Raw genomic sequence first — 1,132,951 nt, 5'->3', positions numbered from 1 at the left:
CACAACCAGGGGCACTCACAACTAAAAAAATACACAACTGTGTACCAGGGGTCTTTGGGAGAAAAAGGAAAAAATAAAATCTAAAAAAAAAAAAGAAAGAATCTAGACACAAGGCAGTGCTACAGGATGATGCCATTTTTGTAAAATTCTAGAAAATGCAAAGTCATCTATAGCGATTAAAAAAACAAAACAGGAGCCGGCCCCATGGCCAAGTGGTTAAGTTCCCGTGCTCTGCTTTGGCGGCCCAGGGTTTCGCTGGTTCGAATCCTGGGTGCAGACACGGCACCGCTCATCAGGCCATGCTGGGGTGGCGTCCCACATGCCACAACTGGAAGGACACACAACTGAAAATGCACAACTACGTACCAGGGGGCTTTGGGAGAAGAAGGAAAAATAAAATCTTAAAAAAAAAAAAATCAGAGGTGCCGGCCTGATGGTGTAATGGTTAAGTTCACACACTCCGCTTCCGCGGGCTCAGATCCCAAGTATAGACCTACACACCACTCATAAAGCCATGCCGTGGCAGCATCCCTCATGTAAAATAGAGGAGGATTGGCACAGATATTAGCTCAGGGACAATCTTCCTCATAATCAATCAATCAATAAAATTTAAAAAACCAAAACAGATCAGGGGCTGCCTGGGACTGGGGCAGAAGGAAGGGTAGGTACGGGGGGCCCCACCCAGGAATCTTTTGGGGGTGATAATATTCTTTATCCTGACAGAGGCAATGTTTCAAGGGTGAATACATTTGTTAAAACTCAGCCAGTGGGACACTCTTAATGGAGGCAGTTGGCATTACGTTAACTATACCTCAAAAAAGTTTATTTTAAAAAAAAGTAATAGAGTTTAAAAAAAACCTCTTGGGCCGGCCCCGTGGCTAAGTGGTTAAGTTCACGTGCTCCACTTCAGTGGCCCAGGGTTTCACCGGTTTGGATCCCGGGCAAGGACATAGCACCACTCATCAGGCCATGCTGAGGTGGCGTCCCACATAGCACAACCAGAGGCACTCACAACCAGAATATACAACTATGCACTGAGGTCTTTGGGGAGAAGCAAAAAAAAAAGATTGGCAACTGTTGTTAGCTCAAGTGCCAATCTTAAAAAAAAAAAAAAAACTTTTTTAGTGTCTCAGGTAAGTGGCTCCAACTTTTCATTTGGGTGAGATTAATTAAAGGGAGATGGTGGCAGGCAGAATAATGGTCCCCAAAGATGTCTACATCCTAGTTCCTGGAACCCGTTAGAGTCAAAGAGCGTTTGGGAGATGCTATGCTGCTGGCTTCGAAGATGGAAGAAAGGACCACGAGCTGAGGACTGCAAGTTGCTTCTAGAAGCTGGAAAAGGCAAAGAAACGGATTCTCCCCAGAGCCTCGAGAAGGGAAGCAGCCCCGTCAACACCCTGGTTTTAGTCCAGTGAGACCCACATTGCACATCTAACCTGCAGAAGTGTAGATGATAAATGTGTGTTGTTTTAAGCCACTAAGTTTGCAGGAACTTGTTACAGCAGCTACAGGAAACTTGTACGCAGAGCTCTCACTGGTGTCTGTATGGAACGCCTTGTGAGGCCAGCCCTCCACTCTCTGGGAGCCGGTTTTCTTTTTCATCAGTGCCGCTTCCCCCCTGCAGAGGGACGGTGGCGAGCCGATGCGGGGGGCAGCCTCACGGTGAGCTTTAGGTAGAGCGGAGGAGGCCGGATTCACCCCACTGGGGATCCGATCCAGAGTTCCTGTGATGTTTGTCATGCCACACGTGCCGGCCCCAGCCCCAGCGGCATCCTTCCTCCTGACGGTCGTGAAGCTTCCACAGCACCTGCCACATCACTCCTCACACCTGCACCCTCTGCTCTCTTATCCTCAGCCCGAACGTTCCAAGGGAAACATTTCTGCGGAGACTTCCATCTCACTCTCCTGAGGATGTTACGTTACCACTGGCTGGGGCTCAGCTTAGACTGCAAGCTCCCGACCCACAGTGTGGGAACGTTCTTTCTCTGGAAATGGGCCGAGGTGGGGGCCAAGAAGGGTGGCTGCAAGTTTGTTTGTGATATTAATAAGTTGTGAGCAACCTGCATGTGTGTCGTCGGGGGACTGATTAAATAAATACGGCACGTCTCCATTCGGCGGAGCACCAGGCGGCTCCGAAGGGAAAGAGAGCTCTGTGCGCACTGGCCTGGAGGTGGGCCCGTCGCCTGTGGATCTAATCAGGTCTGGCCAGGTGGCGGCTCGGTGGGCAGACACCAAACCAAGCCTGTGTTTTCATCCTCCATCGGCCAATCACACTGCGGCCTGGAACAAGTCACTGCCCTGCTCTGGGTCTCAGCTCCCTCATCTGTATCACGGGATAATGACAGTTTGTCCTGCACCCTGTAATGCCTACCCCCGGCACCGAAAATGAGATACACATACACAGTGTTACCTGTTATTCTTCATAAATGAATAAAGCAAGCTCCAGAATAACATGTACGGTGGGTGGCCTTTGTGTGTATAATTAAAGGCCTGCGTGTGTTTATGGGCGTATACAAGAAGCAAACCAGGAAGCAGGGCTGGCTTCACGGGTGTGAGACCCGGGCAGTGGCACAGAGCCCGTGTTCAGAGGTGCCCCACGCTGGGCTCGGTTTAATGCTCTGCTCTCACCATTTTGAAATTCTTAGTAATTTTTGAACAAGGGGCCTGATATTTTCATTTTGCACCAGGCCCTGCAATTGTGTAGCCTGTCCTGCAGGAAGGAACTCATGCCCCACTGTTAGCCGTAACTATCCCCTGGACATGGGATCGAGGAGGAGTGAGAGCAGGCCAGGCTTTCTTGTATCCTTCTGCACAGTACACATCTTTACAAGCATTTACACTTCAGTAATACATATATATATATCCAGAACACAGGAGGAGACGTCCAAGGAAAATCCAGCCGCCCAGCAAAAAGAATGCGGGCTTGGAGTGGGGAGAGCTAGACGGAATTCTGCCTCTGCGAGTCAGTCAGTGGGCGCTCAACCTGAATAAATCACTCTGCTGAGGTTCAGTTTCCTCCTGGGAACTGTCTCCCAACTCTTCGGGCTGCTGTAAGATGAAATGAGTGGATAGCACAGCAGTGCTGCCTGTGTCGCTCCTGTCACAAATGGCTGCTGGTTATACAGCGACTAGGACTGGGGGCGGGAGAGCACAGAAGTTGACAGCACGGCCGGATTTAAGTCCCAGCTCAGCCGCTTCCCATGTGAAGTTGGACTTTGTATTTAGACCTACTGTGCCTCAGTTTTGTCATCTACAAAATGGGGACAGCGTAGATTCGCGATCCCATACTGTCAATTCCGGAGCCCTCAAAGCTCTCAAAACAGAAAGTGTTTGAGTTTGGCACAAACTCACTTGGCCAGATCTCTGACCTGAACTGATGGGAGGCTGTGATCTGGACCGCCGCCCGCGCCCCCGCCCCCTTGCCATGGGAGTCATGCATTTAGCTACAGAGCTGCTCACGGGCTGGATCACAGGGCTCTCTCTGGACCCCACAGCCGCCGTAATAGAGGCCTTGGGCCTGTTAGCTTTCTAAACTCTGAACGCTCCAAATTCCAAAACCCATCAGGCCCCAAGCGTTGGGATGAGGGATGGTGGATATGGATTCCCCCCGACCACCACCACCCCGGGACGGTGACGAGGTTTAGACGCCACGCAGTGGGTCAGGGGCCCGCACACTGCCAGGTCCACGGGGCGGACCAATGAGGAAGGCTGGTTGATTTTGTCACTTGGTGTCATCAGATGAATTTGGGTATAAATCCCATTTCTTCCCCTTATCATCTGGGTGAGCTTGGGCAACATGCACAAAATCTCTGGGTGTCCTAAAGCGGGGTGTCGAAGCCTCCATCCTGGGCTTCTTATTGGAGCTGGCAACAGCAGCGTGAGGAGTGTGAAGAGCCCAGTGGGGCCGGGGAGGAGCAGGCGCCTGTCGGTGGCGGCCACATTTATTCACTTGTTGATTAGGGACGGAGCTCACAGGAGGGCGAGGCAGGCAAGTGAGGGGCTGTACAGAGGGTGCCCCAGGCCCTGTGCCTTCAGAGGGTCACCACCAGGGGGCGTTTTGAGAGAGGGCTGCTCAATGAATTCACAGGGGCAAACGGAGGGAAGAGAGGGAAGGCCCTGCTGCTCCAGGCTGGAACCTGGTGCTGGCCGCACGGGAGACCCCTGGACAAGCCGTGGACAGGAGGCTGCCCAGCACGGCGAGGCTTCCCTGCCATCCCTTTTGCATTTGGCTCCTGGAGAGAGGGGTGGGGTGGTCGGTCCCAGGTATCTTGTTCGTGACTCCACTATTCCTGCGACTCAAAGGGGCACCAATGCTGCAAACAGCGCTGGCTTCCCTAGGTTCTTAGCGTCAAGCCAAGACCCTGCAGGCTGGCACCATCTGGCCCTGCTCCCCCCATCTCCCTCTCTCTCACTTCTCCTTGGCTCCCCCTCTCCCTCCAGTTCAGTACCACCCTTGGGCCCAGGCGAGGGGGTGTGGGGACTGCAGGTCTCATGCTTCAGGGGTCCCCAAACTTTAGGTCCTCTTCCTTAAAGGGCACCTTCCTTGGTGCCTGGGACCAGGGAGCAGAAGTGCCATTTAAGTGGGACATCTTAGGCCACCCAGATGCCTCCAGGAGTTTGGGTTGCCACAGGAGGGAGCCTGGCAAACAGGTGGCTCCCACTGGCCAGCGTCAGCTGCAAGAACAGTGTTGACATGCTGATTCTGGATTCCTCAAAATTGTTTATATAGACAGGAGCCCCGCAGGGAACGCTTGCCTGGGGCCCGCGCGCCCTGGGACGGCCCTGCTCCCAGCGCAGTGACTTTTCTTCAACTCCGAGAATACGGCACGCTCTTCACAGATGCGAGAGGGAAGCTCAGAACACATTTCTCGCACATTTTAAACGTCTCCAGACCCGCACCTTAGGGTGGGGTCCGTCTCCCTGCCCCGGTGACCTAGCATGGGGGAAATGTGGGCGGTAGGAGGGAGCTGCTAGTGCTGATCCGAGAGTCCCTCCGGGTTCCGGGGATTTTGAGTGCAAAGGGGATCTGGATAGGGACGAGGAGGGATCATGTCAAAGGAGGGAAGGATCTAATGCTGTCCCCACCCCCTCTCTGTCACGGGCTCCTGTCCCTTCCCCTGCTTCCTGACCATCTCAGGACCCACGTCTTCTCCACTCTCAACTAGGAGCCTCTGCGGGCTGGGCCTGGAAGCCTGGGAAGGGGGTCGCTTTGCGGGAAGGCAAAGGCAACACAGGAACATCCCCTACAACAACCCACTCTGGACCCCGCTTCAGAAGCCCTGACCCACTGGTCCTGCCTGTGTGTCTTCACCACCAGGCCCAGCTGCATGGGCAGCTGCATGGCCAAACAGGCCGCACACTTGGCTTAATGACCTGCTGGAAACACCATCTTGAAATTCCTCATAATTTTTGAGTGAGGGCCCGTATTTTCACTTTGCGTGGGGCCCTGAGCATTATATAGCCCATCCTGCCACCCCGCCCCCTTCTCTGCGGTCTAGCCGCATGGGCCTCCTTTGGTTTCCTGACCGAGTCAGGCCCAGGGGCTCTGGCTCCAGACCCCGGCTCGTCCAGTTGTGAGCGCATCGCCATAGACCCTCTCTGCCCCTGCGCCTTCCCCTACGCCATGGGAATCATCACAGAGGCTGCTCAGAGGACCATCATGAGAACTGAATGATTAACGGTGTGTACGCAGAGTGCTTACAACAGTGCCTTGTACTTGGTAAGCGCTGGTTATGACCATTCCCACTCAGGACCCTGGAGCCTTCCAGAACTTTCTATGTCTTTGCCTAGCTAACACCTGTAGAAGAATGAACTCGCAGCTATCGGATCAGGAAGGGGTAAAGGGCAGACAGATTAGAGGGAAGAGGCTGGAGTCAGAAGGTTCAACTGAAATGTTCCAGGTGGCAAAGCGGGAGAGGCCGACTCAAGCTTCAGCCGGGGAGGCCCTGGGCAGAGGAAGGCCGGGAGCCGGCCCGGCTGCGCCTGGATCTGAAGCCCCCGAGGCAGGCCCCCCTTCCACCGCTTCTCCCTGTGCCTCTCAGCTTCACTCTCCTCCAGGCCCCAAACCCAGAGACTGGGGTGCTCCATCGGTGAGGGAGGGAGGAAGGGCGGGCAGGGGCAGCAGCCGAGGGGGCTGGAAGAGAAGATGGAGGTGCAAGCAGAGGCACAGACCCACTTGGACCAAAGTGTTTGGAGAGAAACACAGCCACACCGAAGGGTCTCAGTTTAGCTGCATGACCACAGAACCTTGAGGGCCCTCTGCAGCCCCAGGCCCACTCCTGGCAGGCTCCTAGAGGAACTTGTCACACCTTCACCTCTCGCCTCCCAGTCTCAGCACCACTTCCCCTCTTCTCTCTCTCAGCTGATAAGCTTGCTTCTTAATGAACAGAAAAAAGCTGCAGAAGTCAGGAGAGAAGTCCACGTCCCCCACGTTATATCTACCAGCCTCTGCACAGCTGTCCCCTGTCCTCTGCTCTCCTGCCTGTCGCCATGGCCGGACTGTCCACACCCCATCCAAGGCCACCCCCTCTCCTGCTCGAGGACCCCATCCAACAGCAGCTCCTCCCCCTTCTGCGTTGTCACTGTTTTCCTGTCTCCTGGATCATTCTGCCATCGGCTTTCAACCAGGCTGTTTTCGTCCCACCTTAAGCTACCTTCCTCTAGGGCAGCTGGTGTTCCCAGCACCACTCTGTCAGCTTTTTGGAGGGGTTGAAAAATTTCAAAATATCAAGTTGAGGGGCTGCTTTCTCTCCTCTTCCCTTTCCATTCCCTAACAGTTCAGTCCAGAAGCTCCAAAAAGGTCCAAAGGGAGAGGAGCAGACCATGCAGCGTCTGCCCTGGGGGGCCAGCTGGGAGGGGGCGTGCACACAGGAGGGCAACCTGGTGGGAGATATCAGGGCTTGAGGGGAGGCAACGAGGAGGCCGGGGCGGGGGCGGGGGTCCTTGCATGGGGTCAGCAGCCCAGAGAGTGAGGAAGGCAACGTGTGGGGTGAGGGCAGCCGCCCTTGATATGGGGCGGGGGTCCCAAGCAGGGTGAGGAGGCCACCTGGGGGTCTGGTGACAGTGGCCCCTACTCTACGTTATTGTCCTTAGCACTTATTGCCATGCAAGGTATTAGCAATGTACTTGTTTGTTTCTTATTTATTCCTGTATTATTTGCCCCCTCCCCCCTAGAATGTCCTCGGGGGCATGGTTATTGGTCACTGCTGTATCCTCAGGCTGTAGGACTGTGTCTGGCGACATTTGACAGCACGTGTTGAATGAAGAGTGAAACCTGTAGCCCCTGCCCCTTGACGGTCACGCAGACAGCGAGGCTTGGCCACACCTGCCTGCGGTGGAGAAGAGAGAGAAGTGAACCGTGAGCAGGTTTCTGCTTCGGCCAAGGGTGGGGGGGACACGATGACAGCTTTCACTGAAGACAACTTTCACTGAAACAGGAAGGAAGTGCAGGACCTGGGCAGGTTGGCGGGAAGTTGGGTTGGGGGCAGATTCTATTGGGGGGGGACTGCCAAATGCCCCGGGGGAGATGCACGAGGCTGCCCAGGCACAGGGGCTGGATCCAGCTGGGAGAGAGAGTAGGGGAGAAGGTCAGAGCTGGGGCTGAGCTGTCCAGCACGAAGCTCAGCTGGGAGAGCGGCTCTGGAATAACCTGCCACCTGTGTGCAGGAACAGAGAAAGGAGAGGAAGTTTGAGGCAACATACAATATTTTTCACTTTTCAGTAAAATGAGCTTGCTGCCACAATACCTGCCCCCAAATCACCGGCAGCCCAAGCGCAGCAACACAAGGCTTTACACTCATTTCCCCATCCCTGGAGGAAGCTGGGCGGGAAGGAAAGGGAATTCCGTGTTCTGGAGATCGTTCTTTTGGCCGAATCACTACACACCTTAGCCAAACGGGCGGCAGGGAGCGCGCGCTGAGCGCGGCGATGCGTGGCTGGGACAGCGGTGGCGTTTACCCTACGTCGCCACCAGGTGGCACCCGTGCGTCCCTGGAGCCCAAACAGGAGGCCCCCGAGGTTGGGGGCGCGGGCGCCGCGCGGGGGAAGGTGGGCTGGGCCGCGAAGGCTCCGCCCCGGGACCCCAGTTCAGCCTCGCTGTCGTCCGGGCACAGCCTCCCGTGCCATCCTGCAGCGGTGGGAGCAGCCCAAGAGAGTGTGTGTGTGTGGGTGTGTACATCCGAAGCTGGCCCCCAGGCGTGCCGGGCCAGGCCAGTCCTGGTGCACATGCACGGTGGCTTAGAACACAAGCTTCCAGTGGTTCGGATCCCTGTGCAGCCACTTAATGCTGCATCAGTTTAGACGTGTGGCTTCCCCTCTCTCCGCCTCACTTTTCTCACCTATAAAATGGGAGCATAGTACTGACCTCACAGGGTTGTTGTCAGGATTAAATTATACCATGATGGAAATAAACATATTGAGCTCTCACTAACAGTCGTGCATTCTCCTACCACTTTACATATATTGACTCATTTTGATGGTTCCCTTTCTTATAAGAGTGGCTGGGGACCAGAGGCTCAGTCTCCTCCACAAAAGACAGGAGGCCAGGCCCCCCGCATCGTGTCCACCTTCTCTGCTGGCCCCTGGGGGATGCTCAGTGCTGGCCGGGACGGCTATGCAGAGAGGGCAGAGAGAGTAGGGGACGCCTTTGATGGCGAAGGCCGAGAGCCTCTCTTGTTTGCTGCTCTGCAGCCCAGTGGCCCACTGGGAGAGGAAGCAGGACAGCTGGGGGGCAGAGCCCACCCACCCCTGAGAGGGCAGCAGAGGAACCCCTGAGGCAGACGTCCTAGCTTCTGCTGTGGCCTGACAGCCCTCAGCGGCTTCTGGGAAAGGTGCCCCTGTCGTGGAGGGAGGATGGCGCCGTGGTGCACCGTGGGTGAATGAAGCCCCAGCACGATGCTGCGGTTTCCACCTCATGGACCCTGTGGGCCGCAGAGCCTTCCGCAGTGGGTGGCCGGGATTGGGGAGCCTGAGGAGCTCAGTTTGAGAGCTCTGTGGAGTGTTGGGGGGGAGGTGCCCAGAGGTAGCCGGTACAGAGCTGGTAGTCAGGAAGTAGATGTGGGTGGCGGAGAATGCTGAAGCACAGGACGACTCCCCCGTGGGTCAAGGCCTGGGAAAAACACGGGCAACAGGGGTGACCCTCTGCCTCAATGCCTCAGATCTCTGGGAGCCCTGGGCAGGGAAAGGCTTGGGGTGGAACTCCATGGGGAGGGTCCTCAGAAGCCCCGGGTTGCCTGCCATGGTCTGTCCCGGGGTGGGGCAAGCGGGGTGAGCCAGGCCTCATATCCCTGGAGGGAGGTGGAGAGCCAGCGTCCAGGCAAAGGCTCAGGCCTGGGTGGGGAGCGGGCTGCAGGGGGTTCTGTCCCCTCTCCATCACCTCACTCCAAGCAGGCCACCTCAGTCAGTCCCGCCTCTTCTCCTGGGGGTCTTCTTCTGATGATGCCTCTCAAGCAGGAAACTAAGCCTGGGAGGAAAAGAGGATTCTGAACTCACCTGAAGTTCTGAGTCCTTTGGGCTGTCAGCCAGTTGAGATCATAAATACCTGATTTTGTACTGGGGGTTGGTCCCCACTCTCTGCTGCCGTCAGTTGGCTGACTCCCACTCCTTTTCTCTAGCAAAGGGACCAGGGCACTTGGTCCACACATTCCAGGACCAGAACCTAAGGGATGGGTCCTCAGCAGCTGGCCCTGCTCCGCTTTCTTCCCACCAGCTTGGATGTGCTGAGATGAAGGAGCCAGAAACAGCACGCCCCCTCCTGCCCTCCCCCAGCCACTGTGCGCTCACAGGCCCAGAACAAAAACACACCACAAATAGAAATCAAAGACTGAGAAAGAACCAAGGAGCCATGACCCAGCCGTGGGCAAAGGCTGCGTGGCCTTGGCCACGTCACTTAACTCCTCTGAGTCTATCTGCTCATCTGTAAAATGGGGTAATTGTACTAACCCTGAGGAGTTGTGAGAAGGTGAGAGAAGATGTAAAATGCAGGATGCAGGTGTGATGTTTGATCTATAAATAAAGCCCCTCACAGCCAAAGGGTCCTGACTGGACTCTCCCCTGGCCGCCCCCTACGCCCCCGCAGCTGGGGCTGGGGCTGCCCCCTCACCACTTTCCCGTAAGGCTGCGGGTGGAAGGGGGCTGCCACGTTGGCCGGGTAGCGCTTCTGCAGGCTTGCTCTCGGGCTCCACTTCCTGTTTTTCTCCCCAACGAATTTTGCACCATGGCTCTTTCATCAGAGAGAGCTGGGGGGTGGTGAGGGGAAGGCGGAGGCCGGCCTGGAAGGAAACCCGGGGGTCAGAGGAACCTGGGGGGCTTCACAAGGCTGGGGAGAGGGGTGTGCTGAATGTGCTCTGCCACCCAGGTGTCAAGCTCTGGACTCTGGTCTCCAGCTCAAAGTAGATGATGCTGCCAGTGGAGACCAGGAGGCCGGTGGGGAGAGCCTGCCTGATGGGGGAGCAGAGGGGTCCATGTTCCCGTCCTCAGTCTGGAGACTATTCCTAGCCTTGGGGCTGCACCTAGGGATGGACTGATCCAGGCTGAACCCACATCTCTGGTGACATGAGGGGTGAAGGGATTGCTCTGAAAGGTGAGTCCGGCCTCTCTGAGGCTGTCAGGCCTCTGAGCATCCGGCTCCAGGTCACTGGGTGTCAGGCTTCTGCTGGAAGGAGGTGAAGGAGCTTTTCCCACGGTGGCTGCGACCAGGCTCCCCTACCCTTGGCTGCAGATCCCTGACCCTTCCCCTGGGCAAGCCTGAGTTGTCCAGCCATGACTGTGTCATTCAGACATTCATTCATTCGTTCTACAGACTGGCTTGTAACACACCCTGGGTGCCTGACACAGAGCTCATGGCCAAGATGCCCGCCCAGATCTGTGCAGCGTCCCTGCCCCCAGGAGCAGCTGAGGACACAGGCTGTCACAATTGGCCAGACCGAGTGTTGCAGTGGAGATGGCACAGCCTGGAGTAAAGAAGGGGGCACCCCTCCAGGCAGGGGAGCCAGGTGGGTAATATCTGTGCTGAGTAACCAGGCAAACAAATTGGTGAGGAAGAGCTGGGAAGGGCATCCAGCAAAGGGAACAGTGTGAGCAAAGGCCCAGAGCCAGAGGAGAGCCTGGGTGTTCTGGAGCTGTGCGTCACGACTTCCGGTGAGCATGGAGGGCACGGTGCGGGCAGTGGTGGAAGGTAACCCCGGGGGGCTAGGTGTGTTGGCTCTCTTGATTATCGATGTCCACCTTGTTCTCAAGTCCAGCCTCACCCCTTACCTGAGTGCAGGTCCCTGTCCCAGCATATGAGTTCAAGCAGGAAAAGGGACTTTATAGCGAGGGTCCAGGGTCCTCCCGTGGGACTCGGGGATGCAGCCCAGCTTTGGGATGCTGGAACCAGACAGCCCCCGGACACTCTCAGAACCGCTTGCCTGTCCCCATTTGCCCAGCTGATGTGTCCTGGATCCCTTCACCCAAAGGGAACAATTTCCAGGTCCCAAGCCCATCTTCCTGGGAAGGAGGTGACTGTCCTGACTCGAATCAGGGCCTCCCTTCTGGCCCCATCAGCTGTGGCCAGTGGTCAGATCTGTGTGCCGAGTGTCTGTCCGCATGACCACATGAGAGAGGTTACCAGAAAGGGAGGCCAGATGGACAGCCTAAAAGCCTACAAGCCAGCCATGTCCACTCTAGTCCATCCCATTCCATCCTGCTCAGCATTCCCCCTTGCTTAACTCCTTCAACTTTCCCCAGGTTTCTCCATTCCTGTTGTCCTTGCCTAACGTTTAACCACAGATACCTCTCCCCCTGACAGAGGTGACGCAATCCAAGGTGTGTCAACCTCCTGCGTCCAGGGCTCCCTTCTCTGAGCTGCCGTCTCCAGCTGACACCCACTTGTCTGTTTCTGCTGAACCTCCTCTAAGATGGCTCCTCGGGACCCGCTCGATCGATAGACTAGGTGATCAGTCTAACCTCTCCTGCCATGCTTGATCTAGAGAGCAGAAAAGGCAGCGCCATGCAGAGCACACACACGGTCTTCGGGACGGGCGGGGTGAATGAACCAGCAGGAACAAGCTCTCACGTGCCCTCTGCTTTGGTCGTTTCCTTCCTCGGCTCCTTCGCTAGCAAACATGGCTGCCCTGGGTTCTGCCCACTGGGAAGGGATCCCCTGTCTGCAGTCCTTCGGGCCCGCCCTTGAGAGCTTCTTGGGAAGGCTTTTCCTAGGAGGGGACACAGCTGCCCAGGCGGCCTGCTTCTTCTTGGTGCCTGTACCAAGAGGGTGAGACATCAAGCCCCAGTTTGCCAGGTTTTAGGGTTTTCTGGAGTTTCAACCCTAATAAAACCCTAGCTGGTTACCTGTCAGTTTTATCTGGGATCATGTCATTTACCAATAACCAATGCCATGAGATCCTCTCCAGCTGGATATTCAGCCTTGGACTGGGCCATGCCCCAGGACTGGGATTTCTTAGCAAGAGGGGCGCCTAGTTTCTTCTTTCAGCCTAAAGGTGACCCGATTTGGGGTGGGAAGAAAGCTTTCTCTAATTTCTCTTGGAATGCCGCCCCTGCCTGCCTTCCTGCCACTTGACCACGCGAGGCTTTAGAGGGACGGAGGTTAAGGGGTGGTTGTTCACTCCTGTGGCTCTTCCCAGATATCCCCAGTTGCAAAGCTCAGAGATTTTTCTGTTCCATGTGCCAACCTTGGTGTGATAAAGAGGGAGTGGCAGGGAAAGTGGCTGCTGCTGTGTAGCAAGCACATGATTAACTGATGCTTGGTAGTCAAAGGCTATGGGAGAAAAGAATTTCCCTCAACAGAGTTAAATATTTGCCCTGCTTTTTCTTGCTCTTGAGCAGAATTGAACTGAAGCTCGCCTCGGAGCACCTTCTGAAGGCTGCTGGAATTAACTCACCTACTGATGTCCTGGACATTTTGCTACCAAGTTTCCTAAATCGTTGGTCTTAGTTGGTGTGATGTTCTGAGTCCCAGGAGACCACTGAAAATAGTTTAATGATCTGTTACCACATAGCAATAACTGCCAGCGTCCCATCCAAGGATAAGGAATCCTCATCGCCCCTCACTCTGCCTTGTCATTTAGTTTCAGTACTTTCTTTGAAAAACTGTTTCTTTCAACACCCCACTTCTGATACCAATTCATGTATTAATTGATATTTTTCATTTGTTTTGTTTTGCAGAAACCAACTCAAGAGAGTTTGTACTGGGTTGAATGTTGTCCCCCCCGAATTCATACTCCCCTGGAACCTCAGAATGTGACCATAATTGGAAATAAGGCCCTGGTAGATCTAATTAGCTAAGATGGGCTCATCTGGATTCAGGTGTCCTTATAAGAAGAGGGAAATTTGGACAAAGATTCGGACACAAGGGGAGAGCACGGTTTGAAGATGGAGGCAGAGGTTGGAGTGAGGCACCTACAAGCCGAGAAACACCAAGGACGGCAAGCAGCCACCAGAAGCCAGGAGAGAGGCAGGGACAGATTCGCCCTCGGGATCTCTGGAAGGAACCAACCCTGCCAACACTGCAATTTCAGACTTCTGGCCTCCTGAACCGTGAGAGAATAAATTTCTATTGTTTTCTACCTTGTGGCAATTTGTTACAGCAGCCCTAGGAAACTGATAGAGATTTTAAGCAGAATATGGGAGTAAGGCAAGGGGTCTAAGGGACTTTCAGGAGAACCCGGGGGCAAGAATGCAGTGGGACCTCAAAAAGATACAAAGACCAGGGGCTGAAAAGCCCGAAATCTTCTCTCTCACCCAGGACCCGCTCTTCCTCCCTGCGCCTCTGCTTCGGGGCTGTCTCTCAGTCTCTCTTTCTCTGCACAGCAGCTTCTTCAATTGCTTTAGTCCTTTCCATGGGCTCAAGAGGCCCCACGGCTCCCCAGCTTACATGTTACGGTACCCAAGCTCCGGGTAGCTGAAGAGCCACTGTTTTCTTCATTCTAATTCCATATTCCTGGGGAAAACACTGATTGGCTCACCTGGGGCCAGGTGCCCACCCCTGGTCCAATCGACCTGGGCAGACTCAAAGGCCAGCGTATCCGACCGGAGGCTGCCGGTAGCCACAGGGATGCACCAGGGGGTGTTCCCAGAGAAAGGAGCTGCGCGTACACCCAAGGGCACCATGCTCTTGACATCCGGCACGCCCCAAGATTGGAGCTCCTGTTGACTGAGGCCCTGCTACCCACTGACAGACTTCCCTGATGCCACCTGTATTCCCAAAGGAGTCCTCCTCCCGGGGTCTCATCCCGGTACAGAGTCACCCCTGTTACTAACGGACAGGGCAGACACGTGAGCATCTGGCTGCGATATAATTTGCCTGAAGCGCAGGCAGAACGGAATGATTGCTCATCCAAGATACCGGTGTGGACACCAGCAAGACAGGTTAGCTCTGACTTGGGGAGAGGAAATAAAGGTTTATAGTTTTGCATTTGTATTACTCATTTGGCAAAATGTGAACAGAAAGAAAAAAATGGAAAGAAAAACCTCTGTAACACTCCTCCCACACCGCTTTCACTGTTGTAAGTCCCCTCTTACTCCGCACCGTGTGTATGTAACACTTACACGGTGGTGCCCCAGCACAGAGGCAATTCAGCATCGAGCCTGTTTCACTTGATGACGTGTCATTTCCCGTGATGCTACAGGTCTCCGGAATCGCCATGGTCCATGGCTGCATGCAATTCCATTAAGTGGATGTAGCATGCCTTCCTCTGGACAGTTCTGGCCAAGGGGAGAGGGTAGACTCTCCAAAATGTTAAGCTGACATTTTCTTCCTTCCATTTTTGGTTCATGCACCAACTTACTGCCATTGCTCGTCCAGTAGACCCCACACTTTTCCTGTTAACTGGACTTCAGGGTGAGAGGAAGGCCATTGCCTAATAGTGAAGCTAGCGGCCCATAGCTTCAGCGGATGGGGTTCAGGAACCCCCACCTGTCAACTGCGTGACCTTGGGAAGTTACTTACAGCACTGCCTCAGTTTCTTCATTTGTAAAGTGGAGATAACAACAGGACCCACCTCACAGGGTTACTATGGGATGATGCAGAAAAATGCATGAAAGGACACATGCTGATTACCCAACAACGTTTCTGCCTTTTTTCTGCCATTTGCTTGTGTAACCCAGATCCTTTCCATGAGGCCACCTCTTTGCAATAATTGCTACTGGTTGCATAATAATCCAGAGAAGAAATGGGTGTGTATTAGTTTCCTGTGGCTTCTGCAACAAATTGCCACAAATTGTGTGGTTTAAAAGAACAGAAATGTATTCTCTTGTAGGGCAGGAAGACAATTCTTCTACCCTCTAGGTCCTTCTGGCTGGTCTAAGAATTTAATGGACATGAGAGAATAACAGGAGAAAAATCAGACAAAGTTTAGTAACATGTATACATGGGAGAAACCCAGGAAAATCGAGTAACTCGAAGAATGATCAAAGTGCCCACCTTAAATACCATCTTCAGCTAAAGACAAAGGAGGATGTTGGGGTAATGGTTTGGGGCTTCAAAGGGAAGGAAGGCAATTTACATGGAGATGGAAGTGTAAACGTTTGTTAAACCAGTGTTTGCTGGGTCATCTATAGACAATGTGACCCAGGAGACACATTTTACATTACCCTACACTTATCTTATGGTATTAGTTTCTCCAGGAACAGGCCTTCTATCTTAAAATTTTTTAGACAGTTAGGAGGAAAGTCAAAGTTTCTTTCAGAGTCTTCTGTTCTTAAAAATAATCAAGCCAAGGGGGCCGGCCCCATGGCCAAGTGGTTAAGTCGGCGGCCCAAGGTTTCACTGGTTCGAATCCTGGGCACAGACACGGCACTGCTCGTCAGGCCATGCTGAGACGGCATCCCACATGCCACAACTAGAAGGGTCCACAACTAAAATATGCAACTATGTACTGAGGGGATTTGGGGATAAAAAGTAGGGGAAAAAAAAAGAAGAAGATTGGCAACAGTTGTTAGCTCAGGTGCTAATCTTTAAAAAAAAAAAAATCAAGCCAAAGGGACACATTTTGGTGTGGCCAACTCTGATCCCCCCACTTGCATGGTTCAGGAGGCCAGAAGTTCCAACTCAAGGTGTGGACAGTGCCATGCTCCCTCCAGAGGCTCTAGGAGAGAACCCTGCCTGGCCTCTGCCGGCGTCTGGTGGCTCCAGGCATTCCTGGCTTGTGGCAGCATCGCTCCTCTCTCTGCCTTCTTCTTCGTGTGGCCTTCTCCTCTTGTCTGTCTGGAATTTCCCTCTGCTTTTCTCTTATAAGGACACTTGTCATCAGATTTAGGGCCCATTCAGATAATTAAGGACAATCTCCTCATCTCAAGATCCTTAATCACACCTGCAAGGACCCTTTTTCCAAATAAGGTCATATCTGCGGGTTCCAGGGTGTGGGACTTGGACATGGTGTCTTTTGGGGACCACCATTCAGCCCACTGCAGGTGGGAAGCGGCTTTTCTGCTAGTCCTAACTCTTCTCCCCCTCCGCGTTTACACTTTTTCATTCTCATTTTCCTGTCCGGGGGGGAAAAGTAGCCAGCTCTTCCCCTTCTCATTGAGGTCTTGGGGGTTTCACGTGGGGATGCTCCTCAGAATAGGTGCTAATAAAGATAGGGCTCTAGGGGGTGGCGCAGCGGTTAAGTTCGCACGTTCCGCTCCGGTAGCCCGGAGTTCGCTGGTTCGGATCCCAGGTGCGGACATGGCACCGCATGCCACACCATGCTGTGGTAGGCGTCCCATGTATAAAGTAGAGGAAGATGGGCACGATGTTAGCTCAGGGCCAGCCTTCCTCAGCCAAACAGAGAAGGACTGGCGGTAGTTAGCTCAGGGCTAATCTTCCTAGGAAAAAAAGAAGAAAGATAGGGTTCTATCTAGAGGGGCATCTATCTAGAGAGAGGCTTTTGGAGCAGGAGGTAGAGTGTGCAGCGGGGCGAGGGGTGAGCACGGCCGCTCCGCCCAGCCCTGCCCCTTCCGCACGTATCGCAAAGCTTTGATTGTCTCCAAACCACGCTCGCGGAATCATCTCGTTTTTAGTCTCACGACCTCCTTGATGATGGAGTAACAAATCCCATTTTACAGAGGAGGGGACAGACTGGAGAGTGTGGGGGCAGGACTGGGTCTCAGCGTTCCCGTCAGAGTCCCAGAGCAGACTCTCCAGGGCAGAGAGGGAGGTCTGGCTTCCACTCTCTGCACCGCCCCCTCCTGGGACTCTGCCCCCTCCCCTCAAACCATTGTATTCCATGTTTTTAACACAATGCCCCTGCTTCCTGGCCCCAGGGGATTTGGCCTGCTTCAGCCCCTGCCCCACTTCTAATCTTTTTTCTTTTAATGAAGTTTTAACTTTAGAATAGTTTTAGATTTACAGAGAAGTTGCAAAAATAGTATAGAGAGTTCTCATATACCCCATACCTAGTTTCTCCCATTGCTAACATCTTACATTACATGGCACACCTGTCACAACTAAGGAACCAATGTCGATACATTATTATTAACTCAAGTCCACACTTCATTCAGACCACCATTGTTTTTACTGAACGTCCTTTTCTGCCCCAGGGGTCCATCCAGACACCACGTGACATTTAGTTGTCACACCTCCTCAGGCTCTTCTTGGCTGTGACAGTTTCCCAGACTTTTCTTGTTCTTGATAGTCTTGACGGTTTTGAGGAGCAGTGGTCAGATATTTTGGTAAACCGTCCCTCTTTTGGGGTTTGTGTGGTGTTTTCTTTGTTTTTTTTTTTCTCATGACCAGACTGGCGTTTATAAGTTCTCAGAAGGAAGACCACAGAGGCAAAGTGTCATTCTCATCACATCTTATGAAGGGTCCCTGCTGTCAACAAGACTTATCACTGATGACATCGACCTTGGTCATCTGGCTGAGGTGGTGTTTGCCAGGTGTCTCCACTGGAAAGTTTCTCTTTGTCCTCCCTTCCATATTGTGGAAGGAAGTCACCACAGGCAGCCCTCATTTAAGGAGTAAGGAGCTGGGTGGGGGAAGTACTGACCCAAATGACTGTGTTTGGGATTCCTCTGTGTAGGAGACTTGTCTAGTCTCCCTCATTTATTTATTTCTCCGATCATTTATTTATATCAGTCTGGTCTCACGGATATTTATTTTGCACCTTGGGTTCTAATCCAATACTGCTTTATTTTCTTGCCCAAATTGTCCCAGCTTTGGCAACTGGAAGCTTATCTGGTTTACTCTCGTGTCCCTCGGACAAGCCCCCAGCATTGTTTTGTTTTGGTTGTTTTGGAGCGTTTCTGGCACAATAAGATGCTCCGCGCTCGTCTTGTTTAGTTCCTGCCCCATCCTAGAAGCAGCCATTTCTCCAAGGAAACTTGGTTCTTTTTCTGAGGAGAATAGGATTAGAAACCCAGATCTGGGTGCTGGGTGTGTGCTCATTGCTACTTGGCGTTATTGTTTCTAGAACTTCAGAGCTGGCAGAGAAAGGAAATATATATGTATATATTGTAGACTTGGAGTTTTTTGCTGCCTTTTGTCCCCAAATCCCCACAGTACACAGTTGTATATCTTAGTTGTGGGTCCTTCCAGTTGTGGCATGCGGGACGCAGCCTCAGCAGGGCCTGATGAGGGTGCCATGTCTGCACCCAGGACCCGAACCGGCGAAACCCCGGGCTGTTGAAGTGGAGCGCTCGGACTCAACCGCTCGGCCACGGGGCGGCCCCTGCTGTAGACGTTAACGTGTGAGTCACAGCCCACCATTCTGCAGCTCAGCTCTGAATCCTCCCACCGCTTCCCATCACGCTTTCAGCCAAATCCCACATCCCCAGCTGCCCCCTCCCCAGCTCCTCTTCCTTGCTGTTTTCACCCCAAATCACCCCACCCTCAGCCTCCCTGGCCTCCTTGCTGGTCCTCAGTGTGCTACTGCTCAGCCCCTTTGCGCTGGCTGTTCCCTCTGCCTGGGATGCTCTTCCCTTATCTCGCTCAGAGCATCGCTCTGCTCAAATGTCCTGACCTCAGAGAGGCTTTCCCTGACTCCCCTGTCCCCTCCCCCATCTCTCTCTCCCCTCCTAACCTGCGGAATATTTCTCTGCAGCAGTTGCTACTTCACGACACTGTATCTTATTTCTATTCTTCATAGTTTCCCTTCCCTCTGGAGGATAAGCTCCGGGAGGGAGAGCCGGTCTTTGGTTTGTATTTGGTTTGTACGGTGCTGTATCCCAGAGCTCAGAACTGTAGCAGCCCAGCTTGCTGGTGAGTCAGTGTTGCAAAGCCTGGGTCACCCTGGGTGTATGGAGGCATGAGGTTGGATCCAGCCCCACAACCGCAAACCTCGCTGCTCCTCCACCCCAAACCCCACTGGTCCCCACCATCCCCTTTCCACAATTTCCCCTCACCCAGGACTAGGAAGAGCTTCAAAGGATTTGTTTAAAAGCCAACTGAGGTTTTTTGAACGTTGACTTTGCGCCAGGGGCAAGACTATCGACTCAAGGAATCCTCCCCCAGCCCCAGGTCAAGAGGTGCTGACCCAACTCACCCAGGGTGGCACCGCTGGTAGGTGATCAGGTCAGGATTTGAGCCTGGGCAGCCTGGGTTTTGAGTGTGTGTGTTTTACAAAAACGATAACTCGATCTCTCTCAGTAGCCTACATTTGGTTGCGCCCGGAAATTCCATCTCCGTCAGTTTGTCTCTGGCCTCACAAGGGCCTGGTTCACCCAGGCCACCTCTGAGCCGTCTGGGTCTTTCTGGAGCCTTCAATCCGGCTGTGACCTGGATCAAGACCTGCCCACCTCTGAGTCATTCCCGGACGGCAGGCACAGCCTGGGGATGGGGGCTGCAAGCCCCAGGACCGCCGACTTATTTTCCCCGGGCACCCCCACCTGGCCACCTCTCTGCCTCCTCTGAGCCTGTATCCTCACCAGTCAGACTTTCCAGGAAGCAGATGTGACCTTGGCCAAGTTCTCTAACCAACTGTGCTGCCCTTTCTTTGCCACTGCTATGATGTTGTCCGGGGCGGCGGCCTTCCGGTCGTGTTGAGTGCAGTCAGAAGCGCACACTCACACATACCTATAAATGGGACAGAGCGTCAGGAGATACCCTCCCTTACTGCGTGGCATACAATTGGATATTCTCTATTCTGTTCCATTTTTATAAACTTGACCCGCCGAATGGATTTCCAGTACACTAATCTGTTAATATGTCACAATCTACTGTTGCTGCTGTGGAAAAATACTGTTCCAGAGCAGAAACATCCAACCCTACTAAGCACAAAGACTCTGTTCTAGAATAACTCAATAATTAACATTTTCCGGGGGTTCGCTCTGTGTTGGGCACTGTTATAAGCATCCTACATATATTAATCACGTAATCCTAACAACAGTTTTAACGGTTAAAAGCCATTATTAGTATCTCTGTTTTTCAGATGAGGAAATGAAGGCACAGAGAGGTTAAGTCACTTCCTTGAGGTCACACAGCTCCAAGCGGCAGTGCTGGACAGTTTGGCTCCAGGGAAGGTGCTTTTAACTGCAAAGCTTTGCCACACTTTTCTTGGCCAAGGCAAAAAGGCAAGAGTTTGCGCTGGATAATTTTGCCCTGCCTGGAAGGGAAGGACCCACAAACAGGGCTTCCTGCCAGGATGGGGCATGGAGGCAGGTGTCTGGAGGCCTTCGTAGAAGGGCTGAGGAAGTGGGTTCCTCACACTTGCACCCCTGCGCCCTGGTGCTCAGCTTGGCTTTGGCTGCCCTGAGATAACCCTGCTTGTGGGCATGTGTGGGTGTCGGTGGTGAGGCCGTTCAAGGTGGAACAGAGCGAAGATGCTTACTGCATCTGTGAGAAGCTACGGAGGCTGGCTGGCCTGGGAGGGGAAGTTCTGCAGGAGAGGGTGGCAGGCACAGCAGGAGGCGGGCCTGGAGGGCTGTGCACGCTCCCCTGGTGGCCTGCAGTGTGCCTTCTGCCCACCCAGGCCTGTTCTCTGCCGACCAGTCTCTCCTTCCATAAAATGGGGCCAAAGGATCCCAGTCAGGAGGTCACGTGAGTAACATGGGTTGACTTCCTTACACCTAAGATGCTACTTTTCTTCTAGGACGGCCACAAATTCTCCACCGTGGCTGGTCCATTTTATCTAAAATTCAAAGGGAACTTGAAGTAGCTTCCTCCAAAACACACATGACAACAGTTAAAAATAAAGTAAGAACGAGAGATCAGAAACCAGAGAGGAAGGCAGAAGCCAAGTCTATCGGGAACTTGAGGGACAACGGTGGCTGTACTTGATGTTAAAGCCAGCCGGAGCTTCCTGGCCCCCCAGGCAAAAGAGCGGGGTCAGTCTCATGGTGTGGTCTCAGAAAGGAAGTGTATGGGGTTTTCTGGAAAGTGAAACTTCTTGGGGGCAGAAGCAGCACGGCACGGTCAAAGGAGGATCTGGAAGCAGTTCGACACTTAGTGTGAGGCCCCCAAAATGATTCAACCTTCCTGAGCCTCACTTTTCTTATCTGTAAAGTGGGGCTGATAAGACTTCCCTTGGGAGGCTGTTGTAGGGATCAGAGACCACAACGTGTGAAGGACATTTGAACCCTCAGCACGTCTTGCTTATCACAAAGCGTGATTTGAATGGTTGTCGGCAAAAACATATTCAATGAAGGGTTCTTTTGCACGCTGCAAAAGCATTCCCCATCTGACGGTTTCTTACAAGGAACTGAAAACCAGGGAGTAATGCAAAAGCGAAGACAGGTGTTCGGAAATCTTGGGGCAGGCTGCTTATCCTGCCAGCAGATTTTCTCCCTGAAATGTTTATTTCTCATTTCTCTTCCGGCTTTTGGCAGTATCTCCCCAGAGTGGGCTGGAGACCTCTGTCGAGGACCAGTGATCTGGGCCTGGGGTGGGAGTGAGGCTGTGAGCCTCAGATTTTCCGGTGGGAAGGGTGTTAGGGTACACGCCTGGGGACAGACCCAACATTCTTCCCCAGAGGGACCCATGATCCCTCCTAGCTCCTCCACAGTATCCAGCTGAAAGCCCAGAGCCTGCAGCCCAGATCTTAGAAAACTGGCACCACTCAACAATCCACTCGTCTTGCCCAAAGTCTCGCCCCTTTCCTGGCTAGAAACAGAACAGTTTCTGTTTTTGCAGAAACCATTGCAGCCTTGCTGCAGCCATCACTGGACCCAAGCTGGTCCTGGGAGGCCAGGGCATCTCTTAGATAGAAAAAGCCCCTCTCCAAGCCTCAGTTTCCTCAGGTGTCCGATGGAACAAAACAGGTGCTTCACCTCCCAGACCCGGTTGGGGAGGGTCCTGTAAGTCATTCTTTGACTGAGCAATTGATGGGCTTAGTCATCCCCCATCACATCCTAGAAGGATTTGAAACCACTACTGTAGTCTTGGGGGTGGCTACTCCCTCACCCCCATGCTCTTGACCACCAAAGCCTGGAGGCCACGCTTTCCTTCTAGGACGGAGCCTGGCGCGACTTTGAGCTCAAAGCCGACGACTCGGGCCTCACTTACTCTCCCTAACGCCCAGTTCGCTGGCGACTCTCCCCGCGTGTCTAGGGCTGCAGTTCCCGCCTCTCCCTCCCTCTCCCGCCCGCCAGCTTTTCTCTGGCCACCGTCAAATTCTTTGGTGTGTGAATGTGGGAAGCGTGGGGGTTTTATGGGCTCTTAGGACCTTTATTTGGTTGTTTTCTTTTGTATAAAAAGAAAATTTGTTTTGAAGAAGGGCAAGGTGCAGCCCCCAGAGGCACCTGGGATGATGCCCCTCCAGCCGCAGACGGGGTGGGGATTTGGGGTTTGGGGGGACGCGGGGGGCGGGCAGACGAGGCGGCAGAGAACCTGTTGTTTTTCCTGTTGCAAGTAAAAAGGAAACAAAGTGGGAAGTGGAGTGTGCGGGCTGTCAGCAGGCGGGGCGCCCCACCGCGCCCCGCCTCCCTCCCTCGAGCCTCACTCGCGCCCAGCGCCCTCACTCCAAGCGGCCGCCGGGCCGAGCGCCCGAGCCGCCCGAGCTGCTGCCAGCCGCGCCGGGACCGGTAAGCGCTCGCTCTGGCTGCGTCTGGGGAGGTGGGGAAGAGGACCGGGGCCAGGAACGTCTAGGGGCCTCGGGGCGCCGCGGGGCTGGCCCGCGGGCGTCTCCCGGCGCCTAGAGCCCGTGCGCCCTGGTCCAGTGCGGGTCCCCGTGTCTAGCGAGCCCGGCCAGGGGCGCCCACCGGGCGGGCCGCCGGGACCTGGGCCGAGGCTGCGCTCGGGGCCGGGCCGCCCTCTGTACGCCCGCCGAGAGGGGCGCGCACAGCTCCCCTGCGCCTGTACGGCTTGCCCTGCGCAGCGGGACGGGGGAGCTCCCCGACCCGTCGGCGGGGTCCGGGCTGCGCTCCCAGCGGCGGAGCGGCCACGCCTGCACCCGCCGAGGCGCTGGGGGTCCGGAAGCGCTCAGCCGCGTGTGCCCTGCCCTGAGGGCAAGCAGGCGGGACCAGGGGGCTCCCCGGCTGCACAGCGGGGTTCGAGGTGCGCTCCCACTAGCGGTGCCGCCCCCAGGGCCCCGCCAAGGCGCGGGGGAGAAGGTCGCGCACATCAGCCCGGCGCCTTGGTCCTGCTCGCCCTCCGCAGCCATGGCGAGGGCGACCCGGGCTAGAGAGGGGCCGGCGTGGAGCTGTGCCGGGCGCTCAGCCGTGCCGCCCCGTCCCTCTCCGCCCCGCCCCGTCGGGACTCGGGCCGCCGGCGTTACTGCCGCGTGTTTACTGCAGCGGCGAGCGGAGCTCAGCCCCCGGATCTGCGGCTGAGCCAGGGTTACGGCGGCAAAACCGCCTCCAGCTTTGCATTTCCGGACTCTTTTTCTTTCTTCTTTTTAATACTCTTGCCCGTAATTCAGCCTGAATGAGGCTTTTTTTTTTTTTCAAATCGAGTTTCCTGTTTTTATTTAGGCTTCCCCCTCTGCACCTCTTTCTTTGAAACCCAGGAGAGGGGAACAGGGACACCTTGCGTGGGGATCAGGACGGGGTTACCGCGTAGCCGGCTGCGCTCGGCCCTGGTGGGGAGATGGAGGTCCAAAGAGCCGGGGGAGGACTGGTGGGAGGCCCCGACAGGCGCGCTCCGGAGGCGAGACGGGGGAGATGGGATTTCCGGGGTCGAGGGCAGCAGACTCACGTACCAGGTCCTCGCGCGGCACCCTCGGCATCTGCCCAGCCTGCCGAAGGAGCTCTCGGGCGTCCTCGGCCGATGGAGCAGCTTTCATTCGTTCAGGTGCCCCTGGAGGGAGCCGCAGGTCTCGAGAACCTACACACTATCAAGTGGGGCTTCAAGAAGCCCCCTTGGCGCCACCCTCAGAAGTGTCCTGCACAGGCGCGCGCGTGGGGGACGGGTGCGCCTTCCTGGGGGGAGGCGGTTCCTCTCTCAGGAGTCTCCGAGGGGAAGTTCAGGGCTCCAAAGGGACTTTGCAACTGAGGACTAACCCCACTGCTGGCTTGCGGGAGCGCTGGACACCGCTGGAGTGCCCCGGTGTTCCTGTCAAGTGAAGGGTACCATAGGGACTCCCCCCCCCCGCAAGAATTGATGGTTTTTACGTCTGTGTTTTCGGTTAAACAACTGTAGGAGCTGAATGATGTCTCCATTTTCCAGGGGAGGAAACTAAGGCTCAGAAAGAGTTAAATAACTTGCCGACCCACACAGCTTCTAAGTAGCTAATCCAGAGTCCCGGCTCCTTCAGACGCCAAAGTCCTTAGTCATCTGGGGGTGCTGTTGCTTGCAGATTAAGGAGAATGTTTCCTAATAGTTCTCTCGTGTGACGGTGGGGAGACTTGGGGTGTCCTTTCCCAGAGGCTTCTAGGTACCACCCTGATACTCGCATGTAAAACCCACTGGGACCGCTAACCGCCAGGTTTGATTCATGTGATCAGTGGAGATGAGATTCTTATTTACGAGGCTGCCACCGGACACAAGGAGATAGGAACAGAACTTTCTCTTCTGCTTTCTCTAGAGCAGAAATTGCCAAACGCTTAGCATTTCTCTGCTCTGCTGCGGTTTGATTTCTTGTCTTCAGGATCCCATCAATCTGGCTCGTGAGAACATTGCCTAGCACACATGAGGGTGATTGTCTTTCAATGCTTCACAAACTTCTCCAAGTAATGGCAGACAGTCTGGGGTGCAGCCGGTGGAGGTGTGTAAGGGAGTGCTCTTAAAACCTAATTGGCAGTTGCCACCTCTCAAGACAGCCAAGATTACCTCTTTCTGAGCCCCAGTCTCCCACCTTCTCCACCCATGTTTAGAAACAGCACTGGCCACTCTGCGAATATAGATGTTTCTAGAATTAGGGCAAGTGTCCTAAAGGTGCTCCTGGCCACCCTGATCTCCCTTGCAGTTAGGACAAGCTGCATTTCTGCAGCCTGAGTCCCTGCCCAGAAAGGGTGCATAAAGCTTATCTTTGCACTGTGCTGTGGGCTCAATCCTTTCTCCTGCTTTACTGTGTTTAGTAAGTATTTACTGAGATCCTCCTGGGGGCAGGGGCTGCGCTAAGAACAAGGCAGGCAGGCTGGGAAGGTACCAGCCTCTGGGGAGGGGGCACTTACAAGACACAGACAGCCCACAAATAACAAATAGAGAGGAGCCTTAGACCCCGGGAGCTTCAATGCTTAGCGGCACTGCGGTGTGGCGGGAGTCTTGGGGGGGGGTGAATGGGGGGTCAGGGGTCAGTTTCTGCTTCACCTTGTTTTTCTTCAATTGCACAGTTAAAGGGAGAAGTGAATGTGCAACTTATGAAGCAATTCCTCTTTGGCTGGCTTATTTTTCAAAACCATTTTTGTTTAGAGACCAGTTCCCTCCCTCGCAGAGGCAGCTGCTTCTGTGGGTCTGATGGTGGGGCTTGGGGCCCCACCAAATGTTTCCTTACCGTGGGTCCTCAGAAAAGCTCTTTTGGCCACTCCCCAGGGGACAAACACGTTTCCCAGCAAAACTGCTGGAGGGGCAGTTCCAGAGGGAAGTGCTCCAGGAGGATCCGGGGTGCCGTCCTGTCCCATGTCAGGCAAATGTGGTAATTGACCGCCAGCTGGAGGATGGCAGGAGCCTGACTGGTTTGGGAGGGAGGGGAACATTCTCATCTTTGTGCCAGCGCCGGTGTTTCACAAATGACAAAGGTTGCAAAACTCCTCTCTCCTTGCAGTTAATGCTAAAACTGAATTTTCTTTAATTTCGTTGGTGGAAATCCCCCGCAATCATATCAGAAATGCTGCCAGTTTCAAGATAGAAGAAAAAAACACAAAACCTGGGAACCTCCCTCCTCGCTCTTTCCTTGCAGACAAACACTGTGACTTTCTGTGGGTCACACCAAACTATGGCCCTTCCCCTTTCCCCGAGGGCCAGCACAGTCCCCGTGGTCTGAGGTGGGCGCTGTGCAAGTTCTCTGGCTCTCCTGGCTCCATGAGAACCCCCTCCCTCCCCGGGAGTGGCAACCTCACCCCTGGGAGGAGGGTCAGGGCTCCTCCTAGGAATGGGTGCTTTCCTAGGCCGCCCGGAGGGAGAGTGACTGAGTGATGGGCGTGGTGTTTGTAAAGTGGCATTGTCAGTAGCTTGTTTCACTTACTCTGGGGGAAATTGCTTTCCACTTAGAGACAATGCCAAGAGTGACAGTGGGCTGAGGGGGCTGGGAGGGGGGAGAGGAGCAGGCCCAGAAGGGGAGGGAGCTGCCCTGGGTTGGAGGTTCTGTCCTGGGGGGGACACTGTGTTCGCTTCCTGTGGCTGCTGTAACAAATTACCACACATTTTGTGGCTTAAAACAACAGAAATTTATTCTCTCTCGTTTCGGAAACCCAGAAGTTCAAAATCAAGGCGTCAGCAGAGCCTTGCTCCCTCCAGGGGCCTTGGCTCCGGCCCTTCCTCGGCTGTGGCAGCACCACTCCCATCTCCGCCCCCGTCTTCACCCAGCCTTCTCCCTGGGTCTGTGTCTCCTCTTCTGTCTGTTAGAAGAACACTTGTCGTTGGATTTAGGACCCACCCGAATAATCCTGGATGAACTCATCTCAAGATCCTTAATTACATCTGCAAAGACCCTTTTCCCCCATAATTATTTTTCCAAATAATTCCCAGGTTCCAGGGGTTGAGACACGGACATATCTTTTTGGTGACCCCTGTTCAGCTTGCCACAGACGGGCGGGAGTGTGTTTTCTGGGGAAGGTGTTGAGCACAGTTGTTTTTTTTCAGGGAACCAAATGCTCCAGGCTTCTGGACCCTGTGCTGCTACTTTCCCCTGGGTGACATTAGGCAACGATTTCGTCCCATTGTCCCTCTCTTCCCACCTGCTTCCCTTTCCCCAACTTTGTGACCTGGCAGTCCCCTTAGTACTCAGCTCCACTAGTAGCAGCCCCCTGTTCCCCAGGATCCCAATAACAGATGATGAAACTTCTGGAGCTCCGGAGAAACAGCCTGTACCTACTTCTTCACTTGCAGAGACTCTTTGGCCCTCCTCCTTTTCTCTCTCCCTTCCTAACCTCTCCCTCCTTCTCTGCAAGGACTGCCCATTCTCTGCTCAGGGCCCCTCCCAGCCAGGGCTCCTCTCCTCTGTCTGGAGCCACGCATTGGAGCCACGTATTTTGGAGTTTCTTTCCTCTGTTGAGCAGGCAGACTCAGTTTTGCTGCTGTGTCCCATGTCCTCCTCTTGAGGGGCCACCGTTGTGGGATGGGGCTGGTGGTGCTGGAAAGGATTTGGGGAGCTCGCCAGTCATTGATGCTTGTAGGAGGGGGAAGGCTGAGGACCTGGGGTTTGCGATTGGGGGAGGTGCTCCAGGCTCTCTGGAGGGGCAGGGCCCCTCTCCTGCTGCCCCCTCCCCGGTTGGGGGAGGGTGTGGGGAGGGGAGCATTGCTACTTTGCTTTTGTTATGAAATCTGGGAGAAATGCTTTCTCATCAATAGGGAAGCAAGATCATAGCTCTGTTATTGAAACTTTAAAAGTCATTTATGTGTGGGGGCTGGCCCCGTGGCCGAGTGGTTAAGTTCGTGCGCTCCGCTGCAGGTGGCCCAGTGTTTCGTTGGTTTGAATCCTGGGTGTGGACACGGCACTGCTCATCAAACCACGCTGAGGCAGCGTCCCACATGCCACAACTAGAAGGACCCACAACGAAGAATATACAACTATGTACTGGGGGGCTTTGGGGAGAAAAAGGAAAAGAAAAATCTTAAAAATAAAAAAAGTCATTTATGTGTGGGTGGGGTGGGGCAAGGCATGAGGTGGTGAGGGGGCATTGCCACATGGAAGAAAAAGTACTCTCCTTGGGGTAGGCCAGACTAGGATTTCATCTCAACCACTTTTTCTCTGCTTGGTGACCTTTGGCAAATCGCTTAACCCTTCTGAGGTCAGAATCCCCAAGTGTAACATTGGAATAACAATACCTACTGGCAGTCTTTAAGATTTCATATATCGTCCAGTGGAAAGTGCCAGGCACACAGCAAAACACACAGCGTCTGTGAAGGAGCTGGTATAGAGTGGGTGATGCATAAGAAACTGATTATCTACTATCCCAGCATAGCCACTGCCAGTTTTCCATTTTTATATGTGCATTTTGAATTTATTTATTTATTGCCTCCCCAAAGCCCCAGTACATAGTTGTATATCCTAGTTGTAGGTCCTTCTGGTTCTTCTATGTGAGCCGCTGCCACAGCACGGCTGCTGATAGACAAGCGCTGTGGTTCTGCAACCAGGAAACGAACCTGGGCTGCTGAAGCGGAGGGCGCTGAACTTTAACCACTAGGCTATCAAAGCTGGCTCTATATGTGCGTTTTTAATTTAGGTGTAACTACTAGGCATGAGACTTTTTATCTTAATTTTTGCATTTTGATTGTCATAAAATATACATAAAATTTACCGTTTTGACCATTTTTAAGTATACGGTTCTGTGGCATTTAGTACATTTTCACATCACCACCACCCATCTCTAGAACTTTTGCATCTAGCAAAATTGAAACTCTACCCATTAAACAGTCACTCTGCATTCCCCTCTCCCCCCAGCCCCTGGCTGCTGTCTTCTGTCTCTGTAAATGTGACTACTCTCCCGGCCTTACATAAGGGGAATCACACAGTATTTGTCCTTTTGTGATTGGCTTATTTTACTTAGCATCATGTCCTCAAGGTTGACCCACCTTGTAACATACATCAAAATTTCCTTCCTTTTTAAGTTTGAATAATATTCTGTTGTGTGGATCTCCCGCATTTGCTTATCCTGTCATCTGTCGATGGACACTTGGGTTGCTCCCACCTTCTCACTGTTATGAACAATGCTGTGACAAACATGCATATACAAATAGCAGTTCATGTCCTTGCTTTGCATTCTTTTGTGGGTATACCCAGAAGTGTAATTGCTGGACCATATGATAATTCTGTGCTTAATGTTTTTTTTAAAGATTTAATTTTTTTCCTTTTTCTCCCCAAAGCCCCTGGTACATAGTTGTATATTCTTTGTTGTGGGTCCTTCTAGTTGTGGCATGTGGGACGCTGCCTCAGTGTGGTTTGATGAGCAGTGCCATGTCCGCGCCCAGGATTCGAACCAACGAAACACTGGGCCACCTTGCAGTGGAGCGCGCAAACTTAACCACTCGGCCATGGGGCCAGCCCCTCTGTGCTTAATTTTTTGAGGAGCAAGCCTTGTGCTTTTATAATTTGCTTTTTTCACATAACATTGTCACATCAGCATTCTTCCACATTGTTTCATAACCTAGCCACCCCTTTTAGTAGCAGTATAAGTGTCCCAAAGCCGGGACACCTCATTTTCTCAAGGATCCTCCATTGTGGGACATTTACGTTTCTTCCAGGTGCATACACACCCCCCCCCCACTCCCAAAATACTGTAATGGATATTTTCAGGCAAATGATTTTTCTCATAATCAAGACTTATTGCATCAAAGGCATCAACCATTTTTATGGTGCTTGGAGCTAAATGATATTCTAAGAAAGATGGGACCAGTTTATCCCAGTGATCTATAATAGTTTCACAACACTCTTGCCAACATTGAATAATATTGAAAAAAATGTTTTACTAATAGGCCTAAAAGGTAATTATGTTAAATGTGTCCTTTCATTGCTAATGAGGTTAAATAGTTTCTTTCTCGTTGCTAGCTGTATGTCTAGCAGGAGGTTAGCTGGAGTGTAATGCAGTGGTTAAACCCCAGAAATCTGCAATTGGACGGATTCAGGTTCAAACTGTAACTTCCCCGCTTCCCTGCTGTGTGACCTTGAATAGATTACTTACCTTCTCTCATCCTTGATTTCCTCTGCTGTAAAAAGAAGCTAATGGGACCTATTCTTAGGGTTGTCTTAAGGATTAAATGAGATAAACCAGATAACGAACATCACCTAGCACATAGTTGATACTCAGTAAATATTAGCCGTTATTGTCATTATCATTATTTTAATTTAACCATTCCCCCTCAAGATTCGTCTTGTTTCAGCCAAGAGAGACGGTTTACACTTAAACCAAAGGGATTTGGGTTAAGCGCAGACGTCGATTTTTCTGCTATAAAGGTAGAAAATCCTAGAAGGGAGCCGAGAGCCCTCTCTGTCGAAATGGACCGTGTCCTTGGCTGGCTGGATTTGGGTCTGAGTCCACCCAGGGCCAGCAAATGAACCTTTGCCAGGTGGAGCTCGCCTCGCTGAGCGGTGGAGGGGCTGTGACAGGCTGCAGGGCATCTCGAGGCCCCGACAGGGCTGTTTCTCCAGGACCCTGCGCCCCTGTAGTCCTGCAGCCGCTGTCGCGTGGAGATGGGGGTAAATCTCATTAATGGTTGAATCCAGAATTCATTGTGGTGACTGTCCCACGTCGACATCCAGATGCTCCTTCATGTAGCTTGGGAAACTGAGGCGTGCGTTTCAGGGGTAGGGCCCCAGTGGCCTGGCCCCACCTGGATTGCTGCCCAGATAGCCCCTTGGAGTAAAGGCACTTCCTCTTTCCTCTCAGGTGGCCCCGGGGGAGGGGCGCAGAGGTCAAGGGCTCGGTGTTTATCTGTGCTTCATGCCTGCGTTTTCCTCTTTGCTGCTGACCTGGGTCTGAGGAGGAAGTTAGTGAAACCAGGAGCTTGAGCTCAAATAAACTGCTTCATGAGAAGTTTCTTTTAGGGGAAAAAACACCAAAACCCCCCAACTTTCCCCTTCACCTGTCCCTCTCAAAAAATTCCACTAAAAACGTTTCTCGTGTTCAGAGCCAGTGAAAGGATGAGCAAGACCACACCTCCTGTTTCCGATGGTTCCCGGGCCTGGGAGCTGGATCACCAGGTCGTGAGTGTTTTTTCCCTGTGGTGAAGTGTGACGAATATTTGAATAACACAGCCCATCTGCTGTCATTTTGGAAACCCGCGATGAAGTGTGGTCTATTTTTAAATGAAATGCACCAGCAGCACATCCAGTATGTGGAAGTTTCCTACGATGTGTGAGGCTGCGTCGGTCTGAGGGGAAGCAGGGAGCAAGGCACAGTGTTTCGAGAATGAATGGAAAGGAAGCTTAATGTTGGTGTCAAAAGCAAGAGCGTCAGAATTAGATGGATGTTCAGATCTTGGCTTTGACACTTAACATGGAGGTGACTTGGCGAGTTGCTGAACCTCCAGGTTTTCACCTGAAAATTGGGATAACAGTACCTCTTTTACTGGATTGTCGTGAAGATCAGAAATAAGGCGAAAACTGTAGTGAGGAACAAGCACTCAAAAAGTTGCTATTTTTGCCATTAGATGAATGACTCTTTGCGGCCCACCCTGTAGGAGCGAGAGGACTGTAAATGACAGGTGTCTTCGTCGTCGGTCACTGGCGTTTGCTGGTGCGGTAAGGTTTATTCCTCCGTGACCCTCCCGCGAATGTTCCATGTGCCTTGCAGGAGGCTGTGTCAGTAAATGCCCCCTTTACAGATAACGGTTGGAGTTGCTTTGTCCTTTCTTATCAGCCTCTCCTCTCAGATGTGTCAAAGCCAGAAAGTCTAGGTTTTTTTGGCTTTTCCTAACCCTTCAAAGTCTGAATGAGCTTGGGGATGAGAGCTGAGCACTGTGGCAGTGAGGTCTTTTCCGGGACGTTTCCTTCCTTCCCCCAGGTGGTTGGCAGGAGCGGCCCCTGGACTAGCTCACCTGGCCTGGCCCGGCAGGTAAGAGCCTCTCACTGGTGAGGTCTGCCTTCAAGTGACCTTGGCCATGGCAGTGGACTCTGGGTTGGCCCTGTCACCTGTGAGCTGCCGCAGCGAGACAGGGGCTCCCGACGGGGCGAGCTGCTCTGGAAGCAGCCGTTCCAGGAGCCCTCTTGCTGTAGGTTGTGGGAAAGTGGTTGGGAGATGGCTGGCAGTGACCTTGACCCTCATGGGCTGCTTCTCCGACTTTCCCACCGGCTCCTCCCGCCAGAAGAGATGGGATGTCTAACCCTAGCCGGCAGCAGCCCACCCCAACTGTGACCTTGCTTTGAAGCTTCAAGTTTTATTTTTAACACTACCGTTAATTTTACATTCTCTTCCCTGATAAATCCTTGTTTATTTTACTCTGAAGAATATTTCCTCCTAACGTTGGAGTCAGATGAATGCTCTGGGAAGATGTTTATGTTTTCTCTGTGGCTTCTGCTCCTTCCAGCACAGCATCTCCAACCGTAGTTTGTAAAACGTGCCTTAGGGAAAAATAGCATGATGAATGATTAGACGCAACGGCAACACGAAATGCACAGTTTAATAGGAGCCCTTTTACCCTTTGTGATTTGTTGGTTGAGTAACTGAAACTTTGGTTCGGGGAGAGAATTGTTAAAATGCTGCCCCTCGAACCAGCTCCGATGGCCTAGTGGTTAAAGTTCGGCACGCTCCACTCTGGCTGCCTGGGTTTGGTTCCTTGGCGAGGAACCACGCCACTCACCTGTCGTTAGCCATGCTGTGGTGGCAGCTCACATAGAAGAACTAGAAGGACTTAGAGCCAGAATATACAGCTACGCACTGGGGCTTTGGGGAGGGGAAAAAAAAGAGAGAGGGAGACTGGCAACAGATGTCAGCTTAGGGAGGATCTTGCACAGTCTTCCTTAATTTTTTAGTATGTGCGTCACTAGCACGGCATGGGCACTAACAGAGAAGGTCCACCCCCAGGAACCAAACCCGGGCCACTGAAGCAGAGCGCACAGAACCTAACCACTGGGCCACGGAGGCTGGCCCTCAGATTTCAACATTTTATTTTAACTTAAAACATATCAATGTACCTTGGTTCACTGATGTACTGACGTAAGGCCGAGAGCTTCTGTTTGGATAGGTTCATCATTCTTACATAAGGCCTGTTGCAATGTATGGTCTTTGTAAATTTTTATAATTCTTCCGAATCTTTTTAGTTGCCTTGCCCTGTCTAATTCAATGGAAAGTTTGTCTTAGTGACTTGTCTTTATTGAATCTTTAGAGCATTCAGCTTCGTTTTCATGGAAACAGCTCTTTCCTTTCACAGCCATATTTCTCCCACTTACCCACTTACTACAAAGTGTAATTACAAAGGTGGGCATATTTGGGACAAGCACAGCTAACTCTTGCTGGCTTGCAGAGACCATGGCCTGGCATCTGGCACCTGAGGAGTAGCCTGCTGGCCCTGAGTGGTCAGCATGCTGAGGCCACTGGTCAGGACATTTTGAAGAAGGGATGGAGAGCACCATTCACCCCTATCCTGGTGCGTAGAGGTCAGGTGAGACGTAGGAGTCGCAGAGCCTGGGCCAGAGGCGGGGCTGGACTTAGAACTCCCATAAACTCCACCAGCTCCTCACTCTGCGAATGAGCAGGACAGGCTCTGGAAGGAGGCATTTCAGACCAGTTTGTTTTTCAATCAGCAGCCTTTGTATGAATGAGCTTTGCTGTTAGTCAGCTCAGAAGGGCCACCTTCCTTGATCTGGCTTGCTGCCTCTTTGTTTAATAATAATAACACACTTTGCCAGCACTCTCTCTGTGCTAGGCCGTGTTCTGGGTGCTCTGAAAATACTGATTTATTTTTATAAGTACTATTGCGATCCCTGTTTTACAGAAAGGGAAACTGAAGCACAGAAAGGTGCAGTAACTTACCTAGGTGTTACCCAGCTAGGAGGTGGCAGAGCCCGCTCCTAACCCCTGGATTGTTCTGTCTCCAAACGTGGCCGCTTGGTTCCCAGGAGGAAGCGTTTGGTTGGGGTGAGGGAATGTGGACCCCAGGTAGGAGCAGGGCTGAGGCCCTGCGAGTCAGTTGGCTATGCAGGGGGGCCTCCCAGCTGCGTCCTCCCCATCCCCTCTGTCCCCAGGGCTGAGTTGGGCTCCAGGCAGCCTTTCTGTTCTTCCGGGTCCTTCGTCTCTGGTGGAGTTGGCTTCGTGGGGTCTGTTCCTCTGCAGCGAGAGGTGCCAGGAGGATGCAGCTTCTGGGACCAGTCCGGCCCCAATCTGCCCTGGGTGGTGTCCATTCTGCCCCCATCCAGAGAAGCAGGGCGTGGTCTCTGAAATCTTAATTGCCTCTTTGCCCAACTCTGGAAACTTTTGTGGGAAGTCCACCCAGGGGTCCTCAAGCTGGTGGGTGACACAATCAGGGAAACAGGACTCTGGTGTCTTCTTAGCCAATGGCCCAAATCTGGTTCCTTGGCACTGACCCCGGAGAGTCGGGACAGTGACCCAGGAGAGGCAGTGTGGTACAGTGGTAAGAGCAGGGCTCTGGAGTCCAGCTGGGTTCCAGTCTGCCTCTCCCATTCACCAACTGTGCAGCTGGAACCTCCTTGAGCCCCACTTTCCTCCTTTGTGAACTAGAAGGCCCACCTTAGGGGCTTGCTGTGGTGATTAAATGAGAAAATGTGTATAAGGCCCCCAAAACGTGCTGGCCTATGGCGGGGGCTCAGCCATGGGGGCCGCCCGCTGTAGCCCCAAAGACGGGCCTGATAAATGATGAAGAGGCTATTGTTCTGGGACAGTCTGAACCAGAGGCTCCCAGGGGCAGAACTGGCCTGTAGACCTGCTCTGGGAGTGGAAGGAGGTGACACGAGGGCACCTGCCAAGGAGAGACTGACCAGACGATGGAGGGAGGAGCGAGGTGTTCAGAACACTCTGTGTGGTCCCCAATGCCTACAGGTTGTTTACGGTCCTGGGGTTTCATGAGAGCAGGCAAGAAGGAGGACATGTAAACCTGTGGCCGGGTGGGGAAGTGGGCCAGGGGCTGTGTGCCTAGGTGGGCAGCCAGCAGCAGAGTGGACCCCAGGAGCATGGAGTAAACACCAGTAGCTGAGACCCCTGTGAGCGTACCCATCTCCATCGCCACCCTGAAGGGGTGTGTGTGTGTGAGAGAGAGATTAGCTTGGGGTCAGGACAGAAGAGGAGAAGTGGGGTCTGGAGTTTTAAAAGATAATTATTTGAGAGTGGGGTAACCTGCTTCTTCTGGGTGTTATGGGCTGGAATCTTCTAGATGATGCGTGTGGGTGTTTTAATATCTGTGCTGTTTTGTAAATGTGTGTGTGCATGTGTGCTCTGCGATTTTAATTGTACAGCATCAATACCAGCTAGTCATGAAAAGTTTGTAAAATACAGATTTGCCAGAAGAAGAGAAAGAATCCATTGTGGCCCTCCCTAGGATCCCACCACCGGTGGTTCCTGACCTTGTTCAGATTTTAAATCCTTTGGAAAATCTGCTGAAAATCATGGACCCACTCCCCAGAAAAAGGCTCCTACAAGAACATCTTTGAGTATAATTTCATGGGGTCCCTGCGTGTCCCCCAAGTTCACCCCAGGCTCTGTTAGGGTGCACTGAAGGGCTGTTGGGGTCCCACCGCTGGCTTCTCTGCATTATGAGATTCTGACTCTGAAACCAACCTCAAAGGCCGGAGAGGGAGGGAAGATCTTGACAGCCCTGAGGCCACCGTGAGCCCTGCTTGCCCGACAACTTGTTCAAAGGCTGCTTTGAAGCTGTTTCTGTTTGCAGTCTTGACCCCCTCTTAGGCACCATGTTCAAGTTTACTCCATGCTGTTTAAATCCTTTGTCCTAAATTCGCTGCTCCTTTTTGGGGGCTTTCAGCAAGGACCGACTTTCCTGCGTCATTTGGTGACTCTCCCACTGTCAGACTGGCTCATTTACGAGGTCAGAGTCCTTTGGGTCGGCTGCAACCTGAGGTTTTGTGGCTCCCCTTCTGCGTGAAGGGCCTTGTCTGGGACAGATGGAAAAGCCTGCCCAGGAGAGCTGGGTGTGAGTCATGGGGGGGTGGTAGGGTCTGTAGAGGATGGGAAGTCATGGCCGTGTCCAGGCTCTGCGTGCTGGGCTCCAGGCAGCTTGAGACCGGCCAGGGCCTCCCTGTAAGATTAGCATAAACCCCGTTTACCTAGTGGGCGAGGCTGGCGCCGAGCACCCCACCCAGCGGAGCCCGAGGCATTGGTCAGCCACCCTTGACCTTAGCACCATGTTCTCTGCTCTGGGCCTGGGGAGGCCCCTCCACTTCCGGTACCCCACAGCTTTCCCCAGCCCTGCGGGGAGCCAGCCTCCCCGGGGGCCACTACCCACGTGAGACCGGTGACCTTGCCTGAGCTCTTCCTCCTCCTTTTTTAGTGTAACAAGCTTTATGGAGAGAATTCATACACCATGAAATTCATTTAATGTGCAGAATTCAGTGGCTTCTAGTATATTTATAGAATTGTGAACTGTCACCATAATCGATTTTAGAACATTTTCATCACTCCAAAAAGAAACCCCGTACACATTAGCAGTCACCCCTCATTTTTGCCCAACCCCCCCAGCCCTAGGCAACCACTCATGTACTTTCTGGCTCTGTGGACTTGCCTGTTCTGGACATTTCGTATAAGTGGAATCATATGGGGTGTGGTCTTCTGTGGCTGGCTTCTTTCACTTAGCCTGTTGCCTCTTCTTCAGGAACACGTCCGACTCATACAATTACAGTGGAGGGGTTGTTTGTACTGACCGTTTATCCAATCACAAGTGTTGATGGAGCCTCTGCTCTACGAAGCCTGGAGCAGGTGCTGGACCACACAGGAGGGAACACAGCAGCCACGGGGGGGTGTATCAGTTATCTGTTGCTGTGTAACAAATCACCCCCAAACTTAGCAGCTTGAACAACAGACACTTATCATCTCCCAGTCTCTGTGGGTCGGGAATCTGGGAGCAGCTGGGGCTGCAGGTGTCTGGGGCTGGAGATGCCTGGCAAGGTTTTGTTGGGAGGCTGCAGTGACTCACCTGCCACGGCCAGGCATCTCACTTGCTCGCCATGGTGGGCTTCTTCATAGGGCAGTTTGAGTGTCCTTGCATCGTGACTGCTGGCTTACCTCAGAGAGAGAGGTGAGAGGGAGACAGAGAGACCAAGTGCCCAAGACTGAAGGCCCATGGTCTCTCCTAACCGAATCTTGAAGGTGACCTGCTATGTTCTTTTGGTTACAGAGAGCAACCTTGCTATACTGTGGGCAGGGGCTGCACCTATTTGTGAACACCAGGAGGGCAATAACTGGATGTGCGTTCATCAGAGGATGGCCCGTGATACCCAGCACCCAGCTTGCTTGTTCACGAAGGGACTTCTCTGCTGCCTCTGAACCAGCTTTGGGTCAGCTATGAGTTCTCTGGGTTCCAGTCTCTAGGCCTCTTCTACCTTTCCCCACTCTTTGTGTGTAAGTAGGAAGTTAGCATGGAATTAGATGCAGCCTTGAACTTGGTTCCACCAGATTTACTCACTTCTGGTGGAGTAATTTTGACAGATGATTTCTCAGGTATTTGTGAATTCTATTTGCATTTCTATCGAATTGATGCACCAGTTTTTGGATTTCCTTTTATTGGTATCATCAAGAAGGATGTTGATTAAAACAGGCCCCAGGACCCATCCCAGTGGGTTGGACACTTCCCACCACAGCACCGGTCACGCCATCTAGCAGAAGTCACCAGAGTCCCCTCCTTTCCTGAGTGGTCCATGAGACTGTCTTGAGGGGCAGGCCGGGTCTCGATAAAGTGGGCATCTCTCACGCGTTAAAGAACAGAGCCTCGTGCCCTAAAGTAGTTGGAGGATTCGATGTTAGAAGCAGTTTCAGGTGGTGGTTAAAGGTGGGTTCTGGGCCGGCCCCGTGGCTGAGTGGTTAAGTTCGTGCGTTCTGTTTCGGCAGCCCAGGGTTTTGCCAGTTTGGATCCTGGGCGTGGACATGGCACTGCTCATCAGGCCATGCTGAGGTGGGGTCCCACATGCCACAGCTAGAAGGACCCACAACTAAAATATACAACTATGTACCGGGGGGCTTTGGGGAGAAAAAGGAAAAGTAAAATCTTTAAAGATGGGTTGTGACCCCCGCTCTGCAGCTTATCGTGTAGCTTTGGGTAAGTCTTGGGCCTCATTTTCTCATGGAGATTATGATAATAACTACCTTGTGGGGTTATTTTGAGGGTTTAATGAGATAATCAAAGTTCCAGGTACCTATGGCTGCATAACAACCCTCACCAAACTGAGAGGTGTAAAGCCACGCCTGTTTATTATGTGCACGGATTTCATGGGCCCGGAACTCAGACGGGGCTCAGCAGGACGGCTTTGCCATGCTCCGTGATGTCCAGGGTCGGCTAGGAAGATGCTCAAAGAGCTGCCAATAACTTGAACAGTTGGGGGCTGGAATCATCTGGAGGTTTCCTCATTCGTGTCTAGTCGCCTGGGCAGGGATGACTCAAAGGTCGGGCTCAGATGGGACTGTCACCTGAGGCCTGCACATGGCTTCCCTTTCTGGCTTGGGCTTCATCACAGCACGGTGGCCTCAGGAGTCACCCTTCCTTCTTGATGCACAGAGCTCCAAGAGCAAGCATTGGCGCTTGGTTCCAAACCAAGGTGGAAGCTGTGTGGCCTTTTCTGACCTAGGCTCTCGAGTCATGCATCCCCACTCCTGCTATACTCTCTTGGTCAAAGAAGTCACAAGCCCACCCAGATTTAAGGGGAGGGGAGAGAGATGCCACCTCTCAATGGGAGAAGTGTTAAAGAATTTGCCACCATGTTTTAAAACCTCCCCAGTAAACGGAAAGCATTTAGCACAGTGACAGCCGTGGAGTGTGGGCCGGAAAAGGTTAGCGGCTGCTGTCCATATTGTTCCTAGTTTTAGTATCTCTCAGGTGCTGAGATTTCGCACACCGGAACTCACTGCTGTGTATCCAACTGTGTGACTCAGGCAAGCGCCCTGCCCCCGTCTCGACTAAATGATCCTTAAGGTCCAGCTCTGTGATTACGTTTTGTCTAACACTGCCAGGTTCCTTCTTTTTACCTTCTTCAAATTTGGACCCAACTTTTAAAAGTTTCCTAGTTTAACTTAGTTTAATTTTCTTGCCCTCAATGGCTTCTCAAGCACATCTAGAGGTTTTGCAAGGAGGTTCTGGAGCAGTTTCGTGAGTTCCCCAGGTGTCTCTCGTGAGCCTTGACGTGCGAGTCACACATGCGCTGTGGTTCCAGGCAACCTATTTATCCCCTTATTCCAGTTCTCTCCCAATAAGCATTCACAGTCAATCTTTTCCACAAACACAGGAGTGTCTTTTCTTCTCTAAAAGACATAAAGAAGCCCAGGACATGGTGTCTTCCCACAAGGATCCCATCCTGGAATTGGAAACCTAGGACTCTGGGAAACTCGATGCTCTGCTGCGAGGTCTCGGCTAGAACCCCGCTCGGGTGCTGTCTGATGGGTCCGCACCTCCACTGGCTGAGGTTGGCACAGCGGGCCGGCGCTCGCTTTTACAGACGGGGAAACAGCTCTGGAATGTTTAGGAAACTCACCCAAATCCAGATCTGTCTCCATGGCGCGTGTGCCTGCCTTTCGCCGGGAGATGCCCTACAAACACGGATGCTTTGGGGTTGACACTTGAAAGAATGAGCACTGCAAACAGGAGCATCGTTTTTTTCCCTGCTGTGGCCCCCGCAGGTCAGATGCTCTGGAAGCCTCATTTAGGGCGGGCTTTTGGTCTAAGCTCGGGGAATTGGCGAAAGAAAGAAGGAAGCTCCAGATTCTAATTAACTTTGCTTTTTAACTACAGATGAGCCACTTTTTGAGTTAACTGGGCCCGAGTCTCAAAGATTAATGAAAATCTGTAAAGATGGCAGGAGAACAGGGGCCAGACACTCCTGTAATTAGGCTCCCTCATCTTTGTGCCTTGAGAGGAACAAGATGAGGGGAACAAAGAAGTGGGGGGATTGTGTGAATAACTATGGAGACCCTCTCTCCCCTTTGAAGAGGATTATTTTCCAGAGTCCTTCTGTTTTTCCTAATAGAATTAAAAACAAACATTTAACTGGGTTTTTTTTCTTGTTGTTAGTTGCATCTTATTTTTTTCTGACGGTAGCCTTCTTAGTCTTGGCCCCACTCAGCGTCTCATCTGACCACAACTAAAAATGCTGTAGGGGGGAAAATAATTTTCCCTCTATCCTTCTCAGTTCTTGGCTGAGACTGTCCTGTAATAAGAAGACAGATTAACAGGAGAAAAACAGATTTAATTATGTATGAAAGTATGAGAACCTCACAAAGTTACGAGATTCAAAGAAGTCACCAGAGCAGAAAGCTTTTATATTGTTTAGACAAAGAAACAATAAATGTATGAAGGACTGATGAGACAAAGGGGTTGGGGATAGGGGTAGTGAAATGGTGAAGAAGGAACAAGCCTTGTTTATACAACCTTCCTGACCCTGAATTCCCCGTGTCTGGTGATAAGGATCCTTCCACCCTCTAGTACAGGGAGGGGACCTTGTGCCTGGAAGATTTATCTCCTGCTTTCCAGAGGACAAAGGAGTTTCCGAGTGTCCTTTTTGCACCAGCTGTTTTTGAAGTACTTTTCATTCAAAATAATCAATATGCCAAAGTAGCATATTTTGGGGTAACGTATTCTGAACCCCTACAATGCTGAGTGCCAAATATGAAGAGGAAGAGCCAACCAGAATTCCAGGAAGGTTGGTGGTTGGGATCTGGGTGGGCAGCTGGGAGAAGCTGGCATTTCCTCACAGTGAGGGTACCTGGGAGTGTCAGGAGACAGAGAAAGAGAGTGACTAGTGGAGCAGATCAGCTTCCCTCTCACAGCACTGGTTGGATGCTCATTTGGTTTCCTGCCTCAGGCCTCGGAACTTAGAAAGAGGGTGCACTCCTTTTGGCCGTAGCAAGTAGAGGGACCCGAATATAATTTCTGTGCATGTACTCTGCTTGTCTAACAGTGATGAAACTAATTTGTTTATCCACTAAGTTGATTTATTTATGCCCTCACCTGTATTTCAGAAAGGACTTATACCTGAGCCCTGAATGAGGAGTCAGGAGACTTTGGTTTTTCTTCCTTCTCTGTCACCAACTAGTTGTGTGATATTGAGCAAGTCACTTCATCTCTTTCCGTCTGTGTCCCTTCTGTGAGAACAAACATGTACTGAGCATTTACTATATGCACGAGGCACTGTTCCAGAGACTTCCCATCTATCTGTATCTATTTACTTAATTCTCTTCCAGACGACTTACTACGTTGTGTATCTTTCTGGAATTTGTCAGTGCTGTTCCAGCACATCTTTGTCACACAGGCAGGACGACTTCCTGTGGCTTTTGCCATTTCCAAGAATCTTGGATTTTGCTTTGGGCTCCAGAGGAACCGCTACCTGACACCTCCAATTTGAACCCCAAGCCAGGGCATTGAGTTCCACTGCTGATGAGGCCCTTGTCTTAGAACTTGGCTTTCATCAGACCCATGCTGGAGAGAAGGGGAAGTCTGCAGGACTGGGCCCCTGGGGAGAAAGGCACCCCCCGTGGGGATGGGGGAGTGGTGCCACCAAAGCCTGTCTGCCCCTTGGAAAATCTCTTTGATGGCCTGGCCCTGTCATTATCCTTTCCTGGTTGGGGGTTGCTGGGGATGCCACCTCTCCCTAGCTTGGGTGGCTGCCAGAGAACTCCTCTCAGCTTCTATCTGCCCATCCAAGGTCTGGCTGTGACTTCCGGAGGGTTATTTCTCATCCTAGGAAACCCCCGCCCTGTGGGTTAAGAGCAGCCCTGCGGGGCCTTGTGCTCCCCGACCTGGGCTGAGTCAGGGCGTCAGAGCCCCCAGCGGACTGTCTTCTGCAGCTCTGCTCCCTTCCCCAGGCTGGGGGTGGGAGGAGTAAAGGGGAGGTGGACCGGGTGGCACGCTGGACGGGCCCCACCCAGTTGCCCAAGCTCCGCCTTCTCTAGAGATTGTCTGCCAAGTGCGCAGCCCGCTGTGTGGGTAGACGAGTGAGATTCAGTGTGTGAACGCGCACGAGTGCGTGTGTGTCTGTGCTCTCGGTACTTGTGTCATTGTATGAGCGTCAGTTCACGTAATTGTGCCTGAGTGTGTGTGAACGTGTATGCGAGTGCCTGTCTTTGTGACTGTGTCTGTGTGTGACATCTGGGCACGTGATACAGAGAGGAGGTTGCCTGCTCCCGCTCTGATCCCCGCTTCCTCTCCTCCTCGAGACGCCCGGGGCGCTGGGAACCCCCCTCCCCCGTGCTAGGTGCTGGGGGCGGGGACGCAGAGGTCACCGAGGGTCGCGGGACCTCCCATGACCCAGCCACCTGGTCGTCTCATCCCAGGCCCCTTCAAGCTTCCCAGGAGCTTCTGGCTGAGTTTTCCCCCTTGTCCTCCTCACGCTCTCGGAGACGCCGGGACCGAGGGAGGCTGGGGGGGCGGGGCTTGGATGGGTGGGCCCTGCACCCGCAACACTCAGTGGAGGCGGAGACAGGCGGAGCAATTAGACCGCCAAAGGGTGTTCCCAAACCACTTTCCTCCACCCCACGTCTGTCCCACCTGGTGGGACATCCCGGGGTGATTCTGAACCTCGCACTCCCCTCCTCCTCTTGCGCTCCACTCTGGCAAAGGCTTAAGTCTAGGGCTGTGGACCTCAAAGAACATTCTGAGGGGACATGGGACATTGTAGAGCAAGAAACGTATGGGTCCAGTACCAACCCAAAGTGGTCCCAAAGCCAGCTCTGCCGCTAAGAGGCGGTGGGATTGTGTGCAGACGTGCGTATGTAAAGGTAAGTTCCTTGCCCTCCGAGCTATGGGTTTCTCTTTCACAATCCGAGGGAGGCAATACCCGCCTTACAGTGTGATGCCTGCGTAGGAACTGGGGCGCCTGTGTAAAGCGCAGGGGGAGTGCCGCGCTAGTGCACGGACGCCATGCCGGCACGCGCACAGTTCATCGTAATGAACAGATGTGTTAGTGCAAGTCCCGGGTGAACCCATTATTTTCTCAGTCCGACATATAAGGGGAACTCCATTGGAAAGGAAGGCCTAGCGGCTGGGGAACAGCCCGCACACTGGATTTGAGCTCAGAGTCCGGCATGGCCAGTTGCTCGGTGACACCGGGTGGCGAACTGTGACACAGGCCCAGTGCCCCGCCCTTTCTGGTGATTCCCTGGGAACCCGGGAGCGGAAAGCGGTTTGGCGGACGACCAGCCCTCGCTCGCTTTGCAAATAGCACTTTCTATCCTCTGGTTACAAGGCGGGAGAGGGACCAGAGCCGGCATGCGCCCGTCCCCCGGGGTCCCGCGGCTGCTCGCCGGCTCCGCGCGCACACCCCGCCGGCCGGGCCGCAGCAGTGGGGGTCGAGGAGGATTTGCAGCGGCGCGCGCTCCGCGCCCGGCGGCCGCTCGCGAACACTTCGCCCGGCTGGGCTGTGAGAATTTGCCGACGGTGCCCGCCCGCGGCCGGCCTGGCCCCGCCCCCGCCGGCGCCCCGCCCCCGGCCCCGCCCGTGCCCGCCCCCAGTCCGGCCGCGCCCCTCGCCGGTGCCCCGCTCGCCGGCTCCGCGCCGCGGGCCTGCCCTCAGGCCCCCGCGGGCCCCGCGCCGCCGCCCCGAGGCTCGCGCCCTCCCGTCGCTCCGGGACCCGCCCGCCGCGTCCCCTGGGCAACCGTCTCCAGGGAGACCGGGCCCCGCCCCCGGCACCGACACCCGGTACGGAGCCCACCTGTGCGGGCGTCTGCGGGGTCCCAGTGCCCCCCGCCTCACGCCCTGCCCCGCCCCGAGCCCTGCTTTGTCCGCTCGGGGCGATCTGGGGTCCAGGGGCGTGGGGGCTGGGGGGGCGGGTGCATTCCCAGGGCGGACCGGACCCGGCTGGGGAGGCCGAGGCAGGGGGCTCGCGTTGTGATTCTCTGGTGTGGTCTGGTTCATGCTCTCCTTCTCTCCTGATCTTATTGCATCCCTTTTGTGCCTCCGGGGGGCCTGGAATCCGGGGTGTCCCGCTGCCGCCCTTGATGGGCTGAGCAGGGCCCTCAGCCGGGCTCCGGACGCCTGTTCAGAGCAAGCTGTTTACTTGTCAGGGACGAGCAGTTGCGCTGCGCGTCCTCCCCTCCCCCTGCCCCCATTCGCATCCTGCGCTCTGTCCATTCCTAGCCTTGCCTCCCAGGCTTTGCCCTTGAACCCGGAGGGCTAGAGGGCGGCAGACCCAGGTCCTGAGGTCCCGGCCAGCGTGAGGGCCAGAGCAGAAGATGCATCTTCCTCCGGGGGAAGAGCGTCCTCCCCGGGCGCCCTCTTGTGAATTCTGTCCCGGCTCCCTGTTTCCTGACCTGAATTCCTGAGGACTAATTCCTTCCTTGTCTTCCCTAACTCTTCCTTCTCTCGGCTCCATCATGCTTTCTGCTTTGTCTTTCGTCGTTCTGAAACTGTTTTCTCTACGATCATGTCTCATTTGCCTGTGACTGAGCTACTGGGATTTGTCCTCTTGTTAACTCCATTGGTCAGCAATGCAAGTTATTTCTTCCTTAGCTCTTGGCGCTGACCTCCCGTTTCTCTGGTGGCAATGCCTTGGGGAGTCCTTACCGGCCTCCCCTCGATGCTGAATGAAGGGACCGGCCAAGCCCACGTTCCTGGGCTTCCCCAGCAGGGTCCATGGGGTAACCTTCCAAGGACTGGGCTGGCAGCACAGAGAATTCCAGCTTGGTCCTTGGGAAGTGTGTTCTTGGAATGGACACCTTTTCTAAGGGCTTCCTAGCACTGGGCTTTTTGTCTCATGGAGAAGCTAAAGATTTAGGTTTCCTCGGGAGCCCTCCCCAGCTGCGCCTAGTGGCTTCCAGGCTGGAGTCTCCCTGCTGCGGAGGTAGCTGGGCGGGGCGCGGCCGGGGGAAGGGGCGGGTCCTGCTGCTGGCCTCCAGCCGCCCGGGCTTTGGGAGCTCAGGTGTCTTTCTCTCTCTGGGGTCAGATGATTTCCAGGAGCCACCCACGGTGGAGGAAGAAACGCCACAGACGCAGTGAGTGGGCGGCCCCCTGCCCACACACCTTCCTTTTCATCTCCATCCCGCAGGGATGAACCTTCCTTTATGATGTGATTTGGGTCTTGAATGGGACGTCAAGTTCACGAACCTACTTTTTGCAGCCATTGAATGGAGCTCTAAACCCAGGCTTGGCTCACACCACTCGCTGTGCTTTCAAAAACCAAACAAAACCAACAAATAACTCTAAAAGTGATTTGAGTCATCTGTATGTATATCTGTTCCTGCTTCAGGCACTGGAAATGCTCCTGTGGTTTGCCTAGTCCTACCGAAGAGAGCTGGTGGGGTGGCATTGACACAGATGGTGAGAAGGGCCCACCCAGCAGAATGTGATTCGTTTGCAAAAAGGGGACCTAGGTGGAACAGTCGCTTTTGAGCTAAAGTCCTGTGAGAGAATGCACAGAAGGCATCTGAGACATTCTCTTTTAACATTTTTCTTTTCTTTTCTTTTCTTTTCTTTTTTTTCAGACAGATAAGGAGCTGAGTCAGGCAAGGGCGGAATGACGCTCATTGATTCCAAAGCATCTTTAATCTGCCAGGCAGACAGGCCTTTGCTGCTGGTCTTTCTTGGACCATTCCAGAGAGGTAGGTTGGGCGAAGGAGACAAGTGGGGGGGGGGGGGGGAGAAGAGACGTCATTTTGTCGAGGGGTTAAGAATGTGAATGAATCCGCGCTCCCTGACTCTCCAGCCAGAGGAGAACTTCTCGGTAGGACTAGAAAGCTGAAAGGAAGAGAATGACCCAAATTTGTGCTAGGAGCCAACGAGGGGGGATGTGAACTAGACCTCAGCCAGTTTCCCAAGAGAGGGATGCTGCTGCCTGGGAAAGGAAGGAATGACTTTGTTCTGAGCAGCCCCGGAGCCCATTATTAAGCTGCAACATTTGGTATTTGACTCACTCCGGTCATGGTAGAGTTAGGCTGGCCTATTTGGAGAGCGAAAAATTAAAATATTCTTCCAAAGGAAGTGGATTGAATTTTTATACTTGGTAGTGCTTCTCAAGGAGTCCTTGGGTAGGGACATTCCATTTCTCCCAAGAGTTGGCAGTCACTGTATCAGTAATAGGATGCTCCTTGGAATTCTAGGACATCAGCTTGCAAGATAATTGCAGTCCTTTCATTGTGCAAATGAAGAAACTGAGGCCAGAGGCTGACGCTGGCTCAGCATTGTCTGAACACCCCTCTTTGGCGTCTGCGGGTTGCTGGGTGCAGTTAGTGAGCACCCAGGTTGGTAGGCCAGCAGTCCCCTCTGCGAGCTCAGTGGGTGCGTACGTATTCTGTAAGCACATTCCTCCTCTGGTCGCTTGAGCAGCTGCTGTCCTTTCTGATGGGAAGGGGCATGGGGTTATAGCACAATGTGGTCCCTGGCGGCTCCTCTCCCCACCCTAACCTCATTTTCTCTAGATCTGCGTCCATACTTTCCAAGCTTCTTTGTTAGTGTGGATCTCTTTGAAAAGATGAAAATATGAAGCAGAATTTTAACCTATAAAGCCAATAAAAAAACAGAGTGCCGCTGTGGTACCAGTAGAGACTGGCCGGGCACTCCTTCTCAGCACCCTATCCCATTCCTGCTACCCTCTGAAGGCCTCGCGGTGCTTCTGTGGGACCCCAGGACCCCCTGGAACACGGGTGAAAACCATGGATCCTGGAGACCTGTGTGGGGGATGGGAGTTTCTTCTACACACCTGTTTACAATATCTGGATTCTTTTTGTTTGTTTGTTTTTGAGGAAGATTAGCCCTGAGCTAACATCTGCCAGCAATCCTCCTCTTTTTGATGAGGAACACTGGCCCTGAGTTAACATCAGTGCCCATCTTCCTCCACTTTATATGTGGGATGCCTACCACAGCATGGCGTGCCAAGCAGTGCCATATCTGCACCTGAGATCTGAACCGGCAAACCCCGGGCCACCGAGAAGCAGACGTCCGCACTTAACCGCTGCCACTGGGCTGGCTCCTACTGCCTCGATTCTTATTTCAGAAGATGCCTTTTAATAATAACTTTTAACCCTTATGTTATTTTTATTTATAAAAAATACCTATTTACTATCAAAGAGTTGCAAAGTACAAAAAAAAAATTGCAAGCGCAGCTGTTCTATAACCCTCCCCCGCCCCCACTCAGAACCATGGTCTCCATGTTGGAGTGTCTGCCCCCACAGCCCCCAGAGAGTCGGATCTTTGCAAACTTGATTTTTATTTATTATTAAATATTATTATGAACTTCTTCATAAACATAACTGAATGCATATATTTATCTCTTCTCTGTTTCAAAAGCCCGCTAAAATGAGAGTAAAGGAATAAAAAAGGTATAAATTCTTAAGAAAACAGAAAAGTAGATGATAGAGAAGGAGGAATGTGAGCAAAAATTTTGAAGATAAAAAGCAGGTGGGGGAAAGAAGTGACACTTAGAATGTTGACTCTCCTTGTGCTGTGGGGGAGGCAAGGTGATGTGTCCACAGGACCCACTAAAGGCTCAGGAATGGGGGCTGCAGAGTGTTCCCAGCAGTGGGGTAGAAGGGGCGCTGGAAGCAGGAAGATTGGTTGAAAGTGTGTGTTAGAGCCACAGACCCCTCTCTCAGCCCACATAGCCAGGTGGTTCCCTCTCCCACCCAGCAGAAAATGCCTTGGTTCCTGCAGGCGGTGTGCAGGCTGTGAGGGGAGCAGCTGAGGACAGGGCGGGGGCTGTGAGGGGAGCAGCCAGGGCAGCGGGAGGCTGTGAGGGGAGCAGCCAGGTCAGGGGAAGGCACTGTATTGAGAACAGGAGGATTCAGTGAAAGTTTGCATACTGAACAGTGACGCCCCTCCTGGTTGGCTCCCAGAAGAACAGGGCAGCCAGGCTTACACCCCCCCCCCCCCCAGGCAGGGTCTGAAAGGATTTCTCTCTGAGGAAACTGACCTCACAAGAAGAATGACCCTCAGATACTGACATTGAGAGGGACCCTGTTGAAAGCTAGCTTGCTGCTTTGTCACTTCACAGCAATGCCTACCAAGCAACTAGCCCTACCTGGGCACAAAGAGCTTTCAGTGCCTCTCTTAAATCTGAATGGGCAGCCCTGCGCCATCCCACATAGCTGAGGCCTCTAGCATGAAAGACAGAGACCCAAACAAATAGGAAAAAAGGATTCAGAAGTCATAAACGTAGTTTTTTTTTTTTTTTTACAAAAAACCTATTCATAAAACAAAAATAAGCTCTTGGATATTAAAACTATGATGGTAGAAGTAAAAATTTCGATAGACTAGACTTGGAAGATTGAAAAACAGATTTCTAGAAACTAGAACAGAAAGACCTGAGAGATGGAAAATAGGAAAGAAAAGATAAGAAGATTAGAGAATCAGTTTGGGAGGCCCAGTACCCACCTCATAGGAGCTTAAGAAGAAGCCGGGAGAGAAATGGAGAAGAAGTTATCAAAGAAACTACAGGAAAAAAATGCTAGAACTGAAGGCGTTTCTGCATTGAGTCTCTGGGTAGTATTTAGCACAGTGAGTAATAAAAGACACACTATGCAAAAGTAAAAGATGTGCTACAGGATATCATCATGAGCTTTCTAAACTCCAGAGGTAAGAGAGGAGTTACTAGACGCCAGCAAAGGGAAAAGAGGCCGCGTACAGACGATCAGAGAACAGGATGGTGTTGGACTTCGCAAAAGCAAAACCAGAAGCTACAAGACAATGGAGCGACTCTTTCAAATTTCCAAGGGTAATTAATTCTCAACTCAGAATTCTGTAGTCATCATTCAAGCAAAATCATAGAATAAAGACAATTTTTAGACATGTGAATTTTCAAAAACTTTACCATGCCCCCTGCCCCTCGTACCCCTTTCTGAGGAAGTTGCTGGAGGATGTGCTCTCCTAAAATAAGAGAGTAAACCAAGAAAGAGAAGCAAGTGGTACAGTTGTCTTTTCTCATTTGGCTCAGCTGCCAAATAGCTTTCTATATTTCAGCTATTATCTTACTCTGAGTCTTGGGATTGGGGAGAAGAAAACAAACACCTCCTCCACCATGGGAACAGACAAGTACTCACTTCCAAGCCTCCCTGTAGCTGGGACCTGTGACCTGGCTTCTTTGAGGAGATGCACCTACGCTATATTTTGATAGAGAAGAGAGGGATGGAGCATGTGCTGTATCCGTGGTTATGGTGGTAGCAGCAGTGATGAGCTGCAAGGTTGAGTTCTTGGCACAGAAGTGGCAGGAGTGTAAACTGGCGCCCGTACTCAGTGGCAATCACAGCAGTTTTCCCATCAGGCTTGATTCTGCATTGTGGAGTCCACGTAGTATGTTACGGTTACATTTCTTTTCTTGTTCAGCTTTTTGTTTTTCCTGGAGTTGACAGTTGCCTCATCTTTTTATTTGCTTTGTCTTCAGTGTACTAATCACTGATTCTTCCTCAAACTCTCCCACAGGACTGTGAAACCTCACAGTGCAACAAGTGTGTCAGATAATCTGTCAGCTCCTTCCCTGCTTAATATCGAGAGTGGGCTGCTTTACCTGCGACCAAGAACCCTGACTAGTGGAAACAATGGTGAAGGGAATTCCAATAATGAGGGTGAAAAGAAGTCCCAGTACTACAGCTGTGTAGCTGGACTAGAGAGCAACCAGCCCAATTTGCGGCAAATTGGCTGAAGGTCCCAGGAGGATGTATCTTCAAGGGAAAAAAATGGAACTGATCAGGGCCGGCCTGGTGGTGTAGTGGTTAAGTTCGCACACTCTGCTTCAGCAGCCTGGGATTCATGGGTTCAGATCCCAGGTGTGGACCTACACACTGCTTATCAAGCCATGCTGTGCAGGCATCCCACATGCAAAATAGAGGAAGATTCACACAGATGCTAGCTCAGGGCCACTCTTCCTCAAGCAAAAAGAGGAAGATTGGCAACAGGTGTTAGCTCAGGGCCAACCTCCCCACCAAAATAACAAAAAAAGGAACTGATGGATTATCTGACATATTTGGTATATTATGAGGAGTTTTATAGTTCTGTGGGAGAGTTTAGGGAAAAAGTACATATTCAAACAAAGAAAATTAAAAATGAAGCAACTATCAATTATAGAAATACAAAGTTGAACAAGGAAGCAGATAAAATCATCGTATGCTGCGTGGCTTAGTTTTGAGCAATATTTACATAGTCATAGTAATGTAAGCACTGAAATTCGATTAACAAAAAATTATTACATACCTATTTTCAGAAGATGGAGGAGACGGTATGTGTATGTGGGTTAAGAAAGCACAAAGTCATCTTCTAAGATAAGAAGTTAAAAACCAAGAAATATCGGGGCCAGCTCTGTGGCCGAGTGGTGAAGTTCATGGGCTCTGCTTCACAGCCCAGGGTTTCGCCAGGTCAGATCCTGGGCACGGACATGGCACCGCTCATCAAGCCATGCTGAGGTGGCGTCCCACTGCCACAACTAGAAGGCCCCACAACTAAAAATACACAGCTATGTACTGGGGGGGTTTGGGGAGAAAAAGGAAAAATAAAATCTTAAAAAAAAAAAGGAAATGTCAGTATAAACCTCTAGTTTCGAAATGTAGAGGTGAATACCCAAAGAAACAGCCAAAATTGGGGGCGGTATGCTTGGATGTAGAGGTCCGGAGACTGCTATTTTTTTTTTTGCTGCAAGCATTTTAGTTTCAATTAATTTTTTAAATCATGTGGTTGCATAACTTTCATAGCTATTAAAATTTAAAAGTCATTATTATGACATCCGTATCCACCCATAATTAGGTGTTTTCATTTTCTCTATACTTTCTGGAATGTTTTGTCCACAAACATATGTCCCCATGATAAATGTCTGTGCATTTTTGTCTGATTTAATGTGGGGAGTATTTGCAGTGCTGTGTGGTGTGCACAGGTGCTGTTTTCATGACCACATTCTCTCCCATTGGGTTACTGTATGATAATTTACTTAGCCGTTTCGTTAGTATTTTTGATTTATCACTTTCACAAACAATATCACAATGAAGATCTTTGTGCATATAGCTTTTTTTAACTTTTGAATTACTTCTTTAGGATAGTTGCCAAATTCCCAGAATTCCCGCATCAGACCATGGGTCTTCCTCCTGATTTGATGTGTAGTGCTGAGGGGCTCCACTTGGCTTCAGGCCCGTGGCCCCCCGGATGGGCCGTGAACTGAACCTCACAGGAGATAGTTGAGATAGAATTTTCTGCAGGGTGGTTGGCTCACTTTTTCTGATGGCAGCAGCAGGAGTCAGAAGTCTCTTTTCTTCCATATAGAACAGAATTTCCAGAGACCCACCCTGTCATTCTTTAATATCTGTTCTGGTTTTCTCCCATTGAGGATTTTTTTTTTTCCTTTTTAAATAATCAAATTAAAAGTTAGTCTCCTATTAAATAGTATGACCTCAAGAGAGGCATGTTTAAAATGGGAGAGAGTAAAAAGTAAATTAATTAAGAAGAAGAAGAAAAAAAACAACTGAGGGAAGCAGAAGAGGCTCGATGAGGAAACCAGGCAGTGAGGCAGTTCATGTCCTCGGCTTACCATCCAAGTGGACGCTGAGATGCTTTCTGCGTGATTCACTTCACCTTGTTTCATCCGTGCCCACCCTTTGCCCCCAGACCCCTGTTTCTCCTGTGGCTCCGGGTGTCAGACAGCCCTCCAGACAAGCCCTAGTCCCAGGCATGGTCTTCGGGATGCCTTTCTTGCCTGCCCTCTGGCTTCTGGAGATTTCCTCCCCATTCCCTTTTTGGATTCATATACCCGCCCCCATCTGACCACCACTGGACAGTAGCTTTGCCTTAGATGACAGAAGAGGTGCCCCCTGCTTTGGATTTGAAGGCCTCCCTTTTGCTGTGGGTGACAGCTGTGGTGGAGACACTCTTTCTGCCCTGAAGACGGGGCCACCAGGGATGGGCGGTGCTACTAGACCCCACAAGACACGCTGAAGGCGTTTCCGTGAAAGGTTTAGTGTTTTGGAAGAACAGCATATCTATCTTACGACTATACCTGTTGGGACCTCTGGGCCGTTCGTTCAGTTTTCCTTCTGGTCTGTAGTTCATTCTTTGTCAAGAAGGTTCTTAAGGACAGGAAGCATCAAGGCCGTGGTGCCGGCGTGCCTGCTGCTCAGCTGTGAAGAGCAGAGGGTTGGGGCATTTTGTGGCAGGTAGAGCCCAACGTTTTCCCTCATTAATCTGGCCCTGCCAGCTCCTACCTGGGACCCTGGGCTAATTGCTTTCCCACTTCTCGCCTCCCTCCCTTCCATTTCCCTCACAGCAGCCAAAGCATCTTCTTTGTTAGGCATAAAAGCAGGCCCTATCAGATCCCTGCTTAAAACACTTGGATGACTTCCCGTTGCAGTGATGATAAAACCTGGATGCCTCATCATGGCTACAGGGCCCTGCAGGATCGACTTCACTGTCTCTCCCAATCATCTCCCCTTCGGGCCCTTGACTCCAGTGACCTGGTCTCTTGCCTCAGGGCCTTTGTACATCCAGGTCCAGCTGCCTGAAACCCTGTTTGATAGGTCTTTGCAGGATCCTTCTCATGATTTTGGCCTCAATTCCAAAATGATCTCACCTGGGGACCCTTCTCTGATCTGCCATCCAAAGGAGCCCCTCCCTGCAAGCCCCTTTTTATTACGTTCCAACTCTTTTACTATTGAAATCGTCTTGTTTATTCATTTTTCTTTTTACTTTTTTGTTTTCTCCTGTTAGACTGAAAACTCCGTAAGAGCAGAGATGGTGCCTGTCCCACTCCCTGATGGGCATGTAGAAGGTGCTCAAATAAATATTTGTTGAATGAGTGGATGAACGAATGAACAGGACTTGGGGTCCGCAGCCTTCTGGGCCAAAGCGGGACCCTTCACATTCCTTTTCCTGAGAGTCTCGAGGAGGCGGTGGTGGTTGAAGGACCTCTGGGCTTTTCCTGGCAGCCAGAGCAGGGGGTGGTTTCTAGAAAGCTCTTTTAGGGCGAACATCCAGAGTCTCCAGTGGGAAGTGGGCCCTCTGGGTAGAGCACCTTCAGACTCCACCTCTGGAGCGCCCACTGGCACTCACTTTCCACATAAGTCGGGTAACAGGAAAATGTCCATTTCATTCTCTGTGGGAGGGTGGCTGGGAAACAGAACGCTTGGTTAGAAGGACTTTTTGAGGCTGAGAAGTACCTGACAATAAACCCAGATCAAGAGGCCCAATGTGGACGCTGCTCTGTTCAGCATGGTGCTGAAGGCCAGCCCGTGTGGCCCCTGCCCCTTGTCATGGTGACTGCTAGTCTTGTATCTTCCCAGCCTGGGTTGATGGTAGATGCTTGGACTATGTGTGTAACTACCTTCTAGAAGTTTCTGAGGCTCTTTCTCCTGGGCTCTTTGGGTGGTAGCTTTCAACTCTGAAATCCAGGCGTTTGTCCTGGGGTTAAGAATCTGAGCATCTGTATGAACAGGTTCATAGGAATGACCCAGGGTGGACACTGGACTCTTGCCCTAGTATCACGTCTGAAGGTGCATGCCCTGTTTTGCCCCGGGCATCCTCAGGGAAGAGGATGTTTATTGCTCAGATAAGCAGGACACAGCTTGCCTTCTTTTCCCTGCCGCCCGCGGCAGCACAGACCCTGCTGAGAGGGACTTGTGTTCCCTTGGGAAGCGATTCCCCAGGGCATGTGACTGTAGCACCAGAAAGCCTGTCTCACATTGGCAAAGGCTGGGCAGCAGCTCCTCGTCAGAGTGTCAGCCACATTTGCAATGGGCACTGGAAAGACGTGGAAGTCTGGCAGACTCAGGGGACGCCAGCTCAGAGCTCCAAGACAGAGTTTCAGAAGGATTGAAAGGGATTCTTCAGCAGTCCTGAGCTTGGGACAAGCCACCAGCCGCCAGGTCTGCCAGCCCAGGGGGACTGTTGGATGGGCTGCACCCTCATTCCCAGGTGGGAGGAAGTGTTTGTGCTCTGGGAGACTACAGCCCTTGCTTGCTCTCCTTTCTTCGAAATAAACAAAGGCCCCCCGAAGCATTGCCTGCTGCTGGCTGGGGAGGATGGCGGCGTAAGTACTTTTACTGAAATCCTGAGAGGAACTCCTCTGCTGGCCGCTCAGGACTCAGAAGATCAGACCCCTCAGACATTCTCAGCTGGAGAAACCGTTCTTCAACCTTAGACCAGAGAAGGGGCATCTAAGAGCAACTAAGAGAGCATCTAAGTACATCTGAGAGCATCTAAGAGCAACTGGCCAAAGGATGGTGCGGTCCTGTGTGTGACAGAGGCCCACACGCCAGCATCACTCTGCTGTCCCAGAGCTGTTCTGTGGTCTCTGCTGGCCGGGAGGCGGGCAGGTGAAGGGAACGGAGCTCCTTCTTGTCCAGTGCTCTTTGGTATTTGTTAATGGTTCAGATGTGGACAGACAGAGAAGTCCTGCCTCAAGATTCTGGAGGACTCAGAGCGAAGAAGGATTGCTCATGGCTTGTCTGTGGTCGATCCACTCTAGTGCCTGGAGGGTGTTCCTGGCCCTCCCTTACCCTCTGTCTCTAGATCATCTCACCTGTCCCCATGGCTCCACGTATGTCTGTAGCGTGCTTACCAGTTATATCTCTGTGACCCCAAAGACCTCTCTCCTGAGCTCCAAACTGAGAACTTTGCCCCTTGGCTCTCTTCACTGGGATGTTCAATAAGCAGCTGAGATTCCATATGTCTGAAGTGGAGCTCTTGCTGTTTTATTTCTCCCCAAAATCTGTTTCTCCCTTATACTTCCCTATCTCAGAAAATCTCCAAAACCCATCCAGTCTCCCAAGCCCAAATCTGGCTGGCATCCTTCCTTCCTCGGTCCCGGTCCCCATCTGATCACCCGAGCTCCTAAATAGATCTTGATTCCTTGTCTCCCCAGCCCTTCCAGCGGCATCGTCTCAGAAGCCAATCAGATCCCATGGCTCCTTTGCCTGAAAGCCTCCAGGGCTGCCCTTTACTCTTAGGTTGACACCCCGGTGCCCCCCCCATAAAGGCCCTACAGGACTGGTCCCTGTTGACTTCTTCAGCCTGTCTCATCCTGTGACCCACGCTCCAGCGGCAGTGGCCTGCCTTCCATCAGCTTTGGACATGCTGGCTCACTCTGGTCCTCAGCACCGGTGTTCTCTCCTCAGAGGGGCTTGCATGGAGGAGCCCCTCCTGGCTTCTCTCCATCACGTCGCCATGTGACACACGGCCCTTCACTGCATTGATTGAACGCTGATCATCCTTCTCACCTACTGAGTACTTGGCTCTGAGTGTCTCCCCTTCTGGCAAGTAACCTTCAGGGGAGGGACCCTTAGTCTTGTTCACCATTGTATTCCCAGCACCTTGCGTGATTCCTGGCACTTAATAAATAGAGTTGAATAAACTGACATATCTCAGACTGAGTGATATATACAAAATATCAAATCCAATAATGGGGGTGCTGATTATTTCTGTGAGATGAAATTATCAAGAATTGTGAATTCCTGCATTCAGATTCAGGAAGTTGGGTTCCTGTCCAGGCTGGGAGAATGTGGGTCACTGTGAGAACTATCTGGAGGGTCAGCAGCCAACAAGCTCAGTGATGTGGCCACCAAAGAACTTTCTGGGAGGGGGGTGGGGAGCCTGATACACTTTCAGACCGAGCAGGTGGGAGCTTGCTGCCCAGAACTTTCTTCTGTAATTTGTCCTGTGAAGCCCTATTTGGAGCATCGTGTTAGCTTGGAGCACCAAACTTTGGCAAAAGAGTCTAAAACCTGCATTAAAGGGAGAACAGTCAGAGGTCCTGGGGCCACCATCCAGCAGGAAAGCCATCAGAGAACAACTCCGTGAGCCTCTAGATGGCGGCACAAAGGACAGAGTGGCTCTTAGAGGTGGGCTAGTGTCCAAGGAGAGAACTTTCCAAACACTAGAAACTTCCAGAAATGGATTGTGCTGCTGCATTAATGGAAATAGACACTTTCAGCTGCAAGTGACAGAAAACCCAACTCAAACTGCTCTAAGTTAAAAAGAAAAAAAAAGCCAGGGGTGATTTATTGGCTAATAGCACTGAAAAGTCCAGGAATAGGGTCTAGCTCCAGGCAGAGCTGGATCCAGGGATCAAAGGATGTCCTCAGGACTCCGCTGGTACGCTCCACTCTGAACTTTGCCTTCCTCCACATTGGTCCCTTCTCAGCTTCCACTCCTAAGGGCAGCAGATGGTCACCAGCAGCTCTAGGTAGACATTCTGTCTTTTCTGCTACGCTAGGAGGAAGTCTCGAAAGAAGTCCAGATGTCAAAACCTGTGTACTGATTTGATATTTACATGCCCATCCTGGAATCACTGTGGCCAGAGAGATGATGTGTAATGATTGGCTGGGGCCCAAGTCCCATTCTTGCTTACAACCCAGACCCTGTGGCTGGGGGAAATTCAGGGCTCTGATTGGCTGGGCCTGGGTCTCAGGCCACTCTGGTAGTCAGGGGTGAAGTCAACTCATCTGAACCACTTGGATTGAGGGTATGTTGAGTCTGTGACAAGTCCTCAGCTCCAAGATGAAGAAACCAGAAATTGTCGGCCCCCAGAAGGCCCTCATGCCCCTTTCCCCCAGGGTAACTGCCCTCCCCCTGGGGTAACCCCTGCCCTATCTCTTCTTCTGCCAACATAGATTAGTTCTGCCTGTGCTTGTTTCCTATATAATTAGAATCTGAGCACATACTCTTTTGGGCCTGACTTCTTTCCCTCAGCTTTGTGTTTGTGACATTCCTTTATGTTGTGTGTATTTATAGATCGTTCATTCTCATTGCTATATAACATTCCACTGGGAGAAGATACCACAGTTTGTTTTTCCATTCTACTGCTGATGTGCGTTTGGGAAGTTTCCAGTTTGGGCTGTTATGAATAGCAATGCTGTAGACACACTCCTGGACACGTCTTTTGGTGCACATGTACTTGCATTTCTGTTGGGTGTATACCTAGGAGTGGAATTGCTGGGTCAGAGGGCATTCGTGTGCCCAGCTTTAATTGATACTGCCAAACAGTTTTCCAAAGTGGTTGTACCAATTTGCATTCTTGGAGCAGTTCTGAAGTCCCTGGATTAGCTGGCATCTGTGTCCCATACAAACTACAGAGCGATGAGTCCGGGCCTCATAGAGAGTTGGGGCTTGTTAGCAGCTGCACTCTGGGTCCTGGGCCCACAAAGAGGGAGAGAGTTCCTGCTTTCTCCTGTTGCACTGCTGCCGTTTGATTATGTTCTGTCCACGCCATCCTGAGTCTTTCTCTTTTAGGACTGACTTTTATATGAAAGTATTTCCCTGCATCTCAGGTGGATGAGTGTAGTTGGAGTCTGCATTTCCGTAGTGCTAAGGGGCAGGGGAGTGAGGGCTGCATTTGTCTTGGAGCGCCATCCGCCCCTTTGGCTAGAGTTCTGGTGAGCTTGTGCCTTGCCTGCTCTACTCAGCCTCAGGATCGAGTGGCCAAAGGTGCTGCTGACTCCCCGAGCTTGGCCGATGCACATAGAGCACTCTACATGGATTCTGCAGGATTCCTGAGTGTCACCAACATTTTGAATCAAAAAAGAAAGCCTTGGCCTGACCATTCTCAGAAAGAGGAACCCAAAGTAGGATGTGGTTTTACAATCAGAGGAAGTGGATCCCAGTGGTGGTAGCGCAGGATGGTGTGTGTGTCCTGCTGCACAGAGCAGCTTCTGCATCCAGCCGAGGCTGAGGCCTGGGCCCAACTGGCAGAGCCACCAAAAGAACATCTCTCTCAAACTAAACATTTCCTTTCAACTATTTTTTTTTTTTTTGAGGAAGATTAGCCCTGAGCTAACTGCTTCCAGTCCTCCTCTTTTTGCTGAGGAAGACTGGCCCTGAGCTAACATCAATGCCCATCTTCCTCTACTTTATATGTGGGATGCCTACCACAGCATGGCCTGCCACACGGTGCCATGTCCGCACCCCGGATCTGAACCAGCAAACCCCGGGCCGCCAAAGTGGAATGTGCGCACTTAACTGCTGTGCCACCGGGCAGGCCCCTCCTTTCAACTATTTTTAAAAGTCATTTAAATCTAGGAGAATCTGACCTCTTGTTAGGGTAGCTTTTTAAAAAATTATCTTACTGAAGTCACATTGGTTTATAACATTGTGTAAATTTTGGGTGTACGTTATTATAATTCAGCTTCTGTATAGACTGCATCGTTTTCACCACCAAAAGTCTAGTTTCCATCCGTCACGATACATATGTGCCCCTTTACCCCTTTCGCCCTCCCCCCAACCCCCTGCTCCTCTAGTGACCACCAATCTGTTCTCCTTGTCTGTGTGCTTGTTTATCTTCCACATAGGAGTGAAATCATATGGTGTTTGTCTTTCTCTGTCTGACTTACTCTGCTTAGCCTAATGCCCTTAAGGTCCATCCATGTTGTAGGGAACTATTTTTCTAAAAAATAAAAATCATAAGACATAAAGGAAAGGATTGATAAATTTGACTGTATCAACGTTAAAAACTTCTCCTCATCAAGAAAACACCATGAACAAAGTGAAAAGATGACGTGGACTAGAAGAAGATATTTCCAACTCATTTAATCAACAAAGGAATTGAATCTAGAGTGTATAAAGAAACCCTAGAAACCAATAAGAAAAAGATAACCCCACCCAAAAATGCGCAAAGTTTATAAGCAGGCTATTTGCAGATGATAAATGTTTTATGGATAATCGGGAAATGCAAGTTAAAATAGCAAGAGAGCAATTCATGCCTATCAGATTGGCAGGAATGAGTAGATTTGGCAATACCAAGTACTGGCGAAGATATGGAGATTAGGCACTCGGCAATGGTGGTGCCATTGCTAAGGGGCCACTCCTTTACTTGGGTCAAGTTTGTGATGTGGTTAGACCTGTCATAGTTTATACCTATGATCCGACAGCCCCACTCTTAGGTATATACCCTAGACCTGCGCTGTCACGTGTGGCAGCCACCAGCCACATATAGCTCTCGAGCCCTTGAAATATGGAGAGTGTGACTGAGGAACAGAATTTTTAAATAATTAATTTTAATTCATGTAAATGTAAGAATTGATACTCAATTCACTTTCTTTTAAGTATATTTGGAACAACTTGAGTCTGAACCCACTTTTTCACCAGTAAATTATATGAAATCTATGTATAGAAGTATTTCTGATGAAAATCTAGTGTCCAAATTACAGTGTGCTCCAAGTGTAAAATACACACCAGACTTCAGACTTAATAGCAAAAAAAAAAAGTAAAATATCTCCTTAGTAATTTTTCTGTGTTGATAACATACTGAAACAAACGTATTTTGGATCTATTGGATTAAATAAAATATAATACCAAACTTAATTTTATCTGTGTCTTTTACTTTTTTTTTTGATGTGGCTACTGGTAACTTTGACAATACACACGTGGTTCACGTTATATTTCTCTTGGACAACGCTCATCCAGACTGTGGGCAAGAATATACATTGCAGCATTGCTTATAATAATCAGAGAGAATAGACACAAACCTTGGGGTTCATCAACAGGAGAAGGGGCAAATAAATTGTGGTTGATTGACGCAGTGGAATACCACACAAGAGTTCAAATGAATGATCCAGAGCTACATGTATCACGCGGGTGAATCTAAGGACCAGAATGTTGAGAGGCGCGAACAAGTTGTGGAAGGCTCACGATTCAGACCAAGTTTTAAGGCACGCAAAAATATTAGGAATTGTTTTGTGGATACATGTTAGTATAATGAAAGCATGGAAACATGCATGGAAGTTATAAACAACCCGAATCCAGGTGGTAGTAACCTGGAGTGGGAGAGATACTAGAAAGACCTTTAATTGTGTCTATAACATTTTGTTGCTTACTGGGAATGAGTATGACTGGTGAGTTTGGTATGAGTCAGCTATTTCAACAAATTGTTTGATGGCCAGAGCCATTTTTAAGCCACTTGGTTTCTGGTTAGAAAGTTTCAAAAACTGCAGCCTTTGGTCCTGGTCAAGTCCTGGGTCGTCTGGCCAGTGATCCTTCCGTTTCCCACCTTTGCCAGCTGGTGGCCATGGCGGGGCCTCCGCGTGTGAGTTCCTGAGAAAAGATGATTTGGTATGGGTCTTGGTGTCTTGAATTTGGGCCACTGCTGTGAGGGATGCAGATGGAGTGCTGGCTGTGATGAGAGGCAGCTCAGCCAAGACGGTGGCATGGGGCAGTAGGAGCCACAACCCGCCCCAGGCAGGACAAGGCCCAGAGAGAGGCAAGCTTTGGGTGTCCATGGGGCTGGGATTTCGTCCTGAGCCTCCTGCCATCAGAGGTCCTGACTTTGTGATCAAAGGGCCCACCCAGCACACCTGAAGGGGACTCATTTCGCCCTCGTTGCCTTTTCAGGACAACTGGTGTCTGAGAAGTGAAAAAGCAGGATGCCCCCTGGGGTTGACTGCCCCATGGAATTCTGGACCAAGGAGGAGAATCAGAGCGTGGCTGTTGACTTCCTGCTGCCCACGGGGGTCTATCTGAACTTCCCTGTGTCCCGAAATGCCAACCTCAGCACCATCAAGAAGGTACGAGCTTGACATTACAACTAGTCCCCAGAGCCTGGAACTCAGAGAGAAAGACAGACAGACAGACGCTCACACTCACATGCGTAGATTCTCTGATTTGAGATCCTTGGATATGGATTTTAAGAGGAATAAATAATATCCAAAAATTGTTGAAAAACTTATGGTTGGAGTCCCCCTAGCATTCCGAGTTCCGCTTCCCGCCTCTGTCAGTGCTTTGTCAGCGCACGTTTACCGAGAGCTTCAGGCTGTAGTTCCAATGGTGGCCTTTGAGTCTCTCCGTGACTGTGCCATCGTTTTTGGAACCACACCCCATCCACAGCCACTTAAGAATTTTACTGGTCTTTCGTCTTTGGGGCTGTCATCATAGTAAACATCACCTTTGGAAGTAGTTTTTGTTTTGTTGAATAATTTTCAGGGTGGATTACTAAGCCAAAGGATTAGACATCTGGATAGAATTTGATAGATGTTGTCTTGAGACCTTTCAAAGAGATTGTCCCACTTACAAAGTAGGGATTTAATGGGTCATACCAGAAGGCAAGACCTTAGCTTGGAATTTCAAAACCTATATTTGGGGCCAGAAAAAACGGAGAGAAGCAGTGTACCATCCTTGAGGGTTTTTTTAATCTTCCTTTCCTGGGAGATTTCTTTTAAAATTAAATTTTTTTTTCCATTTCAAAAGTAATATTGACACATTGAAATTTAGTAACATAAGAAAAAGTAGGAGGAAGAAATTACCTATGATCCAGCCTTATGAGACAACCACAGTTCACACTGGCTATTTCTTATTTTCTTTTTTTATGTACAGTGTTTTTTTTGTGGTAATTCTGATTATGAACTTTTGTTATCTTTTTTTCTGAGTTAACATTATAGCATCTTTCTCATGTATCATTTTTTTTGAAGATTTTATTTATTTCCTTTTTCTCCACAAAGCCCCCCAGTGCATAGTTGTATATTCTTAGTTGTGGGTCCTTCTGGTTGTGGCATGTGAGATGCCACCTCAGCATGGCCTGATGAGCGGTGCCATGTCCATGCCCAGGATTGGAACTGGCGAAACCCTCGGCCGCCGCGGTGGAGCGCACGAACTTAACCGCTCAGCCATGGAGCCGGCCCCTCATGTATCATTTTTAAGTTAATCTTATTTTTCTGCTTACAGAGCTATACGTGAATGTTATTAAAATTTGAATACTGCAGAAATGTAAAACACGTCGGTCCCTGCAGACTCACCTCACACTCCAAGTCTATTTCAATTTCTTTATCTTTTTTGGGGGGGTTGGTGAGGAAGATTGGCCCTGAGCTAACATCTGTTGCCAATCTTCCTGTTTTTGCTTGAGGAAGAGTGTTGCTGAGCTAACATCTCTGCCAGTCTTCCTCTATTTTATGTGGGTTGCTGCCACAGCATGGCTTAACGATGGTGCTAGATCTGTGCCCGGGATCTGAACCTACAAACTCCGTCTGCTGAAGCGGAGCATGAAAACTTCACCACTATGCCTCTGGGTCAGACCCTTCTTTGTTTTTTTTGTTTTTTTTTTACCAAGGGACAGATAGTAAATATTCTAGGCTTTACTGGCCATATGAGATTTGTTGGAACTGCTCAACTCTGCCATCAAAGGGCAAAAGCAGCCATAGACAATGTGTAGATGAATGGACATGGCTGTCTTCCAATAACCTGGCAAACCATTGCTTGCCGAGTCCTGGTCTATAGTAATTAATGCATTTATTATTGTTGTTTTTATGGAAATGGGCTTGAATTACATCTGCTGTTCTACAGCTTGAGTTTTTTCCCACTTACTGATGTGCCTTGGAGCCCTCCATGCTGGTTTGTACAGGGATCCCTAGATTCTGGGTCACGGCTCTGTGCTCTCTCTTGGTTGATGGATCGTAATTATCTGTCCCCCGTGGTAGCAGCGCTGGGCCATTCCCTCCTTTTCCATCTTCTCTGTGACTCAGCAGTGAACACCTTTGTACTAAAGCCTGACTGTTGAACGGCTTCCCCAGCAATCCCTGGGGACACCTTGCCCCGAGGGCACACGTTGACAGCCGTGGCTGAACACAGCTCCCTCAGTGAGCTACACTTTTCTGAATTAGTTGCCAACATTTAAAAATCAGGCTGATGAATCCAGAACGATTAGCTCGGGTTGCCCGGAGGTCATGTCCAGCCAGCCGTAACCTACAGGGGAGACTGTAGGACGAGCTGCTCAGGTCCAGATTTGAGCGCGTACCTGGTGCCCTTCACAGAAGGCAGTGATGGAGACGCCTGGGGACCCACGTGGTCAGTGCTTAAGGGATCTGGAGAGGGTAGTGGTCTTGGGATCTTGCCTTTGCCCTCTTGTCAGGGTCATGCAGGGTGGGACACCCAGACTGAGGCCAGCCTCACCCTGCCCTCAGCCTCCCAGCTCCCTGTGGCCCTGCCTGCCTTGGCCAAAGGAGCTGATTGGTGCCTATCCCTCCCAGGTGTTGTGGCACCGAGCCCAGTATGAGCCACTCTTCCACATGCTCAGTGACCCCGAGGCCTATGTGTTCACCTGCGTCAACCAGACTGCGGAGCAGCAGGAGCTGGAGGACGAGCAGCGGCGGCTGTGTGACATCCAGCCCTTCCTGCCGGTTCTGCGCCTGGTGGCCCGCGAGGGCGACAGGGTGAAGAAGCTCATCAACTCGCAGATCAGCCTTGTCATCGGCAAAGGTACCCCTACTGGGGTACTTCTTGTCATCCAGCTGTCCTGCTCTCCACTGCACCCCCATGCTGATCTGCTCCTCCCTGCCTCTCAGGCCTCCATGAGTTTGACTCCTTGCGTGACCCAGAAGTGAATGACTTTCGCACCAAGATGCGCCAGTTCTGTGAGGAGGCCGCTGCCCGCCGGCAACAGCTGGGCTGGGAGGCCTGGCTACAGTACAGCTTTCCCCTGCAGCTGGAGCCCTTGGCGGGAAACTGGGGAGCCAGCACCCTACGGTTCCCCAGCCGGGCCCTTCTGGTCAACGTCAAGTTCGAGGGCAGTGAGGTAAGCCCATGGCTCCTGCCGGCCAGTTTGCTGTATCCGTGTCCACGGGGTTGCTTCCTCTGTGGGACTCCCCAGTCATCCAGCAGCCCCCAAATTCACCCTCCTCCCAGTAGCATCAAATGGTATTTTGGGGGTGTCCGTGCATGCAAGGGGCTTGGCCGAACCTCCCAGCAGGCAAGTTCAACAAGGCAGAATGACTCAATGGCCTTGGTCATTGGTCCATTCTTTCATTCAGCAAATATTTCCTGGCTGTCAGCCAAGTGCCTTCATCAGACCTCGCCCTCATGGAGCTCACATTCGGGGGGTGTGGGTGCCTAAGACGGGCAAGTAGGCAACCCCGCCCCCTGTGCCCCAGAACCCCGTGGGCCCTCCACAAAGCTGAGGGCTGACCCTCCCCCCTCCCCCTAGGAGAGCTTCACCTTCCAGGTGTCCACCAAGGACGTGCCCCTGGCACTGATGGCCTGTGCCCTCCGGAAGAAGGCCACGGTGTTCCGGCAGCCCCTGGTGGAGCAGCCCGAGGACTACACGCTGCAGGTGAACGGGAGACTCGAGTACCTGTATGGCAGCTACCCCCTCTGCCGCTTCCAGGTGAGGGCAGAGGGCTGGGATGGGCCCGCTCTCCGGGGTCCCCACAGCCCGGGGCTGGGGCTGGGGCTGGGGGGCTGGTCCTTGGCCCCTCTTGAGCTTGATGAGCCAGGCATTTGGGGGTCATGGCGGGATCGTCCCCCTTACTGGGCTGGCGCTCCCCATGAGCACAAGGACGGCTCCATCTTCAGGAGGTGGGTGGGATCAGGAAGAGCCGGCAGGAAAGGCCCCCCGAAGGCCTGGGATAGGCAGCGGTGAGCATGGGGGCGTCCGCGGGGAGCCAGTTATCCCAGCCCCCCGTCGGCCTCTCACTCTGCCCCCCATCTCAGTACATCTGCAGCTGCCTGCACAGCGGGCTGACCCCTCATCTGACCATGGTGCACTCCTCCTCCATCCTCGCCATGCGGGACGAACAGAGCAACCCCACCCCCCAAGTCCAAAAACCGCGCACCAAACCGCCCCCCATTCCCGTGAAGAAGGTGAGCCAGTGCCTTCCGCTTACCCTCCCCTCCATCCCTTCCTCCCACTTGTTCTCTAATGCTAGCGCCTATTGGGCAACACCCTGGCTGGCTGTGGGTCCAGGGGCCCCTGGTCTCATGCCCCTTGGTTGGTCTTTGTTGAAAGTTGGGGCTTTGAGTTTGGGCAGCCAACACGAGTGACATCCTGGGGTGGGGTCCTGCCCGAACTTTCCGGGGGCCGCCTCCGGGCCTGGCTCTTGGCTGCTCTTCCCCTCTCACTCCTGCCCCCTGCACTCTGGGCAGAACTCCATGCCCGGCAGAGCTCAGGGGCGTCGGGACCCCTGGGGGCACCTGCATGGCAGGTCTAAGGATGGTGTTGTGGACAAGTACCTGAGCCTTGCCACAGATTGCAACGCTCTCCCCTCCCCCTGCAAGTGACCATGGGCCTTGTCAGTGGCAAGGGGTGAGAGCCCCAAGCCCCTGGTTCCTCTGCTTCAATGGCCCTGCTTCTCCCCTCCCCCACCTCAGCCCTCCTCTGTGTCCCTGTGGTCCCTGGAGCAGCCGTTCTGCATCGAGCTCATCCAGGGCAGCAAAGTGAACGCGGATGAGCGGATGAAGGTAGGGGGCTTCTGGGCCAGAGGGGCTTGGGGGGTGTTTTTTGCACAAACAAGGCGGCTGTGTCCTGGAGGGGCAGCAGAGGAAGAAGCGGGGGGGTCACACGAAAGCCACCTGACCACATTACCCAGCATCCCTGCCTGGGGTGGTTGTGAGTCGCTTCAAAACAGGAAGGGGGGAGGGGAGCAAGCTGGTTGGCCAGAGAGGCTGATTCGTGGAAACAGAGCCCAGCGAGTTCTGAGTATTTGACTTTGGTGGAGGTTGTGGGGCCTGGCCCAGCCCAGGGATGTGGGAACCTCAAAGTCTGGGAGGTGACAGGCGCGGAAGAGGAGCTGCTCCAGCTGGGCTGGGGCCCTTGGGGCTCCCAGGGCGTCCGTGGGAGGTGTGTGCAGCAGGTGCCTCAGCCCAGGGGCCAAGCCCACCTCTGGGCTGCTCACACACCCCATCTCCTCGGTCCTCAGGACAGCCAGCAAGGTGCAGGCTTTATTGTCCCATTTGTAGGATGTGAAACCTGGGTCCGCAGAGGCTGCGTCTCTTTGGGGAGCATTTTCTGTTGGGCTAATTTCACAAGCAGAGCAGGCCTGGGATCCCGTGGCAGAGTCATGGAGGATTGGGTCTGGGGGCTGGTGTTTGGCAATGAGGGCTGTCACGTGGAGCTGAAGGAGGAGGGCAGGAGTGTTTAGGGGCATTAAATCCTGCCCCGCCCACAAGGGGCTCATCTGATTCTGAGCAGTGGAGGGAGCCCTTGGGTGTTCAAGCCAGAAGGTGCCCTGGAGTTCCAGAGCCACGATGGGGAAACTGAGCCCCAGAGCAGGGAAGCAACACGCCCTGGGGTCCCACAGAGCCCTTGGGGAGCTGAGAGCAGCTGCCCATGCACAGCCATCTTTCTTCCACACCACCTTCTTCCACGTGGGAAGTGGGATTCAGACCCATGTGAAATGAGGACCTTTCAGGAGGAGATTCAAGCCTTAGGTGGGTGGGAGAACCTGGGAGGAAAGAGGGAGGCGGGGCCTCTGCCACCTGTCACCCGGTGCCCACACCTTCCCCAGCTGGTGGTGCAGGCTGGGCTTTTCCATGGTAATGAGACGCTCTGCAAGACGGTGTCCAGCTCGGAGGTGAGCGTGTGCTCAGAGCCTGTGTGGAAACAGCGGCTGGAGTTTGACATCAACGTCTGCGATCTGCCGCGCATGGCCCGTCTCTGCTTTGCACTTTACGCCGTGATTGAGAAGGCCAAGAAGGCTCGCTCCACCAAGAAGAAGTCCAAGAAGGCGGTGGGTGGGGCGGCCGGGAGGTGGGGCCAGGCCTCAGAGAACCAGTGCACTCCCTGCTGGGCTTAGTCCAGTCCTGCAGCCCTGGCCCACTCCCCATCCTGCTCTCAGTAGGCACACAGCCTGAGGATGGGCTCCTGGGAGGGCCTGCGGACCCTAGCCTCCCCACCCCGCCCATAGCAGCCACTGCCCCTGCTCTGTGACAGCTCTGGGTTCCTGGGCTCATGAGCAGGGTGACTTGGAATATCTGGACCCTGGTCTTCAGTCCTTGTGGGAACCTGGAGGCAGCTCTCTGGGTGGAAGGACAAAGGGACTGTCCTCACAGCGGCAGAGGGGCCTGAGTCAGCAGCTGGCTGGGGAGGAGTGGCGGTTGGGCCCTGAGTCACGCTGTGACTGGCCACTGAGCCACGCTGACTCACCCATTGCTGAGCTGGGCCACCTTTCTGGGGCTGACGTGGTTTGTTTGGGGGTTTCTCAAGAAGCCCAGAGTGGGGATGCAGCTGGGAACAGAAGGGAGCCAAGAGGTGGCTGACCTGGCTGGCTTCCCCCAGGGAGTCTGGGCGAGGCAGGGAAGCATGGCCTGGAGGCTGGGCCCATCCTGCAGATGAGCCAGTGGGGGCTCTTCGGCAGCTGGCCCTGACCTGCCCACGTTCTCTTCCAGGACTGCCCCATTGCCTGGGCCAACCTCATGCTGTTTGACTACAAGGACCAGCTCAAGACTGGGGAATGCTGCCTCTACATGTGGCCCTCCGTCCCAGGTCAGCCCAGGCCAGGAGGGAGAGGCGTGGGGGGAAGGGGCCCCAGCCGTGGTGGCATTCCCCATGCAACTCCATCTGTCCCTGTGTCTAGATGAGAAAGGGGAGCTGCTGAACCCCACGGGAACCGTACGCAATAACCCCAACACTGAGAGCGCTGCCGCCCTGGTCATCTCCCTCCCCGAGGTGGCCCCCCACCCCGTGTACTACCCTGCCCTTGACAAGGTCAGTGAGGGGCCCCTGCCACCTGGGGCCCAGGACCTGCCCTGCCCAGAGGCTGTGGGGCTAAAGATGAACTTTTCTGACTCTGCCTCTGTGACTCCTGAGAGCATGGTCCCCACACCCTGTGAGTTGCCCGGGGCAGGGGGCTGGGTCACCACATACATTTGGGGCCTCTCTTGACTCTCCAGAATCCTCATGTGCCCTAGAGCAGTAGTTTTCAACCAGGGGCCACTTTGCCCCCCAGGGGACTTTGGTCAATGTCCAAAGACATTTTTGGTGTCACAACCAGTGGGAGAGATGCTCCTGGCATCTTGTGGGTGGGGCCAGGCATGCTGCTAAACGCCCTAGAGTGTACGAGACAGTCCCCACCCTGAGAGTCATTGGCCCGCAAGGTCAGTAGTGCCGAGGTGTTGACCCCTCCCCGCCGGGGCCCTGCCAGGGCTGGCCCAGGCCCTGGGGTCGCCGCTGAGAGCACGGCCGCTTGTTGCAGATCTTGGAGCTGGGGCGGCCCGGGGAGCATGGGCGCTTCACCGAGGAGGAGGTGAGCTGGGGGCCGTAGCCGTGGGCGGTGGGGCATGGAGGCAGGCCGCAGCCCTCACCCCCTCCTGCGCCCCTCAGCAGCTGCAGCTGCGGGAGATCCTGGAGCGGCGGGGGTCCGGGGAGCTGTATGAGCATGAGAAGGACCTGGTGTGGAAGATGCGACACGAGGTCCAGGAGCACTTCCCCGAGGCACTGGCCCGGCTGCTGCTGGTCACCAAGTGGAACAAGCATGAGGACGTGGCCCAGGTGGGCAGCAGGGCGGGGGCCCTGGGGGAGGGCCAGAGCCTGGAGTCAGACGCAGCCACTGCTTGCCCCATGCCCTGACCACCAGCATCCCCTAGATGCTCTACCTGCTGTGCTCCTGGCCCGAGCTGCCTGTGCTGAGCGCCCTGGAGCTACTGGACTTCAGCTTCCCCGACCGCCACGTGGGCTCCTTCGCCATCAAGTCCCTGCGGAAACTGACGTGAGTCCCATGGGCTCCCTGCTCCGTGGAAGGGCAGCTTTGCCCCAATTGCCCGCAAGTGGGCACCGGCTGGGGACGTTCTGAACCTTCCCTGGGGACCTGCTCAGGTGGGACCGGCCTCTCGTGCCTGCCCTGCCCCCTCGCTAGCAGCAGACCCCTGTCCCTAGCCGTGAAGCTCTGGGCCCCAGCCGGCCTCCCTTCCCTGCAGGGACGACGAGCTTTTCCAGTACCTGCTGCAGCTGGTGCAGGTGCTCAAGTACGAGTCCTACCTCGACTGTGAGCTGACCAAATTCCTGCTGGACCGGGCCCTGGCCAACCGCAAGATCGGCCACTTCCTCTTCTGGCACCTCCGGTAGCTGGACTCACGGGGCCCCTGTGTCTCCCTGGAAGGCCATGGGGAGGAGGGACCTCGTCTGCTGGCCTCACGTTTCCTGCCGGCCTGGGTGTCCCGGCTGGACTGGGAGAGGCTGTGTGGCCCTGCCAGGAGAGGCTCAGCCCCCTCTTCCTCCCTCCAGGTCCGAGATGCACGTGCCGTCGGTGGCCCTGCGCTTCGGCCTCATCATGGAGGCGTACTGCAGGGGCAGCACCCACCACATGAAGGTGCTGATGAAGCAGGTGAGCCTCAGGCCCCTGGCCCCGCCCCAGCCTGGGCTCCGCTTTCGGGTAGGGTCGGTCGGGCCCCTTTAGAATCACCTGGGCCGGGCTGAGCTCAGAGCCTGCTCCTCCTGGCCTGCGCACACTGTGCTGCCCTCCCATTCTCCCGGCCAGGGGGAAGCACTGAGCAAACTGAAGGCCCTGAATGACTTTGTCAAAGTGAGCTCCCAGAAGGCCACCAAGCCCCACACCAAGGAGCTGATGCACCTGTGCATGCGCCAGGAGACCTACCTGGAGGCCCTCTCCCACCTGCAGTCGCCGCTCGACCCCAGCATCCTGCTGGCTGAAGTCTGGTGAGCCCTGAGACCCCACGATCCCCCTGACCCCCTGCCCCAAGGCCCTGTGTGGGGACCGGTGCTGACCCCCCTCTGGCCCGGCAGTGTGGAGCAGTGCACCTTCATGGACTCCAAGATGAAGCCTCTGTGGGTCATGTACAGCAACGAGGAGGCGGGCAGCGATGGCAGCGTGGGCATCATATTTAAGAACGGGGATGGTGAGCAGGCGGGTCCCCTGGGGAAGGGCCTGCTGAGGCCTTGGCCTCCCGACACCGTGCCATGCTGCCCTGGGGGTCCCTGGGGGACGACTCCTGGAGGGCAAGCCGAGGGGCAGTTCTTGGACTTTGGGGCCTGGGCATGGCTGCGAGTGGAGAACCCACTAGAAACTCATGGTTTTCCTTCTGGGGGGTGCTGCACAGACCTCCGCCAGGACATGCTGACTCTGCAGATGATCCAGCTCATGGACGTTCTGTGGAAGCAGGAGGGGTTGGACCTGAGGTGAGGGGCCCTCCTGTCATCCATTTGTGCCTGCACCAAGCCCAGGACTCTGTCCCTTTGGAGGGGGTCCCCTCAACGCAACATTACCACCTCAGGAAAAATGGCTCCTGTAGGAAGGACGGGGACGGGTTTAACTAGGGCCCAGGGAGACAACGGAGCCACAGGATGAGGGTGGAGAAGGCCAGGCCTGCTGCTGGCATCTGTCCCGTTCTGTTTTTCCTTTGCCCCAAGTATCCCTGGCATCCTGCCCCTTCCTGGGAAGTAGTAGCATCGTCTTTCAAGCCACGTGGATTTTTCTCTCTGAGCAAATGTGAGCTCAGCCAAGGTGCTGACTCTGCATCTGGGTGCTGGTGCTGACCTCTCCAAGGAGCCTTCCCCTGGGGCCCTGGGAGCCAAGAGCTCCTCCCCAGCACCTTTCTCCTCCTTTTCAGCAGCTTGAGTAGCATCTCCTGTGGCTATTTTTGGTGCCTTGAGCTCCTTGGGGGTCAAGCAGCCCTGGAGACAGCCCTTGACCACGGCATTTCTCTGCCCCTCCCCCCACCTGGCTAGGATGACCCCCTATGGCTGCCTCTCCACCGGGGACCGCACGGGCCTCATCGAGGTGGTGCTTCACTCAGACACCATTGCCAACATCCAGCTGAACAAGAGCAACATGGCAGCCACGGCCGCCTTCAACAAGGATGCCCTGCTCAACTGGCTCAAGTCCAAGAACCCTGGGTAGGTTTCTGGTCCAGGGAAAGATGCTTTCTCCTTTCCGAGAGGTGTGGTTTGGGAGTCAAAGGTGACAAGAAGGGCCTGGGACAGTCTCTGTGGCTTCTTGGCTCAGCCAAGGACCAGCCATGTCTCTGTGGGTAGGGGTTGGGTCTCCATTCCCCCATCTATCAGTCGTCTGTTGCCGGGAACAACCACCCTTGAACTCAGGGACAGAAAACAACCGCCATTTATTATTGGCTCACAAGCCTGTAACTCGAGCCAGCTGAGCTGAGTGGCTCTGCTGTCATCACTCGTGCAACTGCTGTCATCTGGGAGCTTGACTGGGCGTGGAGGGTCGCATGTCTGGGGCCTCGGCGCTGGCCCTCAGCCGTGTTGCCTCTCCTCATTCTAGCCTCAGCTTCCCACCATGGCAGTAGGGAATGTGCAGGAGGTGGGAAGTGTCTTAAGGCCTAGGCTCTGGGATGAGCCCAGCATCACTTCCTCCACACTCCCGTGGTCCAAGCAGATCACAAGGCCACATTCAAGGGGAGGGGACCTCACCTCTTGGTAGAAGGAGCTGCAAAGGAGTGTGGCCATGGTTTCCATTCTGCCCTCCTCCCCTCACCCAGGGAGGCCCTGGAACGAGCTATTGAGGAGTTCACCCTCTCCTGCGCTGGCTACTGTGTGGCCACATACGTGCTGGGCATCGGTGATCGGCACAGCGACAACATCATGATCCGTGAGAATGGGCAGGTAGGGGCAGTGTGGGGGCTGCCATGCAGGCAGCACCTGTCTTCCGGCCCCGCCCTGGCCTTTCTGTGCTGCGCACGGCTCCGAGGCAGAGCCCCCTCCAAGCTCTTCCGGGTCCCTCTGTCTCCCCAGGTCCTCTGGACCAAGGCACTCTCCTTTCTGACTCCTTTTCAGTCTCTGCCCTTCCCTCCCCTTAGCTGTTCCACATTGATTTTGGCCACTTTCTGGGGAATTTCAAGACCAAGTTTGGAATCAACCGTGAGCGAGTCCCATTCATCCTCACCTATGACTTTGTCCATGTGATCCAGCAGGGGAAGACTAATAATAGTGAGAAATTCGAAAGGTGAGGGTGCCTCAGACCCCCTGGATGCCCTTTGGTGCCTGGGGCCCCAGGCAGGGGGCAGGGACGGGGACCAGCTCTCAGCCCACCCCTGGAAGGGGGCAGTGCAGGGAGAAAGCTCCTGGGTCCTGTAGGAGGAGGCCGGCTGGGGCAGGGGGTCGCCGTTAAAGGGAGTGGGGGCTGTGTACGGCTATTTCCAGGGCAAGGGCAGGCTGGCCTGCTGGCCCCCTGGCTCAGGGTGAAAGGGTGACAGAGTGGCTGGGAGGACCCAGAGCCCCTCCCCCCGCCCCCCTGCAGGTTCCGGGGCTACTGTGAGAGAGCCTACACCATCCTGCGGCGCCACGGGCTGCTCTTCCTGCACCTCTTCGCCCTGATGCGGGCGGCCGGCCTGCCTGAGCTCAGCTGCTCTAAAGACATCCAATATCTCAAGGTAAATGCTGGGGCCAGGACGCCAGGCAGAGCAGGGGGCCTGACTTCCCAAGGCCTGCCTCCAAGTAGTACGACCTGGGGGGCCCGAGGGTGATGGACCCCCCCCACCCCCCACCGAGGGCACTCCTGATTCCAGTCCTCATGCCAGCCGGGACCCAGCAGTGGGGTCACGTGGGAAGTGGCCGGAGTTGGTCTCGGTTCTCTTGCGGATGGGCCAGGACCTCCCTTGGTCCACCTGTCTGTCCTCCATAGGCACAGGTGTTCCCACTTGTACGAGAAGGCTGGATTAGATATGGTTCCCTCTACGCTTTAAAAAATGCTTTTCCTTCCTGTGTTGTTTCAGTTTGTGCAACTCTGAGGCAGGTGGTGGTGGTGGCGGGGGGGGGGGGGGGGGTGGTCGGGTCACAGGCCCCTGCCAGGTATTCTCTTGGGTGCCCAGTTCCTGCAGAATGAGGCTGCTCCCTCCCTCCCTTCCTCCTCTTGGAGTTAGTTTCCAGTGAAGGCAAGGCCGCCTGTCCACCCATGGGGCACTGGGGCCAAGACCTCCTGGTGCCAGTTGGCATCTTGTTTTGGGGGTGGTTAGGGGGCCTGTCTTGGTTTGGGATCAGAATAAAGAGCTTTTCCCAAGGGAGATATTGGGTGGCTCTCTCCACGCAGTTCTTTTAGGAGGGGATTTAAAATGCCCAGAGAGGGCAGAAGTACAGGCAGGCGGAGGGGCCGCCTTGTGGAGCGGCGGGGACCAGGCCCCCTCAGTGCTGATGCTCACTGCTCTGATGATGTTGGCTCAGGACTCTCTGGCCTTGGGAAAAACGGAGGAGGAGGCTCTGAAGCACTTCCGAGTGAAGTTTAACGAAGCGCTCCGGGAGAGCTGGAAGACCAAAGTGAATTGGCTGGCCCACAACGTGTCCAAAGACAACAGGCAATAGCAGCCCTGCCTCCCGGCGGCACACCGGCCCCGCCGAGCCAACCGTGCATCCTGGGAACCAGGCACCCTCCGCTGCCCTTCGGGGCCTGGAAGCCTGAACTGCACCCCATGGGAAAGAACCTACACAACTGCCTTTTGTTTACACTGGTTATTTATTTATGACTTGAAATGTTTCAGGAACTAAACAGCCATAAACGGCAATGCATCCTTTGTGCAGGGGAGGGGTGCTGTGCTCCAGGGGCCTCGGTCAGAGCCCTGGCCTTGGAGGAGAAGACACTGTGAACTGGGCACCTCAAGGCTGCATCTGCTGAGGATTGTAACCCCAAGTCTTCCAGCTGGCAGATCTGGACCCAGCAAGGAATATTTTCCCCACCGGGGAGCCTACCTTCTTCCCAGGCTCCAGCCGGGCTGCACAGTCTCGGCGCCGACAGCTACCTGGTGCCCGCTGTGCGGACAGGGCGCCCGCGCCTCCTCTGCTCACCCCTCCCTCACGCTCTCCGCTGAGCTCTGGGCAGCTCCCAGAGCAAACCTGGGTACTCTCTAGATTCAGGGATGCTTGCTCCCCACTTTCAGAGTGACTCTTGGGTACAGGAATTCTTTCATCTCTGCTATAAAGTGATTTTGTTTGCGGGTAAGAAAAAAAATAGCCAGACTACTTACTGAACCTCTGTGGCTCGGGAGAACAGCCCTGGGCCCCTGAAGTAGAATAGATGCTGGTCCTCAAGACACATTACAGAGATGGGAGCTTGATGCAGCTCATCCTGGTCATGGGTCAAGGTGAAAGCAGGTCAGAGTACTTTGTGCAATATCTGTAACCTGCCTCTTAAGGCAGGTTTTAAGTGAGGAGGAACCTGATCTCCTCATCCAGAACGCTCTCCTTTGAGAACCTGCCGTGAATAATCAGGTACCAGAAGTGTGAGTTAGGTGTGCGGTGGAATCTTTTTCTCTGATGGGTCTTATCTTGAAACGGTTCAGGCTTCAGTTTAGGTGGCTCTGAGGAGCTCCAGAAATGCAGGTTCCTGGGCCCCTCCCAGCCTTCTGAAGCCAGCTCTGGAGATGGGCTAGGAGTCTGGGCTTTGAGAAGCCCACTGGAGAGCCTGACGTATTAGCAGCCAACCCGGACCTGCCGGGCTACACTGCTTATCCCTCAAAGGTCCTGCAGGGCCCAGAAGAGCCAGCAGCCACTCCCCACTCAACAGCCCGGGTGCCAGTTCTTTTTCGGTCAGAGGCAGCCAAGCAGACACAGTCTGTCAGCAGTGAGTGCCACCCACAGAGCACCATTGACCGCACTCCTGTTCCCAACCAGCGCTGAATTCATGAGCCCCACCTGGCCTGTTTGGAAACAGGGAAAGCCAAGTGTATGTCTATACTGTATGTTATTTATTTAAGTGAGTCTGTGTGCTTCCTGGCGTGGGCAGCACACTTGGCACATACACAACAATTTCAGGTCTGGGTGCATGGCCTGTGTGCCTGACCAGAAGCATATTTTCTATGTTCTAACGTCATTTACTGTTTCTGTATGGGGAAGGCGAGTTCAACATACCTGATGATGGTTGAGACCAGCACTCTGTGAAACCTTGAGAGCTAAAAGCAGATTAAAAGAAATAAAAGCCTTTTTATGTTATGTTCTCAGCTCAAAAAGAAAGAGAATGCAAGATTAAAGCAAAGACCAGACAAAAAACAACAGTCTCCCAGTGGAGTTAGAACGGGCACTTTATTGTAGTGTTTACACTTTCCGACCTATCATCAATATACACACCCGAGAGGGGGCCACAGCAGCTACAGACAGCGCGAGGAGGTTTCGGCTCCGCGTTAGCGCCTATCCGTGGTCTAACAGAGCAGCTACAGTGATGGTACATGGAGGATGGCCACACGACACAGGACAGCCGGCAATGTCCTCGGAACTAGCAGTTATGATCACACAACAGTATTCAAAATTATTTCCCCCCAGTTTTAGAAATCTAAAGTTTTACATGTAAATTAAAAACAAAGTGCTCTAGGGGCCTCAGCTCCTGACTGCTGTCCGCCTCGTCCTTCGCACGGCACGGAGCAGCAGGGCTCCTGCTCTGGGGACTGGGCTTCGCCGGGGCTCCGGGAGGAGAGAGGAGCTCATGGCCGTTTAGGGCAAGATCTAGCACTTGGCCTTTGGGCCTCTGGGGTCCTTCCAGTGCATCTGTGCCTCAGATGTTCTGAGTACAGGTCACTCAGGCCCACTGCATCCCCAAACCGAGTGGGCCGGCGGTTCGCACCATCTCTGTAGTGGATACACGCTCCCACCACCAGGGAAACACAGGGCTGTGAAGCAGGAAGCCCAAGGCTGCGCGAGGTAAGTCCAGGTTCCTGCACGAGGAGCTGCCGGTCATCAGAGAAGAGTGCCAAAGAGGCCAGGGACCCCGGCTCCCCTCAGCCCTCTGCCAAATTAGAAATGGGTAGAATCCCAAAGACAAGACCTGGCCATTTCCAACCTCCAAAGAGGGGTCCCTGATCACCCCTCCCCCCTCACATACACCCCTGCTGAGCAGTGCACCAAAGTCCGTGCCCCGTGACAGCCCCGGCCACACGCCAAGACCTGAGGCCTGCGGCTGGAGTGTACCAGCTGCCTGGGTAGGGCAGGCCCTTTTCTCCTTGTCCGGGGGACGAGGGAGCAGGAGCCCGCAGGGTCTCTCCTGTGCTCAGTGTTTGCACCTCACTTTGCATTCCAGCCCTGGATTACACTAGCACAGAGGACACGAGGAATCCCGATTTATTTACAAAATATTAAAAAGTCAGTTCATCTACATATTAACCCCCATTCTGCCACTTTATACATGCACTAGTATGGAAAAAATAAAAACTTTTTAAAAAAAAAGAAAAAACAGATTACCAGGTGGGAGTGAGCAATTTTAACCCTTTGTCAATGAGTCCAGTCATTGCAGCTTTTCCGGAGGCGCGAGGGGGCCACGCAGAGCGAGATGACATAACTTAAAAGAGATCGGGGGCGGGGGGAGCCTACGGTCCTACACACCAAGCACGGGCAGAGGATCGGCGAAGGGAGGGCCTGCAGACCTACTGGCCAGAATGACTTTGTACATCGTGGACCCTGGGGACTGTACGACAGATGACAGCAGAGTCTTCTGAAGTAGAAGAAACGGTGATGGAGCGGCGGCGGCTCAGTAGCTGAGGGTGGAGTCGTCCCACTCCAGCTGCTGCTGTCTGTTCACGTTCTGCTGGTCCCCGTGCTCCCCGCCCTCCTCCTCCTCGCTGCTCTCCGACTCGGCACTGGTGATGTCATCCTCCTCCTCCCCGTCCTCGCTCTCTTCCTCCTCCTCCTCCTCTTCCTCCTCACTGCTGTGCTGGTCCTCATACGTCTGACAAGAGATAGCCGCATGAGTCCGGCCCCTGGTCCCGCCCACAACCTAACCATAGGCACAGAGCAAGGGACTCGCCATGTCGTGCTCCACAGCGAGGGAGGGGCTGGACCATGCTGGAAGTCACCTCATCAAAGACAAAAGGGTCACACCCACAGGGTCTGTGTGCTGGGGAGAGCATGTTTCTACACTTACTGGGTGGCATGAGCGTGAAGAAGACCTCTCTGAGGTTCAGTTTACCCACCTGACTTTAGGGGACATGTACCTCACTGAGTCACTGTGCGGATCACAGGGCATAAAGCACATGAACTGCTTCTCTGAGGTGGGCCCAGCTTTGGCCCTGGCCTGCAGGCGATCTCACTTGGGGGTGGTCAGCTGCCCGTGCCTACCTCCATGGGGTTGACGGTGATGGTCAAGGCAGAGTCGTCCCAGTCCATCTCGTTCTCCTTGCCCGTGTCCTGGTCCCGCATGGTTCGCTGATGTGCCGCCCGGATCCGGAACACTCCCAGGATAATCATGAAAACCAAGAAGCTGACACACACCACAATCACAACGGTTGCGGTGCTGGGGACGACTGCAATGAGATTGAGAGATGTCATCAACCCAGAAGGTGCCCTCGACCTCCTCTGCTCCATACACTGAATGTGTCACCTGACCCCCAGGGGAGAGGGAGAAATATTAGAAAAGTTGCAGCACAAGGTTCAAATCTGGGTCTGGCTACTGTGCCCCATGGCCGTGGGAGATGAGTGTGCCCTGTGTGTGTCAGCTTCTGCGTGTGTGCTGTGGGACAACAGCTGGACTGGCTGGGGGCTGCTCTGAGCGGGGCTGGGCTCTGGGCAGCAGGGGGAGGGCGTCCCCCCGGACCCTGCTCCAGGGTCTCGGGCTTCTCCCCACAGCCCTACCTGCGAACGGGTGGGGGTTGGCCAGGTTGTGACCCGAAAGGTCAACGAAGGAGCGATGCTCGGGGTGAACAAACTGTGGCTGGGCAGCCATGTGGTTGGCGTGTTCCACGGGGTTGGCCGTGTGGATCACATTCACCTGCAGCAGAGACAGAAAGGCCGCCTGAATGTGCCCGAGAGATGGAAAAGCAGTTCAGACGTGAACACGCCCGGAGACCCCCAAAGTGGGTCCCGGACCAGTGCTGGGAAGTGGATAAGAAAAGGACCGAAGAGCATCAGGGGTAAGCACTTAGAAACTGCTGTAACAACTGGTATTGTCACACGTCCAAGAAACAGATCACTGTTCTGAGAGTTTGTTTTCATTGTAGTTTATAGAAGAATCTGTCCACAGCCTGGGAAAAACAGACATCACTACTAGTCCTTCACCACAGGTTACTTGAGAAACACGCACAGACCATTTCCCCTTTTTTCCAAAAAACCACAGCCACATGAGAAAGCACAAATCATAACCATCTATTTCCTTTCGAATCTGTTTACCCTTTGGCTCCAACAAAACACTCGTCAACCTTCAGCACCGTGAGCTTAGCACGCACAGCCGTGAGCTCACAGCAGCTGTGTTCAACTGCCGAGAATAACCTTGGGTCCATTTCTCCAGACCACAGAAGCCCTGGGTGATAAAGGAGCTGCTGTCTAGGTCTGATGAAGATTTCAGAGCAGGACGAGTGCCCTCTGGCCACCGTGGCCTGAGTCACCACTGCCAGGCCCTGCGTCAGCACCCCTCGCCCTGGGCCAAGGATTTATGCACAGCGGGCCAGTCGTGTACAACTACAAAGAACTTTCACTTCCCTGGAACTGCTCTCTAAAGCAGTGTCCAAGCTCAACAAACAACCTTGTTCCCACCGCTGAGGCATCCCCTGCCACTTGCTCTTGATCACTTCCCTCCAAACGTCCCTCGGGCTCCGACCCTCAACTCTTGGGCTGAGGCAGCCCGTGAGAGCGGAGCCCTGTGCTGGACCCCAGCCTGCTCCATGTGTAAGCCTGACCTGCAGCCGCCCCCAAGCTGGAAAAGGCTACCACCCCAGACGAACCCAAACAGCTGCACCATGACTGCTCTCCACATCGGTGTCTGCAAACATTAGGGCTGTGAGAGGGGCACTCAGTTGCAGCGCTGCTGGCCCTTACCTCCACCTGAAATTCATTGCTGACGTAGCGGCCATTCAGCTCGGAGCAGACGAGCTTGAACTTCCGGTCAAGCAAGGACCTGGTGTGCCAGTTCCGATAGCGCAGGAGGTGCAAAACCTCCTCGTAGCTGGCCATGCTGTCCACGCCTGCGGGGGAGAAGGTGACAAGATTGCCCAGTGGCTGAAGTTAGGAACGTGGGCAGGGCCGGGGCCATGGGCAAAGAAGCCTGGAGTCGGGCACAGGGGTCAGCTGAGCCAACGGGTCACATGTTTTGGCTTTGTAGTTGTGGGACTGAATTGGGCAAGTGTGCAGGGGGGGCATTTTTCCCTAGAGGGGGCTGTACCATCACGTGCCTAACTTCTCCCCCCTTATAAGGACGGGGATAAGGCAGTGCCTGCACTCCCCTCCTCCCCTCCCGGAGAACTGTGCAGCCCACGCTGATCCTGGCCGACGCTCTCCTTTCCCAGCTCCTCCAGGACACTCTAGGTTCTGAGACGGAAGGAGGCAGGGGGATGAGTTTGAAGCTTTTGCTCTCCCAGTCCGGCCTGCCCCAGCCTCTCGGCCTGCTGTACCTCCTCTCACCTGTGAAAATCATGCCCAGATCAGAGCTGCTCACTTCAATGCCCTTCTGCTGCAGGTGGGCCATGTCCACCTCCAGGCTCTCCTGTTCTGGGTTCAGTTCCTCTCCCTCCACCGTGACCTCGCAGGTATCCAGGTCATGCACGATCTCCTCAGACACCAGGGACTCTTGAACTGCAAAAACGGCCCACCCAGAAATAGCAGAGGCTGTGGAGCCCAGGGACGCTGGTCACACTCGAGGGCCTGCCGGCTCATCCTCAAACTCACAGAGCCCTTTGAAGGACCAATGACAGAGGTACTGGAGAGTCACTTTCAAGAATCGGGGGAACTTTATGAGTCTAGGAGGACCGGCTACTGGGAAGGCCTGAGAACAGGGGGACCCAGTTCTCTGTGGGCTGACCAGGCAGCAAGAGCACGTCCCCAGGTGCAGGAGAGCAACAGCATCTCCTGTAACAGCCTCAATCCTCAACTTCCTCAAGGCACATCTCAGATTCTGACGTCACACCAGAAAAAGATGAAAGGGCCCTCCCAGTGGGTTTCCAGAGATCATCTAACCCAAGGGAAGGGCCAGATTCCAGAAACAGACCCAAGAACGGCATTAAAACATTAAAACCTCCCAAATCCCAGAGGAAAAGGGCCCAGGAAGTAAGCAGCAGCAATGGGGGTGCAGCTGCCCAGTTCTGAGCCCAGGGGAGGGCAAGTGTCCCAGAAAGAGGGGCTGTTACCTGTGGGGTCCTCGTCCCCCTCTCCTTCAGGCTCCACTTCTCTCGTGATGGTGCTGATGATCCGAAGCTCAGGGAAAAGGAAAACCCCCTCAGAGCTTTCAAATTCAGAAGCTGCTCGAGCAAAATGGTGGACTCCACTCAGGCTGATCTTGGGCTCTTCTGGCTGTAAAACCATCACGTAGCCATCTACCGGGGGGACTGAAACGCAGGCGGCCTCGTTAAAGCACCTGCCAACAAGAAACGGACACGGGAAGGGAAGGGTCAGGGCTTTGCGAGGCTGCTTCAGAGGCCACACAGGCGAAGGCGCAAGCAGGAGGAACACACGGGATTCCACAAATACGGAAGACAGCGGCCACTCCGGCAACGAGCTTCCGAACATCATGAATAATCACTCAGATTTCTCACTCCAGCTTTCCGGCAACAAGTGATGGCTCACCTTTCCTTAGAGAAAGGAGTCTGGGCTGTCTTAAAAACCTAAATACACGTATTTTTTTCTCAAGGGTCATTGAGCCAAGACAGGTTTATTGTTAAAAACGAGCATGTACTTGACCGTGCTGGTGATCTTGAGTCTCCGGATCCCAGGTGTGGGGAACTGCCGTGAGTTCAGGTAGGAAACGTGCTGCATGGCCTTGTCCAACTCCCCGACGTCCTCTCCCTCCAAGGTCAGCACCAACTGGCTGGGGTTGGTTTGGATCTGAAATGGCGCCAAACGGAGAGAGGAGAGGAACAAGGCTGTAGCCACAAGAAGCTGAAGGCCAAGGGGACTGATTGGCTGGGGATCAACCTGAACTGGTGACTGGGAGAAGAAAAGCTCATGTAATTCCAGCGACGGAGACCCACATGAGGCTAACCGTCTAAGGCGCAAACAGGCCTGTGGTATAAGATGTGCGTCTGGTCTTTGTCCCCGGTTTCTGGCACAGAGCTCCTAAAACCCCTGGAATTTGCTGAGTGAGAGGAGCACCTTTTATTATTCATAACAAGCTCCTTCCAACCACACCAGAGCTTATGTTAATGAGGTGACTCTGGGGCCCTATTTTAGGATGGGGGCGAAACCAACCATGTGATTAGAGAGTTGCAACTTGCAGCCCCACCCCCAACCTCTAGGGAGGAGAGAGAGGCTAGTGACTGACCGATGATTTAATCAATCATGCCTACGTAATGGGGCCTCCATAAAAACCCCTGAACGACAGAGGCGGGGAGCTTCTAGTTGGTGAACACATCAAGGTGCTGGGAGCGTGGCACTCCTGGAGAGGGTTGGAAGCTCCATGCCCTCTCCCCCCTTCCTTGACCGACACATCTCTTCCATTGGGTTGTCACTGAGTTGTAGTGTTTATAATAAACCGGTAATAGTCAGTAAAGTGTTTTCTGAGCAGTTATAGCAAGTTACTGAATCTGCAAAGGTAGGGGGGTCATGGGAACCCCTAACTTTCCAGCCAAGTCGGACAGAAGTATGGGTAACCCTAGGACCCGATACTTGCAACTGGCATCTGAAGTGGGGGCAGTCCTGTGGGACTGAGCCCTTACCCTGTGGATGCCACCTCCAGGGAGTTAGTGTCAGAACAGAACTGAATGGTGGGACACCTGGAGAGGCCGTGTCCAGAGAGTCGAGGAATTGGTTGGTGTGAGAAAAAAATCCCAGACATTTGGTGTCAGAGGTGTTATGAGTAAAAACAGCTCAGGATCAATCACAGATAAATCCTTATGCCAACAGCCGCCACGCTTGGGGTCTAGGAGTCGTGAATGCTAGGCGGGTGGGTGCGGTGCGGGGGCGTGCTGTGCGTGTGGGTGCGGCGCGGGGGGGGCACTGTGGGGGGGGGGTGCGGCGCGGGGGGGCGCTGTGCGGGGGGGGGGGTGCGGCGCGAGGGGGGTGCTGTGCGGGTGGCTGCCAGTGTTACCTTCACGCCTCTGCCACTGTCTTCGGGGACCGGCAGGTCTAGCCCCTCTTTGCAGGTATACAGACAGTCAATCACCTTCTTATCCTCGAGTTTCCCGGAACGGATTGTCAGGCCAGCCAGATTACCTCGGAAAAACTGGGTCATATGCAGGTCACCACCTTCGGAACACGGGGGAGAAGGCAGGCAGTCATGCGTGCAGCCCAGGCCCTCCTGCTTCATTTCTCAACCCAGTGTTACCAGTGGTGGCAGCTTGATGGATGGACATGCGGGTTAGTTCATACCAAATCCTGTTAGCCTTGCAATCTACATGGAAGCGCAATGAAGAAATTAAGTCGTTTATGATCATGCACATAGCCTGGAGAAAGAGGAGTTGGTGGTTCCTCACCCAAAGCCTGGAAGCCAAGACACCCCATGAGTGTCCCCACACATCCAGCCACTCCCTGGTAAGGGTGGCCTGCACTGTACCCGTCACCGTGGTGCACAAGTGACATTTCCTCCCAGTGCCAGCCTCTTCAACCACTGCTTCTCAATCAGCTGGGTCACACTCCGGGGTGCTTTTCCTAACTGAGCATCCTTAGGGAATAAATACAAACTTGGGGATGAACCCACAGCGACATGACCCGGAAGATAAAAGGGATGCTCAAAACCCCACCTGCACTTGGAAGCCTGGAATGGAGGCCCTTCCGATGGCTATTTTGTGGAGTCCCCTCTTGCGTGTCTCCTCCTACTGAGGAGAACTGGGAAGTGAAGATGTTAAAAGGGAAACAAAATCCCAGAAAATGGCCCTTGACAGACTCTAACAAAGCCCAAAGCAGGCGGAACTAAACCTTGTCCTGCTACGGATGAAGAGACTGATCTGCAGTGGCACGTCTCTGCCTGCTAAGGGCTGGACACGGGACTCATCGCTAAGGATCGAGACTTCTAAGAAACATATTTAAAATTGACTATCAGTCAGGCCAGAATATCTAGAAATGAGTCTTTTCCTATCTTGTGGTTCAGCCACATGAGAACCAGGAGGTGGCTTCCAAACGTGGCCTGGAGATTTCAGCAAGAGCCTCATGCAGGGGGATGAGGGTAAAATGTGATGAGGGGAGGAAAAAAATCCCATTAGTGCACCGTATTCATGAGTCATATGAGTCCTCACTTCAACTGGGATCAGAATGGGCGAAAAGGGAAATCTCATGAAGCAATGGGGGGAGCATAATGCAAAGCGGCAGCTCAGATGGTATCTGGGACCAAAATGCAACTTGGGCATTTCATGCGAAATGTGGAATGAGTCAATGTGTTGTCTAAATGAAACAGTAGTGAACCGTAGGGGAAAAAATCCAGCAACCTGCAGAGGCCACAGGCACAGGCTCAGTTTCATTGTCATTTTCAACTCCTGAATACTCTGTAGGAAAGCAAGACAAAGACAATAGAAAAGGACCAAGAGGTTAGGCTCTTCAAATTGGACCTTGAAAATTAACTTTGAAAAGCTCCCAACAAAAAACACAGAGAGAAAAACTCCCGTCTTGTCCCTCTTGGGGACGTGCTCCACCCAGACGCAAGCCTGGACTCGATCACCTTTTTCCCAGAAGCAATATTTACCACCCCCACGCATCTTTGTCGTCTTCTTTTATTCCATCTTCCCACATCCTCCTCACCAAGGCATAGGTCAGATTCAAAATAAGACAAACAGATGTACGTTGGATTCACTGATCTCCTCAACCTGCACTGCTCAGGAGGGCGTTCCCAGGAGGCAGGCTATGCTGATGGCAGACACACCAGTGGATAATACCAAACCCTGGACGCATAGCACCTTCCTTGCTGACGGGGAAGACATCTGTGCAGACAAAACCAGGTGGCACATGAGAGTGTCCAAAGCCCGGTATATGGTACACGTGTCCAAGTAGGTATTTTTTGAAAGCTCAAAACAAGTCCACATCGGTTTAAACTTTAACCGCTAAGTGACAGAGAAAAGAAGACATTTTCTGAGCAGCAAGGGAGAGTCAGAGGTTAAGGAACTCACCCAGAGAAACGTAACCAATCGGCAGCAGCCTATGGACTCTAACCATCGACAGCTCCCACAGCTCCCGACCCTGCGTTCTGAGCGTCACACCAGACGGGGGAGGCACACCCCCAGTGACTGGGGACAGAATTCCCACTTCCAGACCATGCTGAAGGAGCTCTGCTGCTCCTCTCGGCCCCCAGGCACAGGCCCTGCACCGGAGCTGCAGCAGCGTGGGGACGCACCGGGGCGAGGCCAGGTGTGTGCAGGTGAGCCGGGAGCACACACAGCTGCTCGACTCCTTCAGGACACACCGTGAGAAATGACGTTTCCGTCGATGGTGCGAAGCTGCTGCCAACAGCCCAGGCTCTCCATGGCGAGAGTGCAAGGAAAGTGATTTCCCATCCACTGAAAGGAACAAAGGGGATCTTTCTCCCTGTTAACTAAAACTTTAAAGATTTGTGTTTGGTTTGGGAATTCAGGCAGATTTTTCTGGCTCAGGATGTTGAGAGGGCCACGGTAGAAAGAGATGAAAAAAGGTAACAAGTGACCACCATTTGACGGCAGAGGCACTGTGACGAGATCAGGAACCCAACACAGCAGGGTGGGCCCTGAGGGTTTATTTTAACCCAAGCAATGAAGCTCCCAGAATATAAAATAACATTTAGACTTGCACTTGTATTTTTATTCGAATTTTTAAATAATTACTCAGAAACTGTTGTTTAATTTGGGAAGCAAATTTGAACTGAAATTTTAAGAATAGCAACTGAAAACCCTCTATATCCCTAATAATTTCATCCTCATTCCTTGGTCTCACGTTCGACTTTCTCATGGAGGAACTGTCACCAAAATTAAATCTGGGGATTTGCTGAAGACGTTCACTCCAAAACACTGTCTTATTCCGTTCCATTTAAAAGGATCTGCAGGAAAATTATGAAATTTAAATTCTCCTAAAAGCAGCAAAGCTATCTTGGGAATTAGGCTCTTTCATAAATTTCTAACCTGACTGGAAGTACAATGTTTCCATAGGGAGGGGGGAAAAAAGTCTGTTTTGCAGGTTCACGTAGTGACGGTGACACCCTGAAGTGACACAACACAGAGTCAAGTGCAAGGGTTAAGGGAGGTCTGTGAACCTCAAGGGCAGACGGAGGGGTCCGTGAATTTGGACAGGAAAAATTACATGCTTACTTTCATTAAGTTCTGAAATCTAGCTTTCCCTTTGGTTATAAATGTCAGCTAACAAACCACAGTCGGATTAGCAGAAACCAACTCTGTCACCAACAGAAATCACTGATATTCTCCATCATGCCATATTGCCACAGACATCAGCATCGTCACAAGCCCCTCACCACTCTGAAATCACGGCACTTACTCGACCTGCAGCCAAAGCTTGTTCATGTGTGAATAAAGCAGCACAGGGGTTACTATTACACAAACTGTCTTCTAGAACTTTTCTTTTTTTTTCTTTTTTTTTTAAGATTTTATCTTTCCCTTTTTCTCCCCAAAGCCCCCCGGTACATAGTTGTATATTCTTTGTTGTGGGTCCTTCTAGTTGTGGCATGTGGGATGCTGCCTCAGCGTGGTTCGATGAGCAGTGCCATATCTGCGCCCAAGATTCGAACCAACGAAACACTGGGCCGCCTGCAGCGGAGCGCGAGAACTTAACCACTCGGCCACGGGGCCAGCCCCTAGAACTTTGATAACAGTATTTCAATTTAATTGGTCACCTTTGAAAGTATTTTATTTTATAGACTAATAAGAAATCATCCTGAGAAGGAGCCCATAGGCTTCACCAGAACACCCAAGGGCTCACGGCACAGAAGAGGCTAAAAAGCCCTGGTCCCGTGGGTCAGAGCTCGGGCCGAGTACACTGACCTCAGGGGGTCCAATCCCAGCGCCACGATTCACCAGCAAGGTGACCCTGGGCTTGCTGCTTCTCTGAGCCTCAGTGTCTTCAGTTATAAAATGGGGATAAAAATAGCTTCTACCCCATAGACTTATTACAAGGATTAATGAGACAATGTATGTAAAGACATGGGCACATGCCTGCCCCTTAGCACCAATAAACGGTACTGTGGCTCTGTGTTGTTATCACGGGCCATCCTGGTCTTTTGGCAGAGACGTCACAGAATCGTCTCCACCTGCAGCACCTGTGGAAGTGCCCCCAGCACGCTGTCAGTCACTAAGTGCTCTGGAAGAGCCCCGGGCCGAAGCACACTCTCATTTCTGCGCCTAACTGTTGCCTCTTTGTTTTCGTCAACTTTCCAACACACAGATTAACTTCTAAAATAGCTCCTCAGTTCCACTCTCCCTCTGTGCCACGCTCTGCGGCCCAGGTTCCCGGGCAGGCGCTGGCGTGTTTTGGTCCTTTAACACGACTCTAGTGCATGCCACAGGTAGAGCTGCCCTGGGGCACGGCGTCAGCAGTGTCCCCAGAAGGCTATGCCCAGGAAAAGGAATGAGAAGATAAAGGAATGAGGGTGAGATGCTGAGAGGAGCCTGTTTCCGCCAAGAGAGCAGAGAGGATTATTCAGCTCCTGCAACTCGGCGGGAGAGGGGTGCCCGTGACCCTTACCTTGCCAGCAAGCCCCAACCACGAGCTGAGTTTCGATCTTGGATGGATGAAGCGGGTAATCTTCAGTCACAGAGAAGGGCTCGTGGGAAACACCGTCCACGTAGAGAGTCACCCTTGGGATTTCCACGTTGAGGACGTAGTGGTGCCAGTCCTCATCGCAGACCTGAGAGGCGAGAGGAAGGGCCAGAGTGTGGACTGTCCACCTTCCCTCTCATCAGAAGACACAACAAAGAGAACAAGACAACTGGACAAAGAGAACAAGTCACCATAACAAAGACCTGTCTTCCTAAAAGGGAAAAGTTTTATTTTTTAAAGAGTTCTTACAATCATTTATTTATTTATTTATTTATTTTTTTGAGGAAGATTAGCCCTGAGCTAAGTGCTGCCAATGCTCCTCTTTTTGCTGAGGAAGACTGGCCCTGAGCTCACATCTGTGCCCATCTTCCTCCACTTTATATGTGGGACACCTACCACAGCATGGCTTGCCAAGCAGTGCCATGTCCGCACCCGGGATCCGAACTGGTGAACCCCGGGCAGCCAAAGCAGAACATGTGCCTAACCACTGCGCCACCAGGCTGGCCCAAGGAAAAGATTTTTAAAAAATCAGCAAAATACATCTCACCCAACCATACCTCGCCCAAAAAAGCTGAGGCAACAGCATCATCTCTAGGACGTTACAGATCAGGGGCACTGCTCACTCATACGACAGGCCCTCGAATAGGGAGCTGCCCAATTCTCTTCTGCCAAGAGCATAACACCAGGAAATTCTTCTATCGGCAGGCTCGACACCCAACCACTGAGCTGGCTCACCCTGCCAAGTGGCCATTCCTTCTCTGGGTCAAAATTAAAAATACCTCCAATTGCAGAATAAGGCCAGTGTAGTATTTTCTTTTTCAAATCAAAGTTGAGGATTTAAATAAACATGAACACACAGCTCAGACGGCACGCCAAGTGGGACTGGGTTCCCTCCCTGTCATGAACGGCCGTCTCCCAGTATCTCCCCAGCCGGCAGGTGGGTGTTGCTCTGCAGTCCCAAGGCCCCACTCAGGCCTGGCATTCCCTGCTTTTTGGCTTTAGAGGAAGAGGCAGACAGTCAAGAATAGAGACAGGTAAAGAAAGAGATGCTGTGAGATGAAACTTTAAAAAGTGCATGTTTAAAAAGCTCACCCCATTTATGTTTAAATTCTAAGAAACTGAACCAATGAAAAATTGAGAGAGTAAACAGACCATCCAAATAAATGAAGAGGTCACCAAGTAGCCCCAAGAGAAAAGCAGCTGCTCCCAATGTTTGTCAGAGAACCAATTCAAGCCTCTAACATTGCACATGTTTGTTATACATGCAGAATATATGTATATAATACATATTTCTAAACAAAGGAATTGCACAGTAAGTCACTTTTGAGACAAATAAAATCTTAATTTTAGTTCAAGTCTCTATTTCAAACAAGTTCTGTAATGCAGCTGCTTCAGAAAGCAACTGCATTCCGCCCCCAGTTTTTCAAGTATTGTGGGTTCCTAGGGGACTAGTGGAGTACCATCGTAGTTAAGCATCAGTAGTATTTGGTCAAAATTCATGAGCAGATTCTGAGAAGACAGAAGTAGAGTGTATAATTGTCTCATTTCCCTTGAAAATAGGGCAATTCCAAGAGTGAAACCTAACCTGCAGACAACACGCCCAGTGACACTCGGCGACAAGGTAACTGCAGGACCCCGGAAAGGAGAGCAGGTGGAGAAAAGCAAGGGGCTTCAGATCCAGGAGAAGCCAGGGGGCGGAGGCCAGAGTTCTGGAACACTTTATGAAAGCAACAGAAGGGGAGGGGGAGCCCCAAGGCTGGAAAAACAGTCAAGCTGCCCAACCCTCTCTTTTGAGAGTATAGGAAAATAATTTCATGTAAAAATGAGGGGGAAAGGGACCACAATTCAATCCCATATGGAGTTTTTAAAAGAAAAAAGGAATTAAGAGAATAACATTCCTTTAGACAAGGAAAGGCATGCCTACAAAAGAGATGACAACATTTCAAAACATGCTGAAAGACATTAGGAAAATGACCCAAAATATAAAACAGCATCATTCATAATTAGAGCAACTCAGACATGAGTGACAAAATACAGGAATGAATTAAACAGAAAGCGACAGGTAGAGAAAACAGGTAAAGAATATCACAAAAGAGAAGGGAGTTCCCAAAGAAGAAAACCAAAGCGATGGAAGAGAATGCTAAAAACTGTAACAGCAGCAGTCAAGACTCTCCTGAAATACCCAAACACCTGAAACTATACACTAAAAAGGGGCACTCCACATAGCTGGGAAACAGCCCCAACTAAGACATACTCATAAAATTAACTGACTTAAAAAAAAAGAAATACATCCTTTGGTCACTTAAAAAAAAATACCAAGTGTTTTAAAATGGAAAGAAAATCAGATTGTTGTCAGAGTTTAATAGCAACACTTTACGTCAGAAAACAATGGAAAGGGGCCGGCCCCGTGGCTGAGTGGCTAAGATCTCACGCTTCGCTTCAGCGGCCTGGGGTTTCGCTGGTTTGGATCCTGGGTGCAGACATGGCACCGCTCATCAGGCCACGTCGAGGCGGCGTCCCACATGCCACAACTAGAAGGATCTACAACTAGAATATACAACTATGTAAAAAAGAAAACAATGGAGAGATCTATTTTCTGTTTTTGGAAATCTTAAATATGAGCCAGAGTCTTTACATGCAGCCAAACTGACCTTCAGTATAAAGGCCACCGACTACTAAAACAACATGTAAGAACTCAGGACTTCTCGCTCCCCTGAGCCATCCCTGGGAACATACTTCCTACAACCCAAACGAGCAGACACCGAGCGCCACGAGAACTGGTGGTGCTGGGCATCGACAGGTGCTTAAATCACAGAAAGAGAAATAATCAGATACGGAGCTTAAACAGCTCAGGAGCATACACACCCGATTCTAACCAAGCCTTCAGATCCCACTACCAATTTACAGGATATCAGGAAGACAGTGGAGCACGTTCAGTGACACCACAGGGGTGCCTTCAGCCAAATCTTAACTATAAGAAACTCTGTAGGACGAAAAGCCTGATTTCATCACCAAATAAATCGCAAGAGAGAAGAGAAAAATCTATAGATTAAAATAAACCAACTGTATAATATCAACCAATCACAATGTATGGCTCCTTATTTGGATACTGATTCAAACAAATTGTAAACATAAAGACATTTACAATTTGAAATTTGACCCATGGACTAGGTACCTGATGATATTAAAGAATTGTTAATTTTTTTAAGATGTGAAAAAGTACGGTGATTAGGCTTATCTTTGAGAAACATGTTTCATTATCTCTACAAAGAATGAAATGCTCTATGTGGGATGTGCTTAAAATTTATTAAGTAGTTCTCGAGGCGGTAACAATTTATTAATAATGAGGGGGAGTAACAATGAAACAAGCTTGACTGGAGCTGATCATTGTTGAGGTCAGGTGAAGGGTACATGGGGTTGGTCTTTAGGCTAATCTGTCTACTTTTACATATGTCTGAAATTTTTCAAAATAAAGTTTTAAAAAATGTAATCAGAAGAAATTAAATATATAAATACAGACTATGGTTACTATTAACAGAGCTGTACCTAAAATGTCTACCTATGTCGCAAAAAGTTTTTGCTGAACTATACCATTCCTGAGTTTCTTTAAAAAAAGTATAATAAAAGTTTCTGAGAAATAAATGATCCATGTAAATACAAATTACATCAGAAAGAGATGAATCCTACCAGCTGGACAGTCACTTCATCTTTCTACCATTACATACTTTTTTTCTTTCTCATTTAAGCTCTTACATAGTTATCTATCTTGTAACCGTTTTAGACAATGTTATATTTTAGCAACCACAGGCATATAACAATCTATCAGCTCTGCCCACTAACTCCATGAGACAAAGAGAACTAAGTCCAAAGGGTTCCTTCTTGTCCCAACCCTAAATCAGGAGGAGAATGATCTGCCAGGATTTTAATGAAAAGGCTTTCTCAGTTTACAGCATCCCTCCTTTCCTGTACCATCAATTTTTTTCACAATACCTGCTTTTTGTCACAGCAACTGCTGGGAAAGCAGCCTTGCAAAGACACGGTGTCGTCGAAAGGAACAAAACGTGATCTAATGTCAAACCTTAAACTCCCTCAAGCCAGCAGTCCAGGTGGTGTCTGAAAGATGTCAAGACTGCTGGTTCCTTGAAAAGTTTAAAGATCCCGTGGCACCCCCGAATTCGCGGAGGCCCCCCAGGATTCCTGGCACAATTTGGGAGTCAAGGCCTTAAATAATGAATAGACAAATATAACGACCTCAGTCTCAATTTTTAAGCAAGTGCTGCTTATTTCAACAAATATAACACAGTATCCAGAACACAGTTTTGAATATAAAACATGATTTCTTTATATTAATATTTTATGTATAAAAATACATACATGTAAAAAAACCCTTAGGCTTTCAGTGGAAAGGAGTTCAATGGATAAAATTTGCTATCCTATTACCCACAGACACAGAAATCAAACAATCATGAATACACACTGGCCCTAAGCGGCTCTTCGTGTGCAAGGCTGCAGTGCCTAGCTAATCTCTGAAAAGATCACCATCAGTGGGCGATCCATTCACTCACCTGATTCAACTTCCAGTGGAACTCCGCAGGCTTGTATTTCTTCTCTTCTGAAGGATCCTGACGGAGGAGGAAAACAAGCCGGCAGCCGTGGACGTAGAGGGAGTAATGGTGCCGGTTCATATCTGCAAAGAGAAATCCTACTGGTAAATCGCCAGCTTAAGATCCAAAGGAGAAATAAAAGCTATTCCTTTAACGAATTGTAAAGACACAGTTTTATCAGCATAAATGAACTCTCCAGTCGGACCAAGGCAGTCTAGAAACAAACACACTTGGGTTTTACTGAGAAGCATGGCCCAACCCACTGAGTAAAACTAACCACTGCCCAAACACCAGGCGGCATCTTGAGGACAGAGTGGCACAAAACACAGAACAATGTATGCAAACCAACCAGCCTGAGGGACCCGTTGGGGAGGAGAAAGGCGCCCCCCCTTCAAGGACCACAGCAGCGGACACTGAAGGACGACGCCCTTTCCAGCAACATTACCCTACCTGTCTTGTCTGAACTGCAAAGAATCGTCTCCTTCTTCCTGCCAAAAGGCCCGTGCCTCATCCACACAGAAATCGTTAGCGGCTCTTTCGGGTTGATGGAAACGACGCCATCTGGGATCCTCACTGCCTGAGTGCCATTGAACTCGAAGACCTGGTCACTGTCGTGGCCGTTGTCAGTGGGGAGGCCGACGGTCCAGTTCAGGGAGCCGCCCGGGGAAGGGAGCAGCTCTGCAGTGCCAGACACAGCGCCTTAAAGAGCACACGACACTCAGCATCCACTGTGTGAAGGACTTCAAGGCGTGAGCCTTCCAAAGTCACACTGACATATTCTACTTCTCTTTGGTTAGACAATTTGCTAGTTCCAGTTTACTTTTCCTCAAAAATAAGGGTTTTTACAACAAAAAAATTAATAAATAATAACCATGGATATTAAAAAGAAAAAAGAAGCATTACCTGTAATCCTGCCCCAATATACCCACTATTAACATCTGCATATCAACACTTCCAGTCCTTTCTTTATGAAGATATACATATTATAAAAATATGTGTATGTATGAATACAGACAAATGACAAAAATGGAGGCCTGCGGTGTACATTCATACACACACTCCCATTCACGGTCTTCTATAGGTTAACTTAAAATGTCTGAATAGCATTCACTGCACAAATACACCATAATTTACTTAACAGATCCCCTCCCTGGTGGACACTGAGATTGTCCCAAATTTTTTTCTATGATAAACTTTGTCTTGATGAAACCTTTGTGTGTCTATGATTATTTCCTAGAAATGGGATTACTAAGTCAAAGAACATGAAAACTTTTTACAACTGTGGTTATGTACCGCCAAGTTCAATTTCTTTGAAATCTGTACACAGAAGACGACTCTGCAAGCTCTCCCACTCGCTTGGTCCTTGACTTCTCTACTCCCATCTTGGGAGCAGTAGGACTTGGCGGGAAGAGCCTGAGCCTTTGAGTAACAGACGACATTGGTCCAAATCCCAGCTCTGCCACTTCCTGAAGTGTGACCCCGGGCAAGCGACCTGTAAACACGAGGTCACTACCACCTCCTCCATAGGCCTGACAGGAAGAGTAAATGAAGTGACACATGTGGAAGGACCCAGCACACAGCAAGCATTCAAATATGAAATTCTTCCCAGCTTTAAACTGTTCTGCTGAGAAAATGTTCATTTGAAACCATAAAAAATAAGGGCATTATGAGAGAGAAGATAAGGTTCATACATTATACCTATATAGACAGTTTAAAATAGAAACCGTTCCAGGCCTCTTAAGTTACACATATTTAGGTACATGATTACGAGTATCTGGACTCAGAGTCATCACACACCTGAGTATACTCATCAACGGATGACCCCACAGAGAATATGCTTTTTTCCCTTTTGCTTATCCACACAGGACAATTTCCAGTTATGTGAGGAAATCGGCTGCCTAAAGCCAACTGCTGTTATCAGAGTCATGAAAAGACAGAGGAGGATGCAAAATGCTCCCTGCAGAGCCGTCACTGAGCAGCTCTTGAAACACAGACCCTTCTGGTTATGAAGAGCCCACTGAAGTTACTGGTATTTCATCACTGGCCAAGTAGGACAGTTTTAGCCTTTTCCACGAGAGGCATGCACACCTCGCCTTTACCTCACTCAGAATAACAAGGAAAACACCCACCACTGACGGGGAAGCCAGGGAGCCCAGCTTTGGGTCAGATTGGCATCACTCTGCTCTCGACTTCTCCACACAATGTCTGTGGTGGGTAAAGTCTGCAGACTATGCATTACATGGCAGTATCCTGCGTTTCAGCTTTCTACTTCATGTTTGCCAAAAGCTATTGTGTTACCTATATTTTTCCCTTCAGTCTTTAAATAAACATCTCATTTCATTTAAAACCCACTCTACTTACATGATCCCTATTTTGCTGATTCCCTGTTAGAAAAATACTTCATATCAGTGATTCTTAAAATGCACACACACATAATGTTTTGAACCAACTCTTAGGGGTTTATGTAGCCCCTGAAGTCCATCCAGTAGGAAAATTAGCCCATAAGACAGTGACAGCCATTTCAGAGAGCCAGTCTCTGTTTTAGTTTGCCATGATTACGTTTAGTGTAATTATGATTTAGTTATGATTGTGAACACCAACACACACACATGCCCATTTGTAAGCGTCTCTCGCCTTCACTGAAAACGGCCGGCCAGGCCTCCTTACCACAGAGCCGGTGAAGGGACTTCTCCGAGTAAGTGTCGCGGTCGCAGCCTTTGCCGATGTGGCCGGTCTCCAGCTCCACCGTCGCCTGCACCGAGGCCACTGACTCATCACACGTCTCCAGGTGGACATTGGGGAAGAGGGCCAAAGCGCCCGTGCCGGGCTCATACTCAATCCTGTTGTTCCATCCTGCACAGCCCACGAACCGGGGTGGAAAGAAAGGAGGAAACGCACACGTCAGGTTTCTGTGGGATGAATGTTAACAGGTGGAGAACAGGAGAAGGAAGCTCACCTTGCCACCCAGGGGTGCAGGTGGGTTTAATGCTGATCTTCACCAGAACATCTTCTGTCGCTCTCTTCTTCCCGCAGTCGTAGGCGGTGACCGTCAGCTTATATTGATGTTCCTTTCCGTAGTTCAGCTTCTCTGTGTTTTTTATGTAACCTTCCAGAGGAAGACAACAACAGTGAGAACCCAAACCCACGCTGTTTTGGGGTTCCACTGTCCTCTGCTCAAACACAAATGCATGTGCTTTCTCCCCTGCAAATACTGACGGGGAAATAAACTCATGCATGAAGTAATTAACACTCACTCTGGTGTTTCTGAGCTTGAACACACACTAAATCCATCTTTAAGGATTGTTTACGCAGAGGTATGAGTCCACAATTCAACCTTCATTTATTCTTTTACAAGTTTTTTTTTGTTTTATATTTACTTTAAGATTTAACAGTTAACATATAAGAGAATAAAAAAGATAATTCAAATACTTCAAATTTTAAATGCAACATCAAGATGCATTAAATACTTCTTGTTAAAAGATTTACTTTGTTAGAGAAAGAGAGAGAAATATCCTACCCCAAACCACCAGAACAGAAGCTGGCTTTCTGAACATGAATACACATGTCTGCAGAGTGTGTATAATGTCCATAATCTCATCAACGCTTCTGCACTGCGCATTAACAACAGACGCTCTATCATCATCGAGAAGCCATAACCTAATCAAGAGGCTGAGCTCTAGAATGAGTAGATTCTGTTCGGCTACTAAGGATGGGGGCGCGTCTGACAGTAAGATATAAACCTTCATCTTCAAGATGAGGCAGAAGATTCAAATCTAATGGAGAAGAGAAAATGAGACGAACTAAAGGTCAGTCTTATTGAGATGCATGCTGAGTGAAAGGTAAGGAGATAGAAAATAAGCCCGTGCTCATTAGGTGGGGGATTTCTATTAGACTTTGGTGGAAAGGAAAAAAAGGACGGCCCCCAAGGAGAACATAAGACTTTTAGGTGCCAGAAAAGGGGCTTTCAGGAGACAGAGTAAAAACTTAAATGTGAAACCTTCACCCCATGTTAGGTCCCTGCTATAGACTGGACGTCTGTGCCCACTCCAATTCCTATCTTCAAGTCCAACCCTCACTGTGATGGTCTTAGGAGGTGGTGCCTTTGGGAGGAACCTAGGTTGAGGTGAGGTCATGAGGGTGGAGTCCCCAAATTGGGATTAGTGTCCTTATAAGGAGGAGACCAGAGCGCTCTCTCCCTGCCACTGTGAGGACATGGCAAGAAGATGGCCATCTGCGACGCAGGAAGTGGGTCCTCCTCAGACACTGAATCAGCCAGCACCTTCACCCTGGACCCCCAGCCTCCAGACTGTGAGAAATAAATGTCTGCTGTTTAAGCCAGTTTATGGCATTTTGTTATAGCAGCCTGAACGGACTGAGACCGTCTCCATCCGTGAGTTTCACTGACGTGCAGACACAGTTTGGGTTTGAAGCCAATCGGCTTAGACGGGGCTGCCTGCCCTTGGGAGGGAAAGCACGCTCCTCTGTCCTCACCATCTTTGTCGACAGCGAAGGGCACGTCCGGAGTGACGATTTCGTAGCTGCAAATCTGGCTGAACTGTGGGGAGCAGTCCGCGTCCACGGCCTGCACCCGCACAATGCTGTCATACTGCCTCCCCTCGACCACGGTCGCTTTGTAGGACTTCTCCTTGAATACGGGCGCGTATTCATTGACGTCGTTCACCTGAATGTGGACAGTTGCTCTGAAAGAAGGAAAAGAAAAAGCTGTGTCTTTTGTTTTTTACCCAAAGAATAAAACTCTGCCCTATTTTGAAGTTTCCCTTTTCTGATATCTTGTCTTATTAAAGTCTTAGGATGGAGATTTTTTTAAAAAACTGTTCATTGTTTTTCATTTAGGGTGGAGACAACAGAAAGTTCAAATAGGAATTCAGGTGGATTCTTTCACGTCCTACGAATACGGCAGCTAGTAAAAAAGAAGTAACATAAAATAAGAGACGCGGATTTTCCTTGACAATATAGGACAGGGCAGTGCAGAAGGGAGATAAACTAGATCAGATATCTGTTTGCTCTCTAATGAAAAAGTAAAAGATAGGGGCTGACCCGGTGGTATAGTGGTTAAGTTCGTGTGCTCCGTTTGGGCAGCCCGGGGCTCGCAAGTTTGGACCCCGGGCACGGACCTACACACCACTTATCAAGCCATACTGGGGCAGGCGTCCCACATATAAAAATAGAGGAAGATGGGCACGGATGTTAGCTCAGGGCCAGTCTTCTTCAGGAAAAGTAAAACATTTTGTCGCAAAATCCAGAAAAAATTAGAGCCCCAGGAAGAAGAGGTAAGAAATAGAGATAGCAAGGAAGGTTTGCTACGAGTGTTAGAATGCATTCTGTCCTGCTTCTAAGGAGCAGAGACCATCAGTAACACTGCTGGCTACCATCCATTGTTGACACAGCAAATGAAGGACCTCTGTGTTGCCCTCCCTGGCAACCCTTCGCTGCCACGCTCCATCTCCCCAGCTTGGGTATGAGAACACTAAGGCACCGGCAGACCTGGCCACACAGAGAAAACTGCAGGGCTATGGATCAGGGCGTGTTGCTGAATCAGACAAGGTCTCTGACGGAAATAAGGTCTTTTTCAAGGAAAAAGAGGACTAGCACACTGTGTAAAAAGGAAGAGGAGTGATTCATCGGGACTCAGCACCAAGACCTTCCACACCCCAACGCCATCTGTCCATCCTGACCCTCTCAATGGGCTCTGTGACATCACCTCACCCACGCACCCCTCCTTCCTTAGTCCATGTACTAAGCAGAAACTGAGACTCAACAAAATGAAATTTGCCTAATGTCAAGGGGCTCCTAAGTGGTGGAGAAAAGGCTAGAATTCAAAATTTCTGTCTTGTCCAGAGTCTCCTCCATGACACCAGTAGGTCTCGACTGGCAGGAAGGATATGAGCACACCTGGGACAGGGCGCAAAAGTCAGCTTTCTTTCAGCTGCACAAATGAATTTGATGCCCTCAGAATTTACAGAAAAAAGTAACAAAGTATCTTCCTTCAAGGTGGGCCTTAGTTTCTTTGAGTATTTGGTGAGATAAAATTACTCATTCATTCATTTATCCAACACCCGATATGTGCCAGGCTTTTGCTGGGGGCCGTATATAAGGATCTCTGATCAGAGAGCCTACAGTCCCACCGTAGACAATCGAAAACCATGGTCTGCCTCCTATTTCAAAAACACACAAAGTTTTGAGGATGGGGCAATGGTCACACCCATTTTCTTTACATGCACACGCTCTCTGTCCAGCCTACTTACTTATGAGACTTTTTCACGTTGGCACCGTCGGGTCCCTTCCCGCAGTCGTAGGCCTGGATGGTGAATGTGTAGTCTTTCTGCAGTTCACAGTCCAGTTTCTCTTTCGAGCGAATTATTCCCTCGCCAGTGGATTTGTCCACTACCACTGCATCAAAGGGGACATTCTGCCCGTGAATTTTAAATCCACAAATCTCACCTAGGGAGTCAAAGCAGCGCAGGTTAGAACCTCCTGCCACATAAACCTTGGGCACATTCCCCTCCACCCCCAGAGAAAATAAATGACAACAATTCGGCAGCCAGGGGTTTAGAGGGTCTGTGGACAAGGCAAGGGCACTGTGCTTTAACAGGGGGTAAGTTCTGGGGCTTTAGTAAAAAGAAGCATGTTCTGGCTTTCCAAGCAACTCGTTTAACTTTGCATCCACTCATGCAGGAATACAAAAGAGAGAGAGAGAAAATATAGACAGGCATTTCACAGGAGTACTTAGGACAGCTCCAGGGTAAAGTAGTCTCATTAGCAAACAGCCAAGGCCTGATAACACGGAGAACCGGCCCCAGCTCCGGCCGGCCGGCAGCGGTTTGGATTTGGACCAGAGAGAAGGCTAAAACGCACAGTTAGGTGTTGAGAGAGGAAGAAGCGCGAGATATAGGTTCAGCACCGTAATTACAGAAATTCTGTCAAAAAAAAAAAAAATCGAAAGAAACAAGTCTTCCTGTGCAATGAGCCTGGCTAAAATTAGGGAATCAAAATAAACTACTGAATGAGAAAGGTAGAAATACCAACTTTTCAGGCATCCATTTCAACAGCTATCACCTGCTATTAAGACAGTTTCCACCACGGGGAGGGATTTGCCAGACTCCCTTTGTTTGGGACTTCAGCCTATCAGACCTGAGAAGGAAGCCTGCCTGGGAACTTACGGGCATCTCAGCTGGCTTACAAGCTTCGTTAGGACTTTAACTTTAGTTAGCTTTCCACTCCTGCTCAGGGGAGAACAAATATAAATGTTTTGCTGTCTATATAAAACTTCACAAAATGTATTTCACATAAAAATAAGAGTGAACTCTTCCAAAATTACAACTGATAGAAAATGGCTACACAGTGAATCTCTTAAGTTTAATTTAAAAAAAAAAGTACAGTACTTCCTATAGAGTTCAAATGGATGTCTGATTTCCAGATATTTCTAACCAAGGGTTTGGTTACATACAATTTCCATCAACATATTTAAAAATAGAAATAAAGTAGGAGAATAAATAGGGATAAAAGAGCATGACAGTTTCTTCTGTTTAAGGGCTGATTCCCAATTTTATAAACAAAGTTAGTGGGTTAATATTCATAAGAGGGATAGAAAGAACCCTTTATCACCTTCTTTGGTGACTGTCACCTCAAAACTCTCTAAAGGGAGAAAAGATAAACCCATGTCAGTCATACAGGAAAGAATGAAGACGGAACAATAAAGGAAAAAAGTCAAAGATGCACATTACATAGAAAAGCTCTGACATAATTAACAGTAAGCTCAGTAACCACTTCTATAATTGCCATAATAGCAAAACTGGATCTTCAGTAACAATGTATCTCTTTGAATCCAACTTACCACGAAATTACACTAACCCACAGATGAAATGCCTCTATAAAGTTTCCTAACACTTTAAGGTATGTTAGGACTTCTCTTTTAATGAACACTTTGATGACAGCAGTTTAGAAGCAAACCTGTTATTTTACAGTTCTCGGATTTTCATGTTCAAGCTAAGTTCCCTGGCTGGATTCTGGTAACATTCAACTTATCATGAGATTTGATGAAACACATTTGGAGCAAAGGGTTTTAACTCTTTGTTCTTGAGCTGAACAAATAACAATGTTTCCTAATGTGAAGCACCAACCAAGGCAACAAATATAAACACCCTTCTAGTGGGACCTCCACTTAAAGGTGAACTGAACCCGATTCAATACTCAGTGTAGCCATGCCACAGCCATCACTGTTTTTACCTCGTGAAAACACTGTTCTACCAAGACAATGGAAAGCCTGCTTGACCTCACCCAACTGCCACAGAGGAGCAGACAGGCGAGGAGGTCAGCAGTCCCTCGCCCCACACTCAGTGGTGCCTCACTGGGGCCCCTTCTCTCGCCCAAAGGTAACAGAGCCTGAATTCCCTTGCTGTTTTTTTAATGGTTTCACCATATACTTGTATATCCCCAAACAGTGTTGTTGCGTTTGGCTTGTTTTTGAGGTCTGAAGAATGTTATCACACGGTATGATATGCTTTCCCTTCAAGCTTGTGCTTCTAACATTCATCCATCCTCACTGGCATATGCAGCCATAGATTATCCACTTTCACTACCACATACAGTGAGAATCCAATGGGTTAAAACAAGTAAAGTGCTTAAAACATTGCCTGGCATAAAGAAAGCACTCAACAAATGTTTGCTATCACTGTAATTATTTCCCATTGTGTGAACATACCACACTTCCAGTTTTTGTATTTATGGACAATGCTGTAAAGGGTCTTTCCATCCGTCTGCTGCACAGACAGTTGCTCTAGATCTGCGCTGCCCAACACCACGGCCATGAGACACGGGCTGTTCAAAGTTCGTACTAAAATTGAACACTAAAAATCCAGTTCCTCGGTCGCAGTGGCTCCATTTTAGGTGCTCAATAGCACACATGACTAATAACTACTAAGTGGAGAATGCAGAGACAGAACATTTCCATCATCACAGCAAACCCTACTGGACAGCACTGTTCAAGAACGGGTGGGCCAATCCAGCCTGTGCATGTTTTTGAACGCCCTGTGTGCTAAAAATGGGTTTTACCTTTTTAAATATTATTTCATGACACAAGAAAATTACGTGAAATTCAAATTTCGGTGCCCGTAAGTAATGTTTTATTGGAAAGCAGCCATGCTCACTTGTTCACGTCCTGTCTAGGTCCGCTTCGCACTGCAGTGGCAAAGCTGGACATCACGAAAGAGACCCCATGGTCCACAAAGCCTGAAACATTGACTATTTAGCCCTTTACAGCAAGTTTGCTGATCGCTGCTCTAGAGACACTGATGAGCAGCACTGCTGGGTACCAGATACGTCAAATTGTTTTCCAGAATGTGCTAATTCACTATATTATGTTTACACTTTTTTGGTGTACATTAGTATTGCATAACACATTTTAAAGTAAGTCAAGTTGTCCAGCTTTAATTCAGAGAAAATGCCTCAGTTTTTGACTTGGAGTTTCCTGTCCTAAGGAGAAAATAGTGAAGCAGCTCCCCATTGTCTGACTGACATAACTGGCAGGGGCTGCGTGGGCTATCCTGACAAAGGCCAGTGCGTGGGTAAGCGCAGATCTCAGACCCTGGGATAAAGTACCTGATCTGGGTAATGCCGCCTATGCAGTGCATTGTTGAGTAAGGGGTTAAAGCACTCATCATTCAGGCAATGGCCTGGAGATTGTTTCTGCCCATGAGATTATCAGGAGGAGCGGACTGCCTGCCAATGGACATAAACTCCCTAAATTTCTCCTCCAAGATAGCAGGCTTGCGGGGGCGGGGGGGGGGGGAGTTGTGGAGAACCGGAGTACAGGAAGCACTGGGGTGTTTCAATTTTAAACTTCAGGTGTTCGGGGAAGGCTTCATTGATAAGATAATGTCTGAACAGAAACCAGAGGAAACTAAGGGAGCAAGCCTCATGATTATCTGGGGAAAGATTCCAGACAAAGAGAACAGCAAGTGCAAAGGCCCTGAGGCGACCTGGCCTGGCTCAGAAACAAGCAGGTCTATGCTGCTGGGGTGGCAGAGCAAAGGGGAGGACAGTAGATGGTTAGACAAAGACAAGTAACCTGAAGCTACAGTGGCTATTGAAAGAATTACAGCTTGTCCTCCAAGTGGGAAGGAAACGACAGGAGAGTTTTGAGCAGAGAAATAAACACGGCTTATATTCAGAAAGAATCCATCTGCCTGCTGTGCCGAAAATAAGTCTGTACGAGGACAATGATGGTTACCTGAGTAAATGTAGGCGCGAGACGCTGAAGGCCAGAACCAGGGGTACCCGGGGTGGGAGAAGTGCTCAGATTCTGGGTGTGTCTTGAAAGTGAGGACAAGCTGTGGGATTATGATTGAGAAACTACCAGGATGCAGTTTCAGCCGATGTGGGAGAGACGGTGCAAGGAAGGTGTGGAGGGAGGAATGGGAATTCACACTTGAGCTTTGAACGTGCATCTGCATTACAACTCGTTAGGGGATAGCATCTCGAAGGTAAGACTGTCAAATATAAGAATAAATTATTTTGAAATTCATGTATTTCCAGGCTGCTCTCTACAAGATGGAACCATTTAAAATGAGAACAGCAAGAATGTCAGCTAGTATCTTTTCCACATATCCCCGCCAATTGTCAGTACTTCAGTTAGCTACGTGACTGGGATGCACCAACAGGATTTGCTGCCTCAAATCCAGGGGTACTTATGAACTTGCTGGGCAGGCTGGGTCCTTTCGCCTTGACTCACTTAAAACCCACCTCGCCAGGTGGCAGCTTGACACGGCACGAGCAGCAGGGGCTTCACACTCCAGCAGACTTGGGTTTTCGGTACCAGCCGCGTGACCCTTCATGTCACTGCCAAGCCTGCTGAGCCAACATCTGCGGCACAGGCGGCACGCCACTTCACGGCTCCATCTATTCACCGCACCTAGGACCCTGATTTTAATGAGGAAGACAGAGCTGACTGCAGCAAGGCGAGGAGCAGCAGAAGAAGCTAAACCCACTGCAGCATCTCAGATGAGAGCTGATGAGGGCTCAGCAAAGGCAGTTTCAGAAGGAAACATGTAAGGGGTTTTTAGGATAGACAGAACCGCATAACCAACTAGATAGAGAGAGTGAGAGCCTGCAGGAGTTCCCTGGTTTTTGGCTCACAGTGCCATTTAGGGAACTGAGGCACAGAGACACAGGAAAAGATGGGAGAAAGGCAATGTGCTCAGGCATCTGTCTCATTTATCCTGCCAACTTCTTGCTTATTTGCTGGAGTATTCTTTTTTATTTCCCTAGGGGAAGATTCGCTCTAAGCTAATATTTGTTGCCATTCTTTCTCCTTTTTTTTCCCTTCTTTTTCCCCCCACAAAGCCCCAGTACATAGTTGTGTACAGTTGTAAGTTCTTCTGGTTCTTCCATGTGAGCTGCCACCACAGCATGGCTACTGATGGACGAGTGATGTGGTTCCGTGCCCGGGAACCAAACCTGGGCCACCGAGGTGGAGTGCACAGAACTTTAACCACTAGGCCATCAGGGCTGGCTCTGCTGGCATATTCTAAAGCTAGACACTATACCACTTCATTCATACAAAACTCACTAGATATCTCTAACATGTTTTCTTTAAGATAATGAAAATAACATTACACAGCCAAGAGAATTAACAATTCAGATATTTTCATAGTGAGTATCCTACTGCCTCTCAAATTACACTCAGTTTACAATCTTCCTCCCCCAAACCAGGGGCCAATTTCTGTCAATGAGGCCCCATTCTCCCACGAACTGATTTTTTAAACTTTAAAGTTGCCACTGATTCATTCTTCTTCCCTCCCTCCTTCGCCCTTGCACTAGAGTTCTGTTACACATCTGACAATTACACACAGGCAGTTACACAGTGGTCACATGCATTAGCTGGAGTTATATCACGGTGATATATACACAGAAAAGGGTGCCTCTCCCCATTCGCACTCTCAGTCTGCTCTCCTAGACTCAGGCTTCTCTCAACCTGTGCAAGGAAGGACCTCGCAAAATCACCTCTCATATTCTATTTTCTTTTTTTCTGCCCCTTCCCGCTCAATTCAGACCATGTACCACTGCTCTGCCAGGTAGGTCTACCTGAAACGCTGCTCTCATCAGGTTTGAAACGCCCCACCAGGCCACCGGATGACCTCTCTAGCTCTGCTAGCCTCAGAACGGACAGAATCTTTCCCTATGTCTCTCCCCTTCATTCCCCTAAGATCATCTAAACCAGTCAAGAGGAACTTTACTAAAGAATTTTTTTAAAGCAAAACATAAAAATCTAAGATAGGATGAACCCAACAAAGTATAGATTTGAGTTCTCAGCATCCCAAGTCATGTCTGGGGTTCTCAGCTGACACTGATTAGCCCTCACTTTCCTCATCCATCGCTTTGAGACACCGCAGCTTCAGGCTGGCCTTGCATTCTTCCTAAATCTTCCTCCAAATCTGAGTAAGGCCTCAAACGACACCGCTCTCCCTCAGTGAGGGGGGCGTCTCCAACCTATCCTGCAGTCTCCCTCCCTCTACTCTCAGGCCGTCCCGCCCCCGTATCGCACTCCTTATGGAGGTCGTGAGTGCAAGCAACAGAGATCCACTCCAGCTAACTTAGGCAAACGCAAACGGGACTTCACTGAAAAATCATCAGGAACCCACGGAACTGACTGCAGGCCGGAGAAAGGGACTTGAGAACAGCAAGGAACCAACGCAGCTTGAGAGACTAGGAAAGAGGCGCCACAGCAGCCCCAAGCTCAGCATCCAGGACAGACGCGTACAACCGAAACCGTATTAGCATCTCTGTCCCTCTGCTCAACACACACATTCCAAAGAGGGAGCATCTGGCCAGCCTAGCCTGGGTTGTGCACACACTTGGCTGGGGGAGGTGGGGTGATGGGTTGTAGACCCACCGATCTACACCTAATGCAAAAGAGATCCAGGGGCTCTTAAGAAAGGAAAACGGACACTCGCTGCTCAGTGCCAATGTCCCTGCTAATCCAACTCTCATCACTAACCCACTGTTCTCTTCTCGGCCTTGGCGCCCGTGCCCACCAGCTGGACATCTAGGCTGACCTTTATTTTTGGTGACTTTTGGCTTCCTTGCTTACTGGTACAGGGTAGTTTCTGGGACAAGCTAACATGTAGCTCTAAGCAGAACAGTTTCTCAAGATCCCTTAAATATACAGTGACAACCACCACCCACCCAAGGGTTATGCCCTCACAGCCTAAGCACAACCACCCAAGCATGACGCCCTCCAACCTCCTCCTGACTACAGCAATGGCTCTCAAATTTCAGTGTGCCAAGAACTGCCCGGGAAGCTTGTTAAAAAGGTGGTTTGCCAAGCCCCATGCCCAGAAATTCTGATTTAGCAGATGTGAGGCACAGCCCAGGAATCTGCATCTTTAATGAAAACTGCCAGATCTTTCCAGTGCAGACAGGCTGCAGTCTATGCTTGAGAAACTGGCTCACCAGTGGTTTCCAAACCTCACCAGCTGGTTAGGGATTTCTTAGGCTCGACTTCTGGAGGTACAGACTCAGACAGCTGCACTCAGTGCAGGGACCCAGTGATGGGACGTGCTGTTAGAAAACCACATGCACAGTAACATCCCATCTACTCAGCTCGGGAACGGCCACCACGTGGCCCCAAGTTGACCTCCAACCCTCTGCTCCTCGAGCCGCATGCCACACAAGCTAACCATTCACCTGTCTCTTGGAAGCCCGTCCAGCTCCCACCTCCCTTCATGGCCAGTGTAAATTCCCCCCGTTCTTTACAGGAGCTCGAGCCCTGCCCTGTGCAGTCCCTCCCTCAACTCCTTCAACTCATCATCTTGCCTCTTTATGAACTCCAGTCCACACTGCCTGTTGCCACTCTCACTTGACCCTGAATTATAAACTTCCTAGTCCCCTGATTAACTCTGTCAATGCTGGTTTTGCTTTCCCACCTGGACTATCAATGTTGAGAACAGGGACCAAATTTTATGCTTCTGCATATTCTCTAGAAGACCTAGCATAGTTACCTGACATTTAAAGATTATTGGTCCCAAACCTCCCCTGGAGGCAACCGCATCCAAAATGAGTTCACTCGAGTCAGTAAGTGTTAATATGAAGTTTCTGTCCTAACATCCAGATACCTACTTAAAACTGCTACTCAACTGATTATTGCCTTGTATTGGGCTGAATCACACGAAACTTCTGACATTTCATTTTTTCAAATATTTTGATATTTTCAACATTAAAAAATGGCAATTTCATGTGGCTTAACTTAATATATTCAACTCACTGCTGCAAACACATTGTCAGGCCAGTTGCATAGGCTAAAAAAGCAAAACTGGGGGTGACGTGGGGTAGTCAACCCCATCAGCCATGCCCAAGGCACATGAGTCACATATGTTACAAAGCCTGTGGAGAATGTGTCATAAATCTGAGTTGGTTCTAATTAAATATCAAGGAAAATAAAGTTACTATTCTTGCCCTGAAATTTCTTTTGGATTCTATTTGTATCGTAATTATTTAATCTTGTAAAATATCCATACTCAGTGTGGGAAGGCAGGAAAAAGAATGCTGGAATGAAACACCTAGTAAAGAGAAGAGCTTTCAAAAGCGGGGCGGGGGCAGGGCTGTGGGGGTGCTCAGGCTTCTGACACAGGCAGCCAAGGAGGAGCATTATGAAAACGGCAACAATGTGGCCTGCGTGCACGGTTCAAGCTTTTAACTCATTAAATTTTTACATAAAATGTACGATATATTTTTTTTACTCATATCCACTCAGGCTTTTAGCAGATTAAAGAAAAGGGGCTGGATAGGGATTGAGTTATTTTAATTTCCTAAAATACCTGACAAATACCAAGACTTTTTTCTCTTAGTTTTCCCACAAGAAAACAATCTGGGCTGGAGCCTGTACACACAACATGAATTTCTGATAAATGACAATTTACAATGCGCTTTGGTGACTAAGCTTCCAACATCATGCAGGCATTTACTGCAGAGCTTTGACAAGTAAGCTCCGGCGATCACCCACACACACACACGTCCTGTGACGGGGTAAGACAGTGCATCAGACTGTTTACGATGTCTTAATATCCTGAGAGCTGACACAGGGAACCTATAATCCAGGGTGGACTCAGACCGCCTGGCTCGAAGGCAGTGCTGTCATTTGTGGGGTTTGTGATCTTGGGCAAACTCATCCATTCTTCCCACAAATACTCGTGGAGCGTGAACTCTTCCCAGGCACTGGGCGAGGTGTGGGGATTAAACAGAGAACAAGGTGGCCGTGCTGCTGACAGACACCCTCGGAGCCTCCGCTTCCTCATCTGGAGGACGGGGATGCGAGGGTACCTTCCTCACAGGATTGTTGGGAAGAATCAGATAAAGAAACCTCTGTAAAGCCCTTAGCACCACCTCTGCCACGCTGTAAGCTCCATAAACGTCACCTGCGGCTGCTGCCACCACCATGGTCACGGTGCTAAATTAAATTCAATGTCATTACCAAAACCAATCTAAGATCAAAATAAGGCTCCAGATCTGGCCTCTGCCTTACCCCCAAAATTATGTAAGTAACAATATTTTTTAAAGATTCTATTATTAATAATAAGAGCAGCAGCAAACACTGTACATGGCACTTACTACGTACCAGCTTTAAGTTCTTCATATTTATAAATAAATAAGCTGATATTCCCCAAACCCTACGAGGTATGTGACATTACAATCCTCATTTTACAAATGATGAAAGTAAGGCAGAGTGATTTTAGGTAATTTGCAGAAGGCCACACAGGCAATAAGTGGCAGAGCCAGGATTCAAGCACAGGCCGACGGGCTCTAGGGTCTGCTACAGCCTCATGGGGGCAGTGCTCTGAGTTGTGGCTGGATGGGTACCACGGCAACAGAAGAGGAGGGAAGGAGGGAGGGGGGAGGAAGCCGGGGAGGGAAAGGGGGAGGGAGGTGCTCCCTTCCCCATGTCAGGCAGCTGCTGACTTCCTGGGCAGAAGGATGAGGACCACACTCTAGTCAAGAGTATGTGAGCATCACTTCCACTCCCAGGTGTGCACCCAAGAGAGAGGGAAACCTATGTGCACACAGACTTGTACTCGAATGTCCACAGCAGCACTAATCATAATCGTCACAAAGTGGCAACAATCCTAATGCCATCAACTGATGAACGGATAAATGCATGAACTGTCAGAAACGTGTATGTCCACTCAAAACATAAGCTAGATGCTCCCATTAAAGTTATTTACACAGCACTAAATGTCACTCATAAGGAAGAACTGTACATTATAACCAAATGTGGTACATATGGGGGGGGGGTGTACATAAACATCCGAAAATCTACTTAGTTACAGAGGAAAGCAATATGTAATGCTAAAAACGATTTTAAATCTAGGGAGGAAAAAACATTGCCTCAGCTGGTAGACAAATACTATATGTGTGTTCAGGGCACGAGTGCTTCCCCTACCATCCATCTAACTGGATTTTTCTCTAAAAATCAATAAGTAAAATGAATTGGAAAGGTCTGTCTCTTCCACTGACTCAAACAGCCGAAGCTGGTTCGCAGGTTACTTTCTTGAAAATGGGATGTGGCACTTGACCAGAATGAAGGACAAATTCATTTTTTAAATAAGCTCTTCAGAAACAACCTTGCGTTCATTTTCTCAATTTACCAGAGCAAAATTAATGTGTGATAGGAGCTACACGAGTTAATCGAATTTTTCTTATTTGTCCCTAGGCAAACAGAACACACTCTTTAATATAAGAAATTTTGTTCTGGAAAAACATCGGGCAAAAACTAGTCTTTAAAAATTAACTTCACAATGTCAACTTTGCCTCCGAGGCAAGGAAAGGGTCCAGTAGCACATTTCTGCACACGACACGAAGCAAGAACAGTCCTGATTCAGGAAGTGCTACTAAATGTGAGCAAAGTAGAAAATCTCCAAAGCAATCCTAGAGTTGTCGCTATAGAAACACTTAAGGTTACAACCTTATGAAGTGACTCAAGTTAAAAATATAGCACAGGGAAAATCTAAACCAAAAGGATTCCTCTATGTAGACTGCTCCACGTTTTCAAATAAGACTTTCGAGGTCACTGAAACCCAGACAGGGCTAGGCAAACCTTGAGCTGTAACTACCTAGACCCTGCCGCTCGAGGACCCACAGCAGCAGGGACCCAGGCCCGCTGTGTCCACATCTGTATTTCAACACGGTCCTCAGGCGCTCTGCACGGACACTAAGGTTTGAGACACACTGGTCTAGAGGTCCTCTTCTGGTTACATCGAGCAAGGAAGATAATGATGCAATTACATAGTTTGCTTTTCAACAACGAGTACAGGCTTTTTTTGGTCAGGTACCCCAACTATTAAAATGAAAAGGAAAAATCGTGGAACATGGGAGCCACAAACAACCCTTAGCTATCAAGACATTTTTCAGAAAGGCTCAGAAACAATCCGAATGGAATGTGTGAGAAGTGCTTCCCACCCGGTCCAGATTCCTCAAGAGCAAACAGCAACCACGTGTGTACCTGCAAAACGCAGAGGCGCGTCTTTATCCAGGGCAATCAGCGGAGGGTCGAGAAGCACCGTGTTGTCATTTTCTGTGACTATGCCATGATAGGTGGGCTCAAGCCATGGCTTGTGCTTGTTAACTGCATTTACAAAAAGAAAAAGAAAGGAAATAGATGAGGTTAGAATTATTATTTTAAACTCAATGGTTTTTGAGGACCTACATCTATCATTAAAATAAACTCTCATTAGTCTGGAAGGCAACACTTGTATTTTGTATTGCAAAGTTTAGTATCAAGACCCAAAGGGGATGACATTCTAAATTCTAAGCAATGTAGAAATTATCTGAGTCCACGAAGCAACCAGAAATAAGAAATAAACTGCTCTAGAAATTGAAAGAAAGAAAACTCATGGCCATAGACAAATTCACATTATCTTTTTTCAGCCCATCCCAGAAAAGTTACAAAGAAAAATGTTATTTGTTTATGACAACAATACAATATTAATTATGCAAAACAAACGAGATTTATAAATATAAAATTACAAATATAGGGTATTAAAAGAAAACTAAACACAAAAGTTCTGAACACACAGTGTTTAGAAATAACCCACTTTGGGATCAGGTGTCTTGGGGTTAGAGTCCAGGCCCCTCCATTATTCACAGTGTGACCTTCAGCCCCTGACATTTTTTTTTTTTTTTAAAGATTGGCACCTGAGCTAACAACTGTTGCCAATCTTCCTTTTTTTTTTTTTTTCCTGCTTTATCTTTCCAAACCCCCCGTACATAGTTGTATATCTTAGTTACAGGTCCTTCTAGTTGTGGGATGTGGGACGCCGCCTCAACGTGGCCTGACGAGCGGTGCCATGTCTGCGCCCAGGATCTGAACCCTGGGCCACCGCAGCGGAGCGAGCGAACTTAACTACTCGGCCACGGAGCCAGCCCCATGTAACTGATGTCTTAATTTCCTCCTGTGTAAACCAGGACACCCCCAAAACCCACAGCGCTGGGATGGATAATTGCAGAAGTGATGTTTTTCCTTCTCAACTGGGCACTAGAAGCCGCTACTTTTGTTTCTAAGGTAAGAACTGCTGTGCTGCCAGTCCGCTTACCTGATAAAACCAGTTTTTAGTTTCTATCCATCTTGTTTTCCCCAGGTGTGGCTCCCAGTGGGTCAATCCGAGACCTTCTCCCGGTTACGTCCACCAGCCCATTTGGGCTCGGCTCACAGCTGGAACCTTTTCATTTCCCTTTACTTCCACCTTATAAGTGCACACATTATAACCTCAGGACATGTATTAACCGTGGAACGATTCAATTAAGTTGATCTGATTAAAAGAAATGGTGTGAAACTAAGCAGTTGGTGCCTATTTGTTGAACGAACTACCCAGATTCTTTTCCACAAGTGTAGGTCAATCCAGAAGCTTCTAAAGCTAAATTTAAATGTTTAACCATCTTTAATACAATGTTACCATGATGTGAAAATGCTTTTGCTGTTATGTGATGACTATCATGGGATGACAGGAGAACACGAGGACCAGAGGTACCTGGGCCTCACCTACACTTACTCCAATGTGGCAAGTGTGCTAGGGGAACAGTACGCTCACCTGTAAAATCCTAAAGAAGTCATGTGAAGGCCTATGTTTGCAAGGGGAAAAAAAGTACCATCTCTCTCACTAATGATGTATTTACCAAACATTTATACACACCTCACACAAACGAACAGCAAGTCCTCTTTTTTTTTCTTTTTTTGTTGAAGAAGATTTGCCCTGAGTTAACATCTGTGCCAATCTTCCTCTATTTTGTATGTGGCTTGCAGCCACAGCAAGCAGAACTTAATCACTAGGCCACGGGGCTGGCCCCCAAAAGCAAGTCCTTTTGCCTTCACTTTCGAAGTAAATCCAGACCCACAGGGTAGTTGTTAATGGGTACAGAGTTTTCGTTGTGCAAGAAGAAAGGGTTCTAGGGATTGGTTGCACAACAACATCAATAAATGTACTTTAACACGACTGAACTGCACACCTAAAGATAGTTCCAATGGGAAATTTTGTGTTATGTGTATTTTACCACAATTTTTCAAAAATACAGAGGCACACAAAATAAATCCAGTCGCAGCCGTCTGTCGTCATCTCCGCGGCTCATCTACACTGTTACAGGAGCCGAGTGAGCGAGCTCATTCTCGGCCCCCTGCGTCTGTCCTTCACACGGCAGCAAGAGGGGCTCCTCTGTACAGTGCTTCTCAACTCTGTGCGCTCAGAACCTGTTCACACCAAAAAGTTACCGAGGACCCCAAAAAGCTTTATGTGAGATCGACCGAATGATTGATCAATTAGTATTTACTGTATTAGAAATTAAAACCAAGAAAAATTTTAATACTTATCAATTCATTTTAAAATACAAACCCATAAGTTAACAAAAATAATGTTTTATACGAATAACTAAGATTTTTGCAAATCTTTTTTTAAAAGCTGGCTGGTTTAACAGGAGACAGCTGGGTTCTCATCTCTACTCCTGTGGTCAACAGGCCGCATTATTCCACATCATGCAGCCTCTAGGGAATGAGGACAAAGCAAGTCATGGCTTACTATTCAACAGCTCTGACCTCTCGAACCCCCAATAGAGTCTCAGGGGACTCGTCACCTTGCTTCAGGTCTCTTCCAAACGTTTCCTCCTCAACTACTCTCACCACACCCCCTTTCCTTTTCTTCTGCTCCTCAGTGCCACCATGGGCACAGAGAGGGCAGTGGTGCAGCCTTGGACCACGGGGCAAGTCTTGCCTTCCTCCCCGGGCCTCAGTTTCCTCATCCATAAATGGAGACAGCATCAGTACCCACCTCACAGGTTGTTGTGTGACCAAACCAGCCACATGACAGTGTCTGGCACTCGGTAAATGCCACAATGGGGTGTTGTGTTGCTGTCACTTCTCCACATGCGCGCACAAGAACACAGCTTCGGGGAGGGTGTGTCCTTTTGTTCTCTGCTGATGCCCACACCCAGAACTACGTGCACTTAGCATCTCATCCCTCAGGGGCTATTTGGTAACGAGAATAAGGAACCACAGCTACAGTACAAATAAAATCAGCACCCCAGTTTGTAAATTCTCTCACAGAGGAGATAGTTTCGGTGCTGAGAATTGAAAAACAGGTATGGTCTGGTGTTTCAGACAATGGGAAGGTGCTTTTCATTTTTGTTTCTGACAGGTGGACGTTCTGGCAGGTGGACGAGAGAACCTGGAGGCATCTCATGCATGAGAACACTGAGGATCTGTCTGGAAGGGTGAGCTATGGTAAGATTACGGAGGGACCTAACGGGAAAGCAAACCCAGACCATAAAGACCAAAAACGTAAAGGACCTCTGGAAGACGTCTCCTCCCCTCACAAAAGCTGCTCCTGGGACCGGGGACTTGGTGAAGACGAGAGTTCAGCTGGTCACGGCACGCCTGCCCTGCTCCTTCGGAAGCGCTCCCCAGGGCGCGGCGCGGTGACCGGCGCAGAGCCTGGCGCGGGCTCAGACAGCCGGCTGCGGCCTCCGCTCTGAGCTTCCCCGGGACGCGGGCGCTCGGAACCTCACTCGGGACCAGGCGGACGTTCCACCCGACCGCTCCACCGCCCCCGCCTCTCCCAGCACCTCGGGAACCCGGCTGCGACGCGAGCTGGAACCCCGTCCGGAGTCACCGATGTCACACAGGCAAGCATTTTAAAGAAAGCTCTCGAAAACCCTCAGTTTGTCACTAATCTCTCATTTTAAAACACAGGGGCCGGCCTGGTGGCGCAGCGGTTAAGTTCGCATGTTCTGCTTTGGTGGCCTGGGGTTCGCCGGTTCGGATCCCGGGTGCGGACATGGCACCGCTTGGCAAAAAGCCATGCTGCGGTAGGCGTCCCATGTATAAAACAGAGGAAGATGGGCATGGATGTTAGCTCAGGGCCAGGCTTCCTCATCAAAAAGAGGAGGATTGGCAGCAGATGTTAGCTCAGGGCTAATCTTCCTCAAAAAAAAAAAAAAAAAAACCACAGAAGCTTTCAATTTACTTTTTTTTTTTAAGATTTTATTTTTCCTTTTTTCTCCCCAAACCCCCCCGGTACATAGTTATGTATTCTTAATTGTGGGTCCTTCTAGTTGTGGCATGTGGGACGCCACCTCAGCATGGCTTGATGAGTGGTACCATGTCGGTGCCCAGGATTCGAACCAGCAAAACCATGCGCGGCAAATCAGAGGGCAAACTTAACCACTTGGCCACAGGGCTGGCCCCTACTTTTCTTTTTTCAAAGATTGGCACCTGAGCTAACATCTGTTGCCAATCTTTTTTTTTTCTTTTGTCCTTCTCCCCAAAGCCCCCCGGGTGATAGTTGTATATTCTAGTTGTGAGTGTTTCTGGTTGTGTTATGCGGGACGCCACCTCAGCATGGCCCAATGAGCAGTGCCACGTCCACGTCCAGGATCCAAACTGGCGAAATCCTGGAACACCAAAGCAAAGGGCGCGAACCTAACCACTCGGCCACAGGTCAGCCCCTCAATTTACTCTTAATTATGTACCATTAATAGCAATACTTGATTCCAATGTGTTTTCATATTTAAGGTTTTCTTAATAAAATTATAAGTACAGCAAATAAAACTGAGGATTATTTGAATATGTGAGTCCAAAAAACTCCTGAGACTTAAACTAAATGAATTTATTTAACCCAGTAGGACTATAAAAACACCAGGCAAAGCAAACTGCAGAAAATCTGTGATGAGTAGTAGCATAAAATGTGTATTTCTGCTACTGTACTGGAGAAGCCTGCAGTTGAAATTGGCTAATGGTTCAAGGTGAAAAATGATGTTACAGCTATATTCCTGGCTCTTTTATTTTTTTCCCAGTATGCCAATTTTATAATTCAAAATTTCTAAATTGCTCCTTTAAGCTGGCAGTACAATGAAGAGATTTAACTAGTTCCAAAGAATGAACTTTTAAATATTTAATAAATGATATTTTTAATATTTCATCACATTCAATTGGCATTATAAAATATTTATAGGAACAAGTGACTGATGTTTCTGTAATCATCCAAAAAAGATCACAAATACAGACAAGAGACTACCAGCCATAAGACTATGAACACGTCAGCCATGTTGAGAGTCTTTACCTGATTCATTTCACTGCATTCTAGATCATAAAAACGCCACTGAAATTTTGAAGGGCAGAGTATTAATCAAAACCACAGAAGAGCAAGACTGGCGAGCAGACCTTATGGACATTTAGGCTGTATCTGGGCTACACGCCTATTATTTGAGGACACGGCTAGTTTTTGTGTTTGCGGTAGATTTTCACCACTAGAAAACTGCCACCCATTTAAAAATCAAGGTGAAAAGAATACAGTAGTCAACTTGAGGGCTAATTTTAAACATAAAACTTATGCCTTCCTATGCCCAACTTCTTATGCTCAACTCTGTGGGTAAAAGAGAGACTGGCTCCTAGTCCAGGTCACACAAGTCAAAGACCCCCCGCAAGCTGGTTCTGAGGCCTGCGGGCGGCGGCCCTGATGTCACCCAGCACTACAAACAGTTCCCTTTGATTTATTTTTACAAAGAGAAATCTACTGTTTTCAAAAGAGAATTTGATATGTGCCCCTTCTCATTTCAGAACACCTAGGCTGATCGTATCGTTCACATCAACAAAGACATAATAAATAACAACAAACGAGGGGCCGGCCCCGTGGCCGAGCGGTTAAGTTCGAGCGCTCCGCTTTGGCGGCCCAGGGTTTCATCAGTTCAGATCCTGGGCGTGGACATGGCACGCTGATCAGGCCACATTGAGGTGATGTACCACATGCCACAACTAGAAGGACCCACAACTAAAATATACAAATATGTACCGGGGGGCTTTGGGGAGAAAAAGGAAAAATAAAATTTATAAAAATAAAAAAATAAAAATAACAAACGAATGTTTTAAGATGCTGTAGGCGTTTCATTGGTAAATCTTAGATGATGTTACATGTTTTGTTTGCAGATTTACCTTTTAACCTTGGTCCATCAAAAGAATCTGCAATTAAGAGATACTGCCACTAGGTGGTGACAGGTGCCTGTGATTGCACGCTGCAAATTACAAGGCTTTGATGAAAAAATCCAGCTCTTTACTTAGTAAAGGAGCAGAATGTAATCGGTGTTAGCAGGCCCTTTGGTTAAAGATGATATTCACAGAAAAGTGTCTTAAATTATATAAGTATAAAATCTTCAGCTGTTTTTTCCTCAAAAAACATTTGAAATAAATAAAATATTCATACAGTTCCAAAATCAAAATATAAAAAGGCATACATTCTCGTAGACTCTAAGTACTGTCCCCAGTTATAAATTCTTATTTAGATCAGACCGTCCCTGGTCCTTCAAACCACCCTAATGTCAAAGGTCCTTTTAACTTCACACGGCCACTGGCTGAGTGTGTTCCAGGAAACCTACCCTGAGCATCCGCCACGCATCAGCACGCTGCACGGTGCCAGGCTCTCGGGGAGTGAAGACAACCCGCCAGAGAACACAAACATCTCAACGACCATCTACACTCTAAAGTGATGTGGCGCTTCACCAGTCCGCAGAGACCAACAAGACCAAGGAGCCACCATCTCAAACGTGGCCCCTGCCAGAGGGAAGGAGGGAGTGCTCTGAGGGTCTCCTGGTGGGAGCTGAGCCTCCCACTCAGAAGGGGCTCACGTCACTTTTGCTCCTAACTCAGGGGCTAGAGCTAGTCAAAGGACCCACCCAAATTCTCCAGAGCAGGGAAGTGCAATTATACCGTGTGTCTGGAAGAGAGAGCTGGAAATAGATGAGATAACTCCAGGCACCACAGAAGCACAAGTGGAGACCTCCCAGGGGTATCTTTTCAATGGAGTATTTTAAACAGAATAAAAATACACATAAGGTACCAAGGCAGAGAAGCACATGGCTCATTCTGGGAGTGGCAAGGCTGCAATAAACACGTGGCGTAAAGGCCCTGAGAATGCAAGGAGGCGCAAGGCCACGATAAATGCATGGCGTGAAGGCTCAGAGCGCAAGGAGGTACAGCTCAGAGGAGCTGGACCTGTGCCTCAGGTAACACAGTGAGCACCCCTCTCCCGTGCTGCCCGCATGAGCTCTCAATCTTCAGGCAGCTACAACGGTTAGAAGCTTGAAATAGTGCACTCTGGTAGAACAGGCAGGAACCTTGGGTTCAGGGAGAACTTGGTTAATAAACGAACTCTGGCTCTGACCGCTCTGTAATGGGGGGGGGGGGCAGATTATCTAAGTACCCGCCTATTTCTGCATCGCAGGTCAGGGATGGGACCATCTTCCACAACCTTGTTTCGAGAGGTCTAAATAACATAACGTGAAGAGCTCACTCTATGCCCACCACATTGATAAATTAATGATAAATTAATTGATAAGTTAATGCTAAGCAAGATCTCTGTTTCAGAAATAACTGAGAGAGCAGGGACCAGAGCTAAGGAGACTCGAGAGGCATTCCCATGATGATCTCTCTGTCATCATCTCCCCAAATGCAACCTACAGCCAGAGGAAACCCTACATCTGAGACCCTGTAGGGGCCAAATTTATCCCCTTTATCAGCAAAAGAGAAGACAGAAGTAGGATTTTACAGACTGATACTGCTGAGTACAAAACAAAAAGCAAACAAAAAAATCTGGCACTTTCTTTAACAAAAGAGGAAACTTTCTAATCAACCAAAGTAATACTGCGTGAAATTTACAGGCAACAGCTCTCCTCCTCAGCAGAGGATATCCCCAATAATGGCTCTGGTTAACGCAGCATCAGGTTCCTCTAACTTGTAAACCACATTTTTAAATTACACAACTTTTTCTAGAACTAAAGACTTCCAAAGAATCTCTAGACAAATTCTATAAGCACAGGGTTAAGAGTTTCTTCATCACAATCACCCCAAAATTTAATTTTAAAGTGCTAGAAAAACCTACATGAGATATTATTTGGATCAGAGTTTCTCAACCTCAGCATCACTGGCATTTTGGGCCGGACAATCTTTAGTTGTGGGGCTGTCCTGTGCACTGGCATGTTTAGCAGCATCCCTGGCATCCATCCACTAGACGGCAGTAGTGCCTCCTTCACTTATGAGAACCAAAAGTGTCTCCAGAAGTTAGCAACCTCCCCAGCTCCCCTGAGAGCCACCGACTCAGACCCACCTCCTTAAGGAAAACCAAGATTTTCCACCTTAAAATCATTTGTCGACTTCAAAACAGCCACTTTATAGTGGATGTGTATTACATCAATGTGAAGTTCATTTGTAATATCAAATCACATTTCAGTGTAAAATAAATCCTTAAATTAAGCAAACGAGCAATTAATCTTTTTAGTGGTATTAGCGAAACGTTTCCTGTGTTGATTCACTTTCCACATGACAAGCCTTTCACCTACCGCATTCTGACACATGTAGCATGACGTATAGCACTGCCATTTTACAGAAGGGGAGTGGTGACCTGCCAGGGAAGTCTGGCTGGTCGCTCAAATCAGCCCCGACGAGGGCAGGCACCGAGGACCCGACCAATGGGTTGTCACTGTGGTGCGGGCTCAGTGTCAGCCAAGCTCGCAGAGACTGAAGCTACTCGTGGTTCCGCGTGGCGGGAGTGTCACGAGACGAGACCCCAGAGTAAGCAAGCATGGAATGAGGAGCCTCAGGGGCCTTTCTCTCAAGTGCGGATCGAACCCTAAATGCAAACTGGGGAGGCAACGAAGGAGGAAGCAGCGGAGAGACCCGATGCTGGATATGAGGGACGACCATCTGCCTCAGGGTGGGAGTGGCAGAGGAGACAAAGACGGAATCGGGGAACCACTTAAAGTCGACGGCGGCAGGGCAAGATGAGATGGTAAGGGGACGAACTGGGATCGTGGTTTAGTGTCCAGCCTTCCGCCGCACAGGCTGGATGGGGCAGCTGTTTCCATGCGGGACTGAAAGCCAAGGAGGGTCGACAAGGCTGAGGAGAACGGAGGAGAAGGAGCTTCCTTCTTTTTCTTTCCTTCCTTCCATCCGTCCGTCCGTCCGTCCATCCATCCATCCATCCATCCATCTTTACTGAGCCCCAGGAAGTCTTCCAGGCGCTGAGGAAATGATGGTGGGTAAACCAGCCCCTGCCCTCAGAGCGCTTATGTTGTGGCTGATTAAATATCAACGTTAAGCACATTCTGCAAAGTAATTCTTGGGGAGCAAAATCACACCTTCTGTAATTCCAACTTTTCAAAGCATAAAGGGGGCCTTCTAATTATTCCTCCAAATTCCAAACAAGTTTTTAAAATTGTGTCAAAATATACAACATAAAATTTACCATTTTAACCATTCCTAAGCATACAGCTCAATGGTATGAAGTACATTCACACTTGTGCAATTGTCACCACCATTCAGCTTCCTAACTCTTTTCATCTCACAAAACTGAAACTCTGTCCCCATTAAACAGTAATTCTCCAGTCCCCCTTATTCCAGCCCGTGGCAACCACCATTCTACTTCCTGTCTGTGAATCTGACTACTCTGGATACCTCAGGTAAGTGAGTATTTGCCCTTTTGTGATTGGTTTATTTCACTGAGTAAAATGTCCTCGGGGTTCATCCATGTTGTGGCGCATGTCAGAATTTCCTTCCTTTTTAAGGCTGAATAATGGTCCACTGTACGTATAAACCACATTTTATTTATCCATCAATGGACACTTGGGCTGCTGACACTTTCTGGCTATTGTGAATATTGCTGTCATGAACACAGGGGTATAAATATCTTCTCCAGACTCTGTTTCTAATACTTTTGGGTATACACCCAGAAGTGGAATTGCTGGCTCATACGGTAATTCTATTTTTAATTTTTTTGAGGAACTACCATCCTGTTTTTCACGGTAGCTGCACCATTTCACATTCCCCCCAACAGTGCACAACAGCTCGTTTCTCCACATCCTCACCAGCACTTGTTATTTTCTTGTTTTTGACAGCAGCCATCCAAGGTGTGTGACCAAACAAGTTTTATATCAAGTAATGCTATCTTTTTATATTATGTAAGATACAAAAGTGGACAGAATGATGAACCCCATGTGCCCATAACTCAACCGCCACAGTTACCAAGAAGACCTACGTTGTCTGACTTCAGGCTCCCTTTCCTACTACGAGTTTCAATTATTCTGAAACAAATCCCAGACATCATATAACTGTGCCCCTCAATATTTCAACAGACGTCTCTAGAAGATGTTTGTTTTAAAACTAACCATGTGGCATTCTCAATAATTATTTCACATCATCAAACACCCAATCAGGATTCACTCTTGTCTGATTGCTTTGGTACATGAAATAACTGACCTCAATCCGCTTCTCTGTCTGCGATGTGGCATCCTGAATTCTACTGCTGCCAAAGAAAAACTCTAAACCACTGATCACCCTTACTGGTTTCCACAACTTTCTCCATTTTTTTCACCAGTAAGTATATCTATAAGTAGGTTTTTTGTAGATGTTCTTTATCAAGTTGAGAGTGTTCCCCTCTACTAACCTGGAGAGTTTTTATCACAAATGGGTGTTAGATTTTGTCAAATGTTATTTCTGCATCAATCAATATGATCATGTGATTCTTCTTTAAACTGTTGATATGGCAGATTAATTTTTGAATGTCGAAACAGCCTTGTGCACGTGGAACAAACCCCATTTGATCATGGTGTATAATTCCTTTTATACACTGTTGGATTTGATTTGCTAATATTTTACTGAGAACTCTTTTTTAACAGCTTTTGTGAGACTGTCATTAAAAAAAATTATTTTTTGTCAATATATTTCAATTCACTTCTATTTTGACCTGAAAATTCAACTGGCTTGAATATATCCAGTTTTGTATACTCAACATCAAATATTTACATCAGGAAACATGTATTATTTACTGAGCACCAACTACCTTCCAGGCACTGGTGGACACTCAATTCTGCTTACCATTAAGACTGATTCTCTAGAAGATTTAGCTGCACGATTAGGCAGGAGACAGCAATGGTCACAATGCTATTTTTGAGAAATCAGGGTGTGATGACCTCAAATGTGCTTCTAAAAATTAGGATTAAAAAAAAAAGCCAAGTGGAATTAATGTTCCTGATATCAAATCTGGCTTAAATACAGCATCCCCACAGCTGAAAGACAAATAACTGGAGGTCTGGTCTGTTATTGAAGTGACAGGTCCTCCCATGCAAAGTTCATAACCTTTTCAGATCATGGGCATTTTGAGAATCTAATGAAAGCCAGGAACCCCCTACCAAGGAAAACACATGAAAACAGAAACACTCGGCAGGATGTTTTAGGGGCTTCAGACACCTGCTGAAACGAGTCCAGGTGAGAATCACCATTCCAAAACACAATGAAATCTGTCAACTGACCCTCGGAAACATGGCCTCTTCATCTATCGCCCCAGAGTCACTGGAAATAGAACTGTAAAACTACAATTCTCTCATGGTTCTCAAACTTGACTTGTATTTCACGGTCTTCGGCAGCAATATCTTAACAGAGCCCTGAGGGTTCCCCAGGAGCTACTCCAGGAAATAGATCAGGGAAGAAATACACAGAAGGTGCGACATTGTTGCTGCATTTTAAAAGGATGTAAAGGCTGGTGACACAGAAGGACTGAAAGTAACAAAGAAGTTAATTTGAAGCTGAGGTGAGAGAGCATGCTTTGAATAATGGTGAGAAGCGCAAGCGATAAAGACAGAAACATTATGCTTTTATTGAGAATAATAAAAAAAAAATAACAACTTCCCAGAGGGTTGCTTCCCATCTTTTCCCTTCATTAATTTTAGAGATGGGCATGTGTGTTACACTATTCAGGAGGTTACATTATTAAACATTCTTACTTCACTGTTAAGAGAAGGATGAAAAGGAAACTAGATAGATGGATGGGTGGATGGACAAACAGATGGACACTATAAGGATTTCCTTCTTTAAACGAGTTCCAGGTGTATTCTATAGAGGGGTCTGTGAAGATCCGTTGCGTGTACACACCATCAACAGCGTAGTACAATAACCGATCTAAGGCATCCAATAGTTAGCATATTTTACTCACCACTATCAGGAAAATGTGTATATTTTAAAGAAGGCTTCCACAAATGTTTTTTTAAACATTTAAAGAGGCTACCCTTCAGTTACCCATTATCTCATTTTTCTAGCACTCAGATTTTCATTAAAAGCTTTATCTAATTTTCCAAAGTAACTCAGTATCATATTCACAAACTTTTCTAGTAAGCAAATGAAAGCATTTCACTAGCATGAAGTGCAGAAATCAATTACTTTTCTAATCAAATTCTGTTTTACTCAATATTGAGACTCACCCCATAAAATTAACAGGCCAGGCACCAACCTAAGACACAGCCAGCGAGCCGAACAGTAAGGTCTGTGTTCCACATTGACGTCAGTCTCCTGAGCTGCATGAATAACTATCTCAGGTATTCTTAACTGAGAGCCTCTCCTGATGTCACAAATGTGACGGGGCAGCCACTCTAGAACGGGAGCTTCATGTCCAGCTACAACAAGATTTCCAACGGCAAAGGTCTTGCACGACTCTTCTAGAAGTTCCGAAAGTGAGGAGCGAGGAGCACAGAGAACATAATCCTTACACTTTTAGGAGATAAGGGGTCTCCCTCAGGATTTGGCTGTCACGTTGGGAGGAGTCCAGGAGGAAGTACTCCCAGTCACAGGATTCCTCTAGGGTCCTAGTGGTGAATACCCTCCAGCCATCCTCGCTCCCTGACCAGGGACAGGGAATCCAGCCCTGGTGCCAGGAGCCCTGCCTTAGCTACTGTACCCCGGGAACAGAGGAGGCCCTTGCCTGAATCCCACAGCACCCCAGAGGTGATGCACAAAGACGGTGTTTGCAGGCCAACACCAGGGACCTTGCAGATCTTCTCTGACCACAACGCTTGGGCACTAGAGTTAGGTTCAGGGGGTCCAATGAGTTTTTCTCCAGCTCTTTTCCTTCAGGTGGTGGCTGTTCATGTACCAATATTGAGCAGTAGTATTTCAGACCTTAGTTTCGTGAGGTGGAGTGAAAAGGGGGGAGGGGTGGAAGGGATGGCGTTGGGGAGTGTCTTCCTCATTCAGACGTTTCTCTCTAGTAAGGAGAGGTGGGCAAGCCCAGAAGCTCCACTTATTAAGCTTAGTATCCTAACAGAGGAGGGGAGACCAAACCACAGAGAGCTAAGAATATGCCTCAAAGCATCAACCACGGCAGTGCTCCACAGCCCTTCCAGACATCTCCCTCAACTACACCTCCTGGGCCACACCCTGGAGGGTGAGTCAGGCGGCTTGACCTGGGCTGGGCAGGTTTGGAATGGAACATTCCCTAGGAGATGCTGACGCACTCCCCAACAGTGAACAACCGTATCACAGAAGGCTCATGAATAGGGGCACCTGGAGAGTTCTCTCGTAAGAGAAGGCAGGCGATTTCCACTGCTGCGCTCTTACAGGCTTTCTTGCCCTCTGTACACCCCGTGACCACATCCCACCCCGCCCCCGAGCCATTCCGGTGGGGCCTGTCTTTAGCTCCGCTGTTCTAGGATAACTCACTCATACTCGTACCAGCTCAGCCACCGGCTCCTTGCTTTTGTTGCAGCACAAGAGCCCTCCTTAAGCAAGATCACCTCATGCATGACTTATTCTCTGAAATGCAATGGACAGCATTTCTCACAGGTGAAACAAGCAGAATTGTGAACTTTATCTTCATTGTCACTCCACCTTTCTGTATGAGCTGCTGCCAGGTTCCCAGCGCTGCCCCCGCAGGCCAGGCCTTCCATTATGGTCTCCTCCCCCCATCCCCCTTCACGTGCTTCCAGACTTTCCTGATCTCTTCATTTGCACCCAAATCAAAACGTACCTGCTCCCACTTTGCACTTCCTCACAATCCTGCTAACACTGGACAGCTGGTCTGAGAAATCAGCGTGAGCTGGGTGCTAATGGATGGTAATGACTTAAGGTCATTTTGCAAAGAACTCAATGATTTAATATAAAAATAGAAACTAAGGTAAGAAACGCAGGAAACCTGCAGGCTGATGGGGAAAATATTTTTGGAACAGAGCCCTTTAACGCCTCTCAGTTCATATCTTATATGCATGGAAATTATTCAGGATGAATGTATTTTTATGCAGTTTGCTACAGAATTAAACTTATAGGGGGCCAGCCCCATGGCTAAGTGGTTAAGCTCACGAGCTCTGCTTTGGTGGCCCAGGGTTTCGCTGGTTCGGATCCTAGGTGCGGACATGGCACTGCTCATCAGGCCATGTTGAGGCGGTGTGCCACATGCCACAACTAGAAGGACCCACAACTAAAAATATACAACTGTGTGCCACGGGGCTTTGGGGAGAAAAAGGAAAAATAAAATCTTAAAAAAAAAAAGAATTAAACATATGGCATGACAGGAACAAATCCACTGCCAAACCACTATCAGAACATTTCAAGTTGTTGATTTGTACACATCCATTTATCAATTAACTCTTACAATGCAAGTCAATCAGAAAAGCAATTATGCAACAAAGTACATGCCATGATTTCCGTAAATTTCCTATTTTGCAATGTTATCAGAAAACACAGGCCAGGTTTGCTCTTTTCTTTCTTCTTCATCATTATCACATTTGTCTTGAATTCAAATAGGACAGGGCACTGTGCTGAATCGTAATAGTCCAGTGGTAATTTCCAAGTTGTGTTTTTTCTAGTCTCCTGACCTTCATATACAATGGAAAACTTTATCATACACAGTTTGGAAAAGGCCACACAGTATTCAAGACCTGCAGACATTCACAATCAACACAAAGTTCTTAACAGTTGTTACCCAAAGTACTGTCAAAAGTGGTCTGATAAATCCATGATAGCTAATCAGAAAAGTCAAGATTCTGGTCCTCGCTTCCCTATATTTTTTTCCTTTAATACTTACATTCCAACAATAGTAACAGCAAGATAAATGCTTTGACATAGAGTTCTTACATACTTAAAAAATAAATGTTGGACGTTTTTATAACCAACACAGAAGATGAGAAGGCTCAGCCTTCCTTTGCCACTTAGTCTCTAGAGACGCACGTCTGCATTAGAAAGAGCAGAATCAACACGACAAGGAGAGAACCGAAGTCTGAGACTGGAAGACACGGAAGAAGAAGAAAAGGACATACTTCCTCTGAGTTATTTTGGTTTTTTCAAGCCCCAGAACAGTGAGAAAACTTATAGAGAGAACTGCTAATCCACACCATGGTTGATCTGGAAAGCATAAAACACCTGGTTCAAAATGGGAAGAAGATGGACATTTTAAACTCTATTTCAATGAGTCTGACACTGATCATTCTAGGCTGCTTTTTGTGCCTTTAGGGAAGGAAAGGAAATCACAAAGAGCTGGTGACATTATTCACAAAAACAAAGTGTCCAAACATTTTCTCTTTTGAGAGGGTTATTAGGAAAGCCACAGGGAAGCTGGAAGGATAACATCAGCTGTGATTTATGAAGTGCCAAGTTCCTTGATAAAGGTTTCACTTACCACAGCTCATCTGAAACTCCAGAAATAGTGTGTGAAACTGTGGCAAGGCCTCTCCTCATTTCTTTGTGCCTGAGAACAAGATGGCGCAATGGAAACCAGATGAAAATTAAGATAGGTGCACTTAAATTGTTTGTTTTTTTTTGTGCAAGGGAAGATTCACCCTACGCTAACATCTGTTGCCAATCTTCCTCCCTTTTTTTTCTTCTTTCCCCTCCGCCGTCCCCTAAAGCCCCAGGACATAGTCGTGTATAGTTGTAAGTTCTTCTGGTTCTTCTACGTGAGCCACTGCCACAGCACACCTACTGACAGACAAGCAGTGTGGCTCCCTGCCCAGGAACCAAACCCAGGCCACCGAAGTGGAGCACAAGGAACTTTAACTGCTAGGCCATCAGGGCTGGCTCCTTAAATAGGTTTAATCACCACCCCAAATAGTTGCTGAATAACAAACCCAGAGAAACCTGCAACAGTCTCTCATAATCTTTCAAAGGCTCATACTTGGTTGGCTCTCTTCAAACTTTGCATCCAATTTGAGGATGACATGAAGCTAGAATGACTAGACGGACGTGAAGTCAGGATGCAACACTGCTTAACAGAATGGAGTGGCGGGTCAAAGGCAGCAAGATGAAATGTACTAAAGATGAATGTAAAGACTTGCACTAGAACAAAGTGTCAAGGTAAAAGATGAGAAGCAAGGTTCAATACCAATTTGGGAGGGTACTTGGGGGTCTGGGTTAAACAAAGTCGGTGTGCTAAGGCGGCTGAGCAGCTTAGACAAGGGGTGCTAGCCCACACCACTCCAACTCTGCCCCTGTGTGGGGACTCGATTAAACCCTCTGCCCCATCTGACAGGTAGTATCTGCACCATGGAGCACCCAAAGAGAAAGACCAAGGCAGGTTGGGGGAGATTCTAGAAATAAAGTCCCAGGAAGAACAGCTGCAGGAAGAGGACGCTTCACTTTGAAACGTAAAACGTTGATGTGGGGATGGGAGAGGATGGTTAACTCCCTTTGCTGGTGGAAATGCAAAAGGGTGCAGCCACTGTGTGGTGGTTCCCCAACAAATTTAACACAGAAATACCATAGGACCCAATAATTCCACTCCTAGGTATATACCCAAGAGAAATAAAAACAGGTACTCAAATACTCATGTGAATATTCACAGCAGCACTGTTCACAATAGCTAACCATGGAAACAACCCCAAACATCCATCAATGGATGGATATCAAAATGTGTAATAGCCACACAATGGAATATTATTCAGCCATTAAAAGTAATGAAGTACTGATACATGCTACCATGTGGATGAACCTTAAAAACATTATGCTGGGGCGGGCCCTGGGGCCGAGTGGTTAAGTTTGCACGCTCCGCTGCAGGCGGCCCAAGGTTTCACAGGTTGGGATCCTGGGCGCGGACATGGCACCACTCACCAGGCCATGCTGAGGCGGCATCCCACATGCCACAACTGGAAGGGCCCATAACTAAAATACACAACTATGTACTGGGGGGCTTTGGGGAGAAAAAGGAAAAAAAAAAAAAAACCATTATGCTAAGTGAAAGAAGCCAGACATGAAAGGTCTCATATTGTACAATTCTATTTACATGAAATATCCAGATAATTAAATTCAGAGAGACAGAAAGCAGATCAGTGGCTGCCAGGAACTGGGGGGAAGGTGAGAAGAGGGAGCAACTGTTTAATGGGTATGAGGTTTTCTTTTGGGATGATGAAATGTTTCGGAACTATACAGAGGTGATGGGGTTGCACAAGATTGTGAATATACTAAATGCCACTGAGTTAACCATCCACTTTAAAATGTTCTGTTGAGACCTCCTGGTTTCCAGTTCAGCATGTAAGAAGCTTAGATGCCACCACGTCATCCTAACAAGTAAAAAGCTGAACACACTGAAATATCAACGACTCTCCTTAGATCCATCGGAGAAGTGAAATCACAGAGCAAAGCACTGTGCCCTACGGCTGCAGAGACAGAGGTGTACGGAGAATCACAACTCAGCAGAGCAGACGCCTCCCCGGGAACCAGGGCTGGCTGGGAAAACCTCAGCTGCTAATCGATGGATGCTAGAGGCTCAGTGTAGACAACTCTGAGAGTTAAAAACTCCAGGAGGACCCATCAGCAGAAGGCCTCCACACTTTTGTGAATTTTACCTCCAGGAGCCCTACCAGGTCCTCATGGTGAATATTGGAGAAAAATCCCCTTGTGCTTCCAGCAGGGGGAGGAGAAAGGAACCTTTTTGAAACACCCCAGAGCACTCTGTCCTTCTTTTTTTCCTTTTTGAGGAAGATCAGCCCTGAGCTAACTACTGCCAATCTTCCTCTTTTTGCTGAGGAAGACTGGTCCTGAGCTAACATCCATGCCCATCTTCCTCTATTTTATACATGGGACGCCTGCCACAGCATGGCTTTTGCCAAGCAGTGCCATGTCCGCACCTGGGATCTGAACCAGCGAACCCTGGGCTGCTGAGAAGCAGAACGTGCAAACTTAACTGCTGTGCCACCGGGCCAGCCCCTCTGTTCTTCTTAACAGGGCCTGCCCTCAGGAGAAACTACTTAACCAGAGCCTAACCTCCTAGGGTTTTATCAGAGCCTAACCCACCTGGGGGAAGGGACTAACCAACTCCAGCCCCCTCTAGCCATCCTGTCCCACCTAAGGATGGGAGGGGCCTGAGAGGGAAAGATGAAGTTCACAGCCCAGGGGTGCAAGTTCACAGAAAGACTGAGCCCTCGTCACAGGACCATAGAACGTTTCCCCTCCCACACCTTACTGCCACATCGCCAAAGGCCTCTCTACCAGTCCCTTTCACCCAGCACATCATGTCCACCTTTCAACAAAAAATGACAAGGCATACTAAAAAGCAAAAACACAGTCTGAAGATACTGAACAAGCATCAGAACCAGAGTCACATATGGCAGGAATGTTGGAATTACTAGACCGGGGATTTTAAAGAACTATGATTACTATGCTAAGAGCTTTAATGGGAAAAGTAAGCAACAGGCAAGAACAGATAGATAATATAAACAGATGAAAATTCTAAGAATAAAAAAGAAATGCCAGCGAACAAGAACTCTGATGAAAATGAAGAATGCCTTTCATGGGCTCATTAGTAGGCTGGACACAGATGAGGAAACACTCTTTAAGCTTAAGGATATGACAACAGAAATGTCCAAAACTGAAAAGCAAGGAAAAAAATGGGAAAAAAAAAAAAACTCCAGGGGCCGGCCTGGTGGCACAGCAGTTAAGTGCCCATGTTCCACTTCCGTGGCCCAGGGTTCACCAGTTCAGATCCCGGGTGTGGACATGGCACCGCTTGGCAAGCCATGCTGTGGTAGGCGTCCCACATACAAAGTAGAGGAAGATGGGCACGGATGTTAGCTCAGGGCCAGTCTTCCTCAGCAAAAAGAGGAGGATTGGTGGCAAATGTTAGCTCAGGGCTAATCGTCCTCAAAAAAAAAAAAGAAGAAGAAGAAGAAAGAAAGAAAAAAAAACCAAAGCAGAATATCCAAGGACTGTGGGACAACTACAAAACGTACAACACATACATAATGGGAATACCTGAAGGAGAAGCAAGGAAAGGACAGAGCAATATTTGAAGCAATATTGAAAGAACTTCCCCCAAGTTAATGTCAATCACCAAACCACAGATCTAAGAAGCTCAGAGAACACCAACCAGGATAAATGCAAAATAACCCACAAAACACTACACCTAGGCATATCATACTCAAACTGCAGAAAATCGAAGATAAAGAAAAAATCTTGAAAAAAGCTAGAAGAAAAAACTACCTGACTTATAGAGGAGCAAAGATAAGAATTACATCCAACTTCCCAGAATCCATACAAGCAAGAGAGTAAGTGAAATATTTAAAGAGCTGAGAAAAAACCCCACTATCCTAGAATTCTCTCCGCTGTGAAATTATCCTTCAAAAGTGAAGGAGAAATAAAGACTTTCTCAGGCGAACAAAAATTGAGGGATTTGTTACCAGCAAGAAATGTTAAAAGAAGTTCTTCAGGGGCTGGCCCTGTGGCCGAGTGCTTAAGTTCATGCGTTCCGCTTCAGTAGCCCAGGGTTTCTCCAGTTCGAATCCTGGGCGTGGACATGGCACCGCTCGTGAGGCCATGCTGAGGCAGCATCCCACACAGCAGAGCCAGAAGGACCCACAACTAGAATATACAACTGCATACAGGGGGAGCTTTGGAGAGAACAAGAAGAAAAACAAAAGACTGGCAACAGATGTTAGCTGAGGTGCCAATCTTTTAAAAAAAAAAAAAAAGTGAGGCAAAAACTGATAGAACTGCAAGGAGAAAAAGATGAATCCACTACTGTAGTTGAAGACTTTAACATCTATCTATTAGAAATAAACAGATCCATCAGACAGAAAATCAGTAAGGACACAGTTGAACCCAAGAGCACCAATCAACTGGATATAATTAACATCTACAGACTACTTCAATTCATCCAACAACAGATCACACATTCTTCTCAAGCTCACATGGAACATTCACCAAGACAGACTATATTCTGGGCCATAAAACACACCTCAACAAATTTAAAGATTTTATTTTTCCTTTTCCTCCCCAAAGCCCCCAGGTACATAGTTGTGTATTTTAAGTTGTGGGTCCTTCTAGCCATGACATGTGGGACGCCACCTCAGAATGGCTTGATGAGCAGTGCCACGTCCACACCCAGGATCCGAACCGGCAAAACCCTGGGCCACTGAAGCAGAGTGCGAGAACTTAACCACTCGGCCACGTGGCCAGCCCCAACAAGTTTAAAAGAATAAAAATCATAGAATGTCTTCTCTCAGACTACAATAGAATTAAACTTAGAATCAGTAACAGAAAGATAGGTGAAAAATCTCAAAATACTTGGAGATTGAACAACATACTTCTAAATAACACATGGATCAAAGAAGACATCTCAAGAGAAATTTTAAAATGTTTTGAACTTAAAAAAATTAAAATACAGCTTTTCAAAATTTGTGGGATGCAGCAAAAGCAGTACTGTGAGGGAAATTTATAGCACTGAATCCATATATTAGAAAAGAAGATAGATCTAAAAGCAACAATCTAAGCTTCCATCTTAGGAAATTAGAAAAAGAAGAGCAAATTAAATCCATAGTAAGCAGAAAAAAGAAATAATAAAAAATTAGAACAGAAATCAATGAAATTGAACACAGGAAATGAACATAGAAAAAAAAAGAATCGACAAAACCAAAAGCTGATTCTGTGAAAAGATCAGTAAAGTCAACATACTTCTAGCCAGGAGGCCAAAAAAAAAAGAGAGAGAGAGAGAGAAGACACAAATTACTAATATCAGAAATGAAAGGGGACATCATGACAGTTTCCATGGACATTATTTTTTTTTTTTTAAGATTTTTTAATTTTTTTTTTTTTCCTTTTTCTCCCCAAAGCCCCCCAGTACATAGTTGTATATTCTTAGTTGTGGGTCCTTCTAGTTGTGGCATGTGGGATGCTGCCTCAGTGTGGTTTGATGAGCAGTGCCATGTCTGCGCCCAGGATTCGAACTGACAAAACACGGCCGCCTGCAGCGGAGCGCATGAACTTAACCACTCAGCCATGGGGCCAGCCCCCTCCATGAACATTAAAATAAAGGAATATTATGAACAACGCTATGCCCACAGATTTGATAACCTAAATGAAATGGACTAATTCCTTGAAAGAAACAATCTGCCAAAACTCACACAAGAAACAATCTGAACAGGCCATATGTATTAAGAAATTAAATCAATAATTAATAACCTTCCAAACAGAAAACACCAGTCCCAGATGGGTCCACTGGTGAATTCTACCAAATATTTAAGAAAAAAATTATATCAATTCTCTGCAATCTCTTCTGAAAACAGAAGCCAAGGGAGTACTTCCTAACTCATTCCATGAGGCCAGCATTATCCTAATACCAAAGCCAAACAAGGATATTACAAGAAAACTACAGACTAATATCTCCCATGACCATGGATGGAAAAATCCTCAACAAAACATTAGCAAATCTAAACTAACAATATGTAAAAGAATTACACACCATGACCAAGTCAGATTTATCCTAGGTAAGCCAGGCTGCATCAACATGTGAAAATCAGTTAATGCAACCCCTCACACATCAAGAGGTGAAAGAAGAACATGATCATATCAATAGATGCAGAAAAAGCATCTGACAAAATCCAACACTCAGGGGCTGGCCCTGTGGCCAAGTGGTTAAGTTCGTGTGCTCTGCTGCAGTGGCCCAGGGTTTCGCCAGTTCAAATCTTGGGCACGGACATGGGCACTGCTCATTAGGCCACGCTGAGGCGGCATCCCACATGCCACAACTAGAAGAACCCACAACAAAGAATATACAACTATGTACTGGGGGGCTTTGGGAGAAAAAGGAAAAAAATAAAATCTTAAAAAAAAAAAAAAGAACATCTACAGAAAACCTACAGCTAACATCATACTTAATGGTGAGAAACTTGAAGTTTTCCTGCTAAGATGAGAAATAAGACAAAGACAACCCTCATCACCCCAGCTTTTCAACATGGTCCTGGAAATCCTAGCTAATGTGATGAGACAATAAAAGGTATACATATTGGGAAGGAAGAAATAAAACTGTCTTTGTTCTCAGATGATACGATCATTTATGTAGAAAATCAGAAAAAACTGACCAAAAAAAAAACCCTCCTGAAACTAATAAATCATTATAACAAGGTTGCAGACTAGAAGGTTAATATGCAAAAATCATTCACTTTCCTATATACCAGAAATGAACAAGTAGAATATAAAATTAAAAACAAATTACCATTTATTTATATTAGCACCCCCCAAAGTGAAATACTTAGGTATAAATCTAAATAATTATATATAAGGTCTCTGTGAGGAAAACTACAAAACTCTGATCAAAAATATCAAAAAACTGGGGCTGGCCCCGTGGCCAAGTGGTTGAGTTCACATGCTCCACTTCAGTGGGCCAGGGTTTCACCGGTTCAAATTCTGGGCGCGGACACAGCACCGCTCATCAGGCCACGCTGAGGCGGTGTCCCACATGCCACAACTAGAAGGACTCACAACTAAAAATACACAACTATGTACTGGGGGGCTTTGGGGAGGAAAAAAAATATCAAAAAAACTAAATAAATGGAGAGATAGTCCATGTTTGTGGACAGAAAGACTCAATATTGTCAAGATGTCAGTCCCTTCCCAACTTGACCTATAGAATCAACATAATCCCAATTAAAATCCTAGCAAGTTACTTTGTGGAGATGGATAAACTGATTGTAGAATTTCTATAGAAAGGCAAAAGACCCAGAACAGCCAACTCAATACTGACAGAGAAGAAAAAAGCTTTATATAAACTAGAGTAATCAAGACAGTGTGGTATCGGTGAAAGAACAAATAGATCAATGGAACAGAACCGAGAGCCCAGAAATAGACCCAGACAAATACAGTCAACTAATCTTTGACAAAAGAGCAAAGGCACACAATGGAGAAAAGATAGTCTTCCCAACAAATGGTTCTGGAACAACTGGACATCCACATGCAAAAAAATTAATCTAGACACAGACCTTACACCCTTCACAAAAATTAACTCCAAATGGATATAGACCTAAATGTAAAATGCGAAACTCTGAAACTCCTAGAAGATAACACAGGAGAAAACCTAAATGACCTTGGATACAGTGATAACTTTTTAGATACAACATCAAAGGCACAATCCATGAAAGAAAGAACTGATAAGCCGGAATACATTAAAATGAAAAACTGCGCTACAAAAGACAATGTCAAAAGAATGAGAAGACAAGCCATAACCCGGGAGAAAATATTTGCAAAAGACACATCAGATAAAGGACTGTTATTCAAATTATACAAAGGACTCAACAATAAGAAAACAAACAATTTTTAAATGGGTAAAAGACCTGAACAGACACCTCATCAAAGAAGACATACAGATGGAAGGAACGTAAGCATAAGGAAAGATATTCAACATCATACGTCATTAGGGGATTGCAAATTCAAACAACAATGATATCACTACACATCTATTCGAATGGCCAAAATCTAAAACGCTGATTAATACCAAATGCTGGCAAGGATGTAAAACCAGGGGGAACTCTCATTCATCACTAGCGGGAACGCAAAACGGTACAGCCACTCTGGAAGACAATTTGGCAGTTTCTCACAAAACTAAACACACACTTAACATATGATCCAGCAATCATGCTCCTTGGTATTTACCCAACTGAATGGAAAACTTATGTCCACAAAGAACCCGCACACGGATGTTTACAGCAGCTTTCTTCATAACTGCCAAAACCTTGGAAGTAACCAGGATGACCTTCAGCAGGTGAATGGATAAATAAACTGGTCCATCCAGACAATGGAATTATTCAAAACTAAAATGAAATGCGGTATCAAGCCATGAAAAGACATGGAGGAAACTTAAACACATTACTAAGTGAAAGAAGCCTTTCTGAAAAGGATACATACTGTATGATTCCAACTATATGGCATTCTGGAAAAGGCAAAACTAGACAGACAGTCAAAGGGTCAGTGGTTGCCAGAAGTTCAAGGGGAGGGAGGGACAAATGGACCGAGCACAGAGGATTTTTAGGGCAGTGAAACTATTCTGTATGATACTCCAGTGGTGGATATATGTCATTATACATGTGTCAAAACCCACAGAATGAATGGGGGGCTGGCCCCATGGCCAAGTGGTTAAGTTCGCACACTCCGCCGCAGGTGGCCCAGTGTTTCGTTGGTTCAAATCCTGGGCTCAGACATGGCACTGCTCATGGAACCACGCTGAGGCAGCATCCCACTTGCCAGAACTAGGAGGACCCACAACGAAGAATATACAACTATGTACTGGGGGGTCTTTGGGGACAAAAAGGAAAAAAAAATTAACAAAAACAAAAACAAAAAACCCACAGAATGTACAACATTAAGAGTGAACCTTAATGTAAACTGTGGACTTTGGGTGATAATGCTGTGTCAATATAGGTTCCTCAACTGTAATAAACTCCCACTATGGAGCAGGATGTCAATAGTGGGGGAGTCTGTGTGTGTGTCTGGGGACCGGGATATATGGAAAGTCTCTGTACTTGCCATTCAATTTTGCTACGAAACTAAAACTGCTCTAAAAAATAAAGTTTATTAGGGGGCCAGCCCAGTTGCATAGTGGTTGGGTTTGTGTGCTCCACTTCGGCGGCCCGGGGTTCATGGGTTCAGATCCCAGGCACAGACCTACGCACCATTCATCAAGCCGTGCTGTGGCAGTGTCCCACATGCAAAATAGAGGAAGATTGGCACAGATGTTAGCTCAGGGCCAACATTCCTCACAGAAACACACAAAAAGTTTATTGATTTAAAAAAATGCATGCCGGCCCCATGGCCAAGTGGTTAAGTTCACGTGCTCCGCTTTGGCGGCCCAGGGTTTCACCAGTTCGAATCCTGGGCGTGAACATGGCACCGCTCATCATGCCATGCTGAGGTGGCGTCCCACACACCACAACTAGAAGGACACACAACTAAAATACACAACTATGTACCGGGGAGCTTTGGGGAGAAAAAGGAAAAATAAAATCTTAAAAAAAATTAAAATTAAAATTAGAAAATGGTATGTTCATTTTTTGTTATATGAATTTCACCTCAATTTTAAAAAGAGGGGAGTTATATGGAATTGCATTAACAAAACAGGAAACATAGTGTTTACTATAGTGTTCTAAACACTTACAAAATCTGTTTAATCCTCCTAACAACCCTGAGATAGGTACTATTGTCCCTCTTTTGCAGACGAAGAAACTGAAGCACAGAGAGATTAAGTAGCCTGTTGAAGAGCACACAGCAAGCAGACAGCGGAGCTGGACTTGATCCCCAATAGTTTAGCTCCAGAGTCCACGTTATTTCACTCCACTCACTCCTACAGTGCCAGCGTTTATTCTGTGGGGATCCAGAGGCAGAACCGAGACTAAGGACTTTCTGAAAATGAAGGCTGCCCTCCAAAAGGAAAGGAGCCCCTGATCAGACGAACTCCAGCAGAGCCTGGCCAACCGAGCTCAGGGCTCACTGTAGACAAGGAGCACATCAAAAGCTGCACGGGCTCATTTCTAAAGCTCATGTCAACTCCAAAACTGATTTGAGCACAGTGTGCAAACTTCTGAGATATTCGCATAAAGAAGAGCTACAAAATTAAGAATGTAACTTTGTTAATACAATGTACCCTTTCTCCAGAAATTTTAAAACTCCACTACGATTCTATAATTCTGACTCAGCTGCACATGAAAGGTTTGCAACAAGTCTCCAAACTTATGCTTTCTGAATATTATTTATTACAGAAAGAAATAAGGTTAAAGACACTTTAGATTGGTCTCCACCACATTCCTGCTTTTCAGACTCTGAGCTATGAAAGCATCATACTGACAACAACTTCACCTGTTTCCTCTTTGGTAAAATGGGCTGAGTGAACTAAGTGATTTCCAGAATCCCTTCCATTTCCATAATTCTAGCCATATAACTCAGAAGCCGACTTTTATAGAGAGATTTGGAGATATTTTAAGTTTAATGGTGTAAAAGTACGTAATATTCTAATGCAAAGATATACAAATAGCCAGATTGTTTAAGCGGGAAGACAAACTGCCAGATTTTAAAATAAAAGGACCTTATCATAAAAGGGGAGAAAGGATTAGATGACCTCTCAAGGGGAAAGTGGATTTATGGAATGTTGTCGAGCCGAAAACTGGTCATCCGTGATCAAGGGAAACGCCAAACCAAACAATTTCCCTGCCAGATGGACAGGACAGGTACGTGCCCAAGCACAACTGACTCCAATTCTGAGAAAACGCCCTGAGATTCTGCAGGAGGACGACGCGAACAGCAGTACAGACTTCTTTTGTTGTGGTAGTTTTATGAAAAGCATTTTTACAATGAAATCAGCCATTTAAAGGTCTCAAAAGGGCCATCTTGTGAGGAAAACCAAAGATGGTAATCTTTCTTTTTTTAAATATTGAACTTAAAAAAGAAGAGGCTTGTTTTTTTTCTAGATCTCATTCCACAGAAAATACTAATAAGGTGAGGGTATACTACCAAACGCCCAAAGAAACCTGTTTTTAACATCTACTTATACTTTTTCACCCATTCTTGCCTTCTCCTTCATTAAAAATGTGTCCCCACAGAAAAATTAAAAAGAAAACCAAAGCAATAACGCACAGGCACACAAGACCCTGATGCCACACGTGCGGGTCCTGACCGCCCCCACAAGGCCCCTCGCTGGGCGACAGCAGACTGCGCCGTACACTGCAGGCAAAGCCAGGCCTGAGGGCCCCTGCGCTCCTGTCTTCTACACCCCAGAAAGCAAGTGACAAGGTCAGTAAGAGAGACATGATTACAGGAATAAGTGAATTAACTCTGATTTTTTTTTAAAAAAAAGATGCATTTCTTTTTTTTTCTTTTAAAGATTTTATTTTTTCCTTTTTCTCCCCAAAGCCCCCCGGTACATAGTTGTGTATTCTTCGTTGTGGGTTCTTCTAGTTGTGGCATGTGGGACGCTGCCTCAGCGTGGTCTGATGAGCAGTGCCATGTCCGCGCCCAGGACTTCAACCAGCGAAACCCTGGGCAGACAAGCAGAGCGCAGGAACTTAACCACTCGGCCACGGGGCGGCCCCGTCCCCCAACTGTATTTTGACACCAAACCCTGCCCCAGGGCTGCAGGTATCAGACTATGGTCTGCAGACGCTGGGGGGCCCCACGACCCTTCATGGGGTCCCCAAAGGCCTCTCTTCTCCAGCTACATATCTGAGCAAGGCCAAATTTTCTTCATCGACTTCACCCAAACAGCAGATAACAAGTTAAATGCAGAATCTTGTCTTCTCTTAAACCCACATTAAAGACATCAGCAAAAAAGTAAAACAATGCCAGTCTTCTTAGTAAATTGCTTTTTGTTTTAGAAAATGTAGTGATTTTTCATTTAAAAAAATGAGTTTATTACTGCTGTTTCAAATAAATTAATAATTATTTTAATAGGCTCTCAGTGTAATTTCTAACAGAGTAAATATTGATAGATGAAATTCACGTAAACACAAGTTCTTTGAGGTCCTCAACAACTTTTCAGAGCATGGGAGTTCTGACACCAAACAGTCTGGAAATCCTAAAGGATTACATACATCTCACTGCATCCTTCTAACGGGTTATTATACCCACTATACCCATGACAAATATTTAATGAATGGCTTTGAGAAAGTTATAGAACACCCTGTATAAAATGAACTCATTTTGTTTAAAACTTTACGTAAATTTTTACAAGGGAAAAAAATATAGACATATACATAAAAGTGTCAAGATGAATGATCTCAGAGAGGCAGTATTTTAGGTCATTTTAACTTATTCCTTTTTGCACTAAACTGTATTTTTCAGAGCCGGCTCAGTGGCATAGTGGTTAAGTTCAGCACACTCTGCTTTGGTGGCCTGGGGTTTGCAGGTTCGGATCCCAGGTGCAGACCCACACTACTTTAAGCCATGCTGTGGCAGTGTCCCACATAAAATAGAGGAAGATTGGCAGAGACGATAGCTCAGTGACAATCTTCCTCAAGCAAAAAGATAAATAAATAAATAAATTGTATTTTTCTTTGTTTACTGTAAGCAGGCTGGGGGAGAGCCAGAGCAGTATTTCTCAAAGTGTGTTCTAGGAACACTGGTGCCACACGATGCTCCAGGAAGAGTCCACGGTCAAGTCAGTTAGATAAATGCTGATTACACCATCCCCCACCCCCCCCTCAGCCATTCTCCAACACACATGAGTATGCTAAAGGTTCTGAGAAGCCCTGCAGTAATGAAACCTGTTTAACAGCATTTCTCAAACTTAGGTAACCAACAGACTCCTTTTACCAAGTAACACCTGTCCATGTAACACACTTAAGCAAACACTGCCTTAGAGATCAACCTACCATCCTACAGAACAAGAGGAGGCCTGCAGCTGACCGCTTCCTCGTTACCATCAGAAGTCACTACCGCCACCATCACTTAGAAGGGATGACTTCTGGTAAATGACACATACAATTCCATCAAGAATACTTGGCATTACGTAAAACACATTTTTTTTTACATTTACTTTAGTAAAATGACTCCACAAGGGGGTAAATTTAATATAGATTTAGGAACTTGGAAAATTCAAGGAATGGTTTTAAATAGCAATTCTTAGGTAAAATTTTCTTTGACGAAAAACATTAAGTACATTTGCCCCTGATTGATTCCTTTTAACGATGCACGTTAGCAAGTATTCTCTGAAAGGGATGACCCGCATAGACACGCAGTCCCTGGCCTGGCGGACACACAACGTGCAACCTGCAGATGACCCAGGGCACCGGCCCTGCCTCTCCTCCCAGCTCCCCTAACTCCGTCCCCCATCAGCCACTCCGGCCCGGCAGTGCTGCCACCTGGGCGCCAGGGGTCTCACTGGCCCATGTCTCTTCCCTCTGCTTCCTTTCTTCTTTTCAAGATCACAAAGTACAGGCTATCTTCCCCGCTCCTCTCACAGGCCAGGTCACCTAGCAGTGAGGTAATTGGGCTCCTTCCTCCTCCTCAATCTTCCTTTTACTTCGGTCTCCTCTTCACTCCAGGTGTGAGCCGAGGAGCGTCTGATCATGGCTGACCCTCCCCGCAGAATCTTTTAGAGCTACTGCAAGACCTACTTACCACAAAACTTGAACCAGCACGTCGTCATTGGTTTATATAATTACTAATACTGTAATGGTGCGTGTGCTATGTTTTATTGCAAATTTGCCTGATTTTCACTTGTTATGGGTTAGACAGGTTTCTGACCATCACTTTTAGAGTTTAAACAGTTATAACGATGTTTCCAGGGGAAAACACAATTTGCGTTCCAATGTGAATTCCTAATAGTTGGATATGAATTGCCTTTTCAGGTCCTCTGGGAACCAGAAATGAGCCCCAGGAAACAACATCTCAAGACAAAGCTGGGTGAAGACAGCTGACAACAGTCACTAGAAGATGTCACAGAGCTGCAGAAGTCAAGGAGTCCCAGCCAGCGGGGAGTCCACTTTACCCAGGCAATACAATCTGAGAATGGGGAAACAAAACGTGCCTGAGCGGGGCCAAGCCCGGCGGTGCAGCGGTTAAGTTCTCGGGCTCCACTTCGGCAGCCCCGGGTTCTCCAGGTAGGATCCCAGGTATGGACCTACGCACGGCTTGTCAAGCCATGCTGTGGCAGGCGTCCCACGTATCAAGTAGAGGAAGACAGGCACAGGTGTTAGCTCAGGGCCAGCCTTCCTCAGCAAAAAGAGGAGGATTAGTGGCAGATGTTAACTCAGAGCTAATGTTCCCCCCAAAAAATTAAAATTAAAAAAAAAAGCATCTGAGCAATTCAGAAGAAAAATCTCAATCTGACAGAACTAGACACGGACTAACTTCTGTTAGCCACCACTGGGGGCTCCACCACTGCCCAGTGCATCAGCTTGCCTCAGTTTACCCGTCCTTGGGTTTCCACAAGACAAGGGACAGTCAGGACTGCCCTATTCTAAGCCAAGGCTTCTGCCCCCAGATCCCTATCTGCTCTCCCACCCCACTGAGCTGAGCTTCTAGATAAAATAGAAACTTCAGGAAGCTCCTTAAGCTTCCTCCCTTCAAGCCTAAACAACCAAACCCTGGCCTAAACCTCTACTTGCTTTCGCTTTGCCTCTGGCTTCATGCTGTCCATCAGCACTGAGAACCACATACGCATATACTCAACAACAAAAGATTTTTCTTTGCAATGAAGACATAGTCTGTTCAGACCCACCTGCATTAATTTTTTAAAGTAGTGGTAAAAATCTCAAACCTTTCAAGAATACTCAGAATAATTCTAGAAAAAAATGCGATTAATAAACTCCATCAATTGAATAAGCAAATATATAGTAATCACTGGCATTTATGATCTAACACAGTTCATCAAATATTAATGTTGCAGTTACTATTAACGAAAGTTACCATGAGGCGAGGGGGCAGACTACGTTACGAAACTATCCCACTGGTATATACTCCTCCAGTTAGAAGTTTAAAAATGTCAGATTTCATACAAAAAAGCATCTAAGTCATTTTCTATTCTAGGCTTTGAATGTTTAATAGACGATGATTAGTTGCTTCTCTTAATTAAGCAAGAGAAGGCTTCGTACCCTTGGGCACAGACTTTTTAAACTCTTGCCAAATGAAAATACTTTATTCAGGAATCCCAGGCAGATAAATGGATATTTACAAACAACTCAGAAGCAAGATCAGAAACACTGCCAATTCGGGGTATAATCCAGGCCGAGGATTATCAAGGTAACCTGACACTAACACAGCCGCAGAAACCGAGGTGCCCAAACACTGAGAACGGCTGCTGCCCGCCTTCCAGTCTCCCACTGGTCCTTTAATAACTGTAGCCCCAAAGGAGTGGGGCCGAGGGCGGACATTAAATTCAAACCAGAACATTCTGCTACTTACTAGCTACTCTGATAAACATTGGAAACGCATGGCAAAAAAAGATTAGGGATTATCCAAGAATTTTAATTATTTCTTGTTATCCTTGTTACTAATTCCATAAGTAATAGAAAACTGGCATGAGTTAGTCAAGGCGTTTTAAAGGTAAACATACAAAGGCTTTAATCTCCCAACAAAAGCGACCCTATTCCTCAACCAGACTCCACCTCCGACGCACTCAATTGTCTGTTGTGAACTTGTTATCGTCTGTCCTTTGCTGGGTGCCAGGGGACAGAGAAGAGCCTGTAGCCTCCACCGTGGGACCACCAGCGAAGAAAAGTCTTCCGACCAGGAGAGGGGGCATCAGCCGGGAGGTGCTGCTGAGGCGGCTGTGCGTCAGCTGGTTCCTGAGAGGGCGCCCAGAGGACCACATCCTGACTGTCAACACCCTACCACACGAGTCCATCGATACTCAGGACCCATTTCCCGGGTGTGCCAGGCCCCACGCTTGGTTTAATGCTGTTGCCATCTCGAAATGCGTAATAATTTTTGAACAAAGGGGCCCCCCACTTTGATTTTGCGTTTGGCCCCACGTATCATGCAGCTGGTTCTATCAATACGCATCACTAACTACATGTGAAATATGCAGAATTAAATGTGACTAGATTCTGCATTTCAGATAGAATGAGTTATGCTCTTTAAAAGCCAATTTATAAAAGACAACCTTACACAAATCATTCTCAAGTTTTACTTATCTTCAATTTGAGTTTACGACAATATTTTTTCTTGGTGGTCTTCAAAACAAAAGTACTGTATTATATTAAAAAAATTTTTTTAAGTATTAGGAAGAGCTCAGAATAAATGTCTTTGTTACACTTGAAGTAGGTATTAAACAAAGATGACATTCATTTTTACTGAGTTTTGAAATTCATTTTGAATCTAAAGACAAATTTCTAAGTGTTTTATACTGTGATTGAAGATTGGGTAAATAATGAATAGGTAATTAATAAAGTCAAACGATCAGGCAAAATAACTTTAACAAAGCACACTTTTTAGCCGATTAGCATAACAAAAACGTCATGAATGAAGAAATGTCATTTTCTAAATTAGTTTCAGTCCAAGAATTCTAGTGTTTCTTCCAGTTCCTTTCGTAAAGTGAAATCCTGCTCAGGGCACCTAGAGCTTTGCTCTGCTGGGGACTGGGGGCGTGTCCCCCACTACCGTGTCTGCAGCACTGTACATGCGCACTCCGCAGATCACAGCCAGACCCAGGGCCTGGGCGATGGATGCTGGGCCACAAGGCTCTCAGCCTTTCTTCAAGTGAGAGGTGGTAAAAACAACACTGCAGGGCCGCCTGCCAGCACAGATCTGACGGCTTGATAAGATTTAGTCCTGAGGAAAGCAGGCTGAGTGTCCAACACCGTTTGTAAGAAAAGGGTTGCTTTGTGAGCTCGCACCCAGGGCTGCCTGACCGGTTGTCTGGACGTGTGAAGAAACGTCTGTTCTACAGGGAAGGCTACTTGAGTGTAGAGGACAGACCTGTCAAAGTTCCTTTCAACCCAAGGTCTAAGGTCCTGGGTAGAAACGATATGATAGACAATGGCAAGAGAAAGCAGCGGGTTGGATGAAATGCCAGTCTATCCTTAGAGCAAGAATATCAGCCAGTGAAAATTCTCCTAAGGAAATTCTTCTTGACCAACTGTTAAATATGGATCTGATTAGAAAGATGCTCCTAGGAGTGATTCCAGAGGTCAAGAGTGAATGCAGGCGCCGGCCCCGTGGCCGAGTGGCTAAGCTTGCGCACTCCGCTACAGTGGCCCAGGGTTTCACCGGTTCGGATCCTCAGCGCAGACATGGCACCGCTCACCAAGCCACGCTGAGGCGGCGTCCCACGTGCCACAACTAGAAGGACCCACAACTATGTACTGGGGGGCTTTGGGGAGAAGAAGGAAACATAAAAATAAAATAAAAATTACAAAAAAAAAAAAGAAAGAGTGAATGCAGCATGGTGCAGCCACTTTGGAAAACAATTTAGCAGCTCCTCAAAATGTTAAACAGATTTGTCATAAGACCCCGCAATTCAGGGCTGGCCCGGTGGCCGAGTGGTTAAGTTCCTGCGCTCTGCTGCAGGCGGCCCAGTGTTTCGTTGGTTTGAATCCTGGGCGCGGACATGGCACTGCTCATCAAACCACGCTGAGGCGGCGTCCTACATGCCACGACTAGAGGGACCCACAACGAAGAATATACAACTATGTACCAGAGAGCTTTGGAGAGAAAAAGGAAAAGAAAAGAAAAGAAAAGAAAATCTTAAAAAAAAAAAAAAAGACCCCGCAATTCCACTCCCAGGTACGTACACAAGATAACTGAAAATAGATGTCCACCAAAAACCCTGTACATGAGTGTTCACTGTAACATTAGTCACAATAGTCACAACGTGGAGAACAATCCACAAGTCCATCAACTGACGAATGGATAAACAAAACATGGTCTGTCCACACAACAGAATATTCTCTTAGTTCGTTTGGGCTGCTGTAACAAAAGACCACAGACGGGGTGGCTTAGAAACAGAAATTTATTTCTCACAGTTCTGGAGGCTGGAAGTCCGAGACCAAGGCGCCAGCTGATTCAGCGTCTGGTGAGGGCCTGCTTCCTGGTTCATGGCTGGCCGTCTTCTCCACACGCGCTCACATGGTGGAAGGGCAAGGAAGCTCTCAGGGGGCTCCTTTACAAGGGCACTAATCCCATTCACGAGGGCTCCACCCTCATGACCTGATCACCTCCTACAAGCCCAACCTCCAACTACCACCACACTGGGGATTAGATTTCAGCCCAGGAATTTTGGAGGGACACAAACATTCAGTCTACAGCAAATGTTACTCAGCCATAAGAAGGAAGGAAGCACTGACACATGCTACCACATGGAAGAACCTTGAAAACGTTGTGCTAAGTGGAAGAAGCTAGTCAAAAAGGGCCACATATTGTAAATTCCATTGATATGAAATGTCCAGAACAGGTAAATCCATAGAGACAGAAAGTAGATTGAAAGTAGACAGAAAGCAGTTGTCAGGGGATGGGGGAAAAGGAGAATTCAGAGTGATTCCTAAGGGGTATGGAGTTTCTTTTTGGGATGATGAAAATGTGCTGAGGGACTGGCCTGCTGGCATGGTGGTGAAGTTTGCATGCTCCACTTCAGCGGCCTGGGGTTCACTGGTTCAGATCCTCGGCACCGGCCTACACACGGCTCATCAAACCATACTGTGGTTGCATCCCACAGAGGAGAACTGGAGGGACTTACAACTAGAATATACAGCTATGTACTGGGGCTTTGGGGAGAAAAAAAAAAAAAAGAGGACTGGCAACAGATGTTACCTCAGGGCCAATCTTCCTGACCAAAAAAAAAAAAAAGAAGAAGAAGAAAAAAAGAAAACGTGCTGAAATTAGATAGTGGTGATGGTTGCACAACTTTGTGAATATACTAAAATCACTGAACTGTAAACTTTAAAAGTGTGAATTTTATAGTATGTGAATCATATTTCAATAGTTTAAAAATAAAAAAAAAGAGTGGGTGTACAAAAAGAAAGTCTTCTTTCATCCTAAACAATGAGTTCTGGGGCCAGCCCAGTGGTGCAGTGGTTAAGCTCGCATGTTTCACCTCAGCGGCCTGTGGTTTGCTGGTTCAGATCCCGGGTGTGGACCCACACACCACTTGTCAAGCCATGTTGTGGGAGGCATACCGCCTACAAAGTAGAGGAAGATGGGCATGATATTAGCTCAGGGCCAGTCTTCCTCAGGGAAAAAAAAAAGAGGAGGATTGGCAGCAGATGTTACCCCAGGGCTAATCTTCCTCAAAAAAAAAGTTAAAAAAAAAGTAAAACTAAACAATGAGTTCAAGAAAGTAGAGCTCAAGGTAGACTTGAAAAGTCGCAGACTCTGGAGCCGGCCCAGTGGCGCAGCGGGTCAGTGCGCACGTTCCGCTTCTTGGCAGCCCAGGGTTCACCAGTTCAGGTCCCGGGTGCAGACATGGCACCACTTGGCACACCATGCTGTGGTAGGCGTCCCACATATAAAATAGAGGAAGATGGGCACGGATGTTAGCTCAGGGCCAGTCTTCCTCAGCAAAAAGAGGATTGGCAGCCGATGTTAGCTCAGGGCTAATCTTCCTCAAAAAATAAATAAATAAATAAACAAACGTAGCAGACTCTATAGGAGTTCTTGTCACAAGAGAATCAGAGTGGTGCAAGACAGCTGACTGAAGGATAACAGTCGCGTCTGACCAAAGGTGAAGAAGAAAAGCAGTGGTCTTCCTTTACTGTGCTACCACCTACTCACTGGGGATTCGGAACGGAAAGAAGTTAACTTTCAAATGCATTTTCCAGGTTTTTAAGATGTTCTCAATTCAGTCACTTTGAAGTAACTGAATCTTTCCCTAGGACTTTAAAAATAAAGCCTTAGCAACAGACCTAGTGAAAAATCTTAATTGAATAATAATATCCTACAGTTAAATGAGAAAACAAACAGAAATATGCCTAAAACACAGGGGAGAAAGGACCTGTCAAACCAGGGACAAATGCAGCAGCCCAATTCCTAGGTGGCGGCTCTACGGAAAAGATGGGGACTGCGCGTCCACGGCAGTCTGAGGTTCCTCTCTCCGGCCTTCGCAGTCTCTACTAGTTCAAAATGTCACTTCTAAGGCTTTTTTTAAAAACCATGCAAGAACATGACGCTGCGTAAATCATTTCCACCAATCTTGAATCCACATTCCTTAAGCTCTATTAAAATCTGGATTTTGGGGGCCGGCCCGGTGGCGCAGTGGTTAAATGTACACGTTGCTCTTCGGCAGCCCGGGGTTCGCTGGTTCAGATCCCAGGTGTGGACATGGCACCACTTGGCAGCCATGCTGTGGTAGGCATCCCACATATAAAGTAGAGGAAGATGGGCGCAGATGTTAGCTTAGAGCCAGTCTTCCTCAGCAAAAAGAGGACTGGCAGCAGACGTTAGCTCAGAGCTAATCTTCCTCAAAAAAAAAAAAAAAAAAACTGCATTTTTATAGTAAATCAATCGCTTAAATTTCATTTACAAAGACACATTTCTTGAAGTACCTCTGCTCCTACCAAATCAATACTACAGAAAAAGCAAAGTATATTTTTAAAAGAATAATGATCTAAAACCTCAATTAACCAGAATATGTGAGAAATAGACTCTGGGTGATTTTTCAGAACAATCAGATCTCCTATTTTGTTTCAATTCTTATAAATGAAAACCCTATCCAAAACCTTATATTTTCCTGTCTTAGGAAGCAATAATAAAAATAATTCAATCCTTTTTTTTTTCATGTCTTAAAAATTTTAACATCCCGCACGTTCCTCATTTTAAACATTAAAAGTTGGTTGAATAAGCTTCCCCAAGTCCTGAAATTAGTCTCATGAAATTACGGCATTTTCTAATCTCAATGCAAAAATATATCATAAAAGTTTCATTTATCAGTCATATTCTTCATCTCTAAAACATGAAGTATTAATTTTTTTTTCCTTTTTCTTCCCAAAGCCCCCCGGTACATGGTTGTATATTCTTAGTTGTGGGTCCTTCTAGTTGTGGCATGTGGGACGCCGCCTCAGCATGGTTTGATGAGCAGTGCCATGTCTGCACCCAGGATTCGAACCAACGAAACACTGGGCCGCCTACAGCGGAGCACACGAACTTAACCACTCCGCCACGGGGCCGGCCCCTAATTATGCTTTTTTGGTTCAAAAATCAAATAGTACTGACACAGATCATGTATGATATGAACTCCTGAAACTTCTTGAAAAAGAATTTCTACGAAACTGCTTGGTTTTAAGCTTCTTTTCCTAAAAGTAGCAAGTAGCCAACAGATGGGTTCCAGTTAACTGAAGGCTCCAGTTAATCGAGTTACAGCTCTTAAATTGGAATACATTCAAAATTTTTTTTTCCCCTCTCCCCAAATCCTCCCAGTACAGAGTTGCATATTTTTTAGTGTGGGTCCTTCTAGTTGTGGCATGTGGGATGCCGCCTCACCGCGGACGAGCGGTGCCATGTCCTCGCCCAGGATCCGAACCAGCGAACCCCGGGCCGCCAAAGCAGAACATGCGAACTTAACCACTTGGCCACAGGCCCGCCCGGCGTTCAGAATTATTGACATTTAACCTAATAATATTAGCAATAAAAATGTTAGCTGTAGTACTGAAGCCTGTATTCAAATGACTTTTTCCTCAAAGTTGCTTCTGAAAAACAAGGTAACAAATTAAGAAACCATTTTCAAAAAAAGTTGAGAATGACTGTTTACAAATGGCCTCGGGGCGGCCCGGGCAAGAGTGGTTAAGTTCCTGAGCTCCACTTCCGAGGCCCAGGGTTTCCTGGTTCGGATCCTGGGTGCGGACATGGCACTGCTCATCAGGCCATGCTGAGGCAGCGTCCCACATGCCACAACTGGAAGGACCCACAACTAAGAACACACAACTATGTACCAGCGGCTTTGGGGAGAAAAAGGAAAAAAATAAAATCTTTAAAAAAAAAAAAAAAAAAGGACTCCAAGTGGTAGCCACAAAGCTACAGCCTCCTGATTTTTATGATCTAATATCCCCAATACTGTAATCAACAGAACGGATCCTTGAAAAATTACCTGCTAATGAATTCTTACACCTATATTGCAGAATTTAAGTTTAGTTTATACTCTAAGTCTGTAACGTTTCTTGCAGGATATAACATCTATCTGTCAGGTGAAAACAGGATACACATGTAGGAACAGAAAACACCAAAATGCCCTTCCATCTTCAGGCATATGTTCCAGTGAGAGGAGCCAGACAACAAACAAAATAAGTAAATAACAAATGAGATACGTGCTATGGAAAGAAACTAAGTGAAGCAGGGAAGGGAGGGTTCAGGGGTTCAGAGAGGAAATTTCACAGTGGGTGGTGAGGAGCAGACCTCACTGAGAAGTCTGTGTGCAAAGGGGAAGTAACAGCGAATATTATTTATTCAATTTTGAAACGCATTACCTGATTGCATTTATTTTTATTTAACATTCATATAAGCTTTCTATTCTCTCTACTTCAATTTTCTACTTCCTGATCATTGACTGACTGAAGAGAAGGAAGGCAGCCTGCAGACACGGCCATCTAGGGCATGCCAAGGATATTTCTAATATTTGGTTTACTTGATGTTTTCTGAGAACTATGGCTACAATTAAAGTGAAATTGAAGGGTTTTGGAGATAAAACAATAGTCAAAATGCAATTTTTACTACAAAACCTAACATTCTTTCCAGCAATTTACATGTGATCTTTATCCCATTGATAATCATTAGAGGAAGCTAGGGTATGAACAGCAGTTCATGTCATACTGTCTTGAAGCAATAAAAAATTCACACGTTAGTTGAAATGATCTTTTAAAATGAGCCCACAGAATGGCTCCACAAATTTCATATTTACACATAAAATTCATTCCTAACATTTCAAAATGAAATGTTTTATTAGCATTTCATGTAATATTCACAAGACATTTTCTAACTTGCAACCTGGACAAAAAACAAATGCAACAGAATAACTGATGTTTAAATGTGCTTTTATTTTGAAGACTAACAATTCTTAAGTACTATAAATGCACCAAGAAAAGCTTAGAGAAAGTCAGCAAATTACAAGGGACTCAAGCACTCAACACGTCTTTCACGTAAGGTTTGTCAGTCCGCCATAATGAAGGTATTTCATAGTTGAAATTTATACTAAGTATCCCAAGTAATTCATTCATGAATAGCAAATATAAGTGAATGGACAAATTTAAGAAAACAGGGATTTTTAACAAGAAATGTTATCACTGACAAAACTAAATATACTTGAACAGTTCCCAAAATACCCAATCCAAGCCTATATTTTTTTTACTGTGTGGGTTTTTCTCCAAGAGAAGCAAAGCTTTGACCTTTTTTTGGATATAACAGACTTTCAGACCTCCATCCCACATCTGGAAAGAACAATTCAAACTCAGCTTGATGTAACTTTTAAAAAATCTAATTGAGAGCAGTAAGATATTTAGTGACCAAGACCTGAATGTGACAGAGCAAAAGAATGTTAGAAATGAAATGAAAGAAGCATTCAAAGTTTATCATCCTCAATGTGAAGAAAGGAACATGGAACAAAAGATGCCTTTGCCTCTTTTGCCCAGTAATTTGTGAACACCATACTTCTCTCGATGTGTCACGCCAAGGAAGAGAAAAGGAGAATTTTTTAAAAGCTTGCTAAATTGAAATACGACGGTTTCGTCTAGACTTCCAACAATCCTCCCCTCAAAAAATTTTTTCAAAAGAAAAAAACCAGAAGAATAGATCCACGTAATCTATAGACTACACCTAGATTACTTTGCTCCAAGGCCAAGGAAAATGTTTACGATTCCAAGATCCATTCGGAAGCATCTATCTGCAATGCGTAAGCTTTTCATCGGCATGATCAGTCAATATCAGAAAGCATGTAACGTTTAAAAGGTTAAGTGAATGAAGGTTAAAACAACAAAACAATCAATTCGCTCAGAAATATTTTTTGCCAAGTAACCATAAGATAATTTCGGCCGTAAGGAATCAAAGAGGGGCTTTTGGTTTCTGTTGGAGCCATCTAAACCCTTGCACGGTCTTAATTACTGTCAGAAAAACCGCACCAAGACGTCGGGGGCGGAGGAGACGAAGATTTCTAACACAGGGGGAGACCTCGCTCGTAAACCTCATCACGATTTCACCTTTGGGTGACAAGGTGGGAGGGGAGCAAGAAGTTTCAGCCTTGGCTCGTCTGAAAACAGACGTTTAAAGGACCCTGGGAGGAGGCGGAAAGGGGCGAAGATGCGGTGTCCGCGGCGCAGCAGCAGGGAACCGGGATCTCGGAAAAGGATGCGGAGGAGTGGGCTCTTATGTAAGCTCACACCAAAAAGTGTGCATGCACCCCCAGCCTGATGCACCTCTGAGCACACAACACACGTACACGGCACCTCACCCCGGGGAGGCACCCCCAGGCTGCGGGCGCTGCAGGGGAAGGTGGACCGACCCTTCAGCCCATATGCACGTCCCCCGACATCCGCGCAGCCACCCCCAGGGCTGCCAGGGGGCGGCCAGGGCCCAGGTGCCCCGCCCGGGATGCAGCCTGGCTTCCCCGGGCGCCTGCCGCGCGCGCCCACGGCCTCCTGCGCCCGGCCGCGAACCCCGCGCCCCGACCCGCCTCCCCGCGCCCCGGCCCGGCCCCGCCGCTTACCTCGCGCGGCCCAGACCCCGCCGCCGCACAGCAGCCCGGCCAGCAGCAGCCAGGCGGCCGGGGCCAGCGCGGGCGCAGGGCGGCGCAGCATCGCTCGGGCTCCGGGCGCCGCGGCCGGCCCGAGGCGGGAGCGGCAGGGACGCGCGCGGGGCGCCGAGCGGGGCTCTCGCGGCCCGGGGCCGGCTGCTTGGCACCGCGGCGAGCACTGGGGTCCGAGGAGGGGCCGCCGCCGTGACGCTGGGCCGCGCGCTCGGGCCGCGGGCGCCCTCCCCTCCGCGGAGGCAGCGCTTCGCTGGAGGCAGCGGCAGCAACTAAGATGGCGGCGGCGCTCTCTCTCGGGTCCGGCGAGGGTACCCGGCCGGGGGCGGGGTGGCGGCGGGAGGGGCGGGGAGGGGAGGGGAGGGGAGCGGCGGCGAGGCGCGCGCGCGGCGGGCCCGGGGAGCGCGCGGGGCGCGAGAGGGCGGGGGCGGGGCGCGCGCCTCCGAACCCGCCGGCGGAGCCCGCAGCGCGCGCCCGCGGGGACGCGCCCGGGGGGTGGCTCCCGAGAGGCTGGGAGGGGCCCCGGGGGCTGCACCCCGGCCCGGCCGCGGCCGAGAGCATCAGCTCCTCATCCCCGCGCGCGCTCCCAGGCTCCCCAGTCGAGCGAGCGGTACCCTGGGGCCCGCGCCTCCCTTCCTGCCTTTCCCACCGCCACCCCAAAAAGTGCAGACCCCGCCGGAGGGTGCAGCCGCAGGCCCCTGAGCGCCAGCGCCCTGTGCCACTTCGGGCGAGTCACGTCGCCTCCCTGAACCTCGGTGTCCTCTTCTGTTAAGTGGAGGTGACGAGAGAGCTCGCGGGCTCGTGAAAGGTGTTCAAGGAGACGAGGTCAGCGAAACTCGCTTTGTAAACAGTCACGGGCTGCGCAGCACGTGCTGCGGTGGTTCCAGACCTGAGGGGGGATTGCCAGTCCCAGGGAGTCCGTCTTGAATTTGTAACTCAAGATTCCTCCATTTGGTGAAGAAATGCGTTTGTTGCTTTTTAAAGGTAGCTTGTGCACACGCCCTTTCTAGAAGATCCTCGTATCATGCTAACAGTCCCTTAGAAATGCAGAGATCCAAAGGGATAAAGAAGGGTTCCTCGGTGGATCCCTACAGGGGTCTTGGGTCTTCCCCCTTTCCTCCTGTCCTGGGACTGCCCACACTGGAGGAAAGGACTGGAACAGTCAGGCATGGGCCCCTGTGTGCCAGGCACTGTACCGTAGGAGGTACATTCTTGGATCCATTTTGCAGATGGGGAAACAGACAGAAAGGTAAAATAACATCCCCAGTGGAGACACCTATGGTGAGAAGAGGCATCAGCCCTCAAGGACAGGGCAGTGGCATTAGGAAGACACCAACAGCAAAAGTCAAATGACAATAAAATGTTAATTGTTCAAGACTGTGCTGCAAGAGCTATCAAAGGTGACTTACTGCACAGTGATTGTCATGCCGTTTGCCGAGAGGGTCTGGTAGGCTGGTGGGCTTTGTGGAGGCCAGCTGGGGGTGGGGTAGATGGCGCAGGGCAGGTGGGCTTGGAGGCTGGGAGGAGAATGAGTCACTCTATGTGTGGAGAGCAGAGGACTTATTTGGGAGAGTAGTGGGCGAAGAGCACAAAAAGGTGGATTGAGGCCAGATTGTGAGGTGCCTTCAACGACAGGATCAATGAAGGATTTGCACTTAATCCTACGCGTCACAGGAAGACCTGACAGGAGTGAACAGAGGTGGGACATGACCGGAGGGGAGTTTCCAAGCAATCTGTAATGGAATATGCTCTTCCCTGGCCTTTGTCCCTCAAGGCATCTTCCACCAAAGCCTGAAGATTCCGTCTCTGCGTCCCCTGCCACCTCCCCCCACCCCGCCCCGGGTCCAAGAGGACTAGACTCCCCTTGGGTGGACCCCTTCTGAGGCACCTGCCTTCTCCAGGCCACGCCCCTCCTCTCCTTCCAGCCAGCACTGCAGAGTCATCCTCTCTGGGCGTTGCTGTTGCTTCCACCCCTCCCTGGCTCTGGGTGACTCCCTGCTGCCACCTCATCAGGGCTGGCCCAGACAGCCCTGCCGGCTTCCCACCCCTCAGGCCCCAGGCAGCAGACCTCAGGGCCCGCTGTTCTGACACTATCTGCACTCAAGTTCACTCCTTCCCAGGGCCGGCATCACATGGCACACCCTCCCCCTCTCTGCCCTGAGCCTCAGGTCCTTACAGCGTGCCTCTGGGCTGCCTCCTCCAGGAAGTCCTCCTGGATTGTCAGTCACTCCCTCCCGAAGCCCCACCTGTTCTTAACTGGACAGTCCAGGCTTGATAGTCTGCTACTCTGTGCTGTTGAGCTACTTGTGCACAACACTTGTGCTGTTTGTGCTGTTGACTGACTATCCACGTGTGTGCTTTTCTCCTCCACACTATTCTAGTGGGAAGAACTCAAATGGTACAGTCAGACAGCACTGGATGGGAATTCCAGCTCCTGCTCCTACGAATGACTTTGGACAAGTTGCAGAACTTTCTGAGTCTCTCCTCACCTGTGAAGTGAGATAACAATTTGTGAGAGCTGTGAGAATGACTTTAATGAAATAATGCAATTAAAGTGCCTCGCAGAGCCCAGTGCACAGTAGGTCTAAACGTGTGGGAGTTTCTCTTTTTCCTTCAGGAGCCTTCTGAGCTCCTAGTAAACTGCTGAACACACGGAAGGTACTCAATAAATACTCAGTGATGAACTAAATGAATCGCTGTGTTCGTTTTTTTATTATGGAGATCACACCTCAGAGGGTAGAAAAACGTACCCTGTAGGTTTCCAGAAACCTTCGAGATTTACAAAACATAAAATCAGAAAGGTATAATCTCAGAACGATGTTTTGAGTCAATAAGCTGATGCCAAGAGGGAAAATGTAATGTATTCAGTTCTATTAGAAACACAAACAAAAGCTCTTTGGTGTCTGGAATCCTGGTCCCTTTATCTTCTCACCCTCGCGGTCTCTTAAAGAAACAAAGAGAGAGATCAAAAAGGTCCGAGGCGGCAGGTGGGCAGACAGACGGCCGGTGAGCTCAGTGCAACCCGCACACACTGAGGTTTTGCCCACAGGAGAGTTGGTCCAGATGCAAGGCTCAACTTGCATATCTTGGAGGCAGGGAGACCAGTGAACTCGGTTTCCAGTCAGCCTGACAATCGCCTTGGCCATATTGGCACTTTTTAGAGGTCTCCCCATGATGGATTAGTTAATCCTCAAAATGACCCTGAGATGGGGATCGATCCAGACTTACGGTTAGCAGAGAGGGACCTTGCCTGAGCTGAGCCAGCTGCTGACAGAGCAGCGCAGGGGAGCCATGGGGCAGGGCAATGCAGCATCCCCAGGCCTGTCCTTAATGGGGGATGTAGACGTCAGGATAAGGAGGTGGCTTTGTCAGCCGGGCAAGGAAGACTTGGGTCTTCGAACGTATAGTCAGACCATCTGCACAGTAGGTAGAAAGGATACAAAATTTCCAGGGTGTTCCATCTTTCAAAATGACTCTTGCTAATAACGGTCTCTTGTACGAAACTCTTCACCTGTAAATGACATCCCATTGGTGCCTCCAGCAACCCTATCCAGAAGGTACGTTTATTGTTCCAGACGAGAAATATGCAAAATTTGCTCAAGAGCACATTGCTAGACAGAAGGACACCTGGGATTCAATTTCATGTCTGTCTGAGCCCCAAACAGTGCCTTAACCCCTCCATGATGTTATGCCCCAGTTGCCAAAAAAAGCCCTGCGCAGGGTCCCACAGCTTGGAGCCAGCGTGCTCTACCACGGTCAGAGGTGAGGCTTTGCCACGCTGCGGCTGTACGAGGCCATGGAAGGCAGTCCTCGTCCAGCCTCAGATCCTCACTGGCACCTTCATTCCCCGGTCCAGAGTTGCTGTGAAGATGAAACAAGGTCGTGTGCAGGACAGCTGTTTGCCAGGAAGCCAAGCCATTCTCAGGTGGGCGTGTTATTCCTGTTAGCACAGCGTGCACTGGGCGAGTGTTTGTGGAACCGAGCTGGAGGCAGGTACGCAATCATTGCAGCCGCTGTCCTCATGATGTTCTTGGGAGCAAACGCACTTCAGGGCTGCTGCCGGAGAACGTTGTAAGAATCTCGACGAGAGCCGCTGATTGCAAACTTCCGAAAGGGCTCACACCATAGCCCCCAGCACCACCACCAGGGTTCCCCGGGAGCTCCAGCATGTGCAAGGTCTGGCCCCATTCCTGCCTTCTGGTGGCCTAGCCAGGTCACTCTATTGCTGTTAGAAGGGATAATTAATGAGAGGCAAAAGGATGTGTGACTCTGGTCAGACAGACCTGGCTTCAAATCCGCATCTATCCACTTACTTCTCTTTTGTAAAATTTCTACTTAACTAATTTTGTGGTTATATTAAATATTTGCATGGTTCCAAAGTCATATCTAGAAAGCAAGGTGCTCAGAGGAGCCGAGTTCCATTCCTCTCTCCTCCCTGTGCCCTCCTCCCTGTATAGACTGCCATTTTGTCTGTTTCTGGCTTACCCTTCCATTGTGGGTTTTTCTTTTTTTTTTTAGTACAAGTGCATATTTGAATGTATTTCTCTCCCCTTTCTTAGATAAAAAGCAGCATATCACACCTGCTGTTCTGCATCTTGCTTCTTTCACTTCATAAAATAACCTGGAGATGGCTCCATCTTGGTATACAAACAGTCTTCATTCCTTTTCATAGCTGCATAGTACTCCCTTGTCGTGATATTGTGATAGAATGAGAAATAGATATTTGGTCTTTGTCCTCAGTTCCTAGCACAGACGTCCTAAATACCTTGGAACCTCCTGGGTGGTAGGAGCATCTTTTGTTCTAATGAGGTGACTCTTGGGGGCTCCTGGATGGTTTTAGGATGGAGGCCAGTCACCAGAAAGACCAAGCCATGATTAGAAGCTTGGATATTTCAGCCCCACTCCACCCCCAACCTCAGGGAGGGAAGAGGGGCTGGAGATTGAGTTAATCATCGATCAAGCCTCCATAGAAATCCCTGAACTACAGGATTCAGAGAGCTTCTGTGTCGGTGAGCACACCCACGTGCTGGAAGCATTGCACACCCCAACTGCACAGGGACAGAAGCTCCTGTACTCAGGACCCTTCCAGACCTTGACCCATGTTCCTCTTCATCAGGCTGTCCATTTATATCCTTTTAACAAACCAGTAAAGGTAAGTAAAGTGTTTCCCTGAGTTCTGTGAGCCATTTGACAAACTATTGAACCTGAAGAGGGGGGTCACGGGAATCCCCAGAATTGTAATCAAATCGGACAGAAGTAGCAGTAACCTGGGGCCCCACTACTTGTGACTTGCATCTGAAGTGGGGGCAGCCTTGTGGGACTGAGCCCTTAACCTGTGAGGTCTGCACTAATTCAGAATAGTTCGTGTCAGAATTAAATTAAATTGTAGGACACTCGCTTGGTGTCCGCAGAGAATTAGAGAATTGCTTGGTGTGATACCTGTGATACCTGACATATTTGGTGTCAGAAGTATGAATAGGGAAACAGTTTTCCTTGATGTGGACCTGCCAGAGTGTACTTCATCAGTCCCCTATGGAGGGGTTCTTTCCCGTCTTTTGCTCGTACAAAGAGTGCGGCAATGAGGCTTATTGTGTTTTTTGTTTTTGCCGGTCGTGCTGCCTTCTCCCTCTGTGGCCTGTGGAGAGGTCCCTCACCTTTCCAATCTCAGTATCTCCCTCTGTAAAATGGAGAGAAGTCAGTGCCCGCCTCATGGGGTGTTGTGGGGAACGGATGAGCCAGTGCACAACGTCAGCTATCTATCATTATTATTCATCACTGTCCGTGGCTCAGGGCTTTTGGGCTCTCTGGCGGTGACAGAAACCCTGACTTAGGAAGGGGCGTTCCTGTGGCCTCGCGGGAATCAGGTCAGGACCTGTGGGTTTGTTTCAGACTCTTTCTAATGCTTCCTATGGCTCTCCATTTGCGGAGTATCTAAGAATTCCCACGCATGAAGCATCAGCGACTGCTGGCCGGCGAAAATTTCCAGGGAAGGAAAACCTCACTTCCCGCAGAAGCCAGGCAGCTCGCTTTTGCACCCCCAAAAGGTGGGGCGAGGATTGGGTTTCCTGCTTCTACTCCCTCCCAAAGGTAAGAAACAGCAGATTCCCCCTCCCTGTTGTGGATGGGCGGTGGGCATGCAGCTGAGCCTCTCACTCTGCCTGCGGTGGAGGGAGGGGTGCCTATTTTATCCCGCAGCACAAACTCTACACCCCAGTGCCCTCCACACACACAACAGGTGGGCAAACGTGGTCCCTCTGAGGGCACACAAGCCTCACGCGCTCTTTCTTTCTTTCTTTTTTGAGGAAAATCAGCCCTGAGCTAACTACTGCCAATCCTCCTCTTTTTGCTGAGGAAGACTGGCCCTGAGCTAACATCCACGCCCATCTTCCTCTACTTTATACATGGGACACCTACCACAGCATGGCGTTTGCCAAGCAGTGCCATGTCTGCACCCGGGATCCGAACCGGCGAACCCCAGCACACCTGAGAAGCAGAACATGTGAACTTAACCACTGCGCCACCCGGCCGGCCCCTCACGTGCTCTTTCTGCACACGGCACCTCACTGGAAAGGAGTGGCCTGGGTTTCCAGAGAGGAGGGACAGGCAAGGGCACAGCGTCCCCCGCACACAGAGGAAACACGGCCACTGTCTGGGCACAGAGAAACAGCACAAACTTAGGCTCTATCCATAGCTCCATCATATTTCCTGGAATGGGAGAGGTTGTAGGATAAAATGCTTAAAAAAATAGGAGGAGTGTCTTACTCACATGGTCTTGCTTCAGACAGACCTGGGTTCCAGTTATTAGCAGAAAAGACCAGATGGCCTCATTACTCTGGGCTTCAGTCTCCTCATCCATAAAATGGGCATCATCATCACCATCAGCATACCTCCTTTAGATTATTGTGAGGATTAAATGTAAAGACACGTATTAAGGGTTTAGCGCAGTCTGTGATGTTAGTTAGTGGTGACTGCTCTCACGGTGTGACAATCGTGGTGGTGATCATATGTTTGAGCGTACTTTGGGAAGTCCAAGGAGATGATGACGGTTACAATAGCTACTTTCACACAGCTCTTTAGAGTTTGCCTGTGTCTAGCATCCTCCCTTTCTCAAGGGCATCTGTATGCATTTGGGACTCACAACGATCTCCCTCGCGGGGATTTTTACTCATCCCTATTTAACTGGTGGAAAGCAGGAGATCAGAGAGGTTGAGTGACTTGCCAAGACTGTCCAGCATAGGTAGCAGAGCCGGCCTCAGATGAGGCTCCTCTGGCCTTTCTGTGCTGCTTCCTCCGCCCTGAAGCTCTCTGGACCAGCAAACTCCAATAAAAGTAAAGAGCCAGGTTTCAGAATTTCTGGCTCTTTCAAGCCTCCAGATCATCTAGTTGCTCGGGGATACCTCTCTTTTCTCCTTTCTCATCTGTGTAGCAGGGATTAATCACCCCCCAGAGATCAAGAAATAACGAGCACAACTCACAGAGCATTTGCTGTGGGCCGGCCCTGCCCAGAGCGTTCTGTGTGCATTATCTGATTTCACGCTAACAGCAATCACATGCAGTGAATACAACAATTAGCCTGCTTTTACAGAGGAGGATGCTGGGGCTGAGAGAGGTTAAGTAATGTGTCCAAGGTCACACAGCCAAGTCAGGATTAAAGCCTACATTGGTCTGGTCCCAAAGCCGAAGCTCTTACGAGCCAAGACTCTGGGATGGAACAGTGAGGGGAAGCGATGCCCTGACCAAGGACCAGGCTCCCCACCCCATCCCAAAGGACAGCCAGGAAGTCCCCTCTCTACGAGGACAGGCCTGTCCTGAGCATCTCAGGCCAGCTCTCGCCCTCACACAGGTGCAGATGTGGCCTTCTCACCTGCATCGGCCCTTTTCAGGTTCCCAAGCTCTCCTCAGGGCTTCTCTCATTAACCCCGAGTCTGCCGCTTCTGGCTGTGTGGCCCCTCTTCTCTGTTTCTTCATCTGTAATATGGGATCGTGATGACATGTGCCTCACGGGGCTGTTGTGTGGATTAAGTGTGCACTCAACACTGTTCCTGGCACGCTGTGAGTGCTCAAAAAATAGCAGCTGTCCTTCCAGTGAGGTCCGTTCTCCGTCAGCCCCATCACCCCAGGGTGTGGACAGGGCAGGGAGTAACTAACTCTGCTCTCTCTGCCTGCCCGAATCCTGGCAGTTCTTTAAGAGCCCTGAGGCGTGAGTCCTTGTGTATCTGAGAAGGCAGGCCAGGCGTGGTCCCCCCAGAGCCTCCTCTCCCCATGGCCCTGCCTGGAAGATGTCCCAGGCATCGTCAGGGCCGGGAATATCACAGCAAGCCTTGCTGCCACAGGCCTGGCACTGTCGCCATCTCTCTCCAGCCGGCAGGAAGAGCCAGGGGAAAGGAACATTCACCTAGGGAGGGACTCCCAAGGGTCTCCTGTTTCCAGTTGGGCCTGAAGGGGTGGCTGGAACGGGGAGGGTGACTCCTGCCTCCTCCCCCCTCCCTGCTCGCTCACCAGCCTCAGTGAAGTTGCAGTGCTGGGCTTCAATCAGCTGAGGCCATTGATTTAGGGGGTGCAATGAGGAGGCTGCCTGTGGGGGGAAGACAGTCTTCTCCCTGACCCACCAGCCGACCACAGGTAGGGCCCCCGGAATTCTCAGTGCGTCTTGCTGTGGCTGGCTTAGCAGGAGCTAGGGGAAAGGCAGGGAGGCAAATTGCAGGAGAGCACTGGAGTGAGAAGCGCCTCTTGCCCCCCACCCAGGCCCAGGGAGGCAGGGGCAACTTAGTGGCCTGGAGAGGAAGGGAGGGGAGGGGAGGGGAGGGGACCCATCTGGGGAGTCTGTTAATCCTGCTCCCATCCTGGCCCCCTGGCTGCACAGGTCCAGCTAGCAGCAGTGATAAATGGGCAAGGGAGAACTGATTGAGCTGCGGGCTGCAGGCTCAGTCCAGCCCTGCGTCTGCTGCAGCAAGGCCAGGGAGCTGGAGCAAGAGGGAAGAGGCAGCTGGGGAGGCCGAGTGCAAGGAGCCCCAGACACAAGGTCGGGGGCAGGGGAGGCTCTGCTTGGCACTAGCTGGGTGGGGGATGCTGCATGTTAGGATGAAGCTCGTGCCAGCCGCCTCCAGGCCTGAGCAGGGCGCCTTCCAGCTGCAGGAGGCAAGCTTGGGCAGGGCAGACTCCAGACAGTCTGTCCCTGGGGCCATGGAGACACAAGGCAGTGAGGCCTGCGTGCTGAGACGGCAGAAGGAAGAGGGGCCACGAGCGCTGTTATCTGGGCCTCTGAGGGAGGCCTGCCATCTGCCCCTGGACTTGATGGCCACTCAGGAACGGAGGAGGAGAGGTTGCAGCACTGAGTTGCAGGTCTCCAAGTCGGAACCGATGCTGCCCCAGGGCCCAAGATAGTCACCACTTGCTGGTGAGTCACTTCAATGCCTTAATCACCAGAATCCCTGGGTGGGGTGTCTGCCAAGGCCCTGGTCAGGTTGCTGCAATGTCCGGACTTGCAGAAAGGTCTGGATTCCTCACTCCTTCAACATACTCACCTTGCCCATAAATCCAAAGGCCAGGCCTGGATCCAACCAGGGGGCCCACCAAGCATCCCCATGTTCCCCCACCCCACTCCCCTCTGAGCAGGGTGAAGGGGAAACGGATGTTATTTGCTCATCTTTGCTAATTTGAAAAGGAGCATAAACAGCAGAGCTCAGTTGCACAGCTCTGCCGAGGGTGTACTTTAAGTCCAATTATGTGCTATTAGTGCGTTTGCTCTTTGTTCGCATGGCATATTAATTGCAGATCTGGTATTGTGGCAATTAACACAATTATGGGCTCTTTCTGTCTTCCGGCGGGCCACGATCCATATGCTTTTGGCCAAGGAGTTGGGCTTGTGAAATGAAGGGAGACGCCCGCTGGGGAGAATGTCCACTGTTATGGGTTGAATTGTGTACCCACAAAATTCCTATGCTGAAGTCCTAGCCCCCCGTACCTTAGAATGCAACCTTGTCTGGAGATAGGGTCTTTACAGAAGGTAAAGTGAGGTCATTAGGGTGGGCCCCAATCCAATATGACTGGTGTCCTCATAAAAGGGGTAATTGAGCCACACACAGGGAAGACGATGTGAAGAGACGCGGGGAGAAGACAGCCATCAACAAGCCGAGCAAGGCGGGAGGCCTGGAGCAGGGGTCTCCCTCACAGCGCTCGGAAGGAACCACTCTGCCGACACCTTGATTTTGGACTTGCAGCCTCCGGAGCCGTGGCACAATGCATTTCTGTTGTTTAAGTCACCTGCGACGTTTTGTTAAGGCCGTCCAAGCAAACTCATAGCCCCACCTCTGTCCCAGGCAGAGTCCCCCGAGTGGGACAAGGAAGGATGAGGGAGGGAGCACCAGCGTCTCTGTCGGTCCAGAAGTCTCGAGAAGGGATCAGCAGTGACAGTCAGCCCCTCCCTCCCACCAGTGCACCGCTTTCCCAGGGCTTGCCCATCGGTGTGACCTCTGTTCTGGCCCCTGGGCCTTTCTGCTCCACGGCACTGCTGCTGGAGTTCCCCCTTCCCTCTGCACCCATCTCTAATTAGTCACCTGGCTGGGCCAATCCTGGACGCGTCACTTCCTTTCGCTTTGTCATCTCCTAGTCCTGAGGAAGGAGGGTTACCACCTTGTAAGGTAAACAGGGTGTGTGTTATTTTCCAGGTTCAACCACTGATAACGGTCAGGTGTCTGCACAGTGTTTTACAACTTGCAAGATACTTATCGAAGACCTGCTCTCATTCCACACTTGCATCAACCCCACGGGGGTTGGTATTGTCACCCATTTTACAGAGGGCGGAACTGAGGCTTGGAGAAGCCACACACCTGTAAGCAGCTGTGCTCAGACCTAGCTCTGATTTTACGCCTTGTGCTCTTTCTCCACAGCGGCATTTCTCGTGGGATGTTCCATGGAATAGTTAAACTTAAAAGACTTCTGTGGTCAAAAAATGAGGGAAAGCTAAATGAAATGATGACCTTATCGCAGGACTTCTCAGAACCTTCAATATACCGTGAATCTCCAAAACAATGCATATAGTGTGCAGCATTGTCCAGCTTTCTTTTACTTTTGCGAGACACCTGCCGTTCCAGGCAGGGCTGCATGACACCACAGAGCCACTCTAGGATGGCAAAACTGGTCTACATGAGGAAGAAGAAAACTCAACTCAGCCTCAATAGAAGGATCCCCTCCTACCCCACTCTTCCCCTCCCCCATGGCAGGCTGGCTGAGCACCAGGGTTGGTGTCACCGTGCGATCTCTCACCCTCTGGGGTTCAGCCAGCAGCAGACCCGGGTGGTGGACAGCTTGTCCCTGACCACATGATTCTTCTCTTTAGGCACCACCGTTGCCCCCTACATGTGGCTCTGGTGGTGATGTCACTTTAAATAGCCTGCCGCACCCTGGGGAACAGGAAGGGAATATGACTAAATCCCCAGTAACTGTGATTCGTCCAACAGGTGGCCCATTAACCAAGCAGGGCCAATCAGGGACCGCCCTGGGATTGTTTGGGGCCCTGAGAGAAAGCAGCTTTCCTTCCACTGAAGCTGCCAGGAGCTATGTTCTGCTGTAGGAGGAGAAGGTTCATCTGAAAGGAGATGATGACACCAAAAGGCAAGGTCAAGCAGAAACAAGCAGAGACGGACCTAAAAGGAAAGAATGTTCCAGAAGCATCGAGTCCCCAGTTCCAGTCCCTGAGGTCCTGGTTCCTGCAGCAATTGTCTTAATCCTATGAGCTACTCCCAGAGCCTCCCCAACAACATGAGCCAGTTGGAGGTGGATTTCTGTTACCTGCAAACCAAAAAGTCCTGACCAGTACAAGTCCCCGAGCCCCATCAGTAGCTAGAATGGATTTACCAGTCAAGACAGGCCCAACAGGGCTGTGGTGGGGGCTGCCACACAGGTGCCAGGGCCCAGCCCCTCTAAAACATGCCCTGAGGCCTCAGCCAGAGAAACAGAGATGATGCCCTCTTCTCTGTAGGTCCCAGATTTCCTGTCATCAGCATAATTTTAGTTCAGAAAATAGGGTCACCATACCTGTGGGTCACAGAGGGCTTAGCAGAGAAGCCATTTCAAGGTCAAAGTTATTCATTCATTTAACAACTCTTTATTGAGAGCCCACAATATGTCAGGTCCTGGGGACACAGCAGTGAAGACGTCCCCGCGTGAGCTTACCTTCTAGTGGGAGGAGCCAGAGAAAAACAAGCAAAGAGAGAAATTCATAAACAAGGTGATTTCAGATAAAGGGAACAAACAGGAAAGTGGGATAGAGCATATCAGAGACTGGAAAGCAAAATAAGGTGGTCAGTGAAGACCCTCTGAGGGGGTACTGTGGTCTGAATGTTTGTATGCCTGCTGGCCCCGTGGCCAAGTGGTTAAGTTCACGCGCTCCGCTGCAGGCGGCCCAGTGTTTTGTTGGTTCCAATCCTGGGCGCAGACATGGCACTGCTCATCAAACCACGCTGAGGCAGCATCCCATATGCCACAACTAGAAGGACCCACAACGAAGAATATACAACTATGTACCGGGGAGCTTTGGGGAGAAAAAGGAAAAAATAAAATCTTTAAAAAAAAAAAAAAAAGTCCATGTGTTGAAATCCTAACCCCTAATGTGATAGTGTTAGGAGGTGGGGCCTTGGGGAGGCGATTAGGTCGTGAGGGTGGAGCCCTCATGAATGGGATTAGTGTTCTTATACAAGAGACCCCACAGAGCTCCCCAGCCCCTTCGGCTCTGTGAGGACACAGCCAGAAGTTGGCAGTCTGCAGCCTGGAAAAGGGCTCCCGCCAGAACCCGACCATGCTGGCACCCTGATCTTAGATTTCCAGCCTCCAGAACTTCGAGAAATAAATTTCTGTTGTTTATGAGCCACCCCGTCTGGTATTTTGTTATAGCGGCCTGCATGGACTAAGACAGAGGGTGACATTTGAGCTGACATCTGAATATTGAAGATTCAGCCATGTGGAAGGATTGTAGGCAGAGGGAACAGCAAGTACACAGCCCTGAGGTGGGGGCAGGCTCAGCATGTTTGAGGAAGAGAAGGGGCTCAGGGGCTCAGTGTGAAGAGCAGGGGAGAGGGTAAGAGCTGAGGGCAGAGATTAGCAGAAGCCAGGTCACAGAGGCCTTGGGCTGCCCACGACAGGGAGGGGAGACTTCCTCCCGAGTGCAAAGGGCAGACACTGCCTCACAGGGTCCAGGGTGGGGACCCGGGCAGGCTTACTTGTGTTTTCTCAGGGCCCAGAAAAGCAAGCGGCGCCCAGCGACAACCTTTCAGGGAAGCCTTTGGGCTCGGAGCACCCAGTATTGTCTGATACAGCAAGAGTCAGAAGGCCATGCAGGTTCAAAGGCTCAAGATCACTGATGCGATCCAGTGGTCAGGAGAGGCCCGTGATGCTGCAGAAACAAACAGGCCCAAGACTCGGGCACAAACCAACCACACACTTCCTTCCTCACTCATGGACTGGACGGGGGCTCTGCCAGGACCCAGGCGATGGGCAAGCTGCTCTGGAACTTTACCAAACGGCTCTTAAAGCTTCCACCTGGAATGGCCCATCACTTCTGCCCACATTTCATGGGCCAAGGCAAGTGAGGGCCGCACTTAACTGGGAAGAAGGGGACACAATCCCACCAGCTGGGAGCATTTGGGGAGCGGCACTAATGACTCTCACAATCCCCTGTTTTACAGATGGGAAACTGAGGCTCAGACACGTGGAGCAGAATCCCCCAAGGCAGGTGGGAGGGTGGACTAGAGCACCCAGGCCCTGATGGTCCCGGGCTCTCTCTGCAATGCTCCCCTCCCTCCCCCTCCCCCCGCCCCAGCCTCCTCCTCTGCCTAATGACCTTGAAGAGCTTAATCTCCGGAGCCTCTGTGCCCTCCACACACAAGCATGAGCTCATCGTCCCAGCATCTTGGAAGACGGACAGGGTACTAGGGCACCCCCTCTCGCCCTTCCTCTCCCCCGGGACAAATGTTTGGGGCCCTGAATAGATCACACAGCCTGGGGAGGTGGTGGCAAGAGCAGGCCCGAGCTAGTGCTGGCAGCTGCCCATCCAGCAGCAGCAGCAGGAATGCGCTGGGCCAGGTGGGGAATGGCGTGCTGCGGCTCTCCAGTGACCACCAGGCTCTAGGCTGAACTACCGGCTTGCCTCAACACATCACCCCTAAACGTTTTCTCCTCAGGAAGCAGCTTCCTGGGCTCCTCCAGCTGCTCTCTCTCCATCTGGCTACTGGGGAGGAGCCAGGGACCAGTGGGCCCAGTGGACCTGCAGGCCTTTGCTACCACCGTGCCCTGATCCCCCCATGAGCCACATGACACGGCAGGGAAAGGATGGCCCCACAGCAAGTGCAGGAGCTCCGAGGGAACCTCCTGACTGCTCGGCTCCCTGCACAAGCCTGGGTCTGCCAGCTCCTGCTCCACCTCCCTGGTGGCAAGGGTTTTCCTTTCCTGCAGGACACAGCACTGTTGCCTATTTCCAAGTCAGCCTGTCCCAGCAGCCTCTGTGACCACAGGGCAGGGCTGTGTCCCTGTCATCGCTGCCTTCCTAGCTTGTGCACAGTACGTCCTCAATCACGTTTCCTGACTGGCCGAATGCCTGATGGGGACCCAGTTGGTGGTCCTGGGCTAGTTAAGTCTCCAGAAGTCTGGAGAAGTCCTAGAGGCCAGCCAGATGGCTCAGGGCTCACCTCTGAAGCAAGTCACATGAGCTGGGAGGACCTGCGAGAGCAACGAAGGGTGGTCTCAGATAGAAGCCTTGAGGGTCCAGAGTCCAGGCTGCCCCTCTCAAGGATATGGTTTCTTTGCAGCCTCAGGAGTTCCAGATTGGATGTAGGGGGTGATTCAGTCAGAGAAAAGTCCACAGACCACCTTCCTTTGGGATGCTGGCCCACCCCCAAGACAAATTCCCAAGGGCCAAGCTGGCAGGAGCAGCTGGCTGAGAAGGGGGGTGGAGGGTGGGCAGCAGCAGCCAGCCCCACTGGGCCTCCCATAGGCCTCCTCTGGCCTGGGGTCTTGGGGACAGAGGGTTTCTGAGGGAGCACAGAGTGGCTGCACAATAGGTTGGCCAGGAGTGGCTGACTCAGGCCAGCGAGGCCCAGCGGAGGCTGCTTTGGGCACTGCAGAGGATGGAAGGATCTGTAGAAACAGCCAGGGTTGAGGCTGGCCCCACCCAGGACCCATCAGCCTCCCCCTCAGCCAGGCCCCTTCCCCAGGCACAGCTCAGCTCCCTCCACCATGCCTGGGCTTGGTCTTGCTGGCTGTGGGTTCCTCAGGGTGGTCAGTGTTTTCTTTCACACAAGGACACATGAGGATGTGCAGCCTACAGTAAACAAAGGGCTATTTTTACCGCCTCATTGTTTCCTCTCTCAGCGTCCTGGCTCCCCGGCCAAGGTAACCTCAGTCCTCCCTCCTAGCACCCGGCCACCCGCCTATACTGCAGGGCTCTGCCCTGCCAGGTGCCAGCAGCTCAGCCACCACGCTCTCCTGCAGGTGCCACCGTGGAGCAGGCCCGGCTGCAGGTGAGGAGAGGCGCACTCCCTGGTCTGCAGGTGGTGGAGTGAGACTGGGAAGGGGCGCAGAGGGCACCTGAGCCAGGCCTGGGAGACCCATCAGGGAGGCGAGCATCTCAGCCTGTTTGTCCCTCTCCCAGAGCTGGCTGTCTCCAGCCGCAGCCCACCCAGACCCATGGCCTGTTCAGAAGAGCCTGGCTCCTGCCTAAAAGGAGGTCAAATGCTGGGGGCAGCCCCGCTCAGCCCGAGGCTTAGAGTTGCTGGTGCGTGGAGACAAAAAAAAAGACCATCCATCCCCTATTGCCTGACTCCAGGCAGGCACACCACTGCTGGTGTGCACTCAGTGAATCCAGACAACCCACGATGTAGGCGCCATTATTGTTCTCATTTTCCAGATTGGGAAACAGGCTGGGAAACATTGAGTGACTTGCCCACATCACACAGCTTGTAACAGGCAGAGCCTGGATTCGAACGTAGGTCTGTGCAGCTCTGAGCCCGGAGTTCAGGAGGGCCTCCCCAACCAGCAGCCACCCCCCTGTCCTGAGGCAGACAGGGGTTTTGTCCCACTCCTCAGGGCTCAGTGGTGGGGGGTGACCTTTGGGCCCTGGGGGCTGGGATCTGTGACCTGGGAGCGGGCGGGAGGAGGGGGAGGGAGGGAAGGAGGGCTGCTGGCTCTCAGGGCTCAGGGCTCCGCGGCTCCCTGTCCGCCTCCTGTTTGCTCTGAAGGAGCTGGCTGCAGTGGGAAGGAGCCTCTGGCTGTGATGGGTTTTTTTTAACCACTTGATCATGTCAAGGATTTAATTTTATCCCCTTCTGTGGCTGGCTCTGATTCTATTTGGAGTTTAAGCATGAGCTAGTGAGCAGGAGGGTCCCTGGAAGGCAGGACTCCCACCCCCAGGTCTGCAAAGCCCCTCCCTGCCTGCCCAGCCCTGATGAGGTCCATCTGGGGGACCCCCCTCAGCTCTGCAGGTTCAGGAAGGCTGGAGGACGGCTCCAATTAAGGCCCTTCCCCCACGCAAAGCAGCTTAGCAGAGGGAGAGGTCCAGGGGTGGGGGCGGGGAGCAGGGGGCAGCTCTTGCTTTGCTTCTTTCAAGGGATCATCTCAGTTCTTTCATCCTCATCAAAAAAGCATTTAACAAGCACCTGATTGGACCTGGGGTCACGCTCCTCCCCGCCAGGAGCTGCAGACAAGGCCTTGCTCTGAATACCTTATAAGCAGAGGGTGGGGGCGGGCCACACCATCATGGGGACTTAAGGATGGCCATATGTGTTGACCACCCACTGTGGGCAGGTCACTCTGTTAAACTTGTCACATGCATTATCTCATTAGTTCTCAGCAACAGCCTTTTGGGATAGATGCTCTTGTTTTTTCCATTTTTCCAATAAGTTGGATAATTTACCCCAAGTCACACAGCTGCGAGGTGGCAGATCCAGACTTGAATCCCACCAGCCAGAGTTCTCGCTGTCTCCTCAGCCCCCAACTACACGGACATAAAGATTTATGTGAGGGGGCCGGCCCCGTGGCCAAGCGGCTAAGTTCGCGGGCTCCGCTTCAGCAGCCCAGGGTTTCGCCAGTTTGGATCCTGGGCGTGGACCTAGCACAGCTCTTCAGGCCATGCTGAGGCGGCATCCCACATAGGACAACCAGAGGCATTTACAACTAGAATATACAACTATGTACTGGGGGGCTTTGGGGAGAAGCAAAACAAAAAACAAAATAAAGAAGATTAGCAACAGATGTTAGCTGAGGTGCCAAGCTTTAAAAAAAAAAATAAAAAGGAATCACTGGTCTTCACATCAAATGAGTCACTGAGGATCTGTCCATTTAAAAAAAAAATTTATACTGTGGGAGTAAGCAGTATAAACCAAGTTCAAGAGAGAATAATGTTCGTCCAGGGCTTTACTGGGTTCAAAGCATTTTGGTGTAGAGTTTTTAAAGGTACAATTGTTTTTATTATTCTTCCCATTTTACAAATGAGAAAATTAAGGCTGAGAGCTGCCCCAGGGTACAGAGGTCACATTAGGGAGGCAGGGCTCCAACCTTTGAGGTCCCCAAATTCTGAGCTCCTTGGCTGACCTCACTTGGGGACAAGTGTGCTTTGAGGGTGGCCTGCCAGGTGCTGGCCATGGGCTGTGAACAGGAAGAGGCAGGGCAAAGTGGAAGAGGAACTTATTCTAGAAAAACCAGCTTAGCCTAGAGGAGAACTGCCAGGTACACACAGGGAAGCATCAGAGTGGGGACAGGCAAGAAGCAGGAGTTATGGTGGCCAGCTTAGGGGAGAAGCTGGGGCGCCATGAGTTGGTGGGAGACTAGCTTCATGCCCAGACTAGGAAGGCAGCAGTTTCATCCTGGAGGTGAGGGCTGGCCCGAGGACCCTGCATGGGGTCACCTCACCTGACAAATGGTTGTTAACGACCTACCGCAGCCAAACAAGGGGCTTGGAGAACAACAGCAAACACCAGACTGGTCCTGGGGTCACAGAGCTGGCGGGGCAAGAGGGTATTGGGTAACCTGGTGAGGCAGGATTTACTCCCACCCCAAGCTGCCCCTGTCAAAGCTGGAAGCAGTGGCTACAAGCATGGAGTCTGGTGTCAGACAACCTGGGGCTGTGCCACGCTGACCTTTAGCAACCTATGTAACCCCCATTTCGTCATCTATAAAATGGGGATAATGACAGATGTACCTCACACAGGACTGAAGATGGTGTGTATACAGTGCTGAGCACCTGCACACAGGTAGAACCCAACACACAGTTGCTGTGTTACTAAGACTGGGACAAGAGAGACACCTGCATAAAAGATGTTTGTGAAAGCCTACCTCCTTCCAGGACAAGGCCAAGGGCCAGGAGGCGGAAACCCTCAGAGGCTCTGGGTCTGAAGTCACCTCCTGGGGCTGTGCAGGTAGGGTGGGGCTCCCACAGGTGTGTAAACAGGGCAGCCACCTGTCACACACTCTGTTCCTTCCCTGGAACTCAGGGAGAGGCCCCTGCAGGTGGGCGGGCGGGAGGGCTCCACTCGGCTCGGCTAACAGCTCTCTGGGCCCTCCCATGGGCCCTCCGGAACACCCGTGAGGGGCAGCTCCAACGTTAAGGAGAAAAGTGAAGGAAAGGCACGGGCTGATATTCAAAAAGTATTTCACTGCCCTTGTCCTTTGAGGACTTTCTTTAAATTAGGACTAGCAGCCATGGTCCCCAAGCCCCGCAAATCTCCTGAACACTCAGTCGTTGCCCAGAAGAGAGAGTTCCTTCACTGGACAGAGAAGAGTTTTCTAAACATGGCTTCAGGTTAGTCTGGGCCTATTTCATCCTTGGGGAAAGGGGTGGGTGACCATGAGCAACAGAGAGAGAGAGAGAGAGAGAGAGGGCCTGCCCACAAAGGCGGGGCAGGTGGGTAGTGGTGGGGTCCCTTGGGGCCCACCGAGTCCTCTGCTCCAGAAGCTGGCTCCTGCGTCCATCTCATCCCCCGCCCCCCCTCCCGGCACTGAACCAGGTGCCTTGGAGGGATTGTTTTCCCTGCTACAAAGGGGCCTGTTCAAAGGCTGAGCAGCCTGGATTCTCACAGCTGCTATTCACCTGCAGGGAGAAGAAGCGCTTCATTCATTCTCAACCACCCTCCCCCCAGGGCTGGGAAACACCAACAAAAGGCAGGGTGCCCGCCTCCCCCAGGCTCAGCCAGGCTCCCAGCTGTCTCTGGCCTCAGCAGTTCAGTGTGGGGGGTCATTATGGGCCACCCCTACCTGGGAAGGTGGACCGAGAAAGTTGCCTACTGTGTGGGCTGAGGGACCCTGAAACCCAGCGCTGCCCCCAGTGTCTTCCCTTTGCCTGCTTACATGACCGATTCACCTCTCTTGAGTGGCCTAATCCCCATTAGAGACCCGAGCTAGCTCTGGGAGGACTTCTCCTCCCAGCTCAGTCCAGGTTCTGTGCTGGGGGCTGGGCAGGTGGGACCAGGGCCAGCCAGCCCCTCCCTCTGCTCAATGGCCCAGTTTAGAAGAGCCGATTAACTCCAAGGTTAGCCACCAACCGTGTCACTCAGAACACTGGGAGGGGGTGGGGAAATTCTACACATAATTTACCTGATATGGGCCCTTGATATGTGTCTCTGTTTAATTTTTAGCTAACAAGGCTTTCTTTTTTTGTCTTTCTCTCAATAACTATAAACTCCTTCCTAGAAAAGGAAGTTACAGAGAAAGGCAGGCCAGTTCAATATAAGAATTAACATAAATTACCTGAAGATGGAATAGGCTATCTTGTGAGGTAGTGAGTTCCCCAGTCCTTGAGAGTATTCAAGCAAAAGCCAGACAAGTCCTTTTCAGAGGTGTTTCTAAAGGGACTCACACATCCGGCCACTGCACGGGCTGCTAGACCACCTCCAACTCTCTTCCAACATTGATTTAATGATGTTGATTGTGCCGTCTGTCCTCATATTCTAGAAACCCCATAGCCTTTAGCACCCAGTGAAATGCTTTGAAAAGGAAACAGAAGCAGTGAGTCCATGTAAGCAGCAAAAAAAAAAAAAAAAAAAATGAAGACCTAAAATGGGACGATGAAGGGGAGAAATGAAAAATTCTAGAAAATGCTTCCAAAGCAAAAATTCCTAAAGCAGAAATAATTTCAGCTTCCAAACGTGAATATACAGCTGAATACCAATCAATCTTTCATTTCTGGGATGATGGAAGGACTTTTGTTACGACCATTCTCAGCCTGCTGCCATCACACAGGATGTCGGGGAGTCTAGGATGGAAGGGTCCCCACACCCTTATGGGTACTGAGTGCTCAGGAGCATGGACGGGTGAAGTGACCTCTGAAGATTACGGACCTCAGTCCAATCTGGGCTGACATTTGGAATCTCTGGGTCACAAAGGGCCTCAGCCTTCCTCCGGACCTGTCAGCTGGGCTGGGGAGATCTGGAAATTCTTCCAAACTCCGAGCTCCACTCCACATCACAGGCAATTAAACTAGCGAACCCGGGGTTTTCGTGCCTCCTTGCAGCGTCTCCTTGGGCAGGAGGGGCCCCGGCAGCAGAGCCCATGAGCCGTGGGGAAATCAGAGAATGAACCCAACTCCATGGGAGATAACTCAGCTCACGCACCAAGCTATTAAAAATCTTTATTGTTAATTTTTTCTCCAACAGATATATTTTTAGTTGAAATATGAAGCCACAGCAACACTTTCACTTTTCTCCTTCAGAAGATGAGACAGATCAGGGCCATCACTGTTACAAGAGGAAGGCCCATGACCTTGATAAGGACAGGCTGGGGCAGAGAAGACAGCAAAGGCCAGGACGTGGACCCTTTATGGGAGCTACAGGTATAAAGGGAGGGGGCAGCCGGCTGAGGCCTGATAACAGATGTTACAGCCTGGGCGCAGAGGAGACTGAAAAAACTCACCTTTCCCCAGGGGCTCAGCTGGAGCTGCAGGCCACTGAGTGGGAGTGAGCGTGCAGGTGTGTGTGTCTGTGTGTGCATGTGCTCACATATGCATGTGTACACATGCACTGCTCCCCCGGAGGAAGATGCTCTCAGGCCCCTGCTGGGGTACCCACAGTCTTTGTCCCCTGGGGATCAGTGGCCTCTGCAGGCTAACAGTCAGCTAACCAGGGCCAGAGGCCTGTGTACGTGGAGGAGGGCACGGGTGTGTAGGCCATGACATTCGAGTCCTCCTTTTGGGGCAAGGCTCAGACAATGATCAGAGCACAGCGTGAACTGCCCACTCACCATGGGGCTCTCCAGGGCTCGGGCCCAGGACACATTGGTGTTCAGCTCCTGCGCTCCATAACAGCCCTGAGAAGGGGGAAATGCGGCTCCAAGAGTCTTCTCCTGACTTTGGGTACCGGAGGCAAGAAGGGGGCCTCAGCCATCTACTTCCTCAGGGGGAGGGGAGAGGCCTGCATCTTTCTCCAACTCCCCACCCAGATTCCACTTCTGTGAGAGATGCAGGGAGAAGGGTGGGCTGCCTCCAGGGGAAGGAAGGGGGCAGGTGGAAGACTTGGGGTTCCTGAAGCCCTTCAAAGACCACTGCACTGCAATGTGTTTCCGGGGGCCAGGGTAAGGGCCAGCCTGGTGGGACTTGCTCAGTGAAGGCCCAGCCAGTGGTCCCAGTGGGCACTGCATAAATAATGACGCTGTCCCTTCCAGGCTGACATGGAGAGAGATCCTTCTGAAGGCAGTGCAGTGAGGGGCACGGGCCTTGGATGAGAGAACGCCGAGTGCTGCCCGGAGCTACTGCCCCAGCGGCAGATACCCCAGGGGGGGGCCTGGCTGAGGGAGGCCAGGTGTGGATGTTTGGAGCCAAAGGCCTCCCAGGCCTTGTAAGCCAAGCCAAGGCCTTTGTGAGGGTTCCAGCCTCCCAGGCAGAGACTTCTGCTGCATTGTGGGGTCTTACAGCTAGGAGCAACTCCTGCCCTTTACAGGAGGAGCCCCCAGATGAGGCCTCAGGAAGCAGGATAGGGAGGGAATGGCCGAGAGGACAGAGCTGCCAGCGCAGCGCTCCTCTGCTCAACCCAGGGAGGCCAGAGGGGCCCGGACAGCATTTGAGCAATTCCATTCTCAGGAGGGAAGCTAGCTGGCCGCCAGCTCATGGAAGCAATGCACATAAATCCTGCCTAACGGTCACCTCTAAGCTCTGGGCCACTCTTCAGGACAGCGCAAACCTCCTTGGGGCCCTGTTTTCCAGCTGTGGACCCTGCTTAGAGTCCTCGAGGCCCCCTTGCTGGTGGAGCCAGGTGTGGTCATTAAAGCAAATGCGCTCTCCAGGGGGACCCCCAGGCTGGAGAGGGACTGCACGCAGCGGCGGGGTGGGGGGTGGGGGGGGGGAGCCCATGGCAACGGGAGGCATGGGTGAGCCAATGGGAAACCAAATTCACATACTGAAAGCCAATCCAATGAAACACAAACCAAAGGCGTGAAAGCAGCAGCAAGCTCTGTGTGCAATAAATACTGCAGAGCACACTTGGTTTGTTTCTTTTTTTTTTTCAAGTCAAACATAACAACCAATGTCCCAAACCCTGTTTTCAGCATTTGAAAGAGAGAAGCTGTTGCTATCAGCAGAACACCTGCAGCCAATCAAAGAATAAACCGTTTCCCATTAGCCAGCCAATCAAAATCCTTTTCCAGTTTAAGTAGCCAATCAGCCCTCTTCACATTTCTAAAAAGTGACCTAAATAAAGCACCAGAGCTCGGAGAGCTTCCTGGGAAGCCATATACCGAGGCGCAAATTTTTTAAAAAGTAAGAGTCAGAAATAAAAATAAAAGGTTTCCATTGGTCAAGGTTTAAAAATAAAAAGGTTTCTTCCTCCAGCCAATCGTGAGTCCATCCCTTTAAGCCAATCGTAGCTGCACCACTGGTGTCTCCCGCGATGCCAGCCCCGCCGAGTGGCCTGGGGTGGGGTGGGGTGGGGTGGAGTGGGGTGGGGTGGGGTGGGAAGGTGATCTGCTGCCACTCAGCCGGCCGAGGTCCACACAGATCTCTGGCCCTTGCCAGCTCCCAGGCTGTTCCAAGGGGTTCGCAGCTACTGCCTCCGGTCCTCCGTCTCTGACCTGGAAAACGCCATCACCACATCCTCTGCACCTGCAGACCAGGGGAAAAGAATTGTTGGATGGGCCTCTGGCACTGGGCTGCAATCTGGCACAAGGCAAGGAGGCTGCGGCCCCCAGCTGCAGCGTCAGTCTGCCGTAGCATGGTGCTTTCTGAGTGCAAAGTGCTTCAAGGAAGCCCACCTCCCCTTGGGGCCTTCCCACAGCCTGGTCAGGGGACAGACCAGCAAGCCTGCTGCAGGGTTGCGGGCTGCACGGGTGAGGCTGGGAGGCTTGCTCAAGGCTACACAGCTAAGCAGTGAGCATGGCAAGAACACAGGGCTGTCGGTCCCAGAGCAGGGCTCTGCTCACAGCCCTGTTCCAAGGTCACCAAAGCCAGGGCCCTTGGGAACCTCTCTCTCTTAAGACTCTTGTCTTGATCCCTTTGGAGGATCTTGCTCATTATGATTTCCAATAGCCATTCCTCTCTGCCCAAACCCTACTCAAAGGAGCTTGGCAAGGCCCATTTCCAGCCTGCAGTTGGCCTGGCTGCTACGGAGACAGATAATGGCCATAATCTTTATTATTGTTATTTTTAATCGTGGATTTGAGATTCTGGTCCAGGCACTCATGAAATCACTTCCTTTGTCTTGTTTTCCATAAGACAGGCTCTGACATGCAGCCAGAAAAGGCAGGAGGGAGGAGGGAAAGAGCTCGAAATACTGACCTGCCTCCGCCCCCAGCTGCCGGGAGGGAAGGCGCTGACTGAGCCGCAGACCCTGCAGGGCAGGCGAGGTGACCACGGTCCTGCTCTGCCTCCCCAGCCTTGGCCCGCCCTCGGTCCTGCCGCTCTTTCCCCTTTTTCTAAAGGACGGTTCTTGGTTGCGCCCTGAACAACAGTCGGCTGCCCACGGCCTTTCTGACATACTTCTCTTCTGTGCGTCTGGAGGAATTCTCCCCAGGAGGGGAGGATTGGAACAGCAGACACAGGAAAGGCCAACAAAGGGTGGGCTGGTGTGGGTGGTGCGTGGTGGAGCTTCTGGCATGTGACATGGAGCTGGGGAGAGGGCAGGATTCTGCCTCCTCAGGCATGGTGTTGGCCATCTTCATCCACACCATGGGGGAGTCGCCCCCTCACAGTGGCAGCCTCCTACCAACCTCCTTCCTAACTGCCCTGCCTCATGGAGGAGCGGAGGAGGCTCCCAGCCACGGGTGCTGCCGGAGGGCCCATCCACAAGGATGTAACATTACAGAGACGTGTCTTCAATTTGGTACCAGGGCTCCAAGGTGCTGCCAATGGAACTAACCCTGCATCTGTCTTGATGGGGTTCTGCTGTTACCAGCACAACCTCTATTCCTGAAAAGGAGAATAAGCCTCTGGAAGGGAGCTCAAATCGTCTGACTTCTTGGAATGGGGCTCCTTTGCTTGGGAAGCCTTACAAATCCTTCCTCTGTCTTCTCAGGAACATTCTGTTCTCTCGCCTCAGTCCTAGGACCACGCAATATCACTGCAGGCAGAATTTTCCTAGCAACCACAGAATCCAAGATTACCTCATACCCTGCATGGCAGCTGAGCTGGTTACCTAACAGATGCCGGCTTTTCCCAAGTGCGCCTCCCAGCTTGCTAATCAGGAGGGGGCTGGCAGGAGATGGTGAAAGGGGGGTTGTCAGCCAAAGAAGCCTCGGCTGCAATGAACAGTGGCAGCCCACTCACTTCTTTCCTTGCCTGCCTCATGGGCTTTCTCACAGGGACCTTGGGCCTCTGTGCTGAGCTGCAGGCACAAAAATAGCACAGGCTGCCCCAGGAGGGAATGGTGAGTCTGCAGAGGAACAGCCATTGGCTCCTTGGAGGAGCCCAGACCCAGGGGCTCAGGCTCCCGATGCTGCAGCCTGTCCGGAACCTGGACTACACCCTGACAGCTGCGGAAGGAAGTAACCTCCTCAAGGTCACACAGAGACTCTGATATCTATTTAACAAGACACCTGAAGCAGAGGATTTGTCAGAGTCCCACCCGTGCCACACTGCCATCTGGTAGCCCCATCCCTGGCTGGGGTGGGGAAGGCTGGGGATTCGCGGCTCCTGTTTATAGAGCCTCCCACTCTGCTGCTGGAGCAGTGTGGCAAGGGCCCACAGAGCTGCTGCCCATCCTGGGCCCTGTTCTCTTCCTAAAGGACTTGCTATTTTCCAGGCCTCACCACAGAGACCTGCTTTCCTTCAGGGCTCAAGAGGGGGCAGGCTCTTCTAGAGCATTCTCTGACTTATCTTTTCATTGTCTGGCCTGGGACTCATCACTCAACAAGGGTCTGACCATGAACCCGGCAGGCCTCCGGGCAAGGACTCTGCTTTCCCCTCGCCTCTTCTCCATGAAATTTGGGCCAGTAGCTTACAGGGAGGGTTAGCTGCTCAGTTAGTTATCATGATTTGAGCTCTTAGAGCTTTAGATACAGGAGGGACCTTGGAGGTTGGTCCCCATGGTCTCGCCTTCTTAAAAGGCCAGCATGTGGTGACTCCCATGCGTGCTCTCACTGTCCAGGAATCACAGGGGTCAGAACAGGAAGTCACTGCAAAGAAGCCAGCAGGCCCAGCCCACTGCCTCCAGGCCATTAGTTAGGTTTCCCATCCCATTTTACACATGAGGAATGTCCACCCCACTGGTACCTCTGCTGACACTATCTGGACTTGCGCTCAGGGCTTCTGTTCATCCTTTTTCACCAGATGCAGGAGAGCACAGGAGGGGAGAAGATGGTCAGTCTCTCCTGTTTCACACTCTTTGATACATAAAAGATAAAGATGGCCAAAACCAGATGAATATATCACAAGAAAAGAGAACTGCAGACCTGTATCTCTTATGAATACAGATATTCATAATATCTATGACATGCAAAAATACTCAACAAGATACTAGCAAACTGAATACAGCAACATATAAAAAGGATTGTATACTCTAAGTGAGATTTGCCCAGGAATGCAAGGTTGGTTTAACATCCAAAAATCAATTAATGTAATATATCATATCAATAGAAAAAAGAACAAAAACCATATAATTATCTGAACAGACAGAGAAAACACACCTGACAAAATTCAACACACCTTCATGATAAAAATACTCAACATACTAGGAATAGAAGGGAACTGCCTTAGTCTGATAAAGGGCATTTACCAAAAACTCACAGCTACTATCATACTTAATTGTGAAGATGGAAAGTTCTCTCCCTTCAAGATTAGGAACAAGAAAAAGATATCCACTCTCACAATTTCTATTCAATATTGTGTTGAAAGTTCTATCCAGGGCAATTAGGCAATAAACAGAAATAAAAGGCATCCAGATTGGAAAGGAAGAAGTAAAACTACGGGCATACCTCGGAGATATTGCGAGTTTGGTTCCAGACACTTCAATAAATCAAATATCGCAATAAAGTGAATGTCGCAATAAAGGGAGTCACACAAATTTTTTGGTTTCCCAGTGCATATAAAAGTTCTGTTTATACTATACAGTAGTCTGTCAAGTGTGCAATACCATTATGTTTAAAAAAACAATGTACATATCAATTAAAAAATTAAGTGAGCAAATCTGTTGGAAAAATGGTGCCAATAGACTTGCTCAATGCAGGGTTGCGACAAACCTTCAATTTGTAAAAAATACAATATCTGCAAAGTGTAATAAAGTGAAGTGCAAAAAAATAAGGTACGCCTATATATTGGTCGACAACATGGATCTTAGAAAATATAGAAAATCCTAAGGAATCCACTAAAAAACTATTACAACTAATAAGCTAAAGTTGTAGGGTACAAGATCAATATACAAAAATTATTTGTATTTCTATACACTAGCAATGAACAATCTGAAAATGAAATTAAGAAAACAATTTCATCTACAATAGCATAAAAAATAAAATCTTAGGAATAAATTTAACAAATGAAGTACAAAATTTATACTCTAAAAGTACAAAACATCATTGAAAGAAATTAAACACAATCTCTACCAAAATCCCAGCTGCCTTTTTTGCAGAAATTGACAAGTTGCTCTTAAAACTTGAAACACAAAGGATCCAGAAAACCACAATAATCCTGAGAAAGAAGAATAAAGTTGGACTCACACTTTTGGATTTCAAAACTTATTACAAAGCTATAGTAAACAAGATTGGGTAGAACTGGTATAAGGACAGACATGCAGATCAATGGAACAGAACTGAGATTCAGAGATAAACCCTCCCATTTATGGTCAATTAAATTTTGACAAGGGTGCCAAGACAACTCAATGGAAAAGAATTGGACAAATGGTGCAGGGACAACTGGAAATTCACAGGTAAAGGATGAAGTTGGACCCCTACCTTGCACCATATATCAAAATTAACTCAAAATGGACTAATGACCTAAATATAAGAGCTAAGCTATAAAACTCTTAGAAGAAAACAGGAGTAAATCTTCATGACCTCGGTGTTAAGAAATGATTTCTTATATGTGACGGCTAAAGTACAAGCAACAAAAACAACAAAATAGGTAAATTGGGCTTTATGAAAGTTAAAAGCTTTTATGCCTCAAAGGATACTATCAAAGAAGTGAATTGTGAAGGCCCACTGGGCTGTTTCTGCCCACTGCTCTGAATGTCAAAGTACAGAAATTCAGTGGAGCGCGGGCAAATGGCGGGAGTAACTATGACTCTCTCGAGGTAGCCAAATGCCTCGTCATCTAAGTAGTGATGCGCATGAATGGATGAACAAGATTCCCACTGTCCCTACCTACTATCCAGCAAAACCACAGCCAAGGAGGAAAAAAAACAGTCAAAAAGTAGCCCACAGAATGGGAGAAAGTATTTGCAGGCCATATGTCTGGTATCTGGAATATATAAGTAACACAACTCAATAATAATAAAATGTCAAACAATCCAATTTTTAAAATGGGCTAAGAACTTGAAAAGACATTTCTCCAAATAAGATATATGAATGGTCAACAACATGAAAAGATGCTCAATATCATTAGTCATTATGGAAATATAAATCAAAACCAAAATGAGATGCCACTTTACAGCCACTAGGATGGCTGGATCAAAAAGGCAGACAACAACAAGCGTCAGCAAGGATGCGGAGAAATGGGAACCCTCCCCCATTGCTGGTGGAATGTCAAAGAGTACAGCTCCCAAGCCTGCTCCACCTGCAGGCTTCTTCATCTCAGCCGATGGCACCTCCATCCTCTGATTGCTCAGGTTAAAAACCCTGGGGTCTTCCTGATGCTCCCCTGTCTCTCACACACACTCCACATACAACATATCAGCAAACCTTGTTGACTCTACTTTTAAAATATATCCTGAATGGGTCACCATTTCCCCTACCACTACGCTGGTCCAGGCCACCACTGCCCCTCACTGTCCTCCTGTACCCCCTTTTCCTGGATCTCCCCACTCTGGCCCCTGATGGTCCATTCTCCACACAGTAGTGGGAAACTACTTAAAAACAGTTCTTAAAAACGTAAGTCAGGGGCTGGCCCCGTGGCTGAGTGGTTAAGTTCGTGCGATCCGCTTCGGTGGCCCAGGGTTTTGCCAGCTCGGATCCTGAGTGCAGACATGGCACCACCTGTCAGGCCACGCTGAGGTGGCATCTTGCATGCCACAACCAGAAGGACTCACAACTACAATATACAACTAAGTACTGGGGGGCTTTGGGGAGAAAGAAAAAAAAGAAAAAAAGATTGGCTAAAAGATGTTAGCTCAGGTGCCAGTCTTTAAAAAAAAAGACCATAAGTCAGACCCTGCCACTCCTTTGCTCAAAACCCTGCAAAGACTTCTTATTGCAAGATTTCTTATCACACTCAAAGTAAACTCCTAACTCCACACCATGGCATGCAAGGCCCAACATGATCTGGCCTCTGGCTGCCTCTTCCACTTCTTTTTCTTTAAGATTTTCTTTTTCTTTTTTTTCCCCAAAGGCCCCTGGTACATAGTTGTGCATTTTCAGTTGTGGGTCCTTCTAGTTGTGGCATGTGGGATGCCGCCCAAGCATGGCCCAACGAGCAGTGCCACATCCGTGCCCAGGACCTGAATCGGCAAAACCCTGGGCCGCCGAAGCGGAGCACGAGAACACAACCATTTGGCCATGGGGCCGGCCCCTTCACCTTCTTTTATATACCCCCACCCCTCACTCCAGTCCAGACACAAGGGCCTCCAGGCTATCCTCCAGCTACAAGTAACTTATTCCTCAGGACCTCTGCACTTGCTGTTTCCTTTGCCTCAATGCTGTTCCCCAAGTCCATCTTACAGTGTTGCACTTCATGCCAGTCTCTGTGCACGATCACCTCCCTAGGCCCTCCCTGACCACAATTTCTAAAATAGTGCCCCGTGTCAATTCCTTGGGCAGCTGTAGTCCACTTCAGGACCCTCAGCACCACCCTCAGAGTTATAAATTGATGGGATATTATTCCCCACTGGAAAGTGTGTTCCATATGATCAGGGACCCGGTCTTTCACTCACATATTCACAGCCCCTGGGAAAGCTCCTGGGACACAGGAGGAATCGTTACTTTGTCGATGAGCAACCTGAGCTCAGAGAGATGAAGCAACTCAGTGAATGAGAGGCAGAGGGAGGGCCCAGACCTAGATTCCAAAGTCCAGGCCTTCCCACTATGGGGCTCCTGGCCGTTTCCTCTCAGGAGAAGGAAATAACTAACATGTCCCAGTCACCCAGAGCACTGAGGCTGCTCAGGCCTCCCAGTAGATGGGCCAATCCATCCGTCCCCAAAAGAATGGAATGAAGACCCAGGATTTTAAAAATGCCACCAAGGGGCCAGGCACGTGGCATGGTGGTTAAGTTCGGCTTCGGTGGTCCGGGTTCGCAGGCTCAGATCCTGGGCACGGACATACACCACTCATCAGCCATGCTGTGGCAGTGACCCACATACAAAATAGACGAAGACTGGCAAAGATGTTAGCTCAGGGCTAATCTTCCTCAAGGGAAAAAAAAAAAAGCCATCAACAAGAAGTAGGGAAAAAAAACCTACCACCAAAGCAACCCTGGGATGCCTTGGAAAAAATTCAACATGGGACCCAGGATGCCAACCTGGGAGGAACCTGTCCCCAGACCCCCGTGCCCTGGCCTACTGCTCCGCCAGACACCTCCCTGGTGCTGTGGCTCACCTGCTTTGGAAAGCAGGGCCGAGGCACTGTGAGGGCATGGCCCTCTGACCCAAGGCAGGGCACCCAGTGGCCAACTCTTCCCACGCCCACTGCCAGCTTTCCCCCTTTAACAGAGTCCAGTCGAGTGACTGGGGAGAGAAAAATGACAAATATGCAAGAGCTTAGAAAAGGGAAGCTGGCCCCTAGCCGGGAGCAAGAGACAGACAATGGGGTCACTGGTCTGTTTGCAAGCTCAGGATGAATTCACACCAGCAGGATCGAAAGCCCAGCACAGGCTCCACACAGCAGCACCACCCTCGGCCCATGTCCACCGTGGCCCACGGCCCAGAGCAGTGTGGTTTGGAGAAGTCCTCAGGGCACTCAGACACAATCCCCAACACCCAGTGGCTGGAGAATCACTCTTGCTATTTGAGACTCTAAGTAAAAGTCTTTCAAAGTTTTTTCTATCAATACCCTAAGCACCTCAATGTTTCCTGAATTGCCAGAACACACTCCTATTGGCCACATAGGTTTAGAGTTGGGTCAGTGATAGCAGATGAAACAGAAGAGAAAAGAGGAATGTGGAGATGGCTGCAGCCGTGAGGCCGATGGACGGAGCAAGGGTGCACACGGCCTCTATTTCTCAGACCTGTCTGGGGAGTGCTAGTAGAGCCCTGGTCCTTTTCCGGGAATGGCAGAGCTCGGTCCTGGAAAAGCACAGACCCTGGAGCGCACATGAAGCTGGGGCCCAGGTCCCAGGGCAGAGGAGGACAGCTCCCAACACCACCTCGCTCTCCAGGAGGACCCTGCGGAGAGAGACCAGGTGGTGGATAAGGAAGGGACAAGGCCTCCGAGGGGTCTATGACATGCTGACCATGCAGTTCCTGCCGGCATTCCACCACAGTGCCTGGCTGCAGGGGGACAAACTGACCCGAGAGCTCTTCCAGCTCCAGATCCGGCCAAGACCAGCTCGGAGCTGGGGCTCACAAGTGGCCAGGGAGAGAGAAAACAGCCCTGAGGATAAACCCTAACCAAGAAATTGACACAAGGTACAAAAAGCTCAGCTCTCAAAGGCTGTCAGCCTGGGGCCCCGGAGTCCAGGACACGGTCCTGTACAGATCTCCCCAGAGAAAAGGCGGCACTCCTAGTGCCAGGATCAGCAATGGGCCGGGGCACCCACGTCACCTGATTCAGAGCCACAGACCCCTCCAAGCCCAGCCCCCACGACCGTACGTTCTGGAAACAGGGGGCCTCTCCCACACCCCTTGCTAGCTGGAGCTTCACAGGACTACCACAGGGTTAGATGTTCTGGGGTCAGAGACCTTATGACCTCCTGACCTCCTAAGGGGCCTAACAGCTTCCTAATGAGGGTAAATGACTGGGAACTGGAAAACTCAGAAATACAACCCTGAGACCCCAGAGACTCCAAATTCCCCTGGCTGCTGGAGGCAGGAGACAGCCTAAGGAGTGGCTCAGTGCTTCAAACCCGTCCAGGGAGCCTGCCCTGCCAAGGCCGGGCCATTCTCCAGGCGCACGGCCAAAGAGCTGCAGAGGAAACATGGCCACATGCTCCGAAGCACCCAGGGCTGTTTCCATTCCCAGCATTCTGTCCCTTCTTCGACCCTACAAGTTTTGGTTGCAATACTTCCTCCTTGCCCCATGAGCTCATTATCTTGCTGTCAATACCAACTAGTGGCTGCTACCCGCTACCCAAAACTGCAGCGACTCAGCTACTAGCTCTGGGGAGATGAGTCAGACAGCAAGCCTCCTGGACACTCCTCCAAAGGAGAAAGTTTCCATGGGGATGAGGCTCGGCCACCACCCTGGACTGGGCCTCTTCCCAGATAAACCCACACCTACTGGGTGGCAGGCTCTGGCAGCTGAGGCCTAGGAGCCCGTGGGTTCTATACATCTCATCTCTGATGCCCAAAGTTCCCAGGGGATGGCTTTTACCCAGAGACAGCATGACACTGGTTGCCATGGGGACAGCAGCCCCAGATCCACCAAGGTCTCAGTAGCCAAAGCAGGTTCCAGGCTTGGTGGCGCCTCCGGGGCTCCAGGCTGACAACCACATCACCAGGCACTCAGGCTGCCAGAAGGTGGGGCAAGTGGGCCAAGATGTGGAGCTGGCTCCTGGCAAGGGTGCTGGGCCTCCTGACTGGCTACTAGGGCCCTCCCAGGCTTGCGCTTCCTTGGTGGACCCTGGTACCCAGGCTTGGGTCTGATCCTGCCAAACTGTGTGACACAGGGAAGTCCCTGCACATCCACCTCCCTTTTCTCATCTGCAAAATGTGATGAATCGCACCTATCCCATCCATCTGACAGACCAGGAGAATGTCTGCAGCGTAAAGCATCATAACAGCATCCTATATGGTTACCAGGTGGGGTTCTACTACACCTGCTCTGCTCTGGTCCCAGACCTGCTCCCCTAAACCCATCTCTGCCCCCCAACCCTTCCATACCCATGCTGAGTCCAACACACACACTACCTCTAGGTTTGTATTCCCAGGTGAGGTACCCATTGTCCTCACTCAAACTCTTCGGTCAGCCAAAAGGTAAGCTCTCCTTGAGCAGAGAGCTTGGCTGTGTGAAGGGCCAGAATCTGGGAGGTGTGGGCAGGTTGATCCCTCCAGGGGTCAGGAATGACCAGGTCTTTACCTAATGTCCTGGCATATTCTCAAATTCTAGTGGGCATCAGAATCACCTTGGGGGCATGTTTCAAACGCTGATTCCCAAGCTTGCCTGGCAGGCTGGGGTGGGGCCTGGGAGTTGGCATTTTTAACAAGAACCCTCAGTGATTCGGATGTGGTGGTCTGTGGTCCACACTCCGAGAACTTGATGCTACAGGCTATCCCTTGACCCTCACTCCAACCCGAGCCATTGTCCCTTCTCTGTGAACTTTCTGAAAGAGACGTCTGTCCTGCTTCCATTTCCTCACTTCCCATTTACTCCCTGGCCCCTGGCAACCTGGCTTCCAGCCCAGGGCTCCATAGAAACTGTTTTGGGAAATGTCATCACTGACCTCTTAATTACCAACCCAGGAGACCCTGACCATGACCCTGCTGACGCTCCCCTCCTTTCAGTGCTCCCCTGTGTCCCCCTGCTGTCCTCAGTGCCATGCTCACTGGGTCCCCACCTCCCCTCACTGGACTCCACACTTCACCCTTGCACATGCCCAATCCTTGAACCTTGCACCTGAGCTGACCTCGCTCCCACCCGCTCCTGGACACCCAGAGGTGCCTCCCACTGGGAGCTCCCCTTCCTGCTTCTCCACTGCAGCTGCTCAGATCAGGGACCTCGTCCACTTGGCCCTCGGTCTCAAACCCCATCTCTGCCTGCTCACCCGTGCCTGCAGGTTCTCCATCCTACACGTCCCACCTCTGAAATGTATCCGCATCACCTGGACATCACTGTGATCTACCAGCTGTCTCCGTGCCTTACTCTCTGCCCTGAGACCGCTCCCCAGTGCTCACCCTAAATGGACGACAACCCGACCTGGCCATCCCTCCCCTTCAGGCCCGTGGTGACCCCTTGTGGTCTTCAGAATAAACTGTCCAGAGCCCGTTTGCCTTTCCAGCCACTTGCCACCCGCCCGCAACTGCCACACCAGTCTCTTAGGGGGACATGAAGACACTCAACACTCGCACGTGCCGGACAGGCTCCAGGGGCTCCTTCGGCCAGCGAGATCCTGCTCCCCCTTTTGCCCACACACACATCCCCACGGATCCTTCAAGGCCCAGGCAAACAGCACCTCTTCTCTGTGGCTTTCTAGGTAGGTTTCCCTTCCCTCAGGATTAGTCAAACTCTGATCCATGTGCCCAAAGTTCTGTACAAATTTGTTCTTGTGTCTGTCTGCCCTGCTGACCCGGCGGCTCGAGGGCGGGGACCGTCACTTGCCACACAGACCGATAGACTAATGTCCCACTGCTGGACTGAGCGGCACCTTGACGCTCTTCCCCCAGACAGGCCTGCCTCTCGTGGGAAGTCAATGTAGGGCTGCAGGAGGGGCTCTGAGGCCTTTGTTCTCAGTTCTAAACAACAGAACCCATTGCGCGGGTGAAGGAAGGGCCGGTGCTGCCCTCCGCCGCCCAGAACTAGAATGCCGCATTGAGCAACTGGCCCTGCATTTCAGCACATTCCTTACCCGTTCTTGGGATTTTTTTTCTTTTTCTGTGACACAAGTTATCATATACCAAGTTCTTCTGGTTGATTTTTCACTTTGCTTCAATGTATATGTGATTTTTTTGTTCAATTTTATCATTATTGGGTTACAGGTAATTCTCATTACCTGTGTTGATTAAAGTTAAAAAAGATTAGCTTCCCATCCCATAGACTGAATTCTCCCAGGGCCTGACTGCAATTTCAGTCCAGAGTTTGTTATCGCCAGGAGCCTCTGGGAGAAGCCTTGGAGCCTCACACTGGGAGAGAGGGGACCCAGAACCCTCAGCAGATGGTCCACTCAGTACAGCAGGCTGGCACAGAAGAGGAGCCTCTTACAGGACCTGCCTCTGTGCCAGACACTGGACTACGGGCTGAATGTGTGACGGCAGAGACCCTGGCCCCAAGAGGCTCCTGACATAATGTGATGTTGGCTACAGAGAAGGAAAGATCACAGGGAGCTCAGGAGCAAGAGGGGCAGAAGCTGCCCCAGGAGAGATCAGAGAGGGCTGCATGGAGGAAGTGAAAGAGCAGAGGCTGGAAGGGTGTGGGAGAGGATTCCAGGAAAAACGCTGGCTGTAAAATGGAGACGATGGTGCCAGCACCCTCACTTGTGGGCCGCTGAGAGGGTCAAGTGAGGTGATGAGCAGACGAGAGCACTCCCTTCATCAACTGTGAAATGCTGTGCAACGGGTGGGCCATTCCCTTGGAGGCACTGGCTCCCTGCTGATTTGCCTGTGACCACAGCTGTTTTAACAAGGTTTGCAGTCTAACCCTGAGACCAAATGACCTATTTTAGGCTCTCTGGAAGCAAACCCTGAGGCAGCAGCCTTGGCTTCCAAGGGAGAAAGCCAGCAGAGCCCTGAGACAGCCCAGCTAGCTCCAGGCTGGGGACCCTCCCTGGAAAGTCTCTTGGAAAAAGTGTGATCAGATGGAGGCTAGAACAGCCTGAGGCACCACTGTGCCAGCACCATGACTTCCAGGGCCAAGAAGAGGGAGACCAGGGGATGTCCTGGGAGGCTGCTCAGCAGAGACAGGACAAGAGCTTCCTTAACACGATGGGCCACGTCTAGACGGGTCCTCATAGTCCCGGGACACCCGGACAAGGGCCTATACGAGGCACTGCACGAATGTGACCGTTCGGCAGGCAACTGGCCACAGGTAGGCCTTTGCAAAGTGCACTGGAGGCCTGGAGTTGGCACTGGCTGGGCGCCCTGTCCCTTGTGCACAGCTGGAGCAGGAGGGGAGTGGGAGCTCTCAGAGAACCACACATTAAAAGGCACCTGCAGGTGAAGGGCCCAGAATAAAAAGGCAGCAGAAAACTCAACATTTTTTTCTGTGTCCTCCTGAAATAACCACGTTCACTGCCGAAATCACACTTGTTCCCGGAGTAAAACACTGTCCTGCTTAAAAATGCATATGGCCTGTAAGCCACTCCTAGAATTTATCTTAAAATAAAGGATGAAGATGAAGATTTACATGCAGGGATGCTCAATGTGTGCCACACCCTGGACCCACACTGACCAGCTCCACGGCCTTGAGTATGTTGCTCAACCCCTCTGGGCCTGTTTTCTCGTCTCGAGAGGGGGGCCCTTGATAGCACCTGACTCACAGGGCTGTCGTGAGGATTCACTGGGGGAACCCTTGCATGCTGCTTGACAAGGAACCTGGCACATGGGAGGAGCTCAGTAAATGTCTGCTGTTATTATAATTAATAGCAAAAATGAGAAACAAACATCCAATGGGAAAGATCAGTCAATGACTTACAGCACAGAAATATGGCTCCATATTATGCAATTGCTAAAATGCTTTCTTGAGAATTAAGAACACTGTAAAATTATTCTAAGTAAAACACGGATGTTAAAATAGATATTAAAAGTTTTAGGGCCGGCCTGGTGGCACAGCGGTTAAGTTCGCACGTTCCGCTTCTCAGTGGCCCGGGGTTCACCAGTTCGGATCCCAGGTGTGGACATGGCACTGCTTAGCACGCCATGCTGTGGCAGGCGTCCCATGTATAAAGTAGAGGAAGATGGGCATGATGTTGGCTCAGGGCCAGTCTTCCTCAGCAAAAAAGAGGAGGACTGGCAGTAGTTAGCTCAGGGCTAATCTTCCTCAAAAAAAAAAAAAAAGATAAAATAAATAAATAAAAGGTTTACATTGTATGGTCCCAACTTTATGATGGAAATACATGCATATTTTCAAAAGGCTGATGGGAAATTTAACAAAAGGGAATAGTGATTATAGCTATGAAGGAGGATTCAATCCCTTAGGCGTCTGCTGTTTCTACCTTTCCCCAGTTTTCTACAATGACTATGCACTGTTTTATAGCCAGGAGAAACGACCAATATGTGTTAGTGAAAGAGTAGCTCCGGAGATAAGAAAGGAATGAACTCAGCATTCTGTCACCTGCTTTGGGAGCTCCCGCTGGGCCTTCTCAGCAAGGCGACCTTTCCAGAGACGTATTGATTTCCTCTGGTTCAAAGACTTGCCTGGCTGTCAGGTCTGCTCTGCCACCCGTGGGGGCTAGGGAACAACCGCTCAGAGATTTGGCTCCACGTTCCTGCCTTTGTGGGGGACCATGGGCTTCCGGACTCAAAGCTTGCTCCATTCTTTTGTGCAAGCACATACTGGAGCCCAGCGGGGCGCAGCCCCACACATACAAAGCAGGAAGCCACAGTCCTAAACTCAAGGAGCTCAGAGTTGGTCAAGAGATGGACCGGGAGACAGTGTGGGCAGCAGCACAGCCAGGGTGCATGTGTGTGATGGAAATCAGAGGAGGGCCCGGCCAGGCCTGGGGGAGGCGGGGGAGGGGGACGGGGCGGGCAGGGCTGAGCTCCTGGCAGCCAAGGGGCAAATACAGAGGCAGAAAGGCCAGCAGGAGACAGGAGCTGAAAGCCATTCACTATGGCTGTTTATGGTGCATGAGGGCACGGTGTCAGGGGTGGACAGGGCGTCTCGCTTGTCATGCTAAGAGGGCTGGATTTTATCCTCAAGGCAGTAGGGAGTCACTGAAAGATTTTAAGTCTGGGAGACACCTGTTAACGTAGCCTTCAAAAGTCACTCTAGGGGCCGGCCCAGTGGCACAGCGGTTAAGTGTGTACATTTGGCTTCTTGGCAGCCTGGGGTTAGCTGGTTCGGATCCCTGGTGTGGACATGGCACCGCTTGGCAAAAGCCATGCTGTGGTAGGCATCCCACGTATAAAATAGAGGCAGATGGGCATGGATGTTAGCTCAGGGCCAGTCTTCCTCAGCAAAAAGAAGAGGATTGGCAGTAGTTAGCTCAGGGCTGATCTTACTCAAAAAAAAAAAAAAAAAAGTCACTCCGGCTATGGGGTAGAAAGTGCAGTAGAGGGGGCAAGATGACAAGCTAAGATGCCAGTTGGAAGCCATTTGCAGCAATCGAGGTAAGAATTAACAGGGGCTCAGACCAAAGTGGGGGCTCAAATGAAGAGAGAGAAGATAAAGCAGGTTTGAGGAGCTTTACGGCAGGAGAATCCCAAGGGCGTGGTAACTTAGTACATACCTGGGGGAGAGAGGAGTCAGGGTGGGTCCTGGGACTCTGCATATTTGCTGGTACATTCGTCATGACAGAGAATAGAGACGGTAGAATAGATTCTGGGGCCAGGAGAGGCTAGAATTTTAGCCAAGCCCCACAGCCTGGGCAGAAACGTAGGGTGCCGCTCTCAGGGCTGTGCCTCCACAGTGGGAGAGACTGGACTGACTGCTTTCTTGTTATTGTGTTATTGTTATGAATCTGGATCTGCCAAGTGTAGAAGGTCTGTGGCAAGATGGTCAGTAGAGAGGTGAACATAAAGCTCTGGGGTCAGGAGAGGGGCCTGGGCCGAGGGTGCACATTTGGAGGGCACTGGCCAGAGCATAGGTGAGCTCCCAGGGAGAGCGTGTAGGACTGAGAGGAAAGGACAGAAGCATGGAGAACGCAAGCATGATGAAGGGGAAAGAGGAGCTCACATGGGGAACAAGCAGAGAGGGAGAAAATGTGGCAGGGGAGAGGCGGGGAGGGAGGGAGGGAGGGAAAAGAGGGAGAGGGAGGGGAGAAAGGGGAAGGAGAGAGACAGAGGGAGGAGTATCATGGAAGACAAGGGAGGCTGCCATGGATGTTTCAGACCAGCACAGGCCAGGTGGGTCCACTGTTCAGTACTGGGGGCCACTGGGGCCCTCTGCTGGAACCATTTAGTGAGCCCCAGGTGCAGGCCCATGCACCAGGGTCCCCATCACCTGCCTGGACCCAGCAGATACTGGACACACATTCACCAAGGGAAGAACAGGAAGGCGGGAGGCCTGGGCACAGACCGGACCACAGTGGGCAAGGGACGCCCAGCCGGCTCTCCTGCCTGGGTCTGGGGAGGGCAAGCAGTGCCCCCGGTACCAGACCCCTCCAGCCTTGGAGGGGAAGTGTCTATGGGTCTAAGGGTGGTGGGTGGGACTCCAGGACCAATGCCAAGCTCTGTCTCATTGGTGGTGTGGCCCCAGGCCCCCCACCGACAGGAACTGGAGGAATCTTTTCTGTCCCTGGGAATAGCATAGGTAAGAGTCGCAGAGGCGAGCTCTGGGCATTTGCTGAAAGACAGCGCCACCTAGTGGCAGAAGGCGCTCACACCAGCCCATCATGCCCATCACCCTGACTGCTCCCAGGCCTTTGGGGGCCTTTCACACTGGAGTCCCAGGCACTGGAAGCAATGCTGTGCATCGACTGAGGTTGGCTGTGCCGACAGAGAAGGTGGGCAGGCTAGAATTTTAGCCAAGCCCCATGTGGCCCCACAGCCTGGGCAGAAACGTAGGGTGCTGCTTTCAGGGCTGTGCCTCCACAGTGGGAGAGACTGGACTGACTGCTTTCTTGTTATTGTGTATTTGTCTGTGGTGTCTTTAGGGACACAAAGGAAATAACACTGTGCCTCTGAAGCTCTCGCAGGCATGGCCACCCCCTCCCCTCTCCAGCTCACAGTCCACGAGGATTCTCAGGGCCTTCTGCCGCGTGCATGCGTGTCTTCCTGTGTGGTTCAGGTCAGAGGTGACCGTTGGGGCCAGGGACAGTATGCAGGACACCCCAGCAGCAGAGAACCACTCCCGACACCAGCCTCCCCAGAGATTCTCCCCTGGCTCCAGCCTGCTCCCTAGAGAGAGATGGATCTGAGGCCGGCCTGGCTGTCTCGTGGAGATCCCATGCCCAGGAGGGCTGGGATCCCAGGGTCACACCCACCCACCTATGGCTCTCTCCTGACTGCTCAGCAGTTTCAGGCCAGGTAAAACCACCGTGACCTCCTTAAACAACTCAACAGAGCTCATTTTTATTCTCAACTTTTGGTTTAGCTAGGTGAAATAAAAACGGTTCTCTTAAAAACACTTTCTAAACTTCCCCTTATTACAAAAGAAATGTTTTACAAAAATGTGTGACTTGGAAAGTCAAAGTCCCTTATATAGCTCAATCCTCTAACAAAATTTCCTATTAACAGCCTGGTGTATATTCCTTAGCTTTTTTTTTTCTATACTCGTATGTGAGTGTTTGTGTGTGTGTGGGGTGTGTGTGTTGTTGCTTTCTATAGTGACATACAATTCTACGACTTATGATTTTTCCATTAAAAGCATTCTGCTAGAGGAATTCTTACCACGCCGGTCCAAATTCAGGTTAACTCAGTGACACAAAACCAGGATGGGAGAGAAGATGATGGCCCAGGGACTCAGAAGCCTGAGGGTTTCAGGTAGATACAGTTCAGAAGCCAGGGGAGAGGGACTCATGCTAGAAATCCCATCAGCCCTGGAAGAGAAAAGATCTCTCCAGGAAAAAATCTCCCAGGGGTGGGGTGGAGGCAGACTCCACCCCCTTATCTCCTCCCCAGCCACTGGCCGACAGCGCAGTCGGTACAGAACAGCATGAGTACAGCCCAGGCAGCTGTTCACAGTGAGCAGCTCTCCCAGGGAGCTGCCTGGCCACTGGGACATCCTGTAAATTTCTGCTGAGTTAGGTGCACAGGCTGGGTCACACCCAGCGTCAGAGCTCAGGAACCTGGGCCTGTGCCAGGGCAGAGCCCTGCCACATCCAGGAAAACAAGGGCAGCTTCAAGACAAGCAGTCCCATGTGCCAGACCTGCTCTCCTCCTCGACCTCATGGATCACAAACACAGCCCTCAGCACTCTCCTTTTGGGACCACTCATACCAGACACGCCACAGGCTGCACTATTTTATGGCCAACAATTCCAACTAAGCATAAACTAAAAGGAAAGGACTAGATGGAGATGCTAGTCAGGATACCAGGCTGCAGGGTCAGTATAAGCCTTCCAGAAAGGGGAAGCCCCATAAGTGCCCAGCAGCCTCCTGCTGCTCTAGGACAGACAGTGACTTGTTGCTTCTGAACCCCAGTGTCCTTGCCTATTAAGTGGAAGTAATACAAACAGTAGCTACCTACGATTTCATGAAGTGATGTGTGCACTTAGCAGGCACCTGCTGGACAGCAGACACTCAAATGCTGCCCACTGCTGTTATCATGATTGGCTGAAGGCACCCAGGAAAGAAATAACTCCCTCATGCACATGGAGACCTCCAGAGCCCTTGGGGCCTCCCCTCTAGGCACAACTAGGAACACATTTGCGCCAGTGTAGCCAGAGCCAAGGCCAGGTGCTAGCACACAAGGGTGGTTTCACTGTCCTTGGACAGGGTGCTCGGTGGGCAGAGGTCAAGCCAGAGGAAATGCAACAACCAGAGCCTCTGCAGTTACAGGGGGCCCAGACACCTATCTTTCTTGCCTCCCTCAGGCCAAGAAAGGGATCCCACCACTACCAGATTGGATCCTTGGCTCCCACCTGGGCAAGGAGATGGGCCAGGCTGGAGGCTCCTGTTTAGATGCTGCTGCCACCTGGGGCTCAGCTCTGTGGATGGGAGGGAGCTGCAGCCCCTCCTTGTCTGCCCCGGAGCTACGCTTCCTAAAGGAACGACAACTTGGTGCCCTGGGAGTGGCATGGCTGGCCGCCCTGGCCCTTGACTCACCCTGGTCGATAGAGTGCTGGGGCAGCTGGCTGAGCTGGCTGTTGACTACCCCCGCGTAGGTGCGCAGGAACTCCTCCTCGCTGGCCGTCAGCTGCAAGGGTGAGAGAGCTGCAGGTGAGGGGTGCATGCACCGGCTCCCGGAAGGTACTTCCTCCTTTGCTCCCCAAGCCTCTATTCCTGAGATTTGACCTTTCTGTTTCCAGAGCGAGCATCTCCTCCTGCCCACTTCCTCCCCCCGTGAAACTTGGTCCATGGGCCCACAGGCCTCGGCACTGGGATCAGATCTGAGACTGGATTCTAGTGCAGTGCAGGGCCAGCAGGAAGACAGGCCCTGCTCGGCGAGCACCCCCGTTTCTGAGAAAAGCCCCCACACATCTGCTGCCCTCTCGGTGCCTATCCTGCCCAGTGCCCCTCGGACGCCTCCTGGGGAGAAGACTCTCAGGGGTGGGAGAGGGGAGGAAGGGAGGGCCAGAGCCTTTAGAACTCTCACCCACCTGGCCCAAACTCAGATGGGGGTGGGAAGACTGAGCCCACGGGGGTGGAAGAACTGGACATGCTGGGCTCTGTGTCACATGAATTAGCTACAGAGCCAAACCACAGGCCCAGCATCCCCCTCCCCAGACCACGGCTGCTACAGGAGGTGGCTACAGCCCCTCTGCTCTGCCTGCATCAGGCACCTTCCCTGGGGTGCCTGCTGCTCAACACCCCAAAGGCACTCACGTTTGATCCCATCTTCCTCAGCATGAGCAGCACTCGGACCTTCTGCTGAATGTACATTTCCTCCGGACTCTTTCCGGGAGCACCCTCGCGGTTCATCCCCTGGCCAGCTCTGGGGACTCCTGCAGAGTGAGGAGAAGCACCGAAGTGGGGGGGTGTCAGGATGAGACATACCCAGATACAGACAAGGTGCGTGGCAGGAGTTGTCAGGCAGCCCACAACGCTTCAGGGTCTTGTTTCTGAGAGCCCAGAGCAGGTGGCGAGTTGCACGTTCCTCCCTCACCCCCACTGGCCCCAGCCAGCCAGACTAGGCGGCTATATCCTAGAGCAGGCACTGGCGACCAGCACCCTCTGCTGTCAGGCCCAGGGGGACTGAGCTGACCCAGACTTCCAGTCAGCTCTACCTTCCTGCCACCCCCTCAGCAAGGCTCCTGTTATGAGTCACAGCGCATGTGCTGCATGAAGCCCAAAGTGTCCCAGGTTTTCAAAGCAAGCAACTTCCACAAGGAGCAAAAGTGACAGGATCAGAGGCAGCTGGCTGGGGCCTTTGGCTGGAGAAACCAGGAATCAATACCCAGCCCCCAAACACCAAGACAGCTCCTTCTGCAAAAGCCCCTGACAAGTTCAAGAGGCCAGCTCTTGGGCTGGGTTCCAAGGAGTCCCTCGATGGGGAGAGGAGGAGCCAGGGCTGTGGGGCACAGGCACCCACCCAGGCTCACTGCCGTCACCCTCACAGGCCCACCCCACCTGTCCAAGGGCAGCTCCTGCAGGCAGCAGCTATGTCCAGGTGCAGCAGGGACCGGATCTGCAGAAAGGTCCCAGGAGAGAAGCCCCAGGTTTCCTCTCTCCAGGAGGAGCTGGTGGAGAGGCAGCTGGGTGTGGAGGGGTTTGGGTTACACACTTGTAACTCCTGGATGAGTCAGAAATAACGCAGCAGCTGGTGGGGGTGGAGCCTCAGCAACCCTGGTGCCAAGGAGCTGCACTCGGAGGACCAAGGGAATTGGGCTGGTGTGCCAAGGACTCTCCTCACACTGTCCATCCCTCAGGGGCCAGCAAGCCCTGGACCAGTGGGCTCTCCCAGGCAGGGCTGCTCTCCATGTAAAGGGTGCACTCAGAAATGCACCAGAGCTGGGGCAGCAGCCTCCCTGGAGGTCCCCGTCAACTGCTCAGTCCCCATAACCTAATAGGAGATCTTGCCCTAAAAGGCCACACAATAGGCTAAAAAGCTGGCAAATTGGGGCTTACACAGCAGCTGTACGCTTGATGTGGCACACTCTCCTCTCAGGGCCTTCCTTTCCGCCAGTAAGGCCCCAGGCTCCCTATCCTACTGTCTGCCCCCTGCCACCTCTGGGCTCAGAAAAGGACCTAAGGAACAACTGGTAGCCCGGAAAGAGGGGACAACCCCAACTTCCTAGCACAGCTGAGTGGGAAAGCTCAGGTCTGGGGTATCACTTCTCCTCACGTTGACCCCTCCTCACTTTCTTCAACTTCACCACCCCACACAAGTAGCCAGAATGATTAAAAAAAAAAAAACAGAACTGATGACATCACTCCCACTCCTACCTACCTCAGAATACATCATACAGTCCTTGCCAGGACCCCACACCGGCAGCCTACTTCCCTCTCCGCCCTCCTCCCCTTGCTGCTCTGCCTTCCTGGCCCCCAGTCTGTTTCTAGAACAGGCCAAGAAGCTCCTTCCCCCAGCGGCCTTTGCACTGGTGTCCTTTTCACCTTTCTCACTTAGACGCCTTCCCAGGGAATCCTTTCCTGACAGCATAACTGAGGCAGGTTCTGGGCCCCACCCCAGACCCTCTCGGTCACACAGCCCTGTCTCGCCTCAGTTTTCTGAAAGCATCTGGTCGGCGCACTTGCTTCTTGTCTCTCCCCTGGCTGCCTGGAAGGCCAGGGCCACATCTGTTTCACTCACCCTGTCTCCCCACAGCCAAACACCACACCTGGCGGGCACTTAACAAATGCTGCCTGATGGCTGGATGGAATATTGAGGCAGCCTGAGATGTCCAGGCTCCCCCAACCCTGACAACATCCACATCAATTTAGGGCCAAATGTCATCGTGTTGAAAGAGACCAAAGTATCAATACGGTCTCCATCACCAAATTTAGCTTTTCCAAAGGACTCTCATTCCCGAGTAATTTGAGTGCCTTGGGTTCTCACGTTCTCCAGAGGAAATCTGAAATTCCCTGTAAGGCCTTCAAACTGGGAGTTAGGGCTTCTAGGAGTAAAAATCATCCAATTCTGTCCTGTGTCCAAGGGTTCTCTCCTCGTGAAAGACAGCACGGGAGACAAGTGATTGGCCACTAGGTGTCACCACACACAAAAGAACCAGAGTTCAGTACTGCCCGACTCCACTTGTCCCCAGCAGGCCCATCAAGTTCAAGCCCGCATTCTGATCATACTGTCACAAACCACACGCCAGTCCTGCGCCCCAGCGCAAGATCTATTCACTCACTCAGGGGCCTGGCTCTACCCAGGCAAGGACACGTATCTGGTCTTGCTGCGCATCCCAGGACCTAGGGTCCTGGCTTCACAGTGGGTGGGAACCCCTTCCTCGCCGTCCTTTCCTGACAAGCCAGGCTTCCTCCAACAGAAATGCGGACTCAGAAACAACAGGAGAGAGAGACAGACAGACAGAGAGATTTTGTGTGTGTGTGTGAATCATCTCACATGAGGTCTATTTTACAGAATTTTGCTCTGTCGAACGTTCCTATGCTCAGCACCCTGTAGAGACTGGTGTCATTCCATCATTCCCCGCCATTGTAGCCTCACTATTCCCGGTGACCTCCCACACTCACGCTGTGATTATTAGGGGGCACTCAGGCAGCCCAGCCATGGGCCTATGGTGTGGTCATTGGTTTCTGAAAGGCTCTTTGGGGCTGGGTTACTCCCACTTCAGCACACTTCCCTGGCAGACATGGTTTCTCAAACTGTGTTTTCTGGCTTTGGGGAAGACTCCTGTCATTTCTAAAAATTCTCGTCTTCTAGCATCCTTCAAGCTCTATCCTGAGCTGATTTCATCCTGCTGCCTGACGGTGGGCACACTGAGGGCTAGATCTGGGGTAGAACGTGGCCATGAGCACACACTCCCGCCTTCACACTCCAATCCTAATGGATGAGAACGTCATGACTGGGTTACATAATTCCGTCCTAAACAGAATCTACATCACAGGTGTCCATGTGAAGAAAATTAATAATTGAAGAGCATAAATCATAATCAACCCAAACAACACAGACATTTCAGTCACTGGTGTGCTACAGGCATATTAAAGTGTATTTGGGTTTGGTGCCTATCCAAGAAAACATGTATTAAATTTTCATCACAATTCTGACAAGCATCAGATCAACTTCGTTTGAGAATTGTTATTCTCTCCTGTAGGGATCAAGAACTGGTCTCCATTAAAATATGTTTCAGTCACATAAGTCCAAACTGGAACTAATTTAGACACACTAAGTATTCATTCAGTCCTCAGTTGTAAGAACCAAAAGTAACGATGCTTCTCAATTATGGTCTCCCCACCAGCCCCATAAACATCCCATCACCAAAATGGAGATGCTTCCATTCTAAATCCTAAGAAAACCTCTGTGATAACTGCCCAAGTCAGAGACAGACTGCTGCCTCTCTTAAGATATAACATTCTGGAAGCTAACTAGGGGAAGACATAAATGAGCCCCCAAATGGAAGATAACAGGCAACTATCAACTGTCCAAAGGAATGACAAGGGGAGAGGCCTGTGGCTATACATTATCTGTAGACATCCATGTGCTTTGCGAAAAGTGGGTGTGATTCCAGAAAGTCACATCAGATTGGGACAAATGCAACTAAGAGAAACCAAGGTACATACATTCACTGTAGACACACAGACGCACCCCCCCCCCCATTGGCTCTGAGCCTGCATCTTTGCTGAAAGACGCTTGGCTGGAAAAGGACAGTGAGGAAGGGGCTCCCAACCACTGGGAAGGATCGTACAAAGTGACAAATGTGGCCCGTGACCTGAGAGGCCACACTGCGTTCTCCGGGAGACATCTGAGGTCATATGTAAGATACCATGCTCCTGCCAGGCTCTGCAGGGACCTAATCTCTACTAGCACATGATCTCCAGCTTTGAAGCAGCTGATTTCACTCTAGAAGAATCGGGAGGCAGTGCAAGAGGGACCCGGAGAGCAGGACTGCTGAGTGTTACATGCAGCCATCAGACTTTCTGATAAACAGCTCCGAAAGCCAGCCTCCCTTCCAGAGGCACGAGTGGCCCTGAATACAAATAGCCACCTGCACTCATTTTTATTTATAAACTTGAGGCTAATGCTGTTTGAACACCCACATTTATATACATTGGAATATACATTTATAGCCAGGGTGGTCTTGCACCTGCTTGGAAAATACTGAGTAATCTCAGGCTGGGCTAGACAGCAGGGAGTCCTTTGGATGTATCACCCCTCTGCCCCATGGGTCCCAGCACTTGTCTTCTGTCCATTTTTTAAAAAATTGTGATATATTTTAAATGCTACATTAAAAAATGTACATTTACATTTGTACAATGTTTACATTGCACAAAAATCACAATGTCGATTGTACGATTCATAGAACTTATATAAAATACTAATTCAGAGACTGCACACATCTTAACAGACTAAAAGAAATCAGTAGTACCACAAAATTCGCTGTAGGAACCCACACGGCTGAAGAAATGAGCACTATTCGGGATGCTGGAGAAAGGAAATGAGATGAGCTAACTTCACAGTCGGCCCTGGAGCCTGTCCCCAAGGCCCCCTCCCCAACAGCGTTCTATGGCCACATTACCAGAAGTCCTTCCCCAGGGGCCCTTACCTGCTTCTGGAAATTAACTTCAGGCAAACAGGTGCTCAACTGTGACAGACGGGCTGTGGTCAGGGAGAAATAGGAAGGTGCGGCCCTGTGGAAACACAGACACGGGTCATGGGAGGAGCCAGGAGGGGCCCAAAGGCTGCCAGAGTGGAACCTGGAGCACACGCCCCATGCTGACAGATACAGGACTGCTGGCGGGAAGCTCATGGCAATCGGTCTGCCGCAGTCCAGAAATACCTGTGTGTCTGGCCAGCCCAGGGAACTCGCACCAACACCTCTGGGACGAGGTGCTGACTCAGCTATGCTTGCCTGTCATTTCCGGCCAAAGCAGGTCAAGCACACGCTCTCCTCCACCCCTTGGGTTAGTCACCAAATCCAACTGAAAGCTGTGCTCAGAGACGTTGAGGACCGGAGTGAATCACTCTGGGACAGCTGATGGGCAAGTCCTGCACCTGCATGAGAAGGCGTCCCACCCACCAAACAGGGCCTGACGAGACAGGCACAGGTACCGGGGTGTCCACCTCCTCTGTGCTGAGACGCGCATTGTGTTTGTTGTGTGCTAGGTGAACAGCTGTGGTTGTGTATGTAAACATTAACATACACACACACAAAACAGATACCGATAATTTACAACCTGCTAGCCTGGCCACATGTCTGCTTGCCCCAAACACACTCTTCCAGGAATCAGAGAACACTGTCTTCCTTTCTTTTGCCTCTCACATGCAACCTCACGGCTCAGGTCCTCTGCACGTTAACCTGGCAGGAGTATGATGGCAGACGGCTGGGAGGCACAGAGAGAAGTAGGCAGGGGCCCCACCCACCCAGGCAGCCTGGCCATCTTATCCACTGCTGTGCACAGACCTCGGGACACCTGGTTTAAAGGTGGATGCCTAGCTCTCAGCCCTGCGGTGAGGACAGAGGTCTGAGGAGAATACCTTGAGAAACCTGTTCTGAGGGAGGTGCAGGACCAAGGGGAGCTTGGAAACCCCTCTGTCTTCAGTGATTTCTACAAAGAAAGCTGCTTGCTCACCCCAGGGGCTGAGGAAAATGTGTTTTACAGGGAAACTGAGATTCCAAAAGCCTTTCCGACAGGTGGCCCTACGGCCGACTCCAACCTCTGGGTCTCTTTGTGTGTACCCCTTCCACCAGCGGATGGCCCTGGGATGGAAGAGCCGTCACCCACCACTGCCACCCACTCCACCCTCAGACTACCCCTACAGGAACAGACATTTATAGCAATTAATTGCTCTTTTATTCCTCTACATATCAAAGCACCAAAATGCCAAGGAACCCTGGGGGAACTTTCCACCAAGTCCTCACATTCCTTCAAAAAGAGATGAAAAGAGACAACGTTCTCCCACTTCTGAGGGGCTTTAATTTCTTCAACTACCACAACAGCCAATTAGCCTCCTACTGTCTACAGGGCTCGGATCCTTCCAAGAAGCAGAGAGGAACTTTGTATTCATGACCGTAAGAGAAGACTTCAAAGCGATGCTGTGGTGTTTCCGATGGGCCCCAGGGACTCATGGCCAACTGTGCTACTTGCCATTTATGATCAGGTCAATGTCACCAATTTTCAGAGGAGGAAACTGAGGCTCAAAGTCCCTGGGGGTAAGCATGCTTCAGGAGCTGGATTCTGTTCTTGGTTCTGCTCTGTCGCGCATTGGCCGTACAACCTGAGGTTGGTCACTGCCCTTCTGGGCCCTTCATTTCACCATCTGTAAAAAGGAAATCACGATCTGCCATATTTCCCTTGGTGGATACAAGACCAGGGCTGGCTTCAGGAGCGTGAGGCCTGGGAGCTGAGAAGGGCTCCATTCACGGTTTAATGCTCTGCTGTTGCCATCTTGAAATTAAAAAAAAATTTTTCTTTTTTTAAGATTGGCACCTGAGCTAACATCTGTTGCCAATCTTTTTTTTCCCCCTTTCTTCTTCTCCCCAAAGTCCCCCAGTACACAGCTGCATACTCCAACTGTGAGTTCCTCTGGTTGTGCTACATGGGACGCTGCCCCAGCATGGCCTCACGAGTGGTGCCATGTCTGCGCCCAGGATCCGAACCGGCGAAACCCTAGGTTGCCAAAGTGGAGCACGTGCACTTAACTACTCGGCCACAGGGAGGCCCCTGAAATTCTTTTTTTTTTTTTTTTGAGGAAGATTAGCCCTGAGCTAACATCTGCTGCCAATCCTCCTGTTTTTGCTGAGGAAGACTGGCCCTGAGCTAACATCCGTGCCCATCTTCCTCCACTTTATATGTGGGATGCCTACCACAGCATGGCTTGCCAAGCAGTGCCATATCTGCACCCGGGCTCCAAACCAGTGAGCCCTGGGCTGTTGAAGTGGAATGTGCGCACTTAACCACTGTGCCACGGGGACGGCCCCTGAAACTCTTAATAATTTTCGAATAAGGGCCCTGCGCTGGACCCCCCAAATTACGTAGGCAGTCTGGAATGAGAAAAAGGAGGTCTCAAGGTGCCTCTCAAAGTGCCAAGGGCCCCATAACCTTAAGCAGACACTGCATGGACTTAAGAAGGATATACTAGAACCTTTCTAGCTGTACACAGCCCCATGTCAGGCTTAGGAGTGGGAGATACAAAAGCAGGGCTATGACACTGAGCCTGCCTTTCAGGAGGTGAGCAAATGGCTGAGGAAACCACACTATACAAGGCAAATGGAAAACAACACAGCAATACGTGACAATGATCTGTCAGGTTAAGACACAAACACTTCCAGAATGCCAACCACATGTAATGTACCATGCCCAGCACCTCCCCCTGTGTAGCTCAGAGGCAGGAGGAAAAAGACCCAGGGCCTTGAGCCGGTGTAAGAAGCGGCAGAGTAAGAGGAAGCATTTGTCTTAAAGGATGACAGGAGTTTGCTGGCAGAGAAGCAGAAGGGCACTGCAGGCACAGGGAACAGACATTCTCTGAACAAACAACTACTGAGCATCTATTATATGCCAGGACCTGTGCTGGGCCTTGAGGATACACAGGTGAGCCAAACAGCCACGGTGTGCTTGTGACAAAGGGCTCCACTCAGCAGGGAACAGAGATGCTAATCAGGTCACATCCAGGTAAATGCATCCTCAGACACGCTGATAAATGACTCCAAGGGTAAATGCAAGGTGCCCTGAGACACACAGAGCAGGAAGTCTGACCAAGCCCTGGGGGAAGGCATCCCCAGGAAGAGACTTCTGAGCTGTTACCTGAAGGATGAGGAAACGCTGGGCGGGACCACTTCTTTGCTCAGGGGCACACTTGTGTAAAGGTCCTAAAGCAGGAAGAGATTGGGTCTTTGGAAAAACTGGAGAAGGAGGTGTGGCTGAGGCCTTGGGAACAAGGTGAACGGGCTCAAGGCGAGCCAGCGCAGGGCCAGGTGCGTCTCTAAGAGAGGTGAGGGCAGGTGTTCAACGCTGGGGAGTCACGGAGAGTCTGAGCTTTACAAGATCACTGTGGCTTTAGTGCGGAGAAGAGACTGGGGCAGAGCTGGAGGGGAGGTCTCCTCAGGACCAGGTGAGAGCCGGGCTTTTGTCAGGAGCGACGGAGAAGGGATGGTGAGGATGGGAGGGTGTGGGACACTTCGGCAGGTGGAACTGCAGGATGGGAGCAGTGTGAGAGCCTGGACTGCCACTGTGGCTGCAGGAAGGGGTGTGGGGAGGCCTGGCTTGAGCTCCCCAGTCTGTTGATGAAGGCCCCGAGGACACGCTGAACAGCTTGATGGGACTCCACAGGCCATGGAGAAGCCCGCAAGGGCTGGAAAGCAGAGTGGATTCATCCTTCAGACAGTCGGTACCACCGTGAATATGTGCTAAGTGTTCTGGAGGCAGAGTCAAAACGTGGTGACCGACCAGATCTGGGAACTATAGGGCACTTTTGGGAGCCACTGTGCATTGGGATGGGGTGTGGGGGGTGCACTTTGGGAATAAGGAGCAACATGAGTGAAGGTGAACAACTGGCATCCTGGCAATGCCACTTATCAGCCGTGTAGCCTCGGGGAACACATTCATTCATTCAATCAACAAATTTATTGAGCACCTATTATGTATGGGGATACATTACTGAAGAAACAGTCAAAAATCCCTATGCACATTCTCGTGAGAGGGGAGAACAGACAAAATAAAATAAACAAAAATTAATCAATGGGTACACAGTGTGATATGGAAGAGGTGATAGGTGCTATGATAAGAAACCAAGCCAAGTGAGGGGGAACAGGAGTGTGAGGTGGTCAGGTGGGCCTTCCTGAGCAAAGACATGAAGAGGTGAGGAGTGAGCCATGGGAAGCCTGGAGCAGAGCTGAACTGAGGCCCTGGAGTCCAGGAGTGTGGGGCGCTTGTTGGAGGAACAGCAAGAAAGGTCCCGGATGGGGCAGGAAGGAAGCAGCGAGGGAGGAGGGGGAGCAGGGGAATGGACCACCAGTGAGAACGCCGCTTTGGCCTGTCAGGAAGGGTAGCCACTGTGACGCTGCGATCAGAGGCATGGCTTGGTCTGACTTGGGTTTTAGCAGGGCCACCCTGACTCAGAAACAGAGAAGAGATTGAGGGGCGAGAGTGGAAGTGGGGGGACCAGTAAGGAGGCTGTGGTAGGAATCCGGGCAAAAGGGAGGCAGTGGCAGTGGGATGCAGAGTGGGCAGGACACCAGGAGGGCCAGCAGGCATGGTGTGGGGTGTGAGAGAAGGGGCGCATGATGGTGAGTCCCAGGTTTTGGGGCTGAGCAACTGAAAGTGGGTGTTCCTATCAACCAAGATGGGGGAGACACAAGCGAGCAGTTTGAGAAAGACGAGGAGCTGAATTTCAGACAGCATAGAGCCTTTCCCATCTCTAAGCCTCAGTTTCCTTACCTGTAGAATGGGGGTGACAATGGCACCTGCCTCAAGTGCTGGCTGTGAAGATTAACTGATATAACACATCAAGAAAGCACTAGGCATAGCGCCTGGCACACAGCAAGCACTCAGTAGATATTAGTTACTCTTACTAATGATAAGATCAGCAGGTGATAGACAATGTAAGTAAATTATACTTTTGCTCCAGGATGAGAGGTGGGAGTAAAATTAAACAATTAAGAATTCTCAGGTTTGGGCCAGCCTGGTGGTGCAGTGGTTAAGTTCGCATGTTCTGCTTCAGCTGCCCAGAGTTCGCCCGTTTGGATCCTGGGTGTGGACATGGCACCGCTTGGCAAGCCATGCTGGGGTAGGCATCCACATATAAAGTAGAGGAAGATGGGTATGGATGTTAGCTCAGGGCCAGTCTTCCTCAGCAAAAAGAGGAGGATTGGTGGCAGATGTTAGTTCAGGGCTAATCTTCCTCAAAAAAAAAAAAAAAGAAAGAAAGAATTCTCAGGTTTAAAATACCCTACCTTCCTTTTCTTCCTTCTTCCCTCCCAGTTCACCTATCAGCCCCAAACTGGCTCAAAGGAATGATAAGGGGTGAAGAGCTATGCGGCGGGGAGAACAAGACCTCACTTCCTGTTCCACATGCGGCCCCAAAACATCGGGGATGCTTTAAAGCAGGGTTTCTCAACCTTGACACTATTGACATCTTGGACCGGATGATCCTTTGCGGTGTGGGCTGTCCTGCACTGTAGGATGTTTAGCAGCATCCCTGGGCTCTACCCAGTAGATGCCAGTAGCACCTCCCCCTTGGTTGTGACAGCCAAGAATGTCTCCAGATGTTGCCATGTGTCCCCTGGGGGGCAAAGTCACCCGATTAATGCTGCTTTAAAGAAACAGCTGACACATAGTCTGGCTTACTATTGGCCAGGTGCTATTTGTAACCATTCACGTATATGAATCATTCAGTCTTCACAGCAAACATCCCTAAAAGGTTTTACGAATGAGGACATGGAAACACAGAGAGGTAAGGTGCTCAGCCAGCTAGTCCATCCTACTCTGTACTGGGGCAGGATTTGAACCCAGATTGTCCGGGCTCTTACCCCGATGCTATACTGCTCTCCAATATACAAGTAAATGGATAAAAGTGCGCTCAGAGCCAGGCAGAGGCAGGGAGGCCTGAGGCCTGATCTGCGGTCCCACACTGGGCAGCACCTCACGTCCTCCAGCAACATCAGAACTGGAGCACCAGGGAGAATTTCCACAAGCTCCACTCTCAGTAAGTAAACTGCAACCTCCTAGACGCTAGGGCCTCATGAGCAACCACCTTCATTAATAAATCCCGCCTCTCAGTCCAGAGCCAGGCTCGGCATTCTTGAACCACGATCCACCAGCAGGAGCAAGACAGGTCTAGTGACGGCTGTGCGAGCCAGGGAGTTTGCAAGACAGGCGCCATTCTTAGGGGATGAGCCTGGGATAAGGAATTTGTCCTGAGGTCACCAACCCAAATTCAAACCTGATTCAAAGCTCCTTCCTGCTCTGTGAAGCCAGGTGACATTGCAGAACAACAAGGATAATTGTTGTTGTTGCTAGAGCATTTTCTAAGGGCCAGGGACAACATCAGTCATGGTCAGCATATTGTCTCATTTGAATCCTCACAATAAGCCTGCAAAGTAGGAATTATTTCCACTTTATGATGAGACAACTGAGGCTCAGAGAAGGTAAGTAACCTGCTCAAGGCCACGGAGCTAATAAGTGACATAGCCTGGATTTGAAGTCGTGCTTTCTCTCCATCCTATTAGCTCCTCTGGCTCAGAAGCTGATAGAAGCATTAGACATTTTAACTAAAATTAAAATGAAAATCCTCTTTATAGGAAAAAAGAAAGCTAGAGACCCAAACTACTGTCAATCAGAAAGTAAGATAAGGCAGCGTAACAACTAAATACAGTGAATGGTCCTTGATGGGATCCGGGGAGGAGAGAGGGGAAGGAGTCAGGCCATTACTGGGCAATTAGAGAGAATCTAATAGGGAGATAACAGTATCCCATCCGTGTTGTATGTGTTGATTGTGATGATTATGTCATGGTTATGTCGGAAAACATCCTGGTTCTTAAAAGATACAGGCTGAAGTATTTGAGGGTGAAATGTCTCAATGCTTGCAACTTACTCTCAAATGGTTCAGGAAAAAAAGTGTGTGTGTGTCTACGTGTGTATGTGTGTGCATGCGCATGCACAGAGAGAGAGAATGCATGAGCAAATACAGCAAAATGTTAACATTGGTGAATCGAGGTGAAGGCTTAGTGGTGTTCACTGTACTATTACTCTTCTGTAGATTTGAAATAAAATTTAAAAGTTGAGAAAACATTAAAAAGTCACTGGGAAATGGGGATGGAGAGAGGCCTGCAGGTGCTCTCCAAAGGCCCCCCGACACGTGTGGAATTGTCTGTAACCCATCCTGATTGCCCCACATCAGCCAGCGCCGGCCCTCTTTGAGCGAGGAGCAGCTATGAAGCCAGAATACAGACAGGCCCTCCTCCTCTCTGGCCACAGGTCTGCTGGCACAGGAGTGATCCTGGAACTCTCAACAATTACCCTCTGAACACCCCCTACCTCAGAGCTGCCACACGCCCCTTCGAAGCAGTGCAGCACATTTTGTTCCAGGTATGAACCACTCGGATGAAGGCCCTTCAGTGAAGGTTCTCGCAGCATTAAAATCAAACCCACCTGACCTGATTCAAAACAGCCCAACAACCAGAGTGTGGCTGCTCTGCCCAGCTGTCCTGATGACCAAAGGACGGGCATCAACACAGAAAACTGCAGTGAGGCTGGGAAGGGGGCGCCTGGAAGCACCAGGAGGGCCTCGGGGGTGCATCCTCCTTTCTGTGGTGTGACTCCCCCTCAGAGCAAGCCCCGCAGGGCACTCTTGCACATGGCACCTGCAGGCATGTCACAGAAACCAAAGGGCTCCAGGACAGGCACAGACGTGCCCAGAGCCAGCTCCCTCAGGACCTGCACACTGGATAGGAAGCAAGAAGAAAGGGCTCCCTCCACTGAGATCCGTGCAGGGGCAGGTGGTCAGGTCAGCTGTCCACCGCATTCCCTGCACAGCGGTGGTTCTCAGTTGGTGGCATCTCGCAATGTCTGGAGACATTTTGGATTGTCATAACTGGGAGGATGCTACTGGGGCCAGGGGTGTTGCTAAACATCCTATGATACACAGAACAGACTCCACAACAAGGAGTCGTCTGGCTCCCATGTCCATAGCACCGAGGGTGAGGGTCGCCTCAGAGTTACCAGTTGCACCAGGCTCCTTCAACACCTCTGGGCCTTTGCATCTGCTGTTCCTTCAGCCTAGAATTCCCTTCTCTCCTTACTGTTCACTGTTCTATTGTTACCTTCTCTCTTGAAGCCTGTGTTTGCACACCCGCCCAAATGTCCCCCACTCACAGCACTGCCCCGACACTGCACCTGGGTGTCTGTGTGATGTTCCCACCTCCAAACTGGAAGCTCTCAGAGGGCAGGCCCCAGGGTGGCTGTAGGGCCCTCATAGGCCCCAGGAAGCCTTATTCTCAGAGACATATTAAAATGGACCCACATCTCTCATTAAGTAGAATTCTCATAGAACTCATAAGCATAGAGAGAGGTGATATAGTTTTTTCACGACTCCAATATTTTTGTGGACCCTCAAAAAGCTCGTAGGTCATAGGCTCTGTGCTGAAGAATCTGGATGGATAAAGCAGCGCTGCCTGTCACATCTGGTGCTCCATAAAGGGTTAAGTGAATGAACAGGTTTGAGGAGCCTGTGTTAGATTCATTTGGGAACCACGAAGGAAGCCCCCAGCCCCAGAATGTCCTCCCCTCAGGGAATCTAAGACAAGGAATGGAAGGAGTCTGAATGTATACATTATATAATGTTGATGTAACTGGATTGGTATAAGGCATCTATTTAGAACTTCTGGTTAAAAAAATTTATCCTGTGATTTTGGCCTGATTGGTTACCCAGATCTCGCTGTCTCTTCAAGTCCCAAAAGGGGTGAAACCCACCTTTTCACAGCTAAGAAAGAGTACCTGGCAGGCCTGCTCTGCCAGCCTCTTGCGGTTCAGGAACAATGCAAACAGGAAGGGAACGTGGAGCCGGAGGAAGTTTCCCCGGCTGCATGGGGACACTCCCCATCCTGGGCTGTTGTCAGCTCTGTAGTTCTGACCACGGGACATGCAGGTGGTGGTTTTATCTCCACCGGGTAGGGGAACAAGGACAGAAGGAAAGAAAGGCATCTTTTGACCTAATTTAAAAAAGAGATTATTTTTCCTTCCAGAGAACAGCTGGAACCCTGAAACCCAGCCAAGCCAGAGCCTGAGACCTGAAATCAGGAACCAGCCCCTACAGAATCCCGCTCCGGATCTTCCTCTGATTCAGTCTAACTCGTGACCTTCGGCCTCTGGCAGGTTGCAGGGGTGTGGGTGATGCAGACTCCAGAGCCCTTGACTATTTATAAGTGGATGTAAAGGCTGGAACTCTCAGCTGTCAAGTGGGTGCAAGCACCCCCCGACTCCTGGTCTCCCAGGCTGGACGACCTTCACCTGAGCACCCGGCACTGTCAAGAGCCCACCTGAGCAAGCTGGTGGCAGAAGGACCCTTCTTCTCTCCTGTGACTTAGATCAACATCTGAGATGCCTCCAGCAGGCTGACGACGCCCCTACCCCCACCAATGGAAAACTCAACTTGCATTGCTAGTCAGTTTTCTTAGGAACAGAACTGAAGTCAACTTCAGGCTGGAAGGACCAGTTCCAAGCCTAATAATCCCAGGGAAGGAGCCTGGCCAGGAGGTTCCACAGACCTTGGGTCACCTCCAGAGAAGGAGGCCAGAATGGAAATTTCAACCCATGGAAGCTCCATCAACCCCACTGCCACAGCTATGTCAACTCTTGCAGGGTCACCATTTAAAATTTTAATTAAATTGGGAAATTTAAAAGTTGTTTTTAAAGAGAAAGGGGGAAAACTGACACAGTGCTATTTATTTTTCAGGAGCTGCACAAGGTCCCTTCACTCAGAGCCATATGGATATGTTCATGCCACCCTCACTCTTGCAGGGACAAGCCTTGCTCTCAGAGGCAGGCCCAAGCAGGGCCCGGCCCAGCCCTCCCAGTGCCCAGCAGAGGTTGGCCTGCTCAAGAATCACCTCCCTCTCCAGCTCTTCTCCCTTTGCCCCACTCTCCCTCCATCCCTTCCTCATCAGAGTCTCCTATAACTGGTTTGAATAAATAAGTGTTCTGAACATGGTTCACTGCATCCCTTCAGAATCCTAGGACCAGGAAGGCCTACAGCTTCCTGTTAGAGAATTAAGTCGTTAAAGCAAGTGGGTCACCTGCAGGGTGAGGGCTCAGTTCCTCAGTTGTACCCCTACAGGTGGCAGGCTGGCAGCCTCTCGGCCTCCAGAGCCAGTCCCCTCCTCATTGCCCAGCTCTGGGGATGTCTATCCTCAGGATCTAGCTGAGAGGCTCTGGGCGTGGGCTCCTTGGTGAAACTTCTTTCTCTAGACTCTCTCTTTTTTTGTGTGTGAGGAAGATTGGCCCTGAGCTAACACCCGTTGCCAATCTTCCTTTTTTTTTTCACTTGAGGGAGATTGTCCCTGAGCTAACATCTGTGCCAATCTCTCTCTATTTTGTATGTGTGGGACACCTCCACAGCATGGCTTCATGAACGGTGTGTAGGTCTGCGCCCGGGATCTGAACCTGCAAACCCTGGGCCACCGAAGCAGAGAGTGCAAACTTAACCACTATGCCACCAGGCAGGGCCTTCCTCTAAACTCTGAAGAAGTTTTAGGGTTACTGCCTCCTCTTTCCTATAGGCTTCTGGCATACAGGTATGTGCTAATTTGCAAAAAATATAGGTATGTTTGTTTACCTTGAAAACACATCCATACCACTGCTACAAACTGCAAAGATTCATCACAGGACACATCACATAAGCCACATTCTTTCTTTCTTTGGATAACTGCTTCTGCCCTATGACACAGGCGGTGCCCTCCCCTCTCCTTTCTCTCCAGCTACCTCTAACAAAAAATAATCCAAGGAAGGAAGAAATCTCCCCCTAAGAGGCTGCTGAAGATTCGGTTTCCTTGCTTCCTCAATGTTTAACAAACTGATAATCAAAATCAAAAATATGTTAAACAAAGACAACTCCAGAATCTACATGCGTTTATTCTATTAACTCGCTGGGTGAATCAGCACGAAGACAAGAACTCCTGATGGGTCACAGAACTTGTCCACCCTGAAGGCAAGGACCGTGGTGGCTGGAGGTAAGGTGAGGGATGATCAGAGAAAATATACACACTCTGAGGAAACAGGGAAACACAGAACCTAAGACAGCAGGAATCTACCCACAGTCACCCAGAGAGTTTGCTCAGGGCCGGGGCCACCCTGGAAAAGCCCAGAAGAGTGGATAGAAATGGAGTGGAGGCCACAGGAGCCCATGTGAGGGCTCTAAGAAAGAAACTGTCCCCATTCCCAATGGGTGTAGGCATAAACACCCAGACTAGGCACACCCAGATAATCCAGTTCAGGAGCCAAATCCCCATCATTGTTTGTAACGACATCTCCCATTCCCAAAGCCACGAAACCATTAGTCACCAAGCCACGGAAAGGGAGCAGAAGCTCCTGGCAAAACTGGCCCGTTAGCGCTCCCCTGGCAAAAAGACTCCTGATTTTACAGGCCAGCTATTCACCCAAGACTGTCACATTTCATAAAATGAAACCCAGGAGTCTTTTACAAGCCCACAGCCACAGAATGCAAGCAGACTGACCTCTCGCAAAAACTCTCAGCTGAGAGGAAAAAGCTTATATCCAGGTTCTCTGAGAGGGAGGTTAATTACACTACATATTAGTTTGATGATACTGCTGAGCATTAAGACTTTGTTTAAATCTCAGAGAACTAAACTTCCTTGCATATTTACTTGGAGCACGTAACAAAACTAAACAAAAATACAGGCTCCAATGCACACCAGTTCTTACCTGCTTCTAGAAAAGTTATGGAAGTCTGCCAGAAAGATACTTGGTCATAAAAACTTCCAAGTCCAAAAAGGAATAACTCATCCAAAAAAATAAGTTTCTAAGGGAAAGGGAAACAGATGACTGCACGCTGTAACGGAAGGGGAAAGAAACCAGAAATCCAGGACAAAACCCAGGAGGGCCAGGCAAAGCCAAGGGGACCGCAACCAAAATAAATTCCAGATGCAACAAAGTTAGGTTTTTTTCTCCTCACCTTTTTATTTTGAAAAATTTCAAAGCCTCAGAAAACCTGACAGAATAGTACAAGGAACATCCCAATATCTGGCCCCTAGAGTCACAATTGGTACTATTTTGCCACATTTGTCTCCAGCTTCTCCATGTTATGGGTGTAAGGGGGTTTGTATGCTGCTTTTTTTCCTGAGCCATTTGAAAGTAAGCTGCAGATATCACGATCCTTTGCTAAATGTCTCACCACGTTTCCTCGGAGGCCATTCTCCTACATAATCACCACACTATTCTCACCCGAGGAAGTCAATGTTGACACAGCAGTGTACTCTGAGGTATAGCCCATATCCAAATTTACGCAACCCTCTGTCCCTCACTTTGGCCTTTACTGGTTTTTAACCCAGGATCCAATCGAGGATCTTAACTGCCTTTGGTTCCCGTGCTCCTCTGCCTCCTATGCCTAGAATGGTTCACCAGCTCTCCTTTGTTTACCACGACATCAACAATTATAGAGTCCAGGACCAATGTCCTTAGCATGTGCCACGATCTGGAATTTTCCAGTTGTTCCTTAGAATTAGAGGAGTTAAACATTTTGGCAAGAAACACTGACATTGTCAACGTCCCCCTGGAGGCACACAATGCCAGTTCACGCCATTTCCAGTGATGCCAGGTTTGAATCCTTGGTTATGGAGCAAAGTCTTCAATGTATAAAATAGAGAGTCAGTATATCAGAAGAAAACACAGGAAAACAGTAGGAGAAGAAAATAATATGAAACAAAACCTAGAAGTTAGAAAAGATTTAAAAGTCTGATTATATAAAAATCAAAACTCTCTGCAAGGAAAAAACAATATAATCAATAGAACAATGACAAGTTGTGGAAATATGTGTAACATATATCACAGCCATAGGACAAACTTCTCTAATATATAAAGAAAATCTGTAGATCAATAAGAAAAAGACTGCCAACCCAAGAAAGAAATGGGTAAACAATATAATAGATTGTTCATAAATGGCTCTTAAAGATATGAAATGATGTTCTATTTCCTCATAAGGAAAATGCACATTAAAATTATAACAATACACCACTTCTCACCTATCAGATTAGCAATAATCAAAAAGTTTGATGACTTCTGCCAAGGTATGGGGGAAACAGGTTTTCTCACACAATTTTAGTGGGCACATAAAATGCTACTATCTCCACAGAGGGCAATTTGGCAGTACTAAAAATTTAAACAAATGTACCCATTGCTTCAGCGATTCCACCTGTAGGAATTTATCCTATAGATACACTTACACAAATGCACAAAAATATATGTAGAAGAATATTCTTTGTTAAAGTAATAAAAGACAGAAAACTTAAATGCTCACCAATAGGGGACTGGTTTAAAAAAAGTTAAAATATGACCAACTAAAAGAATGCCATGGGGGCTGGCCCCATGGCCGAGTGGTTAAGTTTGCGCCCTCTGCTTCGGTGGCCCAGGGTTTCGCCAGTTCGAATCCTGGGCACGCACATGGCACCACTCATCAAGCCATGCTGAGGTGGCATCTCACATGCCACAACTAGAAGGACGTGCAACTAAAATACACAACTATGTACTGGGGGGCTTTTGGAGAAAAAGGAAAAATAAAAAGTAAAATCTTTCAAAGAATGCCATGGAACCATTAAAATGAGTGAGGTAGTTCTAAATGACCTTAGACAAGTAATTTAACCTCTCTGTGCCTCAGTTTACTCATCTGCAAACTGCAGACAGTCTCCTATTGGTGAGCATTTAAGTTTTCTGTCTTTTATTACTTTAACAAGGAATATTCTTCCACACATATTTCCGTGCATTTGTGGAAGTGTTTCTATAGGATAAATTTATCTACAGGATAAATTGCTCTAGCAATTCAGCAGAAGTAACAGTACTTAGTTCATAGGGTTGTTGTGAGGAGTAAATGACTTAACAGAAACAGTTTCAATAATACCCAGCACCCAGGAAGTGCTCAAGAAGTATTAGCCCAGTAACGAGGATGGTGATATGGAGGTATGGAATGAGTTCCAGTATTTATTGTGAGGTGAAAAAAGTAAGGTGCAGAACACTGTGTATTACAATGTGAAAAAACAATAGTGCATGTCAGGCACATGTGTGGTCACATGTGTGCATCATGCACCTGTACGTGTGTAGAATGTCTCTGGTTAAAGGCGCACAAGATGTTGGCTAACAGTGGTCTCTTTTGGGGCTGAGAATGCAGGGAGGGAGGAAGACTTGGTTTTCACCACCGCCTTTGAATTCTGTACTATGAATAAATTACCTACCCCCCGAAAAAGAAGAATATATGTTCAAAGGAAGTGGAATGGAGTCAGAAGATGAGAATAAAAGAAAGATCTTTCTCTGGGTGGTCCAGCCAGTCCAGTGCAGTGTCTGAGGTTAAGCCTTCAAACTCCGCCATTGTCGCTCACAGGCCTAAGAAACCTTCTCTTCCTAGGAGATGGGAAGTGAGGGCCGGCAGCCAACGCCTAGAGCAAGTGTGAGGTGATGGGCACATGCTGCCTCCCAGGTGGCAGAGGCAGCTTCACCCCAGGAGGGAGGAAGGACTCTGCACTTGTTCCCGGCAACTCTGCTCCACTGTGTCCCACCATGAGCTCCGGAAGGCTGCTCAGTGCGGCAAGGCAGAGCCAGACCCTGGAGGGAGCCCCCACAGCCAGCCTGCATGCCTGTAAGCCCCACCATGTCCTCCTAAAAATCGCCGGCACCCCATCTTCCCGCAACTCCAGCAATCAGCTGGAGGAACGCCATGTGCCCATGAGGCCACGGGGCAGTGCCAACAGCGGAGACGGACACGGGGGCGGAGGGTACCCCGTGCCTCAGTCGGGAAGCCAAGTGTGGAGCAGTCAGGAACAGCGCTCCTGTCAGGAACAGGTCTGAGATCACAGCCCAGCCAGAGCCGACCTGGACAGTTTCCCCACCACCTTTTGCTCTCTCCTTTGTAACTAGGATTGGATCATTCAGGAACTCAGAACCACCTCTCCACCAGCTTAAAATCCCCAAATCATCTTGGCAGTGCTCACAGCTTCACATATTTAAATTAATCCCCCTCTTCCCCTACACAAGAGAAACATAAAATTACAAATGGAAAATCATTCAAATGTCCTCTACCTAGAGAGAATAGGAGAAATTGAGAGAGTCCAAATCACATTTTAGCTTATATTCCTACAGCAGAAAACCATTCTTCGAGGACGAATTCTTCAGGATGGTCTGTCGGAAGCCAAGGCTGCCTGGGGCAGGAGGCTGCGAGGCCTCGGTCTGGGCAGTGAGGTCAAGGCTAACCCTTCTCCTTGGAAACTGGGTCTCTGGTTTGCCTGGTGACTTAGCAGGAAGAACAAGGGTGGAGCCCACATTGTGAGAGGTGTTTGAATCCACAGGGACCCTGATCCCTCCAGGAAGCCCCGCCTGCAGAATCCAGGACTGCGGAATGACAAGGCGGTAACTTCATCTATGTCGGGGTTGTTATTCAGTTCAGGGACTCGGACCACAGGATTCCAGCAGCAGGAAACATGTGGGCTGGATACTCAGGAGATACTCAGGCCTGAAAAGACCTTAATTGGAGCTGGTCTCCAAAAGCCTCCCACCCAGCTCTCCCCGTGGGAGAGGATATGGAAGTGGGTCACGTTCTCCCAGCTGAACTGGCGTCACTGTGGGCTCCAACCACACTTGAGGAAGCCCAGAGGCACTGAGTGACCTGGTCTTCTTGCAGAGCCAGCTATTTCCTCCTGATCAGATGCAGAGTGATTCTTGTGCTCCCAGACTGAAGGGGCAGCTGATTAGCCAGGAAGGCTATACACAGTGACATGTCAGGGGCTGAGTGAAAGGAACATCACCCAGGAGGACACCATGCTGTCCTGGCACCCTCCTCACACTCCGAGTGCAGGCGGACGCCTCTGCCAGCCCTTCGCCCTCTCCACCCCAGCCCTGGCTGGAGGGAGAGAGGAAGAACACTGCGTGCTTTCACAGGAACTGCTGAGCCTCCCTGACCTCGCTCTTTGAAGGGATCCAGAGGCAGGTGCTGGGCAGACTTGGCAAAGAAAGAACCCTCTCCCACCCCACACTGCAAATATTGATCCTAAATGGGGGCTCGAGGACACAGGTGTCTACAGGCATCAGTTCCTTCAGGAACCCTGCAGGCATGCCGGTGAGCACCGAGCAGCTAGCCCCACAGCCCACCTGCCTCCATATGTCTGCTTTCCAAAGTTGGCAGAGGGAGACCTGCCAGGCAGGGAGAGAATTCTGGAGAGACAATCTGTGGCAGTCATTTCATCAGAAAGGCATGGGATTGGTGGCATAACTTGAAAAAATTTTGCAAAGAGTCCACCGTGATCATTCTTCCCGGAATTGAACCCAAGTAACAAAGGGTTAAGGCTTTGTGGAAACAGAGCTCTTACTAAGTTCTTACTAACCATGGCTGCCAAGGTGCTAACTGTTTCTAAAGATGCCCACACCAAGTGCAGCTTTTGTTAAGTGTGACACGGAAGGGCTCTAATCTATTAACTCTTCCCGTGCTCTTCTGGGAAGCCAAACACAGCCCTCCAGCTTAATGCCCACCCAGGGCAGGTACACTGAATACAATTACACCCACCCGGTTACATCCTGACTCTTCTCCCTGAGAGTTCACAACACTCAGCAACACGTTCTTTCTTTATTCACACGACTCCAACTAGATCATAAGCCACTTGGCCGAGACTATAAGGAAGAACTATTTTTACCCTGCTCACTACAGTATTCCCTGCCCACCATGGGGCCCAGATCATTATAAAAGCTCAGTAAATATTTATTAATTGAATCAATGAATCATTAGAAGGAAGGAGGCATGGAAGGAAGGATGAATGGAAAATAGCCATCACTTCTTGGTATCTGTGTTCCTGGCTTATACTTAAAAGACATTACAGCCAGGATTAGAAACCAAGCCCTTTAAGGCCCTTCTGAGGCCCTGCCATCAGAGGTCCTCTTCATGCTATGATGCACAGTATACACACCTGCTTACAGAAGCTTACACAGTACAACACGGCCATGGAAAACGGAGAGGCATCCATGAGCCTTGCTCCTCAAGAAACTTCAAAAGCTGGAAAACGAAGTTTTGGTCCAGCTATGCCCACCAGTGAAGGACACCTCTCCCTCTGTGGACTGTTGTCTTCCCTTTTTAACAAGGCCTCGTGGAGGATCAGAGCATAATAGGTCTTTAACAACCGAGTATAACAGCAGTTGGTGCTCAGCACCCTTTCATAAAAGAAGTTCAAAAGCACTTTGGCTCTAACATCATAATGCCCCCGGGAGCTATGATGGCACAAGTATCATTATCCCCATTTATAGTTGGGGAAAGTAAGGCAAAGGGAGGGTAATTAGCCTGCCCAAGGTGGGATGAGACAGGGAAAGGGCGTAGGATTCAAACTCTGCAGCAGCCAGTGAACTGACTTTGGCCACCCTAACAATATCGCCCACACTGGGCTTAAGGGAGATTCCTTTCTTCTCTATTGTTTCTGCTGAGAAGCAGTGCCTAATATGGTGCTCAGAGCTGTGCTTGGGAGCCATACTGCCTGGGTTTCAATCCTGACACTGTTTTGGATATGCCTGATTTCAAACAAGTTACTTAACTTTTCCAGGCCTCAACTTCTTAACATGTAAAATGGCAATAATGGTACATATCTCAGAAACGACGGTGAGGATTAAATGAGACGATATATGTAAAATGCCATTATCATTCATTTTCTCGTTTTCTAAATGAGCGCATATCACTCTCATGATTAAAAAAAAAAAACACAATTACATGAGAAAAGGGTTGCATCCACTTCGGGTTTAGTTTTTACAAGGCTACAGATGACATATGACTAACAGGGACCTTGGATTCCGCCAGCGAAATGCCCCAGGACCTTGAAAGTGACTTGCAACACAAAAGTTCTATTTGATTTCCCCTAACTTGTCTTGCCCTGTCGAGTTAGCTGAGCAAGTGGCATCATGGCCACTAAGTGCCAAGGGGATGCCTAAGTGAGGATTTGAGAAGCCAGCCAACTGCACCCAGTCTGAAGAGGCCAGCTCTGGATTCCTGGAGAGCTGAACCCCTGGGTTTGAAATGCCCTTTCTCTGAGTGCTCTGCTGAGCCTCCCAACTCTGCTCAGCTCAGACCAAAGAGAGCCAATGCTTTCTAGGTGCCACCGTGTTCCTGATCACACAGGAGGTGTTCAGAGGTGACGGTGTGGCCTGACTCTCTATAGAGAGCTTGGTAATAACTCAGCAGGAGAGTGGAAGACAAGTAAGGGTGGAGTGGGAGAGAAGCTGCCCAGTCAATCCTGGCATACTCCCAACAAGGACACTGTGACATATATGTGTGTGGGCGTCCTTGACGCACATATGAAGAACAGCAGAACTCCAAGGTTACTTCAGAGTCACTGCCAAGATTTAATACACACAGAGAGGAGCAGAGAACATAGGACATGCCACTGTACAGGACAAGATGCTAAGAGCTGGCAACGCTTATTCATTCAAGAAACATTTACTGATTACCGACATACTCAGGGGGAAAAGAAGGCTCAATGGAATCTACAGGACACACAGACACACACGCCTGGACCTTCGTTAATTTAGCTGATGGCTCCCACGTCTCCTGGGTACCCAGGACAGAGAAATGAGGAACCTAATGGGAAGAGGTCAACACTGCTGGCCTCCAAAAGCCTTCCCAGGACAAGGAGAGCCCACTTACCGCTCTTCCCAGCATCCTGCTCTTTCTCCTCGGAGGGACCCCCAGGAAAAGCTCCGTGCAGTGACTTCCCACTGTTTAGAGTTGAAGAGTAAAATCCAAACTCCTCACTGTGGCCACAGAGCCAGCCCCTGCCACCTGTTTGCTCACCTCACCCCGGCCCCACTGAGCTTATTGCCCTTGCTCCTGCTGTCTTCCCCGCCCATCATCCAGGTCTCCCTTCAGAAGTTACCTCCTCAGAGCTAGCCAAAGCTATCACCCTAACCCTCATCCCAGTCAGTCTCCACCTCATTGCCCTGTTTTATTCTCTGTATTCCTTCACCATCCTATGTTATTTCCTTCACTTGTTTACTGTCTGTCTCTCCCACTAAAATATAAACTTGATTAGACCATGCATCTTGGCGATTTTGTTCTTGGCTATATTCCCAGCACCTACAACAGTGCCTGGCACGGAGTAGGTGCTTAATAAGTCATTCAGTTTAACAAAATATTTATTGTGTGCCTACAAAGTTTAGGCACTGGACTATAACATGAGACCAAAAAAAAAAGAGACAAAATCTCTGCCCTCAAAGAGCTTAAACACTGGTGAGCAATAAGAAGCAGATAAATAAATAACAATGAAATAACAGCTACTACTTCAACCAAGCACGTACTAAGTGCTCAGTGCTCTTCTAAGCATCTGATAGGTATTACTTAATTTAATCCTCCCAAGAACTGAGGCATGGAGAGGTTAAGTTACTTGCTGAAGGTCACGCAGCTCCTAATGGCAGAACTCAGATCCAAACCCAAATAGTCTCGGTACAAAGTCCATGCTCTGATTAAGAGCTACGCTTCATATTTGCTGAGTGTTGAATAACTCCTCGGTCAGCACCCTCAGCAGCTGTTCCCTGGAGGCAGGGCTGGAGAGAGTGCAGACCCATCAAGGAAGGGCTGCCCTGCTCTGTGAGCTCAGGGAGACAGACTGCCAGGTTTACCACTGTGCTGCACCCTGGATGAGGAATCTGCAAGGAAGCGTGGGCTGATGAAAAGACAGGGACAGGACTCCTGAGTTCTAGTTTTAGGTGCTGTGAGATACCCAGGCAAGTCAACCAATATTTGATGAGTTTACTTTTTGCGCAGGACACTGATCTAGATGCTGTGAGGGATGCAAAGATGAATCGATCCAACGGACACTCTGGCCTCAGAAAGCTTAGAGTCATGCACATACACATGGAGCTGAAATAAAGGTAGATTGTGGCAGGTGCCATAAGAAAATGTACAAACTGCTATGGGATTTCAAAAGAGTTACTCAGCCTTTAGGGGCCACAGGTGCCCAACCATAAAAGGGGGGCTGGCCCACATAGCCCCCAAGATCCTCTAGCTCTGATATGTTCTGACAGCACAGATTTGCAGCAGCACGGCAATCAAGTTTTATTCCGGTTAATGGTACAAGTTCACGGCCACTGAGTTGTGCTCCCACCTACCATGAGAACAGCCCCAATTTCTTTGGGCAACATCTTCCAGCAGAGGCAGGGCAATCACGCAGCCAAGGTGGGAATGAAGCCCAGGGTATTCTGCCTCCTCCACTTCTAACTGGTTTTTAAACCCACGAACCCTCTTCCATGAAGGAGGGGGGTGACCCTTCTGTGAGCACGTTGTCATAACATGGAGACTGCTCCCTATTCACTCCTTCATGTCTGTATCCTAGAGACTAGCACAGCACCCGGCTTACTGAACAAGGTTTGCGAGCTAAGCCTGAGCATAGGCAGGTCTAGAAATTCTGTGCTAGAGATACAAATCTCAGCCGGTGTTCCCCGAAGTTTTGCTTTACAGCTCTCAGCCTCCCTCAGGGGGAGCAGAGTGATTCCACCTCTTCACTTGAACTGCTACCACTTTGGTACCCCAAGCCACCATCATCTCTTGCCTGGCAGCTGCAACAGTCTGTCTACCAACTGGTATCCCTGCTTCTACCTTTGCTCCTTATAATCCAGTCTCTATACAGCAGCCAGAATGGTCTTTTAAAACATAAATCAGATCTTATCACCTCTTGGCTTAAAATCCTCCAATGGCTTCTAACTGCACTTGGAATAAATCAAAACTGGTTCTTCCCACCTTTATAACACTTACCACTACTGAACTTATTTTGTTTGCTTATTTGTTTACTCCCTCCCCTTTAGCACGTCAGCTCCAGGAGGACAGGGACTATGTCTGTCTTCACCACTGAACCCCGATGCATGGAATGGTGCCTGCCACATAGTAAGCTCCCTTCATTGAACAGATAAATCTCCGTCCCATACAGGCAACTTGTATTTACAAGGGCCACTAACCCCACCAGGAAACCATGAATGACACACTGACATTTAACAGCCGCCACCTTTATTTATGATTCAAAGTCCTGCTTTAAATCAGAGGAAACTTGGTATCTCTGGGCACTTTAAGTGAGATCAGTATCACTTAGGGGCTAAAGCCAGGAACTAGAGCCCAGTGGTTGCAGCAGGGAGCTAAAAGCAAAGGCACTTGAGGACAGAACCTCAGGACAAACTCTGACTTGCCTCCAGGTCCCTTACCGACACACCTTGTGCCTCAATTTACCCAGTGGACGGCCAGGCACACTTCCCTAAGTTCTGTGAGTGACAGAAGACAAAATAATTAATAGTTATAGCATACTTAGATCCTCAGATAGGAGGTGCTGCAAGCCACACATCTCATTATTCATAAAACTCTTGATTTGCTGCCAACACAGGCCTCCTCGGCCTTCCCAGGGGCTAGCCTGACAGCAGGTACTGCTCAGACAAGTTCTGCATATAAGAAGTGGGAGGGAGGCATGTGGGGCCTAACAGAGGCTGAGTGTCCAGACCTATGTGTCTCAGTTACCAGGTTCAAGAAAAAGTAAAGTGGCTGGGGTGTAGGTGATGAAAAGGAGGTGAGAAGTGTGGTTTTGGGCTCTGAGCAGTTAATTTTGCAGGCTCACGTATACACGCCGGCCATACAGGTGAGACACGTGCCTACAATGTGTACCTTCCAGGACACTCACAGGGACAGGTGGAATGGGGAGAAGACAGTCCAATCAAACTAGAGGGAGGGAGGGCGGCTCAGTGGCCAGACCATAGCAGCATTTAGTTTGGGGAAATATGGAGGGGCACTATACAGAGGGTCAGGATGCTCAGAGTCGGCGCAGCTGAAGGAAAAAACAACAGGGCACAGGACCTGGAGTGCTGACAGACGGTGACAACCACGTCGACGTGGTGGGGTGAGCTACAGAGTGGGTGGCCCGGACACCTGTGGACGCGACTCCTGGGCGAAGGTGAGGACGGCTGGAGGGTGGTCTGCGACGGGGCCAGGGACGGCGAGTAGCGGGAGGCAGCAGCGGCCAGGCGGGGCGAGGAGGCCCGGCTCAGACCATGGCGCCCCGCCGGGGAACCGGCCGGTGGTCCAAGCATGGTCGGGGGCGCCCTCTGCGGCCCCTCCCCAGGAGACAAAGGGCCGGCGACTCCCCCGAGCCCCGGTGCGGCGCGGGCCCGGGCTCTGCGGGCGCAGGCCGGCCTCGGCGCTTACCTGGGCCGCCCGACCCGGCCGGGCCGGCGGGGCTGCGGGTCCGTGCGCGGCGCGCGGCGGCCTGTTCCGGGGCGCGCTCAGCCCGAGCAGCCGCGGCGGCGGCGGCGGCGGCAGCAGCAGCAGCAGCAGCAGCAGCAGCAGCGGGAGCGGCCGCCTCAGCCTCCGCCTCCCGCTCCGTGAGTCACCGCGGCGGGGAGGGAGGGAGGCGCCAGGCCGCCGAAGGAGGGACCGGCGGAGGGGGCGGCATCTGGCTCCGCACAGGCGGCGGAGGCGCGGCCACGGCAACGCCCCGGAGTAGGGGGGCTGTGGAGGGCAGGGCGCCGGGGCGGGGCTCGAGGGCGGGGCGGGGCCCGGGGCGCGCGGGGACTCTCATTGGTTAAATCGGCCCACGGGGCGGGGCAGCCAGCTGCCTGGAGGGTGCTGCGGATGGTGCGGGGTCGCTCATTGGGCACTTCGGGAGGGGGCGTGGCCACTGGTCGGGGGCGGGGCCACAGGGTGGGCGGGTGGAACAGGGTTGCAGGCAGTGGCCGAGCCGATCTCAGAGCGAAGGGGTGGAGCGGGGCCAGGGGCGGGGGCTCGGAGGAGGAGGCGGCCTGAGGGCGGAGCCCGGGTTAAGGATGGAGCTGGCGCTGCGGTAAAGCGACTCTGCCTGTCCCTAGCTGCTCCACGAGCACAGTGATCCCGTAAAAATAATGGCCTCTCCCACACATGGGTCTGTGTTTAAAGACGGAAGCGGCCAGACGGGGCGGAATCCTTGGTGAGGCCAGTTTACCCAGGACTTCTGAAAAAATCTGAAATGGACAAGGTTGCAAAACATTTAGAGGCGTGGTCTTCCTGCATGGTGGAGCTGGGAACATTGCTACCTTTGAAGCAGTTAGGCCAGCTCTTGAATTGAGGGCCTGTCTAACCTGGGATCCAGGGGGCCCAGGGATGGGCCTCCGTGGGTCCGTTAAACTTAGAATATCGTGCGTATTGGTAGTGAGATTTTTCTGGGGAGAAAGGGTCCAAGATTAAAATGTTTCTATAGAAAATGTGACTATCTGCTATCAGGCTCGGTCTGGAGAGAGTACAGGGAGAAACAGCCTATTTCAGACAAATTGCGAATTGCTTTGAACACTCACCTTCCCTTTTAAAGAGACGCGGATCTTTAAGTGTGGTCTGATCTTCAACATTTTAACCGTTACATAGTGTGACTCTAACCACAGCCTAGAAGCCCTCCTGCCCTATTTTCTGCAATGTCTTTTCACCCCTCTTCTGTCCCATCCTCTTTCACTCGCCCTACATTTCTTGCCCTTCCCTATGCAAGAAGGATAGGAGCTATTTGTTTTTTACTTTACTGTTTTTATATTCTGTAATGTCCATATTATTCTTTAATAACTGTATATGTTACAATTGAGGAATATTTTAATTTCATCAAAATTCAGGAGATTATGAACTCCTAAAGGCCAGAAATAGGTCTTAATCATGTCTGGATCCCCATTAATGTCCAGACTACCATGCCCACAGCAAGAGCTCAACCAATATTTGCCAATACAGTGTACCAGCTGGTCCTGCAAGTTTCCCAGAGCACACTAATGCAAAAAACTTACACGTTCGAATTATTTTTATGTAAATATTTATGTTTAAACAAATGAATTAAAAATTGAACAAGTTGCTTGGTATTCAAGACAATGTATAAATTATATTTAAAAAAAGATATATGCTTAAGGATGAAGGTAGGAAAGGAATGCATTACATGAAAATGTGTCAGTGTGAAATAATGGATGCTTTTCCTTTTTTCAAAAATATATTGTTTTTATAGCTCAAAATTACAATAAGTTCATCAGCACACTCAGTCCCTCAACTATCCTATCAGCTCAGAGTTGGAAAATTCTGCATTTCTAGACAGCAGTATTACTTCAGGCTTAACTCAGGCTCCACCCATCAGAAGCGTCTTAGCATGAAACTGAAAGCTTTAGGAGGTAGGGAACATCAGTTAGCTCTGACAGCCCGGCGCCATCTCTCCCACTTGGGGCACTCCTCCTCCCTACCCTCTACCCCTCAGAGGTGCTGATCAGGCACCAATTACAGTATTCTACCTTTTCTCCTCCACTAAAATAAAAGAACAGGGGAGACATGGGACCCAAGCTGGATCAATCCAAGTGCTGCATTCTCTTGACTGTTGGCTAAGAAATAGGATGTGACTTGAACTGTGCCAATAGGCGTCCTTCCCTGAAACTTTCTGAATTGGAAATGAGGGAAGCTCTCTTTCTTATTGAAGCAAGAGCTATAAGGATGTGACCTCAAAAAATGTTAGCATCTTCCTCCACCCACCACATGGAAAATTCTCAAAGAATGTGGGAATGTTACTAGAGAGAAATGGAGACCAAGATTTGGAGGGAGAGAAGAGGAAAGGGAGGGAGGAGAGAGACCCCTAACATAATGTGTTCCACGGTTTCAGTAGAACTTGCACCAGCTCTGCTCACACCATCTCACACTTAATAGGTCCCCAAATCTGCCTCTCCTCCCGTGTTCCCCACTTTAGGGACTGGCACCACTCCACCCAGTTGCTTACACCAGAAACTTAAAAGATATCCTTGATGGGGGCCGGCCCTGTGGCTGAGTAGTTAAGTTCGCTTTGCACGCTGCACTTCAGAGGCCCAGGGTTTCACTGGTTCCAATCCTGGGCGCCGACATGGCACCGCTCATTAGGCCACGCTGAGGCGGCATCCCACATGCCACAACTAGAAGGACCCACAAGTAAAAATACAAAGCTATGCACTGGGGGGGCTTTGGGGAGAAAAAGGAAAAATAAAATCTTAAAAAAAAAATTAAAAAAAAAAGATATCCTTGACATCACGCTCTCCTTTATCATTCATATCCAGTCCATGTTGTTTCCACCCCCAAACCATATCTTGAATCTCCCCACCTTCTACCATCTCCACCTCTCTGCTCAAGTTTAACCAACCCATCATCAGCTCTCACCTTGACTCCAGCAATAACTTCAAAGTGCTCTCTCATTCAGGCTTTCCCTACCATCCTCAATTCATTGCCCACACAGAAACTAGAGGTATCTTCCTAAAATGTACCAGTGTTGTCACACCTCTACTATGCAATGACTTCTCTCAGTTTTCATGATGACGTTAAAAATCCTTGGCATGGCTACAAGGCCCTGCATAATCTGGCTCCAGCCTGCTCTTGAACCCACCTTTGCTGACTGGGCTGCAGTCACACAGGCCTTCTCCCTATTCCAAGATCACAGGGTACTTGTTTGTGCTTCGGGACTTCAGAAAATGCAGTTCTCTCTGCCTCAATGACTCTTCCCCACTTTTTCCCCCTTCACTTGACTGAATATTTGGTTTTCTTTGGTCTTCTTCAAGGAGACTTTTCTTAACCTATGCTAACCCCAGTCCCAGCATGGCCATAAATCCCAGGAGGGCAAAGAGGTCACTGTGAACTGTTCCCAACTAGCACAGTACCTGGCACATGCAGATGCTCAACAAATACCATTGCATGAATAAATAAATATGTAAATACCTCACCCAGGACTTCCCCTCCCATTGGCCAGCCACTCCTACTTCTCCATCTCCACCCCCAACTCAAATGCTATCAATCCTCTCACTCTTCACTTATTAAATTTATGATTCTATATTTTATCCTTTCAGCTTGGGGAGGGCTCTCTGGGCTCCCAGACATATATGTATCTTTAAATAGTTGCTTTCTGGAGCAAAGAAGTCTCTATCCTCTATACCAAAGGGATAACTATAACAGTAAAATTTTCAGGCCAAGGATGACACAACAGTAGAGCCACAGCAGGCTGCAGGGAAGGAGAGCTATTTTGAAGCAGTTATGGCAACAGTGGTCCTCAAATTTTGCCACATAGGAGGCCTTCCTGCCTTCAAGTTGAGCAGGCACAAGGTGAGAATGGGAGAGAAAGACGAGCCTTTGTACTGAATAAAGAGATTTTTTCAGTAAAGAAAAAATAAGAACCAATTCTTTTTTGTGTTTTGAGAACCAAATTTAAAAACATTAATAATTTCCAGTAATATAAAAAGTTTAAAAGGTTGTCATTTCCTTGGGTCCCTATGTTTGTCCTCCTGTTTACATTTGGTACAGCTCTAACTTCTCTGAGGACAGACAGTCATAAGGAGGCTAAGTGCAGAGCAGACAAAGAGAGCCACAGTCCTGCGCCATTCTCCTGTGTTTCGCCTTGGCAAATTACTTGTCATCTAATTTTACTTTGGAGATAATAAGGAATTATTAAACACAATGATGAAAGCATTTTGTAGATCAGTGAATGTACATATTTTGTGTCGTGAGTGGGCTACATGCAGCTGTGAACATCTGGCTGTCTGCCAACCTGTCCCTATAGGTTTCTGCAGCATCTGCTGGGTAGATGCTCCCTACATCACAGAACCCTGCTTGTATTGTGCTTGCGAACAGTTTAAAGAAATAAGTATTTATTTCTTTGGCTGAGTGTTTTGATAGACCAACGTGTTTTGTAAGCGTATTTTGTCTGCATAGCCTCAAACATTCTAATCACCTAGTACAGACAAATCAACATAAAACTTCAACTTGGATCCAAATACTCAGCCTATTAGCCTTTAAGCATAATAGTCTGTTTATCACTTTTTTTCCTGCTGATTATCGTCCAATTAAGTATAAAAATTACCATCTTTAAAAGCAAATAGTCTCTACTCTCTGAGGATAAATGATAAAACAGCTGTCTTTCCCCCCAGCACATACACATATCAATACATTTCACATCTGTAGATGTTTCAGTGTTAATCAGTGTATTCAGGTGAGACTGAAAAGACCATTCCTGACAAGCAATTCCTTCCTCACCCTACTGAGGTGAAGACTGCCCAGTAGTTTATTGTTGTGAACAAGGAGCGGGGCTTGTTACTATCAAATATTTGTAGCTTTGCTCCTAACCCTTCACCCCTGTAAGAGTAGAAATTTTCAAACCTACCTGAAATGGTAAACCCCCCTGTTTCACATTCATGTATTTAGCTAGGGGTTTTCTTAAATCCTCTGCTGTTTGTAAGACTGAGGTCTGGCTTTGCAGTAATGTGACAGGCACTTGGATTTTGCATTTTGGTCCAGCAGAGATTGCCCAATTTAAATGAACTGCGCAGTTTTGTTTTCTCCACATCGCCCTCCCCTCACTTTCTGCATTACTGTTCTTCCGAGAATTACTTCCCATCAGCAGTATTTGCCCCCAGCTGGTGAATCAGATGGGGCTCTTTTTCATAGTTAATAAACACTAAAGGCTCAGGGCGGCAAATCTACACCCTGGTGGCAGCTAATGAAGAGCCTCACATGAAAGCTCATGCAAAGGGGACAGGCATGGTGCAAATGTCCTGGGATCCAAGATTACTCACTCTTCTCCCACATGCTGCATAACGGATAGTAATAGATTATTAATTATTTAAGCAAAGAACATGAGAGCCAACACAGGCGGCAAAAAAAAAAAAAAGGAAGCTGCACACTAGGATGCTCTGTTGAAATCATTTTAATTAGCACAAGCCACAGAGCCAAGGGAAATAGACCAAGATACTTAGCAAAGAATTTTTAAAAATTCTCTGCCACTTGTTTTCCCTTAAAAAAAAAAAAGCAAATTAGGTTATATTTGAATACATTGCTGACAAACTGGAATATGAAAATGAAATGGTTTCCACAGGCTCCCTTTGTCATGGCTGGGGGGTGAGGGCGGGAGTGATAGGAGGAGCTCAGTCAGGTCTTCGTAGGTTCTAGTGAATCCCGAGGCTGTGGGTCTCAAGTCTCCCCTCAAGATGCGTCTTTCTCGTTCATACGCAGTGAGGACACTGAAACTCTCAAGTTGAAGCTCCATCCACCCTGATTTTCTTTACTTTGTACTTTGGACTAAAACCTTCATGAGATTTTTCACTTCAAATTTCAAGCTTCGTGTCATTCCTAGTAGGGTTTACTTTTTCTCTGTATATATCATGATTCCTAGAACGGTCTCTCCCTATTAGATAAGCTGTGCTATTATTTAAATTAGTGGACTAAGTCTTGGCCTACCTTCACTTGTTTGAAACTCACTGGTAGTTCTACTACAGTCCAGCCTTTCCACATTGTCAATCTTTCTGCGGCTAATGTCATTTCCTTCTATAATGATAGTTTCCATTTCTAATTCAGTAACATTTAGAGAGATCTAACTCGATTACTATAACTGACCTGGCTCTGTGACTAACAAGAGACCATGTTTCCTTTGCAGGTGTCTTTTGCTGACCTTGTTCCAATATTCACACTACCTTACACTGAGTTCTTATAGGACCTTTCCATTGAACTGATTCAGATCTTCATCAACATCATATGTGATCTATTATGTATCCCCTGATTTTTGTTCAAGCATAGTCATTCAAGGAATATTTATTGGGTGCTTCCCAGGTATATGTCACTGTGCTAGGCAGGGGAAAAAAGCAGCAAATCAGACACATACTGTCCTTGCCTTAATGATGAGTAAGACAGACACCAATGAGTTACACAATTGAACAATTCATTGTAACTACAGTTAAGTGCTAAAAGCTGAAATACAATGGGGTGTGAGACCATATAATTGGGAATCTAACCCTGCATTAGGGTCAAGGAGAGCTTCCTTGGGAAAGTATATTTAAGCTTACACTTGAGGTATAAGTAGGAGTTAACTAAGCAAAGAGTGGGGAGAAAAGGACAGCACACAGGGGGACCAGCCCATACAAAGGCCATGAGGAGGCAAGAGAGCATGGTAAGATCAAACAACTGAGACAGAAAGCTGTGTGGCTGGAGTGCAGAGTGATGGGGAAAGAAGCCAGGCCCAGATCATTACGGAATTTATAGGTCATGCTAAACATTTGGTCTTTATTCCAAAAGTAATGAGAACTATTGAAAGGTTTAAACAAAGACGTGACATGGTTGGATTTGTATTTAAATAGATGATCATGGCTCTAGCATGGAGAATGGACTCAAATGGAACAAAACTGGTGTGTTAGTCTGCTAGTGATGCCTAACAAACTACCTCAAAACTCAGTGGCTTAAACAGACATTTATGTTTTTCGCTCGGGAGGTCTGCACATTGCCTGATATGGGTCTACTTCAGGCTGTGGGTTGACTATGACTTTGACTATGACTATGTTGGGCTGGGATCAGCAGGGTTTAGCTGTAGATTGAGATTAAGTCTGCTCCACATGTCTCCTCATTCTCTTTCGGCCAGAGAATACACTGGGCATATCCCTCTTACGATGGACAGCAGAAGAGCAAGAGCACCAAACTAAACTGTGGAAGCACATGGAAGACATCTCCAGGAGTCATATCCATAAACATTCTACTGGCCAAATCCAGTCTCATGGCCAAGCCCAACACAGTGTGATAAGGAAGTATATTCCACCTCAAGAGAGGGAGGTGTGAATAAATATTTGTTGAGTAATACTCCAATATCAAATATATGGATATCAAATATATGATATCAATATCAAAGCAGCTATGATCAAAGCTTTTTCCATTCTCATGGAAATCAAGTAAATGGCAGTCTATTGCTTCCCTCATCCTAAGCCATCTTGTTTTAGCCCCCAAACAACTGTTGTAATTTTCCCAAAGCCTTTAACAAATAGGGTATAAAACTGGTATAATGTTATCAGCTTAGAATTATTTTGTCATTTACAGAAGAGTTTAGGGAACTTGACCCCAGTTTTTTCATTGCGTCTATGGATACAGTATGTGTATGACTGGTAGGCTGTCAGAAGCACATGCTGCAACAATGATTTTACAAGCTTTCAGAAGCGATTGATCCCTTTCTGCGCTCACTTCTACGCAAACATGAGATGAGTTTCTTCCTGTCAGGGCTGGCTCCACCTTGCCCAGGAATGCTCACTCTTCTGCCAGCTGCTCCAAGGCTACCAATTCTACAATGAGTTCCAAATGGATGGACTGGTACAGTGCTATGTACTCTCATCGATCTTTAGACATAATTTATTATTATTTACATTTTTATTTTTCTTTTAAAAAATAATTTATTATTTGAGGGGAAAAGAAAATCTGTTTTTTCCCAAAGTCCTGATTTCTTAGCTCACATTCTTGGGCTCGGTTTTAACTGGGTTCATTCCTTTCTCCCATTCTTGCAGTTAGGCATGTATTCACAGCAATAGCCCTGAGTCTTCAATAAGAAGTCAGTCTTGCTGTGGACATCAATATTTTTGGTGTGAGGCTGAGGGAAGAGTCCATGTAACTTGGGAGCAGCCCTGGAGAGTGAAAGTGAACTATTTTTAGCTGAATTCAAGTGGAGGCAATTCACTAAAAGAATCCAAAGGCTTTAGCAGTATCTTAGACTGACTTTAATGAGCAGTTAGACTGAAATAGCTACAGGCTCCAGGGGGTTGACCAAACCTATTGAGGACCTCTACTGGGATATAAAAAGGTGCTTATATAGCTTGCATCATGAAGCAGTGTCAGCTTCTTCCATGCCCCCAGCACAGTGCTCAGCATGGGAGCATTTCTGCTCATCTTACTAATTGGACGCTAAGTACAGACAGAACAGAAAGGGACACTTATTTCTCTAATAAGTAGAAAAGCTTTCTTAGGAAAGAGCAGAAGACAGGCTCACAGAGAAGAGGAGACAGGGAGTCCTCAAGCAAGCATACAGGTGACACTTGTGACTTTTTAAAACAACTTTGAGCAGGCAATTTTCATTTAATTTCTTTTCAGAGTAGGAGACACATAGAAACAGCATGCTAAAGGGGCTGCAGTGCCAGGAAAAAATAAAGGGACTAATTTTAATTTGCCTTCCATTTCTGCTGCTAATGACACCCTGCTGAGACAGACTATAATATTAACACACAAATTCCCACAGACCCAATAACATTCTTTCATTAGGATGTCTTGGGTTTTTCTAAGATCTCTTTAGCACAACTTCTATCATTAAAAGGAAATATAACAGAAAAAGTAATTTATCTCACCTCCAGGAAAGAAAAAGAAAGGAGTAACAGAATTATAGGCTTTTTCCCACATTAGGTACTCCCAGTTAATTTTATTTTATGATCTTAACTTCTCATTACTTCAGATAACTAGAATATGAACACAAGCTTCCCTTAATCAAACCAAACACAATGCTTCCATTTTATTTAGTATTCTTAAAAGATATTTTAAGATTTTATACATTTCCTTATATTGTAGTTTCAAAGCAATTTATACATTTAATAACCATTCTGCACAAAATACCTACATGAATATTTGAAAGGTGACTTGACAAAATGGGACAAAAATTAAGTATAAAAGATTGGTAGAATTAGGACTAGAAATGGAGTGATGGGGTTCAGGACGCGCTACCCCAAACTACGGCACCTTGGCATACTGAATCTTTTAAGCTGAAGGAGTCTGAGAAACAGCATGTGCAGGAAGGACTTTTGACCTTCCCCTGAAGCAGATCAAAACTCTCATGTGAGAGGTGCCCTCCCTTTACCTGGAGGAGAGGAGCATCCTTACCTCCGATGACAAGGGACATAGAAAGGAATGTGAACAAACAGGCCTTGCTAAGTTTCCCTCAGCTTACTACACTTAGCCTGCCTTTGTCCTATCACATCTTTCCAGGACTTTCCACTCTTCATCAAACCTAGCACAAAAACTGTTTTTCTGGGTCTTCATTTCCTTATGAAGTTTCCTGTGTCACATAAAACTTACACTAAATAAATTTGTAATGTTTTTCCCTTGTTAATCTGTCTTTTGTTATAGGTGTCCAGTCAAGAACATAAAAGGGTAGAGGAAAGATATTTTTCCTCCCTTACAGAAGTATTCCAACTTTCTCTCCATTTAATATTCTCCAAAACAACTTAATAACACAAATATTTTAATGATGTTTGTAGTTTACAAATTAATTAAAAGATGAGGTAAAAAATTATAGATGAAAGAGATGATTTAGATCAAATTGTATAGATAAGGATTATTTCTAAGTATAATATTCTTTATAATATATAGATATACATCTGAAATAATGTTTCTAAGAACCCAGCTAACTATGATAGAGTAACAGATTTTTTTTTTATTCTTAGGTCTATTTAAAACTCAATTTTATCATTGTAAAATAAACCTCTTGTGATGCAGCTGGATATCTAAACCTCTATTAATTATATAAACACTTAAGAGTCTGGTAAAAGAAAAAAAGACTCTACCCAATATCCATTTTAGAAAATTTAACAAAAAATAGATAAGTAATATGTCTGGATGTATCAGCACTCAGTAAATGTCTCATGATAGAAAAAAATGACATTATAATCGGAAGAGGTAGCAGATAGAAACTTTCCTCGCTCCCACATAGTAATCATTGTTAAGATTTTTCCAAAACATGTTTTCTTCTCTTCAATTTCAAGAACTAATCCCCATCAGGGAAAAGCACATTTTGAATTTTTCAAACCAAAAGGACCTAGTGTACACAGTTTGTCCCATGCTTTGATTTTAACAAAATTAACCTGGCACAATCAGCCTCCCACTCTGGCAAGTAGCACTGTGGGAGGTCACAAGTGCCTTGTGGGAGGAGACGTGCCACCAGTCCTGTCAGACTCCCGGAAGAGAGGCATGCACTTGAGTGAGCACACACTCACACCCCTCACTTCTCATCCAAGCTCACAAGTTAAAGACAGAGCCCACATTTTCCTTTCTGAGAATGGAAAGCGGATTTAGGTGTCTATTATGTACTCCTTTATATGGAGTCTTGCTCAGGGTATTTTCTTGCAGAGGAATAAAACACTCATACTGCTGGAAGACAAGATGAAAAGAAATGCCACAAGGCTGAGGCTAAGGGACTGAGAGTTTGCCTGTTTGCTCCAAAAGTACAAATGTTTCTTCCCTGAGTAAATACGAAACAAAGTATTTAAGTAAGTGAGCATAAGCTCAGAGCTTTATCAACCAAATTTAAGGTGTAATTTACCAAGACCTAGAATCAACTTGATGTGAAATTTGAGATGCTAACAATCTTTTTTTTTTTAATAAGATGAAGTAGTAAAAGCACCACATTTTCTAAGATCATGGTCAAATCATAGGGTTAAGGCAATCAGTTATAATCTAATTCAGGCCAAATATTTGCTTTTACCTAAATTATCTATCTCTTTGATTACCATTGAAGGTAACTGCCTCAGTTTTCAACTCGGCCTGGTTTATAGGTATTGGAAAAATAATGCCAGGCCTAAAGGAACCAGGTTTTCACAGAAGCCAAAAAAAAAATCATTAAACTCCTCTTACAGGAAAGAACGGCCCCATGTAATATGACAATTTAGCAGTAACAAAAAATAGTACCTGACCTACTAAGACATTTTAGAAGAAATAAACATGATTAAGATAACTTAAGCTCTTAACCCATGTATTGAAATCATGACTGTAATACAAAATCAGAGGTTCTTGCGGGAAGGCTTCAAAAGTTCAGTCACAGTTGCCAGAAGTTGGGGGCAGAGGATCTGTGGCTGATACACAATCTTAGAAAAAATGCTTACCAGCATTATCTTCTTCTTTTTTAACTCAAAAGTATATTGATGGTTCTCATTGACCTCCTTTATAGTAAATAATTTTGTACTTAGTTATTTTTAATTGTAGTCCATTGTCTGAGGCTGTAAGGATCTTCTCAGAGAAAAACAACCAAGCGTTAGGAGCCTTCCAACTGACAGCCTCAAAACTCTCAACCTGGAGGATCCTCTGCTTGGACTCTCCATTGTGGCCTCTTGAGAACATCAATGACCCCTTCTGTTTGAGGCCCTTTCAGCACTACAGTCTCTCCACTTTGCTACCAGTGTAAGCAGGAAGAGAGATTTCAAAAAGAAAATTAGGATGGCAAAAGGCCACATACTAGGGGAATATTCTAGATGAGCCCTATTTTTCACCTGCTTTTTGCAACTTAATGAAAATATTAAATACTAGTTTCTCCAGTTTCTAAATCTTTTTAATTCCAGGGCCAGACAGACTGGAAGCAATTACAGCTTGTTCATGAGGGTCTGTGGGAATGCTGACAGTTTTAATTTACATATTAACGCTGGAAAACATTTTGAGAGGAAAAGAAGAGCATTCTTTGGTCTTAGTAATGAATAGACTAAGAAAAAAACGAACAGGAAAGTGGTTGAAAAGCTCTAGGCAAAATGGTCTAGGTTTATTTTTTCTGTAATAATTTCAAACTATCCCTCATTCACTGTAATAAGACACCATTCCAACGGTGGATTTGCAGTCTTTTATTTTGCCTAAGATGACTGACTGTTCTTTGGCTGAGTGTCTTCAGTAAAAGGCCTAACAATCAAAGTGAACAATCCATCTGTCTCAACTCCAACTCCTTCCTGGGAACAACTCATTCGATTGCTTGTTTTTCACCTCTACCACCCACCTAGAATACCTATCTTACCGCTCACAGGATAAAAACAAAATAAAACACTGAAACATAGGAATTGTTTTAAATTATTAGATTTCATTAAACAGCCCAGTTGGACGCTTACTCATTGGAATTTACTCCTGCTTCATCCCCAGTTCTTTGACAAATTCTTTTCATTCAAATATTAGCTTGACCCAAGAATGTCAGAAAGTTAGCTGCCTTAGCATTAGTTATTGCAGTCTGAGACCTCCCCAAGAAGTCTAGAAAACTAGAAACATAGCAAAATATGAACAGGAAACACAGTTTGCAAGTCATTTAATAACTATAGTTGTATAGAATTTTCAAATTGCTCATTTTTTCAAATTATTTTTCTGAATTAAATATCAAATTTGTGAAACAAAATATATCATATGGTCCTGGAAAGAACTGTTAAATGGTGGAGTAGTGCCAATGAAAAACTTCTTTCTGTATTAAGGAAGAGAGGGGAATGCACAGTAATCTATGTGATAGGTAAGTTCTATTATCCCCATTCAACAGAAGAGGAAAATGAGGCTCAAAAAGATTAAGTAACCTAACAAAGGTCACATGGCCATGACTGACATGGCACTCCCAATTTGGCCACTTTAATTTATTATCTATTTATTTATTTATTTGCTGAGGAAGATTTGCCCTGAGCTAACATCCACTGCCAATCTTCCTCTTTTTGTGTGTGGGCTGCCATCACAGCATGGCCACTGACAGACAAGCAGTGTAGGTCTGCGCCTGGGAATGGAACCTTGGCCACTGAAGCAGAGTGCACTGAACTTAACCACTAGACCACTGGGGCTGGCTCTTGGCCAATTTTAAAGGAAGATTAATTTTAAATTGGGTACCAGTCATTACTTATAAAATGAACACATTAATGTGATTAATTACAAAATATTTAACTGATGTTGGCCTTATAGAAAGTTTAAGGGAAACCAAAATTAAGGACTCCAGATTCATCTAGGCCCCTTTCAAATACAAAATATTCCTAATATTCCTTGTCCTATTACTGGAGGGGAAGGAGGAATCTTTCTATGGCTTAAAAAATAGCAATTCCAGGGGCTGGCCTGGTGGCACGGTGGTTAAGTTCACACACTGCTTTGGTGGCCCCAGGGTTCGCTGGTTCAGATCTTGGGCATGGACCTATACACTGCTCATCAAGCCATGCTGTGGCGGCGTCCCACACAGAAGAACTAGAAGGACTTACAACTAGGATATGCAACTATGCAGTGGGGCTTTGGGGAGGAAAAAAAAAGCAATTCCATTCCTAGATATATACCCAAAAGAACTGAAAATAAGTATTTAAACAAATATTTATACACAAATGTTCATAGCAGCATTATTCACAATAGGGGTTAACAATGGAAAAAATGGGAAAAAACCCAAATGTTCATCAAGAAATAAATGAATAAACACAATGTGGTATTCATGTAAGTGAATATTTTCAGCCATTAAAAGGAATGAGGTACTGAAACATGCTACAATGTGGATTAACTTTGACGATATCATGCTACGTGAAAGAAGCCAGACACAAAAGGTCACATATTGTATGATTCCATTTATATGAAATATCCAGAGTAGGTAAATCTACAGACAGAAAGTAGATCGGTGGTTGCTGGAGGGCTGGGGGAAGGGAATGGGGAGGGACAGCTTAATGGGTATGGGGTCTCCTTTGGGGGCGATGAAAACGTTTTGAAACTAGATAGTGGTGATGGTTGCACAACACTGTGAATGTACTAAATGCCAATGAATTGTGAATTTTATGTCACATGAGTTTCACTTTGATTAAAAAAAACATAGAATAATGAAATAACGATGATTGACCATAAAGTCCTAGATGAATAGTAGGTAATTTGCTTTTTCTTGGTTTATCACAATTTCAATAAGTTTTTGACTGTCATAAATGAATATATAAAAAAGTACCCATTAAAACTTCTAAATAAGGCATTAATGTAGCTGAGGTCCCCTAATTTATGCAGTTGGCAGAGCACCTAATAGAGTTTACAGTATACGAGAAGCTTTAAAAACGTTTCAAATTTGTATAAAGTGCAAAGAAAAAGAATAGTGAGAAATACATGAAAGAATATAAAGTGGCCAGAGCCTAGGAAATAAGCTAACATACATGCACATGGGGAAATCTACATATTTGAGCATGCAGAGAGACATAAACACTCCGGAGAGAAACCTGCTTTTCCTCATAACTTATTTTGTGTCTCTCCAAAAACTGAAGAGTAAATAGTAGTTTACAGTCACCACCCTCTGGGTTTCAGCAAAGAGGTCACACACAGGGAGGGCCTCTAGCTGCCACTTCCAATTGCTTCCGTGGTGAAACAACGCAGGAGGTTAAGTTACTTCAGGAGACTCTCAACAGGGCTCCCATTGTTCCAAGTTCAAAACTCAGAGATACAATGGGCCCCATTCATACGAAGAGCTTACAGGCTGGCGAATGGTCCCTTAGTGACAACTTTTTGTTGGGACATCGAATTTTCATAAACACGGTCTTGCACAAATATGTATTAATTATTTTTTAAAAACAGCACAGAATAAAGAAATAAAATTCAAATGGACACTAAACTGAGACACTAAATGGACACTAAACCGAGTCTTATCCCCAGCTCTGTCTCTCATGAGACTATAAGCAAGTCACTTGCTCTTTCTGAGCCTCAGTTTCCTTGTTTATAAAATGACAATGATTTCTAAGATCACTTAGAACTCTAAAATTCTGTGAACACATATGAGGTCTATTGATGTTGCTAAACCATTCACTCCAACAAGTGGGGATAAATTATGAGTAGAAGAAAATCATTAATTCACACCTTTTCATTTACTATCAGCACTTAAAAACAAGGAGCTTTAATAAAAACAGGCAGAAAAACTATTTTCTGTTCTCTCTCCCTTAAACAGACAAATCGTAATGAATGAGGTCCAGTGAGTGCCCCCAACGAGTCCAGGATCACTCAAACAGGTAGCCCTACACAAAGCACAACGATGAAGGCCATAAACAGAAGCCACGAGCATGTTTTTCTATCACCTTTTCTTAGCTTACTAATGCATTTCAAGAATCTCTTGATTTCTTTGCAATGACTCAAAATCGCCAGAAGAAAAATGCCAGTTACAACCAGAATGTGACCAATGTCCCAAGCTTCCACACCATGTCATTTTTTTGTTTTTTCAACCTCAAAACTTGCCAAAGCAAGAACTTTGTCTCCAGAGCCTAAGGAGAAAGACACACAATAAACAAAAAGGTCATTTCAAATGCATTTACAGTGCCAGGTAAAGAGGGGAAAATCTATCACATAGATATTGAAACGGAAAGTAAAATGAGCTTCTGATATCAGTGCATTACCCTTAACCCTTCCCAGTGCCATCCCGATTTCCTTCCCCTGCACAAGCAGCTCAGCTACACAGGGTGACTTACTGGTTATAAATCCTTACTCTAGCTTTAGGTGTGAAATAGAGTATGTAAAACTTCAGTTTACTTTCATAGTAACATTCAGCTGACAAACAGGCTATATTAATTTAATTATTTTAATTTACAAGTATTGGGAAATAAACCCAGTAAAAGGGATTTATACAGAAAACAACTCTGGTTTTACCTCTCAACTCAAGAAAAGGCCATCATATTATCTCACCCATGCTATCTGTCAATCTGGAGCAGTAATTCATGCCAGCTTTCAGAAATAAAAGGGTACTCACCAAGGTCTGAGGAGACTTTCTCAAACTGGCTGAGTATGGCACCTGCATTTGCTGACAAGAAGGCCTCATCATCTGCAGTCAGCTAAAAAAACAAAGCCCAGCAGAGTGGCTTCAAATGTTACCAAGCGGTCCCAGGAACCACCATTCAGAATGTCTCAGGACCACAAACTAGATCACAGATCAAGAAGTTCTGTACCAAATACTTCATACTTTTTCTTTATAGCTAATATATTAAATTAAATGTGGGTACCTTCTCTCCAAGTTTCCTGAGCGCTGTTAGTATCTCCACTTTCTGTTGGGTGTACAGGTCTCTTTCCAGCTTTCCTACCATGAGATCTCTATCCATCTATAATGGATGAATGCAAAGCATATGGTATTTAAGTTAAAAACATTCTATGCATAAAATCCAGCTTTTCAGATCTATTTCTTAAAAAAAGATCCTTTAGCTGATTTATATTATAAAAAACCATAGAAACAATTCAAAACAAACACGATAGAAATGCCATTACGTAATTCTAATAAATCTTAATGTTAATAATAACCATTGTCTTAGTTATAAACTCTACTGAGGAATTAGTAGGTCAATAGCTTCCTTCAGAGAGGAGCTATCCTCTAAGAACTCATTTCACTGAACCAAAGTGTTGTCTACAGGCTTGAATGAGATAACCGGTATCAGATCTCCTGGAACTTTGGTTAACTCTACAAGTTCTGGTGGTGGAACTCTACCAGCAGAAACACGGAGAGCATGTAGCATGTATTGGTACTATTCTATGTGCTTCACACGTATTACATATTATACACAATATGTGCTTTACAGATACTATTTCATTTAATCCTCATAACAACCATAGAGGTAGGAACTATCATTATCATCTTTTTACACATGGGGAAATTGAGGCACAAAGACGTTGAAGAAAATAACTTCCCCAAGGTCACATACCTCCACAGTGGAGCAGGGATACAAATCCAGCCAGTCTGACCCAAGTCCATGCTCTTAACCTCTATGCTACTGAATTACCAGTGGCTGCAGATAACTTTTTAATGCCCTAATTCGATTCAAGTCTATAAACAGACTTCCTGAAGTAACAGGTTTATAATGATGTTTGAAATTCTTAGATGAAAAAGGCCACACATGCATAAGGCAATGCTGCTAATGAATTCTAGGTGGGATTTCAACTCAGGGCTCCAGAAGTAAATGGTAAAACTTTAAAGGTGGAGTCTAAGTAGAAGTGGTCAGTAGCAATTTAAACTGCCATATGCTGTTTAAACCTCTACATATCGTTATCAACAATAATTACTCAAAAGACTAACTTCTCGTCAGAAAACTATGGGTTGTGGCTCTAAACTCAACCGACCAAATTTTTTTTTTTTTTTTTAAAGATTTTATTTTTTCCTTTTTCTCCCCAAAGCCCCCCGGTACATAGTTGTGTATTCTTCGTTGTGGGTTCTTCTAGTTGTGGCATGTGGGACACTGCCTCAGTGTGGTCTGATGAGCAGTGCCATGTCCGCGCCCAGGATTCGAACTAACGAAACACTGGGCCGCCTGCAGCGGAGCGCGCGAACTTAACCACTCGGCCACGGGGCCAGCCCCCCGACCAATTTTTTTTTAATAGACTGATTTTTAAAGCAGTTTTAGGTTCACAGTAAATTGAGCGAAAGATACAGAGATTTCCCACATACTCCTTGCCTTGACTCACGCATAGCGTCCCCGTTATAAACACCCCCCACGACAGTGGTATATTTGCTACAACTAATGAACCTACACTGACACGTAATAATCACCCAAAGTCCATAGTTTTCATTAGGGTTCACTCTTGGAGTTGTACATTGTCAACTGACCAATCTTTAAACTTTAGAACAACATAATGAGCAAATTCTTGGGCTGAGAAAAGAAACACACACAGCAATTGGATCAATTTAAAGAAACTTTACCTCTGCTAACCTTGTCCGAAGCTGACCTGGTTGTTTCTTTGCAAACAATCTGATGACCTCTGGGGTTTTAAAGGCCTGACTGATAGCTGCCTGGATAGCCTAGCAATACAAGAATACAGATATTGCAATAATTGATTGGTGCATCTTTAATTATTAATAGGTCTTTGTTCATCAAACACTGTTACAATTTTAGTTTCCATTTGCTACTTCTGTGCATGTCACTGGAGTCAAATACATAACTAAATGAAGATCTAGAAGCAGATGCTGTTTTATCCATAAGTAGACACTCATCTAGAAGTTAAAACCAAAAAAGGATACATTTTCTATCTTAAATATACTTAGAAAAAAAATAAAGAAAAAAATAACCTGTGTTACCAATGTGAGTAAATTATGCTTACCAGTTGCATTCCACTTAGCTCATCTACCAAAGTCATATTTCCAGACATAATTTTCTTCAGTGAATCATTAAATTCACTTAGTTGCTCCAGAGTTTCCTTTTTGGTTTCTTCATATTCATCTGTATCAAGTTCCTCTCTGAAGTACAGAGAACATAATATAGAAAAATATAAAGTTCCAAGTGAAAAAAGCAATCTTAGTATTTACACACTAAGACTTCAGATACATATATTTACAAAAAATGTCTTGGGGGGAAAAAGGTTGAAAGTAAATATCAAAATTAGTATGTGTTAGTGTTCGGATATTAGTAGTTTGGGTGTTTTCCTACAGTGAGGTGACTTTGATAATTAAACATTTTTCTCTTACCCAAATGAAGCACCCTTAACAAACCACATAATACCTTCCCTTTAAGCAGCCTAGGAATCAATGGTATAACCTTGGGCAAGATACTTCACATAGCCAAGCCTCAGTTCCCTTATCTATAAACTGCAGACAATGACAGTACTTCCGACAGCGTTGCTATGAGCATTAAATGAAATCTGGAAAGCGCTTGGCATATAACAGGTACTTGATAAATAGCTGTTATTATGATCATCATTATCACTGATGGTAGGTAAAATTTTGTACACCTTGAAATACAAAAGCAATGCAGTACATGTCATCTGAGTAAGAGGCTATTTTTACTCTCAAATCAAACAACCCATTTATTAAACATTTACCTCAAATAACAGCTCCCATTTATCAAGCTCCTACTCTGGGCTAAGCACTGTGTCAGTCCCTTCATTTATAATACTTATAACAACTTTTCAAGGTTCTTAAAAAAACAACAGCATGGGGCCGGCCCATTGGTGTAGCGGTTAAGTTCGGGCACTCCACTGTGGCAGCCTGGGGTTTGCAGGTTCAGATCCCGGGCGTGGACCTACATCATTCGTCAAAACCATGCTGTGGCAGCAACCCACATAGAAAATACAGGAAGACTGGCACAGATGTTAGCTCAGGGCCAATCTTCCTCAAGCAAAAAAGAAAGAAAGAAAAGAAAGAAAGAACAGCCTTAGTCCTTTGAGCAGTTAAGGCTGAAAACATACACTAGAAGTTCAAGTAGTACCTTCTAAGCTTGATACCAGGCAGGACTATTTAAATACTAAAAGACAAGGTAGGTGTTAGTATTTCCACTTCACACTGGAGGAAATGGAAACATAAGTGGGTTAAGTATTTTGCCCAAGTTCACACTCAGTAATTAATCAAAAGGCTTTCACATCCAGTTTATATGCCTCCAAAGGCTGCACTGAGTTTATTTCTAGAACAAAGCACTGTGAAGAACACTACAGGGGAAACCAAAATCACACATGGGTTTGCACCCACGGAGCCTGTAATCTACCTGCAGAAAAAAAAAAAAAGCCATTTTATAGCATAGCAGCATACAATTATACTATTACCTGCATTCCTCCAGATCTTGTAATTGCTGCATTAGTCTATCCAACTGTTCTTCTAAATTCTGCTTTAATTTGCTGGTCTCTGTCTTTCCTCTGGAAGCCATTTTAATCTCTAAGTTGAAGAATAAACCCACATACAATATATATTCAGTTATTTGAAACGATTCAACATACCAATGCAATTTAAAATAGGCTATACTCTTTCTGAGCTACAGGTGTGGGAAAGACAGTTGTGCAAAGAAAATCTCAATTTAGATAAAAAAGTTTAAATTCATATAGTAGTAACACCTCACAAAAACGCCTGGCAATCTTCTTAATTGACTTGACAAATTAGTTAGAAGTCTTCACTATTGGTATATCTTACTTTAAACAGATTTGATAAACGAAAATACAGAAATAGATTTATAAAGAAACAGAGCAGGTGTGACTTTGCTTGACAAAAAGATTCATTGTACTATTCCTTTTCCTTCTTAACAAGTCTGCGCCAAGACTCACACCACTCCTCGTGTTATCTTCTTGGTCTTGTGTGCATTTACCTAATGAGTTGTGGGCATGAACAACTTTTGATGTGAATTTCTTCTTTGGAAATGTGCCCATTTTTCCACTGGATTATCTTTCTCTTACTGATTTATATAACATGGATATGAAGGCTTTGTAGCCGTGTTGCAAATATTATCTCTTGTCTCCAGACTTTAAATTTTATATATGGTGTTTTTTGTCACACAATGATAAATTATTATTATTATTATTATTTTGCTGAGGAAGATTCCCCCTAAGGTAACATCTGTGCCAATCTTCCTCTATTTTATACGTGGGTTGCCGCCACAGCATGGCCACTGTCAAGTGGTACAGGTCCATGCCCAGGAAATGAACCCAGGCCACCAAAGCAGAGCATACTAAACTTAACCACTAGGCCACGGGGCTGGCCCCCTAAATTATTATTTTTAATGGCCAAATCTATCTATCTTCTCCTTTAAGTCTTCTTAGTTTTGTGACCCATGAAGGCAAGCCCTAACCATTTCAAGATTTTTAAAAATATACTATTTTATATTTTAAGACTTTTATAGGTTATATATGTATATATGTATTTTTTTATTTTTGAGGAAGATTAGCCCAGAGCTAACATCTGCCGCCAATCCTTCTTCTTTTTGCTGAGGAAGACTGGTCCTGGGCTAACATCCGTGCCCATCTTCCTCTACTTTATATGTGGGACGCCTGCCACAGCATGGCTTCCAAGTGGTGCCATGTCCGCACCCGGGATGGGAACCGGCAAACCCCGGGCCGCCGGAGCGGAACGTGCGAACTTCACTGGTGCACCACTGGACCGGCCCCTAGGTTATACATTTTTTACATTTAGCTCTTTAAGCCACCTGCAACTTTTTTGTTAATGCTGTGTAGTATTTCATTTTCTTTCAAATGGACAGCCAGTTGTCCCAACACTGTTTACCAGTCAGTATTCATTTATGCCACCTCTAATGTAGACTCAATAGAAACAGACCAAGTCTGTTTCATTGATAACGTTCTGGTCATAAGGCATCAGCTCACTGTTTTAATTATTATAGCTTTAGAGCTGGTGTACACTGATAACCGATAAGGAGTTCCCTTTATTATCGTGGGGTTGTTTTCCCCCAATAATTCTTGTGCATTTTCTCTCCTAGATGAATTTAAGAATCAGTTTGTCAAATTCTCTTAAAAAGTCAACTGAAATTTTGACAGGGATTACATTAAAATTAGAGACTAATACTGAGAAAATCTGTATCTTTGAAATTTGAATCTTCCTATCAAGCAATACATCTCCCCATTTATCTCGACTTTCTTCTATGATCCTTAGTTTAAAAATAAAACTATTTTTTATTCCCCAAAGCCTTGAACATTGGCTTTTCTCAGATATTTTGTATTTTTTGTTAATATTGGGAACAGGGAACAATTTCTGATTATTGCTGGTGTAGAGAAAAGCTACTGACTTTGGTGTATTGATATTGTATGCATTTACCTTATCATTTATAGCACTTAAGTTTTTCCATTTATAAAAATTAAACTTGCATTCCTTTCAGGAAATACATTTTGCTTAATATTAGGTATAACCATTCATCAAAACCTAAATTCTAGGGTAACTTATTAAAGCATTTAAAATTTCCCTACATATAAGCATTACCAGATGATTTGATACGTGAACTTCAATGAAGAGGATTCCTTACATTATATTCAAGATAAATGAAATCAGTTTTTTAAAAAGATTACTACCATATCTTTTAAAATTGGCTTAAATCATCCATGATCATTAATGATATGTAAATATAAATGAGCTACATTATGACCAGAAGTGTAATTTACTATAGCTATATTTCATATATAATAGATTCATGTATAATTAATAAGTTAGCCAGAAATATAATTTATTATAGCTATGCTTCATGTATAATTTCTCCTTGAAGTATACAATTAAATTTTACTCTTAAATCTGTTGAATTTCCCAGCAAAAGTCAAGGCAAACCCAAGATAAAATGGAAAGTATCTTTTCAGGCTTAATTTCCTACAGTCTAATCATGCTGAACTACTTGCTGTTTCAAAACACGTCATGCACTTTCATCCTTCTCTTTTGAGCCTGCATTTTTTCTACTCATCAAGCCCAGATCATCCATTCTTCAAGGTCTAGCTCAAGTTTCACCTTCTCCCTAATACTTTCCTTGGTTCCCTCCCAATCACTAGTTGTGAGTTATTTGAGAGTAGGATTTTATTTTTCTTTACACACCAGCATCTACCACAATGCTGGGCCAATAGAAAGTAGTGGATAAATAATTGGTAAACGAGGGGCTGGCCCAGTGGCTCAGCGATTAGGTGCGCATGTTCAGCTTCGGAGGCCTGGGGTTCACCGGTTTGGATCCCGGGTGTGGACATGGCACCGCTTGGTAAGCCATGCTGTGGCAGGCATCCCATATATAAAGTAGAGGAAAATGGGCATGGATGTTAGCTCGGGGCCAGTTTTCCTCAAAAAAAAAAAAAAAAAAATTGGTAAATGAATAAGAATTGATAGCTTCTTCCACTGCATCTTATTCTCTATTGAGGACTTGTTTCTGCCTTGAATTATACGTGATTTCATTATAGCACGTTTGTCTTTTTCTCCAAACTGTAAACTCTGACAGCAGAAAATGATTCCTCTCCTAGCCTCCTCAGCACTTAATACTGAATAGATATTCGATAACTGGATGAGTATATACAGGCACAACATATTTTAAGGAGGTAAAGCTATTCTAAAAAATTTTCAGGGAAGATGGAGGCACTTCAAAAGCCTTAACCTGGCGCTACATTACTTGAGATTTATCCCAGAAAGATTAACTCGCTGGCACCACCTAGCACTCAATACGGGTGGTGCACCTCTTACCGAAACTGCAGAAATGGCGCTCAAAAACTAATCTGGAGTGGAAGGGACTCATTCTTGCTCACCTGTCTGTTAGTACTCTGAACTCTGCACAGTGCTAACCGGTCTCAAAATACATAAACCTCCAATTCTTGAAGTTCCAAGTGTCATAAACTTGAAGAAAGTGAAATTGTTCATCAGCAGTACAAGAGGCTCAAAGTTCAAACTACCTGGCGGTGGAATTGGCTGGGAAAAGGGAAACCATTAACAAATAGTTTTATGTACTATATATAAACTTGGCCTAAAGCAGCCCAGATAACTTCCACTTGAGCAGCCTAAACACACCCCCTTCTTTCTAGGAAGACATCACGGGGGCGGGCGGAGGGTGAGGAGGACACCTGTTTCTCTGCACGGCGCCTCTGGCAGCCTTTCCGAGGTTTTCCTAGTGAGGCCGAGGGTGTTACTGGGGATAACCCCGCACCCGGGCCCGCCCTGGGGGAAGCTGTCAAACCCAGAGCACGGAAAAGGGGAGGCCGCAGAGCGCAGGTTTCCCCGGCTGGAAGTGAGCTGCGTTTGGACTTCAACCACCTGGACGCGGTCAGCGCGCAGCTCCTGCCACCGCCCCAAATCCCACCCCCACGGGGGACCTTGAAGCTCCCGGACTCGGGTCCCGCGGCGGCCGGGCTCCACTAGGCCCGGGTTGCCACCAGAGGTCGCCGTGACCCGCCGCCCCCGAAAATCTTCCGGCCCTCCCGGACCAGAACCGAGACAACCTCCTCAGCCCCTCGGGGGTCCCCTGGTCGCCTCCGCCCACCAGTCGGTCCCAGAGTTCGGAGCCAGGGGCCCCGCCTACCTGAGGGTCCCGGCCGGGCCCACGCGCGCAGGAGAAGTACTTCCGCCGGACGCACACACTTCCGGCCTCCTGGAGCCAATGAGGGCGAGGCAGTGGTGTTCCCCGCGCTAGCGTCCGGGTTGCGGGTTGTCTCCCTGAGGGCTCAGGCCCGGCGGCCCTGAGGATGTGGTAAGTCCCCGTCCTGGAGCTGCTGAGAACCCGGTGTCTAGGGGAGTCAGCCCCTGACTTTTTGTCGCAAGATAAGGGGAGTCCAAGATGGTGCGGTCTTTGAGGGTCAAGTACAACGGTCCCCGAGGCAAGGTCATGTTCAAGTTTGGGGCACAGTCTGGCCTCTTCAGTGTTTCGATCTCTCTGTAGAACCCAAAACCTCGGTCACTTTGCCTCTGGCCTTCGGAACAGGTGAATTCAACCCGGAAAAAAACCAGAAAACCTCCCAGAGGCTTCTTGAGCTTGGCGGAGGTGGGGGGCGGGGGGCAGAGGAAGAAGTCCTCCCTTCTGAACTTCTCTTTCCTCCGAAATGCTTCTTTCCGAAGCCCTAAGAGGCTGGACCCACCCTCCTGGAAGCGGTTTGGCACGCCCCTTACGGGGGAGACTCCTAGCTGTTGGGCAGCGCTTTAAGTTACTCGGATATTAGGTGGAAACCACTTCTGGGGTTCGCAGCCTATCTCCTTGAAGAGTTAGTAGTCCGCAAGACATCAGGGTTTAAGGAAAGATTGTTTCAGAGGTGTTGTCTTTGAGCTGATTGTATCTCAGCTGCCCAGAACAAGCTTCCAGCTCAGATTACCGTAGAACTCGACCAGAATTAATTCTGTCAGTTCTTTCTGATCACAGAGTTCCTTATTACCATAAATCGTTTTCCAGAGTTACAATTTGAATGTGAAACCACTGTTCTAGCCCAAGTTATGGAGGACTAGTGACAGGCAAGTTGGAATGGTTCCAAAAGCCTGCCTACCTTGCAAAACGCTTCAGATTCACAGAATTTCCTTTGTAAGAGTAAGTGGCTGCTACCTAAGTTTCGATATGTGAATGTGTGTGGAAGTGTCAACGTTTTGAGTAATATGGAACTCTCGGGGACAAATAGGGTCACTGCGAAACAAAACAAAACTGGAAAATATACCGTCGTCTTTCATCATTTGAAGAACTTGCTGAATAAATGTTTGCTCGTTGTGTCCCTCCTCAAATTTTGATGATGATAATACAGTCGTTTGTGTTGGTTTCGGTGTGTGCAGCCTTAGAGGCTGAGGAGGAATGGCCTCACCGTATGTGTATCCTATTTGCCTGATCTTCTTTATTGGTGATTTAATCTGTTTCAGCGGTTCTATGCTGAGGATGTGCCTTTGGGTTCTTGTTTAGAGTTAATGAATAATCAAAAACTATTCCTAGTGCATAAGTAAGAGATATTGGTTTGGGTTCCAGTTCTCAAACAAAAATAGAATCCAAGCTCTTGGGGGCAGGGGAGGTGCAGGAAGGAAGAGAAGAAATTGGAAAAAGAGGATTGATGTTAGGTAGGTATCACTGGATAGAGCATTGGGGAAAATAACCTCAGAGCTAGGAGTAAGAAGTGGAAAACCTGATGAATACCACTTGGCAGCTGCAGGAGGTTAGGACACTTCAACTTGGACTTAGAATGGGAGTCCAGAGAGTGTAAGTTGCACTCCACTATTTTCTCTACCCAGTAGAAAAAACTCTGGGGCAGGTGAAACTTGAGTGGCTAACAAGAAGAACTATGAAACCAAAGCTCTCTGAACACGTGGACCTCTTTTAAATGTCTACTAGTAGATAGCTTGTACCACTGTAAGTCTTGGGTAATGGTTAAGAGCATGAACTTTTAGAGTAATGTTGTTATGGGAGCTGTGAGATCTTGAGCAAGTTAACCTCTTTCAGGTTCAGTTTCCTCATCTGTTAAAAAAAAGGAATAATAACAGTGCCTTCTTTATTGGAGTGTTGTAAGGATTACATGAGTGCTTAGCGTATTGCTTGGCTCACGGGGAAGAACTCAGTGAATGTTACTATTATCCTCATCGTCATTATAGTTAATTAAGCATAATCGGATATATATTCATAAGGAATAGGTCCATCCAATCAGAATGAGTGAATGTATTACCATTCAGTGAGGAGCACAGGAGATAAAGTGAGACTTTCATAAGCAGGAACCCTGAAGTTTTCTGCCCCTCTGCTGTCAATTTCCCAACCGCAGGCAACTACTGATCTGCCTTCTGTCCTTATAGATTAAATTGTCTGTTCTGGGATTTCATATAACTGGAATCATACCGTATGTACTTTTTTCTATCTGGCTTCTTTCACTCAAAATAATGTCTGTGAGATTCAGCCATGTTATTTGTATTAGTAGTTGACTCCTTCTTATGGCCTGGTAGTATTCCATTATATGGCTATACCAACTTTTCTTTTTCTTTTTTTTTTTTTATTGAGTTAATGATAGGTTACAATCTTGTGAAATTTCACTTGTACATTAATGTTTGTCATTCGTGTTGTAGGTGCACCACTTCACCCTTTGTGCCCACCCCCACCCCACCTTTCCCCTGGTATCCACTAAACTGTTCTCTTAGTCCACATTTTTAAATTCCTCATATGAGTGGAGTCATGCAGAGATTGTCCTTCTCTAACTGGCTTATTTCACTTAACATGATTCCCTCAAGGTCCATCCATGTTATTGCAAATGCAATGATTTTGTTCTGTTTTGCAGCTGAGTAGTATTCCATTGTATTATGCACCACATCTTCTTTATCCATTCATCTGTTGATGGGCACTTAGGTTGCTTCCATGTCTTGACTATTGTAAATAATGCTGCAGTGAACATTGGGGTACATAGGACTTTTGGGATTGCTGACTTCAAGCTCTTTGGATAGATACCCAGTAGTGGAATGGCTGGATCGTATGGTAGTTCTATTTTTAATTTTTTGAGGAATCTCCATGCTGTTTTCCATAGTGGCTGCACCAGTTTGCATTCCCACCAGCAGTGTATGAGGGTTCCTTTTTCTCTACAACCTCTCCAACATTTGTTACTATTAGTTTTAGATATTTTTGTCATTCTAATGGGTGTAAGGTGATATCTTAGTGTAGTTTTGATTTGCATTTCCCTGATGATCAGCGATGATGAGCATCTTTTCATGTGCCTATTGGCCATCCATATATCTTCTTTGGAGAAATGTCTTTTCATGTCTCCAGCCCATTTTTTGATTGGGTGGTTTGATTTTTTTGTTGTTGAGTTGTGAGAGTTCTTTATATATTATGGATATTAAGCCTTTGTCAGATATATGACTTGCAAATATTTTTTCCCAGTTAGTGGGTTGTTTTTTTTGTTTCAATCCTCTTCATTTGCCTTGAAGAAGCTCTTTAGTCTGATGAAGTCCCATTTGTTTATTCTTTCTATTGTTTCCCTTCTCTGAGAAGACATGGTGTCTGAAAAGATCCTTTTAATACTGATGTCAGAGTGTACTGCCTACGTTTTCTTCTAGAAGCTTTATGGTTTCAGGTCTCACCTTTAGGTCTTTGATCCATCTTGAGTTTATTTTGGTGAATGGTGAAAAAGAATGGTCAATTTTCATTCTTTTACATATGGCTTTCCAGTTTTCCCAGCACCATTTGTTGAAAAGACTTTCTTCTCTCCATTGTATGCCCTCAGCTCCTTTGTCAAAGACAAGCTGTCCATAGATGTGTGGTTTTATTTCTGGGCTTTCAATTCTGTTCCATTGATCTGTGCACCTGTTTTTGTACCAGTACCATGCTGTTTTGATTACTGTAGCTTTGTAGTATGTTTTGAAGTCAGGGATTGTGATGCCTCCCGCTTTGTTCTTCTTTCTCAGGATTGCTTTAGCAATTCAGGGTCTTTTGTTGCCCCGTATGAATTTTAGGATTCTTTGTTCTAATTCTGTAAACAATGTCAGTGGGATTCTGATTGGGATAGTGTTGAATCTGTAGATTATACCAACTTTTCTTAATCATTCATTCATTCATCTCTTGATTAATATTTGAATTGTTTCCAGTTTTTGGCTATTATGTATAAAGGCAAACCACACAATTCTTTGTATGGACATATGTTTTCATTTCTCCCCATTATTTTTAAGCTCTCTTCTTAATTCTTACCTAAGATCCTTTCTCTATGGTATGCTTAAGGACCTTCCTCCATCAATTATTTGCTTTCTTGCAGCTTCCGTGGCTTCCTAGTGGTGCTTTCCCCTTGACCTACCAATGTTCTAAATCTGTTCTTCAAAAAAAAATCAAATCAAAGAAACAATTTTCTCTTCACCATGAGAGCCTGTTGAAGACAGTGTTCAGTATCTCTGGGTTTTACTGCTAGGTTCTAGTCTATTTCTTTCTGCCTGCTAGATCTCTCGATGTGGATGTCCTCTATGTACCTCACATTCAACACCTATAAAACGGTAGCCTGTCCCTTTATGCCTCTCTCCACACCTCCCAACCTGTGTTTCCCAAAATACTCTGTTGACTAGTGGTACACCATCCACCCAGTCACTTAAGTCAGAAATCTCTTCCTCCTCCATCTGCTCCTCCTCCTCCTCCCCTTCTCCATTCAGTTGACCGATCCATTTGTAAACCCTTGACACCGTCCCTCCTGTTATTACCCTTCCTCGTCTCTCATCTCTGCCGATGCAGTGCTCCAAAGTAGTGCTTTGCAAACTTGACGATGCGTGCAAATCACCTGCGGATCTTGTTAATATGCAAATTTTGATCCAGTAGGTCTAGAGTAGGGCTTGTGATTCTTCATTTCTAACCAGCTCCCAGGTGATGGCCATGCTGCCGGTCATTCTGTCTTCACTCACTCTCTTGGTAATGTCATCCAGTCTCATGAGTTTAAATACTATCTGTATGCAGATGCCCCAAATCTGTAGTAAATCTCTAGTCTGGACCTCTCCCCTGAACTTGGTTCTGTTCTCCATTTGCCTACCTAATGTCACCATTTGGATGTCTAATAGATATCCCAAATTTAACTTCTTTATACACTGAGTTACTAATCTCTCCTCAACCTGCTCCATGGCCATCTTTCTCTTCTTAATTAAAGATAACTCTATTCTTTTAGTTGCTTAGGCCAAAAACTTAGAGAATCCTCAACTTCTCTCTCTCATAGCCCACAGTCCATCCATCAGCAAATCACCTTGGTCCTACCTATCTGATATATCCACAGTCTCATGACTTCTCACCATTTGTGCCATGTCCACTTTGGTCCAAGTCTGCATCAGCTCTCAATTGGGTTACTGGAGTAACTTCCTATGTGGCCTCTTTGCTTCCACCCTCATTTCTCCCTATATTCCGTTCTCAACTTCAGCCAGAGAGATCCTTTAAAAATATATTAGATCATGTCACTCCTCTGCTCAAAACCCTGCATTGGCTCCCTGTTACCTCTTTGACTACATCTGCTGCTCCTTCCTTCTGTGCCTCAGAAGGAAGAGTGCCTCAGCCATTCTGATGTCGCTGTTCCTGGAATGCGACAGGCATGCTTCTGCCTCAGCTTTGCATTGTTACCTTTGTCTTCCGTCAGATACCTGCGTGGCTCACTCCCTTGCCTCCTGGAATTCTTTGCTCAAATGTCACTCAGTGAGGGCTTTCCTGACCGCCCGGTTTAGAATTCCAACACTGCTTATCCTCTTGCCCTGCTATGTTTTTCTCATAGCTCCATTACTTAATATGCCATGTATATATATGTATCTATCTTAACTATGTTCCCCAACGCTGGAATGTAAGCTCCATGTGACTAAGGAATTTTGACAGTTTTGTTTACTGCTTTATTCCCAGGATCTACAGCCTAGTAATTGCTCAAGAAGTATTTGCTGAACCATGATGAGTGAATGAGAGTTATTTCTAAAGTGCTCTGATAGGTTTCTCCCTATTTAAACCCTGTAATATATCCCCATTCTCTACAGGATAGAATCCAGGCTCCCTAGTATCACATCTGAGGGGGAGGAGACCCTAAAAACAGTCTTCCAATGTTAACTTTTTTAAAAATTCTAGTAAAGTAAAAAAAGAAAAAGAAAACTTCTTTGTGGAATTTTTTGACCTCTCCCTAGTGAAATATTTAACTAAGACGGGTCTAATTAGGAATTCCATTATTACATATCTTTCTTTTTTTTTTTAAGGATTGGCACCTGAGCAAAAAACTGTTGTCAGTTTTCTTTCCTTTTTTTTTTTATTCTTCTCCCCAAAGCCCCCCAGTACATAGTTGTATATTCTGGTTGTGAGTGCCTCTGGTTGTGCTGTGTGGGACCCCGCCTCAGCATGGCCTGATGAGTGGTGCCATGTCCGCACCCAGGATCCAAACCACTGAAACCCTGGGCCGCCGAAGCGGAGCGCATGAACTTAACCACTCGGCCACGGGGCTGGCCCTACATATCTTTCTTTTCAATATAAGCAGAAAATATATGTTGAAGACAATAGTATGTCATATACAGCCAAACTTTCAGATTAAAATGAGCAGTTGGAAATTTGCTACTCAATTCGATTAGTAGCTAGAAGTTTTTCACTTACTTCTAGGGTTTAGCAAGTGTGGGAAAAGTAGTATGAAGACTAATTTTAAATATAAGTTTTTTAAATTTTTAAATGGGAAGTAGTAGATGTCAAACATCAAATATTTTTTCCTTATAGGAAATTTAGTGAGTTTAATGCTTAATATTTTTTGTTTCTCAAACCTCCCTTGATGTTGTCCCAGAAAGCTGATCATATGTGCACACCCCCCACGTTTTGCTTTGAGGTTCAGAGATGTTATACCCCTGAAGCCCAGGCCCCCGGCTAAGAACCCAGAACAAAGCATCCCCCCACACAATAGTTGCTCAACAAAGTTCCTTCCCCTCTGAGCGAACATGGGTCATCACAGAGAATTTTGTTAGTCTGTGAGGGAAGTTGCTGATTGTGGCTGTCTAAATTATGAGAGAGCTGAAAAATAGCCGTTTTAGAATTTTATCATTTTCACCTGTATCAGAAAGAGTATAGTTTATATTTCGTAAGCTACTAGTAGCATAAAACAGATGTTTCTTAGTGAAATTAACTCTCATGAAACCAGATTTGGTTTTGGAGGAAATGATAAAACCATAAAAGTAAGTAAAAATTCGGTTTTATAGGTGATGGATTAAAGTGCTGGTTCAAATTATGCTTCAAGTTATGCTTATCAATTATGAAACATAATTTCATTTTCTGAAGTTATGTTAAGAATGTTGCATAATTTCAAGACACAGAAATACCAAGCAGCCTTGGTCTTAAGAAGCAGCTTCTTGGGAGCAGACCCCGTGGCCGAGTGGCTAAGTTCACACGTTCTGCTTCCGCGGCTGAGGGTTTCGCAGGTTCGGATCCTGGGTGTGGATATGGCACCGCTCATCAGGCCATGCTGAGGTGGTGTCCCACGTGCCACAACTAGAAGGACCCACAACCAAAAATACACAACTGTGTACCGGGGGGCTTTGGGGAGAAAAGGGAAAAATAAAATCTTAAAAAAAAAAACAAAAACAGCTTCTCGGATTTACAAACAGTTAAAAATTTCTAAATAGCGAAAAATCGTTGGATTCTGCCGTGCGTTTTGAAGGTGAAGCCACTAGGATTTCGTGATGGGGCGTGGGGAAAGAAGGGCATTAAGGATGATTTGAGGTACAATTGTCCCCCGTTCTCCATGGGGGGTACATTCCAAGACCCCCAGTGGGTGCTGAAACCACAACTGGTACCAAAGCCTCTATGTACTATGTTTTGTCCTATATGTTTATGTTTGAGGTGCGACAGAACTAGCGCATATTTCTTTTTCCTTCTTCATATTTTTGTGGGTAAAAGATTGGTTCTTACCATAGATCTTAGCAACCTAAGCATACGATTTTTTTCCTTCCTTATTAAGTCGAGAACTTTCAGCTTTTCTCTTAGAGGAAGCACTTGATGGCTTCTCTTTGGCATACCTGAATTGCCAGCATCACTGGTCTTGTGCTTTGGGGCCATTATTAAGGAAAATAAGGGTTATTTGACTGCAAGCACTGCCATACCACGACAGTCCATCTGATAACCGAGATGACTACTGAGTGATTAATAGGTAGGTAGCATATTTGATGTGGATACACTGGACCAAAGGATGATTCACGTCAAGGGCGGGACAGCAGGACAGTGCGAGATGTCATCACGCTACTCAGAAGGGCGTGCAATCTAAAACATGAAATGTTTATTTATGGAATTTTCCGTTTAATATTTTCAGACCACGGTTGACTGTGGTTAACTGAAACTACAAAAAGTGAAACCACAGAGAAGGGGGGACTACTGTACTTGGCCTTGGCAGCTGGAAGAATGGAGTTGTCATCTGCTGAGATCTTCAGGTAGATCAGGTTTGGGGGGGTGGCAAGATAGAGAGTTCAGAAAAAAAGGAAATTCCGTCTGATAGAAATACTATCTTGAGATAATTTGGCATTTATCTGACATGTTAATGTTTGGTTAATGAGGTCTAAAGAATGTAAAGGCTGTGTTATTATTTTTTTTTAAAGATTTTATTTTTTTCCTTTTTCTCCCTAAAGCCCCCCGGTACATAGTTGTATATTCTTCGTTGTGGGTCCTTCTAGTTGTGGCATGTGGGACGCTGCCTCAGCGTGGTTTGATGAGCAGTGCCATGTCCGCGTCCAGGATTCGAACCAATGAAACAGTGGGCTGCCTGCAGCGGAGCACATGAATTTAACCACTCAGCCATGGGGCCAGCCCCCAAGGCTGTGTTATTTTTAAATAGTTTCTGTCAATCATAGTAACAGAATTATTTCAGGGGATTTCATTATTAATGTATGATGGTTCAGGTTTCTAATTCCTAACTTTCAGCACTACGTCTGGGATGTGGAAGGTGCTCAGAAAATGTCGATGTGGTGGGTGGCTAGTGTGTTTGTTAGGTAACCTCCTCTCCAGTGGGTACCACCTGAACAGAGCAACAGATGGAGCACAATCATTTCCACGTGTGAATGTCTGTGTCTGTCATAGTTGTGTTAGGAGATGTTTATATTGAATTTGTTCCTCCCACCAATAGATACTGTTCTTTTCCTCAAGAAATGGAGTTGTCTCCACTTTGTAAAGACGTTGAGAGCATCTGTGATTAACTAGCTCCTATTTAAAATACCTCAGGATCTGTGGAAACACAGAAAAAGTAAGAAGACAGAACATCAGGAAGGGTCAATTGACTGTTTTCTCTAGACAACAGTTGACTGTCATGATGCAATAGATTGTTGTAACCCATATGGAGGAGACTGTGGTCACTTTTAATCTAGAATTTCCCACTGCATTTTTTTCTTTTTTTTTTTTTGAGGAAGATTAGCCCTGAGCTAACATCTGCAGCCAATCCTCTTTTTGCTGAGGAAGACTGGCCCTGAGCTAATATCCGTGCCCATTTTCCTCTGCTTTGTATGTGGGACACCTGACACAGCATGGCTTGACAAGTGATGCATAGGTCCATACCTGGGATCTAAACTGGTAAACCCTGGGCTGCTGAAGCAGAACGTGCGAACTTAACTGCCGCGCTACTGGGCTGGCCCCCTCACTGCGTTTTTAAAGAAACAATAAATCAACCTTGTTCCAAAATACAATCTGAATCCCTGTTCTTTTGAAACTAAACCTTTGTTCATTGCTAAGATTTTTATTTTCCTTCTTCCTTTTCAATACTTATTTCTATAGCAACCATCCAGCTGATACCACTAACTTCATTGAAACAAAAAAAGAGGTTTGGAAAGTCAAAGTAATGACTTTTTTATTTAAAAAAGCCTTTAGTAGGAGATCCTTATTTGGAGAGAATTTGGTTGTGATGTCAATCCTTTGATTTTGGTTGAACTGTTCCTTTTTATCCAGTCGGCAGTCATTAATACTTAAAGACAGCTTTCTTCCAAATGACTAGTTTTGCTGTGATGTCCAGCTGACCATTTCTTCTAGGAGCAGCAGAGTAGGAGGTGGTCGTAGGCTTGGTGGCGGTGCTGCTGGGGCTGGCTCAACCTACTGAAGACGTGTATGTGAGGCAGGAGACCAGCAGGGCTCAAATGCCAGCTTCAGACTGTTGGTTTAGCATCTGGCCTTGGGTAGGTCACACTGGCCAGCCAAATCAGTCCCAGGCTTGAGAAAAGCACTGTAGGATGAAGAATGGGGTCTCATTAAATGGAGTGGAAATAATGTGAGAAGGATGGCTTTTTATACCCCATTCTAACCCTCTCTGCTTTTCTTTACTTTGCTTTCCATACTCCTTGGCTTCTTGGAGCTCTTGCTTTAAGAGGAACCAGGCTTCCCCTGCCATGTAACAAACAGTCCTAGCTGAGCTGAGCTTTCCCTGAAGGACTGGCAAGGCTTTGACAAGCATAGGTTTCTTGGGAAGTTTTTTGCTTACCTGTAGAAACCAAGCTGCTCACTGACAGCAGCACAGACAAGTAGTAAAGTTCAGGGGTTGTTTTTTCCTATGTTTAGAAGGAAAAAGGCACTGTGAGGAATACTTGTCTTTTAATTGGAACACATATTTTAAATGTTTTTGCTGAAAGTATTTAAACAAAGGCACCGACTTAGCACGAGATAGAAGGCTTGCTGCTTAATGTGCCAAACCCGATCTAGCAGTCCCCCTGTTGATTAGTGTCCCAACTTTTTTGTTTTTTTAATTTGAGTAAAGTGGAATTCACCCAGAAAAAAGAAAAATCTCTCATGGAATTTTTAAACTACCCTGGTGAAATGTTTTAACTGTCGCATACCTGATTAGGAATTCTGTCTCTACATATCTCTATTTTTAGTGTGAGTAGAAAATCAATGTTGTAGACTAATGGTGTATTATATCCAGTCAAGCTTTCAGATTAAGGTGAGCCTTTAGAAAGTCAGTATTTGAAAACGTACACAGTCACTTGCCAAAACTGTTAACACCACAGTGCAGACTCCTTCACCAAAGGATCCCACGCCAAATATGGAAAACAGCCTCTTTAGTGCCCGTGGGACCGGGTCCATGTGAGTAAGCAGCACAGTGAAACCTACCAGGACAGCAGAACAGCGTCAGTTTACTAGGTTTGATCATCAGAAATACATTCTTGAATGCAAACCTAAATAGAACGTGTTTCCTCGCTTTCCTACTGTGGAACAAAAATGCTCAAAACCTAGCCAGGCTAAGGTGGGTTTCTCTGATACAGGTCATGTTCTTATCATTGGCAATGCTGGTGATAATAACGATGACCATTTTCTGAATGATTCCCCCATTATCTCATTTAAACTTTACAGCAAAACTGTGAAGCAGGTATTTTTATCTCCGTTTTATAAGTGAGGGAAGGGAAGCGCAGAGAGGTCCAGTGACTCCTGTTGTTGTGGAGCGAATGTTTGGACTGGCCTCCCTCTGTCTCCACAGCCAGTGCTCTTCACCATTCCATGCATTGCCTCTTGTGGAGTAGTGATTTAGTGGGAGACTCTTTCTAGAATAGCGCCTAAGGCATTCAGAACTATTTTTTCGTCTTTAAAAAATTTAGACATAGTTTTTATTTAAATCACATATCACTCTTATAAGCACACACAAAGGAAAATATAATCAGAATGTATTAGGTTATTCTTGGGGCCGGCCCCGTGGCCGAGTGGTTAAGTTCATGTGCTCCACTTCAGCGGCCCAGGGTTTCACCAGTTTGGATCCTGGGCACGGACCGAGCACCCCTCCTCAAGCTGTGTTGAGGCAGCATCCCACATAGCTCAACTAGAAGGACCTACAGCTAGGTACTTTGGGGAGAAGAAAAAAAAAGATTGGCAACAGATGTTAGCTCAGGGCCAATCTTTTAAAAAGAAAAAATTCTTGAGGCTGTCCCAGCAGCATAGTGATTAACTTCATGTACTCCAGTTCAGCGGCTCGGGGTTCGCAGGTTCAGATCCCGGGCATGGACTTACACACCACTCATCAAGCCGTGCTGTGGCGGCATCCCACATACGAAATGGAGGAAGATGGGCCTAGATGTCAGCTCAGCAACAATCTTCCTCACCAAAAAAAAAAGCTATTCTTAAAACTTCTCCATGTTTCAGAGCCTGGCTCCTCTGTATCACTCTTTGATTTTAAGCTGTCAAGGTCCCTATTTTTCTACCCAGTATCATCTGCTCAGTAGCTACGTATTGAATGAGTGAATAAATCTGGTATTTTTATAACTATAAAGAATTTTATAACACCAATAGTAATTATTTGTATTTAACTTAATTTGGTTTCATATTTAAACTGTAGGACAACTAGAAGAGTTACTAAGGAACTTTTTAAAAATTTCCTTCACCTGAATTTTAGATATAACTTTTTTGTTAAGTTTCACTCTGTTAGCTCCTGAAGAGCTGCAAGTCCTATCTTATCCATTTTTGTTCCGTCAGTGTTTTGGCAAATAGGAGACACTTAATAAGTGCTTGACAGAATGCACGCTTACCGATTGTGAAGAAAGTAAAGATGGTATTACCAACCAGGTTGGTGAGGAGAGGTTGACTGCAGTATCGAGAAGAACTGGGCCTAGAAGTCAATACGCTGGGTTGTACATTAATTTATTACTTGTTAGAGGAAATCCACACTCTAAGCATAACACTGGAAGGCACTAACCCTTGAATTCGAATCCTAATTCTGGCACTAGCTTCATTTGGCTCCAGGCAACTAGCTGCTCTTAAGAACCTTGGTTCCTGGGGCCAGCCCAGTGGCACAGGGGTTAAGTTCACATGTTCCAGCGGCCCGGGGTTCACCGGTTTGGATCCCAGATGCAGACATGGCACCGCTTGGCTAGCCATGTTGTGGCAGGCATCCCACATATAAAGTAGAGGAAAATGGGCACTGATGTTAGCTCAGGGCCAGTCTTCCTCAGCAAAAAGAGGAGGATTGGCAGCAGATGTTACCTCAGGACTAATCTTCCTCAAAAAAAAAAAAAAAAAGACCCTTGGTTTCTTTGCCATGACTGCAAATTAATGCTGTAAAACAGCCCACAAGTAGTATTAAGAATTATTCATATTCAAAATTGGTGGACAACTAATGTTTATCATCTTTCTAACTCATGTTAATTTGATATTTTGGTGAAAAAATATTTTGTGGCAATTCTGGCCTTCTGAGTGAGGAAATGTGCCCTACTGCACTTAAACCTCCTGTAATAGAAGCTGGCGAGTTTGAATTAGGCTAATTACAATGAGTGTTACAGTTTCTGTTCCTTCTCTGTCACTTAAGTGTATTCTCAGTTTTCAGATCTTTTTAGAAATTCCACGTTTTTAGAGCTGCGATTTTTTATTTTGAATGTATCAAATTGCATTTGCTTCATTTGCCCAATGACAAAGTTATTAACTGACTGACTTTTTCTCCCAAGACTGATTTCCATCCTAGAATCTGAAATAACATGTCGGATCATAACCTAGTCGAGTGTGCCTGTGTCGCCTCAGCCTGCAGACTTAGCTCACGCTGGGCTGTTGGGACCGGTCTCTGAGGAATCCGTAAATTGAAACATTGGTGCCCTCGTTGTCTCCCATTTAATGGCTTCTTAGACTAGAAGAAATATGTCTTGATTAAAAGTTAAACTCAGTCTGCCCCAATCCCAGCTATCCTCACGTATTGAGATTCTTGACTTTTCAAAAAGGTGAAGCAGGTGACTGCCATTAATAATAGGGGAAAGACGATGGGGCAGGCTGCAATTAAACATGTAACAGAAGGCGCAGAGAGCACCCGAACCATCTCCACAGGTGAGACACATGCGTGCTGAGCCACCAGGTGAGGGGTTGGCTGGGGAAAGAACTTACCTTAGCAGAACATAGAGCTGGAGGACCAGAGTGGTGATCCCAAACAAGAACACAGTCACTTGGCTGCATGGGACACGGCGAGTTATGTTTTACGTTACTTGTTTAGTGATAAAATGGCTTAAGAAAACAAATTCAGGTTCTATTTCATGATAATGTTACATTAAGCCACAGAGATTAAGTTTTAAATATAGCAAAGATGGATTGAGATCCATCCCACTAGAACAAAATTGTGTCTAATAATCACTCAGCATAAGAGCTCCCATTTATTATGCTCCTGTATAACAGGCAGTATTGATAATGGTCTCTAAGGAATCTTTAGAACCTTGGTTCTTTCAACATGAGTCTAAATTAATGCTGTAAGACAACCCACAAGTAATTGTAAGAGTTATTAATATTCATAATTAGTAGACAAATGTGTCAAACATTTTTTATTCACTTTCTCATTTAATGTGCACAAAATCCTGTGAGGTAGGGACTGTGGTTCTCAATTTCAGAAATGAGAACACTGAGACTAAGAAAGATTAAGTGGTCTTGTCAGAGGACAAACACCTAGTAGTGGGTGGTAGAGCTAGAATTTGAACGAGGTCTGAGAGTCCTAACCAGGCCCCTGTGCTGTGCCAGCTCTGCACAGTGTGACCCAAGTAAACCCAGAGGTTACCCACCTACCACTAGTTACACAACCAAACCAAGTCTGCTCTTCCTGCTGAGACAGTTTGGAAATTATTTTGAGATTACGTGTAGGTAGTTTCCATGCATAGAAGAAAGGCTTCCTCGTTAACTAGTAGCTCTCTTTCTTCATCATAAGCTGTATTATTCACCTCCGTTATTTATTTTATTAATCAGTTTAGCACTGAATGACTTTAGGATATTTGTAGAAATCAAATCTACCCTCCAAAGACAAAGATTTATCCCCAAGGAGGGTACTCAAAAAAATAGGCAGTTTCAAAATGTGCCCCAGATTGTTTAAAGCAATGGCCCATTGTTAGAACTAGAATATGCTTAAGGTGACTATTTTGAAAGGAATAGCATCTTATTAGAGGTGTAAATTCCAAGCCATTGTCAAGCCAATCACGTTATTTAACAGGTCAACATTTAATTACAGTGAGCAATGTGAAATGTGACAAGAAAAGCCAAACAGTTGACTATTTTTTTTAAGTTAATGTTTTAAAAACTGGCTTAATGTTTACAAAATGCCTTGTTAATGTTTTAAAACTTAAAGGGTCTGTGATTTAAAAACAGAAAGTGAATTTTTGTTAAACTTTAAGACTGCCTCCGGAAGAAATGAACTTTTTGTGGTAGAGAGCTGGGAAGGGACACTTACAGCCTGAGCCGATGAGATCTCGGCAGCCAGCAGTGTAGACGATAGGCTGTGTGAGCCAGACAAAAGTGAATCATGGTGACAACGGTCCTTGAGCACCTGGAGCAAGGCAAGGAAGATCCAGAACAATCCTGTTAGAGCTTCCAAACCACTTCTACATGCATTTTCTGCCTGCCGTGTCCCCCTTCCCTAATACATACTCTTCAAGGATGCAGAGGAAGTACTCTCCCATGGAGAGGGACAGATCCTCGTTCTCTTAAAGCCACCCTGACATGTGATAGGAGCTCACTGTAAGTTAATTCTTCTGTGGCTTTGAGGGTCTAGAGTCTCGTCTGAGCTCAAGTTGGCTGTGTTCACAGTGAATTGATAGAACAGAGCAGGATATTTGAGAGGTCAGGAGTGTGACAAGGAAGAAAGACAACTACCTTTAAGCTAGATATCACCTTCCCCCAACTCCATCCACTTCCCTTCCCCTGGGGAAGACCTGGAAACCTGAGCTCATCCCCAAGGCCAGGGAGGGGCTCCAGGCTCTTTGTTCCATCCTTCCCTGAGCAGGCGCAGCTCCCCTGGGGCCTGTACCTCCTGCCCTCAGACTTACTATTCCTCCAGCTCCCAGCTCCCTCTCCTCTGGGAATGGTGCTGACACTTGAGATGGGTGGGGCTGGAACTGACACACCTCCAGCTGAACCTAGCCCCCCCCGCCATAGTCCTAGAGGTCATGGTCAGCAGCTGGCAGGACACCCTGATTTCCCTGTGGGCCCAGGGTCCTGTGGGGATGTTGCATTACTACCACCCCATAATACCACAGGTACTTTGTATGGAAATTGAGGGGTAGGGGTGGGAGGGGTGGGAACAAGCCGCAAGTGAACCCTGGTACCATCCTGGGGATGATAATAGAAAGGTAGAATATTTAAATCATTCGTAGCCAATGATCTCAGTTTTTAATGCCATGTGGAGCATTCCTGACCCTCGTCTCCTTTGTTTACTATCAACAGTGAGCAGTGTCCCTGTGATCCCTACCTCTGTGCTTTGTTTGGAGAAGGCCTCAAATATTTATTGAATAAATGTTCCTTATTTCCATTCTCACTGACTGTACTTACACTGAGGCACTCATGACTTTGTAACTGGCCTTTCTGGCTTGTTTTGCTCCTTCCAATCAATCCAATGGCTTCTCCATCATCAATATTATCACTTTCCTCACAAATAACAGCTACTATTTATTTTAAAACTGTGCCAGGCGATAATGCTGAGCCCCTTGCCGTGTCTTACCCTCAAAATAACTGAGATTGGTTATCATTATCCCTATTTTACAGATGAGGAAACTTAGACAGAGTTAAGCGATTAGATCAAGCTCATACGATCAAGTAAAGGTTTTAACACCCATATCATGCTGCTTTTTAGAACCCTGTTGCCACTCTATTGCTCAGAAACCTTCAGAGGTTCCCACTGACTAAGAGATTAAAGTTCACATTCCTCATCTCCCCAGCTAGGAGGGCTCGTTTCCAATCTACACAGCTCCAGTTTGTCTCCCATTTTTCTTTTTGTTGAGAGAGACCCTAGGAGTCAAGAAACTTAAATTCTAGCTCTGGTTCTGCCACTCACTAGCTCTGTCAAACAAGAGCATAGAATCAGAGCCACGACTGAGTTGGTGAACCCAGCCGACTGGTCTGAACACTATTGGCCTACAAATAAATGGTCCTGACACAGGTCTTTGAGTGTTGGCAAGTCTTACAAGTGCACAGGGAGGTGTTTATAGCCTTACTTTCCAATTCCTTCTCAACCCATTTTATCTTTGAGATGTTTGTAATACTGAAAAATTAGAAAAACCTAAATGTCCAATAATAGATTAACTGGAAAAACTAAATGTCTAAAAATAGCTTATTATTTGGAACAAGCTAAATGCCTTTGGCTCAATTCTTTTTTGTGGTGAGGATTAAAGGAAAATGTGTATGAAAGTATTGTATAACTTAAAAAGTATCATACAGCTGTTGATTTGTTTATTGTCATTCATTATATTTCTACAGTAATTATAAAAATACTTTAAACTTTACAAGTAATTCCCCAAAAGATCCCAAAATGCTTTGAGCAATTCGGCATCCCTGGAGTTATATTTATAAGCTCTCATAATGATTATTTTGAAACATAGTTTGAATATATAAAAATACTTTTTAAAAATTTCCCAATAGCAAAAGTATTTTTACCATTGATAGTTAATAAGGGATGTTTATCAAAGAAATAACCCAGAACTGAGTGATTTGAGTTTGAAATGGAAAGGTACACTGAGTCCCAGCACAACGAATGAAAAAGACTGCCACTAAGACACACCATTGTGGCATTTCAGAGCACTGGGGATAAAGAGAACATTCTACAAATCTTCCAAAAAGAAAAAAGTTACATAAAAAGGAACAAGAATCAGAATGGCATCAGACTTTCAACAGCCGTATTGGATGCTAGAAACAATGAAGAAATGCATTCATAATTTTAAAAGAAAATTATTTCAACCAGTAATTCTCTCAATTAAGCTACTCGTCTCTGAAGGAGGAATAAAGACATAATCTAACTTATTTTATTTCCCATGTGCCTTTTATTATGAAGCTACTTGAGGATATGCTCCAGAAAAATCAGGAAGTAAAACAAAAGAGACAATGATGCGGTCCTAAGAAATAGGGGGTCTAACTCAGGAGAGAGATGAAAAATATTTCAGAATGACGGCTGCACAAAGGATTAGAGATTTTCAGTCCAGATTAGAGAGAGAGTTCTAGAAGAAAAAGCCTCCAGGACAAAACAGATTCAGTAGAGTAATAATATTTGGTTGAACCATTTGAAATTGATGTTTTTGTAGATTAAAAAGTTAACCGATAGCAACGTGATACGCAGCATTAATAATAGCTACATTCATAGTGTTTGTTATGCGAAAAGCAGTGTTAGGTGCTATACAGGTATTGTCTCATTTAATCCTCAGAACAATGATGAGGTAGGTACTATTATTTTCTCTGTTTTAAGACTGAGAAAACTGGGACAAAAGAAAGGTTAGGTTAGGATCAGGTTGCCCAAGGTCATCCAGCACATATAAGTATTGGAGCTGCCATTTGAACTCAGGCAGTCTGATTTCAGAGTATAGATTCTTAACGATTATGGTATATAGGCATGAGAATGGAGGATCCTTTTCTGTGGAATCTGACCAGTCCCAGGGGAAAGACCTGCAATACCAACAGCCAGGGGACCATACAGTGAAGCCCACTGTGCACAGGCCCTGCCTGCCTCTCAGGACTTCCTATCAGCTGGTTTTTTTTTTTTCCCTGCTTTATACCCCCAAACCCCCCTTTACATAGTTGTATATCTTAGTTGCAGGTCCTTCTAGTTGTGGGATGTGGGACGCCGCCTCAACGTGGCCTGACGAGCGGTGCCATGTCTGCGCCCAGGATCCGAACCCTGGGCTGCCGCTGCAGCGGAGCACGTGAACTTAACCACTTGGCCACAGAGCCGGCCCCCATCAGCTGTTTTTGAAGGAAATCTAAAATGCATCATTAGTATTGGTGGAGAGATAAGAGAATGCATTGGCAAAACAAGAACAGAATACCATGAAAAGGAACATTCAGAGGACAGAAGTCTTAGAAACAAATATAATAGCAGAAATGAAAAGCTCAATAGATGGATTGGAGGATGAAGTTGAGGGTATCCAGAAATTAGAGCATGAAAGTAAGAGGTGGGAAACAGATGAGAAAAGAAAATTAGGAGATCAGTCCAGGTGCCTCAGCTCTAAATAATAGGCATTTCCAAAGAGAACAGAGAAAGTGGAAGGCAGAAAATAATCCATGAAATTATTCAAGGACATTTTCCAGAACTGAAGGTTATGAGTTTTGAGATTGAAAGGGCCTGCTCAGTGCCCAGAACAAGGGGTGAAACTAAAGCCACTAGAAAACGTCATTGTAGAATTTCAGAACACGGGGACGAAGAGATCTTACAAGCTTCAAGGGAGAAAAGAATGTCACACAAGTCACAGAATTGGAAGTGACTTTGGATTTCTTACTATTAACACTGCAATCTAGAAGGAATGCCTTAAAAATCCGGTGAGAAGATGATTTTCAACAGACTAGAGATAACCTGTGTGTATACGTGTGTATGTGTGTGCGCGTGTGTGTACACATGGAAGTTTGGGAGTGGGTAGGGAGGGTGTATGAGAGCTGATCCTCACAGGTCATAACAGAAAGTAAATAGGCACTGTTTACACTGGATCAATTAAGGAATGGCATTATAAGCACCTAATATAGAATTATGGTAGAATCTACTGGAAGAAATAGCTGAAAAAGTTAAAAGTGGTTGCTTTTAAGGAAGCTGAGTGGAGGGGGAGGGGTTGGTGAGCAGGATATGGTCAGTAGCTATTGGTTTTCATTATGGGCCTCTGTCACCCTGTGATTTCTAAATCTATATACATGAATTTGTTTAATAAAATTTTAAAATCACTCATCTTGCATTACTTCATTAGGGTTATGGAAGGATCAAATGGAATAATTGATATGAAAAAGTTTGTGAATTGTAACAGTTATTCAGTTAAAAGTGATGATAATGATCATGGCTAAGAGGCAGAATACTGTTTTGTGGGGCAGGTTGTTTGGGAGTTAGATTTGGTAGATGATGATGTCGTTGTGTCAGTTAACTATGGCCACAGTAGTGCAATCACACAACTTCAGCAGCATACAACAATAGACACTCATTTTTGCTCTTGAGTCTAGAGTCGGCTTGTAGGTTTGCTGATCTGAGCTGGGCTCAAGTGATGTCACCTGGGCTTGCTTGCGGGTCTGAGCCAGTTTCTGTGGTTTGGCTGGTCCAGGATGGCCTCAGCCACGTAGCTAGAGGTTGGGTATCTGTCAGGGGAAGCACTAGCTCTCTCCCACGTGTTGTCATCATCCAGCAGGCTAGCCTGGGCTTGTTTTCGTGGCAGAGGCAGGTGTCCAAAAGAGGCTGCAAGTGCACAAAGCCTCAAAGGCCTAGGGTCAGAACTGGCACACTGTCACGACTGCCACATTCCTTTGGCCAAAGCAAATCACGAAGGGTAGGAAGGAGATCCCATCCCTTTATGGTAGGAGCTGCAGATTCACACTGAAAAGGAAGGGTGGAGAATTGGGGCCATTTTTGCAATTCATCTAGCATAGTCATTGAAGCCAAATATTTTTATCCATCTACTTGGAATGAGAACATGGAAGGACATCTAAAGACTTGTAACTGAATTTATTTTCTTTTTCCTTTGTAGACAATAAGGAAGATATCTGAGTTTTCCAATTAGATCAACGAGTTCAAATTCTTAGCATGGAGAATTCAGAGAAGACAGAATTGGTTCTCCTTGCCTGTGGTTCCTTTAATCCTATCACTAACATGCACCTCAGGTTATTTGAACTGGCCAAGGACTACATGAATGGAACAGGTAGGAACAGTAACCAACAGTAATGGGGTTTAGGGGGGCTGGCCCAGTGATGCAGGCGTTAAGTTCACACGTTCTGCTTCAGCGACCAAGGGTTCACCAGTTTGGATCCCAGGTGCGGACATGGCACCGCTTGTAAAGCCATGCTGTGGCAGGTGCCCCACATATAAAGTAGAGGAAGATGGGCATGGGTGTTAGCTCAGGACCAGTCTTCCTCAGTGAAAAAGAGGAGGATTGGCAGCAGATGTTAGCTCAGGGCTAATCTTCCTCAAAAAAATAAATAATAGGGTTCAGGACACGTTACCCCAAAATATGGCACGTTGGATATTTTAAGCTGAAGGAGTTTGAGAAAAGAGCAAAATCAATAAGGTCACTCTGATGTTTCCCCCACCTTTCTCCCCGGAAGCAGGTCATAAAACCCTCATGTGAGAGGTGCGCTCCCTCTACCAGGAGGAAGGGAGCATCTTTATCTCCAAAGAAGTCAAACAGACAGGCCTTGCCGAGTGGCCCCCAGTTTACTGCGCTTGCCCTGTACTCTTTGCCCTGTCATATTTCTCCATGACTGTCCACTCTGCATCAAACCTAGCATGAATGTTCTCAGGTTTAACTATTTCTTGGGGTTCTCATTTCCTTATGAAGGCTCCCATGTCACATAAACCTTCTGTTAAATAAATTGGTATGTTTTTCTCTTTGTTTTTAAAGATTGGCACCTGAGCTAACAACTGTTGCCAATCTTCTTTTTTTTTCTGCTTTTTCTCCCAAAATCCCCCCAGTACATAGTTGTATATTTTGGTTGTGGGTCCTTCTAGTTGTGGCATGTGGGACGCCACCTCAGCATGGCCTGGCGAGCAGTGCCATGTCCGCAGCCAGGATCCAAACCAGAGAAACCCTGGGCCACCGAAGTGGAGCATGCAAACTTAACCACTTGGCTGTGGGGCCAGCCCCTGTTTTTCTCTTGTTAATATGTCTTTGTCAGTTTAATTTTCAGACCCAGCAAGGGACCCTAAGAGGGTCGAGGAAAACGTTTTCCTTTTCTATATACACACAGATTTCTTTTGTTTCATTACATAAGTGATCATGCTGTATGCCAAGAGATAGATGGATGGATGCTGAAACTCACTAATAATCCTAATAATCAGGCAGCTAAAATAATAAATGAGATATATTTTGCCCATCACATTGACAAAAATTTTTAAACTTGATAGTGTCAAGTGTCAGAGGTTGGGGAGAAATGGGCTTTTGTATGCACTATAGGTAGACAGTACAAATTGATTAAGGCTTTTTACAAGGCAATTTGGCAATATCAGTCGAAATTTAAACTGTGCAAGGGAATGGGGAATCAGTGTTTAATGGGTGCAAAGTTTCCGTTGGGGAAGATGAAAAAGTCTGCAGATGGACGGTGGTGATGTACAGTGTGCATGTCCTTAATGCCAAGGACTGTACACTTAAAACGGTTAAAATGGTAAATTTTATGTTATGTATATTTTACCCCATTAATGAATAAATGAATGAATGCGTGAAGAAACCTGAATCCCTGTTTACAAAAATAAAGTGAAAGGGGATCTGTGATTATAAAACCATATTGATGATCATACTTCCTGTGCATAAAATGTAATTTGTTATACCTTATACCAAATCTAACTCTTTATCCAGGAAAATATAAAGTTATCAAAGGCATAATTTCTCCTGTTGGCGATGCATATAAGAAGAAAGGACTCATCTCTGCCCATCACCGAGTTTTCATGGCACAACTTTCCACCAAGAATTCAGAATGGGTGGAAGTTGATACGTGGGAAAGTCTTCAGAAGGAGTGGGTAGAGACTGCTCAGGTGCTCAGGTATTCATGGGGAAAGCGACTTTGTGAGTTCGTGGAAATACATTGGGGGCTGTTGTGGCTTTTTACCATGTTTCCATGCTGCCTGTGTCTGAACCACAGATTTGCAAAGCTGTCACTCGATTTGGAAAGGCTTGGGCTGTGCCCTTCCTGTGTGAGGTTCCTGCATGCTGTGAGGCACAGCAGAGCCCATGTATTCCTTAGTCTTTACATCTTTCATTACATTCTGAGATGTTTGCACGCTCGTTACTATGTATGTCTCTCTTAGAGAATATGCCTAGAGAAGGCTGCCTGGCCTGTCTGTGCCCCAAATGAGAAAGGCAAAGTTGTAAGACGATGTGACCATCATCAGTCTGCTTAGGTATTAAAGAGAGAGGCAGAGTGAGCTGCTTCCTGATGAGCAGAAAGAAGTGGGAGTGAGAGCCTGGTTGGCAGTTCTGCCAGGTCCTGGGCCCAGGGCACGAGATGCTCAGTGCCTGGCTCCACCTTGCTGGCTGCTGCCAGCGGGCCTGCAGTGACAAACTTCTCTAGGGCTTTGATTTAAAGCAGCATTTCTCAAGCTTTTTTAACCTGTGCTCAATTGGCCAAGAAGATTTCGTCAGGCTTTCTCTTCTGTATTTTGAATTATAAACAAAATTTTTGTCACTTTCCACAATAAAACTTTAATTATAACAACCAAAAAAAAGATGAGAAGTTGTGATGCTTGTCATGGACAGACCTGAGTTTAGGTACTGCTTCCATGACAGCATAAGGGGTTGTCAGAGATCTCTGTGCTCATAACTTTGAGACAGTTCCAGTTAAGGATTCAGAAACCAGAATGAGTAACATCTAATTATTACTTAATATTGTCTTGAGTATAAAATAAGGGCTTTCTGACAAACCTTTCTGTCTGTCTGTTCTTAGAGTTCTGAACCTTCTGGTTCTGACTGTAGCAGTTGGGGTTCATATAGGAGCTAGAAACCACTCTGAGTATTTTAAGCAGAAAGGGATTTAGGTGCTTATGCAGAAGTTGTTGAAAGGACTAGAGGAGTGGAAGTGGGGTTTGTTTCAAGCTCATACCTCCTCAGCTGCAGTCAGAGTTCAGGAAGCCCTTCCTGCCCCTGCTGCCTCCAGTGCTGCTGTGAAACTCCTAGGCTCCTAAAGCTGGTGACTGGACAGTGGAATGAAGTCTGGCCACCATGCTCACGCTGTAAGACATTGCTTGTCAGGCTCTACAGCCGCAGAAGGATGGCCTCTGCCTCCCTTCTGCCTTCCAAACCTCTCACGAGTGAATCTCATCAACAGAATCTGGATCACATCCGCAACCTGCTGCAAGGACCTCTGGGAAATGTGTTTAGGGTAGGATCGGACACTGAGCCAGCAGACAATATCTAGCACAGCGACTTATCAAGAGGCCTGACTCTTCAGGCTTGTCAGGCAGAAGAGAGTCTCCCCTGTTCATTGGCTAGAAAGTCGTCCATCAGACATCAGGCTCCTGCGTCCCCACCTTACGTAGCCCTCCTCAGCTCCATGGTAACCCTACTGTTCATCACATACTAACTCAGCAATTCAAGAGGGAAGGGATTTAGGGGCATAAAGGACCCATAGTTGGCTCCAAGTGTAGCTCATGTTACTTGGGTAGCTTTTCCCAGTAAGGAGGCATTGGGCCTCGTCCTGCCAGCCCAGAATAAAGCTGTACCCAATGCTGCCTGTGGTCCCTTCCTGTTAGGCTCGGCCACTTGCCCCACTCTGGGACCTTATCCTTGGCGTTGTGGTTCTTCATTACCAGTTCAAGCCACCCTCTTCAGTGGTCAAGAGAGGGCTCTGGAGCCAGACTGCCGGGATTCAAATCCTGGCTCTGCTCCTTATAAGCTGAACGGCCTTGGGCAAATTAATCAGTTTTCTCTTCTCTCAAGGGGACTAATAAGCAATTCTGATATAATGGTGGCAATAATGTAGTTGCTTTATAAAACCAAAACCTTCACTCAATGAAGTTGTTATTGAATGCCTTGTATCCTCCAGGGTGTCTCCTAGGAGCTGAGAGTTATAACTCTAAGCCTTCACTTCCTCTCCATTATGGGAATAATAATAATAATATTATTATTTATGACATGGGATGTCAAGAAGATTTAATCAAATAATCCATGTGAAGGATTTAGTGTACTTCTTAGCATATAACAATGTTACTTTTTGGGGCTGGCCTGGTGGTGCAGCGGTTAAGTGCGCACATTCCACTTTGGCGGCCTGGGGTTTGCCGGTTTGGATCCCAGGCGCGGGTATGGCACCACTTGGCATGCTGTGCTGTGGTAGGTGTCCCACATATAAAGTAGAGGAAGATGGGCACGGATGTTAGCTTGGGGCCAGTCTTCCTCAGAAAAAAGAGGAGGATTGGCGGCAGATGTTAGCTCAGGGCTAATCTTCCTCAAAAGAAAAATAATAATAATACTGTTACCTCTTGTTATTATGACAGACACAGAAAGCCTAGGATAGTAATAGCTACCATTTGGATTCCCCTGCCTTCCATTCCCCATAGCCAGTCCCCAGCACTGCAGTGTGATGGCCAGCATCCGTTCTGACCCGGCAGTACTGTGTCCTGGTCGGCGTCCATTCTCACTGGCCAGGCATTGTGTGTACCTGTGGTTAAGTGTTTTTAATATCACCCAGCCTTTAACATTGGATCAGAGGCTCTTAGGCATCTCCTGAGGGGCGATATTTTAGTTAAGCATTGTGAGAAAAAGGAATGTTCTCTTGCTTTGTTGTTTTATAGACACCATCAAGAGAAACTAGAGGCTAGTAGCTGTGGTAACGAGCAGGGCTCACCTGTGCTGGAAAGGCCTGGACGGAAGAGGAAGTGGGCTGAACAAAGACAAGATTTTAGCCAAAAGAAATCCCTAGAGCCAAAAACTAAAGGTCTGTATGTTTTACCAGGACTTACCGACTAGAGTTGATAAGATTCTGGAGCTGAGCAAGCCGCGCTTTGTATTTTCGTTCATATTCAAAGTGTGTGGGTACCTGGAAAATGCACTCTGTTAGTTCTGTGACGGGAGAGAGGGAGAGTAAAAGCACCCTGAGCTTACTTCTCCTGCAGTGGTCTGTAACTTTTCAGATGTCCTAGATCTCTTTCGAGAACCTGAGTCCTATAAAAACTATGAACCCTCTAGCCAGAAAAACACAAATACAGATTCATTTTGATAAAGGGAGTTATTAGAAAAGCAAACCCTAAAGCTGTGTTTTCTTCTTCGCAGGTGTGCCAAAGGTAAAGCTGCTGTGTGGGGCAGATTTACTGGAGTCCTTTGGTGTTCCCAATCTGTGGAAGAGTGAGGATATCACCCAAATCGTGCGAGACTATGGGCTCATATGTATTACTCGGGCTGGGAATGATGCTCAGAAATTCATCTATGAATCCGATGTGCTGTGGAAATACCAGAACAACATTCATCTGGTGAATGAATGGATCACCAATGACATCTCATCCACAAAGATCCGGCAAGCCCTCAGAAGGGGCCAGAGCATTCGCTACTTGGTACCAGATCTTGTCCAAGAATATATTGAGAAGCATGATTTGTATACCTCTGAGAGTGAAGAGAGGAATGTCGGGGTTATTCTGGCTCCTTTGCAGAGAAACATGGCAGAAGCTAACTCATAAGAAATTCTACAGCCTGATATTTTGGACTTCCCTTTTGGGAATTTGAAACAATCTAGGTGTTTGTAACTGGGGAAAGGAATTGTGATCCTGTTTCATAAACTAAAGCTTGACAGTTTGGGGAAAAATCAGTAGTAAATGAAAATCAGATTTATCTTATTATCAGAAGTTGCTAAGATGAATGTTTTCAGTATGATCTTTTTTTTTTTCCTATAGAAGGTACAGATCTCTTTATCTTTAAAATAAGAGATTAGCAGCACTAAAACCAGACCATTCAGTCAAATTAACTACAAATAAGAAATCAAAAAGGACATCCTGGCTTTACCACATAAGAGAAGCTAAATGTGAAAAGCGGGAGTCCATTTAAAATCCTGAGTTTAGCTATGGAGGGAACTAACATTTTGTGCATGCCTGTTTCTGGGCAGTCTTCACCAAGGGTGGCCAAAGAAGTAATTCTTAAAATAGAATAGTTTTATGGTTCATGAAAATCGTTCTGTGACAGAAACAGGTCTAAAGTTAACTTTCTAATGAAAATAGAATAATTTACCTTTTTACAATTTATATTTCATACCTACACCACTCTAGATGAAGGATTTATAACTCTGCAGAAGAAAACAAATACGTATAATTGTGCAATTACATAGTCAGATCTGAAACCATGATTTACAGGAGGAAAACGTTGGGCCTGGTGGCCTAGTGGTTAAGTTTGGCACGCCGTGCTTCAGTGGCCTAGGTTCGGTTCCCGGGCGTGGACCTACACCGCTCTATTAGCAGCCATTCTGTGCTGGCAGCCCACATACTAAAAAACAGAGGAAGATTGGCACAGATGTTAGCTCAGGGTGAATCTTCCTCAGCAAAAAAAAGGAAAATGTTGAATAAAGCTGGCAAATGTAAACTCTACAGCTCTTGACTTATTCTTACTAAAGTCAACAGGGCAACTTCTCAGAGATAAGGAAGGATGCAAAGCCTGGCACCCAGTAGGTTTCAGTCTCTGCTGAATGAACGAAAAGTTAGGATGTCAGGTCTGAGAGATGAGCATCATTCTTCCCCTCCTTACCTTTTTGGAGTTTGAGTTGGAGCAGCACTGAAAAATAACAATCTAGAAGCAGATGAAGCTATCAGAATTTGATTGATTTCTTCTCCTGGAAAACTACACTTAGTTCATCTGAATCGTTGTGTGAACTGCAGAAAGGTTCTGTTGTTAGAAACTTCTCTTCTACTGTGGTGCCTTCATACCCAGAAATGCCCATACCCTGCTCAGCTATGAGTGCATTGACCTCAGGACCCACTGAGTAAAGCATGTGGGAGCTCTCCCAGGAGCCCTGGTTGTGGTGAAATGATCCTTTGTTATACTATTTATGGATTAACAACTTTGTACATAGAACAAGCTACTTGGCTTCTTGTCCCAGTACCAAAGATGCTGCTGATGCCGTAGCCTGATGGCATAGTTTTAGGTATCCTCAAGGACAGAACTTCCTGTTTGGCTAATGGAAATTAGAACAGTGAATTTCACAGGGGAATAAATATTAATAATTGTTGTGAATTCCACTGAGAAAGGAAAATATGCCATTGTTTACCCCCTACCAGAACTTTTTCATAATTTGCTTTCGTAATGTGAATTTTGAGTTTAGGAAATGTGTAAAGCTGGTGTTTTGTTTGTTTGTTTGATGCTGGTGTTTTTTTATGTGTTGCACTCCTTTACCCCTTAGGTTGTTTGTATAATTTCAGTGGAGCCAACAAACTTGAAACATCTTCTACTGGCAGCTTCATTCAGTTGAACATACAGCACATGGAGAGATTTGTTGTTGTTTCCTTGTTCAGTGGACAAGTGTGAACAGCAAACGTTTTAGACAGGAGTTGTGGGTTCTCCTTGGTAATCAGGGTGCAGAGGTTGAGCCAGAGATGTGATTTAGGTTCCTCTCCTGGCATCAAAGGATGCTCTTCCTTTTTCTGCCATCTTGACGATCTGACCCTAGGGTGGAAGGAAGCATCCACCCAGGTCAGCATGCAGGGTAGTTGGAAAGCTACTATCTTCCTTACCCAACCTCTCTGATTCACTTCTCTGGGAGCCCAGAAGTCACTCTATTATGAAATGGGCTCCTTTAACTTTTATCTCTGGGGGCCACGGGGCATTCACTCCCCTGCCATTCTCATAATTGTTCCCAAATGATCGCAAACGTTCACATGGCGTCCACCCAACAGTGAGGATGCTAAACAGTGTCCATCTCTGCATTCTGTGCCTACTTTACCAGTGGTTCCCTTTGAATTTCACAATACCAACACTTATTGAGCACTTACTGAATACTGGGCATGTGCTAGTGAGTGCCTTATATCATAAAGAAACTGGCATGATTAGGTGACTGGTGTAAATGGCAAAACTGAGTCTTGAATGAGCAGTTTTTCTTCAGGGCCTGTGCTCTTAACCTGTCATTTCCTTCCGCAACATATTATCATTCAAAGAATGACGTTTTAGCCAAATCTTGACATTTTCACCCACCCTAAGAAGATGAGTACAAATAAATAAAACTTTCAGCAGTATGATAGTCCAATGGTGATGTGCGATGTGTCCAGACCACACAGAAGGTCTCAGTTGAGCTTGGTCAATGTTGGCAGTTCCTTGGAACTAGAGCAGTGAATGCCCATTGGAGGGAGGAGATGCTGAGAGCCATAGTTCGCCCTTAGCCAGCAAAAGAAAGAAAACGTGCCCAGATGCCCATGCTAGTAGCGTAATGCGACCCTGCAGCGCTATCGCCTGAGACCGAGCAGAAGCTTCTGCCTGGGAGGCAGGGTTCTAGTGCCTGGCATGTCGTTCAGCTGATTCGAGGGAGTCACTTGACTCTCAGGGCCCCTTTCTATAAAATAATGTGATTATCTCTGCAGCCCTTCCCGTTCTGAAACCTTATCAACCTGATGGAGAGTTGGCACTCACAATGGCTTCTCACCAGTCTGAGCTGCCACCTGTCCCTTCCCTTCTGTGTGACCGGGGAGTATTTCTTGGAATGCTATCATTATGCGAAGTGCCAAGGGGGGCACGCTAGTACAAGACAGCCTGTGCCACCGCGTTGCCCATCGTTAGGTGAGGGGAGATGCTGCATTTTGAGTATCAGTGAGGGACTCTCCAGAATCACTCCTGAAGCCTTCCTAAAAATGAGCGCCCACGGGCCCTGCAGGACAGGAAACCAGGTCAGAGAGCATTCCGGGGGAGCTCCTTATACTACAAGTTATTTGTCGTTTATCTGAAGTTCAAGGAGTCCTGTTTCTGTTTTATTTTTGTGCCAACTCTGGCAACCTTAGGTGGGAGGAACAACCTGAGAGGAGGTGTGAAGAAGACTAGGCATGCCACTGTGGGCTCCCACCAGGACAGCAGCCCGACAGGCCGAGCTGCGGGATGGGATGTGAGGGCACGTAAGGAGGAAGCTTGGAAGGGCCCAGGTAAGGCTTTTGTCCCATTAACAGTGGTGCCTGGCACATGGAGGGAAATCCTCTGCTTGACTCCTCCTCAGGGAGGGTCACCCTCCTCTTGCTGTCCTTTAATGAAATTGCTACGTCAATTTCAGCACTGGCATTCGGATCCATTTCTGCCTCAAGTGTCTTACCAAGTCTAATGACTACAGGAGACAGTTTTTCCCAAATTCAGTTAAACTGCCCAATAAATTTTTCCAAACCAATGGGTAATATGACAAAAAAGACATTTTAAAACATTAGAGAAAATATCAAACATGGACAAAATCAGTGATAATAGTATAGTGATCTCCTGTGTATCCAGGTCTCACCCCTGGGGCTGGACTGAGCTCCCTGATGGCTTTGCTTCCTTGCATTAGGAAGGGGAGGTGTGGAGGGTGTGAAGTTTACCCAGTATCCACACCACTCCTTGCTGGACCAGTATCAGACTCCATCAAGTGACAGAAGAGTCGTCCCTACAAGTGCCCCTCGTCAATTCCCATCCATTCCTGTCTGAGGAGCAGCACCTATATGCAGGGTTAGGACCTCATCTTGGCTATAATTTTATGGTTTACTTTGCCAGTATCAAATGGAAGGAAAGAAAGGGCTCCTATTTGGCCAAATAACTTTCTCCCCTCTTTCCTTTCCAGAGGTAACTTTTGGTCCTTGTCTAGAAGAAACATTATAGAATTGTGGAGGCGAAAATTACTCCTTATGTCATGGGCAAGTCCCATCTATGTCCCCTTCAACTGAAATTCAACCCTACCCGTAATAGATGACCCAAGCTGCCCAAAAGCCGCATCATCCAGCACGAATGCTAAAATTATTATTAGTTATTTCTGTGACTTTCATTTTCAGGCCAACATTGAGAGCAATAAGATTTAGAGAGAGGAAGTAAGCATGATTTCTCCATATCCCGTTCCCTTAGTTATCTGGAGTTTAAAGAGGTTTCATGCTCCAGAAATCTGGTCAGAGATCAGAGTTCTGTGCCCTTTAAATGGCAAGGTGTATCTACTCCTAGGATTTGCTATCAGCCTGTCATATTCCACCAGAGGAATCAATGTCTCATAGTTTGGAGGATCAGCAGCCTCATTCTGGGCAAGGCAAGGCCACTCAAGCTTCTCAATGAAAATGGCAGTTCTGCTTTGGAAAAGGTTGTAGCCATTCATTCAACACAGCAAGCACGTGCAGGCCCTGTGCCAGGCCCTGGGGGTACTGCAGATGTGAATGAGATGTACCTGGTCTCTGCCCTGGAAATTTTAACGAAAAAAGTAGTCAAATAAGCCAAAAAAAGATAGTTATGATTTATGATAATAATGAAAGGAGCAAGCAGAGATGTAATGCAGAGTGAATGTCCATTTGAAGTCTATCAGAAGGCTCTTCTTGGGGCCGGCCCTGTGGCCGAGTAGTTAAGTTCGCGCGCTCCGCTGCAGGCGGCACAGTGTTTCGTTGGTTCGAATCCTGGGCGTGGACATGGCACTGCTCATCAGACCATGCTGAGGCAGCGTCCCACATGCCCCAACTAGAAGGACCCACAACGAAGAATATACAACTATGTCCCGGGGGCGCTTTGAGGAGAAAAAGGAAAAAATAAAATAAAATGAAAAAAAGAAAGCTGCTCTGAAAAGGTGATTTAGAGATTTTTTAAGAGATCCAACTATTTCTCTGTCCAAGTTCTAAACCAACTGCAAAATAAGACAAAAAAAGCAACAAATGGAGAGCCAAAACAGCACCTTTATTACTGATAAAGTCTAGATTAGAAGTTGTAGCTTAGTATGAGGGTCAAAAGAGGGATTGGCAGGGGCTGGCCCCGTGGCCGAGTGGTTGGGTTTGCGCGCTCCGCTGCAGGCGGCCCAGTGTTTCGTTGGTTCGAATCCTGGGTGCAGACATGATACTGCTCATCAAACCACGCTGAGGCAGCGTCCCACATGCCACAACTAGAAGGACCCACAACTAAGAATATACAACTATGTACCGGGGGGCTTTGGGGAGAAAAAGGAAAAAATAAAATCTTTAAAAAAAAAAAAAAAAAAAAAAAAAGAGGGATTGGCAGCTGTGACAGATTGTGTTTTCCAAGATGGCTATTACAAGATGTCCCATCCCACATGCTCTTCTTACAATGTGACATTGAGAGATGAGGTCCATGTTCCCTCCCTTTGTATTTGGATAGGCCTGTGACTGGTGGAAGTGATGTTATATGACTTCTGAGTTAGATCATAAAAGACAATACAGCATCTTCCTGCTCTCCTGGGATGCTCCCTGTTAGAACCCAGCCACCTGGGGGCGTGGTTGCATAGTGGTTAAGTTCACACGCTCCGCTTTGGCAGCCTGGGGCATGACACAGTTTTGACCAACAAGTGTGAACAGAAATCCGAAGATGGGATCTGGGGGTGGGGTGCTTTCCCCGCTTTCCCCCCTTGAATGTGGATGTCCAGGCAGTGAAGTAATAGGCGGCAATAAAAGGCCAAGAGAATCCCAGAGATGCCGTTTCCGTTTCCGTGTTATGGAGTTGCCAAATTGTCACCAGCAACCGCTTCTCCTAGGGCTGCTTGATTGATCAGGAAAATAAACCCCTATCTATTGAGCCCACTAGAGCTGGGTTTTTTGGTATGTTTTTTGCCACAGACACAGTAATTACTGCCACGAGTCTGAAGGAGCTCCCTTGGTCATTAACATGTAGGGAGAGAAAAAAGTGTGGCCGGAGGACGGTCCTGAGTTCAACCCAGGTTTGGAGTTAAAGAGGAGGAGGAGGAAGCCCCAAGGCAAACTGAAAAGTTTCCCAAGGCGGCGGCCGAAAACCAGGCTCGTGGCGGGGGCAGCTGGCCGGGAGAGGGCTCCCCGCTCCGCGCCGCTCCCGCGTCCCCGCCCCGCACAGGCCTCCGCGGCACCTGCAGCCTGCTCAGCAGCGACAACTTCGAGGGCTACGTGCTGGCCCTAGGTAGGGCTTGAGGGGCCCCGAGGTCTTGGGGTCGGAGGCGGCCGCGCCTGGCCTGCCGGTCCATCTCCTCTGTGGGGCGGTCTCCCCGCGTCCCTGTCTCCGGTACGCCGGTCCCCCAATTTATCCTCCATCTCTGGGTCCGCCTGCCCGTCCGCTCCTTCCCTCACCCCCGCCCCCTCGTCCATCGTCTACCTGTCGCTCTACCACCCTGAGTCTGTGTGCCAGTCCTCTCGTCCCCACCTCCATCCTCCTGTCCCCTCATCTTTCCGTCTCTCCCAACCCCTTGTCCCCCCGCGCGTCTGCCCGGCCCCTGTCCTTCCATCTCCTCTGTCTCCCCCGCCCGCCCATCCCTCTGTCCCTCTGTCCCCCTCGTCCACCCTCCCGTCCCATCCTCCTTCCGTCTCCCCATTCCTCCGTCCCCATGTCCATTTTCCGTGCCTCCCGCGCGTCCGTCTGCCCGTCCTTCTGTCTCCCCCGTCCCTCCGCAGGTCCCCCTCTCCCGCTGCCCGTCCCACTCCCCCCGCCCTGTCCCCTCTCTACCCGCCCGGTGGCCAAGGCTCCTGCCCCACTGCGGACTTCTAAGGAGGCGGAGGCGCAGGTGGCGCCCGGCACCTCGCAGGGAGAATTCGGGGACTCATGCGGTCAGGTCAGGTGAGGGGGCGCCCCAGCCCGAAGCCCCGCCCGGGGCGACCCTCGCCCCGCAGCCGCCGTTACCGCGGGCTCTGGGCTACCGGCTCCGGGACTCTTTGAGTCCAGGGCTCTCCCAGGGCGGCCTCTGGGCGGCAGCATCAGCATCACCTGGGAGCTTGTCCGGGATGCAGATCCCCGGGCCCCACCGGGCCTTCCCGAGTCAGGAGTTCCGCGTGCGGCCGGCGCCCGAGACCCCAGGTGATTCTGGTGCCCGCTAGAGTCCGAGAGCCGTGTTTGAAATCTTCAGTTTTCTGACTACCTGTTCCCTTGAGGGCTTGAGGGGGGACAAAAAACCCAGACCACTTAGAGGCTGCTCCACGCTCCCCTCCCCTCCTGGGACGCCCTGCCCGGCTGGGGTGCTCTCGGCTCCCCAGAGCGCTTAGGGCAGAGCCTGGTCTGCCGGGCGGGCGCAGAGGGAAGGGAACTCGGTGGCTCCAGGGGGGAGCAGGGGGCGTCGGGGGCCTGACTCAAGTCCTTGCCTCCCAGGGGGTCTTGGGAATTTATTTCCTGCCTCCCTTCCGTTCGTCCTGCCCTTAGTCTCATTGTTCAGACCTGGTACATCTGAGGACCTACTGTGTGCCAAGCGCTTTCGCCTAAATGACACCGATTGGGGGCACTTTTGACAGATGGACCAGAGCTGCTAGGAGTATGGGGCCCCTGGGGCTGCTCTGCCCCTGTCTCCTCATTATCTGACACTGAGGCTCAGTTTCTCCGTTTGTAAACTGAGAGGGGGGTCGGTAATAGGATCAAAGTCACATAACCTCTGAGTTCCTTTAACTTCTCCATTTGTTAAATGCAGCGGTTGGACTAGATCCAATATTCGAAGAGTGGCTAAATTACAAACCCAGGGGTCTCTCAGCATTTTATACAATAGCTGAAATCAGCCTTAAAACCTATTGCCGGTTCCCAACAAGCTGGGAAGAAAATGCTTTGACACACATTGTTATTTGTGGGGCCAACATTCTCTTCTGCCTTCCATGTGTAAAGAACGCAGACTCCAGAGTCAACCCGTTTTCCCCTGGGCAAATTAGGGGCTCCGAACAGGTGAGTGTGTGGTCCTGTTACCCAAGGCTCAGCAGGAGCTCCCTAGAAGGCAGACTCTTGTTCCTCACCCCACATTCCAGAGCTGTGGAATCAGAATCTGCATTTAACCAGATTCTTGGTGATTTGGATGTAAATTAATATTTAAGAACTGCTACTCTTTGATAAATCAAGTCATTAGTGAGACAACTGGCAGAATGTAAATAGTGTAAAACCTAATGTCCCTACTCATGTATGTTCTAATGCCAGCTACGCAGAAGCATTCAGACCTTTCAGAGGGCTTCTGCTTCTGGTGATGGCAAACTAATTTAATTGTACTGACTCTCCCACTGAAGACAGCTAGATTAAGCTGGACCAAATACGTACTCTTTAAAAACTTCTTAGTGAACATCAGAGAGCTACCAAAATAATGAAAAATTATCAGGCTGAGGTCTGGGAGAGAGTAAGAATCCAGAGAGGTGAGCCCAGCATTTAAGATGGCTCTTACCTTCAGGGTGTTTGTGAGACTAAGCTGTAATTTGGGGAGGTTCACGGGATTAAAGGGGCAAAAGTTGGAGTCTTGAGTCAGTCAGGGGTAGAGAACCTGTAAACACCCTCCTTTGGGATAGGACTCTGCAGAGCTACCCCTGAGGAGTAAAGGGAGACCTGGAAGTAAACAGCTTTTGAACAGACTAATTTGACTTTGAATCATCTTGGTGGTCTAGAAAAATCTCAAGACCGGAACTTGAATTAAAGTGCTTCCAGACAGCTAGTGTGCTTGAAAGCAGTTTTTAAAAAATCCTCTTTGGAGGAAGAGAACATCGTGCAAGGTCTTAAATTGTTTCTACAAATAACTTTTCAAGTACAATGTCCAGTAAACAAAGTTAATCAAGTACGGAGATAAGAATCCATGACGAGGAAACTCTGGGAGGTGTCAGGTATGTCTGTTATCTTGATTGTGGTGATGGTTTCACCAGTGTTTGCATGTGTCCAAACTCATTAAATGTGTGCAGTTCTTTGTATATCAATTATATCTCAATAAAGCTTTTGAAAAATAAAAAGACTCCAACAGCAAGAATAAATAGAAACAACACACAGAAGCATGGTGTCCAGATACTGGGATTATCAGAAATAGACTATAAAGCATACTGCTCAGCTTAATTTTAGCAGAGAACCAGAATCTATAAAAAATAACATGGGCCAGTCCCGATGGCCTAGTGGTTAAGCTCCTCACGCTCTGCTTCGGTGGCCTGGGTTCAGTTCCCGGTCATGGAAACACACCACTCGTCTGTCAGGAGCCATGCTGTGGCGGTGTCCCACTAGGAGAACTAGAAGGACTTACAACTAAACAGACAACTGTTCTGGGGCTTTGGGGAGCAAAAAAGAGAGGAAGATTGGCAACAGATGTTAGCTCAGGGCAAATCTTTCCCAGAAAAAAAAGAAAAGATACAAGGCCCTAATAGTGGAATTTCAGGCATTGTGGCAGGCTGTTGGAAACTTAAAAAAAAAAAAAAAAGGTAACTTAGCAGCGTTGAAAAAGAAACAAATAGAAATTCTAGAACTGAAGAATAACAAGCAAATTTAGAAACTGAGCAAGATTTGCTCTTCAGATTCCTCTCTGTGCCCCTGGTTTTGGAGGTAAGGAAGCTCCCTCCCTCCATTACAGGGAGGGCGCCTGTCACATGAGGGTCTTATGACCTGCTTCAGGGGAAGGTCAGAAGGTCCAGCACGTACCGCTTCTCAGATTCCTTGTGCTTGAAATGTTCAGACGCTAAGGTGCCGTATTTTGGGGTAGTGTGCCCTGAACCCCGTGAGGTACAGAGTTTCTGTTTGGGATAATGAAAAACTTCTGGAAATGGATAATGGTGATGGTTGCACAACATTGTGAATGTACTTAAAGCCACTAATTTGTATGCTTAAAAATGGGTAAAATGGTAAATTTTGTTATATATATTTTACCATACAAAAAAGTTACCAGGGCCCCCCTGTGGCCGAGTGGTCAAGTTCTCGCGCTCTGCTTGGGCGGCCCAGGGTTTCACCAGTTCAGATCCCGGGCACGGACATGGCACCGTTCATCAGACCACGCTGAGGTGGTGTCCCACATAGCACAACCTGAGGGACCCACAACTAGAATCTACAAGTATGTACTAGGGGGCTTTAGGAAGAAGAGGAAGAAAAAAAAAAAAGGAGGATTGGCAACAGATGTTAGCTCAGGTGCCAGTCTTTAAAACAAAAAAAAAACCCCAAAAAATTGTATTGCAAGGAGACTTTAGTAGAAAATCTACAATAAATCCTGTATTTCCCTTAAAAAAATTTAAGCTCCTTTTAAACTCAGTTGTTCGAATTGGTTAATAAGCACATTTTGTGAATTAGCCTCCTTGATTTTGCCATGTCTTATGACTTCACACAGTGAACGAACGTGTGTTTTTTAAATGCAGAGGTTTATATTTCAGGTGAATAAAGATAGCTCCTGTAATAAAACCCAGAAAATCCTTATCTTTTTCATTAGATGAAAGGAAAATATGACCAGGAAATCTGCCCCTTTTGGCAGAAAGCAGAGCTTGAGGTATTTGTCTCAGCTGAATATTTGACTTAAAGTGCTTGGTGAATTATACGACGTCTTACGTTCAGAGTCTTTGTAAAGTCAGCACATTGCACATAGGAGAACTCATTGCACATGGCACATGGCACAGAACTCGAATAATCAAAGTGCTTCTAGGTTCAAGAAGATTGTCCTCAATTTTCCTTTGACTAGAGCAGATTCCCTCCCGAGGGGAGGTTTAGATTACTGTTTTCACCTTCCTACTTGGTTATAAGTTCCTGAAGGACAGGGACTGCTCATTTACAAAATTTACAATTTTTCTACCACCACCCCCCCACCCCAATAAAAAATATTTAAATATTTTCTTTGCCCGGAGTGAAGGAAAGTAGTGCCACGGTTCTTAGAAAGTGTGTCTTGCCCTAAATCTGCGGTCCCACAGGCTCCGTGAGTCTTCTCCAGCTTTAATCCATTAACGAGTATGATTTAGGCACTTCCTGTGTGTGAGGGGCCATGAGGAAGGTACTAGAGAAAGAAGGAAAGAAAGCGTCTGCTGAGTGGGATTTCCCACTCCAGTGGGGCGGTGGGTAGCCTGCTCTGCCCTAGGGCTTTGCACACACTAGGCATTTAATCAATTTAACTCGAAGGAGAAAAAAGTAAATGATAGAAGACGTCATACAAGTGTGGGATCTGATTGACATAAGCGTAGGGAGAAAATGCTATTCTTTGGATAAAGGTAGATGGCGGAAACCTTTACTTCTAGGTATTAAATAGCATCCACTTAAACTGCCGGCATTGAATATTTTAAGGAGTTAGGACAGTACGACAACCTATATAGGTTCCACGAGCACAGAAAGCAGGGCTTCTAAGTTAGAAAGGTAATGGTGGGATTTGAGGGGCGAATCATCTAAATGAGGAGGTAGTATGCAAATTCTTTGCCTTTATTGGGCGTATTGCCTTTCAAATTACAATATTGGCCTAAACAATAAGTGACCCACAGAGTTTTAGAATTATTCAGAATTTAGGGTTAACTGTGCGTCCTCTTCTTTTACACAGACTAGCCAGATTCTGGGAGGTCAGTTTAATTCAAAATAATTTTCTGAAGACCCAGTAACTCTGTCGAACCCTTAGATCTCGTTTAAGAACTAACGACTTCACTCATACTTGTAGCACTAGAATGGCTATTTACATATACTATAAAGATTAAATTTTATCTTAAGAATTAAGCTAACAATCTGGGATATTACTGATTTACTTGAATATACAATTTATTTTAAATTTTTATGCTTTTTTTGTAGATATAATGAAAATACATTCAATTAAAAAATCGGGAACTACACTACTTAGATCTTTAAACTGTATGGTCTAGGAAAAAAAATAAGTGATGGCCTCTTTTTTAAAAGTAGAAGTGAGGTAAATGCCTGTCAGCAGTGATAAGATTCAAAGAAGTCATCAGAGAACACCCAGCCACACATCTCGTGATGCGCCCCAGCCAGCATCTTTTTTGAGGGGGGAAAATTATTCCTTTTTGACTAGAACTCATCTTGCAGCTCCCCAACAGGGCTCTGATATGGCTCTCTCCCAGCTCCTGCCAAACCGCCAGGAGAAGAAAGGCAGCGTGTCCTTTGGAAAAAGAAGAGAGTATGCTTGGGTTTTAATGTCTAGAGGAGCTGGTCTGGGACTTGGGAGTTCCTGGTGGACACCGCAGGAGCCCGGGAAGACCCAGGGTGCAAAGCTGTAGGCAGAGAGGAGGCCGGTGCCAGTGGCTGCAGGTGTTGACCATCTGGTCCGGGTCATCCCCTTTAATCCCATTACAAACGTGAGAAGGTGGCGGTGGTCCCAACCTGCCCAGCGTCGGCGCAGAAACTGGGGTTGAAACCTGTTTCTCTTGGCTCCAAGACACACATCGCCTCACGCTTAGCACTGGCTTTGGGATCAAGGGTTAACGTGAACAACCGAAGTTTAGAAAAGTGTGTGTCTGTGCTGGCCTCTTTGAGCTCCTGCCCTAAGGGTGTATGTTCACACACTTGTGATGAATAGTGTGCACACCAGTTGGAGTGTCTCCTTCTCCTGCATGAAGGTCTTATTTCCTACTTAAAAATCTAATGGTCTGGAAAAGCAATGGTTTGACCTGGATGAAAACCTTAGGAACACTGAAGCCATTTAGACCATGTATTTGGCAGAAACTGACCAGAACTTAAGCTAATTTCACTTTTGATCTTTAAAAAGGCCAGCCCTGCAACCAAAAATCTAAGTGATGGTGTTATGACAGGGTAGTACCAATGGTAAATTTACTAGCGAGAAACCACCTCACAGATTTTAAAAGCATAACTGATGTAAAATGATCATCTAACACTTGGTTTCTTATGTGGTTTTGTTTTTGTTCCACTTTCAGAATCGTGTTTATGGAAAGTCAGCAATAACTATTTTAAATCTGGCTTGGCCATATTCTAATAGGATAAATATTTTAAGGGTTTAGCCTCAATGCTTAAACATTGCTGAAAACCAGTAAAGACTGTGTCATTTGCTTCTCAAGCTAAAAACTTGGGGTCTATGTCAAAAAAACCTTTTCTTAAGATAAGGACATTTATATTGCTGTTGAGCTTAGGAATGGATGGGGCTAACGAGTTGCTGAGGTGCCCTGCTCAGGCCTTGGCTAAGTTTTCTAGACTGGAAACGGAGGTGTGAGGCACTGGCTCTGAGAAACACAGCCAGCCCCAAGTGGCGGTTCTTGTCAGATAAAAACGAATGTGTTAGGCAAGCAAATTAAAACAGAGGTCAACTCTGGGCCCAAACTACCTGCAATGAGGCAAGTAAGTCCCTGAAATGAAGATTCCTGGGACGTTATTTTACATAATAGGACAATCCCTAAATGGGACAACCATGCCCTGGGGCTCATAGAGATGTCCAGGGTGACAAGCCAACGTTCGTTCTGGCTGCCTGCCAATTAGATTATGTCCCCTGCTCTAAATATTCCAGTGGCTCCCATCTGACTCCATCCTTCTCTGAGTTCAAGCCGGTTGGCCCTATGGTACCCTCTATGGTGTCTCATCTCTATCTCCTCTCCTCCCTCACTCATCCTCATTCTGCTCCAGTCACCCCAGACTCCATGTGGTTCCTGAAACCGTCCGGCACAGCCTTCCTTGGAGTCCTTGGACTCCCTGTGACCTCTGCCTTATACTCTTTCCCCCGAAATCTGCATGGCTCGCTTCTTCGTCTCCTTCAGCAACTGGCTGAAATGTCACCTGGCTATCTTATTTAAAATAGCAACCCTTACCTCTAGCTACATAATGTGCGCAAAGCTACTAAATGGCAACTGGGCTTCAAATCCACAGTCTATACCAAAATCCTAATCTTCTCAGCATTCCATGTTTCCATTTGTGACTCTTTTTTATTTTCTATTTTTTGTTGAGGAATATTTGCCTTGAGCTAACTTCTCTGCCAGTCTTCCTCTATTTTGTATGTGGGCCGCCACCACAGCATGGCCACAAATGAGTGGTATAGGCCTGTGCCCGGGAACCAAACCCAGGCCACTGATGCGGAGCATGCCGAACCTAACCACTAGGCCATGGGGCTGGCCCTGACTCTTTTTTAAAGCTTATTCAAGATTTCTAAATGATAGTAGTATATGCGTGATTGCAGTGGTTCTTGAGGGTTTTTTCATTATTGTTCAGAGACTGCTCAGATGCTGCCTTACTTCGAAGTGCAGACACATGAAGCAGACACAGGCAGAGTTGCTGTGATCGAGGCCGAGTTGGGGGCCTGACCCCTGTCTCCTTGGCTTCCTGTCCTCTTGTCAGCCTCTGAGGTGGGATTCCCAGAACTGCTTCTGCCATGCTCAGCTTCAAATCGATTACCTAGGGCACATCCGGCCTAATGAATCTCCCCTAAAAGCCGCTCAGGCTTTGCCATCAGCCTCCGGAGGGAGATTTGCCAGAAGGGCTTTTTCTATAGATCCCATTTTGACAGCAAACGACACTGAAGTTGTAAAAGAAACATTAGCAATCAAATGTAATAATTTTGAGGACCTTAGCTTCTGCATCTTAGGTGAATGTCAAGATATCTTTTCTTTTTTAAAATTATTTTTAAGGCATTGACTTTGCCACTCGCAAGATAGCCAACTTGCTGAAGCCACAGAAAGTGATCGAGCAAAATGGGGATTCTTTTACCATCCACACGTCCGGCAGCTTAAAGAACTACCTTGTTAAATTTACAGTTGGAGAAGAATTTGATGAAGACAACAAAGGCCTGGATAACAGAAAATGCAGGGTAAAAATGAAAGTCAGAACATAGGCTCCTCGTTGTGCAAGGTTAACTTGCATTCTGCTTAGTAATAGCGGAGGATCCTGCCGGAGCAAACCGACATTGCCCCCTCTCTCATGCAGAGCTTGGTCACCTGGGACAATGACAGTCTCACCTGTGTCCAGAAGGGGGAAAAGAAGAACAGAGGTTGGACCCATTGGATTGAAGGGGACCAACTCCACCTGGTTCTCACCACATGTGGTTCTTATTTTTGATGACATGAGACAATGTTAAAGAAAATGTTGAACAGGAAACCATGACCAGTATTCCTACCATTTCAACCCGACGGTTTTTAATTGAGCTTGTTACCTTCTAGTCTCTGTCAGAGTATTCTGCCTTTTCATTTAATATAAAAACATGTTGCAGGTTTCTAAATGATTTTCATGTTGAATTCATCATGTATTAATTGAATATGTATAATAAGGTAGCAAACTGGCTACATAATATTCCATCAGGTTGATGGACTCTCATTTGGTAAGACATTTTCTGAAAAGTGTCCAGAAGGGGCTGACCCGTAGCTGAGTGGTTAAGTTCGTGAGCTCCACTTGGGTGGCCAGGGTTTCGCCGGTTTGGATCCTGGGTGCAGACATGGCACAGCTCATCAAGCCATGCTGAGGTGCCATCTCACATGCCACAACTAGAAGGACCCACAATTATGTACCAGGGGGCTTTGGGAAGAAAAAGGAAAAAATAAAATCTTAAAAAAAAAAAAGCGTCCAGGAGTATTGTTTCAGGGTGTTTTCTGCTATTGCTTAAATTCACGTGCATAGAGCATTTTGCACCCATGGATTTATTCCCTTAGGAAGAATTCACAGAGGGATCGCTGTACTCAGAGACACACACTCACTGCCTCTTGCTACTTTGTTACCTCGCTCACTTTCAAAAGGGTGTGTAGGAGCCGGCCCAGCGGCACAGTGGTTAAGTGCGCACGTTCCGGTTTGGCAGCCCGGGGTTCGCCGGTTCAGATCCCAGGTACAGACATGGCACCGCCTGGCAAGCCATGCTGTGGTAGGCATCCCACGTACAAAGCAGAGGAAGATGGGCATGGATGTTAGCTCAGGGCCAGCCTTCCTCAGCAAAAAGAGGAGGATTGGCAGCAGTTAGCTCAGGGCTAAAACTAAAAAAAAAAAAGAAAAAAAACGAAAAAGTGTGTATCAATTTCCTGTGCCAACAGCACTTCATGAACATGCAAGTTATAGCTCAGCCTAGTCAATAATTTCTAAATATAACTTAGAAGGTATAAAATTGTACTTCAAGGCTTACTCACGGCTTTTGAAATTGAATTCTTTCCTGCCGTATAGAGTATGATGGCCTTCATTCTTTGAGTGATGGCTCTGTGCCCAATTACTGTGCTAAATCCTTTGAGTGCACGATCTCCCCAAGTCGTCAGGACAGTCCTGTGAAAGGGACACAGTTTTTCCATTTACAAATGAAGACATTGAGATGTAGAAATGCCCCGAGGCCACGGAAACAAGCTGGTGGTCTAGTGGTTAAGATCTGGTGCTCTCACCACTGTGGCCCAGGTCCTGGTCCCTGTTAGGGATCAACACCACTGTCCCTCGGTTGTCATACTTTGGTGGCTGTGTGTTGCTGTGATGCTGAAAGCTATGCTACCAGTATTTCAAATACCAGCAGCGTCACCCATGGTGGACAGGTTTCAGCAGAGCTTACAGACTAAGACAGACTAGGAAGAAGGCCCTGGACACCCACTTTGGAAAAACTGGCCTTGAAAACCCTATGAATAGCAGTGAAGCATTTTCTGATACAGCACGAGAAGGTGAGGGTGGCACAAAAAGACCAGGCAGCATTCTGCTGTGTTGTACACAGAGTCATCAGGAGCTGGTTCCGAATTGAAGGCACTAACAACAGTGAGGAGCTTCAAATCTAAGGCTTCAAATCACAAGAATGTGTGCTTTCAACTCTATGCCTTTTTTGCCTCGATATACATATGAAATCTAGCTGAGGTCCATGAAGACAAAAGTAGAGCGCTTTTAAGGCTGGGTCTGGGTGGTCTTTGATTACAAAGGCATTAAAGAAGTTTTGATTCTAGATTGACACACTTTCCTTACAATAAAAACAAAGTAAGAAACTTGCCATCACAAAAATGTAATATGGAAGTGCAAAGAAAATACAAATATGTTTGAGGATGCAGATTAGTTGGCTGTAAGAAGTAATATTCAAATTGCATACATCGTGCTTCGGCACATCTAGGAACTCTGCTCCCGCAGTGTGGAAGGATGCTTGCTGTAAGAAGACTCATGGAACGATTCTTATCATAAAAAACAAATAGCTGGTCTTTGTTCTCGGTTCCTAAAACCCTTGAAATCTCCAGAGTACTGAGCGTCTTCCGTATGTTAATGAGATGACTTGTGACTGGGGGGCCCCCAGATAGCTTCAGGATGGGGGCTGATCTCTAGACAGATGATCAAGGCATGATTAGACGGTTGGAAATTTCAACCTGGCCTCCTACCTCTGGGGAGAGGAGAGAGGCTGGAGACTGAGTAATCACCAACAACCAATGCTTTCATCAATCATGCCTATGTAATGAACCTCCATAAAAACCCCTAAATGATAGGATTCAGAAAGCTTCCTGGTTGGTGAACACATTGAAGTGCTGGGAGGGTAGCGTCCTGGAGAGGGCAGGTAAGTAAAAAGCATTCTTGAGTTTTGTGAGCCATTCTAGGAAATCATTGAACCTGAGGAGGGAGTCATGGGAACCCCCAATTTATAGCTGGTCAGTCAGAAGTGTAGATGGCCTGGGACTTGCAGTTGACATCTGAAGTGAGCCCTTAACCCATGGGATCTGCACTAACTCTGGGCTGTTAGTGTCAGAATTGAAATGAATTGTTGGACACCCAGTTGGTGTCAGAGTTGGAGAAGCGGGTTTGGAAAAGACAGCACATTTGGTGTCAGGAGGAAAAAACCCCACACATTTGGTGTCAGAAGTACCGTGAGTAACTGTAGACCACATGCCCACATGCCCACTCATCTTCTTTCTTCTTCCCTTCCTCCTTTTCCCTCGGAAATGTTCTGTGAAGGACAAGTGTGCAAACAGACGTTCCAGAGAGCCTGATCTGTATCCAACAACAGAGGCCACGTGTGGATGCAGCTTAATGCCGAGTTATATTCCAGGATGAGCAGAGGTTAAATTGTCCTGGTTTGGTGATGGGGCCTTGTGGTCAGAGAGATGTCACACAGCCTGTACCAGAAGCCATTTGGAGTGTGGGAAAACTGCTCAGCTTCAATAAACCCATCTAATAACTCTGATTTTTCCCTTCTAAATTTACATATCTCATTATTTTAAGAAATATTTGAAAGACTTCTAGTTATACAGTGGACACACCAATGGACAAGATGTAATTCCTGTCTTCGAGGTCTAGTGAGGAAAATGGATGAAACAAGCAGTCTGAACAGTGCTGATAAGTACAGGCAGCTGTGAGAGCTCAAGAGGGGCAAACCTGACTTTTGGGGATGGACAAGTAGTGGCAGGGGTCTGGGGCAGTGGAGGTGATCTTTAAGCTAAGACCTGAAACATAGGTAAGCAGGACATCAGGAAGCATTCTAGGTGAAAGGCTGGAGGTAAGCTGGAGGGATATTTGAAGAACTGAAAAGATTGCTTTAGCTGGAGCCTAGGGTTTATGTGGGTGGGTCGAAGTGGGGTTGGGAGAGATGACAGAGGAGACTGGAATAACATAGGGGCCCTACCATGAAGAACCTTGAATGCCAATTAAAGAGGTAAGATTTTGTCCCCAGAGTAATAGGAAGATGCTGATGGGTATGAAGCAGGAGATCTGCACGACCAGGTTGGCTCATAGAAAGGATATCGACTGCAGAGGGAAGAAACAACTGTAGGTGGGAGACGCAACTTGAGGCAGTTTAGAGCCCTGGTAGAAATCACAAGCGTGAGATGATGTTGGTCAGGACCATGTGGAGCCCAGGTGTCAGGCACAAGAAAGGGCTCTCAAGGCTGGAGAGAAATAGCCAATGATTTAGGAAGCAGAATCCATAGTCCAAGGTGATTGATGAGACGTAGGGACGATGGAAACACAGAAGAATCAAGGAAAGTGTCCTGTTTTTGGTTCAGGCATCTGTAGGAAGGCTGAAGCCAATCAGAAAGAAGGCAACAGAGGCAGATGAGGGAAGTGGAGTTCGAGCTTTAGATTTTGAGGTGCCTGTGCCCAGTGAGAGCCAGGCTGCCAGGAGACAATGGGTAGTTGGGTCTGGAGACATGGACAAGTTGTCAAATAAATACTACGCATATGGATGAGACTGGCCAGGACATTGTGTTTAAAGTGAGAACAGAAACCCAAGGTACGAAACCTGCAAAGAAAGTGTGGCCAGGGCTGGAGAAACAGGATGGCATCAGGGAAGCCAAGGAAAGGAAAACAATACCTCAGGGTTGAGGGAGTGCTCAGCACTTGCTGAGATGCCCGAGTACCAATAAGGCAAGGTGGAGGGTTTTGCCACCTTGGTGAAGATGGTTCGGTGCCACAACTGGGGCTGAAGCAGCGCGAGGAGGGCCAGGGAAACAGCCGGAGGTGAGGGGATTCAGACAATGCGTATCGGCTGAGAAGCGGAAGGAACGTGCTGGTAGTTTCGGGGAGTCTCGAGAGGGAGCAGTTTGGCAAGAGGGTGGAACGAGGGACCACAAGTCTATGCCTGAAAAGGAAAGTCAGGAAAGGGCTAATGTTCACTGAGCCCTCACGGTGCGCTGGGTTCTAAGCTGGGCTGTAGGGAGCCCACGGAACAGAGCAGAGGAAAGGTCTACACTTGCAAGGAGCTTACAGGCTGCTGTTGGTGGCAGAGTTCAATAGGAAGTTAAAGGCAGAATCAGATGTAACTTTTCCTCTAAGTAACAGAAACCAGCTTGTTGATTTGACCCTGAACGCAGTGACTTTAAAGTCAAATAAAGTCAGAAGGCAGTTGTGGATTCAATTAGATGTTGTGACCCCACCAAAGAGAAAGAATATGAAATTGTTTCAGGACAGAATCAGGCAGTAAGTGGACCAGCTGAGGTTGCAGGCCCCCATCTGATTTGAGAATTACATGGTGAGTAATCCCAATTGGGGACTGTGAGACCACCCCTTTTGGGAAATCTCTTTCTCCCTAATATAACAGCATTGCTTTGAGGCAATTTGAAATAGGCACTGGTGGGAAGGCAAAATTTTATCAGCATTTGTTAATTTATCCAAATATGAATGGCTTGCTGTCCCAAGGACTGTGCTAATTTCTGGAATTTAGCAGTGAACACAATGAAAATTCCTCCCCTCGCGGACCCTCCATTCCAATAGGAAGAGAAAGAAATACACAAGCTAAAAAGATAGCACATCAGAGCGCAGTAAATACTACCAGAAAAAACAGGGTACGGGGCTAGCAAGAGTAAGGAGAATGAGGAGTTACTGTGTGATGGGTACAGAGTGTCTGTGGGGGTGATGAAAGGGTTTTGGAACTAGATTTAAGTGGTGGCGGCACGACATCGTGAATGTACTAAATGCCACTGAATTATCCACTTTAAAATGATTCGTTTTGTTATGTGAATGTCACCTAAAAAAAAAAGGTAGAGGAGTTGCTCACATCCTACAGAAAAGAAAAGCCACCCTGATGCTGATGCTGGGCCCTTAAATCTGTAATTTTAATAAGCAGCCCAGGCCCAGGGGATTTTGACGTAGGCCAAGGACCACACTTTGGAAACCCCTGGGCCAGAACATTGGATAGAACACCCACATAGAATAATTTGCTTGTCTCGATGGAGAGAAGAGAGACGGTGGTTCCAGATGCTAAAGTCCTCAGTAAATGGAGAGGCTGAACAGGGCGTCTGGAGCTGAGGAGAGCTGAGTCACATGATCTTTACAGTGGATGGGGGTTGTGGCATAATGGGCTGCTGATGATAATGGGGTGGCATTGGCGACTGAAGAGGAAGCTGACTCCACATTGTGGGAGAAAAAGGAGCCATCAGTGGTTTCAGGCTCAATTAAGATGAAGAGAGTATTCCCCAATGTATTAGTTTGCTATTGCCACCATAACAAAAATACCAGAGATTCGGTGGCTAAACAGCAGAAATTTATTTCATCACAGTGTGGAGGCTGGGAGCCCAAGAGCAAGGTGTCAGCAGGTTTGGTTTTTTCTGAGGCCTCTCTCCTCTGTTTGCAGGTGGCCTCCTTCTTGCTGCCTCCTCAATGTCTTTTCCATGTGCGCATCCCTGGCGTCTCTTCCTCTTCTCATAAAGAGGCGGTCCTGTCAGATTAGGGCTCCACCCTTATGACCTCATTTAATCTTAGTTACTTAAAGGCCCCATCTCCAAATACGATCACGTCGAGAGTTAAAGCTTTGACATAGGAATTTGAGAGGAACACAGTTCAGTTCATAACACCTGAAAATGTGGAGGAATTTGTCAGCCATAGGGCAGGGGACCCAGGGGCACAATGGAAAGAACAGGCCAATAGGGCTCAAGGGCATTAGGCCTCAGCCTCACAAGTTATCTGTGGAGACAGTCAAGTACTTTTAGGAGCCGAAGGAGGAAACCGAGTTGAGACAAACCATAGTTTCAGAGCTCCACGAGGACATCTGGGCAACTTCCTTCCCTCCCTCCCTCCCTGCTTTCCTCCTTCCTTCCTTGTTTTCTCTTCTCCTCTCTTTTCTTCCTCCTTCTTCTCACCTTATGTCTAGAAAATGTTTGTTATTTTTTATTATTATTTTGTGTGTGTGTGAGGAAGATTGGTTCTGAGCTAACGTCTCTGCCAATCTTCCTCTATTTTGGATGTGGACTCCGCCACAGCGTGGCTTGATGAGCAGCGTGTATGTCCAAGCCGAGGACCGAACCCGCGAACCTGGCCACCTAAGCAGAGTGTGGGAACTTAACCACTACACCAAGAGCCAGCTGGAAAACGCTTCTTTAAAAAACAGATTCCCCATTTAAGCAGTCCGCAAAACCAAGGTGGGCAGTTGTTCTCGTTCGGATCTTCGTCTTTTTACCCCTGCAGATATCTATTTCTTCAGGTATATCAAAAAGTGTTGAGTGTTAGAGATGAAAAGGAAAGACTCAGCTTCCTAACTAAGACTCCTACTCTTTTCGCTCTCCGAGGAGAAGACTGGCCTACAGCTTCCTACGGGGCTTATTTTGGCTCCAGTTATGAAGGGGTCAAGAAATGTGTCACCAGGAGGGAAGTTTTCATTTCAGTCAGGCACATCCATAGAGGGGAGGCCGCACCGGTTTTTCTGGCCGACTCTGGGAGCAGCTGCCACCTGCCCTCGGAGGAAGGGGCAGCGTAGCAGGGTCGCGTGTCTCAGGAGCCGGATGTGTGGGACGGTGACTGCGCTTACGCTGTTTATTCCCCCAAGTTATTGCTGGGCCATGCCGCGCCCGTCTCGCTTGGAGCTGGCCGTCTGGGAGAACAGCAATGAAAGAGATAAATAGAATTAAATCGGGGTCTCCGGACGCGGTTCTGCTGGCCTGGGAAGCAGAGGAGGGCTTCTGGAAGAAAAGGAGATTTCCAAGGAATGGCGCGCGCTGCAGAGCTGGCACCGGCCGGTTCCCGAGAATTCCGCGCGAGTCACACACGGGGAAAGGGCCACAGAACAGCCAAGGAGAGGGGCCACCCAGAGATTTCCAATTAAGGGGGGTTGGGGCGGGGGTGACCCGTCTTAGGTAGCTCGGGGTGCCGCGGTGGAGCAGGGAGGACCCGATGCGCCCCCTTCTGGACGAGCCGCACATCCTCCTCTCCCAGGATCCTCTGGAGAAGGAGCAAAGGTCCTTGCTCTTTTTTTTTTTCCTTAATTTTTAGATTTAGGTTTTTAAAAAAATTATGGCAATAACAAAAAAAATTATCATTTTAACTATTTTTAAGAGTATAGTTCATTTGCAGTAAACACATTCACATTGCTGTGCAACCATCACGTCCACCCATCTGCAGAAATTTTTCATCTTCCCAAACTGAAACTCTGTCCCGGTTAAACAGCAGCTCCTCATTCCCTCCTTCCCCAGCCGCTGGCAGCCACCATTCCGCTCTGCGACTCTATAAATCTGACTACTCATGAGTGGAAGCAATAATACTTGTCCCTTGTGTCCGGCTTATTTTACGGATCTAAAGTCTTCAAGGTTCATCCATGTTGTAGCATGTGTCAGAATTTCTTTCCTTTTAAAGGCTGAATAATATTTGATTATATTGTAAGGATGCACCACATTTTGTGTAACCATTCATCCCTTGACAGACATTTGGAGTGTTTCCACCATTTGGCAATTGTGAATAATGCTCCTCTGAACGAGGGTGTACAAATATCTGCTCGAGTCCCTGCTTTTAGTTCTTTTGGGTGTTGATTCAGAAGTGGAATTTCTGGGTCATATGGTAATTCTACACTGACCTTTCAAAGGAACTACCAGACTGTTCCATAGCCGCTGTGCCATTCTACATTGTCACCAATGGTCCACAAGGCTTCCAGTCGCTCCACATGGTCCTCAACACCTGTTTTCTGTTTTTCGGATAATAGCCGTCCTAATGAGTGCATTTTTTAAAATTGTAGTAAAACACACATAACATAAAATTTACCATTTAAACTATTTTAAAGTGTACAATTCAGTGGCATTAAATACATTCCCAGTGTTGTGCAACCATCACCACTGTCTAGTTCTAGAATTTTTCATTACCTAGGATGGAAACCCCTAACCCATTAGCAGTCATCCCTTCCCCACAGCCCCTGGCAACCATTAAGCTACTTTCTGTCTCTACGAAATGGCCTGTTTTGGATATTTCATACAGAATCGTAATATGAAAATCACGGCCTTTTGTGCCTGGTATCTTTCACTTGGTATTATGTTTGCAAGTTTCATCCATTTTGTAGCATTATGTTTCAGTACTTCGTTCCTTTTTATGGCTGAATAATATTCCATCGTATGGTTGTCTTAGTACCTTGGGCTACTGTAACAAAATACGGCAGACTGGGTGGCTTAAACAACAAACCAACAACAAAACAACCTTCAGCCCATAACGTTCCGCTCCTGGCCCCCCCAGATTCAAGTCCTTATGGCATGCAAAATACATTCATTCCATCCCAACAGCCCCCAAATACTTAACTCATTCCAGCAGCAACTCTAAAGTCCAAAGTCTTATCTAAATATCATCTTAATCAGATACAGGTGAGATTCAACATAGGCTTCATCCTGAAGCAAAATTCCTCTCCAGCTGTGAACCTATAAAATCAGATGAGTTATGGGCTTCCAAAATACAGTGGTGGTGAGCCGGCCCTGATGACCTAGTGGTTAAAGTTCAGTGTATTCTGATTGGGCAGCCCCGCCTGGTTGCTCGGCGCGGAGCCATACCACTCGTCTGTCAGTTGCCATGCTGTGGCAGTGGCTCGCATGGAGGAACTGGAAGGACTTACAACTAGAATATACAAGTGTGTACCGGGCTTTGGGGCAGGAAAAAAAAATACAATGGTGGACAGACATAGGATGGACAGGCTGCCACCCCTGGCCTGTTAAAACTGAGGCATCCTTCTCTCCATCTTTGAAACTGAGAAGGGAGCTCTGATGACCTCTGAATAACCTCCAGGGCCATTCTTCCCTTCTCTTTGAAGAATAGCAGTGTAGTCTGGTCCTGTAGGATCTAGGAAGTCCAACAGCTTTCCTTCATGTAGCCCCACCTTCTCTGTCCCCTTTGGTTCGAACTGGCAGTGTCTTTGCTGGTATAATTCCATCTCTACTCTTGGCCTCTGTTGAGATGGCTGATTAGGTCCATGGTTCACACCCACACTAATCTCCTTATCAAAGAGTCAGTCAGTCACACTCTTGATGTTTTCTTCCTTAAACACATTTTCTTATCTTTTTTCAATATGGATAAGCTAAGAATTCTCCAAGTCTTCAAGTTCTGGTTCAGTTTTACCTAAGGATCCTTCCTCAATTCCTCTCTCCCTCTCAGCTTTACTATCAGCAGTCAAGAGGAACTAAGCCACTCCTTCATCACTTTGCTTAGAAATCTCTGCTGGTAAATATCCAAAAATTTCATTACTCGCAAGTTCTACCTTCCACAAAACACTAGAACAGGAACACATTTCAGCCAAGCTCTTTGTCACTTTATAACAAGAATTGCCTTCTCTCCACTGTCCAAAAATGTGTCCCTCATGTCTGTCTGAGACCTCATCAGGGTGGCCTTTACTGTCCCTATTTCCACTCACATTTTGCCCGATTATTTATGTATTCTCTAAGAAGACAGAGGCTTGCTCTCCAGCTCTCTTCTTTCCTTTCTGAGTTCTCACCAGAATAGCTTTTAGCAGGCCCTTCACAGTGATCCAGGCTTTTTCTGGCATGCACCTCAAAACTCTCCTAGCCTTTACCCATTACCCAGTTCTATAGCCCCTTCTGCATTTTTTGGTATTTGTTGCAGCAGCACCCCACTTCTCAGGACCAATTTCTGTCTTAGTCAGCTTGAGCTGCTGCAACAAAATATCGCAGACTGTGTGGCTTAAACAACAGACCTTTTATTTCTCACCGTTTTGGAGGCTGGAAAGTCCAAGATCAAGGCGCTGGCAGATTCAGTTCCTGGCTAACATCCGTGCCCATCTTCCTCTACTTTATATGTGGGATGCCTGCCACAGCATGGCTTGCCAAGCAGTGCCATGTCTGCACCAGGGATCTGAACCGGCAAACCCCGGGCCGCCAAAGCACAATGTGTGCACTTAACTGCTACGCCACCGGCCAGCCCCCCCTCTCTCTTTCTTCTTCTTCATAAGGGCACTAATCCCATCATGAGGATTACACTCTCATGACCTAACTTAGAACTAATTGCCTCCCAAAGGCCCCACCTCCAAATACCAGCACATTGAGGGTTGGGGCCTCAACATACGAATTTTAGCAGGACCCATTTAGCCCATAAAAATGGATATACCACTTTTTGTTTATCCATTCCTCTGTTGATGGCCATTTGGGTTGTTTTTACCTTTTTGTTATTGTGAATAACGCTCCTATAAACATTCAAGTGCAAACTTTTGTTTTAATTCTTGTTTTCAATTCTCTGGAGTACACACGTAGGAGTGGAATGGCCGGCTCTTGTGGTAAGTTAATTCTGTGTTTAACTTGTTGAGGAACCACCAAACTGTTTTCCACAGTGGCTGCCCCATGTTTGTCTCCCTAGTACTTCTCACAAGATGGACCTGTGTACGGATGTCTGCTGAGCTGACTTAGAGCTGGCTAATGGGGAAAAAACACTTCTCATCATCAGCTCCGATGAACTGCAGTGAAGCTGGCCTTCCACATCAGAAGAGGATTCAAATTACATACGTGGGTGGAAAAAACAGTTGATATTAGAGGTTCTAGTCCGAGGATTTACTGTGAAGTTGATGAAGGCTTAAGACTCAAGGCCCCTCACTCATACAGGCCCCAGCCATGAGCCTGGGAAACCCCACAATGTTTTCTTTTCTAAAATTTGTGAACAGTTAAGACTGCTGTCTCTTTCCACTCTCACTTTCCCTGCATTCTTTAGGTTACTGTAGCTAAAGGCATTTTGGGGGAAGTTTAATTGGGAATATACTGCTTCTGAGGTTTTTTCTGACAACAAATATGTGGAATTTTTTTCCACACCAACAACCAATTCTCTGATTCTCTGACACCAAATGGGGGTACAACAATTCAATCCCGTTCTGACACTGTCTACCTGGGATTAGCATCGGATCCCACAAGTAAAAGGGCTCAGTCCTAAAAGACTGCCCCCGCTTCAGATGCCAGCTACAAATGGGGTCCCAGGTTACCAACACTTTGCTCAGCTGACTACAAGTTTGGAGGTTCCCGGAACAGCCCCCTCAGGTTCCATAATTTGCTAGAACAACTCACAGAATTCAGGAAAGTGCTTTACTTACTATTGTGGGTTCATTATAAAAAATGCAACTCAGGGACAGCCAAATGGAAGAGATGCATAGGGAAAGGTGCTGGGGTGGGGGAGGCTATGGAATTTCCATGTCCTCTCTGGGTGTACCACCCTCCCAGCACCTCTGTGTGTTCATCAATCTGGAAACTCTCCCGAACCTCATTGTTCAAGAGTTTTTATAGAGCTCAATCTCCAGTTCCCCCCTTCTCCTGGAGGTTGGTGGGTGGGGCAGAGAGTTCCCACTCTCTAATCAAATGGTTGGTCTTTCTAGTGACCAGCCCCCATCCTGAGGCTATCTAGGGGACCCACCCTAAATTATCACATTAGCACAAACTGAGGTGTGATCTAAAGGGGCCCCTTGTGGATGACAAAAGAAACTCCTATCACTCAGGAACTTCCATGGGTTTTAGGAGCTCTGTGCCAGGAAGGGAGGGGGGCACCCAAACATATATTTTTATTATATCTCACAGTTTATTTATTTATTTTTTTGCTTGAGGAAGATTATCCCTGAGCTAACATCTGTGCCAATCTTCCTCCACTTTATATGTGGGTTGCCACCACAGCATGGCTGATGAGTAGTGTAGGTCCATACCTGGGACCTGCACCTGCAAACTCGGGCTGCCAAAGGGGAGCATGCCAAACTTAACCCCTACGCCATGGGGCCAGCCCATTTATCTCACAGTTTTAACCTCAGTTTGGAAAGACATGTTGGAACAGTTTAGTAAAACAAGTGAGAAAATATAATATGTGACGGATCTCTGTCATTTTAAAATGCCAAAGGCCTTCCTCATGGTGATTTACTATAGCTAATTACTAGGAGCATTTTATCACAATTGCTTAGATTAAATTAAATTTAGCAGTCATTTGTAGAGGTTCACCATGTATTACTAGGTTCTGAGAATATGAAACAAAAGCCATAAAAAAGTGAATGATGAATTCCATAAGAGTGATTCTGACATTAAGTGAATTGTTATCAAAAAAAATTTTTAGGTCCTACTCAAAGCAGTAATTCACTATGAGGATAAATTTTGAATAAGTATAATGAATAGGTTCTTGAATTGTTTGATAATCCAATTAATGAAAACGAGTGAATCAAAAGATTTAAATTTCTGATTAACTTACATAAAATACTGACATCGATGGAGTTAATATGAAACATAACACACCATGACAGCAAAACCAAACTGGTGAATGCATGTCATCGACTTGGCATTATCATTAATACTCTATTATTAATATTAATACAGTATTATCACAGCAGAAGAAAACTGGAATGTCCTGAAATCTTATAGTTCATCTCTGAAACTTCATAGAAATATCCACAAATTTTAACACATGCCTAAAAATTTACATGTCCCTACCAACGAGTGGCAAAGCTAAAAGAAACTCCTAAATGATCAATAATGAAAAGTAAATTTTGATAAATCATGCTAGAGGAAACATTAGTTTTTGAATCTCTCTAAAAAATATATTATGAAATTACAATATGGAGAGGGAAAGAGTTTGTTATCAAAAAAATTACTATAGAAGCAGTTAATAAAATTATTTTTTTTTGATTTTTAAATTTCTTTTCTCAATCTAAATATTTACATTCAAGACTAATTTTGTATTTTTTTTTTTGAATTCTCTTTCTTAAAGAAGACCCCTCAAATTGTTTATGCTTCAGGTGCCACAAAACCTAGCTCCCTCCCTGGGACAGGTACCGTCTAATATGGCAACTTAATACGGTTTATTTAGTCATTCCTCAGAAGAAGCTGTCATTTAACTTTCTAACTACTGGGGATGATGGGATATTAATTTTTGTTGGGGAATGCATTTGGTTCTGCTGAGGTTAACTCCACCCCAGCTCCAGGGGTGAAACACGTGACACAGACTAAGTTAATGCTTTTTGTTGTGTTTTGTTTTGTTTTTCAGCACATGTTGTCCAAGGCCGTTTAAACTGAGTGGATTTTGGGATTCTAGCTGGGAATGGTGGGAAAGGACAATCTCTCTGCCTTGCAAGGCTTGGGGGAGGATGTGTGCCACATTCGAGGGGCCATTTGAGCACCCTGGAGGAGGCCACCCAGAGGAGGAGGCAGACACTGCAGAGAGCAGAGAGAACCATGAACCTTGGATCCACAGTTGAGTCTCTGGAACAAGCCTGACCTGAAAGTCTACTTCTGGACTTTGTAGTTACGTAAATCAATAAATTCCATTTATTATTGAAGCCAGTTTGAGGTGTGCTTTTCTTTTACTTGCACAGAAGATGTCCTAACTAATAAACACAGGGTAGTCATAGGGAAGTACCTGGAAATTCCTAAGCATTATCATACATAAATTTTGAACAACAGTCAAGATCTCATTTCTCCTGGCCTCTTTGCCTCAGTTTATATTACCCAGATATCGATAACGATAAAAATACACATATGTTTCAATACAGGAACATGGTGAGGAATGCAAATATGACCAAATAAATAAGTGAAATCCTTCAAGCTAGGACTTCCACTCTGTCTGTCATGCTTTGTTTCTTAGACTGGTGAGTACTCGGGTGTTGTTATATTATTCTTTAAACCTTTTTGTTGTGGACAGATTTTTGCGACCCTTCTCCCTGCTCTAGCAGGCGGATCTAACAAGCAAACCGCACAGGCTTTAAGTCTGTACGATAAAATCCACGCTGTCCTGCGAAGCAGCCACGCAGGCCATCTTCAGCCTGCGCCAAAATGACCTTGCAACCCCACGCCTCATGACTGAAGACTCCAGCTGGACAGCTCCACATCAGGAAAAGATAAAGGGGGACCTCGCACTCACATTTCCCAGCTGCGCTTCTGAGAGATTGAGGAAATAATGAACAATCCTGGTCCTTGACTCCCTCCACACATAGATAATGTCAGCATCTCTAAACTTGTTTGACGTATAACTAAGAAACTCTTGTTTATGTTACCTTCAATGTATAATCTAGAGAAAAGCCCAGATGTACTCTATCCTTGTTTAGCTGTATTTTATTCTTCCCTGCACGTGCACTGTTTGGGAAAGAGATATGAGCTGCACTTAAACTCGTGCACCTCAGAGCAGTTCCATCAGAGCAGTCTGTTGATCTCTTTTCCCGGGGTTCAAAGTCCTCATGCTGATTATTGAACAAATTCCTTCACCAATGTCACCTAGACTCTTTATTTGTCACCATTGTTTATCTAAGATACTTCATAAGTAACTAAAAACACTGTGAGCCTAAGCAATCATGCTCTGCCAAGAGGAAGAAACTCAAAACCCAGTCAAGTATTCATGGCAAGAGTCATCCCTATTTTACAGATGAGGAGACTCAGTTACAGAAAGGGTAGGGGCCTTCCCGGGAGGGTCATGAAGTTGGTTAGTGACAGAGCCGAGAGTAGAAACATACACTCTAACCTCCATACTATACATCTCCTGAATTGGTTTAACATGCTCATAATGTTAATGTCCTCTGATGTGGATTATCAGAACTTTCCACAGTGGGCACCAGGGATCCACAAGATTGGATGAAAGTCAGGCATAATTCACACTCAAAAGTGAGCATCTCAGCTCAGTATACATATCTTTGGCAGTGAAGAATGGTTCTCAGTGGGGAAGGGTGTGGTGTATAGAGAAAGATGCAAAAACCTAGTTCACTAAAAGGGAAGTTGAAGAATAGGTGACAATAATAATAAACCATTTACATAATATTTACTATGCATCCAGCACTGTTCTAAGCACTTCACATAGATCAACTCATTTAATTTTTACAACATAAGAAATAGTATTCTTATTCCCATTTCACAGATGAGTCAATTTAGACACAAATTGCCTTACATTAAGCAATGTGCCCTAGGTCACAGGGTTAGTAAAATGGGTGAAGGAGAATTCCAAACCAGGCAGTCTGGTTCCGGAGAATCCTGTGCTCTGCTGCGGAACATAGTTAGCATGTTCCATCATGTATCTTGGGTCAACCTTGCTGCTTTACAAAATATTGCACCTTTGTTCCTCATGTATGAACAGTATTTCTATTGTTTCTCCCCTTATTTCTGCTATTTTGGTCACTAGAACACCAGGAGACTCTTTCCATGAAGAAAACTTTCACTTATTCATTTCTCTATTCCTTCAGGATACACTGTGGTTACTATGTGTTCATATGTGCTGGTTGCTTGGAACCCAGAGACACTCGAGTTTCCGTTAAGTTACACTTTGCATCTTCCAAGGCTCCATACACACAGCAGTTTCATCTCCTATTCTAGGTCCCCAGTTCAAATGTGTTGGCTTCTGACTGTAGAAGTAAGGTGAGGAAAGACCTGGACAACAAGCAAGCTGAAAACCCAACTCGAACAACTTTGGATACTGTGAGTTACGTGTTCCTTCTCCAAGCTTCACATGGCGGCTTCACTCCATCGCCTTCCAGGCCAGTGCATGGCCTCCAGGTCAAGATGCGCCAGATTCTGGGTTTGACCTACCAACCAGGTAGTTCTAATCAAACATGATTAAGGCCATTATTATACATCACTTATACCTCAATAGGGGCCGGTCCCATGGCCGAGTGGTTAAGTTCGAGCGCTCTGCTGCAGGCGGCCCGGTGTTTCGTTGGTTCGAATCCTGGGTGCGGACATGGCACTACTCATCAAACCACGCTGAGGCAGCGTTTCACATGGCACAACTACAAGGACCCACAATGAAGAATATACAACTATGTACCGGGGGACTTTGGGGAGAAAAAGGAAAAAAATAAAATCTTTAAAAAAAAAAAAGAAAAAGAAAAAAAGTTATACCTCAATAAAGCTGAAATATTTTTTTAAAAAATAGCACTGGTTCAGAAATGTACAAGCTCAGTATTTCTATTGTTCATAAAGAAGCTTCACAGACTTTGACTCCATCTAGGTCTCTCAAGTTTTGGTTCCAAGGAGCACTGATCGAAGATCTTTCCATGAAATCACTACTAGATGCTGGCCCTTCACACAACCAGCTGGAAATTCCATCCTTAGCAAAAGAACATTTTCTAGCAGCCATCTCCGTTATCTACATATTCTGGATGTACTTTAAGGAGAAAATAAGAAAAAAAGACAAGAGGAAGACGAAGAGGATGGGCAGGAGGAGGGGAAACAGCATTTTGATTTTGCTTGTGAAGCCAGGTACCCGAGGGTCACTGCAGATACTCAATAAGAACACGATTACCCTTCGACCTTGTTCCCAACACAGACACAGATGAAAAGAAGTTAATCTTGTTAATTTGCTGTTTTCTTGGTTAACCTGACAGGTGATTCAAGGGTCACAAGGATTTATGAGCTTGTTGTGCAGAAGAAAAAGAACGAATTTAAGGAAGTAAGGATCACCAGATAACCAGCCCCCAGCTGCCGTTGATGCACAGAAGTCTGCTTGCCCAAAGGCTTGTCTCGAGTGAAAGAAACATGGATTTCCCCTTTGTTTCTCTGAAACCCCTCCTCCCAAGCCACTTATGTCTATAAAGACCCCCTGTTAAGGCAGATTTGAGAGAACCTATCCTCCCGCCTTCTTGTTTTTGCCAATTCGAATAAACCTGTCTCCATCCCCAGGCACGGGTGTCTCAGTGACTGGCTTATCGTACATCGGCACAGGAATTTAAGATTAAGAGGTTCAGTATCACTTGTAATAAAAATGTAATTTCCTGGAACATGACTCTTGTTAGTGTTATTTTCTTAATTTTAACAGCTTTATTGAGTTACAATTTATGTACCATAAAATTCACCCATTATAAGTGCAGAGTTCGATAATTTTTAGTAAATGTACACAGTTGTGCAAACATCTCCACAATCTGGTTTCACAGCATGTCCACCCCTCCAAAAAGATTTCTTGAGCCCATTTGCTGACTATTGTTATTTTATAATCTATTTGTTTGGAGTCTCAGACAGTGAACTCTTTTTATATTCACTGTCTGCCCAGGGCAAGAATCTCTACTTTATTTCCTGAGACCTTTTGTAGGATACTATTTTCCCTAATTTTCTTGCTCTCCCTTCATTTGAAAGGTCTTCAGTTCTCCACAGATGACAGGTTTGCTTTTGTTATTTACTCGATGTGCTCATTAACATTTAATTATATCTTCTGGGTGCAATACTTAGGGCTCTTTGCAAAACAGTCTTTTAATCAGTAACAATAAACAAGCTTTTGGTTTAGGGTGAAAACAACAGGTACATTCCCAATCCTTTTTCCTCCACAAAAACGTTTTCTGTGAATACAAGAATCACCAGTCATAACATTACAGGATAGTTTTTAATTTCATTTCATTTCATTAATTAATCAATTTTTTTGAGGAAGATCAGCCCTGAGCTAACATCTGCCACCAATCCTCCTCTTTTTGCTGAGGAAGACTGGCCCTGAGCTAACATCCATGACCATCTTCCTCGACTTTGTACGTGGGACACCTACCACAGCATGGCTTTTGCCAAGCAGTGCCCCGTCCACACCCGGGATCTGAACCGGTGAACCCTGGGCCACCAAGAAGCGGAATGTGAAAACTTAACTGCTGTGCCACCAGGCCGGCCCCCATAGTTTTTTTTTTTAATTAATGACTTCCCCCTCTTTTTTTCTTTAGGAAGATTAGCCTTGAGCTAACATCTGCTGTCAATCCACCTCTTTTTGCTGAGGAAGAATGGCCCTGAGCAAACATCTTTGCCCATCTTCTTCTATTTTATATGTGGGCCACCTGCCACAGCATGGCTTGATAGGCGGTGTATAGGTCTGCACCGGAATCCAAACTGGTGAACCCCACGCCACCTAAGAGGAGCACGGTGAACTTAACTGCTATGCCACTGGCCTGGCCCCACTTTTTTTTTCTTAAGGAGATGCAGACTTATCACTTCGAAAAATGCTTCTCTTAGTGTTGAGAATGACAGCGCAGATTGTGGTGCCGGCAGCCCCTAGAACAATGCATGCTGACAGAGGGTCAGGTAATAGACTGAGCCCTGAACCCTTGCTATTTGTGAATCTGGTGGAGTAGACATTGCAGTTGCCTCCCTAACATCCATTTTATCCTTTTCCCATGTGTCCCAGCCACAGTCTAATCAGAATGCGATTGGCCACACTCCTAGTTCTGCGGGTGGGCCGTCATTGGTTTGCTCATGCTTGGCATTTCCCACATCCATAGTGATTGGTTTAGGGCCAGGTAATGAGAGCACAGCTGGCCCAATCACAGAGACACATTTTTATTTATTGATGGTAGGAGAAAGTTTCCTTCTGTCTCTATTCCCCACTCCCCGTCTTTTTTTCAAGTCAAGTGGGCCAATAAAGTCCTTTAGTATCCAAAACAGCGGAGTTGGATTTTGTTATTTACATTGTAAGGAGTCTTTATGGACATGCTTTATGATTACACTGTAAGTATTTTTATCCAAATTTTATAGAATAAAAAACTGAAGATTGGGGAAGCTAAACAATTTGCTTAAAATCTATATGATTCTAGAGTCCATGTTATTTACCGTGTGCTATCCTAGCTGTCCCATCCTGTGTAAGTGTTCTTATTTTCCTGGATTGACGCTGGATACCATCACCAGACTGAACAAACAAAATATATATTCCAAATATTAAATACACAACTTGAGCTTTCCATTCAAACACATGAATATAAATACACTAAGAAAAATACTGGAAATTGCAAGGGGAAAAAAGAAGTAATTCCATTATAATAAAGAATCTATTTTATTTTCAAGTCAAAGAAAACAGATACATATGCTTAGGGGTGCCAGGATATAAAAATAAAAATATCGGGGCCGGCCCGGTGCCGAAGCGGTTAAGTTCACACGTTCTGCTTCAGTGGCCCAGGGTTCGCAGGTTCAGATCCCGGGTGTGGACATGGCACTGCTTGGCAAAAGCCATGCTGTGGTGGGCATCCCACATATAAAGTAGAGGAAGATGGGCATGGATGTTAGCTCAGGGCCAGTCTTCCTCAGCAAACAGAGGAGGATTGGTGGCAGATGTTAGCTCAGGGCTAATCGTCCTCAAAAAAAAAATTTTTTTTAAAAAGCAAACAAAAAATTCATAACTGCATTGTTTATATATATTTGTGTGTGCGAGTGAGAAAGACTGGCCCTGAGCTAACATCTTTTGCCAGTCTTCTTCTTTTGGCTTGAGGAAGATGGTCCCTGAACTAACACCCATGCCAGTCTTCCTCTGCTTTGTATATGGGATGCCACCACAGCATGGCTTAATAAGTGGTGCATAGGTCCACGCCCAGGATCCAAACCGGCCAACCCTGGGCCGCCGAAGAGAGTGTGTGAACCGGGCCAGCCCCCAACAGCATTGTTTATAATTGCCAAACTCTGGAAGGCTATGTTCATGAAGGGTAAAATTGCTCTTTTCCTTCCTGGCTGCCTAAGGATTGACTGCCATCATGAATGACACAGTCACTATCTGAACCAGGAAGTTCGTGACCAATCGACTACTTCAGTGGAAACAAATGGTTATCAATGTCCTTCACCCTGGGAAGGCAACAATACCTAACACAGAAATTCCGGGAAAATGAGCCAAAATGTACAACACCACACCACATGTCATCTTTGTATTTGGATTCAGAGACCATTTTGGTGTATGGCAAGACAACTGGCTTCAGCAGGATTTATGATTTCTTGGAATATGCAAAGAAAAATGAACCGAACCTTGACTTGCAAGACATGGCCTGTATGAGAACAAAAAGACCTCAAGAAAACAGTAATAAACTATGCAAGCACCAAATGAATACAATAATATGGATGACTCTTATAATGTTGAACAACAAAAAAGAGTCAGATGTTAAAAAAGAATACTGTAGTATAATTTCATGTATATACAATTCAAAAGTAGACAAAACATAAACTATATTGTTTTGGGATACACATATAAATGGTAAAATTATGAAGAAAAGCAAAGAAATGATCATCCTGAAAGTGAGGATGGTGACCCCCTCTAGACATAAGGGATGGGGTTGTGATGAGGACCGTTTCAGAGCAGAGAGGGGGGAGACCAAGGTCCTGCAATGTCAGATTTCCTGACCAAGATGGTAAATACAAAGGTTTTACTTTATAACCACTTTTATGCACATTTCTCTATGTGTATTATATTTCATAATGAAACTTTTTCTCCAACTAATTTTATTGGGATTATAATGGTTTGTAACATTGTGTAATTTCAGGTATACATTGTTGTTTATCAATTCCCGAATACACTTCATCGTGCTCACCCCCAGTAGACTAATTTTTATCCTGAAACAATCTTTTAAGAGAAAAAAGGGTATCCCTAGAGAAACAGATAAGAGTTAAAAATCTTTCTTTGTTTGTTCTATTTCACAGTTGGTGCAATTTTTTGGAAACAAAGGTACAATCTCTATGATTAAATCCAGTTGCAGAGAAAAGGACTAGAATATCTTTTAGAAATCCATTTCTCAGAATTGTGCAAGCTTGAGCTGCACTCTGGAGCTTCATTCAAAATAGATGTCACCTAGTGATATAATAAAACAGGTACTATATATACCAACGAAAATAAGTGTTCAAATAAAATAGGTTTATTTATAAATATTTTCATATCTCTTAATACATAGATATAACATTGATGAAAACTTGTGATTTTTATGTGGTTGCATAAAAATGGAAATGTCTTGTGTTTTACAACTTACATGGTTGACATACCTGCTTAACAGTTCTATTACCTCTCCAATTGTTCTTAGACGCACACTGGAAGTCGGAGGAGGTGGGAGTATGCTCTCTTTATCCTTCCCTCACATCAGACTTAAAACCCTATAAAACAAAACAAGTTATGTGTGTGTGTGTATTTATTTATTTGTTTTTCCTGCTGAGGAAGATTTGCCCTGAGCTACCATCTGTTCCTGATCTTCCTCTTTTTGTATGTGAACCACCACCACAGCATGGCCACCGACGAGTGGTGTAGGTTTGCACCTCAGAACCAAACCCAGGTTGCTAACTGGAGCATGACAAACTTAAGCACTAGGTCACTGGGACTGGCCCAAGTTACATATTTTGGATGGTTTTCTAAATTCAGTGTACAACTTCTTCCTGCCTCTCTTGACTTGCCATCAGTCAAGTCACATGAAGCTACTGAAAATATTAAGAGAGAAGGAGGGGAAAGGGGCAAAATTAATATTTTTAGTTTGTGATACATGTACCTCGCCTTTCTCCTCAAACTCCTTAAATCTGATACGATTTTTTTATAGACAACAATACTGCATAATAAATTTCAAAGTTGCTAAGAGACTAGATCTGAATTATTCCCTCCACAAAGAAAAGAAATGATAATTATATGATGTGATAGAGGTGCTAGCCAATGCTGCGGTGGTAATCACATTGCGATATATAAATCAACCACATCAACACACTGCACACCTTAAACTTACACAACGTTATACGTCAATTATATCTCAATTCAAAAAGTTTCCTTGACAAATATAAATTGTTTCTGAATATGAACTTATGCACTTATTTTAAGAGAGCAATTTATAACAATACTTAATGGACATCAGTTTATGATGATACTGTTGTACACACAAATATAATTAAAATGTACAAGTGATAAATTAACCAAATTAGTCAAAGTTTAAAAAAATAAAAAATACATGTATTCATGTTTAAATTGAAGAGTAAACTACACGTCGGTTATCCTTCAGTTGAATTCCATCTTCCTCTATAACTTGAGCAGTAAAAACATTTCTTTGTTTTCTATCACATTGCCTATTGATTTTTATCTGATACGAGTGATTTACTCCCATGAGAGGTGGTTACCTTCCACCATGGCCTTTCTCACGCTGGCTGACACATTTATCAATTCTTTTCTAAGAGCTCAGAGAGAGAAAGACACGTGACTCATGATGAAAATATAGCACAGAGGTAGGGCTTCCTCTAGGTAGCACTTTTCTTTCACTTAATGAGGAAATTTAGATATTGAGCTGATGAGTAGTTTACCTGATTAAAAACATATGAAATTTTACTTTTATTAAAATGCAATTATTCATTAGGTTTTAAAAATTAAACTCTTCTAATATTAAATTTTAAGAATAATATTAGGGCCTGGCCCTGTGGCTGAGTGGTTAAGTTTGCATGCTCCACTTCAGTGGCCCAGGGTTTTGCCGGTTCGGGTCCAGGACATGGACATGGCAACGCTCATCAAGCCATACTGAGGTGGTGTCCCACACAGCACAATCAGAGGCACTCACAACTAGAACACAACTATGTACTGGGGGGCTTTGGGGAGAAGAAGAAGAAAAAAAAATGAAGAAGAAGATTGGCAACAGATGTTAGCTTAGATGCCAATCTTTAAAAAGAAAAAAGAAAGAAAAATATTAATGAAAAATTTTTATCAAAAAGAGTCAGTCAGGGCCAGCCTGGTGGCACAGTGGTTAAGTTCACATGTTCCGCTTCAGCAGCCCAGGGTTCGCCGGTTTGGATCCTGGCTGTGGACATGGCACCGCTTGGCAAGCCATGCTGTGGCAGGTGTCCCACATATAAAGTTGAGGAAGATGGGCACAGATGTTAGCTCAGGGCCAGCCTTCCTCAGCAAAAAGAGGAGGACTGGCAGCAGATGTTAGCTCAGGGCTAATCTTCTTCTTAAAAAAAAAGTCAGTCATTTGGCTGTAAAATGAAAGTGGGATCAAAATGTTCCTTATTTTAGGAAACTGTAGCTATGCATCAGAACAGGTTAGCAAGTACTCAAGCATAACATTAAATGTAAAGGGAAGGGAAACACCAAAAACAAAGATAGTCTTGTCATTTTAACCACAAACTCACAACACAAGATGGCAGAAGATGTGAGAAAAACAACTTAGGAGAGGAAGAGGAAAGGAATTGAATTGGTTTAGTCTAAGGAAATAAGAGGCCATCAAAAAGGGACTATCTTATCTACAAGATTTTGAATACAAACCTCATGGTAATCACCAAACAAAAAAGCAGAACAGAGACACAAATAATAAATATGGCGAAAACAAAGAAACACAACATAAAAAATTACATAACTCAACTGGTAGACCAAAATACACACGATGAGAAACAAAGGAAACGCAGGAGAACTGGATAATGAGTGACAAAATTGCAGCATTAAGCCCTCACATATTGATAATCACCCTAAATGTCAGTAGATTGAATTCTCCAATAAAAAAAAAACAGAGTGGCGAGATGGATTAAAGAACAGGACGGAACAATATGCTGCCTCCAGGAAACACATCTCAGCTCCAACAACAAACACAGGTTCAGAGCGAAGGGATGGAAGCCGATCCTCCAAGCTAATGGCAAACAAAAGAAAGCAGGTGTCGCAATACTTATATCAGACAAAGTAGACTTCAAGATAAGACAGGTTGGGCCAGCCCCGTGGCCCAGTGGTTAAGTTCACGCGCTCTGCTACGGCGGCCCAGGGTTTCCCTGGTTTGGATCCTGGGCGTGGACATGGCACTGCTCATTAGGCCATGTTGAGGCGGCGTCCCACATACCACAACTAGAAGGACCCACAACTAAAATATACAACTATGTACTGGGGGAATTTGGGGAGAAAAAGCAGGAAAAAAAAAAAGATAAGACACGTAAAGAGAGACGAAGAGGGGCAGTATATAATGATCAAAGGGACACTCCACCAAAAAGACGTAACACTTATAAATATCTATGCACCCAACACAGGCGCACCAAAGAACATAAAGCAACTATTAACAAACCTAAAAGGAGATATAAATAACAACACAATAATAGTATGGGACCTCAACTCTCCACTCACATCAATGGATAGATCATCCAGACAGAAAGTCAACAAGGAAACAGTGGAATTAAATGAAAAGCTAAACCAGTTGGACTTAATAGACATATATAGAACACTCCATCCCAAAACAGCAGAATACACATTCTTCTCAAGTGAACATGGAACATTCTCAAGGATAGACCATATGTTGGGAAACAAGGCAAGCCTCAACGAAGTTAAGAAGACTGAAATAATAACAAGCATCTTTTCCAATCACAATGCTATGAAGCTAGAAATTAATTCCAAGAAAAAAGCTGAGAAAGGGACAAAGATGTGGAGACTAAACAACATGCTATTGAATAAGCTATTGAACGTGGATCATTGAAGAAATTAAAAGAGAAATCAAAAAATATCTGGAGACAAATGAAAATGAAAACATACTATACCAACTCCTATGGGATGCAGCAAAAGCCATATTAAGAGGGAAATTCATCACAACACAGGCTCACCTTAACAAACAAGAAAAAAACAAATAAGCAATCTCAAACTACACCTAACTGAATTAGAAAAGAACAACAAACAAAGCCCAGAGTCAGCAGAAGGAGAGAAATAATAAAAATCAGAGGAGAAATAAATGCTATTGAAACAAAAAGGGCAGTAGAAAGGATCAATGAAACAAAGAGCTGGTTCTTTGAGAAGATAAATAAAATTGACAAACTGTTAGCCAGATTTACAAAGAAAAAAAAGAAAGCTCAGATAAATAAAATCAGAAATGAAAGAGCAGAAATAACAACAGATACCACAGAAATACAACAGATTAGAAGAGAATACTACGAAAAACTATATGCTGACAAAATGGACAATCTAGAGGAAATGGATAAATTCTTAGACTCTTATCACCTCCCAAAGCTGAATCAAGAAGAAATAGAGGATCTGAATGGACCAATCACAAGGAAAGAGATTGAAACAGCAATCAAAAGCATCCCAAAGAAAAAAAGCCCAGGACCAGACAGCTTTCCTGGGGAATTCTGCCACACTTTCAGAGAGGATTTAATACCTATCCTTCTCAAGCTATTCCAAAAAATTAGGGAAGGGGGAATGCTTCCTAATACATTCTACGAGGCCAACATCACTCTGATACCAAAGCCTGACAAGGACAACACAAAAAAGGAAAACTACATGCCAATATTGCTGATGAACACAGATGCAAAGATCCTCAACAAAATATTGGCAACTTGAATACAACAATACATCAAAAACATCATACATCATAATCAAGTGGGATTTATACCAGGGACACAGGGATGGTTCAACATCCGCAAATCAATCAACATGATACATCACATCACCAAAATGAGGAATAAAAACCACATGATCATCTCAATAGATGCAGAGAAAGCATTTGACAAGATCCAACAGCAACTTACGATAAAAATTCTTTTTCTTTTCTTTTCTTCTTCTTCTCTTTTTTTTTTTTTGCTGAGGAAGACTCACCACAATCACCACTCTTATTCAACATAGTACTGGAGGTTTTGGCCAGAGCAATTAGGCAAGAGAAAGGAATAAAAGCAATCCAAATAGGGGTTAAAGAAGTGAAACTCTCACTGTTTGCAGATGACAAGATCTTTTTTTCTTTTTTTTTTTGAGGAAGATTAGCTCTGGGCTAACATCTGCCGCCAATCCTCCTCTTTTTGCTGAGGAAGACTGGCCCTGAGCTAACATCCATGCCCATCTTCTCCTACTTTATACGTGGGATGTCTGCCTCAGCGTGGCTTGCCAAGCAGTGCCATGTCCGCACCCAGGATCCGGGTCGGTGAACCCTGGGGTTGCCGAAGTGGAATGTGCAAACTTAACCACTGTACCACCAGGCTGGCCCCTTGAAAAGTGTTTAATCTCCATAATATGTAAGGAACTCACACAACTGAACAATAAAAAAACAAACAGCCTGATCAAAAAATGGGCAGAGGATATGAACAGACATTTTTCCAAAGAAGATATACAGATGACCCATAAACACATGAAAGGATGTTCAGCATCACTAATCATCAGGGAAATGCAAATCAAAACTCCACTAAGCTACTACAGTAAGAAACACCCATTAAAACGGCTATAATCACTAAGACCAAAAATAACAAATGTTGGAGAGGGTGTGGAGAAAAGGGAACCCTCACACACTGCTGGTAGGAATGCAAACTGGTGCAGCCACTATGGAAAACAGTATGATGATTCCTCAAAAATTTAAAAACTGAAATATCATATGACCTAGCTATCGCACTACTGGGTATCTACCCAAACAACTTGAAATTAACAATCCAAAGTAACACATGTACCCCTATGTTCACAGCAGCACTATTCACAATAGCCACGACAAGGAAACAATCCAGGTGCCCATTGACTGACGATTGGATAAAGAAGATGTGGTATATAGATACAATGGAATACTACTCAGTCATTAAAAAAAACCCAAATCATCCCATTTGCAACAACATGGATGGACCTGGAGGGTATTATGCTAAGCGAAATAAGCCAGACTGAGAAACACAAAACACCATATGATTTCACTCATATGTGGAATATGAACAAACACATGGACAAAGAACACAGTTCAGTGGTTACCAGGGGAAGGGGGTGGGGGATGGGCACAGGGGGTGAAGGGGAGCACTTACGTGGTGACAGTCAAGTACAATGTACAACTGAAATTTCACAATGACATAAACTAATATGAATTCAATTAAAAAAAAAAGTGCCAAAGGTGTTAACTCATGGGTGATCAGGCATCAGACACTGGTGGTAGAGAATAAATTGGTCCAATCTTAATGCAGGAATATTTGTCAATATGTCAATATGTATAACACACTTTGGCTTTTTTTGTTGTTGTTGTTGTTTTTAAAGATTTTATTTTTTTCCTTTTTCTCCCCAAAGCCCCCAGTACATAGTTGTATATTCTTCGTTGTGGGTCCTTCTAGTTGTGGCATGTGGGATGCTGCCTTAGCGTCATTTGATGAGCAGTGCCATGTCCACGCCTAGGATTCGAACCGACGAAACATTGGGCCGCCTGCAGCGGAGCGCTCGAACTTAATCACTCGGCCACGGGGCCAGCCCCTGTATAACACGCTTTGACCCAGCACTTTCACTTTTGGGAATTAAAAAAAAAGTTCCTGATTTTCAGGGGATGATAAAAATGAATTATCATGTTTTACAACGTGGGAAATCACTGACATGAGCTGAGATCATTGTAAGGAAGGCCGTTGGGTAGACTGCTTCAGAATACCTGCCTGCATCAGTGAGTCAGAGCTGTGTCCTCCAAACCAGAGTAATAGTCTTTTCCTTTGGACTACTCTAGTACTTTCCTTGCATGTCTTTCATGGCACTTAACACTTTTGACCATGTACTATAATTCTGTATGTATTTTGTCTCTCTCCTTGACTGTAAGTATCTGATGGGTAGGGTAATACCTAGCATGGCTTGATTCACCAGTTCATCTTTGTATCTTGCACAATGTTTTGCCCATTATAGGCTTTCAATAAGTGGTTACTGATGCAAGAATCAGTGAGAGACTGAGTAGGCAGCACTGGTTTTCTTTCCTGGCTTTGGCAACGACATCTGATGAGTGTATCAAACAACCCCAGACATTAGGCATAACTGTGTAATCCTATGGAAACAGAATCTGACTCAAAGCAAAAAGAATTCTGAATCTTAAACCCAAGTAAGAGTCAGAATAGACAAATGTCAAATAGATAAGTTTTAGAGAGATTAAGTCAATCACGGGCATTACCTGTGATTATAGCCAGAAATGACACACAGTACCAACAAGGCCTCATAAAGCAGTAGGCATTCCTTGGAAGGCACACTAAATCATTTTATGGGAGAAGCTTAAAAATCTGGAAAGCTGGGGCCAGCCCCATGGCTGAGTGCTTAAATTTCTGTGGGCTCAGCTTTGGTGGGCTGGGCTCCCAGTTTCGGATCCCGGGCAGACCTACTCCACTCATCAGCCATGCAGTAGAGGCATCCCACATATAAAAAATAGAGGAAGACTGGCACAGATGTTAGCTCAGGGGTAGTCTTCCTCAAGCCAAAAAAAAAAAAAGAGGAAGATTGACAGCAGATGTTAGCTCAAGGCGAATCTTCCTCACCAAAAAAAAAAAAAAAAAAAAAAAATCTAGAAAACTGCTAACATTAAATCAATAGCAATAGCAAATAAGATCAAGTCCATAGAGGCTTTATGTAAGAAAAAATTACTATTATTTTCCTTTCAAGAGGAAATAATCCTTTTCCAATTTATAAGATAAGGATATAGTTCTTAGAAGATAAAGGATTCAAAGGAACACCAATAGTATACAGAATCTGACAGTGCTGCTGTCATTAATTCTTTTTTCCTAAATCTCCAATTTTTCCCTCTCTACTAATGCTTCCCACGGACAGACAAGATACGCTATTACTTCTCCCAACCTGAAAAACAGAACACTTTTACTTCATATCTTCCTCCAGCTACTGTCCCATTTCTCTGCTCTCCTTTGGCACAAAACTTCTTGAGAGAGTTGTCTACACTTGCATTCTTTCTTAAACACACTCTGATCAGGTTCCTGTCTCATCATTCCACCACAACTGCTCTCAGGGTCACCAAAGACCAGCTTGTTGCTAAATTCAATAACCTCAGTCTTCATCTTACATCACGGATCAGGAGCATTTTAAACAGCTGATCATCCCCTCTTTCTTTGAACACTTTGCTCACTTGTACCGCAGTCTCCTAGTTTTCCTTCAACTCCAAGACCAGACTTTCTCAGTCTCCTTCGCTGGTTCCTTCGCTACTCCTTGCCTCTTAATGTTGGAGGCCCGAGGGCTCAGTCCTAGGACCTCTTCTCTTGCTGTAATCCCTCCCTTGGTGATCTCACCCCATCTCATGATTTTAAATTTCATGTCCGCACCAAAGATGCCCAATTGATGTCTCTAGTCTGGACCTCTCTCCTAAACTCCAGATACATATATCCAACTGTCTGCTTGACATCTTTATTTCAAGGTCCAGTAGATATCTTACGCTTAATATGTCCCAAACTGAACACCTATCTTCCTCTCAGAGTCTGCTCCACGCATACTCCTCCCCATCTCAGTGAATGGCAACTTCATCCTTCTGCTAATAGTTGGAGTCATCTCTGATTTCTCCTTTTTTTCATTCTCACACTGCACTCCCAAATTCTGTTGACTCTTCCTTCAAAATATATCCAGAATCCAACCACTTCTCTCCACTTTCATTGCTGTCCCCTTGGTTCGAGTCCCCACCACCACTCACCCAGATCACTACACCTCTCACCTAACTGGCCTCTGTGCTTCTACTCCTGCTCTCCCACAGTCTATCTTCAACCTAGCATTCAGAGTGATCCTTTTAAAACATGCAGGAGATCAGCTCATGCCTTTGCTCAAAATTCTCCAACAGCTCCCATCTTAAGAGTAAAAAGCCACAAACGTCACCCTCTACTCTCCCTAACACTCATCCTGCTTTGGCCATACTGGCCACCTGCCAGGCCGACGCCTGACTCACAGCCTTCTATTCCTTCTGCTTCTCATGCTCTCCCACTGAGATCCACCTAACTCACGTCTTCACTCCTTACACGTCTTTCTTCAAATGTTATTTGCTCAGTGAGGTCTTTTCCGACCACCCTACTTAAAATGAAAACACCCATCTCCAGCATTATTCCCCTTTTTGGATTTATTTTAATCTACAGCACATACCATCTTTTCAGATACTATACAATTTATTCAATTATTTTACTTATTGTCTGTCTCCCCAAGTTGGATGTAAGCTCCATGAAGCAGGGGTTTTTGTTTTTGCTTTTTCCACTGCTACACCTCTGGACACAAATATTTGTTGGATAGTCATGTAATTTTCTAGGTACTTGGGTTTTAGCAATAAAAAAGACAGACCAGGTCTCTGACCTCAAACGGTTTACATTCTCTTGTTGGGGGGAAGGCAATAAACAAGTCAGCTAGCAGATAAATTATTTCAGATTTTGCTAAGAGTCTTGAATGAAATAAACAGGGGATATGATAAAAGAATAATGGAGAAAGGAGAGCGACTTTAGAGTGGTCAGGGAGGGCTAACTCATCATTAGCATGTAAACGCCATGAGTATATGGACCTTGTCTGTCCTGTTCATAGCGGTGATGGGATTTTCCAGGGGAGGGGTGAAGGTTCTCAATTTGGAGCCTGTTGAGAAATAGGACCTAGGAGACAGAAAAGTGGAGATTAAAAAAATCTTTATTACTAATAAAATGAGCTAATATCCCTAAATGAGAAATACTTATACTCAGCTAGTCAGTGGCACATTTGGACAACCATAGGCTTCCCCACAGGGACAGAGCCTGCCCCTGTTAGCTTATTTCAGCAAGGAGAGCAGACTAGCATTTTCACTCTCTGCAGGCAGGCAGGCAGACAGGCAGACAGGCAGACAGGCAGACAGGCAGACAGGGCATCAGAGAGAAAAGTCAAATGGCACTGAATCTAGCATATTCAGTTCCTACTTCCAAATCCAACAATCAGCTAAGTCATTCCTCCAACCAGGGGAAGAGTGAGTGAGATGATAGGGTGAAGCTGGAAATGGCATTTTAAAAGTCTCTCCTCGTGGAAACATAGGAATACAATATAAGTGTTTCCTGCTACCATGCTGTGGCAGCATGAAAACTCAGATTTCCTGCTGAGGGGAGCGTAGTAGACTGATGAGCCCAGCTGCAGTCCTTCTGCATCTGCCACAGCATATGTGAGAAGCCACGCCTCCCAGAGGCAGGTGCAATACTAACTCAAGCTCTTTCCTGAAGGAGGTGGGACTTTTCCGTGTGCAACTTTGGCTTGAGGACACTCATCAGCTTAGCCAAAAACTTTCTTAGAAATACTCTGCAGAGTGAGACTCTTTCTACCCAATGCTCCTTCCTTCCTCCTCTCCTTTCACTAGTAGCAGATCTATATCAAGTCTGCAGGCTCCACATTCTCCTTTAACCTTTACTCCACATATGCATTTCCCCCAAATAAATCTCTTATGTGCCTAATTCTATCCAGGTGTCTGCTTCTTGGAGGACCAAATGAACACATGCGTTGTATCCTGAGCACCTAGAACAGGTCCTAAGATGCAAAGTGCTCAATAACTATTTGTTAAATGAGTTATGGCATGAAGGGGATGACATTTGAACTAAGATCTGAAGAATAAGAAGGAACCAGCCATGCAAAAAACCAGGGAAAGAGTTTTTCAGGCAAAGGAGACACCAAGTGCCAAGGCACCAAAGAGGGAAAGATCTTGTCTTATTGAAGAGTGAAGGCCAGTGGGTCGAAGCACAGGAGAAGGGGAGTGGGATACAAGGTGAGGCAAGAGAAGCGGAGGGGGCCAAATGCCATAGGATCCGACAGGTCATGCTAAGGAGCTGAGGTTTTAGTCAATGAACAATAGGACACCACTGAGGGATTTTGAACAGGTGAATGACATGATTTATGTTTTAAGAAGGTCACTCTGCTTTCTGAAGAGTAGATTCAAAAGAGACATGAGTAAAACAGGACCAGTGAAATAGCCTAGACAAGAGATGATGATAGCTTGGATTCGAGGACTGAAGAGAGTTGGAAAGAAGAGAATAATAAATTCACGATTATTGGGAGCAGAACCAACTATAGCTTGCTGAGACTGTATGAGGAGAAGGAGTCATCAAGGATGACACTAAGGTTTTTGGCTTGGGCAACTGGGTGGCTATTGATGACGTTTGCTCTGGGAGCGGGCGCAGATTCGTGGAGGCAAAGTGTCTATTAGGCAGCCTAGTAGAGATCTCAATTAGGCAATGAGACACGTAAGTCTGAAACTCAGGGAAGAGATGTTAGCTACAGATATAGACTTGTCAGTCAGCATGTATATATGCTCTTTAGAGCCATGCGACTGGATAAGATCATCTCCGGAAAGAAGGTTGACAGGGAGAAGAGGGCTCAGAATTAACCCTGCAGCTCTACAATATTTAAAGGTTGGGTGAAGGAGGCAGCAAATAACCTGAGAAAGAGCGTCCAGTGAGGCAAGACGAAACCCAGGAAGATTGTGGCCTCATGGAAGCCAATTAGGGGAAAGTGCTTCAAATCGCTCAACTGTACTGAACGCTGCTGAGGCGGCCAATAAGCACGGGACACAGAAATGGAACTGGTCCCAGCCAAGTGGAGGTTGTTGGTGACTTTGACAAGAGAATTGTCTCAGAATGGTACAGACAAAGGCTAGACTGGATTGAGGAGTAAGGGAGGGAGTGGGAATAACATGCAAAATATCTTTTGAGATGTTTTGCTGTCAAGGGAAGTAAATAAAGGAGGCATCGCCGGAAGGAGATGCACTGTCAAGGGACAGTTTTTAAAGTCTGTGTTCCTAGAGCAGGTATGTGTCCAGTGAGGAGGAGCTCTATCTCTTCTCTCACTTGCATAAAAGCTATCCTAAAAGATTATAAATTCTAGAATTCACCTCACAAATGCCTTTTAATTGATTTAGGAGGCTATTTTTCATTTTCAAGTGGAAAAAAAAAAGTCCTTTTGAAGCTGGGTACTTGTAAGTTACTGTAAATAGTCAATAAGATTACCTTTTGACCTTGTTATGAAAAGAAGTTAATCTTGTCAATTTGCTGTTTTCTTGTTTAACTTGAGGGGTAACTCAAGGGTCACAAGGGTTTATGAAATTGTTTTATAGAAGAAAAAGAATGCCTTCAAAGATTACTGATAACCAGCCCCCAGCTGCCCAGGGACTTATGGGGGGGTATGTGAAAGAAACACAGATTACCCCTTTGTTTCTCCAAAACTCCTCCTGCCACATCCCTTAGCTCTATCAAAGCCCCTGCCTTCTTCTCTTGTTAAGGCAGATTTGAGAGAACCTGTGCTCCTCCCTTCTCGTCTTGGCCAATTCGAATACACCTATCTCCATCTCTAAGCACTGATGTCTCAGTGTTTAGCTTACCGGGAATTGGGCACACAAATTTGAGATTGAGAGGTTCAGTATTATTTTCCCTTATAAAATAAAATCTGCCCCAAGTACACCTTTATCTTCAGTCTTACATTTCAGTTTGTTCTATGGTCTCCTCCTTTATCTGTTACTAGTACTACAAAGTATTTTTGCTCCCTTCCAGGTAATTCTAAGAACTAATTTGCCTTAGACCCTGATGCTTGGTAGCTCCCAAAGGAGGCAGACAGATTACTTTGCATGATCCAAGGGGGAGAACGTAATGCTCAAATGGAAGAAACTGAGCAAAACAATGAAAATACGGACTGAGTATTATAAACAACTCTGAGACACTGTTATTTATGACTTTGTGGGAAAGCTTCTCCTAAGGGAAGTAGTAGAAACTCCAGCACTTACATAGGTTAAAACACAACTGCAAAAGGCACTAAAAAAACATATTAGGGGGATTCATCCTATAAAAGACCCTGGGAAGTACAGTTATGGCCAAAGAGGCCTCATTTCTAATTTTTTTGATTCTAAAAAATTCATATATTTGCAGAAACTGCACTTTAGAGTTGAAGAAAGGGAGTGGCGTTCCCATGCAAATGGTAAAAACATCCATGTATTTTTAGTCTTAAAAAAGCAAGACAGCTTTAAAAATGAACTTTATGTCAGAAAATCCAAAAGTCATAAGTCATAAAAGGTTAAAGCTAGACAGGACATGGAATTTGTGGTGAAGAAAATACTGCGGCATAATCTTCACAATATCACTGCTTAGCACATAAATATACAATCAGTACTTTGCCTTACATTTTTTGAATACCCACTATGTGCTAAATATCATATCCTGATAACATATAGAGTTATTTGGGTGATAGAGAAAGGATTCAGGGGAAGCAAGATTCCTAATCGTTTTCCTATTTGACTTGTGGCAGGCCATTTAACTTTAATGATTTCACCTTCTCCAACCACAAAACGGGAAGGATATTTCTTATCATATTTGAATATTGTTATGGATTGAGTGTTTGTGTCCCCTTTCCAAATCATATGTTGAACCAACCCCCCTCCCTAATGTGATGGTATCAGGAGGTGGGCCTTTGGGAGGTAATTAGCATTAGATGAGGTCATAAGGGTGGAGCCCTCATGAATGAGATCAGTGCCCTTAAAAGAGTTGCTACAGAGCTTGTTTCCTATCTCTGCTCTCAGTCATGGGAGAAGTCGGTAGTCTGCAACCCAAAAGAGGACAGTCACCAGACCTGACCATGCTGGCACCCTGATCTTGGACTTCAGTTTTCAGAACTGAGAAATTTCCATTGTTTATAAGCCACCCAGTCTATGGTATTCTGTTATAGCAGCCCAAACCGCCTAAGACAAATACTAAATGATTCAACATGACTTGTAAAAGTGAACGTACTACATCAAAAGCACAAGGGACAAAAGAAAAAACAGACAAATTGGACTACAATCAAATTAAAAATTTTTGTGCTGCAAATGGTACCATCAAGAAAGCGAACGGACAACCCACAGAATGGGAAAATTATTTGGAAATAATTATTGGCAAATATCTGATAAGGGACTGGTACCTGGAATATAAAAAGAAAACTTACAACTCAACAATAAAAAGACAAGCCGATTAAAAAAGGAACAAAGAATTTGAATAGATATTTGTCCAAAGAAGATACACAAGTGGCTAATAAACACATGAAAAGATAGATACTCAACATTGTTGGGGGCCGGCCCGGTGGTGCAGCGGTTAAGTTCGCACGTTCTGCTTCAGCGGGCTGGGGTTCACCAGCTCGGATCCCGGGTGTGGACATGGCACCGCTTGGCAAGCCATGCTGTGGCAGGCGTCCCACATATAAAGTAGAGGAAGATGGGCATGGATGTTAGCGCAGAGCCAGTCTTCCTCAGCAAAAAGAGGAGGATTGGCAGCAGTTAGCTCAAGGCTAATCTTCCTCAAAAACAAAAACAAACCATTGTTAAACCCTCAGAGAAATGAAAACACAAAACCACAATGAGGGACCACTTCACATCTACTAGTGTGGCTATAATAAAAAAGACAATAACAAGTGCTGGTGAGGCTGTGGAGAAACTACAATGCTCATACACTGCTGGTGGGATGGAACATGATGTAGCTGCTTTGGAAAACAATTTGCCAGTTGCTCAAAAAGTTAAACATACAACCCAGCCATTCTGCTCCTGGGTATCTACCCAAGAGAAACTAAAACACACATCCACACAAAAACTTACATATGAATGTTTATAGTACCATTATTCATAACAGCCAAATGATGGAAACAACCCAAATGTCCACTACCTGTTGAATGGATAAACAAAATGTGGCATATCCATACAGTGGCATATTATTTGGCATTAAAGAAACGGAGTACTGATACAAGCTACAACATGGATAAACCTTGAAGACACGTTAAGTGAAAGCAGCTACACACAAAAAGCCAAAGAGGGTAGGATTCCGTTGATGGAATTTACCAATTTAACAATGTCCAGAATAGGCAAATCCATAGAGACATAAAGTAGATTAGTGGTAGCCCAGAGGGAAGGGAGGGGAGAATGGGGAGTGACTGTTAATAGATAGGGGGTTTCTTTTCAGGGTGATGAAACATTCTGGAATTAGTCATGATAATTGAATGACTCTGTGCACTTTAAATGGATGAATTGTATAATATGTGAATTATATGGCAACCAGGATGTTCAAAAAAAGAAGTGAACATATTAACGTCAATGTCACCAGGAGTCCAAATTCTGGCTTAGACAGAATTTCTTTCCTGGAGAGCAGATAATATGCAAAGCCAGCAGTGGTCTAATTTTACTCACAAATTCCTGACATATCTAGCTGCCAGGTTCCTATTTTAAGCAAGTACCACCCCCCCCCCCCCAAAATTAACTTTTACTTCTGGAATGCAGTCTTTAGGGTTATGGTTTAGTAAACCATCCAATACAGTATATTCTTTGTACGTGGCAAAATCTGGAATTTCATGATACTGTCACATTGACTGCTCAACTCAGATTTGTGTATTATAAAATACTTGGGTTCTTCAGAGAACAGATTGGTGGTTGCCAGAGGCGATGCCGGGGTGGGTGAAGGTGGTCAAAGGGTACAAACTCCCAGTTATAAACAAGTCCTGGGGATGTAATGTAGTTAATAATACAATACTGTATATTTGAAAGTTACTAAGAGAGTAATTGTTAAAAATTCTCATCACAAGAAAAAAAAACCATGGTGATGGATGTTAACTAAACTTATTGTGGTAATCATTTCACAATATATACATATATCAAATCATGTTGTACATCAAAACCTAATACGATGTTATATGTTAATTATATCACAATTTAAAAAATTTTGTATTCTTGTCCAGCTGAGGATGGTTTCTTTTCACTGACTCCAAGAGTCTTCCCTGTATACGTGTACGCACTTCTAAGTTTTCTCGGTCTCTCACCCGTTTATACTTTCAAATTTTACCTTTGGAACACCTTGGAATACACTTACAAAAATAAATCGGAAATTCTCTCTAAAATGCCAAAGTAAAACGAAGTGAAGTCTACTTGTGTTAGAGTTTTCTTCCAAATGGGCTTCCTTTGCGGAGGTGGAAGCGTGTTGACAGAGGTTTTCCAGAATGTGAGCGGTCCGGCTGTTAGAGAACGCCCAGAAACCAGACGTTTTCCGTTTTCTTTTACTTTGCTTCGGCGGCATCGCGGAGAGTCGAGGCGTTGGAGGGTCGCTAAAAAGCAAGCGCCGGGGAACGACGGGGCGCCGCGGGGCCCGGCGTGCGCAGGCATCCCTTCCCGGCCGAGCTCCCGCCAGGGCCGCCGCGGGAGCCTACCTGGGCCCGGCCCGCAGCGCCCGCCGCGCCCGCCACCCCCGCGCCGTCGCCATGGCACCGCGCCGCCCCGCCCCCCGCGCGCCTCCCTCCCGCCCGCCGCCCCGCTCGCCCCTCCCCCCGCGCGCGCTGCTGCGGGGAGGGGGTGGGGCGGGGGCGGGAGGAGACGCAGGCGAGAGGAAATCGGCGGCGCGACGCACGCGCCCCATTGGCTGCCTCGTCCTGGGGCCAGAAGCCCCGCCTCTCCGGCAGGGGTCACGTGACCCCTTTCAAAGATGGCCGCTCTGTTGTTTTGATGAATAATACTTCGTGGGGCGAGGGGGTGAGACTAGGGGTGGAAGGGTAGGAGGATTTACTCTTCCAGCCGGAGCATCGCGAGTCCCGTCCTCCCCCTCCCCACTGCCCGGGCTCCGGCGTGGAGGCGGGGCGTGGCCGGCCTGCTTTGGGAGGGGAGGGGCTTCCCTCTTCAGAGCTGGGTTCTGCCTGGGCGGCTCTGGGGTCGTCTTCCCTCGGGGCATCCACTCTGCAGTCGAACAGTTCCCGCCAGGGGCACAGGGTAGGACGGAGAGCAGGATCTGCTGGAGGAAGCGCAGCTGCCGCGCTACCGCCACGAAGACACAGCAGGCTCGGGGCACGAGACGAGCTGGCGCCCGAGCTCCCTAGTCTGAGTGACCTGGGAAGCAGAGGGTAGTAAGTGGCGCCTTAAGATAACCCCACAACAGCAGCAGTGGTGGCCAAAGGAGGCTACGCAGGGCACAAGCAGCTGTAAGAGTCTCTGGGGCGACTGGAGTGACCGACGCCAAGGCAGTTCAGTGCCCCTCGTGTTCTTATTTTTTAACCTCTGACTATGCAATTCTGAAACCTCCCCCATTCGGGGGACCAGACAGCCCGATAGACACCTTCCACTCTCCTGTCGCCCTGGTCTCGAGAACAGAAGGATCTCTCCCTAACGCCTTTCACCATTAAGAGGAAAGCAATGGAGGAGCTGAGCGCTGATGAGGTGAGGAGGTGGGGGACACCTTGGGAGATTAGTTGCAACTCTTTGGCGCTTTGGACGGGGATGATATTGCGCCAGTGCTGCCTGGCCTTCGGGCTTGGGGAAGGAATGGAGATGACATTTTCCAAGAATAAAATGAGTCCCTGGGAGGGTCTCCGGTTGTATTTTCCTGTGTTCCCTGGCCGCCTTTCTTCATTCTGAACTCCATTTGCTTCTCGAGTCTTCTTTTAGGGTCTGAAGAAGAGCAGAGCATATTGAGGCATTCATCCTTTTCTTCAGGGCATTGAGCAAGAAGGGCTAGATTTACATCAAGTTCGGTGTGTGTGTATGTGCGTGCGCGCGCCGTGCGCGCCTTACTGCAGAGATTTAAAGAATAATTTTGGATGGAATCAGAATGTATGGGTGTTTTTAAAGGAAGTATTTGAAATCCGAAGTACGTGTGGCCATTTCACTGTATAAGTTGATTAAACACACATTTGTGTTTGAGGGTGGCCTGCGCACAGATTCTTTGATATTTAACAAAATACATACCTTCTCGATAGCTTAGTGAATTCCAGTTCAATTCTAGTAATTTAACAGGCCACTAATGACTTCTGGTATACTTCTCTTTCATTCTGCTTTTGTCCCTTTCAGACTTGTGTTGGGCTATAGCAGACGCTGAACAGGAAGCAAATGGAAGCAAATGATTTTGTAAACTCCCTCCACCCCATATCATTTGTGAAAGAAGTCTTAGAGATCCCCTTGATGTTTTAAAGATTGTTTAATAAGATTGTCATAAAAGCAGTGGCAATTAGGGTTCAAGGAATTTCCTGTGATTCTACTGGCTTTTCCCTTTTTACAAATTGGGAGCTTCCCTTTCAGGACCCCTGCTGGCCTCACGCTCTTCAGCCTACCTCCTCATTCCTTCCACGGTTCATAATAAAACTTCCCTGGTGTTAGGAACGTAGTCATCCGTCAGGTTGGTTGAACTATAGAATTTCCATGCTTCAGTTTTAGCTACAGAGTAGTCAATATGTTTACTTTGGGACTAAAATTCTCCAGGAATGGAGCAGGCAAGTGGTAGGTTAAGGGTCAGGTGGAAAAGGAAGCAAGTAATTTTGTTGGTTGTGATACTTGGCTGTTTGGAAAGTCAGGATTGCCCATTCTGTGTTACTGACTTTGTTTTCTTAAATACATCAGGAATGTAATCTTAAATTAGAAGAATATTGAGCAGTTTCTTTCATTCGGGTAGGAACTATCAAGAGATCCCCTCAGAGCCACTTTTTTTAATGCAGTTTTTAAAAGTGTCCCTCACCCCCCCTTTTCTTCTTTAATATTAGTTCTAATGGGTAATTTCTTTTAAGGCAAAGAGTTTATGTGTTTTAGTAGTCCTTTACTTCCAGAAATTCCTTTTTTTCTTGACGTTCTCTAAATTGTCCGTAGTTTACAGGTTTTTATGTACTTGGGTTTTCACCAAGAAATTGTTTTCAAACCAATAAAGCATACAGCCCAGTTAAAGATGCTGTATAACCTGAACTGTGGCTCTTCACTTTACCCAGTCCTTGGAGAAGGTGTAATTTTTTGTGGCCATATAAGGAGCAAATGTAATCATTGTGGAGGAGATTAAAAACATTTTTCAAGGTCAACAGAATATTAAATGTGAAAAATTAAATCCACTAAGATAAGATCAATATAAAATTATGTTCAACAAAGTAGTTGGCCTGAACACAAAGGGACAGTTCAATAACTGGTAATTTTACTCTCAGCAGGACCTAGAACAAATAATTTTTTGAGAAAAATCTCCTTAAGGTTTTTTTTTTAAAATCCGTTTTCTTTAATTCTGGGATTAGATGAGCAATTCTCAACAGAGACACTTCCAGAGCTTTTGCCTTTGTATATGGTAGGTGACGTTCATTTGGTTAGAAAGTAATACATTTATTTTACTGAAAATTCAAACGTACGCGTCAGGGTGAAAAAAAGCAAGACAAGATCTTGCGATCTAAATTAGGAAATTAGGAAAGGCAGAGTTTCGTATTTTAACAAAATGAAAATGTATGAGACTGTTAGTCCATGAAAAACAGAGGCTGATATGACCCAACCAATGGCTTTAGAAGATTTTACATTCTGGGCACTTTTTGGTCCCTGTCATAGATCACCTTGAATTCTTGTACTTTTCTGCTCTTGTGCTTTCTGAGCGCTTCTTTCGCTTCCTTGCTCTTTATATTCAGAGAGCACATTACGGTGAGTCCATTGCTCTGTGGAGCAGATCCATGACTAAATCCATTCTCTTCAGGAACCTGCATTCCAAGGCATCGTTATGTTTTTATATTAGTTATGTTTTTATATTATATTCATCACGTACCCTGCTCATGTTTTTCATATACCAAAATGATGGTGTGAGTAGGGCGTGTATTTTAAACTGTCTTTCAGCTGTGGTGATGAGATTGCATTGAAATGATTTGCCTTTTTTTTTCCTTTTTTCTTTTTTTGGCTAGGTCTTCTTTATGACCTAGTTCGTCTTCAGGATGGCTGGCTGGGATTGAGGGTGTGGTCAAGGTTTTAGAAGGGTGTTAAGTCTTCCCAAATGAAGAATGTGTGACCTTGGACTTTTTAGCAATGTTCTCTAACTAGAAAGGGACCCAGATTTATTAGCAGCCTTAGAAGCTTGCTCTGTGCCAACCACTTTAAAACCGTTGTCTCGTTTGATAGAATAGTGTGATCAAGCAGGTCCTTAAATTTTCCATATTTTGTGGGTGAGGCACCTGAGATTTAGGTTAACTAACGTGTCCATAGTGACCTGGCGTAGAAGTGGCAGAATTGGAATTGAAACCCAGGGTTCCTGATCTAAAAGCTCTTTTTACTACATTTTGCTACTTAACAACTGGCTGTAAATTCACCACAGCGTCTATATAAATATTCTACTAACATGCTTGATCTGCAGAGTTTTTTTGTAGCAGTGTTGTTTTTCGTGAATGCACTCATGATGCGAATCAAGTTTATAGTCTTTTTGGTACTAACGCTCATCACGCCCCTTCAAAATTGTTAGTCAACAAACATTTTTTAAAAACATGCTGTGTATCGCCAGCAATGGTTCAGGTAGGTTAGGAGAAAGACAGTCCTTTTTCTTTTCTTTTCTTTTCCTTCCTTTTTTTTGCTGAGGAAGGTCTTCCCTGAGCCGGCCTCTGCGGCAGTCTTCCTCTGTGTTGTATGTGGGTCACTGCCACAGCATGGCCACTGACGGATGGTGTAGGTCTGTACCCCCTGACAGTCCTTTTTCTTAAAGAAATTATAATTTAACTGAGAGAGAAGTGTTGAGATAGAGATAAGAGTCCCACAATTACCATACAGGGTGCTAAGTGCTATTGTGGACGTATGCACAAGACATTAAGAAAAACAAGAAGATGGGGCGGGCTTGGTGGCATAGTGGTTAAGTTTGTGTGCTCTGCTTCGGTGGCCTTGGGTTTGCAGGTTCACATCCCTGGCACGGACCTACACACTGCTCATCAAGCCACACTATGGCAGCATCCCACATAAAATAGAGGAAGATTGGCACAGATGTTCGCTCAGTGACAATCTTCCTCAAGCAAAAAGAGGAAGATTGGCAACAGATGTTAGCTCAGGACCAATCTTCCTCACAAAAAAAGAGAAAAGAAAAAAGAAAAACAAGAAGGGACCCCTGGTGGGGCAGTGTCTTAGTGAAGACTTTCGAGAGAAAGTGATGCTTATGCTGAGTTGCCAGGCGAAGGGCTCTTGGAACTGTCTGTGAGACTGAGAGCTCAGCAACCAGCTAGAAGTAGTGGGACTGGAGGCATGATTTTGCCTGGGGGAGTGGCTGCAGGTTGGCAGGCAGCAGATCTTGGAGGGTTTTCAGAAATGTTTAGGAGTCTGAACTTCCTCAATAGGACTGTGAGAGGCCTTTGAGGGACTTTAAGGGATTAGAAGGATTACTGGTGAGGGTGGAGAAGATGGATTGGAAGACGTGGCTGCAGGCCGGGAGACAGATTAGGAGGTGGTTGTTGCTATCTAGGAGCAAGGCAGTGGAGTCCAAAGTAAGGCTTTGGCAGGGGGAATGGAGGAGGGCAGACACCAGAAATATCGAGGGTCTCAGTTAACCCATTTCTAATGATGAGTTTGATGTGAAGGAGGTGGAGGCAGGGGAAGAGGAGAGAAAAAGATGACGCCTTGGTTTCTAGCTTGGGAGAAGGATGGGTTAGGGGAGGGATAAGTAATTCCAGAGAAGGAGCAGATTTTGGAGGGAGCAGATGAATTCGTTTGGATCATTGAAAGATGAGCCAACGTGGCGACCCCATCCCTGGCCTTTCTACTCTAACGTCTCCATCTCTTTGACCTTTTCTTTCTTTGTGACAGGCCTCAGAACCTAAGCTCACTTTTTTCCCAGTAGATAGTTGCTCCCACTCACTTTATAATCAGGACTTTTCCTCAAGCCTGGTAGGAGGGTGGGGTGTAGCCTCCCAGACCCCTTCTCCACTCCTTTTGTTCATTTTTAACCGACAGGCAGAGAATGATAATGACGTCAGCCGACATTTATTGAGCTCTTATTATGTGCTAAGTGCTTATCTTGCTCAGCAAGGTTGGTATTATTATCCTCATTTTACAGATATGGAAATTGAGGGTAATGGAAATTAGGTAACTTGCTGAAAGACACAACTAGGAAGTGGTAGAACCTGGATTCTAATCCAGAGTTCTTAATCCCTTTACTAAACTACCTCCAAAACAAATAACCTGAGCAAGTCGTGATGTTTACAGCATTTTTATTGTCCCCTTTGAGATGGAAACTAGAAGCCCTAGTTAGTGCTAAGAGTGGAGCTCATCAAATAGTCCTCATCTTGTGGGGAAGAAGACAGAAAGAGTCCTGACGAGGGGCCTTGGGTCTTCAGGCCTTCGCTTGGCGCATTTTCTCGCAAGGTACTTGTCGTGTGTCTAGGTGGAGCTGTCTTCCTGTACGCAGCTCATTCGGACATATTTACTGTTTTTGGCTGCATATCAGACGCCTGCTTGCATGGAGCTTCATTCTAGTAGGAGGAAACACGATAAACATATACACAAAAGATGTCATTTGGTGATAAATACTTTGAAGAAAAATAAAGTCCGTTAAAGGGATGGAGAGCATTGGGGTGTGTGCCGATTTAGGAGGTGGCTTTTCAATGGAAATTTAAAGAAAGACACGGAGCCATCTGGGAGGAGGAGTATTCCCGAGTACAGGGAACAGCAGGACCTAGAGGTGCATCCTCTTTTTTTTTTTTTTTTTTTTTGAGGAAGATCAGCCCTGAGCTAACTACTGCCACTCCTCCTCTTTTTGCTGAGAAAGCCTGGCCCTGAGCTAACATCTGTGCCCATCTTCCTCTACGTTATATGTGGGACGCTACCACAGCATGGTGTGCCAAGCGGTGCCATGTCTGCAGCCGGGATCCAAACCGGTGAACCCCGGGCGACTGAGAAGCGGAACATGCGCACTTAACCACTACGCCACTGGGCTGGCCCCTAGAGGTAAATCCTTGATCTGCTCCAGGAACAGAAAGGAGGCTGAGCGTGGTTGGAGCCTGCTAAGCAAGGGCATAGTGGCTGGAGATGAAGTCAGTCATTCTTACAACAAAAATTTACTGAGTTCTTAATAATTTGGTTTCAGTCAGTTCTGAGATAACTGCCACCCCATTTTTCCTTCACTTAAAAAAATTTTTTTTGGTGAGGAAGATTGGCTCTGAGCTGACATCTGTTGCCAATCTTTCTCTTTTTGCTTGAGGAAGATTGTTGCTAAGCTAACATCTATGCCTCACTTCTTCTATTTTCTATGTGCAACACTGTCTCAGCATGGCTTGATGAGCGGTGCATGGGTCTGCGCCCAGGATCTGAACCTGGGCCACCGAAGCAGAGCGCACAAACTTAACCACTACACCACCGGGCTGGCCCCTTCACATTTTAACATCTTTGAAATTGGGATGTTTCTTATAGTGGTGTAATCATTGTTGGCTAGGTGGCAGTTGTGTCACAGCTGTCATTTCCTGTTTATGTGCAAACCTGCTCATACCTGTTCATATTACCCCTTCAGTTGAGTGCAATGCCTGTTAAATTTAGTTGCCATTTTAAATACCTTCAAAAAATTACTCTTTGATCAGCAATGAAAGCAAATGTTACTTTGTATGCAGAGAGGAATGGAAACAGCAGTGGGGTGTCATTTGATAATAGTAATAAAAATATTTGTTGTTGGAGGAATGAACACAATTCCATATTTTATTGCAAAGCAACAACTAGGTGCATTAGGGAGCTTTAGAAATGCAGAAATCCACAAGTCTGTGAAGCTGTGTCACATTTTGAAATTGAACATACAGTTAGAAGGATTGCCGTTCACACCCAGGCAATGCAACTGAAGGTCAGAGACATTCCACATTCTCAAAAAGAAATTTTAAAGCAGAGAGGCTGGCGTAACTGATTATTACTCTGTCTTGGCCTATTATTAAAGCATTTTGTCGTGGTTTTATAGGCAGTATGGTTTTTTCCTTGGTGGTGCAAAAAATAGTGGTGCAGCTTACAATCAGTGACATCTTATATTTGATGACATGCTGTATATGCCCGGCTTTGTTCTAGACCATGAGGATATACCAGTGGACAAAACAGGCAGAAATTCCTGCCTTCATGGGGCTTACATTCTGATTTATCTTTTAAGAGAATCATTGTGGCTGCTGTGGAGAGAATAGATAGAGGGGGAAAGAGTGAAAGCAGATGGAAAGGTTAGGAGGCCATCACAAAAGTCTAGGACCAGGGCTGGTGGTGGAGGAGGTGAGAAAGGGTCACGTAGTGGATAGTCAGATATTTTGTGAGTAGAGCCAATAGGATTGGGTGATGAGGTGGATATGGGGTGTGAAAGAGTGGAGTTGAGAATGGCTTTATGAATCAGGATATCACTGAGCAGACCATTGTAACAGAGAGACATGTAACAGAGCCAGGGATACACCGCTTACACTAGGTAGATGTTTGTTTCTCTCTGAGTAGAAGTCTGAATAGGAGGCTGGGCTGCTGTGGCAGCTCTATGCTCATTATGGGCCCAGGCACCTCTGTCTTATTGTACCAGTTTTCCTAATATACGGCTTCCATCTTTTGGTCCATGTATGTCTGCCTTCTAGCCAGAGGGAAGAGAGGAGAAGGGAAGGAAAAGTCATGCTCCTTCTCTTTAATGGCACAGCTTGGAAGTTGCAGGATCATCTCTGCTCACCTCCCGCTGGCCGGAACCTAAGTCGCGCGGCCACAGTCACTCGCCAGGAAGCTGAGAAATACAGTTTTATGGGGTAGCCGTATGTTTAGCTAAAAGTTGTTTTATGTTAGAAGGGGAGAACAATCTAGGCCTTTCTTTCCAAACACTTCTTCCCAAGTCTAAAACACATTCTGCACCTTCCGAAGGAGACAACCCCTAATCAACTTCAGAGTTCAGAATCTCTGGGCGAGACCCAGTCCAGGAAACTTTAGATTAAAATACAGGTTATCTGCTGCCCCCTCCCCCGTGTACCATGGTGAAGTAGGATAGGATAATGGCAAGAAAAACTCCCGTTTCGAAAAGGGAAGAACGGAAGTACAGACCCCTCACAGGTCCATAGCCATTGTCAGCTCCTGCCAGGCCCACAGTGTTTGCGGACTCCTGCCAGGCAGTAGTGGGAGTTCTGACTTAGCCCGCTTAGCAGCTCTCAGTCTGCAGTCTTGGAGGAACTCTCCTGTCCCTTGCCCTCTGTGGCCTCTGACTTTACCCTCTGGGTAGTTTTGCTGTGTCTCTTTTCCTCTGGTGCCAGATCTGAAGTGGATATTGGAAAATATCCCCCTTCTGGGGCTAAACAGCTTCTCCAGCTTGTTTCCTGCTGCATACTGAAGGAGTTGACTTTTTCACCCCTCCTTAGCCCTCAAATTACCAGCCTCTGAGTAAACTTAGCCTGGAGACCATGGACGTGCCTTAGGCACATCTCTCTTCCCTTTTATCTCTGCAAGCACATCAGCAAGCTCTAGCTTGAGTCTGTCTCATTCTTGTGGGACTTCTTGCTTAAAGTGGCAAGAAGCCAGTAAGCACCCAGATTCTGAACTGTTCAACCAGTTCCCCTAGAATTACAAGCCGCGTTGGCATGCAGGCTGTTTTCTATGGTGTCACAGGTTTTACCAAATGTTTTATTGCAGCCCAGCAAGGGTTACCAGACTTCCATCCTGCAGTATCTGTGCTCCTGCTGACCCCTAAGCCATTGCCATATATTTATGTTCTATTGAGGTTGATTACTTCCTGGTTCCAAATATGTGAGTTAGGATATTGGTTTGGCTGCTGCAGCAGAGATCTAACAGAATAGTGGCTTGATAAGATAGAAGCTTATTTTTCTTTTAAGTAAAAATCTGGATAGGTGGTTGAGAGCTGGTTTAGTAACTGCATGGTTACTAGGGAGGCATGCTCATTCTGTCTTGTGCTCTATCATCTGCAGTATGAGGCATCTAGCTTGTAGTCTAAGATGGCTGCCCCAGCTCCTTTGTGCGCATCTGCATTCCAGTCCTTAGGAGGAGACTAAAGGGGAAGCAGAGGGCATGTTCCTCTCCCTTAAGGACATGATCAGAAAGTGTCACACATCACTGCTTACATCTCCTTGGCCAGGACTTAGTCACACGGCCACAAGCAAATGCAAGGGTGGCTGAATGTATATTAGGAGGCAACTGGCTGGCTCTGCCACAGTGATAGCAAGAGCTTTAGCCTAAGCAGCTTGAAAAATGGAGTTGTCATGAGCCAACCCTGATGGCCTAGTGGTTAAAGTTTGGCATGCTCCACAGATGTTAGCTCAGGGTGAATCTTTCTCAGCCGAAAAAAAAAAGGAGTTGTTGTATACTGAGGTGGGGAAAGTTGAAAGAGAAGATTTGGAGGGAGAAATTACCTGTTTCAATCACATTGTAATTAGATTGCTTACTGTTTATCCACATGGGGATGTTAAGTAGGTTGTTGGATATATGTTGGGTTTGCAGTTCCTGAAGGAGGCTGAGCCTCCAGCCACTCCAGCGTTTAGAGGCAGGGAGATAGATAAAGAGGACCCAGAGGAGGCTGTGAAGGACAGCCGCCTAGGTAGGAGGAAAGTCAAGAGAGCGTGCTGGCACCCAGCAGAAAGTGTTTCATGACGGAGGGGAGTGTTCACCTCTGTTGAATGTCAATAAAGTAAATTAGGAGAGGACCAAGATTTGACAATGGGATTTGGCACCGTGAGGTCCCTGGTGACCTTGACAAGCCCGATTTCGTTGCTGACTGGAAGATGTTCAAGAGAGAATGGGAGGAGAGAGTAGATAGCTCAGGAGTGAGGCGTGGGCTCCAGGGAGGCCCCAGGGAGACATCCGAAGATGGTGAAGCCATGGGTTTAAGAAGTGAGAAGAGAATATTTGGTGAGCATATCCTTTTAAATTTTATGTTTTACCATTCTCTATTATAATCACCAATTCCTTTATTCAGTCAGTAAATATTTATTCAGTGTTTACTCTGTTCCTCTCTTTCCCCAGGTAGGAAATGAAGGAGTAGAGATGGATTCATATATTATTCCTAGCAGGGTGTTTGGGGCCTGAAGAGTTCCAAATAGAAATTTTGAAACATAACCTGGAGAACCTTGGATCATATTATACTTAATTTTTAGAATTTTTTTAAAAAAAAGACAAAAACAAAACTGAGTGGCAAGTATGTACGTGGTAAAAGATCTGAATATTTTAAATTCTGTTTAATTTCAACAAATGTATGTGAGATGCTTATTCTCTGCTGAGTATTGAGGGATACCCATGGGGAGACACCATCTCGAATGTGAGTAAGACCTGGTCTCTACCTTCGGTGAGTTCATACTCCAGTGGGGAGATGGGAGCATAGCCAGCTAGAGTTCAAGCGCTAAAATAGATGCTTAAGTAAAGGGAGCACAGTTGATGGAGCAGTTAATTTTGACTGGGGAGATCTGGGAAAGACTCTGGGAGGATTTGAGTTAGTCCTTAAAGATGATCGGGATTGTGACATTGAGAAAACTCTGTGGTGAGGATAAGTGTTTCAGTTGTTTCTCACTCTGGGTAAACTGTATTATATTCATTCTTTTCAAATTGATTGTAAAAATAATAGAACCATTGGGGGCTGGCCCCATGGCCGAGCGGTTAAGTTCGTGTGCTCCGCTGCAGGCGGCAGCCCAGTGTTTCGTTGGTTCGGATCCTGGGCGCAGACATGGCACTGCTCATCAGACCACGCTGAGGTGGCGTCCCACATGCCACAACTAGAAGGATCCACAACGAAGAATATACAACTATGTACCGGGGGACTTTGGGGAGAAAAAGGAAAAAAATAAAATCTTAAAAAAAATAAAATAAAATAATAGAACCATTGAGGAGGAACTGAAGATGGTGAAAAATCTCTGATTTTGGTGGGTGCTGGCTGATCTGAAAGGTTTTGAGATGTGATTATCAGGCACAGCCAAATGTGCAACCCCAGGCTCTCGTAAACCACTAAGAAGGAGGAGGAGTTGGGGAGAAGCAGAAAGAACAGAAAAGGTGTTTCATTAAAATGTCTATCTTGATACTAATCACACTACATTGGAGTTGTCTGTTTGCTTGGTTTACTTCCTCCTGCTGCACCAGCTCCTGATGATTCGTTCACAGGTTTTTATCCAACTCTTAGCCCAGGGCCTGGCACTGAGCGGCCCACCGTCAGTATTTGTTGAATGCACGAATTGAATACAGTGTGTCTTTTTGTGACTCCCAGTTCTTGGATTGCCATAGTTTTTTTGCTGTTGCTACATTAAATTGCATTAGTTAGGTTAAAGGAGGTATGTGAAAGAAACCTTATTGTCAGAGTTGTAATTCAGAGTCAGATAGACCTGCGGGTTTTTTGGACCAACCAGTTAGAAGACCCTGGGCCAGGTACTTCACCTTTCTGAGCCTCAGTCTCCTCACTTGTAAAATGGGCGTATGAATGCCTGGCTCATGGCATTGTCCTTTAGATGAATGGCAGTGACACCTGCAGTGCCTAGTGCAGTGCCCTGGCAGAGTAGAAGCCTGGGACATGTTAGTCTTCTTTTCTGGAGTAAGATTGAATTGTACATAATTAGAATTTTAGTTGGTGTCCATACAACATCTGACAAACTCTTTGTATGTAGTAATGCCAAGAGCATAAAAGGCTCTTTCTGGTTAAGGTAGCAGACAGGCCCTGGCTTGTGTGAAATGTTGGGTTGGAATTCTTTCCCTCTACCCCTAATACTTCCTAAAGTCTCTCCCACCCCAGGCCTTTTGTATGAAGCTGCACTGTTATCACTTGTCAGGCCTCCTCCTCCCTTTTTCTAAAACCTGGAGTCATCAGGTGGCCCGAATGAACTAAGCTGGTGTTGGGGAGCAAGGAGGTTTGAAAGGAAGGGAAATGTGCAGATGGGGGACCCGAGGAGTCCCGGGAGAAACAAGCTGCATATCAGAACTAAAAAAATATAACTTGATGACTCAGTCTTCCCAGATCAGATCACTTATTTTGTCTTCTGAAGGGACTGTCCCCCTCCCAGCAGGGCCGGAGAGGGCAGAAACTCTGAATTAGATGTAACTGTGTTAACTGCTCACCAGCTGCCACATCTTGAGCATCTTGTCCAGGTCTTTGAAGACAATAGTCAGGCTGGGAAAAGAGGTATCTTTTGGGTCCAAGTATTGGGAAGTGCTCTGCCTTGATTTAGTTAACTTTCTAGCTAAGCATTGTGAAATGTGTTCAATGCACATTGTTTCTTTGTTCCCTGTGAGTGATTTTTTAATTGACTATAGACCTGTAATAGAGTCACGGTAATTTGTTTATTTACTTAAATTTTCTGACTAGATGAGGTAGCGCTTTGTGCGCTCTCTCTCTCTCTCTTTTTTTTTGGTGAGGAAGATTGGCCCTGAGCTAACATCTGTTGCCAGTCTTCCTCTTTTTGCTTGAGGAAGATTGTCGCTGAGCTAACATCTGTGCCCATCTACCTCTATTTTATATGTGGGACGCCTACCACAGCATGGCTTGCCAAGCGGTGTCGTGTTTGCACCCGGGATCCAAACCAGCGAACCCCAGGCTGCTGAAGCGGAACGTGCACACTTAACCACTGTGCCACTGGGCCAGCCCCTAGTGTTGTACATCTTATTTCTCCTCTCTCAGTAAAACTTCTTTTGTATTTTATCAAGTACAGTGTATATTTTGGTCATATTTTTACAGTATAAACACTTGCTTTTATGAAGTATGAATTCCTGTATTTAAACTATAACTCATATGTTGGTTTTAAAATTAAATTTTTAATTTAATTCTTTAGTCTTTAATTTGACTCTTTAATTTAATTTAGTTGCTGATCTAACGTCTGTGCCCATCTACCTCTATTTTCCCCACAGCATGGCTTGATGAGCGGTGTGTAGGTCCTTGCCTGGGATCTGAACCTGCAAACCCCAGGCCACCAAAGTGGAGCTCACAAACTTAACCACAATGCCACTGGGCCGACCTCTAAAAAAAATTTAAATTTAAAAATGTTATCCAAAGCCTAGGTTTCTATAGTATTAGTATTTACCCGTAAATACTTATCTGTGCTAGTCAATCAAGTATTATGGTTGACCAAAAATAATCATGTACAGATTACTAGTTTTCAAAAATAATAAAGTACATTTAATATTAGAGCAGGGAAAATTCTGTCTCTATGGATGTCCTAGTGGGGAAAACTTATTACTGAGAGGGAAATCAAGATTAGTGGAAAATTTAAAAATATCTAGCAACCTTTATAATCTATTCAGTAGAACATTTTGTGTGTGATTTCATTTACTTATAAAATTGTCGTGTTTAGGGTATTGAGAGATTTGGACATCCAGAAAAAAGCAAACAGTAAAGTTTTTTTGAGGCACGATGAAGGAAGGAGTTAAAAATGTTAAAAAATTTTTAAAAACCCATTTTCCTTGCTGTATACAGATCCATCAGAGGAATTGACACTTTAGTTTTCAGCAGTAATTTTTTTGTGGGCCAGTGAAACACTCAATCTACATGGAAAAGAAATGTGTAGCCCCTTTGAGCTTTGAACATCAGTTATGTAGGGTAGATGTTGAGTGTGTCATTTATGGCATTTTTGTTTTAGGATGCTAACATATGACAGCATACACGTTTGTATTTGGTGAACATTAATTAATTAACCTTTTACTTTTATGTTAGTTAATCTTTTACTTATGATAAATACAGACCAGGCGTCATTTCCTTGGAGTTTCATCAAAACAAGTGCCACATTCTTTTTTTCTTTCAAGGACAACTTGGGGCAGGTGGGGTGGTCATCTGTAAGGGTTTTTTTTCTCCTCCCCAAAGCACCCCCAGGACATGGTTGTATATCGTAGTTGTAAGTCCTTCTAGTTCCGTGTGAACTGCTGCCACAGCACGGCTACTGATAGATGGGTGGTGTGGTTCTGGGACCAGGAAACGAACGTGGACCTCCGAAGCAGAACTGCACACTTAACCGCTGAGCCACCGGGCCGGCCCTCTGATTCTTTTTTTGGAGGATGATTAGCCCTGAGCTAACATCTGCCACCAATCCTCCTCTTTTTGCTAAGGAAGACTGGCCCTGAGCTAACATCTGTGCCCATCTTCCTCTACTTTAAATGTGGGACGCCTGCCACATCATGGCTTGACAAGTGATGCGTAGGTCTGCACCCGGGATCTGAACCAGTGAATCCTGGGCAAGCAGAACGTGTGAACTTAACTGCTGTGCCACCAGGCTGGTCCCTATTTCTGATTTTATTTATTTATTTTTTATTTATTTATTTTTAAAGATTTTATTTTTTCCTTTTTCTCCCCAAAGCCCCCCGGTGCATAGTTGTATATTCTTCATTGTGGGTCCTTCTAGTTGTGGCCTGTGGGACGCCGCCTCAGCGTGGTTTAACGAGCAGTGCCATGTCCGTGCCCAGGATTCGAACCAAGGAAACACTGGGCCGCCGGCAGAGGAGCGTGTGAACTTAACCACTCAGCCACGGGGCCAGCCTCATATTTCTGATTTTAAAAAGGCCCTAATGTCATTGGATGAGGGATGATGCTTAACCTGTAGAAGGAACTTAAGCATTAATGGGCCACGTTAGGAAGGAAACCTTTGTTCGTACCAAGAATTTGATGGATGTGTAGTGGCCAGAAGTCATTATTTTCTCTTTCTGAAAGAGCCTACTTGCTCCAACACTGTTGTGTAGATCTGCTGGAGTATTGGCTTTGGAGTTCGTGTAGCATGAGTGTGAATGTAGAACTTTCATAGAGATTAGAGAAAACACACGAACCCTGTCCCAGAAGAAGTTACACTTTGGTTTCAGCAATAATTATTTTGTAAGTCAATTTAAATACTCTTCCCACATAGCTAAGTTTTAAAAAATTCTTTGAAAATGTTTAATACTGTTTGTTTCACTTGGTCACTTTTAGGTGACCAGAATCCGTTTTATGGAATAGCGTGAGAAATAGCTGCTACTTGCTCTCGGCTAGATTCATCGTCTGTTTAATTAAGTGGGAGCAAAGGTGAGAATGGGGACCACACCATCTCTATCACTTGGGATGTTTTTGGTGAGGACATAAAATTGCATTCAAGAATCATTTTTTAAAAACCAGATCCAAGGGGCTGCCCCGGTGGCATGGTGGTTGGGTTCATGTGCTCTGCTTGGCACAAACCCGTGGCGGCCCTGGGTTCATAGGTTCAGGTCCCTGGCGCAGACTTGGCACCACTGTTAAGCCATACTGTGGTGGCATCTCACATAGAGTAGAGGAAGACTGAAACAGATGTTAGCTCAGCAATAATCTTCCTCTCACACACACACAAAAAACCCAGATCCAGTGAAAATGATCCTGCTCTCAGGATGTCTCTCTGCTGTATGATGTCGGCAGACATAGGCTTTTGGTTCTAGTGGTTTCACCTGCTGCTGATTTCACAGTCAGCTAGCACATCTGATGCTCTTTAGTAGTGTGCTACATGTTCATGTTGTTTGGGTGAAACAGAGCCCTAAGCCAAAGGAGGACAGTGTCTGAGCCTAAAAGGAAGATGGAAACAGCAAAAGGATGGAGAAAATGCATAGGCTGAAGTTATAAAAAAGTAATGACTGTTTACTGTGTCAGGTGGACACTCGTCATTTATTCAACAAATATTTACTAAAAGCTCCCTGGGTTAGGCATTGTTATGGTTGCTGGGAGTATGACGGCGAGCACGGTAGACCAAGTTCCTGCGCTCTTGGAGCTTGTGTTGTGCTGGGGGGAGATAGACTGTAGACTGATAAAGAGATAGGAGTTCAGGCAATGCATTACATGACTTTATCTCTGATGGCTGTCTTGCAAGATAAGTGATATTTATATTATTACCTTCTTCTAAATGGGAAACAGGCTCAGAGAGGTAACACAGCTAAAAACGGTTGCAGCTGGGCTTGTGACCCAGCGCTAGCCACGTGAGAGCGTGTCACGGAGAACACTTTGTGAAGCCGGGGCGTGGAGCAGCACTTCACTCACCCACTGCACTTGGTCCTTTGTTTCACTTTCAAGTGGAATGCTTTTTTAAAAAAATTGCTCTACTATCAAATGTTGATGAAGAGTCTTATTATTATAAGCTGTTTATTATTCTAATTTGGAGTAGTAATATTAATTAATATTTTCAGCATTATGGGCGACTCAAGAAAGTACTTTTGGTAATTAGGCAGATTGGGCCTTTGGTTTTTAGCCCTTACCAGCTGGAGGAACGTGGTTAGGCACACTTAATATTTTTTGTATTATTGATCAGGTAAAAAGTATTGACGTTAATAATTTTTGTTGCAGTTTATAAAACTCCTTGTAGTAAAAAAAAGTGCAATCGCTGGATTACATTGGAGAATTATAAGGGCCACAACCTTTTTTTCTTCTCAAGAAAATACAGTTTACAGTCTGTTTCCAATGAATAAAACCATTTCTTTGTCGTGGGCTGCTGTGTTGATGGTTAGGCTAGTATGAAGGTGTAAGTGTCCCAAGGGGGAGCTGCCAAGGCCGTAGGAGTTCAAAAGACTGACTTGTTTGAAAATTGTGTACTTTCCTCGTAGTTGATAGAACCTGGCCTTTGTAAGAACCTCATGCTTTGTTTTTGTGAGATTTATTCAACTGGAAACGCGCTCATGGAGGAAGTAAGGTAACTTGCCTGGGCTGCATCCCTTTCGCAGGGAAGGGAGCATGGCAGGCCCCTAAGGGTATGTCGGTAAAGACGGGTGTTAGAGTAGAGAGAGCGAGCCCCAGCCCTAGCCCAGAGGCTGAAAGTGGGATTGTCAGATAGATGGAGGGTGACCACGAAATGGTCGCGTTCAAACCAGGACTCTGTCAAGAGTGGAAGGGGCTCTGTTAGTTAGATGGGACCATCCGGAGGACACTGGGCTGGGAGCCGGGGCGGATGGTTCCCCTGCTGTACGCGACATGTTTGGGCTGGAGGGGAGCCTTTGGGTAAAAGCACTAGACGCTTTAAGGTTTTGATTTGGGGGTCAGTCCTGGACGTGGTCATGATATCCTTTGGGGAAGAAATGAAGTAGAGAAATCAGGCTTTTTATAACTTTGAGGGAAGATTTTTTTTTTTAAAAGATTTTATTTTTCCTTTTTCTCCTCAAAGCCCCCCAGTACATAGTTGTATATTATAGTTAAGGGTCCTTCTAGTTGTGGCATGTGGGATGCCTCCTCAGTGTGGCCTGAGGAGTGGTGCCATGTCCGTGCCCAGGATCCGAACCACTGAAACCCTGGGCCGCCAAGACAGCGCGTACGAACTTAACCACTCGGCCACAGGGCCGGCCCCATGAGTGAACATTTTTTGAGTTGGGTGAGTAATCTGGAAAGTGAAGCAGAAAATGAGTGGAAAACTGAGACTGCGGAGGTGACTGTGCTGTTCTACTCTGGGCCCTGTGTGTCCTGTGACAGTTCTCAGCTGATTGGGGGGCTTGGTCCTTTCTGTGTTAGTGTAGGCAAGGCGATCTGGGCTTGTTGAGCTGTTCCGTTCGTAAGTGTTAAAACTTATGGTGCACAATCACAGGAAAATGACCAGTTCTCTGTTCCTCTCTTCTGATATCTGCCTTTTATGCCTTGCTATTAAAGGAAGGATTAGAGTACTATAAATTCTACAATTAAATATACTTTGCATGCTTTGTATTATGAAGCAAAAAATAAAAATAGGAAACAGAAAGTAGACACAAAATCTTTGTTCAGAATCTCACCATCCAAGGATACTCTTTTTTTCTAGGTTAGGGTTTATTTTTTTCTAAGCTAAATCTTCTAAGACAGATATTTCCCCCTAGGATCACAGATTTTTAGAACTTGAAAAGATTTTAGAAATCTTTGTAGCCTACCCTCTTCATTTAAATTGTTTTTTTCTGATTATAAATTCAGTAGTATAGATTCACTGAATTCTGTATAATTCATTGTAAGAAGACTTCCAAAATCAATAATAAGGGGAAAGCAAGAACTACCCGTAATCCTGTTTTCCAGAGGTAACCTTTGCTAATGTTTTGGCCTGTTACCTTCCCTCTTTTCTGTGTGTGTGCACATTTCACGTCCTCTGCTGTTTCTGACCCCTGTTCCCTGCTCTGCCTGCAGCCTTCCCTCCGCACGCATTACGCACTCTTCATCTTTTGAGACCAGCTGAAGTGTCACCTTCCCCTGGAACCTTTCCCTTTGACACCCACATTCCCGCAGGCCCCCACCCTGGTTTGGCTTCACTTTTTCCATTACCATATTGTGTTGGAGCAGTCTGCTTTTGTGTCTATTTCCCATACTGAATTGACAGCAGAGAACCAGTCACCTTCATTTTCTGATCTCCAAAACCCATTTATCTCAATGCCTGAAACATAGAGGCTTGATTAAAGTTTGTTGAATCAGTGAATAAATGATTAGAATCGTATTGTATGCAGTTTTATGTATTGCTTTTTCCCTTTACATTATGAGAATTTCCTTGTATATTTACAAATTAAAATGTCATTTTTTTTCTTCTTCTTCTCCCCAAAGCCCCCCAATACATAGTTGAAGTTCTAGGTCCTTCTGGTTGTATGACGCCTCCTCAGCATGGCCCGACGAGCAGTGCCATGTCCGTGCCTGGGATCCCAACCGGTGAAACCCCAGGCCGCCAAAGTAGAGCGCCCGAACCCAACTACTGGGCCACAGGGCCAGCCTCTAAAATCTAAAATGTCATTTTTAATGGCTACAGGTTTTTCCTTCATTAGGTGTACTGTGATTGATTTAGTTTTTCCCCAAATGTGGGAAATTCAGGTAGTTGTCAGTTTGCTTTTTTACTATTATCCATGGTTTTGTGATGAAGCTTTGTACATGAATCTTTGTCTAATTTTCCGATGATTTCCCTAAGATTTCTAGAGGTAGAATTAGTGAGTCAAAGGGTCTGATTGTCTAGAATATAGCCAGGTTGCTTTCCAGAATTGAGGTAGGGCGACGACCTCAGTGTCAAAAGAGCTAGGTAGTGTTCTGGAGGGCTAGCATTTTTGACGTCACCTCTTTGTGATCAGTATCATTTTCTGAAGATGTGGAGATGCCAGCCTAGTGCAGAACATTTGGTGGGGCCCTAAGTTTCGGTTAGGATTAGGGTGAGAGATAGGCCGTGAGGAGAAATGAAGAAAAGTTGGAAGGAAAATACAATGTAAATAGGCACAGATGTCAGTGTGCTATTTTTCTTTGAATCTTAATTACACCCCAGAATGACTATCTTTGATCTTTCACTTGCCATATTCTTTTTTTAAACCATTTACTAATCTTTTCTAAGCCAATGCTTATCATTACAAGTTAACAATTTTTGGCCTTTCCTTGAAAACCAGTTTTTTGGCATGCCAGCAGTAGTGATAATAATAACAGTAATAGCTAATGTATTCGGCACTTAAGATGTGCTAAAACGCCTTACATGGATGATAAGTATTTAACCCTATGAAGTGAGGGTATGGTTACTGTTCTCATTTATATGTAGACGAGGAAAGTGATACTGAGGGATGTGAAGTCACTTGCTTAGGGTCTCACAGCCATTGGTGGTATAGGTGGAGCCCAGTCTGCCTGACGGCCAGCCCTCCTAAAGATGATGCTCAGCAGGCATGTTCTCTGGTGTCCAGAGAACAGGAGTCATTGTATACTAGCAAAAAGCAGTCTTAAGCAGCCCCGTTACCTAGGAAAGCATGCGGAGTGTGTCTTTGCCTTCCACTCCCCTCTCAGGCTACTAGAAGTACTCCCCCCTTACGCTCCCACTCTGCTGAAGGGGTACCCCCTCCCCATTCCCTGCAGGTGACATTGTCTTCTACTTTTCAAAAGAAGTCATAGTCATCAGGCACTTCTTGCCTGTTCCTTTCACAGTTTATCTGCTTCATTCTCACTGACTTTCCTTTTTCAGAGGACGAAGCCTGCCTCTTCCTAATAAAAATAGTAACTGTGGTAGTGGGAGAGGAGGAATATTTATCAAGCGCCAAGCACTGTTCTAAGTGCTTGATTTTTATTGCTGCATCTAAGGCTAATGTCATCATCTGCGTTCTGTCCCGTCTTGCCCTGTGCCTGGCTTTGGAGTCATCATTTGAATCTTCTTTCTTTCCTTCTCTCCGCCTTTTGATTCAGACAATCTCCAGTTCACTCCAGATGTAAAAACAACAAGATGCTACCTCTGGTCCTGCATTCCCCTCGCTGTCACTTGATCCATTCCCTCCCTTTCACAGACTAGACTCTTAGAAGTGTACCTCTCTTTTCCCCCCTCATTTTTCAGTCTCCCTCCTTCACTGTGGTTTTTCTTAATGCTTTTTGGTGAGGAAGATTGGCCCTGAGCTAACATCCATTGCCAATCTTCTTCTTTTTTTCCCTCCCCAAAGCCCCAGTACATAGTTGTATATCCTACTTGTAAGTCATTCTAGTTCTTCTATGTGGGACACCGCCACGGCATGGCTTAGTGAGTGGTGCCATGTCCACACCCAGGATCTGAACCAGCAAACCCCAGGCTACCAGAGCAGAGTGTGCAAATGTAACCACTCGGCCACGGGGATGACCCCCCACTGTGCTTTTTTGGAGGCCGTTTCTGTCACTTCACTCAAACTGCTCTTGCTAAGACCACCAGTGACTTCCTGATTGCCAAATCCATAGGCACTTTTCAGAACATGTTGTTTAACCTCTCTTTGGCTTTTGCCCCTGTGATCACTTCTTCTTTGAAAGTGTCTTCATTTGGATACTGTGGGTATACTGCTTTTCTTCCTTCCGTTCTTACTTTTTTTTTTTTTTTGAGGAAGAGTAGCCCTGAGCTAACATCTGCTGCCAATCCTCCTCTTTTTGCTGAGGAAGACTGGCCCTGAGCTAACATCCATGCCCATCTTCCTCCACTTTATATGTGGGATGCCTGCCACAGCATGGCTTGACAAGCGGTGTATAGGTCCGCACCTGGGATCCAAACCAGTGAACCCCGGGCTGCTGAAGCAGAATGTGTGAAGTTAACCCCTGTGCCACTGGGCTGACCCCCCTTCCATTCTTACTTCTCTGTCTTCAGCACAGATTGCTCTTCCCTGAATACATCTTAAATGATGTTTCTCAGGATTCTATTCTTTTTTTTTTTTTTTTTTGCTGAGGAAGATTCACCCTAAACTAACATCTGTTGCCAATCTTCTTCTTTTTGCTTGAGGAAGATTTGCCCTGACCTAACATATGTGCCAGTCTTCCTCTGTTTTGTAATGTGGGTCGCCGCCCCAGCATGGCTGCTGACAGTGGTGTAGGTCCACACCCAGGACCGGAACCCGGGCTGTCGAAGTGGAGCGTGCTGAGCTTAACCACTAGCCCACAGGGCCAGCCCCTCAGGATTCTATTCTTGATTCTCCTATTATTCCCTACCCTCAAGATGCATTTGTTGAATGATGAATGAATGAATGAATGAATGAATAAATACCCTGTTCTTGGGTATTCACTTTATTTATTCTCCTGACACTTATTTACTGCCTCCTGTGGTCCATGCTCAGTTCTGAAGTGCTCAGCAGATGGGTGTGTACTAGATAACAACATTCTGCCCTCTTGGCCCCTAGAGGTTTCTACCGTGTAAATACTGGTGACTCCCAAATCCTCTCGCCAGTGCATATCTGCTGTGTGAGGTCCAGACCCAGATCCCCAGCGGCCCCAGCCCGGTGGACCATGTAGGCACATGGCTTCTCTGCCTGCTGTACTTGTACACGTAGCTCTGCTTTGGGCTATCATTGGAGAGCCACCAAAACTCGCTGCAGCTCAGTGCTTATCAAGAGTTACGTTGGGCGCGTGTTTTTATGGGGCATTGAGTGAAGGATAGGCAGCCCATCCCTTCCGTGAGAGGGTGGTTTTTAATCTTTTTAAAGATAGGGACCTCTTTGAAAATCCTATGAAAACCAGAGACCCTCATGACCCTCAGGTTTTGAACCCCGCCCTAGGTACTGTAAAATCTGTCCTTAAATCAGGTCACACGAGCAAAGGTGAGGCGTGGATCTCCTCATTTGGGCCCCTGTGAAACGGCTCTCTCTGAGGCGTATTTTGGTATGTGATGTGTGTTGTCACTCACATACTGTGTGGATGTGCATGTGTAATGTGTGCACACCTTCTAGCTTTATCTGATTTCTCCTCCCATCATTTTATTTCTGTCCTAATTTCCCTATTTGATCTTAATACAATTAAATTAAAATATATTTTATGTGTTTTTTGTTAATCACTTTCCATCCTTGCTAGAACAAGGAGATGGTAGGCATACATAAAACAAACGTCAACTGCCCAGAAGACGTTTTTATTTGGATATTCTTCCAGGAAGTTCATACTCAGTAGTCTAATCATAACTCTTCTTAAAATCTCCTTCTTCTGTATTCTCAATTTTCGAGAATTTTGCCATCCGTTTAGGTATCCTGTCCCGAAATCTGAACTCTCCACTCTTCCTCACGTCTCACTTGTAAATAATGACCAAGTTGTGTTGATTGTGCACATTTAATTTCCCTAGAACGGTCCCCCTTGCCCAGGCTGGCTTTGTCCCACCCCAGTCCCTTCCCCACATAGCAGCTGGAGTGATTTGTTTTAAAAGATAAATCTGGCTTAGTTACTCCCCTGCTCAAGTCCTTCAGAATCGCCTCCCAGCCTTTGTGAAAAAGCTCAGTCCTGGGATGGCCTTCAGAGCTCACCGTGAGCTTGTCCCAGCCTCTTTCCTGCCTTTTGTCTTGCTGCGGCCGTACACTCTCATCCTTATCAGACAGCCCAGAGCTCCCTAAACACTGTCTTCTCCCCCAAAACCTCCCTGTCCATGCCGACGCCCTTTGTCCCTTCACCTGGCTGACTCCTGCCAGTCCTGAAGAAGAAACTGCAGTCAGGTAACATGCACAGTGTAAGAATTTGCATGTTGCTCGATTTTCAAAATTACTCTCTGGGAGGCTTCACTCATGACTTTAGTAGACAGTGTGAGTGAATTCGAATCCTGAAAACCTATTGGTGAAAAAAAAGAGGTGATGCTCGGTGCACAATTAGACTGCTGACAGCGTCTCTGAGGAATTGAAGCATTTATAAACGTACACACAGAAAGTAAAGAACAACTTAGCCAGCGTAAGCAAAAAATGGGATTTATTTTAAAGGTACAGCATTCCTCTTTCTGAACCCAGGGACAGAAAGATGGCTGGGTCACAGGCAGAGACTGGAACCCTAGCAGCACCTGGAAGTGCTGCTGGGGCTGCCTTTGTCTTGGGTTTCTGCTTCTTTATCATCACCCCTGTATGTACTGCCTTACCTGGCCTCTTTCTCACTTCCTCCTACTCATTTGGCAACTCTGGCCACTCCAGCTTCATGCTTAGTGTGTGCAGCTGAACACAGCTGGAGAAAACACAGGCCGTGCTGGGGGATCTAATTTTCCCCTCAACTTTTTATTTTGAAAATTTTCAAATCTGCAGAAAGTTTGATAGAATTGCCTGAATTCATCGGTTGTCGGTGTTACCTAATTTTGCCGCATTCATTTCATCTCTCTCGGTGTCTACGTGTATGTGTGGGTACGTTTGTACGTGCACGCATACACGTACTTGTGAGTTTTGGCTGGACTGTTGAAAGTACAGAGAAGTGGAAATGGGAAAGAGATGGGAAATGGGAGGTGCTCAGGGAAGGCCTCGCGGAGAAGATACCATTTGAGCAGGGACCTGAAGGAGAGGAGGCCGGGCAGTTACCTTGGGGAGAAGTGTGCGAGGGGAGGAGGAGGCAGCAGGACCGTGAGTGACCCCTCACATCCAGGTGTGCCTTGAAGAAAAAGCGACTCTACTGCGCTAAACTGTATTATTGTTCAAATATTCACTGCCCCTTCCTGGGAAGGTTATCGTCTCCGCCCCACTGGCTGTGGGTATGGCCACGTGGCTTGTTTTGGCCGATGAAATGTGAGCAGAAGTGAATGGCTCACTTCTGGGCCAGTGCGCAGCGTGCCAGCCTCTCTCCCTTTGCCTCGACGATTGGCAGTGTCCCCTGGAGAGGCTGTTTTGTCCTCCTGGGTCTTGGAGTATGGATGATAGGGAGCAGGGCTGTACTTTCATCTGAAGGTTTTTGTCTTTTATAGACATGGTTGGCAATAGTAATAGTTTCATTCTTTTCACCAGAAATTGTGTGAAAGGAGAAGAAAGATGGGGGAAAACAGGTATTATGTATCATTGCCATTTTCATTTATGTATAATTTGCACTAATAGTACTGTCCATTGTAATGTATATGTACCCAAGTGGAATCACTGTGTGTGCTCTTTTGCAGCCTGCTTTTTTCAACTCAGGTAAAATACATATAACATAAAAATATACCTCCTTTTGAGAGCAGGACGTATCGAAGTGATTACAAAACACATTGCTTTCTTTTAAAGACCTAGCATTCCTAAGCTCCCTACTTATGTATGTGTTATGTATGTAGTGTGCGTGTGCGTGTGTGTGTGTGTGTATGTATCCTCCCTATGAAGTGATAACAGATGTCCCAGGCTGAGTTGCAGTCCCCTCCTTTGGGTCTTTTCTGCTCTCATTCTGTCTTATGCAGACTTTATCGTACTGTGTCACAATTGTTGATTTTCTTCTATGTCTTTCCCCAGTGGATCTGGAAATCCTTGAGGCTAGGGATTATGACTTGAGTGTTGACTTATCTTTAGTGCTTGCTATGATGCCTGGTGCAAAATAGGCACTTAGTGAACTAACAAAGGACTGAATTTTTTGCGGAAGATTATGTTCATAAAGTGTCTTTTTTTGGGGTTTTTTTTTAACTTGTACTCTATATACTTTGAACCAGAAAATGAAAATATTCTTTATTTCAGTATACACACTCATCAAAGAGGGAGTTTACTAGTATTCTGTTGTGATTAGAGCATGACTACAATGGCTGAAATACTAACATTCTATATGCACATTCATTTGTTCATAACTAATAGTGGACAGGCTCTTTGTCATCAGGGGAGTAAGGCTGCCTCTATCTGCAAGTCGCTGCAGCTTCAGAAGGAATTTTCTTCTGCAAAGATCAGTGGGATGTGGTGAAGATTGTGCACTCTGGGGTTACACTGTCGAGGTTCACATATGCTCTTTCACTTCCTAGCTGTGCCACTTTGAGCAAGTCACTTAACCTCTCTGAGTTTGGTTTCCTCATCTGTAAATGTGAAAATAAATGTACTGATCTCTTTGAGTTATTAACTAAGTTTACATACATGAACCCCTTAGAACAGCATCTGGCATGTGATAAGGGCTAAGTAAGTGTTAATCATATTATTATAAATTATTCTCTTGTCTCAGGGTTTCCAGCAGCCCCCTGAAGTAGCTGTCAGTGACTTACCTACACAACTTTATTGTCTGAGCACTGGATTTGCTCCCTTTTTGCAGGAGAGGAGGCAGTGGGGTTGTGTTGAGAAGTGAGGAGACACTGTGTTCAGTTGAAATCTTTGAAGGAGCATTTGTCACTTCTTGCTATAATGTTAAGATTAAAGGAAAAAGTATTTTTCCACATTTGTGGCCTCACGTATATAGGGTGACAGTAGTAGACTCAATTTAATATATTCTTTAAAATGAGAGGGGGATTTAAGTGACAAAACTTTTGGAGCTTTTGAGTGAAGATGAGTTTAAAATGGTGAATTTTTATTTTTTTAAATTTTTTTTTGAGGAAGATTAGCCCTGAGCTAACATCTGCTGCCAATCCTCCTGTTTTTGCAGAGGAAGACTGGCCCTGAGCTAACATCCATGCCCATCTTCCTCTACTTTATATGTGGGATGCCTGCCACAGCATGGCTGGACGAGCAGTGCGTATGTCCTCACCTGGGATCTGAACTGGTGAACCCCAGGCCGCCAAAGTGGAACATGTGCTCTTAACTACTGTGCCACTGGGCTGGCCCCCAAATTGTGAATTTTTAAAAGGAAACTGGTGAATTTTAGATCACAGAGCTGTGGTGTTCAGATTTGAATGCATTTATTTGAGATATATTGTTGGGCTTAGATATAGGCATATGGTGAAATTGTTGTAGCATTTTATGTTTTAAATATGACCAGCTGTTAAAAAAAGAAAATAAAACCCACAGTAATAATCAAAATAGGAGATATCTCTAGGAGCAGACCATCCCAAAGAGTAAATATTTGAAAGTGTTTTTTTTCCTGTTGGAATTTAATTTTTTTGAGTGGAAAAGTAAAATGCTTTTGTAGAATGACATCTTTACTAACTTTAAAACAGTGCTTTTTGGATTTATTTTCCCCTACAAACTGCTAAAATAAGAGGAACAGTTCGGCCCACCCTGTCGTCGTTTCTGCCTCCTGTCGCCACAGTGCCCTTGCTGTTTTGAACAGTAGCCGTTTTGAACCTATTTTTAGTTCCTCAGGAACGTGAGGGGAGGAAATGCATCAGGATACAGCAGTTTTGGGGGAAGCCGTGGTTTAATGTCATTTGTGAAATCAGAACTGAAACAATCAAGACAAGAGAAACTCGAGGAATGAGATGTCACGGTCAGTATGTTTGGGTCTGAGTTGTGGTTTAGGACGTAAGTTGAGGAATTGGAAGTTCCTTTTTTATGCTTTTGATGTTTTCCCTCTGTGACATCTGGGAAAACAGAATTCTTTTAAAAAGGACTTTTGTTTAACCTAAAAGAGATTATATCAGTCCTCCATGCTTAGTGTAAACAAGTAGATTAAGCAAAGAGAAAAAAGTTTAATAATATTTTGGTGTGTTGGGACTATTTTTAGTTTGTGTTTCATATGTTCTGTTTGTGACAAAAGTGAGGTCACATCTCTTAAGAGTCAAATTAATTAGAGAGGCCTTCATCCATGCAGTTGCTCAAAGCCATTGTCTTGGGAGTCTCCTGTCCAGATACTCCCAGGGTCCTCGGGTTGCTAAACTGCTCAAAGCCACCACCATTGTAGAGGTGGCCAGTCCACCGAAGGCCGTGGTCCTCTGCTGGGAGCGCTGCCAGGGGCAGCCCAGAGCCCAGAGCGCTCGCTGCTGCTGCTGCTCTGTTCCACAGGTCTTTAAGATAGGGCGTCAGCACAGGTTCTACTGGTCACCTCCCGCCAGTTCCTGTCCCGTGTGGACCTGCCTCTGTCCCTTACTCCACTCCGCCGGCTCCCTTGATAGCGCACAGTATATTTCACAAAGTCTAGATTCTTCATTCTATTTTTTAAACCTGTATTTGTGGAGGGGTGTGGGTGGGGGCGGGGATGGGGGAATACCAGCACAGTGGAAATCTTTCTTCTTGGAAAACTTCCTTCCTTCAAGCCCGTGTTGCAGTGAGTCAGGCCATTTATTCTATGTTTATCTCACTGAGGAGAACATCTGAATTTAACATCTCAGCCTGAACTTGGCACCCGGATTTAAAGTGGCTTCATATTTTTTCCAAAAACAATGTGTGCTTTTTCAAAGGTAACACTGATAATATTATTCCTTAAACAGTAAATTTTTTGTGCAATACATTTTCTAGTATTTTTCTTTTATTCTTTCATTCATTCAGCAGATATTTAAAGAGCACCCACTATGTGCCAGGCACTCTTTTAGGCACAGTGAGACATCTGAGAAAATCCTTGCCTTAAGAAACGTAGGGTGAGGGGGGAGTGGCCTGGTGGCACAGCGGTTAAGTTCACACGTTCCAACTCTTGGCAGTCCAGGGTTCTCGGGTTCGGGATCTCGGGTCCGGACATGGCACCACTTGGCAAAAAACCATGCTGTGGTGGGCGTCCCACATATAAAATAGAGGAAGATGGGCATGGATGTTAGCTCAGGGCCAGTCTTCCTCAGCAAAAAGAAGAAGATTGGCAGTAGTTAGCTCAGGGCTAATCTTCCAAAAAAAAAAGAAACGTGGGGATGGTAGTGGTGAATAAGCAGTACACAAATAAACATCTCATATGTAGTAGGTCAGGCAAGAGCCATGAAGAAGAATGAAGTGGAGAACAGGGCAAGGGTGGTGGTTTTCTCACAACTCTATGGGGAAGGTACAGTGAGCCCTCCATGCCCATCAGACCCGCATCTGCGGATACGGAGGGCCAGCTACCGGACCTGAGTGTCTGCGGATTTTGATATCCATGGGGGATCCTGGAACCAGTCCCTCTCGGATACTGAGGGATGGCTGTGCTCTTGTTATCCTCTTTGGACAGGTTTGGAAACAAGCACAGAGAGGTTAAAAGTGACTTATCTTGAGCCTACCTAGGTTGTAAGTAGTAAAGGCTGAATTTGATTTTGAAATCAAGCATGGGTTCCTGAATTTAGCTGCCTTTAAGGTAATGAAACTTAACTTCCAGCAAATCCCCAAAAGCTGTTTTCTCTGACAGTTTAAAGTCTCCCTTCATCAGATGTTCTGTTGTATAGGTGTGTGTACACAAACACATTTTAAAAAACTAAAGTACTGCCTTAATTTCAGTATCAGGTAGTAAGCAGTGTTTGTGTAAGGCCTTTTAATTTACACTAAATTAAAAAAATCATAGACTCTTCATAAAGAATGTAGCATTTCTGATGGTGCCTTGAAAGATAAGAAGTAATAATGTTATTTTTAAAATTACATCCTATTTGAAACATAGACTAAGCTATAAATTATGAAGAATAGTAAAGTGAACTCACTACCCATAATTGTGAGTATACCACCTGATGAGTTTTCATAAAGTGGACACAGCTGTGAAACTAGCATCCAGTTAAAAAGAAAAAATAAAGACCGTTACCAGCACCCTCGAAGCCTGCTCGTGCCCCCTCAGTCATCTTCCCTGCACCCCACCCCTCCCGCCAAGGGAAGCACTATTCCTGGTTAATGTTATGGTTTAGTTATTCTTACTTTTGAACTTCATGTAAATGGAATCATGCAATCTGTGCTTTTCTACATCTGGCCTCTTTTGCTCAATATTTGTGAGTCTGCCAGGTGGTTGCAAAAAGCACAAGTTCGTTCGTTTGATTGCTCTCTAGATTCCAGTGTAGGAATATACACGATTAATTTATCTTTACCCATAGTTCTTCAAGTACTTTTACATATACCATCACATTTAATTCTAACAACTACCCGTGAAAGCTATTAGGGCTGAATTTACTATCCTTATTTTGTAGCTGAGTAAACAGTGCCTCTGAGGAGTCAAGTGTGTTACCCACCGTCACAGCAAGCACAGCCAGACTATGGGGCCCCAGCATGCAGGGTTTCTGACTGATCTTAGGTCCACTTCACTCTACTAAACCACATTTCTTATTGCTTCTTAAATGCAACCCCGCTGGGATCTCCAGCCTGTCTGTCTGCACTCGGTGCGTGTCCTTACTTACTTCGCTTCTTAGCAGAGCGGCCTCTGGACCTTCATCATAATCACTCCTGTGCGTACCCCGCAACTCCCTTATCCCTCTCTCCCGCTAACCTGCTTGCCTGGCAAAGCCACACCTGGGGTAAACCCAGCCTTCTGCCCACTCTGCGCTCATGAAGCCGTTTGTGGCTGGAGACAGATATACCACCATCGTGAGTGGTTTCATTGGTTCATTTTGAATTCATGACCACCAGTCTCAAGTGGTCATGAGCTTGCTTAGTGCTGCCCAGGAGTTCTACTTTACTTCCTTAGTACATTCATTCTCTCACTCTTCTAGATCAATACTTTATACCTTCTCTTCTCTCTTTGAACCCCTAACTCCTCTTTCTACACTCTCAGCTGATGCCGTTGTTTCCCATTTCACTGAAAATAAAGGCAATCAGAGGAACGCTTCTGCCAGCTCCCACTGTCACATCTAGTGTTGTCCTTTCTCTCTTCTGCATCACCACATGTCCCTATCAGCATGCAGCCATGCTGTCCTCTCCCATCTTTATTTTTTTTTAAATTTTTTTTTTAAAGATTGGCGCCTGGGCAAACAACTGTTGCCAATCTTTTTTTTTTTTCCCTGTTTTATCTCCCGAAACCCCCCCGTACACAGTTGTATATCTTAGTTGCATGTCCTTCTAGTTGTGCAATGTGGGACACCGCCTCAACGTGGCCTGATGAGTGGTGCCATGTCCGCGCCCAGGATCCAAACCCTGGGCCGCCGCAGTGGAGTGCTTGAACTTAACCACTCGGCCACGGAGCCGGCCCCCTCTCCTATCTTTAAAAACAAACAAGCAAATAACCACTCTTGGCCCTGCTTTCCCTAGACTCCGACTCCCCCCCCCCCGCCCCCGCCATTTATCTACTCTTTTTTAATGGTAGAAATCCTCAGAAGGCTGTACTTTCTGTTTCTACTTTTTTCCTCCTGTTCTTCCTTGGACCCACTTCAATCAAACTTTCATCCCCAATATTCCATCAAAATAGCTCTTGACAAGTTTCTTCAACTACCACCTCATTGCCACATCCGATGGTCAACTCTCAGTCTTCATGTTACTCAACCTATAAATAGAGTATATTAATCACTCTTTCTTGAAATACTGTTTGGTTTCTAGGAAGCCAGTCACACTTCTCCCGGAGAACTAGCTTTCGAGGTCTCTTGACACCACTTTCTCAGTCTCCTTTATTGGTTTCACCTCATCTCACCATCTTCGATTGTTAGTATTTGTAAGGCTTCATCCTCAGACTGGCTTAATCTCTGTCTACACTCACTACCTAGGTGGTCTCACTTCATCTCATGGCTTTAAATGCCATCTGGAAGCTGATAGCTCTCAAATTGTCGTGCTGATCTGCCCGCTGTCCTGCGTATCAGATCATATATCTACTTGAGAGCTCCATCTGTTTCATAATCATGTATCATACATGTATAATACGTTTAATAATCATGTAGCTAAAAGAATTTTTTATCTCTCTCCCCCTCCGTTCTTACTGTCTTCTTCTTCTCAGTATACTGATCTGATAAATTGCTTAAGCCCAAGACTTCGGTGACATCTTTACCTCCCCTGATTGTGTCTTACTCTTCATCTCATCCATCAGCACATCCTGTAAGCTTGAGCTCTACTTTCAGAATATACCTCATATGTACTTACCAATATACTTACCATGATCTTCATGGCTACCCACCCTAGTGCAAGTCATCGTCCATCCGCCCCTAGATTATTGCAGCAGCCTCCCAAATAGTCCCTCTGCCTGCTCCCTTTCTCCCCTACAATTTATCCTCCATAACGCCAAAATAGTAACTTAGAACTGTAAGTCAAATCATGTCACTTTTCTGATCACAGCCCCCTGGTGGCTTCCCAGAGCCAGTGCTTTTACAGTGGCCCTTGAGGCACCTTCTCACCTCTGAGCTCATCTTCTGCTTCCCCCCAACTCATTCTGCTCCAGCCACACTGGTTTTGTTGAACATGCCAAGCACAGTCCCACCAGCCTCCCCAGATCCCCATGTGGCTTGCTTCCTCTCTTCCATCAGGTGTTTTCAGATGCCCCCTTTACAAGAGGCTTTTCCATCCACCTTAGGTAAAAATTGTGGTGCCTTGCCCCCAGCATGCCCTGCTGTCTCTCCCTGACTTTATTTTTCTCACAGTTCTCATAACCACCTGGCATCATTTTTGTTCGTTTGGCTATTGACCTTTTGGCGTCCACTAGAAGCTGAGTTCTGTGAAAGCAGGGACTGTTTTGTTTACTGTGGTACTTTACTGTGGTACTTGATGAATGTTTGTTGAATGAATGAATATCTGAAGAGGACTCAGTATCGGAAGTTTGAAACACTGTCTGGGCTTTGAATGTTCAGTTAACCATTCTGCGTGTGGCTTCAATGCTGTGCCTCCCTGGACTCCATGTATAATTTCTCCCATCGCTCCGTATGTGCCGAGTTGTTACATGCCTGGTATTGTGCTCAGTGCTGGGAATACAGCAGTAAACAAGAGAGACATGGTTTTCTCATGGAACTTCCATTCTCTTAGGGAAAAAGGGAGTAAGTAAGACATCAAGTAAGAAATAGATATTTACAGACTGTGAAGAGTGCTTAAGGATGTGAAGAGAGGGCTGTAATATCAAATGAGTGTGGCGGGGAGGGCTGTGCCAGATACGGTGGCCAGGGAAGTCCTCCTGACATTTAAGCTGAGAATAAAAGGAAGAGAAAGAACCAGCTACGCCAAGAATTAGAGAAAATGCTCCTAGGCTAAAGGAATTGCAAGTGGCCAGAGATAAGATACAGCGTAAGTTTCTGGAGGAACTGTCAGAAGGCCGGTGTGACTCCTGCTTGGCATGGGACCCCATGAGAGTGGAGCGATGGCCCTGAGCTCTGTAGAGCACGGGTGAGGACTTGGTTTTCATTCTTAGTAGGAAGCCAGTGAAGGGTTTACGCAGGGGAGAGTGATTTGTGTTTTTAAAGAACTATTGTGATTGCTGTGAGGAGAGTGGCTTATAGGGGAAACTATGATAACATGCTTTCTTATCATTTAGAATTTTATCTATACTTAGATTTTTAAGCTCTCTCCAGCCCTTGGCAACCACCATTCTCTGTCTCTCTGAATTTGATTAGTCTAGGTATCTCATAGTGGAATCATACAGTATTTGTCTTTTTGTGACTGACTTATTTCACTTAGTATAATGTCCTCAGGGTTCATGCATGTTGTAGTATGTGTCAGAATTTCCTTCCATTTTAGGGCTGGGTAATATTCCATTGTATGTATAGACTACATTTTATCCATTTATCCATTGATAGCTACTTGGGTTGCTTCCACCTTTTGGCTCTTGCAAATAGTGCTGCTGTAAACACGGGTGAACAAATACCTGCTTTCACTTCTTTTGGGTAAATACCTAGGAGTGGAGTTACTGGATTGTGTGGTCATTCTACTTAATTTTTTGAGGGTCCACCATACTATTTTCCACGGTGGCTGCACCATTTTACCTTTCCCCCAACAGTGCACGAGGGTACCGTTTCTCCACACCCTTGCCAACACTTGCTATTTTCTGTTTCCCTGATAGTAGCCATCCTGATGGGTGTGAGGTATTATCTCATTGTGGTTTTGACTTGCATTTCAGAAATCTAGAACTTTGGAAGTGTTTAAAGAAAGCAATATGGGGCCTCTGCCTCTACCAGGCCAGAGTGGACACAGGTAGGTCTGTTAGGAAGCTCTTGCAGAGGTCCTGGTGAGAGAGGATGGTGGCCTGAATAGGGTGGTGGCAGACGCGCTGAGCGGCGAGGGTGGACTTAGGTAGAAGGAATAGGACTTGGTGATAAGTTGTGTGTGTTTGAGGAGATGAAAGGAAGTGAGGAGGCAGTAAACACGGATTCTGGGTCTCTGCCTTGAGTAATTGGGTTGGGAACAGATTGGGGGTAGGAATTTTTGGTCCACTTCCTCCAGCCTCTACCCCGGTTAACAGTTTATACAAGAAATAGTTCATTAATTTCTTTCAGTGAGTTTTTCATCATAATACCAATTCTCCTTGGATGATGTGTGATGACTTTCCCTTTCCCCTCTGTTCAGTTCAGGTCGTGAGCACGGAGCACCTGTTACAGACCAGGTGCTGTGCTAGATTTTAGGGAGCCACAGATGAGTAAGAGAGAGGCCGCCTGGTGGAGTGCCTTGGTTCTCAAAGGTTTTGATCTCAAGACTCCCTTACACTCTTATAAAATATTGAGGATTCCAAAGAACTTTTGTTTAGGTGGGTTATATTTATTGATACTTAACTTCTTAGAAATGAAAACTGAGAAACTTAAAAAAATGTTGATTAATTCTTTAAAAAATAATAGGCATTGTATGTTAATATAAATAACATGTTTTTAATAAAATAAGTACATTTTCCAAAACAAATTGAGTGAGAAGAGTGACATTGTTTTCCCTTTTGCAAATCTTTTTAATGTCTGACTTAATAGAAGACAGCTGGATTCTCGTATTAACTTCTCTCTTTAATCTGTTGCAACATTGCACATGATGTAGCCTCTGGAAAGCTCCACTGGACGTTTGTGAGAGAATAAGAGTGAAAAAGGCAAATGTCTTAGTGTTATTATAAAAATAGTTTTGGCCTCACAGACCATCTGAAAGGGTCTTGGAGACCCCCAGAGATGCCCAGACTGTTGATTTAGTGGGAGGAGCACAGATGTTAGAGCCACACTGCATGAGTTCAGATTCCTGCTCTGCCACTTACTCAGTAAGCAGGATATCTAACCTCTCTGTGCCTCAGTTTGCTCATATATAAAATGGAGATAATCTAAGTACCTACCTCAATGGGGATTATGAGGATTAAGTAAGTATATATTTGTAAAGTATTTAGAACATTGCTGGAAGATAGTTAAAGTGCTACATCAGTGCTTCTTAAATAAATAAGACCTAATCCTTTCCATTAAGAGATTTAGTCGAGTTAGGTAGATAGATGAGCAGCAAAACAACTTCAGGATTTTGTCTAAGTTCATTGATAGATGTATTTACAGCAGGGCCACAAAGCGGGGCTTCTGAACTTTGGGGTCAAGAATCAAGATGTTCTTGTTGTCTGGACAGGGGAAGGAGGAGATTTTCTGCAATTTTAGAATGAGATTCTTCATTCAGATGCGGTCCGTCCCCGTTAGCATTTGTTGTAACTTAACTTCTTCGTCTTTCTTATTTGTAATGGAAAGAATACGAGCAGCCAAGTTGGTTTGCTTCTTTGATGCTGACTTAGAGCCAGAAGCCTTATCACAATTGTTCTGTATCCTCACTGCCTGGGACAGCAGGTGGTCAGTGAGAGTTTATTGACTGGTTATGAATTAATGGCTGTCAAAACGTGGGAGAGGGCCCTGCCCAGTGGCACAGCAGTTAAGTTCACACGTTCCGCTTCGGCGGCCTGGGTTCACCAGTTCAGATCCCGGCTGTGGACCTATGCACAGCTTGGCAAGCCATGCTGTGGCAGGTGTCCCACATATAAAATAGAGGAAGATGGGAACGGATGTTGGCTCAGGGCCAGTCTTCTTCAGCAAAAAGAAGAGGATTGGCGGCAGATGTTAGCTCAGGGCTAATCTTCCTCCAAAAAAAGATATGTGGGGGAAACATTTTTGTGATCCACTGGGATTTTGTGGTAGATAATTTGTAATCACTTGGGGTATTATTATAAAGAAAAAGTTGTAGATTATATTTTCATCGAAATTAAATAAGAACAACCTAATCTTTTTGCTCTTGAAAGTGATAGTAAAATTTGTGTCTTAGTGTAACTCTTACTTTCATTGTTTTACTGAATTAAATTGGGTATTTATTTTAAATTTCTCCTATTTAAAATGGCCAAGTTATATAGTTTTATTAAAATAATAACAGGCTTTCCTGTGTTTAAAAGTGTGGTATGCTTATTGTAAATTCAGAGTATCAGTCAAGGAGGTGTGATTTAAACAGATGAGAAGGCAGTTAAGATGCAGTTTTTAAAAAGTGAGGTGGTAGCTTGTAAAAATACTGGTACACCGAGTTATTACTTGTCTCGAATGAGTACTTTTTCTCAAGGCATCTTTAGTTGTTAAGCTCTAGTGTGGTTATTGATGGTCATTGATAACGTTGTCGTTATCCTTAGGCAGAATTGTATTTCTGCTGTTTAGTTATAGAATGTCCTTTTCCTCTCATGTTGTAGATCCGACGGAGGCGCCTTGCACGACTTGCTGGTGGACAGACCTCCCAGCCGACCACCCCACTCACCTCTCCCCAGAGGGAGAACCCTCCAGGGCCTCCTATAGCAGCATCAGCCCCAGGCCCCTCCCAGAGTCTTGGTCTCAATGTCCACAACATGACCCCAGCTACCTCCCCAATAGGTGCATCAGGTAAGCCTTACGTTCATACCTGGGACACGTTTATAATTCCAATCTAGCTTTCTGTTAAACTTACAGTTGTAATGTTTCCACAACAGGATAAAATGAATTAGAAAGCAACTTTTTAAAATTTTGCAAGCAGTAGTTTAAAGATTAAGGTCATACAGTGTGTTTTGTTAATATCTATTCATTTTGATAGTAATCTGGTAAAACTAATTGTTTTCCTTTATATAGCTTTTGTCCTTTTTTTGAGTCAGGTCTTATCTCTGATGGCAAGGGGATTAAGACTAAATTTGGTTCTGAGGATTTTATGAGTTTGGTTGATGCTTTTCTTTTAAGGTAAAATAATCTGAAAATGCAAGATTGAAACAATGGTCAAAATAACAAGCCTCTAATTAGGGATTTCCTAGTCTTTATTCTGCATTGGCGTCGAACTCTTTCTTTAAATTTTCGGAGTATAAAAGTTCACTGGATGTGATGTTTTATAACTGTCTCATTGACAATTATTTAACTATTGTAAAAGTTTATTTCTTTGCAATTAATGAGCTCATGGTTGATATCCACAACTATCTTTTTTTGGGAAATGATGATATTGACTCATACTATATGTTTGAAGTTATCTGTCCTTCCTGTAATTGAACTTTTCTATCAAACATAATAATTATTATAATTACTTAAGATTCTAATTATGAAAAAGCAGGCATTGAGACCTGTGTGGATCATCATGTCATCTAACAATTTAATATATGACTGACTGGTCGTTCTGTAGTCATTTAATGCAGTCTCTTGTAGTCGTCTCCCAGATAATCTGTCTTCTTGATCTAGGATAACTTGTCAGTTAAAAGTATTTGCTGTTTCTATTATTGTAACTCTTGTTAGGTAGGAGTAGACTCCTCCCCATGTAAATATAAATGAATTCTCTTAATTATAAAAGTGAGAGAGGTTCAGGCCAAAATGTCAATTTGGTAATAAACAGTGCCTTTGCCTGAAATATCTTCTCTGTACACCTTCTTTGACAAGCTATGACAGTCTTCTTGTAGGAGAAGAGTTCAGATTCTAATCTTTTTTCCACCTTTTCCTTAGAAACAGAGCTACTGACAGTGCTTCTTGTCTCACCATGATCAGGCCCCAACTGGAATGCTGGAAATTGTCCAGGAGATAGCTGGTGGGGTGGGGAGGAGCTTAAAACCTCACTGTATCAGCACAGGTTAGGCAGGAGACCCAGCACTCTGCCTGCTCCTGGAAAGCCCCTCAGCACTCCTGGTTACAGCATGGTGTCTCTTTGGGACCACCAGGAATAATCTGTGTATGCCCCTTATCCCTGCTTATGTCAGCCACCAGTCCCAGGTCCTCATCTCTTATCCTCTACGTGACTTGTTACTATAACTTTCTGACTCTATCTCCACCTATCCCCCAATTCTGAAATTCTCTTGGTCAGTCAACAACAAAATCCTGCTCTGTGACCATCCCTTCCCCTTGGTGCTCTTACTTAGTTTGTGCTCTTCCTCTGTTTCTCTTATTTCCTCTTCGAGACCATCTTTCCTCCTCCCTAAGAACACATGGATTTGCTCCCCGCGTCCCTTCCTTGTAGCAGCTGTACTCTGAACCCACTCAGCCTACCTCATTCTGTCCACTGTCTCTCTCCAACACCATTTCTGTCTTGATTCAGCATGACCTCAGTAGCCACAGAGATGACCCTTCCAGGACTCTGACCTCTCCTTTCTTGAGCTCCTTTCCTCCAATGACCTTGTCTTTCTCCTGACTTCAGCCACTCAACTGCCATGGTCTTACTCTAGACCTTTCAATCTCAATCACTAACTACCACCTTACCTTTCTAGCTCACCCACTCTGTGCCCAAATCCAGTATTCTTTCAGGTTCACTGGGGGCTACAATCCAGTGATTCCATCACTTTTTCACTTTCTTCACTCCTTCCTTCACGTCTTCACTTCCCTCCTCACCCTACTTTAATTCTGTAGTCAGTCATTTCTGTCACTCTCCTCCCTCCCTCTGTCTCTCACTTTGTCTTATTTGCTTGGTTATGCCATGATCCTGATCTTAAATCCTATACCCTGGCTACTTTGTCTCATGCAGTGGAACAAGGCTAGAGAAAAACCCAGAATGATGCTTATCTGTCTCATTTCAGATTCATGATCACAAACACATGTGGACTCTCAATACTAGCAGGTAATTTATACCACATTCCCCGGTTCACTCTCCCACTCTGCTAATCTATTTCATACCTTTTCCTCCAATCTGCAACAACTCATTCTCCGTGCACACTCTCAGATCGTGGCCTGCCTTCCTATTTCATGGAGAAAACAGATGCAGGCAGAAGGGAGCCTCCCTAAGCTCCCATCGTTGCATCCACCTGCCTGCCTGTATGTGTGGCCAGTTCTTGTTATGCGTGAGCTGTCCCTGCCCTATTGAAGTCTATGCCCTAGTTCCCATCTCCTCTCACCTACTCAGAGCCTTTGCTCCAGCACTTGCCGTCTCTTTCCTGCTTCATCAGGTTTTCCATCTCAAGTGGAAAACTTATTTTTTTTTAACAGCCGTTATACATGCTGTTCCTTCTCGCATCGTGGGAATAAATGAAAAGAAACTCTCTTGATCTCATTTTTCCCCGCTAGCTTCCATCCTAATCTCTGCACTTCTTCACAACAAACCTTCCTGGAATGAGTTGCCTGCGCTGTCTCCTCCTCCTGCCCTTGCTCCCTCCGCTGAGTCAGCTCCAGTCAGGTGACGCCGCTTGTGCTCTGTGCTGAGTCACTGTCTGACCTGACCTGTCAGCTTCATTTGCTGTGGCTTTCACCCTCTTCTCCTTAAAACACTTTCTTCTTTGGCCTTCCAGAACACACTTTCCTGGTTTTCATCCTCTCTCTATCTGTTCCTTCTTAGTTCTCTGTATGGGTCTTTTTCATTTCCCTGACTTCTGAATGTTAGGGTGCCAGGGCTCAATATTTGAACTCTCATCCTCCCCATCTAGGTTCATTCTCCTATTGATTTTATCTGGTTTCTTGGCTTTAATTACTACTCGAATCTGATGACTCTAAGTTTATATCTCCAGCTCAGACCTGTTCCTTGAGCCTCAGACTCATACATCGTCTGATAAGCATCTCTCAGTTAACATGTCCAAAATCAGGCTCCTGATATTTCCTCACATCTCATCTTCTCCTCGGACCCTGTCTCAATAAATGACGACTCATGTTTTTTAGTTACTTAAACCTAAAACATTATCTCTTCTCTTTACCTCATATTATAGATTGGAGGTCAATAACACAGTGTAAAGGGCCAGATAGTAAATATTTTAGGCTTTGAAGGCTGTACAGTCTCTGCCACAGCTATTCTTCTCTGCTGCTGTGGCACAAAAGCAAGTATAGATGGTATGTAAGCAAATGAGCATGGCTGTGTTCCCATAAAACTTTACTTACAGAAACAGGTAGTGGGTCAGATGTGACTCGTGGACTGTAGCTTGCTGACCTCTGCTCCACGTCCATGAGCAAAATAGAACCGGACCAGATTCTCCCCACCTCTTCTCATCTCGCCACCTCTACTGCTACCACCCAGGGTCAAGGCACCAGCATATCTTGCCTGGATTGTTGGAGTGGCCTCCTAACTCGTGTCTCCTTGTCTGCCCTTGCGTCACTTCAGTCTGTTCTCAGCGTAGAGCCAGATGGCTCCCACTAAAGCATAGGCACAAGTTGGTATAACAGCAGTGCTGTTCTTTACAGCAGGCTTGTATGTTGCTGTCACAAACTGAAAGAAAGACTTGGGCAATCTAAATGGTTAGTTCTTGGCAGCGCACCTCTATGCTGTGCAGTCCTGATTATGTTTCTCCCATAATCACCATTATTCATAATCGCAAATAGGTAGATATTATTAGCCATGCTCTTGGCAGGTTGAATAAACACATTTTCATGAATTTATTAAATAAACAAGTTTAAACAAAACAAAACAGAAAACAAACCACTCATAAGACAAGTTGTGTCAGTTTTCTGTTGACTCCCTCCACTGGCTCCCTGCCTTGATGCAGAGCGAAGGTCAAAGTCGCCTCCACGACCCAGGCTTCATGTGACCTGGACCCACATGGCTCCAACCTCCTCTCACACTCTTCTCCTTTCTCCTCTGCTCCAGCCGTACTGGCTTCCCTGCTGTGCCTGGAACATTCCAGGCATGATCCCTATTTGGGGCTTTTATATTTTCTGTTTCTTTGCCTAGAATGCCCATGCCCTAAAATCTGCATGGCTTTTTTGCTCAGCTCTTCAGATGTTTATTCAAGTGTCACTTTCTCAATAAGACCTTCTTTGGCCACCCTGCTTAAAAGCGCAGCCTCTATCTGACATAGATACCTTTTCTTTTTTTAATTGAGGTAACATTGGTTTATAACATTATATAGATTTCAGGTGTACATCATTTTATTTTGATTTCTGTGTAGATCACATCAGTTCACCACCCAAAGCCTAGTTACCATCCATCCCCATACACACGTGCCTAGTCACCCCTTTCCCTCTCATCCCTCCCCCTCTTTCCTCTGGTAAGCACCAGTCTAATCTCCGTATCTATGTATTTGTTGTTGTTTTGTCTTTATTCTATTTATGAGTGAGATCATGCAGTATTTGACTTTCTCCCCCTAACTTATTTTGTTTAGCATAGTACCCTCAAGGTCCATCCATATTGTTGCAAATGGCAAGAGTTCATCTTTTTTTATGGCTGAGTCGTATTCCGTTGTGTGTATATACCACATCTTTATCCATTCATCTCTTGGTAGGCACTTAGGTGGTTTGCAAGTCTTGACTATTGTGAATAGTGCCGCAGTGAACATAGGGGTGCATATATCTTTACGCGTTTGTGTTTTCATTATGTTTGGATAAATACCCAGCAGTGGAATAGCTGGATCATATGGTAGTTCTAGTCTTAATTTCTTGAGGACTCTCCATACTATTTTCCATAGTGTCTGCACCAGTTTGCATTCCCACCAGCAGTCTATGAGAGTTCCCTTTTTTCCACATCCTCTCCCACCCTGATTATTTCTTGTCTTGTTAATTATAGCCATTCTTTTTTTTTTTTTGAGGAAGATTAGCCCTGAGCTAACTACTGCCAGTCCTCCTCTTTTTGCTGAGGAAGCCTGGCCCTGAGCTAACGTCATGCCCATCTTCCTCTACTTTATATGTGGGATGCCTACCACAGCATGGCATGCCAAGCGGTGCCATGTCCGCACCCAGGATCCGAACCGGTGAACCCCGGGCTGCCGAGAAGCGGAATGTGCGAACTTAACCGCTGCGCCACTGGGCCAGCCCCAATGAGCCATTCTGATGGGTGTGAAGTGGTATCTCACTGTAGTTTTGATTTGCATTTCCCTAATAATTAGTGATGTTGACTATCTTTTCATGAGTTTGTTGGCCATCTGTATATCTTCTTTGGAAAAATGTCTGTTCAGATCTTTTGCCCATTTTTTAATTGGGTTGTTAGTTTTTTTGTTGTTGAGATGTATGCATTCTTTCTGTATTTTGGATGTTAACCACTTACCAGATACCTGGTTTGCAACTGTCTTCTCCCGATTGTTAGGTTGTCTTTTCCTTTTGTTGATGGTTTCCTTTGCTATGTAGAAGGTTTTTAGTTTGATGTGATACCATTTGTTTATTTTTTCTGTTGTTTCCCTTGCCTAGTCAGACATGATACTTGAAAATATGCTGCTAGAACTGATGTCGAAGAGCGTACTGCCTGTGTTTTCTTCTAAAAGTTTTATGGTTTCAGGTCTTAATATTCAAGTCTTTAATCCATGTTGAGTTAATTTTTGTGTATAGTGGAAGGTAATGGTCCACTTTTATTTTTTTGCATGTGGCTGTCCAGTTTTCTCAACGCCATTTATTGAAGAGAGTTTCCTTTTTCTGTTGTATGTTCTTGGCTCCCTTGTTCAAAATTAGCTGTGTGGGTTTATTTCTGGGCTCTTGATTCTGTTCCATTGATCTGTGTTTGTGTTTTTGTGCCAGTACCATGCTGTTTTGATTACTATAGCTTTGTAGTACATTTTGAAATCAGGGAGTGTGATGCCTCCAGCTTTGTTTGACATAGATACTTTTCCTTCCAGCTCTTAATCAGCATCTGACATGGCATGTGTATTACTTGTATATCTTGCTCTCTCAGCTTCCCCTGCTGGAGGATAAGCTCCATGGGGCAGGGACTCATGTCCATATTATTCACTACTGTATCCCCAGTGCCTTAAATGTGCCTGGCACATGGTAAGCACTGAATAAAGATCTGCTGAATTAATAAATGAATCCCAGGAGAAAATGACCAAAACAACATAGACATGTGTATCTTAAAGAAAAGAAATCTCAAGAGGATGTGATGACTTTCCGTTAAAAAAGTGTGAAAAGTTGCCATGAGGAAGATGATGGCTTGTGCTTGTTTTCTCTGGTCCTAGATGGCAGACATAGGGCTAGTGGGTAGATTTATTATCCACTGAATGTGGAGGAGACTTCTGTTCCAGAATCAAGAAGTGCTTTCTAACGGAGAACAGCTGCTGCCATTCGTGGTAAGGAGTTCCTTATCCAGGAGTGACCTGGCAGTCACATGGCAGCCTTCTTAGTTGAGAGGCTTTCAGTTGCAAGTGACTAAGCAGGGGTTGGGAAGCTGTAGTGAGCCCTGCAGGTGGCTTCTCTCACTGTAGTCCCAGCTTCTTCCCATGCCATCTGCTTCTGTATTAGCTTCCTAGGGCTACCATAACAAAGTATCACCAACTTGATGACTTCAAACAACACAAATGTCTTATCTCACAGTTTTGGAGGCCAGAAGTCTGAAGTCTGGGTGTGAGGAGGGCCACACTCCCTCAAAGGCTCTAAGGAAGAATCCGTGGCCCTTCCTTCTCTTGGTTGCTGGCAATCCTTGATGTTTCTTTGCTAGTGACAGTGTCCTCCAATCTCTGCCTCTCTCTTCTCATGACCATCTCTGTGTGTGTGTCTGTATCCAGGATTCCCTGTCCCTCTAAGGACAGCATATATTGGATTGGGGACCACTGTAATCCAGTATGACCTCGTCTTTACTTGATTATATCTGCAAAGACCCTGCTTCCCAGTAGGAATATCATTTATGTACTTGTTTTTTTTAAATCTTTGTCCCCTCCTCCCTTTAGAACCTAAGGTTAGGGTAGGGAGCTTGTCATTGTTGTTCATTCCATTATCCTCAGAACCATGCTAGCACATAGTAACTACTCTGTAAATGCCGCTAGTTAAATGACTAAATGAACGCAAAAAATTGTTTTTTGTTAGAAATGTTAGAAGCAAAGTAAGACTTGAGTTATGTTTAGAGAACATTTGCTACCATAACTCTTTCACCATGACCAGCAGGTCTGTCTCTCCTTTTTCTGGTGCTCTGAGCCAAATTTTAAAAGTCCCTAAGCCTATTCATTTTCTTCTAAAATTACACAAACAAATTATTACCAAATATTCCAGTCATACGTGATAACATACATGAGACATAGTAACGCCTGTGAACCCCCGGATGGAATGTCTGCCTCTCCACACCCCGCCTCCCCCTAGCAGGTTACTGCTGGTCTGAGTTTTGCATTTGTCATTCTTAGACGTTTCTAAATTTTTTTACTGCATTGTTAATATGACGTAGCTTTTGCCTGTTTTAGAACTTTATAAATATGGGTGATATTTTCCTTACAGGTGATTGCCACTTTTTTTCAGTCATTATTGATTATGTTAGTCTTATATTTCAGTTCATCCAGCATTTGTTTAGGGCTTACTGCAGGTTGAACACAGTGGTAGGCCATGGGCATGCAAAGATGAGTGAGACTCAGTTTCTTTCCTGGAAGTTTACAGTCCAGTAGGGGAGAATGTATTCTTTCGTTTCCTTTAAGAAAATCTATGCTTATTAAACTCCTGGGAGGACAAACTGATTTTCTTAGTTCCTTCCCCATCTTTAGATCATTTTGCGATTGCTTCATCTTCAGAAATTGTTAACACTCTTGAGTGATTTTATTTTATAGTTTTGTTTTGGAATTATGCTTGTCTTCCCGCTGTTCCCTTTGATGTTTGCCCGTCGGACGTCTTGAAAATATCCGTCTAAAGCCTTACCCCTCCTGGCTGTTGTGACCTCCCCGAAGATGTGGTCCTTCTTGCTCAAGAGTCCCCTGATGAAACTTTATCAGCCAGTTTCATCTTGACAGAATTATTAGGTGGAGCAAGTTCTCTACTTGCCTTTTCTGTCCTCTAGAAGTGGAGTTCTTAACTGCTGTCACTCCATGAGTCTGTTTGGCAAACTGGTGAAGCCTTTGATCAGCTTCTCAATATATTTTTATTTTCCTTTCTTTCCTTTGCCTTCCCTCGCCCTCCCCTTCCTTTCCCTTTTTCTTCCTCTTCTCCCCAGAGCATAGTTGTATATTCTAGCTGTGGGTCCTTCCAGTTGTGCTATGTGGGATGCGGCCTGAGCCTGGCTTGATGAGCAGTGGTCTGCACCCAGGATCTGACCCGGTGAAACACTGGGCTGCCGAAGTGGAGCGCGTGAACTTAACCACTTGGCCACAGGGCTGGCCCCTCAAAATGTATTTTTACATGCATATAATAAAACAATACAGGATTACAAAGGAAACCAATGCTATAGAAATATAGTTATCAAAATATTTTTGAGGATTTTGATATAGTAATTTATGTGCTTCTTTATTAAACACTTTAAATAAAAGATCTAGCAGCTAGTCAAATAGCTACTGTAATTTCTACCCCCTGAGGTCTGTTTCCATCTGTGGTAAGTAACCTTTACTCTGGGAGCAAGAATGAACAACAGAGGCTGTTTAGAACGAGTAAGAAGCCAAGTGATGTTTTTGGTCTCTGGGTAGTTCTGGGGTCTTGATTAGGAACACAGAATCCATTTCCTCTGTGTGACAGCTAGTCTTTAATATACATAGTAGGAATTTAAGCTAAATTCTTCTTTAATGTATGTTTACAAATGGTCTGTATTCCGCTTCCATTCGTGCATTTAGACACTTGTTTAGTGCCTTCTGTTTACCAGGCACTGTATTAGGAGCTAGGAATACAAAGATGGGTGGGTCTCCGTTAGGGGCCTCGAGGGGCTCGCTCTCTCGCAGGAGGCAATGGCTTTGTGAAGACTTCTCCGTGCTGGAGCGCTGTCCTGCCACTGCCTCTGTCTCACAGCTTTGGTGGTATGGTTTTTGGGAGAATTTTCATACAAGTATTTATCTGATTGAAAATTCTGCCTTTAAAAAAAAAACAAAACCAGGGTTATTCCTTTTGAAAATAGGGAACATCCTTCCATATCCTATTACAATTGTTATCGTTATCTTTCCAGATTTGCTTGATATGTTTTATTATCTGTTTTACATTTTAGTTTATGTTGCTTGTTACCAGTGATTTCCTGCACACTGCAAATTCATGCAGCCTTCGTTTAATACATGTTTATTTAAATCCTCCCATATGTTTGTTAGGTTCTGTTCTAGGCCACATTGCTTTTAGTCTAGGGAAGGAAGAGAAACATGGTTTTAAAAAACCATAAAATCTGTCAGGAGGTGATAATTGTTGTGGAGAAAAATAGAGAATTACGTTGGAGTAGGTACTGCTGGGAGGAGGAAGGCATCGCTGTTTTAAATAAGATAGTCAGCAGTGGGCCTCATTAAGAAGGTGGCGCTTTAGCAGAGGCCTGAATGAAGCTAGGGAGCAAGCCAGGTGGGTATCTGTGGGGTGATCTTTCCAGACAGAAGGGACAACAGATGCAAGGTCGTGTGGCAAACACGGGCGTGGTGATGATTTGCAAGGCCTGGGATAGAGCAGTCATCTTCAGTTTCCCCTCAATTTCCTTCTCCAGTTTTGATAATGAACATTATTATTGCATGGTAGTACATTTGTAGGAATTTCAATAAAATCAAAATCATTCTTTTATAGTAAATTGGCTAAGAGTGCTATCAGGAATGACAAAATTATAACCTCGCCCTATCGTTGGTTGCTAATCCTATGTTAAAATCCTTTTATTCTTCTTCAGAAAGAAGCTCTATTGTTACCACTTGGTCTACAGCTTGGGAGAGGGAGAGGGTTTGAGGGTGATTAAGAAGCTGGCTGAAGGGGCTGGCCCCGTGGCTGAGTGGTTAAGTTCGCGCGCTCCGCTGCAGGCGGCCCAGTGTTTCGTTGGTTCGAATCCTGGGCGCGGACATGACACTGCTCATCAAACCACGTTGAGGCAGCGTCCCACATACCACAACTAGAAGGACCCACAACGAAGAATATACAACTATGTACCGGGGGGCTTTGGGGAGAAAAAGGAAAAAATAAAATCTTAAAAAAAAAAAAAAAAAAGAAGCTGGCTGAAGGCGGCGCCTCAGGCAGAAGCCCCAAGGCCAGAGGGCTGCAAGTGGGACCCTAAAAGGCCCGGGAGGCTCCTAGTCCTGCTTGAAATTATTTGCTTTTAGCTTGTTCATTTTAGTTCTCTGAGTTCTAACAGTTGTGTCCTAAGCTGGCTTGGTTACTTCATCTCCCTAGAGGGGCCTTTTGGCCACCCAGTGGGGGGATATTTTTTACACATTTTGGGCAGCAAAGGGGGGAGACGTTTTATATGTGTTTTTATTATAATGGGCTTTGTTATATAGCTTTATTATAGGATCATGGCAGTTAGTTTGTGAATCTAGAAAAAAGTGCTGATGTCTTGTTAGTGAGATGTGTGTAGCTCTGGGAATTAGCTTCCTGTTTTTTTTTTTTTTTTTTTTGAGGAAGATTAGCCCTGAGCTAACTACTGCTAGTCCGCCTCTTTTTTGCTGAGGAAGCCCCAGCCTGAGCTAACATCCATGCCCATCTTCCTCTGCTTTATACGTGGGACGCCTACCACAGCATGGCTTTTGCCAAGCGGTGCCATGTCTGCACCCAGGAGCCGAACCTGCAAAGCCCGGGCCGGGAGAAGCGGAGCGTGCACACTTAACTGCTCTGCCACTGGGCCGGCTCCTAGCTTCCTGTTTTGACATGGGGTTGTTCCCTTCCTTCTCTCCCTCTCTCCCCATTTAGGCCAACCTTGTCCTTTGACCTCTGGTGCATCTGGCTCCAAGCTACCAACTAGCACTCTGCCCGCACAGTGGGACAGGACCTTTAGGACGGTGCTGCTTTCATTCCCTGGGTCATGCTTCCAAGTCCAGGCAAGGCACATGAGTAAATATTGTGTGTGAGAGTGCTTTCTGCAAAATGTGATCCCTGTCCATTAGGGAATTTATGGCTTAGTAGGAGAGAGAAAATGTGCCACTTGCACAAAAGCCTTCCTTGTCTCCTTATTTCCAGCTATAATCTAGTCCAAGAGCTTTCAAGGTGCTCTGTGATCAGGCTCCCCGCTCTTGGTGTAACTCCATTTCCTGATTTTCAGAGCATGTTCTCTGTTCCTATCCCAGACTTCGTGCTCGACCCAGGATGCTTATAACCCTTACAGATTGTGCCACACAAACCATTCTTAGTTTTGTGTGCATTTATCTTGTTTTCCTAACTAGATTGAAACTGAATAAAGCTATCTTGTATTTCTTTTATCTGGTGAGCTCATAGTAGGTATCTGGAAAGTCTGATGATTTGGGAATATGCTGGGAGTTTTTCCTGCCATCTCCCTCTGGTCTCCCAACTGGAGTCTAAAGGAATGAGTTTAAGAAAAATTAAGGTTTTGAAATCTTTGAGTGCAGAAGGGTCTGTCACCTTTGATGCTTAGAGTTGAATGTTCACACTTTAAGAGCCTTTAATTCTGAGTGCTCACCAGCCTCCAGCAAGGCTGTGTCCTTCCGGTTTGGCAGGATTCGGCACTTGAAGTGGACTCTTGAGCCACACCCTTTCCGTGTTGCCTCCTTCATCCCTTTCCTTAACTCAGCAGAACGTCTTTGTTCCCTTCTGCCTCTCCCAGTGACATGAGATTTTGTGATCCTAAAGAAAGATATAAAATATATTGTTGCCTCTATCGTCCCAGGCCTCTTGATTATGGGCAATTGTTCTAAGTCAGGTGACTGAAGGTGGTAGAGGAAGGAAACGAGCTCTTTGTGAAGAGAGAGCCTTTGTGAAGCCCTCAGAAAGTGTCAGCCATGCAGTGTTGTAGTGGTTTGGTTTCTTTTGTTTCTGAAATTTGTATATGTTTTAGGAGGGGGATGAATAATACAGTGTTTTGATTTGCTATTGTAAACTATGCAGCATTTATTTTTAACTGAGCACATTATTTTCTAACTTTAATAGAACTGGAAGAGGCTGGGGATTTTCTCCTTCAGTCCCATCGTTCTGCAGATAGAGAAACGGAGGCACTCAGAACTTAAATGACCTAACAAGTTACCTCGTTCACCAACAGCATCTGTCCCGTGTGAGGCTGCAGCCATAAGTTTGGAAAGCATCCTCTAAAGCCCTATTGTATCAGTGAATATTTATTAAATACCTAGTGTGAAAGGTACTGAGGTGTAGTGAGTGATTTCAGGGAACTCAAAATCCAGTTATATGTGTATATCCTTTTTAAACTACAAGGGTTAGGTAGACTATAATTTACAATTATCTGTTCATTTTGAAATTTTAAAACAAGTGTTATTCTAAGTATAGAAGCATCAGTGGATCAGCAGGAGTTACACTTCTTGCGATCCTTTGAACTGATAGGTTGGGGATAAAAGTCATTGAAGACTGATGGAGTAAGTTTGCCTCCATCTCTAATCTAGTACTTAGACATGCTGAAAATGGACTAGACCAGAACAAGTATGGAGTTAACAAAGGCTAACTTGTTCTTTAAACTTAGGGGTTGGCCATTGTTTCTCATTGCGTTCTTGTTTGATGCATAAAGGTATGACTGTTTAGTTTATAAACACATTCACGTTTGTTATTTCATTGGAACTTCACAACAGGACTATGAAGTAGGCTGCACAGATACAATATTATCAGTTTGTAAGTGAAAATATTAATAAGGTGACTTGCTCAAGGTCACATAAGTAGAAGTCATGGAATCAGGGTTCCAGTCCTAGACTTTTTGTAAAATAAGCATTTATTTTGGTTATTCCAAAAATTATTATTAAATTATTTTTTAGATTTATAGAAAAGTTGCGTAGATAGTATAGAGAATTCCCATATATCCTTCGCCCAGTTTCCCCTGATGGTACTATCTGGTACATTTGTCAAAACTGAGAAATTGGGGCCTGCCTGGTGGCGCAGCGGTTAAGTTGGCATGTTCTGCTTTGGCCGCCCGGGGTTCACAGGTTTGGATCCCAGGTGCAGACATGGCACTGCTTGTCAAGCCATGCTGTGGTATGCGTCCTGCATATAAAGTAGACGAAGATGGGCACGGATGTTAGTTAGCTCAGGGCCTGTCTTCCTCAGCAAAAAAAGGAGGATTGACGGCAGATGTTAGCTCAGGGCTAATCTTCCTCAAAAAAAAAAAATAAATAATAATTAATTAATTAATTTAAAAAAATTTAAAAATAACTGACTGAGAAATTAACCTTGGCATGTTACTGGTAACTAAACGTCAGTCTCCTTAGACTCCTTTGGTCTGTGGCAGTCTCTGTCTTTCCGTGTTTTTCATTATCTTGACAGTTTTGAAGAATACCTTGTAGAAGTCCGTTAATTTGGCTTTATCTGGTGTTTTTCTTGCAATTACACTGGGGTTTTGGGTTTGGGGGAAGACTGTCACACAGGTGAAGTGCCCTTCTCATCACATCGCCGCAGGGCGCGTGCTGACCACACAGCATCCCTGGTGATGCTCACCTTCACCACGTGGTTCAGCAGGTGTTCACCAGGTCTCTCCAGTGTGCAGGCAGGATTTTTCCTTTTTCCTCCTCACTTCTCTGGAGTTCCTAGTCCAGCCTCTACTCAGGCAGTGGAGATTAAACTTTCCCTCCTGGAGGAGGGGATATCTACATGTAGTATTTGGAATTCATCTGTAAAGAGCATTTATCCCTTCTCTCTGGTTATTTATTTAATTCTTACTTATATCAGTATGAACACATGTATATTTGTTTTATACTTTGAGTTGTAATCCAGATTACTAGATTTGTTTTTGCATTATTTATTTTACACAAATTGTCCCAGCTTTGGCCATTGGGAGCCTTTTCGGGTTGACTCCATGTTTGCCATGCCCATCCTTTTATTTTTTTTGAGTCCTGTCTTTCTGGCACTATGAGATGGTCCAGTCTCATCTTGTGTATTCCCTGCCCCAACCCTAGATTCAGCCATTTCTCCAAGGAGCATTTGTGGTCTTTTGACTCCAGATGGTGCTTCTCTGTGTGATTCCCCCTTTTGACACTGAGGAAAGGACTCCTGTATCTCATAAATATGAAGATGAAAGCAGTTTTCTAATTTGAGTTGTTGGTTTTCTTGTCCCAGTATTTTAGATTGTACTATTTTTCTTCAAAGGTTTGAAATTTCATTTTATTTGTGTTCATTCACAAGAATAAAATGTTTTCACCACAAAATAGCTGCTGACCAAATATGTCAGTGTGCTTTATGGAATAGAATATGCTCATTATAAGTAGTATTGGGGGATAAGGTTTGATATTGGCCAAATACCATCTGAGTACGCTTTGTATTTTCCATGAATGTTCACCCTTTAGCTTAGTTTATTGTCAAGATCTGTGTAAATAAGCTTTAGAATTTTGATTATTAGAGGAATGAATGATTCCTTTTATAGCACTAATATCTTTCTAAGTTTAGTTTTGTAATTTTAGAATGTTTAAAACATATAGCTTTGGTTTAAAATAGCTGTGATCAAAGAACTGTTGAGTAATGTGGAGTAGAGGAAAGAGCAGTATTATCTTTGGAGTAGGAGACCTGTGTTTTAATATCTGCTCTGTTTCTTACTTGCTGAAGGTCCTAAGGGAAGTTCTTAGACTTTGCAGATCTCAGTATTATCTGTAAAAGAAGAGGAGTGGACAAGATCTTCCAAGTCACCCCCTCCCCTTTTTAAACAGCTTTATGGAGGTTTTAAGGCCCTTTTTGGCAATTCTGTGCTGCTTTTTATACTAGAATTTGGCAAGCTTATGTGCATGTGTGCATGTGTATATGTAAAATACTGGAATAGATCTAATGTTACAGTTTAAAAATAGGCATTTGGTCTAGTTTATACCTGAAAGAGAATATCATTCAGGAAATATTACAGTACTAGGAGGAAATCTTACAGAAATAAAATCCGTCTTATTTTCTTTAAAATTCTGGCCTTCTCACACAGCATGCATAATTTACCTTTAACAAGCTCTTATCAGTCTTAAAAGTTTGGAAAGCTGCCATCTTGAAAGTTTCTAGTTCATGTTATATTAAGCAGATGTGGCTTTCTTCATTCTTTGTTACACACCCTCACTTTTTGAAAATGTGGTTTTTAGTTGATATGTAGAGATTTTATTCATCATCTAAAAGAGGATCAAAAGAGGTTCTGTCTGTGTTGTAACTCTTTAATATCTGGCTTTATGAGGATGAAAGAGGGGGGAAAAAGAAATCTGTGTTTTAAAACTTGGCTTCCTGACTGTGATTTCACAAGTTAGGGGTGGGAGAGGGTAAGATGACAAAAGTATGTGTGTGTGGTTTGAAAACAAAGCAATATTTTGTACAATTGCTTTGTTTTTAGTCACCGTATTTAATTTGTATTGATTCTAAATAAAGTCAAAGAGACCGTCTGTTTTTTAAGTTTAAGAAAGGCGTGGGGCCACATCATGTACAGAGATTGAGGAACACTATATAGTTAATTCCGGAGAGAATTGCCCTACTTGACACAGAATGTGAAGATCACATGGAGGGTGCAAGAAAAAAAGAATTCAGATGATATCCTTGATGTCTTTTAAATATATTGCAATTACAGTATATTACACTATATGGTATACTCTGACAATATATTATTATAGGATTATTGTACACATAATATAGCATAATATATTACAAATACAGTTTTTCAAACAACTTATTATAAGTTTATTTTAGAACTGGTTTTATCAGGTAGAAATTTTAAAGCTGCTTAATTGATATCCCATAAAAATTGTTGAACTTTATTATTGATTAATTTTAATTAAAAATTGTCAAGGGGCCGGCCCTGTGGCCGAGTGGTTAAGTTTGCACGCTCCGCTTCGGTGGTGCAGGGTTTCACCGGTTCAGATCCTAGGAGCGGACCTAGCACTGCTCATGAAGCCATGCTGAGGTGGCGTTCCATATAGCAGAGCCAGAAAGACCTACAACTAGAATATACAACATGTACTGGGGGACTTTGGGGAGAAGAAGAAAAAAAAAAGAAAAAAGAAGATTGGCAACAGATGTTAGCTCAGGCACCAATCTTTAAAAAAAAAAATTGTCAGGCCTTTCGTTGTGATAGGTAAACTCACATTCTCCTAAGGACGTTATTGATGCTATATTATTTATTCCTTCAATAAATATTTATTGAGAGTTTACCTTGGGGTACACTTCTTGAATTAGTGAATTTAAAGTTTTGCTGTCTTCTATAAGCTTATTTCAGATTCTCACTATGTTAGATGCTTTTGGTATTTTACTTGAGTCTACCTAGGAATAGTGAAAATTTAGTTTCTCTTTTCCTTCATGAGTTCTGCCAAAGTTTTAATAAACAAGTACGTGTAAAGCCTGCTGTCAGGAATGCATAAATGTTTTGTAATGTTCTTCAGTGAAGAGACACTAAAGGGTGGCAAGTTTACTTCCTTAGAATGCTGGGAGAGTTAAAGTTTTATCCACTTGGTGGTTGTATCAGCTACAAACGATAATTCAGGTTGCTTTGTTTTTTAAAACATGTGAGTCTCATTTTCCTTTCAATAACATAGGTATATATTTTTTAAAAGTACTTGCAAATACCTAGGTAAACTTTTCTTTTTTTTGTGGAAGGATATTCGTGAAGTTGAAGTAATTTTTGAAATTCTGTGCAAAACGTGGTTGTAAAGACCTTGATGAGAAGTTATCTGTGCCTGCACTCATGGCAGTGGTTCACCACACTGTGAGCTCTGCGAGGGCAAGAGTGTCAGGTTTTTTGATTTTCCTCGAACTATCACAGATAAGATGTTCAGTCAATAAGTGGATTGACTGTATTTAAGGATATGATTTATATGAGTCTATTTACAGGTTTTCAACATTTCGTTATGAAAATGTTAAGCATACAGCAAAGTTGAAAGAATTTTGACGTGAACACGTGTACTCACCATCTAGATTCTACCATTAACATTTTACTCTGTTTGCTTTATCACACTTCTCTCCATCTATGTGTCTCTATATCCATTCATTCATGTATCTTATTTTGGTACATTTCAGGGATTTTTCTGGAATATCACGTAAGCTAATTTGTATTCAGGGACCATAGTTTGAAGTGGTGAAAGAAAGGTGATGGGGAGTCAGTTTTAGCTATCAGATGTAGCTCTGTTACTGACTTCATATGACGTATATTGATAAGTTATGATTTCTTGCTAATGTTCCTATGACTTTAATACTACTTCCGCATGTAGTGTAATCTTCTGATAGAAATTCCTCGGTTGTTGCCTATCGTGATGGTATGAGTGCTGATTGTGTTGTGTTTCCTGTTGCCATACAAATGGCTTTAATGTTATTTCACCTGGAACTTAATCTTTCGTGTCTTTTCTGTGTAGGAGTAGCCCATCGAAGCCAGAGCAGTGAAGGAGTCAGTTCTCTCAGCAGCTCGCCCTCCAATAGCCTTGAAACACAATCTCAGTCTCTGTCTCGTTCCCAGAGCATGGATATCGACGGTGTCTCTTGTGAGAAAAGGTAAAGTAAGCCAATTTTCCAGTAAGTTATTTTATTTATGGAAAGGGAAGGACCCATTCACTTTAGTCTCTAGTCCAGTACTCTCAAATGCCAGCCAGAGATCCGTGCAGTCCTTAGTAAATGAGAGTGAAATTTATTACATTTTAAGGTCTTTGTATTGTTCTGAAATATTCTTTATGCCTTTGTATGTTTTTGGTGTTGAAATGTCTTTTATGAAATAATGGTGTAGGTAGTAAAAAATGTTTGGTTTTTTTTTTAATGTCCTTATTTAGTAAATAGAAAGTTAGCAAGCATATGTCAGTCCCTAAACATTTCTTCACACTTTTATTGGTTGGTGAAATATAAAAGTTTGGAAGGGTACAGACAGGTAAGCCAAATACCCTCGGAGCGCCATCAGGATCAGAGTGTCCTCGAGCACAGCCTTCCTGTGCCGCAAGTGTGCTGAGAATGAGTGATAGAGTAGCTGCGTGTTGATACCTTTGTTCCTTGGGCAAGCCAGACCTTCCTCAGGACCTGTCTCCTCTACCCTCAAGCAGCCCCCTCTGTTTATGTCAGTGGGCCAGACAAATATCATTTTCTATGTGTGTTATGACGTGAAAAAGGTTGAGAAGCACTGGTATAGAGCTTCAGCACTTGGTGGGTTTGGGGCGAGGGGCCAGATCAGAGACAAACCCACATTAGGCAAGAATTCAGGAAGGACTACACTCTCAGGGGAAAGAGGAAGTAGAAAAAAATCAACCCCAAGAATAAAAACGATTGTGTTTTTATTACTTTTGCTCTGAGTATACATATTTTTGAAAAATTAAGTCAACTCTCCAATTTCATGGCTGGTAGGTGACTTTCATATGAGTTTAGCACCTAGATTTACACTATTGGTATAGTCTGAAAAACCTCAAGCCAAGAATTGTCATACAATGGACCCAGGCCTGCACTGCCTTTAGGCATCTAGGAGAAGCAAAAATAAATTACTCATGTCTTCAGAGAATTTCCTTAGAAAAATTTCCAAGAAACATGAGCTTATGGTCAAAAAAATCACAAAACACGCTAGAAAAAAGCTACCATGAGTAAGAGTCAGCAGAATCACTAACAACAAGAATTATTCACCTAGAGATTTTGGGATTTTGGAATTATCAGTTACAGAATATAAAGTATGTATCTTTGAATAAATTCGAAAGGGAATTGAAAAGAATAAGGGGCAGGCGACTATAAAAACAACCAATACGTATGAAAAAGAACCAAAAGCAATCTCTAGAAATGAAAAGATAATTCAAACTGAAAACTTGATAGATGAGTTAAACAGTGGATTAGACATAGCTAGAGACAATTAACAAATGAAATGATAGAGCTGAAGGAATTTCCAGAGTGCACCACAAAGAGAAAAGAGATGGAAGATATTTAGAAATATAGAGGACACAGATCCAATATATATCTAATAGAAATATCGAAAGGAGAGACTAGAGAGACTTGGAGAGATTCCCCAGCTCCCTCCTTATTCCACGTTTTTTACTCTACTGGTTTGGAAGCCATTATTGAAAAAATAAGTGGCTGAGAATTTTTCTAGAGTTGATAAGTGATAGGAATCCTCAGATTCAGGAAACCCAGCAACTTGCAAGTGGGTTAAACAGAAAAGTTCACATCTAGACATCTTATAGTAAAATTGCAGAATGGCAAAAACAAAGGCCTTTAAAGCAGCCAGGGAGAAAGGAGGGCTTATCTATAAAAGAATGACAGTTAGATGTCTCAATGATGGAAGCCAGGAGATGGTGGAATAATAGCATTAAATGCTGAAAGAGAGTGACTGTCAACTGGGAATTGTGTACCCCTGTGGAACTATCTTTTTTTTTTTTTTTTAAAGATTGGCCCTGAGCTAACAGCTAACATCTGTTACCAATCTTCCTTTTTTTCCCTTCTCCCCAAAGCCCCCCAGTACATGGTTGTATGTTCTAGTTGCAGGTTCTTCTGGTTCTGCTGTGTGGGACGCTGCCTCAGCATGGCCTGAAGAGCACTGCTAGGTCCATGCCCCGGATCTGAACTGGCAAAGCCCTGGGCCGCTAAAGCAGAGCGTGTAAACTTAACCCTTCGGCCACAGGGCCAGCGCCTATAAAAATCTTTTAAGAGCAGGGGTGAAATAAAGACATTTATAGATTTAAAAAACAAACAAACAAACAAAAACAACTTGATAGTCTGCCACCAGAAGACCCCAACTTTTAACAGATGTAGTTTAAGAAGAAGGAAAATGATCTCAGGACTAATGTCTGAAATGCAAGAAGGAAGGATGAGTGAAGAAAGTAATAAACGTGGTAAATCTAAACAAACACTGATGGTATAAAACAATAATAGTGTATAAAATAATATTGGGGAAGAGAAGTAAAAAATATTGGGTAGGTCTTACATGCTAGAGAGCAATAGCAGGTGAGTCAGAAGGGGAGTGATGAGAGTGAGCTCTGAGATCCTTGTATACTTGGGAGAGGGATAAAGACTGGCCAGCTTTTAGTTTTAGTTAAGAATACTAGATAAAATTTCAAGAGTAACCATTAAAACAATGGAAGTAGAATATATCTTCCAAACCAGTAAAGGGAAAATATGGAACAGAGGTGAGGAAATTTGGGGATTTAAGTCAATTCAAAGAAAGGGAAGAAAGAAACACAAATTTTTAAGGAGACAAACAGCACAAAATAAGATGGTTAAAAGAAATGAAAATAGGTCAGTAATCACAATAAATCACAGTGAAAAGACATAGGTTCGATTGAAAACAAAATAGAACCCAGCTTTATCCTTGTTTACAGAAAGCATACCTGAAACATTAGGTTACAGAAAGGTTGAAAGTAAAAGAAAGAGCAAATATACCAGGCAAATACTTAACAAAAGAAAATTTGGGTAAACATTTTAATACTTTAGACTTTAACGTCCAAAGTAGAATAGAAATAAACTAGAAGTAGGCACTATATAATAAGTGTTTAGTTTACCAGTAGGATGTAATAGTTTCCAAAGTATATGCATTTGGTAACGTAACAGCAATATGTAATAAAGCAAATATTGGTAGAACTAGAAGAAACTGACACATACATAATCATAATGGGAGATTTTTAACATGACTTTTCAGCCATGAAAGATCAAAGAGAATACGCATCAGTAAGCATATGGACAAATTAAACAACAGCTAACAAGCTTGATTTAATTGAAGATACACAACTTTGTACTGTGCAGTTGGAAAATATACATTCTTTTCTGATACCCATCAACCAAAAAGTTTCAGGAGTTAGAGTCATACAGATCATGTTTTCTGACTAGTACATTAGGTTAGATAATCAATGTAGGGAAAAAACTTTACAAAAACTCTCATACGTTTGGAAATTTTAAAAACGGAGGATACTTCTAAATACAGGTGAAAGAAGAAATCATAATGGAAATTTGAAAGTATCTAGAACTGAACAATAACAAATATTTCATATGATGATTTGTGTATTATAGGTAAAGTGGTCCTTAGAAGAAAATATAAAGCTATAATAAATTAAAAAGGAAAAAGAGAATACTACAAATAAATATTGGGAATAAAAATCCTTTCTTTGGAATACTATTCCCCTGGATATGTGCTTGGTGAACCCTCCTTCATATTTTTACCACTATGGCATTTCTCAGTGAGGCTCACCCCATTTAATGGAAAACCCTGCATTCTCAATTGCCTTTTCCCTGCTCTTTTTTCCTTTAATTTTTCTATAGTATTTATCATTATACTAGGTGCTCTGCTTATTTATTATGTTTATTGTTTATCATCTTTCTCCTTCTAACTAGAATGTGAGCTCCGTGACCCAGGGATTTTTTGCTCTCTTGTTCATTGACATCTCAGACACCTAGAACAATGCCTGCATAGAAAGGGCTCTCAGTGATAATTGTTAGTGAAAAAGAGAATTCCAAGAAAAATGTAAATGTACAAATAAATTTGAAAATTCAGATGAAAATAAAATCCTAGAAAAACATAATTGTCCCAAAATTGACTCAGGAAGAGAGAGCCTGAATAATCAAAAAACATGAGATGAATCAGTATTTTAAAATTTCCCAAAGAAAGCACCTTCCTCATGTGGTTTTATAGGTAGTTCTACCATTCCAACTTTACACAAATTTTCCCAGATAATTTTAAAAAATAGAGAACACTTACCAGTTTAATTTATGAGTCTGTATGACCTTAATATCACAACCAGACAAGAATAATATAAAAGAAGAAAGTTAATTACATGGTAATCATATTCATGAACATCTTTGCGAAAATCTTAAGATATTGATAAATCAAATACTGCAACACCTAAAAAACAGACAGAACATCTATGGGGCTAGATGCCAGGCTACTGTGGGCCAGTGTAATAGTGATTGGAAGGGTCAGAAGGGAGGCTTTTGGGGTGCTGGTAATGTTCTGTTTCTTGACTGGGTGCTGATTACATTAGTATGTCTCCTTTGTGAGACTGTTCAGCCAAATACTTATGGTCATCTTTGCACATTTCCTTATAGATATTTGAATTAAAATTTTAGTTTGATATAACAAGATTACATGATCAACTTGGGTTTATCTCAGGAATGCAAGGGTGCTTTACCATTAGAAAAATCTATAAATATTGTTCACTACATGGCGTATTAAAGAGAAAAGCCGTATAATCATGGGAGTTGTGAAACTTTGATAAAATTCAACATTGGTTCATGATAAAAATCCTAGCAAACAGGAAACAGGAAGGTGCATTCTTAAACCGACAGTATGGCAGAGAGTTCACCAAATATCCTATTTGTTCCCCTGCGTTTCCAGTCTCCTTTGCAGTTAGATTGGGGCCAAGTCATTAATTCTGTCCAGTAGACTGTGAGTGGAAGTGACATGTGTCACTTTTAGGCGAAGGCACTTGAGCCGATGTTCCTCCTCCATCCCTCTCTTCTCTTGCTCCAGTGACCTTGGAGGCTGTGTATTGCAGATGGCATAGATTAAAGATGGAGTAAGGATGCTTCACTCTCATCAGACTTTGCGTAAGCAAGAAACAAACCCTTACAGTGTTAAACCTCTAAGATTTCAGAGTGTATGTGTTACCACAGCATGGCCTATCTTATTCTGATTAATATAAAGGAAATCTTCCAAAAACCTGTAGCAACTCTCATATTCAGTGGTGAGAAATTAGAAACACTCTTTAAAATCAGGAATAAGAACACGGGTGACTGCTATTTCTGTTTCTGTTCCACATGTGGATCCTACCCAGTATAGTAAAACAAATAAGAATTGGAGTGGAAGAAACAAAACAGTTATTATTTGGAGATAAAATGATAATCTACCTAGTAAACCCTATGTATCAGTAAACAAGTTGCTTGTAAGACGTCTACATCTAAAATCAGTTAGATTACTATGTACTAGCAACAAAAAAATTAGAAAACTTAATTTTTGAAAAGGTACTGTTCACAAGTTCATTAAAAAATATATGGTACCTATGTACAAATTTAGCAAAAGAAGTGAAAGACTTATGGGGAAAATTTTAAAAGGTTATTGAAAGACCATAAGGAAGGCCTAAATACTTGGGGAGAAACCTTCTCCATCGATAGACTCAATAACATAATGTCGTCATTTCTCCCCAATAGAGCCAATGAAATTGTAGTCATAATCCCAACAGGAATTTTAAGAACCTGTTAAGCTGATTCTTGAGTATGTATGGAAGAGCAAAGGGCTGAGAATGGCCAAGATTCTGGAAGTAGAAGAACAGAGTGGAGGCATTGACCTAGGAGATATCAAGACTTATTGTGAAGTTTTAGTAAGTAAGATAGAGTGGTATTGGCTCAGGGACAGACAAGTTGTCTAATGGAACAGAAATTAGCGTCCAGAAATAGACCCACACACATATGACATAGAGGAGTTCATATTAGTATAAAAGGGATGCTCGTTTCCATAACTGGTACTAGGACAATTATTTATTTAATGTGGGGAAAAATAATATATATTTTTAACCAGATTTTATAATTAGGCTCTGACTGATGGTATAACATTTAAAAATAATGTGTATAGAAAATCTGCTGTAATTATTAGTTGTTGTTTTTTTTCAAAGTGAGCCTAAGAAAATGACTACTTGGGAAAAATATTTCCAACAAGTACAATAGACAGAGTGTTTATATCCTAACATATGAAGAGCTCTTAAAAGTTCATGAGAAAAAAGATGAACCTTTATTATCTTGCTTTCCTAACTGATTTTGATTGATATTTTAAAACTTTTCCTCAACCAGCAGCTATGTCATTGGGTGGATTTATAAAAGGTAAAAGACTTACTTGTCTTTTATACTTAAAGCATGTCCCAGGTGGATGTGGATTCAGGAATTGAAAATATGGAGGTTGATGAAAATGATCGAAGAGAAAAAAGGAGCCTCAGCGATAAGGTTGGTAAGAGATGAAGCCCTTGCTTCTGTTTTTAGTACAGGTAAAATAAATAAACACTATTGCACATCTCGCATCTGGAGAGCCTGTTAGAATGCCCCCCCCCCCCCCCCAAATCAGCAAATCCCTTTTAGGTGATTGGTTTTTTCTTTTGAGGAAAAATAGGTAGCCTAGATTGCCCCTGTTAATTGGAGTATAACTCAGTCTTAAAATCCTTCAGTTATCTTTGTCTCAGGTGTATGTTTTTATCAGTGAATTTAGTTTGTAATGGGAATTAATTTAGAGCTACTTTGAATTTTTTTCTGTCGGTCTTTTGCTTAAGCAAGTAGCTCCTCACACCTTTGGTCGTATTCGAAGGAAAATGACTGGGAATTGAAGCAAGACTATGTGGAGGGGCCGGCCCCAGTGGTTAAGTTCGGCCACTTCGGCTGCCCGAGTTTTCCCCGGTTCTGATCTCAGGCGCGGACATGGCATCGCCCATCAGGCCCTGCTGGGGTGGCGTCCCACATGGCACAACCAGAGGCACTCACAACTAGAATATGCAACTGTGTCCTGCAGGGCTTTGGGGAGCTGAAGATTGGCAATAGTTGTTAGCTCAGGTGCCAATCTTTAAAAAAAAAAAAAAGAATTACTTAAAAAAAAGAATATGTGGAATCTAGTAGCAAGTAGAAGCTTTTTGAAAACATGAGGTCTTTATATTTTGTTATAATCTGAACTTAGTTCCTTGTATTTAGAAAAAGGGTTTTTTTTTTGGTGCGCTGGTGTAGAACTGGTCTAGGTAATTGCATCACTTTCTGTTCAGTGATTATCAGTGATGAGCAGCAGTTGTTGATGATCATTGGCAGTTGGACTGTAGCCTCCTGGTGGTGCGATGCTTTATTTTGTATAGTTCTTTCATGTCTACAAATTTCTTTTATATGTGATATTTTATCTGTGATGGAAAGTTGTAAGCAGCATTAAATTCTGGAAGAATTTCTGGAGGAAAATTAGTTATGTACCTAGAATGTTAACCTGTCCTTTGGCATTCAGAAAAGTAAATAAATATGATCTGTGTACCTTCTTTACCACATTTCCTCTGTGGCGATTCCTGATAATGCTCTTGCTCTTTTATACTCCCCCTTGTAGATTGTGTTGTCAGCTCATGTAACCTACATGTAACTTTGAAGTCATAGAAACAAGGTTATTTTCCCCTAAATCAGTAGATGAATAGTTTTATGTGTTTCTAAAATATCCTCATTAATAAAGGAGTTAAATCAGAATTAAGTATTTCTATTGAAGTCTAACTCATACCTCCTACTACTTGAAATTAACTTCCAAATCTTCTTCCTTACAAGGAGCCTTCATCAGGTTCTGAAGTGTCTGAAGAACAGGCCTTGCAGCTGGTCTGTAAGATCTTTCGTGTCTCCTGGAAGGACCGGGACAGAGATGTCATCTTTCTTTCTTCTCTTTCTGCACAATTTAAGCAGAACCCAAAAGAAGGTAGGAATCTATCTCAGCTGTCTTGTTTCGGAGTACTTAGGAGAAACAAGAATGGAAGATCTTTTGTCCCTCTCTGTTATCCACATTCACTGTATCTTGCTGTGGGGTTGTATTTTTGATTACAGGGGTACTTCTTGATGAGGACGCTGCTATTTGGCCACTTTCCACTGATCTTACTGACAAATTATTTTCATATTTTCTCTAAAGGAAAACTACATAAATAAGGTTAATGTTCTCTATAGTCTCAGGGTTGAAGTTTTTCGTTTTCAATAATAAGGTGCTTGGAGAGCATTAGTGCCTCTTATAAAGTGGGAGTGTACTGGGTAGTCTCCAGGGATCCTGAGAGGGGTGCTGTGTGTGACCTGTACCTGCTTTCAGTGCCTACCAGGTCATGTGTAGACAGTTGAGTAAATCTGCTTGATTAAATTGGTTAGCAAGATAGAACATTTTGATATTTTGCTGTGTTTCCATGATTCCATTTTAAGAGACTATACTAAACCACACTTAAAAGAAATTAATAAAACTCTTAGCAAGATAGGAGCATTACATGGCACTGTCACTTTTCTTTATGGCAGTCATTTGGAATACAGAAGAGTTTGGGGAGGTGTGTCCAAGAGTTCTTTTGCATATCATGAGAATATAACCTCCCTGGTGGCAGGAATTCTTGTCTGTTTTGCTCACTGATGTATCCCCAGTGCCTCAAAGGGTACCCTGCACTTAACAATCCCTCAATAAATGTATTTTAAATGAATGCATGAACATCCAGGAGATTGCCTTTCCTTTTCCTCTGCTGCCTATCTTCCATGGCAAAAAAATAGTCCCCTATGTTCCTGGCACTTGGATAATTAACTTCTGATTTTACTGGGATCTTCTTATTAACTGGTTATAGAGGTGAGCTTAGCAACCATGTGTTTCAAAACCCTGCCACTTGTTATTATTCTTATTGTAAATCTTAAGATTCTCAAATCTCTCTTGTACATATATAATTGGTAATTTTTAATAACCAAATAAGATTTACATGGGTTAGAACTTTAGCCGTTTTTAAAAAGTATGTGAAGACGTTCAGTAAAGCGTTCAGGAGCTACCAAGAATAAGAAAGAAGCTAGGAAATAGAATCTGCTCCAGGAAGCCAGATTGTGACTAATATTAGACCTTTCATAAAGTATTTTGAATTCGTACTTAATAGTTTTACTGTATACCAAACATATATAGGCAAAGAAATATTAACCCATTTGCATTTCTAGTATGATAAACTAACTTCTGTAGTTGAGAGTAGCTTCTTTCTATAGTTAATATATATCAGCAGTGACACTTATTGACTATGCTCCAGTTTTTTTTAAATAACCTTTGTATTTTGCAATAATTTCAGATTTACAGAAAAGTTTTAGAGGTAATACAGGAAGTTCCTGTATATGCTTCTCCCAGTTTCCCCTAATGTTAACATCTTACATAACCAGAGTATATTTGTCAAAACTATTAACTAAACTCCAGACCTTATTTGAGTTTCACCAGGTTTTCCACTGATGCCCTTTTCCTGTTCCAGAATCCAATCTGGGTACCACATTGAACCTCTGGTTCACTTTGGCTTATTCAAGGACTGTATATGTTAAGAACCATGTATAATCTCGTCTTTATTCTGCCTTTCCAACAGTGTTCTCTGATTTTAAGGACTTGATTGGCCAGATTTTAATGGAAGTGCTAATGATGTCCACTCAGACTAGAGATGAAAACCCGTTTGCCAGTCTGACAGCCACGTCACAGCCAATTGCAGCGGCAGCTCGGTCACCAGACAGAAATCTCATGCTGAATACTGGCTCCAATCCAGGAACAAGCCCGATGTTCTGCAGTTTGGGTTCCTTCAGTGCCAGCTCTTTGTCTAGGTCAGTGTGGTTCTTTTTGCGCATCTAATTGGTGGTAAAATAGCCATGAAGTATGTAAGAGAAGGGAGCGTTCATTCACGGGCTTGTGTCATGCGTTATGGCATGTATCGTGTTTGGGGCATGGATGTAGTCATTGCAGGAGGTATTGTCTTTTCCAGATTGGTCTCTGGCTTTCCATGGTTAGGCTATTGGTATATTAAATTTTAGAAACAAATGGCTGAATATAGTACATTATTCTTTGGAAAGAGGGTTTTATTATATTTTATGTGTGGCCTCTAGATCAGTACAGTAATTAAGTTATAATTATTTAGATAAGTATCTGAAAGATTTATATACTTGAATACTCAACAATATGAAGTATAACGATACAGTCCTGTAAAAGCTTTATTTTCCATTTTAGTTATTTATCTCAAGTTTTTCTTCAATTTTCTCTTCTTTCCTCCCTTTCTCTACTAATTTAGCCTCTATGAAACTAGCCCAGCTTCCAGTATGAGTTTCTGGAGCTCTGTGCCAATGATGCGTCCTTCTTTTGCCTCACCTTCCCGTGCAGCCAGCCACATGGCTGTGCCGTCCATTTCCCTCAGTCCTCATAGTGCTGCTTCCGGGACTGCTGCAGGAAGCCAGCCCTCGTCTCCACGATATCGCCCCTACACTGTCACCCACCCCTGGGGGTCTTCAACTTCTCCTACCACGCGGTCCTCGGGCACCTCCATTCTGTCTAGCTCACCACGCCTCCCTGCCCTCGCTAGTAGCCCTCAAGCAGTGCCTGCCAGCTCTTCCAGACAGAGACCCACCAGCATGGGGCCACCTCTACTGTCCGCCTCACCCAGTGCTGTGAGCAGACGTCCCTCCTCCCTAAGGATTTCTCCTAGGTATTTATTCAGCAGGAGAGTTGGGTGTGCGTTTGCAGTGCAGGCAAAGGAGATTAACATGGTTTGGAAGAACTGTTGTGCGACACTGACCTCAGTTACGTGTGTTTTTCTGTTTTGGGTGATTAACCCGTGTGTCTAACTAGTTTGGTAGGCTCACACCGCACCCAAGTCCATTCTTCTGCCAGCTTTGATAGCATCAGAAAGTATGGGTCGCTCTGTTTTGAGTCCCTTTCTTCCCTTCTTTTTTCTTCACTCTTCCTCCTTCCTGTACAAAGAAAAGTAACTTAGTTTTTTGAAATCTAGTTCACATGTCATTCCTCATTACAAATGAGTTTCAGAGACTGTGGGCAGTTTGTATTTGAGAGTTGGGGCTCGCAGGACCACTTTTCAACTTTTTGTAATGTTGCCAATCATAGCTGAAATGCAGTCAGAGCAAGGGGTTGTGGGAGCAAATCTGGGCCTGGTGTCCCTTACCTCTGGTCACTGAGGCTAGGCCAGAGTTTGTGCCTTGACACTTTGATTTCCGCCTCTTGGAAAGAAGCAGTGTCAGAATTCCATCAATCCAGTGCCCTTCCTCTCAAATGTACCTATGCATTTCTGTAATGTCGGTGAATTATTTTCCTGCATGTCAGTAGACAGGACTTTTAGCATAAGATTTAATTAAAAAGGGACAACAGTTGCAGAAGCTTTCCCCCTCTTGTTTTTCCCTTGTTCCCTGATGACCTTTTTTGCTTTTGTTGTGGTAGTATGTGCGACAGCCCTTTCTCCCTCCTCTTCCTCGCACTTTCTGGGGACAGTAGTGACGAAGATGAAGAAGATGATGATGGTGATGATGAAGGTGGTGGTGGTGGTGATGAGTTTTCTTGTGTCCAGTTTGGGTCCAGGTATCAGAGGAGTGGAGTCTTACCCCTGCATGTGCATAGGTGCTTAGGAACTAACTGTCATAAGCTCTGATTAGAGATATGCTTTGAATCCAAACAGGATAGGGTCAGATGAGGCGACCTGGAGAGTCAAGATGTGAGAACTTGCATGTACTGAAATTTTAGGACCTTATCATGGGGTAAAGTTACACATAGGAAAATTTTGACGGTTGTTGTCTGGTAAGTTTGGAGGAAAACTTTTGTATAATCATTTGTCAGAAACATGAGCAACAGGTTAAAGATCAGTCGTCAAGTTCACTCACCCTTAGATCTAAGATGAGGGACCCTTCATCCATCTATTGTCAGAGTGTTCTTATGAGCTACCAGACATGAGCAACATGTCCCCTGTGAGGCATGTTTTCTTATGTACAGTTACACGGATTGCTGCTATTTAGGAGCTGGAACGTGCACGCATGCGTGTGCACACGTGTATGTGTGTCTTGCCCCAGCTCAGCCTGGGCAGTCCATTGAAGAACACTTGGGGTCATACTGCCTGGTGTAACTGTGATTCTACTTTCACTTCTGAACTTAAATTTTGCTAATAACCCCCTCGACCTCAGTGAAGCTAGACCCTGTTTGTTGAGGTGGCCTTTGGAATGGCAGCAGAAGCTAAAACATTGTTCATGGTGTTCACCCCAAAAACCAAGTGAAAAAGACTAGTTGGATTTTCTAGGTGACTTTGAGTAAGAAAATGTAATAGCATCTTCTTTCTGACCTTCTGACTCATGGTCTTAAAATTTTGCTCTTAAATTGAAGTTTCCTCTGGACTGAGTTGGTATTTATGCCCAACACTGTCCAAAAATAACTCCAGGCTATAAATAGACAGCAGTAGGAGTTAGGTACACTTCATTAAATTTGACAGTGTTCAGAAGAATCAGAGAGTATATAAAGAGAGTGAGGAATGTTGGTGCAAGGTTGAATATTGATTCACAAAGGTTGATATTTGTATTAGGTCTAAGCTTTTATCACTATTTCTCAAGGAAATTTCCCAAAGGTGGAAGTATCTTTTTCATACAGATAAAATCCTATTGCATGATTATGGCACAGCAGCAGGCATCCTTGTTAGGAATCAATTTCCATACCTGATAAAAGTGCTTTGTTATCTGTTTGACTGTAAATTATTGTGGGAGAAATGCTTTCTCTCCTTGGCCTATTTAATTCCAGCTTTCTCTAACAATATCAGATTGTGTGCTGCTTTTACTAACCGCTCTCTTTCTAGACTTCTAACATCCCAACCTTGTCTCAGATCTACCTTCTATACTTACAAGGAGAAATAAAACTTGCTGATTGTGTAATAATAGCTGCGAATACTTACTGAGCATCATGTGCCAGATACTGTGTCAGCAGTCTGCTCACATTATCCCTCTACTCCTCACTGCAGCACTTCTAGGAGGAAACTGGGGTACAGGGAGGTTCATCCATAACTAGTCTGTGGCAGAGCCCGAGTTCAGAACTCACGTGCTTCACCGTCGCACTGTGCCATCTCTGGCTTTTCCATTTTTGCCCAATGGCACTTGTGGTGTTCTCGTTCCTTACTAGTTATTTTGCTGCCGAATGTTTATGCATCTACTCTGTTTTTTGGCAAGGAAATGCCAACATTTTACTCTTTAATTACAAAATTCCATTCCAGTCAGTTGGCAGGTCCTTTGCTGGCTGTTAAAATGAAATCTGATCTTTCCAGATTTTGGCAACTTATACATTCTGTATAGATATCAAAAAGAATGTAAAAGGATGGATAAAAATACATAACTGATTAAACAAATAGAGAGGAGCTTGAGAATGCATGTAGGGTCAGAACCAGGAAAAGGCAGCAAAAGACTTTGTTAATTTGAGCGATCAGCAAATCCTTTTCTTCCCCCGCCTTTTAATTTTTTCCTGAGGAAGATTTGCCCTGAGCTAACATCTGTGCCAGTCTTCCTCTATTTTAACGTGGGTCGCCACCACAGCATGGCCACCAGTGACTGTTGTAGGTCCACACCCAGGAACCAAACCTGGGCCACTGAAGCAGAACGTGCTGAATTTAACCACTAGGCCACAGGGCTGGCCGCTCTTCCTCCTTTTTTAGTTGATCTTCTCAGAATTTTGTTTACTTTGAAGTAAGCAATTTTAACACCTCCTTCTTCCCTGGTAAGATTGATGTCGTAGAAGAAGGAACAGTGGGTCGTCTCTGTCTGCCCTCTGCTTGCTCAGTGGAGTTGATGGTTTACGCTTCTTTTTGGAGGTAGTTGGGACATACCTTGATATGTTAACTATTTATAGTGATGATGATAAAATTTAAGAAAGGTAAAAGATTCCCTCTATAATATTTTGCAGTCTTCTGTGACAAGAGCTCTAGGAAGTATAAGGAACCACTTGCAGGAGTGGAAATAAGGAAAGTAAGAGAATTCTCTTGCAATAAAGATAACAGAGGAGTAACTCTGAGGAAAAATGTGATTGTTTCCTAGAAAGTTGATGACTAGAAAAAAATTGGTGTTTGGGGTTTTTTTACTGCTTAGATATTTCAGTGAAGGAGGTCAAATCTTGAAAGTCATGAGCCTATGTGAATAGGGAAAGGGAAAATGAGCGAATAGTGAAAAACATCGACCTTTGCCCTCTTATTTCTGCTGTTGTCTCTACTTGGAGATGAAACATGGAAATGGTCGAAAAGAAACCTTTCCGTTTTGTCTATCCTCAAAACCCTACAGCGATTTCCATTCTCACACAGAGTAAAACCCAAAGCTTCTCACCTTGGCCTACGAGACCCTGCATCTCATACACACATACACACATGTACACACACACACGTGTGCACACGCTCCTTCTTTCTCACATCTCCCTCCACTTGCGTGCATCCTCTCGCTCACACACTGATCCTGTTCTTGAACTCGCTCAGCATATTCCCTCCTGCCTTAGGCCGCTGCGCTCGCTTCCTCTCTTTGGACCTCTGTTCCCCAGGTAGCCGTGTGGTCTGCTCCTCACTCCTTCAGGTCTGTGTGTAAATGCCATCTTATCAGAGGGTGTTCCCTGACCCCGTGTATTAAACATAATATTAAACATATACAGACACTTTCTGCCCTTCTCTGTCACTCGTACTCAGCTTTTGTTTTTCTTCATGGCACTTCTATATTAACTTCTTTCTGTCTGCCCTCTGGAATGTAATTGCCGTATGAGCAAGGTCTTGATCTGTTTGATTCAGCACTGCCCCCAGGACCTACAACAGTGCCTGGAATACAGAAGGCACACTTTGAACATTTGTTCAACGAATTCACATTGCTTAAACCTACACAGCTCTGACTTGACCTTGCACTGAGAAAATACAAAAATCCAGAGTGTGCATTAAAAAAAAATGAGTACATAAGAGGGTAATTATTCCCCTTATAGTAGAAAAGAAACTACAGTGGAATCCTTTCAAGAAGCGAGTGTTCGTCGTGCACTTAAAATGAGATTCAGTTTGCACAGATTTGATGCATATGTAAATCCCCAGGAATATTTTCACTGTGTTTTCAGAAGGATTCAACTATACTTCTCTTATGCGAATCAATGATATTATTAAATTGGACTGTTGCTGCAGTTATCAGAAAATAATTCACGTATTCTCCCAGAAGGAGGTATAATTTTTTAGAGACTCTTGGGACTTAAATATGACATATTTCCACTGTGATCTTCCACAAGTCACATTTGTAAAAGCATCAGGAATTTTGTAGCAGCTTTTTTAGGAAAAAATGAAATATTCTTTCAAACATTTTAGAATGTCTATTGATAGCATAAATTTATGCATATGAACTGTATACCACTTTCTCCTTCAGTAGCTCCTTCAAAGGTTGAGTCTAACTCTTTTACTTTGAATCTAAGGGTCCTTGTGAATTGGTTTGACCTTTGACACTTACGCAGAGCATTGGTGAGTCTGGCCACTTTCCACACTTTTGGTCATGACCTACTTTACCACCTTAGGATCAGTCTTATGATTTTGAAATATATTGATGAATACTGGCGTTTATTCTACATTTCTATTTGGTTAAACCTCTGTTTCATTTTTTTTCCTCCTTCTCTTGAAAGTCAGCTGGAAGTGTTTGGTGCCTGACAGATGATCACCGAAATACACCCACCTCTTGTAGCTTTGAAAATTCTCTCATATATTCTGAGCGCCATTCTTTGCATTGCCTGGCACGAGACAAGCAGTCTTCCACATACGTTGTCACTTTTCATGTCTTAGTGCGACATTTGTGAAGATACTTCAATTGACTTTGAGACATCCAACTTTAAGTTAAAATTAAATGGAATGTGTTGGTTAAGAGTGGAACCTCATTTCAGTGCGTGAGCAGATACCATCTAAGCGTGCTGCCTTCATACAGATGTTCACATCCCGGCAGTGGGGACTGTGTCAGGCTGACTCCTTGCAACTGGCGAGGACTATTGACAGCAAATATAGAATGATTTCATCTCAGAAACGTGAAAATGTGAAAAATATGAGCCTTATTATCAAGGGAGTGTATAGTTTAAAATTTTTTCATTTTCATGAGGAAGATCTATTTTCATTGTCATCTGTGAAAGCTGCTCAGAGGAAAATTAACCTTAATTTGTGTAGGGATAGCCTGTATGAACAAAGTTCCTCTTCAGGAGGGGCAGTGAATATAGACACCTGAGTCACCAATGTCAGATGGAAGAGGGAGGAAGAGCAGATAGCTTAAAAGTACGATTGCTGCAGGTGAAGACGGGCATCTTTCTCCGCTTTCCACTTCGGAGGATTCACTGCACTTCTTATACTTGTGGGTGGGTTTTTCTGTTTTGTTCTTGTGTTTTGGTTTTTTTTTTTCCTGTGCTTTATTACAGTACTCATCTTTCTGTTATCAGGCCAATTAACAGACACCAGATCTTGCTATTAATGAAGTGTGCCTCAAAATTAACTGAGAAGAAGACCCAACAATTAATTGTTGTTGGTTTTTTGAGGGTTCCCATGCTGGCCCGCCCATCTTTGTCATGACTCTGGTGAGGCGCTTTGTGAGTGGTTCAATTACCTGTCCAGTTGGGAGGGCGTTGGCTGCCTTGTGCCTTTGACTGCCTCTTGGCCTCGCCGCCTCCCTTCCCTTCTGTCAGGCCTGTGTAGTAAGTTATAGGAATTTAAGTTTACTGGACCCTGGCCTGGAAGTCTTGGATTTAAAACTGGCGTTGTTTTCATCTTTTTTATTGAAATACTCTAATATTGTACTTTCATTTTAAGATCAATTGTGTATATTTTTCTAAAATTCTAAGGTCAGCTATCTATGTATTCCAAAATTAGTTATGGATATCTCTGCATCTGTCTGCATAACATTGTTAATATCTCAATTCCTCTTGGTCCTGTTAGTTTCTAGCCTTTAATCGTCGGCCCCGTGGTGAAGTAGGAATGGGTTTCTTGAGTTCCTGATGTTCTTCCCATCCTGTATATGCAACTTTTTTTTTGCTAAGTTTATGTTTTTTCATTTCCTCTTCATTTCAAAATTCCTGGCTTCTTCCTATGCCGTGATGTATTTCTTTGTATCTTGTGTATATCAAATCGATTATGAGTTAAACATCAGATTTCAGATATAGCCGGTTCGTGGGTGATCTAAACTTTAATTTCCTCACCCTAACCCTTGTGGTAATGTTTGGCTTTGGTCTTGGAGACTAGTTATGACTGATACTAACAGTGCCTCACCTTGTATCCTGCTTGTATTTGACAAAGCACTTCCACATGGTTTCATCTAAGCCTCTGCCCCGGAGGGGAGGTTCTAGGTTCAGTTACAAGCGGCAGGGTTGGGAAGAGAACCCAAGTTGGTTACTCCTCATGCAAGATTTTTGTTTTGTTTTTACTGTATTACTTTGCCTTTTTCCCTAAAAGTTTTGGAAAATTTTGTGTTAATAACAAATATTTTCATGTCTCCTTCTAACTGAATGGTTTGCCTAACTAAGCTCTGGTCTTGTTGCCAAATGCTGGATGAGCGCTTTCGAGATCTGTGCTAGAGTCTTGAGGAGGAGGGGTATTTTGTTAGTCCCTATAACTTCCCCACTAAAGAGTTTGATTACAGTGATAGCATAGTGTGGCTTTCACCTACAAGTCTACCTGGGTGAACCTGGCCAGTTTGGTTCAAGTACGTGTGGCATCCCTTCAAATGCCCAGCGCTTGGTGGCAGTTCTTAGTCGTCCTCATTTTGTAAGTTGCCATTCCAAATAAGATGAGATGCTGGGTTTCTGGTCAGACTCTCTTCCTAGGTCAATAAAATGTTTACTAAAAGTTACTCTTGCTGGACTTGGAGCAGGTGAAACAGGCAGTCACTTCCAACCTTGGCTGCATGGGTCTCTGCTTCGTCCTGGGTGCGGGGCTCTAACAGGCTTTCTGCTGCGGAAACGCAAACTATCTAAAGTAATTCATTGAGAAGAGGTAAAAATCATCAACTTTCTTTTCTCTTCTCCAAAGTTTGGGAGCCTCTGGTGGGGCAAGTACTTGGGATTCCTACAGTGACCATTTCACCATTGAGACCTGCAAGGAGACAGATATGCTGAACTACCTCATCGAGTGTTTTGACCGAGTTGGAATAGAGGAAAAAAAAGCACCAAAGGTAATATGAAATAGATTCATTTTTAAAAACCTGGTCATTTGTTTGATATCCCCCCTAAGGAGTATTCATTCCTTTAGTCAATCAGTAAAGTGGTCATTGAGCATCTACTATTACCAGACGCTGTACTAGGAGCTTGGTGTGTATCAGTGAACAAAACCAGTGACGATCCCTGCACTTGTGGAACTCATCGTAGTGGAGGGAAGAAGTGACAGGGCCAGGTGCCATTGCCACCAGCAACTTAGATGGCCCTGATAATTGCTGGTAGTCTGTCGTAATCATTAGTGTAATAACCAGCATTGGTGGAGTGCCTGTAGACTGCCAGACACTGTGCTGGGTCTGCATTAGCTCAGTTCTCACTGCTGTTCAGTTAATCCACTGCAATCCAGCAGCAGATAGGTGTTTTTTCCATTGCAGGAATAAGCAGATGGAGATTTGCTTAGAGATTAAGTGATTGTCCAGAATCACATGAATAAGTTGGAAAACTTGGTTTAAATTCAGGAAGCTACACTTTTTCTACTATTTACTCCTGACTGACTTCATTATTTTCTCATTATATTCTCACTCATTTTCTAGTTCCAGTTTTCCATTAGAAACCAATCTGCTTGTCCACCTGTTGGTTTCATATTTGTGAAGGGTCTCTTTGGGTTTGTTGCGCTTAACCTTACCAGCAGAAGCAAAGAGAGGGCGCTGGGCGCATCTCCGAGATGCTGAGTGGTCACCTCAAACATCCACTTCTTTCTTCTCTAACTGTAGATTTCAGCAGAGACAGTGTACTTGGATTGATACAGTTTCTCTAGTTTGTTCGTTATGAATTAAGGAAGAGAGAAGCGTGCCATTTTCCGGAGAGCCATCTGCTCTGACTCTTGTCGGTTTTCAGCCCCCTGGGATTATTTTCTCTTTGTAGTCCTAACCGCCACCTTTCTTTTCAGATGTGCAGCCAGCCAGCAGTCAGCCAGCTTCTGAGCAACATCCGCTCACAGTGCATATCCCACACTGCGTTAGTACTACAAGGTTCCCTCACACAACCAAGGTATGAAAAACCATTCTGTGCTTGATGTTAGCAGGGAGAGGACCCTATTCGTTAGAGGACATCAGGCTGCCCAGCCATTTTGCACCACCTTGGATAACTCACTTCTTCACCTGTAAAATGAAAGTGGTTGACTAGATGACCTCTGAGGTTACTTTCCTTCTCTAAAGTACTCTGAAAATAAAACGCTTTCTGTGTGCTTTATTGAGATTGACCATTGGTGAAATATGTCAGCATCAAGGCAGGAAATTAGTAATTTAGTTTAAAAGCCACTGCTTGAAATCAGTGGAGGTTTTTGATAAAATGTGCCGATCATCACTTTCCATGTATCACACAGTCAATTTGTATTATTTAGTAATAAGGAAGAGTGGTGGAACGGATAATTTGGGAATCACCCAGAGTACTACACTGTTAATTATTTGTTTCTGAGAGTCCCTTACAGGTTTCAAGTTTAATAAAAGACCATTTGTATATTTTATTTCTTTTATGAAAAATATGTAAAGGAAAGATGACAAAGGTACGTTTATTCATTCTGGATGTTCTTACATTATTTTCTGCGCCATAGGCGTATATTTTTGAAACCTGTCAAAAAGCAGGAAAATGATATGCATGTACCTTAAAAAATCTTCTATTGTTAAAATTAATAAGAATTCTAAAAAGTCCTTGGCCAGTGCTAATCTTTTTTTAATCGAATGAGGCATAAACAAATAAGTAAAAGAGATATATAATGCTTCATTTTTTTTGTTAACACTTTATTCTTAAAGGGCCATGTGTAGGAAAAGATGGATTTTTTGAAACTTTCTGTAGTCTCATTAAAAAGACCAAAAAGTGATGATTAACCATGAGAAGGGTGATCTTTTGCCTAAAACTATTGTGTAGAATATAGAATATTTGGGAGATTTAGACTTTGCCTTTTGACTGGACAGTTGCTGCCAGTGTGACGTTCCATATGTTCTGTTGTTATGCAGTAATGAGTTGATTCATCGCAGTCCTTGACTTTTGTGGGTTCACAGGTCCATGCAGCAGCCGTCCTTCCTGGTGCCGTATATGCTATGTAGGAATCTCCCATATGGCTTCATTCAAGAACTGGTGAGAACCACTCATCAGGATGAAGAAGTGTTCAAGCAGGTAAAGTTTTGTGAGTGGCTACTGAAACTTTTAGCCTAGAAGTTTCTATGCCAAGGCTGATTTCTGAATACACCGTATGGGAGAAACTTCTGTTCCTGAATTCGAACGTGCACGTGTTATTTGCTCAGTGAGACCTATCTGAGATCCCTTTCTTGAGGAAGTCAGGTTGACAGCTGCATTATTCCCATCATGTGTCCATTTCACCTAATCAGTCAAGCATTGAGTATTTTAAACAGGGTCTGTGCTCAGTGCTTTGGGAGATAAGAAGAAATATAAGGCCCTCTCCTAGATTTCCAGAAGCTTGTAACACAAGAATGCCAAGATATAGCATAAGGCAGGATGTGAATTTGCCCGCTGTGTAGTGTTGAAAGTTAGTTCTCTGAGTTTACGGAAAGGAGATTAATAAATTAACAGCCAAATTAGCTCAGTTGTAGTCTGCCAGCCACAAAGAATCTTTGTCTTCTCACCACTAAACTGAGAATGATGTCTCATCTCTTATGAATACTTTGTTCGTTCGGTATTCATACATTTTGGTTTTCTCGTTATTTAAAGTTAAGTGAAAATGCAGATATGCAATACTTAACAATAAAGCTGTTTACTTAGACTTTAAGGTTTCTTCCAAGGTGAAATGTGGGCATTACATTTTGATTGTTGTCTTATGGCTTGTGTTCCAAAGTAAACATTTTACTGCAGGAACTTTCACACAAGCTATTTCCCTTGATGAAAGAATTTTTATGACATTTTCTTAGAATTTGTCGTATGATCATTTCTTTTTTTGTGACTAGGAAGAATAACAAAGGCAACAGCTGTAATTGATATGATTCCTTTTAATCTGTTTTTATACCTAGTGTTATTTGTAACTATTAATTTCAAGGCCTTTGAATTCTCAGGAATTGTGTTTTCAGTAGTTTTCAAAATATTAGTAAAGGAAGAATTCACGAATACAAATCCCAGTTGGTGTTGTGTGTGTACTTTGTATCTGGAATTCATTAACTGCTTACCTTAGATGATGGCCTTGTTGACTTCCAGGAATATTTAAGGCAGCATAGTGAGCTTTTCTTTTCTAGAAAGATAAGTGAGCTCTGACGAAAATAAATAACTGTCTTGAAATGTTTATGTGATACATTATATTATATGTGTAGTATGCATTAATTAGAATACTTGTATTCAAAATACATCATTTGAGGAAGCCAGAGCAGCTTTAACTATATAGAATCAGCCCAGTGATAAGCTGAAAGGGATATGTTATACCTATTTTATTCATAAAGAAACTAACACAGAGGTTTTGAAATGACCTCTTTGTTTTTTAAAATTGAGGTGAAATTCACATAACATAAAATTAACCATTTTAAAGTGTGCAGTTCAGTGGATTTAGCACATTCACAATGTTGTGCAACCAGCACAGACCTGTTTATTTTTACTCACAGAATTCTCATGCTTTTTCTGCCACTCAGTCTTGAACCCTCCTTATCTTTTCTTATCTATTATCATGTGTTTTTTCCAGAGAGAAATGATGAGTAAAATGGAGTTGCCAAACTGAAAAACAGCATTTTACCTTTTTGTCTTAAGAGTGTGGCAAATTTGAATTAAATCTTTTATCTGAGATTTCAATCTTCTTTTGATATTTGAGGTCTTCACAGATAAATAAACAGAAGTAAATAGCATCTAGAATTTAGGATTAGAGATGAATATTGTAAGGCATTTTTTTATCAGTGTTGGGAGGTAGTTGTTTGACAATAAGAGAATTATTTAAAATAAGTTACACAAGTAGCATAAAGTTTGGCTCTTTGAAAAATATTATGCTTAGTAATATTTTGTCTATTTATTATAAATTAAACTCTACTTGCAAAAGAAAATAACTCGACTAGAAAGAGTAAAGATGTTTTACTTTATAGCATTTCTGAAAAAAATGCTTAGAGATTTTACTGGATAACCAATTATGAAATTTATTTTTGATGATTCTAGAACTTCTGTTTGTTTTTTTCTTGATTGCAATTTGGGCATTCCCCACCCCCACCCCTAAGTATTACCTGTCCATTTTTCGCTAGCTTATGACAGCATATTTACTCCTACCCTGATTACTTGAGTTGTAAAACCTAGAATGATCTCTTCCAGGGCTGTGTTGACATCTGAGGACACTCCAAGGCACTTTGTAATCCTGGGCCCCTTTTTTTGTACTGTGCTCCTTAAATGACAAGCGCTCAGTACAATGGGGTGAAATTAGTAGGAAAGAGAATTTTTCAGGTTTTCTAGTGGCTTTATAGAACACCCCCTTTTTCGACTTATTGACATTCAGATTGTCAGCTGTTGTTTACAACATTTTCAACCTAATGTTATTAGTCTTGAATCCCAGCCAACTCCCTAAATGGGTTGATCAGTGAGTGCATTGTGAAACTGAAGATGAGCTGTGCTGAGCAAATCTGGCATAGTGTTCATGTGCCCTCGTGTTAATGGTAAACTTGTAAAAGTACATCTGAGCGCCCTTAAGCTCCAATATCAGATTATTATAGTAATTACACCGTATGTGGAGGTACGGCATTCTAATAAAGTCTTCTTTTTCATTTCCAACATTTACCAGCTATCTCTTTGCTCCACATAATTAAAGTTAATGTAATAATAACAATATCCGTTATTGGTCTGTTTTTCTTGTTCTCTTCAAGAAGGAAACCAGGAAAAAAATGGAAAGAATTAGATGCAGGTGGGAGGGTGGCAACAAAGAATTTTGAAAAATATTGGTAGAGTTGAGAAAATATTAGAACATTTAGTTCAGTTTCTTTACAGATTATAGGTGCTTGGCAATTAGAAACAAACTCATTGCTGAGATGTGCAAAATTTAGTTGATTATAGCACAGGCCCCTGGGGAGTCCTACAGCTGGTTCCAAATTTGTGAGTTTCTATTGAATGACTGGGGGTGCTGCCAGAGTTTTAGGGTTCACCAATCCTGTTACTTCTGGAGAATTCAGCTGCATTACTTTATGGGTCACCTTATCAAAAAGACAGCAACACTCTGTGGCTAATTCTCGACTCCTTTATATGGAAAACAGCTTTTCCTTGGAAAGAATGAAAATGTCTGGACATTCAGACTCAGTACTTTATTTGACATGCCTCCCGTTCTTAGATTTTCTTAAACTTACATTTCTGATTTTGTTGTGTTTTTTTCCTTATAGATCTTTATCCCCATTTTACAAGGCCTGGCTCTTGCTGCCAAAGAGTGCTCCCTCGATAGTGACTACTTTAAATACCCCCTCATGGTAAAACTTTGTTCTTTTTCTTTAACTCATTCAATGGATGTATTTCTTCCAGATTATTTTAACATACACTTTTCTTTCAGGTCCTTGATCAACCTTGTTTTCAGATTTAAAACATGCAATCATTGTGTTGGCCATGCAGTGTCTGGTGTGCAGTGAGATGCATCAGTGAAGACAGTTAGCAGCCCGGTACATGTTCCACTCGTTCGAGTCCTAGACAGGAGTCAGTGGTGCAGTCAGTAAAACGTACTTCGCCTTACTGTATAACTTAGGAAAACCATCATTACTGGTGGTATCCTTCCTATTCTCCTAGCAATGAGCATACCATATTTGGGATAAAATTATGCTGTTTAAAAAACCTATTACAAATGCAAATAAAAAAGCAGAGTTACACTAAGAAAAGTGATACGATTTTATCTTTATGTAGTGACTTTCTCCAGAAACTCTCAGAGTAATTCTCCTATTCATCTTCCCGGTTTCCTGAGGCTGTACACTTCACTTCAAGCTTTGATTGGAAAACACAGATCTGTTTAGGTCCTTAAGGCAGTTAGAGCAAGTATAAATCCTAGACAGACCTCCAGCCGGCTTCACATCAAGGACCTCGACTGTTGTGAAAACATTGGAACTAGAAAGAAAATCAGAGGTTCTTTTCTTCTCTGTATTGGCTGCTTTGAAATTTCAGGAGAAAAATACTCTCAAGTATTACTGAATATTTTTCATTCTAGAAATATGAAGGAAAAATATCAAAATATGAAATTAGTTAACTATGTATAAATACCACCTTGTGTAAATTGAGGCCTTGGTTAAACTGGTATTTTTTACTGTAGTTGTCCCTTTAACTCGTTCTACTGATTTAATTCCATCTTACCATTAATTCCTTGCTTAGTCAGGACCTATTCTATGCCAGACACTGGGGGACAGGACACAGGAACTAATTAGACAAGGTACTGCCTCTCTTTAAGGTGCTCATAATGGACTGCAAAAATCAAGACCAGAACGACACAGCCAGATAATTACACTGAGATCAATGCCAACAGAGAGATGTACACAAAGGGTGCATTTATCTGTTTTAAAAAATCAAGACTGAGCTAAAAGGCTAAGAGACAGTGCTGGGAAATTAGAAGATGGAAGGGGAATTCTTTTAAAAATAATTTTGAATGGATTTATGTCAGGGCTCTTTCCATTGCATATGTTATTCAGGTTCCTAATAAAATTCTGTTAATCCTTATGCATTGTTCTATCTGTAGCAGATAAAAGGAAGTGGAATAATCTGATTGTTTGAGTTCAGTGGTGAAATATTTTAGAGCACATTAATTATTACTGTATCACGTAAATATTCCTTCATGGAATTGTTGACTTTTCTATTGTGGTTTGAATTAGCTTCATGTTTCAGTAAAGAGCTTTTAGTGTCAGATATCAACAAAATGTTCTTGGTCAAAAGACAAAGGCCTCCATTAAGATAGACAAGAGTTTTATTTTGTACCATTATTGATGCTTGTAGAACAATGAGAGTGCAGTGCGAGAAAGGACAATAATGAGAGGCAGGAAGAAGAGCTAAAATCAGAAACAATTGTGATTATTCTCTAGGTCAGTGGATCTCAACTTTGCTATACTTTGCAATCACCTGGGGGTCTTTAAAGAATACCAATGCCTGGCTTCTAGACATTGTTATTTTATTCATCCAGGGTGTGGTAAGGGTATGACCTGACATAGGGCTTTTCAAAGGCTTCCCAGGTGATCCTAATGTGCAGCAAAGTTTAGCAACACCCCCTCCTGTCCCCCTACTAGGCAGTGAGAACCTTTCCTTCTCAGTGGTTCTCTGAACCTCACTGGCTTCTTGAAGAAGTGTCAGTGCCTAAATGCATTGACCCAAAAGTTTCCATCAGCTGCTTTAGCAACTTTTATAGCTGTGTCCAAATCACAGAGAAAATTAAATTCACTATTAAAATGGGGCTTATTGGATCACCATGGCCATGTTAAACTATGTTAAAATCCCTAAAAGCTATTTTTCCTGATTCTCTAATTTTAAGAATGATTGGAGCGCCAAAGGAAAATATTGGAGTTCTCAAAAATACAAGAGATCTGGAAACTAAGTAATACTTTTAAAAATGTTCTGAATTTGATAGCTTATTAAATTGTAATTATTTATAGTCCTCTTTAGCACCAGCAAGACTACTCATCTAAAGTTTATGAAGCATATCTTTTTGACGTGGAAAGATGTCAAGTAAAAAAATCATTTTTTGTAAAAGATATGCACGTTTATCTCTCTATGCACAAAAATATGTATTGAAAGCTGTTAACTAAAATATCAATAGAGGTTATCTCTTAGGGTAAAGTTTATGAGTGATTTTTAGTTTCATTTTATATTTCTGTATTATCTGAAGTTTTTTACAATATGTACATATTAGTTTATTCATCAGAAAATCAATGAAGCTGTTAGTATTTTGGAGGGAATGTATTTATCTTTATAGCAACATTAAAGCTATTCTTTGATGTTATACTTGGCAGTCAGTTTAAGATGAAATGCATTTAAATGACTCCTTCCGATCTTACTTCTAGGCTTTAGGTGAACTCTGTGAAACCAAGTTTGGAAAGACACATCCTGTGTGCAATTTGGTAAGTGCCTCCCTGATAGGCTTGCTCATTTTCAGTGAACTTAGAACTGGAAGATATTCCTTAAGTAACATTTTCTGAAAAATGTCTCTTGGAGGACATTTAGACATAGGTAACGTGTGGGTGGCTTTCAACTGTTAAGTTGTCATCCTATACATTGTTTCCTGGGATGAAGTTATTTACTTGCTTTTGTGATTTTTTTTGTGTGTGTAAGTATTGTACAACTAGAATAACAAGTCCTATGGGAAAAATTTACTTGAATCCTTTGGTAGTATAAGAATAGTTCATTTCCACTCTTATCAAAGAATATCTTGAAACATAAAAATTAAAAGAATATCTTATAGGGCCGGCCTGGTGGCCAAGTGGTTAAGTTCGCGCGCTCCTCTTGGGCGGCCCATGGTTTCGCCGGTTCAGATCCTGGGCGTGGACATTGCACCACTCATCGGGCCATGCTGAGGCAGCATCCCGCATGCCACGACTAGAAGGACCCACAACTAAAGATACACAGCTATGTACCGAGGGGCTTTGAGAGAAAAAAGGAAAAATAAAATCTTAAAAAAAAAAAGAAGAAGAAGAAGAAGATCTTATGCAGCTGTAGTGGAGGAGTTGGAGGGTTTTCTTCCATCTGAGATTAGAAAATGCCAATAGGGCTCCTCAGATATTTGTGAGGCTTATGATTTTGGAAGTTAAGTGTCAGTTGTTGTACTGGGCTCTGAACTAGCTGAAGAGGTTGGCGGTTGAGAACTCTATTGATTACATTTTTACCTCTCTCGTTGATTTAGCAGCTTGATTTGCCCTTCCATTTTTTGCATAGGTTGCTTCTTTGCCGCTGTGGTTGCCTAAATCCTTAAGCCCTGGCTCTGGGCGGGAGCTGCAGAGACTCTCTTATTTGGGGGCTTTCTTCAGCTTCTCAGTCTTTGCAGAAGATGATGTAAGTACAGCGGCCATTTGCACTTTGCTGCTCTTATGTTCAGATTCCTTCTCAAATGTACATTATATGTTGATTGAATTTTTTCCTTTTTCTTTCCAGGCTAAAGTGGTTGAAAAATATTTCTCAGGGCCTGCCATTACCCTGGAGAACACTCGCGTGGTTAGCCAGTCACTGCAGCATTACTTGGAGCTGGGAAGGGTAGGTGTGCAGAAAATGAATCCAAAGGCTGACTATGTCTTCAGTTCTGAAACTTAAAAAGCAGCAAAATTATAGGCTAATTGTAGTGTAATTGAGGTAATTTGGTCCTATCCTGGAAAGGAAATAGCAAAGGCTATTTTATTAAAACTATAACTACTTACCTCCTCCACTCCATGTTCTGTTTTCATGCTAATTATCTTGCCACAGTTGAATGTGGACTTTTCTTCTATTCCTGTTGTAGTCAGGCTGTCCTGAAATGAGTGGATGTGGGAGAGGAGAGAAAGTGGGAGGGAGGCTAGCTTTTCTTGAAGTCAAAAACGGATAATTTTAAAATGAAGTTTTAATTTTTTTTTCTTTTTAAAATAAATTTCAGCAAGAGCTTTTCAAGATTCTGCATAGTATTTTGTTAAATGGTGAAACCCGTGAGGCTGCTCTTGGTTACATGGCAGCTGTTGTCAACGCCAATATGAAGAAAGCACAGCTGCAGGTAGGATTCCTGAAGGCTACTTTTATTTATTCCTTAAGTTCATTCATCCACCTTAGATTTATCCAGTACCTACCAGGCATTGTTCTGGGAAGTGGAAATACAGTGTTGACCAAGATAGAACAGTTTCCTGCATTTTTGGAGCTTAAGTTCTATAGGGTAATTGAGTAGACATGTAAATATATTATTTCAGACAGTCCTAGAATCTTTGAAGCAGATAAAGCAAGGCAGAGGACTTGAGAGTAACCGTTGCAGGTACCAGAAGGAAGGTATGGTAGTGATTTTTGCTCAGATGGCAGGGAGGGCCCCTTTAAGGAGGTGACGTTTGATTAGAGACCTGACTCGTGTGAAAGAGGCAGCCATTGTAGGGTTGGGAAAAGAGCTTTCTAGGTACACTAAGGCGGGAATGAACCAGCTTTGGCACAAGCCCCACATGCAGGCTTTTGTGGCTGGAGGATAGTGAACAGGAAGAGAATGGCAGGTCATGGGCTCCCAGGGTTAGCAGAGGCTCCGTCACGTTGGGCTGATGTGGTAAGAACTGTGATGCGAAACCATTGGAGGGTTTTTCAGCAAGGAAACCACCAAATTTGCTGAGAATGGACTAAAGTGGGAGGAGGGGCAGGAGCCAACCCAAGGAGACTGGTTGCCAGGTTATGCATGCACCATTCCTAATGAAGGAGGCTGGCGGCTTGGACTTTGCCAGAATAGAAAAGTGGAAAGGGTATCCATCCTGTATGATTAATGAATGATGTGACATTTCTACTCAGAAGAAAAAAGCAAGCATAGAGATGAGTGTGGACCTGGTATAGACTGCCTGGATTTCCAGTTGTGGTTCCATCATTTACTAAGAGTGAGACTTCAGACAGTTACTTCTCTGTGTCTCCGTTTCCTCATTGTTAAGTGGGGATGATAACAGTATCTCACTTGTGGGTTTACTACATGTAAAGCTGTTAGAATAGTGCCTAGTACATAGTGATTACTCAACCAATGTTAACTGTTTACTATGATTGTTACATTATTAATGCAGGACTGCTAATGCTCTTGGCTGGAGAAACTGTTAGTCAGGTGGGTAACAGTAAAACTAGTTGTTCTGATGCTCTTGAGGGGAAATAAAGAAGAGAAAGGAAGCAATATTTATTGTGTTTCTGCTTACTAATTATGAGGATCTTAGGCAAATCGCTCAAATTCCCTGAGCCCTAGTTTCCTCCTCTATAAAATGTGAATAACAGGATCACTGATTTCTAAGGGCTGTTGTGAAGATTAGGTGAGAGAGCGTAAAATGCTTCACATAATGATTAACACTCGACAAATAGCCCCTGCTTAATAGAGTGACAGTGGTGACGATAAATGTCCTTCATTGACTTAAGGATGAAAGTTTGGTCTCCTTTCTTGTAAAGTTGTGCCAAAATTTCTCTTCAAATCATTATTTCAAATGCTTCCTTTCACATTCCACAGACAGATGATAGATTGGTATCTACAGATGGATGTATGCTGAATTTCCTTTGGGTGCTGCAGCAGCTAAGTACAAAGATCAAGTTAGAGACAGTTGATCCCACGTATATATTCCACCCAAAGTGTCGGATCACTCTTCCCAATGATGAGACGAGAGTGAACGCAACGATGGAGGATGTGAACGACTGGCTGACTGAACTTTGTGAGTGACATGTTCATTATTAGTCATTAAGACACTGTGCTTTTATTTTTTTTTAATTAAAAAAAAAATAGAAGGGATATACGTCCTCTATCAGAAGGATATAATTGGACTCAAAGCATCATCCTGCAGTTGGATTTGACACCAACTGCAGCAGCCTGTCTGTCACCTCCCTGCCCCCACCGCCTTGCTCCCTCTTGCCCCCTGTTCCTGTCCTCTGTCATTAGTGCCAGTTTTCCCTGACTCCTTTTCCCGCATGCTGTGACATCAGACTCAGCCTCCTCTACCTTCCTCAGGCTCACTCTGTGAGGAGTGTGGTGGTTGGAGGAGTATGTCTAAGGACTTGATTGCTTGTCTTGCTCAGGGAGTCAACATTACTGGTATTTACGAGTCATAACTCTTTTATGGCCAGATTTTACTGGCCAGTAGGAAGCTATTTCTAAGCCGTGGTACATTTTAACCAAAGCATAGGAGATTTTAGTGTGCCTTTCATTTTGACCTTCCCTTACATTCTATAGGCTTAAGGGATTATCAGGAAAAGAACTTTAATGAATATCATAATAGTAGCTATACTGTCTTCTAGTTAAGTATGAGGAGACTGAGGTTGTAAAAGGTGCCAAGCTCACCTAGCCTGTTATTCAGGTTTTCTGGGCCAAGTCCAGGGCTCTTTCTGCTCCACCACACTGCCTGGTGTGAATTCCACCTTGTGGATGTTTCATTAGTTTGGTTGCAGTTTCTCATATTTGTCAGTAGTGAAGGAAGCAATCTAATTCTTTATGAAATTTCTGTTTCACTTAGGAAACCTGACTTCAGATAAACCAGGCAGACTCCAGACTTAGTATCTGGGCTTTTGGGGTCAGGGCTGGGGTTGGGGGAGTTGTAGGGTTGTGGAGAAGATCAGAGGAGTTTTCCAGAGAGCAAGCTGCCCAGAGAAAGGCTGGCGCTGAGGAAGACCTTTGCTGAGGAAGGCCCTTCTAGAGGGAGCGTCTGTGGGAAAGAGGATGAAGAAGAGAGCCTATGCTGCTCTGTCTCAGCTGCTTTCTTGGCTAAATGCTGTCGTGACCCAGAGAGGTCCAGAGATGCAGAGGGAGAGAATGTGAAGGAGTAAAGATAGAGGAAACAGAAGAGAAGGAAAGACAACAGGCAAAGGGAAGTTCTGGAAGCTTGTGACAGATAAGAAGTATCTGAGAGAGGTCATCAGGAAAACAGAAAGTAGAAATGCAAGAGAAATGGGCACCATATTTTATGTTGCAAAAACTCAAAAATAATGATACTGGGTTTGCAAGTGATTCCTAAGTTGGGAAAAAATGACTTTCTGCTTTTGCATTTTTTTTTGTTTAGGTGTAATCCCAAAGCGTCTGTCAATAAAGGGCATGCTGTTCATTCACCTCAGTGAGCCACACCCAGCTCATGTGGATGGCTGGTTTACAGCTGCCCCAGTTGAGAAGTTCGAGTTTATAGAGTCTAGAAAAAATATTTTCTTTTGTTTGGATGCTAGTGATTCCTCACAAATTGTTATTACCTCTCTAGAAAATGAATTTATGAGCTAGAGATATACAGTAAAAGTTAATACAGTAAAAAAGTACTTATTTGAGTTAGCCAAAATCAAATAGACACATAAAACAAATAGAAGGAAATATATTCTTCAGAGTTTAAATATATATATATATATAATAAAAATAATGGCAGTGACTTAGTTATTATATAGATTTTATATATGCCAATTAAAATTCTCATGAAATATTTCATAGATCTTGATGAATGGATGGAATAAAATTATGAATATTTTGAAGGTGTTGTGATTATTGATCTTTTCCTCCATATTATAAAACATGTTATTTGATCAAAACACTATGGCAGACATCAAAACACTGTGGCAGGAGCCAGCCCCATGGACGAGTGGTTAAGCTCACGTGCTCCACTTGGACGGCCTAGGGTTTCACCAGTCTGGATCCTCGACATGGACCTAGCACCTCTAATCAAGCCACGCTGAGGCAGGATCCCACATAGCAGAACCAGAAGGACATACAACTAGAATATACAACTATGTACTCGGGGACTTTTGGGAGGAAAAGAAGGAAAAAAAGAAGACTGCCAACAGATGTTAGCTCAGGGACCAATCTTAAAATAAAATAATTTAAAAAACACTATGGCATTTATTTTTTAAATATGATAAAGTTATTCATGGAATAGGATAGAGATTCCCTGCTCACCTGACAGTGGCAGCATCATGATCAGATATACACATTCCAGAAAAATATTTAAACTATCATAAGAACTAAGTATCTGATGAATAGTAAAGTCAGTATTTGGTTAATGTCATTTGAATGAGTAATTGATGTAATCTTGGACTAACCTCACAGACTGATAAATTCCAGAAGAATCAAAGGGTTAAACAATTTAAAAAATTCATTAAAAAAACCTGAAAAAAACAGAGGATTTGACCCAGCCATTAAAGAGAGAGAAATTTGTAATGATTTAAGAAATAAAGAGACAGTATGTATATATCTTAGTATATAAACACACCTTTTATAGAACGAGACAAAATAAATATGTAAAATAAAAAGAATGGAGGGAAATATCAGTTGCATAATTTATAAAATCATGCAATTCAAAATACAGAACTGTTATAAATGTGTAAGGCCAAAGCTAAATTCTACCAAGAGACAGTTTTCTTTTAGTATATGTCATAGGAAATGAAATACACTTGTAGGAAAAAATATGTATACTTGTGGGAATTGTATACAAATTGAAAGAAATTCAAGTGCCAATATACAGCTATAAATTATCCAAAAATGAAGTGATAAGATAGAGTGACAGTTTATGATGAAACAGATGGCACTTAATCAATTTATTCAGTCTATCTAAAGTGAATTCTGGGACTCCATAACAAAAATTATAATACTAACTCTCAATAATTCCACTTTCCAGAATATGCGTCCAAAGCTAAGGAGGTGAGAGAGTAATTTTTTATACATAGATCCTTCTAGCACTATTTCTAATAGAGAAAAATTAAGAACATTTCCCAACAGTAGGGAAATGGCTATGGTATCTGTAGCTTATTAAAATTTTGAGATTTAAAATGATGTTTGTGAACTGTGTCGAATAATGGAAATGGTTGTATAAAATACATGAAGAAAATATATCACAAAAGATGGTTGAGCACTGGCCCCACGGCCAAGTGGTTGAGTTCATGCTCTGCTTCAGTGGCCCAAGCTTTCACTAGTTTGGATCCTAGGCTTGAACCTAGCACCACCCATCAAGCCATGCTGAGGTGGCATCCCACGTAGAAGAGCGAGAAGGACCTGCAACTAGAACATACACCTGTGTACTGGGGGGCTTTGGGGAGAAGAAGAAGAAAAAAAAAAGATGATTGGTGTTCATCTATGTAAACACTTAATCAGATGGGGCAGAATACCTAGTAACTAAATGGAGCTTATAGGAATTCTTTTTCTTGTATTACTTAAGTCTATAATTTTTAAAAAGCATCCTTAAACTTTTGAAAATTCAAGTGTAATTTTGTTTTCTGAATTGTGATTTTTCTCTGATTTAGTCACGTAATAGACTTTATTTAGAGGATTATGTTATTTTTCCTAGATGGAGATCAGCCTCCATTTTCTGAGCCGAAATTCCCTACAGAATGCTTCTTTCTTACCCTGCACGCCCACCACCTGTCTATTCTGCCAAGTTGCCGTCGCTATATCCGCAGACTCCGGGCCATCCGGGAGCTCAATAGGTGAGTGCATGATGCCATGTCCTGAGACTGCCTGAGTCACCACTTGTTTTTGTGAGCAAGCAGTTCCTTTGTGACCAGTAGATTTGAATGTGGGGGGTATGTGTGTTCCAGTGCACCATCTGCCTCCACTACCACGTCCATGTTCCTCAGTTGACCAGAGCTCTTTATGTGGTAAAGTGACCCAAACTTTGGTTTCTTAGAGTTCTCAACCCTTGGGTATGTGGTTACTACCGACTTCCATTAACTTCTACTGGGCATTTTAAAGGATCTCTTGGATTCCACACATACCTCGCCTTCCCTGGACTGTGAAGCAGTAATTCTGGTTTCCCTTAATAAACAAGATCATTTACTCCCGCCAGCATTTAATTCACTTTCGTGCATGTTGTCCTGTGGCATACGGAGTCCAAAATGGCCACATGTAGCCTCAATTTCCAATTAATTAACACCGTTGTTGTTTTTCTTAATCTAAGGATTTCTCCCCATGTACCAGCACCTCTAAACAAACAAAAGTCACAGGAGTAGGATGCGAACATTTTTTTGAACAGGTCATCTGGAATAGTAATAGAATGGCCACTTCCACCATTTAGTCCAGGACCAATATAGTCTGGTTATGACAGAAAGTGTGTCATATCTATAATTCTATATCTATATCTACATTGCTAAAATCACTAATTAATCCTAATAGTTACTCTGTAGATTCTTTAAGATTTTCTTTCTACACATAATCATGTTATCTGTAAATGATGAGTTTCTTTCTTTCATACGCTTTTTTGTTCATGCCTTAGTGCCCTGGCCATAATTTCTACTACAATCTTGAGTGGAAATAACCTTGAAATTTCTCTCTTATTCCAAGTAATGGGGGAAAGATTTTTTGTATATCCTCTGTTGTCAGATTAAGGAAATTCCCTTTTATTTCTAGTTTTCTAATTTTTATTTTTAAAGATTGGCTCCTGAGCTAACATCTGTTGCCAATCATTCTTTTTTTTTTTTTTTTTTTTTTTTTAATTTTTTCTTCTCCCCAAAGCCCCCTGGTACATAGTGGTATATTCTAGTTGTGAGAGCCTCTGGTTGTGCTATGTGGGACAGTGCCTCAGCACAGCCCAAGGAGCAGTGTCTTGTCCGCGCCCAGGATCCAAACTGGAGAAACCCTGGGCTGCCGAAGCAGAGCACACAAACTTAACTTGTGCCACGGGGCCACTCCCTAAAAGTTTTTTATTTTTAACAGGAGTCAAATTTTTTTAAATACTTTTTCCATTTCTGTTGAGGAGATCAGATATTCATTTCTTCCTTTATTCTGTTAATGTGGTTGAATTGTATCAATTGGTTTTCTGATATCAAACCAACCTTTCATTCTTGGAATAAACTCAACTTTTATATTATTTCTTTTATATCTCACTGGATATTCAATTTGTTAACACCCTTTAGGATTTGAAAGGCTGACCTATAATTTTCATTTCTTGTTAAGTCCTTCCCAGATTTTGGTATCAACTTTATGCTTCCCATATGGAATGGATTGTCTTCTCTCTTTTTATATTCTTTGGAAGAGTTTATTATATAAGAAGTATGTTATTTCTTCCTTAAATGTTGGAAACGTTCATTGATGAATGAACTCTGGGCTTAGAGTTTTCTATGTGGAAAGGTTTTTAAAATTATGTATTTTATTCAATTAATAGATATAGGACTATTTATATTTTCATTTCATCTTGTGTCAGTTTTCCCATGATATCTAAAGTTTCAAAATTGCTAGGCATGAATTTGTTCATAATATCCTCTTTTTATCATTTTAATATCTGTAGGGTCTTTATTATTTCCTTCTACTTTCTTTTAGTTTAATTTGCTTTTTTGTGGATGTTTCTGTTGACTCTTGAGATTGATACTTAAATAATTTATTTTCAGTCCTTTCTTCTGCAGTCACCCCTCGGTATCTGTGGGTTCCTCATCCACGGATATGAGCCGCCTCGAATTTTGGTATCTGAGGGGGGTCCTGGAACCAGTGCGGATACCAAGGGTTGACTGTATATGATTTAAGGCTGTTCAGTTTCCCTCTAAGCATGCTTTAGCTGCGTCCCTCATTCTTCGTATGTCAGTTTTAGTTTTGAGATCTAATTGACATAGAACATTGTATTTCAAGTGCACAGTGTAATGATTCAATATTTGTATATATTGTGAATTCATCACCACAATAACTCTAGTTAACATCCATCACCATACATACGGTTTTTTTTTTTTCTTGTGATGAGAACTTTTAGGATCTACTCTTATCAACTTTTAAATATGCAGTACAGTATTATTCACTACAGTCACCATGCTGTATATCGCGTCCCCTTGACTTATTTATTTTATAACTGGAAATGTGTGCTTTTGACCCCCCTCAGCCATTTGACCCACCCCTCACCCACCACCTCTGGCAACCACCAATGTCGTCTCTGTATCTATGAGCTCAGTTTTTGTTTTTGGATTTTTTTTAAGCTTCCACATATAAGTGAGATCGTATGGTGTTTGTCTTTCTCTATCTGACTTACTTCACTTAATGCAATGCCCTCAAGGTCCATCCATGTTATTGCAAACGGCAAAATTTCATTCCCTTATTAAGGCTGAATAATATTCCATTGTGTATATGTACCACATTTCTTTATCCACTCATCTGTCGATGGACACTTAGGTTGTTTCTGTGTCTAGGCTATTATAAATAATGCTACAGTGAACATAGGGGTGCATATATTTTTTCAAATGAGTGTTTTTATTTTCTTCAGATAAATACCCAGGAAGTGGAATTGCTCAATCATGAAGTAGTTCTAATTTTAATTTTTTGAGAACCTCCATACTGTTTTCCACAGTGGTTGCACCAATTTAGATCCCACCAGCAGTGCACAAGGATTCCCTTTTCTTCTGCATCCTTGCTGACGTTTGTTATTTCTTGTCTTTTTTCTTTTTTTTTTTACTTTTTATTAAGATTATGATAGTTACAACCTTGTGAAATTTCAGTTGTATGTTATTGTTAGTCATCTTGTAGGTGCACCGCTTTACCCTTTGTGCCCTTCTCCCGCCCGACCCCCCCTTTTACTCTTTTTTAAAGATTGGCACCTGAGCTAACATCTGTTGCCAGTCTTTTTGTTTTCTTCTTCTTCTTCTTCTCCTTCTTCTTCGTCGTCTTCTCCCCAAAGCCCCCTGGTACATAGTTATATATTCTAGTTGTAGATCCTTTTGGTTTTGCCATGTGGGATGCTGCCTCAGCATGGCCTCATGGGCAGTGCTCGGTCTGCACCCAGGATCCGAACCAGCAAAGCCCTGGGCCACCGAAGCAGAGCGCATGAACTCAACCACTCTGCCATGGGGCTGGCCCCTATTTCCTGTCTTTTTGATAATAGCCATTCCCACTGGTGTGAGGTGATATCTCATTTTGCGTTTGATTTGAGTTTCCCTGGTGATTAGTCATGTTGAGCAACTTTTAGTATGTGATATTTTATTGTTCAGTTCAGTACATTTTCTAATTTTTATTATTTCTTGTTTGACCTGTGAGTTATATAAAAATATATTGTTTAAATTCCAGATTCTTGGGGAATTTGTCCATTTTCTTTTGTTATTGATTTCAAGCTAAATTCTTTTGTGGCCAGAAGACATATTCTGATTTGTGTCCTTTCAACTTTCTTGAGGTTTGCTTTATCGCCTAACATTTACATTAGTAAATGTTCCATATAGGCCTGAAAAGAATGTGCTTTCTGTATTGTTTATTGCACTGTGTCATATATATCGATTAAGTTCAGTTTGTTCATGTTTTGTTTGAATTTTCTTTATATCTGCTGATTTTATCAGGTTATAAAATCAGTTATTGAGAGAGGCTTATAAAAATTTCACACTATGATTGTGGATTTGTCTGTTTCTTCCTCCTGGAATGGATGCCATCCGGGGGTCCCTTCACTCCCACTGACTTTGGGGGATACATTTCAATGATGCCATCTGTCACCATCACTCCCAGCCTGCAGTGGAGTCACCATTGTGCTTTTCAGAGATGTTGGTGTTCCCCTGGCCTGTGTATTTTTCAATGTTGTGATACAAGATGTGTCCTCTAGGACATACTTGAGGGGGGCGTGTTTTGAGAGGGTGGTTATCTGAGCTAGTCATGTATGATAAATCTTTATTAATACTCCCAGCTTCTTAAATTTTGGATTCCTTCCTCTGAATTATATCAAGGAATTCCTGACAACTCAGCTTTGTTCAGAGTAGGTCACTGTCCATTCCAAGTTTCAGTCAATTAGCTGGGCACACAATGAGAATCCCTCCTAGCTACTCAGGATAATGTTGAATCCAGAATCTCTGGTAGGTGTAGTCATGTCAATGAATTTAGCCCTACATAGAAATATGTTAGCACGTTCCTCTCTTGCTGATCAAGCATCTTCAGAATCCGTTCCCACATGTACTCCCACATTTCTGTCACTACATACATAGTAGATAGAATGATGATGTCTCAAAGATATCCACATCCTAGTCACCAGAACCTGTGAATATGTTACCTTTACGTGGTAAAAGAGACTTTGCAGATGGGATTAAGTTTAGGCTCTTGAGATGGGGAGATTTTCCTGGATTATCTAGGTGGAGCCAGTGTATGACAAGAATCCTAATAAGAGGAAGGCAGGAAGGTGAAAGTGAGAGAAGGAAATTTGATGACAGAAGCAGATGTCAGTGACGTGGGTCCACGAGCCAAGGAATGCGGGTGACCTCTCCCCTGGAGCCTCCGGAAGGAATGTATCCACCCTGAACCATTTTAGACTTCTGACCTCCAGAACTCTGTCTGTAATTGTGTTGTTTCAAGCCACTCAGTTTGTGATAGTTTGTTACAGCAGCAGTAAGAAACTAATATAACACATTAGCAAATCTTACCCTTTTTTCCTTCATATGTGTGCTTCTCCTGCATGCAACTTTGTAATTGAGCCATAAACACAGTCACTGATCTCACTCTACCCGTGGTCCTAGAGGCAAGGAGGAATGCTAGTTGGAAGCTAAGGGAAATGGGCGTCACTCTGCAGCATAACCACCTCAGGTGCAGTCCTTGCGGGAGCCGCGTCTGTTAGCAAGCAAGGCTCAGGGCTCTAGGGATGTGGGGCCTTGGAGTCATCAAATCCTCCCGCAGTCCTCCATTTGCATTCTTGGAGTCCCAGTCTTGCTCTGACTTTCAGATAAGAGACCCAGTAAGGTTATGAATTCCGTCTGTGTTATAATTTGGTGCTTTGTAGAACCAGACTCTACTCTGTGGTCATCTTAGACCCTCCCTGGCTCATTGACTTTTCTTTGAGGTGAGATTTCAAAATCTTGCGCCTGTCATTTTATTCTGTAAGCTCTCTAGGCTGGTTAGAAGTCGCTGCTCCATCTCTTCATTCCAGGAGATTGCTCGTGATCATTTATGCAGCTGTTTTTCCACTGAGAACCTTGGGCTACCAGTGTTCCGTGCTCACATGATAACTGAGTCTTTACCACTTTCAAACCAGCCTCATCAAAGAACTAGTCTCAGAGGCCCATTTTTCCTGAGGGCTGTTGCCTGGAGCCTCTTGCGGTGCCAATAAGCATATAGATCTTTATATTAGTTTCCTCTTGCTGTTGCAATAGATTGCCACAACCTTTGTGACTTAAAACAACATAAATTATTACCTTACAGTTCTGGAGGTCAGGAGTCCTAAAATTAAGGCCGCACGCCTTCTGGAGGCTCTAGGGAAGAATCTCTTCCCTTGCCTTTTCCAGCTGCTAGAGACTGCCTGCGTTCCTCAGCTCATGGCTCCCTTCCTCCATTTTCAAAACCAACAGCATAGCATCTTCCTTTCTCCGTCTCTCTGACCTCTACTTCAGTTGTCACATTTCCTTGTCTTACTCTGACTCCCCCTTTCTCTTAGAAGGACAGTGATGATATTGGGCCCACCCAGACAATCCAGGATAACCTCCCCATCTTGAGGTCCATACCTTTAATCACATCTGCATAGTCCCCTTTGCTGTGTAAGATAACATATTCACAGATTTTGAGGATTAGTAGTGACATGGAGTGGGGGGGTTGGGCGGCGGGTATTATTGTGTCTACCGTGCTTATGTTCTAGTTGTAGATAAAAGAATCCAATTTATGTGGGATAAGCAGAAAGAAGAGTATTAAAGGTTACTGTTGGGTCTATTGAATCATTGGAATGGCTGGAAAAGAGGACTCCCAGAGCTCTCCTTGGAACCTGGGCCGGCAGGAAGCTGCTTCAAGGTTCACCTGGACAGTAGAGCCTCTGCCACCACTTCAGGCAAAACCCCTCCACCGCTGCTTCCAGAGCCTGCCACTTCACAGTATTCGCTTCTGCCTTCAGCGCGGGTTCACCTCTTGGTGGAAGCTAGGTCATGTGCGGAAATGCTAGCAGCAAGGGAATCTGGGAAATGTAATTTTAACAAATTTATCACCCTCTAGTTTTCTACACAATGTCTTGGTAGCAAGGGGTTGAAATAGTGTTAAGTGAGCCCGTCTTTAAAATACACAGCATATTACATCATCAGGGAAGACTTCACCTCGCTGCCGGGTCATATTTGAGCAGATTCCTGAAGGGAGTGAAGGAACAAGCTGCAAAGACAATCCCAGGGAAGAGCATTCCAAACAGAGGGAAAGATTGTAAAAGAAGAGAAGGAAATGCCACCAGTGAAGTAGCCTGTTGTTTTGAGTAATTGAGTAGGCATAGTAACCTTGAATTTTCATGAGACTTCTTTTTCTCCCTCCCAGAAAAATCAGGGAACAATGTATTTCCTTCCAAAAGAGATTACTACATTTCATCAAATCTGAAGTGCCATCAATTTTAAGACATCATTATTTTAGGAACCAATAAGAAAGGAAAGTGCTGCCAATTAGAACATAACTTGCCATTGATTGTAATGATTTTGCTGGTGCTAAAATGGGGTGGGGGGGAATGTGTGTCTGAGAGTCAATGAAATGGTCAAAATGAATAGATGAGATGGGTGATGTGTCTGTGTGTTTTCTTTTATTTGACTGTTAGCCTTTGATTTCAGAACTGTGGAAGATTTGAAAAATAATGAAAGCCAATGGAAAGATTCCCCACTGGCAACTAGACACCGCGAAATGCTGAAGCGCTGCAAGACTCAGCTTAAGGTCTGTGCCGTTAACTGGGATTAACAGTGATGTTCCCGCGGGAGTAAGTGCCTTGAGCGAGCAGTTTAGTGTCCTTATTTTTCTCTTCATTGTTCTTTTCCCCCAAAATACAATGATACATTTAAAAACTTGTTGATACTTTGCATGTATCTATATAGAATATTTAATTCTCAAGACAGGATATGCATATATTTTATGCCAGTGATAACATGCATTCTTAATGGATTTTTTCATCCACAGTTTAACATCACCTTACCTGGTGCAAGATCTTCCCCAACTGCTACCCCCCAACCCTGCACCCCAAAACATACACACTCCAATATATACAGCCATGCATTTTTGTGATGTTTGACAAAGTAGATTTGTGGGCACAACCAGAGGCACTCACAGCCAGAATATACTCCTATGTACTGGGGGGGTTTGGGGAGAAAAAAAAGGAAAAAAAAAGAAGACTAGCAACAGTTGTTTAAAAAAAAAAAAAAGTAGGTTTGTGGTAGTAGAAAAATCTCTTTCCTGTGTTCCTCACTCTTCATTTTTAGTTGAAAATGATCCATCTCACAGAACCTAACTATAGATGGGAAGATTTCTGCTTATGAGACATAGCTAAAAACAAATGCGGGGGCCGGCCCGGTGGCATTAGTGGTAAAGTTCACGCACTCTGCTTCAGCAGTCTGGGGTTTGTGGGTTCGGATCCCAGGCGTGGACCTACACACTGCTCATCAAACCATGCTGTGGCAGCGTCCCACATACAAAGCGGAGGAGGATTGGCACAGATGTTAAATCAGCGACAATCTTCCTCAAGCAAAAAGAGGAAGATTTACAACAGTTGTTAGCTCAGGGCCAATCTTCCTCACCAAAAAAAAAAGGAGAGAGAAACAAATGCTTTCTGAAGTTGAACAAGGGAAGCACAGATAGCAAATGTATGCATTTTTCTTAGGTTTATCTTCAAATTATAAAGCTGAATGTTAGCTGATAGTGTTTTCTGTTGATCAGTAAGATGATATATGGGAATTTTACCTGACTTAGATTTCTGGTACAAGTTAAGATTTCAGTTTTATTTACTAATATACTAGACCTCTTCAAAATGCAGAGTAAACCAGGGGCTCTTACTTGAGGTCTGTACACCCCCTAACTACTCCATGGGTCTGTTTCAAGGAGTCTGTAAACTGTTTAAATGTATATGTCACTGTGTGCGCGTGTGTGTGTTTAATTCTCACAGCCATCCTCTGAGATCGGTGTTAGATCCTTAGTGGACAAGCATTTTGCCCAAGGGCATCTCCTACATTGTGACCCAGAATTCCGATGCAGATTTGTCTGGCTTTTTCCCACTAACTACCCCTGAGCCCCAAAGGGCCTCCCCTGGCAACCCCCTTCCCAGTCAAGTTATTTAAAAAGGATGGTAATAACCTGCCTCTGAGCACTAACTGTGTGCTGGGCTTGGTGCCCCGTGGTTTGCATGGCATCACTTTTGTTTTTCTTAGAACAAAGAAAGCTCTTGACACATGACCAGCATCTTAGAGCTAGTTAGAGGTGAAGCTCTCGAGCCCTAGAACCTAGACTTCCAGCTCCTGGCCCATCCCCTGCCCGGTCACACCGCAGGTACTCAGCTGCCGACTAACCTTGGGTGGGGACATACCTACTTCCACAGAAACTGGTACGATGCAAGGCCTGTGCTGACGCTGGTTTACTTGACGAGAGCTTCCTGAGAAGATGTCTGAATTTTTATGGCCTTCTCATTCAGCTGCTGCTCCGCATCCTGGACCCTGCCTACCCCGAGTGAGTGTGTTCTTTCCGCTTCACCTCGTTGTCTCTACTCGTCTGGGCTGCGTTGTCTTTATGGTTCTTCAAAGTTGATAACTAAAACCAAAACCCTTACTTTATCAAGAATTCATTTTTAAATTTCCAGATTGTACTTATGGACACTATGAAATTAGTACTTTTAATATTTTCCCTGTAATTAGTTACAGTAATGAGGGAACATCAACACTGTTGTTTTAATTTTGACATAGTACTTTTTAAAAATCGGCTATAAAATCTTTGATTGATAGAAAAGGAAAGCTATAAATGGGAACCTGAAAGGTGGAGATAACTGGATATTAGGTCCTCCTAAGCACGGGGTCCAGGAAGATACTTAGCCAATTCAGAGAAGGAGCTGAGAACGTTGTTGATCTCCATCATCAACTGCATGTCTCCTCCAGGCAGCCATTTTTATTTTATTTATTATTATTATTATTATTTTATTGTGATTATGAAGTCTCTGGATCACGATGTTGGTGGGGTTGGCCCAAGCCTTCTGCAGGAGTGGAAAGTATTTAAAGTATATGTGGAGCTCTGTTGTCTCAAACTGTTTGAGTTGCATAAAATGACCAAACATGACCCTTTTATTTCCTTCCCATTTTATTTATTGCATTAGCCTTAACAGGAAATCAAGGAAGGGAAAACATTTCACACACACCCTAGCATATCTGCTGAATTCACTATTCCCTGTTCATTTTTGGTTGTGGTTTCTTTGCCTGTGTACTTTTTCATAGTTGTTTTATAGGATGAGGTTTTTCCCCAAATAAAGTGCTTATTTGGAATGGTAGTGCCATATTTCTTGTAGTTTGATGTGCCATAACAGTGTTTTGTGACTTGTGCTTTTCTTCTCTTTGACAGTGTAACACTGCCTTTAAATTCAGACGTCCCTAAGGTATTTGCAGCATTGCCTGAGTTTTATGTAGAAGATGTTGCTGAATTTTTATTTTTTATTGTACAGTAAGTACCTTTAACATATTGCACAGTCCTAATATATTTTTATATGTAATATGTGCATTATATTATAAACTGTATCACAAACCTCCATTTTATTCATGGAATTTTATACAACTGCTTTAACAGAATGCTGCCTGGAGACCGGAAAAATAAACCCAACTGTGGCACCACGCCAATTCCAATAATATCTCAAAGACAGAAGCAGGATTAACAATGCTGATAATATGTATTCTGTGAAAATTGAGCTGGATTTCTAATAATCGAGTATGTGTTTCTGAGAAACAGAAGGAGCAAACAGTTTATAAATATCTGCGTGAACATTCAAAAGCCAAAAATACCCACGTCTATATTTTGTACCAAAATTTTTCTCAATTGTAAAATTGGAGAGAGCTTACAAAGAAATGGTTTGAGTTTTACTGATACTTGAGATTGTTTTTAAATTAAAACAACTCCATCAAAAATTTTTTAAGTCTTTTTGGTAGTGAAGATCTTATGTGAAATTCACTTTGTGATTGAATCAAAGCTTTGCTTTACTTTCTAAAATATAGCATGTTATGGCCAATAGATGCAATAGGTTTTAAATTTATCTAGTTATGATGTAAACAGTCCCTTTAAACTCAGCAAGTTAAAGGGAATTTAGTATCCTGGCTCCTAGACCTGTTTGTCCCCTTTCCCACTAATGACACCAGCATCCCCCCAAGTTGAGTTTCTCAGAGCTTTATTTCCTGCTCTTCTCGCCTCTTCAGATACTCTCCTCAGGTGCTTTATGAGCCCTGTACTCAGGATATTGTGATGTTCCTCGTTGTGATGTTGTGTAACCAGAACTACATCCGAAATCCGTATCTCGTGGCCAAACTGGTAGAAGTCATGTTTATGACCAATCCTGCTGTTCAGCCACGAACCCAGAAGTTTTTCGAAATGATTGAGAACCATCCTCTCTCCACCAAATTGTTGGTCCCTTCCCTGATGAAGTTTTATACAGGTAGGTTCCTGGGTACACAGGTGGGCAAGGTTGTCTAAAGCCAGTGGATAAAGTTACTCTAAACTGTTACCTAAAATCCTGAAGTCCACTTTTTTTCTTTTTCTTTCTTTCTTTTTTTTTTGGTGAGGAAGATTGTGACTGAGCTAACATCTGTTGCCAGTCTTCTTCTTTTTGCTTGAGGAAGATTGTGACTGAGCTAACATCTGTGCCAGTCTTCCTCTATTTTGCCACCACAGCATGGCTTGATGAGCGATATGTAGGTACACGCCTGGGATCTGAACCTGCAAACTCTGGGCATGTGAACTTACCCACTACACCACTGAGGCGGCCCCCTGATGTCCACTTATAAGTATAACCTACTAACCAACTGCCAACAGAGCATGTACTGTTGGTTATTTTTCCTGAGTTGTGGAAATATTACATTGACCATTCTACATACTGGTCCCTGGTGATTCAGCAGGATCCGTTGAAAGTCAGATTGGTAATACTGAGATCCACTTGATATCAGCAGCACAACTTGATGTTTTTAACTGAAATTACCTCATTCATTTTGCTGGGAAAGATTCGCCCTGAGCTAACATCTGTTGCCAATCTTCCTCTTTTTTTTCTTTTCCTCCCCAAAGCCCCAGTACAGAGTTGTATGTTCTAGTTGTAGGTCCTTCTGGTTCTTCTATGTGAGCCGCCACCACAGCATGGCTGCTGACGGATGAGTGATGTGGTTACACACCTGGGGGAACCAAACCTGGGCCACCAAAGCGGAGTGTGCCGAACTTTAACCACTAGGCCATCAGGGCTGGTTCATTTTAACTTTGAACTTACGGCATTAGTTTCACACCACCTTACTAACCCAGAGTTTCAAAACTGCGGGTAAAACAGGGAGCTTGTTAAAAATGCTTGTTTTGGGCCCCCCCCCCCAAACCAGTGGACTCAGGATCTCTGGGAGTCTGCACTCATTCACTAATTCTACCCATTTATTGAGTGCCTACTATTTGCCAGGCTCTGAAAACACATCACACACTCTGCAAGGAGCTCTTCCTCTTCTTGTTGAATTATATTCCAAATTTTCATTTTTTTTTTTAATTTGGCTTTTGAACTGCGAATGTGTTTTCATAAAGCTGATTACCTATGGGGCCTATTCACCTGTCCTCTACGGAAGGCACAGGATTGTGCAAATGGAACATTTTCCCTCTGGTTTATATATTTCTCAGGAAAGGAGGTGTATCTTGTCTGTCTTGTCTTCTGTTGAACCTGGTACATTCTGGGCCCACAGTAAGTGTCTGACATCTAGTAGACTGTGCTCGTTGTGCCCTTGGAAGAGGCACTGGCCGCCCGAAGCACCTTCCCTTGCTGTTCACAGCAGCAACAGTAGTTTGGGGATCCGTCTGTGCTCTGTGACAGCCATCCCTTCCCTGTCAGTCAAGACCTGCTCCTGCTCGTTTCAGGCTGGTGCTGTCATCTCTCTCTTCACTTTTAGGGGGTCCAGGACTCTGTCTACCTTCTTTTTCTTTTGTCACTATTGTTTTGTGGCATCTTCTAAGAGTTTTCTCTCCTTCCCTTAGCCTACCTATATCCTCTTAAACCTAAAGCAAGTACATAGGCCCTTTGAAGTTTTGTTAACATCCTCACTTTGGCAACAGCAGAGAACACTCCTGGCTCAAAGGCCCCTTCTTGGCTCCCCAGTTCTCCTCTTTTCTCTTTTAGCTCTAGTAGTGAATAACCATCTGTCATTCAGGTACCAATGGTGCATTATATATATGGTGCCTTGCACATATCATGCATAGTTAAACTGCAGATAATTCTGCATTTCTTAAAATAGTGGTGAGGGTACCTCTTTTCTCCTGTCAGACTCACTTTTAAGATGAGAATACCTACTGCTGACATGGTTGTAGAGAAATAAACTAACCTGCAAAAGCCTATTTCATCCCCCTGTAGATCTTGGTGCAGAAGTAGTGCTATGAAACTCTGTGAGAATGTAAATTGATAAAGCCTTCCTGGAAGGCAGTTTGGCAGTCCGTACCTAAAAGCCTTAAAACTTTTTATATCCTGTATATCAATCAAGGTCTAGTCAGGAAAACAGAAACATGCCAGTTATTTTAGTAGAGAGAATTTAATATAAGGAGCTTGTCAGATAGGTATTTGAAGACAGAAAATGCAAGTAGGAACATTGGGTAACACAGATTATAGGTGTGGGAAGCAGCTATCATCTGTCCCTGGGGCTGGGGGTCCAGGGGAGGAGGCTGGGGTTATTGGAATCTAGCAGCTCAAATAAGGACTTGGATAGAACTGGGACCCAGGTCTCTGGGGAAGGACACTGGCCAGCTGGTGCTGGTGTCTCTGAGGTCAAGCAAGGTTGCTTGTCCTGCGAGTGTGGAACCAAGCTAGGAACTGGAACCAGCTGCTGCTGCTGGGCCAGAGAATCCTCGCTGACAGGAGCAGCAAACCAACCAGAGGTCCAAGGCCCTTCTCCCTCCTGTTTCCAGTTCTGCAGCACCCCCTGTTGGCAAACCTAACAGGGCTTGCTGGCAAACAGGGTCCCAGCCACAGCATCCCCAAAGCCAAGTATAGAAAGTGGATTTGGGGCTGAGAGACAGCAGCTAAATGACCAACAAGCCCTCTTACATCTAAACTTAATTTCTAGTGATCTATTGTATGGGAATAATTATAAATGTATATAAATGTTTATTACAGTATTCACCACAGCATTGTTTATAATGAGTGTGGTGAAAATATTTAAAACAACTTAAATTTCTGCCAACTGTGGATAAATTAGGTAAATTATAGTTTGTCCATACAGGGGATGTATATGAGCCATGAAAAATAGTGTGTTATTTACATTAAGTGGTTTAGTAATAAAAAGTTAAAAAAATGCCAAGTAATGAAACAATATTTAAAGTATGACTACATTTTGGTAATACACATGTGATAGAAAAAGGTATAGAAGAATATACACCAAAGTATTAACAGTGAGTTGGTTGTTTTTGAATGGTAGAATTGTGAACAGTTTAATTTCTTTTTTCAAAATTATTTGAACTTCTTAATTATTCTACAGTAAACATGTATTGTTACTGTTAAAAACAAAAAATGTTTACTGAAACGCATTTTGTACTCAGTTGGTGCCCTGGGCGGGTCACTGTGGCTCCAGGATGAAGGACAGGGGTGTGTGTGGGCGTGTGGAATGGGGCTGAGCCCAGTGGGGCCTGGCGGGTAAGGTCCCAGGAGCCAGGGGTGGGTGTTGTTCTCCGTTTCCCCTTTGCCACCAAGCAGTGTGCCCTCTGGCCCTGAACCACCTCTGTAGTCATGGAGAGATGATACCCGAGCTAATAATAGCCACCACTTACTGAATACTTACTAATCCTTTCACTTAATCCGCACAGGAGTCCTCAAGATGGGTGCTATAAATATCTCCATTTTACAAATGAGGAAACTGGAGCTTAGGAAGGTCAAGAAGCTTGCTGAAGGTCAGCAGCTAGCAAGGGGCAGCAACCTCAGCAGTTGGACTTGAGCACAGGTGCTCCTGAGGGCTGCGCTGTTCCTCCTCTCATTACCAAGGGCCCGGCGCCGGGAGGCCCCTGCAGGGGGGCGTCACAGACACTCCCCACATGTCCGTCGAATCCGTGCTCAGTCCTGACTCTTGAACGTGTCTGACTCTGAGACGTGAAGTAGAGATGGGTGTCTGGAACAAGCTCCTCTTTTCCACCCTCAAAGAGTATTGTAGCTTAGAAAATTCTCAAGATCCAATTTTTGTTTCAAACATAAAATTAAGTTTCAAAATAAGAGTGTTTTATTTGTGTCACAGCAGTCAGATCCTTAAGGACCAGCTCTCAGAACTTGGGAGAACACTGATAACCAAGACTTATTTCAAGACTCCTCTTCCCCGAGCTGATCTGACTCAGCCAAGCCAGCCTTAGCCCAAGTAGATTCAGTCACTAATTCAACAAATAATTGTGAAGCTCCTACTGTGTGTCAGCACTGCTTTTGATGCTGGGGCCCAGCGGTGAAGATACCAAAATCCCTGCCCTCCTGGTCAGGCGTTCTCGTTGGGAGACAGACACCAGACCCATAAATAAGATACTTTCACACAGTGAGCGTGGGAGGAGGGCATGGTGCTACTTTAAGACACGTGCGTCGTCAGGGAAAATCTCTGAGGAGATGACTTTGGAATAACACTGAAAATGAGACAAAAGAGTGAACCATAAGAAGATCTCAAGGTGGTAGGCCACAAGGCAGTAGGAAGGGGGCAGCAAGTGTAAAGGCCCTGTGGCCTGTGGCAGCTTAATGAATCAGGCAAGAAGACCTGCAAGGTGGGAGCCCAGTGAGTGAGGAGAGTAGTGAGCTCTGTAGGGGTCTTATTTTTATCCCAGGCCTCTTAGAGCTTTATTGTTAGTACCATTGAGTCCATCCTGACTCCTAGCAGCCCTGAGTCCAGCACAGCAGAACCCTGCCCTGTCTTCTTACGCCGTCCTCTCATCTTCTGGCGTACTATCACACAGTGCTCTGCTGCTATTCATAGGGTTTTCACAGCCAGTTTTTGGGAAGTGAGTGGCCAGGTCATTCTTCCTAGTCTGTCTTAGTCTTGAAGCTCCACGGAAACCTGTCCACCATGTGTGACCCTGATGGTATTTGAAATACCAGTGGCATAGCTTTCAGCATCACAGCAACACGCAGCTGCCACAGTGGGACAACTGACAGGCGGCTGGTGCGGTTCCCTGACCTAAAAACAAACCCAGGCTGCAGCAGTGAGATCGCGGAGTCTTAACCACTAGACCCCCAGGGCTGGCTCGCTCTCAGAACTAGGACTTAGGAATTTGAGCTTGGGCTGATGCGGTTTTGAGGGAACGTTAGGAGTGAATTTAAAGGGAAAAAAACATTAAGAGAGATGTATATTGATGCGGAATAAGTTAACTAGGGTTACTTAGCCTCTGCTGTGTTTGGCATACGGCATAGGTATTATGGGCAATTTTGAGGATATAAGAGACTTTGTGTCAGCCCCTCGGGATCTGTGTCCTGTAGACTCTGCTAAATCGGCTCTTCACACTTTAGTTCACACTTTTATACAATTAATAAAATGACACTTAGTTCATCTTAAAGAAACATTGACCAAATGGATATACATAAGTGCTTTCAGGTCTTTGTATGATAGGTGTTAATTATCTTATTCCTTTTATTTTTAAATAGCTATTTTTTTTATAGTCACAAAAAAATATGTGTTCATTAGGAAATATAGAAAATACCAAGAAGAAAATAAAAATCATTGATAATCTCTGCGTTCAAGAGAGAATTTGTTAACATTTTGCTCTGTATTTTTCCAATTTATATATTATACATATGTGTGTGTGTGTGTGTGTGTGTTTTTTCCAATATGATTGGACCCAAACTGTATATTTTGTTGGTAACCTGTGGTTTTTACTTAACGTATCACAATTATTTTTCTGTGTTCTCTCTTGGGCATTTGGATTATTATATTTTTTTCTCTAATATAAATAATACTTTAGCGAGTATCCTTGGAGATCAGTCTTTGAACATGCCTGTATGGGGGGCTCTTTGGGTGGTTTTTTAGTCACTCAAAAAGAGATTCTGGCTTTTTGTTGTTGTTGAGGTATAATTGACATATAGCATATTAATTTCAGGTGTTCAGTGTAATGCTTTGATATTTGTGTACGTTGTGAAATGATCACCACAATAAGTCTAGTTTAATTTTTTTTCTTGTGATGAAAACTTTTAAGATATACTCTTAGCAACTTTCAAATACGCAGTACAATATTATTCACTGTAGTCCCCATGACTTGTTTATTTTATAACTGGAAGTTTGTACTTTTTGACCCCCTTCACCCATTTCACCCGCCCCCAACCCCTTCCTCTGACAACCACCAGTCTGTTCTCTGTATCTGTGAGCTTGGTGTTTGGTTGGTTGATTGCTTGGTTGGTAGTGTTTTTTTGTTTTGTTTTTAGATTCCACATATAAGTGAGATGATACAGTATTTGTCTTTCTCTGTCTGACTTATTTCACTTAGCATAATACCCTCAGGGTTCATCCATATTGTTGCAAATGGCAAGATGTCATTCTTCTTTACGGCTGAATACCATTCCATTGTATGTATAGCACGTCTTCTTTATCCGTTCATCTGTCCGTATTTTCACGAATAGAATTGGTGAGTCAAAGAGATGATCCTATTGATGGCTTGTGATACATTTTGTCAGATTACCTTCACCATTCCTTCCCACCTGCATTTATAGTGTGCTTGTTGCCCCAGATCATCATCTGCACTTAGTATTGTCATTTTTGTAACGTCTGCCAATTTGATAGGTGAAAAACGGCATCTTATTTTACTTTTTTATCTGTTTCTTAAGCCTTATCGTCTTTACCTGACAGTTTTTCCTCTCTTTAAAATTTGTCATGAATTCAGGAATTTCTCATGCTGAAGCTATTTGTCGTTTGGACAACTAAGTTTGATCTTTGCTCCATTTTAATGGGTACATGGATGTTGGTAATTGGTAAGTGAGTGATGAGTATGTGGGGACTCACTTTGCTTTTCTCTGTTGTGGTACATGTTTGAAAATGTCCCTAAGACAAAAGTATTTAAAATAATAGCCACTTTATTTTATTTATTTTCGGGTTGTACACTTTAATATTTACAGTAATAATCACTTTAATAAGCACTTGGCCCTTAATAGAATTTAACCCAATTTTCTTTCTGCTCAGGGATGCTCATTTAAAGTGCTGTGGATGGGGCCAGCCCAGTGGCATAGTGATTAAGTTTTTGTGCTCTGCTTCAGTGGCCCATGGTTTGCAGGTTCGGATCCCAGGCACAGACCTACACACCGCTCATCAAGCCATGTTGTGGCAGCATCTCACGTACAAAATAGAGGAAGATTGGCACAGATGTTAGCTCAGGGACAATCTTCCTCAAGTAAAAAGAGGAAGATTGGCAACAGATGTTAGCTCAGAGCCAAACTTCCTCACCAAAAAAAAAAAAAACAGTGCTATGGAATTTCTATAAATTAATAACTTAAAATTGGGGGAGGTATGATAATTCAGCTTCTGGTCCTTGGTGAGTTGATGCTGCCTCAAAGATGCCAAGCCATTTTCTAGCTGTCTGGTTGGCTGTGTCATTGCCAGACCTTGATTGTGAAACTTTTGTTTTCAAAACCACCTCATAATTTCTCTCCTGCCTTACATGTGAGATATAGGTGAATTTTTATCTCAACTCTGAATTTTCAGATTTGTATTCACTCAGTAACATTGTAGCGGCAATAACTGCTTTTAGAAAGGTTAAGAAAGTATGTATCCTTCAATCCCTTTGTCTTTCTTCTGTAGATGTTGAGCATACTGGAGCCACCAGCGAGTTCTATGACAAGTTCACCATTCGCTATCACATTAGCACCATTTTTAAAAGCCTTTGGCAAAACATAGCTCACCATGGCACCTTTATGGAAGAGTTCAAGTGAGTATTGGGCCCCTAACGTCACAGTGTGCTCTCTTGCAAATCACAGGTAAAGTGGCTGCTTAAAAGCTTTCACAGCTGGGTTCTTGTTGACTCTTTGCTTGGGCTCAGCCTCCTCTAAGTTTTCCAGATGGTACTGCTAAATGTAAGCAGGGTTATCTAAATGTCTGTGCTTTCGAGATATTGCTGAACTTTAGATTTGCCAAGATACTTTGAGGATGGGATACATAAAGAAAAAATCTGTAACTCTTCTGAGATCATGTGTTAAGTGTTTTTGATGTTTCTGTGGTAACAGTCTTAAGTGAAGTTGTCAGAATGACTGAAAAGAGGGAGTGTTCTCGGGTATGCTATCAAGCTTCAGAGTTAAGAGTGGTAGGAGGACTTTAGATTTAGAAGCGCTTAAGTTAGGGTTGTCATTTGAAGCTTCTTTCTTTGGAGTAAGGCCCTAAACCTTGATTAGGGACTTTTCATCACTTGCCTGAAGTTTCAGCGTCTACTTAAACCTGGACATTAGTAATTGCATTTAAATTAGTTAAAAAAGAAAAGTGCTTTAAAAAGAAAGGTAGATGAAAGTGTTGAACTCTCGAATTATTCTTTGGAAGAAATTTTATCCCATCTACTTGGATCTTTGGCAACCTTTGATCAAGTCTAGCTGTCACTTGTTAACTGAGTTATTAGTCAATAGTATACATATTACCAGTGGAATAACCGCTTGTTCTATAGCCTTCTGCAAAGTGAACTCTTTAAGTTAATTCTTTGTTTCCACGAACAGCTCTTAGAGTCAGAATTATGTTCCAACAATAGCCTGGCGCAAGCTTAGACCAGGGAGGCCCGTGGTGTGATCTGCATGGTGCTGATTGGGAGCGCTCATCCGGAACTTCCCATGTCCCTGAAATCCAGGCCTCCCACTCCTGTTCATAAGAGTTTCTCTTCCCTGGGCATGGGCTTCCCACCCCCTGATTACACAGGGGCAGATCCTGAAGCGTGGCTCCTCTTTTCTCTGCTAATTTGACAGTTACAGAGTCTAACAGAGATAGGCGAAGCCATGCCTGTCACCAGCAAGTCCTCCATTCAACGTGCTATGCAGGACGGTTCCATAGATTGGAAGCTTCGAGCTTTATAAAATAAGTTAATATCCTACTTCATCAATATTGCAGCTTCTAATTTTTCTTCAGTGTGTCTTTCTTTATAATGAGGAATAACTGTATCAGTAGTTCTCTTATCTCTTATATGTTGGTAATTATTTGTGCCTTCTTTGTATCTTGGTGAATTTAAGCATATTTTCTTTTCTAGTCTGGAGGAATGTTTTCTCTACTTAAAATCCTTGAGGGAAGGAGCCAGGGGCGTGCTGGTAAACCTACTCTCTGGAGAAAAAAAAATTGCAGCATTTGCTGGTTTTCTGGGATGTAAATACTTCCACTGCTGCCAAATTTAAGCTGCCAAGGGAATCTACTTCTAAGATTCCAGAATATTAGCAGTTGGCTCTTATGAGCCATGCATGGTGTCTTCAGCACTCTACTGCAATGAGCTTATCACAATTAATTTAAAAGAATAACAAATTATAAGGAGAGACTTGGTAGTCCTTGACCTCACCTCTGCAGTGCCTGAGTTGTGCTAAGGTGTAGACAGTCTTGTAGGGCAAGATGGTTGGCATGTTGGGTGGAGGCCCGTTTTCTCAGGGATCTGCTGTAGTGTTTTGCTTCAGGGAGATGAATGACCATGGACCATGTAATTGGCTTTTCAGCTCTGGGAAGCAGTTTGTTCGCTATATAAACATGCTGATAAATGACACGACGTTTTTGCTCGACGAAAGTCTGGAGTCTCTGAAGCGGATCCACGAAGTGCAAGAAGAGATGAAGAACAAAGAACAGTGGGACCAGCTGCCCCGGGTGAGGCCATAGTCCAGATACTGGCCCAGCTTTGCAGGGAATCTACCTTTGGACCTGGGCAGAGCTCTGCTTCAGGGGCTGCATTTGTGGGTCTGATGACTTAGATCTAAATTACTTGTCGGTACAGTCTTGTGCCGCATAATGATGTTTTGGTCAACGAGGGACTGCATATATGATGGTGGTCCCATAAGATTAGTACCATATAGCATTGGTGTACAGTAGGCTCTCCTATCTAGGTTTGCACAGCGACGAAATCGCCTAACGACACATTTCTCAGAACATATCCCAGTCGTTAAACAATACATGACTGTACCTGTGACCTCCCACTGTGGGCTTCTATGCAGTTATATCCCAGGTTGGGGATAGGAGAAAACTTAAACACTTGACCTAAAGCTCAGAAATGAGTTGAGAAGTCTTCAAAAATGTGTCCAGAAAACTTTATCTACCTTTTTAATTTTAAAGGGCTTTTTTAGAGAAGAGCTTTTATTGTTTGAATATGTTCGTTAAGATTTAGGAAAGTAACTAGGAAATAAGTCTCTAGAAGTCTGTCTACTAGACAAGAATTTGATTTGTTCCTATGATCTTCTTTAGACAAATACTGTAAATAACTAAGGATTCTCATGGGGAGTTTTTTCCTTTCTATTGATCTTGGTTTTTATACTCAGTTAATAATTGAAAAGAGGCTTGTTCTGCCAGATTCTGCAAGAAATTCATGCTGTGCCAGTGACAGCATACTTCCCTCTCCTGACGTTTACTGCATCCATTTAGATGGTTCCCTGGCCAGTTGCTAGGCCCTTGACAGCTGCTGGTGACTTCGTGTTTTAGTCAGTTCTGTTCCTGATGTGGTTAGTCTCCAAATCAGACCTGCTTTCCAGAAGGAGTTCTCACGTACGATATGGGAAGACTACTTTTTCTCTACTTGCAGTAGCAGTCTTAAAATGAAAGTATTGCTGAGGTTCTAATGCTGTGGAGTCAAAAAGTATCTTAAAAGTAATGTATTGAAACACGTTTAGGGAGGGTTTTCATTTCAAGTATTTCTGCAGCTTTGATGAGAATTTTACATCTTACTCTAGCCAACATACTTAAACTACAGACTTAAACCCTTCGAGGGGCTTCCATGAATGCCAGATTTCTTCTGTGTCCATGACACCATGCTCCTTGAGCCCCTCTAATTGTGTTCTTGGGATAGGGTAGTGGTTGTCTTCTTTTTCATCAGTGCTGTACTGGCATCGTCTACAGTCTGTCCTGCCCACTACCCTCATATTCATTTCTAAACACACCTTAAACTATCCTGTTACTGTGCCTCCAAAACCTCCCTCCCGTTGTTCTCCATTTGCCTCAGGATGGAGTCAGCCCCAGGCCTGATGCTCCACGCCTCCCCAGGGTGGCTCTGAGACATCCTGCCAAGCTTACCTTCCATTGCAGTCAGTCAACTCGTCTGGACCAGTCCCCAGGCCCTCAGAATGTGCTGGGGAAACAGATGAGACCCTGGTGAAAGAGCCCCCAGCTTTGGAGTCCAGGGCCCTGGGTTTGAGAACTAGCACTGCCACATATTAAAAGTTGCTTAATCTCTCTTTCCTCACCCATAAATCAGAGAGAATTCCTGCCTTGCCAGAGATTGATGAGGACAGGCGGAAGATGGCCTAGACTTCAGGACCGGCCCACAGAAAGTGCTCGGGATGTGTAGCTCCTACTGTTTCGTTTGCCTTGAGACAATCCCCTGTCCAAAATGCTCTACTTTCTATTCTTATGTGTTAAAATCCTACCCGTTTTGTTTCTTTTTTAAGATTAGCCCTGCGCTAACATCCACTGCCAATACTTCTCTTTTTGCTAGGGAATATTGGTCCTGAACTAACATCTGTGCCCATCTTCCTCTATTTTATACGTGGGATGCCTGCAACAGCATGTCTTGACAAGCAGTGTGTAGGTCTGCACCTGGGATCCGAACCAGCAAACCCTGGTCTGCCGAAGCGGAGCGCATGAACTTAACCGCTACGCCACCAGGCCAGCCCCCTGTCTGTTCTTTGAGTAAGGTCTTGTCCAAATACTCCTCCGTTGTTGGCCTTCCCCAGTCAGTGTAGCTGCAGAGTCTCACCTTTCTCTACACTTTTGTAGTGCCCACTTTATGTCACTCGTGATTCTTATCTTGGACCAGCTTATATTGTACATGTGCTATATATAATTATATGTATTATATAATTATAATATGTAATCCCATATCAGGGATTATAGCACATTATCTCGTTCACAGTCAGTTCTTAATAGCATTTGTTTATGAGACAACCAAACAAGTATATTGATTTTTCTGTGTTAATGGATAGGAAAGGGTGTAAATAATCCCTAACAAGTGCTATTTCTATTTGACTTTGAAGCCACTTCCTGCCTGCCTGCTCCTCCTCACCTCCCCACCCTCTAAGCGTTGGAGGACTCCTGTGCTCAGCCCTCAGACTTCTCCTCTTCTCTTTCCACACTTGCTCTCTAGGGTGGTCACTCAATGAGAGTCTAGTTGGTATTTTGAGCATAGTGGAATTTTATGTCATAATAATTCTTTATTTTGAGAGACTGCACCATACATTGCAGGGCATGTAGCATCTCTTGCTCATCCCCATTTAATGCCAGTGATGTTACCCTCCTACCCCAAGTCATTGGGCAACCAGAAACACTCCCACACATGACCTGATGCCCCAAGTTGAAAATCACTGTTCGGTGATCTCATCTTTTCCGAGGCTTTAAATCTATATTCTGAAGACTCCAGGATGTGCTTCTCCAGCTCAGATCTCTCCTGATTCTAGACCTACAAAACCAGCTGTTGACGTGTCTTTCTGTCTGGTGGTCTAATAAGTATCTCAAACTTGTCTAAAACTGGACCTTTGGTGTTGTTCCAGGTCTGCTCTCTGAGTCTGCCCAATCTCACTAAACGACAGCTGCATTCCACTAATTGCTCTGGCTTCACACCTTGGAGTCTTCCTTGATCTCTCTCTCTCTCTCTCTCTCTCTTTCTCTCCTCCCCCCACCCTCCCCCCCAAGTGCCTCTAGGCTCTACCTTAAAATATATCCATTATCTGACCTCTTCCCCCCACCTTCAGGCCACTGCCACCTTCTACCTTTATTACTGTAATAGCCCCCTATTTGATCTCAGTCTCCACCCTGATAAAATCTCAATCCACTCCTTATCACCACTCTGCTCAGAACCCTTTCCGGCTTCCCTTCCCAGGTGAAATCCAGAGTTAGAGAGTGGCCTAGAGGACGCTGCAGTATCAGCCTCGCCACTTTCCCTTCACTCACTCCGCCCAGCCACACTCGCCTCCTTGCCCTTCCACCGACCCATGAGGGCCTTTGCACTTACTGTTCCCTGTACCTGGAGCAGTCTTCCCCCAGATTTTTGCTGACTCACTTCCTTCAGATATCTGCTTAAATGTCGCCTCTTCAGAGAAACCTTCCCTGACCACTCTTTCCAGAATAGCATCCCCTGACCCCAGCGCACCATTTCTCTCCCCTTATGTGCTTAGTTCTTCATACTATCAGACTTATTATGTATCTGTTGGGGTGTTTGTCTGTTTATTGCTTGGCTCCCTATGTGGAATCTAAGCTCCATGAGGGCGAGGAGCCCTATTGGTCTTGTTCTGTACTCTTATCTCCGGTGCCTGAAGGAGGGGCTGGTCTGTAGAAGGGGCTGGATAACATTTATCGATGAATAAATGAGACACCCAGACACACATTTAGGTAGTTCCCCCCTCGCTGCTGTTGTGTCTTCCCTGGTTCAGCCTTCCATTCAGTAGGCGCATTCTTGACCAAGGGGCAGTGGACAGGTCACCCAGCAGAATTGTTGCAGAATCTCCGCCGAGCACGTACTCAGCAGGCGCTTACCCAGGGGGCACTCGTTTGGCAACTTCAGCTGTTCTAGCTGTTTCCCCTCCCCCAACATAAAGTAAACTGGCCTCTGAGCAGATGGAGGATTTGAGTCTTTACTGATGTTCCTGCATTTTATCCATCTCAGAGCCTTCAGTGTTCTACTTTATTTTACCCGTAAGTCAAATACAGCTTTTCATCTTGTTTCCCAGCCTATGGCAGAATTGGAGGAGGATGGTGCCAGAAGCACGCAGTCTGACACTTGGAAGGGGTGACAGCCTAACAGCGTGGAAAGACAAACTTCAAAAGCTTAGCAGTCTACAGGCGCTTGATGTGAGGGCAAAACCTGTAGACCTAGTGTCATAGCGTAACACATCACATGTTTTTAAACTAATGCTGCCTGAGTAAAAGTTATTTAGGGAAATGAACTCTCCTTTATTAGCGCCAGTGTGTATTCGGCATGACACGAAGATTCGCTTATTTCATCCTGCGTAGACGTTGATGGGGACTTCTTTTATCATTGGGAAAACTGAGTCTCCTGTGAGTTAAATAATGTGCCACGGTCACCTTATTCAAAGTCCTAAAGAGTTCTGATGTGGAAGGGAATAAACTTGAGTTATCTGGAAGATTCGCTGGTGTGAGTTGTTAGGTCATTCCGTAAGAATGCTGGCTTTGTTACGCATTTCTCCAGTTATGAGCTGACTGTGTTTTTCTCTGCACTTGGCATTTTGGTGAGTTGCCGACCCGTCCTGAGATGTGTTTGGCTTCTGTTCAATGTCTCGTAGGATCAGCAGCAGGCCCGTCAGTCTCAGCTTGCTCAGGACGAGCGTGTTTCGCGCTCCTATCTTGCCCTGGCCACAGAAACCGTGGACATGTTCCATATCCTCACGAAGCAGGTCCAGAAGCCGTTCCTCAGACCAGTGAGTAGAACTCAGGGTGTTTCTTTTGTCTGTTGGATTCCACATTCAGATTCTATCGCTTATAACTAAATAGAGTTGTAGAAATCCTGGACATTCCAGCATTGCGGTCACTGAAAGTGAAATTCCGTTACTGATTCTGTTCCCGGTTATGCTAGTTGATACACACAGCACTCTGTTGATAGACTAAAGTCTGCGAGCGGTCACTTCGAAGATAACTTAATTCACTTTCTGCTTAGGCAGCACGTTGAATTATTAATGTTGAAGCTATGACATGTTTTTATCGTTGTTGGTTCCTATATTTTATTTATAGGTGAAGTATAAGATAACATCAGTTAGAAGTTACGGTATACTACGTAGAAATAATTGTTAATGTGTAAGAGATCTGGTTCTCTTAGGGGTAGCTTTGTTACACTCAAGAAGGCAAAGGTTAATGAGAGCCATAATTTGAGTCTATGATAGATCAAAGGTAGTCAAAATGTTTGGCCTTGACATGATTTCTAAAGCCTGGGTCCTGTTTCAGAAATTGAAACAGCGACAACTGAAGATCCCCGCTTTGCTTCGGCCTCCCTCGCCCGATACACCGTTGAGAAGCGTGGTGGTGTGGCTAGGACAAGGGTAGTGAAGAAGGCAAGGAGCCTGAGACTCGGTAGTTAGTTGGCTATACGGAGACAAGGTTACAATGGGGTGGAATTTTACCACGTGTCCTTCAGTTTCCGTATTCACTCTTCCCTGGAACATTGTCACCACAGCCCAGCCTGTGTGCGACTCCAGAGATGTCTCCTCGCTCCCCTTGCCATTCCTTGTCTCTTCATAGATAGATTTCAGCACAAGAGCAGTGGAACCTGAAACAAAACAGAGCTCACCATTGAAAGCATAAGACACTGCAACTAATTTAAACAAGGTATTTCAGACACTTGCTTCCCATAAAAGTTTGCAAATGGAAGTTCTTTAAACTTTTTCTATAAAGGCCAGACAGCAAATAGTTTAGGCATTGTGGGCCAACGGTCTCTGTCACAGCTACTCAACTTTGCTGTTGCAGTGCAGAGGCGGTCGCAGGTAACACATAAACAAGCAAGTGTGGCTGTGTCCCAGTAAAACTTGGTGAAAACAGGCCTCAGGCCGGATTTAGCCTGCAGCTAACAGTTTGCCGATCCCTGCACTAAACCGTGTTTCGTTTTGTGTTCAGTGGCTCCAATGGCAGTGCTATTTGATTTTTAGAAGGTAGGAAACTGTAAAAATTACTTGATACTAAATTATCATAAAGCCTATTTTTAGTTCTAAATTCTTCATTTTATAAAGGAAATTCTTGAAAGCTAAGTCTAATGTTTTCATGTCAATTTAAATTCTTTTTTTTTTTTTTTTTTTTTTTGAGGAAGATTAGCCCTGAGCTAACTGCTGCCAATCCTCCTCTTTTTGCTGAGGAAGACTGGCCCTGAGCTAACATCCATGCCCATCTTCCTCTACTTTATATGTGGGATGCCTACCACAGCACGGCTTTTTTGCCATTCAGTGCCATGTCCACACCTGGGATCCAAACACTGAACCCCGGGCCACCAAAGCGGAACATGTGCACTTAACTGCTGCGCCACTGGGCCAGCCCCCAAAATTCTTTTTTTTTTTTTTTTTCTGAGGCCTTCTCATTGATCTGTTTATACCCCTGGCCATAGTCTTCTGCCTTCAGTCTTTGCTGGCCTGCTTCGATGTTTCCTTTTCCTCTGCTACACTGATTTGCTGGCTAGCTCAAAATGTCCCACTTCAAAAAAAAATACCAACTCTATCCTATTCTTATCACTCCATTATTTCACAATTTCTTAAGAATTAAATACAAGAGTACTCTACGTTGTGTAGAAGCAGGTTCTTGAAAAGCAGGGTTTGAGTTCAGTTTGTGTAAATCCAATCACTAAATTCAGTGAAAACCTTGTTACTTAGAAAAGCTTTCACTTCTCCTTTTTTGTGGCCGGTGTTTACTCTCGCGCTCTCTCATCTAAGCCAGGTTTTCCCGTCTCAGGTCTGCTTAAAGTGCTGTGTGCCCAGCTGTACTAGGTGAGGAGTCATCTTGTGGGGTTATTGCATGTTATTTGATAATTATTTTTTAGTTGTTTCATTTAAGTTTGCTTTGTCTCACTGGCTAGACTTAAAACTAATCAAGACATAAATTCTGTCTCTTTCTTTCGCATTTCTGCCCTCTTTGCATCAGAGCACACTGCCTGAACTGCCAGGGACTTCTGAAATTTATACAAAAATAATGCATAGAATGATGACTGAAAGAACATACTCTAAAACTTCTGTGACTTGTGTTATGATGATGGAATTAAGAATAACTCCCCCTTGTTTATCTGTTTCTCAACAAATTTGGAGTGATCCTTGTTTTTATAATTGAAAGCATGAATTTAAAGAAAATATTGCCTTTCATTGATATTTATAAGTATTCCATCAAAATGCAACATCCTATTAAATATTAGCATTACTGGATTAGAGATGGCGAGTAAAGAAAATTTTGAATATAATATCCTTCTTCAGCTTCTGATACACAGCACATGTAAGGGATTCTTTGAAGATTAATCCTGCCAATTCCTGTGCCTCCACTGAAATGGGAGTTTTTGGTCCTTCTCGCTTGTCTCAACAGCATGAATTGTCCTTTATCCTGTGATTTCCTAGGAACTTGGACCCCGATTGGCTGCGATGCTGAACTTTAATCTCCAGCAACTTTGTGGTCCCAAGTGCCGTGACCTGAAAGTTGAAAACCCTGAGAAATACGGCTTTGAACCAAAGAAGCTGCTGGACCAACTCACAGATATTTACTTGCAGCTGGATTGTGCTCGGTTTGCTAAAGCCATTGCTGATGACCAGGTCAGTGCCCAAGGGAGCAGGCGGTTTCAGAGGGAGGCTGGGGCTCGGGCTGCTCCACTCGGTGGCCTGGGTTTGCTTCTCTCTGGATTTCCTGGCAGACCCTGTGCGATTACGTATCCATCTCTCCCTGGATTTTCCCCACTTGCAATGAGGGAAGGTGATACTTTTCAAAATGTGGTTTGAGAAGTTTTTAATTTGTAAATGGAAATAATGACCACAGTGGCAAGGGGAACTTGTCTGGTGTAAATGGAGATGAATTGATTGTTTTCCTTTGGGGGTAAAGAGCAGATTTGCCTCCCCGATCTGTCTCTAGTTGAGTTCTTAACCCATCCTGCTAAGGGCCTTACTTGACAAACCCATTACATTCCCAGGTTTTCTCAGGGAATCCAGATCTTCTTCCCAAGTCCGCTGCTTTAGCGCTGCTGTTACTTTTGTGGCTCTAGGTTTCAAGCCTTGTATGGTTATCTTGACATTTCCCCCACCTTTATTCCTTGTGTCCCTCCTGATCGTCTCAGTTTTCTGTTTTTCATTTCCACAGCTACCAGTTTAGTCCAGGCTGCCCCTGCCCAGCCTCAGTGTTTGACTTTCCAATACTCTCATAGAGGCCTTCCTCCTCCCCCGTGTTCTTCTGTCCTGCATTATTTCAACATAGTGATAGTTAATGTTTATTAACTGTATACCAAGTTTGAACCACTTTTCCTGTTTTCACTCATGTGATCCTCACAAAATCCTGTAATAGAGGTTTAGTTAGATTCCTCATTTTAAAATGAGGCACAGGGGCCAGCTCCGTGGCCGAGTGGTTAAGTTCACACGCTCCGCTGCAGCGGCCCAGGGTTCGGATCCTGGGCACAGACATGGCACTGCTCGTCAGGCCACGTTGAGGCGGCATCCCACATCCCACAACTAGAAGGACCTGCAACTAAGATATACAACTATGTACGGGGGGGTTCGGGGAGATAAAGCAAAAAAATAAAAATTAAAATAAAATGAGGCACAGAGAGGTTAAACAGCTTGCACAGAGTTAGTGTAGGGTGGAGGCAGGATTCATATACGGGCAGTCTAGCCCTGAGCCTATATTCTTAGTCTCTCTGTTCTCCACCTAAAATGCCCAAAAACGGGGCCGGCCCAGTGGCATAGTGGTTAAGTTTACACGCTCCACTTCAGTGGCCCAGGGTTCGCCAGTTCGGATCCTGGGTGCAGACCTACACACCGCTCATCAAGCCATGCTGAGGCAGCATCTCACACAGAAGAACCAGAATAACCTACAACTAGGATATGCAACTATGTGCTGGGGCTTCTGGGGGCGGCGGGGAGGGTGGTGTGGGGAAAGAATAAGATTGGCAACAGATGTTGGCTCAGGACCAGTCTTCCTCACCAGGAAAATAAAAACACCCAAAAAGTTCCATGCTCATCTCTGTCTCTCCATCTTTGTTCATGCTGTCTATCCAAATGTTATTCACATCTCAGGTTAACTATCAGTAGGCATTCAAGGAGATTCTTTACTCATATCTCATCCAAGGGTTAAAACAGGGGAATTGTGACTACTTTTTTAAAAATAACTGCTTTATTGAGATATAATTCACATTTCTAGGTACTTTGAGATGTAAACAAGGGGTGTGGTCTTGACAAAGTGCCTGCAATGAATAAAACCACGTATGTCTAAAGCAGTTTTTCCATAAAAAGTAGTGGTAAAGGAGGAGGTTAGGAGTTTGCAGTTATTCTGGGGAGATACTAAAATGCTTTTTTAGCCTACAGCTATATAATACTGCACGTATTTAGAATGGAGGATAAGTTGTAGCGTGTAGAGAGGGAAAGGCAATGGAAATGCTCCCCAGTCGAGGTTGTCATCTGCCTCCGGCAGAGGCAGAGTGTAGCTGGGCCTCTCTAGCCTGGAAGAGGTCGGGGGTGGAACGTCCCAGGGACTCTTCCATTTTTACTGTAAGAGACTTGGAAGAGTCATTTGGAGTGCTCCCTTTTCTCCTGGCACGTATTGCTGTGGCTGCCACATCGCAAGCGGTTAGTGTAACACAAAGTTTGCAGTGTGGATGACCGCAGCACACCCAGTGAAGCAGTGAAAACCAAGTGGGTGACAAAGGAGTGCCTCCAGCTCCCTTTCTTGGTGACCAACAAAACGTCCCCTCTTCGGGTAATGCCTGTGGATTGCGGTGGTGGCCTGTTGTGGCACCTGGCTTGATTCCTAGACAGCAGTTTCCACTCAGTGGTCCGTGGGTCTTCTGGAATGTCTAAATAGCCCTGCTCTTAGACCCGTGAAGCAAACATGCACAACTGCCAGTGACACAATGTGGAGAAAAACAGATTTTAAGTGGACTTTTTGTTTCCTTTTCCACTGTAGTGTTTGTCTTGGTTCTTGGGCATTTTTTGTTTGTGTTGGCTGTAAGCTGATTAGGGGCCTGCTGATTTGATTGTTCTGGAAGAGGGTTTGTGGGGCTGGGAGAGGAAGACGGAAGGCTAGAAAGCTTCAGAGGAGAGGTGGCAGAACTTTATTTTCTCCTTTGGGGACCGGGGTCTTGGTTTGTTCTGGTGTGTCCTGTTCCCTGGGAAGACAAAGCCAGAAGAAAAAGGCAGCTGTGCAAGGCAAGAAACTGAGAGACTGCTCTCTGTGCGCACCAAGAGCGGACTAAAGACAGGTGTCCAGGAGAGCTGACAGAAGGCAGCAGCACGAAGAGCCGCTGAGCTTTACACTCACAAACCTGAGGAGAGAGCCCCTGCCCGGGGAGGTGTGGAGCAGGACCGTTCTCCCTGGAGCTGAGAGGGCCCAGGAGAGGGACTTAGGGGGACTCGGTGAGCCGCGCGGTGGCCACGTCCGGCTGTGCTTCTGCGGGCGGACTCCGGCTCTGTGTGGGCATTGGAGATGCGACTTTTGTGAAGCGCTGTCTGTTCACACCACGTTCCATTAAAAAATAAATAGTAAAGAGCCCATCGGAAGTCTCCCTTCTCTCGTGCAATCTTCCTTTTTTTTTTTTCTGGAGGTGAAATCCACCTAATATAAAATTAGCGCTTTTAAAGTGGACGGTTTGGTGGCATTTAGTACATTCACAGTGTTGTGCAGCTGTCACCTCTATTTAGTTCCAAAATATTTTCTAGTCCTCCAGATAGAAATCCTATGTCCATTAAGCAGTCACTGTCCATTCCCCACTCAGCCCAGCCGCTGGCAGTCACTCGTCCAATTCCTGTCTGTATGTTACCTATTGTTAGATGTATCTATTTGCCTATTCTGGACATTTCACATCAACAGAATGATACAGCGTCCAACCTTTTGTGACTGGCTTCTTTCACGTAGCATGATGTTTTCAAGGGTGACCCCTGTTGTAGTGTGTGTTCGTACTCATTCTTGTTTCCGGCTCCATGATACTTTGTTCCATGGATATACCATGATTTGTTTATCCAGTCACCCATTAGTGCACATCTGGGTCGTTGCCACCTTTTGGTTATTGTAGTTAACACTCTTAGGAACATTCATAGAAAGGTGTTTGTTTGGCTACCTCTTTCCCTTCTCCTGGGTACATACTTAGAAGTGGAATTGCTGAGTCACGTGGTGGTTCTGTGTTTAACTTTGTGAGGAGCTGCTGAACTGTGTTCGGCGGCGGCTGCCCCACGTTGTACTCCCACCAGCAATGTACAAGGGTCCCATTTCTCCACGTCCTCGCCGGCGCTTGTTATTTTCTGTTTTGTTTTTTCTTTTTAAATAGCCACCCCAGTGGGAGTAAAGCGGTGTCCACGGTGATGGGATTTTGATTTGCATTTCCCCAGTGGCAAATACTGTTGAACACCTCTTTGTGCGCTTGTTGGCCATTTGTGCATCTTCTTTGGGGAAATGTCTATTCAAGTCCTTTGCCCATTTTTTTAAATTAGCTTGTGTTTTTTGTTGAGTTATAAGAGTTCTTTACATATTCTAGATACTACACCTTTCTCAGATAAGTGATTTGCAGATATTTTTATGTTTAACTTTGTAACCACTCTTTCAGATCCTTGAAGTCAGGAACGTCTTTGCTTCTCCTCTGACCCGCCCACACCAAACTTGAAGCAGCCGCTCAGTAATACGTATTTGTTGGATGCATCGATACTGTTCTTTGAGGCTGAATGCCACGTCCCCTTTTCGTAGGAACTTTTTGATTTCCGATAATGCTCCCACTGCACTGCTCTGTCTTAGAAGTTGACTTACAAGCACAAGTCAGTTGGTTAAAAGTCATCTTTTGAGAAATAGAGTAGGTGATGTTTTATGAAGATGACAAGTGGGCTAGGAATGGCTCCTTGTTACAAAGAGAAGTTCAAGGTGAAATCTTCTCAGTAGTGTCTATAGCAATGCCCAAGGTTCAGTAATTCCCAGTGCATTTTTGCCCCTCTAACATCTTACTGTCATCTTTTGGTCATTTATCCCCTGTGCCCTTTCCCAAAGGGATGGAGACTACCACTTACCTGGCTCATAATAAGTAGGCACCAAATAAAGTATTTGTTGAATTAATGTAGTAATTTAGTTTCAAAAAACTATAAGCAAGGCTCTCTGCACTTTCCAGGGTTGTAAAGATGGCTTTAGGATTGTCGCTGCTGGGCCCTGTCCTCTGTCTTCCCCTCAGTGGCATGGGTGTAATAAGGTTTGTGGGAGTGTGTGGAGAGAGAAGGTAAGCATGTGCACTCATGTAGAAGCTGAAGGTAAAAAAGGAGAGAAGAAAGATTGAGGAATTTCAATCCAGCATTCTCAGAGAAGACCAGGATTGAGATGAATTCAGCCTAAAGATGTTAGTGTGAATCTTTGTGTGGAAGTAACAGGTCACAGGTTATGGTCCTGTCCTTCAGAGGCTCAGATTTGATCATCCCCTCCTAGGTTTGCTCATTGTCTCTGCTTTGACAAGTGGCCAGTGTTCTTCCCATAAATGCAAAATATGATAGACTTTGATGTTGTTACCCCCATTTTACACTTCAGGAAACGGGCTCGGGAGAGTTAGGGATTTCCTGAGACCACACAGCAGGTAGATGGTAAAGCCAGAACTCAAGTCAAGGTTCATCTGTCCTCTACACCCTCCCTCCTACTTTTGTAGCCATAAATCGCTTCTGCTCCTGTCAGCAGAGCACCCGACATTTAATAGTGTGGAACATCTTAAAGATTGACAGTGAATGGGAGAAAGCTCCTATTGATTATGAACTATATTGGCTTGTTTTCACCCAGCTCCTCTCATACACTGCTAGGACACAGTGCCTTGCAAGGACTGAAATAGACTACATTTCCTTCTCTCTTGTTTTTTTCCCCCTTGCTTTTTCTCCCCAAATCCCCCCCAGTACATAGTTGTTTATTCTAGTTGTGGCGTGTGGGATGACGCCTCAGCGTGGCCTGATGAGCAGTGCCATGTCTGCGCCCAGGATCCAAACTGGTGAGACCCTGGGCCTCCGAAGTGGAGCATGTGAACTTAACCACTCGGCCACGGGGCCGGCCCCTCCTCTTTTTAATTCAATTTTAATAGAAATGCATTTTTGCCGTAAAATAATTCAAAACTTTAAAAATTCCCATCGTTTGTCTCAATCCTGAAGCCGTCCCCAGAATAAAGTAATGACATTGTACAGTTTGATGTGTGTTATCCCAGTCTTTATGTAGTTATAGCCATGTAAAAGTATTTTTATATACATAAAAAAAAAAAACAAATCATACTTTGGATATTTTCTGCGGCTTGCGTTTTTCCACTTAAAATATGTTTGTCTTACATTGTCTTTCCTCATTTGCAGAGATCTTACAGCAAAGAGTTGTTTGAAGAAGTTATTTCGAAGATGCGGAAAGCAGGCATCAAATCAACGATAGCAATAGAGAAGTTTAAACTTCTTGCTGAGAAAGTGGAGGAGATAGTGGCCAAGAACGCGCGCGCAGAGATCGACTACAGTGACGCTCCAGACGAGTTCAGAGGCAAGTAGGCCCTCTTTTCCATGCTGAATTCTTTGATTTGAGTTAACTTGAAGTATGTGACATTAAAAGAGGATATTCTGTGCTTTTCATTTTTTTAATATAGTTACTTTTTGAGACACTGTCTGAAATTTCATTTGCCTACTTTTAGTTCATATGGTAAATTAAAAGGGAAAAGTCCTTAGCCTCATTTTAAGCCAGATAATAACCCTGAAGATTCTAAGGTCAGCCTTGCCTTTGCAAGTGGGGATTTGAATTTTCAAAGAATTCTGAGAAGTCCTGGCATGAAGGATTCTAGCCTGCAGTCCTAGCTGCAGAGCCCTGAGGGCCTGCGGCTTTGTCTGTCCTGCTCTCTTTTTTCTGTATTCTTTCCTCCCAGCGGTAGCTGACAAAAGGGTACTTTCCCCTCTACAAAAGGCAGTGTCTGTGCCTTTATCTGACGCTCATATCCTTCTAAACTTGGGGGCCCCGTAGGGGCCATTTGATTGCTGTTCCTATGGATATATTTTTCACTGATAGGAGGGGCTTTGTTTTGTGTTCTTTTTCAGTTGTGGGCTCTATTGTTAGAGTTTGCTTTGTCTCTTTAGACCCTCTGATGGACACCCTGATGACTGACCCAGTGCGGCTGCCCTCCGGCACCATCATGGACCGCTCCATCATCCTGCGACACTTGCTGAACTCCCCCACGGACCCCTTCAATCGACAGACGCTGACGGAGAGCATGCTGGAACCAGGTAGAGGAGGGCGAAGCTTGAGTTGCAGCGCCTACGTCAGTACCAAGCAGTGGAACCAAAATCGTGTAGCAGAGACGGATCAGAGGGGGACATTTCTCAAGTCCAGAAACTGCATGGTTTATGACATTTAATAGAAAAGACACAAACCACTCTTTGCTCTTCTTCATTATAAAAGTCTAGGCCTTCCTTTCCACGTCCTGTTTCTTCTTCCATCTTCAGTTTAAGGAGGGAATGAATGGCCTTTTCTTTCCATTTATGCAGAACTACAAGCATCATCTCTCCCAAGAGCCCTCCCATCTGGGGCATTAATCCTCTCCTTTTCTTTTCTCAGTGCCCGAACTGAAAGAACAGATTCATGCCTGGATGAGAGAGAAGCAGAACAGTGATCATTAAACCGTGCCCCTGGCCCGCCCCCTGCCAGAAGCAGCCGAGGCCGGCGAGGAAGCAGATGCAGCGTCAGTGGTGAGAATGCTGTTCCAGCGTTGGAGGCCAGATGCGGCCGTGTACCCCGAGAGCCCCCCGGAGGGACCAAACGCGGAGATCTGCAAGGACGTGAATGCGAAGAAGAGCCCACTTCCTGTACATATATTTAAGTGACAAACTTGGTCAAAAGCTTGAGGGACACATTTTATGATTACTTGTGTAAGAAAGCACGTCCTTCATACGTCACAATTTGGGGCTTTTGCAACAGAAGTCTTAGTAATTGATGACGAGTGGGTCTGGGCAGCATCCCCTTCATCTTTTTTTTTTTTCCCTAAATCCAGTATCCGTTGATTTGATTGTGATTAGAGAACCTTGGACGTTTTGCTGCTAAAGAATCTTTTTCCCGCCCTCTCTCTTCCTGACCCTACTTGCACTGCTGTGGATTTTTTTAAGAGAAGCAAAAACAAAAATAAACTCCTTTCCCTGGCCCCTCCAACATATATTCTGTGAGATAACTGTGCCTGCGACGAAGTGTTAATCCTGGGATCGTATTTTTATATCATATTCACATATTTGTTTTTTTAATTGGTGTTAGATGACATGATTAATAAAAAAGGCAAGATATTTTCAGAATTTGAATTTCAGTTTTTTATTTTTTTTTTCTTTTGAAATGTCCCTTTAAAATTTTTTTATTCTAAACAAAATGAAGAGAATCCTGTTGCTCTGGTCCTTGTAATAGGCCCTCTGTTAGGAATCTGAGGAGCGACGGCAGCAAAGGAGGTGTTGAAGCACGTCAGGATTTACGTGACTTAGGGTTTTGGCGGGGAGGGGGGTTGGTGTTTCTAATGCCACGTGACAGTTCGGAGCCTTTCCAGTTGTCCTATGAAGGTAAATAAATTCCTCAACCCTTGGGTCTGTGAGTTCGAGGCAGGGGTCATTTGTATGACGTGTCCTTTGGGGCTTGGCCTTACCAAAGCAAAAAAGGGGTGCAAGAAATGTGGAAGTATGTCTGCTTGTAAAAACACACACAAACACACCGACACACACGCACGCAAACATGAGACGTTTTGTATTACTGCTCCCTACTTAACATACTTGAATTCTTGAATTTCCTTTGGGGTAAAAAAGGATTTGAAACCATAAAGTGTTTTGAAGAAATTAAGTCTACAAAAACATACTTTCCTTTTCTTTTCCTTTTTTCCCCCTCCACAGACCATGTCCTCTGTTCAATTCCTAACGCAAACTACAATAAATGGTGATGCACATTCGGAAGGAATCTTCTTTGAGTCTCTTCTTTTTGTGGAAAACAAAGGGGTGGGTAAAGAACAAGAGCCCGATGAATTTGCCTATGCTGGATTATCTTTTCTGGGGCCAGTTAGGAGCTGCGATTTTTGCAATAAAACTTTCGTATTTGTGTCCGTCTTGATGCTCCATTTGGTTCTCATTTCACTGTTTGCTTGTTTGAGGGGGTTAAGCTTGGTCGCATTCAGTTTCTTCCATTCTCAAATTGTTGCCCTTTCTCAAATATCTTTTCCCTGACCTTTAAAATTCTTACTCAAGTCCACCCCATTTCATCAGCATTTTCTTAGGCACTGTAGTTTACAAAACCGTACCTACCAGCTCATGAAATAATAATAGCGAGCACTTATACAGCATTTCCTATGTGCCACACACTGCCGAGGCCTTTACATTTATGGCTTCATCCTCTGAGAAGACGATACTGTTATCTTTGTTTTTTTAAACAGGTGAGGGTATGGGGTGTGGAGAGGTTAGGTGACTTGCCCAAGGTCACCTGGTCAGTTAGTGGAAGAATAGGTGTCCAGGCTCCAGAGCCCATGCCCTTAGCCACCACAGCTACTACTTATCTTGAGCACATTTGTAAACTTTTTTTTTTTTTTTTTTTTGGTGAGGAAGATTGGCTCTAAGCTAACATCTGTGCTAATCTTCCTCCATTTTTTGTATGCAGGCTGCTACCACAGCATGGCTTAACAAGCAGTGCATATGTCCCCACCTGGGATACAAACCCACAAACCGCGGGCTGCCAAAGTGGAATGCACAAACTCAACCACTATGTCACTGGGCCAGCCCCTGTACCACACCACTTTTTTTCCCAAAAAAATATACTGTATTCTTTGTAACAAAAGTTTTAGACAATAAACAAACAAAAAAAGAAAATGAAAATCACCTGCAATCCGACCATGCAGATAATTCTGTTAATTTACTAAGTTTGTATATGTATATGCCTATGAAATTACGATGTTTTGGGGCTAGTTTTATCTGTATATCCATCTCATGAATGTGTATTGCTTGCTCTCCAACCAGATTATAAACTGTTCACAGGCACAGATTCTGTCGTATTATCTGCATGCCCCGTGTGTCCCCATGCATGTAATAGGATGCTGCTTTATCCCTTCACGTGCAGTCGTCGGTTTGCATACTCAGAGTTCGGAGCTCTCAGGGACCTTGTGTGGGCAGGGTGGGCAGGGTGGGCAGGGCGTGTCTCCTGCCTGTACTGTCTCTAGGGGGAAGATGTTTCATGTTTCTGTTTTTAGAGTCTCAGGGTTACTGTTTTATAGAAATTGTGATTGCCTTCAATCTGTTAATTGTAAGTATTAAAATAAATTCCAAAATATTTTAAAAGTAGGTCTTGGATACAAGGGAGATGGTCAAATAGGAAGGAGGATCTGGAGACCAGACGCACAGAAGAGAAAAGATCCTTGCGAGAAAGATGATTAAAATAACTTCTTACTCGTTTTGTGACTCACTTGTGTGGGTTTTTTAAAGGAGTGGATAAAATACCTTTTGAAAAAAATAGCTGAGCAGATTATTTTGTTCAGGTTTTATAACCTTTGAGTTTGGTACATAAAATAGTGAATTTCAGTGTCTTTGTTGGGAGTGCTGAGGGGCCATAAATAGGCCCCATCTGACTAGATAAGTTTTTGGTTGAAGGAAACACCCACAGTGGCCTGTCAGCTTGACGTTGGTGTCAGCTAGCGTTGGCCTGAAGGGAGCCCCCCTTGGTTGTAGATAATTTGCATTTCATGAGCATATTCTGTGTGCCAGCCACTCTTCTGTGTAGTAATTCGTTTAACCTCAACAACTGTATGAAGGAGGTCATGCAGTGCAACTGGCGTGCAAATCTAGGCCATATGGGCTTCAGAGTGAGACCCCTTCACCAATCCTGCTGTGTGGCAGTATTCCAGAATGGTCCGAGTTCAGAATGCCCGAGGAGATGAAGACACAGGATGGCACTCTGGAAAGGGCTTTGGGGCTTTGGCCTTGGTGTCAGCTCTAGACTGAGCCCTCATTTTATTTTTTAGTTTTTTATGAGGAAGATTGGCCCTGGGCTAGCATATGTTGCCAATCTTCCTCTTTTTGCTTGAGGAAGATTGTTACTGAGCTAACATCCGTGCCAATCTTCCTTTACTTTGTGTGTGGGATGCCGCCACAGCATGGCTTGATGAGCAGTGCATAGGTCCGAGCCCAGGATCCAAATCCACGAACCCTGGGCCACCAAAGCAAAACGTGCGAACTTAACCCCTACGCCACCGGGCCAGCCCCTCAACCTTCATTATAAATGGGTAAATAACTTCAGTCTCGTGGCTTTCCTTACTAGCCCCTCACTGTTGACCCCCAAATTGGTATCTCCAGCCCAGACCTTTCTCCTGCACCGCAGACACCAGATGTCAGATGTCTAAAAGGCCCTCAGAATGAAGATACCCAAGTTAATTCCTTATTCTTCACCCTAAAATTGCTCCTCCTGGTCTCCCCATCACAGTAAATGGCAACTCCATCCTTCCAAGTCACTCAGCCAAAAACTTTGGAGTCATCTTTGACTCCTCTTTTGCACTCTTCCTATCCAGTCTGTCCACAAATTTCTCAGCTCTACCTACGAAGTGTACCCAGAATTGAACCACTTCTCTCACTAGGTCCACTGCTGTTACTGGTCTGAGTCGTTGTTAGCAGCCTTCTGGCTTATTGCAATAGCATCATAACTGGGTCTCCCTGTTTCTCCTTTGTTCTCCTTTCTCAAAACAGCAGCTGGAACCATCTTGTTAAAACTTAACTAAGATCATGTCACTTCCATGCTCAAAACCTTCCAATGGCTTTTCAATCCCCTCAGAATAAAAGAAGTCTTTACAATTGCCTAGAAGGCAATATGTTCCCACCCCATTATCTCTCTGACCTCATGTCCTACACCTTCCCCTTTCTCCAACTCCTGCACCATCCTTGCCTCATTGCCCTCCTTGAACTGTAGGCACGCTCTGCACCCTTGCTAGGGTCCTTGTCTTGCTACTCCCTCTACATGGAGTCCTCTTACCACAGATAACCGCATGGATCACTCACTCCCTTATTTGCTTTAGGTCTTTACCAAATACTACCTCCGTGAGTCCACAGTATTTAAAAATGGTAACTCATTCATCCACCTTTAAAATTGTAACTCATTCACCCACCTTTGCTGTTTCTTGCTATTCCCTTTCTTTGCATTTGCTCCTTAACATTTATCATTATCTAACAGACTATATTATTTACTTTTTTATAGTCTATTTCCCCCACAAAATAGTGTACCCCATGAGGGCAGAGATTTTAGTCCGTTCTGTCTCCCTACCATCTAGAAGACTGCCTGCCTGGCACAGAATAAATCTCAATATAGTTGTTGAGTGAATTCTCTCTTCACATATTTGTTTGCCATTCCAGTGGTATCAGTTAACTATTGCTGCATAACCAAATCACCCCCAAATTTAGTGGCTTGATACAGTAACAGTGATTTTATCTCCCACAGTTCTGGAGGTTCCAAAAGCAAGCATCCAAGAGGACCAGACAGAGGCTGCATCGTCTTCTACAATCTAGACTTTGGAAGTCACAGAGTACCACTTCTGCCTCAGTCACAACCCACCTGGATTTAATGGGAAGGAATGTGGAACCCTGTAAGAAGAGCATCTGGGAAGGGACATACTGTTCTGGCCATCTTGCAAAATGAGATCTGCCACATTCCGCCTCTGGCAACAGTTTACCACCTTTCTATATACAAAATATATTCAACCTTTCCCCCAAGACTCCCAAATTTCATTCCACTATGGCGTCAGCTTGAAGTCCAGCGTCTCATGATCCAAATCAAGATGAGGTGCAGATGAGGCTCCTCAGAGGTGATTCTTTGGGTGTGGTCCCTTGAATGCCATTCTTTTGCATCTAAAGATCTGTGAACTAAAGATACAAGTTATCTACACACACACACACCCCCCCCATAAAATGATGAGACAGGCATAGAAAAAACATTCTAGATGCTCCTGTTCAAGAAGTTGGAAAATGAGCACACACAGGAGTCACTGGGCCATAGTAATTCCGAAATCCAGCTCGGCCCGCATGGCCAGTTCCCTGTTCAGGGGTCAATCCTACAGCCTGGAAATTGTTCACCAAGGCACTTAGTTGCACCCTCTGAGCTCCTGGTTTTTGCTTCTGAATCTTTTCTTCCTTTTTGCATAACAAAACTGAATTGCAACTAACTACCCTTCCTGGTTTGTTTTCTGTTAATAAAAAGAGGTTAGGCTCGAAAGTCTCTTTTTATGTTGTGCTTTGTCCCTTTTCATTTAAGCTGGCGATACTCTCCTCAGAACAATTCTCTTAAAATTTTGTCAGTTTTCTGTGAATCCTCTTGGGGTTTACTCTATTAGACGAAAGCCACAACCACAAATCTCTTTGAGATAAACTCCTTTCTATTTGAGGTTTCCTGTGAAACCCTTAAATCTTTCTGAGATCTTAACAAAAGTTTTCACCGTCACGTTATTGGCCTCATCTTTAGATGTTTTCCTGACAGTGCTCTGTATGTGATTTCTGCCCAGAAGCCATTTTTCCATAGGCACTGAGAAGAAGCCAAGTGACATGTTCATTATCCTGCCTTGAAATCTCTGACCTAGATCACTGAGTTCACTAGCTGCTTTTCTTCTTTTCCACGTTGCCACACACGACAGTGTTGCCAAAATTTCCACCACTGCATAACAAGGGTCCCCTTTCCTTCAGCTTCCAACAGCAGTTACTCACTTACCTTTAAAGCCTCTTTGATGTCCTTTAGGCCTCATGAACAGCCTTCTCAATGCGCTTCTGTCTTCTGCCTGCCATTCAGTCCCAAAGCCAACGCCACGTGTTTTAGGCTCTGTTACAACCACACTCACTTCCAGGACCTAAATCTTGCTGCTAAACAGACCACTCAAATTTAATGGCTTAAAACAGCATCTATTTTTTTTTTTTTTATCGTCTATCATTGTTCTGGGCTGAACTGAGCTCAGCAAGACAGTTCTCACTCAGCGACTCTCGTGCAGTTACAATCATATGGTGGCTGAGGCTGGAGTCATCTTAAAGGCTTCCTCACTCACATCTGGCTGTCAGCTGGGACCTCAGCTGGGGCTTTTGGCTGGAATACCTACACACGGCCTCTCCAGGGCTTTTTGGTTTCCATATACAGCATGGCGACCAGGTTCTAAGAGCTAGCACCCCAAGAGAGCTAGGCAGAAGCTGGTCTTTTATGACCTGGCAGCCTCCAAAGTCATATGGTATCACTTCTGCTGCAGTCACAGGCCTGCCCAGGTTCAAAGCAGAGAGAACATAGACCCCACTTCTCAATGGCAGGAATGTCAATGTCACCTTTTTATTTTTTATTTTTTTGAGGAAGATTGGCCCTGAGCTAACATCTGTCACCAATCCTCCTCTTTTTTCTGAGGAAGACTGGCCCTGAGCTAACATCTGTGCCCATCTTCCTCTACTTTATATGTGGGACGCCTGCCACAGCATGGCTGGATACGCGATGCATAGGTCTGCACCTGGGATCCAAACCAGCGAACCCTGGGCCACCAAAGCGGAATGTGCGAACTTAACTGCTGTGCCACTGGGCACTGGGCCCCTGTCAATGTCACATTTTTAAGAGTAGCATGTGGATGTGAGCTATTGTTGCAGCCATCTTAGAAAATATAATCAGCCACACAGATTTCTCCCTTCTGTAAATTGTCTATCCTTATCTATTTGTTTCCTTGCCCCTTTTCTTGCTGTTTTGTAGGCATCCTTTTGTATTTTCAGAACTTATTCCCTAGTGAGTTTAGATGTTGGGAATATCTTCTTCCAATCTGCTATCTCTATGACTTCTCTGTTGTGATCTCCTTTTTTTCTCATAGAGATTCTAAATTTTGGTATTGCTATATATATCTCTATATTTTTATACATGGATTTTTTTTATTGAGGTAAAATTCACACAACATGCAATTAACCATTTTATTGTGTACAATTCAGTGGTATTTAGTGTATTAACAGTGTTGTGCAATGACCAGCTCTTTCTAGTTTCAAAACTATAGATGTATTTTCAGGGCTTTAAATTTTTTTATTTAATCTTTTAAATGGAAAATATGTACACACAGTTTCAAACACAAGAGATACCAAAGAATATTGAGAGAAAGGACCGCCTCTTTCTCCCCACCCCTGTCCTCCAGCCTCCCAAGACCCTTCCACTGTTACCAGTTTTCTTTTTCAACAGAAATAGTAGTTGTACACCATCTGCACCTTGCTTTTTTCACATAAAATATATCTTGGAATCCATTATTTTCTTCCAGCAGCACATAAATTCTATCATTACCCTGTCACCTATTGATAACACTTTGGTTGCAATCTGGGTTACCTCAAAGAGTGCCACAGTGAACAACCTTGTAAATATGTTATTTTGTATGTGTGCAAATATACCCCAAGATGAATTCCTAGCAGTGGAATCGGAGGCTCAAGGAGTATATACAAATTCAAGTTTGCCACATATTGCCCAATCGCCCTTCACTGGGATTTTCCCGCTTACTTTCTCGCCATCAATGTATGAGAAATTCTTTTGAGGGGGTGATCAGGGAAGGGCTCTCTGAAAAAGTATCGTTTAAACTTAAGAAAGTAATGGAGAGAGGCCTGCAAAGATCTATGGGAAGAGTAGTCCAGGCAGTGGAAACAGCAAATGCAGCAGCTCCAGCGGAAGTCCTCCTGAGAGGTTTAAGGAGTAACAAGGAGGCCAATGTGCTGGGGGGAGTGAGCAAGGCCGTGAGTAGTAGGAGACGACGTTAGAGAAATTGAGAGGTGTGGAGAGATGATGGCTACGCACAGTAGGCCATTGTAAAGATTGTGCTTTTACCTTGAATGAGAGCAGTTGCTATTGGAAGGTGTGAACAGAAGAGTGACATTATTCGACATTCATTTAATGTTATCAACTCTGGCTACTATAGAAACAGACTGAAAGTGGGCGGTTAGCAGTGGAGACACGGAAATGAGGAGGCCAGCTGGAAAGCTGGTACAGCAATTTAAGGGAGTCGTGGAAGTTTAGACCAGGGCAGTGGGAGCAGAGGTGGTGAAGCATGGAGACGCTTTGCTGATTGACTAGATGTGGAGAAGGAAGGAAAGAAAGGGATTAAATTTGGCCCCAAAAATTTTTGGCTTGACTGACGTGAGAGAAGGAGTTGCCGTTTACTGACACAGAGAACACTGAAAGAAGAGGAACTCGGGGGTAAGGGAATTCAGCTGCTTCATTTTGTTCATTTTAAATTGAAGATGACTTTCATCATCCAAGTGGCCAAGTCAAATAGATAATTGGACATTTGGGCCTGGAGTTCATGGCAGAGGTCTAGATTAGAGAGATTAATTTGAGAATCATCCTTATACTTTACAAATGCTACATTATCTTATCTGGGAGCATAGTAAATACTTTTTATTTTGTTTGCCCTTTTTTTTTTTAACATATGATAAAGTTTATTTATGAATTAGGCACAATAAGAGATTAACAACAATAACTTCTCTTTGGCATATCTGAATTGCCAGCATCACTTTGCTACCAAAATAAAATGAATTCACTCCCTGGTGAGTTAAAATCTGGCTCTCTACCAGAAATAGTTGTCACGTAAACCAGAGTATATTTGCAGCAAATAGGAGACCATGGGGAATCATTTCCAAAGTCGTGGCTCTCCCTGAACAAAGGGAAGCAGGTCCTTTTATTTCAGGTGGGGAATGAATTTTTTTTTTTTTTTTTTTGTCTTCTGTTTTTTTTTTGTTTTTTTGTTTTTTTATTTTTTTTTTTATTAATGTTATGATAGATTACAACCTTGTGAGATTTCAGTTGTACATTTTTGTTAGTCATGTGGTGGGTACACCACTTCCCCCTCTGTGCCCTCCCCCCACCCCCCCTTGTTTGCCCTTTTTAAAAAAAATATTTAAGGGTTTAAATTTTCTTCTGTAATGGTTTTGTGCATTTGTTAGGTTATTTCCTAATTATTTTATAGGGTTTATTGCTATTATAAAAGATATCTTTTCTATTATATGTTCTAGTTGGATATTATTGGTGTAGAGATATATTATGATTTTTTTGAAGTTTATCTTGTATCCTGCAATCTTTCAGAAATCTTATTATTTCTATCAATTTTGGGCTTCTGTTGGGTTTCCTATGTAGATAAAACTATCATCTGTGAATAAAGACAGTTTTGCCTCTTTGTTTCCAATTTTTATACCATTTATGTTTCTTCTATTATTACATTGGTGAAGGCTTTCATTACTCTGTTGAACAGAAAAAGTCATACTAGGCATCTTTGCCTTGTTCCAGAACCAATGGGAATGCATATAAAGATTTTCTAAGGCATGTGACAGTTGTAGGTTTGGGGGAGATAGTCTTTATAAAGTTACGCAGTTTCCTTCTACTTTTTATTTTAAGAAAATTTCTCTGTTAAATAGATATTGAAAATTACCAAGGGCTTTTTCTTCAAAGCATGTGATTTTCACCCTTAGACTACTGTTGCTAAGAATTACACTTTAAAACTTTTTTTTTAAATTCTTAAACCATTCTTGCATTCCTACCTGATTAGTTTCACCTGGTTAAGATTTTATTTGGGATTCTTGCTGTTTTGAACAAAGGTGAAATGAACCCATGCTTTGCTTTTCTCCTTTTACTTCTCATTTAGTTTTGGAATTGAAGCTGTTACTAGCTTTGTAAAATTAGTTGAGGACATTTTATTCATTGAATCAATATTCAAAAGATACTGAGAACCACTGTGTGCCACACACTGATCCAGGGGCTGGAATACAAAAATCCTGTCATCTTGGAATTTATCTTCTAGTGAGAGGAGACGGGCAATAAATAAGATAAATATGTAAAGTATAGAGTATGATGGATGGTGGTAAATGCTAAGGAGAAAAATAAAACAAGGAAGAGGGAAGCGAGTGAGTTTCAGTTTTATTTAGGGTAGACAGGCAAGATTCACTAAGAAGATGACGTTTGATCTTCTCTTTTTGGTTTTCTGGAACAACTTGTAAATGATAGGAATCATGTATACTTTGGCAAAACTCTCATAACACAATGTAACCCTGGGGCTTTTTTGTGTGTGGAATACAGTTAGGGGCCACGGGACGATCTAAGGAACATTTCACTTTCTTTAATGGTTATTGTAGATGAAGAGTTGAAGATAAGATTCCCTTTTGTTATATTTAATAGTTATTTAGTAGCTGTTTGCCCTTTTTCATTATGAATTGTATTTATTTACATCCTTTTTCTTTGTTATTCTGGTCATATGTTTCTCTAGCTTAATAATATCTTTAAAGATCCAGCTATTGTATTTCTTATTGAAGAATAAGAAATATATATACTTACATACAGAAGTATATATCCTAAGAGTGCAGCTCAGTGACCTTCATGGATACAACCATGCAATCAGCATCTGATCAATAAACAATATCACTGGCCCCGCAGAGCGCACTCCTGCTCTTGTCCTGTCACCATTCCCCCCCAAGACCCCAAGAGTGGTCCCATAGCCAGACAAGAATTAACTTTTAATTTGCTTAATTTTGTTTGTTGTATGCTTTCTTCTCAACCTTTTTATTCCCTTTCTTCTGTTCTTTGAGTTTACTTTTGTTCTTTCTCTAGCCTCTTGAGTTGAACACGTATATTTTCGGTCTTATTTTCTGATAAAGGTATTTAAAATTACACATTTTTCTCTTTTTTTCTTGCAGTAACATTGCATTATAACATTGCTTAACTTTCAGGTATACATCGTAATATATTTCGAATTCTGTGTAGATTACATCATGTTCACCACCCAAAGACTAATTATAATCCATCACCACCCATGTGTGCCTAATCACCCCTCTCACCCTCCTCCCTCCCTCCTTCCCCTACGGTAACGACCAATCCGATCTCCATTGCTATGTGTTTGTCTGTCGTTGTTTTTATCTTCTACTTATGAGTGAGATCATATGGCATTTGACTTTCTCTCTCTGACTTATTTCACTTAGCATAATACCCTCAACGTCCATCCATGTTGTCACAAATGGCCAGATTTCATCATTTCTTATGGCTGAGTAGTATTCCATTGAGTATGTATACCACATCTTCTTTATCCATTCATCCCAGTCTTGGCTATTGTGAATAATGCTGCAATGAACATAGGGCTGCAAGTATCTTTATGCCTTTGTGTTTTCAAGTTCTTTGGATAAACACCCAGCAGTGGAATAGCTAGATCATATGGCAGATCTATTCTTAATTTTCCGAGGAAACTCCATACTGTTTTCCACAGTGGCTGCACCAGTTTGTGCTCCCACCAGCAGTGTATGAGGGTTCCCTTCTCTCCACATCCTCTCCAACACTTGTTGTTTCCTGTCTTGTTTATTATAGCCATTCTGACTGGAGCGAGCTGATATCTCATTGTAGTTTTGATTTGCATTTCCCTGATAGCTAACGATGTTGAGCATCTTTTCGTATGTCTGTTGGCAATCAGCATATTTTCTTTGGAGAAATCTCTGTTCAGATCTTTTGCCCATTTTTTAATTGGGTTGCTGGGTTTTTTTGTTGTTGAGATATATGAGTTCTTTGTATGTTTTGGATATTAACCCCTTATTTGACACATGGTTTGCAAATATCTTCTCCCAGTTGTTAGGTTGTCTTTTCATTTTGTTGATGGTTTCCTTTGTTGTGCAGGAGCTTTTTAGTTTGATGTAGTCCCATTTGTTCATTTTCTCTATTGTTTCCCTTGCCCAGTCAGATATGGTATTTGAAAAAATGCTGCTAAGAGCAATGTCAAAGAGTCTACTGCCTATGTTTTTTTCTAGAAGTTTCGTGGTGTCAGGTCTTTAACCCACTTTGAGTTGATTTTTGTGCATGGTGTAAGATAATGGTCTACTTTCATTCTTTTGCATGTGGCTGTCCAGTTTTCCCAACACCATTTGTTGAAGAGACTCTCCTTTCTCCATTGTATGCACTTGGTTCCCTTGTCAAAGATTAGCTGTCCATAGATGTGTGGGTTTATTTCTGGGCTCTCGATTCTGTTCCACTGATCTGTGTGGTCTGTTTTGTGCCAGTACCACGCTGTTTTGGTTACTATAGCTCTGTAGCATATTTTGAAATCGGGGAGTGTGATACCTCCAGCTTTGTTCTTTTTCCTCAGGATTCCTTTGGCTATTAGGGGTCTTTTGTTGTTCTATATAAATTTTAGGATTCTTTGTTCTATTTTTGTGAAAAGGGTTGTTGGAACTTTGATAGGGATTGCATTGAATCTATAAATTGCTTTAGGAAGTATGGACATTTTAACTATGTTAATTCTTCCAATCCAAGAGCACGGAATATCTTTCCATTTCTTTGTGTCTTCTTCAATTTCTTTCAACAATGTTTTATAGTTTTCAGTGTACAGATCTTTCACCTCTTTGGTTAAGGTTATTCCTAGGTATTTTATTCTTTTTGTTGCAATTGTAAATGGGATTGTATTCTTTTTTTTTTTGAGGAAGATTAGCCCTGAGCTAACTGCTGCCAATCCTCTTTTCGCTGAGGAAGACTGGCCCCAAGCTAACATCTGTGCCCATCTTCCTCTATTTTAAATGTGGGCCGCTTACCACAGCATGGCGTGCCAAGCGACTCCATGTCTGCACTTGGGATCTGAACCAGCGAACCCCAGGCCGCCGAAGCAGAACGTGTGAACTTAACTGCTGCACCACCAGGCAGGCCCTGGGATGGTATTCTTAATTTCTCTTTCTGATACTTTGTTGTTAGTGTATAGAAATGCAACTGATTTTTGTATGTTGGTTTTGTATCCTGCAACTTGACTGTATTCATTTATTATTTCTAAAAGTTTTTTAGTGGATTCTTTAGGGTTTTCTATATATAAAATCAGGTCATCTGCAAATAGTGACAGTTTCATTTCTTCTTCTTCCAGTTTGGATCCCTTTTATTTCTTTTTCTTGCCTGATTGCTCTGGCTAGGACTTCCAATGCTATGTTAAATAAGAGTAGTGAAAGTGGGCATCTTTGTCTGATTCCTGTTCTTAGAGGGATAGCTTTCAGTTTTTCTCCATTGAGAATAACATTAACTATGGGTTTGTCATATATAGCCTTTATTATGTTGAGATATTTTCCTTTTATACCCATTTTATTTAGAGCTTTTATCATAAATGGATGCTGTATCTTGTCAAATGCTTTCTCTGCATCTATTGAAATGATCATGTGATTTTTACTCTTCATTTTATTAATATGGTGTATCATGTTGATTGACTTGCAGATGATGACCCATTCCTTCATCCCTGGAATAAATCCCGCTTGATCATGATGTATGATATTTTAAATGTATTGATGTATTCAATTTGCTAGTATTTTGTTGAGGATTTTTGCATTGATGTTCCAATGATATTGGCCTTTAATTTTGTTTTTTTGTGTTGTCCTTGTCTGGTTTGCTTTGTGGAATGAGTTAGGAAGCTTCCTCTCCTCTTCAATTTTTTTTTTTTTAAATCTAACTATCCTGTATTTTACATTTTCTTTTAAGCTTGGTGCTGTTTTGTTTTTTTAAAAAGATTTTATTTTTTTTGTTTTTTCCCCCCAAAGCCCCCCGGTACATAGTTATATATTCCTCGTTGTGGGTCCTTCTAGTTGTGGCATGTGGGACACTGCCTCAGCGTGGCTTAAAGAGCAGTGCCATGTCCGCACCCAGGATTCGAACCAACGAAACACTGGGCTGCCTGCTACGGAGTGTGCAAACTTAACCACTCAGCCACAGGGCTGGCTCCTCTCCCCTTCAATTTTTTGCAACAGTTTGAGAAAGATAGGTATTAGGTCTGCTTTGAATGTTTGGTAGAATTCACTAGGGAAGCTGTCTGGTCCTGGACTTCCATTTTTGGGGAGGTTTTTGATTACTGTGTCCATCTCCTTACTGGTGATTGGTGTATTCAAATGCTCTACTTCTTGATTCAGGTTTGGAAGATTGTATGATTCTAAGAATTTATCCATTTCTTCTAGATTATCCAGTTTGTTGGCATATAGCTCTTCATAGTATAGTCTTATAATCTCTTGTATTTCTGAGGTGTCTGTTGTAATTGCCCTTCTTTCATTCCTGATTTTATGTATCTGAGCCTTCTCTCTTTTTTTCTGGATGAGTCTAGCTCTGGGTTTGTCAATTTTGTTTATCTTTTCAAAGAACTACCTCTTGGTTTCATTAATTTTTTCTGTCTTTTTTTTTTGGTCTCTATTTCATTTATTTCTGCTCTGATTTTTCTTATTTCCTTCCTTCTGCTGATTTTGGGCGTTGTTTGTTCTTCGTTTTCCAGTTCCTTTAGGTTCACTGTTAGATCATTTATTTGGGATTTTTCTTGTTTGTTGAGGTAGGCCATAAGGGTATACATTTTTCTAAAGAACTGTTTTAACTATATTCCACCAATTTTGACGTGTAGTGTTTATATTGTTATTCATTTATGTCTTTTATGCTCTCTTTATGATTTTATTTTCAAGTGTTACTTAGCAGTATTTTTTTTTAAGATTTTATTTTTCCTTTTTCTCTCAAAGCCCCTTGGTACATAGTTGTGTAATTTTAGTTGTGGGTCCTTCTAGTTGTGGAATGTGGGACCTCAGCATGGCCTGATGAGCAGTGCCATGTCCGTGCCCAGGATTCGAATCGGTGAAACCCTGGGCTGCCAAAGCAGAGTGCGCGAACTTAACTACTTGGCCTGGAGGCCGGCCCCAAAATCAATTTAAAATTTATTTCTCATTTTATTGTATTGTGCTCTGAGAACAATTGTCAAAATGATGTTGATTCTTGGGAATCTATCAAGGCTCCCCCGTGACCTTGTACATGACTAAATTTTGTAACTGTTGCATGTATCTCAATGTGTATTCTCTGTTTATCAGGTATAAAATTCTACATGTATTTATTAATTCCAGCTTATTGATTGTGTTATTAAAATCTTCTCTATTTTTGATCATTTTTTTTTTTGCCGATGAAGACTTGCCCTGAGCTAACATTTGTGTCAATCTTCCTCTATTTTGTATGTGCATTGCTGCTACAGAACGGGTGCTGACGAGTGGTATAGGTTCACGCCCGGGAACTCAACCCAGGTCGCCGAAACAGAGTGCACTGAACTTAACCACTAGGTCATGCTCCAGGTCCTTTTGGTTTACTTTTTTGTCTGGTTTCTGGTTATCTACTTATTTCCAAGATTCTATGATAAAATCTCTATTCCAGTTGTTGACTTTCTATTTCTCTCTATTGTTTTATCTGTAATCGCTTCATATCTTTTGAGATTATGTTGTAAGGAAATATACTCATAATTATTATATTTTCTTGGTTATCTTCCTTTTGCCATCTTTTTGTCTCTTATGAGGTTTTTCATATTAATTTCTATCTTACCTAATATTAAAATTGCGACTCTGGTGTTGTTTTGGTTAATATTTGCCTAGTAGATCTTTCTTTTTCCCCTACCTTCTTATTATGAAATATTACACCTATTCAGGAAAATGCATAAAGCATAGATATACAACTTAATTAATTATTATAAAGCTTACCTGTGTAACTACCACTCAGGCAAAGAAATAGAGCATTCCCGTGTCCCAGAAGCCCGTTTAGTGCTTGTTCCCTCCCAACCCCTTCCATCGGTAAGCATTATCCTGATTTCTATGGTAATCACTTCCCCACTTTTCCTTATGACTTGTCACTTAAGTATAAATCCCTAAATACTATCATTTAATTTTGCCTGTTTTAAAATGTTATACTAATATATTTAAATTTAATATGTTTCAATCTGACTTTTCTTGCTTGATGTTGCACCATGAGAGTGAGTAGAGGTAGCATTGCTGTTCTGCCCACGCTCCATTCGTTTTCATTGCTATACAGACTGTAGATCTATACCGAAATATTTCCCATCCATCTTACTATTGTTGGGCACTTGGCTAGTTACCCGTTTGGGACTATTACAGATAATGTGACTATGAGCATTCTTGAATATCTTTCAGGGTCATTTGATTTTGGATTTTGGATTTTTGTCAAATGTATTTTCTGCAGCTATTGAGATATAAATACAGTTTTTGTTTTAGGCTGTTAATGTGGTGAATTATACTGATTACTTTTTGAATATTAAACAAAACTTGCAATCCTGGAAGAAATCTCACTAGGACATCAAGTATTATTCTTTTTATATATTATTTGATTCAATTTGCTAAAATTTTGTTAAGAATTTTCACACCTATCTATATCTAATATTTGCATCACAAAGGGTATTGCTTTGTAATTTTCTTTTCTTTTTTTTCTTCTTTTTTTTTGAGGAAGACCGGTCCTGAGCTAACTGCTGCCGATCCTCCTCTTTTTGCTGAGGAAGACTGGCCCTGAGCTGACATCCATGCCCATCTTCCTCCACTTTATATGCGGGACGCCTGCCACAGCATGGCGTGCCAAGTGGTGCCATATCTGCACCTGGGATCCGAACCGGCGACGCCCAGGCCGCCGAAGCAGAACGTTCAAACTTAACTGCTGCGCCACTGGGCCGGCCCCGGCAGTTTTCTTTTCTTTTTCCGGTTTTAGTAACTTCCCCACTTACTTTTTCTCTACATTTGAGACGCCAGTTTTCAAAGTCACTATATTGCTCAATTCAGTGATTCAACATTATAACTATGATGCCATTTCTACATATGTATATTTACATATTTTGTAATATTTCCCCTCTTTGTCCTTTCTTGGTGTTTTCTGGTAGAGTTTCTCAATCTGATTTTCTAGTTCACAAATTCCTTCTTTGTAAGCATTTTCCTATTGAGCCCTGTATCTCCACTTAGTTTTTTTAAATAACTGTTTCAATGTCATTACTTGTTACCAATAGCCTAACTCTTTGAAGATATTTATTATGCTTATTTGACAATTTTGTTGTGTCTAGTCCATTAATTCTGTTTCCTATGATAAAAGTTGTTCAGTTTATTGTCTCTGATTTATATCACGGCTGTTTGACTCCTTGCATGTGTTGTTATTTTCTCATGAGCTCTCATTCCCCTGGGACTTATAAGCTACCTGGATCGAATGCGTACTGAGCAAGGCTGAAGCTCAGGCCCTGGTTTGTGCCCTCCCGTGTGTGTGTGTGTGTGTGTGTCTGTGTGTGTCTGTGTGTTGAGGGGTTGTGTCTCAGAAGGCAGAGTTGGTGGCATTAAATTATAGGTCACATAAGTCCCTATTTGTCATCCCCACAGGTCACCCTGCCCTTCAAGAAACTTTCTTGTACCTTCCCTAGCTCTGTGCTCTTCTAAGAAGAGCCTTTTCCTTGGTTGTAATCACCTGGTCTCAGGGGATGGAGGAGAAGGCAACACTGGGGTCAGGCTGTCCACCAATGTGTGCTGCCTGTTCCTCCCGCAGCCACCATCTGAGCCTCCCTAAACTGCCCCTGCACCTCGTGCTGCACGGCCGGGGAGAGCTCAACCTAAGGCAACGTGGGGAGGAAAAGGAACACAACTCACCGCACAGCTCGCCCCCAGCCTCCGCTCCACCCACAACCATGCCCCACTGCCCTCCAAGCTGCCATTACCTCCTGTCCCAGAGCTATCACCTTCTGTCTCCTCATGGATTTCTCTGTTTGCATATGGTTTCCCAGTCTCATCCACCTCCCTCTCCATTCTGGCCTCTCCACGGCTGCATTCAGTGGTGCAAATTACAGCCCCATCTAATTCTCCCAAGAATGTGAGTGTGGTAGGTACTATTATCCACCTCATTCTACAGATGAAGAAACTGAAATTCACAGAGGCGTTACCTTACATGCCTGCCACTATACAGCTGCTGAGTGAACACACTGAGGCTCATCCGTTTCTCCCTGCCCGCGAAGGCTGTAAGGCAAGCTTTGGAGTATTTTGTCTCAAAGAATAAAGAAACGTGGGCAAGAGCTTTGCTTCAGTTATTTCCAAACCCCGTGGGATCCTGGGATGGATAAAGGAACCGGGGTGTTGCTGATTTCCAGGCAACAGTCTCCTTGAAATCTTCCGTCGTTTTGTATGGTTTATCAATTTTTCTGCTGGTTTAAAGTATTTATACTGTTTTGTTGAAAGCTAAGCACATTGGATAAATTACCACTAACTGAAAGGTAGAAAGGGGACAGGCAGACTGGACTGTGCTCAAAAGACATGGTCTCTCCAACCCTGTAATGACTCGAAGCTCTTTTTGTGCAGGGGGTGTGTGTGTGTGAGACAGAGAGAGAGAGAGACAGAGGCAAGGAGGAAGGGTGCGGGAGAGAGGGAGGGAGAGCGAGACCTGATTGATTGGTTGTCAGAGCTCGTCTGGTCACCATGTCTCTCTGCTCACTTCGCTCCTGGGGTTACAGCCTTTGGAAACTATTTCTGTACCTTTCAGCCTCTTTGTGAAACGAGCATGTTACCTGTCAATCTTACATGGGTGGAAGGAAATTGCTGATGTAATGGCTTTAAAAAAAAACACCACTTTGAGTGCTTATAAAGAAAAGCACATTACAAATAAATAGGGCTAATTTTTAGCTATAAACACAGAGTCAGCTATTTATACAAATATTATAGATCTAAATGCTTAGCTTCTTCCTTAGAGACGTCTTGTCTTAGAAGCCTGTGCTTTCTCATCCTTTCAAACCACAACCTACTGAGGCCCTCAGTGGCACATAAACATTTTTCTTTTCCAGGTGATTTCTTTAGGATGATTGGCAGCCAAGGGGGCCTCATCCTCAGTTCTCTGCATGCTTACTGCTTTGTGCCCATAAATCTGGGACGAGAACAGCATTTAACTTAGAGCATTGCAGACCATCCTGGTATTATGACCACTTATCTCAAAACTCTCTGCGTATCCATTTAAATGGCCAATAAAAGGGTTGGAGGATAAGAAGAATAAAGTTGGTGAATGGGGACATGCACTGATGACTATAAGAGGCTCAGAGTATAAACTAGAAGGTTTAACGGGTGTTAAGAGTTTGAACTGAGTGTCCCGTTGCTCCACAGAGACAAACGTGGGTTCAGTTGTATATTAGGATTAAATTTAAACCCCCAGATCCAACTTTCCTATTAGTTGACTTGCCTGGGAACTCAAACAGTCAGGAAGGTAGCAAGTGAGAGGAATAAAAATCAAGTTCTTAGTCCTTACTCATTTTCCTTTTGAGAAAATTGAAAACAGAGTCTCGATTGAAGGGGAAAGAAGGAAAAAGACCTTTTAAAAAGATAAGCAGCTTCTGTTTCTCTGATTGCCAAGAATGGACTAAGAGCCTGAAATTGCTGCCAAGTAACCTCTTTAGCTATGAACTGAATATACCGTCTTTTCTCTTTTTGCAAGTTGTGTCTTCTTGCTGAAGTGCACACATACTTGGCTGTGATGCAGATATGACCTAATTTCGATGTAAAGTGTGTGGGAGAATGAACTTTTAAAGTAATGCTTCTAAAGCTGAGATGTTTACAGTAGAGAGAATGAATTTGGTTGAATCAACCGCTTAGAACACTATCTTGCTATTGATGGAATTCTGGTTTTTTTCTTCTTACTTTCTTCCTAGTTAACACAGTCCATTTTTGTTTGTTTCTGTGTTATGAGGGGCATACAGTGCTGTGCTGAAGAGCGTGGGTTTTGGAGCCAGCTGTCCATGGATCTGAACCCTGACTCCACCACCACTTAGAAACTGTGACCATGAATAAATTCCTTCACCTCTATATGAGTTTCCTGTGGCCCCTGTAACAAATTAGCACAAACTGGATGACTTCCAACAACAGAATTTCATTATCTCACATTTCTGGGGGCCGGAAGTCGAAAACTGGTATCAGTGGGCCGAAAAGTCAAAGAATTGGCCAGGCTGTGCTCCTTCCAGGGGCTCTAGGGGGGAGCCTCTCCTAGCTTCTGGAGGCTGCTGGTATTCCTCAGCTTGTGGCTGCGTCACTCCAATCTCTGCCTCTCTGGTCGCACTGCCGTCTCCACTTCTGGTCAAGTCTCCCTCTTATAAGGATACACTTGATCGCATTTAGGTCCCATTTTGATAATCCAGGATAGTCTCTCCATCTCAAAATCCTTAGTTTACATCTGCAAAGACCCTGTTTTCATATAAGGTGATATTTGCAGATTCCGAGGGTTAGGACCTGGTATCGTTGGGGGACCGTTTTTCAGCCTCCACGACCTCTCTGAGTTTCCTTATATGTGAATTTCCAACTATGAGCAAGCCAATTTTATAGGACTGCTGTGAGGATCAAATCAGATGATTAGTGTGGAGTGTTTACTAGAGCTCTTGGTTTATAGTAAACGCTCAATAATTACCAGTGCTATCATCAGTATCACCATCATCATCACCACCATCTATTTAAATTCTCCCTGCCTCTGGAAAGGAAGAAAAAATCCAGTAAGTAAAGAATGTTAAGATATTAGAACCTGAGCATTCTTTAGAACTCGTCTACTCTAATTGCCTTATTCTATAGATCAAAAATTGAAGCCTAAAGACATTGACTTGCTCATGATCCCACTGCTAGGATGAAGCAGGTTTATTTCATCATAACACTTTAGATACTGTGCCTCTGTAATCTGTAGCTAGGGAAACCAAAGGAAAGGAGTGATGAGGGGTCAGTTAGAGAGAAGGAGAGAGAGAATAAAGATTCCCCGAGCTTGTTTCCTGACTTGACGAGACCGTGGCTCTATTATTACTGTGATGGTGCACCAGACATAGTCCTTTACACTCACACCCTCGTTTGAGGGGCTGGCCCTGTGGCCGAGTGGTTAAGTTCGCGCGCTCTGCTGCCGGCGGCTCAGTGTTTCCTTGGTTCGAATCCTGGACACGGACATGACACTGCTCATCAAACCACGCTGAGGCAGCGTCCCACATGCCACAACTAGAAGGACCCACAACGAAGAATATACAACTATGTACCTGGGGGCTTTGGGGAGAAAAAGGAAAAAAAAGAAAAGAAAAACAAAAAAACACACCCTCGTTTGAGTCTCACAATGTAAAGAACGATTTAAGTATTATCTTCACTCCCATTTTAGAGATAAGGAAACTGACGATGATGTGCTCAAGGGCACACGGCAAATGACAGAATTAGCATCCAAACAGTCCGATTGTAAAGGGCAGGTGCTCTTAACCCCTCTCTACTCGCTCTTTCCAGTAGATCCTTTCTCTCAGCATGAATTATATATTCATCGCAAGTGATTGTGCGCGAAGCAAGAGCAGTAAAATGCAGTTCCCACGAGACACTGTCTGAGAGCTAGAGCTTGGGGGCAAGCTACATCTTCAGGATAGACTCCTTGGACTGGAGATTCAGGAACGGTGAGGATGACAGGGTCGTCTGAGATGTTATGACTGTACTGAGCAGCATTCAGCTATGCATATTGTGCTCCCAGCTTTCCATTTTGCCTAGAATGTCCCCATTCTCGCGGCCCAGGGGTCCCTCCTGGCAGCTGGACTCTCTCTGGAGCTGTAGGGAGCCCATTTCAGGCACCATTTTCTGCCCATGTGTTTCAGGGCCATCTGTCACTGGCACAGAAATTCCCGGAAACAACAGTTTGGTTTCTTTAATCACGGCTTTAAGACCAAAGTTAATGGATGCGAGGTTGTTCCTAATTAGTAAAAATGCCTGTTACAGAAAAGCGATGCATAAACTGCAATTCAGAAGAAAGAAATCTACACAGAGGGTTCTTATTTGGCCAAAATGATAGATCCCCAGTCATGACCACGGGAAACAGCCAGACACACTGATTATAGCTGACCGTGTTTGTGAAGAGCCAACAGCTGATTAAAACAAAATCTTGGGCACTCAACATTGGGAACTAAGAGAACACACCGAATTAAAATTCCCCATTCTCTTAGTCTTTGTAGAAATATCAGTGTTTGGTTCTTGATTCATTACTTCTGCATGGATTGTTTAGTATTTTGTTTAGCATTTTGTTTGTTTAGCATGGTTCTCAGGCCAGGTGATCCCAGCAATTTGCTAACTTGCAGTGTGATGTATATATTACGTGTTAAATTGATATTCATTTAAGTATAACTGGGCATTGGAGGAAAAGGAAAAAAAAATAACACCAATTGATTTTGCTACTGCCTTTAGGAATTTTAGAAAATGTGGTCCAGGCAGAGACTTGTTTTTCTTTTCACTGTCTAGAAGCGAAACTGTTCAGAAGTTTCACTGTCTAGAAGACTAGAAACTTCTTTTCTTTTTTTTTAGAAACTTATTTTCAAAGGTGTTACCTTTGTCCTTTACTCAAATGTTTTTGGAATTACTCTTCTAGAATTGTGTTTATATCCTATAGCATGATTTTGACTACTCTAGCCAGTATTGGAATCCATTTTTTGTATTAATCTGGCTTTTGAAAATAGCCAGAAGTCATTTGGATACAGATGTTGTCACATAGCTGTTTTTTTTGAGATTTTACATACGCTTTTTAAAATTGTAAGCTTTGTAGGAATAAGGCTCGCTTCTTCTGGCATCACACTCCACCATTTCCAATTTGTTCCTACCAATCTCGTCAGCTAAGGATTCAGGCAGTCGAGCTTGTTAGAATTAGTGATGAAATATAAGTAAAGAGACAGCGAATGCAGGCTTGAGGAACTTTCTGGCGAGTAAGATGCAAAAGTTTTGTAGCATTTATTTTGGCTGATTTTCTTTTCCTGCCTTCTGGATTTTGGGTAGTTGAAGTCAGCAAATAAAAATCAGTCCTCGGAAGACTAGAGGTTAGTTGTGCTGGTCAGTTTCCTAACAGGGTGAACTGACCCATTTTAAAGCATCTTCCAGTTTTGATTCTCTGATTCCAAGTAACCTCAGCATAAGTGGTGTCACTGTGTGTTAATATTAATGCGTTAAACCAAATTGCATTCTGTTTAAGTATTCACTGAAAGAAACAGATTTATTGATTTATCTTGAGCTCTGTATTGTTATTTAATACAGTGTTTAATACAATCTGTACAAACTTATCAAATAGACATTAACTAATTAATATTTACAAGGACTTTGTATAAAAAAACAGATGCTTTCTAGCTTCAACATAGTAGCCTCCTAGGTCCAAAAATATAAGCAATTCCTATTTTTAAACGTGCCACATGACCCAAGACTTAGGTACATGTGTTACCTGATCTCCATTAAAATAACCAGGAAATAATTCTCTCTATGGGCATGGATACTCCTGCAGAGGACTGCAGTCTTAATTCTCCCAGAAATAAAAATGGGCTCTTCCTGTATTTTTGTCGGTGCAAGTGGCAGCCTGGAGCAGTTTAGAATGGACATGAACTCTGAGTTAGGAAGGCCAACCATTTGGCCAAGATGCAATGGCCTCTTACGACGCAGGCTGTGAGACCAGTGCGTCTAAAAACCAGGTCAGAGAGAGGATTATGGCTTACGATCTCCCGCCCACTCAGCTCCTCATGCCCAGCCCAGCTGCCACAGGTCAGTCCTGGCCCTTCTGATCCAGCTGCTGACCCAGCCTGCAGAGGATTACTGGTAGGATCACAGCTGGGATGTCTTCGGACAAATATTCTTTTCAGGTGATGAAATATTTTTTCACAGGCAGTCAAATAAAGAAACTAATGTAGTGGTACCCACCCGTGTACCCACCATCCAACTCTATCAACATTTCCATCCTCCTGACTTCTGTTTTTCAAGAAATAAAATATTACAGATATAGTTGAAGTTTCCTGTGTCTTGCTTCCTAATTCCTTTCTTTTCTCTCTCCTAGGGTAGCCTCTATCCTGAATTTGGTGATTATCATTCCCATGCATATTTTAGGACTTCATTATACATGAACGTTGACCTAAACAGTGAAGTGTTCTTCTCCATGTTTTCAAACTTTATGTATAAATGGCATTATACTGCACACATTATTCTGCAGTGCTTATTTTTTTTGTTCAGCTTTATGTTTTTGAAATTTAGTCTTTGTGCTAGCTATTTACCTACTGTTTCTCAGCCCCATACCCACCCTTCTTCCATCTGTATTTCTCAAGCTTCTTTGCTAGCTGGTTTCCCTCTGAATTCTGCCAGTAAGAGGTATTGAGATGAGGATAGAAGTCATAGTTTTATTTTTTTGGTTTTTTTCCCCCGCTTTTGCTCTTTCCCTTCTCCTGGTGCTTTTTCCTGACACAGTAACCTCTTCTCTACACCCCCAGCTTCAGCCCTGACCCCTCTTTCAGTCTCCCAGCTTTGGTAAGACCCCTTCCTCATTCTTTCTCCCCAATGGTAGGCGTATGGCACCTTCCTGAAGTTTCTAGTCTCTGAGTTATCATCCCTTCTCCTTTTTTCTCTTTGAGCCTTGAAACATCTGGATAACCACAGTGAACATGAACTTAACCACTACGCCACCTGGCAGGCCCTAGAAGTGTTTTTTAAAAAACTATAGTAAAATTCATCAGTCTTTTGTAGTTAGTACTTTTTTCCCCTTGTTTACGACATTTTTCATCTCAAGGTCATAAAAATATTTTATACTTCTTACTAAAATATTTAAAGCTTTACTTTTCTCATTTAGGTTTTCAATCTACCTGAAATTTATTTTTTTTATAGTGTGATGTAAGGATCACATTTTTCACCATACACTTAAGTAATCATTCCAGTGTCATTTATTATCATTTGTAGTTTATCATTTCCCCACTGATTTGTAATGCCAATGCTGCCACGTGTTATATTCCCATACGCATGTGGTCTCTATTCTGTTCCATTTCTGTATTGTATATTCTTGTGCCAATGTAACAGAATTCTAATTAGTATCATGTTACAGAAAATCTTGTTAACTTACGGGCGCGTCCTCACACCTCATTCTTCGAAATTGCTGTGGGTATTCTTGGCTGTGTTCTAGCATATGCATTTTTTTAAATGGACATGGAATGGATTTGTCATTTGAATTTTACCATCATCTTGTCAAATCCCATGAAAAATCATGTTGAAACATTCACTGAAATTACATTAAGTTGCGGGGACTGGCTGGTGGCCGAGTGGTTAAGTTCACCTCCACTTTAGTGGCCTAGGGTTCGCCAGTTGGGATCCTGGATGTGGACCTACACACCGCTTGTCAAACCATGCTGTGGCAGCATCCCACATAGAAGAATTAGAATGATCTACAACTAGGATATACAGCTATGTACTGGGGCTTTGGGGAGGACAGAAAAAAAGGAAATTACATTAAGCTTGTGGGTTAACTTGGAAAGAATTGACATCTTTGTAATGTTTTCTTCCTGTCCAAAAATAAAGAATACTTTTCCATCTATTTAGATCTTCTTTAATGTGTTTCATTAATACAGTTGTATAATTTTTTCCTTATGGGTCTTTCTCATCTTTTGTCAATGTATCCTTAAATGTTTAATTGTTTTCTTGCTATTTTTAATAGGATATTTTTAATTCACTTTTTTTATGGGCTATTCCTAACAAAAAGGAACACTTTGGATTTTTGTATACTGATTTTGTATCCTGAAACCTTATCAGTTGTAGTAGTGTGGCTGTTTGCATCACATTAATAAATCTTTTGATGTTCTTTCCTTGCATTCCAGGGGTAACTCTACCTGGCCATGGCTAAATTCAATATTCGACTACTTTACAATTTTTTTCTATTTTATTTATTTATTTTTTTGAGTAAGATTCGCCCTGAGCTAACATCTGCCACCAACCCTCCTCTTTTTGCTGAGGAAGACTGGCCCTGAGCTAACATGCGTGCCCATCTTCCTCTACTGTATATGTGGCACGCCTGCCACAGCATGGCTTGACAAGCGGTGTGTAGGTCCCCGCAGGTGAAACCTGGGCTGCGGAAGCAGAACCTGCGAACTTAACCGGTGCGCCACCCGGCTGGCCTCTACTTCACAATTTTTTTTTAAAGATCTTATTTCTTTCCCTTTTCTCCCCCAAATCGCCCAGTACATAGTTGTATATTCTTATTTGTGGGTCCTTCTAGTTGTGGCATGTGGGATGCCACTTCAGCATGGCCTGATGAGTGGTGCTGTGTCTGCGCCTAGGATGCTAACCCGCTAAACCCTGGGCCACAGAAGCGGAGGGCACGAACTTAACCACGTGGCTATGGGGCCGGCCCCACTTTACAATTTTTAAGAGATGCCTTTGTATGAAATCTGTAATGTGAGTAACTAAATGGCACTGCAGAGTGAACATCTGTCAGAGGGGCAAAAGGCTTATCTGGCGCCAGCTAGTTTGGCCTTGAAAGCTTGAAGAGCCTTATCTGCCTCTATTGACCTTTCTCTGTGTGCCTTTGCTTAATTTGCCTAGAGCCAATTGCCACCACATTCCTTTCACTGTTTTAGATCCTTTTCCTTTCAGCTGCATTGACAGTTCAAACAATATTAACTGCTATCCAGGTGTTTGCAACTCTCCATGGTGCTTATCATAGTACTTCCACAAAGAGCTCCCACCTAGGAAAAAGTTGGTGTCTGCTGATGAATTGATGAGCTTCTGTTTAATAACCATTGTAGTTTCATTTTTGTCTCGGCCTTCAGGAAGCTAAGAGCTGAGTTTTGCACTCAGTGGTAGCACATTCCCTTGATTCTGTTTCTTAACATTGCTTTTCTCTCTGTGCACTCCCCTTGTTCACACAGCCCCTCCCCATATAGTCTTTTATCACATTTTTTTATTGTTATTAATTTTACTCCTTTTTTAATGCTATACACTTTTGCTTGTATGCTTCAGTGTAAGCTATGTCAAATCCTTTTGCAGGTAGGTGGAGTTTAAATTCTAAATAAAATGAGAAATGTTCAATAAATGTTGACTGAATGGAGAGTATGAGGACTTTAGTCAGGGTGGAGATTTTGGAAAATCATTAGCGTAGAAAATTAATTTTGATGTTCTAGTGTCTATGCTTATAAGTAAGGCTTTTTACACCCAATACTGCACATATTGAATTCAGGGGGGAAAATATGATTTTACTTTCAATTCTTGCTAGTATATAGAAAAATCATTTCCCAACCTTATGAAATAATGGTGCTTGGCATGACAATTGCACATGTTACAGTTGAATATTCTATTTTACTAAGTACTGAAACGGACCGCTCATGAACACTTGTGGGCTTTTTTTTTTTTTTAGCTGAATCTAAATCTGATTTTTAAAAATCGCCGCTTGAGCGCTTGTCTTCTTCAGGTTTCTGAATTCCAGTATCGCTCCTTCAAAGGCATCTCCCAGAGAGAGAGCTCGGCTCATTAACTCAGGGGCGGTACAAAGCATTTTGTTGGTCTACTCACGGCCCTTACTCGGTCTCCCAAGGAGACAAGTTGAATGCCTACTAAGTCATGCTTTTCTATTACTCATTCCGCCTTTTCTCCCAAGGTGGCGTGTAGGAGGTGGTGTGATCGGGCTCGATAAGAATAGGCCTGGCAGTTTTCTGAGGGATAATACTCATCCCTTAGCGTGTTTCAGTTCCGACCGCGCTGTGACGCGCGGTTTCAACGTGTGAGATGTTTCCCAGACGGACAATGACTCCACACTCGGTGGCCTTCCACATTCATCTCAGCTCCTCCGCAGGCGTCGGGACCCCCGCGGTCCCGCCCCGCCCCGCCCCACTTAGCCAAGCTTTGTCCATTTACAAGGCTGGTCATCGGGTTGGTTAGGCACTGCTGCTGCCGGCCGACGCCCTGCGGGGGTCACTCGGGAGGGGCCTCTGGGCGCCCTCTTCGCCCGCCCCGCACCCTCGCCGGCTTCAAGGCCACCAGGGGGCGCTCCGGCGTCTCCGCAGCTTCTCGCCGCAGCCCCTCTCCGCCTCCCCCTGCGATTGGCCGGCCACCCCGAACTCTGCGGTCCGATTGGCCGCTGCCCGTGTCAGTCGCGGGCGCCGGGGCGGGCCGAGGTGACGCGCGGCTGCCGGGCTCGGGGCGGTGTCCGGCGCCGGCGGCTGCGGGAGGAGCTTCGCGAGGACCGACGCGGGGCGGTCAGACGGCGACGGTCCTGGGAGGCGCCAGCGCGAGTCCGAGCTGCTCCCCGCCCGCCGCAGCTGCCATCGCCGGCCCGTCGGCGCGCCCCGGCCTCCCGCGCTCGCGCCCTCCGCCCGCCGCGGCCCTCGATGCGGGGCCGGGCCGCTGCGTGATGGGACTGCGGAGCGGCGTCCTGCGGCTCGCGGCGGCCGCTGCTCACGCGGAGGAGCGTCGGTGCCGGGCCCCCCACACCCCCGCGCGCCGTGGCGCCTGCTGACCCGACCCGCCGGCCGGTGGTCCGCAGCGCGGCTGAGGTAAGGTGGGCGGCGGGCGGCGCGGCGCCGCCGGGCTGGGGAGGGGACCGCCGCGGGGGAGGGGCGGCCGGGCCGGGGTCCGGGCGGGGTCCGGCGGAGGAAGCGCCGGGCCGGGCGGGGGCCGCGGGCACGGAGGGCGCTGCCCGACTGTGGCCCCGGGCGGGGCAGGGGCGCGGCGCGCCCCGGGCTTGGGTCCAGCGGCCTGCTGGGTCCCCCGCGGTGCCCCGCACCAGCTCCGGTTCCCCTGAGCGGCCAGGCTCCGGCAGTGCCCGGCGGTCAGCAGACCCGCCGCTGTCGGGCCGTTCCCGGGGCGCTCTGCGCACGTTGCAGCGTGTGGCCGCGGCGGTGCTCGGGTTCGCAGCCACCCTTTCTTGCTCCCCCGTCCCCTCTGCCCGTTGTGGCTGGCATCGGGGCTTCGGCTGGGAATGTGGTTGTGCCCTTCTGCCGGAGGACGGTGGGAAAGGGCATCGCGTGGCGGGGGTGGGGGGAGCCGATGGCGCAGGGACTGGAGAGGGGAGCGCGACGGAAAGGGAGGGGGCTTGGTGGCTGCCGGCCAGCTGGGGGAAGGCTGCTGTGGTCGAGGCGTGCGGCAGCCCGGGATTACTCTGGCAGCCATATTGGGAGGATGATCTGACAAATCCTTTAGGAGCCAAGTCCGGTTTCTGGAAGGCACCGAGTGACAGCCCTGGCAGCTCTCAGGGTGACTAGCCGCGCCAGAAGCCAAGCTGTGGGGGTTGGGAGGCTGCTCGAGCAAGCCAGTCATTGTTCAGGCAACACAAAACATTCCCGGCCCTGCAGCCAGAGCTGAACTCCCAGATGACTTTCTTCTCGTTGGTAAATTGCTAAATGAGCTTCCGAGGTAGAGTGACTTCAAGATCCCCTTCTCGTTGGGGTGAAATGCTGTGTTTCGGTATTTCTGTTCGGTGGCCCGTGCTGTGGACACGGGATGCCTGGTGATGCCTCACACGTACAGAGGCAGATGGAGGACCGCTGAAGCCAGGTTGCCCAGTACGGAGGCCTCGAGTTAGTGTATTGCGCTGGATGGATAGGTTTTCAAAGTAGCGCAGCGTGCAGAGATGCAGTAAACTCGGAGTCTTAGGATAGCGGCAGGGGCTGGCGGCAGTAATTCTGAGGACGCGGGTTGTCATCTTTGTGGAATCTCGAGGTAGCTGAAATTAGATTGTCAGCGGATCCCTCGCTCACGTCTCCCTCACTGTCCTCGGCAGCTGTTGTGCCGACGCTGAACATGTTGCCCTGTGTCACAGATGTATCTGAGCCCAAGGAAAGTAAGGTGACTGGATTGGGCTAGCTCTTGAGAAGTGATATCATGGTGGATATTTTATTTAAACGCTGGCATTTTGTCAGCTGAGCTTAGTCATAATAAAATCTTAGCTCGTGTTCCCCTCTGAGAAGTGAGTGATGCCTTCTAGTTGACTTGATGTGGTTGCTGAATTAGGAGGCAGGTGGACTTGGTAATGTCTGCTTTAAGGATGGAATATGTAGATTGCGCACATGTTGGCATCGTAAAGCAGATCTGGAAATGGTTAATAACTGCATTCAGCCTGAGCCTGTAAATCTGTCTCTTGCTACATCCTGGATGTGGACAGGACCTGGAGAGTGGCTTGCCCACCCTCTTTGTGCTCTTTGCTTTCATTCAAACTCCATTTCTTGATAAATTCCTGTAACTTCTTAAGTTGAAGTGCTTACAAATTTTCAGATAAGGTTTTCTAAGAAAAATCGTAACACTTTTAAAATTTTTATAATTAAGCTTTCCTTTTAAAACTTGTTTAATGAAAACTGGCTTCAACAGAAGCTGGAGTTTTTTGTGTTACATTAATGTGAGAGAAATACAGAATGTCTGCTTTAAAATTCCATGCCCCAGTTAAGAAATATTTCTAGGTTTAAAATTTTTACTGTTACTCTATTAGTAAAAAGATCTGAAGAGTTGTGGTTGAATATAATTTCAGCATTTGGTAAAATCAGACCTGATTGTGAATCTGATTTGGAGGCAAGATTTTATGAATCTGTGCAGCTCTGCTCTGATGAATGTTTTTCCAAAATGTGTCCAATTAGGTACAGCTTCTAAGGCTTAGAACAGACTGTTTTTCCTTTTCAAGACCGGATATGAATGCAGTTTTCCTTTTTTCTTTCTTTCCTCTTTCCCATTTGGAATTTGTGCAGGGAATAAACTCCTGAGAAATGTGCCAACAGACTCCAAGGTGAAGCTTTCTAGCCCGTTCCCCTGCTCTGGTCTTGTCCTGGGTATAGAGTAAAGGGCAGCAGTGGGCTCCCTGCCTTCTTGTTTGTAAACCCCTTCCCAGGCTGCTAATCACAGCAGGTCTTTTCCAGGCATGAGCATCTCTCTTTGGTCTTGTAAACTAATATGGTATAATTTCACAGGGCTCTGAACTGAAAGGTTTATAGCTTGTCTGCTTTGTATAGATCTCTTTGAAAGACGGCCTTGTTGGAACAGATATTGGTGAATTTCTGGAGTCCATATAAGAGTGTGTATAAGTATACATAGTTTTGGGGCTGGCCTGGTGGCGCAGTGGTTAAGTTCATATGCTCGGCTTCCGCGGCCTGGGGTTTGCAGGTCAGATCCTGGGCATGAACCTAGCACTGCTTGTCAAGCCATGCTGTGGCGGCATCCCACATAAAATAGAGGAAGATGGGCATAGATGTTAGCTCAGGGCCAAACTTCCTCACAAAAAGAAAAAAACAAAAGCATATAGTCTGGAATGTAGAGAAAGACAAGTAACCAAATAAGTAAAATAAAGATTCAATTAAAAAAAATACATATATACACACACATAGTTCTAGAACTGTTTTTCCATGCCACTCATCCCTGTAGAAGACAAATGAAACACATGTGACTGTGATAGGTGATAGGGAAAACCTGCAAAAGGTGCCTTGGACTTTTCTCTGAGTTGGACTTTTTGCTTAATGGCCCAGTGATTCATGTGTGCTCACTTTTACGACATTCATTACCAGTTAATTGAGAGTGCATATAGAGATGTAGTTCTTTACTCTCAAGGAGCTTATGCTTTGCCATTTATGTATAGATATGCTAAGATAAGGTTAACTTCGGCTCTTTTCTGGTTGTTGGTTTTTTTGTTTTTTTGGTAAGGAAGATTGGCCCTGAGCGAACATCATTGCCAATCTTTCTCTATTCTGTATGTGGGACACTGCCACAGCATGGCTCAATGGATGGTGCATATGTCCATACCCGGGATGTGAACCTGTGAACCCTGGGCTGCTGAAGCAGCGCATGCAAACTTAACCACTATGCCAGCAGTCCAGCCCCTCCTTCCTGTTTTAATACAATTTAGTGTACCACCATAGCGGTTTCTGTGATTTTTAGTCAGTCTTTTTCCCCTTTGTATTGCCATATAATACTTACTATCTAATAATTCAATTGGTACTTTTATGATTGTTTTGTGGTTATTTGTAGATATTTTTAATCACAAGATTATAAATGTCTGATGGATTTTAAAATATTTTTTGTTTAATATCATATTCTTTACACCAAAGCTTATCATTTAACTATACCATCTTTTAGCGTTGTTCTGTTTGATGATTTTGATACTTGGCTTAGTTCCCCTTTCCATCCAGATTTCTGACATCATCCTGGTGGATGTCAATGACTGTAAACAAGAACAACGATGATAAAATAGTGTGCTTATATTGAGCTCTGTGTCAGGCTCTTTTCTAAGCAGTTTACATTTATTCACTAATTTAATCCTTATGAGAACCTTATAACAGCAATCCTTATAAAACAGATACTATTATCTCCATTTTATAGATGAAGAAACTGAGACAGAGGCTGAGTGACTTCCCCGAGGTCACTAGAAGTAGTAAAGTAATCACTCTGCTGAACTTCCTTTGTAACAGCCCTTACCCCTAAAATTCTTTGACTTCAGCTCAAGTAAATGTTGGCTTTATTCTGTTTTGGTAACTCAGTATTGTGGCCACAGCTAACATGTCATCACCTTCAGATCTATCTTCAAATCTCAAATTCACCTTCAGATCTTTTTTTTTTTTAAGGACTTTATTTATTTATTTATTTAATTTTTTTTGAGGAAGACTAGCCCTGAGCTAACATCTGCTGCCAATCCTTCACTTTTTTTTCTTTTTGGTGAGGAAGATTGGCCCTGAGCTAACATCTGTGCCCGTCTTCCTCTATTTTATGTGGGGATGCCTACCACATCATGGCTTGACAGGCCGTGTGTAGGTCCGCACCTGGGATCTGAACTGGTGAACCTTGGGCTGCTGAAGTGGAATGTGCGAACTTAACCACTGTGCCACGGGGCCGACCCCAACCCTCAGCTATTTTCTTACTAGCATTTGCAGTTTTTTTTTTTTTTTTGAGGAAGTTTAGCCCTGAGCTAACTGCTGCCAATCCTCCTCTTTTTGCTGAGAAAGACGGGCCCTGAGCTAACATCCATGCCCATCTTCCTCTACTTTATATATGGGATGCCCACCACAGCGTGGCTTTTGCCAAGCTGTGCCATGACTGCTCCTGGGATCCAAACTGGCGAACCCTGGGCCGCTGAGAAGCGCAATGTGCGAACTTAACTGCTTTGCCACTGGGCCAGCCCTGCGTTTGCAGTTTTTAATTCTTTCTTTTTTGGCAAAACCCGCTATGCAGATGCCAGCCTTCCATCATTCCTACCATCCATACCCTCTATTTTTACTTTCTGTCCTGGATAAACCTCGCATAGTGCTGGGGATTAGTGCCACAATTAACGTGTAGTCTTAGGTCTCCCCTGAGTCTGTCTTTGGTGTCTGTTGAAACGATTCTGCTCAGTTTCCTCCCCCGTTCTCCACCGTGGCTTTTCTAAAATCATGACCACTTTACTCAAGCCTCCCTCTGCCCCAGCTTGGCATTAAACCTTACCTACTGCCTCACAGGAAAAAAAGGCATGAGCTCCCTCAGCTTCCTCTTCCTCTGCTTACAGACTTCTCTGCCTTGCTTCTTACCCTCTTTCCTCCAGTCTTAGAGTAAAGGTTGCTCTCCTTGACTTCAGCTAATCCCTTGGCCTGTGTTCTGGAGATCACTGCCTTCTTTACGGACTTACTGTATTGGTTACTCCCCTTTTCCTCTTTCACTGACTGTTTCCCCACAGTTCCCTGAATACACCAGGCACAGTCCCACCTGAGGGCCTTTGCTCTGACTTACTCTTCTGCTTGGAACACTTCCCCTGAAATCTGCCTGGCTAACTCCTTCACCGCCTTCAAGTCTTTGCTTAACCCTCCCCACCTCAGCAGGCCTGCCCTGACCTCCTGCACCTGCCCAGCCCTCCTCCCCACCGCACTCTGGAGCCCCCTGACTTTGCTGTACTTTTCCTTCCTCATAAAGGTTGTTAACACCTAACATTCTGTATAACTTACTTATTATTTTAATGCCCTCATTCCCCCTACCAAAATGTAAGCTCCTCCGTGGCGGAGTTGTTTATCTTTTTTGTTCCCTGATTTATCCCAGACTCCTGGAACTGCCTGTCGCATCACAGGCACCTAATAAACAGCTGCTGAATAAAGTATAGAAACATGCAAGTCTTTTCTATTAGAAAAAAGGGATGGGGGGAGAGGAAAATCCCTCCATTCCTGTTCCCTCCGAGCTGTCTCTCTTGCCCCTCACAGCTAGGTTCTGCCGCGAAGATACTTGGTTGCATTTCCACGTCCTTGCTTCCTAATTACTCCCCACCCCGCCAGACTGGCTTCGGTGACCCTCACTTTACTGACTGCTCTTGCTTTGGTTTCCAGCCCTTTATTGCTGAAGCCTCAGGGCTGGTTTCACACCTTTGCAGTATTGAAAGTATTGCTCACTTCACTCCTGCCTTCATTGAACATTTGTCTGCTTCTGTTTTGGTGGGGCTGGCTTCAGTCTCTTAGGCCTCCTGCTTTTCTGGCCACTCAGACAGCCATCAAATTCATTCAACACAGATTTTTGTATAACTTTTAGAAGCTTACTTTGTTTTTACGAACTAGAATTTTGACTACATATTTACAATGTTGAAATAAATAGCAGAATAGGCTATTACAGGGAAGTTTTATTTATTTATAATTTGTACCACTTACTGCTTCTGAAGCCACCCCTGGTGTTCTAGTGGTTAGGATTCAGCGCTCTCACTGCTGTGGCCTGTGTTTGTTTCTTGATCAGGGAACTATACCACTCATCTGTCAGTTGTCATACTGTGATAACTGTGTGTTGCCGTGATGCTGAAAGCTATGCCACTGGTGTTTCAAATACCAGCAGGGTCATCCATGGTGGACAGGTTTCTGCAGAGCTTCTAGACTAAGACTCAGAAGAAGGATCTGGCCACCCACTTCCAAAAAATTGGTCATGAAAACTCTATGAATAGCAGCAAAGTGTTGTCTGATGGAGCGCCAAAATGTGAAAGGATGGCACAAAAAGGCTGGGCAGGGTTCCACTCTGCTGTACACAGGGTTGCTAGGAGTTGGAATTGACTTGATGGCACTAACAACAAAAACCGCTTCTAAAAAGGATTTGAACAGTTTACTACAAATACCATATATACACTGAGACTGTTAAAATATAGATAAGAGGGGCCGGCCTGGTGGCGTAGTGGTGAAGTTCACGTGCTCTGCTTGGTGGCCCAGAGTTTGCAGATTTGGATCCTGGGTGCAGACCTGCACACCACTCATCAAGCCATGCTGTGGCAGCATCCCACCTACAAAGTAGAGGAAGATTGGCACAGATGTTAGCTCAGGGCCAATCTTCCTCACTGAAAACAATTTGTATATATATATATATGTGTGTGTGTGTATATATATATATACGTATATATATAGGTAAGAAACAAAAATTTTTGTAAAAGGAGAAAAAATAAATATACAAATTGCAGCAATTTATATAATGTGGTTATTGTAATTTAGTTTTGAAACTTTTGGAAGTCAAGGTAAAAAGGGAAAGATAAATTATACAATTTTCTTTCTAGTACAAGAAAGCCTACTGGTTCGTCAACAGAGACTTTTTTTCTCTCTGGTAATAAATTCTAAAGAAATTCTAAGAGAAAAGTGTTACCAACATCGTGGTACAAGGACATACATACTAAATCTTTTCAACGAAAGGATGAACTGTTCTTCAAAGATGTTTTTAAAAAAAGTAATCGACTTGCTTTCCAAACTGAGAATAAAACCTTAAAATGTAACTAAAGTCTTTTCTATGAAGAATATGACTAATGTGGTTCGGGTGTTTGACTTTATATGAAGATAAAGCTGAGTATCCCAGCAGAAAACTCATTATTTAACCCTGGTGAGAGCCTGGAATACTTGTGCTCTGTGTTGTCATCTAAATGAAAACATACCTTTTAAACTTTGGGTACCGGTTTATCATGTGGCAAAGTTGACACATTGTTGACACATGGAAAAGGGTGACCTGCATTCTTGCCCAGATACTGAACTACCGCCCAGGCAAGTAGCTGCAAAGGTATGGTCAGGGCAAGATTGCAGAAAGAAAGAAGCTTGAGTTAACCTCTGAAACGTAACGTTTCTACACCATAGCTGAACTGAGTTCATTTTGGCCTGGACGATTCCAGGAGTAGGTGTTGTCATCCACTTTGACAATGCAAGAACTTCAGTGGAATGTTGGGATTTGAGTGGCAGAGTTCCCAGTGGGTCTGCCAAAATAAAATTATAGGATGTAGCTTCAGATGTTAGAATGAATTGACTTACTAGATAGAGTTTAGTATTAACCATCCAAACTTTTAAAGAAAAGAAAAAATGAAAAAAATCTTTTTCAATTAGAATAGTTCGTTTTAAGCCCTAGGCCATAGGAGCTGTTGTTTCTTGATGTACCTCTTGGTTTGTGGGAGTAAAATCTGTTGCCAGTGAAAAGGAGGATTCTTGACTTCTTAATTGCAGTGGCAGGAGGACACGTGTCTAATAAATCTAAAAATTGTATCAGGTTATTTTAAATAGTAGTTAAAAGAAAACAGTTGGGGAGCCTGTCTGAGCTAGTTTATAGTTTAGCCCTATTTGAGACTGAAAATCTGATCTGTCAGGAGACTCCTCCTGAGCAGTCTGATTTTTGGTATTGGGTTAGAATTCAGAAGGAAGATTTTCTAACATGTGATCCATTTTGAGATTTCACTGCTTGGCTCATGGCTGATTTTTATCCATAGAATCAAAGAGCAAGAAGAGACAGGTAATTCATACACACACAAAAATAAAATTCTTACTCTTTTTTGGGCCATTTTATCAGTATAACCATGGTCACTGACAAATATTGGGTCCTAAAACCTGTTTAGTGCTCACGGAACGTATTGGACTGAGAGATGCAAAATTTATAATAACAAGGGAATTTTCATAGCATCTCAAAATGGGCTCACTAGTTACAAATATTTACTTTTGGGTACCCGCTCATTCTTTAAGTTATAATTCATTCTTTAGAATGTAATTCAGTGGAAAAGATGATCTTTTAAATAGAATGCTTGTTGATATTGTAAATTTGCTGCTGTGTTGCAAATTGTGTGACTATTGAATTTAAAAGACTGAATTTTTTGGTTAAATTCTATTTTCAATTGTGACAGACATGTACTGAATAAAGTATCGATATGTGAGAGTTAAGTGAACTAATTACAACATAAGACAGACTGAACTAAGGAGAAAAATGAGGAATCAACACATTTTGGTATGACTTTTGGCTCAGAAAGAGGGACATTAAGGAATGGATGACTTAATGCTTCCTGTCTTATGGTGACATTTGACCTTGTCCTCAAAAGATATGTACTTGCAAATAGGTTGAGAAGGGAGATTGAGCTTCCAGGGGTCGTGTGTTCGGTGAGGACGCTTGGTGGAGAAGAAGGCTTAAGGTTGGCAGTAGAACAGAGATGAGGGACAGAGGTCGGACCGTGGAGGCCCTTGAATTTTAGGTTATGTTCTGAGGGATGGAAGCCAGTTGAAAGTTTTTAAGGAGAGGGAGTGACATGAACTGACCTCTGTTTTAGGAATATAATCCTGGCTGTTTTCTGTAGAAAAGAGATAATACAAAAACAAACCAACCAAAAAACTAGTCTTATTTTGTTCTTGTTGATTCACTTTGCTGAAAGGTCAATTTGAAGGTTAGCCGTCTTCTTAGGCTCCTAATAATGCAGGGTACTTCTGAGGGCAAGTGAGAATTGCATAAGATCCAAGTTAAGCATTTGGGCAAAAATTTAGAAAAATTCAAATGAATGAGACCTGAATGTTTTATTGTCCCTTTATTGTTAGTGAATGAGTCTGGAATTTTTGCTCCATTCCGCTTTCCTAATGCTTCTAATTCTATGTCATAAGGGAGGAAAACTGGTCAGAGGAACAGTCTAAAACTGAGGCTGTGTAAGTGATTTAGAGTATGTATGGTTGCCTTTCCTACCTACCTTTCTTCCTTTGCGTTTTCAAAACTTGGAAAATGTATTTTTATAAAAGCTGATTATAAGAAGTATTGTTTTCCTTTAATGTCTTAAAAATATTCTGTAATTATTGTTTCTCACTGGAGTTTAAATTTGATTTCAGATTTATATAATTGGTAATATTTTTAAACAATCAGGAAGTTTTGAACCTGTGATTCTTTGATGGGCATCTGTTATAAGAGAGATATTGTTTATAGTAGTAGGAAAGTAACAGAGTAACACTTTCTGTAGTCCACTTAGTTTCCTATTACTGTGTAAAATTTTAACTCATTTGTGAAGAGGATTGCAATTTTACCACAGGACAGTTAAGTCAGAAAATATATATATTTAGATTCAGGTTGTTTTGGGAAAGTAATTTAAAAATGTATATATCACCTCCAGAAAAGAATGACTGTTAGCTTTTTTAATTAGGAAGGAATTTGAAATTAATTTTATCCTTTTTTCTTTTGATCAAATGACCTGTCTCTATTTTGGAACAGCTTATGTTTTTATTAATGCTATTCAAACATCAGTTTGTTGACACACAGTAGCTAGGAATTCAACCAAAATATTTCATCTACTGTATCCAAGATCCTCTGATGGAGGGAATTAGAAACATGACTAAGATTGTGTTCTTGTCCTCAAGGAACTTAAAATCTACAGCAGAGATAAAAAAAAAGCAAATAACTTATTCTGCCCAAGGTAAGGTCAGGGAATTGAAAAAGTATTAAACGGAGAAGCATTTCCATTTGGTTTGGGAGATGAGGAGACTCTATGAAGGCATTATTATTTTTTCCTCCTTTATTTATTTATTTATTTTTGCTTGAGGAAGATTGTCCCTTAGCTAACATCTGTGCCAGTCGTCCTCTATTTTGTATGTGGGACACCTCCACAGCATGGCTTGGTGAGCCGTGTGTAGGTCCATACCCAGGATCTGAACCTACAAATCCTGGGCCTCCAAAGCGGTGTATGTGAACTTAATCACTATGCCATTGGGCCGGCCCCTCCTTTTTAAAATTTAACTTAATTTAATGTTTTTTATCGAGGTAGCATTGGTTTATAACATTATATAAATTTCAGGTGTACATCATTATATTTCGATTTCTGTGTAGATTACATCATGTTCACCACCCAAAGACTAATTACCATCCATTACCATACATATGTGCCAATCACCCCTTTCGCCCTCCTCTTCCCCTCTTCCCACCAATCTAGTCTCTGTCTCTATATGTCTGTTTGTTTTTGTTTTTATCTTCTATTTATGAGTCAGATAATACAGTATTTGAATTTCTCCCTCTGACTTACTTCACTTACCATAATGCCGTCAAGGTCCATCCATGTTCTGGCAAATGGCAAGATTTCATCATTTTTTATTGCTGAGTAGTATTTCATCGTGTGTATATATCATAGCTTCTTTATCCATTTGTCCCTTGATGAGCACGAAGGCTGCTTCAAAGTCTTGGCTATTGTGAATAGTGACACAGTGAACATAGGGGTGCATATATCTTTATGCATTTTTATTTTCATGTTCTTTGGATAAATACCCAGCAGTGGAGTAACTGGATTGCATGTTAGTTCTATTCTTAATTTTTTGAGGAATCTCCTTACTGTTTTCTATAGTGTTTGCACCAGTTTGCACTCCTACCAGCAGTGTATGAGAGTTCCTTTTTCTCCACGTCCTTTCCAACACTTGTTTCTTGTTTTGTTAATTATAGCCATTCTGTCTAGGGTGAGGTGATATCTCATTGCAGGTTTTTTTTTGCAGAGGAAAATTTTTTTTTGCCCTGACCTAACATCAGTTGCCAATTTCCTTCTCTTTTTGCTTGAGTGACATTTGTGCCAGTCTTCCTTCATTTTATATGTGGGTCGCCACCACAGCATGGCTGACAAGTGGTGTAGATCCGTCCCTGGGATCTGAACCTGCGAACCTGGGCCACCAAAGCAGAGCCCACTGAACTTAAACCACTACGGCATGGAACTGACCCCTCATTGTAGTTTTTATTTGCGTTTCCTAATAATTAGTGATGCAGAACATTTTTTCATGTGCCTGTTGGCCATCTGTATATTTTCTTTGGAAAAATGTCTGTTCAGATCTTCTGCCCATTTTTTAATTGGGTTGTTTGTTTTGTTGTTGTTGAAATGTATGAGTTCTTTATGTATATAAAAGGCTTCGGGGTGTAGCTCAGGGGTAGAGCACTTGACTGAAGTCTTTAGAGATGGGTAGCCTATGAAAAGTTCTGGAAGAATAAGTTGAATTTTGAGAACAGGAGAGGAGGAAGGGCACAGTGGGTAGAGGGAACATTGGAGAAAAGACACAGGGCCAGAAATGCTTTCGGGAAGCCCTGTGGTGGGTGGTTAAGGAATGTAGATGGAAGGCATGTTTTGTGGGCTTGTAAAAATAGGTGGTTTATGTTGCAGAACACATTGAAGGCCAGTGTGGGGAGTTCAGACATTATTTGGTAGACAGCAGAGAAACTTTGAGGATTTTTAAGTTGACAGTGATGTGAATGGACCCGTGCTTCAGGAAGATGAATCTGGCAGTATTGTGTAGTATGGTTGGAGGAGGAGGAAGGAGGAGAAAGTGATTAAGAAGGTTAACAGCATTGAGTGAGAAGTATTGAAGGCCTAAAAGGGATGTTGGTGATAGAAATGGGAAGAGAGATTTTATAGGTAGAAGCAGCCGTGTGATTTGGCAGTTGATTAGATGGATAGAGGAAGCAAGCTTTTTGGCTTTTGTGGGAACAGGGGAATGGTGAGAACATTAAAAGAAATAGAAAAGAGGCAGAAGAGCTGGTGTTGTTTGGGAGAGGTGGGGAGAGATTTGGCTTTGGTTGTGTTAGGTTGAATGAAATGCTCACAGGATAACTAGGTAGAGGAGTCAGTCTATTGAAAAGTGTGTGTGGGGGGGACATTAGATACTGGACATGATAATGTTTTGGTTCCTAGTTACAAATGCATACTACTTAAATATCTAAAACCCAGCAAGAAGGTTTCAGCCTTTCTTGTCTGTTTTTAGGTCAGTCAGCAGCATTTTTATGGGGCCTGAATAGAAGACAAAAGAAGAGAGTTTTGTTTTTTTAAATTTAAATAGCTATAATACTTAATAATTGTCTAAATTTTGGCAAGCTTGTTTGTTGTATCTTCCCCTAACAAATTCCTTAATATCATCTGATGCCCAGTCCATGTTCAGACTTACCTGATTATCTAAAAAATGTCTTTTTACAGATTTTCTTGATTAAAAAATCATTGCTTTTAGTTGGTAACTAACACAAGTCTCTTTTATTACCCCCTTCCCAATTTATGCTATTTATTTGAAGAAACTGGGTCACTTGACGTGTAGATTTTTTCATATTCTGGGTTTGGCTGATTGCATCTTTTAGGTGTCATTTAAATTGTTTCTTTGCTCCCTCTATGTCCTGTAAACTGACGGTTAGCTTTGAGGTTTGATTCTATTCCGTTTTTTTAAGGTGGTAGGATAAGAATACTTACTAGGTGGTACTGTGTGTTGCCCGTTGGAGCGCATCAGGAGGCACAGACCACCTACATGTCCCATTTTTAGTAAGTTAAGATTGGTCATATTTGGGCCAGATGTTGTCAGCCTAATCCATACAATATAATGTTCTCACATCAACCAACCTGTTGTCTAAGGCTTTTTTAGTAGCCAGTGATGATTGTTGCAGAGAACCTTTATATCAGTTGGATTGGAAAATGGTGACGTGCTAATTCTGTCGTTTCTTCTACATTTGTTAGCTGGAATTTTTCTGTAAAGAAGACCTTGTCCTACTTGACTATTTGGCTATCCTGGAATATAGTTTACACAGGATATAGAAACTGGATGTATGGTCAATTCTTTTGTTTTATTTGCCAGTTTTCAGAATAATGAGGTTTTTAAAAGTATCATTATGAACTCATGACTTTATGTATTTGACATTTTTCAGTCCATTTGCAGTCTGTCTGTATGTATTTTTATGCTCTAATTATCTCATCTTTGGCCAGTGGGAATCCCTTTAAGCTGGCACATGTGTCCTTTTGCCATGACCCCATTCATCTTTGATAGGTTTCTTGCTTGTAGTCACACTAAAATGTCCCAGGATCGTCTTGAAATTTCTTGCCCAGACTTGGAATTTTTTCAGGGAGCTCAACTTCAAAGAGATTTTTGAGAGGAAAAGATTTTCACTTTGGGAAGCTGTTAAAGAATAATACAAGAGAGAATGCAGTCATGTAAAATGATAGCGATATTCTCATAATGAGTTGGGGGCTTATAAGTGCTGTAGGAAATACCAGTGATTCTTGGGATGTTTGAGTAGTCATTTTGAAAGAGGTAAGACTGGAACTGGGCCATCAAATAGAAGAGAAAATAAAAATTCGTATACCCATTGTAGGGGCAAAATTGTTAGGAGATGTGAAAGAACATGTGTGTGGGCTAGTGAAGGAGCTTGACTAGAACACAGAACTTGACTTTGGTCTTGATCTTGTGAACACTGGAGAGTAAGAGAAGATTCTTGAGTCTGGAAGTGAAGTTGAAAGTAAAGCTTTAGAAAAGTTAACATTGTAGCAGGGTTAAGCAGTTGCATAAAGCAGGGTTCTCAGCTGGAGATTTGCAGCATAATCTTTTGAAAATGGAGAAAAGAAACCCATACCTGGGGTCTGTCTCAAAACCATTAAATACCAGGCTTGGGGAGTCTAGGCTCATTTGCTTTTCAAAAGACCCCTGTGTGATTCTCTTTTGTGCAACCATATTTAAGGCCTATTGGATTAAAACTAAAAGCTCAAAGATCAGTTCCACTATTCCAAGTATGCTAGGCATGAGGTAGTAAGGACAAGGATAGGGTAATGGCAATGGGAATAAGAAGAAGGAAGGGATAGAAAAATGCAAATTTATGTTTCAAAAGTTTTCCAATGGTATTTCATTAATAGTGTTAAAACTAATAAAAGGATTCAAAGAGAAAAACAAAGATGACACCAAGATTTAAGGTATAGGACCACATAGAAGGGAAGATTGGTGGAGGTTGCTGGTTTCGGGTAGAAGATAATGGGACATGTTGAATGTTGAGATGTTGGCTGTATATCAGAGTGAACTCTGGGAGGTTGAAATATGTTCTGTTTCTTGCTTTTTCTGAATGCTTCATTCGCTCTCTTTTGGCAGAGTACTCAACTAGTGACTATATGTAATGCTATATTGATTGGGAGCGTTAATAACTAAGCTTAGATTTGATAAATGTGTTCACAATAAATGTTTGATATATTTAAAAAAGAACAATCTGTTTAATATAAAATGAAATGGAAAACAGATGGAAAAAACACTGCAGCAAATATAAAAAGATTAGTATGAATAAATACTGTAATCATTTGAAACAAAAACAAAAATAGTCCATAAACCAGGCACAGAACTTGAACAGATAATTGTCACAACTGGGAAATATAGTTCATTAATTCATCCCTTCAACAAACATGTACTGAGCTCTTTCTTCAGGTACTGTTCTAAGTGCTAGCAGACAAGATTTCTGAGCATCCTCTTGTTGGTGTGAGAGACGAAAATTTCAAACAGTGATAGTGCTGTTAAGAAACTAAAATAGGGTAATGAGGTAGAGAGTGGCTTTTTGGTTTTTATTTGGTTTGTTTTATTTATTTATTTTTGCCTTTTCCTATGGAAAGCATTAGTAGTTATGTAGCTGGAGATCAGCATTCCTAATCTCTACTTAATTGTGTGGAAAAAGATTGGTCAGATTTAAGTTCTGCTGGGGTACCCTGGTAATTGGATTCTAAGTATTCTTCTTTCTTAGTTTTTTCTTTTGTTTCGTTCTTCTTGAAGATGTTTATATAATGCATAGAGTACAGATTGAGATTTGTTGTTTCTTGTGGAAATTACTTATGTGGGTTCTTTTCACAGAGTAGTGTTTGTTTTGTTCTGTTGGGAAGGAATCTCTTCCTCTGAAAAATGTTCACATTTTTTCCTGTGCCTTCATTCAGTAGTGAAATGTAGTGATTTGATTCTGCCATGAGTTAGGGGCACATCAGAGGATAGAAGCTGAGTCTCTTGGAACCTTCTCTGCTTGTTGTACAGGATGGTTTTGAGGGTCATATGAGATACACGTGAAAGGAGTTATCAATATTAAAGGAATCCCTGGATGCTTAGAAGTTAAAGGAGCTAGCTAGAGCTTGTCTTTGTCCTTTGCTGTTGAATTATATATCACGTAACTGAATGTTTCAAGCTGTAATTAAAGTATAGAAAGTTTAGTGCCTTTCTTCAAAGAAAGATAATGTCACAGTAGTAAGTCGTTTTGCAGATAGGAAGTTGCTTGTGTAAGAACTCTAACAAATAAACATTTTGTGTTTTTCATGTATTACTGAAGATCGATTGGGAAAAACAGCAAGAAAGACACGGTAATTTGCAGAGATATTTTTATGATTAAGTTTAGGGACTTTTTAGGGAGGATAAAGAGATAATGGAATAGGAAAACAAATTTCAGTCTTTAACTTCTGTTTGATAATTTACTGTTGAGAATATAAGATTTATAGGGAAGAAAAGGGATGAGGTTTTTAGAAATGGAAACAGAAATAGTACTAAGATAGAAGATAATAGCTCTTAGCTCAAGTTAGCCCATGCATTCTTTAATTCTGACTACCTTGTATGGAATTTTTTCTTTTTAAAGGAAACTTGAACGTAACTTAAAAAGAAGTTTTGATTCTTTATTTCTGGACTACGTATATATAGCAAGACCATCAGAATGTCGGGAGCCTCAGTGAAGGTGGCTGTTCGCGTGCGGCCCTTCAATTCTCGAGAGACCAGCAAAGAGTCCAAGTGCATCATTCAGATGCAGGGCAACTCAACCAGTGAGTACATGTTGTTTTGTATCAGTTATACTCAGCTTCCATCCTTCCTTTTCCTTCTGCAGTGATCAGAATAAATGAACATCTGGATAGAATGATCCATTGAATGTTTTCCCCCTGTGATATTTTCCCCCTGTGATATGTTTAAATACGGACTGTTTTTTGTTCTTTACAATTGAGAAATCCCTGGAGAACTGAACTAATTTATCTAGTGTTAAGTTGAAATCTTAATGATAAATACTAAAGGTGTAAGCAGTGATTTTTAGTAAATGATGACATGAAATATGCCTTTTGAGGCTCCAGGATGATTTTTCTTTCTTGATTTTAAATAGCACTCGAGGGTGCCAAGATGGTCTTAAAACTTACTCTGCTTCCTTACAATGATTCTTTGAGTTGAACAACAGATGTAGCTATAATAGATAGTAAACTTATAAATTATTACTAAAATTAGCAGTCCTAATGGTTTCCTAGTTTGTTTCTCTATATAATTACTTAGGTGAAAAATGACTTAAGCTGGTTTCTTTTGTATTTGCATGAATAATTACTTGAAATTGATCTGTAGGCAAATTAGTACTTAAAATAGTGGTAAGTTCTACCATTTTGAAACCTGTAACTTTGTGATAAAACGGAATCATCGTTCTTTCAGACACAAGTTAATGCTGAATTGTTGGGGAAACCATTCTGATCTCATCTATTTATGGGCCATTTGCCAGTGTTCTGTGTAGAGGATTCTACCAGTGGGAAATAAAATTATATATTTCTATATGTAAGATGCACAATGTGATGTTTTGATATATGTATACATTGTGAAATAATTACTACAATCACACTAATTAACAGATTCATCACCTCTCATGGTTACCGTTTTTGTTTTGTGGTAAGAACACTTGAGATCTACTCTCTGAGCAAATTTTAAGTATACGTTATTATTAACTATAGTCACCATGCTGCACGTCAGGTCTCCAGAACTTACTCGTCTGATAACTGAAAGTTTGTACCCTTTGATCAATATCTTCCCTCCTCCCCCACCCCCCAGCCTCTGGTAACCACCATTCTGTTCTCTGTTAATATGAGCTTGACTGTTTTTTCAGATTCCTCGTGTACAACTTTGAGCTTTCTATTGCTCATACACTTCTTTGAACTTGGTAAAGAGAACTTGGAACAATCTATTGTTAAAAAGAAAGATTCGAAAGTAGGAGTCTAAACTGTTGTACCATTGTTTGTATTTTACATTTCTTTGTCAGTTGTGCCAGTGAGTCTCTGAGTTATATCCTGTAAATAATTGTAAAAGAAAAAGGGATAGCAAACTGAAGAAGAAAATACGATTCCTAGTTGAACACCTTTTCAGAATAGGGCCATAAATTTTGGAGTTGGTGAAGATATTAGTTCTGGTCACCCATTATTGCTTATCTCCCACAAAAATCTCTCCAGAATTATTGAAAATACAGATATGTGTTTTGATGAAATACTAAAAATGAATGTCTGTTTTTTATTAAAAGTAGTAATTTGTTTAGAATAGGCCTAGGTATATTGTACTAGTTCTATAAAAACCAAGCTGTGGACCACCTTAAGCACAGTGCTGAGCTACCACTGGTTTTTCCGTCATATTTTGTCCAAAACCTTTCTAGAGAACAGGCTGAGTGGCTCTGCTCTGCCTTGCCCTTTCTTTCTTTCCTTTCCTTTTTTTTTCTTCTTCTTCTCCCCAAAGCCCCCCAGTACATAGTTGTATATTCTTTTTTTTTTTTTTTGAGGAAGATTAGCCCTGAGCTAACATCTGCTGCCAATCCTCCTCTTTTGTTTTTGCCGAGGAAGACTGCCCCTAAGCTAACATCTGTGCCCATCTTCCTCTACTTTATATGTGGGGTGCCTACCACAGCATGGCTTGCCAAGTGGTGCCGTGTCCGCACCTGGGATCCAAACCGGTGAACCCCAGGCTGCTGAAGTGGAACATGCGAACTTAACTTCTGTGCCACTGGCCCGGCCCCTATAGTTGTGTATTCTAGTTGTAGGTCCTTCTGGTTGTGCTGTGTGAGACACCGCCTCCACATGACTTGATGAGTGGGGCCATGTCCGCGCCCAGGATCCGAACTGGTGAAGCCCTGGGCCTCTGAAGTGGAGCCCGTAAACTTAACCACTTGGCCATAGGGCCAGCCCCTCCCTTCCTTTTTTGAGAGTCTGCTATAATGTGACTCTGTGGGGATCACAGAGTTGTATGTACCATAGAAGTTTTTAAAGTTTATTGTGGGAGAGACAAGACGTACTAAAATAATGTCTATACAAAGTAAAAGTGATCAAAGTGCTAATTGCCATAAAAAGGGTTTTAAAAAAGTGCAGATGTGAGTTTGGTAAAAGGCACATGTAAGATTCATAGATGATAGGGCATTTCAGCTGGACCTTGAGGAATAAGTAAGGTATAAACTAAACATCCAGTATCTTTGGGGGAGATTTCAGAATTGTAGTTTAATAGAACTTATTAGTGTTGTAAGTGGGTATTGATACTCTCCACCCTCATGTGGCTATAACACATTGCCTCTCTGCACATAGATATTCAGCAAGAGAAATTTGTGGCTTTTAAATTAATATTAGGCTGTTGAAACAAAAATCCTCATTAGATGAATCAGCCTTAGAAAAATTAGGGTTAGTTTATAGCTAAATATTTTGTCATGGCTCAGAGGGTTTGGGGTAGTTTTGGTTCTTTTGAAAGGTGTTTGTTCTTGGAAAGCTGATTATCTAATTGTATGAGAGACATTTTCCTCTAGAATTTTTGGCGTTTTTGTAATGTTTTCTATTTTATATGGCAATTTCGTAGTAATTTGACTAATATGTAATTCAAGTAATTTTTTAATGAGTGTTTTTAAGTGAACTGCTTGCTGCTATGTTTAGAAAGTATTAATGGCTTGTTAAAAAAAAAAAAACCATTCGGCTTAAGTCTGGGAGAGAGCGTGCATTCTGAACCTAGAGTGGTGGCAGAAAATGAAGTGAGTTTGCTGTAGCCACATGTGTTAGCTGCATTAAAAGACTGCTCTCCTGGCAAGCCGGCCTGGACTGCTGCTCACGGGGATTATAGCTGATTGCTCATGGAATGCAGTGGAATGTTCCTGCCACAAGTTCTCTTATGAAAAAGTCTGAGAGGGTGAAGAGTACTTTAGGGAATGTGCCACATCTGAAAACTGAGTAGTAGCTGTTTTATTTAAGCGCTTTCTGATCTTGGAGGGACTATGTTCTATGGCCCAGATAAATGTTACTGCTTTGACATTTTGGAGACCTGAGTGCGTACAAATGGCTTTGTTTAGTAATGTCCCATTATCTTCCAAGTTTCTCCCACTTTGGAAGCCTTTTTTGTTGTCTAATTTTAAAAAGGAAAGTGGGGCAAAATTAATACTCTAACTGCTCACATTTGTGGTTAGGTTACATATGTAAATCTGGAGACTTCGAAACTGCCTAAATTCCCCTCTGAAAAACAGGAGGTGGATAAAGCTGATTCTGAAACACTCCTTCAGGTGATGAAATTGTGATTGTTTGCTTCTTTAACCACAGGAATCTGTCTCCAGCCCTTTGCTAAGTCTCCTTTGTGTATTTATCAGTCTTTCTTTGTCCAGGGTATGTTTTTTTCCAGTACCCAAGTCTTAGTGGGATAGAAGGAACCTTCTTTTGTTTTTGTTTTCTTCCTGTTGTTTACATTTTACATTTTTTTTTAAAGATTTTACTTTTTCCTTTTTCTCCACAAAGCCCCCCGCTACATAGTTGTATATGTTTTTAGTTGTGGGTCCTTCTGGTTGTGGCATGTGGGATGCTGTCTCAGCATGGCTTGATGAGTGGTACCATGTTTGCGCCCAGGATCTGAACCAGCGAAACCCTGGGCCACCGAAGCGGAGCGCGCGAACCTAACCACTCGGCCACAGGGCTGGCCCCTACATTGTACATTTTTAAAGGCTTTTTCATTTACACATGTGCATTTCTAAACCAAATGCTGCACGTCACAACTGGTACACAGAGTGACTTCATGTCCGTTAATGAAAATTTGGCATGGAGAAAGGGCAGGGACGAAATGGAGGTTTGGAAAGGAAGACTTGAAAGGAATTCTTTTAAATCTTTATGCTTTTTCCAGCATAAATTGATAAAATCACATGAAAATAAATATGAATGCATTTAGACTATGAACATTCTGGAAAATAAAGAAGAGGCAAAGAAAAGTCGCGTCTGTTCTTACCTCCTTACGACAGCCTACTGCTGCGTTTTGATGCATTGTTGTTGTTGTTCCCATTAGGTTAAATGGGTAGAATCTTTATGTGATTTTGTGTTCTAGTCTTTTGTTAGTCTTTAGTTTTTTTCTCCTATTAGTATTACCTAATTCTTACTTGCATTTTAGTCTGAGTTTCTTTTCTTGCGGCCTATGGATAGACTTCTGAGTGCCTATCAAGTTGGGAACCCCTTGAAATTATATGCAAAATGTGTTTTATGCATTTTCTTAGAAAGGGGGTAATCACTTTCGATACATTTTTCGTGAGATCTGTGTCCCCAGAAAGGGTTAAGAAGCACTAGCCTAGAATTAGAATAAGGTCTCCTTAAGTCTTTTCCAGGATGAGGTAGGACATAATTAGTGAGATCAGACTAAATCGTAAACTCCATAATAGCATCTACTACATTTACTTAATTGGAGTTGATTGAAACCAATTTTGTCCTTTAGAATGACTTTTGGAATGAGTCGGTAAAGGGAAGGTCCAGATCTTGCACTGTCACTGTCCTCCTCTCCCTATAAGGAGATTGGTGGAAGCTGATGGCAGAGTCCCTCAGCAGTGTCAGGATTGGGGAAGCCTGTGATCTCTAAATCCACCCTTTAGCACAGGCCTGTCTGCTGGCCATTGACTTTGCTGTGGACCTTTTTATACCCTGACCATTCTTCTGCTGCCTCTTGGTTGTTAAAAGCAGCTTTTACCTTCATTTTCCGCAGACCCAAAACATACTTTGTCTTTTTTTCTATATCTGACACAATTTTGTTTCGCAACTTATTAAGTTGACATTCTGGGATGTCTCCCTGTATTTCTTATGTTTTTCTTCTACTGGGATAAAGTTTACAGTCATAAAGAAGGGCATTGGACTACACCTTCTTCTAGTTGAGATACATTAATTTATTGAGCACATTTTTTAAAGTATTCTTTAAGAACATGATTTTAATGGCTGTATAGTATTCTTTTGTATTTATGAACCATAATTTATTTAGCAAATCTCCCATTACCAGACACTTGGGCCTTAAAACTACTTTTTAGGATTGCTGTAAAGAAGACTAAGCAAGCCCCACACAAGTGGGGAAGGAATTGTTTTGTACCTGTCTACCTGGTGTCCCTGCCTGCCTGTCTAATAAATATTTCAAACTCAGCATATCCAAAACTGAATTCCTGATATATCCTCTTCCTATCTGGCTCCCCTGCATTCTCCCTCAGCTCTTTTTGTTGTTGTTGTTGGGGAAGATTCACCCTGAGCTAACATCTGATGCCAGTCCTTCTCTCTTTGCTTGAGGAAGATTTGCCCTGAACTAACATCTGTGCCAGTCTTCCTCTATTTTGTATATGGGTTGCTGCCACAGCATGGCTGCTGACAAGTGATGTAGGTCCATGCCTGGGAGCTGAACCTGGGCTGCTGAAGTAGAGTGTGCTGAACTTAACCACAAGGCGGGGGGGGGGCCAGCCCCCTCCCTCAACTCAATTAATGGCAGCTCTATCTTGGAGTTGCTCAGGGCAAAAATCGTATAAGCATACTTGACTTCTCTCTTAAACTCTATCCATCAGAAAGTCCTGTGGGCTCTGCCTCAGAATATATCCAGAATCTGACCACTTTTCACTCCCTCTCCTGCCACCACCTGCAGTAACCTCCTAACAAGTCTCCTTGTTCCAACCCTTGTCCTCCAGCAGTCTCTTCTCAACAGCAGCTAGAGTGATCCTTTTAGAGTAGAAGTTGGACTGTTGTTTTCCTCAAAACTTGAGAGATGGTTCCCATTTCACTCAGAATAAAAGCTAAAGTCTGTGTAGTGACCTCCCCTCTCACTTTGTCAAACATTTGTAGCTTCCTGGGTCTTTCACTTAATAGTGTATTGGGTACGTTTTTCCCGTGTCTTAAGTATTCTTCAACAACATGATTTTAGTGGTTATATGGTATTCTGTCGAGTTTGTGAATTATACATTAGTTAGCTCATCCTATTTTATCATAAGACACGTGAGCCTTAGGTTCTTCATTTAGAGATGTTGCTAATGCCTACCGAGCCTGCTATCCCAGGGTTGTTGTGAGGATCCAGTGGGATTGGGTGTACAGCATAGAATGGTATTTGAAAAATTATTTGTTAGATTGTTTTTTGTGGTTAGTTTTGGTCCCTAAATTGTTATTTCAATGGGAATATAAATTTAAAGGCAGAAACAATTGAACCTATCACAAAGTTGGAAGAGGCCTTTGGTACAGTGTATTTGGAACTGCTTTTTATTACAGTGTATAATTTAAATTTCTTCAGTTACCTAAATAAGTTGTTTTCATATCCAGATTCCAAAACAGCAAAGAGAGGTGATTGGATAAAATCTTGCAGGAAACCTAGTCAGTCCTCTTTTTTTTTTTTTGAGGAAGATTAGCCCTGAGCTAACTACTGCCAATCTTCCTCTTTTTGCTGAGGAAGACTGCCCCTGAACTAACATCCATGCCCATCTTCCTCTACTTTATACGTGGGACGCCTACCACAGCATGGCTTTTGCCAAGCGGTGCCATGTCCGCACCCGGGATGTGAACCGGTGAACCCCAGGCCGCTGAGAAGCGGAATGTGCGAACTTAACCACTGCGTCACCAGGCGGGCCGCTAGTCAGTCCTTTTTCTTTGCTGCTTTGCATTTTATTGTTCTAGTCTTTTGAGGCTGCCTTAATTAAATCCAAACTGTACTTCATGCAACCTTTATATGTGCATTTGTTGTTTTTTTCAAAGGGGAAGGTAACTTTACCCAGGTTTTTTTTTTAAATGCCTTCTTTGCAATTCTCAGGAGATGTTTTGGAGTCATTTTTTCAAGTCCATGCCAATAACACGATGCTGATTGCTTTTGGTAGTTGCCCAGTGAAGTGTGAAGCGCTGTAGTGGGAGCTAGCAAAGTCTGCAGTGCAGTGCAGTTAGTGAGACTGTGAAAGGGACCACTACTTCTGGTCGTACAGTCGGCAAAGTAGGTAGTCAGAGATTTTTAATAGTATATCAACAATTGTGCTTAGTTTAAGAAAAACATTTCTAGTGGGCTAAGAACTCTTCTTAGTTGCATTGTTTAGGGATGAATGTTCTGTACATATAGGTGGTAGGAATAAGAAATGTGAATTTAGGTTTTGAGAGCATCTATAGGAAATTAGGATTTTGCTGTTCAGCCACTGTGGGCTAGGAGGCCACAAGGCTCTCAGAGTTTAGTCTTGTCTTAGAGATAAATCATCAAAGAAGTGTGGTGACTGTTATGAAAGCATTGACGAGAGACAGCTAAATAATAGAGGGAGGGGTTTGGCGGCAAAAGGTAGGGAATGTCTGGAAAGCCTTTTTGTTTTGGCAGAACATACAGAAGACTGTATGGCCAGAATTAGCAGAAGCTGTGTAAATGAGGAAATGATTTGACTGTATTTACTATTTCCCTGTGACAGTGTTCTGGTCTGATACTGAAGGGCTCCTTTTGTGAATGTTAATAAACCTGAGGAGGCAAAATGGATGAAGGGAAAAACAAAAGCAGGTTTTACTTTTCAAATTGCCTTTTGGGGGAGTGGGAGGGGAACACCATGATTAGTGATTAACAACAACAACAACGATGAACACTTAAACTGTGCCAGCCACAGTTAGGCACTTACGGATTTTAACTCGTTTAATCTTCGCAGTAATCCCATGGCAGATACTCTTATTTTCCCCATTTCACAGATGAGGCCATTGATACTGGCTAATTTGCCTGGGGCCACACGTTTAGGAACTGGGAGAACTGGAAAAGGAAGTCCCTGTCTGACTCCAGAGCCCTCACTGTCAACCTCCGTGCTATACGTATTGCCTCTCAAAACATTTATTGTTTTACTATTGTGTGTAGTAATACTGAAAGTCTATGTCTAATTTGAACTTTTAGATTAAAATTTATTTTGATGTCCCTTCTTGATGCAGGGAAATTGTGAATAAAAAGGGCATTGTTATTAGTTCAGACATCTTTGTGCCACTTAGATTGAACGACAGCTAGGCCTTCGAAATCGTCTCCCTTCAAAACCATTCAAAATTTGCCTAGGAGGAGCAGATTTGTTGTTAATTGAGAATTTAAGGTTTGTTATAGCTAGCGTATTTATTTTATACCCAGTTGATAACATTGTGACACTACAAAGTTGGTAATTTTTTTTTCCTATTGTATATTTATTTTTAATACTCTGGGATTGAGTAAATAGTGAACACATACGATACATTTATCCTGTTTATAAAATTTGGAATCTAAGTTTGTTATTTTAAATGATTAAGGAACTTTATGATTGGAAATCTTTTGCTCAAATCTGCTGTATGGCAATTTGCTTTATGCCATTGTAACATATTTCCAGAAATATATTATTCTGAGTAAGGGAGGGGGCTGCTTATGGGTTTTGGTTTTATGGTTTTGGAATATAAATGGTGTACAAAATACTTTTATTGTGTGCCATTTTTTTAAATTTGGGGTACAAGAAGCTTTTGGGAGAGGAAGTTTATGCTGAAGATGTCACTGGGATTTTTAACAAACCCCAAGCGAGCTGTGTTAGAAAAGTTAATAAAAAGTCACAGTGTTGCCACAATGATATGTTAATTGTAGTTGCAGGCAAAATCTTCAGTAGTTTGCCAACAACAGTATAATTGCTACATAGAGACTTTGAGATGTTAGATAAACAAATTTATTCTGGAGAATAAAAAGGCTTTTAAATACAAATCTTGTTTTGACTGCCTTGTTTTCCAGGGCTTAGTAATTAAAACATTGTTTCTGCATCCTTATGCTGAGGTAGTAAACTTGGAAAGAAGGCAAGGAAAGGGGGCTAAAATTGGGGGTCTTAATATAAGACTTTGTAAGGCTAATTTTGACTTGAAGGGACTCGAAAAAGAGAAGATGGTCTTGTGGGTCATCAGTAAGTTAAAACCTGTGGAACATTTTGTGATAGTCTTTTTAAAGGCATTTGCATTTATCTTGGATAAGGGTCTTCAAGTAAGCCTTTACATGAAAGATGCTGCCCTGTTCGTTGTTTACTCTTCTCCAGCTCTATTAAGGTAATGAATGTCAGCTACAGCATGAGGAATAAACCTTTGAAGACAAAAGGAAAAAGCTGTGAAAGGTGTAGGGAGAGGATAAATGTGGGGTCATCTTCCCTGTAGCCTTGGGAAAAGATAAAATCAGATCTTCAGTTCTGAAGCTGCCTTTTTGATTTATGAAGGGGAACTTCAGAAAAACAGCCTTGAAACCAGACAAGATCTGAATGGCAATGGGAGCTAAGGCCCAGAGGTGAGGGTGAGCAGAATGAGTTATTGGGGAAGTCAGGGGATAGATAGTGTGAACAAAAACTCATTCCTTTGGGGAGTCCAGAAGATGGTTCTGATAATAAGCATTATAATAATTGTAGCTAACGTAGCTAGACTTCCTCCTTGAAACGTTTCCGTCTCTTGGCTCTCAGGACCCCATGCTCTCCTGATTGCCTTCCTTACAGGCCATTCTCTATTCTTCCTTACCTCCTATGTTAAAAGTGCACCAGGACTTTGCCTCTTCTCTGTCTCCAGAGAAGACAGACACTCTACGTGATTTCATTCAGGGTCAAGGCTTTAAATGTCATTGAGATGATGTTGTCTCTCAAGTTTATTTCTCCAGCCTGGACCTCTCTGTAGAGCTCTAGACTGGTCCACCCAGTTGCTAACTTAACTCTACTTGAAAGCCTAAGAAGTATCTCAAACTTAACATGTCCTCAACAGAACTGTTGTTTTCCCTTCCTTGCCTACCTAAAGGGGCTCTTCCTTCATGCTTGCCCATTCTTTTAGTTTCTAAGACCAAAAATATTGGAGTCATTCTTGCCTTCTTTTTCTTTTTTTTTGTAAAGATTTTATTTTTTCCTTTTTCTCCCCAAAGCTCCTCGGTACATAGTTGTATATTCTTCGTTGTGGGTCCCTCCAGTTGTGGCATGTGGGACGCTGCCTCAGCGTGTTTTGATGAGCACTGCCATGTCCGCGCCCAGGATTCGAACCAACGAAACACTGGGACCCCTGCAGCGGAGCGCGCGAACTTAACTGCTTGGCCACGGGGCCGGCCCCTGCCTTCTTTTTCTTACGGGCCACCTGTAATACATTAGTAAGTCCTGTAATCTCTACCTTCACAATCTGTCTTGAATCTGGTTACTTTTTACCATTTCTGCTCTAGTCCAAGACAGTACTGCGGTAGCCTCCTATCTTTCTGCTTCTACTCTTGTTTCTATGCAGTAGTCAGTCATATTTTAGAAATGCAAATCAGATTATGTCACCCCTCTGCTTCAAATCCTTTGTTGGCTTCTTGTCACTTTTAGAATACAACTAAAAATCCTCACCTTGGCCACAGGGCCCCACAGAATTTGGCCTCTGGCTCTCTGATTTCACATCTCATCATTGTTTAACCCTCTGGCTATGCTGGTGGTCTTGCAGTTCCTTAAATGTCATTCAGCTTCCTGCTCAAATATCACCTTCTCAGAGGTGGCAGCCTGCCCACTCTTATCTAAAATAGCCGCCCCTACCACCTCCACTGTCACCTTATATCTCCTAACTCTTCCTTACTTTTCTTCTGCAGCTTATATTATCTCTGTTAGTTAATTATTTGACTTCCTGAGTAGAATGTAAGCTCCTTGAAGGCAGGGACTGATTTTCACTAGATACCTTCTGGCCTGAGGCATGGGAGGCACTCAAATATTTGTGAAATGAAAGAATATTTTGAACATTTCTTTTGGGCTAGGCCCTGAGGTAAATTCTTGACATGGATTAGTCATTCATCCTCACAACAATCCTATGAAGTTGGGCACTATTATTATTGTACCCATTTTACAGATAAGAAAATTGAGGCTTACCAAGTTTGTTATGTGCCCAAGTTATAGATGGACCCTAGGATAATATTGGATACTTAGGGTGGGGTTAGATTAAAGCCTCTATAGTATTCTATTTCCTTCATTACTAAAATCCTTGAAAATGTCTTCTAGAAATATTTTCTAGTTCAACTCACATTTTGATCATTGAATGATGGGTCAAATTGTAAGACAGAATTCACTTTTGGGTTAGGAGATCCAGCGCTTTTGGTATAGGAATGGGTCTTTTTCTTTCCCTGCTCCAACAAATGTCTTCTCTGTAATTGGTCTCCACACTGTAGCCTATAAATGTAATCAAGTCACTCTAGGCTTCTCATTGCTCAGGTGTTCACCAGCTCTTTGACCCTGAGATTTTAGTGCTTTTCTACCCTTTGGGGCTCACTGCACTTGAGTCACACCTGCCAAATCAGTACCTGGATGTCACACACTTCTTTTTGCCCCAGGACTTCCTATTGCAGTTCCCTGGCTTAAGCCGCATATTGCCCAGTGGTTCAGATCCTTAGAGCCAGATGGTTCAGATTTCAGACTAGGCTCTGGCCTTGGGCAAGTGTCTTCATCTCTGTGTCTCAGGTGCTCCAAATGTAAAATGGAGATGATAGCACTGTCTACTTCATGAAGTTATTGTGAGGATTCAATGAGTGAATACATGGAATGCTTTAGCACAGTGCTTGGAACATAGTATGCATTCAGTCAGTGTTAGCTGCTGTTGTTATCACTCCACCTTCCCTAGCTATCTCCTACTTTTCTTTCAGCCCAGCCTTCTCTGTTTCACCATATCAGAGTTTATTGTCTCAAAAATCATCTCTTTTGTATATGTTTGCTTTTTTTTTTTTAAATTTTTTTTTTTTTAAAGATTTTATTTTTTTCCTTTCTCTCCCCAAAGCCCCCCAGTACACAGTTGTATATTCTTCGTTGTGGGTTCTTCTAGTTGTGGCATGTGGGACGCCGCCTCAGCGTGGTTTGATGAGCAGTACCATGTCCGCGCCCAGGATTCGAACCAACGAAACACTGGGCCGCCTGCAGCGGAGCACGCGAACTTAACCACTCGGCCACGGGGCCAGCCCCTGTATATGTTTGCTTTTATACATTACTGTTTATATGTTCTTATAGGACCCCCTGCGTACCTAGCATGACTCATCATAATTTGGAAGCATGTATTTATTTTGTGTGATTATGTGTCTGTTTCCTCCAGTGGCTGTAAGCTCTAGAAGGGGGTGAAATAACTTTTTTGCTTCTTATTGTATCCCCAGCACAGTGCCTGGTACATAGTTTGTAGTTAATAAATGTGCTTAGTGAATGTGCCCAATGAATGAAAGTGCCATTTAACTTTTCCCTTCTTAAAATAGGATCTTGGGATCTTTTGCAATAACCTTTCCTTTGAGAATGATTAATGTTAGCGTGGAAGCTAACTGGGAGACTTGGAGAACTGAGCTCGTTGAGTACAAGTACAGAGGGCAAAGGGGCAGAGACTGTTGGGTGACAGGCAGAAAGATCAGGGAAAAGGGCTTGTCTGGGTAGATGCCGTCATAACAAAGTGTTTTTGTTGAAGGTCTGAGTGATGTACCATCCTGGATGTAGTTACGATATTTATCAATGATTCACCCAGTGCTTATTGAGTCCCTGCTCTGTGCTGGGCATTGAGCCAGGTGCTGAGCCCTCACCCTTCTAATTGAAGGGGAACTACCTGGGAAGATGAATACTGAGGATATTAGCATTTATTTACATCTTTTGGTGTTTACCATGTGGCACTGCCTCTTGGCTGTGTGTCTTGTGTGTGAGGTCAAGAATCTGTTCCATACCTACACAAGAATCTTTATGCAAGGTAAGCCTGTCATATCTAGAACACTGGAGAAAACTTTGCAGCAATATATTTTAATGGTAAGGTACCTCTATCTGTCATGAGATTCCATATTTCCTGCAAAATAGAAACTGTAAGAGACAGTTCTAAAGACATGGAGAAGAAGAGGAATTTCCAATACCTATTCCACTCTTCTGCTTCCATTGTATTTACCTTTATCCTTGCCCTTCCTGGTGACCTCTGTCAGCACATCTTTGTTTCCCTATATTACTTAAAACTTGGTTATCTTTCCTCCTGTCCCCTATTTACCTATTACTGCTATTTCCTAAAAGTCGTATTGCTACTCTCGAGATTGAAATTTAGATTCCTCCTCTCCCAGAGATTAACGTTTCTTGACAGAACCTGAATTAAGTTGGCTGCTCAGGGAGAAAAACCTCAGGAAGCAAGTGTTGTTGAGAGAGCTACATTCCAGTTCACAAATAAGCATCACCTACTTATGAAGTTCGCACTGTGAGTGACATACAAAGAGGAGTCATGGTTTCCAGCCACAAAGAAGTGATCATCTATAAGGAAAGATAAAACTAACATTTTCATTGGCTCTTTAGGTATATATTTAGTATCTACCATGTGTCAGGCCCTGTCCTGGGAGCTGGGGATATAGCAGTTAATGAAATAGAAGTTCTAGTCTTATGGAACCTACATTACAGTGACTCATATAATAAATCAGATAGTCATAAGTGTAATGAAGAAAAATAAAGCACAGTAAGAGGATGGAGAGTAAAGTGGATGCTGATTTAAATAGAATGGTCAGAAAAGGGCCATCTGATAAGGTGATGTGTGAATAGAGACTTGTGTGAAGTTAGGGAGTGGGCTATTCAGATACCTTGGAGAGTAACATTCCTGGTAGAGCAGTAAATATAAAGTCCCTGAAATAAGAATGTGTTTTTAGTACCAAGGGCAGTGGGACTGGAGTGAGAGGTGAGTCTTTGGAGAGGAGGGCAGAGAGGGAGTGTATGATTGGAAGCCATTGGAAGGTTCACTAGAGGCATGACGGGTGTGATCTGGATTACATTTGACAAAAATCATTGCCTGCAGTGTGGAGATGAGACTTTTCAGGGGTCTGGGGGGGAGTGAGAAGCCCAGTTAGGAGGTATTGTAGTCATTCAGGTGAGAGAGATGGCTTGCACCAGGGTAGTAATGAGGTGGTGGTGAGAAGCTGTGGGATTCTGGATACATTTTGAAATTAGGGCTGACAGAATAGATCAGAAGTGGAGGGTGAGAGAAGAGTCAAAGATGACTCCAAGATCATCTGTGAAAAGTTGCTTTTGGAGATGGGTCCAGGTCTGGAGTATACTCTGTGTGCAGAGAAATCTTGATATAAAAGGCGGCCTTAGGTGCAGAAGTTTAAAAGGGACCTTGAAAAGTGACGTGAAAACATGATTTTTAGGAAATAAAGCAATATGAAGTATACAGCTCTTAAAATAGAGTATGTTCTGACTCCAGTCCTCAAAAATATGTCTGGAGTCCTTTCCTTGAAGAAAAAGTAATGATTTATCCTAGACAAAGCCTGCACGATAATGGCACATGACCATGGGAGGCATGCTATATTTGTAACAACTTTTACATTGGTGAAAATGTGGTTTATGTTTTGAACATTTTCATTAATTACTATAGTTCCATTCTTACATGCATGCTTTCTGAGAAACAAATTAGAGGTCGTACACACTGTATTTAGCTCAGTTGACTTTGGTACAAGAACTGTTGTGTTAAATATTGCCCAATCTTTCAGTAACACAGTTCTCTTTATGTTCTTTTTGTGAAAGTTGATAAAATTTACTGGTATTTTATGTATATATTGTATAGGTATGTACTCTTTTGCTTTTTCTTTTTATGCTTCTGAAAATGGTACAGGATTTAGTGAAATTAAAATTATACATGACATAGGGAGGACGTTCATCTGAATGTCTTTGGTGTAGGTCATTGTAGAGGTATAGAGGAGCCACAGACATGGTCCGTGTACTAAAGGGATTTATAATGTGGTAGGATACCAGAGATCTGATGACACATCTTAAAGGACCCCAGTGTGGTACTTGGACTCTTGCCAAGAAATAGTATTCTTATTTATGCTTTAGCTTATTTTATCAATTAGTGAACTTTTTTTGTTTTGGTTTAAAGACCCTGGAATATGGTTATCATCCCAACCAAACATGATAAATTCGTATTTTTGAAAATTGACATTTGTGTAGTGTTTTACTCATTTAATCCTGTGAACTAGGTATTATTTCACTTTTAGAGAGAACACAAAAGTGTAACAATACCCAAGGTCACAAAAAATATAAATTGTATATTTCTTAATTGTTCTTGATGTATTTAGGATATTAAAAGATAGCAATATGTAGGCACTGATGCTGGTCCTTTGATTCCAAGTCCTATACCTTTTCTGTTACATAGACTGTCTCTCCCTTCCCCCCTATTATTAATGGTTGGAAACCTCCCATTTCTTAAACAGGATGGGTTAAAGCAAGTGAGTTAGATCTCACCTGTTGTTAGTTCAGAGAGAAAAATCCTTTGGCACATTTGAAAACATTAGTTCATTGTTCATGGAAGTAATGGTAGAGTTCATGGGCTTCTGTTGAGCTCAAGTGCTGTTGTCATTAATATTTTATCAGTGTCACAGTTTTTTTTCGTTTGCAGAATTCTGGAATTTTAAAATTTTTTATTAGGAAATATTTCATGTATTCAAGATAATACAGTGTATATATAAGTATAAAGAATAATATAAACCAAACGACTCTGTAACTACTACCCAATCTACATATAGAAATTACCTATGTCTTCTGAGACTTTCTATTTCTATTTATACTTCCTCCTAAAACAGGTAATGATATTGAATTTTGCATTCGTCTAAGGTATCTTTTATAAATATCTTTCATTTAGGAATTAAAATGTTTTAAATATTGTGGATAAATTTCATCTTGTTTGGCATAACTATTATATGAATATCTCTTTAAAATTATATTTTGATTTATGTATTATGTTAAAATAAAAAGATTGTTGTTGTTGTCTAGAGGCAGTTATTTAAAAGGCAGCTTGGTTTCCAAGCTGGGAGTTCAGAAAATGTATTAGTTTCAAAAGTTTCAAAGATTTGGGAGAAAGGAATATTGAAGAAGAAAAGGATTTCATGTGAATCCAGGAAATTGCTCATTGGTGTTTTTCTTTACCAGGGAAAAGAGAACAAAGGGGTAGGATGTGAGAACTAGCCCTTTCTTAAGCTGTTCATGGGGCAGTTGGTTCCACCAGTGAGTAGCTAAAAGGCTGAATGAAAAATGGCTTGAAAGTTTTATGACAGCAAATTTTCTAGAGGTTAGAAATGTTTATTTTAACCTTGTTTTTGAGTAGTGAAGAGTCCTTCAGAGGTCGTATCCCACATCTTGTCATTGGCCTTATTGCTGAGCCACTGAAACCTGGAATCTGGTTCACGCAGTATGACACTAATTTCCCTTTTCTTAGTAGAGTTTGTGTGTGGTCTTTCATCTTTTAGGAACTGTAATCGTCATAGTTCCTAGTTTTAAATAGGTAAAGAGAGTTTTAAGCAATGCCTTTGATAACCATGTTAGAGGGATGGTCATATACATGTGCAAACACATACGCATTTGTATGCATATCCATAAAAATGCCTTACTGTGTTTGCCTTGGCGGTTTCTGCATGTAGAGAATAAGCATTTAAATGGTGGATGTCTTCTCTAAGAGTGTGGACTCTGGAGCCAAACTTTCCAAGTCCACATCCTGAATATGCCACTAGCTACCTCTGTACCCTTGGGTAAGTTATTTAACCTCTTTGTGATTTTTTTAATCTATAAAATGGAGGTAGTAAAACTTTTGCCTTGTTGAGTGGTCTGGAGGATTAAATAGGTTAGTACACAGAAAGTACTTACAGCTCTGGAGTAAGTGCTCCCTGAATGTTGGCTATTATTTAAATCTTGTATGTAGTGCCATTTGGTTAGAAGCATACTTCTTTGTTTAGGTTACCATTTGTAGGTGGGGAGATGTTCTTTCTAGAGTCATGTCTCCTTGTCACATGATTCTGGGCAGTGTGAGCCTTATTAATACTCTGTCAGCATTTGAGGCTGGAACATAAGTGTGTGACCATACCCAGTGGAATCCAGCAAGAGAGAGAACTAAGCACCGTAGCAACTGTTGCTATTTGTGTCCTGAGCAGCAGCTGCTCCTGACAGATTTATTTTTTAATCCTGATCTTGCGGATAGCCTGGGATGTGGTCCTGCTTTAGAGAAGGGGATTGGTTGAGATGTCTGGTCTTTGAGGATTTCATGACCACATGTTATAAAGATTCTATTCCATGTGAAATATGAGGAGCTAAAGCTTTGCGTATGAGAAAGGAAGAGAGTCCCTGAAGTATAGTGTAACTGGGTTAATTATATGAGAAATCTCTTTTCATATGGGCAGTGAGACTTGATGCTTTTCAGTCAAAAAGTAGTTTTGCTGTTTATAACATCCAGAAGATAATTTAGGGGTCTGTGATTCCAGTGTATGCATACGTATACACATTCATGCACACATACAAATATCTATATAGTAACATGTATTATTATCACCTGTGGAGTTCAGAAATAAGACTGTCTTTCCAATGAATGCTTCATTACCAAATGCTGTTCTGAAGTAGATAATACGATCTTTAAAAAGTTTGTTTCAAATAGTGATTGGATTAATTCAGTAACTTTCTCATTTTTGTTTCTGATGAGTTGAAATATTTCAAGTCTTATGAAGCACCTTGAAATAGTAAAATGGTCCATTTCCAAATTTTGGCTGCTGACTTACCTAGGGTCCAGTCACAAGATATTTGCTCAGCACCTACTATGTACCAGGCTCTGTTTTGAATCCTGGTAATGCCTAGTGAATGTGGTTGGTCTGATTCTTTTGAAGTTCTATACATAGATCCTACCTATTAAAATTGTGATTATTTTTGTTTTTGGGTTGCCCTATTCACATTCAGTGGTATGAATTTACTGATTTGGATGTTTTGAATTTACAGCACTACATCATATTGAGCTAAAAGAATGTGTAACTGACTTATAAAATCACAACATTTTCATCCTCTAGGTATTATTAACCCAAAAAACCCAAAGGAAGCTCCAAAGTCCTTCAGCTTCGACTATTCCTACTGGTCTCACACTTCGGTAAGTGTGTGTATGGTGCAGCATAGTAGAACAGTGAACGTTCTGAAAGAGCCTGCAGGTCCACAAGGAAAACAGAGATTACCGACATGTAGGAAAATGGAGAGTAGGGTCCTTCATAGTATCCTCACTCAGTACAGCACCGCATATCTTGCTGGCTTCTAGGGATTGTTCCTAAACTAGAGTTTGCTTCTGCATCTCTTTGTTAGGGTTTTCTTTTTTTTCCTGTTTTGTGTTGGAGTAGGAGATGTTTTACACTGTGGGCAAAGCCTAATTGCCAAGAGAAAGGCCTGTGAAAGGGCTTGGAAAACATTCTTCACTGAAAGCTGTGTTTATTGAGAAATAGCCACACTACCTGGAGCTGGTTCAAAGAAGTATTTTTATATGTGGACTGGACTTTTGATCTTTTAGTCTCATTTTCCACTTAGGAAAATTTTCTTAGACTTCCCTATGAATGGAAGCATGATACTTTTAAAATTATGAAAAATGAAATGGAATCATGCTAGATAATTTCTTGTAGATATTTTCATGTATGGCTGACCTGGATGACTCTAATAGTGCCTCTGTGTGTGTGTGTGTGTGTGTGTATGTTTAATGAGAAAAATAAACTATGTGTAGAGGGAACTTAAACTTCTGGTAAAAAACTCTTTTATTTACTATAGAAGTAATCAGATAAGCACAGGAAAGAATATGAATGAAATGCCATTTATTTCTCCTTTTAATCTTTACAGCCCGAAGATCCCTGTTTTGCATCTCAAAACCGTGTGTACAATGATATTGGAAAGGAAATGCTCTTACATGCCTTTGAGGGATATAATGTCTGTATTTTTGCCTATGGGCAGACTGGTGCTGGGAAGTCTTATACAATGATGGGTAAACAAGAAGAAAGCCAGGCTGGCATCATTCCACAGGTAAAAAACAAAACAATGAAAAACCTCTGTTCATCATTATTCTTAGGCTTCAATTGCTTTAACAATTATTTTTATTTAGCAAACGTTTATTTAGGGACTACCATATGTGAGGCACAGAGATAAATCCTCTGCCCCTTTCCCTCAGAGGAGCTAACAGTCTGATGGAAAAGACTGACGTGTATACGTGTCTATCGTTAAGGGTGGGAAGATTGATGTTTTGTAAAGGTTTTGCTGTATGCTCAACGTCATGTTATTTTATCTTTGAACAATGTTGCCAGCTTCTTAAAAATGTGATAGTATGTACCAGACTCTATTCTGAATCCTGGGGACACCTAGTGAACGTTGGTCTGATTTTTTCCCAAATTCCCTGTATGGATCACTTCCTAAGAATGTGATTACTTTTGTTTTCTGATTGCCTTGTTCAGAGATACTTTCCTTTTATCTTATTAATTTAACACTATCACTTTAAGTTTGAGCAGCCTAAGATTTCCTTTTTTAAGAGCAGTTAGTCTTTTGATCTTGTACTGTTTGGGAATGGAGAAGAGTTGTGACAAAGATGATCAGAAAAAATTTATTTGTTAATAACAGGAACATGGTTTGCTTTTATTAATGATATTTGGAATTAATTTTAAAGTTATACTAGTTATTTTTGTTTTATCGCATTACCAGACTTAGTTTCTCCTCCTTTTTCCTTTAATTTTAATTTGTTTGTATTGGAATTCTTGTGTAATTATGTATGTATCTCTTTTCTGGTAGAGTTTTGGGATATTTTATTTTAATGCAAAAGCATGGATTTTTAAAAAGATTATTATTATTTAGAGACTGTCATTTATAGTAAATTTTGAATTCTGTTTAGACTTCTGGAGAATCACAAACATATAATTCATTTTCCAAATCTATACTGATTGCCTTAATACTAAATACTTAATAATAAGCAGATTTTTATTAATTATTATTATTAAAATAGTACATATTTTAAATACTAAGTATAGGGAGAGAGACATTTTGTAACTTTTCTGATCTAGAAAAATTGATGGTTTCTATTAGAACTGTCACTGTGTAGTGGAGTAGCCTCTCATAAAGGGGTTGGAATCTTAAGACCAGAGGTAAAGGGGAAAATTTTATAGAGTCAAAATTATTCTTGAAAATATCTTCATTTACTCTCTTCAAATAGTATGCATTCTCTCTCTGGATGTATGTACGCATAAATTTGTAATGTGTATAGTAATTGTTAATATATGTTTATATATCGTGGTAAGTAATATATGTGCCAAATACAGTTTAATAGTAGTTTTGTTACTGCAGTAATAATACTGATGGTAAAGTCACAGTTGCTGCAGTATAGTATGAAGAGTTGAATTCACATAAGTTAAATGTGCCAATGACATACCACTAGAAGAGATATAAATTCCTCCTTTTCCCCTAAATGTGGCTTTCTTTCTAAGGAAACATTATTGAGATACTATTGTTGAGGGAGAAAAAAGATTAGATGAGAAGAACGTATTCAAAACTTCCCTTTTATTTCATTCAAAGCATTCACCTTTCATGTTGATACCATTAATATTTTGAGAAAGAAAGAGGATCTTGCTAATTTGTTTAGCACTTGTGGGTAACTTGGTACTTCTCTGATTTATGCTGTTCATGCCTCTCTCATTCTGCTTCTCTAGTTATGTGAAGAACTATTTGAGAAAATCAATGACAACTGTAATGAAGAAATGTCTTATTCTGTAGAGGTGAGTACAACCAGAGGCACCTGTACTCTGTTCCCTCAAAGTTTACTTTTGAATGGTTCCAAATTATGACTGTGCTATAGATTACTCAACCCACGTTTGTACTTTTAGGCTATTTCTAAGTTTTGGTTATAATGAATAATGTTGCAATTAAATCCTTGTTCATAAGTCTACGGCTTTATTGTTAGTTATTTCCTTTGTATGTATCTTGGTTGTCAAACAATACATTTGAATTGCCAAAGGCCTTTTAGAAAGAAAGGCTATACCAATTTTCAGGCCCATTGGGAGGGTCTAAGCACCCATTGTGCCTTTGCCAACATCTAGCATTTTCGTTTTTTAATCTTTGCCAATTTGGTAAGGGAAAATTTCTTACTCTTAATTAAATTAGAACTTCTTTGATTATTAGTGTGGTTGAACATCTTGTAAATTATGCATATGCCTGTTTATGTTTTGAGATTGCAATGTTTTTCTTATTTGTTTGTGTGAACTCTTCACTCTTTAATGTTATTAATAATGATTTTTGACAGGCATAAGTTTTAAAAATATATAATCAAATCTCTTCTCCCCTCCACCCCTTTATAATTGCTTATAATCTTGGAAACTTAGTCTCCATGCAGTGTATATCCTAGCTCTTTCAAGAAAAGGTCTATAAAATTACATTATGTATGTTAGTTTATTTGAGAAACATTTCCACTTTTTTGCGTGTGCTTTATAAAGCTGTTGTTTCACACACCCCAATTTTTGGTATTCATTTTCACAGTAACTGAAATTATTGTTCTGTTAACATGAGTCTATTCTGAGAAATTAAGATGTTTTTAAAGCAAACTCTAGATTTTCTTTTTTTAATGTATGTGTTGTGATTTCCACAGGACTTTACACAGTTCCTAGTTCACCCACTTAGCTGCTTTGGGTTTTTTTCTCTACCTTTAAAGTGGTGCATAAATTTTAAAGAATTCTGCCTTCTGACTGTCATTACCAAAAGGGGAATGTGCTGTTCTAAAAATGTTTTTTGTTAAAATGAATTCTCTAAATAGCTTGTCTTATCCCTTGGCTGTTTTTGAATATTAAATGTATAGCAAATGAAAATTCAGTAGATTTTTATTAATCTTATTAAAATATCACATTTTAAATAAATTCAAAGCATAGTGAGAGTGACAGTGTGACAGCATCTTTTGAGTTTATGGGTCATAAAAGAAGATGCCAGTTTCTCCCGTATTAGTCAGAGTTCACAGGCTCATTTGGAGGGTAGTGTGGATCCCTAGTTGATACTTTGTTGATCCTTATGGTTCTAGGAGCTCTACCACTTCTCTCAAGTGTTTCCTCTGCTCTAGCCACACTGGCTTTTTTGCTGTTTCTGAGACACACCAGGAACCTCAGGGCCTTTACATTTACATTTCCTTCTGCCTGAAATTTTTTCCCCTGGATATCTTTTTGACTAAGTTTTTCACCTCCTTCAAGTCTTTGGCTCAAATCTTATCCTCTCAATGAGGCTTATCTTGACCATCTTATTTAATACTGTAACTTACCCTCTACCCCAGCACTCCTGATCTCTCCTCCCTTGTTCTTATTTTTTTTTTTGCATAGTACTCATCATGTTCTAACCAACTTTATAATTTTACTTATTTTTTATGTTTGTTCTTTATTTTCAGTATCCCTTGTTAGAATCATAAACTCACTAGGGCAGCAATCTTTGTTTTATTTACTGATGTATGCAAGGTGCCTAGAAAGTGCCTAGAAGATAATAGTACTCAGTGAATTGAATTTGCCAAGTGGGTCTATAATGGTTGGTTCAGAAATAGTGATGGCTTTATGGGGCTGGCCCCGTGGCCGAGTGGTTAGGTACGCGCGCTCCGCTGCAGGCAGCCCAGTGTTTCGTTAGTTCGAATCCTGGGCGCGGACATGGCACTGCTCATCAGATCATGCTGAGGCAGCGTCCCACATGCCACAACTAGAAGAACCCACAACGAAGAATACACAACTATGTACTGGGGGGCTTTGGGGAGGAAAAGGAAAAAATAAAATCTTTAAAAAAAAAAAAAAAAGAAATAGTGATGGCTTTAGATGTATTTGCATATTAGAGAATGAGTAATGGAGCACATCAACATTTACCCAGGTTATTTGGGTCCTCTTAGTCTCATACCTGTGTGAAAAGGGACAGGTTTTCCAAGAAGATATAATATCTTCCTGGGATTCAGGATTGTATACAAGTTAAAAAAAATTTTTTTTATTGAATTCACATTAGTTTATGTCATTGTGAAATTTCAGTTGTATGTTATTTCTTGTCTGTCACCACGTAAATGCTCCTCTTCACCTCCTGTGCCCACCCAACACTCTCCTTCCCCTGGTAACTACTGAACTGTTTTCTCAGTCCGTGTGTTTGTTTATATTCCACATATGAGTGAAATCATATGGTGTTTGTCTTTCTCAGTCTGGCTTATTTTCGCTTAGCATAATACCCTCCAGGTCCATCCATGTTGTTGCAAATGGGATGAATTTGTCTTTTTTATGTCTGAGTAGTAGTCCATTGTGTATGTATACCACATCTTCTTTATCCAATCATCAGTCAGTGGGCACTTGGATTGTTTCCATGTCTTGGCTATTGTGAATAGTGCTGCAATGAACATAGGGGTACTTGTGTTACTTTGGATTGTTGATTTCAAGTTGTTTGGGTAGATACCCAGTAGGGGGCTATCTGGGTCATGATATTTCTATTTTTAGTTTTTTGAGGAATCTCCATACTGTTTTCCGTAGTGGCTGCACCAGTTTGCATTCCCACCAGCAGTGTATGAAGGTTCCTTTTTCTCCACACCCTCTCCAACATTTGTTATTTTTAGTCTTAGTGATTATAGCCATTTTAAGGTGGTATCCTAGTGTAGTTTTGAATTGCATTTCCTTGATGATTAGTGATGTTGAACATCTTTTCGTGTGTTTATTGGCCATCTGTATATCTTTGGAAAAATGTCTCTTCATATCCTCTGCCCATTTTTTGATCAGGCTTTTTGTTTTTTTGTTGTTCAGTTGTGTGAGTTCTTTATGTATTATGGAGATTAACCCCTTGTCAGATACATGATTTGCAAATATCTTCTCCCAGTTGGTGGATTGTCTTTTGGTTTTGATTCCAGTTTCTTTTGCCTTGCAGAAGCTCTTTAGTCTGATGAAGTTCGACTTGTTTATTTTTTCTTTTGTTTCCCTTGTCTGAGAAGACATGATATTGGAAAAGATCCTTTTAAGTTCATTGTTGAAGAATGTACTACCTGTATTATCTTCCAGGAATTTTATGGTTTCAGTACTTATCTTCAAGTCTTTTTATGTGTATGGCATGAGATAAAACTTTCATCTTTTGCAAGTGGTTGTCCATGTACAAGTTTAAGTACACGAGAATGATTAAAGTACCATTTTCAGGGCAGGCCCAGTGGCTCGGGGGATAAGTGCACATGTTCCACTTCGGCGGCCGGGGGTTCGCTGGTTTGGATCCCGGCTGCAGACATGGCACCGCTTGGCAAGCCATGCTGTGATAGGCATCCCACATATAAAGTAGAGGAAGATGGGCACGGATGTTAGCTCAGGGCCAGTCTTCCTCAGCAAAAAGAGGAGGATTGGCAGCAGATGTTAGCTGAGGGCTAATCTTTCTCAAAAAATAAATAAAATAAAATAAAATTAAAATACCATTTCACTGTCTAGGATGACCTACTTTAAGAAAGAATATTTATTGTCCTGTTTTACTTTTGTAGTAAATCAATTACTTTATCTTTGAGAGTTGTCAATATTTTAAAAACTGATTTTAAAACAGTATAAATATACAGTCAGATCAGAGATTGAGGGAAGGAAAAAGGCAATAGAAATAGAGATAAGGTTCTATTTCAGGTACTCTGAAAATATGTCTATAAAAATTTAAAGTTGAAAAATGCAGAAGTTACATTGTATGCTTGAGTAGCTTAGTGATACAGAAGTTTCTGATTCCTAGAGAAGCATGATAATGAGGCTTATTGTGGTGAATTTACCCCAGTTCAGAGCCTCGTTTGCTTAGAAGCCTGATCTTGTAGATAATATCAGGAACAGAACCATCCTTCCGAGTCAGACTTTTGAGTGAAGCTCATTTGACATTATGGAACCAGTACATTGGTTTGTTACTTTCCCGTGAGGAATAATGATTACCCAAATCGGAACAGTCATATTAGCAAGACTGACAAATTATCTTCCTGTGGGCAGACCTCTATTGGAATCCTGTTGGTGTCTGGGTGAGCGTGAAATTAGAGGGAGAGGAGTTGATTAGACAGATTAAATATTTAATTGCTTCAAGTGAAGAAATGATAGCCTAATATATCCATCTTCATGATAAAAATGCTCCTGCTGATGGGACAAGAGTTTCTGAAGTATATTTACTGAGGACTTGGATAGGTCCTGCCACACAATCAAATTCCATGCTGGCCAACCCTGACCCCTCTAGTAGATACATCTTTTGTCCATACCAGTCACAGTTTGGTCAGTGTTAAAGTATTAGCTGATCTCCTGTCTTCCTTGCTCTGGAATATTGGTATTGTTCCTTGGTTTTAATACCAATAGAAATCTTGTTTCCACGCTTTTGTACTAACCCCACTGTAATCCACAATTAGTTGACTACAGCATACATTAAAAAAATATTAATAATTGATAAGTTGCTACTAAAAATGATGTATTTTCTGCCTAAGATAAGTAGCAGCTACTGTGTGCTGAGATAGCCTATTACTTCCTTTTCTTTCCTGAGATGTCAGAAGGCTGGTTCTAACCTACTCAGTGATATTTGTGCATACTCTTAATAGAATAAAAGGGACTAGGAATGTGGCATTTCACTGTAAAGATTGCTGATTTCTAATTGTAGAGCTTTCAATAAAAGCTTAAAAAAATCTTTTTAATGTATAAGATTTCTTTTTTCAAATCCTCTAATTCACTTTAATAATTTGTTCCTAGGTGAGCTACATGGAAATTTACTGTGAAAGAGTACGAGATTTGCTGAATCCAAAAAACAAGGGTAATTTGCGTGTGCGTGAACACCCCCTTCTTGGCCCCTATGTGGAGGATCTGTCAAAGTTGGCAGTCACTTCCTACACAGACATTGCTGACCTCATGGATGCTGGGAACAAAGCCAGGTATGGTAGGAAATAGACTAATGACTGAGGTCTTTGGCACGTTTTGAGGCCTTTTGTTCACGGTTAAGGGTTTGAGACCACATTTATAGCTATGAAAATTGCATTAATTGTGGAGTCCTCTGATCCTTTGTGCTGAAGTGAGGGCTTTAGCGTATTCAGTATCTTCTCATCAAAACAATGCACTGCTGAAACATGTTAGAACTTTGGTTAAGTTTTACTCTTAGGTTTTGATCAAGTCATGGTAAAATGTTGGTTATCACGTGCCTATGGTAGTAGTTGATTCTGGAATAGATGAGCATCTGATACAATAAAAATTAAATGCCTCAGTGGTTCCAAGGGGGACAGCTGGAGTATGAAAAATGCTTCTGATGGGGTACCTTTGGCATTGGAGGATAACTTGATGACTCACAGATAAGGTGTATTGAGAGCAGTTTGTGTAAGTGACAATCTTGTGCTCTGTGAATAAGTTTAAAGGGGTTGCTTGTGATTGTTAGGCTTAAAAAGTGGAGCCTGCTGTCCATTTTAACTTTCATCTAAGAATTCCATTGTCACGTGGTCGCCTTTATGTTTGTTTAGGACAGTGGCAGCTACCAACATGAATGAAACAAGTAGCCGTTCTCATGCTGTGTTTACCATTGTTTTCACCCAGAAGAAACATGACACTGAGACCAACCTTTCCACTGAGAAGGTAGGAGAACTTTAGTCTCTGGGCTTGAGTCGTGTAGAATGGGAATTTTGAGAAGTCCCTGTTGCTACCCTCTGCATTTTGTGGAAGGGAGGAAAATTGCCCTTTTGCTTAACAAAGGGTATTTTATATCTTCTTCTTGTCATTTGTATTCCACATGAAACCAATTGTGAGCATGAATTCTTAAGTGAAATTGCGAGATAGGAAACAGGGTTAAGAGAAAACCAATCCAAGACTTTGGGTCTCAAAAAATACTCTATGCAAGAGAGTTAAGCAGTCTATGGGGAGAAAATCCTTCCTTTTCTTCTTGACTGGATCTTCTTAATTATCTTACTAGCTTCTTTGGTATGTTTATATATATTTTTTGAGTTCTGGTAATGTTACTGTGGGATAAAATGTTTAAGCAAACAATTCAGCAGACAAGATATGTTTCATTCTTGGACAATAACTGCACAGCAGTCCCGATGTTCTTCAGTTACCTTTCGTTGTTCATCTCTTGTTTTTTACAATGGTTAAATATAGTAGATTTTGGAATTAAACTGCTTACTTTAGATTGTGGTTCTGCCACTTTTCAGCAGTGTTAACTTTGATAAGTTACTTAATCTCTTTGTACCTCAGTTTCCCCAGCCTCGTAGGATTGTTAAGAGGATTAAAATATCAGTATAGGTTAAGTGTGCATAATAGTGCCTGGCACAGAGTAGCCACTCAATAAATGTTAATTTTATTGTTCATCATAAATTTCTGTTGGATTCTGCTCTGCCTTCATTCCGAAGTAGTATCCAGCCAGAATTTTAAATCTGAAGTTAGACATATTGTACTGGTAGTTATAAAAGATCCTGTGCCGTATAAACTGAGTACTTTATGATACCAATATCACTAAAAATAGAATCACGCTTTACTTGGTAACTTGTTTGTTTTTAGCTTAAAATTATTTTTAAAAATAGATTCTTCCTATAGGTGATCAAATAACTTGACACTGCTTAGCCAAAGGTTACAGTATTAATGCTGTTTAGTACTCAGTATTTGTCTGAATGGCACCAAGGAATATCCTACATAAAAGCATTTTTTCTGTTCTTCCATAATGTCAGATCTACAAGAATAATGATTTAATCCCATAGCTATAGCTTCCTTTATAATCCATTTTTGTCTAAATTTTCCTGGGGCTTTATTTTTTTAACAACTGCATCCAGGTATTGTTGAAGTAAAATAAACCACACATTTAAAGTGTAAAATTGGATCACACGCAAGTACTCCTGTAACACCAATACCATAATGCACATAATGAGCAGTTTCAGTACCCCACAAAGTTGCCTCATGCCCCTTTGTAATCTAACTGTACGCCTCCTTCCATCTCCATCCTCAGACAATCCTAATCTGCTTTCTGTCACTATGGAAGGTTTACATTTTCTAGAATTTTATATAAACGGAATCATATAGTCTGTGTGCCTAGCTTCTTTTACTTAGCATGATGATTTTGAGATTCAGCTGTGTTGTTGTGTGTATCAATAGTTCACTCATTTTCATTGCTGATTAGTAGTCCACTATATAAATATCTCACAGTTTGTTTATTAGTTCATCTGTTGAAGGACATTTAAATCATTTCCAGTTTTTGATCGTTACAAATGAACATGCCATGAACATTTGTGTACAAGTCTTTGTGTGGGTATTTGTCTGGGTTTCTCTTGGTAAATACCTAAGAGTGGAATGGTTAAGTCTTATGGTAGGTGTATATTTAGCTTAAAAATCTGTCAAACTGTTTTCCAAAGTGATTGTCTCATTTTCTGTTCCCACCAGCAATATGTAAGAGTACCAGTTCCTGGAAGCTTCATTTTTAATATGCCATCTAATGGGTTAATGCGTTTTATATATTTTTATGACACACCATTGTAAAATAGGTCTTGTTTATCCTAAAATTACTTCTTTCAAATCAAGATAGTTGCTGTGAACTTTTTTGCATACTCTTTCAATTGACTACAGTAGATGTTGTCTTTGTCTTTTTATGCCATATAAGAGCCGTAATTAATACTTTTAGTCTTCTCTAGGCTTTAATCTTTTAATTTCCTGCCTCTAAATGTTTTCTACTCCTACCTTGCTTATTTTCAAATTGCCCTAACGTTACTGTTCTTTACCAGGTTAGTAAAATCAGTTTGGTGGATCTAGCGGGAAGTGAACGAGCTGATTCAACTGGTGCCAAAGGGACTCGATTAAAGGTATTTATTTTACCAAACAAATGGCCTAGTTAATAAATGTTCTATAACACAGGTCAGCAAACTATGGCTAGTTGGCTAAATCTGGCCCACTGCCTGTTTTTGTAGATAAAATTTTCTTGGGACACAGCTACGTCTATTTGTTTATTTATTGTCTCTGATTGCTTTTGTGCTACAATGTTAGGGTTGAGAGGTTGCAGCTGAGACCACATGGCCCACAAAGTCTTTACAGAAAAATTTTGCCAACTTCTAATCTATGACTTCAATGAAAGGTTAAGTTACATAACATAATAGTTAAAGAAGACTTCATGGTCAAGTGAGAGTTGAATTGTATTTTGAGAAACAGGCAGAATTTGCGTAGATGGAAGTTAGGGACAGTAATGGGAAAAAGATACACAAGATACAGATGTGAGAACAACATGGTCTTCTCTAGAGATATGCTTAACAACAGCAGAAATTTCATGTCAGTGAGTTGTGGGAAGAAGACTGCATCTGTAGGTTTTTGGAACACAGATATCTTGAAGATGCTTTAGGACTGTGAGTTGGGCATGTGGTCCTGGAATGTCATCAAGTGGAGAGGAGGAAAAATGGAAGATTAAAGGAGTTTTTTAGAACTTGTGGTCATAAATAAACAAGTAATGTTAGCATATGGCTAATTGTATTTTATGTATTATATATGTTGTGGCAGTAGTAGAAATTCTTCATCATAATTCTTTCATGTTTGTTATTGATTTCAGGAAGGAGCAAATATTAATAAGTCTCTTACAACTCTGGGAAAAGTCATTTCAGCCTTGGCAGAGGTGGTAAGTGTTGTACTTAATTGTAAGGGAAAATTTGTTCAGCAAATGTACTTGATGATATTTTATGATTGTTTATGAAGGCTGTCCTTTTTTGGCCCTTTTATGTAATCTTGCCTTTCTCCTTTTAGAAAGTTTTTCAGATAAGATACTAGGTATAACATACTTTGATTTTGTACTGAAAGTAAAATAGATTAAGGAGAATGAAAGTAAATAGAGAGCTGTAAAGGCTAGTAAAAACTAGGTCTTTACAAAGACGTAAGTTTTGACTATTTTTTGAGCCTTATTTCATATCTCTGATAAAAACCTAGTGTATTTATTACATATTCTTTTCCTGTACAATCTTTTCTAAGTAGGCTGCAGTGCCTTTTGGAGCATTTTGAGCAGTTTGCCTTGATGAATGCTGTTGATTTGGGGGCCAATAATATATATTTTTTAAGTAGTTTTATTCTTTCCTGTTTCTTAACAGTAGAACACTAAAGCTGAAACAATTTTTGCGTAAGGGGCTTCATTATTTAGGTTAGAAGCTAAGGAAGCATTAGTCGTTGTGTGCTCTAATTTAGTTTAGTACCTTGTTTGAATCCCTAAAAAGAAGGAAATGCCTTCTTGCTTATTGGTGAGAAGTCATATTCAATTTATGACTTAAAATTTAAACAAAGTAGTTTCTATTTGGAGGCTTATCCTGTGTTCTCCTTCTCTCTTTTATGCTTTCATCTGCAGGATAACTGCACCAGCAAGGTACGGTGGGGTTGGTAGAAATGAACCAGCTGTAGAATCAATTGCGATGATTTTAAATCCCCAGCAGGATGTATTGAGGCCTAAGTAGAAATGGAACCTTCAAAAAACTTTTTGTTATTTGTTTTCTGGCTCTGGAATTTAAAATTGCTGTTTAGGGTGACCATGAATCATGAGACTTCACACCAAAATTAATTTAGGGAACATGATGTGCTTTCGGGAAGGAATTCAGAATAAAGGAACAAGAGAGAAATTTGAGGAAGCTTCTGCATTGTGTTTTCTTACGATGTTTCTCCTAGTGATCTATAGGACTGTCACTTGAAGAAGTCTCCTGTAAACCTCTAGAAAGGGCGACAAAAGAAATTTCTTAAGGGTAGCATTGTAAAACACACCTGGCTTCTTGAAATTATTAGTATGTTTTTCTTAAACCTCTTTGTATTATCTTTACTTGTTTCCTACCATGAAAAGTCATGGATTATTTAAATTGTTAAAAAAAAATTTTTCTAATCTTTGGTTTTACATATAGTGAACGCTGCAGAATTAAGTTAAACATCTAATTGTGTCTAGAAAACATATTATTTGCATCCTTTTTAGTCCAAATATAGTAGTTTTTCTTTTCCTTATATTTCTGTACAGATGCTCTAAAATTTATTAGTGCTCTTTTGCATAAATAATAGAGCACTCAGCAGTTTATTCTGAATTACATGAGTAACATTGGAGATAGAGGCAGTATCTGCATTGAAATATTTTATACTTACATTTTAAAATATATAGATTTCTTTATTCCCTGCTTCTCAAAAATAATTTAATAAAAAGTAATGCCCTTTTCTGTTTTTCTCTGCTTATTGGAAAAAGCTGCCTTAGATTCAAAAATCTATCTGCTATTTGATGTTGTACATGTGTGGATATTCTTCAAATATCTAATCTAGGTCCCAGAACCATGAAGACTATTAAAACTTAGTGATGAGAGTCGGCCTGGTAGTAGTGCAGCAGTTAAGTTCATACCTTCCGCTTTGGCGGCCCCAGGTTCAGCAGTTTGGCTCCCAGATGTGGACCCATGCAGGCTGTGGCAGGTGTCCCACATATAAAGTAGAGGAAGATGGGCATGGATGTTAGCGCAGGACCAGTCTTCCTCAGTAAAAAAAAAAAAAAAAAAGAAAGAAGAAAAGATTGGTGGCAGATGTTAGCTCAGGGCTAATCTTCCTCAAAACAACAACAATAGCAACAAAAATGAAAAATTTAGTGATCATTCTAACTTGTCTAGTTCATTTGCTCATCTGTTAACATTCATATCAGCCAAAGGGAAAGTTTACAAAGTATTTATCTGTATACTTCCTACATTGCTCTGTGCCACAATAATTTGCAAATGATATTTGATAATTGCTTTTGTAAAACCCAGTTTAATACTTTGCATCTGTCATAACAATTACAAATCAGAAATAAATTTTAGTTTTTATATGAAAAGCATAATTTTTGGTGAATTAAGATATATTGTTATTTCCACTAGGGAGGGAAACAGGATTGTTATCATCCACACTTAATAGTCTTTTTTTTTAGAGAAGTTAACATCTAAGTAAAGCTTTTTATGTAACTACTGAAGCACTTATTTTTAAAAAATTACAGATGTGAGAACAGGTGAGATTAATTTGTGTAAGAGAGCAAATAGAAAAGAAATGGCTAAAATTCTGGGATATTTTCAAGTAGAAAAGATGGAAGTTTTATTTATGCTTCTTCATTTAGATACTCCTTAAATTTACTCTAATTGACAAGAATGAAAATAGAACATTTTTGGCAAACTGACCTTGCTTATTTTCATAGTACTGTTTGCAGTCGTTGTAACTGGCAGCCTAAATCTTGCGGTGTTTTCAGTAAAAACTGTAGGTAATGTGGAGTATTTAGGTGCAGTAGAGAACTGGAAAGAGATGAACTGAGTCTTAGGCCTCAAGAACTTTGTGGTGGAATGAAAGTCCCACTAAGCTGTGAATGACTGAGAAGGTTAGTTCTCCCTAGAGGTCTGTGTAATTTAGAAAAGGAACCTGCTATGAGAAATGACTTTCTTTCTTTCTTTTTTTTTTTAAAGATTGGCACCTGAGCTAACAACTGTTGCCAATCTTCTTTCTTTTTTTGCTTTTTCTTCCCAAATCCCCCCAGTACATAGTTGTATATTTTAGTTGTGGGTCCTTCTAGTTGTGGCATGTGGGACGCCGCCTCAACATGGCCTGATGAGTGGTGCCATGTCCATGCCCAGGATCTGAACCGTGGAAACCGTTGGCTGCCGAAGCCGAGCGAGCGAGTGAACTTAACCGCTTGGCCACAGGGCCGGCCCCAGGAAATGACTTTCTAATTGGTGGAATGTGTCTGTGGGTGGAGTGAGATGAGATGGAGGGGACATTTTTGATAAGAGATGGAATTAAAGTGCCACTTGCCTACTTCCTTTCCTCCTCAACAAACCAGGAGTCAGCTACTTAGTACTCCTTTTCTGAATATCCATGCTTTGGAAGAAGTAGATCATCCTTAGATTAATTTAACCTCAGATTATACCAGGAATGGATTCTAAAACTACTGATTGCAGGGGAGATGTTTATCAGTGAACCTTAGCTTTCTCCTTAGTAGCTTCTTGAGTTATCATGACATAGTAGTCAGCCAGCAGATATTGGAGTAGCTATTATCTGCAAAGCATTTGCATTAAATTTTACTTTCAGAGGATATAATTTCCTCCATTTCAGCACTGGCTTTGCATTGGTGCGTTTTGCTTTATCCTGTGGTAATGAGGATTACAGAGAGCGACAAATAAACTCTTGATATATATAGAAAATTCATCTTTTGCAGTCTTTACAAATCTCCCCATTAGCAAATTACATCACTTTCTTAGACCTTTTCACTTTGAGTCCTAATGGTTGGATTTATTTGGGGCATAATTGCCTTTCAAAGAAACCAAATGTCTATTACTTTACAAGCGTTACTAGATACGCAGCAACCCACTTAATGATTTGAGGGTTGGCCAAATAAATTCATTAACTAAATGACTCGTACCTACATATCCAACCTGGAATGCACCACCTTCATATATTTGCCGCTCTGCAAAAGTAAAAATAATTCTTTGAGAATTGGGTATTAGATGATATTAAGGAATTCTTGATAATTTTAAGTGTGATAATGATCTTGTAGTTATGTTTTTTTTTTAAAAAGTCCTTCTCTGTTCGAGATATGTACCTGAAGCATTTATAGGTGAAATGTTGGATTTGCTTTAAAACATTACCAGCTCTAGAAGACGTGATATAGACAGGATATTAGATAATAGTATTGTATCAAAGAGAATGTTTTTATTTGCTGTAGTGTTTAGCGGTAAAAGGATATAGTGTCGGCAGTTTACTCCAAAATGATTCAGGAAGAAAAACTGTAGCAAAGTGTTTGAGGGATAATTGAAACCTAATTGGCAAAATATTGATAATGGTTGAAGCTGCATGATGGATATATGTTAGCTTATTATACTACTCTCTAAACTGTTATATATGTTATACCTTCTTCAAAATAAAATATAAAAATAAAAATTTTCTTTATTGCGTGAGTTTTGGTTATTTTGAAGAATTGAAGCTGTGAGTGTTAAATTTCAACAGTGATGGAGTTCTACTGTAATTTAATTTACTTGGGAATTTTAGACCGACTTGCCTTTTATGTGAATTATTCCTCCCTAATAACGCTAAGGCCATTTCTTTCTGTTTAATAGAGTAAGAAGAAGAAGAAAACTGATTTTATTCCCTACAGGGATTCTGTACTTACTTGGCTCCTTCGAGAAAATCTAGGTACGTTAACACTGGTGTGTAGTTATCTTTTTAAAGCTGTTTACTGATTGTCTTTTGTGGTTAATTGTCCTATGTGTCTGTTTTGGAGAAGAAGAATCTCTAGATATCCATGTTACTAGTACTTGAGTGCTTCTTCCTTCTTTTCATTTTTACTCTTGATTTAAGCTGGTTGGATTTGCTTACTTTTAAATCAAGGTTTTCTCCCATATCTGTTGACTTTAGGACATGAACTGTGTCTTCCTGACCACGCACCTTCTTCAAATTATTTCTCCTTCTTCCTCTTTGAAAACTCCGTGCTCCTTTGAGGTGCAGATGATCAAATATTACCAGCCCTTAGTCTTTTTTGCTGATGTTTTCGGACCTTCCCATCACTGCCTTTCATTCACTGTTCTTTTAGTCCCTTTCCCTCCTTCTCATCAAGAAGGAGGTAGTGATCAACTGTGTCAAATGTTGCTGATAGAAGGAAGAGGCTGAGAATGACTTGTTGGACTGTTTACATCACCAGTGATTTTCACATCACTGAGAGCAGCTTTGATGGAGTGACTGAGTTCTTTTTTTTTTTTTTAAGATTTTATTTTTCCTTTTGACCCAAAGCCCCCCGGTACATAGTTGTGTATTTTTAGGTTGTGGGTCCTTCTAGTTGTGGCATGTGGGATGCCGGTTCAGCATGGCTTGATGAGCGGTGCCATGTCCCTGCCCAGGATTCAAACTGGTGAAACCTGGGTCGCTGAAGCAGAGCACGCAAACTTAATCCTTCGGCCCCCGGGCCGGCCCCTGGCTGAGTTCTTAATTGGAGTGAGAAGCGAGAAGCTGGACGGAGTAAATCCAGACACCAACATTTGAGTGTAACAGCACTTAGCATGGAGACATTCAAGAAATTTGTTGACTTTTTGTTAAATCTTAGGATCTGAGATCGTGCTGATTTGACGTATTCACTAAAATTCTTCTTTCTAAGATGAGTATGATCTGAGATAATCATGATTTATCTTTTTAGGTGGCAATTCTCGGACTGCAATGGTTGCTGCTCTGAGCCCAGCAGATATCAACTATGATGAAACTTTAAGCACTCTGAGGTACTCCAATTTAGTCCCAATAGCTAAATAGAACATAGTGCCACCACAAGTAATTTTTTATGACTTGGATGCCATGGATTTTCTTTGGCTGTATCAGTAGTCATTTGTGTAAGTAGTGTTCCATTCCTCTCATAACAATGAGAATGTGAGGAAGAAAGGATTTTTATTATAATACAGTTTACCTCTTTATGGTGTTCAGTTTCGTTGGGAAAGGCAGGAACTTTTTCATAGGAAAGGTATTAAAAATCCCCAAGTGAGGTGTTTGGATAACTTTTAGATATTAGTGAAAGTTTTCTTATAATGCTCATTTCTATAAAAAGAAGTGTTCCCTTGTGGTGTTTGTCATTATAGAAATGCTGAATTCATAAGAAGTAATACAATTATGAGTATATGTAGCATAAAAAAATTATTGGCAGGCTGTTTTCTAATAGGATATTTCTATATATGAATAGGTTCCATTACTTTAGTCCAGAACTCCATACTCTTCTCCCATTGAAGACACTTTTGATATAATGGAAGGAATGCTATATAGTCTGACAAATTAGTTTTGAGTCCTCTCTGGTATTTATTTCCTTTATGATCTTGGATAAATTACTTAAGTTTATTTGAGCCTTTTTTCCATCCTTTATAAGGTACTGTAAAGCTTTCTGCAAACGTATTAAAGTCTCATAAAATATGTAAATGCTCAAGCAGTTTGTTTTAGAAATAATGGTATGTTACTTATGAAAAGGAGAGCATCTGAGGAATGGCAACAATGAATTTTCTTTTTGGGTCTAGATATGCAGATCGTGCAAAACAAATTAAATGCAATGCTGTTATCAATGAGGACCCCAATGCCAAACTGGTTCGTGAATTAAAGGAGGAGGTGACACGGCTGAAGGACCTTCTTCGTGCTCAAGGGCTAGGAGATATTATTGATAGTAAGTAAATTAAGGATCAGCACAAAATCTAAACGTTTCTTCTTCAGAGTTCTTACATTTAAACTTAGATTTAAGGAACTTGATTAAGCTAGATGGTAGAAAAAAGGGTTTTTTGTTTTTTATTTTTTCTTCTTAAAAAACCCAATGAAAATGATCTCAGAATTCCTTTATGTAGTATGTACCAGGCTATCCATTTGAACTCATGAAATTAGTTTTTAAAACGTGAATATTCCGCTACTTGTGTTTCTGTTAGATTTCTCTTTTAGATCAGCAATAAAGTTTATTTGGAAGTTAAGCTTATTCTCATTGAGAAATTAATCACTTCATAAATATGTTACATGAAATTTTTGTTTTTCTGTTGTGAGTTTCTCTGGATTAATGTAGTAGCAGTAATATATGTATAAGAAACCCACCATTTCAGTCTCCTTTCAGATCAGATATACCTTTCATTGATATCTTTCCCCTCCTGCAAATTGATTAAATGTTCCCCACCCCACTCCCTATGAATATATGAAGGGGAAGATCTCTACTTCCTTATCAAGTTCAAGAATTAGACTTCCAGAGAGTATTGTTTTACAGTCTTATCTCAAAATGAGTATTTTTTTAACCTTAGTGATCTGCCTATGTAATGTCTAATCAGAAGTTCTGTTAAGTGAGTTAACTAGATTATTCAGGTAGAATAGTACGTGGGTTTATTTTAAAAGCATATTTTTGTTTTTTGAGTGTAAAATTGATGTATTGTTTGGAATTCTAATAAGATTTTCAAGGCTTCTTTTAGTTTAGTTCTTCTTACTGGTGGGCATCTAAATTTAGATGAATACAGTTTGTAAAATGATACTATATTCTAAGTTTATTTTTTCATTTTCCCAAATGCCAAATACTGTTCTCTTCCCTCTCTGTGTCACTACTGAACCTGAACTTTGATCCTTCTTGTATTTTCCCTCCTGCTTACCTTCAGTTGATCCATTGATCGATGATTACTCTGGAAGTGGAGGCAAATGTGTGTATTTCATGTATTGGTTATTCCAAGTACTCTGACTTGCTAATCTGCCTCTGCTGGATCAGCCTTAAAATGAGCTTTGCATGCCAGCAATCCTAACAGGGAAATCCCAGACAGAGCGTACTGTAGATTCAGAAATGATCCTGTTTTTGCCCTTCTTCATTTAGCAAAGCAGTCTTCACTGAATTTCAGTCTGTGGCTTGAATAAAATCAAGAGGCTTAAGAGTCTCTTGTTTCTGCTTTTCAGTTTTTCCAGTTATGTGATTAAACTGAATACAAAATCTTAGATGGTGATAGTGATGTCAGCAGCTCATATTTACTGTGTTTATAATGTGCTAAGCTCTGTTCTAGGTACCTTAAATATATTATCCCATTAATCCTGTTAATGACTGAAAAAGTTTCATTATGCCTATTTTACCAGTGAGGACACTGCTGCCTGGAGTGGTTAGTTTGCTGCTGAGCTCCCGTGGTTTTTATGTGTTCAGATTGGGTAGTGTAACTCAGAGCACTAGCTTTTAATCATTATTACACCTTTTTTGGCCTCTTGAGATCCTTCAGGATGTCAATATTTAATAGAAAAATCCTTTTTAACTAGTTATGTAATTCTGAGCTTTAGTGTATATATAATTAAAAACAATCACGTCCAGTTGGCCAAACTCGCCATGATTGAGTAGCTCTGCATGTTGGGTTAGCACTCACCTGTGGTTATGCTAAGTTAGTTTCCTCCATATCTTGGGCCTCAGCTTACTTGATGGTTAGGTTAACACTTTTTTTTCCTCTTCATGAATTACAAATTAAATTTTAAAAACTTGAATGTCTAGAATTTGTGCTTGAAATGAGGACATTCTTTAGAGGATCACACCTCATTGTTTTCTCTGTATAGATCATTAAGTTGTGAGGAAATAATTTCTTACCTTTTAAGATAATTCATCAAGGAATTGTTATCTTAGAAGAAATGAAGAATCTTGATATTTTTAGGGGGGTAACTTTTAGATTTTTTTTTCTTTTTATTCAGTTCATAGTTTACATTGATGTGAGATTTCAGTTGTACATAATTTCTAAGTTTTAAATTTTTATTGGTTTGTTTATTTAGGAGGCTTGATAGACAGGAAATGCATAGGAGGAACTACATGTAGCCCTGGCCGCTGTGATGAGGTTAGGCCTTGAAGACGCTATAATGTTCCAACACAGAGTGACTCTTGGACTGGAACAGCTCTGTCTGAGATTTCCAAAGCTGACCAATACTGGTGTGGAAAAGACACCGTCTTGTTCTTGCTTTTGTGCTCCAGGTGGTGTTGCTGCCAGCTTGTTGTCCTGCTCTTTTCTGAGCAGTTGTGGAATCTCCTGAAAAGCTCTGCATGACTAAGTTTTAATTCTGCATCCGTGCAGGAAAGCAGCCCTGACTACTTCTGAATTTCTGTTTTATCTACTACTCTTAATTCTTTTTAGGGCTTGCATGTGTCCCATTGGACCTTCTAAGCTCCGTCCATTCTACTCTTTCTTACCTTGCTGCCATCACCTGATGGCCAATTTTTTGCTCCAGTTTCTGTCGTCCTTTTAAAACTTGCTTGTTTTCCTCTGTTCTATATTTGCAGATGGTGGTTTTCAAACTGTCTTGAAGCAACCACTGGTTTTTAAGGGGCTTCAAGAACTGACTTTGATTAAGTAGAGATGAGTAAACCCAGAGAGAGCTAATAATATTTTTTCTGCCTCTTTGTGTTGACTCGCATTGTATCCTTTAAGGAAAAGTTACTTAGTTTTGATATGAATTTTAAGCAAGGTAGATTTTCTCAAATTTAAAATGAACTAATTTTAAAATAGGAATGCACCGATACCTATGGTGATCCTTTGGTGTTTGTTTGAGGAGGACTAAGGAAGGAAAGTACAAATAGTGAATTAATGAATTTTGTTTTTTGTGGCTCTTTATACCAAAACTAGGTTTAAAAGCAAAATTTACAGTTCTATTAAAGACCTTAGTAATGGAAGTATGTCCCTAAAACTTGAATTTCATACTAGGAACTTGGCTTACCAATGACTCATGGTCATACTGTTAGGCAAAGCAAGAGCCTTACTTAAATTAGCAAGTAATCAGCCTTAATTTTTGCTTGCTCTAATAAGTGAATGTAAACTACACCAAATTCGTTAATTTGCTGACTCTTCTTGCCTTTTGAGGCAATCAGTCGGCCCTGAGTTCTTAACCAGGACTTACACAAAATTCCTGTCATTTCTACAGTTACCTCTCCTTTTTTAAAAGGCATATTTAAAAATATTTGATTAGCATGTTGAAATGTTGCTATACGAAGGACAGCACTACTAAGTGCTCAGATTTTTGTTCCAACTATAGAATTTTCTTGGGAATTTTTGCTTGGGAATTTGGGAATGCCATAAAACACTGGGCTAGGCTGATATATATTATTATTGATAAATAAATGATCATCTTTTTCCCTTAACTGTTAGAAACTACTGGGATTTAAGAGTTGTGTAAAACTAAGACATTGTAGATTTGGAGCCACAGAAGGAACAATAGCATGGCTGTTTAGGGAGACTGCCTAAGGAGTAACCTTTCAGGTTCTGGTTACCCTCCACCAGATACAACATTAGCCCACACTGGAACTGTTTAGTTTCTAAATTCAGAAGTGGTTCTTAACCTCTAGATACCAGTATTAAAGACAGACATGTTTTAGAACTGCCATCTAGAACAATTATAATTTGCCTTTGTATTATAACGTGTCTTTGTCTTGGCGCTTTAATACTGTCCTTTCTTACACTGGTGTTCCTTCCTGTCTTTTTTCTTCCTCTGCTCCTTTCCCTCCTTTCCACTTTTTCTGCTTTCCCTTCTTTCTGTCTCCCAGATCTGAAAGATTTTCAGAACAATAAGCATAGGTACTTGCTAGCCTCTGAGAATCAACGCCCTGGCAATTTTTCCACAGCATCCATGGGGTCCCTTACTTCATCTCCATCTTCCTGCTCACTCAATAGTCAAGTGGGCTTAACATCTGTGACCAGTATTCAGGAGAGGATCATGTCTACACCTGGAGGAGAGGAAGCCATCGAACGTCTAAAGGTAACTAAAACTTCAGACTGAATGAGAAGTATTCTGTGTAGCTCCACAAGGCAGAATTAGGACTGATAATTACTGAGAATTTGATTCAGCACATAGAAGAACTTTCTAACTCTTACAGGTGTCCTGAAAATGCAGTTTGCTGCTTTCTAAGATAATTAATTTCTTTTCACCAGAATGCTTGAGTCTGATATGGCCAGGCAGAGATGGGAGAAATGCATGGGCAGATCATAGGTTGGCCATGTAAAGTAACTGATAAGTAGGTACTTTAATTCTGAGTTAGTTTATAAGTCACAGTGAAATTGTTTCACTAGAAATTTAGTTGGAAACTGATTAATTCGTTGGAAACACCTGGTTTCATTTGAAGACGAAATTTACATAGAGCCATGCTTCTGTTAGTAAAATAAATATACAATCAAAAGAAAGTTTGAACTTTCTGTATCAGAGAAAGAGCAGCTGTAACAGATTTATTCAGAGACACGTGAAAGGATACCTTCTGGAAGTTCATAGAAAGCCTTGCAACCCTGTGATCACTGCTGTGGAAGAGCTCCCTCTTCCTGTGCTGGTGCACTTGGTGTCACGGGCCTTAGTGCTGTGTGCTTGAATCTTAGATGTGCAGGTCACCTGCCATGGTGCCCAGGTTTGCTTTTCCAGCCTGTTGCTGGCTCTGTCAGGTACTTTTTTGTCTCTCTCAGTGAGCATAAAAGTTAGGAACAGCAAAGCCCTCTGACTCAGAGGTTCTTCCTCTCCCCTCAGTGACTACAGTGAGAGCAGACACTTCTCACCTGGGGTGCTATCCATCAAATCACTGTGACAGCAGCACAGATGCTTTTTTTTTTTCCTGCTTGTCACCTTGATCCATACGTTTTGGCCTTTGTTTTCAGGAGTGCCAGGGTAGGAAAAGCGAGGAGGGCAGAGAGACTTTTTGAGGAGCTGGGAAGTTGGGAGGAGTCTGTAGCTGACAGTCCTCTTCATGTTGCAGTCAGTGTTCTGCATGGTGCTGCTCGTGCAAGGACCGGTGACAACAGTGACCAACTGAACAGTTAAGGACTGAAAGGTTTGCTGAGCCTTTCACCACTAAAAGGGGATTAGCTTGATAATTGAAGAAGGCAGATACTTTCTTTTTGGTTTTCAAATGAGGCTGAAAAAGATTTTATGTGAAAAATGGGCTTCTGCTTCGTAATCAGCCTACCTTTTCCCTTGGCATTTTACTCACTTCTAAAATAAGGTGCTTTGGAAACTAAAGTAATGATCTTGTGTCTTCCCTCAGAACATGTTAATAGAAAGCGGGTGAAGTTTTGAATACCTGGCAAGGGGAGAGAGGGAGTGAGAAATCTTTTCATTAAATGTTGCAAATTGAAGGGTGATTTCTGCTGTTGTAAAATTGACATTGAAATGTTAATAAAGACATTAGTGAAGCCCTCTGAAGGAAGGCTTTGTTCATGTATTTTATTACAATAGGCATCAGTGACCAAGTTGCTGTGCAGGATTCTATTCAGGTCAGTGGGGGAAATGTAGGGGTTCTGTGGTAAGGGAAAGTGAAATCTCTCACTTACTATTTAATGTAAAATGTTCTTTTTCTTTGGGGATTTTGAATCTTATTTGCTTATTAAAGTCTTAGTGTAAAAATTAGATTACATTTTCCTTTAATGTACATCGTGGTGTAAAAGAAAAAAATTATCAATTGCCAAGTGGGACTAACTGCAAATAACGTTGAATGTTAGGAGTCAAGACATTAACCAGATCTCGAAGAATTAGGTCGCTCAGTGTCTTCCAAATAGTTTCTAGGGAATAACACTGCCATTATTCAGGGATCCCTCCTCCCAAACTCCCTACTTCCCACCCAAAACAAAATAAAACTACGTTACTTTCATCAGAAAATAAATTTCTCTGTTTTAATTCTCCTTTTAGCCAATAAGTGAAACCTTCCATTTTCCCTGTTTTAGAAAATAGCTTCTTTATGGTTTTGCAGTCAATCTTGAGTTTTTAATACAGCGTGGTAGGTCACCAAAGCATAAGCGTCTTAGTTCTGCTCTATTTTGTGAATGGTGAGAATTCCATTCTAGCAGACCTGCATTTTAATGCTGCAGGCAGATAACATCATACATCCACAGTGCAAGGCAGTGGTTGTAGGGTAGAAATGCTTCAGAATTTCTCATTTTTGGACTATTTCATTGCTGAGTGTGAAGGAGCTCTGTTCCTAAGACAAGCCATTGCTAGAGAAAAATACTGTAATGGACGACAGTAATAGAGGAGGTTGATTCATTTTTCTAATTTTTTGTTTCCCTTTGCTTCTCTTTATTTTTGACTTTAAAGAAATTATCAGTTGGTAGAATACTTTTACACAGGGTGTTGCTACTGCTTTGTTCATTGAATAGCCTATTTTCGTATGGAAGAGACCCATGTTTACCCCATCATAAATATCTTGAGCCCTCCGTAAACCTCTCCAGCAAGAGAGTGAAATGTAATTGCTTTCAGTTTTTAGTCACAACTCAAACTGTGTTGAACTGTATGTATCCTTGATATGGATTCCTATTCAGTAAGGTTTTAAATATGTAGCTACAGCTACTGTGTGGTAGCTCTGGTGTTTGTTTATTAGTCTGGCATCAGAGTCAGTACCATGAGTACCATTGCTTAGGCTTAGACTATAAATATCCACTACAGAAGCATGCAAGGGCAAATGCTGTGCTAGGCAGCCTGAGGGCCCCACACTTGGAAGTCACTTATGAAACATGCTGTGTTCAGTACAGTAAAACCTTGGCTATCTGATAGGTTCAAGGAATGTTCCATGTAGTAAGCCTTTAAACTTTTAAATATCACAATTTAAACTGTAATTTTTTTCATGGAAATATTTCTGTCTTGTTCTGTGCCTTTTTCTGCTATCTTAACTGAGTCATGATGAAAAGATTAAATTGTGTTTGGCCATATGAACATAATTATTAACCAGTGCTCTACAAATAGCTAGACGTATATGATATGAGACCAAAATTGAATGATACCTCAGCCCAACATTCCTTGGAGCTTCAAATAAAGTTACTGATGTCACTGTGTTTTTTGGAATTCTTTTATATGTAGTACCTCTAGGAAGGAAGGACCCTTAAAGATTATCTTGACTCCTCGTTTCTGAAGTGTGAATCCCAATTTCAATTTAATCTTAGATTAGGCCTCTAGAATGGGTTATAGGCAGCTCTGGACACCAGTGTGCCAGGCCTGCCTGCAGAGTGAGTTGGTGACTCAGAGACTGAAAGCTATCTTCATATTGGCATTTTTATTTTGTTTATACTAAGTTTGTTATTCATATTTGAAGAAAGAGTATCCTTCACTTTTTCTTAATTTATGGTGAGCTGTTTTGTTCAATATTTTCTTGAAAGACTATCAATTCTGCCTTACTTGAAGAAAAAAACGCTAAGAGTCAGGAAACCCAATTCTAGACCTGGCTCAGGGAGTGGTGTGGCCTTGGGTTAATCACTTAGCTTCTCTGGTCCTCAGTTTCTTTATCTCTGGGTTCGGGAATAAATGGCTTTTTCCAACACTGAAATTTTGTTATGACACTCAATATCATTTTCTCTAACCTTTCTTCAGAGTTTTTAAAAATAGCTTAAAGACAACATAAAAATTGCACCTTGAAGCTATAATGAAAAATAAAAATAGTACCTTACTAGCTTAATAAATCTCTTTTCTACAAAGAGATCTTGTTCTGATTTATCTTCCAGGTAGTAAATAAAATTAGAGAGGTCACATTAGAGCTGACAGCAAAATGGTAAGAAGATTCCTAGACAGTAACTTTTCTTCCTTGGGCTGAGTTTACAGTTGCTACAAAATAGGATAGCTTTAACACAGCCAGATAAACCTTTGTTCTGACATGATGTTTTTCTGAAGATTAACCAGGGGAAAAAATATTTTAAGTATCTGTGGGTCAATTTGTATTCCATAATCAATATCACTGGCTTATGGGCTACACTCTGTATAATGAGCACCAGTCTAGGTGCTCTGGTTTGGTCAGGGGCGTCCTGTTGTTTCCTTCCTTTGTTTTTGAAGTTGTTACTTTGAGATCGTAAAGGTTTCTACCCAGCTGTCTTTAATAAGCCTTAGTATCATATAGGTTATGGTGTCATAACCTATGGTGTACTTGTCCTTTTACTGTCGTTTGCAGAAGCATTTAATGCTACTCTGTTAGAGTTGGTGAATAGCCTTTGTGGTGCTTTATAAATAACACTATTGATCACTTGGTACCTGGTACATTTCCTTTCCTGGCTGTCTCACTGTTTGCTGGAGTTGTATGGGTTTTTCTTGGTGCTGGCCCTCTAGCATGGTGTGTTGTTTCCTTACGTAGCTTTGGGGTGGCACATGCACTTCATGTTAATCATTACTATTGGAGGCCTGTGTAAAGATGCCATTCAGGTGGCTATTTTAGTCTTTCAGCCTGTGTGTGTGTTTGGAGGGTTAATGAGAGCCAAGTTAGCTGGTTTTTATCTCTTTTCCCTCCACCCTCCTCACCCCTGCTGCAGACTTGTTCTACCTTCTCCCAGTTTGTAACCACGTCTTTTCTTTTCTGAAAGAGTACCTCCTATGTGGCCCCCTTTATATTGACTTTACTGATGCCCATGCTATTTCTAACTTTTATCAGTTTTGCTCTTTGCCTAGCTTAGCTAGTTGTTGTTCTTTCTTCTTTATCATCCTCCTCCTCATCATCATTGTACTCTCCTGTTTGTTTCTCCTGACTCCCGTACTCCTTTGCTTTTGCAGCTGCTGCCTTGAGTCTTTACTTTTAGCTTTTTTATATGCTCCCGTGTCTCGTTCTGAAAACCAAATACCAGCAGACATCTACCTTAGGGTTTTATTGTATTACATGTTCCCAGTTGCTTTCTATGTAGACAGTGATGTTTTGGGATCCCAGACGCGTCTTATAATAGCCTGTTAAATGATAAGAGTTTTCATCCTCAGTCACTACCACTACTATTGTCACTTTTACTATCTCACCATCATCATTATCTGACTTTCTAATTTTGTCTCCCTGGCTAGCATTTTCCCCTGCTTTTTGCATATGTTCATCCCTCTTTTTGGTACTCCTCCTCCCTCCGTTTTTCACCTGGTCAGTTCCTCCTTGTCCTTCGTTCATTAGTATCACTCAGCACTGATTCACCCCCCTTCTAACGACCTGTGAATACTTCAGTTTTAGCACTTGGCACACTGTTCTGTTGTTTTCCCCTACCATACCTGCTCACAATCTTCAAATATTCTGCTGTAGCCACACTCTTGTTCCTGGAAAACTCCAGGCATTTCCCACCTATTCCCTCACATACCCGTGTGGCAGCTCTTGCGTTTCCTTGTCTCTGCTCACATAGAAGCTTGTCAGTGAGCCCTGTCCTGACAACCCTGCTCCAAATTGCTCTCTCCCCTCCCTTTCCCCCACCGTTCTTTCTCTCCCTGGCTTTATTTTTCTCCAAAGCGCTTATTGCTGTCTGACATACTGTATACTTGACTTACTGATTAAAATTGATTGGTTGTCTCAGTCTCTTTACTAGAATGTAAGTCTCTTGAAGGTAGGAATTTTGATCCCTGCTGTATCTCTAGTTGCCGAGAACAGGGCTTGGCATATAATGGGGTTATATATAATTATTGAATGGATGAATCATCAATTACTTTTCTCTCTGCCTAGTACACAGTAAGCTCCTTGAGAGCAGGAAACATGTTTTAGTTCTTATATTTCTGGCATACAGTAAACACTCAGCAAGAGACTAGGAAATGGTTACTTCAGTAGCTATATTCCTTCCAATGAGGTTAGTACTAAACCTTTCTATATTGCATGTTGGGATGTGTTCAGGAGGGCATTGTGTCGTAGGAGAGGAAAGATATCTTTCCTTCTACTCTTCTAGGTTCTTGGCTGGGGCCCCTGTAACAAAAGGCAGATTAATAAAAGAAAAGCATACAAATTTATTTAAAAAAAATTTTAAGTGGCATAGGAGCCTTCATAAGGAAACGAAGACTCAAAGAAGTGTTAAGCCTGAGCATTTTTATGCTAAATTTGATGAAGAGTGAAAAGTCATAGGAAAGTGTGATAGGACAAAGGAGTATGAGCTAAGAGTAGTAAACTGGGGGAGACCTAGTGAGGCCTGTTTGTTCAGATTCCTCTTGACAATTGTCCCTTTTCCCTTTTCGGAGATAAGGATGCTCCTTTCCTCCAGGTATAGGGCCTAGGGCACCTCTCATGGGGGTCTTATGACCTGCTTCAGGAGGAGATCAGAGAGCCCTTCCTGCACCTGCCATTTCTCAGTTTACTTCGGCTTGAAATATTCAGTATGCCTTATTTTGGGAGAGCATGTTCTGAACCCCATCAGTGGTGAAATAATAGTGAAACAATGCAAGGAATACCTTTAGGGACTATTCTTTTGTGGAAGTGGCTGTCAGAAATAGTGCGTTGCATTTTGGGATATTAATTTTATCCGTCATTCTACACACACACATTCTCTCTCTCTCTCTCTTATTATTAAGTTATTTTTATTAGGAATTAAGAGAATTGATATATCTGGACTGATTTAGTGTTAGGCTTAGTCTTTATGATTTTTACTTTACATATTAAGAAAAGAAGAGTGTCATCATATTAGATTCTGCCTCATATCCTCAAAGGGCATCATCTGCTTCTTTCTATCCTTCCTAGAAATGGTATGTTAAATTATAAGACTCTTGTAACTTTAACTGTGGACTTCCTTCCTTAGGAATCTGAGAAGATCATTGCTGAGTTGAATGAAACCTGGGAAGAGAAGTTGCGTAAAACAGAGGCTATCAGAATGGAGAGGTCAGGAGGTTAAACTCTGGGGATGTTTCTAAATTTTCTAGGAAATTTGGATTTGTTTTTAGTAAGAAAAGATAAAATAGAAGTTAAAAACAAAGAACCTTTCCTCCCAAAACACAAAACAAAAAATAAATCCAGTTAGGGAATTATGGCCAGTTGAATTTACACTTTGAAGTGAAATTTCAATATTTAAATGTTCCCTAGGGAGTTGTGTGCTTAAATAGTTATCATACTACATATTGCTAGGGATGCATATAAAAATGGAAGATATTGAACGGTTTAGAGTTTTTAATTTACAAAAGGACTGCCTTTGATAAAGACCAAATAAAAAAAGCTGTTCTAACTATTGTCTCTCAGAGTTTTCTCTTCCAGAACCTCTTTGATAAGAGATGAAGTAGTTTGAGTTACAAGCTTTAAAATCCCTATTCTGTCTTAACCTTGTAGTTCTCTACCTTGAAGGTGAATATAACCCGAAATAATACTTCTGCTATTTGAATAAATATACATTTAAGAATGTCACTTCCTGGGGGCCAGCCCGGTGGGGTCTTGCTTAAGTTTGTGCTCTCTGCTTCAGTGACCCAGAGTTCTCAGGTTTGGATCCTAGGTTCAGATCTACACACTGCTCATTAAATCATGCCGTGGCAGCATCCCACATACCAAACAGAGGAAGACTGGCAACAGATGTTAGCTCAGGGCCAATCTTCCTCAACAACAACAACAACAACAACAACAACAACAAATTCAGTTTCCCAGAATATAAGGCAGAAGTGAGTTCTAATATACTGATACAGTAAATGTATTACTTAGAATTTTCTTATTTAGTATATAGAGATGTTAGAATTGCTGAATCAATATGATAGTAGACATGGGAATGTAACATTTGAGAAAATCACATTTATAGATAATACTCCATATATCAGAGTTACTTTCTGATTGCCGCCTTAGATTTTGAAGAAATTATTCCTTGAGTTGGATGTATAGTCTTAAGGAATACTCCTTTCTTCCTTTTTATATATTAGCAGACATATTATTTATGAATTATTGTCTGCCTCTGAAGTGAGATGAGACAAAGTTCATATTTGGGTGAATATAACTTTACCTAACATAGGAGCATAATTTATTTTGAATGTATTGTTTCTCTTAAAAGCAATTTTTCCTTAAGGATGGGATAAGCAGATTCATTTATATTCATATTACTGACTTTAAACATGGGCAGTTGTTTTTGCTTTGCATGCTTTATTTTCCAGTTTATATTAGACTGATTTGACATTTTGGTATTGGTATTCTGATAGGCTTGTTGTTTTTTCTAGAGAGGCCTTGTTGGCTGAGATGGGAGTCGCCATTCGGGAAGATGGAGGAACGCTGGGGGTTTTTTCACCTAAAAAGGTAGGAAAGAATGTTGTGAAACTCAACCAAACAGAAACACTCTTTTTTTTTTAAGGAAGATTAGCCCTGAGCTAACATCTGCTGCCAATCCTCCTCTTTTTGCTGAGGAAAACTGGCCCTGAGCTAACATCTGTGCCCATCTTCCTCCACTTTATATGTGGGACACCTACCACCTCATGGCTTGCCAAGCGGTGCCATGTCTGCACCCGGGATCCCAACTGATGAACCCCGGCCGCTGAAGCGGAACCTGCACACTTAACCACTGCACCACCAGGCAGGCCCCCAGAAACACTTTTTGTTTCATCTTAGTTACTGAGGTGCTTCATGTCTCTCAGGATTGGCCCCTCCTCTTCCCTTTTTTTTTTATCTTGAGACTTGGCTTAATTTCAGATATTTCTGACTTCATCTTATAGTACAAGGGGAGCCTATTTCCAAAATACCTGTCATGTTTATTGTTTACAAGATAAAACCCAAGGCAGTAAATCTGTATCTTTTTGTCATAGTGAGTACCTTTAATCATCTTCATTGTTGCTTTCTCTTAAATTCCCACCCTAACCTAGCATACCTTGCTTCAGTTTGGCTGCTCTTTCTGTGTAGATTTTCCCACAGATGCCAGCAACCCTGATTTGTAACTCTTTGGAAGCAATTTCAACTGTTCAGGTTTGTGTAGAAAAATACTGCTTCAGTTTGCTTCTGCAATTTGTGTTGTAGACCACCACTGAGTAAGGCAGTTCCTGTCTTCATCCTTCTAGCCTGCTCCCGTCTCAGTTAAAAAAAAAAAATGACTCCAGTAGTTACCTTCCTACTTACCTAGTTGTAGTTGTTCAGTAGTAGATACCTTTTAGCTAATTAGAATAGTAAGGTGTTTTTTTGTTTTTTTAACCAAGCTGCTCCTAAGTTATTGTTAGATGTTGGAACACTTATTTATGTGACAATAATAGAACACATGTATTTACATAGATGTACAAAATAAATATTTTATGCCAGTGATAAATGGTTCTTCATTTTAAATGATCTCAAATTGGCTGTTGGAGACTTAACACATCTTCCTGCAAGAGTGTGGTGATGGTCTCTCTCAGTCAGCATAGAATGAGTAGGGAGTTTTCATTGGTAATTTTGTTTTATGTGACATGAAATATTCCTGTGATTTTTGCTAGAATTCTTTTGGTTAGGTTTTTCTATCAAGGTCATGTAACTTTTTAAATAAATTCCAATGTGTTATTTTTAACAAAGTAGATTGATTTTTAAAGACATTTTAGTACGTATTGTAGAACTGGAATGATAACAGGAGTCTTTTATATGTTTATATTGCCAAAGATCAGTAATTTTCACAGCTTGATAGTTTTTCCTTCAGTAAGACATTATTTATACAGCTATATTACTTATAATTATAGAAATTTTAGCAGCTATAGGTTTGATAGAATTTAGATTGTGACTTTGCATATATCTAATGGTATTTTATAACATAACCTTTCAGTGTTAAGAACTGGGGAAAATTTTTATGTAGCAACTTATAAAAATATGGCATTTAACACAAATCGTAAATAACTTAAATAAGTGTTGTGGTATAGACAGCCAGAATTCCAAACTGAGGTCTCTGTTTCCATGGCATTTTCTTACTTTAATTTACCCATCTTGCTTTAACTTTCTAGACTTCCTCGGGGAAGGAGGGGATGCACCACTGACCACATCCGAATTCAGTTTTAGGGCTTGTTTCTGATGTGTTACCTCGATTGTGGTAATCATTGCACAATGTGTACATATTAAATTGACACATTGTACACCTTAAAAAAATCATTTTGTACAACCTAAATATATACAACTTTTATTTGTCAATCATACTTCAATAAAACTAAGGGGGAGATACTTTTAAGGGAAGAAAGAACCTATTTCTGAGATTAGTTTTTTATTAGGCCAGTGTCACGATGGGTTTTAAGGAATGCTGCCCACGCAGATCTTTGACTCTTTGAAACCAGCAAAGCTCTTAAACTAGAGGCAGATGCTAGTTGAGAAGATAGAGAGGTTTTTCTAATTTCTTTTTAATCATCTTTTGCAGTCTCTTTTCTTAACCCTCTCATCTGACTGTTGTTTCATTTTTCCACATTTGCTGGCACTATCTTGAGTAGATTTTGACCCCAAGACCATGTGACTTATTTTTGGATTCCAGTGGGGTATTTTCACCAAAGAAGGTTGGTTATTAAAAGATTTTAGAAATATTAGATGAAGAGGACTTTTACAAGATGTGTGTATTATTGAATGTCAGTAATTTAAATTTCTTCTTTAAGGTAAAGACTAATAAACTAAAGACAATAACTGAGACCATGGAAGAAGTGATAAAAATTAGAGAGGGAAATGACAGGGAGTGTATGGACATTTTTATGAAGTAAATGAAAAATTAAATATTTCTTGAGATTGTAGGGGTAGAAAAATAATTTCCCCTCTAACCTGAGTTCTTGGCTGAGACCCCTGTAATAAAAGACAGATTAACAGGAGAAAAACAAAGAGAAGTTTAACATCTATACCTCACGTTTACATGGGAGAGACCCAGGGAAAAATGAGTAACTCCCTCAGGTGGCTTAGAATTCTGGCTTAAATATCTTAATGGGGAAAGGGGAGGGAGGAGATAGGCCTCTCGAGGGAGAGTAAATGATCCCTAAAAATCATTTGAATGGGCCTTTAGAAGAATAAGTGGGAGGATTGATAGTTGTGACAACATTTGTAGGGGTGTGAAGTCGACTTTTGGTTTCCTCTCATGGGATAGTCATCCATCTTCCCTGGTTGATGAAACTCCTGGAGGAGATCTACAACAGTTTCACTCCTTTTGGACATCTGTCTTTAGGCAGATGAGGGGAGTTCAGAGAAAGCCTCTCCCTGCATGTGTTGCTTTTCAAGTGCCTTCAGCTCAAAATAATCAGTGTCAAAGTGGCATATTTTGGAGTGGCATATTCTGCTGCTCCTCACGATTTTGTCCAAATGTTTACAAAAATTATGATTAACTCACCCAAAGAATCATCCTGTCCTAATTTTTCTTTTGTGTTCTCCATGCTTTGACCTTTTCAGGAGTTGGATCTTGCTCTTTATCCCAGAACTTATGTTTTTAAATGGAGTGCATTAGTGCAGTTTGGGGAGGTCTGTGGAGAGTGTTTTCTGTTTGTTATGAACTTGCAACTAGGAATCAAAGAAGTCCCTCTTCTAGGCACTGTGGGTAATCTAAGAAGCCGTCAGCCTCCTGTAGGTCCCTGTTACTGTCACAGCCCTCTCAGTGGTGCTGGCTCATAATTGATAATCTGTAACCTTTTTCAGACCCCACATCTTGTTAACCTCAATGAGGACCCACTTATGTCCGAGTGCCTGCTTTATTACATCAAAGATGGAATTACAAGGTATGTTTGTTTCTTCTTTGGTCACTTAACGTTTTCTTTTCTCTTGGATGATTGAATAACTAAGGGGAAATTGTCTTTTGAAAAAATTTGTCGTAATAATTTGCTGTTTTTCCTGTCTGAAATAGTTACAAACCGTTCTCCCTACTCTGCCCAAATTATGTGTTTTAGCCTGCTGAAGCAGTTAACATGTAGTTTTTCTCTAAAAGATCCTATGTAAATTTTTTCCTTCTAACATGTTATATGAATTCGTTAGAGAGATTAGTTAACTCGTGTATTTTTATAATGCTGTGTGAGTTACATTGGTGTATCATTGCTCCTTGGTTTCTTATTCTGATGTAGGGAGGTTGATCATATATGAAAACGGAATTCGCATTTGAAAGCCTTTGTAAAAAAAAAAGGCGATACCTTTTTTGTACATACCAAAGAATATTCTTTGGGAGAAAGAGGTTCATTGTTTGTAGTGCTTTTTGTGTCTGAATTTCCCTGGGAAACGCTTTCCCTTGTGTTCAGGGTTGGCCAAGCAGATGCTGAGCGGCGCCAGGACATCGTGCTGAGTGGGGCTCACATTAAAGAAGAGCATTGTATCTTTCGGAGTGAGAGAAACAACAGTGGCGACGGTGAGAGTTCTTGGCTTAGCTTTTCCAATAATCTTTTTATTCTATATTATGAGAAATCCCCCAGACTTGGTATTCCCTGTCTCTTTCAGTGATACTTTCTTGTACAATCTAATATTTGAAAATGCAGAATTTCTTGTGCTGCTTATAAATGCAGGGACAGACATAGCTACTTTACATGAAAATAGCCTGGGCAAAAGAAGTCTTTTTGTTACTGCCAAGAACGGAGCAGGACATAGGCAATTAGGCTTGGTCTTGAATGTTAATTATTTAATAGACAAGTAAAAAGGGAACAAATATCCTGGCTAGTGAAAGATTTGAAGGACCTCTAGTCTTAACCCAGTAGAATTTATTTTTATCTAAAAGGGAAGGAAAAGTCAATCTTGATTTTTTGCCCAGGTTATTAACAATGACAAACTAATGGTATTTTTGTGTTATATAATTCATTCCTTCCTTAATCAAAATATTAGCCTTTGAGCTTAAGTTTCTGCTTGTTACCTACATGTTGTACTTAAATTTTCTGATGGTTTTCAGTTTTATAGCCTGAACTGTCAGATATCACCTAAACTAACATTTCCTGTCTTCTTCTGAGGTTTGTCAAATTCATTTAAATGTTTCTGTCTTAACCACAGCCCTAAATAGCCTCTTATATTGGAGTGGGTACTGGTACCCTAAAATGAATTATTATATAGATGCTCAGCCATTTGGTTGGTTGCAGGAATGTGTTCTAGTTGCCCTGAATCCTCATAGTCATCTGCTTTCTGTTATTTCACTCCACTGGTTTGTGATGCTAATATTAGTTTGCATTCCTCTTAGTTATCGTGACCCTAGAGCCTTGTGAACGCTCAGAAACCTACGTAAATGGCAAGAGAGTGGCCCAGCCTGTTCAGCTACGCTCAGGTGAGACTGAGAGAGGTTTGAAATCTTCAGCAAAGAACACTTGGCTTGTGTGAGCAGCTCTTTGATTTTTGACTCCTTGTTTAAAGGCTAAAGTGATAATCAGCATTAGGATTTATGTTCTTGTAAAACTCCAGAAGCTGTCTTTTTGCATTAGGGAAAGTGAGGTTGCTAACCTAGATACTATACATTTAAAAAATGGTTTCTTAACCCTGTTTCTTTTCTTTTTGTTTTTTTTCCTGCTTTTTCTCCCCAAGTCCCCCCGGTACATAGTTGTATATTGTAGTTGTGGGTCCTTCTAGTTGTGGCATGTGGGACACTGCCTCAGCATGGCCTGATGAGTGGTGCCGTGTCCACGCCCAGGATCCAAACCTGTGAAACCCTGGGCCGCCTAACTGGAGCACGCCAACTTCACCACTCGGCCCCAGGGCTGGCCCCTTAACCTTGTTTCTGTTTTATGCTAGGAAACCGTATCATCATGGGTAAAAACCATGTGTTTCGTTTTAACCATCCGGAGCAAGCACGGGCTGAGCGGGAGAAGACTCCTTCCGCTGAGACCCCCTCTGAGCCTGTGGACTGGACATTTGCCCAGAGAGAGCTTCTGGAAAAACAAGGAATTGATATGAAACAAGAGATGGAGAAAAGGTAATGTATAAATATGATGAGAGCCACATGACTGTCACTTCTTTTAAACATATAGTAGTATTCATGAAACAGCTCCGTGATGTCACAATTTATTCTTTCCTCTCTTGTTTTTCTTTTCCTTCTAGGCTACAGGAAATGGAGATTCTGTACAAAAAGGAGAAGGAAGAAGCAGATCTTCTCTTGGAGCAGCAGAGACTGGTAGGAGTCCATCTTGCATCCTCTGTTAGGAAAAGGGCAGCTTGGTCTCATATACCTTCCCTGTTCCACGGATGAGCACTCTCCCAAAATGCTTATCTAGCTCTCATTGATACCATTCACTATTCTTTCATTTCCTTAATGGAGAAGGAACTTACATCTCCTGGTAGCCTTAGCCTGAAAAACTGTCCATAAAGGTACTACTTTTGTGCCTTTTATGTCTTAAAGTCAAATCTTTACTTCTATCAAAACCAAGTGCTTCTTGAGGAAATAGTGGGAACTTTTTGGTAACCTTTGCCTCTTGATAGTGGTTTTTGAGTATGCATCAGTGGTGGTTCTTTTATAATAATAATTACTCTGAATATTGAGTTTGGTGGGTGTTTGCCTTGGTTTTGTTTCTGATCACCTGATAGTACTAATTCTCTGCTCTTGGGCTGACTTGGGGATTGTTCTTGTGCTGGACAGACTTTTTTTTTTTTAGTTAAACTGTGTCTAAAAGTGTTGCTGCACAGTTGCATGTGTTAATCCTTTTCTGTTTCTCCCTGCATGGAGTCTGAATTCTCAATTAGGGTCTTTGTGACATATGGGATGGCAGTAGAAGAAGGGGCTATACAACCAAGTCAGATAGGAGAGAGAAGCCTGGTTTCTCTGGGTTGAGAAAGGGTTTGGATGAGCAGCTGAAAAGGTCACAGCTTATAACGCCAATGGCTTTAGAATTTTATGATGGTAATTGATTTTCCAGGTTTGAGAGAAACTGAATCTCATGAATAAATAAGTTGATCTGTTAGTTAGATTTTCATTTTTAAAGCCATCCAATTTTGGTAATGCCAAATTTGGTTTAATTTTGGTTAAAGCCCTGGTTAGCAGAAGCTTCTTGGCATTCGTTTGATATGTAAGAAAAGGGTATAACAAATCTTTGGATACTGTGGATGCAGTTTAGGAATTTCTCATTTTTAAGATTATGGACTTCTTTTAAGACAAGGGAGTATTAGGAAGAAAGCAGGGGTACTAGTTTCTTCCCTTAGTGTAAAATACAGCATGTAAACTACAGTAGTACACTATGGCCTTATAGCCATGCTCTACTTTGGAGGAGAGAGGCTACTGCTAAATGGGCCAGAAAAGCCAAGGACTTGAGCAAAAGCAGCGTTTTCCAGGGCAACTCAGTTCTTAGGCTTGGAAGTGGGTTAAACCAGTTAGTCTGTTATCTTGGAAATTATAGTAAAGCCCACAAAAGAATGGACTGTAAGAATAATTCAAGTGTTAGGAGCAAGATAATAGCAGTATTATAGATAAGAGTCTCTTTAGGAGGCCTAGTTGGCATTTAGTTTTTAATGAAAACAAAGATTTAGCTACAATGTGGTTAGGGGCTTGAAAGATTTGTGACACATGAAGGAGCCTTTTATCTTAATAATGTAGTGTCATTTAATAACATGCCTCTGATGGTCTGTGAGAGAGCAAACAAGGACAGGTATAATTAAGCTGTATTCATTATTAACAATAGTGCCTTGTATTTGTATAGTGCTTTATAATTTACAGAGAGCTGTAACATCCATCATTTTTTTGATTCCTGAAACAACCCTTTTTGGTAGGTGTGTGTGTAAATTAAATGAGTAATATTACCTCCAGTTTACAGTTGAGGAAACTAAGGCTAAAAAATGCTGTCTTGCTCACTCTTAAACACCTAAGTCAGGGTTCTGTCCAATAAAGCACTGCTTCTCAGCCACCTGGGAGTCACGTTAAAATGCACATGCTAATTCAGTAGGTCTGGAGTGGGACCTGAAATTCTGCATTTCTAACAAGCTCCCAGGTGATGCCAGTGCTGCTGGTCCTGGGACCAACCTTTAATTAACTAGGTGGCAAAGAATAATGATGGCAGGTGCTCTCTTATACCCAAGAGCTGGTGATCAGATATATGCTCTGAAATAAAGACGATGACCTTTGAATAAAGAGAAAGTAAATGTCTCTAAGACATATTTAGTTTCCTGGGAACACACTTAGTCTGCAACTAATCAGGTTCTGGTTATCATCTGCTGTGTGTATCTCCAAGGAAACGAGGATTTCAAGAGCAGCTTCTTAAAGCAAGGAGGTTGCTTTCCTCCCATAAGTCCAACTGTCTAATTCACTTAAATTTCTTGTCCTCAAGAGGAATTGATTTCTAATGCTTTAGCCTGAAGAATATCTAGCAGTAACGATACTGAATGGAAGATATATTTTTATGACCCTGTATTGGTCAACCAACAGATATATTTCAAATGCATCCTATGAATAAACATTAAGAGGATACAAAGGAATTATTTTTCAGTAAATATTTATTTACTGTTTACTATATATAATTATTTTTGCATAATGACAGCATTAATAAATGGAATTCAGGCTCTTGAGTTTTCTATTATGATAGTTCCCCAAATGCGTCACATTGATAGATTGCCGAACATTCTCTTATAGTTAGTGCTCTGTTATACACTTAGTCCTTTCTGAGCTTGCTTTTTTATACATGTGTTTTGGTGTCTTCTCTCTTCTATTTGCATAAGCTTCTTATAGAGTCTTCTGGAGACCCTTTTTGCATTTTGGTATTTAATGAAAACAGAAGGATCATTTAGTAATATGTAAATTGGCCAGACATGAGTAGTTTTTCCAACTCTGTAATAAATGAATCTAAATATTTTTAAATCTTTTTTTTGACATGAGATAGGATATACATCTTGGCACATAAACTTTGCATGCAGAGTTTTTAGTATCATGTCACTAAATGATGGAGGGATGATGTGTTTGAGCTACAAGGAGAACATATTCTAGAGAGTCATTAAAACAGTATTTTAAAAAGAAATAAAATTGTGGCCACTTGATTTAATCTGAGTTCTTTTGGATTTATGTAGGCTCTTTTATTTATGTTTTATTTTAGAATTTAAAGACATAACTTTTGTCTCTCAAGCATAATATTAAAGCAATGATTAGAATATTTGTTATTACTCAAATTAGGTAGTATTCACTTCATCCTTTAGCAATTTTAAAAGGAAAAGAAAACCAGGGGAAAAAAAGTGATAGTTAATTATGTGGGAAGAATCAGAGTTTGTGTTCTGTGAAACTCAGATTATACGTATTTGCAAGAAAAGCTTTTTAGGAGTCAGACATACCTTTTTCTGTAATGTTTATTAATATTATCTTTTATCACTTAAGATTGACCATTTTGATTTTTTAAACTAAAGATGAAAGAAAAAGTGTCTGAATTTACCTTTATCTGGTTTTTGTTGCTAAATTTTCAAATAGGTGGGGGTTATAAATGGGCTTAGTACCTACTTTGTAGACCAATAGAAATAATACAAATCAGTAGCAACATCTCCAAATTCAGGGGCCAAGTTATTGTCATTATTGTTAAAGGTTATGTTTTTGTTCCCAAGAAAGTAACAATACATAGAAATCTTTGGTCTAGAAAGCAAAATATTATTTTATCAGTTTTGATTCTTTTTTTTTAAGCTCTATACTAGAGATAATTTTGGTAATCACAGCCAAGTAAAAGAGACTATTAAGAATATTTTCATTTACTAGACTACCTTGGACTACTCTTCTAGTGGCTAGTTTCTTTTCCCAGGAACTTTTATCTCCTGAGTAGAAATTCTTGCTTAATCCTGTCCATCATAGGAAATTCTAAATCCAGCATTGCTTTCATTTAGATGTCTGTTATCAGGATTTGCTTCTGTTAGTTAAGAACAATTGATTATTATCCATAGCTCTTGAAACTACGTAGTTTTGAACTTTGGCTGCTGTTTTAGGCCTAAGTAAAGTTTTTTGAAAAAGAGGTAATAGTGCAAAGATAGCTGGAAAGACAGTGTTAGAGATAACATTTTGAAGTGTATCCATTTTACGTAAGCAGAAGATGATCTTTGTGTTCTATGTGTTGATGGGAAGAGTTGTCACTTAAAATGATATTCCTCTAATACCTAGAAATGCCATGGGTTTTCATAGATAGAAAACATCTCTCAGTTGTCTTTATTAAAATATTACCTGGGGAATTTAAATGATGTTTAATGAAAGTATATTTGCCTAGCTTAATTTATGTTTTGGAAATTTATTTCTTAAAATTTAGAGGTCAGGTGTTTGTTGGTCTAAGTGTGTGAAAAAACAAAATAGCAGACCCACTATAAGGATCCTTTTTTATGCTTCTTTGTTCTCTGGGTAACAAACTTTAATGTCCAAATGAAATGGATTGATTTGACACGACACAAGAAAGTAGCAAATCCAGTATGTGCTCATGGAAAGACTAGTTTTAAAACCGTCTTCTAGAAAAAAACAATATGATTGATAAAAAACCTCACATGGAATGCTAATAGGGATTCTTAGCATTTTTAACATCATCCCTGTTTGCTTCTTTTTCTACTTTCTTATATTCTAACTTTTTTCTAGGGCTGCTCTTTTTAGTAAAGCTAAACAAATGTGGCATCCTACAGCCTTACTAACCTTTGTTAATCCGCCTGCTCGTCACATCTTGTATGGCATCTGTGCTCACTCATGGGGGAAAGAGTTTCTGGAAGAAGCAACAGCAATAACCAAGGCAAATGTGGGGAAGTGGCTGCATGGGTGTTAGCATGTATGGGGTGTAAGTTTTACTTCATTTTCTTGAGATAGCGGAGATGTTATTTCACACCATTTTGTTAATAACTTCATATGACCTTAGAGTGAGAGACTCACTCACTGTGTCAATCTTCCCAAGAAATTTGATTATAGATTTCATCACTTAAACCGGGCAGTGGAAATTTGGATTAGTGTTACTAAAGCAGCAAACAAATCTTTATATTAATAATAATTTACATATGCCTGTGTCTTAATAGACTTGCACATCATTTAGGATTTTTTTGTTTCGTTTTTTTTTTTAGTTTTTTTTTGGTTTTGTTTTTAAATTTGGTTAAGGTTTTTTTGCTTGCTTTTTCTTCAGTTTGATTTTCCTTTTTTATATTTTAATTTTGGTTATTTTGGGGCCATTTTTTGATTTTGTTTTTCCAAAGGACGCGGATTCTGATAGCGGGGACGATTCTGACAAGAGGTCCTGTGAAGAGAGCTGGAAACTGATTACTTCTCTGAGAGAAAAGCTCCCTCCTAGCAAGTTGCAAACCATTGTTAAAAAATGTGGCCTCCCCAGCAGTGGGAAGAAACGAGAACCAATTAAAATGTACCAAATTCCCCAGAGAAGGCGCCTCAGTAAAGATTCCAAGTGGGTCACCATCTCAGATCTTAAGATTCAGGCTGTAAAAGAGATATGCTACGAGGTTGCTCTCAACGATTTTAGACACAGTCGGCAGGAAATTGAAGCCTTGGCCATTGTTAAGATGAAAGAGCTTTGTGCCATGTATGGGAAGAAAGATCCCAATGAGCGGGACTCCTGGAGGGCAGTGGCCAGGGATGTCTGGGACACTGTTGGTGTAGGGGATGAGAAGATTGAAGACGTGATGGCCAGTGGTAAAGGTGGGACTGATGTAGATGACCTCAAGGTTCATATAGACAAGCTGGAAGATATTTTGCAAGAAGTCAAAAAGCAAAATAACATGAAAGATGAGGAGATAAAAGTCTTAAGAAATAAAATGCTCAAAATGGAGAAAGTCTTGCCACTGATTGGATCTCAGGAACAGAAAATTCAAGGAAACCACAAAGCAAAGGAACCTGTTGGTGCTGGTGTCAGTAGCAAGTCTGAGAATGATGTAAGTAAAGGAGACAGTGGAGAACTTGGGAAAGAAGAACGTGTTTCCCAACTGATGAATGGGGATCCAGCTTTTAGACGTGGACGTCTGCGTTGGATGAGGCAAGAGCAAATTCGATTTAAGAACCTGCAACAGCAGGAGATAACAAAGCAGCTTCGTCGGCAGAATGTGCCTCATAGGTTCATTCCTCCTGAGAACCGCAAGCCCCGGTTTCCCTTTAAGAGCAACCCTAAACACAGAAACTCTTGGAGTCCTGGGACGCATATCATCATAACAGAAGATGAGGTTATAGAGCTTAGAATCCCAAAAGAGGAAGACGGAAGGAAAGGAAATAAAGAGGAGAGCCAAGAAAAGGGGGGTAGAGCAGCTTCTAAAGATCCCCAGTTACCGTGGGTCTCTCAGGGCACACGAAGTCAAGACCACATTCAAGTTAGCAAGCAGCATATTAATAATCAACAACAGCCACCCCAGTTACGCTGGAGAAGCAATTCTCTCAATAATGGTCAACCGAAAAGTATGCGCAGCCAGGCTTCTGCCTCCTCAGAGTCATTAAACTCCCACAGTGGTCACCCTACTGCTGATATGCAGACTTTCCAGGCGAAGCGCCATATTCATCAACATCGTCAGTCTTACTGTAATTATAACACTGGTAGTCAGTTAGAGGGCAATACAGCTAATTCCTATCAGAAGCAGACTGACAAACCTAACCACTGTAGCCAGTTTGTGACACCTCCACGGATGAGGCGACAGTTCTCAGCACCCAATCTCAAAGCTGGTCGAGAAACCACAGTATAAATTACTGGACAAACTTGAAATCTTGGTGGAGGAAACAGGCGATGTTAGCTTATGATTTGAGTTGGTTCTAGCCTTGGCCTTGAGTTCCTATCATTTACATTATGATTTTATGTTGCGTTCCTACAAATATTTTAACTGATTTTTAATATTCTTAAAACATAAAACACTGGTAAATATTTGAACACCTCCCTTTTGTTTGTATACCATGGGCAGTTTCTGGAATTTTGGACAAAACACTGAGACCTCCTTTATTTTTCTGACACTTTCCTCCTTTCTTGGTGCCTAGATAATATACTTATTTACACAGACTCATTTTGGTGTAAGTTTATGTTTTTATAATGCCTGTAAATTGATCTGATATCCAGAAAGACCTGCCTTTTAGTTTATGCTGACATTCAAAAGAGGAATTCAATATGTAGAACTAAATGTCTATTTTTTCTCCATAAATGTTAGACATTAGTTTAAAAATAACAACATGCAGCTGTGTGGGCACAGCTTTGGATTTCTCATCCATGTCTGTTCTTTTCTTTAAATATAATTTGAATTTTCAAAAGCCAAAACTTAATGTCTTTGGACATATTTTATAGTACACAGCTTTGCATCTTTCACAGAACTTCCACATCTTCTTCTTCTTCTATATTTCACATAGAACTGATTCAGTAGTTTTTTTTTCTTTTGAATGTATCAGTATATTTATGAAATTTGTCATAATACTGAAATCTTTAAATTGGCACCATATCTGGATTTCTGTCTGTGGTTTGCATTTTGAAGTTTAATGTATAGTTTCTCACACACACACACTGAACTATTCACCAAAATCATGCCAACAGAAATACCAACAAAATACTTGTATGTTCCTTTGAGCAGTGTATATGAGTTTATAGGGAGATTATTTGGTGGAGAAAGGGAAGAGGTGGGACATGGGGAGAACACTACAGCATATGACTATGTGCTGCTTATGTTCACTTGTTAGTGAAGTAATGAAATAAATTAACTTTGGGTTTAGAATAAAGGAGATGATATATAATAAACTATTCTTTGGTTAATAGTAGTAATGCTCATAGATACTCAAGCAAGGAAAGAGATTTCCTGATGAACATTTGTTGTATCAATACCTCATTTTATTGTGTTGTGGTCTCAGTTTGCCTCTCGGGAGAATCCACTAAAAACGATGGATTTTAATGAGAAGAAAAGGATAGTTTTCTACATCCTTCCTCATCTCTTGAACTTGTCGGAAACTTTTTTAAGAGGTGGTGTGAAGAGCCGGAGATGTCTGTGAGATTGCCTGACTTCATGTTGTTGAAGATTCCTAAGTCACCCTAAGTCATCTGTCAAACTCTTGTCTTCCAGATGGTGTGAAAAATTGCAGCCAAAATAGCAATTAGCATTCAAGGAAACCTTAAAGATCGTGATTATATGGTTTTTTTTCCTTTGTGTGTGGGCACTATGCTTTATTAGAACACATTATTTTTAATCATAGTATTTTTTCTTTGCTTTTAAGAAAATGCTTTTTTAATGCACAGAAAATTGCTTCCAATTAACTTTGGGGGATATTTTTGCCTTCGTAGCTAGAATAGTCCTAGTCTTCAACTGAGGTTTTATGGCAGATTAGACATGGGTGAATGATGTTTGTAATGGGTTGACTTAATTGAGATGACAATCTCCTGTACCATGTGTTCTGAATGTACTCGATAGGCTACTTCAAGTCAATCACTTCAGTGCATCTTGTGTAAACCCCAGTTGTCCTTCTTTATTCTTCTTAGACATAGATATGTTAACTACTCCTTTCTTGCAAAAATTTAATTTTCTAATATTAATAATAATAATTACTCAGCTTTCAACTCTGTAGCAAAAGTGAGCTCTCATTTTCCCTAACTTGAAGTAACATAGGATAGACCTATAGATTTTCATTTTTATGGTGGCCTTTTAATCTTCTTATGGGCAGGTGCCTCCTTTTCCACTGAACAATGGGAATGGGTTTCTACTGGTGATCAGGTGACATTGCAAAATGAAAAGTAATACAATATTTTCACTTAGAAATGTGGGTTGTGGTAATCACTATACCCACACTGATATTCCAAAGAATTAGGTTTGTGTTTGTGCTTTGTCTGCTGATCCAGTTGCCCTCATATTGCTGAAATGTTTAGATATCTAAAGGAGCCCTTAATTTCACATGACCAGGAAGAAAGGAACCAAGGTTTGATTGATTGCCATATATATCCCTTCATGCATTTCAGAGCAGATGCTTGACTTAAAAAATAACTTTGTGTGAATGAAAGTATCTCATTGACTCTTTCGCTGAATAAGTAACTAGGACCTTGCTTTGTTTTTGTGAGCTATTAGTGTAGCCTCTATTGCTTTGTTTCTTTTTAAATTTGACGCTATCTCTCCCTAAGCTTAAATACTATAAGACCAAAGAGAAATGGTCATCATTAAACTATTATGTTATTAAAGTATTCCTAGCTATTATCATAGAAAAATGAAAAGTGTTTGTGCTATTGAAATTATACAGTGATCTGACAATAATGGAAATGTAGAGGAGTCCTAATTAATTGGTATAGTTTCACAAACCAAAATGGTATTCCTTGGAGAGTTAAAGACATTCTGTTTATCTAATAAGTCTCAACCAAAGGGCTTTTCTTTTATTTTTGTCATAATTCTTTCTAGCGCTTCAAATTGTTTCTCCTTTCACTGGAAATGTGTGGTTTATTCCATTGAAGTGACTTGAAGTGACCTCTCGTGCTTTAGGTGCAGGCTGATGCTGAAAAAACAAAACACAGATTTGCCACACCCATGTCTGCATTAAAGGCTATTAGACCATAGGAAGTTACCTAGATTTCCTCTGGTCAGCTGCTGTACCCCTGTGCCTTACTGGTCCTTTGTAGACTCGCCTTACTGATTTGTTCAAAAGGCTGGGAGGAGGGAAAGCTAATGTGTCCTGGTGTACCTTAATGAAGATGCCTTCTTAGGCACAATGCAAAGCACGTATTTGTTCTATACTGTTAGAGCTGGATTCTGCATTATGAGCAATTTTCACAATTGTCCAGTTTATGTCATCTGTCTGAGATTTTTAAATCTGCTATAGATAGTTTGAACCACTCTAGGTTGTGAAATGTATTGGTTTCCTCGCATCATTACTGTAAAAAGATGTTGTGGATGTTCTTGTTAACAAACTATGGATTTCTCCCCCGATTCTTAAAAAAAAAAAATGCTTGAAGACTGTTGTTGAGTGCAAGATCTACCTTTTCAGAAAGGGAGAGTTAGTATGTAATGTTAAAAAATAAAGTCCTCATTCAATAAAAGCTGAAATCATTTTTTAAGAGTGTGATTTCTCTGTGATGTGGGAGGAGGGAAAAGTGAAACAGAGTGATACTAATTAAACTTGGTCTTGACTTTTATTTATTACTTTTTCATCTGAAGATGGATCCAGATCTTTTATATATATATATTTCTACATGAACTTGATTAGTTTAAAGCTTTTCCTTTTGTTACCCTTTTCTTTTTTTCAAATTCTTTCTTAAATAAGATCTTTAACCCCTACTTTATGCTACATTTTACTTAAAAACTTTTCTAGTATAAATGAGTTATCAGATATCACTTTCTGATTTCTTTGAGTTTACGTTAAACTGTTTTCAATTTTTTTATTGTATAATCTTGATTTGAAGTTTTAGAAAATGAAGTGGTATGCTTCCCTTCATGTAGATAGAAGCTAAATTTCTAAGAAGCTTTGAGTAACTCTGTTTAGCTTTTCTTTTTTCCTTTAATCACTGCTTTTCTCCACCCAGAGTATTGGTGGTATGCTAGAGGTGAAACAGGACAAAGCAGAAGATTTTTCTGGAGTGGACCATGAGGCTTATTGAACATTTGGTCATGACGTTTTTTATATTGAAAAACAATACAATCATATATTATGGAGTAGAAAGAAAATCTGCATGAGATTTTTTTTCCCCCATTAGTTTTTAATGTGAAATTCAGAACTTGAGAGGAATGTTCAGGCCTCATGCTCTTTCCCTTCAGGTACTTTGTGTTTTTCTGCTATTGGAGAAACTGGTGGAAAAGTTGCCAAGAGCCGACCATTTCTAAGGTGACACAGATGAGTCCACTGCAGTATGATATGTGCAGTGATAGTTGTGTGTGATAGGGTGAGGGGGAGAAGATTTTTGAGGGAGGAAGCCCTGAGCCAAGAGCAGAGTCCTAAAGTACAACTGGGAATTGATCCAAGTGAAGAATGGCGGGGGAAGGAGGAAGCATGTCAGGTCTAGGGAAGTGCGAGTAACTTGGGGTCGTCAGAATGCCAGCTGTGTGTCAAGGAGCGGTAAAGATGAGAGGGGCTGGGGTGACACGGCCAGATCATGGCATGCCAAGGGTTTGGGATTTTATCTTGAGTATGATGGGAAGGTACCAAATGATTTTATGTGGGGAGATTGCATTATTAGATTCATTTGGCCATTTTAGAAATGGCCAAAGTTAGGGTTGGAGGATGGGTTTGAAGAAGGCAAATTCAGAGCCAAGTGCTCCAGTTGGGAAGTTGCTGTGTGAACTAAATAAGAAATGATGCTTTCCAAAGGCAGGGAGAAAGTAGAGAGGGAATGACTCTGATAGATAATTTGGAGGTAGAATTGAATTAGTTTATGGGTGGAATAAACCTCGTATACACAACCCACAGGTTGATGAAGGCTCTTGCTTGGATCACGATTGGAAAGTAAAGTAAATGAGACCAAGATGGGACTGAGAGATTGGGAGAAAATAGGAGCTGCTCGGGTCTAAGAATAGGTGTTGTGGGACCCCTCGAGGGATAGATCTTAGACTGTCTGTACAGTGCTGCTGTTGGTGAGCAAATTGAGGTGTTGACAAGAACTGGGGCGTAGATATCTCCCTTCTGGCTATTGCTTGCTAATTATAATCTGCCATTAAAAGAGGAAGGCAGTATTAGTAAAAGGAGCCAAGCCTCTGATGTCAAAAACAGCCTAACCAGAAAACCCAGAATGATGACACTGGTTTTACCTTAAGTGCCACCTCCTCAGAGCTGCCCTAATCGTTGCAGCATCATCTCTCACCTAGAGTACCATGGGAGCCTAACTTGTCTCTTTGCTTCTGTTCTTTTTTTCTTAAAGATTTTATTTTTCCTTTTTCTCCTCAAGAGCCCCAGTACATAGTTGTGTATTTTTAGTTGTGGGTCCTTCTAGTTGTGGCATGTGGGATGCCGCCCCAACATGGCTTGATGAGTGGTGCCAGGTCCGTGCCCAGGATCCAAACCGGCGAAACCCTGGGCCGCTGCAGCAGAGCGCGGGAACTTAACCACTCGGCCACGGGACCGGCCCCACTTTGCTTCTCTTCTTGAACCCTATGATCCTTTGTCCACGTAGCAACCAGCATCATCGTTTAAAAACAAAAATCGGATCTTATCAATGGCTTCCAGTGGCTTCCCATTGCACTTTAAAATCTGAATTTCTTACCATAGCCTGTGAGACTTTTCATGTTTTGGCTTCTTGCCTGCCTCTCTGACTTCATCACTTAACATTCTCACATTGCAGGCCCTTTGGACTTTTGTTCCTTGAACTTGCCAAGTTTGTTCCCACCTCTGGGCTTTTGCACTTCCTTAAGAGTGCAATCCCTTCTCATCATGCTTTACTCCTCTTCTGGATCTGCACTCATGTGCCACTTTTCCTGCCCCAGGCCAACTCTCCTTGTTTTAATAACGATAACCTATCTTGCCTACTTGTTTGGTTCTTCTTCCTTGAGAATGCAAACGCACCTAGAATAACTACCTTCTTTGTCTTGTTTGCTTTATCATTCATCTATACACATCACCCAGAAGAGTGGGTCTCAAAGTATAGTGTGCATCAGAATCCCCTGGGGGACTTAGGACAACACAGATTGCTGGACCCACCCCCATTTTCTGATTCAGAAAGTCTGGAGTGGGGCCTCATAATTTGTATTTCTGTTAAGTTCCCAGGTGATGCTAATGCTACTGGATCAGCAACCACCTTTGAGAACCATTGGTCTAGAACAGAGGTTGACACACTTTTTCTGTAAGGGGCCAGAAAGTAAATAGTTTAGGCTTTGTGGGCTCCCTGGTCTCTGTCACAACTACTCAACTCTACTATTGTAGCAGAAAAGCAGCCATAGACATTATGCAAAGGGACGGACATGGCTATGTTCCAATAAAGCTATATTTGCAAAAACAGACAATGGGCTGGATTTGGCCTGCAGGCCAGTTTGCTGACCCCTGATCTGGAAGATACCCACTTTTGAGAACTATTAACTGAAAGAGCAATACATGGCTGTGTATTTGATCTAGAAGACAGATATGTGCTAGATGCTGGTGATTCAGTGGTGAATGACAGATCTCTGACCTCGTGAAGTTCACAGGGTTGTGGAGGAGATAGCCATTGGACAAACAATCACACCAATAGTTATACAGTACATTTATGACATAGGCCATGAGGGAAAATACATAGTGCTCTGAAAGTTTGCAACCAGGTGCCTCGGAATGAAAGGTGGCCTTTCCTTGCTCTCAGCTGATCTTTTATTTTGTTTCACTGAGAAAGGAGCAATCAGAAGAAAACTTCCTTTTCTTCCTACTTCTGGTTCTGCATGCATTCATCATGCATCCGTACCAATACTTCGGCTCCCCTCCTGTTGGTGGATGAAGTGTCCTTGCTCTTGTCTTAGCCCAGCCTTTGTTCCCTGCATTCCATCTATGTCACCTTCCCAAGGACTTACTATACATTTACCCCTTCTCTTTTACAACATCACTTTCTCTTCTGGATGATTCCTGTCAGCATTCAAACATATCTTCGTTTCACCAGTTTCAAAAAAGTCCCATGAACCCTGTGAACTGCCACTCCATTTCTTTGTTCTTTTTCATGGGAATAGAGAGTTTTCTGCTCTTATTTCCCACTTGTCTACCTCCCGTTATTTCTTTTTATTGTTTTCTCTCCCCATTCTTGCTTGAACTCACTCTAATCAGACTCTTGTTCCCACCTCACCGCTGAAGCCACTCTTATCAGGGCCACCAAAGATCTTCATGGTAACAAATCCGGGGGTGTTCTCTCAGTCCTCATCTTACTAAATCTGTTTAGCATTTGATGATGAAGATAATAATTCATAGTATTGAGCATTTACTTGCACCACTAAACTTTTTGCAGCTATTAGCTCATTGAATCCTCACAGCATACAACATATTATTGAACTCGGTGGAACATTTTATAAACAAAAAAGCTACTGATAAATACATTATGTTTTAGTGTACTTTCTGTAATTATCCTAGTTTTTACCATGAAATTAACAGAACAGTAGGATCTGAATCTCTTTATCCATTTGTTGTAGGAAAATCCAACACTTAAGAATTTTTCTGGTGACCTACAAAATGTCTTTGTTGGAAGCTCCTATGCAGCGTGGTTTGGGGAAGAGGCCGCCAATTCGAGAAATGGTGTTGCTATTTGGACTGTCAGTGCTTATAGAAATTTTCCCTGGTCAAAATGCAGTTAAGGTTAGGTCCATAGCATTCTGGGAAGTCTTTTTATGTCAGCTTTACTGCCACTGAAGCACAGCCAGAGCCTTTAGGGAAGGTTGTCCTCATACTGTCAGCAGTCAGAATCTAAGGATCTTTCATTGGTAGTTTGACTGGCTTGTACACCTACTCTTGAGGAAGTCCTCAAAAAATGAGCCAGTCACAGAGAGTCAAAACTCATTTCACTTAGATGGGATACCTAGTGTAGTCAAAAATCATAGAGACAGAAGTAGGATAGTGGTTGCTGAGGGTGGGGGAATGGGGATCTATTGTTTAATGGACATGGTTTCAGTTTTACAAGATGAAAAGAGTTTTGAAGATAGATGCTTGTGATGGTTGCGCAGTATTATGAATATTTCATAACACTGAACTATACACTTAAAAATGGTTAAAATAATAAATTTTATGTTATGTGTATTTTACTGCAATAAAAAAATTGAGAAAAAAATGAAAATAAAAAAACTCTTAGGATAAAATATTAACATTTTTTTCCACCTGATGATTTTTTAGGTAAACCAGCAGTCTTTCTCTTTACTGAAAGAATCCCATATAATACATGTTTTTTTTAGGGGGAAAAAACCTCCCCCATCCCCAGTCTCTTATTTTGAAACATTTTAAACCTACTGAACAGCTGCAAAAATAGTTCAGTGAACCTTTGTATACCCATATTAATGTATTTTTTATAAGTCATTTGAAAGTAAGTTGCAGACATCCTAACAATTTACTCCTAAATACTTCTATGTGTATCTCCTAAAATCAAGGATATACTCTTAATACCATTATCCCATCCAAGAAATTTAATACAGATTCAGTATCATGTAATATAAGTCCATTTTCAAATTTCCCTAGTTGTCTAAAAAATATAAATGTTATAAGTGTGCGTGTGTTTTAATCCAAGCTTCAGTTGAGGTTTATATATTGCATTTGGTTTTATCTTTCGTTGTATTGGTATTTTTTGAAGAATCTAGGCTACATTCTGATTTGTCTGATTGTTTCCTCAAGATTAGATTTAAGGTAAACTTTTTTGGTAATACTGCTTTAAAGATGACATTGTATACTTCCGTTGCATCACATCAGTAGACACAAATTGTCAACCTGTTCTATTATCAGTAATGTTTAAAATGTAGTAAATTTAGTTATTGTGATGTTTCCCAGCTCTTTCTCCTTCTTCTTAATAGATATCTGGGGTGGCACTTGGGATTGTGTGAATATTCTGTTTTTCATCCTCCTTTCACTCAGTTGTTTTTAGCATTTATGAATGATCCTTGCCTGATTTAGTTACTACATTTGGGGTTGCAAGATAGTAGTTTTTAAATTGTCATTCCCTGTGCATTTATTAACTGGCTTTTTGGAGGGGGGGGCAGGCAAAGAAGAGCTTTCCTTTTTTCTCCTCTTCTTTCAGTATCAGTATGGACTCATGGATCTTTTTATACTCAGTGTGCTATATATTTTTTGTTGTTATTATTTATTAGCCCGTGGGAGTATGTTTCCTTCCAAAGTGGCCCTGTCAGTCTTTGAGTACTTCTGTGCTTTTTGGCACAAGGTGTTCTGGGCTCACCCTGTCCTTTCCTTGCTCCAAACCTGGAATCAGTCATTTTCTCAAGGAGCCCTGGTTTCTTTTAGTGGGGAGTGTATTTAGAAACCAAGATCTAGGTGCTAGGTATACTTGGAAAATAAACTTTTTAAAATATTGCTTGTCATTTTAATAGTGTTACCATTTACGAGGACTTTCACATGTGTTTTAATTTATTTTTTGTGTGTGGAAGATTGGTCCTGAGCTAACATCTCTTGCCAATCTTCCTCTTTTTGCTTGAGGAAGATTGTTGCTGAGCCAGCATCTAAGCCAATCTTCCTCTCTTTTATGTGGGATGCTGCTGTGGCATGGCTTGATGAGTGGTGCTGAGTCTGCGCAGGGGATCCAAACCTGCAAACCCCGGGCTGCGGAAGTGGAGTGCGTGAACTTAACCACTATGCCACCAGGCCAGCACCCACGTGTGTGTTTTTTTTTAAAGATTGGCAGCTGAGCTAACAACTGTTGCCAATCTTCTTTTTTTTTTTTTTGCTTCTTCTCCCCAAATCCCCGCAGTACATAGCTGTATATTTTACTTTTTTTTTTTTGAGGAAGATTAGCCCTGAGCTAAATCTGCTGCCAATCCTCCTCTTTGTTTTTGCTGAGGAAGACTGGCCCTGAGCTAACATCTCTTCCCATCTTCCTCTACTTTATATGTGGGACGCCTGCCACAACATGGCTTGACAAGTGGTGCCATGTCCACACGCGGGATCCAAATCGGCGAACCCAGGGCTGCCAAAGCAGAACGTGCAAACTTAACTTCTGTGCCACCAGGCTTCCCCCATAGCTGTATATTTTAGTTGTGGGTCCTTCTAGTTATGGCACGTGGGACACCGCCTCAGCATGGCCTTGTGAGTGGTGCCATGTCTGTGCCCAGGATCCAAACCGGCGAAACCCTGGGCTGCCGAAGTGGAGTGTGCGAACTTAACCACTCGGCCACCGGGCCGACCCCCCCACATATGTTTTTAAATAGTTCATTATTTGGTCCTTCCTGCACTCTCGAGCAATAGGCAGGTCAAATATTAAAGTCTTCATTTTAAAGATGATAAAAGTGAGATGTAGAGAGGATTTAACTTTCCCAGGATTATAAAGACTAGTACGAGCAGATGCCAGGAGCAAAACCCAAGTCATTTACCTGCTAGTTTTAATATTTGTCTCTTTTTTTGCCATAGTATATAGTCTCCTAAAAGGTTTGTTTAAATATCTAATGAAGCTGTGTCACTGGCTCTTGGTCACTGCTAGAAAGAAAGCTTCCTTTGTGAGACTAAATGATAAATGACTAGAGCCTTGAGAATATTTGCATCCTTCTTAGCATTGTGCTAAGAGGCTTTCAGTGGTCCTCTATAATGCATAGAATGTTGATTTGTGACTGGGAGAGCTCTGTTTGAAAACTGTACAGGGTCATACCTAAACTTTTGTCTCACGACAGCCTGTAATCAGGTCACTCCCAAAGAAGCAGGAAACCCAGGCAATATATATTAAAATGCTCTGCTTGTACTGTGATTTGGGATTTTCTTATGTGAAGTGTCTTATCTTAACCTTCTTGTTTTATTTTCAAAAAGTGCAAGGTTTTTTTTCATTAACACTCCAAGGAACCTTTTTGGACATTTTTTCCCTAATCTCTTCCCACCATGAAATTTTAATAACTCAGATATATGGTATATCTGTTTACATACTGTATGTATATTTGTACTCTATACATAAAAAGTAAGTTTTTTTATCCCTCAAGAATCATTTTTTGTCTTCTTCAGGGTAAAATCACCCTCATTGAGAATGCATGGAGTAGATGGAGAAATGAAGGATAAATCTGATTTGTATTATAGTAATACATTTTGTATTATAATAGTATATTTTAAAATAAAATATCTTTCTTGGATAACTAAATCAGATGTATAGGCTATTTCAGTCCTAATTGCTCTGTGATCTTTTAGTTACCTGAAGGCTGAGTTCATCTTACAGCTGCAAAAATGGTAATATTTCATCCATAGGGAGTTTCAGAAGTCTACAGTCCTAAATTTTTCCCATCCAAACAGCTAGATAATTGAACTGTTGGTGACACTGGTGAATTTAATCTTTTCTAATATTCTTTGTCTCTGAAACTCCTTGATTTGCAAAGGTACTTCTTAAATATATTTTAGCATTTAATACGGGACTCATGCATTTTTCCCCTCAGAATCCCGTCTTTCTCTGCCACAACCCCAAGTAAAGAACTCTTGAGTCTGAGGGAGCAGAGAGAGACTGCAGTTAAATTTTTTTTTAGCATTTATCCATTACAGACTATCTTGTGTGCTTTGCAGTTTTTTCCTAAGTGTTTCTCTGTACTTGTCTTTTTATTGTTGTTCCCTGCATCTGTCTTCTTTTCTTTGTCTTTTGCTTTGTTTACGTTCCCCAATATGCCTTTCGCTTCTCTTTTCCTCACCTCATATTTCCTCTCTCCTACATGTTATCTCCTTTGTTTTCATTCAGGACTATGAAAGTAAATTGCAGGCCTTGCAGAAGCAGGTTGAGACCCGATCCCTAGCTGCAGAAACAACTGAAGAGGAAGAAGAGGAGGAGGAAGAAGGTAAAATCTAGAGACTGAAACTTTCCTATGTATATCTTTTGGATTTGTGATCAGAACTGGATTTGATCATAGTTGACCCTACCATTTATTGACATTTTACGGAGCCAATTTAAAGATGATTTAAAAGATGCTCAATGCTGAGAATCCAGGCTATAGTCTATGAGGTGAGAGTAGGACTGATAGAGTTCCTTAGAACACAAGATTTCTGAGCACATTCTTCATATAAATCCCTTGGGCAATGTAAATATACTGTCTCATATCACTGTACATATGAAGTTCACATATATGTTGCAAATAAATATAGAGCTTAATCTTTAAGATACTGTTCTATTTGCTGGTTTATGGTTTATGTCAGGGATTCCCCAGTGAAGGAATATATCAGTATACATTAAAGCCATTTCTGACAGATTTCTAATCACATTGCTTAGTCATGCCTACATGTCTTAAGTTTTCCAGAATTTCTTAGCTGAATTTGAACTTTGTTAGTTGTTGCCTTATAATACAGTGTGAACGTTCATCCCATTTCATTTCTTCACTCAACCTCTCAGTAGTCTCATGGCTTCAAATTAACTTTGAAGGAACTCTTAATTTATTTACTAAATTCTTTATTTTTCAATATTGAGGTAAAATATAACCTTTTTTTCCTGTACTAGAAAGAAAAATAGATATATATGAAGTTGTAAAACATACTAGTTTTTCTTTATTATGTACATTAGATACATATCTTTTTTAAAAAAAGCAAGAGAGGGGCTGGCCTGATGGAGTGGTGGTTAGTTTCGTGCCCTCCACTTCTGTGGGCCAGGGTTCACAGGTTCAGATCCTGGGCATGAACTTACACACTGCTCTTCAAGCCGCACTGTGGTGGTGTCCCACTGGTAAAGTGGAGGAAGGTTGGCACAGATGTTGACTCAGCAACAGTCTTCCTCAAAAAGGAAGATTGGCAACAGATGTTAGCTCAGGGCCCAGCTTCCTCACCAAAAAAAAAAAAAAAAAAAAAGCAAGAGAAATCTATTTCTTTGATGTACTATTTTAAATAAATAGTAGGATTTTTTTAAGATCCTGAAATGTGTATACTTCTTTTGTAATGTCAACAGAATTTAGTAAGCTTTATTGAAAAGAAGAAAACTAAAGCAGCCAAATGTAGAAAAACTGGAAAATATCTTAATGTGATAACAGAGAGGAGTTAGAGGAGGGATGTGATTTCTGCACAGTTATGAAATCACCATTAACTGTGCTTCATTCACTCTTTCAGTTCCTTGGACACAACATGAATTTGAGCTGGCTCAGTGGGCCTTCCGGAAATGGAAGTCGCACCAGTTTACTTCATTAAGGGACTTACTCTGGGGCAATGCCGTTTACCTGAAGGAGGCCAATGCCATCAGTGTGGAATTGAAGAAGAAGGTACGGGGAGGGGGGATCATGGACCATCTGGAGACGAAGCTGAGCCTGATAGGATTCATGGCTCCCATCTTGAACTAACCTTTCTCTTGGGTGAATTCAATTGCTTTTTGCTATGAAACAGGTTTATATATGCCTTTATTTAATACATGTGCCAGGAACATATGCATAGTAGATACTAATTAAATATTTATTAAATGAAATTTTTAAAATAACATGTTTTATATAGCTTATTTTACAAATGAGAAGACTGTATCCATCCCAGGAGCTAGAGAAGCTTATTAGAAAAATACTTCCTTTGGGTTTCTGAAAACTTCAATTTTATTTTAGTTTTCTACCATTAAGTTTGCACTTGTGTGCTTCCTGCTCTTCTAGGGTCTGAGAGGCAGTTTTGTGTAGTGGACAATCCCATGCACTCTGCACCCAGACAGCAGGTTCCTAGCCCAGCTCTCCTTGTTGTGTTGACCCTAATAGCCACGTACCTCTATTCTCTCATCTACAAAATGGGCTTGGCGACAGGGTCTCCTGTCCAGGGAGTTTGTGAGGGATCAAAGAGTGAATACTTGTAAAGTGCTGAAATAGTTCCTGGAAATGGTACAAGGCAGTAAATGTTACTGATTGTCTTAATTATTACCAACAAATCGCACCAGTTCTTAGATTCATTCTTCTGTGTGTCCCACTATCTAACAGTCTCCTGATTACTATGATTACAGTGGGGGGCAATATCACATAGTAGGTAAGAGCACAGACTGCCTGACTTTGGGAAAATTCACAATCTTCTAGGGCTATATTCTAGTTCTGTAAAATGGGGATAAGCTGTCTTCTTCATTCATAATCTTGGCAACCCGTCTCATTTTGTAATTATTTATTAACTATTCCCCTCTTCGTGTAGACTAAATGATGACAGGGACTATGTCTTTTTTTGTTACTGCTGTATGTAGCATTTAATTAATATTTGTTGCTGAAAATATAGGGTGGTAGTGAGAAAAAAATGCCGTAAGGCATGCACAGGACTTCACATATAGTAAACACTTTGAAGAGTACTAGTTGTAATCCTCTGAATTTAAAATGGAACATTGTGACATGTTTCCACCTTCTCTTCTTAGTGAGAGAATAGAGATGCATTCTTGGGTCTACCTTTTGTTCTCTTGAATAAATTTTACAAAAGTCTTCATTCAGTCAACCAAAATATATTTATTGAGATTTTAGTTTATGCAAAAACGCTGTGCCAGGCTAGGAAAGCAAAGTCTGTAAATAGCTTAACTTGAAATTAGAATTATTCTTTATGATTACTGTGTAAGTGGCCATTTTTTTCAGTCAATCACAAGCTGTTTGTTGAGCGCATACTATATACTTGACCTCTTTCTCATTGGGTGTGGTTATTTCCCTTCGTTTTTGAAGCTTACTTGCCAAAAACATAAAGGCCATTTGTCAATGGTTTATTCTTTCCTTTTAGGTACAGTTTCAGTTTGTTCTGCTGACTGACACGTTGTACTCCCCTTTGCCTCCTGAATTACTTCCCACTGAGATGGAAAAAACTCACGAAGACAGGCCTTTCCCTCGTACGGTGGTGGCAGTAGAAGTCCAGGATCTGAAGAACGGAGCAACACATTATTGGTCTTTGGAGAAACTCAAGTATGGAAACATTATTCATAAAGCTAATTGTTTTAGTTAGGAAATAATAATGAATTGCTCAAGTGGACGCCCTCAAATGCTCCTTTCTATGATATCACTATTACTCCCTTTTCTGTGCTTCTCTGCTGCTGTTGGCCAGTGAGAGTACTAGCCATCCGATTATTTCTAGGTGAATGAATCCCACTTCACAAACAGCTTTTTGTCATTTGCAGATATAATTTAAGTTTACCTTCCATAGAGCCTCTTACATTTTAAGTGTTCCAGTTTCATAGTATCTCTTTCTTTCCTGGATCTAGTAATTACTTATCTTTTTCTGTTCTGGATCTCCTGATGATCAATAGTAAACAGGAAAGTTATAAGTAGCTTCCTTTGCATTTAGCATGATGGGGTATTGTCTGCTGTTTCAGTATATTTGAGATGTCACACACCATTGAACTACATTTCTCCTACGACTTGGTAGAGGTTAGGTGGCTATTCTTGACTTTTGGTGGCTTGTCTCTAAACTCAGACACTTTGGATACTGGGTGTTTTGGTTTCTGTACTTTTGGCCTTCATTCTTTTTTAATATCATTAAATGGTGGGAGAAGCTTTCTTTTTTTAATCTTGCATGGAAGATACTTCCAAAGTGAAATTTTAATGCAATCTTGTGATATTAACCCAGTGCACTTTATGTTTACTATATAGGCAGAGGCTGGATTTGATGCGAGAGATGTATGACAGGGCAGGTGAGATGGCCTCCAGTGCCCAAGACGAAAGCGAAACCACTATGACTGGCAGTGATCCATTTTATGATCGGTTCCATTGGTTCAAACTTGTAGGAAGGTATGTAGTGAGTTTATTGATGTCTTCTTTTTAAATAATGATTGGTTTTATTTTAATTGTTTAAAACCTCAGCAGATATTATAGAAAGTTAAAAAGAGTATGAGAAAGCTCCATTTGTAGTCTTAGCCAGTCAGTCGCAGCTGCTGTGTCATTTGGTATATTTCCCTTTGGTTTTATTCAATGTGCATATTTGTTTTAAGTCTCAAACTTTCAACCAAAGTAATTGACAGTCTTCCCCTGCTTTTCATCTCATTCACAAAATGTTTTACAGTTGAACAAGATAGATTTAAAAGAAAAAGAAAACCTATGTCTGTATCCTGCACAGTTTGAAATCATAGTATGGCTTACAACTTAGCAGAATGCAGCCTCTCCATGATCTGATATGTCCTCACTTTTTTTTTTTTAAAGCATTCATTTCTCTTTAGGCTGCCAAGGGTGAATTAATTCTATACCTTAGTTTAGTCCACTTGAGCCTCTTTTGTGTATATGTTACTTTATCATTTAATGGACACAAATAGTGCCTCTGTGAGTCCATATTGAGTCAAGTTCTTAGAGGCTTAGAGAAAGCAGAGAAATGTAAGTTTTGAGCTTAATGATTTCAGAATTTGAATTGTTTTTCAATTGCAAAAACTTTCTCACAGTTTTAAAGGAACTGGGTAAAAAGGTGGAGCTGAAGTCGTAGTATTTTGTAGAAATGAAGTAAGTCTTTCCACCCTACTCTGACAGTAGTGTTCTTAAAGAGATGAATTGGCCACACACATCTTACTCAAGCAAGGCACACATTTGCTTTGCTGTATACCATTTCATCCATTTTGTTTTCTGCTCCAAGATGACATAAAATAAAGATTTAAAACTCATTATTTCACCTAATGTCGAATGGCTCCTTTGAGGCCCAGCTGCTGATCTTTTGTGTGAAATGGAGACCATCACCGTTTTATAGTGCATTATTTATCCAAGAGATTCTGCTCATGTATTTCCTTTGCTTTTCTTATTCTAAGGATCAGTCCTTGTTCCCTTTCACCTGAACAAGATGATTTATGCTTATTTTTATCCTTTTGGCTTTTCCACTTGCTTTTATTGTGTTGATTCCCCAGTGGGTTCTGTCCTATTGGCACCTATAGCTTCCTGTTTAACCAACTATTCCTCTCTCCTTGGCTGTGTCGATCGGCGTCTTATTTGGTGTCTAGCTCCCCCATTTTCCACGGCTGTGTGAATGAGCGCCTTGCTGACCGCACACCCTCCCCCACTTTTTCCACGGCCGATTCCGACATCACTGAGCTGGCTGACGAACAGCAAGATGAGATGGAGGATTTTGATGATGAGGCATTCGTGGATGACACCGGCTCTGACGCAGGGACGGAGGAGGGATCAGATCTCTTCAGTGACGGGCATGACCCGTTTTACGACCGATCCCCATGGTTCATTTTAGTGGGAAGGTTGGTGAGGTTATTGTGAGAAAGGCAAAAAGGGACCAGCTCTTGCTCTAAAGAGGCTCCTTGTGCAATTTTGGATGATCTTGCTTTAGACAGTTCAATTCCTGACACGCTGATCTGGCTAGAGAGAGCTCTCAGGCAGTGTTCATGAGGTACTCGGTCTACTCGGTACAGCATATGGCAATGTGTGGAGACTCTACATGGAGGACCCGTGGTCTTAAATTGCCCACTAATTTTCTTCTGAAGGAGGAAACTCCAGAGGAGAAAGTAATTAAAGCTAGGAGTCAAATGTTACAGGTCCGAAGAATGTTATTGTGGTCTGCTGTTTCATTTTTGTAGTAATGTGAGTGAGGAAGCATATGGGAATAACAGGACGAGAGCAGAGCAAGTCCAAGGTTAGGCTGAAGGATTTGCGGCACCACCAGGAATCAAGAGGACAAACGTGGAATCAAGAGTAGTGTTAGGTTTATTTTTTGCGTAGTCTATGAGTCCAAAAAAGAATCAAGAACATGAAGTTTTCTCTTTGTCTAAAATGGATGCCTTTCTTTGGCCAGGTTCACTGAGCCTATCTAGAGGTCTTTTCTTTGGCTTCTGCTAAAATTTTACCTTTAGGCTTTATAATGATGAATCTCGTAAAATTATCTGTTACACCATCAACAATAGATATTGTTCAGTGCTCCATGAAACTGCTTTGTGTCAAGTTTAGTTTACCTAAATGAGGCATTGTCTCTGGCTCCATCTGTCAGTGATGCAGAACTCTCATGCACATGCTCCTAATACTGATGTCTTTGTCCACGATCCAGTCTTCATGCTGAAGTAATTTTAATCACAGATTCAACAGTGCAACACTCACTGGATTAACAAAAAAATATGGGCAGATGTTAAGGTATTAAATTTAATTCTATTGGTGCATTAGAACACACATTGTTGAATCCTTTAAAAATAAGGGAGTTATGTCAGTATTAAATGGCTAAGCACCAGTTATCTAAAAGTTAAATTGCAGCAAGTCTCCTGACCCAGTAGAGACATGAGTTCTAAAACTTAACTTATAGTTGGTGTTGGTTACTTGGTGAGAACTAAATAAATAATGTAAACGATGATCACTGTTATGGAATAGGGGAAAAGAAAGCCTTTTTGATAAAAATGAAAGCCTCAGTTATGACTATTGATTGTAGTAGTAGACTTTCTTGGGGTTTTACAAAAATGGCGAAGGGGCATTTATTCAGTTTTTCCATGAATAAACATAAAGGGATTAATACAATCATGAATATTGTTTTCTGCTCGTGTATTGCCAGGAGTAGATCCTGAGAATTTCAGAGAAGCTGATTGATATTAAAATTGAGAAAGGTAGTTCCGTGTACAAATAATGGGATCATAATGGTTTCCTTATTTTATGGCATGTGTGCCCTTCAGTACATTTCCATCCTCTTCTTAGAGAGTTGAAAGTTAGAACCAAGTTTCTATCCATACTGCTTGGTCCGGGTGCCAGTTGCGCAGCTTCTAACGCTGCTCACTGTGTTTTACGCCATTGCACGGTGAGGAGTAGGTAGCTTCACCTTACATGGCATGATGGGAAGAACACTGACCTAATTGTCAGGAGGAGCCTAACTTAGGACAACCAACTTAAGCTGAGGCCTGTTGCTTCATTCTCAAGTGTAAAATGAAGAGTTAGATAGAAAAAAAAGAGCCTTAAAGATCTTTTTGATCGTTCAGATTCTGTCATCCACACTAGCAAAATGAATATGCTGGTTAAGAGTACCACTCAGAAGCATTTGTATTATGAGTCAGCTGTGTGGAAAACTTAAGTCAGAATCCCGCTTAATGTGGGAAGTCACTAACTTAACATATATGTATTATTCTCTCTAGTTTTATTCATTTTAATCATAGCACATTTAAGTGTAGGTATAAAGCAATCAACTTTACTTTGATTTGCAAATAAAATGTTTATGGAGCTATGGCTTAGGAATTGACATTTTTATTTGTTTGGGTTCCCAGGTTCTAAAGCTAACTTTGCTTTGCAAGAAAAAGGTTAGGGGAGGAGGTGAAATCATAGCAATCAATAAAGTGAAGGATAGCTCTTTATTTTCACCCTTAACTACATTTCTTATTTACAAACAAAATTGATAATAATGCAACGTCACCCAGTTATGTAGAGGTCATTGTATGTGTAAGAAGAGTAACTTCTGTCTCATTCTTGTGATTCACAGGATTGAATTTCCCCTATTTGGCACATAATTGCAAAAAAAGTTACTTGTAAAATTTTCCAGGTTCTTGTGAAATTCTGTTTGTAGATTTTGTTTCTTGGCCTTGGCTGCCTCTGGTGAATTTTTATATGAAAATGAAAAGAGCTTGTCCCTTTAGCTGTTCTCTTATGGCATGCTGGGATGTTATGAACCCTCCATCATAATTTTGGATGAAATGTAAATATTTAAGCTAGTCTTCTGGGTTAAAAGGGGGCAAAAGATGGTTATTCTGTGACCTGAGTACCTGAACTGACATTCTTGCTGTAACTAGAACCATAATTATGCTGATTTTTCTTATCTTTATGTTGACAAAATTTCTTTCCCTTTTTGATGTAACTTCACAGAACTTTCTGCTAATATATCTGTTACATCTTCCCCTCTCATCCCTGTTCTCCTTCAGTCTGCTAGGTCAAGGTATAAGAACTCTCAAGAATGCAGAGTAAAAATTTCAGTCTAGAAAACTTCAAAGGAGAACTTTTATACAGCATTGATTTGGGGCTAAGGACTCTGTACTGATAATAGGACAAGGAGCTGTCTAGTGATTGTGCTCTTGTGTAGTCACAGTGCCAGTGCCCCTGCTACTGCCATAGAATTGTAGAATTCTCTTTTCTAGAAAGGGAAATCTGCAAGAGTACCTCTTGTTCTTCCACCTTTGGAATAGTCATTGCCATCGGCAGAATATGTCTTTAATATTTGCTCAAATAGGACTTTATTGTAACGTGTGTGTGTTAACATGATATGCTGTGCCTTCAAGTGGTAAACTTTTATAAAATTAAAAACAGGAGTTCCTGGGGCCAGCCTAGTGGTACAGTGGTTAAGTTCACATGTTCCACCTCAGCGGCCTGGGGTTCACTGGTTCAGATCCCGAGTGTGGACCTATGTACTGCTTGTCAAGCCGTGCTGTGGTAGGCGTCCCACATATAAAGTAGAGGAAGATGGGCACGGATGTTAGCTCAGGGCCAGTCTTCCTCAGCAAAAAGAGGAGGATTGGTGGCAGATGTTAGCTGAGGGCTAATCTTCCTCAAAAAAAAAAACCCACAAAAAACAGGAGTTCCTGTTTTTGAATAGCTTTTTTTTTTGCTGAGGAAGATTAGCCCTGAGCTAACATGTGTGCCAATCTTCCTCCACTTTATATATGAGTTGCCACCACAGCATGGCTGACGGGTGGTATAGGTCCACACCCAGGATCCAAACCCACAAACCCAGGCCGCCAAAGCAGAGCACACCAAACCCAACCACTATGCCACAGGGTCAGCCCCATGAATAGCTATTTTTTAAAGATTTTATTTTTCCTTTTTCTCCCCAAAGTGCCTCCAGTACATAGTTGTATGTTTTTAGTTGTGGATCCTTCTAGTTGTGGCATGTGGGATGCCACCCCAACATGGCTTGATGAGTGGTGCTGTGTCCGTGCCTAGGATCCGAACTGGCGAAACCCTGGGCTGCCGAAGCAGAGTGTGCGAAGTTAACCACTCAGCCACGGGGGCTGGCCCCTGAATAGCTATTTTTAAGTATGAAAATAACTATAAAAATTAAGTATAGGGGCTGGCCCCGTGGCCGAGTGGTTAGGTTCGCGCGCTCCGCTGCAGGCGGCCCAGTGTTTCGTTGGTTCGAATCCTGGACGCGGACATGGCACTGCTCATCAAACCACGCTGAGGCGGCGTCCCACATGCCACAACTAGAAGGACCCACAACGAAGAATATACAACTATGTACTGGGGGGCTTTGGGGAGAAAAAGGAAAAAAAAAAAATTAAGTATAGTCAGGACTCTAAACACCTTCTAGGGGGGCTGGCCCAGTTAAGTTTGCTTGTTCTGCTTCAGTGGCCCCAAGTTTGCTGGTTTGGATTCTGGGCACGGACCTAGCACCACTCATCAAGCCATGCTAAGGTGGTGTCCCACGTGCCACACTAGAAAGACTCACAGCTAAAATGTACAACTATATACTGGGGGGCTTTGGGGAGAGGAAGAGAAAATAAAATCTTAAAAATAGAAAAGACATGCTGTGGCAGACATCCCACATATAAAGTAGAGGAAGTAAATAGTTACTATCCAACATGAGGATGGCTTTGAAAATCAACCTAATATAAAGTTGGATGGCTTTGCTTCTGTATCTCTGGTGTAACCCATTTTTCTGAAGAATCTTCCACTTAAAGGACAAATCATTTTCCTGTTCATTTATGTTCATAGATATTTAATCACTTACCAGATATTTACTGAGTAACTAATAGTAATGTCCGGCCCTCTGCAGACAGTGGCAAGCAAACCCAGACATGGTTCCTGCCCTCATAGGCTTACAGTCTGGTGGGTGAGACAGACGAATTAAATAATCACGTAAATAAATGTAAATCATAGCAATGATGGAATCATGTGTGTCATGGAGATCATATAACATTGGGGGGACCTGTCATGAGAGAGTGGTGTTTGGGATAAGACCTGAAGATGTGAAATCAAAGGCATGAGGTGGGTAGTAGAGTTCAGAGAAGACTCCACGCAAGGACCAGAGCATCGTTGGTGGCTCTCTAAATGACCCAGGCATTGAAAGTGGGCATGTCTGGCTGGAATGCCAATCAGAAAGGAAGGTGGTCTGTATGTGTGCTGACTTCGGAAGTGAAATTATCCATTTGGTAACTTATACCAAATTCGTAGTCTTTAAAGTCTATCACAGTAGTTGATATTTGAGAGTCTTGTTTGTAATCCTTTCCAGAAGACTTTTCATTTTTAAATTTTTTAAACAAAGCTTTAACCCTGTTTCCTGGCATTGCCCTCCCAGCCTTTGGAGCAGACTGAAAGGGAAGTGGACATCATTTGATCTGATTCAGTGTTCACTTGCAGTTATTTTTGTTATCCTCTTCATTCATATTTCATTTATGCTCTTAAAGTTTTATTAACATTTGTTTTCCTGTGGTGTATTTTGTCTATTCAGAATTTTTTTCATTACTTTGAGTTGAAATCCCAAGAATCCACTCCATCTTCGTTTTCTCTTTGTTTTAAAGTAGACTTCAGAGCAGGAAGAGAAGCAGACAGGCATATGTGTCATGTTTAGTTATGTTTGATTTCTTGATGCAAATGTTTGCTCTTTGTCTTGTCTTGTGTTCAAAGATCAGCATATACCCAGTGGGAAGACAGGAGTAACAGCAGGAACTAGATTTTATTTCCCATCCACTAATTGGGATGAACATGGTTAAGCTTTGTGATCACCAGTTTTTATTGCTTTAAAAAAAATCAATAGCTACAAAATAATGAAAGAAGAAAAAAAAGTACAAATGTGATAGGACTTCGCTAGTTCATTTGAAATAGAAAATTGGGTCTGTAACTTACCTTTAATATATGCATTTCTGAATTAGGTTTTGGACTCTAGGAGCAAAAGCAACCCTTTAGGGATCAGCTATCTTCTTCTCCCTTGGCATTTATACTGATGCCCTTGTAGTCTCCTATAAGCTCGCAACTCAGAGACTTATGGCCACATAGCCTCTCTGCCCATATGTGTCAGTCACCCTGCCTAAAGATAATAGTCATTTCTTAGAGTAAAAATAAAGACCCATAATGCTGTGACTTGAAGTCTATTTTAGAGTTATTAACTGTATTTCAGTCACATTTCCTTACCTTTTTTGTTTCCTGATTTCTGTTTTATCTATTGGGAAAAACAAAAACAGACCTCTTTGTAATTTCCTATGTTAAAAAGTTAAGCTCTTTAGCAGTCTCCCTTTCCCCTACTTTAGCAGTATTCATAGAGCAGTATCTTGAAAGTCTTCTTCCAATTGTGAACTCTTTTACCTATGTTGGTAATTTTTATAGGGAGTAATTTGGTGTCAGTTGGTCTTTGTCAGCTGCTTTACCATGCATTTGCATTTGTTTATATATTGTCTGCTGAAAAGGCAGCTGGGGACAGTCTGAGTACAGAACTTAGAGTTGACCTTAAGATAAGACCCAGAAGCCAGCTCACAGTTTCATGAAGATATTTGCAGTAAATCTGAAAGCCAGCTTCTCTGGCTGTGGGATGCTCAGATGTTTGTCTCCCGGTTTCTGTCTCTAGGGCATTTGTTTACCTGAGCAACCTGCTGTACCCTGTGCCCCTGATTCACAGGGTGGCCATTGTCAGCGAGAAGGGCGAAGTGCGGGGATTTCTTCGCGTGGCTGTACAAGCCATTGCAGGTGGGTGACCCTCTTCTGAAATGAGAGCCATGGATTCTTTGCCTAGGACAAAGCAGGCCAGTTCTGTATGGGCCACACTTCAGTTACATGTACAAACTGTGGTATCTTTGTCTATCTCAGAGAAAGCTTTTATTGCTTCCTTTCTAACTATTGTTCCCAAGTATCATAAATAGATTGTGTTTAGTCTGGGCTACTGCTCTTTTGGAATAATGGGGCAAAAGGATTTCCTTTAACATTAAGAACAACTCTTGGATTAACTTTATAAAAGCCATTTGTATTTTAAATAATGTATCTTAACTGCTTCAGAAGTAACAAAGGATTTTCAGGACTTTTTCTTGCCTAATTTTCTCTCAGAGTGCTTCTGCTAGACATTTCTGTCCTCTGGCTACTATTTTGTAATGCATGGATCAAGATTCTGATACTTAACACTTTTCCATGATCCAGCCTACGTTCCGAGGAAAGAATGTGGCTGTTTCCTATAATTTTTCTGTTTTAATTTCTAAACACTATGCTGTGTTTAGTGACCTTTTAGCTTTTCCCCCATGGAAATCTCTGGCATAGCCACCAGTGTTGAGTTTATGGAATTTTCCACAAGTACAATCTAATATTTTCAAATATTTGTTGAGTATTGTTGTATACAATCTTGCTAAGTAAAGGGATCAGTATGTCTAAGTATGACATTTGGGCAAAATCAAGAATAAAACTGATTCTTTACTCACTAGTGTCATTTGAGCTAAGGAGGTTGTAAATTTACCTGATTAGAGTTGGAAGCAGCCCATGTGACTTTACTGCTCCAGTCTCTGTCTTTATTATACAAAAGACTTGTTCTTTAGTGTCTCCTCTTGTATTAAAGTTCTTGAACCCTAAGTCTCTGCTACTTTCCTATTTATTCTATAATCCAATAGGAGTCATTCCCCCTCTGCCCCATTTGTAGTCTCATTCAATCCTTGCTTATTTTTTTTCCTGCTTAGCGGATGAAGAAGCTCCTGATTATGGCTCTGGAATTCGACAGTCGGGAACAGCTAAAATATCTTTTGATAACGAGTACTTTAATCAGGTGAGAAGGCTTCCAGGAAGAGGATAACCTTATGGAAGGAGAAAGAAATAGACAGGTTTATAAGGAGGATGTTCAACACTGGAGAACAATTCTTCTACCTAGAACTAACAAGCATGGGTAACTACAGGGTTGTTCAGTAGAATTTGGGACATGTCGAACAATCACAGTGGTAAAGGTGAAGGCCCAACATTTCTATTTTATTGTATTGTCTTTTCTCAGGCAGCTCTTAATCCACATAATTTTCCAGTCTCTATTATTTGTTAGGCAAATAAACATAAATAAGGAAACTGAGGAAAACCATGCTATGTATTAATCTACCCTGCCTTGTTTTCAGAGTGACTTTTCTTCAGTTGCAATGACTCGTTCTGGTCTCTCCTTGGAGGAGCTGAGGATTGTGGAAGGACAGGGTCAGAGTTCTGATGTCATCACTCCTCCAGAAGAAATCAACCGAATGAATGACTTGGGTGCGTAGACAGTTTACTATGATTGGGGACATTTTCAAAGGGGAAAAATATTGACCATTGTCAAGGGAGATAGTCGCTTTCATCAGCTAGGAGTGGAAAGAATGCCTTATTCTCCCTTCTTTGAAAGGTGGTGTGTGCATTATTTGAACCATATGTGTATTCATTTGACCCTCTTTAGATTTGAAGTCAAGCACTTTGCTGGATGGTAAGATGGTAATGGAAGGGTTTTCTGAAGAGATTGGCAACCACCTGAAACTGGGCAGTGCCTTCACTTTCCGTGTAACAGTGTTGCAGGCCAGTGGAATCCTCCCAGAGTATGCAGATATCTTCTGTCAGTTCAAGTAAGCCACCCCTTTGCTCTGCCTCCTAGCATTTAACCCAGGTGGCGTCCTTTGCGCACTGTAGAGTGCTTTACATTTGTGAGATATTAACACTCATGAGAGTTAAACGACTGCCAGTCTCTGAAATAAAATGGTTTCTTCACTCAAGATGGAAGTAAGAACTGGAAACCTACAATGGAATGAAACAGGGTTCATTGTGGGGAGGAGCATGGCCGTGCATCCTGGTAGAAGATTCTGTTTGAGACTGTCCCCCTTGGCCAAGAATATAGGATCTAATCCAGATAAGAAGCTATTTATTAGAATAGAAGACTATTAGTCTTTTTAATACTCTTCATGCTGAAATCTCTTATTAGTAAATAAGTCTGAAAGCAGTGAATTATCCAGCTGCCAATTTGCCTATTTAATACTTGGGAAAAGGAAAATTTAAATAGTGTAAAGAACAGTAAAATTCAACATCAACTGAAAAAAAGGTACTATGTAGAGAAGATGTGACAGGTTTCATTTCTCACCCACATGCAAGCTCTTTCTAGCCTGTAAGCCTCTTGAATGCCGTACTCTAGATGCTTTCTTCTCAGGACATCCCTAGGAAAACACATTTTTGAGAATCGTAAGTTTTAATACCTCCAAACATCAATATGTCTTTTCAGTACTCAGAAAGGGCCACAGTACAAGAAAAGGAAGTCGGACTCACCCCATTCCTGAAGCCCAGTTTACTACTCCTGCCACCAAAAGGCTGCTTTAGAGTTCTGCCATCCCTCTCCCCTCAGTGTGTGCCTTCGCCTTCTTAGGGGTCCTAATGCAGTTTATAAAGCTTTGCCTTTATATAAATTTTAGCCAAGTCCTGAGTTAAAGTGATTACTGCATAGTAAGCCACTAATATCATTTGCTATAACTCATAATTGTTATTGAAATATTATCCTTCCAATATTGATTTTGCCCATTTAATGTGTTTTCACTAGCAGCATTAAATTTAGGGTGGGATGGAGTTGGCTAGATGAATCAGTTTTTGAAGCTTTCACTATTATTCTAGTCAGGTAACTGATATGTTTTATGGAAAGGATCTATTTGGTTAACTGACGTCTGAAAGGGCAATAGTGGTGTGTTGACTTTTGCCCTGAAATCTCCCTAAGAGAGCAGTATTTCCTAAGAGAGCAGTATCTCGACCTGGCGTTAGCTCTGGAGGAAAGGGCGTGTTGACTCCTGTTGAAAGAAGACTCAAATTCTTCTTGGGTTTTTATAGACTCTCATCTGGCCTCTGAGAAAGACACAGCTGTAGAGCAATGTGAATGATTTCATGTGTCACCAGTGTGGAACCCCAGGATATTTGTACCTGCTCCAAGCAGACCATTGGAAGAGTGTAGATCAGAGATCAACTAATGCCCATGGGGCCTCTGGCAGGTACAGTGTATGGTCCAGAGAGGAAAAAATTGGAAGAAAAAAAAGGAGTAAGAAGTAAGAGAAGGAGAGGGAGAGAGATAAGGAGAAGAATGAGAAGAAAGAAAATAGTTTTATAAAGGTACATGTAACAGAATGCTACAATGCCAGCAACACGTGACATCGGTGATTTGGAATGCCCAGCAAAAGTACACCACTCTCCTCAGACTCACTGAACTACCTTGGAAGACAAGGAGTTCATACTCCTGGTCCCTCTATTCTCTGTTCATTTTCTTTTTCTCCCTTCTTTCTTGCTGGGTATGGAATGTTATTCTGATGGATATTTTCTATCTGACAGTAAATCTTTGTATTGAGTATTTTTTAATTCTCCACTTTTTATTTCAGACTAATAATAGAAAGAGAGAACAATAAAATCTCACTACTTGTGAGAATGAATAAATATAGCCTACTGATTCAACAAATATTTCAGGAGTTTCTTCTGTATTTTGAGCCCTATAGGAGACACTCACTGTCTTTTGGGGAGATAGGTGTATAAATATATTATTATAAACAGTGAAATCATTGCTATGGAAAAAAAATAGGTCCCTAGTGCTGTGGGAACACAGAACTGTTTGGATGAGTCAGGAAAGACTTCCTGGAAGAGGTGACATTTGAATCTACTCTTAGCTGGTCTTAGACTCTAGGCAAGTATGCCAAACACAGGCTTTGGTACTGCCTTATAGAAACTTGCATCTGCTAGATCTTTCCTACACAAAATGATTTCATAATTTTTGTTCTCAGTAAAAAACTTCTACAAAGGAACAGTTCACTGAATTCATTTTTCACACTAAGATATTCTTGCGTATACATCCACATAGCTAAGTGATTAGGGTCAGTTAATTTTCAGTCATTTTTGAAATAAAATCTAAAATGCTATTTGAATGATGTGGAAAATGTTCTTGACAAGGAAATACAAATAACTTGGCTCACTTAAAGACTGCTTAAGTAGGATGCCTCTTTCCATAGGATTCAAGTTGCGCTCTTAAAACATAGATCTTGATGAAATTGTTTAATGTGAAATTCATGTGTCTTATTTTTTTATTAAGCTTTTTGCATCGCCATGATGAAGCATTCTCCACTGAACCCCTCAAAAACAATGGCAGAGGAAGTCCTCTGGGCTTTTATCATGTGCAGAATGTAAGTGACAGGTTCATTTTTTCCAAACATTTTGTAGGTTTGTGTACCTTGAAGCGGCTGGTATGAGGCAGGCGTCATGTGTGCCTTTCTCAGCAGAGGAAGGATGATGATCTGAGCTGCTGTGCTAGGGGGAGCTCTGTGGGGAGAATAGACAATGGAGGGAGTGGCCAGAGTGGTGAGCTAATCCTCAGTGGACAGAGCAGCCAGGCTGCTTCTCAGAATTACAATGGGTCCCGTGAGTAGTGTGGGGGTTGGTTTGCCAATAAAATCTTCCATCAGTTTGCATGTAGCGAGTTGTTTTTAGTGTTTCTTCCTAGAAAAAATATGTTTAACATGAGATTTGTTAAAGTTAATATATTGTCCTTTAAACCATAAGATACATTGCTCTGTTGCAAATAATGTGGAAACTATTAAATACCTTGTGTAGCTAAATTAAGATTTAGAGTCTGTTTTCCTTGCAGCTGATGCTATGACTAATCCGTTAATACCTCCTACAACTCTTTCATATATGGAATAAGAAAACAGACCTTCCATATCCTCTAGGAAGGTTCTCTCAAACTCTGTTCAAAAGTCGTCATCCTCATAAGAATAGCTAACATTCATTGAGAACTTAGTTTCTGTCAGTTACTGTTCTAAGTGCTTTTTTGTATCTTAATTCATTTAATCCTCACCTTTATGCCATACACTATCATAATACCTATATTACAGCTGAGATGACTGAGGCACAGAGCAGTTAAAGTCACTCGCCAAGATTACAAAGCTAGGATGAGGTAGTGGTGGGATTTGAACCCACAGAAATGTAGTTCTAGCATCCAGGATCTTCACTATTACATGAAATGGTGTCTTATTTTCTTCCTAACCATATCCACTCCTTAAAGTAGAAGAGGAAGGGACAACTCCAAAAATGGAACAAGCAAACACAAAACGCACTATTTTCTTTTTAATGTTTAATTGTATAAATATGAGCATGCGTGTGTATGATAAATATTGATTGGCTTATTGTGCCTGACACCACTGGGGAATGCACAAATCAATCACAGATGATTATGCCCCTGAAGTGCTTAGGACTATGATAGGGGAAATAAAATGCGTATTTAAACAACAGTAGTACAAGATATAAAGACATTAGAAAGATGTTCTTTAAATGCAGTGGGAGTAGAGAGAAGGGAAAGTTATTTCCATTAATGGAAAGATACTTTACGTTACTTCTTCTGTTTGGGAGATGGATGGTTGGGTGGAGAAAGGAGGTGGGGGAATTTCCTGAAGGATGTAGTATAAATAAGAAAAGATGGGTCAGACTTGGCATTGTACCTGGCACATAGTCAGCAGTCATTTTTCCATATTGCTGCCGCTATTTGAGCTGGGCCTTGAAGTATAGGAATGACTTAGAGGTATGGAGATATGGAAAGGCCTTCCAGGCAGGGTTGCAGCCTGGGCCAATCCTCGGGCACAACAGGGGACAGAGCAGGCGAAAGGAGCAGCAGGTGAGGTTGACTGAGCTGAAACCATAAGTGTGAGAAGGGCAGCAGGCCGGCCAGAGGTCAGCTGGGGCAGATGCCTGAGGGTCCTGAATGCCAAAACTTAGTAAAGTTGCTTTAGATGAAAATCAGAGAGGAGCGCCTATCCTTTGGTGTGGCAGGTCTGCATAGTAAAATACCCAGAACATACTGGGTGCTCAAAAGTGCTAAAGTTCTGTTTGCAGCAAAAATATGAGTTTTCTTATAATAGATCTTTCTCTAATCTAGCTTGGCTTTATTCCTTATTAGATTGCAGTGGAGGTCACTGAATCATTTGTGGAATACATCAAAACTAAGCCAATAGTATTTGAAGTCTTTGGGCATTATCAGCAGCACCCACTTCACCTGCAAGGACAGGAGCTTAACAGGTTTGGACCAAATAAGCAACAGTTTTTGTTGTTGATGATGTTGTTATTGTCACTTGCTGGAAAGGAAGAAATCTTTTGAGGGATTAAGATAACTAAATAATAGTTTTATATATTACCCTGTGTCTTCTCTTTAGAATCTTCACCACCTTTTTTCTAAGCCATCTAATTACTAATTGTAGGTAGAGAAGATTGAATTTTGCCCTGGTGACCCTGAGTACCATCTTTCTGTGAGAAGAGTCTTTGAATAGGATAGGAATGTGAGATGATAGGGATATAATATGAAAATCATGTATAATGCTCCTAACCACCCAGAACTTTATGAATCATAAGCTCTAAATGGAGACATCAAGATTGGTGAGCAGAGCAATGACGGAGACTTTTGGATGATGGCAGAGTGTCAGTGTTAATTTTTTTATTAGCTATGACTTACAAGGGGACTTTTATTAAAATATGTTAGCCCCAGTTTTACTATGTGAGGTTATGTCTGTTATCTGATACTATGCCACAGTTGAAAGTGCAAACGATCTGTTTCTAAAGGGGATTTAAACATGCCATTAGTGTCAACATGAGGCTCTTTAGTCTTGAAGAACTTTGTCTCCCTTCCTTTGCAGTCCACCTCAGCCATCTCGACGATTCTTCCCTCCGCCCATGCCACTCTCCAAGCCAGGTGAGCTCTAGCTTTGTCTTTTGCATGATGTTCTGTGTGTGAATACATCTCTTATTCTGAATGACTTTTCAGATAAAAATCATATTCAAATTCCTGCTACACTTGTGTGTGTCCTTACATACTCCTGTATCTAATAGGAACTAGAATTCTTGGTCCCTGATTTAAAATAAGAAGTAAGAAACAATAGGGCTCTATCCCTGCCAAATCTCTGGTCTTCTTATTGCAGATTTTGATAAGCTCCCTGTTAAATCTCTCTGCTTTGTATGTAACTCCCCGTAACTGTCAGGTGACTGGGCATTTCTGTGCATATTAAATTTATTCTGCACATTCGTTTATCTTGTTTTGATTTCTCTTTGTTTATTTTCATCCTTTTTCCTCATTGCTCACTTGCCACATTCCCACCCCACCCCCTGCTCACTCTCTTTCTCTCCTCCTCATCTCCATCCTGCCATCAGACCATGAGAGAAAGATTGAACTGATTCGATTTCTCGTATCTGGCTATGTGAATGTGCATGTGTTGGACACATTTTCTGAGCACGCCAACGTGCTTGCGTCCTCGGCTGTTGCCACCTTCCAGGATGGGGCTGACACATTGCCGCCTTTTCTCTTTCTGCCAGTTCCCAGCTGCCAGAGCGAGAGGTTACCTAAACGAGATGGTTAGTAGCTAAATTCACTCTGCCTTAGATGTAGAACCATCCTCAGGGGCTTGTCCTAAAGCCTGGCTTTCTGTGTATGAAGCACTGACATTTCTGTTTGCTCCTTGAGCTGAATGTAGAGCTAAGCACAATGTCAAGACCATGTCACATTTCCTTCAGAGAGATTTTAGGACGCACCTTGGCTGCTTGTGCCTTTTCCACATCACCCTAGGGCTGAGGGGCTCCTTATTTTGTTTGTTTAGATTCTTCGCAACAGTATTTTTAATTGTAAAGATTTTTACTAGTAGATTTTATTTTTTGCATGCTTCTGGTTTTGTTTTCTGACCCTCACATGACTACCAGAATCAGTAGCCCTATTTTTTTTTCTTGTTCAGCATGGCTAACTCTTGTGGAATTCAGCTGGAGTGAATAATGCTGATAGGCTCCACATTGGAATGGTGCTGTATGATTCATAAAGGCCTTTAGATACATGTGTCAGTGGATCCTCACAATACCTTTTTGAGGGGCCAGCCCAGTGGCCAAGTGGTTAAGTCTGTGCACTCCGCTTTGGCGGCCCATGATTTTGCCGGTTTTGATCCTGGGCACGAACCTAGCACTGCTTATCAAGCCACGCTGAGGCGGTGTCCCACATAGCAAAACTAGAAGGACCTACAACTAGAATATACAACTATGTATTGGGGGGCTTTGGGGAGAAGAAGAAGAAAAAGAAAAAGACTGGCCACAGATGCTAGCTTAAGGCCAATCTTTAAAAAAATACCTTTTTGAGATAGCAGGCTAAATATCATGATCTTCATTTTATAGATGAGGAAGCAGACACCCGGAAGTTAAGTAACTCAGTCAGAGCCACATAGCTAGTTAGTGGTTGAGCAATAATTAGATCCCAAGCCATTGGACTGTCACTCTAGTGCTCCCAGATTCTGGGCAGAGGACCGTCTTTGTATTGCCAGATTTTAGAATTTCTCTGTAGTGTTTCAAAGTGCCCACCATGTAGAATCTGAAATTCTTGGAAATACTGGGTTTTTGGCTAATTTATTTCATCAATACAGTTAAGAATATGGAATTTAAATCTGAAGAAAATGTGTAACATAAGAACATTTACAGAATCCTGTATTTATGTATTTGACTCGTGGTTCCTAAACTTGTCTGCACATTGGAATCACCTGGGGCGTTTCAAACCTCTCAGAGGACTGGGTCCCACCCCCTTAGAGATTGAGATTGAATTGGCCTGGGGTGTGGGCTGGGCTTTGCCGCCTTCAAGATTCCCCAGGTGACTCTCACCTACAGGGAGGTTTGGGAACTGCTGAGTTGGAGGATGAGTCTCCTACTCCCCCACACCAGCTTTGATGAGGGCCTGTGATGTGTGAGGCTCTACCCACATGGGTCTCTCCCACATGGTTACGATGCTCTGCATGCCACCAAATGTGAGACTCTAAGGGAGGTTTTTTGAGCACATTTACTCTGCATGAAACCTGTTTTCTCATTGTTGGATACAGTTGGTTGAGAGGGAGAAAGATACTCACTCTCCATTTTCCTTGTTCTCTGAATTTAGAGGTACCAAGGTAGTTGATGGTGAGGGTTCTCTGGGTCTTCTGCATTGAAATTTATCCCCTGACTCTTGCTACCTTTTCCAAGTGTGTTGTTGAAGACTGACATTAGAACTTATACTTTTACTTAGTAGATTTAGACCAGCTTTTGACATTTTCTCAAAACTTTTAAAAGTTCCAGCCACCAAGTTAAACACCATGAGCAAAACCAGCCTTGGCCAGAGCATGAGCAAGTATGATCTTCTGGTTTGGTTTGAGATCAGTGAACTGGAGCCTACAGGAGAGTAAGTCCAACTTTCTAAATTTTGAAATAAGGCTAAGTCTTTCAAAAATAGAAAATGTAATTTTGAGTCTCTCTTCTTATATTCAGGTTCATGAATCATTGTCACTGTCAGATTCCTGTTCTGAATTGAATTTTAGTGGTCTTGGTATTACTCTTTGAATCAGGTGTTTATCAGCAAGCTGACTATTCAGTATATTTTTTATTATTCAGTAATTGTTTACTATTCAGTAATAATTTGCCTTTGTGTTAGCAACAGCAAGATCATGGAGAATGGCACTTTGTTATGAGAGAAGAAACCCTACATAGTATGTTTGATCAGCAGCAAAGTAAAGGGAATCAGAAGCATATTGCACATCATACAGTCAAGACTTATCTTAGTAATCTTAGTGAGGGCATTGGGGGCAGAATGTTTACCTAGACCAGGGTGTCTCAACCTCGGCGCTATTTTGGGCCAGATAATTTTCTGTTGTGGGGAGCCATCCTGTGCATTGTAGGATATTTAGCAGCATCCCTGGCCTCGACCCACAAGATGCCAGTAGCACCTCCCCTCCAGTATGACAACCAAAAATGTCTTCAGACATTACCAAATGTCCCCTAGGGGGCAAAATCACCCCTAGTTGAGGACTATTGTTCTAGATCAAAATGATCAACATCAGCTTGCTTTCTCTGTATGAGCTGTGTTAAGTAAGTGGTGAGTATCATTATGGTTTATAGTTGTCTCTAAAACGCTTTTGGAAAAATACAAATAAAAGAGATCCCACTCCTGAAACAGGCAAGAGGCTGTATCAGTTAATGTAAAGGGTAGCGGATAAATGTTACCCTAATGATCCTCTATTTATAAGTGCTGAGTACCACCACCATGATCATCTCCATGAAACGTGCATTGAATTCCTGTTACGTGTGAGGAATGGCTCTACCAATCCTATATGTAGTTTTCTGTAGTGACATTGCTTTAAAAAATTTGACTTTCCCAAGACAGATGTATAATGTGCTTATAACTTGCATTATGAGGGAAAGGTAGTTACAGTAATAGTTTCTACTGAGTTTATCACTTTCTGATTCTTAAAAAACTATCTAGAATCTGAAATTCTCTCTTTCTTATCTTCCGACACTTGCTGTTGCAGTTATACATTATTTATGGAATATCTGTTACGTAGGGGCTGGGATGGAGCCACAGGATGTTACTGTCCTTTGAGCATTTGTCTCTAGTAGGAATGATGAGACACAGATATGCGAAAAGATTTAAGTGCAAATGGCTGTATGATTAAATGCCCAACTGGTAAGAAAGGCATGGGATTGGAGTTTAGAAAAACAAAGACCACTGGGGACTGTAGCAACTAGGGAAGACCTTGCAGATGAAGTAGCACTTAGTTAGCATAAGCATTCTGTCTTTCTTCTTTCTCTTGTGTTTCTGTTTTTATAGGTATATCCCAGCTGTGGTTGACCATACAGCAGGCCTGCCCTGCCAGGGGACGTTTTTGCTTCACCAGGTACTAATGAGGGAGCAAAAGAGAGCCTATGAGGGAACACCAAAACAAGTTCAGAATAAGAAGCATAATAACTTTGTTTTTCTGCTTTTCGTCTCCATTTAAGGTAGATTCAGGGGTGGGGGGACATTGTCTTATCCTTTTTTTTCTTTTTTTGTATGTTTGTTTTTTAGTGTTTCTTTCTCAGACCTTGGCTTATATATATTCTTGCTTTTATATATAAATACATTTTAGAGGAGCTGTTTTGAAAAAGAGTTTGTTTCATTCAATTACTACATAGTTTGTACAGCTCCCATGTCATTTTATACAATTTTCATTTTGTTGTGTATAATTTTCATGTTTGCAAACTGTGCTTTCACAGCCAAAAGTTTTTAAAGGGGATAGAGGGTGAAAGTTTCAATGGACTAAAGATCTGGCCATGAAATATAGGTTCCCCCTTTGGTAAATCAAAAGTAGATTCAGTCAGTGCTGAAAAATGCTTATGACCCAGCTGGGCATAGGAGCTGGGGCTCTCATACTCTAGGACATACAATCTAGACATCTGTTCCTAAAGCCGTTTCAGAACCTGGCTCTTCTTCACTCCCTGTCCTATGTCCCTTTGTTTAGAATAACAGTGTGGACAGCATTTCCCTCCTTTCCATACCTCTCATTCCTGCACGCCCCACACCATACAATCCAGAAAGCAGCAAACAAGAGGAAATAATAGATTGCCACAGCTAAATTGCAACCCTGCTCCGCTACCTAGGGCATCCAGCGAAGGATCACAGTGACCATTATCCATGAGAAGGGGAGTGAGCTCCATTGGAAAGATGTTCGCGAGCTGGTGGTAGGTGAGTACGTTCCATCGGCTGTGGACAGAGCCAGGCTTTTTAGAGATATCATTAGTCCCTGTATGGAGCACAGGGAATGTGCAAAAGACTGGACTGGAGAACACGGACTATGGAGAATATAGAGGCCTTGAGTTTGAAACTGCTCTTGTCTCTCAGCTCCCATCATTAAGGATATGTTATTCAACTGACCATTATTTTCCTCAGTTAACCTGGGAATGGTTCTGTACTAGAGGCTGTGAGAGGACATAGAGAAGTATTGTGTGCTTGCAGTTTAGTTGAGGAGACAACGTGTATATGTTTAAAGCAGTTTGATAAGTGCCAAAATGAGGACAAGTGAAAAAGACTGGTGCTAAGAGAGTTAACAATGAAAAGGATCCAGGAGGACTGGATTAGCTTTATGGGAGAGGATCTGAATAGATTCAAGAGAAATTAGATGATTTTTGTTTGCTTTGTTTTGTTTTCCACACACAGCAACATTTTGAGTAAGAGTCGGGAAAGATGTCTAACATGCAAATTGCTAGAACCCCTGGCCGGAGTGGAGAAATTAAACTATGGAGTAGTGAGAGGGAAACATTGACTATACATTGTAAGCTTTAGAATGGTAGTCTAAAGCAGGGGGTTGGAGCCTTTTTTTTTGAGGAAGATTAGCTCTGAGCTAACTACTGCCAGTCCTCCTCTTTTTGTTGAGGAAGACTGGCCCTGAGCTAACATCCATGCCCATCTTCCCCTACTTTATATGTGGGACGCCTACCACAGCATGGCTTTTTGCCAAGCAGTGCCATGTCCGCACCTGGGATCCGAACCAGTGAACCCCAGGCCACCAAGAAGCGGAACATGCGCACTTAACTGCTGCGCCACTGGGCCGGCCCCAAGGGTCGGAGCCTTTTATTGCCATGAATCCCTTTGTCAGTGGTGAAGCCTCAGGATTATATTTTTAAATGTAGAAAATAAAGTATTTAGGATTACAAAGGGAACTAATAATACTGAAATTGTTAAAATACTAAACCAATTTGTAATATAAGCTCTTTATTGATGCATTAAATAAGTAGAGGGTCTAATTTTTATCATTTCAAAGTGGTGATGAATGTCAAGATATTTTACATTAGTGTAATATGAAAACGTCTGTGATTTCTACTGAGGACAGAGTCACAGGTGCTGCTGATTCTCCTGTGGTTTGTCCCTCCCCTTCATAATTGGAGGAAATGCCAAATTTCAGTTAGAGGTTTGTGAAAAGAAGGTTGTAATTTTTATTCCCCATTCAAGCTTACAGACCTCCTGAATTCTATACATAGACCCCTTGAGTATATGTAGACCAGATTAGCAACCTCCAGAAGGGAGATTACACTCACTCCTGTCTGGGGCAGTGGTTTTCAAGCTTTTTAAAAATGAATTTTTATATGGAACACTGTTACACAAAACACAAGAGATGCTTTCCAACAAGAAAGAATTGGGTAGGGTGCAGAGGCAGTGGTTACTAAGGCTTCTCTGAAGAACCCTATGACTTGCTAATCTTTGTTTTAACAAACACTTATATAGGGCTTACTGTGTGACAAGTGCTTTTCTGAGTGCTCTAAAAACATTATTTTTAATATAACATAATATAACAAACATATAACATGATTGTAACAATCTTATAGGGGAAGAATTGTTATTCCTACTTCACAGATGAGTAAACTGAGGCTTAGAGAGGTTGAACAGTATAGTATGCCCAAGCTTCACAGCTAGTAAGTGTTGAAGTTGAGATTTGAATCCAGGCAGCCCAGCTCTAAAGACTGTACTCTTAACTTCTATGCAATGCCACATCTCCTAGTGTTAATTTGAAAACAGAGGTGTAGGATTTTGAGCAAGAAAGTGGTACAGTGAAGGCAATGGCTTAAGAAGTTTGTATAAGGTGAGTGTAGGATGGATTGGAAAGGGGGAGATGTGAGCAGCCAGTAGACAAGTTAAATGGCTATTGTAGGGCCAGCCCCCATGGTCTAGTGGTTAAAGTTCGGCACACTCCACTTTCGTGACCCAGGTTTGGTAACCAGGTGCAGAACCACACTGCTTGTCTGTCAGTGGCCATGCTGAGCGGTGGCTCACATTAAAAAAAAAAAAAAGAGGAAGATTGACAACAGATATTAGTTCAGAGCGAATCTTGCTTAGGGAAAAAAAAAGGCTATTGTAGTGTCCCAGATCAGAGGGTGGTGACCTTTGTGATCAGGGCAGTGATACTGGAATAAAAGTTGACATGAATATGAGAACGTTTTTGAACAAAGAATCAATAAGGTTTCACAGTTGACTAAATGTGGGAAGTAAAGGGAAGACAATGTGGAGAGGAATGGAAAACTGACCATCCTACTGTTAATCAAATGATGCTTACAGCACCTGAAGTTACGCTCAGATTGAAAAGTCTCTTTTTGGCATAATGAGTTTGTTTTGTTTTTAAATGTACTTATGTTGTGGTTTCTTTATTCTCTCCTTTAGGCCGTATTAGGAATAAGGCTGAGGTGGATGAAGCTGCAGTTGATGCCATCCTTTCCCTAAATATCGTCTCTGCCAAGTACCTGAAGTCTTCCCACAGCTCTAGCAGGTGGGCCCTCGGGAGTGTGCTGTCAGCCCTGGGTGTTGATGGCTGCACCGTTAGAGTCTTTGCTCATTAGTGACTCCTGTTCAGATGAAGAAGCTGATTCCCTTCTCACTTCAAAAGTCCTTATTTCCTCCCCTGCCTACCTTGCTCTCCAAAAATAAGTAAATAAATAATTGGAGATATGTGTATGTGATCATTTACCTTAGAGAATGGCAGTGTTCTCTCCCCTATGGAGTTTGAGAAGATGTAGCACAGTGATAGAGAAAAAGCAGAAAAAGAAAACTCAGCATGCTACCCAAGCATCTAATAGTACAAATTAATTATTGTTAAGACTAAATGTTTTCCTGTGAAGTGGTTGCTGTGGAGAAGGTTCTCTTGGTCCTAAGTGTCATGGAAACATGCCCTCCAAGGTATGGTGAACCCTCTGGTGTTTAATCTTTGCTGCTGCCACTATAGGCTCAAGGATTGTCAGTATTTGCTTTTCATTTTGACTTATGCGTAAAGGCGATAAATGAATATAAACTCTTCTGACCAAGATTAACTGTTAGAAATAATGAATTTTATTTTATTTTTAATTTCAAATTAGTTTCCCTTAAAATTTCATTTTATAATCAAGTGATGAGAGACAATGCCTAAAGTAGGCAGCTGTACTACTTTGTCACGTCACACTGGAAATCAGTCTGCTGGGACCCTCTTACCTTCCCAAGAAAGGAGTGCCGTCATTCTGCACAGACACTCTGTTTCTTTACATAGTGAGGCCCTGGAAACGAGTTACTGCCTGTTCTAATGTGAGCTCAGAGCACTGCCTTCAATTCAGGACTTCTGGCTTCTGTCTGCTCCTGAAACACTTGCTCACATCTATGTTGGGAAGAGGAAGAGGAAAAATAAGACAATAGGCAGAAACAGAATAAAAGTTTGGACCAAGATTAATTTCTCTCCCTTATTTCCTTGTGTTATAGTTTTGCATAAGAAAGAGAAAGAAGAAACAAAGGTCTGTTGCTTTTTGCCTGTGAGAGGAGCTGGCATGGGCTGTGGAGAGACAGGGAAGGAGTGTGAGAGGATGTGTGTGTGTTGAAAGGAGCAGTGGCAGAGATAACGATGGGTGCTTTGACGCTCCCTGGCCTATTTCTGGCCGAAGTCTTGAAGAATACTATTTCTCAGAAGTCAGCATTAACTCCACATAGCATTCTCTCTTCTCCAGACATTTATAGCAAGTATTCAACTGGCATTCACCACATTTTCTTTGCAACTGTGAGAACTATATCTTAAATTTCTCTAGGGTATTTAGGAAAGTACACAGGGAAAGATGGTGTTTGGTTGAAATGCTGGTTGTGCTAAACTTGCCTACATTAGAGTAACCTTCAGAAATCCTGTGATTCATGCCCAGCAGCAGGTTAGAGGCTGTAGGAGATGAATTTGGCTTTGTTAGTAGCAGCTTATCTTTCACAATAGAAGCTTAGAGTTAATTAATTAAAAAAACTGGCTGAAGTTAAGAATAAGAAGATATACACACTTTAAACATTTTTGTTTTCAATTAAACTATATAAATGTACATTAGTCAAGCTCTTGCTGTAGGACCAAGGCCTTTTCTCTTTAATTATAGGCTCATTTACTGGACTTCTGATTGTCTTTCTTGTAAAACAACACCAAAATTCATCATCTATGATTTTCAATTTGGTGGAATAAGAACTAGAAACCTGTGAAAAAAATCTAAGTGCAAAATCCTTTAAACTTTATCATTTATCATTAAAATTTTATAATTTTCCCCTTTCTTTTACATTGATCTCACCCAAACTGAACAGCTGTTTTTAAACAACTCACCATTATCAAATCTTTTAAAAATGTTCAACTTAGAGCCAGCTGTGGTGGCCTAGTGGTTAAAGTTCAGCACGCTCTGCGTGAGCAGCCCGGGTTCAGTTCCCAGGTGCAGAACCACACCACTTGTCTGTCAGTAGGTGTGCTGTGGCAGTGGCTCACATAGAAGAACCAGAAGAACTTACAACTGTACACAACTATGTACTGGGGCTTTAGGGGCAGGGGAGGAAGAAAAAAGGAGGAAGATTGGCAACAGATGTCAGCTTAGGGCAAATCTTCCCTTGCAAAAAAAAAAAACTGTTCAACTTAGTTTTCACACTTAGTTTTGTTTCACACAAAAATTTTTTGCCCTCATTTTATTGATTTGCCTAATATTTAATTAAATTAGGTAATCATAATAACAAATACAACTGTATAAAGTGGTGTGGAACCAAATACTACTGACACTTGATGAGCACACACCTCAGCTCTTTGGAGCAAATTATCTGGGCATACGAGATAATCTCTCTAGTTTAGAATGTCCAATGAGAAATGGACGTCAGTCTCTATATTTTAGGGGCATGAAGAGCATAAGTTATATGGTAATTTGCTAAATGGAGTTTGGTTAAGAGAACTTGTGTTCTATTTGTCTGAGGTCTAGTGTTTAAAGTTGAACTTCCAGAGCTCCAGTGTGGGTATGTTATATATGCACATTAGAGGACTTTTCTGATACATTGATAGTGGAGTGTAACTGACAAGGGCCATTACTCGTTTTCTTCCCAGTCATACATTTATGTTACCTGATCGACTTGCTTTTCCCTTCAATCCATAGCAACTTCCTACCATTTCCAATACTAAGCCACCTCTGAAAGGGATGTTAATGGAGGTGGTGTCCACATTCCCTTCCATGCCCAGCATTTTCCTTAATTGAATGTCTCAGGAGAGGGACCCATGTCATTGTAAGTCCTCTATCAAATTGTGTCCCATGGAATTTTGTCCACCTGAATTCACCTTGCTTATCAGGAAATTTGTCTTTTTTATATGTTTTTTTTCTCTTCCGCTTTTCTTTTTTCTTTCCTTCTTTTTCCTTTTTGTTTGCTGCACTAACAACAGTTTTTTTATGTTTTTGCAGGCTCTTTCTTGATAAGGATATTCCTAGGTATTTTCTGTTTGCTTTTTTTTTGCACATAAACGTTCTAATGTATCAGAATGCTTTATGTCTTATGTTGCTTTGCCTGCTATTTTAATTTAGTGGTTTTCCTCATGCAAACCTAGGATAGAGCAAGACTTCATTCTGTACCCTTTGTGCCCTGGGTTTTTCTGCTATAGGTACAGCTTCACATATAACTTCTTAAACGATTTGTAGAGTTTTTAATTATTTTCTCATTGTATTCCTAATTGTCTATTTTATTCTTATCCCACTTCGAGTTTTCCTCTTCTACATTACGAAGTAGAATGTTACTCCCCTCATTTCATATGGAATCTTAGGCTTTGTTTTCTGTTCTTTTCTTTTGCTGTCCTCTCTCTGTCAAAAGCTCAAAAGGTTTGTTGCTCTGTAGCTTTGCATAATTGTTCACTGTTTGCTGTGCTTTGTCTTGTGTGTTAGTAGAGACCAACTTAGCTATCTGGGTAATTGAGTCTAAGAGAACTAGTTTGTTTATTTTTAAACATTTCTCTTTCTCCCGCCAGGGCTGCTTGTCTCATCTGTTTATTCTTTTGCAATAGGAAAAAGTACTGGTTTGGTAGTGAAGGAAGTTTTTTCCCCGTCTCTTCATCTGATTTAGGGAAGAAAACTGAAGGATATATGATACATGACAGTGTAGCCTAAAATGCTTTTTAAAAAAAGATACACATACACTGCCATTGTTCAGAACATTTTGAGAAATCCATTTGAGATTATTTCCTAACAGCCTTAGGAGCCATATCGGAAAACGTGTCTCAGGACTCAGCCCTGTTTCTGACTCTACATTCTCTTGCAAACTTGATTCAGTTGACGTTTCTCACCAGTCTTGGTTGTATTTCTTAAACCACCTCTCAAGAATTGCCACCTTTGGGGCTGGCCTGGTGGTGCAGTGGTTAAGTTTGCACAGTCCACTTCGGCAGCCTGGGGTTCGCCAGTTCGGATCCCAGCTGCAAATCTGCACACTGCTTGTCAAGCCATGCTGTGGCAGGCGTCCCACATGAAATAGAGGAAGATGGGCATAGATGTTAGCTCAGGGCCAGTCTTCTTAGCAAAAAGAGGAAGATTGTTGGCACATGTTAGCTCAGGGCTAATCTTCCTCAAAAAAAAACAAAGAAAGAAAAAGAATTGGCTACCTTTGGTGGGTATTCCAAAAGAATGTGCTGCAGTAACTCTCAAGCACCAAACAAAGCAAAACAAAATGAAAACCTTTTTCCCCCCAAAACAGTAAGATTTTAGTGGAGTCAAAAATTCCTTTATGTTGGCCAGGTTTCTACCAGTGAATTTTCTCTGTATGTTAAATGAAAACCTGAAAATAGAAATATGAAGAGGGATTCTTACACAAATTCAAAACATTTGCCTCAGTTGAAAGAGTCATGAAACCTAAGTAGTGGCACTGGGAAGTGCTAAATTATGGTTTGGGACTTGATGAATCATAGATTAAAGGCAGCAGTGATAGGAATTTCTGTCAAGTAATCTCCAAAGTAATAAATGCTCTCACTCCAAGAAGGGGAGTTCATTTCACTTCAGCACAAGCGTGTTGAGGCCTTGCACTGCGACAGGTAGCCCCATTCCATGTACCTCCACAAACACAGGGATGCAATAGAAGAGCAGCTCTCAGGGTCACAGTGGCTTCTGCTGAAGTAGTGGATATCACCATCCAATATTAGAATTTGTCTTAAACCAATTCAAATGGAGATTTGATCAAAACAAGGCTTTCTGGATGCATAAAGGGTTGTTTGCTGAGTCCAGGAGCCTTGGAAAAACTTAGTAGTCCTTCGTTGCGGTTGCTATTTGGGTCTCTTGGTCACTTTGCCCGTCTTTGTCTTGTTAGTTATTTCTGTATTTCTTTGGTGTCTTTGTGGAGAATTTTCTTGACCCATTCATGCTGCCTCACAAGCTAGATATTTGAGAGAGTATCAAGTACTTCAAGAAGGCTTAGATCCAGAAGCAGCTACAGAATGACATGATCAGGTTCCACACACGGGCACTTGGAGGATGAGGTGCGGTGAAGGACTTCTTTTAGAAGTGTATAGTTTTCTCTGATTGTTTCTGGAGAAGGAAACATGGGAATGTGTTTAGAGAGAAGATAGGCCAGCCGTTTGTCATAGGAAATCTAGAAAAGAGAGCAACAGCGAAGTTATCTATCGGGAAGAAGTAAGGAGGAATGTACTGGGGAGGGAACAAAGTGTGCAAAATCTCTTTCTAGTTGAATTGGGTGAAGTGTACTACATGTGCAGAGAGCCAGTGGCGATGGAAAATCCGCTCTGCAAGGGGAGAGGAGATAGCTTCCCCAGCACTTGTTGTGGGTCAGAGAAGGGAGGCGCGGGGCGGAGTTGGCGGTTGGTCTGTAACACTGGTGTTGAACTCACTGCTCTGCTTCAGATGAGACTTGCTCACTTGGAAGGTTCTTAGTCCATTAGGGTCTGTGGTGGTGTACCAGTGGGAGAAAAGATATTAGAACAAAGTAAAAACCAGTTTAAGGGTATTTATTAAATCAAGCTTCTAGTTGTTATTTAAATGTAAGATTGATTTTCACACGGATTTTCTTTTGAAAACTGGCAAATAGCAGTTGGCTAGCTCTGGTGTTAAAAATCATTGTCTTAGTGATACATCAGCTAAGCATAACCTCTTGTTCTTTTATTTAAAATGAGGTTCTCTGTAATTAAATTCTACTATCTGTTTCCTCCATTAATCCTCCCACAAATATGATGAGACATTTCTGAGGCTCAGCAGAACTGGATTGTGATATGAAGACTGTAGCTTACAATTGACTGAGGATTTGCTTCCTCCTCTCATTATTCACTGACAGTGGAGTTTACTTAGTCTTTCTTCCTTCTTTTAGGTTCTGTCCATACTCACTTATCCTTTTCATCGTAATCCCTTTGATTGATCTCACTATTTTTATGTTTATAGGCAGAGGAGAAGCAGTCTTGCCTAAAAAAACCCACAAAAAACTAGCATAGTTAAGTGCTCCTTGATGATAGGTTGGGGCAAGAGGATGGGGACCTATCTTTTCCTCCTAGGAGATGAAGGTTCTGCTCTGTTGTTAGATTTCGATAAATTGAAAGCGTTGGTTGGTGTAGGATTCTGTAGTATTGCTGACAATGACAGTACCCAAACTAAGGTGACTTCAGCTGCTTTTGGATGACTCTCTCTTGCCTTTCTGACCTTAGGACCTTCTACCGTTTCGAGGCTGTGTGGGACAGCTCCCTCCATAACTCTCTCCTTCTGAACCGAGTGACACCCTATGGGGAAAAGATCTACATGACCTTATCGGCCTACCTAGAGGTGAGGAGACCCAGAGCTTGAATTTCTATGAACGGCCAGCCCTGCCAGCAGGCAGGTTACAGCAGGAAATAGGCAGGGAAGATTCAGCTGATTTTTGTTCTCCTTTCTCCTCCACATCCTTAAATTATTTATTTTATTATACTTTGCTGATCTGACTATGTTACATTCTGTTCCTGGTCTCTATTTAATCAAAAAGTCACATGAGCTTTATTATAGCTTCAGCTTTAGTAGCCTAATCACCATTCTTCAAAGAATGTATGATTTTAAGAAAACTTCACGTCTTGTTTTTGTAGTTGTGGACAGAGCCTAGTAGTGGTTGATAGCACAGACCTTGGAACCAGCCTGAGTTCAGATTCCTGTGTTGCCACTTACTGCCAGCTTGTCTTTGGACAAGTGACTTCATCTCTCTGTGCCTCAATTTCCTCATCTCTTAAACAGGGATAATAACAATAGCATTCACCTCAGAAAGTTGCTAAGAGGTCATATCAAAGGATTCAGAACAGTGCTTAGCACTTATTAAATAATAATTAGTCATTACAGAAAAAAATTTGAGAAAAATGAATGCATCTGCAAGGAATACCAACAAACCATGCACATTTTATCTGCTGAGTTGCTATCGAAATAATTGGTAGAGCTGAACTCCTCCAGCCCCCTCATCTAGGACCAGCTTTCCAAATATGGTCACAGATGCTCCATCTGCGTTTAATCGGAGCCCACTCTTGTCTGCTTTCAGCTGGATCATTGCATCCAGCCAGCTGTCATCACCAAGGATGTGTGCATGGTCTTCTATTCCCGGGATGCCAAGATCTCACCGCCACGCTCTCTGCGCAGCCTCTTTGGCAGTGGCTACTCCAAGTCACCAGACTCGTAAGTTTTTGCAACAAGTTTAGCTTTCAGTTGGTTTGCCCAATACAGAATCAGCAGAGCTCTAGATATCCCTGGCTTGCTGTTTCAGGGTTAGTTTACAAGCTGCCATTTTGGTAACTGATACCTGAAGTGCAGTGAGTTGAATGTTGGCATTTAATAAAATATTGATGGCTGATGATGAGTTAATGAAGGAAGGAATGTTACATTGTGAACACCTCCAAAACAGTTTTTCAGGGACTAAATTTTTTTTAAATGTCATTACTCTTCTTTTTAACAGATCACTTAGGATTTTCTTCTTTTAAAGGTTTATTCATATTTAAGATATGCAAAAATGCATCAAGAATAATACAGTGAATACTCGTGCTGCATCACCACCCAGCTTAAAAAATAAAGATTACTAATACAATAGAAGGGTCAGTACCCCTTCCTAATCACACTCCCCGGAATTTAATGTTCATCATTTTGTTCTAGTCAGACTTTCTCCTCCCTCATTCTCTCTCTTTTGGTAAGAAAAGGCAAATTTTTAATTCACTTTTGTGTTACACATTTTCTAGTTTATCATTCAATTTTATTGATCCTATTGAAATAAGAATATTCAAAAAATTGAGATGAAAACGGACTCCTTCTAGGAATAAGATATACTTCTTAAGTTCAGCATAGAAAAAGAACAGCGACTGATAAGAAATGTCTGTAATTATATTTGCGAGTGGTTGCAGTCCCTACAGAGAAGACAGTGTTTTAAGTAGAGACACTTGAGATTTTCTTGTTTTTGTACTGTACAAAATTAAGCAACTATTTGTTTTAATTCAAATAGCAATCGCGTCACTGGAATTTATGAACTCAGTTTATGCAAAATGGCAGACACAGGTAGTCCAGGTAAGCTCTTACGGGTTGGGAAGGGATAGTTACCTTTGCATATGTTTGGAGTATATTATGTCAAAAATTGGAGAGTCTCCCTGTGTAGGATAGATACAGAATTTTTTAGAAACTCGTTTACTTTACAAGCCAGTTTTGTGGTGGTGGTGGTGGTGGTAGGAGTTACCTTTTTCTGAGTTGCAACACGGTTTGGTTTATGAAAAACTGCATCAAATAATATGTTACTGGGCTTTAGAACATTATAAATATTCAAGTGTATTAGAATGAACTTAGCTTGAAAAACTTCATAACCATTTCCCTCTCCACCTTAGCCCTAAAGATAACTTAGCAGTAACTTTACAGGTGCCGTCAAACTAGAATTTGAACTTCCTCTGCTCTAGAAGACGAATTAATAAGCTGAGCTTGTTCCGTTTCCTTTTTGATGTCTCTCTGCATGGCTGTTCTACCTCCAGCTCGGCGGCCTTAAGCAGCATGTTGCATTTCTGTGTTTGTAAACTGGAACATAGACAGAAGTCAGGGTTTTGAAAAACATTTGATTCATGTGAGTTTGAATCATTTTAGAGAACATTATGGAAAAGGGCAGAGCCCACAGGTAAGATTAGATCAAAGCAGAGAAAACTTTGGTATGAATCCAAGTCCCCATGGCAGCTAATTATAGTGTCCAGATAGTTCCTTGAGGAATTTTTTAAATTAACATAAATTCATGTCTTTTATATGTCAAACCAGTATAACATTTTAAAAATATTAACGGGAAGTGATGGGGCTAAAGCCACCTGTCATCTGCCACCGTAACTGACCTATTTGAATGTGGGGGATGGGTTTGTAGTCCCTGCCCACCTTTTTCCCTATGAATGTACTTTTATATATTTGGAACCATAGTGTACAGACTCTTTAATCTCTATATTTTCACTTAACATAGTAACTTTAGCATTTTATCAAGTTGTATTGCCGTCTTCATAATTATCAGAGAATATAAAACTCAGTTTTAAAACAACTTCAGAGGGACTGGCCCAGTGAGGTAGTGAAATTTGTGCACTCCACTTCAGTGGCCTGGGGTTTTCAGGTTTGGATCCTGGGCGTGGGCCTAGCACTGCAAGGTCAAGCCACGCTGTAGTGGAGTCCCATGTAAAATAAAGGAAAATTGGCACAGATGTTAGCTCAGCAACAGTCTTCCTCAAGCAGAAAGAGGAAGATTGGCAACAGATGTTAGCTCAGGGCCAATCTTCCTCACGAAAAAATAAAATAAATAAATAATAAAACAAGTTCAGAGAGTTGCTTTAGGGAAAAAGGGATGAATTTTTATGAATAAACAAAACCCTCTGTGTCTTGAGACCATTCTCTCTTAGATTTTCATGTATGTGAGTTATTAATTCATTTTGAGCTAAAATTGGAATTAGATTTTTCTCTGAAAAAAATAATTGTTTCCTCTTGTCTCAGGCATGCAGAGGAGGAGAAGAAAAATCTTGGATACATCAGTGGCGTATGTGCGGGGAGAAGAGAACTTAGCAGGCTGGCGGCCGCGTGGAGACAGCCTCATCCTTGAGCACCAGTGGGAGTTAGAGAAGCTGGAGCTCCTCCACGAGGTATCCAAGGGCAGCAGATGCACAAATGAACTTTTGGGCAAGATTTCCAAAGTGTCTGTCTTATGTGCACCTTCTCTCTATGATCCTGGGTTTTCAGTTTTTGATCATGATGGAGGCATAGTGTTTTGCTTATTAAAATTGTAATGAGCTTTGTGTTTGCTGAGGCAATAGTGTTGATCTTCTTAGGTGGAGAAAACCCGCCATTTCCTGCTGCTGCGTGAGAGACTTGGTGACAGCATTCCCAAATCCCTGAGTGACTCATTGTCCCCCAGCCTCAGCAGTGGGACCCTGAGCACCTCCACCAGCATCTCCTCTCAGATTTCAACCACGACCTTTGAAAGTGCCATCACACCCAGTGAGAGCAGTGGCTATGACTCAGCAGACATTGAAAGCCTAGTGGATCGAGAGAAAGAGCTGGCTACCAAGGTGTGAATCCCTTCCTCTTTGCTGCGTCTTTTCCCACTGTGAGACTGTGAGCTGGTCTGTCAGTTTTTTCATTTTCCTTTAAGGCCTTCTATTTCAAGGCCTGTGCTAACACTGTGAATATAGAAATAAACCAGACTCCATTTCTACCCTTAATAAGCTTACAGGCGAGTGGATGACAAGCATGTAATAGAGGTGTATGCCTAGAATGCTGTGGGAGCCCGAGGGGAGGCCTCCACAGGAGGGCGCTCATGAACTGACCTTGGAAGGATGCACAAGAGGGAGCTAGTGGTGTCCCTCAGTATTAGGGAATTCACGTGGCCGAGGGACAGGAGATGGAGTTGGAGAGATGGGCCAGAGCTAGATTAGGATCTTTGTATTGTACTAAAGAGTTTAGAGTATCCTGGGAGTGATGCAGAAATATTTTAAACAGGTATTTGTGTTTTAGAAAGACTTTCTGGCAGTAATAAAGGAGGATGGATTTGTGGTGAAGACATAAACTGGAGGCAGGAAGAACTCTTTATTGCAATAATCCAGATGAGAAAGGATAACGGTTTTTTTTTTTTTTTTAAGATTTTATTTTTCATTTTTCTCCCAAAACCCCCTGGTGCATAGTTGTGTATTTTTTTAGTTGTGGGTCCTTCTAGTTGTGGCATGTGGGATGCCACCTCAGCGTGGCCTGATGAGTGGTACCACGTCTGGGTCCAGGATTCGAACTGGTGAAACCCTGGGCCGCCGGAGTGGAGCATGCAAACTTAACCACTCGGCCATGGGGCCGGCCCCAATGATAAAGGTTTTTAACTAAGGCAGGGGTCTGCGGGATGAAGGGTAAGGGGTATTACAGAAGGGGAATTTGGGAGGTAGAATTGCATTCCTTGTTGCCTGGATGTGTAGTGGGAGAGGGCAGAGGGCTTGTTGGGGATGACTCTAAGGCATATGGTGTTTGAGCAACTGGCTGACGATGGAATGTAGTAATGAGAGAGATTTTGTGTCTGTTTTGTTTCAATAATCGAATAGTCTTTTAGTTGATTTAGGAAAGTATGTCCATCTAGAACCCTTCACGCCTTTTAATACCAGGGCGAATTGAAAATGAAAAGGATGCTATTGCATCTTAAACACGTCTAAACTATGGTGTTTGCAGTAATTCACTTTTGTAGTCTTGAAAATGGCCTTTTTATCCACTTATTTTTTATTTGCTCTTTATTAGGCATATACTAGGCTTCCCTTGCTATATGCTTAGTTAATTTCTAGAGGTGGTTGGGCAGCATCTGAGCTCCACTCTGGATCATAGGCATGTTATTTTCCCTTCCTGCTTTGTATCCAAGGCTTGCTTTAACCAGGGAAACTTACATTTCCCTTTCTCTTGCCTAGTGCCTGCAACTTCTCACCCACACTTTCAACCGAGAATTCAGCCAGGTGCACGGCAGCATCAGTGACTGTAAGGTGAGCATCTCAGATTTCCTGTCCCCAGGTTACACTGCTTTTGGGTGGCTTGAGATGGGCACTGGCAGTGTATTTGAGGATGTATGACATATCTGTTCCTGTATTTATTTGATTTGTCCGAGTCAGAACTTTGCCTTCTGACGATAAAAGTATTCCTCTGTGTCTCTTAGAATGATGATCAGATGGGAAACATTTCGGCTTTTCCCTGAATCCCTTGGAGAAGAATATTCTTTAGGGGGTGGTGTATTATTGTATAACAGGGCCTAAGAAGTCCTGAGGTTCTTGGTGGCATAAAATTTTGTTGCCTTTGACGAAGAGTGAGGTGAACACTTTAAAACTTCTGTATCATTCACTATATTCTAGTCATCTTCACCTTTTCTGCTATTTCTTAAACACTCCAAGTTCATTCCTGCCTTGGGGTCTTTGCATACTTGCTGTTCCTTTGCCCAGAATAATCTTCTTCCAGATATTCTCATTATTGCTTCCCTCATCTATTTTATTTTTCTATTCAAATATTGTTTCCTTGGAGTGGACTTCCTTAACGACCCTAAGTGAATCCAGCAGCTCCCTGTAACTTTGTAAACTCTTTCCCTGCTTTGTCTTTTGCTTCTTAAAGTATTTGTTGATTGATTAATTGGCTGCCTTCTCCACTAGAATGTAAGCTCCAGGAGGGCAGGTTCTCTGCCATATTCCTAGAACAGCGTCTGTTGTTCTAAGTGCTTGGCACATATAGATAGAGTCATTTAATTAATGCAGGAGAGCAGTAGCAATACTGTAAAAAGCCACCCTTGCCTCTTTTGTAAATGTCTTGATTCCTAATGTGACGCTCAGGCCATAAGATATTTGTAAGGCTTTTGTTTTTTTTTTAAGATTTTATTTTTTTCCTTTTTCTCCCCAAAGCCCCCCAGTACATAGTTGTATATTCTTCGTTGTGGGTCCTTCTAGTTGTGGCATGTGGGACGTTGCCTCAGCGTGGTTTGATGAGCAGTGCCATGTCCGCGCCCAGGATTCGAACCAACGAAACACTGGGCCGCCTGCAGCGGAGCGCGCGAACTTAACCACTCGGCCACGGGGCCAGCCCCTAGGCTTATTTTTTTGAATGACCTGAAGCAGAAGCTTTATGAAAGTGTGGTTACTGGTTGTCAAAGCTCCTTGTTGCAGAGGACTTTTTTTCATCTGAGTCTCACTTGCTGTGTTCTGTTTGCTTCCAGTTGTCTGATATCTCTCCAATTGGACGGGATCCTTCTGTGTCCAGTTTCAGCAGTGCTACCCTCACTCCCTCTTCCACCTGCCCTTCTCTGGTAGACTCTAGGAGCAACTCTTTGGATCAGAAGTAAGTACCCAGATTTCATTGAGAGAAGCTAATCTGAGAACCAAGGGAAATGCCAGCCTTCCTCCAGCTCAGTGGTTCTCAACTGAGGGCAGCACCATCCCCCTAGGCAACTTTCAGAAATATGTGGGCGTGCTTTCTGGATATCACAATGGCTGGGGAGATGCTATGGACATCTTTTAACATCATATTTTCCTCACTTTCTGCGCAAATCATTGACTTCTGTTCTTAATCCGTATCTGCTCCTTTTGTCCTTCCATTTCCACCCCTGCTTGTCTCCCTAATCATATCATGCGTAGGAAGCCCCATCTTGGGAAAAATATTTTAAAACTACTTTGGAAAAAATATTTTTGGTGACACAGATTTATTCTAGATGCCATGAATTCATCATTATAATCACTTCTTTGCAATGCACCATCACATTCCTTTGCCCCTGTCTCCATTCATTATGCTCACCTGTCAGAACTCACCTGCTTATCTTAACTCATTGTCTATCTTACTGTACCAGCACTGACACAGTTGAGTGTGGCTGGAGAAAATAATTAAATTTAGGATGCCATCGAATGTAAGACATTATTTCATGTGCCACTGAGAAAGAAAAAGTACTGCCAATTAAAATGTGACATGCCATCAATTCTGAGATGCATCCCAATGTGAGAAATGGTAAAGTATAAGAAAAATGGGCTTTTTAGAATTGGTGAAATACGATTAACTAGGCTAAGCTGCTCTACCAAGATAACTAACAATATAGCGCATAGGAATTATTTCTCACATACCAGTCCTGGACTGGTCCCGGTCAGTGATGCAGCTCTGCTCTCCATGGTCATTCAGGACCCCAGGTTCTTCCTGTTTGTTTGCTTTCTCTGCCAATCCCTAAGGCACTGGTTCTCAGACTTTAATGTGATCAGCATCACCTGGAAGGCTTGTTAAAGCGCAGATGGCTGAATCCCACCCAGAATTCCTGATTCTGTAGGTCTGGGTTGGAGCCTAAGAATTTGAATTTCTAACAAGTTTCCAGGTTAAGCTGATGCTGCTGGTCAAGGACCACACTTTGAGAACCACTGCCCTAGGTGTTGCCTTGAGACTAAATTAGAAACATATAAGGGAATGGAGTTCATATTCCAGACACTTCTATTCAGAGGGCTTCACAATAAGAAGAGACTTGGTGGTCATCAATGATCAATTTCCTTTTGTATCTTCCAAAGGATGACACCAGTTGAATTTGGGATTAACTTTCTGACACCAGCTTGTCTTCTCAGCCGAGCTCTCTGAAACTGATGTTTACAAGGCCCCTGGTATGCAGGGAGAGGCATTGTTTCTCCCGGTGAGATGGTTGTACACATCATGCTTTGACCTTACTGAACCTCGAACCCCTTCTTCCTAACCCCTCTCTTTTAAAGGACTCCAGAAGCCAATTCCAGGGCCTCTAGTCCCTGCCCAGAATTTGAACAGTTTCAGATTGTTCCAACTGTGGAAACGCCCTATTTGGCCCGAGCAGGAAAAAATGAATTTCTCAATCTTGTTCCAGATATTGAAGAAATTAGACCGGGGTGAGTAGTATATTGACCAGGAGTTTAAATCTGTCTGGTTTAAAGACAGATCAAATCAGCAATAAGAATTTACTTCTAGCTCTTCTACACGAGGTCTATATTATAGTCTAATGCAAATGGAACCTGGGGTGAAGGAGCTGGGGTGGGTTTCCACTCCAGGTGTGTCTTGTAATGCGTTACCACCCTGGCACAGCATGCTGTGGTGGTGCTTTGTACTCTTTTGCTGTTTTACTTTGGCAGATGAGATTCTAGACCAAATAGATCATTTACCTGTTTTGTTCAGTGTAGGGACTTGGCCTAGGTATATTTTGATGGTGTTCAGCTCATGATCATTTTCTTTTTGTGAGAAACTAACCTCTCTTGTACTGTCCTTTTTAGCTCAGTGGTCTCTAAGAAAGGATACCTGCATTTCAAGGAGCCACTTTCTAGTAACTGGGCTAAACATTTTGTCATAGTCCGTCGCCCGTATGTCTTCATCTATAACAGTGACAAAGACCCAGTGGAGCGTGGCATCATTAACCTGTCCACGGCACAGGTGGAATACAGTGAGGACCAACAGGCCATGGTGAAGGTCAGTTCTTCCCTTTCTTGGCTTTTCATCGCCATGCATGCCTTTCCCTTTTGAGTACTGAGCTCTCTGTTGTATAGTGTGGAATGTCTTCTTTATATCTGGTCTCTCTGAACCTTCAGTGAGAAGTACTGTGTGCCTATGACTATGGCAGGGTGGTCCCCATTGCTCAGCACCCATACTGACTTTCTCATCTTCTTGTGTCTCTTTCAGACACCTAACACCTTTGCTGTGTGCACAAAGCACAGGGGAGTCCTTTTGCAGGCTCTCAATGACAAAGACATGAATGACTGGTTATATGCCTTTAACCCACTCCTTGCTGGCACAATACGGTAAGAAGTCATTCCTGTGTTTCCTTCCTCTCCTTGGCTTTTGGTTCCAGGACATCAACATAAACAGGAAAGGAAGCGTTGTTCCAAACTGGTTTAAAATAGAGGAAGGACGGGAGTGTAAGTGTGGTTGTAGGGTGGTGCTGAGGCTTCAGCTTTTCATAAGGGATCATCTAGTGTCCTGAACGGCTAAGGAGACTCACATTTGCATCCAATTAATCTCTTGCTTTGACTTTTTGTTCTTAAGGGGTCTGCAGCTGGAGTCTGTGGAAATGTGTAAAGGGAAGATTATGAGAATCTTAATGGTCTCCCAATATTCAGCCCCAGATCCTAGGAGGGGCTTGTGTCCCAGGGTCACCAGGATGGAGAAGACCACAGCCTAGCCTGTTTGTTCAGGGAGCCTGGAGACCTGGGCCTGTGGAGCAGGATAGGAGGAAGTTCGAGGAGGGAACCAGAGAGGACAAAGACCTGTGAGGAGAAGACCGTCTAGATCAGTTTTCTAACCCTGCCTCTGCATTTGTCACCCATAGGTCAAAGCTCTCCCGCAGATGCCCCAGCCAACCGAAGTTCTAAGTGACTCTGCTGAGCGCCCTCACTCACCTTCCAAGATATAAAGAAAGTGTTACCTCTCATTTCTCTTTGTGATTCTTGACGGTTACTCTTGTATGTAATCCTGTGGCTTAACTACTCCCTTTGTCTCGCACTTTTTCTAGCTCTCCTGTTCCCCATCTCCATTGCTCTGTATTCTTTTCTTTTTTCCTGTGCTGAGAATCTTGTTAAAAGCATGTGGCCTAACAAAAGGGGAAGAAACAAACAAACAAAAATACAACCCAGAGGGGATCCACTAAATCTCCAAATTATCTTTTGGCGTATTTGGCTTCCTTTTGTATGATAGGTCCCCATTATGACCACCTCTGATGTCTGTACTGCTGTCTTTGGATATCTTTGTCTGTATTTCAAAACAACATAATACTTTTTTTTCCGTTTGTGATATCACTTTAATTTTTCTTGGGTGGCTTAGAGACTAAGGGAGGAGATATCTGGCCTTCTTAAAACCTGAGAGGAGAAAACTGACCTTTTTCCCTTCTGTCTCTTTTTGCCATGGCTAATCCCTGCATTTTCCATTCAGGGAAAAGGGTGTGGTAAGCTTGGAAATGGGACAGGTGCAGTCTCTGAAATTGGGGCTTATTTAGAACATAGTTATGTAATTTTCATTTAGTGGAAGAGAGGAGAGAGGACTTTTTAGCAGGCTTGTGCATTGGCTGCCATTGACTTTGTTGGAAGGGAGGAGCCAAGGATACGGCTGGAGGATTTCAAAAGGCCAGAGGATTTGGCAGTGAGCCATGAAGGCAGACAGTCAGTAGGATGCTTATAGTTCCTCACAGCAGAATTCCTGTGAACTGTTTTTCTCAGTTGGAAGGAAACCCCTTCTCTCAGAGTTTCTCAATTCTGGGCTTGGAATTAGTGTTGATGGTGGTAGTCTGGAATTAGTGCCGTGTTATACACAAATATCACGCAAGGAGGGAGTCTTTCACTTTCTGGTGATGAACTTGATGGTCTTTGTTGTCATTATAATTATAATGCTGAATAGTGACCTTGTGCTTGTTGTAGCTCCCTTTGATCAAAGAAATGTAGCTTTCAAGTATAAACTTGAAAGTCTCCTTCTGAATCCAGTGGTCATTTTCAATGATCTTTGTCAAATTGAAAATATTTTCAGTGATGCTTGTCTCCCTATACTCGTAAATAAGCAAACATGGCAGGCTTTGTTTTCTGGAACCCAGGATTAAAATCAACCCCCTCCCACTGCTTAAAAACAAAACAAAAGGATACCTGGGGGCAGAGAAGAGAGTCCACCTGAGCCCTGGCCCCAGTGGTTTGTTGCTTGCATCCACCTTGCCTCTCCTCCTTGCTTGTCTCCATCGGGTATGGAACTCTTGCCAGGGGAGAAAGGAGGAAGCTCACTGCTGACAGTCTCTTTCTCTGACAGAACAGGGGCATCGGCTTCCAGAGGCCATCATAGAAGATACTCTTTTTCTTTCAGCTGCCAGTAAGTTTTACAGGAATGACGTGGAGAAAAGAAGGCCTCCAGGTTACTTCAGTTGCTTTGCTGGTTGACTTGGGCTTGTTTTGTATCATTTTTTACCTTTCTTGCTCAAACCTTTCTGTTTGCCCATCCCTCAGGCATTCAGGAAAGTATCTACTCACCCTCACTTTGTGGAGACCAAGGGTCCTCAGCCTTGAGCTTGCTGACTCTCAGGTGATGGTGAATTGGATGACTTTCTCCTTTCAGCAGCAAAGGGCGGGGTTTATGCACTCTGCAGACGGTTGCTGGGCAGGTTGCTGGGCAGGCTCACCGTCACCCAGACCCTTGCTCTGACTTCCTGGTTGGGCTCATTGTAATCGCCTTGCAAAGGGGAGGAAAAGTGAGTCACAGAGAGCTTACTAAAAGAAAGGATAGAAATCACAGGCTGTGACCTTATTTAGATAATGGTCAATAAAAACTCTATGGTAGATTTTTTTTTAACTTTCTTCCTCTCCTTAAAACATAGGTCATTAACAACGATATTATTTGTTTTCTAAGCAGTAGGTGAGATTTTTAATGTAGTTAGAGGTTTCTTCATTGTCTAGAGGACACAAAATGCCCTTCTGGTGTATACTCAAATTCAGGATCCGTTGGTGCATAGTGACAGCTTCCTGGACTGGAATTAAATCTAATTTCAGGGAAATGAAGATGAAATTTGAAGGTTACTTTTAGAATTAAATCACGGATGCTGCTCCTGTTACAAAGTTTGATAAAAAGATCCATATTTGTGACGAAGGGTGGTGGGGAACACTAAGGGAGAGTAAAATCACATGATACACTGAAATGACTTTTGTTGTTTCTTCCTAACTAAAACAAAACTGGCTTGGAAAGTCTTTGCTTTGGAGGTGTCAAATATTAGAACAGGCCGAACTGGACCGTTGGTCACATGCGCAGGTAAGAAGGTCTCTTGAGGAAGCAGGGGCCGCGGGCGGGCATGCTTTCCATCATCTAGGAGCCTCTGCTATGGCTGACAGTATGGATAGCTCCTGTTGGTCTCCCTCTTTCTCTAGGGGTCCATCTTCAGATTGGAGTTGGAACAATTTCAGAATTGATGTTCCCTTTCTGGACAGGTCTATCCCCACTTTAAAGCTCTGAGAGAAGATTTATGGCAGGAACTATTAATGAAGCTTTAGCTGAAGCCATAGTGGCAGGAAAGTTGAGGAACGAACTTAACCTTTAAGGAAATCACCTTTTGAGGTTTTTTTTTCCCCCCCAAAGCACTCCTTTAAACAAGCCAAAAAAAAGAAGCAAGAAAGAAAAGAAAACTCTTACACAAATTAAGGAGAAATGATTACTAGTTAAAACTAGTCATTTCCCCTCCTTCCCTCCCCCATTCTCCTTTCTCCTGCCAAAGCGAAATATGGCCTCACAGCCCACACCAAACCAGTGCTCACATTGTCCTTGTCTCTGCGCCTGCCTGGGAGTCAGTCAGCTCTCAGGCCTGGCTGTGCGGGGCCAGCCAGCCCTTGCACACAGCCAGGAGTGCAGGGAGGGGCTGCCTCGGCAGCGGGCTGGCACTTGAATTCCAGTACGTGGTTAAAACGTGGTGAAGGCGAGGGAAAAGGATTTTTCCCAACTAAGAAACCACTTCTTTTTCTCCCTTTAGCGACATAGAACTTATACAACTACTCATATTTTTTATGGGTTTTTTCTTTTTTAGCTCTTAAGATGAAGGAATAAATTAAATCGTTGTGAAAGGTCTTTTAGGATCTAAAAATAAAATGACTTCTCCTGGCACATACTTCAAAGCAAAGACTTTGTTGCCTGCTGCTTGTTGTCTAATTTACAGGGATATTTAATTTTGTAAGGTATTTGTATATTTATACAGCTGTAATTAATTGCACATTGGACTGGAAAAGAAAAGATGACCTAGCGTGTAGCACCTATCGGTACTCTGCATTCCCTTGTGCTGTGTCCACTCGGGTTCTCCCGGACAGTATCAGGGCTTGTTCGTTTGTTTGACTTGGCTCCTTCATTTTTCCTTTTGGTTCCCTTTTTAAAATGTGACTGTTAACTTGCTCCTCTAAAAGAAAAAACTAATTCTGCTGCTACTCTCAGAAGGTTTGCTGAATGTATTTTAAATAGGACTCTAACTCGTACACACTCCAGCTGTCCACCGTGGCCAATAATGATTCACCCAAGTGTGTGGCCCGACCGTTACTGTATGTAGAAGGAATGTGTTGATTTGTGCTTCCTTAGTAAATTGAAATATCAGCTGAGAGATTATCTGCTATTGTTGTTCAAAAGGCCATTTATGAAATTCATATTTGAGCCCCATAAAATCCTAGGAAAGCCTCTAATCATTTAAAGAAAGAAATTAGAGTTGATGCAAATTTCATGTTAAAAACTCACAGCCAAACGGCTATGCTCAAGTGGAAAGTCTGAGCTGAGGTTGGTCTCTTGCCAAACCCTGGCTGTTGTGTGTTGTTTTCATGTCTTCAAGTTTTTTCATGCTGCATATTCTGGCATCAGTTCACCTAAGGAATCCATCAGCCCTCTCACATTTAAGGAATTGTCTTAGATTTTGTGGCTCTAAAATACTTGTCCTTGAAATTTCAAGTCTCTTGTCACCATCCTTGTGCACTACAACAAAACCCATGAAGCATAAGTGGCCTTTTTGAACCAAGACTTTGCAAACTGATCTCTACCCAGCGGAGGAGTTGAGCACATTAGCAACAATGTACATTATTAATTTCAGACTTTCATTTTCATGTTTTATTATGTAAATATCTGATGTTTGGAGCTTGAGTATACAGAATGTAAATATAGTTCTTGTATTTGTACTAATTCTGGTTCTTTTGCTGTATAGCCTTAGATGTGCAATGCAGACATTATCTAACTGTGTATGGTAACCTTGCATCACGGAGCTGTTGGTGAACGAGGTAAAAATAATAAAGGTGCAGCCAGTGCATCAGAAGGCTCTTGATGTGCATTTATTCTTGCACCCTTCGAAAGATATTTACGCAAAGATTTTTCTTGACTTGCAAAATATTACTTTTGTAGGACAAAAGTCACGATGCTATGACCTACATATTCCTTTCTGATAATTCCAAACAGCAGTTATTACTAATCAGGAAAGCTAATGTGGTGCTGTTTCTCTAAAAGTACTTTCCTCTCAAATATGGATGTGGCTGTTTGAGGTGGAAGATTTGTCTTTTTTCTCCTGAAGCCTCTCTTTATTTAGCTACCAGTGATTCTGTAGTGTTTTTTGGGGTTTTAGGGGCTGGGTGGGGGGTCAAAAATGTTACCATATCGGCTTAATTCACCAAGTCCCAGTTGTGAGCAGAGGATGAGCAGGGACCATTGTCCTGGGTGATTGAGGACAAACAGAAAGAGGGAGGGAAAAGCAGCATTTAGGCAAAAAGGAATGCTTCATTCAACTCACATCTGAGTGCCCACCCTGTGCCCTCTGTGCCTTCTGGATGCTTCAGCAGCAAACAGAACAAGCCCTGGCAATTGTGGCCCCGCCGTTCCAGTGAGGGAAGACATTCGTGACACAAATTTAGAATGTCACGTGTAAGTATTACACAGCAAAACAGAACATGAGATTAGAAGGGATGGGACGGAGGCGTCTTTTTAGATCATGTGATCAGGGAAGGCCTCTCTTGGGAGATGACATTTGAGCAGACTCCTGAATGAAAGGATGGGTAAACCATGCAAATCCCAGGCAAAGAGGTCACTAGGCAGAGAAATTAAGCCCTTGAGGCAGCAGTGTCCTCAGTAGGTTCCAAAAAGAGCAAGGAGGCTGGTGTGGAGTAAGGGGGAGAGCTCTCTCTAGGGGGGCCATGGTGTCACAAAGTAGCCAGGGACCAGGTGGTTTAGGGCTGAGGTAACTAATTTCATTAGAGTGAAATAGGAAGCCAGTGAAGGATTTTGAGTAGTTGAGTCACATGATCCTATGTGTGTTTTTAAAAGACTGTTCTGACTCCTAAGTGGAAAACAGCCTGTGTGTGGGGTTAGAGGAACCAGTGGAAGAAGGGAGACAAAATAGAAGATGGTTACCCCAATTCCAGGGGAGAGGATGGCAGCTTGGACCAAGGTGGGAGCAGTAGAGGCGGAAGAAATGGTCAGATTCAGGATAGGTTTTAATGTTAGAGCTAACAGTTTGCTGAGGGACTGCGTGTAGAGTCAGAGAGATAAGAGAAAGATAACTCAAGGATGTGTGCCTGAGCAAAAGAACCGCGCTGCAGTTCCCTAAGATGGAGGAGATTGAGAGGACAGGTAAGGGGTGCTACTGAATTAAGAATTTGATTTTGGCCATGTTCACTTTGAGATATCAACATTTCTGCCTGAATGTGTAGTTGATGAGGCAATTGGATGTACTAGTTGGATTTGCGGGGAGAGGGTGGGGCTGGAGACATCCATTTGTGAGTTGTCAGCATGAAGGTGACAGATAAAGACGAGAGGTAAGGAGACCTGGTGAATGAGTGTCGCTGGTGAGAACCAAGGGTTGTGTCTTGGAGCACTGCAACATGTAGAGGTCGGAAAGAGGGAGGACGATCCAGCAAAGATGAAGAGAAGTGGCCACGAAGAGAGAGTGTTACTTGGCAACCAAGTTAAGGAAGTGTTTGAAGACGGAGGAAGTGATAACTGTGTCCAGTACAGCTGACACGCTAAAATAAGAACTGAGCAGTGAGTACAGGTTTTAGCAACAGAGAGGTCTAGGAAGCTGGAGAGAGTCAGTGAATACCATCACTTTTTCCCCGTTTCAGAGCCAACCAGTCAACAAAATTAAGGCAGATAGGAGATCAAAATTTCACCCTTATTACTATTGAAGGTGCGATTGGAGATTGTGGCTTACATCTGTGGGTAAATGGATTTCCTCATACCGAACCTCAGAATTAGGGGGTTGTGGGAGCAGTGCTTCTCGAACTTTGTCGTCCACCAGACTCACCTTGGGACCTACTAAAATGCAGATTCTGGCTGAGGAGACCTGGGTTGGGGCCTGAGATTCTGCATTTCTAATGAGCTTCCAAGAGATGTCAATGCTGCTGTTCCTGGGGCCCCCTTTAAGTAGCAAAAGTAGAGAAGGACAACAGAGGATGTTCCTGAAGGCAGCTGAGGTCCTCAGAGAGGGAGGAAGTGGCTGGGTTGTCCATGCCTGGGGGCAAATTCCTCCTGGGAGTGTGTGAGGGACTGAGGGAAGCAGGAATGTTCCAGTAATGGAGATGGCCTCCCATGGGAGGAGATATCAGGAGTGTCTCTACTCTAGCAAGGTCTTTGGTGAGTAGAGCGTTTTCCTGACTGGTGCCGAAGAAAGCCTAACTAGAGGAGATTCAAGGGAAGATGGGAGGAGAGAAAGTTGACAGAGTGAGTACAGATAATTCTTGCAGAGATTTTTACTGAGAGGAAAGAAGAGAAGGGGATATAGGGTCAAGGAGAGGTTTTTATTTTTTTATTTGAGGAAGGTTAGCCCTGAGCTAACATGTGCCACCAATCATCCTCTATTTGCTGGGGCAGAGTGGCACTGAGCTAACATCTGTGCCCATCTTCCTCTACTTTATATATGGGATGCCTGCCACAGCGTGGCTTCATAAGCGGTGCTTAGGTCCGTGCCTGGGATCCGAACCTGCGCACCCTGAGCTGCAAAAGTGGAGCACATGAACTTAACTGCTACGCCACTGGGCCAGCCCCAAGAGGTTTTTATTTTAAAGAAAGGAAATAGCCCAGCATGTGTGTACGTTGATTGGAATGAATGAACTGGAAGAGAGAACCTGACGATGGGAAGAAACCAGAACGGAGGGTCTGCTGGAGTGATACCCAGCAATAGGCCAGTGGGATTGGAGCTGACACACAAGTGGAGTCGTAGGTCCTAGATCCTAGGGGAGCACTGCCGGTTTATCGGCAGTAGAAGGCAGTGCAAAATGTGTGGGCAACCAGCAGACAGCCAGCTAAGCCATAGAGCATGCTCTAGGCCTCTTCTGATCGTTGTTTTCTCCATGGGACTCGGCCTTAACAGTTAGCTCACCTCTCAGGGTTACGTTAGGCCATGTCTTCCTGAACTCCACTGGACTTTTCGTTTAAATTGAATTAGTTTTTTAAAAGCTGTCTGTCCACTATAACTAGACCTCATCCAGTGTCATATGGGATTGATCCCTAACTAGAGTCGCTCTCCGAGTCACCGTGTCTCTCAGAAAGCTGATAGTTCAGAATTTCTGTCAGGAGGTCCCATGGAACTGTGCACATTTAATGCATTACTTTTCTGATTTTTCTTGTCATTCCACTTTTGGTTGGATGAGGAGATTTTTCCACTTTCCCTTGGGAGGTCCTTGTCTTTGCACAGTCCTAAATTTTTAGCTTTTCTGAGCACATCACATGCTTACACTGTAGCTTTAGAATGTATAGTCTCTGGGTTTTTTCACAATTGCTTTCTACCTGTCATTCGAACAAGCCGTTGGAGTCCAGTTACAGGAATTATACAGCAAGTGAGTTACAGAGCTGGGATTGTCAAATCTGCCTTAACTAGTATGTTACTCGCACACCCTCTTATGTAAGTGTGGGGAAGAAAGAAATTTTCCTCTGCCCTTCTGGTTTCTTCTGGCTGGTCTAAGATTACATTGACATGAGACATTAATAGGAGAAAATCAAATTTAATTAATTTTGTACATATGGGAACCCCACAGACATGAGAGGGTCAGAGACAAAGAGGTGAATTGAGGTACGTGTGCCGTCTTGAGCTCAGGAATGGGATAGGGGCCTGAGGCTTCAGAGGGGAGTGGAGTAATTCACGGGGCAATAAGAAGAGCAGATGCCCACTAATTAGAGGTTTGTCCTGCTATACTGATTGGTGATAAAAGTTTATTTCTGGTAATAGCTCTTATTATGGACAAGTCCCCAGTTGAAATTCTTTAAGGAAGAGGTAAAAAGTTTCTTGAGTCCGCAGGGTCTCCATTGCCTTTAGCTCAAAATATTTCATGCCAAAGTGGTGCATCTTAGGCAGGCCTTTTCTGAACCCTTCATAAATCAAACAAAGAATTCTCTGCCCTAGAAGATTTGCATAGAAGGGCTGTTTTTGTAGAATTCCTGCCCATGCTTTGATTTGGGGAGTTAGGATAAGGCAAAATGTTAAGGAGAACAGTAAACATTCTTACTATTTTTTCTTAAGCCAAGCCAAGCATGTGAGGATTTCCTAAAAACTAAAGGTCAGCATGAAGCAGCCTGCAGCTCCGGCTCCAGCTCTGGCAAGCCCTGGCTTTATCCGTTCATCTGCGGGAGAGTCTTGCCTTTGTCCCAGCCCTGCTCTCCTTAAGCCAGTTTGCTGGAGTTTTCCAACAATCATGGGAAGCAGTTATTTATTTATTTATTTATTGCTAGTTAGCACCTTAACGAAGAAATGGGAAGGCTGTGTAGCATGTAACATTAGTAATAAAAAAAAATTATTGGCTGTTTGATTAGATATTTAAACATGTTTGCCTAAAATAATGCCTATTCTGTAATAACTTGGGTGTGTCCCGATGTTTAGTCACGTTGACTCAGCATAGTTTCTCTGTTGCCAAATCTCAGACTAGAGCAATCAATTTGTTCCTGCAACACAATCTGATGTTAGGCCTTTCTTGTAAAGGAGCCCTACAGAAAGAGGAAATAGTTGCAACAAAGTTATGTTAACCTAAAAATAGTCAAAATGAGAGGCGTTTATTTTGGGATCAAAGAATTGCCATTTGGGGTACAAAGATTTGGGAAGCAGCCCAAATAGTGTCCCACTAGGGAGTAAGGGGCAGGGGCTTTTAAAGGCAAAAGAGAGAGGTTTATTAGAAAGAATTGTTAATTAGGGTTGGTGACAGAAAGCTAATCTTGGTTAAGCATGATGGATAAAGCTAGTTAGAGGGAGACAGAAGTCTCACTGTGAGGAGCTGCAGATTTCTTGCAGTTACTCAGTTCAAAAGGTCATGCTCTGCCCCATGAGGACATGCCTAAGACCCCCATTCCTTGATGGCTCCCTGGCTTCATCTTAAAGCCCTTAGACATAAGGAACTCTGTTTTAATAGTCACAGTTGAAAGGTATGAGAGGCACCAAGGATCTCGTCTTGAAGGGAGCTATTGTGTAAAGTTCTACCTGTAAAATTTCTGCACGTTTTATTTGTTCTCCAAAACTAGTCACTGAAAGTTAATTTCCATTTAAAGTCAACTAAACAGCTCCAACATACAGATATATCCAACTTCACTGGGAAAATATGTCTCTGAGTTTACATGATTATGGTCTGCTAATCCGATTAGGAAAGAGCGCTGGGCTCAGTCCTAGTAGATTTGGGTTAAAGTTCAGTTCTCCCAGTAACTAGCTGAGAAAGTCAACTTCTCTGAGCTGAGTTTCTTTGTCATGTTAGATAATATTAATAATGACATCTTAACACTGTATAGCAATTTGAAGTTTACAGGGAGCTTTCGCAGACATGAGCTCATTTTGATGTGGGGAAGAAGGCAGCACAGACAGGAGGTGGTATCCTGCAGTCAAGGAGCCTGCAGACGGCCCTGGAGAGCGGCAGGAGTTTGGGAAGCTTCCAGTCTGTTTGTCCTTTTTGAAGCTTCTCCCCGAATTTCCTGATTCTGGGTCTCTCTCACTTGCTTCAAGGCTGAGGTGCCGAATCCAGCCTGTGAAAGAGGGATGCGAGAGGAGGCAGCACAGGATCTATGTCAGTATGCCCCATGATCCGTGCCTTCAGTAAAACACCCCTGACCCTGACCACTCCCTGCCGGACTCAAGATGAATGCCTTAACTGCAGACAAAAGGACAGTGATAGGGAGGGAGCGCTGGCTACGGCAGGGTTAAGAGGATAGGGGGTGCTCTCTACAAAAAATAAAAAACCATAAAACTGGAAAAATTATTAAAAACATTTCAAGGCTCTTGAAATTGACCAAAGGCAGACAAACCAAGAAGCACATTCTTGGAAAAAACTACTAGAGCTTCAGGTAAGAGCAGTGGGAGCCTGCATCCTTCTTACCTGGGTCTGCTCCCCTCTTCTCCCCATCTCTACCTCCTGTCTTTTAGTAAGAAAAGTTGTTTTACCAGCCAATCACTTTGCTCCAAAGGGTGCAAACTTCATCATATTTGTTTGCAGGGGAGGAGACCTGTAGCTTTTTTATCAGCTAAAAGTAGCAAATCTTCAAAGAAATGAATGGGGAAAACCTGCAGCTTTCTAGTCTCAGGTTTCAGTTGGGCAAGCAGCAGACTTTCCAGAAATTTAACAGGGAATGAGAATGCCATAGAAGGACTAGATAAGCTCTCACAACATCCTTGGCTGACTGGGAAACTGCAGGTGCACAGGGGAGACTCCAGAAAGCGCCGCAGAAGGTAAAAGCCCAGGGAGACTTGAGAAGTGGGGGAGTTGAGAATGCACTTCCCGGTGCGCACACAGACAGTGCGCAAGTGGAAGCCTTATGGGCTTGAGGTGTCTGAGCACATCTTCCCAAGTCATTCACTGGCCACTAAGTTACGGAGACACAGGGCAACCTTCAGGAAGCCATGCTAAAAACATAAGAATAAAAAAACTGAACAGAGCATCAACGTATGTGAAATGGGAGTTCTAGGAGGAGAGGAGAGGAGAGAAAGAAAGGGCAGAAAAAATTATTTAAAGAATTAATGGCTGAAAACTTCCTAAATATGTTGAAGGACTTTAATTTACAGTGTTAACTCTATGAACCCCAGTAGGGTAACCACAAAAATATCCACACCTAGACACATCATAGGTACACTGCTGAAAACCAACTCAAAGGGACAGGTTTAAAAACAGCAAGAGAAAAACCACTCATCATGTACGGGGGAATGACAATATGATTAATGGTTGACTACTCATCAGAAACAGTGACAGTCACAGCCACTGAAATGGGATACTCAAAGTACTGAAAGAAAAAGAAAATTGTCAACCAAGTTTTACATCCAGCAAAACCGTTGTTCAAAACATAGACATTCCCAGTTAAAAAAAAAAAAAAATGGAGAGAAATAGTGCTATCAGACCTGCCTTACAAGAAATGCTACAGGAAGAAATACTAAAGGAAGTCCTGCAGGCTAAAGGAAAATGACACCAGACAATGACTCGATTCACCAGAAGAAATGATCGCTGGAATGACAAATACACACCTAAATAGAAAATACCTTGCATTTTTTCTCTTTCCTCAATTTTTTAAAAAACAAGATTGTGGGGCTGGCCCTGTGGTGCAGTGGTTAAGTTTGCACATTCCACTTCGGCAGCCCAGGGTTCGCCAGTTAGGATCCCAGCTGCGGACCTGCATGCTGCTTGTCAAGCCGTGCTGTGGCAGGCGTCCCACATATAAAGTAGAGGAAGATGGGCACAGATGTTAGCTCAGGACCAGTCTTCCTCAGCAAAAAAAGGATTGGCGGTGGATGTTAGCTCAGGGCTAATCTTCCTCAAAAAAAAAAAAAAACAAACATAAGATTGTTTAAACTAGTAATTATAACATGTATTGTTGGGCTTATAACATATATTGATATACATGACAGTAACAGCAAAAAGGAAGAGCGATGAAATGGAGCTATAATCAATAAAGGTGCTATATGTCACTAGGATTTTTAGTACTAAGCTGAAGTACATTGTAATAAAGATGCATATTATAATCCCTAGACAACCACTAAGAAAATAACTCAAAAGATATATTTAAAAAATCAACCTAGGGATTAAAATTGTACACACACAGAAAAATTAACACAAAAGATGCAGTAAAAGGACAAACAGGGACATGAAAGACATGAGACATATAAAACAAATAGCAAAATGGCATCCATATAGCCAACCATATAAATAATATATTTTACATGTGAATAGACTAAACGTTCCAATCAAAATGCAGAGATTGTTAAACTGGATTTAAAAAAGCAAGAGCCAACTATATGCTGTCTACAAGAGACCCTTTAGAGTCAAAGACACCCATAATTTGAAAGTAAAAGGTTGGGGAAATTTACCATGCAAACAGTAATGACCAGAGAGCTGTAATGGCTATATTAACACCAGACAAAAGTGACTAAGAAAAGAAATATTAGACACACAGAGGAACATTTCATAATTGTAAGGGGTCAATACATCAGGAAGATATAACCATTATACATGTATATGCATCTAGCATTAGATTTTAAATACGTGAGGCAAAACTTACAGATGTGAAAGGAGAAAGAGACAACTGAAAATCCATGATACAAATTCTCAACAAATTAGGAATAGAAGGGAAATTCCTCAACCTTATGAAAGGCATCTATGAAAAGCCTAAAACTAACATCATACTTAGTAGTGAAAAACTGAATGCCTTCCCCCTAAGATAAGGAACAAGGCAAGTATGTCTCCCCTCATTACTTCAACACAGTACTTGAGGTTTTAGCCAGTGCAATAGACAAGGAAAATTAAAGGCATTTAGATTGGAAGGGAAGAAGTAAAATTGTGTTTATTCACAGTTGACTTGATTGCAGATGATAAGGTCTCAGGACAGAAGATCAACGTACAAAAATTAGTTCTGTTTCTATGTACCAATAATGAACAATCTGAAAATGAAATTAGGAAAATTCCATTTACAATAAGATCAAAAGGAGCATTTGGAATACATTTAACAGAAGAAGTGCAAAGCCTGCGGGGCTGGCCCTGTGGCCAAGTGGTTAAGTTCGCGCGCTCCGCTGCAGGCGGCCCAGTGTTTCGTTGGTTTGAATCCTGGGCGCGGACATGGCACTGCTCATCAAACCACGCTGAGGCAGCGTCCCACATGCCACAACTAGAAGGACCCACAATGAATACACAACTATGTACTGGGGGGCTTTGGGGAGAAAAAAGGAAAAAAAATAAAATGTAAAAAAAAAAAAAGTGCAAAGCCTGTACACTCAAACTACAAAACATTGCTGAAGCAAAGAAGATCTAAATAAATGGAGACACTATAACAAGTTCATGGATTGGAAGACTCAGTATCGTTAAGATGGCAATTCTCCCTCAACCTACAGCTATAACGTACTCCGTATAAAATCCCAGGGTTTGTGTAGAAATTGACAAACTGACCCTAAAATTTACATGGGAAATGCCAAAGGACTTAGAATAGCCAAACAATTTTGGAAAAGAAGAACAAAGTTGGAGAACTTATATTACCTTATTTTAATTAAAAATTGCCATAAAGTTACAGTAATCAAGACAGTGTGGTACTGGCATAAGGTCAGTGCAACAGAATAGAAAATCCAGAAACACTCACCTTTGTGGTCAACTGATTTTTGACAAAGACGTCAAAGTAATTCAATGGGGTCTTTTCAACAAATGTTGCTTGAACAATTGGAAATTCATATACAAAAATAGGAACTTAGACCCTTACCTTATATGTTAGACAAAAATTAACTGAAAATGGATCATAGATCTACATGTAAGAACTAAAACTATAAAACTTGTGGAAGAAAACATAGGAGAAAATCTTTTGTGACCTTGGATTGGGCAAAGATTTTTAGATACATCACTAAAAACACAATAAATTGGACTTCATCAAAATTAAAAACCTTTTCCCTCAGAAGACACCACTGAGGAAATGAGACGACAAGCCACAAACAGAGAAAATATTTTCAAATCATATATCTGATAAAGAACTTGTATTTAGACGACATGAACTTTTAAAACTCAGTAACACGAACAATCCTAGTCAAAACAAAACAAAACAGGCAAAAGTGGGCTGCGTTTAGTGAATGGCTTCCGAAGAACAGAATATAGAAAAGTGGACAAGCAGCTTCACAGCGCAGAAACGGCCAGGTGACCAAGGTCGGCATCATTAGTGTTGAGAACACGTTCCGCTGATATGATGTCATGAGACCGCACTTCACCTCTGTGCTATTCTTCTGCAAAATCTATAACTCCAGTATAACCAAGAGAAAAAACATCAGGCAAATCCAAATGGAAGTACATTCTATAAAATCCTTGACCAGTATTGCTCAAAACCGTTAAGGTCATAAAAAATAAGAAGAAACGAAGAGACTGAGGAGACACGAAGAAGACCAGAGGAAACTAAGGAGACATGATGTCTAAATGTAACGTGGTATCCTGGATAGGACCAGAACAGAAAAAGTACAATAGTGGAAAACTGGTAATGCTACTAAAATCTAGAGTTTAGTTAACAATATTATACCAATGTTGGTTTCGTAGTTGCGACAAATATACCATGGTAATATGAAGATAGTAACAATAGGGGAAACTAGGTGAGGACTATAAGGGAACTTCCTGAACTATCTGTGCAACTTTTCTATACATCTAAATCTGTTCTAAAATTTATTTAAAATGAACAAGCAAGAGATTTGAATGGACATGTCACCAAAGAAGGTACACAAGTAGCTAATAGACATTTGAAAATATGCTCAACATTATAAGTCATTAGGGAAATGCAAATAAAAAACACAATGAGATACCATTTTACATCCACTAGGATGGATGTATCACAAAGACAGACAGTATCAAGTGTTGGTGAGGATGTGGAGAAACTGGAACCCTCCTACGCTGCTTGTGAGAATGTAAAATGGTGCAGTCACTCCCAAAATAATTTAGCAGTTCTTAAAAAGTTAGACCTACACTTACCATATGACCCACCAATTTCACTCCCAAGTATCTATCTACCCCAATAGAAATGAAAACATGTGCTCACACTACAATTTATGTACATGGATGTTCAAAACAGAATTATTTATTCTTTCTTTATTGCCCAATCTAGAACAACCCAAATATCCATCCACAGCTAAATGGATAAAGAAATTGTACACAATGGAATACCACTCAGCAATAAGAAGGAATGTACTACTCATAAATGCAACAACATCTATAAGCTTCGAAAACATTATGCTAAGTGAAAGACCCAAAAAATTTCATATTATTCCATTTATATGAAATTTCCAGGAGAGGCAGAACTATACAGACATTAAGTGGATCAGAGGTTTCATGGGGCTAGGGGTGGGAGCAGAGATTGACTAGAAACAGCAACAAGAGAAAATGTTGGGGTGATGGTTACACAACTGTATAAATCAAAAATCATCCCACTGGACACTCAGAAGGTACAAATTACTTGGCATATAAATTACACTTCAATCTTTTTTTTTAAAGGACAGTGCTATGAAGAAATGACATCATTTTAAAGTAGGGTGCCAATATAATTTATCATCCAAACTAGAATAATTCTGAGAGTGAAAGGGCTACTTATTAAAATTATGCAAGAAGGCAGGTGTGAACCAGGACTGCTCCAGACCAACTGGCATAGAATAGTGCCTCCTTTATTTTATTTTATTTTATTTATTTTTTGGTGAGGAAGATTTGCTCTGAGCTAACATCTGTTGCCAGTCTTCCTTTTTTCTTTTTTTTTGGCTTGAGGAAGATTAGCCCTGAGCTAACCTCTGTGCCAATGTTCCTCTCTTTTGTATGTGGGTTGCTGCCACAGTATGGCTTGACGAGTGGTGTAGATCTGCACCCGGGATTGGAAACTGCAAACCCAGGCCACTGAAGTGGAGTGTGCCAGACTTAACCACTGTGCCACAGGCCAGCTCCAGTGCCCCCTTTTAAACGCTGGTGTAAACCTGTCATTTGACAGCAACAGTCAGTGGCCATCTGTTACGTGTTATACATGGGAAGGTGATAGAAATGCACTTAGGGACAAGATAGACATGGTCCCTACTCTTGTGGTTGATGGTGCATTGAGGGAGATGGAAATGAAAGCAGGCAGCGACAAGCACTGGGCTTGTCGGGAATGTGGGGGAGGTGTCTAAGTCATCTCAGGAAAATAGGGGAAGCCTCCCGTGAGCCAGGACTGCAAGATGGTAGGATGTAGCAAGGTGACAACTCACGTCCTGTTCTGGAACCAGAAAGTCAGTCAGTGTCTCTAGAACACAGTGCATAGGGGTGGCCAAGGGAAGAGGACAGAGGTGAGTATTTGTCATACACTGTTGTGTATTGTGAAAAAAAGACTGCACTGCTTGTCTTTCAAAGTTAAAGTCATCATCTAGGCTGGAGCTCTAGCAGAGAAAGGGCTGTTTCGCCCCCCTGGATAAGTCATGTTGGTCAACCCGGTGGACTCGGTCTGAGGTGTTTGTTCCTAGAGTTGTATTGGGATGCTCCGGGGGAAAAAGGCATTTAAAATAGGATGTGCTGGTGCATCCTACCTAGGCCCCCGTCAAGTGATGTGGAACACGTAATGACTACAGGGAAGAGAGGAGAAGACGCCTGGGATGATGTGTGTTTGGTTCAGGATATTGTGAAATTCATGGTTATGTCATTATCCAATCGGAATTTTTTCTATGGCAAACAATTCAACAATGAACCATTTTATCACCAGCTGAGCTTGAACCATGGGAACCGCTCAGGAACTTTGCAGGAAGCAGTTTATGTCTCTTCTTTTTGAGTCCTTTTCAGAAAAAAGATAGAAGCTAGTATATAGTACTAAGTACCAGAACGCAAGCTCCCATTTGTCTCATTTAACCCTAGAGCCACCCGGTGAGATCTCGTCCTTCCTGTTTTACACATGAGGAAGCTGACATTTGGTAACTTACCCCAAATTGTATAACTAGAAAGAAATGGAACCGGAGCAACCCATGGTCCATTCCTTTCCCTCTCCATCAAGCAGCTTCTGAGAAAGATGTTCCAGATCCTTTGAGAAGCCATCTGATCTGAGTTCTGCAGTGGTGTGCTGTCCCACGACTGAGGCTGTCTCTCCAAATCGCAGGTTTATTGAGTGAGACCTTGGAGAGCATCTAACCCATCCCCAGTTCTAGTGTTTGTCACTATGTGCCTCAGCAAGTCCCAGCTCTCTGAGCCCCAATTTCCTCATCTCTAAAACATGAGTTGGGCTAGACCAGTGGTTCTCAAACTTGTTGGTCTCAGGACCCCTTTACACTCTTAACAATTATGGAGGAACCAAAGAATGTTTGTTTATGTGAGATATATCAGTCAATATTTCCCATTTTAAAATTAAAACTGAGAAACTTCTGAATAACAATTTCTCAAAAGAAATGGAAATTCAGGGAGATGAGCGGTACTGTTTGACAGCTTGGCGAACCTCTGTAACATCTGGCTTCATACAGCTTAAGACAGCTGGATTCTCCTGTCTGCCTCTACCTTTAATCTCTTCCCTATCACATGCCCTGTAGCCTCTGGAAATCTCCACTGTACACTCGTGAGAGAATGAGAATGAAAAAGCCAAATAGTGTCCTACTGCTACTGTGGAAATAGTTTTGTCCCCTCTTCCACCTGAAAGCACCTGAGGGACTTCCAGGGGTCCTGAAACACTCTGAGAATTCTTTCAAAAGGTGGTCCAAAGGTAGACCACCTGCAATCAGATCACCTGAGAGTCCTGATAGAATGCACATTTCCTGGCTTATCCTAGACCTGTGGGATCAGAATTCACATTTAACAGGCTTCCTTGCACGCTGGAGTTTGGGACAGTGGGTTGGGAGAGCTCCAAGATTCCTGCCAGCCTGGCTCATCCAAAGCTGTGAAGTTGGCTGTTTTGGTAGAGCTGGGATTAAGACCCAGGTCTCCGTGCAGGGCTTTTGCTGTGGCGATCAGTTCACCATGTTCTACTCACTTCTTTCCCCATTCAGGGAAATGCTGAGGGGAGCAAGGCACCTTGTTATAGCTTTAAAATAAATTCTGGGCTTGCATCCAGTAAAAGCAAGAAGGAATGAAGGGAAGGGCCCATGGGACAGGGACCTCTCTTCTCCTCAGGAAGTTCTGTTCTAAGCTTGGCCTCTTGGGGACATCAGTCCATGAACACCACACCAGGCAATGGGAGTATAAAAAGAAAAGAAAAACGGTACCTTCAGGAGTTTAAGACCTGGCTGGCACAAAACAGGCAAATACGGAACTCAAGGAAAGGAACAAATTGATATAAAGAATGCCTCTGGTGAAGAAAACCTAATATAGAAAAAATATTTACATATAAGATTGTGATATTTAAAAATTTCAGACTAAGATTCCTTTATTGGATTAAAAATATTGTTACTGTGATTTAATTAACACAACTTCCAACAGGAAAAAAAAAGGCTATAGTGGGACATTTGCTAACATGGAAGTTATTATAACAGTATCTGTTAAAAACTGTATTACAAAGTAACTGTGCAATTGGTGTGATGGGAATAGCCTTAGCTTTGAATCGGCCACAACTGGGCCATTAACTAGCTGTGTGACTCTTGTAATTAAACATCTGGTGAAGGGCCGGCCTGTGGCCCAGTGGTTAAGTTCCCCGGCTCTGCCTCCGCGGCCCAGCGTTTCGCCAGTTCCAATCCTAGGCGCGGACATGGTACCGCTCCTCACGTCATGCTGAGGCGGTGTCCCACATGCCACAACTAGAAGGACCCACAACTATGTACTCCGGGGGGGGGGAGGGGGGCTTGGGGGAGAAAAAGGAAAAATAAAATCTTAAAACAAAAAAACAAACATCTGGTGAGCACTTACTATGTGCAAGTTGTTACTGTCATCTCATATGAAGCATTCACAGCAAAACAAAAAACGCTAAATTTTACTGGAGGAGCTAAGCCTCCTTCACAAGCACCTGCTGTTAGAGGCGGCAGGGTTCAGCGCTGAGGGTCAAGATGCCTGGGCGCACCGGGCGACTTTTGAGGACTGCACGTGGGAGATGGTATTTAATACCCTGGATGGACGTTCAGCATCACGTCGCCTCTGGTTCCGCAGCGGTACGGGAAGAGGTTCAATGACACGACCTCCGAGCCTGGCCCCATCACACCCAACAAGTGCATTCACCGCCTGCTCTCTGTGCCTGTTTCTTCACCTGCAAAAAGGGGCTTCATGTTTCCCACAGAGGGTCGTGGTGAGGACCACCACTTCTTCGTACCCGTTACCCATGCCCACAAACCAGAAGAATAAACCTTGGTCCCCTCCCAGAGTTGAGCCATACGACGCATAAACCCCACAATGCACCGCGGCGATGGGAGGAAGGAGTGATGGACACTCGGACAACAGGCGTCCAAGTGCCTGTAGACTGGAAAGCGCGGCCCAACGTGAGCCACCGCCTTACGCACGGAGCCGCCGAAAAAAGTCCGGGACCCGCGTGTCCTCTGCTCTGCCCCCTCCGCCTGTCACCGCGCCGCGTTCTGCACCCTCCGGGTGTCCCGGGCATCCCCGGGCCCGCGCCCGGCCCCCATCCGCCCCCCTGCGCCACCCCGCTCCGCCTGTCCCGGCGCCACGCCTCCTGCGCGGACACGGGCGCGGTCATCGATGTGCTCGGCGCTCTTCTGAGCTGGCCCCTGGGAGTGGGCGGGCCCGTTTGCCTCAGGTGGTCTCACTGGCGCTAGGGAGGACCAATGGTGTGGCCGCATCGCTCCGCCCCTTCCTTTCGATTGGCTGCCGCCGGAAAGCCGGGACGGCGCCCTCGGGGGGCGAACCCGAGCGCTGCTCATCCTCGGTCGCCCGCGCAGCGCGCTCTTTAACTCTGCGGTTCCTTCCGTTCCTGCCGGGTCCGCTGCCGCCGCCATGGCCCAGTGAGTGACGCCTGCCGGCGGCCGGGAAACCCTCCGAGGGCCCGCGCGGGGAGCGGAGCCGCTTCCGATGCGCCCGGGCTCCGGAGGTCTCCTGAGCCCGGCCTCGTGGTGCCCGAGCCCCGGACCCCCAGGGGCTCAGCCCCCTCCCAGGCCTCGGGACTCCCCCGATCCCGAGCTAGCCCCGCAGCCGCGCCTTCCCCTTGGACCCAGCCCCTCTGCCCTCGCGGCGGCGCAGGCGGGGCGGATCCCCGTTCCTAGAATGGCCGGTGGGGAGGGGGCAGCGTGGCCGGGGGAAGCCAAGACCCGGATCCGGAGGGCAAGAGGCTGGACGGGCGCGGCCCGGCCTGCAGGGGCTCCTCCCCGCGATGGGAAACGGACGCCTGGACCGAGTCGTTGCCCGATAGCCCGGAGCGCGGGGGAGATTACGTGCCGGGCAGACCCTCCTAGTGCGCGGCCAGTTGTCGGCGAGAGGCCTTGAGGTCCCTCGAAGCGGCGCGGTGGGGAGTGGCCTGCCTGGAGTTTCTCGGAAGGCTGCGTCCTAAAGTGTAAAAGGGAGTAGGGGGGTTGAGGGGAAGTTAAGACAAGTTATTAATCACAGCGAAAGCTGGAAAGCTCGGGTCCCTGCGTTGGGACGGATTAAGTGGAATTGACACTTTTTTCTTTGTTCCTTTTTCCGGTCTTTCAGAGCTGATATTGCACTGATTGGACTCGCTGTGATGGGTCAGAACTTAATTTTGAACATGAATGATCATGGCTTTGTGGTAAGTCATAAGGGACACACTCTTTTGGGGGTTCCTGGGTGCCGTGATGGGTGGTGGTTCTGCGGATTTCAAAGATGCCATGTAACCTGGAACGTGTTTCTCTTTATATGTGCTCTATTGATGCTTATGACCTTTTTGCAAAGAAGGGAGAAACACCACTTTCCCTGAGCGTGTGGCGGGGCCAACCCCTCAATGCTCTGAGGAGGAAAAGTCCAGCTAAATGTAGCTGTCAGTGCAGGAAGGTTTGAGGCCTGAATAGACCTATCAGTAAGTACCTTGAGAAATCCCGCTGGGTGTGCAGAGCTCTCTCTCTGTTGCCTGATGAGATGGGGGGATAGTAAAAAGTTTATGTATAAATACTAAACTGGCTCAGATACAAAGATTATCAGTGACAACAGTTAGCAGTCTACATCCTGTTGGTTCCTAGATTTGATTCTGAGTCTGAACCAGCTAGTGACAGGCTGTAGCCTGCTATGCCCTGGGTAGTTGACCTTTGCTTACGGTATTCAGCTCTTTGCCATTTCATCCTAATCAAGTTACCTTTGCAGTGATCAGTCAGCACTCGGGCAGCGGAAAGGTACAGGCAGGGTCTGAGGTCCCAGACACCTTCGGTTGAATAGACGTTTCGTAGTCACGTGGTCTGCAGTCTGATGGTCTTGTGTGCTCTAGACCTCCTAATCAGGCCTTTATGTCCTTCTAGGTCTGTGCTTTTAACAGGACGGTCTCCAAAGTTGATGATTTCTTGGCCAATGAGGCAAAGGGCACCAAGGTGGTTGGGGCCCACTCCTTGGAGGAGATGGTCTCCAAGCTGAAGAAGCCACGGCGGATCATACTGCTCGTGAAGGCTGGCCAGGCTGTCGACGATTTCATCGAAAAGTTGGTGAGGCCAGCTCTACTCTCGGCTGCTACTGCTGGGACAGAACTTTTCTCATTCCTTCCTTTAACTATTTTACTTAAGAGGATTTTTCCTCCTCTTAAATTTCTGGATATGAACTGCTCAGTTCTGACAAAACACTTGCTTGAATGTCTCAGTGTTGGTTAACTTGACTGGCACTAATTAAGTAATAACGTATCCTTGGGTGGTAAATAATTCCTTATATATAATATTCTGAGGACACTAAGGCATGTTTTAATAAGAATTCATTAACAACAAGAAGAGAAACAATAGTGATCTTAGTGGGACCTTTGGTATTCAAAAAAACTTACAGTTTTGATTGTGTATTATGAACATTTCATTCTATTCACTACTAAACCTTTAGTGTCCAAATTTAGAAATAGATTTCATTTTTCTCAGTATTCCTGTAAAGCAACAATTCTCAAATTGTTGTATAATTTAATGTAAATGACAAGAGATCCCCTTAGCGAATCCTAGGAACTGCACCCTAGGTTCTTATTTTCGTACTGAACAATTTGTTGGCTTTAGCAAGTATATCTGTTGTGGAAGAAAATAAATCTGTGTATGGGCTGTGATGGCCATGCCGGGGCAGGGTGTTAAAAAAAAAAAAAGCATATGGTTGAAGGCAAACTAGTGGAAGTTATTTAGATAGTGAAAACCAGTTCTACAGTAACAGCTCTGAAAAAACCACAGCATTAGCCACTTGGAAGAAATGCCGTTATTGTGAGAAATGTAGTGATGTAAACAGAGGCAAGGCGTGAACATTCCTTTTCTAGAGGAGTAGTGTTAACAGCGGGGTTGTTTCTACAGGGAGAGGAATTTGTGAGCAGTATGCTACCATTAAAGAAAAAATGATCTAGAAAGCAAGAACATTCTGATAAAGAAAGGAGATACCAAGCTTTTTGTGTAGCAAGATGCCAGGCTGCCTGTGATTAGCTGTAGACAGAATGGACTGAAAAATGGTCGATTACTCGTCACCATGGGAAGATACTAAGTAAGGTTAACTGGAGCCTTGTGGGGGAGTTGGAACAAATAACGAAGCCAGCCTGGTTGGGTGCCGTAGGAAGAGATTCTCGTTCAAGGCCTGGTCTCTTCCTGCCATCTCTGCTCAGTGGTGATGAAATCATTCATTCACACGTGAAGCCGTTTGACATATATTAACTGGACTCCTGCTCTGTTCTAGGCAGAGATTTAGAGGAAGTGGGTTAAGTTTTTAGAACTCATCCAGTCCCTAGTTTTGGGAGTGTAAACCAGGCAGGTGGTACACGTTGGATGTGCAGAATTTTCCAAGTAGGTTTTGTCTGTTGTAAAATCTTAGAATAGTTAAAGAATGGTTTCAGTGGTGGGGAGTTCTGACTGGGTTTGCTGGCCCTAAGCTTTTAAGTAGGGGCTAGCTCTGGTCGCAGAGAGGATTATTGAAGATTAAGTATTACATACCTTTAGATTGGGTTTATTTAGGATAAATTCTTGTCTGTTTTAATTGGTCAAGGTATGTTTTATTTTTGTCTTTCATTTCTTTGGTCCCGTTAATGCTAGTGTCTGGTTACAGGTACCATTGTTGGACACTGGTGACATCATCATTGATGGAGGAAATTCTGAGTACAGGGATACTACAGTAAGTATTCTTCAGTCCAGATTCTTCCAAGTTTGAGAACATTCTAGAAGAAAGTATCAGCATTGCACATGTGACGAGAGTGGTCCTGTGGTGCTGACTCTTTGGGGATTGGTACTTACGCTGTTGTTCTCTGCCTTTGTTTCTGCTCAGACGTACTTGATGGGTGAGGTTCTCACTGCTGACACATGTAACTTGAAGGAATGACTACTCCTTAGATAGAGCGGGCTGAGAGTTTATGCTTAACTCTTCCCTTCCTCTTCCACCAATCCATGATGCATCAGTTTGTAACACGGTTGAGAACCACTGCTCTAACGGCCTCATATCCGGGGAGCAGTCCCTGTACAATCCAACGTGCTGAATGGCAGAAGTCATACTTGTATTAAACCCACTCTTTTTTTCTTTTTCTTTCTTTCTTTTCTTTTTTTTTTGATGAGGAAGAGTGGCCCAGAGCTAATATCTGCTGCCAGTGTTCCTCTTTTTGTTTGAGGAAGATTGTTGCTGAGCTAACGGCTGTGCCAGTCTTCCTCTGTTTCGTATGGGGGATGCTGCCATGTAGCATGGCTTGACGAGCTGTGTTTAGGTATGCGCCCAGGATCCAAACCTACGAACCTGGGACGCTGAAGCGGAGTGTGCAGACTTAACCACTATGTCACCAGGTGGGCCCCTAAACCAACTCTTAATTGAGTCTTATTGAACAAGGTCTTTTCCAGTAAAATGAGAATTTTTTTTTTTTTCTTTTTTAAGATTGGCACCTGAGGGGCTGGCCCCGTGGCCGAGTGTTTAAGTCTGTGCGCTCCGCTGCAGGCGGCCCAGTGTTTCGTTGGTTCGAATCCTGGGCACGGACATGGCACTGCTCATCAAACCACGCTGAGGCAGCGTCCCACATGCTACAACTAGAAGGACCCACAACGAAGAATATACAACTATGTACTTGGGGGCTTTGGGGAGAAAAAGGGAGAAATAAAATCTTAAAAAAAAAAAAAAAAGATTGGCACCTGAGCTAACAATTGTTGCCAATCTCCTTTTTTTTTTTTTTTTCCTGCCATGTCTGTGCCCAGGATCCGAACCTGTGAAACCCTGGGCCACCAAAGTGGAGGCGTGAGAACTTAATCACTCGGTCACGGGGCCGGCCCCTGTATGTTTGGTTTTATTATTTCCCTTTGGGGACAGGATAGCTATCTTAAACTTCCATGGATTTTTTTTTTTTTTTTAACTCCCAAACTGAGAGGGTTAGATTTCTTGAATGATCAGGTTATTCCTGGATCCTTGGATCATTTCATGTCAAATGTGAGATCTCCATATCTGTCTTGCATCTCCACTCATTCATTGGGAGAAATTTATTTTATGGAAGCATAATGAAATTATTTTTCTTTCATGTAGAGACGATGTCGAGACCTCAAGGCCAAGGGCATCTTGTTTGTGGGGAGCGGAGTTAGTGGTGGAGAAGAGGGGGCACGGCATGGCCCGTCACTTATGCCAGGAGGGAACAAGGAAGCTTGGTGAGTACCAAGACACCACTGCATTCGGCACAAGGGAGCCTGGCCTTTGAGAACGAGGAGCTGTGAGCAGTTCGCCGCCCTGATCTCTGGCGTCTGAGTGCTGGAGATGGATGTGCTGGGAATGGCTCTTTCATCTAGACAGCTTGTTGCTTTGGTGTAATTTATGTGCGTATTCATCTTTGCCCTTTTTTCTTCTGTTATTCCCTCCAATACTGATAAAGGAATTTCTAAATAGGCTTAAAGGATTCAGAGGCTTTAAGGAAGGAGTTCAGATAATGTCCTGTGTACTGTCTGGACTTGGGAGTAAGATCTGCCTGTTTAGCTGATGTACAGCCATAAAATAACCCTTTACTTAATAATTGTGAGTAATGGAACAATCTCACAGGGCCTCTTTTGTCCCTGGAAATGAAGTGGAAACTTTTTTTTTTTTTAAGATTTTATTTTTTTCCTTTCTCTCCCCAAAGCCCCCCGGTACATAGTTGCATATTCTTTGTTGTGGGTCCTTCTAGTTGTGGCATGTGGGACGCTGCCTCAGCGTGGTTTGATGAGCAGTGCCATGTCCGCGCCCAGGATCCGAACCAACGAAACACTGGGCCACCTGCAGCAGAGTGCGCGAACTTAACCACTCGGCCACGGGGCCAGCCCCTGAAGTGGACACTTTTTATTTGACTTGGGGAAAAAACAAATTTTACACTGTTCCCTGTGATTGATATATATATATATGAGAAAGGATTGGCTGTGGAAGGGAGGTGCTTTGGTGATGTAAAGAAGGGTTGGATGAGACAGGGTGGGGGTGGTGAGTGGGCTAGAGAACCAAAATGGCAAGATACAAATAATTAATTATACATTAGACTGAGAGGAAATACTGCTGCTGAGACTGCAGAAAAAGAGAAAGCCAGACAGAGGAAGATAGAGATGGAGCAGGAGAGAGAAATAGAAAAGGAAGGCTCCTTTTGAGGCAGACCTGGAAAGGTAACATTCTTTTCTGAATGAGTTTGATTTGCAACATTCTAGGATTATATTAGGCACTAAAGTAAGGAGTGATCCAACCTAATCCCCAAGGGAAAGGGTTAATTGGGGCAGATTATTCTTTAAATTACCCCCCTGATGAGTAAGGCTGGAGATTGTCTTCAGTATGTGAAGTCTAGAAGTTGACGCTTTCCTGCTTCTCAAAAGCTAAAAAATATTTATCTTGGCATACCAACCCAGTGGACTATTAGACATACAGACAACACACATGAAAATATTGACATATGGGGATGCTCCCATTGCTCATTAATTAATTTTTTTCACACTGATCTGTTAGAAGTAAATATGGCACCTTTACCTGAAACAATTAGTAAAAGTTGAGTGACTTAGTGACATTTTCTTTTCTTTGAGGAAGATTAGCCCTGAGCTAACATCTACTGCCAATCCTCCTCTTTTTTGCTGAGGAAGATTGGCCCTGAGGTAACATCCATGCCGATCTTCCTCCACTTTATATGCGGGACGCCTGCCACAGCATGGCTTGATAAGTGGTGTGTAGATCCATGCCCGGGACCCCAACCAACAAACCCTTGGCTCCCAAAGTGGAATGTGCGAATTCAACGGCTGTGCCACTGGGCCAGCCCTGAGTGACATTCTAAAGCTTAAGGTGTAGCTCTCTTGGCCCCCTAATCCTAGCATCAGCTTTGCAAACCTGTCAGATTTTGTCTTTACCTAAAACTTTCTGTGAAGAAACCTTTATTGGTCAATAGTGAGGACAAAGCCTCAGGAGTTAATACATTCCCCTCGGGGAGCTGTGGAAGGAATGCGGAACCACTGCTGCTCCTCTGGATAATAACGAATGTGGCTCCTGGAAATCCTGCAGGTTCTCTCATTCACAGTCATGCTGTACCGGAACACGTCCAGACTAATCAAAGAGGGTCTCTACAGGAGCTTTCATGGAATTGCTTGCTGTCTGGAATCACAGCTTCTTTGGATAGGGCGATAGAAGTTTCTTCTGGGGCTTTGATGATGCTTCCGCCCAGCCTTTTTGTCCCTCTTCTCAGATCAGTCCACAGCCTCTGATGGGTTTACCTTGAGGACTTTGCATATTTTTCTTTTTTTTGCTGGGAAAGAATGGCCCTGAGCTGACTTGTACTGTCAGTCTTCTCTCTTTTTCCCCTCTCCAAAGCCCCAGTGCAGAGTTGTATGTTCTAGTTGTAGGTCCTAGTTCTTGGGTGTGAGTGCCGCCACAGCATCGCTACAGACAGACGAGTGGTGTAGGTCTGTGCCCGGGAACTGAACCTGGGTGCACCAACCTTTACCCAGAGGCCATCAGGGCCGGCTCAGCATATTCTTTTTCATGGGCATTTCCACTTCCCATTAGAAAGAACTAATTAGGGGAGGGTAGTCTTTGAATATTTAATTGAGATCTCAGACTCTGTCTTTTCAGGAGCTAAACTACAGGATTCCTTTCCACAGGCCTCACATCAAGATGATCTTCCAAGGCATCGCTGCGAAAGTAGGAACAGGAGAACCCTGCTGTGACTGGGCAAGTTCTGAGCTGCTCCTTAAAGCCGGTTGGCAACGTGGGCATAGACAGGACAAAGTGCACAGAGCAAGGACCACCTTGGTCCCAGCGGTTGGCTTTGTGACATGAGCTTCTCACTCATTAACTCGCTAGCACAGCTAATACCTAGAGTGTGTGCTGACTGTACATGTCCTTGTGTCTTAATTGAACATTCATAGCCCTGAGGTTGGTGTTGAAGCAGCTCTCCTTGATTCATCTAAAGGATGATTCCTTAAAAAGGAACAGGAAGGATGAGGTAAAGTAAGTGGCCATGAAGTAACATGGCTAAAGAAAATGTCAAAATCAAAAGTGGGCTTTGCTTGCCTGGGTGGAAGTAGGAGGACTGAGTGGCTGTTGCTATGTCACATGTCCTGCCATGGATGTGGAAAAATCTCTTTTGCCAAGGTTGAGATGTGAGTATTCTGTGCTTGAAGAGAATAAGCTGTGGCCTTTGCCCCCACTGAGAGTGAAGGAGGCCTGACTCGGTCACACATACCTCCCCTTCCTGTGTTTTGTGTTGCTGTTGAAGTAAGTTTTATCCCTTGTGAGCCTCAGTTCACACCATGGGTGGACAGAACTCTAGGCTGGGGGCCTGAGTGGTAATTTTGGCTCTCCATTAACTAACGGGGTGACATCACGCAAGTCAGCCAGAAAACTTACATGGGCTTCAGTTTTCTTGTCTGTAAAATATGGGATTTGGCCTAGACGATCTTCAAGATCTCTTTAGCTCCTAATCCCCTTTAATTTTGTATCAGCATTTGTATATGCTATTTTTATTGTATTAGTTTTGTTTTATGTGAGATAAAAGGTAGAGATGAAAAAAGGACTAGGGCACATGAGGAATGAGGAAGTCCTGACTGCCTGGTCACTAAGCTGGTCCTCCATTTCAGCCAGTGGTCATTGAGTTCAGTCAGAATCTGTAGGGTAGAGAGAGGCTGGGTTGAGTAATGTTCTCTTTAGTATGAAGGACTGGGGAGGGAACTTTCATTCCTTAACCGTACAATACTACAATAAAAGTACAGTGTCAGTAACTTCTTTTTAGATATACTTTGGACAAAATCATGAAAAAAACCCCAGTACTTGTCCTTATGTGTCTTGGTCAAGTCAGGGTTGACTTTCCATAGCCTCAAGGCTTAGTCTCAGGGTATTGAAAAAACTGGTATAGATACTAAAAGCGGGCACTCCTTAGTTCATTTTTGAAGTTACAGGAAGGATGGGGTGTGAAGTAAGATGTTATTAGCCGTGTTACTTCCTGGCCAGAGAACGTGTCACAATCAGAAGGGGGTAGGTCAGCAGTGATAACAGACAAAGGAGGTCTCTGATGTAAACGTCGGTGGATCGGTCCAAGCAGTGGCTGCCGGGAGAGGGGGTGCTCAGGGCACCCAGACATCTGGTCCATCGGGCAGGTGTACCCCTGGCTTGGAGATGGATGCATGTCATTGCAGATCCTGATGCCATTAAATGTTTGACCCCTGCCACCCACTTTGTTCTGATTCCTAGCCCACTAAACAGTTCTCAGTTTGACTTCCCCAGTGGCTCGTCTGTAGGGCAGAATGTGTTGATTGACTAACACTTGTAAGTGCCGAAATCCATAGTTAAATTTCTTGTAGTAAATTCATAAACTGGTTTTCTGGTTTTATACATCTTGCCAGTTTTCTTATAAATCGATGTTTTGTCAACTATGAGACCCTGGCAAGAACCCATTTCTGGGCTTACAAGGTTGAGGGCCAGACCTGGGATCTAAGCTCATTTTACCTTTCAGTGGCCACTAGGAACAACTGTAATACATTTATGTTATTAAATGATATAAAAAGTACAAGTGATTTAATTAGACAACTTATGGTAACCTTTAGTTGCCAGAAAAGTGGTAACCTAGGGGGAAAAAGAAGACTTCTTTTATTTGTGGGTGGGTGCTGGGGAGTTGCTTTTAATAACAATGAGAAAGAATGGAATATGGAGGGCAGAGAGCTATAGGTACTTTAAGTGAATTTGGGAATTTTGAAAAACCTTTAGAGGAATGGATTTAGAGTTAGTTTAAAATAACACTAGACTCGATTGAAGCTTGTGTTAAATTGTTATACAGTGACTCTTATGAAGATATTTGTTGTTTTTGTATGGGGAGGGAGCCTGGCCCAAGAACTTGCTGCGGGCTTTGCTGGGTGCTCCCTGCCTCTGAAGGCCTCTTGCTGTGTCGCTTGAACAGGTGGGAAGCGAGGGAGCAGGACACTTTGTGAAGATGGTGCACAATGGCATCGAGTACGGCGATATGCAGCTGATCTGTGAAGCTTACCACCTGATGAAAGACGTTCTGGGCATGGAGCATAACGAGATGGCAAAGGTGAGCCCAGGCCCTGTCCTCAGGCTGCAGTGAGTAATCCCTGCTCAGAGGAGAAGGGATTTGCTGGTGACAATAAATCCTTCCTCATTCTTTCTCCCTTGGTCATTCTGGTAGCCTGGATGGCCTGAGTCTAATTTAAGGGAAGCTGCCAGTAACAGGACTGTAAAATATGATAGCTAGTCACTAAGCCAGAATTTCCCAAAGAATCTCGGTGGTAATCATTACCACCATTTAGTGACCCTTACTGTGTGTCAGGCGCTGTGTCACTATGTACGTCTCACTTCATCCTCCTGGTTCCCATCTGGGAGGTGCGGTATAAGCTTTCTTTTCTGAACAAGTTGGGACTGGCTTTTTGACAGTTAATCAGAAAAGTCAGTCAAAGTGGGGAAACATAAGCATTTTCCACAACATTTTACTATGAAAAATTTCATATACAGCAAAGTTGAATTTGACCTTGAACATTGTGTACACAATACCTAGATTTTGCCATTAACGTTCTACTGCACTCGGTTTGTCGAGTTTCTGTCTGGCCCTCTGTCCATTTGACTTTTTTTGTACATTTCAAAGTAAACCACAGACATCAGTACTCCTTTCTCTGAATACTCTGGCATTGTTAACTAAGCAAACATTTGTCTTAATTGAAAGTACAGGAAGGTACAGTCAGTCACCAGTTGTCCTTTTCTCTAAGTGTGGTTCTGATTGCATTCTAGTCATCTTTCTTTCATCTAGAATTTCTAGTTTCAACTATTGCAAGTGGAACCTGATTTAAAGACACTTACTGGTAAGGTACACAGTACAGAATCCTTCCAAATTTTTTACATTTTTCTTCCTAATTTCAAAATTTGTCGTCCCCATGTATTTTGTTTCATTGACTTGCCTGTATCATTCTTTCCAAAACAAGTTAACTTTGTTTTCATAGAAACAGTGCTTTGCTTTTTGTGTTCATATTTAATTGGTTTGTATAAGAGTTAACGTATTCATTCAGCACGTAGATGTGAGTGCTCTCCCGCAGGCCGGGCAGGTTGGGGTGCGACTGTGAGAAGACATAGCCCCACCCTCACGGAGCTGGGGAGACTGGCAGTAATGATGACAGAAAGCATACAAAACCGGTTCATGGTGACTGTTAGAAAGAAGAGGACGTGGGTGTGAGAGGTGACCCAGGCAGGCCTCTGAGGAGGTGAGGGAGGAGCGTGTGCTCAGGAAGGAACAGTTCTGGTCGTCAGAAAATCAGCATCACCAGGTGCAAACCAAACACGACTGACTCTTGGTTAGTGGAAGCCTCAGCTGGGGGGAGAAGTATCGGGGCAGAGTAGAGAGGAGCCTGTGAGCCTCGGTGCTGAGCCAGTTGTGAGCACTCGTCAGTTTTTACATAAGACAAGGAGTCAGTTAAGGGACCTTCTGTATGATCCTTGCTTCTCTCATATTGTTTCCTTACGTCCTGCACGTAGGCATTTGAGGAGTGGAATAAGACAGAGCTAGACTCATTCCTGATTGAAATCACAGCCAATATTCTCAAGTTTCAAGATACCGATGGCAAGTACCTGCTGCCAAAGATCAGGGACAGTGCGGGGCAGAAGGGCACTGGGAAGTGGACTGCCATCTCGGCCCTGGAGTACGGTGTTCCCGTCACCCTCATCGGTAATGTTCAGCTTTCACTTGTACCCTTTGCTCTCACTGCTTTGACCCTGATGTCCTTTTGGAATGTTGATATAGACTGGCAGCTAAGGCCCGGGTCTTAAGAGAATCTGTTCAACCTTGCTCAGCTTTCCGAGCGCTGTTTCTGTTTGCATATGAAAAGCTCACGGTGTGAGAGAGGCTGAAACTGCTTCTGAATCTCTTCTTTTGATCCTTCTCCCAGTCATATGAGCTTTGACACAAATTCACACATTACTGTCTGTCTTAGCCAGTTTGACCTTTGCGATAGTTTTAGCATTAGTGATATAAATGTGGTCAGTGGCCTAAGACTTTTTAATGGGGAAGGCAACTGTAATGGAATTTTTGGTACAAAAGTTCACAGAATAACATAAGCCTATGTACTACTCAGCATTTATTGTAATATTTTGCTGAGGATGTTTTTTTCCCTCTAGATATTTTAAAAATGCAATATTACGTATACATTTCAAGTTCTTCAGTATTCTTTTCCTAAGTTCCTTACCTCTCTTCTTTTAGAAGAAAATCATTATCCTAACATTGGTGTATGCCCTTCCCTTTCATGTTTTTTATATTAATGAGTTAAGCATCAAACTCAAAAAGATATAAAGAGAAGGGAATAATAAAAGAAATAAACAGAAAAATTAATAATAAGATTAACCAAACCACAAGTTGGTTCTTTAAGAATAAAATAGATACACTTCTGGCAAGATTGAAAAAGGAGAATCAGAAAAGGTGCCCAGCATGTTTACGGAAAGGCTGATCTTTGCTCCGGGCAGAATGGCTCCCCTCGTAATAAAACAAATTTTCCTGTTTGCTCCTCCAGCTGCAGGTCGCCGCTCCCTCCCGTCTCCTCCCTCCTTTTGATTCCTGATTATTATGCCTCAGCCTCTTTACAAAGAACTTCCGGGTTGTGAGGCCCAGTAAGGAGGGAAGTGGGTTCATTAGTCTGGCTCTATGTAGAAGGAAGCTGGCTGCTTTTTAGCTAATCTGAGTGCCACCCTGGGCAGAGGACTGAGGGGACAATAGCTGGGAGCAGTTTACTTGTCACTGACTCAACTAGAAGAGTAGTGCAGTCTCAGAAAGAATCCTGCTCTTGGTTTAGAGACTTTGTACCCTTTCTACCAGTTGCAGGCCGGCCAGGCCGAGTCCCTGGATGGGTGCCATTTTTGTTTGCTGAACTAATGGGGAAGTTAGTCTTCAGCTGACCCTTGGGTAACGCTCAAGGGTTTCGCCACACTTGCCTCCTTGCGCCAGTTGTCTTATGAAGCTTCCTCCCAGAAGTGCTAAGTCATCGTGTGTGTACCGCAGGAGCCACGCGGGTGCTGGGCAAGGAGGGGAAGGCACCTGCTTTTGGTGTGTTTCAAGCTTGGGTAGTGTTCTCAAGTTGATGGCTAGTACCCTTTCCTCAAAAAAGAAAGTCCTCAAAAAGAAAAGTTCCCAGAAATTTGACTTCATTTTGTCTGTGGGAAAAGAAAAAAAATGGTCAGAGTAATTTATTCTAATTATACAAATTGTCAGTTGAGCAGTCTTTTATAAGGGAGAATTTTTGAAGATATTAAATGTCTTAATATTAAAATACTATATTGAAATGTTTTTTATTCAAATGAAGTAAAATTGTGAAATTTAATGGTGATCAGAGACATACTGTAAAGTGCAAGAATTAGAAGGTGGGATTTTTGAGGGGTCATTCTGTGTGTTATTTCTCAACAGTTGTTTCAAATTGATGGGTAGTTAGTGCTTTAAAAGAAAATGAATGAGTCTTTGGTGAGCACTGAAAAATTAAGGTCCTATCAATTGAAATTGAAGTTTTACTCATGGACCAACATGGAGTAATTCTGAATAATAGTGGTTTTACCTCTTTGTTTTTGCCCCCAAGCTCCTCTTTGAATTTCATGGTGAGCTTTGTGGTTAAATACCTATATTTAGGGGCCGGCCCTGTGGCCGAGTGGTTAAGTGCGCGTGCTCCACTCCGGTGGCCCAGGGTTCGCCGGTTCGAATCCTGGGCGCGGACATGGCACCACTCATCAGGCCACACTGAGGCAGCATCCCACATGCCACAACTAGAAGGACCCACAACTAAAAATACACAACTGTGTACCGGGGGGCTTTGGGGAGAAAAAGGAAAAATAAAATCTTTAAAAAGTCACAAAACAAACCTATATTTATGTTGGAAGATTGACTTGGAGTTTTAGTTATCAAATTAACTGTTCAGAGCTTTTTATAAGAGTTCTTTCTGATCCAGGTTAAATTTTGTGGCCTAAGGTTAAGACTTGGAATTCTCTGTAAAACTGGAAGTCCTGCTCCATTGCTGTTTTTCCTCATTCTCTCTGGCTTGTGTGTATTCTTTTCCCTCTGTCTCATGTGTGAACTTCGCGGATATATTCTCTCTCCCCTCTCCGCCCCCATGTAGGAGAAGCGGTCTTTGCTCGATGCTTATCGTCTCTGAAGGATGAGAGGATTCAAGCTAGCGGGAAGCTGAAGGGTCCTCGAAAGATCCAGTTTGAAGGTGATAAGAAATCTTTCCTGGAGGACATTCGAAAGGTGGGCTCAGTCCCTACCAACGGTTGTCATTGGTCCCTTGGAAGGCAGTGGGGTGGGGGCTGTTGAAGGAGAGCATCCTGAGGCCACCAGGTGATCCGATTTGCAGCATTTTCCCAGACTCTTGTCCTTTCTAGGGTCTGCACTGTGGGGGGTGACACGGCTGGTAGACATAAGGCGATTACTCTGCTCATTGCAACTCTCATGTCTTGTGTCATTCTTCAGGCCCTCTATGCTTCCAAGATCATCTCTTATGCTCAGGGCTTTATGCTGCTAAGACAGGCAGCCACTGAATTTGGCTGGACCCTCAACTACGGCGGCATTGCCCTGATGTGGAGGGGCGGCTGCATCATCAGAAGGTGAGTGAGGGGAGGGAGCGCCACGCTTCTGTGCCGGAGAACTGTGCTCTTCGGGCACTTGTGTGAACACTTCCCTATACCTGATGGGGTTAGTCCTCTCACTGGTACCCTGGCGACAAGACAGGCTTGGATTGTCACGTCTCACTTTTTTTCCCGTATGTCGCTTATTCTGGATTGTCTATGCTACACCTTTTAAAGTAGTCCCGTGAGCACTGTCGTGCCCACTGGCCTTGCCTCTCTTTGGCTCTCTGTTTTCACTGAGTGTACAGCCAGCTTTAAGGGGTGAGAACTGTAACTTTGATCCTCTCTAGGGTATCTATCAGCTTCCAACTTTTCGCTGGCATTCAGCCTGCTATAAGTAAAGTTCATTAATTTCCTCCCTCTTAATTATTTCAGTGTGTTCCTAGGAAAAATAAAAGATGCATTTGATCGAAACCCAGAACTTGAGAATCTGCTGCTGGATGATTTCTTCAGGTCGGCTGTTGAAAGCTGCCAGGTCCGTAGCCCTGAGCGGGGTGGTGCGGGGACTCTGTCTCGGGGGGTTTTGCTCTGGGGGCGTCTTTTTCATTTACCAGTATTGATGTGTATGAAAATCTGTCATTTAGAATGGAACCAGTTATCTTTTCTGTGGGCTGATCACTAGTCTTTGGCTTTTTCTTGCTCAGGACTCCTGGCGGCGGGCAGTCAGTACTGGTGTCCAGATGGGCATTCCCATGCCCTGCTTCACCACTGCTCTTTCCTTCTATGATGGATACAGACATGAAATGCTACCAGCCAACCTAATCCAGGTAGGCTTTGGAGTAGGTGGTAAACATTAACCTGGCTGGTATGTGAGGGTCGTGTGCCTCTGGATTATCCTAACCAAACTACTTTCTTGTTTTCTAGGCTCAGCGGGATTACTTTGGGGCTCACACGTATGAACTCTTAGCCAAACCCGGACAGTTTATCCACACTAATTGGACAGGCCATGGCGGCAGTGTGTCATCCTCTTCGTACAATGCCTAATCAGACTCCTTGTGTTACCCACCACGATTCCATAGACCAGGACATTCCATTTGCCACACAGCACTGCTTACATGGCCCTTTGCCCTATTTTCTGCTCACATCTCTTAAAGTGTTGTAAGAGACTCCTGAAAAAGTCAACCTGAGTTTATTTGTAAGGTAGTTCTGTGAGAACCGTCATGCCCTCTGCCCTTGTCTCTTGGGACTGACCAGGAAGTGATCATGTTCGTGATGGCGCAAACCAGCTGCCTGAAGCCGGGCTTTCCACAGGTCCCTGCAGATGGGGGAGGCAGCAGCTCCTATCACATAGATGGGAAGGGTTTTTGTGGAATTTGATCAAACTGGAACCTTTGTATCATGCAGGTGAATTCCCTTTTTCCTCTACTTAATAAAAGCTACATTATATTTATACGTTTTCTCCAGACTCATCCGTATTCTCATCTGAGCCAGCATCCCCATTGGCAGAAAGATTTGCAGCTAGTTTCATTACATTTGACTCAGTTTCCTTCTAGCCTTGTTAATTTTCTCCTCTTTGTTTTCTTTGAAAAAAAGACTCCAGGGTAATGCAGGAAACAGCAGATTTAGGATAATGGTAACTCTGGAGGGAAGGACAGGAGGCAGTCGGGAGCGGGAGCGAGTGTACAAGGGGCTTGGATCTATTGGTTATGTTTTGCTTCGTAAGTTGGGCACTGGATATATGGATGTTCATGGTAACATTCTTTCTGCCTTTTTGTATGTCAACTATTTCATGATAAACACTTCAGAGAATTACATTTAAACAACGGGCTCGGCTTGGTCTGGTTCCATTCTGTTTCCCAGGCCTTTCTCTCTCTCTTTGTCTCTAAGTCAGGCCTGTGGATTTGGTGTAGGGTTTTGGGCAGCCTAAGCCTGCTCCTTCAATCAGGCTTTGTCATGTTATCTTTATTTCCTCAAGAAAAAACCTGCCAGAGTACTTACTGATGTTGTTATCTGGCCCAGGGCCAATGTAATTGTTTTATTCAGCAGTTTTAACTCCAGGAAGATTTCTCCGGAATGCTTGACAAAGTCCTAAGAGTAGCCTGAGAATAGAGCAGACGGCATCCATGTTTTAACAGCTGGTGTCTGACCTCTTTCAGAAGACTGCAGGAGGTGGCGAGCTGACAGGGGAGACAGTGCTTTTCCTTAAATGATCAACTTCTTAAGCTCTGAGCCTGGATGTGAGTACTTAGCCTTGACCCCAGTGGCTCCCTTCTGCCCCACCTGCCAATTCAAGAGGCGCTGAGTCACCTGCTCATGACTGTTTTTTAAGCGTTCTGAACCACTAAATGCAGTTTTTCTCAAAGGGACATCTGTGATCACTTGCTCTGAGGCAGACAGGTGCTTCTAGAATGGAGAAAGTTCCTTCGAAGAGAAACAACAGTGAGGAATAGGAGGCTAAATGTCAGAAGACTGAGGGAAAGTAAAGCTGGACCGTCCGGAAGCGAGTTTGAAGTACTAATGACTGGGTGGAACAGAACGTCAGCGCTGCTTACCGTTCAAGAAGCTATGAATGGCGGACATGGGTTTCAAATCCAAGCCCCTCTATCTATTATGACTTTGGGCAAATTACTTAATATCTCTGTTCTCAGTTTTCTCATTTGTAAAATGGGGATAATAGTACTGAGAATTCAAGTGAAAGCAGAACAGCGCTTGGCACACCGTAAGCACCTGTGTAAGTGGCAGTTACGGTTAGCACTTCAGGCTGTGCCTGTCCCTGAAGCAGTGCTATTTCTGAGAGTTAGAAACTAAATCGGCACCCCGAGATGAGTGCACTTTGCACACCAGGCCTCGAGGTTCCTGCGGGCTCGGTGTGCCGCCCGGAGGTGGCTGCGCTAAGACAAACGGGAGGCCAGTGGAGCTTCCCAACCTGGACAACCCCCTTCCCCTTGGGGGATCTCGAATAAAAGGGCAGATTCTGATTCAGCAGGTCCGGGGTGGGGCCCGCATTCCGCGTTTCTAGGCTCCCAGGTGATGCTGTGCTGCTGGCCATTCGACCACAGGGAGATGCTGCAGCGCGATGGAATGGGCATCAGCACAGGTGGTTCTAGAGTTAAGAAATCGGCGTTCACACACTAACTCTACTGGCATTGTCACCTTGAGCAAGTTCAGTCCTCTGAGCTCCCATTTTTCATGTGTAAAATGGAGTTAATAACTACTTCCTTAGGTTACTATGACGATAGATGAAATAAAGTACTCTCTGCACGGTATCTGATGGGCATAATAAAAGGAAGCCACTTCTATTGCTAAAAGACTATTAACAGTCTTTTACCTAGGTTCTTGAAGGGAGACTTATTTTTACTATATATGCGTTCATGCCTTTTGAATTTTACATTCCATGACTTATTTGAGATGCATATCAAAGACTCCCTCTGTTAGCTCGAGTAAGGGCTGCGTAGCCGACTGGTTGGGAGCCTGGGCCCAAATCTTGGCTCCACCACTGACTCACTGTTGCTTCACACGTTACTTCACCTCTGTACCTGTGTACTTTCTCATCTATGAGGAAGGGATGATAACGCCCATCTCACAGAGTTATCTGAGGGTTAAATTAGTGCCTGCCACAGAGCGAGTACTATTTAGGGTTTATTATTTATTACCCGCTTCCTGCTGAAGGCGAGGTAGTTGAACGATTCTGGAAGTGGATGGAGGTGGACAGAGAGGGGTTCTGTTCCCAGCCAAGTCGCTCCTGTCCAGCGGAACTGCCGCAGGGGCAATCTGGTGGCTATTCCAGCAAAGGGCCTCCCAAGGCAGAAATTATAGACCTATTGTGACTTCAGCCACAACTTCTCTCTGCTTTATTTGGGACACAAAGTGGTTAGTTATAAAGACATATGGATCAGATAAGGGAGCAGAGCTCCTCAGCTGAGGCTGCAGGCAGGGGACTTGCAGGAGTCACATGTTTTTTGAGGCAGGTGTGGAGCCCATCTTTTTAGGAGTAGTAGAGAGAACTTCTGCATATATATATATATATATATATATATATTTTAGTGTGTATATATATATGTTCACTGTCTAGCAATCATTTTTTTTTTTTTTTTGAGGAAGATTAGCCCTGAGCTAACATCTGCCACCAATCCTCCTCTTTTTGCTGAGGAAGACTGGCCCTGAGCTAACATCCGTGCCCATCTTCCTCTACTTTATATGTGGGACGCCTACCACAGCATGGCTTACCAAGCAGTGCTATGTCCGGACCTGGGATCCGAACCGGTGAACCCCAGGCTGCTGAAGCAGAACGTGCGCAGTTAACCGCTGCGCCACCGGGCCGGCCCCTTTCTAGCAATCTTATAGGTTGTTCCAGTTACTACTGATTGGTGTATAACAAAATACCCCAAACTCGGTGGTATAAAATAATCACCATATTTATCATTCTCCCCATTTTGTGGGTCAGGAATTTGGAAGGGCATAGGGTGGACAGCTCGTCGCGTTCCACAATGTCTGGGGCCTCAGTGAGGAAGAAACTCGGGAGCTGGGGGCGACCCCATGTCTGGGATTCCTTACAGTGTCTGTCTTCATTCAGCTGGGGCCTCAGCTGGAAGAGGTGCACGTGGCCTCACCACAGGGCCTTAGGCTTCCTCCCCACACAGCGGCCTCAGGCTAGGCAAACTTCCTACACGGAGGCTCGGGGCTCCACAGAGGATTGTTCCAGCTAAAAAACCGGGCACTACACTGCCCTTTAAGGCCTCGCCATGGATATCACACAGCGTTATTTCAGCTGCGTTGTATCAGCTACAAGCGAATCCTAAGCCCCCAAATTCCAGTGGGGGAGAATTAGACTACCTCTTAAGGGGGGAGTGGTAAGGTTCTAGAGGAGCATGTGGGTCAGGAGATACTGGTTTTGGGGTTTTTTGGAAAATATAACCTGCCACATATGCTTTCCTTGAAAAGGACAATTTGTTACACAGGGAAGTCAGGAACTCTGGCCCTATTTGGGGGTCTTCCTGAGGGTCTCATATGGTATAAATGTTATACATAAGAATATAATAGCAGTCAACAGAGTGCGTGCCAGGCACTGTTCTCAGTTAACTCATTTACCACAACACCCTCTGAAGGAGGTACTGTGGTTATCCCCCATTTACAGATGAAGCACGTGGATGTTAAATAATTTGTCCAAGGTCACACAGCTTCTGAAGAAGAACTGGAATTTGAACCCTGGCAAGCTGGTGCTAGGTCCATGCGCTTCATCATTAGACTATCTTACCATTCAATGTGTACATTTAATTTACTCACTCATTCAGTCATTGGCATATTTATTGTATACCTACTATGTGCCAAGCACTGTGCTGGGTACCATTTGTCAGTGGTGAGAGCAGTGGAAAGTTCTGACCTCATGAGCTTATAGAATACATATCATAATAGCTAATGGAGATGGATTTTTGAATCAGCATTTTAAAGTGCAATTTTAGGGAAAATAAATTACTGCTATTGAACTAAATATTTATGGCACCTTATTTAAAGCAGCTGAAAAGGATTCAGGAAACCGGCAGGTGTCCTTGTCTTATGAATGGTGAGGGTGGTGGGATGAGAGTGGAGGCTGAGAGCATGGACTCAGAAGCCAGGCTGCTCGTAATCAAATCCGGGCTCTAGCACTTCCTAGCAGTTTAACCTCGGGCGACCCTGCTCCCTCACGTGTAAAGTGGGGATAGTATTACCTACCTCTGAGGGCAGCCGAGATATAAGATGGGCACCTAGAACACGGCCAGGAGCGAGCCAGCACTGTGTTGACGACGATGCCCGGCAGCAGGACCGGCCTGTTCACGCCGTGGCGCAACGCTGACATCTAGTGGCCAGTTTCCAGGGCTAGCTCTCCATGAGTAAAAGCAGTTTCCACCAAACATACCTGTTTTCTGTAATGTAACACCTCAGCCCCGGACCTTTCTCTTCAGACTCTAGAGCGCCTGGGTATTCCACAAGGGTCGCCAGAATAACGTTCTGGGGAGCAACTGCTTTAAAGTGAGACAACACGCAAGGTACAAAGCGTAGAAACTGCCTGGGAAATAACCCCTACTACTTCTGGAGCCCTTATGTGAGACAATCCAAACCTCACTAGTCTGTGAGGTTGGTACCATGATCCCCACCTTATAAGTGAGGGAACTGAGGCTTGGAGAGGTTCTGTGACTCGCTCAGGGTCACAAAGCTGCTGAGAGGGCCTGGGCTCTGAATCTAAGGTCTGGCCCTAGGGCAGGAGCTTACCACCCCATCGCCTTCTTTCCTCTGTGGCCTGGGACCATCTGCCCTGCTTGCTGCTGGGGACCAGAGAGCTGCAGCAGTTAGGGAGCAGGCTGGCAGGCAGAACTTGGACTGCTAAGGCACAGGCTGCTGATCAGGAAAACCCCATCAGAGGCCTGCCCTGCCCGGCATGGAGGACCATCCCAGCAGCCTGGGATGCCCCCAGGGAGCAGGGGGAGAAGAGGCCAGAGATGCCTGTCATCCCAGATGCAGTGGAAATCGATCAGAAAGCTGATTCCTCAAAAAAGGGATCTCCATGTCTCAGCCCTCTGCACGCTTGTGGGGCTTGAGGATACCTCGTGGAAGAGGAAGATGAGGAGCGGCTTATGTGTTTACCTTTAATTATAAAAGAATTACATGCTTGTTAAAAAACACAGAATACAGAAATACATAAAGTGAAAAATGTGAGTGCCTCATCTGCCTTCTCTTCAACCCACTGCTCAGAAGTCAACTGTATTTGTCATGTGTCCTTCCAGCTCTTTTTCTCTTTCTTTCAATATCCCACACCCCCAAGTAGATGCAAGAGCTCTTTTTTAAAAAACAAAAATAAGATTATTCTGTACATACTGGTCTGCAAGTTGTTTTTTTTCATTTAATGTCATAGAGGACCTCATCCTATAAACTGGCAATTTAAATGCGTCAGAGCTTAGTGTTTCTAAGAACCCTCTGTAGGTTATTTTGAAGAACACAATCCTTGGGTTATGCAAATAATCAATCCCTAATAACTTTATATGTTGAATCTCTGCCTCCTCTTGTAGGATTCAGCTGAGATGTGGGGCAGCTGCCAGGTGAGGAGGCAAAAGGAAATCCTTGTGTGATTCTTTATCGGCAATTTCTCACTTTTTCCACAGAAGCAGTGAGAGGACAGGTTGCCTGAATATTCCTCGCATTAAGCACAAATAAACGTAAACACTGAGCATCCTTCTTTTCTTCAGTAGTTTCACATTTGTCAAGAAAGGCAGATCACAACGGATACCACAGAAATGCAAAGGATCATAAGAGAATACTATGAAAAACTATATGCCAACAAACTGGACAACCTAGAAGGAAGGCATACATTCCTAGACTCTTACAAGCTCCCAAAACTGAAGCAGGAAGAAACAGAGAATCTGAACAGACCAATCACAAGTAAAGAAATTGAAACAGTAATCAAAAACCTCCCCCAAAATAAAAGTCCAGGACCAGACGGCTTCTCTGGAGAATTCTACCAAACATTCAAAGAAGATTTAATACCTATCCTTCTCAAACTATTCCAGAAAATTGAGGAAGATGGAGTACTCCCTAACACATTGTATGAAGCCAACATCACTCTGATCCCCAAACCTGACAAGGACAACACAAGAAAGAGAACTACAGGCCGATATCACTGATGAACATAGATGCAAAAGTCCTCAACAAAATTTTGGCAAACTGAACACAGCAATACATCAAAAAGATTATACACCATGATCAAGTGGGATTTATACCAGGGACACAGGGATGGTTCAACATCCACAAGTCAATCAACATGATACACCACATTAACAAAATGAGAAACAAAAACCACATGATCATCTCAATAGATGCAGAGAAAGCATTCGACAAGATCCAACATCCATTTATGATAAAAATCCTCAATAAAATGGGTATAGAAGGAAAGTACCTCAACATAATAAGGGCCATATATGACAAACCCACACCGAACATCATACTCAATGGGCAAAAACCGAAAGCCATCCCTCTCAGAACAGGAACAAGACAAGGGTTTCCACTCTCACCACTCTTATTCAACATAGTCCTGGAGGTTTTGGCCAGAGCAATTCGGCAGGAAAAAGAAATACAAGGAATCCAAATAGGCAATGAAGAAGTGAAACTCTCACTGTTTGCAGACGACATGATCTTATATATAGATAACCCCAAAGATTCCATTGGAAAACTATTAGACATCATCAACAGCTACAGCAAAGTTGCAGGGTATAAAATCAACATACATAAATCAGTAGCATTTCTATACACAAACAATGAACCAACAGAAAAAGAACTCAAGAACACAGTCCCATTCACAATCGCAACAAAGAGAATAAAATACCTTGGCATAAATTTAACTAAGGAAGTGAAAGACCTATACAACAAAAACTACAAGACTTTCCTGAAAGAAATTGATAACGACATAAAGAGATGGAAAGACATTCTATGCACGTGGATTGGAAGGATAAACATAGTTAAAATATCCATACTACCTAAAGCAATCTACAGATTCAACACTATCGCAGTCAGAATCCCAATGACATTCTTTACAGAAATAGAACAAAGAATCCTAAAATTCATATGGGGCAACAAAAGACCCCGAATTGCTAAAGCAATCCTGAGAAAAAAGAACAAAGCTGGAGGCATCACAATCCCTGACTTCAAAGCATACTACAAAGCTACAGTAATCAAAACAGCATGGTATTGGTACAAAAACAGGTGCACAGATCAATGGAACAGAATTGAAAGCCCAGAAATAAAACCACACACCTATGGACAGCTAATCTTTGACAAAGGAGCCGAGGGCCTACAATGGAGAAAAGAAAGTCTCTTCAACATACGGTGCTGGGAAAACTGGACAGCCACATGTAAAAGAATGAAAATTGACCATTCTTTTTCACCATTCACAAAAGTAAACTCAAAATGGATCAAAGACCTAATGATTAGACCTGAAACCATAAGGCTTCCAGAAGAAAATATAGGCAGTACACTCTTTGGCATCAGTATCAAAAGGATCTTTTTGGACACCACTTCTTCTCAGACAAGGGAAACAATAGAAAGAATAAACAAATGCGACTTCATCAGACTAAAGAGCTTCTTCAAGGCAAGGGAAAACAGGATTGAAACAAAAAAACAACGCACTAATTGGGAAAAAATATTTACAAGTTATTTATCTGACAAAGGGTTAATCTCCATAATATATAAAGAACTCACACAGCTCAACAACAAAAAATCAAACAACCCGATCAAAAAATGGGCAGGGGACATGATCAGACATTTCTCCAAAGAAGATATACGGATGGCCAATAGACACATGAAAAGATGCTCATCATCACTAATCATCAGGGAAATGCAAATCAAAACTACACTAAGATATCACCTTACACCTGTTAGAATGGCAAAAATAACCAAAACAAAAAGTGACAAATGTTGGAGAGGTTGTGGAGAAAAAGGAACCCTCATACACTGTTGGTGGGAATGCAAACTGGTGCAGCCACTATGGAAAACAGTATGGAAATTTCTCAAAAAATTAAAAATAGAAATACCATATGACCCAGCCATCCCAGTACTGGGTATCTATCCTAAGAACTTGAAATCAGCAATTCCAAAAGTCGCATGCACCCCTATGTTCATTATAGCATTATTTCCAATAGCCAAGATGTGGAAGCAACCTAAGTGGCCATCAACCGATGACTGGATAAAGAAGATATGGTATATATACACACACACACACACACACACACACACACACACACACACACACACTGGAATACTACTCAGCCATAAAAAAGGGTAAAATTATAAAATCATCCCATTCACAACAACGTGGATGGACCTTGAGGGTATTACGTTAAGTGAAATAAGCCAGATAGAGAAAGACGAACTCTGTATGACTCCACTCACAGGTGGAAGTTAAACATGTAGACAAAGAGAACTGATGGGTGGCTACCAGGGGAAAGTTGGGGTGGGGGGGTGGGCACAAAGGGTGAAGTGGTGCGCCTACAACACGACTGACAATAACGTGTACAACTGAAATTTCACAAGCTTGTGAACTATCATAATCTTAATAAAAAGTAAAAAAAAAATTGGGGGCCCTCACATTGCTGATCATCTGAGGGCCTAGCCAGCCTTTTATTAAGGAGCCTCTGCTTTGTCGCCTACTCACTGATATTCAGGTCTTCCACAAACACCTGGGGAGCACCTACCATGTGCCAGGCATTGGGGCTCTCACTGGAACACAGTTAAGCGAGGTGGACACTTGTCTTCACCTAACAACCAGTTACGATACAGGGCATCCCGTCAACTCTGATTTCCTGAGTGTTTACTATGTGCCAGGCCAGGGGTGTGCTCAGCCAGTCCCTACAGTGAGAGCTGATTTCTCGATTTTCAGGAACATTAAAAACCAGAGACAAACACAGCCATTATTAAAAATTAAATTACATAAACTTAGGCTTAAAGAACTTAGATTAAAAACTCATCACTTCTTAATTATGTTACCACATTTTACATTTTTCTATTATGGATGTTCTTGATGTTATTTCCCTTTACTGTGTCTGGAGGGAGGGTGTACGATTGCAGCAGCTCTTCCCAATTCTGAGTTCACAGACCTCACACTGGCAGTCTGAAATCGGCAGCGACGGGAGTATTTACACCATGGAAATCGGCAAACGCTACAACTCAGGGTTTGATTTGTTGCTGACTGTCCACTCAAGGAAGCGTTGGGGAAAATGTTAATTATGCGGAATAAACTTGAACGTGTATGCTTTCTGGAGCCTTTACACTGTGAATAGCACAAAACATGAAGGAAACACGCTTCCAGTACCTGAACACTATTAATTGGCTCAGCCGGGCCGTCCATTGCTTGCACCATCGAGGTATGCGTGGAGCTCCAAGAGCCAAGATGGGAAGCAGGCAAACAGGGAGCAAGTTCGCAAGCATGAAGATCCGAAGCTGCGTTTCATTGTTTCATTTTACTTTTTAACATACAGGAAAATGAGGCAACATTCGTGTCAGAGCTACACTCCTTTGTCAACGGCAATGAGGCGAGGGACTTATGTGCTGGGTGGGAGAGTCATCAACCACTTATCTGTGGTCTGATTTTGTCACACTATTGTTGGTGACAGTTATAAAAACTCACGTGGATTTTGCAAGGCATGCTGAAGTTACAGCCATGCGGAATGAACAATAAAGAGTGTTGCGAACAACGCGGCCCCTGCACACACATTCTTTCCGAGAGGGGGTGTTCCCCACTGCGCCGGGCGCCGAGCAGGGGCTGGGTCCCCAGGGAGCTCGGCTTGGGCGGGGCCCAGGCGCCCCGCCCCGTAAAGCAGTGGGGCCGGAGCGGACGGACAGCGAACGACCCTTCCCAGAGCCGCCGCCAGGGGGCGCGCGCGCGACGCAGCGTGGAGCTTCGCGCTTTGTCCCCCCGCGCGGCCCGTCGCCCGCCGCCGCGGCGGGAAAATCCGACTGGGCCTTCCCGGCTGCCGCCTCTCTCTGGCCCCGCGCGCCTGCCTGGTCGGCTCGCTGTGATGGAGGAGGACGACGGGGCCGAGGAGCAGCAGCGATTCTCTTACCGGCAGGTACAGGGGGAGGACGGCGTCGAGTTTCTGGAGAGAAAAAGGCCCCGAGGTCTCAGCCCGTTTCGGTGCCCGCACCCCGGGGGCGGAGGGCGCGCCCTGGGCGGCTCCGGCCTCCTCCTGCGCCTGCGCCAGCTGTGCTGCCGCGGGGGCTGCTGGGAGGCGGTTTCTGCGGTAACGCGCGCGAGTTGGAGTGCGGCGGCAGCGGGGCAAGAGTCCGGGGAAGCGCGGCCAGTGCCCGAGTGCGGCGGCGGGGCCGACCTGTGGCCCAGTGACCGCCACAGTCTCCCTCTCAGAAGGGCTGGTTGTGCGGGTGGGATGTGAGCGCCCAGGGGGAGTCCGGGCGAGGCGCCCAGCACGGTGCTGGCACGAAGTCTTGGCCCCTGTCACCCGCGCGCTGTCCCTCCTGCGGCTGAGGGCCGGCCCCGGAGCCTGGAGGCGCCGCCGGCCGTGCGGGCCGGAGCCCAGCCTTCGGAGGGCGTCGATCAGTTTTCTCATGGGGAGAATCGGAGTGATCAGAACCGTCACCCGGGGAGTCGCGGGTATTCGGTCCTTCCTTTAATCAGCCCCGGGAAGGAGCACAGCGCGGCCGAGTCGGGAGCATAACGGCGCTGTAACGAGGTGAAACCCGGGGACCAGGGTGGCGGCCTCGGGATTAGCCGGAGACTAACGTGGGAGTTTCCTTCCTGCGAAGTGTTAAATTTCAGGAGCCGTGTACCCGCCCCCCCCATTTTGAGTTCAGCCCTTCAGAAAAAGTCACAATAGTGCACTCAACACCCGTGTGCCCTTCACCTCCGTTCACTAATTGTTAACGTTTTGTTGATTCTTTTTCTCTGAATTTTTTGAGAATTAATTGCAGATGTCGTGACACTACTTTCAAATTTTAATACTTTAGTATGCATCTCCCACCGACAAGGGCGTTCTACATAATCTCGTTGATCACACTCAGGAGGTTTAATGTTGACAAAATCCTATTATCTAATGTTCAGTGCACATTCAGATTTCCTCAGTTGTCCCTAGGACGTTTCTTCGGTGGACTTTTATCTTCCTCCAGGATACATGACTGGTCTCTCTGGCCCTCCTTGGAACAGTTCTCCGCTCTTTGTCTTTCATGACACTGACCGTGGTGAAGAGTCCGTTCATGGCGAGCGTGTAGTGGAGACAAACACCTGGAGAGCAGGGCTGTCCTTTTCCTTTCTGTGTTCCCAGCCCCTAGGCGCAGAGCCTGGCTCTCAGTAGACAATAAATGCTCGCCGAGTGAATAACTTTGCAAAGATGGGCTGGGGCTGAGAAATGTGACCTTCTTTGTGCCGTGGTGAGCCGGTTGAGGGTCCTGCCGGTCGTCCAACCAGCTGTTCTTGGCACGGGGTGGACAGTAGTGAACAACACTGACAGGGTGCTGCCCTTGAGGGGTTTAGAGTCTAGTGGCTTAGCCTCTGAGTGCAGTGATGTCTGTGGCCCTGAAGAAGGCACTTAGCCGTCTCCAGGAGGCGTGCAGGAGGAGGAGGGACAGAAAACCTTCCTGGAATATTCAGAAGGGTCCCTGTCCTATACCCCGCCCCTACTTCCTCCCAACACGAACCTAAAAAAGATGACCTTGGAGCCTCTTTATTCAGGGTGATGGTCCCTTTGTCTCCTCCTACCACATGCCTCAACTTACCCAGTCTTGTGACTTCTGGAACTAAGGAAGTTAGGTGCCTTGCTTACCTGCCAGGCCTCTGCCTGGAGTCCTGGGCTTGTGTTTTTGCAGTTCCTCCTCATCTTGCCTCAACTGTGAACACTTGCTGGTAGACTTTGTACTATCTTGGGCTCAGCTGTCACCGTGTCCAGTTCAGTTCTGTCTCCAGCACAGAGATGGAGCACACGCAGGTGCTCAACAAATGTGTTGACCTGGGACCGAGACCTTGGCTTAGCTGGTTTTGCTTCTTTTTTTTGGTTGTTGGGGTTTTTTGTTTGTTTGTTTTCTTTTGGTGAGGAAGATTCGCCCTGAGCTTACATCCGTTTCCAATCCCCCCCCCCTTTTTTTTTGACTGAGGAAGATTAGCCCTGAGCTAACACCTGTGCCAATCCTCTATTTTGTATGTGGGATGCCTCCATAGCATGGCTGATGAGTGGAGTAGGTCCGTTCCCGGGATCTGAACCTGTGAACCCAGACTGCTGAAGCATAGCACATGAAACTTTAACCACTGGCCCACTGGGCCGGCCCCTTGGTTTTGCTTCTTTACTCTTGTGCATGGGGGAAAGATATGTTTTCCTGTATCTGAAAAGGGTTGCTGAGGAGCGGTGAGGGTCCGTGCTGAGGTGGGCTAGCAAAGCGGCACATGAAAGGAGCCTGTCCCTGTGTTGTCCTGATCATTCATCCTTTGTCACATGCAGGCCTGGGGCTGGCAGGGACTTGGAGCAGAGGGATGGGATCCTTTGGCATTTATGTGATTAACGCTCATCTGGGGGCAGAATTCCCATCTGGTTTTTCATGGCGTTTCCCCGACACCTGGCGTATGCCTTAACTCTGTAGGACCTTGGCACGTACCTGTGAAAGAACTGAGTAAAGTCACCCAGATACTTTGCAAGTGCCAGTCTAACTTCTCTCCCCAGTGACCTGCCATCGTAATTCCTTATCTTTACTTGACCTAAATCATAACCATTAGCTAGGAAGTAATGTTTCTACAAGTCACACTCCAGAGGGCCTCATTAATTTATTAGTACACTTGAAAAGTCACTCAGCCATCGTGGAAAGTGCTCAAGGAATTAGGCTGAGCAGACCCTCTCCTTGGTCTTAATTTTCTCAGGTGTGAAAGCTCTTATTTGCAACCTTATCCATGAAGTATTTTGATTTTTGCTTCAGAGGCTGAAGGCAGCAGTTCACTACACTGTCGGTTGTCTTTGTGAGGAAGTCGCACTGGACAAAGAGATACAGTTCAGCAAACAGACCATCGCAGCAATTTCGGAGGTGACTTTCCGACAGTGCGGTATGAAGCCATGGTCTTTCTCTACTTGGATAGAAATCCCAAAGGTTGATTTTGCCCAGGAGAATGTGTGGGTGTGTGCTGGGCTTGTCTTACCAACAGACGGAGAACAGCATCGGGCACTATTCATGAAACAGTTATTTTCTTGGCTGTAAGATTGATTTGGATATTTTATGGAAAGAACTTTTTTTTTCTATTACCCTAACACTGGGACATTAGCACCTTATTTTATCGTGTTTTAAACTGCCTGGAACATTAGATATTAAATTTTTTATTTCATTGCTTTATCACATTTTTATATCACCCATAGTTTATTTGACAGCTGAACTTGTGGCATTGGTATTTGCTTGACTTTAGAGGAAATTAATGTCCTTGCAAGTCCTAACTTGCAGCAAAATTTAAAGTTAAGGGATAGTTTCCAGGAAGGAAAGGTGTAGTCACAATTACCAGAAGGCTTGTAATAACGGGTCGAGTGTGCCGGGAAGGAGAAGGCAGTCAGAGCGAATAAAATGGAAAGGTTCCTGTCCCGTGATGGGGCTGCCGGAAGTGCCTCCTCCCACCTGTAAAAGGGTTTATTGTATTAGTCCCTGTACGTGCTGTAGAGATCGAGATTTCACTTCTCTCCCTTCTGAAATAAGATAAGCGTAGCTAAAGCGCATCTTTTTCTCTTTCAGAAAATTTTGCCAAAGACCTTGAAATGTTTGCAAGGTGGGTAAAGAGCTTGATTATCTGATGCTGTTTGTTTACATTCTATTGATACTCTCCATCTGGTGGTGTATTTCTGCTTTATTCATTTTTTTCTTTTTTGTATTTTGTGGAGGCGTCTCTAATCATGATTCTGCAAGAATATGACATCTGCTTTAATCACATCCATTCAGACTTGATTTGGCATTTTTTGATATTTTCCAAGTATTTTTTGTTGAAGAGCCAAAGTTATTCAGTTCCAGGTTAAAAAGATATGAATAACAGCTCCAGGCCTCAGAATGTGCGTGGTGTGCATGCTTTTAAGATCATCTCTGCAGGGTGGTGTGATGCTGGGGATGCGGCGCCTGGGCTCCGGGCCCTGCGTCCCGAACTGGGCCTCGCTGTGCTCCTGCCGGTGATTGCCCGCAGGTGTGGGGACAATGACAGCAGGCACACGGCCACCAGCAGCTTGCATTTGCCGCGTTTCTTACGAATGAGACATAGGCTCCTTGAAAAGGGGGTGACTTGCTTTCAGCTGCTAAAGCTGTAGCTTTTACAGGTGATTTATGCTTGTCTCCTCAATTAGTACCTCAGGTAATTGAAAACAATTGCAACAAATTGCTTTTATGAAGCACTTTGAGTGACTGAGGCCTGAAAGGGCTAAAGCTTTCTAATGCTGCCACTTCTGATTTGGTCCAGCATCTCCCACACCTCTTACTTTTCACCTTGCTCCTATTAGCTCTTTGTTTCTCCGGTGGATATTTTGAATGAATTAAAGCAGTAGGTTCTCAGAGGGCAGGCTCTAAATCTTTCCTATTCCTGTATATATGAGTCCCTAAAAACCGCTTAGCATCTTCAACTTGGCCAAAAGGGATAAGATGATATTATGGGACACTGATTGCTCATATGGTTTATTCATTGTTAATTCAGGTGGTTGCCCCTTATGTGTGGCCCATTATCTATCCCCTCCCCCTTGTGTGTCTCCCGTGAAACACATTTATCACCTTTACTTGCCATTTCTTTTTTTTGAAAATACAAACCCTTTTTCTTACAAAGGGAGATGCAAAAATGTAAATAAACAAATGATTATTTGATTTGAACATAAAATTTATTAGCGTAGAGCAGGGTTTCTCCACCTCAGCGCCACTGACATTGGGACCAGATGATTCTTTGTCATGGTGGGGACTGTCCTGTGCCTTGTAGGATGTTTAGTGGCATCTCTGGCCTTTACCCCCTAGATGCCAGTAGTAAGCCCCCAGTTGTGACTTTTCTTACCATTTCTGTGTTAGCTGTGGGAAAAGACAATGAACATTTTTAAATCCTCCTGTAAAAATACTAGAAATAAAATGAAATTAGAAATATTTAGCATTGTAATATGTTGAGCTTTCAGGTACTCTGTTTTTTTTATAATTACATTAAGAGGTTGAGTTCCTTTTGGGTACTGAGGGGGAGGTGGTATGTGTGTGCCACTTGGACTGTGAGCTTCACAAGAAGGACGTCAGCTTTTGAGTAAAGCTGTCTGTGTAAAGGCTGTCGGCTGCTGTTGTCCAAGTGAGACCGTCAGGCAGAGGCTTTGCTAATAGTAAGAGATGCCTCATCTTCTGCAGTGTCCAAGTGGTATCCCAGTTTTCTCTTATATAGGAAATCCTGTTTTGTTTGGTTTTTTTCTTCTTCTCCCCAAAGCCCCCCAGTACGTAGTTGTATATTCTAGTTGTAGGTCCTTCTGGCTCTGCTATGTGGGATGCTGCCTCAGCGTGGCTTGATGAGAGGTGCTAGATCCGTGCCCAGGATCCGAACTGGTGAATCCCTGCGCCACTGAAGCAGAATGTGCCAACTTAATCACTCAGCCATGGGGCTGGCCCCACAAAATCCTGTTTTAAAGTTTGGCACTGAGTAAGATTGATATTCCTAGAAGGCCAACTTTGTTTATCCTGGGCTTTGAGTTTTCCCTGTCACCCAGTCTGTATTCCTAGAACTATGAGTACTATGAGAAGTCTGGAATATGTACTGTTTCAGGTCAACTATATATTAAATTGTCTTTGTAGGCTGGCTGGGAACCTACTAGTATTCGTAACATTGTTTCTATGAGAAAATGCATTTAAATTCTAAATAATCAGTTCACCTATAAATTTTGGGAAATCATCTCCTGATTTAAGTTGTGAATTTCCTTTATTTAGCTTTGAAATCTCTAGAATTATACTTCTTGTTGATATTGTAAAGATGAAACATTTTGAAGAAGATAGATATTCTACAGTAAATAAATTCTAGGAACATTTTGGGAATAGTGTTTAAAACCTGTGTAGTTAAAAGTGTTATATGAAAAATTGCTGTGTTATTTTCCCTAGAGTAAGTTTCTGGAGTCAGAGGTTTGATTTAGGACGTCTCTGGTGTCCAGTGGCTGGCACAGGTTACACCTGCCCCTCCATCTAGGAAAGTGTTAACATTCGAATGTGGTGCAGAGATAGCAGGTGATGAGCTGAGTGGTAGAGAGGATTGACTTAGTTGTTTCCTAAACATTTCCTTGTGAACAGATAAGCTAACCTGACTCTGTAAATAGTTTGGTATGCTGCTTCTCTTGACGGCACTTTACGAAGAATGTAAATCTCGACAGAGCAGCCTGATGGTGTGATTGAGATGAGGGCCACACTGTGTCCATGGCACTTAATGTCCTCCACTCGGGACATTTGTGGATGCTATTATATCACCTTCTCTATGACTTCTTTTCTCCTCTCCCCTATCCTGGTCTTTGCAGGTGGCTAATTAGAAGTTATCTCCTGAAATGGATCTTATCTGAGGACAGGCGGATATTGTCAATCATGAGGAGATGACAAGTGATATCTGCCCATTTAACAGGATGGGAAGGTTAATTTGACCAAATTACAGAGTATAATTTCTGTGTGATTTTATCTTTAACTCAACAGATACTCAGTGAGGACTTTGTATATTCAGCCCACTTTGCTGGTTATTAAGGATACAAGATTCCTACTTATTCCTACTTATAAAGTTCCTACTTATTTTTGGAGGAAGTTAGAAATGGCATGAAAGGTGTAATTAGAGTAATAAATTATTGAGTAGAGTGTATTATCTCAAATTACCTTCAAAGCAAAGATAAGAAAACTGGGATGAGAATTTGAGTCCAAGCTGTAAGCAAGAAAGAGACTCCAGTTTAAAGCATGTTCTTTGTTCTGCCTGAGCTGCTGTTGAGGGAATGCGTTGCCTCCTTGGTGGGAAAGGGGTATTAGGAGACATCTGCCTGAGCTTTTCCTGTAATTCAGCCCTTGGAGAGAGATGGAGGATCTTGGTATAAGTGGAGCCATGGCTCCGTGGAAATTCCCTGTTTTCTGTTCTGCGTCTGTTTAAGCAGAGGCTGTCTTTGTACTGTGAGACTGTGCCATTTTCTGTTTCACTAAAGGTGACACTGACCTGCTTCTTGCTTTTTCTGGGTGTTCACTGTGACTGTTGTGACCGAGGAAGTCACTTTTGGAAGGGTGTAACCCCCCAGACTCCTTTTCATGCTCACATTCTTCAGGCAACCTTGGCCCTCAGGTGGAGGTGGATGGATGGGCTTCTGCTTCCTCTCAGTCTCTTTATTTAATTAGTATCTTGGCTAGTCACTTCACTCATTTTTGTGTCACTGTTGCTTAATGACCTTAATCCAAAAAGATAGGCTACTTAGAGATCCTTGCTAGTTTGAAGTCTGACCATGAACTTCTGTGTTTCATCAAAACTTTAACTAATACCAAACATTTTGGTGACTTGTTTCTGCCCTTTCTACAGACATGCGAAAAGAAGTACAATTAACACTGAAGATGTGAAGCTCTTAGCCAGGAGGAGTAATTCATTGGTGAGAGATGAATTTCTTTCCTCACTCCCCTTTCCCATCAGAATACATTATTCCCAATTAATCACTTGCAGCCATGAAGTGATTCCCCAGGGCACCTTGCATTAAAAACGAGAGATGGTTGAACCATTCAGACCTGCCTGTAATTTATGGTCTTTCTTTCATTATGATGGATCTTGCTAAGCCAATTTGAAGATTTCTAATAAGCACTCTCTGGATTTCATAATTTGCCTTTTTTGTAATATCTCAAAACTTTGGCCCCATGTTTCATTTACAGCATGATGTCAGAGACAGGTCACAGGCTAGTGTATGGGGATAGTTTCATTATGGTGCCCCCGATTCTGACGGGCCGGGTATGGAAGGAGTATCTGTACAGCTGGGGTGTGCAGGACATTGAGCACATTTTCTCTCTTTTCAAAGAAGTCTAGAAGTCGTCTTGACCAAGCCCTCATTTTACAGGTGATGTTGTGGTCATCCCAGGGTAGTGACTGTGCATGATGGCAGGTCTGGGACACCTTTGAGGTTTCCTGACTTAGTCTAATCCTAGCAGTTAAAATACTTTATGTTCCTCCCCATAATGTGCATTCCTCCCCATAATGTGAGCTCCCCAAGGGCAGGGATGTTTGTCTCTTTCTTCCCTGCTCCATCTGCCATGCCTAGAAGAGGGCCTGGTGCACGGTAGGCATTCAGTAAACAGCTGTTGAATGAATGAATTTGTATAGCAATTGACAGTTTCCAAGGGGCTTTTATAGGTATTATTTTACATACATTATTTGAACCTCATAACCACCCTGTGAGGGTTGTTTTTTTTTTTTCTTCTCTTTTTCCCCAAATCCCCCCAGTACATAGTTGTATATTTTAGTTGTGGGTCCTTCTAGTTGTGTCACGTGGGATGCCGCCTCAGTGTGGCTTGATGAGCGGTGCCATGTCTGCGCCCAGGATCCGAACCAGCGAAACCCTGGGCTACTGCAGAGGAGCGCGTGAACTTAACCACTTGACCACGGGGCCGGCCCCAAGAGTTTTCAATAACACAACTCATCAGCCCCATTTTATAGGGCAGGCACCTGGAATTCAGGAACTTTCCAAAGTTAAATACAAAGCTCTCTGGTTGATAGCTGAACATTAGCCATCTAACCCTTAGCCATCTAAACTTTAGCCATCTAACAACGCTATTTCCACTGGGTCTCTTTTCTACTTCTGCTATTCTAATATCCCTTCTCCAAAGTTTGGGTCAAGGTTAAGGATGATATGATTCCTAAGTAAAACAGCCACGGTGCCTGGCGGTGCTGAGAAAGACATCTCTCTCTCCATCAATTCTGTGCAGTGTCATAACTGTTACTCGGTCTGCTTCAGTGAGCAGTTTCTATCTTTTGCAAAGGAATGGTCAATTCAGCACATCTTAGAATATTAATTGGGAAGTTATCTGCCTATTGCATATTTGTTTATTTCAGAATATTGTTTTTATTTTGGACTCTTAATTTCTTTCATCTGACAGAAGCTTATTACTGAAGAGTTGCAGCTAAATTTATGCATTTGACTAAATCCTCCCTGAGGACAGGGACCTTGTCCTGTTTACCTTGTATCCCTAATATCTGGCACACAGTAGTTGCTCAGTAATTTTAGTTGGATAGATTTGGGGAGATGTTGACTATATTTGTGCTTTGTACAGTGTATTTGTAATTGGCATGCCTTCAGCAAGCTCCAGGTTTTAATTCTTTTGCTTCCTCAAGGAATTCTTACCTATTTGGTAGGATATGTGAGTAGTAGTAAGTTGATTTTTGCAGTTGATTCCTTCTTCCAGAAAAAATTGTGAAGCTCTATTTAAGTCTAAGGAATATAACCCAGGCTTTTCCACCCAAATTCTCTGGGCAGGAGTTGTTGGGAGCAGGTATATATTTCCCCCCCCCCTTAGGCTTATAAAATGGCTTTACAACCAGATAAAAATATAATTCTTTACATTTTTTTTGTAGCTAAAATATATCACAGAGAAAAATGAAGAGATTGCTCAGTTTAACCTAGAACGAAAAGCAAAGAAGAAAAAGAAGTCAGAGGATGAAAATAAAAATTCAACAGAGCAAGCAGAGGCTGGAGTAGTGGAAAGTGAGAATTAAACTGTCACCACTGGAAAAAAGCAGCCTTCAGCAGGTAGAGCCACCAAAAATGTGTATTGCCACAAAGGGAATTTTAAAGAGTTGAGTGGAGATTTAAAAAAAAAAAAAAGGGCTAAGAGGCATTTTGTGCTGTATTCTCCAAGTCATTGACTGCAAAAGCTAGTTTAAAAGACAACTAGAGGGGCTGGCCTGGTGGTGCAGCAGTTAAGTGTGCACGTTCCACTTTGGCAGCCCAGGGTTTACTGGTTTGGATCCCCGGTGCGGACATGGCACCGCTTGACATGCCATGCTGTGGCAGGTGTCCCACATATAAAGCATCTATAAAGAAGATGGGCACGGATGTTTACTCAGGGCCAGTCTTCCTCAGCAAAAAGAGGAGGATTGGCAGCAGATGTTAGCTCAGGGCTAATCTTCCTCAAAAAAAAAAGGAGAACTGGAAACTCTTAAGCAAAATACTCCCATGTCTTACGTACATAAAAGAGGCATGTGTTTGGTATATACGGGAAGTTATATCTATTGCAATTAATGAAATTGTGTCAGCAATTAAATATGGTTGACTTTTTCAAGTAAAAATTATAGTTATTTCTTATTCTTTTACAGAATTTTTCAGGCTGACAGTCCCTAAAAAATGAACAAAGCTATATTTATTTAGTTCTTTTGATTACCAATGTTGTTTTTAAACCCATGTCTCTTGTGATCACAAAGTAAAAAGGTAGCTGTTTGGAAAAGATCCTTTTTACTTTTTAAAGGTAATTTTTCTCCAGAAACACAGTTTATGTGACTTTTCTCTGGCTATTTTGTAATTAAACTGTGGTTCTACTGGACAGAAGTTTTGCTTGAGAGGAAAACCTGGACTACTCCAAAACATTTCAGTGTGTCTCCTCTGTTTCAGTTTGTGAGAGATGAGGCTTCCGAGAGCCCCAGTTCTGCTGTCTTCTCTTTGGCATTTCTTAGAGGTCCAGAGCTTGCCTTTTGCCTAATGGAGCAATAGGGATAAGAAAAGGGATGGGCATCCTCACAGCCCTTTCTGTGTGCCAGACACTGCTCTGGGTGCTCCATTTAGTACCTCATTGGATCTTCACAACTTTATCAGGATAGATCTGATTATCTCCATTTTACTCATGTGCAAACCAAAGCTTGAAGAGGTTAACCAAGTGCCCGGGATCTGTTGACCAGTAGAGATTCACATTCTGGGTACTGACTGTAGAGGGAGCAAGAGAGAAAAATGCATGTAGTTGGATAACTTATATCATTCCTGCCGAAATATGATTCACAAAAGACACCCCCAAGTCTAACTCTCAAAGGGAGAGGATAAGTCATAGTCACAGTAAAGCATTGAATCCAAACTTCATAATTTTCAGGTTCTACAATTAACTAATCATTTGATCTCAGATAATAAAACATCTGTGTGTTATATCAGTGAAAGAAATGGGAATCATAAAGCCTTCCATCCTTATAGTCGTTCCAGTCAGAGATCCATATGTTAGCAGTTTCATTTTTGGATAAGCTCCCTTTAAACTGCTGGTCAAGGAGAGTTTAGAGACTAGCTATAGACACTTTGTGCTTTCCAAAGGTTGACAGACTTAGATTTGCATCCTGGCTCTGCTGAACTCCTCCAGGGACAGACAGCCCTTTCTGTTATTGGACACTAATTGTTACAAGTTTCTTCTGTATGTAGAGAAAAGTCTTCCACTTTCTCACTTCTATCTAGGTCCTAGTTCTGCCCTTTAGAATAAGCAGTCTTGGGGCTGGCCCGGTGGCTGAGTGGTTAAGTTCGTGCACTCTGCTTTGGCTGCCCAGGGTTTCACAGGTTTGGATCCTGGCGTGGACATGGCACTGCTCATCAGGCCATGCTGAGGTGGCATCCCACATGCCACAACTAGAAGGACCCACAACTAAAAATATATACAACTATGTACCAGGTGGCTTTGGAGAGAAGAAGGAAAAATAAAATCTTTAAAAAAAGAAATATATATATAGACAACTATATAGTGGGGGGCTTTGGGGAGAAAAAGGAAAAATAAAGTCTTTAAAGTAAGCAATCTTTGTTTTTCAAAATAATTCAGTACTGAGTTCCTTTTTGTTTTTGTTTTTTTTTTAAAGATTTCATTTTTTCCTTTTTCTCCCCAAAGCCCCCCCCGGTACATAGTTGTATATTCTTCCTTGTGGGTCCTTCTAGTTGTGGTATGTGGGACGCTGCCTCAGCGTGGTTTGGTGAGCAGTGCCATGTCCACGCCCAGGATTCGAACCAACGAAACACTGGGCCGCCTGCTGCGGAGCGCGCGAACTTAACCACTCGGCCAGGGGCCAGCCCCAATGAGTTCCTTTTTGTTTTGGTTTTTTTCAGGGGAAGATTGACCCTAAGCTAACATCTGTTGCCAGTCTTCCTCCTTTTTCTTCCTTTCCCCACCGCCAAGCCCTAGTACATAGTTGTGTTTAGTTGCAAATTTTTGTAATTCTTCCATGTGAGCTGCCACCACAGCATGGCTACTGACAGACGAGTGGTGTGATTCTGTGCCCAGGAACCGAACCCAGGCCACTGAAGCAGAGTGCACTAAATTTAACCACTAGGCCTTGGGCTAGCCCCTATCCTCATTTTATAGATGAGGAAACTGAGGCCACAGAGAAGTTAATTAAATGAGAAAGCCAGGAGTTTAGTCTAGAGCCCTCACCTTAAAGTACTAAGATAAGTTGCCACCTCCTTGCAAACAGTCAGTAGTAAGATAAGACAAAACCTTCCTCCGAGGGCCGGCTCCGTGGCCAAGTGGTTAAATTCGTGCGCTCCGCTGTGGCGGCCCAGGGTTCAGATCCTGGTCGCGGACATGGCACTGCTCCTCAGGCCACGTTGAGGTGGCGTCCCACATCCCATAACTAGAAGGACCTGCAACTAAGATATACATATACAACTATGTATGGGGGGTGGTTTGGGGAGATAAAGCAGGAAAAAAAAAAAAAAAAGATTGGCAACAGTTGTTAGCCCAGGTGCCAATCTTTAAAAAAAAAAACCTTCCTCCATCTGCAGCACACACCCCTCCTCGGCACACTTAGTGCTGCCCTGAAAATGGCCTTTCCTTTCACTTGTAGAGTGTGTATCCTGCCCCTTAGCTAGGCTGTAACCACCCTGTTGGGGTGGATGGCGTGGGTCCCTTGTAGTGCTACGTATATGCTAGGTGCTCAGAATGTTTAATGAGTCCATTGAGTAAAATCTGCAAAATATACTAAGGATATAAGAAGCTGGCTGAGCTGCCATGAATTTCTCATCTGCAAGAATTTCTCAAAAATGTTAACACTATATGTGGGAATTATCTTAGGGAAAAAATTATGGTACAGAAAAAAAGGACTAAGCAACGTGAAGTGGATGAGCCATGGGTCATCAGGCTATGTCAATTTTACCTAGGGTCTTAAAACAACAAGGCTGTGATGAAATGAAATTTAAGATTGAGATTTCCCTTGTGAAGGGGTACGAAACAGAACTTTAGAAAACTGTAAATGTCAGTGTTCACTTCTGGAAAGAGCCATCACCTCTGCGGTTGCTTTACTTCCATTTGGAACCTTGCCTTGGATGCTGGTCATCTTTAGTAGGTTTGTAGTAGATGTCTCAGACTTTACTAGCTATCACAGTTGGGTGAAGAGGGTCTGTGCATTTTTTTGGGTGCTTCTGAAACTGAGACCTGTGAGGAGCAGTCAGGAGGCAGCACAGAGGAGTTCATGTTCTCAGCAGTGGCAGCAGCATCAGGAGGAGAGTAAGCCTGGGAGCTGGTCAAGTGTAGGTCATTCAGTAAGAAATACGTTTTACACCTGACACACACACGAAACAATATTTATCTTTACTCCACCTGATGCACTCTAATTTCTATTTCATTCAAAAAAAAAAGGAAAGTGCTAGTTTTGGGACTGGCCCTGTGGCCTGGGTTCACGAGTTCAGATCCCAGGTGTGGACCTACACCACTCATCAGCCATGGTGTGACAGTGACCCACATAGAAAATAGAGGAGGATTGGCACAGGTGGTAGCTCAGGGTGAATCTCTTCCTCAAGCAAAAACAAAAGGGCTAGTTTATGACCTGCTAGTGAGTGGTCAGCAGCAGTTTGAAAAACACTGGACTTGAGCCTGGCTACTCCAGTGTCAGCATCACCTGGGTGCTCGTCAGAGCTGTGGGAATCTCAGCCCCTCCTTGTAACTACTGCATCAGAATCTGCATTTTAATCTTAAGAAGACAATTGGGTTACACGTCACAATTTGAGAAGGCCTGGGCAGGAGGACAGTGTCTCCCTTGCCTGCGGTCTGGTGGAAGCAGTGGGTGCTCTGCACGTCTCCCCAGGCCCCCATTGCCTGCTTGTCTCTTCTGCCTGTAGCAGATTCACTCACACTTTCGTGTGGGCAGGATTTCAGATGTTAGGCCCCTATCCAAGGCTAATTTTTTTTTTTAAGATTTTATTTTTCCTTTTTCTCCCCAAAGTCCCCTGGTACATAGTTGTGTATTTTTAGTTATGGGCCCTTCTAGCTGTAGCATGTGGGATGCCGCCTCAGCATGGCCTGAGGAGCAGTGCCACGTCTGTGCCCAGGATCCGAACCGGCGAAACCCGGGCTGCCGAAGCGGAGTGCGTGAACTCAACCACTCAGCCACGGGGCCGGCCCCTTTTTTTTTTATTTTAAGAAAGGCTAATTTTATATTATGTTAAATCACTTAGTTTTGTTCTCATGGCTTCCTGCTTGCCATAGGCATAATTATGAGGAAGGAGAACTTCAGAAGCAAGTGCACACACATTGCAAAGTAAGAGCAAATTCCCTGTAAGCACAGGAAAAGCTCTGAGGCTTTAATGAAGGGTTAAACCCAATCCAGAGGCGCTTTTGTGGGCACTGATTGCTCAGGCGTGTGCGTCACTGCTTGAGTGTGAGGAAGTGGGTTCAGGCTTTAGACATGTATATATGCAATAAACAGCTGCAGGTTGAGCTGGAAACCCCCTAGTCTCCAAAAGAAGAGGCCCAAGTCCACAAAACTGATTTCAGGGCTGCTGAGAAAGATGCGCAGCCGCAGAGCTGGAGAGAAGTGCCAGTTGGCCCACAGAATGCCACCACCCCTCTGCCTGCTGCTGCTGCTGCTGCTCCTCGCAGGTGCCGCTGCTGCCCTTCCCCTGGAGGGTGGCCTTGCTGGCCACGATGGCGGGGTGAGTAGTCTCTGACTTGGCTACATGCTAGTCCACCTCTGGCTGACTCTTTCCTAGGCATATTTGGCTATGCCTGCAGATTCCCCAGCCTCTCCACAGCCGAGGGTGTGTACGGGACGGACTCGGGGCTGATCTTTGTAGTGCTCTCCTTGGCTGCCCTGTGGTACGGTGATGTCCATTGGTTCTCGTTTACGTTCAGTTGTCCCAACCTAGGAAGTCTGTTAGAAAGCTCTGAAACGCGAAGCAGAGCTTCTTCATGCTGGCCATCTCCATCTGCTAGTCTTTGAAATGTTAAGTGATTATATCAGTCTATTGCAGTGCAATCATGGAGCCGCCACTGCCATATTAGTCACACATACTTCTAGAATCTTAATTTATATATACAGTACATGTTCTCACTGGCTCAGATTAATTGACATCATTACATTTTTCATTGTGAGAATTTGTAACTTCATGAGGTGATTTATTTTTCTCTATTTTCCATTTTGAAAAAGGTCCAAGAAAGAGTACATAAAGTTGACCATTAAAAATGGATTTTTCTCTGAAATTACCAGATGAGTTTCAGACAAGCCATTTATCATCAGACAGAAAGCTTTCTAAGGAGTTTGAAAGACCAGAATATAATATCTCAATCTGCTCTGTCTTGAAGAGCAATTTGTGGACAACCAGGAGTTAGGACCAGAGATGGGAAAACCAAGCTAAATTAGCCTGATCCACCTCCGGGTCTTCGTAGGTGCTAGTCCCTTGTCGGGGAAAATGATAGATTTCCTGACCTCTTCTAATTAAGGATCTCAGCCAAGATTATGGGCAAAACAAGCAGTTTTTTTCCTTGATTGAAAATTCTCAACTTTTCTTTTTCTCTAATTAGAGCAGTTTCGTTAAGGTGTTCTCTTTCTCATCCTTTAAATGGAAATGTGATTTATTGTTCTGGTGCATCTTTTTTTTTAAAGGAAAAAATTATGTATCTTTAATGCTGGTTGAGCCAGATGGTTGATTGTTCTTTCCTTTGTCCTCTGGTTCTTTTTAAAAGCATATGCAGGAAGTGGCAGAAATAAAGAAAAACAGCCTGTTGACTTTCCTTGCTTGGTGGTACGACGAGTGGACCTCCCAGGGCAGCGGAGCGCCCTTCATGGGAGAAGCCAGGGAGGTGTCCAGACGGCAGGAAGACCCGCCCCTTCAACGGTCCACGCCCCGAGGTAAAATGCCCTGCAAGAATTTCTTTTGGAAGACCTTCTCCTCCTGCAAATAAAGCTCCACCCATGGTTACTCCAGTGAAGTATAGCGATGGATCTGAATAAAATGTATTAAGCAGCCATGGTCTTTCTTCTTTATGCAGTTGTCTTCTTTTTCCCATGTAATCTGAAAAGTATTTTTTATTTAAACTCCAATAACACCCAGTACTGAGTGTCTTGAGTAATTTGGAACCCAAAGTGAATATTTTAGATAAAGATTTTTGTGGTTTTTGCTGTATGGTACTCAATGCAGCCACTGAGCTTTCCTTCCACCTTCATTATGTGCTTGGAAGTTGTTCTGCCCTTGTCTCCCTTTCTTTGATTTAAAATAGCTAAAGGTGGGGCCGGTCCAGTGGCCAAGTGGTGGAGTTCCTGTGCTCTGCTTTGGTGGCCCCAGGTTTCGCTGGTTTGGATCCTGGGCACGGATGTGGCACTGCTCATCCGGCCATGCTGGGGCTGTGTCCCGAATGGCACGACCAGAGGAACCCGCAACTGGAGTATGCACCTGTGTACTGGGGGGCTTTGGGGAGAGGAAGAAGAAGAAAAAGGGAGAAAGAGAAGATTGGCAACAGATGTTGGCTCAGGTGCCAATCTTTAAAAAAAGCTAAAGGCTACGTATTTAAGAATTTGGAATAACATCTTATTTCAGGTTATTTTGATATAAATTGTCTAATGTAAAAAATATTTCCTTCATATTAAAAGCAAATTTTTAACGTTGTGTTCAGAGAGCAAAATGATTATGCCTCATGTTTTAGCTAAAATTAATTTAAAAACAAATGTCATGCTAGTAAACAGACATCATGCTGACATGCTTATAAAAGTTACACTTGAACCTGCTGTTATAAAATACCTATGGTATTTTTAATTAGTAAGTTAATACTAATTTGTTATGATTCTTTTCATGGATGAGAGCTTCAGGTTTATTTCAAACCAAATGCAGTCAGCAGTGCTGGTGCCGGGCCTGCAGCCTGCTGGCCTCAGCTACTACAAGGACCTTCAGCGTCACAGGACCTGGACTTTGTTCGGAGACAGATCTGTATGTGTTGATATGTATTTTGTGTATAATTGTTATGTTTCCCTATTCCTCAGTAATTTCCCACAGAAATAACCGTGAATAATGGTTAAATGAGGGGGGAATTCCTTTTTCTGTGATATTATGCAGAGCAATTGTCGAGTCCCATGTGGACCAGGATTTTGATCTGCTCAAGTGAAATTAGGAGTAAACAAGTTGCTCAGTTTCAAAACCCTAATCAAATTTTAATTCCCCATAGCACTGAAATCCTTGCTTCATTACACATATTGTTTATGATTCTTGAATCACAGACTCTAAAGACGACTTCCATTGTGAGGTTTTTAGATGCTAAACTTTAAAGCTTAGAGATTTACACCTGGAGTTATGGAAAGTTTCTGAGAGTCATGCCTAATATTCGGAAAACCAGCAAAGGCTGGCTGAAGGACACTGTAATACTATTCTCTTCTCTGGACACCAGGGGAACAGGCTCACAGAGTATGACTGCTGACCGTTCCGTTCTGTTTTCTGCAGAGCTGAGCTCATATTCATAATTACTAGCTGAGTAAAGTATAATATGATGGAAGAGCCTTAATAGCATCCACATTTCCAAACACAGCAGCTTTAAGAGACTAGTAATTGGGTCAGTGCACTGGTGGAAGATGCCTGCCTGAAAGGCTAGCTAACCTTCAGGACTTTGTGTTTTATGGTTTTTCTAGAAGAAAAGCATGCTCATTGTTTTCCAGTTGAAGTTGGGGTCGTACATACACAGTCCTTAAGATTGGGCATTTTAACTTTTAACTACATAATATCTGAAGGATAATGAGGCTATACTAATGATACTGCTAGGAAATCCATCAAGTCTAAGCCTACCTTAGTTCAGGGGACTTAATAAAATATTAACTGGCATCAACTGTGTGTTAGACTAGATTAATATGCTAATGATTAATAGGGTAAAATGAGTAAATTAGGGTAATTTCCTACCATTAGGTTTTTGGTAGACTTTTCTTAAAGTCTACCTTTCTGTAGTTCAATATAGTCAAATGTGTAGATCTGGGACATCAGGACTACAACTTCTAATTCATTCTCTTGCATTTATTTCTAGTAATTGTCACCAAAATAGATCCTTAACTGCTGAGGAAGAATTGAGCGTGACATAAGCATTCGACAGAAAACCCTTCGTAGTATTCCTGTTTCAGGGCTGACAGCAAACCATTCCCGGCTTTAGGAAACTCAGAGCAGGAAGTTGATTTCTGGGTAAAAGCAGATACTTAACTTACAGCTTACAGCTGATACTTAAACGACTTGATTTACCCCACCTGCTGAAGGGATAAACCCATATCTTAATAATTGTAGCTGCCTCAGTAGAGAGAGGGATCCCATTCCCAACAAAGCAGAAGAACAAAAGTCATTTAGGTGCTGAAGGAAATTTTCTGTTTCTAGACTAGAAAGGAAGAGGCAAAGGATGGCTGGGCAACCCACTCTTTCCAGCTTCTCCTAACCCTAATAAAAACAATTTATCCTTTCCATTTATCGTTAAATAATTAAATGATCAAAAAATACATGTGTTTATCCTATTAAAATAATTATAACCTGGAGAAAAAGCTAGAATATTTTTGGTGATACTTCTTTTAACATGTTATTGGAAAATATGAAGAAAATCCAGTATCTACGCCTTAACTTACTGGTTCACTTCCTTGTAATTGCATGTGTCTGATTTAGTTCAAGCAAATAGCTAACTTTAAGGTTCTGCCATCTAAAGATTCAGGTACCTCCTGAGGAGCGAGTCTGTCCCTTCACTGGAGGCTTTCAAACAGGATGGAGGACCCCACTGGCAGCCAGGTAGAGGACTCAGGCAGTGGGTCGTTGTTCAGACTAGATCATTTCCAAGGTCCTTAAAAACCTCATGTAAGACACAGCCAAAATAATTTAAGGCCAAACTCTCAAATAAAATGGTAAAACTCTGAAGGCAAAAACAAAAAGAATAGATAATTAGGAAATTAAACAGCTAAACAATCTGGTTAAGAAAGGAACATTAATAATTCTCGTAATTAATGCAGGTTTTTTTGCAGACTATTATTATTTTATTCCTTTCTCTCTGGAAAATGAAAAATCCATTAGTTTTTTTCCTTTTGCTTTTACCCAGAAATTAAAGGTTGGTAAGTGGTAATTAGCACAGCTCCTGTCAAAGCCAGTTGCCTAATGGGGACCGACATTTGACTTGAGTTGAAAGGATGGAATATGGCTAATGTAGAGTTCATTAGTCCCAGCTGTTTTCTTTGACATTCTTCTCTCCTACCATAAGAACAGGCATGCCCGGCTCTCTCTCCTATTTTTAGACATATTGCTCTGCTGCTACATTTCTGTTCTAGAAGGCCTAGAGGCACAGTGGTGTAAGGAAGGTAAATGGTACCAGGGGCAATATAACGTGTTTGCAATTGCTCTCACTACACATTTGGGCTAGAGTTTGCAGACTCAGGTCTTTGCTCTACAGACCCATAGATAAGGAGCCTCCTAAGGACACATCTCTCTGCCCCTGGGGAGATGAAAGGGAACCACTCTCTATAGTCTACTATGTACTAGGTACTCTGCTCTTCCTCATACTTCATTTAACCCTTTCAACCTTGGGGCTTTAGGTTAACCTTTCATTTTTGGAAAACAAGGTCCCATAAGGTTAGACTCAGTGTGGGTTTGTCTCACTCCAAAACCTATAGTACTTTTTCCCTTATCCTGTGCAGCTGGGGCTCTTGGTGGGTTTGTTTCAAGGACACAATACCAATACCAACACCCAGGCCAGTCAACTGAACTGAAATAATTTAAGAAAACATTAAATTCAGTAGGGCAAAGATGGAGATATCAGTGTAGCTCGTGAATAGAGCTACCATTCTGTATTTCTGGAATCCAAGCTTCTGTTGCTACTGTGCTAACTGTACAGTGTCGTGAGGCTGATTCACTTCTCTTACACCACCAGCACAATGACTGCAGTTAGAAATCTTTTGGCAATTATGTTATAGAAATAGTAGGCCTTTTCCAGTTGGAGCCAACTCCAACTTATTACACTGGTACAACAAAACCAGTGATCTGGATGTAGAATAGAAAAGTGTGTGTGAACCTAAGAGAAAATACAAAGAAGTAGAAAGAGCCCTGGAATTAGAAGCAGAGACCTGCCTTTGAATCCTGGCCCTCCAATTAGCCTTGTGCATGAAGCAAGTCACTGACCCTTGCTGAGCACAACCTTGCTCATGTATAGAACGAGAGGCGACAAACCACACCCTGCCTAGCTCACTCAGTTTTGTGAGGCTCCAATGTGGTAGGTGCTAGCACACAGCAAACTGCAAACTGCCATAAAAATCCTCAGCCAGCATCACTGCCCCTCCAGGGGCATTTTGAAAATGTGTGGGGATGGTTTTAGTTATCTCAATACCTGGAGGTTGCTACTGGCATTGAGCAGGTGGGCATAGGAGGTGGGATGCTCATCCTCCTGCAATGCACAGGACAACTCCACACAGAGAGATATCATCCCATGTCCCGCGTGACTTTTGAATGTCATGCTGGACATTTATATGGATGAAAACCTGTTCCAAATTATCTTAGCCTGAAACCCAGTTCTGTTTTATGTGTAATCACAAAGTATTTTTTTCCAGTTTCAATGTTCCCTAGATTTTTCAAGAATGCAGCTACCTTGTAAATCAAGGATAGGTATGTTATTTTGTTCAGAACTTCACCAATTTAGGAAATCTCACTATAAATGCCAATGCTTGCTTGTGGTATTTGAGTTGAGAATCACTACACACCTGTGCCTGGCTGCCTCTGTCAAATTCACTGTAATTCAGTGTGCAAGTGCAATCATCTACACCTTCATCGTGCCTTTGGTATAGTCGTGTCCAGACAGTGACATACTGAGATACATGCCATTTTATTGGAAATTATTTTCCTTTTGCTTCTTCTGAAATAGTACATTTGGGGTACTATGTCAGTGCTTTTGAAAGTATGCATATAGGCAGGTTATCAGCTCTGGCTTTCATTTAGGATAATTAAGGAGGCATTAAAAAATGTGCTATTAAAAAAGAAAATATTATGGCTAATAAGTGAGAACCAATGGCATAAGGCATTAGGAAAAGGATGCTGAGTAGATCCAAGCTGTCCTTGATGATGACAGGAGAAGGAAACAGTTATTTTGTTCTGTTTGCTTTCTGCACTCCACTCTCACTCCAGGACTTATTGTTGTATTTCTTTAATAATTAGCCCATGTATCTCTTACTAGCCTTCTGTTTTCCTCTAAGCATGCTTAAAAAAAGTCAAATAAGTCAATGATAACTAATTACCTATTCTCTGCAAGGAGACCGTCTGGTAGATTACAAAACCTGAAGAACAAGTTTGTACAGAAATAGGAGGTATAGAAACCAGAAGTCTCTGCTCTGCACCGAGAGAGACTTCAAGTCATACTGCATGGAAATCAATTTAATGACCTTTTATACCCCCTGCTGATAAAACATATTAGAAAACTGAAAAGAGTTTCACAGTGGTAACAGATATAATTTCACAATACTAAATTAGATATTAGAAATGGTGAATTAGACTCTCAGTGTGTCCCTACTTAATATGAGCCTTTAAACAAACAAACAAAAACATTCATTAACTTGGGAAAGAAGTTTGTGGCCATAATCGACACACTGTCACGTTCCCTATCATTTGTTTAAAATTCTGCATTTCTAGCTTTAGAACAAGAATACTGAGTATTCAATATGACAATTTCTTTTCACTCCACAATTACCTTTAAACAGAGAACATAAGAACATGTTATCAGAAGAGGTGGGGCATTGTTAGTGCAGCCATATCATTTAAAACAGGTGGAAGGGCATATGTTGAAATCTGGAGGAGGCCTGTTCCAGGAGAACCGACTCCAAGGCAGGGAGTGGAGTGGTAGGTAAGTGAAATAACTAGGCTGAATGCATTTACTGACAACTAAAAACAAGGTCACGGGGGTTTTTTGGGCATATTTTCAGCTATACTCTGTGGGGTCTTGTTTAGCTCGTTTAGGATTCTGCAGTTCTCCAGGCAGCGAATTCTTCCTTGCTGAAATATTCCTGAGAGAATGCAGGCTCTGTATCTGCTGGAGGCGCAGGCTTAGTTCCTGATTACAGGCCTGTTGAACAGTTTCCGTCTTCTTTATATCCCACTTCAAAGCAACAGCCAATGCTTTGGGGTCTTCCTTGGTAACCAACTGTGGCAAGAATAAGAACCATTGAGAACCACCGCCTCTGCTCTCCTCAGCTGCTGCTCTCATGGTTTTCTTAGGGGAGGGAGATGAGGCAATATCAGCTTATGTTATGTCTTTAGGCTGAAATGCCAGGGCTCTTTCATATTAAATTGTCTTCGCCCTTTTCTTACCCTACAACACTAACAGGAAAGGATCTTTAGAAAGAAGTTTATTGGAGCAAATAAAAAGTCCTCCACTTACAGGAAATTTAGCCAAGCTGAAGTCCATACAGTTTCCTTCCCTTCTAGCTACAATGGGGAGGTGCTTGGGACATGGACAAGGATGAAGAATAAGAAATAGCACCCACTCGGACAAGTTCTTTTCGTCAAGCTTCTAGTTCCCTGGTCTTAACTGCCAGCATGAGATGAGCCCCTCAGGTGTGCCTTTCCCTGTGATGTTTTATGTGCCTTGATTGACTATGGATCTTCTTTAACCACTGACAGAACCAGAAGCCATCTCAGAAGCTTGAGCCCTCCTATTCCCCCCTGTCAGGTTTAGTTATTTCATTACCCACTTTGGACCAGAGAATAATCTTTGATGATCTGAGGGAATGCATCCATTTTGTTTAAGCCATTTTGTTTGAGATTAAATGAGATGTTTCCAAATGCTTTGGTGTATAATAGTAGCTATGATTGGTAACTATGGTTCAGGGTCTGCAGAGGTGAAAAAAATCCTACACGTGCCTCTGCAGGGGAACACTACACCTCCGAGGGATGTTCAGGGCAGTTCTCTGCAGTTCAGGGGCCCTGGTCCTTGCCCACCTCCAAATCCTGACTAGAGAGACTCAGCTCTGGAGCAGGCTTCTCCTTCAGTGCAGTGAGGAGCTGGCTCGTAAGTGCAGTTTCAGAGGAGCGCTCTCTGCTAAGACCCGTGTCAACTGCATCGCTCTCGTCACTGAAGCCAGCTTTGGACTCTGAAAAGCAGACGTGAGATGGAGTTCAGCACACCATGTAAACATACAACCACACAAACCACCAGCCAGAGTAATCAGTCGGGCAAGATAGAAACATCTCAAGATGCCAGCAGCTGTGGCTTCACTGTTTTTACTACATTACAAACATTTGGTTCTCTCTCAAAGAAAGGCTCTGCAGGCACTGAGCTCTCAGTGTAGCTCCCCCAGCCAATGAGTCCTACCTTGCTGCTTTGACAAGACGCTGCCCTCCTTCTCCAAAGCCTGGAGGTAAAGCTCCAAGAGCTGCTTGGACTGACGGGCTTCCTCTCTCTGGTCAAGTACCTGCTGGAGGGTGTTCTGGAGCCCCCGGACTGTGACACAACTTTGGCATAGTTCCTGAGCCAGGTCTGAACATGGAACATCAATGAGCACCTAACAAACAAATACGGACTTTAAGAAACTTAAAAGTACTTTCTAAACATGGTGTTCTCTCTCTCAAACATACCAATTTCAGAGACTCACTTCATCTGTTTCCCAAAGTTACCTACCACAGTTGCCTAAGAGTCAAGAGAGGCATGTAATTTTTTCAGTTTTCCTCTAGTGAAAAAATTAGGAAAATGATGCCTTAGTGCCTCATTAAAAACAAAAGAAAATCGTTTTTTTTTTTTTTTTTAAGATTTTATTTTTTCCTTTTTCTCCCCAAAGCCCCCCAGTACGTAGTTGTATATTCTTCGTTGTGGGTCCTTCTAGTTGTGGCACGTGGGACGCTGCCTCAGCGTGGTTTGATGAGCAGTGCCATGTCCACACCCAGGATTTGAACCAACGAAACACTGGGCTGCCTGCAGCGGAGCGCGCGAACTTAACCACTCAGCCATGGGGCCAGCCCCAAAAGAAAATCTGGATATTAAAAAACCCAATTGTACAGAATATAAAGGAGGAGGTATATGATCATTTATATAATGAATCAACAGGAGGGTGTTTTAAGCAAACGTTTCTCTAATGATTTTAACTTAAACATTTTTATTATACATGTTCATAGCTTTAAAAGACTCTATTTGGGGGCCGTCCCAGTGGTGCAGTGGTTAAGGTCGCGTGTGCTGCTTGGGCGGCCCTGGGTTCACCGGTTGGATCCCGGGGGCGGACCTACACACTGCGTGGCAAGCCGTGCTGTGGCAGGGGTCCCATATAAAAAAAAGAGGAAGATGGGCACAGATGTTAGCTCAGGGCTAATCTTCCTCAATAAATAAATAAATAAGTAAATAAAAGACTCCATTTTTAAATTATAAACTATACTCAGCTTTTAATAACATGTTGAACCTGTGAAATAAGGGAGACCTCAAATACTATATCCTAAATCTGCTATAAGGATAATAACTTTTAAGAAGGCTCACTCTTGTGGCATATACAGGACTAGATTAAAAATAGTCTTCATAAGAGAAAGATCAAACTGTTGGAACTCTCGGACAGCGATTCTAAACTCAGCTGCACTTTAGAGTCGCTATGGAGCTTTATAAAAACTACAATAAGAAAAGCTTGCATTTCTTGAGCACTTACTGTGTATCAAGGAGAAAACACGTGTAAAACCCTTAGAAGAGAAGTGACAGGGAGGGCTGGCTACTCTAGGTTAGGAAAGGCCTCTTGGAGGAGGTGACTTTTTAAGTTATTTTCAATTTTCAAACAAGTAACCATATATTCACAAGGTTCAAAATTCAAGAGGTACAAACCTTATGAGGTAGGTCCTAGTATCACCCCCCATTTTACAGATGAGGAAAATAAGATGAGAAGTTAGTAACTTCCCAAGAATCACAGTCGGTCTTCTTTCTAATCCTCAGGACCCTGTGTAACTGATCCTCATGCTCTTCCCTTCTCTCCCATCTGTTCTCACTGCCCAGTCCTCGTGATGGGGGTACCTTTCTTTTTCCTACCGTGGCAGCCTCTGCAAGTTCCCTTTAAGGTCCTAAACTTCCCTATGGAGCCTAGCTGTCAGGCCCCAGGCTCACTTACGTTCTGATGTCCCTGTTTTGGTAAGGTCTATTGTGCTCCTCATTCCAAGGGTATTTTATAATATGCCAGTCTGTTGGGATGGGAAGGGATCTCATAAGCCCCTTCTGTTTCTTAGAGAAAAAAATCAAGCTTGCTTCTGCCTTCCCTCTACCTGGAACATTCTGGCCCCAATCTTTCCATGACAGGCTCCAGCTTGTCCTTCAGCTCTCAGTTTAATCGTCACCTCTTGGGAACTTACCAATCTGTACCAACTACACTTCTATGAATTTATTCTATGGACAAGCATGTGGGCAAAATGACAGTGGTCTAAGTTGGGCAGCACTGTCTGGAATAGCAAAACTGATGACAACCCAAATGTCCACCAGTAGAGGAGACTCATTATATAAATCATGGCACAAACTGGAATACTATGCAGTGGTAAAAAAAGAACACGGATGTCTTTTATATACTGATCTGGAATACTCTCCAAATATTTCTTCGAAAACAGAATAGATATGCTTCCATTTGTGCAATTTAGGGGAAGAAGAGAAAATTGTTTGTATATAAAATACTTCTGGAATGGGAGACTGACAGATTGGTTGTCTCCAGGAAGGGAAACGTGGGTAACTGGAGACAGGAGTTAGACTTTTCCTGTATATCTTTTTTTTCCAAACAGCTTTATTAAGATATAATTTACAAACCATACAATTCACCCATCTAAAGTGTGCAATTCAGTGGGTTTTAGCATACTTACAGAGTTGTGCAATCATTACCACAGTCAATTTTAGAACATTTTCACCATCCCCAAAAGAAACTCCATACCCATTAGCAGTTACTCCCTATTTCTCCTCAAAGCTCCTCACAGCCCCAGCTTTAGTTAACCACTGATCTATCTCTTGTCTTTACAGATTTGCATATTCCCACCATTTCATATAAATATAATCATAAATATGTGGCCTTTCATGTTTGGCTTCTTTCACTTAGCATAATGTTTTTAAGGTTTATCCATCTTGCAGCATGTATTAATACTTCATTCCTTTTTATGGCTGAATAATATTCCTTTGTTTGGATATACCACATTTTATTTATCTCTTCCTCAGTTGATGGACATTTGGGTTGTTTTCACTTTTTGGCTAACTATTTCCTTCTATACCTCTTGGATGTTGAACCATGTGAATGTATTCATAGTATTTATTCAAAATAAATTTCTTTGCTTTTTTTTTTTTTTTGAGGAAGATTAGCCCTTAGCTAACTGCTGCCAATCCTCCTCTTTTTGCTGAGGAAGACTGGCCCTGAGCTAACATCCATGCCCATCTTGCTCCACTTTATATGTGGGATGCCTACCACAGCATGGCGTGCCAAGCAGTGCCATGTCTGCACCCGGCATCTGAACCGGCGAACCCCGGGCCGCCGAAGCAGAATGTGCACACTTAACTGCTGCGCCACCGGGCCAGCCCCATCAAAATAAATTTCTAAGTTTAATAAATAACCAAAAGGTCACCTCCTTGAAGGGACCTTCCTCGATCCTCCAATCTAGGGCAGCCCCATCACTCTCAGCATACCACACTGTCTGATACACTTCTGGTTTTGTCTGCTTCACTGGAATGTGAGTTCTGTTAGAGCAGGGATTGTGTCTGGCTTGTTCACCTCTGTACTCCATTATAGAGAACCATGCCAGGCACAGGGCAGGAGCTCCATAAATATATTTTTCAATTAACACACACTGTTTTTTATCCCAATTTTACTGGAGAGGACGCATAAACAGAGAAGCTAAATTCCTGGCTCAAAGTCGTCATGATGGAGCTGGGACTGAATCCGGCTACTCCAACCCCACACCCTTCGTCAGTACCTCTTTGACCCCCACAGTGGGCCTGGTCATCTGTATTTTACAAGAAGCTCCATAGGTGATTTTGATGCAGGGTAAGCGTTGAAAAATTCCTACTCTAGGTGAGAGAATTACGAAATGAAGAATCTTCGTTGTCATCTAAGAATTATTTAAAAATTAACAAGTAATGAAATTATTTTGACATGGAAACAAAGAAGGTTAAGGAGGTGGTGGGGGTGGCAGAGCCAGACGCGCGTGGCCGCGAGCTGTGGAGGAGACTTACCTGGAGGTCATCCTCTGATAGGAGGATGATGCTGGATAGATCTTCTTTCAGCTGCCTGGCCACATTCTTCCATTTCAACCCTGCCCCACTGTCTGTTTCATCTACGTCAAAGGACTCTTGGGAAATCCAAGCCGTACCTCCATCTGATATGTGGGAGAAAATGCCAGTCACAGTCAGATTACCTTGAAGTGCTGTTTTCACCTCCTCCCCCAACACACAGACCTCGAGGATGTCTGCACATACTTCTGACTGACCATTTAGAATAGTTTCAATAGAGAAGTAAGCACTTTTTCTCAAGGATTCATGGGGAAGCCAGTCCCCATGTAGGACCTTCATTTTCCCTCTTCTTCCATCTTCACTGTATTTCTGAGTGAAACTGCTCTGTATTCTTTTATGGAAAGAAAGCCACTTCAACCCAGTGTACGGTCACGCATCCCGGGATCCTACCACACTGTCCTTTAGGTTAGTTGGTGTGTCTCCGGGTGTGTCCTGTTTTTGTATCCTAAAACATTCATTCTCATCAGCACTTCTCCTGTGCTTGGGGATTGATCTTATCCTTGATTGGAGGAGCTGCAGCCACTGTTTGGTGGCTAGAGAGCCATTGCTGAAGGGTGACTTCCTCAATTTAGTGGCATGAGCACGTTCCTTAAGATACTTCTTCAGCTCTTTGATCCTTGCTCATCAATATTAGTTCCCTTTCTATCTCCAGTGATGATGATGGTGACAGGTAACACTTATCAAGTTCTCACCACGAGCCAGGTAAGATCTGAATGCTTTCTATTAGTAGTTCTCAACTGGGAGAGACTTTGCCTCCCAGGAAACATGTGACAATGTCTGCAGGCATTTTCGGTTGTCACAGTTGGGGTGAGGAGATGCTACTGGCTTCTAGTGGGCAAAGGCCAAGGATGCTGCTACACATCCTACAATGCAAAGGACAATCCCCCCACAACAAAGAATTCGCTGGCCCCAAACGTCAGTAGTATTGAGAGACTGAGGTTTGATATGTACTAAGTTCTAGTATCCTTACGACTGCCCTTGGAGACTGGTACTATACTTACGTCAATAAGGCAGAGAAGTTAGGTAATCTGCCCAAGGTCACCTGGCTAGTAAATGGCAGAGCCAGGATTCGGGTCAGGTAGGCTGACCCTACCTGCAGCACCGATCTCTGCCGTGCTGCATTTTAGTCGCTGTCAGTTACTCTCATTCCACTTCACGCTCTGCCCCCCAGACTCAGCACCACTTCTGGCATAAGAAGGTAAAAGTTTGCCGCATAAATGCTTAAACAGCCAGACAAATAGCAACCAGGTGCCTGTGCAGGAAAATGAATCATGATGGATCATTTCATATATGGCCAGCACTTCTTACCTGAATTGTGATATGCCCACTTCTCATTCCTGGCCAATGCCACGAACTTAGTATTGGAAGGTAGGCACAGGAAGTAATCGTCATCATCCACTATGGTGCCATCCTCTGCCAGGACCAGGGTGACTGGAGCCAGGGACTTATCAATGGCCAGAATGTCACAGGCTGAGAGGAATAAAATATTTGGCAATTGACCAGTATCCATAAGGAAATTACATCTGTCCTTGCACTCTCAATGTGTGTCCCCCACCACCCAGAACCTAGAAAAATTCCTGGTAGGTAATAACTACAATAACAACCACTACTACTAGCACTAACATAACACTTATCATGTGCCTGAAACTGTTCTAAGAGCTTTTCATATACAGTATTTAATCTTGTAACAATCCTATAATGTAGGTACTATTGTTAGTCTCATTTTACAGATGTCGAACCCGAGGTTCAGAGAGGTTAAGTAACTTGTCCAAGGTCACACAGTAAGTGGCAGAGCTGGGATTTAAACCCACACAGTCTGACTCTTGAAAATGTGTTTCCTCCAGCTACTCTATACCTGCATTAGGAGGCACTTGAATCTTTACTTGGATGAACAACAAACCGAAGTCTGATTTGATTCCCTGAGAACAAGCAGTCTTTCATTCATTTCCTCAGTGGTCATCTAAAATTGTCTTATGTGGCAAATGTCAAAAAAAAAGAAAGAAAATTTTAGAAAAGAAAAAAGGAAATACTTTTTGTTTTCTGTAGTATTTTTCTTTGTAGTCTTTCTAACCCATAGGAAAAAATAAGAGAAGCAGAAGTTTGTATCAGTAGCTTTCCATCTTTATTATCACTGGGCAAGAGGCTTTGTCCAAGGTGGGTCTGTACCATCGCATTTAGTGATGGCAATGCCCAAAATGTTAGTGGGACGAGAGCAAGCAGAGAGGGAGCTCAGAGACCGCAAGTATGGCTGGGCAATGTTGTCTGCCACCCAAGAGAACAGAAGCCTTTAGGAGGCTGAGCTCCAGAAACACAGGCACCAACACAAGCCTCTGTGCCAAGTGCGTCCAGCCAATGCCATGAAGGGACAGTAAGGCACCCTCATGCCAAGGAAAAAATGTAAACACTTAGACGGCAAAGCCATGTCACTGAAACTTTCCGAGTGCTTTGGCTGCTCCTGGGTCCCTGGAAGACTTCTGTCTGCTGTCTGTTGGGGCTTGGGGACTGGGAGGAAGCATGGAACACGGGCACACACCCCGACTCCATGCCTGGGGATGGCTCACATGTTTAACCCGCAGCACTTCTTTGGATAAACAGTTTATTGCTGCGGGCTAAGAACTTGTAAATCATCTGAATATATCATCTCCTTCGAGAATTCCAACAACCCTGTGAAGCAGGGCTGGAAATACACCGACTTTGCAACGAGAAAACTGAGGGCGGAGAGACGGTTAAGGGCAAGGGCAAGCAGCTGGTAACACTACGGGGCTCAGAATTTTTGTCAACTCGGTCACTCACAACACCCGTCCCGCCTGGACCTCCAGAATGATGGGCAGCAGCTCCCTCTTTACCGCACAGGGACCTGCCACGGGCTCAGCTGCGAGCTCGGTACCACCTTAGAGAGCCCGAGCGGCAGGAATACACTGGGCTGGGTTTGGTCCAAAATCGGAGTGATCTTAGACAGACGCCTAGGTCGAGTGTGTCTTAATTTGCATATCGCTTCCCGTCCACCTTTCCACCACTACGAGTCTCCCACGAGATAAATTAAGGGAAAGGGCCCGTAAACGCTCTGAAACTTGTAAATCGCTATACCCACGTGAGTCATCTCTGACCCAGGGCTCCACTCGAGCTACAAGAATCCCCAAGGCGCCTCTCCTGAGCCCGCTCTGTCCCCGCCTGACACCCTCGCCCGGCCCGGCTCCACTCGGCCCCGGCCCCCGCCCCCAGAATTCCCACCCCTAGTCCCGCGCCAACCCTTGCTCCTCAGCTCCTCGAGGCAGGAGGCCGCCACGCCGTGCTGTTCGCGGCTGTGGTTGCGGCGCAGCAGACACGGCTTCAGAGCCCGGATCTCGCCGGGTTCCGAACCACTGGCGTCCCCAACCACCTCCATCCTCTTCAGGGTGGCACCTGACTGACCCGGCGAAGTCGGAGAGGTTGGGCGCGGACGATCCCCGCCCCCCACCCCGCAGCCTGCCGGGATTTGTAGTTTTCTCTGAAGCAAACCACGCGTGGGGCCAAGGCACGCAGGGAGATGTAGTTCTAATTGCCACTAATCACGTGCGGGCCCCGATGGCATGCCGGGAGCTGTAGTCTTTGGGTTCAAAGCCGACTTCATTATGTCGGGCAGTTCAGCCTATGAGGAGTTTTTTCCATCTTATACTTAGGAGTTGCAATCGCGCGTTCGAAATGAGGGCAATAGGGATTTATTTTGCCTTATGAAGGACACTCATGTATACTCCTTTGAATTGTTAGAGCACTCCTATTTACATATATAGATGCATAATATTAATACGTAAATATAAACGGTGTCATTGTACTGTGTTAATTTGTTTTCCCTTTTCAACCTGAAAAGATCTGTAAGATGTCCCAACCTTCAGGCCCATCAGAAGGACGTCAATTATAAAAATTGACGAGTGTAGTTTTCAGTCTTGCTGAAATGTCACAGAGAAGCATAAGATACTCGCACATTTCCACGCCGATTCCCTGCTTCAGCAGCGCAAATTGGGTTGGGATCTTGGAATGAAATGCTTAAATAGATTAAACATTAAGGTCTCAAATCAGAGAGCAAAGGCTAAATGCGAACCATATCACCGTTTGAGATTGTCCAGATGCTGCTTGACAATATATTTGTCCTTGTCATATTACTGCTACGGACGGAAAAGTCTGTGGTTTTTCCCCCCGAAAAACTAACATTTAAGATTAAAGCAACAATACTAAAATTATCAAAAAGGTTCCTCGCTTAAAATGGGGGCATTTTATGTAAACAAGAAATAATTGTCAGCCCATATTCAGGGTCGGTCTCTTTTATATTTTGCTTATGAAAGAAAATCAGATATTCTCATAAGACAAAAGTGGGCATTTGAAACACTTTGGTAAGAGGAACTGTGACTTGAGGCAACCTCTTTGAATACTCCATAATGGATCAAAACACAACTGCAGTATGAACTGACTGATAGTTCTAATGCATGCAACCCTTTCGTGTAATTTCACGTGTAGTTTAAAATCTAACAGATCAACCGCTATAAAGTGATAATGGTTCGTAGAAGCCCCTCTTCTCCTAAAAGACCCCTCTTCTGCGTTCTTCTAATAGACCTGCACACCTTTGTCCGAGTCCTATCTCCAAAATGCTGTAATCTGTGTGTGTGTGTTTGGCCTGCACTTGGGAGCAGGGGTTGAGTCTTGGATCTTTTTATTTCTAGCGCCTACCAAAGTGCCAGGCAAATAGTACGCACTTCATAAATGAACTGAACCATTAATTAATTAATTTCCAAGCTTTTTCGCTTTCACTCATTTATTAATAACTCGAGTCCCTACATATGCCCAAGACACTGTGGGGATGGGCAGAGATTGAATTCAATATGAATACTACACATGTAAGAATGCAAAAAGGACAGACTTTGGATCTTCCTGGAAAGCAGAGACCCACTGGAAACGGTGCGAGATGACCGGGACGCAGCAGTTCCCCACTCCTCCCTCAGGGCCCACCATCGACAGGCTTAGTGCCGGCTACTTTAGTCTGGGCGAGAGAGCGAGAGCGAGGGCGCTTGGGAGAAGCCTCGCCCAGCGGCGATAGATTAGTCAGGCCTCAGGAAGATGGCGTCCTCGGAGCAGGCAGAGCAGCCGAGCCAGGTAAGGGGAGCGGGACTGCCGTGCTGTGGTGGCGGGGACCCCCGGCTAGAGGGGGCGCTCGGCGTGCGGCTGGGAGCCTGGTGGGGACCCTGCGGCTCGGAAGCCGGGGGCCCTGACCTCTTGCTCCTTCCCGGGCCCCGCCCCTCCCTAGGTCCTCGCCGCGGGCCCCTCCCCCGGTGACCCCTCTTTGACCACATTCCCGAGCCGGGGCTCCGGGGCGCCCGCGGGTTCCCACTTCCCGCTTGCTGGGCCCTCGGGTCCCACTTGAGCTTGGCCGGGTCGGAGGCGGGACCCTCGAGAAGCCCCCAGCTTTGAGCTGCGAAGGCCCCTCCTTGAGGAGAGGGTGAGAGGCTCGATCGTTCTCGGTTGTTCCCTACCGGGAGGGGCCTGACTCCGTCAGGGTTCCCACTCCAGCACGGCCTCAGCCTCCCTGGGTGGCCCCGCTGCCAGCCTCTTCGTCTTTAGTCACCTTTGTGCTCCCCTTGCCTGCCAAGTTGGAGGGTTGGAAATGTACTCGCACGCTCTCAGTGCGTTGGTAGGAAAGGGACTCACTGAAAACAAGGGCCGTCACCAAGCTTTTGGCTGAAGATCCGTCCTTGCTTCCCAGAGTTTGGTTTTCTCGGCCAAGGGCGCCGCTCTAGCTTTTTAGCCAAATCCCAGTCCAGTAAGGGGATTATGAGGACCAATGCTCATGCCTGTATTTCTGCTGTCAGGAAGCGGTGGATGATAAGGCCTCTGAAGGGGTTTGTAGTCCAAGGTGGGGTGAGGAGGATGGGGTAAGCTGTACCTTACATTTACTGAGTGTGTCCCGTCATGCTGAGGACAAATTTTGTTTATTATCTTGTTTAATACATATTAGAACCTTGATAAAGTTCTGGCCGTTAACCGCCATTTCGCAGAAGTGGCTGCTAAAGGCCTGTAATATGCCCCAAATCACATGCCTGATTGAGCTTGGATTTGAACCCAGGTGTGTGGTCAGCCATACACGTTTAAATTTGTTAGGATCAGACAGAGGAAGAAGAAAATGGTTTCAATCTGGACCTCATCACTCATCTCTCACTTCTTTGAACCACCTGTGGACTTTTCAGTAGCCTGCTGGTATTTCACTTCCTTCCTAGGCAGAACACCACTTAGGGTTTCTTATTGTTGTATTCTTCATGATAAGCCTGTTACAGGAATTGCGCATAGAGTTGTGTGTTCCCCAGACCAGCTTCCATTAGCAGAGTGAATGATTCAGAAAGAGGATGTCTGGATTGTAAAACATGGGAGATAACTAGGGCTGATTCTGGCTGCCTCCCTGTCAGAAATTCTGGAGTGTGGGGAGTTTCCAGGGAGGAGGACCCCTCCACTCTTGCCTTACCCCACTTAGCTTGCTGAAATGATGAGGCTCCTCAGAATCTGGGCTTCTCTGAACTGTTACATGTTAGGAATGCCCACAGGCCAGGATTAAAGGGGGCCTTCAGTCTCTGATTCTTCTAGGACGCCTAATTTTCCAGTGCTGTGAAGGTTACTAAAAATCTTGCTACTTGGAGCCATCGTGGTGCCTAAGGATTCCTTCGGTTCTGGAAATTGTCCTCTATGTCCTTGTAGAAAGGATCTGAGGTCCCTTAAGGGGGCTTGGCCGGCACTTGTTTGTTTTTCGGTTCTGCTTCTCTTTTGCCCTCTTTTCCAAAGCTGGTAGAGATGGGATTTCATCAGAATATGCTGGCAGCCTGGGGAAGAACTTGAACTCTTCATGCTAAATTCTGTCACTAAGAGTATGCTGCAAATGCGCGCTCTTTAAGTGAACCAACTCTCCTTAGTACTTTGCTTATCATTTCGAGTCTTGTTCAGCTTGGTTTGCCATTTCTCTCGTTGAAGCCAAGTGGAATTGAACGAACTGTGTGGATAATTCCCCCAAAGCTGGTTTGTATGTGAGAAGAGCTGCATTAGACCTATGGGGCTGAGCCAGTATTCTGTCTCTTATGCAGAGTTTGCTAGTTCCCTTTGTGGCATCAATCTCTGATTTCGAAAGATTAAGAATGATTAACCAACCCTTTCTTCCCTTGAGGGGCAGTGTAGAGGAGTGGTTAAAAGTGTGGGCTCTGAAGCCATTCCCACTGGCTCTGAATCCTAGCCTCACTACCTACCAGCAGTGTGATCTTGGACAAGTGACTTAACTTCTTTGGCCTTAGATCCTCCATCTGTAAAGTAGGAATAATACTAGTGCCTATTTCATAGGGTTGCTCTGAGGATTAAATAAGTTAGCTTAGGGGCCAGCCCAGTGGCGCAGTGGTTAAGTGCGCACGTTCTGCTTTGACGGCCTGGGGTTCACCGGTTCGGATCCTGGGTGCGGACATGGCACCGCTTGGCAAGCCATCCTGTGGTAGGCGTCCCATATAGAAAGTAGAGGAAGATGGGCATGGATGTTAGCTCAGGGCCGGTCTTCCTCAGCAAAAAGGAAGATTGGCAGGTGTTAGCTCAGGGCTAATCTTCCTCAGGAAAAAAAAAAAGAGCTTATTTTGGAACAGTACCTGACATAGTGTGTTATGTATTAGTATTGTTATTCCATTCAATAAACTCTGGATTTTCACTCACAAATGATCTAAACCTTTCCTTAAGCCCTATTATAATGTCTTTTGAGGTATGATTTTTCATATGTTGACCACCAGTCCACTAAAGTTATTCTTTTATTCTGAGGTGATTGCCTTGAAATTTAAAGGAACACCCTGAATGGTGGTGTTTATCGTAGCTGTCCGTTTGTGACTTTTAGATTGCAGTGATATACTTACTTTTTCATAATGGTATAGTCTTTTTGGTCTATCTTCAAGACAGTCTGTTGGAATTACATTTATTGTTTCATATCCTTGTTCTCTTTTCCCCGAATTAGTCTATTTTGCATAGTTAATCTCTTATCGAAGTCCTTTGTAAGTCTATACATGTTACCGCCCGTAGGAAGGGGAAATGTTATCCCTCTTTCTCTGGTTTCCCACCAACTTCCCTGTGTTCAGTGAAGAGCAGAGGCATGGTTCCATCTGATTGTTTGATGGTTATTGAATATTGTTGCAGAACATAGATTTCAAATCTGTTGAGGTTGACTGGATATGGTAAATTTTGGATTGAGAAAACAGAAGCAGGGAAGGGAGAAGAGCACAGTGAAGACGTTATGGAGTGGAAGAGCACGGCTTGTATCCTGACGGACTGTAGTTTGAACTCCAGCACTTATTCGCTCTTGGGCTTGTCACTCCACCTCTCTGAGCCTCAGTTTTCTTCTCTGTAAATTGAGAGTAATAATAATTACCCTAGAGGGTTACTCTGAGGGTGGATGAAATCACAGATGTAAAGAGCATCTGGTGCATAGTAAGTGCTCGGTGATTGTTAGTTTCTTTCTCCAAGTGTCTACATGTGGTTGTGGGAGTCTACTGAACTCTTGAATAACAGTAGTTCAAACAAGATATTTTGCCCCTCAACTTTTTGTTTTGAAAAATTTCCAACCTATAGAAAACTTGAAAGAATAATATGGAGAATTCCTTTAAAACTCCCATAAAAACTTCACCAAGATACACTGTTCACATTTTGCTGAATTTGCTTTATCTCACTCTCTTTATATTCTTTTTTTTGAAGGATTTGATAGTAAGTTACAGACATCATGCTACTTCATCCTAGAATATTTCACTTTGTGTCTCATAAGAGTAAAGTTATTCTCCTACATAACTATAATACCATTATCACGAGAAATTTAGTGTTGATAAAATATTGTTGTTTAGTAATACAGTCCACATTAAAATTTTCCAAGTTAAAAAAATGAAGATCCAATCAAGAAAGAGAGATTGCACTGATTGTCTCTTTAGTATGCTTAATCTAGAACGATTCCCTAGCTTTTACATTTTTTTAAAACTTTTTACTGAAGTTTAACATATACCCAGAAAGTATACAAATTATGTGTTCAGCCTGATGACTTTTCACAGAGTGAACACACTTGAGTAACCAGTATTTAAATCAAGAAATCAGGGCTGGCCCCGGGGCCCAGTGGTTAAGTTCGAGCACTCCGCTTTGGCTGCCCAGGGTTTCACTGGTTGGGATCCTGGGTGCTGACATGGCACCACTCATCAGGCCATGCTGAGGCAGCATCCCACATACCACAACTGGAGGGACCCACAACTAGAATATACAACTATGTACTGGGGGGATTTGGGGAGAAAAAAAAGATCAAACATTACTGGGACCTCAGAAGTCCCCTGCGTGTCCCTCCCATCATTATCTAGCGCCCCCTCCCCCCCCCGAAAGGTTGTCCCTTTCCTGATTTAAAATCCGTGGATTAATTTAATAGCTTATTGAGTGACAAAGTCCTTGTGGCTTAAAACTTTACTGTGGAATTCCAATAGGTGTGTTGTGGTCAGTTTAATGAGCTTTATATATCTATGTAACCACCACCACAATCACGATCAAAACAGTTCCGTTATTCCTAAATGTTTTCTTATGCTGCTTCCCAGTAAATCCTAGCCTTTGGCTTCAGGAAATCTGAACTGCTTTCTATCACTATAGATTATATTTGTCTTTCCTAGAATTACATGTGAATGAATTTATAATGTGTGTATTTCTTCTGTCTCACTTCTTTTGCTTAGAATAATGGTTGTGGAATTTATATTGTTGTGTGTATCAATAATTTATTACTTTTTATTAGTGTGTAGTATACCATTGTATACGTATACCACAATTTGTTGATCTAGTTTCCAGTTTATGGACATTTGCCTTTTTTTAATTATCTATTGCTGCCTAACAGTATCTCCACAAACTTAGCAGGTTAAAACAACACACATTTATTGCCTCACAGTTTCTGTGGGTCAGGAGTCAGGACATAGGTTAGCTGAGTCTCACAAGGCAGCAGTCAAAGTGTCTGCTGGGGCTGTGATCTCATCTGAGTCTCGATTGGGGAAGGAGCTGCTTCCTAGCTCATGTGGTTTTTGGCAGCATTTAATTTCTATGGATTGTAGACTGGGGACCTCAGTTTGTTACTGGCTGTCAGCCAGAGGCCACCCTCAGTTTCTTGTCACATGGATCTTCCCAACATGGCCACACTCTTCCTCAAAGCTAGCAAGAGAGAGTCTTTTAGCAAAATGGACATTACAGTCTTATGTATTGTAACCACATATGTGTAATTAAGTGCATTCTGTCACTTTTGCCATACTCTGTTGCCCAGAAGCAAGTCACAAGTCCTGCTCACACTAAAGGGGACAACACAAGGGCATGAATACTGGGAGGTAGGGATCATGGGAGTCAGCTTAGAGTCTCTTCCCCTCGTTATTGGTTCTAGTTTGGGGCTTCTATAAATATTCATGTATAAATGTTTGTGAAGATATATATTTTCGTTTTTCTTGGTAAATACCTATGAGTGGAATTGCTGGGTCATATGGTAAGTGTATATTTAGCTTTATAATAAATTACCTAAGTTTTTTGCAAAGTTGTACTATTTTTCATTCCTACCAGCACTGTATGAGCATTCTGGTTGTCCCATGTCTGTCTTTTTAGTTTTAGCCATTCTAGTGAGTGTGTAGTGGTATTTCATTGTGGTTTTAATTTACATTTCTGTGATGACTAATATAAGCATCTTTTCTTGTGCTTACTGGTAAAGGCTGAGGTTCATTTTTTTTCCCATATGGATATCAGTTCCAGCATCATTTGTTGAACAGATTACCCTTTCTCCATTGAATAATCCTGCCACCTTTGTTAAAAATAAAAAAATTATGTATACATAGGCCAGGTTCTGGACTCTTCTGTCCCATCTATATCTCTATCCTAATGCAAGTGAAATACTGCCTTGATTGCTGTAGCTTTATAGTAAATCTTGAAATCAGATAGTGTAAAATCTTCTGGCTTTATTATTTTTCAAAATTGTTTTAGCTGTGGTCCATTGCATCTCTATATAAATTTCAGAATCCATTTATCAAGTCTTACAAAAAGGCTTGCTGGGATTTTTGGGGGGATTATGTGGAATCTGTAAACCAGTTTGGGAGAGAATTGACATCTCGACACTGTGGATCTTCTCATTCATTAACATGGTGTGTCTCTCCGTTTAGGTCTTTGATTTTTCCAGTAGTGTTTTGTAGTAGTAAGTCTACAGATCATATATACATTCCGTTAAATTTCTCTCTAAATATTTCATTTTTTGCATGCTATTGTATTTATGGATTTTATTTTTTAATTTCATTTTTGATTGTTTAATGCTAGTATACAGAAATAAAATTGAGTGTGTGTGTTTGGCCTTATATCTGCAACCTTGTTAAACTCACTTATAATTCTAATAGCTTTTTTGTAGATTCCTTATGATTTCTGTATAGATGATCATATCATCTGCAGCTAAAGACAGCTTTACTTCTTGCTTTTCAGTTTATATGCTCTTTATTTTTCCTGCTTTATTGCACTTTTTAGGACTTTTAGTCCAATGTTAAAAGGAATATTGAGAGTAGGCATTCTTTCCTTATTCCTGATCTTAGGGGAAACGCCTTCAGTCTTTTACCTCTAAATATGATGTTAGCTATAGTTTTTTTTGAAAGGGCTCTTTATCAAGTGGAGGAGATTCAACTCTTTAATTTGCTGAGTTGTTTTTTTTTAATGTGTTTTGAATGTTGTGAGGTGCTCTTTTTGCTATCTGTTGAGTTGATCCTATTGTTTTCCTCCTTTATTCTGTTAATTCTGGTGATTTATGTTGATTGATTCTTCAGTCCTAAACCAATCTTGTGTTTGTTGGATAAATTCTACTTGGTCATAATATGTTATCCTTTTTTTTTTTTTTGAGGAAGATTAGCCCTGAGCTAACATCTGCTGCCAATCCTGCTCTTTTTGCTGAGGAAGACTGGCCCTGAGCTAACATCTGTGCCCATCTTCCTCTACTTTCTATGTGGGACGCCTACCACAGCATGGCTTGCTAAGCAGTGCCATGTCCGCACCTGGGATCCAAACCACAGAACCCCAGGCCGCTGAAGCAGAATGTGTGAACGTAACTGCTGTGCCACTGGGCCAGCCCCAGTGTGTTATCCTTTTTATATATTGCAGGGTTTGGTTTGTCAGTATTTTGTTAAGGATTTTTACATTTATGTTTGTGAGGAATATTGATTTATAGTTTTCTTTTTGGCATGTGTATGAAATCTTTGTCTGGTTTCAGTATCAAGATAATGTTGGCCTCATAGAATGAGTTGGGAATTTTTACCTTTCCTTCCGTTTTCTGAAATAGTTTATATAAGATTGGCTTTTTTTTTTTTCCTTAAATGTTTGATAAAATTCACCAGTGAAGCTACCTGGGCCTAGAGTTTTCTTTTAATTTTAATTATATATTTAGTTTATTTTTTAGGTATGTATTTTAAAGTTATGTTTTAAATTATTTAATTTTTTTTTTTAAGATTTTATTTTTTTCCTTTTTCTCTTCAAGGCCCTCTGGTACATAGTTGTATATTCTTAGTTGTGGGTCCTACTAGTTGTGGCATGTGGGATGCTGCCTCAGCATGGCTTGATGAGTGGTGCCATGTCCACGCCCAGGATTTGAACTGACAAAACACTGGGCTGCCGCAGCGGAGCGCAAGAGCTTAACCACTTGGCCATGGGACTGGCCCCTGTATTTTTAAAATAGATATAAGGCTATTAAACTTTTCTGTTTTTTCTAGGCCCAGTTTTGGTATGTTGTAGCTCAAGGAATTTGTCGTTTCAGTTGTCAAATTCATTGTTTTATTAAAGTTTTTCATAGTGTTCCCTTGTTATCTTTTAAATGTCTATAGAATATACAGTTATTTCCCCTTTTTCATTCCTAATATTGCAAATTAGCATCTTCTCTTTATTGATTGATCTGGCTAGAAGTTTATCAATCTTAATGCTCTTCAAAAAACTAGCTTTTATTTCACTGTTTTTTCTCTGTTTGTAATTGTTGTTTCATTGATTTCTTTCCTTCTATTTATTTTGGATTTCATTTGCTCTTATTTTTCTCACTTCTTTTCTAAAGTCAGTACTTAAAACTGTAAATCTCCCTCTAAGCACTGCATTAGTTGCATTCCATAAATTTAGATATGTTGTGTTTTCATTTTCATTCAGTTCAGAATATTTTCTGTTTTCCCTTGTGATTTCTTCTTTGACTCATAGATTATTTATAGAGGTCTGTTGAATTTACAAATGTTTGGGATTTTTCCAGATTTTCTTCTGTTAGTGATTTCTAGTTTAATCCTATTGTGGTCAGAGAACATACTCTTTTTTTTTTTTTTGGTGAGGAAGCTTGGCCCTGAGCTAATATCTGTTGCCAGTCTTCCTCTTTTTGCTTGAGGAAGATTGGTGCTAAGCTAATATCTATGCCCATCTTCCTCTATGTTATACAGGACGCCACCATAGCGTGGTTTGACAAGCGGTGCTGGGTCCACACCCGGGATCCAAACCTGTGAATCCTGGGCTGCCAAAGTGGAGAGCACAAACTTAACTGCTATGTCACCAGGCCAGCCCCAAGAACATACTCTTTTAAAAGAACAAAATCTTTTAAATTTGAGATTTGTTTTATGGTCTGTCTTGGTGAATTTTCCTTATGAACTTGAAAATAATGTATATTCTTCTGTTGCCACGTGCAGTGTTCTACAAATGTCAGTGAGGCCGTGTTGGTTGACAGTGTTATTTAGGTCTTCTGTATCCTTACTGACTTTTTGATTAAAGAGAGAGGATTATTAAAGTCTCCAACTGCAATTGTAGATTTGTCTATTTTTCTTTTTAATTATGTCTGATTTACTTTACGTATTTTGAAACTCTTAGTGTGTGCATGCTTGTTCAGGATTGTTATGTCTTCTTGATTGAGTTTTATTTTTAAAATGTCCCTGTTTATCATTAGTACTATCTGTTATTTTGAAGTTGTCTGAGATTGATAGTGCCACTACAGCTTTCTTATGATTACAGTGTTTGCGTGGTGTATTATTTTCCATCCTTTGGCTTTTTACCTAAGTGTGACTTTTGGTTAAAGTGGGTTTCTCATAGACGGTATACAGCAAAGTCTTGTGTTTTCCCCTCTGCCAGTCTCTGCCTTTTAATTGGAGTGTTTCATTTACACTTGAGGTAAATATAAATATGGTTGGGCTTAAGTCTGCCATCTTGCAGTTTTTAAAATCTGTTCTTTGTTTCCTGTTTTCTTGTCTTCTTTTGGATTGAATTAGTTTTTAGGATTTCATTTTCTCTCTGCTATTAGGTTAGCTGTACCTCTGCTTTTTTGTTTGTTTGTTAGTGATTGCTCTAAGGTTTATAATATGTTACTTTATCACAGTCTACTTTCAAATGGTATTATACCAATTCACATGTAATATAAGAACCTAACAACAGTATACTTGTTTCCCCCCCATCCAATATACTTTTAGTGTCATAGATTTTACTTCTATGTATGTCATAAACCCCACAGTATGTTTTAAATTATCTTTTTAAAATAAAAGCATGTGTTTATTTAAAATATCTTTTATGTTTACAAACATATTTACCATTTCTGGCATTCTTTTGTGTAGACCACGTTTCCATCCAGTGTTGTTTTCCTTCTGCTTAAAGAATTTCTTTTACCATTTCTTGTGGTATAAGTATACTATTGAGAGATTCTTCCAGCCTTTTTTTCCCTCAAGAAGTCTTTAGTTTGTATTCATTTTTGAAAGATATTTTCACTGGATATAGAGTTCTAGGTTGAAGGTATTTTTTCCTGTGGGCATTTTAAAGTTACTATTCTGTTGTATTTTTTTGACTTGCCTAGTTTCTGATCAGAAGTCTGAAGTCATTCTTAATCTTGATTAATATCTGTAGGTAATGTTTTTTTTCTTGCTGCTGCTAAGATTTTCCCTTTTTCATGTTTTTTTTTTTTCTTTAGCAATTTGATTATGATGTGCCTTAGTATGCTTCTGTGTTTGCTCTGCTTGTGGTTTGTTGAGCTTCTTGGATCTGTGAGTTTGTAGTTTTCATCAAATTTGGAAATTTTTCAGCTGTTATTTCTTCAAATGCTTTTTTGTTTCTTTTTTCCCCTCTCTGCCCTTCATTCTGGTCAGTTTCTGTTGCTTTGTCTTCAAACGCACTTACCTTTTTTTCTGCAGTATCTAATCTGCTGTCATTTCTATTTAGTGAAATTTTTATTTCAGATATATTTTTCATCTCTGAAAGTTCCACTTTCTTTTTATACCTTACATTTCTCTCCTTACTATATCATGTTTTCCTTTAAATTCCTTTTTAAAAAAATTGAGATATAAATGACATACAGCACTATATTAGTTTCAGGTGTACAACATAATTTCATATTTGTATTTTTTTAAATTGAGTCAAAATCTTGAATAAAGTTTAAACACCTGTCTTAATGTTTTTATCTGCTAATTATTTCTTCTAATTTTTCTTCTCATTATGGGTCACACTTTCCTGCTTCTTGACGTGTTGAGATTCTTGATTGGATGCTGGATGCTGTGAATTTTACATTGTTGAGGGTCTGAATTTTGTGGTGTTACTTAAAGAGTGTTGAGCTTTGTTCTGGTGGGTAGTTAAGTTACTTTTGGTTCTTTTGATTCTTTCATGTCCTGTTTTTAAGCTTTGTTAGGGTGGATCTAGGGTGGCCTTATCCTAGGGATAATCTGACCCCCGTACCAAGTCATGGCCTTTCCGGGTCTCTACTGAAAGCCCTCACTGTGCAGTGCGGTTGCTCCTCTCTGGTGCTTGGGACTCGTGAGACCTGTGAGGGTTCTAGGAACTGGTCAGCTCACAGCTTCTTCGTCACTCTTTTTTTCAACCTTGTGGAGTTTTATTCTATGCATGCACAAATTTTAATATTTGGTAGAGACTGAAGGGAACCTCTATGCAGATTTCTGGAGCTCTCTTTCTACATAGCTCTCTCCTTTCCGGAGCTCTGTCCTGCAACTTTCAGCTGCCTTAGCCACCCTGAACTCCAGTCTCTGTTTCCTCAACTCAGTGAGACTGCCATGCTCTGCTGGGACACCCGTCTTCCTCTCCTTGGTCTGAAATATGCCTTCAGCAGAAAGCCAGGGCAATCTTAGGGCTCGTATCATTTGTTACCATTCTGTCAGGAATCACAGTCCTGTACTGCCTGCTGTCCTATGACTGCAAACAGTTGTGTCATTTATTTAGTTTTCTAGTTGTTTACAGTGGGAGGGTAGATCTGGTTCCTAATTACTCCATCATAGTCACAGCAGAAGTCTACTGGTAGATTCTGAGCAGAGGAGTGACATGGTATAACTTCTGTTATCTCATCTCATCCTGAATATGAGGTGATGGTGTTATCCCCATTATTCCCATAGATGAGGAAACCGAGGTTCAGAGAGGTTGAACAACGTCCCCACAGTCACTCAGTTATTAATGCCAAAGTTCAGGCACTTGTCACTGTACCAGTGCCTCTCGAAAAATATTTGTTGAATTGAATCTTATTCTTCCCAGCAAAGAACTATAGGCCAGAATGGCTTAGGACATATCCAGAGTTACATAGTCACCTGGCAGATGAAGGATGAGTGCTCCTAGACCTGGATGTTCTGCCAGTTGCTCAGATATGAGCTGTGTGCACCGTTGATCTTTGCCGTGCAGGAAGGTCAGCACGTGGGCATACCTCTGGCTGGGGAAGGTCAGTGCCTGGGCAGCGGGGTGAGAGCACCTTTGTCTCTATCGAACTGAAAGTATTTCTCTCTCTGCCACTGTAGTCCTTTTTTTTTTTTTTTTTAAAGCAGTCTTATGCTTTCACTCCCCTCCCCTTCCTGCTATCTATATTCTGGCCCCTGAGGATCCTGACTGTGGATTGCGTTAGAGCCTGCTTCTTATGCCTTTGCAATAGACTTGAGCTGGTGATTTCTAAACTTTACTATTATGATTATTTTTAAAATACTAGAGTACTCTATCAAGATTTCTAGGATCAGATTGGAATTTAATTTGTAGGGATTTGTCTCAAGCCAGAAAATAGACTTGACCACTTAAAGGGGATCGATGTTGGGGCAGGGGTTGAGAAGTGTTGGGCTTTCGTAAAAGCTGGACTGGTGAGACTAATGGACCTGCACGAGCTTGGGGATTCAGCTTCAGACAAGCAATCGGCTGCTCAGGGCTTTACCCTTCTTTGAAGTGCATTTAGAGCTGCATGTTAGGCATGGGAGTCTGTCCTCCTCAGCATAAGGAAGCAGAATGTTCAGGATTCTCTGAGGGGTCTTGTTGGTATGTTGGGTGGAACAATTCTTCATTGCGTGAGTTGCAGGACATTTAGCCTCCCAGGCCTCTGCCCTCTAAGTGCCAGTGGGATTCCCTGGTTATTGTGACAGCCAGAAACACCTCCACACATTTTCAACTGTCCTCTGGGGTGATTCTGCTCTGGAGTTGAGAACCATTGGGCCACAACATTGCATTGACAGTAGGCCAGGTTTGTGTTAAGTTGTAGGTGAAATGATCCAGTGAAAGACACTGCCGTGGTTCTCTGCTTGCTTCATTTGGACTTATGTAAACAAAGTGATTCCTTTGTTTTAACTTTTTCAGTTAAAAATTTAGTTAAGCACGTATTTATTTAGTATCAGTGATATTTTCTAAGTGCTAAAGATCAACCTTCGATAAGATGGTAAAGTGCCTGCCTTCAAAGAGCTTAAAATCTAGTGGGGAGACGGATAATAAACTAGTTATCCAAAGAAGAATTTCAGATGGTGTTCTCAAGGAAAGCAACATGGAGAGTAGTTAGAGGATGAAGGCTATTTTGGTCATCAGTTTTCTAAAGGACACTGAGACAGGAAATGGGAGTGGTCCATTTTAGACTGCAGGTATTTCCACATGAACTAGAGAATCATCTAGAATGTAGTCAGTTTGGGGCAATTCCCAGATTGGCGAGAAGTCCTCTGTGTGTTTACTGATAAGGTCTGACTGACCTCAGACAGCACTTAGAATATGGTGTGGGGAAGTGCTTGCTTCTCTCAGCAGCCCTAAGATTGAGCTTGGAGGTCTGGCTTTGGTTTGCTGAGACCATAGACGTTCTGGGAAGCTAAGACTTGAGGACTTTGGAGAATGTTACTATTTAGATTCCTTGGTGGGGATATGCACACACATATTGCTTGGTATAGGCTTTGAATGTCCCTGGAAGAATATATGAGGAGCCAGCATCAGCGGTGGGTCCCCCAAGGAAGAGGGGACTGAGTGATGGGATGAGAGGGAAACTTCTTTTTTAAAATTTTTAATATTTACATTTTGTGTTTTGTTTTTTTTAAGCAGAATACACTTACATGGCTTACAAATTAAAAATGTACAAAACGGTATATGATGAAAGAGACTTACTTGGTACTGTATACTGTTTAAAGTTTTCCCTGTAGCAAATATTAGCTATTCAAGAGATGAGCTAATTTTAGAAGTTCCTTGGTGATAATGATTCACAGTGATTAGTTATATCTCAGGAAGAAATTTTGGGTTAAATCATAATGAAGGGCTGGCCCTGTGACCTAGTGGTTAAGTTCGTGCACTCTGCTTTGGTGGCCCGGGGTTTTGCCAGTTTGGATCCTGGGCACAGACATGGCACCACTCATCAGGCTACGCTGAGGTGGCATCCTGTGTAAGCACAACCAGAAGGACCCATGACTAGAATATACAACTATGTACTGGGGGACCTTGGGGAGAAGAAGAAGAAAAAAAAGATGGGCGACATATGTTAGCTCAGATGCCAATCTTTAAAAACAAAACCAAAAAAATCATAATGAGACTTCCTAGATATTAAATCTGTGTTAATTTGTCTCGTCTAGTCTTATAACGTATATTATTATTTATGGGGTAGTGTTAAGGTTGTTGCTTAATAAAATGTGGTCTAAACAAAACTCGATTATTTTGATGAAGTAGGAGGGTTCAAACCCCTGTAGTACTAGTTACTAGCTGGATCATCATGAGCAAGTTATTTAACCTTGCTTGCCTCAGTTTCCTCGTCAGCAGTAAGCTCAGCTCATACATTTATTGTGAGAATGAAATGAAGAAAGAGCTGAATAAATGTTAGCACTTACTGTTAGTATTTACCAAATACAGTGAAGGAAGCCCTCAGGAAGATAATGATCCAGTCATTTGAGTTAGAACCATTGTTCTATTCTTTGTTGCCCATTCATTCATTCAGCAGGTATCAGTGGAAGGCCTCATCGGTGCCTGATACTGTCCTGGGACCCAGGCATACAGTAATAAGCAAACAGAGACAGTTTCTGCCTATGTGGATGTGACATCAATCAGATAATCACACGTGTAAAACTGCAGTTCTGCTCAGTCCTTGAAGGAGAGGTATATGGTGTTAGTGTATAATAGTGTGTCATAATTTGACTCTGGCATGGATGTCAGAGAAGCAGTGCTTCCCCAAGGAAGTAACTTAGCTGAGATTTGAAGGGTGACTTCAAGTGTCAGAGAGAAGGGAAGGAATAGCATATGCAAACGCCATTGTGGCTGTTGTGGGCAGAGGTGGAGAATGTGATGCCACACAGACCTGAGATGTAGTCAGAGTAGATGCAAGGCCTTGTAGGCCACGCTGAGAATCTTCTTGTGTATTAGAGTTGTTGTTTACTGGGGTAGGCGAGTGGATGAGGGATGAGATCAGATTATTATTTTGAAATGATAGTCTGCAGTGTGGAAAATGAATTGGAAGAGAGCCAGCATGGATGTGGGTGAACTGATCAGAAGGCTATTGCGGTGGTCCAGACAAGAGATTTTGGAACTTGGACCTAAGTGACGGCAATAGAAATAGAAGTAGATGGACTGATTCCATGGATATTTAGGAAGGAATATTGGCAGGACTTGATGTGTTAGCTCTGGCAAGTGAGACAGAAGGAGTGGTCAAGGATGGCCTTTTGGGTTCTTGTTTGCATATTTTGGTGGAAGGTTGTACGTTCACTCAGACAGGGAACACTGGAAGAGGACATGTGTGGCAGAGGGAGAGGATTATGAATCAGCTATGGGATTTGTTAAGTCCAGGAGACAAAAAGGCAGTCCAATGTAGAACTCAGAGGGCTCTGGGCTAGAGATCTAAGCGCATGAGCTTATGGATGTCTGGAGCCTTAGGAGGGAGGAAGCAAGGAGGAAGGGAGGGAGGGAAAGCATGCTCAGATTCCCTGAGATTTTGGTTTCCACACTTTCTAATTAGTTTCATGCTGGCTGACCTTGTCCTGGGACAAGAAGTGGCTCTTAGACAGGACTTGGATGAGGAGATAGACTCCTCCTTCCAGTAGAGTCCTTGCCACTGTGCTACGTGCCAGCTGTGTGCTGGCAACTGACTGTGAAGAAATCTTTGGAGACCCTCTTTGGAGTGGCCTCTTTCCTCTCCTACCTTCGGTGCTTTTTCCTAGGAAATCTGGCATTTGCCATCTGAACTAGCTGGAAGGAGTATGGAGGCTGGAGTCTGGCTTCTGAAACCAGCAGATTAGCTGCACTTGTCTGGATATTATCTGTAGATAATTGAAAATAGGCTTGAACATCAGTAACAGTAAACTAATCATAACTCTCTCAAACTGCTTGTTTTATTCATTTAGAGATTTGTAAATTTCCTCCAAGTCTGTCTGTCTCTCCCTTTCTCTCGGTTTTGGCCAGCTTAGCCAAGGGTTGAAGGCAAATATGAGGGTGAGGAGAGATCCAGAGAAGGAAATAGACTACAGCCACATGCTGCCTGCCTGCCGGTTAGTCTTTTTATCTGTCAGCCTGTCACCAGCTTATTTACAAAAAAGACTTAAGACTGGCTTTCTTTACTACTGGGAATTGGTGTCCTCAGTGATAGGTGATGAACCAGTGTTGATAGTTTGCTCCCTTCCTTGCTCCTAACAGATGCCCAGAGAAAATCCTGAGTGTGGGCAACTGGGGCCCCCTTGTGGCTGGACCAGGTTCTCCACTTTGGCTCTGTTCTTTCCCCATCAACACCGTGGGGAGATGGCAAAAAGGGAAGTTTTGCTTCCACTTAAAGCTTTTCCTCTGGACTTTGCTGTTTCCGTGAATTTTGTGATTGTCGTCAGCCCCTCATAAGCCAAACCCAGCCTTCTTGAGGTGCTGTGACAGTGAACCCAGAGACAGTCTCTTCATGTTCACTGGCAAATTCAGACTCTTCGGGCTACTTCTCACAGATAGCCCACCACAGAATACTCTACAGTGTGAAAAACTGGGGAGAAATATGAGAAATAGGTGTTTGTGTGTGTTGCTTGAGAAGAGAATGTCCTTGGTTTTTTGATGTCCATTGGGTGGCACTGTGATCTTATTTTTGTTTCTATTTTTCTTTGCAGTCAAACTCTACTCCAGGAAGTGAAAATGTGGTACCTCGAGAGCCGCTGGTAAGTGCCCAAGATATATAGTATCATTTTCTAATAATTAAAATACTGTGTGAGTTTAAAGAAACCTTCTGATCCTATAGTTTTGCATCACTAGTGTCCCTGGAAAGGTAGGTGCTATGTGGAGACTAACCCCATCAGTGACCTCTGACTTCTTTCCTGGCATGCAGGGATTAGTGAGATCTCTCCTTAGTAAAGCCTTGTCTTTCTGGAACTAAAAGCATCCACCCCAGGTGGTGATGCACCACTTTGTTTGTTGCTGGTCAATAATAATTAGTGAGATGCTGAAACTTTTGGTGACTGAGTTGGGGCGAGTTTGCTGGGCCTGACCAAGTTACTGCTTGATTGTCTGAAGTAGCCATTATGTTCCTCAAGGTGAGAGCACGTCAGGTAGCCTTTGAAGAACAGGTAAGAGAGGGAGTTCTCTTTCTGCCTGGTCAGTAATTAGGTTTTGGATACTCGTTACCAACATTATTTGCTTATACTATCGATAGGGAAGAGGCCTACTAAGTACTGAAGGAAATTTTCTTTAGAAAGTGCTTTAGCTTTGGTGGTCTGAGCCAGAGTCCTGTGGCTGTGCCTGCCTGCCCACCCTATTTTCATACTATTTTGCATTTCAGGGCCTGCTGCAAATCTTGTTGGTTGGGTAGTAAGACCTGTCCTGTACAAAGCAGATAAGTTTTATGGAGGGGCCAGCTTAGGTTTAACTTTTCAGTCGTTTTTCTTTTTTTGAATAGTGGTAACAAGCTTAGGGATGTTCGCCAAGCTTTTATTTCTGCAGGGCCTGTGGTTTCACCTCTTTTTCTTCCCTCTCCTTCTGGCAGTAGTGGGACGAGGTGATGTGAGGTCCTTAGCTGGTACGAACAAGTCTGGATTCTAGCCTGTACTAAGGCTTTCCAAGGCAAAAGGTGAGTTGGATTTGGCAGAACTGTAGAAAGACCAGGATGATAGAAGCCCTGCCAGGACTGTTTCAGGGGAACACTGTTGTCATTCATGTCACCTGCTGTTACCAAGTACGGCTCACTTCCCACTACTCTCCACAGTGGCTTCATTTCACTCTTTTGGTATTGCCTGGGTTCTTCCTTGAAGTGACAGTGGTGTGAAAGCCAGAGGAGGCTTCGCTTTGCCTGTTCCTTAGATAGGGAGCTTGAGTGTTTCCCATGGGGCCTGCCTCGGTGCCCCTCAGGCTGAAGTGGTGGTTGGTTTTGGACTCACATCCAAATTGAACGCTGTAACTACAGTCCTCTTCAGTGCTTTACTTCCTCAGTCTTTTTATAAATTTTTATCTCCTAATTTATTGATCACTGGAAGAGTGGTCAGACCATCTTTTGGGACATGGTTGAATAAACTCTTGGGGGTTCTTTCCAGCAGTGAGCCTGAGCCCTAAGCAGTTGGCAGCTTTGCTGATTTCTGGGTGTTGGGAACCCTGCAGCCCCTTTGCTGTGCTAATGTTTCCGTGCACTGCTCTTTTCCTGCTGTACTCTACATCTGCTTGTTGGTTGGTTGTATTTTTATTCCTTTCTTTTCTGGGAGGCCCTGAGCAGTCTTCAAACCCTAGTAGCCTGTGATTGTCCAGAGTTCAGACTCATTCTCTCCAGGCCAACTCTACAATTACCTTATATTTAATTAATATTTTTTCCCCTCTTTATGTACTTGCATAATTGCTCAGAGGAAAGAAGACACATAGCAGCAATTTATATATATATATAAAAAAAACAATAATTAAAAAAAACCCTTGAAATAAACTCCCATCTCATTGGGGCTGATCCTATGAGTTGGGTAATTAGGGCCCTGTTAAAAGGTAGACCCTTTCTCCTTCCCCTCTTTTTTTTTCTTATTAATTTTTTTATATTAAACTCCCACAGTCTCTCAGTCATGCCTTTATTGCTTTTGGCCAACCATTTGCAGCAGCCTGATTAAATGAGGGCACCAGCCGAGTTGTATGGTCTTGTGTGAGCTACTTCTGTCCCTTGGGAGTGGTAGTGGGAGGGTGCCAGGCAGAGGAGCCCACCTGGGGCTAGCGAGGGCTCGTGTGGCACGTCAGGGGTTCAGGATGAGCTGTTGTGAACTGGCAGCAGGCTGCATGAGACTCATAGGGTGCTGGGGAAGCGATGGGGTAGTAGCCCCCATCCACAGAAAGCCGCACCACACTCAGCCCAAGTCACCCTTCTGTGGTGGGAAGTTTCTTAGGCCTTGTGTATGAGCTCTCTCCTGGATGCTCAGGAGAAACAGACAATTCAAGAATAAAACTAGGCCTTCCTCTCAAGTAATTTATTTTGGGGAAGAAAAGGTGTTTGTATACATGAAACAATTAGCAAATAGCACAAGACTGTATATAATTTTAGCAAATAGTACAAAATCATGTGTAATTTGGTGCAGAATTGCCTGGCTGGGAGTACGAGAGAGCCCTCATTATTCAGAGAAGGAAGAGTTCTGCAGAGAGGGAGGGAGGGAGGTACTTAGGGATGGTTTTTGTGAAACCTGAAGCCAAGTCTTAAGGAGTGGATATTCCAGTGTTGGGGGCACCCTGCTAAGTTGTTTTTGTTTTTAACTGAGTGCATCTTTTCCACAGAATTTCTTAATGGAAGCTGCCTGTTCTCTACACTAAAAGGACTAAGCATGAGATGCTGAAGGCAGATAATCTTATTGTCTTCAGAACTACATGATCCCTTTGGAGTAATTTTTCCCTTTATTAAAAAAATGAGTTACGACAGAAGAGGCTCTATTGAATAGTCAGTATAGTGCAAGTGACATTGACAGGCGGATGTATTTGTAGGTCTGCGTTATTATTTTTATTTGCTAGGGAAGGAGGGCCTGATTTTCATTTCTGTCTTCTCTGGACCATAAAAACTGGCTTGTGATTTTGTGGTGAGAAGTATAGTCTTGTAGTCTCTACAAGAATGACACATTTGTGTTTCTAGTCCTCGCCTGTCTTGATTCCACCCAGGTAGTGACACTGCATATTACCTTCTCTTGCCCCTTCAGTCCTCTCCCTCAGCCAAGAAACAACCCAGTGACCCTGACCGTATTAGTGGGATAGTTGCTCTATAATGTCATAATGTCCTCAGAGCTGCAGATTGGTGAACAGATCAGTCTTGGTAATTTTTGTAAACCCCAAGTTGCAATTCTGATTGTTAATGACAAAACTCTTTGCCAAAGTTACAACGGTTGATTACTTTTTCTTCCTTATACTTTCTTCACTGAGCTTTGCCTTGTAGGGCAAGCAGTTTTGTTTTGTTTTGTTTTGTTTTTGAGGAAAATTAACCCTGAGCTAACATCTGCTGCCAATCCTCCTCTTTTTGCTGAGGAAGACTGGCTCTGAGCTAACATTGGTGCCCATCTTCCTCTACTTTGTATGTGGGACGCCTGCCACAGCATGGCTTGCCAAGCAGCGCCATGTCCGCACCCGGGATCCGAACCAGCGAACCCTGGGCCGCCAGAGCGGAACGTGCGCACTTAACCGCTGTGGCGCTGGGCCGGCCCCAGGGCAAGCAGTTTTGACAGCCCTCTAAAGTACTGACCTCCAGCTTCTAGACCTGTTCAAAACCTTCTGTAAACTCCCTGCAGACCGTTTTCTCGTCACCTGTGTGCACACATGCTCGGGCTCACCATAGAGGCTCTGGGTTGGGTCCCTGCTCCACTCCAGCAGGATCAAGTCCTACCTAGTCAATAGGTCTTTAAGAATGGGTGGACAATTATCTGAATGGAGTAACTTGCTTCCTGTCTGGCTTGGATGCAGAAACTGAGGTTAAGTAACTTTCTGAGTGTGCTTTTAGTCATGGGATTTTAGGTTATATGAAGTAAGCAGTAAATAAAGTTTTGTTTACATGTCTGCTCACTAGTTTCGACACAGCAGATTCCTCAGTATTCAGCAATACTGTTGCTCATCTACTTTATGCAACACTTATAGGTTTGGACTAAACTGGAATTTCAACGTTTTGCTCTTTGACACCAAGTTCTTTCTAATGGATGAGTCTTCTACCATTCTCTCTTCCTATGATTTGTAGGTATAGTTTTTTTGTTTCTGTCCTTTGCCTGAATCCCTCCACCAAAATAGTCCCAAACTACAATAAATGTATTTTTATAGATGATGATGATAATTTCTACTTTCTCACCTTCCCTAGGATTAATAGTTCTTAGCATGCTGAATTCTTAAAAATAAGATGCTCTACACTTGCAAATTCATGCTGTATCTCAGTAGTTTTGCCTTCTAAGTACAGAAGTATGCTGCATCCTGAAATTTCTCCCTGTGGCTAAGATGGAACCTTCCCCAGGGGGTTCTACATCACGTATTTGATCTCAGTCTTTCTGGGGGAGCTCACCCACCTTATGCCTGGGAAACTTAAGATTTTCTCTTTGGTTTTTAAGCCAGTTAATGAGAGGCTGGTAATCAAAAGGCCGTTAATATCTTGGTGAATTCAGGGAGCTAGTCTGTGAGCTTCTCTTTAAGAATAGCTATGGCTAGTTAGTTGCCTGTCTCCTAGAGTCCTCTCACATGCATTCCTGGCCCCGTCTCCCTCTGTATTTGTGTCTTTTGTGGTTAGAGTACTTTGGTGTACTAGTTGGCAGGCTCACTGTGGATAGGTGGTTTTCATGTTTTATCCCCACCAAAACATTTCCAAAGGGTGACATTCACATGCTCAATGCATTTCTTTGTGTATACTCATGTATGTATGTATGTATGTATGTATACATATGAAGAACATATAACACATGTATTTATTTTGTAAAATTCCAAGCACTTGGTGGGAAAATAAAATTGATTTCAATATTGTATTTATGAAAATATTTTACAAGCACAAGTGTAATGAAATCAGCCATTTAGCGGTTTCAGGAAATTGTCGTTTTTCCAGGAAAAATAAATAAATATGGCAAATCTAAAGCATTAAGCATTATTATTTAAAAAATCTGTAGTGGTTGATTGAGCTGTAGCAGAATTAGGTTTGCTGAAGCGAACTGTGATTTCCGCCCCTGTTTCCCACTCAGGGATGTCTGTCTGGATGCAGTTGACTGGAGATGATATTATAGGGATAATCCTGTATCTGCTCTATTTATTTATTTTTAAAAAGTGAATCATCTGCAGATGTTGATACTTAAACTGTTACTAGCAACACATGGTAGGGGACACCCCTCACAACTGCCTCTGAGAAACTTGGGACCAAAGTCAAGTGTAAACAACTGGAGGGTGGGGCTCATGGTGCAGCTGACGGTGACATTGTTGTGTGACCAGACTGTGGATCCTGGGCCTGAGGCCTGGGCACCTTTCAGATAGGAAAAAATGTTGGCTTTCCTCCTTCCCCACTCCCCTCTCGTCAACCATGGAAAGCCTTCAGTGAAGATAAAATTGCTCTCTTAGTGCTGAAAACCCTTGTTGAGAGGGTGCCTGAGGTTCCTGCCTGCCCTGCAGAGTGGAGAGGGAAACTGGGTGGAACTGAATGCTGAAGTGGGTGAGCTGGAGAAGAGCCTCTTCTGTCTCTGGGTGGCTTCTCTGTAATCTCTAGGCCACTTACTGATTTTGAAATTACTGCCTCTTCCTACTTCATCCTTCCTATTATAGACTGAGAAGCTTTATCGAATAGACTGGGTGGTGCCCTTGAAGTTCTTTCCTCTTTCAGGTAAATGAAGAGGTTGTTTTTTTCGGTTTTCAGGTATCCTTTTACAAATAATTATTAGATGAATTGAAACTCTTAGGAGTAATAATTAAAGAAGTGGAATTTGAAATAGTTATTCAGCTTTGTTTATACTTTGGGTTCCTGGCTTTCATGGTAATACTTTATATTTGCTGTAGTTCCTGTGATCAGAGGCCCTGGCTGTTGGATAACTGAACAGTGTCCTTGTTTTGAGATGTGGGAACTGGGGAACTGAGCTCTCTGTGCCTTTTTTCAGAGCCACACAGTGATTGGGGAAATTCGGTCTTTAATCTTATCACCAGCGTCATTCTTTCAGAGGAAGAGGTTCCGTTTCCTCTCTCTCCCCCTGGAGGCACAGTTCCTGCAGGTGCCCTGCCTTAACCATTACTGAAGATGGATGCACAAAGCTCTTATTTAGGCTGAAGGATGTTCTGAAAAGGTTTGCTTTCGCTTAAAATCAATCATTATCTTATTTGATAGAATTTTCATTCAAAGTGTCTTTTAAGTGTGACCTAAAGGATGGCTATTCATGTGGCAAACTCAGTAAATCCCCTTGAGCCCCCAGTTAGAGAACCACTGATTGTCATGTTGCACTTAGAACCGCCGTGTGCCCTATGTTTTCCAGGGTAATTTCAATTTAAAGTATGTTAGCCCATCGTCAAACTGTGCAGACCAATTTCGGTTTGAAAAATACGGTCTTGTAGTTAATCCCACTTCTGTGCTGTGAGAAGCCACAGGAAGATAAAGTGGTGCTTCGGAGAAGGACGCATTTGCCGCCCTCCCTGCTTCCCTCCCAGCTCTCCTTTCTTTTATGGTTTGTAGTTATAACCAAGATTTATGCTTGTTGCTCCACAAATCTTCTCCCTGCCATTATGAGTTTGTCTGAACAGTCTAGAGATGGGGCTGACACTGAGTGATTCTTGGGGTAAATCTACCCGGGGCACTCCCTGACATCAGAGTCAGAGAGGAGCTAACTCATAGCCCCCGTGGATTGCATAAATTGCCTCTGTCGAGAAGAAGACATGCTGCCACCTTGTGTGACCTCTTGCCTTAGCAGTGACCCTGGTGGCACAGCTGTCCCGTTTGTGGTTACTGAGTCTGTGGGGTGGCGTTCTGGGTCACCGATCACTCCCTTCACGCAGCAGTGTCCGTCAAGAGGCCTTTCTCTTTCTCTGTCCACTATGGCCCAGACGGGCCACAAGAGGGTCTTAAGGGGCAAGGCTGCTTTTTCCAGCCTGATGAGGAGGAGCTGCTAACAGAATCAGGCAGGCAAGTTAATTATTTGTATAAATGGTTTAGTTTTTGCACAGTTGACTGAAAATGGATTTTGGTGGAGGAGAAAAAGGTAAACATTTATTAAACATCTTTTTTCCCCCTTCCTTATACTTTCCTTTAGCTGTATCCTTTTGTCTTGTTTCTACTTTTGAGAGTCATTTCAAATCTCTTGTGAAATAAAGTGGCAGCATCAGTAAATACATGATTTAAAATTTTTATTTAATTTTTATTTTTTTTGCTGAGGAAGATTAGCTCTGAGCTAACATCCCTGCTAGTCTTCCTCCACTTATATGTAGGTTGCTGTCACAGCATGGCTAACAAGTGGTGTATGTCTGTGTCTGAGATCTGAACCTGTGAACCTGGGCTGCTGAAGCGGAGCACACCAAGCCTAACCACTATGCCACAAGGCCGGCTCCAAATACATCTTTTTTAAACTGTGAAGAGCTTGCATTAGACAGTCTTTGAAATGACCTACTCACTGTTCTGGTGCCGTGGAATCTAGTTGCTGAGGCCCAGGGTGCCTTGAAGGGGCAGCCGCTTGGCCAGTCAGGCCCACACCCGTTCTGCAGACCAAGAAGAAGTCAACTCATCCTGCATCTGTGTGTGCCAGTTGTATTGGTGAGCGAGTTAGGCAGTTTTATTAAATATGCTGTAAACAGGTGAAATATAAATGCAGACAGAGATCTACAAATATAGTGTATTTTATAAACATAAATATTAAAAGAGGGTTCTATGAAAACCAAGCTGAATGCTTCGGTAACTGGGAATTGCTAAAAAGATTGCTATCTTTTTAGGTGTGAGTGAAATGACAGTTAAACTAGGAGAAGATCATAAAAATTTAGAAGTATTCAGTACTTAGATTTGCTTTACTAATGTCTTTAAGTTCTTGCTTTGCTTTAGAAATTGTGAAGGGTGTGTTAAGGGTGGGGTTTATGTAAGAAAGATGTCTGGGAACTTCAGTCTGTGGCCCACACTCAAAGGAAAGGCATTGGCTCTACATCAAAAGATTAGCAAATGACTGTACATTTACAGGTTTTAGAGTAGGCTCCATTTTTAATGATTCCCTGCTTTAACTGATTTTTCAATTAACTGACCAATTACTAGCTCTGATCACATAGGCCAGGAGGGCTTCCGCTGAATGCTGTGCTTGCTGGTTTCTTTACTTTTGTTACCTTGTTTCATCCTAACAAACTGGTGGGAATTCCTCTCTTTCTCAGTTTACAGAGAGGAAAGGAGTCAGTTTCCCGCAGCTGGGAAGTGGCAGGACTGGGGTTTAAACCCGAGTTGGTGCTGCTGAGCTCTTCTCTTTGTCCGACTTGAGCAGGCTGGGAGAGCAGGCAGGGACAGTGTGCTGAACTTGCCGCCAGCACAGAGGGCCGTAGAGGGGCTTTGGTTATGTTCAGGTGCTGCCTGGTGAGTCTGTGCTTCCTCCGGAGCTGCTGCCTTCGCACAGTCTCCCTGGTTGGAGTCTTTTGTATGCATCTTAGCTGTTGAAAAGGCACCTATTAATTTATCACAGGTGATGTGGGCTTCCTCTACTTGGAGGAGGCGGCTGCACCCATGTACCTCACTAATGACAGGTTACGGGATCGAGGCGAGATAATAGGATCTTTTCATCTTAGGTCTGTAGAGCAAGGTGCTGTGTCCCTGCTTGCTTCTAGGGGGCAGCAACTGCTTGTTATTCTGTCCCCTGCTGGCAGAAGGAAGGTTCCACAATTGAGCAATTTGCTTTTGACTCCAGCTCTTAAAGTGGTGCCGTGCAGGTTGCCTGAATCCACATAAGTAAACTGTAGTATCCAGCATCTTCCATCTCTGCTTTCTCTGCTCCCTCAGGTAAATCTTTTATCTGTGTCCCCATCAACATCCATAAATCCCTCACTGTCAGAGGTAGGGCAGCAGAGTTCACTTGCTTTGAAGATAAGAGAATAGAGATGTCTTTAAGAGAGTAAAATCTTTTTGTCAGATCTTACTTGTTGCCATTGATAACCCACTCTAATGGTGTTTAGATGTTGTGAAACTTTCCCCTGTGGGCATGTGTCTTTATTCCATTGGGAACACCACTGTTATATGGTTGATTACCTGTTCTTCCTTTCAGCACTTCCCTCAACTCCTCCCCACTCCCCACAAAGCTGGGCTTACAGAGGCTTCTCTTCAATTCTTAGTGACTCATTTCATAAGCACATTACAGGGGGAAACTTCAGATTCGACCATTTTTTTTAGACTCCAGGGCCCAAGACTGACACATGGCCAACTTGTGCCTTGTTGAAATGGATAACTAGCTCCCCACCCTGCCAGAAGCACATATTTCACCGTGGCCGTGCTTTCAGATCTTCTTCCAGTTGTGTGGCTGAAGCAAGTGATGAAAAGGAGAAGGGTTGGTTGTAGGCAGAACCGGATGGTTACAGTACACACTGAGAAGCAAATTCGCCGCGACGTTCAGCCCTGTGAGGTTTATTTAGGATTAGCTGAGAATTCTCGGTCCTGACTCCACTGTGGGAGGAGCTGGTGACCGATGCTGCTCTCCGGGCTTTGCATTCTTGAGGGCTTTCATCTAAGGATCCCAGAGCAGGGTAGAAGGGTAGGAGTTTCCATTCTTGCTCCGAGAGCGGCTTTCCTCAAAGACAAAGGCATGCCTCTCAACCTCACCTCTCCAGCTCTCTCTGAAAAACGGCGGTTAATAGGAGCTGCTAATGAACAGAAGAAACAACTAGAAATAGTGGCAAATCATTTGACAGTGAAGTGGTTTATAACTTCTGTTTATCAAATGATTATCATTATCATTATTATTATTTCTATTGGATTTTTGAAGAATTCAGCCTGGTCTCCAGAGCCCCATTTATAAGACATTTTATTTCTTCCTTTGTAATGTCTAGAAATAACTTTATTCCAGTGAAATCCAGATCTGTAGTCCCTTGCTGCCTCCCCCAGCTCCATTTTTCTCCCCTTCCTTTCTCCTTCTCTTCCATTACCTCAGCGGGCTCCATCAGGTGGGGGTATCCCCTACTGACCAGACTGGCAGAGCTAATACTGGCTGGAGGAACCGCTGTGGTGTTTGTTTTTGCAGTTCCTGGATTTGGTTTAATGTACAATTGATTTTTTTAATGTATTTAATCATTTTTTTCTTACCTCATAAGGATTAACCTGCGCAAACCTCATTTTATCCTAAGTGTGGCTTTGGGAGGAAGGGAGAAGAAAATTGAGTTTCTCTAGCTTATTTTATTCTTTCACTTTTTATTTTCCGAATGGCTTTTCCTGCCGAAGCAGCTCTGTAAAATACAATGTATTTTAGTGGCCATTACTTACTCATTACTAACTGGTCTCTCCTGCTTCCCTTTGTCTGTGAACTAAATACAGGGGGCCTAAAGGTAATTGGTAGTTCTATCACAGACTCGCCGATTATAGATCAACAGGGGAGGCAGCCCAGGGATGGTTTGTGGTTGGCACTGGCTGCCCACCTAGCAAACTGGAGTTATCATTCCGTATCTGCCACGGAGTTGGGCTTGGCTGGGTCGGTCCTTTCCTAATTTTGTACCTCGGCTTCCCTAATTGCATCACACGGTCTTCCTGATTTACAGGTTTCAACCTCATTTTATCCCTTTGTGTAGTTCTCCACATCCACGTTGTCCTTTCTTAGTTCCTGCCTCTTTGTCACGTCTATAAAGTATTAACGCAGAGAGGTTTTTGTTTCTGTTTTTCTTTGCGGTTCCCCGGTGCCTAGAATGGTTAGGTGGCAGGCTATAGATAAAAGATTCTCTTGAAACCAGAGGTTTTCTGTACAATTTTGTCTCCTGAGTCCCATAAAGGCAAGTCTTTGTGGGTGCCCAATTTAGCCCCCTTTTTGAGTGTTTATCTGATTTATATTTCATTTTACCTACTTTGCTCTGGCATAGGAGGAGGAAAAGTTACAACTCACTGTTAGGCTGCCAAACTCTTGGATAAGGTGCTGAAATAGGAAAGGAGTCTCTAGGTTGTATGGCCATATGTCCAAGCAGAATTCATTTTCGTTTGTTTGTTTCCTTGATGTTTGGCACCTAGGCATCTAGCTAAACCCTCTATGGGGTGGGCATATTGCTTATTGCTCAAGCTCCTGACAGGAAGTAGGCACTCAGTGCGAATTTGTGGGATGTGTGTATGTATATGTATGTATGTGCTCACTCATGTAGATGGTGATGATGAGCCAAGGGGCTGGAGCACACAGTTGCTGCCTGCTGGGAACTCAGGGTGCAGCATTCCCACTGGTGCACACATATGCGGATGTTTAGTGTATCGTTGCCACGTAGGCAACATAAAGCGGGCATTTTATGAAAGGGAACATCAGAGGAAACATTATAGCTGAGACCTTTATAGCCTTTCCATTATTATGGTTTAAATCTTGACAGTCTTTATTCGCAGAGGCATTGGGACCAGCAAAGACAGTGCTCACTCCCACTCCCCGGTCTCTCTCCACATCCTGTTCTGTAGCTGCGATAGCATCGTTTAGTGTGCAGGCAGCAGAGCTGCTTTGCAGTTTGTCTAGAAACAGCCCTTTTTGACTCAGAAGTTGGAAACCAGATGACTCACCATTCTATTTGTTTTATTGCAACTGTTATTTCATAAAATGCCCTGAAAGCTTTAAACTATAAATGCCAAAGTGAGGTTTTTGTCTTTCTTATTTTGTTACCTCTTCTCTTATCTTTCATCTCTTCTTTCATGTCTCTTTCTCCTTCCCTTTCATAATTATTTTCTCTTTCTCTCTCTTTCCCTTCCTTCCTGCCCACCCCCTCCTGCCACCTTTGCTGACTATCGTAGCATCTGTAGTTGACGTACTTTTTGCTAACATCATGGTGCGTTCTCTCCAGCTTTACTGCCATCTGATTGAGTGTCTACACCCTCCAATTTCAGTGTCTGTTTTAGAAATGAAAACGTCCTTTATAAAGGACTCATTGGCTTCAGCTCCAGAAGCCAAGTGCCATGTCAAATCACAACAGTAACTCACATTTTGTGATACAACATTTTGCAAAATTGTGGGTGCATCTTGGTCTCCCCCATATATCCATTTTCTTCATTGAATGGCTACCTTGATCACAGTATGGCTAAGAGCACTAGGCTTTTCTAGGATGGACTGTAGGACTAATGAGTGCTGGTATCCCTCATCAAAATGTTGATTGCCGTGAGCCGGTCTTGATAATGTTCATCTGTTATTCTCCTAAGATTTTTTTTTTTAAGGATAGCTCGCTCTTTTTTTTTTTTTTTAAAGATTGTCACCTGAGCTAACATCTGTTGCCAGTCTTCTTTTTTTTTTCCTTCCTCTTCTCCCCAAAGCCCCCCAGTACATAATTATGTATTCTAGTTGTAGGTCCTTCTGGTTGTGCTATGTGGGGCGCTGCCTCAGCATGGCCTGATGAGTGGTGCCATGTCCGCGCTCAGGATCCAAAGGGACGAACCCTGGGCTGCCGAAGCAGAGCCCGTGAACTTAACCACTTGGCCCTGGGCCGGGCCCCCTAAGATGTTATTTGACTGGAATTCCTGAAGTAAAGAGCACCTGCTCAGTCTCATGGCTTAGGTTGGGTGTCGAGATCTAAATTTTTAAGGACTTGAGCTCTCAAACCAAGACTTGCAGGATCTTTCTTCCTGCAGTTTCTGACACTGTGGCACTTGACTGAGTCACCTGATTGATGACATGAGCATCATTGGGTGTTAAACACCTGGCCAGGGAAACAGGGAACCTCTGTGGATTTACCCAAAAGATGGCAAACAGATTGTGGAATTTTAATGAAGGTGGGGCAGGTCTCTGATGTTCATCTGCTCTGGAGCCTAACAGAAGCCCAGCATTAACTTCAGGAGTGTTGACTGGAAACCGGCCCTGGTGTCAGTGGTTATATTCCACATTTGTCAAATTCACATATCCCACTGAACTAATTTTAGAAGTAGCTAGTTATAATGAAAAAGAACGATCACTCCAAATGCATAGAAACCTCTCTTAATCAAATGCTACTTGTTTATCTTTTTCTTCCTTTTTAAAGGTCTTTGGTCTAGTTTGGTCTAGCTTTCGGAGTGAGCCATCCTCTGAATTTTGTTATAATAAAACTTCTTTCCTAAATGTCTCCAAGGAAGGAGAGTATTTTCCATGTTGTGAATGGGGGAAAATATGGTGGTGTTACAATATTTAATAGATTGATGGCTGTGAGTTTTAAAAATGAATTCTATATATTTGCTGGGCCTCATTCAACATAGAATGCTGTGTTTTTCACCCGCTTGGCAGGGTGTCTGATTCCGACACAACCGCTATCCCTGCTCCTGGAAAACAGAAAACCACAGGCTGTTAACTTAATACTCTTCTCTTCTGGGGTTAGGGTGGGAGCAGGGGGGGGCGAAGGGGATTTGAATCAAGATACTCTCACTTTCCACTGGAGACAGATGTTCTCCTATTCCAACTGACAGTTTGAACAAAGATTCTGGAGTTTCTGGCCATTTTTAATAAACCCCAGTGAGGGGTGCCCTGTGGCCTGCTTATGATCTCGGCATTTATTCCTTGGGACCAGGAACAGCCGGCCAAGGGTCCCTCGCTGGATTGTCTACCTATGGATGTCTTCTCCCTTCACAGGCAGGGCCTGTTTGAGGAACAAAAGGATCATTTAGTGCTTATAGCCTGTTCATTCCTTGGCTTCTCTGCTGAGCTATCCAGCAGGGGTGCCAATTCTTCCATTTAGCTGACTATTATATAGCCCTTAAAAGGGAAGGGTTTATTTTAGTTGGCTGCTATATTGATTGCTATAGGGACGTTTCTATTTTCACTGGCTGCTATATTGACTGAGAGAGGGAAAGGGGCCGTATTGCCGGGAGCTGTCATATTGACTGTTACAGAAAAGATCTGTATTTAAGCAGTACCAGTGCACTGGGATCTCCCAGGCAGGATATTAATGCTAATTCATCCGCTCACCCCCTGCTGTGAGTGTTATTTGTTTAAATCTGTAGATTCCCACAGCGCGTTTATATCCTCACTAGAGTGAGCTCCGCTCCCTGTAATTATTTAACATTATATACTGATATAAATTGTAACAGTTAAAGAATGGTAATGAGTAGCCAAAAAAGAAAAGAAGAAGAAAAAAGAAAAGAAGGAAACAGGAGAAAATACAAAAGGAGAAAATATATTAAAAACATATAATGTATGCATATTATATTTATAAATATATATGTGTATAAGCATATATGACATTAGAAATGGCAGAATCAGATTCTAAAACAGCAGTGAACAACTTCTGGCATCCTTTCTCCCACTCCAAGTGGATTTGTACAGTGTTGCTGAGTCCATGTGCTGTGCATCTTTGTGTGCATATGTGTGTACATGTGCATACCTGCTCACGTCATCCACCAGAGAGACTAATGATGTGTGCTCTACTGTGCAATTTGCATGCATGTGCTCAGTTACATACAGTCTATGTGTGTGTTCTGTGTAGCAGCAGGAAATTTATCCATTTAGAGATTTAGTGTCTTGATGAGTAGCTGATATGTGATTTTCCTTTGAGCTTCACGTTCACACAGGAACTCTGGGCCTGAGACCCATCTCTGGGGAAGGCCATGCGGAGTGCTCGGTTGGGATTGAACTAATAGGCCATTGGGTGTCACTGTCGCTCTATTGGCTATTGTTGAAAGAGGACTTTTATGCTGGAGTAATGGGATTTCAAAAGAAAGAAGTTTTTTTACCCAAGTTCGAGGTGCCTCCTGTTACAGATGTTTGTCTGCATTTTGAGATCCCCTTTTAAAGTAGTTGTTTTGTTTGCTTGTTTTTGCTGTGCCACACTCTGGCATTTTGAATGCTCTTGAAAATTGTGTACTGATGGGGAGCTCTGTTTGGATGTCACCTGGAGCACATCAGTGAGGACTTCCGATGAGCAGAAAACTTCCACCTTAAAAAAAGAGGCAGCTCAACAGCATTCTGGAAACCCATTTAACAAGGAGAGAGGACTTGGGCAGGAAGTTTAAAAAGGAGAAAGAGGAATCTCCTTGCACATCCTAAATTTGCCCAGCGCCTCCAGCTCCTCTGCTGTGTGTCCTGGCCTCATGGAGGTGGGAAGAGCGTTGAGCACCGAGCAGCCGCCTGGCTGCACGCAGAGGACCAGGCACGCTCCTCCAGCTGGCTGCTCCGGCAGTGTGGAGCCGTGCCAGACTTCACCACAATTCATACTATGTCAGTTTAATAAATGTACTACTTAAATTATGAAATTACAAAAGAAAAAAGAGAATGCACTTATTCAGACTCTTAATACATTAAAAATAAGGCATTAAAACTCTGACTTTTTTTTTCTTCCAGAATCAATAATGAACAGGAAGGGTTGTAGACATTAACAGTCATGGACATTCAAACTCTTATACATAAATTATCTTAGAAAAATGCACATAAGACTTGAATAATGTAAATACATTAATGCATTTAATAATTTAAACATTAAAGCGCAAGCAGGAATTTGAGGCAGAGGCTGTTCTGAGGTAAGGGATTGGTCCTAGAACGCGTGTGTCCTAGGATCGATGGGTGATTTCCCCTTGAGATACTCTGGAAAGAGAGTGCCTGGCTGGCTGGTGTGAGCTCCCATGCCAAGAATCCCTGGACATTCCTGATCTCAGCTACCTCCCAGCCCCTTATTTTCACATATCCTGACCTTCATCTTCAATTTTGTGTTCTCTCTAGTCCTATGCTTCTAATTGTTTGTTAGAAAATTAAACGCTTCCGCTTCAAAGAACAATGAACTTTGAGAATGTCTTGGTTGGAAAAACAAACCAAATTAAAAAATCCTTCACCCAGCACTGGCTGCTTGTGATTTGTAAATCTGGAAGCGGTTGTTCCTTATAACCGGTCAGTCATGCTCCCAGCCTGGAACTCCACTGCAGCACCGTGGTCAGTGGATCCAGGTTGCAGTATACTGATGGATTTGGAGATGGATCTAATGGGAGCGCAGAGATGATGTACTGTGTTAGCCTCTGGGTGTTCGGCATAAATATGGCAGGTCACCATGCCAAGAAGCAAGACAGGTGCCGTGGAGTTTAGACTCAGTGGTCAGTGATCATGCCGTGCTTTGATTTTAGAGTTTAACCATTGGATAGACTGAAGTTACTGTGTTTTCCCCTTTCTTTCATGATCGTATTTGCAACAGCAGAAACTTACTGAAATGTTAAAGCCCCCTTTTCTTGTAGAGTATGGACTGATTGAATTCAGTTTTTGACATCTGCGCTGTAAAGTGTCCTGGGAAGAACTAAGAAGCCAGGGCTGTGTGCCTCAGGTTGTCATTTATTAACCCCAGTGCTGTTCTCTGGTAGTTCACCAGCCTTGTTTTATAGCCTGAATCACAAATGAGAAACTGGGAAAACCGCAGTGTGAACTTTTTGGCTACCTGTAGAAGAGGTGTGTTTATTTGGTCAGTAATGCAAATGTTGCCCCAGTGGGTTTGCTGTGGGCCTGAGGGACCCTTGAGAAACAGCTATCAGATGGTAGTGACTGAACAAAACCTGTTTTCATTATTGCCAAATCCGTTGGAATCTTTATTGGATCTCAAATCTCCTACCCGAAACTTTACCTGGGGTCATCTTGATTTGACCCAGGCCTGTCTGTTCTGACATCTATGGCTTTGTCTGTGACCATTTCCAGTCTTGGTTGCAGCCAAAGGCGGCCTGCTTTCCAGTGAACATGGGTTACAAGCCAGCTGATAACCACTTTCAGAAGAGTGGCTATAGGCTGTCTTGGTACGTGCAGCAGATACAAACAGTCTTAGTCTGTGCTGCTCAGAATAGCCAGAAGGAAAACTAGTTTTTAAAAAAGTGATAATCAGGTACTGGTTTAGAAAGGAGTAGTATCAAGAATGAGTGAGCACCACCTGGGTACAGATCTTGGGTCAGTTTATTCTCCTTGGGATATACTCAAATTCTTCTCCAGAACTTGTGAACCGTATCTTCACCCTATGATCCCTTCTCCACCTGTTTTGCTTTAAAGAGGCCCGGCCTTTCTTACCAGTTTTATTTCAGCTTTGGGGTGAATATCAATGCTAGGTCTGTTGTGTTCATTTCTTTTCTCGAGGTTTCAAAGCCCAGACTCGCTCCCTCATTTGCTTGTCCAGCCTTGAACAGCGGCTGTCTCTTCTGCTTACACTCCCTGCTTCATCCCCGCAGAGGGAAGAGAGTCAAATCAGGGGAGTACTTAAACCAGGGAGAATCTACTTCTCTTTGGGTTTTGCTGGTCACACCCAGGAAGGCTTCCTTCTCTTCCCTTAAGTTCCAAGAAGTGTTTTATGGTCTTAACTGCATAATAGGCTTGTGCCAGACTGGGACATTTAGTGAGGGGGGCAGGGGCAACTTCACTCTCCTGTTGGAGGTGCTGAGTGCTAGTTGCCATCAGGCAGAGTAAGCAGATAGCACTGATGGGGGGTCAGTTCACCCTTGTGATATATCCCTTATGCAGATTTCCTTTGAAGAGAGAGGGAATCAGGTTCATTAATTAAAGGAGCCTGGCTCGAGCGCCCTATAATTATAGGTGCTAGAAATCTGAATTTTAAGAGGTCTATGCAGCTGCATTTTGAAAAATGTAGGGAGGCACCAAGAAGTACAGGCTGTAGGCAAGAATGTGGCTGAACCAGATTTGGGAGGTTCAGGTTTTGGCAGAATTCCCCTTCAAATTCATATTTATTCTATCTTTTTTTTTTTTTTTAAATGGGAAGCTGAAGCTCTGATTTTTTTTTTTTTTTTTTTGATGAAGGTTACACCATGTGACAGAGAGGCTGGTGTTGTCAGAGTATGGAGGGCAGAAAGGAGTTGTAACTGTAATACTAGAAGATGCTTGTTTTTAAGGAAGCCAAGGATATCTTTGGGCCCTAAGGATGCAGTGTTTGAAAAAATTAAATAATTTTTGTTTTTGAAATCAGTGAGGGGAACAGGGATCAGAAAGTTAATTTGAATGCAATCTAGGGAGATTAGTTGTGGGTGTACGTGGGACTCTAGAATCCTTGTCCCTACTTCTCTTCCCCAGAATGGTGTCTCCTCCTCTGTCATAAATCACTTTTACATGTGAACCCAGAGGTACAAACAGAAAATTTCAGACCTTTATGGGAAGTCCTGACCTGTCCCTTTTTTTTCTCATTTCCTCAATTATTTGGAGGTTGACCTTTTGCCTTGGGTGCTTTCTTTCTCCCTCCTCTTTTTTATTTTTCTATTTGATTTATAAGATCGTCTACTTCTTGTAAAAACCTTTATTTCAGTTCATGACTGTTTGCATCTCTGTTAATTAACCATGGCTAATTTGGGATGTGGATGGGGGGAGAGTTAAGATGAGTAGGGGTCCCCTCCTCGCCTCCCTCAAGAAGGTAAGGAGAGACTAGTTGTGGGGGGCAGGACTTCACCAAGTCCTGTGTGACTGACACACGGCTGAACACGTGGCTGAGTGCATACCGAAGGCCGCTGTGAGCCTCTTTTCTCTTTGCTGGCTTTGTCTCCTTGAGGGTGTTGCAGGCTTTATCCCATTTCATAGCCTGGACCCTCTGCCCCTCCTTTGGGGATTGCAAGGAGCTGAAAAAAAATACATATATAAAACATTATATATAAATATCTATGTATTTCAAGGCTAATCCTCTGTACTCAGTCCTTTTCTTACATTCTTATATGTGTGTATATTGGCAAATCTAGTGAACCCATGAACTGTGGAGTAGAACAGAAGTCTCTCAGACTGTCGTTTGGTCCATTTACAATATGCAGATTGTGATTCCAATTAGATTGAAACCTCTATTTAGCAGAGTGGTTTTGTGAAATAAATAACTTTTGAAGAGGGCCTACTATATATAATAAATACATATTTTTCCTTCACTTGCTGGCATTGAGGTTTCTGCCTTCCAAACCCTTGCCCTGAAATGCTGATTCAGAAGCAGGAGGCATCTTTGGGCTCTTTACAGAAGAAATGCTTCTCCTTTGCTTTCCTGGCACAGGGATTTCATCCTTGATTTACAGTGCTCAGCTTGTTAGCGCCGGTGAAGGGGAGATGGTGTGAAGGTCATTGTGCCCGTTTTGTCCTCTCGGAGAGTGAGTGAGGACGTGCGTGTTTCTCCCTGTGTGCTTGTGGTGGTAGTCGGAGGGATTCACGTGCCCCCTCTTCTGTCTGAATGAGTCGGTCAAAACTCCTGCATCTCTCTTTCCCATCCTCTATACTACATGTCGTCCAACAGGGGGTGAATGATTTCGAAAGCCTAATTCAGAATTTCAGAAAGAGGAGCACACCACCTAGTAGAGAGCTTCCTCCCAACACCCTCTTTTCATAATCCTCCCCTTCTCAGCCCATCCGTGACCAACTGACAGATAATTGACATATCAGGTCCTCCTATTAGACGAGTCCCTGTCCTGGAAGCTGCTCTTGCTTTATGCAGCTCCTTTAGCAGCTCTGTGCATGTGGCTGATATTGCTCTAAGTGGTCCTGGCAGAGAGGGCAGTGAGTGCTTTGGGAAAAGCAAACAGAATGCTCTTTGTAAGAGAGAGTGCTTAAAAGGGAGAGGGGGGCAGTAAGGTGCTCAGCTTGAAAGCACCTGGTGAAAATACTTGGGTTTGCGGGGTTGCGGTCCTGAACATCACTGCCTGTCTCAGGGAATGGTGATTTGGGTTATAATAGGATCCCTGATTACAAAGAAGGTTTGGAAGGCCACTTAGTCCCAGGTTGGGCTGCGTATTAGACGCACTAATCCTGTGCCGTAACACTGGACTAGAATTGCAAAACTGGAAGTATGCAGTCTGTTGTGTTTCAGCTTTGGCATTAAATATTTCTGTACAGATGCTGCCCTGTGTGTCTTTTTCTCAGCTACTCAACTTTTCTTTCCCCAGTGGAAAGAAAAATTCATTGTGAGAGTATTCTCTTCTACCTACCAGTGACTTTTAGAAACTACTTTTCTGCTTATCTTGTGTGGTCACTTTTCTCATCTTCATGATTTGAAATATTTACGTGTGGATAAATATAGCAACATGTAGGGGCTACACATAGGCTCAGGTCCTTGGGCCTGGCATGTAGGAGCAGAAACAACTAATTGCATCAAAACCACTCTAAGTTCATGTATGTGGAGCCCATCAAGCTGAAAGCATCCAGACAGCATCTGCTGTTATCAAATCACTCGTGAATCCAGCTAATTAAAATAGAGCTTCATTTTTCTGAACCATTGTTTGGCAGGAATTCGAAACGGGTCTAACCCAATTTCTGCGTGTTTATGAGCCTTTATTATATCAGAGGTACTTTTCTGTAAATGTACAGGGCAGCGTTAAATGAATTGATCCGCGCAGCATCACTGTGGACGCACTGTGGACTTGCTAATGATTTCTCTTCCAGCTTTCTGGTTTCCAGACATACTCTTGAAAGCTTTATGTTCTCTTTTTCTATCCTCTGCTCTTTGTTCTCTAAAATTTTTAACTTTTCTTTTACTTTTAACCTTCTTTTTTTCTTTGAAAACAGGACACGCTTTTTATTTGTTCCCTTAATAAAGTTTTCTATTTCTCTTTGTTTTTTTCCCTCTCTTCCTGTTTTTACTCTTCTTCTAGGGGATAGGATTTGCCTTTTTCTTTCTTTATTTCTTGCTGTTTTCTATTCCCTTCTTTCCTCTTATTTTTCTCTCTTATCTCTCCTCCCTTTTACATTTTCTTCAGTGGCTTTCCTTTAACCTTCTCTTTTGCCCCTCCTCCCATTTTTCCTAATAAAAGGTTCTTAGACTTTTGTTTCCACCTGCAAATAGAGATTAGGGCAGAAAGTGGGTGCCTGTGGGGGCAGAGGGATCTGTTGGGAGATGATGTCAGCCTGTTTTGCTTCTCTGAATTTGCTTGGATGCTTTATTTTAGCTTTTTAAAAGATTTTTCAAACCACATCTACTCTACTTTATAGTCCAATAATCTTACTTTGAAGATCAAAAGAATTATATAAATGGCTGACTAATTATTCCTTATGATGCTTTGGTGCGTCTCTAGGCAGTGTTAGTTCCATTTTACAGATGAGGAAGCGGACACAGGGAAGGTGCGTAACTCTCTGAAGGTCACCGAAGGAGTTGGTGACTGAGTTAGAATTAAAGCGAGCTCATCTTTAGCTTTGATTCCTGATTACCACCTTCTGAGAGTTTACTTTCCTCCTCATAAGAATCATGTATCTTTAAAATGAGGGTGAGAGAATCCTATCCCTTTTCCTCCTTCTCTTCATGTACTTTTTAGCTTTCTGAAGTTTCACTTGTAGTCTTTAGATGTTAAATGAATTTCTAGGTAATCCCTGGGAAAGAAGGATGCCAAACCACTTACGGGCTGGTAAAAACCCTGTCCATTACAGTCTCAAAGCAGAGCACTCACTTTCTGTTTCCAGCAGCTTCCAGTAAGTGGGCCCACGTCACACGCACTGGCCCAGTGATCATAGCGTTGTAGGAAGCGCTGCCATATTTGATTGAATTTAGCCGTTCTGGAATGACGTGTGTATGAAGTCGTCTCTTGCATTACTGTGGCCTTTATTAGTGCTAATGCATTCTGACATTACAGGTGTAGCCTTGGCTCTCCCAGAAAGGGCAAGGCTGCTCTTACCAAGCTTGAGAGCAGATTTCATGAAACTGTTATACGGTGAAACCAGTGTTCACATTTAGTTAATAAGCAGAGTAAGGGAAATGCTTTTATAGAAAAGAGAGCCAAGTGACAGAAGCCTATCCTAATTCCTCACCCAGCGTTGTTTCAAAAAGTGGATCAATTAGTATTATTCTCCTGCAGAGAACGAGGGCCAGTGGATAGAAGGTTCAGGAAAGTAGATTTCAACTCAGTTTAAAGAAGAACTCCTGAAAATGACTTGACAATCTCTTAGGGAATGAGTTCTCTGTTCATAACCATTCAAGTGGAGGCTCACTGGTCGTTTGTCAGGGTTGTTGAAGAGGGGAGTCCTAGACCATGCGTGGGACCGGGTGGCCTAATAGCGCTTTTGGCTTCGCTTCTTGTCCAAGATTGTAACAGCAAAGGCAGCATTTTTTCTTGTTCTGCTTGGTTTTTTTAAGTGCCTGGTTTACTGTGAGGACTCAATGAATGCTTCGTAACTATTCATTATTTAATCTTTGGCTTCCTGCTTCTTAATCTAACTTGAATAAAAACTGTTCTTGTTCAGTTCAGGAAAGCCACTATCTCTGACACCCTCCTAGAATGAGTCATTCTGTAAGCCATATTTAGATGGCCATCGAGATCCATATGAAAACAAAACAAAACACTTTAAAACTTTTGGCTTGGAATTACATAAAAATGGGTTATATATTTTCTTGCTTTATTCTGCGAAGTATCCAGAATATAATTTAATCCTGAAGACTCAGTATTGTCATTTTAGATGTAAATGTTTATATTGTGTTGTGAGTGCAGCTCTGTTTTCAAAAACTGTTGAAATATAGATATATTGTGTGTTTGCCTCCACCTGTGCTAAATGACCCCACTCATAAAGTTTTTGAATTTTTGTTTGCTTTTCATAGATGTTTCTCTCTTGGCATTTGTTGCTAGGCCTTTTTCTCCATCTGGTCTTTGTTTTGTAAGTATCTCTCTACTAGCTGGCTTGTTTTCCCTTTCTCATTTGCAGTTTTTAATCTTCCGTGATGTGGATACCGGATAACTAACCTTGTATATAAAATAAATAGTAAATGGTGTGAGTAGACCTTTGCTATGTGTAAAATATATGGCATTTGTCATTTATTTTTTGGCAGCAGTGATTTGTTCTCCCTTTCTGTCTCTCCTTCCTTCTCCCTGTTGGTTTTCTCCTTTTTTTGGATTAGATGAGACTAGAGAGCTGAGCTCCACAACAGTTGAGTCCTGTCCTTGACCCTCCTTGACCTAAGCCCTATCCCTTGCCTGGGTACCACAGGCTCCCTCACGGAATCAACTTAGAAATTATAAAATGGCATGCTATAGTGTCCAGAAGGTCGTCTGTTTAAGCCCTTATTTTACAGAAATGAAGGAATCTGAGGCTCAGAGCTGGGATGTGAGAGGCTGCGTTTCAGGACACTTCAGTGTCAGGGTTGGACTCAGTGCGTTGCCAGGTTCTGTTCCCTATGAACTTTGAGCAAAACGTGTGTGAATGAGGAACTAGACGGTTTGTGGAAGGTAAAACGATGGAGAAAAATTCTCTGATGGCTATGGGCATGTTCAGAATTAAAGTACATAAACCAAAAAAGGTTTCTGTTTGTTGCAGTGTCTTGGCTGTGTTTGCACTCAAGGTTGATATCGATATTGTAGGAGAAGCTTTAATCCTTTCATTCAAATTTACAAGAAATGCTGTTTCCTTTTAGTTAAAAAAAAAAGTCCAAGAGAGCATTTGATTTGAGGAACCAAAAGTCTAGAAAATGTATCCGGGAGTCCTCGTCAATTTGGGGCATAATGAAATATAAAAAATACTCAATAAAAGCTCCTTTATTACTTTAACTGTTTAAATGTGGAGTTTTTAGCCATCAGGTTAATGTTTTGGTATCATTTTTTTATTTGATTGTGAGCACTTTTCCAGGTAGCTCTGCCACTCGAGCGCTAATCAGATTCCCACAGATGAATGGTGCTAGCTGTAGCCTGACATCACCGCGTTTTTGCTTCGACATTATTTTATTTGGTTTTCCTGTAAAAGTTAATAACTCTGTGTCCATGTGTTTAGACAGGCAAGAAGAGAGAGAGAAAGAACAATGAGCAGAAAACGATGATCAATGTCTTAGGAAGCTTTTGCCAAATTGAGGAAATGTAGGGATTTTTGTAATTTCAAAGTATTTCACCCTATGAGCGGGGTGTGGAGCATCAAGAAGGTTGCAAAGCAAGATGGTAATTCGTAATCCTTCAGATAACAAAAGGTCAATTTCTGCCTGTTTCCTAGACAGAGCTGGAAGGAATTAGAAATGAGTTACCGTTGATTTAGAGGAGGAGGGTGCTCAGTAGAACTGATTTGCTGCATGGTGAGAATTATTTAAATTTTGTATTAATTGTAAGTAAATCATGTGCTCATTTTAGATGACCAAGATTGGTAAGAACATCAGATGTAGGGCATAAAGACCCTCCTTTTTAACTTCCCCTTAGAGGAGGAGGCCTGTAAAGAAAGCCTCATTGCCAAGATGGCTCTGGTGTCTGGTAGGCCTTTATCGAATCATTGATTTATTTATTATTATTACTTTTTCTCCCCAAAGTCCCAGTACATAGTTGTATATCCTAGTTGTAAGTCATCAGGTTCTTCGATGTGGAATGCCACCACAGCATGGCTTGATGAGTGACGTCTAGATCCTCGCCCAGCATCCAAACCAGCGAACCTCGGGCTGCCAAACTGCAGCCTGCAAACTTAACCACTGGGCCTGGGGCTGGCCCCTGGAATCATTTATTTTTGAAAGTGTGTTTGTTTGTTGGTAGCTGTGGTTGCTAATAGTAGGAAGGTTTATGATGTTTAGTGAAAAGTTACTGGGTGGCACAAACCGTGGTGATTACCATTTGCTACTTCTGTGTGCTTTGGATTTCCTTGCTGAGCTAAAAATTTCTAAATTGGGGTTTATCAGAGAAGGCGGTTGGAGTGATCTCTCTTCATTCAGTTTCTCTTCCAAACTTACATCTTGGTACTGTGGATACAAATCTGGCAATGGGTATGAGAATCAGTTCCACAGCCCTTATTTCAGTGCCTTTGAAAGATGTGTAAAAAGAGTGATGACTGTTTCGTCGTCTGTGTCAGGGGCATAGCTTGTCTTGCTTCCCTCTGCCATATTCTTTGTTTTAATAAGTTACTCTGAAGTCATCTACAGAGGTGCTGCCTGTGTTAGATACTGCTTTCTTAGAAAACAGAACCTGGCCGATAGCTTATTTCATGTGAGGTACATCTGACACCCTGCTTATTGCCAGAGTTGTTTCAACTGGTCTTCCTGTCTTGATGGATAACTGATTCCTGTCTACTCTCTGGGGCATGTGTGCTTGATGAGGAGGGTGATCTTTCTTGAGAGGAGCTGATTTCATTTGACCATTTGGATGGAAACAGTTCCTAATCACTGTCATCTTACTGTGAATTTGAAGATTTTTGAGTCTGCCAGATTACTCTGTTATGAATCATACTTTTGGAACCCGCACTTTTTTCCCTTAGGCCACAGAAGAATCTAAAATGGCAGGAACTAGGACTTGGTGGTCTTCTGTTAGTAGCAGGTCTTAATTGTTTACTGCCTTCTGCTTTCTGGTGGATCTAAAGGTGATTTAAAGGCTTCTCACATTTGTCATTTTATTTTTGTGTGTGTGCAAAATATTTTAAATAACATACTATCCACTTAAGCAATATCTACCCTAGAGGCCGAGGCAATGGCAGATTAGCTTGAAGCGGGTCCAGGTGGGCCTAGCTGAAAATTCCTCTGTTTTTTCTTTCCTTTCCTTTTTTTTCCAAAGGAGTACAAATTAGTAGATTAAGAGGGAATACTACATGCGGAGAGGGAAGATCAAGTATAAAAGCAAAAAAGTATAGTAGGATGAGACCATTGTGTCCTCTTTGGTCTTTGGCATAGCATGAAGGAAAGTGTTAGGTATACTTATTTCTATTTTTTAAAAAATTTTCTCTCTCCTTTTTTACCACTGTCCATCATCTATTTGCTCAATCCCAATGTACGTATATAGTGGTATCAGAATGTTTAACCTGTGCTCCCGTGGGAGACAACTGTATTAACTAGAGTGGAGTGCTCGTGTATATGTAGCTCCCTTAGTCCTCAGTCTTAAGTCTCATTTCCCAAGTTGCTTAGGTAAATTTACCCCCACTGTCTTCAGTGAAAGTTATATCATACATCTGTAACACAGATTATTTTTGTTATCAATTTATACTCCCCTTATCCATTTCTCCCACCCCTCAACCCCCGCATCTGGCAACTACCAATCTATTCTCTGTATCTACGAGCTTTTTTTTAAGATTCCATGTATAAGAGAGATCATAAGGTATTTGTCTTTCTCTGTCTGACTTACTTCACTTAGCATAATGACCTCAAGGTTCAGCCATCTTGTTGCAAGTAGCAAGGTTTCCTTCTTTTTTATGGCCGAATAATATTCCATTGTATATGTATATACTACAATTTCTTTATTCATTTATACATCGGTAGACATTTAGGTTGTTTCTATATCTTGGCTATTGTAAAGAATGACATGTTTGTCATTTTAAATTCTTTCTTGGTATCTTTTGGATTTGAACTATTTCAAGCCTATGACTACTCTTTTGATATTCAAATCTATTTTGTAACGTTTAGTGTCTCTCCAGTGTTTTTGTAGGATGTCTGGTAGGAGTGTTAGTGACTTCTCAAAGGTTTTAGTTTTGTGCTGTACGTGGGGAGATGGTAGACAGAATTTCTTGATCCAGAACTTATCTTCCTTGGAATCCAGGAGCCCGTCTCATTGCCCTCAGAGCAGAAGGTACTAAGCCATCATGAAGGGACCCTGCCCTGCACCACCTGGTGGTCATCCCCAGTGATGACTTAATATTTGAAGGTATCAAGATCCCTGACATAATCTTTCTTCATCCCCTTCCTAATCATCTCATGTCTCAATAGTGCATGACCAGAGAGTTACCAATCTCCATCTGGCCCCGACTTCAAAAGAAGTGGGAACTGTAGCAGTGTTTCGTCTACTGAGCATCTGAAGGTACTGGAGTTTAGGAGAGGTAACCTTTAGCAAGCATAAAATTCAACCTGTGGTAGAGAGAAAGGGACTAAGAAGTAGAAGCAGTGGTATCATTAGTAAGGTCTTGGGGACTGTATGGTACATATTTTTAGTGTTGGAGTCACCAGCCACCGTCACTGAGTGAGCTCACAGTTCTCTTAGGGAGCATCTTGGACACTGAGTCATTACATTCCTTTGGAGTGATTCAACTCAACAGCTTGACACCTTCATTAATTTTACAACACGGAGCCTGGCTGCTCCTTGCTTCCTCTTTAACAGTGCAGGGAAATTAGAGAATTATAGAAAATATAAAACCAAGGGAAACTAGAAGAAGGAGCTGTCAAGGAGCTGTTGAAAGACATCATGTTAAGAAATTGAACTCCTTGCCTTTTCTTGGTATCTCCTGGGACCAAGCACCCAACTCTTGCCACACGTCTCTGGCACATAAACCTTTTATTTCTGTTCCTGGCACATCAGGCGAACCTCCGACTTACAGCCAGCTCGTTTGCCTTCTTTGCTGAGGTCACTGCTACCGTGATCCGTGTATAATGGCATTTTCCTCCTCTTTTCAGTATGGAGGCTATTACAGTTTCTTCTCTAAACAGGACTTCAAACAATTTGCTGCCAGTTGGATTTCAAAGCCAGGGAAAAGGCAAATGTCATCCTTTTTTCCTCCCCTCTTTGGGTAACTGCTTTGTTGGTTGCATCAAAAATTAGAGGGGCTGCTATCTAAATTCAGGTGGGGATGCATGGGGACAAGGCATTTAAATTTGCTTTTCTTTCTCCCTGAAGGAGAAAAATCCTTTTCCTTCTCAACCTTTCCTAAAAAGGAACTTTGATCTTCTCAACCCAGAAGCAAGGGTTTTCATCTCCTCTACGGCAAGTGTGTGCACTACAGCTCTTTCTGTGGCGTAGTGACAGTCGACCTCCGCGTCAGCAGCTCTGCTTTTCAACTTTGCTACTCAACTGCACCAGTTCCCTTTGGGCTGGAGATTGGCACCCAGAGTACTCTCCAAAGTCACCCTCGTGTCTCTAAAATCACCGTCACTGGATATTAAACAGTGCATATTGGCTTCAGATGCATTTTATTTCCACATGCATTTCTGGAAGAACTAGTTTACTAAAATAACAAAACAATGACGTTCTGACAAGCAGTTCATGCAATATTTTTAATAAGGGCCAAGAAAAATTTAAATGCAGAGATATTTCACTTTGAAAGGTAGTTTTTGTGCATATGACGTTGCCACTTTTCATAAAGGCTTTTACTACATATATCAATGTGTTTTAAGAGAGACTAGGGTCAATAATGCATGCTTTGGAATTCCCTAAATACAGATTTACATAAGAGACCTTAAAAATATTATGTTCTATCATGTCAACTCTTGTGCACTTCTACCAGAGATATTTTATTTCTTTAATGTGAAAAACAAAAGGACAGAGGAAAGTAAAACAAAGGAAATTAGAGCCCGCAAGCTTAATTAGTATAGGGTTGTAACCCAAATCAACAATGGGAAGGACACAATGACAAAAACCAGGAAATTCCAAGTTGAAAGAGAGGCTCCTTCCTTTAACTCCTTGAGTGCCAGGGCACTTGCTAGCACACTCCTTACCCAGGTGCAGGAGACTGGCTCAAGTACAACTCACTGTCTTTATTTTTGAACTTCCTGGCTTCTGTTGACTTTCCCTTCTCCTTTCCCCCCTTGATGTAAATGAAACATACCTTTGTGTCTGTGTGTTAATTGTAGATAAATGGGCTAAAAGTACCTCTTGATTTTGTAACCCTCAGAGAGGGAGAAAGAATAAAAAAAATTCCTGTCACTGTCATCTGTTCATTTTTAATGAGCAATTTTAAAAAATTGAAAATAAAAGAGGAAAATGAATAGGTGTTGAACCAGCCCGTGATATGTAAATGCCAACTAGTAATTACTTAAAACCTCAATTTTCATTCTGTTTCATCTTGCAAAACATTTCATTTTGCCTGAGTGAAAACACTTCATTTGGGCTGTGCAAGTTAGCGGAGCGGCCGCCTCTAGCCTGCCTGTCCGCCAGCTCCGGCTAGGGGGCACTTTGGCTCTGTGCTTCGGCTGCCTGAACGCTGTGTCCACCTCAAGGTTATTCCCCCTCTTGCCATTCCAGTGGTTTTGCTCCGAGCGTTCAGTGGCGCCCCTCCCCCCTACTCCCACTAGTCTGGTTTCGGGGAGCCTTACTCCTCCTTGTCCTTGCAGAGGATCGTATTGAATTTTGGCTGACCGAGCCTTCCTCTGCATATTAACTTTCCTCTCTTACCTGCCTGCTAGACCCTCGGCTTCCCTGAGTGGCATTTCACACTCGGAAAGCAGCTTTCCGCTGGTCTCCATTTACCTCCTTGAGATTTCAAACACCAAATAGTCTCTGTTTTTTGTTTATTGCTTCTTCCTTTTATTCTGTCTCTTCAGTTTGGTGGCTGGGGCAGCTCTCGTGGATGGAAGCTCACACACCTTTGCCCTCCTGCCACACTTAGAATGATGAGTCTGACATTTCTCTTCTTTTGCATGCTCATAGATTTTCGTTTACTCTGGTTTAGGATCTGACACCTTTTGGATGTATTCATGTAGCATCTTGGAATGTGGCTTGTGAAATGCCTCTGCTTCCAGGGTGACTACCCTCCTCAGTCTGTTCCCTGGCTAAAAGAGAGCATGTAGAATTAAGAATGGAGAGCCTGGGATTGTGAACTGCAGATTAGAGAGGACTCTGGATGCAGAAAACCAGAATTATGTTGTCCTAGGACCCTGCATCCGAGAGTGCTTTGCCTGGAATCTCAAGGAACACGGCCTCTTTAGTGAGATATATAGCTTCATAATTAGCCCGTTGCATTTTTTCACGAGTGCTAGCATCAGCGTTCTGCGATGTGTTTCTCTGATTAACAGCTGCTTTGCAACTATTTCCTTGTGCCACCGATGACCATATTTGTCAAGGAACTCCTGACAGAGTACTGATTTCTTACTAAAATGCAGCATTTCTGTTTGAAGAGGGTTCTCATTCTTGGCAGTGCCCAGCTTTTAAAGTCAGTCCTCGTTAAAACTCGAGTTGGCTTTGGTCTAATGCTTGTTAACCGGAGTCTGGGTATCTATCTACTTTAGAGTATGCGTGTAGGAACCTTTCACAGGCAATTTAATCTTCCAAGCAGCGCACGTGTAGTGGTGCAGGGTTGGAATGGGGTTTCAGGCCCGCATGTCGGTCGTTTTCTTTTGCCCTCTAGTTGTGATCTCTCTGGGTTGAAAAGTACTTGGCTTTGGTTGTTAGTTTCATTAATTTTTGAATATTTTGAATATTTTAAAATGGCTAATGAATGCCCACATTTTAGGAGGTAGATGTGTATGTAGCACACAGGAGTGCTGGAATTGGTGACATTCCAAATAAGTGTCACTGGAGACAATGCATCAGGTTTACACGTCAGGTGCAAAGTGCTAAGGCTCCCTCAAACCCCAGGTTCGTTATTAGGCAAGCTCCGTTCTCCCCTCCTCCTTGTGCAGAAAATAAAGTGTGCGTTCTGAAGATTACAGCATGCAGGTCTTTTGTAGGAAGGTGGAAAACACATAGGAAGCATCTCTTCAGAGAGGACTGTCAGGAACCTCGATTCTTCTCACCAGGGATTACTTATCCTACACAATGCATTTAACAGCACATAGTTCATCGCAGATAGCCCCGGAGTATACTGTATTCCATTGATTTATACAGTTACAAATCCTGTCTCTCAAACACAGATCTCTCTCAGTTGGCCGATCATCTTGGATCCAAAGGTGTTTTTCAACCTAAAGCCCCCCCTTTTTCCTGGTTTGCTGGCAGTCCCTCCAGTGTAACCATTGCAAAGGCAAGAATTTACTCCTTTTCTTCACAACCTCAGTTTTACCTCTAGCTTTAAGTGATAAATAGTGAAAATTACCAGATTTCCCTAAAATTGTGGAGTTGCTGGTGGCAGGATTTTATTTTGCTTTTAGGGGGAGGAAGGCAGAAGATAGGGTCACAGGAATAGGGGTGGTGAGGAACTCTGCTTCTGTTTTCTTCTGAGTTCATCATCTTTATTTTTATGAAACCAACCACTAGTAATCTGAGATGCGCTCATTAAGAACTCTCTCAGTGCAAGAAGAGGGGAAAGGAAAGCCATTTCCATATTTATCATGGACTCAACAGCAAGTGGCTTCAACAAGGCCATCAGGTGCTTTGCACGAGAATTTTCCCTGGCTTGCTGCACTCCCACAACATGTGCAATAAAGTTCCCGTCTCCGTTTTACATCTTTGACATTGAGGCGGAAGATTTGGCCTGAATTTATGTAATTTAGTTGGGCACAAATATAACCCATGAATAGTCACATTCATCTCCTAATTAGAAAATCAAACGATAATACAGGACAGGCTGCAGGCACCCCATCATTTCATCCAACAAAAGCGTGTTGTGTGTGTTGGACCTCTGCAGAGGAAGGAGTTGAATTGCTTCATGAAGTTAATGAAAAGTGTCCAACAATAGGTGAATGAAAGATGCAAACCGAGTGCACTGTCAGTTATTTAGTGTGTTAAAATCTTTGCATTATGGGTAAGGGTTTCTGGGAAGTCTTTTACCATCTGTGTATGAATTGTAGAGCTTATAAAATTCTAAATTGGACAGGCCTTTTTTCCTCCCATGGCAGTGCCACTTGCTCATGTGGAGGGAGGAGAAGGGTAGAGAGTAGCTGAAGAAATAATTAGTGAAAGGAGGAGAGAGGTTTTCATATGCTCACACTTACATGTAGCTGCTTAGCTGGGTATCTTTCTTATTCAGCACATTATGTTGGGGCTATTAAGTTTGGATGCTTTATATTTTTGCATCTGGCGTAGTGATATCGATGCTGTTAAATATGTGATTTGCCTGTCGCCTGCGTTTTCAGACAAAGATCAAGGGGAACATAAACAAGCCCCAAATATACTTTATGTAGGTGTTTGGCAGTATTATTTTATATGGCTTGAAATTAGTGAATGGAAACTTTAAAAGAAATTGTTCATATTTTTGCAAGTTTGAAGTGTGCCGGGACTTTGTCAAATTCCCGTTAAAATAAATATGTCAATTTCATCTCCCTTCCAAATTCATTTATCTTGCTTTTTTAAAAGGTGTTTTCTACTTTACCTGATGTTTAAATTGGATTCGCTCGTTTATGCTGTTCTTTGCTATATCCCCCACGTTTTTCTTAAATGAATTACTAATGACAGAGCACTCCATCATTCCCTCTCTACAGCCACTTTAAGGAAAGCATGGTGATCTAAACCTTTTAACCTATTAAAGATGATTTTTCCCAATTGAATCAGACCCACCACAGGTGTAATAACTAATCATTTAAACTACACCTGCTATTATGTATTTTTAAGCCATTATGCGTGTTGGATAGATGATAATTCATGTTTATTGCATTGTCCGATGGATCCGTTTTGCCTACACTAGGCTGATTAATGTATTTAAAGAAATAAGAGATGCAATTTTAAAAAAAAATTGATGGAATGCACCAAGCACTGCATTGAGTGCACCATTAAACCCATCAGAACTTTGCTCTCTGACCAGAAATGCATATACCAAGGATTATATTAAAAAAGCAAGGTGAAACCTGTGCATTTTAGTGATGGGATTCTGTTTTCTTTCTCTGTCATGGAAAATTTTGGAAGGATGAAGGAAAGGTTTATGCTTCTATGGGTAAATGAGAGGAGGTGTGCTGTTAGCATTTACTGCTTAAGACCTGCTCATTCACATTTCCTTGGACCCCTGGTACACACACCACAGCTGTGTAACACAAAGGCCACAGTTGTCTTGTGTGTTGAAGGTGTAGTTTTTCTCCAAGTGAAGAACGATTATCCCTGAGCCATCTGAGCTGTGCAGATGGGCATTGACCCTGTGGGCCTGTGATTGTGTACTTGTCCGGTCTCTTTCCAGGGCTAGGCCTCTCTTTCTTTAGTTTTTCTCCTTCCTCCTTTCACCACTTCCCCTTCCCACTTCTCCCTTTTCATTTCCTTCTGCGTTGTCCTCTTGTCGAGTTGCCTTCTTCTCCGCTCCCTTTCCCTCCGTCTCCCCATTCCCTTTTTTTTTCTCTTCTTTCTTTCCCCTCTCCCATCTCTTCATTAAAATGCATCCGTTTTATAGATATTTGTCAGATTTTTCTTGATTTTGGTGCAACTTGAGGAGATCTGGTTGAAGGGCTACGGGTGCGGGTATGTAGTTTTGGGGTTGTAGAATCTCGAGCGTTGATTTTTCTCTAGTCCAGAACTGGTTGGTTATCCCTGTGGTTCATGGTGGTGGTTAATATGTTAGCAGTGTTGGAGAGATTATAACCCCTCTCAAGGACCACTTGTGTGTCTTACCGTTCACAGGCCGAAATCTGAAAGTCTGGGACACCTGAGTTCATCCTTTAGGGAGAATGTTTTGGCAAGCCTCCCATAGACAGATTATGTGGAAAATATTTATGAGAATTGCCCTGGCCTTTTGTTTTTCTTTCTGATTTACCCTCATATCTTTTGTTACCAGAGAAGTCTGTCTGGTCTCAACATTAAATTCATATAAAATATGAGGAGAGTATTTGTGACTTGTATTCCATTTGTCCCAGGACTTTCTGTTTGAATCTTTCTATAACTACTACCCTTACTTTGAAAGATCTTAAGAAACTTCTTTATATTTGGCCCCTTAGAAATTTTTCTTTCAACAACTTATGAGTGAACTGCAGGGCCTGTTGATTTTACTTATAAGACCCTGTTATTCTTTTGGTTTTGTTGGGATGAATAATGCCAGTTATTTAAAAAAGCCCCTTTCCTATCTGGGGCAGGTTGGCATTTCCCACCTGTTGGATAGAGAGGTGTCTGGGACAGAGAGGAGACAAGTGGTGTGCAAATGCACCTTTGTGTGTGCTGAGTGATGTGAAGGTTAATACCTTTGTCAGTTTTCCTTCCACCCCCTTCTTGGCTTATTCGTAGTTATGAAGATTTCGTTAGGTAATATCATTACCAGAGGTAGGTAGATAATCTGTCAGTCTGTCAGTTTTAGCCATGAAACCCCGAACTTTGTCCTTTGAAGGCTCTTCAAAATTCAGCTCCACTGCGTAAGAGGGACGAGTGTGAGTGGCTGTGTGTGTTGTCTCTTATATAATCCTTCCCGACGGGTGTATGCTCAGCACTTTGCTTCGCTATGTAGAGGCAGCATGGCCTCTTCCTTTTAGATGCTTGCAGTGTAGTTGGGGAGGCAGCCTGAACATTAGAAGACAGTATAATTATGTCTTCAATTATATGGTACACACTACAAGCATTGAAGAATTTAAGAGAATAGGGAGATCGGAGATGGCTTGCTTACTTAGGGAAGGCTTCGAGGAGTTAGAACAGGCTATAAAAGGGCTGTGCGGATGTGTGTGTGCATGTGCATAATGTTTAGACAGGTAGAGGTGGGGAAGGGAGGCCTTCTAGAAAAAGGGCATAGCATGGGCACAAGTGTAGTGACACGGAATGAGCATGGCCAGGAGAGGGCTACCTGCTGAGGAGTATGAAGAATTGGCTCGCATGGGGAGAACAGGAAAAGATTTTTGGAGGTCTTGAAAACTAGGCTGAGGGGATTAGATTTGATAGAATCAGATACAGGAAGCCAATGAAAGCAGGGAACCGACACAGTCTTTTCTTTAGGTAGATTTTAAATGTGAGAAATAACTGGTTATAAATTTGACCACACTAGTGTGCTTATTTCTATGGACCTGGGATAAACTTGTAGGATTTTTAATCTTGAAATTCAGGCTATTGACAGTTTACTTTTCTTCTCTGTTTTTTCTCCCCTACCAGATTGCCACAGCAGTGAAGTTTCTACAGAATTCCCGAGTCCGCCAGAGCCCACTTGCGACCAGGAGAGCATTCCTTAGGAAGAAAGGTACAGGTTTCCTAGGGCCAGGCCGAGTGGCCTGCAGAAAGGGACTGGGGACAGGGCCAATGGAAGCCATAGTGCTGGTAATAGGATCTCCTATGGCTGTTCCACTAGTGTAGGGATGGGGGTGAAGGGAGCCCCCCAGTGGAAATGCAGGCTTCTTTCCTTACAGTGTAGCAGAGGGATGATACGATTCGGATAATTGAGCACCAGATGTAAGGCCAACAGCTCAGCCCAGGACAGCCTGGCACAGGCAGTGTCCAGCAGCAGAAGAGGCCCACTGGATAAGACTGTGGAGGACTTCTACTTTCTGGTCCATTCTTCTGATAATGACCCTGGCTGCAGAATGGCTGGCTTAAGTTTAGGTTAGGAGGTCAGCTGCTTCAGTAAAGAATGAGGAAGAAAGAAATGAAGGACGAGGGAAATGAGATGACCAAACAAGGTCAGATTAAGGCCAAGCTTGGGGATCGGTCTGATTTACAGATTGAAGTGGTAAATTACTGGTTTTATGGTATTTCTATAAACAAGGTTAAATGGATCTTGACAAATTCAATGTTGTCCGAAGCAGATAGAATCTATCCTGACTTTGTTGAAATTTAGGATTTTTTCTTTTTTGTAAAATACAAAAAAATCCCCAAACAAACAAAAAGAAGAATCGAACTTTTTATTCTCTGAACCTTCAATTTTCTAGAAAGCTAAGAAGTTGTTTAAAGGTCCTTTTACACCATGAGGGAGGAAAGTGAGTTTTCTTTCCCTCTAAAATAAAGCTGTTTTTCCTTTAGGAGCTGGAATGTCAGCCTCAGAAATTCTGGGTTTTGAGCTTTAAGTCATTTGTGGCTAGAATAGAAGATGGAGTGGTTTGGTGGTATTTCCTAGGTCTGCTCAATGGTATCCCGCCGAATTGATGCTGTAGGACTGTGTCCCAGGGCTGCACTCACAGCCTTTCATTCACAGGCGGCTGTTCAGAGGCAGCCTCAAGGCCGGTGCCTGTGACTGAGTTGATGAGGGGCACTGTGTGCTTGCTGGCGGCATCAGCTCGCCCCCCATCAGTAGGAGATTATTAAAATTTGGAGTGTGTTGGCCAGCCTCTCCACTTCACAACCATCATGCCACAAAAGAGTTTTTCCTTGAAATATGTGTACCTATGGGGAGTAATTAATCATAAAAGCTTGGGGATTTCAGCTCTCTCATCAAAGCATTGAAGCTGGGGAAAGCTGAGCCTAAAAGCTGTGCTGACTACCCAGGGTAACCTGAGACAAAATCTATGGTTGCCGAGAGATCCTTCGCCCCAGTATATTGTGCAATATTATAACTGCCTGATCTTCTCTTCCACTGACAATGACCAGTTATTCCTCATTTTCTCTCAAACGCAGCTGGGTTAGAATTTCATTTGCAGAAGGTATTTAGAGCAATTTAGAGACAAATGTCTCTGGTGTTTGCTCGGCACTTCCCCACCGCAGGCTTTGCTGAGCAGTTTTAGTATCAGGAGCTCCATCTAATCTGTTTAATTTTAATAAATCCCTGACTGGGAGAGGGAGAGAAAAAAAAAGAGAGAGAGAAGCTCTGGACCAAATAATACTTCTTTTGAGTTAGTTGGGTAATAATTACTGTAGAGAGGAAACTGTTTTGTGCAATTATTATTTGTTGCTCCTTAAAAAAAAATTGATTAATTCATCTGAGAGTGTTTACCCTGTGCCACACCCTGTTCTAGGGACTGAGGATTTAGCAGAGGACAGGACAGACAAAATCCCTGCCCTCTCAGAGCTTAGATTCTAACGGAGGAAGGCAGACGGTTAACAAAGGAAAAAATGAAATATGTAGTATGTCAAATGGCGAGTGCCATGGAGAAAAACAAAACTGGGCACGTGGGGTTGAGGAATGCCAGTGTTGGTGTGGGAGTGAATTGCACTTCTAAACAAGGTGATTAAAGCCTGTCTGTCTGAGAGGGTAACATGTGAGCTGTGACCTGAAGGAGATGAGTATGTCTTGGTACAGAGTGGGTGTAATTCCTTCTTGACCCCTAATGTGGGTTAGAATTTTTAGAATTTTAGGCAGCAGGAAACTTGAGAGGCATCCTTCCTTCCTTCTTCTAAAGAGAACCACAGGAGTTTGCCCCATACTTAAACCCGGAATCACTGGACTTAATCACCCATCTCCATTATCCTCTAAAATGCTGCTTCAGTCAGTAATTATCTATTTCCGAGTTGAATCCCAATAGGGTAAGTTCTGGCGGGACCTTTTCTGGGCAGAGAATTCCAAGGTTTGATCAGCGTCTGGGGAAGAACAGCTCCTTAGTGGATTTAAACTTCACTTTTTAAATTTCTGGCTATTCCTTGGGTCAGGCATATACAATCAGCGTAGCTTGGCACTATCTCTGATGGAATGAGGGAGGAGGGGCTTTTGCAAAGGAGCACGCATCTACCCTGTTCCTAACAGTAGTTGGGAAGGAAAGAGTTGGCTCGCTGGACTTTGGCCGTGGGGAGGGACCAGAGTTCTGGCATCCTTATGTTGGTGTCTCCCCACAGGACTTATGCAGTGGTGGGTTTGGAGTGCTGGCTTTGGGCGAGCTCACAGCTACTGTCGTCTTGGCTTTTCCTAGCAAATGTCACTTCAGGGAATTGCAGTGGAGCACTGCCTTGAATTATAATCTTGACTTTCTTTTTTTTAATAAACATCTCTTTCCTGAAAAGGCAAATCCAATTTTGTTTTTCTTTTAATATTATTTAATATTTAATATAGAAATTGAGGTCCCTGTAGTGCATGTCAGTTCAATGGAAAATGAGGGTTACTTTAGGCGCATCAGCTGAGTTTGTTTTATTGTGAAACCACAGCCCGAAGCAGGGGCTGCATCCTGTCTCTGTTACTGACAGGTTAAATGTTGTGCTGTCTGATTTTGGGGGTCTGGGGAGGCCGGGGCAGTGAATAGAGGTGGGGAGTGAATGGGGTAGGCATCGAAGAGCATTGGTCTGCAAAAGTCTTTTTGTTTGTGTTTTTTTGAAATCTCTTTTGGATGCTTTAAAGTCAGAATATAGAGTCATTAATGAGAAACATGAAGTTATTAGAATCATTTATCATTTTCTTTGAAGTTTGGACTGCCATTTTGTGTAATTTACAACATTTCTTTCTTTTATCGGGATCTTTTTGGATGAAAGAAAAGCAGCTGTTCACCTTCGGAGTATTAGAATAAATGTTTTTGTTTTCCTTCCAACCAGTTGATTCTGCAGATGACACACCAATGGCAGAGTGTGTGTGGGGTTTAAGCCCTCATAGAACTGGCCTATATATAGAAGCAGTTCTTGCCAGGCACGCATCACATCTGGGGCTTTAAACAAGGCTGCAATCCAGGAGGCTAGAGTAACTTACAAACAGCGTAGAATCAGTCTGCAAAGTTAGAGGCTTGGACATTGTTGTCAGTAGGCTTATGCTGATTTGACATCCTATCCAACCACAAAATGTAGGAGGTAGTCTGCTTCCAAACGTGTTCGGCAGATTGAGTATGTAATGGGTAAAAGTGATGCCTGTTCGTGGTGGGTGAAAGGGGTAGATGAGTGGGGGAAGATAGAGTTGTCTCTTAGCTTACTCTGATATGTCTGTTGCAAAGTACGCTTCTAGGGAAAAGACAAATGCCATACACTTTTCTGTATAATCCTGCATAATGGGGCCTGGGTGGTGTTGGCTGACACTTTTGCTTATTGTGCCCTTCTCAAGTATATAAGCAAAGGGCTGTATTCTCCCTCCTCTAATGACTAGTCCGGGGGGAAGGAAAACTAAACAATAAAACACACCACCATACTTTCTCATTCTAAAAGGTGAAGCAAGATCTTATCTTCTGTTCCTGGAAGCGGAACCCCCAGTAGCAAAACTGCCTCCTTGCTGGAAATGAACTTGAGGAAGAAACCTGATGGTCTCAACCTTGGTAGTGGGGTAGAGGTGAAGGGCTTCTCTCACTGGAGTATTTTAAGGGGGAGGAAATTCCTACACAGATTTCAATTTAACTCTCTTTTATTACTTTTCTTTTTTATCATTTATGTCCATTTCATGAGGTAGTTTGCATGTCCTTGAATGGAATCTCGTTACCATGAAAGCTTTTTTAGCATTGATTTCATAACAGTCTTAATTTAATAGCTCCGTCATTACTGAGAAGCTCTGGGAGTGGGGCCCTGGCTTTCCAGGTCACTGACCTTTTAATTACAAACCTTGTTCTGATGGCCAGGTTATCGACTGGACAGCTCCCAGCTTGTGCCCCCAGGATGAAAACGAAAATAACTGTGTTTCCTCCCCCATCTCCAGGAAAAAAAATTGTAACCTCATGTGTTTCTAAAATTAATTTTCTCCTTCAGCTTTACTTTATAATTAATTCTTTAATGTGTCTTTGTGAAGCCAGAAGTCTTTATAGCACTGTTTTTCCTAGAGCTTGGGTCCAGCAGATAGCATGGGCGCAGGATGGGGCAGGGAATGAAGATCTTGCCAGCTACTACCCCATGCTTGATTGTGGCCTGTTTCCTTATCGTCAGAAACTCCTGCAGCTGAGCTGGAAGGAATAGTGTTGGCTCTGAGGGGCTGTCTGGCCCTTCTGATTCTTTGTTAATGAGACATAGATTGTCGCATCAGTTTAGATTCTGTCCTTTATCTGCTGGAGTAATTGAGCCCTGTATATCCTGGACATTTTAAGAAGACGGTCCAGTTCTGAGAAAAGACACAGGTTGGATGATTGTTCTTATTGCGTCTTACGTCTCTGTAGTCTGACGTGACTGGAGGAGACAAGTACCCTACACGAGGCGTTCTACTCAGTCATGAGTTTGAACTGAATAGGTTGGTCTAGGTTTTCTCCTACTGGCAATGAAGAGGGAGAGGAAAAGGAGAGGACAGTGGCCGGTAAGTAGGATGACCATTGGTTCCACTTTGCCCAGGACTGTCCTGGTTTTTAACACTGAAATTCCTATGTCCTGTGCAGCCCCTCAGGCCTGGGGGAACACCCTAGCAGTACAAGCCTTACTCAGGAGTAAGAGCTATCAAGAGACAAAATGGGTATGTTTTTGGAAGCTAGAGGAAGAAGTCCACTAGCAATCAGTCCCCAGGAGTCCAGCTTGCAGTCGTGTGGCATCTGCCTCAAACACTGCCTGCTGTTATTCCCCCTGTCTCTGCCCTGATGTGGTCCAGTGCATAGAGCCCTTGGAGAAGGGAGGCCGTGCCCTGCAGGTGAATGAAGAGCTGCTAGTGCCAGAGCACAGACAGGGCTGTGTGTGGCAGCCGTGTGCTTGTTCCTGAGGATGATTGAGCATCTCCATCCATCTGTTGTGAACGGACCATCTTCCTTCCCTGCCAGTCTTGCATCTGCATATCTGTCACCTGCTGTTCTGGACCAGCCTATTCATCACACTGACTGGTGTTCCCCCCATCAATTTTCCTGCTCCCCTTGTTATCCAAACTTGTCTCGAACTCCACAGACTTTTCTCAGCATCCCGCATGAGAGCTACAGCAGCTAGACTAGCTGAACGCCTTGGAAATAGGGACGCCATGGCTTCTCCATTCAGAGGGGGAACCGATAGTACTTGCTCCCACAAGACGGCTGAATCAAGTAGATTCCTACACTTGACCCTACAATGTGGGGACAGTGGCACAGAGGAGCTTGGGGGGAAGAAAACAAAGCTCTTGTGGATTTATCCACTTGCTTTGAGGTTTTCCTTGAAAATGAAGAATCATTCTTCTTTTCTAAACTCATGTGCCTGTAACAATACTACAAAGAAAAGTGAGGTGACATTGTCATGTATGGTAGTATTGTTTTTAAGTTTTTTTTTCTTTTAGTTTTTGAAAAGGTAAGATATATACACAACTTCAAAAATTAAACAGTAAAGAAGGATGTACAGTGAAAAATAAGTCTTCCTCTCATCTCTCCTTGCTATCCCCCCCACATCGACTTTCCCAGATGCAAGTATTAACAGATTCTTATGTATCATTCCAAAGATAATCTCTCCATATAGAAGCAAATTAATATTTATTACTCCCTCCACAGGAACGCAAATACTTTTTAAATACAGTGGTAGCATGCTTTACACTCTGCCTTTACACTTGACATTATATGTTGGCAGTCATTCCACATCAATACGTTCAGATTTGCTTGCTTCTTTTCAGTGGCTGCATAGTATTCCATTATATGCATGTATCTTAATTTTTTTAAACCAGTCCCAAATTAGTGGACATTTAGGTTGGTTTCTGTCTTTTGCTGTTTCAGACAATGCCACAGTGAGTATTCTTGTGTAGACATTGTTGGACACATGTTAGTTTGGCACTGTGCTAAAGTAAAAGCATTTTGTGTGTTAAATAGGATAGGGTATATTTTTCTTAAAATTTCATGAGATTATATCCCCCTAAAAAGAATATAAAACTGTTTTCTAATATAAACATGACTATAGGTAGAAAGAAATAATAAGAGAAAAAAAGACAGTGTAATAAATTATTATTAACTCAGCACAGATTTGGATTCTGAGGGTACATTCTGGTCATTGATTACATGAAAAATGCTTGCTTTCTAAAAGAATCCTTTTTCAGCTTATTTTTGAAGGCATAATGAGTTCATAAATTTAATTTTTGATTCAAAATAAACATTTAAATAAATGGAAACCTTCAGAAACTTGAAGGATATGATCTGTTCTCAAATGCAGTATATAGCTTAGTTTTCTTTTGTTCTTGTTGGACATTTTAGGGGTCCTAGGGCATTGGTTAGGTGGTGAACCTTTATTCAATTCCTGTTATGTGCAGACTATTATTACATTAGGCACTTCATGAAAGAAAAATTAAGTATCTGTCTTTTACAATACAAGAGGCTCGTTAGAAGGAAGTGAGAATGGATTCTGAGTGCTTATCAACTGTATCCATGCATAACGGTGAAATATAGCAATATCTCAGAAGTCAGCAAAATTGGACTAGGGAGGGACTGGAGTACAGTTGGCCCTCCGCACCTGCGGGTTCTGCACCCATGTGTATGGAGGGCCAACTAAGGGACCTGAGCATCTGTGGATTTTGGTGTCTATGGGGGGTCCTGGAGCCAATCCCCTGTGGATAGCAAGGGACAACTATATAAAGCTCACTAGACTGTGAGCTCCTCGAGGGCAGTGACCATGTCTCATTATTCCCAGCATCTTCAGCACTTGGCATAGCCAGCCTCAGTCAGAGTCTAATGAACAAGGGACTGAATGATGGGTGGCTGGAATTAGAAGACACTTACTAGGAAAAGTTTCAAAATGAGCTCAGTTTTTCTTTCTTTTTTAAACTTTTTACTTTTCCTTCTACCCAAAGCCCCCTAGTACATAGTTATATATTTTAGTTGTGGGTCCTTCTAGTTGTGTTATGTGGGCTGCCACCTCAGCATGGCCTGATGAGCAGTGCTAGGTCCGCATGCAGGATCTGAACTGGCGAAACCCTGGGCTGCCAACTTAAGCACTCGGCCACAGAACCGGCCCCGAGAGCTTGGTTTTTCTTAAGTCTACAGTTGATGTGTGCATTCAACTCTAGGATATGTATAAAGTAGTTTCAGAATTGCTAACTTGTACACCTTTACCAACTAGAGTACAGTGTTTATATGCAGGTCTTTTTGTCTTTAGCTTTATAGTATCCAGTGAAAACACTTTTCCAAAGTTACTTAGGTCAGCAGAGCTCAGTTTTGACGTAGATATTGAGGGAGGCATTGGCTGTAGAAGGTCAGAGAAGATTGGGAAGGGCATTCTTAGTGAGGGGAGCTCATGCAGACATATGTGCAGTTAGCTGGATTGGCCTATGGGGTCTGCAAAAAAGGAGGAGAATTGAGGTTGGCGAGATGGGCAGTGAGGGAGGGAGGAGCCAGTGGTAGGATTCAGTATTGTAAATAAAAGTTGAGGGGCTGGCCTGGTGGCATAGTGGTTCTGGTGCTCTGCTTCAGCAGCCTGGGGTTTGCAGGTTCAGATCCTGGGCATGGACCTTTGCACCACTCATCAAGCCATGTTGTGGTGGCATCCCGCATACAAAATAGACGAAGATTGGCACAGATGTTAGCTCAGCAACAATCTTCTTCAAGCAAAAAGAGGAAGATTGGCAACAGATATTAGCTCAGGGACAATCTTCCTCACCAAAAAAATAATAAAAGTTGACAGCACTTTTGAACCAGTTGAAACTGCGAAAACTCTGTCTGAAGAAGTTTACTCTGGGCTTTGTATTTAAACTGGATTGGTCTGACAATAATAAAACCAGCTACAAAGAAGGACCTGCTGTGTCCATTGTCAGGTGTGAAAGATCTGGACTGGAAAGGTGGCAGTAGAAATGGAAATAGAAGTAACAGCATATTTATGTAGAGAATTTTATAGTTTACAAAACACTCACATATATTAGTTAATTTCTTCACTGTAATCTCTTTAGTAGACAGGTTAATAAATATTTTGAATGAATGAATACATGATTTAACGAATCTCCCATTTTACAGATGAAGAAACTGAGGCTCAGAAAGGTTAAGTAATGCAAATAAACGACAGAAGTAGAACTAGAGCCAGATCTTCTGACTAGAGTTCTTTGAACTATACCACAGACCTCCTGGAAAGGAAGGTCAGAAATACAGACATTGTGGAAAAAAGAGTAAGCTCTGCTCAGTAGTAGATTTGATGTGTGAGGCAAAGGAGATGGGACTGAAGATGACTGTCAGGGTTGTTTTCTTATGTGAAGCAGCTTTATTGAGGTATCATTGACATCTTATAAGCTATACATACTTAATTTATACAGTTTAAAAAGTGTTTGACATATGTATATGATGACCTGTGAAACCATCACTGCAATCAGGATAATGAACAAACTGATCACCCCCAAAGGTTTCCTCGTGCCCTTGGTAGTCCCTTCCTCCTGCCTCCCCCACCACATACCCTATTTCCCATAGGAAATAGGCTCCTGCTCTACTTTCTTTCATTGTAGATTAGTTTGCATTTTCTAGAAGTTTGTATAAATGGAATCGTACAGTATATTCCCTTTTTTGGTCTAGCCTTTTTCATTCAGCATAATTATTTTGAGATTTATCCATGTTGTTACATGTATTAGTGGTTCATTCCTTTTCATTGCTGAGTAGTATTCTGTTGCTGGAATATAATACACTTTGTTTATCCATTCACCTGTTGGTGGACATTTGAGTTGTTTCCAGTGTTTAGCTATTAAAAACAGAGCTACTTTTGGGGCTGGCTCTGTGGCCGAGTGGTTAAGTTCGCGCGCTCCGCTGCAGGCGGCCCAGTGTTTCGTTGGTTCGAATCCTGGGCGCGGACATGACACTGCTCATCAAACCACGCTGAGGCGGAGTCCCACATACCACAACTAGAAGGACCCACAACCAAGAATATACAACTATGTACCGGGGGGGGCTTTGGGGAGAAAAAGGAAAAAATAAAATCTTTAAAAAAAAAAAAAAACAGAGCTACTTTGAATATTTGTGGATAAGTCCTTGTGGAGACATATAATCCTTTTGGGCAGGTACTGAGGGGTGGAATGTCTGGATCATATGGTAGGTGTAGGTTTAACTGTTTAAGAAACTTCAAACTATTTTTGAAAGCGGTAGTACCATTTTATGTTCTTCCCAGTCGTGTATGAGTATACCAGAGTTTTGAGCCTGGAGAATAGGAAGATGTAGGTGTCATATTTGTAATTTGTTTCCAATTATAAAACCACATGGATTTGGAAGCATTCTCTTTTTTTTCTTTTTGGTGGGCAAAATTGTCCCTGAGCTAACATTTGTGCCAGTCTTCCTCTATTTTGCATGTGGGACACTGCCACAGTGTGGCCTGATGAGTGGGGTATAGGTCCGTGCCCGGGATCTGAACCCACAAACCCTGGGCCGCGGAAGCAGAGTGCACAAGCTTAACCACTACACTACCGAGCTGGCCCCTGGAAGCATTCTTAAGTGTGACTAAACAATAGGTCGTGTTTGGAATACTTCAGCTTGGAAGGTAATAGTGCATAGACTGCAAATCCAAGCTTCACTACTTTCTAGCTGTGTGGCCCTAGATAAAACACTTAACCTCACTGTGCTGTAGTTTCTTTATCTGTAAAATGGGGTTAATGATAGTATTTACTGCAAAAGGTTCTTGTAAGAATTAAATGAAAAGAATGTGAAAAGTGCTGAGCAGAGTGCCTGGCACTAAAATAAAGGCTTTATTGAGTTCATAATAGTTTACATCAATGTGAGATTTCAGTTGTACATTATTTCTTGACTGTCACCACATAAGTGTTCCCCTTCACCCCCTGTGCCCACCCCACACCCTCTTTCCCTGGTAACCACTGAACTGTTTTTAGAAGGTATATTCTTAATGACTATAGTCAGTTTGCTGTAATGTTATGTTAAATAGATAAACTTGTTGGTATCATAAAATACATGAAACAGGAACCTCTAAGAATTTTGAGCAGAGAGAGGTTTAATACAGGCAGTTGGGAGCTGACTCACTTATTGAAAGGGCCGGAGGAGTGGACTCAAGGCCAGGCCTCCAGGAACGACTTCCATAACACTGAAGGACTAGCTTGCTAAGGGAGCTGCTCCCGCTATCCCAGTCAGGAAAGTGGGGACTCAAGAGGCTACCACTGGAACTTTTGAGTTCAAGAGCACGCCTTCGTAGCTATGATCTAGGGATCAGAAAGTCGCTATGGTCACCGCTTGCAGTATGTTCTGACATCGTGAGAACAGTCACAGGACATTGGAATATGAACTTAGCATCTACCTTTGTCAAAATTGCCTCTTGACCCCCATGAAGCTGGAGGCTAGAGATTGGACACTGCAGGAGGAAACCTCGGTGTTTCCAACGTCTTGCTTGCCAATCTGCTGACGTTTGCAACAATCAAAAGCAGCGAGTACAGATCTTCTGCCTCATTTCCACTTTCCGAATCACCTGTGAGTGTGTCTAATTCCCATCCAGAACTCTAGCTGCCAGGGAGTCTGGGAAGTGTAGCTTTTGGCATTCCAGCCTCTCTAATTTGGGAAGGCACACTAGAAAGAGGAAGGAATGGATGCTGAGTGCTATCAGAGGAAACCATAGAAGAAAAAAGATTCACACATGCAAAATATTTGTCTCAAAACAGGGTACAAGCACATTGACATCACAAGCCTTTCTTACTGAAGGCTTAACTGGGGATTTTTAAAGCCATTTAGATAAACAGCCCCCAAAATGAGAGGAGCATTTATTTTGCTCAAAACCATGCTGATTAAAAAAAAAAAGTCAGCCCAAAGACAGTTCATGTTTTCAGTCTGTAAGCAGGTGGCAGTGGTTTATTTGTAAAGCTGAAGTGTTTCATTCAACAAAGGGCAAATTGTGTGTATATGTGAAGGGAGGATACTTTTTTAGTCAACTATTTGTGTTGTTTTTGAGAAGAGCTGGGCCTGTAATTGTTAACAAAAGCCGTAGTGATGTATCTCCAGTTTGTCCAAGAGATAAATATTGATGTGTTCTGTATCGCCACTGGCTTTCTGAGATGACTTTAAGAATACTTGTCACTATTTCTGGCCTCAATTAGGGATGGGAGTTCTAGTGAGATTTATCTGCTAAGGGTTGGCGAGGGAGTTCTCACCAAAGGGACTGTATGATATGTGGGTTTGTTGGAACTGTTGGAAAATGTTGGAAGTAGGGACTTCTGAAACTTAACATAAGGTACAACATAAGGCAATCTCTACTGAAAAATATTTTATGTTGATTGGATTATAATTAGAAAGATTTTAAAATAACTTTGGATAGTATTCATTCGTTTACCAATCCATTGTTATGTTAACGTTTTTGAGCCTATGCATTATAAAAATAAATTTATCTGCTGCTCTGTGTGTGTATTAGAGTATCTGTATTTGTGAAGCATAAGTTGGTGTGCTTTTGTTTTAAAGTTACTTTTCATTGTAGGCTTGCTAGGCTGGTCTGTCAACAGCTTTATCTTTCCATTTTTGAGGAAAGTAGAGGTAAATCACTAAAGGTCCTCAGTAAATAGAGTGATGAGGCTTGCGGGCTTATATTTAAATTGTGCTGAGAATCAAACAACTCTAATTTTTCCCTTCCAACTTTAAATAGTCTTGTGTTTGGTTTCTAAAACATTCTGATAGGAGCCAGTCTTCTCAGATCTCACCCCTTTCATCAGACAGAAGACTTGGGAATGCTCTAGTCTCTTACTGTTAATTATTCTTTTTAGTTTTAAAGTCCTTTAAAGTAATCTTTCTGTAATTAGATTGTTGAGTAGATTGTCTTTAGTAATATGGTGGTTTAAATTTTGTTTAGATTTTCAATTTGTTAGATGATTGCAAAGGCTTTCATTCGTAAAGTTGAAGTATACCTTATCATGGCATTTCAGGGGGAAAAAATCATGACCCTCTGTGATAAATTAAATATCACAACCACATAAATGTCATCTTTTCAATGAAACCTAAAGTGCATAGGAATGGGACTCTCTTCCACTCTGTTTTTGGCTTTAAGCTGGATCTGTACTCTTAACCAACAAGAAAAATATTTCACCACTGACAGTGGTAAACCTATGAAGCTAAAGAGCAAAGCCATACCCTCTCCTGCTTTGTGAGTCACAAACAGAATTGTCAATTAAATTATTCTAATTGCAAAACTTGGGGTCTTGGCCGAAAGAACACAGGTTGAGTTTGAAGAAGAGGCAGTTAGAAAAATCGGTTTAACTTACAAATGGAGCTAATTTGTACAGAATGTAATTGAAAGAGAATAAATACGGAGCTTCATGATGACCTCTTTTGAGTCAATTTCTGATATTTACTTACTTTTTTTCAATCAAAGGCTCTCCTTTAAGCAGTCCTGAGAAGAGGAGACTACTAAAGTAGAAATAACAGAAAATAGCACTGTTGTTTGGAAGATCTTAATACCTGATTTTGAAAGATTTTTACCGTTCATTCATTCATCCAACAAGAATTTATTGAGTGCATATTTTTTTACAAGGCGCTGTGCTGGCCTTGGGACTGAGAATATAATGGTAAATAAAACAACTTTCTGGGGTGGAGACAAACTCCCCCGGAAATGTGAAATGTGCAGAATTGTTATAATTAAGCAGGGTGCTGTGATAGAGAACACTGGGGGGGAGGGTGTCAGGAGGCTGGGGGTGGGGAGGTTGCATCGGGAGGATTGCTGAAACTGGAATATGAAGAACAAGCTCATTGGCAGAGGGACAGCCAGCTCAAAGACTCCGAGACAGCAGAGGAGCTTGATTTGATCCAAGAACCCAGGGTGGGGCTGTAGTTGTGAGTGAATGAAAAGTACATTTTACCAGCTTCCACCTGGAGACACCATTGAAAATAAAAGTTCTGTTGGAGTTTCATATCCACTAATCTAGAATTTTTTGTATCATCAGTGACCAAGTGCAGCTCTATTCACCAAGCATTCCTAGTCTGCTGTCTGCTGAACACTATGCTAAGTGCAGTGGGGGCACAAATGGCCCATGCCCTCAGAGAGTTTGGTGATGAGATGGTAGAAACTACTAGTAATACAGTTACGTAATTTATAAGCAAACCTGAGATGATACGATGCAGGCTGTATAATAACCACTGGCTTATGTATTTTGCTTTATAGTTTAAAAGCATTCTCACATACATTTGCTCATTTAATCTTCATGGCAACCCAGGTTATTTCCTCAAAAAATGAGCATATATGTGTGGAGACTTATGGAAACCCACTGAACTTGAGGAACGGGTCTCTGTCATCACTGAGTTGTTGAATTTCAGTGCATCTTCTGCTCATGTGGACCAGGACTCTCTCCTTGAAGAATCCCATTATTAGAAATGAAATCTAGAATTCTAGATGAAATAGACGTTATTTATTTCATCCATGCCTTTTCATATACATTTCTTTTATCAGGAAAAGAAGATGAATTTAATTTCAGTTTTATTTAGTTCTGGAGATTCTCTTGCTGCCTTCCACGAGGGCTCTAACCCAGCGTCCATTCTTGTGTTTGAGAGGAAGGCTTGGACTTGAAGAGAATGACTGTTAGTAGACGCTGTTGACTTTGTTGTTCTGTACGGAGGCTTTTATCAGGACAATGAAGGGTAAATAGGGTGAGCTCTGCTCTGGTGGCGAGGTCGAATGGTTACATTACACAATCTTCTAGAGCATCTTGCAGCAAATACATGGGTTATATTAAAAATTGCAATCATATCATTTTTTATAGTAAATTGCTGACCTTATGCAGTAGAATCAGCTTTATTGAATTTCGCCAAAAATGCGTTTATAATTCTGCCATACACACATGATATTCATGTCCTTGCTGTCCATGAGGAAATGTCCCTTTTTATGATGTTAAACAAATTAAATCGACTTTCTCCTGAGCTGCTGTGCCTCACCTTTAAGATCCACTCTCAGGAGTCGAACCTTCATGGAGCAGAGCTCGCCTCCATTAGCTCAGATGTCATTACGCAGAACACTGGAGTCTGGTGCATTAGGAAGCCTTGCCTCAGCAGCACTGATTTGGCTTTGAGATTATTTTGAGGTGGTTCTAGGGCAGTTAATGTATATCGTGTATCCTGCTGAATGCTAACAAGGCCTTCCCATAATTACTCTGTTTGTTTTGAGGAAATGGTTGGTATTTGTTTGAAAGGATTTCACGGTGAACCAAGAGTATGCAAGTACAGTTAGTTCTCAGCTATTCACTTGTGAATGTTCATCACAAAAGTTTAATCTTAAACCAGTTTTTCTTTAGGTTCTCTCTAGTTCTGCGCCCTTTCCAACTGGTGTGGGATCAGGGATGCAAACTCATTTTAATGTTTGTTTAACAACACAATCAGGAAGTTATAATGCATATTAAAATGAAAGTAAGTTTTAAAATTATCTGCTTTTTAGAGTCATTTGCCCTGAGTTTGTCTCTCCTTTCCATGTGTCTATTATCTATATATCTATATATGCTTATATAAATTTCTAGTTCCCAATTTGCACACAGAAGCAGTGTGATACAGTGGAAAGATCATCCATCCATCCATTTACTCACTAATCGTCTATTAAATGTACGGGCTTTGCAGATAGTGCATTTTTTTTTACAAGACCCTCTACCAGCAAAAACATTGTGACTCGGGGCTGGCCCCGTGGCCGAGTGGTTAAGTTCATGTGCTGCGCTGCAGGCAGCCCAGTGTTTCGTTGGTTCGAATCCTGGGCATGGACAAGGCACTGCTCATCAGACCACGCTGAGGCAGCGTCCCACATGTCACAACTAGAAGGACCCACAACGAAGAATATACAACTATGTACCAGGAAGCTTTGGGGAGAAAAAGGAAAAAAAATAAAAAATCTAAAAAAAAAAAAAAACAACATTGTGACTCGAAGGTTCAGATGATAGTTGGCATTTTTTAGCAATAAAATATTTTTTAATTAAGGTATGTACATTGTTCTTTTAGACATAATGCTATTGCACACTTAATAGACCACAACATAGTGTAAACATAACTTTTATATGCACTGGGAGACCAAGAAATGCCTGTTACTTGCTTTATTGCAATATTTGCTTTATTGTAGTGGTCTAGAACCAAACCTGCAATATCTCTGAAGTGCGCCTGTACATTTCCTTCATGTCCCAACGTTTGTCCTAAGCACTGAAAATACAAAAGGGAGACTTAATATTAGCAGTCTGGTGGGGTTCTACGATATGCAAACAGGTGTAATATGGGTGATAAAACATTATAGGTGCTCTGATAGGTATGCGTGTAGAGGCCCAGGGGAGGGAGTGATCAGTTTTGTGGTAGGAGAGGAGGACTAGCAGGTAAGGGTTAAAAAAGGCGTCTCCACAGAGGAGGTTACCCTTATAGGAGTCCCCCAAGAGGATTAATTATCTTTAGGGTTTGGGGAGCAGTGGCGATTTTAATCCATGCAGGGATGGGGTGGGAACATAGCCTCCAAGGCAAGAAGTGGTCCAAAGATTCAGGAAACAGGCTGGTAAGTTGGAGAGGTAGGCAGAGGTTAGACCTTATGTGTGTTAACTGAAGGGTTTGGATTTTATTATGTGGACAGTGGGGAAGCCATTGAAGAGTTTTGTGTAGAATAGCAATGTGTCATATTTGTGTTTCAGAAAGTTCTCTGAAGGGAGAGTGGGCAGTTAGGAGTTGACTGCAATAATTCAGGTGAGAAATGATGAGTGAACAAGGACAGTTGTAGGGATGGAGAGAATGCAGTAGGGAGAGTGAGGAAGAAGAATCTGCAGGAATTGGTGGCTGATTAGATGCAAGGAGTGAAGAAGAGGGAGGAGTTTGGGCTTACTGTGTGGGCTTTGGCTTAGGGAACTGGCGTGGAGGGGAGGAGATGAAAGAGTGCCGGACCAGCAGTCAGAGACAATGTGAGGGAAAGAGAAGGCGTAGAAGGGAAGCCCCCCAGACCCCTGAACATGGACAGTGACGCAGTCGGATGCACCACAGTCAGGCTGTGTCACTGTCAGACATTAGGATGTGCAGTGTAGGTCTCCTGGCTTTTCAAAGCTGCTTCCACAGGGTGACTATTAGGCTTGCTCTCTTCATGCAGACATTGTTAAGTGGTTTCACTGAAATTTGAGGCTCTCTGAAGAAAGAGAAGATGGCATTTGTGAAGCAAGTGTTACTTTATCTGGAAATGGCTTCTCAGTGAGAAGCCTGTGAACTGCTTCCTGGTGAAGTCCGCCTCTCCTGCCAAGAGAGGTCCACTGAATCAGACCATGATCATAGTGGGCTGCTACTCCCACTTGCCCCTGAAAACTCATCTTTCAGAAAGCTCCTCTCTCCCAGTGTCATCTGTTCCTTATTTGCTCTTCCCTGAGAATGTTCCCATTTGTGTCATGTTTGTACATATTTCCACTGATCTCATGACAGTCGGCTTTCTGATGTGGCCTCCAGGGGTTTCAGGGCCTCTGCACACTGTATGACACGATGGCTACAGTGACCTGACCTCTCATGTGCCTTGGTTTTCTGGTAGCAGATGGCCTTCTCGGTACCTTAATTCTTACAAATCAATGGATCAGAAGGGTAAAAAAAAATGTGTGGAGCTAAGGCAGAAAGCCTAATGTCAGAAGCTCCAATAGGAGTGAGGGTGAAAAAGACCTGGGGAGTATATTGAATGACTTCCTGGGAGATCCCAGAGCACAGCACTGTGGGTGACCTTCATGATACTGATTTCCAGATCACCTGTAAGAGGGATGGAGGGGGGAGCATTGCACTTCTTCAAGCCCCTCCTCTTGTGCTGGTCCAGCTCTGCCTTAGGGCTCTCAGCATTGCAGCTCCAGTAGTTCTTCCTCTTGAACCACGGCAGCCCAGATGGCCCATGCAGCTCCTTCCCGGTCCTGTGCCTGGGACAGAAGTGTTTTGGCAGGGAATTAGGATCTGCAGTTTTGAAAAGCATATAGGTTGTATGCTTTTTTTTTTTTTTTGGTAGATTAGCCCTGAGCTAACATCTGCTGCCCATCTTCTTCCTTTTTGCTGAGGAAGATTGGCCCTGAACCAACATCCATGCCCATCTTCCTCCATTTTATATGTGGGACGCCTGCCACAGCAAGGCTTGACAAGCAGTGCGTAGGTCTGTGCCTGGGATCTGAACCAGCAAACCCCAGGCTGCTGAAGCAGAGTGCGTGAACTTAACCACCACGCCACCAGGCCGGTCCCTGTATGCTTTTTTTTTTAAAGTATGTCTGAAAGCAGGTTTCTTCTCTGTAGGTGTCCTGCTCAATTGACTTTTGTCCAGCCTTTCCATGGAAAACAGCCTCCTTTGAAAGCAGCTTGATTTGGGGCTGCTTTAAAGCATATGCTGAACATATCTGGAACTCTTCGCCTCCCCTCGTTAAAACCACCTACAGGTCTGAACCTCCCCGACAACAACTTACGCCACCCCCGCCTTGTCTCTCATTGACCATTTCTGTCTGAGATGGTCACTGTTGTAGTCCACTTTGGTGGCTTTCTCCTCTTCCTTCTCCTTTTTTTTGTTTAAATTAAAATTTTTAAGTATTAAATTAAAAAGAAATTTTTAATACACAATTTGGATGTTTCGTATTGTTATCCATTCCATCTGGTAGCTCTTTAAGACATTGACCTAAAGAGCCTTTCTCCTTCCTCCTTTGCTACATACATAGTAAGGGAAAGGATGGGGAAAATTATGGAGAAAAACGTGTTAAAAATGACTTTCAGTGTAAAATAAGAGAGAGAAAAATCAATGTTTAAGGAAACCCAAAAAAAGCACCTCTCATTACAGTAATTAAATGGCAGCATTTAACCTATCAGAATGTTCTGCCTGCGTGAGAGACAAGCCAAGGAGCTGTGTGTTTGAAATTAGAGCTCTAATCCTTAGGGAAGAGAATAGTTAAATAATTTGTTTTTGAGGTACGAGAGCAGAGCCAGGAAGGTGTGAGTGTGTGTGCATGCATGTGTGTGCACCCGTGAGAGTGAGGGGCCACGGTGCCTGTGTTTACCGAGAATACCCTGGAGGTCGATATTTATCAGCACCTGTGTGCTGTCAAGAAGCACACAAGCCGCTGTTGCCCGTTCATTAGGTTTTCAGAAGAGTCCAGGCCTCACCTGTGGCCGGGCGTTGCATCAGAACAGAACTTGCTTCATTCTGGCCCTTGGGGACACACAGGAATAGATTTGAGAGACAGGATGAGACACACTGAAAAAGAGAGGCACGGGAATTAGGGGAAGAAAGAAAGCAGAATAATTTTGAAGAATGTGCGTGGCACAGACTCGGCAGGACAAAGCATTCCAACTTATTGGGCTGGCACCCATGAACCAGGGTGGACATTCCATAGAGCATGGGGCAAAAGGGACAGCTTACAGTCAACTGTCTCCATGCAGGCATCCTCTGCCAGCATTCACTGCTGTTGGCAGGGTTCCTTCTATGTGCTGATAATCTGTTGGATTTTATGTGAATGACAGGGATTAGCATGTGTCTGTCTGTCCTTTTAGTGGCATAACCTTTGTCTTTCTGTATCCCTGGCTGGAGTTTGTGATGTCATTGATGCTCTGCCCCTCTGGAAGCTGCTCCATTTCTCCCTAGATATTCCCAGAGCATGGCAGCTGCAGTCAGAATTCCACAGGATAGCCTGACACGTGGCAAAGGGGAGCCGTGTACATCTGTCCCTGTACCCCTCATTAGGGCATGAGCTCTTTAGCAACTTGGGGTGGGGGTGCTGCTACGCATGTGTTCCTTTTAGGCTCATGGTCTCTGTTGGTCTCTATGAGAGCATGTGGGTTTCTATTATACTAATAAGGTGCTCTGGGGACGCTGGTTACGGTGTGATAATCGTCCCCTTGGAGGGCCAGAGGCAGTCAGTGTGTGCTGACCTCATCCTGAGGGAGTGCTGATGAAACCCGGGCTCTGCTCACCGCCTGCTGTCGGGGTGAAGGGAGAAGGTTGCCGGGTGTTTCTTCTCCTGCTTCATTATGTTCAGGCTTGCTTGTCTTTGGGGCATTTCATCAAAACTTCTTTAGTTTTGCCTAAGAACTTTAAAGAGCTGATGAGCCTGATGGAAAATGTTCTGTAATAACTCAGTACAGCAACACACTTCACAAATACCCGCTAATTAATCCTCAGAGCACTCTGGGGACAATGGAGGGGATGATAGTGGCACTGGTGTTTTTAATCCCCATTTTATAGACTGAGAGACTGAGGCACCTGGAACAATCTGTGACTTGGGCCAGAGTGGGGCACAAATCTGGAAGCTGAGGTTAGAGCTTTCTACCTTTTAGCTTCTATTGGAACTGTTGAGTCCTACCTTAAAGTCATTTAGAAAATCACCCCGAGTTTTCCCTCTCCCCCCATCTCTCCCCCACCCCCGCCCGATGCTGTGTCTTGGACAAAGTTCATGTCCATAAATACAGATCTCTATCATCAGTTTCAGTTACTGCCTGGTATTCTGCCATGAGTATACCATAATTTATTTTAACCAATACCCTTGATGGACATCTAGACTATTTTCATTTTTTACCATTATAGCAGTTCTTTAATATCCTTGAGAAATGGGTATTTTCTTACTTTTGTGATTACCTTTATAGGGTAAAAACCTTAGAGTTGGAAACCAGGGTTAAGAAAATGGGCTTGTTTTCATTTTAATGTGCATTGCTAACCTACACTTAAAAAGACTATGCCGGCTTCCAGTCTCAGTGCCCGTGGATCAGTGCTCTTGAGCGCAAATTTAAACTCAACGTTGTCAAGTGTGTCATCTCTCATGATTTCTTCTTTTAGTTAAGCATGGAAACCCCTCAACCTCAAGAGAATAGAAATATTCACTTACTTCTTTTCTTTTATGGTTTTAGTTTTCTTCTATGGAATTTGTTTTGTTGTTAGTAGAGCATCAGGATATAATTTTTTTTCCTAGTGACCAACCTGATTGTTCCAGCACCATTTGTGGAACACTTTATTTCTTTCCCCATTCATTTCGTGTCTCCTCTTTATCATATACGAAATTCTTAAATACACTGATGTGTGATCAAGGATGTTCTTTTCTCATTCTTTGATATACTTATTGGTTGTTCTGCTAATACTGCAATGTCTTTGTTAGTATAGATTTGTTACACATTTTATCTGTTAGTGTAAATTGTACTTTTTCATTGTTCTTTTTTAGAATATTCCAGGCTTTTCAGGCCCTTGTATTACTTCTAAACTCATTTTAGAGGCACTTTATCACGTATCCTCTTCTCCTTCTTGATCCCGCCCCACCCCTACCCCCAGCCAATCAAAAATAAAGTTCTTTTGGAATTTTGATTATAATTACATTCAACATAGAAATTACTTTGGAAAGAATTGGCATCTGTGCAATAGGCAGTGTTTCTATCCGTGGATGTGGTGTATCTTTCAAGTGAAATGTGTTCCTTGTTGATGAACTTTTACACAGTTCTTGCATAGTTCATATACATATCCTTTAATTCTAAGTATTTTTTATTGTTGTTGCTATAGAACCTTTATTTTCAATATATTTTCTAATTGATCTCTGCTAATATTTAGGAAAGCTATTGATTTCTGTGTTTTAAAATTATCTTACTGTATTCTTTTTAATAGTCCTAATTGTTCTTATTGGTTCTCTTAGGTTTTCTCAGTAGCATATCATGTGAAAATAATATTTTCCCTTTCCAGTGTTATATGACTTTATTATTATTTTGGCTGGGCCTTCCAGAGCAGTATTAATTAAATACGAGTGCTCAAAGAGGTAAAATGGATATGATCTCACTACCTCCTTCTCTTCAAAGCATTAATTTAGACATGAAGAGCATAGGAATATGAAAGAAATAATCATAATGCCCCCTGGACTTTTCAAAGCTCTTGCTCTTCGAGGTACTCTGTTGTTCAACTATTTCAGCCAATATTTATTCTTTGGCCAAAATTGTTTGATGTGTTCATAACAACCTTGTATTAGAGGAGAAAGTCAACATTATTTCTGTCTTTTCAGGCACAACAGCTGAAAGGCAGTGGATATCAAAATCACTTGGCCAATAGATCAGTGACTAGACCCCGGAACTGTACCCTGTGAGAAACAAAGCCACTGCCTTGCTGGTGGTTAATAATCAGCGCTGCTTAGGGGCTGGCCCTGTGGCCGAGTGGTTAAGTTCACGCGCTCCACTGCAGGCGGCCCAGTGTTTCATTGGTTCGAATCCTGGGCGCGGACATGGCACTGCTCATCAAACCACGCTAAGGCAGCGTCCCACATGTCACAACTAGAAGGACCCACAACTAAGAATATACAACTATGTACCAGGGGACTTTGGGGAGAAAGAGGAAAAAAATAAAACCTTAAAAAAAAAAAATAAATAAATAATCAGCGCTGCTACAACTTGCCAGCACCAACACAGCCTTTCTTTCTATCTTTCTTTCTTTCTTTTTTTGAGGAAGATTGGCCCTGAGCTAGCATCTGTGCCACTCTTCCTCTATTTTGCATGTAGGCTGCACAGCATGGCTTGATGAGTGATGTGTAGGTCTGCGCCTGGAATTCGAACCTGCAAACCCCGGGCTGTACAAGCAGATCTGCGAACTCAACCACTATGTCACCGGGGCCAGCCCCTTAGAGTGTAAAATCTGAGTAGAAAAGGGCAGGTTTTTGGCTGAAAGAGTACATAAAACCTGAGCACTGTGGGACATAGAAAGTGACTATTTGTTCTGCAGAAGTGAGGCCTTTCCTGCCTCAAGGACAAATGCCCTAAGGGCAGCTTCTGTGTCATCAGGCTGCAATTGCCCTCACCCCAAGACAGATTATGGTAGTGGATGGAACAGTGGGTCATTTTATTAACTCGGGCTTGGTGGTGCAGGGTAGGGCGCTCGTGATTCCAGTCTCACTCGTCTGGGCCCCTCTGTGCATTGCCCACAGGTGATAAGATTCCAACTCTGCTTTTAGCTTTCTCTGCCCTGCATAGAAACTTTGGATGGTTTTTCATTTGTTATGGGATCAAATCCTGTGTGCTTATACCCTTTCCAACCTGATTTTTTTTCCCTTTTTATTTTGAACAATTTCAAATTTACAGAAAAATTGAATAGTGCAGTGAACACTCAGATAGCTTTTATCCAGTTTCTCAGTTGTTAACATTTTGCCACATTTGCTTTGTCTCTCTGTCTCTGACTCTTTCTACACACATACACACACACACTTTGTTCTGACCATTTAAAAGTGATTTGCAGATATCATGACACTTCAAACCTAATTACTTAATCATATAGAGTGTCTCCCACGTAACCACACCATATTATCACACCTAAGAAAATTAACACTAATTCCATAAAAGTACCTAATATGTATTCCACATTTAAATTTTCCTCATTGTCCCCAAATTTCTTTTGTAGCCTGTAATTAGGGCTTATGCAGGGCATTTTGCTGCTGTCTCTCTTTATCTAGAACTGTCCTTTTGCCTTTTCTTGTGTTGTTTGTCATTAACCTTTTCGAAGAGGTCAGGTCATTTTTATAGAATATCACACATTCTGCATTTGTCTCATTGTTTCCTCTTGATTGAGATTAAACATTTTTGGCAAGAATACTTGATAAGCAATATTGTGTACTTATTACTACATGACATCAGAAGGGGAGAAATGTCAGATTCTTCCTGTTGGTAATGCTAAATTGATCATTTGGTTAAATGAGGTGGCTACCAGATCTCTCCACTGTAAAGGTACGTTTGCCCTTCTAACTAACAAGTAATCTGAGAAGTGCTTCTTTGAGATCATGTTATCTTACTCAACAACCTTTCAATCATTTTAGCATCTGCTGGAAGTCCTTGCTTTGAATCAGTTATTTCTTTCAGATTTTTAAAATTGTGATTTCTAATTTTATTGCTTTTTATACATTTATTATTTAGTATCTTTTTGTAAAGAAGAGCTTTCTCACCTTCACTCTTCTGTCTCTCTCTCTCTTGCTCTCACTTTCTTTTGGGTATCACTATATACTCTTTAATTTAGAGTGTTATAATACATTATTATATTTCTTTTTAATAAATCATTCCAAGTTTGGTCAGTAGGTGCCTGTTCAGGCTGGCTCCTGGGTCCCTTGCTTTGTGACACAAATGTCTCAGGTGTACCTTGTACTGTCTGTGTCCTAAGCCTGGATCAGACATTTCCCCAAGGTTTCTTTTAGTGGGAATGATACTTTGAAACCAGCGTATTGACACAGTTACATGTATTGCTCCTGGGGTGTCGTTCCTTCCTTGTTTTCTTTAGTGCATAGAACTACACACACAATTTTGTTTCTGTTTATTCATATGATACGTGTGTATACATATACACACAATTCAAATGTAACATTACAAGATTTTCCTTATGTCTCTTATTTTACATTTATATCTTATTTCTTACAGTGAAAAACTAGGTTCTTAATAAGTTTGATAGTTTATCATTTATTGTGTCCCATAATGTAAATAAAATGGTTTTTAAATTACAAACTAATATTATCATCAGCATTTCTCTTGCCAAGTAAAGTTTAAGGTTTCCTTGCAGTTCTGGTTGTCCTTAGATTCCATCAGCAGTTCTCAGACTGTGGTTTGTGAGGCCTGGAGGGCTCCCCAAAGCCCTTTCAGGGCATCTGTGAGATCAAAACAATTTTCATAGTGAGTAGTCAGACGTGTTTGCCTTTGTCACTGTGTTGACATTTGCAGTGACAGTGCATAAGCAGTGGTAGCTAAAACTGCTGCCTCTCGCTATATGTTTTTACTGCTGTGCACTTGCAGTTTAAAAAAAAGAGCCCATTTCACTTACAGTTGTCCTTGATGAAAGAATAAAAATGATTAATTTTATTAAATCTCACCACTTGAGTGTGCATCTTTGTAATATTCTGTATGACACAATAGGAGATACGCATGAAGTGCTTCTGCTGTGTACTGAAGTACATGGTGCCCTGAGGAGAAGCGCTTGTGCGATTGCTTGAGTTAGGAGCTGAACGAGCTGCTTTTTTTCTTGGATATCATTTTTGCTCGAATGAATGACAGAGAAACTGTGATGAGTCAGACTTTAGTATTCAGAAGGTATTTTCTCAAAAATGAGCAAAGCAAACCTTTCATTTCAAGGAAAACATTGACAGTATTTGTTGTCAGTAATAAAATTTGAATGTTCAAATGAAATTAGAATTTTGGGAAATGTGTATTCGCCACTGTGAGCTAGGCAGTTTCCCAATATTAAGGAATTCCAATGAGATCATGATGATGTTAATGAGTGTGCTTTTTTGATATCGTGTAAGAAGGATGTCATCGTTTTGAAGTTCTGCATACCTTAGTGAACCGATATTTCTTAAATGATCAATGCATGCTTTTTCAAAATTGCTTGAGTAAAGTATCCATTCAAAGTGCAAGATAGACCAATGGATTTTAATGGAACAGAATATGAAAGTTTATTGATATGGTTTCAGATACCACATTGCAACTAATCCTTAAGAAACTACCACTTGTCAAGTTTTGGTGTAGTATCACAGAAGAATATTCACAATTATCTGAGAAAGCTGTTAAAAGACTCCTTCCTGTCTTTTTCCACTGTATATTTGTGCTGGGCTGTGTTATCTTCATTTGCTTTAACCAAACCAACATGTCACAGCAGACTGAATGCAGAAACAGATGTGAGAATCCAGTTGTCTTCTAGTAAGCCAGACATTTTAGAGATTTGCAGAAAAGATAAATTGTGCTATTCTTACTAATTATTTTTTGTTTTGGAAATGAATTATTTTTTATAAAAATGTTATTCATATTAACATGTAATAAGTTAATTATTTTAAATAATATTTTTAAATTTCTCAGTTTTGATTTCTAATATAAGTATCATTATATATAATCCTCACTAACAAAAGTTGTTTGGGATTTTTAATACTTTCTGAGACTAAAGGGGTCTAGAAGACCAAAATGTTTGAGAACCACTGCCCTAGAGATGATGCATCCTTGACTTACCGTAGTCATGTATAAATGAGGATCTTTACTGCTTCCCAACAATGCCAGCACCTTAGAACACTTCTGTTCCATTTCTCTTCCGGCCTTTTGTGTTATAGTGGGGTCTTTTGCAGTTTGGTACTACATAGACTTCAAGTCGTACAAGACATTATTATTGTTGTAGACAGTCAGTATTTGTTTATATGTGTTCTTTCCTTTGCTCCTTATACCTTCCTGCATCTCTCTGCTTCCATCCAGGATCATTTTCCCTCTCTGAAGAATTCCTACTATTAGTATTTCATTTTGCATGGGTCTGCTGGTGATGAATCCTCTAATCTTGCTTGTCTGAAAATGACTTCATTTCTCTTCACTTTTTAAAAAGCTTTTTAATTTTGAAATGATTCTTTCAATACTTAATGTTTAAAATAAATTGCAAGAATAGTACAAAGAATTCCCATATACCTTTCACCCAGATTCCTGGAATGTTAACGTCTACAGCATATATCCTTTGTCCCTGCTTTTTTTCTTTCCCTTCCCTTCTGCTCTCTCTTCCTACACACACACACACACACACACACACACACACACACACACACGTGTGTGTATCAAAATCAGGAAAATAACTTGATAAAATCCTACTATCTAATCTGTAGACCTTGTTCAAATTTAGTCAGTGGTTCCATTAGTGTCCTTTATAGCAAAAAATTTTTTTCTAGTCCACAATCCAATCCATGATCTTGAGTTGCTTATGATTGTCGTATCCCTTTAGCCTCTTCTAAGAGTGTTCCTCAGTCTTTCTTTATCTTTTATGACCGTGACACTTTGTAGAATACAGGCCGGTTTTGTACCCTGTTCCTCAATTTAGATTTATCTGAAGTTTCCTTGTGACTAGGTTTGGTTGGTGCACTTTTGGTAGGAACACTACACAAGTGATACTGTGTCTTTCTCAAAGCATCATATCAGGAGGCATCTGACATTGATTTGTTCCACTGTCAGTGATTTCACTTTGGTCTGTTGATTGAGGTGATGTGTCTCAGGTTTCTCTACTATAAAGTTATATTTTTTCCCTTTGTAATTAATAAGTGTCTTTTGAGGAGATACTTTGAGACTATGTAACTATCCTATTTTTCATCAACTTTCACCAACTATTTTTAGCATCCATTAATGATTCTTAATTATTGTGAGGATTGCTGAATCCTCATATCACTTGCCTCATATCAGTTATTATGAGGATTGCTTAATGGTATTTTCTAATCTTTCACTTTTGAAATATATTCTTACTGGTATAAAATTCTAGATTGGCAGTTATTTTCTTTCAGCACTTTAAAGATGTTATTTTATTGTTTTCTGACTTGATTGTCGTTTGTCAGTCTCATTGTTGCTCTTTTGAAGGTAATATATCTTTTTCTTCTCTGGCTGCTTCCCCCCCCCCCCTTTTTTTTTTATTGCGGTAATGTTGGTTTATAATCTGGCTGCTTTTAAGATTTTTCTCTCAATTTTTTTTTAAAGTAGTTTTACTGTGATTTTCCTGAGGTCATTTTCTTTGTAGTTATCCTGCTTAAGTTTTATGGAGACTTTAGATATGTGGCTTGATTTGCCTTTTGTTAGTTTTATAAGATTATTGACTATTATATTTTTAAGTATTGTTTCTGTCTTGCTCTTGTTCGCTTCTCTTTCCTGGACTCCAATTATAATTGTTAGAGCATTTGTCCATGCTCCATATATCTTTTACGTGCTATTCTGTACTGTCCATCCTTTTTCTCTTCTTTCTCTTTGCTGTCGTATCTTCTGGTTTACTAATCATCTCTTCTGCTACGTCTGGTTTGCTGTTAAACTATCTATTGAGTTTTTTTTTTTTTTTTTTGAGGAAGATTAGCTCCGAGCTAACATCTGCTACCAGTCCTCCTCTTTTTGGTGAGGAAGATTGGCCCTGAGCTGACATCCGTGGCCATCTTCCTTTACTTTATATGTGGGACACCTGCCACAGCATGGCCTGACAAGTGGTGCGTAGGTCCACACCTGGGATCTGAACCAGCAAATCCCAGGTCGCCAAAGTGGAACATGTGAACTTAACTGCTACGCCACTGGGCTGGCCCCTGTATTGAATTCTTTTTTTTTTTTTTTTGGTTTTGATTTTTTTTCCTTTTTCTCCCCAAAGCCCCCTGGTACATAGTTGTATAGTCTTAGTTGTGGGTCCTTCTAGTTGTGGCATGTGGGACACTGCCTCAGCGTGGCCTGATGAGCAGTGCCATGTCGGCGCCCGGGATTCAAACCAACAAAACACTGGGCCGCCTGCAGCGGATCGTGCGAACTTAACCACTCGGCCACGGGACCAGCCCCTCTACTGAATTCTTAATTTCAATTAGTGTGTTTTATGATTACACAGTTTTCATGTGATTCCTTTGGATCTACTCTGTTTACTTGGTCTGCCTCTTTGTGTACCAGTGTCACACTATCTTACAATATGTTTTATTTATAAAAACCTTTCCTCGTCGTTTTTTCAATTATTGAGAATTTTCTTGGCTATTCTTGTTTATTACTTTCTGTATAATTTTCAAAATTATCTTACCTAGTTAGAGAAGAAAAATAAAGACTTTGGTGTTTTAAAAATTGGAGCCATATTAAATTTATAGATTAATTTAGGCCAGATGGCATTTCTGTAATATTGACACTTCCTATATGAGAATAAGGTAATCCTTTTCAATTATTCAAGTTTCTTTAGTATTCCTCAGCATCTTTTTATAAATATTGCTCATTTATTTTTAAATTTGTGTCTTGATATTTTGTCTTCTGTTCCTACTTTGAATGGTATCTGTTTTCATTGTTTTCCATCCAATTTTTAAATTTAAAGGTTATTTTTATATACTAATTTTGAAAGTAGACACCTAGCTAAATGCCTTTATTACTTATAATAGGTTGAGTTTTTTTCTTTTTTCAGTTAATTCATATTAGTACTCCAGGTTTATGAGTTTTCCAGGTACTTTCAGGAAATAATATTTTTACCTCTCTTTTTTTTATGGTTTATAAATAAAGACAAAATCTAGTATGATACTTTAAATGTAATTGAATTCCTACTGTTACACTTTCATTTGTATTTCTTACCTCTTCTTTTCTAATGTTTATGTCTCTTCTTTTCTTGTACAATGGCATCAGCTAATACCTTCAGAAAAGTGACAAATAAATGTGATGCTTTGTGAACATCCTTGTCCTGTTCTTGGCTCTAAATGAAATACTTTTGTCTCCCTGTTAAACATGATGTCAGCTTTAAAGAGTGACAATAACCCACATATATACAGCACCCCCCCCCCATCTCTCTCCCTCTCTCTCCCTCTCTCCTGCTCTCTCTCACTCTCACTCTCACTCTTGCTCTCGCTCTCTGTCACACACACACACACACACACACACACACACACACAATCATGTTAAGGAAATATTCGTTAAGAGCTTTTACTATTTGGGGGATGAGGCAGATTGCTTAGTGTTCTACCTACCACTAATTAGTCCTCAAACTCTCTACCAGAGCTATTAAACTCCCCTCGGTACCATCAAAGACATTAGGTTACTTTTTTGCTGGTGCCATTTGCCCTCTTGCTTCTGTCTGAACTTCTTGCTCTCTAGACCTGCTGTATAGCTGTCCTCTCACCATTATTCTGGGTAGTCTCTTTCTCTCTCTCCTGTGATCGATTTCCTGTTCTGGCTTTTTTGTGGTGTTCTTTCTTGGATTGCTGCTTTGATTTGGTGGAGCAAATCCTTCAGAAGCTTCCTAAGAAGGTTTGCACGAGGGATAAACGTTTTTTAGATCCAGCATCTCTGAAAATGTTCTTAATCTACCTTCATATTTCATCTTTAGCTTGGCTGGGTTTAGAATTCTAGATTGGAAATAATGTTTCATCAGAATTTTGAGGGTACAGTCTGTTGTCTTCCAACCTTCCACTGTTGCTGCTGAGATGTCTGATGCCCTTCAGATTCCTGATCCTTTCTGTGTGAACTGTTTATTTCCTTCTGCAAGCTTTACTTCTCATCTTTATTCTGCATATTCTGAAATTTCACAATAATGTGCATCAAGGAGTCTTTTTTTCATTCACTGTGTTGGGCGCTTGACGTGCCCTTTGATTAGAAGATGCACATCCTTCAGGTTTGTGGAATGTTCTTGTTTTATTTCTTTAATAATTTCCTCTCTTTTGTGTTCTGCGTTCTGTTTTCTTGGAACTCCTGTTAGTTGGATGTTAAATGTCCTGGGTTGACCCTCAGATATGTTTAAAAACTTTCTTTCCTTTTTTCCATCTTTTTGTCTTTTTTGCTCCACTTCATGAGCAGTTTGTTTCAATATTTTATCTTCTAATAATTTCATCTTCCAATATTTCTCTTGAAATTTTTTTCTGCTCAGATCTTTAATTTATAGTAAATAGTGATTTCCTCTTCTCTGCGTGTTCCTTTTTTCTAACATTCTGTTCTCTTTTCTTGGATGCGACAGCTCTTCTTTCTCCAAGAATATTGTTATTATTATTTTCTCCTGTTCCCTCTGTAATTTCTGAGTTCTTTTTTATTATGTTTTTGGGGCTCTGATTTTCATTTTCAAGGTTTCCCTCAAACATCTAGTGATCCTTGATTGCCTGTTATTTAAGAGAGAGGCCCTAAACAATTGGTTGGAAGGTCTCTGGACATGAGTCCTTTTTAACGTGTTAATGTAGGATGAGTTAAAATTACAGTCAGAGCTATCTGTTCAAGCTGCCATGTCTAGCTGGAAGTTCTCCTTAAAAGGAAATTTTAAGAGTAATTTTGACTTTGCAAAATTTTCACTGTTTACATCACTTTAGAGTCTCCAACTAAGGTGTGATTCCATTTTATGTTCAAGATATTAGCACTAATCTCTTTTGGGTGATGAGCATGTCAGTGATTTTTTTTTTTAATCTGGCTCCTTTCAGCTTTTCTCTGTTAAAAGAATCATTTTCAACAGTTGTATTCGGTTTCAAATATTGCTTTCATAATCAGAAAAATATCAGAGTGAGTTTTCTTCATGCTCCTTCCTTAACCACCATCAATCTGTAGGATACTTGGAAAAACTGAAGCAGATTATGGAGTTTTTCAATGAATTTAGTGTAATCAGGAGGCTAGATACTGGACATAAGTTAAAGAGATTTTGCTCAGCTGTTTCCTCAGATCAAGAATTTTCTGAAATTAAGGGCTGACAGACCCAACTTAATAAACTGCTCACTAGATTCTGTGAGGGCAAGAATGATACCTTATTTGTGCATTGATTTATCTTCAGCTCTGGCACAATGTCTGACTTAACTAGGCTCTCTATAATTATATGTTGATGAATAAATAGATTGACAGAATGTGCCACTGCTCCAAAAAATGCTACTGTAATAATCAGATACTCATGTGAAAAAAATCAACTTTGACCCTTACCTCACAGCATACATAAATGAGAAAGGTAAATCCATAAAGCTTCTAGAAAAACACAACAGAGTATCTTTGTGACCTTGGGGTAGGCAAAGATTTCTTAATAAGGCCACAAAACCCACTAACATAAAAGGATAAAAAAAAGTTACATCAAAATTAAAAACTTCCATTCATGAAAACATAACAGTAAGAAAACAAGGAGGTGAGTGGCAGGGGTGGGCAGGGCAGCCAGGGTCCTGGGTGGGGGCTGAGGTGAGGGGGTCAGGAGGGGCGGGGGGTGGGGGTGGAGAAAAAGAAAGCAAAAGAACAAGCCATACACTGGAGGAAGATATTCATAATATTTGTATCTGACAGAAGTCATGTATCATGTAGACTATGTAAAGAACTCTTATAAATCAATAAGAAAAAGCCAAATAACCTAATTTTTAAAAGTGTACAAAAGACTTGAACAGGTATTTTATTAAAGAGCATTTCCAAATGATTGGTGAGCATAGAAAAGACGCCTAACATCATTACTCATCAGGATAATATAATTTAAAACCACAGCAAGTCACCATTATACACCTGCCAGAATGGCCAAAATTAAAAAGACAATACCAAGTGTTGGCACAGATATGAAGCAGCTCTAACCCTCATACACTGCTGGTGGGAGTGCAGCCACTTTGAAAAAACTAGCACTTTCCACTAAAGTTAAATCTATGCTTGTTCTGTGACCTAGTGATTCCATTACTAGGGTTAGGCCCAAAGGTAATAAGTGCATACATCCATGAAAAACAGGCACAGGAATGTACGCAGTAGTTTATTTAAAACAGCAAAAACCTGAGGGAAATGTTCGTCAATAGAAGAATGGGTAAGTCATGGTAGAGACACATTATGGGATATTACATAGAAAGAAAACAGAATAAATTACTGGTCTCTGTAACTACGTGGATGAATCTTAAAGAATCCTGTCCAGGAAGCCAGATATCAGAAATACATACATTTATATGCATGAAGTTCAAGAGCAGATAAAACTAATATTGGTGATCAAAATCATAGTGGTTACCTTGAGGAAGGTGTGGATGGGTAGGGCTGCCTTAGGGAGTAATGGGAAATGTTCTGGATATCCATCTGAGTGGTGGTTACACAGTATATGCGAATGTACAAATATTTCAAACTGTATATTTAAGATTAACTATATCATCTCTCAATTTTAAAAAATTAGGGCTCATCCTTATTAGACTAGAGGAAAATAGGATTTAGAACTTTTAAGCCACGTTCAAGGGGAAGAAAAGATAATCAGATCAGCAAAGGTCAGGAAAGTGGAAAAAAACTATAAAACTAGAGGCAGTGAACACAATAAATATTCATGGGATTTTAAAAAATCTCTGTTCAAAGAGAGATCCCAGACTCAGTACAACATGAGGAAAAAACAAAGGCCAGTTTTATGCTGTTCGTAAGAGACATACCTAAAACAAAACAATTAGGGAAGTTGAAAACAAAGGATGGGCAAGATGGAGTGAGCAACCGCAACCCAAAAGAAACAGAATTGGCAGTATTCATCTTAGGCAGATTAGAAATTTCAGGTTAGAAAATATTAAAAAGAACGGTCAGTTTATACCCTAACAAAGTTCATGCCACCTGAAAGCCATAATAATCATGAAACTTTATGCACTAAAAAATATTCTGTCAAAGTATATAAGGGAAATACAAGAAGAATTTAAAACTCGTAGTTGAAGATATTAACACACCTCAGAATTTAAAAAAATCAACAGGCAAAAAAAAATATGAAATAATTGGATAACATAATTTAATAAACTTGTTTGATGTATAAATATATAGAATTTTGTACACATATAACAGGGAATACTCACTTTTTCAGTACTAAAAGTTATGTAAACTGGCCCCAAAAGAATATCTCAATAAAGTCCAAAAGGGAGAAATCATATAGCCCTCTTCTCTAACTTTAAGGCAATAAAACTAAAATTTATGATAAGCTCTGCAAGAAAAATTTGGCCACTTGGAAGCTTGAAAACATTCTTCTGCAGAATTCCTTTCATCTACTTTGTTTGGATTTTTCTGATGATGTTCTTGCTTCTTGAGATGAGTACTTAATTTATTTTCTTTCTTTCTTGTTTTTTATTTATAGGAATTAGAAAAACATGGTAAATAGTACTAATATTCCCTCAAAACAGATTCCTGAAATGAGGAAGAACTGAATCATAGCATATGATCTTTTTAAGACTCTGGATCCATAGCAGTTGTTTTCCCAATTGTCATACCAGTTCCTTCACCAGGGTTTCAGAGTACCTGTCTCAGTGTACTAATGTGCCTGGTCACTAAAAAAGAACAAAACAGCAAGAAGACCATTTTCTCAGATTGTTTTAATTTGCATTTATTCGATTAATAACACAGTTAAACTTTTAAAATATATGTATTTCTTCTCAAATTTTTATTCATTCCTTTATTTTCTACTGGGATAGTAGTGCTTTATTTATTGATTTTTAAAATGGCCTTTATATATTAAGAATATTCTTTGTCATGTTTGCAAACATTTTCCCCATTGTTCCTTGCCTTTTATGTTTTTTAAAATATAAAAGTGATTATTTTCACATAATCAAATCTATCAGTCTTCTGATATTTCCTCTTTTGTTTTTATGAAAGAGATTCCTTCCCTATAATTATTAAATAATAAATAATTACAGTAACAGCAGCAGCAGCTAACATTTATTGAGGGCTGATTATCTGTCAGGCAATGAGCTAAGTGTCCTTATTTTATTTAGTCACAAAAACTCTATGAGGTAGGTATTTTTTATTGTTTTCTTGCATTCAAGAAAGAAACTAGGGAGGGAAGTTCAATAGTTTGTCCACAAACACCAAACCAGTAATAAGTTAAATATTCACCAACATTTTATTTCAGTTTTTATGGTTTATGTTTGTATATTTCTCTTAATCCTGAAATTAATGAAGTGATGGGAAGTGAAACTCCTTTCAAACATCACTTTTTCCAAAACTGTCCTTCAAATAAATAAATAATTTTTTCCCATTTATTTGTTATGCTTCCTTTATTATATATTAAATTTCAGTATATAACAAGTTCATCTATTGTTTTTATTGACCTGTACGTTCTTACACAAGTGCCACAGTTGTTTTAATTGCTGTATCTTTATCATCAATTTTAATAGGTATAAAAACAAGGCTCACTTGATCATTCTTCTCTTTTCAAAAACATTCTGAGAGTTCTGGCTTTCAGTAATGACTGAGCAGCTTGTATCAGAATAACATTTCCACCAATAACAAATATAAATTCTGGACAAAATATTTTTAAAATGTTGCTTGAGGGCACAGGAGAGCAATGGGAAGCAAGCAGAAATTGCTGTGGATTTGATTCTTGAGAGAAGAAACCATTGTGGGCTTTTTCCTTGAGGTATTCCCCAGTCCATCAGGTGCTGGCAAATAGAAGTCAGGCAGAAAGCTGCTGTCATATTGGTTTGAGGAATTGGGGGATGGATTTTGAGGATGCCAGAGTGGCTAGAATGTGATTGGAAATTCCAGGAAAGAGAACATTGGAGGGGTAACCCCAAACTCTGCATATAAACACCCCTCAAATTCTAGGCTGACTCCTACACTGCCCATGCACAGGGTAGATGCTGCAGATTCCAGCAGAGATTCCAGCAGCCACGTCCTGTAGGAAAGGCAGAATTCAAAGTTTGAGTCTTAACAAGATACAGGGGTTTTGGTAAACACCTTGGGCTTTCCTTTGAAACCCCAGAGGGATCACCCCTTAGGAGCAAACACTAGATCCTGAGACTGTGGTATTTTCCCTAGTACTAAGCTCAAAAAAAGGAATAAATAAAACATAAAACTGAGCCTACGTCAGATCAAGGTGATCTACCAATAATTTAACTGCCTTCTAGAACAAAACTCAGTTCTTCAGAAGGAAAAACAGAATCCACAGCCTCTATAGCCAGCCATCCACAATCTCTAGTGTAACATAGAGACTTACTAGACGTGTGAAGAGGAAGAAACAGGAACCTGTGGTGCCTACGGAAAAGAAAAGTCAATCAATAGAAATAGACTCAGAGACCAAAAAGAACTTTAAAGAGTGGCACCTGAGCTAACATCTGTTGCCAATCTTTTTTTTTTTTCTTCTCCCTGAAGCCCCCCAGTACATAGTTGTATATTGTAGTTGTGAGTGCCTCTGGTTGTACTGCTGTGTGGGACGCTGCCTCAGCATGGCTTGATGAGCTGTGCCATGTCCACGCCTAAGGTCCCAACTGGCGAAACCCTGGGCCGCTGAAGCGGAGCATGGGAACTTAACCACTCAGCCACGGGGCCAGCCCCCCAAAAAGAACTTTAAAATAACTGAAAAATTGTTAAAAGACTATATATGAAAAAAATGGATGAGGCGGCCTGCCCCGTGGCCGAGTGGTTAAGTTCGCGCGCTCTACTTCGGCAGCCCAGGGTTTCGCCGGTTCAGATCCTGGGCACAGACATGGCACCACTCATCAGGCCCTGCTGAGGCAGCATCCCACATGCCACAACTAGAAGGACCCACAACTAAAAATAGACAACTGTGTACCTGGGGGCTTTGGGAGAAAAAGGAAAAATGAAAAATCTTAAAAAAAAAAAAAAGGATGAAAGGGTGAAGAGGTGGGAAATTATTTGAGATACGAAAGTTCAAAAAAGAACCAACTGGAAATCTTCGAACTGAAAAACATAAAGCCTGTGACTGACATTTCACTGGATGGCATTAATAGCAGATTGGGCAGAAGAGAAGAGAGGATTGATCAGTGATCTTGAAGATGGGTTGATAGAAATCATCAAAACTAAAGTATGTTGTTGGAAAAAGATTGACAAAAATAGGACCAGAGCCTTAATGACCTGTCACCCAAAATCAAGTTGCGTAACGTATGGGTCATTACAGTCCCAAAAGTTGAGAAGAATGAGGCAGAAAAAAATGTTCAAAGAAATGTTGGCTGAAAATTTTCCAATTTTGATTAACACACACACAAACACACAGTCACAGCAACCCAGGAAGCATGGCCAACCCTAGGCAGCATAAAAGCAAAGAAAATTACATCTAGGTATATCATAGTGAAACTGCTGGATACTAGAGATAAAGAAAAAGGGAATAATGATCAGAATTACCACTGACTTATAGTCAGAATCATGTAGCTCACTAGACAATAGAATGATATCTTCAAAATGCTGAAAGAAAAAACTGTCAATGTAGAATTCTACACACAGTGAAAACATCCATCAAACATGAAGAAGAAATAAAAATATTTTTAGATAAAAGCTGAGAGAAGTTGTTGCCAGCAGACATGCATTATAATAAATATCAATGGAAGATCTTCATACATACTGAAGAGAAAATAATACCAGATGGAAATTTGGATCCTCAGGAGGAATAAAGAGCCCAGGGAATGTTAAATATGTGGGTAAATATAAAATACTATTGATCGATCGATTGATTGATTGATTGATAAGGAAGATTGGCCCTGAGCTAACATCTGTACCAGTCTGCATCTGTTTTGTGTGTGGGATATTGCCACAGCATGGCTTGATGAGTGGTGTGTAGGTCCACACCCAGGATCCAAACCCACGAACCCTGGGCTGCTGGAACAGAGTGTGCAGACTTAACCACTGTGCCACCATGCTGGCTCTACTATTTTAATTTTTGTTCTTAAATTCTTTAAAAGTCAGTTATCTAAAGAAATAATAAGATGATGTTGGTTTATAGCATATACACACATTTATATGAATTATGTGATGGACATCAGAACGATAGCACAAAGGACAGCAGGGAGTGTAAATGAAATTATTGATTCTTTTTTAAAGTTATCTTTCTTTTTTTAATTTTTAAGCTTTTTTAATGCTTTTTGGTGAGGAAGATTGGTCTTGAGCTAACATCCATTGCCAGTCTTGCCCCGCCCCCGCCCGTTATTTCCCTCCCCAAAGCCTCAGTGCGTAGTTCTGTGTCCTCGTTGTAAGTCGTTCTAGTTCTTCCATATGGGGTGCTGCTACAGCACGGCTTGATGGGCAGTGCTGGTCTGCGCCCAGGATCTGAACCGGTGAACCCTGAGCTGCCGAAGTGGAGCACGCAAGCTTAACCACTCGGCCATGGGGCTGGCCCTGAAATTATTGATTCTTAATTAAAGATATTAGTACATACAATATGGCACATATAATATGTGTCATATTAGGTTCTTACTATGTAAAGTGGTGTAATATTAATTCATAGTAGACTCTGATTAAGTTAAGGATGCCTATTGTAATCCTTAGAGGAACCATTTAAAAAAATATGAAGGAGATCTAAATAACTATGAGAGGAGACAGAATGAACTACCAAACATTCCTTATTATTCTTCCTTGTGTATTCGTATGTGCTTATGCAAGATAAATTTTCACTTTTGAGAGAAAAGTTAAAGTAATTGGGATTTTTATTGGAATTGTGTCAAACTAAAAGGCTTTTCCATTTATTTCAATATCCTTTTATTTCTCTTTGCAAGGTTTTCTTTATATAGATCTAATATACTTTAATGTTATTCATAGTAATTTTATATTGCTTGTGGCTACTGAGAAAGGAATTTCTTTTCATTTTATTTTTTAATTACTTATTGCTAGTGCATAGGTGTGCTACTGAATTTTAAAAAATAAATATATATCTAGCAATCTCAAACTTGCTTATGAGTACATTGATTTTTCCAAGTACATAATCATATTGTCTACAATTGATTATTTTGTGACCTTCTTTCCAATTCTTAAACATTTTAATTTTATGTCCTGCCTTATTGCATGGGACAGAACTTCAAAAATAATGTTAAGTGTTAATGGTGACAGTGGTAATGAGTTTTATGATAAATAAGTTTTTTTTTAAAGAGGGAAGAAAGGGATTGTCACCAAGTGTTACAAATACATCTTACAGTTATTAAAAACTGCAGAACATTAAACACCGGTGTGTTTTATCCACATTTATTCACACATTGGACAAATATTTAGTGAATGCTCACTACAAGTTGATCAGTGTTTTAGGCTTTGTGGATATAGCAGTGGATAAGAGAGATGGTAAAAGTTCAACAATATTAGATTCTTTAAAAAAACCATACAAGATGAAAGAAAGGTACAAAGCAATCTTATGTTTGACAGCCAGAGGAATGCTATATAGATAGTAATCGCTCTAGAAAAGTGCTGCTGCCTGGGGTGATCAGGAAAAGCTCTGGTGGTGGAAGAGAGAACCCAGAACACTGACAAGCTCTGTGTAGAACTGAGAGAAAGCTCCTGCGGCGGGTGGAGCATCGGGGGCGCAGAAGACTGGAGGGTGCGAGGCATGTCAGGGGCTGAGGAACAAGCTAGTTTGCCTTAGACCAGGGTGAATATATGGGAATAGTTTGTGCACTTGTCCCTGCGGCTCCTTGGAGGTTCTAAAGAGATGTTTCAGGGGCAAAGAGGCGTCAAGAAGGGGGACTCTGGGTTTTCTCCTTGCTGCAGCTGGCTCTCCCAAAACCTGAGCAGTGTTACTTTTATCTGTTTTGCATATTGGGTTTCCGTTTATTTGTTCTTCCCACATAGTTTTGTTGAACACCTACCAGGTGCCAATAGAACCAACCTAAGCACTGTTCTAGGTACTGGAAATATAGTAGTAAGTGAAATAGCCCCAAATCCTTGCCTTCATGGAGTGTACATTCTAACGGTGGGGTTGAGGTGAGAGAGCAGTAAATAGAATAAAATATAAACACAGTCCAAGTAGAGTAAGAGTGATAGAGAGTTCTTAGAAGCTTGCAATTTTAAATGGAATGTTCTGTAAAGGCCCCACTAAAGTGACATTTGAGCAAAAACTTGAAGAAAATGAGGAACCAAGCCATGCAGATTTCTGGGGAGAAAGAGTTCTGGGAAAAGGGAACCATCTTTGCAAAAGCCTAAAGAGGGAGCATGTTTGGCATATTCTAGGAACAGAAAGGAGGCCAGAGTGTAGGCAAGGTGGATTGTAATGAGAGGTGAGGCCACAGCGTTGACAGGAAGTGAGGTTGTCTAGAGCAGCATTGATCCATGTGAGGACTTTGGTTTTACGTTTAGTAAAATGGGAAACCATCAGAGAATTTTAAGCAGAGGAGTAGTATAATCTGACTTAAGCTTTAACAGGATCACCCTGGCTGCTGCAGTAAAAATAAACAGTTGGAGAGCAAGGGTGGGAGCTGGGAGACTAGTCAAGTGGTGAGAAGTCCTCCCTCAGATCCCTGGGTCTTATTTGAAAGTAAATCCAACAGATTTGTTGGATCCAGAATCTGAAAGAGAAACAGAAATTAAGGGTGACTCTAAGGTTTTTGGCTTTGTGACTAGAGGAATGGAGTTGGCATTAACTAGAAATGGAGCAGTTTGGTGGGGCAAGGTTAGAGCTCAGTGTTAGACATAATAAGTTTGAGATCTCTGTTAGACATCCACGTAGAGATGTCAGGTGGGCAGATGGGTTACTATGAATTGAATTCAGAGGAGAGGTCTGAACTACAGATATAAATTTAACAATGTTAACTTTTTGATTTTGATAATTGTACTTTGGTTATATACGAGCATGAATTCCCCCCATCCCCAAATCAGGAAATGAATTCTGAGCTATTTAGGGAGAAAGGTGCATCATGTCTGTAATTTAGTTTCAAACAGTTCAGGGAAAATAGATAGATAATCAGATTGATAGAGAATAATAAAGCAAGGGTGATAAATTTAACATTTGAAGAATCTGCGTGAAAGATATATGAGAATTCTTTGTACTATTCTTGCACCTTTTCTGTAAGTCTGAAATTATTTAACAATAGAACACTTTTTAAAAGCAAAGGAAAATACAGACATTTCCAGATAAACAAAACAGAGAATTCGTTGCCAACACACCTGCACTGAAAGAAACACTAATGGAGTTTTCAGGCAGAAGGAAAAGGGTTGTACGTGAAAGCATGGAAATGCAGGAAGGAGTGAAGAGAAAGGAAAGGGCATATAGAAATGAGTATTGGCTGTATGAAACAATACCTTTCTCTTGGGATTTAAAATATATCTAATTGAAAGGTATGACAACGCAAAAGGTGGAAGGATGAAGTGAAAGTGTTCTAAGTGCTAGGATTGTTGGCAAAGTAGTAAAATTTCTCATTTATGTGGAACTATAGTAAGTCAGGGATGTATTGTGATATCTAGGGCATTGGTTCTCAAACTCAGGATCCTCTTCCCCTTTTTATTTTGAGGAAGATTAGCCCTGAGCTAACTACTGCCAATCCTCCTCTTTTTGCTGAGGCAGGCTGGCCCTGAGCTAACATCCGTGCCCATCTTCCTCTACTTTATACGTGAGATACCTACCACAGCATGGCTTTTGCCAAGCGCTGCCATGTCCACACCCAGTATCCGAACTGGTGAACCCCAGGCCACCAAGAAGCGGAACGTGCGAACTTAACCGCTGTGCCACCAGGCCAGCCCCCCTTTCATTCTTAAAAATTGAGGATCCCCCATTAGGCAAACACCACAGTAATTATTGTTGTAGACAAGATCCACTGATGGGTGTTTAAATTAGAGGGTGAAAGTTGGAAGAGAAATAGCAAAGTACCTCCAAGCTATTTAATAATGACAAAAGGAAAGGTAGGAACTTCACCGTGGAGAAATCCACCAAAAACCACCTTGACTGTAAGCTAATAGAGGGAAAAACTGAATCAAAAGGTTGCGGGGGGGGAGGAGGGGGAGAGGGCATCTAACAGATCAAAGGAGAACAAATTGTGAGATGAAAGCTAGAACCCCAAAATTTCAGTGTTTACATCAAATGTAAATAGAGTACTCCATTAGAAGCAAAGTTTGTCAAGATTAGATTAAAAAAAAACACTAATCCCCATTCAGTGCTGCTTACATCAAGCACACTTTTAATGAAAAGACACACAGGATTGTAAGTAAAATGATGGGAAAAGATACCACACAAACATTAACCAAAAGAAACCTGGTACTAATATCAGACAAGATAGACTTAAAAGTGGAGTGAGGGGGCCAGCCCAGTGGCGCAGCGGGTAAGTGCACACGTTCCGCTTTGGTGGCCCGGGGTTCACTGGTTCGAATCCTGGGTGCAGACATGATACTGCTCATCGGGCCATGCTGGGGTGGCGTCCCACATGCCATAACTAGAGGGACCCACAACAAAAAATACACAACTATGTACCAGGGGACTTTGGGGAGAAAAAGAAAAAGTAAGATCTTTAAAAAAAAAAAAGGCTTCCGCCCCCCCCCCCCAAAAAAAAGTGGAGTGAGAAATAAAGAAATTTCAGAATGGTCAGTCAGCAGGAAGATTTAACATTTCCAAGAATGTATACCTAATAACATAGCTTCAGTATACATAAAGCAGAAATGGACAGAACTGAAAGGAGAACTAGACAAATCTATTATCATAATGGAAAGTTTTAAAACATCTTTCTCAGTAATTGGTAGTACAAACAGACAAAACAATCAAGATTCTAACAACACAGTTAACAAACTTACCCTATTTATGTATATATAAAAATATGTATATGACACTGTACCCAATAAAGACAGTAAATGTACAAAAAGATGTTCAACCTCATTAGTCATCAGAGAAATGCAAATTAAAATCAGAATGAGATATCACTTCACACCCAGCAGAATGGCTGAAGCTGGAAAAGCTGAGCGCTTCAGTGTTGGATGTGGAACAGCTAGAGCTCCCCTACGTTAGTGTGTAACTTGCTGTAACCACTGTGGAAACTGTTGACAGCGTCTGTTAAAGCTGACAGTCTGCATACCCCATATGATGCAGCAGTTCTCTAAAATATATGTGTAAGGATGTTGATAGCAGCACTGTTGATAAATTGTCCTAAGCTGGAAACAAATAGATAAATTGTGCTTCATTCTTACCCTATATAAGACTACTAAACACAGCAGTTAGAGTGAACGAACCATGGCTATGTGCAACAGCATGGATGAATCTCATAAGCATAATGTGGAGTGAAAGAAGCCCTTTATAAAAGAGTGCTTTTTGTATTATTCCATTTATATAAAGTTCAAAAATAAGCAAATTTGGGGCTGGCTCCGTGGTGTAGTAGTTAAGTTTGACATGCTCTACTTTGGTGGCTCAGGTTCACAGGTTCAGATCCCAAGAACAGATGTACGCCAATTGTCAGCCATGCTATGATGGCGTCCCACGTACAAAATAGAGGAAGATTGGCACAGATGTTAGCTCAGGGCTAATCTTCCTCAAGCAAAAGAAAAAGAGGAAGATGGGCAATAGATGTTAGTCCAGGGCAAGTCTTCCTCACCAAAAAAAAAAAAAAAAAAAAAAAAAAATTTAAAATCTGTGATATTAAAAGTTAAGTGGTGACTAGGAGGAGACATGAGGGATACTGAAGGCTGTATTCTACTTTTTGATCTGGGTGGTAGTTACATGGGTGTTTCACTGTGAAAATTCATTAAGCTGTACACTTAAAATTTGTGTGCTTTTCTGTATGTATATTGACCACCAACAAAAGTTTTCTTAAAACTACAATGAGACCATTATTTTACCTCTCAGAATGACAGAGATACAAAGCTTGATAGCATCATGTAAGCAAGGTTGTGGGAAACAGACACACACACACACACAATGGGAATGTAAGTAGAGACAATCTCTAAGGGCAGTTTCGGTATTTATCAAAATTAAAACTGCACATTATCTGAGCCTACTTCCAGGGCCATACTTGCTCATGTACAAATGGCACATACGAGGACTTGTCTCAGGGCTTTCTAACAGTAACTATTCGATAGGGGACAAGTTAAACCATGGTACATCCATATAATGGAATACCTTATAGCCTTTAAAGAGGATGAGAGACCTCTATAGATACTAACACGGAATGTTCTCTGAGATATATTAAATATAATTAAATATAATTTAATTATAAATTATATTTATATTCTATATTATATTTAAAGATAATTAAAAATAGCAAAGTGTTGAATAGTGTTTATACCATGCTATTATTTGTATAAAAATACATATACACATACATAGCCACACATAGATAATGTATAAAATATGTATTATTATATGAATAATAAAAGCACTTTGTTCATAAAGTCTCTAGAAGGTATGAAAGAAACTGGTGGCAGTGGCTGCCTCTGGAAGATAGAACTGGGTGGCCAGGTGGCTGGGGTGAGGAGACTTGACTTGCCACTATATACTTGTTTGTATCTTTAGAATACAGAATCTTACTATGGGAATGTATCTATTAAATATTAATTTTTAAAATAATTGTTAAAAATCCCTTAGGAAGGGATTTTTATGCAGGAGACTGGTATATTAGCTTTCAGGAAGACCAGTATAGACACATTGTCCTTCACATTGAAACAGGTCTTTGGTTTAACACCAGGTGACATGGTTGGCTTCGCATACGGGTGCCAAGATGGATGGAGGAAAAATACCCTGTGTCAGGGTGCTCATACTGCAAGAGGGTTGAGAATGAGTCGGTGAGCAGACACAAAATTCAGGCCTCCTGTCTCATGCTCAGAGACACAGCCCTTCTTGAATGAAGCGGTAGGCCCTTCCCCACTGTTTCTAATGTAATTGACCTTCTCTCTTTCTCTGTTCGTTCTGAACATGTGTAAGTTGAATTCAGATTAAGTTAAAAATGATGCAACTCTACTGCTTCCTTTGGTTCTTTTTAATGTAATTGAGATCATGCTCTGAATATAACGTCTGCTTTTTATGTCTTAATGTATCAAAGGCATTTTCCTGTGTCATCAGAAATTGTTCATATGAATGTGAACATGTGAATCATATTACATTATTGAAATATGTCATAATTTGCCTAATTCTCTTTGGCCATTTACGTTGTTTAAATATTTTGCTATTGTTAAAAAATGGAGATAAACTATCTTTGTACATTAGTTTTATACTACGTTATTATTTCTTAGAAGTAAAATTGTTGAGTCAAAGGATATGAACATTTTTAATTGCTGTTGAGAGAGAGTGCCAAATTGTCTTCCAGAAGTTTCTCAGTTTGCACTTCCACAGCATCCTTGCCAGCTTTGGGTATTTTCATGCAAAAACGTCATTTTTAATTTGAAAAAAGTCAGTCTTAATAACTTTACCAACACATCTGAATGATATGCTAGAAGTCAGGTAGGGATATCAGTGTTCCCTTTCAACTTGAACAAAAATGTGAAATATTTCCCCTCATGTGGTATGGAGTTGTGGGGAAGAGCCTGGGCTTTGAAGCCTGACTGACGGTTCGTGCCCTGCTCCCCACCCGCCGGCACGGGGACCTTAGATAGGCTGCTTATCATCCATGTACCTCATCTGCAAATTGAGAGAATAAAGTACCAGCTTTGTGGGGGCACCACTGCCACCTGTGGCTTTGGGGGTTGTATGCTGCACAGGCCCACGAGGTGCCACCAACTGAGTGATGTGGAGCCCTGGAGTTTTGCCCTTGGCAGCCCTGTACAGGGTTAGTGTTGGAATTCAAAGAGTTAAAAATGTAAAAAGCTCCTAAAACGTTCTTTGACACTTGGGTTTAATGAATTTTGGCTGTTATTTCTGGGCAGAGAGTAGAAATATGTATGATTTTTAAATTTTCTCTGTGCTTTCCTTTGTTTTCCATGGTTTCTGCAGTTGATGTACTATTTTTATCAGATATCTATATATTATGTTATAGATCATATGATCTATATGTGTAATAGACAGAAGATAGACAAAATGCTCATCCAACATAAGAAAGGAGGAAAGAGATCTTAGGGACGTTGCCATTTAACAGATAGGGAAGATGAGGTCTTGGCTCTCTCATGTTGCCTAGTAAAATAAGTTGCCTAGCAAAATCAAATATTTATGGATTTAGTTGAGTAGTAAATATTTATCTCTATGCTAGTAGTGTTGACTATAGCAAGCAATACCTGAGTCATTTGAGCTATATAAATCAGTGGTGACAAGATAATTTATGTATTGACCTATTAGGATATAACATGTTCTAATGTGTTAATATCAGATTAATATGAGGACTAAAAAAAAATCTGATAGCTGCATGGTAATGTAAAACTTCCGAAAGTAAGTTGAATGCCAAATAATAAACCTTCTCATCGTATATTTCAGATCCAAGATGTAAAAGGAAATCCCAAATGAACATTGAACATTCATAGCATTCAGCTGAATGACTGAAGAGTGTGCCTTGGTGCACTGAACTCTTGTGACAGGGTTTTTTTTAAGGAACAAAAATGTCCACCTTGATTTGTGTCCTATAGTAGAGCTGTTTCCCAAATCAGGCTGTTTCAAATAACATATGAAGCAGCGTATGGCCATCCCTACCATCCCAAAGCAAATGTTTGTTTTGTTGCAGTGATGGAAACATTTCCATTGGTGAAGCAAATATTTAGATCTGAAAGAAACATTTGGGCAGCCAGGATGTGTCAAAATAGAACAGATGCCTGCCTTTTAAAAACACGTTAAAAAAAAAAAAAAGCCACCTTGTACTTGGCTGCTGTGGTTACAGCTACAATGGGTTAAGCAAGAAATTAGAAATTGTGGATGTCATTCTAATCTGGGCTCCTGAGCATGTCTCCACACCTTTTTCCACCCTGGTGTTTCTCTTCCAGCAAATGGGGATAACCATTCTAAGTGGTTTTGTTTAGGATTAAGGGTCCCCCCCGCAAGTATTTTTCTTTGTTTTAAAAAATTAATTTATCCTTTTGAGTCAGAAATATATTCACATCTAACACAATTCATAAGGGTATGCAGTGAAAAGTCTGCCTTCAGTCTCTGTCCTCAGCTACCGTTTCCACCTTTAACCGTTACCTATTTCTTCTCTATCTTTATGCATGTCACACAACTAAATAGATGTGTTTGTATGTGTGTGTATACATATATTCTTTATGTTCTTTTGTAACATAGAAGTCTCATGTACCCTTTCCCTCATTTTCCCCCATGCTCCGTATATTCTTTCTGTTTTTCTTTTTTTTTAAGGAGATGGATTCTAAGAATTTGCCTCTTTAAAATGTGCTGACTTTGTCAGAGAGCAGAGGGGAGCAGGCATGTTAGACTGCTCTTGCTTGCGCCCCCCCCCCCCCCCCCCCCCCAGCCCATGGAAGGAACACTGGGTTGGTAATCTGGTTCTGCCTCTGGCGCTTACCATAGGCTGTGGGTAAGTCACTGCCCCCTCTATGTCCTTTTTTCTTGATCTGTAAAACAGAAGGAAAAGAAAAGAAAAAGAACAGGAGATAAACCAGACGAGCTCCGGGTTTTCTTCCAGAGCTGAATTTCTTTGTGTCGTTGTCAAAGGTGAATTTTCTTTTTTTAAAACAAACTTCACTGCCTCTTCTAAAACAGGAGCAACATTCAAGTACAGTTAAAAATGTTTATTAATTTGGCTTTTCCACATAGGCACAAACATACCTTTGCCTTACCTGGCCTTTAGCACACCAGTAGCAGTGATTCCTGATTTTCATATCCCTTGGTCTTTAAAGACGCAGTTCCTTCCCCAGGACTTGTTCAGTGCACCGTGGGAAGGGCTGACTTCCCAGCCTGTTGCCAAGGACCTGCACACTTAGACACTGCTGTTCGTGAAGCCAGCAACAATATTTGCCGTGCCGTTAATCCTTTGGAATTGATGATCAAATATCAAAATCAACTCCTCTTTGTTTTTGTTTTTAATTTAGCAGAGAGGGATTAAAAGAAAAAAACCCTTTAGACTATAGATCTAGAAATAGACATCACGGATGCCGATTGGAAACCCTCCCAGTCTTTCATATGAGAGATCTCAATTTGTGTTACACAGAGGGGCAGCTCACTTCTGTCTTGTTCACCAGTTATACTACTCCCCAGAGAAGCTCAATAAATTTTATAGGGAAGTTTCCTCCTTATGCGGAAGGAGCTAAGCTCAATGACTGGTGTGGCTGAAATAATTTAGGGCTCCAAGGGAGTACGTCTGCCTTGTGGAATAACGCATCAGAAGTAAATGTACAAAAACTTTTGATCTCGCTTGATTTGACTGTGTCACTGATACTTCTGAGCACGGGATCCCATGACCCCAGCCTGTCTGGTTTGAAATTAAACCACTCCCCAAACTTGCATTTAGTTCACTGCTGAAATGATCCTTCTGAATGCTTCACGGGTAGTGACTGCCGAGCTTGCCTGCTGATGCTCTGCTGTTGTCACCGCTAACCCTTTGAAACCTCCAAACTTGGACTTGGCTGAGTTTTTACATCTCTTGTCTGCCTCTCTGAGAGGCAGAGAGATCCTCTTCCACTGACATTAGGAAGCAGACCCGCCTTCTCTTTTAGGCTTAGAGTGGAACAAGCCTGCCGGGTTCCTCAGTCTCTAAGCTAGCAGAGCAGTGCATTTTGCACTGGCTTTTTACTCAGTGATTTATACTCGGAGACGTGACTGGGTGATACCCAGTGTCCTTTTGTCTTTGTGTTTATTTTTCTTGCACATTTAATGTATTTAAAGGATATATTGTCTTTATGGTTCACTGGGATAAGGAGGGGATTGGTGCGAGTTTTAATGAGAGGTCCCCGGCTCCCTATGTTGAGATGAGAATTATATTCTTGGTTAGATATCTTTCTTTCTTTCCTTAGGTGGCAAGAGGCAATGTTTTGCTGCTTTTTGAAATAGCATTTTTACCTAACGATTTTTAGAAGGGTACTGAGAGGACATTCAATTTCAGGGCATCATCAGCAACTTTTTCTCCTGTTGTTTGAACTTCCCTCGTTTAAGGAGAGGGGAAAGTCGCCTGTCTTGTTCTTGAATTTACATATCAATATCAGGATGGTGGGAACCAGACCCACCGTCAGATCAATTTTTATAAAAACTCTTTCATTCAGCTAATGACATTTGGAACTAGTTTTCTCAAAAACTGTTTCTGCTGCTTGGGAAGTTAATCAGTGGAGAAGAAAGCATTCAGCTTATTTGCTTAATATTTTAACCAAGTGAATTAGACAGGTTGGGGGGCTGGGGGAGGGGATAAGAAAGTGGGTGGGGGAGGCCCCATAAACAAGGTGATATATAATATTTTTTTTGTTCTCCTTTTAAATAAATACCGATCAGCTTTATGTTCAGAGACAATAGGAGCCGTTGGCTTAAATTTGCAGTTTACTGTATTTATGGCTGTAATATCAAGGTGCTGCCGTCGTAATTTCATGCCCCAATGAGAAGAGCAAGGTCGAAGCAAATGCTTCCATCGGCATCTGCTAACACACTAACTCATAAACAAGGCCCGGCTGGATCAGGTGGCACGGAATAATACAGGCTAATGAAATACAGCACAGCTTTCCATTACTGTTAGTTTTTACAGTGTCGTCATTACGTGTAATTTATGTTTAAAAAATTCAATTTTATACAAGGCACTGGGAAATAGGGGTCTACAGGTCATCCAACGACTTTTAGAGGCTCTGAGAGTCCTTATTGTACTCTACTGTTCCAACAAAATGTTAATAAAATAAAATAAAAATACTTTTTTTCTTTTCCCCTCCCCTAACCTTTTCTGAGAGAGTTGATTTTTCTTTTAATTTGGGGAGTATTTTTAGCCAGCTGTCTTCTCTGCCTCATCTCCTCCCGGAGTGTACATGGGTAGATAACTAGTTGTGTTCTGAGAGAGGTGACCCCCGCTCAGTCTCTGTGAGTCCCAGATGAATCACTCGAGTCCTGTGAATAGAGGGACTGTGATGGGGGAGGAAGATGGCCCCAGTGGCCAGCGCATAACTGCCGCCCTCTGCCACTCGGCCTCTGGCCCTGTTCCCTAATCCCAGTCGGACTCAACACTCAACGTTTTTATTATAAAACTCCAGCCACACTGGAAGGTGTTCTTGGGCGTTCATTACATCTCTAAACCATTCCTAACCTTGCTGTCCTGGTGGTGGTTTGACCTGAAAGATGCAGAGAACACTGCTGTCTGCTGTCATCTGTCTTTCTGCTTCACCTGCGTAGGGCCAGGCCCCATAGCAGTGCCCCGTGGTCACTGGGGACAGCATTGAGGTTACTTATTCCGAGAAGCCCTTGCACAGCCAGTCCCACAGAAAAAAGTCAGCCCTTGCCTGTGCTGGTTCTGTCTGAGTCATGGGAAAGGACCCTGCAGCATCCTGCTCACAGCCAGCGCTGCAGCTCACACCAAGTCAACCGGTCTGATTTTGTTTGCATTTTAACAGAAACCTTTAGAAAAAGAAAACAAATTTGTTTATCTTCTAAGGGATAAAAATAAGCAGGTTTGGCAGCCCCGAGGCCATTCACCGCAGTTGCTGCCGGAGGAACACGGGGCTTTATTAATCAATAGAATGTAGCTCACTTGTTCTGTTCTTTTGAAAGAATCCCACCCTGGAGAAAGTGTTGGAAGAGAAGTCTTTGGCCTGGCTTCTACACAGAGGCAGCAGATGTCTCTTTGTAGAGGGAGCTTGTTTTGGAAGTTGATTCCAGAAAACTGAGAGAACAAGAAGTCAGCCCTGCTTCAGGGCACTCAGTTCTTTTGCACAGTTCCGTTTGAAGTGAAAGCTCAATTTAGGAGGTCAGGCAACTGTGGTCTTAAGGGTGAAGTGACACTCTGCCTCTCAGAACAGGCATCCTTGTTCCTCCTGCTTGCCTTGGATAAGTCCTCTCGTCCATTTCTCCTCCTCTTGGAAAAGCTAGTGAGTGGATGGGATAACTGAGCAAGACTTTGTTAGTTTTGCTCTCTATCAATAATATTTTGATTGTCAGTGTCACACACTTGGCAAGGGGCTGGTAGACCTTGGAATTCGGCAAGTGGCAGAGGTGAAGTTACTGAAAGAGCATCTTTCAGAAAGGCAAAGGGCTAGTGATATCAGATTATGCAAATTGATACCCCAACTAAAAGAAAATTTTAGGCTTTATTAGAGTTGGCTAATTCTTCCAAAGGCAGCAGCTAAAGGAAGACTTGAGGCAGACAGAGGAGGGGAGGCTGTTTACCTGCCACAGGACGGGGACACCCTTCGCTCCCATCTCTGCTCTGCTCAGCTCTTGCTCAGTCCCTCTGCGGTTAGATTATTCCTTGCAGATAGCAATCAACTGGAAGGAAGTGTGTGTGTCTAATTTGCATGAGATTATTTAAAACAAAAAAAAAAGGTCTGCATTAGTCAGGGTGATGGTAAACAACGCAAAGAGATGCCTTTTATAATATAGCCTGTGCCTCAGCTTTCAGAGCCAAATATAATTCACTTACAATTGGCAGTTTCCTTTATTATTTCTTTTAACCTTTTGGATTCTGCAAGGTCTCAGTATCAGCTCTCCACTGTTTATCTCCGTGCGGGTGAGTGGGAATCTGGATGTCTTCTGTGTGGGTCCTGTGACAGTACCTCGTTCCTAAAGGCATTGTTATTCTGCACCGGGAGCTGATGACTGGGCAGATAACCACTGTGTTCTGAGAGGGGGACGCCCCTTGCCCCCAGTCTCCTCAAGTCCCAGATGAGTCACCTGAGTCCAGTAGAGTCCTGAACCTAGTTGGTCTTCCCTAAGCTGGGGACACTCTGGAGGAAAAGGACTTTAAGTGAAGCATAAACACCAGTCTATGAGAGGCCTTTGGATTTATTTGGGTTAGAATATTAGAGCGAGATGAGATCACTCCACCCTTGTCACTCTGGTGTTGTTTAAAAGTTGTCCAGTTTGCAGATAGGATCCACGGGTTCACTTCCTGTGTTGTTTTGGTATTAGCCCCCAAACAACATTCATTGGCTCTTACCTATGGATGGGGTGCCAGGGTGTGGATGGGGAAAGACAATTTAGCCCTTATCTAAACCTCTTTAACAAGATTGAAGACTTCAGACAATTTCGGAATCTGCCATTTGATATTTTGTAACTCTTTGCTTTAGTGGGAAGTCACCAGGCTGGAGATGGAGAGCCTTGGTTGTCATCCGGTGGTACTGTGCCCTAACTAGTAAGATCTGAGGCATATTTTTCACCTCCCTGGGCCTCAGTCTTTTTACTGTTAAATGAAGCCAATGGCTAGGATAATAGTCCAGCTCTGAAGTTATGTTATTCAGTGAGATCATTAAAAATGCATGTTTTTTTAAAAGGAGAAAAATGATTCATTTTATGTAACTAAATCAAAATCTTGACTCTCCAGAGAACTAGGGATATCAGAATTCCAGCCAATGTAAATTTAGAGCATCGGATGATAAGGTCTCTCAAAAACAAGAGCTTGGAAGGAAGTGGTGATGCCCTTTAAACCACGGCCTCACTAGTGGGCTCGGCTGCAATAATACAATGAACATGTTTTATTAGGAAAAGAGGCTTCGTAAAAGCTCAGGGCCAGAGGGCAGAACAATGGGCAGGGAGTCCTGTCCCTTTAACCAGCTCCAGCTCTCAAGGCCGCAGCACAGCCTGTAACTTACTGTATATTTCCCCAGCGTTAAACATTATCGTACTTGTTTATATTTGAAAGAGCCAAAAGGGAAAATGAGAATGCAACTGAATGCTCCTTTTGGGAAAATTATCCTCATTTGCAGCCAGTGGCTGACAAGGCACACGAACCACCAGGTTTATAAAATTCCATAGTGTACCAGTGACCATCAGCCTGTGCTGACGTCGCATGTGCCGCTTTCTTCTCTAATGGCTGATTATAAACTGGTTAAAATAGTGTCTTTCCTACTAGAACTCTGAAAGGGGTTCCCCTTACCTATTTAGAAGGAGACTGGCAGTCACTAACAGGCTGGAGCCGGAGAGGGGGAAACGTGTTCTCCGTTTTTGCCTGGCTTGTCTGTCTGTCCTGCTCCTCTTCTTGGGAGGCCAAATGATGGGTAAAGCAATCCCTTTGCAGCAAGCTGGGGAATTTGGAAGGAAGAATGTCCCCATAGAGCTTCATATACTCAGATTTAACTTTTGTATTTTAAGGTGCTCGGCGTCTGTAAATGATCTTTGCACCCTGGCAGCCTGTTCATCTGCCCTGTCAGTCTATTGAGAGCATGGTGCACTCTGGGCCAACCCTGCAGCACCCAGACTTCACAGAGGTGTCACCTTGCCTCCCAGTGGCTAGCTCCACTGGATGCAGAGTGGAAAGAGAGGAAGAGCTGCAGTTTTAAATGGGGACAGACTTCAACTGCTCAGCGCAGAGGGGAGAGAAAGGGTTCAGGGCTGTTTGGAATAATTCAGGCACTCTCCATTGACTGCTTGCGGTAGGGCATGAAAAGTTTGAGGGATGGCTGCAGCCAACTCACACACCAATATGGTGCAAGGCAGTGCTGTGCTTTAGAGCATTAATGTGCTCCATCTATTAGCCCCTTGGCGCAGAGCGTGAGGCACCATGCTTTGGAAGATGCTGATCCTCAGAACCTCCTTGTACTTCATCTACCCCCAGGGGCAAATATACCATGCTGTGGGCCTCTAATGGAGAGCTGCTGACCAGATGTGGAAAAGCTCTCGGCTCTAGTTTAAAAGCTCTGTGCTGCGGCCGGACTGGATATTGGGATTCCCGGAACAGCAAGGGCTGGCCGAAGTGGTCTTTTGCAGACTGGCAGTGACCTCCCACCTGTTTTTCCCACTCTCAGCAGCTAGAGCACTTCTGTACACAGAGTTGCTTCCTGAGCTGGCTCTGTGGGAAGTTTTTCTCACACCTTGTGCCACACTTCTTCCCTATTCTTTGGGTTGCTTGATGCCCTTGTCCTCTCCCCGCAGAACCAATGTCCCTAATCTGCCTCAGAACCGGTGAAAATATTCTAGCTGTGTGCCTGCCAGAAATGTGATCTTCATGGGTTTTTCACTTGCCTTTTATTCCTCCATGGGCAAATCCTCTCCACATGTTAAAGCCACTGCAGATGGCGCCTTGCTATTTTCTGATGTCCCGAGTGTAGTGTGGTTTAGTGTGTTGGGAGGATTAAAAAAAAGGGAAAAAGAAAAACTAGCCAAAGGCGATATAGGCAGCCTATGATAGAGTCGAGTAATAATCATCTGAAAGTTTAGGCCTGGCCTTGTTTTGATCTGTTTTCTTGTTTTATTTTCTTCTTTACATTCTGTATCCCATTCATACTAATCACAGTCAGTCCTGATTTTTCTTTTTATTTCTGCATTTGTCATAAAATAAAGCAAATTATTCCCGTCTTAGGAAACGATCTAGACTAATTAGTCGTCTCACCCAATAATTAGTTTTTTGTTTCCCTGTCTGTTTTCATGCATTATTGTTAGTTTTTTCCCCTCTTTTTTTAACACCATTACAGATTAAAATGAGCCACATTTGCAGTTGATGGTATCTGTTTTCAGGGGAAGAATGGAGAATTGCAGTACGGAGCGACTTCAAAAGCAGCAATAAACTCAAGGATAAATTAAGGAAATTGAATGAGCCACATTTGGAAGCAGTGTTGAGGCTAATATTCTGTCGCTTAAGGTTAAATTGCAACTGAGAGAGGTTCCGGAGAATCCGAAATCGGGGAGGCAACTTACCAGGATGCTAGGCATTCTGTGGCTCTCAGGGTCTCTTCTCAATGAAGATTTTGTTGCAGCCATGGACAGTGGCAAATGCACTCACCTGCAATGATGTCCTCTTCTCCCCTAGGGCTGACGGATGAAGAGATTGATTTGGCTTTCCAGCAGTCGGGCACGGCTGCCGATGAGCCTTCGTCCTTGGGCCCAGCCACACAGGTGGTTCCTGTCCAACCCCCTCACCTCATTTCTCAGCCGTACAGTAAGTCACCCACTCAAACTCCTGCTTTAACCTTGATTGGGGTTCAGGACTCTGGCCAAAGAGCTGCGCTTCCCGTGTGTCTCCTAGACTCAGCAGGCCGGGGGAAACTGGGAGTAGTGGACAGCTCTTAGGTTTTTCCAAAAGAATGTGACACACCCAAATCCTCTCTAGACAAACTTTTAGGAATGTGACAAAGCTTTAGGAAGAGACAAGAAACCAGAATAAGTGAGTTTATTGTGCTGTTTCAGGTATTTTGGTTACAAGCAAGAGTCTGTGAAAGTATTTATTGGTTCTATTTCCATTTTCTTTTATCAGTTTTGCATGTTGCTGTTTCACTGATAAGAACATGAAGATCTGATTCATGAGTGCATTCTCGTTTGCTCACTGGAATAACTTGTCTCCTAATTTTATTTTTAAAGTTAATATTAGTAGATTTAGGCTGGCCCCTCCCCATTTTCGTCCTTCCTTCCTTCCTTGTCCTGGCTGTACCATGTATATTTATGTAGTGGCAATCTGTTAGAGAATTTCAGATTAAATGTAAAGGTCGTTTTTGGATGTAGCTTTTAATTATTGCATAAGAATGTGACCCACGAGAGGTTTTTGTTGTTTTTAATGAAAGCTGTTTTAGGAATAAAGGTTCTTCAGTCTACTAATAAATGTACACCTCCAAAATACAGCCAGAACGCCTTCTTTAAGTCACTTATAAAAAGTCTGAAAAGGTTAAAATTGACTCCACAGCAATGGAAAAATAGCTCAGTTTTGTGTCTTCAATGTAACTCAGCCTTGGATCTACCGTATTTCAAAATGTCTTTTGTGTAAATTGCCTACATTTTAATTGTCTATCTCAGAAGTTTTATTTTTTCAAAACATGATTTAAAACAGTGTTAGATATCCGATTTTAAAAGGTGTGATTTAAAATGCCAGACTTGTTCTAGCCTCTCCCACGTGGTCTGGAGCTGCCTCTTGGCCCTGGCCTCACCGTCCTCCTCACTGGCTCCGCTGCAGCTAGGGAAGTGTCATCATCGTATAGACAGCACAGGGGCCAGGCAGTGGGTTAGCATCTGCTTTGTGTGTCACAGGTCTCATTTAGATGTCTCCTTTCTTTTGCTTTCTGGATAAGGCTGAATGGATGAGGCCAAGTAGCACACACTCAAGTTGATCTCATCCGTGGTCCCCTTGTCTAACAAACCACTGGCATTGTGTGACCTCTGAGACGAGAGGAACAGTGCTCAGTGGTGAGCCTTCTGTCGGGGCAACTGAGTCAGTAGCAGCTACTTGTCAGCCTGGGACTCCTTTCTGCTTCCTGGCCAGCATCCTTTCTGATCCAGTGTGTTAGCTTTGGGTTGCTAAACATACTCTCCATGTTTCTTTTTAACCAACGGCTAAGTCTCCACACTTTTTCTTTAGTTGTGTCCCTGGGCCTAGCCGTTTAATGGGATTTGTTGAGGACGGGCAGTGGCAGCTGGGGTGCAGAATTTTCTAAGATGCACATCTGTTCTATTCCAGCTGTTTTCTCCATGGCTTAATACGGAACAGGTCTCTTGGCTACTTGGAAACTTCTTGCTCAGAACAAAGAATTGTTCTGGTTGGTCACAGAATTGGCCTAAAACATTATGTGTTTGCCTACTTTCACTATGCACAAAGGGTTAAACTGTTAGTCTTTCTGAAAGAGACAAAAGAATGGGATGGGGAAGAGCGGTTCAGTCATTTAAATCATTCTGCTGTCCAGATCTTGCAGAGAAAAAGCATTACACGGTTAGGTATTTAGGTAGGAATATTTTTAAGAGTCTCTCGTCCCTAAAAATAAAATACATCTTCTTAGAGACAGAATCCTTCCTGCTGTGACGCTAGTATAAAAACAGTGGTAATGGTAATGTTAAATACCTGAAATTTTAGTTGTCACCGTGGAGCTTCCTTCTTCTCGTGCCGTTACACGGCTCATTTCAGCTCCGGGGTCGACTCTTCCTCTTCACTTCTGTACTTTTGCCAAGAGGTGTCAAAACTGCTCCAAAAAAAAAAAAAAAAACTTGATTTTGATTAATATAGAGAAACAAGACTTTGCCTGACTGATAATAAAACTGATAAATGACATTTGAATTACTTGTAGCGGTAATTTATTACATAAAATATCTTTTATTTGACATGCGATTAGTTGCTGGAAGCATCACTCAATCTGACTAGTTTAAACATGCTCTAAAATGAACCCCAGTAAAAACCAGGGCTGTCTGCTGCTGGCGTTATGAAATATACTAATCCTGGAGTGAGGAAAAAATCTGACTTTAAATATTTAAATGATTAATTGGGTTTATATATTTTTTTTTACCTTTCTAACCCCCTTAATTACAAGCAAACTCAGGGGAGTTTCTGAACTAGGTGTGCAATCTGCATGCTTATCACTGAGGCATTGTCTGCGTCCTGGGAGGGATTTATGGCCTCCATTCATGTGTGTTCCTGCCGATTTTACATCTGGAGCTCCGGCAGCCCTTCCCTTCCATTTCTTGGCTTTTTAAGGACATTCCATCTCTGAGCCCAGGCCTAGAAAATGGGATTCTTTAGGCTCAGCCCCAAATGCTCATGTCTTGGAGAAGGATAGATTTTCCGAGACGACCCCAGGGAGCCCAGTGTTCCTGGATTGTCACCTCTGGATCTGCCAGCCCTCCTGCTTGGTGGCAGATGTCCTGCTCGTTGCCTCTTTTAATGCCTCTGCTCTTGGGTGAATGTGGTTGACCTTGAGCTATTAGTAATGTGAGTATCACCAAAGAGTACATGGAGACCTGCCAGAATAGTACCAGTTCAGTTCATCAGTATTTATTAAGCACCTACTGTATGCTCAGTACAGTATCGTGAGGGATTCAAAGCATAATCTGTAAGAACCTTACATTCTCTGGGAGAGAGAAGATAAACTCTTAAGAAAAGAATAATAATATAAGACATTGTGATTTAATGCCAAAATTAATTACACAGACAAGAAATTCCACAAGAATACAGAAAAGAGAAAAAATTAATGTGGGCTAGAGAAGTCAGGAAGGCTTTGTGAAAGTGGTAGGAGGTTGACATGAGGGGAAACTTGGCGTCACCTGATGTGGGAATAAACCAGTGTTGTCAGAGCTTAAAAGAAAATCGGGTAGAACTCAGAAAAGTCAGGCTGGGATTCGAGAGGAAATTTGACATTCTCTGTTTCTAGTTTTGGCTTCTCTTTGTTCGACTTTGAAGCAGGAATCAGTGTGTGCGTATGTGTGCAGTGCCTAGCACAGTCCTGAACATAGTGCCTGCTTGATTGATTTGTTCCAAGCTGATTTTTCTTCTCTCCTCCCAGAAGGACAAGAAGCAAGGTAGTTTTGAGACATAGGCAGGGCCAGTGTGAATTTTGTAGGATAATTTTTTCTTAGGCTTAAATAGTTTCCCTTCACTGTTTTTGATGAACAATTTAGGCCTTTCAAAGACTGACCTATAGCTTTAGTTGCCTCTTCTTAGAATAGGATGCAAACATCTGAGGTTGGTGGAAGGCTTTGATGTTTGATTAGAAATCCTGAGAGAGTGTTCTTTCTCAGTTTGTTCCTTTTATAGCCCTGTTTAGTAACATAGACTTACCCTTGATTGTCTTCATTAGCTAATTAAGCAAGCCCTTATTATTGAGTACCTGCTATGTGCCAGGCACTGTGCTGGACCCCTGGGATGAAAAGATTCATAAGACCTCGTCACTCTTCCCCAGTTTTTCCTGTCTAGTAGGAAAGGCAGTTACACAAACACAGCAGTGCCTATCAGGTGAGCCCAGGTGGAGACAGTGGCACTGACAGGGCGAAGGGAGATGTTTAACTGGATCTGGAGCATGATTGGTTCAGTGGCCAGACAGGTGGACCAGAGCATCCAGGCTAAGACAAAGGCACATGGATGTGAAACCATGTGATGTTCAGAGCGGCTGGAGCTTAGGATAGGGGTGTCAGAAGAGATGACCCAAGAGGGAAGCGGCAGTCAGGTCATCACCATGGTGGAGGACAGTCAAAAAGCGCATTGCTTTGTTTTGTTTTTTCTAAGATTAACACCTGAGCTAACATCTCTTGCCAGTCTTTTTTCTTTTTTTCTTTTCTTCTTCTCTCCAAAGCCTCCCAGTACATAGTTGTATATTCTAGTTGCAGGTCCTTGTAGTTGTGCTGTGTGGGACTCCTGCCTCAGCATGGCTTGATGAGCAGTGCCATGTCCACACCCAGGATCCAAACCAGTGAAACCCTCGGCCACTGAAGCAGAGCGCGCAAACTTAACCACTTTGCCACTGGGCCGGCCCCATAAAGCACATTGGTTTTTTTTTTACTTTGAATTGCATCATCTAATTATTTTGGGGACTGTATTGCCTATCTGACCATATTATTGTTAGACTAATATTAAAATTATTCATATCATCTGAGCAGGTGCTGCGTGGGGAATTAAGGAAGACGGCCTAGGAGGGTGTGGATGAGGCAGTGGTCCAGATGCTCTGCCTGCAATGCCATTTCACTCTTCTCTGCCTGGCCAGCTCATTGCTGTTCTTCAAGGTCGGGGGCAGCTGTTGGCTCTTCCAGGGACTCTTTCCAGTGCCTGTATTCTGACTAGGATGGAGGTTCCCTGTGGCTTTCTCAGTCCCCTGCTCCCCCCTACAGTACCCTTAAATGTTTATTTGTGTCTTCTCTGTTAGACTGGGAGTTTCTTGAGCTAAAGGCTTTTTTTTTTTTTTTTTTTTAAATCTATGACCCAAGGCTCTCACTTAGCTGCTGTTCTAGAAACGCTTGTTGAATGAATAAATGGTGGTGGAAATGTGCTTGAGAATTGAAAGGCTGGTGTGTGATACCATCAATGTAGGGGAGCTGTCTAGGGAGCCAATCAGTGAGGGCTTCCGTGTGCTCAGCTGTGCAGGCTGCAGAAGTAGAGGACAGGCCTGCCTTCAGGAGGCTACCCTTTAACGTAGTGGGACGTCCAGCACTTGGGGAAGTACAGCCAAGACTAACCATGCCACCTTGTATGTTGAGAATGGTGAGAGCTATCAGAATTTGTGATAAAGGAAACTCCCAGGGCACTAGTCTTAGGTGAGGCTGGATGGAGGAGGCAGGACTTGAACTGAGCTTTGAGAGCCAGGACGCTGTGGCCGCCCAGAGGCGGAAAGGAGAGCATCACTGCAGAGAGGGTACAGCAAGGACCTGGGGCTAGGGACAATGGGAGTGCTTGTAGAAGGGGCTGGGAGTCACAGGTGCCTGTGGACTGCCTCTGCCTTCCTACCAGGAAATGAAAAGTCACGGCTTTCTCCTATTTCTCTCGCTTCCGTTTCTCTCTGCCAATTTAGCACACAAATTTCACTTTTTGCTTCATAAAAGTTACCGGTTTGTATATGCAGAAAGTGTTTCTGTGATTTGAGGAAATTGTATTTTTTCTTCTTTTGTCCATGTGACTGGTTTAGCATGGCAGCTTTTCAAGGGCCAGCACCCTGTCTGTTTTGTGTTACACCTTGTGTCGTGTCATGTGAGTGTGAATAAACACTATCCGTGAGTATTGAAGAGGGCATGTGTTACAGGAAAGAACTGAGTAAAGAAATCCTTTCCTTAGGTTTCTTAGGCCATTGAAAGAGTCTTTGGTGTTGGTGGTGGCTTGAATTATGGCTGGGCTGACAATGCAGCCTGTGTTTTATAAGATTCTGCAACAAATAACAGAAAACTGAAAATAAGAGTAGCTTAAACAAAATAGAAGAATATCTCTCTGTTATGTAAATGTAGGCAGTTCAGGCTGCTGTGGTGGCTCTGTGGTCTTCAGGGACCAGCTCCTCTCATTGCTCTGCATCCCTGACACCTGGATGGCATCCATCTTGTGCTTCAGTTTGACTGCTCTAGCTCTCACTCTCCCATCTGCGGTCCAACAGCAAGAATGGGGAGAAGAAAGGAAAAGGACAAGCCATCTTCCAAGGTACACCCCGTGGAAACTGCCCACATCACTTCCACTTTCTCCCCATTGGCTGGAACTCAACCATATGACCATACCTCTCTGCAGGAGCCAGTGAGAAATGCAGTTCTTGTTCTGGTGGGGCATGTTCCTAGCTTTTCATATCCCATAGAAAGTTTGCGTTAGAACAGAAAATTCAGGATAATGGTTTCCTCTGGGTGGAGAGAAACAAGTGGCTAGCTTCAGAGGTGTTTGGAAAGTTTTAGCTGGTAAGGTAGGTGGGTTTAGGATTGCTAATTTTATTGTCATGCTTCATAACTTATATAAATGTTATATTCTTTTGTATGTATCAAATATTACAGGGTACATTTTAAAAAGTTGAATTAGGATTCTCAGGTTGCGCTTCTTCCCTTTGTCTTAGCTGCTAACTGAGCAGAGGAAGAACTTAGAGCCCACCATCCTGGATATTTTTCTCAATCACTGCTGACTTCCTTTAGCTCTTTTTTTTTTTTTTTTTTTTTTTAACTCTGAACAGACGTTAAAAAAGCTTCATTGAAGTATAATTTACATAAAACAAAATGCACCCATTTTAGTTGTACAATTTGAGTTTTGAGAAGTGTACACACCCCCATGTAGCCATCACCACACTGTAGAACATTTCCAATACCCCAAAAGGTTCCCTGTGCCTGGTTCCCAGCCAATCCCACCCCACCTTGTCTCTGGGGCAACCACTGGTCTGCTTTCTGTTGCTTCCAACTAGACTTCTTTTTCCTGGCATTTTATAAAAATGGAATCATACAGTGTGTGTACCCTCTCCTATCTGGTATCTTTTGCTCAGCATAGTGTTTTTGAGATTCATCTGAGCTGTGCGCACAGAAGTTCCTTCTTTTTTGTGACTGACTGGTATTCCGTGGCACAGACACACAGTTTGTCCTTTCACCAGTTGAGGGGCTTTGGGTTGTTTCCAGTTCGGAGCCATTACAGAAAAGCTCTTTGAACATTCATGTATAAGTCTTTGTTTTATTTCTCTTATCTTTATTTTCTTAAATGCCTAGGAGTAGAGTTACTGGTTATGTGTTAAGTATATGTTTAACTTGATAAGAAACTGCCAAACTGTTTTCCAAAGTGGTTGTGCTGTTTTGCATTCCCGTCAGGAAGGTATATGAGAGCGCCGTGCTCTCACTAACAGTTAGTATCCTCAGTCTTTGTAATTTTAGCTATTTTAATGTGTGTGTAGTGGTATCTCATAGTGGTTTGGGTTTACATTTCTGTGATGACTAATAATGTTGAGCATCTTTTTACATGCTTATTGTCCATTTGCATGTCTTCTCTTTTGAAGTGTCTGTTCTAGTCTTTTGCCCATTTTTAATTGTCATTGTCTTGTTGAGTTGAAAGAGCTCTTTACATATTCTGGATTCAAGTTCTTTGTCAGATATATTTATTGTTAGTATTTCCTCCCAGTCTGGGGCTAGCTTTTTCTTTCTCTTTACATTGCCTTTTGAAAAGTGAAAGATTTTAAATTTGATGACATCCATTTATCTTTTTTTTGTTTTACAGTTCTTGGTATTTGTGTCCTGTCATGTGAAGCCTTTGCTTACCCCAAAGTTAGAAAGATTTTCTCCTATGTTTTCTTCTACAAGTTTTATAGTGTTAGCTTTTATGTTGAGATCTGTGATTTATTCTCAGTTAACTTTTGTGTATGGTACAATGTGAAGGTCAAGGTTCGTTTGTCCCTATATGGGAAAATATATGCATCGGTCTATTTCTAGACTCTTCTTTATAAAAAGTTATTTTTTAAACAAAGCTATTGAAGTGTATTTTGCATATTATAAAACTCACCCATTTCAATCGTACAATTCAGTGATTTTTTTAGTAACTTTACCAAGTGATGCACTCAAAAATCAGTTTAGAGCACTGCCAACCAACAGTCTGCTCTCTGTTTACTTTGCTCTGAAGTCCTGCCTTTTAGAAAATTTCATGTAAATGGAATCATACAGCATATAGTCTTTTGTGTCTGGTTTCTTTGCCATAACATAATGCTTTTGAGATTGATCCATATTGAGATAAATATATATTTTATGTATATTATATGTGTGTGTATATATATATGTAAATAAAACCAGGTAGTAAATATTTTAGACTTTGTGAGCTACATGTTTCTGTCACATAGTCCCCCTAACCCTCCACCCCTCTTCTCCTCACAATCCTTTAAAAATATAGAAACTGTTCTGAGCTCACAGCTGAATAAAGCAGCCTGAGGTGGGACTTGGCCCACTGGGCAGCTTGCTAACTCCTGTTATTCCATTGTATGGATGTACTGCAATTTGTTTATCTTTTGACCATTGATAGTTGTTTAGCTTGTTTCCAGTTTGGGGCTATGGTGAATAATGCTGCCAAGAACATTCGTGTATAAGGCTTTGTGTGCACATATGCTTTCCTTTCTCTTAGGTAAATACCTAGGAGTGGAAGGCCTTAGCCACATGTTATGTGTATGTTTAACTTTATAAGAAATTGTAAAACTATTTTCCAGTATGGTTGCACATTTTACATTCTCATCAGCAGTGTCTGAGAATTTGTTACTCCACATCCTTGTCAACACTTGGTATTCTTGGTTTTTAAGTTTAGCCATTATAATGTACATGTAATAGAATCTCATTGTACTTTTAATTTGTAGTTCTCTAATGACTAATGATGTCAAGCATATTTTCATGTGCTTGTTGGCCATTCATATATCTTTTGTGAAGTATCTCTTCCAATCTTTCCTTAAAATCACCTTGTTTGTATTTTAATTATTGAGTTGTGAAAGCTCTTTATGTACCTGGTTACAAGTCCTTTATCAGATATATGTTTTGCAGCCATTTTCTCCCTGCCTCTGACTTGCCTTTTCGTTTTCTTGACAGTGCCTTTTGAAAAGTAAAAGTTTAAAATTTTGATGATGTCCATTTTATCACTTTTGTTTTCCTTTTATAGTTTATGCTTTTTGAATCTTAAGATATCTTTGCCTAACCCAAGGTTGCAAAGATTTTCTTCCGTGTTTTCTATTTTCTTACAGAAGCTTTATAGTTTTTACTTTTTTGTTTAGGTGTATGATCCATTTGGGGTTACTTTTTGGGTATGGTGTAAGGTGAGGGTTGAAGTTTATTTTTTCTCTCTACCGCTATCCCATTGTCCCAGCACAATTGTTGCAAATAGTATCCTTTCCCCATAGAATTACCTTGGCCTCTTTGTCAAAAATCAGTTGACCGTATAAGCATGGGTCTGTTCCTGGACTCTTCTGAATTCTTAGAGTTTAATTAGAGCTCATATTTTTTAATCTGTGAGTGAGAATATAGATATGCCACTCAGTGTCCTTCCTGCCTAACGATGACACTGCTGATAGCATCGCAGCTCATGAGACGTGGAAAAGATCGTCTTTCACAGGATGTTCACAGGAAGACAGCCCCTGGATTTTCAGATGAGGCTGCTGCTGGGCTGCTGTGGGGCCTTTGCCTTATATGCTGTGCAGGCACTTCTGTTCAGAGCAGAGCTGTTCTTTTTCTAGCTGCTGCGCTCCGGGTCGGTTTGTCTCTCTGACCACTGCCAGCCATCCACAGCCCTGTGCTTCAGCATGCCCCCTGCGCTGTGGCCAGCCCTCCACATCTCAACCTGTAGTACCGTTCACTGGTCACCAGTCTCTCTGTGCACTTAGCCTAGCAACTCGGTGCTGTACCAAGCACTGATCTGGCGGATTGGCTTGATTCCAGGACCTCACTGTGGATGAACCTGTCTTATCATTTAATTTTCAGGGTCGCTTCCAAACAAAGCTAATGGGATGACTTGAGAAGCTAGATACACCACAGTGTGAACTCACGGCTCCAGCCTTGATGAGTGTGGAGGGGACCACAGGTAGGGTTGCCTGGTTTCTGCCACTGCCTGGCCCTGTGCTCGGGCTGCCAGCCTTTCAAGGACGTGATAGTTTTTCCCTGTTGTCAGCTAGCACTCACTGGGTGCGGATTGTCCCAGCAGAAGGATTTCGTTACAGCTTCAGCTCTTTGTTATTGATGAATCTTTACTGGATTGTGAGATTTCTGTGATGTCAATGAGTCTCTGACTTGGTGGTTTCAAGCTCGACATTGCTGTATTGTATGCACGATTCCCAGTGCCTCGCATATGTTCCTACTTGTTGATGCTTGTTCTCGCCTGCTAGGTGAGAAGTTCTTGGTTAACGGAGATATAACTAAAGGAACTGAGTAATGTTGGTTTCGTTGGTGTTCAGGGAATGGTTAAGGAACCATGGAGGTGCAGCTCTCCTGCCTCTGACATGGTCTCCTTTACAGTGGACTCAACTGAAACCTGAGCCTTTGGGCAGGCAGACCTCCATGGAGACTGTCAGAGCTCAGGCTAGTTGATGGAGTCCTTGGAAGGGTAAGAAAGGTGTTGAGTTTCAAAGAGCTCTACACTCTTCTCCCTACAACAATTTGTCTTCTGACCCCATTGCAGCCTAAGGCATAGGGCGGTCTCAGAAATGCTCAGGTGTGCAGGATGAGAATTATTGCCACAGTCGACTGTCTGTTTATCCTTCATGAGACACCAGAGATGTGGTATGTTGGTAAAGTACTGTGCCATTCAGCCAGTTAGCTGACCGAGCCTGTTGGGAAGGTGCTGTGGATAATTTGAATCTGAATGACAGTAAAAGTGTCATCGTGCCTGGGTTCTTTCAATCTAGCAAAGCTCTGCCACCTTCAGTCAAGTGGTTTGTGCCTAATAACAAGAGAAGAATGGGGGTTGGCCCAGTGGCTCAGTGGTTAAGTGCACACGTTCCGCTTTGGCAGCCCGGAGTTATCTGGTTCGGATCCCGGGTGCAGACATGGCACTGGTTGACAAGCCCTACTGTGGTAGGTGTCCCACGTATAAAGTAGAGGAAGATGGCACGGATGTTAGCTCAGGGCCAGCCTTCCTCAGCAAAAAGAGGAGGATTGGCAGCAGATGTTAGCTCAGGGCTATCTTCCTCAAAAAAAAAAAGCAGAGAAGATTGTTTTTGGGAACCATCTGGTTAGTAGTGTGGAACCAGGATCTCAGATCTGAGGCTTCTTGCCTGCTTGCCTCTTGTCTGCCTCATCTGCAGGTAGGCATCTGCTCCCAGACTGGAGTTTTTAAAAAGCATGTTCATTCCATTTCCTTTACTTTCGAGCTAGAGCAGAAGAGTGACTGGCCCCATTTTCTGCCCTTGACTGTATAGTTCTGGACATTCAGGGAGCATGGTGACAAGCGAGGCCATAGCTCCAGGTGTTCTGCTCTCAGTGCCATTGTGGAGGTCTGCATGGGCCTTGGAAGAAATTGGCCCCATGGTGGGCAGGGGCAAGGACTCCAGGTGGTTGTGGCTGAGAGTTTGAGCCAGTTTCGGGTCATGCCAAGTGCTTTCTCTGTAGCTGTGGTCTGTTACCCTTTGAAAGCTGGGCAGTGGATAAGAGTTATCTCCATCTTTGTTTTTCTCTTTTTTTCATTTTGCCACAAGACAGAATTGTATCACACATCTCCAAAACGAGTAAAATGGCATTTCAGCTTCTTGTCTTTATAGACTCTCTGAACTTTAGGAAAGATCATTCTGGTCCCTTTTCATTAATAATGAAAACCAGGGGGCAATAAAATGTTCTTAATGCGAGCATGCAGGAATGAGGAGCAGTGGGGGTGAAGGGTGAGGCCAGCAGGGAGCCACAGGTGTTTCTTGGTGCTTGAGGAGGTCAGGGCTCTGGGATGATGGGAGCATCTGTAGGAGGGATCCTGGTTCTTGGACCCCTGAGCTGCTGGCATCTGTTCAGCCTCGGCGGCTCCGGTCCCCAGAGTGAGAGGTTGTGCTTCTCAAGGCACAGTATGTTTGCAGGAAAGAAGGATGCAGCAGACTTCGGGGTCTGATCCAGTTTTTAGCTGGTTTCAGCTATTTTCTTGTAAGATCTTTAGTGGGTTTTTGAGAAATTAGTGGGGAATAGAATATTCTGGACATGTTCTCATTTTGAAGATGCTCTCTCTGAGAGTTTTGGCAGAACAGCTGGGTGTTCTGGGTGTGGATTAAAGCCCTCCTGAGCAGTGACTCTCTAGAAGAGTGTCAGTGTTACTCTAGCTTCACTTTTTCCTCCTAAAAATGAACTTGCACTAAATGTTGGATTTTGCGTCACAGCACTCAGAGCAGAGGAGGCTAGGAATGAGATAGAAGAGGCGCATTCCTGGGACTCAGGGCCTCCAGGCTCAGTTTGATGAGTGGTGCTTGCTTATCTAAGTAAGTTTGCATCAGATGGGGTCAAAGTGGCAGAGCTCCCTTCCGGAGATGGTTTCTTAGACGTGACGCCTGAACATGTCTACACAGTCTGAGAGGGAGTGAGGAAGTCCTGGCTTGCCGTAACCCAGAGCCCATAAAAGAAGAGATTGATAATTTATATAAGCATGAAAAACACCTGCATGCCATAGAACACCATAAGCAGAGTCAAAAGAAAAATAAATGAGAAATATTTTTGCAACTCCTATCATAGACAAAGGGCTAATTTCCCTGCTATCTAAAAGTTTCTATAAATTAATAAGAAAATCGATAAATCGAGAAAAGTAGGAACCGTACACAGCACACTGAAAAGGAAATACAGATGAGAAGACACTCAGTAATAAGATAAACGCAAATTAGCACTAGAGTCAAGTACTATTTTTCTGCTCTAGTATTGGCAGAAATCTACGCGTGTGATTAACCCATTACGTTGGAGTAGCTGTGAGCAAGCAGGCTCTCATGTGCATGGCTGATGGCGATGAACTGGGTCACCCCCGCGGAGGGCATTTCACAGTATGTCTCAAAGCTGCAAATGCGTATACCTCTGTCCCAGCCTCTTAGGAATTCACGTTTACGGATGCACATGTACATGAAATGATATCTGTGCACGGGCACTGATGGTAGTATTGTGGGGATAGTAAAAGATTGGAAGTAATCTAAATGTCCATCAACAGGGAATTGTTAAATGGAATATTATGCAGTTATAGGAAAAAGAAGAATGAGAAATAGGAGAAGAGAAGGAAAACAATAGATGTCTGTGTTGCCTTATTTGTGCATGAAAATTCTCTGGCAGGATAAACAGGAAACCTGACAGAGGCTGTTGGTGGTGGAGGGAGCCTGTTTGCAGTAGACTGACATATGCTCTGCGATGTTTTGAGCACATGGGTGTGTTACCTATTCAAAAACTAAACCAGAAAAGGGACTTGAGGACTGTGAGAGAGGCTACCTGTTGGTTATAGTTTGTGCAGGACACACTGGGGCTGGGCCACCTTGGGAAACTCGTGTGGAATCCACAGGCGGGGCAGGTGGAGGGGGAGAAGTGTGTGTTGGGGGGGGGGTGCACCAAGGAGAGACTTTTCCAGGCTCCGCCATCACTGTCAACCTCTGCCTCCTGAGAGCCCCACTCAGAGGCTCGGGGAGGAAGGAGTGTCTCCCTTGCCCCCTTGGAGGTTTTTGCCACTTGTATCTTCTTGGTTGGGCTGCATGCCAGCAGCCTCTCCTCCCCACCTGCCCACATCCTGCCACTGAGCTTTAAGAACTGGCCCTCTCCTTCTTTCCTTTGGTCATGAAACTCCAGGACGCGACAGGTGGTACCTCCAGAGCTTGCAGGCCCAGGTGAGAGGTGAAGGCTGACAGTACTTCGGCTTTGCTCAGCTGAGTTGGGGTGCTCCTTTCAAAAGCTTCGGGAGTGCTGTTGCTCTTCCTTCTTCACCTGTCTCTCCCAAATTCACTTCTAAATCCCAGTTCCTTGTCATAGCAGCATGCCTTGAGTGGGTGCCTCTGGGTCACTTTCCACGGGCACCGTGGTCTGATTCCACAGACTGACCCATGTCCCACGCCGCTGACAGTTGTGGGAACAGTGGCCCGTGCCCCACAATGGCAGATCCCTTGAGAGGAGGCAGAGTGCCGCGCTGGGTGACCTGGACATGGCAGCTCCAGATGGATGTTCAAAATGGAGATGCTGCTTTCCTGTGTGCCTCACAGAGTCGCTGGGGCGTCAGATAAGATTATGGACATGAAAGCACTTTGTAAACAGTACGTGGGAAAGATTATGAAGTAGAAAACTCACCTCTCCTCTTGTGGAACTGGCATTTCCTTCAGGAGTTGGGGGAGCTTCGTACATGCTGTTCTGCAGAGCACAGGGCCGGGAGCTGCTCCTCCATGAAGACTGCCTGCCCGTTTCTGGCCTGCCCCCCGCCCCCAGCCGCAGCATGCTGTTTTCCTGAGACATTTCTGTCCTAATCCCAGTCCCTGTTATGTTTTGTGGCCTTCCCTCTTCCCACCTGTGGTGTGCCCTCCCTTGTGCAGTCTCCTAAAACGGCTGACCATGCCTCTCCCTTACGCAGTGCCTTCAGTGACCCACTGCTCGTGAAATGACGCTCAGGTCCCTTGGGCACACTCTCCACCTGGCCGCGCCTTTCCCTCTCTGTGCTTGCCGGTCTCCCCTTTGGGGAGGGCTTGATGCTCACCCGGCCGCACTCTCCTTTGAGCACAGGTCAACCCTGGCCTTTGCCCTGCTCGTCCCCTGCCTGGAGCACTCTGTCCCCAGGACTGCACAGGTCTGGGCATCCGCCTCCTCCGAGGCCCTGCCGACCCCTGGCTGCCCTCTCCTGCCCTCCGCACTCTCGCATCACCCTGTTTGGCATTCTTGATCACTCTTTGGAGTTACCTTGTTCAGTCATTCACAGGGTGTCTCCTCTCCACCAGGCTCAAGGTCAGAACAGAACAGGGCAGGAGGGTCCCGTTACCACTGTCCCCACCTACAACTCCGTCAGGCACACAGTCAGCGCTTCGTGAAGTTTTGAATAAACAGATGATGCAGTGTCATGTCATCCTGCCACCTGTTCCCCGGTTCTGAAGTGGCTCTTGTTCCTGTCTGTAATAGGGCATGTGGTCGTCTATTTATACATACCTAAGTGTGTTTAGGTCGGCCTCACTGGATCCTTGTTGCTTGAGGGCAGAGACCATGCCCTGGGTCTTCAGATCGCCTCTGCCACCTGACTCCCCACTCTAGGACTCACCTCGTACTAGACACCTCCACACAGCTGGCCACAGTTGAGGCAGACAGCTCCAGGAGCTGGAGAGAGGAGGGGGACACAGCTGAGCGCGTTCCTGACAGTCACAGTCTGTCTGCTACGGTTGTGTGTCGCAGTTGCTGATCCATTACTATGAGGGACGAGACTGAGTACAAGTGCCTTTTCTCCTGTTGTGTCTTTTCTCCCAACCATAGGCCCTGGGGGTTCCCGGTGGAGAGATTATGGCGCCTTGGCTATCATCATGGCAGGAATTGCATTCGGCTTTCACCAGCTGTACAAGGTAAGCCTGCTCTTCCCTGTGGCCCCGCCTTGGCTTTCAGCCCTGTCCCCCCTGCCCCCCATCTGGAGGTTTGTCTGGGGAGAGGCCCTCAGCCCTGGAGTGTGATGGCAGGAGGGGGTTTTTGTAGGGGCAGGGTGTACTGAGAAACACACTCTGGAGGAGGACGTCTGGCTCCAGTCCAGGTCCTGCCTCCACCTGCATGGGTGCACTTGGTAGGTTCAGACACTGCCTCATCTACTGGCACTTCTCCTCAAAGTCCCTGCTCTGCAGGGTGACTGTGGGACCCATTGATGGACAAGCCACGTCAGTGCTTAGAAGAGTGCCGGCACATCAAGAGCAGTCCGTAAATCTTTGAGAGACGGAATGACATGATGGTTAAGAGCGTGGACACTGGAGCCCAGCTGCCTGTGTTGCATCCTGGCTCTGCCACTTAGTAGCTGTGTGATCACAGGCTCTGTGGTCTCATCTGTAAAATGGGGACAGTAGTGCCTGCCTCCTGAGGCTGCTGTGGAGCTGAAAGGAGTTGGTGCTGCTTTGGAAAGTGCTGTGTGCCTGGCACCTGGGAAGCACTCTCTGTGCTATTGTTCTATCTTAGTATTTAAAACTAGCTTTGAGAATCCAGTGTGATCATATTTATGGGATCTACTTTTTGTCTCCTATGTATTGTATTGGCATCTATATAAATCTAGGATTTTTTCCCAGACTCCATGGTCAACTGTCAGGATCCCAGAGTTCACTGCTTACAGCAGAACTGCAGGCATGAAGTGAGCATTTACTTCCTTGATTCCAGATACTAACTACCAGATCCTAATGTTGATCTGAAACAAATGAGTCTTTTCCAGAAGATGCAGAGCCAGGGTAGGTCCCCAGAGATGAGATGAAACAGTGGCCAGAGGACTTACCCTATGCTGGCCCTGGAGAGAAGCCCCTTTCCTTCTGCTGCCGCCTGCAGCTCCAGCCCTTGTTTACAGACTTTTTAAAAAGAATGTGAATGAGTACCCAGTCTCACTGCTGTAACTTTCAGTATGTATGTGAAACATGTTTGAACAGTGCAATCTGAGGTTCTTAATTTTTGACTTAGTGCAAAAGCTAATGACAGAGTTGTAGCAGATTATAATTTTTTCAGTGTAACAGCTATTCTTGGAGTTGGACATTTCCGTGTCAGAAATCCAGAGGCACCATGTTCTGGGTCCTGGGACTTTTCCCTCTCACCCCATGCCTCCCCATACCTTGTGTACTAAAAGCCTATTTCCAGTCACTTAACTGCATACAATCACCAAGAAGAATAAAATGCTACGTCGCAATTCTCAAATTAACGTCCCGGCTCTCCTAAGCAGTACCTAATCGTCACACGGCTGCCCTCCGACGGGCTGTGATCTGGTAGAAACGGAGAGTGTAGCTGCCCTGGGAGCAAAGCAGAGAGATCATCAGTTGTTTCCATGAAGCTCTGATCTTCACTCTCTGGTTTAAAAAAGAAAAGAGACTTTGGAAGATCAGTCACAGTGGTGACAAGAGAGCCACTAAAACACCTGCTAATAGTTTCTTTAAATTAAAAAAAAAAAAGAGGTAAGAAACTGTCTTCTTGTTTTATAAATAGGGAAAGATTTAGGCTGGGGTTGCGTATGTGCTCCTTCCCTTGGCATTTCTGATCTCAGAAATGGAATTTTTAGTTCGTTACATATATAAGAATTTCTTGACTTTTATTCTTAGGAAATTTTCAACCTGGAACTAAGGCTGCATTTGATGAGTTTCAGCCCAGTTGTGGGTAATAACTCACGTGGTGGTTGGAAAGCACTTTGCAAAATAGAGAGTGCGTCTACCCGTATGCTAAATAACGATCCTCACTTAGAGTGGCTCTTGAGATGAGTTCTCCCACAAACCCCTGTGAGAGACATCCTTTTCCTTCCCCAGTACGGAAAGCTTAATGGATAAGTTGCTGTCTTTTTTCCTATCTGGGCCCCGAATGGAGTAGGAACCAAAGTTCTCCTTTGGTCACACCTGCCAGGCCTGCGCTGTGCTGCCTTTAGTGTCATCCCACTGAAGTTGTTGACTGGTCTCACACTCCTGAAATGGGAGGGTGCCAAGTCCTGAGCTTTTGGAGTTCAGAGCACAGGTTCTTTCATCCAGCTCTCCCCTCGGGCACCCTATTGCCCACCTTCCACCCCTTTATACCGCAAAGCAGGCAACCAGTTTCCAGCTGCCTTCTTCCTGAATGTTCCAAGACCCTCATCTTCCCCTAGTCTGGGCTCCCCACAGCCTGGCTCCCTCGTTTGATTGCCTCGCAGCGTCAGCTTCCTTTTCCCCCATGGTCAGTTTCTTCTGGTTCTGCCCCTTCCTCTCCCTTTTGCCCCCGTGTCTCAGTTCTGGGGGAATTTGACCGTATTTGGCTCTTATCCGAAGGAAGCTTGTTCTGAGGATTCAAGGCTTAGCTTAGAAAAAGACTGAGGTGACTTCTTTTGATGGCCTCAGAATATCCGTATATTACCCCCCAGTAAAAGAACCAAAGGTCCCAGAAATCTGTTGTGGATTTTCATCTAGTTTCTCGAATAATTTTTTGCCTATTTAATTTTATTCATTTACTTCTGAATGGATAATTCATTCACATGCTTCAAAATGTTAAAGGTTTAGAAACGTATACAGTAAAAAGCTTCCCTACCCACTGGTCCGTGGAGGCCACCAGTGGTATCACTTTCTTATATAACCTTCAACGTTTTTATCTTACAACTTTTAAAGTAGAATTTTAAATATTTTTGTTGCAGAAGTATTATATGTAGCACCATAAGAAAACTAAGAAATGAACGAAGAATTCTCCATCACAATAGATCACATTGATTTTTTGTGTCCCTATTCCCTGGTCCTTATTCAGACAGAATTTTCACATGGTTGTAATTGAAGTCTGTAACTTTTGAATATCTTGTTCATTTACGGTGTTTGCCCAGAGTTTTCAAAACCCCGGGGTGACAGAGAGAAAGTTGGTCCGCAGAATTTCAGAGATTGTTGCAGGATAACCCCATGTATGTGCCCATTCCTCACGCCCACCCTGCTTCTTGTAGAAATACCTGCTCCCCCTCATCATGGGCGGCCGAGAGGACAGGAAGCAGCTGGAGAGGATGGAGGCAAGTCTCTCGGAGCTGAGTGGCAGCGTGGCACAGACAGGTAAAGATTAATGACTCCATCAAGTCACCCCTCAGAGCCTTCTCCAAGCAGCCCCTTCTCTGCCCCCTCCCCTTGCCCCTCCGTCTCCACTTTATGTGGTGACTTCATTTATCTGCTCTGAGAATCTGTTCACATTTGCAAATGAAGCCGCCGTCATTTCGGTTTAATTTGAAATTGCTTGTTTACTGTCGGCGCGGCCTCAATTAATTATGTTTTTACGGAAAGGCTCCCAACCTCAGAATATTAATAAGGGGAATAAAATGACAGCCTTTCTAAGGGCTGTAAAGTTCATTTTTAATTTCTGCTTCTATGAGGTTTTCAGGGGGGTTTTCAGCGAGTTCCCCCCTTCCCTCTAAGAATCCAACACGGGGTCAAGAGAGGCTGTAATTACTGTGGCTCCCGGGACCCCGGCCACCTCCTCTGTCATCGACTCCACCAGGCTTGCGTTCATTACCCAGTGCCCCAATGATGGTCCAGATTAGCTGGGACCTGTCGCACCAGAGGTGGCTTTTCTCCTTTATAAACTTGTTTACTAGGTGGAGGCTCTGAATCTAAAAACTCAGGCAAGTGAGAGAGCCGCTGCCCCAGGCAGCAGTCTGTCCCTCCGGGGCCCATTTGCAAAGCACTCCAAAACCTGGTGGTGTGGTGGTGGCCCCAAGGCCCAGGCAAGGTCACATGACACTGGGGAGCTCTAGCCTCCTTGGGTTGAGTGGAGAGGGTAGGAAGGAGCAGTGGGGAAATGGGATTTGCAGTTTTTAACCACTCCTGGCTATTGTGGAGACCTGAGATGTGTCTCTTCCAGGGTTGGAGGCTTTCCGTGAGTTCCATAAAGACACAGCGAGGCCCGTGAGATGAGGGATGCAGACGTTACAGAAGTTGGAAGAGCCAAGCAAATCATGAGCAGATATAATTAGAGGGGAGAGGTTTTGGACGGATATACTGTTGACCATGGACAACAACACAATAGGAAGATAAAGTAGAAATACTAGAGGTTAGATGCAGTGCAGGTGGATTACCCAGAGTGCAGATAAATTACACGGGTGGAGGGGATGTCTGCAGATAAATTAGATGCAGCAGCTTAAGGTGTGTGGACAGAGAGAAGGAAGAATCGGTGTGTATCATTTAACGGAGATGCACTGCTCTCTCCTCCCAGTGACTCAGTTACAGACAACTTTAGCCTCGGTCCAGGAGCTGCTGATTCAGCAGCAGCAGAAAGTCCAGGAGCTCGCCCATGAACTGGCCACAGCCAAGGTACTTGTCCCTGACTCTCTGGTCCTTCCAGGTCCAGGTCCACCCTGCATGGCTCTCTGCTGTCGTCCTTTGTGCCCAGTTTGCTACGTTCTGTGGGGTCTGACTTTGCCTTTTCCCACGCTGATTGCACAATAGGGGCCCACACCACCCTTGTAGAGAAAGGAGGCAGTCACCCTGTGAGTGGCATGGTATTCAGTGATCGAGGCTGTCCTTTCTGTCTCTGTGTCACCTCCCAATAGGAGGGAGGAAAAGCAGCTCTCTGCCTGTGGCCTTCCTATGACAGCACACACCTCAGCTCTGGAGGCATTCACTGTAGACACAGAGTGGTCTCTACCTGCAGATTAGGTTACAGGTCACAGCATTTCCAAGAACGATTCCAGGGAACAGGGTGGGAGGTGTGCCAAGGCACTGGGCTAGGCTCTGCTGCAGTGGTAGATTTTCAAAACCCGGGTCTCAGGAAGTCAGGTAACCCCTAAAGGAGTATAGAACCAACTGGGATTGACTAGGCCGGTTTCCAGTCCTCACTTCCACACCTGAAGCTGTCTTGGCAAAATCAGACCCTGGGATCAGATCGCCTGGGTCAAAATCCTCCTCTGCCGCATGCCAGCCATGTGACCACAGGCAAGTTACTTAATCTCTCAGAGTCTTAGTTTCCTCGTCTGTAAAATGGAGCTATAATGTGCCTCCTTCAGTGTGTGTTTACATGCTTAGAGCAGTGCCTGGCTCCAGTCGCTCCCAGGATTTCACTCTCTGGCCTGGGTTCTGTGAGTGTGTGACAGGGTCATTCCTGAGGCACTGTCTTGGATGGTGGTCCAAGGAGACAGTGGTCCAGTGTCTCCAGGGCGTCCACTGTCCTCCCCACTCCATCCCCTTCTGTTCTGCTTTCTGGCGGCTTCCATGCAGCCCTTGCTGTGAAGGATCTCACTCTGAGTGGCTCTCCCAGGGGAAGCGCTACCCCAGTGCACAACGAGGTGTGAGCCAGCGCTCAAATCTTTCGCGTTTGCAGAACCCAGCAAAATTGGAATCTTTCCATTTCCAATGGAATCTGGGATATGCCTCCAGTGAAGAGAGGGCCCGAGAATACCCTCCTTGGATCCGCCCCCCACAGAGGTGCTGCTTGCACCTCCTCCTCTGGGCTCTGGTTGGCAGTGGTGCACACTCCCCGGGGGCAGGCCAGCAGCCTTAAAGCAGCGTGAAGGCCAGCCCATTCCCCTCTATTATCTTTTGGAGAGGTGGCCTGCCAATGGCAAAAGCCATTCCGGAAATTGGAAAACTGTTTTCAGACCTCAAGCATTAAGATTAAGACCACATGTTGCATTTTGAGGGGAGGGGGCCCAGGATTGTGCTTGGTGGTTGAAAGCCACCTCTGAGAGTTTCCTTTGCTTTTTTTCTGTTGCCCCCTGCCCATCCCCACCCCTCTCATTCTGTCCTGCACTGAAGTGGGGCTCGCTGGTTTGGTGTCTAAACCCGTATGTGTGAAGACTTTGGTTACCCCGTAAACCAAAGGCCCAGAGCTGTGTTTTCTCAGCTGTAATGTAAGTTTTTGTCTCTGGCTTCCAAACTCCTACTGCAGCTCTGTAAAAAATTAAAAAGAAGAGCGTTAAGTAATTTAAAAACCTACATAAAACTGAAGGCTGGGAGTTTTCTACAACTGTTTTTTAAAGAGACTGGCTAAAAAGCCCCAGATGTCAGATTTTATTTCTAAATCCTGGCATCTGGCACCATATGCGTTTGGAAATTTGAGTCCTTTGTAGGCCGGTGAGTGGAAATTGCTCCCTTGTTAATGGGCTGCTATAGCTTTCAAGGTCTCAGAGAAGCCAGAACAGTGGCTCCTGGATCTGCGCTGTCTGGTGGTCTGGAGTGGAGACCCTGGGGGGATGTGTGTGAAGGCGGCGGGTGTTTGTGGGTGCTCGCTCCACGGCTGCCTAGATTTTCTTTTCCAAGACCTGCAGGCCGCCCTGAGGAGCTTCTCCCTGCAAAGGTGTGCCCACCTGGGGTGCTTGCCTGGGTGGGCCCCAAGCAGCCTCCATCCCATGTCAGAGGCTGGCTTCAGGCTGCCAGGAACACCCAGGGCCACTCCCCTCTGCCAGCCTCAGGCTCCTCGCATTCTCTTAAACCTACAGCTCAGGTTTTCTGTGTCAGGCTGGGTAGCGGTGTCAGGGAAGTGGGGGCCTTGCGTGATTACTCTGTGCACTTGAAGCCACCTCAAGGTGTCCTCTAATCTAGATGATACAGGCCTGCATGCCTGAGGCCATCACACCTGAAATTGGCCCATAAACACTTCACAGGCCGCTTGACCACTGGCAACTATCATCTGGGGGACCACTGTTTGGGCTTTCTTCATCTCCATCTGTCTCAGCAGCATTTGCGAAAAAGAAAGGTGTGGATCTCTGAAGTTTATTTGGAAAACTGTCAAATTCCAAGGGGAAAGGTGTGCATGGAAGGATGGTGTTTGTCTGGGGTTACTGTGGCTGTGTCCTCCATGGGCTCTCCTCAGGGAATGCATTGAGGTTAAGTCCTAGGATGGCTTCTTTCCCTCTGCTGAGCCTTCAGAGTCATCCCAAAAGAACGGCAGTGGATAGTATGGCCTGCAGGTCGTGGCTTTGCAGACAGTAGGGCAGGGTCTGGGACCTGACCTTACAGAGCCGGGAGCCACTGTCTGAGCAGCGGGTGGAAGTGCACGCTGGGTGAAGCCTGTCTTGGAGGCCTGCTTGAGATTCGAGCTGGGCACTGGGCTGGGCAGGTGCTCAGATGTCGCCCTGACCCACCAGGCAGCTCTCAGGCTCCCGTACCTGTGGGTCGAGGCGGCTGCCTGTCTCAGCCCAGAGTGCACGTCTGTGTGTTGCGCGATTGTCTCTACAGGGCAGGGACTTAGGCAGAGGGGGTAGTTGGTGTCAAGATGGAATTTACTTGTTTTGTTTTAATGGGACATTTCAAACCACACAGAAATGAAGGGGGCCGCACAGTGAGCCACATGTTCCCATCACACAGCTGCAGCGTGCTGCCTCGGAGCCGCTGCCTCCTCTCTGCCCACACCCCTACCCCCAGGTTATTTTGAAGCGCATCCCAGACAGCATGTCGTTCCATACTGCAGACACTCCAGTGTGTATTTCTAAAGGATAAGGGCTCTTTTGTTGTCGTCATTTTATTTTACGTCACCACAGTACCATTATCATACCTCAATGTGTGTCATGATTCCTTAATATTGTCAGCTATCCGAGCAGGTAGTGTTAGGAGAATGTTTGTTTTTAGGTTGTTATCACCTAAGCAGGGAGACCCTGGCAAGCAGACCCCTGAATGGGCAGTGACAGAACCTTCCCAGGGGTCACCAGGCTGCACATAGGACACGGAATGCCCCCAGGTCCTGCACTTGAACCGCAGCTCTCTAGCCACCCTGGCTGTTTGAGTTCCACGGGGCAGGAGGCAGCTGCCACTCTGATCCTTGTTCCCCTGTGTTTTGACTTTCAGGCCACCACATCTACCAACTGGATCCTGGAGTCCCAGAATATCAATGAACTCAAGTCGGAAATTAACTCCTTGAAAGGGCTTCTCTTAAATCGGTAGGAGGAGAGAAGGCTCACGCTTCTGTTCTGCTGCCAGCCTGGGACTGGGGAGTGGGAGCCCTTGGGACCGGTCTGGCTGTCACGGGAGTGAGGGGTGTTGTCCCCAGGAGCTCCTGTCCATCCAGCCCCTGATTGAGCTGGTGATTCAGGCATTGATTGGAATCTTTTGAGCTTCTACTTTCTCTCACCAGTGGGCCTCCTTTCTCTCCCTGCTCCAGGGGGACAGTGCAGTGCCCACGAGAGTGTTGAAATGCAGGTAGTTTCTTGGCCCCGTCAAGCCCTGGTCAAGGACAGCTGGGGCCAGATCCTAGGACTTTGAGCAGAGGAGAACATCCTCATCTGAAAACGGGAGCTCCCGACAGGGCCACCTTCTCCTTCATCCTGAACCCTGGCTGGACCTCTCAGTGACAGCTTACTCCCAGAGAACATCCCCACAGAGGGCCTTAGTAGGAAGGGTTCTAGAATCAAGGTGGGGGCAGAAAGCAGTGCCTGTCTCCCCACCCCCAGCTTCTTTGGTCTCCCCCTGCTGTTCCTCTGCAGTGACAGCACCTTCTGTGAGCCCGACAGGAGGCCAGTGCAGCCCTGAATGGAGGGTGACCAACTTGTCCTGGCTTGCCCGGGATCGTCCCATGTCCCAGGAAGTGCTCAATTCTGGGACACCGGGATGGTTGACCCCCCACCGCAGGGTGCCCCAGGACACCTTGCTCAGGCTCTGGTTTCTCTGCAGGCCGGGGTTTAGTGGGGCTAGGGGAGGCAGTATGAAGGCAGAGGGTGGTGGGGTCGAGGATAGGGGGCTGGAGGGCTCTCGTGGCCCCAGCCAGAGCACCCAGTTCTCCAGGCCACCTTTTTCCAGGTCCTCTCTGAAGAAAAGAACGTAGTCTTGAGAGAGGTGTGACTGAGCTCAGGGGCAGCCAGAATGTTGTCATCAGGAGAAATCCTTTGTGTTTCCGAACATAGGAGACAAGGGCCTTTGAGGCCAGGGGGACAGAGAGTTAGAGTCAAGAAAACTGCAAAGTGAATTTCTTGTTAGCGTTCGTGCCACCTTCACCATGTGCAGTCTGTGTCGTGGGATCTGAGGTGGAGGTGCTGTCCTGGGACCAGTGCTGGTGGGACAGTGCGGGGGGGCAGCCAGGGAGAGAGCAGGCCTTTGTCCTCTTGGCTCAGGCAGAGGTGGACCTGCCTGTCCTAGAGCTTGATTTCCAAGCTGTTGCCAAGCAGACCTGACCTCCCAGGTCCCTTCTGGAACGGCTTTGGTCTGGCCTGGCTGCTGGCCCGCGGCCCGCGGCCCGCGGCAGAAACAGGAGTGGAGAACTGACTCTTCCCTGCCAGCTGCTCAGCTCAGAGGTTTTTCTAGCAAAGTGCACCAGTGTTACCCTTCTAGCTGCGATGTTTCTAATCCTGAGGCCAATGGCCAGGCCCCCCTCGCCTTTGGCCCAGGCCATAGACAAGTGAGAGTTGAGGCCCAGGTATCTTGGGTTCCCAGTCCTCTGGCTCAGTCCTGCTTCCCCTTTTGGCTCCCCGTCCTCACGCATTCCCTCTCCAAAGACTGGAGGCTGGGCCATTGCTAAGGACCAGGAGGGAGGGGGCTCCAGGGCATGGCAGGCCCCTCAGGGCTGGCTGTCCAGCACCTGCAAGGAGGGGAGGGCCTGGCCCAGGGCAAGGAGGATCCGGGAGGTCCTCTGAGTGGGGCAGGGTGGTCTGTGGCAGCACAGGGCACCTCTGGCTTTTGTCTCAGCTTCTTCAACCCTCCTACTGGCCAAGAGTTCTAGTTCCTGAGAGGTGGGGGGCGGGGGGCGGGAGAGCTCAATTTTGTACCTGGTCCATGGCCCTGGGGGAGCTGCTCACTGTTGCTGAGCACTTGGGATCAGGAGAGTGTGGCTTTGCTGAGGATGGGAGCCCCAGGAATGCTGTCACCAACCCTGCCATCATCTCCCTTGTCTGCCAGGAGACAGTTCCCGCCGTCGCCATCGGCCCCGAAGATTCCCTCCTGGCAGATCCCAGTCAAGTCGCCTCCACCCTCCAGCCCAGCTGCCGTGAACCACCACAGCAGCAGCGACATCTCGCCCGTCAGCAACGAGTCCACATCCTCCTCGCCCGTGAAGGAGGGCCACAGCCCTGAGGGCTCCACAGCCACCTACCACCTGCTGGGCCCCCAGGAGGAGGGTGAGGGGGTGGTGGACGTCAAGGGCCAGGTGAGGATGGAGGTGCAGGGCGAGGAGGAGAAGAGGGAGGACGAGGAGGACGAGGAGGACGAGGACGTGAGCCACGTGGACGAGGAGGACTGCCTGGGGGTGCAGAGGGAGGACCGCCGGGGCGGGGACGGGCAGATCAATGAGCAGGTGGAGAAGCTGCGGCGGCCCGAGGGCGCCAGCAACGAGAGTGAGCGGGACTAGGGTGGTCGTTCAGCCTCTGGGGACATGGCCAGGCCCTGACTCCTCCTCTGGCTCTGGGAGGGCAGCCTTGAGCCGAGTAGGGAGCACAGCTGTCACAGATTCCGCTGGGGCCTGGGCCCTGGCGTGGGGTTGCATTTCTGTCCACCCAGCCTCCTCTCGCCCGAACGCCAGCTCGGCCACGCCCGCCACTTCCTCAGCTCAGATGGGCCGTTAACTTTGTTCCCATGTCAGGCTGGGGGCGCCAAATTCTCTCGTCTCAAGCCCCCCTCAGCCACATCTCCTGGACAGACGTCTTGTCCAGGGTGTGTCTGCCGAGCGTCTTAGCTAACCTAACACCGTGCATGACAAGAGGTAGTTTTCTTACCTGACTCCTGACCCTCAGTGGAGGAGGAGCTGCGTTGATCTGGTGTCTGCTGTCCCACCGCCCCCCCTCCCCCACGCTCCTTCAGTCACTCTCACCAGGGACCAAGGGGCTGTCTTGTGTTTCCAAAAGCCACAGCCCTGTGCTCCTCTCTGGGCGAGGGCCTTCCAGGGCCCGACAGCCAGGTCTTGCGTGACCGATGCCGCCCTTGTGCGCCTGTCCCAGCCCCACAGCGCCCTGTCGTCCTCCCGGATGAAATCACACTGCACTTCTGACGACCTCGCTTGCCGCGTCGTGGCTCAGCTACCCCCATGGCGAGACGTGGTTCTCACTCCCACGTCGGAGCCAGGCATCAGGGCCTTCCTTTCTGTCCCTCCTACCCAGAAACACATGTTCACTTGTGTGATCAGGTATAAGTTTCAGAATATAAGATACGACTGTATATAATTGTAATAAATACGAGTTGCCACTATTTAATTCCTGCCTGTGGCTGCCTGTCTGCTCATAGCACCCGAGCCTGGGAGGTGGGTCTCGGCTAAGGCTGTGCCAGGTGAGCCCTGGGGAGGGACAGGAGGGCATGTGGGGGGAACGCCTGGGCAGCCCTGCAGGTGGGCCTGATGGCTGGCAGCCCCTGCCTCCCCTGTCCAGCCCCTCCCCAAGGCAGGTCTCGTGGGCCGCTCACCCAGAGCTGGAGGGTTTCATCCTCAGTCCCGAGTGCCGAAGGGGCGACATTCTGATCCAGGAGGAGAAGGGACCTTGCGTTACTGTATATAGACCTGGTGTTGAGTGTGATGAGCTCTCCTTCCTTAAATGGATGAGTGTGCTCCCAGGAGAGAGTGTGTCTCGCTCTCTCTTCCTCCCCCGTCTCCTCTCCCGCTCACCCTCCCTGTCTCCCTTTAACCTTCACACAGCATTTAGCTAAACCCAGAAAAACAGCGCAATGCTCCTGCCAAGGAGCGCTCGGCTCCCTCAAGCCCCCAGTGCTGTGGCCGGGGGTGGGGACAGAGGGCCTGGTCACGTCTCTCTGGGCTCCCTGTGTAGACAAAGGCCTTGGAAATGAAGTGCGGGGACAGTGGCCGCCCGCCGTGGCGGTGCAGCTCGGCAGCCGGTAGGTGTGCACCCCTCGGGCTGGCCGCCTGCCCCAGCCTCAGCCCGGCCTCCCGCCGGCCTGGCCCTGGGGAAGGAGGAGGCAGCGGGTGAGAGACTTGGCACTGGGGCTGTTTTGTCTCAGAACACATTTCACCTCCTGCTTAGGCCCCTTTTGAGGGCTCCGGGCCCAATGCTCTGCCACCCCAACATCAAACCCCTCCCTGACTGTTGGGCCTGGGGCACTCCCGAGGTGTCAGGTCGTGGGGATGTCGCCTTCTCTTTAACCCTCCTGTGTCCAGCCATCCGGCCTGGTTTCTCAGGTTTTGTCTTTGATGCTCGTAACATCTCATGACATCCGTGTGGTCCGTTTTCCCACCGTGTGCTCCCTAGGGACAAGCAGAGCCCACGTTGAGAGTCACCCCTGCCTCTTTGCCATCTTAGTCCCCAGGGGCCACCAGCCTCGCCTGGATGAGGACTCCCAGTGTCTGGGGAGCCGGGCAGGCAGACCTAACCACTGAGCAGAGGGCTGGGGCTTGGTCTGAAGCCCCCGTCTTTCTCCACAGGCCAGGCCTCTGGGGGCTGGAGACAGGGTTTTCTGCACTCTGACCTCCTCAGTGAAAGAAACGCTGGGTCCTGTGTGAGCGGTCACGGGGGTCTCCCCTTTTAGCCTGGTGACCATTCGTCATTGTCTCTAACTTTCCAGACATTTCCGCGTACGATGGAACCAGACAGGGAGACCAGAGGGCAGATAGCCTGGAGTGGAGATGCAGCCAGAGCTGTTTGGGTGGGTGCAGCGGAAGGAGAGCTCCAGCAATGGCCAGGGAACCCCTGGCCCCCAAGAGAGAACTCCCTGGGGCATCACCGTGCCTGGGGCATCACTGTCCCTGGGGCGGGGGCAGCGGGGCATCACAGGCCGTGTTCTTTCCAGCCTGGGTGGTCGGTGGGCCCCCACGTCCCTGGGGCTCACGTGCAGAGAGAAGCCTGGGCCCAGAGGCCTTTTGCCCTGCGGGTCCTATGCGCTGATTTCGGCTTTTGAGGACAGAGAGTCTGGCGTGATTTCAGGGAGAAAAAAAACCCCTCCCCAAAACGGCGTGAGTGCTGCCTAATAAAGGCAGCTGCCGGACAGAGGGAAAACAGCCCTTTGAAAAAAAGCCTTTCATTAGAAAAATAATGCATTTCATCCAAATAAGGTAAAAATATTTGGAATGGGGCAGAAGTGAGCAGCAGGCAGCGCCTGTCAGGCCCTTTCTGGAAAGGAGAAGATTATTAAACTCAATTACAATGTATTTTTGTAAAGTGTCTTTTAGGAAAGAACTCGCCCCAGTGCTGAGAGGCTGCAGGACGGCCCTCCTGGCCCCAGGGTCTCCCAGCCACCTCACTGTGACTTGGTGGCCCTGCCCTGGCAGCCCCAGCACTCTGTGGGTGTTAGCGACACCCCCGGAGCAGGCGAGGTGGCAAGGGAGCATCCCTGGGGCTGCTGCTCCATCTGCCTGTCCCGGGTCAGCCTCCTTTGGCAGAGGGGCCATGCAGACGCGGGCTGGGACCCCTGGCTGGGAAGGGGCGCGTTCTGGATGAGGGAGAGGGGATGCTGAGTTTGTAAATGTGCTTTTTTTTTCATATTGTGAGAGTACATCTCAGATGTTTAAAAAATCCAGTCAACATAGAAGGGAATAGAGTGAAAAATCCCTCTTCCGCCTCTCCTTTCGGTTTCACAGGTGTGCTTAGTCTCTGTCTCTCTCCTTTTGAATAAAAACGGGAACTCCTCTTCACGGTGTTGTGTGACTTGCTTGTGTCACTGAAGAGTGAATCGTGTCCTTGGGGGCTCACGTCAGGTGGGAGTGGAGGGTTCTGCAGAAGGCTCCTCTCTGCGTGCCTCTGTGCCCAGCCAGGAGCGCTGAGATGCTCCTCCTCAGGCCTGGACCCTGACCTCCGGCTCCACTGGTGACTGCCGCCGCCCCAGCCCAGCCCTCTGCAGTCCCGTTCCCCACCCCAGCCCAGCGCTGCCCCACCCCTGCCCTGCCCTGCCCTGCCCCAGAAAGGAAGGGCAGGCAGGAGACATTTTCTGAGCCTGACAGCCCAATCCTGAGGAGTTTACTTAATCCTTGCTGTTTCTTCATCTGTTTGTTTAAAATTGTTTTTGCCAAGGCACTCAGAGAAAAGTGTCACAGGCTCCAGAGCAGACGCAAAGGCACCAGTGAGACCCTCCAGGTGGGGGTGGCTCAGCCTCAGGTGAGGTGCTCTCTTGGGGGTAGACCCCAGTGCTGGCTGACCCCTCTCTGGCCCCTGCTCCTTCCCCCTGCACAGATGTTTCCCAACCCAGGATCCGCTGCCGCCTGCCAGGGGCAGTGCCTGGGCAGATGCCTCCAGGGCGTGGTGCTGCCGTGTGACCGCCACCTGGTCTGCTGGAGAGCTGGCACAGGCCAACACCCAGGGCCCGAGTGGGGGCCCCGGCCTCTGCCGCCCCCAGCCCCCAGCTCAGGACTCTCGGGCACTCTTTCTAACGTCGAACCAGTTTGAAATCTCCAGCATTCTTGGTGCATTTCACTTGAATCATGAACAAGCCTTAATAGTTTGCTTTCATTGAGCATTTTAAACTTCATGCTTTTCTAGAAAAAGTGAGATTTTATCATGTCATAAGGAGAATTCCTGAAGGCTTTCCCTCCTGCCTGACAAGTCCTGAAAGGATCTTCCTTCAGGTGACGGGCCCATGTTTTTAAATACACCTTGGGAACTCGGGCGCCTCGCTCTGGGCTTCCCCGGCCCGGCCGCCCCGGGAGAATGGGCTCCAGGGCATCAGCAGTTCCAGGGATGCCCTGTAGGTCCAGGCTGTGGCAGCCGGGCCTCGGGGAGGTTCTGGGCAGGGCTGAGCAGTGAGAAGTCAGGGCAGGGCCTTGGGGTTTTTTGGCGGGGAAAAGGCCTTGGACTTTCCAAGGCCGTGGTGTCTCCCCCGATTGGCATGAGCTGCGGGGCTCACAGGAGGAGAAGCAGCTAGGTCTGGCTGCTCCAGCCGCCATGTGCCTCCTGTGCTGGCTGTGGGCCTCCTGGGAGGCACTTCCTGTCTGACCTGTCCCAGAGGGTGGGGTGGCTCCTCCCAGTAGGGTGGCACAGGCCTGGTCCTTGTTCGTTTCCCACTGTGTCCCCAGAACTCCAGCCTGTCTGAGGGGTCCTGCCGCTCACCCTGCTTCCTAGAGGCCTGACCCAGACCTTGGGCCAGCAGCCCTTCATCTACCAGCCCCTGTGCCCTGGCCCTGGGGCAAGACAGCCTCTGGGGCCAGGGCCACCTCTCATGAAGGTGGATGGACAAGCTGCCTTTACCCAGATTCACTGGTCGTGCTGGCTCCGCTGCCTGGGGGGAGGGCGGCCCTGTGGCTGCGGGTCCGGGTGGGCTAGGGCAAGGCCGCTTGTGAATGCCCAGGCCTGGCTTCTGTGGTTGACTCAGCTGCGGTAGCACCCAAGCCGGGCCAGGTCGTGGGAGGTGGGCAGGCCACTGAGCTCAGCACCAGCCCGTGCAGCTGGTTCTGGCTCTTTCCAAGAGGTTACAAAACTCTTGAATTTGCCCCAGTTTGGGTGTAGGAGCATCACACCACCACAGCTAATTAAATCTCAGAATGAAAACATGTTTAACTGCAATTCCAACTGATTCCAACAAGCCACAGGGAGTGTTGTGGGGCCTGGGCCCACTCCACACCCCTGGGGTGGGGCACCGCGGCAGCTGCAGGCCCCTCCTTCTTGGAGGTGGGCGACACTGTCTCAGTGAGGGTGAGCTCCTGATGGGCGTGGTGGGTGCTTCTCTCGTCTGGGGCAGTGCCTGGGATCGGGGCAGCGCGTTGGCCTGGTGCAGCATCCTGTTGGGTCACAGGCCCTTGTTCCCCTGAGGCTCTTCTGAGGAGTGCCCTGAAACCCAGTGCCCCCTTCCCTGCCCTGGACACGGGGCCCTCATGATCCATTGCCCTGGGTCCTGGCGCCTGCCCTGTCCTGAGTGTAGCTTGGAAGCTGGCCGTGCCCGCATCTAGGCAGGGCCTCCCATCCACTGTGTGTGCGTCTGCTGTGGTCCATCCGGGCCTAGAAGACCTGGGGGCAGTTTTGTGGAGTCTGCCCTGAGTATCCGTCCTCCCTCCCCTGGGCCCCAGGAGTCCCCGAGACAGCTGAAGTTGGAGCCCCCAAGAGCTGCCCCCGAAGGCCTCTGTGGGCCCTGCCCTGCTGCCCCCGAGGCAGTGCCCAGAGGGAGCCCTGTGGTCACACCCCCACCCGTCGGCGGAGGACCGGTTTGGCTCCCTGCCTCCCCTTGGGCCCCACGGGAGGCTGCTCAGCCCACCGGGCCTCTGAAGCTCCAATAATGGTTTTAATTTGTTGAACTTGTGTTTTATCCCATAAATTAGTCACTGTTTTATTTAACAGAATCGAGATATCCACAAACAATAGGCGAGTTCCAACTTGAACATTTTAATAAGACAGAAAAAAGTATATATTTTAGAGTCTGTTACAAACATATTTATGTAAATAGCCTGTGGGCTGCGTTCCAGGAGGAAAGAAGAAAGGGTTAGGCCTCCGAGCTGGCGCTGCGTGAGAAACAGCTTTCATAGGGGAAGCGACACAGAGCAGGGCGCTAGGAGCGGTGCAGACCCTCGGGGCTCCAAGGGCCAGGCAACCCCTGTGGCCGCTCCCCCTGCGTCCCTGGCCGCTGGTGCCCCCTGCGAGGTGCTGCTGGGACGTCTCCTTCCCAGCCCCTAGTTCCCTCCTCAGGAAAGTGGGTGTGCTCATTGCAGGGGTGTGACATCCAGTGAGATGCTCCTCAAAGTGGAAGAACTCGGCAGACCCCACAAGCGTCCCCTCCCCAAGGCCCTGGGATGCCTGGCCACCTGGAAGGAGGTCAGCTCAGGGCAAGGCTGGCAAGACAGTGCAGATGCTGAGGTTTCATGAGAGGTGGGTCACCATTTAGAAGTGTCGTGGCAAACGAGGTGTGAGGCCTGGTGGGAGTGCTCGCGCCACCCACGCTACTGAGGGAGCCCCCAGCCATGGTGCCACCAGGCCTGGGGCTGGTGGCTACAGACCCAGGAATCAGCCCCCTCTGGCTCTACCCTGATGTGCTCCAGGCAGGAGCCGAGCCAGCATCCGGATCAGATCCGGGTACGCGCCGTTCCCAGCCCGGGCAGGTCCCTGCAGGAAGGAGGAAGGAGCCGAGGGAGGAGGCAGAGGGATGCCCCTGCCAAGCGCCTGCCCAGTAGCCCTGCTGTGAGAGAAGGGGGCTGGCCGGGGGCCTGGGGGGGGGGGGGGCCCGTGGAGCCTTTCCCTGAGGCTTCTATGCCAGTGGCTCTGCCCACAGGCGGCTCCCGAGCCTCACTCGAGGGCTTCAGGCAGGGTGGGGGGAGGCGGCCACCCTTCAGCCAGGCAGGGCCCAAGCCCCCCACTGTCTGTCCCCAGCAACCCAGGAGAACTTGGCCCGTTCCCAGGGGTGAAACTGGTTTGCCCCCTTCCCTGCCAGGTTTGAAGGGTGACCTCCTCCCTCCCTGCCTGGCACTCGGAGCTCGGCTGTGGCTGTGCCGCCTTGCACAGCTGGGTCACCGCCAGCCGCTTGGGGCTGATTTTAAAAATAAAAGATAACTTGATAGATTTTTTCCAGTTTTTATTGAGTGAAAATGTCAAACCTTGCATCAGTCATGCAAAAAAAAAATCAAATAAATAAAACACATATATTAAATTTCTAATAGCACTAAATTCAAGTGGAAAAATATTCAGTTCTTAATAACCAGGTGCCGAGGAGACCAGATTCAAGTAATCAGAGCGCACGCTGTTCAGTCCGGTTCTCACGTTCTGCATTTTTTTGTCTCAAAACCTCTCTATATATCTCTATATATCTATATATGTATATACATATAGATATATACACACACATATGTGCATACATATTATTTTATATTTATATATATACACATACATAGTTATAAAACATTAAAAAGAGCATTGGTGGATCAAGCATTGTTTTCCCCACAGAAAGAAAATAAAACAAAAAATTACACATTAAAATTCAAAATGAGCTAGCAATGGCTTATAGTCCTAGTGTGCAATATGAAGGTTACAAAAGGCTAGACTTCGCACTGTAGGCGTCTTCTTTTTTTCTTTTTTTTGTTTGATTTTGCTACATTGAAAAATGTTTTTTTTCCTTTACAAAACTCCTTGCACAGACTCAGCGGTTCGCGGAGGGCACGGAGTCTGGGCGCGTGCACAGCAGCAGCACGTGGTGCCCGCAGAGTTCGGAGGCTCTGGCAGGGGCTGTTTTAGAAATCGACTGGTTTCCTGTTGAATCAGGTACACTCCGTCTGACCACTCCTCCCTCCCTGCTCCCTCTCCAGTTCAGATGGTCCTGGCTTTCTGGCTGTGGGCAGCCAAGAGGACAAAAAAAAAGAAAGAAAAAAGAAAAAGTAAACCACTGTCCCCCAGGCGGGTCGGGTGGGGTCGGGCTCCCCACGGAGATCTGCGGGGAGGTGGCTCCAGGTGACGGTCTGTCTCTCCGCCAGGCTGGGCCTTGCTCTCTCCCTGTGGCCGCATCTCAGGGTCCAACCTGAGACGGGCTAGTAGCCTGGAGTGGGGAGAAGGCGAATAGGAGAAGCGTTGGGCAGCCTGCCCTTAGTCCCTGTCACCCTCAGAGCCACTGGCCGGGCATGTGCCTGCCAGGTGTCCCCCATCTAGGCTTCAGTGACCTCATCGTCTCCAGGAAGGGGGGATGTTTTGAAAAGGGAACCAAATCTGGGTGGGTTGCACTAGTAAAGAAGCATCCCAAACAAAATAATAAAACAAACTGGAAAAAAAAAAGCCCTATTAAAGCCACACGCATAACCAATAGAGAAAAACTCAAATGTTAAATTAACTACAAACTTGTATCAACAGTAATAGTCCTTTTTTCTTGTCTCTACAAAATTCAAGTTAAAAGTTGGAATCACGCAGCTCCCATCAGTGCTAGTGTAAAGACAGCCAGCCTCAAAGGGGCAAGGCCTCTACACTGAATGCTAAACACGCCCACGTGAGCAATTGCACTGGGTCTCCAACCTCAGGGCTGGTCCGGAGGCGGGTCTGGGCGCTCGCTGCCCGCCTGCTGTTTTTCCTTTTTGTTCTATGTAGAATAATAACCTTCACAGGAAAAATACTGTACAACTTTCTCGCATTTTTTTCCATTTTGAATATTAAAGCCCCAAACAGTCGCATCTTTCCGTTCCCACCACCTGGGTGGCTGAGACCCCCTGCGGGCCCAGCACCCCGGCGCTGGCTGCTCTTCCGTTTGTGAGGAACCGAGCCCCCCCTTTCACCGGGCGAGGCTGGGCTCTGGGAGGCACCAGGCAGGCCGAGGTGCGCCCTCCTGGGCTCCAGCCCGCGGGAACAGGTACCCGGCCAGCCTGCAGCAGGGGCAGAGTGACCGGAGCTCCAGGCTCTGCTAATTCCATGAGGTTTCCTCAGCGGTCCCTGTAGTGTCACCCGTGCTGACGCCCGCTGCCCCGCCCCTCCCCCCAGGCGAGGAGGGAGGGTCTTAGCTGCATGAGTGGGAGGCCCGCCAGATGCTACAGGTGCCGGCCCGCCTCTGGTGGTTAGGGGCGGGGGTCACCGTGACCCGCCTGCGCCCGTCCCAGTCCTGAGCAATGAGGAATCCCACCGGCGTGGTCGTGGGGCCCGGGATCCGGCCGCGGCGAGGGGCGCTTGGGGCAGCTGCCCGGTGTCTGCGCCCGCCTCGCCCTCGGGGACCCCTGCTCCCCGTCCCCACCCCGGACAAGAGCACCTTCAATTTCCCTGAAGAAGACCCCCCAACTGCAGCTAGGAAAGGGTCGTTCGGCAGCCTCTGTCCTTCCAGCCGCTAAGCTGCGGGCGGGCGGGCGCAGGGCGGCCCCGGAGCACCAGAGGGGGGCCCCCCCGCCTCTGTCCTGAGACGGACTCGGGGTCCGGAAGCACCGGCGGGGCCGCGGGCCCACCCGGCGGCGGGGGAGCCCAGAGCCGGAGCGCCTCCCGACGCTGAACCACGACGAACACCTAGCTCTGTACAGAGGGAAGCTTTACATATAAATACCATTTCTTACAAAATTAACAACAACAACAAGAGAATCGAGAGGCAGGATCCCGGGCAGCGGGGCGCCGCCCCCTCCCCTCGGCGGCCGGCCCGGGGTCAGGGCGAGGCGGCGGCGGGCGCGGGGGGCGCGGGGGCGCCCAGGGCCGCCAGCTCCGGGCTCCGCGCCCCCGGGCCCGCCGCCGCCTCGGGCAGCGACTCCTCTGAGTCGGTGCGCAGGTCCTCGTCGTCGTCCTCGTCCTCGTCGTCGTCGTCATCCTCCTCGTCATCGTCCTCGTCGTCGTCGTCGTCCGCCTCCTCCTCGTTCAGCTCCAGCTCCTCCTCCTCGTCCTCCTGCGACGACTCCCCGGCCGCGGGGCCGAGCGCGGGTGCGGGCGCGGGCGCGGGCGCAGCGGGGCCGTCGCGGGCCCCGGGGGCGTCGGGCGGGCCGGGGTCGCCCGCGTCGCCCAGCCCCAGGCCCAGGCCGGCCGCGGCCGTCTGCAGGAAGAGCAGGGAGCCGCCCGGCTCGGCGCCCAGCGACAGCGAGCCGTCCAGGCTGACGGCCGGGCCGGGCGAGGCGGCGGGCGGCTCGCCGCGCTCCTGCTTCTCGTGCTTGCGCTTGTGCGAGTCCATCTGCGACATGCCCACGACCGTGTGGCGGCAGCCCGGGTAGGTGCAGTGGAAGTGCGAGCACTTGAGCTTGTACTTGCAGTCGGGCACGGCGCAGTCGGCGCTGGAGCTGAACTGGCAGAAGCCCGCGGCGCTGATCACGTCCTGCTTGCCGTGGTGCTTGCGGTGCGCGGTGACCTTGGTGCTGTCGGTGCAGCGGAAGCGGCAGCGCAGGCAGTGGAAGTGCGTGCTGGTGCCCGAGAAGGGGCAGTCGGCGAAGTGGCAGCTGAGCGAGGCCTTGAAGCGCTTGAAGTCGTCCAGCACGAGGTTGTCCACGCGGTCGTGGTGCTGCGCGTGCTTGTACATGTGCGTGCGCCCGCAGAACTTGTAGCCGCAGTTCTCGCGCGTGCAGTGGTAGTGGGTGACCTTGAGCGAGAACTGGCAGGCCGCGTCCTTGCAGTCCTCATAGAGGTCGAAGCGCTGGAAGCCCTCCAGCATCATGCCCTCGTCCAGCATCTTGCGAGAGGAGGCCGTCTTGCGCCGCTTGCCAAACGGTGACATGTCCTCAATGATCCAGAAGCGCTTTTTGGCCCCTGAGGCTGTCGGCATGGAGATGGTGTTCCCTGGGGAGGGGTGAGGGAGGTCAGTGCCCATGTGGCTACCATTCCCAGGATCACTCCCACGCAGGGTCCCCGATCCTGGCATGGTGGCCAGACGGCAGCATTGAGGAATAACTCCTCAGCTTCCCCTGGCGCTGGGGGCTTCCCCATCCCCAGAATAGCCAGGGAGCCCCAGGCTTCCCCTTGCGTCATCCCGTCCTCCCGTCTGCAGGGTGACCGCACAGGCGTCTGCTCTGGGTGAGAGAGCAAGCAGCTCTGGGGGATATGATGGCTGCTTCCTGGCCAGTTTGGGTGGGAAGTGAGGACATGTCCTGGCGCTAATTGAAGCTGAAAGGGGAATCTAGGTCGGCAGAGTGTAATTATCCAAGTTGGACAGGGGCCAGGACGCCATCACACCCCTGCCGCTAATGAGGGACAGGCCAGCCCCTTCTCCCACCGCATAACCAGTTTACCCGCTGCCCGCCTGTCTGCACATGGGACCAGCCTACTCGCAACAGGGATGCCAAGCACCCTGGGGCTGTTTGAGGCTATTACTCTCTGCCTCGAGGAGCACCTTCTTCTCCCCTTGGTACCAGAAGGTTCTGTAAGGTCTTGTTGGGGTTTTCTGCCCTCAGTGGGTTGGGAGAGGGCAGCTCTGCTGAGGAGCTGGGACTGGGGCAGGTACTCAGCCAGCAGAGGGATACCCATCTGAGCCCGCCCTCCTGGCCCCACTGCTTCCCTGGACATAGAATGCCCCATTGCCAGGGCCACTGATCAACTGTGTGGTTGTGCTCACTACCCTCTTTTCTGGGATGCACGGCTGCCCCTACAGCTGCAGGGTGAGGGGAGACCAGCCCGAGGGCTGCCCAGGCAGCTGGGGAAGGCGCAGTGGTCCTGGCACTCCCTGGCCTGCCCCAGAAACAGCGGAGAAACCCTCAGGCCCAGCCCTACCCAGGGCGGGGTGGGCATCCTTCGAGCTTCTCCCACACGGCTGACCCACTCGGCCTTCCCTGAACCTGCCTAGGATGCCCGGCCTCTGTGGCACCCCCCTGCTGCACTGTCCATTTGGGGAACAGACCCAGTCACTCACCCTTAGCAGATGAAAAGCAACCAAGGACTATAATGGGGTGGGGGTACCTCGCAGGGGGCAAGTGGGGCCTGGGGCCTGGAGATCCAGGTGGGCGACGAGTGGCTGCTTTGTGTCTGAAGTCTCATTATGCCAGTGACAGATTTCCATGGACTGAATTCCACAAGGTGGGAACCTCTGCCGGGCTCTCCGCCATACCTCTAGGCTGGCGCGGCGCCTGACACTCAGGCAGAGTGTGCGGCAGGAATGAATGGAGGTAGAGGCAGAGCCGGGTGACGCCTGCACTGAGGGACAGGGGAGGCGGGTCCCATCCTTGTGGGGCAGCAGATGTGGGATGGGACGGGGAGACACCTCTGTCCTGAAGCACTGCCTGGGGCCTGGGCCACAGAGACGCCCTCTTCCTTGTTGGCTCCAGGGGTGGGAGTTCAGGCGGGTGTCGGGACTCTCCAAAGCTGGGCAGGTTCCCAGGCACCAGCAACCTTCCTGAGAGCACCTTCTGCCCCTCCCTCGTGCTGGGTCCCTGGTGAAACCCCAAGAGCAGAAGGGACAGGCTCTGCCTTGTCACAGGAGTCCGGGGGCAGGGCAGGCACGACCATTTTGGGGCTCTAGCCAATTGCTGAGATGGGACAAACTCCAGGGAACCCTGGCAGTGGTGTTCTGGCCTGCCCAGTGCTGAGCAGAAGCTGAGATGAGCTGACCTTGGGACAGAGACCAGGCTCTCTTGTCTTGGGGGGTTCTGGGCTGTGAGGGGTGCAGGGTGGCCCTGTCCTTGGCCTGGCAGGCCACAGAAAAGGGCCAGGACCTGGACCCTGGCCTTGAGGGTTGGCTGGGGTGACAGACACTGGTGAGAAGGCGTGTGGGAGTTACCTGCGGCGTCCTGAACTAGGGGGACATCACTTTTTACTGGAGTTGGAGTGGCAGTGACAGGCGGGAAGCTGGGCGGGCTGCTGATGGGGTGGGCCAGGCCCCGGGTGGCTCCGAGAGTGGCACTGAGCAGAGAGTATGAGAGACAGGGCGGAGAGAAGAGACATGGGAGGGATGGGAGGGGTGCCCGGAGCACAGCCGGTGAGAAGGATGGGGTCAGTGGGGGCTGCGGAGCCACGCAGGCAGCCTCGTCACCAGCGGCAGCAGGAGGAGGAGGAAGAGGAGGAGGAGGAGCCTGGCAGCCTGGAGAGGGTGGAAAAAAGCAGAAAAAAAAAAAAAGAAAACCAAAACAAAGAACAAACAAACAAACAAAAAGAACCAAAATGAGAAACCCAATGGCAGAAGCGAGTATGATATGAAAGTATGTGGACAGACGAGGAGCAGAGAGGTGCCACAGAGAAGAGGGGAGGAGGTGGCAGGAGAGAGAGTGGGAGGGGGAGGCGGTGCAGGGAGAGGTCACCATGGGCTTGGGGTGGGCCTGTGGCATAGCCCAGCCTGGGTGAGACCCCACTCTGGCACACAGGGACTGTGCTGGGGACAATGGCAGAAGTGCCGGAAGGAGGGGCAGGGCGGGGTGGCATGGGCCGCCTGCCTGCCCAGGGTCCTCTCCTGGAAACTGAAGCCAAGGGCAGAGTGCAGGGAGATGGGCAGGATGGGAGGAGGTGGCCTCAATGGCCCATGTCTCACAGACCAGCTGGTTCTGCCACATAGTGGCCTGTCCTCCTTTGAGGCCACTTGACCATGAATCTCCTGTCCTAAGATGGACCCAGCAGTCCTGGGCCTTGGGAGGAAGGGCCTGGCCCAGGCTGGAAGCTCACAGGCCCCCGCTGCCGTTTCCTAACCTGCTGCTCACCCGCCGTGCCCCGGTCCCCCAGCTGCCCGCTCACCTGCTGCGGTGCTCTCGTTGCCCACAGGGGTGCTGGAGCAGCTTCGGTCCATGGTGGACGACTCGGAGGACATGGCACCTGGGCTGCAGCCAGTGTAATCCATGTACTCATCTGTCTCAGTGTCCATCAGGCTCGGGGGGCCCTGAAAGGAAGTGGGGGCCCTGAGGAAGCTGGGCTGGGGGCTGTGCTGCCCACAGGGGGCAGGGTGTTGCTTTGGGCAGCATGGCCACCACCTGGAAGCAAGAGTGTAGTGGGGTGATGCCCTTTACCCTGGGCCTGAGAGGGGGCAGCCTGCCTGTGCCAGGCTCTCACCTGGGAGGGTGGCACGCGATCGAAGTTCTTCCCCAGCATCCTCCGCATGTGTTTCCGGGCGTGGGAGGTCATCTGGTGCTTGAGGAGGAAGGAGAACTGGCAGCCCTCCCGGATGCAGTGGAAGTGGCTATTCACCTGGTTGTACTTGCAGCCTACGGACAAAGCCCCACTCGGCCATGAGCCTCCCGAGACAGCCAATGCTTACAGCACCTATTGTGTGTCAGGCACTATTCTAGGCACAGGGGAGTGTGGCCAACAAGGCAGATGGCATCTGGGGAAAGGGCACTTCCCCTGTGATGACATTCCTATGAGGCGGACCTGTACCCCACTCCACCCCTACGAAGTCCTAGGCCACCTGGCTGTCCAAGGCCTGGGCCTCCCCTCTGGTGTACATGGAGGCATGTGACACTGGCGGGCTGGCCCCCATCCCCTCCCCACACATTGAGAGGTCCACGGGCTCCAGGGCAAGGGACCCTAATGACCTGTCCACTAGGTCAGCTACCTCCCAGCTAGCCACATGTCCCCACATCTCTGGGGAGCCTGGGTGCTGCCTGCTCCCAGACCTTGTTTAGACGGCTGCAGGCTGGTGGGCCCTCTGCCCTAGCCCCCACCTCTGCTTCGCTCTGGGCTGAGAACAAACAGAACAGGCGGGATTGAAACAGTATCAGCAAAGGGCAGGTGAAGGCCTGCCCGTTGCCATGGCACCTGAGTTGGCCAGGTGTCTTATATCATCCCCTAGCTTTGTTTGGCCCCAGCTACTACCAAAAACACCCAAAGTTGAGTAAATAACGGCAACTATGGAATACCCTGACACCTGTAAGCTAAGCCCAGGAACAGCGTAGGCCACTGAGTGTTGACATCTGTTGCTCTGGTTACCAACTCTCTCCCAGGCCATGAATTCTTTTTGAATTAATACTTGAAGGAAAGGTTTGTTTCCTTTCTTTTCTGGCAGTTGACTTTGAGTGTCTCTCCCTTCTCCTGTGGAAGGGCCCCTGTGCAGCAGGCAGCAGCCTCACCTCTGCTCCCCCAGATCCTGCTGCCATGACCACCTGAGTCACAACAAGGCCTTGCCTACAACCCAGGTGTCTGTGTCCAGCCTGCCTGGCTCCCATCTGCCTTCCAGTTTCTGGTCTCTTCCTGGGCAGATTCCTGCCCCACGTCTGCAGGCCCAGGAACAGGTGGCTCCATCCCGAGGCGGGAGGGTGGGCCTGGATCCCCCTCCCCAAAAGCATCCCCAGGGCAAGCTGGGGCCAGTGAGCTCACTGGGCAGGCCTGTTCCAGGGCTAGGGGCCGGCTTTCCTGCCAGGGGCTCAGCTCTTGGCAACAGAGCTAACATCTGTGACATTTTTAACAAAACATGGAGCCTGATGTTCAGGACAAGAGGTGGGTACCAGGAGAGGTGGCCCAGGCCACCAGGGCCTCAGGGGCCAGAGCCACAGCCCTGCTACTGGCTGTAAATCCCTGCCCCCCGGCCCGCTGCCAGCCTTTGGTACCTAGCCTGCCGCACTCCTCACGCTTCGTAAAGTACTTGAACCCGTTGGCTGCCCGCCGCTCAGCTTTCTCATGCTTCTTTACGTGCCACGGCAGCTTGGTGGTGATGTTGGTCACAAAGTAGCAGCCAGTCCGGAGACAGTGGTAGTGCCCGCGCATCCGGAACTCGCAGTGCTGCAGGGACGAACAGGAGAGTCAGGACCAGGCTCACGACTGCCATGAGCTCCCACCTGCTTCAGGCCTCTGGGCTATGGCAGGCCCTTTGCACTTATGTTCTTCCATGCTCAGAATCAGAAAACACAATTGTGTAAAGACTTTTCATGTGTTAAAAAACAGTAAGTCTCTTTTGTCATTCTACTAAAACATCCTACCTAGCATTCTTGCCATCCCTCTCTAATCCTATACGCAGAGCAGACATCACTGATCCATTCTAGCACTCTCTCCTGTGTGCCCAGATCTAGGTAGACATCACCAACCTCTCCGAGCACTCTGCTATGTCTGTCCAGCTCTAGGCTCAGACTCCTCCTCAATGCACTCTGCCAGGCAGCCCCTACCTGTCTTGGGGGTAGGTCTTTATAGTGAATCTGATCAGCCTTCCTGTCTGGAGCACGGACAGTTCAATCTCTTTATCTGTCTAGTGGGCCTATTTTAAAATTCCAGTGGGCCTCTGGAAAAAGGGAGCATAGTTCCAGGATGGGCAGAATGATGCCAAGTGCACAGTAACTGCCCAGCATGTAGTCACCACTGAGGGATAGGATGAAATGACAGACCTCACAACTGAGCACCAATGTGGACCCTGCCAGGGGCCTCTAGGGGCAGACAGCATCCTTTCCAGAGTCTGGAGGAGGCTAATTCAAAAAGGGCGTGAGAACCTCTGCTGGGAGGAGCTGGTCTGGGGCCCTGCATTCCTGCCCCCCGCCCGCCCCCACCCCTGCTCCCATGCTGACCTGGTTGGGACAGAGACACTGAAGGGAGTAGTAAGCAAACTGGTCTCGCACGTTCACCAGGTTGTTGTTGGGGTTGATGTGGTCCAGGCAGTGGGACTCGGCCTTGCCAGAAGTTTTGCAGACGTACTTGCAGTTCCCAAAGAGACAGTGGAAGTGGAACTTGTTGGCATACTTGCAGTCCGTTGTGAGGCAAGGATCGCTGGAATGAAACCACAGCCCAGAAGGTCATTGGCATTCCCGGAGCCCTCCCTGCCGACATCCTGACATTTGCTCATGTTGGAGTTCTGCTCTTCCATCCCCAGTGGTGCAAACAAGAGGAATGGCTCCCAGGCTGCCCTCCTGCTCAACAGGACAATTCAGCTGGAGGAGACTACAGATCCCAGCATGCATTCCTGCCTTCTTTTTGGAGCTCTGATGGGGCAGAAGGGATTGCAGTATGCAGGCTGCCCAGAGCATTGCATGCTGGGACACGTAGTTTCCATGGCCACACCTCAGGATTATAGATAAGGATGGCTGCAATAATTTCTTGGATATGAAAATGAGGGATAGTGCTGCCAGCCCTGGCGGGTTGCCAGTGAGGGCCTGGCTGGCATGGACCAGTGCTGCCCTGGATGTGGCTGACTGACAAGGTGCAGATGAGTGGGCAGCCCTACCAGGAAGCTCTGCTACCACAGGGCCCTGGCCAATGGGAATGTGTGCCTAGTCTTGCTGAGGCTCACAGCTGCTGGGACTCCAAGGGTCAGCTCAGGGCTTGGGGCACCCACCCACTCAGGAACTTCAGAAGCCAGCTGAGTGGTGGGGCTGGCAGGGTCAGGGAGAAGTGCTGGGCTGACCCCCATGGCTGTCCTGCCGTATGAGAAGCAGCCCCTGCCCCAGAGCCCTGCCTCCTGGGCTGCAGACAGGTACGGAAGATGCTGCGTGCCAGTCTTCTGCCATGGCTGGCAACACGGCTGCCCCCCCACAGTGGATGTGGGTTGGGAACTCTGACCAAGTCGGGGGAACTAAGGGCCACCATTCTGGAGAAGTGAACAGAGGAAGGGAAGCTGGGGGAGGGGTGGAAAGGAGCGCAGGTCCCCTTCCATTACGTGGGCCCAGCCCCCGGTGCTCAGAGAGGGAGGACAGCTGCCACTCAGGTGGCGTAGGTTCACATCCAATTTATTACTTTTATTGAGAACAGGAAGCCGCACACATAAGGATACAGAGTCACCGTTCTCGCAAGGAGCCACCACCATTCAGTGAGGAAGGTCCCTTCCACCCCTGAGAGCTCAAACCATTGTGCACGTGGGTGTGGGCCTGGAGTGGGACCTAGCCCCCTCAGCCCCCACCCATGACTTCACTTGCCCTGCAGAGACTCAGCCATGGGCATGAGCCGCAGAGGAGACCAACAAAGAGGCCCAGAGGGAGACGCAGCCCTCCTCACCAGGTAAGGACCACCACTCCCAGCCCACCTAAGCTGGTCCTCACAGTGTTACCAGTGCCCCCTCTGGAACAGCGGCCGCTACCACCACCATCTCCCCCCTCCCTGGGCTCCTGCTCCAGGAACAGGCAGTGAGGTCAGAGCAGCAGCATCTTTGGCTAGAAGGACATTGCCTGATGACCATGTCCCAGAAAGGCTGGGGACAGCCAGGGCTAACTGCAGGGTGAGGAGCAGGGCCTCCTCGACTGCCCTTGCTAGCACCTACTCCCAAGACACGCGGGGCACACGGGACTCCCGGCTCATCGAGGGACTCACTTCTCCTGGAACTGGAGGAATCCGGGTTTGACCTGGGGCTTGGCGTTTTCTAGAGAAGTCGTTGCCAAGGGCGAGGTGGGCAGGTGAGGCACTGACGCTGGAATCTGAGGCATCTGGGGTATGGTGGAAGCCAGCTGCTTCCAGGCGAGCAGGGTTGGGGTGGAGGGCACGGTGGCCAGGCTGGGAGTGGGCCCCTCCAGAGAGGAAACAGTGGCCGTGGTGACTGGAGGTGCTGGAGGGGACGAGGGGGCCAAGGAAGGTTTGGTCTCAGCGGCCGAGGCAGGGAAGGAAGCCTCTGAGTTTCCTTTCACTGCTCCTCCCTCCGTCCGGAAGTGGAAGCTGCGAGAGGCAGAAGAGGGCATCTCAGGTGGGGAGTGGAGAGGACCCCAGAAGGTCAGCCCTTCCCTGGCTGGGCACGCCTGAGGAGGGGTGGGCCCTGCCTGCCTGTGTGCCTGCATATGACCCCGTCACAAGCCTAGGGGCCTGGTGTCCCCCACCTGGTCCCCAGTGCTAGGCGTGTTCCCACCAGGAGGGGAGGACTGAGAGCAAACTGCCAAGTCCTTTGGTCCTGAACTTGGGCTCCCAGCTTGGCCCTAACTACACTTTCCTACTTGTGACCTACCTGATGTGTCTGTCCCCAGCTCCTCCCTACAAGGAGGGGGGCTGGGGCAGCAGGCCCTGGCTCATGAAGCCCATCCTTCCAGAACCTACTCTGAGATTTAAAGGTGGGTCGTAGTCTTCCTAGTCTGCAGAGGAGCAGGTAGGGCTGCCGGAATGGTGAGAGGAGCCTGATCTGGGACTGAGCAAGCAGTAAAGATCTGTTTTAAATGTTTGCAAGTTCCAGGGTCAATTACAATAGGCGGCTGCGCTTGCCACTTTTCAGCTCAATGGATTTTACAAATTAATTTCATTATTTTTAGGCCAAAGAGAAACTACAAATGCAATATGGTGGCTTGGAAAGGCCTTCACCTAGGATGCCTGCCTGGGTCAGAGCTGGGTCTCTCCAGCTGGCTCTGCAGGGAGCATCTGTGGTAGGGCTGACGGCTGCAGCGGGCTGGGTGCAGAAGCAGCTGTTGCTCAGGGTCTCAAGGTGGGGCCTGGGTGGGCTCAGAGGATCTGGTGGGGGGCTGAGCAGAAGGAAGGACAGGGAAGCCCGCCTTTTTGTCAGGTAGCACCTTCTGAAAAGAAGCCAACTCAGCTTCTGAGGTCTGGTGGGAACTGCACACGGGTCCTGTTTGGAAGGCGTCTAGGGGCCTGTGCAGCCCCCAGCCTCAAGCCAGGCTGGGATGAATGGGGCTAGGTTTAAATGCCTCCCCCACCCCCAGCCCCGACCCCCACTCACTTGGCGTGCTTGATGGCCCCGTCCAGGGTGCTGAAAAGCGCGCCACACTCCTCCACCACACAGTGGAAGTGAGCCTTGTGAAGGAAGTCACACTGGGCATCACAGAAGTCCTTGGTACCAAACCTGGCCAGAGGAGCAGGCTGGTTAGAAAATACCCTGGGGCTCTGGCGTGGTGGGGGTGTGTCGTGAGGCTGGGCATTGGCCACCAGGATGGGTAGGTATGGCCCTTCCCTCCCTCTTGCTCTCCCAGCAAGCCCCTCACCTGCGAAGGTACACCTTCCAGGGCTCTGACAGCTTCTCCTGAACGAGCGCCTTCACAGCCTTGCCTAAGAAGGGTGAGGACTCCACGGCGGGGCTCCCCTCTGCTTCCGTCTTGATGTTCAGCAGGCTGCCGAGGTTGGGGTTGCCCTGAGACATCTGTGAGGAGGACAGGGGCTATGCTTGGGGCTGGGGGGCCTCAGGACACAGACCCAGCTGCCCTGGGAGCAGCAGCAGCTCTGGGCCACTGGGGCCTCTTGCACCAACCAGAGCGTTGGTGGTGCTGGCAGCAGAGAGGAGAGGAGCCCGAGCCCATGTGGCTCTGGCTACAGAAGAGCCCTCTCTGCATGGATGCTGCTGTGGACAGCTTGCAGCGTTGCCCAGGCCCCATGGAGATGCCAGGGGTCCTTCACACAAATCCCGTGCTGTAGGATCCATCACTCAAGCTGAGGCCGAGATTCAGGGCACACACTCCAGCCCAGCTTTCCCCAGACTTCGCGGCTCCCTGGTTATTTTCCTGCCAGGTTTTCAAAAGAAGTGCAGGAGGAGGAGGGATGGGGGGAACCCCTGTGAATTCCTTGAGAACAAGAGAAGGCACACAAAGGAGGAGCAGAGAGGGAGGGAGACTCATGGGGTGAGATCACTGCCGCTGGGCGAGGAGGGGGAGCAGGCAAGGGGAGCCCACGTAAAGGTTCGAACCACAGCGGTGTGGGGCTCCGAGTGGAAGGAAAGAAGGGAAGCAGGGGGCAGTGACCCAGAAAGGGAAAAGGGGAGCAGCAGAGAAAGCAAGGGAAGGGGGCAAGGTGGAGGGCAGGGGTGCCGGGGCAGAGCCAGCGGGAGGCTCCTTCCCTGCCAAGGGCCCAGCTGGGACCCCCACCCTGTGAGGTCCGGCTCAGGCCCAGCTCTCCCCTCGGCAGTCACTTGTATACAGTAACCAAATTAATCTTGCTGTAGTCAAATTTATCATGTGAAGGGGGAAAATATATTTGAGATGATGTATAATTTACAAAGACCCTGCATTATTTAAAATAAATATTCTGGAGCAACCTCTGCGGAAGGCGTCCGAAACCATTACTCACCCCGAAAAGTGGAAATTGATGCTTTGCTCCCACTTTAGTCCCCCCTCCCCCACCCCTTTTTAAACAAACAAAAAATATATAAAATAAATAAATAAAATTAATAACTAAGAGCGAAAGAAGTTAAAGGGCTCTGGAAAAGCTTTTGGAGCCCTCCATCTGAAGGGAAAAAAAGGATGTCAGAGGCTGGAATATATTTCTTCAGCCAGTTCATTAAATTAATTTGTAAGCAGTGGCTCTGAAATTATATCCGATGAAAAATGGCCTCAAAATTTAAATGGTACAAACTCATCTTATTAGAGGCAAAACATTAAAAAACAAACACATCCCCCCCACCCCCCAGCACAGCTTTAATTTCTCTGGGTGGGGGAACAGGAGGCGTGTGATGGATGGTCCTTACCTTATTCATAAGCGAGGATAAAAGAGATGAATTTGCTGGGACTGCGTGGCCATTTGATTCATTACTGGAACACACAAACCGAGGGGCTTTAGCTCAGATGTACATGGGACTGAGCCCAGAGACCCACCCCTCCCAGCCCATCCCTGAGCTCTGGCCCACTTGCTACATCTGCCTGGGCAGGACGACCCCTTGCCCAGAGGGGTTGGTCCCTGGCCCTCGTCTGGTCTGGCTCTGAGGGTGCTGTACCCAGAGCCTCCTGCAGGGGGGCAGAGCTGGGAGGCCCCGGCCTCGCCTCACCTGGGCTCCTTCACAGTCAGGTCTAAACTGCGGTCCTGGGAGGCCTCCTGGGGACCTGGGGCGCCAGCGTTCTCACCGGGCTCCTGCTGCACGGGGACCGGGGGAAACCTGGCGGGGGTGGCCTGCTGCCCGTTTCCTACAGGGGAGGGGAGGGAAGATGGTGTTAGAGGGGCTGAAGGCTTCCTTTGGGCACAAACTGGAACCCCCTGAAGGGAGGCCAGTGGCCTGGGTGGGCTGAGACCCCAGGGGAGCCCTGGCTGCTGGTCAGCGATTCTCCCCACTGACATGATCGCTTGTGACGCTTACCCCTGTGTGGCAATTCTTCAAGTGATAATTATTGCAAAATTATGTCAAAGTTGTCCTGGCTCAGGGCCTCCTGGAGGAGAAGGGTGGGAGGCTCGGGAGGGGGCTGTGACAGGGGTGGGGGCCCTTCATTTTCTCCACCAACCGTCACAGTCAATTTGTGGGGCTGCCGCTTAGGCTTTTATTAAAGATTCTGTTAATGCTGAGGGAAAGTGGCAGATCTAGACTGGGAGCTGCGCCCCCTCCGCAGGTCCCTGTCCCACTGTTGCCGGGGCGACAGCCCTGCCTTCCACTGAGCATGCCTACGAGGGGCATCTGCTGTGTCAGGGCTATGGAAGCTGACAGCCAATCAGAGCGGTTCAAACTATGTGACCTCGCCAGTCAAGCTGTCCAGGGCAGGGATGCAACGCCTGCCTGGCCGGGCTGGGCTGGCTGGGGTCTGGGTGGGAGCTGGTGGGGTGTGGGCTGGAGCTGGGCGGGCAGAGGCTTTGGGAGTGGAGCAGAGCAGGGGCAAAAGAAGTTGCTGACAGGAACATGTCCACAGAGCCTTTCTCCACAATCCCCAAGTGACTGAAATATTAATCTGCCCCAAGGCACTGCAGCTGACAGAGAGCTGCTTCACAGACAGCAAGTGGCATTTTATTAAAAAATAAAGGAAAACGGCCCCCTCCTCTTCGCTTGACCTTTCTTTTGGGGGAAGGAGATTTTTCCAATGAAAAGAAAGTACTTGACAGTCTGGCCAATGGGGCCCATAGTGGCCCTGGAGGGAGCCCCGCCCCAACCTACAGGCACCTGGCCAGAGGCGCATGGCTATGGATAGCCCCGCTGTCCCTCCCACTCTTGCAGTGGAAGGTGGGTCACTCCAAGCTGCCAGCTGATAGTGTCCCATTGGGGACATGATAGACCACGTTCCAGTAGCCCCCCAAAGTGACTTGCCCAGGGTCCCCAGGATAACAGGGCCCAGCCCGCCTTGCCAAGCACTAGCGGCCACAGTGCTGGGAGGTCTGGGCAGAGCCCTGGGCGGGGCCGCAGGGACCCTCAGTCTTGGCTGGTCCCAAGACAGTCTTACAGGGGAGCAGGGTGTATGGGCTCAGGAGTCAAACTGCCGAAGTCCAAGTCTCGACTTGGCCACCTCCTAGCTATGTGCCCGGGGACAGAATGTCAGCTCCACAAGGCGGGACTTTTGTCTGTCTTCTTCCCTGCCATGGCCCCAGCACCGGCTGGGTGCCTGGCTCTCAGCAAGCACCAGCGGCTGTGGAACAAATGAGTGATGGGAGCCAGGTCCCAGATCTGAGCCAAACTCTTCTCAAGGATTCGACTAATGCTAATTACCCAGGTGCGGGGGAAACAGAAGGGGAGGAGTGAGTTTAACAGAAAAGCCCAAAACGTGCCAGAGAAAAATAGCAGAAAAAACTTAAAAAGAGCAGAAATCTTGAGAGACAGGAGAACCACTCCCTACAGTGGCCAGAGGGAAGACAGAGACGTGACCCTGCAGCTCCAGCCCATGCCGTCCAACGGGGCAGCCACAGGCCAGATGTGAAATCCAGTTCCTCGCTCACACTAGCTAGTTTCACACTCAGCAGCCACATGTGACTAGTAGCTACCATACAGGACAGTGCAGAATAGAACGCTTCTGTTGTCACAGAAAGTTCTACTGGACAGCAGTGATTGAGAGGGAAAGCCTGCGAGGGACGGCCTTGGCCTTGAGGGGCTGGCCAGGCATGAATCTCCCTGAGTGTCCCCAAAGTTGGCCACCCCACCTCTGGGCTGGACTCCTGGCCTTTCCAAGGTCACCTGTAAGAAGCCCCAGGGGAAACGGGGTCTCTGGGACTGCTCCCATCAGGGCTGGACTTGTGATGTGGCAGGGTGAGGAGAGGGGGGGTAGCAGCTGCTCTGGGATGCACAGGTACCCTGTGAGGCTGGGATTGTTGCCCTCACTTCAGAGATGAAGAAACAGAAGCAAGAGCTGCCTGGGGTGGGCAGGCCAGAACGAGGGGTCACAAATAGGAAATAAACAGGATAGAGGCAGAGACCAGGCAAAGAGAGGTGGTTGGGGGGGGGGGGGGACTTGGATGCAGGGAGTAAAAGGACACCTCTTCCAAATATCCCCGCTGTGCTCTGCAACCTGAGGCCAGGGAGCTCCCGGGTCCATGAGTGCTGGCTTCCTGCGCAGGGCCCAGCCTGCTCACCTGCATCAAAGGTGGCAGAAGGCTTGAGGGCGGCTGCGGCTAGCCTGGCCATCATGGGCGAGATGAGGCCCTTGCTCGCAGAGATCCTCTCCATGATTGAGGCTGGGGGCACCGGGACAGAGGCAGCAGCTGCTGGGGCCGAGTCACCAGCTCCCGAGGCAGCCAGAGAGGGCATGTCAGGGGTTGCCGAGGCTGCTGCCCCAGATGACATAGCCCCCATGAGGCTGGGGGTGCCCACAGACAGGGAGGCGCTCCCTCGGCCTGGAAGGATGGGGAAGTAGGGTGCAGCGCTGGGCAGGCCTGAGTTGGAGAGGGCCAGCGCCAGGGGGATGGAGCCGGGCAGGCCCTGGGACAGGAGCCCGGAGATTTTGCTGTTGGGAGGTTTGGTGGCACTGGGCACAGCCTCGGCGGTGGCGGTGGCGGTGGCCGCAGCCAGGGAGGCGGAGGACTGCTGGCTGGTGGGGGAGGCGCTCAGGCTGGAGTTCTTGCTGCTCAGGGCAGAGAAGTCGACCAGGTCGTCATTGCTCGACTCCTCGTGCTCTGTGTCCTTGGTGCCCAGCAGCGAGGGTGGCAGCCCCAGCACGCCCGAGGAGCGGATGTGGCGCCGCTCGTGCTTGCGCTTGTGCGAGGTCATCTGGCTGGTGGAGGTGAAGGTGAAGCCGCAGCCGGCACGGATGCAGTGGAAGTGGTTGGTGGCCTTGCTGTACACGCAGCCCTCATACTTGCACTCCTCGTACTTGTAGAACTTCTTGAAGCCGTCCTTGGCGTAGGCGTCGTCCTTGATGTGGTAGCTCTTGTGCTTCTCAATGTCACACTTGTTCTTGAAGGTGAATGTGCAGCCGGGGCGCCTGGACGGGACATTGGGAGCCTGTCATGGGGCCTCGTGGGGCCGGGAGGAGGCCCTGCCCTGCTCCCACCGTGGCCCTGGGAGGGAGGGGCCTCCTGATGGAAGACCAAGCTGGACACTAGGGCGGGGCCTCTGAGCAGCCCTCCACTCCCCCTCCTGCTCCCTTGAGGAGGCAGGCCCTGAGCCATCCCACAGGCCTGGCTCCCTGCCTTCTGTCCCTCCTCCAGGCCAGGGAGCCTCCCTGGCAGGCCCCCGCTCACCTGCAGTGGAAGTGCGTGGTCTTCTGCCCGTAGAACTGGCAGTCAGCTGTGCCGCAGTCCTCGGTGGCACGGAACCGCTGGAAGCCGTCGTTGATGAGCTGCGTGTTCTTCTTGTGGAAGTTCTCATGGGTCATCACGTCTGACGTGCTCGTGTACACCTTGTTACAGCCCACCTGTAGACCAGAATAGTGGTCAGGGGAACTGAGGCCAGGTACCCCTGGGCCGAGATCAGAACAGCGTCTGCTGGGAGAAGCTGTGGCTGCAGGGTCTCAGACCACTGACCTCCCTTCTTAGGGAGCTTCAGCACCTGTGATATTCCCTGGGGGAACTGAGCAGGTTAACATGGGAATGGCAGTAGAAAACCACTAACGAACCCTCAGGCCCCCAGGGCCTGGCCCTGCCTATGCTGAGGGTAGGGTTGTCTTCAGGACCTTGGACCCTTGCTGGCACAGATGTGGGAGCCTGTCCTGAGGAGGTGGATTTGGGGTCCCAATCTGTGGCCCTACCTCTAAAGCCTCCAGGGGTGGGCAAGGCTAGACCCTGTGGCCTGGCAGTCACCTTTAGCCCAAAGACTCATTTAGTGGACGGTTCTTGGCACAGGGCCCTCCCCACCCCAGCCCAGCTGGGCCAAGGCAGGCAATGTTGCCATATTGAGTAAAAACCAGTGGAATCTGAACACTCTTGAAGGCTGTGCCGTGCCAGTGTCTGCACCATCTCAGAGCCCAGAGAGTGAGCCCCCCTCTCCTCCTGGCCCAGGTTGTTTCACAGAGGCCATAACAACCCCCTGACAAATACCGGGGGAGGCGCAGCGGCTGCTATTTGCAACCCAAAGTCGCTCCCCCTGGCCCTGACACCTTGAAAAAGCCCAGACTCTGCGTGGCATTAAAACAAAGAATTAAACAAAAACCTCCTCAGGAACCATTTGCAATGCTGCTCTTGGTGTTAAAGCCTGAAAAATGTCGTTCTGTATAAACAGCTCACTGAATTTCACCCACACCAAGTATGGCCATGAGGAAGGCCCCGCCCTGGCCCACCAGACGCTGCCCAAGCCTCAGCCCCCAGGACTCTCCGCTCGCCTGCCATCCCTGTTCTGGGACCCTGGGATGGTAGAAAGGGAGGTTCCTTGTCAACAAGGGCCCCTGCCCCAAGGGCAGCCCTGCCTCTAGGAGCGGGGTGGGCTGGGGGTGGGGGACCCGAGGAAGGCGTGGCAGTGGCGGGGCAGGCACCTGCATGCAGTGGTAGTGGGTGCTCTTCCCATTGAGGTGGCAGCCGTGGTAGTAGACGCTGCAGTCGTCCAGTGGGCTGAAGCGCATGAAGCCGTGCTGCAGGGAGTTGTCACGCTTCTTGTGCATGTTGTAGTGCCGGATCACATCCTGCTTACTCGTGAACCTCTGCCGGGAGAGTGTGGGTTGGCAGAGCCTGGACCTCCCCATATGCCAAGAGTGCTGGCCCCAGGGCCCTCAGGTCTTCCTATACATAACCCTGTTTGGGGTCAAGGTAGCCCAGACTGCCCCAAGACTAGTACACTGGACCTTGAGAGAACAATTCCAAAGGTTCCAGAACCATAAGCCCTTCCCTGACTTCCCCCCGAGCTCCCAAGAGTCATGCCCAGGAGCAGAGAAGATGAATCAGGCCAGGCCTTTAAGGTAGGGACTCTGATGAGTGACAACTCATTCTGCCCAGTGCCACCTATGGGCTATGCCAGGCTGGGCTCCCTGGCAAGGCAGAAGGAGCAGCCCCTGTGAAGACTGCCCGCACTCTCATCTTATTCACTAGCTCTCACCAGTAGGTGGCTCTGAGCGCACGCGACAATCTTTCTGAACCTCAATGTTATCATCTATAAAATGGGGCAGAAGTACTAACCTCCCAGGCCACTGGGAAGAGTCAATTAGACAAGGCACCTAGACTGCATGGCACAGTCCTGGGGGCATGGTAGACTCTCAGTGAATGGGGGCTCGGTTTATTATCCTTGGGATGCAGGTGGCCCAGATCCTATTAGATGCCTTGTGGGCAGGAATCTGGGAACGTGGATAGGCTGGTAGTTTTTCTGAGGTCTCTGCCTGCCAGAGGTAAGTTGAGGTGGCCTGAGCAGAAGTGAGCACCCTGTCCCACTTCTGAGAGGCTTCTCAGCTGCTGTGCCGGCAGCCAGGAGCAGGGCAGCAGCCTGTGGGGCCGTACCTGGTAGTTGCACTCAGGGTCGAGGCAGTGGTAGTGCTCGCGGTACTGGTAGGCGCAGTGGATGTGGCCACAGTGCTGACTGCCCGAGAACCTACAGAGAGGAGGGGTGGGCTCAGGCCTCTCTGGGTGCTGGTCCCAGGGAGGACTCTTCCAGGGCCCTCAGCCTGAGCAGTCTGTGCCCATGCCTCAGAGAAGTGCTTCTGAGGTCTCGGGTCCCTGCGCCCTGTGTGGGGATGTGGAGGGGCAGAGGTAGTCTGCTGGGGTGAAGCGGTAAAGGCCTGAGAAGGCCAGGGCAAGCAATTGGGCCTATTAAGAACCCCTGACCCACAGAGCTGCAGACCCACTCCATCTGCCCTGGGAGTCCCTCCGTCCAGGGAGTAAGTGCCAGATGAGGCACAGAAGGGTGGCACCAATGTGGGGAGGAAGAAGCTTGGGCAAGCCAAAAGTCAGAGCAGAGACAGGGAAAGAAACACGGGATGGGATGGGACGAGATGGCAAAGGCAGGTGCCCCCACGATGGCCCAACTGCCTTTTCTGCAGGTGCTGCCTGTCTGTCTGTCCCTGACCCAGTGCTGGGCCAGGTGTTGGGGACCCTGGCTGGGCCAGCCCAGGGCTCTGTTGCTGAGAGGTGTTAAAAGGCTCTCTCTGTCCTGGGCTTTCCTGACACTTGAAACAGTCCAGAGTTATGAATTTTTAAAGCACAGCATCTGTTTGGCTTCCTGTGGCAGGGAGCACACTCTCCAGCCAACTCCACAGCCAGGAGCCCGTGCTGCCTGGCCACTGCCCACCTCCCAGAAAACCCCGTGCCTTCTCCAGGCTCCGACGCTGCTGGGATGTGGTTCTCACAGGCTCAGTGACGGCCACCCTGGGGAGGTGGGGGAGAGCACACTATGACGACCGTGGAGAAGGTGGCAGGCTCAGCCCACCCTGCCAAGGACGGCTTGAGATTCAGAAGGGAGTGAGAAAAAACCCCTCTTGTAAGGGGAAGAGCCACTTGCAAATAAACGTTTAAGCTGAAGCTGCCAAAAGGGCCATCTGCTGAGGCACTAATAATAATGATAATAATAATAATAAAGAGCAGAGCAGAGCTGAAAAGACAGAGAGAGACAGGGGAGGGAGAGACGGAAAGGGATGGGAAGAACCTAGAAGATCAGCAGAAAGACAGATGCCAGGGCACGGCCCCTGCCATGTGCTGCTCCACCAGGCGCTGGCAGCAAGGGGCCTGATTTGGGGGAATCCGTTGAGATGCAAGCTCTTTACCCGCTGATCCCGCTGCCTTAAGGATGTAAAGGGGCAGGTGTGGAGTCAGGTGGTGAGGGGCACACTGAGGCCACATCAGGGAGGACAGCTACTCTTCTCATCCCAACATGCCACCGTGGCCTGCACCCCGCCCAGGGCTCTGTGTGAGCTGGGGAGTGGGGCTCTGCCATCAGGCCCCCTTGGGTACCCCGGCCCTACTTAGGGCACAGCTGCTTGAGGGCATGCGGCCTGAACCACAACAAGGGGGTGCTCAGAGAGAGGCAGAGGGTAGTCTCTTGGGGGATTTTAGGGGCATGAATGCGTGGGGGTGGGGAGGCAGCAGGCACCTAGTCATGAGCGGTCAGATGCACACATGTCCCACAGTCCCCAGGCAATGCTGGCACAACCCCACCCTCCCTGCCACCTTCTCTCCATGGCAGTCTCCTCCCCAGGGGCCTACCTGGCAATATACTTCTGGTAAATGTTTACATCTTCGGTGACAGCTGGTTTATCTGTGGGCAATCCATTCCTGGCGAGAGATACACAGGGCACAGCTGATTAGCGGACAGGGGGTGGCCTCATGCCCCAGGAGTGTCTAGGGGGCAGCTCCCTGCCCTGAGCCCTTCCCTCCCTCCTCTGCAGTGCTCTGAGGCACTCAGGTGGGACTGAGAAAGTCCTTTGGCAGAAGCCTGGCACTGGTGCAATGGGCCCAGCTCTGGCAAGGGTAGGGCCATCTCAAGCTGGCAGGGCTGGAGGCCTCCACCGTGGGCACAGGCTTGGCCTAGAGTCCAACTGGATAGGAAGTCCTGGAAGCTAGGGGCTGGCCCCCCTCATACACCAGGAACCAGGAGGCTGCTGGCTGGGGAGGGGCACCAGGTACCACTGGGGAAGACCCCAAGGTAAGGGGCAAGAGCAACACCACGCAAGTGTGGCTGGTGGTTGGAAGAGTCTCCCCTGAGTGCCAGAGGCTGGCTCCCTAGACCTGCTCCAAGGTTTCTGGCCTCACCTCCAGGGGAAAGGGCGGTGGGGAAGGGATCCATCCATAGCTCATTTCACCACTGCCTGGGAGTTCGCACTGTGTGGGCCTACCCCCAGCCCAGCCTCCTACTTTCTCTTGCTGCCTACCCCATGGCTCAGGCTCTGAACCTGGAAGCCATAGCCACCAGCTTGGATCCCAAAAACCCCAACCAAGAGTAGGGCTTCCCAGCCAACCACAAGCCTACATTTGGCCCTCGTGGTAGCAAGCAGGGAAAGCCTGTCACAGGCAAATGGGGGTTACAGTAGTGTTGTGGTATGCATGTTAGCAGATGAGCACACACACAGAAGCACCCAGTGGGTGAGAGAGGACGTGTGCGCACAGCAAGATATGCAGTGTGTGAGTCCATGAACTGCGTATGAGTGATTATGTAGGCAGAGAAGTGTGTGTGTGTGCATGTGTGGAAGCGTGTGCACGAGAATCTGAGCGTGCATGGGCCTGGGTGCACAGTGGATGTGCATGAGGTGTGAGTGTATGTGTCCACGAGCATGAGCTTCAAAGGCAGGGAAGTGAGCCTGGCAGCTACTCCAGTCCCAGGTTCAGGGCTGGCAGGGGTTGGGGTGTGTCTTACTTGACACTGGAGACGGTCCCCGTGGTGATGGAGTCTGTTTTGGAGAAGGTCGACTTCAGGTACTCGGGAGTGTTGAAGGGCAGGGAGGCAGCTGGCTCAGGGCCTGGCCCGGGGGCGCTGGGAGCACTGGGCACGCTGGTGAGGGGTGCAGGAGCCAGGCTGGGGGTGGGCGGAACCTTGGCAGGGCCCGGCTTCTGGATGGCCCGGACATCGTACTTGGAGGGGCGCCCCACCTTGCCTGTCTTGAAGGCGATGGCCCCGCCCATGTCAGGGCTGCCCTCCCCAGGTTTGAAGAGGTGCAGGTACTTGACATTCTCCAGGTCATACTTGGATGGCTTCTTGTAAGTGCTCCCGTTCTGGGGACGCAGGTTCTCGCCTGTCTTCAGTTTCTGGATGAAGAAGTCATACTTAGAGGCACGGGCCACCAGGCCCTGCATGGGGACGCTGCTGTGTGATGGCAGGGGCAGGATGGTGGCCTTGGTCTCCAGGTGTGTTGTGCTGCTGGGCAGCCGCAGGCCAGGCAGGGGACCCACCACCTCCTTGCCTGCCCGCTCCTCGGCTTTGGTGCCATGGGCCGGCCAGGAGAGTTGCTCGCCGGCCTTGAGCTTGCGGATGTATTCCTCGTACTTGGAGAAACGCGCCCGCTTGCTGAGGGCGTCCTCAGAGGTGGGCAGCATGGAGGAGGTGGCCACCTCAGGTGTGGAGCCTGCATGCAGCTTCTCAAAGCTGATCTTCCTAGCCAGCTCATCCCTCGTGTTCTGGTCATCGTAGCCAAACATACCAAGGAACTCGGTCATGGTGGAGGCCGCGTAGTCTCGCAGCGAGGAGGCCTCTCCTATGGCAGGAAGGAGAGGGGCAGTCAGCTCTGGTAGGGAGCAGGGTAGCCAAGGGACAGGAGCCGCCCCCTCCCCCTGGGAGCCCCCGCCCATAGAGGGAGGGGGCCACTGTGGGGAGGGGGCGGAGTGGGACATGATCTATGGACATTTGGCTCACTTGTTAGGTTTTACGACTCTTAAATTAATTTGTTTTAAAAAAAAGTAATTAATACTGGGGTAAAATAAAACGAGTTCATCAATGCCAGGAAAATCAATTTCCTAAATGTTCTGGCCGATGGCTTTTCAGTACATTAAACAAAGTTTCATAAATGTCTCCGCTCTCTCGCCTTGGCCTAATATGAAAGAGAAGTCATATTACTGGAAGTAAGGCCAGATCCCAACCTGCCTCCCAGGGGTGGAGTGAGAACAGGGGGCTGAGGACAGGTCGGGATGTGGGCCGGTGCCTGGGCCATCAGGAGGGACCCCAGGGGCTGAGGGAGCCACTGGCTAAGCCCACTTTGAGGACCCTCCCTGACTCCCACAGATGGACACATAGGTCCCTTATCCCTGGGAGGGTGAGGGGCTTGCCCCAAGTTCCCCAGGACCTGTCCTCTTAGCCCCCTGCCAGCCTCCCAGGTGGCTGATGGTCCCAAACAACAAGCTGAGAGACCCTGCCGATGTGTGTGTTCAGACTCACTTAGGGGCCCCCACTCCTGCCAAGCTTTACATTGTGGAGCATCCCTCAAACCTCCCCTGTCATCCTCCAGTCACTAGTACTCACATACAAGGGTGGGACACCCTGAGGAGAGTCATGGCCAGAAAGGGTGGCCCTGCCGGCCTAGGGCAGTGGGCTGAGTGCAACCCATCTAAGGGCCCATCTGTGTCTACTCCTGGGAACACTGAGAACCCTGGAACCTCTCCACAGGGACATGTGCACACACACTCACACTCAAGCTGACATCCCTAGTGACCTTCCCAACTCTACAGATACACACGCGTACACAAACCACCCAAAACTATACCCAGCTCCCCAAGATGAGTCTCAGGATAGCAGAAGGCAGGATGGTCCCATTCTGCCGGGGAGGTTTTCCCTGGAGACACACCTCCTTCCACACACGACTTCCTACCCCAGCAGCCATGTGACTCCTGAGAGCACATGAGCATACTCATTCCTGTGCAGAACACTTGAGAAACACATACTGTGTGCTACACCTTGAATCAAGCATGGGTACACACAAGAGGGAAACCCACATGGGCACCAGGGGACATGCATGTTCTCTCTACTTGAGTCTGAGCTGGCATACCTGGGCACACTGGGAGCAGCAGGACCCTGGCCTGAGAGTCTTGACAGCACAGCCAGGGCAAGGGATAGTTGAAGAAGGGTTGGAGGCCCAGGACCCCATCAGGGCAGCAGATGGGGGGGCTCTTCTCCCAACCCCCACCCCAACCTGCCATGTCTGGGATTCTCAGACCACACCTGGAGGTGGTCTGATAGAGCAGGGCTGGGCTTGGGCACAAAAGAAAACCTAACAGGATATGGAAAGAGAGGCTCTGAGCTCCTGGGAGAGAGGGAGGAAAGCAGTCCTGAGGGGCGTGGGACCCCACTAGGTGAGGAGAGGACAGTCATAGTCACGGGCAGCACCTGGCACCCAAGGTGGTAGAGTGACTCAAGGAGCCCACAGACAGCTATTCCCCTGGGGCAGGGTGGCTGATGGGCCGCTGTCCTGACCTCAAGCTATGAGTGGTTGGGGGCCCAGTCTGGGAGGAGTGGGCTCTGGCTGCTAGATTCAGTGGCTCAGGGACCAGGGAAAAGGGCTAAAAATAGCTGGAGGCAGCTGAGCCCTCGCTATATATGGCAGAGAAACAGAAGGCTTTGACGGGCAGGCGGCTTAGAGCAGGGAGGGGGCCAGGCAGGGGTCCCAGGGGCAGCCCAGAAGCCGGCATTCCCGAGCCCCAGGGCCCAGAGAAGGTGACCTGGGGGCCAAGTCCATGGTGGGTAGCTAGGGCTTCAGCTGTATCTCTCCAGTGCCCAGAGCTGAGCAGGCCACCCCAGGTGTCAGACTGCAGTCCCACCAGGCCTCAAACCAGAGGGGAGAGGCCTAGGGCCATGAGGCCACTGGCAGTTGCAGCCCTGCCTCCTGCCATGCCAGCTCTCCATTCCCCTGGGAAAGAGGAAGCAGGAGTGGAGGGCAGAGCTGGGCATGGGAGGGGCTGGGGCACTGAAGGGACAGCGGCCCTTGTCCCTGTCCCTCCCCTCTCCTCAGGCCCAGCGCAATCACCTTGTGTCTGGGAACGGCAAGGGCTTTTCCTATCAGAGGAAACTGAAGGTCACACTTTTCCTCATTGATCTTGCAATGTTTGTTAATTACTCTGTCACTGATGTGGCGAAGGATAATTAAACAGCTCTGTTTATATCTTATATGCATAATTATGTGGCTGCGCAGGGCTCTCCACGCAGGGAGGAGATGCACCCCTCGCTGCAGGGGGAAAGGGATAGGGGAGCAGGCAAGGGAGGCTCGGGACCAGGCACAGGCCTGGGAAGGGGGCTGGGGAGCTGCAGAAAAGACCCCAGACTCCTGCTTTCAGTCCTAGTAGTGACCCTTTCCCACCTGAAACTCCAGGCCCTCCCTCTCCAGAGCAGGAGCAGCTCAGGGCTGCTCTGAGTCATAAGGAGAAGGAGACACCAGAAAAGCCAGGCCTTAGCCATCTCGTGGGAAAGAGGTCAGCCAGAGGACAGCGTCCGGCGCAGGTGAGTGTGGTGGGATATGCGGGCCAGGCTGGGCCATCCTTGTGGCCCTGTGCTTTGACCCCAAGAAGTCCTGCCTAAGAGAGCAAGCATCCCTGGGAAGAAGGAGGAAGGGGTGCTGAGATGGTGGGAGGGTAGTGGAACAGGCCTGTCCTAGAGCTTCTTGGAGGAACCTCCCCGAGAAACAGCCTTTGCAGACAACGAGCTTGTGGAGTCCACGATGCTAACCATTGCTTTCCACACACACGTCCAGGGGCAGAGTCCACCAGCAGGCTCCTCCCTATGCAGGTGTGTGTAGACAGTCATCCACCTACACTGTCCGACTCTTGCTGCCTGAAGACCCACTGTGTGTTCAGCAGCCTCTCAGGCCCTGCTCACACACTTGGGCAGCTGCCTTCTCAGGCCCTTCCCTTCTCACCCCTGAGCCCCTTCCCCACCCCTGCCCAGCCAGTCTCTCCCATTCTAGTTATTACCTTAGTCCCAGCCCACCCCTCCTCAGGGGTTCTCCTAAGATCTGAATGAAATGCCAATATCTGGAGCAAGAGTGAGGGAAGCGGGCGTGTTCTGGGGACATACCACTCCTTTCCCACTGAGCCTCTCCACAGGGTTGTGTCACCCACCTGAAGCCTGCTTGGCACTGGGGCCACTGTCATCCTTGGAGGCTGCTCCGTCTGAGTCCTTCTCCACTATGACACTGCCGTCCTTGGAGGGCTCTTCACTGGGGTCTTCCTCATCGCTGCAGCCCTGGGGCTGCACCATGTAGACGCCCTCAGGCGGCAGCTCCAGGCCCTCTCGGGCAATCCGCCCCAACACAGACGTGGGTGCCGGCTCCTCACTGTACTCCCCGTTGACCCACTTCTCGATCACCGCCCGCCTCTTGTCTTCCTCGCTTCGGGGGGCCCGGGTCCCCCCCAGCTCGGGGCCACTGCGCTCTTTGTCCCGGGGCCGAAGTGGGCTGCCCTCAGTGTGGGGGCCAGTCTCCGCTCCCTTCTCCACCACAACCTGACGGCTCAGCTTGGCGCAGATGGCATTGAGCTTCAGGCCACCTTTGCGCTTGGCCGCCATCGAGGGCTTGCCTGCGGGCGGGTCGGTGCACCGGGAGCCTTCAGCTGCAGGGATGGAGAGAGAGGTCAGAGGCGTGCATGCCAGGCATGGCCACCCGCCTCAACAGCCAGGGTGGAGGCTCTGCCCCCACATCCTCCAAGCCAAAGGTCTTCCCAATCATGGTTCCATCACACTGCTCTGAGACTGCCTGGCACATGTTCGTGCCCCCTACTAGACTGTGAGCTCCAGGAGGCTAAGCTCGCCCATCACTCTATCCTCAGAGCTGGGTACCAAACTGGGCACATACTAGGTCATTCAAGAAATATTCTGTAAATGAACAATGAATGAATGAACGAATACTCTTCAAACACAAGGGGCAGTCTCCTTCCAAGCAACTGGTTCCTGGAAGTATTTCCTACACTTGTTTGGCTCCAGATACCTCCCCTGAGAGGCAGGCCAGCGGTACCCCAGTGTAAAGCAGGCGGTGTGCCCTCTGACACACAAGGACACTGAAGCATGCAGGCTGAGGAGCTGGTTGCGGACCAAAGCTGGCAAGTGCCAGTGGCCTGACTCCACTTGTGAGCATCCACCCCACCACAGTCCACCAGGGAGGAGACAGCCAAGAGCCAGGGAGCAGCCCATGCCAATCTCTTGCTTTACTGTCCTGCAGCAGTGGGCTGGCACCCTTCTCCACCCGAGCAACTCATCCCTGGCAGCTCCTCCACCAGGCCTGCTCCTGGGGCCCCACCTGACTCCAACCTCTGTTCGCTGGAGAGCCCCGAGATCTCCTCCTTTTCCCCAGCCACTCAGGGCCCCCCAAAGGTCTCTATTTGTCCTTGTCAGGGTCCTCCCCAACCCTTTCACAGACCCTCTCTTGGCTCCTCTGGCCATTTCCTATTTCTTGCCCTTTACCCCCAAGCCTCAAATAGGCCATCCCAGAGCAGAGCTCCTCGCAGTCCCTCTGAGGGCGACTTGTCTCTGTATAAGGACCTCACTTTGCCTCCTCTGCCTCGGCCAGCACCTGCAGCTTTGGAAGGCCTGGCCAGTCCTGGGAAGCCCACTTTGCAGCCCTGAGAAGCCGTAGCTGGAATGGGTTGGGATTCCTCAGAAGCTGCAGTTGCAGTGCCTAATCCCTGAACATGACAGCCCAACGCAAACAGACGGAAACTCTGAGTGCTAGCCACCTCCCTCATGGCTGCTGAGTAGGGCAGGGTCCTGGGGGACAAATGGCAAGGCCACTCACCATACAGGCTCAGAGCTACCACAAAGACCAATAAGGGTAGACACACATACACATGTTTATTCGTATATCTGTCCATCCATCCATCCATCTAATGATCTCTTACTGTCTGCCAGACCCTGTGGTAGAGCCAGGGACCAGGTGGTGGCCACGGCAGACACAGTCTCAGCTCACACTCACTTTGTGCACAAGGAACCCCATCGAAGCCTCGGCTCCCTCAGGTGTCTCTCAACAGCGGAGTGTACATGTCTTAAATCTCTACACGGGTCAGAAGGCTAAGTGAGGGCAGGGGCTCTGCTCCCAGGTCCATGGTCAGAAGGGGCTTCACGATAATGGATCAGTACCCTAAAAACCCCCACACCTGGAAGTCCACTGAGAGGCACACTCAGACAGGAGTGGCCACACCTGTGCCTGCCCAGGGACCTCATCCCACAAGTAGACTTGACTTGTACATGTGGATGGTTGTCCCCTGATACAGACAATGCCCCAGCAGCCCCACATCCTTGCCTTGAAGCCAGCTGCTGGTGTGTATAGCCTCACTTGGCCCAGAGGGGCCCAGTGATCCCAGACTACTGCCAGAGAAGGGTCTGCTTGGCTCACTCCAGTCTTCCCAGTCCTGCGGCCCTGGCTTTGCCAGGGCCCATTTGTGCCCAAGACTGATGCCCATTCTACCCACATTTGTCCACATCTCCAAGTCTGTGCTGCTCACACCCACAAGTCTCCAAGCACTGACATGGGTTCCTTCTCAAAGCTTAGCGATGGGGCCTTAATCACACCATCCCACCCAAACTCCAGGCAAGCCACCAGGCTCCGTGACACCAGGTTTCCTCCAGCAGGCCTATGGGGAATACACCTCACCTGGCCCCCTTTGTCCCGTGCCCTGGTGGGGAAGGGAAGGGTGGGAGTCGAGGAGCCTGCTCTATTTTTACCAGGAGGTAAGCAGCCAAGTGTGTATGGCAGACGGCAAATGAATCTATAAATATTTATCCCAAGGAAGAGGGAAGCAGAAGCTCCCAGGGCTGCACTTGCTGCTGGTGACACCCCCCTCCCTGGGCCCCCACCCATCCTGGAGCCTCCTGGCACTTGGGCCCACCCAACCCAGCCCACGGTCTCCTGATCTCGGCTGTGTGCCTGGCTCAGTCCCTTTTGGGCCCCCACCAGCTGTGATGCAGCTGTGCACCCAGGGCCCACCCCCAGTCCGCAAGCCCCTTTTGCTCCGCCTACGCCCCCTACACCTGCCCTCCAGCTGCGGCTCTGCCCCAGCCCACCTGCCTTCCAGATGTTGCCCTCCCTCTGACTCTACTGCTGGTCCCAAGGGTGGAGAGCGAGAAGGCGTGTGGCCTGGGATGCAGGGCAGGAGGCAGAGGCAGGCCTTACTCATAAGTGTGAACACGTGCAAAGCTGGGGCCGTGGGTAGGGGGGTGTGTAAGAGCTGAGGTTCAAGTTGCCTGCCTGTGTGCTTTCTGGCCCACCCCGTGGGGCCTTTCTCCCCTCACCCTCCATCAGGGCCTTAGGACCTGCAGACTACCCCCCTCACGGTCTGACCCCAGGCTCCTGTCCATGTAAACATTCCCCTGACTTTCTTCCCTAAAATATAAACGCCGTAGCCAGGCCTCAATGGGAGGAAGCCATCCGTCCCCGGCCCTGTCACTGCCCCTTTCATCTCCTTCCCGCCACCAGCCTGCCCGCTGCTCTATTTACACTGGACACTTCCTCTGGGAACAATACTGCCCAGGAGGCAGGCTTGGGCTGGAGAGTGGGAAGGCAAGGGGACTCCCGTACTGCTTACGCAGGGATGGGCCCCAGAGAGGAGGCGAGGAGTGGGGCAGCTGCGGTGGGCCTGACCAGGCCTGGGGAAAGGAGTAGGGCTGGTACCTGCACGCAGGCAGGGAGGCCAGGGCCTCTCCCAGCCTCTAGCCTCTGGCCCAGTGGCTCTGGACCGGCTGGGGCGAGCCCTGGGAGGTGGCACAGCACTGCGGTATGGCCTGGCTTCTGGGGTCAGACAGTTGTGAGCTCATGGTCTGGCTCTGCCCCTTGTTAACTCGAAGCCCTGGGCAGCTTTCTCCCTATGAAAGGGCTGCAGGACTGTAAGGTGAGAGGGTGCCTGTCTGTGCCAAGCACAGGGCCTGGCAAGCACGGACGTGGGAAAAGGCAGCTGAGCCCTAGAAGGGGACAAACAGGAAGTGTGCTGCCATTCTGGGCACGAGATCCTAAGTCCAGGAAACCTCACCTGGCCCAGAAGAGGTAGGGGGGAAGGGAGAGGCTGGAGGGCTGAGCTGGGGGCAGACTGCCCGCTCAGCAACAAATGGACCCTCCCTGGCTCCCTCCCTGGTTCCTGGGTCGGAACCTTCTCTCTCAGGGCTCCAAACTCAAACAAGCCCTGTAGCAGGCAGCTCTCATCCCAGAGCTGAGCAGATCTTGCTCAGGGTAGAGAAAAGGTGGGGCAAGAACTGGACTGTCCATATATCTTTTCAGGCACTATCTTATGATGCCTCATAATGACCCAGTGAAGCAGGTACTGTCATCATCCCATTTGATAGAGGAGGAAACTGATCCTGGAGCCATGAAGACGCTCCAGAGCCTGAGCTCATGAAGGCTGGGGCTCAGCAAGGGGGCGGAGCCACCATGATGTCCCTGGTAAGGCTCCTGGGTGGGTTCTGGGAAGTCCCAGGCCTCCCTGCGAGGGCTCCTTTCCACCCCTGCCCATCTCCTCCTCACCCTCACTCCCGGTTCCCCTAACACAGAGCCCCCTAAAGTGTTAACTGTGATGGGTAAAATGGTGCAGCAGATTGCTACAATAAATAATTTACTGATATTTATAAATATTCAAATCAGCCAGCTTCAGAAATCGAATGAAGGGAGGGCCTCAGGAGAAGGGGCCCGTTATGGCAGGAATCTCATCACTGCCTCCAAAGGCTGGGGAAGGCCAGGGCTCCTGCCAGTTCTGGGGGAGAAGGGGGGCTCCTAGCTGCACCTGGGCCCCTCGCCCCTGATCTCTGAGGACTGAGTGGTAGGGGGTGGCTGGAATGGCTCCATGTCCTCGCCTGATCAGGGCCAGGCCCTCCCCTGCCTGGGGCAGCCTGGGCTCAAGGGGACCAGAGGCTCCAGTGCCTACCGCACAAGGCCAGTGTCTCAGAGTTGCTTGTCCTGCCTTGGGGGGTGGGGGGGCAGTTCCCGGGGGCTGGGCAGGCCTGGCAGCCCCTCCCCATCCATGAGTAATGTGTTTCAGGGCCGGGCAGCCTGTCAGCTACCAGGCTCCGGGTGCTTTATGGGCTCTGCCTGGTGGCTCTGAACTCCCTGGTAGGAAATAAAGTTCTCCCTGCGCGTCCCTTCTAAACATTTCACTCAGTGGAAACGGTGTTTAAGAAAAATGAGGACATATTTCTTCCTAAGGATGCAGTGTCCCCTTTGGGCGGCCTAATGCCCGCTGTATATCAGGAGGTGGCGAGGCAGGGGCTAGGCACCCGTCCCCTGAGGTGGGGGTGGTCCGGGGCCAGCCTGCATGTCTGCTGCCAAGCAGCTTGGGGGCCATGGGCACCACTGGGCCACTCTGGTGGCTGCCCTGGCCCACAGTGCCTAGAGCAGTACAGCGGCTAGCACCCTTTGAGCACCTCCCGTGCCAGGGACAGAGCTGGGCACTTCACAGCATCACCTCAATGATCTTCCAACATCCCCATGCGGTGACTGTCCTGTCCCTGTTTCCAGATAAGGAAGCAAAGCCTGGCAAGGTTGGTAACTGCTCACAGATACCAGTGTCAGTGCTGGAGCCGGACTATCCCTGTGCTCCGATGTCCAAGGCCATGGTCTGAGTCTCCACATATCTCCCACAGCCTCCCAACCAGGGTTGCAGCAATGTCAGAGCCTCGACTGAGCTACCCCTAAGAACTTGAACTTGACAGGCCATGAGCTCCAGTGTTGGGGTGCTGTGCCTGTGTTCATTCAACAAATACTCCATGAGCACCTTCTACAGGCTAGGCCCTGGGCTAAATCTGAGGATACGACATGAGCAAGACAGACTGTCCTGGTTCCTGCCATCACGGACTGTTCAATTTAGATGAGGGGGCAGATGTTCAAGTCATGACAAGTGTATTCACCGTGGTGAAAAGTCTAGGTGCCACAGGAGCGGTGAGTCTGGGAAGCAAGGAAGGGTTCCCCAAGACATCTGTTCCTGTCCCTGCTCCCCACAAGCTCCCTCTCAGCTCCATCATCCCTCCCACCTCTCTCCTCCTGCCACCACACAGCCCATCTCCAGCTTAACAGTTCCCTCCCCTATCTCCTCCAGCTGTGACCCCTCCCCAGCCAGGACCTATCCCCTAGGAGAAGGGTGTCCTTCCCTCTTGGGCCCAATCCCACCTCCAGCTCAGAACAGAAGGGCTGCTGAGCTTTTTGGGTGGGAGGAGTGGCCACTGCTCCCCCAGGGCTCTCAGCCAGGTCCCCTGGTCCCCAAGCCAGGAAGTGAGGGGCCCAACCACTGGGCCATACTTACCTCCCTTTGTTTATTTATTTATTATGGTTTTTTAGTCCAGTTAAAAGGTTTACTATCCAGACGCGTCTAAGTGGCCTCACTTAGCGTAAGTAACTCTATAAATCAGGGGAACTGTTAGCATCCACCGTACAGGCTGGCCATCAATCTCCCCCAGGTCACAGCCAAACAGGAAGGGGAGAAAAAAAGAGTTACCACCCAGGGGAGATTTAAAACACACATGGCGCACACAGATCACGCGCGCACACACACTCGGGCGTCTCTGTATTTGTACAATCATATCACATTCACACGTGCACACGCAGAGCGGCCTGGAAACTGGCAAAGCTGCGTGTGGTCACAATAACAGAGCATGAACACAGTTCCCGCCGCCCAATGGAGAGACAGAGCCTGCAGGAGGGGAGCCTCCAGAGGGCCCTCCACCGTGGGCTCTCAGTGCCAAGCTGCCCTGCCAGGCAAGTGGCTCTGGAGGGCTATAGAGGGGCTCTGCTTGGTCTCTCCCCTCTCTGTGGCTACCTCCTCCTCGACACCAAACCCAAAGAGATGAAGCTTCCCCTTTTTGTGCCTGAGGTAAGCACTCGGCAGGGAGGTGGAACCCAAGGAGAGGGGCTGGGAGGCTGTCAGCTGCAGGCCACTGAGATGGGGCGTGCTGTTGTCCCCACGTCTTCGTCCACTGTGTCCAAGGCTGGGCACACCCAAGACATAGCACAGGACTCAAGAAGGGCAACACTGTCCAAAGGAGTGACCAGATGCCAGGCAGAGACCTGGAGGGTGCCTTTCCCCAGCGGCCTCGGGAATGCCCTTCCTTTTCACTCGAGTAGGTGAGGCTCAACATGCACAGAGCTCGGACACAGACTCCCATCCCATCCCCAGAGAGGCCCCAGACCCAGAAGGCCCCCCTAGAAACTGAAGTAGGGGAGGCCACTCCTGGGCACCCCTTGGCCTCTCCTGACATCCTCTGCAGGTCCCCAAGGCAAGGTAGCCCGAGGGTGGAAGACCCGCCCGGGCCCACCTTCTCTCCCACCTCACCCCAGAGGCCTCCTTGGCTCACCCGCCCGCCTGCCCGCTGCATCTCCCCGTGAACTCTATTTCTCTTTCCTCTCTGAAAACAACTGAGCTGTAAATACTGTTTAACCTTCTCCCCCCCTCCCCCTACCCCCTCCCCTCCACACTATAAAAACACAAATATGCCATAACTCAGCCGGCCTGGCCGCCCAGCCTCCAACATGCCCCGCGCCCGGGCCTCTCAGGAAGGTCATTACAAACGACTTTCCGATTCACTGCTCCTGAAATAATTTTGTGTATTAAAACCTGAATCTGCACTTTCTGGGGCCGAAAGCCTGGCTTAATTATGGCGGGTGTCCTTGGGACGGACAGTGATCCTTCACTCGCCAGCCCGCGCTCCAGCCCTCCGCCCGCCAGCCCGCCCCCCTCCCTGGGCCCAATCTGTTTTCAAAGTGTGTCTGTCCTTTATTAAATTGTTTTCTTTTCCACATTATCAGTTGCCATGGAGACCTCATCTCTCGGATTATTTGAATTTCATTATATCTATTGATTTGGGAGCATTTCATCTTTTTTATTGTTTTTCTGTCAATTTTCAAAACGAATAACCATCTAATTTGCGTCAGTGCTGATTATGTTTGTCCCTCAATAGAGGTCGGCAGCTGCGCTGGGGAAACAAATCAATGAAAAACCATCATAAAACTCCCCACTCCAGTCTCCAGGATGTGTGGGTGACATTCCACGCCTGCGAGAGACACACTCATCAGCTCCAAGTTCGGCTACGGTGGCGGCAGCTCCGCTCCATGTCCGCCTCCTCTGGCCTTAATATTTAATTTCGCGATTTGGGGCATTATTAGTGGTGTTTTTATTAGTCGTGTGCATGTGAGTGTTTGGTGGTGGGCTGGCTGTTTCGTTAATTTGTGGGTGAGGCAGGGAAACCCCGGAGGAGGGCAGGGCGGACGGTGCTGGGGGTGCAGTGGGAAGTGAAGAAAAGTGGGGAGCCCTGAGGAGGGGACAGCTGGGAACGGAAGGACCACGATGGGGCTGGAGAAGGGGTGACGCAGAAGGGGGACCAAGTGACGGGGAGGAAAAGAGGGAATTCAAACTGCTTACTTTGTTGGTTTTTTTTAAATAATTTATGCAATTTTAAGCATTTATGTATAAATTTTTTAATAAGCCACCCTGGAGCAGGATGGCCATTAACATCCCAACGTCCTTCTGTCCAATGGGCTGGCGGAGAGGATCAATTTCTGAGAGTACTTTCCCTTTTTTATGACATGATAAAATGCTTTTAAAGCAACTTACACAAATATGGAAATTTTTTTTTTCTTTTTTCCCCGTCCCCTCTCCCTTCCCCTAACAGCCTCTTACCCACCAGGGAGGGGGGTGTGTGCACACACACATACACTTGTGCTCACGCTCTCTCTCCTGCTGGGGAGGGGGGCTGCGGGGGGCTGGCAGGGAGACAGCCCCAGTTCTAACTGGAACTGGCCGCCTGTCCTTCTAACAAGGGCATAAACTTTCATTACCCATGCACGCAGTCAAAGACAATTTAGGGAAACGCGCTGCTCAGAAAAGGAAAACCTCAGCGATTCGTGGCCCACGCCACCACCATCTGGGGGGTTCTCACCTCCAGTGAGAGGGAGCCCGGGCCCTGAACCTCTGGTCCTGCCCAGCAGGAGGAGGGGCTCTCGTGGGAGGCAGCCCGCAGAGGGAGAGGAAAGCCCAGGCAGAGGGCAAGGGTCCACCTTGGCTGGACGGGAGCACCCTGGCCTCGGGCAGGGGCCTAGCCCCCTTGGTCATGTCTCCCACACACCCCTTCACTAACGCCACCAGGCATGGACCCTTGAGGGTAAGCACGGGGCTCTTCGTCTCTCACATCCAGTGCTGGCATGGAGCAGAAGCTTGGCTCTGTGGATGGATGGACAGACAGAGGGACCGAATAAAGACAAAGCAGGAAATCTGGCCCAGAAGTCCCGGGGTCCCTGCAGGAAACCCACAGGTGCTGAGGCAAGTGTTCCCTCCAGGTGTTACCTTCTCTGGAGGTGGGTCTGGGGCAGGAGTGCCTCTGAGAGTAGAGGTTGAGGCATGGGAGCAAGAGGCGGCAGCCCGGCCTCCATCACCCCTACCTTGAACCCGAGCCCCTAACTTCCTGAGATGGAGCCAGGCCTTGTGAGGAAGAAGGCAAGTGGCCCATGCTCAGACTTGGGGATGACCCTTACTTCCAGTGTCCCTTTCACCTCGCAGCTCCTCCTCCTGATGGGGAGCGGGAGGAGGGACCCTCAGGGTGAGTCTTGCCCAAGGGCTGAGGGGGAGGATCCTGGTTCCCAGTGTGAGGGCTGGAGCCCTTCCCCGCCCTGCCACTGAGGGACAGTGTCCAGCACTCCGAGACCACACTCTGGCACCTGGACTTTGGCAGCTTCCAAATAAGACAAACTGACATTAGAAACTTGGCCCCTCTCTTAAAAGCTTGCCACTTTAAGCAAGTTACGTTCTTAGACGACAGTGTCCTCACCTGAAACATGGTGTTGCTAAAGGGATGACGTGAGTCATACGTCTGGCACAGAGTGGCACAGCGCATGGTGACAGCCCTTGTACTGGATGGTGTCTGTGGGCAGAGTCCCCACTTCGGGACCGGGAAGGGCTGCTTCCTCCCCAATATGCGGGCTGGTGCAGTTAGGGCCGAGAGTCCAGCCTCACATGGCCCTGCCTGCCTTTGCACAGCGATCTGGGAACTCTTGGCATCCTCCTGCTTCTCCCATCCCCTGAAAGCCCAGCTTTCTCCTTGGGCCCTCACCTGCCTAGGCCACCCAGACCTGACGGCTCTCCTACCTTGGAGCCCCTGAGCCTCCCTCTGGGGGAGCCTGACCGTGGACATCCCAGGAAGGGCCCCACAGTGTCCTGGACTCTTGGCGGCAGCAGCAAGGGAGGACCCTGGTAAGGTCAGGCCACCCCCAGCCCTCAGTGGGGATGCAAGTGGAGCAGGGCTGCGCCCACCCTCCTCCTCTTCTGTGCTCAGATCCCCCCCACCTTAACTGTCATTAAAATAACAAGTTTCTGTTACAATCTAAACATTCCCACATCGCATAAAGGGTTATATTACACCCGAGTCACTCCCGGGCCCGTGTTTGCACAGAAAAGCTCACGGCAGGTCCCCCCTCCTGACGAAGTGACTTATTAAAGTTTAAACAGTAATTAACAGAACAATAAAAATAAAGGGATGTTTGGGGAGTCATAGCGCACACAGGGTTTTTGGCAGTGCCAGCAGTTTTTCAGTGCCCTGCGCTGGCAGCAAAATGTGACTGTGAAGCCAGGGGGACGGAGGACAGGGCGAGGGTTGGGCCAGGGAGACTTCAGGCCTAAAGGGTGAGAAACCAGGGCCAGACTGGAGGGAGGGGATGAGGGGTCTGGGAGGCCCATTCTGGGTCTGTGCAGGGCCACTAGCCCCACTGGGATCTAGGGTAGCAGGGTATACTTGGTGCCAGCAGGAGAGAAGGTCTGACGCTGGCAGGAAATCCGCCGAGCGGGGTTGCAGAGGCTTTGCGAAGCCAGAGCCCAGCTTGGCCCCAGGCACTTCCGGGAGCCCAGTGCCTTGGTCATATCCAGCCAACTGCGGGATGGACCTGGCTAGGGGAGGAATCGGGTACCCCAGCACCATGGGCATCACCCAGACCCTGCAGGTAATGATTCTTGGGGCTGGACCCCAGCCACTCTGGGCTTCTCTCCTAGTGGGCAGGTACCTCTCCCCTGCTCCTGTGGCCAGGGCAGTGCAGTGCACACCCCTGACAATTCTCCTGAAGACAGTGGCCCCTACTAAGCATGAGTAAGGACTTGGGGGAAAGGCTTTCCTCTCTGCCCTCTGGGAGGGTGAGACCAGCCAGCCCAATTCATGCTGGGCCCCACCTAAGGGGAAAAAGCACAGGCTAGCTAGGCCAGGGTGGGCCCCCACTGGTGGGGTCCTCATTCACAAAGGTTCACAGGGAGCCAGGCCTGGGGGCTGGTCTAAGGCCAGGGTACTGTGGGGACAGGCAGGGACAGGCCAGTCATCCTTCAGCCTCTCCTGTTCTCCCTGCACAAGTTCTACCTAGAGGCTCAGACACCTGGCTGTGGGGGACGGCAAAGAGCTAGGGAGGAACCTTGGAGAGAGGAATGATGACGCCAGCACACTTAGTGCTTTTTCCTCAAAGCCTTGGGGGCCAGGAAAGAAGGGACAGCACGAACCTTTAGTGGCCACAAGCATATGTGTTATCTCATGCCAGCCTGGTGATGGGCACCAAGGTACTGCTGGGCTGGCCCCGGACTTACCAACCCCCCAAGTTGCCCTCTCACTTCCCTCTCCCAGACCTGGGCCCCAGCTGTCATAGGCTATGTTAGGGAGGATGCTGTCCCAGGGCTCTCCTCTGACCTTACAATCTCAGAGCCCATGGCCAGTCTTGCTGCCCTCACCTGCCCACTGCCCATGCCTGTCCTTCCTTTCCAAGGAGAGCCACTGAAGACTCAAAGTTCTTTCCTTATCACATAGGATGAGTTCCTAAAAGTGGTTTTTCAGTATAGCATCCCCAACTCAGGTTTTTCTCATGAGGGCAAAGCAAAGTGTTGACTCAGGGACACTACGAGGACCACGAGAGTGCCTCCACCCTCCGCTTGGTCTTCTCCATCTCCCTCTGTGCCTCAGTGCCCCAACCTGCCCGGGCCTGCCTGGGGATCCCAGTTCTACCACAGCCTCTCTCTACCTTGGCGCCTGCCATCAGCAGCCTGGACCAGCATCAACCAGAAACCAGCCCCTGGCCCAGCGCAAGCAGCCCTGCCGGGTCCCTGGCACAGGCTCTAGGCTGGTTCCTCCACATCACAGCTGCAGGGGCTGACATGAGCAGCTGCAAGCCACACATGGAGGTGAGACGCTGGCCTGGGGCCAGAGACTCTCTCTAACCCTGAGTCTCCTGGGATGTGGTTCCTGGGCAGCTGGTGGGCACAAAGGGCAGGGACTGTGGCTCTGGCTGGGGCCCCATGGTGCCTGGCTATGCCACCACCTTTCATCAAGGCCCCTGCAGGCACAGTCAGCAAGGGGAGTGCAGAGCCCCAAGGACCACAGTGCCGCCTGGGCTCTGGGCACGGAGAACTTTGCCCTGAAGACATGGATAAGAGCCAGTAGCTTTCTTCCTCCTCTTTCCTGGGCAGAGCTCTTTGGGGCTCCACGCCCGCCCCAAGATGAGTGACTCATGGTGAGGGGAGAGTGGAGGGCTGAAACAGAGAGAGCTCTAGAAGGGGGCAGGTGATGCTTCCCAAGCCCCCAACTGCTCTGCTCAGCAGCCAGGCTGGAAGGAAGGACAGGAGCTCAAACCCCCTCACTGCTGGAGGAGGCCGAGTGACTCACCCAGCACCAAAGCTGAGGGTGGGGGTGGGGGACAGGGAAGGCGCACTCTGGGTTAGGAGAGGGACCAGCAGAAGGCAAGACACCCAAGAAGGACAGGTGGGGGCAGAGGCCTTCAGACACGTACACTCAGGTGGGCAAACTGGGAGCAGACTGCTTATCCTAACCTGCTCTTTCTAGAATCCCCAACTTTCTCCCATGTCCCAGGGGCATGACAAGGAACTCTGATTGGACAAGGAGCTCTCGAGGGTGGCAGCTTTCAGGGTAGAGGCTGTCCTAGATTTGCATGGAACTTTAGCACTGGAAGGGGTCTGAGACCCGAGAGGTTGAGAGACTTGTTGAAAGCCCAGGTCACTCACTTGTCGGGATCAGACAAATCCAGAGACCCAGTTCCCAATCCAGGCCCTCTCATGATGAGCAAATCAAATTGCTACACAGTTGTGTTTTAAAGGGGAACTTTCTGCAGCCCTTGGAAACTGCTCCAGGGCCCATCAGCCCCAGACACCACAAGCGCTCCCTGCTGGAGAGGCTTCAAGCCCCACACTGGCCCACCTAGGCAAGGACGCTAAACGGCTCTCAACTAGCACCTCTAGGGTGCAGGGCCTGGAATTCAGGCTCCTCAACTCTCCAAAGGAAGCACAAGCGGAGTCCAGCTCTCTGCAGCCTGCCTTACTCCTTGGAAATGGGTAGGACATGTCGGTGGGTAGCTATGTAACAGAGACAGTTTCCTGGGCACATGGAGGGAGCTCGAGTTTCGGAGAGAGGGGTCTTCCTCCTGCAAGGACTGAGACCCCCAGAACTAGTGAGTTATGCTATGAAGGGGAAACAGGGCAAGTACCATTCTGGGATTAGAGGAAGGGCCTAGGACAGAGAAGCCTGGGGTGGGTAAGCACAGCTCCAAAGCAGCCCCAGAAGAGGTGGGGATGGCAGCAGGTGGCAGAGGGGTGCTATGGACGATGCTGCCACCCCACCCTCCCTGCAGCCCATCTCCACAATCCCCTTGCTGAGGCCAACCATGACATGAGGGGACTAATTTAGGAGTATTTTTAAAACTGTGGCCCTGGTGGAGGGGTTTAGCAGTTGTCGGCCATCTGGAGTAAGGAATTACCGTCACCTCCCTGATCCTATAGTCCCTAAACCCAAAGCTGGTTACAGCGCAGAGGGGAGGCAGCAGGTGGGTAGGGTGGGGGCCTGTTCCTGGGAGGTGCCCACAGGCCAGGGAAGCACCTTCCCTCACCCTCGGAGGGGGCCGGGGGCCAGGGGAGGGGGCTGGAGAGCCCAGTGTCCTCTGTGCCCACTCAGGCTCCCCCACCCGCACACGCATGCTCACTCCCTGGGCCGCGCCGGCTCGCGCAGGGGCCGTCAGGTAAATTAGATCTGAAAGCTGACAATTTCTGACCATATTTCCTTGATTATTTCAAACAAATGCACAGCAGCCGCTGTAAGGAGATTAAAGTGACATAAACGTCCCGAGTGGGAGGGGGGAGGGCAGAGGATTCAGGTCACCCCCATCCGTCCCCCGCCTGACAGACGCTATATCGCTATCCAATCCAATAAAAAATCCCCCCTTTTGCTTTAATTAATTTTACAGCTAGCTTGCTTAATTACTTTCAATCAAAATCCTCCTGCCATCGCAAAATTAGAGATGGTTGAGCTCCATTAGCCTAAATTCTTCATTTCCATATAGAAAAGAGGCTGTCTGCATAGCCAGCCTGGGCCCCTGGCAGGACAGACGCCCGTCTGCCCGCTCGCTGCCAGCCAGCCCACTCCTGGCTTCCGCTCCATGGCTATCTCTGGCCCTTGCGTTTCCCTTCATTCTCCTCCATCGCTGCTCCTTGGGCTGAAAGGAGTTGAGGTCCAGGAGGGGTACACTCACCCCTGCCCCCAGCTCTTCTCCTGATTCAGGTAGAGACTACAGAGCTGGGTTGGACTACCAGGGCCGACTGCTCCTGGCCAAAGGAATGGCCAATCCTTGGATCCTGCTTCCTGCTAAGGGGCCCCTGCTGCTCCCCTTGACAGAGCCTAGCCCCCTGGCTGTCCAAACCCAGGACAGACAGTTCTGGACTCTGCTCATCCCTGTTTAGGAAGCAGAGCTCCCAGGAGGGCAGGAATACTTCCAGCCTCGGACTTAGACCTCGGTCAGTATAGACCCCTGGAACCAGCATCACCCAGGGTCTCCTCACTGCTATTTCCTGACTGGAGTCCTTGCTCACTATTAGAGCAACTCCAAGGCCATCTGTCTCAATGGTGCTAACAGGCAATGTAGCAGCCTCTACAGACTCTAGTTTTCTCCAAGGGGCTCCATGGGGGCCCTCCTTACCCTCCTGTATCCCTGGTTCCTAGCCTGCAACAGCTGCTCCTCCACCCCCAGCCTGGGTCGGGTGGGTGGTGGGTCTGGGCTCTGTCCACATCCTGTGCCTGCATTGGCTCCCTTCTTCCCTCCACCTGCCTCCTCACAGTCCCCAACCCCTACTCTGGAAGCTCCACTTCAGGTTTTCCATGCTACAGCCCTGAGTGTCACCACAGGGTCCAGCCCAACCTGAGCTCCAGCTGATTAAGGATCTGCAACAGGATGTAGGGATTAGAGTAAAACCTGGCTCCGGATCTACAGGGGCAGAAGGCCAAGTCCTGGCTCTGGGACTCCCCTTCTCTGCCCTTTCAGCACACCCCCTCCCTCCCAGCTGCCAAGTGCTGAAGAAGGCTGAACCTCCGGGCCCTTCATGGGGTCTTGGCTGCACTGTGGAAAGTGGATGACAAGGGGGAGCATTATGGGACCCAGGACACATCTGGCAGAAAAGCAAGACAGGGATGAGGGGGGGAAGGGGAGTTATGGCTGAAATCTGCCCTGGACCCTTTATGGGAACAGGAAGCCAACCAGGTCCTCCTTCTTAAGGAACCTGTATAGAAGTAGGGTGTCCTGAGTCTGACTTCTGGGCAAAGCCTGAGCAAGGAGGGGAAGGAAGCTCTCTAAAGGCTTGGTGAGGCTCTTCCAGGCAGCAAGCCTTATGGCTGCCCCATCACTGTGGGTGAATGACTCTGGGGTGTGAGGCCAGCTCTGGGATTGGGCGAGGAAGCTGAACCTGGACCTCCTGAGCCTGTCTTCCTGGACACCAGGGACCCACAGGTCAGTCTGCAGGTTCCTCGCTAGTCTTGCTTTAAGGGTGAACTCAAGTCCTTCTCTTTCGGGGCTGGTTGAGTTTCTCAAATATATCCAAAGGCGTCTGTGGACACTGAATCTGCTGGCCCGAAGGATCCAGGGAGAATGGCTTCTGGTGTCTGGAAACTCAGAGTCTAATGGGAAAGACACCGCACCACCAGAGCATTCCACACACCACTGAGAGCACAGAGAGGAGGCCAGCTGTGAGCTCCAGGAAGCCTTCCTGGAGTCCAGGCCTGGGCTGAGTCTGGGAGGCCAGCAGGTGCAGAAGGTAAGGAGGGGTAGTGAGCAGACACACAGACACACTGCTGATCCCAGCCGGGCTCCTGCTCCTCCTGCAGCTCTGACCCCCACACAAGTCTGCATCCTTTCTCCTGCCCCTTCTTCAACAAGTCATCAGCAGAGGGGACCAGGAGGCCATGAAAGGCAGGAGCAGCCCCAGTCCTTGGTGGCACTTACTGACTTCCTGGTTGCTCTCCCTCCCCATGGGGCGGAGCTGAGCCACATTCCTATTCTGCCCCTGACCCACCATGCCTGGCACAGATGGGCTGAGCTGGTAGAAGGGCAGCTGGAAGAGCAAGTTCTGGGCCAGTTACCCAGAGCTTAAAGGGGCCCAGCTGCAGGGGGGTGGTGCAGCTCACCATCTATCTCTAGCGTGCCAGCCAGCACCTGTGGAGCAGGGAACACTCGATTCTCGCCCCCACTCCTTCAAGGGGGAAACAATCCTCCTTCAATGTGTCCTTCAGGGGTCCCCACCGAAATTTCACTTCCTCCAGAAAGCCCTCCTGGATCACCATAGTCTGCAGGGACCCCTTCCTCCGAACTCTCATCACATCCTGCTCTTTGTGGTAGCACTTTTGTAACAACTTGTTTAATTACCCTTTATCTTGTTAGACTGCAAGATCTGTGGGATGGGACCACGGTTTCAGCACAGCGCCTGATCCAATAAATATTTACTGAATGAAAACAGAAAACTAAGTGCTTCTCAAGTTCATTAGGGGAAGAGCTGGGTTGGGAGGTGTGGCCTGACTTCTGCACAAGCCTTGTGGTGTCTGCAAGGGTGGGGACTCCCTGGGTGAGACTGAGACTGAGACTGAAGCCTCTTCTCTTGGGTCTCTGACCCTCTTAAGCCTCAGACTCACCTCCAAATGCCCTTTACAGGGCTCTGCCTGGAGAACAAAAAAGGCCGCAGTTGTTCCAACATTCTCTGGGAGAGAAACAACTGTTGCCGGCCAGGCCCTTACTGAATAAATCCAACAACTGTTTGCAGTGCAGTGCAATTCTCTCCCTCTACCTCCTGTCTCTGTCCCAAAAAGGAGAAAAGGAAATTGAAAAAAAGATGGGGGAAAATCCCATCCCAAGCCCCACAATCTCCCTACACCCACTATCAAGTCTGTCTGAAAATGTTATTAACACAAAGAGGGCACAGGGACAGCCACCTGCCACTGCAGACAACTGGGACAGCCGCAGCACAGGGAGAGGCTGTGAGATCAGGACCCAAAAAAAGGAGGCGAGGGAGTGAAGGTTGGGGGGGAGGGTGGGAATGTTGGGAAAGGGGAGAAGGGGTAACAGGAAAGATCAAAGAAAAGGGAGAGACTCCAGGGCAGTGGAACACCCGGCCCTGCAGTTGCAGGAAAGAGGCTCTGAGGATGAGGGGAGGGAGAGGCCAGAGACCTGCAGAGACACCAGGAATCCAAGGACTCAGAAAGGCTCCTGGAGGCCAGGTTGAATGCTGAATTCGGAGGCAGGTTTACGTGGGGGCAGTAGATACAATGTGGGGGAGGTGAAGGAGGGAAAGAGAAGTTGACTGGGGAAGAGAGAGAGGTCTATTAAAAACCTCTCAGTGCATAACACAAAATGTCAGGGTTTATAGCTTCATTCTTGGCATTGCCGGGACTGAGAACCCTGCACAGAAATGTCAAAGCTTGTCATGTTTAATCACCTGCTGTTTGTTAACACCTTCCCTGCAAGGAGCCTGTCTCAATCTGCCCCTGGGCCCCCAAGGGACCCGGAAACAGAAAACATCCCCGTCTCCTTCTCTGGGCTCTTGCCCTGCCTCAGGGTCTCAAGGGAGGAGCACCATTCGCTATCTATCTGAGGGCTTCCTAGAAGCCCCAAAGTGACCTTCCTATCAGGCAGGCCAGGGAAAGGGACCCATGTAGTCTTAGCAAGGGGCTGTGACCTCAGGCTGGATGGTGTGCTTAGAATGGCCGGGGCCAGAGTGCTCCTGGGCTGACTGCCTTTCCCCTGCTCCTTCTGCCTGCCTTTCCAGCGCTGTCTGTTCATTCTGTCTAATCCAGTCCAGGTCTCCGACTCTGGGGGTAAGAGACGATAAATAAAGGAGGGCCCGCTCAGATCCCCGTAGCCTGGAATTCACCAATCTGTCTGCTTGAACAGCAACTGCCACATAACATCTAACATTCAAAGCCACCATCCTTCCAGTTACAATCCCAGATCACACCATCTGTGGTTCTGGCTTGGCTTTCTCTCTGAGCAAGCTTTGCTAGGTTGTTTAGACTAGGAATTCTCAGTCCTACTGCCCCATAATTCCTTCCTCTGGGGCGGGGGTAGGTGTGGAGTGGGAGGGTAGAATAGGCCACTTGAGCAGCACAAGTTTTCCCAAGAATACCTGGCTGTTATCCACCTCTGAAAGCACAGTGTGGTCAACACCGGGAAAGGAGCCGGGTCCTCTCTCAGATTACACCTGCGCAAACTCAATACAGCCACAGGCTCAAACCCCATGCAGGGACAGCTGTCTGCAAAGCACCAAGCAAGTTTATCCCATGCCGTCCCCAAGGCAGCCCTGTTACTTCTAGGAGCAATGAAGGCCACTGGTGAGCCGAAGTACAAGGGTCTCCCAGTGAACCGAGGGCGATGTCCCGAACTTCCCTTCAGGAAAGTCAATGCTTACACAGAAATATATCCGACAAACGCATCTGCAAAGCTGTCCCCTAGGAGAATGCCCGTTCATTGAGACCTTCTTCCTGAAAAGTCCTGTGTCCAGTCTGTTCATTTCCATTTCACCATAGTGAAAAGTCAGAATGTTTTCTGACTCCCCTTCAATCCTTCCCTGCGAACCGATGGGAGCACCCCTTTCTCAGCAGATAATGTACTTGCATCAACAATTGCATTTTATCTTGCAGGAAAGGCCCAGGGATAGGTCCACATATTATAGGTGGGATATACGTGGGGTCCAGAGATGCTGGGGATGTGAGCCAGGCAGCAAAGCAAATATCCAGGAGTAAAAGTGTCTTCCATTCAACGCTGCCATCGAAATGATCCTCAGGGAAGGCCCTCCTTCCCATGGGAGGGACAGTCTACTCTGTCTGTCTCCCCGCATTTGGGAATAAAACCGCCAGCGTCTCTAAGCCTCCTGTTTCCACACCTGTGAAACAAGACAACTCCCTATGTCTTTCTCCCAGGGAGCTGATGAGGAGAAACAGGATGTTAGATGTGGTGTGCTCTGAATCTCTCAGAAGGAAAGCCCTAGGTAAACTCATGGGCGTTCTGCTGTCGTAATTCTGCACATTGTACCATGTCCTCTGCAAAAGCCGCATCCGAATTCTGATGGATGAGGGAGGCGCTCAGTGTCAAAGGGGTGGTAGGGAGTGGGGTCACTGCTGCAAGGACTTTTCTATGCCCAGCAGAGGTCTTCAGGCAGCGGTGTGTGTGCACACCTACTTGAGTTCACACGCACCCAGTTGAACGCAGCAGCCCACAGAGCGTGCCTTGATTACTGTTGGGCTGTTTTAGGTGGAGCCAGCTGTAAGTAACCCATCCTGGACAGACGGGTTATTGTAGTTTATGAGGAGCTTGAGCTCCCCAGGACCCCGAGGGAGGGGCTGTGTCAATCACCCCATGCTCCTTCCTCCAAGAGAGAGGGGGTTCATGAGAAGATCCACCCAGCCCTGGGCAAGCCAGGGTGGTTGGTCACCATGTTGCTGACTACATGGTGTGACAGTTGGAAACTGCTCCTGAAGCCCCGCCTTCTTGATTGTCAGGAGAAGTGCTCTGTCTCCTGGGTGAATTGACAACACAGAGCCTCTCATATGTAGGGAGGTCAACCTTGAGCCTCTCCTGCCTGAGGGTTTTGAAAAGCTGGTCCCAGTCATTCAAAAGGACCTTGAACACACATGGACCATGTTCTCTCAACTCAGCAGGCCCTGGTGGAGCCCAAGAGGAGCTAGGGAACGGGGCCTGGCCTGAGGTTTGGGGGAGCCCCCTGGTCTAGAACTGTTTTGCCCAAGCCACTTGGATATATCAGATGAGCATGGCCTCCTAGCCAGGCCCCCTGGTATAATCCTTCATTAATTTACTATTCGATGGGAAATTACTCCTTGCCCAGGAATATAAGTTTTCATCTTATTTTAAGTTAGATTCTTAAAGCAATTACCAAGGCATCTGGCGATGACTTCACCGCTGCAGCCAGGCCCTGGAGGGGAGAAGGGCAGCCCTGAAGTTGCACAGACCCCTGGCTCCAGGCCCCCGAGGGGAGTTCAGGGAGATCTGGGAGCCCCTAAACACCTGTCCTGGGTCCTGGGAGGGAAGTGGGGGGGTACGCTGCAATCTCTGATATTTGATGTTTGCGGAAAAACTCCTTTCCAGCACCACCTGCCCCATGAACCTATGGTGACAGTTGTTGAAAAGCCTCAGCAGCTGGTGCCGCGGGAGCATTTTCTATTTTTAATTGTTTGATCGGAATATTAACTCATCTAGGCCCGTTCCCAAGACACACTTCCCAGCCAGAGGGCTTCCCCCATTTCCAAGACCTTCCTCTCTTTCTCCCTGTCTAGTCAGAAATCAACTTTGAAATTAATAGCTGGAGACACAGACCTCTGTAAGTTTGCAAAGGATCAGAGCACTGGAGAGAAAAAGAAAGTGGATTCTTCACCCAGAGGAGCACCCTGAGCAGACCTCTGCTCTTCTCTCTGAGGCACTGACCCGAGGCTCAGGGCAGGAGAAGCTGGCTTAAGCATCCAAAGGCGCTGCCACTCCTACCTGACCCCACTTTCCTTGGCTAAAGGAAGACTCAGCCTCACCCTCTCCCCGCCTGTCAGCTCCACTAACCCAGTCTGCTCACTTGTCAACCTTGAGGGCCAAGCAGAGGGGCTGGGGACATTCAGGAGGCCCCCTGAGAGGGAGCACTGGGAGGGAGGCATGTGCTTCTGGGCTCCAAGGGGCTAGGGAAGAGGCTGACTTTCCCCTCAGCTTCCACTTCCAAGAGGAAAGGAGGGCAGCGTCTCTATGGAGCCCATGGGAGAACCTGCCAGCAACTCCCCATGGGAGCAACACCAAGGGCTCCCGGCCCAGCCTACCCCAGCAGGAAAGTCACATAAGCCAGCCTGAGCTACGAGCTACGTGTCACTCAAGCTTAAGACGGAACATGCTACTGGGAAGAGAGTGCTGGGGACAAGCCCAACTCCTTTGGCCCCCTCACCCTGTCCTAGGAAGGTGCCCTGCCCAAAACAGGGGCTACTTGGCCTCTTGGCCTCCTCTCCCCACATGCCCCTGGCCTCCCTGCCACGCTCTTCCCTCTCAAGGTCACAGGCCTGTCCACACCAGGAATATTTACTCACCAGACTGGCCCTGTTAGCAACACTCACCACAAATATGCTTTCTGATAAAGTTGGCAGAAAAAAAGTTCTAGAGCTCAAAACAATGTCAGAAATCACCCCCCACCCCCCACCAAGTGAGGGTGAGGTGGGGCCTGGAAACAGGTCACACCACCAGCTGGGAAGAGTCCTGGGGGAGGCTTTGGTCACTCTCGCTCTCACTTTTCTCCTTCCTGTTTTACTTCCAACATACAGCCTGTTGCCAGGGGACCAAGGGCTGGGGATGGTTCTAAGCTCTTGGCCCCCAAAAGGGCACAGTCCAGCAGCAGGGGCATGGGGCACGGCCCTCTGCTTCCTCTAGCCAGGAGCTCCCTTGGTGGCCTCTGGAGGACGAGGCCGGGCGGCCTCTTACCTCTGCTTCTCCCTGGCCCGTCTCACCTCACTGAGCCCCTTCCCACTGCCCGCCCTCCCTCTGTGCACATGGGCTTTAATGTTTTTATTACCTGTTTGACTCGCTGCCTTATTGCTTCTCCCCTTAATGGGGCCGTAACCGTGGAAACGAGGAATAAACGGCCACCAGAAAATGAGATGATTAAACAGGTCACCCTGGCAAAACAAACTCAGCCAAGGAACCTCTGGGGGTGGGGAGGGTAGGCTCCTCCTCCCCCGACTCATGGGCAGAAGGCTTGGACCAGACCAGGGACCAGCGGCCCTGACCTTAGAACTGGGGCAGATACAGTGGGGCGCCCCCTGCTGGGCAGTGGAGCACCAGGCCAATCTCTCCCTAAGGCCCTCCTGTCTCCCAGGCAGCCCTCCTGGCTTGCTGTGGCCTTGGGCTCTTGGGGTAAGGGGGTGGTAGGGTGGGAGGCCCTAGTCTAGAGGGAGGCGAGGATCAAAGCCAAGGAGAAGATGCACTTCTGGTGACACAAAGTTCCAGAATTCTCTCCCTGCTGGCTTCCTGAATGCCTCTTGCTTTCTCACTGCGCTGGAGTCCTCCACCTAATGCATCTCTTGTTCTCACGCAGCACATTCCTTCCCAGAGGGCCCCTTAGTTCATAGAGAAAGGCCTAGAAAAGCTCTAGCCCACTCTCCCAAAGCCAGGCAATGCCCTGGCCTCAGGCCGGAAGACAACAAGGGAGGGCCCTCTTGATTCTAGGAAGGTATAACAGCAGCCAAGAGCCTATGGCACTGGCTGAGACTATGGGGCTGGAAGAACCCTCAGGAGTCAGCTTTTGGGAAGCTCTAAGAACAGAACCCAAAGCCAGCTCAGGAGCAGCTCAAACATCAAGCCAGGGGGTATAGGTCTGAAGCTCTGGCAATGTGAAGTGTGCCTTCAGTATGAGCCCTTCTTTCTGACCTTACTCCCTACACTGGTTCTACCTAGCTAGAGAGGTCCTGAGACTGGGAGAAGGACCTAGAGATGATGGAGATGCTGTAGTGAGGTCTGCCTGGGGAGAGATGGAGGCCAGCAAGGGAGGAAGCAGAGGAGAGCCCCAGACCACCCAATGGCCACTGCCCTCCTGCCCTCACCTGGCAGTAGACTGCGTGTGCCAAGTCTGAGCTCACACCCCAGACCCTCCCAGCTCCAAGCCACAGTCATGGTTAGTAGCTAATGCAGGGCCCCCATCCAACCATATAATGCCTATCTTTATCCCTATGCCCTCTTGCCCCCTTCATGTCATCCCTAATCCCAGCCCTACTCCTTCCTGTAAACCAGGCTATAGAAAACTCTCCAGGAGCTAAAACCCAGGTCCCAAGGGAATCGGCTGACATTTCCTGCCTGCCTCCTTCTGCCCCCACTAAGAAGCCAGGAGGCACTTGGCAAAGAGGCACATCAATCAATCAATTCCATGAGCACTAACAGTGGGAAGGCGCAGGACTAGCCCTGTACCGAGAACTGGGAAGAGATGTCAATGCAGAGTTAGCTCTCATGGTCGCCATTAGGAGCAGCAGCAGCAGAAGAAAGCGGGGTTCCTGGGTTTGGCCTCTTGGGGCCAGTGTACAGAAGTCTGAGCGCCACCCTGACACACCAATGTCATGGGCATAAACAGATCCCTAAGCAGCAGGCCCCCAGCCAGCCTCTTATCTCTTTCCAGGGCAAACTGGGTGTGAGGCTGCAAAGGGGGAAGGGGCGTGAAAGGTAGGCAGGAGGGCTTGGCTTTAGGGAACAGAGTGGCCTGAGCAAAAAGGGCAGAAAACCATGGTTGCACATGAGGAGCAAGGATTCTGCTCTCAGAAGGGGTGAGGAGTGCAGGGCAAAGGAGAAGAAGGTGGGCGGAAGTCTAGAGGTGTGGGTGGTGCAGGAAACACCCCTCTGCCTATCTCCATCTGTCCCAATACCTCCCATCCTTTATCAAGTTCAAAGGCCACTCCTTCACAAAGCTCCCTGGGCTCTCTGCCCCTGCGCTCCTCTGCCTGGTGTGACAGATCAGCACACCTGTCTCCTTCCACCAGGCAGGGCCAGGAAACCTAAAAAGGACCAGGCGGTCTTCATTTCTGCAGCTTCTGCAGCCGGTGCTCCCAAATGCTTACTGAATTGCAGACCTCACCACCTGCATGGGGTCTCTTCTCGACTGGATGACATGTCCTAATGAACCTGGGGTGTGAGGATGTTATTCTCTAATCGAGCAGCCAGAGGAGTACAGGCTAGACTACCAAGTTGCTGCCTTCCACAATCATTCCAAGTGAAGCAGCCTCTTCGCCTCTGCACATTGGGGCCAGCAGTGCTCCTCCTCTTCCTCCCTAGCTCCTGCCGCGTCCTGCTGTACCCTGGCCTAGCTACCCTAGAACAGCTGCTGCTTGCCTTGGGGACCCCCAGACTGTAATTACTACAGAGCAACTTCCTTTCTCCCTGAAAATGAGGAGGAGAAAGAAAAGGAGGAGAGGAGGAGGGAGGGAAGGAGGAGGAGGAGGGGGAGGAGGAGGAGTGGCAGCAGCCAGGGTGGTCAGGGATTAAAAGTCAGCTCTGGGAGGGCAGTGTTAAAGGACAAGCCTTGGAGCCTGGAGTGTGGGGGGCAGGAGTGGCAGGGGTGGGTCAAGGGTAGAGAAATAGCCTGACCCCTCTAAGAATGGTGGGCTAACCAGAGGAGGCTGATGGAGGGGGCAGGCGCATCAATAACCTGGGCAGGGTCCAAGAAGAGGAGGCGTCAGGGCCCAGAGCCTTCCTAGGCCCCACCCAATCCCCTGCCCAGGGACTTGAGCCAGGGGCAGCTTCTTTAATGAGGAGATGCTGCTGCTGTGACTCAGCCCTCCAAAGGTACCTCCATTTATTTTATTTTTCCATCATAAAAACCCAAGCTGCAACTCAGCCAGATTCCTTGGCGTTGGGGGATGGGGAACATCAGTAGTGACAGCAAGGCCCACAGCAAAGTTCTGACTAACCGGCCCCTGTGCCCTCCTTGCAGAAGAGAGTTAATGGGTTCCCCTGGCTGGTCCCTACAGGCAAAAAGGGCCTCAGGTGGGGCCCCTCTAGGGATCCTTCCAGACCTGCCCTCACTGCCTTTGCCTCTTGTTGGCGGAGAATGGCTACCCCAGGCCTTTCATCCTGAGTTTTGCCTGACGTCTTATAACTAGTGTCAGGGCTGGTTCAAGGGGCTACTGCACAGTCCAGAGCTGCCTGATTCTCATGCTTTCTCTCAAGGAGAAGATCCAAATGATGTGCTTCTCCCCTCGTCTACTCAACCTCTCCCTGCAAGACTGCCCCATTGAACCTCCCAGGAAAATCAAGTTGGGAGTCAGAGAGCCAGAGACCTTAAAGGTCATCTGATGCTCAAGTCCCTCCAAATGTCACAGCCAGCCTCTGTTTGAATGGTACCAGGAAACTTGTTTCTTCCAAGACAGCCCATTCTGTCCTTGGCTCTGACAGCTCCTTCCTGCCAAGATGGCACCAAAGCACCTATCCCCTGCAGCAGACTGGCAAAACCGGTGCCCCACCTGACTGCACGGACTGGCCCCAGCTTAGACTGGTTGTGTGGGTGTATCTGGCCAAGTAAAGGCTTGAGGAAGGAAAATCGAGGGCAACCTGCTCTGCCCCAAACCCAGCATAGAATCTCTTCCTCCAGAAACAGTATAAGAATCTTCCCAATCCCCAGGATACATTGAGTCTAAGGTGTAACCAGAGCCAGCAAGGTTCCTAGAAACCTCCATTCCTGGCAAGGCCCTGGCCTTGAATCGGCGGCTCATAGAAGTCCTGGGAGTCTGGAGGTAGGCTGACACAGGGCAGCAGGGGCTGGGTTGGGGAAGTCAAGTTCTTTGCTTGCTGGGGTCCGATACCACCTGGAAGAAGTCTGCTGCCTTTCTTCTCCTACCTTGAGACTGTGCCCTCGAAGCACGTGGCTACTAGGAAATTCCACTCCAAGAACCAGGCTACTGAGCCAACTTGGCTCAGCTCCCTTGACCCCATCCTTCCTGGCCTCCTCCACAGCTGAAGCCGGGCCAGGATGCAACGGAGGGTCTGTATGCAACACAAGGGGGTCCCAGCCTAGAGTTCCAGCAGAGCTTATCCCAGGGAAAAAGAAGCAGGCCTGGCTCAGTGAGTGGCACCGATTCCTCTCCTTGACTCACCTCAACAACATGGCCACAGCCACTGTGCTAAGTGGGCAGTGTCGCCCCTCACTGGCTCCCCTTGCAGTCCCTGGCCATCCCTTTGAAATTTCTCTCTTGCCTATTTGGTCCTTTACCTAGCAGAGCCTACCTTGGATCCTCTGTTAGACTGCTCTGGCCCTGGAGAGCCCTTCCCCTTCTCAAGTTGCCCCTTGGGAGAGTTGGGCAAATACAATCAGATCCTTAAAAACCAAGGGCAAGTTCCTCCTCAAAGCTCTATTGCTATTTGACAGCCCCTCTCACCCCGGCCTCCAGTTTTGTTCAGGGCCTAGGAATCAGCCTAGTGGGGCCTAATCCTGGGGAGTTTCCCAACTGCAGGATGGATTCACCTGTGTCTGAAAGCTTCCTCCCTCCTCCCCTCCCCTCTCGGCTCCCTCCCCCAGGGAAATCACTTTAAAAGGGCCTAATGGAACTATGTCCTCCTCTCTTCCTCTCTCTCCTCCCTCCCTCTCTCTCTTTCCTTTTTTTTATTAGCATTTGTGGAATTTATTCCCAAACTCTCCTAATCTTCCGTACACAACCATTTGATTTGCATAACCCAACCCCCTCTCATAAAAACTGGCTGCTAGTTTAATTAAAAAATGTAAATTTGCTGTCATCTCGGGGCCTGGTGAATTAGGACGACATCGGCATTTTTTATTGCTAAAGACGTCCAGATTGATCCAGCCCTTGGCTGAACTATGGTGAGGGAAAAGGGGTCTACATGGCCCCTGAGGGTCTTGAGGTCCTGCTGTCCCCTCCTGAGAAGCCTTGGTTCTCCCACCACCACTTATGGCCAGAGTGCTTCAGGATCTAGACCTGTCCGAGGTTGGAGGAGGTGATGTTAATCCATGATCCAATGCTTATTGGGTCCCTGGTGCCAACAACGCTTTGGGGCCTGTGCCTCCAGCCTTGTACTGTGCTAGAGAGGTCCTCAGTGGAAGCTGCCCATGGTCCCTCAAAAGAAGAGAGCCTCTTACAGCACCAGCAATGAGCCCTGACCAAAAATGAAGCCCCTGGCCCTGGCTGTGTCCAGGAGAATATTCCGAAGGTAGACGGAAGATCAGCATGGAGTTAGCCCAGACACAAGCTCTGAGGGGAATCTCAGAGTTCCCACCTGCTTCCCTTTTTTAGTGAAGAGGGGAAAAAGCTGCTTTTCTTTCGAAGTTTTGAGATTAAGTGAAACTTCCAAGTTCAAAGAAAAGGCTGAGATGGTATCACCAGATGACTCCTCCAGGAAACAGCCAGTACTTTGACACCCTGGACCTCCCCTCACTGAGTGGCCAGAGTCCAGCGTGGGTCCTGCTGGGAGTGCCCTGCTCTAGCTACTGGAGGGACCAGATGACCTCAGTGGCCCTTCTAGCTTCTAGGAAAAGTTTCCAGAGCCTGTCCCTGGAGTGCTGGGAGAAATGTCTCCCTAGGGCCCAGGAGAGATGCTACTGAAGGTTCTGCAACTGCAGGCTCAAGAGGCCCTCTCTCTAGTCGGGGACACCCTACAGAAGGGCTCTGGAGTTGTGCCCTCACAGCAGACGAGGAGGGACTGGGTTGGTGTAGGGCAGGAGGACGGACGCCAGCTCCAGCTGGCACCCAGGTTATGAAGAGGAAGACCAAGAGGGCCTGCCTTCCAGCTGAGTAATGCCTGGGTCCCATGTGCCCGCCCACAAGCAGAGGCTCGCCTGTCCTAGGTAGGGGGTGGTGCCTTACCACCTGGCCTGTCTGTAAGGTCTACTCTTGGCTGGGATGGGTGGGGGCCCCATTTCCGGAGAAAGGAGGTGGGACCTGAGAAGGAGGCGATGAGACACCTGATTAGAGGTGGGGGTGGCTGCTTCTCTGTGGGAGTGGAGGGCAGGGAGGGGCAGGGTGGCAGGAGTGGCCTTAGACACCTTCACCACTTTGCCCAGCAGGGGGTGTCACGCCCTACCTGGGCACAGAGGTCCTGAGGACCTCCACATCAGATTCGCCAAGATCATACCTGGCTGGACATAGTCTTAAAACTCTGTGAACAACTCCTTCCCCCACAAAAACACACCCTCTTCCCAAAGCAGGCCACCAATGTCACCCACCCTGGGCCCCCCAGTGCTGCCTCCTTCCCTCTCTGCCCACTCCTCTTTGACCTCAGGAAGTCAAATGTCAGCTTGTGGGTCCCAAGGGGCAATGCCATGAACTTGGGCCCACTATAAACAACAACTCTAACAGCCACCAATACCACCTATACTTCTATAAATGAAACAGAAGGGTTCAGAGATCGGTCTCAATGAATTGTCACCCTATTAGTGACTTCTTTTAAAAACATTTAGGAAAAAGACAGCTGCTTTTGTCAGCCTAGGATCTGAGGGTCCTGGTCAAATCTGGTTTCAATCGAGAGGGCTAATGGGAAGCCTGAGGAGCTTACGGTAAACCGTACTCTGGACTCAGGCTGGAACCCCAGATCGGGAGAGAAAGATTGAATAAAATTAGATTAAAATCAATAAAACACCAAAATCTCAGTATAAACTCTGTCCCAGGCCAACATCATGCTATCTGGAACCCTAGCCTAGGCGCCATCCTAGGCCCCCCAAAACCCAGACGTCCAAAGTTAGTAGTTTGTCTGGTCTACCCCCTCCCAGGGTGGGGGCTAAAAAGGGGGATGGGAGAGAGCCCTGGGCCCCTCACTTTGAACTAACAGCCGCCTCATCCCACGGAGTCTCAGGTGAAAAATACTCATTAGCCATAATAAGCAGCTTGATCATCCGACACAGCCTTGTCCCAAATAAATTAAATTCCTTTACCTTGAGACAGTCGCCCCGAAACCAGACTAACCACCTTTCCCAACAGGACGCTGCTTTAAAAAACTAAACCACCCCCCACTAAAAAAATAAAAACACACACCCCACAGCCAGACACACAGAGATCTTTGCAAGAGAAAAAAAAAAAAAAACAGAAAAAACACGGAGGCATTCAAAAAACACGGAGAACAAAAACCCCCACAAAAAACCCCTAAATCCTCTCTCTCTGGGTGCCCCCCAGCTCCTTCTCCCCTCGTTCTTTCATAATGACAAGCATCAAATTAGTCACAGTCACTAGGCAAGTAACAAATACCAACAACAATATCATCAGAAGCCTCACGATCCAGAAACCAGGGCGAGAAGCGCAGCCGGCACCGGACCCTCTCCCGGCCAGCCCCCACCCCCTGCTCAGCTGCTACCTCATTGGGCTAAAAATAATAACTTCCGTAAAAGAACCGAAAGAAAAGTGAAAGAGCCTCCCTGGTTCCCACCGGCCGGTACCTGTACCAAGATCCATTCTCCTCTCTTTGGTCCCAAACTCTTCGAGGAACGCCAAAAAAAGAAAAGGAAAGAAAAAAAATCTGTTTAGTCTCTCGCCGTGGCCCCCACTCCTCAGCCCGGCCCCCCTCCTCCGGCCCCCGCACCCCCATCGAGGGGCACACGAGTCCCCGGGACCGGGGAAGAAACGAGCGGGGGCACCCGGCAGGGAGAGCGAAAGTTTCTCCCTCCCTCCGCGCTCGCTCTCACGCGCCGGCATTGCACACTCGAAGCAGCTCGTCTCTGCTCTCGAGTTTATTAAACTAAAAGAGAAACTATTTATAGCCGCGGCCCGGGTCTGGGGGCCCGGCCGGCCCGCCAGGCCGAGGGGCGCCCCCGCCGCGCCCGGCCCCGCTCCCGCCGCCCCGCCCGCCCGCGCCGGGGTCGGAGCCCGAGGCGGCGCCCCCTGCCCTCCCCCGCCCCACTCCGGTACTCACCATAGTCGGAGAGTCGAAAGCCGAATTCACTTAAATAATCAACTTTCATAATACTTAATTAATGCCTAATTGCAACTGATTACTCCCCGAATAACAAGTTGTTTTAAAGCCCTGATGTCATTGCTCCTGACGGTAACACTCAGGGTAACAGTTTGGCAGGAGGGAGCGGGCGGGCGGGAGCGGCCGGGGGTGCTGCCAGGCGCCGAGGTGATTGGCAGGGCGGCCGCGGCACCGCCTCCTCCGGGCCGGGCCCGCGCCGCCCCGGCAGGTGAAAGAGCAGAGCTCGGCCCGCCCGCGCGCGCCTGCCCGCCCGCCCGCCCGCCCGCCGGGATGCCGGAGTGAATGGGCTCGCGCTCGCCCGCCCGGCTCCCTCACGCGCGCGCCCCCGCCCCACTCCCTCACACACGCGCGCCCTGCGCTCGCTCTCACGCGCGCGCGCCCCCGCCCTCGCTCCCTCACACGCACGCGCGCCCTCAGCGCACCGGCCCGGGCGGCCGGCCTTATTGGCTCAGTGATTCCCCAAACCTTCCGAGCAGAGAGGCGGGGACTCGGCGCCCGAGGCCGGGCCGGCCGGGCGGGGGCGCGACGGCCGAAGCGGGGCCGGGCGGACGGCGCTCGCGCCCCGCGCCAACTCCGGCCGGACGCCGGCGGGCGCGCGCCCGCATGGCTCCCCTCTGCGCTCGCCCCGCGAGCGCGACTCGACGGCGGCCGCGCGCGGACTCGCTCACAGGCGCCGGCCGGCCGAGGGCTGGCGGCGCGTGCGGCCGCGCAAACTTTTCCGCGGGGGCGGGCGCAGGTGTGAGCGCAGCGGGGCCGAGCCGTGCGCCCCCGTGCTCCCCGTCAGGCGCCCCCGGGCTCGCGGTGTTGGGGTACCACTCATAGGCCAGTCTCCTCCCGGTGGTGGTGGTGGTGGTGGTGGTGGCGGCGCTTTTTCAGTTTGAAGGAGAAAAGACGCCCGGGCGGCGGCCTGGCGCTGCTCCGCTCCCCGGGCCGCTGCGGGCTTCAGGAGAGTGCGGGGAGCCCCGGCTTCCGCCGCTCCGGTTTGGCTTTGCCTTTCCCTGGGCGCTGGCGCCCTCCCCGCCGGGCCGACCCGGGCCCCCGCACGCCCCTGCTCTCCCGCCGTTCTCCTCCTCCTGCCCGCAGTTCACCCCAGCCCCGCGCCTGCTTCCACCCTCACCCCGACGGCAGCCTGTCCCCCGAGCGCCCCCACCACAGATCCGCGCCCTCACTTGGGCTTCCTTCCCGCCCTCCTGTCTTTGCTGCGCCCCACGAAGGGTCCTGGCAGACGGCAAGGCACCCCTCAACCAAGGGGCCAACGTCCTGCCACCTGCCCCTCCGACAGCTACAAGGGCCGCATTCCCTGCCTGCCGGCTCATCGCGGGACCACGGCGCCTCCTTCTCTCCTTGCTGCTCCTCCTTCTCCCCCAGAGAAAGCGCTCTGGTGGCTCTCCGTCCCCAGACGTCCCTGCTGCGGGTAGCCATGTTGAAATTCCTTAAATTTTAGTGACCCAAGTTACCCACTGGGGGTGTATGTCAAGGAATGAGGCAGCCAGGCCGGCGGGAACGTGGGCAGTTTTGCTGCTGAAGTACCTGGAGCTGTCACTAGCTCTCCCTCTGTCCCTTCTGTGCCCACTCGGCCGCCTTCCTCCCCTCCCTGGAGTCAGCGGAGGCCACAGGCCTTCACTCAGGGGAGAACAGGACCGGGCTCTCGCTGGGCTTGGGGCCGCATTCAGCAAAATGGTGCTGGCCTATTTTTGCAATATTTGTATTTTGCAAAGGGAGGGGTCCAAGGAGGCCTCCAGGCAAAGAAGTCAGGCAGTTAAGAATCTACTCTTTCTCCCACCTTCCCCTTGTTGTTCTTCTTTTTCTTGATTGCTCTTTCCTCCCAAATGACCTCACGAGAAGGTTAGCATCCCTTCCCTCTTCAACTGCCAGGCCCGATGCCTTCCTGGCAAACCCCATTCCTGGCTGTCACACAACCCTCCACCCTTCAGGCCTGCCCCATCCCTATGTAAGAAGAGTAGCTGGAGAGGCCTAGAAGCTTCACTGAGCGTCCCCTGCCCCTGAAACCCTGAATAAGGGAGCAGAGCTCCTTAAACCAAGCCTTGTGCTACCCAGAGGCTGGTACAACTGCTGGCACAGGGCAACCAGGCAGAGGGGACCATGAGCTTCTGCTCCCCACACAGGATCTCAGAGAGGCATCTCTGCGTCCAAATCTGCTCTGGGGTACACACATGCCTCTGGGGATTCCCACCCATGACTCCCCAAAGGAAGGCTTACAGCTTTGGGCTGTAATAACAGGCAATCAATCCCAAACCCCAGTCCTTAGTGTCTGCTTCCCCATCTGGGCAACTGGGCCTGAAGACATAGGGGTGGAAAGCTGATATCTGGGTGCATTTGAGGATGTCCACATGTATGGGGAGCTCCCTGCATACGTGACCCACATGGCCAGCTGGCTGCCTCGGAATGTCCTCTGGGCTTCTGCTGATGGTGGTCAGGGCATGGGAGGGCATGCCTTCCAGTTACCTAGGCAAGGCCAACTGGATTGGCTGCACAGTAACTTTGGGGCCTCTGGTGGACAAAAGCTGGAGAGGAATGGCTGAAGGGACAGAGCTAAGATTGCTGGAAGGAAGCAGACAGGGCTAGCTCAAGGGTCCCACCAAGCGCAGTCATGGTGGAGGGAGGTGTGGGCTGCCTGGAGAGCCTCTGCTCGGCCACGAGCAGGGCCACATCAGGCACTGCAGGTTTAAGAGGCCCTGCCCAAGAGTGAGGGGGCTTTGTGGAGGGGAACAGGCGAGCGAGGCGCAGAAAATGAGGCCATCTTGGTGTTATGATTTGAGACGGTCAGAGAAGAAAGCTGAGGCATGGAGCTCATGGGGTATAAGTCAGGGGCTGTGTAGTGGAGCGGTCCCCAGATTTCTCTCTTTCTCTTTGGGTGTGTGCTCTTATGAACAGGAGAGGCCCAGAACTCTGGCATCTCTGAGGCTATGGCCCATTTTTGCCTCAAGTACCCTGATGTGGTGACACCTCTTAGACACTGAGGCCAGGCCACAGTGAGGACATTTGTGCCTAAGACCTGGGGGACAGAAAGCCCAATGCCACAATTCCTCCTGGTCTCGAGGCCTTGGGCCCAGAGCCACTAGCTCCTCCTTTCCCCACCTCTCCCCCAAGAGAAAAAGTGGAGACCTGCACACAATCCCACCCATCAGGCCCCTCACATGAGCCCAGGGAAAACTGTCAGCTCTCCCCAGGCAAGCTTCCCCCAGTTTGCCCACTCATCCTCTCTCCCTCCCGAGCCTGGGGCCTTCTCACTCACCAGCCTGTTTACACACCAGGTATCTCATGCTTTATCTGCTCTCATTTTGAATTTGTGACTTTCACATAAACTTGAACAAAGCTCCTTTTGTTCCTGCACTCCACCCCAGGATCCCAATAAACTGGTTCCCTCTGAGGCGACTGGGCCAGCGCACAGAAGCCTTGGCCAAAGGACTGTGTGTGCATGTGAACAAGCATGTTCGCACCTGCGAGGGAGTCCGTGTGCTTGCGTGTGAGTGCACTCCCCAGGCTAACAGAGGGAGGGGGTCAGGGAGAGTGGCGAGCAAGTCAAGTGTGGACGGGAAGCATAGTGGGGACGCAGGGCAGAGCCCAGACACCGTGGCATGGGGAAGGGGTAGTCGGCCAGCAGGGCACGCCATAGTGTCAGGGCAGGAGGTAAACAGGGGCAAAGAAGGAACAAAGGGCAGAGGGGAGCAGCAAAGTGGGTGGCGGAGCAAGGGGCTGAGGCCAGGCTCAAGCCAAGTGTAAGGCAGATACAGGGATTGCATTATGGCGGGATCGGGGCTGGCACAGCCGCACGCTCGGCCCCGTAATCCTGTTAGCCAGCAATCTCCATTCCGAAAGAGCTTCATTTCTTTGTGAATATTTGTAAACTAGATATCTAATGGAAAATTATAGGAAAATTATAGTGAAATTCATGACGGAGAAATCCGATTATCCCTAATTCAATTATGCCATCTTAGCCCACACAGCACATTTCCCATTTTTTTCCCATAAATACCGATGCCAGGGGTCCCGGTAATCAAATAAAATTGAAAATCATCTTCCCATTAAATTCAATTAGCCGCAATTTCTAAAGCCTATCAGAGATTTTAATTACTAAATTATAAAATTCTCCAATGCTAAATTGAAACCAAAAAAATTGCACATCCTTATATTTCAGAGAAAAAAAGGGGGCCAGCCAAATCCTTGAAAAATGCCCTCCTCTCTGTGCCCAGCTCCAAAGCAGATTCCCCACCTGAAAGGACCTCACATTGCTGCCTACTTGCTGGGTTGGGGACGAAGCCAGGGGCCAGAAGAGAGGGCCCCATCAGGGGAGGGGCTGAGGCATATTAATTTAGCAGGGGGGCAAACCACACCTCCAACCCCAAGCCGCTTGGGGCTGGGCTGGCCCCTAGAGAGGATCCACCCTCCTCACTGGCTGTCCTGGCTACTGAGATGCCCTCCATTCTCTACCCCCTCAAGAGGTCTATAATGGCCACCTTGTTGGCCCATGGACCAGGCTTGGGCTGAGGTCACAGCTTGGCCTCAGGGCTCTGCATGGTTCTGGGGCAGCAGAGCAGAGGCAGCCAGCTTCTTACCCAAGCACCAGCTCTTCAGCCACCCCCCTGGGCCCCTAGACAGCCTGGGCTGGGTCGGAAGTGGGAGTAGGACAGAGGCCAGTGTTGAGGGTGGACAGATATCACAGGATGGCTCTGGGGCCCCAAGTCTTCTCCAGAGCATTCCCAGGGGCCATGAGTCCTGGCAGCGTCCCAGCCTCCTGGGAGAAGAGCTGGGGATCAACATGGCCCAACTCTGGCGTCTCTCTGCACTTCCAGCTCATTCTCTGTTCTCCCTACCCTCCTCGGGGAAGCTGCCAGCCCTCAACTGGCCAGAAGGCCTGCCCTTGCCCCGTGGGAGAGCTCATTCCCTCACCCCATCTCCTTTTAGGGAAGTGCTGGCCAGAACCCCAACAGCAGCCCTCCTTTCTCACCCCCCGCAGGCCACTTACCCCACTCTAAAGGCTGTGCTGGGAGTCAGAAGAGCCTAGGGAGGTGGCATCGGTGGTGGCATAAAGGGACCCTAGGTCTGAAACCCCAGTTAGGTGGCTGGGTGGGCAGCTGACAGGCCTGGCAGTTTCAGGGCAGCCAGCAGCAGAGTTACCGGCAGCCCAGCACCCAGGGAGCAGGGAGCAGGTTTAATTTGCCAGGCAGTCAGGAGTGCCAGCAGGGGAGGCACCCGCAAACAAAACAAAAACAAAAAAGTTAATTATCTTTGGCTTTTTCTTAATAAATATCCAAACTGGCCCGGCCGGATCCTCCGCTTTGGAGGGAGAGAGAAGAAGGAGGAAAAAACCCCAAACCAAACCCAGCAGACTCAGTCTCTCCTGTCTCCCTTTCCCTTTGTCTCTGCTCCTCATATTTATCTCTTATCAGAGGCAGAAACAGTTTCACATTAATTCCCAAATTTTGCAAGTCCAAGAGTGTGGCCACAAAAGTTGGTTGGTTTTTTTTCGGTTTTGGGGTGGGAAAGTGGGAGTGTGAAGAAGAAAGGGGCAGCTGAGAAGAAAAAGGATGAGACGACAGGACAGAAGCAAGAGAGTCAGAGAGGATGGAAGGAAAGGGACAGCGTGATGCAGGGAACTGAGCTGGTCCTGCGGCCCCATGGGCTTGGCCCAGCCTGTGGCCCCAACCTGGGCAGGACCTGTTCTGGAATGTTGTGCTGGCATTTTGTTTCGGTTACAATTATCAGTTACAGGAGATAGGGGGATTTCTCATTTTGAAACTCCAAAACCAGCTACATCTCATTGGCTACTTAAGCGTCCCCATTGCTGCTGGTTCCTGTGCCAACCCTCCCTCCAGGAGCTTGGCTGGGGAAGGAGGGAGGCTGGCTGTCCTTCTGAGGGGTGTGAGATTTTTCTGTATGGAATCGCAAGTGTACCTGGAGAGAGAGATGCATGTTGCCAGCTGGGTCTATGTGTTTGCATGGTGCTCATACGCGCCTGAGCCCATGCTGTTAGAAACATGTGGCTGGGCACATGGGAGGGACAGCCAGGACATCAGGCAGTCCCTCATGGAGCACCAGCTCTGGAGTCCCACTACTTCAGTTCAAACCCCAGCTCTATCACTCACTGGCTGTGCAAACTTAATCAAGTCACTGACCCTCTCTGAGCCACCATTTTCTCAGCATCAAAGGGAATAATAATTAGTGATTGCCTAGGGCAGAGGGTGGGGGGAATGGAGAGTGACTGCTAATGAATACAGGGTTTCTTTCTGGGGTAATGAAAATATTCTAAAATTAGATAGTGGTGATGGTTGCACAACCTTGTAAATATACTAAAAACCACTGAATTGTACACTTGGCATGTGAATTATATCTCAATAAAGTGGTTATAAAGAAGCAGGGACAAAAAGGAGGAATAATAGCACTTACTGCACAGAGTTGTCATAAGGGCCTAGCACATAGCCTGGCACAGAGTAAACGCTCAATCAGGATTACCAGTTAATATGGATCTGGGCGGGTGGGTTGGCATCCTGGGGCCTGGGCTGGTATTCCTGAATGTATACTGCTGGGTGCTTACAAATGTCTACCTGGGTCCCTGGTGCTGGGCCAGCAGGTTGTCAAGCACCAACCCCTCCGGACCCCCAATACTTGGTCGAGGCTCCTGGGTGGCTGCTCCCTGGCAGGGATGGGAGAGTGCATGGCCCTCCTCCTGCCTCCCTGCCCGGGTCCCTGGAGAGGAGGCTGCCCACTGTGGCAGGCAGACTCTGCCGTTCACTCTCCCCGTCTCCAGAACACTCATATTTTCCATGTGCAGCAGACCGTGAATTCACCTTCATACTAGTTACAGGGTTATTTAGCTTCTCCTGACACTGACAATCACCAAACTTTAATTCGCTGCTTGGCTTCTCCCTGCTGTGCCCTCTGCCCACCCCCAAAATTCCTGGGAGAGGATAGGAAGAACCTAGGTCCGGCCCCCTCTTGCCAAAGCTTGCCCTTCAGAGTGATGGAGTGATGGCTGGGGTGGGGGTGGGGGGGGGGAGTCAGAAGGAAAAGATGATGGGCAGAGGGCAGGGGAGAGAAGAAGTACCACCAGGGCTAAGGGGAGCTTCCATCCTGCTCCTCCAGCCTGACACTAATGTATTCAACCCGACATCCATCCTGTTGTGAATGAAGACTCACTGACTGGGCTGTGGGTCTGAGGGCTAGCAGCCGCAGCCAGGACCTATGGGGCCAGGACTCGCTGAGCTCCCAGGACCAGGCAGCTGGCATGGGCTGGCTCCTTTGCCTGATGCTGGACGAACAGGTGCCCATCTGGGAACCCACCCAAGGGAGCCCATTCTTACCAACCTGAGAAGCCAGATCTCATTTTCTCCTGCCACCCCACCCCCACTCCCATGCCAGGCCAAGCCATCCCGCCCCACAGAGGATTCTCTCCAGCCTATCGCCCTGTCACCTGTATCAAGTCTCTCTCCCTTTGACGAAGGCAGGTGGGTCTGCTCAAAGCTACTGCCAAACATCAGATTTCAGGAAGCAGAGACTCTGAGACATCTCCCACCAAGCACCTGAATCGCACAATCCCAGGATCAATGCGGGAGACAGGGTCCAAACCAGGTGTTCGAAGGCCCACTTCCTCACCCACTGAGAGAGCGGCTGTGGCCTCAAGCACCCACGGCCAGCCCTAGCACAGTCTTTGTCTTTCTTCCCTTGACTTCAGCAGATCCCCTTCTTTCTGTCTCCCCGGTGCTGCCACACCCTTTCCAGAGTGGGCCCAGCTTCCAGAAGGTCCTCAGAGGCCTCTGTTTGGTTCAGAGGCCAGACAAGCCCAGAGATCTCAGACTCTTCCTCTTAGCCACCCTCTGCCTCCTGAAGTGGTCACCATCATCTCTCCCCAAAGCCTCCCAGGCAAGTGAGGGAGCTACGGTTTGCTCAGAGAACCATCTGGTGAAACCAGGAAACTCTTTTATTCCCCAAATCCAAGCTGGCTGCATCAGCCACTCATTAGGCAGAGAGTCCCAGGAGCAGAAAGCTGAGCCGAGAGGACTCACGAAGACCAGAGGCCTAGCAAGGACCTGGGCCAGGGGGCTTGGAAAAGCAGAAGCAGGGCTGTGGGCAGCGCCGGGAGGAAGGGAGAGGCAGGGAAATCCATTGGAGGGTCCAAGCTGTCTGCTTCCTCCCAGCCCCATTTCACTACCTGACCCCTGCCGGTGGGGGAAGTGGCCATGGTGGCCCGGGCAAGAGAGATGTCAATGGGACCGACAGCAGAGATGGGAGAAGGGGCTTGTTGACTGCAAACTGTCCATTATGGCTCAGATTATAAGCATATTGCGCAGGGCTCTCTGCACGATGCCGAGGAAATCCAATACGCTGAAAGGTTAATGCAATCAATTAGGGTGACAAGGAAGTAAAGTAAAGCCTTCAGAGTAGATGAAAAGGAGAGAGAGAGAGCGAGAGAGCGCCATGGAGTTGGGGGTGGCAGTATGGGTGGTGGGAAGGCAAGGAGGAAGAGAAACTAGTGGGATGCAGAGAGAAGGCTTGGAAAAGATAGCAGAGATATACCAAAGGCCAGGAGCCCATGAAAAGAGGACAGTAAGAGACGGCAGCAGAAGCAGCAGGAGACGGTGGCCAGGGAACTGTGCAGGGACACAGTTCTCATCTCAGACCTCTGACTGCTGCACAGCTTCATTTTCCTTCCCCCTTCCTCCTTCCTCCTCCCTGCCAGCCTTTCCTCTAGGGCCTGGAGCCTGGCTCCCAGATTAGCTCACAGCACTGGTAATGTGTCAGAGCAGCCTTGGTACCTGCCCCTATGCAGAGCGAGTGCCCACCTGGTAACCTCCATGGCCTTCTCAGCCAGAACTGTGACCTGGATCCCACCTCCCCTAGAATGGGCCAAGTTCAGACCCAGACTCTTCCCTTGGCCTGCTTCACTCTCAGCAGCACCCATGAACACAACCTTCACAGTTTTCCCCCAAGCATCCTAGTTCCTCTTGCAACAAACCTGCCAACAGAGAGCGTGGTGGTCAGGACTCCCTTTAACAGATAGAGAAACTGGTGCTCAGAGAGCTTATACAACTGCCCAGGGCCCTGCAGCAGATGTGGAGGACCCAGGACTGATCTGAGAACTCCGAGGACCCCCAGTCACTACCCATGGGGCATTTTCTTCCATGGCGCCCACAGGAGAGAGGGGCCTCACCTTCTCCAAGAAGGCAGACTCAGAGGTCCGGGGACAGGGGTAGGGATCTCAGTGGGACCTGCCCAGGGATGGCTGCTACCTCTGACATGTATGGGGGAGACCCAGGCTCTGGGAGGTGAAAAGGAATGAGAGAAGGAGGGAACACAGCCACTTCCTACCTGACAGGCCCCAGGCTAGACACCTTCAGCTACATTAACTCACTCACTTGTCAGATAACTCTGCAAAGTAGATATTCTTCTGCTCACCTGACAGAAGAGGAAACTGTAGATCTGAGAACTTGCTAAAGGCCACAGGACAGAGATGCAGGGCTCCGGAGAAGCTGGGAACAAGAGCTCTGAGGAAACAGTGGCTGTCAAGGGGAGGATGAGCTGGGACTTCTAGGTAGGTAGGACTGAGCAAAGGATGAGATCCCAAGAAGAGCAGAGAAGGAGACAGTGGCCCCAAATAGGACTGCAAGCAGTCCGGGGTCCCTCAGAGCAAACCCATGGAAGACAAGAGCACAGGGCAGGAGGATGGTTGTACTTTGTGAATGTACTTAATGCTGGGGACTGTACACTTCACAATGGTTACAATGGTAAATTTCATGTTATATATATTTTCCGCTTGAAAAAAAAAAGCAGAGGGCAGGAGCCAGAACCTCCAGAGCAGGAGACAGCAAACTTTAAAAGGCCTTTCCTGTAAAGGACCAGAGAGTAAATATTTTAGGCTTTGAGGGCCAAATATTCTTGGTTGTAACTACTCAACTCTGCCATTGCAGAGGGAAAGCAGCCATAACCAATATGCAAATGAGTGGGTGTGGCTGTGTTCCAGTAAAACTTTATTTACAAACACAAGCAGTGGGCCAAATTTGGCTGGAGGGCTGTACTTTGCCAAGCCTGGCTTCAGACAATGGAAGCACCTAGGGCTGACTTTCAGGATCCGGGATGCCGGACTCCTTCCCACTGCCTGGGGACAGAGGTATCCAATTTGGACCTTGCCAAGAGGAGGAGGGAAGGGCTGGGCAGAGGTCTCAGGAGAAATGTTCTCATTACCAGCAGAGGGTGGAGAAAAAGAAGGAAAGAGAAAAGAGCTGGCATGGGAAACAGATGTCCAGGAACTGGTCCGTCCCAGCTCCCAACAACCCAAGAAGTCCTTCACTATGTTTCAGATTCTCATGGATGATATGGAGGGATGGAGACATGCAGCTCTCAACATTCTAGGAGTCTCAAGGCCATGAGAGGTGTGAGGCTGTGGCTAAGAGAGGATGGGAGTGGGGCAGCGGGGCCAGGCTGGCCAGAAGGGGCACTAGGGGAGAGAATGGCGAGGAGAGAGGCCCGGGGAGCAGAGCTGTAACCAGGGTGGTGCTGGCGGCAAAGGGAGGAATCTATGGGCCCCAGCGAGAGCGCAGGGCGCGGGCCGGGTCTGCCCTACACCGGCCGCCTCTGATCACGTTTTCAGGGCCACTGCCCGCCGGCACAGACAATGCTGGGGGAGCCTTTGAAGTCCGAAAGGGATGCCGCGGTGGGAGTCTCACGAATCTCCTCCCTTCCCCCATCCTCCTGTGGGAGGGGGCCAGCAGGACAAAACCCGGAGCCGGTCCCAGCCGGGCCCCCGAAATGCATGAGACAAAGGGAAAACAAACAGGTTTGGAGCCAGGCGCACGGTGCCGTGTCTGTCCCCCGCCCCGCCGAGCACGGATGATGGATGGCTACAGCCAGCCAGCTAGCCCGCCGGGCAGGCCCCGCTATTTACATAACACTGGCGTTCCACCGGTCACCTCTGACACGGCGCTGCCTGAGGCCGAGGCCCGGTGGCCCCAGGTTCCTTGAGCCACCCGGGGACTGAGACAGCCTGTGAAGGCCTGGCCAGGCTAGGGGAGCCCTGGGCCTGGGGAAAGGCAGGACTGCAGCCTCAGGGCCAGAAGCCTCCTCCCTGCTAGCCTCTCAGGGAGGAAGGAGGAGACCACTGGGGGCTGGCAACCTCCTCGGAGAGAGGCAGGGCTGGAGTTCTAGGGCTTTCAAGTCCACAATGTTCCCCAAGCACAAGCTATAAGCAGAGCTTCCAGGTAGAGCCAGCAGCAGCTGCCACAGCTGGCAGATGACGCTGCTGAGGGCTGGGCATGGTACCACTGGGCAGCCAAGTCCTGACACCATAGATGCCCCTTTGCCCTACGCTGCCTTGAACACATTCCATGCCCAAAGTCTGTGATCCACATGTCCCCAGCCCATTTCCAGCCTAAGAGCCAATTTGAGACACTCCTACTGGGGCCATCTTTTCCTGCCAGATTCAAATGGGCAGCTTGGCTCCAATTCCCCGTCTCCATCTTCCTGAGCTTCCCTGGGTGCTCAGCACAACTGGACCCAGTCCAGGGTGACATTTGTACCAGGTGACTGGTCCCCAGTGGGGGCATGAACACCAGGATCAGGGAGTGGGCTCAGGCCTTACCTCGTAGCGGGTCCTAGAGGCTCCTCTCTTGCAGCAGAGGCGTTACTTCATCCTGGGGAGGGAGAGAGAGGAGCCCTGTTAGTGTTTCAAGGCAGGATGCCCTCCATCCTGCTGTGTGACTAAGGACTCCCTGCTGCCTTATGGGCCAAGGGGCTGATGCTCCAGGGTCAGCCAAGGGAGTGAAAGATACAGACACATTGAGTGGGCACTGATTTTGACCCATTTAAGAATATGCCAACCAGAATTTGAAAATATTCAGAAAGCAGAAGGGGCTGATCACAGCGGAAATATGGTCCTGAGGACACCCCAAACAATCAGAGAAAAGTCAGACCATACTGCACACACCTCCGCAGAGGTAGAGATAAGAGTTTGTGGGTGGGGATGCTCCTGGGGAGCTGCAGTGGCCAAGCTGCAGAGCCTGGGGACAATGACAGAATACAGGAACACCCAGTCCTATACTCTCTTCCCCTGGCCCCCGAAAATAAAAATGACAGATGCCAAGTGTGGACCAGGGGCCACAGCACCAAGAAGCCTCAACTCCCAGGAACAGACTGCCAACAACACCTACCACCCTGGGGTCCTACTGATGAGTCACAACAGCCCATGCTGGGGGCCTACATAGGGAGAGGGAAAATGGTCCAACAATGTCGAGGGTCTTTACATTGCTATTAGTGCAATTTGCCAGGCTCAGGTCCTCCTGCCCAGAGCATGAGTTTGAGGGGCCAGGTTCAAATGAGACAGACTCCTCATGTGGACAGAAAACCCAAGGAGCCCTCTGCCTGCCAACCTGAGCCCAGCTGCCCTCCCCTGAGCCAGGCCCTGCCACCCCACCCCCACCCCCCAGGCCTCAGAACTCTACCCATCCTCAGGAAGGTTTCCTGTTTATTACGTTTTTTTCTCCCCTCTCCTTCATTTGTGGCTTATCAATGATGCAAGAGGAATAACACCAATTTCCTTAGGCTGTGTAATCCCCAAATCAGATTGGGGGGATTGTGAGAGGTGAGGTGACCTTGTACAGGGCTCCCGGAATGCCACCCAGTCCCGCCGCGCCACCCCCCCCTCCTGTTCCCAGGACATATTTAGACAGATAATGCTAATTGTACTTGACACGTCCTCCTAAGAAGGGCTGGGTCCTCTGCCAGCTTTCGCTGCCTTGGCTGGGCTGCCTGAGCGGAGGGTGCCCACGGGGGCAGAGCCCACCCTGCCAGATACAGGGCTCTGGTGGGCATCGGGCAGTTGGGGAGGGCTGCCCCATGGGCTTCTGATGCCCATCTCATCCAGATGGTGAGAAGCTGGTGGTCTGCAGAGAGCTGGGCATACTGAGATGGGGGCAGTAGAGAGGAAGGGGGAGCCTTCCTGAGGTGGAAGAGGGCAGAGGTCAGAAGAGTGAAAAGGGACGAAGTCGAAGTCGGAGAGGAAAGCTGGATGAAGTGGAGGTTAAGCAGGGCTGGGCCACGGGGCAAGGAACAGAGACCCCGAGCCTCCACTGAGAGGCGCTGGGCGGACTCGGCTGTCAAAGCTCACATCCCAGCTAGCCCAGGGACCCAGTGGGGCGTCATCACTGTCCCATCCATCTCACACTCGCCTGCCTGAGATCTCTCAAGGCGCCCTGGCCAGCCTCCCTTGAACCCCCAAAACCCCCCAACTCCACAACTCCAGTATCTCCCTTCTACCACCTTTTTCTCCCCTCCCATCCTCCCTGGCAACTGTGCATTTATTAATTCATGAGGCACTAATTAGTTCTTTGTTTAATTTTGTGTTAAACAGACTGACCGGAATGATAACGACTTGCAGCGCAGTGTTGCCGTCCCCAACCACCCCTGTTTTCTGACAACAAGGGAGTGCGGGAGACCGGAGCGCTGAACCCAAATCCCTCAGCAGTTGCACTTCATTAAGTCAAAATGTGACAAGAAGCTTAGAGAGCAACTTGCAGATCTGATCACACAGAACAATCGGGGAGGAAACTTTCCAGGAGTTGGTCAGGAGTGGAGGAGCCATCGGGAGGGAGAGAGATGCTTACCGCACGGGGACCAAGACGTGAACTGGGGTCCTGTCCCTCATCTGCCCCCAGGGCAGGTAGCCTGGCTGATGGAATAGGGAGGCTGTCTCTGGGTGGGATCTGTGGCACTGGGTGCATTCTGGAACCCCAGTAGGGGACTGAGAAGTTCAACTTCATGTCTCTTTTCTTGCCTGGGTATATTCTCCTGTCTCTCTCTGTCTCTCACTGTTCCTGATGTCTGCCTCTGGCCTGTGTGAGTGATTGGACACATACCCAGGGCCCAGTAGAGAATTAGAAAGCTGCTACAGTTAAGGAAGGATTCTGAAAGGCCAAGGGAGAGGTACAGAGTGGGAAAACACAGAGGAGAGCAGGCACCCCTACACCCAGGAAGGCTGAAGTTAAGTGCAATCCTTCCTGGCCGAAGAAAAAAAAAATGACATGCTCAGGGATCATAGTCAACATACCTACTCTTTGCCAGCTGTCCATCCACCTGTCTACCCACCCACCCATCCATATATCCTACACCCATCCATCTACGCATCTGCCCATCCATCTACCCATCCATCCATCCAATGTTCTTTATCCTAAGTACTCTGAGCCGAAAAGTGAGGACCAAAAGGTTGAGTTCTGTGCAGAGGTACCTGGCAAATGAGAAACAGAACCGGGTCCTGGAGCTTCCGGGCCATGGTGGCTAACTATAGGCAGGCAGCTGAGCTAACAACAGACTTGTGACCTGCTCTCTCCCGTCCACATGAAAAAGCAGGATCTCAGCCCCAGAGGTGTCAAGCTGCTAACCCCATGGGCTCATGGCACAAGTGAGGATAGGTGGAATTGAAATCAAGTTTTGCCCTGTCTAAAGGCAGAGCCCTTGCCCTCTTTATACCTGACTCTAATCTCTAAGATGTGGACAATGTATTGTATGACTGAGAACATGGAAGGGGATGTGAGGAGGCGAATAAGAACAAAAATATACAGAGAAAGTGACAAACAAGAACCCGATTGTGTGCAAAGATCCTATTGCCTTCTTCCCACTGGCCACTGCACCTGGCCTGACCCTCCCTCTGAGAGCCCACCCAGGCAGCCCACAGGCCAGGGCAGCGAGTCTGTGGGTCAGTCAGCCTTGCTCTGCCTTCCCCTGGCCAGTTCTGAAGCACGGTGGTCTCTCACCCGAGCCTGGTAGCCCTGGGCTGGCTTCTGTTAATTTGCTGTCAGGCTGCCTAAGCAAACCAATTAAAACTAATCATTAATTATAAAAGAGAACGCGAAGAGTAGAAGAGAGAAGAGAGAGTAGAAGACAGAGATGGAAGAAGGAAGAAGGAAAGTGGGATACAGAAGGCAGACCCAGAGGAGCTGCAGGGACCTCTAAGTGGGGGTTGGGGGAGCTGGGAGGGACCAGAAGCTCCTGTGGACACAGGAAGTGCTGGAGTGGAGGGAGGGCAGGAAGGAAGCCAAAGATGGTAGACAGGGGGCCCGCCATGGGCAAGTGGGTGGAGGAAAAGGCCAAGAGGGGAGGGAAGGGGGAGAGGGAAGGCTGAAATAGCTACTGGGACCCGCATACCAGGACCTGAAGAGGCCTCATCCATCTGCAGTCTCTCTGGCTGGAGCCACCGACTATCCAGGACTTGGCTTCGAAGCGTCTCACCCACTGTTCCCTGGCTCCATATTTATGAGGCTCAGCTGATTATGCAGCACCAAGCCAGGCTCCTCATCCCTGACGTCCCTACCTGCTCCCCAACCCTCTCAGGCCATGGAGACTCAGGGCAGCTGTCGGCTGCCCATCTACCCCCTAATGCTGTCTCCTGCCCCCTTCCCCCATCCTCACACACACCCTCTCCCGGGCCGGCCCAGGGCCCTTTCACAGGGGCTGAGGCCATGTCAGCCCGGCAGCTTGAGGAGGGGGGCAGCACAGACAACAAGGGGGAGTGTCATGGAAACGGGCACTTTCCCCCAGAAATATTCTGTTTGGCCTCCTTCCTGCATTGAGGAGCTGTCAGGAGCCTGAGTGAGAGCCACACCACCCCGGGACCAGGCGTGACAAAACCTATTTTCTGCCTCAAATTTGATTGATTAAAAAACTTTTTAGGAAAACCATGTTAAAAGAGGAGGGGAAAAAGAGAGAGAGAGAGAGAGGGAGAGAAAGGGAGGGAGAAATAGAGGGGAAAAGAAAGAGAGAATAGAAATCTACTAGGGGAGCGGGGCTGGGATATAAAGGCCACAGGCAGGGGCCAGCAGTTACCCCGGCAATGACGCCAAGGGATGCGTGTCAGTGGACAGCCGCAGCATAACTAGGCAAAACGGAAAGGTCAAAGGAAACCCGAAAGTTTTACACAGTGCTTAGCAGGACAATGAGGAGCCAAGGGCCCCGCAATCCAGCAGGTGCCAGATCTAGATGAGGCAGCAACAAGAGGGGCTTGCCTGTCTCCACCTGGGAAAGGAGCCTGGCACCCCGAGGCAGGCGGGGCAGGTGGGGGTGGCCGCCTAGCACCAGGAGTCAGAGCAGGCCTCTGGATTGGCTCTGGGGGTTTCCAAACACAGTCCTGGCTGGAATTTGGCCAGAATCCCAAAAAATTTGTAGAGGGTCAAGAGGGAGAGTCTAGTAGTTGGGGGCAGGAAAGGGGTTCCCCCACCTTGTTCTCTCAAGTCGTGGCTCAGAAATGTTTTTTAATAAATAAATAAATTAAAAAGCAGGAAAGTACCTAGCTGACCTTTCCCGTCCTGCAGCTGGCGAAGCCTTTGCTGGTTCAACATCAGCCTCGGGCCCTCTCCATCTCAGACCTTCCCCACACAGGCCCTTAGTTCCTTTGCCAGATGCTGCCTTGTATGGTGCCCATGGCTGGCTTGTCCTTTCTTTTTTCCCATCTCAGAAAGTGAGATAGGCCTGGCTAGGGACTTGGATTCTGACAGGAGGCCCTGCCTTACTCTTTCAGGGCTCTAGGAGAAGAGCCAGGCTCCCGGCCCTTCCTAAGACCCTATGGGAGGAAGAAACTCCTCCATTTGCCAGAGGCTCTGCCTGACCACTGAAGGAGGAGGTGCCTCAGATCTTCCTGGTGGGATGGTCCTTTTCCTAGGAAGAGAGGTCCTGGTCAGTGGCTGGGTTTGCTCTTCCCCTGTCCAAGGGCTTCGAAGGTCAAGGTGAGGAGGGGTTCTGGCAAAGGAGCTGGCAAGAAGGTTTCTCCAGGGTGCTGGGTGGGGTGCTCGGCAACATCCAACCCAGTCTTTGCCAGCTCAGGCCTCGATGTAGGTGAGGCAGTGCCTCCTGGAACAGACAGGCACATTCTGCCAGACAGATGCACAGAATGATAACACCTGCTCCAGGCCTTGCCCAGCTCCTCCACCAGGTACATCAAACCTAGATTTGTCCCCATCCCTGCTCCACAGTGATCATCAGGAATTCTTTGAGCACGTACTGCGTGCATGACACTGTGCTGGGCACAGGGAAGATAAAACATACAGCATGCAGGAGAAGGGGCAGTGAGACTGGGGTTCAAATCCTGTCTCTGTCACTTGCTGCCACATGGTCTGGTGGGGCAGGCTGTTTATTCTCTCTAGGCCTCAGCTTCTTCAACTGAAAAGTGGGGGGATAAGAGTCCCTATGTTAAAGGTAGTTTATATGGTACATATTTTTGAGCACCAACTATGTGCTGGATACTGTCCTAGACCTGGAGAACAGCGGTAAACCAAAGATAGCCCTCAGAGCTTCCATTCTCATGGCTATTGTAAAGATCCATCAAAATAATGCATAGCACTATGGTCTGGCACATAGGAAGTGCTCACTAAACATCACCTCTTATTGGCTTTCAGGGCCCCTGCCTTAAAGAAGCCAGGGAAAGATACAGCAATTCCACCCCCAGGTGTATGTCCAAAAGAAAAGAAAACAAGACTCAAACAAAAACTTGTACACAGATGTTCACAGCAGCTCTATTCACAATAGCCAAAAAGTGGACACAACCCAAATGTCCACCAACAGAAGACTGGGTAAACAAAATGTGGCATTTCCATACAATGGCATATTATTCAGCCAGAAGAAGGAGTGAAGTTCTCAAACATGCTACAACATGGATGAACCTCGAAACCACTATGCTAAGTGGAAGAAGTCAGACACAGAAGACCTCATGTTGTGTGATTCCATTTATATGGAATCATATAAATACCCAGAATAGGCAAATCCATAGAGACAGAAAGCAGATTAGTGGTTGTCAAGGGCTGAGGGAAGAGGGGGATGGAGAGCAACGTCTAAAAGTTTCTGTTTGGGGAGATGAAAAAGTGCTGGAATTAGATATTGGTGATGGTCGCACAACATTGTGAATGTACTTAATGCCACTGAATTGTACAGTTTAAAATGGTTACAATGGTAAATTTTATGTTATATGCATTTTACCACAACAAAGTAAAATTATATAGCTTAAGTAGCAGCAGCAGCAGCAATTGGGGAGAGAAGAAACACGTCCTCAAGTGGCAACTCAGCATGAGTGTTAGAAAAGCCAAGCAAGGAGGTAGGAAGGTGAACCATCACAACTTCAGATGGGTCCCCTCTCCCTCTAGTCCTCAAGAGCAGCACTACTGCCAGAGGTATTCCCGGCCTCCACAAGATGTGCTTTGTGACCACTGAGGGAAAAGACAAGATGAAAAGCCTAGGATGGCTCCAGTCATGGGCCTCCTCTTAGGATATGTCACTCAAGTGCCTATGATTCCGTATCCCCAATGTACCGTTCTCTTGCACACACACAGCACGTCTCCTCTCACATGTGGATCCCAGCACACACAGCTCAGCCCATCCATCTCCCTGCCAGGCTCCCCAGATAACTTTTGCTGCTGCCCAGCATCTTGGTGCAACAAGCTGCCCTCCGGATGGGGAAGGAGGGTTGGAGTCAATGACTCCCCACCCCCAGGACTCTCGGGCTCCTCATGGTTGGGTAGTTAGTTCCGCTTTGCAGGGAAAGCCTAGGACAACCAGAAAGCCAGGCCCTGGGGGCGGGCCCCCCAAGCCCTCACCACTCCCTTCCACCCCTGCTGCCTGCCTGCTCCTGAATGCGTGTACACACATAAACCCCTGCCTTGGCCCGGGAACTGTCAGGAGATCAACAAACAAAAGCTGCTTCTTGACAGGGAGTCATTTATATTTTAGCTTCGTTCCATTATCCTAACGAATCCTTCATCAGCAGATGCAATATTAACAGCAGAAAATCAGCTCATTACATCCGGGGGGATTTCATCAAGACGGCAATCATGTATGCAGCTCCCCAGCCTTCAAGAGGCCAGTGTGGCTGTTATTTATTTATTTTGTTACTTATTTATTTAATTTTTTGGGTTCTTTCCACATAATTGCACTGCATCTCAGATCTTTAATAAATAATTTGTAGGTCCTGAACTGCAGATAGCTTTGCTCTCTGCCATGAGAGCCTGCATTAGCCAAAATATTTACCAATATTTAAAAGTCATTAGAATCAGAAGAGAAGTGGGGAGGGGGTACTCTGTTTCTTCCAGAAACAGCCTTGTTTGGGGATATGGTACTTGGCTCTCACTAGTCCTTCAACCCCATCTCTTGGTCTGAACTGGAAGCTCCCAGAGGGTAGACCCACATTGCTTCCCCAGGCTCACTAAGTTTGAGCACAGGGATTCCCAGGAGCTCTTAGAGAGGGATGTGGCCATCTCTAAGATTTACTGCAGGCTTCTCACAGCTGATGGGGGCTGACTGCTGGAAAGGACTCACTTGGCGCAGGGGCAGGAACCTTCCACATGCCTGAGCTGGAGCATCCTGTAGGGTTGGCACTTGGATTGCGCTGCAGCCAAGGGCTCTAGGTTTGCCATGCACACTGCACTCCTTGAGTCCACCCAATGCTGGGGAGCTCAGCAAGGGAAACCTTCAGGGTCCTCCAACAGGCCCAATTCTGCTGTGGCTGAGCATGAAGAAAAATCTGACCCGTTTCTCTCGGCTTCCCAAAGTTATGCCTCCAACTTCAGAGGAAAGGAAAATTCAGTGGGTCCAGAAGGCAGACTCGTCCCCTTTTATAGATGTGAAAACTGAGGCTCAACAAGCTTAAGCTGTCTTCCCATAGCAGCACAGTTAGGAAAAGGCACAGAACCAGGAGTTAGACTCAGAAGTGGCTCTGCTGTGTCTCCATTCTTTCCACTAGGCCTGAGCCTTCCAGCAACAGAGCCCAGCCTTCCAAAGGCTCCTAGCTCCAACCCACAAGGCTGAAGTGGCCACTGGAGCTGAGGGGCACCCCCCGCCACCACCACTGGGCTGGCCATGCTTTCACAGGTTTTTCCCAGCGGGGGCTGGATTTCTGCCCAGCCAGGAATGTGCTCCCAGGATGTCAATTCTAATCTCCCCAGCGCTCTGACAGAATTAAGCTCCAGTTTGTCCGACAACATCCCAAAGTTTCAGAAATCCAGGGCAGACTCTCTAATCAGGCTGCAGGACAAAGGTCTGGCCTGACCCTGTCACTTCCATTTACTCCTGCTGTCTGTCTGCTGGCTGCGGCCCTTCTGCAGCTTCCTCCACCCTCTGCCCTTCCCTGGTCAGCTCAGCCCCCACCCTCTCCTCCAAGCTCCCCTGTTTCTCCACCCAGCATTTCCCTTCTCCAAGCAGCTGGGCTAATCCTGCTGCTCCACTATCTAAAGCTGAGGAATTCCTCTGAGACTGACCTGCCTCTGGCACTAGGCCTGCTGGCCTCCCCTTGGCCGGGGCTCCCTCCGGTTCACTGCTTCTCCAGAGCGCACAGGCTCAGCTCTCCTCGGCTCCAGGGTGAGGGTGCTCAGTGCAGAGTTGTTCTCAAACTCTGCTTACCCTTGCCTTTGGTCAGTCTGACTTTGGGTTCCCTATAACTGCCCCTGAAGCATCCTTTGGCCTCGCCCAGCCTCCATTCTGTTTGAGGGGCAGCTCTTGGGCCCTGGAAAGCTTTGGCCCCTCAGCCACGTTTGGGGACACCCATGTGGGCAGAGACCTCCCCTCCTCAACAACCTGCAAGGCACCAAGAGGAACAATGGATAGAGGACAGCAGAAGCAGTCCTAAACCTGGGATGGGCAGGGCCCACAGTAAGGACCCCAAGCCCTTGACTCTGCCAGACTGTGGAGCCAGTAGAAAGGAGTGAGGAGCCTGGGAACTGGACAGCTGGGCCAGGAGAAGTACCCTGTGCAGCCAGACAGAGGACAGCCCTCCAGGACTGTCCTTAAGCAGAGGTGCCTCCTTCTCCACTGCCCACAGCACCCAACTCACCCCCTTTCTACGTGTCTCTCACATGGATCCGGAACGCTGGGACCTGCCTCAGTTTCCAGAGGAAGTCAGATGCATAACCTGGTTGGAAGGGCAAAATCTTTATAGCACATAGGAAAGGGTCTGGTTGGGGACCATGGGCTTAAATCTGGTTTGCTCACCTCAGAAGATTCACAGGCAGCAGAGGGCAAGGAGAGGAGTGTAGACAGTCAGGAAGAATACCAACTGCTGCTGGGCTCGAGCCTGTGTACTGACCAGAAAGCCAGATTGGGGGAAGGCCTCCTCAAGAGAACACAGGGGCAGGAAGACACACACGGGGTATAAGGAGAAGGCTCAAGGAAGAAGAAACAGAAATGGAAATGTCGTCTGCCATTTGGCTGAGGCTCCAGAAGGCACAAGAAATCTAGAGTGGCCAGGATGAGGGGCTCCCTAAGAGCCACCCAACTGGCAGATAGCATGGAAAGTCCTGGAATGTTGCAGGTAGGCAAGGCCATGCCACAGCCCCTCCAGCTTCGCCCCTGTGATCTGGACAGAGACCTCAACCTGGGCATGAACTCCTGTCCTGCACAGGCTGTCTCGAGCTCTCCCCTCCCCAGCTTCCTTGGCCACATTAAATAGTGTAGGGAGCCCCTTTCTCAGAGTTGCATCACTGGGCAATTCCCCACTCCCTGACAGCCTCTCCTGCATTCTTCCAGACATCTCCCTCATCCCACGCTGGCTCTGCCTTCACCAGCACAGCCAACTGGGGTGGCCTGGAGGATTCACCTCAAAACATGGGTGGGCTGGGCTGGTGGGGGGACAGGAAGGAGATAAGAGCAGCCGAGGAGGACGACACGTCTCTATAACCAGCTCTTTCTCTGGAAGAATGAAAATAATTGTAGTATTTTTTAACCTAAAACAGAAAAATCTACAATGGCCGCCAATGGAGAATGGAAGAATGTCTGCCTGTTAGCACTTTCGACAAAGCCCCTGCAGTTCCCACCGTACCCACCCCCGATTCCCACCCCCTTCAACTCCATCATCCCCCAAAACTTCCAGCTTCGCTTCTCTGCCCTTCCGCCTGCCTCGCCTTTCCTCCCTTGCTGTGCTGGGTGTTGGTGAGATGTTGGGTTTTTTCTTTTTTGCAATTTATCAGCAGATTGTGTGGAGCTGAGTGGTGTGAGCCTCACCCTGCTAAATAAAGCTTTGGTATTTCTGATAAAGCCATCAAATTCCTTATCACACTGACACAAAGTGCATTTAAAGAGACAGACACCCTGTCCCTCCCTCCCCACCAGCCCCTGCCCCCTCCACTCAGTTCAGATTTCCAGCTGCTCAGGCTCTTCTGGATCAGACACCAAATACGGCTCCTGAGGATGTGGAGGCGGGCGGGGGAGAGGGTGGAAACCGAGGGGCCGGCTGCCCTCGCCAACTCCCACCCACCCATGTCAGAGCTGCTGGAACCCTGACCAGGGACTCAGGTCCACAGGGAGTGGCATGTGCTTCCTGCCCCAACTCTGGAACCAGAAGGGAGCTATCAATAGACACGTCCTGCAACAGGGGATGTCCTCATAAACAGAACAACCCTGTGTTGAGACGGCAGCTGGCAGCTGGAGGAAGAGTCCATGGTAAGCTGCTGGGCCTGCAACGGTGCTCAGTTGCTGTGAACACACTCGGTCGCCTCAGCCTCAGCAGTTCCAAAACGGGGTACAAGGACAGGGCTGAAGGGGCCACAAGGGCCCGCTCGACATGGGGCTGACCACTGTTCACATCAGGCTTGACCACGGGTTCAACAAAGCCCTGACTCCTCACACAGCCCTATGAGGTGGGCAGAACTACCACCCCATTTGACAGATGAGGAAACCGAGGTTGGCCCGAGGTCACAGAGCCAGTGGCAGGCCCAGCTGGGGCTCCAGCCCAGGCTGGCCAACAGCTTTGCTGAGAGAACGACATTCTTCTCCTGATCGATTTGCAGAGTTTACCTGTAGGCTGAGCTTGCATCCACCTCCCCATTTATGATCCTACAAAGACAGGCCTTCCTGTGTCCCAGTGCCACCTCCCACCTCCCCAGCCCTAGCTCGGCAGCCCAGGCCCTGCACCCACACACAGCCTGTTGGTTGAAGAATCAAATTTATTATTTTTAATTATTTTGATTTATCAAAGCAGCAGCTACAATCATATTAAACCAACTTGGCTTCTTGGCATTTAACAGATACAGCTGCCGCAGGACTCCCCCAGACTCCATAAAACACTCGGCCTGTCCATGTGCTCCCCAAGGAGGTTCTCCCAGAACCCCAAATTTAAGGACCAATAGGCCCCCACCTGCCCTGCCAGAAGCACAAGCAGCCGAAGTCGCTGAGGGCCAGGGAGTGGGAGAGGGACGAGCCAGGGCAAAGCTGCCGGGTGCTCTAGGAAACAATCACCTCCATTCCCCAGCCCGGAAGACCCTTCCAGAGTCCTGACCCACTGGGGAGTAGGCCACAGACCCAAGCACACACCCCCTCAGCTGGCATTTGCAGGGGCCTCCTCTGTCCCAGGCCTGTGACTAGGCAGTCAACATATATGAGCCAAATTACTCCTCAGACTCTGCCCACAGGAGGAATTACTGCCCGCTTTTTCCAAGGGAATAAACTAAGGTTCATAGAAGGAAGGTGATCTGCCCAAGGTGCACAGCTCATAAAAACAGCCAGGCCAGAATCCAAACTGATTCACTCTGAATGAAAAGCCCTTGTTCTCTTGACCATACTTCACTGCCTTCCCCTTAGACCCTGGAGCAACGTTCCTGCCCAAGCACCATGGCTACTGGAAGAAGGTGGCAGGACAGAAAAGACCCTGAAGTTCAAGGCGACGGCCCAAGGCTGCACACATCAAGCATTTAGAATCTGAGTGCTCGAGAGAAGCGATCCTCGGGAGGCAGCACTGTGGGGCAGGCAGCACCAAACCAACAGGTTTCCATGGGATGCCCAGGCCCAGCCCAAGGCACAAGGAGAGGCTGGCCCACCTGAAGGGCACGGGGCAGGGCGGGTACTGCTGAGCAGAGTCACAGCTTAACCAGGCAGCTGGGCCACAGCCTCAAGGACGGCCCCATCCCTGAGTCCACGAGCCTGTGGCACCACAAGGCAAGAATCGGGGGGTATGAGAATGGAGGAACCGGTACTTCAAAATCCTAAGCAAAACTGCACACAAAGAGCACAGGTGATTCTGGCAGGCCTGGAACAGGTACCTGGAGGATTCAAGGGCCAGCAGAACCCAGTGGAGTCAGCTCTCAGTGCCCAGAGGCCCTGCAGCCTGGCATGAAGAATCAGCTCTGGCTGCAAGTTCTGAACCCTGATAGGCACCAATGGGCACGTTATCTGCCCTCTCTGAGGTTGAGTTTCCTTACCTATAAATGTGTGCGATGATAGTGCCTATCGCAGAGGGTTGTGGTGAGGATTCGGGGAGACAAGGAGTGCAAAGCTCTTAGCAAAGTGTCTACACATTTTTTATGTGCAAGAAGTGGTGGCAGTCATTGTCATCAGCATCAGCAGCATTAGCAGCATCAGCTAAACACCTCTCTAACCAGGATATGGCACGAGGGATTGTGCCTTTGGGGCTGGTGACAGCAGAGAGACTGGGGACCAAGTTGGATGCTGCTAACCAGCCTCCTTGCTGTGCTCCCCAAAGAGCCCAGGGGAGCTCAGAAATGTCTAGAAGAGGGCGTCCCTGCTGCCTGTCCAGCACACTGGCTAAAGCAGCTGACAAGGACCTAGAGTTTAAGGCAGGACGGGAACCAGGATGACTTGCGGCAGTCCCATTTGCCTATCAAAAACTGTACATTCACTCAGCTTTCCACAGGGACTCATGCCCTAATATGGGCCCAGCAGCTTTCTGGGTTATTTCAAGTGTGTGTGATAATGACTCCAGGCTTTGCTTCTGCTGCCCCCAGAAAACTTTCCATCTGGGGAGAGGGAGGGTGGCTGGCAAAGAATGAGAAGGGCACAGGAAAGCCCAAGGTCAGAGAGTTTGCAGAAAGTGGGCACAGATGAGTAAGCTAAGGGGAAAAGAAGAGAGGAGACTGAAGGAGTGGGCTGACCCAGGGGTCAAGGTGAAAGAGGGAGGAGAGAGAGCTGGGCAAAGCAAGCCAAGAGCTCCAAGACACAGGTGGGCACTGAACCACTCCCCTTGCCCACTGCCCACTGCCCTGGGAAAATGTGCCCAGCAGGACAGCAGTCAGCCTGCCCTCTGCCTCCTCACCCACAACTCTGGTGGGGATCCCTTTTGCACAGAGGCCACGCTGGGCTCCTGGGCCTTGGGCAACCACTCGATGTCTGGGGGCCCCTCAGCTCCTGGATTTATTTATGTGTTAATGATCTTCTGCCCAAGCGTGGCCCATCAACTCCAGACTGCACAGGGTTAACTCCAGGCGGAAGGGCTGGCTGGCTCTGCCTTCACTCTACCTCAATTTCCACTGCTCCCATCACCTACCTCCCCCACCCCTGATCTTAGGAAAAAAACCCATCAAAATAACTATTTTATGTCTCCAAATATGCAGATCATTTTCTTTAATGAAAGATGCTTGACGTCTCCGATCCAATTAATATGCAAATGCAGGAGAGGATTTATTTGTGACATTCTGTCTGGGTGAGAGAAAACAAAAAAGGCCTGTTAACCAAAACACTAATTGCTGTGACTGATTGTCACATATCATCATTTTCATAGGATCTCCTCCATTCCCAGCTCTCAGGGAGCTCGAAACCAGGACTCATCCACGCAGGCATCAAGGAGAAACAGGGCAACCGACTACCTGTCGGCGTGGCCCCTCCCACAGAGCTGTGTGTGGCCAATGAGGGTGGAGGTTCTCACTGGGTCTGGTTCCAAAGGGTCAGTCACCGACCTTCTACAAAACTTTGCCAGTCCATCTCCCTTCCTACATTGCACTTCGCCACTTCAGTGCTGACCTGCAGACCGGCAGACCACGAGAGGGAGGCTGGGTCTCCACTGGATCTGACAGGCTGCAGGAGGCCTCAGGAAGCACACCTTTCCTGCCTCTCTCCATGCAAACTGCTTTTTTGCCACCTGCCTCTACGTACTAGGAAGGAGAGGCTGCCTGGATTCAGAGGAAAAAGAGGGAGTCTCTTTGGGTCCTCTCAGTTACCACCCTCCGTTGTCTCTTCCCCTGCTTCTCCCGTTGTCTCTTTCACCTCGAGGTCCTCCCAGCACATGGTAAGAGAAGCCACCTAGAGAAACTGAGGCACAGCATGGCATCCTCTCCTTAAGATAACACAGGAGTCTACGGAAATCTTTGAAGACAAATGGGCACCCAATGCAGCTGGGCAGACACCTGCACATTAGCCCCCACCCCCCATGACCGTGCTGAAGTGGGTGGGTCGGCTGTCATAGCCTCGTCTCCTCTGAGTGGCTCAGACCCCTCAGCAGGACTACGGGGCTTCCTTTAGGGAAAGCAGGGAGGGGACTGAGTGTTGACAGGCATCCTCATTCCCGAAAGCCAAGGGGAGCTGGAAAAGACATGTTTTGCTCAAGACACTAGGTGAAGGACAGAGGGTTCTGGGCACCACGTAGTTCCAAACTCAAGGCCAAGGGATGGAAAAGGATTTGCTAGAGCACCTTCTTTCCCTCACAGGGCCAGCAGATAGGGGAGACTCGAGGGCAAAGACTTGGGGCCCAGTAGCTTGGAAGGTTGATCTCTTCCCATTAGAGCACGAATGTTCTGGGCACTCAAAGAGGCCCTCTTCTACCTCCCTGCCTCCTCCCTAGATCTCCGCTGAGTTTCCAAAGACATTGAAAACTTGGGACTGGGGAGCCAGTGTGGGCAATGCCGAGGAGCCATGAGGGTCCCTGAGCCCCTCTGTGGGTGCTGAGGCCAGCTGAGGGCATAGTGAGGGACTCTGCCTCTTTCAGGAAATGTCCCACCGAGGGTCAGCGAAGGAACAGCCGTCTAGTGGGCACCAGTGTAGGTCAGCCCAGTGCTCCACAGCTGTCCTCAGCAGGGCCACAGTGGTGGCAGGAAAGTGGTCACATCCCAGTTGACTCCTATCTCAGATGACTCTGTCTCGTGCCCCGGCCCTCCCTCTGGCAACTCTGCCATGGCCTCCAGGAAGAGCTGGCGCCAGGGCAGCATGGGGCAGACACTCTCCCCCCAAAAGGCCTGCCCCCGCACCCCGGGAACAGGCTCAACAGGATGCCATGCGGGGGAGCTTGGAAGCCTTCCGGGAAGAGCGCAGCCCTGGCACCTGTCCCGCCGGGAAGGAGGTGAGCTGGTCTGCCACTCTGTCTGCCGCTCACCTGACTCGCACCCACGGTGGCTGAGCACCAATGGGGTGTGCGTGGGTGCAGACGGGAGGCGCGCATCATGGCGCCAGGAGCCAAAGGGGGACAGGCAGGCGGCTGGGGAGTGGCAACAGGTTGGCTGGTCAGCTAAACAGTGCTCCGGCTGTAAGCCTGAGGTGTGAAGGCCCCACCCTCCAGTGTGGGACGAGAGGAAGGGCCCTCATTGAACACTGAGCCTGTCTTACCCAGCCCAGAAGCGTCCCAGGTCCCGATCACTACCATTAGCCGAGTAAGAGGGGACAGGACTTGCTCCTACTTAGCTTGTGCACCCTGTGGCGCCCACAGGCACAGCCTATGGAGCACTGGGGTTCAGGGAACATCGATATGGTCTCACTGTGCCATGATTTCAAGCCTCTTTAAAACCAACCCATCTGTACATTAAAACCTCCCATAAAACAAAGGGGTAAGTGGCTGTGGCTCTGAGCAGTCTATTACAGCCTGAGGCCAGCCCCCGACCCTACTGCCTCCCCCTCCTCCGGGTGCCCAGCCTGGGAGCAGCACATGCCCTCCCAGACATGGCAGCCTGGAGTATGGGAGGTGTGATGAGCAAGGTGGGGTGGGGCCAGACCAGCTTCCTGGCACCAGGCAGAGAGGCCCTGAGCTTTGCAGGTGCCCTAGTCATGGCTTAAAGGGAAGGCCTGGACCCCAGGGCATCAAACTGGAAGCTCTCTCCCTCCCTCCCTCAGTTTTCCTTGGCCTTTGTCTCCCACTTTCTTTTCCCCATGGTACGAGTCTTCCAGAACCAGATGCCTAGACAATTTCTAATTGTTCCCTCCTGCAACCTTCTGCTCTCACCGTCAGCTTTACTCTGGTCACCTCAGGTGGCCATCCCAATTCAGTACTGCCTTAGCTTCATGCACCCCAAACCGGAAGCCCCCCTTCCCTTGCACCTTGAGGTTCCTCCCAAGTCCAAAACCACATCAGCATGGGTCAACCCCAAATTCACACCCAAACCTAGCATCTGTCCAAGTCTCCCAGATCATTCAGGTTCTTGGTTGGGACAAGTCTAGAATCTGTTTCCCAAATCCAGGACCTCAGAGCTCTTTCAGCAATTGGCACTGTAAGGGAGATGGAAGAGTCCCCCCATCTTTGCTGAAAGGGGTGTAAAGTTAACGCCATGCCAGCTTTAAAAATACCCCAGCATACACTCCACAGGGTCAGTGCAAAGGCCACGTGGTCAGAGCCAGACTATAAATAACCAGCAAATCATTTCTCAGAGCCACAGCCCCCTCCCCAGCACCAAGAACCTTTCTGAGGAAATCAAAGTGAACACAACTGTTACCAAGTCACTACTAAAATATTTACCAGTCTGGCGAAGTGCCGAAGGTGCTTGGCACCGAGTGTTTGCTTATTTACAAGGCTGTTTTAAAGGGTAGAAAGCAAAATAAGGTAACCTGAGCTATTAAACCGAGGGGGCCAGGTGGTACCTACCAGCTGTCAGCTGTCCCAGGCACACCGGGAGCTGGAACAGCGCTGGTGGAGATTCCCCCAGAATGGGTTGGAAAAGCTTTGGTGCTCCAAATAACCCAAGCAGCAGGGGTGGGGCTCTCGCAGCGGGAGCCAGGGAGCCTTGCGAGTTAAGAGGGCTTCTCCCCCAACCCACACTACTGCTGGCACAAGGGCCCAGGCTGCCCCTGGACTTCTGCATCCCCACTCAGAGGGGCAATGGGGGCACTGTCCTATCCAGAGGTGGGGGGACTCTGGTCAGGAGAGAGGAGGCAAGCCAGGAAAGGGGAGGCACAGAGGAAGACAGGCAGTGGGGGGCCCAGAGGATGACATAAGGGGGACATACGGGACCCAAGGGCGAGAACGCACTTACGTTTCCTCTTCTTCCTCTTTCTTTGAAGTTCCCTTGTGGTTTGAATTTAATTTTGATTTTCTCAACTTTAGCAGATTGAAGTTGAAATAACCTACAAATTACTTAATGTGTTGTAAATCTGGGGGAATTCAGGAGTAATGGGGACCACATGTTGGCCGGGAGGAAGCCCACAGAGGGCTGAGGGAAGGCGGCCCTCCCAGACACACAGATGGCTGTCCCAGGTGGGGACACTGGATGCCAGTGCTCCCCTGGCAGGAGGGGGGCTTGGGCTCCCCTAGGGGTGGGGGTAGGATTCCCATGCTGGCCAGGGAGCCCTGGATGGACACAGCGAGAATGTGTTAAGACTGCGGACTGACCAAGTCGCCGCCCGGGGCAGCCTGGTGACCATGGACAGGGGGCAGCCAAGTAGGCTGTGTGCCAGGCGCCTGCCAGGCCCCTCGGCCGCGCCAAGGCCGCCGTGCTGGCCCCGCTCCCCTCTGGCCTCACGCTGCATGTGTGTGGCTGTCAGCTGAGCTCCCACCTCCCTTCTCCCCCCTCCCGCCCTCCCTCTTCAGCAGATTTCTCTCAAGTACTAAGCCATATGGTTCCAGTTAAGCTCCATATTTTTCCTTGTCGATTGAAGAGACACACTTTCCTCTTTGCCAGACAGTTTGCAGATTGCTCTGTTGGCTCAATTTCTTATTGGATTTCTCAAAAAACCTGACATTTTAAATTAATTTACAGCCACAACAAAAAGAGTTCAGAATTTTAATGGTGTTGTAAGTAATTTTTAGGTAATCCACTCCAGATTTTGATATTAACCTTTGAAACTGGAGTTCATTCAGCTACTATGTTACAATATCCAGTCAGATTCCAGGCCTGGGGGAGGCCAGGCCCTTGGTAGGAGGCAGAAGCAGGGTTCTGGGGAGCTCTTTCTGCCAGGAAACCCCAGGGGGTGGTGCCCGGGAAATCCTGGATGAGTGAGTGACAATGGGGTGGGAAGGGGATGGCGGGGGGCCTGTAAGACAGCAGGGCAGGTGTTGGAGAGTTAATGTGGGGGCAAAGGGGTCTGCTGAACATTCTAGGACTGGCCAGACTCAGCAGGGGGCAGCATCCCCAGGGTCCCTCAGTAGCAAGAGCAGGGCTCACTGTATGCATGAGGCTCCACCTCAGCGCACCAGGAAATAATAATGATAACAGTAATAATAATGATGACAGCTAATATTTGCTGAGCACTCACTGTATGTCAGGCAGGGTCTTAAGTGCTTTATATACATTATGTCATTGACTCCTCAAAACCGCCTAGCAGGTAGCTGCTAACACTCCTACCACTAACGCTAATATTAATTGTTAACATTTATTGAGGGTTTACCAAGAGCGAAGTCCTTTATATACACGACCTCATTAAATGGTACCAGAAACCCTAGAAGGGAGATACACTATTCATATCCTCATTTTATCGAGGAGGAAATGAAGCTCAGGGAGGTGAAGCCAGGTCTGCCTGTTTGGCTGCTACTGACCAACAGCCAGGGCTCTGGGACCCCATCTCTCTCTGGCTCACCCTACAGCTTGTTTCTCCTTTCACAAAATGCTACAAAATATTTGTCACTGTCATGGCCCTTCTGGCTGGAGCTGGATAGAGGTGGTGAGGAAGTGTGGTCCTTCAGGCAGGCCAGGCTGGGGCCTGCCGAGGACGCCACCTCTTCCCGTGCTGCCTCAGGCTCGGCTGGAGGCCGCACGCCAATCCGGAGGGAGGAAACTCCCGGCAAGGGGAGAGGAGCCCTCGCCAACGTCTTTACTAGGCTCTGGCACCAAGCGGCCCCTGCCTGGGTACGGTGCCAGCTTACTACACCAGCAGATTGTTAGCATTCCTTTCCTGCAGGAGCTTCCCAGGGCACCCAGGAATGGAGATGCAAAGATGGGGCCCCAGCCAAGGCCGTTCCAGTCCCTGAGGGTCCTCACTCCAGCAGTGTTTCAGGGCTCTGAAGGGAGGCCAGCGAGAGGCTGGGCAGGGGCTGCCCCGAAACCAGGGCACCTTCCTTGGCCTTCTCCTCATCTTGGGGGAAAACGGTTCAGGGGGTGAGTCAGCCCCTGCCAAACCCACTGAGATGTCATGTAAATAGCTCTGTATGGGCCGCAGGCCAGCGTCCCCACCATCAAAGCTAGGACAAAGGAGAGAGTTGATGGTGGGAGGGGCGCGGGAGGGGCAAGGAGGGCGACTGGAAAGATTTCCGCTTCCCTAGCTTTGGAAGTGAACAGAGCCCCAGAGCGCACGGGGTGAGAAGGACTGAGGCCTGAAGTGAAGGCAGAGCAGGAGCTGTGGGAGCCGATGCCAAGGCCTGAAACCTTTTAGGGAGGGCAGAGTGGAAAGAGCTTGGACGGAGGGAGAAGCAAGAGGGCTCTGGGAGAACGGGGCAGAGGTAGGTAGTGCCCCAAGGCAGTTCAGGCAAGGGGAAGATGGGCCACCAGAGTGTCATGCAGAGCAGTGGCTGCAAAGCCATGAAGCCCATGTCTTTCAAGCCAGCCCACAGCCCTCAGTTCAGGAAGTAGCCCTGGACCCCAGGCTCTGGCCAGGTCATCCATCCACCCATCCATTCACAACTATCTGTTGTTTTCTATTCTGGGTGCCAGGCTTGGGCAAAAATCTAGCCTCTCAGAAACCCACAGACTCGAGAACCTCAGCCCCTTTATCCCCAGGGACCTGGGGATTCATCATGGCCCAACAGTGCCCCAGCTGACATGGACCCTGCGCCCACTCTGAGAGGCTCTCCCCTCTAGCGTCCCCTTCCTTGCTCCCCTCAGGCCCCACATTGGATTCCTAGACTCCATGAATCAGAAAAACCTTCCCGAAGATGCCTGGAACCACGACAGGAACTTCTGTCCTCTCACCACGTCCATGGGGGAACGGGGTCTGAGCCCTCGATTTCAGGTGCCTGCAGCCCTGAGAAATGAAGGCTGGGCAGAGAAGGGGGCCTTCACCTCCTTCCTGATCACAGTTCTCAGAAGGGCCCTGGCAGCAGCTGCCAGGCTGCCCACCACCCGTGCCCAGACTGCAGACCTCAGAACCTGTGGAGCCCCTGGCTAGCGGCCAGACAGCATGTATGAGTGTCGGGGTGAGGTGGGGGAGAACTCAGGCTCCCCATGCCCCCGGCACCATGCCAACACGTGGAAGGGTGAACTCACCCCTGGCGGGATGCCACGTGCCCAGGGAGTGGGCATCTGCTGGCACGGCATCATCTGAAGAACGAGGGGTCCTACCACTGCCTGTCACTCTGGGCTTCCCCTGACATGTCACAGGGGTAGGTCCACTCCTTCCCTGCGTGGCACTGAGTATAGGGGACCTCAAACGTCCCCTTGGCGCCATGCCCACCACACACCGTGGGCCATCCCCATTGGCACTGGGCCGCACATGGGAGGACTCAGACACTCTGCTGGACTCCAGCCAGGCTCCAAATGGCTCTCCCCGCTGGCTTGAGGCCATGAACTGGGCATCTCTGGGTTTGGGCCCATGGTACCATCTATTCACTCTAACGGCCCCTCGGACTGCCCTCCCTCCCACTCTGCCCACAGACAACTATGATCCATCATTTTATGGACCACAGGAAGATGCCAGTGGCCTTCGTAAAATTACCTGCAACGTACAAACTATATGTAAAAATTAAAATGAATGTCCTTCCCCACCGGTCTCTGGGACAATCCCATCCAACTGATTAAATTTTCATTTGTGTTGCAATTGAGGGAGCAAACCCCAGAAACTTTCTGAATTGTCTTCCTCCCCAGTTGTCTACTGGCCTCTCACTCTCTAAGTCTTTCTTCCTTGGCATTTTTTTTTATTATTTTATTTTTTATTTCCCCCTCTTGGTCAGGTTAAAGCGCTCCTGAGGGGTGATTGACGGGGGTTGCCATGGAGACCCTGGCTTGAAAAAAAGCCTCGTTAGTTGCCAACTCTGTGTGTTGTTGTTTTACAACTGTGACCGACCGTCACATGAGAGGGGGGACAGCTGGGGGCCGGGCAGCACAAAGGGGAATGGCTTTTTAATGGAGTGGCTGGCCGGCGCTTGAAGACTCAATAAAGAGTTGCTGGTGAGTCCCCTCGCTGGGCCGGGCCCAGCACACGGGGCCGGAGGCCCTTTGTTCCTCAGGAGCTGGGATGGGAAAGTTGGGAAAACCAGCCGCTGAGAGGTGAAAACAAGAGGCCTTCCCCCACCGTCACCGGACAGCTATTTTCTCTCACTCTCAGGGTGCCCGGATCGAGGGGACAAAACCCAGTGTCTCGGACAGGCTGCCATGCTGGGGGAGGTGGCTGGGAGGCAGCTGGGGAAAGCGGCTGGGGAAGCAGAGGGAGGAGTGGGGGCGCAGGCCTGCCTCTGGCTCCTGCCCCCGCCTGGGCCCTCAGCGTGAAGGCAGGTGGCCGATGGGAAACTGGGCCGCCACGGGGTGGGGGCAGTGAGAGCCTGGCCTCATGAGAGGCCTGTGCCCTAATGGGAAGCCTGAGGGCCACGGGAGGGTTTCCGGGGGAGGACAAGACTCTGCAAGAGTGATTCACACCATGGGCCAGGCGAACGCTGGTGTCCACAGACACAGACTGCAGGGTGGTGCCTGTCTCCCTCCCGAGGCTGCCCTTGAGGACCCCCCTGTTGTCTCTTCCCCAGAAGGTCCTCTGGCCCAGAAGGAGGCCAGGGGGTACCTAGAGGAGGTACTGAATCAGGCCAAGAACTTAGTCCTTTCTGAGGGCAGAAACCAAGTGCCAGACTGAAACACTTTTCTTCAGCCCCGACCAGAGAGAGAGAGAAAGGGAGAGAGGGAGGGAGAAGGAGAGAGACAGAGAGGGAGACTGGGGCAGCTTAGGGTAGCGGTTCTCAAAGTGTGGTCTGTGGACCTCTGGGGGTTCCTGAGACCCTTTCATAATAATACTAAGATGCAATTTGCCTTTTTCACTGTGGTGACATTGGCAATGATGGTGCAAAAGCAACAGTGGGTAAAACTGCTGGCACCCTAGCACAAATCACAGCGGTGCCCTGGCAGTCACTGCGTTCTTTATTGCTGTGCACTTTCAGTTAAAAAAAAAAAAAAGCCATATTCACTTAAGAATGTCCTTGATGAAGCTATAAAAATTGTTAATTTTTATGAAATCTTGACCCTTGAGTATGTGTCTTTTAATGTTCTGAGGGATGGAAAGGGAAGCACTTCGGCTGCATCCCACAGTCCAGTGCTTGTCTCGAGGAGATATACTCGTGCGACTGAGCTTGAAAGCCGCTTTTTCATGGAACATCATTTTACTAGAAAAAGTGACTGACAGACAAAGTATCATTTTTCAGATTTGAGTATTTGGCAGACATTTTCTCAAAAGTGAACAAAGTAAGACTGTCACTTCCAGGGGGGGAAAAACTGACAATATTTGCTGCCAATGATAAAATCTGAGCTTTCAAGTGAAAATTAGACTTTCGGAAAAATATCTGCCACTGTGATTTTGACGTTGTCCTAAAACTTAACAACTTCTCTGACAAGCCTGGTGATGAGACTAATGAATATCCTCTTTTTAAATATTATGTCATGAGATGTGTCAACATTTGGAAAATCGGCATTCCTCAGTGAACCAGTATTTTCCAAATGACCCATGCTTGAAGTTACAAAATCATGCACGGGGCAATGATTCATTCAAAGTGCAAGACAGACCAGTGGGTTTTATCATAACAGAGTACACCAAGTTCACTGATGTGGTTTCAGATTCCACACTGCAGCTAACCTTTGAGAAACTACCACTGAGCGAGTTTTAGTGTAGTATCAAAGAAAGAGATCCACAATTATCTGTAAAGGCTACTAAAAGAGTCCTCCCTTTTCCAACTACACCTCTGTGGGAAGCTGGATTTTCTTCACAGACTAACCAAAACAATCTATCAGCAAGGACTGGAGGCAGAAGCCCTTAGGAGAGTCAGCTGTCCTTGTTAAGTCAGACATTAAAGAAACTGGCAAAAATGTAAAGCAATGCCACTCTTCTCACTAAAATTTTGTTTTGGGAAATATAGTTATTCTCATTAAAATATATTCTTAATGCTACCATGTAATGGATTTATCATTGTTATCTTTAAATGAATTAATATATTTTTTTATTTCTCTGCTTTAATTTTCATTTGGTAAATATCGATAGATATAACCCACATAACCCAAAGCTCTTTGGGATCCTTAGTACTTTTTAAGAGTGTAAAGGGGTGCCAGGGACAACAGTTTGAGAACCACCAAGGACAGCAGGAACAGAGAGAAAGAGGGCAGAGAATATGTATTATCAGGCTTTGTGGAGCAGGGCTCTGGCAGGGACAATTCTCTGCCCCCACAGTTGGTCTTAGACTTGGTGAGGGCCTGTCTGACCAGCACTGCCAGGGCATTTGAGGAGAATTACACACCACATCCTATGGTGAGAGAGACAACTGTGGGCAGGACGGTGACCTGGGGCATGCAAAGGCTAAGGCAGGATGAGACGGTACTGGCAAGTATTAAAAGAACCCCCCAGGGGCCCTGAGTGAGCAGAGGGAGAGTGAGAGGAGGCAGCCACTTCCACCCATGGCTTGAGCAAGGTCTGACCCTGTGGGGTGCCAGCTGGAGGATGCAGGCGAGGTAACATGGCCCTGGGCCCCACTGCCCCATCAGAATGTAAAGAGAAGCTGGTGGAGGGGATGCCCAAGAATTTAGAGCAGAAGAGGGATTCTTGCCACCAGTATGCAATTCACAGGATGCCCTGGGCCCCTTCCCAGGGACGTGTTAATTATCTTCCCCCACTGGTCCCCATGGGTAACCAAGCTGGAAATGAGCAGAGGCAGGTTCCAGCTTACTTTGCTCTGCTCTGCCTGGGAAAACCAATGGTCCTCAGCCCCACCTTGGCTCCAGTGAAGAGATGTGGAATTTTCCAGGAAAACTTCAAAATCGTCACTGAGAGGCGAAGACATTTGAAAACTGATCTTGAAGAGGACAAAGAAAAGAAGGGGCAGGCCAAGTTTCCCAGCCTACAACGGCAGGGGCCTGGGGATGTGAAAGCTGAAGCCACATGTTTCCATTTCACACACAAAGTCCCCAGCATAGCACCCACAATTGACCTGGGGCCCCGGGTCATCCCCCCTTCCTGGGATTTGAAACTCAGGGACTCACAGGCCCTGTGGCTTCTGCTGAGCGTGGCATCTAAGAGGGAGTCTCTGGATGACCAAGCAGCCAACGTCTATGTCCAGAGCCCCTGACTCCTGATACCCCGAGTGGAGGCGCTGGGGGCAGCACCCTACCAGACACACCTGCATGTCCATCTATCCCACAGACTGCACCGGGAGCTGGCTTTGTTCCAGGCACCATGGTACATGCCAGGGATCCATCAGGGACAATGGCAGAAAGCCCTCTGCACAGTCTCTGCTCTGAGAGAAGTAACCCGGCAGCTGCAACTCAGTGGGACAGGCATTCCGACTGGGAAGCCATGAGAACACAGGGAGAAAACCCTCACTTAGTCTCTGGCAAGCTGGGAAGGCTTTTGGGAAGAGGTGGCATCTAGAGGACCTGCTCAGATGAGACAGGACAGTGTAGGCAGTAAGAGCCTGGGCTCCAGGGACAGACTTGGGTTTCAATCTTACTTCTTAGCTCTGGGATCCGAAGCCTTGATTCCCTCCTCTATAAATCAGACATGATGTTAGTACCTGCCTCCTAGGGTTGCTGAGGATTAAGTGAAATAACGCAGGTAAAGACCATGACACGAAGCTTGACACATACTGAGCACTCAATAAACGTTAACTGTCATATTTTGAACTGTGCAAGTCCCCATTCTTACCCCCAACAGGTCCACTCTGGTCAGACTCCCTCAGACCAGGCAGAGCTGCCAGCCCAAAGCAGGAGCACTGAGAGACCCCTGACCCTATCAGCCTCAGCCCCAACCCTCTCCACACACCAGGCACATACAGCTGGAAGGGGAGAACCCCAGGGCCCGGTCCAGCAGATGACAGGCAGAGGTGGTGGCTGCCTACCTCTCCTGGGCCCGTGGAGTGTTGAGCACGACTCAGTGCTGATCTCGAGGAGTATATCTTCCAGCACGGAAACTCCAAGTCACCTGCCTGGGAAGAAGCAGGGAAAAAAATCCCATGACCATGCCCTCCCCTAGAAAAAAAAAATTCTAGGAAACAAAATACAACGACATCTTTTTATTTTGTTTTTTTCGGTAATTATACTAAAGATGAAAAACTCATAATAAACATCTCCCAGTCCCCACCTGCTAACAGTAATTATAATAGACTCAACAATAAATGGTAAAGCAGGGCAGAGCTGCATCTCGGGAATTCTCTAGGGCATGTGGATTAGCTCGGAAAGCCTGAATGATTAAAATACACTAATTAAAATTTTGTGTTCCTTGGTAACTCGTCTGCCTGGGCCCCTGGTGTTGGCAAAATGGGAATTAACGTGACAAAAGCAACACAGAGGGTTTTTGTTTTAAATAAAGAAAAAAAGAGAGAGAGAGAGGAGAAGAGAAGATCTATATAAACAAGTTAGACACCAGGAGAAAAGAAAGATGAGGTGTTTTTCTCTCTCTTTCTAACTGGATCACCAAAATGTTTGGGATGGGAAAGTATAAGGGAAAGGGGCCAGGCCCTGGAGGGGAGTCCCTTTGCCCACCCCGGGGTCTCACGTGGGGCACGGGGAGCAAGTGTCCAGGGGTCACTGTTTAAAAATAATTACTGGAGAGAGGAGGGTGGGAGGGAGAGAAGTGGGGGCAGCAGGCGCCCACCCAGTCCGGCTTTCCAACGGCATTCCTCTAGGGCAGGCCACATACCCCCAACTCCCCGCCCCACAGCCGACGGGACCCTGGGAGGACGCAAGGGAGCTTCTACCCCATTGCAGTTGCACAAAAGAAATTGAACACTTTTGAGTTGCCCTTAGCAACCTAATTGCATCAGTACATTGCACACAGGAGCCAAAGTAACTGAATTTTGATGAAAAGACGGCGGTAATTTACGGCATCACAAAATTAGTTGTCATGGCGACGGGTTAATTACATCTCAAATTAACAATGCAAGTGTGGTGAAATTAAATATAAATCATATTTTCTGCATAAATTATAGGGGTTGATTAGACCGGGGCTCTGGGAGAGGGAAAGGTTGAGCCGCCACGGGCCCCAAGCTGCATTCTGAGCTGACGAGAGAGGCGCCTGCAAATGCGGGCGCGGATGGGGAGCTCTTGGAGGGGATGGGGGACCGGTGGAGTCAGGCGCCAGGGCTGCCGGGGCTGCCTCCCTCTGCTCCCGCTGCCACTCGCAGGCTCAGCTGGCTCCACACAGCGCCGGGGCTGTCCCCAAAGTTTGCTTCTGTGTGGATCAAACTTTGGCGGGGAGGAGGAGGGTGGGCAAGAAGGAGGGACGGCTGGCGGCTGGCGCTTCTCAGCTGAGTGCCAGGGACAGAAGTTCTACCTTCACCCATCCCCAACGACTGCTGGTTTCTGTGCCCCGAGCCCTCAGAGAACACGCCACAGATGGCCAGCTTAACCTCGTTCTCTTCAGTTAAATGGGGTCAAATGGTTTCCGAGTCACAGGCATCTGCCTACCAGGGGACAGGCCCTGTGCCACCTGGCAGGCAAACAGCTCATGGCCAGGGCTGTACCAAGTGGGCGGCGTACGTTGTAGATGCCCATGGTATCCAGAGGTAGCAGCTTATGACCACTGGCAGTGGCAGGCACATCTGGCTGAAGAATGTGCTTTTCCAGCCGGCTCTGGTCAAGCAACTATACTATCAATGCTACTCCCTCCTGATCAGGGTCAGGGCAGTTTGACCCTGCCCTCCGTGAATGGCGGAAGACCTGCAGAGTTAAAGGCAGAAGAGACCCCAAAGAACACTATGTCCAAGCCCTCCAGGGGCTCTGCCTAGCAGTATACTGCGCAAGCCATGGGAATACTAAAGGAGGCACTGCTGGCAAGTGGAAGGTGCCCCAAATTTGCATGCCCCAGTCCCACCCACCTGTTGCTGACGGCAGCATTGCTAGGCCCTGCCACCGAGCACTAGAGGACCAAGTTCAGCTCAGTCTCTGAGAAGCCCCAGGCAGCAGCTTCACCAGAATGCTCAGTCAATAGATGCTTTAGAATTGTGCCTCTCTCTCCCTGCTCCTGGCCCTGTTTCTAGGTTCTGGAGAACACAAAGTAGAACTCTGTGCTCACAGATGAAAACCCCATTTACTACCTGGACAAAGGTATCACGAGACAATAAACCAGGAGTTCCAAACTTTAGTGAGCAGCGAAATCACCAGAGAAGCTCATTAAACCTGTGGAATCCTCAGGGCCCTGCTTCAGAGATTCTGATCCCGGATATGGAGGGAGCCAGAATCTGCATTTTTAACCTGCTCCCCTGGGAATCTGATGCAGGCAGCCCCAGGTCCACACTTAAGAATCACTGGCAACACCGTTATTAATCCCATTTTGCAGATGAGGAAGCTGAGTATTGGAGAGGTTGTCGCTTTTTTTTTTTTTAAGATTTTATTTTTCCTTTTTCTCCCCAAAGCCCCCTGGTACATAATTGTATATTTCAGTTGTGGGTCCTTCTAGTTGTGGCATGTGGGACGCCGCCTCAACATGGCCTGACGAGTGGTGCCATGCCCACACCCAGGATCCGAAGCGGCGAAACCCTGGGCCGCTGAAGCAGAGTGTGCGCGAACTTAACCACTGGGCCATGGGGCCAGCCCCAGGTTAAGTCACTTTTGAAGACAGGACGAGCTGAGATTTGAAGCCACCTCTGAGTTGTTACCCATCACATGCAATGTCCCTCTCTCAAGTCTGTGTCAGGCACCACGCCAGGCCACTTGGGAAATACAGGGACCAATGAACCACAAGCTTGTCCTTGAGGAGTACACGATCTAGTGAGGACACAGAGGGTCAAACAAACAGCCACAGCCCAACATGTCCAATCCATCATGAAGGGACAGGGACATGGGAGCAAGTGAGGGGACAAAGGGAAGTCAGGAACCAACATGCTCTGAGTCAGCCAGCCCAGGGTAGGAGGCGCTCCCTCTGGGTCCCTGGGCTGGGCTGAGCGCCCAGGGGGCTGTGCTGCACTTCACGTGGCCCAGGTGGGAGGAATTTCCTGAAAGGCTTCTGCAGAGAGATGGGGTGAAGGAAGGAAGAGAAGGCCCTTGGCGGTCCCCCTGACCACGGATGTGCATGTGCAGCTCATGAATATTTCAGTGGCCATTTATTTATCCCTGCACCATCCAGCTGCTGGGGCCACAGACCCAAGGTGGATAAATATAGCCATGGGGCGATCAATGAGGCATCCGCTCCCCCCGCCCAGCCACATCCATTAGGCCCCTCGTTCCCACAACCTGCTGGCTGGGCACCTTGTCCTGCTCAATTGGTTTCCGATTTTCATTAGCGGTGGAGGCACAGCCTCACTCCAAGCCTGGGCGTTCCCCTCACCCTCCTGGGCCCTCCCACCTCAGGCTGGGCATGGAGCCCGAGGCTGCCGTCAGCCTGGAGGGCCTTTCAGAGAGCCCAGCCCACCAGAGCGGTGAAGCAGGGAGGTGCAGCGCTCAGTGGCCAGACCTCACTTCCCGGGCTGGCCCCTGTGCAATGCAGAGGGCGGCGGGCTTTCCCTAGGACTCTGCCACCCACGCCAGGGCCAGTCAGCAAGCTCAGTCTAGTTACAGAAAACTAGAGCTCTGCTCGTCCTGAAATTTCTGGGAGGGTTTCTACTTCCTACACCTGGAGGAAGAGTGTCTAAGGGGGAGTTCTGTGGCTGCAGGGCTGGGGTTCCTTGGGCTGTCACAAGGGGACCCGTGGCTCCATCAGCCTCTGCTATTCCCCTGGGCTAGAAGTTGCACACAGGCCACCCTGTCCTCCTGTCCTCCAGGCCAGGGCTGCATCCAACCTACCATCCAAAGGAACAAGAAGGGGCTGTCGTGCTCTCCCTGAGAGCCTCAGATCAGATCAGAAGGCGCTCGCCAACTCCTGGCCCCTGTCCTCGTGCCAGGCTGAGTATATCTCAAGTCGGCTGGGACTCAGCACCTGGGGGCACTGTGTCCAGCCAGGCAGTGACTCCAGGGGCAGTCTTAGCCCTGACAGGAGGCTTGTTCATTCAACAGTTACTGAACACTACGAGGTGCCATTGTCCTGGGGGTACAGCTATGAACAAGACAGACCCAAATCCCTGCATTCATGGGCCCTAGCCTTGGGGGCGGGGTGGGAACAGCGAATAATCAAGTAAACAAACAAATCATGAGTTCTAGAGAACAATAAAACAAGGAATGTAATGGAGAATGACAGAAGAGAGAGGTGGGGCTACTTTAGCTGCGTCTGAGAAGGTGACACTTAAACCAGAGACCTGAATGATAAAAGGGAACACAGCAACCTGGGCCTTCAAGATTGAGGAAAGCGGAGAAAGTCTCAGTCCCAAGGAGCTGACAGAGTGGAAGATGCCAGAAGGAACACCCCACCCACCCCCTTCTTGGGTGCCAGGTGGCTGAAGGCTCAGGCCAGTGACTGGCAGGACAGGTGCCCCTCCACAGGCTTGCAGACCATCAAAATGGCCTGGGGAGGGGAAGGAAGAGCAGAGCAGAGAGGGGGAAGGACAATGACTGGCAGAGGATCAGAGCATAAGGCCACTTGCCTGGTAGCTGTGATCACAGGCCCCTCCTCCAGAGCCAGGCCAGGATGGAAGGGAGCCCAGCAGGCCCGCGTGGGGTCCTGCCTGCACTGGGAGGCTGCAAGGCATGGGATGACCAAGGGCCAGGGCTATCTCCAGCCCCTTGACTCCACCCTGAGCCAGCTCCCCAGATGGAGGACCCTCACGCTCTGGTCTACCCACAGCAAGGACACAAAGCGTGGGGTGGGAGGTGAGAGGAAAAGATGGAGCATAAATCCCAGAGGGAGAGGGAGAGAGAGGCAGGCCTGCGCCTTTAAAAGAATTTTCATTTAAAGGCTCTTCTCTCTTCCACCATTTCAGTGATCTATATGCAAATATGCTAATGAATGCAAATTAAGACACCACTTTTAGTCCCAATTTAATAGAAAGCATTAAAATACCATTTTTTTTTCCAAAAAACTCCATATGCATGAAGGAAGGATTTTTTTTTTTTTTTACTTTTCGCTAAAGTCACATTCCGACAGCAATTTTACGCTGTCAAAATGTTCTCAACAAGGAGAGATTTGACTGGCTTCTCCGAGAGCCAGTCATAGAAAGCTTGGGCTCTGCTTCTTGTTGAGTTTTTCTTTTAATTTGGCAGTGGTGGGAAGAAAGAAAGAAAGGAAAAAACAACAAAAAACAAGACACCCAAGAGTCTTTTGAAGGGTACCTTCTATTTTTAGGCCAGGGTCCAATTCCCCTCTGTGAAAAGTGTGTTAAACCTATAGCTGGCGATGATGCATAGGTGCACTCTGGTTGTGCTGTGGGTCACTCCTGCTGTCTGGGTCAGGTGCAGATAAAGCTTGCGGGTACCACTTTGTGTGTGCCACTTGGCGGGAACATCCTCCCAGGAGCCCCGAACTGCCAGCGCTTGCCCACCACAAACACCTCAGGAGGGCAGTGCCCTTGGTGAGGACGGAGGAGGACACCCGAGTAGGGGAGGAGTGTGGGGGTGTGGCATGCACTGGTGCCACCACTCCGCAGACCCAGCTGCACATCAAGGGCTGTCTATTTTCACTCCATTCGCTGCTCTGTAATTACACTCGGCTGCTCCCACTTGGGCTAACAGACCTCCCAGAGCCCCCACCCCCACCCCCACTAGGCCCATTTTCCTTCTCCCAGACTTGCTGGACACTTTTTCTTCCCATACACCCTTCAAGAGACTTCAAATCTTTGATCCGAAAGGCCTTTCTCAGAACAACGGTCCCCCAGCCCCTGAAGAGCTGCTGCCGTCCACCTCTCCCATCTCTCTGGGCCCAGTCTCTGGGGTTCCAGTTCCTGACCAGACCGCAATGACTCCAGCACATGCCTTTTGCTAACTCCTCCATTGTTCCCAGTGGCTTTTCCTTCCTGGCTGAAGTTAGTCAGGGCCCAACCTCCAGGGATCCGCAAGGTGCTCTGATCCCAGCTGGCTTCCTCCTAAAAGGGAGACAGTCCACCACTCAGGGGGAGAGGGGCAAAAGCGATTCTGCCACGTGGCTGGTGCCCTTCATGGGCAGGGTCTCAGTTCCATGTCACAGTGTCCTCGTTTTACAGTCAGAGTGAGCACCAACCGCCATCCTATGTAGAAGGGCGCCCCCCAGGCCGGCACCCACCTGGGAGCTTGTCATGCATTGGTCCATCTACTCTTCTCAGCGACCCTATAGCTTAAGACTTTCCAATTCCAAGTTACAAATATGGAAAAGAAAGGCTCAGAGAGGTGCGGCCACTTACCCAAAGTCTCAGAGAAACTACTGCCAAGCGGCAGAGTAAGGCCTCTGCATCTTTCACAGTCCCAGAACCGGATGGAAGGCAAGGGGCTGTGCTTCCCCCCACAGCTCTGCCCCGTCCCAGTTAGGGATCCCATCTGCCCTAGTCAGGGCTTCAGCTCCCCATCCGTATAATGGGAGAGGGAGGTCACAGTTAGCTATGGCTCCTTCTGGCTCCATCTGTCCCCAACTGTGTAACAGATGGAAGAGAAACAAGGGGAGGGCAGGGTGGGGGGGATCTCCCCAAGCCGGGCAGTAAGGCAGACTGCTCCCCAGGGCCGCCCCACACAGTGCTAGACGCCCTAAAGGCAGTCGGCCGGGAGGTCAAGCAGAGCTTGGGAAAGGGGGGAGAGGAGGGTCCAGAAGCGGGATGCAGAGGAAGAGAAATTGAAAACTGGGGGTAGGAAGTGCTTAACAAAATCAGAATAATACTTAGATTGGGCATTAAGGGCTAACGAGGGCAGAAGCCCCATTCCAGGGAACTGTTCAAAGAGAAAAAGGCAAAGAAAAGAAGAGAGAAGACCCACTGGCTGTGGTCCTGAGGCTGGGTGTGGATGAGGGCTGGGGTGTGTGGTGGACTCACGGTGCACAAGTTCCCCCACTGGTCTGGGGCCGGGAACCGGGCGTGGGGCGCAGGGAGGGGGCTTCACACACACATTTCTCCAGCGAAAATGAAAAGACGGGAGAGGAAAGCAGTGCGGGCTGGCGTGATGGGGCCCGTCTAGCAGAGTCCATGGAGGCAAAAAAGAGATTTAGATATTTACGGGAAATACATTTGTTGGTGCCAAACCCCTAGTTTTATTGTCAGTGAAAAAACAAACCCAACCACCGAAACTCGTCCTCAACTGAGAATCCACACGGAGGGAAACGATTTTCCCATCAAACCAGTTTTATTGGATATAAATATCTAATTATTCGTACCAGGCCCTGGAATGCCAGACATTTTGCAGCTTTTATAACATGTGTAGGAGTCTTTACAAACGACATATATATATATATAGTTATATATTAACAAACCTGATTTGAATTTCATCTGAATTATGTTTTGCTTAGTGGGCAGTTTTTTTACAAACCTGGAAAAGAACTAGAATGTTTTGGTGCTGCTCACACCTTTTCTCTGTGGCGGCATTTTCCGAGACCTAACGTGCCTGACCCAGAAAGCTCAGGGCAAAGGGACACCGTGCTACTTCGCTGTGACACATGTGCCCACCCCTCCCACGGCCACTCGGCGGTTCTGGAATGCACACTTGCTCCCAGCACTTTACAACCACAGGACCCATGGCTGCAAGTCAATCCCTCACACATGGCACAAACATGATGTCCCAAGCACACACAAGTATTGACTTTTCAAACATACAGCACACGATTACGCTTCACAGCAACCCCTGTGTCAGCTTTCCACAAACCATGGATGACGACACAGCTGGGCAGGGGGGCAGGAAGGCAGGCGGGGTAGGAGGAGAGAGGGGAAGTTGTCTTGTGGGGAATAATGTGGATCAGCCTGTCATCTGGAGACCCATCTTCATCTAGAATTAATGCACTAAAGTTCTTTTGTTTTTCCTCTAAATGGTTTTAAAGAGACAGTGAATTCTCGGGCCGGACACGGGGACTCGGTGTGCAGCTGGTCCATGCTCCGGAAAGTGAACAGGCAGCTGATTCTGGCCAGGCCCAAGTCCATTATCTTTCCATCCCTGCCCTGCCCCAACCTCCTGCTGCTGTGCTTTCTCTCAACTTGTCGCGGTAGAAAGAAAGTTAAAAATTGCTGGCTTTCACAGCTCCCAACAGAAAGGCTGTGTTATACAGAAGGGAAGAACTCAAAAGCCCTCGGCTGGGCAAGATGAGGGGCGGGAGAGGAAGAGGAGCTGGTGGACAAGGACTCGAAGACCTCTGAGTAAGCTGCCGGGGTCAGCGCCTGTCGGGGGAGCTGGCAGCAGCCCCCTGGAGGCATGCTAAGAGAGCATGCAGCGAGTACTGCAAAGACCAGTTTTCCCCAAACAGGAGTCTCCAAACCCTGAAGCGAAGAACAGAGGGGCAGAGGCTGGAAGAAAGGAGGAGTTTGAGCATGAATCAGAGAAATCCCGGGGACCCCGGGGGAAATCACGGTTGGGGGAAGCAGTCCCTTAAGGCCCCAAGGCCAAAGGAACCCCTCGAGTTTGAGGCATATTTGGAGAGACTCTAGCCAGAGGCTAGCTGTCCACACGGATGGCAAGAAGGAAACCAACCATGATTCCAAAAGCACCGCCTCTCAGACCCATGGATTCACAGGGAGAAAGCGAAATTAAGGAGAGCCCTGGGCCTCTGCCGAGAACCTTCTGAGAGTGCCCACACATCCTCCACTTAGAGACCCGTACTCAGGGGGATGGGCTGGGGGCCAGGGGAGCCGAGAACAAACAGCAGCAACAGGAACAGAGTTGAGCCATTTCAATTATTCATATGCCAGATGGATTCTTTTCCTGCCTTTTTTTTTCTATAAAAATAAGGAGGGAGGGAGTGGGTCTTACAACAGTCTCCAAAATGGGGGGAGGAAGGGGAAAGGGAAGAAAAAATAGAAATCAAGCCCTCCATTCGTACCCATCCCCTGCCCTGGAGACCCCAGATCTCCTGACAGGAAGGCAGGAGGGTCAGAATGCCCTCTGTCGGGCAGGGACCAGGGGCATCATTTAGGTTCTCTGTGAGCAGAGAGCAAGATGCAAGGAAAATTGTTGAAGAAAGGGAGTGTGTGAGAGAGAAAGAGCAGCACTGAGCACGGGGTGGAGGGGGGAGGCAGGCAGAAGAGGGTTCCGACCTTCTGTGAAGGATATAAAAAATCCAGCCGCCTCAGGGGACACCCAACTATCTAGCATATTGCTGTTAAAATGTCTGCAAAATTTAATACACTTGGCATGCCATCTAATCAGTCCTTGGAAACTCAGGCACTCTCTCCCTCCCATAGTCAAACTGCCTCAGACCTTCCGCCTATGGGATTCCCAAAACTACCCCGTCCCCCGATTTTGGATAAAGTTGTACCCCCTCATGAAAATAGCTGCTGTGGCGTTTAGGACACATTTCACGCAGAAGCTTGTGCAAGGTCCAGAATCTAGGAAGCAGGTGGTACCATAGAGAGAACTGAGGATGGCTCCTGGGGCCAGGAGTTTGGTACCCAGACTTCTTTGGTTGGGGGGGTGGGGGTTGTTAGCAGAGGAGAGGAAGGGTGCCAGGGGCAGGCATGTACTAACAAGGGAACATGGTCCCAGATGGGCAGGCAAAGGCCTCTCTGTCCGGGGAAGCCAGCGAGAGCCATTCATCCCGACAGCTCTTATTTAAATAGCTGCCAGGCACACAGAGAGCTATGTCCTCACCAGAAGGCAAATACACACCAGTGGACACGTGGACACATAACCAACCATATGTTCTATCAACCCATCCATTACCGGGAAATTTCCATGAACCCCACAAGATTCCATAGCTTCTCCAAGTCCCCAACAACCAGCTAGGAGGTTTCCAGATTAGCCCAAGGAAAGGCCGCCTGACCTTCTACCCCAAGCATAGCAATCAGAGCCCAGCCTGACCTGGATATTTTGGCAGGTCATCACCTGCTTCTACTTGACAAATAGAGATGGCATAGAGCTCGTCAATGTGACTGAAAGGATCAATCCCCAAAAACCTTCACCCTCCACCCCAAGGAAAGAGAGTGATTACCAAGTCCTCTTTGTCCCTTTTTTTATTTCCTCACTTCTGACTGACCTAAAGTCTCAGGCAGCCTTAAAGAGGCCTGAAGGGCCCTAAGAGGCTCAGGAAACCCCAGAAAGCCCACACTGTGCTAAGGCACAGTGTTTCTCACAAGGCAGGGTCAGGCAGGACAGGCCAAGAATCGGGAGAAGCAAGAATCCCCTCCCTCTGCAGGAGAGAGCCACAGAAGCCAGGGACACAGAGCACAGGAGCCCCTATTTAACTGCCCTGCCCCTTGCCACACAGGTGGGAACAGAGGAAAAGAGGAGAAGAGGAATCAAGGAGTTGGTGGGCAAGGCCAGCCTCCTGTGCAGGAACCCACAGAGTCACACAGGGTCCCACGATAGAAGGGCACATGCTTTGTTCAATGCCCTGCTGTCGCTGTCATGAAATTCTTAATAATTTTAGAATAAGGGGCCCTGCATTTTCATTTTTCACTGGGCCCTGCAAATTATGTAGCTGGTCCTGGTGTGGGTTTTGGAAGATCAGACGACCCAGGTTTGAACCCCAAGGCTCTGTCCCCTATAAACCAAGTCACATCAGAAAAGCCACTAATTATCTCTGGCTGCAGGGAACCTCATCTATAAAGCAGAGTGATCACACTTGCTCTCAGGGTGGCCAGGAGAAGTGCGACGGGAAATCGGGGAAAGAGCTCTGGGAACACGATTACACGCTCCTATTCAAATGCCAGGTGTGTTGACCAAGAGGGGAAATGGAGGCCTGTTCATGTTGGTGGTGATTTCCTCCCACCCCAGGGATGACCTGCCCCCCTGTGGCAAGAGTTCTGCCTCCAGAGCAGTGCGGTGGGAAGCCTTGGGCATGCCCAGCATGGCTGGCCCCATTCACAGGTGAAGAAACTGGGGCAGAGTCAACAGATGACCTGCCTGTTGTCACAGAGCTGCCTGGGGGCAGAGCAAGGCTGAGGACACACTGTTCCTGCTGTCTAGGCTCAGCCTTGGCCACAGGACACTTGAGATGGGGACAATGAGAAGGAGGAGATGTAGCCAGGATTTGGAAAAGGGAGGAAGGAAAGGCCTTTTACACTCCATATCACACACATACACACATATACACGGCAAAATTAAAGCTGAGAACTTGGCCAAAAAGAAAAATCCTACCCCTCTTCCATCGAAACTTATTTTAGGGCAAGAGGTAATTGCCAAGGACCCAAATAAAAAGCCAACCACAGGCTGTAAACGGCTCCCAGTCTTTAATTAGACCCCAAGAAAAAATAGTGGCAGAAAGAAAATGAAAGTAGAATAAGGCTCCCCAAGGAGGGAATATGCATGTGACCCCTCCCCCCTTCCCAAGTCCAGTGGCTTCAGACAGAGATTACCTTTGCCTGTGGCAGGCATTTTCGTGCCCACTGAACAGGCTGGCACTGCCCATCGTGGGGGCAGGCACAGAGCCAAGATAACCCTTCACACCCAAGCGAGGGCTAGCTTTGGTCCTTGTCCTTCTCCCAGGGCCTCCCTATGCCCCAGTCCGTGGAGGCTGGCCTGATGTCAGGGTGCCACGGGGCCAAGGAGAGTATGAGCTATTTCTACCAGCCCTGGAGGCAAGGGAGCCAGGAAAGGAGAAGCTTTGGGTCTGGAGAGGCCTCTGACCCACTGAAAGATCTACCCATCAAGCCACAAGGCCTGGCTCCTTAGCCGCTGCTACCCACACAGCTCTTGTCCTACTCCCTGGAGCTGTCTTTGGGCTGTGACCCCCAGCTCCTTCTCCTGGGCCCATGTGGAGGTCGGTGGCTCTAAGATCCTGTGGCCAAAACACATGCCCCCAAAGCTTCACCCCACATGGTTCTCCTAACCAGGAATGCAATCTTAGAAACCCTTAGGGTGACAAGTAGTATGTGACAGAAACCCCCATTCGTTGCGCCATTCCACCAAGGTAAGGGAAACACACACAGACTCTTCACTCCAGGTGGCACCAGCCACCCCATGACCTGTTCCCAAGCCCCTGCCCAGCCTCTGGCCTTTGGCGAACAGTGGGGATGTTTGACTAAGGGTGGGGCTGGGAAGAAGACAGGAAGCTGTCCTTGAGAAGGTGGGGGTCTGCAGAGGGAGGGTGTCCATACTCTCACCTCTCATATAAACAGACGCAACCCAGTGGGCCAATCAAATTTCATGGGCAGGGGGGTCTCGCTAAGTGCCAAGACCAGCATGGACCACACGTGGCAGAAGCAATGGTCTCTGTTGATGTTAAAACAACAGCCAGGTCCCAATGGCAGAAGAGAGGCAACCCCCTGACATCGGAGGAAGAACCCAGGAGTAAAACACATCTTGGCCCACGTTAAGCGAGGAAGCAGAAGCTGCCATCCCAGTCCCCACCTTTGCAGAGCAACAGGATGGTGAGGTGGGCTCACGACCAAAGCCCTGTCCCTTACAAGTGGGCACATCCAAGTGAGGGAGAGGGAGACCCTGCCTCCCTGCAGCTGGCACCAAAGGCAGCAGGGACAACCATGCAGAAGACCCTGTCTTCTGCTTCCCCACAGCTGCTGGGACAAGAGTTGTCACATCTACACCTGGCTCCCCTTCCAGAATGGGCACTCACTGAGAGTGGGGTACGCTGTGCTCCCCTCTCAAGGGCTCTCCTCTGCCCCCACCCCGCCAAGCCTAGCATAGGAGGACGTGCTCCAGAAACCCACCCTCACCTGCTGCTGCAACTACTTCCCAGTGGAGCGGCAGGCCGGGCTCTGCCATACACACTGTATTCTTTATCATTTCCTTTCCTGTTTCTCAAACAGAATGTTAGCAACAGATGAGGAGCAGGCCTAAAAGCAACAAGGGCAGCAACTAGCCCTCATTCAGCATCTAAGGGTCCCGAGCCTTGTTGTGGACACTCTAGAGACCACATCCTGCAAAGAAGGTACTATTGTGCCCATTTTACAGAAGAGGACACTAAGGCTAAGTATGGTGAAGTGACGGCCACACCTCTATAAAACAGTGAGCCTGGCTGCAACTTGGGTTGGCCTGGTTGCTGGGTCCACTCCACTGTACCTTGCTCCCAATTGGTTCTCCGGTCTGCTCACTAGTTCTAGGCAGTGGCAGGCCTGGCTGGCCCCTCCCCCCTGGTTGCTCCTGTATTTGGTCCTCTGGTCCCTGATTTAATGCACATGCCTTGTGCACTCAAAGAGTAATGTAGGTGAAAAGCAGGACTCCATTCCTAGCCACCCACCATGCCCTGATGGCCAAGGCCTGTACGGCCAGAGCACATCAGAAGGTCTTCCCAGGAGGAGAAGGGAGTGTGAATCAAGCCTTCCGAGGTAGCCCCCATATCGCCATGTCAGTCGGGTGGGGCCTCCCTGCTGGCCCCCCTCCTGCTTGCTTTTCTCTGTGGGGGTGTCAGGCTTCCATCCAACAGGATGAGAACTGGAATTCCTCTCGGACAAGGAGCCCTATGGCCACTGCTTTCCAGCTTCCTTCCCAGCCTGGGAATGGGTTGGGAGAAGCAGTCCAGGCCCTGGCAGAGGCAGCAGGAGTCCTGCTAATTAATTGGCTCTCCGTCTTCCCCGAGTGCTCACCAGACACAACCAGATGGTCTCAGTGACATGCCCTCTACCCCCATCCTCCCTTGGAACCACACAGCATTGTCACCTTATGCTCCCCCTCCATTTTCCGCGTCTATATTGCAAAACCCCAAGAGAGTCCCTTCTCCCCCTGCAGCCAGGCCTGAGCCCAGACAGCCCCAAATGGACAGGGAGGATAATGAGAACTCTGGTTCAGGTTTGCAAGGATGAAAGTTCTAAGTGGGGCCAAAGTTTAGACAAGGCTCCAGTTTCTCTTCTTGCCCTCAGAAATTCAGCTAGGAAGCTAGGGTGGGGGAAAACTCCGGGCTGACTCTGTCCCTATTTCTTGGAAATGTTAAGAGATGGTCCTAGATCCAAGAAACACTAACATAAAACCCTAAATAATCAAGGCCTGGCTGGTCCTCCGACCCCAGGAGGGTACCACATAGAAGCTGCTCCAGCCAGAAGCAGAAGCTCGTTGGGGCCTCTGCAGCACCATGAACACTCCCAGTGGCTCTCTCTTGGCACCTCCATGTCCTAGGTGGGGTGGTGGCCTGCAAGGTGCATGGCTGTGCCCTCTGGGTGGCCAGCCTGTGTGGGCACACTCACCCAGGCAGCAGCATTGCATAACAAAGTGGCGGGGTCCCAAGGGCAGGGAGCTCCAGTTAAGGCTGGAGCCACAGCTGAGAGGCCCTGGCAGGTCTGAGGCCCAGGAGCCGGAAATGGCCCCGTCTGCAAGTGGTCCTGCTTTAGAGGAGGCTGCACAACACCCCAGCACTAACAGCTCTGTGATGCGGACTCCAGCTGGTGAACCTGCTTCACTTGTCTGGGCATCACTTTTCCCACTTATAAAATGAGCCTGAGCTGGACGATCCCTGGGGTCGCCAGGAGCATTCAAGGGCTGCTGTGGGTGGAGCAATCAGCAGAAGGCCCGCTCACAGTTAGCGCTCAGTAAACGTTAGCTGGGATTATAACTGTTGTTATCATTTTCATGAGCGTCTCTCTTTTTGATTCTGAATATTCTAGGAGCCTCCTTTCAGACAGAGCCACAAAGTAATGGGGAAGATCTGAGCTTATAAGCCTAGAAAAGCCACATTTCCTGAATTCTTTATGCTCAGAATCAAAACTAGTGAGGAGAGGATAATGAAGATTTGATTAAAAGCTGCAAGGGGTCTGGCCAGGTTTCATGAGCCTGAGTGGCCCAGAACCGGCCAGCACGGGATCCAAAAGGCACTGACCTCAGAGTAGCCCGGAGAACGAGGACACGTGACTGGCTCTTCAGGGCCCATCTTAAGGGGATGATCTTTGGGGTGAAGCATATTTATCTAGGGCAGCAAGGGTTAACGCCGGGGCTGGGAGAGGCCAGGCAGCATGGAGCACTCCCTGTTTATTAATAAGCTATTTATCACCAGCTTTGCTTTTAATGCCATTTGGGCTTAATGTCGTTAATGAAATATAAATACCCACGCTAACGATGTCGGTCAGAGGCAGCACGGGCAGCAGACGGCTCTCGAAACAGGGCCAAACCGCCGGGCACGCTGGGGAAGAGGCTGAGAGCCCGGGAAGCGGAAGAGGATCCCACCGGCTCGGCACCCCCAGCCCCCTTCTGCTCCCACCACAAGACTCCCCAGCTGGCTGTGCCGGGAAAGGCTGGGAGGAGGGCAGCCCAGGGCTGTGGGAGACGAGGCCTCCCAGGGCACAGGATGCTGTTAACTCCTAGAGAACAGAGCAGGAGCAAGAGCTCCCACCTCAGGGGCAGTGCCCGCCTGGCATCAGGCCCCTTGGCTGCAGGAGGCTGGACAACCACCAGCTGGCAGCAGGACCCTCTGGCTGCCCTGAGCTCCCTGACCACTGGGAATGGAGCCGGGGTGAGAAGGGTCACGAGAGGAAGCAGTAAGGACCTTTATCAAGTTTTCCAATAAAGACCACCCCTCCTTACCCGTGGAATGACATCCCAGGCAGTCCAGACCTCCCTGAGAAGCAGGCACGGGGCTCCGCAGCAGCCTTGGGGGCAGGCACAGAGAGGTTAGCAGAACGGTATTTCTGTCCAGTGCCCAGAGGCCTCAAACATGGGGGCGGCCCTGCACAGCAGGCTGTTGTCCCTGACCTTGTGCATGACCTAGCCTGGCCCCCTCCTACACAGTGGGCCATCCTTGCCAGCCTCTCCCTGGGTTCAGAGTGATGCCCTCAGCAGATGACCACCTAATCCACATTACCCCAGGAGCTTCAGGCCTTCCCCTCAGGAGAGGCCCCAAACTCCTCCGAGACACCAGCCTCACCTTGAGGAGGTGGCCCTGGGACTTGCTCCCCAGCTGGGAGGCCACAGACCTTCGGGATGAGACTTGGACTCTACTCATCCAAGGGCCACCTGGGCTCCCATATAGGTTGGAGATTGGCAAGCGGCTGACCTTTGTTCCAACCTCCTCTCCCTGTACCGTGGCAGTGGAGGTCACCATGCCCCAGCTCCGCCCTGCTGGCCAAGTCCCCAAGCAACTCCCCAAGGGTGCTGCCTCTTCCAGAGGGAGCTCCTGGCTGTTCTCGGGAGGGTGCCCTGCAGCCTGGCCCTCCACACTCAGGGTTGCCAGAGAAAATGCAGGACAACTGGCAAAAGTTGAATTTCAGATAAACAGCAAATGGTTTTGTAGTGTAAGTGTATCCCAGATACTGCATGGAACATACTTACACTAGAAAGTATTTGCCGTTTATCTGAAACTCAAATTTCACTGGGCATCCTGTATTTTTATTTGTCAAATCTAGCAACCTTATCCCGGCTCCTCAGCAGGTAAACCTGGCAGGTGGGGATGGTTTCTGGTGGGCCAGCAGGACTGGGAGGGGCCGTGAGGGAGAGCGGAGATCCCTGCCCATCTCGGGACAGCAGTCTCCTTTCAAGAGGCTCTTCTCATAACTGTCCCCCTGCCTGCTCTCTCCCCTCGCTGGTCAATGCTATGGCTCACCTGTGGGGGTCTCCTCTCCCTGCACCCCCCAAAGTCACCTCCATGTCCCCAAGGAGTACAGGGCTCATTTGCTGGGGCTTGGTGGAGCTCAGCTCAGCGGCTAATCCCCTGGGTGGCTCCTGTCAGATTATTAATTAGCTAAAGCGGATCGGTCCTGGAACAACATGCGCTTGGACTTCAGATAAAGCAGGCCAGGGAAGCCGGGCGGGGGGCTGCTTAAAGTGACAAGATCCTGTTTCTGAACTGTTCCCCAAGGTGGGCCTGGGGGAACAGGCAGAGGCTGGGGCAGAGTGATTTCCAACGGACCCGCAACACTGCTCTTGCCTCCTCGAGAGAGCACATCAGCAGGACAGGTGGGTGCAGACGCACCTAGATTCGGCCACAAAAGGGATTGGGCGAGGAGGAGTCGGCAACAGTTGGGTCTTGCTTTTTAATAAAGAGCTTGTGCCTAATCAGATCATGTCACTCAGAACTCTTCAAAAAGCTTCTTATTTTACTCCGGGTAAAAGCCTGAGTTCTCACAATGGCTACAAGGCCTGCAGGATGTGTGGGCCCCTGCCCCCAACCCCCTTGACCTCACATAGCATCCCCCCTACTCGCTCTACTCCAGCCACACATGCCTCCCTCACTGTCCTCCAACACCTCTGGGGGGCTCTTGCCTCTGGGAGCTCACACTTGCTTTCCCTCCTGACGGGAAGACTCTTCTCCCAGATAATTAGGGTGGCTTGCTCCCTCACCTCCTCTGTCCTTATCCAAATGTCACCATCTCAGTGATGCCTTCCCCCACGCCACACCTAAAATTACAAACCACCCACCCACCTCCCCCCACCACACACACTCCCTATTCTATCCTCCAGACCTACCTTAGTTTTTTCCTGGACACACAGCTCCATCTAACTTATACTTTCTTTACGGTATTGACCATTTGCCTCCCTCTACTAAAACACAGACTCCACAAGGACAGGAATTCTGGCCTTGTTTGTTCACTGCTGAGTTCCAGGTCCAGTTTGCAGTGTCTCTCAGTAACGTTCGATGAATGAATGAAAACAAAGAATGAATGACCAGAGGTTTGGGGTCAGGATCTGGACCACCACTCTGCTGGCTCTGAGCCCCAGGTGGCTGGGCCCTGGCCCACCCTGGTGGGCTCCCCAGGCACCTGTCTCCTCCCCACAACCCTATTTGATCCCATCCTTCCCCAGCTCTGCCCCCACACTAGCTTTTCCCTAAGTTGCACTGTCAGGTTGTGGGTCTCCTGAGGGATGTCCTAGGGGACCCATCTCTGTGCCACCCAGACCCTCTGCTATCAGCTGGGACAGCTACTCTCTCTGCCCAGGAAGCAGCATGGAGTGGGACGACGGTGAGGTGAGGGAACGCCGAGATTCCCAGCTGCTGCCCGGGCCCAGCTCAGCTGCTGGCAAACTCCTGGGTTTGGATTGTTTTGACTTGAGTCGGTGAAGCTGAAATATTGAGTCACAACGGCCCTAAACTTCATTACCAGCTCGTAACACAGATTACTAAGGGAAAAAAGTTGCTTTTAATTGCTTTTCCCGATTAGCATTTCTGGAGGAGAAACTAGTGATTAATTACACGTTCCCTTCTCTCACACGCCCTGGCCACAGGGGTCCCAACCCCAGGCTACCATAAGGCTCAGGGTCAGGAAAGGCTCCTGTTCCCAAGCGGCCAAGAAACCAAACCAGAAAGAAAACTTGGGTGGTGAGTGAAGGTGAGGAAGACACCCAGAGCTGATTTAACAGAGAACAAGCAGCTAGCGGTGTGGGGCGGCCCAGGGGGGCGGCCTTCCAAGGGTTCCGCTGAAGGTGGAGTTACAAGGGTCTCCCCACTCACTGCCTCATGCCTCAGTGTGGTGTCCCCTGAGCTAAAAGATGTTCACCTGGACCAGGTTTATACCTAGGCTGATTCTAGAATAAAAGAGGCCAGAGGAAGCTGGAAATGACAGAACAGGAGTAGCCTGAAGATCTGCAAGGGAAGACGACACATTCACAGCCACACGTGCGAAACCTGACGTCGCTTCTCCAACACCAGCATGTTCTCCCTGTGGAGGCTCCAAGGTCATGGGGACAGAGGCAAGGCAGAAGTGCTTCTCCCCTCATCCAAAAGACGTTAACCCACCCAAAGCCATGGGCCACTGTCCCCTTTGGAGCAACCATGTCACCAAATGAGGAGAGGTCCCTTGGTAGCTCCAGGCAGGGCTGGTGCTTCCAGCCCTTCCCAATCCCTCTCCCCTTGGGTCTGAACCTGGTCAAATCCAGGGGCTTCCCCACTCTGCTAGGAAGGCAGGAGGCATGAGGCAGAACTGAGGAAGGAGGCCCGGGGTGGTCAGCAACATCAGGCAGAATTTTCACACAGATTAGAAACCAGAAAGATCAGTAACTCCAAACCATCTCCCTGCCACATCTCTGCCCAGCCCAAAGGGGCTGTGACCTTGGAGTCCATTCATCCTCCCAAGCACAGCGTCACCCAGGGGTGGCAGAGGACTTGGGCCCCCACTCCCCTCAGCTAGTACCTCCCTCTCCTGATCCCGCCCCTTCATACCCTGACCCCAGCTGTGCGCTCTGGAGGGGCTAGCCCCACATCAAATCAAAGCCCTGGAGGATGGAGTTAGAACTGTCCAGTCCAGTATGAGTGAAGGCCATGGATCTAGTGCAGGCCATTGGGGCAGAAAGCAGAAGAGCCACCCATGCATGCGCAGACACACACACCTGCCCACCCAGATACGCCCACCCCCAGGGCTCAGCCCAGTGTTTGATGCCAGCAGACACACCCAGGAAGACTGGCTGACATCCCCTCAGAGCCAGGCAGAGGCACCAGCTGCACGCTTGGGACTTCCCTGCCACCTCCTGCAAGATGTCGCCAGCCTGCCCTTCTGCTCCCTCCTGTCACTCCCCTTGGAGGTCAGGCCTCCTCAGCTTCCCTGGAGGGCTGAGTTGGCCCATATGGCTGGGAATATGTTGCCAGCACGGGTAAGTACTCACTGGGGCCCCGCAGCCAGCTGTGACAGCTTCACGCTCGCTCCAGCCAGGCCTCTGGCTTGCTATTTGGGTTGCACAGTGCTGCCCAGGGGGCTCAGGGATCGCTTTGCTGTTACAGTATTGTTGCTGGGATTGCCTGTCCCGTCCCGGCCCAAGCAGATGATACCAGGACCCAGGAAAACAGAGCCTTGTGTCAGAGGCTCTGGAAAAAGTGACAGTGGCCCAGGTAAAATCCGACAGGGTACCTGTGGCAATTCACACTGTGAATCATGGAAAGACTTTCCACGTGGAAAGGCTACTAGGATCTCTGCCCATGAGCTGGGATGGAGGCTAATCTGGCCCCGTGGAAATGAGGAGGTCTTAGACAAACCCATTTTTCAGCCCTCAAAACTAATCAACTGGGGTTGTGTGTATTGGGGCGCACAGGGGAAGATGCACAGAAGCTCAGCCCCTGAGAACACACTTCATATTTAAAGTCACAGAGATAGGAACTATGTGAGGTTCTAGGCCCACCCTCAGACCCAGCATAGACCCCATGGAGCAAAGGCACAAAACAGGCTTCGGTGCAGAATCTTAGGGCCAAAAGGATAGTGAGCTCAGAAGTCCCTACTGGAAACAGTGCTGGAGACGAGCAGGCCTCTGACCTTCCCTCCACGTGGTGATGACCAAGAGGTGCCCAACCCCCTCAAACGAGCTTTCTTAGCAACCAGGATGGTGCTTCTCTGCTAATCCACAAGACGTTAGCCTCTGAAAGCCACAGATCGTTCCTGGCACTGTTGGGCTAGGGGCACAAGAGGGAGGAGAAGACGCAGGGCCACACATCAGGGGTCTTTGCCCCTTCAATTCACTCACCCTCTTAACACACGGACTCTGCTCCTTTCTCTCCATTTCCACCACCTCATCTCAGCCATAGCCTCTCACTCCATCTTTTTAAAACACAAATCAGATGACTTTACCTTCCTGCTTAAAATCTTCCAGCGGCTTCCTGTCACCCAAAAAATATAATCCCAACTTCCCCTACATACCCTAGCCCCCGCCCTGTCCACCTTCCAGCCACTGGGACCTTCTTTCTGTTCACCAAATGTACTGAGCTTATCCCACCTCAGCACCTCTAAACTAGCTGTTCTCTCTTTGTGGAGTATTCTTCTGACAGCTCTTCAGATAGCTGTCTACTTCCTTTCTTTCGATCTCAGCTAACCGTCACCTCCTCAAAGAGGCCTCCTCTGACTGTCCAGCCACTTCCCACCTCCTCATCCTATGTCCATTCTGCACTAATGGTTTCCTTGTTCCTTTCTGTGGGTTTGTTTATTGTCCACTTGCCCAACCAGAACTCCGTGAGAGCCGGGGCTGTCTTGTCCACTCTGTGATTGGCAGACACTAGGCCCTCTGTAACTGCTGAATAAATATAACCAGATCTTCTGCGGCATAGCCAGAAATGGGGAGAATCTGAGCCAGACAGGATCAGGCCTGCAGACAAGGCCCAAGCACGGACTTGCCCCGTTGTCCACACTCTGGTGTACTAAGACAGGACACCTCTGGGACCACGGATCAGCCCTGCCACAGAAGACCCCAGCCTGTGGCCAAACTCAGTACCTAGCAAGGAGGGGCTCAGCCACGGCATTCCCACTTGGAGCCCTCGGAGTTCCCAAGCTTCATTATCAAGCCCAAAACGGCCAATGCCAGGATGCGGGAGTCCCACAGGACCCATGGAGCCCATACCCTATGCCAGGTGCAAATCCCAGCTAGCATGGCCCTTAGGAGTCAACAGTGAATGGAGAGTTCAAAAAGGGAAAAACTAATGGGTATGTTTTGCCGAGGGAATGAAGAAAACAAAAAGCCTGCCACTGAGAACAGAAGAGGCAAATGTTCCCCCCTCAAAGGGAGCTCTGCAGGCACTTTGGCAACCTGCTCATGCACAGGGCACAGGCGGGGCCAGGGAGACCATCCAGAGGCTCAAAGATGTATGGGCCTGCCTGCCCAGGACCCATGATCATCGAGGAAGCAGAGTCAGGCAAGAAGAGCCCGGGAGGGTGTAGACATGTACAGGTGCTGGTGCCAACCCAACAAGATGGCTGCACAACCAGCAGTCTACACAGCCCCACCGCCATCAAGGGACAGCAGCAGCACATCTTAAGTGTGGCTGGACCAATTCCTGGAGTGTGATTGCATTCTGGACACCAGGAAGAAGAGTCTCAGCCACATGGTTGCTCTGCCACAGCAAACCAAGGCCACATTTACATCTGATTTGCAAATCCTTGGGCTGGATTCAGGGCTTCTGCTAGTCCCTAAGGTGGCATGGCCCAAAATGAAGTAAGTCTGCAGCTTTGAGAACCTCTCAAACCCCAGTGGGCACCAAGTCACCCATTTCTGCAAGTGCTTCCTCTCTGCAAGTTCAAAGTCCAGAGCTGCAAAGCCTGGCCACGGAGGGAGAGGCAGGACATACCTGCCCATGGTGCCCATGGGGAGGGAGAGTGCAGGTGAGTGAGCCAGGGCTGCTGACTCCCATCTGACACACTCAGGAGGACTGGCCCCCAGCCCTGCCGGTCCACCCGTTCTCTAGGCCCTCAGCCTCAGCCCCTGCCCCAAGACCTTGCCCCTCTACTTTGTGAACACCCAACCTCGCTGGGCTGATTCCCTCAGGATCTTAAGAGAATACTGAACAATGACCAATATGAGGTAAGTTACCTGTTATGTGTCAACCTCCCACCCTAAGAACTGCCTCGTTTGATACCTGCAGGTAAATATCTGACAGTACCAGCCCCACAGACTACCAATCCCAGGCAAAAGTGACCTGCCTTATGGCCAGGGGCAATTTCTGAGCCTGGATCAACACACCCTGTGGCTTCTCCTTTAAGGAGGGTTCTGCCTGGGCTGGAGGACCACCAAGAGAGCCCCAAGAAGTCACACATGAGCTCAGAGCAGAGCAGCAGCCTCTGGACACGCTGATGGACTGGACCTACCGTTCCCAGAGATGATGTTCAGAAATGACCCGATGCTTAGCTCCAGGAGTGCTGTCTGCTAGGGCTCAGGCCTCACCTGGAATACCTGTATGCTGCTGGCACCATTCAATGTCATACAATAGTAATGCTGGGAGGATTCTTAAAGGTCAGTTTTGCAATCTCTTTACTTTACGGGTGGGGAAACAGATCCAGAGGGGAGAAAGTGAGTCAACAGCGAAGCCATGGCCAGTATACAGGTGTCCCATTGCGAGGCCAGGGCTCTTTTCTCACTTTCACCTGGGGTGCCTGAGCTACCACCACCCAGGTCAGAACTCAGTGAGAACAGCCTACACAGTCCGTCCCCTAAGGAGGAACCCCCAAGCTGGCCAACCAGAGCCCCTAGCCACATTTCCTAGTGACATCTTGGGAATCGGGAGCAGCTACCTTTGCATCCCAAGAGGCCGGGGTCCAAAGTCCATTCCAACGCAGACCACTGGAGCTGCAGGACCTCCTTCTACAGGAGGGGTTGATGGCCGTGACAGCTGGAAGGGCAGGTGGGGTGGAGAGGGTCTTTGCCTTCAGTCAGCGAAGTCTGTCTGTCTACCAAAATGAGAAACGAAAACACGTTACCAGACTACAACTGAGACCCACAAAGCTACTCCAGAGAGGAGGACATTGGAGGGTATGGTTCCAACACCTGCACAGTAACCAGCCAGCAAGGTAAGAGATTCTCAGACCCTGCCTGCCAATCACCAGATGGCACTGCTGTGGTGTGTGCCATGCTTGACCCTACAACCAATGTGCCCTTTGCACAATTATTAGCCAATTGCTATGTAGTTGTTGTACCTAATAAAAGAATCAAATAGGTAGAAACAACAGGCCAATCAGGTGCCACCCCAGGTAACAACAGAGTGATCACACCCAAGGCTTGGTACCTCGGGTGAAAGGTCAGCCTGCCCATGGATCAGGCTGATACTGGAAACCATATCAGACCCACACAACTGAACCAACCCTTGGGTTCCCCAACCTCCCTCTCCCTCCAGACTTTCCCTCTGCCTGCTCCCAGCGCTCCCATGACCCCCGGTGGCCTTATGGGAGTCTCTAAAAACAGAATCAACAGGTGTCTTAGCAGCTACCTAGGATAGTGAGTTTGGTTTCTTCTCTTTTCCTTTCCCCACTCCACGCTGGTCCTGTGCCATTTCATCCCGTGAAAGAGAAAAGAGGAGGCACGCACACACCCGCAAGGGGGCTACTGAGATTCATTTGTGATAGGTGTTGGGCCAAAAAAATGTGGCCAAAGAAAGTCGGTGCCCTGCTACCAGCAACCTTTGTGTCAATTTAAGCAAATATTGTGGTGTTTCCATGGTGATTCCTGTTTTGAATATCCACTACACTCACTTTTTAAAGGGCTTTTCCTGTTTGCATTTCAACTTCAAACCTGTAAATATTTTCAGCCTTTTTAGAAAAATTAGCCCATGTGCGTGCAAATACCAACACACCGCCCAACCTCGGCGCATGACCTCCCAGGCCTGGAGGTCCAGCCTCCTGGATGCGTAGAATGGGGCGCAGGGAACCCAGAGGGGGCTCTCTGTCCTCACTCATACCCAGCCTGCATATGGGGCTAGCATCAGGGAGGGTGGTGGCTGAAATTCCGGTCCTTTCCTTCCCCCTCGGCTGGGGAATTGCAGCATCCACAGCGCCTGCGTGATCCCGAAGTGTGTGAGTGGGCTCGGCCCTGACTCCACAGTGTGGCATGGTGTGGGCAGCTGCCCGGCAGGTTCTCCAACTTGGCCCAGCCCTCGGATCCCCTGGGCCTCCCTGGGGTGCACGAACCTCTCCTCTCCTGCCTCCCAAGGTTGGGCTACGACTGGAGGGGGGAGCTGGTGCTGTCAAGGTGAGGGCTTCCAGCATCAGCTCCACCCACCTCTGCTCTGGGGCAATGCCACCGAGGCCAGCTCCCTGGGGTAAGCCATCAGGGAGGGCCAGTGACAGTGGTCCGGACCTCAGATCAGCCCAGCTCCCACCCCACCCTTCAGCACTATACAGGGTTAACAGCGGGTTTCCTGGTTTCCATGGATTCCCGCCAGGCCCCTAATGTGAGTTTCGTGTGATTTGGGGGAAGTGGATTTCCTTTGTTTTCCAGTTTGGGAGTATTTTTTTCTTCAAAAAAGAGGAAAAAACACTTTAATGGGAACTTCAGGGCCACTGGGAGACTCACTCCTCTGGGCTCTGACACACCCCTGCCTGTTGGTCTGGAATCCCCAAAGCCTTGGACAGCCCATCCACCAACCAAGTATCTCTGAGCTGGAGGAAGGGGTGCCTTGGACCACCTGCAGCTCCACACCTCCAGAGCACTCTTCTGCTGGGGGCTCTACTCCAGCGTCCCATCAGAACAACCTCTGCCCCACTTGAAAGTCAGCATCTTACACAGGCCACTGACATTCCCCCTTCCAGACATGTACATTTGCCCAGAGAAAAGGTCAAGAGAAACTCTCCCATCTCCCTGATCCTGGCAAGGAGCTAGGAAAGACCATCGTCTGACCACACACGAATGGCGAGCGTGGATGATACCAGGGTCTTACATCCTGGTTCACAGGGGGTTCCAGTTATGGGGAAAGAGGGTGTTCTAGGCCCTGGTGGGGCCCTCGTCTGGCCTGGTCCAGCCGAGGGAGGGGCCTTCCCAGGGCAGAGGGAGCTTCTCAGCTTTGGCAGCAAGAGCAACCGAACAAAGGGTGTAGCCAGGCCTCCCCCTCCTCCTCCTCAGTCTTCCCCATTCCTGCCATCCTCCAGCCCTGCCAGGGTGTGGCCTTGCTCTGGAACTATCCCCAACCAAGTGGCCTGACCCATTTACCAAACCAGGGCACAGGCCCCAGGGCGTACCATGGATGGAGCCCTCCCACAGCCCAGGCCCCGGGGCCGTGGCTGCAGCAGGAATCCTGGTCAGTAGGTGCAGAGCCCAGAGGACAGAGGTCTCTGGACAGCAGCTCCAGGGGGAAGGAGTGAAAAGCCACACGCAGTTACAGGAATAATACTGGGTGGCAAATCAGAAGATGTGGGTCTGAGTCCCAGTTCTGCAACTAACTCACCGTAGGCCCTTGGACAAGACACCTGATCTCCCTAGGGCCCAGTGTCCTCACCCATCAGGTGAAGCTAACACCTCCTTCCCGCCTACCTAGCCGATGTGCTGGGGGAGCAACAAGAAATGTGAAAGGTGTTAACAGAAACGCTCTCACCTGCCACCACCCTCTTCTTCCAAGTCTCTTCAAGGTAACCTTCCAAAGCTACCTCAAGCAGGCCCATATGCCCCTCTACTCTGCTCCTGGTGCAGCAATCATTGTGGCATTTAAGTCCATCCTTGACTAAAGTCATTTGCTCATGAATCTGTCTCCACCATTGGATTTTTAACTCCTCAAGGGCACAGACCAGGTCTTAATTATCTTTGTATCCCCGGCATTTAGCACAACAGCTGGCCCACAGTGGGTAGCATAAGTGTTTGTGGAACTGAACTGGTCCCTGATTTCATGTCAGAATTAGATGGGCCTGGCGCAGCTTCAGCCCTCTCCCCCGAAAGAACACTCCATTGGCTATTTTCACGCTCCATTCTGCTTAGTTCCCCTAAGCCCCAACCTGCGTCTTGGTCTCTCCCCACTCCTCCATTAGCACCACGAATTAATAACTTTCAGGTTCAGGAGGACTTCTTAGTTACTTGATCCTCCTCCAACTGAGTCCAATATGAGTTGACTGAGCACCTAGTATGTGCCAGGGGGCATGCTGGGAGTGGAGGGCACACCGCCTGCCTAAATGGTTTTCACCCTCTGCCAATAGATCTACATGAGAAGGAATGATGTTAATTAACTGGAGGATGGCTTCTATCCGCCAAGCACCATGCTGAGTGCTGTATATGCGTGATCTCACCGAATTTTTATAATAAGAAGTAGGAAGGATTAGGATCCCTGTGGATAGATTAGGGAGGGCAGGCACAGAGATACAAAGTGACTTGCCAAAGGTCACACAGCTTGCAAGTGCTGGAGCCAGGCCTGGACTCGGGGCTGACAGGCTCCAAAGCCAAACTCACTTAAAAGTTCCTCTTTGGTGGTGAACACGATGCAGTCTATACAGAATCTGAAATATGATGTTCACCTGAAATTTACATAATGTTATAAACCAGTGTGACCTCGATAAAAAAAAAAGCCCCTTTTCGTCCCCACCCCTGATCTCAGCACCCCCCGACACCTAATGCTATTTCCCCTCCTGAACCTCAGTTCTCCTGCCCTCCAGCCGGGTCTCCATCAAGGCCCCTGGAGCCACCAGAAAGCACCCGGAGATCTCAACTGGCGGGGGGCAAAGGCCGCGCTCAGGTGCTTCCTTCTGGCTGGGCTGTGTGTAGGGGAAGGCGAGGCCTATGGTGGCGCACCCGGTGAGTAGGAGGAACCCCCAAAGCCCCCTGGTAAACAGGGTCACAGCTGTGGGCACGGCCTCCTGGAGGGTGAAGGGACTGAGCCAACCATCGCTGTCTGTCATCTGAGGGGACGGGGACAAGAAGGCCACTCAGGAGAGGGCCATTCTAAGTCAGGAGGGCCTATGGGGGTGGAACAGCTTCCATTTCTTCTCTCCAGACAACGGGCAAGCTAGGGAGCTTTATCCTGGGGTGGGGTGCAGTGGGGGCCGCAGAGATTTCTGCCACCTCCCTTACATCGGGACCTCCTACTGCAATGAACGTCTGCTTCAGAGATGCAGGACTGAGAAGCAGGCCCACACAAACCCCTGATTTTCACCTGGGTGAATGTGAGCGAGCACCCATCATCCCTCCAAAGGAGAGGAGACTGGGGGGGGGGGGGGGCGGGTGGAGGAAAAAGATCTACATCCAAGAGGAGAAAGAGGTGGAAGAGCAGGCCTGGGTGGGGACAGGACAGAGCCCTAATGAGCAGATTTCATAAACCACCTGGAGTGAAAACAAAAACACAGACGTGCGCATTGCCCAACTTCAGGGCTGTATGGAAAAGGAGGAAAAAAAAAACAATAAAAAAATCCACATCTTAATACAAAAATCCAACATGATGTGTTGTGGCACGAAAGTGTTTTTCACTGCATTTTTCATCTGTGATCTCACACAGCCTACGACGGGTACGCCCAACGCACCAGGTATTTGATGGCACACAAGCAGAGCAAACACATACACAATTAACCAAAACAAGGGCGGCAAATATTCAAATTGGTCCAAGCTGGCATCCCACGGCTTCAGGTGGCCTCTGGAGATGGCTCCGAGAATGGGCTTTAGATTTCTGAAGGAGAAATAAACGGGGCAAGAACACAGCTCAAATGGAGGGAAACGTGGAGTTCTGAATTTTCAGAACTCTGGAAGCGAAACTCCCGGCCAGCTGGTTATGTGGCCTTTCTACACCTAAGGTGCTGTCCTGCTGCCGACAGGGGACAGAGAGAAGACCCACACCCCAGAGGCCCCTCCTGCATGTCACTCAGCCCACACTTACTATCTCTCCCTTTTTGTTCCACCCCTCCCCCTTTTTAATTGTTGGATGAGTTTGCAGAGCGGTGTGCCAAAAACAATCAACTCCAGGGAACAGAGCTATACAAAAAAGGGCGTGTCTCCAGAGGGAGACGGATATCCATGGAAACCACCACCTTTTCACAGTAGCCTAGGTGAAGCCGGGGTGATGGCATGGGGGTGGGGAGACACACTCCACCCAGAACAGGGCCCCAGAAAATGCTCGCGTTGCTGATGACCTGAGGGAGCCCTATCAGGTGGAGGGTCAGGAAGAGGGGTCAGATGGAAACCACCACAAGGGCAGGGCTGTTGGAACATGTGTGAGCACACACATGCTTGCACACATGCTCACAGGCACATACACATGCCACCCTACCAGATCACTAGGACAGCGTGCCATAATGGCTTAACATATAAGCTTTGGAGCCAGACTGCCAGGTATAAGCGGCCACTTATAAGCTGTGTGACCCTAGGCAAATTACTTTAACCTCTCTGTGCCTCAGTTTTCCCATTAGTAAAATGGAGATAATAATAGTTCCTCCCGCATATGGTCATGAGGATGAAAAAGATGTACTATTTGTAGCATGCTGAGAAAAGTACCTGGCACACAGTGTGAACTATAACCATTTCATAAACAAAGTCAAAGGCCAAATGAAAAGAAAGAGGAAAGGTTTCCAGACTCTGTAGAGGAGGAAAATAATAACAGCTCACGTTTATTAAGCACTACACACTGAGGACTTTAATACATTGATACATATAATCATCACAAGAACCTAAGGAGGTAGGTTAGTATCTCAACTGGATAGTTGAGCATAAGACGCAGAGAGGGATGTGACCCACCCAAGGTCACACACTGGGAAGTGATTTGAATCCAGGTCCGTCTGACACCTATGCACCATACTGCTTGGCAAGGAGAGGGAGAAGGAAGGGCGTGGGGAGGAAGCAAGGGAGGGATGGGCTTCCAGGGGTTCTCTTTCCAGATAGGACTTAGATGCACAGCAGTGGGACCCCATCTTTTGCAAGCTTAGAAAGGAAAACGGAAATCCTCTGAGCCAGTGACTGGGGATGGGAGGAACAAGGAGCAGAGAAAAGCTGAGGTGGCCAACAGACCTGGGTGCCCACATTCCTCAGGAGTCCCCGTCTCAGTCCTGACCCCCGGAGACCAGCGATGCCCTCAAGAATCAGAAGCTCCCTGGAGGAAAAAGAGCAGAGCTAGGGGCCCACCTCCCAGCAACAGAGGCCTAAAGCCTGGAAAAGGTCCTATTTCTGGGTCAGAACCCCATGAACAACCAACTGTTTGCCTTCCCAGAACCTAGGCAGATCCCTAGAAGGGACAAGGCACAGCCAAGGCGAGCACAGGCTGCCCCTAACGCAAGACCAGGCCCAGGGAGGTGCGGGAGGCCCAGGAGGCTGAGAGCTGGAGTCAGAGGCTGCCTGCCCTGAGCGGTCTGGTTCTCACCCTGCTTGGAGACAGAGGCCACACAGGCTTGGTGGCTCAGCCCTTTCTGCCATCGACCACCCAAACTCATTCAGATATTTCCTCTCTCACTTGCTTTTTTAAAAAAATTTAATGTTCTCTATAATTCATCCGTCCCAGAAGATAATCGATAGAGCCCGTAATGAAAATCTGAGCCATATTTTATGATCCGCTGCGAGCAGAAAGGGCCACATCAGCAGGTCCGGTTTTGGCTCTCCCTATCTGTCTTGCCCACTGCCCCAGGGATTACTTCCCAGCCTGCCCTGCCCATAGCCCCCGACCCAGAGCTGTGCCCTGGGCCACCCGAGGAGGGTGTGGACTGCCCAGGCGGAGAAGAGGCTCCGGCCACAACCCAGCATCACTTCAGCCAACAGTCACTCCACCAACTCCACTCACAGGATGGTCACCCGCCATGGCAGAGTCTTCCTGGAGCTGTCCCCTGACCTAGGACCCCAGTACCCCTACCCTGGCATCACACAACTGTCTTCAGCCAGGGCCCTCCTGGGAGCCTGAAGACCTACACAAGGATCTGGAGGCCCATGCAGACCTTGGGGAGCCAGGCCAGCCCCCCACCATGGCATTCTCTCCCCACCAAGAAAGGCCACCTGCTCCCTAGGGGCTCCCGGGGGCTGCCTGGGAAGCTCCAAGGTATACCTGGGACCCTCAGGTCAGTGGAGGGTGAGTCATTATTGCTCATTTTTACTTCCTCAAGCACGTGCCTCCTCTTCCCAGTCTCTGCCCTGTGAGGTGAAGAGTGGGGATGAGCCCACACACCGGGGGCTGGAAGGAGACAGCCCCCTCCCGCTATGCCAGGGCCGTCAGGGTGGAGCTTGCTTCCCCCACCTTCCCCTGGCACCACCACTGGGAGCCATTCAGCAGACAAGGCCCTGCTCCTCCCAGAATCCCTTGCTGCCTGGCACCAATCAGAGAGCACCACAACGCCAGTGCCAGGACGGGCAACACCCAATCAGGGCCCAGAAGATGCTCCGACATCCCAGGAACAAAGACTCAAATCAATAGGAAGTGTGATTCAGCCACATCATGGACTACTATGCAGCTGTTAACAGATATTTATGGAAAGCAGGAAATTAAGTGAAAAAACCTAGATGACTCTATTGTTCAGGACGCTGTTCAGGAGAACTTTCAGTGCTGTCCGGTACAGCAGCCACTGGCCACATGTGGCTACTGAGCACTTGAAATGTGTCAGGGAAGCAACCTAGGTGCCCGTCAAGGGACAAATGGATAAAGAAGATGCAGTATATATACACAATAGAATACTACTCAGCCATAAAAAATGATGAAATCTGGCCATTTGTGACAACATGGATGGACGTTGAGGGTATTATGCTAAGTGAAATAAGTCAGAGGGAGAAAGTCAAATATCATATGATCTCACTCATAAATAGAACATAAAAACAACAGCAAACAAACACATAGAGACAGAGACTGGATTGGTGGTTACCAGAGGGGAAGGGGGGAGGGAGGAGGTTGAAAGGGGTGACTGGGCACATGTGTATGATGATGGATGGTAGTCTTTGGGTGGTGAACATGATGCAATCTACACAGAAATCGAAATATAATAATGTACACCTGAAATTTATATAATGTTATAAATCAATCTTACTATAATAAAATTAATTTTTAAAATAAATTAAAAAAGAAAGAAATGTGGAAGGTATGACTGTGGAACCGAATTTTTTATTTTAGTTAATTTAAGTTTAAATAGCCACATGTGGCTAAAGGCTACCGTATTGGACAGCACAGGGTTAGATAGAGAATTTCACTGATGTAAAAAGAAATTCTTAATAAAAAATTTAAAAGCCTACTATCTCAAGGCAGTGGAATAATCATTATTAACTACAATAACAGAAATAGTTAATGTTTAAGTGAGCTCTGTGCCAGACTCTGTGCTCAATATTTTATATCGATCATCACACTGAGTCCTCACCACCCTCCAAGATGCATATGATCATAATCCCCACTTCATAGATGAGGAAACTGAGGTTCAGCAATGTTAAATAACTTACCCCAACTCACACGGCTGAGTGGCAAAGCTGGGTTTCAAACCCAGGTCTCTCTGTTCCCCTAACCCATACTTTTTTTTTTTTGAGGAAGATTAGCCCTGAGCTAACATCTGCTGCCAATCCTCCTCTTTTTGCTGAGGAAGACTGGCCCTGAGCTAACATCTGTGCCCATCTTCCTCTACTTTATATGTGGGACGCCTACCACAGCATGGCTTGCCAAGCGGCGCCATGTCCGCACCCGGGATCCGAACCGGCAAACCCTGGGCCGCCGAAGCGGTATGTGTGCACTTAACCGCTGAGCCACCAGGCCGGCCCCCAACCCACACTTTTAACAACTACACACATATACATATGTGTACAACATTACATATTCACATGTAACGTTACATATTTTTAAACTGTTTTCTTAACACTTGTTTGTATTTTCCAATGAGCCATTAGTATGAGATAATCAGGGAGAAACGTATTTCTTAAAAAGACTCTAAAAAGAAGCAAATCCTTTTTCCCCAGGAGGAGAGTACAGAGTGAGGCTTATGGGGGCCCTGGCCAACTGGACCTCTAGGTTTTGGCCGGAAAAAGACGTCAGTGCGGTCATGGGTCCCCTCTGTCCCTCATCCTCCTACTGCCCAGATGCCCAGCACTCAGGAGGCCCGGGGCCCACCAACGACGCTGGGCCTGGAATTCTCCAGCAGCCAGGCTGCCAGTGGGATCCAGTTTCCTCCCAGCCCCACCCTGGAGTCCATTCTTGACAGGTTTCTCAGCCGTTTTGCAATCAGCACCCTGGTCCGCATCTTAAAGAAGGCAGGAGTCCACAGGGCTGTCTGAAAAAGACAACGCACATCATTCCTACCTTGTATCACTCTCTCCCACTACCTTCTGGAAGAGCCGGGAACTCTGGGCCAGCAGCCCAAGCCTGGGATGCGCTGCCTGCCCTCTGTGGGCACGGGGAGGCTTGTTTTCCCGGGGGGACAGAGACCGCCCCGTTCATCCCCTCTTGGGACCGCATCTACGTTCAGAACAAGGAGGACCAAGAAGCTCCCTTTGAAAGGTCCCTGGTGAAAGAAGCCCCAGCAAGTACCGAGCCCAGCTAGAAATGGAATTGGGGAAAATCCTAAATTGACTTGCTTTTTTTCCATAGCACCAACTTGGGGGAGGGGGATAGGGAGTGATTACCCCACTTGGTCTGGTTTCCATTGCAACTTTTTTTCCCCCCCTGAGATGCACAGATTGTTCTGATTTCAGGGTAGGCAGGATAAACGTCCTTACTTAGAAAGGTTTTTTTCTTATTATTATTATGGATTTTTGGTTCCCTGCTGTCTGCAGTTCGCTGTCATTTCCAATCTACCTTAAGTTCCCCTTGAATTTATATATTTATTTTTTGAGTTGGTTTCAGGTGCTTCTAGTTTATCAAACAATCAGCCCCGTGAGGTACACTGGGTGTTTCCAGAAATTACATCACAAAAAATCATGCAATTAAAGTGTAAGGGAAAAAAAAACATAGCTGTTGCTTAATTTTGTATTTTAATTAGCGACTTATTGTAAATGTAGACTTTTAAAATGGAGGCGCCTAAGCAAAACCAGTAAACAAGTTTTTCTAATGAATTCATTTCACCTTTTCCCTCCTCCTTCTCCTCCTCCTCCTCACCAGCCCAACTGTCATCTTCCAGATTTTCTTTGCCCTCTTTTTTCTATTCCACTTCTTAATCCCTGCCCAACACATATTAGAAAAAGTATACCCCAAAATAAAATCGGGAACCCTGGCACCCAGGACTCCTGCAGAGCCCCGGCTTGTACGACCGTGGAAGAAGCTTCAATGGTGAGGGTCCTGGCTGAGGACCCAGCGTGAAGTCTGCTTTTGAGCCCCTTGCCCTGTTCCCAGTCCTGCCTCACTGCTGCCAACCCCCGTCCGCTGGGTCACAGAGAGCCCTCCGCTCCTGTCAGTGCACTGAGCTCAGGAAGGGAGAGAAGAAAGCCCAGTGCAGCACTGACTGCCAAGGCAACAGGGGGAGGGTGGAGACACAGCACCTGTAGCCGGAGCAGGAAGGAGGTGAGGAGACCTGGAGAGAGAGGGAAGCTCCGGGGTTGTGAAACCCAAGAGACTTCTGGTTGCCTGGAGAAAGGGAGGAGAAGGGACAGGAGAGAAAGAGGAGGGAGCCTGTAGCCAGGGAAAGGGAAGCTGAAATTAGAAGGGTCTGTCCAGGTCACAGGGCAGCCCGGGGAAAGGACACAGCCATCAGTTCCAGGCACCCCCAGAAGGGTAGACCCAGGCTGCCACCATTGGCCAAGCTTCCACCATTGGTGTAGAGTCCGCTCCTCCCCTCAGAGAAAGTTCCCAGCTGGGGCGGGGGCGGGGTGGTCAGAGAAGTTAGCTAATTTGCCTCTTTTAGCCTAGTTTCTGGGAGAGAAGGCTGAGGATGGGGACAGAGTTCCCTGCTCTCTGCTCAGTCCAGCCAACCCAGGAAGGGTAGACAAGTCCCGGATGTAGGAAGACCCCTGGAAGCTGCCTCTGCCCCATATCAAGAGTGGATACCACCAGGCGCCCCAATGTCCCCGTTCACCAGGGAGCATCTGAGCTCTCCTGTCACCCCAGAGGCTAGGCCAGCTTAACGAGGGCAGATGTCCACCCCAAGCACCAGACAGGAGCACACCTCCTCCCTCGCACTGTCATCTCCAAAACCAACGCAGAGACTCCTCGGAGGAACAGGTCTGCTTTATGGACTCTCTCCTGGGGCAAGCCAGGTATTCAGCATGATGAGCAAAACCCCACAGTGGCCATTTTTACTTTGAGTGGGAAGAATCGTAATGGCAGGCTCAGGAAGGGCTGTGTCATTTACCTGCTCATTCCCATCTCAGACCATCTTCACGCTGGGATTCCTTTGCCTCTGACACTAAGACTAGTCTCAGGCCCCGTCTCCTCCATTACAGCAGGTGGCCTCATGACCACACTGGCTGGGGGGTGGTGGGGGGGCACTCAAGAAGGCTCTAGAACACCTGGCGGCAGAATCCTGGCCCCTACTCACTAAGATTCCCAAAGAAAGGAAGGAGGAGAGGAAGGAAGAACCAGAGAGGAAGGGGCTAGACCTCCATGTCATCATGCACCGGTGGGAACCCAGACCCAACCCCACGACAGATCCTGCTCGGTTCAGCTTCAATCAGAAAGGAAAGCTCCCATCAAACATGAGCTGGGCAGGGATGTGGGCACCGAGATTAGGAATTTGGAAAACCATCTGAGGAACCTGGCCCTGGGAAGACAGCAACAGGATTTAATACCTTATCCCGGCTGTCTGGTAAACACCCTGAACCATCCCCGCACTCCGTTAGGCAGCCTCGGATCCTCAGGTGTGCCGGCGACGGGCAGGTAGAGACAGACGTGGGCAGAGACAGGAAGGGAGGGAGTGTGGGCCTAGGGGGAGGGGGCCTGGGAGGATAGGATGGGTGGCAGCCAAGCCAGACAGTCAATGAAACAGCTGACAGGTGCAGGGAAAGGGGGCAGGGAGAAGAGAAAGGTGAGCCGGGGGTTCAGAATACTTGGGGATGCCACTGTCACAAACCAGGGGGCTGAGTGGAATGGGAGGAAGGGTCAGAAGTTTGTGGGCCAAAGACCTAAGAGTTCTGGCCACCTTTCTCTCAAGTAAAGGGGAAACGGGAGGTGCTACGGACCAGGCCAGAGGCTCCCCCAAACCAAACAGAACAAAGCAGCAGGCGGTGGGGGGCTAGCCTCCAGGGTTTACTGTGGCCACCTCTGAGAGCAATCGAATCCACTGGGGTCCTTTGGGTCACCCTCTCCCCAACACACACACACATAGCCCACATGGAAAAGAAAGTCAAATCAATCAAAATGGAGCATCCTCCTATTCCAGGCTGGAGTGGACATGTGACAGCAAGCATTGAGAAGAAGCAGGGAGGGTGGGGAGCAGCCCTGGGGCTGCTCAGAGGGGAGTCAACTCTCCAGAGATGGCTTGAGGAGAGGTAAGAAGAGATGAGCAGAAAAGAGGTGCCCAGGGTGCTGGCCGTTCCTCGGCGTGGTCGGGGGTGAACCCCCTTAGCTATGATCCCAGCACCGAGGTTGGTGCCACCTTCACCGCCGGGCCCAAGTAGGCCACACCACTAATCCTCTTTTCCCATTTCCGTCTGCTCCTTGATGTAATTACAGTTTTGGATTGAAATCTACCCAGAGTGTAACCCCACCGCCTATGCACTCTCTAAATCCTTGGGTACACAGCGGTGCATCTCTCCGCTCTCAGTGAATCGGAAACCATTTCAAACACTAAAAGTCGAACCACTTTTGAATGTTCTCATCTCTGGCTTCTTTCAGCAACACTCTCAAACCCGCCCTGGCCCTGGCCACCTCCACGAGCTCAAGTCCTCCCTCTGTGCCCCCTCAGCTAGTGGCCCAGAGCTACCAGGGCCTCCTATGTACCCAGCAGTGGGAAGAAAGAGGTTCCTGGCCTATTGAGGGGCTCAGCTTAGAATCTCTTGCCTTCTACACATTCCCTAAACCCCATGATCCCAAGCAATCCCATCTACAGCCCCTTGATCCAAAAAGAGCCAAGAGGCCCAGAGAGAGACCTTCCCCGCTCCAACAACACCCACATGGAGTGCTGGCCCTGCTGCTGGAGGCTGGCCTCATCCTTGGATATTTCCCACCACCCACGTCTGCTCCAAACGTGGCCCTGCAGGCATCAGAGGAGTCCCCAGGAGAGGCTGGGAGCCTGCACCCACCCTCCTCTGCTCCTTCCCAAGTTCCCTGCAACCCACAGATTGCTGACATCAGAGCGCATGCCATCTGCAGTCAAGGAAATCTTCCAGTGTCTTCTGCCACCATTTCTGCTCCAGTTTCTCGTATAGAATCTCTCCTCCAGTTTCTCAACTCTGGCCTTGCCAGTGTCAACAGTTTGAATCTTTGCATGAAACAGACACACCACACTCCCAAACAAGGCAGAGAATATACTGAGAAAAATCCCACGAGACCAAGGTATGGGGCTGGAAACTGGAGTCACTGGCTCACTATTTCCCCCACACCAGGCAGGCGGCCAGAGAACCCTGGGCAATACATGTTGCAGACCTCGCCAGACATTAGAACACTTGTTCGGGTCCCTACCCTTTGGAAGCTTGTCCCCCAGTGCATCGCTTCAGGCCATTGCTGGTGATAATTTTTCAGAGATAAACAAACCGGTTTGGATAAAACAAGAACCAACCTGAATTCTTCACCCAAAACTCAAAATGAAACTCTCTTATCACCTCTTTCCTTCCCTTTGCCACCTTTCTACGCCGTCATCCACTTCCCTAAAATTTGGACAACCTGATCTTTTTAAAAATTCAGTCCTTAAGCCTTTTAGTTCAGGGACACTAGTGTGTGTGTGTGTGTGTGTGTGTGTGTGTGTGTGTGTGTGTGTGTGTGTGTGTGTGTGTGTGTGTGTGTACTGGACATCTGGTCTACCTGTCCTTTCTGCCGGGCTGGTGTCTTTGCAGCCCCTTTAAAAAGGGTGTGTGTGTGTGTGTGTGTGTGTGTGTGTGTGTGTGTGTGTGTGTGTGTGTGTGTGTCTACTGGACATCTGGTCTACCTGTCCTTTCTACGCACAGAGGAGAGGTTGCTCAGTTCCCTTTGGGGGTTCATTGGGTTAATGAGGCCCAATGTCAGGACAGGAAGGAGGTCAAAGGGCAGAGAAGAAAGTCACAGCGCTGAGGTCTGTGGCCACGTGTGTCTCCCTGCAGGATCAGTGTGTGATGTGCCAGCCTAGAAGCAGAGGCATTCATGCCTAACATGCCCTCTCCTCCAACCCCATCCCACCCCATTGCGCCCCCCCCCCCCCCCCCCCCGTCATACCCCCAGCCTCTCCGTGGAGCACTCCCTGCTTTCTGCCCTGAGCCAGTCTAGAACCTCTGCCAGAGCTCCCGCCTCCCAAGTCCCCATCAGTGGGGTCTGCTCGGTCCCTGTAGCTAATTTACACCCGTCAGGGTTTAAAATAGCAGAGGCATAAATGAAAAGTCCAATTTCTTCAAATTTGCATTGTAAAACCATCCTTCAACTTCCTTGAAATAAATTTTACTATTTTATTAGTGCAAACAAAATGGTAATAAAACACTAATACAGCGCCTTGTATCCAGGGGAAGAGCTAAAATTAACATAGAGCGAGCACTGTTTGCTATTACATTCAATTACCTTTTTACTTGAGATTTACATTCTCATCCCCTTAATCTCCATAGTAGTGGCTTCAAAATCGTTCCTCCCAGGCTCTGCCCTTCCGGAGCCCCCACAGCTGGGAGCCAGGCCTCCTGCCCAGATGGCGCTCACCCCAGGCATCGTGCCTACCCTCTCACCACAGCTGCCTCTTGTCATAGGGTACCACGTCTCTCTCCTGCTCATAATTTTCTCACGTCTCAGCCGCTCAGTACTCGGCAAATTCAAACCAAAGGGCTCTGACACAAGGCACATTCAGACACGCAGTTATCAATAAGCAGGTGCACGGAGCGTGGGCCAGGGGCACTGCTCCGCGAGCCTGCAAAGGCTCTCCCTGGCAAAGGACAGGGGCAGGGAGCTCATGGGAGCCCTGGGGAAACTGGCATCTCTGGTTTGACAGGTTGTGGGAGAGGGTTTGCTGCGTGACACAGCTGGGGACTCCGGATTGTGGCAGGAAGCTCAGCCGTCCTGAAGTGGGAAGGGACGTGGAACCACTGGGTCCAGCCTCTTTCTCTCTCCACGGACAGCAAAGCTGAGGTCTTGGGAAGTGGCTGCTTGTGAGTGACAGAGGTGGGGCTAGAACCCCGTCATCCTGTCTCACCGTCCAGCACTTTCCTCAACAGAGGCAGTCCCTAAACTAGAGGACCAGTCACCCCCAACCACAGCCACAAAGCATCTGATCCTCCACGAGGGTCCCTTTGTTTCCTGGAAGTGGAGGAGAGCAGAATTCCTTGTCTGGGATTGGTCGGCATCGCCGTGAGCCATCCACGGAGATGACCATGTTTCCAGTGGCCCAAAGACTTCGTCTGGGTTCCAAATACGTCACCGACTAGCTGTGTGATGTTGTTCAAACAATCGCCCCTCTCTGGGCCTCAGTTTCTCCATCTGTAAAACAGTTAAACAATCCTGCGCTGCCTTCTTCACAGGAATGGTCATGATGACTGAAAGATCGCGAAGGCAACTTGGAGGCCAAGGAGCCTCAGAATCTGTTCCCAAGACGGCCTCAGCAAGCGGGGACAGGGGAGCGCCAACAGGGCTGGCATCCTCATCGGGGCCTTGGACGCGGGCACCTGAGTTCTAGGCCAGGCCGCCTCAGACCTCTGGGACTGCCTCTAACCCATGAGCCTCCTTTCTCGTACTGGTCAAACCACCACCAAAGACTGCGGATTATTCCTACAAAATACTTCGAACTAATTCTGAAGAAAGAGTGGCCAATGAGCCCACAGTCCAGGCTGCCCCAGGGGTTCACCAGGAGAGCTGGTTTGGGGCAGGGGGACAAGGAGATATGGGAGAAAATAGATGTAAGGCTCCATAAGTTTTACTTGGCCTGGCACTACAACTGGGGCAAAAAGGGATTAAGACTAAAGGGGGGGCGGGGGGGGCCCAGTGGTGCAGCAGTTAAGTTTGCACGTTCCACTTCAGCGGCCTGGGGTTTGCTGGTTGGGATCCCGGGTGCGAACATGGCACCACTTGGCATGCCATGCTGTGGTAGGCGTCCCACATATAAAGTAGAGGGAGATGGGCACCGATGTTAGCTCAGGGCCAGTCTTCCTTAGCAAAAAGAGGAGGATTGGCAGCAGATGTTAGCTCAGGGTTAGTCTTCCTCAAAAAAAAAAAAAAAAGACTAAAGGGGATACACACGCACACAAAATCACTCACAATCACTCACATATATAAGCACTCACAATCTCTCACAAACACAATCACGCACACAATCACTCACATAGTCACACACACACAACACACACAATCACACACATTCCCGATTCCCAACTCTCCCCACCCAAGGCCTTTCTTCCTGAACTTATTCTTAAAATGTCTTCCAATGGACACTGAGAGGAACATTCTGGTCAAAACTGGTACAAGGCAAACTTGGCCTCACCCTGGATCCACACAGAATTCTAAATCCCACTAGCACAGAGCCACTCTGGGACACCAGGCAATAGGAATCTTCTTTAAACGCAACCAGAAGTGAGGGCAAACGCTGGTGGCAGTTGGGCATTACTAGCCGAAACAGCCAAACGAAACATCTGAGCTCACCAGAGCCCAATCTGGCTGTCCTTGCTCCAGCCCTTTCTGCCAGGGCCCCTCCACTCCTACCGCTATCATGTTCTGGTTTAGAGGTGAATGTCTTGAAATGGGTTTCATGGTATGCAAACAAAGGGCAAAACCCACTGCGAGAGGCAACCCCAAGCACAAAACCTGACTTTTATTTGGTTCAAACTGGTCCTCTGCATTTTTTCCTCCTTATTTTTTTCTCCCCACTGGAGAAAACAAAAGAAAGTTTGTTGTTGAGGCTCAAACGTTTCTTGGGCCTTGCCCGAGTTCTACCTTGTTTTTCTTTTCCTTTCTGTCTGCCCCCCACCCCCATCCCGCCTTCCCTGCCTCCCCACCTTGTATAAATAAAGCGCCCGAAGCTGGCACAGGCTGGTAAGGAAAGTACAAACTATCTCATAATTTTATAATTTTTTTTTAACACACTGGCCTAGGGTTTTGGGCAAAGGACAAAAGCTATTGTTGAATAGCATAACACGAAGGTCTGAGTCACCGATACGCCTCGGCTTCTGGAGATCTCATAGGTTTCTGTGGCTGGCACAGCCGGTGAGCTCAGCGCCCTGCGGGGGCCGTGGGTGCAGGCGCCCTCTCGCCTGGCCCTGCCCCGCCCCCTCCCCTCCCCGGGGCTCCCTACCAGGCCGACACGTCGTCTTTGTTGGTTTTTAATCATAGTGGGGAATTTAAAGAAAATGTAGTGAAATAAAAAACAAATCACAGTAGTCCCCCCGCCCTAACGCTATAATTTTCATTTTGGAGAATTACCTTTCAAGCTTTGTCCACACGCATTTGTGATTTTTCTACAGTTTCTATCGTACCGTTCACAACACTCGGCCTTCAGTGTTTTGTTTTTTTCACTCACATAATAAACATTTTTCCACGTTTCGAAATCATCTTCAGGATTATTACTTGCACAGGTGACACAGTATTTCTTCTGCTGTGTTATTCTTGGGCTGACGCTCTGAAGCGAGAGCTGGAGAAAGGGGCCGGGGGAGACGGCTCCTTGAACTGAATCGTTTATCCACATGATTCTAGCAAGGTGGGGGCTCTGCCTGACAGATCCGGATCACCTTGACCGTGGGGCCTGGACTTGGAGTGTGTACCTGGAGGACGGGCAGAGGCTCCCCCAACCCTGCCCATCCTGCGCCCCTGCCCTCGTGCCCAGAGACGCGGGTTCCAGCAGCGGCCTCAATCCTCACGCTGACCTTCACCCCCACAAACTACACTTCCTCTTCATAAAGCGCCCTGGCAGCAAGAGGCCCTGACGACACTCTGCTCTCCATTTTTATATCTGAATATCTCAAAGCACTTAGCAAAGACTTTCAGTTTCTCATTACCCCAAGGAGAGGAGGTCATTCGGGAAAATGGTACAAATATTCCCATTTGTCAAAAGCAAGACGGAAGTGAGTTAAAAGGAAAATTCTCCCACTTAACTGAGCAAAACCAACCCAGGAGGGAATGCAAGGGTCTTTTCCGCCCCTCTCTGCACCTAGTTTGCTTTCTCCAAAGCAAATTCAGGAATCTCCTTACCGAAACGATGGCTTGGGGCCAAAACCAGGTTTCCATTTTGCTGAGAATCAATCACTCTGCAGTGGCCCCAGTTCAGGAGACCCGCCCACCTTGTTCTAGGTCTTAACCAAAACCAAATTCTCTTATGATTATAATTATGTAAAATGCATATTACACAAATATATACAGTCACCAAAGGGAAAAAACACCAGCAGGAAATACAATAAATACTAAACGAGGTGGTATAAACAATAGTTAAATTACGGGTGAATTTTTTTTCCTTTAGTCTATTTTCAAAACTGTTTAAAATGTGGTTATATTTTCCCAGTGCATGGAGAAAAGCATGTGCTTCAGGGTCATCTCAACCTGCGCTCCAACTCCAGCTCTCCTTTAACCAGCTGGGTGACCTCAGGGAAATAACTTAACCTCTCTGAGCCTTATTTCCTGATAGGTACAACGGGAATCAAACCACTACCCGCCTTGTGTCCTTCAATCCCACAGAAAGTCACAGCACAGCATTTACGCATAGTTAGCACTCAGTAAATGTCTATTTCCTTCCTCTTTTAATAAAATGAAAATGTAAAGTCACCTCAGCTTGGGGACAAAAGCAAGACGCCCCCCCTGCATCCTCTCCAATTTCCTCCATATTCTTTCACCCGTCTCCCGGTGCCCCTCAACCAGCCCCCAGCACACAGACCTTAGGACGCTGGTCCTGGCTCTCCCGTGACTCACTGGAAAGCATGGAGGGGGCTCTGGGATAGAGAACAAGCCCCTCTCTGGCTTCCTCCACCAAGACAGGCCCAGGTGAGCTCCTCTGGGACCACACACGCCTCGTGCAACAACTCGGAGGACGCACAGGGCGATTCCCGGGTTTGCACCTTCCTGGCAGCCGCCCTCCAGGAACAGGTGCCAAGCTGCAAAGGCCACCTGCTCCCAGGGGAGGGCAAGGGCCACGCTCCCGACTGCTAATGAGAGGCCAAGGAGAACCAAGATGGCGCCAGCGTCTGGGAGACCGGGTATCAACTCCTCCCTGGGCCAGGCCAGCCCAAGGACTGCCACCTTGGGGTCCAAGAGCCTGGCCTGGGCACAGCAAGCCTTGTCCCTGCTCCCTTCAGGGCTCCCTGTTGGGCCACCCTGTTCGTTTTGCTGGTTTGGCAAGTACACTTCAGCAGAATTCTGGTGGCCGCAGCCTCTGGGCCCGGGCTCCAGCCTGGCCTTGGGCATCCTGACACCCGAACACAGGGACAGGCCTGAGCCCTCCGCCTTCCTGCCTTCCTGATGACAGATGGGGAGGAAGGAGTGGTAACAGCATAATATCAATAGTAGTTGTCCCTTATTACCACCTGCCAAGCCTTGTGCCAAGCACCTTACCAGCACTGTTTCATCTCACCCCCCAGCAGCCCCATGCTATAGGCACTATTATTATTCCCTTTTACAAATGAGAAACCTGAGGCTCACAGGGGTGAAGATGGGCCTAAAGTCACAGTAGTAATAAATGAGGGACGAGGCATTTGAACCTTTGCCCTTCACCACGATTCTCCGGTGTCTCCGCATGGGGGCCATTCTCCCAGCCTGGCTCCTAAAGTAACCACAGCGCACTGGGCCTTTTTCAGAAACGGGCCCCTGAGAGGCATCTCCAGCCACCAGGGGACACACCCGCCCCCAAAGAGCGGGCTGTAATTCTGCCAAAATGAGTGCCTCTCCTTGCCTCTTGCCCCCCAGGAAGAAGAGAGCTTCCACACCTCCACTGAGAGGACAATAGGCTAAAGAGATGCCATTTTACAAATATAAGGTGACGGGAGGAGCATGTGCAAGGTGGCCATCCCTGGCTCTCTTGAGAATGTTTAAGTGGGGAGGCCTAGGGACACGGGCCCATTGGTAAGGGACAGGTACAAGTAAGTATCTGTTGACCAATTTACTAGTGTGGCCATGGTGGAGAGGGGAAATATAGGGACAGAGGCAGGGCCCATGGCACACAGGAACCCTCAAAACTGCAAGCCTTCTTTGCAAACCAGGGATGATGCCAGCTCAAAATCCTTTCTTTAAAAATTAAAATAAGTCTCTAACAGGAGGCTAGACGTGGGGCGGGCACCCAACAAGGTTCCCACAGCATGGGCCACCAGCTCCCCCCAGTTGCCAGCAGCAGGTCCCATGGAAGCTGGTGGAGCGCAGCAGGGTGGGGGCCGGGTGGGCCACCCGGGGCAGACAGACTCCAGTCGTGCTGAGCACAGCACATCGCTTCATTCAGGAACCCAGAGTAAAATGTACAGCTGGCTCTAGAGTTGATTCAGCCCTTAACTCGTTCGGGATCGCTGGCGGAGCCACTGAGGCGACTCCGGGGGGTAGGGGGGGTGCGACAAGCTGGGGGAGGGGGTTAAGCCATCCCTGGGGAGGGCGGGCAGGCTGGGCAGAACCCCTGTTGATATTGTTGATACATACTAAAAGAAATCATAATTCTTTTCAAAACCCCTTTAAAAATCAAACGAGCATTGGGAATTCAGGGAAGGGGGAGCAAGTGTGAGGTGGGGGGTAGGGTTGGGGGGAGCTTGTTTTCTACCCACTGCCAAATTCTCATTTACTGTCAGCTCCAATCCATTTGGAACTCACTGACTCAATTGCCTTTTCACGGGGAAAGGAGCCTGCACAATGCAGGGGACTTTTCAGCTCCACATTAGCACACGGGGCGCTGGGCAATGTCCGGGAATAAACACACACGTCCCTCCCAAAGGCCACTGACCCAACTCCTACCCCCAAACAACCCAGCCAGCCCTGCCAGGGCCACATCTGCTCTCCCCTATTTTAATACTTTGAGGTTTTTTTAAATGTAGTTTGGCCAGTGAAGAAGTGTACGGATATGTATGCGTGTGCGCACACAGGCGCCTGTGCACACGGGCTCACTTATATGTGTGCTGGGAGGGGTAGGGACTCTAACTCACAAGTGGAAGGGCCTGCAAGAGTTAATTGTGGGGTGGTTCCAACCCTTTCTTTTGCCCAAAGAAAGGAGGGATGAGGAGAGATGGAAAGAAGGGATCCAAATTAGCGTCCCAGAAGAAAGGGACTGGGCGGGGCTGGGGGGGGGGGGCGCTCATTTAAACTAATTCTAGAAAGTGTTGATTATAGAAAAATCAGCATTTGGTCGAGGAGTGTCCCCAAGAACTTGGCAGTCACAAAAGCTCTTCAATAATCATTATGAAAATAATACCAAGAATTATAACAATAATTATAATAATGTTGGTCCCCATTTTTCAAACGCTCGCTCTGTGCCCAGCACTATACTAAGTGCTTTCATTCATCAGTTCAGTCAGTGATCTCAGGGACCCAATGAGGCAGGTACTATTTACTGTTAGCCCAATTCCACAGGGTCAAACAGTTAAGACCCCTGCCCAAGGTCACAGAGACCATAAGTGGGAGAAGGATTTCAACCCCATTCTGCCTAACTCTAGACTCGCTGCGTCACCCTGCCCTAGGAGAGAGGAAGCCTGCAGTGGGATCTAAAGAGAAGGCGGCCCCAGCACCTCGGAGGCCTTGGCACGGGGTAGGGAGCCTTCTTTGACGTGTGGGTACATCCCTGCTGCCCAGTCCCCAGCTCCATCCCTGTCCCTTGGGGGTTCGTCCCTTTAGCCCAAGCTCTGAGGGAAGCACCCCTCTTACACTCCTCCTGTTCAATAGAACTTTATGCACTGATGGGATGTTCTAGATCTGTGCGGCCTGGCACAGTGGCAACTGGCCACCTGTGGCTATGGTATTTGAAACGTGGCTAGTCCGTCCAAGAACTGAGTTTTTCATTTAATTTCACTTAGATTGCCACATGGGCTAGTGGTTACTATATTAGACAGTAAAGATCCAGAATCCTTCTAGCTACCTCTTTCCCTCCGAGTCCAAGAGCTATTTTGGAAATAAGCTAGAAGCATCAGAAGACAGAAGCACGGCCCAGGAGGAAGGCCGCCGCCTCAGCACCAAGCATCTCCTCCACAAAGTCGTGGCCTTTCGAAAGTCACCGGTCAGCCTCCAGTTTAGCTGTCTCCCTGCCTCCACCCCTTCCTTCTTATCTTTCTTTCCTTCCTTCCTTCCTTCCTCTCTCCCGCCCTCTCTCCTTCCCTCCTTTTCTCCCTCCATTTCTTTTCCCTTCCTTTCTTTCCTTCCTATCTTTCTCCTTCCTTCCTTCCTATCTTTCTTTTCTCTCTTTCTCCTTCCCTCCCTCCCTCCTTCCCTTCCTTTCTTTCTTTCCTAGAAAAAAAGCATCAGTTTAATTAGATAAATCCTCTGAGCACGTGGCCTGGAGTTCGTCATGGAAATTAACCTGCTCCCAGATCTTAGATAGTGAAACAAGAACCAGGGTGTTTTGGCATAGCACAGTGAAATGGGAGAGGCCGATGGAGTTTCATACACCTCATACACCAGAAGTGCCCCTAGCCCCTCCAGTGCCCCCCTCTTCAGCCCCTACGCCCTTGCCTCCTTAGGTCACCGCCTCCAGGCCACCTCTGCTTCTTCTCCTGGCCCTTCCCTCCCAACCTCCACCTAGTCCTGGGGAGTGCCCCAATGGGGCAGGATCCTCCCAGGGCAGGGGGACACCTCAGCTCCATCCACGCCAAGCCTGGCTCCCCAGTTCCCCTTTTGCGAAGCACGGAGCCTGAGCCTCCGCAGTTAGCTCCACGTCATCCAGGGACGCTCCTTAGGCTTGACCCAAGGCTGGCCTATTACTCCTCTCCTCCTCATCCTGCAGCCCCTACTGTGTACTGCTCACTGGGCTAAGTGCATTCCATGAAATGACGCTCAGTCACAACTCCGCAAATGTTAGCTACGATTACTGTCCTCTCACTTAATTCTCACAAGGTAGGGATTCCAGCCCCCATTTTACGGATGTGCAAACAAAGGATTGGAGGACTTAGTTTGCCCATCTGGGAGAAACACGTGGGTTCACACTGTGCTCAGCCTGACTCCAAAAGCATGCTCTTTCACCCTCTGCCAGCCACACCATCTCCATCACAGCAGAGCCGGCACACACAGGCCCCTGGGGACCACCAGACTCAGCACGAAGCTCACAGGTCGTGCGAACACAAGCAGAGGCCACTGGCACCTTGCACCAGTTCCTGGGGTCTGCCCCCACCCCAACCTCCTTGCCTCCCCTCCCAGATAGCTCCCCTCAGCTCCAGGAATGCCAAGTCTGGCCTCAATGGGGAAGAGAGACCAATGGCCCCTGCCCTGTTCAGGATCTGACTCCAAATGCGGGCACAGTCTTGCTTCTCATCCTCTTCTGACTTATCACCAAAAATACCAGGAGGACCCCAAGGCAGCCCAGAGAGGTAAAACACAAAATCCAGGATTGCCAACCAATACCACAACATCCTGCACCTACCGGAGTGCGGCCCCCAGATATATAGGGGGCGAGCACCCTCCACTCTCCCACCCACAGCACTCCCTGGTGGGCCACAAGCATGTCCACGCTCACCCCCGATGTGGGTCTGGAATACATACAGGTGCCAGGCCTGTTCTAAACACTTCATACGTCTTAGTCGTTCTAATCCTCACATCAACCCCATAAGGTGGGTACTGTTATCCCCATTTTACAGATGAGAAAACCGAGGCACAGGCTAGTTAAGTGACGGATGTAAGGTCACGACTTTGATCCCCAGCTAACTGACCCCAGAGTACATAACCTACAATATATACAGCTCCTGTATATACTCATGGCTCAAAATAGCTAAGCACACCCCACGCCCTGAATGGGATCCCGCATACTGCCTAAAAACAACCCCCAAACTCAGCGCAAGTTCCCAATGATAAGAGAACCAACCTACAACCTGTTACAAAAATGCAACCCCAGCAACATACACTACGTCCAGGCCCATGGCTTTCTGGTATAGAATTCACAGGGGTCCCCTTTGACACACATCCCCTATTACATAAAATCAGCTCATCTGACACCGGGGGCACCCTGCACCTAACAATGTGACCATGATAAATTCTTCATTATGCTTAATTATTTCAGATGACTCGCACAGCTACGAGCCCAGCCGACTGTCAGAGCAACCCTATGAGGGCAGTAGCGTCACAAGCCATTTGATAAGAGAGGAGACTGAGGCCCAGAGACGTCAAATGACTGGCCCAAGGCCACACAGTGATTTACTGCAGAGCTAGAACTGCGATGGGGTCTCCTGATGCCTACAACTAGACCTCAGCAGTGCTCTGGACCACCCAAGGCTCACCCCGTCCCCTCATCCCAGACCAGGATGCTGGGGCTTGGCCCACAGTCCCCCCACAAGGATCAGATTTCCCTGAAATTCCCAAAGGAGCCTCTGGGACTAGTGGGCCCGGAAATGGCCCTCACATAGCGAGCTGCACAGCTGAGCTCCCCGGGGGTGAGGGGGGCGGGCAGAGCTGGAGATGCTGGCACAGCCCCCGTGGGTACTCTGCCAGCAATTAGTGCTGGGGAAGGGTGCCAGCCTGGCAGAGCTCATTCCCCCACCCCTTTTCTCATTTACACACACACACACACACACACACACACACACGCTCACCCACCCCGAGAACAGCAGCAGAGAGGCAGCGCGGCTTCCTTTCGGTAAATCTCGTCAGCAAGGCACACGCAGGGCATGCAATTTGGTCATTACTGCTTTTAAACAACAGAAAAGCAGAATCCACCCGCCATTAACCCGTCCTGCTCTCCCTCCGGGCTTCACACCAGCTCAGTCACCAGCCTTCATCTCTAACTCCCACGCACCCCCTTGTACATGCTCCCCAGAAGTTGCTTTCCAAAAGAAACACAGAGCTTTAAAAAACCCACAAAACCTGACTCCAGTAAGTCAAACCTGAATTGCATCTCCCTGCCCACCTCTGTCCCCAGAGAAAACAGTCTATTGTTCTGACATGAGCTTGGCTAAGACCCTTCCTCAAACACCAGGGATCCTAGAGAATGCCAGCCGGCTGGCGGGAGGCTGCCTCTGGCCTGCAGAGGGGCATCTACCTGGGTTCCCCTCCTCGCCTTCTCCAGAGGGGAGCCTGAGTGCTGGCCCTGATCCACCTGCGAGGGCCTGTGTCAGCCTGGTGCGGCTCTGCTCTCCCACCACTGAGGCAGGCAGGGGTGGGAGTGGTGGTGAGAACCGACTTTGCCTCCTCACTGCCCCCCTCCCCACTACAGTCCTGGAGAACTGGAAAGAAGCCCACCAGAGCAAGGGACCCCAGAGGGTCCTTAGCTGGGTTTATAAGATCTGTGAAACCTCTCAAAGTCTAAGCAGTATTTATGCTTATGAGATTTTTTATTATTAAGAGGATTCTCAAAGGGGACACATGAACTCAAAAGGGAAGAAGCAGAGACCCCCTGCGCTCAGCAGTGCCTCACACCCAGGTGGCTGAGAACACAGGGCTGGACTCCAACTGTCCCTCCCGCAAGGGGCCCTGACCGGCTGCCTCCCTACGGGAGCTGCGAACACCCTCCTCCTCCTCGCCTTGCCTGGAAGCTGCTCACTGGGAGCGCCGGCCCCGGGAGCCATGCCATGCCCCTGGGCCAGTGCCCACCCGCCCTCCTGCGGGCCTGCCAGGGCTGCCTGCAGACCCGGCAGAGGACAGGCACAGCAGAGCCCACCAGCGGGGAGGACAGAGGAAGCCAGCGGCTGCTCTTAGAAAACCTCGCAGATCCTCTAAGCCACCTAGTGTCCGGAGCTGAGCTCTGGCCACAGCTCTGTCCTTCCTGCTTCCCAGAGCGGACAATGCCCAGGAGTTGGAGCCAGGGGGGCAAGCCCCCAGGGGGCCTTCTCTAGGATCCGCAGGACAGGGGGCAGGGGCTGAGCTGGCTGGGAAGACAGTGCCCAGGAAAGAGCAAAGGCCCTGCCTGAGGCCCCTGCCCCCCTCTCCCACCGCCTCCCCAAGGCATGGCTGACCCAGGGCAGATGTTCCCATCACCTTGCTCCTTACCCCAGCAAGTCACGCTCTCCTGGAGCCTCAGTGTCATCTCAGACCTCTGCACCCCCCATCCCCCCAACCCCCATCCCAACCTTGATCTCTAGCACGGCCTCCCAAACCCTGCGCCTGCCACTCCGCCGGGGCCGCTTGAGCCCCCACCTCCTCTGCTCTCTCTTTTCTCTGTGTCCTCAAGACTCCTCTCACCTTGAGAAGTGTTAGGATTACCCAGCATTTACACTCAATGCTCTTCTTTATTCCTTAAGACTTATTAAGAATGATAATGAGTTCCGAAGGAGCCACACGTCTCTCTCTCTCCCTCTCTCTCTCTCTTCTCCATCCTTCTCTCTCTCTCTCTCTCCCCACCCCGCTACTTTGCTCTCTTTCTCTACGTGTCTTTTCCACCAAAGACACACAGGACAAATCCAGACCAAAAGGAAAAAAAATTCCAACAATAGGGAACAAGGGCACTTGAGGATTTATATTCAATAAATCCCTCTCTCTTCTGCCCTCTCCTTAGTTGTTCTCAATTATTCAGATTAAAAAAAAAACTCCCCCTTCTCTTCCCACTGTCCAAGCCACCCCTCACTCTGCTGGACTTTGAGTGGTGGACCAGGAGACGGGCCCGGCCTGCCTGCACAACCTCGTTAACATGCAGCTCTTAAACGGTTGATTAATTTTTGCAGAATTTACGACAGGCTTTAGCTATCTCCCCCCCACCGCCCCCCGCGAACACTGTGGCCTCAGAACCACAGCAACTTCATTTGGTGAACTTAAGGGGGGCGAGATGGGGGTGCCCCCTTCCCCACTGGCCTCCTGCGGCTGGAACCACCAGCAGCTCTGTGACAGACGGAAGACACACAGATGCCAAAGGCCAGGCAGGAGACAGACCCGCTCGAGGAACGGCATGGCACCCACAGGGGAAATCACCAGGCAGCTAGAAGCCACAGCTAACTTTTGGCTATTTGGGACTTTTTAATTCCAAAATAAGGAAGCCAGCAGAAAGTGGGCAGAGAGGAAAGAAACCCTCACAGCTGGCAAGGATGCCCAAGTTCATGCCCACCAAGACACACCACGCATCCCAGCAGAGGGGCCGGCCTTATCGGTCTGCCGGGCTGCCCTTCAGAGAAGGGGAAGAACAGATCCTAATGAAATTACGGTTTTTAAAATGTCTATAAATTAAATCTCTCTCTCTGTGAACCTCCTCGTGAGCTCCCTCCTCTACAAGCCTTGTTTGCCTCTCCTCGGTTCCCTCTGCTCATGTCTGTTTTTCTGATATAGACATCAAGAGGTTACGGGCTCAATTACAACTCCGCTGGAGTCTCAGCATCAGACTTGCCTGGCCTTCTCTTCTCCTCTTCAGAAACCAGACACCAAATAAATCTCTCTTCTGCTTTATATTTTTATTTTTAATGCCAAAAGCCTAAAGATTCATTCGGTTGACTCACAGCCTCTTCTAACTTACTTCGGATGAAGGGAAATGTCCTTTTTAATTCTGTCCGAGTATAAATATAATATAAATGCTTTTCTCTTTATCTCATTCCCCTTTCTTAAGGACACACACAAAACCTCGGCTATACGTGAAATTTCAAAAAGTGGGGGACAGAGGACAAATGTGCTTAATTAACACACGTCTGCTGAGGGGCAAAGGAGCTGCTGGAAAATATCAGCTGGACATCTAGTATATTTCTAAAGTTAAGGGGTGACATCATAAGGCTTCTTATTAGCAAAAGGTCCATTTGAAAAGGGTGGAACATAACTGGAACATAAAAAAGGACAAACTTTGCTTCTCCCTTCCCCAACACTGGCACTAGACACCGAAGGGAGATATGCTGTCTATATCATTTTACATCCTCAAAAGCCGCCCCTCCCCCCGCACCAGAAAAAAAGTTTAAAAATCCAAGTCACGGTCACTCATCATTGCTGTCAATTCTTGAGAAGCAGAAACCAGCTTCGAGTCGTAGGTCCAAGGGGGAAAAACAAAAATAAAAAACCACTATAATTTGGGAAATACTAACCAGAGGGGATTCCAAAAGGTACTTTTCCAGAGAAAAGCGCTGGAGACAAAGGCTGGAGAAAGCTAGAGCTCAAGGAGAACCAAAAAGAAAAACTTTGTCTTTCCAATTAACTAGACTGGGAAAAAGAAGGGGAAGGGGGGCACATTACTAGCAACTCATTAGTTCTTTCCTGTAAACAATTTAATTAAATTCTGCTAAATACAGGAGAAATACTCCTTTTGGAGTGCTTCCCCCCACCTCGAAAGCAAATTCCTCCAGGTGACTCCCCTATGCCCACACTTCCCCGGCTGCACAACCTTCAGATGGATTTCCAACCCAGGCGTGGACCGCACTGCTCACGCTCCAAGAATGACAGCCTCATGTGTCTGAAAGCTGACACTTCAGCTTTTAAAAGAAATGGGGGAAAATAAGCTGTTGACTTCTTGGTTAAAGTATTTTCTTGTTCTAACTCATGTTCTTATGTCACTGGGCTAAAAAAAAAAAAAGAGAGAGAGGAAGAGAAAAGAGAAGAGAGAAGAGAGAGAGATATGACTTTCCTTGAATGATCTGTTTAACCTAAGCCAGAGGAAAAAAAAGAAAGTCATTAATTACTTATGTGAGCTATTGCTTCAGAAAGACAATAAACCTGCCCGGTCGCCATGGATATGACATATTTGCTCTGAAAACAACACAATAATTAGCAAAGGGGAAAGATACAAGGAGAATATGCAAACTCCTGAGTTTAAAGCCACAGTGTTCTTTTCTACCCGTAAGCCTCTGTTCTGCTTGCAATCCAAATCAAACAAATTTTTAAAATATAGCAAAGGGGGAAATAACAGGAATGGCTCCTCTCTCCTCTGAGCTGAGAAGCAACAACCACTCCACCCGCTTCCAAAATAAAATAATATAAAAGAGAACCAGGATGGCAGAAGGACAAAAAAAAAGTCAAGTATTGCTTCTGTTTTATTTCCTATAGCAGGGGTGGAGTCTGAGGTTTGTTTTCTTTCTCTCTTTTTTTTTTTTTTAAGTGTACTCTTATTTAGCATTGGACCTTCTGGCCAGATATAAATTTATTTATGAAAGTCAAATGCCCGGTGTGTGGCTCACCCCTCCCCAAAGTAAATGGAAATGTGAAGGGGTGGAGGTGGGGGTTTCTAGTCGAAAAAGCAAAGCAGTATACTCAGAAAGCATCAACTCGAGAGAGGAACAGCCACCCCCCCACCTCCAAGAAAATGGAATCCAGGCCTTACTTTAATATTAAAAATGCATTAAATGGTTTTACCTACAACTTAGTCCCAGAGGATCATTAGGAAATGCAATCGCTTTGTATCATATCTGTCAGTGTGATAAATATCTGAGTTCAGAGCAGGTTTGCAATTTTTCAGAGTGTCACAAACCAAGATAATTTTTTCCTGCCTTACTTTCTGAATTCACTACACCCACCCCTTCAAAGTCACAGAAAAATACCTGAGGAAAGGAGAGGAAAAGAGAAGAAAAGGAGAAAAAGTTGATATGCTCTCACACACCGGACAGAGGTTACTGGTATTCCCCTAAAAAGTAGGGAAATTAGGACTGTAAAATATTTGGGTGAGTATTAAAAAACAAATTTTAAACACTCCACTAAGTTTGAGTAAAAACTCCTTTTCCCCTCTTCCCAGAGGCTAACTTTCCAAAAACAGATGGTCAGGATCTAAAAAAGAAGCAAATATACCTCAACCCCCACAGGCAGAGAACTCTAACTTTGAACTTCTTTTTAAATTAAAAGGGGGGGGGGCCGAGATAAACTATTAATAAGTCTGAAAAATTAGCTGAGCTACAAGTTTTGTTTTTCTTATTCAAAAAATTCTTTAAACACAAGGGTAGCAGATATAAAGGAGAGGTTCACATTTGACTGACTTCCTATTTTTTTAACAATAGTTTGTTTTTTTTTTTTTTTTTAAGATTGGGCTCTTTGATCTTGAAAGAATTTTGCTCTTATATGATGGGGAAGAAGGGGGTGGTGGTGAAATGATCTGTTTTAAATGATGATGCAACTTAGGGATCAAAGCCTTCGCTTTCTTCTAGCCATAATAAGCTGTACTTGCCACAAGGCGTGAGACTCTCCGGGCTCCTCTCCTTCGTAAGAAGGGAATAAAATGCACAGAGAAAGACATGAAGTCTCTGCAAGGTGCAAAGTCTAAAAAACAACAAAAAAAGAAAAAAAGAAGGAGGAGGAGACACTGCCCCTTTAAACGTTTTAGTGCATATGGAGTTTGATTTCTGAAAGAGATCAGTTTAACATCTCCATAGAAACCAGCAACAGATTATCATCAACAGAATAAATAACTAGTCTAATAAATTAAACAGGAGGCATAAGATCGCTGGAAACCTGATTACTGAAGTTCAACAATATTCCCCATAAACTCTCGTTAACCGCCTATAAGGTGGCTAACAAGATGGGGGGGGTCAATCTCTCCACTCCACCGGATTCTGGGGAAAGAGATGGTGGCCGCTGCCGTGAAGGGAAAAGTTCCCCACTCCGCCCTGGAGAGGGTCTGAGAGCGCGAGCGAGGGGCAAACCATAAAGCCGAAGTTTGGGAAGTGGGAAAGCGGCTGAGCGTCGGGGGAAGTAGCGCGAGCCGCCGGAGATGGCGCGGGACTCGACGCCCGCCCGGGACGCACCGCCTCGCCGCCACCAGGGCGCAAACCCCGAGCTTTGCGCTCGGGCGCCGAACGGCCCAGCGCCCCCTCTGGGCACGTGGAGCGCAGCCCAGGCGCAGCCCCCGGGGACCTACTACCCCCCTCACCACGCCCGGCGCAGCTGCTCCTGCTCAGCCCGGACAGCTCCCTTTAGGACGGCGACGTGTGTGTGTGTGTGTGTGTGTGTGTGTGTGTGTGTGTGTGTTTGTGGTTGTGTGTGTGAGTGTGTGTGTGTGTCTGTGTGTGTATGCGCTCAGCGCGCCGTGGGGTGGGCGCGGGGGGGGGGGGCGCACCAATTTACCCGGCGATCTGTTTTCTAGTCCCCTCGCGCGCTCTCATCGCGCGCCTGTACCGGTTTAGAGACGTCCTAAATTTACAACTTTGCCTGGCGACACCCTGGCTTTTTCCCCCTTGTCGCCCCCACTTCTTTGAGTGTGCGGGGTATTGGCGGGACAACCACACACTCTGAGGGTCGTGACCCCAGACTTCGCTGGGGCAGCGACGCATAACCCCCAGTCGCCCCTGCATCCAGCCGTGTTTGGGGGAGCTCCAGGCTCGTTGGACGGATGTTTTCGCTGCTTCCCTGGTGGACAAATCATACACACCCGCACACGCACCCGCACCCTCCCCAGCGTGACTGGAAGGAGCTCCTCGCCGCACCCAGGGCCCGCTTCCCAACCTGAGGCTGGGTCAGGAAGAAGTTGTACGGAGCGAGAAGCGGCCCCCTGCCTCCCTCGGCACTCCTCTCCTCCCCCAACTCCGGACCCGGGTCGGGGATGATTCGGAAGAAGAATCTGCGCCCACCCCCTAGAGAAAAATCTATTATTATTATCTTAATCTACGCCCCCAAAGTGTCCCTCTCGCCGTGATTGACGGCGCATACACCTGTTCCCCTCGCCAAGGAGCTTCCAACGCTGGGGAGAGACATTCGCCCAAATGCTCCGCATCGGCCCAGCGCCCACCCGCTGCCCTCGCCGGGCCAGTCCCCGCCCGCCGCCCCAGCGCGCCCCTGCCCGTCTCTTGCCACCCCAGTGGCCGCCCCCTCCCCTCCCAGGCCCAGCTCCCCTGCCCGCCCGCTCCTGGCCGCGCTGGCTTCGGAAAGAGAGAAAGAACAGAAAGCAAAACTTCCTGGCGGCCGACGGCCATCAGCTGCACATTCTGCAAATGCCACCGAGTAAAAATAAACCGGCCGCCGCTCCGCCCGGCCGGCTCACCCCGGGCGCACGACACGGCCCCCTGCCCCGAGAGCTCCCTGACTGTGGGTCCAGCCAGATCCCCTATTCCCGCGCGCCCGCTGGAGCCCCGATCCCCGGCACTCCTACCAGCCACCACGCGCTCCTTTGCCCTGAAGCTCGACCCCAAGTGACCGGGTGGCCAGGCCCTCTCCCGTTTGGTGCCCCCCTGCGCCCCCACAAGCTACTCTTCTCTCTGTCCTCCGCTTGGTGCCTATTTCAGCCATGCGCCCCTGGATTCAGGGCTCGCCTTCCCCAACTGCTAAGCCCCGAGGTCGCCCTCAGCCCACCCTGGGGGCACAGACCCCGCCAGATTCTCTCCCACCGTGGCCGAACCCCCTGGGAGCGCACAGCTCCACCCGCCCGCCGGCCCGCCAGCCCAGCGTCCCACGTCCCCGGGCGCAACTTCTCTCCTGGCGCACAGAACAACCGCGGCAACTCCCCCGAACTTTTCCCCGGACCCAGGCGGGCTCCGGGCGACAGCCGCAAGGCCCTGAGCCGGTGCCTGGGCTCCGTGTGCCCAACACTGCCAGCCCTGCACCGGGAGAGGCTGGGGTGGGGGTGGGGGTAGTGAGGAGCGCCACTTGCCGCGCCCGGAGCAGCGCACTTGAGACAAACTTCTCAAGCACAAATGAAAAAGGGGGCGCCGCTCCCCCCAGCCAAGCAACCTCTTGCCTTCCTTTTCCCAGCCGGAGGCACCCCTTGGCACCCCGCGCCTAAGTGACCACTGCCTACCTCTGCCGGTAACACCTACACCCTGGTATGAGGGCACAAGAGTCGGCCGAAGGGGTTCCCCACCCACCCCTTCCTCTGGGCAAAGTCTTGCAAAGTCACCCCAGGCGCCCCTCACCCCTGCCTCCTTCTCTGCCCTGGAGAGCGCACGAACCCATGCAGCAGAGGGGTGGGGGGGGGACGTAGGGGGAAGGAGTGATTACCCGGTATTGGAGAGCACCTGCCCCCCCCCCCACGGAGTCTGCAGCGCGGGGGGCGCCCCCACCCTATTTGCAAAGTCCTGCACTCGCGCCTAGTACCTCCCCCTCTTCTCCCCTACCCCGCCGCCCCCTCAGTTGGAGTAAGTGACCCCCAGGAGCAGCAGCCCTCCCCTCCCTTGGATCCGCGCGCTGGGCATTCCCCTGGCCACGGCGGGCGACGCGCCGCCCCGCGCCCGGGTGCCAGCCCTCCGTGCCCCCTGCCTCCCTCACGGCCGGAGTTGGGTGGCAGCCGCCGCGCGCAGGCTGGCTGGCTGGCTGGCTCTCTCGCTCGCTCGCTCGCCCGCTCCCTGCTGCAAGCGACAGCCCCGGGGGTGGGGGGCTGCAACGGGACAGGGGGCGAGGAGGGGAAGCACCCCGGGAGGCCTGCGGAGCTGAGGGGCTTGAGGGGGGCGCGGCGGAGGGAGCGCCGAGTCTCTTACCTGCACTTGGGGCGGCTTTGGGTGACTTTCCAAGTCCGGGGGAAAAATGTGTGTGTGTTTGGGATGGAGCGCCGCGGGTGCGCATGCGCTGCCCAAAGTTGCCGGATCCCGGATTTTTCGCTCCCAGTCTCCGCTCTCGCCCGCTGTGATTATGGAATTCTCCGCGGCCGAGCGGGCGAGTGGGTGGCATGCAAAACCAGGGCCGGATCGCGGGGCCGGGCTCCGCTCCACCCTCACACCCCAGACCTCCCCTCCCGGTTTCTTCCCACCCACCGCCCGGGCTCGGCTCGGCTGGCGCGCGCGGCTAGACGCGGCCTGCGGAGGAGCATCTGAGCGCGCGGCTCCCTTTTGCGGCTGGAAAAGCTTTCCACTTTCCTCAAACGAGTGGAGCTGAGGCCGGGAGACAAGAGAGAAGGGACGAGAGTGCGTTACTTCTCACCTGTTCTGAACCCCGAGAGCCCGTCTGCTTCCCCCGTTTCCACTGACCGAACTAGCTCTTTTCTGCAAGTTAGAATTTAGAATTGTCGAACCCAGAGGAACGTGATGTTCTCACTGTTTGATAGCCACTTTGCACATATTCTTTGCAAAGGAGTTTTTCATTCAGTCCATTGTGCAAGAAATAAATCCTTCAGTGAGCAAAGTAGGCCATAGGCCGTGAAGAATGAACCTGGGGGGAGTGCAGGTAATGAACATTAAAACAAATGAATAATATTATTTCAGAGAATGAAAGTATCCGTGGAGAAAATACAAGGAAATAGGATAAAGAGTGTCTTGGGAGAGCTAATTTCCCCCCTCCCCAGGTGACAGAGGAGGGCCTCTTTGAGGGGGACCTTCATACTCTGTTGGAGAAACCCCCCTTTCTCCCTTCGCCCACCCTGCGCACCTCCCGGTGGTTTGAGGTGCCCACACCAGGCCCAGCCTGGAGATCAGCAGCAGTCGGCCTCCCAGTAGCTCTGGTCCTGCCTTTCTCCGCCAGGCCACCCCCATGCCAGGACTGAACTAGTCACTGTACCTCTTTTCCCTTCTGAACAAGGACAGAATGGAAATATACCTGAAAGAAAGGGGGAAACACTCAGATGGTGAGAGAAATAAGAAATTGACCACAATAGTAAACTAAATAGCTAAATGATTCCTCCAATAAATGAATAAAAATGCAAAATAGGACCCACAGCTTTGAGAAGGGTTCAACAGAATGCATTAAGCTAGGAGGAAATGCTACAGGCTGGTAAACACTGTTGCGGGCTGGTAGACTTTGGGGCCTAATCTGCAAGGTTTCAGCAAAGCCGCTCAGGACTGGAAGTGACTAGAAGCCCTGTATGGTAATTGCCTAAGACAGACATCTGCTGGGACGCATTCCATGCCCTGCCTTAAGATGGAAGTTAATTGGTAAATGGATAGAAACTGGGGACTCTATGGCCCTCTGGCCCTGAGGTGGCCAGGATTTACCCTGTCCCCTAATAAAGCCTCCAGACTTGGGGAAGGAGGCTCAACCATCTCACACCCCTTAGATGCTGAGTGATCTCTGCTTGCTTTAGACTGGCTGGGAAGAAACTGACTCAAGGTAGAGCTTGTCCCCTTACCCCCTGGGATGGGTCTGGGAATGGGTTTAGGATTCGTCCACACAGGAAGCCCAGATCTAGGCATGAGACACACCTCTCGGGTTCATTTAGTTTTCTCCCCTCCTTCTCCCCATAATTAACAGGAAGTAGCAACACATCAATAATTAACAGTCCCCATGGACCACTGACCCATTACTCTCCATTGCCACCCCCAATCATCAAAGGCCTCCTCAGTTCCCAGGAGTTAGCTGCTGGCCTACCGCTTATAAGACCCTTGTGCACAGTGACTCAGCAGAACGCACAGCCCCAAAGATCTCAACCCCAATCCTGCCATTGTGCAGAAGGAGAAACTGAGGCACAGTGAAGGGTAGTGACCTGAGAAGTGGTGAGACAAGTCTTCTAACTTTTGATGTGGAGCTGGTTCCACTCCTGGGTCAGAATAGAGAGGTGGTTAAGGGCTTGGGCTTTGGGGTCAGACCCCAGCCGCTCATCAGCTGGGTGACCTTGTGTGAGGCGTTTGACCCCTCTTTGCCTCAGTTGCTCAACAGTAAAATGGGGATAATAATAGTGCCCACTGCCTGAGCTTGTTGAAAGGCTAAAATGAGTTAATGCAGGAAAAGTGCCTGGGCCAAGATAGTGATCGATAAATGCCAGTAATTGTCATTGCTCCTTGGGACATCCAGTGCTCCCTCTACTTCTCATTTCTTCCTGTCTTCTCTCCCTTCCTTCTTCTCCTCTGTCCTTTTTTTCCTCCAGCAACAGTCCTGCACTCATTCGTTCACTCAGCAGGCACTTGCTGAGCCTCAGTGAAGGGCAGGGCCTTCCCAAGGCTGGGAAGACAAAACTGAACCAGACAGGCGCTGGCCGGGGACTTTGCTAGTCTCTCTCCTCCTCCTTTTCCCACTAGAAGGCTCCTCCCTACACCCAACAGCCACATCTCACCCACCAAACTTTTATTAAAACATTTATTCTTCCCTCTGCTTTTTCTCAGCTAGTTCGCAATTCTCCATCCCCCAGAGTCATCCTACCTCCTCTGAAGGAACCTCATCTGGGGTGGGGGAGGCTGGGAGGAGGGCACTGGGGTGAGGTGAAAAGGGAAGGCTCCTCTTCCTTTCCCAACCACCAACCCCAACTCAAAAAAAAATTAAAGCTGGGGGCCGGGAGAGAGCACCACCCCCAAAAAAGCAGCCTCTGGTCTCTCAAGGCTCTCAGTGCCTGTCCGCCACCTCCACTTCCCCTGCAGGGACTGAAATCAGATGCTCTTTTCCTCATTTGCTTCATTTTAGCATTTCCTGAGCTTTCCCTGAAATAAAATACAAACTCTTTGCCATGGTCAGCAAGATCTGGCGACTGCCTGCCCATGGACCTCACCCCCCACCCTGCCCTCAGTCACACTGCCCTGACACACGAGCTTCTTGCTGTCCTGGAAAACACCAAGCTTGTCCCTACCTCAGGGCCTCTGCACTTGCTCTCTCTGCCCAGGATGCTGCTTCCTCGGCATCATTCTCTGCTCACATGTCACCTCCCCGAGGACGCTTTCTCCCTCCAGGAGCTCCCCAGCCTTTCTCTCTCTTTACCCTGTTTGAGTGACCACAATGATTTTGCTTATTCATTTATTTCCATATTTCCTGTGCCCCTGCTAGAATGGGAGGTCCTTGGAGGCAGGGGCTTTGTTCTGTGTCCCCTCATGTCCTCAGCACCTCCAGCAGTGCCTGGCACATAGTAGGTCCTCACTCTCTGTGAATCAGGCGCTAAATCAAGATAAGCCTATGAGATTCCTGCCCCTGAGGGGCCTATGCTGTAGGAGGATGATGAGAAAGCTCCTAGAACAAAGTTTGGGGAGGGAGGAGGAGCTGGTACACCCCAGGCATTGCCCGGAGTTGCCAGGTTGACACGGAGGCTTTGCCCTGTTTTCCACTCCCTGGCATTTTGCCAGGGGTCGACAGTGGGGAAGTAGATGGCTCTGGTGAACTGTGCCCCCACAGAGAAGGCTGCACAGGTGGGAGGGGAGGTGGCGTCAGCTAAGGACCCTATCGGAGTCATCTGTAGAGGCCCCTGCCTGCAAGTTGGCTGCCTGGGATCCAGAGCCGCTCCCATTTCTAGGCCTCCAGGGAAGACCCCGGCGTGCTCCCCGCCGGCCTGTGAGCTTCCTGAGGGCAGGATCTGCACGCCTGTTGCAGAAGCCAAGGAGCCAAACACAATGCCTGGACTCAGGAGCTCTCCGTGATGGATGGGTGAACAGATAAATCTGAGTCTGTCTCAGTTTGTGTCACTGGGAAAGCCTTGAAAGTCATTGCAGCTCCACTTCCTGGTCACAATTTTCTGGTTTCTGGTCCTCTGCAGTGACAGAAAGCAACACCTAATCGTACTTGAGTAGCTCTTATTTCTTGAGTGGCTATTTTGTGCCACGCACTATGCTAAACGCCTGTATTGTCCATTAGACCCTCACAACAACTGTACCAGGTGGTTATTATTATGAATATACCCATGATACAGATGAGGAAACCAAGGCAGAGAATAACTTTGCCAAGGCTGAACTGGGCTGTCTGAGTCCAGGGCCAATGCTTTTCACCCCCGGGGAAGAGCTGCTTGGGTGGGCAGGTAACAAAAGCCTCACTCCCTGACTTACCCCAATGCAACAAGTGTTTACACATTTTCTCTGAGTTCATAAAGAGAAGAAACTTGAATGTGAGTGCATTGGGTGAGAAGGAGGGAGCAAGTGGAACAAATCTGTCCTTTAACTGCAAGTCTCATTTCAATCCTTTAGCAAAAGACAAAAGGAACTGAAGAAATCACAGGGCCAAGCACCAGATTGTGTACACAGTAAGCACTCAATAAATGTTGACGAAGAGTCACTATTTTTAAGTTTAAAAAATTAGACTCTGTGCTTGTTTCCTGTTTTCCTAAGCTGCTTCTGATTTTGAGGTCCTCCTTGGGCGAGGTGTGTGTTTTTCGGGTTCCCTGGGCCTTGTCTGGCGCTTGCATCACAGGAGGTGCTCAATAGATGCTTAGTGACTGAATAATTAAACAAATGCCCGAGATAAGTGATTATGGTGATTACTGGGCAAGTTGTAATTAAAAATAAAAAAAAGCTGAGTGCATTTCTTTTATTTACGAATGTCTCCCTCGAGAGTCCTGGGAAGGGAGAACGGGAGAGGGGGCTTTTTCCCAAACACTAAGTTGGGTCCCTGAATCCCATCCAAGCCGATGAACTTGACAAGTCCCTCCACCCTTAAATTCCCTCATTCCTTTTGCAAAGGACGTGACTATTTGTTTCTGACTATATACCGCATACATGTTTACTGTAGAAAATTCAGAAACTGCAGATAAACAGGAAGAGGAAAATTTAAATCATCTGTAATCCCACCACCCATGAATAATCACTGTGGATGTTTTGGTGTATTTCCTGCCTGTCTAGGTTTTCTGTTTGTTTGTTTTTTGTTTTTCGCTTTGTTTTGTTTTATAAAATCAGAATCACACTGAACATACCGGTTTTTGTTTTTGTTTTCAGCCTGCCAGGTATACGTAGCATGAACACTTTCTCACGTCATTAAATATTCTTCTACAGCATGATTTTTAATGGCTGTATTGTAGTTTGATCATAATTTACTTGACCAGTCCCTCACTATTGGACACTTTGCACATCGAACTCGTTTCCAATTCTTTTCATTATTATAAATAACTCTAATGAATATCTTTGTCCATAAGTAATCGTGCACATTCCTTAAAGCGGAATTGTTGAGTCAAAGTGTGTGCGTACATTTCAAAGCTTTGGAGTCTCTCCTTGCCAGATTGCCCCCTCCCCACAAGGCTGGGTGGATCTGCCCTCCCGCCAGCGGCACAGTGTATGAGGAAGCCCATCGCTCCAGACGCTCTCCAGCCTTCAGTTTTCTCTCTCCCTCTCTTTTTTAACCCCTGTTAATTTAATGGGTGAAAGAGTCTGTGATTCTAGTAATGAATCCTTATTAGAACCGTGCTGGCCACAAGCAGGGGCTGTTTCAAGGTTTGAGCGGCCTTGTTCAGACCCACAACCTCAGGGAAGAGATGAGGAGAAGGGCAGACTCCTAGGAACCAGGAGCGGGAGCTGAAAGCTTAGCCCTTTTACCGGTTCTCGGGAGCTTCCAGAACGTCTACCTGAGCCCAGGCTTCTCAGGCATCTGCTCAACTCTTGGGGGCGGAGGGGTGGGGTCTATCTCAGTCTTTCAGCCTCAACAGAGATGAGCTCCTGCTTCCTCCTACCTCTCCACCCACACCTTCCAGAAACCTCTTTCGACAGAGGAGCCTTAGGGATTTCTATGCCATAAATACTACCTGTTTTCTGAGCTCAGGATCTACACTTTGTCCCTGCTTTCATTTTCCCTGCCTGAGCTCTCACTCAGTTCCAGTCAAGGGGCAGGCTATTTTGTTCTCTGGTTCAAACTTCTCCTTTTCTAGCTTGTTCTAATTAATTTACTTTTTTGATATTTATGTTTACCCCTGCCTGGTAACGAGAAGAATTGCAGGTGACTAATTTTTTCCTTTTAGGAAATGTTCCCTAGACCCAAGGCCTCTGCTCTCCATGGCCCCTTCTAGCTTTAATATCCTCTGAACCATCTATCTTTTTTAAAAAACAGCTTTACATTTCTGAAAAAAAGGGGTAATTCACATTCAATGCTACCAGCTCAGGAAACACAGAGAAATACAAATATAAATATGACGCAGAAAATTAAAAAATACTCTCAATCCAGGAACTATGCATTTGGATGTGAGTTGGACTTAAAAAATCAAAATGAATTTAAATGAAACCCACCAGGTACCTCTTTTTGAGCCCACCCCAGCAGCCTGCCTGGATGATTTGAAGATGTGTGTGGATAGGAGAGTCCTTCATGCCAAGTAGTGAGGCATGTGTCTGATTTTATCTGTATGGGAGGGTGTGTGTGTGTGCATGTGCACATGCCTGTGTGGGACTACGTGTCCCTTTAAAGGAGGGTTTGGGTCCATGGAGGTATGGCCATGCTCTGTTTACACGCTGGAAGACTGTGCTCACGCTGTCAGCAGACACCTGAATACAGAGAAGTACAGCCAGGTGAAGGGCAGGGCTGACAGCTGACATCACCTCTTACCCAAAGATCTATGGGCGACACCTAACCCCTCCCACGCCTGCCAGGGTGGGGCAGGCCGGGCACCAGGGCCCTGTTGAATAAGGGAAACTGAGAGATGGAGAAGTCGAAGGGACCACCCGACCTCAGAGTGAAAGCCACCCTCCTGTGGCCTTTGTGGTTCCTACCACATACCACGTGGACCCATAGCTCAGTCCCTGCCCCTTCTTCCTTCCTCCCCACCTCTCCCAGATCTGAAATCAACACAGACCTCTGAGGGCACAAGCAAAATGGACTAGTCATGGCTGTGCTGCTCCTGTCTGAGGTTACGTAGCTGAGGATACGATCCTGCCTGAGGATACGATCCTGCCACGGGCAAAAGGAACCCACTGGGAGATTCCGGAAGTGGCCATGCTTCCTCCCGACTGGCACCTGTGCAGGGGCTGGCCGCCACCCATGGCACAGTGTCTCACAGAGGGCGGGGCTGGCCGAGGAGGCAGGAAAGAGCTGTTGTGCTGATGAGGTGCCGTCGTGTCACACGGACAGGAGTGCCAGGTAGCTGAATGTGGGTGGGGGAGGGCTGCCTCGCTGTGCCAACCTGGCCCGGATGTGAGCGATGGCCCTGCCCGCCTCTCCAGCCTCACCTCTCAACGCTCTCTCTGTCATGCATTTGCATACCCTCTGCTCCAGCGACACAGAGCTCTTAGAGTTCCAAACGTGCCCTTCTGTGTCTCCCCTCCAGGCCTCTGTCCAGGCTGTTCCTTCTGCCCTGAAGACCTTTCTACTCTTTCTTAACTTGTCCTCCTCTCATTCCATTAAGACCAAAATAGGTATCACCTCTTCCAGGGAGACTTCCCTGATGTCCCTTGCCCAAAAGTGGGCTAGCTGCCTCAATTTGGGCTCCCATAGCCCCCTTGTTTCTTATGTCACAGCACTTATCACACTGTGTTATAATTGTCTTCTCCCAGTAGACTGTGTGTGTGTGTGATTTTTAAATCTACATTTAAATAATCCGTGTATTGGAGCATGGATTTCTGAATTAGGTCACATGCGTTCAAATCCCAGCTCTGCTACTTACTAGCAGTTTGACCTTGGGCAAGTTCCGGACCTCCTTCGGCCTCAGTGCCCCTATCTGTAAAATGGCAACAAAATCAATATCTGCCTCACGGCATTGTCAGAAGAATTAATTGAGAAAATTCATGCAGGGCACTTAGCCTGGGTTCACACATAATAACTGTTGTTACTATTATTCCCAGTGTCTAGCAAAATGCTTAGAAAATGTCAGGCGAATGAGCGGCATCTCTGTGTTTGATGTGCACGTGCGTGTGGCTGTGTGGCCTATACCAAGGCCTGGTGGCATGGTGGGAGAACCAGCATATATGAGGAGGCAGGTCCTGCAGAGATGTATGTGTCCACTCCAAAGGGTAATGGGCTGGTTATTTATGGTCAGGGCTTAAAAAAAAAAAAAAAAAGACAAACCAGTGTTCAGTAATGACAAAGTAATTACCTTTTTATTATTTTTTCAATAGAATTCAGAGGAAGCGCGGGCCTAGGCCGTGGCCAGAACATCCAGCCTGGCTTTGTGAATATCCTGATGCTTTGAGCTACCCTCATTCCAACTGCCCGGCCAGGGAAAGGCTGAAGAGGACTGAGCAGTACTCCAAACACGGAAGAGGTAAGGGACGGAGGGAGAGGGGCTGCCCAGACTCCAAAACAGGAGCTCCGGATATAGTTCTTCTAAGCCCTGGCTGGGTTGTCTACATAGAATGGGCCAAACCAGAGCCTAGAAAATTTAACAGAGACCATTTCAGAGTGGAAAATTGAGGCCCAGAGAGAGGAAGCCACTTACTCACCCGTGACCAAGCAGCGAGTTAGTGGCACAGTGAGAGCAGAGTCCAGGTTGTCCTACCCGAAGCCTGTGTTCTTTACCATCATGTGACTCACTTGAAAATAGGGGTCTGACCCTAGAGCTTTGCCTCAGATTTCTACCTGGAAGGGGCCTGATTTGATAGAAGGTGACTTTTTTGAGGGATCCTTCATGGGATTGTTGGAGACATCATTTTAAGGCACCAGGACCCAAGATGTTAACTAGACTACACTTTGATTGGCATTATCTATCTATTAACAACTAATGGCCGGTGAGGGGACCAAATCAGCTTGAGCCTCTTGTGTGTTCATCCATCCATCCATCCACCCATCCATGCACACAAACTTCTGTTCATCCACCCAAACTTCTATCCATCCATCCAGCCAGCCAGCCAGCCACCTATCCATTCAATCATTCATCCACCCATCCCACCTTCCATCCATTCATCCATCCATCCATCCAATCATCCATCCATCTATTCATTCAATCATTCATCCACCCGTATAAGCTTCCATCCATTCACCCATCCATCCATCCACTCACCCATCTATTTATCCAACAAACATTTGGTGGGTGCACCTGTGTGCCAGGCACCTTGCTAGAACCTGAGAGTCTGGAGATGATCAGACGCACAAAACAGAATATCTGGAGCAACTAGTGAAGAAAATTCAGCGGCACAGGAGGCTTCTCAAAAACACCAGAGATAAACACAGGTAGATGAAGGGTGACCTGACAGGAATCAAGCCCCCAGAATTCCAGGCCCAGCTCTGTCGTTTGCTTGCTGAGGGATCTTGGATAGGCCCCTTCCATTCTGTCTTTGCCATGGCTTCTCTTCCATAGACTAAGAGTGTTGGACTAGCTCAGAGGGGCAGGTGGATCCTGTACAGAGAAGATCTCTTGGATGAGTAGTCCTTTGAGCAGGAGGTTGTGAAGCTCCAAGGGGGCAGGGCACAGGAGTTCCCTTGGTTTACAGCAAAAGGATGAGGACCAGAAGATTCTGGAAGAATAAGGAAGAGGAAAAGAAGGGTGGGGAATCTGCTCCAGCTCCACCCTGCACTCTGGATCCTCAAACCATTGCTCTACTTTTCCTTACCTGCCTGTGGGTCTCCTAGACCTGGGATCTCTGATTCCAGGTAACTGACAAAGCCCCTGTCCCTTTGTCCTCCATTCCCCACTTCCCAGCCCCTGCCTCCCCGCAGCTGTGATAACCCACACGTAGCACTCTGCCCTCTGGAATTTATTTTAAGGTCTTGGCTTGTTTATTTATTTTATTTAGAGATTTCTCGGTGCTTTGTGGGGAGGAAAATTCGAATGGGGTGATTATGAAATACTATTTCACCTCGCTGTTCATTCACAACAAACAAAGAGAAATGATTGGTGATTAAAAATGCATTCTCTCTGCTTGTTTTCTTTTGTTTTACCATTATGGAAATATTATAAATACTGAATACTAATCTAGACCTCGGGGACCTCACAGACCTTCCAGAAACCAAGGCTCCTGCTCTTCCCTGGGGCAGCCTCATGCTGTCCTCTGGGGCCCCAAAATATAGCTCAAACCCTCCCCGGAGGGTTCCAGGCCAGGAGACTCCATGACTCAGTCCTCACTGGACAGAGATTGAAGTCTCCCACTTCTTTGTCCTGGTTCCTCGCTTTGGCAGAAATAGTCAAGGAGAGCAGAGCCGTGGATATGCAGAGCTCTTGATTAGTCCAAAAGTTGTGATCATAGAGTTTTATCCCCAGAGTCCAGCACCTGAACCCCCATTCCCTGCTCCACCACTTCTTGGCTGTGTAACTTGGGCATGTGGCTTCACCTTTCTGAGCTTCCGTTTCTTCCTCTGGTTGCTGGGGGTGAAAATGGTACCCACCTCATAGGATTGCTTTGAGGATTAAATGGGGTCATAACATCTTATCACAGGGCCTGGCAAACAGAAGTGCTCAATGAATGTTGGCTTCTATCTCAATTAATTTCCCTTTCCCTCTTCCCGTCTCAGTTTCTCCCTCTGGAAAGTGAGAATGCTGCCCTCTAAGTTCCCCCCAGCTCCGGTGGGCGAGGCTTCTGCCTCCAGGATGAGCGGCAGTGGGGACATCCTCACGCATCCTGACTTTCTCTGAGACCTTGGCTGCTTCCCGGGAAGACAGCCTGTACCTGCTCGGGAGGCCTCCGAGTCAGAGCCTGCTTCCCGTGGCCTCTTTTTGAGCCACAAACCTGGCTCTTCCCCCGCTTCCGATCACAAACAGATAAGAGTCCGAGGGCCTGATCCAATTCCAAAGCGTTACACCAAGTCCAGATAAACAGTGAGTTCCGTGGTGTCCGCGTTCCTTTTATCTTTCACTTTATTTAACCAAATTAACTGCTCTCCATGTCCCCGGCGTGTGAGTGTCTCTCTCTGTCATATAAAATACAATCACGCTTGCTTGCTACATGTTTCAGATACTTTATCATTAACATCAATTCCAGCCAAATTAGGAGTTTCTCCCAACATAATTGCCCTTCCCATTATCCAGCACTTTATTTTTTCAAAGCACTTTCCGACCATTAATTAGTTAACCCTTAGGACGCCCCAGAGCCGACGCTCAATGTCACCCTCCCTGTCTCCCAGCTGGGAAGGAGGGTAGGGAGGGGTCAGGTGCTTTGTTGGAAGTCACCCTGGATGTGGGGGCTGGAGGCTGGGGTGGGACCTTGGGAATCCTCCCTCTAGACTCAAACCCTCTGTCTGGGCTGGGTCCAGGCCTGGGCTGCAACCGACTTTCATCTGATCTGAGCTGGCGGAGGGGCTGGGGGTCCCCAACACCTTTAAATGCCCTCACTCCTGATTCCCTCTATGGCTCACCAAAGGAAGCAGGGAGCAGAATGGAAGATTGGCTAGGTAGTGGCATCTCCTTTGCTGTGGGGAGCCAGGACAAAGGAAAGAGAATAAGACACCCATCGGACAAAGGGACAAGCAGGTGCCATGTCTATAGCCCAAACCGTTTATTTTTTCCCGCTACCAACAAACACCCATTGAGTGCCCCAAAGGTGCCAAGTAACAGACGTCCCTCCTCCAGAATGTCCAGTAGGCAAAGCGCCTTTGGCGTATGGTTACGGTTGCTAACAACCCAAGGGAAGACTTGGGGGTGGTTTGGAAAATTGAATCTCTTGGGCACCCGTTCCAGAAGTGGCTGTGGCTACCAACTGGGGCCCAGCTCCCTCCATAATTCTGCCAACACTTTGTCCTTTCCTAGTTAGGTGCGGCCACAGTCTTGGTCCTGAGCTAGGTGGACAACCTAAAACTTTGGAACAGACGTCCTGGGAAGATTCAGGGGGCACCATATGGGGAAAACAAAATGATTTATTTCTTGGACAGGGTTCTGGCTTGTCAAGATGAACTCTGCTTGTGGCTGCTAGGGACACACTGTCGAACCACCAATATTTTACATTTACGGCCTCTCCATAGTCCTAACTTCTTTAATGATTTTTTTGTCTTTAAATACACGAGCTGGCTCCCACAGGGACATTGCCAGGAACCTTCAGAGAGGTTTTCCAAGCTGCTCGTTAACTCAGAGCCCCGTGAGTTTCACAAGCTTTTCTTAGTTTCAGCCACTTTCCTTCCTTTAGGTTGCCTTGATGCTGCGGCCACACGTGCTAAGGCAGCCTTGCAGATAGAAACCAGCTACCAGCCTGGGAGCTTTCCCCTGCCCTCCCCACTCTTGTCCCATGCTACCACCCTGTGAAATCACGATGTAGGGAGCTTTTTCAACCCAAGGAATAGACTCGCCAGGACAGCAGAGACCACACTGACCATTTGCTGTCTGCAGTCTGGTACCCTGGGGTCTGAATCCCAGCTCTGACACTTAATAGCAGTTTGACCTTGGGCAAGGTAACCTCTCTAAGCCTCAGTTTTTCAATTGTCACGTGGAGTTGCTGCGGAGGAGGCTGAGTGAGATAAAGCATGGGAGGGTCCTCGCACAGCGCCTGGCCTGTCGTGGGTGCTCAGTGGATGTGAGCTATCATTTTGGTCAAGGAGCAGATTGTAGCCTTTATTATGACTTTCATTCTTCCACTCTCCTGCCTTTCATTTTGTCTCCATCTAATTTCTTTCAGGATCTGAGTCTGAATATGTAAGCAAGCTGACGTGATCAGACATCACCCTAGTCCTCCAGCTCTTCCTTTCACAGAGCAGAACAGGCATAGAAAGGCGGCAAGATCTAGTTGGCCCCAAGCCCCTGACCAGCTGCCCCAGATGTGTTGCCTTCCACGTGGCCCTCATGCTTCAAGCCCAGCTCCACTGCCAGTTGCCGCAAGCACCATGAGAACAGGGTGATGTCTGGCCCGTCCAGCATTGTCTCCCCGGCTCCTGTCCGAGTGCCTGGCACATGGCACCCGCTCCACAGATACCAGTGAATACCTGAATTGTCTGTGGAGCTGCGCTCTTCCTTCTGGGCTGGGATTTTCTTTTTTTATCTCTTTGAAACTTCTGGAACTCTGTGCAAAAATAGGTAATAGTTCAAGACTGACAAAAGCCATGAGGGACGCTTTCCTCACTGCCCCTACCTTTATAGCTTCATTAAAAAGGAAGACCTGGGGCGGGCCCAGTGGCATGATGGTTAAGTTCGCACACTCTGCTGCTGCGGCCCAGGGTTCACCAGGTTCGGATCCTGAGCATGGACTTACGCACCGCTTGTCAAGCCAGGCTGTGGTAGGCGTCCCACATATAAAGTAGAGGAAGATGGGCATGGATGTTAGCTCAGAACAAGTCTTCCTCCAAAAAACAGAGAAAGATCTTATTCATTCTCCCCAACCAATGATTTTCCTGCAACCATGCGTTCATTTATTCATTTATTCACTCAACAAATACCTACTGAGTGTTGAGTGCAGCTGACCTGGGTTTGAATCTTGACTCTAACATGTACTACCTGGGAGAACTTAGGCACACGGCTTAACCAAGCTGATCCCGGGATTTCTCATCTGCAAGAGGGGGTAGGACTGCACAGCTTGCAGGTCTGTTTTGAGGAGTTGATGAGGCATAAGGAATGCCCAGCATTTAGCACAGTGCCTATCACATAGCAGGCCCTACATAAATGGCACAGATTTTTATTACGGGCAGAACTCAGTGTTAGGACCACAGGAGGTGCAGTTGAATTTGAGTCTGTCCTGTAAAGCTCTCAGTCGTGGATAAAAGTTTCTGTAGGACCATTAGCCAATTTTGGTTCCTGAATAACACAATCCTGAAGTTTTATGACATGTTAGCATTATAGAGCACTCAACTGGAGACGGTGTCTCCTGCAGGATTGCTATTGTCTTTTCACATGAGAAAATCAAAACTCAGAGAGGTTGTGTGGTTTCTTCAGGTGGCGGGGCAGAGCCATGTGGCCAATCTAAGAACCTCACACTCCATTTCTAGCACCTTCCTCTACCACTCCCCTACTCTGCATTACACCCTGCCCCTAACTCCCCATCCCTTGGTGATACCTTTTATTTTCATTTTTTAAAGATTGGCACCTGAGCTAACAACTGTTGCCAATCTTTTTTTTTTTTCCTGCTTTTTCTCCCCAAATCCCCCCAGTACATAGTTGTATATTTTAGTTGTGGGTCCTTCTACTTGTGGCATGTGGGATGCCACCTCAACGTGGCCTGATGAGCTGTGCCATGTCCGCACCCAGGATCCAAACCAGAGAAACCCTGGGCCGCTGAAGCGGAGCGTGCGAACTTAACCACTCGGCCACAGGGCCGGCCCCAATGATACCTTTTATTTACAGGTGCAGCCTGGGGCCTTCTCTGGCACCCTTGAATGGTCAACTGGCACTCTATGGGGCTGAGATGCCCCCACACAGGCCCGCCATTACAGATGGGTTATGCTATAGACCCCAGCAATGCCACTTCTGTGACAGCAACAGCGGAAACTGCCCGTCCCCAGGCCCAGCATTTCCCAATGATACTGAGGGAGGATGAACAACCCAGAGGGTTAGAAAAAGAAGGATCAGATTTGGCCTTACTTGCCCCATGGCTGCCCTCACAAAGACCTGTTGAGACCTTTGCCTAGCATCCCTGAGTCCTGGCACTGAATTGGGGAGCCCTCCCAAGCAGTCCCAGCAGCCCTGCCCAGAGCCTAGCACCACCTCGGCAGCCAAGGGACAGGCACCTTTCCAGGTGGGTCCTGTAAGTGATGCTGGGCCATGAGCAATGGTTAAGTAGGGTCATCCTGCTGGCCCTGAAGCCCCAGCCCGGTTCTACCGGGGACGTTGCTCCTCCTCCTCCCACCAGTAGCTGGCAGTTAGTGGGGCTCAGCCTGTGGCAGGCCCTGTGCTAAGGGCTTTGACTTACAGAATCTGATTTAAGCCTCATTCTGCCCCTTGAGAGAGAGTCTGGATCATTCCCATTTCACAGATGGCCAGACTTAGAGAGCTGGCTAAGGCTTAGAAAGGCTCTGTGTTTCCAGCACCAGGGACTATGCCTGGCAGGTACATAGCAGACACTTGATAAACATTTGTGAGATAAATAAAAACATGACCAAGGGAGCGAATAAATGAAAGGTAATAACTCCTATTAATCAGGAGGACTACCACGCTCCAGCCACATTCTTCAGAATGTCCATACGTCAGCTTGTTTACTCCCTGCAGCCATCCTGTGGGTAGGTACCATCATCATCACCTCCACACACGCAAATTAAGACCCAAGGAGATTAAGAAGCCCCCTTGGGGGCACACAGGTAGCAGGCAGCAGGGCTGGTTGTTGAACCTGGGCAGCCTGGCTGCAGAGACTGCATTGTTACTCCTCTGCACCATAGAGGGGTAAACGAACGGGCGGGTGGTGGATGAGGGAGTGGGGGTCCCGGAGCTCTGCTCTGGAGCGTCTCTCTCTGCCTCTGCAGCACTAGTGTTCCCAGCCCTCATCCAAACTAGAGGAAGCGTTTCCTCTAAGTCCTGACCGCTCTCCCCGGCACCTTCCCACCGTTACCTACACAGGGAATTAAGACTCAAATCCTCGTTTGACACGATGCAGGAGGATGCTAAGTACTTAAGCGCTAATTAATTAGTGAGCTGTACCCGCCGCCACCAGCCACTGGAGGAAACCTCAAACAGACCCCCAGAGCGCCAGTGCCCTCCCTGCCATGGAGGCCAAGGCACCAGCCAAGCACAGAAAACAGAGAGGAAGGGGCCGCACGGGCAGCCCCAGGCCCAGCCTCTGGAGAGAAGGGGTTCCAGACAGCACTGACCCCTGCCTTCTGGTCCTCAGAAACTTGTGGGAGCTGGAGTTCTGGAACCCGTCATGGCCGGGGCTCTGGATGTGACTCTCCCATGATGGACAATCCTGGGTTTGTCTGACTTTGCAACAGGCTCTCAAGGCAAGGCAAGGATCTGCCTCATATTGCAGGCAGTTTCTGGGCCCTTTAGACAAGAGGGAAACCAGCTGGAATGTGTTTTTCAGGGGCTGGGCCAAGGGGCCACCAGGCCTCCCAACACAGGTAGGCAGGGACCCCCTAAAGCGGGCTTCACCAAGGGAGCGCTGGCTGAAGATTTGGCTCTCTCCACCTCTCTTGTACTTGGTCCTACCATCTGTGGCTGCCCAAGGTCAATCTCCCAGATGGGGCAGGTGGTAATTGAAAGCTGGGGCTTTGGAGCCTCACTGGGTTTGACTCCCCGCTCTGCCACATCCTAGCTACATGACCATGTGCAAGTCAGTTTCAGAGCCTCAGTTTTCTCAGCTGTAAAATAGGACTCACAGTTCCCCACAGGCCTGTCATGGGGATAAGTGAGGTGATACACAAAAGCACCTTGTAGGGTGCCTGGTGCATGGCTGTCCCTCAATAAAAGGTGGTAGTAGTGGTAATAGATGTCATCATCATCGTCATCATCATCATCATCATTGGAATCTTCCCACTTGACTCTCAATTCTTGGAGCCCTGTAGGGTGGCCAATCATTCTGGTTCCATCAAGAGGGTCCCAGTTTGAGCAGTGAAGGTCCCCTGTCATGAGAAAACCCACAGTGCACAGCAAACTGGGACAGTCAGTCAAATTCCCTGTTGCCCTAAAGAGGATGGAGGGGGGCAGGGAGACCTGGCATTGTTAGGCACAACTGCTCTCCATAAGGCCTTCCCCAAGTCAGGACGTCCTCTGATCCTGGGCCCTGAAGCCCCCTCCCTGGGGGTGGCTAGACTTGGGAAGGACCAACAGGGGCATCTGGAGTCCTGGGCAGAAACTGTGGGTGGCAGCGTCCCAGGCCCTGGGGCAGTAGCTCTGATAATATTCTGCCTGCGTCAGCTCTGGGGCCCCACCTCCTGCAATATTTGCTTAACAATCAGCCCAGAAACAGCATTGTTCAGGAGAAAAATGAAAAACATTAGGCTGGGGCTTGTTGTTTTTCTTTGCTGTCCAAATTCCTCTGGGCCCTTGGGAGGGGAGACGGTATCTCGGGCGCCACCACCTCAAGGACAGGCAGAGGCAGGAGCTGGGATGCCCAGGTTCTTTCTCCACCTCTACCCTGGGAGCGGGGGGAGGTGGGACACGTCCTCAGTGTCCCCAGGTGCTCAAAGTGGGATCTTCAGATTGGGAGCTGAGGAAGACAGGGGGATACCTGGTTAAGCTAAAATAGCTATCACGTCATATACTTTTATTGAGGTCTCACAACCTGCCAGGAAGGAAGTCTCGTCCCCATTTTACAGATGAGGAAGTTGAGGTTTGGAATGCTCACAGAGCCAACATCAAAAGCAAGGCCAGTCTCCGGAGGTGAGAGAGGGAACTGCTATTTGGCATCTCAGAGGAGCCAGGGTCTTCCCAGAAACGGGCCTTCTCTTTAAACGTGTGTTTGCTCATTAAACACCTTTATCGAGGGCTGAGGAAGTGGCTGGAGGAATGAGACGAGGGGGGGTTGCCCCTTTCTCCAGAACTCTCAGGCCAGCACCCACTTTCCCCGACCCCAGCCAGGAGGAGGCCAGAGCCTTGACAGGTCCGCCCCCAACCCAGGCCCCACGTAGGCAGCCCCGGGCCCCAGCCCTCTCCCCCGCCATGCCCAGGAGGAGGAGGGCTGGAGGCGGGCCTGGCTCACCTGCCAAGGCTGGCGGCTTGGCATGTAAATGGGCGTGGGGCAGAGACTGAATGTGCCCGGGGAGGGGTGCAGGCAACCAACGCAGGCCAGGCAGGGCCAGGCTGGCTGCTGGGCCGATGCTCCTGGAGCCCCTCTGTGTTCTGGATTCTTTAAATGCATCACCTCCTGTGAGCTTCACAGAAACCCACCCCCCCCTCCCGGGGTCAACTCGTCCTCATCCATGTGTCCTGGGAAGAGAAGGAAGGAAACGGAGGCTCCGAGAGGAATCGCTGGCTTAAGGTCGCATAATGGCAGAGCTTGAAGACAGGCTTGTCTGACTCTGGACTTGGCGTAACCTGGGTCGGCGCCATGGTGTTAAGAGACTGCTCTGGGGTCAGGCCTCTCGGATTCCAGTCCTGACTCTCTCACTCTCAGCTGTCACGTAAATTATGTCACTGGTCTGTGCCTTTGTTTCTTCATCTGTAAGATGGGGCAATGACACAACCTCCTCACAGTGTTGTCCTGAGGGCTCAGTGAAACAGTCCGGGCATATAGGAAGTGTTTGACAGAAGGTGGCCATTGCTGTCACTGCCTGTAGTTGGAGTAATGACTTTATTACTTTATGACTCAGGCTGCCTCTTTGAAAGGAGAAAGGCTGGCCAGGGTTCCCCCAGGGCTGAAGGCTCAGTGGGCTCCTGTATCACACTTGAACCTGGTCCTCTATCTGTTCCCCACCCCCATTCCTTGGAAGGATCCTTTTCATCCTCAGCCCCCAGTTCTGGCCCATTCTAAATGCCCTGGTCTTGCCAGGACCACTCAAGACTGCTTGCCCATGGCCTGAGCAAGTGGCTCCCAGTGGAGCCCTGCCCTCACAGGTGCCTGCCACCATTCGCTGATCCACAGTGCGGACAGGGCACCCTGGCCTGAGACTGGGGCCTGGGTTCTCCCCGCAACTAGTTCTCAAACTTAGGCAAGCCCCTCCCTGGTTCCGGGCCTCAGTGCTCCCATCAGGAAGATGAAGACAAGACTGCAGGAGCCCCACGGGTCCCCAGAGGCTGAGATCTGGAAGCCCCAGACTCTCTGAGCTGAGGAAGGAAGGGCAGTAAATCCAGCTGCCCTCAGGCTCCCCTGGACCTCTGCAGCCTCCTCCTAACTGGCCCCAGGCTGGTCCTGCCCTCCTGCTGGCCACGCAGCAGCAGATCTGAGCTCGCTCCCCATCAAAACCCATCAAAGGCTCCCCGGAGCCTGTAGGATCTGGTCACTCCTTCACATGACTCACCAGGGCTCGCCTTGTGTGGGCCAGCACCCTTTCCAGGCTTGCCCTCTCCTCTCTCCTCCTCAGCTCCCCCTGCTCTGCTCCAAGCACCCCCTCCCCCCGGCCCCGGCCTCCCCCGCCTTCTGCTTTCCCTCGGAAGTGCCTTCCGTGTGGTCTTTACTCTGGCCTTCACTGGGCACTGCATTCCTGGGAACGCTCTTCCTGCCTGCCCCCTGCCCCTACCCCTCCGTTGTCAGGTTTCAAATGAGACAGCACTTCCTTGGCCACCTGCCTCAGCCTTGGCTACATGTCCCTCCTCTAAGCTCCCAGAAACCCCTGCTTTTCCGGAGCATATGATCACCTGGTCCCTGCCCTCGAGGAGCTTAGAGTCTGGGCGTGGAAATGCAGCAAACCGCCTTCATTCAGTGCATTCTTCATCCAACAAGTATTTATTGAGCACCTACTGTGAGCCACTCAGGGCTGAGCCTGAGGTGCCTGCTCCCCCAGGGACTAGAGACCTGGGGGCCCCCCGAGGGCGAGAAGGTGGGGCTCGTGCTATTTAGAGAAGGGCTGTAGGGATGTATGGTATGCTCTCCCTCCCTCACAGGCCTGAGAGCACCCACAAGGCCGGGACCATGTGTTCATAATTTTTTCTCTCCTCCTACCCCATAAAGCCCAGCACAGGGCTTGGCACACAGGAAGGGCTCAATCAACTGGGCTGAAGACGACTGAACGATGACGTGGTCTCCTCCATTAGGGCCTTGTGAGTTCTGGGTGGGAAAGGGAGACTGTTGTGGGGCTACTGCAGTCAGAGAGGGCTTCCTGGGGGAGGTGGCAGGAGCAGGGCCTTGAAGACTGTGGAGGCTCAAAAGTTAGAAGGGAGGAGGGCAGATACTTTCCAGGTGGTGGGGGCTGGGAGGCCAGGAGGTGGGAGGAGCAAGGGGTGTGGAGTTGAAAACAGGGTGGGGGTAGGCGGGGGCATCAATATAAACCTTAGGGGTGAGGGTCCTGTCTGTGAATTACATTTAGGAAAGACCCAGGCTGCCCGTCTAGCCACCACCATGCCTGGGACCCTCTAAGTCCTGCTCTGGCTGGGGGCCACTGGGAGCTCCGGTTCTTGTGTGCAGGGAAGCCAATGCCTGCAGTCAAAGACGTTGGTGCCCTGCCCCCAGCCCCAGAGCATGGGGAGTGCCCTGGGCAGGGCTTGCCCAGGCCTGGCACTCAGGCTGCGCCCTCTGCCCTGGGACGTCCTGTACCAAGGAGGACCTAATAAAGGGACAAAGGTCCTCATGGCGGGTTACGGGCACCCCAGCTCAGCCCTGGCAACTGGCCCAGGCTTGTGTGCATCAGGAGCCCCCACTCTCAGCCCTGCCACCTCAGATCCCAGGGCAGAGAGGGAAGAAGCAGGGTCCTGGGTCTGTTTCCCTCGGGGCAGGGCCACCCAAGTTGCGTGAGGACAGGATGCTGCTTGGCAGGTGCTCTCCACCTGGCAGAGCATAGACAGGAGGCAGGAGGCAGAGTGCTTGCGAGTCTGGACCCTGGAGTCCAGCAGTCTTGAGTTCAAATCCTGACTACCCCAACCAGCTGTGTGATCTTGGGCAAACGACTTGATCTTTCTGAGCCTCCGTTTCCTCATCTCTGAAGAAAATGGGGTTAAGAATAACACCTATTATTCGTGATTCATTGAGAAAATGCCTGAAAACACTTACCTCAGAGCCTAGCACAAAGTAGCTGCTCACTAAATGGTAGCAGTTGCTTGCTGTTATTTGAAGAGAGGGACTGACAGATGGACACCACAGCTTGGTCTTGGGCCCTCTCTGCAGGTCCTGGTGAAAAGGAAGCAGCTCCGAGATACTTGTAGAGACGGGAGGCTGCATCCTCTCCCCAGAGGTGCCCCAGGGAGTCGTCCAGGGATGGGGGTGATGACAGTGCCCATGGATGCTCATGGGGTGGGGGTAGGGGTGGCCGCACGGAGGTCTGCTCTGCCCAGCACAGGACATGGGCTTCTGTATCTCTGAATCAGGGCGTGGAGGCACTCAGCTGTTAGAAAGTGGACTCAGGTTTTATTATGGCTGAATGTTATCATCCTTGATAAGAACCAGATTAAAAGGAGGGAGGGAGAGGCGGGGGTGGGAAGCAAAGTGCAGCGTTGGTCCTGCTGAGCAAGCCCTCTGGTCAGGGCCTGGCCAGGACCCCGGAGCCAAGCCCCTTCCTGGGGGACACTGGGAGAGGCAGAGCCTGCAGACACTGGCGAGTGAGCTGCCAGGCACCTGCCTGGTGGAACAAGGGGCAGGGACTTCAAAAGCTGAGGGCTCCTGCCGGGGGACACAGTCTCCCATCCGGTCCTCTCCAATGACAGCCATTGCCAGGGGCTGCCCACTGAAGTGATCCAGCCTGCCAGCCTCAGTTTCCCCATCTGTAAACCATGTTAATTACTGCTCCTACTCCAAGGTTCAGGGTGAGGATGAAGTGAAGTAGGCGGGGCACCTGCCACACAGAAACGCTCCTCCCCATTCCTGCCAAGTCCTTCTAAACAACAACCAAGGCCCTGTTTTGCCTGCGTTGTCCCTGGTCCCTTTCCCTCCCCCTCCCACTGTGATGGGGGCCTGGCCGTGGGACCTGCTGGCCCTCTGCCCCATTCTTTCCAAAGTCTCCTGACCCTTCACCACTGTGGGAGGCAGCAGGCCCAACAGTCCCATTTTTCAGATGGGGAAACTGAAGCCTCGAGAGGGGTAGTGGCTTGCCCAAGACCAGAGTCGGAATCGAGGGGTCCAAGTTCTCTGTCCATTTCCTCCTTCTCAGCCAGCCTCCCTGCCCCTTTGACACGTGGCAGGGGTGGGGGCCTGGCCTAGAAGAGCCCCAGACAGCTGGGGTGTTGGGCTGGGTTGGCTGTGGGGCCCTCAGCCCCCAAAGGTATCTCTGCCCAGGGGACAGGACTCCCCGGGACGGCCCCGTGGCATTCCTTGCCATCAGGGAAGGCTATAAAAAGCAACGCTTTTCAGCCCCAGAATGTGACCTGTGCGAGTTCACAGAATCCAGAGAAAAACGAGATAACCTTGAGGAGGCCTGACCTTCAGGAGTGGTGGGGACAAGAAGGGGGTACCCCCCAGGCAGTAGCTTGGCCTGGGTTTGGGATGGGGCAGGGGGCATGGTGTAGAATGAAAAACAGAGCTTCTTGATGGTAATTAGGATAATAATAATTATTATTAATAATAATTGATTTTATTACCATCATCATCACGATCAGAGCCACTGAGTATTAGGGGCTGGCCATGGGCTGGCCCTGTGCATTGACCCCTGAGTCCTCCCAACTCCCAATGTGGTAGATGCCTTTTATTAGCCCATTTGACAGACCCGGGAACTGAGGCTCCAAGGCCACCAAGAACTGATCCAAGGTCACAGCCAGAAAGAAAAGGAACTGAGTTAACGCCACCCTCGCAGCACTTCCCTCAATACACTCTAGCCACAGTGCCTTATTTCAGCTCTTCCAACACTCTGGGCTCTTCTTGCTGCAAGACCTGCACACAGGCTCTTCCCTCTGACTCAAGGGCTTGTCTCTTCTCTCTCCACCTCCCCAGCCTTCAGATTTAGCTGCAGTATCACTTCCTCAGACAAGCCTTCCCAGACAACCTCATCTATTCATTCGTTCATTACATATTTATTGAGCAACTACTATGCACCAAGCTCTGTTCTGAGTGCTGGCAACACAGCAGTGAACAGAACTGACCGAAACCTCTATCCTCGAAGGGCTGACATCAAGTGGCTCGCTGAACTCTGAGCTTCTCTAGCCAGGAGATGCTGTTCCTCCCTGCCCAAGACATTGCTGCATGTGAGAGGGAGGTGGGGCGCAGGATAATCCTGGCATAGTATCCCAATACGTCAATTTCTTTCTTAAATTTGGGCGGGGATGCATTATCTTTTATCTGAGCAACACAGATCCATTATGGGATAGCACCTCAAACTTAGGTAAACTTTTTAAGAGAAACAAGCCTAAGGAGGCCCCTGGGGCTGCCCGTGGGGCCCATCTGGCTGGGGGCTGCTCTTAGTGGCACTTACTTTGGGGAAGAAGGTTTGAGACATCGTGCCCCAGAGATTGAGCGGTCCCGGCCTGAGACAGCCAGGCGTGCAAAGGCCTGGGCCTGAGTTCCCCTGGCTAACCCCAGAGCTGGGGAGATCTGAAGGATATTGGAGTCAGGAGCCCAGGTTCAGGTCAGGCAGGACTCCCATCCTGCCTGCGATGTGAGCCACCTCGCCTCTCTGGGTCTTCTTTCTCTTGTAGGTAAAATGATGGGCTTGTATCAGAGCTTCTCTAGGATCCCAGAAGGCCCTAAAAACCTGTCTAACTCTAAGGTCAGATTTGGTTGACCAGCTTCATACAGTCCTACACCATCTCCCAGCTCCTCCTCCCCAGGGTCTTCCGTCTCCTCACTCCCCATCCTCACCTACCAACATCCATCTTAGCCGTATATATAGGCACCTCCTGCCTGAGACCCAGCTGAAGGCAAAGACCCTGCCTCATCACACCCCAGGCTCGGGGGAAAAAAAAAACAGGAGGAGGAAGGTCACATTTCTCACTTGGCCCGCTGCCTGGTTTTCATTAGGCCCGCTGCCTAATTTTCCTGGGTGGCACTTGCTTTCTCGGCTAGTCTCGCCTCTTTCTTAACCATTTCAGTGGAAGAAGCTGTCACACCCCCATCCCCCTTGCTGCTGGTATCATGGCCTGGAGTTCTTCCTGCTGTGTCACCTCGGTGCCTCTTGCTGCCATGTCAGTCCACGTCCCCTTTTCCTGGAATCCCCAGGGACAGAGAGCAGTAGCTCAGATGAACCCGGACTTATTGATAATAACACTAATTACGATCATTAGCATTTATTGAGCAGTTACTATGGGCCAGGCCCTGTGAACTCAGAGACTTCCCTCAACAACTGTAAGCGGTAAGAAATATTATCATCACCCCATGTTATAAATGAGGACATTGAGGCTCGGAGACGGTAAGTGGTGGAGCTGGGACCCCAAGTGAATGCCACTAACCACCACTCCATGCGGACTCAAAGAGCCTTTGAATGCCCTTCTCCTGGCTAAACGCATCCTCCAACACACACACCCTTGTCTTCTGGATCTTTCCTGTCAATTCCAGAATGATATTTTCCTTAAAGGTAAAGAGCCAAAGCCCCAAACTCAATGCCCTTGGGGTAATGAGTTCTGAAGGAGCCAACCTGTTTTAAAGGTGAGGGAGGTGAGGCTGGCCAGGCAGGACTTCTGGGCCCCAAACTGGGGACCCTAGGGGCCGGACATCTGTCTGGGCGCAAGATCAGCTGAAGATGGGACCAAGCGGAAACTGAGCCTGGGAAAAGGTCAGGAGAGTCAGGGTCTTCATGGGGACCCAAGCCTCCCACCCCAATCTGGGATAAGCAGGGCCAGACAGCTGATGCTGGAAGCGAGTTGTTCCCCACCGTGGACAGAAGTCTCCTGTGGGCAGAGACACAGGGAGGGGGATGGAGGAAGACCGTACTGGGAAGTCTAGGGGATGTCCTAGCTAGATGGGGGAGACAGGGGCCCTTTCCAGTCTGCAGAGGGAGGGAGCATGCTGCTACCACCAGCTGCGTCACTCCACCCACCCAGGAAGAAATAACCGACTCTCCCCAGGACCCGGAGCTCCGCTGGGACCAGTGAGGTTGCCCAGCTCCTCAGGGCCAGGCTTGTAATAAAAATCCTGCAATGACGACTGTAGGGATGAGAGTCAAAAAGAGAGAGAGAGAGAGAGAAAGAAAAGGGGAAAAAAACCCTCTAGTGCCTGACATTCTTTTTAGGATGCCCATAAAAGATAATGTGACCTGTAAAATCTACAAGCTGCTTCCCAGCCTGTGGCGCCCGGGGCCCCACGCCCCACTCCCACCCCCAAATCCACTCTCCTGCCCCAGGGAAGAGGGCACTCCCTGGGCATCCCTCAAGGTTCAGAGCATCGGGACCCTCGCTTGGGCTGGGGAGACAGCCTGCCCCAGCCTCGGTGGTCCGCCCAGGTGAATGAAGCGATAAGGCCCCTTCCTCCCCTCCTCTGCACCCCCGCTTACGCTGGCCCTGGGGTCAGCAAGGCCACTGCTGCCGGTCCAGGGGGCGGGGATGTGCTGGAACAGGTATGGCTCTCACTCTCTCAGGTGAGTCACCCCCGTGGGAGTACGTTGATGAATCTGAATCCCGGCTCTTTGTTTTCAAGCTTCTGGGAATTCACACATTGAGGGCAGACACTCCATCCTCCCGGTCTGCTGGCCAGGTAGCATGAAGAGATGGGAGTCAGGAGGCCTGGGTCCTAGTTCTGACTTCGCCGCCAACTGGCTGCTTGAAACTGTAAATTCTGAGCCCCTTTGGGCCTCAGTTTCTCTACCTTTAAAATTTGCATAAAAATCCTGCCCTTTGTGATTTTGCAAGAAGGCAAAAAAGTGCATCATAGCAAGAACGGTTCTTGAGATGATGACAATAACCGTCATTTATTGAATCCCTACTATGTGCCAGGCGTTGAAACTTATGAAGTCTGTAGGATTATTATCCCTTTTTTAAAGGAGGAAACTGAGGCTCAGAGAGGTTAAGTAGCTTGCCTGAGGCCACATGACTTATATACCCAACTACCAGGTTCCCGGGCCACCCACAGTGGTAATTAAGGACATCCTTGCAGATGCCATGCTTGGTGGTCACTGTGCTGTCTGAGCCCCTCCCCTGCCCTCAGGTCGGCCCAGTCCCCAGCGTTAAACTAGGTGTTCCCCTCCCCAGCTTCCTCTCCAGGTGACCTGCCCCTGCCACGGGTCCTTTTGGAACGCACAGCATCTTCCCTGAGCCACGCCCCCCAGCCACACCCCAATTCAGAGAGGCCCTGGCTTTTCCCAGCACCCTCCCGTGCGTGGACTGGGCTGAACTCTGTGTCCCAAAACTCAGAGGTACATGTGCCCCGGCTGGGGAGCCTCCCAGATCTGCAGATCTGCCTCTAGAAGGGCCCGCCAATGGGGTTTCCCAATTTCCTGGATGCCACATCCTCACCCCAGCCTGGGGAGCAGGCGCCTCCTTGGGGCCCCAAGGCCTCCTGAGGACAGGTCCTGGGAACACCCTTCCTTTGTAGGGTGTAGAAATCCAAGTTCTGCCCCTAACCTCCTCTCAGCCCCTTTCCTGGGATTCATCTGGCATTTCCAAAAGCTTCAGCTGGGTAATGAGACAGGGCTCGAAAAACTCCCTCCCGGGCAGAAGCCCTTGGCCCCCAGCTTCTGTCCCTTCCACATTTCTCTAGATACTCTCATTCACATTTTCCAATTCCCTCTGTGTCTTACGAAAGCCGCCGTCTCTCCTGCATCCTCATAGTGACAGAACGACAACGGCCATGGGTGTCGTGTCACACGTGTGCTGTGTGTTAGGTGCTCTCCACACGGTCACTCATTTCACCCCCATTTTACAGGAGAAGGAATTGAGACTCAGAGAGGTCAAATGACTTGCCCAAGGTCACACAGCTTGTCAGTGGTAGAGCCAGGATTCAAAACCCACCTCTCCTGGCACAAAGGCCCTGGCTCTTAGCAGACATCAAGGTTCCTTCGAGCTCTGCCAGCTTTCCAGTCTTGTGCTGATTCTGTCTGCACCCGGGATGGCCTGGTACATAACAGGTGTTCAAAGAATGCTTACAGAGTAGATGAACTTATTCAGTGGTTTTTAAATGTGCAAAAGCACAGGTGAGTGAATGAATCAGCAAATGAATGAATGAATGACTGCAACCTTCACCATAACCATGAAAGATGGGCAGCATTATCCTTATGCATCAGATGAGGAAATTGAGGCCGGGAGAGGGAAAGCAACATGCTTGAGGTCACACGGTAAGTTGAGGGCAGAGACGAAAATCCAAGCCTCTTGACGCCTACCCCTGGACTTTTCCCCACCACACCACCCAGCCTGCCATGGGCCTTCCACCTCCCTCTTCCCCTCACCGTCCCAGCCACACTTTGGGCCCAGCTCTGCTTCCCATCACTGAGGGAGCCTGCAGACACAGCGTCTTTAAGCTGCCCTTTGAGGAACGCGACGAGGAGGGGGCTGGGGAGGGGGCCTCCACCCAGCACGCAGGGCAAGGAGCCCAAACCCGTCCGTCTGAGATGGGGTCAGTGCGGGGGGTCTTTCTCTGCAAGCACTTACGGCACAATTGATGGGAGAAGCGCTCATCAAACGAGGGACAAATCATAAAGTTCGGGAGATGGAAATTAGGCACGGACAAACGATCCAGGTGCAGGGGAGATTTATGGGGGAGGCTGTATTCTAGCTAATGATTTCTGCTAATGATTCTCCGAAGTGTACAGTGGCACGGAGCCCGCGCTCCATGGGGTGACATGAACCCTGCGGGCCGGATGAAGGACGTTCCTGGGGAGACGGTGATGGCAAGCAGATGATGAAAAATGATGGAGGGACCCCCAGGTACCCGGCTCCCCAGGGGTGGCTGGAGGAGATGGGGTTCTGGGGGTGCGAGTAGGCCCTGCCAGATTTATCACTCGCCCTGGCTCTTTGGCCCTTTCTCCACGCGCCCTGAAAGTGCCTCCTTGCCTGGCAGCTCTGAGTGTTGGCGGGGTCTGCCCACTGCTGACACACACATTTTCAGAGCCCACCACCATCTTTCATTCCACCAGCTCCCTTCACCAATTCAGGTTTCTGGCTTCCATGGTCCCTCCCTGCCCTCTTTCTTCTCTTCTCCCGAGTCCTCCCTTCTGTAAGAGCTATCTCCTCCAAAATGCCACTTGCCACCTCTCCTCAGCCCTTCACTTCCACCCTCAAGCTTCCCTGTCCCCAAGGCTGCCACCTCCATAGGACCCCAGCCAGGGACTCCCCTAGCATCTGGTCCTGAGGCTCCTCTCTGTCCTCCTCTGTTCTCCTCCATCACCTGGGCCAGGGATACTGACCCCTCAGCTGGGACAGTCCCTCCCAAATTTACCCTAAATCCTGCTTACTGTGGACCAAGCCAAGACCTCGTGGGTCAGTCGTGGACGATGGACGACCCCCGGGGGATGGGTGGCTCCACTGTTCAAACCCACGACTGGGACATGTTCACAGCAGTTAATTCAGGGGATCAATCACCAGGGAACTATATTTGCTCCTTAGAATCTTTATGTGTTTTCTGATTTCTCCACAATAAGCATGTGTGTGCGAGTTTCTTAAAGTGAAGAATCAAAATGAGAAGATTGGAGGGAGTGAGGATGAAGGAATGGAGGAAGTCAGGGTCCCTCCCCACCTTTGCTCAGGCTGCCCCTGCCTCGCCTGCACAAACCCTCCTGCCTCTGCCCTGGCTTCCTCTCAGCCATGCTGAGCCCCTGCCCTGCCCAAGCCGGGGATGGAACACGCTCATGAGTTCCTCACAGCAGCCCTGCCAAGTGAGTTGACTATCTCCCCCATACTCACATTGGAAAATTGAGGTTCAGAGAGGTAAAGAGTTTACTCAAGTCCTCATGGTTCGTATAGGGCAGGGCGACACTTGAACCCTGGTCTCTGGAATTCATGCTCATGTTCCTTCCACTGCATCAAACCCTGCCCAGCCCCCGGACCAGCTCATGTCCTTGTGAGGCAAGACCTTCCTCGGAGGACGGAGCTGAAGAACGGGGGAGACAGATGCTGAGTCCTGGCAGGAGGGGCCAGGAGAGGAAAGCAAAAGGAGTCCGCTGTGGACCACCCTACCAGGGAGGGCCCCAAATCAAACAATTTTGAAGTCCAGGGTGAAGGAATTGGCGAATACAACGCAGAGTAAGGAATCTTACACAGTCATTGAACGTAGCTTTCAGTGTACTGGCATGGAGAAATGTTCAAAACACATCAGAAGTGAAAAAGGCAGTTTCCAAAACAGTCTGAGGCATAGCGTCCTGTTTTCCCTAGCAGAGAAAGATGTCTTCGCGGATGTACGCATAGAAACAGCCGCCTCTTCCCCCGGTGTCAGCAACGGGGAGGGGAGATCTGGGGACTTCTCTTCCATGTTGTCTGAGCCTTATACGACAAACATATGTGACTTCAATAATCAGAGGGGAAACATCCAGCATAGCTATTTTCATTTGGAAAACAGAAAAAGGAGCAGCCCCGAGAGTGGGCCAGAGGCGACGTTGACAGAGCTCTGGCTCTGGGCCACCTTGTCATTTGTCCTCAGAGCATCACTTCTGACAGCAGACGCTCGACGTGGTGGGGGAGGAGGTGTCTCCTTGGAATCCACTCTCCCCACACCCCTCACGGCCCCCCAGCCCTCCCTGCCACCCCCTCTGGGTACGACCAAAGGCCAAAGTGAAAACGAGATCTGAAACTTCAGCCTGGAAAAGCAGGAGGCGCTGCTGCCAGATAAGAAGGGATCACCGCTCACCAGCTGGGGCCCCCACCCTGCCGCTGCCCTGTCCCCCTCATCACCTCCCCGCCTGCATCCCAGGCCTCTTTGGGGACATGGTCCCAGGAGTCTTCTCCCGTCTGCTGCCTGAGAGCAGACTGAGAGACGCCCCATACGCTGGCCTCGTTCCTCTGGACTCGGGCAGCCAGCGTCTCTAGAGGCTCCTTTGCCAGAGTTACCAAGTTCCTGATGAGACGCGATCCATTAAAATGGCTAGGGGAAGTGACCGGATCAGCTGCTGGCAGAAGAGCCCTGATGGACTGGGACCCGGGACAAGTCAGTTTAGTGGGACCCAGTTACAGCCTCCTGGGACTGGGGACTCTGAGATGGGGAAGGCCGCTAGAGAGTTAAGAGAAGCCTGATGAGGAGGAACTGCACAAAGCATCATGGAAAGATCATGAGCTTCTGGCACCAGAGCAACTCAAAGTCCTAGCTCAGCCATTTCTGGCTCTGCAACCTTGGGCATGCCATCCAACTTCTCTGAGCCTCTTTTTCATCACCTGTAAAATGGAGATGATAATAGTCACAACTTCACCTGGCAAATAGAGGGATTAGATTTAATGGATGCAAAGCAGTGCATAATTGGCAAGTGCTCAATAAATGGCAACTATTCTACCAGTTGTGGAATTTAGAGAAGAAGAGACAGAAGGCCTAGGAGGACCATAGACTTTGTCTATCATTGGAGAGATTTGGGGCTGAGTAGTCACAGTGTCAGTCTGGCCCACCCAGTGACTGGAGGAGGGGATGAGAACAGGAAGAGGAAGAGGAAGGAGAGGCATTGGAGAGATAGCAGAGATAAAGATATGTCATGATCTTGCCCCATTTGGGTCACCAGCTGCACCCAAAGAGAGTGATGATTCAGCTGCTGAGCAGAAGTCCCCACCCTGAGACTGGTCCCGCAGGCTGTGGCCCAGGCCCACAGACACAGCAGGCACACACTGGGGAAGCCCATGGAGCTATGCCCAGGGTCATCCCTCTGCTCAGTGGCTCAGGCATCCCTTGGTCTCTTTTCACCCTGGCCCAGGCTGAGGACCCAGAGTTAGCTAAGTGACTCCCCTGGGGCAGGGCAGGCCCAAAGAAATCAAGGAATTTGCTGGGCCTGTGAGATTCATCCCATTCAAACCCAGAGAGGTCAAGTCACTTGCCCAAGGTCACACAACTCAGACACGATAGAGCCAGGAAGCCTAAAGCTTGCCCGTGACAACATCCTGCCCCGAGTCTGGCTGGAGATGGCACTGGTGTGAGCCTCAAGCCTTTTAATCCTAAAACCCGAGAGCGGTGGCATGCTGAGGAGGAGCAGCTCTGTGGGCCTGGGGCTCAGAGGGGACTTCCTTGAGGCTCCTAAGGACCAGGTTCGAGGGGTGTTTTCCCAGCAGGCCTCGCCCCCGGGAGTGAGAGATGGACACTCCCACTTGTCTACTCGCCCTTGGGGACTCGCCTTGTGCCTGAGCCTCCCAAACGCTTCTCTTTCCTCTGGGATCACCTCATCCTTGCTTCATATTCCCATTACACCCCTGTATAAAGCTCTCTGGCCTCCTCCAGGCAGCCTTCCTGCCCCACAGTGCCTCCCTGAGCCATCTGGCCCTCCACCCCAATGCCCTGGAGTCAGCGTCCCTGCCTCTGGGGGGCTGGGTAACTGCTCCGGTCTCTTTCCTTTTTCTTGGGGGCACGTATATGTGCATATCCCTTGTTTGTTTCTTCATGGCATTTATCACTATATGTGCCTGTCTTGTCCCCCTAAGCTCCAAGTTCCCAAAGGTGGTAACCACATCTTCCACGCCCTCCGTGTCCCCACCCTCACCACCTGAGACAGGACCTGCTGCAGTGGAGGATCGGAGCGTTCCAGCACACTCTTGAGAACCACGGAGCAGGTCAGCCTCACTGTAAGCAAAAGTAATTCTTTTGACTCACTACTTCGAGCTTGAGGAGGGATCATTCACTTTACAGAAATTTCGTCTTGGCTTTAGAGAAGGATGCTCAGGCTCCCTCAGACAGCCAGCTCTCCTGGTGCCTGCGAAGTGGATTTGTTCACAGAGATCCAACTTGCCTGACTTGCCCTGAGCATTGCAGGCTGGGTCAGCCGGCAGCCTGAGGAGCCCACATGCCTGTCTGCTCTGTCCACCTCTTTGGTATGGCATTCAAGGCCTTTCCCAATCTAACCCCAACCTACCTTTCAGAATAGAAGTAAAGAGGATGGTGATGATGCAGGCTGACATTCATCGAGTGTCTACCGTGTGAGGACACCTGACATGATTGTCACCTCATTCATTGGTCAGATGGCTCTGGGATAAGGTGTCAATTGTCATCCTCACTGCAGAAGTGTCCCAGAAAGGAGCTGGGATTTGAACCCAGCTTAGCCAGGTGCCCCAGGGCACATCCCTAGCTACCAGACCACACTGTCCCATTTGTGGCAGCTTCTCTTGCCAGGCAAGCTAGCCGTCCTCTCTCCAAACCAGCCTTGTAATTGCTGACCACCAGCCTCTGCATATGCAGCTCCCCTGCCCAAAAATTCTCTCCCTGCTTGTCCTTGGTCCACCTCCTACTTGTCTTTTCAGACTCAGCTTTACTGTCACCTTCTCAACCCTACCACGCAGAATTAGATCTGGTGGCCCTGAGTTCAGATCTCTGTGTGGCACCAACGATGTGGCCTTAGGATTGTCAATGTCTGTCACTGTTGCTGAACCAGGAGCCCAGCCAGTCAACTGGGATGTATTAGCATCATTCCTGCAGTCAACTGATATTTAACGAACACCTCCAATGTGCCAGGACTTGTGGTGTGCAAGGCAGACAAGGCCTGGAGCTCACGGAGCACAAATTCGAGAGGGAGCGAAGACAATACATATGTCGACAGACACATGGACAAGATAATTTCAGACGGTGATAAATTCTATCAAGAAGCAAACCAGGTGATGTTCTAGAGAGCCTGGACAGATGTAACTCTGCGTTTTACCAGAGTGAGTCCTTCTCTCAGCCCGTCCGGCTTCATCTAATGACCAGTTGCATCCGCCGCTCACTCGCTCGCTATTCGTTCATTCAGTCAGTCACTTGTGCACTGAGCACCGACCATGTCAGGTGCTGTCCTCCAACACCCTTGAATCTCTGGGGCCGGTGAACCTGCTCTGAGTCCCCATGAATCCAGGGAGACTGAGGCTGGGGTGGGGGCTGCAGGGGGGGTGCTCCATGGTATAGAACATTTCCACTCCCTCTGATCAGTCATGCTTCCTAATTCAATAAGGTGAGAAGGAGCATAATTTGATCGTATTTGTTTTGCATCACTGCAAAAACAGAAAATGAAGGGCTGCAGAACCACACCAATTTACTTCATCCGACCTTGATTAAAAGAAAATTAATTGTCGCATCTCTCAGGATATCACAGGCAGCAGCCAATGGCTCTCCAGGATACCACAAAGAGAGGGAAGAGAGCAAGAGGCGCTTCATGCCCTTCTCTAACCACTTCCAGCCTGGCTGGCAGCAGAGACAGCCAAGCTGGGAGGCCGCACTGCACAGGCCACTGCTGGCAGAAGGGAGGGGAGCCCTGGACACTTCCTCTTCTGTCCCGCCCACTCTGGGTTTCGTCCCCCACCCCTCAACCCAACCCCCAGAATCCAGAGAAGATTCTGTGGGCTGGAGCCCCATCCCGGAGCCCTCCATGGGCTCCCAAAGGCCTTCAGAGGCTCCCCTCCCTCCCCAGGGCTGGCAGACGCCTTGTGGAGGAGCCCCAGAAAGATGCCCCCCAAACAGCCAACCCCCACCTCAGGCTGCCCAGCCCAGCTCCGAGGGAAGGAAGGAAGGAGGGGGCTTGGCGCTGCCTGGGTGAGCCAGGGCAGGGGGGGCGGGTGTCAGTGGGGAGAGCATCTCATGAAAAGTTAATGCCCCCTTGCAGGTTGTTGATTTTTGTTTGTTTTTCTCTTTTTGCCAGAAGAGAAGCCTCTTTCATTAGCCCAGACTGTCATTACCCGGCATTAAATTTTCATAGAGCGGGCGGGAGGCCGGGCACGGGGAGGCAGGCAGGGGGGCGGGTTGGGGGCTCCCTGGGCTGGGCTTGCTGGGGGCTGAGCCCAGCTCCCTGGGTTCCCCTCTGCACACTGCTGCTAGGTCTTCATAGTAATAATTGCTTTTCTCTGTCCCCCACTCTGTGTCAAGCACGGCATGGACATAGCCTTTGATCTTCCCAATGCTCCTGTGTGGAGGGTTCTGTGCTCATCCCCATTCCACAGAGAGGAAATCGAGGCTCAGAGAGCTTGTGTCTCTTGCCCATCACAGCCAGTAAGTGGTGGCCTCACCGCCCCCCAGGATGTGCTCGGACCAGGGCTGAGAGGCAAAGAGAGGACTGGAGAGGTGATGGGGTAGAGGGGCTGGAGAGACAGATCGGAGCAGGGCAGGGGCTCAAGATGTTGTTGGGGTCACTCTACCCTGGGGGTTGCAGCAGGAGCCTGGCCTGCAGCCACATCCAGGGAGGCGGGTGGGCGGCTCCTCTCAGCCGGTCGAGGGTCCAGGCGGGCAGGGCCTGCACCCCGCCAGGCAGGTGTCAGGGCCTTCACAATGGTGCACCTGGCATGGGCGCCAGGCCTGCCCATTCAGCCCCGAACAATCACTGCTCCGCAGCCGCTGGCCCAGTGGCCTCCAGGGGCGGGAGGACAGGAGGGTAGCAGATGGGCCTCGGGTGTCAGATTTCCAGCCTGGGGTTGGGAGGGGCGGGCAGCTGGGGAGGGGGAAGGGGGAGAGATCAGGCTCCTCCCCGCCCCCCAGCGGCCCTTCCCAGTCTCTGGTCCCTGAGGGAGGGTGGAAGGGCCAGGATGGGGGTGAGGGGGCTGTCTGCCCACCACCACTGCCACCTAGAGCAGGGCAGAGGGGAAACACAGGTCCCAGGCCAGGACTGAGATGCCTGGGGGTGCGGGGTGGGGGGGGCCTCTATAGGGCTGGGGAATCCTGAGAAGGCTGGACTCTGGCCCTATCACTCGAGCAGCTCACAGAACCTCTCTGGGCCTCAGTTTCCTCATCTGTAAAGTGGATCTCCACTCACTAAATATATACTGAGCACTTGCTATGAGCTGGGCACTGCTCTGAGCACCAGAAAAGCAGCAGTGAGCAAAACAGACGCAAATCTCTGCCCCACAGACCTCTCATCCTAGTGTAAGACACAGGCGACATTCAAGATAAAGGAACTAAATACTCAGCGGGATAAGGACGGAAGCAGAGGCAGTGCGGCGAGGGCATTACAACTTGAGACGGGAGGTCAGTCCCAAAAAGAGGTCTGGAGCCACCTGGGCAGATCTGGGGGGAAAGCCTTCCAAGCCGAGGGAACAGCAGGTGGATGATAAGAGTACCTTGTCCGTAGGATTTTTGTGGGGCTGGAGGAGGGGGCGCAGGTAAAGCGCTTAGAACAGGGCCAAGCCCACAGTCTGGGCTCACCAACCATAAGCAGACGGTGATTTATTGTCCACCCCGTACCCTCTGAGCTCCGGAAGGGTGTCATCATCGTGCCCATTTTACACATAAGAACACTGAGGCTGGAGAAGGGCAGGGACATAAGTCATGCCCCGTGTGCTGGGTGCCGAGCTCTCCTGTCCCAGGTCAGAAGCGAGAAGTGGTACAGTCAGGACACCATCTGGGCTGGGACTCCCGCTCCAGTGCTCTGTCCATTTAGAACCAGACAGGCAGAGAATAGGGTGGTGAAGTCAGGGAAGGAGCAAACGCCCCGCAGCCGGCGCGTGCTCTGCCCATCCTTGCAGCATCTTGGTGTGAGTTGAATGCGCCTGCAGTTTGGAAAAGCTTCCTCGTCATTCTGAGCTTGGCTTAAGGTATGAGGCGCCCATGGCAGTTGAGACAGGAAGATCTAGGAAGGGACGATGAAGAGTCCAACCCACCTGTTAAAGGAGGGAAACCAAGGCCCAGAGAAGGCCTTTGGAAAAGCCCCTGGCCATCCCTGGCCTCAGCGACTGCATCTCTGTGATGGGCTGGGGCTGTAATGGGTATAAAGTTCCAAGTACTGCAGGGCTAGAAGGTACTCCCTCCATGCAAGGCCAGGAAGGGGCGGCCTCAGAGACCAAGTGGGAAGAGCCTCCCGAAGGGTCCCCTGGCTGTGGATGCCTGGCACGCCCGGGCCAAGGATGTGTTCACGAGTGTGTGAGGACGTGTGCAGCAGGCGCGGAGGCAAACGGCGGTGTACCTGGCGAGGATGCAGATGGGGATCGAGGAGAGGCTGGAAAAGGTGGCCCGCCCGCTCCTAGACTCCCCTGTGATCGCCTCATTTCCTTGGGTGACAATACAGTCTCCTTGGAGGGGTGTGGAGAAGCCTGTGGGCTCTTCCCTGGACTGGGAGGGGGTCGCAGGTGGACAAGGGACAGCAGCCTGTTGGAGATGGAACTCATGGGCCCTGGTGTCACAGAGACCTGGGTTCAAATCCAGGCTCTGCCGCTCGCTGGTGCTTGACCCCACATTCATATGGCCTCCGATGCCTCAGTTTCCTCATCTATAGGAGGGGAACTGGCCTCAAGGGGTGTTGGGAAGACTTGATGTGACCACGCACAAGGCCCTCCACACAGCCCGGGTGCTGGGTCGGCGCTCAGCGTGGGCGCTGTCATTAGTGCTCCCTGAGCCCAAAGTGCACGGCACCTGCAGGAAGGGTCATGGGGAAGCAGCTGAGGCTTGAAGAGCTGACGGAATCACCAAGGTCACACAACTAAGAAGTGAGAGAGCCAGGATTTGAACTCAGGTCCACCTTGTTGCTGGGCTCTTGGCAGCCTCTCTGGCACACGGTGGTGAAGGGGAGGGCTCAGGGGAAGTGAGGGTAGGACTCAGGTGCAATGAGGCGGCTCCCAGTCCCCTCCAAGGCCCAGCTGGCTCCCTAAGGATACCCCTACGGGTGGGCTTGGGGGCTGACAGTACCCTCCTTACTCCTAGTAGTGGCCCCACCGGGCGGCAGATGAGGGATGAGGGCACCCACTCTCCTTTCCAGCCACCCTCGAGCTTGGCTGGGTTCCTTCCCTCCCATCCTCGCTTGCTCATTCTAGGAACAAAGGCAACGCAGGCACATCCCACTTCCTGGTGGTGCTGATTATCTAATTCTCTCCCCCTCAATTACTGCTTCTTGAGGGAGGCATTATCCGGGGAGCCCGGCCTCCTGCCTGTCCCCGAGGCTGGTGGGGGGTTTGTGGTAGGGGTCCCCATCCATTCAGGGAAGCTTGCAGCGGGCCAGGTGGGCCCTGGCCACTGGCCACTGAGGCAGCCTCCAGGAAGTGGGCCCTCCAGTGGGGGCACTCAGCCTTCCCCATGGCGCCACCCCCCTGCGTCACCCAAGATCCTGGACTGGATGGGACTCAGGTCCACAGGCTCCCACAAGGTCAAGGATAGGTGTGTGAAGGCACGCGTGTGGGTGTATGTTAACACGGGGAAGTGATGTGCATGTGTGTGAATGAGTGTGCTAAGGTGTGAGTGCGTGTGAATGTGCTAATACAAAGATATGAAGTGTATAGGTATATATAACAGTGTGAACGTGTCTAAGAGTGAGCGTGCAAAGACGAGTGTGTACAATGAGTCTGTGAGCACATATGTGGGTAACGCAAATGGTTGCATAAATGGATGTGCAGATGTATATAAATGTATACACATTAGTGGGTATTTGTGTGTGGATAAGTTTGTGCTGGACCAAAAATGAGTGTGACATGGTATGACTGAGTGTGGACAGAGCCAGCTGAGGCTGGGGCAGGAGAAGGGGGGACCCGCATCCCCAAACAGGGGAGCTAGCTAGGCCTGGCAGTGGTGAGAGGGATCGGGAAGTGGGGATGGCCCCCAGGCCCACAGGCAGGGAGGCCTGCTTCCTGCCGCGACTGGAGCTCCCATCCTTCCTGCCAAAGGGAAGGAAGTGCTCACCTGGGGCAGGTCGGGCTGGCTGCAGATGCAAAGAGACTCAGTGCTACTTTGCATCTTTTATTTGCATACATTTCCCTAGAACCCCCGATTGGTTATTTGAAAGCCCCCAATCCCTCCCAACCCTGTCTGCTTGCAATGGCCCTGCCTGAAAAAAAATCATGGTTGGACTCTGTTTGGCACAGGGCTGAGGCTAGCCCCTGAGGGCTGAGGCTAACCTGCAGGCCTGGTCTGGGTGGGACTGGGTGCTCACTGAGAAACAGGCCCTTAGGGATTCCTCACTAGCGCAGCACAAATAACAGTCCTTAGGTCTCTCCTGACACTGAGAAGGTGCTCATTGGCTATTCCATCAATGAATGAGCAAAGTTGTGAACGGGGGGCACAGCAGGCACCAGCTACCTGGGCTTCTCAGATCTTCAGGTGGGGTCTTAGTAAGGGGGTCCCCTGAGCCTCTGAGATGAGGCCTGGTCCCCTGGGCCAGTGGCCAGCCCTCAGGGTGGACATCAGAGAATCTGAGGGCTCCTAGTCAGCATCCTGCCCCCCACCCCGTGCCTCCTGCTTCCCAGTCATCCCTCGGCCCCCTGCCCCGAGCCTTACCACTAAGACGGAACCCAGAGGCGTGACCTCCTCTCTCCCCATCAGCACCAGACGCCTGGTCATGCGTTTCTCTGTTTCCCCAGCGGCTCAGAGGACAGGCAGCAAGAGACGGGCAGAGCTCTCAGAAAGGAGGAAAGAACTGAGATTCCCAGCAGAGGGGTGAGTGTGTGTGTGTGTGTCAGTGCATACGTCATGCAAATGCCTATGTGAGCAAAAGTGTGCCTAATCAAAGACATACTCACTACTGTGGGGGTGCGTGACAGTTTCTGTACAGGGAAGAAGACATGCATCTTGGGCATGGAATGTTGGTGAACCTGTAGGTCTGTGTGTACAGGTGTGCATTTGTGTGTCGTGTGCATGTGCTCAATAATGCGTCAAAGAAAATAGAAGTTTTCAGTGTGAAAGGCCTGTGTGCCCCCTTTCAATTTGTTTTTTCACCTACGTTACTTCATTTTTCCCCCAGGCAAATAGTACAGCTTGTTGGTGGCAGGGCCTCTGAACTTCTCTTTTCTCAGAAACACATCACGCACATGCATGAGTGAGCATGTACTTCTGTGTGGCTATATTATTGGGTGTGTGCACGTATGTAAGAGCATGTGTTATAAATGTATGTGTGCATGTCTATCCATATATGTTGACTACAAACATGCCTGTGTTAACATCCCCGGGTACTGCGTCCACGTTTGGGGACACACTTATCCACGTGTACTGTTTGCCCATGTGCTTATATGAGGCTCCTATGTGAGTTGTGTGCAGGTGTGCATGTGTGCACTGGTAGATCACTCAGTGTGGGTGTGCTATGGGCCCCATGGGGACACGTGTGCCCAGGGCTGTGCCCATACATGTGCGTGAGTGCACGAGGTGTGCGTGGCCGTGTGCAGTAGGTGTGTGCACAGTACAGCATGCGTTTGCATATCGGGAGTGGGGGGTGTTTAGTAATTAAATCCCTTTTCATCCTTCTGCACCTGTCTCCTTCTGAAAGCTGAGAGAACAGACGTCAAACGGGACAAGGCCTGGATTGAATACAGCCAATTCTGAAATATTTATTAGCTTGCAACTCTGCTCGATGGAGGAGAAGGCATGCCAGCTAATCCACCCAGCAGCGCTCACAGCAGGGACATTTTTCAACAGGGACTTCTTATATTTCAACGACGGCCCACTCTCTCCAAAAATGGGAGAGTTTTCATCTGGGCCCTTGTCGGGTTCTCCAGAACTCTGGTTAAGGACCCACAGGGCAGAGATCAGGCATGAGCTCTTGCTCCTGGGTTCCTCCATCCCGTGCTCACCCCTTCTAGGGGCCCCTCCTAGGGCAGGGTATTAGTGAACCCATAGATACTCATGGTGGCCTGTGCCAGCCACCGTTTGGGGGTCCCTTACAGTGTTCCAGGCACCGTGTGTAGGGCTTTTCATACATTCTCTCATCTAATCGTCCCCAAAACTCAAGAAGTGCCAAGTATTACCCATGCAATATATTAAAAAACTAGGAAATTCAGAAGCATTTAACAAATAAGGAAACTGAAGTTCAGAGGAATGAAATAACCCGCCCAAAGTCATAAGCTATTTAGTGGTGGAGCCAGGGTTTGAACCCAGGGAATCATGCCTCTAAGATCAAACTCTCAACTGCTACACGTGTTGCCTCTGAAGTGAACTACTAAGGGCCTACTACATGCACTGTGTTGAGAAGAATCTTAAGGCCGCATCTAAGATTGATGAGAAAGGGTAGGGTGATCTATTAGTGATGTCTGCCATGGTGATGGAGGAGATGGCTGTGTATTTGCTATCCCTGATCCTCATCCCACCCCAACCTGCTCATCACCAAGTCTTCCCTTCTTATAAACGGCAACTCAATTCTTCTAATTACCCAGGCCAAAAACTTTCCAGTCTTCCTTCATTTCCCTTTCTCTCTACCCCACATCCAACCCCTTGGCAAATCCTGGTGTCTCTACTGTCAAAAGGTACCCAGACTCTGACCACTTCTCACCCTCCCCACGGATGCTTCCCTGTCTGCGTCACCGTCATTTCTCCCTTGGATTATTGCAATGGCCTCTAAACAGTCTCCCTGTGTCCAAACTTGCCCCCATGGTGCTGTTTGTCTGCCTGGGATCTCTTTCCCCAGGTATCGGTGCAGGTTGCTCCCTCACCTCCTCCAGGCTCTGCTCAAATGTTACTTAAGGAAAACAGCATCCTTTCTTCCTCTGGGTCTCCCTTTTCCCCTTCTCCTGTTTTATTTTCTCCATAGCTTTTAGTTGACATTCTAAACAGTATTTAATCTCATTCATTTCAACGTTTGAAAAATATTTATTGCGTATTTGTGCCAGGCACTGTTTTTTTCATCACTGGTTTTCAGCAAGTTGACTATGATGTCCCAGGTGTGGTTTTCCTTCAGGTTTCTTCTGTTTGGGGTTCATGAGGCTTTTGGGTTTTGTGGTTAATAGTTTTCATCAAATTTGGAAGATTTTTAGCCATTATTTCTTCAAATATCTTTTCCATTCCCATCATCTCCTTCAGGAACTCCAATTACACATATGTTAGACCTCTTGATGTTGTCCCACAGGTCACTGAGGCTCTATTAGGTCCTTGCACCTCCAGGCTTTCTTCCCCCTCTGCATTTCATTTTCGATAGTTCCTATTGCTATGACTTTAAGGTCACTGATATTTTCTTCAGCAGTGTCTAATCTGCTGTTAATCCTACCCAGTGTATTTTTCATTTCAGATATTACATTTTTCATCTCTAGAAGATTAATTTGAGCCCTTCTGATATTTTTTATTTCTCATCACGTTCATGCTTTCATCTCTCTTCTTAAACAAGAGGAGTCTATTAATAATCATTGTTCTAAATATCCTTGTCTGCTAATTCTACCATTTGTGACATTTCTGGGTCTATCTCTACTGATTGATTTTTCTCCTGGTTATTGGTCATATTTTTCTCTTTCATTGCTTGCCTGTTAATTTTCATTGAATGCTGGACATTTTAAAAATAAACTTCTTATTTTGGAATAATTTCAGATTTATTTTTAGGGGAGGAAGATTCGCCCTGAGCTAACATGTGTGCCAATCTTCCTCTATTTTGTATGTGAGATGCCTCCATAGCATGGCTGACAAGTAGACTAGGTCCATGCCTGGGATCTGAACCCGAAAACCCAGGCCACTGAAGTGGAACGCATGGAACTTTAACCACTCAGCCACAGGGCCAGCCCCCATAATTTCAGAGTTATATAAAAGTTGCAAAGACAGTACAGAGAGTTCCCATACACCCCATACTCAGTTTCCCCCATTGTCAATATCTTACCTTATCACAGTAAATTTGTCAAAAGTAAGAAACTGACATCAGTACATTACTATTAACTAAATTCCAGACTCTATTTGGGATTCACCAGTTTTTCCGTTCATGTCCTCTTTCCGTTCCAAGATCTAATCCAGAATATCACATTGCATTTAATTGTTATGTCTCCCCAGTATCCTCTGATCCGTGACAATTTCTTAGTCTCTTATTTTTCATGACCTTGACAGTCTTGAGGAGTACTGGCCAGGTATCCAATAGAATGGCCCCCATTCTGGTTTTGTCTATTGTTTTTCTCATGATTAGATTGGAGTTATAGGTTTCTGGAAAGTGAAGTGCCCTTCTCATCACATCACATTAGGAGTTTGATGATATTCACATGACATCACCAGTGACGTCAACCTTCAGCACTTCGTTAAGGTGCTTTTTACCAGGTTTCTCCACTGTAAAGTTATTATTTTTTCCTTTCTCTCCTCTATTCTTTGGAAGCAAGTCGCTAAGTCTAGCCCACACTCAAGAGGATGAGAACTAAGCTTTACATCCTGTAGAAGAGTATTTACATATATTATTGGCAATTCTTCTGTAAGAAAGATTTACCTGTTCTCCCCCTTATTTATTAATTCAATTAAATTTATTTATCCAGTCATGTATTTATATCAGTACAGACCCATGTATTTTTCTTTTGGGGGGGTGGTGAGGAAGATTTGCCAGCAATATGATGGTAAGTAAATAGTCAAAAAGTCCCAGCCCTGTGAAGCTCACATTCTAATGCAGAGGCCAGCAAACCTCTGTAAAACTTTTGTCGGCCTAGAGGCAAAATCCAGTTATAACCACTTCAGTGCAGTTTGTAGCATGCTGGGCAGCAAGCAACGAGAGCGCCACACACGGTTTGTGTGGCGACTGCCGAGCTTTGCCGGTACAGTGTGAAAGCAGCCACAGACAGCACGGAAATGGAGAAGCGTGGCTGTGCTCCAATAAAGATGCGTTCATGAATATTGAAATTTGGATTTCATATCATTTTTGCGTGTCACGAAAGACTACTCTTTAAAATTTTTTTAACCATTTAAGGTTGTAAAAACTATTCTTAACTCACCAGTCGTACATAAACAGGTGGTGGGCCAGATTTGATGGGCTGCGGTTTGCCAGCCCCTGATCCAGTGGGAGAGACAAAAAATAATCAAGATAAATAAATTAAGAATATGGTATTTTAGATAAGTGCCAAGGAGAAAAAAAACTCCCACCAACAAAGCCAAGAGAAGGAGGGCAGGCGAAACCTTAGACAAAGTGTCCAGGGTAAGTCTCACTGAGAAGGTGACTTTTGTGTCAAAACCTAAAGAAAGTGCGAGAATGAGCTACCTGGTGTGTACAGTAAGTGGAGAGGTTTATTTGCTGTTGGTATAGTGTCTGCCGCCTGAGCAGGCTGAGCTCCTTGAGAACGCAGGCTGCCACGGCCCTGCCTGGCACAGAACCGGAGCTCAGATAAAAAAAGTACATGTGTGTTGTGTGTGTGTTGTGTGTGTGTGTGTGTGTGTGTGTGTGTGTGTGTGTTGACCGACCAAATGAATCCCTATGCAGGTTGACATCAGGCAGAGCCGGGTTTAATTTCCAGCTCAGCCACCTTCCTGCTGTGGAACCTGGGGCAAGCTCCTTCACCTCTCTGAGCCTCAGTTTCCTCATTGGTGAAATAGAGGGCATCCCACCAGGGGGCCGTGGGATATATATGAGACGGCATATAGAATGTGCCTGGATTGTCTTGGTTACAGGCCACCATTTTATCAGAAAGAGACAGAAGCTCTGCCCTAGAGTAGCCCCCGGATTGGGTCTGTGAAGCCAGAGACCTGGGCTCCCCATCCCATGTCCATCACCTCTGTCCCAAGAGACCTTGGACTCCCCACAGCTGACCCCACAGATCCCACCACCACCACCACCATTTGCCGTCAGGAAGTGGGCAGAGGAAGGCGCACTATGCCAGGAGTCCAGAGCCCAGAGTTCTGCTTCTGGCTGCATCATTGCCTCCCTTGGACCCTGGGCAGGTCACACCCTTTTCTGGACAGTGGTCCCTAAGAGAAGGAAAACAAACAAGATGGGCCCTACGATTGCCCCAGCTGACTGCCTGGAGCGTTTCCAGCCTGCAGCAGAGAGCGGGGAAACAACTAGCAAGCAGCGGAGCCAAGCCTCAGTCTTAACCAGCACTGATCTGCTTCCCCCAGCGCCCAGCGAGCCTTGGCCCAGCGGCTCCCCTGGAAAGAGATGGGAGGCAAGAGACCCAGGTGCAAGTCTTACCACTGTTACTTCCTGGCCATGTGACCCCAGACAGTCAGAATCGGAGGCTGATGCTGCCTACAGGTAGGCCCTTCCTCTGTTCTTGTCATTCAGGCTAATGTCACCTCCCAGAGCCCTTCTCTGGCCCCATCCCCATGGAAGCCCCCGATCACTATCCCAGCTCCTTGTTCTATTGTCCTCTTAGGGCTTATCACTACCTGCTTCCCCTTTCCTCATTGCCTCCTGCTTCCCACCAGACTGGACCCTCTGCGATGGCAGCGCTTGTGTCCGTCCTATCCATCACCCTGTCTCCAGCACCTAGGACAGTGTTCGGCAGAAAATAGGTGCTCAGAAAATACTTGTTAAATGGATAAAGCCAAAGAACCCTCAGCAATCATTCAATCCGATGCCCCACCTTCCCCCATTGCACAGATGGGGGGGGGGTGGCGTGGGCTGAAGACCACATAGCGGGAGGGGTTTGCCAAGGGTCACATAGGAAGTTTGAGGCAAAACCAGGCTTGAACTCCAGGCTCGTTGCCCTGCTGCACACTGCTCCTCTCTGAGCCTCAGTTTCCACATCAAGACAATGGGGAGAGTGTCCTCCATCCTCGTGGTGGGTTGTCAGGGTCTCCTGGGGCACAGGCGCTGGCTCCAATGGGCTGAGCCTGGGAGGTGGCAGGGATGATCTCTTCAGAGTCAGCAAGCTGGAGGCCTACCAAGGGGAAGGTGTCTGAGCCTCAGAAGACCCGATGTCCTAGGACACAGCACTTGGCACAGAGCAGAGCTGCAGCCAGTGGCGCCATTACTGTTACTATTGCCCTGTCTACCCTCGGGGTTGTTCTGAGGCTCAAATGCAACACTGCATGTGAAAGTGCTTTGTTCTTTGTGAATCAACAGCACAGTGCAAATGGTGAGGGGGCCCTGTTTTACTGTTATGACCAATAATAACGATACCACGAAGTTGCATTTTCATGGACTTCCATCCAAAGTGTATAAAGGGTATAAAGAAGATGGTGTAACCCATCCTCACTGACAAACAGCCCTGAGAGGAGGAAAGCAGGGGGGACTCTGATCATCCAGGACCCGGAGAAGCGGGGCGACTCATCCAAGGGCTCATGGCCAGTGGCCTAGGTGTACCCACCTCAGCTGCCCCCAGGACTCAGGGAGCCCTCCCTCACCTGGTCTGGGTCTGCTGGCCAAAATCCAGCCCAAGTATTCCAGAGCTTGGCTGACTCTTTCAAGGCAGGCCCCAGGGGAGCCCCCAGCCCCTGGAGAGAAGGACAAGTCAAGGGCAGACGTGGCTGCTTTGGGTCTGAAGCTGTTAAATTCATGGTGCCCAGTCAGCCATTAGCCAGCCCCTGGGGACAGACAGTCAGAGCATTAAAAGGGGCTCAGCCCACAGGAGCCGCGCGGCTGTTACATTCCCAGCCCCAAACCCTCCCTCTGCAGGCCCTAGACAGGCAGCTGAGCCGGGCCCGCCCACCTTCTGTCCTCTCTCCTGAGGCCCAGCCTGTGCCCACGTGAGAGTTGACTGGAGGTGCCAACGCTGGGGAGCCCAGGGGGCAGCAGAGGGGCCTGGAGTCAGCTTGCACTAAGGTCAATAAATGCAGCCTTTCCTGAGCCCCTCTGAGCCGGGCCCTGTGCCCAGAACCTGGGGCTAGAGGGAAGAGGCAGGCCTTTGCCCTCAGCGGGCTCACAATCAGTCTGATTGTGGAGCAAGACAGATAACGAGGCCACTGTGACACCACGTGCCATTCCAGAGGAGGTGGCTGGTCAGGGATGCATCTGGAGGAGTAGACCCACTGTGCTGGCCAGAAGGACAAACAGAGATGCTAAGGGTAAGGAGAGGAGAAAGGGGATCCCAGGAAAAGCAGTTTCCTCCTCTATAAAATGAATAAGAGCGCCCATCTCAAAAAGCTGTCGTGAGTTTTACAAAGAGAAGGGAGGGGAAAGCTCTTTTTCAACTGTGAATCACAGGGCCTGAGTGAGGAAGTATTATTTAGGCCCCTAATATAGACAGGGGTCTGAGGTCCCCAGGTTCCTCCGTCAGACCCCCCAGGCCCTGCGTCCCTGAGCAGTTCCCAGGACTCATGTTGCCATGACTCATGCTGTTGTCCACACAGAGAGTCCAGGCCCTGAAGGAGTCCTCTAGGTCACAAGGCTCACCCTGGACCCAGGCTAGCTACTAGGCAGAGGACAACTCCCACCTGAGCCCCCCACGACAGACTGGGATCTGAGCCCTCTGCCCTAAAGTCCCAACTTTGTCCAGCACTCAATCCTCCCCATTCGAGGCCTTTGACTTCTTTCCCTGTTTCCATCCTTATCTTGATCGTCACACTTGACATGTAAAACTGAATTGTGACGTTGAGCCCCCTTATAGGCATGATTAATATCTACTACCTTCCTGCCTTGAGCTACACTGAGGGAAATACTCCTTTCGGTTTCATTCAGCCGTCACCATGACGACCATCATCAGGATCACCATCCTTGATCACTGTGGTCACCACCATTACCATCACCACCATCGCTAGCTTTACCACAGGCACCAACCTGTGCACTATCATCACCACCACCACCACAACCACCGCCATCATCACCATCACCTACCACAACCACCACCACCACCCCCACCACCATCACCACCACCACCACAACCATTGCCACCATCACCACCACCACAACCACTATCACCTACCACAACCACCACCACCACCACTACCACCACCATCACCACCACCACCACAACCATCGCCATCATCACCACTATCACCACAACTACCACTACTGCCACCACCATCACCATCACCACCACAACCATCATCATCATCAACATCATGATCACTACCACCATGATCCACTACCACCAGCACAACCGCCACTACCATCATCACTGCCACTACCATCACCATCACCACCACCACCACCATGATCACCATCACCACAACCTCCACCACCACCATGATCATTACCATCATCACCATAATCACTACCATTATTATCCTTACCAACGTCCACATCACCATCTGCCATACCATCTGCATTTCCTCATCATCATCACCCTCCCCTTCTTCCTCCTCATCTTTCTCAGTCATGATCACCATCTTCATCATCCTTAAACAGCTCATTTACTGCCATCTTGTCATCTTACATTACCAACAGAAGAAACTTTTCTAAGCCCATTTTTCCCCCAGGGAACAAATTGTCATAGGCCTGATCCTGCTGCCCGGGGTTTCTAAATCTAAGACCAAGGCTGCTGTCAGGGACAGGCATGTGCCTGGTGGTTTACGAGTCCTTCCTTCCCTTCCACTCCTGTGGAAGCCCCTGAACTCCAGGCAGACCAAAATCTTACAGCTCCCCCGTGGGCTGTGTTCTTGTAGCCTGTATGCCCCCGCTGTCTTTCCTTTGCTTGGAATGTTTTTCTCCTTGACACCTCCACGGTGATGACTTAAGTCCAGAGCCAGCCTCTCCAGGAAGTATTTCACCCTAAGTCTGGGCCGAGAGCCCTTGCTCTGCTCCCTGGACCTGTTCTGCTCACTTGAGTCAGGAGCCTTGACACCTCGTGGTTCCCTTGTCTTACTGCTTTTCTGTCTGCCCTACTAGATGGTGAGCGCCTTGGGGGCAGGCCTGAGTCCTCTGCAGCTTTATACCCCTGGGACAGATTCTGGCTCAGAGTAGGAGCTCAAGAAATATTTATTGAATAAATGAATGTTTGTGAAATAAACATGTATTAAATGTTGCAAATCATGAATCAGAGAGCTTTTGGCAGGGTGGGGGAAATGTTCTATACTCCTCAGGGTGGGGCCAAGAAGGGGAGAAAATGGGGAGCAGATTGTGGAGGGAAATTGGGTGGGGGGGCTTGGAAAAACTTCCCTGGAGTGGGGAGGCCTGACTCAGATGCATTCGGTCAGCTGGAGCCCTCCCAGACCATAGCCTCCAGGCCGGGTGTTTGGGAAAGTGGGGTCAGGGGTTCAACTGCCCACCAGCCTGGCCCTGTCCGCTGGGACCCTCAGCCTGGGGGAGGTGGAGGAGGAGGCGGGCTGGCCCCCTTTGCAGCCACGCGCACCGTGGCCTCCACTCGACCCCTTTAAGACAGCCCGGGCGGCTTCCCTTTGCTTGTTGAAACTGTTCAGTTTTCGGACAGGACAGAGGAGGGGGGCGGGGGGAGGTCACACCTGTTGTGGAACTTGAGAGAAGGCTTATTTATAAATGTTCAGGGCTCGGGATTCTTGCGGAGCTGATGTCCGGAGGGGAAGGTCACCAAAATGCTTGTTTATAAAAGCAACAGCAACTGGGAACACCATAAACGGGCTAAACGATGAAATTAACAAGCTACCCGAGGCGGGGCACAGCAGGGCACGGCAGGGCCTCCGCTGGCCGGGGCGCCACCGCTGGGCAGAGCCCCAGGCCTGCCTCCAAGCCAGGTCCCTCCCCTGCCTCAGCCACCCTGCCTGCCCCCCAAGGCCTTGCCTGGCTCGGGTGCTACCCCCACCCTACGCCTGCCCTTGCCCCATTGACACCCAGGACACACGGCCCACGCGCCTGAGTCTCCTCCAGGGCACAGTCCTTGCTATGCCACTCCGGAAAGGGCTGTCCCTTCACCACCTCAAGGTGGGCACTTCTGGGCCCCACCTTCCCTGAGCCCACCAAATGTGCCACGTTGGTGCCAAATTGGGAGTGGGTTTTTTAGGCTCATCCAAGCTGGATGCGGCCCTCCAGGCTGTCCTGCCCTATCCGGGTGGGCCTGGGGACCCCCTGGAAGTGGCAGAGGACAGGCATTTCCCCCATGCTCACCCCCTCCCGGGACTGTCTGTCCAATTCCCAGTTTCAGGAAAGCTGTGTTTTCCTTGGGTGACTGATGGCTGGACAGGTGGCTTCTGGGTTAGAGAGTGTCAAGTGAACAGCAGCCGGGAGAAGTGGCCCTTTTACGGCTCACTTTCGCTGCCTGCCTGGTCCTCGGCTGCTGACAGCTCCCTGGCCTCCCCTGGTGAGGGCGTGTGTCAGGCTGCCCACCCATCCCAGCCCTGCAGCCCACCAGCCGGACCATCTGCACACAGAGTCCTGGCCAAGGGGGCGTGGGGACAGCTGAGGGGGAGACTGAGCCCTGCCCTCCTGTGCATCATCACACACTTACACACATGCACACAGTGCACTTGTGACCACAGACACTCGGGAACGGTCACGTGAGGAGGACACGCGGTCTCTTGGATGTAAAACACCTGCCCCCACCACCCAGTTTTCCAATGAATTCAGCAAGTGTTGGCCGAACTACTCCGTGTCTAGCATCGTGCTCAGACAGTCCTAGACCCAACACACGTTGACCCGGCCCAAGGCTCGCTCCTTCTCCCAGGCTGCCTTGCACACACACACAGGCTCCCCGCTGGCCTCCTGCTCTGGCTCTTTGCCTCAGTAACCCTCAGTGTGTGTCTCAGTCTCTGAGAGACTCCTAATCTCTCTCTCTCTCCTTCCTCCTCTCTTTTCTCTGACATCTCTCAGAGTCTTTCTGTCTCTGCATCCGTTTCCTCATTCTCTTTTCCTCTCTATCTTTTTCTAGATACATCTGTCTCTTTCTGTCTTTCTCTCTTTCTCTCTCTCCTTGCTCTGTCTCAGTGTCGATCTCTCTGTCTCTCCCCACTCCCTCTGGCTCTCTGTGTCTCTCCGGGCTCTCTCTCTGTCACAGAACCCCCACCCTTCCAGCACACGGCCTCCGTAAACTGGAAGGCCCATCCTCCAGCGTCATCGCCGTCAGATCTATTTTCTCCCTCAGCCTCACTACTCAGAATTTCTGAGCGGAGCTACGCTGCAGCCTGGCCCGCGCTGTGGGCCCTGTGGGGTGGAGCGAGCAGCAATCTGGGGTCACTAGTGTCCTCATGGCCCGTGAACGACCCACACGCCTCCCCAGCTGGGGGTACAGGCTGGCCTGGCTCAGATACCTCTTGGCATGAGCTAGAAGTGGGCTGCCGGCCTCTTGCCACTCTTTGGTGCTGGAGCTGGTGAAGCCCCGTGTGATATCTGAGTGGCCAGGCACCCAGTGGACCATGGCAGTGGGACTGGGGCTGCGGGCCAGGGTACTGCCAAAGTTTCTTCATTGTCATCCTTGGCCACTGCAATGAACTCCCCATGAGTGTCTGGTACCCTACGAAATCAGCTTAGAATGCTGGGCTCTGGCTCTCCTTGCAGGCTGCAGCCTCCGGGGAAGGGATGTCAGGCCTCTGTTTAGACCCTGAGGAGGGATGGCTGAGCTGCCTGGGGAAGCTTCGGTCCCAGGGGCCAGGGGGAGAAGGCTGCAGGGAGGTAAGGGGCTTCAGACACCTTAAGTAGCGTGGGACAGGCGGAGAGGGAAGAGCCCGGGAGGAGACAGTGGGGGCGCTCAGCCTGAAAAGAGCCTCCACCTTACCCCATGCCTGGAGAGCATCCTGGCTCTCCACCAGCCCCTCACCAGCTCCCGAATCCACAGGGAGGCGGGAAAGTTCCAAACCAGACAGAATGGGGATGGGACCCCGGGCAGGGCAGGGCTTGCACCGAGGCCCAGGACAGAGGTAAGGTGGGTCCTAGAGACCACCCCCGCCCCCCTGAACCCCCATCCATATGTCCTCTGCCTCCCACTTTTCTGCATGGGCATCGTTCAATTACACATTCACTCAGCAAATATTCATTGAGCACCCACTGTGTGCCAGGGCTGCTCCAGGGACCCTGACAAACCCATGGTCTAGAAAGAAGGACAGACAGTAAATGAGAAGACAAATAATAGCTTACAAGCTGGGATAAGCTCAGTGAAGGAGGAGATTAGCCTCCTCGGAGAGGAGGTGGTGGAAGGCCTCTCTGCGGAGGTGACATTTCAGCCTCAAGACCCTCCTTCCATCCTGGAAGCACCTCCCTTCCAGGTAGGAAGCCAGGAGTCCCACACTGAACCTCATCGCAGACTGTGGGCAGACCCATAGCAAGTTAACAGTTATAAAAACTTCACCAATAAATTCACTTCTTGAAGACCTACATGTACCAAGCACCTCTGAGTACTATTTCTTTTAATACATAGAACAACCTAGAGGTAGATACTAGTAAAAGAAGACTTTTAAAGATGAGGAAACTGAAGTTCAGAGAGGTTAAGAGGCTTGTTTAATGTCACACAGCTTGTGGGAGGCAGAAGCAGGATTTGTGTGACCCCCGCCTCCCCCACATCCACTTTTCCAGATTCTCCTTCTCTTAGGAGCCGTACCTGGTCTCAGGAAAGAGGGGAGCAGTCTGTGCCCTGGCGGGGCAGGAGGAATTGGGGAAGAAGAGAGTTCTGTTCCTTTTCCAGGGCATCTGGCCCCAGTCAAGCCCTCTAGACTGGAACCCTAGTACCTCTCATCTTCTCCACTACTGTGGACTGCGGACCCCACAGTCCTCCAGATGCTCCCAGCTGGCTGTCACTCCAGCTGCCCCCCAGCCCAGGCCCCCACCCCACAGGCACTCCGGGCAGAGAGGCTGTCCCAGCTCCTCAGCTGCCATTGTCTTCTCCAGACAACCATTAGCATATGTGCAAAGCAATTACCCTTCAGCTCTCCTGGCCCTGGGCTGACATGGCGGTCCCATTCTCAGTGATTTGGGGGAAAGGGGGGTTATTACAATTCACAAAACCTTAAATTAAGGATGAATAAGGGAAGCATCACTTGCCACTTCTGAAAGGCTGCCAGCCCAGGCTGGGGTGGGGGTGACGGGTGTATTATATTCCACGTTGATAGAGAAACTGATGGATGTGCAGACGATGGCAAAGATGAGAGTTTAGCCGGTACCTGCCCGTGGCACGGACTCTCACGTGCCCAGAGTCTCGCCTGCTGGGTTTGAATAGTCAAACCCCAAATATCTCCTTATGGCTGTAGGATTTGCAAAAGGCAGATGTGGGAATTGACTTAGACTGGAGTGGGGAGGGTGAGTGTGATCAGAGAGTCTGGGGCAGCTGAAGAAGAGCCTGAGGGTTGAAGAGAAGTCAGCAGGTGGAGTGGGAAGGGCGGTGATCCAGGCCAAGGGACCAGCTTGTGCCAATGCCCTGGGGTGGAAGAACGACAGCGCATGGCAGGTAAAGAGCCAGAAAGGCTGTGGAGACAGGAAATGGAGCTGGAGAGGAGGGCGTGGCCCTGGGGAAGTCAGCAGGGGCCACTCCCTGATGACCCTGCTTGGCCAGCTTACAGATTTGGGATTTGATCCTAGGAGTGCGGGAGGAGTGTACAACATAACCGAGCTGCATTTAAACAAGGGCTCTCTGGCCACAGGGCACAGAACAGTCTGCGGTTGGCAGGGGGCTTGGGGGACAGTCCAGGAGGCCCACGCAGTGCTCCAGGAGAGAGATGGTGGCGACTTGGACTAAGGGATGGGGGCGATGGAGGGAAGTGGACAGTCCTGAGGGAATCTTGCAGAAGGATGGATCAGTCATGGTGCTGGTGGGGTGAGGGAGAGGGTGGTGGCAGGAGGGCGTGGGGGATCCAGGGCACATGTAGCTTAGGGAACCTAGATGGGGAAGCGAGGGGGGCAGCTTGGAGGGCAGAGGGAGAGAAAAAGTTCAGGTTTGGATATAAATGTCACAACCTTCCTGTGCCTCAGTTTCCTTAATCCGTAAAGCACTATGGGATGCCTGGCTCCCACGTGGGAGGGTTGCAGCTGAGCTAACTAGCAGATGTAGGAGTCCCGGGGGTGGGGCAGGGGCATAAGGAATACAGAAATCCCCGTGAAGGTGCCAGGTGTTCCCACTCCACTGTCCAGGCTAATGGAGATGACTCAGGAGGGGCAGGACCCCCACCGGCACACAGGGCTGCAGGGAGGAGGCCATGACTCAGTTCTGCTGCTCCCCAGCTTTGTGTCTGTGTGCTTGTCCCTCGACCACCAGGAGTTTAGTTTCCTCAAGAGGGCCTCCTAGGTCTGGTGCCCTTGGAAAAAAGCAAGGCCCACGGCCTACCCCCAGGACAAGGGTGCCTTAGCCCAGGCTCAAGGGGGCTCTGGGGAAGGTCAGATCTGTCCTGCCCACCCCTGCCTGGCTGAGCACGAAGGTGCCACCCACCAGCTGAGCAGCCTCGAGCCAGGCTTTCTCCTTCTCCATCAGAGCTTGGGGTTAAAGGCAGGAGTGCTGAGGCCCTTTCCCTTCCATCCACTGCCTCTCCTGTACCTCGGGCTGGGCCCTCTTCCTCCCACAGCTCTGGGGTCCTGTGCCCCGAAGAGCTTCCTTCCTCCTTCCACACGCCTCCCAGTGCCTCCCAGGATTGCAACTTGGCGGAACTGAGCAGGGAGAAGCAGCAGCTTCAAGGTCAGTGGGGCTGAGCTCTTGGTCAGGGGGAAGTGGGGCGGAGAAACCCCCATCCCCCCCACAGGGGCAGGGAGTAGAGAGAGCTCCCTCCAGAGCCGGGTGACCCTGGGCTGCAGAGGAGTGGGGGGAAGAAGGAGAGAGCAGCCCCCTTCCCCCAGCCAGGAGCCCTGGGCCGTTGCTGCTCGTATATCTGTCCCTGGATAATGTATATCCAGCTTATGGAAAATATTCATAATGCTCCTTACACCGAACTGGCCCCCTTCCATAGTGCGTGATCTAAAATTAAATCCATTTCAAATATACAGTAGATCGAGTCAAGCTAATATAAATGAAACATGATTAATAGGCAGAACGCTGTCCTCCTTCGCAGGGACGAGGAGGCAGGGCTGGGGCCACTCTGCCTCCCCCTCCCCACAGCCCCCAGACTCCCCAAGGCCTCTGAGCCCCAGTCCTCATCCCAAACTCCCCTCCCCCTGCACCTGAAATGTGGACCAACCTTGGAATTTGCCCAAATCCTGCCAGGCCATTAGAGCAGAGCGGTTAAGAGAGTGGACTTTGTTGCCTGGAGAGAGCCGAGACCTTGAGCACGTGACTTCGCCTCTCTGAGCCTCAGTTTTCTGACCTATACAATGGGATATTAACAGCCCCTTCCTCGTAGGGCTGTCGTGAGTGTTAGGTGAGATCCTAACGCAGGTAAAACACCCCGATAAAGAGAGCGAGCATTGTTATGCCACCCCCCAAGTTCTGCTCCCTTGGTCCCGGATGGGAGTCTGGATCTGTGCCCCCCGCCCCCACCCGGGCCCCCTGATCAGCACAGAACAAGGGCCAGCCAGAATTCCTGCCATTGCAGGGATACGCTGGGTGGGTTATTTTTAGTTCGTTGGCAAGTGACTGTTACTGACCAAATGTTCCCACCACCGGGGACAGACTCTGCTAAGAGGACACTTGTGTGCTGAACGCAGGGCGGGGAGGGGTGTTTATGGCCTGTCCCCAAGGACTCCACGTGTGTCCCTTTTGCACACGCGTTTGGACACAGGTTCTGAGGCCATTGGCGGAGGGGGGAGCAGAAGGGCCGGGTGGATTCAGGAAGCAGGCTCACCTAGCCTTTCTCTCTTTCCCAACTGGGCACGAGGGTGCCTGGCACTAAGGACGCTCCTCAGCGTGGAACGAGAAACAATGTCACCCTCAGAGAGGAGTGTACCTCTCAGCCCACTGGCCAGCACTCCATGTTCCTCCCTTTAGGAAAGACCCAGCTTCCACTGGCCTAGTGTGTGTGCACACACGTGTGCCTTCTGGTCATTGCTCCAGGTACAGTATGCCCCTTCCTACCCGCCTGGGCCCCTGCCCCCGACTCCATATTCTGGGGTCTTTCAGCCCCACACCATAATCCCCATCGCGGGTGATCTTCTGAACTTCCTGGTGTGCTTGCCCCAATTGGGGAACCCCGCCTTCTGTGCAAGCCCCTGAGAGTCCCAGGGTGTCGTCATCCGATCATCACCCTGTGCCATTTCTTTCTCTTTCTCCCCGAAGGGTGGGAGGGGGCTAGCCCCGCAGCGTGGGAGGGGGTGCTGCTGGCTTTTTCCTTGTCATTGGCCATTTGCCGCCTGCTTCACCAGGCGTGTTTTGAGCATGTTTGCATAAAGTGGATGCAGGCTGCAATTCCGTGATGAATTCTATGAATACTAATCCGATACTACCCTTGACCTTGGGGTCATCGAAAGATCAAAACCAAACCATTTAATATTTTCCTTTTGCAGATCAATAGAAGCATAAATTCCCCCTCAATGACAAGTATAATTTCAAACAGATCTATAGAAGGCATGCATGCATTTCCAGCCGGAGACACTCGCTGCCTGCTTCGCCTTTTGGGGAGCAGACGAGGAGTTTCTTGCCTTTTCTACCATTGAATTTCTTTTTGCCTTTTTTTATGGCTCTGAAATGCTATTTTCAGCAGCTGCTGTCATATAAATATCTCTTGTTTTTCTTCTCCTCTTTCCCTCCTGGTGAAAAGGGCAGGGGACCTATTGAAAATTCCGCTTTATCTCTTTCAGTCGGGTTCAAGTACAGGTCGAATAATCGATCCCTCCTCCTTTTCTTTTTAAAGTTTCCTGTCGTTCTTTTGGCCGGATCAGCAGCGGAGAGGAATCAGAGGGCAGCGCTCTTTCTGCAGATGCTCTCGGAGTGTCTGTGTGGCTGTGTTTGTGTGCGTGTTTGCGTGCGATCTGCAATTGGGTGGGGGGTATGAGTGTGTGTGCACACCTTTGTGCATATGACAGTAAGCGCTCATTCTTGTTCAAATTCTCACCCAGAACACGAGGAGGGAAGAAACAGAGAATCATCAAAGAGGAAAAGTTAACGGCTGGAGAGGGCATTGTTAACCCTTATGGCTTGGCTCACCTGGCTTTCCACCCTGCAGCTCCGCGTGCACCCGCCAAAGCGGCTGAGTCTTTTTATGACTACAACTCCAAGAAGGGAAAAAAGACGCAAAAAGAAGAGGTGGGAAAAAACCAAACCAGGAGGCGGAGGAGAAAAAAGCAAAAGAAAAGAGAAAGAGAATTAAACCATTAATCTGCCTGGATTTTCCACTTCACAGAGTAATCAGTTTGGAAGTGACTGAAATAAAGTGGAATGTACGATTCCCACCATCTCCTCCCTCCAGTCCACATTTCTTATTTACAGAAAAACGGGGAGCCAGAGAGGCGGCCTCCTTGCCCCCCACAAAGGCCTCCAGTGTCCGCTCGAGACGAGGACAAGGACCCCAGCCCTCAGCCGCAGCAGCCCGATGCCTCGACACCCGGGCGACGGCCGCCCTGAGCTGGAGGTGCAAAGCCAAGATGATTTAATTTATAGAAAGGACAAGGATGTCGTGTAGCAGATTTAATCATCGGAGAGTTTAAAAAAAAATAAGGACCGGGCTAATGTCGTAATTTACATTTCAGGATAATAAAGAGAGAAAGACAGACAAGGAAGGGCCCTAGCCAGCGAGGGAGTGAGGAGGGGAGGCCGACCAGGGGGCCGAGGGAGCCCAATAGATTTGCCTGAAACACCAATAAATTTAAAAACAAACCCAGAAAGCTAAAGACAGCCCCTGGAAAGTGCTGGGAAAATGGACCATCGATTTTAGACTTGATCTGCATTTTGTATTTTAATAATGCTCTCTCTGTCTTTCCTTTTCTCTCTCTCCCTCTCTTACTCTCTCTCTCTTTTGCAAAATATAAAAGCTGATCTGATAAATATTAATTTGAACCATCATAATGTATTTGAAAATTCCAGCTAAAATGTCACCACATGGAACATTAATGTAATATTTCAAGGCCCTGAGAGCAATACTCATATTGATTGCATTTATTTCACTCCAGGGAGGAGAGATAATTCTTCAATGTGGGACACATCTGGGAGCCAAGGAGGCAGGGGCTGAGGGGAGAAATGCGAAATTATATATGGTCATAAAAAATACAAAACAGAAAATCCTCCCCAAAACTCCCCTCTCCCGTGGCGCCCCACACCCAAACTTGGCTTTTTAATTTCCCAGCATTACGTGGGGCAGTGGGAGGCAGAAGCTCGGGTGCCTTTGGGCAAAAGGCAAAAGCTCTTGTGTGTGCCTCTGGGGTGGTGGTTGCAGGATTCAGCCGCCTCTCCCTGGGCCCCTCTGCGTGGGTCCTGCCTCCAGGCATTTGCTGACTCCCGGGAAGGCGTCAGGGCCCAGCTGGGGATGGACAGACAGACAGAGGGACTGGCCAAACTGAGGCGCCCCCCTTGAGCTGCCGAGTGAAAGTTTGTGAATGCACAAAAACTGTGGAGTCCTGGGAAGGGGAAGAGAAAGAACAGGGGAAGGGAGGGGAGAGGAGAGGAGACAGAGAGAAAGGAAAAGCAAGAGATACCAAGACAGAGAAAGAGGAAAGGAGAGAGGCCCAGAGAGGAGACAGGAATGAGGGAGAAAAGGAGGAAGGAAGACTAAGTGAGGAGGGGAGAGGCTGAGGGGGGCTTGGGCTGTCTGGAGTCCCAGCTCCTTTCACTGTCATTAAGGATATTGATGTGCTCAGGCGTCAACGAGTCTTTGCACAAGTGAAAGGAAATCTGATGCTGGTGATGACCCCGAGCCCACGCCCTCCATGCCCCCTGCCTGCCCTGAGCAGAGACCTGGGAGGCTGCCAGGAGGTAGGGGGGATGGTGAGACCCCATCGAGGATTGAGATGCCCAGGCTTACAGAACCCAAGCTTTCCCAGCCCAGGGCCCGTGCAGGGCTGGGGAGGGGGCACCTGGAACCTGCTTCTTTCAAGACCGATGCACACGCTCCAGGGCTGGCTGCCTGGCCTCCTGGTCTGCTGCCTTGGCCTCAGCTCCTCAGCAGGTACCTGCAGCCCAGAGGAAGGCTGGGGGACTCTCTCCTGACGGAGCCCTCAGCCCACATTAGAGCCTCATCCTCCTGCTTGCTTTTTAGGGGGTTGTGTTTGGGGGGCGCTGACCTTTACAGCACCCCTAGAAGGCTGAGGGGAGGGGGCCGGGAGACACCCCAGAGGCCCAGGAACTGGCCAAGGTCAGGCTCATCCTTGTCATCTCCCAGGTCTCTGCCCAAATGTCACCTTCTCACAGAAGCCCTCCCTGACCACCTAAACAGCCCCCAACACACACTCCCTATCACACTTGCATGTCCTACTTTATGCAGAGCACTTGTCACTATCTGGAAGTATCTTAATTACGCGTTTACATGATCATCCATCTCCCCCCACTTGGAGATTAAGTTTTTTAAGGATAGGGCCCCAACCTTGTTCACCATTATATCCCCTACCCTCGCACAAAGCAGATGCTCCCTGTGTTGGTTGACTTGATGGAAGGAAGGACGGATGGAAGATGCACAGATGGACAGATGGATGGATGGATGCTAAAGGCTCTACCTTTACGCTAAACCACCCCCTGCCCCAGCCTGAGCCCCCTTTGGGCCATGTGACCCAGCATCGCACCCACCCGGGGACCCGTCCCAGCCCCGCTCCCGCTGCCGCCCGCCGCCCGCCGCCAAGGCTGCGCACCCCCGCCTCCCCTGAGCTGTCACTCGCGGAGCTGCCACAATATTGTGAAGGCTCCGCGCTCCCGCTCCTCGGCGCAGCCCGCAGCCCGCGCGGGGAAAGCGAGGGAGGCAGCGGCGGCGGCGGCGGGCGGCGCGGCGATGAATAATGCATGACCAAGGCGCCCCCTACCGGCGGCCGCGGGCTCAGCGGGGACACGGCCCCGCCGCGCCCCGGACCTAGTCGGGACCAGGTGGACACGGCAGGTGTCCCTTCCCCGCCCAGGGCCGCCTGGGGAGGGAACTTCCCGCCCGTGTCCACCCTCCCCGTCCCAGCCGCCTAGCCTTTGCCCTCCCCGGGTCGCTCTCCCCATTCCACATCTGGGGAGCAGCCTCCACCCACCCAAAACTGAGGACCGAGTTTGGGGAGGTGGCAGAGGCTGCACAGAGCCTGTAGCAGGCCTGAGCGGCCTCTTGCCATGCTGATGCCGGGTAGGGGTGGAATGGGGAAGCCGACTGCCTCTCACCCCAGCGCTGCACCCGGACTCGGGCTGGGCCGGGAGCGCAGCCTCAGGGAAGGGCCAGCTGGAAGGCGGGAGAGAGAAGAAAAGGCGAATTAATTTGTTTATAAAAATTCGTGCAACTTATTTTTGTCTCTATATGGTAAATATCTAAATATATAATTATCTGATTAAGTTAATGTTATCAAAAAAATTAGTGCAAGCAATTTCCTATGTTTCCAAGTTTCTGTAGAACATTGAGATACTTTTTTTTAAGTTAAAATAAAATACAGGCAAGCCCACTATGTCTATGTGGGTGTCTGTCATTTTAGAATAAGAGTCCTAGGAGCGTCTTCCTGGGGGCTCCTTCCTGGGAGGAAAGGACCTTCTTGGCTGCCCTCCACCTCGAGATGCCTGGTGGCAGAGGACACAGGTCGAGGGTGATAATAAAGAGCAGGCCCTCACCAGGTCTGGAGTGCCCCCCAACATGGCTGTGATCTCTGGGGTTGTGCCGCCATGATCACTGGTTCCGCAGGCCCACCACCTCCTCCTAACAAGCAGGCAATGAGAAGGGGAGCAGAGGTCTCCACCCAGCTTTCAAGCTCCCAGTCATGCAGGCCCCCTGGGAGCTGGGCCTCACGGCCTCTCCTCATTGAGAACAGATTCTATTTGACAACCCCCCCCTCCTCTAGTCATTCCTGCTGTCACCTGACCCATTGCCTGGCTTTAATAAGCCGGAAGGGAGGGGCAATTATCCCAGAGGTCGGGATCTCTGGCCCCTGGGAAGCTTCTCCAGCCCATCTGTTGAGCACTTGCTGAAAGATTGGCACCTAGTGGGATCTCTAGTCCCAGCAGCACCCTGCAAACTACAATTTGAGCCCTGTGTTACAGATGGGGAAACTGAGACTCAGAGAGGTGCACTCATGGGCCCAAGATCACACAGCTCACATTTGAACTCTGCCTTATATTCTCTAGAGCCTGAGGCTGGGATGAGCTAAGAGGCATGGAGCAGGGAGGAGCAACTCCATCCTTCCACCCAGATGGTCCTCTTGTGCCCTGGACCCTACCCCCAGGACTTAACCTTGAGCTGGTCCACAAGCCCTCCCCATCCGGGCAGCACTTGATCTGGGTCACTAAAAATGGGTTGCAAACTCAAGTGCCCTGGATTCTGGCAGGCAATGCTGCACTTGGGAAATACATGGCGCCCCCCCCCCAATAGTTTCCTGAATAGTTTTGGCTTTTAAGTTCAGGGCGATGACAACTGACAACTTTGGCCTGGAATGTCTCTCCTTCGGGTGAGGCCCCGGTCCCACCATGGGCTTCCCTGCATCTTCCCTTCTTAACCATCCCTCTCCCACCTCGGACCTGGGGAGCTAGAGCTAAGCAAGGCGGGTGAGGGAGAGGAGACAGCCTCCCCAGGGATGTCCTCTCCACCTCTGGGAGCTCCATCCCACAAAGACTCCCCACCTCTGTTCCCCGGAGAGCACGGGGGGCTCCTGCATGACTGAATAGGTGACCTCCCACTCATTCATATGCATGGATCAAATTTTGGAAGTGCAATTAATTACCTGTTGTTGTGTCTGCTTTAATTATTGTCATGTTTTCTATGCACTTTACACAACTTAATAAACAGTTGGGGAAACAAGATCTTGGTGGGGCCAGGGCTGGGGAGAAGCTAGGCTCTGCCCCAAGCCAGGGAAACACTCTTTCCACCTGTCATTCATGATCACGTCCATTCATTCTTTTGCTCATTTATTCATTCATTCTCCAATCACTCAGTCATTGATTCATTCACTCAGTCTCTCATTCATTCAGATATTCATTTACTCATTCATTCATTCATTCATTTATCCAGTGAATAGGTACTAGCACGGCCATGTGACAGGCTCCAGGAGAGGTGCCAGGAAGGCCATGGTAAACAAAACAAGAAGGTCCTTGCCTTTGAAGAGCTGATAGTCTTGTGGGCGAGACAGACAATAAACACATGCAATGATTATAAATAGAGCTAGAATGGTCAGGGAGGACTTCTTGGAGGAGGCAACATTTAAACCCATTCCAATTTACTCATTTGTTTATTCATCCATTCAGGCAGAGCAGGCTCTGTTCCTGGAGAGGGCCAGAGATGGAAGGCCCAATTCTGAGCCAAGACCTAGGGGGAGAGAGTACCAGCAGCCCAATTATTACAAGGCAAGGGGAGACACAGTGGTGGAGGTAGGAACCAAGGGAGGTGGGAGCACGGCAGCTGGAGAAACAGCCAGAGAAGACTTTCCTTGGGAGGAGGTGTGGAATGGGTCTTCCAGGATCCACAGAAGGCGAGTAGTTTGAGTCTCCAGAGAACAGGCTCAGGGTCCAGGCACCAGCTTCTTTGGAGGGAGTGACCAGCAAGTCCCTGTCCCAAGTGCTGGGCGCAGTGGTGGTAGTGGGGAGGAGGAGGATAAGGCCGCCCGCTTCCCAGGCCCCTAGCTGACTCTAATTCTTGCTTGGGGTCGGAGGGAGCTTTGTAAGGCTGGGTCTTGGCGGAGGAGGAGGAGTGTGCCAGCCAGAGAAGAGCACTCCAAGATGAGCGGGGCACAGGCAGAGGCCTAGGGGCAGGAGGGAACTGGCGGCTCGGCTTGGGAGGGGAGAAGCCTGGCTTGGTGGCAGAAGATGGTGCCTGAGGCTGAGGAGGTGGGAGATGAGGTGGCCAGACCACGCAGCGGGGGTGGGGTCTGCGCGAGCAAAATCCTGAAAGCAGTGGGAAGCCACAGACCGTCTGCAAGCTGGGGAGGCACCTGTCAGAGCTGTTTGCTTCCAAATGCCTCTGAATGCCTGCTGTGGGCGGGGATGTGGCAATAAGGAAGACATGGCCTCCACCTGTGCAGAGCCAAGGACTCCAAGGGGGCCAGATCAGGTGGTCAAAGTGACATGAGGGTGACCACCCCCAGTGCCCAGGAGCCAAGAAGAGTGGGTTAGGCTCAGAAAAGAAAAATTAAAAGCTGGTAATGCTTAGTATTTATCAAGTCTTTCCTCCACTCCAGGTGCTTCCCATTCGTTATCCCATTAATAACCGTAATAGGAGCCGCAGCAGCAGTAATAACTAACACTTACTTTGTGCCAGCTTCTTTCTGTTCGATGTGCTTTCACCCACATTCATTCCTCTAATCTTCACAACAACCCTAGAAGGTGGATATCATTATTATTACCCCCATTTGACAGAGAAGGACCTGGAGGCTCAGAAGCTGAGGGACCTCTCCAAGGAGTAAGTAAGCCAGGACACGGACTCAGGCCCTCCCAGTTCCACGGTCCATACTGGCTTCATTCTGCCCCCACTCCATCCAAGGATGAGTTGGGGGCACAAGGGGAGCGGGAGCGGCCGGTGCAGGGCATCCGTGACTGGCCCACGGCACCGTCCTCTCCCCTCGGGCAGCCCAGGGCTGCCGCAGTCTCCTTCTGCCTACGGAGGCTGGTGTTTTATGAACCCAGAACCGCAGCAAGATTCTCCTATTAATTTATTGGTATTGCTAATTAAACATCATATTCGCAAATGTAAATTTCCTAATGGCCTCCCTTCCATTTCCGAAGTTTCCTAAAAGAGCCTTCTTGTTACGGTTGTCAATTGAAACCAATTAAATCTCACTGGATGGGTGGGCTGTGGCTGGCTCAGAGGTCACCGAGAGGATCTGGGGCCTCTGGACTGGGCCTAGCTGGGGCCCTTCTTGACCGCAGAGCAGAACTGGGACAAGAGAATGTTGGGGAGAAGGAGGCCGAGCTGGGCCAGGTCTGAGCTCTTGGGTGTCAGCTGCCTTCTCCGTGACATAGCCTCATCAAGGACGGGCTTTCCTCTCGTCCCTGATTCAGTTGCTGGCCTGGGCCTGCAGCTGTTTGCAAGGCTGGGTCAGGGAGGCCAGGACTAGGGGGAATGAGCGGTGGGCAGGGAGGTGGAGGGAGGAGAGCATCCAAGGGGAGGATCCAAGAAGGAGCGAATGCCAGTACTTGGAGGAACCTTAGAGATTTTTTTCTAGTGGAACCCCTCATTTGCAAATGAGGAAACTGAGGCACAGGAGAGGAAGTGACTTGCCCAAGGCCACAGAGTCATCAAGCGGAGGAGTTGGGACTTAGACGGGTCTGCCTCTGATCCTTTTGAGAATCTGATGAGTTCCTTCCTCTCTCCAGAAAAATGTACCCAGGGACTGTGTAATTACAGGAACCCTGCTCCATACCATGGCGACCCCTCACCCCAATTCAGTCATTTCCTAGTGTTTGAAAGCAACGGCTCTTGGGTCAGAAGATACCACTTTTGAATCCCACATCCAACAAGTTCTCTGCCTCTCTGGACGTCAGTCTCCCCATTTGTAAAATGGGACAACAGTCTCTCCCTCCCGGGGCTGCTGGAAGGGTTATTTGACAAGCGTGTGAGTGAAGGCTCAATATGTGGCCAATAGCAGGATAGGCCTCAGCACGGCAGAGCCCCGTGGGGTAGGGGGCCCTGGCTGGTCCTGTGCGGGACTGCTAGGTGGAACCAGGAGGTGGGGGAGGGGGAGGCTGCACTAGCCTGGGGCTTAGACTCATGTTTGGAATAATGGTCACTGTTTGCTCAGCATAGTACTGAGACACCACACGCGTCATCTCTGTAATTCTCCCCAGTTGACGAGGTAGGTGCTGTCATTGCCCCCTTTACAGATGAGGACATTGATGTTCAGGAAGTCAGTGACCTGCCTGGTCTGGGGTTCTCTGGGGGAAGGGCCCTCTGACTCCAGGATCTGCTGAGCTGTAGCGTGAAATGGAAGAATGAACAGTGGACCAGCTGCCGGGACCCCGTTCCAGTCCCTGCTCTGCAGCTTCTTTGCTGGGAGAGCTTGAGCATATCCCCTGCACAGTCAGGGCCCGAGGCCCCGTCTGAAATGTGTCAGAGAGGACTGATGGCCTCTCCAGGCTGGTCTGACACCAGAGTGCACACTGTGGTCAGCACTGCCCATTCCGCTCCGACAACTACAGGCCTAGCATCCCCTCCCTACACCTCTAAGCACGGCCTCTGGAGAGACAGGCAGAAAAGAGAACCTGTGGGGGAAACTAAGTCAAAGAGCCAAGGCATTGACAAGGACCCAGAGGATGCAGAAGACCCCTTCACTTGCCTTTGTCCCTGGTACCTCTGGGAAAAGCTGGGGAGTGAGGCTGGAGGGGAGGCAGGCAAGTGAGGGGCGCTGCCCAGATGCCAGGAAGCACCCACCTCACGCCAGCACTCCGTGGCCCACGTGGCTTTTGTGTGTCAGTATCTTCAGGGGACCAGTGGGTAATCTGAGTGTTTTGGTTGCTGCTTGGGAATCTCCATTAGGGAAAGTTTTAAAAATACATTCTATTGTTGTTTATTATTAATGGTAATGACACAGGGAGTGAGGCTGCTCATCAGCTCCCTATTGTCCCAGGCTTCTAATGTGCTGGGGTTGAGCAGCCGGAACCAAGAGCCCAGCACAGAGCTCGAGGTGGGCTCCAGGCATGCTGCTGGGCCCCGAGTGTCCAGACTTAAAAAAAAAATCTTATTGTGGTAAAGTACACAGAACAAAAAATTTGCCACTGTAACCCTTTTAAAGTATACAACTCAGTGGCATTAAGTCCGTTCACGATGTTTTGCAATTATCTAGTTCCAGAACATTTACGTCACCCCAAAAAGAAACCTCATACCCATTAAGTGGTCACTCCCCATTTTCCCATCCCCTTGGCAACCACTAATCTGCTTTCTGTCTCTATGGATTTGCCTATCTGGACATTTCATATAAATGGAATCGTGCACTACGTGGCCTTTTGCATCTGGCTTCTTTCACCTAGCATCGTGTTTTCCAGGCTCCGCGTCATGGCATGTACCAGTACTTCATTCTATTCTACAGCAGAATAACATTCCACTGTATGGATATACCACATTTTCTTTATCCATCCATCCGCTGATGGACATTTGGGTTGTTGTCTGGATTCCGGGTAGGGAGATGTCTAGATTCGGGTGCACAGATATCTAGAGAGCAGATATAAGGATATCCATATATGCTGGACATGAGGGTGCCCAGGTTCTGGACTTGAGGGTGTCCAGACTTCAAACCACCAGCTCGGGGCCCAAAGGACCACCTCGGTGCTCTCAGGTAGGTAGGTGGGCTCCCACTGGGAGCCCCAGGGAAACTATCTGCAGCTTGAAAGGGTGCAGGTTCCTCGAGGTGGGGGGAAGAGGGACCGGGGGCACCCTTCAGACACATGACCCCGTAGGAGGGTGGGGGCTGGATGAGATGACCTTCAGAGGGCCCTTTGTGGGCTTTCGCATGGGCAAAAGTCTCTCCCCAACTTGGCAGAAGTTCGGTGCCTAGATCATAGAACACAGAATGTTAGAGAAGGGCAGGGCCTTGCCGTGGTCCAGTTCAAGTGCCCTGTCCATGGCCAATTTAGAGATGGGGAAACTGAGGCCAGGAAAGAGAAGTGACCACCAATGCCCTCATAGCTACCATTGACTGGTGCTTCCCACGTGCCTGGCACTGTGCTCAGCATGAGCTCCCTTAAGCCACAGACTTAGTGAGGCGCGTTCTAGTGTGATCCATTTTCCAGATGAGAACATGAAGTCTCAGAGAAGTGAACTCATCATATTAAATGTAGGGGAGGGCTGGAAGTCCTCAGGTGTCCTCAAGGGAACAAGAGGTTTTGCAGCTAAACCCATGCCACTGTGGCCAATGACAACTGTCCTCAAGATTGGCACTGAGTCATCCTCTCCCAGGGGGCTCCTCCTGGTACCTCCATCCCTCCGCCCACCTCCAAGCCAGAGGCTGCACTTCTTGAGAGGTGGCATACACAGTGGCAAGAGCACAGACCTGGGCGCAAATCCCGACTCCATTCCATGGTAACTTACTTTATCCCACCGAGCCTCGGTGTGCCCATCTGTAAAGTGGGGAGTCTTGCTGATGCCCACTGCAGAGGGTTGCTTTAAGAGTTAAAGGAGTTGACGCATCTATGAGCCTTGCACAGAGCTTCACATACACTGAGTTCTCCTAAAATGTAGCCCAAACAAACAAGCACAGCCTCCAGCCACAGCCTCCCCTGGCCTCCCCTCCAGGCCCTTTGTGGGAAGAGGTGGACGGGACATCATCTGACAGGAGACCAGGGAGCCTGGGGTTGCCCCGGGGATCCGCAGCTGAGAAGGAGTGGCGCTTAGGGTCTCAACGGGATAATCAGAGGGGACACCACCTTAATTCCACCTCCATCAGCCCTCCGCCAGAAGACACGACCCTTTCACCTCATCAATATTCAAGAGCTTAACAAAAAAAGCTATAACTAGGGAAGTCAGAAATAATGGAATGCAGTATTGATTATTTTATGGTGCGATTAGGGGTAATTACATCTCTCAAATTTTATTTTAATGTTACTTTCTACTACTTTTAGCCTTTTAAAATTATCCCAAACATCCCCATTTAATGGAACACACATGCCTTCAATTTCGATGTGAAATACTTTTTTTCTGCTAAAGTGTGACCTCAATATATTTGAAAACATAAATTACACCATGTATAAACCATAAAAAATGAATGATGAATTTAATTCTGGTGAAGCGTGAGGGACTGAGGACGCAGGCGGGCGGAGGTGCTGTTTATCCAGTGCGAAGGGGACAGTCAGAGGCAGGAGGGGGCAGCGGGGGCTGGAGGGGGTGCCTGACCTTCAGGAGCACCAGAATGGGGCTCAGAGCTCTTGAGGACACAGGCCAGGGAGGGACTTGGAGGCTGTGCCTGCCCCAGGGCTCTCCCTCCCCTCGGGCGAGCTCACAGCCACTTCCTCTGCCCACTTCCCTGGGGAGAGTTTCCAGGGCACTTGCAGTTTCTTGGTCTGCCTTCAGCCTTTCAACCTAACTCTCACCATAAGAGGTAGTGTGGTTGGTCGCTAAAGTGCTGTTGCTCCATTTTATTGGTTCCATTATACAGATGAGCAAACTGAGGCCGAAGGCACTCACCTAAAGTAACCTGGTGAACAGATGCTGCGGCCCTGGGGGCTGGCTGCAAAGCCAGAACTGGGGCCTCTGCAGCTCAAGAGCTACCAGCTGTCAAAGAGAAGAGTCTGTTGTAACTGCCCATGTCCCCGTGGACATCAGGGCAATGAGCAGAGTGGTTGAGGAGCCAGGCTTTGGGGCTGGACAGCCCTCAGTTCAAATCCTGGCCCCCTTATAGGAGTGCTATGAGGCCTCTACCACTGAAAAGCCCCTAGCACGCTATTTCTGTTCTTCTGTTGCCCAGGGTCTATGCTGGGGGGCGGGGTGGGGGTTTTCAAAACGTGGGTAAGAATTTCTCCTGAGCTCTCTGGGCACGGCCTCCAAACCTTAGTTCTGGCCTTTCCTGGTTCCTGCGCTCTCCTCCTTCCCCTTTCCTCAGGTGGCTGGCAGCTCATTATTTGGGAACCGCCCCCCCCAACAACATATTGTGAGCCCGAGGAGGGCAGGGGCCAGCTCTCCTTATTCACTGTATCTCCAGCAACAGCACATTGTAGGAACTCGAGAATATTGTACAAATGAAATGCTGTCATCAACAAGTGACTGCGTTGAGGGGCTGGCCCCGTGGCCAAGTGGTTAAGTTCGCGCGCTCCACTGCAGGCGGCCCAGTGTTTCATTGGTTCGAATCCTGGGTGCAGACATGGCACTGCTCATCAAACCACGCTGAGGCAGCATCCCACATACCACAACTAGAAGGACCCACAACGAAGAATATACAACTATGTACTGGGGGGCTTTGGGGAGAAAAAGGAAAAAATAAAATCTTTAAAAAGGAAAAAACAAACAAGTGACTGCGTTGCTAATGTCAATGATTAATTCTCAGCCTTGCCCGTCAGCAGCATTTGCCACAGGGTACCTCCCTGAGATGCTCTCTGGCCTTGGTTTCCTGGACAGCCCACTGTCTCCCCACTTTCCTCCCACCTCCCAGCTCCCTCACCCGGCCTGCTTTGGGATTCCTCGTCAGCCTCTTCACCTTGGAGGGCCCACAGCGCTTCCTTTGGTTTCTCCTCTACCACATCCCGCTCCCACCTTTAAGAACCATCTAGACCAGCGCTGTCCAACACAAGTATCGGGCAAACTCTTAGGCAATTAAAAATCCTTTGGTAGCCACAATTTGGAAAAGTGAAAAAAAAAAAGTGAAGTTGATTTAAATACTGTATTTTATCTAACCGAATATATCCAAAATATTATTTCAATTTATCAATATCAAAAAATCATTAATGAGCTATTTCACTTTTTTTCATCCTAAGCCTTTGAAATCTGGTGTGTATTTTACGCTTGGAGCGCATCTCAGTTGGACTAGGTACATTTCAAGGGCTCAGTAGTCACAAGTGGCTCACGGCTACTGTATTGGGCTGCGAAGGTCCCTACAGTGACTGTTTCCAATGCGTGTCTCCAGCCCAGACCTCTCTTCTCAGCTGGGGACGTTAGTTTTGTTTTTGTTTTTGTTTTTGTTTTTTGAGGAAGATTAGCCCTGAGCTAACATCTGCTGCCAATCCTCCTCTTTTCGCTGAGGAAGACTGGCCCTGAGCTCATATCCATGCCCATCTTCCTCTATTTTATACGTGGGACGCCTACCACAGCATGGCTTTTGTCAAGTGGTGCCATGTCTGCACCCGGGATTGGAACCGGCGAACCCCGGGCCGCTGAAGTGGAACGTGCGCACTTAACTGCTGCTCCACCGGGCAGGCCCCAACATGAGTATTTAATCCTGTCCAGCATCTCCAGTCAGAGGGCTAATAGGCAATCTAAACTCCGAATATCCAAAGCTGAGCTCCTGATCTTCCCCACAACCCCCTCTACCCACAGCCTCCCCGCCTCCATTAACGGCAGCTCCAGCCTCCCAAGGCTCAGATCAAAACCCTTGACGTCACCCGTGACTCCTCTCCCCACCTTCGTCCAATCCATCAGCAAATCCTGTCTCTTCCATCTTCAGAATACATCCAGCATCGGACCACTTCTCCCTCCACTGCTTCCATCCCGGTCCAAGGCACCGGCACCTGTCTCCTGGATATCTGCGATCGCCTCCTCCCTGGTCTTCCCAGGTCCACCCTTGCCCTCGCCCCTAATATCTATGCTCCACCCAGATCCCAGAGCGGTCCAGTTAAAGTATAAATTGGCTCCTGTCACACCCTGTTTGCAATCCTTCAATACCACCCATTGCCCTCAGGGCGAAACTTCAAGTCTACATATTGGAACTCAAACCACACAAACAGGTTCCTGCCTCAGGGTCTTTGCACTATCTGTTCCATTGGCCAAGAAGGCCCTTCTTATAGACATCTACAGGGCCAATACCCTCACCTGCTTCAGAGTCTTTGCTGAAATATCACCTTTTCACTGAAGTTTTTCCTGACCTATTTTAAATTGCCATTTCTCTCCCCATCTCCCTACCCCTTCTTTATTTTTCTCCCTTATTTATAATACATTATATAATTTACCTATTTATTTATTTAAGATTTTATTTTTCCTTTTTCTCCCCAAAGCCCCCCAGTACATAGCTGCGTATTTTCAGTTGTGGGTCCTTCCAGCTGTGGCATGTGGGATGCCACCCCAGCATGGCCCGATGAGTGGTGCCATGTCGGTGCCCAGGATTCGAACTGGCAAAACCCTGGGCCGCCGAAGCAGAAGGTGAGAACTCAACCACTCAGCCACGGGGCCGGCCCCTACCTATTTATTTTATTGACTGCCTCTCCCACCAGAATGTCAGCTCCATGAGGCCAGGAATTTCTGTCCTTTTGTCTGGTGCCTGGCATAGGTTGGACATTCATAAATATTCGATGGATAAATGAACAAACATTCACCACCAATGGATAGCCATTTGAACCAAGACCATTTATTGAATTCTGTTTTTGAAGCGTCACCTTTACTACAAACTAAACTTTCATATAAATATGGACCTGTTCCTTTCCGTTGATGGATGTGTCTAACCTCATTCCAATGCGACACTGTTTTAATTACTATGACCCTATGGTATGTTTTGCGAACCATTGGGGCTTTTCACTTTTGAATTTTTTTTTAGTATTATTATCACTTTCTTTTTCATATGAACTCCACAATTGGACTATCAAGTTTGAAAAAAATTTATGTTGGGAACTTCATTGAGACTGCATTAGATTTATTAATTTAAGAAGAATTTATTTTATTTCAATATTGTCATGACATCCCAAATGTATCTCTCTATTCATTTTTTAATATGAAAATATTAGAGGAAAATGTTTTCACAACCTTGCCATAGGAAAAACAAGAGAAACCAAGAAATCAAAAGGAAGAGGGTTACACTCTTTATGACGTCGAAATCGAACATTTCTGTGTGACAAAAGACCAGCAACAGGCTGGGAGAAAAATGATCCACATCCAGAATACAGAAAAACAGTCCATTAGAAAGATGGACAAAAGATACAAATAGATTTCACAGAAGAAAAAATGAAAATGGTCAATAATTATATTTTTTAAAGTTCACACAGCAATGAGGCAAATGAAAATTAAAACAACAGTGGAATTTTTTTTTGCCTGACAAATTGGCAAAAATTAAAGAGATAGATAATATCGTGTTGGTAAGCACACAATTGAACAGGCATTCTCACACGATGCTGGTGAAGGTGCCCGTGAGTTAAATGTTTGAAGAACAATTTGTTAATATGTGTTGAAACAAAACATTTCAACCCAGCAATTCCACTTCTAGGACTTTATTTTTCAAAAAGATCCACTTGGGTACACAGAGATGTGTCCAAGGATGTTTATTACCTTGTTTCGTAACAGAACAAATTTTTGACAAAACATAAATATCCATCAATCAGAGATTGGATAAATACTTATAGCACAGCCACACTATGAAACTTTGACGAGCTGCTTAAAAACAGTGAGGTAGCTCTCTAAAGATCGTGGAAAGAGCTCCAGAGCATACTGTCAATTGCAAAGAAGCAAGTCAGAACAATAAACGCAGTGTGATGCCATTTATACAAAACATAATTAAAATGTTTGAAAAATGGGCAAAAGGTTTGAACAGACATTTCTCCAGGAAAGATACACAAATGTCTAAAAAGCAGGTGAAAAAATGCTCAACATCATTAACCGTTAGGGAAAGGTAAATCGAAACCAACATGAGATACCACTTCAGACCCACTAGGAAAGCTATAATCCAAAAGACAGGGAATAGCAAGTGCTGGTGAAGATGTGGAGAAATTGGAGGCTTCCTACATCGCTGGTGGGATTGTAACAGGGTGGGGCCACTTTGGAAAACAGTCCGGCAATGCCTCAAACGGTTAAACGTGGAGTTACCATATGACTCAGAAATTCTACTCTAGGTATATGCCCAAGAGAAATGAAAACAAATGTCCACACAAAAACTTGTACATGAATGTCTGTAACAGCATTATTCATTATGGCCAAAAAGTAGAAACAACCCAAACGTCCGTCTGCGGAGGAACGGACAAAGAAAATGTGGCTTATCCCTACAATGGAATATTACTGGGCAGGACACAGGCGTGAGGCACTGTTGCATGCTACCACAAGGATCAACCTTGAAAACATTATGCTTAAGTGAAAAAGCCACACACCAGAGACCACATATCGTATGGGTCCATTTATACGAAATATCCAGAATAGGCAAATCCATAGAGACAGAAGGATTAGTGGTTGCCCAGGGCTGGGGAAATTGAAATGAACGGAAGAGGCTGCTAGTGGGTCCAGGGAATTTTCTAGAGGTGATGAAAATGTTCCCAAATTGCTGTGGCGATAGTTGCATGAGTTTGAATATTCTGAAAACCACTGAATTGGACACTTTAAATGGGTGAACTGTACGATATAAATTATATCCCAATAAAGCTGTTGGAAAGAAAAAAAGAGAATTAAGATGCTTGCATTTGCTGCCTTCTCACTGGTTCATCACAGTCCCACGTGGAATCTGACCCACCATCCAGGCACTGCTTTAAAATCGTGGAGAACGATCCGTGGTAGACAAAATACCAACATTTTAACTAAAATGGGATCCTACTCTTGAGTTTTCCTTGGCTGCAGCCTCCCTCAGCCCAGCTGCTACTGATCTTGTCTTTAAAATTTTGATATGTTGTCCACAACCGAATCTTCTGGCATTGTTTGCTTTCTTAAAATCTTGCCTCAAAATATTAATCAGCTGGATTTCTGTGGGGTTTTCTGGAGCTCCTTAAGTTTTGCACCCAGTGCCTCCTTCACACCACTCTGGTCCCCTGGCATCGGCCTTGGCCTTGTCCCGAGGAGCCACGTGGGACTCCCAGGCTCCTGGAGGCTGGAAGGGCAGGAGAGGCGAGGCTGGGAGGCTGCAATGCCACTGCCCCAGGCTGTGGACAAACGCCACAGCCTCCCGCCTGGGGCGGCCGCCCGGTCCTCCGCAAGACCTGGATGGGGAGAGACAGGGACAGAGAGGCTCAGACCACGGACAGACAGAGAGGAGGGGACGCGGAACCGCAGGGCGGCGGAGAAAGATGGGAGAGTCAGGGGCGAGCCTGGAGAGAGGCGGAGAGGAGCCGGCAGGCGCGGGCCGCAGTGCCACGGCGGGGCGCCCCGCCCGCAGCGCGGGAGGCCCGGAACGACGGTCCGAGGCGCCCGGGGAGGGGGCGCTCCGGCCGCCCGCCGCCTGATGCGTATCGATCGGCGCCCGGGGTCGGCGCGGGGGCACCAGCTGCCGGCGGGCGGGGCGACCGCACATTAGCGCGGCCGGGGACCACTCCCCGGAACCCGGGCCGGGCCGCCCATTAGACGCCCCGGCCGGCTGCGCGACCACCGCGCGGGCGGGGCGAGGCTGGCTCCGCCGAGGCGGCCCCTGCGGCGGGCGGGCTGCGGGCCAAGGAGGGGATGCAGGGGCCCGACCCCACGGCGAGGCTGCAGGCCCCTCTCAAGCCCCAACCCGCCCCGATGGCGCGCTCCAAACGGCTGGTTTCCTGTTTCCTGAACGTCTCCCCAGCCACGAGGCCTTTGCACGTGCTGTGCCCGCGGCAGGGCCATCCATCCTCCCATCGCTCCGCACCAAACGTAACCTCGCTGGTTCTTTGGCTCTTGGCTTAGATGTTCCTTGGGAAGCCTTCCCGACCCCTCTGACCTAGTTCGGTGCCCACCTTTGCACTTCCTCGGCCGACCGCCTGAACAGCCCCCATGAAAGCTGACTCCCCATCTCTAAGCCGGAGCTGCACTGATCTCCCCGAGTGGCCTGCGAGTCCTCTGGGGGCTACTTTCTGCATCACGTCATCTTGGGGACTGTGGCACACCTTAATGAAGGAACGGACACAAAAGCTAGTCAGGAGGCAAAGTCTGCAAAGCCCACAGGGACATTTGACAAGGACCTCTTGACCTCCTCTTCTTATCCTTGGGTATGGGAGAGGGTGTTAGGCAGGAGTAGGGTTGAATTCTAGTATGCCACTTAGCTGTGTGACCTTGGGCAAGTTATTTAACTTCTCTGGGCCTCCGTTTTTCCCATCTGCAGCTTCATCGAGATCTGTATCCTAATTCCTGCCCCTGCAGGAGCCCCCCATGGATCAGAACCCAAGCTGGGGAGAGGACTGGAAACCCCATTAGAAGGAGTAGGCTACAGGGGCTGGCCCGGTGGCCGAGTGGTTAAGTTCGCACGCTCCGCTGCAGGCGGCCCAGTGTTTCATTGGTTCGAATCCTGGGCGCGGACATGGCACTGCTCATCAAACCACGCTGAGGCAGCGTCCCACATGCCACAACTAGAAGGACCCACAACGAAGAATATACAACTACGTACCAGGGGGCTTTGGGGAGAAAAAGGAAAAGAATAAAATCTTTAAAAAAAAAAAAAGAAGGGGTGGGCTACAAAGGGCATAAAATGCTCAAATGGGGTGTGGGGCATGCAGGAAACAGGCCATCCTCACACGCTGCTGCTGGCGGGGGTATGGGATGTGGAACTTTCTGATGGGCTATTTGGGAACATGGCTTCTCGCAGCTAAGGCCACACCACCCCTGGCCCACACCCCGTCCCTTTACCTCCTGCTGGAGAGTGGTCCAGCTCCACTTCAGGCCACAGGAGCTTTCCCCGTCTCCTGGCTCTTTCTCATCAGCCTCGTTTTTCTCCTGCACGTCATTTCTCCCTTGACCCCACTTCCCCACCGGCCACCACCCTATTCTTTGCCCCTTTGCCCAGTAAGACTCCTTGAAAGGGGTGCCTGAGCTCACTGTTCGGTTCCTATCTTCCTGTGCTCTCTTGAACCCATTCATGCAACTGCTATAGTCCGGAACACCAATGACTCCACATAGCTAAGCCCAATGGTCAGTTCTCAGCTCTCAGTTTGCCGGTCCCGTCAGCGCACTGGCCCCAGATGGTCACTCCATCCTCCTCAGAACCCTTTCCTCGCTCGGCTGGTTCCCGCCCTTCTCCCTGGCTGCTACTTCAGTCTCCTCTGCAGCATCAGAGGCTCAGTCTCCGACTCTTGCCGTGTGCTCTCCTCCCTCTGCGATCCCCCATGGCCGCGGCCTTTTAAACACCAATATATGCTGACAATTCCCAAATTTATATCTCCAGCTCAAACCTCTCCCTGGAGCTCCAGGCTCGTCCGTACATCTGTCTACTCGACATCTTCATCCGGATAATAGGCAGGGCTGCCTGTAGCTCAAACAGCCCCTCGAAAGTTAGGAAAAGGTGACTTCCTTAAGTAAAACAACTTTTAAAAAAACTTCATACTATGTATTAATCTGTCCAGCTGTAGCAGGCTGACCAGGAGAAAGGAGAATGCGCCTGCTGCTCCAGGCCATGCCAGGCAACCCCAGCCTGGTCACTGTGTAAGACAGGCGGGTGGAGGAGAGGGGAGTGAGGAGGGAAGAGGAGTCGTGGTGGAGCACCGGGTCCAGGGTTTAATCAGTGGCATCCAGCTTAAGTTCAGCTGAATGGCAGTTCCATAAATCAGACTTCTTGTTGATTCTGTGGCCAGGCATCTGCATCCCGTTAGGAAGAGTGAAGCTGCTGGAGCATGGCTCCCCCCACCCCCACTCACCCCTCAGCTTGGCCTGGATCTGCCCAGGGGAACTTTCCTGGGAGTGGCAGCCCTGGCCAGGCACGCACTCATATCCACACTCTTGCTCACTTATACCCAGGTGCCAAGGCAACAGTCACACTCTGAACACCTCTCCCACCACCCCCACCCCGTGAGGCGGCTGTGGTAGGGTTAGAGTTGGGTAGGGGGTGGAAATAAGGCCTTTGAGAGAAGCTGGTGAACCAGAGGAGCAACAACAGGACACAGTCCTTCACGTGTGTGCAGGATCTAGAAGTTAGACAAGTCTATGATCAGAATGAAACCCTCTTGGATATGCCACCCTTGTACAATGTACAACCTGTGCAACCTTACATGACAGTCCTACTAATAGGTGTCTGTATTATTCAGGATAGGATAAATTAGGCTGTGATAGCAAACAACGTCAAAATCTCCGTATCTTAGAACAACGAACGTTTTTTTCTTTCTGATGAGACATGTCCAGGGCAGGTGGGCAGAGAGCTGTCTTCCATGAGTCATTTGGGGGCCCAGGCTGATGGAGGTTTCACCTCAGCACATCCTCCTGAGATGGCCTCAGCAGGGGACCAGCAGAGCTGGAGGTGGTTAAATGCCCTGGCCCCGAAGTTACACATATCACCCCCACCCTGGCCAGAGCTCATCCCGTGGCCACATCTAACTTCAAGATGGCAGGATGTGCCAGCCTCTGGTACACCCAGCAGAGGAGAACGGGATATCAGGCTGGCAGTGATGTCCGCCTCAACATCCCAAATGGCACGTTCAAACCAAGGTCCTCCCATGGTTTTCTCAACGTGCTAAATGAGTCTCCCCCTCCGCGGGCTCAGGCTCCAGACTTCGGAGGCATCCTTGGTTCCTCTCTCTTTCTAATAGTCCATAGCTGAATGATGCGCAATCCTGTCAGTTCCATTTTCAAAGTATATCCAGAAGAAAACCGCTTCTTTCCACCCTATGCTACCAGCCTGGTTTGAGCCACCGTCATCTCCAGCCTCAACTGTCCCAGAGGCCATCTCGTTGCCACCCTCGCCCCCTGTGGAGATTCAACACCCAGCGGCCAGAGGGATCCTGTCAGATGTAAGCTGGATCACATCGCTGCTCTGCTCAGAACCCTCCATGGCTCCCACCTTCCTCAGAGAAAAGCCAGAGTCCTCACGGTGGCTCTCAAAGCCCCGAGACTGGCACCCCCTCCATTATCTCTCTGACTTTGCCTCCTCCCGCTCTCCTCCCTCACTCTGCTCCAGCCCCGCTGCCTCCTTGCTGCTCCTTGGACAGTCAGCTCACTCTTGCCTCGGGGCCTTTGCACTTGCAGGCCCCTGTCTGGAGTGCTCTCCCCTCAGCTCCCAGCATAGCTCCCTCTCTCACCTCCTTCAAGACTTTGCTCTAATGTCCCCTTCTCAGTGACGCCTTCCTTAACCTCCCTGTTTTAAATCGCACACCCACCTCTACATTCCCTCTCTATTGCATTTTTTTTTTGCCAGGATGTTTACCACCTTCTAACAATCGAAAAGAGTTCACTTATTGTGTTTACTCTCTGTGTCCCCAGCTAGAATGGAGGGCAGAGATTTTTATCCGTCTGGTTTGCTGCTATATAGCTCTCACCTGGAGTAGAGTCTGGCACATAGTATACTCAGTAAAACTTGTTGAATGAAGGAGCAAACCGTGGCAGAGTGGCTAAGACCGCAGGCTGCTGGTGTTCAAGACCAGCTTTGCCACTCACTATCAAGTGATTTGGGGCAATTCACTTAGCTTCCCTGACCCTCAGTTTGCTCGTGTGTACAAGGGGAATAAGGACAGTACCTGCCACGTGGAGGTGAATTTCAGTGTAAATTGCAATGAGCTAATGAGAAAGCTGTCTGGACAACTGGAAGACATGCTGGGTGTATGTTGGCTGTTACTATTTTAAAGCATTGACCCTATAATTCTACTTCTATCCACTTAAAGAAATAGTCAGAGATTGTCCTGATTATGAGCAAAGACTGACATATAATAGTGTTCATCACAGTGTTCTTTTAATAGTAAATGTGGGAAACAATCTAAATTTCTAAGGAGATGAGATTTGTTAAATAAAATATCGTACACCCTTTGAAGGGATACCAGGCAGCCGTTAAAACCCAAGTTCTCAGAGAATATTTAATGGCACGGGAAAACGTCCAGAGCACAACGCTAAGTGGAAAAGTAGGATATAATTCTCAAATTGCGCAGTGGAGATCTGGCTGTTTATTTTATTACTGTTCTTTAAACGGCACACACTCTCTTTGTATGTATTAAGTAATTCATAAAAATGCAGGAAAAAAAGCAGGATACAAAACTAAGTGATCCCAATTTAGATTTATGTGTTTTCATCCATTTCCTCACATCCTATGCATTCACAGGAGAAAAAGACTGGAAAAAAATAAACCAAAATGGTAAGAGTGCTTCCTTCCGGGTGACGAGATATTGAAAGATCTAAACGATCTTTCCTATTCCTTATTATGTTTTCCAGATTTCTTACGATGAACGTGGAAACTGCAGTGTTTTAGTAATCAGGAAAAAAGGGGATGCAAAGGATTTGGGTCTGAGTTTTCCAAACATTAGTTCCATAGCATGTTAACAGGTGATCACTGAAGCAAAGATTCCGTGGGGTCAGGTAAGCTTGACATTGGTAGGGTAAAGGGAGCACAATTTCACCTCTGCAGGACTTCTCAGAAGCTTTACTGTAGTGCCCAGATGGCTGTCAGTAAGAGGGAGCCCCTTGCTGCCCAGTAGCTGGCGGAGAATCCCTGGGTATGAAGTGGGGGTGCTTGGGTGCCACCCTCACTCGCTATGGGGCCTCTGAGGGCTGCACTAGTCCTGGTCACTCCAGGCTTCCCCAGACAGGATCTGGAGGCTGGGCTCGGGTCTGCGTCTTTGGGTGCCCCCTCCAAGCCTGCCTCTGCACTGACCCCAAGCCAGCCCGTCCTCAGAGCCACTCTCCCTCTGGTAGCCTGAAGCTACCCCATTGCCTTGAGCTCCAGTGGCACTGACTGAGTTGCCAGATTGGTTTGGGAGGTATTGATGCCCCCACCCCCGGTGACTTCATGATTGCATTTGGATGAGGGAAGCCATCTGTCCTCCCAGCTGAACTGCAAGGTCCCTGGAGGCAAGGCTGGCTTGGGGGGCTTCCCCGAGTCTCACTTAGCCCCCAGCACAGCCTGAATACGTGCACATGCCCCTTCAGAAAGCCCACCCCGAGCCCCCCACCCAGAGGCTGCCTCTGTTTCCTCACCGAAGTCAAGACACCCAGCTAACACAAACTCTCGCAGGGTCCTGTCCCACAAGCCCTGCTCCCCTTCTTTCTGAAGACCCCCGTCCATCCCCTCCTCTAAGAAGTCCCCTGTGATTCTCAGTCCAGGCAGAAGTCACCCCCCTTCTCAGGCATTGCTAGAAAGAGCTGCTTCTGCGCGTGCACAGCCGTGTGAGGCCCAGAGGCGTGGAGACCAATGTGACAAATGGAAGGGCCTGCGGCCTGTTTTTCTGGAGCATCCCGAATCCAGGTAGCTTCCCGGGGTTTGCTGCCTTCTGACTCACCCAGAGCCTGAATCATTTTCCTTTCCTAGGTTTCGGTTTGCCCATCACTCCAACAGGAACAAGGGGAAAAAAAACCCTATTTCTAATCATTGAAGACCCTGCTATCCGGTGCACACGGGGAGCTGGTCTGGGACGGTGTGGTGGGGTTCACGGATCTGTCTGGGTGCGTTCCCGAGACGGTGCGCACCTGTGTAAAGTGCTCGTTTTTGTGGGTGTGATGCCGTGAGGACCTGATTCTACCCCTGTGAGCCTGGCACGTGTGTGTGTGTGTGTGCGCGCGTGTGTACCCAGGAATAGAAGTGTGTGGAGTACATGTGAGCAAAGAGCACGTGGACATTAGAGGAGGTCTGGTGTCTTACCCACGTGTAAGAAAACACCGTAAAAGATAGTGTAAAATACTCCATGCCTGCGAGTGTAAGCCCCTGGAAACGTGTGTGGATTTGTGTGTGTGTGTCTTTGGGCACACGTGCCTGTGGCTCTCAAGTGGCTCAGTTCCCCCCTTCCCCAGTAGGCCCCTAGTGAACTCCATGGGCCTCTGGGCCTGGGTCCTAGGACATGAGCCCCGTGGGCTGCGGGCTGCTCGGGAAGTGGGGCAGAACCTCATTCTCCCATTCCTCCACCCCCAGCCCAGGGAGGCTCTGCAAAATTCGGGCCAGGCAGGGGTGGGCTGAGGGTACCACTTTCTCTGAGCCAAGCAGCCATGTCCTCTGAGAGGCTGACCAGGAGCCCCAGGAGCTGGAGGGCCCCCAGTGCTTCTGGGCCCCCTAGGGCCCTGGACTCACTGTTGAGGCCCCATAGGGCCCTCCCTGTCCCCACATCACCAGGCTGAGCAGCCGGGGAACACCTCACACTCTGCCCCAGGGGGACCCAGCTCTGACTCACAGCCACAAGCAAATGGAGCGAGGACCCCCGGCGCCCCGACTCCCCGCCCCCCTCGTGGCCGCTCTTCCCGCAAAATCAATCATCCTGCCCCTCTGTTTGCGGGAAGTGGGGGGCGGGCAGGAGAGCTCACAGGGCGCCTGCTCCCTTGTCAGGGGGTAGCCCAGTGCGGGTGGTGGGGGAGCACCTGCAGCGGCACCCTCAACAGACCCTCATCCCGAGCTCTGAGCCCCTTCTCTGCTGGCCAAACCTGGCTCTGAGGGGAGGGGTGGAGTGGGTGGGAGTTGCCCCAGGGGCGCTGGTCACAGACTCGCTGAAGGAAGCAGCAACTTCCCCCTTCCCTCCTCCCAGGGCTGGGGTGGAGGGAGGCACGGGGGAGGGGAGCGTAACTGGCTTCAGCTGTGTTGTCACCTGAGTGGGAAGTTGGATCTGACTCATTCATTGCTGTGTTCAGGAGCCTTCCCCACGCCCGCAGACAGGGAGGTGACCGAGGAGCCTTCTCAGCCCTCCGGGAGCTGAAGTGTTAGGATGCTGGAGTCAACCGTGGGCGTGGGGTGGGCCGGAGCGATGAGCCAGGGCCCCGGTGCCTCTGGATGGGTTGGCCTCTGCTGCCCGGACTCCACCATTAGAGAGCCACCCCTCCTCCCCTCCCGAGACAACCACCTCCCCAGCTCCGCTTTGTTGTAGGGAAATGCCCCACCAGCTCTACTGCACCTCCATGCCCGTGGTCACCACTACACAACAATTAATGCTTACCTGTCCACAGGGCTTTAGCAGGCAAAGAGTGCCCTGTGAGGGTGGGCGGGGGAGCAGGCATCAGTGTTTTCACTCCATTTTACAGAGGAAACTGAGGCTCAGAGAAGCCCATCTGTTTGAACAAATGAGTAAATAGCAATGGGTTGGGGCAGCTGGAGGCCCAGGGAGGGGGCCTGAGGATGCGGGGTGTGTAGTGGGAGATGGGGGGGTCCTGAAGTGGGAGGGAGAAGGACAGTCTCCCGTGACATGTGTTCTCATAGGAAGAGCACTAGACTAGGAATCCTGCAGCCTGGGTAGAGCCCTGGCTTGCTCCTGCACTGGCTGGCTGAGCAAGCTGCATCTCCTCCCTGGGCCTCCATGTCCCCCTCTGTAAAATGGAGTTAATACCCCCTGCCCCGCCCTGCCCCGCCCTGTGGGATGCAACCAGCGCTACTGGATGAGACAGGGCTTTGGAAACTGCAGAGAGCTGCCAGCGCATAGGAGTCATCTGCCCACAGCTGCCTCCCAGTGTCTCTGTGCTGAGGAAGGCAGCCCAGCTGGACCCTGGGTTCCAGAACCTGGAGCTTTGCCCAGCTTGGCATTCCAGAGCCACACACCTCTGGCCCTACTTGGCTCACCAGCCTCTTTGAGCTAATGAACCCTGGCGGCTGAGGTGGAAACAGAGTACAGCAGCCCAAGATGCACCAGAAGCCTCCGCCATCCTCCTCAGAACCTGGGGGGGGGGGGGGGGGGGGTGGCGCGGGGCAGGCCAGGCTGCCAATGTGAATATTATTAGCTGGTGTGAACTAATTTGATGGTGCTGATAAAGCCTGGGCTGCCTGGGGCCCCTGAGCCCCACCCAGCCCCCCACTCCACCCACCCCCGCTGATAACATCGAGGCTGAGCTGTCCCGGCTCCCCATTCTCGGGTGATGAAATCCTCGGTCGGGCCGGCCAGCGCTGCACTTACCAAATCGCTGTAATTGAGATTAATTTGGGTGCCTGATTGGGTCAGCCCTCACAGGCACCTATTAATTAGTGGAGGAGACTCGAAACTCCAACAGCTGGGCCCTGCACCAGCAGCCCTTGGATAGGGGAGCTGAGAGACGCCAGGGGGCTGTGGGGCCAGTGGGGGAAGGGTCAGCTGGACAGAGCCTCTCCCATCCCATGCCACTCCCTCAGCCCACCCCATCCTGAGCTCTTCCTCCCCTGCCCAGGAGGGCAGAGGGAAGCTCTGGGTCGCCAAGCTCAGGGTTAAAGGGCTCATTAGAGGGGTGGGAAGGGGGGTTCAGAGGCTTCTTGGACATCAAACAGCTCTTGCAAAACTTCTAGATGAGTTAAGTGCAAATGAATTTGAAACAGACAATAAAGTTCCCTTTAGAGACACCTGGGCAGAAAAAAAAGAAGGGAAAAGCGCCCCAGGGAGAGCTCATTTGGGGATTTTTTTTTCCTGAACCCAAAACACACAGGGAAAAACAAACCCACCCGTCTACACTGGGTGCCAGAGATGGGCCCGGCGCGCCCTGACTCAGTGCTGGGCTGGCAGCGAGCTGGGCACACACGTGAGGCCCAGGCACACGCATGTGAGTAGAGAGCTACAACACAAGTGCGTGTGCAGAGCCGGAAGTGCTGGGCACGCACATGTGGGAGTGGCCCAGCCCTGGAACAGCAGAGCCTGCCCTGGTGGGAGGATGAGGGTGCGTGTGTGGGGGCAGCTGGAAGGAGGCCAGGTGGAGGTGAGGAGGGCAGGGTCCATCTGGGGCATTGGGCAGAGCCCAGGCCCCCCCACAGTGGCGGTGGGCAGGGGTCCCCCATCACCTGAGTGCTCCTGGGCGGGGAGGTTCTCCTCATGGCTGGTGACCCGCCCACCTGACTTGCTCCAGTTAATTGTCCAAGTGTTTTATTTTTTCCCTGTGAATCTCTCGGAGGGACGAAGGCAGGTTCTGAGTCACCAGAACCGGCCCCGTGTCCACCCACTCTGGAGCCTTGCCCTTGTCCCCACCCCACCTCAAGGACCCGAGAACCCTGAGGCAGCTGGGGCCTGGTTCAGGGTGACTTCGGGGAGCCCAGGATCCTGCCCGGTATGGGAGGTGTCCCCACTGCTGACCAGCGCCCCAGGCCAGGGCGTGTGACCTCCTTGGGGCCTGATGGAGCAGCCTCCTCGCTGTGGCGTATTTGCAATTCATGGCTCCAGCGAGATTGCATTAGGGCCGGCTGTCACTCGTGATGAATGTCGCTTGTTTTCCAGAAAAAAACGGGCCCTGGATGCAGAGTGACAGGGCTGAGGGAGGCAGCCGGCCCTTCCCCGGCCTGAGGCCCAGGAATGGCTGCTTCCTCAGCGGCCTGCCAGTGGCCTCGGAATGCGACGCCTCCTCGGGCTCTCAGGGGTCCCACCTGGCCTTCCCCGTTCACCAAGCCCTTCCCACAGGCTTCTCCCAGCAGCCCTGCTGAAGGGTGGGCCTCTGCTGGCAGGGCTCCACTTGACAGATGAGCAAACTGAGGTTTGCAGGAAGAGGGAAGGTGATGGGAGAGCGTTGGCTGGAGGTGGAATGGAGAGTGGGGCTGGGGGCTTCCTGAGGAGGAAGGTCTGCCCGACTTTGAGGGAGGCCGATGGAAGGCAGAGGAAGAATGCCCTCGAGGCTCAGCCCTCCCTACCCCGTCCAGCCTGCAGGGCTGAGGGGCCCCCAGGGATCGGGAGCTACTGTCTGCCCAGGCTTTGCCTGTGGTCTGCCCTCTCTCTCTGACAACTCCCTTTCTGTCCCAAAGAAGGGAGTGCCACAGGTCTGAGGCTCTGGGCAGTTCCTCCCATCGGATGCTGACTTTGATGGGGCAGAAGGAGTTCTTTCTGTCCCATCCACCCCAACCCCAGGCCCGCAAACAGGTCAGGGGAGCAGGTAAGGAGGGTGCAGGAGTTAGCTGGAGGGCTCAGCTAGGGCCCCTCCCACACATCCCCCATCCCTCAGCTTCTCAAAGAGCCAGGATTCCCCAGGCCTTTGGAACAGAGGCAGCCTGGATGGGCGTCCTTGGAACCGGCTCTGGCTCCAAAGCCCACAATGGCTCCCAATTTCCCAAAGTTTCCCGCATTTTATTCTTTCATCCCTGCTCCTGCCCTTACCATCTGGGATCCCCAGCCTGGCCGGGCAGCAGGCGGAAAAAATAACGCCCTCCGTGAGCGTCTTGTCTGGCCCATTCATTGAAAATAGAGCGATAGCTCATTTGGAGGTAGCTTTTATCATGTGCCCTTTCACCTCTGATTTCACACGATTTAGCCAGAAGTAGGTGCAACAATGCTAATCCCTCTGTCACCAGTGAGGAAACTGAGGCAGAGTGCTCATGGCAAGAGGCAGAGGCTCTGTGCTGGGCTGTGAGTGCTGCTTTGTTTGGTGATGTATCTCTGTGCCCAGAACAGTCCCTGGTGGGTGGTAGGTATTTGCTGAAAGAGCTAATGAGTGAATGAATGGATGAGTAACTGGCCTGGTAGAAGGCTGTGGAAGCTGAGGGTTGCAGGAGAGACTAAGCACTGGGGTCAGGCACTCAGGCCCTGCATGCCCCCTCTCCTCACCTCCCTGCTGCCCCCGTGCCCTGGGTCTGGGAATAGGCAACCCGCTCACAGCCTTATGGGTTTCTCCCTGGCAAAGCCAGCTGATGGGGGTGGGAGCCTGGCTCTCACCCAACCAGAGGCCATCTTCCTTGGCACCCAGCCTCACAGCCCCAAACCCACCCAAAGGGACGAGGCAATGCAGACCAGAAGAAAAAAAAAGCGCTCACTGGGGGTCTGAAGCTGGAGTCTGACCCCAGATATGCTGTTACAATAGCACCTGCTAAGTGGGCACTTCCTGCGTGTTATTCCTTCTCCATGACATCCCACCCAGGCAGGTAATATCTTTCTCCCCATTTCGCAGATATGGAAATAAGACTCAGAGAAGGAGAGGTGAGCTGGGACGAGAGCCCTCGGAACTGACCCCATCCCTAGTGCTGACTGGGTCCTCCTGCCCCTCCGTCCTTTCTGGGCTGTGAAGCAGCAGGGTGCCACTCCCCTTGCGGCCTTCCCTCCCCCGCTCCAGCTCCTGTCCTGGCATCTTTATCCAATGTGGAAAGCTTCTCCCAGAATGCCAGGTGTCCACTCCCTCCAGCTGCCTGCCCCATCTGTTCTAGGGTGGCCCCGGGGACATCACTGTCCTAGGGTGGCATTCACTGTCAGTCTAACACTTGGATTTTCCTTGGCATCAGGTCAGAGGTCCAGCTCTGGATCCACTTCAACAACCCTCCCCTGGCCCACAGAAACCAGGGACCAGACAGGTTTCCAGAATCCAGACGTACCGAGTCCCTGACCCTTCCCCATATGGACAGATGTTAGTCTCCATCTCTCTGGGATGTGATGTGAACAGCTGCTCCAGAACCCTGGAGCATGCCAGAGGCCAAGGCTTGAGGCCAACATCGTACCCTCCCTCCAACTGCACCTTCCAAAAGAAGCGTGGAGCCAGGCAAGAAAAACATTGGTTTTGGAGTGAGCTGGCTCTGGGTTCAAATCCTGCTGTTGTCCCAGCTGTGTGTCCTTGGACAAGTTGCTTCACCACTCTGAACTCCAGTTTCCTTCTCTATAAAATGGGCATGCCTATGCCTCACATTGCATGGCAGTTATGGGGCTCACGTGACCTGTGTGTAAAGGCACACAGTAGGTGCTTAATAAGTGGGATAGATGATATGATTCATTCTGTAGATCGGGTGTGCGGTTCAGTGCTCTGCGCCTGTGGGCACCATCCCTCCAGGTCCCTGGGTCCCAGTCACTCTTGTCATCAATTAATGCTGCTGTGCCACTTGAATGGCCATCTGTCAGCACCAGCTGCCGCCTGCCGCCATCAGGGCACCACGCAAGGCCGCATATGCCCCAGGGGCCCTGCCACGCCCTGTCCGCCCAGCAGACTGCTCCAGTCTGCCCCAGTCTGCCCTCAGGCTCCCAGATAAGGGGACAGCAGCAGTTCCCCCAGGTTCCAAGGGCACCCCTTGTCCTCACCCGGGGCCTTCCACACCCCCAGGGGCTCCCCGTGAAGGTCTGGGGCCCAGGGACCCGGCTGGAAGCCCCTCTGCTCCCACAGCGTGGCCGGCCCCTCCCGCCGCTCCGCCGGCTCTTACCACATCCTGGCGCAGCCCTGCGTCTATTTCATCAGGCCAAGGATTGCTTTTTAAATAAATCTAAAAAACTCCACTTCCTCCTTGGCAAGTTCATTTTAAGTCATTTTATCTCTTTCCCCCCTATATTTTTCCCAAATAATGTGATTAAGTGACTCAGCGCCGGCCGCCTCTGGCAGGCCTGGCCTCTAATTCAGTTTGAGGACGGCCACCTTTGACCCCACTCCACTCTGGCTGAGAGAACACTTAAGCGATACCCTCCCGCTTCCTACAGAGAGAGGGGCCAGTGGGGGGGCCTCGAGGGGGGCCGCGGGGGGGGGGGCCGCGAGGGGGGGCAGGGGAAGCGAAACAAACTTTCACATAAAATTATGGTATATGGATAATTGAGAAGTTTAAAAACACGAATCTAATTGTACAGTCCCCAGAGAAACCATATCGAGCCACCCTATGAGAGGCCTGGAATCTCCCGATGATGATTTATTGCTAAATCCTAGTATTTTTCAATACATTATAGTTTTTAAATTGTGTTTAAATTGAGTGTAGAGGAGCAGAGGCCATTAGGAGATGCAGAAATGATGATTATATTTAAATATTCATGCACGCAGTACCTTATTATTGAATCTGAACACTAACAAAATCAATATTAAGTGCGGTTTGACATGAATTTATTTATGAATTTCGACTTTCTAAGTACTGTATTTTTTCACTCAAAAATTGTGAGTATAATGTAGTAATGATATCAAAACACAGTGTCAGAGAGCATTAGCTGGGGAGGTTATAAACCTCTGGATTAGGGGGCCCCAGATTGCCCTCAAAAGTGCTTAGTACACAAAACCCAATTCTTTTTTTTTTTCCCTTCCCTGTTTCTGAATCGTGCAAATCCACATACACTGGGAGAGGGCGGGCGGGCGCGAAGGGTGGGGGAGGAAAGAGACCCAGCTGGAGAGGCTGGAAAGGCAGGCGGGGCCGCGCGCACTCAGCGCCGTCCAGGCTGGGGTGCAGGGATCCAGGGTTCTCTGCAGGGTCCTCCCCTGAGCCCCACGTCCAGGAAGTAGCCCCTCTGGCAGGGGTGGGGGGGTTGTCCCAGGGGTTCCCAGGGAATCCGGTGCTCTGACTCCCTAGAGGGGGACACCATGGGGTGGTGGGGTCTGAGAGTCTCTTTATTTCCCAGACTTTTGATTCTGGGGGTGGGGTGACAGCTGGGGGGAAGGGGAGGTCTGGTGGCAGGAAACCAAGGCATAAGGAGCTAGAAAGAGAGGCTTTGCCCCCAGATTCTGAGTTAGACCACCAGGTCTGTATCCAGGGCCGAAAGCTGAGACCACCTCCTCCTGCTAGAGCCACCAGGATGTGCTGCCCAGACTTTGGCACTGATGTTGATGAAGGTGATGAGTGTGGGGTCCTCACTCTCCCTGGGCCCCTCTCTTCCTCTCCATCCCCAGCTTCTCCTTCATGTGGCCCGGACCCTTCCCCTGCCAGCTGCCCCGATGCCACCCCTACCCAGGAGGCCACCTGTAGCTGGAGGGTTGCCCCTCCCCACCCTTCCAGAGACTTGATGTCTGCTGTTGGCTCAGGCAGCCCTCGAAACTGGCACAGCCACGTGAGCTGCCGGTGGCCCCTGTATATGTGGAACCACCTTGCGGTGGTTCGCTCATGTACACCAGGACCTCACAGAGCCCTGTATACACACACACACACACACACACACACACACACACACTGCTAGCGTGAGAAGGGGTCAGCGGCCGGCTAAGGTGAGACCTCATTTTTCAGATGGAAAGTGACTCCTGGATATGTAGTCTTTTTGGAAACAGGCAACGTACATTACCCACTGGGAAAGGACCAAATCCAGTTACTGCCGCTGACTTAAGCTGGCACCTCAGCCCGCCCCACACTGTCACACAAACCTGACCCCGACTGTCAGTGACCTCAGGGTCGTCCAGATAGACTCCTGCCCCTCCCATCCATAGACCCACAGACACCCCACGGCGCGGCACCACATCCTGGCCCAGGGCACCCCCGACACCGGAACACACAGGCACACACCTTGACACCTACAACTCCCCAGCTCTCCCACACGGGAACAGTCGCCAGGCAGATGTTCTCTAGCACCCACCCGGGAACACACAGTCAGACCACAGTGATCTTTACACACAGCCCCACACACCTCAACACACGGATGCCCAGACACAGGTACACCCCCGCTTCCCAACACCCAAAGTCCTCAGCACACGCCCGCCCAAAGCTGGCCGGGGGCCAGGGCCAGGCCCGTCCAACAGCGGGTGGATGCAACCTGGGGTCGAGGGTCAAAAAGCACTTAGAAGCTTTGATTCAGAATATTCATCAGCCTTTGGGGGGGCGAGTAGCCCACAGAGGGGGAGGGGGAGAAAAAACTCAACCCCGACCCTAAACTCTTTTCCAGTAAATCGATGTATTTTGCTATAATTTTATTAGGAATATAAAAGGAGCCTTTTCAAAAGTGCTTAGGACGCAAAAAAAAGAGGCGGGCGATGGAAACATTAGTCTGTCTGTATTAGCAATCCCATAGTCACATTTTATTGTTACTGTCAGGATGCAAAAGCTGTGCTTAAAACAAAATAATACATAATGTATTACTGAGGCATAAACATCAGTGAGCCGCAAGCGGCCGGCGTTTTTATTTTAAAAAGAAGATGCAAGAAAAAATATATTGAGGGACGGGGGTGGGGGAGGGGTGCAGGCAGCCTCTGGAGATCTGAGAGTCGGTGGGGACTCCAGAGCAGGGGTGGGCGCTGACCCCCAGTGATGACTTCGACCACGATGTCACCTCCTTATCCGCTCCTCCCAGGAAAAGTCTGTCCCCCAAAGTAGCCCCAGGCTCAGGGACCTCCCACCTTGTAGCCTCCCCCTCAGCACCTTGTGGTTTATAAAGCTCTGGCCCTTTGTCCTGCCCCAACCCTGACTCTATTGCAGGGAAAGACGCTGGGCAGCTGTTCTTGTCCCCATTTTGCAGATAAAGACGTTGAGGCTCAGAGAGGGACAGCTATTAACTCCAGGTCCACAACCTGTGAGTGATGTGGTCAGGACTCGAATCCGGGGCAGAGTCCCAGAGTCCCAGAGTCCCAGTTCAGTGCCCTTTCCTCTGTACCCAGCTAACCAGGTGCTTGACAGTCCCCAGACTGGGCCCCTGGGCCCCTGGGGTGGTCTCCCTGCCCCACCCTTGCCCCTGTAATCCATTCTCCAACATCAACAAGTGTAATCTTCCAAAATGCAAACCAAATCTTCTCTCCCCTGTGCTAACACTTTCCAAGCACCTTCCATCCCACCTAGAGGACAATCCGAGAAGCATCCTCCTCGGTCTGGCCCTGCCCTCCTCAGTCGCCTTCTCTCCCACCCTCTGCTCCTTACTCACTCTACAGCAGACACACTGACCTTTACTCTATTCCTCCAGCCCACGAAGCTCACTCCTGCCTTAGAGTCTGGGCTCCTGCTGTTCCTTCAGCCTGGAAAGTCTTTTCTGGCCCTTTACCTCAAATACTGCCTCCTCCAAGAAGTCCTCCTGGATCATCTAATCTGAACTTGACCCTCCATCACTTTTTGTATTATCTTTCCATTTTGCCTTTTCTTATTTATTGCCTATCTCCCCCAGACTAAAGCATAAGCCCCAAGAAGGCAGGGACTTTGTTGGTCTTGTTCACTGTGGTGTCCCCGGCACCTGGCACATGAGCAATCCATGTGTTGACAGAAGGATGGATGGATGGACAGCACTGCTACTTGGCTGTCATCGTGGGCTGAGGCTGGAGTGTGTCTGAGCACTAGGTGCCTCTGGCCCTTGGCCTATCCTGCTCTACTCCCCGGAGTCCCCAGGGCAGGCCCAGCTTCCCCATTTGGGGGCCTGACCCACCACAATGTGCATGATTAAAGACAGCCCCCACCCCATTTCAGCACCATCTGGACCCAGCACTGTCTGTAACATCTGGGACGACTCCTCCCCCATCCTGGGCCGCCCCCCAAGTTTCTCCCGGCTGTTCCTGGCACTCTGGGGGAGCTGGCTCTGCCTCCCCACCCCAGCTCTCCCTTCCAGGCCCTGACCCCGCCCCATACTCCTTCCTCCATTTCCTGGGCCCTCGGTCAGGCGGCCGTTAGGGGATCAGAGAGGAGCAGGGACTCTTCCATCCTCCCCTCCATCCTGCTCTCAGGCCCTAGCTGCTCCCCTCCCAAACCCTGCCCAGCCCTCCAAGCCAGCCCCCGCCTCTGAAGGCTCCCTCAGAGCCTCTGCCCGTTCTGGGGCCCCTGGTTCACTCAGGGGGCCGCTGACCCTTATGAAGGAGCCTTAGGGAAGCAGTAGTTAAGAATGGAAGACCGGGTTAGACTCCTGGCTCTGCTTCTTATTAGGTGTGTGACTTGGTACATTGCTTTCACCTCTCTGTGCCTCAGTTTCCTCATCTGTAAAATGGGGACAAGAATGGTGTCTACCTGTTTAAGCCTTGTGAGGCTTGTGGGGGAATACAAGGTAAAGTACGAAAATCCTTTAGCACAGAGCTCAGCACTTAGGAGCTGCCATGCCATTCAAGGGAAGAGCCATGGGGACAGGAAGCCCAGCCAGCACCAGAACAGAGGATGCTGGGACCAGACCCTCCACCCACCCCACCCCTAAGCCCTGCTGGGGCAGCTTCCCCACTGTCTCAGGGCACTTGGTGCCACCTAGTGGTGGGTAGGGGCACCAGGGGGCCTGGCAGGGGCAGGGTGGGGCCACAGGGCAGGATGGATACCAGAGAGGTGAGACGAGGCCAGGAACAGATGTCCACCTGTCTTATTGGGCACTGCCTGGGGCCAGTGTGCACCCACTGGGCCGCTGCGCCCCAAGCCTGGCAGCCATCCTGGGAGAGCAGAACAGGGAGGGGCCACCTCAGGAGTCCCCGGCCAGCGCTGCCAGCCACAGCTCAGATGCCTGCACTTCCATCGAGGGAGACTGATAAAGAGGCAGGAAGGAGCTGGGAACGTCATCTGCAGCCCCTAAGTGGCCCCAGTCCCCTGCCCATCACACCCCCTCCCTCCTTGGGACCTGGGATAGCAGGAGGACCTGTGTGTCGAGGCTGGATGACCCTGCTCATTCACACACCAAGTCCTTCCATGCAACACATATCTGCTGAGTCCTTACTATGTGCCAGGACACTGGGGATGCAGAGGGAACAAGACAAATGCTTGTTTGTAAATCTGCGGGGCTTACATTGTGTCTGTGATGGGGATCACAAAGCAAGGGGGAGGGCACACAGGGAGGCTGTGATGGAACGGGGTACGAGGGCCCACCCCACAGCCGCAGCATCACCTGGGGTTAAGGCCTTGGGCTCTGAGCTGCCAAGCTGCCTGGCTCTAGTCTAGCTGTGTGACTTTGGGTGAGCTATTTAACCTGTCTGGGCCTCTGTTTCATCATTGCTGAAATGAGGAATAATAAGAGCTGTTATCTCACTACCTGGTGGATGGGCTTGTCCCCAGGACTGTGTGAGGCTCAGAACACATGGAGGCTCCACAGCTTTGATAGTAGCCTCAGCTCCGAGATCTTCTGCTTCAGAAGACCCCACTCCAACTTCATCACACACACACACACATGGGAACACCAGGGGCCGTGAACCAGCTGCATAGCTGTGTAGACACGCCCAGGTGGTCTCAGGACTCAGGGCTGGGCCTGGACAGGTGTGCAAGGCCCTGAGTGTGCAAGGCCATATGTGTATCTATGGATGCCCACCCCGGGGAGCCATCTGTGCATCTTCACATGTGATGAGCATGCACGCACGAGCCTGTGAACATGACTGTGTATGTACTTGCGTGTGCGCAGGGCTGGGGTCTGCCTCTGTGTGCACGTGGGGGTCAGGGTTGCCGGGAGCAGAACTGTGCTCATCGCAGGGCAGGGCCCTGACAGGGGCTGTACTTACCACCAATTGCTCGGGATGCCACTGGGGGGACATGTCATTCACCTGCTCCTCTTGGACCCAGCCTGGCGGAGCTGTCAGAGCTGGGGGTGAGCAGAGCTTCAAGCCCACCCACAGGGCAGACTCTTGGCCCCATCCTGGTCCCTGCTCTGGGATCCCCCTCGTGCTGTGGGGGTTCAGTCCTGGGGTTGGGGAGTCTGTTCTGATCTTGGTTGGGGAGCAGAACCTAGAGAGGCGGCACCCCTCTCTTTTGCTGTCACAATCATGGGCAGTGCTGAGGCTCACTTTTTGTGCATTGGTGTCAGCTGTCACAGTTCTGGGCTCTACCCTGCATGGAGGTGCCCAGGGACAGGAGGCCGCAGGATCTCTGGGGTCAGAAAGATCTAGATTCCAATTTCCAGCCCTGTCTCTTCATGGCTGTGTGACCTTGGACAAGTCATGTAACCTCTCTGAACCTCATTCCTTTCCCTATAAAACAGCAATAAAGACATTCACCCCTGCAGGATTTCTGGTGGGAACTGACATCATGAGAACATGGGAGGCTTGGCCCATTGCACTTGGCAAGTTCTCAATAATGACGGCTTCTATCATTTTAATGGCTTCGTTCGTGGAGCACGTGAGCACCACTCAGAGCCCTCCACGTGCGCCATCTCAGTCTTCAGATCCTCCTAGCAGTTCTCCATAGTGGCTGCTTTATTGCTAGCCCACCCTTCAGACGAGCAGACTGAGGCTTGCTGAAGTGGAGCGATTTGCCTGATCACGCGAGTGAGTGGGAGAAGCCGGACTTGCAGGCAGGTAGGCCCCAAACCTCTGCCCCTGCCCCTCTGCAGTCCTGGCCCTGCCCTGGGGCCTCTCCTGCTTCCAGCTACCCTCCCTCGTGCCCCAGTTCATCCCCCAGCGCTGGCTTTTCCTGAATGTCACCAGGCTTCAAACGAAGGCTGTGAAAAGGAGCCAAGATGGCTGGACGGAAGTTCCATCCTACAGCCCACTCCTTCTCCGCTCCCTGCCCTGTTGTTAGCCACCAGAGTCAGCCCAGGGAAGCCGCCTCGCCCCTCTTGGAAGATCTCAGAGCAAGTGAGCTGGAGGATCCCCCAGGCTCCTCCTCATCCAACATTCTCATTTCACAGGTGGGGAAACTGAGGCCTGGAGAGGGAAAAGTCCAATCCCGGGTCACTCAGAGTCCCAATCAGGCCCACCTGAACAGCGGCATTCTCTGTGCCTTCCAATAAGTCAAACAAGCCCTTCCTGTGTGCCAGACACAGCTGGTGCCGGAGACGGGCCGGGGCAGGAGGTGAGGGTGCCTGAGAGGAACAGGACCTGCGCCTGCCCACCAGGAGCTCACAGCCTGGCAGAGAAAACGGACCACTGAGACAGTAGAAATCAGCCACGTGAGCCTTGCACGGGGCGGGGTGCCTCACCTCACAGGAGGTCCGGAAGGCTTCCTGGAGGACAAGGTAAAGCTGAAATATGTCTTAAAGGAGGAGTCACACATTTGCTAGAAAAATGAAGGAAGGGCACTCGGGGTTGGGGAAACAGGGGGCAAAGGCCGGGAGTATGGGAGAACACGGTGCATTCCCTCCAAGGAGGGAAACGGGGGTGGGAAAATGGGGGAGGTCCTGGTGAGATGGTCCCAGTAACTATGGATGCCTAACACACCACCCCCAAAACTTAGTGGCAAAAAACAACCATTTTATTAGGCCCACAGATTGTGTGGAGCAGGAATTTGGATGGCACCATGGGAACAGCTTGTCCCTGTGCCACGATTCTAGGGCCTTATCTGGAAGGACCCAAAGGCTGAGGTGACCTGATAGCCCAGGGCAGGAACCACCTGAAGGCTCGTCACTCACACATCTGGCTGTTGGCTGGAAGCTCATGCATGACTCCCGTGTGGTCTCCCCAGTGGGTTAGCTTGGGCTTCCCCACAGCATGGTGGCTGGTTCCCGAAGGCTAGTGTCCCAAGAGAACAAGGCAGAAGTGTGTGAAATTTTAATGATCTAGCCTGGGAGGTCACAGAGCATCACTGCCATCATGCTCCATTGGTTGAGGCATTCACAAAAGTCTGCACAGATCCGAGGGGAGGGACACAGACCCCACCCTGGAAGGGAGGACGGTCAAGATCATACTGTAAGAACCTGTGAGATAAGAGCCGTTGTGGCAGCATATTTGGAAGACACCATCAGCTACAGAGACCAAGCACATCTCTTTTTTGGTTTTTTTTTGAGGAAGATTAGCCCTGAGCTAACCAGTGCCAGTCCTCTTCTTTTTTTCTGAGGAAGCCTTGCCCTGAGCTAACATCTGTGCCCATCCTGCTCTACTCTATAGATGGGACGCCTACCACAGCACGGTGTGCCAAGCAGTGCCATGTCCGCACCCTGGATCCGACCTGGCAAACCCCGGGCCGCCGAGACGCGGAACGTGTGAACTTAACCGCTGCACCACCGGGCCGGCCCCTCAAGCACATCTTGAATGCTGGGTAATGGTGCTGACTTCCCTGGATGTGAGGGAAGAGAAGGATCCCAGGGAATAGAAAGAAAGAAGACAGAAACCTTGGGGGTCCAGGACCAGTCTAAGGGGCAGAAGCTGACGTCCTGGGTTAGGATTTCCCGGATGGCCCACCAAGGATGCTGCCCAGCCCCACCTCTCCAAGGCTGGGGTTCTGGGGCTCCTCTACAATCTCGAAAGGTTCTGAGGCCTGGGAGGGGGTCTCTCCCTGGAGTCCCTTGATTCAGGGCTGTGTGTGCTTGCCTCTGGCTGCCTTCTCTCAGGTGCTGGACCTTCCCAGGCACAGGTAAGCGGGGGCAGCAGCAGGTGAGGTGGATGCCTCAGCCTCCCCCATTCTTGCTCTCACACCCCTACCTCTGAAGTGGGCCCAGGATGCCTCCCAGCAGGTGGTTCACCTCACAAAGGGCTGGCTGTCCTCTCTGTAGTCTGAGACAGGGATCAATGTGCAGGAAGGGGAAGAAAAAGGAGCTTCTCTCCTAGATCCTGCCAGGTCGGGCCTCTCACCTCGGCTCCCCTATGGACCTTAGGGCCGGGACAGGGCTGGCCCATCACCTGCAGAGCCCCTGCCTTGTCATCAGACTCACAGGTCCAGGGGACAATGCTCAGCAGCTAGCAGAGTCTCCCTCCCAGCACTGGGCAACCTCTATCAGCAAGGGATCAACTGAGGCAGGATTTGGCCTTCCAGCTTGATAAGCCAAATAAGTTGTTATTTGCCAAGAAGTCTGTATCCCCAGTTTCATTGTGAGCAATTGAGAGTTGACCCAGCCTCCTTCATCTCTGTGACCCAGCACAGAACCTGGCACATAGTAGGTGCTTGATTAGTGTGTCTCGAATGGACAAACTAATGAATGAATCTTTTAAATTTTTATAGCCCCAGGGCATGGTCCTGTGCTTGGCACACAATAGGTACTCCATAAGCATTTGTTGAATGAATGTTTTATTCCTCTCTAGATCCCTAATGCCCAGCACATAGTAGGTGTTCAGGATTTGTTGGATTGAAATGACAAAACAAAACCCCTGAGAGCCTGTCTAGTCCAAAGGGGACTTCTGTGATGGGCCATTGCATAGATTAGCCCATGGGGTCCCAGCCTCAGTGTCCCCAGAGGGCTTGGGTTCTGGGTGCTGTGGACACACTCTTCCTACTCCCATCCTCCACCATGTCCCACAGAGGAGGGGACAGCCTCTTCTCCCTTGGCACAGGAACAGATGGGTTAGAGGTAAGAGGGAGAGTAGGAGAGGCAGACAGACGGACAGACACCACTGCGGCGGGTCCTCCCTACAGAGGTGACACCAGAGCCCCCATCAGCATCTCTGGAGGCCCCTCCCCTGCCAACTAGGTCATCCCCATGAGTGCCCCATGGAAAGGGCTACCCTGAAGCCCCCTGCCTGCAGGGCCCCACTTCCCGACCCCCAGTGCACTCAGTAAGTGGAGGGGGCAAGCAGAGGGGGAGACAACATCCTTCCTGGCAGTTTAAAGAGTTTCGGCATTCTCACGAGGGCACGTGTAATATTTAAATTACTTCCCCTCAGCACGCCCTCATGCCTGCCTTGGCTTCCCCAGGTGAATTTGTAGGCGCTGAAATGGTCTAATTTCCCACACAAGCCATGTCAAATATAATTTGGGTGCAAAGTTGGTAATTATACGTAACATCAGTCTGATGTTAAAAACACTGAAAAATTTAGCAAGAAGAGACTACTGGAGAGACGTAAGTCTGAGGCCCAGCCAGAAAAAGGCAGGCCCGGGCCCCACCGAAGCCAAAGTCTTTAATTAATAATAGCATGTTTTCAGGGACTCAAAGGACGCAGGTCCGCAACTGTCTGAAACTCCTTTGTCTACCAATTACCAGCATCTGGGGGGAGAGGGGCAGGGGGGAAGCCGCAGGGGGGCACCCAGATCCCGCTGAGAAGCTGCTGAGGTTTGGGCTGGGGCTGCAGCCAGGTCACCTCGCTCTGCTGCTCTATGGCCAGAGGCCAACCCCAATGAGGCCAGGGTCAGCGGGGGAAGGGACTTGTCTCCTCTTGACTCTGTGGGGCAATTGTGGGGAGGGGGCGAGGTTTGGCTACAGGCCAAGCAGCCCCTACAAGCCTCGGAGGCTCCAGAAACAATACTCGTGCCCCTCTAGTTTAGATGGGGCTTTTTTCTTTGCTGGGGATACAGACTTCTTGGCAAATAACAACTTATTTGAACCGTTTCTACAAGGATAGGGACCACGTCTTCTCTGCTCACCCCTGTGTCCCTGGCACCTGGCACATAATGGGATGCTCAATAAATATTTGTGAAATGCATGTATTGTGTGAAACAAGCTCTAATTACTCCTCACTCTACCCCTCTAAGGACTGAGGGAGTCCCCTCCTGCCAGCCCTGAGGAACAACACATGAGACATCCGAGAGGTTAAGGGGACAAGCACAGAGCCTGGGTTAGAATTGCAGTTCCACACTTAGAAGCACTGTTACCTTGGGACAGTTCCCAAAACTCTGCCTCAGTTTCCACATCTGTAAAATGGGCGTTATAGTAGATCCACCTCCTGGGATGATTGTGAATCCTGGGTGAGGTTATCCACGTACAGCACTCTGGACAGTGCCTGGCAGGCAGCTCCCGATCTGCTGAGGGAGATGGATGTGGCGTGGCTTTGCAGAATTGCTCTCTGAAGGGTGTCCCGAGGCTGTGTGAGGACGAGCAGACAAGGGGCAGCAGCAGAGCAGGAGAAACTGGAGTGAAGAAACAGAGATTGCCAGTGGACAGTTTGGAAAAGTTTCCGCTGTTGGGGGTGTGCTGTAAGTACCTTCTTCCTTGATTCCCTAAGAAATCTTCCATAAAGTATCCTCTTGGCACACATTACGGGGTTGTGTCTGTTTGGGATGTATGGCCTCCAGCTGGGCAAGGAAGGATGTGAGCTTACGACACCTGCGGGAGGTGGCCACTATTATTAACATTTTGTTGAAGCGAAAGCAAGGCTTAGATTGGTTAAGCGGTGGACCCACACCTCGCACTTGAGTGTGGCGGGTTTGCCTTCAGACTCTACGCCCTTAATCCTCTGTGCTTCGCTGAACACACTTGGAGATTCTGCTGAACAGTAACAAAACCCTAGCTGACGTGGAGTGCTCACATTCATCCTAACCACCCTGGGAGGTGGTACCGTTAGTGCCCCCATCTGACAGATGAGCAAGCTGTGGCTCAGAGGGGTGAAATAACTTGCCCCCAGATCACAGGACACGAGAAGTGGAATGCAATCCTGCTGAGCCCAGAGGAGCCCTTAACTGTGAAGGCACCACCTTCTCAAATGCTGCCCTTATCCCGCGCCCCTGCTGCAGCTATACCCTCCGCATCCTGGTTCTCAGCCCTGTACACTGGCATCATCCGGGGATCTTTGAAACCACCGACACCCAGGTGTGAAGTGGCCTGGGTGCTGCCTGGGCAATGGTTTTTTTTTAACTCCCAGGTTATCCTAATGTTGGGAACCACCGCCTTCACCCTGCTTCAGCTAAGTCCTCTTAAGCTTCTCCAACTGTAATGTGCACACGAATGACCTGGGGGTCCTGATAAAATGTAGGTTCTGATGGGGTTGGTCTCGGTGGGCTGGAACCTGGGATTCTGCATTTCTAACAAGCTCCCAGGTGATGCTGAGGGTGCTCGTCCAAGGATCACACTTTGAGTAGCGAGGTTCCACATCAATGACTCTTGAGCTTGTCTGCGAGATGGAATCATCTGTGGAGTTTGAAAAAATTCGGATGCCTGGGTCCCAGCCCAGAGGTTCTGATGTCATTGGAATGGACGGCCCATGATTTTCAGGCCCAGCTGTGCATGTGAATCACATGGGGTGCTTTGAAAAAATACCAGTGCCCAGGCCACATCTCAGACCAATGAAATCAGAGTCTCTGGGGTGGCACCCGGGCATCTATATTTTTTTAAGCACCCCAGATGATTCTAGTGGGCAACTAAGGTTGAGAACTAAGCTTTGAACTGTGTCTCGTTCACAGTTTGTATTTGCTGTAGCCAAATCCTATAAAACTCAGGCTTTGATATACTTCTTTAGGGGTTCAGATTCACTGGGTCTGGGGTGGAACCAGGACCTAATTCAGCATTCTTAATACACTTCCTAGGTGATGCTGATGCAGGTGGACCCCAGGGCATATGTCAAGAAATGCTCCTCTATCTTCCTCATCCTCAGCCCCTGCTTAGCTGACCCATCTAGACTGCATCCAGCAGGAAGTAGTCACTAGGCTTATGGGGCCCCATTCCCATGTGGGGGCTCCAGGACCCCCACATGGGGAGATGAGTGTGACCACAGAGGGAGACCAGAGGCAAGGCTGATGAGGTGCTGGCCCAGGCCGTAACCTCCTGTCATTATCTCTGTGCTGACCAGTGCTCAGAGGTCAGCTTCGCCCTGGGACAGGCAAGGAGGCAGGACTCCTGGCTTCTGAGGAAAGCAGGGGTGGGGCAGCACCTGGAAAACCAGACAGGAGGACTCCTGTCTAGCCAGTTCCTCCCCCGGCTCCCCAGGCCACCCACTTGGGCAAGTCAGGACAGTACCCACCCCCTATGCCTCCATTCCTGTATTTCTAAAATAAAGAGAATAATCTCGCCCCACTTCACTCTGTGTGTGTGTTTTATTTTTAGATTAAAGTCATAACTGCTCAAGGCAATAAATTCAAACAGATCAGAAGCTTGTTACATGAAAAGTCTTTTTTGGAAGTACCACTGTTAATAGTTTCTTGTGTGTGGTTCTAGACATTTTCTTTGCATGTACAAACATACATCTGTACATACTTTTTAAAAAATGTGATCGTATATGTTGTTGCAATTTGTTTTTTGCTCTTAGCAATATTTCCTGGGTACCCTCCCACGGAAGTCCATGAAGATCTATCTCATTCTATTTGAAGGCTGCGTGATATTCTACAGTATGGATATACCACTGTTTATTTAGTCATTCTCCTATTGATGAACATTTATGTTGTTTTCATTTTTTTCCTGCAATAGGCAATGATGCAATGAATACCATTATATGAGCACCTCTGAATACTTCTTTTAGTATATCCATAGTACGTTCCTGGGAATGGCATTGAGGATCACCCCACTTTCCATCTCTCTTGTTTTACGAAAGATTGACAAGCTGGAGTCTGCGATATGCATGGATCTTTAATGAGAAGTGACAAGTTGGTGACAAACAGCAACTCTATCCAGAGTGGACAGGGCCGCCATGGATTTTGCACCACTGTAGAAGAATTTCACTTAGAAACTGATCAACACCACCTCCATCATTTCCATTGTCACCACCAGCATCAACACCATCGTCAAATCACGGCTACTAGCACCACCGTCCCCACCAGCCAGACCATCGGCACCAATGCCAACACCATAACCACCAACACCATCATTTCCACATTAGCCTTTCTGAAAACGTTAAACATGTACTCAACATATGACCCGCCAGTCTCACTCCTAGGTACTTACCAAGGAGAAATTAAGATATATGTCCTCGCAAAAACCCGTATGTGAATGTTTATAGCAGCTTTATTCATTATCAAAAAATTGGAAACAACCCAAATGTCCATCAACAGGTGAATGGATAAACAAGTTATGGTACAACCATTCAATGAAACACTACTCAACAATAAAGAGGAACAAATTAGTGATATATGCAGTAATGTGGATGACTCTCAAAAGCGTTATTCTAAGTTAAAGAAGCCAGACTCAAAAGGCTACAGATTGCACAGTTCAATTTATATGATGTTCCAGAAAAAGTGAAACTATAGCAAGAGAAATCAGATGAATGACTGCAAGAGCCTGGGGGTGAAAGAAGAGATTGAATAACACCAACGATATGCTATTAATGTTTAACAAGCAGCTCATGGAGATAGGACATTCATACATATGTATATGTGTGTATATATACATATATGTATATTGTGTATATTTGTGTATATACACATATATGTTTATTATAAATTTTCTGATATAAAAGATGTATAGCACATTATCTTTTTTATTTAGGTGAAATTCACAAAACATTCAATTAACCATTTTGAAGTGTACAATTCAATGGCATTTGGTACATTCACAATGTTGTGCCATACCACCTCTCTCTAGTTTCAAAATGTTTCATCATCCCTGAAGAAAACCCCACACCCACCAAGTAAGCATGCCCCTTTCTCCCCTCCACCATCCTCTGGCAACCACTGCTTTGCTTTCTATCTCTATGGATTTGCCTATTCTGAATATTTAATGTAAATGGAAGCATACCTTTGTGGCTGGCTTCTTTTACTCAGCATGATGTTTTCAAGATTCATCCAAGCTGCAGCATTTATCAGTACTTCACTCATTTTCATGGCTGAGTAATATTCCATTGTATGGCTATGCCACAATTTGTTACCCATTCATTCATTGATGGACATTTGGGATGTTTCCAGCCTTTGACTATGTGAATAATACTGCTATAAATGTTCATGTACATGTTTTTCTGTGGGCATATGTTTTCATTTCTCTTGGGTATAAACCTAGTGTGGAATTGCTGGGTCATATGGTAATTCTGTATTTAGCTTTTTCCAGAACCACTAAACTGTTTTCCACAGTGGTTGCACCAGTTTACAGCCCCACTAGCAATGTGCAAGGGTGCCTGTTTCTCCATATCCTCATCAACATGTGTTATTTTCTTTTTCTTGTTTTATTATAGCCATTCTAGTGAGTAAGAAGTGATATCTCAATGTGGTTCTAATTTACATTTCCTTAATGACCAATGATGTTGAATATATTTTCATTTGCTTGTTGGCTATTTGCCTATCTTCTTTGGAGAATGTCTGTTTGATTCTTTCACCCGTTTTTAAATTGGATTGTGTATCTTTTTGTTGTTGAGTTGTATGAGTTCTTTAGATATCCTGGATACTAAACCCTTATCAAATACATGTTTTGCAAATATTTTTTCCCATTCTGTAGGTTGTCTTTTTGCATTCTTGATAATGTCCTTTGACGCACAAAAGTTTTTAATTTTATGAAGACCAATTTATCTATTTTTTCATTTATTGCTGTGCTTTTGATGTCAAATGTAAGAATCCACTGCTGAATCCAAGGTCATGAAGATTAACTCCTACACTTTGTCAAAAGTTCATAGAAAACAGAAGTAAAGCCAATGAATCCCCAAAGTAGTCATTAGTAAAAGTATATTGCACATGCACCAAAAAGACAGTATTCGAACGGGGAGCTTTCAAACCAAAACATGGAACGAGGTTCAGGGTTACATTGCTATGAAGCAGCTTGCACAGTGAGAAGGCGGGGACTGCTGACTCTTCACAGTGATCACTTATGATATTAGAATTTTCTTAAATGATAGAGAAGTGGTTAGTGGTTACTGCATGTCAATTTTGGGAAACAGTTGAAGTTTTGCTTATGATTTCCAGAGGCATAAGCAAGAAACGACCCAGGTCAAGTTCATCTTGCAAATTAGGTTAAATTAAGCTTTGCTTGTATGACTGAAGTGGTTTTGTCTGCTCAGGGAATTTTCAAGGCTGGTCTTCATTTGTTTTTTATTTTAACAATTTCTTGTAATAGTTTATCGTTTTAGCTCTTATATTTAGGTCACTGATCCATTTTGAGTTAACCTTTGTATACGGAGTAGGGTAGGAGTCCAATTTCATTCCTTTACGTGTTGTTATCCAGTTGTCCCAGCACCATTTGTCGAAGAGACTATTCTTTCCCCATTGAATGGTCTGGACACTCTTACGGAAAAGCAATTGCTCATAGATGTTTGGGAATTATTTCTGGGCTTTCATTCTGTTCCTTTGGTTTATATGCCTATCCTTATGCAAGTATCACATTGTTTTGATTACTGTCACTTTATAGAAACTTTTTAAATAGGGAAGTGTGACCCCTTGTTGTGGGCTGCACTATGTCCCCCGAAAATTCGTATGTTGAAGTCCTAACCTCCAGTAACTCAGAAAGCGAGTGTATTTGGAGACAGAGTCTTTAGAGAGGGAATTAAGTTAAAATGAGGTCATTAGGGTGGCCCCTAATCAACATGACTGGTGTCCTTAACAAAGAGGAAATTTGGACACAGACATGTCCAGAGGGAAGACCATGTGAAGACACAGGGAAGAGAAAATGGCCACCCACAAGCCGAGGAGAGAGCCTCAGAAGAAAGTGAACCTGCCTGATACCTTGATCTTAGACTTCTAGCCTCCAAAATTGTGAGAAAATACATTCCTGTTGTTTAAGCCATCTACTCTTTGTACTTTCTTACGGCAGCCCTAACAAACGAACACATCCCTCCAGCTTTGTTTTTCTTTTTCCACAATGTCTTGCCTATTTGGGGCCCCTTACAGTTGCACATGAATTTGAGGATTGGCTTCTCCATTTCTACAAAAAAGGCCATTGGAATTTTGATATGGATTACACTGAATCTGTACATCTCTTTGGGGGAATATTGCCATCTTAACCATATTAAGTTTTCCAATCTATGAACATTGGGTGTATTTCCATTTAATTTACGTCTTTAATCTCTTTCAGCAATGTTTTGAGGTTTTCAAGTGTACAGGTTTCACCTCCTGGGTTTTTTTTCCTAAATAGTTTTTCCTACATGTTTTAATCATTTGGATGCTATTGAAAACGGAATTGGTTTATTTCCTTTTCAGATGGCTCATTGCTTTTATAGAAACACAACTGATTTTTGTGTGTTGATCTTTTTTTTTTTTTTAAGATTTTATTTTTCCTTTTTCTCCCAAAGCCTCTCAGTACATAGATGTGCATCTTTAGCTGTGGGTCCTTCTAGTTGTGGCATATGGGACGCTGCCCCAGCATGGCTTGATGAGCGGTGCCATGTCCGTGCCCAGGATTCCAACCAGTGAAACTCTGGGCCACTGAAGCAGAGCGCGCAAACTTAACCACTTGGCCACAGGGCTGGCCCTTTTTTTTTTAAACGAGGTTTTTTGTTTTCTTTTTTAAAGATTGGCACCTGAGCTAACATCTGTTGCCAATCTCCTTTTTTCGTTTGTTTGTTTTGTTTTCCTTCTATTTTTCCCCAAAGCCCCCCAGTACATAGTTGTATATTCTAGTTGTGAACGTCTCTGGTTGTGGCATGTGGGATGCCGCCTCGGCATGGCTTGATGAGCGGTGCCATGTCTGCGCCCAGGATACGAACCAGTGAAACCCTGGGCTGCCAAAGCAGAGCGTGCGAACTTAACCACTCAGCCATGGGGCTGGCCCTGCGAGTTGATCTTGTACCCTGCAACTTTGTTGAATTTATAACCCACATTTATAAATAGTAAAACTATAAATTTCGTATGACCAAATGATTCCCACAGATGCTTTAGTTAATTTCACCAAACTGGTGTATCTGTAGCAGACCTGTGATTGCAACTGGCAAACAGTGTAGTTCCAACATGCATGTCAGTTGATGTTTTCCTTAACATCAGTGAGAATTGAAACCACCTACCCCTACATAGCTTCGACACCAGAGACTGCAACTCTCTCCCCCAAACAAGCCACAGCCTACACCAGCAAGACTTCAGTATTCCTTTGTCTTCCTGCTATTCCAGGAGCCTCTTGCCTAGGCAAATGACTTGATTATTCACTGCAGGACCTTCCCAAAGGACCCACCAATTCTTCGATGGAAAGCATCCGCAGACGGTTTACAACCTAAGACTTTTCAGCTCCTTTATCTCAAAGATCCTTACCTCGCTGTCTCCACCAATTGTGGACTGTTTTGTTGTGACCCCAACCCGACCCCAATCAAACCCCGGCACTGAAAGACCCTCCTTAAACCAAATTTCCAGCTCTCAATGGATTCCGACTTTGTCTCCCCACCTTGAGACCCTGACGCGGCTCTGATGTGGCGGTCTCCCGACCGTGGTAAGCGATAAACTCAGCTTTGTCTTGTCAATGGGTTGTATTGGGGTGGTATTTGGGGAACCACCGTACGACAAGAGTAAGACAAAAATGAAACAACTAAGAGATACGTCAGAGCTTTCTTCATTCAGCAATAACATGAGTACCTTCTTTGCTGAATCAGATATTCATTTTTAAACACTAGAAGATTACTTCTTTAATTTTTTTGTGCTATTCACAATGTAATGGCCACAGACACACTTTCAAGTTTAATGTTCATTATTCATATTTTGTCCATCACTTTCTTGTGTCTAGACAATCAACGAAACAATAAATCAGGGGCCAGCCCCGTGGCTGAGTGGTTAAGTCCTCATGCTCTGCTTTGGTGGCCCAGCGTTCAGATCCTGCTGCAGATCTAGCACTGCTCATCAAGCCATGCTGAGACAGTGTCCCACATGCCACAACTAGAAGGACCCACAACTAAATAGAATATATATATATAATATACACACTTTGTACTGGGGAGCAGAAGGAAAAATAAAATCTTTTTAAAAAAACAGCAATAAATCAAACCTGACTGGTAGCATTTGCCGATTTCTCGGGTGTAAATTCTCCCACCGTGGCCAATTTCAAGGTACCAACATGAAGCCACTAAACTCAGTGCTGAGACGAGCTGTGCAGGAGCGCGTGACGATCTGCTAGCTCCATGGTCCAGAGGTGATAAACATAATCTCAAGATCATAGATAGTAAAATGCAGCAAAATAATTAGGAAGGAATGAGTTTGTTACCTTTGTTTGTAATGTAAGTTATTTGTTACTTTATACAATTTAATATTTCATGATGGCTATGTTTAACAACCAGCTTGCAAAGTTCTTGAAAATTCAACAATCAACTCAAACCGTGCTAGCCAGCCCCAGCACAACGCTGGGATTGACTACACAGTGGCACCTGGGACCTGTGGAGGGTGATGGAAATGTCTTTATCTTGATTGTGGCAGTGGCTACACGATTGTATAAGTTTGTCAAGATATAGAGAACTGTACGCAAAAAAAGAGGGTAATTTTACTATATATAAGTTGTACTTCAATAAACCTGAAATACGGAGGTATTTGGTAACTCACACACTCTCCAGAGGGACCATAGATTCAGACTTGGAGGCTGGAACAGCACCAGGGCTGGTGGAGACACTTCTGCTGCTGTCACTGAACACAGGCATGGCAGTTCAAACCACCAAAGATGGCGAGGATGCCCCTGCCAGGACCCCACCCCTGCTGCCTCTGGAATCTGGCTGTCTCTCTGTCATGTTCCGGCATGCTCATCGACGCGGAGTCTGCCAGGGCCACTTCTCCATTGAAACCCTGTGTCTGCATCTGACTGGTGGAGGCAAAGTCACATGGGCACAGTCTAGCTTCAAGGGATGCTGGGAAAGTGAATTTCTGATTTCTACCTCGGGAGAGCAGGACTCACAATGTGGGAGATGCCACAAATCTAGGGAGAGAGTTTACAGGGTGCTGGGCGGCCACATGGGCATGAAAAGTGTCCCTACAATGACCACCAGTTACTGTCACCAGCACACGATCACTGACACCAGCAACAGTGGCATCCCCGTTATTGTCATAAGTCTGGCCCTGGCCCTTCTGTGTGCGGGCACACTGTCAGAACCCATGTAGGGACGGGGGTCGGACAGGCCCCCTCGCAGAGGAGCTACCTGTCTGGTCAGAAGGCCTGGTCATCCGCCCTGCAGGGCAGCGTGTGCTCAGCTGCCGGAGAAGGATTTCAGACATAGAGTGCTGGAGAGGTCCCCGTGGACTGGAGAGGGGAGGGAAGGCTTCCTGGAAAAGGGGGCATTTGAGCTGGACTTTGAAGGGTGGGAAAGACTTAGACAAGGGCAGCCCAGGAGGAGGGCACCTTGACGGGAGGACCCGTGCAAGCAAAAGCTTGGGGCAGGAATGTGCGTATTGAGGGGTTTGGCTTGTGCAAAAATGTAGGCAGAAGAAGAAATTCAGAGGAAGAAACATATTTTACATTGCAACACACACACGTATATATAAACGAAATAGAAGTTTCACAAAGCAGAAACAAAAAATTTCACCCACCCTGATACATGCAATGCATTCTGTTTTCTATATGAATTTATCCTATTTTGTTATTCTTTTTCAAATGCTAGTCCCCACTTACTAAGTTGACTTCATGACCCATCAGTGTGTCATGACCTGCAGTTTGAAAATCACAGATGGGGGCGATAGTCCTGGGAGAAGGAGCAGGGGCAGGGCCGTGGAAGGCCTTGAATGCCAAACCGCAGCCCCCAGACTTTGCCCTGTAGATTCTTGAGCCCAGAGGTCACATGTGGAGTGGTGATTGGAAACGATCAATATACACAACTATCAATATTTAAAATGTGCAAAACATTTGACCCAGCAATTCCACTTCTAGGAGTGCAGCCTGGAGAGATTCCCACCGAGGAGCTCAGAGAGGTACCAACGAGAATGTTCACTGCCACACCCATCTCACTGGAAAAATTGGAAGTGACTAAATGTGGAATACTATGCAGCCCTGCAAAAGAACAAGGTCAGTCTCTAGCATGGCGAGATCTCTGGGACATTTGGGGAGGGGAACAATGGCAAGCCACAGAGCTGGATGTGTGGTTTGATTTCAGTTTTGGATAAAACACACGTACTGTGTATGTACATTTACACGCGAGGATGTATTTTTAGAAGATTTAGAAGGAAATTCTGACACATGTTACAAAATGGATGAAGCTTGAGAATGTTATGCTAAGTGACATAAGCCAGACAGAAAAGGACAAATACCCTGTGATTCCACTTTTATGAGGCACCGAGAGGAGTCGAATTCGTAGAGATGGAAAGCAGAACGGTGGGCGCCAGGGGCTGGGGAGAGGGGGCAGTTAGCGTTTACAGTATATGGAGTTTCAGTTTGAGAAGATGAAAAACTTCTGGAGACAGATGGTGGTGATGGTTGCACAACCATGTGAATGTGCTTAATGCCGCCGAACCGCACACTTAAAAATCGTTAAAATGATAAATTTTATATTGTGTATATTTTACCACACACGCACAAAAAGATTTCGAGGGTCTTGCCCCAAACCTAACAGTGGCTGCCACAGGGAGGGGAGTGGATGGACGGGGGGCTAGTGCAGATAAAGGGGGTCTTCCACATTTTACTCTCTATGCTTCTGTGTGGTTTGTAATCTTAGCAACAAATATTTATTCTTGAATGACTACATGATTTTTTAAAAACCAATTAAAAAAATATATATTATAGATATAAAGTTCAAGTGGCCCGAGGAGTAGAGAGGGTTAGAGAGTGGGTCTGAGGGAGGGGTTGGGGTCTGGAGAGGCTTGGGGGGCGCCAGAGGGTGTGGCCAAAGGGGTTACCCCATTAGGACCTGTCCTGAGTGTCTTGGTGGCAGGGGTAGCGTCCAGGTAGCTCCCTGGAAGACGCAGTTATAATCCACTGCAATAAACGTTGGGAACTCTGGGAACCTAGAGAAGGCACTTGATCTGACCAAAGAATCATAGAGGGCTTCCTGGAAGAAGCGGCTGGAGCAGGAGCATGGAGTGTGAGTAATGAAGCTGACAGTAGCAGCAGGAGACCAGGAGGAAGTGCCCTCTGGAGCTCAGAGCCTGGATCCCCAAGCATCCCCCAGGCTGGAGCTGAATGAGGTCTGGGCTGGGCTGGGCTGGGGGCTGTTGGCTCCCCCCTCACACCTGTTCCTGCCCAGCCCCCTCCCCAGAGACTGTCTGTAGGGCAACATGGGAGCAGTTACACAAGTCACCTCCCGGGTGTGGCTCTCATTACCTTTCAGCGACTGGCGGCTACAGAACCACACTGGCCTGGGGTGGGGGTTGGGGGGGTACAGCCTGCCTTGTTCCCTTCTCTTCCCCCAGCCCTCCTGCAGGAGCCCCAACCCTCATCACATCTGGTTCACATTGGCCCTGTTTGGTTCTAATCGTCTCACTTCCTGCTACCATCTCTGGGCGCCCCAACCCCCGCCCCCCATCTGTGGAACAGCCCACTAGCCCTCCCCTTCAGCAAATGCTGCACAGTGGGGTCCCCAACAGCCTTGTGGATCTCCCCTTGACTCCCACCATGAACATAATGGTCATCTTGATGACCCCCCAAATGTGCCTCCTAGCCATTCCTCCAGCTGTCCACCTACCTGGGGTGCCCCTGGCTCTGGTGGCAACCCACCCACAACCTTCCAGATTCAGCCCAGACCTCTAGGAACCCCACTCTCCCCTCGGCCTGATCCCCTTCTCCTCCTGGGGAGGGGCCTCCTGGGTCAGGCGCTGTGCTGGGCTCCTCCTTCTCCCGCCAACCCAGCCCTCCCTGGAGATCCTTGGTCAGAGTGAGCAAGCGAAGGTGTGCTTACCTGGAGGGCTGTTCTCTCCACAGAAAAAAGTCCTAAAGCCACCTCCAGGGGCCAAGGGACCTTAGGGACAGAACTGAGATAGGGTGGGCGTGGGGGTGTCCGGGCAGGGAACAAAGAGAGAGGATGGGACAAGAGAGGTAAGGCAGACTGGCCCCAGAGAGCAGGCTTTCCCGGCAGGTGGGTGGACCCAGACAAGCGATTCAGAGGGAAAGTAAGATAATTCCCTCTGCTCCCATTTCTGGGGTGGTGGGGACTCAGAGTCAGCTGGGAGTGGCTCTCCACAGCGTAGGGCTGTGTCCCAGTTACACACGGTCTATAATATTTGTCCCACGTTATCATTAATCACTGATGCCACACTTCCCGTTGGCCAAACTCCGTAACGTGTGTTAACTCCTTTATTCCTCCCAGCAACCCCATGAAGGAGCTGCTATTATGATTATCATCATCAGCCCCATTTTACAGATGAGGAAGCTGAGGCGAGAGGAGGTTAAGTAACTGAGTCAAGGTCACACAACTGCGAAGTAGTGAGGCAAGGATCTGGGTCCACGAGCCTCCTCCTCTGCCCTCTGTTCAGAGGCTCAGGCCCCCCAGAGAAACGGGGTCTCTGATTCCACCACTGCCCCTCCCCCGACTGGACTAGACTCTGCACTGGGAGCTCCTTGAGGGCAGGAACGGGGACACGGTTCATCTACGCCTCCCCCGAAGCCAGCACTGGGCATTCACTTATTCACTCATTCATTCCATAGGTTTTTACTGAGCACCAGCTGGGAGTCACGTGCCAATGCCCCTCTGAGCCTCAGGCCCCTCTGCTGCAAAATGGGAACGTGGTCTGGAGCAGAAGGGTCCAAACAAAATAAAGTGAGCCACGTATGTAATTTTAAATCTAGTAGCCACGTTTAAAGGAGTAAAAAGTAACAAGTAAAATTAATTTTAATAACACACTTTTTGAACCCAGTAGTTCCAAAATATTATCATTTCAGCACATAATCAACGTAAAAATGATGAATGAGATATTTTACATTCTTTTGTTCACAGTGGGTCTGAGAAATCCCATGTGTATCTTACTGTGCCAGGACAGCTCCCTTCCGACTAGCCACATATCCCGTGCTCCACAGCCACATGCGGCCATCGTACTGAGCAGCGCAGCTCAGACTGGAAGGTTCTATAGAGATCAGACGGCAGGAGGAGGAGTACCGGCCCGGCCCACGGTGGGAACACCTACAGGTGTGAGGGTCCCAGCCCCTTCCTTCCCTCGGCCTGGCAGAGCCTCCCTTTTCCTCCTGCACAGCCAGAAGTTGAGCCCTGCTGGGGCGCCCCCGGGACTGAGACACTGCTGGCTTTCCGGGAAGGAGCAGGAGGGGGGAGGGGAAGAGCAGGCTGGGGCCTCGAGGAGGGAGCTGCGCCTGGCACGGGGACAGAGTTTGTTTGCACCTCTTTGAAGCTGGGAGATGAAAGCGGGGCCCACATGGCTGCCTTTGATTCCCTCTTCCCTGGGCCCCACACAGCTGCAGCCCGGCCAGGCTCAGCCCTTCGCTGCCCCAAGGGGAGCAGAAGAGGCCCCAGGCAAGGGCGCTTCTCCCCTGGGTGGCTTGGGGGGTGAGAAGAGGAAGCACTCTCCATCCTAGGGCATCTGCCCTCCCACAGACAGACGCAAAACGGACAGCGACAGCCTCCCTTGAGAAGAGGGGGTGGGTGTGGTACGTAAAGACTTGGGGGAAGTTGCTGCCCCGAATCTCTCTTCTGCCAGTGGCTGGGCATCCACCATGAGTGGTCAGTCCTTAGGAATAAACCAGGTACAAGCACGGTGGTTGGGAGCCGAGGGAATGGCTCCACCTCTCTAAGTCTCTTTAATTCAACGAGTATGTGTTGAGGGCCTACTGTGTGCCAGGCACTTTTCTAGGTGCCCTCCTAGCATGTATCCCAGAGCAGATGGAATGAAATGATGTGCGTAAAATGCTTAGCACCGTGTCTGGCACATAGAAAATGCTCGGGCCATGTCAGCCAGCATCATCGTCATCATTACTACTAAGTTCTGCGGGGTCTCTTCACCACTCCCAGGACAGAGGGAGGAGAACCAGCTGCCCAGCGCTGGTCCCTTGTCCTCTGGCCTGAACTCTGCTTCCTCCTCTTTCCTACACCCCCGGTAACAACCCCTGGCCTGGGGGGAAGGCAGGATCACTGGCCTTGACCACTGACCTCTGTGGCTGGAGAATGGCAGCCCAGACCAGAGGTAACATGCTCAGGGCACCCCCGCCCCCAGCCATAATGGAGGCAAAGCCACATCTGGGACACCGCCAGGCCCTTCCCCTGGCCAGGCCTGCAGAGCCTGCAGACCCTTCCTCAAGCAACTGAAGGCCATGAGACAGCAGCAAAGCTCTGGGGCCAGCGGAGTTAGGGCATCTACCGTCCCGGAGGCGTGGCTTCTGCAACGCAGACCCCATATTGCCCGGGCAGCATAAACCCATGTCCTAGCCCTACACCCTGTCCAAACCGCCCCTGGAGTCTCCCAGCCACCCCACCTCCGAGAGAGAGAATGAGCCATGTTTGTCCACCTCCTTCTCCTGGCACAGGAGCTGGCTGCGCCGTGTGCCTGGGTCACAGCATCCTTGCACACACATTGCTTGTTCTATACTCACACCACTCAGTACACGGGGCAGGAGGGTCTGTGAGCCCCTCAAGGGCATGCCCCTCACTCCTGGTCCTCTCCTTGGGGACATCTTGCTGCCTCTGGTGAGTTAGGGAGGAGAGGTGGTGGGGCACGGCTGGATACAGGAGCAAAGTGGGTAAGAACCAGGTCCCGAGTGCTCAGGGATGACCGCTGAGTGTGCAGGCGTGTGGGTACACGTCCCAGACATGTCTGACCCTCGTGTGCAGGTGTCCCCATTCCACAGATGGGGAGATCGAGGCTCTCCCACTGTCACACACTTGGGAGGGAAGGCAGCCATGACTCGGACCCAGGTCTGACTATTCCAAAGCTTATGTTCTCTCCACTCAACCACACTGCCAAGGAACTCAGCCCTCTCCTCGGTGAGCTCAGAGGCCTCAGGTGGCTCCTCCATACCCTGAAACTCTAAAGCCACATAGCCCACCCTAGAGAAGATATACTGCAGCAGGACGAAGCCTGGCCTCGGAGACACACTGACTGCTGGGAATCTCACCAACCCCAGGACCGCAGATGGATCGCCTCACCTCGAGACCTGTGTCTTCTCTCCCAGCGAAGGGGGTCATAGAACACAGGATTTCCTGAAGCACGCACGGCTGGCAGGACAATTTTAGGTGGTACGTAGCCTTTCCTTTTTATTTTAGTAGCTGTAGATGTGTTTATTGTGTATTAGATCAGATAGATGTAACTAGCACATCAAACTCACAATTTCAAGGATATTTTTGCTTAGGTAGTGTCTACGTAAGTGAAAAAAGTGCACTGGCTTAAGGGAAAATACTAAGTAAAACACAGGTGGTTGGAGGGTATGGCACATCAGCATGCCCGTGTCTGGGAAGCGTGAGCTGGCACAATGACCAGCATCAACGAGAGGGGGACACCGGGTGGTTAGGGGGCTGGAAGTGGGGTGCCCTGGCCCCATTGGCTGTGGCGAACTCCACGGAGACCCAGACAGGAGAGAAGGAAGCAGGCAGGGAGGTGGGGTAGAGGAGGCGAGGCCAGTGGGGCTCAAGGGCTCAGCCGGGCTGACTGTCCGGCCATCTGCACCCACGCGGCCGAGCCTGGAGGCCACATTGCCGCCTGTCCTCCCGGGCTGCACGGTCCGCAGCTGGCTGATGTAAAACACACATGTTTTGACTGAAGCTGCTCCCCACCCCCACCTCCTGAAAAACGCCAACATTAAAGGGAGCATAGCTTTGTAAAACTGAAACTGTAAAACGCTTCTGAAACCCAGCCCGGGGGATTAAAGAAACCACATGAAAAGGGACTGCGGACGACCTGGACGCTGACTTCCTGTTCAGAAGTTCTCTCAACATGTGCCTCCCACCCGGCCGCGGCGTGCAGCGAGGAGGAGGAAGGACGAAGGCCAAGGCCAGTGGGGGTCTCAGGGGGCCCCCGTAAGTCCAGAGCTCACTAAAGTCCAAGGCCTGACAACCTCAGCCATGGCCCTCCCTGGCCTCTGACCTCTGGGGACGCAGGAGAAGGTGCCATGTTGCCCTTGGCCTTGGGGCCCCGCCCTGTAGTAACACAGGGGTTGGGAGGGAAAGAGACCACAGCCACCCACCATCTACTTCCTGGCCTCTGCCAGTCTCCCCTGCTGTTCACAACATGGTCCTCACTGGCCCTGGACCCTTGGAGAGGTGGGAAGTGCTTGGAGCCCAGCTCAGCCTTCTGTCAATCGAGTTAAGAGCCTCCCCGAGGTGCGGGAGCTGACTCAGGTTCAAATCCCAGCTCTGCCACTTCCTTGGTACGGCATACCCACGGAGCTCCCATCAGAAGCTCCCCACTTCTTCCCTCCCCATGGCACTGAGCAGTTAGGGTAGAACAAGCAGTGCGTGTGCAAGGATGCCGTGACAGGGATGGTGCAAAGCTGGTTCTTCTCTTGCTCTCACAAGACTGGGGTGGGAGCTCCCCCTTGGGTCTCCCTCTTGCTGCCTGGCCTTGGACAAGTCACATCCCCTGTGTGGGCTCAGGACCCTCATCCTTGGGATAGGATGGGCTGGGTCAGAGGGGAAGCCTGGTCTACAGACAGTCACACATCATATACACTCAGCACGGGCACACTCACGCCCCCATCACACGTCATACAGACACAGACCCACACACACATCACAGGCCACTTGTGCCGCCGCCACCCCCAGCGTCATTACAGCCCTCCCTCCATTATATAAACTCCCCGTGCCCTCCAGTGTCCCCCGCAATCACTTACCTAATATTAGGATATTAAAAAATATGGCAAGATTTTAAGAGACTTATTAAAATGCAATTAGCAGCGTGTACGACTTAAGCAGGGAGATTATTTTTAAAAATGACTTGATTGTGCAGAATACCACGCACCTTCCCCAGGCCGTAAACCTGCCAATCACACACATTCTCAAATGAGGTTTCCTCGCTTTCTCTTTGTCCTTCAGGGTTTTCTCCTGCCCCCGGTGACCATGAAGGCTGCGGGCTCCCCTCCACAAAAGCGACCCCCTACACACACACACACACACACACACACACTGAGTCCCCTCAAGAGGCCCCTCAGATGAAGCCAAGGGGGTTAATCAGGTCCAAAGCCAAGCCTGGAGAAGTTTGGAGAAACCCGTCAGAGGGTAGGCAAGGGGATGGAGGAGCCGTCACCCCCACTTACCCCCACCCCCATAAAGATTTGGATTGGCAGAGCTACAGCCCCGGTAAGGATGACAAACTGTCCTTGCTGAGAAGGGCCTGGGGATGCGAAGGGCTGAAGCGAGCAGAAGAGGTCCAAGGGAGTGGATTACTGTTGACCCCCTCTGCAGGCTGAGCCACAGAGACCCCCCCCCAGCCCGCGGCCCCCCGCGGCGCCCACTCGCCCGCGCTGGAACGGTGGGTTATGCTGCCCCCTGCTGCCCGCTCTCTGCACTGCAGCCCCGCTCCCGGGACCCGGTGGCCGAGCGGAGACGTTCGCACGGTAGGGGGTCAGCCCTTCTCCAGCGGCGAGGTCCACGAGAAGGACCCCAGGATCTTCCCCGCTCTAACCTTAAACACGCATGTGGGCACGTGCTGACCGCTCTTTCCGGCCGCCCCCTCCCGAGCAGCCCCGCCCCCCGCTGAAGGAGTTTATCAAACGTGCTCGCTACTTCCTGGCATTAGGCTCCCGCTGGCACTTTTATTCCAACCATAAAAAGGCTATTTCATTGAGAAATAAAGTCCCATCTCCCTGACGTGTAACTCCTTTCAGAGCTCTTACTCAGCCGCCAGCAAAATTTATGTTTCCTGGATGCTCTCTCCTGGGATTGCAACTGGAAATTGGGGAGAGAGGGCTGGAAGCGGGGATTTCTTTTCTGGTGGGTGGGAATGTGTTTATTCCTTTGGTCTAAGAAGCCCGGGAAACCACAAGGTAGCCAGGAAAGAACCCCTGCCTTGGAATGAGGAGGCCAGATGGAGACCTGGTTCTGCCGTCCATGACCTTGGGCGAGGCCCTGAGCCTCAGTTTCCTCGTGTGTAAAATGGAAGAATGATTCCTTCTCTCCTCAGAGGGATGGTGCTAGTTGCAGTGGGCAGCTGGAGGTGGAAAGCACTTGGAAGATGTAGGGTGCCAAGTGTGGCCATTATTATGGAGGCAGAAGAAGCCTCTGACTTAGAGGGGTATCCCGGCACAGATTCCCCCGGGGAGTGGTCCTCAGCCTCCGTGTGCATCAGAATCACCTGGAGGGCTTGTTAAAGCACAGACGGCTGGGATTAAAACCCACCCCCTGAGTTTCTGGATCTGTAGGTCTGGGATGAAGCCCAAGAATTTGCATTTTTAACCAGTTCTCGGCGATGCTGATGCTGCTGGTCCAAGGACCCCACTTTGAGAACCACCGTTCTGAGAGCTTTGAGATCTGGGATGTGGGACAGCTCAGCCTGGGACTTGGGAGAGGAAGGAGGAGCTGGTGGGAGGTCACCTGTGGAGCAAGTAGGTGAGGACTTTAGCCAGCTACATGGGAACGAGCATCTGTCTATATCCTCCTATCTTGTCCCCCCACTGTCTTGGTCTGATGTCTCTGGCAGCCCCAAGCCCCAGAGACCAGACCTGTGAGCCACAGAGGTATCGGGAAGTGGGCTGAGCCGGGGAAGATGGATCCTCGGGGTGATGGGTTCCCGCAGAACTGCATTAGAAACACCATCTTCACGGATGGTCACGTTACCCTAGAGTGGAGGTTGTCTGACCATCTGCTCCTGTTTCCAAATAGCCTGATGCTGAAGCAGAGGCTCAGAGAAGTGAACTGACTTGCTCAAGATCACACAGCTTGGGCAGGACACCCAGAGGCAGCTCTTCCCACCACACTCTGTCTCTGGTTATGCAGTAATTTGGAGGATTACTAAGCTGATGACTCTAATTCCAGTTTAAGTAACATTCAAATACCCGATGGAGACTTACAGCTGAGGCTGGAAGAGCGTGTTGTGATGGAAGAAGCCTGCATCTAAAATCTGGGAATTCAAGACCTTCAGCAAGGGAAAACAATGAGCCTGGATGTTGCGGGATGTCAAAACCGGTTCAAGGAGCAAAACCCCAAAGGGAAACTGGAGCACTGGCTGCTCCAGGTAACAGGAGAGAAAGACAATAAATGCATCACAGACCCTAGGCTTTATGCACAGAGTCACGGAGGAAAAAAGATGGAGCTCCAGGCTGCTGAGGGTGGGGAGCCACCCAAATACCAGCTTGTCTGATAGCCCGCCCAGCAGGGTGCTGACCCCGACGCGAGGAGCTGCTCCCTGCCAGGATTTCACTGAGCACAGACATGTCAGCTCTCAGCCGTCAGCCATAAACAAATGACTGTAGGACCTGGGAGGGCTCAGAAAAACTGGAGGTCCCCAAGGCAGGGAAAACACTCACACATGTGCCCGCACAGCCCCGGGATCAGGCACAGGTGACACCCAGGCCCTGCTGGCAGACCCAGAGCCCTGGTCACAGATCTGGGGTTGTCCTGTCTTGAGGGAGAACAGGAGACCTCCCCAGAAGTCCCAGCATTTTCTAATTAAACGCAACTGTCCTGCTGTTGAGTCGGTGCGGAGCGGAGCAAGGGGAAGGAAGAGAAGGGAAGTGGTTTGTCCAGCGGCACAGCGCACTGGGCTGGGAAGAGTGCCCAGAACGGCTAATGCCCAGACCCTCTCCGCCTGCAAATCGCCGCCCGCCTGGAGGGCGAAGAGCCAGTTATGCCAGGTAAAGGCTGGCGATTTCATTAACTCCATTCCCTTTGTCTCGTCTCCAAGGGTGCAGGGTGGTTAAATCGGAGGAGGACTTGGTAAAGGGTCAGCCTCGGTTTACAGGACTTTCTCGGGTGTCTGTACCCCTAGTCTGTGAGGTGCCAAGGCTGGGTGACTCTGCAGAGATGGAGAAAGGGAAGAGGTGGATGGGCAGGGGGTGGCTGGAGGAGAGACGGAGAGACAGAGACGGGGACTGATTCCTGGCAGAAACACTGCAGGCCAGTGTGTGGGATAGAAGATGTGGCAGGACTCAAACCTCACCGGCAGCCGTCTCCACCGAGTCACCTGGAGGCGGAGTGGGAGAGGCTCAAGCCCCCCAAGAAGCCCCAAGAGGGGCCCTGAGAGTCACCTTCCTTTCCAGTGGGACGTGTTGGCCTCTCTTGCCCAGAGCTCCCCATCCCCTTGCTGCTGCTGTTGCCTCTCTGATGTCCACTCTCCAGCCCGCTTTTTAAAGCCAGAATAAAATCTGGCCTCCTGCCTTGGCCTACAGCCCTGCAGGCCCCTCCTCCCATCCACGCCCTCCGCTCACTCCACCAGCTTCACCACTGGCCTCCTTTCTGTCCCTTCAACCCTGCTCAGGGCCCTTGCACTTGCTGTCCCTCTGCCTGGATGGCGTCCCCAGTTCTTTCCAGGTTTACTTCTCAGAAGGGCTGCCCCGACCGTCCCACCCAAAGCAGCCCACCACTCAAGTTGCAGGTTTGGCTCTCTTCAGAGCACTTGGCGTTACCTGAAATTGTCATTGTCAATTGTTTATTGTCAGTATCTGTCCCCCCTTCACACACGTGCACACGCTTGCACCCGTGTACACTAGACCTTTCGCTCCTGCCCCAGGGTCTTTCTCTGTCCAATTCACCGTCTCCCCCCACACCCCCAGAGCTGGAACAGTGTCTGGCACAGAGGATGCCCTCCATAAACATTTGTCAAATGATGGGGTCCAGGATATGCACTACGGGAAGGCAACTGGGGGTCTGGGGAACCAGCCAACAATGAGCCCACCACATCAGTGCTGGGCTCTAACCGCCTTCCCCACCAGCTAGAAGAACTTCTAGCCCCGATGCCATGGGCTCCTGTGAGCTGATCCAGGCCCAGGGGAGGCCAAGGCCTTCTTTCCTCTGCAGTCCGGGCCACCCAGCCAGGTGTCCTGGGCAGCGGCCATGAGGTTGGCCCTCCTTCTGCTGCCTTCCCCTCTAGGTGTCAGGCTTGCCCTGGCATGGGTGCCGTCATCCCCGGGCAGTGGCCGCCCGCAGGGGAACTGCCTGGCAGGGTGGGGGGCTGGCCTTGGAGTCACGGCTCTGATTCAAGAAGGGAAATCATCGGAGCTTTTAAAAAATTAAATGGAGTCAGTAATTTGATTTCAGAGAGAAGCTGAAAACCTCGTAATGGCAGGAGCAGCTCAATTCCGTGGTGAAAAGGAAAAGCCTTAAATGGGGCTATTAAGCTCTTGCCCGGGATGGATCTGCCCGGAGAAGGAGGAAGGAGGGGGCGGCAGGGGGGAGAAGTCGTCCTCGAGGTAGAGACCATTTATCAGCCAAGACAACCCTGATTATTTATTTATTTATTTGTTTCGCATTCCGGGCGTTGCCGACGGCCTCCTCTCCTTGGCTGTGTTTCAAATCCCACTTCCAGTGATGGGCTGGCCCGGAGGGGCGGGGGTGCCATCCTTCCAGGGAAGCACCAGGTGCTGCTCTGGCTCAGACCATGGCTGGGCTTCTGGGCCAGGGTGCCTAGGAGCGCTGATGTCCCCCCAGGGACAACAGGGGTCACTGGAGCAGTCCAGGCCAGCAGGGTACCAGCTGCTGCCATGGGAACCAGAGGAAGGGAGTGGTGAGTCATGAAGGCAAAACAGTAACACTCCTCATTCTCCTCCCACGGGGTCCTTTAGAGACTTGGGGTCATGGCCCCCTGGGGCCTGGGGTAGCGGCGTCTCACGTCATACAATCTTACCACCCCCCTCGCAAGATGTTTGAACTGTGCCTTCCATGCTCTCCTGGGAGCCCAAGAATTGGGCTGCTCTGATTTGCCTCGATAGCAGCAATAACCTCAAGTACAACTCACAGGTTCTGAGCATATGCTGTGTGCCCGGCCCTGTGCTAAAGGCTCTATATTCATTTCCTCACTTACCCCTCCACAGCCCATCAGGCAGGAATGATTATCATCCTCCCATTTGACTGATCAGGAAACTGAGGCACAGAGAGGTTAGTGCCTTGCCCAAGGTCACACAGCTAAAGAGTGGTGGGATAGGACTTGGACCACAGCAGCCTGGCTGCAGAGCCTGCACCCTGCCCCTCACCCCCTCACCCCCCATTGCCTCACCACATTTAACAGCAAGAGGACAAGCACGCAGACACTGGGCTGGCAGGGAGAGGCCAAGGGGTGTTATCCTGCACTCAGGGGAGGTCCAGGCTGACGGGAAGGATGCCAAGACACCACCCTCCCCACTCCTTTGTGCCTGGTGTCCCCTGGGGTACTCCCATGACTCACCCTGGCGAGGCGTTCTCTCAGAAGCCCCTCCAGACATTCTGAAGCTCAGGAGGCCGGGGACTTTCAGGGGTGGTGGCTAACGTGGACTCTGTCAGCTGCTCCTGTGGGGATGTCCCCTGGCCAGGCCAGGCGAGGAAATGTCCACAGGAGCCCATGGGGTCAGCATTTGCTGGATGCATAAGCAGCCCCCCACTCATCCTGTTCCCATGGTCAGCTTGGGGCTGACTCTGGGCCTCGGACTCTAGCTGACCCTCCCACAGGTCAGGCTGCAGGCTTCCTGGAGGTGGAGGCCAGAGGGCTCTCCAGAAGGGCTGTCAGGCAACTGCCTTCTGCCAGCAGCTGCTCAGCAGTAAGAGCTGGCAGAGGAAGTGCTGGTCCCACTCTGTTTCTCCCCACGGGCTCGAGTCCCAAGGCCCTCAGACAGGTACGGGTCTGGCTGCTGCCACCACCCCTTGGAGGTATTTGCCATGGGGCAGTGACTACGACAAGCTTCCCCAGCAGGAGAGCAAGTCCTGGCCCCTCCATGTCCTGAGTTGTTTCTGGGGATGATGGGTCCAGGGCCCCTGCGGCCCCCTTCCCAGGAAGGCCAGGACCCCTCTGGGGTGGCCCCGCAGCCCCCATTGTGAAGAGTGTTTCCTGGGGCTCTTTAGGGGACAGTGGGAACCCAATGCCTCTTCAGCCAGAGTGGTCAGCGAGGGCCTTGTCAAAGGCAGGACCTCCTTGCCGGCCTGGCCTGGCCCCCTGCGTGGACTCGGTTGCAGTCACAGCCCACTGACAGCCCTCCCAGCTGGAGGGGACTTCCTGGTGGCTGAGCGGGGTCCTGCTCGGGCCTTATAGTTCCTAAACAGTCAGTTAGGGTGACAGAGGACCCTGAGACCAGGAGTGCTGTGGACTGTTCAGACCCCAGAGAGGAGGTGGAGGAGAGGAGACATCTGAGGACAAATGCACAGTGAGGACCATGGGGGCAGGGATGACTGGCGGGAACCCAGGGCTAGCCTCGACAACTCCTAGGACTCTGAGGACAGTGCAGCTGAAGGAGAGGTGTCTAGATAACCCCGCTTCCCCCGGGGGAACCTGGGGACCACGCTGATCCTGCATTGCTCTGGGAAAAGGGAGATGGTAGCTTCCCTGCTTCTTCCAGAGGTTTGGCTGTTTGCAGGAATGGCCCAAACTCCGTCTTCAGGGAGAGAGGAGTGGAGAGAGAAAAAGCATCAGAAATAGGAGGATGTGGGTTTCAGCTGCCCTGAGGATGGCAGCCCAGAGGAGGGCCTGTGGGAGCTGTGACCTCCAGCTGGTTCTCCAGGCTGGCCCCCAGGCTCCAGACACAAGTCCTTTGAGGCATGCCTCAGTTTCCTACTCTCTGTTTGTGTGCACAGCCACTGACTCTCCCTGCTGCCTCCTTTTGCTGAGTCTCAAGGCCCTGGGAGGCTGTGAGCCATGCAGGACAGCTGGCAGGGGGGCTGCCCTCAGATAGGAGCTCTGGGGGGCCCCAGCTTTCTCTGGGGAGTGTTCTGAATTGGAGGAGGAGGAGACATGGCCAGAGGTCAGAGCGGGGTTCCCTCTGGAAGAATGGGGGTAAGAGGGTCCTCCAAGGCCTCTTGGGATGGGCCCTTCAGAGGAAACCACAGGCGGACTTGCATTGGCCAGCCCATCGAAAGGCTGGCGAGCGGAGCTCTGAGAAAGCCCTTCCCGGAGGCTCCCGAGGCAGCTGATCCTGCAGCCTGGAACTGGGAAGAGGCAGCAGATGGCGTCCTGCTGGAGGGGTCTCTGGTCCTGGGGATGGTGGGATGGAATGGTCCTCGGCATAGCCACTGAGACAGGCAACTCCCTTCCCGAACCTTCGAGAAAGGAAGCAGAGGTCAGCTCTGCTCCTAAAGAAGCACAATCCTCTGACACCCTGCTGGAGGGGTCGTGCATGCCCTGGGCAGGGAACTGTCTTCATTGGCCGAATTTCACAGACCTTTGACCTGGGGTCCTTTTTGAGAATATGTGGGCACCAAAATCTGTTTCTGAAATTGAATCACAGATTTTCAGGTTTTCTTTAAAGAGTGCCTGGGCCTGACTCCCGGCTAGTTTCAGCTTTGAGCCGTTCCCTATTTTGAGGCCAAATACGTCAGCCCAGCGCCAGGAAGCACACAGAACCAGTCTCGCCCTTGACACTGGTGACATTCTGGGCCAGATCATTCTTTGTCGTGTGTGGGAGAGGGCTCCTGGGCACTGTCGGATGTTTAGCAGCACCCCTGGCCTGTACCCACCAGATGCCAGTAGCATCCTCCTGAGTTATGACAATCAAAACCGTCTCCAGACGTTGCTAAATGTCCCCTGGGAAGCAAAAATATGCTCCCGGTTGAGGACCGCTAGGTTAGAGCTGGCAAATTCCGGTTCATGAGTCAAACACAGCTCTTAGACATGTTTAGTTTGGCCTGCAGAGAGTTTTAAATATTTTTTAAATTAACTGACAAAATTTTATAACCAACTTCTCCTGGAAAATCAGAGGATTTGGCCACGCTGGCCTGCCTCTTTACAAGGCAGGAATTAGTTCTGGCTAAGCGAGCTAGGGGGTCTCTTTAAAGGGGTCTGATGGCTGCCAATTCACCAGAGTCTCCACCACTCCCTATCATCTCCTGCACTGAGCTTCACGGCCTTTATCATTCTACACTTAGGGCAAGGGGTTTTCTTCCCTTCCTTCATATACACTCCTTGCCTGACCCCAAGATGCATTTTCATCAGCAACTCTTGCTTTAAAATGTGAAACAGGGGCCAGCCCCGTGGCCAAGTGGTTAAGTTTGCACGCTTCACTTTGGCGGCCCAGGGTTTCACTGGTTCGGATCCTGGGTGCAGATGTGGCACAGCTCATCAGGCCACGGTGACGTGGTGTCCCACATGCCACAACTAGAAAGACCCACAACTAAAAAAATATACAACTATATACTGGGGGGGCTTGGGAAGAAAAAGCAGAAAAGGAAAAAAAAAGATTGGCAACAGTTATTAGCTCAGGTGCCAATCTTAAAAAAAAAAAAAATTGAAATGCTTATGTTAAACCTCTTGGTTTCTGGACACTCCATTGCCTCCACTATTCTTGACATCTCCAATCTTAAATAATTAGGATTCCTCCTAAAGTATCTAAGGATTTTTTGGAGAGGAAGGAGGTGATTTAAAAAAATAATCTGTAACCACCAAGTGCTTAGGCAATCCTGGTGCATTAATGTCCCGGCATATTAGTCACGTATTTACACAGAGAAATGTTCTTTGTCATTTCAAACATTTTTAAAAAATTCCTAGTGAAGGGGCTGGCCCCGTGGCCGAGTGGTTAAGTTCGCACGCTCCGCTGCAGGCGGCCCAGTGTTTCGTTGGTTCGAATCCTGGGCGCGGACATGGCACTGCTCATCAAACCACGCTGAGGCAGCATCCCACATGCCACAACTAGAAGGACCCACAACGAAGAATATACAACTATGTACCAGGGGGCTTTGGGGAGAAAAAGGAAAAAAAAATAAAATCTGTAAAAAAAAAAAAAAATTCCTAGTGAAAATTCAGTCCAATGGGCATTTATGAAGTGCTTACCAAGGGCAAGGCAGTCTGATAAAGCCCATGAAGAATAAAATGCTGAACAGGACACAGACCCTGATCGCAAGGAATTCACAGGCTAGAGGGAGAGACAGGGGCGTGAGCCAAGAACTATAATAAGAATAGAAAGACCTGGAAGCTGCAGGGGGTGATGCAGGGAAGGTGTGCTGGGAACCGGGGAGGGAAGAGATTCATTCCACTGCTGATGTGAAATTAATAAAACGAGAAAGAGAACATTCTTTCCCCATGTAAATCTTCCCAGAGAGGCCAGAAAGTCTTCCTACGATGTTCTTACTGCTATTGCTGAGCTATTTTTGTATTTCATTTACTATGCCCCTATCAGGGACCTTCCCTCTCTTCAAAGCCCAGAACAAAAGCCACCTGCTCCTCGGCATCTCCCCTGAGCCCTCCTACCCTCCATTATCAGTCTCTGGCCATCCTTCTCTCCCCTTCCAGATGGGACGGTGCTTGAGAGCAAGGACCGAATCTGGTAGCCTCTGGTCCCTCCCGAGCCTCCCTCAGAGCCTCCCACTCAGCAAGTGCTAAGTGAATATTTGTTGGATAAAGTTCTAGCCCTCCCTTTCCAAAATCAATGTCATCACTGCAGGAAACCGTTAAAATAAAACAGCCGAAATGTGTAAAAACTTTCAAAAACATTTCCATTTTTAGCAGACTGTTAGAACTCATCCCCCATCCTGCCTTTTTCCTTTGTTGCTAATTCTGAATTTGGGGCTAGATGTGGTAGGCAGTCCCCCCTTTTAATCTTTAAATATAGTTCTGACTATAATTACATTTTTATGCGGCACCGAAACATCATATCCTGGTAGCGGGGCATTCCTGCACTGTTAACATCTGAGTTAAATCTCCTTCGCGTCTGTCTTCTATTGAGGACAGTTAGGAAGTCTAAGATGAAAGTGATCGACATCATTTGTGAATTATGTGTATTTCCTTACGCTGTATTTCAAGGGGTTTTGCTCCTGGTGGTTTTGCGAATACCGGGTTGTCTGGTAGCCGGGCTTTCACTGAAAACCCCTTTCAAGACTGGAAACCCAGCATCCTGGCATGGAGGACACACACCACGTTTAGAAGAGGGTTTGCCTTGGGTTAAGAAGTAAGTTGCGTCGTGTGGTACTCTTTGCCAAGGAGCCTAATCCGTCTAGTAAGGGACCTGAGAACTGGAGGCCACACAGAGAGCTGGGCGGATCAACACGGAAGGGGCTCATCTCGTGCCGTGGACGCTGCTATCTAATTGCCGTCATCGCCAGTCCTCTCCACAGGTATCAATATTCCCATTTTGCAGAGGAAAAAACTGAGGCTCGGCGGGTTAAGTGACGCGTCAAGGTCCTGCGGCTAGCTAGGAAGCTGATGTGCCCTCAGTCCCGGGCGGTCCCTCCCCTGGCAGTTTGACTCCAGAGCCAGTGGCTAAGTTCCCACTTATCTCCCAGGCCACTCCTGTTCCTGTGCCAGTTCCACCCGGTATGCCTGACACCAACGCTTATGCGGTTGGGTGTGGGACCCGTCAGGGCCAGAAAGGGAAGGCTTGTCACAGGAAAAAGAACCACAAGGCCAGGGAAAGAGGGTTCGTGTGGCATGTGCCTGTTACCAGCAGGCACACCCTCATGGTGACTCACTCACCCGCCACTGGAAGAAGAGGACGGTGGGGACGGCCATTTTGGTAAATTCCAGGCTCTGGGCCACCCTAAAGAGAGCCTGCATTCCTGGGGCTCCTCGGGCCTCCTGGCATGGCTGTGGGGCAGCGAGGATTTGGTGCACATGGCAGGGTGCATCCTGTGCCTGATGGCTGTCGTCCCATGGGGCTACCCTGTCAAGAGTGCCAGGCCGCAGGGGCGTCAGTGGCAAAGGTCCGTTTTCAGCCGCCCCACCGTTCTGCTCTTCACTTCTCTGACTCCACATGGCATCAGCGGCCTGAAGGAGAAGGGGCCTCCAGAAGCGGCAGCATAGCCAATGCCTCCACTGGGACATCGACCACCACAGAGCCCCTGTTTTCAGTTACCGTGAAGATGCTGGACTGGTGGATCCAAAGGAATTTTAGGCTCAGGCTTTCCTCCAAGTGGGACCCGCTTTTGACCAGATCCCATCTCTGCTTGGGGAGGTGAACAAAGACCTCCGACTCTGGCTGGGACGACACTGGAAGGGGGAAGGGCATGTGACCCAGGAAAATACACACTTCTCAGGTATGTGGACAAAAGGGTGGTGGCAGGACCTTAGCCAGGGGCCACGCCCATGGCCGGCACAGCACACTTTCCAAATCAGTGATGTGAGACTATGTGGTGTTTGGTATCACTGTCTGAGTTGGAACTTGGCTGCACTGATGAAAAGAGAAGAAAAAAGCCATCCCCAAACCCTGGGGGATCCTGCCATCTATGGAGGAATTGCCAGGAGCAGGGCTGCCCCTGGGAAGCTGTGAAATGTCTCTGGCAAGATTGTCTTCAGCTTCCATGACCTCGCCTGGTGCCCCGCCCATTACCAAAGCTGCTCTTAAGAAATAAAGCTCATATCAGTTGTTTACACTTTAGCAAGAATTTCGTTGTGTCAGCCCTCTCACAGGGGCATTTTAAGCCAGTGCTGCAGTTGCTAAATGAAAGCATCTGTCTCTGAATAAGGAGATTTCAAGCATCAAGAATAAGGGAAGAGATGTTGGGGGCCTTGGCAAGGCCATCCCCAACGCCCTAAACTCACCATAGCCCCATCATAGAATTTGGTCCATGATAAAATTCTACACAAATGTAAAGTCTTAGTCTGATCTACCCACACAGGATGAAGCTTTGATCCACCTAACTTTGCATACAGATTTCCTTCGAATTTAAATTCCCTGGAGGTAGGAAGTGGATTTCCAGATTCCGGGCCTCTCTGTATCACACCCCACGCTGAACAAAATAGTTCTCATATACAGAGTCTAGATCAGCGGTCCCCACCACTGTCAGACCAGGAAGCCGTGGAGAGCCTGGTGAAGGCTGCAGACTCTCCCGTCTTTGTTCTCAGACCATCTGGGGAACTTGCAGGAGTCTGAAGACCCTGGGTTTGCAGGCCTCTGGGAGATGACTCTACTTTTCATTCACATTCAGTACCCCGTCCGTACTCCACACATACTCTCCCTTCAGAAAGAGCAAAGGTCTCATTGCCTCAAGCAATTCAGGAATGCAAGGCCAAGGTTGGGGCTAGATGAGGAGAGATGGTGTGGGACCAGGGGGATAAGGTGCCCAGAGGAGGGAGGAAAACAGAAGGGACGAGAGAGAGAGATGAAGCCAGAAAGGGTGGACATTAGGGGCCCCCCTGGGTCCTAAGCGGTGGCACACAGCTTCCAAGGAACAGGCAGAGTAGCCACTCACCAGCCAGAGTGGAAGGAGCTCCGCGTGTGTGCTCAGCAGCGGGCAAGGCTGGAGTGTCCCCCTGTGGCCTCTGAAACTGCTCCTTCCGGAAGCAACTCCCTCCACGGGGGCCCCCTCCCTCCTTCAGACTGGACTAAACCCCCAAGTGTCACAGCGCCCAGGTCAGGGCTGTTGCTCCAATGCAACGAGGAAATATTATTTAGCCGGGATATTTTTAGCAGGAAGCAAGCTCGGAGCAAATGTCATGTGAGCCATCTTCCCTTACACGGCAACTTTGGGCTATTTAAAGAGATGGTAATTACGCTCCTGCCACCACCATGATCAGGATCAGGACGAGCTGAATGCATGATTGCAGGAGCCGCTTGTCGGCTGCGTGGAGCACTTTACGCTAATGGAGCCCAATTTTCAAAGCCGCCTGCCTAAATCTGTCCGGTCTCGCAGGCGGACACTTGAACTGGCACTGGAAGGTTGGCAAACTGCTCTTCGGGGCCTCGTAGCCACTCCCAAGAGCAGCTCTGAGGGTGCTATGCCTAGAGACCCCCCCCCATCCTGGCAGGGCTGCTGCCCACCACTGACCCCCCGCCTCTGAAGAAGGTCTTGCCTTGGATTTGGGATGGTGATAGTGACGGTGTTGATGTCCACATGCAGTCCCATCAGGCTGGCATCTTGCAGAGAAGCCACCAGCTCCCCTCGAAGGGACAGCAGCCACAGGGTCTGGAGAAACAGGACACATTCATAATAAACAGTCTGGCCCAGGAGAAACGGTCACTAGGAGATCAAAGAGAAGGTGCACTTGAGGGGACACTCAGGAAGATGACACGGCCAAGGGGCAGACGGGCAGGACCAGGAGGCAGGGCAGCAGGTCACTCAGGGAAGAAGGCAAGCTGGGCACTTGCGCCCCTTATGCTTTAGGGGAGCAGACCCCTCGCAGGAGCGCTTGGCACATAGTAGGTACATACCACGTAGCTGAAAGAATAAAGGCACTGTTACCTACTAGCAATGCCAGCCAGGCAACCCACTCTCCGCCCAGGCCAGGTGCAACTGGAATCCTATCCTTGATTCCATCCGCAAAACTTCAGTGGGACGTTGGCAATCGGGCCTTGAATAAAGGTGGGTGTCTGGATGGTGGCAAGAGAACAGGCAGGAGTCCCTGGCCTGTATCCTAGGAGGACTAGCAGGAGGAATTCAGGAAACTTGAGAAAGGGAAAACTCACTGACTTCAAATTTTCAAAGGGATGTGAAATGGAAAAGGGACCAGCTCCTTCCGGGAGGCTGCTGAGAACCACTTAGGACCGGCAGAAGGAAAGTTTGGGTAAACAGCTGTGCAATATGGGAAGGTGGCCTTGCAAAGGAATGAGGTCCCCATCACTGGAGACTTCGAGGAGGGAATCTTAGCATGGGAAGGCCTCCTGCCAGCCTCCCACCCAAAGCCGAGGACTCTTCCTCAGTTTCCCTCTGGGACGGCCTCAGGCCTCTGCCTGGGGCACCGGGGAAGCTTCCAGCTTCGGCTGCCAAGACACGGGCCCAGAAGGCTTGGCTCTTGTCTACCAACACTCTCCAGAGGAGAAGAGAAGTCAAAACCTCCTGCCTTGGAGTGTCCCAGAGCACAGGCCTGGCAGAACCTTCCAGAAAGTTGCTCCTGCCTCACCTACCTGTTCTCTGGTGCTTCCCAGGGGCAGGGGCAGGGGCAGGCAGAACTGAAGAACAAAGAGGAAGCAACGTCTCCCGGCAAGCGGTAAGCAAAGGTGAGTAAGTAAACATTTCTGCCTGAGCGCAGAAGCACCGGCAATTACCCAGCAGGAGGCCAGCGAGAGAGCGGTGCAGGCCGGGTTGTTTGCTCATTAAGACAAGAAAATCATTTATGTTCTGGGACTCGAGTGTCAACAGACCCAGGGAAACGTCGTTGCCTCAGCTGTCGCCCTGGGCCCGGCCAAGGGGGCAGCTGGGGTCCTGGGCACAGCTGGCGAGGCAGAGAGCGGGTGTGCAGGACACATGTCCCATCAGAGTTGTCCCCCCAGATCCTCCCATCTTGTCTTTCTCCCTAGTTCACCCATTTCTCCCTTGCCTTTTTCCTTTCCTTTCCAGATCCAACAAGCAAAGGCAGAGAGAGCACTTCTGTGGGCCGGGCACGCTCACCAATGGCATCATACTTACAGTGACCACTCACCCCAGGTTACCAGGGACTGAGGGGGTGCCCCGATGCAGGACTTTCAGTGACAAAACCGGGCCAGTCCCAGGCAAACCGGGACAGTTGGCCACCGTACTGCACTTGAGCCTCGCAGCCAGCCCGTGGGGGGCACCATTCTCCCCATTTCACAGATGAGGGGGAAGGTGATGGGGGGGGGCGAGAAGCTTCCCTGAGGCTCCTGCAGCAGCCAACCCTCCACCCAGCTGTTCTCTCAATTCTTTCTGCTTTCTCCAAAACCCGCTTCGCATCTGCTCCAGACCTGGGCAAGGAGGTCTCAGCACAAGGAGGGCATCACAGACCAGCAGAAGGACCCTCGGAGAGCCCTCGTCAAAGGCCCTCAGAGATCATCTGACCAACCCTCACCCCTGTACAAGGTGAGGAGACTGAGGCCAGAAGGGACAGACTCACCTTGACAATAACCCCCTGCCCAAGCCCACGCCCCCCACTCCTCCATACGGACAGAGAGGGGCTCCCAGGAGGAGAAAGAAGTGAGCCGGCTCAGCTTCTGGGGAACAGTCTCAGTTCCCCAGCTCTGCTGCCCTTTGGCCCCGAGAGCCCCCACTGGCAGCAGGCTCAGGACGGCCTTTGGGGAGCCCTTCGACTGAGCCCCACTCTTTCCTTGTCTTTGGAGGTGCTGCCTTCACTTGGGGAGTGAAGAGGAAAGAACAGGGCAGATGCCTGAGGTTTGGGGAGAGGATAAAGAGGACTCAGCATTTCCCTTTGCCACCACCAAAGCTGTCCCCCTGTTCCCACACCTGTCCCTCCCCTGCAACCTGGAGGAAGGCAGGGAAGCCCCCAGAGGCTGGGCTTTAAGACGGAGGGAACAATTCTGCTTAAAGAAGGAAGAGAAGATGTGACCAAGTGTGCAGCCAAAAACGCACCGTGCCCTTTAAGGCCGCACACGGAGGCTATATTTAGGGCCGAGGACATTCAGCAGGACCTCGGGCAGCCTTCACTGGGAGCCATCGCTAATCACTGCATTGAGTTTACAGGTGCCCCTGGGCACACTTAACCCAGGGCAATGAATAGTTATTGTGCGGCCTCCCGCTCAGGGCCTGTGGGCACACTTAAGCGAGCTCGTGGATCGCTGCAAGCGGGCAGGGCTCGGGTACACCCTTGGGCACCCTGTGCCTTCAGCAGGGAGAGGCAGAGTATTAAATATCTATGTGCCCTGTGCCCACAGCTGCATTTAGCCAAGGGCAAGGCCGGTGAAACGGCTTTAATTAAAACTTAATGCAAGTTCAAGGTGCAGACACGGAAGCAGCGGCTGCAGAAGTCACCAGGAATGAATCAGTCAATTCGATGAGGTTCTCAGGTGGGGGAAGGAGGGAACGGGGAGGGGGCTGGAGCAGCCGAGACCCGTCTTCTGCCCTGTGCATGTTGCCCACCTCTCTGCATCTGTGTTCCGCGATGTGGGGCCACCGCAGGCTCCCACACTTCGTTTGGTGAAGAATGCTGGACTTCCAGGCTTCAAAGGCAGGTCATCGGAGACAAAGCAGGAGCCTGGGCTGGAGCAGGTCCTGCTTTTCTAAGCAACTCGCCCCAGTGTCGGGTAATACTGACAACACCGTCCCCCTGGCGGCAGCTTCCAGAATTACAGGCCCAGTGCAGAGGGAGAAGCGACCAGCTGGAATGTCAAAGTACCTGGTGTCAGTGCTTGGGGATGCTGGGGTAGGGCCCTGCGATTCTTAGGAGGACCAACACCAGGCTTGGTGTGGCCACTTGTGCCACTGCAAAGGCAAGTGGGCAGAGAAAGCCGTGCCCACTCGGCCCCTGACCCTTAAGAAGCAAAGCCATATCCGAGGGCTCGGCCGATCTGCCCAAGGTGGCAGTGAGCCGGGCTCAGAGCTGGAGGAGCACAGGTCTTCTGAGCCATGGTGGGGGGACTCTTTCTGCCTCAGCTCTCTCATTTTAAAATTCAGACAAGATGAGAACACAGCTATAAGCTCTTGCGGGGGCAACGGTCCACATCTCATTCAAATCTGTTCTCTTAGCACCAGCACAGCACCTGGCATATAGTAGGTGCTTAATAAATGCTTGTTGAATGAATGGTGATTATCATAAGCAAGATTATCATAAGTTTGCCCCAAACTCCTCCTTTCACTCTTCCTTTTCTGTTCTCTCCCTTCCCCTCCCTCCTCTTTCCTCCTCGGTCCCATCTTCCTCGTCCTCTCTGGCAGGGGTCACACACTGGCACCCCCCAGGCCAAACAGCATTTTCTTTGAGCCACACAATGTTTACAAAATTAAAGTCAACTTTTTAAAATTTCACGTACAATTGTGGATTTCCAGTATCTCTTGAAAAGTTGGAGGATCTGGCCGCGTGGGGCTGTGGTGGAGCAGAGGCTGCCCCTCTGCGGGGCGCTGGGCTGGAGGCTGTGCTGGCTCCAACTCGCCACGGCTCCTGCCGCTTTTCCCGGTTCGCAGCCTGGTTCTGCCACTTAGCAGCTGAGGGCCCTCGGGCAGACCCCCTAGTCTCTCTCTGCTTAGTTCTCTCATCTGTAGAATGGGGATGACGATGGCACCCACGGCACAGGACCGCTATGACCATGAAATGAGTTAATACTCGTAAAGCGGTTACAACAGTGCCTGCACAGGGCGAGTGACGTAAAAGTGTTTGCTAAATAAATGAAGACATGAGTACAATTCTTTACTGCCTCCTCAGTCTGGCACACTCGTTTCTGCTGCAGGTTTGGCCCCGGTAGGTATTTGTATTTGTAACCCCACCCACCCATCCAAATTTTCTTTAGCTCACAGAGGCTCCCACAGGACTAGAGAGAAACCTGCCTTCAAGGAGCCCACAAGGCAGCGGAGGAGCTCACTTTGGAAGAAACCTCCATTTCCTGATCTTTAAAATGGAGACATCACACCTGCTTGTATCTGAGGTCCTTTTAGGGCTAGAAGTCTATAATCCTTTGACATTACCCCGTCAAGAAGGAGCATTAAACTAGCAACTTTTTCCATCCAGATAGAAAGAACGCAGCTTTCGTGATAACCCCAGTCCTTCCCACTGTCCCGCATGCCAGCTGCAAGGGGAAGTCGAGAACATTAGTTCAGAGCCTTTCATACTCCCAGCTCTACCTCTTCCCTCCTCCCAATTTGCTCAGACAAAAAAGCGCAGTGGAACCGGGCACCCAGCCAGTGCCCACGAACGTCTGTGGGAGAATCACGCCACATTACACCTCCACTGCCACCTCTCTGCCCAGCCACGTCTTGAGGCTCAGAAGCCATGGTCTCTGGAGAGAAGCCCAGCCTGAGATGTCCCCCTGCACCCCCCAGGCACCTGAATGAACACAGGCCCAAAGTGGATGCTCTCTTGGCCCAGCCTGGATGTTATCACTGGACACTTCATTATACAGCGATCACTCTGCTCCAACCTTTTCACCCCTCTTTGATATATTCTGATTTCCAACCTGTAATTTGCTTTTGGAAGTAGGGTAAAATTCATGTGTGCAAATGAAAGGGGAAAACAGAGTTAATAGGCTGCAATTATAGGTCAGTGACTATTCACAGCAAATATGATTAACGTCAACCGACTGGAAGCCGGGCAGGTCTCTGGAAAGAGGGCTGGGAAGTGAGATGGAGGTCACAGGGACTCTGAACCCGGGTCCGGCTTCCAGGCTCCTGCAGGTCAGCCCCACCAGGAAGGCCCTCAGCGCTGGGGGACATTTGTGGATTTCAGGAAGGTCAAACCTGGCTGTCAGAACAAGAGCTCGTGCCTGAACGTCCCTTGACAGGTGACAAACATTTCCTCACACCTGCCCCCTTCGACCCTCACAAATGCCTCACAAGGTGGGCTTTTATGCCCATTTTACAGACGAGGCTGTTGAGGCTCAGAGAAGGGAAATGACGAAGCCGAAGTGTTGATGGGGTGGGGATGGGGGGCGTCAAAGAGGATGGTGATTGCGGAAAGAACGAGAAAGAGAAGAAACAGGATGGTTCCTGAAATTTCTTCCCCCAATATGGACCACAACCCCCTCGGGAGAAACCCCGGGCTTGGTCAAGGACAGGAAGACAAAGAAATGAAGGACAGAGGAAATGCAAGTGAGGAAAACATGAGGGGTCTGTGGGGCAGTTCGCCCCCTCTCAGGGGCCAGGCAGTGGAGTGAAGGTAGCAGAAGTGCCCAGGAGCTGCAACCCTCTGGCCCCAGGCCATCAGCCGCGGCCTAAATCCGGGTGGCTCCTTGTCCTCCTGGCCCCCAAAGAAGCGTCAGCTCCCCCTTGACTGGTATAAGCCCACCTCTCGAACCCCAGATCCAAAACCCGCTTCTCTGAGCCTTCCCTCGGCGAGGTCCTGTGTGGGGCCTGAAGCTCATGCAATTTGGGAGAGGCCGTCTCTAAGAAAAAGAATACACGAATATCTTACTTTACAAATTTTACAGTCACATGGTCTTGTGAGCACGTAAAGGGCCAGCGCCCTGAAGCTTATGCTCATTTAGCTCTGAGGTCAATCAGCCTCTGCGAATCCAGCAGCACCAATTATTGCCTTCAGTAAGCACTTACAAAGGACCTACTGTGTGCCAGGCCCTAAGGCAAACACTGCGTGCCCCACTCTGCCACCCCCACCAAAGACACTCCAGATTTGGTAGGAGACGGCTGTGTGAGCAGATCCGTTATTAATCAGGGTCGCGGGTGCAATGATAGAAGCAGGTACAAGGCACAGAGGAGGAGATCAACAATCAGGAAGGCTGCCTGGAGCAGGCAGCATCTGAGCTGGGTTAACATACCCAGTGGTCTTTTGAGATCCATGCCTGTAAACCCCGAGAGGGCAGAGCCTGGGCCTCACCCCTCTCCTCTGACTCTCTCAGCTCCGCTTCTACAGAGGAATAACGTGCGGTGTCCCCTTTCTTGACACCTGCACTGAGGTTAGCTCCTTTGGTCTCCCAGAACGGAAGAGGCACAAGGTGCATCAGGTGTCCGTACAGGACATATTTCCATACTCGATTTTCGAATATCAGGCTGGAAAAATAGTCACCATTGGGATCAGGATGCGGGAAGCTGCCCATTTGGCAAAGGATCCAGGTGGGTGGGGTTCCTCCAGGCCCCTAGAATGAGAAAAGGACAGAAACGAGGGTGGAGCCTGCGGAGGACAGAAATCTCAGGCACCAAGGTAGCAACGGGAGGGCTGCTCTGCCTGCAGCAGGTAAAGAGCAGTGATGGGAAAGGCCTGGGAAGGTGCACCCACGGCAAATCCCACTGGCTCTGCCTTCCGAAGATATCTGGAATCCTGCCCCTTCTCCCCACTCTGGTCCCTGGCCTGGGTTTCTGCAGCTGCCTCCTCTCTTGTCCCTTGGCTTCCTCCCTCACCCCTCATCGTCTGCAATCCACGCAGCAGCCAGCAGGATCCTGTTCAAAAGTAGGTCAGATCACGTCCCTCCTCTGCTCAAACCTCCTCACTTCTCTCCAAGGAAAAGTCCTGGAAGGCCTCACATCACTTTGCCCCTCAGCTCCCTGACCTCCTCTCCTACTTCCTCACCTCCCTCCCTCTGCTCCAGCCACACCGGCCTCCCTATGACTTCTCAGGCATGCCACGCACACACCTGCCTCAGTGCCTTTGCACTGGCTGTGCCCTCTGCCCGGAACTCCCTTCTCTTAGATTCCTACAGGGTTCCCTCCCCACCTCCTTCAAGTCTTTGCAGGGGTTCACCTTCTCAATGAGCCCTCCCTCTATTGCCTTTATTCTTCCTCTGCTTCTTTTTCTGTAGCACTTACTACCTTCTCACCTGCTATCTGATTCCCTATTTATTATAGTTACGGCTTGTCTTCTCCCACCCAATGTCAATTCCCTGGGGCCAGAGTATTTCCCCGTTTTGTTCATCACAGCATCTCGAGTGCCTTGAGAAGTGACAGGCATATAGAGGGGCTCTCAGTAAATATTTGTTGAATGAGTCCGGGTCAAGAGACTATGGGTAGTTTTTATCTTCTTTGGATGTTCTCTAGTTTCCATAATTCCCTTGTACTGGGTTTGTCATGATTTTTTCAAAAGATCCTTTTTCAAAGCTCGCAGTTTAGGGGCCGGCCTGGTGGCATAGCGGTTAAGTGCCCACGTTCTGCTTCAGCGGCCCAAGGTTCATCGCTTCGGATCTCGGGTGCAGATGTGGCACTGCTTGGCAAGCCATGCTGTCGTAGGCGTCCCACATATAAAACAGAACAAGACGGCACGGATGTTAGCTCAGGGCCAGTCTTCCTCAGCAAAAAGAGGAGGATTGGCAGCAGATGTTAGCTCAGGACTGATCTTCCTCAAAATAAAATTTTTTTAATTAAAAAAAATTTAAAAAGCTCGCAGTTTCGTTTTCAAATTCTTCACTCCATTGTGTATTTGATGGGAGATGAATCTGCTATTTCAGAAACAAGCCCTGGAAGCCTTTCTGGGGGGATTCTCTGGTGACACGCTTCCCTTTTAAAAGCACGCGGTTCCTGCCTATATCTTTAGTGAGAGATCAGGCCGTGCCTCTGGCGGATGGAGGCTCTGAAAGGTGCGAGCTCGCTGGGGAAATAAAGTGTCGGAGCCTGGATGTGCAAATTGACCCGGGTCGTTTTAGTTTTGCATTCACGTCTGCACTTTGTAAATATTTGCCTGGCTCCCCGCGGCTCGCACCTGCTTGCTGTCCCCTCAGGTTTATGGAGAGCGGCAGGCACCGTCATTTCTCCATCCCCACCTGGCGCTGCGAGCGAACGCCGCTGCCAGGGAAGAAAACTCTCCCGCGAAAGCCACAGGTGTCTGACAGCGCCTAAAACTAATGGCCTGTGGCTGGCCGCTGTGACTAATTCTCTGATTATTGACTTTATGATTTTACGCTTAAAACTTCTTTATAATAACACACAGAAATGTTTAATGGGCTCTATCCAGAGCCATAAAAATTACTTATTGAACAAGCGTTTTAAAACTATTAATCTATTGTTTTCCATTAATAATGGCTCTCCAAAGAACAGGCGACAGCTTAATGTATCCACAGCATTTCTCCTCGAAAACTGGCCTTTTTAATACATAAATGCCGCTCCCAAGGCATCGCGGGCTGGCTGGTCGGCTGGCCGCGGCTAACCCGCCCAGGGCAGATTCAGGTTCCACCAGTCCCAGAAGGTGCTTTAAGGATTTCCAGAATGAACAGGGGCCCTGGGAGGTCTTCAGAGTCCCTGAGAGAGATCTGAGAGCCCCACTCCTCAATTTCTCTCTTTCTGTGCAAAGGAGAAGAGGAATTCTAAGGGCTTGTTCTGCAAGGTCCACGACGGAGAGCACAGAGAGAAGCCGGCAATGTGCACATCTCTCTACTCTTCTTCCTTCCAGAAGGTTCCCAGTAATCACCTGGTGGTACCCGCCCCTTCCCACTTTTTCTGCTGGCAAGCCCACGGCTCAAAGTTTTCTGGGCTACCACGCCCCCGTTTTTTGCTATCTTAGGCGCACAATCCCCCCAGGCATGGCTCGGTTCCCACTTCAGGTGGTGAGGCTCACCCCTTTCACCCCCATCCATTTACTTTCCTGGGTGATGCAGATTTGGGAGCATCTTGGCACCACATGGGCACTTATTCTGGGGTCTCAGGCTGTCTGCTCATTGAACAAGTATTTATTGAGCATCTACTGAGCACCAGGCAGTGTTCTTGGTTCTGGAGATACAGCAATAAACCAGAAACCCGGGGACTTTGCCCTCACGGAGCTACCTGCTGTGGGGGGAGCGCAGGTGACAAGCAGGTGAACAATCGTAGCTCATTTTAACTAGTGAAGAGTACTGAGAAGCCAACAGGAAGAGACTGTGATGGGGTGGGCGAGGACTGCTTTAGACGGAGCATCCGGAAGGCTCCTGGAGGAGGTAGTCTTTGCGCAGAGATTTGAGTGACAGGAAGGAACCAGCCATGAGAAATGGGGGAGGAACATTGTAGGCAGGGGAAAGGCAGTGCAAAGGCCCTGGGGGTGAGGTGTACATACGGGCATCACTATAGGCGACGGCCCAACCCAGCCAACGACTGTTCCTTACCTGGCAAGTGCAGGATTCTGCTCAGTCAATGCCTCAAACCCTCCATGTGGCTCCTGGGGATCCACAGAGCCACGCAGTCTGAGAAGCACTTCACCTCACCTGTCGAACAAGAAGATGCTTCTGAGAAGGAAGGAAGGACTTCAATGGAACGGTTAGGAAGGGGCACATAGGATTCATATTGTCACAACCAAGAGGAACCCTTTACTCCACGCAGAGGTCACAGTTCACAGAAGGTCAGAGGAGAAATGTCTTAGGGTGGGGCTTCTCAAACTTGAGTGTGCCTACAAATCACCTGGGGGTCTTTTTAAATTACAGATCCAAGGGGGGACTTGAGATTCAGCAATTCTAACAGGCTCCCAGGTGATGCCGATGCAGCTAGTCCAGGGGTTTGAATCCCACCTCAGTTTTATGTGTGTGTGTGTGTGTGTGTACCACTTGCTTAGTTTCAATTTCTTCCTGTGAATTGATTGTATGATGACAATGGTGGTGACTATGGTGATGATGATGATGGAGATGATGATGATGATGATGGTAATGATGGCGATGATGGTGATGACAGGACTTCACAGGGTGGATGTGAGACTTGAATGAGTTAATGCCGACAGTGGTCTTTACAGGGTGCTCATCACAGAGAGTGGTGCCTAAAGATGACAGGTCTTATGACAATTACTATCACCCAGAGATGCAAGGACTTGTCCATTGTCACAGAGCAACAGGATCAGGTGACTAAACATCCCAACCATCATTTTCCAGCTCATCACATAGTCAAACAAATTAGAGTGTCAGAGAAATCGAATAAACGTTAGGGCGCCCACAACCGTGAATCAATACCAAAGCCCATGTCATGTTTCTCTGCTGCTGCTCGAGGCACATCTGACCCCTGGCCGGCCTCAGGGTCATCACTGTGGACAAGCTTCCCACCGTGTGGGAGAGTTGGTGGAGAAAATGGGGGCTCTAGGCTGAATCTACACAGCACAGACATGTCATAGCCGTGTGCAGTTTAAAAGATGTGAAAACGCCCAGGTAGGAACTTGCACATAAGTCACGTGACTCATAAAAGTGGACGAGGGGCAAACCAGGGCATCTTTGGAGCTTTGCAGCTCAGCTGAGGACCCCCAGTGGAGGTCACAGCCTCTGCACAGGCCAGAGGTGAGAGGCAGCATGCAGTGTCCTGGTGACAACCCACCCCTACTTCTGCTCATGCCACCCCTAATCCACTCTCCACATGGCATCAAGAAGGATCTTAAAGTGTAAATGAGATCATGTTAGTTCCTTCTCAGAGGGTTTCAACAGCTGCCCTCTGTCCTTGGAATAAAATCCGAACACTTCCACAGCCCACAAGACCCTGCCCACCTCTCTATACTCTTCCATCACCACACTCTGGCCAAGCTGGTCTTTTCTCCACCTCAGGGCCTCTGCACATGCTGTTCCCTCTGCCTGTAACACAGTTCCCCATTCTTCACATGGCTCCTCTTCATCCAGCAGGTCTCAGCTTCAATGTCACCTCCTCTGGGAGACCCTCTGACCACCCCGGCCTTGTGTTTGTTTCCTTCCTGGCTCACATCACTGTTGGAAATTACATTATCCACTGCTTCACAAGATTTCTGTATAATTCTCCCACTTGAGTGAAGACAAGTGCGGATAAGCTTGTTTTCCACTCAAGTGAAAATGAGCTTGAGCAGGACAAGGGCCGTGTCTGCCTGTTCACACTCTGCTCCCAGGGCCTTTCCATTGTCAGGGCCCAGCACGTAGTAGGTGTTCACTGACTGCTTCTCCAGCAAATGGCCATGGCTGCAGCCTAGCGTGCCCAGGAGAGGCAGTGATGGAAGTAATGACCCGGTGATTTGTGTTTCCCTTCCCCCCCCAGCACATTAATTATGAACTCCATGAAAAGGCATAAATTGTGTCTAACATTCCCCATGGCACCCCCACACCTTGTCCCGTGCCTGACATCCCAAAGCCCTGATATATACGTGTTAAACACACGCTTTCATTGCGAGTACACTGGAGTTTTCTGCACTCACACAGGAATGACAATGTCAAGTTTGGCCACAGCAAGAAAAATCATGTTGGATGTGACATAGTTCCCCAAACACAGCCCTGCCCAGGCAGCCCTAATGGCCTAGAGTTGATAAAGATCTTAAATTAAATATACTTGACCTTGAGAGAATTATGTTAAGTGAAATAAGCCAGCGAGAGAAAGATAATCTGTGTATGACTCCACTCATATGAGGAATTTAAAACTATGGACCAAGAACAGTTTAGTGGATACCAGGGGAAAGGTGGGGTGGGGGGTGGGCACAAAGGGTGAAGTGGTGCACCTACAACATGACTGACAAACATTAATGTACAATTGAAATTTCACAAGATTGTAACCTATCAATAACTCAATTAAAAAAAAATTGAAAAAAAAAATATACTCTAGACCTGGCTTATCTGACAACTGGAGAAATGGGAAGATGGAAAAATCTTATCTCCTGGGTTAACTTCTCTCTCAACAGTGAAACGAAAGCTGCCGGGAAGATCACAAGAAGCACGGGGCCCCAGAGTTGGACGGTCAGGGGTCAGATCCCGGATGGAGATTTGTGACCTGGGGCAAGTCATCTAACCTCTCTAAGACTCCATTTTCTCTTCTGCAAAATGGGCACATGTGCCCATAGAAAGGTTTGGCCCTTTGCCCCCAGCTCCTGGGAGGTAAATTCTAAGTGTGTGGACTGTTCTGCCTGAGAAGTGTCTTTGTCTACCTGGGGGCCTTGAGCCACACAGCACAGTCTATGCTCAGGATGTGATTTATGGTGGGGGGCCTTGGACACTATCAGCTCAACCTCTGGAGGGGCTGGAGACCAAGGCCAGCCACGCAGGTGGTCAGCCACGCCTGTGTGACCGAGCCCAAGTAAAAATCTGGATGCCAAGGCTCAGGTGAGCTTCCCTGGTTGGCAGTCCTCTGTATGTCATCACACATCGTTGCTGGGAGGGGTCAGCACTGTCCGCACAACTCCGCTGGGAAAGGACGACCGGAAGCTTGCCCCTGGACCTCTTCTGGATGCTGCCTGCGCACCTCTTCCCCTGGCTGATCTTAATCCACATCCTTTCACTGTAATGAACCATAACCATGAGTATAATGGCTTTTCTAGGTTCTATGAGTCCTCCTGGTGAATTATTGCACCTAAGGGGGGCCTTGGGGAGCCCTGACCTTGAAGTTGGTGTCAGAAGTGAGAGTGGTCGTGGGACTCCTGAGCCTCACAGCACAGTGACAGCACCTCCCGCACTGGGGATCAAGAAGGTGAAATGAGGCAAGGCACGTAAACCCCTCAGCACAGGGCCCGGCCTGGAACAAGTGTTCAGCAGTATGTGCTCTCCTCTGGGGTCTGCTGTTTGGGGTGGTGGCTAACTGCAGGGACTCAAGCCCGCCTGCCTGGGCTGACATCCGGCTCTACCACTCGTGGCTGCTGGACCTTAGACTGGCCATTCCCTCCCTTGGACCCTGGTTTTCTCATCTGCAAGTCGCGCTCTCGTAAGGAGGAGCTAATGGACACAAATCCCCGAAGGCAGGCCTGGCACAGGACACACACTCCGAGTGCCGGTTTTCATTATTGAAGCAAGTGCTGCACTCTGAGTCGGAGGATCCCAGGCCCAGCCCTCCTGCTGGCACCAGCCGGCCACGTGGCCTCCAGCACTTGGCCTCCCAGAATCCATTTCCCTGTCGGGAGGCTGAGAGACCGAAACCCAGTCTTCTGCAGAAGGCTTTCTCACTTCCGAAGTTACCCAATATCTCCAGGTTGCTTATCAATCTGCTCAGTGAGGAAACACCCAAAGCCTGATGCAAGCCACAAAAGCATGATTTATTGACCTGTCAAAAATGTCAAGTGCAGCGCTTGGCCTGTCCTTGTTTGACCTGAAGGGGAGAATCCATGGGAACACCACAGGTTGAACACAAAGAGACGATGGCCCTGCAGGAGAGGAGGAGCAGGGAAGAGGGTTGGAACACAGCTGTGTGCAGACAACAGCGCTGCTGCTGATCTCCCTGCTCTCGTTCAATCCATCACATTCATTTGAGCGCCTACCCTATGCACTGACCGAGACAGGCAAAGACCCACCAAAAAACAGATAAAGAAATAAACAGACAATCTCAGATGATGATCTGGCTCTGAAGAAAACAGAGCAATGACATACAAAGAGTTTGGGTTGGGGAACATCAGTGTTAAAAGATAATTTTCAAAAAAGGAAACATTAGCACTCTCATACAGGTAAAAAAAAAAATGAACCTGTGTTAAAGATTTTATTTAACTCATTATTAATGAGGGAACCAGGCAGATGTTACAACCAGTTCAAAGGAGAAATCAAAGAAGAGCTACATTTATAGATGAGGAATGTTGAAATGAATTTGCAAACAGACACAAAACTGGCTTCTGCCGCAGAGGGGGATGGAAGTCAATTGAACAACCCCTGACGCAATTTATTTGCACATCGTCCAAAGACAAGAATCATTTGCATTTGTCATGGGTTCTCTACAACTCACGACATTATGAAATAGCTCAGAGGCAACGAAAGACAAACACAGGGAGCGGGAAGGGGGTGCTGTAAACAAGGCAGTTTTCCACTGAAGACGCGCTCTCATCTTTTTTTGCTTATTCCAAATTTCCTCACATCAGATAAAACATCGCTGAGAAGTGACATTTGAGCCAAGAGGGTACCAAGGAGTTCGTGCAAAGCTCTGGGGAGAGGCATCCCCAGCAGAGGGCACAGTAGGCGCAAAGATCCTACAGTAGAGAATGAGCGTGGTGTGTCTAAGGAACAGAAAGAAGGTCAGCGCGGCTGGGGCCAGGGACAAGAGGGCGAGTGGCGGGCACAAGATGAGAAGAGCAGGCGGGCGCCAGAAAAAACAGCGCAGGCTGGGATTTTGCCTTAAGCGTGAAGAGAAGCCCTGAAGAACAGGGAGCGAGGAAGGGACAGCATCTCACTCGGATTTTAAAAGAATCTTTCTGGCTGCCAAGACTGGAGCTATTTAAAAATGACTGTAGGCAAGAATCTAAACTTAGAAAGAAATTTTCCTCAGCAGAGTTTAAGAAACAATCCTGGAGCCAGAAGCTGGAAAGAAGGAACGGACAGTAACAGGGCTCCTGCCTCCTGGTGGGAATGAGATGGGTTCAACCACTTTGGGAACCTGATAGAACCTACTAAAACCAAACATTCCTACCCTGTGACCTCCAGCAATTCCACTCCAACAGATGCCTGAGCACGTGGGCACCAGAAGACGTGGACAAGATCGTTCGCCTCAGCACTGTTACTTCCTAAACCTGGAAACCACTCAAATGCCCATCAATAGTAGAACGGATTCAGTGGTTTACTCATCCAGTGGACTCCTGTACTGCAATCAAAAGGAAGGAACTACTGATACGTGCTGATCCACGGACGAATCGCAGACACAATTTGCTGAGTGAAAGAAGCCAGAGTTAGAAGAGCATGTACTTGGGGCCGGCCCGGTGGCACAGTGGTTAAGTGCGCACGTTCTGCTTCGGCGGCCCCGGGTTCGCCAGTTCGGATCCGGGGTGCAGACATGGCACCGCTTGGCACACCAAGCTATGGTAGGCATCCCACATGTAAGGGGAGAAACATGGGCATGGATGTTAGCTCAGGGCCAGTCTTCCTCAACAAAAAGAGGAGGATTGGAGGCAGATGTTAGCTCGGGGCTGATCTTCCTCCAAAAGAAAAACGAAGAAGAAGAAGAGTATATATTCTCTGATGACATTTACAGGAAGTTCAAAACAGACAAAACCAGCCCTAGGGTTTGGAAATCCAGATAGGGTTTACCTTCCTAGAGAAAGAAAAGAGCAAGGAATGATTGAGAAGAAGCCCAGGAAGGGCTTCCAAGGAGCTGATGCCGTCAGCCTCGTCCCGGGTGGCAGTCACAGGAGTGTGCACTTCAGAACAGTGACTGAGCCACACACCAGAGCTGAAGGGAACAACTGTGAAGCGCTTTGAAACGGATCCCCAAATTACTAGGTTCCTTCAACAGAAAACTGGGTGTCGTCCACCGCACGCGTCAGGACTATTTTCTTCTATGCACATTTTCATCAGCTTTGAGCTATTTTACAGCTCTGTGAGTTGTTGAATACTGATAATACTGCAAAGGATGCTTGTCCAGAAAAACACACACTGCGTCCAGTGGAGTTGTAGTTAGTTACTGACCTACGGAGACTGACCAATTTTGTATCCATTAAGCCAATCCATTCCAGCATTCCTGACGGCCTATATTGTGTCCGCTCCTGGATTCTGCTTCAAACCCATTGTAATGTCATACTGGTTCCCTCATTAGTTAGTGAGTTCAATAAAATCTATGACGTGTTCATTTTATATTTGTATAAAAGTCATGATTATACCCTTTTAAAAAAATTCTCCTGGGGCTGGCCCTGTGGCCAAGTAGTTAAATTTGTGAGTTCCACTTCGGTGGCCCAGGGTTTCGCTGGCTCAGATCCTGGGCATGGACATGGCACCGCTCATCAGGCCATGCTGAGGAGGCGTCCCACATGCCACAGCTAGAAGGACCCACAATTAGAATATAGGGGGGGCTTTGGGGAGAAGAAGGAAAAATTAAAAATAAATTTTAAAAAGATTCTCCTTTGGGGCTGGCCCCGTGGCTGAGTGGGTAAGTTCGCGCGCTCCGCTGCAGGCGGCCCAGTGTTTCGTTGGTTCGAATCCTGGGTGCGGACATGGCACTGCTCATCAGACCACGCTGAGGCAGCGTCCCACATGCCACAACTAGAAGAACTCACAACGAAGAATACACAACTATGTACCGGGGGGCTTTGGGGAGAAAAAGGAAAAAATAAAATCTTTAAAAAAAAAAAAAAAAGATTCTCCTTTAACAAGATCTATATGTTTTTCTGTATTTATGGTAGGCTCCAGTAAAAAAAAAAAAAGGTTAAATAAAAAAGTTAAATTTAAAAGGACGGGACAGGGCACTGTGGTTCCATCTAAGACTGCTATCATCAGCCTTCAAGTCTTGGATGGGACAGGGCCAGGCCAGCTGCCAAGGCCGACAGTCTCCCCAGTGCAGTTTGGCAAAGAACGACAGGACCATCTCCTCGGCCTGGAATCTGAGCCCAGCCTGCAGCCTTGCGGCCAGAGGGACAGCCGGCTGTCCGCTGCTAACTTCATTCACTGAATTCAAAAGCAAGAGCCGCGCCCCGCTCCTAGGAGGCAGGCCGGTCCCTGCTCCTCCCTGCTCGCTGGATGCTGAACCTGCTGCGGCCTCCCGCCGGATCCCAGCGGGGGGGGGCGGGGGGGGGCGCTATTATTATTTGATTAATTCACAAAACAAAGACCTGGCTTGGGCAATTGGGCTTGAAGTAAGGTTCTCCAAGGGCGAGTAAATCTGAAACTAGAGCAGAGAAATAAACCAGGGAAGGAGAAGTGGTTGTCTCTGACATTTAGCTCCATCCTCGCCAGGGAATTCTTGCCTCTGCCGTTATATTAAGAAAAGCTGCGCAAAATCGACCTTGCAAGAGGCCAGGGGCAGCGGGTGGATGGCGGACGACCACCCCTCTTCGGTACCTGCTCCAGTACTCCTCCTGGAGCTTCTGACCCCAGTGATGATTGACAAACTATTAGGAGAAAGATGTGGGCTTAGGTTTTGCCCCCTCACCTCTGCACCCCAGCTGAGGTGGTCCCTGAACTTAGCCGTCCCAGCCTCGGGGTGGAATGACACTCCATCCCCAGAGCTGACTCCCACCTCCGAGAGAAGTGGGTGGTACCCAGGGACTGGGTTGGTGGGGGACAGCGCCCAGGCCTCCTCCTCCCCCACCCTCCCCTACTCAGCTTCTCCGTCACCTTCATTGTCTTCCGAATTACAAACCTCAGTAAACGCGAAACAAAAGCCCTGCAGTGAACGGCCAAGCCCCCCCGGGGGAAGTGGCCACAGCCAGCTATTGTTAACATTCAAGCCGGCCCTTCGAGGCCTCACTTCCCACTCCCATGAGCTCTCAAAGTATTTCTTAAAAGTGGATCTCAGCTGGGGAAGGGAGGCAGCAATTCTGTTGCTAAGGAAAATGAGATTTTCTCTGTCTCCTCACAATTCAGTAGCTTGTGACCAGGATCCCTGTCATCGGGAAACCTGAAATCAAGCATCTCTTGGTCAACTTGAACCCTAATTTGTTTTAAGGACCCCTCTAAAAAAAACAGTGAGTGTTCCGTTTTCTCCCAACGTTCTGGGAATCCTTTGCAAGACGGAATGGCTCAAATTCTGGGAGCCTGAGGAAGGTGGGAACGACTATGGCTGGACATCATCTGAGAGGCCAGCCACTCCCAGACCACTCCCACACCTGGTCCGGCCTCACATTGGGGCCCCTCTTCCCACTTAGATGTGAGGTTTCAGGATTATGAGAGAAAATACTTGGTTTCTGCTCCAAGGGGTATGGGAGTGCTTAGTGCTCCATTGGCTTCTCCCAATTCCCACAATAACCAGGTAAAACCTTTGTGAACGGCCTGGATAAGGCATACTTACCAGACAACTGCCGAGGATCTCCCCTCTCCCCCATCCTCAGGCTCAGCAGCTCTCTCCTGCCCTGGATGAATTTATCCAGAAGCAGTTCCAAGCGCATACGTGAAAGGTCAGCCTCCTCCCTCCCCTCCAGAGCAGGTCTCAAGGGTCACTCAGGTGCCAAGGAGCACAGGTGGGAGCCCACATCTCTCAACTCCTCCCTGCCCCCCTTCTTTGGCGAGATTAACTGTGTTAGCCCTGGGAGCCCCAAGTAAAGATGGTGACCAGAAGAATGACAATAGAGGGGCCAGCCCTGTGGCCTAGTAGTTAAATTCATTCTCCCATTTGGGAGCCCAGGTTTTGTTCCCAGGTCGTACACCACTCGTCAGTCATGCTGTTGTGGCAACCCACATACAAAATAGAGGAAGATTGGCACAGCTGTTAGCTCAAAGTGAATCTTCCTCAGCAAAAGAAGAAGAAGAAGAAAGATGACAGTAGACTGATTCTACTGAAAGCCAAAGGCTGAAGCTCAGCTTGCAGGAGAGAACTGCGCAGGGAGAAAAAAAGAGTTTTTTCCTCGACCCTTTTAGGGTCCCAGGCTGGATCTGCAAATTAAACTAAAAAAGATAGAGTAACAGGAGAAAAGCATTGACACTTATTTAATATAAATTTTACAGGACACAGGAGACTTCACAAGGAAATAAAGACCCAGAGAAATGGTTAAACCTGAGTGTTTTATGCTAGGCTGGATGAAGAGTGGACAGTCGTGGAGAAATCTGACAGAGCCAAGAGCATGGGGTAAGTGCAGCAGTGGGGGACACTCAGCAAGGCCTGTTCCTTCAGATTCCCCTCAGTGTCCCTGCATCTTAGAGAAAAGGATGCTCCTCTCCTCCAGGTATAGGGAGGGTACCTCTCACATGAGAGTCTTCTGACCTGCTTCAGGGGAAGGTCAGAGAGTCCTTCCTGCTTCTGCCATTTCTCAGACTCCTTCAGCTTAAAATATTCAACATTCCAAGGTGCCATATTTTGGGGTAGCGCGTCCTGAACGCCTGTCTCCAGGCCAAATGAAGGAAAGAAGCTGAGAAGCCAACTTTAACTAAGAAACTGTCATGCTCTCTTGACCTGACTTCCCAGAAACCTACTCAGGGGGCCCCCTTCTGGCAGACTTCAAAGGGAGCTGGGAGCCGCCACCCCAGCTGGCTGAGGTTTGGAGAGTTTCTGAGCGAATGAACGGAGACTTTCTGAATGGACCAGCTGAGGCGGGAGAAATCGTGGACAGAGGAGGGAAGTGAACCGACTTGAAGTTTTTAAAGGATCGCTGTGGCTGCTAGGTTGAGATGGCCTGGAAGGGGGTGAGGGAAGAAGCCAAGAGACCAGCCGAGAGCCTCATGCCACCATCACGCAGCAGACAAGTGTCCCCCGCACACGCCCGGCCCTTGCCTCCCAGTTGTTCCTTTTCACGGAGTCTGCACTTGGCTCCCCCACCTACCTGCTTCCGACCCTCTCTGCCAGGCCCAGCTCAGTGATCGTTCTCCAGGCTCTCCAGGACTGACACTGCATGCCCGGATCTTGTGGTTAGATATCCTTCAAGCATTTGATGTTTCAGTGCCACAAAGCAAGGCTGCAAACAAGAGCGGAAAGAAGCAGCAGACTGAAGCTGGGAGACACATCCTGGCCCCAGTTTAGCTGCTAACCAGCTCGGGCAAATCACCTCACTTGCCTGTGTTTGTTTGCCTTTCCACACCGCTGTTATGGGCGGAGTTGTGACCCCCCACCCTGCCCCTCAAAATTCACATGTGGAAGTCCTAACTCCCAGGACCTCAGAATGTGACCTTATTTGGAGATAGGATCTTCACGGAGGTAATTAAGTTCAAATGGGGTCATTCGGGCCCTAACCTAATCTGACTAGTGTCCTTATAAGAGGAAGTTAGCACACAGACACACACAGAGGGAAGACCACGTGAAGACACACGGAGAAGACAGCCAGCCACAGCCAAGGAGAGAGGCCTCAGAAGGAACCAGCCCTGCTGACACCTTGATCTCAGATGTCCAGCCTCCAGAACTGTAGGAAAATAAATTTCTGTTGTTTAAGCCCCTAGTCTGTGGTGCTTTGTTATGGCGGCCCCAGCAAACTAATCCCCCTGCAAAACGAGCACTTAGGACCCACGGCTCCTAATACCCCTTGCAAGTAAAAAATACGCATCTTCATTCTAACTATTCCATTTTATCTCTATGTGTGCCTTCTTTCCCCCCAAAATTTTGCCATCATTGAAAGTCAAGGAACTTCAAAATCCCAGCAGGGTGCTGGGCACATGGTAGCTCCTCATAAACACTTACTGAATGAATAAAAGAACAAGAGGGCAAAGGAGAAGGGAAGACCCTTAATTCTGTGAAATATAGTGTTCACTGTGCACCTGCTATGTGCTGGGCCCTGTTCTAAGTGCTGGGCTCACAGTCGTGAACGGGAGCTGTCCTCACTGCCTTCATGGAGGTGACATCCTAGTATGGGGGGAGGAGAACAAACCTTAGCACATAAACAAGGAAATTCTGTAATACTGCTAGTCAGTCAACCCCAGCTCCTTATTGAACAGCTACTTTGTGCCAGGAGCTGCCCCAGAGGTAAACAAGGCCATCCCCCTGTTTCAGCTGCAGCCCCAAGCAGCCCCTCTGTTAGCTTTCTAGGGCTGCCACGACAAAGTACACACACTTGGTGACTTAAAACACCAGAGACTGGGCCCGGCCCGGTGGCGCAGCAGTTAAGTGCGCACGTTCCGCTTCTCGGCGGCCCGGGGTGCATCAGTTCAGATCCCGGGTGCGGACATGGCACCACGTGGCAAAAGCCATGCTGTGGCAGGCGTCCCACATATAAAGTAGAGGAAGATGGGCACGGATGTTAGCTCAGGGCCAGTCTTCCTCAGCAAAAAGAAGAGGATTGGCAGTAGTTAGCTCAGGGCTAATCTTCCTCAAAAAAAAAAAAACAAAAAAACCCACAAAGACCGATTCTCACGGTTCTGGAGGCCAAATCACGGTGTCAGAAAGGCCACGCTCTTTCTGCAGGCCCTAGGGGCGGACCCTCCCTTCCTCCTAGGTTCTGGCGGGTGCCAGCAATCCTCCGCATTCCTTGGCTTGTAGATGCATCACTCCAATCTGCCTCCATCTTGCTGTTCTCCCTTGTGTCTCTGGTCCAAACTTCCCTCTTCTTACAAGGATACCAGTCATCAGATTAGAATCCACCCTAATCCAGTAAGACTTCATTTTACCTTGATCACAGCTGCCAAGACCCTATTTCCAAATAAAGTCACGTTCACAAGTGCCAGGGGTTTGAACAGGCCTTTTTGAGGGACACAAGTCAACCTACAACAGCTACTGTCTTGCCTTGACCACTCAGAGCGAGCAAGACTGCAGCAGAATTTAAAGGTCAGGACTATCCCTCTCCACCCCATTCTTGGAATCTAATTAATTCTGCTAATCATTTTTGGATCTTTTTTTTTTAACTGAGCTGTAAGACAATTATCCCAGATACATCAAAATTTTGGAGTCTTAGGATAACATCCTTTTTTTTAACTGGATCTCTTCTCCTCAGCACTTCATTATGACAATTTTCAAACATGCAGAAAAATCAGAAGTGTACAATGAACATTCACATAGCCACCACCCGGATTCGACTCAGATCGTTGATCTATTGCTCCATCCATTTTGGATTGTCTCTCTTTTTGACTCATCCCTCTGTTGATCAACATTTCCTTTAATCCCATGTTGCTCTGGATTTAAGAGCCACCTGAGAGGACGTGGGGTTGGAATTCGGGATCCAGTGCAGTGCGTGGAGGCTGGTTGTCATCAGGGTCTCTGCACACACAGATGGGAGGCCCTCGTGACACCCAACAGAAGCAAACAAGAGCAGAACACACAGCTGATTAAACCTCCACGGGGACTCTCGAGGGTGCCGGAGGGGCCTGGAGGCCCTGGCCCTCTTTAGAAGGCCTCACGCAGGAATGCCAAGGCCTGGGCAAACGTCCTCAGAACACAGCTCATTCAACTCACTCGACTCGGAGAACCTTCGAGGACCACCCCCAAGCTCGCTCTTAAACCTTAAAATGAGACGACGAAACAGGAATTAAAAAGAAGGTTTTCTTCCCTGTTTTGACAACCAAAACCCCATTCCTCCTGCACACACATAGCCCTACACGCAGAGCTGTCCATCACCCTATACACACATGCCCTTCACACACACCCGCGCACACACACACACACACACACACACAGAGTAGGGGCTCCTGTCTTGGATACTTTTAGAGAAAGCAGTTTCGTTGGGATCTTTTCAGTTGGGCTCAAATTTCATTTCTCCATTTAGGAAAATCACATTTTCAAAATTGCTTTTGCTCAATAGATTGGAAGCCCTGGGAACTGGCCAAATCACAGCCCCCTCACAGTTTCACCACGATTTTATTTAACACCCTCCCTCTCTTGCAAATGAGAAATTGTGAAATCCTTTTTAAACTGAGGGCTCTTATACCTACTAAGCCGGTTTTTCAAAAGCAGAAACCACTGACCCACTCACCGGTTCCCTTTGATAGTTAGAGGTCAAAGATTAATAAAATATATTAACTTCAATTGCCAAGCTTCCAAGGCATTTAAAACGGGCCTATCTCAGTGAGATCTGGCACCATCATTACCACTTTATAGATGAGGAGACCGACCTTTGACTACACGATTACCAGGCTTGGTGAAAAGCTACCTGATTAGTCAGTTGCCAAAGACACACAGTACCCTGGGAACCAGGGAATGAATGGTCAGTGAGTTGTGACACAGAAACACGGCTTTCTTCTTTGCTCTACTAGAAGAAGTGATGTAATCCATTCTAGGGACGAGTTCCCTCTCTTTCTGGAACAGAATGCAAGTCTTTGACCATCCATCCCTCCAAGAGGGGAGCCAGTTTGTCTGTTGCTAAGAACCATCGTTTACATTGAACCCTTCCAGAGGCAGAGGTTCTAGAATATAGAGCATCCAACTTGGGGTTCTTACCCAGGGTCCACCTCAAGGTTACATGTATAGGATTCAGGATTTCTTGAACTTGGATGGGGAAAAAAATTACATCTTTATTTTCACTAACTTCTAACTGAAATTTAGCATTTGCTTCTGTCATGAATGTCGGCAACAAGCCACAGCCCCAATAGAAATCCCAGATATTTTCATATCACATGACAGTTGTTACAGAAATCTCCTGAGATCTTTCACGTGTATCACTACTGTGAATTAATTAATTGACCTGCTGCCATTTAATTCCCAATAAAGCAGCGCTTATGGTACTACCTCAGACATTTGCTTAATATTTTCGTTACTGAGTTTTGATATAATTTTTTTCTGTAAATCACCTTTTATATTATTTTTACTTGTGGTAAAATACACGTAACATAAAATTTACTATTTTAACTATTTTTAAGTGTCCAGTTCAACGGTATTATGTACATTCACATTATTGTGCAACCATCACCACCATCCATCTCTGGAACCCTTTCTGTCATACAAAATGAAACTCTGTCCACATTGAACACTCACTCCACGTTGCCCTCCCTCCAGCCCTGGCAACCTCCATTCTACTTTCTGTCTCTATGAATTTGACCAGGGACCTCTCATGAGTGGCGTCATACAGCATTTGTCCTTTTGAGACTGGCTTATTTCACTTAGCATAATGTCCTCAAGGTTCATCCATGTTGAGCATAAGTCAGAATTTCCTTCTTTTTTAAGGCTGAATAATAGTCCATTGTATGTGTACACCATGTTTTGTTTATTCATTCATCTGTCAGTGGATACTTGAGTTGGATATAATTAGTATTTGTAATCCCATGTGCTTTATTATATGCATTTAAAAGTGTTGTTTTGAGAAAGGGTCCATAGGCTTCACCAACCATCAGAGGGATCCATGTGTCATACACAAAAGATGAAGAAGCCCTGTGAGACATACATTAGTAAATGGGCTCAGAGAAGTTAAGACACTTGCCCAAGGTCACCCAGCTGGGATTCAAGACCAGCTCAGTCAGACTCCAGAGGCCATGTGTACAGTATGACTCCCCTTTCACTGCGAATGACTTAGACTCTGGTTTCAACAGGCATTTGGGGTCTTTCCAGATCGGCCCTCCACTGTCACGGTGAAGGAAATACAGATGTCTCATGTCACAGCACCGAAGCCCAGGGCATGGGTCAAGGTTTGTAGGAGGAAGGTCCGGCCCTCTCTCCACTCCCATTTCTTGGGCAGTGCCCATTGTGTCTGGGTCTTCACTCTGCCTCTCAGATCCCCTGGTGAGGACTTCAAGACCACCGTGAGACCAAAGGGGACCCCTGAATGCCTTCTAATGAGCTGAACCCCTAGATCTGGGACAGTGGGGAGTGTGCACCCTGTTCCAGCCCCAAGTCTGTGAGCACACAAGTAGAATACCCTCATTCTCACCTAGCAGCTACAAGAGAGCAATGATTCCAGAACCCTGCATGAAGTCACATTGACAATCACGTGCTTTACTCCCAACATAAACTTTTGCGCTCTGCAATTGCTCTAGTCTAGCAAAACTTCCCTCAGAAAAAGCTAAGTACTGAGACTATTCACGCCAGCACCATGGGAGACCCTCTGGAAAATGCTACAGCTCCCTGCCATCATCACATAGTGACTCTCTTTCCCTTTCTCGTGAGCACTGACGGGGTTAATGATAGTGGCTAATATTGATGGCAACTTCTATGTGCCAAGCTCTTTAGTTCCCCAGGAATCCTACGTGGCAGGGGCTATTATGCCCATTTTACAGAGGAGGAAGCAGAGGCTGAGAGGGGTTAGTAATTTGCAAGAAGTCACGTGGCTGGTGAGTGGCTTGATCTTTGACCCCAGCTGGTCTGCACAAAGCACATCATGCCAAGATCTGCCTCCTTTCTCCCAAGCCTCAAATTGCAACAAGGGAGGAAGACACGTAAATGTCTGTGAATTTCTTTGTTAAAATTTTTTTCACCTTGTTTAGAAGATACGCTAGTTTGATTTGAAGAAGCAAATTAACAGTTAAGAGCCCATATTTTAGAAATATTCAAATTCACTAGATATCAGAGAAATGCAAATTGAAACGACATTATGAGCGAGCATTTTACACTCATCAGAAGGGCAAAAATTAGGAAGGTGGAAATGAGAGAGGTGGAGTGTTGGCAAAACTGTGCAGGGAGGCAGGAGAGCACGGAGCTAAGAGCCGAGCTGCCACAACCAGTCCGGGGGGAGCTCACACCCCACCCGGGCATTTCTGAGCTGGTTTTCTTATCTGGAAAATGGAGACGATGCTATCTACTTCATAGAACTGTTGTGAGGATTCCAACAGCTATTGACACCAAGTGCTGGGAAGGGAGCATGTGCCGAGTAAGGCTCCAGGAACACAGCACCGGTGACTTCAGGCTCCCAGAGAGCATGACTTTCTCTGTTCGTTTGCTGTATCCCCAGCACCTAGAATAACTGAGCACTTAGTAAGTGAGGTGCTCAATTAATATTTGTTGACTAAATGAATGCATTTACAGATGGTATGGTGAGAAGGGGACATCTCACTATACTTTTTTTTTTTTTTGAGGAAGATTAGCCCTGAGCTAACATCTGCTGCCAATCCTCCTCTTTTTGCTGAGGAAGACTGGCCCTGAGCTAACATCTGTGCCCATCTTCCTCCACTTTATATGTGGGACGCCTGCCACAGCATGGCTTGCGAAGCGGTGCCGTGTCTGCACCCGGGATCCGAACCGGCGAACCCCGGGCCACCAAAGCAGAACGTGCGCACTTAACCGCTGCACCACTGGGCTGGCCCCTCGGCACACCTGGTGAAAAGTCAAATGGTGAAAATTTGAAAAATCCTGGAAATTGTAACAACACAGAAGGAAGGAAAATTAAGTGTGTGTCCACTCCATGAGTCAGCTGTCTCACTTAGATCTATCTCAGAGACGTTCTTCCCCTGGTTCACGATGGATAAGCCAGGGGACAAACCAGGGACATTTACAGGGAACGAACCAGTCAGTGTGGGAGAGTCACACAGCAGCACATTCTGCAGCAGTGAGAGGCAATCATCCAGAGCAGGGCTTGGCAAAGTTTTCCATAAAAGGCCAGAGAGTAAATGTTTTAGGCTTTTCAGACCATAGTATCTCTGTTGTAGCCTTAGATGATATGCAAATGAGTGGGAGCGGCTATTCCACCAAAACTGCTTATGGACACTGAAATTTGAATTTCAAATAATTTTTCAGTGTCACAAAATATTATTCTTCTTTTGATTTTTTTTTTCCCCAACCGTTTAAAAATCTTAGCTTGCAATCTGTACAGAAACTGCCGTGGCCCAACTTCGGCCCTCAGGCCATAGTTTGCTGAGTACTATTCTCGATGTGTATCTATAATATGGACGAATTCTAAAAATACAACCAAGAAAGTCAGAGGTTCCCTTCTCACCATACCATCCGTAAATGCATTCATTTACTCAACTAAAGGAGGCCCAAAAAGAAAAGAAAGAAAAAGTGGGGGCTCCGGAGCCAGCCAGACAGCCTAGGTTGGAAATTCTGCCGGCGCCCTCACTACTGCTGCTCTCGGCAGCGCGTTCAGGCTGCTATAACAGAACATCATGGACCGGATGGCTCACGAACAGCAGACACTGGTTGCTCACGGTTCTGGAGACGGGGAAGATCAAGACACCAGAGATCCAGTGGAGCCCGCTTCTTGATTCACAGACAGCTGTCTTCTCATTGTGTCCTCACGTGGCAGAACGGGGCAAGGGAGCTCTGTGGGGTCTGTTTTATAAGAGCACTAATCCCATTCATGAGGGCTCCAGCCTCAGGACCTAATCACCTCCCAAAACCCCACCTCCTAACACCATCACTTTGGGGGTTAGGTTTCAACATACGAATTTGGGGGGACACACGCACTCAGTCTACAGCAGGCAATTTTAACCAGTGGCAGGTTCTTTGTAAAATGAGACTAAATATAGTACCCATTTCATAGGGCTATTGTGAGGATTAAATGAATCCACACATGTAAAGTGCTTGGAACAGTGTCTGGCACTTAGTAAGTGGTCAATAAATGCTATAATGTTGTGGTTGTTTTCTATGAAGAATAGAGAGCAACTTGTCCCCAGGGTTCCCAATAAAGTGGTTGACTAGAGGTGATTAGGAGGTCGGGCTCTGGAGCCAAGAACCCCAGGTTTGCCACATGATGGCTGTGTGACCTTGGCCAAGTTACATGGCCTGTCTGTGACTGTTTCCTCAGCTGGGAATATGCTAATAATAGTAGCAGTTGCCTCATAGGGTTGAGAAAAGAATTAAATTACACAAAAGAGAGTCTAGCGTATGAGTGCTCAAATAAATTAGTATGTCATCACTCTGGACCCACAATTTCTGCCCCAGGGGAAGTAATAAAAGGAGTCAGAACAGCAATTCCCTGTGAAATACTCCCAAAGGTCTAAGAAGTTGGGCTGCGGACTTTGAGAAAAGATTCTGTTGAGGAAACCTCTAACATGAAAGACAAGACCAAAACAAACAGAAAGTAATTACTCTGATGAAAAAGACAAATGTTATGTGCAAGGAAACCATCCTTAATATCCTCAGAGAGTTACATAAAAATGTAACCTCCGTCAAAACAAGAACAGTTGGTTATAATCAACAAGAAAACAGAAAATAAGAAAGATCTTTTGCAGGGGCTGGCCCAGTGGCATAGTGGTTAAGTTCTCGTGTTCCACTTTGGCAGCCCAGGGTTCACAGGTTCGGATCCTGGGCACGGACCTAGCACGGCTTGTCAAGCCACGGCATGGTGGCATCCCACATAAAACAGAGGAAGACTGGCACAGATGTTAGCTCAGTGACAATCTTCCTCAAGCAAAAAGAGGAAGACTGGCACCAGATGTGAGCTCAGGGCCACCTTCTTCACAAAAAAAAAGAAAGATATTTTGGAAAATAAAAAAATAGTTGCTAAAAGAAAATCCAATAGAAGGATTGAAGGTAAAGTTAGAGAAATTTCACAGAGAGTAGAACAAAAGAAAAATTTGCACAACAGAGAAAAAAGCTTTTTTGAAATGGTGAGTCATTGCAGGAGAGCCAATAGCTGACTGCTGGGAACTCCAGAGAGAGAACCAAGAAAACAGTGGGGACGAAATTGTCAAAGTAATAATACAACAAACTTTTCCAGAATTGAAGGACAAGAATTTTCAGAATGAGAAGATCACCATATGCCCAGAACAATGAATGAAAAAAGATCTCGAGAAAGACTAAGTCATCATCTCTAATTTCAGAACAGCAGTGATAAAGAAAAGGATATGAAAGATTCCAGAGAGAAAATGCAGGTGAATGAAATGAGAATGAGAGAAATGAGAATGACCGAGAATGCAATGGACTTCTCGAAAGCAACAAGAGAAACTAGAGGGCAATGGAAAAACATCTTCAAAGTGCTGAGAAAACATAATTTTCTAGGTAAATCCATAAGAAATGACTGAAAGAATGGCTACCTTTGAAAGGGACAGGGCGGGATTGGGAAGGACAAGGGACTTCAGTTTTTGTCATCGGTGTTTTTGTTCTACTTGGCTTTCTACAAAAACAGTTTTAAAAATCTAAGACCTAGGCCAAATAGGGGAGGCATACCTTAATTCTGGCAGGTTCTAAGACACTTAAAAGCAAAGTAAATCATCATGAAATAAAAATAGCTTGCCTTGGCATTGTATTATTTTACCTTTCAAAAATGTGTGTGACAACCAAAGCAGCAACGAGTACACCTAATTCCCAGATTCTAGTTTCTAAATGCCTTTTCTGATTAAAAGGATCCAGAGCTCTTTAGAGGAATGGCTGATCCCAGGGCTGGCACAGAGAAAGAATAAGGTGAGCCCGGAACATATTGTTGTGCCAAAAAGCAAGAATGTGCTCAAAGACTAATGGGGACACATCAAAAGGACCCAAAGCCAGTTTAAAGGGTTTCCCCAGGCCATAATTAGCACAATTTGATCATTAAAAACACTAATGACTGTAACCTATTGCAAAACATTGAATAAATAAAATCCAAGGGTTCATAGTGACTATCAAAAAAAAGGAAAAAAATAAAATAAGTTTGTTATCATTGGAGGTGACTAATACGTCAACCTATTCTGAAAATTGATAAAAAGTTAAACGTTTAGGAGAAACACCCCAGTTAATGAAGGAAAGTTCTTCTTTACAAAAGAATGTAGAAGGTGGGGGGCCGGCCCCGTGGCCGAGCGGTTAAGTTCGGGTGCTCCACTTCGGAGGCCCAGGGTTTTGCCAGTTCAAATCCTGGGCGTGGACGTGGCACCGCTCATCAAGCCATGCTGAGGCGGCGTCCCACATGCCACAACTAGAAGGACCCACAACTAAAAATATACAGCTATGTACCGGGGGGCTTGGGGGAGAAAAAGGAAAAATAAAATCTTAGGGAAAAAAAAAGACTAAGGGACATAATAACCAAATGCAATGCGTGAAACTTAATTCCTGGTTCAAGAAAACAGCTGTAAAAGCCATTACGGGGAACAATTGCGGAAATTTGAATATGGACTGGATATTAGATGATATTAGGAAATAATTGTCAATTTTCTTGGGGGTGATAATGGTATTGTGGTTATGTAGGAGAATGTCCTTGTTCTTATGAGATGCAGGTTGAAGTATTTAGGGGTGAAATGTCACGACGACCGCAACTTACTTTGAAATGGCCCAGCAAAATATAGAGATATAGCTAGCTAGCTGGGTGGCTGAAGCAAATATGGCAAAATAGTAACAACTGATGTGCCTAAGTGGTGGCTATGCTGATGCTCATTGCACTGTTGTTTCAATTTGTCCACACTTTGAAATTTTTCAAAATAAAAAGCTTAAAAATTAATTGTTGAAAAAATAATGGAACTAGAAAATCACCGTTTTGCAACTAATTAGTCAAGAGTCATTGATGAATTCTAAAACCATTGGGTGAAAATTCGAAGGCAAACAAGATATTTGGGATAGTTTCAGTGTATCTACCCATAGATTGTTTATCAGTTCCGTAAGGGAAAATGGTAATTTCACAGTGGAGAATAGCAGTGGACTCCACCTTAACCGGGAGATGAAGCCTGACATCATCAGTAATGGGACCAACAGACATCCTGTGCCTCCTGATGAGCTACGCAAGAAGCACACAGCATCCCTTCCGTGGTATTCCTGCCAAACATTTATAACCTGTGTTATATTAATGTTAAAATTCCTGAATTTGATAATAGTGAAGTACTAAGATACATAGAGATGATTATTATTTTATACGTCTATATAGGGAGAGGGAGTGATAAAGCAAATGTGATGAAATGCTATCAGTTGTTGAATCTGGATAAAGGGCACACAGGAGTTCCTTCTACTATTCTTGCAATGCTATCCTAAGTTTTAAATTATTTCAGAGTAAAAAATTTTTAGAAAAATCTAAATTAGACCTAGACCAGTTGGGGATGCAGCTCCTAATTTTGGCAGGAACTAAAATATATGGAATAAGAGAAAATTAGGGGGCCGGCTCCATGGCCAAAGTGGTTAAGTTCGCGCTCTCCGCTGCGGCGGCCCAGGGTTTGGATCCTGGGTGAGGACATGGCACCGCTCGTCAGGCCACGTTGAGGCGGCGTCCCACATTCCACAACTAAAAGGACCTGCAACTAAGATACACAACTATGTACCTGGGGCGGGGGGGCGGGGGCTTGGGAAATAAAGCAGAAACAAAAACAAAAACAACAAAAAAAGGAAGATTGGCAACAGTTGTTAGTCCAGGTGCCAATCTTTAAAAAAAAAAAAGAGAGAGAGAGAAAATTAAATCTTGATAAAATAAAGTTACTTTTATTTAAATACCGTTATTACCTGGGTATTGCTTCTAGTTTTCTGGAATGCTTGTTCGCTTTACAAAGCTGGCAGAGCTGAGAATCCATGGGAGGCGCTGGAAGGCGACGACGTACGCCCCAAGGACCAGGTTGCAAACAGGGGCAAGTTCCCAGGCACTCTGGCTGTCTGTCCAGTACCCTTTCCTTCCAGTTGAGACTCCTCATCCTTATGCTGGAAGCCGGCCCCCCCCCCCCCAACCCTAGAGAACTACTGGGGACCGCTCAGTCCCTCAGCATCTGCCCAGCACTGGCACTCACCTGCTTTATGCTTCCTAGGATCGTTTTCCAATTATTCTTTGTCCCTACCCCCACCTGGGTTGTAGACTACTCTGTCCAGGCCGTGACTGGCTTTCACTTTTCTTGTGTGTCCTTGCACTATAGTTTTAGCAGGGAGCTGGGTAAGGCATAGGGGCTCAGTAAATCCTTTCTGATCCATCATCTTCAGAAAGCATTTAATAAATGCTCAGAAGAGAGGAAATGGGTAAGAACAGATACCTTTTGGCCCTCTAACAGTCTTGGGGCTTAATGTGTAAGGGATGCGGACAAACAAGCAAGCAAATGGAGAGAACTTACAAAACACGTTTTAAACAAGTAGAATTTTTGACAATCGGCACCATAAAGCTGAAACCCAGAGATGAACTCAGAAAGGAGTGGCAGGACTCTAGCCTCCCTCTGGCCTTATGAATTCTCTTCCTGAAGGAGTTATGTACCTTCTTCAAGACTGTTTGCTGGTCCTCCCAACTCGCCTGAAAACTTCTGAGGGAAGGGACAGCCTTTGTGGTTTTGTCCCTATGTGACCTTTCTCCAGCTTCTGCATCCCCAGCTCTGCCCACTTGCAGCAGGCATCCAAGGCCTCACAGAGCTACCCACGCTAAATACCTCAGTCTCAATCTCGTCACAGAGAGTGGTCCAGGGAGGTGGATGGAACACAGCTTCAGGGGCTGACAAACCTCGGACAGAACAGCAGTTTATGGGCTGGGTGACATTCGGCAAGTATGTGACCTCAGGCAAGTCACATGGCCTCTGAGCCTCAGTTTCCTCTTCCGAAAAGTGAAGATAATAGAACTGACTTCTCCCCCAAAACGACTGGTTGGACTGAAATGACAGAGCCCTCTGTGCTTCAGTCAGTGCTTCGAAATATTAGTGACCGTCAGGGGCCATTTGTCCAGCTTCGTCCCCTGGGTGAAGGGCTACCCTTGGGGGTGCGTAAACGTCACTCATTCTGTCAGCCTTCACTCCCTGCTCCCTAGCTCTCCAAATTGGTTCAGGCATAATCTGGGTACTATAAACAGCCGGCATCAGAGACGGACTTGCAGGACTTAATATTTATTCCCTAGGAGGCTGTAAGAGGCAGGAGGCACCAACTGCAGAGCCAGACTGCCTGGGTTCAAATCCCAGCTCCACCATTTACTAGCCCTGTGAGTTTAGGCAGGGTTATTGAGCCTCTGTGACTCAGTTTCCTTATCCATAAAATATGAATGATAACAATGGCACCTACCTTATAGGGCTGATGTGAGGATTAAATGAGTTAATGCATAAATATAGAGCACTTTGCTATTACTGCATTTCATTGAATCTGACACACTAAAAAATTAAGATTGTTGCCAATTAAACAAGGACATATCATTAACAGAACTGGAACTGAAATCACGTATTGATTTCAGAAATGTGAAACAACAGGTGTGTCTTAAAACAGATGAAGTATACTATTATTATTACACGCCTGGAGCTGGAATATGTTAGCATTAGGATTAGGGTTCAAAACCTAGGTCCATTCACTACCTGGGTGACTTTATGCAAGATACTTAACCTCTCTGAGCCTCAGTTTCCTTCTCACCTGTACGTGAGGTTAGTACTAATAATACCTACACAAGACCGTCGGGGCAATTAAACATGTGAGTACTTAGAAAGCACCTGGTACACAGTCGGCGCTATCATTGGTATTATTTAGAACAAAGTTATTCTCTCCAGGTGTAGATGCAGACTAAGGGAAAGAGGTAAGGACGCACCCGTCTGGATTTTAGACAAAGGGTCCTGGCCTCCTCTGCTCGCCCAAGCAGCGAGATCAGGAGGGTCCGGGACCCCCGCGCTCCGCCCCCGCTAGCCCCGCCCCACTGCCCCTAACCCTGCCCCTGACCTAGTCTCGCGCACTTTCAAAGTACGAGAGCTCCGGCCGAGACCCGGGGCCGTCGGTTGGTCGGGCGAAACCATCTGTTACGCTACGTGGGGGGAGTTAAAAGCCAACGCACCCACATTTTTTCAATTTTTAGCTTTTCAGGCCCAGATGCCGGTCTTACGTTATCCTTCCAACACACTCGGTAGGCTCAGACTCCCAGTAAGGAGGTCTGAGGGGACTAAGGATAGGGCAGTCGCGTCTCCTTGCGGCGCCCTCCCCCTCTTGACGGGGAGCCGGTGGGAGAGGACGACGACCGGCGGGGGGAGGAGGCGGCCCTAGCGCCATTTTGTGGAGCGAAGCGGTAGCTGGGCTGCTCTTGGATCCCTCGCTGCTTCGGTTCCCCTGTCGGGCTTCCTAGCAGCGGCCTAGCGGGTGAGTCGCGGACGCTGCTCACTGAGGACGCGCTGGGTGCCGCAGTTCCTGTCCTGAGGCGGACGCGGCAGCTTCGGCGCCCGCCCCGGGAAGGGAGCCGCGGGGCCGGGCCTGCCTTGTTCTGCCCGGGCGGGCTCGCGCGGGAGCGTCGTTAGGGCCTGGCTCGGGTGGCAGCCAGCGCCGGAGCAGGAGCGCCGGGCTCGCGGGGCCATGCAGCCCGAGGCCGAGGTCTGGCCTGGCTCCCGGGCCGGGCAGTGCTTTGTGCTTTCGGTACTTTACCGTCGGGGGGATGCTGTCAGCTCAGGCCTGTGCCCCTGCGGCCCCACCCCGGCCGCGCTGAAAAACCCCTCCCTCGGCCGCCACGCGCTGGCTTCTGGGAGGTGGCGGCCCGCGTCGCGAAGGACTTGTCGCCGCTGTCCTTGTGGCTCAAGTTTGGAGAGCCCCCGGAAGTCCCACAGGGAGGAACTTTTTCCCTGTTCTCTCCACCTGGCTCCTTGCTCCCAGTCAATGCTCAAGACTCAGATTCTGCATCCCTGGCTTAGGGTGGTCTGCTTTGACCCATACGCGTGTGTCAACCAGTTTAGGTTCTCCCCGGCCCCCAGGAGTACGACTTGTTCCTAGCAGCGTATATCACGATTGTAATAAAATAATGACTCGTTCGCTATCTTTTTCTTGCTTGCCTTCGCCCCTCCACCTTGTAACCAGCGTGCCACCTGGGGCTGACTGGTTGCAAAGTTGTAATTGCAGACCCCCATGCGTGGTAGACACTTAGCAGATATTTATTGGATGAATGAACTAGCAAGGCATCGCAGTTTAATAGGAATCACTATCTTTGCCTTTGCCTCCTCTTTTTTCGGGGATAACCAACACGTATGAGTGCAAGCCGCAAGAATTTTTCTGGATGTCTTAGGACAATGACATGGTCGTGGTATTGATGAGCTGATTATAAGGAAACGGTTGATTTGACACAAGTGTTCTTTCCCTTTAAGAAAAAGAAGAAAAAATGTCTGAATATATTCGGGTAACGGAAGATGAGAATGATGAGCCCATTGAAATACCGTCGGAAGACGATGGGACGGTGCTGCTGTCCACGGTGACAGCCCAGTTTCCAGGAGCATGTGGGCTGCGCTATAGGAATCCAGTGTCTCAGTGTATGAGAGGGGTCCGGCTGGTAGAAGGAATTCTGCATGCTCCGGATGCTGGCTGGGGGAACCTGGTGTACGTTGTCAACTATCCCAAAGGTTTGTTGCCATTTGGTGTTGCAATAGTGCTAAAGTACTGTGGGGTCTGTGTCTCATTCGAAGTCATAGATCATGGCCTTTCTGCATGGTGAAATGTCTCCTATAACCCAAGTATTTCTTTAAATGTTACTATTAGATTAGTTTCGAAGACAGCTAGTCTAAATTAGTGAAAATTGGAAATTACAGAGCATTTTTTAGAGAGAAAAATATGTATTTAAATAATCATCTGAACAAACGTTGCCAAGTTAATGCCAAATTTGAGGAATTACTAAGAATGCTTTGCATTTAGATTAGTCTGTTGTAAATAGATTCTTCTGAAGTGCCCCAATATTTTGGTTAGGTCTTTGTCGTTGCAGGCTACATCATTCATTCAACTAATCTGACTTCTTTTTTTTCCCCCCTTAAATGAACATCAATTGCAGTAGCCCAAATCTTGAATTAATGTAGTCTTAATTATAGTTTTGGGTTCTGGTCTTATTCTCACTGTCCCTTATCCCGGATGTTCTAAATCTATGAAAAGGAAACATCGGGGACGGCCCGCTGGGGCAGCGGTTAAGTTCTCAGCAGCCCGGGGTTTGCCGGTTCAGATCCTGGTTGCGGACATGGCATCGCTTGACAAAAGCCATGCTGTGGTAGGCGTTCCACATATAAAGTAGAGGAAGATGGGCATGAATGTTAGCTCAGGGCCAGTCTTCCTCAGCAAAAAGAGGATTGGCAGTAGTTAGCTCAGGGCTAATCTTTCTCAAAAAAAAGAAAGAAAAGGAAGCATGAAGATTAACAAGTATGCCAAGGAAATGGGTACATTTTAGCTGTAGAAATGTGTGCTGGTTGATACATCTGTCTGGTACTTTAATTATAACTTGATGTTGCAAGAGTCCATCATATATGGTCAGTATGCAAGACATTGACTTAATGTCAAGAAAATGTTTAATAGGGTTGACTCAGGGTTTTTTTAAGAAAGCTGTTTCTTGAGCTGTTGACTATAGATGAATGTTTACCCAAATTTAAAATGTTATTTAGATAATGATGTGTCAGTGTATGCTCATCACTTGTAACAAATAGAGCGCCCTGGTGGGGGATATTGATAAAGGGGGAGGTTATTCCATGTGTGGAGGCAGTGGGTATATTAGAAGTCTCGGGGCTGGACACGTGGCCGAGTGGTTAAGTTCCCGCGCTCCGCTGCAGGCGGCCCAGTGTTTCGTTGGTTCGAATCCTGGGCGCGGATGTGGCAGTGCTCGTCAAACCACGCTGAGGCAGCGTCCCACATGCCACAACTAGAAGGACCCACAACAAAGAATATACAACTATGTACCTGGGGGCTTTGGGGAGAAAAAGGGAAAGAAAAAAAGAAATCTCATCTTCCTTGAAGTTTTGTTGTGAACCTAAAACTGCTCTAAAAAATAAAGTCTGTTTTTAAAAATCGTTCCTCCTCTTCCCTTCCAAATATTGGTTTTTAAAAATAACCTAAAGGTTTTTTTTCTTATTACAAAATTAATGTGAGTTCATTGTGGAAAGTTTAGAAAAGAAAGAAAAAGGGCCTGCCCTGTGGCCAAGTGGTTAAGTTCACGCACTCTGCTTCTGTGGCCCAGGGTTTCGCCGGTTCGGATCCTGGGCACGGCCATGGCACCGCTCATCAGGCCATGCTGAGGCGGCGTCCCACATGCCACAACTAGAAGGACCCACAACTAAAAATACACAAATATGTACTGGGGAGCTTTGGGGAGAAAAAGAAAAAAATTTTAAAAATCTGAAAAAAAGAAAGAAAAAGAAAATTGAAAACGCTTAAATCCACAGCTGGAGATAAAAGTTGCTAATTTTTTGGTATATAGCCTTTAAGTTACAGGCATTAAAATAATTAAGCAAGTCTATTTAATAGGCAGAAAGATATTATCACACTGTTTTTTAACCTTTTTTCCCTCTTTAATGTATTTTATATTCAAAGTGAAGTAGAACTCGTTTTGTTTTGATAATGCCTTTTGAGAGGGGAGATCATGCAGTTGTAATCTTGAGATGTACAAATATACAAAACCAGAGGCAGGAGTCTCTGGACTTGCACCAGAAAAGCGCCTCACCCGCTTGTTTAATGCCTTACTCTGTCCTTGAGGCTAGCATCACTTTTTGCCAAAAGTTTTCAGTATCTTATTGTTCTTAGGCAGAATCTTTTTGTTTCTCGGTTCTAGATGTAGGAGGTAACGTGTTTTTAAGAAGTGTTAAATGAAGAGTTCTAAGAGGTTTCTGCCCATTTTGTTTAGATAACAAAAGAAAAATGGATGAGACAGATGCTTCATCAGCAGTGAAAGTGAAAAGAGCAGTCCAGAAAACATCTGATTTAATAGTGTTGGGTCTCCCGTGGAAAACAACTGAACAGGATCTAAAGGAATATTTTAGTACCTTTGGAGAAGTTCTTATGGTTCAGGTGAACTTTGATTTCATTTAAGTTTTTCTTTCCCAGTGAATGAGCGCTCAGAACTCCTGTTGTGTTAGTGACGCTGCCCTTCATGGTCAGTAGAAAATATTTTCGGTGTTCGTTATTTGTATACATAGGGGATGCTAAAAAGAAATTTGGCTCACACCATTTCCCTTTATGCATGTACTGTATATTGTTGTCTTTGATATTGTAAAATCCTACTATCATACAAACGCTTAAGGGAAGGAGGTGAGGTGACGTTGGCTTTTTTCTTTATAACTTAAATTACTGGGAGATTAAAAACTTTTATTTTCTGCTTTTCTTATTTAATTGTTTTGTAAACATTAAATCTAGTTTATCTTTGGATTCTAAAACATTTTGTTGAAATTCTATTATGTAAATGAGTTTTACTCTACTAGTAACATGATCTGGATTCAACGTTTACCCTCCTGTTGCTTTTACCTGAAGAATCACTTGATTTAAGTTTTGAATGAGCCACCTCGTCCAATTGAAGCCATTGAAATTTTCGAGGAATTCTGATTTGTTTGTGTGTTGTGTAGTTGTAGTAAATTTAAATGGTTTTTTCCCTAGGTCAAGAAAGATATTAAAACTGGTCATTCAAAAGGGTTTGGCTTTGTTCGTTTTACGGAATATGAAACTCAGGTGAAAGTAATGTCACAGCGACATATGATAGATGGACGATGGTGTGACTGTAAACTTCCTAATTCTAAGGTACTTTGCTCTTTTTTCCTCTGCTTTGGTAATTTTTGCTGAGAAACTTCCTTAGAAGACACTGTAAAATAAAACATTAAATACACTTGGCAAAGCTAGTGGCAGAGTGTGTTCTTGGAATCTTTTGCCTTGTTAAAGCCTTAGGACCTTAATACATGCTGAATATTTTATGCTTATTTGAAATTACTTAGTTTAGTACCCCTTGAAACTCAGACTTTGTTCATTTTATTCCTTCTTTTCTTGTTATTTCTAGCAAATTAACATTTCTTGCGTAGTTACATGCGAAAACAAAGACAATCAGAATACATTAATTTTGTTACAAAGGCCTGACTTGTTCCAAGCAAGCAAGACGTGCTTATTGGGAACATGGTCATCTTTACCAGGACGTTTCTCAGTCGTTGACTTTCCTTAATCCAAGTATGCTTTCATGAACTTTAAACTTTAAAACTTTATTTTTCACTGAAGTCCTACAAGAAAGAGAAGCACAATGCGAAAAAATGAGAATGTACCTACTTTTTAAAGACTCACCTGATAGAAGAGACAGACCGGTTTTGTTACATCCTCTACCATAATGCCTCTTTCATTGCTCATAAAACGTTTCTGATGTTTTCCCTTCTTTTTGATTTGACCAGCAAAGCCCAGATGAGCCTCTGAGAAGCCGGAAGGTGTTTGTCGGGCGTTGCACGGAGGACATGACTGCCGACGAGCTGCGGCAGTTCTTCTGCCAGTATGGAGAAGTGGTAGACGTCTTCATCCCCAAACCATTCAGGGCTTTTGCCTTTGTTACATTTGCAGATGATCAGGTATTTTTCTCTTTAATAACTTTGCCCCAGCTAATTAGGTAATTTCTCTTGAACTTTTCCCATTCAGCTAATTGCCATCCTTAGCTAAGCTTTCCAACCTTACAAGGTGTGGGGTATATGGGCCTAGGTATTTGTGATAAACCCTTTAGATATTTTCCAGTAACTGGTGTTTAACTACGAGTGTTATATATCTTTTGAAAGTAAACTGAAAAATCCTTGTTGCCATTACTAAAGCTAAAGATTATTTTATGGGTTTAAACGAAATGAGCATTCATTGCTTATTTTTCCTCCAGCTTAAATAATGGCTTGAAATCTTAAGTTTTATTGCCACTTTGATATATGAATCAATGGTTTAATCTTTGTTATTCGCATCCCTTATTTCTTATAGGTTGCCCAGTCTCTTTGTGGAGAGGACTTGATCATTAAAGGAATCAGCGTACATATATCCAATGCTGAACCTAAGCACAATAGCAATAGACAGTTAGAAAGAAGTGGAAGATTTGGTGGTAATCCAGGTGGTTTTGGGAATCAGGGTGGATTTGGTAACAGTAGAGGGGGTGGAGCTGGTTTGGGAAATAATCAAGGTAGTAATATGGGTGGAGGGATGAACTTTGGCGCTTTTAGCATAAATCCAGCCATGATGGCCGCAGCCCAGGCAGCCCTGCAGAGCAGCTGGGGTATGATGGGCATGTTAGCCAGTCAGCAGAGCCAGTCGGGCCCGTCAGGTAATAACCAAAGCCAAGGCAACATGCAGAGGGAGCCAAATCAGGCCTTTGGTTCTGGAAATAACTCTTACAGTGGTTCTAATTCAGGTGCAGCAATTGGTTGGGGATCAGCATCCAATGCGGGGTCAGGCAGTGGTTTTAATGGAGGCTTTGGCTCAAGCATGGATTCTAAATCCTCTGGCTGGGGAATGTAGACACAGAGGGTTATGGTTGGTTGGTATAGACTGGTGGGAATTCAAATTTTTCTAAACTCATGGTAAGTATATTGTAAAATACGTATGTACTAAGAATTTTCAAAATTGGTTTGTTCAGTGTGGAGTATATTCAGCAGTATTTTTGACATTTTTCTTTCGAAACAGAGGAAGAGCTAAAGGAATTTTATAAGTTTTGTTACATAAAGGGTTAAATATTGAGTGTTTGAAAGTGAACTGCTGTTTGCCTGATTGGTAAACCAACACACTACAATTGATATCAAAAGGTTTCTCCTGTAATATTTTATCCCTGGACTTGTCAAGTGAATTCTTTGCATGTTCAAAATGGAAACCATTGATTAGAACTACATTCTTTTCTCCTTGTTTTAATTTGAACCCCACCATATGGATTTTTTCCTTAGAAAAAGCTCCTTTCTGGAGATCATGGTGTCACAGTGTTTGGTTCTTTTGTTTTTGTTTTTGTTTTTAACACTTGTCTCCCTTCATATACAAAAGTACAATATGAAGCCTTCATTTAATCTCTGCAGTTCATCTCATTTCAAATGTTTATGGAAGAAGCACTTCATTGAAAGTAGTGCTGTAAATATTCTGCCATAGGAATACTTCTGTCTACATGCTTTCTCATTCAAGAATTCGTCATCACACTGCACAGGCTGCGTCTTTGACGGTGGGTGTCCCATTTTTATCCGCTACTCTTTATTTCATGGAGTCGTATCAACGCTATGAACGCAAGGCTGTGATATGGAACCAGAAAGCTGTTTGAACTTTTGAAACCTTGTGTGAGGATTGATGGTGGTGCCGAGGCATGAAAGGCTAGTATGAGCGAGAAAAGGAGAGAGCGCGTGCAGAGACTTGGTGGTGCATAATGGATATTTTTTAACTTGGCGAGATGTGTCTCTCAATCCTGTGGCTTTGGTGCGAGAGTGTGCAGAGAGCAATGATAGCAAATAATGTACGAATGTTTTTTGCATTCAAAGGACATCCACAGCTGTTGGAAGACTTAATTGGGTTTTGTTCTTAGATGACCCACGTTAGTTGAATGTGTTAGTGAAACGATACTTGTATCTCCCCTACCCCTTTGTCAACTGCTGTGAATGCTGTCTGGTGTGTGTTCTCTTCTGTTACTGATCTGTAAGTGTGGTAATGTGAACTGAAGCTGATGGGTTGAGAACATGGACTGAGCTTGTGGTGTGCTTTGCAGGAGTACTTGGAAGCAGAGTTCACCAGTGAGCTCGGGGTGTCTCAAAGAAGGGTGGAAGTTCTAATGTCTGTTAGCTACCCATAAGAATGCTGTTTGCTGCGGTTCTGTGTCCTGTGCTTGGATGCTTTTTATAAGAGTTGTCAATGTTGGAAATTCTTAAATAAAACTGATTTAAATAATATGTGTCTTTGTTTTGCAGCCCTGAATGCAAAGAATTCATAGCAGTTAATTCCCCTTTTTTTGACCCTTTTGAGATGGAACTTTCATAAAGTTTCTTGGCAGTAGCTTATTTTGCTTCAAATAAACTTATTTGAAAAGTTGTCTCAAGTCAAATGGATTCATCACCTGTCATGCATTGACATCTGATACCCAGACTTAATTGCTATATGTTCTTGCATTGTCCAAAGTGAAAAGTTTTTTTTTTCTTTTTAAATCTAGTTTTTAATAAGTCTGGGTGACCGCACCTAAAATGGTAAGCAGTACCCTCCAGCTTTTTCTTAGTGCCTCTGTGCATTTGGGTGATGTTCTATTTACATGGCCTGTATAAATCTCCATTGGGAAGTCATGCCTTCTAAAATATTCTTATTTGGGGGAGTTGGCAAAACAATGTTAATTATTTTCAATGCTTTGTAACAAAGCATATCAATTGAAAAAAGGGAATGTCAGCACCTTTCTAGTTTTGGATTTGAAAAGTGGAATTAATTGCAATAGGGATAAAGTAGAAGAAACCACAAATTATCTTGTGCCTGAAATCCATTTAAGAAGCCTGATAGCTTTAAGAACTAGCAGGGTGGGTTGTCTGTCTGTGGAAGTGTTAAGTGAAATGGGCTTTGTCCTCCCAAGGTGGGGGATTATAGTAATGTTGAATAAAATCGTTTACAAAACTCAGACTCTCACGATGCAGTGTGAAGTATGTAAAAGCAATAATATATTGATTCTCTATTGTACTTTTGATGTAACTGCTACTTCTGTGAGAGTTGAGCTCGTTTTCTAACGGAAGAATGTAACAATTTTTGTGTTGATAGTTTACTATTGCCCTTATCTAATTAGATTATGATAAATAGGTTTGTCATTTTGCAAGTTACGTGTTTTAAACTTTTATAAATGAAGTCTTCCTTTGGACTTGTGATCGCCACATTGTTTTGTTGTTCAGTTTTCTCTGTAAAGGGATCTTGCGTTGTTTTAATTTTTTTTCCTGCATCTAAATTGCATGATTTCCAAACCCTGTACCATCTGAATTTTGCATTTTAGCACTTGCAATATTACTCAGCAGCAGTAACATGGTAACACTTAAAATGGTATTCGGGGGACCTCCAAAGACTAAACTGACAAGCCTTCAAGGAACCCAGGGGTAAGTTAACTTGTCGATGGCATGGTTTTAATCCCTTATTTATACTTGTGTAAATCTAGTTACCAGTCTTAGAAGGCTTTCAATGTTGAGTAGCCTTATATTAACATGTTTATGGTACTACATAGCTATGGGTATTTAATTCTACCCTAAAAAAAAATTTTGAAGTTTAGAAGTAAACTATTTGGCAAAGATTTGTTTTTAAAGTCTATTTGGTCATCTACATGCATTCTAAAAATTTTTTTGAAGCAGTTGAATAAAAATTTTTGTTGCCACCACAGTTTAGTGTCTGGAGTCTTACTGGAAAAACATAATTTCTTTTTTATATGTAACAAAGATGCTGCAAAGTTACCTTTGAAAAGTGAGTCTCAAAAAGTTGGCAATTTATATGCACAAGAGAAATAAAGCCAAAACTCACAATGAATTTTTACATATAATGGTAACTCGTTGGCTAGAAAGAAAAATTTTGTTAAATGTTAGTTATTAAAACTTTTTAGGGAGGACTAGCCAACTAAAATGAAATGAGATTTTTAAGGTTAAGTCAGAGCTCAAATTTTGTCCTTAGGAAAAAGAAAGATGTTAACTACTTAATAATTCAGAAAATGCATGTGATAATTAGAATAATTTGTTGTTGTTGAGTACTAGGAGAGTATACCTCTTAATTGTGTATTTGTGAGTTCTCTACTATACTCAGCAGTTGTATGATCTGTGATCTGTTGTTTAGTTGAGTGTGCCCGACTATTTCGTATTCACTGTAAAAAGGAAAAAAAAACACTACAGATTTATCTATAAGATGATCACTTATTTCTAATGTCACATTTCATTTTATGGAAATGCCACCTTTGATTCTGCTGTCGTCTGAGTTTGAACATTATTTAGGTTATTTCCAGGTGCTAGGAACATCCTCACAGCTAAATTAATTTCTTAGCAGTGGAATTACTAGGTCAAAGACTGCATGTTTTTAAGGCTTTTGATATATATTGCCAAATTGTCCTTTAGAAAATTTATGTTGTATGACAACGTCAAATAGCGCAATTCCATGTTGTTTTTGTCTGCCAATTTGATAACTGAAAAATTGTATCTCATCGTTTTGTGGTATTGGTTTTTAACATGGAAATCAGTCTATACCTAGGCTAAATTATTGATGTTTCCAATTGATCTACCAAAAAAAAACCACGATTCAAGGTTGTTCCTGAACCAATACTGCTGTATTA

At 46.6% G+C, this 1,132,951-nt stretch overlaps 16 protein-coding genes, 7 long non-coding RNA genes and 1 other non-coding gene across 89 annotated transcripts in view; 12 read left to right on the top strand and 12 right to left on the bottom strand.

Moving 5' to 3' along the window:
• Nucleotides 1-7,126: 7,126 nt before the first annotated feature.
• LOC106836712 (uncharacterized) lies at nt 7,127-9,754 on the bottom strand. Its single transcript, XR_006527180.2, has 3 exons — nt 9,539-9,754; nt 9,374-9,460; nt 7,127-7,328 (listed from the first exon to the last, which is right to left on the bottom strand). It is a non-coding gene; the product is annotated as an uncharacterized lncRNA (long non-coding RNA).
• Nucleotides 9,755-10,194: 440 nt separating this feature from the next.
• LOC139045372 (uncharacterized) lies at nt 10,195-14,794 on the top strand. The gene is made up of 3 exons (XR_011503654.1): nt 10,195-10,579; nt 10,799-10,991; nt 13,162-14,794. It is a non-coding gene; the product is annotated as an uncharacterized lncRNA (long non-coding RNA).
• Nucleotides 14,795-20,813: 6,019 nt separating this feature from the next.
• On the top strand, nt 20,814-74,591 carry PIK3CD (phosphatidylinositol-4,5-bisphosphate 3-kinase catalytic subunit delta). 8 transcript variants are annotated; one of them, XM_070511137.1, is made up of 24 exons: nt 20,814-20,953; nt 45,533-45,645; nt 60,329-60,501; nt 62,953-63,181; nt 63,268-63,497; nt 63,906-64,085; nt 64,412-64,561; nt 65,069-65,158; nt 66,205-66,426; nt 67,085-67,181; nt 67,273-67,403; nt 67,891-67,941; nt 68,019-68,186; nt 68,282-68,403; nt 68,612-68,755; nt 68,919-69,018; nt 69,172-69,350; nt 69,438-69,550; nt 69,752-69,830; nt 70,380-70,547; nt 71,153-71,276; nt 71,471-71,616; nt 71,911-72,043; nt 72,831-74,591. In XM_070511137.1, the coding sequence occupies exons 3-24, from the start codon at nt 60,361-60,363 to the stop codon at nt 72,966-72,968; spliced, it is 3,135 nt and encodes a 1,044-aa protein (XP_070367238.1). In that variant the 5' UTR covers nt 20,814-20,953; nt 45,533-45,645; nt 60,329-60,360; the 3' UTR covers nt 72,969-74,591. The 8 variants fall into 8 exon arrangements, with proteins under 8 accessions (XP_070367238.1, XP_070367237.1, XP_014705334.1 ...); XM_070511136.1 differs by having other exon boundaries at nt 20,911-20,953; nt 45,529-45,645; XM_014849848.3 differs by lacking the exon at nt 20,814-20,953 and adding an exon at nt 22,770-22,935 and having other exon boundaries at nt 45,529-45,645.
• A 71-nt stretch (nt 74,592-74,662) lies between these two features.
• CLSTN1 (calsyntenin 1) lies at nt 74,663-148,839 on the bottom strand. 4 transcript variants are annotated; one of them, XM_044769640.2, is made up of 19 exons: nt 148,504-148,839; nt 108,348-108,470; nt 98,462-98,491; nt 97,102-97,297; nt 95,327-95,535; nt 93,792-93,941; nt 93,503-93,688; nt 91,286-91,534; nt 90,797-90,918; nt 86,157-86,319; nt 82,928-82,984; nt 81,595-81,752; nt 80,245-80,393; nt 79,700-79,926; nt 78,978-79,148; nt 78,396-78,541; nt 77,217-77,352; nt 76,704-76,888; nt 74,663-76,314 (listed from the first exon to the last, which is right to left on the bottom strand). In XM_044769640.2, the coding sequence occupies exons 1-19, from the start codon at nt 148,592-148,594 to the stop codon at nt 76,117-76,119; spliced, it is 2,946 nt and encodes a 981-aa protein (XP_044625575.2). In that variant the 5' UTR covers nt 148,595-148,839; the 3' UTR covers nt 74,663-76,116. The 4 variants fall into 4 exon arrangements, with proteins under 4 accessions (XP_044625575.2, XP_070367241.1, XP_070367240.1 ...); XM_070511140.1 differs by lacking the exon at nt 82,928-82,984 and having other exon boundaries at nt 148,504-148,742; XM_070511139.1 differs by lacking the exon at nt 98,462-98,491 and having other exon boundaries at nt 148,504-148,742.
• Nucleotides 148,840-169,138: 20,299 nt separating this feature from the next.
• CTNNBIP1 (catenin beta interacting protein 1) lies at nt 169,139-217,993 on the bottom strand. Of its 8 annotated transcripts, XR_011503653.1 has the most exons (7): nt 217,693-217,849; nt 195,380-195,464; nt 190,542-190,660; nt 189,822-189,912; nt 179,313-179,469; nt 174,218-174,327; nt 171,299-171,613 (listed from the first exon to the last, which is right to left on the bottom strand). XR_011503653.1 is itself a non-coding variant. In XM_070511149.1 (6 exons), the coding sequence occupies exons 4-6, from the start codon at nt 190,635-190,637 to the stop codon at nt 171,555-171,557; spliced, it is 246 nt and encodes an 81-aa protein (XP_070367250.1). In that variant the 5' UTR covers nt 190,638-190,660; nt 195,380-195,464; nt 196,923-197,094; nt 217,693-217,875; the 3' UTR covers nt 169,139-171,554. The 8 variants fall into 8 exon arrangements, 7 of the variants coding, with proteins under 7 accessions (XP_070367250.1, XP_070367245.1, XP_070367248.1 ...); XM_070511149.1 differs by lacking the exons at nt 174,218-174,327; nt 179,313-179,469 and adding an exon at nt 196,923-197,094 and having other exon boundaries at nt 169,139-171,613; nt 217,693-217,875; XM_070511144.1 differs by lacking the exon at nt 174,218-174,327 and having other exon boundaries at nt 169,139-171,613; nt 217,693-217,875.
• Nucleotides 217,994-223,170: 5,177 nt separating this feature from the next.
• LZIC (leucine zipper and CTNNBIP1 domain containing) lies at nt 223,171-241,809 on the bottom strand. 4 transcript variants are annotated; one of them, XM_014849845.3, is made up of 7 exons: nt 241,701-241,809; nt 237,493-237,601; nt 236,059-236,194; nt 235,661-235,759; nt 233,979-234,074; nt 233,729-233,810; nt 223,171-225,911 (listed from the first exon to the last, which is right to left on the bottom strand). In XM_014849845.3, the coding sequence occupies exons 2-7, from the start codon at nt 237,591-237,593 to the stop codon at nt 225,829-225,831; spliced, it is 597 nt and encodes a 198-aa protein (XP_014705331.1). In that variant the 5' UTR covers nt 237,594-237,601; nt 241,701-241,809; the 3' UTR covers nt 223,171-225,828. The 4 variants fall into 4 exon arrangements, with proteins under 4 accessions (XP_014705331.1, XP_014705329.1, XP_070367244.1 ...); XM_014849843.3 differs by lacking the exon at nt 241,701-241,809 and adding an exon at nt 240,934-241,093; XM_070511143.1 differs by lacking the exon at nt 223,171-225,911 and adding an exon at nt 229,858-233,246 and having other exon boundaries at nt 241,701-241,800.
• Nucleotides 241,731-268,495, top strand: NMNAT1 (nicotinamide nucleotide adenylyltransferase 1). Of its 2 annotated transcripts, none has more exons than XM_014849841.3 (5): nt 241,731-241,868; nt 261,977-262,147; nt 263,798-263,981; nt 266,725-266,867; nt 267,203-268,495. In XM_014849841.3, exons 2-5 carry the CDS (start codon nt 262,033-262,035, stop codon nt 267,601-267,603), a joined length of 843 nt encoding a protein of 280 aa, XP_014705327.1. In that variant the 5' UTR covers nt 241,731-241,868; nt 261,977-262,032; the 3' UTR covers nt 267,604-268,495. The 2 variants fall into 2 exon arrangements, with proteins under 2 accessions (XP_014705327.1, XP_044625576.1); XM_044769641.2 differs by having other exon boundaries at nt 241,829-242,099.
• Nucleotides 268,496-276,452: 7,957 nt separating this feature from the next.
• RBP7 (retinol binding protein 7) lies at nt 276,453-282,881 on the top strand. The gene is made up of 3 exons (XM_070511151.1): nt 276,453-276,627; nt 282,319-282,497; nt 282,614-282,881. Exons 1-3 carry the CDS (start codon nt 276,600-276,602, stop codon nt 282,743-282,745), a joined length of 339 nt encoding a protein of 112 aa, XP_070367252.1. The 5' UTR covers nt 276,453-276,599; the 3' UTR covers nt 282,746-282,881.
• Nucleotides 282,882-320,057: 37,176 nt separating this feature from the next.
• Nucleotides 320,058-442,759, top strand: UBE4B (ubiquitination factor E4B). Of its 3 annotated transcripts, XM_070511134.1 has the most exons (29): nt 320,069-320,807; nt 355,648-355,834; nt 373,378-373,513; nt 379,816-379,903; nt 381,236-381,380; nt 383,032-383,260; nt 383,722-384,132; nt 384,879-385,016; nt 391,465-391,606; nt 392,536-392,636; nt 393,647-393,761; nt 396,929-397,012; nt 399,569-399,625; nt 400,437-400,553; nt 400,653-400,751; nt 401,125-401,238; nt 402,691-402,889; nt 406,484-406,622; nt 413,640-413,739; nt 415,388-415,515; nt 416,395-416,493; nt 417,237-417,472; nt 424,788-424,914; nt 426,659-426,803; nt 431,438-431,572; nt 434,231-434,422; nt 440,159-440,333; nt 440,918-441,064; nt 441,396-442,759. In XM_070511134.1, exons 1-29 carry the CDS (start codon nt 320,784-320,786, stop codon nt 441,455-441,457), a joined length of 4,071 nt encoding a protein of 1,356 aa, XP_070367235.1. In that variant the 5' UTR covers nt 320,069-320,783; the 3' UTR covers nt 441,458-442,759. The 3 variants fall into 3 exon arrangements, with proteins under 3 accessions (XP_014705325.1, XP_070367235.1, XP_044625584.1); XM_044769649.2 differs by lacking the exon at nt 384,879-385,016; XM_014849839.3 differs by lacking the exons at nt 383,722-384,132; nt 384,879-385,016 and having other exon boundaries at nt 320,058-320,807.
• A 26,740-nt stretch (nt 442,760-469,499) lies between these two features.
• On the top strand, nt 469,500-604,520 carry KIF1B (kinesin family member 1B). 30 transcript variants are annotated; one of them, XM_070511108.1, is made up of 51 exons: nt 469,511-469,875; nt 485,918-486,098; nt 504,088-504,164; nt 504,893-505,072; nt 506,740-506,805; nt 511,750-511,928; nt 512,505-512,616; nt 514,746-514,823; nt 515,558-515,623; nt 516,338-516,355; nt 520,080-520,155; nt 521,150-521,228; nt 522,006-522,148; nt 523,107-523,148; nt 526,079-526,212; nt 532,926-533,005; nt 534,313-534,388; nt 537,692-537,771; nt 538,282-538,388; nt 539,202-539,285; nt 539,747-539,927; nt 540,053-540,125; nt 558,160-558,256; nt 559,509-559,657; nt 561,111-561,289; nt 561,974-562,111; nt 563,299-563,547; nt 569,820-569,938; nt 570,910-570,995; nt 571,330-571,459; nt 571,638-571,800; nt 574,281-574,371; nt 576,138-576,256; nt 576,868-576,923; nt 577,541-577,579; nt 579,299-579,407; nt 580,830-580,896; nt 581,639-581,723; nt 584,190-584,295; nt 587,219-587,245; nt 590,443-590,557; nt 591,291-591,424; nt 592,239-592,300; nt 593,738-593,883; nt 594,070-594,309; nt 595,678-595,749; nt 596,961-597,082; nt 598,480-598,629; nt 599,008-599,200; nt 599,411-599,529; nt 600,057-604,520. In XM_070511108.1, exons 2-51 carry the CDS (start codon nt 485,993-485,995, stop codon nt 600,097-600,099), a joined length of 5,442 nt encoding a protein of 1,813 aa, XP_070367209.1. In that variant the 5' UTR covers nt 469,511-469,875; nt 485,918-485,992; the 3' UTR covers nt 600,100-604,520. The 30 variants fall into 30 exon arrangements, with proteins under 30 accessions (XP_070367213.1, XP_070367225.1, XP_070367228.1 ...); XM_070511104.1 differs by having other exon boundaries at nt 526,001-526,212; XM_070511109.1 differs by lacking the exon at nt 516,338-516,355.
• Nucleotides 604,521-608,184: 3,664 nt separating this feature from the next.
• On the bottom strand, nt 608,185-619,716 carry LOC106836689 (uncharacterized). 4 transcript variants are annotated; one of them, XR_011503652.1, is made up of 5 exons: nt 619,581-619,716; nt 619,094-619,330; nt 618,360-618,456; nt 611,697-611,964; nt 608,185-610,195 (listed from the first exon to the last, which is right to left on the bottom strand). It is a non-coding gene; the product is annotated as an uncharacterized lncRNA (long non-coding RNA). The 4 variants fall into 4 exon arrangements; XR_011503649.1 differs by having other exon boundaries at nt 611,697-611,968; nt 619,577-619,710; XR_011503651.1 differs by having other exon boundaries at nt 609,336-610,195; nt 611,682-611,968; nt 618,997-619,330; nt 619,577-619,710.
• On the top strand, nt 619,481-635,641 carry PGD (phosphogluconate dehydrogenase). Of its 2 annotated transcripts, none has more exons than XM_014849820.3 (13): nt 619,481-620,039; nt 620,725-620,800; nt 621,501-621,680; nt 623,245-623,310; nt 624,691-624,809; nt 627,255-627,324; nt 629,546-629,680; nt 631,129-631,318; nt 633,744-633,874; nt 634,097-634,230; nt 634,627-634,726; nt 634,896-635,018; nt 635,116-635,641. In XM_014849820.3, exons 1-13 carry the CDS (start codon nt 620,032-620,034, stop codon nt 635,233-635,235), a joined length of 1,452 nt encoding a protein of 483 aa, XP_014705306.1. In that variant the 5' UTR covers nt 619,481-620,031; the 3' UTR covers nt 635,236-635,641. The 2 variants fall into 2 exon arrangements, with proteins under 2 accessions (XP_014705306.1, XP_044625589.1); XM_044769654.2 differs by having other exon boundaries at nt 620,005-620,584.
• Nucleotides 635,642-645,613: 9,972 nt separating this feature from the next.
• On the top strand, nt 645,614-655,378 carry CENPS (centromere protein S). The gene is made up of 5 exons (XM_014849818.3): nt 645,614-645,779; nt 648,622-648,745; nt 649,417-649,450; nt 653,204-653,270; nt 655,238-655,378. The coding sequence occupies exons 1-5, from the start codon at nt 645,729-645,731 to the stop codon at nt 655,376-655,378; spliced, it is 417 nt and encodes a 138-aa protein (XP_014705304.1). The 5' UTR covers nt 645,614-645,728.
• Nucleotides 655,379-660,169: 4,791 nt separating this feature from the next.
• On the bottom strand, nt 660,170-676,591 carry DFFA (DNA fragmentation factor subunit alpha). Of its 2 annotated transcripts, none has more exons than XM_044769655.2 (6): nt 676,336-676,538; nt 674,395-674,556; nt 673,030-673,172; nt 669,181-669,370; nt 668,808-668,959; nt 660,170-662,297 (listed from the first exon to the last, which is right to left on the bottom strand). In XM_044769655.2, the coding sequence occupies exons 1-6, from the start codon at nt 676,469-676,471 to the stop codon at nt 662,022-662,024; spliced, it is 1,059 nt and encodes a 352-aa protein (XP_044625590.1). In that variant the 5' UTR covers nt 676,472-676,538; the 3' UTR covers nt 660,170-662,021. The 2 variants fall into 2 exon arrangements, with proteins under 2 accessions (XP_044625590.1, XP_014705303.1); XM_014849817.3 differs by lacking the exon at nt 660,170-662,297 and adding an exon at nt 667,005-668,010 and having other exon boundaries at nt 676,336-676,591.
• Nucleotides 660,402-661,794, top strand: CORT (cortistatin). Its single transcript, XM_014849819.3, has 2 exons — nt 660,402-660,545; nt 661,576-661,794. Exons 1-2 carry the CDS (start codon nt 660,402-660,404, stop codon nt 661,792-661,794), a joined length of 363 nt encoding a protein of 120 aa, XP_014705305.1.
• Nucleotides 676,592-678,101: 1,510 nt separating the features above from the next.
• On the top strand, nt 678,102-810,985 carry PEX14 (peroxisomal biogenesis factor 14). Of its 2 annotated transcripts, XM_014849815.3 has the most exons (9): nt 678,103-678,210; nt 694,422-694,469; nt 728,801-728,885; nt 782,049-782,177; nt 797,318-797,403; nt 800,457-800,559; nt 801,713-801,810; nt 805,279-805,370; nt 807,319-810,985. In XM_014849815.3, exons 1-9 carry the CDS (start codon nt 678,175-678,177, stop codon nt 807,764-807,766), a joined length of 1,125 nt encoding a protein of 374 aa, XP_014705301.1. In that variant the 5' UTR covers nt 678,103-678,174; the 3' UTR covers nt 807,767-810,985. The 2 variants fall into 2 exon arrangements, with proteins under 2 accessions (XP_014705302.1, XP_014705301.1); XM_014849816.3 differs by lacking the exon at nt 782,049-782,177 and having other exon boundaries at nt 678,102-678,210.
• On the bottom strand, nt 759,889-782,041 carry LOC123285661 (uncharacterized). The gene is made up of 3 exons (XR_011503647.1): nt 774,964-782,041; nt 774,690-774,738; nt 759,889-763,246 (listed from the first exon to the last, which is right to left on the bottom strand). It is a non-coding gene; the product is annotated as an uncharacterized lncRNA (long non-coding RNA).
• A 3,837-nt stretch (nt 810,986-814,822) lies between the features above and the next one.
• Nucleotides 814,823-965,117, bottom strand: CASZ1 (castor zinc finger 1). 6 transcript variants are annotated; one of them, XM_070511103.1, is made up of 23 exons: nt 964,960-965,117; nt 931,443-931,598; nt 908,523-908,609; nt 883,209-883,260; nt 871,083-871,121; nt 842,007-842,495; nt 837,826-838,660; nt 836,679-836,747; nt 834,981-835,071; nt 834,029-834,193; nt 832,803-832,975; nt 831,696-832,543; nt 829,204-829,339; nt 828,907-828,970; nt 827,435-827,589; nt 827,173-827,295; nt 825,831-826,169; nt 824,099-824,297; nt 823,154-823,325; nt 821,661-821,812; nt 821,349-821,490; nt 820,405-820,704; nt 814,823-818,474 (listed from the first exon to the last, which is right to left on the bottom strand). In XM_070511103.1, exons 5-23 carry the CDS (start codon nt 871,096-871,098, stop codon nt 817,363-817,365), a joined length of 5,580 nt encoding a protein of 1,859 aa, XP_070367204.1. In that variant the 5' UTR covers nt 871,099-871,121; nt 883,209-883,260; nt 908,523-908,609; nt 931,443-931,598; nt 964,960-965,117; the 3' UTR covers nt 814,823-817,362. The 6 variants fall into 6 exon arrangements, with proteins under 6 accessions (XP_070367204.1, XP_070367201.1, XP_070367202.1 ...); XM_070511100.1 differs by lacking the exon at nt 908,523-908,609; XM_070511101.1 differs by lacking the exons at nt 908,523-908,609; nt 964,960-965,117 and adding an exon at nt 964,284-964,390.
• Nucleotides 965,118-1,016,812: 51,695 nt separating this feature from the next.
• Nucleotides 1,016,813-1,021,140, top strand: LOC139045462 (uncharacterized). The gene is made up of 3 exons (XR_011503792.1): nt 1,016,813-1,017,371; nt 1,017,894-1,018,679; nt 1,019,681-1,021,140. It is a non-coding gene; the product is annotated as an uncharacterized lncRNA (long non-coding RNA).
• Nucleotides 1,021,141-1,081,163: 60,023 nt separating this feature from the next.
• LOC139045370 (uncharacterized) lies at nt 1,081,164-1,089,612 on the bottom strand. Its single transcript, XR_011503641.1, has 2 exons — nt 1,089,022-1,089,612; nt 1,081,164-1,081,419 (listed from the first exon to the last, which is right to left on the bottom strand). It is a non-coding gene; the product is annotated as an uncharacterized lncRNA (long non-coding RNA).
• Nucleotides 1,082,111-1,083,649, bottom strand: C5H1orf127 (chromosome 5 C1orf127 homolog). The gene is given in 4 exon segments (XM_070511098.1): nt 1,082,111-1,082,760; nt 1,082,763-1,082,867; nt 1,082,870-1,083,010; nt 1,083,013-1,083,649. Coding segments are annotated over 4 exon segments (831 nt in total). The 5' UTR covers nt 1,083,203-1,083,649; the 3' UTR covers nt 1,082,111-1,082,365.
• On the bottom strand, nt 1,083,698-1,087,809 carry LOC139045371 (uncharacterized). Its single transcript, XR_011503643.1, has 3 exons — nt 1,087,686-1,087,809; nt 1,087,307-1,087,597; nt 1,083,698-1,083,942 (listed from the first exon to the last, which is right to left on the bottom strand). It is a non-coding gene; the product is annotated as an uncharacterized lncRNA (long non-coding RNA).
• A 5,058-nt stretch (nt 1,089,613-1,094,670) lies between the features above and the next one.
• Nucleotides 1,094,671-1,109,642, bottom strand: LOC106836703 (uncharacterized). The gene is made up of 3 exons (XR_011503644.1): nt 1,109,147-1,109,642; nt 1,099,179-1,099,277; nt 1,094,671-1,096,253 (listed from the first exon to the last, which is right to left on the bottom strand). It is a non-coding gene; the product is annotated as an uncharacterized protein (transcript).
• A 13,125-nt stretch (nt 1,109,643-1,122,767) lies between these two features.
• Nucleotides 1,122,768-1,132,951, top strand: part of TARDBP (TAR DNA binding protein) — a 12,924-nt gene continuing 2,740 nt past the window's right edge. Inside the window, exons 1-8 of one of the 3 annotated variants that reach the window (XR_011503637.1) lie at nt 1,122,942-1,123,068; nt 1,124,058-1,124,309; nt 1,126,562-1,126,725; nt 1,127,308-1,127,448; nt 1,128,081-1,128,251; nt 1,128,640-1,129,855; nt 1,130,589-1,130,861; nt 1,131,641-1,132,017. Coding sequence is in view for 1 of the 3 variants with exons in the window: in XM_014849813.3 (XP_014705299.1) it covers nt 1,124,072-1,124,309; nt 1,126,562-1,126,725; nt 1,127,308-1,127,448; nt 1,128,081-1,128,251; nt 1,128,640-1,129,170 (1,245 nt within the window). In the remaining 2 variants the exon portion in view is untranslated. Of the gene's footprint in view, nt 1,123,069-1,124,057; nt 1,124,310-1,126,561; nt 1,126,726-1,127,307; nt 1,127,449-1,128,080; nt 1,128,252-1,128,639 lie in introns of all 3 variants that reach the window. The other 2 variants (XR_011503636.1, XM_014849813.3) reach the window with 2 other exon arrangements.

This window comes from Equus asinus, chromosome 5 (genome assembly GCF_041296235.1).
Source record: "Equus asinus isolate D_3611 breed Donkey chromosome 5, EquAss-T2T_v2, whole genome shotgun sequence".
Taxonomy (NCBI): Eukaryota; Metazoa; Chordata; class Mammalia; order Perissodactyla; family Equidae; genus Equus; species Equus asinus.
Note: the sequence above shows the minus strand (reverse complement) of the source record. Positions and strands in the feature narration are given on the sequence as shown.

Bases quoted from the DNA above. Each gene is read 5' to 3' on its own strand.
- CASZ1 (XM_070511099.1), bottom strand. From the start codon at position 871,604: ATGAAAGTTGATTATTTAAGTGAATTCGGCTTTCGACTCTCCGACTAT. The intron at 842,496-871,082 runs GTACCGGCCGGT...CCATCCCTGCAG, and splicing joins GAGAATGGATCTTGGTACAG to CTGAAGGCTCCCGGTGCACC. The intron at 829,340-831,695 runs GTGAGCAGGCTG...CCTCCCCTGTAG, and splicing joins TTCTGCCACCTTTGATGCAG to GAAACGGGCAGCAGGCCACC.
- UBE4B (XM_070511134.1), top strand. From the start codon at position 320,784: ATGGAGGAGCTGAGCGCTGATGAG. The intron at 355,835-373,377 runs GTAAGCCTTACG...TTTTCTGTGTAG, and splicing joins CTCCCCAATAGGTGCATCAG to GAGTAGCCCATCGAAGCCAG. The intron at 402,890-406,483 runs GTGAGTGACATG...TATTTTTCCTAG, and splicing joins CGACTGGCTGACTGAACTTT to ATGGAGATCAGCCTCCATTT.
- CLSTN1 (XM_044769640.2), bottom strand. From the start codon at position 148,594: ATGCTGCGCCGCCCTGCGCCCGCGCTGGCCCCGGCCGCCTGGCTGCTG. The intron at 98,492-108,347 runs GTACACACGTGG...TTCTCCCTTTAG, and splicing joins CGCGCCTCTGCGTTTTGCAG to AGAGTTTTGAGGTGACAGTC. The intron at 76,315-76,703 runs GTAGGCACGGGC...ATCTCTTGTCAG, and splicing joins TCACCGTCAACCCCATGGAG to ACGTATGAGGACCAGCACAG.
- PIK3CD (XM_070511137.1), top strand. From the start codon at position 60,361: ATGCCCCCTGGGGTTGACTGCCCCATGGAATTCTGGACCAAGGAGGAG. The intron at 66,427-67,084 runs GTGGGTGGGGCG...GTTCTCTTCCAG, and splicing joins AGAAGAAGTCCAAGAAGGCG to GACTGCCCCATTGCCTGGGC. The intron at 69,019-69,171 runs GTGAGCCTCAGG...TCTCCCGGCCAG, and splicing joins TGAAGGTGCTGATGAAGCAG to GGGGAAGCACTGAGCAAACT.
- KIF1B (XM_070511104.1), top strand. From the start codon at position 485,993: ATGTCGGGAGCCTCAGTGAAGGTGGCTGTTCGCGTGCGGCCCTTCAAT. The intron at 538,389-539,201 runs GTGAGAGTTCTT...CATTCCTCTTAG, and splicing joins GAGAAACAACAGTGGCGACG to TTATCGTGACCCTAGAGCCT. The intron at 599,201-599,410 runs GTCAGTTCTTCC...TGTCTCTTTCAG, and splicing joins ACCAACAGGCCATGGTGAAG to ACACCTAACACCTTTGCTGT.
- CTNNBIP1 (XM_070511146.1), bottom strand. From the start codon at position 190,637: ATGAACCGCGAGGGTGCTCCCGGAAAGAGTCCGGAGGAAATGTACATT. The intron at 189,913-190,541 runs GTGAGTGCCTTT...TCACCCTTGCAG, and splicing joins TGAGGAAGATGGGATCAAAC to CTGACGGCCAGCGAGGAGGA. The intron at 179,470-189,821 runs GTGAGTCAAGGG...CTCTCTCCGCAG, and splicing joins CCAGCACTCTATCGACCAGG to GGTCCTCCTGGAGAGCGAGG.
- PGD (XM_014849820.3), top strand. The intron at 621,681-623,244 runs GTGAGGCCAGCT...GTCTGGTTACAG, and splicing joins ACGATTTCATCGAAAAGTTG to GTACCATTGTTGGACACTGG. The intron at 627,325-629,545 runs GCAAGTTCTGAG...TCGCTTGAACAG, and splicing joins GAGAACCCTGCTGTGACTGG to GTGGGAAGCGAGGGAGCAGG.
- NMNAT1 (XM_014849841.3), top strand. From the start codon at position 262,033: ATGGAGAATTCAGAGAAGACAGAATTGGTTCTCCTTGCCTGTGGTTCC. The intron at 262,148-263,797 runs GTAGGAACAGTA...CTCTTTATCCAG, and splicing joins GGACTACATGAATGGAACAG to GAAAATATAAAGTTATCAAA. The intron at 266,868-267,202 runs GTCTGTATGTTT...TCTTCTTCGCAG, and splicing joins CCTAGAGCCAAAAACTAAAG to GTGTGCCAAAGGTAAAGCTG.
- RBP7 (XM_070511151.1), top strand. From the start codon at position 276,600: ATGACGAGGAAACTCTGGGAGGTGTCAG. The intron at 276,628-282,318 runs GTATGTCTGTTA...ATTATTTTTAAG, and splicing joins GAAACTCTGGGAGGTGTCAG to GCATTGACTTTGCCACTCGC. The intron at 282,498-282,613 runs GTAAAAATGAAA...TCTCTCATGCAG, and splicing joins TGGATAACAGAAAATGCAGG to AGCTTGGTCACCTGGGACAA.
- CENPS (XM_014849818.3), top strand. From the start codon at position 645,729: ATGGAGGAGGACGACGGGGCCGAGGAGCAGCAGCGATTCTCTTACCGG. The intron at 645,780-648,621 runs GTACAGGGGGAG...TTTTTGCTTCAG, and splicing joins AGCGATTCTCTTACCGGCAG to AGGCTGAAGGCAGCAGTTCA. The intron at 648,746-649,416 runs GTATGAAGCCAT...TTTCTCTTTCAG, and splicing joins GGTGACTTTCCGACAGTGCG to AAAATTTTGCCAAAGACCTT.
- DFFA (XM_044769655.2), bottom strand. From the start codon at position 676,471: ATGGAGGTGGTTGGGGACGCCAGTGGTTCGGAACCCGGCGAGATCCGG. The intron at 668,960-669,180 runs GTAGGACTCATT...TCTGCTTTTCAG, and splicing joins CGTCTTGTCAAAGCAGCAAG to AGTCCAAAGCTGGCTTCAGT. The intron at 662,298-668,807 runs GTGGGCAAGGAC...CTCTCCCCAAAG, and splicing joins TCTCTAGTCAGGATTTGGAG to CCCCCCAGTACACAGGTGCA.
- PEX14 (XM_014849815.3), top strand. From the start codon at position 678,175: ATGGCGTCCTCGGAGCAGGCAGAGCAGCCGAGCCAG. The intron at 678,211-694,421 runs GTAAGGGGAGCG...TTTTCTTTGCAG, and splicing joins AGGCAGAGCAGCCGAGCCAG to TCAAACTCTACTCCAGGAAG. The intron at 728,886-782,048 runs GTACAGGTTTCC...CTTCTCCCCTAG, and splicing joins AGCATTCCTTAGGAAGAAAG to GGCTGACGGATGAAGAGATT.
- LZIC (XM_014849845.3), bottom strand. From the start codon at position 237,593: ATGGCTTCCAGAGGAAAGACAGAGACCAGCAAATTAAAGCAGAATTTA. The intron at 234,075-235,660 runs GTAAAGTTTCTT...CATCCATTATAG, and splicing joins TTCGGACAAGGTTAGCAGAG to ATGGATAGAGATCTCATGGT. The intron at 225,912-233,728 runs GTGAGTACCCTT...TTCACTCTCCAG, and splicing joins GAAAGTCTCCTCAGACCTTG to GGCTGCTCCCAAGTTACATG.
- CORT (XM_014849819.3), top strand. From the start codon at position 660,402: ATGCGCAGCCGCAGAGCTGGAGAGAAGTGCCAGTTGGCCCACAGAATG. The intron at 660,546-661,575 runs GTGAGTAGTCTC...TCTTTTTAAAAG, and splicing joins TTGCTGGCCACGATGGCGGG to CATATGCAGGAAGTGGCAGA.